Source organism: Pongo abelii, chromosome 18 (assembly GCF_028885655.2).
Source record: "Pongo abelii isolate AG06213 chromosome 18, NHGRI_mPonAbe1-v2.0_pri, whole genome shotgun sequence".
Classification (NCBI taxonomy): domain Eukaryota; kingdom Metazoa; phylum Chordata; class Mammalia; order Primates; family Hominidae; genus Pongo; species Pongo abelii.
The window spans coordinates 26,609,374-27,695,285 of record NC_072003.2 but is presented as its reverse complement, the minus strand read 5'-3'; the positions used below and the strand labels follow the sequence as shown (position 1 = coordinate 27,695,285).

Here is a 1,085,912-nt window from a genome sequence, read left to right as displayed (position 1 = left end):
CCAAATGCTCATCAACTGATGAGTGGATAAGTGAAATGTGGTATATCCATACAATGGAATATTATTCAGTCATAAAAAGAAATTAAATCCTGATACATGCTACAACCCGATGGACCTTGAAATCATTACATTAAGTAAAAGAAGCCAGTCACAAAAACTCCTACAGATTTACATAAATTTCTTTATATGAAATGTGCAAAATAGGCAAATCTATAGAGACAGAAAATATATTCATGGTTGCCTATGGCTTGAGGAATGAGAAAAATTGGGGGAGAAGTTTTAGCTAAAGGACGTACATTTCTTTTGGGGTGATGAAAATATTCTAAAAATTGGTTGTGGAATTGGTTGTGCAATTCTGTGAATATACTAAAAACCATTCAACTGTACAACTTTAATGTTTGAATTGTATGGTATGTGAATTATATCTCAATAAAGGTTTTATTAAAAAGCAAAAAAAAAAAATAGAAAACAACGGAGGGAAACATTTTACATACAGAGGAAGAAAGATAAGGATGGCAGAAAATTTTTATTTGAACCAATACAAGAGAGAGGACAATGGAACATCTTTAAAGTACCAAAAGAAAAAAATTTAGCTGGACTTGGTGGCATGCACCTGTAATCCAAGCTATTGGAGAGGCTGAGGCAGGAGGATTGCTGGAGCCCAGGAGGTTGAGGCTGCAGTGAGCCATGATTGTGCCACTGCACTCCAGTCTGGGCAACAGAGCAAGACCCTGTATCTTGAGAATTTTTTTTAAAAAGAAAGAAAAACATCAACTTAGAATTCTATAACTAGCAAAACTTTTTCAAAAATGAAGGAAAAATGAAAACTTTTTTAGCCATACAAAAGTTGAAAGAATTTATCACCAGCATCCACACCATAAAAAATGTTCAGGCAGAGAAAAATGATACTAAGCAGAGATCTAGATCTATGTAAGAAAATGATGAGCACAAGAAATGGCAACTGTATGGGTAAATATACAGACTTTGTTTCTTATTCTTTAACTCTCTTAAAAAAACCATTTAGGGCCAGGCGCGGTGGCTCACGCCTGTAATCCCAGCACTTTGGGAGGCCGAGGTGGGTGGATCACAAGGTCAGGAGATTGAGACCATCCTGGCTAACATGGTGAAACCCTGTCTCTACTAAAAATACAAAAAAATTAGCCAGGTGTGGGGACGGGCGCCTGTAGTCCCAGCTACTAGGGAGGCTGAGGCAGGAGAATGGCGTGAACCCGGGAGGCGGAGCTTGCAGTGAGCCGAGATCGCACCACTGCACTCCAGCCTGAGCAACAGAGCGAGACTCCCATCTCAAAAAAAAAAAAAAAAAAAAATCATTTAGGCTGCGCGCAGTGGCTCATGCCTGTAATCCCAGCGCTTTGGGAGGCCGAGGTGGGCAGATCACAAGGTTAGGAGATCGAGACCATCCTGGCCAACATGATGAAACCCCATCTCTATTTAAAAAAAAAAAAGAAAAATTAGCTGGGCATGGCAGCGCGTGCCTGTAATCCCAGCTACTCGGGAAGCTGAGGCAGGAGAATTGCTTGAAACCCGGAGGCAGACGTTGCAGTGAGCCGAGATCGTGCCACTGCACTCCAGCCTGGTGACAGAGCTAGACTCTGTCTGGGGAAAAAAAAAAATTTAAAGGAAAAATAATAATTTTTGTGGGGTTTATAATATAAAGTAAGCTTCTTGACAAAAACAGCACAAAGACCAAGAGCAGGAGAAAAGAAATGGAAGTATACTGTTGTAAGATTCTTATACTAAGTACACGTGTAGTGGAATACTATTGCTTGAATGTAGACTGTGATAGGTTAAAGATGTATACTCTAAACCCTAAAGCAACCACTAAAATAACGCAATCAAGAGCGACAGCTAGTAAGCCAATAAAAAATGAAATGGCATAATAAAAATATTCACTTTATCCAAAAGAAAGCAGAAAAAAAGAAAAAAGTGGAACAAATAACAGATCATTTAAACCCTTTCATATTAATAATCACATTAAATGTAAATGGCCTAAACACCCCACTCAAAAACAGAGTTTGTCAGATAGAATGAAAATGTAACAATCAACTACATGCTACAAGAAACCCACTTTAAATATAAAACATATTCATCAAATAAGAAAGTTTTGAACTACAGGAAGCAGAATTGATTGAACAGCAAGGAGAAACAGACAAATCTACTATTATAGGCAGATATTTCAACATCCCTCTTTTGATAATTAATAGAACAACTAGACAGAAAATAAGCAAGGATACAGACGACTTGAACAACACTTGAACAAATTAGACCTAATTGACATTTATGGAACGCTTCATACAACTGCAGAATATATATTCTTTTCAAGTGCACATAGAACATTTACCAGAATAAACCATAGTCTTGGTCATAAATAAATCCCAATAAATTTAAGAAAATTGAAATTATATCAAGCACTCAGACTACAGTGGAATAAACTGGAAATCAACTTTAAAAGGAACCTTCAACACCATGCAAGTAAATGAAAATTAAATAACCTGCTCCTGAATGAGCATTGGGTCACAATGAAATCAAGATGGAAATTTAAAAATTCTTCAAACTGAATGATAATAGTGACAAAACCTATCAACACCTGCAGGATACAGCAAAGGCAGTGCTAAGAGGAAACTTCATAGCCCTAAATGCCTACATCAAAAAAGTCCGAAAGAGCACAAATAGACAATCTAAGGCCATACCTCAAGGAACTAGAGAAACAAGAACAAACCAAACCCAAACCTAGCAGAAGAAAGGAAATAACCAAGATCAGAGCAGAACTAAATGAAATTGAAACAAACAAACAAAAAATACAAAAGATAAATGAAACAAAAAGCTTTTTCTTTGAAAAGATAAATAAAATTGATAGACCATTAGCAAGATTAACCAAGAAAAGAAGAGAGAAAATCCAAATAAGCTCAATTAGAAATGAAACGGGAGATATTACAAACAGACACCACAGAAATACAAAAGATCATTCAAGGCTACTATGAACACCTTTACATGCACAAACTAGAAAACCCAGAGGAGATGGATAAATTCCTGGAAACATACAACCCTCCTAGATTAAATCAGGGAGAATGAGAATAAATGTAAATAAACTTAAATGGATTCAAATCATACAGAGTATCTTTTCTGACCAAAATGGTGTTAAATTAGACAGCAATAACAGAAAGATAACTGAAAAATCCACAAATATTTGGAAACTAAATAATACACTTCTAAATAACCCATGGTCAAAGAAGAAATCAAAAGGGACATTAGAATTTTTAACCGAATGAAAATAAAAACACAAACATATAAAAATTTGTTGGATGAAGCTAAAACAGTATTTAAATGGAAATTTATAATTTTAAATGCCTTCTTAGAAAAGAAAAATCACAATAACATCAGCTATTACCTTAAGAAACTAAAAAAAGAGCAAAATCACAAAGAAAACAAAGAGAATAAAGGAAATTATAAAAACCAGAATAGAAATGAATGAAATGGAAAACTGAAAAATGCAGAAATATCAGAAGCTAATATTAGAAGCTTTCAGATCAATAAAATTCACAAACCTCTAGCCATATTGATCAGGAAAAAAAGAGAAAACACAAATTACCAATATCAGAGGCCAGGTGCAGTGGCTCCTGCCTGTAATCCCAGCACTCTGGGAGGCCGAGGCGGGTGAAACACCTGAGGCCAGCAGTTTGAGATCAACCTGGGCAACATGGTGAAACCCCGTCTCTACTAAAAATAGAAAAATTACCCAGGCATGGTGGCAGGCACCTGTAATACCAGCTACTCAGGAGGCTTAGGCAAGAGAATTGCTTGAACCTGGGAGTTAGAGGTTGCAGTGAGCTGAGATCACGGGGCGACAGAGCGAGACTCCATCTCAAACAAACAAACAAACGAACAAATTACCAATATCAGAATGAGAAAGATAACATTATTCCAGATTCTACAGACATTAAAAAGGATAACCAGAGAATATTATGAACAAGTTTATGCCAGTAAATTTGACAACTTAGATGAAATGGATACATTCCTGGAAAGATGCAAATACTAAACATCACTCAAGAAAAGATAACCTGTAAAGTATATATTTCTCTTAAAGAACTTGAAATCATAGCTAAGATCTTTTCAACAAAGAAAACTGCAGAGCCAGATGATTTCACTCAGGAATTCTATCAAATCCTTAAGGAAAAATAATTTTAATTCAACACAAGCTCTTCTAGAAAATTGAAGACGAAGGAATTTTTCTCAGCTGATTCTGTGAGGCCAGCATTACTCTGATTTTACCAAGTCCAGACAAAGACAGCACAAAGAACGTAACCACAGAGTTAACATCCCTCTTGAACTTAGATGAATAAATTCTTAACAAAATTGTAGCAAATCAAATTTAACAGCAAATGAGGAGGCTGATGCGCAATGGCCAAGCGGAATTTGCTCAGCAAATAGGGTTGGTTTAATGTTCAATTAATGTAATACACATAATAATAAACTAGTAAAGAAAAACCACATAAATATCTCAGTAGATGCTGAAAAAATTGGCAAAATCAAACATTCATTTCTGATAATAACTCTTAACAAACTGGGAATAGAAGGGAACTTCCTCAGCCTGATAAAGGGCATTTATAAAAATCACATACAGCTAACATCATATTTAATGGTAAAAGGCTGAAAGCTCTCCCCGTAAGATCAGGAACAAGACAAGGATGTCTGCTCTCACCAATACTATTCAACATTGCACTGTAGGTTCTAGCTAGGGCCATTAGGTAAGGGAAAAAAAAGTAAATAAAAGGCATTCAGTTTAGAAAGAAAGAAGCAAGATATTATTCACAGGTGACATGATCATTTATGTAGAAAATCCTATGAAAGAGTTAATATGTGAGTTTAGTGAGGTTTCAGGATATAACCCCAGTTTCCAAATTCCACTGTATTTCTCTATGCTAGCAACAGTCAGAAATAAAAATCTTAAGAAATACCCTTTACAATAGCATGAAAAACTTGAGGATAAATCTGACAAAAAAATGTGTCAGACATGTACACTGAAAACTACAAAACATTATTGAGAGAAATGAAAGAATATCTAAGTAAATGGAAAGAGACATGGGTTTACGTGTTGGAAGGCTCAGTGTTAAGATGTCAATTCCCTACCAAATTGATCTATCGACTCAATACAATCCCAGTCAAAATCCCAGCTAGCATTTTTTTCTGTAAAAATGGAGAAGTTGGGCCGGGTGCGGTGGCTCATGCCTGTAATCACAGCACTTTGGGAGGCTGAAGTGGGTGGATCACCTGAGGTCAGGAGTTTGGGACCAGCCTGGCTAACACAGTGAAACCCTGTGTGTACTAAAAATACAAAAATTAGCCGGGTGTGGTGGTGCATACCTGTAATCCCAGCTACTCAGGAGGCTGAGAAAGGAGAATTGCTTGAACCTGGGAGGTGGAGGTTGCAGTGAGCCAAGATCAGGCCACTGCACTCCAGCCTGGGTGACAGAGTGAGACTCCGTCTCAGAAAAAAAAAAAAAAAAAAAATGGAGAAGTTGGGTACACTGATGTTCATAGCAGCATTATTCATAATAGCCCAAAGGTGAAAATAATCCAAATATCCATCCACAGATGATCTGATAAGCAAAATGTGGTATCAGCTGGGCTCAGTGGCTCATACCTGTAATCCCAGTACTTTGGGAGGCCAAGACAGGCGAATCACCTGAGGTCAGGAGTTCAAGACTAGCCTGGCCAACATGGTGAAACGCCGTCTCTACTAAAAATACATAAATTAGCCAGGTGTGGTGGCAGGTGCCTGTAATCCCAGCTACTCGGGAGCTGAGGCAGGAGGATCACTTGAACCTGGGAGGTGGAGGTTGCAGTGAGCCAAGATGGCACCACAGCACTTCAGCCTGGGCAACAGAGCGAGACTCCGTCTCAAAAGAAAAAACAAAAATAAACAAATAAAAACAACCAAACAACAACAAAAAGTGGTATACTCATATATTATTATTCAATATTAAAATGGAGGAAAATTCTGGCAAATGCTACAACATGGCTAAACCTTGAAGGCATTACACTAAGTGAATTAAGTCAGCCACAAAATGACAAATATTGTGCGATTCCACTTTTAGGAGGCACGAGAGTAGTCAAGTTCATAGAGACAGAAAATAGAATGGTGATTGATGGGTGCTGGGAAGAGGGGAGGGCGTGAAGTTATTATTTAATGGGTGTAGGGTTTTAGTTTGGGATGATTAAAAAGTTCTGGTGATGGTTGCACATGAGTTTGAATGTAGTTAATGCCACTGAATGGTTCATGTAAAAACGGCTAAAATGCTAGATCTTATGTTATACATGTTTTACTAAAACATAGAATTTGAGAAGTTGATTCTAAAATTCATGAAAATGTAGAGGATGTAGAATAGTGTGGGGGAAAAAAGCTTTTTTTTTTTTTTTAGGCCAGTTCTTGCTCTGTCACCCAGGCTGGAGTGCAGTGATGTGATCATAGGTCACTGCAGGCTTGACCTCTTGGGCTCAATCGATCCTCCCACCTCAGCCTCCCAAGTAGCTGGGAGTACGGGCATGTGCACCACACCTGGCTAATTTTTGTGTTCAAAACTTTGAATAAGACTGACATTGAAGGAAAAAGCTACAGTAATCAAGGTAGTGTGGTATTGGTGGACAGATAGATACAAAAATAAAGGAACAGAATAGAAAGTACAGAAATAGACCCACACAAATATCATCAATTGATTCCTAACAAAATTGTGAAGGCAATCAGTGGAGAAAGTATTTTTTTTTAAGAAATGGTACTAAACAATACATATACATATGCCAAAAAAACCCAAAACTTAAATCCATTATGCAAAAATTAACTCAAAATGGATTATAGGGACGCTTCCAAACTCATGTTATGAGACCAATATTACTCTGATACTAAAACCAGGCAAAGACATCATTAGAGGCCAGGCACAGTGGCTCATGCCTGCAATCCCGGTATTTTGGGAGGCCAAAGCAGGAGGATCGTTTAAGGCCAGGAGTTTGAGACCAGCTCAGGCAACATGGCAAGACTCCATCTCTATAAAAAAAAAAGTTTGGTTTTTTTTTTTGTTTTTTTTTTTTAGGGAACTGGGTCCCTAAAAAATTATTTTTCTTTTTTAGGGACCTCTGCCTCCCAGGTTCAAGTGATCCTCCTGCCTCAGCTCCCGAGTAGCTGGGATTACAGGCACCTGCCACCACACCTGGCTAATTTATGTATTTTTAGTAGAGATGGGGTTTCACCATGTTGGCCAGGCTAGTCTCGAACTCCTGACCTCAGGTGATTCGCCTGTCTTGGCCTCCCAAAGTACTGGGATTACAGGTATGAGCCACTGAGCCCAGCTGATACCACATTTTGCTTATTAAATCATCTGTGGATGGATATTTGGGTTATTTTCACCTTTGGGTGAAAAGTTTATTTTTAAGATAGGGACAGACTGAGTCCCTATCTCAAAAAAAAAAAAAAAAGACATTATAATAAAAGAAACCCTATAGCTCAGTATCCTGTATACATGAAGAAAATCCTAAATAAAATACTAGCAAACAGAATTCAGTAACATATAAAAAGAATTATATACCATGACCAAGTGAAATTTATTCCGGGAATGTGAAGTTGGCTTAACAAAGAAAATAAAGCAGTGTAATATGTCATATTAATAAAATAAGGGGTAAAACCCACATGATAATATCAATAGATGCAGAAAAAGCATTTCACCAATTTCAACACCCTTTCCTGATAAAACCACTCAACACACTAGGAACAGAAAGAAACTTCCTCAGCCTGAGAAAAGTAATTTGTGGAAAAAGTGCTACTTAATCATGAAAGACTAAACGCTTTTCCCCAAAAATCAGGAATAAGACAAGAACTTCTGCCCCTGGCTACTTCTATTGAATATTGTATTTAGGGTTCTAGCCAGAAAAATTAGGCAAGACAAAAAGAGGTATCCAGATTGAAAAGGAAGAAATACACCATCACTATTTCTAGATGACATGAACTTATCTACAGAAATCCCAAGGAATCCACAAAAAAAAAAACTACCAGACAAAATAAGCAAGTTTAGCGAAGCTGCAGAATACAAGATCAATATGCAAACATTTACTGTATTTCCATCCCTTAGGAATGAACAACCAAAAATAAAATTAAGAAAGCCATTCAATTTATAATAGCATCAAAAAGAATAAAATACGTAAGAATAAATTTAACCAGGAATGTATAAAACTTGTAAACTGAAAACAAAGTACTGCTGAAAGAAGTTAAAGAAGATCTGAATAAATTCTTCTAAATAATTGAAGATTTATTATTATTAAAAGGACAATACTACCTAAAGCAATCTACAGATTCAATGCTATTCTTATCAAAATCACAGGTGCAACTGGATACAGTGGCTCATGCCTGTAATCCCAGCACTTTGGGAGGCCGAGGCAGGTGGATCACCTGAGGTCAGGAGTTTGAGATGAGCCTGGCCAACATGGCAGAACCCTGTCTCTTCAAAAAATCCAAAAATATTAGCCAGGCATGGTGGCGGGCGCCTGAAATCCCAACTACTTGGGAGGCTGAGGCAAGTGAATCGCTTGAACCTTGGAGGCAGAAGTTGCAGTGAGTTGAGATCAGGCCACCGCACTCCAGCCTGGGGGACAGAGAAGGACTCTGTCTCTAAAAATATAATAATAATTACAGTTGCTTTTTTTTTTTTAGAATTTGAGAAATGGACAAGCTGATCTGAAAATTCATATGGATATGCAAGGAACCCAGAATAGCCAAAACAATCTTTAAAAAGAACAATGTTGGAGAACTCACATTCCTGATTTCAAAACTTACTATAAAAATACAGTGTGGTACTAGCGTAAGGATAAAGATATATATATGTATATACACACACACAGATATATATACACACACATAGATATATATATACACACACATATATATATACACACATGCACACGCATGCACACACACACACACACACATATCCTCAGGATATAAGAGTAAAAATATATAAGGATATATATTTTATGTTTTTTTTAGAGACGGGGTCTTGCTATGTTGCCCAAGCTGGTCTTGAACTCCTCAGGCTCCAGTGATCCTCTTGCCTCGGCCTCCCAAAGTGCTCGGATTACAGGTGTGAACCACTGTGCCTGGCCTTATTTTTATATATATATATATATATATATATATATACACACACACACATAAATAATATAATTAAGAATCCAGACATAAACACTTACATCTATGTATGGTCAATTGATTTTGAAGAAGGTGTCAAGATTCAATGGGAAAATAGTAGCCTTTCATCAAATGGTCCTGGGACAAGTGAACATCTACATGCAAAAGAGGGAAGTTGAACCCCTATTTCACACCATCTGCAAAAGTCAACCCAAAATGCATCATAGGCCAGGCATGGTGGCTCACACCTGTAATCCCAGCACTTTGGGAGGCCGAGGTGGGCAGATCACTTTGAACTCAGGAATTCAAGACCAGCCTGGCCAACATGGTGAAACCCTGTCTCTACCAAAAATAAAAAAATTAGCCTGGCAAGGTGGCGTGTGCCTGTAATTCCAGCTACTTGGGAGGCTAAGGCACGAGAATCGCTTGAACCCGGGAGGTGGAGGTGGCAATGAGCCGAGATCGCGCCACTGCACTCCAGCCTGGGTGACAGAGTGAGACTCTGTCTCAAAAAACAAAACAAACAAAAAACAAAAAAACCCAAAATGCATCATAGACCTAAATGTAAGAGCTAAAACTATAAAATTATTGGAAGAAAATGTAGGAGTAGATCTTCATTACCTCGGACTAGGCAATGGAATTTTAGACCAAGTGAAACCAAAAGCGCAAGTGAAACCGAAAGCGCAAGTGAAACCGAAAGCGCAAGTGAAACCAAAAGCGCAAGTGAAGACAAAGGAAAAAAAACAAATTGAACATCATCAAAAGTAAATATGCTTGTGCTTCAAAGGACATCATAGAGATAAAAAGACAACCCGCAAAATGGGAGAAAATATTTGCAAATCATATATCTGATAAGGGGCTCTTATCCGGACTACACAAAAAGAACACTTATAATTTAATATGAAATAGACAAATAACCCAATTTAAAAATGAGTAGAGGATTTGAATAGACATTTCTGCCAAATAAAAACACATTTAAGGCCGGGTGTGATGGCTCACGCCTATAATCCCAGCCCTTTAGGAGGCCGAGGCAGGCGGATCATTTGAGGTCAGGAGTTTGAGACCAGTCTGGCCAGCACGGTGAAACCCTGTCTCTAGTAAAAATACAAAATTTGCCAGGCATGGGGGCGCACGCCTATAGTCCCAGCTACTCGGGAGGCTGAGGAAGGAGAATCGCTTGAACCCAGGAGGTGGAGTTTGCAGTGAGCCGAGAGCTGGCCATTGCACTCCAGACTGGGCAACAAGAGCACAACTCTGTCTCAAAAATAAATAAATAAATAAATAAATAAATACACATACACAAAAATTAGCCAGGCATGGTGGTACACACCTGTAATCCCAGCTACTTGGGAGGCTGAGGCACGAGAATCTCTTGAACCTGGGAGGTGGAAGTTGCAGTGAGCCGAGATCATGCCGCTGCACTCCAGCCTGGGCGACAAGAGCAAAACTCTATCTCAAAAACAAAAACAAAAACAAAAAACAAAAAAGTAGTTGGGTGTGGTGGCACATGCTTGCAGTTCCAGCTACTTGGAGTGCTGATGTAATAAGATCGCTTGAGCCCAGGACATGGAGGCGGCAGTGAGCCGTGTTTGTGCCACAGCACTCCAGCCTAGGTGACAAAGCGAGACTCTATCGCAACAGTAACAACAACAACAACAACAAAAGATGCTCAATATTGTCATTCATTAGGGAAATGCAAATTAAAACCACTATGAGATATCACTTTACATGCACTAGGATGGCTGTAATAAAAAAAATGGGCCATAACAAGTGTTGGAGGTGGTATGAAGAAATTGGAACTCTCATACACTGCTGGTGAGAATGTAAAATGGCATGGCTTGCCAGGCATGGTGGCTCATGTCTGTAATCCCAGCACTTTGGGAGGCCGAGGTGGGAGGATGACTTGAGCCCAGGAGTTCAAGGTTATAGTAAGCTATGAACATGCCACTGCACTCCAGCTTGGGTGACACAGCAAGATTCTGTCTCAAAAAAAAAAAAAAAAAAAAAAGGTTTTAAGCACTGATGCATGCATAACACAATGAACCTTGGAAACATTATGCTAATGCTAATGTATGAAAGAATCCAGACACAGAAGACCAGATCTATGATTCCAATTATACGAAATGTCCAGAATAAGCAAATCCATAGAGAGAGAAAATTATTGGTTGCCTAAACTGAAGTAAGGAAGTAATAAGGGATGACTGCTAATGGATATGAGGTGCCTTTTTGGGGTGACAAAAGTCTTCCAAAGTTAGATAGTGGTGATGAGTGTACAACTCTTTGAATATACTTAAAATCACGGAATGGTACACTTTAAATATGTGAATTTTATGGTATGTGAAATATATCTCAATAAAGCTGTACTTTAAAGTGGACTATAGATCTAAGTGTAGAACCTAAAGTTACAAAAGTTTTTAGAAGAAAACATAAGAGTAATCTTTGTGATCTTGGCTTAGACTAAGATTTTTTAGAAACAACACCAAAAGCACAATATTTAAGAGTCAACATATAAATTGGACTTCATTGAAATAAAAAACTTCTGGTCTTCAAAAGACATGTTGAATGAATGAAAACAAGCCATAGACTAGAAGAAAATATTTACATATCATGTGCTTGATAAAGGACTCGTATCCAGAACATATAAAGAAGTTGCAAAATACATTAACAATCTGGGGGCTGGGCATGGTGTTTCACGTCTGTAATACTAGCACTTTGGGAGGTGGAGATGGGCGGATTACTTGAGGTTAGGAGTTGGAAACCAGCCTGGCCAACATGGTGAAATCCGGTCTCTACTAAAAATACAAAAAAATTAGCTGGGCGTGGTGGTGTGTGCCTGTAATCCCAACTACTTGGGAGGCTGAGGCAGGAGAATTGCTTGAACCCAGGAGGCGAAGGTTGCAGTGAGCTGAGATCATGCCACTGCACTCCAGTCTGGGTGACAGAGGGAGACTCTGTCTCAAACAACAACAACAACAACAAAACCAAAACAAACAAACAACAACTATATATATATCTAGATATATATAGCCATATATATCTAGATATATACAACTACATATAGATATATATAACCATATATATAGATATATACAACTATATATATATAATATGCAATCCAACTTAAAATTGGGCAAAAAGATTGGAACAGATATTTCGCTAAAGAAGACATACGAATGGCAAATGGCACAGGAAAAAGTGCTCAGCAGAAAATGCAAATTAAAACCACCATCAGACACTACTGTGGTTACGGCTAAAATTTTTAAAACTGACCATATCATGTGTCGGCGAGATATGGAACAACTGTTTTTTTTTTCTCTTCTTTTATTTCTTTATTTATTTTTTTATTATACTTTAAGTTTTAGGGTACATGTGCACAACGTGCAGGTTAGTTACATATGTATACATGTGCCACGTTGGTGTGCTGCACCCATCAACTCGTCATTTAACATTAGGTATATCTCCTAATGCTATCCCTCCCCCCTCCCCCCGAGATGTGGAACAACTTGAACTCTCATAAGCTGCTGATGGAAATGTAACATAGCCACTTTAGAAAACAGTTGGGCAGTTTCTCAAAATGTTAAACAGACACCTAAAATATGATGCATTAATTTCATTCCTAGGTATTTACCCATGAGAAATGAAAGCATATATTCACAAAATGATTTTTATATAAATGTTTACAGTTTTATTTGTAATACCCCCAAATGGAAACAACTCAAATGTTCACTGTCAAGTGAATGGATGAACAACACAAGCAAAACATTCTAGTCAGCAATAACAGGAAACAGGAATGGTACATGCCACAGCATGAATTTCAAAATAATTATACTGAAAGAAACCAGACAAAAAAAGTGTACAAACTATATGAGTTCATGCACAGTAATGTCCAGAAAATGCAAATTAATTTATCGTGTCAGAAAGCATATCAGTGGTTGCTTGGAGATGGGAGGACGGGGAAAAAGGCTTATAAAGGGGTACAAGAAAATATTTAGGAGCAGCCAGTCGTGGTGGCTCACGCCTGTAATCCCAGCACTTTGGGAGGCTCCACTTGAGATCAGGCAGATCACTTGAGGTCAGGAGTTCAAGACCAGCCTGGCCCACATGGTGAAACCTCGTCTGTACTAAAAATACAAAAATTAGCCAGGCATGGTGGTGGGTACCTGTGATCCCAGCTACTCAGAGGATGAGGCAGGAGAATCGTTTGTGCCTGGAAGGTATGTTCATGATTTTGATTGTGGTGATTATTGATGGTTTCACAGGTACATACATGGTGAGATTTATCAAATTGTACTGTTTAAATATGTGCAGTTTATTGTATAATATGATTCATGTTAAAAATTTTTAAAAATTGCCTATGATGTCTGTTTGAACATTTGAAACAATAATTAAACCAAGAGAGAAACACTGTCAAATTTAGTGTGAATGTACTTAACCCTATGTGTAATAGCAAACATTGACAATCTAAATTATCAGTAAGTGACCACTTAAATAATGTTATATCAATACACAATGGAAGATTGTGCAGCTATAAAAAATAGAAAATTTGTCTATGTATTCATAAAGAAAGATGTTCAGGTATATTGTTAAGTGAAGACAGCAAGGAGGAAAACAATGTGCTTAGTACTGTATGATTCATATAAAAAGGAAAGGTATTAAGTGTGTGTGAGGCTGGGTGCGGTGGTTCATACCTATATTCCCAGCACTTTGGGAAGCCGAGGCGGGTGGATCACCTGAGGTCAGGAGTTTGAGATCAGCCTGGCCAACGTGGTGAAACCCCGTCTCTACGAAAAATACAAAAATTAGCCAGGTGTGGTGGCACATGCCTGTAGTCCCAGCTACTCGGGAGGCTGAGGCAGGGGGATCACTTGAACCTGGGAGGCAGAGGTTGCAGTGAGCCGAGATTGTGCCACCGTACTCCAGCCTGGGTGACAGAGCAAGATTTGGTCTCAATAAATAAGTAAGTAAGTAAGTAAATAAAGAAATAAATAAAGTTAAATTTAAAAACAGACAAAAAATTAGCCGGGTATGTTGGCTCACGCCTGTAATCCCAACACTTTGGGAGGCCGAGGTGGGCAGATCACTAGAGGTCAGGATTTCAAGACCAGGCTAGCCAACATGGTGGAAACCCGTCTCCACTAAAAATACAAAAATTAACCAGGCGTGGTGGCATCTGCCTGAATCCCAGCTACTCGGGAGGCAGAGGTTGCAGTGAGCTGAGATTGCAACATTGCACTCCAGCCTGGGTGACAGATCGAGACTCCATCTCAAAAAAAAAAAAAAAAGGTATTAAGTGTTTGTGTGAGTGTGCATGCATATATTCGTGTGTGTGTGTGTGTGTGTGTGTTAGTATAGGTATAAAGAAAATTTGGAACAATACACAAGAACCTAATAGCAGAGAGGTCATCTGGGGTGGGGCTAGGTGTGGTTTTTTTGTTTATTTGAGACAGGGTCTCAGCAGGTCACCCAGGCTGGAGTGCAGTGGTGTGATCATAGCTCAAATGCAGCCTTGACCTCCTGTGTTCAAGTGATTCTACCGCCTTAGCCTCCCAAATAGCTGGGACTAGAGGCATGTGCTGCCACGCCCAAATAATTTTTAAATTTTTGGTAGAGATAGGACCTTGCTATGTTGCCCAGGCTAGTCTCAAACCCTGGGCTCAAGCAATCCTCCCATCTTGGCCTCCCAAAGTGCTGGGATTACAGGTATGAGCCACTGCTCCCAGCCTAGATGTGGTTATTGATGGAAACTGTACAAACAAGTGTTGAAAGACTTCTTTATATATACATACATGTTTTTCCTTTTCCTTTTCTCTTGTCACATACACAATTTTTGAACCATGTGAATGTATTATACATTCGTAAAATAAAAATAAAAATAGTAGTGATTAAAATTGTTAAAAGAATCAGGATAATTACATATAAATACCTAGAAAAACTGGAAGTAAAATATCACTGGGTTGTGAAATTAAGGTAATTTTAATTTTCTTCTTTGTGCTTTTCTGCGATTCCCAAATCGTCCAAAACAAATGTGTGTTACTTTTGAAATCAGAAGAACAAAAAGAGATGTTGCTTTAAATAAAGAAGAAAAGCAAAAAGGAAAAGAACAAGATGCCATGAAGATGCCATGAAGTGATCGAAATTTTTTCATTAAAAAGAAAAGTCAGATGGCTGCTGTGGCTCACGCCTGTAATCCCAGCACTTTGGGAGGCTGAGGCGGGCGGATTACCTGAGGTCAGGAGTTTGAGACCAGCCTGGGCCACATGACAAAATCCCATCTCTACAAAAAATACAAAAATTAGCTGGGCGTGGTGGCGTCTGCCTGTGGTCCCAGCTACCCGGGAGGCTGAGGTAGAAGGATCACTTGACCTGGGAGGTGGAGGTTGCAGTGAGCTAAGATCCCGCCACTGCACTCCAGCCTAGATGACAGAGTGAGACCCTGTCTCAAAAAAATAACAATAATAAAATAAAATAAAAAAGAATAAAAACTCAAATAGCTCTCCCTCTGTATGGATAATAAATGGGTCTATGAGAAAAGGGCCTATTAAAACTAGGCTGGGTGAAATGGCTCATGCTTGTAATCCCAGCACTTTGGGAGGCCAAGGCGGGAGGATTCCTTGAGGCCAGGAGTTAAAGACCAGCCTGGGCAACATAGCAAGACCTCATCTTTATTTATTTATTTATTTTGAGACAGAGTCTTGCTCTGTCACCCAGGGTGGAGTGCAATGGTGTGATCTCGGTTCACTGCAACCTCTGCCTCCCAGGTTCAAGCGATTCTCCTGCCTCAGCTTCCTGAGTAGCTGGGATTACAGGTGTGTGTCACCTCATCTGGCTAATTTTTGTTAATTTTTATTTTTAATTTTATTACTACTCTTTTTTCTTTTTTCTTCTTTTTTTTTTTTGAGAGTCTCACTCTGTGCCCCAGGGTGGAGTGCAGTGGCACGATCTCAGCTCACTGCAGCCTCCACCTCCTAGGTTCACACAATTCTCCTACCTCAGCCTCCTGAGTAGCTGGGATTACAAGCATGCACCACCACGCCTGGCTAATTTTTTTTTTTTTTTCAGTAGAGACAGGGTTTCACTATGTTGGCCAGGCTGGTCTCAAACTCCTGACCTCAAGTAATCTGCCTGCCTCAGCCTCCCAAAGTGCTGGGATTACAGGACCTCATCTTTAGAAAAACACACACACACAGAAACCAAAAACTTAAATGACAAGTATGTGGGGCCTCAGAGTTGCTTTCTCCTTCAGAAATCTATTCCTCAGAAACAATAACAAAAAATTAGAGCCAACGTCTATTTTATGTTCTCAGCAAGACTGAAGTGGATTCTACATCTATGTAACTTGATCAAGTTGTCCTAGAAAAGGAGCAGCAAAGGAAGACGGAATGGAGATGAGAGAGGTGGTTTTGAAATGAAAAGTCACAAAGGAGAAACTGAATGGCAGTATATGAAGACGGTATACGAAGATCATTGAATTAGGGAAAATAAACTACGATTTATCCAACAGAAAGAAACCTTAAAAAATGATTTAAAAGTTTGCTGAGGGCTGGGCGCAGTGGCTCAAGCCTGTAATCCCAGCACTTTGGGAGGCTGAGGTGGGAGGACTGGTTGAGCCAGGAGTTTGAGATCAGTCTGAGCAATATAACGGAGATCCCCATTTCTACAAAACAATTAAAAAATTAGCTGGGTGTGGTGGCACGTTCCTGTGGTGCCAGTAACTCAGGAGGCTGAGGCAGGGTTGCGGGGATCGCTTGAGCCCAGGAGGTCAAGGCTGCAGTGAGGTATGATCATGCCACTGCACTCCAGCCTGGGTGGCACAGCAAGATCCAATCTCAAAACAAAAACAAAAAAAGAGAGACAGAAAAAGGTACATGGAAGACAAATCCCTTAGCTACACCCTGCAAACAATCAGAGTCACTAAAAGAAAGAAAAAAATGGTGGTGGTGGTGGTGGTGGAGAAGAAAAAGAAATAATGAAAGACAACTTTCTTAATCTATGGAAAGAACTTAAGTTGATATGGTTGATCAAGGAGCCAGAAACAACAAATCTAGAATGGCCTTGAAAACATAAGCAGCCTAGAAATTTACAGAGTCTTGGGGAAACCTTTGACGTTCTACAGGTCCAATTTTTGCTAAATCTGGCTTGGCAAGCCCCCTGCCGACATTTTAACATGAGTGTTAATGACAGGGAGTAGGACTGAGAAATTCCAGCTAAGCATGGTGGACCGAATATTCTTCCTTCCCTCTCCAGAGTGCACTGTAATGATAATAAAGGGTCAAACAAGGCACAAACAGGGAGAGCAGAAGAGGAAATAATCGCAACACATTTTTGAAAGGTGAAATTCATGTGAACAAGGGGTAAGCTGACCAGAAAACCAGAGGTCTGAATCAGAAGCCTAAAAACCAGATGACTCATAACCTAGAAGCCTAAAGTGAATCAGAATATGCAGGCAAGAGAGAACTCTAGGCTGGGTGCGGTGGTTCACGCCTGTAATCCCAGCACTTTGGGAGGCCAAGGCGGGTGGATCATGAGGTCAGGAGTTCAATACCAACCTGGCCAAGATGGTGAAACCCCATCTCTACTAAAAATACAAAAATTAGCCAGGTGTGGTGCCGCACGCCTGTAATTCCAGCCACTCGGGAGGCTGAGGCACAAGAATTGCTTGAACCTGGGAGGCGGAAGTTGCAGTGAGCCGAGATCATGCCATTGCACTCTAGCCTGGGCGACAGAGAGAGACTCCGTCTCATAAAAAAAAAAATTAGTGGGGCGTGGTGGCACACACCAGTAATCCCAGCTACTCAGGAGGCTGAGGCAGGAGAATCGCTTGAACCCAGGAGGCGAAGGTTGCAGTGAGCCAAGATCATGCCATTGTACTCCAGCCTGGGGGACAAGAGCAAAACTCCTTTTCAAAAAATAAAAAATAAAAAAAGAACTCTGAAAGCAAGAATGCAGATAAGGCCAAACAGCTCACCTTGGCAGAAGATTAGAGGCTTACTCTCTGGAGAGGTTCAACTAGAGCAGTGGTTCTCAACCTTGGCTGCACATTGGAGTCACCTGGAGAGATTTTAAAAGACTGATGTTCAGACCACCCCACCAGATGTGTTAAAGTAAAAACTCTGGGTGAGGTATACAGCCTTCAGTATGTCTTAAAGCTCTCTAAGTAGTCCAAAATATGCAGCCCTTTTGGGTACCAAAGAACAGAAGGACTCTGGACTTAAGGACATCAAGTGGATAGGGGTGCTGTGCTGGAAAGAGCAGGATGGAGTCTGTCTATATATACTGAATGGAAGCCTACCTGGCTCCAAAAAATTCCTGGTAGCTAGATTTCTAATTATACTATAGTTTTTCATCCCCATTCTGAAGAGTGGAGGATTCCCCTCTGGGAGAAACTAAGCCCAAGAAAAAATGCCGGGAAGATCCTCAGTGAAGTGGTATACTCCGATCACTCTACAATAGAACTCTCTTGTCATATCTCACAAATTTCTAACGTGAAGAGCAGAAGAAAACCTCAACAAAATGAATATCTTTACAAGTCCTATTATAGCCATGAAAAAGAATAGAATGTTATGAAAAGGGGAACAATCAGAAAATAAAAAAATAGAACCCTGAGAAATTGTAAATATGGGCCGGGCATGGTGGCTCACACCTGTAATCACAGCATTTTGGGAGGCCGAGGCGAGTGGATCACCTGAGGTCAGGAGCTCGAGACCAGCCTGGCCAACATGGTGAAACCCTGTCTTTACTAAAAAATACAAAAATTAGCTTGGTTCAGTGGCAGGCGCCTGTAATCCCAGCTACTCGGGAGTCTGAGGCAGGAGAATCGCTTGAACCCAGGAGGCAGAGGTTGCAGTGAACCAAGATTGTACCATTGCACTCCAGCCTGGGAGACAGGGTAAAATTCCATCTCAAAAAAAAAAAAAAGAAAAAGAAAAAGAAAAAAAGAAATTGTAAATATGCCAGCAGAAGTAAAGAACTGAAGTGTTGAGGAAACTTCACAACAAAAAATATGAACGGAGGCTGGGCACAGTGGTTCGCGCCTGTAATCCCAGCACTTTGGAAGGCCGAAGCAGGTGGATCACTTGAGTCCAGGAGTTCAAGATCAGCCTGGGCAACATAGAGAGACCCTACTTCTACAAAAAATAAAAAATTAGCCGGGTGTGGTGGCGTGTGCCTGTGGTCCTAGCTATTCAGGAGGCTGAGGCGGGAAGGTCGCTTGAGCCCAGGAGCTGCAGTGAGCCACGATTGCACTCCAACCTGGTCAAACAAAACAAAACAAAACAAAACAAAACAAAACAAACACAAGAATGGAAAATAGTAGAGGATCAGTCCAGAAAATCTAATATCAAAATAATGAGTCCCAAAAAAAGAAAGCAGAAAAAAATGGAATGGAGAATATTATCCCACAAGTAATAAAAGAATGTTTCCAAGAAAATCATAAAATACATGATTTCACGAAGGACATGAAAGAAAGGGCTCATAGAGCACTTGGCAAAGTAAATTTTAAAAGAGTCACAACGTCATCATCACAACATTGGATTTTCTAAATGTACCTAAGTTAAAAGGAAGTTACCAAAGAATCCTGGGAAGGGAAAATATTGCAAAAATTGCATATAAATGGATTAGGAGTCAGAATGGCTTGAACGCCTGGTCAGCAATGCCAGAAGCAGGATTATGATAGAGAAATGCCTCCAGGTATGAATGCAAATGATTTCCAATGCAGAATTCGATGCCCAACTCAACCATAAATCAAGTGTCGGGGTAGAGTAAGAACATTTGTGACATTTTAGGCTCTGAAAAATTTTACCTCCCAGGTACCCTTCCGCAGTAACTTACTAGAGCACATGTCTTCCACCTCAAATGAGGAAGCAAACCTAGAAAGAGAAAAACACAGGATGGAAGACAAAGATCCAATGCAGAAGAGAGGGCGAGGCGAAGTCCCAGGAGCAGGCAGTTTTGGGGCACATCTAGAGGGCAACCAATCTTTGCTGTTGTCGAGACAAAGTCTCAATCTGTTGCCAGGCTGGAGTGCAGTGGTACGATCTCGGCTCACCGCAACACCTGCCTCCCGGGTTCAAGCGATTCTCCTGCCTCAGCCTCCCGAGTAGCTGGGACTACAGGCATGCGCCACCACGCCCAGCGAATTTTTGTAGTTTTAGTAAAGACAGGGTTTTACCATGTTGGCCAGGATAGTCTCAATCTGACCTCAACTGATCCGCCCGTGTTGGCCTCTCAAAGTGCCGGGGTTATGGGCGTGAGACACTGTGCCCAGCCATTTTTTTTTTTTTTTTTTTGAGATGGATTCTCTCATTCTTGTCACCCAGGCTGGAGTGCAGTGGTGTGATCTCTGCTCACTGCAACCTCCACCTCGCAGATTCAAGCAATTCTCCAGCCTCAGCCTCCTGAGTAGCTGGGATAACAAGGTGCGCGCCACTACGTCCGGCTAATTTTTGTATTATTGGTAGAGACGGGGTTCCACCATGTTGGCCAAGCTGGTCTTGAACTCCTGACCTCAATTGATCCTCCCACCTCGGCCTCCCAAAGTGCTGGGATTATAGGCATGAGCCACTGGGCCTGGCCCCAATTTTTATTAGATAGGTAGAGAGAAGGTTCTGAGGGGAATATCCCAAGGAAAAGGGTAAAACTGATGAATACTTATTTGAATATCCTGGGAGGAGGTTTCTTTCCAGTGATCCATAGAAAATCAAAAACTTTTGAAACGGCAGTTGATATTAATTCCAGGAAAAACAACATTTTACATGAAAGCAATCCTACTATACCAAGTGACTCAATGTGGAACTGTTTATATAGATATATAATAATGTATACCGCCATTTTTATTTAATACAAATGGTAAAACTTTTATTGAGAGGTTGGGAGAGGGTAGAGGTGTATGTGTGTGGGTGTTGCTAAAGTCAATTGTAGCTCATACTTGAGACTGTAAAATCAAGTAATAGGAGTGTGTTATTTACATATAACATTCTTCTTTCTTTTCTTTTTTAAAGAAAGAACTAGCAGAGTTGAAATGGCCTCTAAAGAATTAGTCAGGGTATAATTAATTAGAGCAGGAGAATGAAGTTTTTGTTGTAATTTTTTTTTTTTTTAGACGGAGTTTCCCGCTTGTTGCTCAGGCTGGAGCGCAATGGCGTGATCTTGGCTCACTGCAACCTCCGCCTCCCGAGTTCAAGTGATTCTCCTGCCTCAGCCTCCTGAGTAGCTGGGATTACAGGTGTGCACCACCATGTCCGGCTAATTTTTTGTATTTTTAGTAGAGACGGGGTTTCACCATGGCCAGGCTGGTCTTGAACTTCTCACTTCAGATGATCTGCCCACCGCGGACTTCCAGAGTGCTGGGATTACAGGCGTGAACCATCACACCCGGCCTGTTGTAAGTCTTGAAGAACTTTATGACTTTTTAAACAATGTACAACTTTGTTAGAAAAATTAAAAAATTCTTAAAGCGTGCAAAATTGAGAATGTATTATGATCTGGGCAAATTTAATGAAAATGCTAACTACCACAGACATATCCTGGTAGAAAAGTCAATATCGGTGGGGGGAGGGAGAAGATGGAGAATCACACTGGTTTTGGACTTAAAGGTAACTCTAAATGCCTGAAGGCACCAGAACTTTGTTTTGTTGGCATTTCTGTTTTATTGTTAGTGGCTTTTTTTTTTTTTTTTTTTGACAGGGTCTCACTGTGTCACCCAAGCTGGAGTGCAGTGGCTCACCGCAATCTCCACCTCCAGGGTTGGAGCGATTCTCAGCCTCCCTAGTAGCTGAGATTACAGGTGTGCACCACCATGCCCAGCTAATTTTTTTTTTTTTTTTTTTTTTGTATTTTTAGTAGAGATGGGGTTTCACCATGGTGGCCAGGCTGGTCTTGAACTCCTGGCCTCAAGTGATCCACCCGCCTCAGCCTCCCAAAGTGCTGGGATTACAGGCATGAGCCACCGCACCCGGCTGCTAGTGGCATTTAAATTTTTCAGATGTTTATTTGTGTAATAGTTGAGATTGTAATTTTAAAAAATTGCAGAGGGGGAAAGCAGTTGCTAGTTTAAAGAACAAGCAGCTTCTGCCCTCTAATGGCATAATTCATCCTTGGTTCAGAAAAATAATGGCTAATTTCAGTTTCAGAGATGAAGAAACTATGAAGTAGAACAGAAAAGAAGGGATGATGGTGTGCACAGGAAGATTAGAAGATGTGATGTGTTCCCAGAACATAGGCAGAAATGTCACAAAATGTATAAAGATTGAGATTCTACCATAATGAGCAGCTCTGAAGAGAAAAATCAGCACAAGAGACATCAGAAAATTAAAAAGGAGCAAACCAGGATAAACCAGATCTCATATAACCATCATCAAAAATATCGGGGAAGCTCCTGGGCTTCCAGTTGACTGGCCAGTTGAAATAATGAACTCCTAACCTATAAAAAAATGGTCATCCTGGAAGATGGGAAGAATAAAATCCAGGAATTTAATGTGATAGGTCAAAACACACAATTATCAACATTTTATTTTGGTACCAAAATTTACACAAAAGAATATTTTAAATCCTAAATATATAAAATTTTGGATAAACAATATTTAGTCTAGAATTTTAAGATGTGATTTTTTTTTCTCCAAGTGGTTAACCAGTTCACTCAAAGCTTATTGAAAAACCTATCCTTTTTCACATTTACTTATGCTGAAACTGTTGTGTATTATATTTGGGCCAATTTATGGTGTTGTATTCAATTCCACTGACTTGTCTGCCTCTTCTGGCACCATTGCCATAATGCTTTGAAAATTGCGTATTTTCCCCCTTCAGCCCCCATAATAGCCAGGGGAATGAGGGCTGCGTGGTCCGGCCTCCTTCCCGGCAACGAGACCAGCTATAACAAATCTGTCTCTGGACAGAATCTTCTTCCATCCCCGTCAACATGGTAGCCTACGCTTCAGGTTTCCTTTGTGCAATTTTCATCATATTCAAAGTGACTTCAAAGGAAATTATCTTTATTTGCTCCATGGCCCATCCCTGTTTCTTCAGATGATGGCGTGTTCCTAATACCCAAGATCTTCTATTCAAGCTTTCCAAGAGGCCATCTGCCTTCTCAAGGAGAGAACTGTCAATTGTCTTTATTTCACCTTCTCTCCATTAACAACAAAAAACTTTTAAGATGTGGTGCTATGGCAGAAATGCCATATTTTTAGCTATGTCTGCCCCTTCTGTCTTTTCCTGAGTTTCCAGCACTAATACAGTTTTCCCTGGCTTCATTTTTCATATTTGTTTTTATTGGTTTTAGTTTTTAGGATACAAAAAGAAATCAGTCTACCAGCTTTATATATCATTAAGCTAGGTAAAAACATATTTTAACAATTATCAAAATTTTGTTAATGGGCCAGGTGTGGTGGCTTATCCCTGTAACCCCAGCACTTTGGGAGGCCCAGGCAGGAGGATTTCTTGAGGCCAAGAGTTTGAGACCAGCCTGGGCAACACAGCAAGACCTATCTCTACAAAAAAAAAATTTTTTTTTAAATTAGCCAGGTGTGGTGGCACACACCTGTAGTTTCAGCTACTCATAAGGCTGAGGCGGGAAGATTGCTTGAGTCCAGGAGGTTGGGGAAGCAGTGAGCTATGACTGTGTCACTGCACTCCAGCCTTGGCAACAGAGAGAGAGAGACTCTGTTTCTAAACAAAAACAAAAACAAACCCCCCAACCCCCCAAAAAATTATTAAGCTTCCAGTTGTTTCTACCAAAGAAGATTTTAAATTCTAAATGTATGTCCATTCTCATATGAAAATCTTACCACAAAAGACTTTAAAAATAGAAACCTAAATTGAAAACATTCACACTGGCCAAACCAACTTCATAGTAAATTACAAAAGAGCCACATTTCAAGCAAAGTGGAAAAGCAAGATTCATGCTGGTGTTGGCTTTAATATGAGATCACTGTTCACCCTTAAGTTTAATAAAAGGTAAAGTGCATAAAGGAATTAGCAATAGTTATTTTTAAAAAGAACTTTTAACACGATCCTAAAAATAATCTCAAAGGCTTTTATCAAAGAGGAGCCTTGATAAGCTGTTTATACTTTAGATCCATACTGAAAGAATTTGCCTGAAGTCTTTGAATATTCCTATTAACCCTATTTCTTTCAGATCCGTATGCTGAAGTTATTCACATACAGCAGCTCCATGGTACACTTTCTCAAGGATTTAAGTAGGTGACCTTAAGTCTATTCTTTCCTGACCATTCCAATTCTCAAAATTAAAAATGTTTGTGGAAAAATTTAATGTCAAAGGATGTGTTTATAACATAAAGAAAACGCAGGGTACACACTCGCTCTCTATATTTTATATATACGTGCATATACATACGTATATATATACACACTATATATAGGAGGCTTTTTTCTAGTTAAAAATAAGACAACTGCTGAAGCTAAAGTAAATGAGCAGTGGTATAAAAACTCTCAGAAAGGACATGCGTCAAATCAGAGGTTTTGTTCTATGTCTAGCTTTATACAGTAGGAACAGCATTCATTAAAGGGGCTGAAAGACAGGGAAAGTGGACAAGTACACAGAGACACTTGTGCAGACCGGGATGAATAAACTATTAAGTTTATTAAGTAGCTTTTTGCCCCTCTGAAATCCTGGCTTAAATATTTTGGAGCGGGTTTTGCTCCCTTCATTTGCCATGCTGACACTAGCAAAGGAGTGATTTTTAAGCTCCTGATTTTAACACTCTGGAGTATTCTTGGCACACAGAAACACCTAGGTCCTTGAAGGATACTACTTTTCAAACCTGCAGTAGGCCAAAAATTAATCCCTCCCTTGAGAAACGGACACGTCACCGGTTTTCTGTGAAGTCTACTCTTATTACTAGCTTCTACACATATTTCTTTAGGCCAGTGTGTGGGTAAGAATTAACTTGCCTGGCAAAACACAATCTCAAAGTTTAAAACAAGGTAATTTCATTATTTCAAACATTTATTACTATGTGCAAGGCATGGTTTGGCTTCCGGAATATAAACTAGGCTTTTTGTGGAAGTCATGCTCAGTCCGGTGAGTGAGATAACCAAACACAGCCCACAGAAAACAATTTGGAAGGTGTTATTACAGCACATTCAGGGATGCTACTGCACCTCAGGCGTGTATGGGGGCGGGCGGGCACTGTGAGGGAATAATTCCAAAACAGCAACTTTTTTTTTTGATACGGAGTCTTGCTCTGTCACCCAGGCTAGAGTGCAGTGGTGCGATCTCAGCTCACTGCAAGCTCCGCCTCCCGGGTTCATGCCATTCTCCTGCCTCAGCCTCCAGAGTAGCTGGGACTACAGGCGCCCGCCACCACGCCTGGCTAATTTTTGTATTTTTAGTAGAGACGGGGTTTCTTCATGTTAGCCAGGATGGTCTCGATCTCCTGACCTCGTGATTCGCCCACCTCGGCCTCCCAAAGTGCTGGGATTACTGGCGTGAGCCACCGTGCCCGGTAACAGCAACCTAACTCTTGAACAATGAGTAGGAAATTATGAAGCAGGCAAAGGAGGAAGGAAATTCCAGCCAGATGAAACAGCTGAGTGCAAAAGATAGGGAGACATGACATGGTTTTTTGGGGATCTGCAAGACGTGGAGTCTTACTTGCTGGCTTACTCTTCCACATGGTAGGGGCGAGTTGGATTAGTTAGGAGCTGGCTTGAATATCCAAGGCTGGACTTAGCCTTCACTGGCAGTGGACTTTCCTGCTTAACACAAGACATCAAGCACAACTGGAATTTTTAAGCATTAAAGGAAGTCCAAGCACCTGGCACAGTGCCTTGCAAATAAGTTACTTCTTAAATTGTCTTCAAAGACTAGTTTTGTTAAGCAGTGTTCAGCACCTTAATCCAGGTTTGAAGGTTAGCTGTTTGGGTGCAGCAAGATGGGTAAGGAGCAGCAGGTTATGGGGATGTTAGCGTGTGGCTGAAACAACAGGGCATAGGATACTAGGGAAGGGAAAGAGTAGAAAGAAGAGAGACTGCGGGATGAGTTGAAACTTCAGCCCCAAATAAGACCAACAAAGGATGGAGCTGGAAGACCAAGTCGTGGATGAAACATTAGAACTTAACTCCAGTATTTCTCTGAGAGGAGTTGCCACAGGTGCTGAGTAACTAGAAAATTGTCATAGGAGTGGACTGCACTTAAAGAAAAGGTCAGTTTAGCTTAAGGAACAATGAGCTTAGGTAATGAAACTGACCTCAGATGATGGAATGTATGATAAACAGTGAGTTCTGGGTGCCAGATCCTATGAACGTGAGAGATCTAATCGAGATTTTTGGTCCAGATTAGCAAGAATTAACAGTAAATCCAGCTGGATTATTTTAAAGTCAAAATGGCAGAGTGTGTTGTGTGTGGGGTGGGGTAGAGTTGGAATGGTTAGGCCAGACATCCCATCCCGGGCAACAGGGGTGTCTGGGAATAAACAAATGTAATCTAAGCATCACAACAAAAGGAGGGCCCTTTAGAACAAAGTTAATTTGATTCGGAGGCAGCATTTCCCTAATTCAGTTCTGAACAGCTTTCATGATCTTTACAGTACTTGCCTGTCACCTATAGAAATATAATTCTAAAATTTTAAAATCACTTAATATTTTTAAGTATTGCACTTAAAAAACACATTTAAAAAAAGTATGTCTGTATACCGCTTAAAATTGATGACTGGCCGGCGCGGTGACTCACACCTGTAATGCCAGCACTTTGGGAGGCTGAGGCAGGTGGATCACCTGAGGTCAGGAGTTCAAGATGAGCCTGGCCAACATGGTGAAACCCTGTCTCTACTGAAAATACAAAAACTAGCCGGGTGTGGTGGCTGGCGCCTGTAACCCCAGCTATTCGGGAGGCTGAGGCAGGAGAATCCACTTGAACCCAGGAGGCAGAGGTTGCAGTGAGCTGAGATCGTGCCACTGCACTCCTGCCTGGGTAAGAGTGAGACTCTGTCTCAAATAAGAAAAAAAAAAAAAAAGATGATCTCAATCCCTACTTATACCACTATGTTTCTGAAGTGCCATTCCTACTCTCCCTCATTCCCCACATCCTTTCAGTACCTTTTCACTGTCCCCAGGTACACTTCCCGAACCACAGCAATAAAGGAAACTCATCGTAAGTAATTACCGCTTGTCAACTGGGCAGACTGGGTAGGCCACAAACACTCAATGGTTTAGCTGCATTCTACTTTATCAAGGAATTTAATACTTATTTATCAGGGTTTCCGGAAAAATACGTGGCCATAAACGAGTCACAATTCTGCATCTCTAATATTCAAATCCAAACCATTTTGAAAGTTCAAACTTCGAATTTCTATGTAATTCAAGACTCTCCTAGATTTATTTAACCACATCTCCAATTAATCCTGATTCATTTCTGGCCTCTTCCACCCGCCCACCTATGAAATGTATCCTCCATGTTTAGTTTAGAATTCTGTATATTCAGTTCAGCTTGTATTAAAAACTAAGAATTTTAAAATAGGGAAATGGAGACACACATACAACCTGTGTCTGGTGGGTTAAGTATATAGATATGGCACTACTTTCTGTAAATAATGCAAATACTCAACATTTGAAAAGTTTACTGAAAACTTTTATTGTAATCAAAAAGTGACATAACAGGGTTGTAATGAATTCAGCAAATCATTCTGCTGATATTTTAGAACTTATATCAGCTTTTGCCAGGCAATTAAAAAAATTCAAATGTGAAAATTTCACATTACAGTAAACTCCACCCCAACTAATTAATGGTGGTTAAAAATAATAGGCCCTAGCAAAACCTCTCATGTTACATGGTCACAACTCACAATTCTGTACAAAAGTTCGTGTTATAAAGCTCTGATGTAAAAATCAAATAATCAAGCAGCAATATTTTAAGTGCAGCACAGGGTCTTCCATGTCATTTATTTACAAGGCTTGAATCTCTTTACATTATAACAAAATTTAATACAGATGACTTAGTAATTAAGTCAATTTTTAAAATCTGTCTTTTTACACAGTGACAGATTTCACTTTTTGGTCATCTTTCTCCTTCTCCTTCTCTTTATCTTTGTTCTTCTTTGACTTCTTTTTCTTGTGTTTGTGTTTTTGGCTTTTTTCCAATTCCACTTCAGTGCCTGCATGTTTCTTATGCTTCTTATGCTTTTTATGTTTCTTGTGTTTTTTCTTTTCCTTCTTTTTCTTCTTCTTCTTGCTGTCCTGACTTTCTGCTGAGCTGGCACTGCTACTGTGGCTTCGGGTCTGGCTTCCAGAAGGACTGTGGCTTCTGCTGGGGCTGACGCTGGGGCTGCTGTGGCTCTGGTTCCTGCTTATGCCCACCTGGACGACTGCTGCTGTGTCCAGGATCTCTTTCGCTTTCTCCACTATTTTATCTTTCAGGTCCTTAGAAATGTTTCCTGAAGTTTCCTCTTCTTTTACAGAAACATTACTTTCACTGTCACTTTCATTATAGTCTGGTTCAAAAGCAGCTTCATCAGTTTCTCTAGTTAAGTCAGAGGAAAGTCTAGAGGAATGACTTAACTGGGGTTTAGGCTTGACAGTATTCTTGTCAATTTGCCCAGTAATCTGCTCTTTTTCAACCTGTGTCTCTGGAGGGTTAATTATATAAAGTAGTTTATTGCCACTTGACTCTTTATTGTTCCTTGCTTCTAATACATGCTTCTCACGATCCTTACAAGGATTTTTATCTACAGATTTTATCTCTTCATTTGGCCGTTTAGTATCATAAGTGGCTTTGTGATCATGAGGTTTTCTGTCTCTTGAGGGACTAGAATTACTTTTTTTGGAATCTCCTGTTCCTTTTTTAGGCAAATCTCTCTCTTCCCTTGGCTTATTTTTCTGTCCAGATGCAGAATCTTTATTCCGGGAAGGAGAGTCTTTTCTTCTTGTTAATTCATTCTTTTCATCTCTACGTTTGGAACTTGAATACTCTCTGGTGTCATAGTCAGTTTTTTTGTCTCTATTGGGAGTGAAGTCTTTATTTGAGGAAGCACGAGTGGAATCATGTTTATCTGATGTTCTAGCCTCTTTGGAAGATTGAGACAGACTTTTAAAATTTCCTTGTTCATTCAGACGGTCCAAATTACTCTCTTTCTCTGGCTGAGTGCTGTTCTTCCTCTTTTCAGGGTTTTCCTTTTCCAACACTGAATAATCTCGATCTTTGGTCTTCCCTTTTTCACTAGATGCAGAGTTTTTTGAACTTTTAACCTCGTGTTGTGTGACTTCATGGCTCACGTCCTTGGTGAATTTCTGAATTTTCTCTGATGGCTCACTTTCTTTCTCAGGATACTTGACTATATTTGATGGCTTTGTACTAACATTTTTTATAACACTAGCAGGTTTTCCTACACTTGACATAGGCTGTGTGGATTTAACATCTTCTTCTTCAGATTCAAAGTCATCTTTATCCCATTTGGATTGAGGAACCTGAATCATAATGATAACATCTTCAGCTGGCGCCGTATTGTCATTATTATATTCTTCCATCGTTTTAATCACAGTTCGCTTTGTATCTGTTTTTTCTTCAGATTTCCGCACAGGACTGCCTCCAGTTGAGCTCGTACTAAAAAGAATAACAAAATATTTTTAATTAATGAAGAATTTACTATTATAAAACACTGATAAATATAAAAATGCTAACTTAAACACAAATGTCCTTTTAACATTTAAAAAAAAACAAAAAACTTATTCTGCCCTAAGGAAGACACACAATTTAAGATTATGATTGTATAAACACAAATGTGGCTCACCCCCAAAATCTACTTACAACCTTGTCTTTGGCAATTCCCTTCTTCAAAGACAACAAAAGACTACATAAAACCAGCCTACTTCCCTAGATCAGCATTCATAATTAATATAAAAAGCACAAGCATGGATAAAACTGAAGAAAATCCTTCTCCCAACAAACTTCCACACCCACCCCCTACACTCAGCTACCTGGTATAATCCACCAGAGTTGAGCTGGATCCTTCAGTTCCAGTCACTTTTCTTCTGACCTTTCCTTTGACTTTTTCTTGTTTAACTTTGCTAGATGTTGACTCCAATTTTTCAGAGGGTTCTTTTGTGTTTGATATATTTTCTGTACTTCCAATTTTCTTCCCAGTTTCTCTGTTGAGCTTGATTTTTTTGGCTGGTGCAGTTGAAGAAATTTTGTCCTTTTCAGGGGTCCTATCCATTTTTTCAGTATCAGGTTCCATTTTGCGCTTTGGTGATGGTTTCATTATTTCAGTCACTTCTAGTTTCGAGATTTTCACTGAAGAAGACTCAAAATCTTTATCTACACCTTTTTCTTCAGTTTTTCTTTTTCTTTTTTCTCCCTTATTATCAAGTGGTTTGTTTTTCTCATTAGGCTTCTTGGCCTTTTCTTCCTTAGTTGTTAGCTTTTCTGATTTGACATCTTTGGAATAGTCCTTCTTCACTTTTTCCTCTTTGACTGGTTTTGTTTCTTGGTGTTCTTTTGCTGATTTAGAGTGAGCTTTCCTGGGGGTTCCAGTGATTTTTTCATCCTTCTGAGAGGAAGATGATGATTTAGCATTGTCAGTCTTTGGAGTCTCCTCTTTGGCTTTTTTAATTGGAGGTTCAGAGCGAGGAGATTTCTCACGTTCTCCATCTACTTTTTCTTGGGGTCCTTTAGCAGGTTTTACAATATTTTCTTTTTTGGACACAGCAGATCCATCATTCTTCCGTTTGGTTTTATCACCCTTTGCTTTTGGTTTATCCCTTTCTCTCTTGTCTTTTTCAGACACTGATTTAAAAGTGATTGATTCTGCATCCATTGGTTCATCTCTAACAGGTGTGGCATCATCTCTACTTGGGAGAACAAACAATGAGTCTGTTTTATTTTCTTCAACACCTGTAGGTTCTCTTGATTTCCTAGAAGTCTCTAATAACTCTGGGTTCAGAAAACCCTCACTTTCCTCCCCTTTTCTTCTTTTTCTGTGTTTCTTATGCTTATTTCCTTTACCATCTCCTGGAGCGTTTTCACTCTCCTTCTCTTTTGACTTTGTATTATCCTTCTGATTGTGACCATCTCTTGCTGCAAGCTTTTCTGGATAGTTGCTACCTATGTTTCGACTTCTATGACTTTGCCCACCAACATAATCTTCTCGGCGGCCTCTTGTGAGGGGAGAATTCCTGATGTTAAGTGGTAAAAATCTCTCTGGAGAAAAGTTCTCCCTATTTGCTGAGGGCCTAGGCTGTGCTCCAGCAGCATAACCTTTATAATATTTTTCATACCACTCTCTATATTTTCTCTCCCATTCTCGGTAGCGTTCTTTTTCAAATGGGTCTCTAAAGTCAACACTTCTCCCATAATATGCTTTAATGTCATATGGTGGTGGAACTTCTCTGTATCTATTAAAATATTCACGTTCTGTTTCCCCTTGAGGTACGTTACGTTTATTAGGAGACTGTCCCCTAAACGCTTGAGGAGATCTTGATCGTGAATGATAGCGTCTATAAGGGGGTGACCTTGACCTAGATCGATGATATCCATGAGATCTAGACCGTGAACGGTAATTGCGGCTCTTGCCTCTGCCTCTTCTGGGGTATGGAGGTGACCGTGAATAGGAACGAGAATGTGAGCGGCTGAATGATCGAGAATAAGAGCGTGAACGTGTTGAACCAGATCTTGATTTAGAATAAGTGTATGAACTTCTTGAATACGAAGAACCACTATAGGGAGATTTAGACCTAAAAACAAAACAAAACAATAGTTGATAGTTGAGAAATACATACAAAATAAAACACAGACTCTCAGATTCTAGCATTCTTTCCTCACGGTTTCATCTCTTTATATCAAATTTCACCTCAGATGATTAAAGAGGCACAGTGACCTCTACTGGAATGGAATAAAGTACACAAATCAGAGCAATCACTTGTTACAAAACAAAAGTGAAGTCTTAACAATCAGAGTGAAGTGCATTAATGTACCGTGAGTTATATGAGCTAACTAACATTAAACAAAATGTCAATTAATTTTAAATTTCACTTCCTATCTGAATATTGAAGTAGGAGTCTGTTTTTTGTCCTATACTGGCCAACAGCCTAGTTTTAAAAGAAACCACATTTCAAGTGTAAGGCTAAAAAATAGTCTTTTAAACAAACTTCCAGGGAATTTTTATAATTCACTTTTTCTATCAATAAAGCAATTTGTATTCTACTACTACTTCATAATACACAGGTTAATGTTCCAGCAAGAAGCTGTAGCCTTATGGTAAAAGGGTCCTGAGAACTGTTTTCTGGCTATTCCCCTATTTCTTTCCTTCCAAAAACATTTCCCAATTATTTGATACTATAAATAACTTCAAGGGACAAGGGCAATTTAATCCCCACAACTGTTAGTTCTACACAATAGAATTTACACTGAGACATTATTTCAATGAACAGATATTGGGAAATAAGCTACATCTTCACTTCTATACACCTAGACCGAATCAGAAAAATTCCTAAGTGCAATGTTCTTTATATCCATAGCTAATCCCTGGATATTCAAAGTCCCGTTTGTAATTCTGTTGTGAAGGCTTGCAAAACACTAACCTGGAAAATGAGCGCCTACGCTCCTTTTGAATCTTTTTGTATTCCATCAATTCCTTAGCAAAATCATTTGTAAACTCATCTAGCTTGGACTTTTTCTTTTCCCTAGTAAAATAAAGTTAAAGAGTGAAAGTTAACAAAAACCATTTAAGAAAACTAACAAGACAAATGTAATTAGATCATGAATGAAAGGAATGAAATTGCCATTAGTTTTCCACTTTAAAACTATAAACTAGGAATCCCTGAGAAGTTGCTTGTATGGCTTTGGTTTAAATTTTAGGTGAATTTCTCATACTAACTGGAAACACTGGAAAACGTTTCCAGACACCTATTTAATGTTATTATCAGAAAATGAAAAAAGTGTATAATAATTTCAAATTAGAATACATACTCTTCTTTTAGTCGTCGCTGCTCTCTATAGAATTCTTCCCTGGACAAAGGTGGTGCTTGTGTTGTTGGGATGGTATTTGAATGAGCTGTCTGCACTCCTGATGATACCCAAGGTGTTGATAAATTGGTAGGAGCTGGAGGAAACCCTGGAGGAGGTACACTATACCCAGCGGGTGGTGGCTGGCCAGGAGGAAACTGAGGAGAAAACTGTGGAGGAGGAACACCTGGAGGGAGAGGAAGTGTATGGGGAGGAGGCGGATACAAAGGAGGTGGTGGAACAGGTACAAAGACTGGAGTTGCTGGTAGTGACGGGCCTTGAGTCCTCTGTGATCTTTCGCTGTGGTGTCGCCCACGGTTTATACTTCTGGAGAAATAAATTCCAAGATATTACTTCTTCAAACTAAAGTCATCTGAGACAAGTAAGCTTATCTTTTCTATCCATAATTATTTTCAAACTTTGAAGGAACTGACAGGTTAATGCTGCTATGACCTAGCTCTCCCCAAAAGCTTATTCATTTATTTTTTATTTTTTGAGACAGAGTCTCACTCTCGTCCAGGCTGGACTACAGTGGTGCAATCTTGGCTCACCGCAACCTCCACCTCCTGGGTTCAAGCGAATTCTCCTGCCTCAGCCTCCCAAGTAGCTGGGACTACAGACACGTGACACCATGCCCAGCTAATTTTTGTATTTTTAGGAGAGACAGGGTTTCATCATGTTGGGCAGGCTGGTTTCAAACTCCTGACCTCAGGTGATCTGCACAAAGTGCTGGGATTACAGGTGAGAGCCACCACACCCAGCCCCAAAAGTTTAAATGAAGGAAAACCACCTCCTGTAACCTCTTTTTTGAGGGAGGAAGTGGGTGAAGATCATACAAAGCAGAATAAATTCTAGTTTTAACTTCTATAATTAACAATGAAAATATCAATGCTTTCTCTCAAAGGCTTAAGTAAAAATAACAGTGTTGGCTAAAGTTTCTAATTTGTGCCTCACCAAACAGAATGGGTTACTTCTGTTAAACTAAAGGTGCTTTAAATTATAAATAATTGGTACACAACAGCAACAGTAGGGGTTTAGATTTTAAGCATCTTTTCAGAGAGCCATGAATTAATAAGTATTACCTTCTTTTAAAATGTGATCCAGTAATGACATAGTAAACTTTCATAAGTTTAGCAATGAAGCACTAGAAAATATCCCGAATTTCCTTCTTTTTGGAGACAGGGTCTCACTCTGTCCCCCAGGCTAAAGTGCAGTGATGTGGTTATAGCTCACTGCCGCCTTGACTTCCTAAACTCAAGTGATCCTCCTGCCTCAGCCTCCCAGGTAGCTGGGACCACAGATGCATGCCACCATGTCTGGTTATTTTATTTTATTTTTCTGGTAGAGACAGAGTCTTACTATGTTGCCCAGGCTAATCTTGAACTTCAGGCCTCAAGCAATCCTCCCCCATCAGCCTCCCAAAGCTCTAAAATTACCAGCATGAGCCATTATGCCTGGCCAAAACTCTTGTTATGAAGTTTTGGTGGCTCCTTTATCCTGGTGGTGATTATGACCTAGACTAGCAGTTCTCAACCTTTTTGGCACCAGGGAGCTGCTTTGTGGAAGACAATTTTTCCATGGACGGGGGCAGGGGGGTGGGGGGATGGTTTCGAGATGAAACTGTTCCACTTTAGATGATCAGGCATTAGATTCTCCTAAGGAGCGTGCAACCCAGATCCTTTGCATGCGCAGTTCACAACAGGGTTCATGCTCCTATGAGAATCTTAATGCCACTGCTCGTCTGACAAGAGGTGGAGCTCAGGTGGTAATGCTCGCTCACCTGCTGTTCACCTCCTGCTGTGTTGCCCAGTTCCTAACAGGCCAAGGATGGGTACTGGTCTGTGGCCCAGGGTTGGGGACCCCTGACCTAGACAGTAAGATTCTTACTTCTTAGATTAATATTGCTTGTACCCGCCCACTAGCACAGGAGCCTCTAACAATCTCCTGTCTCTTCTTTTGGAAAAGAGAGGGTGGGAGATGATTGGGACAGTGGAGTCTAGAAGAGAAATAGTTGCAATTCTTGTTCACAGTTGGGAGCTGAGCTTGTTAACTTTCATCTTAAATTAAATTGGTATCTTAGATATTGTCTGAGCCTTAATGACTTTCTTCTACTTCCAAGAGGGTAAATGCAAGCTAATACTCTGCTGTTTGCTGACAGGGAGAAAGTAATCACTGAGAAGGAATATTAAAAATGTCTTAAAAACCATCATTTAAGATACTATATATAATTTATTCTTTTCTAGCCCTCTTTAAGGACAACTGCCCAGGACTTAAGAGGGATAAGCACAATACAAACAAATGACCCCCTTCCTTCCTGCCACTGCTGTGCTTTAATTTCTTTGGTAAGATATATATATAAAAAATAATATGATTATTTTCCAAGATTTTTAGCATGCCTACCTGTAGCAGCTCCTCTCCCCTCTTCTAATTTGTTGTGGTGGAGAAACCAGATAGCCAAGTTTGTTGGAACTGTGTGGGAGAAAAAAAATATAGCTCAAGCATTTCTCCATGGGTATAATACATGACCTTTCCATGCATAGATGTTAAGACACCAATTTTAACTACTCTGGAAACTTTTTCCTACTCCCCAATTCTTAAACTTGTTTCGGATAGAGAGCTGAGTAAATATTATATTTACTTAAAACTAACTTTCCCCCACCAATTAACTGTATCACAACAAATAACTAGACCTCAAAATAGACTACTTTATGTAATATTATATTTTAATTAGCACTCTATAAATTACTCTGTGAACTTATTGTTATATACAAGGAAAAGAGCCCTTTTGTCTGCTGGGCACAATGAAGTCATTTTACATGTTAAGGTAGGTAGTGTCATTCCAAATCCAAACGAGGAAATGGATGTTAGGGAGTAAAACCACAAGACCACTGTCATGCAGCTAGGAAATGAAGGAGATGGGATTCAAACCCAAGTCTACTTGTTCCTAAATCCTATGTTCCTTCTACCGATATATCCTGCTAGTAACTCATACTTTTAAGAATATATCAGTTTTCAATTGGATTATATAAACAGAAATAATTATATAACTAAAAATACATTAAGTAAGTCTGCTGATTTTCAATGCCATAAAACATCCCACAGAGAAAATCAAAGTTCTTTGTATTTTAGGGTGGAAAAAACATATCCTGTAGAACAACTCGATTTCAGACAAAAAATTTTTGTTCGGTGGATGTTAATCTTATTATGTATTTATGTACTCAAATCAAACTTTGATCATCCAAATTAAGGATAGAAAAAGTTAAACCTACTAGGAAAATAACTGACACCATATTTAAAATAACTTTTCAAGTAATTCTTATCTATTCATTAAACTGAAGTCCTGTCAAGATCCCCATTTGTTGGATATGAAAGTAGAAAAAAACTTTTAAAATTTTGTATTTTAGAAAAGATTTGCTCATTAAAAAAAAAACCCTCATATAAGCTTGAATTTTGACATTTTACATAAAAAATGTTAATCTGGCACATGAAAGTTTACAATAAAGAGCAGTGACCCGCTGCCTAGTTTGGACCTTCCATTATCTAGTTTGCAGGCAATCATCTGAAGATTATTGTAAACATCTACTCACTGTTCCCAGCCTGGTCGACCACCACCTGGACGAGCAGTATTTATTCTTACTGGACCTAGAAACAAAAAATAAAAGCAGTAGGTAAATATAAAATTGCACATTAAATCAAGCTAAAATTATTTTTTAAAGGGAAAAAAGTCTAAACCAAAGTGATCTTACTCACCAGTTGTGGGGATCAACTGTCCATGCAATAATGACTGTCCAAGCAAAGATGGGGTTCCAAGAACAGGCACCTGGTAACCCTTTAGAAACAACCACAAATAAACAGAAATAGTTAAAAAAAAAAAAAAAAAAGAGGTGAAAACAAAATCAGAAAAACAAAACCCTGCTGTAAAAAAATCCCAAATTAAAGCACCAGTAAAATTTACCTTCTCTTCCATAAGAGCAGTAATTGCAATTGAGGAGGTTCCCTTTGAGTGCTCTGATGCAAGAGCTGCAGCTGGCAATATTTTATTATCAGAATCCCTTAAAAAAACATAAATTATAATACATTAAAAATCATCAGAAATGGACAATTAAGAGTAAAAAAGTTTGCTGCTGTTTACCCATCACCTGCAGTAAGATGAGTTAAGTCAAAGATGATGAATACTTCTGAGGAAAGTGAGAGAAGGCTGAAACTTTGAAGAGTTCTCTATATGTTTAAGTGGAAAAGTAAAATGAAGGACCCTCCTTAAGAAGATACGATAGTTATGACAGAAATCAGTTGCAAGAATAGTAAAACTTAAAGAAAATCAAAGTGTGGCCTATGAAGACAAAAATCCCTCTAGGATTAGGAGTTAAGTTTTAGCTCTAGTTCTACCACTAAACTGAAAGGATAATCTTGGGTCAGCCATAGAACTCTCTGGGCCTATTTCCACTATCAACCAAATAAATTCCACCAGATCAGTGGAATTTCTTAAATGTAAATGTAAAGGTCTCATCCTGAAGTTTTTGCTTCAGTGTGTCTGAAATGGGCCTCTTACACCTTTTTTTTTTTTTTTTTTAAAGAATTTATGAGACATTAAACTACATGGACAAAAGTCTCATTTCTGAAGTGGTAGGCTGTGAGTTTTCACTATTCTCCTACATAATAATTATGCTCCAAAACAATCACTATTCCTGACTTCTCTACTTACCTGTGTTTTTACCCCCTCTTCTCTACCTATCTAAACTGTTCTTAGTTCTACTCAAAACTACTCCTATCCAAAACTATCATTATGATCACAAGTGAATTCTCCCACCTCTGTTAAGTTCAGAGCTGTTATGGTATATGGAACATTCAACGTTTAATAGGGGCTGGTTGGCAACCTGTGTAGTATTTGACCTCAGGATGCTTAATCCTCATTTGCCAAATCAATCACCTTTGTTTTCCTCTTCCCCCAATAAGACTACGTCATTTCTTACAAGTCATCCCACATTACTGGGCACAGTGGTCCACTAAGAAAGCTGTTAAAGTGATAACCAACAACAAAACACTACATCATTGACCTCATTTGGTTTCTAACAGTGAAAAATACACAGGCTTACCGAAAAGGTCCATCTGATTTTTCTGAATGAACTGATATGGACACTGTTGCAGTTATATCAGGTACAGGAGCTGGAGCAGAAGATGGATTTCCAGACACAGGAGGGGCCAAGGAAGACTGATTAGAAGTTAATGAAGATATAGACGGAGCTGGGTGAGTTGATGAAGATGTCACTGGAATCATAAGAGGATCTTGTTGTCTTGATATTGGAGATCTCATCAGAGGTTGTAGGTTCCTCTGAATCAGTGGTCTCGGAGGTGGTATTGGGGGTGGTGGAGGAGGTAACTGTTTTCGTAGTCTTTTTGTATAGCCAGTTTCATTTTTGAAGTTATTAACAGCCTACAGATACCAAGCATAATAATGCAGAAAAATGTTATGTAGTATTCACTGAAGTACAGTTAAATCAGTTAAAGATTAAAAAGAATTTTTTCATAAAATGGATACAAAGATAGTTACCTGTCGTAAAAATTTATTGGCAATTAAAGCATCAGGAGAAACATCATTCTGATGACACGTTGGACATGTATGTTCATCTGATTCCAGGAGTGCTGTTCTTATACCTATGTATAAGATTTCAAATATTAATAAAAGCACAGTAGGAACTCAGTGTTTATGAAATGAATTAAAAGGATGGTTCACATTTGTTCAGTTACATTACTGTTTTTCCAAGCATGTTGTGCTAATCATTTCTTAGATTAAGAAACTTAAGTAAAATCTCCCATCTTACAGTACTCCTCTGCTCTTTTCTATATGACCTATGCTACGCTAAAAAGAAGTCACAGCTGGGTGCGCTGGCATGTGCCTGTAATCCCTGCTCCTGGGGACGCTGAGACAGGAGAATCACTTGAGCCTAGAAGTTCAAGGCCAGCCTGGGGCAAACTAGCAAGGATCCCCCACCCCATCTTTTTTTTTTTTTTTTAACAAAGGACACATTTAAACAAATGTCTGAATTGAGAGCAAAAGCACTCTTTCTCAAAGACTATTCTTTGTTTAGCTAGTAATTGGAATATTGTAGAAAACAAAAGAGAAATATAAGATAGTCTAGAAAGACAAAAATTATACATGGCTAACTTGGGGTTTTCATTCAGGCAAGGAAATGAGAGACCTACAGCACAGTACATGGGAGCAACACTAAATTACATATATGAAGATTAAGCTTCAATGTAGTAAAACTCCAGTAATATCAAGTGGTATGTTAAATCTAAGATATAATCTGAAACAAGTCTTTAGCAACCTCTTCTTGACCTTGGTCTTCACTGAAGAGGTCAAAAAATAAAGATTTACAGGTATGCAAAGGGGATGGGTTCCAGGACCTTCTGAAGATAACGTCTGTAGATGCCCAAGTCTCTCAACTGCCCCAAAGGCATAGTATTTGCATATAATACTATGTACATCCTCCAGTATACTTTAAATAATCTCTAGATTGCTTGTAATACCTGCCGCCATATAAATGCTATGTAAATAGTTGTTATACTCTTATTTTAAAATCTGTATTAGTCTTTACTATTATTTTTTACGTTTTCTTGCCCCCCCCCCCAATATTTATGATCTGTGGTTTTGAATCTGCAGATGCAGAACCATGTATATGAGGACTGTATATTTCAAAACTACCTTTAAAAATGAAAAAGGCCAGAGCAGGCTTGAGCAAATTTTCAGGTAACACTGATTTCTTCTGTGTAAGAAGGCACAAACTTAGGATAAGTGGCAGGAAACAACTAAGTGCTAATATAAGTGATTTAAAAAGTCACAACTGCATGGTAAATGCTGGGTAATAAATATGTCTACAGAGGTCGGGCACGGTGGCTCATGCCTGTAATCCCAGCACTTGCAGAGGCCGAGGTGGGCAGATCACGAGGTCAGGAGATCGAGACCATCCTGGCTAACACGGTGAAACCCCGTCTCTACTAAAAATACAAAAAATTTGCCGGGCATGGTGGCGGGCGCCTGTAGTCCCAGCTACTTGGGAGGCTGAGGCAGAATGGTGTGAACCCAGAAGGCAGAGCTTGCAGTGAGTTGAGATTACACCACTGCACTCCAGCCTGGGAGACAGCGAGACACCGCCGCAAAAAAAAAAAAAAATACTGTCTACAGGAATCAGGTCTTAATACACTTAGAAATATTAGGATAAGCTATTCACAATCCAGGAAAAGGATTTAGATACCACTAAAAAATATTTCCAGAATTATCTAAGGCCCAAAAAAGTTTTAACATTCTGGATACCACTTAAAACATACAGGAAACAAAAAGTCTATATTAAGAAAAACACCTCAGTATAGTCACCCTGACGAAGGTACAGAAGGTGGTCAATTCCAGAATTTAAAAGGACAAAGAAGTTATTGTTTAAAAAAGATACAGCAAGAAAAACAGACTTCTCATTACTTAATGCTCATTGATCAACACTTGTCATCATTTATTTTATTATTAAAATATATAGGTTGGGAAGAGCCGTTCCAAGTAAATACAAATATTCTAAAATATACATCTTCCAAGTTCAGCATTTCTTACATTCATCACAGTAACTGTTTCCACAGCAGGGAATCACAACAGCATCAGTCATGATATCCTTGCAGATGAGACACAACAATTCATCTGGGATAGGATCATCTTCTTCTGAGGAAGAAGATGGCTCCTCTGGTAAGAATGGAGGTTTCTCTTTCTTCCCAATTGCATATGCTTCTCTGTAAAAGAAAGTTTTCATGTTTTACCACTGTTAAGAAGGCAGAGTACTCATGCTACATGTTCTACTATAACATAATGGGAACACATAATTCAGCACAATGCCGAATTAGTTTAGACAAGCACCATATCTTCTAAAATAAGGGAGTAATTATGTACAACCTCACCCTAAACAAAGACACAAAAGTCTAAACAAGCATAACAAAAAGAAGCAAAGAAATGCTATAAAAACAATAAAAGGATTTTAGAATCCGTAACTCTTAAGAACTGAGGGCCAGAAATAAAGCAAAATGTTCTGTGCCATAAAGTTCTATTTAAGTGACAAAGACAAGACTTGAATTTAGACAACACCATAATCACAATTTTTCCTACTCTATCAAGTTCCTTGAAAAAAATAAAAATGAAAATGAAAATTAAAAATCCCAAAAAATCTCCCCTTCTCCATATCCCAAAAGTCTCTCAAACCTGTGAAGGTATTGGAGTAAATGCCACAAGATGGGAAATTAAAATTAGTACTGACATTATACAATTAAGGAAAGATAGTTCAAGGGAAATATTATGTCATTACCACACAAATAATTAATAAAATGAGATACCGAAACCCATGATCTACTTATTAGTATTTTAAGAGAGGTTAATCAATTTATAGTCAATTAAGAAGCATTAGTGACTTAAATGATCAAAATCTGTGTTACAAAAATGTAAAGTAACACCTCATTAGACATTCTAGGTCCAGTTTTTTTGTAGAAATGCATTTTGCAGAAATGTTGGGCATTAAATATAGTATTAAAAAATAAAAATAGCTATTCTCAGACTTGTCACCACTGCTTCTACACCCCCATCTTCTCTGTAATCAGGCAAATTTGCAAAACACAGGAATCCCTAGAGAAACCCTTTCTATTTCATTCAGGAACAGAGTGTGTTTATCTCAATGCTGAAAATGAAAGAATCTCGGCTGTACAGAGTAGGGTACCTTAGGTGTGTTATTTGTGTTGCAGTTGCTCCATAGACATCACCACGATTCCAGAAATAAGTATCAATTTGCTTATGCCCCATTGTTCCCAATTTGTGAAAGAGGAGTCTCCCACTGCCCAAAAGAGAGAAAAAAGAAAAAAAAAAAAAAAAAAAGAAAAAAGAGGAGAACAGAGGATAGAAAAAGAAACAGAAGAAGAGTCTGAGTTGCTTATCAGTGGTGTTAGTGAAGAGGGTGAAAGTTTCATTTAAAATATTTAGATTCCCATCTTTCCCCAGTATTTGCTGTGTGTCTGGCACAATTGGGCATTTGTATTTCAGCATTCAAAAGCAATGAAGTTAATTATTAGGGTTTACAGGTGATATTAATTTTTCCAACACAATTTTTTATTTAAAAATTTTACATAATATAGATGAAGCGGTCTGCTCTTAATTGTGTCTAAAAATAATCAATTTCACGCTAAAGTTGTTTGGAAACATCTATGAAATGTCTCTGAATTAGAAACAGCATAACAACAGACTGTTCAATGATGAACCACAAAAACACAGGATGGTGACTGATAAAAAATAGATGGGGGTGAAGTTGAGGAAGTGAGCAGGGTTGGGAGTTTAGGAAAACATTCTTATCTGTGAACGAAAACACTATTTGCTAAAGTACATATTCAAAAACACAAGATCTTTTCAATATCATTCTATGGCATAGCTATTTTCATCATCATCCCCACCTGCTCACTACACTACACTTCAACAATATTTGTAGCATGAAGCTGAGGAAAACTGTTCTTATATATATATTTTTTTTCACTGAGAACATGAACACCTATTCTGTAAATTGATGCCCTGAGGATCTCCTAACTTCACAATCTCCTGGACAACCTGTTAAAAATGTAGAATCAGGGTCTTATCACATAACTTCTAAATCAAAATCAGGGGCAGAGCAACCAGGATCTTTTTTTTTTTGTCCAAGGTCACTCTACCTGGCCAGTCTTTTAACACACTTTTGTAGGAAATTCTTACGCTCAACAAAGTTACAAAACGACAGTCCAAAGAACACTTAATATTGTGTTGTATAATATGTGAGTTCACAACTGTTGAAGGTAATCAAAAAAGTAATTGACTACATTAATAAAATAAAGCAGATAAAATGGGAGGTTATCTAGTTAACCCTGCCACTGAATTTGCATATCTGTCCATTTCATTAAAAACTGGTTCATAATATAAAATCTGAATACACATTAAAAATGGGCATTAAGACGTGGTGGCTCACGCCTGTAATCCCAGCACTTTGAGAGGCCGAGGCGGGTGGATCACAAGGTCAGGTTAACACGGTGAAACTCAGTCTCTACTAAAAAAAATACAAAAAGTTAGCTAGGCGTGGTGGTGGGCACCTGTAGTCCCAGCTACTCGGGAGGCTGAGGCAGGAAAATGGTGTGAACCCGGGAGGTGGAGCTTGCAGTGAGCCAAGATTGTGCCACTGCACTTCAGCCTAAGGGACAGAGCGAGACTCGGTCTCAAAAAAAAAAAAAAAAAAAAAGGCATTAAGGTGTTTTATAGAGCTATAGTTGATCTGAACTAGTGGTTTATAAAATAAACCTTACTTGAGAATCTTAAGACTCACATGGCATATCTAAACTTATTCAAGCTACTTCAGTATTTCATTTATGCCTGACACTTAAATTTGCCTTAACATCATGCAGAGCTTTTATTCTTAAGCCTCCTGTTTCTCAAAATGATTACAATCTGTTTTGTTCACTTAAAAATGCAAGTAGCATATATAATAAGATTATGTGGGAGTATGTATGTGAATGAGGAAGAAAGCAGGGAATGACAGAAAAAGAAAAAATTAGAAGACTACAAGGGAAGTGGCACTCACTGATAACAAAAAATCCCCAAATCCATTTTAAATTTGCTTTAAATGGAGCAGACTGCAGCCTCACAGAAATGCAAGATGTAGCGACTAACGGCCTTGGTACACAAAGTTCTCAAGGAATCCAAGTAGCAAAGTTACAAGCCCAAGATTAAAACACTATACCCTGGGACTGACTGGAGTCTCCACAGGTCATACCTAATTTGCATACTTACGCATCTATAGTTGGTATTGCATATTTTCCAGTGTTGGTAAGCATTGCACCTTTCATATTAGGATCTTTCACTTCCATCATGAAACTTCTGGGAATTCCAGTGCTCTTTTTAATCCTAGGACCAGATTCAAAGTTTTTATCCTATTCAGAGGAAAAAGGAAGAGGAGGAGGAAGAGAAAAAGCAGTTACTTTTATTTAATAAACTAGCTAATGTTATACAGTGCTTACTATATTATTTGTAGTGCTTTACATATGTGATCTCATTTAATCCTTGTACCTGCTATGTGAAGTACGTACTATTTTATCTCCATTTTAGAGAAGAAAAAACAGGCTTATAGAGATCAAGTAACTTGCCTAAACTCAGCTAAGTGGCAGAACCAAGATTTGAAGCCTGGCAAATTTGGCTCCAGAGACCATGCTCATTTGCCATTGTCTATAGAAGGCAGTATTGACCAAGAAAAATAAGATAGCTAAGAAACAATTCCAAAGGAAAAAAAGTAAGGTATACCATAGTTTCTGCTTTGAACTTACCCCATTTGTTGGGCAATTCTTAATATAATGTCCAGGTTTACCACAACGGAAACACGTGTAAGATGGAGGTGGTGGACCTAGAGGTTTCTTCATGTAACTAAAACAGGGAAAAAAAAATTACATGTATACGAGGACTTTGAAAAAATAGTGCTTTTGATTGGGGGGGAAAACCCACCCCAAAAGTTCCTATTAGTATAAAATATTTATGAACTTACTTGATTGGGTCGTATTCATGGCCAGATTGCGACATCATTGCTTTAATTTTATCTTCTTCAGAAGCATTGGCTTCAGCCAGATTGGCAGTCTGTTTAACAGGTAATTATTTGACACACACATTAGAAACACATTTAAGACCACACAGCCAAAGACAACACCACTCATCCTGTAAAGAGCAGTATCTAACTAACCTTGCATAAAAACAGCTATTTACACGTATAACCTGGAAGAGGCACTTGGGAATTCCTTAGGTAATTACATGATGTTTGGGTGTCTGCAAGGCTGAAGAAAGTCATTCTGGGGGCACTCAAACCTTAGACCCTGTTTGTACCTTACATTAAGACTTGCATACTACTTTTCTACAAGTTAAAGACTGATATTAAGTTAGAATAGAAACACTTGATGTTTCAAAAATAATTCAAGTGTCAGAGCATTAAGACTGTAATTTATACTTACAATGTGGAGGTACGGATGGGGGTAGAATGACTGAACATATTATGTAGCAGATATTAGAAGTAGAAGGCTCTTTAGGTAGTGATGTTAGTTTCAAATCAAGTGCAAAAGATGTGCATTGAGCATTATAATTTTAAATCAAACTCTTCAGATAAGTTTTTGAATTTCATCTTTGACGTATGATATACAAGGTCTAGATATAAGCAGGGTCTAAGGGAGTGATTTCTAGTAAGTTGAATCTTCAGGCATTTAGCACTCATATCAGCCATTCATTGGGGTTTGTCTTTACATTCATCCACAAAACAAGCAACCAGTTTTAACATTTTATTGTAATTTTATATACAAAGAATGCTTAACATTAACAGAGCTTAGAACAACAGCAACATTTACAGAAAACTGGATTACAGATGTTTAACAACTAATTTGTTTGAACCCAAACATTGTTTTACAAATACCTGTAGTTTAAAAAAACAAACAAAAAAAAAACCAATCCCCCAAACCTCCCCAACTCCTCCCCACAAAGAAACAATGGTAGGAATAGACCAAAAACTCAAATATGGTCCTTACAGTACATAAGAATAAAAACAGTAAACTATAAACTTCTAAGTGTTAACTCTATACTAAACCACTTTGCATTAGAAAATTATAAAATAGGATGGCTTTAGTCCACTTTATGTTTTAGAATAATCAATTTTAATGCTTAGTTTTCCCAGAACAGGAGCTTAAAAAGCAATTTGTTACTAGGACATTTTGTTGGGATACAGTCTAGGGGAAAGGACATAACAAAGCCAAGAACAAGATAGGGACAGCACTAATGGAAAACCCATCTTTTCATTAATCTTGGTTGCTAAATTTGGTTTCACATTTCTGATAGCAGGGAAAAAGGATTTTTGGAAAACTGTATAGCTTCCTTCTTGGCCCTCAAAAGTCTGCCTATTTTTTTTTTTAAAGGCACAATTTGCAAGCTAAATGTATTGCTTTAAAAAGTAATCCATCACTAGTGCTTTCCCAAACAGAAGATACACATTGTTGAGCAGAAAATGCAAGCAATCTTATCGCAAAACATGGCATATACAGTGATTCAGGAGGTAACAATTTGCCCCTCTGCCAAACATACACATTGGTATATTCCTGCAAACAGCTTTACACACTTACACAATTCATGTAGTCTGTGTTCAAACAAATTAGGTTGTTCAAAACTTTTTCTAATGCAGACAGACTACAAGTCTATAGCATAAAGAAACAACTGCATCACATTTAAAATATTGACCTTCATGGGATCAAGTCAAATACTCAAGAAATAACCATGCAATCGTCCGTGTAAAGGAAATCTTCTGTTTTGGCTGCTTAAAAAAGGTCCACATAATTTATAGCCAAAACCAGGAAATTCCTCCAGAACCTTGTTAGTTTCCAATGTATAATTAAACAAAATGTATGAGGGAAAAAAAAAATAATTAAGTGTAGCTTCAAGTGTTTCTTCTGTCTTGAAGATGAACAATACTCCAATACGCTGAGGCTGACAAAGTATTCCCCTATCTTCTCAAAACAGCAACTACTCTTTACAGGATAGTAATAATATGTACAATGCTTTTGCAAAATATATCCTCCCCCAACCCCTCTTAAAAAACCGTTCCACATAAAAAAATATGATGTTAGAAAAAAACTTATATTTTCAAGAATATATATATACCTTTGTAAGCTGGGCCAGAGAAATAGACGCGGAAGAGTCATCAATCTGTTCACAAAAAATTAAACACACATTCAAGTTCCAAACTGAAAACATCTTAAAGTGATCATTTAGCCCCTATTGACACTTAATGTTGAAATATTGGGCATTTTCTTAGTTTTCTAAAGAATGTTATGTTAAGCTTGAAAATGTAGCTCGGCCTACTTCATTCTTCTCTAGATATTTCACATAGTTATAAAAAGCTATCAGTTGGAGGGGAGGAAGAGGGGACTCAATTAAAATGAAAAAATGGGGAAAAAAATGTATCACACAGAAAATCTGTTCAGAGTGTTGACGGAATACTAGGAGTCCCATGTCTCTCTATGGTCTCTAAATGTGACAATAATCAAGACAATGTACACTGGAAGAGAGAATAAGAAATCTAATTTTTCTGTAAGGCCATTATACAACATTGTAAAAACAAACAGCCATTTAAGGGCTCAGATAATTGCTTTAATAAATAACAGCTCCCATGTAATTGCTACTTCTTTTATTTTTGAAAACATACTCTTCAGTCTGAGTAAGTTTGTTTATTCTCTCATACAAAGAGTAAGAATAGCTTCTTGTCAAAGAAACCACAGCTTTATCAGGGCAAAGATGTTAAGTCAAAAAAAGGGAAAACAACGGCACCCTAAGAAGGCCAACAGAGCTGTCACTTATTATGATGGACTGTAATATTTGAAGAAAGTTAATTTAATCACACAGAGCAAGTGTACATATAAAGGATATAAGAGGGCTTTAAAAAATGTATTTTAATGAGTCTTAAGCATTCTGCCCCACTCACTAACTGCCAATTCTCCAACACTGAAGTGGGGGAGATAACTGGGCATATTTGAAGAGGCATCTTTGTGTAAAAGATGTATGGAATCAGGAGAGAGCCACCTTCATAAACTGTTCTGTGAAAGAGGAATAAAACATTTCTCTTTCAAAATAAAATAAAAATAAAAACGTATTTTAAATTGAACACTAGTTTTTTTCATTTGATCCTCTGAAATGATTTTAATATCATTTTTTAAAAAAATCTTTAGCAAACAATCCTGAAGATATGATTTCCCTACAGCTTCCTATGTAGTAAGCGGGTTGCTTAGTTAACATGTTGTAAGGTCAGAACTCTTCATTTAAAATGGAGAAATGTAACAAGATGTCTGGATCAAAGAAAAAAGTCTTCATCAGGTATTCTATGTTCCAGAGAACCAAAAGTTTTAAAATAAAAGCAACATGACTTAAGAGCCCCAAAGACAAATGTAACCAGTCTCAATATGAAGTTCTTAGCCAATGCCCAAACAGCAGGGATTCAATAAATGTAAATAAAAAATAACGTTGGCTAAATATAAGATACATCTCACAAATATCTTAGGGTTTTAAAAGTTAGTTTGATGGCTATTACTGGGATGTTTATTCAGACAAAAGGTTCTTTGCTCCACATTAAGGAACTGACTATAAAAGAGTTCATGATGCACTAACCCCATAACTTAATGCATAACTACATAATTTGCCAATGGGTTATCATTTTTGTCCAGCTTTAAAGTATTTTTTTCCTTTAAGAACTAATCTCAAGTGGTAAGTAGAAAAAAACCTATAAATAATACATATCTCTTTTTATCTAAAATAAGTTCTGACCTACTCAATCTATTTTAAAGATTTTATACCAACTAGGAGTTATTTAAGTAACAAGGACTAGACAAATTGCTGTCAACCACCATCTAGACTACATTTCTAACCAATAAAACAAATAGTCTTTAAAAATTGCCCATTACTATCTAGAATAGAATATAAATACCGATGATTTCCTCGGAAAGAAATCAATTATATTAACTTTCTTACCACTGGAACTAAAAAACTTAAGAATAAAAAAAAAATCTTCCCACTCCTAACACTTAAGATATAGTATCCTTTTTGTTTTTATGCTGGGCTTTTGTGTGCTTTTAAGCTTTCTGCCAACTTATTAGTATTACGTATTTATTGACTTTGAAGTGGTTTTAGATATGCAACTGCACCTAAATCACCTTTTTACCACCAAATAATCACTATTGCCCCTAAATATCTTATAGTCCACAAAGAAGTCAAATTTACCTCAGATTTAGAAAAGCAAGCAAATGTTTTCTACATATAGCAAGGTGTTAAGAAATGAGCAAAAAATGTTGACAAAGAATGGTTTAAAAATGATTAGGAATTTGTATTACTAAACATCAATAAAAATAGTGACCCTTGGTAAGATACTAATGGTAAAAAAAATCTGCCACTTAAAGTCCTCACAAAACTGACTGATGCAGACTGTAGACATTAAAATTAAACCACCTCCCTGTACCTAATTAGGGGTCTTGTTTTGGGGAACAAGGATCTAAAATCTTTTATGCCAATTATACTAGCTTTTTGAAGTTAAAGAATCCTATAAAATGCAACTCTGATATTTAGTTAGCAAGAAGAACATCCAGCTTTGGGGTATCAACATGGATGGATGACTAAAAACAAGACTGGGAAATATGGAAACAGCCATCCATCCTTGATTAGAGTTCGCTTCCATTACCAAAACTATACATTTACTTTACTAATCGGGATAAGAAAAATTTGGCTTAGCGCCTCTATTTACTTTGCTTTTGTGAATGTGTACAATCCACGTGACTCTAAATCGCCTAAGATGGGCACTAATTATGCTTGATGAATATATTCTCATCCTAAATGCCAGCAAATGTACCCCAAGCAAATAAATGATGGGGACAACAAGGTATCTAGTATCTCTATTTCAGATAATTCTACCTAAAAATTAAAGCCACTTTTAAAGTATTAAAAAAAAAGAAAAGAAAAGAAAAGAGAAACCTAAATAAGCTTAAATAAACTGCTTCTTATAAATGTAATACAGACATGCCGGAACACACAAGGCTAAAAGAATGTTAACTTTATTTATGAACATGTGATTTGTGTTTATACACATGCTAATAAACAAAAAGGAAATAACTGTTTTCAAGAAATAAAACTTCATCTGAATTAGTTTAAATACTATATAAACTGTACTTTATACAAAATGTGTTACATTAACTACTACAGTCACCAGGATAGTCAATCTAATTTATGCTAGCATTTGGATACATAAAAATCAGTTTTAAACCAATCACCAGCAAAACATAAGCTTGGACAGTTTTTACAGCATTATGCTTAAAAACAAAAACAAAAACAAAAAAAAAAACCCCATATCCAAAAAGAGGAAAAAAAACCCCAAACACTAAGACTTTAGATCTTAGAATCACTGTATTTAGTTCCACAAGAACTAAAGGCCATATACTCTAAAGAACAAGTCCAATGTTCAGATATTCTATATTATCATGTTTAAGATCCAATGATCCAAGGTTAGTGAAATGCCTCATATACAAAGAGCAATAGTATTTAAAAAGTATATAATGTGAAATAGCAAGCAATACCCTTGAATTCTAAATGAAGATTTTAGACATCTTGCATTGTGTACAATATCAAGCCTGGGCATTAAAATGTTTAGAGAACCATTACATTTACAGAACCCAATTATGATAAGACCTGTGTTACGAAACAGATGCTTCACCCCACAACTTAGGAATGCTGCTACTTTTTACTTAAGAGCTCAAAGTTAAAATGGTATCACAAATTAAGTTAATCTGTGATTACAAAAATTAAGCTTAACTTTCTTCAGACCAGTTATCCTGGTTAAGGGGAGTTACCTCTGATAAGGTACAGCTTTCAATGGCCTAAAATTAACGCAGCATTTTAGTATAAGAGGGAAATATTTTAATTTGGACATCTGCACTAACTAGATAGAAGTGGAAGATCTCATTAAACTTTGAAAACAATATAATCAATTTATATAAACTCAAAATCACTAAGACAGTTATATATTCATAGGGGGCCCCAGGTTCAGGTTTCACTTTATAGTACAGATGTAAACAAAAGAAGGAGCTCAAAATGCCAAATAAAGCAAGACTAAATAATAAAGCTGCATCAATGGTCTCTGGAAAGCTCTTTTCTATGATGTGTTTGAACTTGGAGAAAGCATCAAACTTTTTTTGCATGTTGCTAATGCGTTTTTGGAAGCCATAAATCAGGCAGGAAAAAAAAAAAACTAACAAAAACTAAGTGATACAACGTGAAAATGGCAAAATATACACTCCAAACATTTTTTATTGCAAGAAACAAAAAGCACACAACAGCCTGTACATACATACAAAATACTAACTATAGACAGACAAATGTAGAACATGTCATCATGTTCCTTAGTGTAAAACCTAAACGGTCTAAAAAGGATCATACATTAACTGTACAACACAATGTCATACAGGGAGAATGCTATCATATTTAATATGAAACAGTGTTACGGGCACAAATTACCCATTTCTACAAAATAAGTGTGCAAGTGATGCCACATATATCCATATTCAACTGAGCTGTCATCAAAATACATTTTATTTACAATATGTACTATGATCAGTTGGATATTAAGTTCTAAAATGATTTACTTCACTGCTACATTATAAAGGTAAAAGCAATGTGTAGAAAAAGTGTGAGATTGTGTTTTTACATACTGCTTTTGTAGTTGCCATCGCTGGTTCAGTTCGACTTCTAAAACACAAAATAAAAACAAAAATTAACATTAGCTATTTATGAATTTTTGTGCTAATAAATTTTAACACATTATCTTCAATAATACATTTTTAGGAACCTAATTTTCCTTTGGTATAAATATTTAACAACAGCCAATTTCTGAAGGAATAAATTACTCTGATTAATCTTTACCACCTTTGAGCAGTTTTAAGACAGATTTGTGGTTTGAAAAAAAATTTCATACTAGGGAATTCGAAAATAGGTGTACCTTGCCACTTAAAACAAATGTTTTCCGAAAGGCAGTATAGGGATTTTTGTTTAGAAACGTAGTTTATTCTTAATAAACTGAAAAATTTAAATTATATAATTTCCCAGTTTCTGAATGCATAAATTTTCACACATCAGGAAGACCACTGTTGTTAACATTTGTAATTTGGATCCCTGAGACATTGCTGTGCTCCCAAAACTAATTTTCAAATCTGGAGGGCCAGGATGATAGCTATTTTCATTTTTCAAATGTCTCAAAACAACAATCAAGGAGTGAACAAGAGGCCAAGGTGAGAGGATCACTTGAGCCCAAGAGTTTGAGACTAGCCTGGGCTGTAACACAGTGACCCCATCTCTTAAAAAAAGGAAAAAAAAAAAAAAATTGAACAAAAATTCTCACTCCCAGAAAAACACAATATAATCAGAGTATTTTAGTTAAAAGAACTGACTTAAATGGCTGTGTAGAACTGGACAATTTGATGTTTAAAAAACATAAATCCCAAAAGAAATTATTTTAATCCACACAGGAAAGGGGAAGGAGTTGAGTTGCTAGATTATAGCCTTTTAATGCTTAAAGTTTAAGGTATCTTGACTATAGCGAAATGTTAGCATCTAACAGGAGTTTCTAGGTGTGTGTATAATTTGGAATTTGAGATTTAAAAAAACTGAGCTTTGATTTTCTAGTATTTGCTCAAAAAAAAAAAAAACTGAGATGCGTTTTATGAGGCAAATTTATTACAAACAGAATCCTATATATTGTATATTAACATATAATTCTGTGTGTAAGAGGCAACTTATTTTGCCATGTACTTCAAATAATTCTTAAGAGTTTCTATCAAAAAATCTACAGAAAATATGTTTGCCATTTTTTAAAAAGCACTTGGTAAATTAAAGTAAAATTTCACACTGGATTGTAGGAATTAATTCTCCCCATAAATTTATAATTTTTAGGCTGGGTGTGGTGGCTCACGCCTGTAATCTCAGTACTTTGGGAGGCCAAGACAGGTGGATCACCTGAGGTCAGGAGTTTGAAACCAGCCGGGCCAACATAGTGAAACCCAGTCTCTACTAAAAATACAAAAATTAGCCAGGCTTGGTGGTGGGCACCTGTAATCCTGGCTACTTGGGAGGCTGAGGCAGGAGAATCGCTTGAGCCCGGAGGCTGCAGTGAGCCAAGATTGCGCCACTGCACTCCAGCCTGGGCAACAGAGTGAGACTCCATCTCAGGGAAAAAAAAAAATATATATATATATATATTTAAAAAAAATATATATATATATATATTTTTTAAAATATATATATATTTATATACACACACATATATACACACATATATAATTCTTAGAATCATTTAACGTTAAGAACACACACCATTAAAAGTTCACTTGGCAATTACAACAAGGAAAGTATTCAGCTTTTTAAACTAGCTACTATATGGAAGATACTGCACAAAAGGACCTCTAAGTGTTAAGATATGGAATATAACTTTACAACAAACTAATGAGAAAAATCTTAGAATACTTGCCCACATGAGGTAAAGCTCCAAGAAATGACTTTATTTTTACCTTAATTTCAAGAACACTTTCCATTTCCTAGCACTGGCAAATTCTAGAATTTTTCATTGACTCAAAATAATTTGTTCCAATTTCAAACAATACTACCTAATTCTAAGTGAAAATCACTACTCTTTAAATAACCTATGTTGCTGCCCTTTTCACATATTATAGTTCTGCTATCACTACTGAAATTGCAAGAAAGCAGAGAAAGTTAAGGATATAAGGTTTTAATCCTGTCCCAGGTTAATGAATATCAGCTCCAGACTAGTTGTGAGACTGCTCTCTTCCTACTCCAATAATGTGCATTTAGCATGTGCCAGACACTATTTAATTCTTACAACCCTTTAGAGTTAAGTACTCACGTCCCTTTTATTTTTGAGGAATCTGAGGCACAGAGACTTACCCAAGGTCCAAAGTCACACAACTGGTATGAAGCAGTAAATGGAGTCAAATCTAAGCCTGATTTCAGTGCCTATGATTATAAATCCTATATACTTTATGCCTCTCAGCCAAAGCCCCTTATTGATAAAGAGTACATGTTAGCATTACTGAATACTCTTGATGCTGTCAAAATATTTAGGACCAATGTCTACAACGCTAAATTTTTGTGGTGAAGAAAACTGAAGGAACCCCCACAAAAAAAAAGTGGTCAAAGAAAGGCACAGAAATAATTTGAATATCACTTTCTTGTATTTGTAAATACTGGCCATATATATGGAGAAAAATTTTTCCTAATAATGGCCCTCTCACCACAGGCTAAGTCAATTTAACTGGGGGAGGAAATCAAAAACAAACGACCAAGGAAACCCACTATCCTCACAGTCTTGAGAAGATGTATTCATTAAGGTTAAAGTAATGAGTTCAGTTCTAAAATATAGTTTTTTCTCACAAAATTAAAAAAACTAAAAAACAAGTCTATTTTGAGAAATACATGAGATTTGATACTTACATAACATATGTCTTGCTTGTAGATTTAACACCTCCAATAGGAATTCTTCTAACAATTACAGACGAATTCTTAGGAATCAGAGCATTATCATCAGTATATTCTGTAAATAAAAAGACAGAATCGTATTTCCATTTGGGGATTTGGGTGAGTACCCAAGAATTAGAAAACTTCAAATATAAATTTCATGGGAAATGAACTTAAATATAATAACTACAAGTTCCTTGCAACTAGATTACTGATATTGTCAGAACAAACATCCAAAGCCCTAAGAGGGCTTCTTTTCAAAGGACAACAAATATCATCAGCAGGTTCTTGGCTCTAGCACTTCTACTTTTGTGGAACTCCAAATCTCAGTAACACTGTCATTCTTTAGTTTAGTCCGAAATGCTGAGCATGTGAATGGAGAAAAAGCTGTTATTCAGAATGAAGATATTCTGTCTCTCCTAGTCCCTGAACATTAGTTGAGTATTATAATCCCTGCACTCACAGAAATTATTACTCAGGAAGACAGACTAAAAATTAAACTATGACGTTATGAATAAAGAGAAAATGGTTTTCTAATAAGGAATGAATAGTGGAATACAACTTCAGATAGAATGTTGATTCCAAGAAAGCCCCTTGGAGGAACTTCTACTGGATACTTAAAAGACTGAGAACCCAGCCAGATACGGGAAAAAAACTGGTTGAGGACTATTTCAGGCAGAGGATAAAAAAAGCACGTGGAAAAATGACACGAAACGGCTTGAAGAGCCTAAGAAAATAAAAGAGAAGAATGACAGAAAAGTATAGACCATACACTGATTTATATTTTGTTTTGAAGTGCAACAGGAAGACACTGAAGGATTTTAAGCAAAGTGATTATTTGCTTTTTGTTAAAGAAAAAAAGACTACTGGCCAGGCGTGGAGGCTCACACCTGTAATCCCACCATTTTGGGAGGCCGAGGGGAGCGGATCACGAGGTCAGGAGATCAAGACCATCCTGGCTAACACGGTGAAACCGCATCTCTACTAAAAATACAAAAAAATTAGGAAGGCGTGGTGGTGGGCGCCTGTAGTCCCAGCTACTCGGGAGGCTGAGGCAGCAGAATGGCATGAACCTGGGAGGCAGAGGTTGCAGTGAACCGAGATCGCGCCATTGCACTCCAGCCTGGTGACAGAGCGAGACTCCGTCTCAAAAAAAGACTACTGTGGTATCAATGTGGAGCACGAACTGTAGGAGAACAAGAGTAGAAACCAGGGGACTAATAACCAGGCTGCTAAAAAATCCAGGTAGAGATAATGATGACCTGTGTTATGATGTGAGAGAGAAATAAAGACAGAATGTTTTCAGGTAGGACTGACAAAGCTTGCTGATGGACTGAATATGGGGGAGATGAAGGAGAAAGAGGAATCAGGACAGAGGAATCCCTGGGTTCCTGGCTTCAGTCACCAGATAAACAGTGATGTCACCTTCTGGGAAAACCAAGAGGGAGATGAATGGATCCTATTTTTATACTCCTTGGGCTATTTGCAATACTTTTATAAGAATGAAATTAAGAAGATGGACCTTAACTATGGTAAAAAGATTTGCTAAAGAAAGAATGTGTAAAATTACCAAAAAGAAAAATTACCTAGAGATGCAAAAATGTATCCATCTCCTTTAATCACACAACCAGGCCTTTTTATTGTCATTAAGTTTACTTGCTTCACTTAAAAGTTACTCTGCACAAAGTGACTATCTCTGTTCTTCCGATTATTACGCTTACCACATATGTAGGCATATTCGGCTTTTAATGTATATTAATTATTTTTAGTCATAACGCTAATAGTATTCCTTGTTATAAATGAAATTGTTCAGGCAAGGGTTATTTTCTATATACTTCAAGTAGAAGGCGCTATCTCACAGGTATTCAATTAGAGGTAGGCAATTTCCTAGATTTAGGCTTGCCAATGTAGGACTATAATCTTTATCTTGGACAGTTCATGATAGTCCCAAATTCCAAGGAAGCTTTGAGTCAGAAAAACTGAGAGCATGGGGTGACTAGATTTTTTTAAAAGTTAATTCTAGAAATAAAACTTAGTGTCAAACACCTGACAGGAAGTTTCTGAATATGTAACAACTCAATGCACTCACAAGAGCTTTCCAAGACAGCTTATTAATTTGATTAGCACCCTACTGTGTCAAACTAAAAGGTGCCTCAATGCCCTTCAAAACAGATGTTCTAACTGACTTTTTAAATACCTGAATTACAATGATTTCTTACCCCTCAAAGTATCTTTCTAGGGGTAATAAAGACACTTTGGGGGGGTATTTCATTTAAAATACCTCCTTAACAAGCAGTCTGTTGGCTTCAAAAGACCCTTTCTGCTTGCCAGTTTTTTTGACCCCAGACATGAAAGGCATGGATGAAATGAAAAACAGAATGAATCCGAGAAATGGAGAGTAAGAAAGATAATAAGGGTCATATATAAACACTTCATATTCAGCTTCCAAACCTCTCACACTTTAATTTCAGAACGAAGGATGTTTTGTTTTTTAGGGGTCGGTGTGCAGAAAAGTAGAAAAGTTTCTCATATATAACAAAGATTACTTGAGATTCATTTTGAAATATAGTCTAGAAACAAGCAGGATTCTTGTCTTAAATCCATGGAATTCTGACCCAAGCATTTTAGTCTTATCAAGATTTAAGGGTCCTAGGCCGGGCACAGTGGCTCAAGCCTATAATCCCAGCACTTTGGGAGGCCAAGGAAAGAGAACACTTGGGCTCAGGAGACCAGCCTGGGCAACATGGCAAAACCCCCATCTCTACCAAAAAAAAAAAAAAAAAATTACAATAAATTAGCCGGGCATGGTGGTGTGTGGCTGTAGTCCCAGCTACCTGGGAGGCTGAGGTGGGAGGATCACCTGAGCCTGGTAGGTTGAAGCTGCAGTGAGCCAAAATTGTGCCATTATACCCTTGCCTGTGAGGATGTGTCTCCAAAAAAAAAAAAAAAAAAAAGATTTAAGGGACCTAAACATGGACAGAGTTCCAAAACTGTAAGGAAATGTTTTATAGAAACATGGCAGATTAGGGATTTTAAAATTATAAGAATGAAATTAAGAAACTGGACCTTAACTACGGTAAAAAGATTACCATAGTTTTCTTTAGTAAATATGTTGAATATCAGTGCTAAAACCAAATGGCATTCTACTCAACTGCCTTGTGACACTGGATACCATTTCCCATAAAACTAGTTAAGTAGCTACCATCAATATCTCTTTCTCTCTTAATTTGAGGACTGCATAAAAAATACACATTTTCTCCCTCAAAGCTCCCTTTTCTTAACAAACCGAACATCAAAGCTTTCTCCAATAAAGGGCAGTTCACATAAATATAAAAAAGAAAATGTGCTGGGCAAAAACACATTCCTGGCTTTCTGGGTTTGAATTACGTATCATTTATTTCCTGGACCAGGAAAAAAAAATTGGTTACACAAAGTCACAAAACCCTTAAATTTCTGGACAGGATTCTTACAACTATAACTTACACAGTCTAAAGCTGCATTCACATGCCTGTAATCCAGCACTTTGGGAGACCCAGGTGAGTGGATCACTTGAGGCCAAGAGTTCGAGACCAGCCTGGCCAGCAAGACAAAACCCTGTCTCTACTAAAAATACAAAAATTAGCTGGGTGTAGTGGTGCATGCCTGTAGTCCCAGCTACTTGGGAGGCTGAGGCATGAGAATCGCTCAAACCAGGGAGGTGGAGGTTGCAGTGAGCTGAGATGGTGCCACTGCACTCCAGCCTGGGTGACAGAGTGAGACTCTGTTTCAGGGAAAAAAAAAAAAAAAAAAAAGTTGCATTCAATTGTTCGGTCAAAAAGATGGATAACGCCTAGCCCTAATGATTCATTTGTGTAATACTCTAGTAAAATATGAAACCTGAATAAATGACGATTAAAATTGCCTTAATATCCTTTAATTCCATTCATATTGTCTCTCCTCTCATTCATAAATACTCAATATATCAAGATGGCCCAAACTTCTTATAAACCCATCTGTTCTGTGAAATGTGACTGTTGTAGTTAAGGGATGCTTGTGAGGCACTTAAATAAAGCTATTTCTCAACTGTTCATGACCACCACCAGTTTTTCCTCTCCTTAGGCAGAGGATTACACATAGCTCCAATTATCAAAGGATATGGCACTTGTTTTTAAAAGGTGGGGAAGCAGACAGTATTTTCACATAATATCATTTGAGCAAATAAATTCTTCCTTAATATTTTTGAGTCACGATATGCCAGCACTGCTGTTCCTTAACCTAATACAATTGTACTTAGGCCTGCATTGTAAATGGAAAACTGGTCTTCTACATGACAAGATTTACTCTACCTAAACTACAAGCTGGAGGTGGGGGACCTCCCATTTCAACTAAAAGAATTCATGTCACACCTTAAGTGTGATAAAAATTTAGTGACTAAAAAAATACCCTAACCTAATTGTAACTTCACTTCTTCTCATCCCATCAGTAACTTTTAGAACACCGAACTGCTAAAAAAAAATACACATCAGCATTACTGATCTGAGAAAAAGAAACCAAAACAAGTTCAGTCAGGAAAGACTGCTTGTCACATTTATCTACTGTTAAGTTCCCAATATTATCAAACACTTTTGAAAAGGAGAAAGAATCTAACAATTCTTATCAGTGGCTTATTTGTACTCTATGGTAGCAGCCTATTTTCCAGTACCTTAGTATCAACAGTCATGTAAAATCTAGCAACTACGACTTTAAAAAAAATCAGTACTTTTGATCTTCACCGAATTGATACATCTTAAGAGAATGTAATCAACTAAGAGTTTAACTACTTAATTGCCGTATTACTAATTCTGGAATTGACACACAAGACAAGAGCGGTGACATCAGAACATTTCAAGATCCAAAAACAATTCCAATACTGATTAAATCCTCAAAAATATTAAAGTTCAGATCCCTTCTCCACAACACAGGCAAGCAACTCCAAATAAATAAATGCGGGGAGGGAGGAAGGCAGGACATAAAATTTGCCATCAAACTCCTTAACTTTGTTAGGTTAGAAAATTTTAAGTTTTTTTTTTTTTTTTCTGATTGAACAAACAAGCCTTGCACAGGCTCTCCTGCCCTCCTGATGGAAAATAAGTTAGAAAACGCCCTAAGACAAGCACTCAAACAGTCTAGACAGCTATCGCCCTCTCCTCCCTCCCTCATTTTAAAAAACAGCGAGAATAATAATCAGGCTTCCACGTTTTGGGTTAGCCTGTTACAGATGACCCAAGTATGCAGAAATAAAATAAACCAGTGAAACTCTAAGGCCAGCTGCTGCAAACCTTGGCTATCAATGAAAGTTGTATCCAAAGTACTAGAACGAACAGTCCCACTAGAGACATAATGGCGGTTAGCTTCCTGCCAAGCACCTTCTAGCTAGTATCTCTCTCCAGCCACTAAGTATCTTAAGACCAAGCGGCCCTTACCTTCTTTCGTCTGCGCATTGGTGATCTGCAGGTCGCAGTCGGCAGCTTTCAGCTTCTCTCTCCCCATAATCTGCTTCTTTAAGTCGCAGAGGGAGATATGGAGCCCATCAAAGGTGACGGTGTCATAGTTGAGTTTAGAGGAAAATTTATAATGCACACAGGACATGGTGCCAAGGGATTCCTAAGGTTCAGCGAGGAGACGTGGACACTCTCAATATACGTATATTTATAAACTTTAAGAGCAAAATATGTACACACAAAACACTCAAAGACACCGAAGGACCCTAAAGCCTCAGATTAAATACCCCCCAACCACAAGCAGGGGTTCGTCAGAACAATAATCCAGAGAACCCCCGATACTCAGAATCACTTCATGGGGAGGAGGAGGACGAGGACGGGGAAGAGGGAAAATCGAGAATCCGCCAACGGGCACAATGTCACCCGGCTGGTTCCCCCTCGCTCATGCTAAGGGGCCGGCAGAGACGGGGGGGTAGGCGGTGCAGTCAGTAGCGGTCAGTCCACACGTTAAGAGTCCGAGCGACCCCACAGGGTCAGGGGTCCATAGCGCGGCCGCACCTCCCGGCGGGTCTCTCTCTCCGTGGATTGGGGTGACCCAGGCCCCGGGAGAAGGTTGAGGGGAGAGGGCCTAGGCCCGGAGTCCACGAGCGGCCTCACGCCTCCTCCTGGCTTCCGGACGACCGGCGTCAGCTTCCCCAGGCCCAGGCCCCCACCGCACACAAACCCCTGGCGCCTGCTCCCCGGAGGCCACGAACGGCCCCGCGGCCTAGGCCGAAAACGCGCGGTCGGCGGAGGAGAGGCCTTCCCGTAGGCCGCCCCCGGCTCCGCCTCCTCCCGCCGCCGCCGCCGCCTCGGACACAAAGCCGGCGCTAGGCCTCGGCGAGGCCTCGGAGCACTTCCTCACCACCCCGGGCCCCAGCCGGCGGCCGGGTGGCTTCGGCGGACCCCGGGGACACCGCCGAGGCTCCCTGACGCTTCCTCTCGCCGGATCCTCCGCGCTTCGCTCGCCTTTCGTTTCCGTCGCCTTGAGGCCCGGAACCGCGAGAACACGCCCGCAAGCTGCCGGGCAGCGGCTAGGGCTTCTCCGGCTCCCTTTTTGTGTTGCCCCCTTGCCGCTCGGGGGCCCTCACCGAGTGGCGGCGACACCTCCAAGCCAGGCACTATGGCGGACGCGGCCTGGCTTCGGACGAGCGCCCCACTGCGGGGTCTCTTAAGCAGGGATTGCACGGGCGGCGCGCGCGAGGCGGGGCTGGCGTGCGCGGATAGGCGGGCCGAGAGGCGGGGCGGCTGTCGTCACAAAGCGCACGGCCCGCCCACGTGACCCCGCGCTTTGTGACTCCAGAGCGCGGAAACTGAAAGAGCAGGGATAACAGGAGGAACCATCTGCTTCAAAAGGGAGGGGGGTTGCGCGTCAGGAGGACCGGCTCACAGGGAGGCTCGGTGGGGAGAGCTCGCCTTGCTGGGGCTGCGTGCAGTTTCCCCTGCAAAATGGCTTGCCTAGGGGTGGCCGGCTAACTCCCCCTTCCCCACAGGCCCTGTCAGCTCCTCTAAGCCTCCCAATTTAAGTGAGCATTATGGTTGCTAAGCAGAAAACTGTGGTTGCTATGCAAGCGCTCCCTAGTTGCTGCTTCCAATAAACTGGCTACCTTTTACTCTTCACAAGTGGAAATCGTGGAGCAGCCGCTGCCAAGAACTGATAACAGCCACTAGCACCATACAGATTTATTGAGCTCTTACTATGTGCTAGGCACAGGGCTGATCGCATAATAACATTGCCAGGCTCAGCAGCCACGTTGTCTGGGTTGGATCCCTAGATGTGGGGCTCTAGATTTAACCCCTCTGTGCCTGGGTCTCCTTGGCTGTAAAATGCCATTAAAAATAGTACTTGGTTTACTTGGTTGTTATGGATTAAATAAATGCACATAAATCCATAGTCTAAGACCATGCCGGTGCCTTGACATGGCTCAATGCACCGAAATATTAATAGCTGTAGCTCAATAAATGTCAATTTAACAACAAAAACCCTACGTGGTCAACATGACATTATTTCCGATTTATAGATGATGGAACTGAAGCTAGCAATCATGTACTTTCTGAATTTGCAGAAGGGGATGCCTGCTCAGTGGCAGGGTCCCAATTCCATTCCTAAGCGCAAATGCCAGGAACAGTAACAAGAACCCCCTCAGTAGATTTGAATTTTTTTTTTCCTTTGGGCACAGGGACGTTATTACATTCAGAAAAAATCATAATATAATAAAATTACATTCATAAACGATAGTCATTATCGTTTACAATCCATGTTCCTCATCCTCTCTGAATTTTACAGGCTAGGCTCAGTGAATGTAGGCAACTGAGAATAAGATCCTATAGCCAAGAAGTAGCAGAGTTTCCCAGGGACTTCCTGCAAGCACACTCCAAATTCTTACTGAACTTGATTTAAAATTAATCATCATCCTGCCAGAAAAGCCTTCCTAAGGCCATCTTTTTAAAATAAGATGGCGATCTTTCTCTATCCCTTTAGTCTTTTCTTCCTAGCACTTGCAGATAGTTGACAGTTATACATTTACTTTTTAATTATCTAACTCCCCCAACCCCTACCTTCAGCTGACAATAGGGATCTTATCTCTATATTTGTTTTTGCTGTATCCTCAGCTCTTAGAACATAGTAGGTGCTCAATAAATACGTGCTGAATAACTGGATACATTTTTACGTGATCCGTAGAGATGTCGTGGCAATAAAATTTTGGCCGTAGTCAAGGGCAGCGCTAGAGACACCATTACAATTTAACTCAACCACACACATCAGTACTTTTCATATATAACAAGTTTCTTCCACTTTTACCTCTTTGTTAACTCAACAAAAACGTATTGCTGCCAGGTCCTCTTCAGGTTGGTTGCTTTTTCTTAAAAGCCTCTGTATGAATGAAAGGGCGAGGGCTGTCTCTAGCGAGAGAAAAACTCGACGAGAAAACTGCACACCAGCATGAAATTCACTTCGAAGCGGTGAGTCTGTTCCTTTCGCCCGTCTTCAGCCGACTCCTTTATATACTGAATGCATAATTTAATCAGCCTGGTGCATCATGGATCTCAAAGGGGGCCACACCCTCAGGATATGACACAGTGGATCATAACCTAATCTGGCAGGGGGATGTCCTTGGAAAGAATGTTGTCGATTGGTCCAACTGTTCTCATCCGCCAAAAACTTTGTTCAACCTTGGTATTCTCACTTACAGAGGCCTCACTTCATATCACATCAAACAGGTCAAAATGCATTCACTACCCGCAATAAGCCTATGACTTGAGTTGCCTGACTAATTGACACAATGCTACATTTGGTCCATTTCACTGAATTCCTTTACTAATCTTCGTTTTGCAGTTTTCTTTTTTTTTTAAAAAAAAATCTTTTTATTTTCTTTTCTCTTCAGTGAGCTGAATTGTAAATTTTGCCGTTTTCTTTGGGTAATATGGAGCTGTTCTCCCTGCCGCTTTTCTCCCCTACCAATATTTTTGTAAGCCCTGAAAAAGCCTTTTGTACTATACTACGGTGAATGAAGCATTCCTGTCTAAGCTTCTCATAATGTAACAATTATGGAGCTCCCAGGTCCCAGGATTTCAAACCTTTGTCATTCTCAAACCCAGTATAGCCTCATACCACTGACCATAGACAGTTAGTAAACCCCTTAACTTATTTTCTTATGTCAAAAGTTCAGTTCCAGCAAGCAGAATTGGGAGATCCAAGGAGCGCTGCCTGCCTGCTGTCTGTAGTGAACTACTCAAGGTCAGGAAGTTGGAATGAGATCTATTTCATGAAGGCTGTTCTCTTTTTGTTTGTTTAATTATTAGTAGTATTATTTTGGAGTCTGGGTCTTGCTCTGTCACCCAGGCTGGAGTGCAGTGGTGCAATCACAGTTCACTGTAACTTTGAACTCCTGGGATCAAACAATCCTCCTGCTTCAGGCTCCTGAGTAGCTGGGACTACAGGCTTGTGCCAACATGCTCGGCTAATTTTTAGTTTTTTCAGTAGTGTCAGAGCCTCACTATGCTGCCCATGCTGGTCTCAAACTCATGGCCTCAAGCAATCCTCCCGCCTTGGCCTCCCAAAGTGCTGGGATTACAGGCCTGAGCTTGTGCCTGGTCCCACAGAAGCTGTTCTATGCTTGTATATTGAATATAATCTTAAAAATGCACCAACAAGGCCAGGCATGGTGGCTCACACCTGTAATCCCATTACTTTGGGAGGCCGAGGTGGGTGGATCACCTGAGGTTAGGAGTTCAAGACCAGCCTCGTCAACATGGTGAAACCCTGTCTCCACTAAAAATACAAAAATCAGCCTGGCTCACTGGCACACACCTGTAATCCCAGCTACTAGGGAGGCTGAGGCAGGAGAATCACTTGAACCCAGGAGGCGGAGGCTGTGGTGAGCCGAGATCTTGCCACTGCACTCCAGCCTGGGCAACAGAGGGAGACTCCATCTCAAAAAAAAAAAAAAAAAAAAAAAAAACCCAAATTCTAAGCCTCTGTGTTGTCAGTCCAATTCACAGAAGGTAGATACGTCCCTTACATCACAATGTATTTTCTCCAGAGAGTTGATTGCTTTTATGTTGCCTTTCTATTTTATTTAATATTTCAGCCTACAGTTGTTGGGGTATTTTTTATTTTTTTGCAGTTTATGTAGTACAGTCCATTGACCGGCAGGGTGCTGTGGCTCATGTCTGTAATACCAGTACTTTAGGAGGCTGAGGTGGGAGGATAGCTTGAGCCGGGGAGTTTGAGGCAGCAGTGAGCTATGATTGTGCCACTGCACTCCAGCCTAAGCAACAAAGGGAGAACCTGTCTCCAAACAAACAAATAAAAGTCCATTGACCTTTTTCCCTTTATGGTTTTTGCTTTTGCTTTGAGAAATGGCTTGTAGCCCACTCAGCACTCACCTTAGTTTTTTTTGCTATATTTCCTTCTAGCTTATACATAGCTTCATGATTTTAAACTCCATAATCAATTTGATTTTTTTTTTTTGTGTATAGGGTATAATATAGAATGAAGATCATTGTATTCCCTTTTTCATTGTGAAGTATATTGTTAATAAAGAGTCCATAAGTGGTGGCTCACACCTGTTATCTTAGCACTTTGGGAGGCCAAGGTGGGAGGATCACTTGAGCCCAGGAGTTTGAGACCAGCCTGGGCAATATGGCAAAAACCCATCTCTACAAAAAATTAATAACTTAGTCAGGCGCGGTGTCGCATGCCTATAGTACCAGCTACTCAGGAGACTGAGGTGGGAGGATTGCTTGAGCTTGGGAGGTTGAGGCTACAATGAGCTGTGATTGTGCCACTGCGCTCCAGCCTGGGTGACAGAGTGAGACCCTGTATCAAAAATAAATAAATAAATAAATAGAAAAGGGACAAAATATATATCTCGCTCTGTTGTCCAGGCTGGAGTACAGTGACACAATCTCGGCTCACTGCAACCTCCGCCTCCTGGGTTCAAGCGATTCTCTTGCCTTAGCCTCCCGAGTCACTGGGATTACAGTTCAGCACCATGCCGGGCTAATTTTTGTATTTTTAGTAGAGACGGGGTTTCACCACGTTGGCCAGGCTGGTCTCAAACTCCTGACCTCAAGTGATCCGCCTGCCTCGGCCTCCCAAAGTGCTGGGATTACAGGCGTGAGTCACCATGCCCAGCCTTATTTTAATTTTTTTTAATGTTTAATTTTTGTTGGTACATAATATACTCTTTTTTAGAGCAGTTTCAGGTTCACAGAAAAATTGAGTGGAAAGTATAGGGTTCCCATATACCCCTCTCCCGTCATACAGTTTCCACTATTATTAACATTTTGCATTGATGTCATATATTTGTTATGATTGATGAGTCAGTATTGATACATTATTAACTAAAGTCCACAGTTCATATTAGGGGTTACCCTTTGTGTTGTACATTCTGTGGATTTTGGCAAATGTATAGTGACATATAAAAATTCCCCTGTGTCCTTCCTAGTCATCCCTCCTTCCTGTTGCTGACAAAGGGATCCCCATCCAGAACTCAAGATAAGTTTCTTGGATCTGGCACAGGAAAGAATTAAGGATGAGTCTCAGAGTGCAGTGAGAAGAGATAGTGTATTAAAAGCTACTTCATTGCAGAGTAGGGCATCCTCAGAAAGCAACAGGAGGAATGCACTGTCTTTATTTTAAACTCTTCTAATATAGGGTCTTATCTATGTAAAAGCTAAGCTGTGTCTATGTGCTAGTAGGCTGGCAGCATAACAAAATTTATTACCTTGTTGATTTAAAGAAAGTTATCCTTGGCGTTTTAGTGCGTAAGTATATCAAAAAGCATGACTATAATGATTGTAAAAGCATATATTGTTATAAGAGATTGGGACATCTGGACATTTTGTTGTTGGAGGAGTTTGTCCTTGCAGGCATTACTAAGCTGTTTCTTCAGTTGTAAACATCTTATGACCATGAGCCGTGACCAGCAGGGAATGTGCCTTGCTAGTTTTAAGATGGTGTCTGTTTTAAAATGGTGACACTGGCCGGACGCAGTGGCTCATGCCTGTAATCACAGCACTTTGGGAGGCCGAGGCAGGTGGATCACCTGAGGTCAGGAGTTTAAGACCAGCCTGGCCAACATGTGTTGAAACCCCATCTCTATGAAAAATACAAAGATTAGCTGGGTGTGGTGGTATGGACCTGTAATCCCAGCTACTCAGGAGGCTGAAGCAGGAGAATCACTTGAATCTGGGAGGCAGAGGTTGCAGTGAGCTGGGATCCAGCCATTGCACTCCAGCCTGGGTGACAAGGGTGAAACTCTGTCTCAATAAATAAATAAATTAATTAATTAATTAATAAGGTGTTACCCTGGCTCTCCTATGCTACTGTTTCCCCAACCCTCCCTTCCACCCCAGACCCCAAGCAATCATTGATTTATTTACTGTCTCCTTAGTTTTGCCTTTTCTAGAATGTCATATAGTTGGAATCATAGATGAAGTCATACAGCCTTTTCAAATTGGAGTTTTTCACACTTATGGATAAGCAGCAAGAACATAAGAAACTTCTATGTACTCTTTACTCGGATTCAGCAATTGTTTACATTTTTTCCCATTTTGGTTTTTTTTTCCCTTTTTTTTTTAGAGGCAGAATCTCGCTCTGTCACCCAGACTGGAGTGCAATGGCACAGTCATAGCTCAGGGCAGTCTTGACCTCCTGGGCTCAAGCAATCCTCCCACTTCAGCCTCTCGAATAGCTGGGACTACAGGCTCCAGCCACCACACCCAGGTAATTTTTTTTTTTTTTTTTTGGTAGAGATGGGATCTCACTCTGTAGCCCAGGCTGGTTTCAAACTCCTGGGCTCAAGTGATCCTCCCCCATCAGCCTCCAAAAGTGCTGGGTTTACAGGCATGAGCCACCATGCCCCGTCTTGTCCCAGCCCTTTTTCTTTGTTTTTGAGACAGAGTCTCACTCTGTCACCTAGGCTGGAGTGCAAAGGCGCCATCTCGGCTCACTGCAACCTCTGCCTCCCAGGTTCAAGCGATTCTCATGTCTCAGCCTTCCAAGCAGCTGGGACTACAGGTATGAGCCACCATGTCCAGCTAATTTTTTGTATTTTTAGTGGAAAAGAGGTTTTGCCATGTTGACCAGGCTGGTCTCAAACTCCTAACCTCAAGTGGTCTGCCCCCCCACCCCCGCCCCTTGGCCTCCCAAAGTGTTGGGATTATAGGCATGAGCCACCGTGCCTGGCCCCATTTTTTTTTTTTTAGTTAACCATTTGTCCCCTGCTCTTCTTCATATAGGTATATCTGGATCTCTCTGAAAGGATTTTGCAGACACCACGCCTCTTTATCCCTAAAAAAAATCCATGTAGATTTCCTGAGAACAAAGGCATTTATCTTACACATGACACTTATCAAAATCCAGAGGTGTAACATTGATACAGAACTATTACCCAATCCACAGTTCCGATTCAAATTTTGCCACCCACTAATGTAATTTATCTCTGTTTTTTTTTTTTCTGGTCTTTGAGCCATTCCTGGATCACATATTGCAATTAGTTGCCATGTCTCTCAAATCTCCTTTAGTCTGAAACATTTTGTTAGCCTTTGTCTTCTGAATTTTTTTTTTTTTCCGAGACAGGGGCTTGCTCTGTCACTGAGGCTGGAGTGCAGTGGCATGACCACTGCAGCCTCAAACTCCCTGGCTCAAGTGATCCTTCTTCCTTAGCCTCCCGAGTAGCTGGGACTAAGGCATGTGCCACCACGCCTGGCTAATTTTTAATTTCTTTGTAGAGACAAAGAGTCTCGCTATGTTGCCCAGACTGGTCTTGAACCCTTGGCCTGAAGCAATCCTCCCTTTTCAGCCTCCCACAGTGTTGGGATTACAGGCATGAGCCACCGCACCCGGTAGTCTTTTGATATTTTTGAAGAGTATGGGATAATTCATGTATATTTATGTATCTTGATTTGGTTTAATGTTTCCACATAGTTGGATTTAGGGTTTGAATACCTGGCAGAAAAAACACAGAATTGATGTGTCCTCCTCAGGGAATCACTGCAGCAGGGAGTCCGTGATGGCTACTTATTATTGATGATGTTATTTTTATTTATTTTTTTCTTTTCAGAGACAGAGTCTCCTTTTGTTGCCCAGGCTGGTACAATTGTAGCTCACTGCAACCTCAAACTCTTAGACTCACGCAGTCCTCCTGCCTAGGCCTCTCAAAGCTTGGGATTTTGAGAACAAAGACATTTTCTCTTACACATTACATTTATTTATTAAATTATTTATTTATTTGTTTATTTATGTATTACATTACATTTATCAAAATTCAGAGATGTAACATTGATCCAGAACTATTATCCAATCCACAGTTCAGATTTGAATTTTGCCACCCACTAATGTAATTTATCTCTTTTTTTTTCTGGCCTTTGATCCAATCCTGGACCACGCATTGCAATTAGATAATTACATTTGCATGAGGCATGAGCCACCACACCCAACCTATTTTTGATTTTTAAACAAGGTTGTTTTGCTGGTTTTATCCACTCTACAGATATTACCCCTTTGTAATTAATAAGTAATTTGTGGGGAGATACTTTGAGACTATTTGAAGACCTTGTTCCTCATCAACTTTTCACTCAGTCTAGCATTCATTGAAGAGTCCTACCTGAACAATGATTACTATGGCAGTTGCAAAATAGTGATTTTTGTAAGTCCATCATTCCTTTTTCATTTTTTAGTTGTTAGTTTAGATATACGTTGATGAATAGAAATGTTTAAGTATAATGTCAAATTTAAAAGATGTTCCTTTATAGGCAGTGCATTTAGTCTATTCTAAAAGCTTTTAAGTTTACCATTCATATTTAATTCTTTTGTCTAGCTGAGTTCAGTTTTGTTTATGGCATGAACTGCGGGTTCTGTTTCATTTTACTTTCCACATATGGATATCCAAATGTCTCAGCACCTGTCATTTGATAAGTCTTCTGTTTTCTCATGGATTAACATTTTTTTTCTCCAAATAGTCAACTGTGTTTTTTGGATTAAAAGTATAATAATTCAGCTGGGTATGGTGGCTCATGCCTGCAATCCCAGCACTTTGGGAGGCTGAGGCAGGTGGATCACTTGAGGCCAGGAGTTCAAGTCCAGCCTGGGCAACATGACAAAACCTGTTTCTACTAAAAATACAAAAATTAGCCAGGCATGGTGGTGCACACCTGTAATTCCAGCTACTTGGGAGTCTGAAGAATGAGAATTGCTTGAACCCTGGAGGCAGAGGTTGCAGTGAGCCAAGATCACGCCATTGCACTCCAGCCTGGGCCACAGACCGAGACTCTGTCTCAAATAATAATAATAAAAAAGTATAATAATTCACTGAAAATCATTTCCCCCAAAAGTAACCCGTACTATTCTTCCAATAGCACCGATTTTCAAATTTCATGTTTTATTTTTGTTTTTTGTTTTTTTTTGTGTGAGAGTTTCTCTCTGTCATCCAGGGTAGAGTGCAGTGGTTCAACCATAGCTCACTGTAAATTCAAACTACTCAGCTCAAGCAGTTCTCTTCCCTTAGCCTCCCTAGTAGCTGGGACTACAGGCGTGTGCCAACATGGCTGGCTAATTTTTTTTTTTTTTTTTTGTAGCAACAGGAGTCTTGCTATGTTGCCTAGGTTGGTCTTGAACTCCTAGGCTCAAGCAGTCTCCCAACTTCAGCCTCCCAAAGTGCTGGGATTGAGCCACCACTCCCGGCATTTCTTAAAATTTTAAAGGGGTTAAAAAAAAAAAAAAAAAAAAAGCAAAGAAGAATAATAGTTCATGGAATGTGAAATATTTCCTATTTAGCCCTTTACAGAAAAAGTTTACTGACCCTTTTTCTAAATATTTTTCAGCCATTCCAGTTTGATAAATGACTAGCTGAACTTATAACATTTACCAAAAGTTTGTTTGTTTTTTTACTATATTTTATGATGGTTTAATCAGATGGGATGATTTTAGTTTTTAGAAGATTTTTACAGTATTATAGTTGACTGCTTTTTGTTTTGCCTTCTCAGCAGCCTTTTAAAGAATTTTCAGCAAGTATGATGGCTCAAGCCTGTCATCCCAGCACTTTGGGAAGATGAGATGAGAGGATCGCTTGAGCTCAGGAGTTCAAGACCAGCCTCGGCAACATAAAGAGACCCCCATTTCTACCAAAAATTAAAAAATCAGCAGGGCGTGGTGGTATGCACCTGCAGTCCCAGCTACTTGGGAGGCCAAAGTGAGAGGATCACTTGAGCCCAGGAGGTTGAGGTTGCAGTGAACCATGATCTTGCCACTCCGCTCCAGCCTGGGAGACAGAGCAAGACCCTGTTTTGTTTTGTTTTGTTTTGTTCCGTTTTGTTTTGTTTTCAGACGGAATTTCCCTCTGTTGCCCAGGCTGGAGTGCAGTGGTGTGATCTTGGCTCATTGCAATCTCTGCCTCCCAGGTTCAAGCAATTCTTCTGCCTCAGCCTCCTGAGTAGCTGGGATTACATGCATGAGCCACCACGCCAAGCTAATTTTTGCATTTTTAGTAGACATGGGGTTTCACCATGTTGGCCAGGCTGGTCTCCAACTCCTGACCTGAAGTGCTCTGCCTGCTTGGCCTCCCAAAGTGCTGGGATTACAGGCGTGAGTCACTGCACCAGGCCTAAATGAGATCCTGTCTCCCAAAAGAAAAAAATAAATTCAATTTGTAGAAATGTAAAGTAATAAATTAAGTCATCATATGAATAGATTTTCTGAAAATTGATCTGAAAAATCCATTGTTTTCCCACTATTCATTTAATTCAAAACTCTTTCAATTTGCAAAATTTAAAAGTTTGACAATACCATGTGTGAGAGTTGGAGACCAGACCAATTGTTTCCCAAAGTGATTATTCCAATATACATCCCATCACTGGTGGGGGATGTATCCCAGTGATGGGATATATATTGGAACTGGTGGGATATATATTGGAACAATCACTTTGGGAAACAATTTGGCATTTTCTAGCAAATTTGAACACTCCTAAACTCTATGTAATTACATTCATTGGGAGGCTGAGGCAGGCAAATCTCTAGAGGTCAGGAGTTCGAGACCAGCCTGGCCAAAATAGTGAAACCCTGTCTCTACTGAAAATACAAAAATCAGTGGGGTGTGGTGGCACTTGCCTGTAATCCCAGCTACTCTGGAGGCTGAGGCAGGAGAATTGCTTGAACCCAGAAGGCGGAGGCTGCAATGAGCTGAGATTGCACCACTGCACTGCAGCCTGGGTGACAGAGTGAGACTCTGTATCAGAAAAAAAAAAAAAAAAAAAGGCTGGGCGCAGTGGCTCATGCCTGTAATCCCAGCACTTTGGGAAGCCGAAGCAGGCAGATCACCTGAGGTCAGGAGTTCAAGACCAGCCTGACCAACATGGAGAAACCCCGTCTCTACTAAAAATACAAAATTATCTGGGCATGGTGGCGCCTGCCTACAATCCCAGCTACTTGGGAAGCTGAGGCAGGAGAATCATTGAACCCCCCGGGAGGTGGAGGTTGTGGTGAGCTGAGATCGTGCCACTGTACTCCAGCCTGGGCAACAAGAGTGAAACTATGTCTCAAAAACAAACAAACAAACAAATTCCCCCCCAAAAAAACAAAATTCAGGATGGTGATTACCTCTGAGACAGAAAGATGAGATAGGAGGAAACCATTTGCTCCCTCCAAGTCCCCTCCCAGAGATGTGAGTTGTTGGTAATGATGTTGTTCTTGGGTGAGTGAGTGAGTTTACAAGTGTTCATTATTTTACCATAAATACATAAAGAAAAAATAATTAAACTAACAGAGAGTCATGCCTAGGGCAATGATGATGAGGTGTTATGACATTAGGATTATGGTTAATTCATTTATGTTTTCCTGAGTTTCCTTCTCTCCCCTCACCCGAACCGACTGCCAGCAAAACATCTTATAAACATTCAGACAGAAAAATGTAGTTCCTTTCAAAGAAACAATAATTAGGCTAGCTCCCTAAATCTAGTTAAGATTAGATTACTCTAATTAGATTAAACTAGATTAATTTTGGCTGATCTAGTTATTTACGGTTATGGCATTAGCTGGTGGTGTTTGTGTGTCTGTGTGTGTGTGTGTGTGTGTGTGTTTGTTTTTTGAGACAGGGTCTTGCTGTGTTGCACAGGATAGAGTGCAGTGGCACAACCACAGCTTTCTGCAGCCTCAACCTCCTCGGCTCAAGCGATCCTTCTGCCTCAGCCTCCTGTGTAGCTGGAACCACAGGCACGTGCCACCACTCCCGGCTAATTTTTAAATTTTTTGTAGGGATGGGTTCTCACTATATTGCCCAGGCTGGTCTCAAACTCCTGGGCTCAAGTGATCCTCCTGCCTCTGCTTCCCAAAGTGCTGGGATTCCAGGCCTGAGCCACTGTGCCCAGCAGCATTAGCTGTTTTTTCACTTAATGCCGTAACCACAAATAAAACCCATTTTTTGCTTCTGTTTTAATGAGTTGGTTCTAGTTTCCTTGCACTAGGATCAGACCAGGGACTTGGCCATCAGACTTCAGGTGATGTGGGGGCCTGGAGTGAGGTATGCCATCAGTGACCTTCCATTATCTCATGTCCTCTAGCTTCATTCCACCCCATCAAAGTGGGACTCAGAGGCTAGGAATGCTCTGGAAAGGTGGAGCCTCATAAAAGTGTCCGGCGTGTGGCCATTACATGTAGACAGGCACGCCAGTCTTGCTTTTTCTAGGAATTCAAGGCTTTAAGTAAACATGAAGGAGGGGCAGAAATGGGAGTGTTACTTGTGCCAGAGCCAAGGCAAAACAAAAGAGCCTCCGAGAAGCTGCTTGGCTCTTGGGTGAATGTGACCTACTCATTCATTCCTCCAAATATGAAATACGTCATGAATGCCAATGTGTGACAAGCCCTGAGAGGGAGCCAGGCAATCGGTGGTGATAAGATCAAAGCCCCTGCCTGCAGGGAGTTTTCAATAAGTAAAGGGAGTCATGTCATTTTAGAGGCTGGGCTTGAATCCTGGCTCCAACACTTGCTGTGTGACCTTGGGAAAGTTATACAACTTCTCTGGCCCGTGGTTTTCTCCAGGGTCGGCTTCACCGGCCCTGTGTGACTATTCAGAAAGGCTCTGTGCTTCAGTTAATGCTCTACTGTCACTGTCTTGACCTTCTTTAGAGCAGTTTAAACACTGGGGGCTGGGTACAGTGGCTCACGCCTGTAATCCCAGCACTTTGGGAGGCCAAGGCTGGCGGATTACTTGAGGTCTGGAGTTCAAGACCAGCCTGACCAACATGGTGAAACCTCCATCTCTATTAAAAATACAAAAATTAGCCAGGCGTGGTGGCGTGTGCCTGTAATCCCAGCTACTCGGGAGGCTGAGGCAGGAGAATTGCATGAACCTGGGAGGCAGAGGTTGCAGTGAGCTGAGATTGCACCACTGCACTCCAGTCTGGGTGACAGAGTGAGACTCCATCTCAGAAAAAAAAAAAATTTTTTTAAAATGTTTTTATTTTACTCTGAGTCCCTCAAATTATGTAGCTGGATTCGGTTTGTTGATTTGTGAAACAGGGCTAAAATAGCCCCTTCCTAGAAACAAAGTAGAATGGTGGTTGCCAGGGACTGGCAGTGAGGGGTGGGGAAGAAGGAAATGGGGAAATGGTATTCAAAAAATACAGAGTTTCAGTTTTGCAAGACAAAAAAATCCTAGAGATCTGTTGCACAACAATGTCAATATACTTAATACTACTGAACTGTGCACTTAAAAATGGTTGTGAGAATAAATTTTATGTTATGTGTTAAAAAAAATGATATGAAAGATAACAAAAGTACCTTCCTCATACAGCTGTTTTTGTTTGGTTTTGTTTTGTTTTTGAGACAAGATCTCATTCTGTCACCCAGACTGGAGTACAGTGGCGCAACCACAGCTCACTGCAGCCTTGACCTCCTGGGCTCAGGTGATCCTCCCCCCTTAGCCTCCCAAGTAGCTGGGACTACAGGCTCATGCCACCACACCCAGCTAATTTTTTTTTTTGGTAGAGGTGGGATCTCACTATGTTGTCCAGGCTGGTTTCAAACTCCTGAGTTCAAGCTATCCTCCCACCTGTGCTGAGATTACAGGCATGAGCCACTGTGCTCAGTCCTTCATAGAGTTTTTAAGGCAATTTAATGACTGTGCCTGGTACACAAGCACCACTTAGAGGTTGTTTGGGACATACATTCATGTGGCATGTTTCTCTGAAGTGTTTCCCACTTGGTAAACCTAACACCAACAAAACAACAACTGCTTGCATTTACCATGCATTTTCTGTTCACCATACCCTGAGCCAAACACTTTTTACTGCATTGAATTCTTAAATCCTCCCAGCAACACTGTGAATCCATCCCAATGTTATCCCCATTTTATAGATGACGCAATGAAGTTTAGAGAGTTGAGGTCACACAGGAACCATCATTTAAAATGGATGTGAGCTGGATGCGGTGGCTCATGCCTGTAATACCAGTGCTTTGGGATGCCGAGGTTGGGGGATTATTTGACATCAGTTCAAGACCAGTCTGGGCAATAAGGTGAGATGCTGTCTCTACAACAACAACAACAACAACAAAAAGTTATGTTATAAAAACAAAACTAAACCAGAGGCCAGGCACCGTGGCTCACACCTGTAATCCTAGCACTTTGAGAAGCCAAAGTGCTTGAGCCCAGGAGTTTGAGACCAGCCTGGGCAACAGTGAGACCCCGTTCCCACAAAAAATACAAAAATTAGCTGGATGTGTTGGTGCATGTCTGTAGTCCCAGCTACTCGGGAGATGGAAGTGGGAGGATCACTTGGGCCCAGGAGGTGGAGGTTGCAATGAGCTGTGATCTTGCCACTGCACTCTAGCCTGGGTGACAGAGCGAGACTCTGTCTAAAACAAACAAACAAAACAACATCAAAACCTCCAAGAAAATGGGATGTGTCTTGCCGGGGAGAGCAGTGTCTCCCCCACTCCACTGACTCCATTTTACTGCCTGTAGCTAACATTTCCCATGGAGAACAGGAGCAGAGCTGGCCCTCTGTAAACAGACCAACATATCCCCTTGCAACAGCGAGTCTCCTGGTATCTTTGTTTTTATCTTGTCTCTGCTTTGAGATAAAATTCCCAGAGGGCACAGACCTTGTCTGCCTCACCTGTGTCTTCCCTAAGCTCGTGGCAGGGGTTGGGGAATTATTTGTGGGGCCCCAGAATGACTCTTGATAAGTGGTTCTATCTGGCTTCTGCAGCAGTGACGAGCTTGATAGATTAAAGCAGAGCGCTGGCCTGGAATCTCCCCTTGCACCGCTGAGCCTCCCTGGACGGAGTGCACACGGGGAAGCCTTTGCTTACCTAGGTCATCTCTCAGGCTCTGTGAGTGATGCTGCCGGCAAATATCTGCCCCGCCCTCCTCTCCCCGACTCTGCAACCGGGGTTGCTGGTCCTATAGGCCTGTGCTGTACTACAGGCTTAACAGGTACTATCTCACTTATGCTTGTGATGACCTGGTGAAGGAGGCCTGATTCTTCTCCCTGTTTTACAGAGGAAGAAACCCAGGGCTCACAGAAGGAAGCCTCAGGTTATATACCCCAGAGGTGGGTCCAGGGCACCCACTAATAGTGATAGAGTCAGGGTTCAAACTCGGAGTGAGCTCGCCCTTCCTGTTAGGTGCTCTTAATGGTGTCTGTCACACCAGTGCCCATCTCAGGCACAGTAAGTCCTCACCTAATGTCATTAACAGGTTATTGGAAATTGTGACTTTAAGCGAAACAACACATAACAAAACCAGTTTTACCATAGGTTTATTGATATTAACAAGAGTTAGATTCCTACGGCACATTTCTGATCACAAAAACATCACCAAACTTCTAAATAAAGACCAACACACTTCTCCTATTGAACATTGAAATGAATGTGAGCTATACATACTTTTAAGAAAGATTAAGAAAAACATGTAAGATTGTTATTTTCCTGTTTATTCCAGTTCGGGGTCTCGTGTGGCCTAAGCCTGTCCTGGCAGCCCAGGGTGCGTGATGCGACGCCATCCCGGCAAGACACATTCCATCACAAGGCACACTCAAGACACACTCATTCACATTGGGACCATGTAGATGTCCGATTCCCCAAACAGGCACAGCTTTGCGATGTCGGAGGAAATTTAATGAGGTAACCCATGCAGATGTGGGGAGAATGTGCGAATTCCAGATAGTGGCCCCGGCTGGCAATTGAGTTATAGTGAAACCACTGATGCTGAATGAAACAATGTATTATTCAAGGACCTTCTCTTTTTTTTTTTTTTTCTTTCTTGAGATGAGTCTCCCTCTGTTGCCCAGGCTGGAGTGCAGTGGTGCTATCTGAGCTCACTGCAGCCTCCACTTCCTAGGTTCAAGCGATTCTCCTGCCTCAGCCTCCTGAATAGCTGGGATTACAGGCGCAAGCCACCACACACGGCTAATTTTTGTGTTTTTAGTAGAGACAGGGTTTCACTGTGTTGGCCAGGCTGGTCTGGAACTCCTGACCTCAGGCGATCCGCCCACCTCGACCTCCCAAAGTGCTGGGATTATAGGTGTGAGCCACTGTGCCTGGCCAACAACAGCTTTAGAATGCAATAAGTGCTGCTGGGAACACAATAAAGCAGGGTAGTGAGATGGAGAGTGATGGGGAGGCACAGAGCAAGGGTTACTTAACATTGGGTGGTCAGAAAAGGCCTCTATGAAGAGGTGACATTTGACTTGACATTTGATTGACAAGAAAGAGTTAGCTGTGGGAAGTTCTAGGGGAAAAACATTCTTGGTAGGGTGAATAGCAAGTGTTGAGGCCCTGAGGTTTGATCAAGAGAAATTTAGGCAGGCACAGTGGCTCACATCTGTAATCCCAGCACTTTGGGAGGCTGAGGTGGGAGGATCACTGGAGCTCAGGAGTTTGAGGTCAGCCTGGGCAACATAGTGAAACCCTGTCTCTATAAAATAAAAACTCGCTGGGCGCGGTGGCTCATGCCTGTAATCCCAGCACTTTGGGAGGCTGAGGTGGGCAGATCATGAGGTCAGGAGATTGAGGCCATCCTGGCTAACACAGTGAAACCCCATCTCTACTAAAAATACAAAAAATTAGCTGGGTGTGGTGGCGGGCACCTGCAGTCTCAGCTACTTGGGAGGCTGAAGCAGGAGAATGGCGTGAACCTGGGAGGTGGAGCTTGCAGTGAGCAGAGATCGTGCCATTGCATTCCAGCCTGGGTGACAGAGTGAGACTCTGTCTCAAAAAAAAAAAACCACACTAAAAAATTAACTGAGCATGTTAGTGCTTGCCTGTAATCTCAGCTACTTGGGAGGCTGAGGTGGGAGGATCGCTTGAGCCCCGGAGGTCGAGGCTGTGAGGAGCTTTGATCATGCCACTGCATTCCAGCCTGGGTGACAGAGTAAGACCCTGCCTCTAAAAAAAGAGGAGGGGGAGGGGAGAGTCAAAAGGCCAATGTGGCTAAATGAAGTGTGGTTATTGGGGTTGGAGTTGTGGGGAGTGGTAGGGCTTAGGCCTGACAGATGAGCAGGGGTCAGATAGTGTAGGATCATAAAAGGCGTGTGAATGAATTTAGATTTGAGAAAGGAATGTTCTAGAAGGGTATGAGAACTGAAGACACTCCCATTTTAATGTTCAAGATTCTCAGTATGATTGGTACCATGGGTTCCTAAGTCCTTCAAGTTACAACTGAACTGTAATTATCATCAAGAGCATCCTGGGAGGTTCCAGGAAATTGCAGGGGCTCAGGAGAGCGTGGGGTTGCCAGGTGTGGTTTATTTAGAATGTAGAGATTGGGTGACATCCACCATGGCTCATAGCATCTTTGCCAGAGGCCACATGACCAGAGTTACAGCTTCAGCCAGGCGGGTATAGATGATCCAAGGGGCAGGGGCAGCCGTTTCCTGCCGAAGCTCCTGGAGCCTGTTCCACCTGTTGCTCAGGCTGGTGACATAGATCTATCAGGAATGGGTCAGAGGTTACCCTAATAATCTAGGCCTGCAACTTGGTCGAGAGCCCATAAGAGGCTGGCAGCAGCAATCCTCCCCTGTGAATCAGGAAAAGGGAGACCAGGAGGTAAGGACATTCATATTTCAGCCCTAACTCAATGCCAAGGCATGGAGATTTTTCCAAATACAGAGGCTGGAGATTCTGATTCAGCAGGTCTTTGAGGGAAGCCCAGGTGATTCTGATGCAGACCCAGGATGAAGAAGCACCACATTTGGCTGGGCGTGGTAGCGCATGACTGTAGTCTCAGTTACTTGGGAGGCTGAGGCGGGAGGATCGCTTCAGCCCGGGAGTTTGAGGCTGCAGTGAAATATGATTGCACCACAGCACTCTAGTCTGGTCAACAGAGTGAGACACTGGCTCTTTGCAATTTTTATTTTTTTGAGACAGGGTCTTGCTCTGTCACCCAGACTGGAGTGCAAAGGTGTGATCTCAGCTCACCACAACCTCCACCTTTTGGGTTCAAGTGATCCTCCTGCCTCAGCCTCCCAAGTAGCTGAGACCACAGGTGTGCACCACCACGCCCAGCTATATTTTTGTATTTTTAGTAGAGAGGGAGTCCCACTATGTTGCCCAGGCCGGTCTTGAACTCCAGAGCTTGAGCTATTGGCCCTCCTTGGCCTTTCAAAGTGTTGGGATTACAGGCATGAGCCACTGCACATGGCCTGACACTGACTCTACAAAACAAAACAAAACAAACCCCACATTATAGGTTCCACATGATTAGGTGCACAGATGCAGGCACCACATGGCCTTGGTTCAAATCCCAGCTCCACCACGTACTCCATGAAGGGTACTGAGCAAATCATGTAAACTCACTGTGCCTTCATGTCCTCATCATCAAATGGAGCCGATAATCACAGGACCTCACTGATGGGCTGTGGCAGGGAATAAAGTACCTGAGCAGCAGTACCTGTACACCGTAAGTGCCACAAAAACGTCGACCATCACTGTGCTATCCCATTGAACTTCTGCACAAGCCGGCAAGGAAAGACTCATTGACATTCAGCTTTATAAATGAGAACTGAGGTGAAGCGATTCTCCCAAGGTCACGCTGACGGTGTTTTATTTGTCAATACACACAAAAACCAAAACCACACTCCATCTTAAATTGCTCAAATGATCTGGGATCTGATGGCCCATACCACCCGTTGCTCTGAAGACAGGAGGGTCGAAGAGTTGTGATTTTTCTCTTCCTTCCTTCCTTTCTTTCCTTCCTTCCTTCCTCCCTCCTTCCTTCCGTCGTTTCTTCCTTCCTTTCTTACTTTTTTGTTTGTTTGTTTGTTTTTTGATGGAGTTTTGCTCTTGTCACCTAGGCTGAAGTGCAGTGGCACAATCTTAACTCATTGCGACCTCCACCTTCTGGGTTCAAACAATTCTCCTGCCTCAGCCTCCCAAGTAGCTGGGATTACAGGTGTGAGCCACTGCGCCCAGCTGGGTTGTGACATTTCTGAAGGTGAAATGTGGCAGTTAAAGAGTGAGGCAAGCTGGGTGCGGTGGCTCACATCTCTAATCCCAGTGCTTTGGGAGGCCGAGGTGGGAGGATTGTTTGAGCCCAGGAGTTGGAGACCAGCTTGGGCAACATAGCAAGACCATTCTTCAAAAAAAAAAAAAAAAAAGAGTAAGGCAAAAATTCACTCCCATCCTGGATCAACCCTGTGTAGATAACAACTGTAAACTCTGGAAAAAATGTGAAAACCTGAAAGCACGGAGGAGTGAGCACAAGCAGGCAGGTGCTAGAGTGGTGCTGCCACTTGGGACAAGCCGGGTGAGTGCCTTGTTTTTGAGGGCAGGGCAAGTCTGTGCCAAGGTCTGGGAGTAGCTTAAACCCTGCAAGAAAACCTGGTTTTATGTGGAAAAACCAGAGGGCAGGGTATGCACAAACATAGTCTCTGCAGATCGAGGCAGGGGGAATCCTGGAAAAGAGAGATCCGGGGAAGGGGAGACCCCAATTCTATATATGGGCCACGCACAGTGCCTCATGCCTGTAATCCCAGCGCTTTGGGAGGGCTGAGGCAGGTGGATCACTTGAGGTCAGGAGTTTAAGACCAGCCTGGCCAACATGGTGAAACCTTGTCTCTACTAAAAATACAAACATCAGCCAAGTGTGATGGCACACGCCTGTAATCCCAGCTACTCGAGAGGCTGAGGTGGGAGAATCGCTGGAACCCGGAAAGTGGAGATTGCAGTGAGGCGAGATCACGCCACTGCACTCCAGCCTGGGCGACAAGAGTGAAACTCTGTCTCAAAAAAAAAAAAAAAAAAAAAAAAAGGGATTAGATGGCATACTATTTACTGTTGTGGAAAGGTGTCCAAGATATATATAGATAAGTGAAAAGCACAGTAAAAACCAATGTATAATATGCTACCAAAATTATGTCTGTCTATCTATCTATCTATCTATCTATCTATCTATCTATCTATCTATCTGCAGTTGGCCCTTGAACAACATGGGTTTGAACTGCTTGAGTCCATGGATTTTTTTCAATAAATGTATTGGAACATGTTTAGGAGATTTGCAATAATTTGAAAAAACTTAGGCTAGGTGTGGTGGCTCATGTCTGTAATCCCAGCACTTTGGGAGGCCAAGGTGGGAGAACTGCTTGAGGCTGGGAGTTCAAGACCAGCCTGGGCAACGAATTGAGACCCTGTCTTTACAAAAAATTAAAGAATTAGCTGGGCATGGTGGCGTGTGCCTGTAGTCCCAGCTACTTGGGAGGCTGAGGTGGGAGGATCACTTGAGCCCAGGAGGTGAAGGTTGTAGTGAGCCGAGATCACACCACTGTACTCCAGGCTGGGTGACAGAGTGAGATCCTGCCTCCAAAAAAAAAAAAAGAAAAAGAAAAAGAAAAAGGAAAAAAGAAATTTGCAGACAAACTGCATAACCTAGAAATATCGAAAAAATTTAAAAAATAAGTATGTCATGAATGCATAAAATATATGTAGACGGTAGCCTATTTTGTCATTTACTACCATAAAATACCCTTGAAACAGTAAGACTAACTCCTCCTTTTCCTCCTCCTCTTCAGTCTACTCAGCATGAAGATCTTTTTTTTTAATAAATTATTCTTTTTCAAGACTCCTAGACTTGAGGCAATTTTTTTTCTTTTTTTTAAAAGACTTTTGGAAGGATGGAGATCTTTATGATAATCTACTTAACGAATAGTAAATAACTTTTCTCTTCCTTCTGATTTTCTTAATAATATTTTCTCTAGCTTACTATATTGTAAAAATATAGTATATGCTATATTTACCATACAAAACATGTATTCATCAACTGTCTATGTTATTGATAAGATTTCCAGTCAACAGTGGGCTATTAGTATTAATAGTTAAGTTTTGGGGAAGTCAGAAGATAATATTTGCATTTTCAACAGCATGGAGGGTTGGCGCCCCAAACCTTCATGTTGTCCAAGGGTCAACTGTATATAAATTATGTTTTGTTTATTTTTTTGAGACAGGGTCTGGCTCCGTTGCCCAGGCTGGAGTGCAGTGGGGTGATCTCGGCTTACTGCAGCCTTGACTTCCTGGGTTCAAGTGATCCTCCCACCTCAGCCTCCTGAGTAGCCGGGACTAAAGGCATGCACCTTGGCATGTTCAGCTAATTTTTGCATTTTTAGTAGAGAGAGGTTTCACCATGTTGGCCAGGCTGGCCTCGAACTGCCGACCTTAAGTGATCTGCCCTCCTCAGCCCCCCAAAGTGCTGGGATTACAGCACCGGGACTATTTTGCTCCTTTCTATCCCTTATATTTTCTTATAGTGGTTTTGCAGTTTCAGATCTTATGTTTAAATATTTAATCCAGTTTGAGTTCATTCTTGCATAAGGGGTGAGATAACGGTCTGTTTTCCTTCTGCCTGTGGATTTCCAGCTTTAGTTTCATTTGATTTGAAGCGACTTTAGCAAGTGGATGCTGTTGATGGCTGCTCCCTAGTGGACTCCCATGAGATTGTGTTTTTGTGGTCTGCTCTTTTCTGCGGGAGGACCTCTACTGGATACCAGCACCTGGCCTCCAGCAGGGGGTAAACTAATTAATACTCCCCAGTGTGGCAAGAGTTTAGATAAATGACATTCTTATTCCCGCAGCATGGACACACGCTTGGGGAACAAGATGAACATCGCCTTCAATATCACCGCTATGATTACAAGGCTGGACTGGCCATCAGAGAAGCACAACAGGACCAGGTGGGGTGGCTCACACCTGAAATCCCAGCACATTAGGAGGCCGAAGCAGGAGGATCATTTGTGCCTAGGAGTTCAAGACTATCCTGAGCAACATAGCGAGACTCATCTCTACAAAAATTACAAAATTAGCCAGGGATGGTGGCGTGTGCCTGTAGTCCCAGCTACTCTGGAGGCTGAGGTGGGAAGATTGCTTGAGTCCAGGAGGTCAAGGCTGCAGTGAGCTATGATCACACCATTGCACTCCAGCCTGGGTGACAGAGCAAATCCCTGTCTTAAAAAAAAAAAAAGAGCTGGGAGTGGTAGCTCATGCCTGTAATCCCAGCACTTTGGGAGCCTGAGGCTGGTGGATCACCTGAGGTCAGGAGTTCAAGATCAGCCTGACCAACATGGTGAAACCCTGTCTCTAGTAAAAATACAAAAAAAATTAGTCGGGTGTGGTGGTGGGCACCTGTAATCCCAGCTACTGGGGAGGCTGAGGCAGGAGAATCGCTTGAACCCAGGAGGCGGAAGTTGCAGTAGCTGAGATCGCACCATTGCACTCCAGCCTGGGCGACAAGAGCAAAACTCCATCAAAAAAAAAAAAAAAAAAAAAAAGAAAAGGCACAACAGGCTTTAGTCTAATAGTTCTTCAACCTTGAGGCTGGACAATCTTTTGTTGTGGGAGGCTGTCCTTTGCGTTGTAGGATGTTTAACTACATGCTTGGGTCTTTACACAGTATACGCCAATAGCATCCCTTCCCCCATTATGACAACCCAAAGTATCTCCACACATTGCCTATGGTCCCTTGAGGGGCCAAGTTGCCCCCCCTTTTTTTTTTTTTAGATAGAGTCTTGGTTTGTCTCCCAGGCTGAAGAGCAGTGGTGTGATCTCTGCTCACTGCAACCTCCACCTCCTGGGTTCAACTGATTCTTCTGCCTCAGCCTCCTGAGTAGCTGGGATTACAGGTGTGTGCCACCATACCCAGCTAATTTTTATATTTTTAGTAGAGACTGGGTTTCACCATGTTGGCCAGGCTGGTCTCGAATTCCTGACCTCAGGTGATACGCCTGCCTCAGCCTCCTAAGGTGCTGGGATTACAGGCATGAGCCATCACACATGGCCTTTTTTTTTTTGAGACAGGGTCTCACTGTGTTATCCAGGCTGGAGTGCAGTGGTGCAATCACAGCTTACTACAGCCTCGATTTCCTGGGTTCAAGCGATCCTCCCACTTCAGCCTCCTGAGTAACTGGGACTACAGGCATGTGTCACCATGCCCAGCTGATTTTTTAATTTTTATTTTTACTAGAGATAGGATCTTGCTGTGTTGCCTGGGCTGGTCTCGAGCTCTTGAGCTCAAGCAATCTGCCCTCCTCAGCCTCCCAAAGGACTGGGATTACAGGCATGAGCCACTGTGCCCGGCCAGCAGATTAGTCTTGGTGAAAGGGAGCCCGTGTTGCTGAGCTCTTAGCAAGCCTCCATCTGTGCCACCATGGTTAGTCTATTCAAGGACCCACTGTGCCAACACAGTTACAGCTGGATACGCAACCTGGCGGGCCTCCACTGAACCAGTCAGCCTGTCCGCCCAGTTCTTTAATGCTGTCTTTTGGAAGATACCCTCTGGTGGGCATTGACATGAGACTTGAATATCCACACGGTTGGCACCTCTCCCACAAATCTATCTACGTACTTCTGCTTCAGGTTCTCCTGTCTTCCAATCTCACTCCTTCAAGACTCCCTGCCAACCATTTAAGCTATTCACCGCTGCCAAGAAGTCTGCATATACGCTCATGTCAGGCAACTTCTCTCTTCTCACAAAATCGATGGCCAGGTATACCATCCAAAGCTTGTCCAGCCTTCCTAAGCTGCCCCTGCCTGGGAATCTAGTGTAGCAGCAGGACATTTTCAGCTTTCACCAACAGAGGAGACATCTCATGCATAAATTTGGCTTGGGGTCTCTCGTTCTCCATCAACCATACATAAGAATCCCTTGTCCAGGCGCGGTGGCTCACGCCTGTAATCCCAACACTTTGAGAGGCCGAGGTGGGTGGATCACGAGGTCAGGAGATCGAGACCATCCTGGCTAACATGGTGAAACCCCATCTCTACTAAAAATACAAAAAAAAAAAAAAAAAATTAGCCAGGCGTGGTGGTGGGTGCCTGTAGTCCCAGCCACTCGGGAGGCTGAGGCAGGAGAATGGGGTGAACCCGGGAGGCGGAGCTTGCAGTGAGCCGAGATCATGCTACTGCACTCCAGCCTGGGCGATAGAGCGAGACTCCGTCTCAAAAAAAAAAAAAAAAAAAAAATGAAACCCTTCATCAGGATGTAACTATGAGCTGAGGAAGAGCATCAGAGCAATGAGGCAGGGAACATATAGGTCTGGGTCACATCTTTCTATAACTTAATTGAACTTTGGACCTGTCCAGGACTGACCCAGAAGGTGCTGTTTCCACTGTACTACGGATTTCTGCTGTACTTTTCAAGCTAAAGACTTGGTGGGTCTGACAATTACTGGCTCACGATAGGCATCCCGTGGTTAAATACTCCATCTCTACTAGGGCCCAGTAGCATGCCAGGAGCTGCTTTTTCCAATGTTGAAGAGTTCTCTGTTGCAGATGGCATGGCCTTGCTCCAGAACCCTATGGGTATTTGTTGTAACTCTCTAGTGGGGCTTGCCAGAGATTCCACATGGTGCCATTTTCCACTCCAGATAGCTCTATGCTGCGTGGCCCAGGTTGCAGAACCATTTGTATTGCAGCTGAAACCTACTACAAAGCTCTATTTTGCTCTACGTCTACTTCAAAACTAATATTTTTTTTTCTGAGTTAGCAAGAAGCAGGAGCCCAAAGGATGGTATGAGCTGTCTCTAAAACACCAAAGACCTTGCTAATGCTAGGTTTTTCTTTTTTTCTTTTTTTTTTCTTCCGAGACGGAGTCTCGTTCTATCACCAGGCTGGAGTTCAGTGGAGGGATCTTGGCTCACTGCAACTTCCGCCTCCCTGGCTCAAGCAATTCTCCTGCCTCAGCCTCCCGAGTAGCTGGGACTACAGGCATGTGCCACTATGCCCAGCTAATTTTTGTATTTTTAATAGAGACGGGGTTTCACCATGTTGGCCAGGCTGGTCTCGATCTCTTGACCTCATTATCTGCCTGCCTTGGCCTCCCAAAGTGCTGGGATTACAGGTGTGAGCCACCGTGCCTGACCAATGCTAGGTTTTTCTTAGTGATAGTAAGTGCATGGTGCAGGCCAGGCACGGTGGCTCATGCCTGTAATCCCAGCACTTTGGGAGGCCGAGGTGGGCAGATCACCTGAGGTTAGGTGAGACCAGCCTGGCCAACATGGTGAAACCCTGTCTCTACTAAGAATACAAAATTAGCTGGGCGCACTGGTGCGCACCTGTTATCCCAGCTACTCAGGTTGCTGAGGCAGGAGAATCATTTGAACCGGGGCAGGGGAGGTTGCAGTGAGCTGAGACTCTGTCAAAACAAAACAAAACAAAACAAAACAAAACAAAAACAAGTAAGTAAGTGCATGGTCCAATATTCTTTCCTCTGTCTTGGAGGAGACGTCTTTCTATGCCCCAGACCACTAGGCTGCAAGGAAAACTTCACCAACGTGACAGGTTCCTGGATCTTTGTAGGATTTATCTACCATCCTGTGGCACACCAGAATGTTCAGATATCTTCCACTTCCTGCTCACCAGGTCTGATTGACATGGCGTCATCAATATAGTGGACCTGAGGGATGTTCTGTGGGAGGCCCAGAAGATCAAGGCCCCTTGGGACTATGTTGTGACAGACAGCAGGAGAGTTACTATAGCTCTGGGCTAGACCTCAAATGTGTACAACTGTCTGTCCCAAGTGAATTGAACTGCTTGAGATTCGCCTATCTGATGGGGATTGAAAAGAACTCATCTGACTGGGCACAGTGGCTCGTGCCTATAATCCTAGCACTTTTGGAGGCTGAGGTGGGAAGATTGCTTGAGGGTGAGAGAGTGAGACCAGCCTGGGCAACATGGCAAGACCCCATCTCTACAAAATAAAATAAAATTAAAAGATGAGCCACACGTGGTGGTGTGTGCCTGTAGTCCCAGCTACTCAGGAGGCTAAGGTGGGAGGATCACTTGAGCCTGGGAGGTTGAGGCTGCAGTGAGTCGTGATCATGCCACTGTACTCCAGCCTTGCTGACAAAGCCAGACCTTGTCTCAAAAAAGAATTTAAAAAAGAATAGAACTCGTCTGCCAGATCAACAGCGGCTTGTTCAGTTCAGGGGCTGTGTTGATTTGCCCTGGTGAAGATTTCCAAAGAGCAAGAGGCAGATGCTGAAGATTTTGATTAGGGGAGTGATATAATTACATTTGCATTGTAAAGGGCCACTTGGGATTCTGTGTGGGGAAGTGATTGGAGAAGAGGGCAAGAATAGATGTAGTAAGACCTCATATTTTATGTTCTTCACAAATTTGCACCCAGCTAGCTTGGCTGGCAGAGCATGAGGCTCTGAAAAACACACACACAGACACACACACGTGTGCATTTGGAGTTGCTGGTCTGGTGGGCTTAGCTCTATTCACTAAGGTGAGGGAATAGAAGCTAGGATTGATCTGATGCATCTGTTAAGGTGAATAACATGAGCTGTTGTAATGAGTGGTCTCCCCAAAGCTCAGTGTTCTACACAATAAAAATGTATTTCTTGCAACGTAATAGAATGCAGGTCATTCAGGGACCACTGCTATGAACTGAATTGTGCTCTCCTCGCCCCAATTCATATGTTGAAGCCCTGAACCCCAGTGTGATGGAATTTAGAGATGGGGCCTTTGGGAGCTAATTAGATTTAGAGGAAGTCACCTTGGTAGCGTCTTCATGATGGGAGTAGTGTTCTTATAAGAAAAGATGCTAGAGCAGGCACCAGTGCTCTCTCTCTGTCTGCCAATGTGGGAACACAGTGAGAAGGTGGCTGTCAGCCAGACAGGAAGAGGGCCCTCCCCAGAACCTGACATGCTGACCCCCTGATCTTGTACTTTCTTTCTTTCTTTTTTTTCTTTTTTTTTTTTGAGACAGAGTCTCACTCTGTCACCCAGGCTGGAGTGCAGTGGTGCCATCTTGGCTCACTGCAGCCTCTGCCTCCTGGGTTCAAGCGATTCTCCTGCTTCAGTCTCCTGAGTAGCTGGGATTACAGGCACCTATCACCATGCCAACTAATTTTTATATTTTTAATTAGAGAAAAGATCTCACCATGTTGGCCAGGCTGGTCTCGAAATCCTGACCTCAGGTGATCCACCCACTTTGGCCTCCCAAAGTGCTGAGATTATAGGCGTGAGCCACTGTGTCCTGATCTCATAATTTCATACTTTCAACTTCCAGGACTATGAGAAAATAAATCTCTGTTGCTGAAGCCACCTAGTTGATGGTGTTCTGTTATGGCAGCCTGAGTTGACTAGTACAGATCCCACTTAGGACTTGAATTTTTCTAATCAACTGGGAGATGGGGAAAAACAATGGAGACAGCATGTAGGAGGTTTCACTGGGCCAGTCTTGGAAGTGGTGCCTTGCTTATGCTCAGTTTATTGGCCAGACTCAGTCACATGACTACTACTAACTGCAAGGGAGGCTGGGAAATACAGTCCAGTTGTGTGCTCAGGAAGAAGAAGAAATGAGGTGGGTAAGAACCTGAAGAATCTCTGCCACAACTTGAGAACCAGGAAACAAAACACAGTAGTGCTAAACATAACTTGTCATGTCCCAGTAGCCCCATGGAGCCAGGCTATCTTCCAATGGAAGGAGGAATTGTCTGAGTTATTATAAATGTCTTGTTTACCAATGTCTTGTCTTTACCAACAAGACCATACTAATGTCTTGTTTCTCATCAAAAGGCAGCCGTCTCTGTCAGGTCACTCAGGCAGGTGGAGCGGGTCATTGGGGAATCCAGGAGGTGACATTTGGAGACCCTGGCAGGAAGGTAGATGGGTAAATAGGTTGTCAGAGGTGATATGGCCCCAGGCACCCAGGCTGGGGTCCAAGGGTGAGATTCTGATCCCTGAGTTACAGAGAGGGAATATTAAACTAGGCAAGATTCTGGGTGTATGCAGGTGGCCCAGTCTGGAATTTAGGCAGAGAGAGGAGAGAAAAGTCCATCTTTAAAAGTAATGGCAAAAACCGCAACTACTTTTGCAGCAACCTAATAAATCTGAAGTCCAAGCTCAGGAGTTGACTAGAAGCCTGGATTACTGGATGCAGAGCCTCACACTGTTGGGTTCAGAACTCCTGATCTCCACCTGTCTAAAGCTATCTAAAGTCTTTATTGGTCTCTCAAATGGAGTGGGATAATAGTGGAAACTTGTTATTTTTCCTTGAGCAGCACCTGTTTTCATTTTTTTTTCTGCTTTAATAACTTTTTTTTTTTCTTTGAAGAACTATTCCTCACTGACTCTCAGTCCATGCAGCTTTAGCGGTGCTGAGCACAGTCCGCTGGTTCCAGGGTTAGGAGTGGGTCCCAATCCTGGCCAATCAGAGTCACTGCCATGGTTCACGGATGGCCCCATGACGCCGCTGGAACCCAAAAGAGTCAAGCATGTCATGAGAGAATGTGAACCAGAAGAAGAAGAAGAGTCAGGTGTGGAATTTTTGCTGGAATCATTGGGCAAAAGTCCCCTTTCTAAGCCAGTTATTTCAGTACAGCATTTTTCTTTTTTTCTTTTTTTTAGACCTGTCAGCAGGAAGTATGTACAGCATATTTCATTTTTTTTTGTACTGCTACCCCACATGCAGTGTGCCCAGAGTAGGCTGTATATAGCATTTTTAAATTGTGAGTTGTGACCCATTAATGGCTTGTTATACAATTTACTAATTATAATCAACATTTGGCCAAGCGCAGTGGCTCATGCCTGTAATCCCAGCCCTTTGGGAGGCCAAGGCGGATGGATTACTTAAGGTCTGGAATTTGAGACCAGCCTGGCCAACATGGTGAAACTCCCTCTCTACTAAAAACTACAAAATGTAGCCGGGCGTGGTGGTGAGCACCTGAATTCCCAGCTACTTGGGAGGCTGAGGTGGGAGAATTGCTTGAACCCAGGAGGCAGAGGTTGCAGTGAGCCAACATTGCGCCAATGCACTCCAGCCTGGGTGACAGAGTGAGACTGTGTCTCCAAAAAAAATAATAATAATAAATAAAATTAAAAAATCAACATTTAACAAACAATGCAGTATAGAGTAGAACTAACAGGGTGCATCATATATAGTAAGGATAAATATTGTTTTGGGAAATTTATATTTATATGAATGTATACTGAGTCATGATGTAAATGACATCATAGATTGAGTTGCAATGGAAATGATTTGAAAGACACAAGACACATCTTTTGGTGGACATAGTGGTTGACTCTCTAAAATTCATTACCCCCAGATAATTATCTTAAGTTAATCATAATAATCCATTTTCTTGGCAGTGACTAGTTCAGGGTGGACAAGTTAAAATCAATTTGGGCCAAGAGGTGCAAAGAAAGTCTTGCTAGGAGCTTCTGAAAAGGATGCTTTAATACATTTAAGCCAGATCGAGGATGAAGCTGGTGCTGTGAATGGGCAGAGTAAAGAGACAGAATAAAGATTCATCTTGGTGCAGATGAATCAACTGAGGTGAAAGCCAAGCCCACCTCTGGACTCTGTCTCTGGGTGCTGTCTGTCTTGTTGAGTCAGCTTTTTGGTTACGAGTCTCCAAAAAGCATCTTAACTGGTAGAGGTATTCATAGGATATAGACCTGGGGCTGCTCAGGGTCATCTGTGCCACTTCATAGGGACAGCCTGCCTTCCATAGAAGCCAGCACAGAAAAACTGAACTAAGGGGTTTAAAAGGACACATTCCCAAAGCTACTTTTTTGGACACCCAATCCAATAGTGTCTGGCATATTCAGTAACTTGAGCCTATAAACCCATCCTCTCTATTTTTAATCCAATTTCTACTGAGGTTCTGCAACTTGGAACCAAGAAGTCCTGATTTTCTTTTTCTTTTTCTCCTTCCTTCCCTCTCTTCCCTTCCTTCCTTTCCTTCCCTTCCTTCCCTTCCTTCGTTTCCTTCCCTTCCTTCCCTTTTTCTTTCTTTCTTTCTCTCTTTCCTTCTTTCTTTCTTTCTCTCTCCTTCCTTCCTTCCTTCCTCTCTCTCTCTTTCTCTTTCTTTCTTTCTCTCTTTCTTTCTTTCTTTCTTTCTTTCTTTCTTTCTTTCTTTCTTTCTTTCTTTCTTTCTTTCTTTCTTTCTTTCTTTCTTTCTTTCTTTCCTTCTATTCTTTTTCTTTCTTTTTCTTTCTTTCTTACTTTCTTTCTTTCTCTCTTTCTTTCTGTCTTCTTTTCTGAGATGGAGTTTTGCTCTGTCACCCAGGCTGGAGTGCAATGGCACAATCTCAGCTCACTTCAACCTCCGCCTCCCAGGTTCAAGTGATTCTCCTGCCTCAGCCTCCTGAGTAGCTGGGACCACAGAAACAGGCCACCATGCCTGGCTAATTTTTGTATTTTTAGTAGGGATGGGATTTCACCATGTTGGCCAGGCTGTTCTCAAACTCCTGACCTCAGGTGAACTGCCTGCCTCAGCCTTCTAAAGTGCTGGGATTACAGGTGTGAGCCACTGCACTGGGCCCAAAGAGTCTTAACTCATAAGCTTGAGCTGGAATGTGAGACAGTGAAATTGTTCCTGCTCTGGGATGGAAAGAGTAGCAAAAACAGGAAACCAAGCAGGCTGTAATGGAAATGCTCTGATTTGACTTGGCAATTTGTTGGCACATATAATTGGTAGAAAAATCACTTAAAGATCTGCTGTTGAAACGAACTAGAGTTGGCTCAGAGCCAGGTACCATAACATAAGAATCAGGTAGGCTGAGCATGGTGGCATATGCCTGTAATCCCAGCACTTCGAGAGGCCAGGACAGGAGGATCACTTGAGGCCAGGAGTTCGAGACCGGCCTGGGCAACATCGTGAGGCCCTATCTCTACAAAAAATAATTTAAGTAAGTTAGTGAGGCATGGTGGTGCACAAATGTAGTCTTAGCTACTTGGGAAGCTGAGGTGGGAGAATCACTTGAGCCCAGGAGGCCAAGGTTGCAGTGAGCTACAATTGTGCCACTGCACTCCAGCCTGGGTGATAGGGCAAGATCCTATTTCAAAAAAAAAAAAAAAAAGAATCTGATGGACTTAGGGGGTATATGGGGTGGCATAGCAAGACAGTCAGTGCCCCACCCAAATCCTCACACACTCACTGTCCCTTTTCATGCTGACTGCATCCTGCTGTGAGCAGCTGCATCTGTCAGCCCAAATACTTTCTCTTAGACTATGAGTGCTGGGGAGCTAATGTCCTGGAAGCAGCCATTGACAACATGGATAGGCAATGAAAGATAAACACCCCACTCCTTATTCCTCAGCAGGGAAGGATCACCCTGAGAGAGTTTATTTTATTTTTATTTATTTATTTATTTTTAGACAAGGTCTTGTTCTGTGGCCCAGGCTGGAGTACAGTGGTGCAATCACAGCTCACTGCAATCTTGACCTCCTGGGCTCAAGCGATCCTCCCACCTCAGCCTCTAGAGTAGATGGGACTATAGGTGAGTGCCACTGCACCAGCCTTATTTCTTCATTTTTTTGGTAGAGATGAGGGCTCTCTATGTTGCCCAAGCTGGACTTGAACTCCTGGACTCAAGGGATCCACCCGTTTAGGCTTCTCCAAGTGCTGGGATTACAGGTGTGAGCCATCACACTTAGCTTGAGAGTGTTTTTTTTTTTTTCTTGAGACGGAGTCCCGCACTGTTGCCCTGGCTGGAGTGCAATGGTGCAATCTCCGCTCACTGCAAGCTCTGTCTCCCAGGTTCAAGTGATTCTCCTGCCTCAGCCTCCCGAGTAGCTGGGACTACAGGCACACACCACCACGCCTGGCTAAATTTTGTATTTTTAGTAGAGATGGGGTTTCACTATGTTGACCAGGCTGGTCTCAAACTCCTGACCTTGTGATCCGCCTGCCTCGGCCTCCCAAAGTGCTGGGATTACAGGCATGAGAGAATGTTCTAAACTGTCTCAGATGTACCCTGTGGGATCAGCCCCAGTTCCCCACAGCAGTAACCTACTTAGTCAAGTGCCGTTTCTTTGTGTCTTTCCCTCCCCTGTCTTACTTCCTGTTAGGGACTGAACTGTGTGCTCCCCTCTCAATTCACATGTTGAAGTCTCAACCCCCGGTGCTTCAGAATGTGACTGCATTTGGAAATAGAGCTTTTCAAGAGGTGATTAAGCTAAAATGAGGCTGTAAGGGTGGGCCCTAATCCAATCAGACCGTTCTACTTAACAGAGGAGATTAGGACACAGAGAGACACCAGGCATGTGCCGGCACAGACAGACAACCATGTGAAAAGGCAGCAGGAGGTCAGCCACCTGCAGACAAGGAGAGAGGCCTCTGAGGAAACCAACCCTGCCGGCACTTTGATCTTGAACTTCCAGCCTCCAGAACTGTGAGAAAGTATATTCCTGTTGTTTAAGCCACCCAGTCTATGACATTTTGTTTTGGCAGCTTTAGCAGACTAATATACTTCCCCATTCCCCCACAGTGCTTCCTGGGGTCAATTCTCAGATAAATGATTTGCACTTAAATCCTTATCTCAGGGGCCAGGTGCAAGGGGACTCACGCCTGTAATCCCAGCACTTTGGGAAGCCGAGGTGGGCAGATCACCTGAGGTCAGGAGTTCAAGAGCAGCCTGACCAACATAGTGAAACATCGTCTCTACTAAAATTACAAAATGTAGCCGGGTGTAGCAGCACATGCCTGTAGTCCCAACTACTCAGGAGGCTGAGGCAGGAGAATCCCTTGAACCTGGGAGGCAGAGGTTGCAGTGAACTGAGATCGTGCCACTGCACTACAGCCTGGGTGACAGAGTGACTTCGTCTAAAAAAAAAAAAAAAAAAAATTATCTCAGGAACCCAACTCGCAGACCAACAATGCATACCTAAGTACAGGAACCACATGGAACTTTGTAGATCAAACAACAGTGCCCAGAAGTCAGGGACAAAGTATTATAGTGCAGTGGTTAAAAGTGTGAGATTGCATGGTGGTTTGTGCCTATAGTTCCAGCTACGTGAGAGGCTGAGACAGGAGGATTGGTTGAGGCCAAGAGTCTGAGGCTGTAGTGAGCTATGATTGTGCCACTGCACTCTAGTCTCGGCAACAGAGCAAGATCCCGTCCTTAAGATAAAAATTAAGGGAAAAGAAAAGAGGGCTCAGTGACTCATGCCTGTGATCCCAGCACTTTGGAAGGCCAAGATAGGAGGGTTGTTCGAGCCCAGGAGTTCAAGACCAGCCTGGGCCACACAGTGAAACCCCATCTTTACAAAACATTTTAAAAAAATGAAAAATAAAAAAAATTAGCCAGGCATGGTGGTGTGCGCCTGTAGTCTCAACTTCCTGGAAGGCTGAGGTGGGTGGATCACTTGAGCCTGGGAGATTGAGGCTGCAGTGAGTCATAATCGTGCCACTGCACTCCAGTTGGGTGACAGAGCAAGACCTTATCTCATAAAAAAAAAAAAAAAAAAAAAAAGAAAAGAAAAGAAAAAAGAAAAAGAAAAGAAAAGGAAAAAAAAGGTGAAATTTGGAGTCAGGCAGAACTGGACTCAGGCTCTGGATCTGTGGATGGAGTAAAAGAAAATTAAGCCCTAGTATCCCCATCTTTGCTGAATTTCTAGTCCAGGTAAGAAGACCAGGCCGGGTGCGGTGGCTCATAATTGTAAACCCAGTACTTTGGGACACCTGAGGCAGGTGGATCACTTGAGGTCAGGAGATTGAGACCAGCCTGGCCAACATGGTGAAATCCTGTCTGTACTAAAAATATAAAAATTAGCCGGGCGTGTTGGTGGGTGCCTGTAGTCCCAGCTACTTGGGAGTCTGAGGCACGAGAATCGCTTGAACCCAGGAGACAGAGGTTGCAGTGAGCTGAGATCACACCACAGCACTCCAGCCTGGGTGACGGAGCAACAGTCTGTCTCAAAAAAACAAAAACAAAAACAAAAACAACAACAAACAAACAAACCAAAAACCAGCCACCCAGAAAATGAGCTAGCATTCCTAGTGTCATAGAAAAAAGATCATTTGCCTGGGCAACAGGGACCTCAGTTCTGGTAGCAACTGATTAATCTCCAAGCTTTTTGAGGGCAGGGTAGGGATCTTGTGTGTTTTGCTTTCCATTTATTTCCAGTGTCCAGCACTATGCTGAAGACTGAGTGATAAATTAGCATTGAATGAAGGACCGAGTATGACTTTGGGATAGGCTGTTTAGCACTGCAGCTTCTAGGTGTGAGAAGTGGGTGTAATAACGTTTGTCATAGGATGCGTGTGTTGTTTCAATGATGTAAGGGAAGGGCTTTATCCACTGGGTCACCTGTCTGGATGCAACGTGATGGTTTTCTCCAGCCAGGAGCTGTGCCTTGTGGATAAACAAGAAGGCTCTGAGGCCAGACAGGGTTGGGAGACCCCAACCCTGCCACTTACAATCTGTGTGGACTTCAATGAGGTGCTTAAATTCAGCATCTAGTAAGCTCTCAATAAAAGCTACTCAATAAAGTGTCCTGCTGGGGTGGGGACTTTGCCACATTTGAGCATCTCCCGCCAGCTTTGCACTGTTTTCTGTTTTCCCACTAGAGGTCAGGCTAACCCCAAAGTTCAAAGCTCCTAAACCCAGCCCAAAACACCATTTCTAAAGTGTCCAAGCAGGGCGCGGTGGCTCACGCCTGTAATCTCAGCACTTTGGGAAGCTGAGGCGGGAAGATCACTGGAGCCCAGGAGTTCCAGACCAGCCTGAGCAACAAAGTGAGACCTCCAAAATACAAAAAAATTAGCCAGCAGTTGTGGCAAGGGCCTATTGTCCCAGCTACTTGGGAGGCTAAGCTGGGAGGATTGCTTGAGCCCTGGAGGTTTAGGCTGGCTGCTGTGAGCTGTGATTGTGCTGCTTCACTCCAGCCTGGGAAACAGAGCGAGACCCAGCCTGAAAAAAGTTTGGGGAGGGGAAGATGACTTAACCTGTGAAACCGCGCTGGTCATACAAACACATTTTCCAAGGCTGCTGTCTGTGCTTCTCAACCAACCCTCGGATTTTATCACTAGACTAAGAGAATGGAGATTTCTATTGAGGGCAAATTTATTGAGTTACTTCTGAGAAATCATCAGGGAACAAAGGACGCAAAAGAAAGGGAAAGCTGGAGGTAATAATAACAATTTCCGAGTATTGATGATGTATTGGGAACTTAAATAATTTTACACTTATTAACTGATTTCATGATTGTAACACTCTATGGGGTAGGTATAGTTTCATGTTACAGATGAAAAGCCGGCACGGGATGTAGCACTGGGCTCTTAATCACAGTGTAATGCTGAGATTAGCAAAAGCCTGAATGCCATTAGTAACCAGCTGATTTATTTTAGGCCTAGGATCTATGAAATACAAAAGGCTTTGAGCATTTCCCAGGTGCAGATATTTTTGTTGTTGTTGTTGTTTGTTGTTTTGAGATGGAGTCTCACTCCGTTGCCCAGGCTGGAGTGCAGTGGGGTGCTCTTGACTCACTGTAACCTCCACCTCCTAGGTTCAGGTGATTCTTCTGCCTCAGCCTCCTTGGTAGCTAGGACTATAGATACGTGCAACCATGCCCGGCTAATTTTTATGTTTTTAGTAGAGACAAGATTTTGCCATGTTGGACAGACTGGTCTTGAAGTCCTGCCCTCAGGTGATCTGCCTGCCTTGGCCTCCCAAAGTGCTGGGATTACAGGCGTGAGCCACCGTGCCCGGCCCCCAGGTGTGGCTCTTTGGGGGTCACACAGACATGGGTTCAAATCTTGGCACTGCTGTTTGCCAGCCGTGTGGCCTGGGTAAGTATGTACTTTGCTGAGCCTCAGTTCCCTCTACTGTAAAATGTAGAATTTTTGTCACAGGCCACTCTCCAATCTCTCTGACTCCTCTTCTGTCTCCTCTGGAATGTGAGTTGCTAGAGGAAAGTTTCCTTCTTGGCCAGGCACAGTGGCTCACGCCTGTCATCCTAGCACTTTGGGAGGCTGAGGTGGGAGGATCACTTGAGCCCAGGAGTTCGAGACCAGCCTGGGCAACATAGTGAGGCCCTGTATCTGCAAAAATTAAAAAATTAGCCATATGAAGTGGCATGCACATGTAGTCCCAGCTACTCAGGAGGCTGAGGCAGGAGGCTGACTGAGCCCAGGAGTTTAAGCCTACAGTAAGTTATGATTGTGCCGCTGCACTCCAGCCTGGGAGACTCTGTCTGGAAAGAAAGAAAGAAAGAAAGAAGGGAGGGAGGGAGGGAAGAAAGGAAGGAAGGAAGGAAGGAAATTTCTAGTGTCCAGAACAGCCTGGCATATGTTAGATGCTTAAGAAATAAACACTGATGACTGCCTGATGCTTCCCACTGAATGTCCCTTAAAGTGTAAGTCTATGTTCCCATTGAAAGTGCAGAACTTCAATCATTTGCTAATGACTGTCAAGCAGCCATTCATTCATGGATGCATGCGTTCATTCCTGAACACTTGTGCATTAGAGGCTGGGCATGGTGACTCACACGTGTTATCCCAGCAGTTTGGGAGGCTGAAGCAGGTGGATCATTTGAGGTCAGGAGTTCCAGACCAGCCTGGCCAACATGGCAAAACCCTGTCTCTACTAAAAATACAAAAATTAGCTGGGCATGCTGGTGCATGCCTGTAATCCCAGCTACTTTGGAGGCTGAGGTAGGAGAATCACTTGAACCTGGGAGGTGGAGGTTGCAGTAAGCTGAGATTGCACCACTGTACTCCAGCCTGGGTGACAGAGCTAAACTCCATCTCAAAAAAAAAAAAAAAAAAAAGTAGGAGCCTGCTCTCAAGAACTTCAAGTCCAGCATGAGACAAGCTGGCCATTACGGAGTTCCAGCCTCAACAGTCCTACCCTTGGCTGGCCCTACCATCCTTGTGCGTTTTCTATGTATTTGATCCTTGCCCACTTAGAAGTGGAACTTGCTGGGCCAGGTGCAGTGGCTCATGCCTGTAATCCCAGCACTTTGGGAGGCTGAGGCGAGCGGAACACGAGGTCAGGAGATCGAGACCATCCTGGCTAACATGGTGAAACCCTCTCTCTACTAAAAATACAAAAAATTAGCCGGGTGTGGTGGCGGGTGCCTGTAGTCCCAGCTACTTGGGAGGCTGAGGCAGGAGAATGGCATGAACCTGGGAGGCAGAGCTTGCAGTGAGCCAAGATTGCGCCACTGCACTCCAGCCTGGATGACAGAGTGAGACTCCATCTCAAAAAAAAAAAAAAAAAAAAAAAAAGTGGAACTTGCTGTGGCCACGCCATGCTCTTCTCTTTTGCTCTTCTGGATTGCTTGAGCCCAGGAGGTCGAGTGCAGTCTGGGTAACATAGGGAGACCCCATCTCTTAATAAACAAAAAACACCAGCCTGGGCAACATGGTAAAAACCTGTCTCTACTAAAAATACAAAAATTAGCTGGGCATGGTGGTGTACGCTTGTAGTCTCAGCTGCTGGGGAGGCTGAGGCAAAAGAATCACTTGAACCCAGGAGGCAGAGGTTGCAGTGAGCCGAGATCAAGCCACTGCACTCCAGCCTGGGAGGTCTGGGTCACATTCTTGGACAGACTGAGGATCAGGTGCTGTATTAGTCCATTATCACACTGCCATTAAAAAAAAAAACCCTGAAACTGAGTAATTTATAAAGAGTTTTAATTGTCTCATGATTCCGCAGGCTCTACAAGAAGCATGGCTGGGGAGGCCTCAGGAAACTTACAGTTGTGGAAGAAGGGGAAGCAGGCACATCTTACATGGCTGGAGTAGGAGGAGGAGAGAGAGGTGGGAGGTGATACACTTTAAACAACCAGATTTCATGCTGGGTGTGGTGGCTCATGCCTATAATCCCAGCACTTTGGGAGGCCAAGGCAGGTGGATCACCTGAAGTCAAGAGTTCAAGACCAGCCTGGCCAACATGGTGAAACGCTGTCTCTACAAAAATACAGACACACACAAAAATTAGCTGGATGTAGTGGTGGATGCCTGTAATCCCTGCTACTCAGGAGGCTGAGGCAAGAGAATCGCGTGAACCCAGGAGGCAGAGGTTGCAGTGAGCTGAGATCATGCCACTGCACTCTAGCTTGGGTGATAGAGCAAGACTCCGTCTCAACAAAACAAAACAAAAAACAAAACCAAAATAAACAACCAGATCTCATGAGCACTAACAAGCAGCACCAAGGGGGAAATCCACACCCATGATCCAATCACCTCCCACCAGGCCCTGCCTCCAACGTTGGGGATTATGATTTGGCATGAGAATTGGGTGGGGACATGGACCCAAACCATTTCAGGGGCATAAATCAAGACTCCTGGGGCTGAGTATGGCCTGTAATCCCATCACTTTGGGAGGCTGAGGAGGATGGATCTCTTGACTCCAGGAGTTCGGGACCAGCCTGGAAAACATAGTGGGACACCATCTCTACAAAAAGTAAAAAAATAAAAAATTATCCAGGCATGGTGGTGCACACCTGTAGTCCCAGCTACTTGAGAGGCTAAGGTGGGAGGATGGCTTGAGCCCAAGAGGTTGAGGCTGCAGTGAGCCAAGGTGGTACCACTGCATTCCAACCTGGGTGGCAGAGGAGACCCTGACTCAAAACAACAACAACAACATGAAACAAAACAAAACAAAAACTCCAGTTTCCTCTTATATGGTTGTAGCAGGAAGAAGCGGGGGAGAAGATGTGTGTGTTTAAATCTTTTTTTTTTTTGGCAAGCACACGTGCACAATCCAATATACACATCACGCTTGCTTCTCTTTTCTTGGGGTAAGCCCCAGCATGACCAACCTTGGGCAGGTCTATTCTTCTCTCTGGGCCTCATTTTCCTTATCTGCTCAATGAGGCTGACGGATACAGTGCTTTCCAAGGTACCTTTTCACAATAACATGTTCTCAACCAGTGTGCAGGTATTCCCCTCCTAGGGAGACATTTCTTGCATCTTTCCAACACATGTGGCCCTGCACACATACACAGACACAGAGCTGCAGTGTGTGCACATCTATTCCACACTCTGTCCCTGCAAGCCTTCCTACCCTGGACTATCTGGACTAGTAAGGAATGAAACAGGAAACAGAGGGTCCGGGTCATGGTGGTGAGGGTGAGGGAGACAGAGTCCCAAAAGCCTGTTCTCGCCCTTAGGAGGTTCTGGGGCAGGAGGTCTGGGTCACATTCTTGGACAGATGCTGGAGGCCAGCTCTGCCTTAGTCTATGATCGAGGCCAGGCACTCTTTGAACTGATGGATATGGGGAAGCAGTACTTTTGAGCCCTCTCTAGACCCAGCTTTACCCCTACAAGCTCTGCAAATCACTTCTTAGTATTTAACTTTTTTTTTTTAATTTAGAGATCAGGTGTATCAGTCTGTTCTCACACTGCTATAAAGAAATAACGGAGACTGGGTAATTCATAAAGAAAAAAGGTTTCATTGGCTCATGGTTCTGCAGGCTCTACAGGAAGCATGGCTGGGGAGGCTCCAGGAAACTTACAATCATGGCGGAAGGCGAAAGGGAAGCAGTTTCCTCTTATATGGTTGGAGCAGGAGGAAGTAGGGGAAGAGGTGCTACACAATTTTAAATGAGCAGATCTGGTGGTAAGTCACTATCATGAGAGGGGCACCCAAGGGGAAATCCCCTCCCATGATCCAATCACCTCCCACCAGGCCCCACCTCCAACATTGGGGGTTATAATTCGACATGAGATACGGGTGGGAACACAGACCCAAACCATATCACCAGGTCCTGCTTTGTTGCCCAGGCTGCAGTGCAGTGGCATGATCATAGCTCATTGCAGCCTCAAACTCTTAGATGCAGAGATCCCCCCGCCTCAGCCTCTGGAGTAGCTAGGACGACAGGCATGCACCATCACGCTCGGCTAATTCTTAGTATTTTTGAAAGCATGGGTAGCAGTGCGTGTGTGGAGGAAGGAAGGCTGTAGAGGGCTGGTGTTCCCCTGCTGTTCCTTCTCCACAGGAGAAATTGAGCTGGGTGTGTCTAATTCCAGCTTGCCAGCTGAGGGCGCTTCTGTTCCGTAATTCCACCACCCTGGCCTTGGTGAGCCAAGTACAATTTCTTATCCCAAAGATAGGCCTAGGAGCAGGTTCTTTTTCACTCAAAGTGAAGGAGCCTTCAACACAGACCATAGCCAACACAGACCAGGCATGGTGGTGGGCACCTGTAGTCTCAGCCATCAGGAGGCTGAGTCGGGAGGATTGCTTGAGCCCAGGAGGTCGAGTCCAGTCTGGGCAACATAGGGAGACCCCATCTCTTAATAAACAAAAAACACCAGCCTGGGCAACATGGTAAAACCCTGTCTCTACTAAAAATGCAAAAATTAGCTGGGCACGGTGGTGTACACTTGTAGTCTCAGCTGCTGGGGAGGCTGAGGCAAAAGAATCACTTGAACCCAGGAGGCAGAGGTTGCAGTGAGCTGAGATCAAGCCACTGCACTCCAGCCTGGGTAAAAAAGCCAGGCTGTCTCAAACAAAACAAAACGAAAAACAAAACAAAACAAAACAAAACCACCCCAAAATCAAGCAAACAGAAAACAAAAACAAAACAAAAAATACCCACAAGGTTTAGGCTGCCGCCCATCTTTCTTTGATGGTGAGGTGGAGATTGGGAGGAGAGAAGGTAATCATTTCTTGCCTATGGGGTAATAGGAATGCAAATTTTCATCCCTTGAGTTGGGTTCCCTAGCAGCAGATCCCAAGATGGAAACCAAGAATTCTCAGGAGGAGATGAGTGAGGAAGCAGGATAAAACAGTACAGAAAGCTCACTAATGCCGCAGGAAGCAAAATGACAACACAGAGCTGGTCCCCACTTAAGGCCAAGGGGCTGGCCCCATTCCCATGGGTTATCGTCCGAGGTCTGATCCCAGGAGGTGTGGGGGCCATCATCTCCTAGTGGTTCATTTCTGGCCAAGGGCTGTGCATTAGTTTGGAAGGCTGCTGAAACAAAGTACCACCACCTGGATGGCTTAAACCACAGACATTTATTCTCTCATAGTTCTGGAGGCTGGAAGTCCAAGTTCAAGGTGCCAGCAGGGTTGGTTCTTTCTGAGGGCCATGAGGGAGAGTCTGTTCCATGCCTTTCCCTCAGCCTCTGGTGGTCTGCTGGCAATCTTTGGTTTTGCTTGGCTTGTAGAAGCACCACTTCAATCTCTGTCTTCTTTTTTGAGGCAGGGTCTTGTTCTGTCACCCAGGTTGGAGTGCAGTGGTGCAATCATGGCTGACTGCAACCTCCGCCTCCCAGGCTCAAGTGATCCTCCTGCCTCAGCCTCCCTAGTAGCTGGGACTACAGGCACATGCCACCATGCCCAGCTAGTTTTTTGTATTTTGGGTAAAGATGGGGTTTCACTATGTTGCCCAGGCTGGTCTCGAACTCCTGAGCTCAAGTGATCCACCCACCTCAGCCTCCCAAAGTGCTGGGATTGCAGGTGTGAGCCACTGCGCCTGGCCCTCTGCCTTCATTTTTACCTAGCATTGTGTGTGTGTGTGTGTGTGTGTGTGTGTGTGTGTGTGTATGTCTGTCTGTCTGTGTCCAAATATCCCCTTTTTATAAGTACAGTGGTGGTCCTAGTCTGTTTGCATTACTATAAGGGAATACCCAAGGCTGGGTAATTTATAAAGACAAGAGATTAATTTGGTTCACAGTTCTGCAGGCTGTACAGGGAGCATGGCGTTAGCATCTGCTTCTGCTGAGAGCTCAGGATGCTTCTATTCATGGCAGAAGGCCAAGGGGGAGCTGGTGTGTGCAGAGATTACATGGTGAGAGAGGAAGCAAGAGAGGGAGGGAGGTGCTGGGCTCTTTGTAAGAATCACTTCTCAACTTATTACTGGGAGGATGGCACCAAGTCATTTGTGAGGGATCTGCCCCCATGACTCAAATATCTCCCACTAGGCCCCACCTCCAACACTGGGGATCACATTTCAACATGAGATTTGGAGGAGACAAATATCCAAACTATATCAGTGGTTATATTGGATCAGGGCCCTGAAGACCTAATGATATAATTTAAGTTAATTACCTCTTTAAAGGCCCTCTTTCCAAATAAGGTCACATTCTAAGATATTGAGGGTTAGGACTTTAACACTGGAATTTTAGGGGCATACAATTAATTCAACCCATACCAAGCAGTGCTCTAGAGAGGAAACAGCTGTGAGCTATTAGCAGCCAGTGCTCCGGGCATCTGGGGATGGATGCACTGGCTGGGAAGAGGGTCCCTGTAAGGCACCGACAGCACCCACTACACCAGTGGGTACCTCCTGGGCCAGCAACATCCGCCTCCCCTGGGAATGTGGTAGGAATGCAATGTCTTGGGCCTTCCTCCAGACCCTACTGAATCAGAAGCTCTGCGGATGGTGCCTCACAGTCTGTCGTGATTCCAATGCATACCAACGTTTGAGAACCACTGCAATATACCACTTGAGTCACTGAACAACAAATGCTGATGGCAGAGAAATGCAGTGAGCATTGATTCCCGAGGCTCGAGTTTCCCCAGGGAACACAGGACTGCCGCGCCGCATAACTCTAGGGAGCACCATTCCAGTTGCAGTTCAGGTCAATGGTGCTCACAGAGCACAGTCTGAAGCATGCAATGGAGTACAGTTGCATGGTGCACACCTGGAGTGGTGCAGCTGCCATCAAGGAGCCAGGCCTGGGCTACTCTATTAAGGGAAGTGCAGTGCTTTCTAGCAGGGCTAGAAAGTCTAATCAGGGCCAGGTGTGGTGGCTCACCCCTGTAATCCCAGTGCTTTGGGAGGCCGAGGTGGGAGATCACTTGAGTTCAAGAGGAGCCTGGTCATCTCTACAAAAAATGAAAAAATTATCCAGGCGTGGTGGTGCATGGCTCTAGTCCTAGCTACTTGGGAGGCTGAGGCAGGAGGATCACTTGAGTGCAGGAGTTCCAGGCTGCAGTGAGCTTAGGTTGCACCACTGCACTCCAGCCTGGGTGACAGAGTGAGATCTTGTCTCAAAAAATAAAAAAGTAAAAACAAAAAACCCAGAGAAGCCACGCCCATGTGTACGCCCTGATCATTGCTTGAGGCCCATCTGACCTACTGCATGATGTGAAACTGAAACAGGGTGAGGACCCCCTTTTGTAAGGGCCTGTGAATCCTAAGAATGGAAATAAAGAAAAATCCTGAGTTCCTTCAAGGGAAATTCCAGGCACCTAGCTAGCCCTGAGAACTCTGAGAACTAAATAAGTAACTTCCTTTTTTTTTTCTTCTCTCTTTCTTTCTTTTTTTTTTTTTTTTTTTGAGATGGAGTCTCACTCTGTCGCCAGGTTGGAGTGCAGTGGCGTGATCTTGGCTCACTGCAACCTCTGACTCCGGGGTTCAAGCGATTCTCCTGCCTCAGCCTCCCGAGTAGCTGGGACTACAGGCGTGTGCCACCACCTCCAGCTAATTTTTGTATTTTTAGTGGAGATAGGGTTTCACTATGTTGGCCAGGATGGTCTCGATCTCTTGAACTCTTGATCCGCCCACTTCGGCCTCCCAAAGTGCTGGGATTACAGGCGTGAGCCAATGCGCCCGGCCCTAAATAAGTAACTTCTTAAACAAGAAAGGCAATCATCCTGAAGCAATAGCCAAGGAAGTTAAGAGTCAGGAGATATTTGCTTTCCCTACAGAAACTAAAGATAACAACTTAACAAAGGTCCCTGAATTGTCTTCCAGATGGTGGGACATAGACCCCAGGTAAGAGTGAAGCGAAGACTCAACTTTAACCACCACCCTCTAACTTTCTTTTGAGGAACTTGGAGAACGTCACTCCCTGTTGGTCTAAGTGGTACGGGTGCTAAAAAATTATTTTGGCAGATAGTGAGGGTAAGGAAGTCCTTGGCTAGGTTTCCCTTTTAACAAAAAGCAGCCCTTAAATCATTTATTTTCTAACAAAGAGCAGCCTGTAAAATCGAGCTGCAGACACAGATAAGCAAGCTGGAAGCTTGCATGGAGGAATGCGGCAGCTGTGCCAACAGGAAAAGGCTACCTGGCGGCCAGGCATGTTCAACATGGCGGCTCCATCTTCCCTTTTCTTTGTCAACCAGGTGTACTTTAAGGAACAGACAACATCACACCGGCCAGGTAGAGAAGCCATTTGCATAATCGAAGATTAGGGTCGGGTGGCGAGCTTCTTTGCGTGCTTTGTAAACATCACACCTGGTCCACCAATCTTTGGGCCCTATGTAAATTAGACAACACCTCCTCAAGCCAGTCTATAAACCCTCCCCGACCCCCACATGCATTTCACCGCAAAACCCAAAGACTTACTTAGGTGCCTCCTCTCTCCGCAGGAGAGAGAGCTTTTCTCTTTCTCTCTATTAAACCTTTTCTCTTAAACTCACTTCTTGTGCGTCCGTGTCCTCGATTTCCTTGGCGTGAGACGACGAACCTCAGGCATTTACCCCAGACAACGAAGGCGCTTCATAATGTCATGCAGCTGGTAAGTGGCAGAGCGAGGATTTGAACGGAGGGAGTCTGGCTCCAAGGCTGGGCTCTCTCTCTCCCCACCGCCCCCCTTCTCTCCTTTTTTCTCTCTCCCTTTCTCTCTCTCTCTCTTTCTCTCTCTCTCTCTTTCTCTGTTGCCCAGGCTGGAGTGCAGTGATGCAATCTCGGGTCACTGCAACCTCTGCCTCCCCAGCTCCAGCAGTCCTCCCACCTCAGCCTCCCAAGCAGCTGAGACTACAGGAATGCACCACTATGACCAGCTAAATTTTTTTTTTTTTTTTTTTTGAGACAGATTCTCACTCTGTCACCCAGGCTAGAGTGCAGTGGTGCGATCGTGGCTCATTGCAACCTCTGTCTCCCAGGTTCAAGGGATTCTGGTGCCTCAGCTCCTGAGTAGGGATTACAGGCACCCACCAAGATGCCCAGCTAATTTTTGTATTTTTAGTAGAGAAGGGGTCTCTTCATGTAGCCCAGGCTGGTCTCCTGGACTTAAGCAATCCTTTTACCCCAGCCTCCCAAAGTGCTAGGATTTCAGGAGTGAGCCACCATGCCTGGCCAAGGCTAGGCTCTTATCTCCCAGCCTATGTGACCTTCTGATGGTGTCACAGGTGAGGGGGGTGTGGTACATGGAGACTTGATTTTCACCAAGCACTCAACTTGGTTCCCAGTCCAACTCTGTTTCTGCCCCGGGGACCCTTGTTGATATTGGAAATGGATAAAGCATGTGGGTTTTTATTAAATTATTTTTCCCCACACAACACTGATGTATCAAGGGGGTTTTAGCCAGTCTGGATTATGACTTTGTCTTTGACTTTTGATTTTAAAAACTAAGCATTTGCTTCTATTGTTCTCTAGTTTTATGGTGACAACTTTCTCCCTCAGGCAATGAGTAGGTGACTCATGTAGCGTTGCCTGGAGGACAGGGTGGGGAAGGAGTGAGCGGGAAAGGGCGTGAGAGTACCGAGCATGATTCCACTTATAGGAGGGATCTAAAATAGTCAAATGCACAGAATCAAAGAGTGGAATGGTGGTTGCTAGGGACTGGGGGAGGGCGAAATGGGGAGTTACTAATCAATGGGCAGAAAGCTCCAGTCAAGCAAGATGAATAAGCTCTAGAAATCTGCCGTATGACATTTACCTATAGTCAGCAGGAATGTATTGGACACTTAAAAAATCTGTTAAGAGAAGAGATCTCATGCTGTGTTTCTTTTTCTTTTTTTTTTTTTTTTTAAGAGATGGGGGTCTTGCTATGCTGCCCAGGCTAGTCTTAAACTCCTGGCCTCATGCGATCTTCTGCCTTGGCCTCCCAAAGTGCTGAAATTACAGGTGTGAGCCATTGCACCTGGCCCCTAGTGTTCTTATCACAATTAAAAAATAAAAAAAAGATGGCCAGGCATGGTGGTTTGCACCTGTAATCCCAGTGCTTTGGGAGGCTGAGGTTGTGGGGATTGCTTGAGGTCAGGAGTTTGAGACCAGCCTGGGCAACACAGTGAGATCCAGTCTACATTTTAAGAAAGAGAGAGAAAGATGGACTATATCACATCTGTTTCTTTGTATCCCATTTTTCATCTCCTCCACCTTCACTTTGTTTTACTTCTTGTCAGCCTCAAGTCTTGGGGACGGGGTTGAAGATTCTGTGGCTAGCCCAGGTCTGCCTTTGTGGGATACACTGCCCCTCCAGGGAAGTGCTGCCCAAGAGAAATGTCATATGACCCACACATGTAATTTTAAACTTTCTGCTAGCCACATTAGAAAGGTAAAGAGAGGCCGGCGTGGTGGGACATGCCTGTAATCTCAGCACTTCGGGATGCCAAGGTGGGAGATTGCTTGAGCCCAGTTTAAGATGAGCCTAGGCAAAATGGTAAGACCCTGTCTCTACAAAAATAAATAAATAGCTGGGCATGGTGGCTCAAACCCACAATCCTAGCACTTTGGGAGGTGGAGGTGGGCAGATTGCCTGAGCTCAGGAGTTCAAGACCCTCCTGGCCAACATGGTGAAAGCCCATCTCTACTAAAAAAATATAAAAATTAGCTGGGGGTGGTGGCATACATCTGTAGTCCCAGCTATTTGGGAGGCTGAGGCAGGAGAATCGCTTGAACCTAGGAGGCAGAGGCTACAGTGAGCCGAGATCGTGCCACTGCACTCCAACCTGGGCGACAGAGTGAGACTCTGTCTCGATAAATAAACAAATAAATAAATAAATATGAGGCCAGGCACGGTGGCTCATGCCTGTAATCCTAGCACTTTGGGAGGCCGAGGAGGGCATATTACTTGAGCCAGAATTTCAAGAGCAGCCTGGAAAACATAGCAAAACCTGTCTCTACAAAAAATTAAAAAATTTTGAGACTCTGTCTCAAAAAAAAAAAAAACAAAAAACTAGCTGACTGAGGTGGGAGGATGGATTCAGCCCAGGAGGCTGAGGCTGCAGTGAGCTATGATCACACCACTGCACTCCAACCTGGGAGACAGAGCCTTGCTCTGTCTCCAAAAAGTAAAAGAGACACCCATGACAATTTTATTTTTTCTTTCTTTCTTTTTTTTTTTTTTTGAGACGGAGTCTCGCTTTATTGCCTAGGCTGCTGGAGTGCAGTGGCACAATCTCAGCTCACTGCAACCTCCAACCCCCTACCACGGGTTCAAGTGATTCTCGTGTCTCAGCCTCCGGAGTAGCTGGGATTACAGGTGCCCGCCACCACGCCCAGCTAATTTTTGTATTTTTAGTAAAGAGGAGGTTTTGCCGTGTTGGCCAGGCTGTTCTCAAACTCCTGACCTCAAGTGATCTGCCTGCCTCGGCATCCCAAAATTTTGGGATTACAGTGGCATGAGCCACTGTACCCGGCTGACAATTTTCATAATGTTTTATTTAACCCAATATGACTAAATTACTGTTACTTCAGTGTGCTATTAATATAAAACATCATTATTTTCTTTTTCCATACTAAAGTTTTTTAAAATACTGGGGTGTAATTTATACTAATGATCCCAACTTAATGCAGACTCACCACATTTCAAGTGCCCGATGGCCACATGTGCCCAGTGGATACTGCAATGGACAGTGGAGCTCTAGAGCTCTGAACCTCTGTGTTCTGGGGTGACCTCACTCCCGTGACTAATGTCAGAGGATGGCTGTAAGGCCCAGGGCTATTTGTGTCCAGCTCCAACTTAATCTCTCCTGGGGAAATGAGCTTTGTTCTCTTTTAGTGGAGAATCTGTCCTTGGTTTGCCCATCGTGGGATGTTTTCTAGAGCACAGATGCTAATGTTGTTCTAAAAAACTGGGGTTCTTGCCCAGGTGAGGTGGGTCACGCCTGTAATCCCAGCACTTTGGGAGGTTGAGGTGGGTGGATCACGAGGTCAGGAGATCGAGACTATCCTGGCTAACACGGTGAAACCCCGTCTCTACTAAAAATACAAAAAATTAGCCAGGTGTGGTGGTGGGCGCCTGTAGTCCCAGCTATTAGGCAGGCTGAGGCAGGAGAATGGCGTGAACCTGGGAGGCGGAGCTTGCGGTGAGCTGAGATCGCGTCACTGCACTCCAGCCTGGGCAACAGAGCGAGGCTCCATCCCAAAGAACAAAACAAAACAAAACAAAACTGGGATTCTTCACCAGGCAAGTAACAAAGATTCTTTATAGGGATGTAGGTTTGGATCAATAGTTTTATTACTTGATACAAGTAGAGGAGAACATTGAGAGTATTCTCCAAAGCAGTGTCTTCCCAAGGGAAAGTGATAGGCGAGTTTTATGCGGTGATAGAGAAGGGAGAGGGTGCATCATTGCGTGTAGTGGGGTCTCAGTTGTGCAGATGCGCTGAGTCATCACGCCAGCACATAGGTTGCATGTTAAGGTAATGAAGCTATAGCTCCTCTGGGGGTGGAGACTTAAGCATGGTAATGAGGAATGTTCACTGGGTTCATCTATAAGTTGTGGGAGTCTGCCAGGAACTGGTTTTAACTGATTAGGTGACTGCATTCCATACAAGGTTTAGGAACAAAAGGACTTCAGGGCAGGAGGCTATAAAACAGGCTGATTGCTCAAGTTCATTAAATTCTTGTAATCTCTGGAGACCCTCCCTGTCTGCTTACACTAAGTAAACCTGACCTGCATGTTAACATGGAGAGCAGAGGATGCTATGTATTCATTTAAAAATCATGTATTAAATATGTCATAAGCTCAAGATTCTATTCTAATATGCAGTTCAAGGTCCTAGGGGGATGGGACCAAAGCCTCAGTGTTTTGTTTTTTTTTTTTGAGACAGAGTCTCACTCTGTCACCCAGCTGGAGTGCATTGGCACTATCTCAGCTCATTGCAACCTCTGCCTCCTGAGTTCAAGCAATTCTTGTGCCTCAGCCTCCTGAGTAGCTGGGGTTACAGGCATGCACCACCATGTCCAGCAATTTTTTTGTATTTTGGATTTCGCCATCTTGGCCAGGCTGGTTTCGAACTCCTGGCCTCAGGTGATCCACCTGCCTCGGCCTCCCAAAGTGCTGGGATTACAGGTGTGAGCCACGTGCCCGACCTCAGTCTTTAGGATCAAAAGCAAAAGTCCCTGCCCTTGTGGAGCTTTAATTCCTTGGAGGGAAACAGGGAGGACAGGGAGTGCAGCTGGGGCTGAGGTGGTGTGCAAAGACCTCTCAATAGTGATGTGACATTTGAATAAACACGAGAAGGAACTGAAGGATTGATAAGGGATGGGGAGGAATCTGAGGAGTCAGTCTCCCTGGGTTCAGATCCTGGCTTCAGAGACTTCAGTTTCCAACCATGGCAGACTGGGAGGGACCAGATTTACTCTCTTGCTTTCAACAACTCAAAAACCCGATGCCATACGTGAAACAATAATTTCCGGACATTGAACCACAGATAGCACAATACAGAGATCCTGAAAGAAGGGAAATAGCTAAGTCTAGTGATGGCCACAGGTCTTGATGCAGAGAGGAGAAACACAACAGAATACGACAGTGTCCCTGAGTTGAGAGTCTGGGGAGGCCAAGGCAAGGGAGTGAACCACACAGAAAGGATTTTGGAGCTGTTTAGAGGGTTCCCCTCCATTCTTTAGCTGAGTACTGATCAGTACACGCCTGTGAAGAAACTCCCAGAGGCCAAGGAAAGACCACCAAGAAGGACCAGGTGGAGCTCACATAGGATCGGGAATTGTGTTCTTACTGACCAGAAAGGAAAGACCTCTCCATGAGTCCATTTTGCATTGCTCCAAAGGAATACCTGAGGCTGGGTAATTTATAAAGAAAAGAGGTTTATTTGGCTCAGGATTCTCAGGATTCTGTATAAGCAGCATGGCACCAGCCTCTGCTCGGCTTCTGGTGACAGGAAGCTTTCAGTCATGGTGGAAGGTGAAAGGGGAGTAGGTGTGTCACATAGTGAGAGAGGGAGCAAGAGAGAGAGGAGGAGATGCGAGGCCCCTTTAAACAACCAGCTTCTGCATGAACTAACAGAGTGAGAACTTATTCATTACCATGGGGAGTGCACCAAGCCATTTGTGAGGGATCTGCTCCCGTGACTCAAACACCTCCACTAGGCCCCACCTCCAACACTGGGGATTGCATTTCAACATGAGATTTGGAGGAAACACATATCCAAACCATATCAGCCTCCTAATATATGGGACATTGAGTGGAGTCCTGGGAAGGATGTCGTCTCACTGGTGGCCAAATTAACTTTAGACTAGAGGCTGTTTTGGACCTGGCTAACAGTCTGAAAAGCAAGCCTCGAAAGTTTCATACTGTTTCCCATAACTTAGATGCATGCTAAAACAAAACTCCCAAATATTTATAGGAATATAAAAAATGTTGGCACTCAGCAATGTAGAATTCATAATGTTTGACGTCCGGTAAAAAATTACCAGGCATACAAAGAAGCAGAAAAGTAGGACCCAATCATGAAAAAAAAATCATCCAATAGAAACAGACCCAAAGATGTTACAGATGTTAGAATTAGTGGATAAGGACATTAAAACAGCTATTAGAAATATGCTCTATACAGGGAATAGATGCACAGAAAGAGCAGAGACTCCTGAGGGAGGGGCTGGGCTTTCCAGGAGAGACATGGAAAGGGCTCCTCAGGCCTCAGAGCTGTCTTGATTCTAGCACCAACCACATGGACTCTTACAATTAGTCCCTATTTTCTTGAGACAGTTGGAGAGGTCTCTGTTCTTATGATTAGCAAATCCTGAATAAAGTCACTTTCAGTTTAGAGGAAAAAAAAAAGAAATATACTCAAGAAGATGGAGGCCTGAGCATGTTAATGAGAGCTATAGGAGACAGAGAAAAAAGACCCAAATTAAACTTCAAGAGATGACAGTACAATGGTGGAGCAAATAGCAAATCAGACACTATGAAGGCATAGGCTATGGGAAATAATCAGACACAGAGAAAAAAGACTAAAGAAAAAAAAGTCACACACGCACACAAAGAACAGAGCCTCTGTTCTCTGCAGTGGCTCACACCTGTAATCCCAGCACTTTGGGAGGCTGAGGCAGGCAGATTACTTGAGGCCAGGAGTTCAAGATCAGCCTGGCCAACGTGGCAAAAACCCTTCTCTACTAAAAAAATACAAAAATTAGCTAGGCATGGTGGTGCATGCCTGTGGTCCCAGCTACTTGGGAGGCTGAGGCAGACAATTACTTGAACCTGGGAGGTGGTGGTTGCAGTGAGCTGAGAGTGTGCCACTGCACTCCAGCCTGAGCAGCAGAGCAAGACTCTGTCTCAACCCTCCCCCTGCCAGAAAAAAAAAAAAAACAAACCAGCCATGATAAAGTGTGGTCAACATCAAATGCTCTAATATATGTATAATTGGAGTCTTTGAAGGAGAGGTGAGAAGTAAGGGGAATAGAAAATGTATTTGAAAAAATAACAACTGAACACTTTTCAAATTTTATAAAAAGCTATAAACCCACAGTTATGAGAATCTCAAGGAACCCCAAACAGATCTTGCATCCAATATTTGCTTTGTAACTGTGGGCAAGTTACTATGCTGTCTGTGGCCACATTTCCTCATCTGCTGTAATAACGAATCTTGTATGGAGCACCCTTGACATAAGTGATTCCACCTTAGAAAAAAAGTCCAGGTTGGCCAGGTGCAGTGGCTCATGCCTGTAATCCCAGCACTTTGGGAGGCCGAGGTGGGTGGATTACCTGAGGTCAGGAGTTTGAGATCAGACTGGGCAACACAGTGAAACCCCATCTCTACTAATAATACAAAATTAGCCGGGCGTGGTGACACATGCCTGTAATCCCAGCTACTTGGGAGGCTGAGGCAGGAGAATTGCTTGAACTTGGGAGGCGGAGGATGTGGTGAGCCGAGATCGTGCCATTGCACTCCAGCCTGGGCGACAAGAATAAATCTCCATCTCACCAAAAAAGAAAAAAAGGAAAAAAGTCCAGGTAACATTTCAAAACACATTAAGGCAACAGGGTCCAGATGTTCTCCTAATCAATAGAGACAAAACCCAACCAGATAAGGGCATCACCCTTTACTATCAGTTCTCACCAGAGGACTCAAAGTCCATAAAGTGAGCAGAACTGTATCAACTAGATATGGCCATCTTGGCAGACCCTGTCTTGCTTTCACTCATGAGCAGCACCTGGCATTTGTGCTGCCCAAATCAAGGAGACAATGTCTTGCTCTCCTTGCAAGACACTGACAACCATCCAGGTCATCCCAGGACACTCTAATTGTCCATGTCACTCTCCTTGGCCTGGTTCATTAACTCCTTTTCCTATCCCCTTTTCTCTTGCTGTTAAATGCTGCTCTATTTCATGTGAAATTTTAATCTACAACATTTATAGACTGATTAAGCATACTCTTATGTATGGTTTGCAATATTGACTGACCTGTGGATTGGCTTGAGCCCATGTGCCCACAGCTCTGACTACTGAGTGAATGGGAAGTACTAAGGAGAATTGCCAGCTTGGGAACCCCATGATTGAAATAACATCAGTAAAAGTTGACCTAATCAAGGAAATCTTGTGATTTCCTTAAGTGATTACCTTAATCTACAAGGCAACCAAGTGGTTACCTTGATTAAGTTCACCTCATCAAGGTAACCTTGTGTTCACCTAATCAAGGTAACCTTGTCTGACCTTGTGGAAAGACACAAATGTGCATGGACTTGGTTATGTCTGACCTTGTGCTACTCACTACAAACTTACATTAAGCACTACTTCTGCTCCAGGAACTGTTCTTTTTTGTTTTATTTTGGGGGCAAGGTCTTGCTCTGTTGCCCAGGCTGAAGTGCAGTGGCATGATCACAGCTCACCGCAGCCTGAAACTCCTGGGCTCAAGTGCTTCTCCTGCCTCAGCCTCCGAGACTACAGTTGCATGCCACTGTGCCTGGCTAATGTAAGGTTTTGTTTGTTTGTTTGCTTTTGTAGAGACGGATATTGCTATCTTGCCCAGACTGGTTTTGGACTCCTGGCCTCAAGCAAGCCTCCTGCCTTGGCCTCCCAAAGTGCTGGGATTCCAGGTGTGAGCCACTGCACCTGTCCACCAGTCGCTGTTCTAAAAGCTTTACAACAAAACCATGTGGGTGCTGTTACTATCATCTTCATTTTGCATATGAGAAAAGTAAAGGATGAAGCATGGGAAGGTTAAGTAATTTGCTGAAGATTACACAGCTCAGAAGCCTGGTGGATCCAGGATTCAAATCAGAGCCCCAGCTCCTAGCCTCTGTACAGCTTCTAAACGTTATAAGATTGGGAAAATGATAGTGTTGAATTCATAGGCTTTTTGTGATGGTTAAACCTGGTAATCCATATGAATGTGTTTACTTAGCAGAGTGTTTGTTCAAAACAAAAGACTAAAACTTCAAGTGGAATCGGAATGGCTGGTGTGGGGAGGGGTGAGGCCTGTAAGGCCATGAATGAGAACTAACACCACTATTTACCAGCCACAGGACAGAGGGCAGTCCTTTAGGCCCCTGGATTCCCTTGGATTTCTATTCCTTCCCACATCTCTACCTGCCCTTTCCCTGGGAAAGGAGGAAGTGAACAATCAGTGAGCTTTTCTTCTCATTTCCACTTTACATAGACTGTGCCAGTTATGGTTGGGAAAATGAGCTAGAAGATGACTGAAGGTTCATTAGTTTTATTTGCTCTGTTTTTGAGTCACCAAAATGGCATCCTTTCTGTTTTGTTTAAAGATATTGTCAAATGTCAAAAGATCACATATGGGCTGGTGACAAGGCTCACATCTGTAATCCCAGCTCTTTGAGAGGCAGAGGCAGAAGATCACTTGAGCCCAGGAGTTTGAGACCAGCCTGGACAACATGGCAAGACCTCATTTCTACAAAAAAATATAAAAGAAACACATATCACTCCTGTAATCCCAGCACTTTGGGAGGCCGAGGCAAGTGGATCACCTGAGGTAAGGAGTTCAAGACGAGCCTGGCCAACATGGTGAAACCCCGTCTCTACTAAAAATACAAAAATTAGCTGGGCATGGTGGTGGGTGCCTGTAGTCCCAGTACTCGGGAGGCTGAGGCAGGAGAATCACTTGAACCCAGTAGGAGGAAGTTGCGGTGAGCTGAGATTGCACCCTTGTGCTTCAGCCTGGTCAACAAGAGCAAAACTCGGTCTCAAAAAAAAAAAAAAAAAAGAAATACATATAGGCATGTTAAGTATAAACCAGATTACATTCAGTGTAATCTGATTTCTAACGTGTCCTTTGTTGCATTTTGAGAGATTTAATTGACTCTGAATTGGGCTCCTGGGGCCTGAGGCTGAGCTCTGGTCAATGCTGCCATATGGGCATTTTCTGTCCAGACATCTCTGGGACCAAGTATTAGAGAAAAACAAGTAGTTTCTTAAAGCTGTAGACATTCTATGATAAGGCAGAGTTATCTTCTTTTTATTTTATTTATTTATTATTTATTATTTATTTTATTATATATTATTATTAAATAATAATATATATAATTATATAATAATAATATATAATTATATATAATATAATAATTATATAATAATAATATATAATTATATATAATATAATAATTATTATATTATATATAATAAATAATAATAATGAATATTATTATTATTTATTATTTATTTTTATTATTAATTATTAATTATTAATTTTATTTATTTATTATTTTTATTTTAGTATTCTTATTTTTTGAGACAGTCTCATTCTGGCTTCCAGGCTGGGGTGCAGTGGGGCAGTCTCAGCTCACTGTAACCTCCACCTTCGGGGTTCAAGCTATTCTTCTGCCTCAGCCTCCCGAGTAGCTGGGATTACAGGTGCCTGACACAACACTCGGCTAATTTTTATATTTTTTTAGTAGAGACGGGGTTTCACCATGTTGGCCAGGTTGGTCTCGAACTCCTGACCTCAGGTGATCTGCCTGCCTCAGTGCTGGGATTACAGGCGTGAGCCACTGTGCCCGACCCTTTTATTCTTATTATAAAAATAATATATGTTCCTTTAGTGCATTAGAAACTGTAGGCAAAGAAAGAGAAGGAAACAACAATTACAAGTAACCTGCTAGCACACATGAAATTTTGCTGTATATTTTTCCAGTGTTTTAAAAATGTCTATCTGGTAAAAATGGGGTCATACTTTTAAAAATAGATATATCACGGATGTCATCCTCAGCTGTTGCTTATTCTTCTGCAACATAAATTTTTGTGTAGTTCCATAATAAATATACAGTCAGGTTACATTCAATGCAAATTTGAATTACACAGCTTGAAATAGTAGGATATAAAATATTAACTAAATCTAACTTTATGGGCAAAATTTGATAAAATGTGAATCCTGCCTTACATTTATTTTCTGTAGGAAATTTAATCTTGCATAATGTGAGGTATCGTATTATGAGAGGTGTTCAGCAATTCAATCCTTTGCATAAAATCTGGCTGCCCTGTCCCATCATTTATTTAGCCAGGCCCCTGTTTATGGTCACTTAATACTGCAATGAGCCTCTTTGAAGATAAATCTTTGCACATGTCCCATGATGATGTCTTTAGGAAAAATCCTTTGATGTGTAATTGCTGGGTCAAGGCTTTTAATGCATATTATCAAATCCCATCCTGGAAGGTGGTATGAACATTTATGTAACAAACATTTCCATAGGGCTTACTATAGGACAGGCACTATTCTAAGAATTTTGCATCCTCATAATAATGGTATGCAATAGATGCTGCTATCATTACCATCATCCCTGTTTTATGGATGAGGAAGCTGAGGTCGCCTCAGAGACTCAGGTTGCAGAACTAGTAGGTGTTAGCACTGGCTTCTGGGTCCTGGCTCCTAAACACTGGAGTGTGGTATTTCCCTAACATCTTCAGCATCAGAGTACAAGGTGATTTATTTCCCCATACCCTTGCCCACGAGTAATATGTATCTGCTCAAAGGGATTGTGACTACATTATTATACTCGGGAAATCAGTTCACCAAATGGTGATTTCTGAGCACTGGCACTATGAGAGATAGAGAAGAAGTTCTAATCTATGGCTTCCAGTGAGTTACTATTTGATGTTGATTTTTTTCCTTCAAGAAACCCCATTGTTATGAATTGCATGCTTGTGTCTTCCCAAAATTCATATGTTGAAACCGTTATCCTTAATGTGATGGTATGTGGAGATAGGGCCTTTGGGAGGTGATTAGGTATGAAGTTGGAGTCCTTATAAGATTAATGAAGTTATAAAAAGAGACAGGAGAGCTTTCTCTCTCTCTCTCTCTGTCTCTCTCTCTCTCTGTTCAAATGAAGGTATAATGGGAAGTGGCCTTCTGCAAATCAGAAGGAGAGCCCTCGCCAGACCCAGGATCAGCCCATGCCTTGATCTTGAACTTCCCAGCCTCCAGAACTATGAGAAATAAATGTTTGTTGTTTAAGCCACCCAGTCTATGGTATCTTGTTATAACAGCTCAAAATTACCAAGGCACCATCAAAGTAATATTTTCTGATGCTTCCTCCCTGCAGAAGAGTCCCTCATTTTTGGTCTTCATGTAACAGATGTTTTGGGGGTTCACTGGTTCTCTCAAAGGCTCTGCTCACAGCACCAGGATTTTAGGAAACTCTCTTAAGCTATGTGGCATACTTTCTCTGCTGCCTGCTACAGATGCTGGCTCCATGCCTTACGGTCTCTGCAGCTTGCCTTAGCCCCTGACCCAGTGCTGGCTTTACTCATTCGCTGCAGCGAGCTTTCATGCTGAGAGAATAACAAAGAGGCATGAGATTCTGTGGCTTTTAACCTGAGATAGGGAGCTGTGTTTAGTTACTTTTCTTGAGCTCACCCGTAACATGACTAATTCTTTTCCAAGACCTCTAGATCCTTGTCTTAGTGTAAAACTGCTAAGCGGCCATAACAAAAGTATCCAACAATACATGGCTTAAAGAACAAAGCGTTTTTTTTCCCTCTCATGTAACAGTGCTGAGGTTAGCAGTTGAGATCATTGAGGTGGCTCTAATCCACATAGTCTTTCAGGGACCCAGGTCCTTTCATCGTGTCGCTTTGCTATATACCAGTGCATTAACATCATCTGCATGGTGAGGGTTCCAACCAGTGGGAAAGAGAAAGAACACGGAGGAGTCATGCCCACTGCATAGGCCTAGACACACACCACTTCCACTTGAATCCCTTTGGCAAGAACTAAATCACTAAACACCTAACTGCAAGGGATGTTGGGAATTGTAGTTCACTTCCATACCTAGAAAGAAGAGAATGGATTTAAGGGGAGGGCCAGTGGTATCCAAAAGACCCTCCAAGTAGGGAATAAATCTAGCTGGGTTTCTGTTTATGCATAGCTAGGTTATTATTATATTTATTGCCTCTCTTCCTATACCATATCAGTGGGTGAATTTAAGACGAAGATATATAGAGGCCAGGCACGGTGGCTCAAATTTGTAATCCCAGGCTACTCGGGAGGCCGAGGCAGGAGAATCACTTGAACTTGGGAAGCAGAGGTTGCAGTGAGCTGAGATCCCTCCACTGCACTCCAGCCTGGAAGCAAGACGCTGTCAAAAAATAAAAAATAAAAAGAGTAAGATACAGAGGCATCTGACATTTACTGAGTGTTAGTACACCAGCCTCATGGGCTCTGGAACCCTGCTCTTAAAAACATGTGCCAGGGCGGATCACGAGGTCAAGAGATCGAGATCATCCTGGCCAACATGGTGAAACCCCATCTGTACTAAAAATACAAAAATTAGCTGGGCGTGGTGGCACATGCCTGTAGTTCCAGCTACTCGGCAGGCTGAGGCAGGAGAATTGCTTGAACCCGGGAGGCAGAGGTTAGAGTGAGCCGAGATGGCGCTGTGAGCTGAGATGGCACCACTACACTCCAGCCTGGCGACAGAGCGAGACTCTGTCTCAAAAAAACAAAACAAAGACAAACAAAAAAACACACGTGTCAACCTTCTTATTGGCTCTACCTGACCCCAAAATGAGCTCATAGTTTGATGTTAAAGCAGAATATGCAGACTTTGTAGACAAAAAATTCTGAATGAAAATCATAGCTCCATCATTTGTCTCCCTTCTGTGTGACTTTGGACATGTTACCTAAACTCCATGAGTGTTACTAAAACTCATGGAGTTTTAGTTTATTGTGAGGATTATATAAGCATGTAGAATGATTAGGAGCCAGGGCTTTGGCATCCAAGATGATTGGTTGCAAATCCTGGCTTTTGTGACACTAGACAATCCTCTTAATTTATATGAGTACCAGGTTTCCTGTAGAATGGGGTAATATCTTACCTCTCACTGGGTTGTGCAAATGATGTATGTCCTAAGCACTTAGGTCAGTATTGGCTCACAGTACTGAGAAGTTAAGCTACATTCAGCCTCAAGTAGTGTGACCATCCTTTCTCACTGCCTTCTCCCATAGGTTGGCTTCATCCTTAGGCTGCCTCTACAGTGGAAACAAGATGGTGGCTACATATTCAGAAGAAGAGTGACATCTTATCTTCCATGCACCCCCTTGAAGCTCATTGGCTCTAACTGGTTATGTGTGAATCTTTAAACTGTGGCTTGGGGGATTAGACTGATTAGCTGATTGGCTTCGGGGAGTTGATACCCATTCCTAGAGTTAGGGATGGGGTCATTCCCAATCAATTGTATGGCAGACATTTGGGGGAGGGATGTTCCTCCAAAGGGAAACTGGCTTGTAATTACCCGAAAGGCAGCCAAAACAACAGATGTCCACTACAGAGAATGTGTTTGAAGGATGAGTTAATTGGACCTAATTATGGCCCAATTTTTATTTGTTTTTTTTTGAAATGATGAGTTGATTCCTTCTGATGATAGATGAGCTAATCACCACTTCTGGTAGTTTTCTTTCATATCCCACTTAGTTGACTCCTAGAGTTTTCTTTTATTGCTTTGCCCATACCAATGAATGCTTTCTCCCCCATTACATCTTCAGTGTCTCACCCAAAACTGAGCTCATAGTTTCAAGTCAAAGCAGAATACAGGAGCTGTGATTCTCATTCAGAGTGTTTTTTTGTCTCCAAAGCCTAAAGACACTCCAAAGAGTCAGTGTCTTTCTGATCCATAAGTTCACGTTACAGGTGCAGACAGAACTTGTACGTGGTGATCAGACACCCCCAAACAAATGCCTTGAAGGGGAATCTAGTTGGAGTCTATTTATTTATTTTGAGACAGAGTCTCACTCTGTCACCCAGAATGGAGTGCAGTGGTGTGATCTCGGCTCACTGGAACCCTCACCTCCCTAGTTAAAGCAATTCTCGTGCCTCAGCCTCCCGAGTAGCTGGAATTACAGGCTTGTGCCACCACACCACCAAAAATACTAATTTTTGTATTTTTAGCAGAGATGGGGTTTCACCATGTTGGCCAGGCTGGTGTTGAACTCCTGATCTCAAGTGATCCGCCACCCTTGGCCTTCCAAAGTGCTGGGATTACAGGCATGAGCCATTATGCCTGGCCTATATATTTTTGAACTTGTAGTATTTGTCTTTGAAATAGCAGTGAGCTTTTTGATTCCAAAGTTTTTGATATAAGTGCGTGTGTGTGTGTGTCTGTGGGTGAAAGAGAGAGAGAGAGATTGGGGGAGAGAGAGAGAGATTGGGAGAGAGAGAGAGAGATTGGGAGAGAGAGAGAGAGAGGAAGGACAAGGGTCAGGTAAGTGTGTCCTGTCTCCCTCCCTCTGGATCAAAACTCCTGCTGGGTGGGGTGAGAATGTGTAGTAGCAAAAACTAGAGGCATATGGGGGAATCCTCAAGCAGCGGGGTATGGGCCCCAGTCCCCATCTGAGACTCTGGGATGCAAATGAGTCATTGGAAGCCCTGCACCAGCACAGAGTGGCTGCATTAGAGGAACACTGGTGGTGTCGTGTGTGTATGTAGAGAGGGCTTCCACTGGTGCCTTGGGTCTCTGTCAATTCCTGAGTGCCTGGGAATACCTTCAGCACTCCCCTCCACCATTACCAAGAGAGACAAAGAAAGTAATTGAATGTACTAGCTGTCTTTTTATTATTTTTATTTATTTATATATTTTTTAAGAGACAGGATCTTGCTCTGTCACCCAGGCTGAAGTACCGTGGTGTGATTAACAGCTCACTGCAGCCTCGACCTTCAGAGCTTAGGTGATCCTCCTGCCACAGCCTCCTGAGTAGCTGGGACTACAGGCATGCGGCACTGTACCCAGCTAGTTTAAAAAATATTTTTTGTAGCTGGATGCGGTGGCTCATGCCTGTAATCCCAGCATTTCGGGAGGCCGAGGTGGGCAGATAACCTGAGGTCGGGAGTTAGAGACCAGCCTGACCAACATGGAGAAACCCCATCTCTGCTAAAAATACAAAATTAGCCAAGCGTGGTGGTGCATGCCTGTAATCCTAGCCACTCAGGAAGCTGAGGCAGAGAATCACTTGAACCTGGGAGGCAGAGGTTGCAGTGAGCTGAGATTGCGCCATTGCACTCCAGCCTGGGCAACAAGAGTGAAACTCTGTCTCTCTCTCTCTCCATATATATATATTTTTGTAGAGACAAGGACTTACTATGTTGCCCAGGCTGTTCTCGAATGTCTGGCTTCAAGCACTCCTCCCACCTTGGCATCCCAATGTGTTGGGATTACAGATGTGAGCCACTGCACCCAACCTGTCTTTTTATTATAAGGGCAACATGACTGTGTAGCCAAGAGCTGCAGGATGGATTGCCACAACCAAATCTCAGAGGGATCCACGGAGCCAGTGAAAGCTAAGGCGGGACTTACCCAACAGAGGGTCCTAGCCCAGCCACCCAATGGCACAACCCAACTAGAAGATCTGAGCGTCTACCAGCTGTGGCCACCAGTGAAATGGTGTCATTATCTGTCAATACCGGGGTTTTTTTGTCTCATGCCAAGGAAATCAAGTTTGTGGACACAAGAATTGGGTTTAGGAGCAGAGGTTTAATAGGCAAAAGAAAGAGAAAGGGTAACAGTAGGAGAGAGAGGGGAGCGCCAGTGGGACTTCTGACCCACGATGGAGTGCATTGGATTTTATAGACAGGCTTGAGGAGGCAGTGTCTGATTGACATAGGGCCCACAGATTGGTTAGACCAGGTGTGAGTTTTACATAGCATGTGGGGAAGCTGGCCACGCCACCCTAATCTTATTATGCAAATAGGCTTTCCACTTGGCTGGCACCATGTTGTCTGCTGCCTAATGCACATGTGGTTGGAAAGGGAAAGGGAAGATGGAGTTGCCATTTTGAACATGCCTAGTCCCAGGTAGCCTTTTCCTATTGACACAGCTGCTGCATTCACCCGTGCAAGCTTCTGTGTCTGCAGCTCAATTTTACAGGCTGCTGTTTGTTAGAAAAAAAATGATTCAGGGGCTGCTTTTCATTAAAAGGAAACCTTACTGAGCACTTCCTTACCCTCACTGTCTACCTAAATAATTTCTTCTTTACTCCTATATCACCAGCATCAGAGGCCAGCAGAAGTCTCAGTGATCAGGCAGGACAAAGGACATTTCTGCAGAGAATATTGAAGGTCCAGGAGACAGCACAGTGGGGCATATTTGGGCCCCTGCCCCATCATTAGGAGGAAGTGTAGGCTTTTCTGAGGACCTGGATGCATACCATCTTGAGACAGAGAATGAGGAACCAACCCTTGACAAGAGAGAGATGGCCCTAGTAGAGAATTTGAACCTTGAATTGGATTGAATATTTATTCAAAAGAAATTGAACCAGCACTAGAGAGACTGTTTTGAACTAGAAGTAACCAAGTTACCTTAACTGGAAGTTAGGATTCTTCCACCCCTGACATCAGTGGGACAAGGGCACATGAGCAAGATATTTACGGACAAAGAAGAAATTTCATGTTTTGTACACCTGCTTTGTAGTATGTTGCAGATACCATTGGTTCCACTGGTTTCAGGTGTTCTCATTCTTTCTGTACAGTCACTTGCTCAGGGCAAATGGCCCTCTCCTGCGTGACTCAGAAGCACATACAATTATTCTCAACTGGTCTTCATGCACCATCCGCTTGTCAGTGATGGAGTTAGGTAAAGGATTATGTAACAATTCTGGCTATGAGACATTGGAATTTCTACTGTGGGGCATCTGGGAAGATTTTTCTCATTGAAAAGAAGAGACGCAGGGTGTGGAGACTCATGCCTGTAATCTGAGCCCTTGGGAGGCCCAGGAGGGAGGGTCACCTGAGTCCAAGAGCTCAAGGCCAGTTCGAGCAACATACCAAGGCTGCAATAAATGAATAAATAAATAAGCAAACATTAGCTGGGTGCGGTAGTGCACAACTGTAGTCCCAGCTACTCAGGAGGCTGAAGTGGGAGGACTGCTTGAGCCCAGGAGTTTGAGGCTGCAGTGAGCTATGATTGCACCACTGCACTTCAGCCTGGGCAACAGAGCGAGATCCTGTCTCTATAAAAAAATTTTAAAGGAAGAAAAGAAAAGAAGAGACACACGTGGAAGAAATGGTCTCTATTCTGATGCAAGTAAAGACTGGAACTGTGGCAGACAGCTTGGAACCATGAGAGGAGTTAACTGAGGGCTATCAGGGAAACTAGAAGAAACCTGGGTCCTTGAGGAGGCAGACTGCTAAATGGACCATCATCCCTTCACCCTTTTTGTTATGTGAGATAATAAACTCTCTAATTTAAATCTACTTGAGATGAATATCTGATACTTGTAGCCAAAAGCATCCTTAATGGGACAGAGTGTGGGTAAATTATCAACCTTGCCAGTCTTGCCTCATAATTTTTGAATTTATTTTTATCTTTTAATTTTGTTTATTTTTTATTTTTAAAGTAGAGACAGGATCTCGTTATGTTGCTCAGGCTGGTCTCGAATCCCTGGCCTCAAGGGATCCTCCTGCCTCAGCCTCCTAAAGTGCTGAGATTACAGGTATGAGCCACTATGCCAGGCCATTGCTTTACCATTGTATCCATGTGATTGCAGAAAAGAAAATTGTGCTAATAGTCATTAACTTTGAAAGACACTTGGAATTTCTTCCTTCAAGTGAGCTTTATTCACAAACTGTTGAACCCTCTGGGTTTGACAGCAGGATCTACTTCACATGGTAGCATCTCCTTCTATTTGCCTTCAAGACATTTCCTAAGGGAAGAGATGAAGACACACTTGTAAGGTGAACAAAGGAATCCTTTTTCCTTTTAAAAATGTATGATTAAAATGTAAAATACATATATATATATTTTTTTAAATGTAAAAAATATATATATATCTTCTAGAGTTGCCTGGAAAGTGAGCTGAGAGCAGTTAAACATCAAACCCACTGCTGCTTTCTGGCTTTAACCAGGATCACCATTGTCTTTCCCTATGAAAGAAAGGAAATCTTAGAACTTAAAAGGATTTCAAGAAGAACTGAATTTTAACCACTGAGATGACCAGAGATGTAAGGCTCACACTGACTGGCGCAGTATAATTTGGCTGTCTTTTTAACATTCAGAATTCTCTCTGACTCTGCAAAATTGCATCTACTTTGATGAGCTTATTTTTTTTCCTCAACCAAATTACATTTCTTGGAGTTCACCTGATACATCATGCCTACTTACTTTTTTTTTTAGATGGAGTCTTGCTCTGTCACCCAGGCTGGAGTGCAGTGGTGCAATCTCGGCTCATTGCAACCTCTGCCTCCCAGGTTCAAGTGATTCTCCTGCCTCAGCCCCCAAGTAGCTGGGATTACAGGTGCGTGCCACCACGCCCAGCTAATTTTTGTATTTTTAGTAGAGACAGGGTTTTGCCATGTTGGTCAGGCTGGTCTCGAACTCCTGACCTCAAGTGACCCACCCGCCTTGGCCTCCCAAAGTGCTGGGATTACAGGGGTAAGCCCCCATGCCCAGCCCTGCCTACTTACTTTGAACAAATTATTTCAGGCTAATTTACTAGCTGGAGAGAAAGAGGGAGGGAAGCAGGGAGGAAGCAAAGATAGAGGGAGAGAAAGAGAGGGAGAAAGAGAGAAAGAATGAATTGTGTTCTCCCAAAATTAGTATGTTGAAGTCTTAATATCCCAGTACCTCAGACTATGACTGTATCTGGAGATAGGGCTTTTGAAAAGGTGATTATGTTTAAATGAGGCCATTGGGGTGGACCCTAATCCAATCCAACTGTTGTCCTTGTAAGAAGAAGAGATTAGGACACACAGATACCAGGCATGTGCGTGCCCAGACAGACAACTATGTGAAGAGACAACAATAGGTCAGCCATCTGCAAGCTGAGGAGAGAGGCCTCAGAGGAAACCAACTCTGCCGGCACCTTGATCTTGGAGTTCCAGCCTCCAGAACTGTGAGAAAATGTATTCCTGTTGTTGAAGCCATTTCTGTTGTTCTGTGGCATTTTGTTATGGCAGCCTTAGCAAACTAATATGATAATTAACTCTTCCAAGTGCTGTTTCCATTACAAAGTATCCCAGAATTTTATATTGGTGAATCTGTGTTCCTCAGGCCATGTCTTCCCTGTTGAAAATGCTGTTATTATGTCCCAAGGTGACTTCAAGGAGTGGGTTAGAGGCTGACACAGAGGGTGTGAGACTGTCACTACTGTAACTTTGCTTCATTCAGTATGAACATGCTCAGACATTCTCTGTTTTGTATTGGAGATTGGGGAAGGATTTACTGAAAAAATGTTTCCATTAGCAAATGAAGTTTGAAGGCAACTACCTTCTACAAGAGCAAACAAATGCATAAAATTAAAATATTATTTTGTCCCAACCTCAGTGTCATGAGGGTCTCTTATACAGAATAGTAGATGAGAATAATATTTGAATTAATAATACTGGAATAGAGTAGTCGTTATGCAATGTAATAAACCTCAAATATTCAGTGGTTTAACACTATAGATGTTTATTTATCACTCATTCAATGTATGTGTTCCTTGTTAGCAGTAGTTTTCCTTGTAGTCATTCAGGAATCCAGGCATATTAGTTATCTATTTCTGTGTACCCCATAAAAACCATTTATTATTGCACACTTTCAGAGGGTCAGGAATTTGGGAGTGGCTTAGCTGGGGTGTTCTGACCAGAGTCTCTCTTGAGGTTGTAGTCAAGATGTTGGCTAGGGTTGCCATCATCTGAAAGCTTGACTGGGGCTGTATCCACTTCCAAGATGGCATACTTACTTGGCTGTTGGCAGGAAGCCTCAATAACTTATCATGTGGTCTTCTCCACAGTGCTGCTTGAGCATCCACACAACATGGTGCTAGCTTCCCCCAGAGTGAGTAATCCAGAATGAAGAAGATAGAAACCACAATATCCTTTATGAACTGGCCTTATGAGTAATATTTTATCATTTCCATAAAGTCCTATGGTTACACAAGACTGCCCTATTCAATATAAGAGTGACAACACATGGGGATAAATACTTGGAGGTGTAAATAATTGGGAACCATCCTGCAAGTTGCCTACAATACTAGGATCTATGGCTACAATTCCTTGGGTCTTGGCTTCAAGACAGAGAAAAGGGAAAGAACATGAAAGAGCCCCATGTGGTTTTTTTTTTTTTTTAATGGACAAGAGTAAGAAATGGTGAACATTTCTTCTACTCATATTCTACAGTTAGAATTTGGTCACATAATGTATCTAACTATGAAGGTAACTAGGTAATATCATCTCATGTTGGGAGGGTAGCTGGGAATACCTCTATACAATGGAAGGAAGAGCATGAACTTTTGGTGGAGTGATAATGCTCTCTGCCATGATAAAATGAAAAAAATAACATATGCAGAATGGTCAACATAACAGCATGAAGCAAATGCACGATGAATGATAATCATAATATAGTGCTCTTTTGATAATCTAGTGCATACCCAGAACCTGGGATGTATTTGGTTTTAATACATGTTTGTTGTATGAATACGTGAGTTAAGGTAATAGATGCAAAAATGGTATAAATAGGAGGAATTATAATTGATATTTCTTGAGTCAGCATGTTTCATTGGCTATCTTTATGGAGGTCCAGACCCTCCTCCGAAGGTGGATATTACTGTTCCGATTTCAGTTGGTCAAATAGAGACCAAGAGACTTTAGGCAACTTGTTTTAGATTTGGCACTGAATGGCGGGAAAGTGCAAATTTTCTGAGTACTATGTTTGGGCTCTTTGCTATAGGCACTATTGATTTGAATGGATAAGAACAGAAAAGTCCTTTACTCAGAGGAGAATCAGGGCCACTGTATCAGTCAGGGTCCAATCAAGAGGCAGAAACTATACCAGTTATTTCATTTCATTTATTTATTAATTACTATTTTTTAGAGATTTGGTCTTGCTATGTTGCTCAGGCTGTTCTTGAACTCCTGGGCTCAAGCAATCCACCTGCCTCGACCTCCCAAACTGCTGGGATTACAGGTGTGAGTAATCACCGTGCCTGGCCCCATACCAGTTATTTTAACAGAGAGAATTTAGTATGGCCCAGGCGTAGTGATTCATGCCTGTAATCCCAGCACTTTGTGAGGCTCAGCGGGGAGGATCACTTGGACCCAGGAGTTTGAGACCAGCCTGGGCAACCTATTGAGACTCCTCTTAAGAAAAAGAATTTAATATGAAGAATTTTTTTCTTTCCTTTTTTTTTTTTTTTTTTTTTGAGATGGAGTCTCACTCTGTTGCCCAGGCTGGAGTGCAGTGGCGTGATCCCAGCTCACCGCAACATCTGCCTCCTGGAATCAAGCACCTCTCCCGCCTCAGCCTCCCGAGCAGCTGGGATTACAGGTGCTCGCTAACATGCCTGGCTAATTTTTGTATTTTAGTAGAGGCGGGGTTTCACCATTTTGGCCAGGCTGTTCTCAAACTGCTGACCTCAAGTGATCCCCTGCCCTCGGGCTCCCAAAGTCCTGGGATTATAGGCATGACCCACCATGCCTGGCCAAGAATTGTTAACTAGGAATCAAGGTGATAACCAGGCAACTAAAAAGGAAAAAAAACAAAACCAACCCAACAACAATATTAATGTATCACAGAAGAAGCAACTGAAGGAAACAGAGGTCTGGCGGAACAATGAGAAAAGGTTGGCATTAACACTTAGAATCAGCCAGGTGCAGTGGCTCATACCTGTAATCCCAGAGACTCAGGAGACCAAGGTGGGAGGATTGCTTGAAGCTAGGAGTTTGAGACTAGACTTGGCAACATAGTGAAACCCTGTCTCTACAAAACATAATAAAATTGGCTAGGCGGAGTGGCATTCACCTGTGGTCCCAGCTACTCGGGAGGTTGAGGTAGGAGGATCACTAGAGCCCAGTTAACAGTGAGTATGACTGCGCCACTACACTCCAGCCTGAGAGAGAGAGTGAGACCCTGTCTCAAACAAACAAACAAACAAACCAAAAAATCACTAGAATAATAGGAGAAAAGTGCCCTGCAAACTGAAACTCAGATCTCTAAGGAGGGACGGGGGGTGGAGTCTTTGAGGGGTGCAATTAGACTGGTTCTGCCAGTGTTAGGAAAACTGCAAACTGGATTGAGATGCTGCTATGGGAAGGAACTGCCATTGCAGGAGAAAGGAAGCCTTGCTAGGAGAATGTTCACAGGAACAGAAAGAGCAAGTTCCTTCTTCCTCCAGCCTTGCAGTTCCCCTCTAACACCCCCATGGGTAGAACCTCACAGGAAGCAGCTGGAACAGCAGAAATATGCTTTTCCCAATTTCAACTCTTGTATCACAAAGCAGAATACAGAAGGTTGGGTTTGGAGTTGAGAGATAACAACTAAATAATAGCTGGCACAAGACCCACCTGAGCAGAAATTAATCTCACCTCCTTGGGGATACCGGCTTTGGGTGGGAGGAAAGGAGGCTCTTGAACTCATGGGCATTGGGCATGAGACTAGTTGTCTTAGAGAAAATGTGCCACCCTGCAGGGCCGCCTGAAAGCTTGTACAAGTGCCTGAGGAAAGCCAGATTTGGCAGGCTGCAACCACGGTGGATGACAGCTGAAGGAGAATTACAGCAGCAGCAGTTAAGTAGAAGATGTTCACACTTCTTCGCTCTGCATCTCTCTTCCTGGAGCCCAACACCTCGGAGGAGAATGGGAAACCCAGAAGAGGGAGTGGGAAGTAGGGTTGCCACATAAAATATAGGACTCTCAGTTACATTTGAATTTCAGATAAACGGCAGATTATTTCTTAGTATAAGTATGTGCCAGTATGTGTGTGTGTGTATGTGCACACATATGTGCACATGTATGCATGCATCAGCTAGATTCTGCAACCATCAGAGAAATAGACAAAGGTCCTTTTGACCAGTGGTCAAACTGAGCTATGAGGAGAAGATCTTGAAAGTGCATGTGATATTGAAGCTTTAAACTTATTGAGTTGCATGTGTTAGACTTTTAAATACCCTAATGGGACTAAAAAACTATGTTTCTAAGAGAGAGGGATATTTGGGAGTACAGTTGACCCTTGAACAATGCAAGAGTTAGAGGCATTGTCAAAAATCCACATGTAACTTTTGACTCCACAAACATTTAACTATTTTTTTTTCTTTTCTTTTCTTTTTTTTTTTTGAGATGGAGTCTCACTCTGTCGCCCAGGCTGGAGTGCAGTGGGGCGATCTCGGCTCACTGCAACCTTCACCTCCCAGGTTCAAGCAATTCTCGAGTCTCAGCCTCCTGAATAGCTGGGATTACGGGTGTGCACCACCATGCCTGGCTAATTTTTGTATTTTTAGTAGAAATGGGGTTTCACCATGCTGGCCAGGCTGGTCTTGGACTCCTGACCTCAAGTCACTTGAGGCCTCCCAAAATGCTGGGATTACAGGCATGAGCCATGGCATCTGGCCAAAAACTGAACTATTAGTAGCCTACTGTTGACTGGAAGTCTTACTGATAACATAAATAGTCAATTAACATGTTTTGTGTTATATGTGTTATATACTATATTCTTACAATAAAGCAAGCTAGAGAAAATAGAATATTAAGAAAATCATAAGGAAAATATATTTAGGATTCTTTTTTTTTTTTTTTTTTTTTTTTTGAGATGGAGTCTTGCCCTGTCACCCAGGCTGGAATGCAGTGGTCAGCCTTCCAACATGCTGAGATTACAGACTACACCCGGCCATATTTACTATTCATTAAGTGGAAGTGGATCATCATAGATGACTTCGTCCTCATCCTCTTCACATTGAATAAGGTGAAGAGAAGGAGGAAGAGGAGGGGTTGGTCTCACTGTCTCAAGGGTGGCAGAGGCAGAAGAAAATCCATGTAGAAGTGGACGCAAGCAGTTCTAATCCATGCTGTGCAAGGGTCAACTGTGTAGTTAAAGGTAGTGAGTAGTTGGAGAAAAATGAAACTGCTTTCATGTTTATACCTCCACTGAGTTCAGACCTCGTAATAAACTGGGTATCTGTATGTGTGACAAACAAGAGAGGAGATGTGTGTGCAGGGTGTTCAAGGGGCTTTTGCTTCTTTGCTTGTGATCACAAATAGGGCTTTAATTCTTGGACTTGAAGAGCTGCAGGAGCCATTGAAAGGATACATGGAGCTAGTTGAATACCACATTATCATTTAGCAGGTGATATTTAGCTCTATTCCTGTGAATGAACCCTGATTAGGATCTTAAGTTTGTATGTTGTTGGAGATTATTCTTGTTTGTCTTGGAAATGAACATTGATTCATTCATTCTGGTGCCTAGCATAGACAATAAATCACAATTCAAATAATGAAAAATTATATATTTCTTTATTAAGCATCTACTGCATGTAGGTTCTGTGTTAGATGCACAAAAATGAATACTGTAAAATCCTTTACTAAAACGCCATTCCTGTCTTTCAATGGAAAATGTAGCAGCTATGGGAATTAAGTTATAAGGTAGCATGTGTGGTTACCTACCTGACAGAGACAGAATCCACATTGTCAGGTGTCAGATGAGGGATTCTCTGTCTGGAGAAGGTGTCATGGACAAGGTAAGTTTTAATTTAGGTTATAAAAGAATACTAGGATTTAGGGACTCCTAAAGACAGAGACTGTGTATCCCTCATCAGATCGGCCATTCTTTTGTTTTTTTTTTTTTTTGAGACAGAGTTTCACTCTTGTTGCCCAGACTGGAGTGCAACGGCGCGATCTCGGCCCTCTGCAACCTCCACCTCCTGGGTTCAAGCCATTCTTCTGCCTCAGCCTCCCAAGTAACTGGGACTACAGGCGCCTGCCACCACACCCAGCTAATTTTTTGTATGTTTAGTAGAGGTGGGGTTTCACTATGTTGGCCAGGCTGGTCTCAAACTCCCAACCTCAGATGATCCCCCCGCCTTGACATCCCAAAGTGCTGGGATTACAGGCATGAGCCACCATGCCCGGACAACCAGGCCGAGAGTTGCATTACTAAGGCCGAGAGTTGCATTACTCTTTTCTCTGTTTCTTGGAAACATGACTGGAGGACTTGCTGTAAAAATATTAAGACTTATTATTATAAAGCTATGGTAATAACAAGGTGTAGTGTTAGAATGAGCCTGGGCAACATGGCAAAATCTTGTCTGTGAAAAATATCAAAAATTAGGTCAGGTGCGGGAGTCTGAGGCGGGCAGATCACCTGAGGTCAGGAGTTCTAGACCAGCCTGGCCAACATGGTGAAATCCTGTCTCTACTAAAAGTAAAAAAAGTTAGCCAGGCATGGTGGTGCGTTTCTGTGGTCCCAGCTGTTTGGGAGGCTGAGGCAGGAGAATCACTTGAACCCAGGAAGTGGAGGTTGCAGTGAACCGAGATCATGCCATTGTGCTCCAGCCTGGGTGACGGAGTGAGACTTCATCTCAAAAAAAAAAAAAAAACTGGCCAATGAGCCTGGCCAAGATGGTAAAACTCTGTGTTGCTACTAAAAATACAACAATCAGCTGGGCGTGATGGCATGCGTCTGTAATCCCAGGTAATTGGGAGACTGAAGTGGGAGGATTGCTTGAGTCCAGGAGTTCGAGGCTGCAGTGAGCTGTGCACTCCAGTATAGGTGACAGAGGGAGACCCTGTCTCATAATAAAAAATAAATAAATAAAAAAGCCAAGAAATACAAAGAAAAATAGAGCAATATAGCAGAGAAGGAAGCCCAGAAACAGACACAATATATGGACAGCTGATTTATCACAGGAGGGACTCAGCAGAACTTTAGGGACAGCCTTTTTTGTAAATGGTATAGAGAAAATTGGATATCAATATGGAGAAGAAATAAAATTGGACACCTACATCATACTTACACAAAAATCTATTCCAGGAAGATTATAGACCTATTTTTTGGAAGGCAAAATAATAAAGTGTTTAGATGACAATATGAGAGAATGTCTTCTTGACCTCACGATACAGAAAGATTTCTTAAAGAAGATACAAATCACCAATAATAAATGAAGAGGTCAATAAATTTGGCTATGTTCAAGTTAAGAACTTCTGCTTATTAAAAGACATGATTAAGGGCCAGGTGCAGTGGCTCACACCTGTAATCCCAGCATTTTGGGAGGTCGAGGCGGGTAGATCACCTGAGGTCAGGAGTTCCAGACCAGCCTGGCCAACATGGTGAAACCTCATCTCTACTAAAAATGCAAACTTAGCTGGGTGTAGTGATGTGTACCTGTAATCCCAGCTACTCGGGAGGCTGAGGCAGAAGAATTGCTTGAACCCGGGAGGCGGAGGTTGCAGTGAGCTAAGATCATGCCATGGCACTCCAGCCTGGGTGACAAGAGTGAAACTCCATCTCAAAGAAAAAATAATAATAATATATAAAAAAATACATGATTAAGAAAGTGAAATGGTCCCAGCACTTTGGGAAACCAAGGCAGGAGGATAGCTTGAGGCCAGGAGTTCAAGATCAGCCCGGGCAACATAGCAAGACACTAATTAAAAAAAAAAAAAAAGTGAAAAGGTAAGCCACATGGTGGAAAATGTTTGTAAAACACATGGACAATGGCTTTATATGCAGAATATAAAAACTACTACCTAGGCTGGGCATAGTGCTATGTGCTTGTGGTCCCAGCTAATCAGGAGAGTGAGGCAGGAGGATCATTTGAGCCCAGGAGTTTGAACTGTAGTGCACCACGATCACACCTGTGATTAGCCACTCACTGTACTTCAGCTTGAGCTTGGGCTATATAGCAGAACTTCATCTCTAGGAAAAAAAAAAGTATTCTTACAGCACAGGAGTGGTGGTTCATGCCTGTAATCCCAGCACTTTGGGAGGCCAAGGCAGGAGGATCACTTGAATCCAGGAGTTCAAGACCAGCCTAGGCAACATAGGAAGACCCCATCTCTACAAAAAATAAAACATTAGCCAGGAATGGTGCCTGCCTGTGGTCCCAGCTACTTGGGAGGCTGAGGCAGGAGAAATGCTTGAGTGGAAGGTGGAGGCTGCAGTGAGCCATGATTGTGCCACTGCACTCCAGCCTGGATGACAGAGCAAGGCCCTACCTCAAAAACAAAACAAAACAAAAACCCCAAACACTCTAGTACTCATACAACTCTACAGAAAAAATGACCAAAATACTTACAAAAGAAGAAATTCTGATGGCCAACACAAATGAAAAGGTGCTCCACATATTAGTAATCAGTGAAAAGCAAATGAACACCACAATGAATGTGGTAGCCAGACTTCAGGATGGCTCCCGGTGATCCCTGCCACCTGGTGTTTACACCCTCCCATATTGCACCATGGGAGGTTTGTGTGATCAATAGAATATGGCAGATGTGGTGGTATGTCACTCCTGAGAAACCACCTTGGTTTCTCATTGTCTCTTTCTCTCTCTCACAGATCAGTTGCTCTGGGGGAAGCCAGCTGTCATGTGACAAACAGCTCTCCAGAGAGGATTATGGGCCATGTAACTGAGGCCTCCAGCCAGCGGCCACATCAGTGAGTTTGGAAATAGGTCCTCTAGCCCAGTTGAGCCTTCAGAAGACTACATGAGGATTTGCTTCAGTTCTGCCCAACATCTTTATTTCAAGCTCATGAGAGAGCCTGAGTCCAAAGCACCCAGTTAAGCCATTCCTAGTTCCTGACCCAAAGAAACTATGTGAGATTATGTGTCTGGTATTTTAAGCACTAAGTTCTGGGATAATTTGTTTTGAAGCAATAGTCAAGAAATACAATGAGATAACACTAAACACAATGAGAGAGCACTAAACACTATACTTGGTGTAGATAAGGTCATGGAGCCACAGGAATGCTCATATTGTGCTAGTGGAAGAGGAAATTGGAAAAACCATTTTGCAATGTATATCCAGGTGGCAATATCTACAGTTTTAAAGCTATGCCTATTATATGATCTCACAGTTCCACTTCTAGGTATATAGCGCATGATCCTGTGCACAGGAGACATGTACATGAATACTCACAGCAGGAATGTTTGTAGTAGCCTCAAATTGGAAACCATTCACATATTCCCATCAGTAATGGAATGGATAAATAAGTTTTGGTAGCAGTTGAGCCTTGAACAACATGAGTTTAAACTATGTGGGTCCACTTAATATGCACATTTTCTGGGTCCACTTATATGTAGATTTTCTTCTACCTCTGCCACCCCTGAGATGGTAAGAACATCTTCCTTGATACACTTTCACAGTAAATATATTTTCTCTTTCTTATGATTTTCTTAATATCATTTTCTTTTCCCTAAGCTTACTTGATTGTAAGTGTACAGTATGTAATAAAGATAACATGCAAAATATGTGTTAATCAACTGTTTAGTGATTGGTTAACACTTCTGGTGAACGGTAGGCTGTAAGTAGTTAAGTTTTGGGGAAGTCAAAAGTGTATGTGGGGTGTTGGTATCCCTAACCTCATGCATTGTTCAAGGGTCAATTGTATTTGTACAATAAAATGTTATACGGCAAGGGTTGGAAGACTTGTTCTGTTAAGGGCCAGAGAGCCAATATTTTAGGCTTTAAGGGCTGTACAGTCTCTGTCATAACTAGTCAACTCTGCTGTTGTAGCATGTAAGCAGCCACAGACAATAGGGAAATGAATAGGCATGGCTATATTTCAATTATACTTTATTTACAAAACAGATGGGGAACTGGATTTGGCCCAGAGGCCACAGTTTTCTGACCATTACTCTATAACATTGAGAGTAAAAGGGGCCAGGTGCAGTGGCTCACATCTGTGATCCCAGCACTTTGGGAGGCTGAGGCAGGAGGATTGCTTGAGCCCAGTAGATCAAGACCAGTCTGGGCAACATGGCAAGACCCCGTGATACGGTTTGGATGTGTGTCCCTCCTCAAATCTTATGTCAAATTGTAATTCCCAATGTTGGAGGAGGGGCCTGGTGGGAGGTGATTGGATCATGGGGACAGGCTTTCCCCTTGCTGTTCTTGTGATAGTGCGTTCTCATGAGATCTGGTTGTTTAAAAGTGTGTGGCACCTCCCCCTTCTCTCTATTCTTCCTGCTCTGGCCACATAAGACAAGCCTACTTCCACTTCACCTTCTGCCATGATTGTAAGTTTCCTGAGGCTTCCCCCACCATGCTTCCTGTAGAGCCTACAGAACCGTGAGCCAATAAACCTCTTTTCTTTATAAATTACCCAGTCTCAGGCATTTCTTCATAGCAGTGTGAGAATGGACTAATATACCCCATCTCTACAAAAAAATTTAAAAAATTAGCCAGGTGTGGTGGTGTGTGCTTGTGGTCCCAGCTACTTGGGAGGCTGAGATGGCAGAATCTTTTTAGCCCAGGATGTGGAGGCTGCAGTGAGCCATGCTCAGTGTTTTAGTCTGTTCTCATGCTGCTAATAAAGACATACCTGAGACTGGGTAATTTATAAAGGAAAGAGGTTTAATGGACTCACAGTTCCACGTGGCTGAGGAGGCCTCACAATCATGGTAGAAGGCGAAGGAGGAGCAAAATCATGTCTTACAGGGCGGCAGGCAAGAGAGTGTGTGCCGGGAAACTCCCCTTTATAAAACCATCAGATCTCACGAGACTTATTCACTATCATGAGAACAGCACGAGAAAGATCTGCCTCCATGATTCAATTACCTCCCACAGGGTCCCTCCCACGACACACGGGAATTATGAGAGCTACAATTCAAGATGAGATTTGGGTGGGGACACAGCCAAACCATATCACTCAGGTTGGGTGACAGAGCAAGGCCATGTCTCAAAAAAATAAATAAGTAAAATAATAAAAAAAAGAGAGAATGAAGAGCCCAGCTACAAACAAGAACATAGATAAGTCTTTGAAAAGTATTGAATGAAAGAAATCGGACATAAAATATGTACTCCTATTTATAAAAAGTTCAAAAGCATGAAAAATGAGACTATATTGTTGAAGGAGCATCTTGAGGAGGTGAAACTAGAAGGCAAAACAAGGAATTGAGTCTTTAAAATGCCAGGATTGTTGTTACTTTGGAGGGTAGGTGGGGGGTGTAATTGAGAAGGGGTAACTAAGGAACTCATGGGGTGCTGGCAATAATCTTATTTATTAATCTGTTAGGGGTTTCACAGGTGTTTATACAATCTGGTAAGTTGTATATTTGTGTTTTGTGTTCTTTTCTGTATTTGCATTCTATTTCTCAATAAATTGTTGAAGAAAAATGAATATTAAGAACGATGTACCGTGCTATTATTGTTCCATTAACTAACTGAGAAACATTTTTCTTTGGTTGACAAATATGAGTCTTTCTGCATCATTCTAATAAGCCAACTCATTGGGATTCAGTCCTCGCTGTGCATCAGAATCTCCAGTGGAGTGTTTCTCCCTCCACAACACAGATGCCTGAGTCCAACCCCCTTCTAAGATTCTGATGCAGCAGGTCCAGCATGGAGCCCAGACCTTGGCAATTTGCAGACATTCACCAAGCAACGGTGATCTGCAGCCTCAGGCTTAAACCAGAGACCCTCGGCTTTAAACTATGCTCTTCTGTTGCAATTTCTGCGTAGTGTATTTCCCTTAGTCATCCACTTCCTTCCAACATTCACCCAAACTGACAACCTAAGCATTTTATTTTTAATTGCATTTGCCTGGAAGTTAGTTGTTCTTTGAGTAGAAAAGTCAGTTCTATTCAAGGTATTATCTCATCTGGCATTTATTCCAGCCTCCCATTCACTCACTCCTAAACTGCAACACCTTGAAACTGCCTTGTAAATGCACTCATTGCCTTAAATGAAAGCAAGTGCACATTCTCAGCTTATAGCCCATCCCATCTCCCCTCCTTTCTCCCCAGTGCTGTGGCAGGCTTGCCACCCACCCTAGCGTAGATAAGTGCTTGTTTGTCCCTCGCCTTTGTTTCCAGGCTCGAAGTCACTTTCCTATCGCGAGGAAACATTCTTTCCATCCTCTGGTGACTCATCTTTATCAGCCTTTCCTGGAGAACCTTATCAATAGCTTTTTGAACAACTACAGAAATTAAATCTATCCCTCTTATCCTCCCTCCTTATTTACTGCTTCCGAACATCTCTAGCAATTGCAACATATTCCTGATTAACTTCCTCCTAGAGTAAGCACTGCATTTCCTCCCAATAGATTTTTAAAAATGCTTAATAATTTGTTCATTTGAAGTTAATCTCTACTTCTTTTACTGGCAATGTAACCATAAGTCTCTATTTGCCTTAGACAGTCCTGCTCTGGGCCCAGGAATCATTAACAGCACCTCCTTTTTCCTTATTACAAGAAGTCACATTTGGGATGATGAATTTTTTTCTTATTTTCTTTTTTTTTTTTTGAGATGAAGTCTTGTTCTGTCACTAGGCTGGAGTGCAACGGCACGATCTTGGCTCACTGCAACCTCTGCCTCCCGAGTTCAAGTGATTCTCTTGCCTCAGCATCCCAAGTAGCTGGGATTACAGGCACCCCCCACCATGCCCAGCTAATTTTTTGTATTTTTACTAGAGACGGGGTTTCACCATGTTGGCCAGGCTGGTCTTGAACTCCTGACCTCAGGTGATCCATCTGCCTCAGCCTCCCAAAGTGCTGGGATTACAGGCGTGAGCCACCGCTCCCAGCAGGGATGATGAATTTTATGGTTACCTTCTTAAGGTCGATGTGGGATAGTTGAACAATAACTAGATTACCTGGAGGCTTGGATTCTAATCCCTGCCAGGATATAAACGGGTTCTGTGGGTTTGATAGTGGCAAACTCTCACTCTCAAAGTGTGGTCCCCAGACCAGCAGGTCAGCTTCACCAGGGAGCTTGTTCAAAATGCAGATTCTCAGGCCTCACCTCTGACCTGTGGAGCCAGAATCTGCATTTTAACAAGAGTCCCAGGTGATTTACCTGTGCGTTATAGTTTGCAAACTATTGTCTTTTTTTAAAAAAATTCTCTGTTGTTATTGTTTTTTGGTAGAGTCAGGGTCTCACTATGTTGTCCAGGCTGCTCTCCAAACTCCTGAGCTCAAGTGATCCTTCCACCTTGACTTCCCAAAGTGCTGGGATTACAGGTGGGAGCCACTGCACCTGGACTCAAACTACTGTCTTAAACCTCACGGGGGCTGGGCACAGTGGCACAAACCTGTAATCTCAACACTTTGGGAGGCCAAGGTGAGGGATTTCTTGAGGGCAGGAGTTTAAGACCAGCCTGGCCAACATGGTGCAACCCTGTCTCTACTAAAAATACAAAAATTAGCTGGACGTGGTGGTGTGTGCCTGTGATCCCAGCTACTCGAGAGGCTGAGGCTAGCCGGGAGGCGGAGGTTGCAGTGAGTCGAGATCACACCACTGCACTCCAGCCTGGGTGACAGAGCGAGACTCAGTCTCAAAACCAAAAAACAAAAACAAATCCCAAAAAACCTCATAGGGCTTCAGTTAATTAGTAAAATAAAAATGTCCAGCCCCTTCATAGCATTAAAAATAAGTAGTTCAGTGCATTTTAATAATAAATCCTCAGGAACAACAGGGAAGTTCATTAAAAAAACATGTACTTACATGTAGGATAACTTGCTTTAAAAAAAAAAAAAAAAAAGTAGGCTGGATGCAGTATCTCATGCCTTTAATCCCAGCACTTTTGGAGGCCTAGGTGGGCTGATCTTTTGAGGTCAGGAGTTCCAGACCAGCCTGGCCAACATGGTGAAACCCCATCTCTACTAAAAATACAAAAGTTAGCCAGGCCTGGTGGCACACATCTGTAATCCCAGCTACTCAGGAGGTTGAGGCAGGATAATTGCTTGAACCCAGGAGGTGGAGGCTGCTGTGAGGCGAGATCATGACATTGCACTCCAGCCCAGGCAAGAGCTGATTCCATCTCAAAAAAAAAGAAAAAAAGGGAATTAATGGATTCTACTATACATTTAAAATGCTCTAAACATCATTTAGTTGTCACTGATTAAAAAAATGTACCTGTTTAAAAAAAATCCAAATGTGGCATGGTCTAGAAAATACTTAACTGGTCTATTTGTGATTATTATAAAATTGTTCAGTAAACATTTTGACTTGCACAAATACTTTATGTCTCTGTTTTGCATGAAAAATCCCCACACAAATGAAAATGGAAAGAAAAAATAATTTGTCAATATCTATTTATGTCTCCTATTTTTCCATGCCTTGTCATTGTACTAAGATTGCTTTTACCCTCTTGGAAAAAAAAATAGTATTAAGTTCAGATTTCCAATAATAGCAAAGGGAGAAAAAGGTATTTTTATTGGCTTGGCAAGGAAATGTTTCTTATTGTACTGGAACTTAAGCATGGTGTCCAGTATGTAGCAGGCTGTCTGGTTGTTTTGGGGCATGGTAGTTACTCGTTTGACATGGGTGGTACCAGCATGGAATCTTCAAACAAGAAGACTGGTAGGCCTCACTTGCCTCCCCCAAAGCATCAATGTCATCTTCCCAGAAGCCCACATCTGGTGTGATGCCCAGGGCCACTGTTTGCACCAGACCCAGGAAAGTAGGTGCATGGGTTCCATGGATCTTTGATAACATCTGATTTCATGGAATGCCATTGTATCAGGCTTGTAGCAAGGCAGTTTCATTGCCCTGTTAAACCAAGGTGTGGTCTTGCAAGCAATGTCTGTCAGGAGTTTTTGCCTGGGGTTTTTTTCCACTTGTTGATTGGCAGGCAACTTCTTTCTTATCACACAAGGTGGAGGGAAAGTCTCGTGACCTGATAGTCCAGCTCTTATGCCTACAACTGGGTTGTGATAGTTAATATTGAGGGTCAATTTGATTGTATTGAAGGATGCAAAATATTGTTCCTGGGTGTGTCTGTGAGGGTGTTCCCAAAGGGGATTCACATTTGAGTCAGTGGACTGGGAAAGGCAGACCCACCTTCAAGCTGGGTGGGCACCATCTAATCAGCTGCCAACTTGGCCAGAATAAAAGCAGGCAGAAGAACATGAAAAGACTAGACTGGCTTAGCCTCTCAGCCTACATCTTTCTCCCATGCTGGAACATCAAGTTCTCCAGGTTCTTCAGCTTTGGGACTCAGACTGGCTTCCTGGCTCCTCAGCTTTTAGACGGCCCATTGTGGGACTTCACATTTTGATCATGTGAGTCAATACTCCTTAAAAGACTCCCTTTCATATATACATCTATCCTATTAGTTCTATCCCTCTAGAGAACACTGACTAATACATGGGTGAATACGGGGTGGCCTGGTTTAGAAAGAGGTGATGGTGGTGGCTGAATTCAATTTATAGATCCCCATAGGATGTTGCCATCACAGGGATAAAATGCAGATATGTAGTTATAATTTTGTGGCCCTGATGCTGGTCAAGGTATCCGCTCTATTGAACCTAGAAAGTTCCACTATTTCACTCTCTGTGTCCCATCTCCCATGTACAGACAAATGACATTTCACATGGGATTGCCACAGGCTACACAGGCTGTAAGACTTTTGTATATACTCTACAAACACTTATTAGGTACCATGTTTGGGGGATGCAGACATTTGGGGGAGTTCATAAGGTCAAGTGGGGGAAACAGACAAACCTCAAGATTACAAAACAGTTTAATAAGAGACGAAAAAAGAGAGGGTTGCACCCACTTTTGTGGGATGTGATACAGCTTGCTCACCTGGGAAGGTCAGGGAACAATTTCAGGCAGAGGGAAGGCTTGACCTGAGTCTCAGAGAATAAGTAGGAGTGATGCAGGCAGCTGAGACCCTTGCGGATGGAGTGGAGGGTTTGTCACTGTGTGATGATGATTCTCAGTGCGGAGTTAACCCCTCCCTCCTCTTCCCTTCCCTTCCCCTCCTCTACGGGCAGTAGGTAATGTTTGGAGATATTTTTGGTTGTTACAACTTGGGGTGGGGGTGCTACTGGCATCTAGTGAGTAGAGTCCAGGGATACTGCTCATCATCCTACAGTGCTCAGGACAGCTCCCCACAACTATCTGGGCCAATATGTCAATAGTACCAAGGTTGAGAAACTTTGCATTAGGAGAAAGAAAATGGATCTTTAAAAAAATTGAAGTATCAAGGAGCATCAGGTTCCTATACGTCTGTTCCAGCAATAGTTCAGACAACTGATGAAGAAGTGCCTGGTAGTGCAGTTAAAGAAGAAAGAAGACAAATTTAAGAAGGGATTTGTAAGCTAGGAGCAGTGGCACACACTTGTAATCCCAGCTACTTGGGAGGCTGAGATAGGAGGATTCCTTCAGGCCAGAAGTTCAAGACTAGCCTGGGTAATGTAGTGAGGCCTCATCTCAAAACAAACAAAAAAAAAAAAAAAAGGAGAAGGCCTTTGTATAGTTTACCAAGATAAGAATACCTGAAGGAATTAGGGAGCCCCAAAAGGTTTACCATATTAAAAAAAAATTAAAGTGGTATGTGCTCTGGCCAGGTGCAGTGGCTCATGCCTATAATCCCAGCACTTTAGGAGGCTGAGGCATGAGGATTGCTTGAGGCCAGGAGTTTGAGATCAGCTTGGGAAACATAGTGAGACCCTGTCTTTACAAAAAAATTAAAAAAAAATAGCAGGCCATGGTGGCATGCACCTGTAGTCCTAGGTGGGAGAATAATTTGAGCCCAGGAGTTTGAGGCTGCAGTGAGCTATGATTGTGTCACTGCATTCTAGTAGTCTGAGCAACAGAGGGAGACTTTGAATCTAAAAAAAAAAAAAAAATCTCATTATTGAGATTTTACATGCCATTTCTTTTCTTTTTTATTTACTAAAATTTCCCTAAATATCATTTAATGTATATGTTTTTGTCACAAATGCTATTTTTATAACAAAACGTTATAAATTTTAATTTATCCAAGAAAAGCTAATCATAAAATATGAAAACATGAAAGAGCTGTGAGAAAATGTGTGTAGTGATTATTTTATCAGATCTTGGGGAGGAGGGGAGCCTTTTTCAGCATAACAGGAAAAAAAAAACCCCATGAAGGAGAATACCCTTGGGTTTTACTCCATAAAATTCAAAACAGTGTTTAGTAAAATTGTAAGGAAACTAGGAGAACCCTGTTAAACATAAAATAATAGAAGAAATTTTAGAGGAAATGATTGATTTTGCTACATTATTCTTCAAGTGTCTGTGAATCAAATGTGTTAAGCAAAATGAAAATACAAAAAGCATTGTGAAAAAAAACCTTTAAGGCCATGTGTGGTGGCTCACGCCTGTAATCCCAGCACTTTGGGAAGCTGAGGTGGGAGGATAGCTTTAGCCCACAAGATCAGCTTGGGCAACAAAGTGAGACCCCACCTCTACAAAAAATAAAAAAAATTTGCTGGGTGTGAAGGTGCAAATCTGTGATCCCAGCTACAAGGGAGGCTGAGGTGAGAGAATTGCTTGAGCCTAGGAGGCAGAGGTTTCCGTGGGCTGTGTTTGCATCACTGCACTCCAGCCTGGGCTACAGAGTGAGATCCTGTCTCAAAAAACAAACAAACAAAAACTTTAATATCAAAAGTAATCTGGCAATTCAATAAGAAAATCTCCAGAAATATCTAAATATGAAAAATTAGTAAAGACATAAATTCTTGGTGTGCTCACTAATAGATAGTAATTATAATAAAATTGTTTAATCTTGCTTGTATTGAAATAAACACATATTCAAATAACAAGAAACATTTTATTCCTATTGAATAGGCAAAGATTAAAGAAAAATGAATCAAAAGAAAAGAATAAAGGAAAACTAATCACGTAGTATTCAGTTTTGAAGAAGTTGAAGTAAGATCCACCCTTTCCTGATTGGAGGTATAAACTTGGAAAACCTTCTGGAAAGCAATTTGGCAATATATACCAAGAGTCTGGAAAAAGCCTATACCCTTTGGTCCAGCAATTCCACTTGTAGGAATCTATCCTGAGGAAACAAACAAGGACATAATAAGAGATTATATATAACTGTTCATCAGTCATGCTGTCATAAGAGCAAGGAATAAGAAATATTCCCGATAAGAAGTAAAAAATAAAAAAGGCCAGGCATGGTGCCTCACACCTGTAATCCCAGCATTTTGGGAGGCTGAAGCAGGAGTGGACTGCTTGACCTCAGGAGGCCAAGGCTGCCCCAGTAAGCTGTGATCACTGAGAGAGTAAGACTATGTCTTAAAAAAAAAAAAAAAAAAAGTAGTGAAAAAAATACATTATGGTACACCCATCCAATGTAATAAAATGAATTTTTGAATAAATGTTTAATAACAAGGGAGAAATAAGTGTTTAATAACAAATCATAGCTTTTTTTTTTTTTTTTTTTTTTAAGACAGGGTCTTGCTCTGTCACCCAGGCTGGAGTAAAATGGCGTGATCTTGGCTCACTGCAACCTCTGCCTCCTGGATTCAAGTGATTATCGTGTCTCAGCCTCCTGAGTAGCTGGGACTACAGGCATGCACCACTACACTCAGCTAATTTTTGTATTTTTAGTAGAGACAGGGTTTTGCCATGTTGCCTAGGCTGGTCTGAACTCCTGGCCTCAAGTGATCCACCTGCCTCGGCCTCCCAAAGTGCTGGAATTACAGGTGTGAGCCACTGCGCCCGGCCCCAACAAATCATAGCATGTTATTAAGAAAATAAGACACAAAACTATTTGTATTTTCATTCAGTCCCAAATGTCATGTAAAGAGTGGTGTGTGTGTGTGTGTGTGTGTGTTTGAGTGTGTGTGTGTGTCTATGTGTATGTAACAGGGCATCTTCACTAGTACTCAAATATTCTGTTCTGTGCAGTTAGATAATACTATCTTGGAGGTATTTCTGTAAGTGTTGGGAAATAGAGCTGCCCTAACTGTAGGTAATGCTTGTGGACACCTGATTCATTCCCTCGACCTCATCTGTTTGGGTCCCAGAAGGCAAGGTCAATTTGCAATTTGGGTTTAACACATATTCAGACCTGTCTAATGAACTTGGGATGGCCCTGATGGAAACTTGCCTATAGGAAGGTGTATTGGTCCATTTTCACACTGCTATAAAGGTACTGTCTGAGACTGGGTAATTTATAAAGAAAAGAGGTTTAATTGACTAACAGTTCCACATGACCGGGGAGGCCTCTGGAAGCTTACAATCATAGGGGAAGATAAAGGGGAAGCAAGGCATGTCTTACATGGCAGCAGGAGAGAGAGAGAGCACAGGGGGGAAACTGCCATTTTTAAATCATCAGATCTCATGAGAACTCACTCACTATCATGAGAACATCGTGGGGGAAACCACCCACAATCCAATCACCTCCTACCAGGTCCCTCCCTCAATACATGGGAATTACAATTTGAGATGAGATTTGAGTGGGGACACAGAGCCAAACCATATCAGGAGGGACTGCAGAAACCCCCCAGACAACCATCACCCTATTCCAGGGGGAACAGTCTGGTACTGGGGTCTGGGCTCCATGCAAGGTTCAGAGTTTGAGAAGGAGGAGATTCTGGGTCTAGGCAGGTTAGAGTGCTTGTGCTTCCTGGGAAGGAAGAGGCTGAGTGGTGACATTAGAGGAACTGTGTCAGCCTCTACATTGAGGAACCGCCCAGATGAGTCAAGTGGTAAAATAAAATAACTATGCTAATGTGAAATAAAAATAAAATCCTAAGCCCCCATCTGACTGAATGAACCCCACTTGGCCAAAGAAACCCCCCCAAAAAACATTAAAAACTAATTTTCCCAGCTATGATAACAGGAAGTTGGTCTACTCTCTTCTTTACTAGCTGATACCAGACGGTTTTTCCTTAGAATTAAAGAAAAACCAGCCCTGCAAAAAAAGAAAAAAAAAAAAAGGAAGATTCCAACTTTCAACTTCAACAAGCTGCCTGGTACCATGGCCAGAGTCCCCTCCCTTTTCCCTCCCTTTTTGTGTTTTCGACATGGCAGCTGACCAGATTCACAAAGCATTCCTTCCTGATAAATGACCACCGACCACGGACTGGTTCTGGCCAGTTTATGGAAGCTGAACACAAAATGACTTTGTGTCCTGTGTTTCACCTTTTGATGTATAAAGCCAAATTTTACTGCATTTTAATGTTAACTCTCTACCCCAGAGTGAACATGGGATGCACGTAACATGTATGTTTGCTTAGCATGCATGCCCACAACCCCTTTCATGAATATTCATAGCTCCCCCATAACCTGTTAAATATATATGTTCAGCCAATCCATTTAGCATAAAACTCCTGTCCCACCCTTCCTCTATTAAAGTGCCTTCTTTTGGTCTCCACTGGAGGCTCTGCTTCCCAACCTGCAGGTTGCAATCCTTCTCAAGAAATGAAGTCCTCATTTAAAAATTTATAGGTCTCTTGACTTTAAGCCAATACCATTAAGGGCTTGAACCGCTTTTCTTTTTTTCTTTTTTAACAGACGGGGCCTCATTATGTTGCCCAGGCTGGTCTCAAACTCTTGGGCTCAAGCAATCCTCACACCTCAGCCTCCCAAAGTGTTGGCATTATGGGCATGAGCCACTGCACCTGGCCCTGAACCTCTGAGTGAAGGCAATCCATCTTGTAAAAGTCTGGATGGTAAGAGGCAGGCATTTCCCTACCAGCCAGTGAGAGACACAGAGGCAAGCAGAAGTGTCAAGTTGCTTATACAGTCAGCAGCAACAAAGCCAGAGTGAAGAGAGGCATTGGTGGTGAAGGGTGGAGGGGCCTCTGGAGGGGGGGCTGAGTTGTCTATCAACAGGACGATGCACTGGGGCTGGCAGTGGCCAATCTGTAGCAGCAAAGGGGACAGGGAATGGTGAGGACCAGGGTTGGTGCAGTGACTCCCAGGCTGCATGTGGAAGTCCATCTTACATGTGAGACAACCATCTCATGTTGAGAATTCCTAGGGACACACAAGTGGGAAGTGCCTTGCCATTTGATAGATGGGGCTAGTCGTCCACTGGACAAAGAATAAACCATGAAGGTGAACCAATTATATGAAGGCTGGCTAATTATATTTTAGAGACTTCACCTTGTGTTATTTGAATTATAATGCAACAACTAACCATTACCCCTAGAATACAGCCTGGATTTCCATCCTCATTATGGTTGGTAAATCACTAGCTGGATGGTTCAATGGCCTTGATTGGTTTTTGGGATACACCAAAGAAAGAGAATATATTTGAAACTACAGGGATTTTATCTTCACTCTTCTCCAAGGTAAGGCAATGGTTGTGGGGAGAATGCACTCTTTGAGGCAGGCAAGTTAAGCCTGGAAACATTTGCAGGAAGAGGTGGGGAGCATGGGTGTATTTATATTTACATTTTTAATTTATATTTTTTCCATTGCAACAGACAGAAAAACAAGCAAACTGGCTTAAAAACAAAATATTGGCTCACGTAATGGACCATTTCAGGGGTAACTGGCTTAGGCAACTCAGATAGGACATCAATAGTTTTCAAGCCCACACTTTCCATTTCTTGGCTCCCCTTTCTTGCTTGTTAATTCCATTATCAGCTTTTAAAACCAGGTATTAGAGGATTTTAAGCAACCTTGGGTTGGGGTAGGGGTGGGAGTGGCAGTCCCTAATTACCTAATGGCTATTTGGTCAATTTTTAGTATTCTATATCATTTTAATTCATTTTACAAAAAGGTGATTCTTTTGCATTGCCCTTCTAATCTTTCAGTTTATGTCTTTAAATAAGGAAACATGAATGACAGCAAAATGAAAGGGGAAGGTACATGAATCTTTCTTTCTTTCTTTTCTTTTTTTTTTTTTGAGTTGGAGTTTGACTCCTGTTGGGGTGCAATGGTGCGATCTCAGCTCACTGCAACCTCCGCCTCCTGGGTTCAAGAGATTCTCCTGCCTCAGTCTCCCGAGTAGCTGGGATTACAGGCACCTGCCACCACATCCAGCTAATTTTTTATTTTTAGTAGAGATGAGTTTTAGCCATGTGGGCCAGACTGGTCTTGAATTCCTGATGCACCCGCCTTGGCCTCCCAAAGTGCTGGGATTACAGGCATAAACCACCAGGCCCAGCCAAATCTTTCTTTCATTTAATGCTACAGAAGTCCACCTGAGCGGAAGCTGAACTTCTATTCCAATTTCAGGGAACTCAACTGATCCTAAAGATTGTACTTTGGGGCAGGTATCAGCCTGTCTCTGGAAATTTCTGCTCCTCAACAAATTTGAAGACATGCAACCAAAAATGTCTCTTGAAGAAAACGAAGAAACAAAAAATGTAATCCCCAAAACAAGACTAGCATAAAGGAACATGCCCTGGAGAGAGAGGATATTGAGTTAAATGTATTTGCTGTGTGATGCACAAATCTTCAAACCTCATTCTATTCCTTTGCAAAAGGAGACAAGTTTTCTCATCTGAATGTTTTCCAGTTCTCCTTATGGGTATTTGGTCTCCATAACAGTTCTATGAGGTGGGTTCTTACTTCCTCTACTTGACAAAAGAGGAAATGGAGGTTTAGAGAAGTAACCTGGAATTTCAATGCAGTTCTGCTTTGCTCCGGGGTGGGTGGAAGTACATTCCTTCTGCGAGCTAAGATTCCAGAAAGTTCTACAAAGCTGATTCCGTTGCAAGGGACAGAATTGCATCTCTCTGGTTCAGGACCCCTGAGGTCAATTGTGCTTAGCCAAGGTGAGTGTGTTTTGTTTTTTCTTTTTAGAGACAGTCTTGCTGTGTCACCCAGGCTGGAGTGCAAAGGTGCAATCATGGCTCACTGCAGCCTTGACCTCCCGAGCTCCAACCTCAGCTTACCAAGTAGCTGAGACTACAGGTGCATGCTACCATGCCAGGCTAATTGTTACATTTTGTTTTTTTTGGTAGAGATGGGGTCTTGCTATGTTGCCCAGGCTGATCTCAAATCCCTGGACTCAAGCAATCCTCCCACCGAGGTCTCCCAGAGTTCTGGGATTACAGGTGTGAGTCACTGCACCCGGCCTGAGTGTGTTTTTGTGGCTCTAAGGAGCTGCACCCTGTGCTCACAAGTGGATGCCCCCAAAAGTCAACTAGAGGTGGAAGTTGGAGCCACAGGGGCTATGAGTGAAGATAGAGGGGCTGATGGTGCTTTGGAGACAAAAAAATGTAATTCTGACACAGGAGACTTTTTACTAGGGAAGCCAGACAAAAACCGTGTTAACAAAGCTTTAATCTTAGCTGCTTCTAATGAATGGCTTCCCTGGCTTTCTTTATGTCTCCAAACCTTGGTCTTTGTTTTCTTATTTTCTCTAACACCTTTTTTTTTTTTTAATGTACCTTATACTGCCTTTCTCATTGTTATATCATTGATATTTCATCTCAGTGTGCTTTTTAATTTTTAACTTTGAATGTATAATTGTTATAACTTCTCATTTGCATTATTTTCTTTCAAACTGCTTCTGTTTTTGTCTTTTTATCTCAGCCTTGTTTTATTGGAATTTTAACAAAATAAACGTTTATCTTAAGTATTTAGTGTTTTCTTTTAATTATCTCTCCTCATCATGTTTTAACATTTTATTATTCACATTAAATGTTTCATAGATTTATTTAAATGTAGATGTGTATAAAATAAAAAGCTCAAATGCTCTCTCCCTAATTTTATTCTCTAGATGAAACTACTGTGAAAAAGCTGTGTACCCATTCAGTTTTTTTTTCCTATAAACTGATAAAGTACCTAAACATATTTGTTTTCATAGTGAAACACTGTCTCTACAAAAAGTTAAAAAATTAGCTGGGTGTGGTGGTGCATGCCTGGAGTCCCAGCGACTTGGGAGGCTGAGGTGGGAGGACCATTTGAGCTCAGGAGGTTGAAGCTGCAGTGAACTATGATTGCGCCTCTTCACTCCAGCATGGGTGACAGAGTGAGACCCTGTCTGAAAAAATAAGAGAGAGAGAGAGAGAGATCACACTCTCCTCACTGCTCTGCAGTTTGCTTTTTCTTACATATTATGATTGTTCACATTTTAAACCTTGTTTCCTTTACTCCTCTATAACTTAGAGGAAATAAAAAATATCATTCATTATTTACTCAATGTATTATACTTTGATCATTCCCATGGAGGGGTAATACGCTGCTATGCAAGCCATGTGAATTTTTTGTTTTCTCTTGTAGTTTCTACTTTTTTCTTCCAGTACCCAATGACTCTCTTCCATTTGGGCTGTCGGAAATGAGGCATCTGTTGCCTTGAGGCAGAGTGGCACAGCAGAAGGGATTTTGAGTTTCTGAAGCTAAGGCTGTTTGCTTAGCTGAGTTTTCCTGCTGTAGAGGAGATAAAAACTCCCTAATCATGAGTAGAGGTGACGAGCAGAAGCAAGAGCGTGAGAATGAGATGGGGGTGTGGGTCTTTGAGATGGGAAAGGGAAATTAGTACGACTGTGTTATGGACTTAATGTTTGTGTCTTCACCCTTTTCCAGCCCCACAAACTCATAGCTGAAGTGCTAACCTCTGGTGTAGCTGTTTTTGGAGAGCAGAAGTGATGAAGTTTAATTGAGGTCATAAGTGCAGGACAGTTCTCCTGGTGGCCTTGGATCAGCCCAGTACCTCCCAGGAACACCTCCCACCCAGCTTTGTCACCTGTACTTCTCAAGAATAACTGTATGCTGGGCACAGTGGCTCACGCCTGTAATCCCAGCACTTTGGGAGGCTGAGACTGGAGGATCAATTGAGGTCAGGAGTTTGAGACCAGCCTGGCCAACATGGCGAAATCCCGTCTCTACTAAAAAAAATACAAAAATTAGCAGGGTGCAGTGGTGCATGCCTGTAATCCCAGTTACGTGGGAGGCTGAGGCAGGAGAATCGCTTGAACCCAGGAGGTGGAGGTTGCAATGAGCTGAGATCATGCCACTGCTCTCCAGCCTGGGTGACAGAGCTAGACTTCATCTCAAATAATAATAATAGTAATAATAATAATAATAACAACTGTACTGTAGAATGTGCTGGGAATGCAGCATCCTGGCAAGACCAGTCTGGGCTCTGTTTCAAAGCTCCTAGAAACAGGAGGATATCCTTCAATGCTTTAGCCTAGTGATCACATGCCCCTGGGGTATAAAACTCAGGATGGGTTGCTTTTCAGAGTCCCTTAGCTGTGGTGCACTTGGGTCATGCACAGACAAGACTCCATCTCCCCTAGGCAGTTTTCCTGAGCCTTGGGGGACTGGCTTGGCCCAAATCCTAGCTTCTATTGTCCCTTACTGTCTACCTGTGAGTAATAGAGTTGCTTTGCTGAACTTGTGTGAGTGTTCTGTCTCACCAGACTTGTACAAGTGATAGAAATTGCAGCCCAAGATGCAGTGGGCTGAAGTGGTAACCAATGAACAGTGAAACTGCTTTGCAATAAGGGTAGGAGTCCAATCTGATAGGATTAGCATCCTTATAAGAAGCACAGCAGAAAAAATTATGACCATCTGATATGGTTTGGTTGTGTCTCCACCTAAATCTCATCTTGATAGTTTCCATAATCCTCACGTGTCATGGAAGGGACCTGGTGGGAGGTAATTGAATCATGGGAAAGTTACCTCCATGCTGTTCTCATGATAGTGAGTGAGTTCTCATGAGATCTGATGGTTTTATAAGGGGCTTTCACCGCCTTTACTTGGCACTTCTCCTTGCTGCTGCCATGTGAAGAAGAACGTGTTTTCTTCTTCTTCCACCATGATTGTAAGTTTCCTGAGGCCTCCCCAGCCACGCTGAACTGTGAGTCAATTAAACCTCTTTCCTTTATAAATTACCCAGTCTCAGGTATGTTTGTATTAGCAGCGTGAGAATGGACTAATTCACCATCTTATGTATTTCTTATTTTTAGGCATTGAATATTATTTTCCTCAGATACAATTGTCTGAATTCATTTTAATCTTTCCTTTAATAATGACTCTTGAATGATATGAATGTAATATTTATATTGATTTTGTCCTCTTAATCTAGCCTAAATGAATCTAATAAAACAAATAAAAGTTATTTAAAAAAAAAAAAAAAAAAAGGCCGGGCATGGTGTCTCAAGCCTGTAATCTCAGCACTTTGGGAGGCTGAGGCAGGCGGGTCACTTGAGGTTAGGAGTTTGAGACCAGCCTGTCCTACATGGTGAAACCTTGTCTCTACTAAAAAAAAAAAAAAAAAAAAAAAAAAAAGCCAGGTGTGGTACGCACCTGTAGTCCCAGCTACTTGGGAAGCTGAGACAGGAGAATCGCTTGAACCTGGGAGGCAGAGGTTGCAGCCAGCCGAGACTGCGCCACCACACGCCAGCCTGGGCGACAGAGTGAGACTCCAACTCAAAAAATAATAAAAATTAAAATTAAAAAAATAAAAAATAATAGAAAAAGAAGAGACACCAGACACCTCACTCTCTCTCCAAATGCACTTGCTGAGGAAAGGCCCTGTGAGGACACAGTGAGAAGGAGCCATTTGTAAGGCAGGAAGAGAGCTCTCATGGGAAACCCATCCCTGCCAGACCTTGATCTTGGACTTTCCCACCTCCAGAACTGTGAGAAAATAAATTTCTGTTGTTTAAACTATGCAGTCTGTGGTATTTTGTTATGGCAGCCTGAGCAAATTAATATACACTCCAGGACAGGTGTATGGGCATTTCTCTGTTTCTCTAGGGGCCCTCAGGAAAAAGGCAGGCCTCACTTGTTCATTCAACAAATACTTTTTTTTTTTGAGACAGAGTTTTGCTCTGTTGCCAAGGCTAGAGTGCAGTGGTGTGATCTTGGCTCACTACAACCTCCACCTCCCAGGTTCAAGCGATTCTTCTGCCTCAGCCTCCTGAGTAGCTCGGACAACACACATGTGCCACCACACTCAGCTAATTTTTGTAGTTTTAGTAGAGACAGGGTTTCACCATGTTGGCCAGGCTGGTCTTGGATTCCTGACCTCAAATGATCCACCCTCCTTGGCCTCTCAAAGTGCTAGGATTATAGGCGTGTGCCACAGCGCCCAGGGCATTCAACAAATACTTAATGAAGACCATGCATATGCCAGGCACTGGATATAGCCATGAACCAACAGATGCAGTTCTTGGTCTGGTGCCGTGGCTCATGCCTGTCATCCCAGCACTTTAGGAGGCTGAGGCAAGAGGATTGCTTGAACCCAGGAGTTGAAAATTGGCTTAGTGAGACCCCCTCTCTAAACTAAAATTTTAAAGGCTGGGTGCGGTGGCTCACACCTGTAATCTCAGCACTTTGGGAGGCTGGGGTGGGTGGATCACCTGAGGTTGGGAGTTTGAGACCAACCTGACCAACATGGAGAAACCCTGTCTCTACTATAAATACAAAAATTAGCCAGGTGTGGTTGCGCATGCTTGTAATCCCAGCTACTCGGGAGGCTGAGGCAGGAGAATTGCTTGAACCTGGGAGGCGGAGGTTGTGGTGAGCCAAAATTGCGCCATTGCACTCCAGCCTGGGCAACAAGAACGAAACTCCATCTCAAAAACAAACAAACACACAAACAAGCAAACAAACAAAACCAAAAAAACTTAAATTGCTGAGCGTGGTGGTGTGTGCCTGTAGTCTCAGCTACTCAGGATGCTGAGGCAGGAAGATTGCTTGAGACCAGGAGTTTGAGGCTGCAGTAAGCCGGGATCATGCCACTGCACTACAGCCTGGGTGACAGAGTGAGACCCTGCCTTTATTAAAACAAACAAAAAACCCAGACACAGTTCTTGCTTGCATTCTCCAGTCTATTGTGGCTTAGTCGTGGCCATGCAAAGAGGGCATGAAACTCTCTTTACATTTCCTGTTGCCCAAGAGTGGCATGGGAAAGCCTCTGAGATGAAACAGGAGGTCAGCCAGGAGTGGTGGCTCATGCCTGTAATCCCAGCACTGAGGTGGGAAGATCACTTGAGACCAGGAGTTTGAGACTAGCCTGGGCAACATAGTGAGATCCTATCTCTATTTTTAAAAGCTAAGTAAGAAAAAGGCCAGCAGTGGCTCACACCTGCAATCCCAGCACTTTGGGAGGCTGAGGCGAGTGAATCACTTGAGTCAAGAGTTCCAGACCAGCCTGGCCAACATGGTGAAACTCTGTCTAAAAATACAAAAAATCAGCCAGGCATGGTGGCACCTGCCTGTAGTCCCAGCTACTCAGGAGGCTGAGGCAGAAGAATCACTTGAACTTGGGAGGCGGAGGTTGCAGTGAGCTGAGATCATGCCACTGCACTCCAGCCTGGGTGACAGAGCAAGACCCTGTCTCAAAAAAAAAAAAAAAGAAAAAAAGAAAAAGAAAACGCGAGGCAATCGTGAGTGAAAATGAAAGAGAAAAGAAAGAGGAAAAAAGAATGGTTGTCAGTGCTGGATCAGCCCTTGTCTGATTTTTCTGATTTCTTTTTTTACACAACGATTAATAGACTCAGATACTCAGGGACCAGCTAATCCAGTGCTTCTCAAACTTCAGCGTGCATCGAAATCTCCTCAAGGTTTGTTAAAGTGTAAAATTACTGGGCTTCTTCCCAAGAAAGTCTTGGCAGGAGGCCCAAGGGAGACAAATTCTCCCAGACCAGATTAAAAGGGTCTGGGAGGGGCCCAAGAATTTGTATCTCTTTTTTTCTTTCAGAAGGAGTCTCGCTCTGTTGCCCAGGCTGGAGTACAATGGCGCGATCTCTGCTCACTGCAGCTTCCGCCTCCCGAGTTCAAGCGATTCTCCTGCTTCAGCCTCCCAGGTAGCTGGGATTACAGGCACATGCCACCACTCCCAGCAAATTTTTGTAGTTTTAGTGGAGACAGAGTTTTACCATGTTGGCCAGGCCGGTCTCCAACTCCTGACCTCAGGTGATCCACCCGCCTTGGCCTCTCAAAATGCTGGGATTACAGGTGTGAGCCGCCACGCTGGATCAATAATTTGTATCTCTATTAAACACCAGGTGATGTTGATGCTGCCTTAGTCCACAGTGGATGTAGCACTGACCCAGTGCCACATTCCTAAAATAGACAGCCACAGAGGTAAATGACTCACCCAAGGTCATCCTGCAAGCCAGTGAAGGGCCTCAAGGATTTGTTTTGGCTTCTATATGACCACACACCCATCCCTGGAACAAATCCCGCTAATCCTACTGGAGTTGGAAGAATGCAAGGCTCTGACTGGCTAGGCCTGAGTCAAGGGCCACCTCTGTAGATGAGGGTAGAGTCAACCTCACCAGAACCACATTTTTTTTGTTTGTTTGTTTGGTTGGTTTTTTGTTTTTGTTTTGGTTTTGGTTTTTTGGTTTTTTTTTGAGACAGATCTTGCTCTGTTGCCCAGGCTGGAGTGCAGTGGCAAAATCTCGGCTCACTGCAACCTCTGCCTCCTGGGTTCGAGTGATTCTCCTGTCCCAGCCTCCTGAGTAGCTGGGACTACAGGCACATGCCACCACACCTGGCTAATTTTTGTATTTTTAGCAGAGACAGGGTTTCACCATGTTGGCCAGGCTGGTCTTGAACTCTTGACCTTAGGTGGTCTGCCAGCCTCGGCCTCCCAAAGTGCTGGGATTGCAGGCATGAGCCACTGCACCAGGCCAGAATCATATATTGTTAATGGAAGAGAAGTTTGTTCCTACTAACCCACAAAACTCTTCTGACACCAAATGTCCAGGGGCTTTTTCTCCTGTCAACCAATTCTCTTACACCCACTGGGTGTCCTACAGTGTAATTCAATTCTGACACTATGTACCAGGAGTTAACCTCTGTTAATAAAAAAATAAAATTTTGTAAAATATTTTAAAGAGGTTTATTCTGAGCCAATATGAGTGGCTCAGGGAAAACCCAAACCCAAGAAGCCTGGAGTAAGGGATCCTGAGGTGGTCAAATTACAGTTTGGTTTTAAAATTGTAAGGAGGCAAGAGTTACAGGCAAAGACATAAATCAATACATGGAGGTTTTACATAGGTTTGGCTTAAAAAGTTGGGACATCTTAACGCAAGGGCTTACATCTTACAGGAAGATGCAGAGATTCTTTAATTTGCAATTGGTTAAAGACGTAAGGCTCTGGCAAAAACCTGGAGTCAGCAGAAACAAGGGTTTTCAGTTAAGGATGCTATGTAGCAACATTGATGGCCTGCGGGCATGATTAAACCCTTGCCCTGCGTGGCCTTTGGTCCTGATTATACTTTGGTATCTTATTGCCACAAAGAGTCTGTTCCATCAGTCTTAATGGTCTGTAGCTTAACATTAATGTTTGTCAGGTGTTGTATCTAAACCCTGAAAGGGAGAGTGCATAACGAGGTGTTTCCAACCCTTTCGCATCATGGCCAGAACTGAGTTTGTTTGTTTGTTTGTTTTTTGAGACAGAGTTTCACAATTGTTGCCCAGGCTGGAGTGCAGTGGCACAATCTCGGCTCACTGCAACCTCCGCCTTCTGGGTTCAAGCAATTCTCCTGCCTCAGCCTCCTGAGTAGCTGGGATTACAGGTGTCCGCAGCCATGCCCGACTAATTTTTTTTTTTTTTTTTGGTATTTCTAGTAGAGAGGGTTTCACCATGTTGGCCAGGCAGGTCTCCAACTCCTGACCTCAGGTGATCCATCTGCCTTGGCCTCCCAAAGTGCTGTGATTACAGGTGTGAGCCACCGTGCCCAGCCAGAAACTGAGGGTTTTTTTTTTTTTTTTTTGAGATGGAGTCTTGCTCTGTCGCCCAGGCTGGAATGCAGTGGCTCGATCTCGGCTTAATGCAAGCTCCGCCTCCCGGGTTCACGCCATTCTCCTGCCTCAGCCTCCCAAATAGCTGGGACTACAGGTTCCCGCCACCACGCCTGGCTATTTTTTTTTATTTTTTAGTAGAGACGGGGTTTCACCAAGTTAGCCAGGTTGGTCTCGATCTCCTGACCTCGTGATCCACCCGCCTCGGCCTCCCAAAGTGCTGGGATTACAGGTGTGAGCCATTGCGCCCAGCCAGAAACTGAGTTTTTAAGGTTTCTTTGGGGTCCTTTTGGCCAAGAGGAGGTCTGTTCAATCAGTGGGAGACTTAGGATTTTATTTTAGTTTACGCATCAGACCCCACAGGTTAACAGCGCAGTCTCACAAGACCACCCTCACTTCCGATGCCAATCCTGGAGCTCCAGTACTTTTTTTTTTTTGAGACAGGATCTCACTCTGTTGCCCAGGCTGGAGTGCAATGGTATGATCATAGCTCACTGCAGCCTTGAACTCCCAGGCTCAAGCAATCCTTCCCCTTCAGCCTCCCGAGTATCTGGGACCACAGATGCGTACTACTATACTTGGCTAACTTTTAAATTTTTTATAGAGATGGTGTCTTTTTATGTTGCCCAGGCTGGTCTTGAACTCCTGGCCTCAAGTGATCTTTCCATTTGGGCCTCCCAAAGTGCTTGGATTACAGGCATGAGCCACCGCGCCTGGCTCCTCAGTACTTCTAACCAACCAGCTCTAAGGTTACTCCTTGGGTTCAATAATTTGCTAGAATGGCTCACAGAAATCAGGAAAACAGTGTGCTTACTAGATTAACAATTTATTATTTTAAAAAACCCTCAGGAACAGCCAGATGGAAGAGGTCCACAGAGCAAGGCCTAGGAGAGGTGTGTGGCACTTCCATGCCCTCTCTGGGCACATCACCCTCCCAGCATGTCAGTGTGTTCACCAACCTGGGAGCTGTACAGATCCCACTGTTCAGGGGTGTTTTGGGTGGAGGCTTAATCCTGCAGGCATAATTGGTTAAATCACTGGCCATTGGTGACTGGCTCCCTTTCCAGCCTCTCTTTCCTCCCTGAAGGTTGTGGGAGTGGGGCTGAAAGTTCCAAACTTTTTTTTTTTTTTTTTTTTTGAGACAGAGTTTTGCTCTCGTTGCCTGGGCTGGAGTGCAATGTCACGGTCTTGGCTCACTGCAACCTCTGCCTCCCGGGTTTAAGCAATTGTCCTGCCTCAGCCTCCCAAATAGCTGGGATTACAGGCACCCGCCACCATGCCCTGCTAATTTTTGGATTTTTAGTAGAGATGGGGTTTCCACCATGTGGGCCAGGCTGATCCCGAATGCCTGACCTCAGGTGATCCACCTGCCTCAGCCTCCCAAAGTGCTGGGATTACAGGCATAAGCCACCGCACCCGGCCTGAAAGTTCCAAACTTCTAATCACACGGATGTGATTCCTCTGGCAACCAGCCCCAAGCCTGAAGCTGTCTAGGGGACCCCTCCTTGAGTCATTTGCATATACCATTAGCATATACTCAGGTGTGGTTGAAAGGACCTTACTATGAATAACAACAGATGCCCCTAACAGTCTGTCACTCAGGAAATTACAGGAAGCTCTTGTACCAGGAACTGGGGAGAAAGACCAAGTATGTATTTCTTATTACATCACAATATTACGGTTTCCCAAATGAAAACAAGCAAAAGTGAGGTTAATTTTTGAGGTAGGGCTGGAAACAACAAATTCTATAGACCGGGGGTCCCCAACCCCTGGGGTCACAGACCATGGCCTGTTAGGAAGTGGGTTGCATGGCAGGAAGTGAGCTCGGTGAACCAGCATTACTGTCTAAGCTCCATCTCCTGTCAGATCAGTGGAGGCATTAGATTCTCATAGGCGTGAGAACCTTATTGTGAACTGCGCATGTGAGGGTCTAGGTGGCGTGCTCCTTATGAGAATCTAATGCCTGATGATCTGTCACTGTCTCTCACAACCCCTGAATGGGACCATCTAGTTGCAGGAAAACAAGCTCAGGGCTTCCACTGATTCTACATTATGGTGAGTTGTATAATTATTTTATTATATATTACAATGTGATAATAATAGAAATAAAATGCACATTCAACATAATGTGCTTGAATTATCCCCAAACCAACCATCTCCCTCCCTGCTGTCCATGGAAAAATTGTCTTCCATGAAACTGGTCCTGGTTGCCAGAGAGGTTGGGGATGGCTTCTATAGACCGTAAACTATAGGGGAAAATCTATAGGGGGGCTCAGATAAATCTACTTCATAGGTAAGAGCAGAGGCTCAGAGGGAGTTTGTCCAGGTTCAAAATGCCCCTTATTATATGACCCTGGGAAGGTCATATAACAACAGTTACAAAAAGAGGAGAGGCTGGGCATGGTGGCTCACCCCTGTAATCCCAGCACTTTGGGAGGCTGAAGTGGGTGGATCACTTGAGGCCAGGAGTTGGAGACCAGACTGTGCAACATGGTGAAATCCCTCCTCTACTAAAAATACTAAAAAGTAGCCAGACATGGTGGCATGCGCCTGTAATCCCAGCTACTCCAGAGGCTGAGGCACAAGAATCTCCTGAACCCGGGAGGTGGAGGTTGCAGTGAACCAAGATCGCACTACTGCACTCCAGCCCAGGTGACAGAGTAGGACTCTGTCTTCAAAAAAAAAAAGAGAATATCAGTAACTGCTTCATAGGGCCGTTGTGAGGACTGAACGAAATGATACACATAAAGCATTTAGCAGGGTGCCTGGTTCATTGCAAGTATTGACAAAACATGCCCTCCACATCCAGAGGGTGTGGGGAGAGACAGTCTAGTCCCTGACCCCAGCCCTGACCAGTTTAATACCTACCCTAGAGCCCACCCTTCAGAATGGAGTGTAAATTTCATGTTTAAAGCCTTCTGGCACTGAATAGAAAAGATGTAGCTCGGAAAACTCTTTTAGTTAGGCTCATGGCTCTAGGGCTCAGTCGGAGATTATTTGTTTTTTCTTTTTTTCAGTGCTGCCAATGCTGGGGATGAGAGTTGGCAGAAAGAGGATTTTTAGAAGACGGGCTTTTTTTATTCCCATGAGATACATGTAACTCTCAGCTGCGCCTCCCCCTGTGAAGGTGTTATTGAGCAAATGGGCTTGCAGCCTGATGTGCATGGAAGCCAATAACTGTGGCACCAGAATTTGAGAAAAGAAAGACTTTACTGTGAAACCGGCCAGCAAGGAGACAGGAGTCAGGCTCAAATCTGTCCCCCTAGGGCTAGGTGCAGTGGCTCACGTCTGTAATTCCAGAACTTTGGGAGGCTGAGATGGGAGGATCTCTTGAGGCTAGAAGTTCGAGACCAGCCAGGACAACATAGTGAAACCCTGTCTCTATAAAAAATAAAAAATAGCAGGGTGTGGTGTTATGCACCTATAGTCCCAGTTACTTGGGAGGCTGAGGAGGGAGGATCGCTTGAGCCTGGGAGGTCGAGGCTGCAGTGAGCCGTGATTATGCCACTGCACTCCAGCCTGGGTGATACAGCAAGATCCTGTCTCAAAAAAAAAAAAAAAATCTGCCTCCCTGATTTGGGGTCTGGGACAAGTTTTAAAGAATCAGAAGACAAGGGAAAAGATTTAGGAATGCTAGCTTGGCAGGGTCTGATTGGAAGGCTTCAAATTTGACCATTTATAGTAAGATATGTTGAGGTTGGGCTGGGCGTGGTGGCTCACGCCTATAATCCCATCACTTTGGGAGGCTGAGGTGGGTGGATCACCTGAGGTCAGGAATTCGAGACCAGCCCGACCAAAATGGTAAAACCCTGTCTCTACTAAAAAAACACAAATTAGCTGGGCATGGTGGCACACACCTGTAATCCCAGCTACTCAGGAGTCTGAGACAGGAGAATTGCTTGAACCCAAGAGGCCGAGGTTGTAGTGAGCCGAGATCATGCCATTGCACTCCAGCCTGGGTGACAGAGTGAGAATCTGCCTCAAAAAAAAAAAAAAAAAAAAAAAAAAAAGATATGTTGAGGCTGATTTTGGCCCAGATCTTTCCAGCCAGTGGAACCCTTGCTTTTGAAGAGTTCTGGTGTTCAGGTTTCAGCCATGTCCCAGTCTTCTTGGTTCCAAAGGTGAGGAATTGTTGGTTCTTGGTGTTGTCAAAGCTTTTTCTATTGCATATGCCCAGCCTGCCTGACTTGCAGCTTTTGGCTCTGTTACATCTAAAAGACAACTCCACATTTGCTTATAAACAGAGTAGGCCCAGTTTGGGCTGGTCTCATGGTTACAAAGGAACGTGACTCAGTCACTGAAATCAGGAAGCATAGATTAGCCTATTGGGACCAGGACTTTGGTGCCCATCTGACAAGGAAAGAGATGGGTCCCAGGCAGCACCCACCTGCCCCCTCTTGTTACTGAACTTCATGGCTGCCACCATAGCATGCATGACTATGGTTTCGGAGCAGCAAAGGCTGGGATGGGGCCCAGGAAGTCGCAAGAACCTTCTGTAGGGATGTTCCCATTTGGGTCGGAAGGGTGGATGAGACTAAAAATACCACCTACATGACATATTTACTCTGCTCTTGTTAATACCCTAGAGAGATTGCCAAGAGTCACTACCACCAAGCCTGTGATTAAGCCGTAATAACCACTTTTGTGTTTATAAATTTTGTCCTTGATATCAGAGAGGAGTATTTTTAGGCTAGAACTTGGAGCTAACAAATCTCGTTGCAGGAGTGCGGATTTAGGCAAGCATCTCTCAAGGAGAACTTCCCAGGGCACAGCAACAAGGCCAGGAGAGATCTGTCCATAGGAATAAATTGGGAGGCTCCAGGCACCACGTCTCCATCTTGTGGAAAGCTTTGTAGGGAAAACTCTCCACAAACTGCACTTTTCCTCTACTCTCACGCTACAACAATCATCAACACAGAAGAAGACTTCTGTGACAAAATGTGTGGGTTTTTTTTCCCCACACACCAAGCAGTGGACCCCAGCTGGGTGTCCTCTAATTCAGTTCGTTCACTATCTACCTGGAGATAGTGTCAGATCCCAGGCTCCGTCCCCAGTACTGCCCCCCTACCACACTAGTTGCAAGTCTGGCCTCTGGAACTCCAAGTTGGGGTTTCCATGATTCACTGAACTCAGGGAAACACTTACTTACATTTGCCATTTGTGATAAAGGATATTTCAAAGGATACAGATGAAGAGATACATAGTGCGAGCTATGGAGGAAGGGGCGGGAAGCTTCCATGCCCTCCCTGAGTGCAGCATCCTCCAGGAACCTCCACGTGGTCAGCTATCTAGAAGCTGTCTGAACCCAGTCTTCTTGCTTTTTTATGGAAGCTTCATGACGTCAGCATTCCTTCCCCCAGAGTATAGGGTGGGACCCTCTAATGGGAGGGTCTTAAGACCCACAATCAGAAAGGCGGGTAACATTAGAGTCCTGCCTTGGAGCAGGTGAAAGGAGGGTAGGGAGAAGGCCAAAGGCCTGCCGCTGGGGCCTAGCACACCCAACATGACCACAAATCACTGTAGCAAAGGCTGTGGGAGTTAGGAGCCAGGAACCATGGATGAAAACCAATACGTATCATAACACTACAGAAGCTAATCACACCAGGGCGCACATCCCTTTAACTCAGGGCACCTTGGCAAATGTGGAAACTTTGTGGATATCTGTGCCTTTTTATTTTTATTTTTCATTTGAGACACGGTCTCACTCTGTCACTCAGGCTGGAGTGCAGTGGCATGATCACAGCTTACTGCACCCTCGACCTCCCAGGCTCAAGTGATCCTCCCACCTCAACCTTCCAAGTAGCTGGGACTACAGGTGCTCGCCACCATGCCCAGTTAATTTTAAAATTTTTAGTACAGACAGGGTCTCACCATGTTGTCCAGGCTGGTCTTGAATTCCTGGGCTCAAGTGATCCTCTGGCCTCAGTCCCCCAAAGTGCTGGGATCACAGGTATAAGCCACCACACCCAGCCATATCTCTGCTTTTCTATCCTCCCACCCTCAGAGCACTACTTATTCATCCATCCATCCATCCATCCTTCCATCCGTCCATCCGTCCGTCCATCCATCTGTTCATTAATGAATTCATTCAACATATATTTATTCAGACATGGTCCCTGCTTTCATGGAGTTTACATTCTTGTGGTGGTGGTGGTGGTTGCCAACTGGAGGACCAGACAATAAACAAATTAAAAACACAGTGCCATTTTGGATTGAGTACTCTGATGGAAATAAACAGGAATAAATGCTGTATAGGACCTGGGCAGGCAGGGCTGAGGTAAGATCAAGGAGGTAACAGCCACTGGGAAGGAGCCAGCCATCCGAAGAGCCAACTCTCTCATCTGCTTTGCTGACCCAAACTCCTCACTTTCCCCTCCCTCTTAAGTCTTCTCTCTGTGCTCATTTCCAAGGTAAGCATCTACAACCACTCCATGAGTCTGTCCTAAGGGAAACTTGACTCTCCTTGACAATATTGCTTCCCCTTGCAGCTCTTGCAAATCTGGGTTGTTCATTCCCTGCATCCCACCTTATTCCCAGCCAGAAGAGGGGGTGTTGGAGCCCCTATTCCTGGTGCTCTTTCCACAGGCACATAAATGTCCCCATTCCTTTACTATATAGATGTATGTATAGAAGAAAAACATGATATAGACAGAGTTCAGTACTATTTGCAATTTCAGGCATCTACAGGGGTCCTGAAACATGTATCCTGCTGATAACAGGAGACTGCTGTACACCACACAATATAGAGGAAGACTTCCTAAACATCTGTCTTAATCTGTTTGTATTGCTATAAAGGAATATTCGAGGTTGGATGATTTACAAAGAAAAGAGGTTTATTTGGCTCGTGTTTCTGCACACTGTATAAGAAGCATGATGCCAGCATTAGCTTCTGGTGAGGGATTCAGGCTACTTCCACTCATGGTGGAACGGGAAGAGGAATGGTGCTTGCAGATGTTACATGACAAGAGAGAAAGCAATAGAGAAAGAGAGTGAGGAGAGGTCCCAGGCTTTTTTTTTTTCCTTTTTCTTTTCTCCCTCTTACCACATCCCAACCAGGCTCTTTTAAACAATCAGCTTTCCCAGGAACTACTAGAACTAGAACTCACTCATTACCAATAGAATGGCACTAAGCCTTTTATGAGGGATCTGCCCACTATGATCCAACAGCTCCCAATGGGCTCCACTTCCAACATTGAGGGCCAAATTTCAACATGAAATTTGGAGGAGACAACATTCAAATCATAGCAACGACCTTTTCTCCTCTCTCTTCCCAAGATTCTGCACCTTATGGAAGTTCCTTATCTCTTTTCCTCTACCCCACTCAAAACTTCTGGTGCACTTAATTCTCTTGTCTCGCTCATCCTTCCCATCTATTGCCTCCTCTTCCTACATCTTTTTCTTCTCTCTCTCAAGTAGGATCTATGTTTTTATTTAATTTAATTTTATTTTATTTTTTGAGACTGAGTCTCGCTCTGTCACCCAGGCCAGAGTGCAGTGGCTCCACCTCAGCTCACTGCAACCTCCACCTCCTGAGTTCAAGTGATTCTCTTGCCTCAGCCTCCCAAGTAGCTGGGATTACAGGCATTCCATCACACCTGGCAAATTTTTGTATTTTTAGTAGAGATGGGGTTTCATCACGTTGGCCAGGCTGGTCTCGAACTCCTGACTTCAAGTGATCCACCTGCCTTGGCCTCTCAAAGTGCTGGGATTACAGATGTGAACCACCATGCCCAGCTCTGGGCTCAAGTGATCCTCCAACCTCAGCCTCCCAAGCAGTGAGACAGGATTGTTCCCTTGGTCCCCTTTGTGGGCGGGAACTGCAGTGGCTTGTTTCACTCAGCCTGCAGTCTGTGGATGGCTAAGTGTTAACAGTCCATTAAGGGTCAGGGTGACAGCCTTCTGCACCTGCCCTTTTTGACACCTGAGTTCTTGTTTGGTGTCCAGGAAGAATCAGGTCACTCAGACTGATTGAAGGATAGTATATGCAGAGGATTTTATTGGGCAATGGATGTGGCTCTCAGCAGAATGGGGAGTTGGAAAGGAGATAGATAGCTGCGTCTATCTGTAGTCTCTGGTGCTCAGCTGCTTATATCCCCGATGCTCAGCCTTGCATCCACGAATGCTTGCATTAGCTGTTTGTGTTGCTCTGCCAGCTGGTCTTTTTAAGGGCCCAGGATAGGGGCATGGCAGGCCAAAAAGGCAACCTTTGGGCAGTAAAAACAGAGTAAGCTGTTTCACTTAGGGGCATGGTTCCAGGCTTAAGGGTGAGGTTTAGCCAGGAGCCCAGTTTTTCTGTATCGGTAGCTGGGACTACAGGTGCATGCTACCACACCTGGCTAATTTTTGTAGAGACGAGGTTTCACCATATTGCCCAGGCTGGTCTCAAACTCCTGGGTTCCGGTGATCCTCATTCTTTGGCCTCTTAAAGTGCTGGGACTACAGGTGTGAGTCATTTGCCCAGCCCCATGTCAGATTTCTCTGTGCCATAATTTTTTTTTTTTTTTTTTTTTTTTTGAGACAGAGTCTTGCTGTGTCACCCAGCCTGGAGTGCAGTGGTGTGATCTTGGCTTACTACAACCTCTGCCCCCTGGGATCAAGCGATTCTTATGCCTCAGCCTCCTGAGTAGCTGAGACCACAGGCATGAGCACCACACCTGGCTAATTTTTGTATTTTTAGTGGAGACGAGGTTTCACCATGTTGGCCGGGCTGGTCTTGAACTCCTGACCTCAAATGATCTGCCTGCCTTGGCCTCCCAAAATGCTGAGATTACAGGTGTGAGCCACCGCAGCCAGCCAACACTGTCATAATTTTTGTAAAAGTGGTTTCATCCCCTTCTCAACTTAGGCCCATCTTGGGGGAGGTCATCCGAATGGTCATTTCTCTTATATTTCTTGACTTCTAGTTTTTTTTTTAACCATATGTGTCAAGCTAAACTCAATTCAAATTCCTCAATCAGCCATTTCTGCGTCTATACCTGAAGAAAATTGCACAACTTGAAAACTGGTGCGTTGCAAATCCATGGCAACGAATCCTGGGCCCAGAGGGCTGCTTGTTAATCCTTTTACTTGTCCATGACGGGTTCCTTCTCCTGCCCCCTCAACGTGGACCCAGTATGCCTGAAGCCAAATCATACTTGGACTTTGCAGCTACAAGAACAAATAATTCCTCTCCTGCCTTTTCTGTTTGTTTATTTAGTTTGAATTGTGCTTCTTCCACTTGAAATCAAAAGACTCTTGACAAATAAAATTAATGACCCCAAGCTTAGAGAAGGCGCTAGGGAAGAAGGGAAAAAGCCTCTTCTGAATGAATAATACTTTGGGAGTAGTTGTTGATTCAATTTGACATCCAGTTTCTGCAAATTCTTTTCTTTTTCTTTCTGTGTTTAAGACAGAGTCTCATTCTGTTGCCCAAGCTGGAGTACAGTAACATGATCATAGCTCACTGTAGCCTCTAACTCCTGGGCACTAGGGATCCTCCCACCTCAGCCCTCCGATAGCTGGGAATACAGGGTCATGCCACCGTGCCTTGCCGAATTTTTAAATTATTTTTGCAGAGATGGGGTCTCGCTCTGTTGCCCAGGCTGGTCTCAAACTCCTGGGCTCAAATGATCCTCCCACTTCAGCTTCCCAAAGTGCTGGGATTACAGGCATTAGCCACCACACCTGGTCTCTGCAAATTCTGAGGACAAGCGTGGTGGTCTATGTAGGCATGAAGCGAAAACTTCCCCGTTGTCCTTGGAAGATTCATTGACAAAAATCAGATTAATAAGGGAAAAGGTATACAAATTTATTATGCGTGGGGTAAAAATTATGGAGTGATTACCCAATATCTCAATGAGGCCCAGATACCTACCATAGCCTGTTTCAGAGGCGAGAGGAGAGATGGGGAACATAGATAATTCTGTTAATGGGCAATAAATGATTACTAGGAGGAATGAATGGAACAAAGATTAATTTGTGAATAGTTCTCTTTGGCAATTGAATGAGCCTGAGAGGCAGACAGACATTATCCTGTGAAAGGGTCTGTTTAGGTGTGGTTACATTCTTGGTCTTCTTTTGTGCAATAGACAATAAGATAGGGAAGCAAAGGAAGAAAAATTCTTCTTCCTGCAGGGTCTGTCTAGTCCTTTTTGTTTGTTTGTTTTTGAGACAGAGTCTCACTCCGTATCCCAAGCTGGAGTCAGTGTCGTGATCTTGGCTCACCGCAACCTCCGCCTTCCAGGTTCAAGTGGTTCTCTTGCCTCAGCCTCCTGAGTAGCTGGGACACCATGCCCAGCTAATTTTTTGTATTTTAGCAGAGACAGGGTTTCACCATGTTGCCCAGGGTGGTCTTGAACTCCTGACCTCAGGTAATCTGCCCTCCTCGGCCTCCCAAAGTGCTGTGGTTACAGGCATGAGCCACCGCACCTGGCCAAGTTCTGTCTAGTTCATACGTAGCTAAGGGAAAAGTCTCTAACAGCGTCTTTTGATGTCTTAAGGATCTTTAATTCAAAATATGCATTATAACAAGGAGCTACCTTTTGGGATGAAGTTTCTGGTGCTCCTTCATCTGGAAGCACAGGGAAATCTCACAGAGAATATTCTGGAAGGCAATTGATGAGAGAGAGTAGCTCTGTCCTCTTCCTATCTTTGCTCCAAATCTTCCTTAGAAAGGCAGAACTCCCTGCAGAATGAAATGGACAATCAGACACTGCTAACAGCTGCAGCCCAAGAACTTCAGTTCTTGGTAAAAGGATCCTGACACAAAAGTATTTCTTTGTGGAAAATTATGCATTCATTGGGCTCATTTGAAACAAAATATGATTTGCATCTTAACTTCCTGTAACAAGCTCCACTTCTTTTGCGGATTTCATAATGTCTGATTTTGTTGAACCAGACTGGTGGGGCACATGCTTTTACCAAACAGTTTAAATTCAAGCCCAGGTTTTTCTTATTTTAAATAGCAACAGCTGCTAAGCACACTAATTATTGTATTTCATCAAAATAAACTCACCAACTTGCTTCTGAATGTTCCTTGGAGTTGCTCTCCTGGGGGCTGTGGTCCTCAGGGCTGTCAAAGAAGGTGCAAAGTTTGGATTTGGAAAATGTAGGAGAGGAGGCTGCAAGTCCTAGGAGGGGATGGGTGAACAATTCCGGAAACAGAGAAAGGGAAAAAGTCACTAGCTGGAGACAGAAACGGTGGGATACTCACTTCTCAATATCTGGTTGGGCTTTCTCTTTGCAATGTTCAGCAATTTCAAATTTCTGAGGGTCGTCAGGAAGCGAGGAGAGAAGGAAGAAAACATTGGAGATTGTGTGGGAACGTCTTGTACCTATGTGGCAGCCAGAGTGATTTCTTTCTTTCTCTCTCTCTCTCTTTTTTTTTTGTAGGGACGGGGTCTTGCTGTGTTGCCCAGGGTGGTCTCAAACTCCTGGCCTCAACTGATCCTCTTGCCTCAGCCTCCCAAAGTGCTGGGATTACAGGCATGAGCCACCATATTTGTCCACAGAGATCTCTCTTAAAGAGAATTCAGATCATGTCACTCTCCTGTTCACCACTTTTCTCTCGTGGCTTCTCAACTTTGGCTGCCCATTGGAATCATGGGAGAGATTTAAATTACCCCCAAATGCCCAGGCTGCCCCCGAGACCAACTATATCAGAATCGGTGAGGCTGCAGCCCAGACATCAGTATTTGTCAGTTTCCTGAATGATTCCCAGTGCAGTCAATGTTAAGAACTACTGCATTACAGGCCGGGAGTTTGAGGCTGCAGTGAGCTAGGATCACTTTACTGCACTCCAACCTAGGGGAGAGAGACAGAGACCCCACCTCTTAAAAAAAAAAAGAAGAAGAAAAAGAAGAAAGGGAAGAGAAGAAGAAGAAAGAAGAAGAAGAAAGAAGAAGAAGAAGAAGAAGAAGAAGGAGAAGAAGAAGAAGAAAAAACTCTCCACTGCATTACATTCTGAATTAAATCAAAAAGTGTGACCACAGCCAGGGATTCCCTGTCTGATTTGGCCCCTACCTTTCTCTCAGATCTCATCTCTGAACATTTATCCTCTTTTTTTTTTTTTTAATTGAGATGGAGTCTTGCTCTGTCGCTTAGGCTGGAGTACAGTGGCACAACCTTGGCTCACTGTAACCTCCACCGCCCGGGTTCAAGCAATTCTCTTGCCTCAGGCTCCTGAGTAGTTGGGACTACAGGCGTGCCCCACCATGCCCGGCTAATTTTTTTGTATTTTTAATAGAAATGGGGTTTCACCATGTTGGCCAGGCTGGTCTTGAACTCCTGACCTCAGGTGATCCACCTGCCTCAGTCTCCCAAAGTTCTGGGACTACAGGCATGAGCCACTGCTCCCGGCTGTATCCTCTGTCTTCACTGAGGTTAAGTATCTGATATTTTAGTTATTTGCTCTGTGTTGAGTACTTTTCATGTCTTCTGAGACCTGCGACCCAGGGAGATACATAGCTCTGATGTTCTGGTCTCTACCACATCTCCAATCTAACCCTGATCTCCTCACCCTCTCCCTGACTGCCCTTCTTTCTGCCCCTTAAATACATCTCTCCTTCTAGAATCTACGCACTGGTCGTTCCCTTTGCCTTCTGGCAACATGTTCTTTCCCATCTTCCCAGGGCCAGCTTGACATTCAGGTCTCTGAGAAGCCTTCCACAACAAACACAACCTCTAATGTACTCCCTTATTACTTTCTATCCCATTACTGTGTCTTGTTTCAGATATAGCTTATCGTTGTCTGACATGATCTGGTTTATCTAACTACTTGTTCCTTGTGTTCCACCTAGAAGGAAAACCGTAAGAGCTGAGACCCTCTAGATAGGATTCACTGCTGCATCCTCAAGGGGGTGCAGTATATAGCAGATGCTCAGTAAATATTTGTTAAATGAAAAAAAAAAAAAAGAATGAATGGCATAGGAGTTCAGGAGAGGAGCTCAAATAATATTGGCTGAATACATGAATGAATGATCTTATTTTAAAAAAAGTGGCTGTCATCTTTATTTTCTATTTTATAATTTCAACTTTTATTTTAGATTCAGGGGGTACATGCACAGGTTTGTTAAATGGGTATATTGCGTGGTGCGGAGGTTTGGAGTACAACCTATCACCCAGGAAGTGAGCATAGTACCCTGAATGATCTCATTTGATCCTTCAGACAGTGGGCGTTGTTAGCACCATTTTAAAGATAATTCATCAGGGTCAGAGATTAAATAGCTCTTCAAGGTTACAAATAATGGCAGAGGTTTGTAAGCTATCTGCCATTGAAAGGAGAGTGGTTTGTTAGGGGACAGCAGACATCCTTTTTTCAGATTATGGATTTTTGGGGACTCTGCCATCACTAGAGAGGGCAACTCCTTCCCTAATTGGCAAGAATATGTAATTAGGTTTTAATTGTGGGCTTCTGAAGGGACTATTTTAAAACCACATCTGTGGTTGTCTTTGATGGAATCTGACCTTCTGACCTTCAGGAGGGTGATGGGAGGGCAATTCTGATGATTTGGAAACCAAGGGAGAACTGTGTTATTTTGGGGTGACATGGTCTTGGCACGCCCAGAGGAGCTGGGGGCTGGGGAATGGAACAGGTCGTAGAATTGCAGGGACTTCCCTGCTGTTGACTCATAGCAATTGTCAGATGGTCTCTACCAAGCTCTGCATCCTATACTGAATCCATAAAAGGGATGAGTCATTCTGCAATGGTCTCTGTAGCGAGCCAGCCCATGTGCAGGACTGGAAAGGAGTGTGGATTTTGGCTTCTTCTGCACGATAGGTCTGAGAACCTTCATTAGTATAGAACACGAAGAGCACCTTGGTTTTCAGCTTTGCGTCTGGATTTAAAAATAATATCAATAAGTGACATATTAGTTCACTAGGGCTGCCATAACAAAATACTACAGACTGTGTGCTTTAAACAACAGACATTTATTTTCTCGCAGTTCTGGAGTCTGGAAGTTCAAGATCAAGGTGTCAGAAGGGTTGATTTCTTCTGAGGCCTCTCTCTTTGGCTTGCAAACGGCTGTCTTCCTGCTGTGTCTTCTTGTCGTCTTTCCTCTGTGCATGGGCATCCCTGGTGTCTCTCTTACTCTCTCTCTCTCTTTTAAGATAGAGTGTCTGTCACCCAGGCTGGAGTGCAGTGGCATGATTTCGGCTCACTGCAACCTCTGCCTTCCAGGTTCAAGTGATTCTCCTGCCTCAGCCTCCCAAATTGCTGGGGGGACTATAGGTGCCTGCCACCATGCCTGGCTAATTATTTATATTTTAGTAGAGACAGGGTTTCACCATGTTGGCCAGGCTAGTCTTGAACTCCTGACCTCAGGTGATCCACTCACCTTGGCTTCCCAAAGTGCTGGGATTACAGGTATGAGCCACCATGCTTGGACTCCTGGTGTCTCTTCGTGTGTCCAAACCTTCTCTTCTTAAAAAACCTCTCCAGTCAGATTGAATTATGACTCATTCTATTGGCCTCATTTGAACTTAGTTACTTCTTTGAAGGTCCTGTCTTCAAATACAGTCACATTCTGAGGGACTGGGTGTTAGGGCTTCAACACAGGAATTTTGAGGGGACACAATTCATCCCATACCAGCTGTCGTTTATTGTTTATTATGTGTTAGCCTTATGCAAATATTTTACAAACATCACCTCACATAATTTCCCAAGTATCCTAAGAGATCAATATGATTATTATAACCCCTTTCATAAAACCAAGAAACTGAAGTACAGAGAGTAAGAAGTTGCCTAAGTTTACACAGTTAAAAGTGCCAGAGGGGCTGGGTGCGGTGGCTCACGCCTGTAATCCCAGAACTTTGGGAAGCCGAGGCAGGCGGATCACCTGAGGTTGGGAGTTCAAGACCAGCCTGACCAACATGGAGAAACCCCATCTCTACTAAAAATACAAAATTAGCCGGGCGTGGTGGTGCACGCCTGTAATCCCAGCTACTTGGGAGACTGAGGCAGGAGAATCACTTGAACCCAGGAGGTGGAGGTTGTGATGAGCCGAGATCATGCCATTGTACTTCAGCCTGAGCAACAAGAGTGAAACTCCATCTCAAAAAAAAAAAAAAAAAAAGTACCAGAGCTCAGATTCAAGCACATGCATTTCTGATTTTGAAGTCTTTTTTTTTTTTCCATGAAATCTATGCTAAATTGCTGAATATTGTATTTTGGCCTTTCTGTTCTCTCTTTCTGAAGTGGCTAAATATACATATATTTTTGGATGTCACATATCTATTTTTCATGTTTTATCTTTTTTCTCATAACTTTTATCTCTTTATTATAAAAACATAGATTCCAGTAGATTTTTTTGAGCTTGTTTTTTGAGTCACTTATTTCTTTTTCTTTCTTTCTTTTTTTTTTTTTTGAGATACAGTCTGGCTCTGTCACCCAGACTGGAGTGCAGTGGCGCTATCTCGGCTCACTGTAACCTCTGCCTCCTGGCCTCAAGCCATCCTCCTCCTACCTCAGCCTCCTGAGTAGCTGGGACAACAGGCATGTGCCACCATGCCTAGTTAATTTTTTTAATTTTTATTTTTGGTAAAGGTGACATTTCACTATGTTGCCCAGGCTGGTCTTGAACTCCTGAGCTCCAGCAATCGACCTGCCTCGGCCTCCCAATGTGCTGGGATTGCAGGTGTGAGCCACCACGCCTGGCCTGCTTATCAATTTTTCTGTGATAACCAATCTGCTTTTTCCTGATTCTACTTGCATTAAAAATTTTGAATAAGGTCTTCTCTCTTTAAGGTCATTTTCCTGTTCATGGAGTTCCTTCTCTATGGCTGCACCCTTTTGCTTTAGCAATGCCTTGAGAAATAAGGAAGCGAGCCTCAGCTGAGTACTATATGAAATAAACAAAGATTGTGCTGGCATAGTGGTTCACGCCTGTAATCCCAGAGCTTTGTGAGGCCAAGGCAGTTTAAGACCAACTTGACCAAGGATCACTTGAGGCCAGGAGTTTAAGACCAACCTCGATGATATAGGGAGACTCGCCATACCCATCTTCGCAATAAAAATAAAATAAAATACAAAAAGATTGTGTAGCCATGCTTTCTGAGAGGACAGAAATCATCTTGTATACAAAAACAAACAAAAATAAACTAGCTACCTGCATGCCCAAAGGAAACCCTACCCAATATTCAGGACAAGGAAATGTTGACCAATGTCATTTTTACTTCACTGTTTTCTGTACAATTCACTGGCCCTCTCACTTTTTCCAGTCCTTGATTTTCAGTCTCCTTGTCTAAGACCAGAACACTACCCCACCCCTGCCCAAAGTATGAATTTCCTTTAATCCATGGAAAAGCTGCCATCCCTCAAGGGCAGGGGTTAAGAACACCAGTAAGAATCAAAAGGGTTTGAATTCTGGGTATACACTCAGAAGAACTGGAATTGAAATCAGGGTCTTACGGAGGTATTTATTTGTACACTCATGTTCACAGCAGCATTATTTGCAATAGCTAAAACATGCAAGCAACCTGTGTCCTTTGATGAATGAATGGATAAGCAAAATGTGGTATAGCCTGCAACAGAATATTACTTAGCCTTAAAAATGAAGGAAATTCTGCAATATGCCACAATGTTGATGGACCTTGAGGACATTTTGCTAAGTGAAATAAGCCAGTCTCAAAAAGATAAATACTATATGAATCTACTTTTTGAGGTACTTAGAGTAGTCAAAATCATAGAGACAGAAGGTAGAATGACATAATAAAAGTCATATATGACAGACCCACAGCTAGTATCATACTGAATGGAGGAAAACTGAAAGCATTTCTTCTAAGACGTAGAACATGACAAGGATGCCCACTTTCAGTACTGTTACTCAACATAGTATAGAAGTCCTGGTTAGGGCAATCAGACAAGAGGAAGAAATAAAGGGTATCCAAATTGGAAAGGAAGAAGTCAAATTATCCTTGTTTGCAGATGATTTGATACTATATTTGGAAAAACCTAAAGACTCCACCAAAAAAACTACTAGAACCAACAACAAAAATCAGTAGCATTTTATATGCCAACAGTGAACAATCTGAAAAAGAAATTTGTAAAGTAAGACCAATACCATTTACAATAGCCACAAAAAATAATTACCTAGGAATTAACCAAAGAAGTGAAAAATCTCTATAATGGAAACTAAAAAACATTGATGAAAGAAATTGAAGAGGACACCAAAAATGGAAAGATATTCCATGTTCACGGATGGAAAGAATCAATATTGTATAAATGTCCTTACTACCCAAAGCAATCTACAGATTCAATGTTCAATGCAATCCCTATCAAAATACCAATGTCATTCTTTACAAAAATAGAAAAAACAATCCTAAAACTTATATAGAACCACAAAAGATGCAGAATAGCCAAAGCTATCCTAAGCAAAAAGAACAAAACTGAAGGAATCATGTTACCAGACTTCAAATTGTACTACAGAGCAATAGTAACAAAAACAGCACGGTACTGGTCTAAAAACAAACACGTAGTCCAATGAAACAGAATAGAGAATCCAGAAACAAATCCACACACCTACAGTGAACTCATTTTCAACAAGGGTACAAAGAAGATACAATGGGGAAAATATAGCCTTTTTAATAAATGGTGCTGGGAAAACTGGATATTCGTATGCAAAAGAGTGAAACTAGACCCCTATTGCTCACCATATACAAAAATCAAATCAAAATAGATTAAAGACTTAAATGTAAGACCTCAAACTATGAAACTACTACAAGGAAACATTGGAGAAACTCTCTAGGAAACTGGTCTGGGCAAAAAATTCCTGAGTAATACTCCACAAGCACAGGCAACCAAAGCAAAAATGGACAAATGGGATCATCAAGTTAGAAAGCCTCTGCGCAGCAAAGGTTGCAATCAAAGTGAAGAGACAACCCATGGAATGGGAGGAAATGTTTACAAACTATCCATCTGACAAGGGATTAATAACCAGAATATATAAAGAGCACAAACAATCTATATGAAAAAATCTAAGTATCCAATTAAAAAATGGGAAAAGATTTAAATAGACATTTCTCAAAAGAAGACATATAAATAACAAACAGGCATATGAAAAGATGCTCAACATCATTGGTCATCAAAGAAATGCAGATCAAAACTACAACAAGATATCATCTCACCCCAGTTTATAATGGCTTATATCCAAAAGACAGGAGGTTGTGGAGAAAAGGAAATCCTCATACACTGTTGATGGGAATGTTAAATGATACAACCTCTATGAAGAACAGTTTGGAAGTTCCTCAAAAATCTAAAAATAGAGCTACCATATGATCTAGCAATCCCACTGCTGGGTATATAACCAAAAGAAAGGAAATCACTGTGTGAAAGAGATATCTGCAGTCCCATGTTTTTTTGCAGCACTGTTCACAATAGCTAAGATTTGGAAGCAACCTAAGTGTCCATCAACAGATAAATGGATAAAGAAAATGTACCTATACACAATGGAGTACTATTCAGCTATAAAAAAGAATGAGATCCTGTCACTTACAACAACATGGATAGAACTGGAGGTCATTATGCTAGGTGAAATAAGCCAGCACAGAAAGACAAACATTGCATGTTCCCACTTACTTGTGGTATCCAAAAATCAAAACAATTGAACTCATGGAGATAGAGAGTAGAAGTATGGTTACCAGAGGCTGGGAAAGGTAGTGAGGGGTGGGGGTAGTTAATGGGCAAAAAAAGTATACTTACAAAGAATAAATAAGACCTAGTATTTTATAGCACAACTGGGTGACTATAGTCAATAATAATTTAATTGTACATTAAAAAATAATTAAAAGAATATAAATGGATTGTTTGTAATGCAAAGGATAAATGCTTGAAGGGTGGATACACCATTTTCCATGATGAGATTATTATGCATTGCATGCTTGTACCAAACATCTCACATACCCCATAAATATATAGACCTACTATGTAGCCACAAAAATTAAAAATTAAAAAAATTTTAAAAAGTAGAATAGTGGTTGCCAGGGACTGGGGTGGGGGTTGGGGCATGGCAGAAATAGGAGTTATTGTTTAATGGGTATAGAGTTTCAGTTTTGCAAGATGAAAAGAGTTATGGAAATGGATGGTGGTGATGGTTGCACATTATGAATGTATTTAATATGACTCAACTATACACTTAAAAGCTATTAGGATGGTAGGTTTTATGTTATGTATATTTTACTACAATAAAATAATTGAAAAAAGAGGTAAGATGTGGTGGCTCAAGCCTGTAATTCCAGCACTTTCAGAGGCCGAGGCAGGCACCTGAGGTTGAGAGTTGGAGACCAGCCTGGCCAACGTGGCGAAACGCCGTCTCTACTAAAATACAAAAATTAGCTGAGCATGTTGGCAGGCACCTATAATCCCAGCTACTCAGGAGGCTGAGGCAGGAGAATCGCTTGAACCCATGAGGTGGAGTTTGCAGTGAACCAAGATCGTGCCACTGCACTCCAGCCTGGGTGACAGAGCAAGACAGTCTCCAAAAAAAAAAAAAAAAAAAAAAAAAAAAAAAAAAATTCAAACAAGAGTCAGTAGGGTTTGGCAGCAGGGGGAGAAGAAAAGTTGAGCATTACTCTAAGATTTAAGACTCAGGGTTGAGAATTTAAGACTCTGAATCACCTTGAACTTGAAGCACCATATAATATCAAGAACAAGTATAGTTTCTCTTCTAAACGATCTCTTGTCCTATCTGGTTTACTCCTTGCAGGAGGAGGGGGCTGCAAGTTCTCCCAGTTGAATTATGCTGTCCCATGTGGAACTTTATTTGGATCTTCTGTGGGGTCCCAGACAGAAGAAAGGGAGGTTTTGCTTAATTGTCTTCTGGAGAAGCAGGCAGGTGGCTTAGTAAAGGACTTTGAGCTAAGCCCTCTGACTGTCACTGGCGTCCCTCTCCTCCCTGATCCAGATATCTTTTCCGTCAACCAAAATCCCCTGAGAGCCATTGCCATTGCCTCTGACTCCCCTCGCCTTCCTGTGTGTTTGTTTAGATTCTAAAAAGGGATTTACTGTAGCAGCCTCTGGGTATGCATTCAAAAACACCCAAACCCCAAGGAGAAATTGTCCAAACTCACATTGCACCCAGCTTTATTGGGGGGCACTTTTCACAGCAGCTGAAGGTTAATGCAGTTGTTCTTTGCCAACTATGAGCTGCTTAGGCCTCAAATCACTTTCTGAATATTCAGTGAGATGGGCTCAGAGAAACATATGGGTAATGATTATACCAGGATGACTCCAGAAGAGCAGCTTCATCATCTCAGGGAAGTTAACCCACACTTCAACACTCTTCTATGTTGCTCATGCTGGACCTTTGGTTTTCCCTTCAGTCCCCTTCTCTGCCTGCCAAAATTTGACAACTCTTTCTCAGTCTAAATTTTAGAAATCACCTGTTTTTGTAAAGCTTTTCCCTGTTTTCAGAATTCCTTCTCATCTGCATCTCAGTTAGCATCATGTACACATCTTTTATTCTCATTCAATAAATATGTATTCTTCAGTTACTGTGTGCTGGTCTTTTGTCAGGCAATGGAGATACAGTGGTGAGACTATACATAAGGCTTTGTCAAAGAACAGAATCATGAATTGGGCAGCATCCCATCAATGAAATAGAAAGATGCTTTGCCAGGCATGACAGGGTGGTTGGCTTTTGTAAAGTAGCTTGAGCAGGAACAAGAAATCAGTATAGTGCAAAAAGTGGATTGGTTAACATCACGTTACTTGAAGTTACTTCCCTTGTAGTAGGGTTAAAGCAGTGGGGACTTCCTTAGAATGCAGGCTCAGGTTTACCTGGCCCCTTTGGATTGGTTGCAGTGAATGTCCTGTTTTTGCAGAAAATTGGCCCCTTTGTAAATTCATTTTGACTACGTGGCGCCTAGCATGACTGACTCCATTCTGGTTTGGTCTGGTCTGTTGGAACTCAGTCCAAAACAATGGCCTGCTGTGAATTTTATTTAACAGCTTTAACTTTCATGGGGCTTATTTTTTGTTTTGTAGCACAGACAAAAAGAACTCAGATGGAGTTACTCTACCTGAGATCAATACTCATCACAGTATTTATCTCCATCAAGTAGCCTCCCTTATCCGAGGTTTCACTTTCTGTGATCTCAGTTACCTATGGTTAGTCAACTGTGGTCTGAAAATATTAAATGGAAAATTCTAGAAGGAAACAATTTAAAAGTCTAAAATTGCATGCTGTTCTAGGTAGCATGATGAAATCTCTTGTTGTCTTGTTCCATCTTACTTGGAACATGAGTCATCCCTTTGTCCAGCGTGTCCACACTCTGTATGCTATCCACCCACTAGTCATCTACATGGTCTGCTCCAGACACTCGACCATAGACATCATCATGGCTCAATGGCTCAATGATTCAGGATCTTCTGAAGCAGATGACCCTCCTTCTGACATATCTTCAGAAAGCCAATAGAAGCCTAAAGCTACGTCATAATACTTAATGTCATTCACATCACTTAATCTCATCAAGTAGGCATTGTATTTATCTCACATTATTACAAGAAGGGTAAGTACAGTACAATAAGTTATTTTGAGGCTGGGAATGGTGGCTTATGCCTGTAATCCCAGCACTTGGGAGGCTAAGGTGGGAGGATCACTTGAGCTCAGGAGTTCGAAACCAGCCTGGGCAACATAGCGACCTTGTCTCTACTAAAAATAATAAATAATTTAGCTAGGCATAGTGACAGTCTCAGCTTCTTGGGAGACTGAGGTGGGAGGATCTCTTGAGCCAGGGAGTTCAAGGCTACAGTGAGCTGTGGCTGTGATTGAATCACTGCACTCTAGCCTGGGTAACAGGCTGGAGTCTCAAAAAATAAACAAACAAACAAAGAGATATTTAGAGAGAGAGATTACATATTTACATAACTTTTATTATAATATATTGTTATAATTGTTCTATTTTATTATTATCATTATTGAGACAGGGTCTCTCTCTGTCGCCCAGGCCGGAGTGCAGTGGCACGATCTCAGCTCACCACAACCTCCACTTCCTGGGTTCAAGCGATTCTCCTGCCTCAGCCTCCCGGGTAACTGGGATTATAGGCGCCTGCCACCATGCCTGGCTAAGTTTTGTATTTTTAGTAGTGATGGGGTTTCATCATGTTGGCCAGGCTGGTCTCACACTCCCGACCTCAGGTGATCTACCAGCCACAGCCTCCCAAAGTGCTGGGATTACAGGCATGAGCCACTGTGCCTGGCCCGTGTTTATTTTAAAGAATTAAAAAAGTGATTTAAAAAGAACGGAAAGGTAATAATTCCTGCCTTCTCCTATCCTGGAGGTAACCAGAGCTCGTAACGAGGAGTAACACATTTCTTTTATGCAGGGTTGATTGGTTTGCTTATTTGATCTGGCGTGGATTACAAAAATGGCATTATATACTTATTACTGTGCAACTTGCCCTTTTCCCTCTAAACGAATTAGATTAACTCTTTTGTTTATTCAACCATTGTCTCATTGGTGGACATTAAGATTGCTTTCTGTTTTTAACAATGATACAATTACTATAGGAAGACTCCTTGAGAATATTCCCAGGTATATTGAGACTTTCACTAAAACAGATTTAGAAAGGTAGAAACTCTGGGTCAATGGATGTTTGCAGTTCTAGTTTTAATAGGTGTTTTCAGATTACTTTTCTAACAGATTGTAGCAATTCCTATTTCTCAACACTGTCAGCCAGAACTGGACATTATTGATCTTTTGTTTGTAAAATTTGGCAAATATAATGGGTGAAAAAAAGGCTGATTTAATTTACCTTTACTTGACTACTACGTGTGTTGGGTATCTTATTCTATCTAGTGACAATTTGCAGATACCCTTATGTGAATTGCCTGCTATTCAGTTGTCTTTTTCTTTTCAACTGGTAAAAGCTCTTTGAATGTTAGTAATTGTTAATATTTATGCATACATTTTGCAGAAGTTCTCTCCTCTCACCAGATTATCATGTCTTTTAAAAAACCCTTTTTATTTAGAAATAATTAGAGGCTAATAGAATAGGAGGTTGTGAAACTGGTACAGAGAGACCCAGGTGCCCTTAACCCAGCTTCCCTCAAGGGTAATGTAGGAGTATGTTCTTGCTTTGTTATAAAGAAATATCTGAGCCTGGGTAATTTATAAAGAGGGCCGGTTGTGGTGGCTCACGCCTGTAATCCCAGCACTTTGGGAGGCCGAGGTGGGCAGATCATGAGGTCAGGAGTTTGAGACAAGCCTGACCAGCATGGTGAAACCCCATCTCTACTAAAAATACAAAAATTAGCCGGGCGTGGTCGTGTGTGCCTGTAAGCTCAGCTACTCAGGAGTCTGAGGCAGGAGAATCACTTGAACCCGGGAGGTGGAGGTTGCAGTGAGCTGAGATTGCACCACTGTACTCCAGCCTAGGTGACAGATTGAGGCTCTGTCTCAAAAAAAAAAAAGAAAAGAAAAAGAAAAGAGGTTTAATTAGCTCATGGCTCTGCAGTCTATACAGGAAGCATGGTGCTGGCATTTACTCAGCTTCTGAGGCGGCCTCAGGAAACTTACAATCATGGTGAAATGCAAAGGTGACGCAGGCACATCACATGGCCAGGGCAGAAGCAAGAGAGCGAGGCGGGAGGTGCCACACACTTTTAAATGACCGGTCTCATGAGTACTCACTCACTATCACACGGACAGAACCAAGGCAGATGTTGTTAAACCATTCATGAGACACCTGCCCCATGAGCCAGTCACCTCCCCAGGCCCCACCTCCAACACTGGGGATTACATTTCATTATGAGATTTGGGTGAGGACACATATCCAAATTATGCCAGGTAACATCTTACATAGCTCTAGGTCAGTATCAGAACCTTGTTTGTCTTTTTATTTTTATTTCTTTTTTGAGACAGAGTCTTGCTGTGTTCTTCAGAATGAAGAGCAGTGGCGATTCACAGGTGCAATCATAGTGCACTACAGCCTCAAACTTTTGAACTCCTGGGTTCAAGCAGATTTTCCTGCCTCAGCCTCCCATGTAGCTGGGACTATAGGCATGCACCACTGCACTTCACATTCATTTGTCTTTTGATGTAGTTTATGGTATTGTTTTGATTACAATATGTTATTGCAAATTTTTTCTTTTCTTTTTTTTTTGAGATGGAGTTTCCCTCTGTCACCCAGGCTGGAGTGCAGTGGCGCAATCTCAGCTCACAACCTCTGTCTCTTGGGCTAAAGTGATTCTCCTGCCTCAGCCTCCCAAGTAGCTGGGATTACAAGTGTGCACCACCTTGCTTGGCTAATTTTTGTATTTTTAGTAGAGACGGGGTTTCACCATGTTGGCCAGGCTGATCTTGAACTCCTGACCTCAAGTGATCCACCCATCTCGGCCTCCCAGAGTGCTGGGATTACAGGTGCGAGCCACCTTGCCCAGCCTGTTATTGTAAATTTTAATATCTGGTAAGGCAAATCTCACCACTCCATACTTTTTCTTTTTTTTTTTTCTTTTCTTTTCCTTTTTTCTTTTTCTTTTTCCTTTTTTTTTTTTTTTTTTTTTTTTGAGACAGAGTCTTGCTCTGTCATCCAGGCTGGAGTGCAGTCTCATGATCATGGATCATGGCAGCCTTGACTCCCATGATTCCAGTGATCCTCCCACCTCAGCTTCCCGAGTAGCTGGGATCACAGGCGCCCACCACCACACCCAGCTAATTTTTGTATACCTTATTTTCTTGACTGTTTTCAGCTACTTACTTTTGTTTTCATTTGAAATTTAAAAGCCATGGACATGTCAGCCTGAACAGACTGAGAGAAAATTCACCCTTCTGCCTTTTTGTTCTATTTGGGCCTTCAACAGATTGGATGATGCCCATCCACATGGAAGAGGGTGGATCTTTTTTAGTCTACTGATTCAAATGTTAATTTCTTCCGGAAATACCCTCACAGACACACCCAGAGGGGATTACACAAGGCTGTAAATACCAGAAAACAGGAAGCAGGACTCATCTTAGAGGGTGCCTGTCACATCAGAGAATACTATGTAGCAGCCCAAATTAGGTGGTTCTCTATATACTGACACGGAAAATCTTCAAGACGTATTGTAAAGAAAAAAAAGAGACAAAATCATTTATGGGACCATTTATGTTAAAAAAAATTCATCCAAAAACAATTTCTGTATAGATATGCATAGAAAATATCTAGAACACTCCCAGCTGATTACCATGGTTAACACTTGAATTTTTGATTATCTATATTGTTTGAATGTTTAAAAAATGATAATATATTCATATTTTCTGCAATTAAAAATAATTTTCAAAGAATAAATAAAACAGACTATTGTGACTGCATAAGAGAGATGATGGTAGCCATAAATAACGTGTCAGCAAAGGAGATGGAGGAAAGTGAGATAGAAGGGCAAGGTATTTAGGAGGTAAAAACCAAGAGATTTTCAAGTATCTGATAGACTTTAGGGCTTTGAGCTTAGGTGACTGGGTGGAATTCTCATTCCATTAGTGTCAGGGCCAAGAGAAAGCTTCCCTCTTATTACAGCAGCAAGTCTGGGTGGGGTCCATGGTCCTCGGTTCTTGTCCTCTTGGAGGAAAGAATTTGCCAAGAGACAGAAAAAAATTTAAGATAGAAATGAGATTATTGAAGCAAAGAAAAGTACACTTGGAAGGGAGCAAGTGGGCAACTTGAAAGATTGAGTGCCCCACCTGATCTTTGGTTTAGGGCCTTTATAGACTTACTATTTCCTGTTTTTTGTTTGTTTGTTTTGTTTGTTTGTTTGTTTTTTCCGGTAGCTTCCCCTTGGGCAGGCTGTTGGCTAATCACTGCATGCACAGTGTCTTGTCAGTATATAGGAGGAATGCATATGCCATTTGGTGGTTGAAGTTATGTGCTTGCCCTCTTAGGGCAATTCTCCCTTACCAGTCTAGCACTCCCAGAGGAAGGTCAGATACTGGTCAAACTCCACCGTTTTGTTCTGTGCTGTGCATACCTGGATATGTCTGCTAGTTTCCTAGGATCTTATTGGGAAGTTGTTACCTACAAGCTCAAGATGTTTCCTGTTTGTTAGGAAATTTTCCTCTCCCTGGTGCCTCCTGAAGAGGTACATGACAGTCATCTGACTTCACCTGACATTCCCTGGGGCTCTATCCTGTCTTGCTAATGTCTGTCTACCAACTCTAACACTTTCACCCTCTGAAGGTTCACTGAAAAACCAACTCACAAAAGGCAGATTAATTGGAGAAAAGACATATAAAATGTATTAATGTATACACTGGGAAGAGCCACAGGTGATTACCTACCCCCAAAGGAGTTCAGAATCTTTGATTCCATCTTAAGGTTACAGAAAGAGTGGGAGCTTGGATCCTGGAAAATCAGGTTATGAGAGAAAGAAGAAGAGGAATTCTGTTGGGGAGCAATAAAGGATTACTAGGGAGAATGAATGGATCCAGGAATAGAGATTAACTTGTAAATAGTTCTCTTGGACAGACATTATTTTGTGAAAGTTCTGTTCTGGTATGCTTACATTTTTTATATTACAGGGAGGGGAAGAAAAAAATAATTATTCTCCTTGGTAGACCCAGATTTTAGGCAGATGAGGGAATTTCAACTACCTCCTGTGTTTTGGAAGAGACGATGGGGTTGGGGATGGGGGAAGGTCAGAGAAACCTTGAGACTTCAGTTAAGCATGTCAAAGTGCTGTATTTTGGAGTATTGATTTCTGTACCCCAACATTAGAGAACACAGAAGAGAAAACAGATTTTGGAGGAGCTAAGAGGGAGAAGGGTAAATGTCCAAACTCTTAGCTTTTTTGTTTGTTTGTTTTTGAGACGGAGTTTCACTCTGTTGCCTAGGCGGGAGAGTGGCATGATCTTGGCTCACTGCACTGTCCGCTCTCCGGGTTCGAGCAATTCTCTTGCCTCAGCTTCCTGAGTAGCTGGGATTATAGGCACCTGCCACCACGACCGGCTAATTTTTGTATTTTTAGTAGAGATGGGATTTCACCGTATTGGCCAGGCTGGTCTCGAACTCCTGACTTCAGATGATCCACCCACCTCAGCCTCCCAAAGCGCAGAGATTACAGGTGTGAGCCACCATGCCCGGCCCAAACTCTTAGCTCTTAACAACTCCCTCTGTTACTGAGTAATGGGCTTGCTGCCAGATGCACACAGAAGCCAATAAGACGGCACTGACTTTTGAGAAAAGTCAGGAAGGAGGCAGGAGGTGTGACTCGAATCTGTCTCCCCAGTTTGGAGTCTGGGCAAGTTTTAAAGGGGTGGGAGAGCAAGGGAAAGACTGTAACTGAACTTAGTTCTGCGCCACTCATTGCTTGAAAGCTAAAATTCAAGAGACAAGCTTTTGGTGAGAAAGAAAATCAGCTTTATTTGAGAAGCCAGCAATGAGGTTGAGGTTGGGGGGAGGCTAATGAACTCATGTTCAAAGACCACCTCTCCCTAAGTTGTGTCTCTGGATCAGGGATTTTTTTAATTAGATGGAGTCTCACTGTGTCACCCAGGCTGGAGTCCAGTGGTGCCATTTCAGCTCACTGCAACCTCCGCCTCCTGGGTTCAAGTGATTCTCCTGCCTCAGCCTCCCAAGTAGCTGGGATTGCAGGCACCGATCGCCATGCCCAGCTAATTTTTGTATTTTTAGTATAAATGGGATTTCGCCATGTTGGCTATGCTGGTCTCAAACTCCTGACCTCAAGTCATCTGCCTGCCTCGTCCTCCCAAAGTGCTGGGATTACAGGTGTGAGCCACCAGGCCTGTCCTGGATCAGGGGTTTTTAAGGGAAATTAAGAGAGTACAAATGGTGATTAAAACATTCTTGTGAAATGTGTACAGTCTCAGGTGTGCAGTTGATCACTGCTTTTTTGGTCAATGTCTTGTGGCCTTCTGCTGGTGTCCTCAAGCTGTTCTTATCAGGCCGATCAGCCAGTTCCCAGAGTTGTTGGTCAGCATATTATCTTTTATCTCTGTTTCTTTTTTATCTCAGATCCTGTTTTCCTGAGGCTGTTTTTAATGAACAATCTACAAACTCAGGCAAAATAATAATTACATTCACTTAAACAAGCTTTGCTCTAACATGGAGTCAGTACTGTTACAGTGTCGGGAATGTTGACTTGGCAGAGTCTGATTGGAGGTCTTCAAATTTGACCATTTACAGTAAGGGATGTTCAAGCAAATTACAGCACTGGATTTTCCTGGCCAACTGACCCCTTCTGAGAAGGGCTCAGAGGAACCTTTTCTTCTGAAAGTGTTCCAGCATTCAGGTTCTTGTCCTGGGCTCTGGACATGTCTGTCTTCTTGGTTCTGCAGGGAGGAAACATTGGTTTTGGGTATTGTTAGAGGTCAATGCATTTTCTATTGCATGCCTGGGCTACATGACTTGAATTTTGGTTCTGTTAGACCTAAAAGGTAACCTGACAGTGAATGTTCTGTTATCAACAGAGTAGGGTCAGTTTGGGATGCTTCTGTGGTTATACCTCCATGCTAAAGGCACACAAGACCACTGATACCTGTTGAGATGAAGCAGGGGTCCCTCTTGGATGCCTGCAGGCACCCCCACCCCGCCCCCTGCCATGCATGGAAATAAAGGAAAATCTTGAGTTCCATCAGGGGAAATTCTAAGAGCCCAGCTTGCCCTGAGAACAAAATAAACACCGGGTGTGGTGGCTCATGCCTGTAATCCTAGCACTGTGGGAGGCCAAAGTGGACAGATCACCTGAGGTTGGGAGTTCAAGACCAGCCTGACCAACATGGAGAAACCCCCTCCCTACTAAAAATACAAAATTAGCAGGACGTGGTGGCGCATGCCTGTAATCCCAGCTACCTGGGAGGCTGAGGCAGGAGAATCACTTGAACCCAGGAGGCAGAGGTTGTGGTGAGCTGAGATCACGCCATTGCACTCCAGCCTGGGCAACAAGAGCAAAACTCTGTCTCAAAACAAAAACAAAAACAAGAAAAAGCAACCAACTTGAGAAGCAAGAAGGTAATAGTGAAGCTGCCTTTGCCAACATTATAACAGTGAGAAAATTATGACAGTGAAAGAGATATGACCTATCAATTCTATCTTGCCTTTCACCTCCAAACTGCTCTTGATCATTCCTGGGCATGGGTTAAGTTAACTTTGGAGGAAATTTAGTTTATAGTTTAATCTTCAAGCAAGGATGGTAATGGCCCTTCTGCAAACTAAACCACCAAACTAATGAAAGCCCACAGGGTTAGGATTATGAGAGGGGCCTAAATTCTGCTAAGATGTAGGCATAGCTAAATAGTAACCAGCCATTCTGGAGGTCACAAGATTTGTAACTTCCCAGTTACTCTTGTAAATGACATTACTATTGTATTAGGTTGGTGCAAAAGTAATTGCAGTTTTTTGCCATGACTTTTAGTGAAACTTAGAACCTAAGATTGGCCTTTGGAGACATCTTTTCAGAGTTTTGCATTTTTGACTACTGGCTGACTCCATCCAGACCCGCTGTTCGTGATTCAACCGGTCCTGTGGCCCCAGCCCAGAAGCAGACTCAGCATAAGAGAACTGTTTTCCACAGGCCTATGATTGCATCCCCAACCAATCAGTAGCACCCATTCCCTAGCCCCCACCTGCCAAACTATCTTAAAAAAACCCTAGACTCTGAATTTTTGGTGAGACTGGTTTGAGTGATAACTCCAGCTCTCCTGTGTGGGCCAGCTGTGTGTCAATTAAACTCCTTTTTTATTTTTTGTTTTTATTTTTTTCTGGAATGTCATGGTCTCAGTGAATTGGTTTTGTCTGTACAGCAGGCAGGAAGAACTCATCAGGCGATTGCAATAGTAGCTTAAAACAATAGCCAAGGAATTTAGAATCATAGGATGTTTGGTTTCACTAAATATAACATCAACTCGTGAATTCCTGGATTGTTTTTCAAAAACCCAGACCCCCACTGAATGGATCTGCTGGCACATAGACCTCAGAGAAGGGAGAAGCAAGGACTGAACTCTGATCATCATTCTTTATTCTAAAGTTCTTCCTGAGGGGCCTGGAGGAGGTCGTGCCTATGAGCCAGAGCCAACATTCTCTTCTGCTGACTTCAAAATTTAAACCAAGCCTCTTCCTTAACAAATTACTAATCAGAAAATCTTTGAATCTGCCTATGACCTGTAAGCCAAGATATTTCACCCTTTTAGGCCAAACCTATGCATAATCTTCATATGTTAATTTATGATTTGCCTATAATTTCTGCTTTCCTGGAATGTACCCTTGCCTTTAAAAACCCTTACTTGGTTGGGCACAGTGGCTCACGCCCACAATCCCAGCACTTTGGGAGGCCAAGGAGGGCAGATCATCTAAGGTCAGGAGTTTGAGATCAGCCTGGCCAACATGGTGAAACCTCGTCTCTACTAAAAATACAAAAATTAGCCAGGCATGGTCGTGCACGCCTGTAATCCTGGCTACTCGGGAGGCTGAGGCAGGAGAATCACTTGAACCCAGGAGGCAGAGGTTGCAGTGAGCCAAGGGCATGCCACTGCACTCTAACCTGGGTGACAGAGCAAGACTCTGTCTCAAAAACAAAAACGAAACCCTTACTTGCAAGCCAGTAGGGAGGTCAGGACTTTGAGAGCTGCTTGATTCTTCTTGCTTGGGGCCTTGCAAATAAACATCCTCCTTTCTCCTGCCGCAAACCTGGGTGTGGATGTGACTGCACCAGGCGAGCGGACCCCAGTTCAATTCCATAACTCTGTTGGTCTTATATATAAGGAGGAGATTAAGAAAAAGCTGAGCAATGAACCTCCACCTAAATTCTTGAATATCCTGCTTGATTAGCCTCACTCAGTCCCTCTAGGTTCAGAGGAAAAAGAAAATGCCAGAGGAATTGTTTTTTTTTTTTTAGACAGTCTTGCTCTGTCGCCCAGGTTGGAGTGCATGGCACAATCTCAGCTGACTGCAACCTCTTCCTCCCAGGTTCAAGCAATTCTCTTGCCTTAGCCTCCCGAGTAGCTGGGGTTACAGGTGCATGCCCAGCTAATTATTTGTATTTTTAGTAGAGACGGGGTTTCACCATGTTGCCCAGGCTGGTCTCAAACTCCTGAGCTCAGGTGATCCGCTTGCCTCGGCCTCTCAGAGTGTTGGGATCACAAGCATGAGCCACTGCACCTGGCTGCCAGGGGAATTCTTTATTGCTGACCGCAGACTCCAATGTCACCCCCTTGTTGAGTTAGCTGATGTTCGTGTGAATGCAGAGCACATCACTTGCCTCAAGTTGGTAAAACCTACATAACCCACCTCAAGCCTCCTTCTTGTATATCCTACTCCGGATCCCCCTTGGTCCTCTACTGAGGAGAAGGCTTGGACCCGTTCCTACCCTGCAAGTGGTCTGGGATCAGAGAGAACTAAACCAAGACTGGGCTCCATAAACAAGAATCCTAAGAGAAAAGACAAATACCAAGAGAATACTGTGGGAACTTCTTGCCTTTTTCTTCTTCGTGCAAAAACACCACCCCACAACACGCAAGAGCTGTACCACCCTGATGCACCTTGTGTACTACTTTGGTGCACAAAACTGTTCCTCTTAGGCTGTGTGTGTCTGTGTGCATGTGTGTGTCTGTGCCCTGGAGATGGGACTGGGTGAGGGTGCTGGTTGGTGGCACTTAACAATACAAACATCCCCTCCATAGTTTGTTCTCCTTTAAACTGAATTTGGTTTCACAAATGTGAAATGTGGCCAACTAACGACAGTGGTGTTGTAGTCACCATCAGGACAGAAAATCTTCCCTGTGGCTTTAGTTCTTACAGTTTAGTCCCACTATGTTCATTGTCTATGGACAATGAAAAGTGATCACTGGTTTTAATGTGGAGCCTTTGATTTTCATTTTCTAAATTAAAAAATATTTTTTGATTCAGCAGATGAACTGTGACACACTCCTTAGCAGATTTCAACTTCTACGGCCATGGCCATTATCCTGAACGTGGAGGCTTTAAAAATGTCTTGGCTGGATGCGGTGGCTCACGCCTATAATCCCAGCACTTTGGGAGGCCATGGTTGGAGGATTGCTTGAGCCTAGGAGTTCAAGATCAACCTAGGCAACATGGTGAGATCCCAGCTCTACAAAAAATTTAAAAATTATCTGGGCATGATGGCAAGTGCTTGTGGTCCCAGCTACTGGGGAGGCTGAGGTGGAAGGATCACTGGAACCCAGGAATTCAAGGCTGCAGTGAGCTATGATTGTACCACTGCACTCCAGCCTGGGTGACACAGCAAGACTCTGTCTTTTTTTTTTTTTGAGACAGAGTTTCCCTCTTGTTGCCCAGGCTGGAGTGCAATGGTGCGATCTCAGCTCACCACAACCTCTGCCTCCTGGGTTCAAGTGATTCTCCTGCCTCAGCCTCCTGAGTAACTGGGATTATAGGCATGCACCACCATGCCTGGCTAATTTTGTGTTTTCAGTAGAGACGGGGTTTCTCCATGTTGGTCAGGCTGGTCTCAAACTCCCGACCTCAGGTGATCCACCTGCCTCAGCCTCCCAAAGTGCTGGGATTACAGTCATGAGCCACCGAGCCCAGCCGAGACTGCCTTTAAAAAGAAAAAAAGAATGTTTCTTTGACACTGGCCCCAAAAGCTGCTGAAAAAAGTCGAAAGGATGTGTATAAATTAACTCCAAGGCCACAGTCTTCCTGGACCCAGGATCCTCCCTGAATTCATAACCATCTCAATGGTGCTCAGTTCCAGTGTCCACTTAGGCCCTACAGAGAGGGTTTAATATAATAACGGAGATTCAAACCACACAACACGTGTGACATAAAATTCCCTAGACATGGCACTATTCACTTTTACACTATGAATTTCTTTTATCAGTTTAATCCTTTGTTCTTCCAGAGCAATTAAAGCTCTTTTTTTATTTTTGTATTTTAAATACAATGGGAGGTGGGGGTGAGATGGGGGCAACCCTCCAGGTGTATTCACTTGCTGGAACTTGGGTTCTTTCTTCCATCCTCAGAGCAGGGATTCTCAGGCTAGACTGCACATTAAAACCACCTAGGAGGCTGGGCGCCGTGGCTCCCGCCTGTAATCCCAGCTCTTTGGGAGGCCGAGGAGGGTGGATCTCCTAAACTTGGGAGTTTGAGAACAACCTGACCAACATGGAGAAGCCCCATCTCTACTAAAAACACAAAATTAGCTGGGTGTGGTGGCGCATGCCTGTAATCTCAGCTGCCTGGGAGGCTGAGGCAGGAGAATTACTTGAATCCGGGAGGCAGAGGTTGTGGTGAGCCAAGATCGCACCATTGCACTCCAGCCTGGGCAACAAGAGCGAAACTCCATCTCAAAAAACAAACAAACAAAAACAAACAAACAAACAAAAAAAACAAAAAAGCCACCTGGGAGCTTGAAAAAACCAGGCTCTATCCCTAAAGATTCAGGTTTCATTGGCCTGGGGTCTCTTGGGTATGGAATAATTTAATGAGTGTTCCTTCCACGTCACCTGGAGATTTTACTCTATATTTCTTGCAGAGTAAAATCTCCCTCGTTTGTCTGTTTATTGATGTTAAACACACTCTTGGGGCCCCTAACTTCATGGCCATCACCTAGGCTTTAGAAACATCCCAATCTGGGTGAGAAGTGGCATGTAAAGAGGAGCATGGATATTGAAGAGTAAAACCATTTGCCAACCCCCAGACCCGCACCCTGGCTCCTCACCTGCTTCGAGGTGAGCCTGCCTCAGTCCTACAGGTAAGTGAAACTTGAAGCCTCCCAGTGTGTGACTGAGTTCCTTCTCAGTGCTGGGATCTGTCCAGTGGTGTGCCGGGGCAGGCTTATAGAGATGATTGTTAAATTTCCAGGGTTTTTGAAAGCTGGCTATTAAACACAGCCATTATTAAAAATTAAATTATAAAAACTTATAATTAACTAAATTATATTTTGAAAGGTAAGAAATACTGGAATTGCTTCTTAATAATTTTGTTTTACTATTATCTATACTTTTTTTTTTTTTGAGACGGAGTTTTGCTCTTGTTGCCCAGACTGTAGTGCAGTGGCACGATCTCAGCTTACCTCAACCTCTGCCTCCCGGGTTCAAGTGATTCTCTTGCCTCAGCCTCCTGAGTAGCTGGGATTACAGGCATGCGCCATCACTCCCAGCTAATTTTGTGTTTTTAGTAGAGACAGGGTTTCTCCATGTTGGTCAGGCTGGTCTTGAACTCTTAACCTCAGGTGATCCACCCACTCAGCCTCCCAAAATGCTGGGATTACAGGCTGGGATTACACACCCAGCCTATTAACTATACTCTTGAAGTCCATAAATACATACATATAAAGATGTCTATGTATCTCTCTCTATAACATATATGATATATTTAGTATATATCTACAAAAATTTTGTGGCAATACTATATAATGGGGTGCTACTGAGCATCTGTTCCCAACCTGCAAGTCACCGTTCAGTGACAACATATTGGTGTAGCTTAAAATCAGCCACAGTTGAATATTTATACCACGGTAATCAGATAACACTTTGAGTCTCAATCAAAGCAAGAACTGATTGACCGTTTGTCTTTTTTTATTAGATGTCTAGACTTTAGAAAGTGATAGAGAAAACTTTAATAATGCAGAAGAAATGTCAATGTGTGTTTTGTCTGTAGTGGTTATATTGTGAATGGCAGAAAGCATTGTCAAATCATGACTGAATTGTAATCATATTAACTACATATACAAGAGTTCAGCAAAATTCAACAAAAGCATTCTGTAAGAATTCATCGGCTATGCGTAATTTAAGATGAAAAGCATTTTTATGCTTTATAGTTATTTTTAAAGTGTGTGATACACATTCTTTTCTTTTCTTTTTTTTTTTTTGAGACAGGGTCTTGCTCTGTTGCCCAGGCTGGCATGCGGTGGCACCATTATGGCTCACTAAAGACTCCAACCCCTGGCTCAAGGGATCCTCCCACCTCAGCCTCCCAAGTAGCTGGAGTACAGGCATGCATCATGACACTTGGCCAATTTTTAAATTTTTGGTGGGAATGGGTTCTCCCTATGTTGCCCAGGCTTGTCTTAAACTCCTGGCCTCAAGTAATCTTCCTGCTTCAGCCTCCCAAAATTCTGTGATTACAGGCATGAGCCACTGTGCCTGCCTTGCTACACATTCTTGATGTCAATACAGTTTGTAATAGACATACATATGTAACTGCATGCGTGCTTTTTTTCCCCCTCAGAGACACTTGTTAAACGTTTTCTAGCACCACTGACTCTGGCTGCCCAAGCAGGCTTTGGCCAAAAAGAGTGCTGCGCAGTAATGCCATCTCAACTTCCTGTCAAGCTGAGATTCCCACTTCGCGAAGGTCCTTTCCTACGGCAGGAACTGTGCTTCTTCCACCTGGGACTTTGCCCCGAAGTGCAGTTATTAATAGTTTGTTATAGAGAGACATCCTCCCAGGAGCTGGCCACCCACAATTCCTGCCTCCTGTGCACACTCATTTCTCTGTGCCAAATCACCCAATGTGAGATGCGTCTTGGTGCAGGAAAGAAACCAGTAATGATGACTGGCATCCTGCGCCCCTGAGTCCTCAGCCTCCTGCTCTCTGCTGGATGTCAAGAGAATTGCATTAGAGGGGTGTTCACTCCAAACAAAGCATTCTCCAAGAAATGTTTCATTACGTGGGGCCTCCAACGATCTCCTTTAGAACCACCCAGGCAACATGTACATTACTGGACCTTACCCAGGGAGAGTCTGCAATTTTAACTGCCCCATTCATTCACTTATTGAGTGCCTGCTGTTTGTCAGGCACTGTTCTAGGCTCTGGATGTGCCAGGGAACAAAACAGACAACGATCCCTGATATGGTTTGGATCTGTGTCCCTGCCCAAATCTCATGTCAAATTGTAATCCCCAGTGTTGGAAGTGGGGCCTGGTGGAAAGTGAAGGATCATCGTTGCCACCCTGCTTTGGCGTTGTTGTGGCAAATAGCGAGTGATTAAGTTATCATGAGATCTGGTTGTTTAAAAGTGTGTAGCACCTCCCTCCTCTCTCCTCTTTCTCCTGCTCCAGTCATATGAGACATGCCTGCTTCCCCTTTGCCTTCTGCCATGATCGAAAATTTCCTGCCGGGCGCGGTGGCTCATGCCTGTAATCCCAGCACTTTGGGAGGCCGAGGCGGGTGGATCACGAGGTCAGGAGATCAAGACCATCCTGGCTAACACGGTGAAACCCCGTCTCTACTAAAAATACAAAAAATTAGCCAGGTGTGCTGGTGGGCGCCTGTAGTCCCAGCTACTTGGGAGGCTGAGGCAGAAGAATGGCGTGAACTCAGGAGACAGGGCTTGCAGTGAGCCGAGATTGTGCCACTGCACTCCAGTCTGGGCGACAGAGCGAGACTCTGTCTCAAAAAAAAAAAAAAAAAAAAAAGGAAAGTTTCCTGAGGCCTCCCCAGAAGCCGCTATGCTTCCTGTACAGCCTGCAGAACTGTGAGCCACTGAAATCTCTTTCCTTTTTAAGTTACCCACTCTCAGGTAGTTCTTCATAGCCGTGCAAGAATGGTCTAATACAATCTCTGTTTGCATGGAGGTTATAGTTAATGATGTCCAGGCGCCATGGCTCATGCCTGTAATCCCAGCACTTTGGGAGGCCGAGGTGGGTAGATCATCTGAGGTCAGGAGTTTGAGACCAGCCTGGCCAACATGGTGAAACTCCGTCTCTGCTAAAAATAGCCATGCCTAGGCCGGGTGCGGTGGTTTACACCTGTAATCCCAGCACTTTGGGAGGCCAAAGCGGGCGGATCATGAGGTCAGGAGATTGAGACCATTCTGGCTAACATGGTGAAACCCTGTCTCTACTAAAAAAAAAAAAAAAAAAAAAAAAAATTAGCCAGCCTTGGTCGTGGGCGACTGTAGTCCCAGCTACTTGGGAGGCTGAGGCAGGAGAATGGCGTGAACCCGCCAGGTGGAGCTTGCAGTGAGCCAAGATTGTGCCACTGCACTCCAGCCTGGGTGACACAGTGAGACTCTGTCTCAAAAAAAAAAAAAAAATATATATATATATATATATATAGCCATGCCTGGTGGCATGCAGCTGTAATCCTAGCTACTCAGGAGACTGAGGCACAAGAATCTCTTAACCTTGGGAGGCTGAGGTTGCAGGGAGCCAAGATTATAGCCAGTGAGGAAATCCCTAATAGACAAAATATTTAAGTAAAAATATATAGTATATTGGCTAGTAATAAGCACTAGGCAGAAAAATAAAGCCAAAAATGGGGAAAAGAGGTATGAAGATGACATTTGAGCATATATGTAAAGACCTGAAGGAAGTCTTTAGAGTGAGGTGACTTAAAGTCAGCCTTGCTGAATATTGTGGGGAAAAGTGCTCCTGGCAGATGGAACAGCAAATACAGCAGCCCTGACCTGGGAAGAGAAGGAAGCCAGTATGGCTGAAGAATCCTCAGAAGATTCTTTTCACACAAAAATCGAAAACCCAGGCCAGGCGCAGTGGCTTACGCCTGTAATCCCAGCAGTTTGGGAGGCCAAGGTGGGCGGATCATGAGGTCAGGAGTTCGAGACTAGCCTGGCCAAGAGACCAACCTGGCCAATATGGTGAAATCCTGTCTCTACTAAAAATACAGAAGTTAGCTGGGTGTGGTGGTGGGCATCTATAATCCCAGCTACTCAGGAGGAGGCGGTGGGAGAATCTGTTGAACCTGGGAGGCGGAGGTTGCAGTGAGCTGAAGATCGCACCATTGCACTCCAGCCTGGGCCACAGAGTGAGGTTCTGACTCAAAAAAAAAAAAAAAAAAAAAAAAATTGAGACCTCCAGGTGAGCAAATGCCACTAACTTTTTCATGTAGTCTGTTATCCTCTGCACACGGATGCTTCCAGGCCCTTCTGGATCCTGGAACCAGGTTCATCCATGTCTTTCAGTAAGTGTTTATTGAGCTCTTATGAAGCGTCTGTGATACTGAGACGGGATTGTTCCCTTGACCTTGACTGCCTTGTGGGCAGGAACTGGAGGGGCTCGTTTCACTCAGCCTGCAGTCCATGGATGGCTAAGTGTTAACAGCTCAGTGAAGGGTCAGGGTGACAGCCTCCTGCACCTGCTCTTCTTGGCACCCAAGTTGTTCAGTGTCCAGGAAGAATCAGGTCACATGATCTATTTGAAGGGTAGTGTGTGCAGAGGATTGTATTGGGCAATTAAAATGGCTCTCAGTAGGATGGGGAATTAGAAATGGGATGGTGTGGGAAGAAAATCTTTCCCTGGAACTGCACTGGCTGAAGTTAGCTGAGTCTATCCGTAGCCTCCGACACTCAGCTGCATGTATCCCTGACATTCAGCAGCTTGCATCCCTGACCACTTGCATTGGTTGCTTCTGTTGCTCTGCCAACTGAAGCCTTTTTATGGGCACAGGATATGGGCATGGCAGGCCAAAAAGGCAATCATTTGAGCAAAAAAATGGAGTGGGCTGTTTTCACTTAGGACCAAGTTTCCAGGCTCGAGGGTGGGGTTTAGCCAAGAGCCGTTCTGTGTCAATGTGATGAGGCTGAAAGTTTTTGACTTGAGACCATGTTCCTGCTTCTTTGCCTGTCAGCCCAAGATCCTCTGACTCCTACTGGGTTTCATTCTTTGGTTCTTTGAATCTTGAGTTATGAGTCCACCACCACTTTTTGAAAATGACATGCAAGAGGCCGGGCGCGGTGGCTCATGCCTGTAATCCCAGCACTTCGGGAGACTCCTGGAACCTCTGTCCCAGTGGGAGGCCCAAATCCCTCCTTGGCCTGCCAGGGGCTTACAGAGATTGAGTTTAACCTGAGATATATTGAGTTTGAGACCTCTTGGGGGGTCTCCTAACACATAGAAGGATGTGTACAGAAGGTCATTAAGTTGATAGGTCTGTGACTCAGAAGGGAGAGCGGGGATGGAAAGACTGATTGAAATCACAGTTAGCATTTGTTGAAATGCTTTCCGTCGGCTAGGCTGGTGATTGTCAACTCTGGCTGCATATTAGTACTGCCTAGAGAGCTTTCAAAAATATCAATTTAAGGGCCCCACTGCAGACCAATTGATGCACATCTCCAGGGGTGAGGCCCAGGCATTAATATGTTTTCAAATCTCCCCACGATTCTAATAAGCAGGTAAGGTAGAGAACCACTGTGATCAGCAATGGTTTATATTGGTTTATATTGGCTGCAACTTTGGGTTGCCAGCTGGGTTTCCAATCCTGTTGGAATCACCTAGGGAACTTTAAGAAGTATTGCCACCTAGTTCCCATCCACAGAGATTTGGACATATTTGTTCTGGGTGGAGCTGGGTCAGGGGATGTAACCAAGGTAGAGAACCTCCAAGCTAGGTGCTGAACACCTAGGAGAAGATTACAAAGATGACTAGAAATCATCCTCCCCACTCAAGGATCTCACTACATCATGGAAGGCACCATTAAAAAAGTTAGCTATGGCCATCTTCTCTCTTGTGCCTTGTCCTAGCTCTGAAAGCTCAAACTCTAATGGCCTATTTTGATGACATCCTCTGTCCTGCTGACTCTTCTACCAAACTCATCCCAATACTACTGTTTGACCTGTTTGCCTTTCCTGTCCATCAGTCTTTCCCAAGTGACTTCCTTCCTAACTGGATTTCACAGCCAATCCCTCCCATGACACCCTCACTAGTCCCCCAAATCTTTTGTCTCCTTGGCTTTCTGTCCCTCTAACCCACACTCCCCTTATTATCCTTATTCAGTTACCAAATCCTATGGATCCCCCCTTCTAAATATTGCTTGGATGAGTCCATTTCTCTCCATTCCTACTGCCACTTTTCTATTTCAGGACACCACCATGAACTTAGATGCCTACTGCAATCTCCCAAATGGCTTCTCTCAGTCTGGCCATGCCCCTCTCTAGTTTGTTTGCTGCAACTAGAGTGACCCGCTCAATATGCAATTATTAAAATTTCACTTTTTGAAAATGACATGCAAGAGGCCGGGCGCGGTGGCTCATGCCTGTAATCCCAGCACTTTGGGAGGCTGAGGCGGGTGGATCACGAGGTCAGGAGATCGAGACCATCCTGGCTAACACGGTGAAACCCCGTCTCTACTAAAAATACAAAAAATTAGCCAGGCTTGGTGGTGGGCGCCTGTGGTCCCAGCTGCTCGGGAGGCTGAGGCAGGAGAAAGATGTGAACCTGGGAGGTGGAGCTTGAAGTGAGCTGAGATCACGCCACTGCACTCCAGCCTGGGCGACAGAGCGAGACTCCGTCTCAAAAACAAAAAAGAAAAAAGAAAATGACATGCAACAATATTTACTCTTCTGGTTGTACAGGTCTATGAATTTTGACAAATGCATCTAGTCATGAAACCATGACCAAAATCAGGATACAGAGCCATTCATCACCCCCTCACCCCAACCAAATTCAATCATGCCATCAGGTTTTCATCAACTTCTATTCCCACTCATAATTCCTGGCAACCACTGATGTATTTTCTGTCCCTATTGGTTTGCCTTTTCCAGATTGTCCTATAAATGGAATCATACACAGTATGTAGACTCTCTGGCTTCTTGCACTTAGCATATTGCATTTGGTATTCATTCAAGTTATTTTGCATATCAGTCATTTGGTCCTTCTTGCTGCTGATTAGTATTCCATTGTGTGGATAATCCACAGCTCATTTAGCCATTTTTGCCAGTTGAAGGACATTTGGGTCATTTCTAGTTTTTGGTTATTACAAACAGATTTACTACAAATATTTGTGTACAGGTTTTTGTGTGAACACACATTTTCATCCCTTCGGTAAATATATAGCAGTGGGATTGCTGGGTCATGTGATAAGTGTATGTTTAACTTTATAAAGAACTGCCAAATTGTTTTGCAAAATGGCGCTGCTATTTTGCATCTCTACCAGCAGCGTATGAGAGTTCCAGTTGCTCCACATCCTTGCCAAAACTCATTATCGTCTGTGTTTATAATTCTACGTATTCCAATGGGTGTACAGTAGTATCCCATTTGCACAAATTGCACATTTGGTCACGCTCCTTCCCTGCATACAACTGTCTGCAACTCCCTGTTGCTTTTAGGGTTGAGCCCTAATTGTTTAGCATGACTTGAAAGAGCCACTTGCTGGGTGAATTACCACTTGTCTCCCAAGCCCAGGTGTTGCCATCCTGTGCCCCCTTTGCATTCCATGCAATGGCCACATTAAAGTACTTTTAGCTCCTGAGTCCCCTCTGCTTCCCTCAATTTTACATTTCTCTGTATGCTGTTACCTCTGCCTAGAACATTCTCCTGTCTTCTTTCATCTGGGCAATTCCTATTCATTCTCCCATGCACCTTAGAGGTCAATTACTCCAGATCTCCCTGGTCACCTCTTCCTACTCCCAGTCTCAGCCCTAACTCTCATGGAATACTCTTCTTTGCCCTCCTACGCAGTTTGTCCACCAATAACCTGATGCACACACTTCTGGCTGTTTCTGACTATGGTAGATTTCAAAATCAGCCATGATACTTTGCAGCTCTTCCTATCAAGAGATGGAGGTTTTTCTCTACTCCCTTGAATGTTTATGCCCATTTTATAGACAAAGAAACTGAGCCCAAGATCACGCTGCTTGCTGATATAGATGTGTCCAAACCTGGGAGTTCTGGCTCCAGATCCTAAGCTTTTCCCACCAGGCTGCAGAAATTTGGCTCCCATGGATATGACCGTCTGCACCCTTGCTTGCCCTGGCCTCCCTTCTGACTGTAAACATCAATTCCCTTCATTAGGGGCACTCCTGCTCCCATTCCAATAATATTATTTTAATGGGGATTGCCAACCGCAAGATGCCCTGTTTCTTTGGCTACAGGGCATATGACCTGAGCTAAGAAAATCAGAGCTTTCCTGGGGACTTTCTGGATTAGAACTATGGGAGGAGATGTGAGCTTGGCCACCATTTGTTGCCATGCTTGCAGCTTCATGGAGAAAACAGGTCTGAGAAAAAGAAAAGTGTCACCCAACAAGGAGTGGCATGTGTTGAGGAGAATGGGGAGGGATGGAGGTGTCTTTTACTAAGCAAGAGCACCTTGGTTCCTCGTTTTATTGTCCCTAAAAGCAGCTGCATCCTAGGCTTCCCAAAGTTTAGTTACCTTGGTCAATAAATTCCCCACTTTTCCTCTGTTAGTTGAAACTAGGCCACCTGCAACACTTGAAGGAACTTTCATAATACACAAGACTTGGGGGAATTAATCGAGGGGTAATGATGAAAGCATTAGGTAAAGCTAGCCCCTTTTAACAGCTCATGGGTTGAGCTGGAGAATGGGTCTGTTGATGACTCAGGTGAAGTTGTGGCCTGGGACCCTGGCTCTCCATATAAAGTGAAGGCTGTCAGCCAAAAATTCAACTTCGATTGCAAAGGCATTTAGGACTTAGGGGAGAAATGAAAATGCATGCTTCTGTAGCAGAGGGAAAAAAAGTGTCTAACAGGTTGTGAATAATTCAGATTTAATTACTAGAAAAAAATGCCTTCCTTTTCTTTTTTCTTTTTATTCTTTCCCCTGCCTGATGCTTAGGCAGCAGGTTTAGTAGATATTTTTGTTCCAGAAATTCTACTTGAGAAATAGTGAGCCAAGTCTTCAGTTTTCTTCTGGTTGGGTGTGAAGACCAGGATGTGGGCAGGAAGGAGAAGCAGGTATTCCTTAGCTCTTTCTGCTAAAGACTGCCAGGTATGGTACCCATCATGGGGGGGTGGGGTCCTTCTCTAATGCCTAGAGCCTCTGAGCTTGTGACCTATAAACTGGAAGGCACAGGTGTGAAATGCTCCCAACCATGCAGGTGGGTGCCATTATAATTTTGTGGTGCTATACCTCAGACAGGGACTCATCACGGCTTAGCAATCCTATTACACACCCACTGCCATTGATTTCAAACCTCATTACTCATTTCAAGCCCTTTAGTACTTAGTTTAGTACCCCACTCTCTCTCCTCTGCAGGAGATGAATTTTTTTTTTAAATAACAGCTTTATTGAGATATAATTCATATACCATAAACCTACCCCCTTTAAAGTGTACCATTAAATGATTAAGTGATTTTTACTATATAGGCAAAGCTGTACAACAATCACCATGATCTAATTTTAGAACATTTTTATCACTCCCCAAAGAAGCTCCATACTTGTTAGCAATTACTCCTCGTTTCACCCGCTCCACATATCCTGGCAACCACAAATCTACTTTTTCTACTTACTGTCTCAAAATAGGATTTGTCTATCCTGGACTTTTCCTATAAATAGAATCATACAACATGTGGTCTTTGGGTGTGGCTTCTCTCACTTAGCATGGTATTTTCAAGGTTCATTCATGTTGTAGCAGATACCAGTACTTTATTTCTTTTTATGGCAGAATAATATTCCATTGTATGGATATGTCTTTGATTTTTCCTTTCATCAGCTGATGGACAATTGGGTTGTTTCCAATTCTGGGCTATTATGAATAATGGTGCTACGCACATTTTGTACAAGTTTTGGTGTGGACATACTTTCCAATCCTGTTGGGTATATCTGTAAGAGTGCAACTGCTAGGTCATGTGGTAACTCAAAATGATAATTGAGTTACCATTAAATTGCTAGGTCATATGGTAACTTTGGAGAAACACCATTTTACGCTCCTCCTGGCAATGTATAAGGGTTCCAATTTCTTCACATTTTTGCTAATACTTGTAATTGTCTGTCTTTCATATTTTTGCCATTCTCAAGAGTGTGAAGTGGTATCTCATTGTGGTTTTGATTTGCATTTCCCTAATGACTAATGGTGTTGAATATCTTTTCATATGCTTATAAGCCATTTATATGTCTTTGGAGAAATTCTTTTCAAATCTCTTGCTCATTTTAAAATTAGGTTGTCATTTTATTACTGAGTTGCATTAGTGTTACAGCTCTTTTAGAATTTGTCTAGCAGGTTTTCTGATTTTTATCCAGAACCCCTCCCCAGCCAAAAGTAAAAGAAAAAAAAAAGCTGCAATAGTTCTTTATACAGTTTAGATACAAGGCCCTTATCAGATATTTGATTTTCAAATATTGTCTCCCATTCTGTGAGTTGTTTTTTCACTCTCTTGATGGTGTCATATGAAGTACAATTTTTTTTTGATAATGTCCCTTTTATCTATGTATTTTTTCTTTTCATTTGTGCTTTTGGTGTCATACCTAAGAAACCGCTGCTTAACTCAAGGTCATAAAGATTTACTCCTGAATTTCTTTCTAGCAGTTTTATAGTTTTAGCTTTTACATTTAGATATGACTCATTTTGAGGTTATTTTTGTTTATGATGTGAGGTGGAGATCCGACTTTATTCTTTTGCATAGGGATATCCAGTTGTCCCAGCACCATTTGTTGAAAGACTATTTTTTCCTAATTGAATTGTCTTGACATTCTTGTTGAAAATCAGTTCACTATAAATATCTGACCTCTCAATACTATTCCATTGATCTATGTGTTTATCTTTATGCCAGTACCACACTATCTTCATAGTGTTACTCTGTGTTTGAAACTGTAGGTTAGAAATGGGGAATGGTGCATTATTCAGCTCTGTTCTTTTTCAATATTGTTTTGGCTATTCTGGATTTCTTGGATTTCTGTATGAATTTCAGAGCCAGTTTATCAATTTCTGCAAAAAATGCTGTGGGGATTTTGATAGGGATTGTGCTGAATCTATAGACCAGTTTAAGGAATACTGCCATCTTAACAATATGAAGCTTTCCGATCTATGAATACATGATGCCTTTCCATTTATTTAAGTTTTAAGTCTTTCAACAATGTTTTGCAGTAGTCAGTGAACAAGTCTTGCACTTCTCTTATTGATTTTATTCCTAAATACTTGATTACTTTTTATCTTATTGTAACTGTAATCGTTTTCTTAATTTCATTTTTGGATTGATCATTGCTACTGTATAAAATATTTTTGTATATTGCTCTTATATTTTGCAAGCTTGCTGAATTTGTTTATTAGTTCTACTAGTTTTTTTTGCATGTGTATTCCTTAGAATTTTCTATATACCACTGGGCATGGTGGCTCACGCCTGTAATCCCAGCACTTTGGGAGGCTGAGGTGGGTGGACGATTTGAGGTCAGGAGTTTGAGACTAGCCTGACCAACATGGTGAAATCCCGCCTCTACTAATTACAAAAAAAATTAGCCGGGTGTGGTGGCGCATCCCTGTAATCCCAGCTACTTGGGAGGCTGAGGCAAGAGAATCACTTGAACCCGGGAGACGGAGGTTGCAGTGAGCTGACATTGCACCACGGCACTCCAGCCTGGGCGACTGAGCAAAACTCCGTCTCAAACAAAACAAAACAAAACAAAACAAAACAAAAAAAAAACAAAAAAGAATTTTCTATAAATGAGATTATGTTATCTGCAAATAGAGATCATTTTACTTCTCCCTTTCCAATCTGAATGCCTTTTTTTTTCTTGCCTAATTTTCCTAGCAGAGGAACTTTTGAATGTTTTAATATAGTGATCATAAGATATAGCATGGGCTTTGGAATCAGTCAAAGCTGGTCATAAATTCTGGCTCCACCACTTCACTCACTTTGAACTTTGATATTCACCTGTAAAAATGAAAAACACAACTTGCAGAATTTTTAAAAACATTTAAAAAAATCAATGTATAATTTACATGGAATAAAATGTACAGACCTTAAATGTTCAGTTTGATGAGTTTTGACTATTGTATACATCTGTGTAATAACAATTCCAAAATAAGATGTGAAGCATCTCCATCATCCCATGCCCCTTTCTGTTCAATCTAATTCTTCTATCACCATAGATTCAATTAGCCTAGGCTAAGCCTAGACTGTATAAGTACCATCATACAGTATGTTCCCTTTTGTGACCAGCTTCTTTTGTCAAACATAATGTTTTTGAGGTTCATCATCCTGTTGTAGGTGTCAGTGGTTTATTACTTTGTATTGCTATGTAGAACAGGTTAAGCACCCCTAATCCAAAAATCCAAAATCCGAAATACTCTAAGATACAAAACTGTTTGAGTGCCGACATGATGATCAAAGGAATTACTCATTGAAACATTTTGGATTGGGGGTTTTTGAATTAGGAATGCTGAGCCAGTAAGTATAATGTGAGTTTGAAAAAATCCAAAATCCAAAACGCTTCTGGCCTGAAGCATTTTGGATAAGGAATATTTAACTTGTATGGACATACTACAATTTGTTTGTCCATCTTCCTCTTGATGGACATTTGGATTGTTTCCAGTTTGGGACTACTGTGAATAAGGTTGCTATGAACATTTGTGCACAGGTCTTTTTGCAGATGTATGTTTTCATTTGATGTAGATAAAATACCTAGGCATGAAATTGCTGAGCCATATAGTAGATACGCACCTGGTGTGTATATCAGTGCCCTAACTTGAATATTTGTTCCACCAAAGCTCTTGTTGACATTTGATCCTCAGTGTGGCAGCGTTGGGATGTAGGGGGTCCAATGGGAGGTGTTTGGATCATGAAGGCAGATCCTTCATGAAGAGATTAATGCCCTCCCTTGGGAGCCAGTGAGTTCTCACTCTGTTAGCTCCTGTGAGAGCTTGTTTTGTTTTTGTTTCTGTTTCTGTTTTTGTTTAGTTTTGCTTTGTTTTAGACAAGTTCTGGCTCTGTTGCCCAGGCTGGAGTGCAGTGTCACAATCTTGGCTCACTGCAGCCTCGACCTCCTGGCCTCAGGTGACTGTCCCACCTCAGTCTCCCAAGTAGCTGGGACTGAAGGTGAGAGCACCACCATGCCAGGCTAATTTTGTTTATTATTTTTTTTTTAGAGATAAGAGTATCACTAAGTTGCCCAAAAAGGTCTCAAACTCCTGGGCTCAAGCGATCCTGCCATCTTGGCCTCCCAAAGTGCTGAGATTACAAGCCCTGCACCTGGCCAAGCGCAGTTGTTAAAAATAGCCTGATGCCTCCCCTCTCTCTCTTGCTTCCTCTCTCACCATGTGATCGGCATACACCAGCTCCCTTTCACCTTCCACTAGGAGTAGAAACAGCCTGAAGACCTCATCAGATGCAGATGCCCAATCATGAACTTTTTCCAGACATCAGAATTGTGAGTCAACTAGACCTTTAAAAAAAAAAAATAAATTACCCAGCCTCAAGTATTCCCATCTAGCAGCACAAAATGAACTAACACAATCAGTAAGGATTAAATTTGTTTTAAATTACAACAAACTATTTCAGATCCAAAACCATTTTCAAGGCATGTGATCTATGTGACTTGCACTCTTCCCAGCTGTCCTCCCTCCCCCAGAATCTGTTTCCTCATTCACCTGCACCTTCCTACACTTTGCACTCCCACCAGCACCCCCTCAGCTTCTCTGTTCAAGTCTCTGCCTCCCAAGCAACCCAGCAACTTGCCACACAGTCTTCCCTTTAATGGGCCTTAATAAAAACCCTTAACCAAGCCTGTCATCACTGTCAGTAGGAGGTGAGTAAGCAATTAGCATTCCTTACTTAATGGACCAGTATTTCTCTTGGGACGTCAGTACCAATTAGGAGATGGAAATAAAATTTTAATCTTGTTTCCTCCCGAACATAGTACATGTGTGGTTGAACGCTCTCTTAAAAAAAAAAAAAAAAAAAAAGGCCGGGTGCGGTGGCTCATGCCTGTAATCCCAGCACTTTGGAAGGCCAAAACAGGTGGGTCACTTGAGGCCAGGAGTTCGAGACAGCCTGGCCAACATGGTAAAACCCATCTCTATCAAAAATATAAAAATTAGCCAGGAGAGGTGGCATATGCCTATAATTGCAGCTACTCGAGAGGCTGAGGCAGGAGAATCACTTGAATCTGGGAGATGGAGGTTGCAGTGAGCCAAGATCATGCCACTGCACTCCAGCCTGGGTGACAGAGTGAGATCCTGTCTCAAAGAAAAAAAAAATAGAGAGACAGAGTCTCACTATTTTGCCTGGGCTGGTCTTGAACTCCTGTCCTCAAGCAACTCTCCTGCCTTGGCCCCCCGGAGCGTTGGCATTACAGGCATGAACTAGTGGCCCTGGCCAGGCTTTAGAAATGTAAATGCATCTTGTGCTCTAAGAAGGGACAAATTGACCTATCTAGCCTACAAAGTTGTGGAGTATGTTTCTATAGAAAGTGATTGATAAAAAGAAATATAGAGGATGCATTTTTGGCAATTGAGAAAGCATCATGTATGAAGAGATGCCCAGAAATGGAGACAATGTATTTCTGTTTGGATAACAGAAAGCTCTTATTTATTTGGCAGATATGTATTGAGCACCTACTATGTGTTGGTCACTCTTCCATGTGCCAGGTTTACAGCAGGAAATAAAACAGACCTCAATGTCTTCTCTCATGGAGCTTACATTCTGGATTAAGTGTAGGTGGGGACCAAGAAGCCAAATGAGTTTGGTTGATAGTTGAAGAAGTTTGGAGATGAGCAATGAAAATGATTAGAATTCTTCAAAGTAGAATTACAGGAACAGATGATGGACCTTGGATCTCAGATCTCATCTGGGAAAGGGAGTGAAGAAATGCCTTCACCTCATTCTCATAGAGCTTGGTTGGAGGGGCTGAGAGGCTCTCCCCAGCAGGAGCTGGGGAAGGATGAGGATGGGCAAAGGAGTCATTAGCTGATTTGTTGACTGGAAGCAGGTTCTTGAGGGAGGAATGCTGAAGGGCTGGTATGAGGGAGTGGGGTAAACTTGCAAGCTCACTTTTCTGGGGTGCTGGTGGCTAGACAGATCCAGGGCTCTGGAGCTGAGGACGACACAGAATAACAGAATGGTTCCAGGCATGTGCTTTGAAATCAAACAGATCTGGGTTTGAGCTGGGGTGTGCCACCTGCTGTGTGTGTGACCTTGAGAAAGTCTTCAACTTTCTCTGCAAATGAAGACCTTTGTTTCTTCTTCTTTAAAATGGGAACAATGCTATGGCTTGTTGTATGGATTTAACATGTTAATATAATTACTACTTATCTGGGATTACTGTTATTCTTATAGATTGTTTGCAAAATGTCTTCCTCCTATGTTGCCTCTCCATGGGTGGATTCACAGTCACGTCTGGAAAATGACTGGGAGGAAACTCACTTCTTCCTCCTGAGACTGTCATGGCCACTGTCCCAGGGGTGCGCTGCCCAGATGTCTAGGGTTGCTAAGGGTCCATTGCAGCTGGGCAGGGGCTCCTGGCTGTCTCTCCGTGTCCTTGCACTCAGAGGCCTCTTTTCACTTTGTTTTTTAAATATTTCCCGAAGCTCTAATTGCTACACTTCCTCCAATGTTTTTAATACAGGCAATCAGTGACTACTGCAATTAGGAGGGCCTAATTACCATCGGCATTCTTTCTCTTCTCCCAGAAACCACCATCGGAACAGTCACAAATAAACCTTAATGAAGACCAAAGATCTTTCTCCAGTCTAAAGCCGTTTGTAATCATGATCGCTTATTGTGGAAGACAGCAGGCAGAGAAGTCCTTTGAAGGACTGCTGCATATTCAGCAGCAGCAGGGAAAGATGCTCTGCGGCCGGGAGTCTGTGGCCCAGGCGAGCAACAAACGGGGCTTGCACTCAACCTATTGTTGTTGTTATACTTTAACGTATTTGTCTGATAAAGTCTCTTGAGCTATTCTATTTAAAAAGTTATCGGCTGGGCGCGGTGGCTCATGCCTGTAATCCCAGCACTTTGGAAGGCCGAGGTGGGTGGATCAAGAGGTCAGGAGTTTGAGACCACCCTGGCCAACATGGCAAAACCCTGTCTCTACTAAAGATACAAAAATTAGCCAGGCGTGGTGGCAGGCACCTGTAATCCCAGCTACTCAGGAGGCTGAGGCAGGAGAATCCCTTGAACCCAGAGGCGGAGGTTGCAGTGAGCCAAGATCATGCCATTGCACTCCATCCTGGGTGACAAGAGCAAGATTCCGTCTCAAAAAAAAAAAAAGAAAAGTATCGGAAGTGTAGCGCATGAATGGTAAAGTGCATAATCTCAAGTGTAAAATGTGATGAATTTTTAAATATGTACAGACCTCATGTAACCATTAGAGAAATGGAGATGTACAACAATTCCAGCATTCTGGAAGGCTCCCATTCCCTTCTATGGTGTATCCGTCAAGGTTGAATCAGAAAGCAGAACGACAATGAGTGTTAGGGAATCAGGGATAAGAACTTGACCTTACACAACTGTAGGAGGACCTGTGGAAATATAAGTCCAAAGAAAGGGAGTGAAGGGATCCAAGAAAAGGAGCTTGCCAGCTGTCCTGCAACACTGATATGCAGATGAATGAGTCAGAGTTTGCAGGGCAGCCCAGAAACTGGTCACATTCAGTGGCAGGAGTGAGACCCCAAAGGGTCTGGGAGAGAAGCCCATGGTAGGCTCTTGGGTCTTCATAGCTGCTGCCTCTGTGAAGTCACGTTAAGATGGAGCAGGGACCCCTCTTAAGGGACTTCCAGGCCACTCAAGCATGGAAATAAAGGAAAAATCTTGAGTCCCTTCAAGGAAAATTCCAGGCACCTAGCTAGCCTTAAAAAGTAAATGAGCATGATGGGTTGATAGGTGCAGCAAAACAGCATAGCACATGTTTACCTATGTAATGAACCTGCACATGTATCCTGGAACCTAAAATAAAGTAAAATTAAATTAAAAAAATAGTAAATGAGGCCAGGCGCAGTGGCTCACGCCTGCTATCCCAGCACTTTGGGAGGTCAAGGCGGGTGGATCACCTGAGGTCAGGAGTTCGAGGCCAGCCTGGCCAACATGGTGAAACCCCATCTCTACTAAAAATATAAAAATTAGCCAGTCGTAGTGGCACACACCTGTAGTCCCAGCTACTCAGGAGGCTGAGGCAGGAGAATCACTTGAACCTGGGAGGCGGAGTTTGCAGTGAGCCGAGATCACGCTGCTGCACTCCAGCCTGAGCGACCAAGAGAGACACTGTCTCAAAAAAAAAAAAAAAAAAAAAGAAAGAAAGAGAAAAAAGAGTAAATGAGCAGCCTGATACACAAGGAGATAGTAACAAAGTGGTCTCCCAAGCAAGCCAGAGTCACAGGTGTTTTGGTTCTCTATAGAATCTAAAAGATAACATTTTTTTTTCTTGTGATGGAGTCTCACTCTGTCGCCCAAGCTGGAGTACAGTGGAGGGATCTCGGCTCACTGAAACCTCTGCCTCCCGGGTTCAAGCAGTTCTCCTGCCTCAGCCTCCCGAGAAGCTGGGATTATAGGCACCTACCACCATACCCGGCTAATTTTTGTATTTTTAGTAGAGACAGTGTTTCATCATGTTGGCCAGGGTGGTCTCGAACTCCTGACCTTGTGATCCACCCGCCTCGGCCTTCCAAAGCGCTGGGATTACAGGTGTGAGCCACTGCGCCCGGCAAAAATAACATCTTAACACAAGTTCTTGAGTTGCTTTTCAGAAACCCCCACCAATTAGAAAATGCTACCACTATCACATAGACGTCAGATGGGGGAAACTGAGGACTGAACTCTGACAGCCATTCTTTGTTCTAAAATTTCCTGGGGTTGTGGAGAGAGTCACACACATGGGCCAGACTTTCATGTATTGGTTTATGATTTTGCCTGCAATTGGTGCTTTCCTGAAATGTACCCTTGTCTTTAAAAACCCTTGCTTGTAAGCCATTGGGGAGTTCAGGTCTTGAGTGTTAGCTACCCATTGTCCTTGCTTGGTACCATGCAATTAATGCCCTTTTCTCCCACTGCAAATCTCGGCATCAGCATCTGGCTTTACTGCACTGGGCAAGTAAGCCCCAGTTTGGTTCAGTCACATCTGGTGATGGATGGGAATCACTGCTGGTGAGCTGATCCTGTGTTCTGGAAGAAGAGCTGGACACAGTGTAGGAAGAGCAAAGATAAGCTGGAACCCACCAGCACCTCTGGACTGTCCTCATCACCTTGAACCTTCAGAGTGCCTGGTGCTGCTTCCCTCCTGCCTCCCACATCTCATACACCTTCACTTTTGGCAGCTCTCACCAGGAGCCTGATAGGGAAGGGGATTCCGAGAAGCGTGACTCCCAGTGGAACCAAACTGACTGTAGAATAATGCAGTGCCTATGCAACAATGTTTGTGTTCACCAAATGTGGCTAACAGGGTCATGTCCTCCTCAAGCTGTGAGATTGTAGGGCCCTCGAGAGAGAGGCTTTGTATTTCAACACACGACACAAGTACAGCACCTTTCCCAGAGCTGGCAAGGGGAGGAGGTGGCCACCGCTCCTCATTCCTGTCCCCATCTCCCTTTAAGAGAATTGGGTCAGATTCCAGAACAAGAGGCCACATTTACCAGTGGCCAAGGTCATAGTGCATTGACATGATATTTTGGCCATCTTTGGCTGCAGAGGTAAGAGCAGTGGTTCTCAACCTTGGCTCCACAATGGAATCATCTGGGGAGCTTTACAAAATACTCATGCCTTGCCCCTCTCCCCCAGGAGATTCTGATACAATTGATCTGGAGTAACAGTCTGGCATTGAGATTTTTAAAAATCTCCCCAAACAATTCTTTTTTTTTTCTTTCCTTTTCGTTTTTTTTTTTTTTTTTTTTTAAGACACAGGGTCTTGCTCTGTCCCCCAGGCTGCAGTGCAGTAGCACAATACAGCTCACTGCCACCTCAAACTCCTAGGCTGAAGTCACCCTCCCACCTTAGCCTCCTGAGAAGCTGGGCCTACAGGTGCCTACCACCATGCCTGGCTAATTTATGTATTATTATTATTATTATTATTATTATTTTGAGATGGAGTCTCGCTCTGTCACCCAGGCTGGAGTGCAGTAGCGCAATCTTGGCTCACTGCGAGCTCTGCCTCCCAGGTTCACACCATTCTCCTGCCTCAGCCTCCTGAGTAGCTGGGACTACAGGCACCCGCCACCACGCCTGGCTAATTTTTTGTATTTTTAGTAGAGATGAGGTTTCACCGTGTTAGCCAGGATGGTCTCGATCTCCTGACCTCGTGATCCGCCTGCCTTGGCCTCCCAAAGTGCTGGGATTACAGGCGTGAGCCACCACGCCTGGCCATGTATTATCATTATTTTTATATGTAGAGATGGGGGTCTCACTATGTTGCCTACGCTGGTCTCAAACTCTAAGGCTCAAGCAATCCTCCCGCCTCAGCCTCCCAAAGTGCTGAGATTACCCAACCCAGGACTGAGGAGAATGGGTAGCCACAATGTCCAGCCTACCCCAGGTGATTCTAATGGGCAGCCAAAGTTGGGGATAACTGGAGGGTCAAGACCTGAAGCTTGGTAGGCTCCTTCTCCTCTTCCAGGCTTTCTTCTTTCCCATGCAGCTAAAAGGTTAAATGGAACTGAAGCTAGCTGGCCTTCTTGGGGTAGGTCTGAGTGTTATAGAACAGAATAGGGGTCTACTCACTGGTGAAGCAAAGCCAAATCCTGACATTAGGACTGCAATAAGAGAAAGTGTGGCCTTTATTATAGGGTGCCAAGCAAGGAGAATCCGGCAGCTAATGCTTCAGACCTGAACTCCCTGATGGCTTACAAGTCAGGGAATTTTTTTTTTTTTTTTTTTTTAGATGGGATCTTGCTCTGTCACCAGGCTGGAGTGCAGTGGTGCAATCTCGGCTTACTGCAACCTCCGCCTTCCGGGTTCAAGCAATTCTTCTGCCCCAGCCTCCCTAGTAGCTGGGACTACAGACACGCACCACCACACCCAGCTAATTTTTGTATTTTTAGTAGAGATGGGGTTTCACCATGTTGGCCAGGATGGTCTCGATCTCCTGACCTCGTGATCCACCCACCTCGGCCTCCCAAAGTGCTGGGATTACAGGTGTGAGCCACCGCACCCAGCACAAGTAAGGGATTTTAAAGTGGGGGGGCAGAGGTTACAGACAAAGTCATAAATCAATACGTGAAGGCTGTACTTTGGTTTGACCAAAAATGGTGGGACTTCTTGAAGTAGGGGCCCACAGGTCACAGGTGGGTTCAAAGATTTTCTGATTTGTGATTGGTTAAGGAGGTGAAGATTTGTCTAAAGATTTGGGATTAGCTGAAAAGACTGTTAGCTCTGGCTTGCGGACATGACCCCTTTCAGGTCCCTCAGGAAGAAATTTAGGATGAAAAATGGGGCTGGGGGTGAAACCCTGTCTCTACTAAAAATACAAAAATTAGTTGGGCATGGTGGCATCTGCCTGTAATCCCAGCTACTTGGGAGGCTGAGGCAGGAGAATCACTTGACCCCAGGAGGCGGAGGTTGCAATGGGCTGAGATTATGTCACTGCACTCCATCCTGGGCAACAGAGGGAGACTCCATCACAAAAAAAAAAGAAAAACGGCTGTCAGAGTTCCATCCTCAGTTCCCCCTTTTCTGAGGGCTACCTCCCAGTGGATCCATTTGGTGCGGGTCCAGATTTCTGAAAAATAAGTCAGGCACATTTGTTAAGATTTTTGTCTTTAGTTTTTATGGGGAACCAAACATTCTCATGACTCTAACATCCTTGGCTTTTGTTTTAAGCACCATTACCATCTTGCTTATCAAATTGCTCATTTACTTCTCAGTCCTAGCTAGGTGCCTGGAATTTCCCTGGAAATATAACTGCCCAGTGGATTCACCTTGCCTGCTGCCTAGACAGAGCCAATTTCTCAAGACAGGAGAATTGCAACAGAGAAAGAGTAATTCACGGAAAGCCGGCTGTGCGGGCAACCGGAGTTTTATTATTGCTCAAATCAGTCTCCCCAAGCATTCGGGGATCACAGTTTTTAAGGACTACTTGGTGGATGGTGGGGAAGCCAGTGAGCCAGGACTGCTGATTGGTTAAGTAGGAGATGAAATCATAGGGAATTGAAGCTGTCCTCTTGCGCGGGGTCAGTTCCTGGGTGGAGGTCACAAGATCAGATGAGCCAGTTAGTGAGTCTGGGTGATGATCCATCAAGTGCAAGATCTGCAAAAATATCTCAAGCACTGATCTTAGGAGCAGTTTAGGGAGGGTCAGAATTCTGTAGCCTCTAGCTGCATGACTCCTAAAGCATAATTTCTAATCTTGTGGCTAATTTGTTAGTCCTACAAAAGCAGTCTAGTCCCCAGGCAATGAGGTTTATTTTGGGAAAAGGCTGTTATCGTCTTTGCTTTACTCTATAAACTAAGTTCCTCCCAAAGTTAGTTCAACCTAGGCCCAGGGCAGCTTGGAGGTTAGATGCAAGATGGAGTTGGTTAGGTCAGATCTCTTTCACGGTCCCAATTACAATTTTGAAATGGTGGTTTCAGAAGGAACTCAAGGCTTTCCTTTATTTCCTTGCTTTCGTGGCCCAGAAGGCCCCAAGAGGAGTCCCTGCTTTGTCTCATGATCACTTTTTCTTTCCTCAACACTCTTTGCTTTTGTCTCAATAACCCACTGATGATAAGATGTGGACCAATGGGGAACAAGAGGTTCCCCTTAGGCCCGAAGTTCAAGTCATCAGCTCCAGCCCAGTTGACCAGAGATTCCTTCCTGTGCTGACTCTCGCTCCTCTTCTCCATACAGCTGTGAGGGGTGATCCATGGGGTCAGAGAGAGGCTATCTCAAAATCCTCTGGGATTCTTTAAATTTTTTTTTTTTTTTTTGACAGTCTTGCTCAGTCATCCAGGCTGGAGCGCAGCTCACTGCAACCTTCTGGATTCAAGTAATACTAGTGCCTCACTAAATGTGGCTAATAGGGTCATGTCCTCAAGCTGTGAGTAGCTGGGATTACAGGTATGCACCACCACACCCGACTAATGTTTGTATTTTTAGTAGAGGCGGGGTTTCACCACTTTGGCTGGGCTGTGATCTGCCTGCCTCAGTCTCCCAAAGTGCTGGGATTACAGACATGAGCCACCACTCCCAGCCTGGGATTCTCTTTTTTTTTTTTTTTTTTGTCGAGACGGAGTCTCGCTCTGTCGCCCAGGCTGGAGTGCAGTGGCGTGATCTCGGCTCACTGCAAGCTCCGCCTCCCGGGTTCACGCCATTCTCCTGCCTCAGCCTCCTGAGTAGCTGGGACTACAGACGTCCGCCACCACGCCCGGCTAATTTTTTGTATTTTTTTAAGTAGAGACAGGGTTTCACCGTGTTAGCCAGGATGGTCTCGATCTCCTGACCTCGTGATCCACCCGCCTCAGCCTCCCAAAGTACTGGGATTACAGGCGTGAGCCACCGCGCCCAGCTGGCCTGGGATTTTTAAAAAATCCTCTTGTCTGGGCCCCACTGAGGCCCAATTAAATCAGACTCTCAGGAAGAGGTGTTTTGTATTTTATATAATTTTGCTTATTTTACAAAAATTTTTATTGAGTTACATATTACACTAGGGTACATTAATCTTGAATCTTGAGTGTACAGCTCAACAAAATTTTTTTTTTAGTTAATTTTTTTTTAAAGAAGGTCACCCAGGCTGAAGTGCAGTGGCATGATCACCGCTCATTGCAGCCTCACCCTCCTAGGCTCAGGTGATCCTCCCACCTCAGCCTCTGGAGTAGCTAAGACTATAGGTGCAAGCCATCACACCCGGCTAATTTTTAAATTTTTTATAGAGATGGGGTCTTGCTATGTTGTTCAGGTTAGGATTCCTGGCCTCAAGCAATCCTGCCATCTTGGCCTCCCAAAGTGCTGGGATTACAGGTGCGAGTCACCATGCACAGCCAGCTCAATGAATTTTTACATAAGTATATGCCTATGTACCACGACCCAGATGAAGCTTTAGAGCTTTTCTAGTACCCTCTAGGAAGTTCCTTAAGGCCCTCCTGATTCAGAATGGCTGGGCTCCTGGCTAACCCCCTCCCAAGCCTGGAACCGTGGCCCTAAGTGAAAACAGCTGACCCCATTTTTCCTCCCAAATGTTGCCTTTTTGGCCTGCCATGCCCCTATCCTGTGTCCATAAAAAGACTACAGCTGGAAGAGCAACACAAGTGTCTGAGTGTCGGGGATACAAATGGCTGAGTGGTACACAGAGAAGCAACTGAGCGTCAGAGACTATGGATAGACACAGCTAACGTCAGACTGTGCAGCTTTAGAGAGGGGCCCTGCCGGAGATGGGCCGGCTTCAGGGAAAGATCGCCTTCTTCTCACATCATCCTCTTTCCAACTCCTCATCCCACTGACAGCCACTTCCATTGCCCAGTAAAATCCTCCACATTCATTACCTTTCAATCCGTTCCTGTGACCTGATTGTTCCTGGACTCTGGACAAGATCCCGGGTGCCAAGAGGGCAGGGGCTACCACCCTGACCCTCCAGTGAGCTAGCTGGCACTTTGCTGTCCCTGGGTGGCAGAGCTGAAAGAACATTGGTTGTAATATACTTGGATGCTGCTGCAGGGCCCGCACAGAGCCTGCTCCTGCCAGAGAGGAGCGACCAGCCAGTTCCAGTATTCATTCGCTCCAGTTCCCACACTCACTCTCTTGCATGCTCGCTCTTGTGAGGAGTGGCCAGTAGTGGGCTGAGATAAATGAGCCACTCCAGTTCCCTCCCATAAAGGGGGTGAAGGGAATTATCCTGTCTCACTCACGGGCAGTAACTCCTGCCACCCCACCAGAATAGGGCAACACTATTCTGACCTCTGTACCTCTAGATTGGTTTTGCCTGTTCTTGACATCGTATAAAAGAAGCTGTGTAGTATGTGAGATTCATCCACTTTGTGGGGACAGCAGTCATTCATTCCACTGACGAATATATCACAAATTATTGATCCATCCTATTGATGATGAAAATGTGGTTGTTTTCAATTATTTGGCTATCGTAACAAAAGCTCCTATGAACATGTTGTACACTTTTTTTTTGACATGGAGGCTCACTCTGTTGCTCAGGCTGGAGTGTAGTGGCAAGATCGCAGCTTACTGCAACCTCCGCCTCAAGTGATTCTCCTGCCTCAGCCTCCTGAGTAGCTGGGATTACAGGCTCGCACCAAAACACCCAGCTAATTTTTGCATTTTTAGTAGAGACAGGGTTTCTCCATGTTGGCCAGGCTGGTCTAGAACTCCTCACCTCACGTGATCTGCCTGCCTTGGCCTCCCAAAGTGCTGGGATTACAGGTTTGAGCCACTATGCCCTGCCTGTACACTTTTATCTTTTTTTTTTTTTTTTTTTTTTTTTTTTTTGAGACAGAGTCTCACTCTGTCACCCAGGCTGGAGTGTAATGGCGCAGTCTCGGCTCACTGCAACCTCTGCCTCCCAGGTTCAAGCGATTCTCCTGCCTCAGCCTCCCGAGTAGCTGGGTTTATGGGCCTGTGCCACCATGCCCGGCTAATTTTTGTATTTTCAGTAGAGACGGGGTTTCGCTGTGTTGGCCAGGCTGGTCTCAAACTCCTGACTTCAAGTGATCCGCCCGCCTCAGCCTCCCAAAGTGCTGGGATTACAGGCGTGAGCCACTGCTCGCAGCCTCACTTTTATTTTTTGATGAACTTGTTTTTGTTAGGCATACACTTGAGGATGGGATTGTTGGGACATAGGGCAGGAGTATGTTTACTGTTTATAGCATTGTCCAAAAGGCCACCAATATGAAGAGTAGAAAGGAGAGCTTTATTGGTGATATCAGTTTGTAAACTGGGAAGAGACAGTCTCCAGCCTGGACCAAAGGTGCTCTCTTTTCAAAGAGAGAAAGAGCAGGTTGGTTTTTTTGCCTCACAGGACTTGTATTATACATATTCAGCAAGTCTGGGGGAACGGCTGTACATATTTATGAGGGGCGCTGAGTGCATGTGAAGTGGGTAAACACATATGTAACATACATCTCATGCTCATTTTGGGGTAGTGTTCTAGCATTAAAATGATGTGGAATTTTGATCTTTACATAAAAAAGTGAACTATAGGACACAGAAACAGTTTGTGCACAGCCTCTATAAACTGCCGAAACTGGCTTAAGGTCTGCGGTTGCTTATCAGAAAAAAAAAGACCGGTCCTCTGTCCAACAGAGTTGTAGTGGTCTGAGTTGTAAATCAGAGTTAGGAGAGGCCTTGTACTTTGCCTGGTACCTCCTATTGTGTTAGGCAGTTTAGAAAGGTGTGGCTTTTCTTGTAGCAATTTACGGAGTTTCCATGCCAATCACTCTAAACCCCTCAACCTGTGGGTAACTTTTGTTTCCCTAACCATACGGCCCATCTTAGTTGATAAAGGGGAGTCTATTTTGGTCTCTCAGATCACAGTGGATAGGGCATAGGGTTTTGCTTGTCTGTTTCTAAGTTCCCAAGGTGGTTCTAATGTTTAGCCATAGTTGAAAACATCTGACATGGCAGGGCGCAGTGGCTGGGCACCGGTGGGTGGCCCACAGTGGCGGGCCTCCCAGCACTTTGGGAGGCTGAGGCAGCAGATCACCTGAGGTCAAGAGTTCAAGACAAGGCTGGCAACATGGCGAAACCCTGTCTCTACTAAAAACACAAAAAATTAGCCAGACGTGATAGCACATGCCTGTAATCTCAGCTACTCGGGAGGCTGAAGTGGGAGAATTGCTTGAACCCAGGAGGCAGAGGTTGCAGTGAGCTGAGATTGTGCCACTGCACTCCAGTCTGGGCGACAGAGCAAGACTCTGTCTCCAAAAAAAAAAAAAAAAAAAAAAAAAATCTGACCTGGAAGGTAAGTAGAGGAAGTAATTTGGGGCTGCATTGTAATAAAACCCAAGTCAAGGCTGGTGCAGTAGTTCACGCATGTAATCCCAGCACTTTGGGAGACCCAGGTGTGCAGATCACTTGAGGCCAGGATTGAGACCAGCCTGGCCAACATGGCAAAACCCTGTCTCTTTAAAAATACAAAAATTAGCTGAGTATAGTGGCATGTGCCTGTAGTCTCAGCTACTCAGGAGGCTGAGGCAGGAGAATTGCTTGAACCGGGGAGGCGGAGGTTGCAGTGAACCAAGACTGCACCACTGCACTCCAGCCTGGGCAACAGAGTGAGAACTTGTTCCCAAAACAAACAAACAAACAAACAAACAACAAAACCCAAGTCAAAAAAAGGGGTAGCTGTGTCTTTAGCATAATAAAGCCAGATTTATTACTTGTCAATGAATAGGTTAAAGTCAAGTCATGAGAGACAAAAACATTTATTTGTCGTGGGGGTTTTTAAAGGGACATTAGCATTGTGTTTGATTTCAGTTGCCTTGAGAGAAAATAAGCCATAGCCTAGAGTGGATATATCTACTTCCTTATCTTACCCTGCACCCTCCTTCATGGGACAAGGATTCCTCCTCACCATCTGGAGAAACCAGAAGAATGTATCAAAGCTTACGCTCCCCACCAGCAAAAAGAGCAGAGGAGAAGTCTCTTCATATTCAGGAGACACCTGAGATGGCAGATTTTGCAACACATGAGGCCAGTCTGGGGAATTGGGGTCTTACTTTTCTGGGGGTGGCAGGTAGAGCTCAGCTAGAGGACAGGGCATGTGGAGCACTGAACAGACTTTAGAGGGAGAGGAAAATAATAATATACAATATTGCAATTAATAAATAATATAACTATATAATGAATATAAATGTAATTAATATAGAATAATACGTAATAAAATAAATGGACTAAGGAAAGAAACACTTTCTTAAGACTTAAGTGTTCTGTAATCTCAGCACTTTTGGGGGCAGAGACAGGAGAATCGCTTGAGGCCAGGAGTTTGAGACCAATCTGGGAGACATAGTGAAACCCCATCTCTACCAAAAAAATTTTGAAAAATAGCAGGGCATGGTGGTGTGTGCCCATAGTTCCAGCAACTTGGGAAGCTGAGAGATGAGAGGATCACTTGAGCCCAGGAGTTCAAGGCTGCAGTGAACTATGATTGCACCACTGCACTCCAGCAAGACCCTGTCTCTAAAAATTAAAAAGACTTAAGCGTTTGTTCTTGGACTGAAGGAAACATACACCTGTTTCCCTGCCCCAGTCCAGTTTCAACACTAGCTGTTTATTTCCCACTGGCCATGTGAAAGATTTAGTTTCTATCCTATGATTAGGGGACGGCAGAGGTGGACTCTGTGGAGCAAAGTCCCCGCCAGGCAGCTGAAATCCTAACACCAAAGGCTGTCTCTAAAGATAACCCAGCTTTGGTTTACATAGCAGATGCCATGTCAGAATTAGAGTTATTTCCTCTGTCCTAGCGGGGGAGGTAATGGAAGGTCATGTTATCCTTCTTGGGAAGATGAATTTCCCCAGAGCAACAAAAGGCCTTTTTATTGTGATGCTCTGGGCCCCTCTGGAGGAAATCAGGCTCTATTCTCTAGGAAAGGGGAAATAATGATAGTCAGTCTTTAAGGAACAAATAAGAGAAGCTCTCAGGTAACTGTGGGCCTCCTGGGAACAATCCATGAACTACTTTTAAAGGGTGAGTAGCCCCATTGTCTTGGAAGAATGAAATAGGGCTTTTTAAGAGTTTAAAGGAGATGAATAGCTCTTGCATGTGTCCCTGGGAAGGATAAAAAGGCAGAACTTCCTGGGTGGCTAATTGGGGGTAATGGTGACAGCTCTAAGTGGAAACACTAAGCAAATGCTCAACTCTGTGGAGTGAGATTCTCCCTTAGAACTGCCGTGCATTGCAACAGCTGCGGTCAGTTGAAGGATAGTGTGAGCACTGACACATGAAACAGAAACCACGTGTGACATCAAGGAGGGTGTTGACAATGGGTGAGTGGACCCTCAAGGCATGGAAGCCAGCTTATAATATTTTCCTCCCCGCTCTGAAGCCTGCAAATGTCCCCAAATGTCCCTTCCTCAAAATCTGCTATCCCTCTTCAACAGACAATAAATCTCCAACCATCTAAGCTACCTTTTTTTTTTTGAGACAGTCTTACTTTGTCACCCAGGCTGCAGTGCAGTGGGACTATCTCAGCTCACTGCAGCCTCCACCTCCTGGGTCCATGTGCTTCTCTTGCCTCAGCCTCCCAAGTAGCTGGGACTACAGGTGCCCACCACCACACCCTGATAATTTTTGTATTTTCAATAGAGACAGGGTTTCACCATGTTGGCCAGGCTGGTCTCGAGCTTCTGACTTCAAGTGATCTGCCTACCTCAGCCTCCCAAAGTGCTGGGATTACAGGCGTGAGCCACCACGCCCGGTCCATTGCCAAAAATTTACCATCTCAGGTGTCTACTGTCTTCTGCCCTCTTCTGGTGGTGGAGAGGGATATGCTCTGATCTCTGTTTCTCCTGGTGGAGAAGGAGGAGGTGGAGGGAAGAAAGAGTCCTGGTCCCATGGATGGGGGGGTACAAGGAAAGGGGTTGCAACCATAATAGATTTGTTGCCTGATGCACACAGCAAGTTGATATGCCAAGACATCAGGTTGCAGCAGAGGGCCACCAAATGAGGAGATGGGAGGGAACCTCAAATCCATCTTCTTGAGGAATGTTAGATACAGTTAGGTTCCCTCTTCAAGCAGCTTATCCAGTTTCCCCATTCTCTATCCTATAATTCCAAATACTCCCTTGCCTTTGCTGCACCCCAACTTGTCTGAATATGCCTAGGCATGCCTGAACTTGCTACAACCCCAGTCCACATTCCTTTCCTTATTAGGGAATAGGTTACCTTCTTAGTCCCTCTGTAAATATCCCCCCTTCTCTCTCTTCTCACCTCCCTTACATGCCTACCTTATCTAAGAAAGTTAAAATGTTTAGTCAATTGGGACTAGTTTAGACTGTGCAGTCCAAACCTAGCCAATTGGGGAAAGACACACAGCAGAAGCTGCAGTAGAGATAATAAAACCCCCTGCTTTCTTCTGTTCTGTGTTCTCTTGCCATTGCTCCATATGCAAGACGCACCCTTCTGCAGAAGTAAATTTGCCTTGCTGAGATGTTCTCTGTCTAAGTGCTTGTTTTCTTTGGGACTCTGAGCTCTTATTCCCAACAAGGAATTTGGGGATAGGGTTTTGGAGTAAGCTGGAGTGTGGAGATTGTTGATTGGTTGAAGAGTGCAGGGTAAAGTTACGGGACAGAGAGATGAAGAAGCTGTGTTCTTATGCTGTCCTGTTCCTCTGGGGATCTTCAAACTGATTGGCATCAGCTGTTTCACTGGAATTTGAGATCTGAAAACATCTTAAGTAATTCTTAAACAAAAGCCTTATGATTCTAATGTCAGGAACAATGGGGATGACACTCAATTTTTTTTTTTTTTTTTGAGATGGAGTCTTACTCTGTTGCCAGGCTGGAGTGCAGTGGTGGGATCTCAGTTCACTGCAACCTCTGCCTCCTGGGTTCAAGCAATTATTGTGCCTCAGCCTCCTGGGTAGCTGGGATTACAGGCATGTGCCACCATACCCAGCTAGTTTTTGTATTTTTAGTAGAGATGGGGTTTCTCCATGTTGCCCAGGATTGTCTCGATCTCCTAATTTTGTGATCCACCTGCCTCAACCTCCCAAAGTGCTGGGATTACAGGCGTGAGCCACTGCGCCCAGCTGAAAGTCAAATCTTTTTTTTTTTTTTTTTTTTTTTTTTTTGGGACAGAGTCTCACTCTGTCACCCAGGCTGGAGTGCAGTGGCACAATCTTGGCTCACTGCAACCTCTGCCTCCCAGGTTCAAGTGATTCCCCTGCCTCAGCCTCCTGAGTAGCTGAGACTACAGGCATGCACCATCACACCTGGCTAATTTTTGTATTTTTTAGTAGAAACAGGGTTTCACTGTGTTGGTCAGGCTGGTCTTGAATTCCTGACCTCGTGACCTGCCCTCCTTGGCCTCCCAAAGTGCTGGGATTACAGGCGTGAGCCACCACACCTGGCCAAAAGTCAATTCTTAAACAGTCTTAGGACCCTACTGTCCAAAATCTTATCTATAGGCATCATGAGGATGCAATGTTCAGTGTCCAGTGCTATGTGACTTTAGCAACAAGGAAGTGGGGCAGAGTGCAGCCTGATTAGGGCTTAACTATAACTATATTTCTGTCCGGAAACTGGCAAGTAATTCTCATCAACACTGTGCAAATAGTTTCAGGGGGATCTTTCCCATTCAATTGTAGCTTACTGTCTCCTAATGTAACTGAAGTCAGACTCTACTCACTTCCTGAGATTAACTTCTTATTAAAGACCATCTCCCCATTAAGGGGACATTTAAAAAGCTATACAGGGGAAACCTGCAAGAAAAGATATAGATATAGGCTCCAATCAGGTTTAAGTTATTTTGGAGAAATGTAAGATTTATTGCTGTACTCACTCCTGTTCAGTGTTGTGAATTATTTAAAATCTAATACAGTGAATATTACCAACATAATTATGGAGGAATAGGAAAGTGTTAATGTTTCAGAGGCCTGATGCTACCCCGGCCTAATATTACTCATGAGGAAGCTTAATATTTAAACAGAATTGGAATGAACTAGGCTGATTTAAACTGCTTCCTTTATGTTCAAAGCAGACATTATCTTCTCAAGGTGGAATGGACTTCCATTTGCATAATGTCTTTCCTTTTGTTCCCTCTGTTGTCCCAACTAATTGCTTTAGAATACTGACCTCTGCTGTTTCTCCTGTCTTTCTTGCCAATAATGATTTATGGTCCTCTTCCCTCTTGATATGTAAAACGTGAAATGAAAATTCAAGCACTTCAAAGGCACAAGACCTTGTGTAACTCCCCCACATCCAGAATGGCAATATTGATCCTGGGTGCCAGAGAGTGGATCAGGGTAGAGGAGAGAGAAGCCAGCTCCCCTTGGCTTCCTTCTTAACTAAAGTGTTTTATTATGGAATGAGAGGGGCTGGGTTTGGAGAAAAGATTGTAGGAGTTGGGTTCCTAGAATTTTCAGGCTGGTCGTGGTGGCTCATGCCTGTAATCCCAGCACTTTGGGAGGCCAAGGCAGGCGGATCACGAGGTCAGGAGACTGAGACCACCCTGGCTAACACGGTGAAACCCCATCTCTACTAAAAATACAAAAAATTAGCCGAGTGTGGTGGTGGGCGTCTGTAGTCCCAGCTACTCGGGAGGCTGAGGCAGGAGAATGGCATGAACCTGGGAGGCAGGGCTTGCAGTGAACCGAGATCATGCCACTGCACTCAAGCCTGGGCGACAGAGTGAGACTCCTCTCAAAAAAAAAAAAAAAAAAAATTTCATAAAAGTTCTCCTTCCTGAGGTAGGCTTGGATTGGGGATTGCCTGCTTCTTTGAGGTTACTAAAACCAGATAAGTTTCTGTGACCGAATTGTTCTGCCTTCTCTAAATTGTCCTGGAACCTTAAAGGATAAAGATACTGAGGCTGGGGGTGGATAGGGCTTGTATTTATAATGATTGAACAAGTTATAGTTTATTAAGTATTGACTATAAGCCAGTCATGTATTAAGTGCTATGCAGGCATCATCTTGTTAAATTTTCACTGCACTCAGTGAGTAGAATTCTATTGTTATCCCCATTTTGCAGTGTCGAGAGAAATTTTTTTCCTCTACCCTCTTCGATTTAGTAACTAGGACCCTATAAATTGAACTGACAAAAGGATAAAGGCATACAGATTGTATTTGTTGCTAATATTTTAATTTTGTACATGTACACATGGATCTCACAGAAAAGGAAATGAAAACTCAAAGAAGTGGTTAGGCCTGAGAGGTTATATACCATTTTAACAAAGAGCAATAAATGTGTGGATAAGTGACAAGACAAAGTGACAAGACAAAGGAAAAGGGTTTGCTCTTCTGAGGGTGGTAAATTGTGGGAAGATAAACACCTAGAAAAGGGGGGAACAAAGAGAAGATAATGGGTTATTTCAGTAAGGTTTGTTTATGCAGATTCAAGTTGGTGCAATCTCCAGTGATAAGAGTCATCTCCTTTTCCTGGTATGACAGAAGGGAGCCCGGACACCTTTTTATGCTCTGCCTTTATATAGAAAGTAGAGGGTAGATAACTTTTCCTGCATCTGTTGTTTTTTTTCTCAATTGCCTTCAGCTCAAAATAATTCTTATGCCAAAGTGTCATATTTTGGGGTGGCATGCTCTGATGCCCTTCAGCAGCTGAGTAAACTGAAGCACAGAAAGCACCTTGCCTAAAGCCACAGAGCAGGGACTAGAACTGGGCCTATTTTAAAGATAGGGAGGATAAGCCTGGGGTAGTAGGGGAGCTTTGTGTGGCAAGTCAGTCGTGGTCACATAGCTCAAAGTTTCTGCTCTCTCAGGTCCTTTAGCCCTTGGGACACCTGGCACAGGAAAAGAAGCTGCTTGATCTCTAAGCAGGTGAGCACTAGTAGGAGTGAGTGTAACAGGTTCATCTTGCCTGGTGCACAGATGAAACCAATTCACAGAGACAGCCATATTGCTATAGAGAAAGACTTTAGCCAGGCACAGCGGCTCACACCTGTAATCCCAGCACTTTGGGAGGCTGAGGAGGGTGGATCACAAGGTCAAGAGATTGAGACCATCCTGGCCAATATGGTAAAACCCTGTCTCTACTGAAAATACAAAAATTAGCTGGGCATGGTACCTCATGCCTATAGTCCCAGCTACTCAGGAGGCTGAGGCAGGAGAATTGCTTGAACCCAGGAGGCAGAGGTTGCAGTGAGCTGAGATCATGCTGCTGCAGTCCAGCCTGGTGACAGAGTGAGACTTCATCTCAAAAAAGAAGAAAAAAAAAAGAGAGAGAAAGAGTCTAATAATCACAGGGCTAGCTGAATGGAAGGATGGGAGTAAATACTCAAATCAGCCTCCCCAAGAACTCAGAGGCTAGAGTTTTGTTTTTTATTTTTTTGAGACGGAGTTTCACTTTTGTCTCCCAGGCTGGAATGCGATGGCGCAATATCGGCTCACTGCAACCTCCACCTCCTGGATTCAGGTAATTCTCCTGCCTCAGCCTCCCAAATAGTTGGGATTACAGGCACCCACCATCACACCAGGCTAATTTTTGTATTTTTAGCAGAGATGGGGTTTCACCATGCTGGCAAGGCTGGTCTCGAACTCCTGACCTCAGGTGATCCACCCGGCCAAAGTGCTGGGATTACAGGTGTGAGCTGCCACGTCTGGCTGAGGCTAGGGTTTTTATAAGTAATTTGGTGGGCAGGAGGCTAAGGAATGGGTGCTACTGATTGGTTGGGGATGAAATCATCGGGGTATGGGAAACAGTCCTTGTATGCTCAGTCAGCCTCTGGGGGCTGAGTCAGGAATCATGAGGTCCAGGTGGAGTCAGTTGGCTGCCAGAATGTAAAAGTCTGAAAAACATCTCAAAAGACCAATTTTGGGTTCTACAATAGTGATGCTATCAACAGGAGCAATTAAAGAAGTCACAAATCTTGTGACCTCTGGACATATAACTGTCAAGCAAACAGATTATAGAAAAGCAAGCTAGGGGACATTGGCTGATTATCCTTTATCTATGCCTACATCTTGGCAGAATTTAGGCCCCTCCCATAATCCTAATCTTGTAACGTTTCGTTATTCTTACAAAATCGGTTTCAGTCCCCAAACAAGGAAGGGATCAGTTTTAGGGAGCAGCTATTATTATCCTTGCTTCAAACTTAAACTATAAATGAAATTCTTCCTTTGGTTAGCTTGGCCTATGCCCAAGAATGAGTGAGGACAGACAGTCTGTGAAGCAAGATGGAGTCAGCCATTCTAGACTTCTCTTATGGGAGTCAGGACCAGAGGGTCAGAGGTCAGAGAGGAGTCTTGACCAAGACTGGAAGTGGGGAATAAGATTCAGGTTTCATGCCTTTAAAAATGGTGGTGGGGGCTAGGCATGGTGGCTCACACCTATAATCCCAGCACTTTGGGAGGCTGAGGCGGACAGATCACGAGGTCAGGAGTTCAAGACCAGCCTGGCCAACAGGGTGAAACCTCGTCTCTACTAAAAATACAAAAATTGGCTGGGTGTGGTGGCACAAGTCTGTAATCTTAGCTACTTGGGAGGCTGAGGCAGGAGAATTTCTTGAACCTGGGAGGTGGATGTTGCAGTGAGCCGAGGTCGTGCCACTGCACTCCAGCCTGGGCAACAGAGCAAGACTCCATCTCAAAAAAAAAAAAATACAAAAATTAGCTGGGCGTGGTGGTGCATGCCCATAATCCCAGCTACTCAGGAGGCTGAGGCAGGAGAATAGCTTGAACCCAGGAGGTAGAAGTTGCAGTGAGCCTAGATAGTGCCACCGCACTCCAGCCTGGACGAAAGAGCAAGACTCCATCTCAAAAAAAAAAATATATATATATTCGTGGTGGGGAGAGGGAAGAAGGCAGGGAAGGAAGAGGATATTAAGAGTTAAGACTGTGAAAGGATTTATTGCAAGGAATGGGCTTATGTGATTGTGGAGGCTGGCTGGGTAAATCCAGAATCCGTAGAGCAGGCTGGTAGGAAGGGCAGGCTGAAAACTCTTGGGTAAGAGCTGGTGCTGCTGTTCACAGATGGGATTTTTTCTTCTGTAGGGAAGCCTCAGTTTTACTCTTAAGGCCCTTTAACTGACTGCATCGGGCCCACCCAGATGATTGAGAGTAATCCCCTTTACTTAAAGTTAACTGACTGTACATGTTAATCATGCCTACAGAATTTCTTCATAGCAACATCTGGATTAGGATGAGGTTTGATTGAATAATTCCATACTATAGGTTAGCCAAATTGACACATAAAAGTGGTTATCACAGTGCCCAATAAACAGTTGCTGAATTAATAAATAATAAACCAGGCAAGGCGTGGTGGCTCATGCTTGTAATCCCAGCACTTTAGGAGACCAAGGTGGGAGGATTGCTTGAGCCCAGGAGTTCAAGACCAGCCTGGGCCACATAGTGAGACTCCATCTTTACAAAAAAATAAAAATAAAAATAAATACCCAGGCATGATGCCCAGCTACTCAGGAGACTCAAATAAGGGGATCGCTTGAGTCCAGGAAGTTGAGATTGCAGTGAGCCGTGAATACACCATTACACTCCAGCCTTGGAGACAGAGTGAAGCCCTGTCTCAGTAATAATAATAATAATAATAATAATAATAATAATAATAAGCTAGTGTGTTTTGTTTTGAGATGGAGTCTCACTCACTCTGTTACCCAGGCTAGAGTGCGGTGGTACGTTCTCAACTCACTGCAAACTCTGCCTTCCCGGTTTAAGCGATTCTCCTGCCTCAGCCTCCAGAGTAGCTGGGATTACAGGCATGCACCACCACACCTGCCTAATTTTTGTATTTTTATTGGAAACGGGGTTTCTCCACTTTGCCCAGGCTGGTCTCGAACTCCTAGCCTCAAGTGATCCACCTGCCTCGGCCTCCCAAAGTGCTGGGATTATAGGCATGAGCTACTGCACCCAGCCCTGCTAATGTTTATTCGGGAGTTAATATACACCACACACTGTTCTAAGAACTTTGTATATATTAATTTGTTTGCCCTTCCCAGCAAATATACGAAGCCAGCATTATTACTTTTGTTAGACATTAGTGCTGTTTATCAATCATTATTTCCTCTTCTGCCTTTTTGCAGCATGTGGTAGGTTTTCACTTTGCAGTATTTTTCACATTTGGTATAGCCATGGGACTTGTTTTGATCAATGAATTATCTGAGTGATGTGTATCACTTGCAGGTAGAAACATTTAAGAGCCAGTTTATTTTTCTTTTCTCCTTTTCATTTTGACCAGCAATGTTCAGATGGTAGAGCCTCTTCTCAGCTTTTGTCTCCTGGAGTGGGCAACATGTGCAGAACCCCAGCTGATCACGTTGGATACATAGCACGTGTTTCTCTCTTTTTTTTTTTTTTTTTTAAGATGGAGTCTCGCTTTGTCCCCCAGGCTGGAGTCTTGCTCTGTCTCCCAGGCTGGAGTGCAGTGGCATGATCTCGCCTCTCTGCAACCTCCACCTCTGAGGTTCAAGTGATTCTCCTGGCTCAGCCTCCCGAGTAGCTGGGATTACAGGCACGTGCCACTATGACTGGCTAATTTTTGTATTTTTAGTAGAGACGGGGTTTCACCGTGCTGACCAGGCTGGTCTTGAACTCCAACCTCATGTGATCCAACCACCTGGGCCTCCCAAAATGTTGGGATTACAGGCGTGAGCCACCACACCTGGCTGCATGTGTTTCAAGCTACTGATTTTGGAGGGTCGTTTGTTCCCACTGTGTAGCCCAGCCTATCCTGATAATCCCATTTTACGGATGAGGAAACTGAGGCACAGAGAGGTTAAGTCACTTGTCAAGTCGTACAACTAGTAGATGGTGAAGCCAGGATTTAAACTCATTCATGTATTAATCCATGCTCTCTAGAACCTTAAAACAACTCAGGTTTCCAACTTTTCTAAGGCCTGGGGCTTCAACTTCCCCACCCCTCTACCAGTGGTTCTCAGTTGGAAGTGACTTTAGCCTCTCTCACTTCCAGGAGACATTTGGCGATGTCTGGGAGACATTTTTGGTTGTCATAACTTGGAGGGAGAGGGGAGTCGTCCTGCTGCTATCTCATGGATAGAAGCCAGAGAGGCTGATAAACATCCCACCATGCACGGAACAGACCACCCTCCACCAAAACAAAGAATTATCCAGCTTCAAATCCACTAGTGCTGCTGTTGAGAGGCCCCAACTTACACTAAATTCCTCTGTTGCTTAAGTTAGCTGCAGTTGATTTCTTTTGCTTGCCACCAGACAGTCTGTTGGGTTATTATGAGTTAGTTAATTGATTAATTGAGAGCGGTGGGGTGTCAGTCCTGGGACTGGTCTTATTTGACATTTGCCTAACTGATCTGGAGGTGTAAGTGGTGAGAGCTCCACATTTGCTGATGACACTTCACTGTGCCAGGTAGTGAAATGCCAAGCTGCTGGTGATAAGCCTCAGGAAGATCTCACCAGGCTGTGTGAGTGGGCAGAGGAGTTGCCAAGGATGAGCTTCAGTGTGGGCAAGTGTAAGGTGCCGCGCTTGGCAAAAATAATCCAAGCTATACATAGAGGTTCGAAGAGGATGGAACACGATAGAAGAAAATGAATAAAAATTAAAAGAACTCCAGAGTGATCCCCAAGACTACCTGATTATAAGACTCACCTGAGCTCTAGCTAACGGTATATGTGCACAAGCTCTTGCCCTGGAGATACTTGGTCAGAAGTCTGTGCATTACTTCTCAGGCCTGCTTTTAATTTCCTGTGGGAATACAGAGCCAGCTTTTACAGATTTCCTGATTTTTGAAGAGAAGCCACAAATCCTGGCTTTTATGTGTATGTTCCCATTTTCCCTTATTTTTGGTCACTTTTAATTTTGATATAATTTGAATCTATAGAAAAAACTGCAAGAAAGTTATAAACAGCTTCCATATACCATTTACCCAGATTCACCAATTGTTAACATTTTGCCCCATTTTCTGCATCATTGTAAGTTCCTAAATTTTAAAATCACACTACAGATCAAGCTAAAAATGAAAAAGAAGGATTTTTTTTTTTTCTTTGAGACAGGGTCTCACTCTGTCATCCAGGCTGAAGTGCAGCGGTGCACTTATAGCTCACTGCAGGCTTGACTTCCTGGGCTCAAGCGATCCTCCCACCTCAGCCTCCTAAGTAACTGGGCCTATAGGCAAGTGCCTCAAAGCCTGGCTAAAGTTTTGTAGAGACAGAGTTTTGCCATGTTGCCTAGGCTGGTGTTGAACTCCTGCACTCAAGTGATCTGTCCACCCCAGGCTCCCAAAGTGCTGAGATTACAGGCATGGGCCACTGGGACATTGCGCCTGGCCAAAAGATTTTTTTTTTTTAAAGAGATGAGGTCTCGCTATGTTACTCAGGCTGGTCTCAAACTCTTGAGTTCAAGCAATCCTCCCACCCCAGCCTCCCGAGTAGCTGGGACTACAGGTGCACACAGCCATGCGTTGGTTGTGAATGAAATTTAGTCCTCACACTGTTATTTGGTGACTTCTGAAGCCCAGTCTTACATCAGACTAATTAACTAAGACTCTCTGGGGTGGAGACTGGACATTTGTATTTTTAAAGAATTACCTCTTGGTGATGCTAACGTACAGCTAGGGCTGAGAACCACTGGTGCTGGTCCCTGATGGTAATTTTATTCCCCTTATTGGTGACTGGTTTAGGAATGAGCACATGACCCAATACTGTCCTGTGAAAGCTTTTTCCACTCTTTTTTTTTTTTTTTTTTTTGAGACGGAGTCTCAATCTGTTGCCTGGGCTGGAGTGCAGTGGCACGATCTCGGCTCACTACAAGATCTGCCTCCTGGGTTCATGCCATTCTCCTGCCTCAGCCTCCCAAGTAGCTGGGACTACAGGCGCCCGCCACCACGCCTGGCTAATTTTTTGTATTTTTAGTAGAGCCGGGGTTTCACAGTGTTAGCCAGGATGGTCTTGATCTCCTGACCTCATGATCCGCTTACCTCGGCTTCCCAAAGTGCTGGGATTACAGGCATGAGCCACCATGCCTGGCCTACTTTTTCCACTCTTAAAGACACCTTTCTGCTGGATGTTGTATCTTGATACAATGGGATATTGTATTTAGATATGATAGTACATTGGCCTAAGCATGGAAGTGTGGAAAATAAAAACACTTTGGGTCCTCGAGTTTATCTTTGAGCTGCTGAAGTAACTAACCCTGGGACCCCTTTACCTTGAGATTTCTTTTTATGGAGCAGACATTTTTCTTATTTAGGTTACAAGACAGACACCTGCCAAACATTTGTGCACACTTTAAATAATATAAAATTATTATTTGGAAGCAATTCTCCAGACATGGATGACATTTTCAGCATTCCTTCTCCTGGAATTTAGATGGAACTATGTGATTCATTCTCACCAGTGGAATGTGACATAAAGTGGGTTACTTGTGGGCCAAGCTTGTTATGTTTAGGTGCATGATCCTTCACATTCTCACCACCACTTCTTTTCTCTTCCCTCCGTTTACCAGGTGGATGACACCAGGATAGCCCTGAAGCCACAATATGGTAGAACTACAAGACAGAAACAGCTTGGGTCCCTGAGTCACTGTGTGGAGTAGAGCCATCTAGGAGTGTTACTCAGCCAGGAGTGCCTGCAATAGTCTTTAGTAAGAAATGAAGATTTCTTCTGTTAAGCACTTGAGATTTTAGGATTTATTTTATTATGACAGATGGCCTAGTCTACCCGATTAATACAAGCTAGTTAAGTTGGAGTTAGGTGTTACTTGCAGCCAAAAGCATCTTACCTAAAGCATTACAGAAGGACCCATAAGTCCAGATTACCATCTCAAAACTGTTTTTTGTTTGTTTGACTTGTTTATTATTTACAAAAATGAAGCTATCAACATACCATGAATTTTATATAATATCCAGGAATTCTTGCTTTCAACTTGGTGACTTGCCCTTGCCATTGCCTTTATGATGTCTTTTTAGACTGATGCTTTACTCAACCCTCAGACCTGGCCACTTGTTTTCTGGTTACTGATTCTCTCTCAGTCTTGGCTGTTTCTGAACTGAACTTGCTTTGAGGTTCTGATCTCTCTTCAACAAACATCCTGACTAAATATCATTCTGGCATGGCTGTTCTGTCTCTACAAGGGACCCTCAGCTGTACCACTATAACCGAGTGTTCCTCTGTTCTAGAGACACAGCTTCTGGTTGGTGTTTATTTGGTAGCCCACTCAGGCTGGCTCAAGAAAAGGGAGAATTGTTGAAGGAATGCTGAAAAAGTGACCCAGGGATCTGAGAATGGCAACTCAAATTGAGATGGGCCTTGAGGAGACGGGACAGGGAAGCTATTAGAAATAAAAAAGAGACCAAGAATGGTGGCTCATGCCTGTAATCCCAACACTTTGGGAGCCTGATGTGGGAAGATCACTTGAGCCCAGGAGTTTTATACCAGCCTGGGTAACATAGTGAGACCCTGTCTCTACAAAAAATAAAAAAAATTAGCTGGGTGTGGCAGCACACCTGTAGTCCCAGCTACTCAGGAGGCTGAGGTGAGAGGATCACTTGAGCCCAGGAGGTTGAGGCTACAGTGAGCTGTGATCGCATCACCGCACTCTAGCCTGAGTGACAAGGAAGCCGCTCTCTTCCTCTCCCTTGAGATATTTCTGCTTTCCTCTAAACAGTTCTTAATGCATTCTCCTTCCTTCCTTCCTTCACTCAGGTATCTGAGCACCTACCACGTGAACAACTCCATATTAGGCGTGGAGTATACGGTCAAGAATCTTGCTCTCACAAAATGTGTGTTCTCGTAGGGAAATCTATAAAAATAAATAAATACAAAATAAAATATTACAAAATTTTGACCTCTTAAGGGAATAAGGATGAACTCGAGTAAAGAATAAGAGGTGATCTACTTTAGAGAGTTGTTGAGGAAAGTCCTCTCTCAGGAGTGACTTGTCCAGCTCAGATCTGAAGGATGAGAAGGGGCCAGCCATGTAAAGAGATTGAAGACATTTAAATCAGTAGGAATGGCAGGTGCAAAGGCCCTGAGGCTTGAGCAAGGAACTGAAGAAAGAAGGACAGCCTGACTGGAGTGCAGATAGCAAGATGGAAGTATTAGATTGGTGCAAAAATAATTGCAGTTTTTGCCATTGAAAGTAATGGCACAGAATAAAGTTACTTTTGCACCAACTTAATGGCACAGAATAAAGTTGAATAGGTCAGCATGCTCCTGATAATGCAAGAACTTGGAGATCCTAGCAAAATTTTGTATTTTTTTTTTTTTTGAAGAAGGAGTCTCACTGCACCCAGGCTGGAGTGCAGTGGCATGACCTCGGCTCACTGCAACCTCTACCTCCCAGGTTCAAGCAATTCCCCTCTTTCAACCTCTTGGGTAGCTGGGACTACAGGTGCCCTCCACCATGACTGGCTAATTTTTTTGTATTTTAGGTAGAGACCAGGTTTCACCATATTGGTCAGGCTGGTCTTGAACTTCTGACTTCAGGTGATCCACCTGCCTCAGCCTCCCAAAGTGCTGGGATTACAGGCGTGAGCCACCATGCCCAACCAAAAATTTGAATTTTATTTAAGTACAATGAGAAGCCTTTACAGAGTTGTCTTCTCTTTACCAAGCAGTTTTTTTTGGTATAACTTTAACCTGCATTTGGCTGACTGTTGCAGCCTTAGCCTCATGGGTCCCTCATATCCTCTCTGTTCTGCTCCTTGTAGCCAACTGGTAATTGCCTTCCATGTCTCTTAGTTAAAAGTCTCATAGAGATCATCTGATTGGACCAGCTGACCTTTTGGAGTCTAGTTGCAAATCCTAGACCACTGGCCATCCTATGACTGGATTGGCTGGTCTTATATCAGGTGCAATCTTTGATCCAATCAGCTGTGACCAAGGACAGGGTCATGCCTTCCTACCAGGGACTGTAGATAAAGCAGGCAATGATACTCCAGAGATAAGATCTAGGAAACTAGCATTTCACTGGGTGCCTAACTTATTAAACTTCTGAAAATACATGTTAGGTGGTATCTAATGTATTCCTGATTAAAAGTGTCAAATGGCTTCTAAATGCACTTAGGGTCAAAACTCAACATCCTTAGCATGCCCTTAATGCTGCATCCTCTGGACCCAGCCTTCTTTCCCATTCTCATCAGTGCTCCTCTTCCTACACCTTACTGGCCTGTTTTGTTGTTGTTGTTGTTTCCTTGGTTGGTTGTTTTTTGTTAGTTTGTTTTTGGTCTCTCCAGTCTCAGGACATTGCACATGCTTGTTTTTTTCCCCTAGACACTTTATTTATTCCCTTTCCTCGAATAACTCCCAATCTTGCTTTTGCTCTGATCCTAAATGTCATTTCCTCTTCTTTGATCGCCCCTCCACCAGCTAAATTAGAAGTCCCTGTTTATTTATTTATTATTTTATTTTATTTTATTTTTTGAGATACTGTCTGGCTGTGTCGCCTAGGCTGGAGGGCAGTGGCATGATCTCGGCTCACTGCAACCTCTGCCTCCCAGGTTCAAGTGATTCTCCTGCCTCAGCCTCCTGAGTAGCTGGGATTTACAGGCGTGTGCCACCACATCTGGCTAATTTTTGTATTTTCAGTAGAGGTGAGGTTTCACCATGTTGGCCAGGCTGGTCTCGTACTCCTGACCTCAAGTGATCCACCCACCTTGGCTTCCCAAAGTTCTGGGATTACAGGTGTGAACCACTGCACCTGGCCAGAGATCCCCATTTATATTTGTATTTTTTGCATTATGTTTTCCCTTCATGGCATAGATCACAATTTTGAATGATGTTGATGTGTATGTTCGTTTGTTCAGTGCTTGTCTCCTCTACTAGATTGAGAGTTCCATGAGTTCAGTGGTCATATCTTTTGGGATTATTACTCCTTCTGGCTGTCTTAGTCTGTTTTGTGTTGCTGTGAAGGCATCTCTGAGGCTGGGTAATTTATATATAACAGAGGTTTATTTGGCTCACGGTTCTGCAGGCTGTACAAGAAACATGGTGCCAGCATCTGTTCTGGTGAGGGCTCAGGAAGCTTTTACTCACAGCAGAAGGCAAGGGGAGCCGGCGTATGCAGAGATTACATGGCAAGAGAGGAAGCAAGAGAGAGACAGAGGGGAGGTGTCAGGCTGTTTTAAACAACCAGCTCATGTGAATTAATACAGTAAGAATCCACTCATTCCCAAGGGAGAGCATAAATCTATTCATGAGGGATCCACCTCTATGACCCATCTGCCTCTCATCAGGCTCCACCTTCAGCATTGCGGATCAAATTTCAACATGAGGTTTGAAGGGGGTCAAACATCCAAATGATAGCACCAGCACACAATAAGTGCTGAATAATAAGTGCTGAATAAATAAATTAATGAATAAATGGATGAATGCCCAGAAGTGAGAGATTGTGTGGCCCAAGGAGCCACAAAAGACTTCATGGTGCTGGGTGCAATGGGTCATGCCTGTAATCCCAACACTTTGGAAGGCCGAGGTGGGCAGATCACTTGAGGTCAGGAGTTTGAGACCAGCCAACATGGCAAAACCCCATCCCTAATAAAATACAAAAATTAGCCAGGAGTTTTAGTGTACCCCTGTAATCCCAGCTACTTGGGTGAGTAAGGCATGGGAATTGCTTGAACCTGAGAGGCGGAGGTTGCAGTGAGCTGAGATTGTGCTGCCACATTCCAGCCTGGGCAACAGAGTGAGACTCTATCTCAAAAAAAAAAAAAAAAAAAAAAAAAAAAAAAAAAAAAAAAGACTTCATGGAAAGCATGAGGCTTGACCTTGGCCTTGAAGGATGGATAGGATTTGGAGAGGGCAAGTGGAAACATTTCTGGTAGGGATAACATTTATCAGCAAAGGCAGAGAATTGGGAGAAAGCCTGAGATAGCCCAGGGTATAGTATGGACACCAGCCTGATTAGCGCAGAGGCCTGTGCTGACAAGATCTGGAAAAGAAGATTGTCTAGGCAGAAAAGCACCCAAATGGGAAAAATGTAAATCTGTGAACTATATTAAATCACAATAGCTCACATCTATATGGTGCTTATGGTGTTTCAAGTTCTTTTTTAAGTGCGTTGTGCAGGTAAGCTCATTTAATCCTCACGATGAACTTACGGAGTAAGTACTACATTTGAGCCCATATTATGGACAGAGAAGCTGAGGCAGAGGGCGACGATCTTGTCAAAGGTCTGTGGTTGATAAATACAGAGCTGGGATTCAAAGTCATTGGATTCAAAGTCAAAGGAATCAAACTCTGCAACTGTCCAGATCCAGTTGCAGAGTTTGCGTGCTTGAATGTTGTGCAAGCTGCCTCTCTGTTCTCAAAAGGTAGAGGCATAACTTGGCAAAAAATCAGTTCTGGGGACTACACAGTAAAGCAGCAGCAAAGAGAAACTCAAGGGTTCTGGTCTTGAGATTGGTGGAGGGATCTGCTGGTCCAGAAATGAGTCAGCTGGGAAAGGGAGCTGCATTTGAGGGAGAAGGAGATGGAGAACTCAGCAATGGAGTAAGAGATTCGAGCAGCACGGCCAGGAATGCTTAGTAAGGGGCTGCTGCATGGGCTTTCAAGTCAGGCAGACATTGGTTTGTGTATTGGCTTTGCTGTCTACTTGTAAGTTTCACTATCTACACAATGGATTTAACAATCATACCTGCCACAAATATGAGAATTCAATGAGACAAGATGAGTGAAGTTCATGGCGCAGTGTCTGACACACAGGGTGGCGGCTTAGTGAATGGAAATACTCTTCCAGTGGATTTGGATGGCAAGGATTGGCCTGAATCCTGGCTGCACCCCAGAAATTGTAATATTAATATCTATCTGATGCCAGCCAGCGGGGTTCAACTGACCAGCCTTCAAGCAAAGGTATCCCGAGGCTCCTGTGCCAAAGCTTTTCAGGGAGCAAACCTAGATAGTGCGGTGGGGAGGGATGTGGGGTAGAGAGGGAGTCCTTCCACAGGTCATGTGGCCATTTCTCTCCTCTAGCACTCTGGCCTTTGCAGAAGGACTTTATTCTTGACTACCAGGGCTGATACCCTGCTAGTTAAGGCCCTGGGGCCTTTCTCTCCATCCCAGATCCACTTCCCAGATGCCCTGTTTTTGCACACTTCCAGTTCCCAGGGTGCCTGGGTTCTGCTGCTTCCCCTTCACAGTGTTCTTTACCTATTTGCTCCAGTTCTCAGATCCTTCCCTCTCCAAGGGTGGCTGGACCACTTGTCCCCAAGAGTAGGAGGAGATGCATGGCCCCTGAGCAAAGATGACATGCAAATTCATGAAGCATTCCACAGTTTTAAATAGCTAATGCATTCGGGGCTTAAAACCTAGATGATGGGTTGCTAGGTGCAGCAAACCACCATGGAACATGTATACCTAGGTAACAAACCTACAAGTTCTGCACTTGTATCCCGAACTTAAAGTAAAATAATAATAAAAAAAAATTACCTGAGTTACCATTCCCAAATATTTTTCACACGCTTCAAAATAAAATCTACCTCATCCTTCATCTTTAAAAAAAATAAATAAAAAAAAATAGTGCCCTGTAACCTTCCATTAAAAAAAGAGTAGGAGATGATTTGATATGGTGCATGGCTGCAGTATCAGAGCATCAAATCACACAGTGAGAAGAGTACTCCCTTTTGACTTCTCCTTTGCTGCTTCTGAATAAACCAAGGGAAGCATCTTCTTTTGGTGCCAAAATATCCTTTAACACCTCTCTAACACTTTGGTTATATCCTTTTCACAAAGAACAGGCAGCCGGCAGCCGGACTTCAGCTGAACTCAAGGAGGTGGAGGTTGCAGTGAGCTAAGCTAACAACAGCTAAAGTATAGCATGATTGTTTTTGTTTGTATTGTATTTATTTTCCCAGTTACCATTTGATTATGGCATGGAATTTCAGTTTTCTCTTTACAGTAGTATTATAAAATTCCTTTTTGAAATATATTTATTAAAGGATTAAAAGCGAGTAGGCTTGAAGAAAGACATTAGGTAAATAGTTGTTGATGTGGGATGTGGATATAAAAAACTTCCTAGGAGTGGCACTCAAATGACTGAGCTTGGAAAATGCTGGAATACTGGGGCAGCCATGCAACGTAGGAAGCAGAGGCTTAGATACAAATGTCGCTCTGCTCATTAGCACCCAAGACGCTTACTTTCTTTGAGCCTCTATTTCCTTACCTGCCAAAATGGAGATGATAATTCCTACTACACGTGGTTCTCTGGAGGACTAAATGAGATAATTTAATGTATGTTCGTGCAATTTGCATGCAATGACTCAAGTGTTGAACAAAATGAATTGTCCCTAGGTGCACTTTACAATGAAATTCACTGTGTGAGTGTGGGCAAGGTACTAGTTTCCCAGTACTTCTGTCCCATAGTGGGAATACAATTTGGGCAAGTCACAGCACTTCTCTTTCCTCAGTTTCCTCATTGGTAGAGTGGAGATTTTAGGAGGTATTTTCTTCATGGGATTACTGGAAGGATGAAATGATTTTGTGTGTGTATGGCAGCAGAACACAGTCTGGTACCCACAGTATCAGCTAAGTGTGAGCCCTCAAGCCTGCAACCCTGCCTCCTAGCGTGCTGAGGCCCTAAATGGGAAGGCTCCTCAGAAGTGCGAAGACTTGGGTGTGTGCCAAAAATGCTCAAGGAAGTCACTGTGGGCATAGGTGACATTTCTCGTACTTTTTTCTTTTCTTTTTTTCAGACAGGGTCTCACTCTGTCACCCAGGCTGGAGTGCAGTGGCATGATCACGGCTCACTGCAGCCTCCACCTCCCTGAGTTCAGGTGATCCTCCCATCTCAGCCTCTCAAGTAGCTGTGACTACAGGCATGTGCCACCATGCCCACCTAATTTTTGTATTTTTTTGTAGAGACAGGGTTTCATTGTGTTGCCCAGGCTGGTCTCAAACTCCTGAGCTTGGCCAAGTGATCTGCCCACATTGACCTCCCAAAGCGTTGGGATTACAGAAGTGAGCCACCATGCCCGGCCAACATATTTCTCATGCTTTCTAACATCAAATATTTTAAATATTCAAATCCTTCCATTCTCTCTTCCCAAAGCCCTCAGAGCCTGTGCAAAATGTACTCTCTCTCTCTCCCTTATATAAAGTAACTTCCATTTGGCTTTTATCTTGCTAAAGTAACACTTGCTGTGGACTGAACTGTGTCTCCATCCACCTTCCCATTCCCCCAAAATGTGTATGTTGAATCCCTAACCCCCAGTGTGATGATATTTGGAGATAGGATCTTTGGGAGATAATTAGGGTTAGATGAGATCATGGGGGTGGGACCCGTGGGACCCTCACTGTGGGATCTGTGGCTTTATGAAAAGAGAAATTGAGAGAGAGAGAGAAAAAGAGATTACTTTCTTTCTATCATGTGAGGACACAACAAGAAGGCTGCTGTTTACAAGTCAGGAAGAGGAGCCCTTAGCAGAAACTGAATTACTGACATTTTAATCTTAGAGTCCTTAGCCTCCAGAACTTTGAGAAATAAATGTCTGTTGTTTAAGCCAACAGTCTTTGATTTTTTTATTTTTAAGAGCTGGGGTCTCAGCTAGACTTGAACTCTTTAACTCCTGGGCTCAAGTGATCCTCCCGCTTCAGCCTCCAAGTCTGTAGTTCCATGAGCTGGGACTACAAGCTCATGCTGCCTCTCCTGGCCCATTTTGATATTTTGTTGTCATAGCACAAGCAGATCAACATAATGCTTACTCTGCCTAAAATCCACCTGAAACACTGAAAAATATATATTGATTGTTTACAATGTGCTAATCATTTTACACACAGTTTTATTTAAACCTCATAACTCTGTGGAGGAGAGTGCTATTATCATGTTCCATTTTACAGATGAGGAGACTGAGGCTTGAGGCTTAGGTGACTTGCCCAAGGTTCTAGAGCTATTGCATGCCAAAGTTAGATCTTGAAAACCAGCATTCACTCACTTACCCCCAGGTAGCCTCCAGGAATTCAAGTAGAAGGACGCACTGATTCGGACATTTGTGGGAATACCTTACTAGCTTCCAAAGGTGCAGGGAGATCCTTCCAGTGGCTCAAGTGTGGATGAGCAAAGTTCAGCTTCCAAGATGGACATGAGCCAGTTTGGAGGCAGGGGAGTGAGTTTGTGTAGGAAACACCCAAAAGAAACAAAACACCCCAGCTCGGTTGGTTACGACAAGGCAAAACCTTTAATAACATGAGTGCTTATTACATTAGCTGCTTCGGGGCTCTGACATCTTTGATTTCTGGTCATGTTTTTCTAACACGTAAAGGTGAATGCCTCCCTCAGGGCCACCTGTGAGGTGGTTGGTTTCCTGAGGATTTGTGTGGGTAGACAATGGGGACAACTATTAACGCGCCTGATGGAGATTCGGAAATCCCCCCTGGCCACCACCCGTGACTTTTAGTAAAGTCCTCTTCCAAGGAGGGAAGAATGTGGAGGTCCTTCCAGTAAAGAAGGAAGAAAGGAAAACATCTGGCACAGATACACAGAGAGAGGAATGACATTAAGGGATTGGCTTGAAAAGTTAGGGAGGATGGAGGGGTTAGGACTTGGAGGGTGAGGGGAAAATTTGGGAGAGGGCTGAGTCCATTTGGTTTCATTCTTTGTAAAAAGTAATACCATCACAAGGACCATGCCATGCAACCTCAGAGACATCTCTGTACACTTCCCCCAAGGCTGTGCTGGGCGTGGGGCAGAGGTCAGAGGTCAGTTCAGACGGGCGTGGTGCGCCTGTTGGCCGGATTATTATGCAGTGACTCTTTGAACTCTTTGGGTGTGGAATTGTGGAACTGTAGAAAAGCGTGGTCCCGGTCGGAGTTGAGGAGGGTCCCCATGGTGATCTTTGAGGGGTCCCGGGAGAGGGTGAACATCGAGATGTCAGTGGAAGGGATGGTGTGGAAGCCTTTGCTGATGGGAGACAGGTCTCGGGATCTGGGCTCCGTGGAGCGAGAACTTGACCGCCTCCGGAATCGATACCTGTAGGGTGGGAGGCGGGCAAAAGTAGATTTCTTCAGGAACTCCGAGTGGGATTTGGCTCGTAACTGCTGATGTTTTTCAATATAGATGTGCACAGCAACCACTCCTACAATTTCTGCGATGATGAAAGAGAAGGCTCCGAAATAAAAGGACCAACCATAGGAGTAACTTTTTTTGGAGTCACGCTGCCCGGGGTCTCCGGCGTTGGCTGATATATAAACTATGATGCCAATGATGTTGCTTAACCCTAAGAGAAGGGGAAAAGAAAAACATGTCCTTTATACACCTCGGAGAGAACTGTCACTTTCCATCTTAAAATATTTATAGAACATGTGGAGGTAATGGGGAGAGAGGAGAATGGATTATAGCTGGGAAATCCAACCACCTAGCTCTTCTTGCATGGTCTGTCACTTAGGAAATGAAGAATTCTGCTGCTCAGTTCCAGGCAATGTGTATTCAGCTGAAGAATACACCCTACTCCTACAGCAAGTACAGAAGAACTCAGAATGCACTTATTTTTCCCTTAGAAGCAATTCATCTCATCAACACTTAATCTTTGGCACTAAGTCATGAAGATTGTAAAATGAACAAGATACACGCCCCTGCCCTTGAATTCTTTACCATTAGTAGCAAAGACTGACATGTAAATGCAATTACAGGAAAATACAGTAAGGGTTCTACCGGAGACACATAAAAATTGTTCAGGAAGAGAAGGAGAGAAAAAGACTAAGAACCTGGCACTGAAGATGAGGTGACATTTGAGCCGGATCCTGAAAATTAAATAGGGGTAAGCCAGGAGACGAAAGACTGTTGACGATGGCATGTGAGAGAAGCCATTGAGAATGACTTACTAGGGTTCTAACTTGGATGCCTGGGAGGCTGGTGGCATTTTGAGCTCAAATAAGAGGCAGCAGAGAATCCAGCTTTAGATAAAAGAGGAGGTTTGAACACATTAAGTTGGAAGTGCTTATGGAAAATCCAAATGGAGCTGCTCGGTGGGAATGTATGGGTCTGCAGCTACAATTTGGGACAATAAATAAACACATGGGGAAGAGGTGGGAGCTTACCAAGTCTTTTTATCTGCACAGGATATGATAATGCTTCAGATCAGCTGTTGTTTGAGCACCAGGGCACCAGGACTTGGGGAGCAGGAAGCTGTTACCTCCAACAGGCGAGGCTTGCGACTTAGCTTCCCAAAGTGCCAATATTGTTGGAAATAGCTGCTTAGCCCACTGGAGAGGAATCAGTTTCCTAGGTAGTGGTCAGTAGGAGCAGGAGGTTTGGAGGGCTGTGCACATCTCTGCCTACCTTTCTCATGTTCTTACTCTGAAGGGGATATGTCTCTTTTTGTCCCTTTGTTTCAAGGGCCTCATCCAGGGCTTGGTGCCAACAATGACTCATGGAGGTTGTTGGTACACCAGCTGGCATCTCTTTGCCTCCAAATTTAGGCTACCTGTAGGGTGGTGCTAAATGGAGGTTGTCCCTCATTATAGTTTTCGACAACAGTTGGTGAATAACCATTTCCAGGAGCCTCCTGAATTCTCTCTCTATTCCTTGAATGTTCCGTACTCTTTGTGGGCATCCCCAAGATCTCCTTACAGTCCAGCAACCAAAGGGTTAAAGCTTGGCAGAGCAGGAGACACAGGACTGTGCTCCAGTGCCACCCTTCTGCTTAGCTGGTGCACATGCATTAGGATTATTAGATTTTTTTTAAAGATGGGATCTTGTTCTCTTACCCAGGCTGGAGTGCAGTGGAACAATTATAGCTCATTGTAACCTCAACCTCCTGGGCTAAAGGCATCCTCCCTCCTCAGCCTCCTGAATAGCTGGGACTACAGGTATGTGCTACCAAGCACAACTAAGTTAATTTTTTTTTTTTTTTTTTAGAAATGGGGTCTTGCTATGTTACCCAGTCTGGTTTTGAACTCCTGGCCTCAAGTGATCCTCCCACTCTGGCTTCTCAAAATGTTGGGATTACAGACATGAGCCGTCATGCCCAGCCTCAATATTTTGAATAGGACTTCTCATTATATTTCATCTAAAATTTGTCTCCAGAGTACAGGGCTAAAATCTGCTGCTTCTCTCCTGCCTCCTCTTGGCTGTACCCAGCACAGACATTCAGCAGGTAGGTAGCAAGTTCTCATCACTGAGCTATTTCTTATTATGCGGGTTGACACATCCAGCTCTGTGTCAGGCTGCAAGAAACCACAGGGTGACAAACGGCTCCTCTTCCTGGAGTGTCAATTTGGCTTGAAGATGAGTAGGGAAGACATATTCTTTTATATTAAAATGAACATGGATATAATAAGGAGGAGAAGGCAGAATTCACATGAATTTTTAAGTTAAATGGGAGTCAGACTTCAAAGACGTCTCAGCTCAATGAAGGTGGCTTCTATTGATGCCCCCTGACTCCCCCGGGCCATGTTTTTTCTCTCCTCTGCCATGAGGAATATTTTGGTGGCAAAGTTTGGAAAGTCCCCAAAGAAGGTCTTTCTGGGGGCAGCGTGGTGGGTGGGGGGGAGTGGGGAAGCAAAGAAAGAAGTTCAAAGAGAGGCTCAGATGTCAGACTAAGCTGATAGGAAGCCAAGCGAGTTGCCAATTGTTTACAGGGGGCTTACCATGTGCCAGGCACTGTGCAAAATCTTTATATGCATCATACCTATTAACCATTGCAGCAGGCCCACTTAAAAAATGATTTCTCTTTTACAGATGGGGAAACAGACACAGAGAAGGTAAGTAACTTCCCATGTAGAGCACAGCCATTAAATTAAAAGTAATTGTAAAAACCACAATTATTTTTGCATCAACCTAATAGAAAATGGTTGAAGTGAGATTTGAATCCAGAGCTCTTAGCCACGGTGGATTTAGATTTCAGTAACAAGGCTTAGGGAAAACAAGATCTGAGTAGGCAATTGCTTTGTCCTACTTTCAGACTGTAAACTCCCTGAGGGCAGGGACTAGGCTTATCTCCTTCGTTGCTATGGCTGTAACTCCCAGCCCAGAGTCTGATTCATAGCAAGAGGGCAATGCATATTTGTTGAATGAGTGAATGAGTGGAGTTGATATGAGAATTAAATGGTACATTGTATATGATAACAGCTACTATGTGTTGAACACATACCGGATGATAAGCACCACTCTGGGCACTTTATCAATACCAACTTATTTAATCCTCTTAACAGCTTCAAGAGGTGTGGCCATTATGATTCTCATTTTTCAGATGGGGAAATAAATGGAAGCACAGAAGGATTAAGTGACTTGCCCAAGGTCACACAGCAGGAAAGTAGTAGAGCTAGGCTTGCACCAGGCAGCCTGACTTCAGAGCTTACACTCTTGGGCATTCTGCATAGTATCTGACACATAGTAGGTGCTCAATAAAGAATTGTTTTCTCTTTTTTCCCCCCAGCACTCTTATTTACCGATTTAAAGGGTTGTTAATTGCTTGCCTCAAATGATCAACCTTAGTGTAGATGAGCAAAAAACAGCCTTAGAGAGTAGTGAATCCTCCAATCCTTTCATTTTAGAGGTGGAAAAACAAGATCTTCAGGTTCTTTAGGGAGATCAGTGGAAGGGTCTAGGATTAGACCCCAAGCCTCTGCCTTCCCGTCAGGCTTCCTCCACACACTCACACGCTTTCTAGTTCCTACGTGTCTAACCTACCTGCCATCCCTCACAATACCTCTTGTGAGAAGAAAGTTGCTGGTGACACACTCTTCCCTAACAATCCCCTTGGGGGACAAAATAATGATCTTCTCTTGTTCTTAGGAAACTCTCACATCAGCATGACACTGGTACTGATCCTCTGGATCGGCCAAGCAGCCGGGAGATCTGGACGGGGCCACCAGTGACAGGAGCGTGCCCCAAGACAAAACAAGTCCCTGGGTTTGCCAGATGCTAACATCTGTCCACACAGAGCAAGGTAGAGGCCACTGCCACCTGTGGGCTGATCTCATTCCCCTGGGGCAAGATGGCAGTTTTCTTTCTGGTCTGTTGCTTGAGTCGGTTCCCAGAGACTCAGCTTTAGACAGTCTCCCTTTCTCATCTCACAGAAGGGGAAGCAGTGGGGAAGGAATTCGAGCAAGATCTTGTGGGGCTCCAGATTTTGGAACCGTGTTGTTGCTCCTTTTCTAATACTAGAAAATAATATTGTGCTTTCTCTGTTAAGTCTCTGATATGGTTTGGCAATCTGTCCCCACACAAATCTCACCTTGAATTTTAATAATCCCCATGTGTAAAGGGTGGAGCCAGGTGGAGATAATTGAATCAAGGGAGGAGTTTTCCCCATACTGTTCTTATGGTAATGAATAAGTCTCATGAGAGCTGATGGCTTTTTTTTTTTTTTTTTTCAAGATGGAGTCTCACTCTGTCACCAGGCTGAAGTGCAGTGGGGCGATCTTGGCTCACTGCAAACTCTGCCTCCTGGGTTCAAGAGATTCTCCTGCCTCAGCCTCCCAAGTAACTGGGACTACAGGCGTGCACCACCACGCCCAGCTAATTTTTGTATTTTCAGTAGAGACAGGTTTCACCATGTTGGCCAGGATGGTCTTGAACTCCCGACCTCATGATCCACCCGCCTCAGCCTTCCAAAGTGCTGGGATTACAGGCGTGATCTGGTGATTTTATAAAGGGGAGTTCTCTTGCACAAGCTGTCTTGCCTGCTGCCATGTTAAGACATGATTTTGCTCTTCCTTCGCCTTCCACCATTATTGTGAGGCCTCCCCAACCAGGTGGAACTGTGAGTCAATTAAACTTCTTTCCTTTATAAATTACCGAGTCTCGGGTATGTCTTTATTAGCAGTGTGAGAACAAACTAATACAGTCTCCTTCCAGCAAACCCCATGCAGCTGGTACTATTATCATTATGATTACGACTATTTTGAGACAGGGTCTTGCTCTGTCACCCAGGCTGGAGTGCAGTGGTGTGATCATGACTCACTGCAGCCTTGACCTCCCGGGCTCTAGCAATCCTCCCACCTAAGCCTCCTGACTACCTGGAACTATAGGCACCCACGACCAGGCCTAGCTAATTTTTAAACTTTTGTGCAGATCGGGTCTCGCAATGTTGCCTAGGCTAGTCTTGAAGACCTGTGCTCAAGTGATTCTTCTGCCTCGGCCTTCCAAAGTGCTGGGATTACAGGCACGAGCCACTAAGCCCAGCTGCAGTTGGTACTATTATTATTTGCCATGTTATAGTGAAGGAAACCAAATTACAGAGAGATGATCACATTTCCCAAGGCCTGATTGGTGGATCCAGGATTGAAATCCAGGGGGGTTGCAAGCCACTCTTCCTCACCATTTTATACTCTCCACCGCTGTCCCCATCCCAATCAGTACTCTGCCATCACCTTGCAAAGTTTGAAAGTCATCACCAGAGTCCAGCCCCGTCTTCCTCCATCCCTGCCCTGTTCTTTTCTTCTCTAAAGCATTTCATCCAGATGGCACTGATCCATCCCAAGAGGAGTGAGGTAGGAAGAGCTGGTAAAGGGATGAAAGCAAGGATGCAGGATGAAAACCCAGAGGGAAGCAAGGAAGACAGGACACCAGTGAAGGGATGGAGGTGGAGGGTGGTAAAAGAAGGCAGAGAAGAGGACCCTTTAACAGGACCCTTTTCTGAAAGTTGTCTCTCAGCCTTCTTGCCACCCTGTGCCTTCTTCTGGTCAGGGCTCCTATTGACTGTAAGGTCTTCCCCCAGAGCATCTTGGGCTGCTGGTCTTTACCTTGTTCCCAGAGATGCTTGGAATGATATGAGGATTTGAGTACTTCAAAAGCTGGATGGGGCTGGACTCTCGTGATGACTTTCAAACTTTGCAGGGTGATGGCAGAGTGTTGATTGGCATAGGAACAGTGGAGGAGAGTACAAAATGGCGAGTAAGAGAGGCTTGAACAATAATTAGCTGTCAAACACAAATCTCAAAGGGCCAGAGATCGTATATTAACATGCCCAAGTGAACACAAAAATGCAACTCTATATTTTTACATTTGACTTATTTATTTTTTAGAGATGAGACTTCACTTTGTCACCCAGGCTGGAGTGGAGTGGCAAGATCTTGGCTCACTGCAGCCTTGACGTCCTGGGCTCAAGCGATCCTCCCACCTCAGCTTCCTGAGTAGCTGGGACCACAGGTGTGCACCACCACACCCAGCTAATTTTTTAATTAAAATTGTTTTTTATAGAGATGAGGGTCTCACTGTGCTGCCCAGGCTGGTCTCGAACTCCTGGGCTCAAACAATCCTCCTGCTTTAGCCTTCCCAGTCAATCAGTTCACACGTACCACATATGCAAGCAGCAAGCATGTATGTACACTCATAAATCTCTCTCTCCTTTTCTGTTTCTCTCTCCTGCCCCTTTCTTCTTCCCTCTCTCTGTTTCAATCTCAGCTGATCCTGCCATGCTGTTTCCTCCCTGTTTTTCCTTCATGCTGGCTTTAGCTAGAGTTTTGGCATCTTTGGTTCTAATTAAATTCTTTGAGTTCTCATCCTTAGCACAACAACTGGAACATTTTCTTGCTCCTTCCCTGGAGGGAGCCCTGAATAGCATTGCTTCCTCCATGTGGCCCTGGCTTCGGTTTGGTATCTGTGAAGATCTCAGGGCTGGGGCCAGACACTCACCTGCAGAGACAAAAAAGATGCCCGCGCTGAGAATGACGTTGTGTCTGCTGCGGTGGAACTCACTGGCTGCCACGCAGAGCCCGCCGAAGAACAGCAGCGTGACACTGAGGATGGGGAAGACACTGGAGGCCCTCACAGCTCCTGCGGAGAGAAGGAGAGAGGCTTCTGCTTGTGCCCAGCCTGCCCCTGGGGTCCTCCCATTGCAAGCGTAGGAGTGCCTGAGAGGAAGGCAGCACAGGAGGAGAACAGAGCCCATGCCTAACATGGGCATGAGACCAGGCGCTCAGGGCCTGTGCTTAGAAGGAGTCTTGGCACTTGGGGTTGATGCTCTACAGTCACCGTTCTGAGAGTCTTAACAATTTTATAATTGAATATGTGTTTTATAAGTGAAGTCTGATGGGACAATGACACATGCGCTGGGGCTTGGAGACTTGACTTATGTGGAACCCCACTCTCTACCTCCCCACCTATCACCAACATCTTCCCACCTCCCTGCCTCCCTGGAAAAGGCTCTCAAACGCCCATTCTCCCTCCTCAGCCCAGCGACTACTGCCCCCACTTTGCCCTTGGTGGGAGCCCAGGCACGGACACAAGGAGAGTCAGAGTTGGGTGCAAGCCTCAGGTTCCTGGGAGGGTTTGCACTCACCAGGAGAATGTCCCTGCACCCAAGGAGGGTGATATTAAACGGCAAATAGAAAACACCATGATAGATCGAGAGCAATTGCAGAAAAAATTAAAAGTTTTTTGTTCTGTTTTGTTTTTTGCCTGAGGTTTTTTTGAGATGATGCTTGTTCTGTCACTCTGGCTGGAGTGCAGTGGTGCAATCATGGCTCACTGTAGCCTCACCTTCCAGGCTCAGGCAATCCTCCTGCCTCAGCCTCTCTAGTAGCTGGAACTACAGGCATGTGCCACCATGCCTGGCTGATTTTTGTATTTTTTGTAGAGATGGGATCTCACCAAGTTACCCAGGCTGGTCTAGAACTCCTGGCCTCAAGCAATCTTCCCGCCTCAACCTCTCAAAGTGCTGGGATTATAGGCATGAGCCACTGCGCCCAGCCTAAGAGCCCAGGATTTTCATTTCACACTGGACCCTGCAAATGACGCAGCCAGCCCTGCATACAGGGACTCCCATCAGACCACATGCTGCTCATTAAAATGCAGAATCTTTCCCTGCATGCATCTACATTTGCATAGTAGAGAGTGTGACAATACCCATTGAATACCCATTTAGTCACGAATGAACAAATGAATTTGCTTATTCATTTGACAAATATTTCTTGAGCACCTAATAGATGTTAGGTGTTGTGACGGGTGCTGCAGTCATAGCTGACATGTTTAACCGCCGCAAGGGTGCAGGCACTGCCCTTCAAATGGGACACTGGCTGAGGAGTCAAAGCAGAGTCCTGGAGGTCCGTGTGTCAGCTTCTTATTAAATACTTTCTGGATCATGGAAGGCCCTAAGGTCCTGGGAGAGGGGCCCCATGTGATGGGGTCCCAGTATTTACCCATCCAGTATAAGAGTATTTTCTGGTGGGTCCAGGCCAGAATACATCAGCTGAATAAATTCTGTGCTCATTGGTTTACCAAGGAGCCAGGGGTCCTGTCATCAAGGGGCTTACACTCTAGTAGCAATGACAGGCAGGACCAGCTGCATAATTTACAGGGCCTTGTGCAACACAAAAATGTGATGCCTAGCCAGGCATGGTGGCTCACGCCTGTAATCCCAACACTTTGAGAGGCAGAGGTGGGTGGATCACCTGAGGTCAGGAGTTCAAGACCAACCTGGGCAACATGGTGAAACCTGTCTCTACTAAAAATACAAAAATCAGCTGGGCACGGTGGAGGGCACCTGTAATCCCAGCTACTTGGGAGGCTGAGGGAGGAGAATTGCTTGAGCTCAGGAAGTGGAGGTTGCAGTGAGCTGAAAATTGCGCCATTACACTCCAGCCTGGGCAACAGAGCAAGTCTCTGTTTCAAAACAAATGAACAAACAAACAAAAAATAGTGAGGCCTCTTGTTCCAGAATTGTTAAGAATTTCAAGATAGTGACAGCAGAGCATGGAACCAAGGGTGGGGCCCTTCTGAGGGCTGAGCCCTGTGTAACAGGTAGGACCACAAGAATCCAGGCAAGCCTGGGAGCAGTGGCTCACGCTTGTAATCCCAGCAGTTTGGGAGGCTGAGGCGGGAGGATCACCTGAGGTCAGGAATTTGAGATCAGCCTGGGCAACATGGCAAAACCCCATCTCTGCTAAAAAAATAAAAAATTAGCCAGGCATGGTGGTGTGTGCTTGTGTTCTCAGCTACTTGGAGGGCTGAGGTAGGAGGATCACTTAAGCCCAGGAGGCGGAGGCTACAGTGAGCTGAAATCGTACCACTGCACTCCAGCCTGGGCAACAGAGTGAGACCTTGTCTCAAACAAACAAACAAACAAACAAACAAACAACAACAAAAAACCCCATAACCCAGGCAAGAGCCCTTCATAGCTTGGACTAGGGGGGTAGACATGGTAAGACGTGGCCAGATTCAGGGTGTACTTTATATTTTGAAAGTAAAGCCAACAGAATTCGCTGATGGATTGGCCATGAGCTGCGAGTTGTGTTTGGTCTTAGGTGCTGAGCGAATGGAGGAGCCTCTCCTGACCAAGGACACGTGCAAGGCAATGGGGTGGGGCCAGGGAGGGACGCGAGTTTATTTTGGCTCAGGGGTTCAAAACTTAGTTCACATTGCTCAGTGTTCAAGCCTTTAACCTCCATATTCACTAGGTGTTTTTCTGCCTGTTTAGCTCTGGCCATTTTCATTTGCTACTGGACTTTCATTCATTTGCTTGTGTTTTCAGTTTTCTGAAAATTTGGTAACTTATTTAACCTGTGGGCCTAGGAGGGATGAAGAAGGAGACCTGAAGTGGGGGGCTGACGGCACACAGGCGTGAGGAGGTCAGGAGATCGAGACCATCCTGGCTAACACGGTGAAACCCCGTCTCTACTAAAAATACAAAAAATTAGCCAGGTGTGGTGGTGGGCGCCTGTAGTCCCAGCTACTCAGGAGGCTAGGCAGGAGAATGGTGTGAACCCGGCAGGCAGAGCTTGCAGTGAGCCGAGATCGCACCACTGCGAGACTCTCTCAAAAAAAAAAAAAAGAGAAGATGGAAGGGATTTTGCTTTGGTTTTGAAACTGCCCAATCCTTCCTTCTTTCTTTCTTTCTTTCTTTCTTTCTTTTTCTTTCTTTCTTTCTTTCTTTCCTTCTTTCTCTCCTTCCTTCCCTCCCTCCCTCTCTCTCTCTTTCTTTCTTTCTCTCTCTGTCTTTCTTTCTTTCTTTTTCTTTCTTTCTTTCCTTCTCTCTCTCTCTCTTTCTTTCTTTCTTTTTTTTTCTTTCTTTCGTCTTTCCCCCTTCCCTTCCCTTCCTTTTTTAGATGGAGTCTCGCTCTGTCACCCATGCTGGAGTGTAATAGTGCGATCTCGGCTCACTGCAACCTCCACCACCCGGGTTCAAGCAATTCTCCTGTCTCAGCTTCCCGAGTAGCTGGGACTACAGGCGCATGCCATCATGCCACCCTAAGTTTTGTATTTTTAGTTGAGACTGGGTTTCACCATATTAGTCAGATTGGTCTCGAACTCCTGACCTCAGATGATCCACCCGCTTTGGCCTCCCAAAAGTGCTGGGGTTACAGGCATGAGCCACCATGCCTGACTGAAACTGGCCCAATTTTCTAACAGGCTGGATGGCCATGAACTGAAGCTTGAGAAACTTACATGTGTAAGTTTCAATGAAATGAAATGCACCTGCTGCCTGTTGGCCAAATCCTCTTCCTTGCCCCTCCTGTTTTCCTTCCTGGCTATATCAACCCTTAACTTTAGTTAGGCATGATTAGTGTCCTTGCTGAGTTCTGGCCTGCTGCAAAGTCCTGCAGTTCTATTATGCAGGCTTGCAGGAGACAGAGCTGGCCCCTGGTTCCTTTAGCTCCCAGGTCGACGGGGCCATCCCAGGGAGTGAGCTCTGGGGTTCTGTATGTGAGTGTAGCTTATTTTTAATGGGCCCAGCTGTGGGCACAACTTATTTATAATTTGTAAAAATGTACGCATATGACCTATGGGTTTCCAGTTGGATTCTTGCCTTGGGCTCTTGCAAATATTAGGGGCAAGTCTCCTCCAGTGGTTTCAAGCACCTGTTAGGGGCTTGTGGACTAACCTTTAAAGGGATCATTTGCATTGTATATTGACAGGAATTGCTTGAATATTCAATGTAATGAATGTAATTAATAAAAAGTGAATACCTTTTAAAAAATCAAAGGATGATTAACCTTTGATGTGTGCCCTAAGAAAATGATCTGAATGTTTGAAGCTATTGAACTGTGTTGGTTACACAAAAATGGATATTTGGGCCTGGCACAGTGGCTCATGCCTGTAATCTCAGCACTTTGGGAGGCAAAGGCAGGTGGATTGTTTGAGGACAGGAGTCCTGGGCAACACAGGGGGACCCCAGCTCTACAAAAAATGTAAAAAGAAATTAGCCAGACATGGTGGTGGTGGGTGCCTGTAGTCCCAGCACAAGAGGTTTGAGCCTAGGAATTTGAGGGTGCAGTGAGCTATGATCGTGCCACTGTACTCCAGCCTGAATGACAGAGTAAGACCCCATCTCAAAAAAAAAAAAAAAAAAAAGTTTATGTTTGAAACATGTGGATAGGAGATATGTAAATGTGACTGTTTCCCAAGTGGTGCAATCATCATTTGGGAACCCATTGGTGGGGAGACCCCACTCTTTGCCCCACAAATAAGATACAAGCAGATTCCGTCAACTCTGGCTATAAGTGTCTGCCTCAGACAGGAAATTTTCTACTGCCATTTTCTCCTAAGTCAGTGGAAGTCCACCTTGCATTTGTTTTAGCCCAGTGGACACATGGTGACTTAAGATCAAAGAAGTTTTTACTGTCTTCCTTCCCTGTTTCTCCTCCCCAAACTATACGGAGCTAAGTTAAGGTCTTAAGGGTGGGGACATAAGCTTGTTCAAGTGTAGCCCCACCATTGGAGTCTGAATAGGACTTTCCAAGTCCAATGCTGTGTTGTGGGAGTCTCTAGTCAACAGAACCTGTGGGCTTTGAACCTTCTGCTGTCAGAGGCGTTGGAAACAGAGCGACTCCATCTTGAATAGGGGATGGGTAAAAAGAAGCTGAGACCTGCTGGGCTGCATTCCCAAGCACAGGATGAGATAGGGGGTCAACACAAGATACAGGTCACAATGACTCTGCTGTAAAACAGGATGCAGTGAAGAAGCCAGCCCAAACCCACCAAAACCAAGATGGTGATGAAAGTGACCTCTGGTCATCCTCACTGCTCATTATATGCTAATTATAATACATTAGCATGTGAAGAGACACTCTCACCAGCGCTGTGACACTTTACAGATGCCATGGCAATGTCAGAAGTTACCCTATGTTCTTAAAGTGGGAGGAACCCTCAGTTCCGGTAATCGCCTGCCCCTTTCCTGGAAAACTCATGAATAATTCGCCTCCTATTTACCATTAATCAAGAAATAACTATAATATACTAGGTCAAGCAGTCCATGCCACTGCTCTGTCGATGGAGTAGCCATTCTTTTGTTTCTTTGCTTCTCTAATAAACTTGCTTTCACTCTACTTTGTGGACTCACCCTGAATCTTTCTTGTGTGAGATCCAAGAACCCTGTCTTGGGGTCTGGATCTGGACCCCTTTCCAGTAACACTGCTATGGGTTTATAGTGTAGCCTACCCCAAAGAGCATAGGAGAAAGAGGAAACAGCAGAAAAGTTGATATGCAGAATCCCAATCCCTCCAGGGTTGTGGGTCAGGACAGGGACTGGCAGAGTGAACACCAGCCAGGCAGGGAGAACCCTGCGGGAATGTGCTCCCAGCCCTACATGGCTGGATCAGGAATTCCAAAACTCTCAGCAGGAAATCTGTGTGCTCATTAAGGCCTCTCCTTAACCTTAGCCCAATTCTGCTGCTATTGCTGAAGCTTAGGTGGACCATGGGCTAGGGGTGAGGAGAGAGGAAGGGACATCTTCCCAGACGAGAGAAAAATACTTTGTCAGAAAAGCTATGGGCCTCTCTGAAGAACTTAAAATCAGCTATACAAGTTGTGAAGAGAAGTCACAGTTCTGTTTAGTCTCTGACAGAGCAAACGTCAACATGTTTTATCAACATAAAAAAGAAAAACAAAGAAAATCTATGGGCACTCTTGGTAAAACCCCACTGGTGATGACTAACGCCATTCTCTATTGAGAAGATGCAAGCGATCTGTGTCATCTCTCAAATTTTGGTTAATCTACATCTCTAAGTGTGGCTAATTTTGCTCTCCACACTGAATCTTTTTGAGCTGCTGATGTGAGGGGTGAGAAAAGAAAACAACTTTTATCTGAGTAATGCAAGTCCTTTTAATTATCAGGCCCAGAGAGACATTAAAATGAGACAGTGATCGTGTCCTTCTCTCCTCTTTGAGCTGGGTACTCTTCTCTTGAAATTGCTGGCTTTTGCCACAAGTAGGATAAATTAACCTAATAATGCTGCATCTGACACTATCCTCCACACCCTGTAGCCAATCACTAATCAATATTATTGATTAGTGCAATGGCACAATCAATGCAGTGGCACAATCACTGCAATGGCACTGCAGCCTCAGCTTCCTGGGCTCAAGCAATCCTCCCACCTCAGCCTCCCAAGTAGCTGGGACTAAGGGTGTGCACTACCATGCCTGGATAATCAAAAAAAAAAAAAAAATTTCTGTAGAGTAGGCAACTTACTATGTTGCCCAGACTGGTCTTGAACTCCTGGCTTCAAGTGATCCTCCCACCTTGGCCTCCTAAAGTGCTGGGATTACAGGTGTGAGCCATTGCACTTGGCCTCATTATTTTGCGTGAGTTCAACACACATTCTTGCTGAAGAAATTACATTAAAATCCCAAATCAAGTTCTCTCTGTGCCTTGACCAATGGAAGGCTCATCTCTGCAGTGAATTTTGCTATTGCTAATCCCATGCAAGAAACGGGAGCTAATGCATATTGCCTCCTGACTATGTGTTGGGCCCAAGCTAATTTTCATGACCCTGTCAGATAGATGACATTATAATCTCCATTTCAGAAAAAATGAAGAAAGGTAGGAACTAGAGAGGTAAAGCCATTTGCCCCAGGTCCAACCCAGCTAGTAGAGTCAAACAAGGGTCAAAGCCCAGATTCCAGAGGCCTTGGCTCAAAGCCACCACATTCTCTTGGCTCCTACATGCTGTAGTTGTGACAGTTCATGTCATATCCAGGTTACTGACTTTGGAAAAATCCTACAGAGACATTGGCTCTGTCCCAGTAGGACTGAAACTGGAGGGAAGTCAAAGAAGAGGTGAACTTGGGTTTGTATTTATTCTCCTAGGCCTGGCTCCTTGGGACCTCACCCATTAGCACCTCATGTCACCCATTAGCACTCTGCCATTAGCACCTCCAATCAACCCTCCTGGGAAAGTGAAAACTTGCATTCAGGTTAGAGAAAGTTTCTTAGATTTTTCTCCTAAACTGACTAAAAAGAACCTTTCAGTTTTGACTCACCTACTTTTCTGTCTTCCTTCCTCCCTTCTCTTTCTCTTTCTTTCTCTTTCTCTTTCTTTCTCTTTCTCTTTCTCCTTCTCATTCTCCTTTTCTTTCTCCTTCTTTTCAGGGACAGTCTCACTCTGTCACCCAGGCTGGACTGAGTGGTATGATCATAGCTCACTGCAGCCTCAATCCCCTGGGCTCAAATGATCCTCCCACCTTAGCCTCCTGAGTAGCTAGGACTACAGGTGTGTGCCACCACATGCAGCTAATTTTTTAATTTTTTGTAGCGATGGGGTCTTGCTGTATTGCCCAGGCTGATCTCGACCTCCTGAGCTCAAGCGATCCTTTCTGGCCTCCGCCTCCCAGAGTGCTAGGATTACAGGCATGAACCATCCCCCACCCTACCCCCTGCTTCTTCTTTCTGTTTCTAATTCATTGAAACTAAAGAGGCTTTGCTCTCAGAACCACTTGAATGTCTCTGTGTACTGGCACATGGGGCTTCTTTGCACTTATTCATTTCTAGGGACAGATGCTGAGGAACCTCCAACTCAGAGGCAGCTGGGTAATGGCAGGGGCCTATCCCTTCCTCCCAGAGAGACCCGAGAAGTCGGGGAACTTACGCAGGAGATACTCGGCTGTGTCTTGTTCATAGTCAGCATCTTCAGGGAAGTGATCGATTTTCTTGCACACGCCTCGGAAAGCCCCTGTGGAAACAGATAAGGGTTCTGAGCCTGGGGGAGGAGACAGAGCTCCAGGGGCCCAGCCTGGGTCCTCACCGCTATGTGCAGATCCTTTCTCTGGTTGTTGGGGGCTGTAGGGTTGTTGGGCTGGTAGGCCCAAGAGCACCTTTATTTTTTATTAGAGACAGGGTCTCATTCTGTGGCCCAGGCTGGAGTGCAGTGGTGCAATCATGGCTCACTGCAGTCTTGAACTCTTGGGCTCAAGTGATCCTCTCACCCCAGCCTCCCAAGTAGCTGGGACTATAGGCATGTGCCACTATGCGTGGCTAATTAAACATTTTTTGATAGTGAGAACAAAAGGTCTCACTATCTTGCCCAGGCTGGCCTCAAACTCCTGGCCACAAGCGATCCTCCCTTCCTCAGCCTCCCGAAGTGCTAGGATTATAGGCATGAGCCAATGGGATCAGTCATCAACAGCATGTTTCTTTAGGGCACAAAAAAGAGACCAGTAGAGGCAAAAGATAAACAATACAAAGCAGGAGATGGAAATTTGCTACTTTTTAGATTTTGCATGATGTTGGGATCCACTTTAGAAGGGCAAAAACACCATGAAACATAAACACTAATTATGAAGACTATCTTATCTTTCCCCTCTCCTCCAGTCAATGAAGGAAAAAGCTGGTAGAATTCAAGTACATCATTTTTTTCTGCTCATTTTACCAATGAGGAAACAGGGCTTAAGAATTTTTCTTGAAATCACTCAGGTAAGTAGTTATTTAGGTTGATGTAAAAGTAATTGTGCAGTTGTGCAATTACTTTTGCGCCAACCTAAATAGAACCGGCATTCCAATCAAGAGCTGAATCCAGGCATTCCAGAATAGTCCACTCTCCCCAACGATGTTCATATCTAACCACAGGACACTCCCTTTCCCTCTCTGCCCTCCCAAAGGATCACAGCTCATTTCCCTCACTATGAGGTTCACCCCTTTGGCAGCCTCAGATTTGCTGAACATGCATCTTGAACATCTGTCCATGTTTGCTGTCTTTTTTGTTTTGTTTGAGACGGAGTTTTGCTCTTGTCGCCCAGGTTGGATTGCAATGGCACGATCTCGGCTCACTGCAAACTCTGCCTCCCGGGTTCAAGAGATTATCCTGCTTCAGCCTCCCGAGTAGCTGGGATTACAGGCACCTGCCACCATGCCCGGCTAATTTTTGTATTTTTAGGAGAGATGGGGTCTCACCATGTTGACCAGGCTGATCTCGAACTCCTGACCTCAGGTGATCCACCTGCCTCGGCCTCCGAAAGTGCTGGGATCACAGGCATGAGCCACCTTGCCCGGCTGAGGTGTGGATGTTTAATCATCATTTTGGGTGTTAGTTAACTAGACAGTTAACCAGTCTCTGGGGGCAGTTAATAGCTCTGCCAGTTCTTTTAAAGGACAAAAAATTTTCCAGAAATTATGCATTCTTGTCCCTTTCCCTGTCTGTGTAGCTGGAGTGGAATCAGGGGGGCGGGCATTGTGATGTCGTGGAAAACGGACAAGGTTCAGAATCAGACAGAGCTGCGTTGGTATTTCAGAACAGTTATTGTAAGAATGAAATAAGGCTATACATGAACATGAGATAATTTTTGCAAAGCTCTAGGCATGTCATAATAATGGCTGACACTTATTAAGTGCTTCCAATTGGCCAGGCACATAGCTGAAACCTTACATCCCTTATCTCATTTACCCTTGTTTACCACCCCAGGAGGTAGAGGCTGTTAATATTAACATTTGATAATGAGACAATGGAAAATCACAGAGGAGATGGTGTCACAGCCGGTGAGTGATGGAATTGATTTTTGGATCCAGGTTTCAGAGGCTGTGGTTTCACCATTACACTATGAATAGTAGCCATTGTTATTATGGCTACTATCATGATGTCTATTATGATCTCATAAAAGTAAGAGTGTCATATATTTAATTTCTACTATAAGTAGGCTCCAGGCCAGAGCCATTTCATAATAAATACCTTGGAATATGTAGAACTTCTCCTTGGTTCTGATTCTCTGCTTACCAGGCAAATAATAGACTCAGAACCAGGAAGGAGGTTCAGGAGAGAAGACTCAAGGAAATTCTTAGAAAAAAGACAGACCCATAATTTATTCCCTGATATTGGAAAAAAAAGACCTTATTCATGCTTGTTCATATTTTAGAGTTTCATTTATATATTCCTGTTTGGTTTTAAGCCCCATCCCCTTCCAGTTGACTGGATAAGAAATCATAATAAGTAACACATGTGTGCACCTACTATACACCAGTTACCATCCTAAGCATTTACGCGTTTTTTTGATTTTTTTTTTTTTCTGAAACTGAGTCTTGCTCTATTGCCCAGGTTGGAGTGCAGTGGCACGATCTCAACTCGCTGCAACCTCCACCTCCCAGGTTCAAGCGATTCTTGAGCCTCAGCCTCCCGACCACCACTCCTGGCTAATTTTTGTATTTTTAGTAGAGATGAGGTTTCACCACGTTGGCCAGGCTGGTCTTGAACCCCTGACCTCAGGTGAACCACCAGCCTCAGCCTCCCAAAGCACTGGGATTACAGGTGTGAGCCACTGCGCCCGGCTGCATTTATGTGTTTTATCCTCTTTAGCTATCTAAATGACTTTATGAGGTGCGTAATGTTATTTGTTTATTTTTATTTATTTATTATTGTTTTGAGACGGAGTCTTGCTCTGTCGCCCAGGCTGGAGTGCAGTGGTGCAATCTCAGCTCACTGCTTGCTCTGCCTCCCGGGTTCACGCCATTCTCCTGCCTCAGCCTCCTGAGTAGCTGGGATTACAGGCACCCGCCACCATGCCTGGCTAATTTTTTGTATTTCTAGTAGAGATGGGGTTTCACTGTGTTAGCCAGGATGGTCTCGATCTCCTGACCTCATGATCTACCCGTCTCAGCCTCCCAAAGTGCTGGGATTACAGGCGTGAGCCACCACGCCCGGCCTGAGGTGCCTAATGTTATAATGAGGCAATATTATTAATATAAGGAGGAAATTGAAGCTTAGCCAAGTCACTGATTTACTCAAGGACACAGCTTGACATTTACCAGCTGACCCCAAAGTTCCTAACTACTATTATGAATTGCACTCTCTTCAACAAGTCTCAGTGTTGTGCTAAGTTCTTTGCCTGGTGGCTTCATGATCATTTTCTAGCCTACCCCCTACTATTTATGTTGGCAATGAACTGGACCAGTGGCTTCTCCATTAACTATGCTTCCCCATGGCATGTCCCAGGGGCGCCTGGGCAGGGGAAGGGTGTTGGTAGTGACACCATCCATTGTTAGTTGATTTCCGTACTCCTCATTATTTGCTGTTTTCCACGAAAGATTTCAAAGGAAGAAAGTGTTCAGGTGAAGATGGAATGGGAACACTACTAAATACAGACCAGTCAGAATTACTGAGGAATTAGGAACTACGTACGTGTGGGCATCTGCTTGCAAAATGGGCCTATTCATGGTGGCTTCAGGCGGCTTGAAACTAAGACTTAGAACCAGCAAACGTCAGTAGCTCCTGGAGACGCAGTCACTAGTTTTGTTGTTGTTGTTGTTTGTTTGTTTTTTAGGCAGAGTTTCGCTCTTGTCACCCAGGCTGGAGTGCAATGGTGTAATCACAGCTCACTGCAACCTCCACCTCCCCAGTTCAAGCGATTCTCCTGCCTCAGCCTCCCAAGTAGCTGGGACTACAGGCATGCACCACTATGTCCAGCTAATTTTTTATTTTTAGTAGAGAAAGGGTTTTGCCATATTGTCCAGGCTGGTCTTGAACTCCTGGCCTCAGCTGATCCACCTGCCTCAGCCTCCTGAAGTGCTGGGATTACAGGCGTGAGCCACTGCGCCTGGCCTGCAGTCACCAGTTTTTAATGGTCTAAAGCAGCTTACTACCCACGGTTGTACAGCCCATGAGCCAAGAATGGTTTTTGCATATTTAGATGGTTGAAAAAAAAATCGAAAGAATATTATTTGTGACCGGTAAAAAAATGTGAAATTCAGATTTCAGCGTCAGAAAATAACATTTTATTGAAAGATAATCATGCCCATTTGTTTATATTGCTTCAATTTCCTCATTATAACATTAGGCTCCTCATGAAGCCATTTTGAGAACTAAAGTAAATAAAACCTGTTGATGCCACTATAACAGAGTTCAGTATTTGCCACAGAGAGAGCAAAGCTGAAAATATTTACTCTCTGGCTCTTTAACAACAATTTTGCTGGTCCCTGGTTTAAAGATTTCTGTCCCAAGAAGGCAAAAATGGAAAGCAAAGGGGAGTTTGGGACTTCTTGGGATAGAAGATGTAATCTAGGCTGGTATTTCTAAAGTAGATAATATTTGCTTCTGGGGCAAATCTGGGTTGCAGACTGTTTCATTTTACGGTTTTATCTGTGTGTGTTTGTTTTACCTGCAATACTCTTTTGCGTATTTTATTTTTAAAAATTAAGTAAGCTTCTGCATTTTATTTTATTTTATTTTAATTTTATTTTATTTTGAGATGGAGTCTTGCTCTGTCACCCAGGCTGGAGTGCAGTGGCAAGATCTCGGCTCACTGCAACCTCCACCTCTGGGGTTCAAGTGATTCTCCTGCCTCAGCCTCCTGAGTAGCTGGGATTACAGGCATGTGCCACCATGCCTGGCTAATTTTTGTATTTTTAGTAGAGAGGGGGTTTCACCATGTTGGCCAGGCTGGTCTTGAACTCCTGACCTCAGGTGATCCGCCTGCCGCAGCCTCCCAAAGCGCTGGGATGACAGGCATGAGCCACCGCACCTGGCCTAGGCTGCTGCAATTTAAAATTCTGAATATTTCACATTAAAAACTGATTCGCAGTTTCTCTTCAAAAATAGGGACCTCTGTCTTACATTTCCATGCGGGAGTAATGAATCTCTGGATGACGTAGCTGACATCAGCAGCCCTCTTTAGACTGGGTGTAAACTCTCCAGTGGGCCAAAGTCCCCACCTGGCTCTATATTCTTGCCTGGCCCTGTAGATATTTGAGTTTGCAACCCCTGAACCAAAATGTATTTAGTAAGAGCCCAGTCTTTGGTGTCCCACGTAGGGATGAATCCTGACTCAGCCACTTACTAGCTGTGGTACCTATGGCAAATTACCTCTCCAAATCTCAGTTCCCTCTTCTACAGAATGAAGATAACAATAGTAACTTCATGGAGTTGCCATGAGAATTAGTTGAGGCAGTAATAGCACTTATTACACCAGTTGCTGTTCTCAGCACTTTACACATAAATCTTTTAATTAGGCAATGACATAAAGCACTTAGTACAGTTCCTGGAGTATGGTAGGAACTCAGTATATTACAGCTATTATTACCGTTGGTTTTGGTAGGTATTTTAGGATCACAAGAGACACACTGGCGCCACGGTGAGATTTTAAGAAGCAATATAGAAGGAAAAGGAATCAAGCACTTTCCCCAAGGAAGACTCCACACTGAAAATGAATCTGTTGGCACCCCATGTCATACATGCATCACAAAGTGAGCTCGGACAGTCATGTAAGTAGCATATTGCTGGCTCCCAGAAATAACCACTATTTAGCATTTTTGTATATTTCCTTCCAGGCTTTTTTTCTCCTGTGCTTTCGCACACAAATGGCTTTACAAAACTGGGATCGTGCTGTTCTTCTCACTTGTATTTTCTTAAGAGTATCTTCCCATATCAGTAAATCTGAGAAAAGTAGAATGAGATTGGACTTGCCCACCCACTGTAGAAGATGGAAACAAGAGAGATGGTGAAAACATGCAGACTGCAAGGATGAAGTCAGGATGCAGAGAAGAGCACTGTCCTGGCACAGCTTTAAGCTCAGGCATTGGAGCAGAGAGAGGTAGAAGCTAAAGCAGGAAAAGGATCAATGGCGTTTGGTCTGGGGGACGGATCCAGTGGTTACAGGTGAGGGAGGACAGGAGCTCAGGTGAGGGAGGACAGGAGCCCAGCGAAGGGCATGTGTGAGAGCTGAGCCCTGAGAATTCATAGACCCCAGAACCCCGGGAAGAGGTTTGGAGCAAAAGACAGAGCCAAAAGAGATTTCCAGAGGTGTTGAAGTACAGTTGCAGAGACTGGCTTTTTGGTGGCCACAGCTTCAACCTGGGGATAGAAGATTGTACCAATAGGTTGTCTCTGGTTCAGACAATGGGAAAGTACTTCTTTCACATGAGGAGGGGTGCTGTCCTTAAGTGGATACTCTTTTTTTCTTTTTCTGTTCCTTTTAAGTTGACATGTAACAATCGTACATATTTATGGGATACAGAGTGATACTTTGATACATGTATATAACGAATAATGATCAAATCAAGGTAATTGGTAAAGCTACCTCTTTTAGCTTTTGGAAAAGATACACTAAATTATTTCATTTATTTATTTTGAGACGGGGTCTCGCTCTGTTGCCCAGTCTGTAGAGCAGTGTCATGCTTATGGCTCACTGAAGCCTCGACGTTTTGGGCTCAAGTGACCCTCCTACCTCAGCCTCCTATAGCTGGAACTACAGGTGTGCACCACCACACCTAGGCTAGTTTTTATATTTTTGTAGAGATGCGGGTCTTGTCATGTTGCCCAAGATGATCTTGAACTCCTGGGTTCAAGCGATCCTCCCACCTCAGCCTCCCATGTAGCTGGGACTACAGGTGTGCACCACCACAACCAGCTAATTTTTATATTTTTTGTAGAGATGGGGGTCTTGCCATGTTGCTCAGGCAGATCTTGAACTGCTGGACTCAAGCAATCTTCCCACCTAGGCCTCCAAAAGTGCTGGGATTACAGGTGTGAACCACCACACCTGGCCACACTAAGTTATTGTTAACCATATTCACCCTACAGTGCTATAGGATATTAGAACGTATTCCTCCCTTCTAGCTGTAACTTCTGACACTTTTTCTTAAAGGTCAAACTCTTGAAATTTTCCTACTGAAATCAGGACTGAGATAAGAATGCCTATCATTGCCTCGATTATTTGTTATGGTTCAACAAATTCTAGCACAAGAAGGAATAAAACAGAATTAAGAGTTACAAGCAACAGAAAAAAAATGGAATAAAATTACAATTTTTCCAGGTGATAGAATTAGTCTACTTAAGAAGCTGAAAGTAGGCTGGGTGCAGTGGCTCAAGCCTGTAATTCTAGCACTTTGGGAGGCTGAGGCGGGTGGATCACCTGAGGTCTGGAGTACGAGGCCAGCCTGGCCAGCATGGTGAAACCCCGTCTCTACTAAAAATACAAAAATTAGCTGGGCGAGGTGGCGGGCGCCTATAGTCCCCGCTACTTGGGGTGCCGAAGCAGGAGCATCTCTCTAACCTGGGAGGCGTAGATTGCAGTGAGCTGAGATGGCACCACTGCACTCAGCCTGAGTGAGACAGCGAGACTCCAGCTAAAAAAAAAAAAAGGAAGAAGCAGCTGAAGGCAATTAGCTGAAAAAACACAGCAGAATGAATGAAAGAGCGCAGTGAGGTGGTTTCTTCCACGATATTAAGCCATACAATAAAGCTGTAATAATTAAGTCATTGTGGTACTGGCATTTTCAAATCACATTTACTACGACATTTTTTCAATACAGAGAAATAATACAAAGAAAACAAGAGACAGTCCATTACCCTTTATTCAGTTAATCCCTTTTAAATTAAAAAGAATAGATGTACATAGAGAATTAAAACAGTTCGGAAGGGATTAAAAGTGCTTTCCCCACCACCAAAAATTCTCTCACCTGATAACTCAGCAGAATAATTTTTGTTAACTGTACTTGGAGTGAAATTATGTCTAAGCTGAGACCTGAAGGTTAATTAGAAGTTAATCAGAGGAAGGGAGGTGTGTTTCTCGAAGCAGAGGGAATAGCATGTGTGATGATGAGAGAGAGAACAAGAGAAAAACTCATTTGGGAACTCAAAGTAGCTCAAGGTGTTTAGAGGATTAATGGTCTGGAGGACAGATCCAGTGGGTACAGGTGAGAGGAGAGGGGTGATGGGAACTGGGGAAGGTAAGTGTGAGAACTGGGTTGTGAAGATTGGTTTTAGGTCCTAGGGATTCCTTAATGCTCAAGACAGAGATGGTCTTGATCCTCGGAACTTGCATTCTCATTGAGGAGAGAGACTATAGACAATATAACCGAGCTTTGAAAGATACAAAACACTGGGGCTGGGCATGGTGGCTCACACCTGTAATCCCAGCACTTTGGGAGGCCGAGGCAGGCAGATCACTTGAGGTCAAGACTTCGAGACCAGCCAGACCAACATGGTAAAACCCTGCCTCTACTAAAAAAAAAATATAAAAATAACCTGGGCATGATGGTGCATGCCTGTAATCCCAGCTACTCGGGAGGCTGAGGAAGGAGAATAACTTGAACCCAGAAGGCAGAGGTTGCAGTGAGCCGAGATCTTGCCACTGCACTCCAGCCTGGGTGACAGAGTGAGACTCTGTCTCAAAAAACAAACAAACAAAAACAAAAAACCAAGAAAGATACAAAACAGGATGATGTGATAGTAACTCTTCATTGGGTGGGGGCAAGTGGAGGGCAAAACTGGATAGGGTTGTTGCAGAAGGGACACTTGAGCTCAGACCTGAAAAAAGAGAAGGAGCCAGTTATATGAAGAGTCCAGGAAAGAGCTTTCCAGGTAGAAGGAAATGGAAATGCAAAGACCCTGGGGTGGGAGTGAACTTGGTGAGTTTGAGGAACGGAAGAGAGGCTAGTAGGAAAAAAGAAGGCCTATTGCGGTGGTTTCACTGGGTCCATCAGCTGCCCTTCCAGCTGTCTTTTCAGCACAGTGATCACTGGGTCCATCAGCTGCCCTTCTAGCTGTCCCTTTAGCTCTCCATGTCCCTTCAGTTGCACATGTCCGTGTGCAACTCAACCTCTGGAAAATCTAGGAGGTTGAGTTGCACATGGACATGGACCAAGGTCAGCCCCAGCTCTTTCTTAGGGTAGGGAGTAACCTTGAGACCACCAGATTTGGGGTAACTGAAATAACTGACCTGGTTCTGGGTGGCTTCCAAACATGCAGGAATGGGGAGGGACTCTAGAAATGGGATGTTTGTATTTTTAACTATTTTTTAATTTAAAAATTATTATTATTATTATTATTAAAAATGGGATCTCACTACATTGCCCAGGCAGGTCTCAAACTCTTGGGCTCAAGCTATCCTCCCACCTCTGCCTCCCTAAGAGCTGGGATTACAGACGTGAGCCACCACACCTGGCCTGTATGTTTAACTCTTAAAGCCCTTGTCGTCTATCTCTGGAGAAAGTGGTGCTTCCCAGGTACTTGAGCTGAAAAGGGGCTCAAAGTCCCTATTTTGAGTGTTTCCTTTCAGATCTCAGCAGCGTGGGCCCCAGCCTGATCCTGGGAAGTGGTCACCAGCAATCACAAAGGGGTATAAGGCTGCTTGTCTGTGGATTTTTACAAATAAGTCAGATGGTTGCAATCTGGGGGAGAAATCGGCTGCCTCTTCTTCAGCAGGTGCCTATCTGACCTCTAGAGGGATAGTGTCGTATACTGGTAGGAACCCAAGCTTTCAGTTTGAATCCTTGCCCAGCCACTAAGTTACCAGTTGTATGGCCTTGTGCAATGGACTGAATGCTCATGTCCTCTCAAAATTCCTATCTTGAAATCCTAATGCCTGCAGGGCATGGTGGCTCACACCTGTAATCCCAGCACTTTTGGAGGCCGAGGCAGGAGGATCTATTGAGCCCAGGAGCTCAAGACTAGCCTAAGCAACACGGCAAGGCCCCTCTCTACAAAAAGTTTAGAAATTAACTGGACATGGTGGCACACACCTAGAGTCCCAGATGCTCGGAAGGCCAAGGTGGGAGGATCACTTGTGTCTGGGAGATTGAGGCTGCAGTGAGCTATGATCGCACCACTACACTGCAGCTTAGGTGACAGAGGAAGACTCTATATAAAAACAAAACAAAACAAAACAAAACAAAACAACAACAACAACAAAAAAGGAAATCCTAATGCCTACAATGATGGTATTAGGAGTGGGGCCTGCTGGGACATGATTAGGTCATGAGGGTCATGAATGGGATTAGTGTCCTTATAAAAGAAACTCCAGAGAGCTCTCTTGTTCTCTTTCTGCCATGTGGAGATACAGTGAAAAGACAGCCATCTGCAACCCGGAAGAGGGCCCTCACCAGCACCCCACCAACCCGGAAGAGGGCCCTCACCAGCACCCCACCAACCCGGAAGAGGGCCCTCACCAGCATCCCACCAACCCAGAAGAGGGCCCTCACCAGCACCCCACCAATCCGGAAGAGGGCCCTCACCAGCACCCCACCAACCCGGAAGAGGGCCCTCACCAGGACCCCACCAACCCGGAAGAGGGCCCTCACCAGCACCCCACCCGGCAGGCACCCTGATCTCAGACTTCCAGCCTCCAGAATCATGAGAAACAAATTTCTGTTATTTGCAAGCCACCCATCCTACGGTACTTTGTTATAGCAGCCCAAATGGACTAAGACACCTTCTTCCCCTCAGCCTTGATCTCTTCATTTTAGTTTTTCTTTTTTTTAATTTTAATTTTATTTTTTCAAGGTAGAGATGGGGTCTTGCTATATTGCCCAGGCTGGTCTCGAATTCCTGGCCTTACACCGTCCTGCCACCTTGGCATCCCAAAGTACTAGGATTATAGGTATGAGTCGCAGTGCCTGGACTTGATCTCAGAAAATGTTAATGATTGGCTGGGCACGGTGGCTCACGCCTGTAATCCCAGCATTTTGGGAGGCCGAGGCAGGCAGATCACAAGGTCAGGAGATCGAGACCATCCTGGCTGACACAGTGAAACCCCGCCTTTACTAAAAACACAAAAACAAAATTAGCCGGGTGTAGTGGCGGGCGCCTATAGTCCCTGCTACTCGGGAGGCTGAGGCCGGAGAATGGCATGAAACTGGGAGGCAAAGCTTGCAGTGAGCTGAGATCATGCCACTACACTCCAGCCTGGGAGACAGAGCGAGACTCCGTCTCAAAAAAAATAAATAAATAAAAAATAAAAAATGCCAGTGATCTCCAGATTGCTGAGGTTTCTTTCTTTGTTTTTTTTTTGGAGACAGAGTGTCACTCTGCTGCCCAGGCTGGAGTGCAGTGGTGCCATCTCGGCTCACTGCAACCTCCGCCTCCCAGGGTCAAGCGATTCTCCTGCCTCTGCCTCCCGAGTAGCTGGGAATACAGGTGTGTGCCACCAAAATTGCAAGAGCTCAGGGCCTAGGGTTAGGCAGACTTTGGTTTTATGACTCAGTTTCCCCTTCTATAAAAGTATTTATTGGGCCAGGCACAGTGGCTCACGCCTGTAATCCCAGCATTTTGGGAGGCCGAGGCAGGCGGATTTTTTTTTATTTTTTATTTTTTGTATTTTTAGTAGAGACAAGGTTTCACCATGTTGGCTAGGCTGGTCTCCAACCCCTGGCCTCAAGTGATCCGCCTGCCTTGGCCTCTCAAAGTCTGAGATTACAGGCATGAGCCACCACCCAGCCTGTTGGGGGTTTCAAAAGAAATCATCATAGTATCCATGTTTGTTGAGATGTGCTCTGCCAGGCCTTGGGTAAAGGCTCTTTGGGTATTGCTCACAATCCCATGAAGCAGCCACTATTGTTGGTCATAGGATGGGCTGAGGAGCATGGATTTTGGAGCCAGAATGAGTGGGTTTGAATCCCAGCTCTGCAAGTTGCTTAACTTACAAGTGCCTCAGTTTCCTCCTTTGAAAGCTGAGAATAACAATAGGAATAGAAGAGTCAGTGTTCATCAAGTGCATTAGAGCAATGCTTAGCACATGGCAAGTGTTATGTATGTGGATGTCAATTCAATAAGTATGTTTATTTTATTTTATGTATGTATGTATGTGTGTATGTATTTATTTGAGACGGAGTCTTGCTCTGTTATCCAGGATGGAGTGCAATGACGCGATCTTGGCTCACTGCAACTTTTGCCTCCTAGGTTCAAGCGATTCTCATGCCTCAGCCTCCTGAGTAGCTGAGATTACAGGTGCCCACCACCACGCCCGGCTAAGTTTTGTATTTTTAGTACAGACAGCATTTCACCATGTTGGTCAGGCTGGTCTTGAACTCCTGACCTCAGGTGATCTGCCTGCCTCAGCCTCCCAAAGCACTGGGATTACAGGTGTGAGCCACTGTGCCTGGCCCAATAAATACTTTTATAGAAGGGGAAGCTGAGTCATAAAACCAAGGTCTGTCTAACCCTAGACCCTGAGCTCTTGCAAAATCCTCTAAATAGCACTAACATAGTGCCAAGCACTGGAAAGAGGGTTAACAGGGGGCAGTTATTAATATCATTATCTCTATTTTGGGCATGGGGGTGAGAGGAAACCAATGGAAAATTGGAGGGTATGGCCTTCTTCATCCTGCCCTCACCCAGACATGGGTACACATGTGCAGACCTGTGCATGCATGTGTATTCCCACAGAGCGCTAACCCAGGCAAGGAGCCCCAGGAACCATCACTCTTGGGAGGGAATAGAGCTAGACCAACCTGCTATGCCAATTTTGGCCAAAGGCCAGACAGAGATTTCTGGGTCATTCAAAGACAGCTCTGAATTTAGTGGATCTGACTTCAAGTCAAGAAATACTGGATCCAGAGCGGAGAGGCCTGGGGAAGTGAGACTATCATCCAAGGCCCAATCTTTCCGAGTCTGCAGTCCTGAAGGGAGATCCTAAATGGGGAGTGGAGACAGGTTGCCCCAGGATGTCCCCACTCCAGTGGAAGGAGAGGATATCAGTAGAGCCTCTCGATGGTCTTCTCACATCCATCTCCTCTGCACAGCCCACACGGAGGGTCTTGGGGCAGATTTTGGTGGCTGTGAATCCACGAATCTAACAGAGAGACATCACTTCAGAGTAGGCTCTGGACAGTCATGATGTGCTCAGAGTGAGGGCTGGCACTCCTCACCAGCCCACCTAGCCCAGGGACAGTGCCTGGAACCTGCTCCAACCCATAAACAGGGCCAATTCTGTAGCCAGAGCTTGACATCCATCTCAGCATGAGTCCAGCCAGTGCAACCACATTCCAGGCCCCCAAAAGTCCAGCTTAGAGCTCAAAACAGAGGGCAGCAGGAACCTAGGGTCCAGCATTGTAGGTCTTTTGCTAGAACTCTTTTGTGAAGATTTTTGCTTTATGATATCAGGAAGGAAGAGCAAATATCATGTGTGTTTGTGCTTCCTGAGTACTTGGGTTAAGCCCTTGATTAAGAATGTTTGGGCCCCTGTTGTTACAGCAGATCTTTATTATCTGAGAATAAGGATGCCTTACAACAGTGATTCTCAACATCGGTTCACATTGGAATTACTTTGGGAAGGGAGGCTTGAAAAACACTGAGGCTGGGGTTTTACTCCCAGGGATTCTTACTTTATCTGGGCATCTGAATTCCTCTCTTCTCCTCTCCTCTCCTCTCCTCTCCCCTCCCCTTCTTTTCTTTTTGAGAGATAGGGTCTTGCTCTGTCACCAGACTGGAGTGCAGTGGCACAATCATAGCTCACTGCAGCCTCGAACTACTGGGCTCAAGCAATCCTCCTGCCTTAGCCTCCTGAGTAGCTAGGATTACAGGTGCATGCCACCATACCTGGCTAATTTTTAATTTTTTTTTTTTTGTAGAGATAGGGTCTTGCTATGTTGCCCAGGCTATGGATTTTTCAAAGCTCCTTGGGTGATTAACTGTGCAGCTAAGGTCAAAGACCACAGCCTTCAGGTGAGTCCACTCAAAAATAGGGACTAAAGCCTCTTTCTAGATGAGAATTGGCACTGTCGATCATGGTGTCTGAAAATTGTAAGTAGCTAGATTGAAACACGGGTTATGCTTCCATAACAGTATATGTATTACAGTGGTAACAATGAAACCTGTAACATTTTGAAATTTTTTTTAAGAGAATAAAATAAAAGAAAAAAAACCCAGGGCCTCCTATTCATAGTAAACAATCAAGTCCCAAAACATGCTTCCAACTTTATCTGAAAATGAAATTATAATTCAGGAAAACATGCTGATTTTTTTCTGATCTTCTTTAACTATGTACTAGGGTGAACAAAAAAAGTAAGCTTTTTTGATTTCGGAGTGGCAGGGGTGGGGCATGCATAATTTTTCTGATAAAATCGCATGGTAGTCCAGTATGAAATCTTTCCCTTCCCTGACAAGATCATAAAGTTTGACTTTCACAGCAGGATCATAAAATGGGTCATTTTTGCAAGAAATATTTGAGCATGTCATCAGTTTTCCTAAGGGCTCCTGTTAATTCTTTGATATTCAAATCATTGGATGTGTCTATCACATCATCGTTCTTGTCAATTTTCTCTTCTTCCATTGTTAGCTTGTGTCCCTCCAGCAGGCTCTTGTCTACCCGTGGTTAACACATCACGTTTTGCCTCCTATTTTTGTTGTATTGTCACGTGTTGACAAGAGCTGGCAATCAGAAACAGGCTGTCAGACAAAAACCGCGAATTGCAGAGTGTTAAATGGGGCAGGGGTGTGGAGTGGAATAGGGAGGGGGTGCCTGTGTAGGGAATGATTTTATAACTGGTCCGGTCATGAATGCACATATTCATATTAAGACAGATTTTACTTGCCTGTCCGTACAAACTTGTGCACAGGGATTTGGATAATGAATTCATAGTAACAAGGACGCTGAGCTGAGCTTGGACCCTGATCAAGATGAAGCACTTAGGGTATAGCAATTACAAATTACCTCTTCTAATAAGAGAACAACGAGTCAGTTTCTGAGAAATAAACATTTTATTCTGGTGTACAGAACTGTGGTTGATGCACATCCTGATTTATTCTTTTCTCATTTTTTTTTTTTGAGACAGGGTCTTGCTCTGTTGCCCAGGCTGAAGGGCAGTGGCACAATCATGGCTCACTGCGGCTCCGATCTCCCAGGCTCAGGTGATCCTCCCACTGCAGCCTACCAAGTAGCTGGAACTGCAGGTGCATGTCATCACCCTTGGCTAATCTTTTTATTTTATTTTTGTAGAGATGGGGCCTCACTATGTTGTCCAGTTGGTCTCAAACTTGTGACCTCAATTGATCTGCCACCTTAGCCTCCCAAAATGCTGCAATTATACGCATGAGCCATCGCACCTGGTCCCTGATTCATTCTTTTGTTCAATAGATACCTGGAGAGGCACCTAGGTTGCTTGTGTTAAGCACTGTTTCCAGCACTTGAAATTTATCAGTGAACAAAATAGACCAGGCTGTTATATTCTAGTGGAGAGACATCTAGCTTAAACAAAGAAATAAATGAAACAAATGCGTCACTAAAAAGGAAAAGATAATTTCAGTGGTAAGTTCCATGAAAATAATAAACCCTGGAGAGAATGTGATTGGGGTGGGGGAGGACAGTCGTGAGATTGGGTGGACAGAAAAGGCCTATCTGATCAGTCAACCTGAGTGACAAGAGGAAGCCACCTATGGGAAGACTTGAGGGAAGAGCCTTCCAGGCAGAGGAAACTGCAAGTGTCAAGGCCTTGGGGAAGGATGGCACTTTAGCGTGTTTCTAGAACAAAGACAAGCTCAGGGCAACTGGAGCAGAGTGAGTGAGGGGAAAGTGGGATAAGATCAGGCCCATGAAGGAGCAGGCACATATCACCGAGCTTCTTACAGGCCAGGGTCCAGAACTGAAAAGGAGCATGTATGGTCCAGGCTTTGGAGGGTTTTCAGCACATGAGAAACACAATCTGATTTATAGTGTGAGAAATCTCTTTGCATGCTAGGAACTTGTGGAGGAGCAAGAATGAAAGTGCATCTTAGAGGAATCATTGAAAGTGACCTTGGGCCTTTTGGAGAAGCCACTGGTGATGGGGGTGGAACAGTAGTCAAGCCAGAGTCCACAGAGGTATGCCTTGTCGAGAGAGGGTACTACCTTAAAACAGAGTATGGGGAATTTAATGAGGAATGACTGTCCGTGCTACCTGTCCGTTTCTGTGCATGATGAATAGGCTTGCCTCATTTCTAAAGAGCCTGGTTTTGAGCTCTTTGCTTGATCGGCCCATTGAATGGGTTTGGGAGGTTTAGAGTGAACTGTTTTCCTTGGTCCTTCATTGTTTGGTTATTGAGGGTTTTGATTCTGGTTAGTCCTGGAGCTCAGAGCCAAGAGCCCAGCCTTTCCTAGCCTAGACCATAGGGCATGTTCACCAACACAGTACCTTGAAACTTTGTAGGCACTGCTGTAGGAGTCACCAATTCGGTAGAATAGTCATGTGTCTGGGGTACCAGCAAAGCATGGGTACAGAGAGAGAGAGAGACAGAGAGAATGACAACTATAAATTATTTGATATTTGACATGTACAAAAAGCATTGAAATGCAACAGAAAAAAACCAGATGTGTGTTGATCTTCCTTACTTAACAGCTTAGTATTACTAACACTGGAGATCTATGAGGGTAGGGTGGTCACCCTGATCATTTCATTGCTTAGAGTGTCTGAAAGTCTTCTTAACCCTACCTTGGCAGGCATTAAAAAGCATGCAGAACTCATCCTGTTTCCAGACCACAGAGGCTTCTGGGGCTTCTGGGGAGAAGGGTTGAAGAGAACAAGGGTCATAGCTGTGGCTCCTGGGTCTTAGCTGCTTTTTAACTGGAGACATCTCTCTTTCAGAGGTGCCTGGAAAAATTGGGTCCACCTGCATGAGAATCACCTGGGATCTCCTTAAAACAAACAAACAAACAAGTGCATTCCTGGGCACCTACACAATGCCTTGAATTAGAGGCTTTGAGAACCTGTGTTTTTGAACATGTTTCTCCAAGATTCTGATGCATAGCAGAGGCTGAGAGCAGTGCTGCGACCTCGGGAGGTGCTCCAGCCTCTGTCATCAGATGGACACACCATACTGTCATCACATCACAAAAAACTTGCCCTCAGGAAGTATTTGAGACCCTGCCTGGAGGATAGGCAAGATAGGTTTGGGGATGTGGAAGGTTTGTGGGGAGGGTTATTTCCCCTTAGAAGATTTGGGATTGAGGCCTTCTGAGACTGATCTGAGGTCTCCCTACAAGCAAGCATTACAGCCATGGTGAGTCCCGAGTCCTTGACTGCAGCTGCGAGTGCAGAGCTGGTCCGTACCTTGGACTTGGGCTTCACTTTCATGGGCCAACAGAGTTTGACATGGTTCCCTAATGCAGCTATGCACATGGTCACTGGGATGCTCCAGAGGACGTGACGGATGCTCATTGTGCGGCATTTAACTTATGCCTTATTACCAGACACTACCGGTTGTTTTCTTTTCATTCTTTTTTTTTTTTTTTTTTTTTGAGACAGAGTCTCACTCTGTTGCCCAGGCTGGAGTGCAGTAGCTCAATCTCAGCTCACTGCAACCTCCATCCTCTGTGGTTCAAGAGATTCTCATGCCTCAGCCTCCCAAGTAGCTGGAATTACAGGTGCATGCCATCATGCCCAGCTAATTTTTGTATTTTTTTAGTAGAGACAGGTTTCACCATGTTGGCCAGGCTGGTCTCAAACTCCTGACCTCAAGTAATCCACCTGCCTTGGCCTCCCAAAGTGTTGGGATTACAAGTGTGAGCCACCGTGGCCCAGCCACTACCAGTTGTTTTCTAATCCTGTAAGCAGCATGTAAATAGCACAATGACAATATAATGTGTAGAGGTTCAGAGTTTAAAATATTATTTTTGACCCTAATTTGACACTTTCTTCATTAAAAAAGGTAATGCAGAAAGAGTTAAAGAAAAAAGAAAAGAGTGACGTCTCAACTCCTGAGAGACCTGGGCTTAGATTTCTGTTCCCTGCAAACTACATAAACATGTGCAGAATCAAACCTGCAAAACTGGAGCCTATGTTTAACTGTCTGTATAAAGAGCCACACTTTTTGACATTTTGTGAAATGTTAGCATTCTGACTATGCTAAGCTGAGAAGGAGAAGAGAGCCTCCTGGATCTGTCTTCAGCTACCCCGGACTGCTCATTTCAACCTTCACTGGTCAGCTCTGCCCAGCGCTAACAGATTTGCTCCCAAGCAAATCCATCCCGGGCCTTGACATTTATCCGGGGCGTCTTTTACTCTCTTCTATTCATTAAGCATGGGCGGTTGCCACGGCAACCATTAACTGCACCTGACATCCAGGAATAGTTCTGGCGTTTTGAGCAAACACCACACTGGGATTTAGTTCTGCAAGGTAAAGACCTGGATGCCTCCCTCCAACTTGCATGGACATCCTGGTGGTTCCCCCACCCCTGCTTGAATCTGAGCTGCCCCCAGGCCTCTTGGCTGAAGAAGGGAAAGAGGGCGGTGTCTCCTCCCCCAGATCCCCATTCTCCCTGCCAACTCAGCCCTTAGGATCTTTGCTAGTTGCCATATGATGGGGGTGTGGCGGGGGCTGTCTCTGAGTGGGGTGAGGCTACGAAAGGGTGTATGTGTGTATGTGATGAAGTCGGGGTGAGAGTGGGGGGCATCCCAGGTTATCAGAGGTGGATGCAGACGCATTTTGAAAGAGCAAGGAATGTAAATGGGCACATGATGCCCGCCTGTGGATGTGACTCTCTGTGGGCGCACTGGTGAGTACACGTCTTATGGCTGCCAGCCCTTTGCAGCTGATGCTCTTTCTGCCTGGACCACTTTCTCCCAGCCCTTCACGGGGCCGTCAGGTCCTCACATCACTTGAACATCTCCAGTCACTTTCTTTGCTAAGCTTACGATGATCCGTGAGTATGCTAAATATCTTGTTTATATTTATTGCCTAGTTTATTTTCTGTCTTCTTATTTCCTAGACTATAAGCACCACTGAATCCCAAATATCCTGCACCCAATCTGATACACAGTAGGTGCTTTATAACTGTGCCCTGAACATCAGACTGTCCTTTGTATATGTCTGCAGGTATCTTGGGCAACTTCTTGTTGGATGGTGACAAAAGTCTTTAACCTGGCCTACGAGATCCTGTGTGATGTGGCCCCAGCCCCTCTCCAAATCTTTCTCACCAAATTCCTGCCGCACAGGCTTTGTTTTATCTTTCCTGCCTCAGGGCCTTTGCACGAGCACTCTCAGCCTCAATTATTTCTCCCTCTCCATCCTGCATTTGAGTAATTTCTATCTGGGCTTCAGATCTTACCAAAAATATGTCCCCAGGCTGATGCCATCCAATAATCTGCCCTCACAGCACCACACCCTGTGCTTCTCTTTCAGGCACATATTACAAAGGATTAATTATGAGTTTAATGATGTGTCTGTTTATTCCTGTCTATTGTAAATCCCGAGAGCATCTCTGTCTTGCTCACCGCTGTCTTCCCAGGACCTGGCACATAGTAGGTTGTTAAATAAACAAGTGGACAAATGAATGTATGGGATGAGTACTGCGTATTTCCTTCACGTCTGAATTGTTTTTACTTTGTTTATTTTCTGAGACAAGGTCTTTCTGTGACACTCAGGAGTGCAGTGGCATGATCATAGCTCACTGCAGCCTCAAACTCCGGGGCTCAAGTGATTTTCCTGCCTCAGCCTCCCATGTAGCTGGGACTACAGGTGCTCACCACTATGCTCCATTACTGTTTTCATTTTTTTGTAGAGATGTGGTCTCACTATGTTGCCCAGGCTGGCCTTGAACTCTTGGCCTCAAGCGATCCTCCTGTCTCAGCCCCCCAAAGCATTGGGATTACAGGCATGAGCCACTGCACCCGGCCTGTTCTTTTTTTTTTTTTTTTTGAGACAGGTTCTCACTCTGTCACTGAGGCTGGAGTGCAGCGGTACAATCATAGCTCACTGCATCCTTTAACCCCTGAGCTCAAACGATCCCCCCCAACCTCAGCCCCCCCATATATATATATATATATATATATACACTAGGAATATATATATATATACTACGAATACATATATATATTCGTAGAAACAAGTTCTTCTTATTTTGCCCAGGCTGCTTTCAAACTCATGGTGAGGAGTTCGAAGTGAGGGCTCAAGTGATCCTCTCACTTTGGCCTCCCAAAGTGCTGGGATTACAGGCATCAGTCACAGCACCCAGCCTGGATGAACTGTCCTTTAAGCTTTGTTTATTGGCATCTCTTCACTGCCTGAGAGTCTCCTTTTATTGCAGAGCCTTTCTGAGCCCGAGTCTTCTTTTCCTCTTCCTTCTCTCATTGCTATGGCTTTTTTTTTTTTTTGGTTTGGAGCCCCTGCCTTGGCCACTCCTTAGAGACTTAGGACTTCACCTCTCTGCATGAGGAGGATGCCGGGCTACCATCACATTTACCGCCACCTCCTTCATCCCCGTCACCTGCTGCCATTAGCAGGGAGAGGCCAGCCTCTGTTTCTGGCCTGAGCCTCGAGCCTGGAGCCTCCAGTTAGGCGTCATTAGCTAGACTGGTTCAGGATCAGGTGGCAGGAGACAGAGATCATGGCATGTTTCTCTGGTCAAGGGGCTGAGGTTACTGGTCTGTACCAGGCATCTGGAGGAAACATCTGTTCTAGCTGCCAGAGGAGCTTCCATTCTCCCTTCCACTGGTAAGGCTACCTTCATTCCACGGTAGGGAATGCCTTCTCTCCCACTTCAGCCTGTGCAGAGAGTGAGGTGAGCATAGGGTGACTCCATTGTCAGTCTCAGAAGTGCGCATGTGATTCAGTCCTGGCCAATCAGAATTCTAAATTCTCCTGGCTACAGTGGTTGGCTAAGAGGGTGAGCACATGACCCAGATCTGGCCAATAAACATGTCTCACCAGCTTGATTGGAGTGATTGGTTCAGGGTAGGGCAAGTGACCAAGTTTGTCCAGTGAAGATAGTCTTGGAACCTTGGTTAGAAATGTTGAGAAAGAAAAATGTTGACCGGGTGCGGTGGCTCACACCTGTAATCCCAGCACTTTGGGAGGCCGAGGCGGGCAGATCACCTGAGGTCGGGAATTCGAGACCAGCCTGGCCAACGTGGAGAAACCCTGTCTCTACTAAAAATACAAAATGAGCCGGGCCTACTGGCGCATGCCTGTAATCCCAGCTACTCGGGAGGCTGAGGCAGGAGAATTGCTTGAACCTAGGAGGCGGAGGTTGCAGTGAGCAGAGGTTGTGCCATTGCACACTAGCCTGGGCAACAAGAGCGAAACTCCATCTCAAAAAAAAAAAGAAAAATGTTATTTTCCGTTGAGTGGCTAAGCTAGTGGGCTGGGGCTACAGTTGCCAAGCCCCCAACCCCTCCACGTTGGAGACAGCAAGCTTGAGGGTGAAATCAAGGCAGAGATTTCAGAATAGAGCTGAGAGGTGTTGATGATCTGAATCTTGCTAATATCATTTGAGCCCCTGGCTCCAGCCGTGCTTGAAACAGGTAAACCTTCGATATTTCAGTTCCATCAGCCAATAGCTTATGTGGCTGCTTACATTATTTGAAATGGATTTCTGTACTTTGCGACTGAGAGTCCTCACGAACTGAGAGTCCTCACCTGTTTGGAACAGCAGCACCTACCATTTATTAAGCTCTAACCATGTAATAGTCTCCCAGTCCCAGCTTTGCCTCCATGCCTGCTCTGCAAACCTGAGCAATTCACATTACCATTTCTGATCTTGGTTTCCACAGTTGTGAAAAGAAGCTCATAAACTCTACTTTTCCTACCTGTCGGGCTTGTTGTGAGCATCAAAGTGATGGGTATGAGGCGGCTCATAAACTGTGACTCACCAGCCCGTGCTGCATAACAGTACTGAGCACCTTCTCCCAGGGGCAGAGCTCGCTGGGGTTGGCGGGGCTTGCGCTCAGCAATGCATTCCAGCTGATGTACGCAATCCCTGGGGTCTGGCTCCTAGGACTTGGGAAAGGGAGCTCCCAGGGTCCTGAGTGTTCCTGATCTCAGGAGTGTGGGAGAATAGAGTGGGCTAAAGATTGGTGGTGGGTGACTCTGCTGAATGTTAACTGACGTCCCCCTAACCCTTATTCCCATGTACCTGATGATGTTTCTTTTGTCCCAGGGAATGAGAACATCTCAGCAGATGCTGTCATGGATCAATGATCCAGACCACATATACCCACCTCTGCTGTCCCCCAGAATTTAGACACCCCTCAAGGGAAGGAATTGGCTGAGATTAAAGAATTGGCTGATATGAAATTCCTGCCCTCTTCCCCAAGTAGACACAGAACTCATAACATAAATTCATTCATTCATTTCACTCAATAAATAGCTGCCCTGTGCCTGGCATCCCTGCAGGCACTGTGGCTCCGGGGTCATGACATACAGCACTCTTGGTTCTTTCAAGGGGATGGGGAGGACAATGGAACAAATGACTTCCAACAGCAATCAGAGCTAAAAAGACCCCCAAGATAAGGGGCTCGGAGTGACCGAGGGTGATGAGGCAGGGAGGAGGTCTTTGAGGGGGCTGTGTGGCCTGAGAGCTGAAAGGGGAAAGAAGCAGCCTCCTTGCAAATCAGGACAAGCAGTGCAGGCAGAGGGAAGAGGAAGAGCCAGCCCTATAGTAGCATGAGCTGGTGTGTGGAGGAACAGAAGAGACCCAGTAGGGAACAGCAGAGTAGAGGGAGAAGGAGGGAAAAGCTGAGAGAAGGCTGAGACCACAGGAGGGAGAGCACATGGGCCACTGAGGAGCATTTATTTCAAGGGCAATGGGGGTTTCAGGGATTAAGCAGGAGAGTGATATGATAGGGTATGCATTTTGTAAATGGTCCCTCAGGCTGCCAGATGGAGAATGATCTGGGGTGGGGGCAATGGTGATTTGAGCTAAACTGGCAGCTGGGGAAGTGGGAGAAGCTGTTGCCTTTGGCTACGATGATATTTTTGAAGGCAGAGCCAATGAGACTTGGTGTGTTGGGTATGGGGAGTGGGGGAAACAGGCACCAGTGATGTCTATGCTTTTTGCCTGTGTATGGCTGGGGTAAGTAGTGGTACTAGGAAATGAGGTGGAAAAACTAGGCAAGAGGCAGGTTTAGCAAGGAAATTAAGAAACTAAGTTCACTTGCAGAAAAATAGTTATATTCACACACACCTGGGTTTGTGGGCTGAATTCTGTATCCACTAGAAATATAAGCAAGGGTTCAAATCCCAGATCCACCATTTGCTGTGTGACATTGGGACCTTTGCCTTTATTGAACTTCAGCTTTTTATACACAGGGATGGCAGTGTCTTTCTAACAGGCTTTATTGTTGTCCGGCTCTTTGAGAATTCAATAAAAAATGTATATAAGAAATCTAGTGGCTGGGTATGTTGTCTCACGCCTGTAATCCCAACACTTTAGGAGGCCAAGGCAGGCAGATCAGGAGTTCCTGAGGTCAGGAATTCGAGACCAGCCTGGCCAACTTGGTGAAACCCCGCCTCTACTAAAAATAAACAAATTAGCCCGGTGTGGTGGTGTAATCCCAGCTCATCGGGAGACTGAGGCAGAAGAATCGCTTGAACCTGGGAGGTGGAGGTTGCAGTGAGCCGAGATCACACCACTGCCCTCCATCCTGGGCCACAGTGAGACTCTGCCTCAAAAAAAAAGGACATCTGGTAAGGTGCTGGACACATTCTGAGTGCTAAGTAAGTTTTATTCTTCTTCCCTCTGCCCTTCCAGGCAAAGGTAATGACTCCTTTTGTCTATTATATTTATTAGTATCAAGCTGTGGGAATGATGATCTTGACTTACTGAGAGTTGCTATGATCCAAGTTGCTGTGATCCAACCTCAGTATCAACTGCTTTATACAAACATGAAGTCAAACCGACCTGGGATTGCATCCTGGTACTACCCTATAGTAACTGCATCCTTGAGCTAGTTATTCTACCGCTCTGAGCTTCAGTTTCCTTTGTTTAAAATAGGTGTAATGCTGCTATCCTCAAAAGACTGCTATGAGTATTAAAAGGCCATTGTAAAAATCAAAAAGCTTGGGAACATCTTAGATAATCTTTATTAGGGGAAGGATTAGATTCACTAAGATACATCCATACTAGGGTCTAGTATAGGCAGAAATCATAAAGAATGAGGAAGCTCTGACCATCTGATGACCCAGAAAGATGTCCATATGGAAGGCCTCATCTCTCTCTCTCTTTCTCTCTCTCTCTTTTTTTTTTTTTTGAGTCCTGCTCTGTGGCCCAGGCTGAATGTAGTGGCTCAATTATGGCTCACTGCAGCCTCAACCCTCCAGGCTCAAGTGATCATCCCAGCTCAGCTTCCTGAGTAGCTGGGACTACAGGCATTTGCCAGTATGCACAGCTAGTTTAAAAAGTTTTTTGTAGAGACAGGCTCTTGCCATGTTACCCAGGCTGGTCTCATATTCCTGAGCACAAGTAATCCGCCCACCTCAACCTCCCAAAGTGCTAGGATTACAGGTGTGAGCCACCACACCTGGCCTTCATCTCATTTTTGTAAGGCGAAAAATATATGTGAGTGGATTGCAAGGCTGGTTATGTGAATGGTGGCCCTGGGAGTTGAGCAGTGCACCACCTGAGCAACTGTATAGAGGTATTTTGTGGCTTGATGGCAAAATAGGTAGATATTGATTTAGATTATAGACATAATCACAGATAAAGACATGAATATAGATATGTCTCAATATGCACACGGAATGACTGAGAAAGTTACTTTAAGGAACCTCTGTGGGTTGGGGAGGGGGTAGCATTTGAGAAGCAGAAGGGGAAAAAATTTTGCTTCTTACACTCTCCTCTTAAAAGTGCTTTAGGAGGGAGTTTTACTTTTTTTTTCTTTTTGGCTCCATTTTCTTATATTTTTCAAATGTAAAAGTCTTCTAAAAACAGAGCTAATGCATAAGAAAATGTTTAGCTAAGCACTGCCTGGCACGAGATTTGTATGTTCAATAAAAATGGCAACTAAAGAGAAAAAAGAGTGTGTTTAGTGGGGAGGGGGCAGAGGAGAAGACTAAGAGAAACTGTGGCTGTGAAGCATCCAGCTTCTCTTGGCAGCTTGTGGCAGGTCCCCAAGGGTGGCCAGGGTTCCTTTGAGGTGCTAATGACCTGATAGAGTCATTTACAGGCACTGGCTGGGTGGTGTTCTCCCGGGGCATCTGGAGACAGTGCTCCTTCCTCACCTAACGAAGGAATGATGCTGATGTGAGCATTTCAATCCAAATAGGAGAGTGAGAGTCATCAGCGGGGCACAGGGTTGGGGTGAGGGTGGCTATGCCTGAGTTCCAGGCTCTTCCCTGCTCTCCTGCTCCCGCCTGTCTGGTTTCCAGTTCAGGTTCCCCCACTGAATTAGCTGTATAACTTTGGCAAATGACTTAACTGCTTGAGGCCTCAGTTTCCTCATCTGGTACATGGGTATACAGCAGTCCCTTCTCATCCACACGGGATACATTCCAAGATCCCCAGTGGATGTCTGAAACTGAAATAGTACCAAATCCTATTTATACTGATTTTTCCTCTAAGTACCTACCTATGATAATATTTAATTTATCAATTCTACACAGTAAGAGATTAACAACAGTAATTAATAAAACAGCACAATTATAGCAGTATATCATCATAAAAGTTATCACTCACTGTGGCCATAACTCTTGCAGTTTGAGATGTGACAGCAAAACTTGCCTGAATTTACTTTTCACAATTTCATGGATAGGAGATTCCTTCCCCAGATCTTAGCAACCTCAATAGATGATTTTCTTTTCTTTTGTAAGTCAAGAACTTTCACCTTTTCACTTAAAGGAAGCACTTGACAGCTTCTCTTTGGCGTATTTGAATGGCAAGCATCACTACTCTTGTGCTTTGGGGATACTATTAAGTAAAACTAGGGTTACTTAAACACAAGCACTGTAATACTAAGACAATCCATCTGATAACCGAGACGACTCTTTATTTTTATTTCTTTTATTTTTATTTATTTATTTATTTATTTATTTTTGAGACAGAGTCTCACTCCATTGCCCAGGCTGGAGTGCAGTGGTGAGATCTCGGCTCATTGCAACCTCCAAGGTTCAAGCAATTCTCCTGCCTCAGCCTCCTGAGGAGCTGGGATTACAGGCACATGCCACCATACCCTGCTAATTTTTGTATTTTTAGTAGAGACAGAGTTTCACCATTTTGGCCTCAAGTGATCCTCCCGCCTCAGCCTCCCAAAGTGCTGGGATTACACAAAGGCGTGAGCCACTGTGCCTGGCCTGATGACCAAGCCAACGGTTAAGTGACTAACAGGTGGTTAGCATCTACAGTGTGGATACCTGGGACAAGGGAGGATTCACATCCTCGGTGGGACGGTGCAAGATTTCATCACGCTACTCAGAACAGTGTGCAGTTTAAAACTTATGAATTAGGCCAGGTGCATTGGCTCACACCTGTAATCTCAGTGCTTTGGGAGGCTCAGGTGAGAGGATCATTCAAGGCCAGGAGTTTGAGACCAACCTGGGCAACATAGTGAGACCCTTTCTCTACCCAAAATGAAAACAAAAATTATTAGGCATAGTGTTGCATGCCTGTGGTCCCAGCTAATCGGGAGGCTGAGGCAGGAGGATTGTTTGTGTCTAAAGGGTTGAGCCTGCAGTGAGGCGTGATTATGCCACCGCATTCCAGCCTGGACTACAGAGCAAGACTGCATCCCTAACAAAATAAAATAAAATAAGAAAAATGTATAATTGTTTCCTTCTGGAATTTTCCATTTAATATTTTCGAAACTCAGTTGACCATAGGTAACTGAAAACAAGGAAAGTGAAGCACAGAACACAGTGAAATACTAATTAACTTTCAGCCAGGATTAGTATTAGTCCTAATACTATATTAATAATTTAGTATTAGTATATTAGTATTAGCATTATTCCTAAGGCCCACAATCCCTTATCCAAGCTCGTGAAATCCAAAAAGCTCTGAAAAAAATAAAAGTTCCTTGGATTTTATACAGCAACAAACTGTGAGGTCGTCACACGGACTTATTTGGGAGCAAAATCTGACCTGAGCTGACTTGGGAAAGTATTCATGGTCTTTATTTATTTCACTTGTTATGATTATTTCTAAGTTTTGCTGCAGAGCAATGAATGCATTTGACTGCAGGGCACTGCCCGGAGGTGTTATCTGTGGTAAATGAACCCTCACGCCTTTGTAAAATCCTAAACATTTGAATTTCTGAAACGCATCTGAGTATGAGACCGTGGACCTATACCATAATGAGCACAGCAGACCACACATTCCCCAGTTTTTATGCTTTTCTGCATATATTTATGTCACATGCTTTAATATTTATGTTACATTTCTCTTGTGAAAGTTGTCAGAATAAAAATGGAGTCACTTGTGTTAAAAACCCTGACAATCCCAGCACTTTGGGAGGTTGAGGCAGGCGGATCCCTTGAGGTTAGGAGTTCGAGACCAGCCTGGCCAACATGGTGAAACCCCATCTCTACTAAAAATACAAAAATTAGCGGGGCATGGTGGTGTGCACCTGTAGTCCCAGCTCCTTGGGAGGCTGAGGCAGGAGAATCGCTTGAACCCAGGAGGCGGAGGTTGCAGTGAGCAGAGATTGTGCCACTGTACTCCAGCCTGGGCAGCAGAGTGAGACTCTGTTTAAAAACAAAACAAACAAACAAAAAAGCCCTGACAAGTCTGGGCATGGTGGTTCATGCCTGTAATCCCAGAATTCTGGGAGGCTGAGGCAGAAGGATTGCTTGAGGCCAAGAGTTCAAGACCAGCTTGGGCAACACAGCAAGGCTCTATCTCTACCAAAAAAAATAAATAAATAAATAAATAAATAAATGAAAGCCAGGCATGGCAGATGCCTATTGTCCCTGCTATTGATTGAGGCCAGGAGGTCAAGTCTGAAGTAAGCCATGATCACACCACTGCACTCCAGCCTGGGAGACAAAGCAAGACCTCTTCTCTTGCAAAAACCATAACTTTGCACAAAGACCATTGCAACCTTACACACACAAAAAATACTTCTATGAGGACATCTTCCCAGCAACTGCCTGTCCAACCTCGAACTGGCACAACCCTTGTTATTCATCCTTGTAGCCAAGGATAATTATCTCAAAACAATTACACAATCCCCTTCATTTTTCCTTTAAAAATCTTTGTCTTCCTTTACCTCCCTGCCTAAATATGCGCATAGTTCACTATGACACCTGTATTCCCATTGCAATGCCTATTCCCTAATAAATGTCATTTTCTTTTGAAGCATTTTCCTCTCTGTTTGTCATTTAGGTTGACACTCTTTAAATCAACCTGGTTTCTTTTTTAACTTAAATTTATTTTCAAATGAAACTTTATAACCCAACTGTAAATGGAAAGTGAGTATCTCTGGCTGTAAATAGAAGGCCACTGTAAAAATAAACACAATGAAAACAAAATGATGTTATTAAATTCCAGCCAGATACCGTGAATTGAAAAGGAAATAGCTTTCTCACCATGTGGTGAGATCTTATTTAATGCCTTGTCCGGATACCACACAGCAGCCTTGGTAGATGCTACCTGCAGCCAGGAAGCCTCCTACTGGTGGGGTTGCCTGACTGGTAGAAGGAAGAGGCTAGTTAGCCCCCAACCCCTTCAACCTGAGGTAGGTAGCACAGATATTCCATGCTTCGAGGAACAGCTTTAACAGCTGCCCTTCCTCTTGTTAGAGCACCCAGAATGTGCTCAAAGCTACTTGGTAACATGTGCCCCCACTTGCAACAGGAGGTGTCCTATTGAACTGTAATCACAAGGACATTTATTTTCCTTGAGCCAATATCGCTGGGAGGTGCCGTAGTATGACCAGAGGGGTGGTGAGCCTAGTAGCTTATTTTGGCTGGAAGTGAGACCCCAGGGTCTGGGCACTAGGCAAGAAGCTGCTGTTTTTTCATTCATTCATTCGAAAAAGGATATACAGGCCGGGTGCGGTAATTCATGTCTGTAATCTCAGCACTTCGGGAGGCCAAGGTGGGAGAATCACCTGAGGTCAGGACTTTGAGACCAGCTTGGCCAGCATGGTGAAACCCATCTCTACTAAAAATACAAAAATTAGCCAGGTGTGGTGGCACATGTCTGTAGTCCCAGCTACCTGGGAGGCTGAGGCAGGATAATGGCTTGAACCTGGGAGATACAGGTTGCAGTGAGCTGAGATTGTGCCACTGCACTCCAGCCTGGGTGACAGAGTGAGACTCCATCTCAAGAAAAATGAAAAAAAAAAATTACAAAAGGATATACTGAGTGCCTCCTATGTGCTAAGCACCATACCCGGCTCTAGGGATGCTGAGGGACAAAGCTCCTGCCTTTGTGAATGTGGGAGAGATGGAGAAGGATCATATGAAGGAAATAAACAAGGAGGCAGGATAGCCTGTCACAGTGGGAGGTCAGGGAAGCCTCTCAGAGAAGGGGCATCTGGGCTGAGACCAAATGCCAAGCATGAGCAGCCACACTAAGATAAGTGGGAGAGCATCTGGGCTGGGTGACCAGCAAGTGCACAGGCCCAGAGGCTGGAATTCTCACCTCTCATCACCCCATCTTCAAGGAAGCACTTCTGAAGTTTCAGGGGGTGCAGAATCCCTAGGAGTGGGGGTCAGAGGGAGGTTGGCTTAAGATTCCTGGTCCATAACTCAAAAGGATCTGATTCAGCAGGTCTGGGGTGGGACCTGAGGTTCAGCATTTCTTTTTTCTTTTCTTTCTTTCTTTCTTTCTTTTTTTTTTTTTTTTGAGACAGAATCTCCCTCTGTCACCCAAGTTGGAGGCAGTGGCTTGATTCAGCTCATTGCAACCTCTGCCTTCTGGGCTCAAGCAATTCTCGTGCCTCAGCCTCCCGAGTAGCTAGGATTACAGTTATGCACCACCCCGCCTGGCTAATTTTGTATTTTTTAGTAGAGATGGGGTTTCACCATGTTGGCCAGGCTGTTCTCGAACTCCTGACCTTAAGTGATCTGCCCGTCTTGGCCTCCCAAAGTGCTGGGATTACAGGTGGGAGCCACCAAGTCCGGCCTGCTTCTACACCTTCTTACCCATGTAATCTTGTTTGAATTTCTCAACATCTCTAAGCTTCAATTTCCTCAATTGGAAAATTGGAATGACCAATTATATGAGATAATATAAAGCACCTAGCATGTCCCTGAGACACGGGATGTGTGGGCAATAATGATGATGACAGTTACTATGTAGCCTGGCGGGTCACTCATGGGACCCTTTTATACACAGGAGTTCCCTATGTAGGAAACTGGTGTCATGAGGCCTCTGTCCTAGGTATTATACTAGATTTTCTCCCTGCTATGTGATTCGCTGTGCATTCTAATCCATATTTCACTGGCGAGGACACTAACACTCGTGGAAGTTAAGTTATTTAAGGGTGACCCAGCCAAGCAGCGAGGCTGGAATTTGAACAAAGGTCTTTTTGAAATATGCTGTTAGTTTGGAATTTCCACCAGGTCTGTTTGTTTCCACTCCACATGGGGCCACTGTGTCAGAAACTTGGGGGAAGCCAGATTAACTGGGCCAAATTGTGTCACTCACTCCCAGGAGCCAAGGGCTAGGAAGGGACATCCTGGGTCAGCCTGGGTCCGGTCAGAGGCCCTGAGGTCTTTGGGGAGTGCAGCAGAGTCTGGGGGTGTCTCAGCTGGGGCTGCTGTGAGGAGGACTGGGAAGGTGCCCAGAGCACTGGGAAGCCACAGATGAATCAATCAGTTGATGCCCCAGTAAGCAACATGGTGCCCACACCATGCTGGCTCTGTGGGGGACACAGAAAAGCAGGCCACGTCCTTCCCGCAGGAGCTTTGTCTCGCTGGGGAGAGAGAACAGACTCACAAAGACAGAGTCCACTTTAGAGCAGGCAGAGAATGCTCTCAGTGTGCCAGGCATTTGGGGTGGGGCTTGAAGGACAGGTCAAGCTTGGTCCTCAGTGAGGGTTCTGCCCTGGGAAGGTGTGGGAGCATGTTTCAGGGGATGGCATAGCTCCGACAATAGGGAGGGCTCCTGCCACGGATTGGAAGAAGAGGTGAGAAAGGAGAGCTGTGCTTGCTCTTGGTGCCCTGCATGATGGATAAAGTCCAGACGGTCCCCGAAGCAGGGATGTTAAAGTGATGGCAATAGCCTGGCTCCCAGGCTGTGTGATCTTGGACAACTTACTTACACTCTCTGAACCTCAGCTTCCTCCTCTGTGAAACAGGGATAATAATAGTACAAGCTCTCTAATTTGCTGTAGCTTTAAATGAGACAATGTCTGTGAAGTGCCTGGCATGCTGCCTGGCACATAGTACATGCTCAATAAGTGTTATTAATTAAGATGATGGGCCGGGCTCAGTGGCTCACACCTGTAATTCCAGCATTTTGGGAGGCCAAGGCAGGCGGATCACCTGAGGTCAGGAGTTCAAGACCAGTCAGGCCAACCTGGTGAAACTCCATCTCTACTAAAAACACAAAAATTAGCTGGGCATGGTAGTGGATGCCTGTAATCCCAACTACTTGGGAGACTGAGGCAGGGGAATTGCTTGAACCTGGGAATAGGTGAAGGTTGCAGTGAGCCGAGATCATCCCACTGCATTCCAGCCTCAGCAACAGGGTGAGACTGTTAAAAGAAGAAAGAAAGAGAGAATGAGAGAGAGAGAGAGAAAAGAGAGAGAGCGAGAGAAAGAGAAAGAGAGAGATAAAGAGAGAAAGGAAGAGAGAGAAAAAGAGAGAGACAAAGAAAGAGAGAGATAAAGAAAGAGAAGAAAGAAAGAGAGAAAGAAAGAAAGAAAAGAAAGAAAGAGGAAGGAAGGAAGGAAGAAAAGGAAGGAAGGAAGGAAAGAAGGAAGGGAGGGAGAGACGATGATGGTGAGAGTGAGGGTGGTAATCAGAGTAGGAAGTGATGTGATAGATGTGTTCTGGCAGCTTGGGAAATAAACCCCAAACATCCCTTCCTAGGATTTGGAGGAGACCTTTCCCCCTGCCGAATGTCTGGATGAGATGCAGAGATGGGTAAACTTTGGTGAGAGGTGCAAAGCCAGTCGGCAGTAGGACAATGTGGCCCGGCCCCCAGCTACATCACGCAGTGAATACTTGTTGATTTAATAGATTTCCAAAAATAATTCTGAGAGGCATTGCAAAGGCACCAGGGATGCTAATGTCAGGGAAGTAGCAGCATCAGCCACTGGCTGGTCATTGTTCCCTGCTAGAACCAAGTCCTTTTGACCGTCAGGTGGGCAAGACACCTCCATGTTCCAGGAGCCTCCTGAGGAACCCAGGTGGAGAATAAAACTATCTTGCACAAGCTCACAGCTTCTTTATGCAGTGACCCAAGGGACTCACAGCCTTGCAAGCTCAGGGACTCTGGTTTCTCAATCATCATAACGCTCGGAACCTGCAGCCCCTATTTTCCATCCTCCTGTCACCTACTTGGGTTTCCTGATTGTGTGGGACTCCTGGAAGGCATGAAAATGAAGGAGAGTAGGTGGAGGTTGGAGGAGGAGGAGGAGGAGGAGCAGGAGGAGGAGGAGGAGCAGGAGGAGGAGGAGCAGGAGGAGGAGGAGGAGGAGGAAGAGGAGGAGAAGGAGGAGGAGGAGGAGGCGAGAGTCCTAGGAGAATTTGCCAGCTTCAAAATGAAGCTGCCACATGTCTGCTGGGAGTCAGTGGAAACACAGGGACATATATATCTATACCGTGAGGGTTGTGGCAACCCACACATGCAGAACATTTTGATGGTTAATAAATCTTTTTCTTTTCAACTGGGCTTTGGTTCAGATGTGCTGGAGACTAGGGAAGAGCCTGCTGTCCAGATTCATCCATGAGGACAAGGCTTCCTTCCTAACTTTTTCACATCAAGGTGCATTGGGAGAAAGGTCAAGGCTGCTCACAGCCCTTAGGCAGCTGGCCTGGAGCTCGATCACTCCTGGCTGCTGGACTGCCCTGAGGGCCAAGGGGATTGTTACTTCTACATAAGAAGCTGCGACTTCTGCCTGACCAGTCACGCGAGGTCCCACACTGAGAAGGGTCTCTTCTTCATTTAGTGCTCTACTGTCTGTCACTGTCTTGAAATTCTTAACATTTTTTTGAACAAAAGGCTCCCCATTTTCATTTTGTGCTGGACCCCATAAATTATGTACTGGTCCTGCTCAGCACACCAGTAACCCATGACAAGCATACCTTGAGGAAAACCGTTTTAGCACATGAAAAACTTGCTAGATCTGTCTTTTTGGGAAGTTTCATTTTTTCATTTATCCTGAAGGGTGTAGAAAAGTAAAGGTTTTTAAAAACATAAGGCCAGGTGTGGTGAGCACTTTGGGAATCCCAGCACTTTGGGAAGCTGAGGAGGGTGGATGACTTGAGGCCAGGAGTTCAAGACCAGCCTGGCCAACATGGCAAAATCCTGTCTCTACTAAAAATACAAAAATTAGCCAGGTGTGATGGTGCGCACCTGTAATCCCAGCTACTCAGGAGGCTGAGGCAAGAGAATCACTTGAACCTAGGAGATGGAGGTTGCAGTGAGCTGAGATCGCACCACTGCCCTCCAGCCTGGGCGACAGAACCAGATTGCATCTCAAAAAAAAAATAATAATAAATAAATAAAAACATAAAAGTCACTTTGGGAGGCTGAGGCAGGAGCACCATTTGAAGCCAGGAGTTTGAGACCAGCCTGGACAAAATAATAAGATCTTGTCTGTATATAAGTTAGCTGGATGTGGTGACATGTGCCTGTAGTTCTTGTTACTCAGGAGGCTGAGCCAGGAGAATCACTTGAGGAGGTTGAGGCTGTAGTGAGCTATGATTGTGCCACTGCACTTCAGCCTGGGACACAGAGTGAGTTACTGTCTCTAAAAACAAATAATAAATAAGTAAAAAATCAAAAAATCAAAAACATAAAAGCGCCAAAAGGAACTCTTGAGACAACTTAGTGTAGGGTTTATGAGCTTAGACTCTGGAGCCAGGGTGTCCAAGTTTAAATCCCAACTGTATTACTTCAAGCTGTGTGACCTGGGGCATGTTGTTTGGCCTTTCTGAGTTTCATTTTCCTCTTCTGTAAATTGGAGCTAATAATAGGATTTATCTCAGAGGGTTGTTTTGAGAAATAAAGGAGTTCACTATAAAAAGTTCTTGGAATAGTGAATGTTTTAATGAATATGTTCTAGCTACTGTTATTTTTTTAAAAAGACTAATGGCTTATACACATCAATTGCTATTTATTCAGTGCTTACTGGATGATAGAAGCTTCCTTCCTTCCTTCCTTCCTTCCTTCCTCCCTCCCTTCCTCCCTCCCTCCCTTTCTCTCTCCCTCTCTCTCTGTTTCTCTCCTTCCTTCCTCCCTCTTTCTTTCTTTCTTTTTCTTTCTTTCTTTCTTTCTTTTTCTTTCTTTCTTTCTTTTTCTTTCTTTCTTTCTTTTTCTTTCTTTCTTTCTTTCTTTCTTTCTTTCCTTTGTTCTTCCTTCCTTCCTTCCTTCTTTCTTTCCTTTTCTTTCTTTTTTCTTTCTTTCTTTCTTTTTTTTCTTTCCTTCCTTCTTTCTTTCTTTCACCCTGTCTTGCCCTGCCCTGCCCTGCCTTTTTTCAGACAAGGTCCCACTCTGTGGTCCAGGGCTGGAGTACAGTGGTGTGTTCATAGCTCACTGCAGCCTTGAACTCCAGGGCTCAAGTGATTCTCCTGCCTCAGTCTCCCAAGTAGCTGGGACTGCAGGTGTGTGCCACAGTGTTTGGCTAATTAAAGAAAATTTTTTTTAAGAGACAGAGTCTTGGTATGTTTACCAGGCTGGTCTCAAATTCTTGACCTCAAGCTATCCTCCTGCTTTAACCTCCTAGGGTGCTGGGATTATAGGTGTGAGCCACCGTGCCTGGCCAGAAGCATACTTTCATTTAGTCCTCACAACAGCTCCAGAAGATAACTACTATTATCACCCATTTTTTTTACAGATGAGAAAACAGGCACAGAGAGAGTAAGGAACTTATGCTAAGAAGCACAGCTAACAAGTGACAGAGCTACATTTAGAACCCAAGTAATCTGACTTTGGACTTCACATTCTTTGTATTTCTTTTCATTATGCAATTGACCAAATCAGGAAAAGAAGCATAGATGGGGAGGATAGATGGAACAGGAGGAGATGCTCGGCTCAGTTATGACAGGAAGAGTTGGAGGGACTTGTGGCATAGCAGAGCGGAGACATCCAGTGGTCTGGGTTCTCCCTCAGATCCATGTTAGACCTGCAGCTTCCCCACCAGCACACTGTGAACCAAGCACAAACCACATTCTTCACTGCTTAGTGCTGTTCAGCCTCAGCCACAAATGTCTGGCTCCATCATTCCTTCTTGTTGACTCTGATTCCATATTGAGAGCAGATTGGTGCAGGCTGACTCTAGCACTTTCTCACATCAAATAGATCAGGTCCAGGGACAGACATGATGATTGATCATGACTAGAAATACCCTGGTCTGTGGACGATGGTCCTGGCTTGCAGAAACACCATCTCTTTCCTTTGTGCCCTTACCCACCACCATTTTATTTTATTTATTTATTTATTTTTTGAGACGGAGTCTTGCTCTGTCGCCCAAGCTGGAGTGCAGTGGCACAATATGGGCTCACCTCCACCTCCCAGGTTCAAGTGATTCTCCTGCCTCAGCCTCCCAAGTAGCTGGGACTACAGGCATCCGCCACCATGCCCAGTTAATTTTTATATTTCTAGTAGAGATGGGGTTTCACCAGGTTGGCCAGGCTGGTCTTGAACTCCCGACCTCAGATGATCAGCCTGCCTCAGCCTCCCAAAGTGTTGGGATTACAGGTGTGAGCCACCATGCCAGGCCCATTTAATTTCTTTATCACATACTGTAAAAGCTTTTAGAATGTACTTGGCACTTTTTTTTTTTTTTTAGAAATGGAGTCTTGTTCTGTCACCCAGGCTGTAGTGCAGTGGCAGAATCTCAGCTCACTATAACTTCTGCCTCCCAGGTTCAAGTGATTCTCCTGCCTCAGCCTCCTGAGTAGCTGGGACTACAGGTGGTGCCACCATGATGGCTAATTGTTGTATTTTTAGTAGAGATGGGGTTTCACCATGTCGGCCAGGGTGGTCTTAAACTCCTGACCTCAGGTGATTCACCCTCCTCGGCCTCCCAAAGTGCTGGGATTACAGGCATGAGCCACTGCACTTGGTACTTTTTAATGGCACCTTACACACACTAACTCATTATAACCCCATGGGATATCAACACTGTCCCCGTTTTACAGATGACAAAATTGGGACACGCAGAGATCTTGTAAATTGCCTTGGATCTATCTGTAGAGCTTTTGCTCTTAACTTTTGCCTCACACTGTGACTAATGGGGACAACCCAAGTGCCCCTGGGCTGGCTTCCTGCTTCCCGGCATGGAAACGGGTGCAGGGACATTGTCTAGACTGTGTCCTGGAGGAATGTTTGCCTCCATTGGACCTCAAACATCTTCAGCAGAGTAGCTTCCTGGAGCCAATTTGTGCGTACTGACTGAGAGGCTCAGGGAACGATGCGGAGAGCCCGGAAAACTTCTGTTTCGTGAACATTCCTCTTTGGGGAGAATACAGGGTGAAATTCCAATGTATAGACTCTAGAGGCAGACTATCCAGGTTCAAATCTCAGCAGCACCCCCTACCAGGTATGTGACCTTGGGTGAGTCACTTAACCACTCTGTGCCTCAATTTCCCTAATCTGTAAAGTGGGGTTAACCACAATACCTATCTCACAGGGGCTTTGTGAGGATTAAATGAGGTAATATATGTTAAGTGATTAGAACAGTGCCAGGCATGTCATAAACACTATTTTGGTTTGTTTGTTTGTTTTTGAGGTGGAGTCTCACTCCGCCACCCAGGCTGGAGTGCAGTGGTGCAATCTCGACTCACTGCAACCTCCATCTCTTGGGCTCAAGAGATTCTCCTGCCTTAGCCTCCCGAGTAGCTGGGATTACAGGTGCGCACCACCATGCCCAGCTAATTTTTGTATTTTTAGTAGAGACAGGGTTTTGTCATGTTGGCCAGGCTGGTCTTGAACTCCTGACCTCAAGTGATAGGCCCGCCTCGGCCTCCCAAAGTGCTGGGATTACAGGCGTGAGCCACTGTGCCCAGCTTAACACTGTTTAAATAAGAGCTGTTTCCATTGCTGACTCACTCTGAAGAGCTGACTTCTCAATATCTTTTCTCTGACTTTCAAACATTGAATTTGTCCAGAGTCTGTTAACTCAATCTGCAAATCATAGTCTGTCTTCGGAATCCTTCCCTCCTTTATGCTGGTCCAAGTCATCGCCATTCCTTACCTGGATGGCCCCAGCAATTGTGATCACTCTGCTTCTGGTCTTGCTCATTTCTTTCTCATAGTGACATTTCAAACACGCACACACAAAGCCACTTCACATGACTCCATGGCTTTAAAGCCCTCTAGTGGCTTTTTGTCCTATTTAAAATTACGTCTGAAGTCCCCGTGATGTAGCATGACACCTTCTGTGATCCAGCTCCTGTCCACTGTCCAGCCCTCATCTCGACCCCCTTGGTCACACCCAGGCTCCTTACTACCCCAGGGCCTTAGCATGTGCCACGCCCTCTGCCTGGAATACATCTCCTCCTCTGTATTCCCACTCAGGTCTCAGTTCAAAATGTCACCTCTTCAGAGAGGCCCTCTCTGCCGTCCCATGGCAGGACATGATCTGATTTACTCTGTAAAAAGATTATTCTTACTGCTTTGTGGAGAAATCATCACTTATACAGCATGTCGTTGCACTGTTTCTACCAAATCCCACCAGGCACCAGGCACCCCTGCATGAAAGTACGTGAATTGTAATTCATCTGCTCACTCAATAGGCATTGTGCTTGGAACTGTGTGCAAAACCAAGACAAATGAGTCATGTGGCAGCCCGCCAGGAGGTCACAACCTGAGCTAGAAGCTTATGTGGTGGCTCTCTTATGCTGGAAACATTGTGTGGCTCATAGCTTTTTGTAAAGAGTGAAGTGACTCTGACAGGTGCCAGGAAGCCTGCATTAGAATCCTGGCTCTGGTGCTTGCTGTGATGACCTTGGGCAAGTTACTTAACCTCTCTGAGCCTCCCTTATCTCATAGCACAGCTGTTGGAAGTAAAAGACATAAAGTATGGGATGCACCTTGTGCATATTAGGCAGTAGATGTCATTTATTTGCTGCCTTCTTTTTCTACTCTGCATACTCATTAGTCCTTATCTCTTTGTTCAAATGCCTTAACTTCGTGCGCATTGGAGAGATAATCGAGCAGTGGTTAAGTGCCTGCACTCAGAGCCAGCCGCCACTGCTTTATTAGCTGTGTGACCTCAGGCAGGTTGCTTGACACATCTGTGTCTTAGTTTCCACAACTGCAAAATGAGAATAACTATCTATAGGGCTGCTGTGAAGGGTTAAGTGAGCCAATTCAAGAAATGTAGCCAGGCCAGTGACACATAGTAAATGTTTTTAAATTGTTCACTTTTACTAATGATAATATTAATTAATTATCTTTTTTTTTTTTTTTGAGACAGGGTCTCACTCCATCACCCAGGCTGCAACGCAGTGGTGAGATCAGCACTCACTGCAGCTTTGAACTCCTGGGCTCAAGCAATCCTCCCATCTCAGTCTCCTAAGCAGCTGGGAGGCACATGCCAACATGGCTGACTAATTTTTAAATCTTTTGTAGAGATGGGGTTGCCCAGGCCAGTTTTGAATTCTTGAGCACAAGCGATCCTCTCACCTTGGCCTCCCAAAGTGCTGGGATTACAGGTGTGAGCCACGGCACCTGGCCTGATAATATTAATTAATTAGGTGCTTACAATGGGTTCAGGCCTGCACAAGAAGATTTAGGAGTATAGAAGCAGGTAAATACCGTCCAGCTGCAAGGACATCTTGCAGAGGTGATGGATGGAACCCAGCAGCACAAAATTGCACAATTTCTACAGATTCTCAAGCACAGGGAAGGGAAATGGGAGTGCCCTCCACACCTTGGATTGCTGCAGGCACTAGAAGAGTAGGCAGCTTCTGAAACAGTCACATCTAGTCCAGGAAGCAATGAGGACTAGACAGGGTGCTTCTGCCAGGGGCATAGACAGCTCTCCTTGATGATATGGTGAGTGACCTAGGAGTGACCCACCAAGTGTGGTCATTCCACCGTTTATGGACTTTTTCTCAGGTCCCTGCTCATCTCTTCATTCAAGCAATGTTTTCTGAGTATCCACAGTCAAAGATCCTGTTTTATGCCCAAGAGCTTTGGATGCAAGTAAGTGTTGGCTCCACACATCAACAGTTCAGAGTGCCGTGGGGGAGTCAGCCATATCGGCAAACGCATTGCTCTCTCAGATGCAGATGAGAGAGCACAGATCTCACACCACTGGACCAAAAAAGAGAGATGCTTCTATTGCAAGCCCTGGGCTGCTGGAGGGACAATGGCCACCCCACCCCACCTCATCTTGGGAGATACCACCAACCCCAAGAAGTAGAGTTATGAATCAGAAATGCAAAGGATGCAACAATGCAGTGAAATTACCCACCAGGCAGGATTTCTTCCCTGGCCCCATGTTTCAGGCCACCATTCTGTTATGCATGGGGACCTCCAGTTCCTCCATGAGGTGCACAGAGAAATGGAGGGGCTTGAGTCGCTCTGTTCATCATCCATTTATTGGGTGCATGATGGAGAGAGCTGTGGTAGAGTTTACAGTGGAGCATACTTTAGTGTGTGGGTGACTGTTGTCTTAGATTGTGTCCCCAGAATACACACTCTAGGACAGAGATTTGCATACCAGAGGTTTTTTGGGATGGACTCTTGGGAAGAACCCCCATGTTGTAGGAAGGGGGAAGCAGGACCAGACAGAGGGAGAAGGACTGTGATGCGGCTGTCAGTTGTCACAGTGGACTCAGCCAGTCCTGTGGAGACTCGAGTCAAGATGGCATTTGGAAGCTGGCTGAAGTGGCTCACGTCTGTAATCCTAGCACTTTGGAAGGATGAGGTGGGTGGATCACTTGAGGTCAGGAGTTCAAGACCAACCTGGCCAACATGGTGAAACCCCGTCTCTACTAAAAATACAAAAATTAACTGGGTATGGTGGTGTGTACTTGGGAGGCTGAGGCAGGAGAATTGCTTGAACCTGGGAGGCAGAGGTTGCAGTGAGCTGAGATCACGCCACTGCACTCCAGCTTGTCTCAAAACAAAACAACACAACACAACAACAACAACAAAAAAAGATGGCATTTGGAGATGTTCAGAACGAAGGCAAGCTAGATGAACTTCTATACCCCCATATTGCCCAGCTATTGGATGTGGGAGGCCTCTGGGAAGCGGGTGTGACCTTGGCTGAGGCAGCTGCTTTGTGCTGAGAGAAGTTCCTGGAGCGGCGCTCAACTGTGAACCAGTTGTGTCAGATAAGAACGGTGTTGCCAGCACACCTGCCCTCCGTGTCAAACAGACTAAGGGGCCAGTCTTGATCTCTTACTAGTTGAGAGACTGGGGGTCAGTCAACTTCCTAGAGCCTCACTTTCCCCATCTGTAAAATGGGGATGAGGCCAGGAGGGGCTTCATGGGCTGGAGTGGGTGGGCTGAATGAATGGCTGTAAGTGAATCTCTAGCATGGCAGTGCAAGCAGAGGTTATTTTTATTGTGCCTGGGATAGTGCAGAGTATCCTGCCTGATGCAAACTGTGGGGTGTGTGTATGTGTTGGGGTAGGGGGAGGGCAGGAATTTGGCGTGGGGTAGAGAGTGTCCAAGAAGGCTTCTCTTAGTTGGGTACAGCTGTACATTAAAGAAACTGTGGTACCTGGTGTTAGAGGCAAAGAAGTGGGCAAAGGAGATACCAGACGGGTGGAAGGAATCTTTATTAGTCCAGAGGTGGGAAAGAGCCCCTAACTGCCAGGTGTTCCCTGTCTTTTGGGGTCAGTGCCAGAACTCCCTGCTTTGTTACCCCATACTCTTGCACAGGAAACTGCAGCTTAGCAACTTTCTGCTCCTGAAGCCCGCCGTTCAGCCTTTTCACTTTGTTCAGTGTGGTCACTTCAGCAGCCAGGAGGGAAAAGACGAAAAGCCCAGAAGGAAGAATAGAAACCCTGAGCTTCCAATGGGCTGAATATAAGCTGCAGTCAAATGCAAAGAAATCCAAAGGGCAGTGACCACACGGTGGCTCCAAGAAAAGCCCACTGGTGTGACAAGTCCCACTAATGTATGTAGAGTTGTGGTGTAGCTGGGTGAATGGCACCAGAGGAAGAAAGTTCACCTGGTGGCTTCCATCAAAGCACTCAGACCAACTACATCCAGTAAATGTGCCTGTCAATTGCCTTGGATTTGAAGGAGGCTGAGGTCAGCTCTGAGACCATCACTTAAATGTATATATATTATATATACAGGCCAGGCACAGTGGGTCACACCTGCAATCCCAGCACTTTGGGAGGCAGAGGGCAGAGAATTGCTTAAAGCCAGGAGTTCGAGACTCCAGCTTGGGTAACAAAGCAAGACCGCATCTCTATAAAATAATTTTTTTCCTTCTTTTTAAAATTCTTTTTTAAATTTTACTTTAAGTTCTGGGATACACGTGCAAAATATGCAGGTTTGTTACATAGGTATACATGTGCCATGGTGGTTTGCCACACCTATCAACCCATTATCTAGGTTTTAGGCCCCACATGCAATAGGTGTTTGTCCTAATGCTCTTCCTCCGCCTGTCCCCCACCCAGGACAGGCCCCGGTGTGTGATGTTCTCCTCCCTGTGTCCATGTGTTCTCACTGTTCAGCTCCCACTTATGAGTGAATGTTTCGTTTTCTGTTCCTGTGTTAGTTTTCCGACAATGATGGTAAAAGAATTTTAAAAAATGTTAACTGGGTGCAATGGCTACTCAGGAAGCTGAGGTGGGAGGATCCCTTGAGCCCAGGAGTTGGAGGCTGCAGTGAGCTATGATCACCCTATTCCACTCCAGCCTGGGTGACAGAGCAAACCTGTCTCTAAACCTGTCTACACACACACACACACACACACACACACACACATATATATTTATGTATATAAGTGTGTGTATATATATATACTTTTTAGTTTTTAGAGCAGTTTTAGGCTCACAGAAAAACTGAGCAGAAGGTACAGAGATTTCCCATATTCCTTGTCCCCATTCATGCATAGCATCCCCTATTATCAACATCCCCCACCAGAATGGCACATTTGTCACACACAGCTGATGAACCCATATTGACATTTCATCACCACCCAGAATCCATCACTTATATTAGGGTTCCATCACTTTTTTGTTACTCAAATTGGACAGTTAAGCCCCTGACAGCCACACTCTCTGGATTCTCCACAAAGGATGTGCGTGGAGACCAATGGAGGAAAGTAATTAATTGATTACCAATTAGTTTATTCAGCAAACACTGATTGACATCTTGTTTTTGCCAGGCACTGTTCCAGTTACTGGGTCACAGAGGTAATAATGTTGGATTAAAACTTAAGAAATCATGCTGGGCGCGGTGGCTCGTGCCTGTAACCCCAGCACTTTGGGAGGATGAGGTGGGTGGATCACTTGAGCTCAGGAGTTGGAGACCAGCCTGGGCAACATGGTGAGACCCTGTCTCTACAAATGAATACAAAAGTTATCTGGGCATGGTGGCATGTACCTGTAGGCCCAGGTCCTCGAGAGGCTAACTTGAGCCTAGGAGGTTAAGGCTGCAGTGAGCTGAGACTGCGCTACCGCACTCCAGCTTGGTCAACAGAGTGAGACTGTCTATAAAAACAAAACCAAACCAAATACCCCAGTCTGTGCTGTTGGAGGTCAAGTTAGTGCACTCCCAGGGCTGGTAGTGACCAGAAGGAACATGAGAGAAGCTTCTAGGGGCTTATCAGGTGCTATTTCTTGAGCTGGGTGCTGGTTACGCAGAGGTGTACAGTTTATGAAATTTCATTGAATTGTATACCTGTACTGTGTGCATTTCTCTGCACATGCACTTTAATTTTTAAAAAGCTAAAAAAACTTAAATGTTCTAAGCACTAAGAAGGTAATACTCTTTCCTATGCGTAATTAAAAGAAAACTCTATCCTTAAAATGTGTATTAGGAAGTCCAAAAAAATCTATTTTTTCCATGATGACTGCTTTAATAAGCTTTCGAGGTAGCAAATCTCATTTTAAAAGACTTTTTCTTTCTCCACTCGCCCACTCGCCCGCCACATATTCTTGTCCAAAACACCTGCTTTAGTTTGCTATTAATTCAGTCCTGCTGATAGATAAAACCACAAGGTCACTATCTTCCTGGAACTGAAATTGTTTTTATTTTATTTTATTTACTTTTTAAAAATGGGGGTCTCTCTATGTTGCCAAGATTGGACTTGAACTCCTGGGCTCATCCCACCACAGCCTATGGTGTAGGCTGGGACCACTGGTGTGCACCACCTAATTCTTTTGTTCGTTTATTTTTGAGATGGGGTCTTGCTCTGTCACCCAGGCTGGAGTGCAGTCAGCTCACTGCAACTTCTGCCTCCTAGGCTCAAGCTACCCTCCCACCTCAGCCTCCTGAGTAGCTGGACCGCAGCCACATACCACCAAGCCCAGCTAATTTTTTGCATTTTTGGTAGAGACAAGGTTTTGCCACATTGCTGGTGTTGAACTCCTGAGCTCAGGCGATCCACCTGTCTCTGCCTCCCAATCTAATTCTAAAGAAGGAAGTTCTGGTGAAGGAAACCAGCCACTTCGCAAGCAAATACAGAAACAAGGTAACTGCAGACAGCAACGAATGCTGAAGGGAATAAAACAAGGCAAAGAGATAGAGAGGTGGTGGGGGGTGGGAGTAGCAAAGGAAGATTCCCTGAGAAGTTGACATTTAAACAGAACCTTAGGCCAGGTTCAGTAGCTCACACCTGCAGTCCCAGCACTTTAGGAGTCTGAGGCAGGAGGATCACATGAGGCCAGGAGTTCAAGACCAGCCTAGGCAACACAGTGAGACCCCACCTCTACTAAATAAATATGTAAATACATACACAGAGTTCTAAATGATGAGATGAAGCCAACCATGAGAAGACCTTTCTAGGTAGTGGGAATGCAGTAACTGTGGACCCAAGAGTTTCCTAGAGTGTGGCAGAAAGGTAGGTGAGGCTGGAGTAGAGGAGACAGCGAGGAATGTGGCCGAAATGAAGCTAGAGAGGGAAGGGGAAGATGGGGCAAAGCAGTTGTTTTTAGTCCCAGTTGCACCTTAACAATCACCAGGGGAACGTTAAAAAATATTAGGCCAAGTGCCGTGGTTCACGCCTGTTATCCCAACCTTTTGGGAAGGTGAGGTGGGAGGATTGCTTGAGCCCAGGAACTCAAAACCAGCCTGGGCAACACGGCAAGACCTTATCTCTATTTAAAAAAAAAATTAGATCAGGTTCAGAGGCTCATGCCTGTAATCCCAGCACTTTGGGAGGCCGAGGCGGGTGAATCACTTGAGATCAGGAGTTCAAAACCAGCCTGGCCAACATGATGAAACTCCGTATCTACTAAAAATACAAAAATTAACCTGGTGTGGTGGTGTGTGTCTGTAATCCCATCTACTTGGGCGGCTGAGGCACGAGAATCATTTGAATCTGTGAGGCAGAGGTTGCCGTGAGCCAAGATTGCACCACTATCCTCCAGCCTGGGCAACAGAGCATGACTCTGTCTCAAAAAAACAAAACAAAACAAAAACAAACAAAAAAATTTAGCTGGGCATAGTGGTGCATGCCTGTAGTCTCCATTATTCTAGGGGATGAGGTGGGAAGATGGCTTGAGCCCAGGAGTTCAAGGCTGCAGTGAGCTATGATGATGCCACTGAACTCTAGCATGGGCAGCAGAGCAAGACTCCATCTCAAAAAATAAAAAAAAAATTCAATACCTGGAACCCGTCCTGATGGCAGATGCTGACTCCGTTGGTTGTATTTTGTATTTTGTAGCTGCATTTCTTACAAACTCCCAGGGGACGCTGTATACGCCTGGTCCAAGGGCCACTCTTTGAGTATCAAGGCTTTGGCTGTGATAAGGAGGCTTATTTTTACAGACCCATGGGAAGCTGTTGGAGAATATTAAGCAGAAGGATAGCACAACCTTACAGATGTTTTCAAAAGATTACTCAGGCTACATTGTGGAACATGGATTGGAGGCAGACAGGAGAGGAAGCCGGATGACAAGTGATGAGGAATTAGAAGGAGGATGAGTGACTTTTGCTGCTTTCCAGGCTGCGCAAGGCCCTAGGGGTTCTGAGCATGGGGATAGCAGAAGAGAAATTAGAAACTCACAGTGTCTAACACCTGGATCTAGAACCTTCACCTATGTCATCTCATTAAATACTCAGAACTATCCCAGGATGAATCACTTAGCCAAGTCATAATTTTCAATTCTAGATTTATCCCCAACCACAGAGATCTCAGAAAGCAGAAAGGAAATACAGCTATGGACAGGTCCAGAGGAGGAGAATAGGCAGTTGCTTTAAACTGTAAGAAAATGATCATTAATGTCTCTACTCTTTTGTTGCCGATGAATAGAATAGTGCTCTCTTGGGTGAGAGATGAATGCTGCATGCGAAGATGAAGGAAGGAAGTATGGTTTTTATTTGGAGGCCTGACTCTGCTGAATGGAGAATAATTCCCCCAGCTCCATTCCCTTGTGCCTTGTGCGATGTCTTCAAACCAATCCCCATAGCCCCAAGAGGGAGAGTCATGAGTCAGAAAAGCAAAAGAAACAATGACAACCTGAGGGAATGAGAAATGTATAATCACTGGGCAGGCTGAAGTCCTTTCCTGCCTGCACACTCTCTGTGACCGTCGTGAGCTGCAGGATACCACACTTCTCCCAACACTGCATACGCCTCATAGACAAGTTGACTGAGTTGGGTCATTTTTGCCTTTAGTGGTTTGTTCGGTTCCAGTGTTAATTCTTCAATCTCCAGAGAATCTAGATTCCAAGTTGTCTGGAAGCTCATCAGCTCAAGAAAGAAATAAAAGTGAATGTTGTTGCAAGACAAAATGACCCAATGTTCCCCACATTTTCTAATATGTGGGACTCCTTTTTAATATGAAAAGATATTCATGGATCCTTATATAATTGAGCTCATATGCTTTTTTTTTTTTTTTTTTTCAGAGTCTCACTCTGTTGCCCAGGCTGGAGTGCAGTGGCATGATCTCAGTTCACAGCAACCTCTGCCTCCTGGGTTTAAGTGATTCTCATGCCTCAGCCTCTTGAGTAGCTGGGATTACAGGTGTGTGCCACCATGCCCGACTAATTTTTTTTTTTTTTTTTTTTTTTTGAGATGGAGCCTTTCTCTTGTCACCCAGGCTGGAGTGCAATGGCACGATCTCGGCTCACTGCAATCTCCGCCTCCCAGGTTCAAGCGACTCTCCTGCTTCCCGAGTAACTGGGACTACAAGTGTGTGCCACCACATCCGGCTAATTTTTGTATTTTTCATAGAGATGGGGTTTCATATTGGCCAGGCTGGTGTCAAACTCCTGACCTTGTGATCTGCCCCCCTTGGCCTCCTAAAGTGCTGGGATTACAGGCGTGGTCCACTGGCCCACCCAGCTAATTTTTGTATTTTTAGTAGAGACGGGGTTTTGCCATGTTGGCCAGGCTGGTCTTGAACTCCTGACCTCAATTGATCCACCTACCTTGGCCTCCCAAAGTGCTGGGATTACAGGCATGAACCACCATGCTCAGCCTATGGGGTTTTTTTTTGTTTTTTTTTTTTTAATTAACAAGAGAGTTCAGATACCAAGATCCCAAACAGGCGATCCTGCCAGAGGACGTATTTTGGTTGGCTCTTGCAGTGTTTTGGAAAGATTGACAATCATAGCCAACATTTCACAACTGTAGGTGTTTACACAAAAATGTAGATTTCTGGTTTCCCCCCCAAAATCAGAAGACCTGGCAACAATGGGCCTGCATTTCTGTAACAGACCATGTGATTTCCAGTTTGCCAGAGTCCTCACCCAGCCCCTTCTCACACGTGTAACCTGCCTGGCCTCTGTAGACACCTTATCAGGGCCCCTGTGTACAGATTTGAGAGCCCACTGTCTCCCCCATGAGGTCTATGGCCCATAAATTGGGAACAAAAAACTAACTCTTTATCTGGGATGTGAAAGCAGTTTGGAAGCAGTTTAGATCAAAAGGCCTTAGTCATCACTCAAAAGAAGATGCTACAAAGTAAAAAACAAACATAGAGATAACCACAGCTTTCCATCTGGAATTCTTTGACGTTCGTGGTCTCTGGTTATCAAAGTGGGTGAGTTGTATAGACAGTACTTTCAGGTTTTGATCCCTTCAAGCAAAAGGGATGATAAGACCCTCATGTAACATGAGAAATGTTATCTTAGAATACATCATTCTATCTTGTGTGTGTGTGTGTGTGTGTGTGTGTGTGTGTGCATGTGCACATCCATGCATGCGCAGATAACTTGATTAAAACTTGATTGGCAGCTAATAGGTTCAGGGCACACTTGTCTTCCCCTACCCCCTCTCCCAAATTTCATGGAAGGCAGTATGGTACTATGACTCAAAAGCCTTTCAAATATGGCTATCTTCAAGGAGGGAGAAAGCTAGAATGAACCATGTCATACTGGATTCAACTGAATAAACAGTCTCATACATGTCTTTACACTGGATACATCACTATGAAGTCATGTTCAGCTTAAGATAGATAGAGGTAGATAAATATGGAAATAGTTATGAATGTGTCTATATACATGGGTTGCTATATATACACAGATTTCCAAGCTCTTTACATTGACAGGAACAGCATTATCCCAATAGCAATGAGCACACCCAGCACTCAGATCTTGGTTTCTAATACCATTCTCCAGTCAAAGAAACCAAGGATCCTTGCAGAAATGACTTCTTCTAGGGCTGGGGCAGGGAATGTACAAGATGTGCCTGGAGCATCTTGAGGTGCTGGAAAGCAAGGATGTGTTCAAAATACTCATTGATGGGAGGAGCTTCAAAGGGACACAGGAGGCAGCTGAAAGCATTCCCAGTGCCGAAGGTGGAACAATTTGAGCAATAAAATAAACAATGCAGTATTAGATTATAATCCAAAGTATAAAACAAATGTCTGAGTCCATACTGATGTAAATAAACGAATAAATAAATAAGCATATGGGGGAGAATAGGCACATTTCCGGTACAGAAGAATCCCAAATAATTTATGTAAACACAGCCCCCTCAAGGAAGTGAAGCCTAATTTCCTACTCCTTAAGTGTGGGCTGTGCATAATGACTACCTTCCAAAGAATACAATAGGGAAAGGGGGAGAAAAAGTAACTCTACAGTGGCGAGACCTGGCAAACACGACTTCAGACAGGCAATCAAGGCTAACGTCATCAGTGGTGAGTCATGTTGATAGCATGTCCTTGATTTGATGTGTTAAGAAGGACATTTTACCTTGGTGGACTTCCTCCCCCAAACCCATCATCCTTCATGTAATCATGAGCAAAACAGCCCAAGGCAAATTGAGGGATATTCCGCAGAATAACTAGCTAGCACTTCTCAAAACTGTCAAAACCATCAAAAACAAGGAAAGTTTGAAAACCCTTCACAGTCTAGAGGTACCCAAGGAGATATGATGACTAAACATAATATGGGATCCTGGATCCGAAAAAGGATATTAGGGAGAAACTCATGAAATCAGAATAGACTATGACATGTAGTTAATAATAATATGTCAATATTGGTCCATTAGTTGGAACAAATGTTTCATATTCATGTAAGATCTTAACGACGGGGGAACTGGATGTGGGCAGGAACTCTATATTATCTTTGCAAATTTTCTGTAAATCTAAAACTATTCTAGAATAAAAAGTTTATTTAAAAATATGCTATAATCTTCTGACTCAATAATTTCAGTTTTAGAAAACTATGATGAGTGTGTGCAAGGATTTAATTACAGTGATGTATGTGTGTGCGGTTTTTAATTGGGAGCAAACTAAATACCAAATAACTGGGGATTAACTAAATAATTTCTGGTACATTATACCATGAAATATTATCCAGTCGTTAAGTGATAGAGTAAAATATCTGATATAGAAAGGATGATCATGGTATTTCAGTAAAGGAAAAAATCCATTACAAAAAAATGTAGACTATCACCCCATTTTGGTTAAAAACAAGGGCTAATCACATAGAATAGAAAATGTAAATATACTTACTTGAAGGGGTTTATCTTTGGGATAAGAGAATATAAAGATAATTATTACTTGTACCTTTCAAACGAATTTTAATTTTCTAAATTTTCTATAGTGAATAATGCATTGCTTCTGTAATAAAGAAAAGCAATTACACAAACACATACACACACACACACACACACACACACACACACAGAGATCTTTTGAAAAAGAAAAGAAGACACAGTCCTCCAGGCCCAGGCTGAGGACCCTCATTTAGGCCACTGTGACACCAACTTTGGGGTATGATCCAGTCTTTCCCCCTTTCTCAAGGCCACTAAAAAAATGCAGAAAAATCCTTTACAGTGTGAGGGTTTTCTTGCTGACCACGTCTAGGAAACAGAACAAAGGGCTCACATGGGGTGGAGAGATTCTGGAACATTGCAGAGATCTTCTACCCACAGCACCCCCTCCCCATCCATCACTTATGCTTCTGTTCTTAGATGGCTCTCAGAGGTCTGAGTTTCAGAGGCTGCAACATGTCAGAGCTAAGCTGCCTAAATTCTAGCTCAGAAGAGCTCTCTGTTTGCTCAGGCTGTCGAGTCTGGAGGACACTTCAACCTGCCTGGCAGGTAGTAGGTTCTCAACAAACACTTGGTGATTGAGTGAGTGAATGGGTGGGCGGGTAGATGCATCCTCTGTTCAGCTTGTTCTAAGTCCTCTCTTGTTTGCAGTTGTAAGGTGAGAGGGCTTTGGTTATAGTTTTTGGAAGCTCTGCTCCTTGCAGCACACCAGTTCTCACCCCAGTTGCCCATTAGGATCCCCAGAGCAGCTTCAAAACAAGCTGTTGCGCAAAATTCTTGTTTAAATTGGTCTGGAGGAGGGGGACAGATATCAGTATTTTTATTTATTTATTTATTTATTTATTTATTTAATTTTTAGAGATGGGATTCTGCTCTGCTGCTCAGGCTAGAGTGCAGTGGTGCAATCATATCTCACTGCAGCCTCAGATTCCTGGCCACAAGCCATCCTCCTGCCTCAGCCTCCCAAGTAGCACAGTCTTGTGACACCATGCCCAGCTAAGTTTTGTTTCTATTTTTTGTGGAAACAGGATCTCACTTTGTTGCCCAGGCTGGTCTCAAACTCCTGGGCTCAAGCAATCCTCCTGCCTTGGCCTCCCAAAGTTCTGGGATGACAGGTGCAGGCCACTGTACCCAACTAATGTCAGTATTTTTAAGCATCCCCCAGGGAACCTCCTGTGCAGCCAGGACTGAGGATCATTGCTTGTGGCTGTACTCTCAGCTCCTGTTCCTGTTTGAGGGTCAATAACAGGTCAGTTCCATTTGCACACCCAAAATGACTGGCAGGCTCAAAATAGATAATGAAGCCCTTTCTGGCCCAGGGCATCACCTTCTTGGGACTTTAGTAACACATAGTCATCAAGCAGCCCCTCTCTCCTCCCTTTGCTGGTGTTTTGAGAACCCTGGTTTTATAATATAAAGTTAATTCACTTATTCAGACACAGTAGTAGTTGTCATGTATACCAAAGAATGAGGAGGGTTAATTCTTTAATACTTTTACTTAAGAGAAGAGGGGGAAGAAAGTATTACGGGGGTCTCTAGTCCTGAAATATCTGCAGGATGAGCACACATCCCAGCAAGCCCAGACCTTCCTCTCCAGAGTATGGTTCAGGAGTGTCTTCAGAGATAACGGTAGTATTGCCACAGCCCCGTGAGCAGCTTCTTTGCAGCTCTAATCTCAACTGTAATTGATTAAGTTTTTGTGCACAGCTGGGTGTCTGGTAAGGAAGAGGTTTAATTTTGTTTTCTGCAAGAAAGACAGTTGCTATGCAGGTCTGGAAGAGCTGCAAGTTCAGAGGACAAATTTACAGAAGAAGAACAAGATGGAAAGTTGTAGACTCTCAGGGCAAACTGACTTAGTTCATGGTATGGGCAGGCAATATAAATCCCTAGGTGGGAGTCACCCTGAGGGTGGCAGGAGGCAGGAGGAAGGACCAGGAGTCGGGTCACGGAAAGAGAATGACAATTGTGAGCTTGTGGACACTGGGGGGCTTCTGACCTTGTCATCCTGGGGGCAGACTTGGACCTGAATCTAAAGATCTGTATGTCTTATTTTGGTGTGATGCACCTTGTGCAAAATTGTCCTCCTCCTTAGAGGCAGTAGAGCATGGTAGCTAAATGTGATGGCTCCAGTTCAAATCCTGGTCTATTGCCTATTAGCTGTGACCCAGGAGGGTTTCTTAACCTCTCTAAGCCTCAGTTTTTTCATCTGTAAAATGGAGATAATCCTAATACCTGTTTGAGGTTTTTTTGTTTGTTTGTTTGTTTGTTTTGAGACAGTGTCTTACTCTGTAGCCCAGGCTGGAGTGCAGTGGCACAACATAGCTCACTGTAGCCTCTATCTCCCAGGCCCAAGCAATCCTGCCACCTCAGCCTCCAGAGTAGCTGGGACTACAGGTGTGCACGACCACACTCAGCTAATTTTTAAAAATTTTTAGTGGCGATGAGGTCTCACTGTGTTGCCCAGGCTGGTCTCAAACTCCTAGGCTCAAGTGATCTTCCTTCCTCAGCCTCCCAAAGTGCTTGGATTACAGACATGAGCCACCACACCTGGTATTAAAGTTGCTTTAAGGATTACATGAGTTAATGTATAAAACATACTCAGAATAATACTTAGTCCATAAATTGCAAAATCACTCAATAACGATTGATTGTCAGTTATTTTTACTTGAAGAGTAACAACAACGTAGGCAGAAATTGCACTGTCTCTGGAAACTGAGATCTAGCCGCCATCAGCACCAGGAGTAGCAAGTTGAGAATGTATTGGGGTTTCCCTGTCTCAGTAGGTACACAGGGGACGTCCTTGGTAGAATGAAACCCCATTCTGAAGCTGGCATCTCGGTAGTAGTTTTGACATACCATAGCTCCAGGAAGTACATCTGGGCTCCAGTTCAGGCTGCAAGTCTGGAGAAAGCTGGACTGACCACTTAGAGCCCAGAGTGACCTGGAGACTTAGGAAGAGACCCAAGATGGGAGAAATTGGACTTCTTGCTAAACTGGCAGGTGGAGGTCTAGGACTTGGTCTCTGAGGGACACTCCTGAAAATTCATCCTCTAAAAACACAGACTGCAGTGGTAGGCTGTCCTCCCCAACATGCATGTGAGGGCAGTTACCATGCCTACCTTACACCACTCTATCCACAGTGCTTGACATCTAGTGAATACTCACTATCTATCATTAGGAGGAATGAATGAATGAAGTGCAATATCATTCTCAAAGTCCTTTTACACCTACTATCTCATTTAATTCTCATAGTAGCTCTATGAAATATGCAGGCCAAAAATCCTTTTTCTAATTTTGCTAGACAAACTGTCACAAGACTCTTATGGCAGGCAGGATTCCACATTTCATTCCCCTATGACCCCTCACTGTTCTTTCTACAACATGTTTCTTCTAAAATATCTTATTTGTGCTGGGTACAGTGGCTCACGCCTGTAATTCCAGCACTTTGGAAGGCATAGGTAGGAGGATCACTTGAGGCCAGGAGTTTGAGACCAGCCTAAGCAGCATAGTGAGACCCTGAATTATCTTTTGTTTGTTCCTGTCAGGAGTTAAAGGCAATATGGTTTCATCATCATCATCCACCTAGACTTTGTGGAGTGTGTAAGTCACTTGACCTCCTTGCCAAGCATCCCCTGGCTATAAAGACAATTATCTCCTCCACTGCCCTGGAACCTGGACCTTCTGCCCATCAGAACAGACAGATTTCTCCCTCAGCCCATGGGCAGCATTAATGAACAGCGGCTGGGGACCCCGAGGCCTTGGCACAGGTGACTCTGCTGCCAACAGGAATGGTGTTGTGTCCCTTTGTGTTGGCTGATTCGGGGATTTCTCATTCCCAAGCCAAGGGGAAACTGTCCTCGCTGCCTGGAGGGGACACGTTCTGGTGCCTTCTTCCAGCATCCTCTCTAAGCTAAGAGTTTGCAGATAAGCAAAAGGAAGCAATTTTGCTGCTATGTAGCTTTTCCTTCCTGCTCCTGCACCTACGATCAGGTGCACAACGCCAGGTTTGTGGGAAGAATACATCATTTCAGAAGCAGCAGATTTTCTCAGAAGGGAGATAAGGTGAGAGCAATTTCCTACGAAAACACATTCTTGCCGCCAAGGAAGTGGCTGGAGGAAGGGGATGGATGGGGACGAAAAGCAAGGGGACTGGAATGAGAAACAGTTCATATGTGGATCTAGAAGATTCAAGGTTTATTTTTTTTCACCCATAATATTTTCAATATGAATCCCGAAACCAGATGCAGGGTCTTGGAGGAAGAGAGAATCTCCCCTTGCTAGGTGTCCCTTGGCTCTTTCGAGAACATCTGCTGACTGATGCTGGACAGATAGATTTGCCTCTCTGGTCCTCAGCTTGAGAAAGCTGAAACTGAAATGGAAACAGATCAGAAGAACAACCAAATCTCAGTTTCAGGCTATTTAACTGTTAATTGTAGAAGGCATCCCAGGAATCTTCTAGTGTAGGTTTTGAAGTGTGCAAGTGATGTGCTTTTGAGTTTTATAAACGAGGGTGGGTTCTATTGTCACTCAATTGTATTCTGACATAGTTTCTTAGATGAGAAGGGGAAAAGTGAAGAACCTTATTGTTATCCAATTCTCAGATGGGAGAACTGAGGGCCCTGAGAGCTCAAAGTAGCTTCTTCAAAGATTTACAGCCATCGGGTGTGGAGAGGCAAGATTCAAATGTAGGCAGTTTGGCTCCCAAGTCCGTGCTTTTCACTGGCTGTCAAGTGGAGCGGCAAGGCTAAAGAGAACCAGAGGATGAACATCAGAGTTGGAGGACCATTGAGGTCATCTAGTCCCATCCTCTCCTTCTGGAAAGAAGAAAACAGTACCACTCCCTAGCAAAGGGCATGATTTATTTCAGGGTGCAGAGTAAGTTAGGGGCAGAGATGAGACTAGAGCTAAGCTTCTGGCTCTTCCAACAGATAAGATTTCAAATAATTTCTTAACAGCTCTAGGACCTTGAAATTCAAGGGACAATAACTTCTTGGCTTAGATGGGAGCCCACGTCCTCAGTGGCTCAGATCTGAATGACCATGTCTACACAAACCTTCATCCAGATGTTCCCAAGAGTCAGGTGTCTATGATGGAATGGACTCAAGTGATTGGATAAATGTCTTCTCATTTTCTCTCTGCTGCCTTTCCAATCTCATCAAATTCCTTCCTTTGGTTTTCTTTCCAACACACTGGTGTTCACATCCTCTCTGGTTCTTTCCTGTTCCCCATTCTATCTGGGGGAGTTTAGGCTCTTTTCCCTAATCCATGTCATTTTTCAGAATAATTTTTTGGTTCATTCTGGCTTTGATTTTACCCAAATTTCTTAGGACTGACTCAAAGGAAAAAGCATTTTGTTAAAATAGCTGCATTGCTTTTAAACAATTTGTCCTCCTACTCACTTTTTCTTTTTGGAAGACAGAAACTGAATATAGATTTGTGGGAGAGAGATAAAGAGGGAACCGGAGAAGAGGAGTAGAGAGGAAGAAGGGGAGAGGGAGAGAGTCTGGGCAGAGGGGATGGGAGAGAGAGGAGGAGAAAGAGAAGAGAAGAGGAAGGCAGGACTGGAAGGAATTCGAGCTCCAGGGATGATGATGCAAGGAAACTGGCATGGACCCTTTTCCAATTCAGGCCATCTACAAGCAATGATCGAAGACTAGGCTGTCTTTATGTCAAAAAGGAATCAGTGTCCAGCACTCTGCTGATCTAATGTTCCTCAATATGTAATTTCACTTAACAAAGGGAAGGAAGATCCCTCTCCAGGTCCCTAAAGAGGCCCTTGGGGAAGCCAGTGGCCTGAACCCAGAAGGAATAGGCAGACTGCACTCAACACAGGGATTCCTGCTGACTCTGTTTCGCCATTCATGACTCCCCTTGAGGAACGATTGAAAAATCGAGCTGTTTGGCACAGTGGGACAGTACATGCATATTCAAATACCTCCCTTCCAGCGCTAAACTTAGCTGCCACCTTGCTCATCCTGAATGCCTTCCTCCTCCGCCTGCCCGGTTATCCGCTCCACCTGTGCCCAGAAACCAGTCTCATCTGTTACCCTAACGTCCTTACCTTGTCAATAACCACCCCTCACTTACCTCAGTCTCTCTCTCTCTCTCCCCACTGGCTCATCCTAAAACAAAGTTGCTCCATTCTGCCTCCCTTCAAACTTCCATCCTCCTTAACCCTTTCCTTCATCCCCATACTGCCTTCAGTTTCTCATCTTCCATTCATTCCTTGACATTAATTGCTAACACTCAGACTGGCTTTCCTGAATGCCCCTGTAGAATGCATCTTATGTGTGCTAATTCACTTAATCCTTATCCCAGCCATACACGGATGGTGCCATTATTTTCTCTCTCGCCTTTCTTTAACAGATGAGGAAACTGAGGCAGGAGGGGTTAAGTAACTTGTCCTACATCACAGAGCCAGTAAGTAGGGGAAGGAGGTCTTGAACCCAGGACTCTCTGACTCACTATACCATGCTCCTAACCATTTGGCTATAATAACTCAACCCATAATAATTGCCTTCCACCAGCATAATTTTTCTAAGAAGAATCCTGAAGTCTTTCATTCAGCCCCAGGTCCTTATATGCCCCCACCCCCATCTTCTTGCTCTCAATAATATTGTTTCCACCCCTCACTTGATTTTTTTAAGCCTATGTGGTTCATACCCAACTGGCAGGATAAAATCGCTGCACTTGAAAGTTTGTTGGACCGCACAGTCTTTAAGTGCATTGTCATATGGTAGTTGCCAGAAGTATTGTTGAGAGGAGCAATATCCAGTAAGGGTTGTGGGATGTGCAGGTCCCTACTCTTCCAGGCATTCTGAGTGTCCCTCTGGATCAAGCCAGACCAGCAGTGATGACTCACAGTGCTGTAATCAACAACAACAAGCAACAACAACGTGGCCATTGAGGGCTAACTATGTGCCAAAACTAAGCTAAATGCTCTATCAGCCATAAACTCATTTGATTTCCATAAGAACCCTTTAAGGGAGGTACTATTATATTGCCCATTTACAGCAGAAGAATGTGCATCCCAAGAGAGTGAAGTGACATGCCCAAGGTCACCTGGCTAGTAAGTGGCAGAGCTAGGATGCAACCCATCCTTCTTTCATGCTCCCAAGAACAGTGCAGTATTGCTTTGGGGAGTTTGCCATCTGCCTTCATTGGAGACACCACATTTTATTATGTGACACATCATCCTCTTAGGAAGGAAGCCATCCCTATCTGATCTTGGTATCAAGGAAAGTTGTGTGTATCTCCACGTTCTAAATTTTATTTTATCTAGTATTTATCAAACACTTGCTAAGACGTAGGCTGTGATAAACACTTTACATATATTCTTTCACTTTACTCTAAAAAACAACCCATAGGCTGGGTGTAGTGGCTCACACCTCTAATCCCAGCACTTTGGGAGGCCAAGGTAGGTGCACCACTTGAGCCTAGGACTTCAAGACCAGTCTGGGGAACATAGCGAGACCCCATCTCTATCTAAATAAATAAATAAATAAATAACCCATGACTACAATTTTATCCCCATTAGAGGTGAAGACACTCAAACTCTGAAACATTAAGTCGTTTGTCCAGGGACACATCTTGGAGCCTGCTTGCCAGCTCAGGTCAGCCTGACTGCAAGTCTGCTTAGCCACCAACTTTTCCAGTGTTCTAAGCACTGCAAATATGGAACTGAACAGGCTTCCCTTCGTGAAGGGGGTGCTAGGAAGCTCAGTTTACAGTCAACCTTATGAACTACTCTTATCAGGAATGTAGTTCTTTATGATATGCATGTTCAGCATCATGCTTGGCTCTGCTCTGTTCCCATGTTTTCTTCCTTAGTCCAATTTAGAAATTATCCTATTTTGTCTTCTTTTGTATAACTAGACTCCCTCTCCAATTCTTTCTGGAACAAGATGGATATAAACAAATAAACAAATAAATAAAAGATGGGTATAAATCCACAAATAAATGAAATGTTTGTTGATTCAAAATGTTAATTTGTAATGTTGACTTCGAGTGTTACAGTAGAGTTTCTGACATATAGTAGGTCTTCTCCGTCTATGATGGTCTTTGTCTTAACCTTATGCCTGCCCTGCTAGGGCCCAAGCCTCTATAATATTCCAGGACTGGGCTTCCCGCTGTTCTTAGCCACTGCCCCAAATCTTTCTTCCAAGTTGAGCTTTCTCTGCTAATAAGTAATAGCCAACATTACTGAATGTTTTTCATATTATTAGTACTGTTCTAGGGCCTTTTATAAGAATGAACTCACTTGATCTTCACAGCAATCCTATCAGGTAGTGATTATCCCCGTTTTACAAATAAGGAAACTGAAGCACACAGGAATTAAGTGAATAAAGTCCTACAGGTAGTGGATCTGCAAATCCAGGCAGTCTAGTGCCACAGAGTGTGCTGTGCTACCCACAGCTAGGAAGACAAATGGGGTACCTTCACGGACTACCCCAGAGCATCTCTCAGAGTGAACCCTGTAGGGAGCTAGAATGGGGATGGAGACCCAGGCATGAAGGGCTCCCTGCAAGTGGGTGGCCACCCATTGTGTTGATGGCTCAGACCCACAAGCTCATCAAAACCCTCTGAAATGCAAGGCTCCTACTCCTGTCAAATTGAACCTGCTTTGCAGATTTCAGTTTCAATCCTGCCAACTTGAAAGTTTTAGCATTTCAGCTGTTTCAGAATTATAAAAGCCTACAAAATGCTAAGGTGCTTTTTTTAGAGTTTAAAAAAATGTGTCTTTTCCCCACCATCACATAACAATCTGAAGGGATTTTTTTCTTTCTTTTTTTTTTTTTTTTTTTTTGCAGATTCTTGCCAAATGTGTATTTTTAAAGACTGCATTTGGCCAAAGACCAGAAGTGGAAAATCTGAGAGGAACGTTGAGGAAGTTCTAAGGCGAATTCATCGAGAAGGAGAGGGGAAGCTCTTTCCTTTCTGCAGAGCCCTGGGTCGGTTGGGAGGGATGCTGTTTACTTCCGCTTTTTTACTACCTTTGTAGACATGCGGTTTCCTTAAGATGCTGACACTTCAATTGGGTGGCCCAGAGAACATTTGAGCTGCATCCCTGGCCAGGAAAGACCACCATGACTGCATGCAAAGCTTCCAGTTGGGTAACTGTCCTCAGAAGCCAGATGGCCCCATGATGGAAAAAGTCATCACACCCTTTGGGTCAGGCAAGAGATCAATCCTCACTAATTAAGTGTCTGGTGTGTGTGTGTGTGTGTGTGTGTGTGTGTGTGTTTATGTGTCACAGACTCTCTCCTAGTGTGAATCAGCTCAATCATCATTTTGCAGTGTTTCAGCTTCAGATTGCAAACATCCACCAACAAATGGGAGCCTTGCTTTCTAACGAGCTGGGGATGTGTGGAAAATAGAATCACTCACACTAGTAGTGAGCCGCAGATGTTCCATGGAGACAGCAGGCTGTGCCAAGCACAGACAGTATGTGTGGCCATGAGACAGGATGCAGAATCTTGCCATGAAACTATTGCCCACAGAGCACAGAAGATGAAGGGGAAAAGACAGTAGATATAAAATCTGTTTTCTTTTTCCAAAGGCCTGGCCTTCTGTACAGTTGCATGACAGCACATTTAGAAGTGGTCCAGGCAGCTGAATGTTTAAATTTGAATAACTGCCACCAAGGCCTTCATTTCCAAAGCAAGGATGAGAGATACTCCCAAGGAAGGAGAAAAACCTGGGTTCAATTCTCAGGTCTAATACTTACTAACTGAGTGCCCTTGTAACCTTTTGGGACCTCAGGTTTCTCAACTATAAAAGGGACTAACTTATTGGGTTGTGCTTGGGATTAAATGAGAGAGTGCATGTGAAGCTGTTAGCATAGTGCCACTCATAGAAGATGTTCAATAAACAGTAAGCTATTATCATCATCATCATTATCATTATCATCATCACCATCACCATCACCATCATTTCTAGCTCTGCAATCCTAGCAAACTTATCCTGATGCTGCTAAGTTTCATTTTTGTCTTCTATACAATGGGAATAATTATGCCTATTTCAAAGAGTTGAGTAAATGTTTATTAAATTCCAGAATACTGCCTAACACATAAGTAGGTCCTCAATACATGTGAATTCATTTTCTTTCTTCCCTTTTCAGGTCTCAACCTTACTTACTTACTTTATTTATTTAATTTACTTATGTTTTGGAAAGACTCGGGTTCACTATGTTTCTCAGGCTGGTCTCAAACTCCTAGTCTCAAGCAATCCTCTCGCCTCGGCCTCTCCAAGTGCTGGGATTACAGGCATAAGCCCACTGTACCTGGCCTCAATCTTACCTTAAAACACCATTGAATTTAATTATTGAGAATCAACCTTTGCTTAGTGTTACAGAGGTTCCCTCAGGACCTGTAAGCCAAGAGGCATAGACATTGACCTGTCCCCAAGGAGATGATGATGCATTCTCAGGTAAGACAAGACACTGAGTAGGATGGTTCTGTTGCCAGGGAGACCATGAGTCTTGGAGAGTCTTAGGAAAATTGCTGAAGGTTTAACAAGTTGGTTTCCTACCCAGGTCATTCTGACTCCAGAGTCTACACTTTTTTTTTCTTTTTCTTCCTCTTTTTTTTTTTTTTTTTTTTTTTGGAGAATCTCGCTTTGTTGCCCCAGCTGGAGTCAGTGGCTTGATCTCGGCTCAATGCAACCTCTGCCTCTTGGGTTCAAGTGATTCTCATGCCTCAGCCTCCTGATTAGCTGTGACTACAGGTGAGTGCCACCAGGCCCAGCTAATATTTGTATTTTTAGTAGAGATGGGGTTTTGCTATGTTGCCCAGCCTGGTCTTGAATTCCTGGCCTCAAGTGATCCACCCACCTCGGCCTCCCAAAGTGCTTGGATCACAAGTGTGAGTCACCATGCATGGCCCAGAGCCTACACTTTCAATCAAGCGTACCTGTTGCCTATCACAACAGAATGGGGAAAGGCCAAACCAAGGGTGACCAGTGTCTCTTAATTGCTTCAGTTTGTTTTGAGAAAGCAAGAGAAAGAGAGTGGGAGAGAGAAAGGAGAGAAGAAAGCTAGCTTCTGAGTCATTTGCAGGAGCAAGCAAGCATGCCGTCCCATCCATAGTGTTCTGGGGTGCCCATATGCTCACTCAGTTATCTCTGAATAGGGAAGGTACTTCCTGGAGGTCAGCCTGGCTGCAAGGACCTTGCACAGGAGCCTTCCTCATTCACAGCAGGAGGCAAGGTGTGGCTCTGCCTGGGGCTCTAATGAAAGTCTCAGTGACGGTATCCTTGGAGGAAATCCCACACAGTCGTTAAGAGCGTAGGTCTTGGAGGCAGGCAGAACTGGAATCAAATCCCAGCTATACCACCTACCAGTGCGTCACGTTGAACAAGTGACAAACTTTCTAGGCCTCAGTTTCCACTTTTGTAAAATAAGGATGGTAATAGCATCTATCTCCTACATAACTATGAGAGTAAGATGGAAGACATGTACCTAAGGTACTAGTGTATTACCTGGGTGGGACACGATAAATGTCTTTGCTGCTGTTTTTAGCGTTCTCAGGGCAGTGTCCTCTGGGGGCCAGCATGGCGATGGCAACAGAGGACACTACTAGGAATGACTGAAATTCAGGGCTGCTATTTGTGCTTCCAATCCATTCTAGGGGATCTCCTTTCAAAGCAAAATCTTTGAATATGTGTGTGTGTGTGTGTGTGTGTGTGTGTGTGTGCCCTTCATTTAATAATCAAGACATTTGCCTGATAATCACTCCCCTTGCTACAATTTTTTAGGATAATAACCTGTCAATATCTATTAAGATTATAACTCCATACCCTTATTGATCCAGCAATATTGCTTTTGGTAATCTAGCTAGAAAAATAAAAGCACTAGTACATAAGAACATATGTTGTCATGCAACATGTGACAAGAATGACAATGACAGCAATAAAAATTGGAAACAAGATGAATGCCCATGAACAAAGGCATATTGAATAAACTGAAGTGATTCTATTCTATGGAACATTATGTAGCTATCGAAAAAATCAAGTTAGGGATTGCTTGAGCTCAGGAGTTCAAGAACAGCCTGGGAAACATGGGGAGACCCCATCGCTACCAAAACTACAAAAAAATAGCTGGTATGGTGGCATGCGCCTGTGGTCCCAGCTACCTGGGAAGCTGAGGTAGGAGGATTGCTTAAGCCTAGTGGGTGGAGGTGGCAGTGAGCTGAGATCGCGCCACTGCTCTCCAGCCTGGGTGACAGAGCGAGACCCTGTCTCAAAAAAAAAAAAAGAAAAAAAATCAGTACCTATAGAACCAGAAGGATAGCCATGATGTATTGAAAGGCAAGTGGCAGGCTAATATCGACAGTGTGATTTAATTTTATATATATATATATTTTAATTATATATACATATTATCTTCAATTAGATATATAATTACTTATTTTACACTTTAAAAACTTTTATTGTTACTATTATTTTTAGAGACAGGGTCTCACCATGTTGTCCAGGCTAGACTTGAACTCCTGCCTCAGCCTCTTAAATAGCTGGGACTAGAGGTGTGTGCCATTGTGTCTGGCTCTGATTTAATTTAAACAAAAGCAAATGATGCTCCTTCTGTGCATGTATGCGTGTATGTTTTGAGGGTAGAAAAGAAAGCACATTTAGCAGTTAACGGTAGTTACTTTGGAAGGGGATGAGTTGGGGCAGGGTGAGAATAGAGTAGGGGGTATTATTACTTCTTTTTCTATTTTTGAATAGTTTCACTAGGTGCAGTAAAAAGATTACTCTTACAATCTTTGAAGAGGGACCTTAAACAATCTGTGTTTGCAATTATTTAAAAAATGGTTTTGGTAACCTTGTGATATTGGAGACCACATAACTAAGAAAGGATTTTCCTCGTACGCAAAGTCCCTGAGAGCAGGGGCCATATCTTTTTGGCTTTGCATGTCCAAGACCAGCACAGTGCTTTTCCCAGAGTAAGTCCTGATGAGTGTGAATCACAGGAGTGAACAACATTTACTCAGCTTGTGTTAGGGAATGTGGTTTTTCATTGAGCTCAGTGAACCTGAGGTGAGGTCACACTCTGGTGTCTCTTCTGATAGTGATGATGTTCAACTAATTTTTTTTTCCTTTTTTTTTTTCTTTGATGGGAATCCCACAAAACCAAGTTATAATTCCTGTGTTTGTAAGGCAAGACTACTAGATGTTTGGCTAATTCTTTACCACACTGCTATGTCCTTCAACCTTTCCCCTTCAATGATTTTATCAATATCTTGCTGAGAACCAAAATGGCAAGCTAGTTAATCACATTGGCAGATGACACTTATCTGCGAGGTCTAGTGACTTTGCTGGATAGTAGTTAGGATCCCAAAAGGACCTCTTCACATTAAAACATGCCAACCTCAACAAGATGAGATTTTTAAATCCAGGTTAAAAAAATCCCAAGAGCAAAAACGTATTGCTCATAATGGCATTTGGTTGGCTGCCTTCAAACTGCTCTTCCAAGATTCTTAAAAACTACATTAAGAAACCCAAGAAAGAGATGAAAATTCAAAACCTAAAAGTTAAAGACTGAAAGACAACTTAATGGCACCATCTTGGAAGAAATGACACCAATTATAAATGCAGTCGGAGACAAGTTGAGAAAATAGAGAAGAAAAAAGACAGATTTGGAATAAAATGAATTATAAGCAATCACACTATTTAACCCTAGACTAAAACATTTTTACATTTCTATGAGTAAAAATGACTCTAGAAAAAGGCTCAAAATAGGCAAATAAGATGTGAGAGAAATTGTCAAAAACTACTTTCAAAAAGGCCCCAGGCCCAGAAGGTTTTATATGAAAATTTTATATGAAAATTTTATATGAAAATTTCCATGCTATTCTATTTCAGAGCATAGAAAATCATTTCAGCAAGTTACCGCAACTCAGATTTCAAACCTTAACAAAAATAACACACAAAGGACAAACCACAGGAAAATTTCATTGACAAGTGTATAGAAAAATCCTAAATTATATATTAGCAAATCCACTTCAGCATTATACGATCAAAAACAAAATTGCCCCAAAAGGAATTATTACAAGAATGAAAGGTAGAAAGGCCAATATGAAAGCCATTAACATAACTTATCCTATTAATAATCCAAAGAGGATAAAACTTATAATCTCAATAACTATTAAAAATGTAAATCTCCATACCTGATGGGAATTCTTAGTTAAGCAGACATTGACAGAAATCTTGATAGTATGATAAATGAAACCTATCTAAACCAATAACAAATACCATGCTTCTTGGTGAAAACCTGGAGGAGTTATTCACTTGAGTGCAGACAGGAATCACCTTAGGGAGTTTGCTAAAATGCAGATGACCAGGTTTGTATAAATTCTGGGATGTAAACCCAGATCTGTGATCACACTTTGAGAAACACTGTTCATGAGATATCCATTACAGCTAAAAGCAAGGTGGTCTTTGACCACTACCATTATTTAACACTATTCTCTAAACTTCAGTCAAAGAAAAAAAAGTGGAGGCAAAAATATTCCACCTATTATTTGCAGATGTTATGATTGTCTTACCTGGAAAAGCAAATGAAATTAACCAAGTAAGAATGTTCAAGCAGCTTATAAATAATTATAGATCTGTAATAGCTTTCTCACCTACCAGTCACACTAGCCTCTTAGAAAATATCCTAGAAAACACCACCCATTAATGTGAGTAAACAAAAAACATAAAAACTACCTAGAAATAATGTACACAATAGATGCATAGGCTTGAATGATGAAAATGTTAAGATTTCTCTAAACAATCTAAAAGAAGATTTTAATAAATGAGAGATACATTATGTTGTTAAATGTAAAGTCTCAATATCCTAAAGATGTCGATCATCCCCAGATAAGCCTGTTAATTACATTTTTAAATTAATATCTCAATATCCTACAATGAGAGAGAATAGTCAGAATATTTGCTAGCAAAACCAAATGATAAGAACTCAGATGTTTGGTAAAGAAGGATAGCAGAGAAGAAGGTGCTCTTCTAGTATTAAGAGTCCTTTGGGAGGCCAAGGCAAGCAGATCACAAGGTTAGGAGATCGAGACCATCTTGGCTAACACGGTGAAAACTCGTCTCTACTAAAAATACAAAAAATTACCCGGGAGTGGTGGTGTGCACCTATAGTCCCAGCTACTTGGGAGGCTGAGGCAGGAGAATTGCTTGAACCCAGGAGGTGGAGGTTGCAGTGAGCTGAGATCAGGCCAGGCCACTGCACTCCAGCCTGGGAGACAGAAAGAGACTCCGTCCAAAAAAAGAAAAGAATCTTGTGAAGCACATGAATTCAAAAGAGAGTGTGGTAGAATCTCAGTAACACAAATATAGATTAAAAGAAAAGAATAGAAGGTTCAGAAATAGATATGTTCATATGTACATAAATAAATATGTATACACACATACATACATATATGTGTCTGAGTTTAATAAAAGGTAAATTCAACGTGGATAAATTGTTTCATAAACAGCTTAATTTACAGTTTACATCTTTGAGAGCAACTTTGTGTCCACGTTCTTGGGACTCTCATGTCCACCTATAACGATCACAGAAGGAAAGTTAATGAGGCTGGGCGCGGTGGCTCATGCCTGTAATTCCAGCACTTTGGGAGGTTGAGGTGGGCGGATCACGAGGTCAACAGATCGAGATCATCCTGGCCAACATAGTGAAACCCCATCTCTGCTAAATATACACAAATTATCCGAGTGTAAGATTCTGTTTAAAAAAAAAAAAAAAGGAAGTAATGAAGAAGCTGCACAAGCGCCTAAGTGTGGGTGGAGGATTAGCCCGCAATAAGCCCAGTGTGACTCTTCAGGCTGTGTGGCCTCCTAAACGTTTACTAAGGGCTCAAGCTACATTACTGCAGGCCCAGAAAAAGCGGGCATAGGATTCTAGTCCCTGTTCCACTGTTTAATTCATGTTTGACCTAGAGCAAAGCATTCAACCTGAACCTCGACTTCCTCACTTGAAAATGGAGATCGTGCTTCCCGGTCCGGTCTCCTTTAAAGTTGTTGTGAGGAAAAATAAAGTCATGTTTGAAAGCCTGCTGTCACTGAAAACTGCTGCGTTGCAGTGGACATCTGGTAACCCTACCCTAACTCAGGATGGTGTCATAGAGTAGTGGTTTAGAGCCTACACTCTGGTGAAAGGCTGCCTGAATTTGCATAGTGGCTCCATTGTTTACCATCTGTGGGTCTTTGGAAAGGTTACAGTCACCTCTCTCTACACCTCGGTTTTGTTATCTACTGGCTGTGGGTCCTGGGCAAGTTAGTTAATCTTGCTATAGTTTTGTTTTCCTCAACATTAAAAGAGTGATGACAATAGCACCTATCTCAAAGTGTTGTCATGAAAAGTACACGAAAAAAGCATTCATGCTGGTCAGAACATGTAGCAACTGATCAATAATGGTTGTCATTTATCATCATAATTATCTTTGGGGATCTATGCCCCTCCTACTTCAAGATTGAATCACATGACTCAGGCCTAAGCCAATCAGCCTTTGGGGGACTCTTTGTCTGCAGTGATTGGTTCAATAATGGACATATGACCTAATTGAAGCCAATAAAATGCAATGAGACCTTTGCCTCTGGAAAAGAAACTCATGCTGTTGTGCTGGGTTGAAGAATACAGCCCTCCTGGTTATAGTGGCTCACGCCTGTAATCCTAGCACTTTGGAAGGCTGAGGTAGGGGGAGGATCACTTGAGCTCAAGAGTTGGAGAGCAGCCTGGGCAACATAGCAAGACACCTGTCTCTACCAAAAAAAAAAAAAGTCAAAAAGTTTAGCTGGATATGGTGGTGCATGCCTGTAGTTCCCTGGCTACTCCAGAGGCTGAGGCAGGAGGATCACTTGAGCTCAGGAGGTCGAGATTACAGCGAGCTGAGATTCTACTACGGCACTCCAGCCTGGGTGACAGAGTGAGACCCTGTCTCAAACAAACAAACAAACAACAACAACAAAACAGAATCTAGCCCTGGGAGCTGCTGTTCCCCATCTTGAATCCCTGAGTATCCCATCCATTACTCTGAAATGGAGTCAACAGAGAAGAAGCAGAGGAAACAATGGTGAGAGATATAGTGTCCTTGTGAATTTGGTCCCCGCATATAGCCATACCTCTATTATTTCAGTATGTGAGCCAATAGGGCTTTTTCTCTCTTTCTGTCTCCCCATTCTTAAGTCAATTAGAATTTAGTTTTCTGTCACTTCCAACTGAATGAATTCTAGGTTATACAACCATATTATTGTTCTATTGTGACCTCAGAAAAAATGTTCCCAAAATCTCCAGAACAAATGGTCTGGTCTTTCTTTTTTTTTTTTTTTTTTTTCTTTTTGAGACAAACTCTTGCTCTGTCTCCCAGGCTGGAGTGCAGTGGTGCAATCTTGATCTCAGCTCACTACAACCTCTGCCTCCCAGGTTCAAGCAATTCTCATGCTTCAGCCTCCCAAGTAGCTGGGATTACAGGCATGCACCACCACGCCCAGCTAATTTTTGTATTTTTAGTAGAGACAGGGTTTCACCATATTGGCCAGGCTGGTCTCGAACTCCTGACCTCAAGTGATCCACCCACCTCAGCCTCCCAAAGTGGTGGGATTACAGGCATGAGCCACTGCGCCTGGCTGGGTCTGGTCTTGTTATTAGCATAAGCTCAGCACCTAGTACATTTTTCATCCCCAAACAGTGTGTGGTCGCACAATTACAAATGACGATCTTTCATCCGAATGATGGGCGTTTTAAGGACGAAAACAACATTGCCCTTTTCCAAATTATGGTTGAGAGCACAGGGCTAGAAACTAGTCAAGAGCTTCAAGCAGCAGCCCCAGGGCTGGAATGGAAATTAGCCAGAAACCGTCATTTCAAATTCTAAAGGTCACCATTTATGAAAGGATACTTTAATGTTCACTCAAAACCAGATGACAAGTCAGAAATGGAAGGAGAGGGGGCTGAAATGATGGTTACACACAACCGGCTTTCCATGACCCAATAAACTCTATCTGTGCCTAATTAGACTGGCAGTGACCTCCTGGTGTTGCATTCAGACTTTTAACATCAGTTCATCTGTCACACAGAACCTTAGCTAATGACCTTTCACCAGTTGCCTCTGTTAGAATTAGCAGTGGTTGGAATGTACGTGTTGACTGTTTCCTGATCAAAAAAGTATAGCTCCATATATATGGAGGTAATTAGACTAGATATCCCTCATGAGTTCTTGGGCAGTGCATTCAGCGGCCCTTTTAACACCTCCACTTGAGTGTTAGAAAGGAAGCTGCAAACTCAACACTTTTAAAACCAGACTCACCCTCTCCCCATCACTAAACTTTTCATCCTAAAGGGGATCACTGTCCATCCAAAGGTTAAAGGCAGAAACCCAGATGTGCCTTGAGCTCATTCTCTCTTACCTTTACATGCAACAATCAGGAAATTTAGTTGATTCCAGCTTTCAAGCATCTACCAAAGTGATGGCCAATAAGTCCATCTCCCTTATATAGGATTCTATTATTGCTATGGGATTATTGAATTAATGTCTCTTAACCAGTCTGCAAATATTCCTCAGTTGGGCGAACTGGGTCACCCTTGTAGTTCCAGCACTCTGGGAGGCTGAGGCAGGAGGATTGCTTGAGCCCAGGAATTCAAGACTAGCCTAGGCAGCATAGTGAGATTCTGTCTCTACAAAATAATAATAATAGTAATAAACAAAATTAGCCAGGTGTGGTGGTGCACCTCTGTAGTCCCAGCTACTCAGGAGGCTGAGGTGGGAGGATCACCTAAGCCCAGGAAGTCAAGGCTGCAGTAAGCTGAGATTGCATCATTGCACTCCAGCACGGCCAACAGAGTGAGACCCTGTCTCAAGAAAAATAAAAATAAAACTATTCCTTTTCCATTTCCCAGTCCATGTCCCACACTTCCGCCAGAATGAGCCTCAAAAATGAAAACCTGATTACGTCAGATCTTTAATTTTCTATTTTAATCTTTCCAAAGAATTTCTGTTTCCCCTAGAATAAAGTCTTACCTAACGTGCCTCCCAAAGATCTGCATGACACGGCCCCTGTCTACTTCTCCAGTCTTGCCATTCTCCCCACTCACCCCACCCCTGCTCCAGCCATTACTGTATGTTTTGGCTTCTGACATATGCTCTCTTTATGCTCCATCTAGCCTCCAGACCTTGGTACTTGCTGTTCCCTTTTCCTGGAACACCAACCCATCCCTTCATCTCTCTAACTTTTGTTCATCTTTCAGCTCTTAAGAGTTGTAATTTTCCTTTTGGAAGATTTGTCTCCATTCAAGGAATCAGTTTGGTAGATAAGAAGGGAAGCCATGCAGTTATATCATTTGAGTTCAAGTTCTGTCTCAGATAATAGCTCCATGTGTGACCTTGGGCCAGTTACTTAACCTCTCTGTGCCTAAGGTTTTTAATCTATAAAATGGAGATATGAAGGTTGTTAAAAACAGTAAGATGTAATCGTGTAAGTTATTTAGCATAGAAGCTGGCACATAAACTCTCAAACAGTGTTAGATATTATTTATTTATTATTATTTTTAGACAGAGTCTCCCTCTGTCGCCAGGCTGGAGTGCAGTGGTGCAATCTCGTCTCAGTGCAAACTCCACCTCCCAGGTTCAAGCGATTCTCCTGCCTCAGCCTCCCAAGTAGCTGGGACTACAGGCATGCGCCACCACACCCAGCTAATTTTTGTATTTTCAGTAGAGATGGGATTTCACCATGTTGGCCAGGATGGTCTCAATATCTTGACCTTGTAATCCACCTGTCTTAGCCTCCCAAAATGCTGGGATTACAGTCGTGAGTCACCGCACCCGGCCCAGTGTTAGATATTATTATTATTTTACTTGTTATGCATGGATGTTCCCCCAAGACTCTGTCTTTGGTCCTATTTTCTTATTTTTTACAGTCTTATTGGAAGCTCTTATTCACATTCAAGATTCTGCCTTTTATCACTGATGATTTCCAAATGTGCATTTCCCACATCTTACCTCCTTCCACATCATACCACATTCCATACTCCAAGGGTCTTCTCTCTCTAAAGTTATTGCAATAGCCCACTGGCTTATCTCCTGCTCCCTTCTTACATCTCAAAAATCTGTTTCTACCTGGGACCTGACCACACTTTAAAGTCATCAATTAGCTAGGTGCTGTGGCTCATGTCTGTAATCCCAGCACTTTGGGAGTCCAAGGCAGGAGGATCACTTGAGCCAAGGAGTTGGAGACCAGCCTGGGCAACATAGTAAGATCTCCATCTTACTATCTCCAACAACAACAAACAAATACCATACATACATCAATTTAGATCCTATTGCTCCTCTGCTTAAAACTCTTTCATGGCTTCCCTTTACTTTTTTTTTTTTTGAGATGGAGTCTTGCTCTGTCACCCAGACTGGAGTGCAGTGGTGCAATCTCTGCTCACTGTAACCTCCGCCTCCTGGGTTCAAGCGATTCTCCTGCCTCAGCCTCCTGAGTAGAGTAGCTGGGACTACAGGCGTGTGCCACCACACCTGGCCAATTTTTGTATTTTTGGTAGAGATGGGGTTTCACCATTTTGGCCAGCCTTGTCTCGAACCCCTGACCTCAAGTGATCCGCCCACCTCGGCCTCCCAAAGTGCTGGGATCACAGGCGTTAGCCACCGCACTCAGCTCCCTTTACCTTTTGATCAGGATTCTCAACCTCGGTACTCTTGACATTAGGGACTGGGTAATTCTGTGTTGTAGGGGCTGTCCTGTGCATTGCAAGGTGTTTAGCAGCATCCCCAATATCACCTGCTAGATCCGGTTGTGCTTCCCTGATCCCCCAACCAAAAATGTCTCAGACATTACCAAATGTTCCTGTCAAGAACTACTGCCTTAGTATAAACTCCAGATGCCGAATGATAATCTTCAAGGTCATTCCTAGGTCACATGCTGGTCCTGCTAGGCTAGAGTCAGTTCCACCCTAACCACATGGACTGAGGACAGGGTGACATGACAACCCCCCCAAAAAATTAAGAACACTGTTACCAGAAAAAGGAGTAATGGATGTGAGGTTGACCAAACAACAAACAAACAAAAACACTCATGGCCACATAACCCATCCTCCCTTCAAGTGCCCATTTCTCCATTTCCAAGAACCAAGCCCTGGCACTGGCCAAGATAAATGTTTGTTCAGTGATTGCCTACTAGATCCTTCCATTCCCCAAATTCTCCATCCTCACCCATAGTGTCTTTAAATATAGGTTAGAAGGTGGAAAATTTATATATTTAAATTCCAATCCACCAAAACTTGGTCAAAAATCTCAGTTTTTTGCACTTTGCTTCATCTCACATATGAAGAATATCACCACAGATCTCAACTTTTTGTGGAGTGGTGGCTAAGCTTTGTCAGTTTTCATGAACAAAGACACAAGATGCTATGAATCCTCCAGGCTCTGTCCAACTTTATACCAGCAGGGTTGCATTTTAATCAAAGACACCTCTTTCAGTGCCTGCTGAAATCTCATGTTGCCTCTTCCATCCCAGTGATGGCGGAACAATGACTTAGCTTAGCTGCAACTAAAGAGAAGTCAAAAAGATACCAGAACCCACCAAGAGACTGTTTCATTTCCCACTGGAGAAGAAAAGACAGAACTAGAAGGAAATCTTCTGACAAAAGTATGGAAATAGCTCTTTTAGTTTCTCTCCTCAACTATCTGAAGTTAGTCAACAGAATTGAAATACAGCTGTAGCAGAGGCTCTCAAATTTTTTGGTCTTAGGACTCCTTTACACTTTTGCAAATTATTGAACTTTTGTTTATGTGGGTTATATCTATTTAATATTTCCTATATCAGAAATTAAAACCCCCTAAAATCGTGAAATATTTATTTTAAAATTCATTTGAAAATAATGATAAACTCAATTGCATGTTAACATAAATATTTATATAAAAATAACTATATTTTCCAGAACAAAAAATAGTGAGAAGAATTGTTTTTATGCTTTTGAAAATCTCTTTAATGTCTGGCTCAAGAGAAGACAGATAGATTCTTATATCTGCTTCTGCATTTGATCTATTGCCCACTGTTGTTAGACTTGAAGTTTATGAAGAAAACCTAGCCTCACACAAGTTTGACAAATAGAGTAGTATTTGAATAGCCTTTGAAATAACTGTGAATATTCTTTGATACTACACCAAAACTCGACAAATGGTAGTTTCTTAAAGGCTAGTTGCAATGTGGAATCTGAAACCATATTAACTTTTCATGCTGTACTACATGAAAATCCATTTTTCTAATCCTGCACGTTGAATGGGTCTTTTAGCCAGGCATAACTTTGTGACATCATTCATTGGTCATTTGGAAAGTATTGTTTCACTGAGTTACGCAGGTCTTCTAAATTTGGCACATTTCATTACATAGTATAAAAACAACTCACATTGGCTCACAGGGATACCAGTTTTCCAAAATCATAATTATCACTTGAAACCTTGAATTTTTATCCTTGGCAACAAATACTGTCAGTTGCTTTCTTTGAAGTGACAGGCTCACTTAGCTCATTTTTGAGAAAATGTCTGCCAAATACCCAAGCCTGAATAACCATAATTTACCTGTCATTCTTTCAAGTAAATATGGTGTTTCATGGAAAAAAGCAGCTAGTTCAGCTCGCAACTCAGTCACACAAGTGCCTTTGCTTGAGACCACTAGCATACTCTGGCTGAGGTACTCAATGCATAGTTCTCATTTGGTTACACAGACTGTATAAATCTAGCACTCAAGGTTTGAGATTTAATAAAATTGATGCCTCTTTATGGCTTCATCAGGGACATTTTTAAGTGAGGCTAGCATTTTCTTCCCCTGTGAGTGAGTGGTGATGAATACAATGAGTACTGAGCCACAGCCTTCCTTTGTGGTCAGGCTCCAACAGTTTTACCTACCATTGTTTTTGCCTCATAAGTGCAAATTTCAACACATTGAAAAAAGCAAATCATATCTTTTTTTTTTTTTTTGAGATGGAGTCTTGCTGTATTGCCCAGGCTGGTCTCAAACTCCTGGGCTCAAGCAATCCTCTCACTTCAGCTTCCTGAGTAGCTGGGATTACAGATGTGCACCACGATGCCCAGCCATGTCTTATTATAATTCTGAAATAGTTTCGACCTTGCCAATCCCTTAAAAGGATCTTAGGAAGTCCCCCTCTTATCCTAGGAATTAATAGACCACCCTTTGAGGATGTTGAGCTATAACATCGGGATTGAGGACAGCGGTTTTCCGATTTAAAATACCTAAGTTTGAATTCTACCTCTACCACTTACTGTCTCGAGAATTTGGAACAATTACTTCTCTGAGTTCCATTTACTCATTGACAAAATGAGTTTAACATCCCACAAGGCTCTTGGGAGGACAAAGTGAGATGATGTATGTGAGCACTCAGTAGGCGCTTGCTGTTGTTAACTTAAGTGCTAATGGCTCCCCAGTGTGGCTCATCTTGGGGATATTCTAGAACATCTATTCCTTAAGGTTTTGACTACCTTCTTCAACGAGTATGAAGTCAGACCCAAGATTTGTCAACAAAGGCCACAAATCTTGTTCCATGGTAGAGACTCCATCAACTGCATCACTGGCTTTGCCTCAGTCTTCCCTAAGGCTCCTAAAGATTCTGGGGGACTAACAGAGCAGTGGTAACCATGACCTGAGTGATTCCCTGCTGTTGGTGGAGCAATGCAGATGAGTAGATTCTGTCCAATCTATTTATCCCAGGAAAATGGTAATAACCAACACCAAATTAGTACTTACATGTGCCAGGCACTCTTCTAAGTGTTGAACAAATATTAATTACCCATAACAACCCTGTGAGTAGGTATAATGACAATCCCCCCATTTTATAGGTGAGGAAACAGACACAGAGAGGTTAAGTAATGTGTCAGAGTTGCACAGTCATATGTGGCTGATCTGAGATTTGAGCCCAAGCAATCTGGTGGTAGAGGTTGAGTTGTTTTTTTTTTTTTTTTTTGAGATGGAGTCCCACTCTGTCGCCCAGGCTGGAGTTCAATGGTGTGATCTCAGCTCACTGCAACCTCTGCCTCCGGGGTTCAAGTGATTCTCTTGCCTCAGGCTTCAGAGTAGCTGGGACTACAGGCATGCACTACTAAGTCTGGCTAATTTTTGTATTTTTAGTACAGAAGAGGTTGTACCATATTGGCCAAGCTGGTGAGGTTGAGTTCTTAACTGCTATACCCTACTGAGGAGGCAGGAAAAAAGGGAGAGGAGTTATTTTTCCAGAAAAGTGTTTCCTCCTGTATAGGGCTTGTGTTTAAAAAAGCCTAATTTTGCTCTTAAACGACCTGTTAAAAAACTCCTTGAGTCCATCAGAAATGCCAGGAAAAATGAAAACTGTACCAGAAAGCCCAAGTGTGATGCAAATAAATATATGGCGTGATTTTGATGGACTGGTTAAGTATTAGGCAACTCCATTTGGACATTTTTCTTGGAGTGACTCAGAGATTGTGACACTGAAACCACAAAGAGAAAAATGTAATCTCAGAAAATGACTCAGCTTCACATTGAACATTATCTACATAATCAGAATAAGGTTCACTGGTTTTCAAACTTCAGAATCGATCCGTAGCCCAAGCATGGAAGACGTTGGTCTAGTTACAGAATAGGATGCAATCAGAGTGAATCTTGATGATGAAAAAGTAAAAATACAGCTACAGACATGGGTAGGTGGAAGTGAGGAATGTGAACTTTCTCATTCTATAAAATGGGAAGCTAAGACAGTTTACGCAAGGTGAATGAAAAAAGAAATGAAGATGTACGTTATTTTAAAAAATTAGAAAGCTAACCAATACAGAGGGAGGAGTAAGTTAGCTAAATTCTCACCTATCATGGCAGGAAGTCAATAGATTATAAATCAAGAAATAGAGGGATGAACATATTATGTAGGGATAAGGATGTAACCACCAGAAGGATTGAATAAAAAATGGTTTAAAAAAGCTTGCTCTGGGCAATAGGACAACTTAGGGTGGGGAGACAACAGTATCTCTGACGTGGATGCTTCTCATGAAAAGCCCTTCCATATGATTTGATGTTTAAAATAGTGTGCATGAGGAACAGGAAACCATATACTGCATGTTGTCACTGATAAGTGGGAGCTAAATGATGAGAACACATGGACACATAGAGGGGAACAACACACACTGGGGCCTACTGGAGGGTAGAGGGTGGGGAAAGGGAGAAGATCAGGAAAAATAGCTAAAGGGTACTAGGCTTAATACCTGATGATGAAGTAATCTGTATAACACATCCCCCATGACACAAATTTACCTTTATAACAAACCTGCACAGGCACCCCTGAGCTTAAAATAAAATTTTAAAAAAGCAGTTATATAATAGAATATTTCAAAGTACTAAATAGGCACCAAAAAGAACAAAGTGGACTTCTCTACTGATGTAGAAAGATCTCCAGGATGTCTTATTAAATGAAAAATAAATGGCAAGTTGAAAAAAATCTAATAAATTCAATTTACATGACAAAAATAAAAACAAAATAATGTGCATGATTAAATGTCTTAATAAATTGTGGGATAATTGTAGGAAGATCTCTAGGACACTTTGTTAACTGAAAAATAAATGGCAAGTTGAAAAAAATTGAATAAATTCAACTTACATGACAAAAAATAAAAATAAAATAATATAAAATAATGTGCATGATTAAATGTCTGATAAATTGTTAGATAATTGTTAAAAAGTTGTGGAGTGACTTATGAAGAATTTGAACTGAAAGAAAAAATGTATGCTCCCTAATCTCTTTGATTTGGTGGAGAAAAAAAAGAGAGAGATTTATTGGCTATTTACCAAACTAGAAGTAGCTGTCATTTTGAGGAAAAGAGATGAGTTATAGCGAGGGTACAAAGGAAACCTTGTCTTGTGTACTTTGTTTTAAACATTGATATTGAGAACATGTTTTTGCATTACTTTCATATTATAAAAAGTGTTTTAATTAACAAAATACAATAGGAAAAATATACCACTCGAAAGAATATAATAACAATAAAATATCCAGGATTTCTTTCTTTTTTTTAAAGTTAAAGATAAAAAAAAGAGAGAGAGGAAATGTATAATCACTCAGTGTGTCTTCATGGATTTCTAGGGGTAGGCTATTTCCATGTTCTCTTTCCCCTCTGCTTAAGGATAAGAAACAAGTATCTCTGAGCTCATTTCTATTCCAGCCCCGAGTACTTGAAGAGGTCAGTTCTCCCCTATGTATGCTGCACAAGCCTTTTTGTGTGTTTGGCAAATGTGTTTTGAGCACCTACTGTGAACCAGGGGCACTGTGGGGACTCACAAACCCTAAGAGAACACTTCTCTGACACCCCTGTCATGACTATTCTAGGACTGATACTCTGCTACAGGAGCCCCAGGCCCTGCTCACCTGGGTGCACTCTATCAGCATCTTTCCTGCACAGTTGTGAGCTTACCAAAGACAGGAACCATGTCTGCCTTATTTTCTGCTAAATCCTCAGGACCCAACACAGGGTCTAGCACATAGTAGCTACTCAATAAGTACATCTGGTGCAGGGAACCCAGGCTGTAGGTCCCCCTAAATTCAAATCACTCACTTTGCATCTCTTGTTGGATCTCCAGGCTGAGAAGGGGAAGCTGCACAGGAGGAAACACCAGCCTGAGCCAGTGAAAGGTGACAATCTGTGAGTTGGGAAGGGGCTGCCCAGCAGGAATGATGATTCTAGGAGCTTTGCAAGATTTGGTAAGGACTAGAAACTTCTACATCAACGTCATTTAAAAAAACCTATTTTTCCACAGTGAGATATGAAATACTGAAAAATAATAAGGGACCACAGACTTGTCTTCAGTGAAAGAAGGAAGACAGTGCTGATGAGGTGCTACTTCACTGTACCCAGTCACAGAGAAGAGCGAGGCAAAAGTGTTAAAAGTCTAGAGCTAAAGTACTTGCTTGAGAGAAGCAAGGGAGGTCAAGGGACAAAGCACTCTTCCTGTCAAGCAGCAAATAGTGCAGTTGAGAAGAAGACTCAGACATGATGAACTCAAGAGCCATTCTTGGGCTCAAAAGCCTTCAGAGGCTTCCAGTTTATTAAGAGTCAAAGTCCTTACAATTCCCTTCAGGGTTCTACATGACCTGGCCTGCACTATCCTAAACTGATCTGCTTCTCTCCTCCTCACTCTCCCATTTCAGCCACACTGGCTTTCTTGAACACTCCAGGCACATTCCTCCCTTCAAGCCTTTGTGCTTGCTGATCCATCTGCCTGGAATGCCCATCCCCCAGTGAGCCACTTGGCTTTGCCTCTCACCTCCTTCATATTTTGAGTTAAATGTCACCTTCTCAGGGAAGCCTACCTTGACCACACTGTTTACAATTTCATCCCCACCCACACCAACACACCTTCTCTGCTTTACAGTAATTTGGAAGAAGTCCATTGTGCTATGCTAAGATTATCTCTTTCTTAAGCCAATGAGCTGTCACTGCAGCTGAGCCCCAGGGACTCTAACTGGAAAATCATCCTGGGGTGGTCCAGACCTGATTTCCTTGGTCCAGACCTTATTATTTCTTGAAACTCAACCCCTGCCATCTCCCAACTGCTCAGGAGCTAAGCCATCACTCACCAAAGAGTGAAAAAGCAGAAAAGAGCAATTATTATGCTACGCAGCAGACCTTTGGCTCGGATTAACATCATTGCCTCTTGATTTGATCTTTCTATTTTTCTCCAAACACCCAGAGCATTTTGATTGCCTGCCAGATTCATCTTTGGTGAAAAGTAACATTTTGAAAAATCAGGACTTACTTGGTAATACATATTTTAGGGCACGTTAAGCTAATAAACAGCTAATTGGTTCTGCTGTCCTGTAATTTGCAAAGGGTCAAAATGATTTGTAAATATACATCTATATTAACTGCTGTCTGCCAAAACCAATTTCTACAGGTGACGGTAGAATGAGGTGATGGAAGGCACCTCAACAGTTACCTCAATATGGTTTTTTGGATCAGTTTAATTTAACAGGTAAGTATTATTTTATACCAGGGCAGCTATGCATGATGTCAAACAGCATATGGTACACAATAAGAGTGGTGGAAATTCCACTTCCTAAATGTGCAGGTGACCAAATGTATATATAGACTCTTAGCCACAAGGAATAGAAACAGTGTCTGTGGGATTTGTGCACAATATGTCCATACAACATATATTTTCTTTTTTCTTTTCCTGAGTTTGCACCCAGGATATTGAGGGAATTTTAAAACGAGACTGTTAAACTACTCTGGATAATCTTCGTGGATAAAATGGAAAAAAAAAAAAACAACAAATGAACAAATAACATTGAGATTTTCTCTTTTCTTTCTTTCTTTCTTTCTTTCTTTCTTTCTTTCTTTCTTTCTTTCTTTCTTCTTTCTTTTTTCTTTCTTTGAGATGGAGTCTCTCTGTTGCCCAGGCTGGAGTGCAATGGTGCTATCTCAGCTCCCTGAAACCTCCGCCTCCCAGGTTTAAGCTATTCTCCCACCTCAGCCTCCCGAGTAGCCGGGATTACAGGCACCCACCACCACACTGGGCTAATTTTTGTATTTTTAGTAGAGACAGGGTTTCACCATGTTGGCCAGGCTGGTCTCAAACTCCTGAAGTGACCCACCCACCTTGACCTCCCAAACTGCTGGGATCACAGGTGTGAGCCATTGCACTCGGCTGAGATTTTCAAGACTGGAGAGCTAGACTCTCAAACTACAGGCTGCTGAATTGTAAACAACTGTGGCTGGAATTATAGGAGATATTATTAATAGGGTAATTTGTAAGCACCTAAGAGTAAAACAGTAATTGTTAGGGATTAGTATAGGTTCACTAGGAGAAGCTTAAGGTAATTGAATTATCTTTCTTCTGGAAAAAAATTCAAGGTGTATTTATTGAAGATCTACTATACACCAGGCTGTGGTTCTAGGCTGGTGGTTCAGGGAATTGTGGCGGATAGTTTTTTGGGTGGCAATAAGATATTTGATAACATTTCCTACAACCTGCAGGCTAAAAGGTGGATAGATGATGTTGGGTCTTGCCTGCCCAAATCACAGCCCAGCTGCCCATTCCTGACCCATTCAAGCCCAAGGCCAGTAAGAACCAGGCCTGGTGGTACATTTGTCTATTGCAAGTCTGGTGCCTTTCAAAGACGTTTTTGGCTGTCTGAGTGCTGCATGAGAACCTGGCTGCAGATTCTCATCGTTTATGTTACAGAGTCATCCAAGCCCAAAACCTGGAGGTGAGGGTGAGGGTAGGGTTGACTCGTGCCTGACACAGAGTTTAAAGCCCAAAGAAGTCAAATAAATAATATGCTCAAGTTTACGCCTCAGGAAGTGGAACAGCCATGGACCTGATGCCATCCCCACATTGGCGAACACCCCAACTCCAGCATAGAAGATATGAGAACCTCAAATTGTTTGCTCACCTGCATCCCATCAGACTCCCTGTTCTTCTCACTTCCAAATCATTAGTGTTACCTTTTTAAAGAAAAATTTACATTTGATCTCCAGAGGTGGTATTTCTTTACAGCCTAGTGCTACGATGTCTCAATTTTATTGGCTTTACCATTTATTTTCCTTGACCTTGCTTTCTGGATTTGGTATCAGAATTGGCAGACATTGGGTGAATTATTTTTCACAATATCTCCAGTGGTTGAATGGTTCAGAGCCTCTGGCTGATGCTGAGCTCTCCTTGACACAGGATTGAGCAGGTTGGAGGAGACCCAACCCACCAGACCGGGTCCTTAAATTAAGGCAGTGTGGTGTGATGATTAGGGTGAGACTGTGGTTTATATCCCAGCCCTGTCACCACCTAGCAGAGTGATCTTGTGCAAGCTACTTTACCTCTCTGAGCCTCTGTCTCCTTGCTGGTAGAACAGACAACTAGTAGTAGAAAGGGCTATGATGAGGCTCAATTTAGCCTGTTTATGCTAAGGTTTTATCCAAGGGCCCAGAATACAGTTAATGAGAAACAGATGAAGGTACAGTTTAAATCCCAGCCCAGCATTTACTAACTATGTGCATTTTATAAAATGGAGGTAATAGTAGTATCTATCTCTCAAATAAATCAGGACGGTTAAATAGTAATTGTAAAGTGCATTCTTAGAACAGTGACTGGCATCTAGCATGTGTCTGTTAAATAAATGAATAAATGCTCAGGGGCTGGCCCAGATAAGAGGCCAGGCATGGTGACTCACGCCTGTAATCCCAGCACTCTGGGAGGCCAAGGTGGGCAGATTACTTGAGGCCAGGAGTTTGAGACCAGCCTGGTCAACATGGAGAAACCCTGTGTCTACTAAAAATACAAAAAATTAGCTTGATATGGTGGCGCACGTCTGTAGTCCCAGCTACTTGGGTGGCTGAGGCAGGAGAATCACTTGATCTAGGGAGACAGAGGTTGCAGTGAGCCAAGATCACATCATTGCACTCCAGCCTGGGCAACAGAGAGAGACTCTGCCTCAAAAACAAACAAACAAACAAATGAATGCACAATCTACCACAATGATCATTGCTAGGCACATAGAAGGTGTTTGTTAAGTATTAGCTATTAATTATTTTTTTCTAGGCGGGGCACGGTGGTTCAAACCTGTAATCACAGAACTTTGGGAGGCCACGGTGGGAGAATTGCTTGAGCCCATGAGTTGAAGACCATCCTGGCCTGCATAGCAAGACCCCATCTCTACAAAAAATTTTAAAAATAGCCGGGCATGATGGCATGTGCCTGTAGTCCCAGCTACTCATGGGACTGTGGTGGGAGGATCCCTTGAGCCCAGGAGGTCGAGGCTGCAGTGAGCTCTGATTGCCCCACTGAACTTCAGCCTGGGCAATAGAGCAAGACCCTGTCTCAAAACAATTTTAGAAAGTAAAAATTGAGAAATTAAAAATAGGCCTGGTGCGCTGGCTCAAGCCTGTAATCCTAGCACTTTGGGAGGCCGAGGCAGGTGGATCACAAGATCAGGAGATCGAGACCATCCTGGCTAACACGGTGAAACCCTGTCTTTACTAAAAATATAAAAAATTAGCCGGGTGTGGTGGCGGGCGCCTGTAGTCCCAGCTACTCGGGAGGCTGAGGCAGGAGAATGGCGTGAACGCAGGAGGCAGAGGTTGCATTGAGCCAAGATCGTGCCACCGCACTCCAGCCTGGACGACAGAGCAAGACTCCATCTCAAAAAAATAAATAAATAAAATAAATTAAAAATAATTATTTCCCTAGTTACTTGGCGCCTGTTTTTGGGGTTCTCATGGTCCATCCTCTCTCTCTCCAGCTTCCTTGGAAACAGCTCCCAGGATCCATAACACAATTTCACCTGCTGACTGATCCCAGGAAGAAGGGCGGACTTGCCCTGGAAGTGAGCTGCCTCATGCAAATCCAGGAGGCAGGCCAGAGGTGGGGTTCCTGCCTTGTAGAGCGCTCTCTTAGGCTGGAGGGCTTCTAGTAGTAGACATTGTCATTCGTCTGCACCATTTTGGAAAAAGCTTCAGCAGACCCACAAAACGCTAGTCAAATCCTGAATTCTCCTTCTCCTCCTTTATCTCTGTTTTCCCAGAGTCTCACTGGCTCCTCTGTTCTTTGTCCATAAATGTTAGTGCTACTTAGGGTATCATTTTCCCTCTTTTTCTTCCTTGTGTTTTTCTGGCATTTCTTGTGTACAGTCATACCTTTGATTACCATCTATGTTTGGATGACCCTAGGTGTCACCCTCAGTTTCACTTCTGTTCTAAGATCTCTCTTTGTGATTTGTAACATTTTGGAGTATGAGACTCTTTCATAGAAGTGCCCATTCATGTATCTTTCATGAAGTTTCATGAGCATACTGAACCTCATCCATGGAGCTAAATGACACAGTATTCGTACCTAGACTCCCAACACCAGCTGCCTGTTGTGGGTCACCCACCGAGTAACCGTGTCTTACAGAGTCTACTGCCAAACTTATATAGTGTTCCTTTCTTTTTATTGTCAGTAGAAACACTGGTTCCCAAGGCTTTCTTCTTTCGTCAGCCCTAGCAGATACTGTTCCCTGTGTACCTGGACAAGGGCTACATTTTCCTGGACACCATGAGAGAAGGGAAAATCAGACCTATGCAAGAATTCTCTGGGAAAGAAAGAATATCTGATTACATGAGGGGTCTGTGATAAAGGCAGATGGTGCAAGAAAAAAGAAAAGCAATTCAAAACTCTTGGGAAAACAAATAATCCTTCTAGAAATAGAGTGTTATTATAGATTCCTACATGTCTCTGCAGTGAGATATAGCAGGGTTTGGCAAACTTTACTTTTTCTGGAAAAGGCAAGATAGTAAATATTTCAGGCTTTGCAGGCCAAGCAGCAAAATTGAGGATATTATATAGAAATATAAATGACAAGAAAGAAAACAAGTTTCTATAAATTTTTTGTTGACAACATTTAGGATTATGGATCCTGGAATTTGAATTTTATATCTTTTTTATTTGTCATGAAATATTATTGGATATTACTTAATTTTTCAACCATTTAAAAATGTACAAAATATTTTTAGCTATGGGCTGTCCAGAAGCAGGCAATGGGCTGAATTTGGCCTAGTTGTGGTTTTCCAAACCCTGAGATATAGCTACACATCATAATATATATACACCACTGAGTGAGCTAGCTTGCTTTCTTTTTTCTTTCTTTCTTTTCTTTCTTTTTCTTTCTCTCTCTCTCCTTCCTTCCTTCCTTCTTTCTTCTTTCTTTCTTTTCTTTCTTTCTTCCTTTTCTTTCTTTCTTTCCTTCTTTCTTTCTTTCTTTCCTTTTTCTCTCTTTCCTTCTTTCTTTTCCTTCCTTCCTTCCTTTCTTCCTTCCCTTTTTCCTTCCTTCCTTCCTCCCTCCCTCCCTTCCTTCCTTCTTTCTCTTCTTTTCTTTTTCTTTCTTTCTTTCACAGAGTCTCACTCTGTCACCCAGGCTGGAGTGTAGTGGCATGATCTCAACTCATTGCGACTACAATCTCCTGGGCTCTAGTCATCCTCCCACTTCAGCCTCCTGAGTATCTGGAGCTATAAGAGCATGCCAGCACACCTGGCTAATTTTTTTGTATTTTTTGTAGAGATGGAGGTCTCACTATGTTGCCCATGCTGGTCTCAAACTTTGGGGCTCAGTTGATCCACCCTCCTTGGCCTCTCAAAGTGCTGGGATTACAGATGTGATCCACCATGACCTGCAGAGTTTTCAACTGTTAAAATTTCTGAGACAAAGCATGATGACATTATTTATGTTTATTGATGTGTCTCAATTTAGTGGAATATAAACATGCACCAGTTTTAGTTTGGCTTTCAACTGTGTTATATCAAATCCTTCATTTTCTTAATGACAATTTAGGCAAATTTCATAACTTCCCAGTCACTTTTGGTTGTTAAAACTTCCAGTTTTGTCTAACATTTCAAATTGCATGTTGAATTCAAATCACTATCCCTGCTCCTTCCTCCTTTAGATTCTAGCACCTTCTGTATATATGTTCCTACAGGGAGCAGGAAGAAAGAAAAGGCCAACATGCCACTTCACTTAGCTGGGCGAGGCTGTAAACCTTTCTTGTTTGCTGTCACTGCTTCTCTGGCTAACATCAATGGCCAGGCACTCTGTGTAGCAGGGATCTGCATGCTGACTGTCTTGTGAAGTTACATGCATTGGTTATTGGAGGGTCCTATGGTACCTGCCCACTGCAACTTCCTTTCCTGGTATGGAATCTCTGACTCTGGTCTAGTCTTTTCCATCCTGCCTGGCTCCTTCCACTGAAAACGTACAGCCCATGTTGCTGAGACTGTAGTTGACCCATACAGTACCCTGCAAACATTTATTATAGACCCTCCTCCCTTTGGATAGACTCAGTTCTGAACCAAGATGCATGGTTTGGTGAGTGGAGCGTGGGCTAACTCTCAGCCCCTACTCAACCCCTCGGCCAGGCAGCCTCATATAGGGCAACATCTTCACAAACATTGTGCAGCCGGGTTAGAGTTTTCTTGGTTAAGGGGCTGCTCTCTCAGGTGAGATATGAACACAATGGTGGCAGCTCAGCTGCCCACTCCCAGATCCAGACCACACACAGAACTTCACCATTCCAAACAGGCTACTCCACTCCCATGCCTCCTCTTAGCTCTGTTGTTCCCTCCAAGTCCCTTGCTGAAGTGGGCACATGAGCAGCCATGCTGCTTAAGCAAGTGTCCAATCCAGCACTCAATCATTATGAGTGATTCTTCTTGGAGCCACAGGTACCTCGCTGAGGAACTAAAAGTATTGGGAGGAAGGAGAGAACTTGTATAAGAAAGCTAACTTATTGTTTGTTTTAGCAAATGGATCTTGTGTAGAAATGCATAAATCAAGAACTAGTGGTCAACATGTTATTTAGAGGTAAGAAGAAATGAAGGAAACACAAGAATTAAAACAGAAACAGTTGATGGCACTTGCTACTTTTATTTCCCCATTTCCCAGGTAAGTAAATTAACGCTCAGAGGGTAGGCAACTTTCAGTGTCTCACAGTCAGTAAATAACAGGATCCACATAAGCCCCCAGGTCCACCTGCTCCCAAAGCCCCTGCTATATCCCATATTCTCTGTGGTCTTTCATTAACTTATTAAAGGCCTATTTGTTCCTACATTGAAAAAGTGTGCTGTGGCAGGGTTATGAGATGGGAGAAAATTAAAACAACCTTGGGGTTTTCTACACTTCTGTTTAACCTCAGAAACATTGTTTTCATCGGGTGATGCTTCCATATGTCAAAGAAATTTTAAATTATTAAAAACATAATTCTCCTAAAATACATAGCTCATGTCAAGTTTTGTTCAATTCAGCAATGAGGAAACCAGCAGAATGACAAAACTAGTTCAAAGGAGGATGTTCTATTTTTTTTCAGTGAAAAAAATTTTGAAATAAGATTACTAAATTAATATAAAACTGAATAATATTCAGGAAAGGAGAGAATAAATCCACAACATTTGGGGTTATCTCCTCTAATGAATGAAAATCACATGCACATCTACTGAACAAAAAAATTATGTGCATTTTCTCAGTTTTCTACAAGTAAATATCTAACTTTGTAGCAACCAGGCCTGAATCTGTACTAAAAGCTGAGTCAATCAAAGTTACATTTCCCCCAAGGGTCAGATGACCCCTTGGGTAAGCTTGTTTCACTGTGCTCTATGTAAACATTAAAAGAACACAGTCATCTTTTTGCCTAATTTCTCGTTTTGCTTTTTCTTGACACACACTAGTTATCCATATAAATAACCCACACTGGTCACCCAACCTTGGAATGAAGGTCACTTGCCTTTATTCTAATCCAGAAGATAAAATTTCAGAGATTGAAACAACTGAAAGTATTTTCAAGGCATCCACTTCCTAAGGTAGGTGGAATCCCACAGTCAGGTAGAAGATCGAGTTTGAGGAAGAAAGAAGAGGAGTAAGTTTCTTTCCACCGATGATGATATGACTGGGAATGAGATTTAAAATATGTAACAACCAATGGGACACAAGACCAGACAATCAGAATGAATGGTTTTGTAGGGCCAGAGCAAGGTCACAATGACATCTGTGGGGCCAGGTCTTCACCCTTTACCTAATGGATCTGAGCAGCCCCAGTAAGGGCTAGGGTGGGTGCAGTGGTGGTGGGGAGTTGGTGAATGACTTGGGCCAGTTGTTGTTTATCAAGACATAGGAAAGTATTTTAACATTTTAACAACCAGTATGGCACTATGGACACATTTTGTCTGACTATTAGTCATGTTCATACTCCGATCTCTACCACCTGCCCAATCCTGACTCAACCCTCAAACACAGTCAGGGTCACTCACTCCCATCCTGCCTTAAGACTCCAGCCCATTTTGCTCTTCCATCTGCCTCTCAGGCTTTAGTGGCAAGGAGGAAGGATACAGAAAAAGGAACTGGGAGAAGGTCAGGAGTAGGGAAGAGAGTAAGAGAACTCCAGCACATTCTGAACCCATGTCTAAGGGAGGGTGCAGCATTAAATCTAGGACTGCAGGTGCAGAAGTGATGACTGGGTACTGTTTCTAAGTTTTAGGGGTAGAGCAGTGCCCCAAAGACAATAATCCCTGTCCTTACAGATTCTACATTCTACTTGGGGGGAGACAGGAGATATGAAAAGTATGAGTTAACACATACAAAAGCACCTAGCACAGAGCTTGGCACATACAGAATAGTTAATAAATGTTATGTCTTTTCCTCACCTCCTTCCTCAACCACATCTTTGCAGCTTCCCTGAAGGTTTCCAGACACATAAATAAAGCTGAAACCCCATCTGGCTGAAAAAGTCAACCATCTGGAGTTTTGGAAATATGGGAGAACTTCTAATGACTGGCTAATTTTTTTCTCCAGTTTTTCAGCCAGATGTTTGATGTCATCCTGGCCCATCTGTAGCAGAAATATCAGTTATTGAACCTCTTCTCTATAACTTTAAGTTCCTTGTTTTAAAATCCTAAATAAGTGGGCTTTCTTTTCTTAGTAAGTATTTTTTAATGAATTGAAAAAGTGATTATTGATTAATAAAGAGTAATTCAGGAATCAAATATAAAAACATCAGAAATTTATATTAAAAGTGCCATTTAGGTAATTTACAAGGCTGAAAACTGGCAGCCCATGTGCCAAATTCAGCTACAAGATAAATTTGGTTTGGCTAATATCATATTCTTAAAAAGTTGAAAGAGTTGCCTGCATTTTAAAAATCAAGATATTTTACATCTGGCTTTTCTTTACTTGGAATATTGGGCCACACTTGGTGTCTATTTCTCCGAGGTAAAAATCAACTCAAGCCAAGTAGCAGTCATCCTTCAGATGAGGCTTGTGTTTTCCAGTTTGCCACAGTCCTCACCACTCCCTATTGCCCCACACTGAGACCAAGTTTCAGTTACCATACATCTTCTCAAATCTACTGTTACCCACCTCCGAACCTGCTGAGAATTGAGCTAAGAGGATTGGGAAATGCTTGTTTCATACTTTACATTAGCTGCCTCATCTACACAAACATTTGGATTTGTTACTCTCTAATCTTATCTAAATTTCTCATTTTAGAATTGGATAAACTAAGGTCCAAAGAGGGAAAATAACATTCACAATTCACATAACTGTTAGTGATGGAAATGGGATGAACACTTAGGGTTCCTCACTACTAGCCTGGTGGTCTTTCTGCTATCTAAATACATCGCTTTGATTGTCTCCAGGACTTCACAAGGTTTTCTTAATGAGATAGTCACATATTGAACATGTTCTCATTCAAATTCACAGGCCACTATTGAAAACATGCAGCAGGTTAGGGCTCTACTTTGTGAATGCCTCCCGTGCTTTCCAGATAATGAGTCGGGTGTTCGTGTTGGTTTCCCAGTGTGGGTGTCTCTACACAGGTCAATTGTCTCTCCATGCAAACGTGTCCTTTGCTGCCTCTGAGTTTGTGTGTGTCTGGTGGCTCCTGCATCCCTGCTGATGCTGCACAGGCACAGTGAGTGCTCTGAGATCTGAAACTTCTGAATGGAAAAACCCATGTGCCTGGGCATTTTCACAAGCTAATGTTTGTACCAGTAGCAGGCTACCCACCAAAGCATGAATTAATGTTTTCTAGCAAATACTCAGAGAGGCAGCATGACTAAGGTTAAGTATTACCTGCTGAGTTTAGGTGTGTGACCTTGGGCAAGTTATGTAAATTCCCCAGGGCTCAGTTTCCTCATCTTTAAAATGAGGGTAATAATAGTACCTACACCACAGAGCTTCTTTGAAGATGAAAGAGTTAATTTTTCAAAATTCTTAGAACAGCCTGAGCACATAGTAAGTGCTAAATGTAAGGGATATTCTGTAGGTTAGCTTATTTTTTCTTAGGTATTTTTTAAGGGTTGAAAAAATGATTATTGACTATTAAAGAGTAATTCAGGAGTCAAATATAAAAATATCAGAAATTTGGATTAAAAATGCCATTTAGGTAATTTACAAGGCTCAAAACTGGCAGCCCATGGGCCAAATTCAGCTACAAGGTAAACTTGGTTTGGCTGATCATGTCACTCAAGGAGGAGAAGAATATAACTTACCTACAGAAATGAAAACTGGAAACATCCTTCTCCTCCCTGAGTGATGTGATCATCCTTAAAACATATAGTCATCCTCAGGCCCAGTGCAAATACCAATACATGTTGGCTTTAACATCATAATTGCTTGGAGCACCTTTAGAAAACTCAGATTTTCGTGGTCTACCTCACACCTATGCAAGCAGGGAATCTAGTTGTGGAGCCCCTGATAATCTAATTTTTTTAAAGTTCCTCATGAGAATCTGATGACCAGCAAAGTTGGGAAAAAATTGATGTAGTTTGCTTATTCTTGAATATTTTTGCTGTTGGAAGACCCATAACCTCCCAAAGCTTCCCATTCCACATTGGATAGTTGTTTATATTGAGGTAAAACCTATTTTCCTCTAGCTCCTACTTCTACCTCCTTGAGGCCACACAGAACATTTCAAATCTCTCTTTCATATGACAGCCCTTCAGATATTTGCAGACAGCTGTCATGTTCTCCTTGGCATTCTCTTCTTTTGGATAAAATAATCACATTGTCTCATGGCTCTTTAAAAAAGTACAGGAGAATGAACTTTTCTAATTTGACCTCGAAGAAAATGGAGCTACAAAAACCTACCAGTTTTCATTTGACACTTAAAGGACCAGAAAATGAGGATTTTGAGGCTCAGGGGTAGGAAAGAAATACTGAATGGGAAAGGACTGTCCATCTTCGTTCTAGCAAAGGATGGAAATGCCTGGGATGGATGCTACCAACTGCATGTGACTTCCCATGCAGAAATCAGAGGCTTCTGCAAATTCCCCAAACACCTGATGTGTTTAGTACACATCTTGGCTTCAAATTTCAGCCGGGACCCACTTAGGTGTTAATTACATGGGTGCAGCCATAGCTAATATTTTATTGTGATTCATTGTGATTTGTGCATCTTACTGTATTTAATACTTCAAAAAAGTGAACAACAACAAAAAAAGCCAGGCCAAGTTGTATGGGGACTGCAACACATTTTCTCAATAGAATTCACCTGCCCAAGGATGTCTTCAATTCGTCCAATTCCTTCTTGATTCAATTTCTCACTTCTCCCACTAAGCCTACAGAATGCCTGGGTGGGGTTTCAATTCCTTGTACAAACTGTGGGTGTAGGACATGATGTTGGAAAAAAGAGAAACCATCAGCTGAGAAATTCTTAGCAAGGGTTCAGAAATTTAAGTCCTACCTCTGCTCTTATAGATATATGTATTTTTTCATAGATCGTAATTAGGGACGTCAAACTTCATTTTTAATTGTGCATTCTCAGGTTTGATTCCCACAGGCAGAAGAATTGGAAATGGCTAAAGCACTGTATACATATGTGCCATTTTTGGCTTGGAGGAACCTTAGAACTTTTATGCCATCTCTAGAACCATGTAGATATCGCAACATCCACCAAATCAGTTTTACAAAAGATAATTCAATTCCTTATGGTCAATATAAGAAAGGGAAATATGGAATTTCCCTAAGGTAAATGACTTCACCATACCCAATCACAAATGCTCACAAGTATCCAACTTTTGTCATTGTTTAGGAAATAATTATTCTAGAATTTCTGTCAGTACATTGAATACAGTATAAGCTTTAGATAGTGTTAATTCAAGACCACCTAATCCAAACGTATCATTTCCCAGATGAATAAACTGAGAGTTGGAGAGGGTAAATGTCTTAGCCAAGGTCACAGCGATACTTTGCAGCATTACCCAGGTCTTCTGACTTCACATGATCCTTGCTGCATTAAAGGTAGCCCTTTCCTACCTGGGCTTCCCACCAGTTGCAAATTTGTGTTAGAAACAGAATCAGTTGTAGTAGCGCTACGGTCAGGAGAGCAGTTGTTCAAAGTGTCAGGACATGGGAAAAAGGCCAGAGAATGATGCAATATTACACTGGCAAGTGATGGCATAGCATGATTTCCCAAGCGATTTACATAAATGCAAGTTCTCAAGAAGCCTTGACAAATGCCAGCCAGTGGAAATGCAGTGTGAAGAACCAATGGCAAGCAGGGGAGGGGACCATACAGGAAACCCACATTTCCTTGCCCACCACTGTGACAAGCTTCACAGATTTCTCGGAAGCCTAAGAAAACCCCTACTGCCCCTCTAATCCAGTGACTTCCCTCAGGCACATAGGCTCCAAAGAGCTTTGATTTTCTTCCTTATCTTTCTATTTACTCCCAGTGATATCCAAGCATTGCCTACTGGTGCTGAGAGTGCTTCTGGTGTGGCAAAGGCAAGTTTAATAGTGTGATAGGCTACAAAAGGGCTTTATATTTTTAAATTGCTCTGTCTTCTTCATTATAATTTATAACTACTCCCCTAATTTTTAGAGCTAGAAATGATGAACTGCAATTCTTGGAGAATCAGTCTTTTGTAAATGTCATGGAAATACCTTTTTGGGGGTTTGGGAATGATTTAGGAATGAAGACAGGTGGATACAAAATACCAAGACTTCAGTTTTGTTGTGATCCAAACTAATAAAACATGTATCAATTAGGATTTTTTTTTCTTAAAATGTGTGCATAGGGTGTGGGTGGGAGTAGGGGATTACATATGTTACCCTGTTACTGATTGGCAGTGGAAGTTCATGACAATATCTAGTTAGAGCAAACTCAGGAGAAACTGATAAGTCTATGTTGAGAAATAAGGAAATAGCTCAGAATGTGCCAGACCAGGTCAGGATGTCTCTCTCTCCCTCTCTCTCTCTCTCTCTCTCTGTCTCTCTCTCCCCTCACTTCCTTCCTCTTGTCCCTTCTCCTCCCTTCCCTCCCCCTCCCTTCGAAATCCAATTTAAGTAGAGTTAAAGACCCCATCTCAAGCCAGAGATCCAAGCAGTTGACAATATGCCTAGGGATTTTGAATTTGAAGACTTTTCTAAACTGTAGAAGCTGTCTAGAGTGTGACAAAATCTCATCTCATGAAGCTTATACTAAAAACAATCAACAAGACCCAACCCCTTTAACCCACATGGCGTCAGTCTTGCTGTTAACAGAGTCTGGGCACCTGCACATTCTCAGCAATAATTTGAACTACTCTTCTTTCCTTATCACCATTTCCATCTCCCCCACACACCCACCAGAATATCAGAACTGGATTTTTCAGAGCCATTGAGAGGAAATTGTAAATACCTTCTAGGCAGCAGGTCCTCCACAGCCCCGAATGGGTCATTACTTCTTCATTCTTCCTGCTGGTTTCATTATCACTTGTAGATTTAGTCCTGCACACACCTCTGGAATATAACCAGTAGTCCGTGCCCACTGCAATGGTCATTAAACTAAAAGCTGCAAAGGCTCCCACAGTGGTGATCAACATCTGGATACCTCTGTCACACATCCTCATAATTCTTCATGGTACTCTGGACGGCTGGGGGTTGGAGGGGGAGAGTCAGTGCCGGAGGGGAAAATCACTCTGCAGCCGGGTAACCTAGTACAGGCTCTTCCAAAAATTCAGGTCTCCTTTTGTCAGCATCCACAGGGACTTTGGGAAAGCTGGGATTTCCTGTCTGGAGCTCTCTCCAGTTCCCTGGGTCGCCTATGGCCCTCGGAAGGGTGCAGGCTCCGGGGGGTTGGTCCGCATCACTGCTGCCTTCTGAGGGTCCCTGGGTTCCTTTCATTCCTCAGGAGCGTGGTAAAGACGAGGGTCCGTGCAGGGCATGGCTCCGGAGCCTGGAGCTGCCAGCTCGGTTTGAGATGCGCCTGGCTTCTCACAGCCCCGGGAGATTCAAGGCAAAGAAACCCAGAGAGGTCTCTGTGTGAGTGTGTGTGTGTGTGCGTGCGTGCGTGTGTGTGCGAGCGCGTGTGCTGGGGGTGAGGGCGGATGGCAAAAAATAGCACTGCTGGGAGGCGAGCCGCTGAGAAGAGTGTTCACTGCTTCCACAGCCTCGCAGGAAAGCTCTCCGCCTGCTCCCGACACCCCCGCTCTAACTGGAGAAAAGACAGAGTCCTGGGGCGGGGGCCGGCTGGTTTCCCTGGGGGCGCCAAGGTCCGTGGTGCTGAAGGGACAGCTCCCCGCCTGTTGTCCCGCCTCCGCCGTCCTAACGCCTAGGCTTTAAGGTCCGTGGTGCTGAAGGGACAGCTCCCTCATGCAGCTGCACACCTCCGCCCGGGCTAGAAACCCGGGGTGCTAAAGGGTCTTTCTTCCCTCACCCCGCCCTTCCCCCGTTCCTTCCCGGGTCAGCCAGCCGGCTCGGCTCTGCTCAGTCAAGCCCACTCTCCGCGCAAAGTTTCAGGAGCCGAGGACAGTCAGCGCCCCGGCTCCTGGGCGCTGCAGCACGACCCAGTTCCTCCGCTCTGGGAAGGGTTAAGGAAAGGGGAAGGGGAGCGAAGCCCGTAGCGCACTCTGGCGCTCCCCTAGCACCCACCCAGCGCGGCATTCTTCAATCCTCCCTTTCACCCCATGAGCCACGCAAGTTTGCCTTTTGCTGCGGGCACCACTGGAGCCCACTGGGGAAAAAGAAGACCCGAAAGACCGAGTCTTCTTAAAGGCACCGGCAGCTCTGGAGACGGCTGTATGGCTCGCTTAGGCGGGCAAAAAGTGTTGTCACAATCACATCTGTGTAGAGTCTGTCTCAATTTGGTTCCCCAGCAAACAAACCAATATGTCTACCCTCCTTTCTCTGGAGCTCTGGTTTACACCGGAGACAACCTGCTCAGATCAGACCCGGAACTGTTCATATATATATGATCATGTATTCCTAAAAGATGGAAGAAGCTAAATATATATAGACTCTGTCATACACATATTAGGGACCTTGGGCAAAAGACTATAAGATTTTGGTCTTTGAATACGTCTTTAAAACATTTTAACACATCTACATTGAAGGGGGTGATGGATTCATGGTGGGAGAGTCACTGAAAATGTTAGATTTTCTTCAAAGGTCTCTGAGATATTCATTTGTTAACATTGTTATCTAAGTCAGACCATGAAGCAGGTGAAGTTAGGTCTGCTTGCTTGTTAGTCCAAAGTGCAAATGGCATTGCACACCTGAAAGCTCTCTTCCTTGGAAATAGCCAGTATTGCAAAAGACCAGCATTTAACCAGCTTTTTATTACTATGTATTCTGGCATATGCATGGGCACACACCGAGTTGACTAGAAACAGCCCACAGAAATGCCCTTATTATTTTTTTTCTTATGGCATCCTGGGACTGATATCCAGAGGTCAGGAAGTTGGAAATGAGGCTGCTTGGGTTGTTTCCGCAGTTCCTGAGATGTGTCCGCAACCAACTGTCATGTTTGAACGTTATTTAGCTGGACAGAAATATAACGGGAGGTAATCGCAGACACACATACTCCCCTGGTGCCATCTCTGGCTGCCTGGGAACTTCTATTCAGGTGACTGGATAGCAGCAGTATATTGAAGGGTTCGCAAATGCAGCTCACAACTTCTTGGTGACTTTGCTACTTTCATTTTGGTGTTAAGATTGAAGACTTTATTCTTGGTGTTAGATAAATACTCATGTGCCTGAGGAAGTTTGAATATATAGCTGTGGAGTGATTGTGTTTGAATGCTCACCTGTGCTATGTTCAGTTTAGTTATAAATTCTGAATGCCTGTGAATCTGTCATAGAAGTAAAGCAAGTATGAAATGTATGTTTGTACCTGCAGATAGTGTTATGGACCATGTGAGCATATTTGCTGCAAATGCCTAGCATTTTTGCTACGCATATGCATACATATTTGCCCATGAATGTGTATGCATGCACCTGTGTAGGTATAGTATAGATTTGAATATGTAGGTGTGTATACCTACGTGCATTTAGTTGCATATGCATGTGTCGTGGTTCACAAACACTGATTTATGGACAGGAGGTAGAAATACTGAAATCTTGCCACATAATCCACAATGGAATGGATAAACTTGGGGCCAGGACCACAGCCATACTCCAGAAGAATGACAGAAGATAGTAGGGAGAGGATACACGATGGCCCCTACAAGTTTTTTAGTGTCATTTTCTTTCCCGAAATGAAAATTTGCATCTTAATAAAAATATCCTGCCTTGATTATTATTACCTTTCTTTTTTAAGGGAAAGCCATATGTAACATGGAGGTGAGGTTGGTATTTCTTGGGAGGGATTAATTCAGTTAGCAAAAATTTCCCTCCCCACTCTCAGAAAGTTAAATAAGATGAAATAATTAATAATGATCAAAGCAGTCATTTCAGGATCTGTTTGATTCTTCTCTTGCTCGGATAGAAGTGAGAAAGGTCTTCTTTCAAAGAAGGACCATGTTGATGAAAGGTGAGTGAGCTTTGGGCTAAGGGACAGTATGCCCCAATCTCTCCATTTACCAGACCCACAGTGGAACAGCAGCATCTTCATCTCCACCCACTTAGCTCTACAACAGAAGCCCAGACAAGCAGACTATGGTGCCCAGGGGCCCAGCAGAAGGATAGTTGGGGGAAAAGGGTCAGGAGCTCAGATAGATGAAGGTAACAATTATGGGTCAGGATGCACCCAGTTTTGCTGAATAAGAGAAAGGGATATATGTGATAAAACTGGAGCTTTGTCCTGAGCCTCTGACTTGGTGAGGCAGGCTCATTCTTTGGAATTGCAGTCCAGGGCCAACCTGATCACTGTGGGAAGTCCCGAGCCTGCATGTGGAGCAAGTCAGAACAACTGAACGGAGTGGGAGTGTGGAGGCAGGGAGGCCGCAGTTAGTTCCCTATCATGCCTCCCAACTTACTAGGTGGTGACCTCATCCTTTCATTCAATTGAATGTGTGGGTGTGTGGACCTGGGTGCGTAGAATCTGCTTGTAAGGCTAGAGATCGTTCCTCATTTTCACCACTAGAGGGCTCTTTCAACAGATCAATAAGGGACCCAAGAGATTCAGAGCTCTGTCCAGGGAGGGTTGGAGCTAGACTCCCGTTTGCTAATAGCCCTTTCTGATCCCACTTATCTGGCAGAAGACTAGGAGACATTTAGACATCTTGCAACTGATGTCTGATTCTCTTATTAAGACTTTTGTTTTCCTCTATTGGGCTGTCAGCTAGTGAAGTAGTTCACACGGTGTATCTATTTATGCTTTTTCCTGTCCATCTTCTCATACCTCTGGAGGGGTCAGTGATCCCTGTAAATGGTAGTGTCATTTAGGAAGGAGTACTGACAGTTGCTTCAATTCAACAGATGCTTTTCGAGTGCCTACTATGTGCAAGGCATTCCCCTATGTGCTCAGAACCTTGGAGAATACAAAGATATGATTCCCATCCCCCAGGGAGAAGATTATGCCTTGGGAATATTTTATTAGTGAGTTCACTTTGACTGTAAATGGCAAAAACTTACCAGAGCTAGCTTAAGAAAATGGGGAATTTAGTACAAGAATATGACGATGTTTCAAGGAACCATAGGGCAGAGGTTCAATCAGGCCTCGGCAGGGAGCTGGAACCAGCAAAAAAAAAAAAAAAAAAAAAAAAAAAAAAAAAAAAAAAAAAAATTGCCATCAGGAGTCTTGACAGTCACTTCATTTTGCATCTCTGCCTCTATTCATATTTTTAGTTGAAAAATTGTTTTGCTTCATCTATTCTTTGATCCTTGAAATAGAAGCTAGATTTTGAGTTCTTATGTCATCTCTATTTAAGAAACCCACCCAGACTAAACTGGGAAGTTTTAGTCCTAATTCAAAATTTCCGGGAGAGACAACCTGATCAGCCTGGCTTATGTTGCGTGCCACTTCCTGGTCCATGAAGCTGTGGCCAACGATTCAGGGTCATGTAGTATAAACGCAGCCATCAGGACCAGCCCCTTTGAGTTGTGGGAGGATAGTTCTTAGAAAAGGGGGAAATTCTGTGATACCTCAGAAGACTGCTGTGAAAAGTCTATGTGATCTACTTGTGGCACCACTCCAGTGATGTCCATGGGATCAGCAGTAAAATGTGACCACGAAGGAGAAGACAACACGGCAGGATATGGGGCTCAGGAGATATTGGGCCCCAACTAAGCTGGGTGTCAGTGGTACCAAACCAGCTTTACCTTTTGTCAGAAGAGAATGGAGCATCATCAGTTAGAAGAGAAAAAGTCTTCAGAGGTAAAGGCGCCCACATGTGTGTTAGTCAAGGAGATGATGAAAACCAGGCACACATGGACTAAAGAGTGTCATCCCCGCCATCTTGAATTCTCTCTTGATGTTCACACATAGCCTTGTTATGAGTTTTCTACTTTCAGATTCAACCTATAGAAAAAAGCATTAAAAACCGAATATGCTTACAAAACATTCACACATCATCATTTCAACTTCAGTCTTGTTAACTTCCTTTCAGTGTCTGAAACCCTCTGTTCTCTCTTTGAACCCAATTACATGAAGTTATGTTTCTACTCTCTAGACAGTGATAGAAATTGGAGGTAGAAGGAGGGGAGGAATGGTAGGATGTAACATCCTGATCCAAGATATACTTCTAGAGTTGAGAAAAGGAGATCTAGAGTATCTAGTAGGTCATTGAAAATTAAAGACAACCAATATAAAAATAAAAATATTCTAATCTATATTTGGAGAAGAGAAGAAGAGAGGTTGGGGTAAAATGAACTAAAATAAAATGAAATGAGTAATGAGAATAAACAGGGTGGGACCAGAACAGTTGTTTTTCACTACAGCCACTTCTATCCTATCTGATTTTAAAAATCTTATACATGTATGTTTTGATAAAAGTTTAAAGTTAATTCAAAAATAAATAAAAACAGTAAGCAATGTGCCACCTGTCCATCTCCTCCAACTACCTCCTGTTTTATTGATACAGAAATGCCAGGTGTTTCCTGTGACTCACCCATTGATTTCCTGTGCTGAAAATGCTCTTCCCTGAATATACTTTATATGTAAGAAACATTTATTTTAAAATAATTTTGAATTTACACACAAATTGCTGCCACTAGATATTGTCATGGTTCAATCCCTCACTTCATGAATACCTCAGCTCCAATGTCACCTTCTTAGAGAATTCTTTAACTGCTCTATCTAAAAATAACACCCCATACTTCTCTCTATACTCTCACTCTGCTTCATTTTTCTTCATAGCATTTATCAATATCTGACATTATACTGTCATATATATAGGCACATATATGTTTTTATGCTTATTGTCATCTTCCCAACTAAAGCCAAAGAACTCCATGAGAACACGTGCTTAGTCTTGTTCAAATCTAAATTATCAGACCCTAGAATAGTACTCAGGATATAGTAGGCATTTAAATAGTATTTGTTTAATCAACTAATTGCATTAAGTAATTATTAAGATTTACACCTGTGACAGGCACTGATGAGCAAATAACAAGCAGGAAAGACATTGCTCTTGATCGCTTGAAACTCTTAGTCTCAAGAAGAGGACAGAGACAACTGGACCAGTAAGAGCAATTGCAGGCTGGATGCAGTGGCTTGTGCTTGTAATCCCAGCACTTTGTTAGGCTGAGGTGGGAGAATCACTTAAGGCCAGGAGTTTGAGACCAGCCCGGGCAACATAGTGAGACCTTGTCTCTCCAAAAATAAATAAATAAACAAAATTAAAAAAAATTAAAATTAGCCAGGCATGGTAGTGAACACCTGTAATCCAAGCTACTCAGGAGACTGAGGCAGGAGAGTCCTTTGAGCCTGGGAGTTCAAGACTGCAGTGAGCCATGATGGTGCCACTGCATTCCAGCCTGGGCAATAGAGTGAGACCGTGTCTCAAAGAAGAAGAGAGGAGGAGAAGGAAGAGGGGGAGGAGGAGGAGCAGAAGGGGGAAGAGGAGAAGAAGGAGGAAGAGGAGGAGAAGGAGGAAGAGGAGGAGAAGGAGGAGGAAAAAGAAGAGGAAGAAGAAGAAGAAGAAGAAGGAGGAGGAGGAGGAGGAGGAGGAGGAGGAGGAGGAGGAGGAGGAGGAGAAGAAGAAATTGTTGTTGGTACACCACTCTTCAGATTCTCTTTACTGAATTGATTCATTTATACCCCTCTAGCCCTGACCTTTCTAACCCACAACTGCCCCTTCCAGGGATAATTGGTCTCAGCTGATGGGAGCTGCCTCTCCCAAGGAATTAGAGCCCTTCTCCCTGCAGATACAAAGGTGCAAAAGTCTGGCCTCTTGCCAGAGGCAGGGACAACTCTGAGATACAATTTATGCTCCAGAGTTTTCCGATGATCAGGCCAAGTCTACCACATCCTCGTTGGGCTTCATCTCCATCCTCTATGGTTGCCAAACCATAGTGTGCATTAGAATCGCTTAGAAGGCTTGTTGAATGAGACATTATTGGGCTCCACCCTCAAAGTTTCCAAGGTGGGTGGTGCTTGAAGTTGTTCATTTTCAGCAAGTTCTCAAGAGGTGTTAATGCTGCTCTTTAGGAAACCACAACTGGAGAATCATTGTCTTTTCTTATGCTTGTTCCCACACTCACTTGGGGTTTTTCGTAAAGATTACATTCTCAATAAGTCTCTTGCATCTAAATCTCTGCTTAAGGCTCTGCTTCTAGGGTATGCTACCTAAGACAACAAGGAGGAATAGTAAGGAACTACATTCCCAAACAATTCCCAAGCTTGATACACAGCAACCTGAGACTATTAAATCCCTAAACAGCTAAACTCCTAAAAGATCCTTGAGCCCAACAGGAAGCTTGTCCTTTCCAATTTCACCTCAGATGAGTCTAGGGAGAAAGATGGACACAGAAGAACCTTCCAGGGGGCAGAGAGTAGGGTGATGAAAAGTAATGAATATGGAAGTTTCTCTCTGAAAAGGGAACAGATTTGCTAGCCAGGAAAGTCTTCCATTCTTAGGAAAGAGAAATATTGTTATTCTTGCTCAGTTGATCACTTCTATACATGGGTGACTGCTGTGTGTACTTTAGTCTCTGCTTTTAAAAGGAGTTTTTTTTTTTTTTTAATTATGTGGCTCCTTCTGCACTATTGAATGATGGATGTGCTGGAAGCAAGTAAATTGTCTTTTAGTTTAGACCAAGAGAGGACACACCCAAACCTGCTGAAGAGGGCTGCAAGCTGCCCAGAAATCTTACCTTTTACGTGAATGAGACTTTGGGGGTGATGTCCTTTGGGTAAAGGTAAATGTATTCTATATATAGAATGACATTTGCTGACTAATTATCAGAGAAAAGCAAATTAAAACCACAATGGGATATCATCTTTTTCCAGTTAGAATGGCTATTATTAAAAAGTCAAAAAATAACAGATATTGGTGAGGATGCAGAGGAAAGGAAATGCTTACATACTGTTGGTGGGAATGTAAATTAGTACAGCCTCTATGGAAAACAGTATAAAAATATCTCGGCTGGGCGCAGTGGCTCACGCCTATAATCCCAGCACTTTGGGAGGCCGAGGCATGTGGATCACTTGAGGTCAGGAGTTTGAGACCAGCCTGGCCAACATGGTGAAGCCCCATCTCTACTAAAAATAGAAAAATTAGCCAGGTGTGGTGGCATGTGCTTGTAGTGCCGGCTTCTTGGGAGGCTGAAGCAGGAGAATCACTTGAACCCAGGAGGCAGAGAGGCTGCAGTGAGCTGAGATTGCAATACTGCACCCCAGCCTGGATGACAGAGCAAGACTCTGTCTAAAAAAAAAAAAAAAAAAAAAAGAAAAGATAAAAAGATTTCTTAAAGAGCTCAAAATAGGACTACTATTCTGCTGTTCGATCAGCAATCCCACTACTGGGTATACTGGGTATATACCCAAAGGGAAATAAATAATTATGTCAAAAAGATACCCGCACTTGTATGTTTTTTGCAGCTCTATTCACAATACAAAAATATGAAGTGAACCAAAGTGTCCATCAATGGAGGATTGGATAAGGAAAATGTGATATATATATATGTATGTATGTATATATATATATATATATATGCCATAGAATACTATGCATCCATAAAAAAGAATGAAATTATGTCTTTTGCAGCAATATGGATAAAATTGGAGGTCATTACCCTCACTAAAATAACTCAGAAACAGAAAGTCTAATGCCACATGTTCTCACTTACAAGTGAGAGTTAAACAATGGGTACACGTGGACATACAAAGTAGAAAAAATGGACTTTGGAGACTCCAAAAGAAGGTAGGAGGGGGGTGAGGGCTAAAAAATTACCTATTGGGTACAATATTTACTATTTGGGTGATGGGTACACTACTATTTGGGTGATGGGTACACTACTTCGCCCCTATGCAATATATGCATGAAAGAAAACTGCATTTGTACCCTCTAAATATATATTTTTTAAATAATGATATTCGCTGGCAAAAAAAAAAAAAGTGGATTGTTACAGAATCTTCTAGTTACTTACCCAGTAGCCTTCCTTATTTCTTCTTACATAAGACTCCAATTGTGACTGGGGACACTCTCCCTAGCTGAAATAAAGTTACACTGTTCAGTTTTCCTTACAGAAAAGGATGGTTTTGTCATAAAATTCTGACTGATACAATGTAATAAAAAATTGCAGTGTAGATAATGGCTAAAACGTGAGAACAACCCAAGTATTCATCAACAGACAAATGGATAAACATAATGTGGTATATACATAGAGTGGAATATTATTCGGCCATAAAAAGGAGTGACGTTCAGATACATGTCACAACATGGATGAATCTTGAAGACATTGTGCTAAGCAAGATAAGCCCGATGCAAAAGGACAAATACAGCATGATTCCATTTATATGAGGTACGTAGAACAGGCAAGTGCACAGAGACAGACAGTAGATTAGAGTTTATCAGGGGCTAAGAGGAGACAGGAATGAGGAGTTATTGCTTAATAGTTACAGAATTTTTGTTAGATATATGAAACAATTTTAGAAATAGAGGTGATGATTGCACAACCTTGTGAATGTGATTAATGCCACTGAATTGTATGCTTACAAATGTTTACAATGGCAAATATTATATATATTTTACCAAAATTTAAGAAAGTGAAAACAAAAGTTGTTCTGTGGGTTTTCTGTAAAATCTCCTCCCAGCAGGTTTTTGGACAGACTTTGCTAGCACGTAGGTGACACCTTTTGCTCTTGGCTTTCTTCCTACCTGGAACTAGGACTTAATGGTGGAGTCATATCAGCCATGTTGTTACATAAAGTAACAAGCACATGTTCAGGATACCTGAAAATAAAACATAAGAAGCCTGATCCAGGTGTGGTGGCTCACGTTTATAATGCCAACTATTCAGGAGGCTGAGGTGGGAGGCTCACTTGAGCCCAGGAGTACATCCTGAGCAACATAGCAAGATCCCCTCTCATCTTTAAAAGTTCTTTTTTTTTTTTTTTTTTTTTTTTTTTTTTTTTGCCAGGTATGCTGGAGTATGTCTGTAATCCTGATTATTTGGGAGGCCAAGGTGGGAAGATCACTTGAGCCCCGGACATGGAGGCTGCAGTGAGCTATAATCCTATATCATTGCACTCCAGCCTGGGCAACAGAGATATACTGAAAGAAGCCGGAGTCCCTGATAGCGTTATGGCACTACTACTACAGGCCAAAAGCTTTTATCTCCACATTTCTCATTACATGATGAAAACAGACTCTTTAACCTATTTCACTCCTTTTCAAGTTTAGCAGATGAGCACAATTCCTAATTTATTCAGGCAAGGAGACGTGAAATTAGAGAGGTAGTCTATTGGTCATAAGCCTCTAGTAACAGTTAACAGAAATCCAACTTAAAGTATATAAGACAAACAGAAGTAATCAATTAATATGTGTAACTTAAAAGTCCAAAGGTATATATCTATAGCTTCTGGGGTCCGTCTCTCTCCATCTCAGACCTCCCCCCTCTGCACTTAGCAGGCTGTCTTCTGAAGCACCAAGAGCTCCTGGCTTGCATCTTATCAGCTGAGCAATCCTAGGAGAAAGAGGACTTCTCTCCACCAACAGTTACGGTAAGTGTCTTGGGGCTGCTTTCTCATTGACTCATTTAGTTCATACCCACCTGAACCAATCATAATGGACACAAAATGGAATTCACTGATTTCTAGGTTTGGGCTACCTTTCCAATCTCTGGGCATATAGGAAGGAAAACCGGCCTTATTTTAATCCATGTGGACAGACAGTAGCATAAAGGATGATGTTTTAGAGAAAATCGAGGGTGCTGTTACCAGAAAAAGGTTGGATAAATGGTAGGAAGTAAAGAATAATAGATATTCACTGTGCATTACAGATATACAGATTCCAAATTATTCAGGGACTTTTAGCCATGTTAGATCATTCAACAAATATCTACTAAGATCTACTTATTTGCTAAGCACTGCTGTAGGTTCTAAGGGTACAGCAATGAGCAAGACAGATAGATTCCCTGCCTTGAAAGAGCTTATATTTTAGGTGAGGGAGATAGCCAGTAAACATGAAACCAACCAACAAAACAAACAAACAAAAAAATGCAGGTAGTGAAAAATGCTGCAAAAAATAAATGTAAGCAATGTTGATACAATGTGACCAATCTTGGCAGTAGAAGGACTGCTTTAGGTAGCATGGTCAGTGGGGCATTCTGGGGAGGTGGTTTCTGAGTTGAGAAAAGTCAATAGTGAAGGAGGAGTCAGTTCTAAGAGAATCTAGAAAAAGATATCCCCAACAGAAGGATCATGAATGCAGCTTGTTGAAAAACAGAAAGGGTCAAGTGGTAGACAAATGATAAACAAGAAGAAAAATGGTAGAGAATCAGGTTAGGGAAGTGGACTGTGGCCAGATTGTATAGACCTAGTTGGCCAGGCTAAATGAAGTTTGGGTGTTAATTCTTTTGCAGGGTGAAGCCATTGCACAATTTTAAGCAAGGGAGTTAACATGATCTGATTTGCAGTTCAGAGATTTCACTCTAGCCACGGAGTGGATGGCACAAGCAAGAGTAAAGGCTTGGAGATGAATTAGGAGGTGGTGGCATTAACTCAGGCAAGAGATATTGTATTGATGTCTTGGATGTTAAGGAATATGACTGTTTTCTGAAAACTATGGGGAACATTGAGAGGTTTTAAGCAGGGAATGATGTGGTCAAATCTGGGTTTTGTTTTGTTTCTTAGTGGTACATCCGTGCCTTGGCTCTGCTCTATGGGAAAAGAAATAGTAGCACAGACCCAGAAGATGGCAAGACTTAGGCTCCAAGCTTCCCTAGGGCTTTGCTCTTCTTCTCACCACCCAGATTAAGTTATGAGACGGGGAGGTTGTGAAATTGGCCATTTCCCCAAGACCTGACTTTAGAAACCAGACTCAGGATAAAGATCCCCCAAATTGTGTCTTGGACAAACTTTGCCAGAAGAACCAGGAGAAAGAACTTTTGTTCATCTCTAATCCAGAACAGGTTTTAGGAGAAAAACTTGCATCTATGGAAGCATCAGACACTGCACTTGCAGCATGGCAGACAGTATTGGTAGAGAAAATGGGACGTGGGGGTAGAGAAGCTTGGTTTAGAGCCCTAATTGCATCATCTGTTGTGTGACCTTGAGAAATGTAATCTTTCAGTGTCACTTTTTCCTCATAAATAAAATATGGATAGTAATAGAAGCTGTCTCTTTGGTCAATGAAACCTCCTTCTGTAATGAGGATTACATATGGTAATACACATAAGTGCTTAACACAGTGCCTGGCACGTATTAAGTGTTCAATAAATGTCAGCTGCAGCTATAAATAGAAGTATGATGCCAAGGAAGCTGGCTCTTAATGAGATTTGCTTTAATCTGCCACCTTCAGAATAACAAACGGCTATTACGTGGTTAATCAGTTTCCCTGAGACTTACACAACAGGAAAACAAAATGACCCAAGAGGCAGTTAGAGATTCAAAAGGTGTCTTTATTGAGAGATGAGATAAATACCTCAAATAGACAACTAAGAAGCTTAAAACCACTTTGGAAACCTTCCTAAAACGAAGTGAAATCGAATGTAGTTTGGGGCTCTTCCTAGTGGCTTGGAATGTTGGCCAAAGCCTCAAAGGTGAAAACAATAAGCATGAAATATTCCCACATCCAGAGCCAAAGAGCTGCCAAATGACTCTCTAGCATTTACCAAGAGATGGCCAAGTGGGTCCTGTGGTCCCCACTCTGATGACTCCCATCTCGACGATCTAGACTGAAGGCTGGAGTTCAATGAGGTGGGAGAAATGGCTGTGGGAGGAAGGTACTTTGGATTTTTCTTATTCCATCCCCATGATAGAAGAGGGAGTAGCATTTGCCCACCAAGCAAGTAAGAAGAAGCCCAATTAGCTTATTGGAGAGATTAGGGGAGACTGACATCCTACTCCCTGATGCTTGCTGAGCTGTGGAGACTCTAGGTTGGCACCTAGAAGAGAGCAGTGGGTTCCAGCAGAACATCGGGTGGGACTACTGGGGAGAAATTGGCAAGTGTTGTCTGGTGTTTGGGGCACACATGAACACCTGAACATGGAGGCCAGTGCCTGGATTCTACCTGTAGAACTATGATAGCAAGGGGTTGGTTGGAACCACCTTCCACAGCAGAGCAGGAGGAAAGAGCATCACAAAGCAGCTTCCACTTCCAGGATGTGGTGTAGCAGAGATGTGCGGAGTACCAAGTAGATTCTGAGAAAGTAACTGAGCTCAAGCTCTCTTCATGGGACCATGCCCACAAGAGAACAGCATATGGATGTCAGAGAGCAGCTGCCAAAATAGAACCATAGGCTGGGCACTGTGGCTCACACCTGTAATCCCTGCACTTTGGGAGGCTGAGGTGGGCAGATCACTTGGGGCTGGGAGTTTGAGACCATTCTGGCCAATATGGGAAATCCCGTCACTACTAAAACTACAAAAAAATTAGCTGGGCATGGTGGCGCATGCCTGTAATCTCAGCTACTAGGGCGGCTGATGCAGGAGAATCGCTTGAACTCGGGAGGTGGAGGTTGCAGTGAGCCGAGATCATGGCACTGCACTCCAGCCTGGGCGACAGAGCAAGACTCTGTCTCAAAAATCAAAATAACAACAAAACAAAATAGAACCACTGATTGCACCATCTAAGTAAGACTTTCACCTCTCACCCTCTACCAAACCCCAGATGCCACCCTCCCATTTCAGCCCCAGGGGAACCTTCAACAGAAAAAGGAAAATGAGAGGACATCCCTCCTCTCATTCCCACTAGTGGAGGCTCTCCACTGATGGTCAGGCTAGAACTGGACAGAGGGAAAGGCTTTGAATGGAATGGGAGGTTGTAGTTTAGATTTCAACTAAATTGGACTTTAAAAATATTTTTATTGTGAGAAATTTCCAAACATATACAAAATGGGCAGAAAAGCAGAATGAATGGATGCCCTTGTAACCATTGCTGGCTGCAACAGTGACTGACTCATGGCCAATCTTGTCATGTCTATGCTCCATTAACTATCATTCTGAAGCAAGTACCAGACATCCTATTGCCTCCAGATTGGGCTTTTGAATGCCTGCACATGAGTTCTAATTACGAAAGTAAGGTTCTTAACATTGAAAATGACTGGAAGACCCTGGGTTCCTCTTGTTCATTTTTTTCAGTCTTTAAAGCATAAAGTTCCATAGGGTAGAGAATTTTTCTATTTTATTCACTACACTAGCCCTATACTCATAATAGCACATAACACATAGTGGGTGCTCAATAATTATTTGTTGAATGAATTATTTGTTCAAAATAGCCTGGCCTCCCTTTGCCATAACCTGAGAAGTGCTCAGATTGAAGTAAAAGGTAAAACGTTTATTTTTTTTTTCCTTTTTGCTACACATCACAAGGTGAAATATTTATACTTTGTTACTCAGTTGGCTTGCCTCAGTACTGACCCAAAGTTATTGAGCAAAATATCCCACCTTGAAGGACTGACTAGGGTAATTATCTCTTTGGAGAAACAGCTTCACAAGTGATTCCAGATAATGTTATGGGGGTTGCCTTTCCCTAAACCCTTCCGCATTTTTAGCATCTTCAGGAGAATGTGCAAGCTGATAGCTCACAGGTTCTGATGTTTTGTTGTGCCTACCTGGTTTTGCAATTTACACTGAAATGAATTGAATGTGGGCCCACATTCCTGCTGGCAATTGGTTGGAGGAGAGTAGCATCTACATTTGATGAAGCATGCCTGCCTCTGTTTACTGCAGTCCCCAGCCCACCTTATGATCTTCTGCCTGAAGATCGCTCCTTAGTCACCTGCCTAGCTCCCATGGGTCCCCAAGATGCCTTGTGGATGAGACATTGAAGTATGGATTCCAATAACTCCCGGCAGTTTTTCCAAACAACATTAGGATTTCATCCATGAAACCACCTGAGCCCACTGCCATTCTTTGAATAATTTTTTGGTTTTCTCCATGGCTTTACTCAGATTTTTTATTTCTTCTTTTGGAATCATTTTTTTGGCCATATATGTTTTTCAATAATCTATTTCATCAACATTTTCTAATTTATCAGCATGAAGTTATGCATAATAATCTCTTATTTTTAAATTAATTTATTCTTCTTAACTATCATTCTGATTTCTTTCTTTTTTTTTTTTTTTTTTTTGAGACAGAGCCTGGCTTCATCACCCAGGCTGGAGTGCAGTTGTGTGATCTCGGCTCACTGCAACCTCCACCACCTGGGTTCAAGCAATTCTCCTGCCTCAGTCTCTTGAGTAGCTGGGATTACAGGCACCTGCCCCAACACCACCTAATTTCGGTATTTTAGTAGAGAAGGGTTTTTCCCATGTTGGCCAGGCTGGTCTCAAACTCCTGGTCTCCAGCAATCCACCTGCCTTGGCCTCCCAAAGTGTTGGGATTACAGGCATGAACCGCTGCACTCAGCCTATTTCTTATTCTTAAAGGTCCCTTTTCCCTCTACTGCTCTTTGATCAGATTAAGTAAATATTTATTTCCTTTTATATTGATCCCCAACACCCACCAAATATCCATTTTTGAATTTTGTTTCATCCATTCTATATTGAGTATAAATATTTTAAAGTTTCAAATATATGGGTGCCAGCCTTCTGTAATTTCCAGCACAGATACAGCAAAGGATTAGATGTCTGTGATTAAGTGATCAAGGTGCCAGAACTTTGTCTGGATTGTTTATTAGTTTTCATTAACTTTTAAATTATTTTATACTCTTTAATTAATCTGGAATTTACATTGATCTATAGTATGAGATGAAGATTTAATTTTGCTTTATTTATTCCCTTCAAATATTAATCAGTTGTCCCACAGTCATTTATTGAATGCTAGTTCTTTTTCCATAGACTTGTATGAAGACTTTCATTATCTAATAAAGTCAGGTACATGAAAGATTATCTTGGAGCTATCTGTACTATTCCATTGTTTATGTTGCAATTATTGTTTACATAGTCCCATAGATCCATAGAGCACATGAGTTTATGCTACAATATTTATCATATTAATCTATGTTACAGTATTTATGTACTATGCTATTTTAATCTTTGAACAATTATAGTCCATTTTAATACCTATATTCAGAGTGTTCCTGATATGGTTTGGCTGTGTCCCCATCCAAATCTCATCTTGAATTCCCATGTGTTGTGGGAGGGACCCAGTAGGAAGTAATTGAATAATGGGGGCAGGTCTTTCCCATGCTGTTCTCATGATAGTGAATAAGTCTCATGAGATCTGATGGTTTTTAAAAAGGGGAGTTTCCCTGCACAAGCTCTCTCTCTTTGCCTACTGCCTTCCATGTAAGATGTGACTTGCTCCTCCTTGCATTCGCCATGATTGTGAGGCCCCCCCAGGCCATGTGGAACTGTAAGCCCATTCAACCTCTTTCTTTTGTAAATTGCCCAGTCTTGGGTATGTCTTTATCAGTGGCATGAAAACGGAATAATACAGTTCCCTAATTATTCTTGACTTTCAAATTGCTCTTGGCTATTTTGTCCATTCATTCTTCTAGTCAAATTTTATAATCATTTTGTCAAATTCTTCCCCTGCTCATCAAAGGAAATCATATATAACAAAAATAAAATTAATTGTATGGGGATTTTTATTAGAACTGCATCAAACCCATGCATTTATTTAGGAAGAATTGACATTATTAAATAATCATTCCTTAATTTCATTTATCTAATCTTGTTTTAAATTCCCTTGATGAACTTTTGTTATTTCTCTATATATGTTATGCACATTTCTAGTTACATTTATTTCTAGGCAGGGACTGTTTTATCCCTGATTATTTATTTACTTACTTATTTCTTTTGAGACAGGGTCTCATTCTGTCACCCAGGCTGGAGTTCAGTGGCACCATCATAGCACACTGCAGCTGCAAACCTCTGGGCTCAAGGGATCCTCCCAACTTGTCCTCCCAAAGTTCTGGGATTACAAATGTGAGCCACTGTATCCAGTCTATCCCTGTTTTAGAAGTGAAGATATTGACTGTTGCCTAAATTCCCACAGTTAGTAAGACATGAAGAATGGATTAAAACCCATATCCATCTGATGGCAGAGCCTGTTCTTAATCCCTCTGCTACTTTATTTAAGATTATATTATTTCTTGAATGAATTTTAGTAATTATTTCCCAGAAAAGCATCCATTTCATCAAGATTTTCCAGTGAGCTAGCATACAGTCTCATATTGTGCTTTCATTTCCTTTCCTAACTTCTTGAATCAGATGCCTACTTCATTTAATTTCCTTTTCTTCTTTTAATTAATGGAAATGATAATGGCTGCCCTCTCCTTTTCACGGCCGCCTATCCACTCCCTCTTCCTGAATTCAGAACCTAGTCATTCTGGCCTTTCTAAGTACTGGCTTGTCAATCTCCTGCTGCTACAGTAGAAGGATGATCACTTCTAGATAGATATTGCTCTGGGCAAAGCAGCTCAAACTCTGAATCCTAGGTGTTGTAAGCTCAGTTGTGTTCAGGAGTTATATTGTCTAGCTATGTGTTCCTTGGTGACCCTGACTGGAGTCTCTCAGTCCACTTTTCCCCTACTTGATTTGGTCCATGGAACAGCCAGAAATGATACTTTTTAAAAGTTAACCAGATCATGTCACTACCTATAGTAGTCCATTTTCATGCAGCTGATAAAGACATATCCAAGACTGGGTAACTTATAAAGAAAGAGTGGTTTAGTGGACTCACAGTTCCACATAGCTGGGGAGGTCTCACAATCATGGTGGAAGGCAAAAGGCACATCGTACATGGTGGCAAGCAAGAGAGAATGAGAGAGGAGAGAGAAAAGAGAAGCGAAAGGGGAAACCCCTTATAAAACCACAGGACTTGTGAGACTTCTTTACTAGCATGAGAACAGTATGGGGGAAACTGCCTCCATGATTCAATTATCTCCTACTGGGTCCCTCCCACAATATGTGGGAATTATGGGAGCTACAATTCAAGATGAGATTTGGGTGGCGACACAGCCAAACCATAACACTACCCTATTAAAAAAAAAACTTCCAAATTTCACATTTTTATTTAAACACATCCACATTTGTTACCTTGGTCAACGAGGCCCTGTGTGATCTGGCTGCAGCCTCCTTCTTTGACCTCATCTCATATCCTGTTTTTCTTGTTCATTGTTATGCTGTCCTCTTTTGTGTGTGTGTGTGTGTGTGTGTGTGTGTGTGTGTGTGTGTGCATGCGCTGTTCCTTGAAGGTACCAAGCCTTTCCCCAAACCCTACCTTTCCTCTCAGTGTTTCTGCTGCCTGGGATGCTCTTTCTCCAGGATCACACGGTGCAGATCCCACATCATGTCCTTCAAAGTCCATTTTCTCAGAGAGGCTGTGGCCAACCACCAGATTGAAGACAGCCACTTACCTTAATTCCACAAAGTGCATCACTGTTTTTCCTCATACCAATGATTAGCAATGCCATTTTTATTGCTATGAGTTGAATGTTTATGTTCCTCCAAAGTTCAGATGTTGAAGCCCTTATCCTCAATGTGATGGTAGTTGGAGGTGGGGACTTTGGGCAGTCATTAGGTTTAGACGAGGTCATAAGGATGGTGCACCATGATGGGATGTGATTCATTATAAGAAGGTGAAGAGAAATGAGAGCTCTTTTTCTCTGCCCCTTGATGATACGGTGAGAAGGTGGCTGTCTGTAAGCCAGAAAGAGAGCCCTCACTAGGGAGCCAAATTACTCAATGCCTTGGTCTTGGACTTCCCAGCCTCTAGAACTGTGAGAAAATAAATTTCTGTTGTTTATGCCTTCAGACTATGGTTTTTTAAAATTATAGTAGCCCTGATAGATTAAGATATTTACTTACTGGTTTGTTTTCTTATCACCTGTTTGCTACGCTGGAGTACAAGTGCAAAAGCCTCATCTGTCTTCTTCTTAGGGCCTGGCGTGGAGAGTAATGTATTGCAGGGGCTCCAAAATACATGTTGAATCAATGAATCAATAAAGACCTCACCCTTGCAGCCTCCTAGCTGTGTGTTCTGGATGATTTTTAAAAAATAATAAAGACACGGTATCATCATGTTTTCCAGGTTGGTCCTGAACTCCTGGCCTCAAGTGATCCTCCCTATCTGCCTCCCAAAGTGCTGGAATTACAGGTGTGAGTCACCATGCCCGACCCCTCTGGACAACTTAACTACTCGAGCTCAGTTCCAAAAATGAAAATGACAATACTGCTGGCTGGGAGCAGTGGCTCACGCCTGTAATCCCAGCACTTTGAGAGGCCAAGGTGGGCAGATCACCTGAGGTAGGGAGTTTGAGACCAGCCTGACCAACATGAAGAAACCCTGTCTCTACTAAAAAAAAAAAAAAAATACAAAAAATTAGCCAGGCATGGTGTCAGGTGCCTGTAATCCCAGCTACTCGGGAGGCTGAGGCAGGAGAATCATTTGAACCCAGGAGGCAGAGGTTGTGGTGAGCTGAGATTGTGCCACTGCATTCCAGCCTGGGCAACAAGAGCAAAACTCCATCTCAAAAAAAAAAAAAAAAAAAAGAAAAAAGAAAAAGAAAGAAAGAAAGGAAAAGAAAATGACAATACTATGTTGTTTTTAAGCAAAAAAAGAAAAAAAGAATAAAATAAAATAAAATAATGCAGGTAGAGACCTTAGCCCTCAAGAAGTAGTAACATGAATCATCATCATTGTCATCCATATTATTTAAACGTAAAAGCACTCTCAGAAAGGCAAGTGGAAAGTCTCCCAGACAAAGTTTTATAAGAGTGAAGTTTATTCATTTTGGAGTCAAATCAGACAAGTCAAGCAGCTAATTTTTAATTTAATTTTTTTTTTGCCAGAGTTTAAGGAGTGATCATGTTTTACAGGAACTAATTCACACTAACCATTTCTAATGGCAATCATTTATTGTTATCTTTCACTGTTCTGGAAATTAACTGGGATCAGCTATGTGGTTCTTGCTCAGAATCCCTCCCTGGTTGCAATTAGATGGTGCTGGGACTGAGGTCATCTCAAAGGCTTTCCCACTCACATATCTAGTGATTGTTGCTGGCTGCTGGGTGGGACTTTAGCAGGGGTTATCAGAAGGAGCACCTCCCCATGGCTTCTGTGTGACTTGAGCTTCCTCACAGCATGGTGGCTGGGTTTCAAGAATGAGCATTGCAAGACATAGAGCCATGTAGAAGTTCTACAGCTTTTCCTAACCTAGCCTCGACATCACAATACATTATTTATGCCACATTCTACTCATTAGAAGCCAGACCATATTCAAGGAGAAGGGAAATTAGTCTCTACCTCTTGATGGGATGAGCATCAAGGAACTGGACATGTTTTAAGACCATGATACCAATCAAATTGATAGAAAATTGATGTATGGATCAGGTAATTCTGTAACAATTAACAATAATAAATATGATTGTCAAATGGATCAGGACATCCATGCCAGCTCATCAATGCATTCTTTCTCCTGGTAGGCATTATAGTATGATGACTAAGTTGTAGTTCTGAATTTATACTGAGCAAGATTAAAATGCTATCCACCTATTAATTTTGTGACTCTAAGCAAGTTCCTTGACCTCTCTAAGCAGCTTTCCTCTTTGGAGAGTGGACGAAGAGTGCTGGCACTTGGGGAGCATTCAATATATGGTGATGACCATTGTAAGCCCCTACTTCTCCCTCAAGTCAAGTCCTTTGTTATAGATTCTCCAACCAGACATAAGGCATGCTCATTTCTAAAGAGGAGGCAAGGATGGAGGGTGCCTTGTCCTCACCTTGGTCACCTGTGGGACTTGACTTCCACTCTCCTCATCATGCTGACAGTTCTCAAGTGAGCCCCTCTAAAGGCTGGATTCCAGGCTGCTGGGGTGGGTGAGCATGGCAACATCCTCATCACAGCGGGCATGTGGCCAGGGACTCAGATCTGCCAGTGTGGGCGCCAACACTCTCTCCCCAGAAAAGCTGCTTGAAGGCATAGACTAGGGGAAGGGAAGATTAAAAATAAAGAGTGGTCATGTTCAGTTTTGAAATTAAAAGAGAGGCATGGACTCAAAGGCCCTTCAGTTCTCTTGGCTTTGGGAGAGAGAGGGTGCTGAGTGGGGGGGACGTGGTGGGAGAGCACCATGGGGCTTCCTTTCCCCAGAACCCTAATTCATGGGAACACCCAGAACTGGGTAACTGCATCTCATGGCTCACAGTTGTGGTCTCGCCTGAAACATAAATGTTTCATTTGCTTTGCAGGGTTTGTGAACTAGCAGTCTTGGTGTGTATTTTGTTTGTCCCTTACAGAGATTGAAATTCTAAATTGTAAATGTGTTTCAATTGAGCATTGGCTTTCCAGTTAGCTCCAGAACTCCGTATTATCTGTGTCCAGCCTGCTCTCATCATCTACATCATATACTTTCCTGGCTTCAATGATAGACATTCAGTTTGGTTGCATCCTACTTGCTTTTTGATTTCTCTGCTCTTACAATGTCTCAAACTTACATGTATGGAGCACCCAGTGTATTATCAGCTATAACCTCAATTACTACCCTAGAAACCCTACAAGGGAGGGATCCTCACTCCAAAGAGAAGGTAGCTAAGGATCACAAGAACTGACTTACCCAAAAAAGCATGGTTTGTGAAAATGGTAGAGCTGGTATTTGGATCCAGGTAGTATCATTTAGGCTTTGTTTCAGTTGCAAGTGGCAGAAAATGCACTTCAAATTGGTTTAATTCAAGGGAAAAAAAAGATAGAAATCGATTGGCTCAAGTAGCTGAGAAGTCGAGGCATGCCTGAATCCAGGAGCTGAAACTCCATCTCTCAGCTCTAGTTGCCTCTATGTTGCACCATTTTGAGGCCAGACCTATCCTTGCAGTGGCAAAGTGGTTCCTAGTACCTCCTAGCCAAGAACCTACCCTCTCACCCACCCCAGTCAGGAAGAGAGAGCTTTTATTTCCCAATAGCTCTATCTATCTATGTATCATCTATCTATCTATCTATCTATCTATCTATCTATCTATCTATCTATCATCTATTTAATGCCCAGAGCGTGACGACTCAGACAAGAATAGAATCACATAAGTGGCCAGGCATTAGTGACTCATGCCTACAATCCGAGTGATTTAGGAGGCTGAGGCGGGAGGATTGCTTGTGCCCAGGAGTTCAGCACCAGCCTGGGTAACATAGCAAGATCCCATCTCTACAAAATATAAAAAAATTAGGTGAGCTTCATGATATGAACCTGTAAGTCCCAGCTACTTGGGAGGTTGAGGCAGGAGGCTCACTTGAGCCCAGGAGTTTGAGGTTGCAATGAGCCAAGATTGCATCACTACACTCCAGCCTAGGTGACAAAGAGAGATCCTGTCTCAAAAGGAAAAAAGAAAAAAAGGACAGAATCACCTCAGAACCAATCATTATGGCCAGAGGTATAAGACTGTCAGAGGTGTGAGAACCAGAGCAACTCCATCTTGAATAGGGACTGGGTAAAATAAGGCTGAAGCCTACTGGGCTGTATTTCCAAACGATTAAGGCATTCTAAGTCACAGGATGAGATAGGAGGTTGGCACAAAATACATGTCATAAAGACCTTGCTGATAAAACAGTTTGCAGTAAAGAAGCCAGCCAAAACCCACCAAAACCAAGATGGCCACAAGAGTGACCTCTGGTTGTCCTCATTGCTACATTCCCACCAACGCCACGACAGTTTACAAATGCCATGGCAACATCAGGAAGTTACCCTATATGGTCTAAAAAGGGGAGGCATGAATAAGCCACCACTTCTTTAGCATATAACCAAAAAATAACTATAAAAATGGGCAACCAGCAGCCCGTGGTGCTGCTGTCTATGGAGTAGCCATTCTTTCTTTCCTTTACTTTCTTAATAAACTAGCTTTCACTCACTGTATGGGCTCTCCCTGAATTCTTTCTTGCATGAGAGCCAAGAACCGTCTTTTGGGGTCTGGATTGGGACCCCTTTCCTGTAACAGATGAGTTTAGGTCACAGTCTCCTGCTTGAAGCCTTGGGTAGGGTTAGGCCCACCTGAACCATAGTGAGCAAGAGTGAGGGATGGAACAGGAATGATGTGTTCTTTCCAGAAGGGAAAACGTCCACTACCTAAGTTAGCAAAGAAGCTTATTGCCTTTACTATAGGCTTCAGAGGTCTTGAGCACCTTCTGTTAAGGGTGATTAGGTAAACACATCACACACTAAATGGGGCTGCTCCTACAACCCTAGTATCCAGAGGAAGTTGACTCTACGTGCTGATCTTTTAGAAGACACTTGTCATTATTGTCTTTCCAGAATCCATTTTCCTTTCTTTTTATTTTTTTTGAGGGGAGGGGCCCTGGGCAGGGACGGAGTTTCACTCTTGTTGCCCAGCCTGGAGTGCAATGATGTGATCTCGGCTCACCGCAACCTCAGCGTCCTGTGTTCAAGTGATTCTCTTGCCTCAGCCTCCCAAGTAGCTGGGATTACAGGCATGCACCTTCATGCCGGGCTAATTTTGTATTTTTAGTAAAGATGGCATTTCTCCATGTTGGTCAGGCTGGTCTTGAACTCCCGACCTCAGGTGATCCGCCCACCCGGCCTCCCAAAGTGCTGGGATTACAGGCATGAGCCACCGTGCTGACCCCTTTCTTTTTTTAATTACACCACCAGTTTCTTCTGGGAAACTAACCATTTCCCAAGCAATTCAAAGGGATTGTCTCTCACCTCTACCCTACTTCAGGGGCAAGCATGGTGACTCAAGTTTGGCAAGTCTGATATTTATCCTCTGGGCTAAGAAAATTAAGTTAGAGATAAATATTCAAGCTGAGGCAATAAAACCCAGTCTCAGAACTTTTTTTGGAACTCTGAAAAAAATAAATTCTCCTTCCATTGGTATTACTAAGACTTGAGGATGGTGGTTGGAGATTCTGGGAGCCACCAAAGAAAATAAAGCCATGGTGAAAAACATAGATGAAGGTGGAGAGTAACAGCTTTCTGATATTGCGTGAGTCCATAGATCCATTTGTACCTGAAGCCAGAAAGACCTAAGGCCTCTTTAGTTACCTAAACAAATATACAATCATTTTTCCCTTTAAATTGCCTTAGTTCGAGGTGGGTTTTGTCACTTGTGACCCTAAGAAGGTCAAATATGTAGGGTTTTTTTGGTTGTTTTTTGTTTTGTTTTGTTTTTCTTAGACGAAGTCTCGTTCTGTTGCCCAGGCTGGAGTGCAGTGGCGCAATCTTGGCTCACTCTGTCTCCTGGGTCCAAGCCATTCCCGTGCCTCAGCCTCCTAAGTAGCTGGGATTACAGGTGCATGACCTGTAAGACATTACCACGCCCAGCTAATTTTTTGTATTTTTAGTAAAGATGGGGTTTCACCATGTTGGCCAGGCTGCTCTCAAACTCCCAGCCTCAAGTAATCCACCCACCTCGGCCTCCCAAAGTGCCGGGATTACAGGCATGAGCTACCACACCCAGCCCAACATGTAGGTTTGATTTAAGGCAGGTGTTGGATTCCAGGACAAAGCAAGGCAGAAGGACATCCCTTATATTTGGCAGAGGTACATGGCCCTCTTGTTTCCAAGTGCAGGGTGTTTGAGGGTTGGAGCCTGTCGGGTGTCAGATAAATATCCTGGATGAGGCTCTATCCTAAACCTCGACTCTTTCATGCACTGCTTGGTCATGTGAACCCTTTGGAAACTCTTTGGAAGTTCACTCCATGGCCTAGTAAGAATCTGTCCCTGTTCCCACTTACTCCACTTCCCTTAGCAGAAGTGGTTCTGGAAGAAGCAAGCTCTTGAACATTTTAATGTGAGGCTTGACCACACAAGATTTAGGGTCTGACAGACCTGCATTTAAGCCTTGGCTTGGCCACTTACCAGTCATGTGACCTCAGTCAAGTTACTTGGCATTTCTAAGACTCAGTGTTCTTATCTGCAAAATGAGTTTAATACTAACATTCAGCTCCTACAGTTTATGTGAGGCTGAAATAAACTGAACACTGGTGGGAACCTAGTAGTTACTCAATGAAAGATAGCGACTGTCATCATTATAAAGCAAACAGCATTTCCCTGCAAATGCTCAGTTTTGTCTGTAACTTAACTCAAAATCTCTCCCTTTGTTCTGTCCTCCCTTATTCACAAACATTTTTGCAGTGGATACAGCCACAGGTACTTGATGTTCTCAATTGATTTATGTGCAAACTGTAATGGTTAAGAGCATGGACTCAGGAACTGGGCTGTTTAGATTCAAACTCTGCCTCATTAGTGGCTGCGTAGTCTTAGGCAAATGGCTCCACCTCTCTGTGGCTCAGTTTCCACATAAAATGGGGATGACAAAAACAGTATCTGCCGGCCAGGCATGGTGGCTCATGCTTGTAATCCCAGCACTTTGGGAGTCTTAGGCGGGTGGTTCACCTGTCAGGAGTTCGAGACCAGCCTGGCCAACATGATGAAACCCCGTCTCTACTAAAAACACAAAAATTAGCTGATTGTGGTGGTGGACACCTGTAATCCCAGCTACTCGGGAGGCTGAGGCAGGAGAATTGCTTGAATTCAGGGGACAGAGGTTGTAGTGGGCTGAAATTGCGCCATAGCACTCCAGCCTGGGCAACAAGAGCAAGACTCCGTCTTAAACAAACAAAAAACAAAAACAACAACAACAAAAAAGAAATAGTATCTGCCTCATTGGGATTAAGTAAATTAATATTTAATACTAAGTAAGCTAATATTAATGAATGACACAAGATAAGGACTAGTCATCATCTGTGTGTTTAATACTGTGCCACGTCAACCACATACACGTTGAGTGGCCAAGTACTAATTTCTCTTGGACACAAGCCACTCTGTGTGCACAGTCAGGCTATGCTGGGTTCTGATCGCTTGAGTCCTGTTGTGGTCCTGCTAATCCCAACACCACTCAGCAGTACACAGCCTTATGAATTTTGGTGAAAACTCTGGCCATGCCAACATTCCACGTTCTTTTTGTGTACAATTAATTCACAATAATTTTTTTGCATTCAAAGTCTTGGTCCAATATCTGCTATTTTATCACGAGTAAATTACTTAACCTTGTTGAGCCTCAGTTTCCTCAACTGTAAAATGGCAAAACTCATAGTACCTACTTCATAAGTTGTCATGAGGATTAACTGAGTTGTTATGGCAAAGCTCTGAGAATAGGTCTTGACACATTGGAAGTGTGAAATTATTATCTTATAAATGATAATGTCCAGCTAATATATCCTGCAAATGGGATGCTTCCAAATACCCTTAGAATTCTCTTAAAAGAGCTGAAAAATATGTTTCTTGATCTTGTGCATTGCAGGTTTCAAGCTTATAGCCTATCTGACAGACATGTCCAGTGGACATATTTTACTTGCACAGCCTCAAGTTTCAAAAAATTGGAATCAGTGCCCCCATTTTTTGTTTAGAGACACAGTCTTACTACATTGCCCAGGCTGGTCTCAAACTCCTGGGCTCAAGCGGTCTTTTCACCTAAGCCTCCTGAGTAGCTGGGATTACAGGTGTGCAAGTTATGTGGTAGACAGCTTCAGACATGGCTCCCAATAGTCTACCTCGCCTACTTATGCCTGTTTAAGAAAAACTCAAAACACCTGGATAATAGCTCATATTTTAAAATCAGCACCTTTCATATAAAAATCTGGCTTTCCAGCTTCTCCTGAGGAATGGGAAGAGATGGCACCGTGGTACACATTCTTTCAGGCTGTCATTTGGAGTTGACACCACCGTGATTGCTCACTGTGGAGAGGACAGACACTGTCCAGGTCAGGAGCCTCCTGGTTTACAACACCCCCATTTTTCTACACCTGGGAATGTTTCAGGCACTTGCCTTACCTGCCTGGCTCCTGCAATAATGAAAATAATGGCTAACACATACACAGAGCATGCTATGATTCAGGCACTATCTCAATCCATCCCCACAACAAACCTAAGGGAGAAGTATTGTTATTGTCTCATTTTAAGGATGAGAGGACACAGAAGGGCTAAGGTTGTGCAGCTGGCATGTGGCAGAGCTGGGAGTTGCACACTCTGATTCCCAACTCTGGGCTCTCGCCCCCACACTCTACTCTAGAGTAACCCCTTATTCCTACCTGGTTCAAGCTTTCTGCAGTTGTGTGAATAAAAGGGGAACACACTCCAGGGTGTCCATCTTCAGCTCTCATCGTGTTGGCCAAGAGGGCTTAGTTGTGGATGCCAAAGGTCATGATTTAGGGAATTAGGTGCCTAATTTCCCAATTGTCCTCAACATTCCCAGACTCATCTCTGATGCACAAGGATAGTTCTACCCAGAATAGAAGCTCCTGTTGGAGGTCATTGAACTTAGAGTGAGGGTCTCTTCCTACATTGGAGTCTCCCCAACTCAGCCTCTGAGCAGCAGAACACAGAGAGAAAACCCATCTTCAGGAGTTGGTACATTCTGCTTATCCCTAACAACCATAGACACATCCCTTCCTAGATGACTGAAAACTATCCATTTTATTCAGTTTCTGATCATGCTAGAATCGAATCAAAGTGACACATCCCTATACTGAAAGTGTTATGCTCTTTCTCTCTCTATATATACATGTATATATAGATAAAAGATAGATATAAATATATGTATGTGTATGTGTGTGTATGTATATACACACACACACATATATATACACACACACACACACACACACACATATATATATATATATATATGTATATATATGGAGAGACAGAGAGAACCTGTGCCCCTTCCTGAAAAACATTTATAAAATCTTACCATGGCCAGGATATTCCAATAAGCCCCCACACGCCCACCCTTGATCAAGAGCCTTGATTCATTCTTAAGAAATCCCTCCATTTTCTACAGAGCTCTTCTAGTGAAATCTTGTCAAGCTTTCCTTCCTGAAGTCTGTATTATAAAAACAAGACATCTTATTTTCCTTTTCCGGTTATGAAATTATATGATAATATTTGAAGATGTTTCAAAATACGACTCACCCCCTATTCCAAACCCTGAGTCTCACTGGTCTATGAGTGATTCTTGTAGATTTTTAAGAGAATGTCTTTCCCCAAATGGTAAGTTTTGAGATGATGCCTGACGACTGCTATCGAATGCTTAACATTTGAAAATAAATTCACAAAACACAGAAGATGAACAGATGGTCTGTGAGTTTTGTCCATTCTCTGTAGCTTTCCACCACTCTCTGCAGCAACAGACAAAAAGGAGTTTGAGCCAACCCCAGGTGGGTGTATTGCGAGGGAGAGGCGAGCTGTCCCCAGGCCTGCACCATACGAAGCATCCGTTGTCTTCGGGGGCCCCGCAGGAGGGCTGCATCCACAGAGACAGGGTCCTTGCTTTTTATTCCAGCTGGTGGGGACAGTGCCAATTGGAAAGGGGTTTAGAGGCATCAAGGTCCTCTTGCTGTCAGAGCGACCTTGGTAGCATCATCTCATCTTGTTTCCTGGGACAACCAGGAGTGAGGGTTCATCCCTGACTGCACTTGCCTGCTAGCACGGCAATACTTGGGAACTTGGTTTTGAAATCCCAGCTTGGTCAATTTCATAGCAGTTGGGTCACACGCTAGGCTATGATCTGATCCACACCAGATGTATCAGTTTCCTGGGGCTGTGGAAACAAATTACTACAAACTGAGTAGACTTAAATGGCGACAAGTGTTCTCCCACAGTCCAGGAGGCCAGAAGTATGAAATCAAGGTGTTGGCAGAGCTGTGCTCTGTTTGGAGGGTCTACGGGAGAAAGCATTCCTTGCTTCTTCCAGCTTCTGGGGACTGTTGCATCCTTTAGCATCTAGTTCCTGCATCTCCCTCTGCCTTATCTTCTCATTGCATTCTCCTCCGTGTGTCTGTGTTATCTTCCTCTGCCTCTGCCTTATAAGGAAACTCGTGATGACATTTAGGGCCCACCCTGTTAACCCAGGGTCATCTCTTCATCTCAAGATCCTCCATTCAATTACTTCTTGCAAAGACCTTCCTTCCCACCCCCAAAATAAGGTAACATTTCCAAATTCCAGCGTTAGGACTTGATATCTTTGGGTGGTCGTTATTCAGCTTACTACTCCAGGCCTTACTCACCACTACAGATGCCCTAATCTTATCCTGCTTTCCCTCCCTTTCTGGCCAAGTCTCTTCCCTTCAAAAATGTCACACAGACCCTAGAGAAATAAAGCTGGGATGGTTGAAAGAACCCTGGGCTTGGGGTCGGTAAAAACAAGATTGGCTGGACTTGTCAGAGGCAGTCACCTGCCTCTGTCTCTCTCTCTCTCTCTGTGTGTGTGTGTGTGCGTGTGTGCGTGTGTTTCTACTCTCTCATCTCCACAAGGATGGCAGTGGTCAAGGTAAACTGCACTTCTACCTCCTTGGTGCACTATTACAATGGCCTCCGATGATTTTCCTGCTCCTCCTTTTTCTCTACAAACTATATTCTCTAACACAAATCAGATCATGGCAATTCTTTGCTTAAAGTTTCTGTAGGGAGACAGAATAAAGGCCCTCCCAACACATTCATATCCTAATCGCTGAAACCTGTGAATAAGCTCCTTACGTGGCAAAAGGGACTTTGCAGATGTGTTAAGGATCTGAGATGGGGAGATTATCCTGGATGATCTAAGTGGTCCCAAGGTAATCACAAGGGATGCAGAAAAGTCACAGATGGAAAAGGAGACATAGAGGTTGCAGAGATGCACTTTGAAGATGAACAGGGGCCATGAGCTAAGGAAGCAGGCAGCCTCTAGAAGGTGGGAAAGGAAATGAAGCCAATTCTCCTCTGGAGCCTCCAGAAGGAACCAGCTCTGCTAATGCCTTGATTTTAGTCCAGTAAGGCTGCTTTTGGACTTCTCACCTCCAGAACAATAAGATAATCTATTTGTGTTGTTTCAAGCTATGGAGCATGTGACAATTTGTTACAGCAACAACAGGAAAGTAATACAGTCTTCAAGGGATTCTCATTGAACTTAGAACAAAGTCAAGCTTCTCAGTAGGATCTACAAATGCTTACGTGATCAGACTGCTGACTTCCTCTTTGGAAGGAATCTTCTACCACTTGGTCCAATGTTTACCGGTCTTTAGCCACATGGTTCTACTTTCTGCTCCTTGACAGGCCAGCCCTGAGGTTCTGGCTCTTGACATTCCTTCAGTCTGGAATGCTTTGCTCTGGATCCTCATCTTTGAGCTCAAAATATCACCTCGTCAAGAAGGCCCTCCTTGGCCCCTTAGTTAAATAGTCGACAACCCAGCTATTTATTGACAACCCAGCAGGTCAAAATCCTGCTGTCTCCAATCATGTTATTCACCATATTTAATATGCATTTAATATGCATCCCTCCTAAACATCAGCTGCATGAGAAAAGGGCCCATGCTTTGTTCCCATCTGGAACAGTCATTCATTCTAAAGAGAGATTTGTAGAATGAATGAGTGAAATAGACCTTCCATGTCCAATGATTTCTCTCCAAAGCCATGGGCTCCCTGCCATGGGTTCAGCCCTTGTGGTATATTAACAATAAGCAAATCACCCCCAATCCAGATTTGAGCCGTGAGATGATAGAGGATGAGATTTGGAGGTCATTTCTGCTTGTTCCCCCTTAACATAATTTTCAGAGAGTCTTCCCTCTTAAAATAATTTTCTAGTATTTCCTCTTTGCTCATCTATTTCCCTTGAAAGTCCTGTGCTGGGCTTTGCCCACTTACAATTAGTAGGATTTCCTGAGGACAACCTCGGGGTCAAATACCTTCAGTGGCTCATCAGCTAAAGTCCCCTTTTGATTTCTGCTGCTTAACTAGGGCAGAAATGTGAATCTGGTGCTGCTCATGTCTTAGGGAGTCAAGGAAACTCCTTTATTTTGAGAGCAAGGGCCCTTAAGTTGCGTGGGTTTAAGGAAATACTAATTTCTTCTCTGTTTATGAGAGGCCCAAATCATTATGTTTGAAAGAATCTCTTTCATCTGGATTAACTGTGTCAGTCCGATCATTCACACCAGCTGAGAAACTCTCAGAGAAGGGATCATCACAGTCCCTGCTCCCCATCCTGACTTCACCTCTAGGGAGGAGGGTTGACCTGGCTGGTCAAGATTGAGCAAGTTTATTGGACACAGTGCTAAGACACCTCCCTCCCTTACTCCAGCCCATATTATGTGGTAGACAGCCTCAGACATAGCTCCCAGTAGTCTCCATCTTGCTTATTTATGCCTGTGTTTTTCCTCTGCTCTCCACACCACAACAATCAACACAGAAGACTTCTGTAACCAAATGTCTGGGAGGTTTTCCCCATCAACAAGCAGTGGATGCCAGCTGTGTATCCTCCAATTCAATTTCTACCCTATCTACCTGGAAATAGCATTAGATCCCACAGGGTGAGGACTCAGTCCCCAAAACTGCCCCTTCCCACCCACCAGATACCAGTCACAAATCCAGGCCCCTGGAACTTCTGATCGACCAGCTTCTAGTTGAGATTTCTACAATCCCCTCTTTGGGATTGATTAATTTGCTAGAATGGCTCAGAAAACTCAGGAAAACATTTACATTTACTGGTTTATTATAGAAGATATTACAAAAGATACAGAAGACGATGTCTTGCATAGGGTGAGGTATGTAGGAAGGGGCGTGGAGCTTCCATGCCCTCTCCACTGGGAGGAATATGGAGCACCACTCTCCAGGAACCTCCATGTGGTCAGCTATCTGAAAGCTCACTCAACCCTATCCTTTTGTGTTTTTATGGAACCTTCATTATGTCAGCATTCCTTCCCCCTGAGTATGGGAACAGGGGACCATCTCTGAAATGAGGGTCTTATGACCCACAATCAGAAAGCTGGGGGAAGATTAGAGTCCTGCCTGAAGGAGGGCAGAAGAAGGTCAGAGAGCTTCTATTTCCTGAGGTCTAAAGCACCCAACATTATAACAAGACTATAACAAGGGTTATGGGATGTATGAGCCAGGAACTGTAGATGAAAACACACACACACACACACACACACACACACACACACATATATATATATACTTAATACCATAATATCCTTGTGTAATTCCTTCCCCTTGAGTGTGTGGACTGGGCCTAATGACTTGCTTGTAATTAAAAAAATACAGCAAAAAGGATATAATGTCACTTCTATGATTAGGTTACAGAAGAATGGGTCTTCCATCTTACTGGTATTCTCATTATATTGCCTTCTTAGTGTGTATAATTTGATGAAGCAAGCTTCCACTTTGGCAAGACCCACATGGCAACAAACTGAGGGCAACCTCCTGCCAAGAGCCAGTGAGAAACTGAAGACCTCAGTCCGACAGCTCACAAGGAACTGAATCCTGGCAATGGCCATGTAAATGAGCTTAGATGTGGATTCTTCCCTAGCTGAAACTTCAGATAAGACCACAGCCCCAGCCAACACCTTAACTTTAGCTTATGTGAAACTCTGAAGACCCAGCTAAGCTGTGCCCAGACTCCTGACTCACAGAAAGGGCAGATAATAAATGTATGTTGTTTTAAGTTGCTAATTTTGGGGGTAATTTATTAACAGATATCTAATACAACCCCCATGATATCTAGGAGCTCTCTATGGAGTCCAACCACTTTAGGATTAGGATATTGGAATATGCAGTCAAATCTTCAAATCATAATAAATTTTTCATTTTCTAGGCATTGTCCTATATGCATTTATTTCTCTCTTGGATCTTGTGAGGAGTCACTGGTTGACAACAAAACTAAATGTTCTTACATCTCTTGTCCAAATACCATTTTCATCTCACCCTGACATCTGCCCTGATTTTGGCAGGCTATATGCCAGGGAGACTAGCATTTATGGGAAAAAGTCGATAGTGGATGGAGTGTGGTTCACTCATTGGGCAAGTCCCCTAGAGCTAAAACTTTGTTGTGTTTGGAAATTGGGGTTCCATTTTGGAGCCAACATTGCTTGTCTAGGAAGTAATGAGCACCAGAATTCTGTGTAGGTCAATGCAGTCCCACATCAAAACAACCAAAGATATAGGACCTGAGGTACAGGGCTTTAGGGCATTTATTTATTTTGCTTGTTTAACTTTTACTTTAGGTTAGAGAGTACATGTGCAGGTTTGTTATATAGGTAAACTTGTGTCATGGGGATTTGTTGTACAGATTATTTAGTCACCCAGGTATTAAGCCTAGTACTCATTAGTTATTTTTCTTGATCCTCTCCCTCTTCCCACCCTCCACCACCTGATAGGCTCCAGTGTGTGTTGTTCCACTCTATGTGTCCATGTGTTCTCATCATTTAGCTCCCACTTATAAGTGGTACTTGGTTTTCTGTTCCTATGTTAGTTTGCTGAGGATAATGGCCTCCAGCTCCACCTATGTCCTTGCAAAGGACACGACAAGTGGAACTAGATTGGGTATCCCAGATTTGGTTCCTATTTATCTTGCTTTGCATTTCTTCTTAATTTCACCAGGATCTGAGCTTGTATGTGAGGTTAGAGAAAGAACGTGGCAGGAATAAGCTCTGAGGATTTGAGAAATTTGTCCTCATGGGTTTGAAGTTCTTAAGTTGGCTGTGTTCATCCAATTGACAAGCCTAAACTTTGGTACCATGCCTTTATATGTTGAGATTGAAGAATCTGACTGTGGGAAAGTCCGGTCTACTCCCAGCAATTTATTTCCATCTGTTTTATTTCTTCGATGCTCCAGTCATCAGATAACCTTCCAGCTGACTGAAGATACACAAGCAAGTCCATCAGAGACAAACTGTGGAGGCCAGGCCAGAAAAACCAGTATCGTGAGCTAAATAAGCAGTAGTTTTTATTAAGCCATTAGGTTGTGATGTGGTTTGTTACTCAGTGCCCGATAATTGACGTAGACTTACACCATGTGTATGTTTCCTCCAACTCATCTTCTTGGTAGGTTTTGAGATCTTGAAGGCAAAGAACTATAACTCATCAGAAGGTCCAATTCAGGTCTTTGCCTTGGGTGGTGAGCTTGGCTATGAAACAATAGAGACTACTGTGGACCAAAGTAATGCGAGGTGAACCACTCCTTTAATTGTTTATCAGTGTTGACCCGTCTCTCATATATCATTAGCTTCAAGAATCTTTGGAGTAACCCCAAATTCCCATCTACAGAGAGTCTACCACTGTGGTTTCCTTCCTGGGCATACACCCACTTTGTTCCAAGAACAGCTTCCAGTTTTCATTCGGAGAGCTGTTCTTCACCTATTCCCAGTTCCTGTGTTTTGGGTGGCACTCTATCCCTAGCTGCAGAGGTGCAGCTCATGTTATATGTGATAGACATTCTGTAAGACGGTCCTTAAAGACCTCCACTTTCCAATAGTCTCACCTTGCATAATCCCTTGCCCTTGAGCATGGGCTGGACTTACTCATAAGGAACAGAAAACAGAAACATGATAGGATGCCAATTCTGAGATTAGATTGCAAAAAGACTGTGGTTTCCAAACTGGGCACTCTCACTTGAATCATGTGCCCTAGGAGAAGCCAGCTGCCATGTCCAGAGGCAGCCCTATGGAGGGACCTATGAAGTGAGGAATTAGGGTTGCCAATAACCATGTGAGTAAGCTTGGAAGTGAATCCCATCTTCCCCCAATTGAACCTTCATGTATGACTGCAACCCTGGGCAATAGCTTGGCCACATCCTCATGAGAGACTTTATACCACCTAAGCCATACTCAGATTCCTGATCCACAGACATTGAGAGGTCATAAATGTTTATTGCTTTAAAGTTTTGGGGTAACTTGTTACACAGTAATACCTAACTAATACAACTTGGGTTTGGCCAATTAAAGCACCTCACCTGTCTCCCCTCTCCAACCACAGTGCTTGGCTCAAGAATGTACATGTGACCAGGCTGAGTCAACTGGAATAAACTACAATACTTTTGCAGGAGCTCCCACTCTTTCTCACTGGACATGATCCTAGAAGGATGAGAGGCCAGGATTTCTGCAGCCATGTTGTCCCTACAAGTGGGGAGTCCTGGACTATCTTATTGGTCTCTGTAACACCAGTACCCAGAACTGTGCTTGGCTCAGAGTCGGGGCTCAATATTTATTAAATGAAAGATGGGTTTATATCTGGCAGAGGGGGAAGTTTGAGAAGCTGGCATGGAATGAGAAGGAATAAGAGGCAGCAATGGTAACCTCTTCTATATAATACTGTCTTAAATGGAATGCATGTTCAAACATCTGTAGAATCCCAGGTATTTTTGTTTTCTAAATGTGATGCCTAGAGCACTGTTTCTTCTTGAAGTTTAAATGGGCTTCAGCCAAATTTAACTGGCAGACTTTCTAAAATTCTGCAAAGATTAGTGCACTAGGTAAGATCAATGGATTCACTGTATCTTTCCAATGCTCCATTTACTGAGGCTCTTTCAAGAAGGGAAGAGATGAATACACTCTGTAGAGAGTCATAATGTACGTAGCGTGAACACGTTTGCTCTTTTCTGCTACCCAGTAGCCTTAGCAGCTACAAAGGCATGTGCTACAGATTGGATTACTGTATCTTTTGAAAAGAAAATAGAAGCATGACTTCATTCAGAGAAGAAGGTATTAGATTGACACCCAGTGATTCAGTACTGTGCCACTCTGCTCTGAGAGAGTGCGGGTCCTTATCATGCCAGCGGGGTTTAGAAGCAGTCTCCCTTATTTCTCCCTCTTCTCCTGGGCCTCTCTGGACAAGCTGTTGAAAAAAAAAATGGCTTATACTGCCCCCTCTTTTTGGCAGGTGCTTAGCTAAATTAGGAGAGTATAAGTCAAAGGTAAGTCATTTTACAAATAGCAACATCCTCATGGACAACAAACAAAGGATTCTCTCTGCACTGACACCAGCCTCTTTCCTGACTTTTGTCATGGCTGGAATAAAATCTTATGTATCTTGTGCTTGATACATAAGCTTAATAAACACGAATCACATTGAGTGGGTGGCTGCGCACATACCCTGATTAAGGGCACAGAAAATATTAAGGTCCTCAAACCTGTGACTCACAAATGACAGAGGTTTCAACCTCAAGTGGCTATAGCAGCCAGGGAAGTGGATGGAGGGTATAAGACAATAGGGGGTGGTGGAGACTGTGGCAAAATGAGAACATACACTGCTTTTAAAGGAGACAGCATTTCTCAGTTCTGTAGAATTATTTCCATGTGGAAACATAGGCTCAGAGCTGCTAGTCTTTTGTTTCTTTTTTCAAGGGAATCTAAAGGTCCAGGAATTTATATAAAGTATCTAATTTTTTCATGTTCACAATGGTTTTGATTAAGTAAAATTCCATGTGAGTAAAATTAAGCTTATCTAATGGCTACAAACTGGATCTTCAGTTTGTAACCTCTATAACATAGTCTATTTAAGAAAAGACATATAAACAAGAGCTTGCATATATTAATTCAGTTTAATCATATCAATTCTTAAACAAAAAACTTTCTCCAAGAGACAATAGCTCACAGTAATTGCAAAGCTTACTCACAATTTTTAAAAATATCAGTCATGCTTAGCATTCAAAGAAGATATTATAGAATAACTGTAAAAACTTTTACCAGGAACATCAGCTTCTGACTTGAAAAATTACAAATACTGAAGCATTTTGGTATCAGACACAGTAGTTTTGACATTGTCTGTTTATTTGATGAGTTTCTGGAAGTTTGGAAAATTGTACCTCTATAATTGGATAATGCGCTTATTCTAAACTAAACATTTTCAAATGTAGAAAACAAACTAGCAAGCTACACATACAAAGAAAAGCCCTCTAAGACAAGCTTTCCACATGTTGAATGCCAGCATGTGCACCGTGAATCCTGGAAGACTAGAATTGATACATACGCTTGGCCTGAAGTCTTACACCGCAGGCTCAACGATGGAGTTTGCATTCACCTACACATTAATGACAAACTCTGGGTTAGTATAAGAGAAGCCAGCAAATTCATTTTGGTCCAAGTTCATGATGAAGAGTTTATCAGTGGGGGTCAGTTCCACAGGCTGTCTGGTGAACTCTTTGTCGAAGTTGGAGGTGTCTCTCTTGTCTCTCTGCCAAATGGAAAGTAAACACATTAACACAGCATAAGAAGAAAGACACAGGACCAAGATACGCCAGTCATTGGGTGGCTGATACCATCTCATGAGCAGAGTCAGAAAGAGCCCCGTGCCGAAAATTTTTAGCAGCTGCACTCCACGTACTAGCTTTCATTTCACATTGTATGTTGGCTTGGGGATAGAAACGTGGTGGAAATTTTCTAAGAAAAAAAGTAAGTCATTGAATTTCAGTTAAGAATTGCCATAAAGTGGAGTGTGTGTGTGTGTGTGTGTGTGTGTGTGTGTGGTGCTGTATTTTCTTTGGCTTTAGGATGAATTGAATTGGAAGCTACTTATTACCATGCTTAATGTTATAGAAATAATCATTAGGTAGAGCGTCCTGGAGAAAACCATTCAGTAGCAGCCCAGGTGGCTAGAAGACCTCTTTCTTTGAAAAGGTGAACTGCTGCCCATCTACTTTGGGCAGAATGGCCATGTGGAGAAATCAGATCACTGCTTAATGAAAGGAATTGACCACTGTCAACTCGAAAATCCACCCACAGTCTAGAATTGGGTGTTTATCAGGCAGAAGTTCTCTCCAAAGACATTTTTAGCTTGTATCTAGTCAACAAACTATAAGAGAGAAAACCCAAAGCTTAAAGGAGGGTGTGTAAGGGGAGCCTTAAAACAAAATAAAACAAAACAAAAGAAACCCAAAGCAACTAGATTCTCCTAGTAAGTCTGGCTTTTCTTTTTTTGTTCAGTAGAGAGGTGGAGAAGAAATTAACCCCCTTTTACTAGCAATTGCTTGGGGCAAGTCTCAGCAGGGAACATCAGAATGTGGGCTAATAAAGGAATCTGTATGATGCTCCGACCTCTTCAGGGTCCTTGCAAGCCTCTTGTCTTTCCTCATCATCACCACACCCACCTGGGGCAGGTAGAGCTGGAGTCCTCACCTCCTATATATGACATATGAGAGAACCGAGGCACAAGCAGGCAGGGTGGCTTGCCCAAGATTTCAGTGGGTTCCTGATTTTTACCTGACCACATCGCTGCTACGTAGGCCTCATCTCAGTCCCTCGGACTGGAGGGACAACCCAATGGCTGTTTTATTACAAGACAACCAGGGAAGAAGGCCTTGGATTCCCTAGTGCCCTGCACATTCCCGGGCTGCAGCCAAAGTTGCCTCAGATTATAAAGGCCAGGGGGTCGGTAAGGATTCACTGACTCATTAGCTTTTGAGCCATCACCACCCAGGCTTTAGGTTTAGCCCCCTAATGGGCACTAGGTGTTAGGGATCTCTCATTGCTGGGTTCACTGTCCTTTGCAAAACACCTTTTACAAGACTTGCTTCTTTGTGGCTGCTCCCCTGAGATAGGTAAAATGTTTCTATGGAGTTCCCTCCTTACTCTCGCCATGTCTATGTGAGGGTGTGGGAGTGAGGTGGGCACACTGAACTCAGGAGTGCACGTGGGTATGTGTGGCTAGAGTGGGGCAGGCTAAGATGCTGACAGAGCTGTTTCCTGGGTGGGGTCCATCTCTACCATGTCCCACCTGCTCTGTTTGTCTTGTCCTGCCTGCTGTTAGCCTGTGGGGTGCTATAGGAGTTTCCATCCCCCAGGCGCTCAGCATGTTACTTCCGGTGTTCACAACAAAGATCGAATGCCTCCTCTTTAATACTGATTGTGCATCTCTCTCCCAATCCCCACAAGTCACACTTTAGCATCCTTTAATTATCTTGATTGCACTTATTGCTTTCAGAAATTGTCTTGTTTATTTATTATTTCTCTCCAAGAAACAATATTGTTAGAGAATTTCTTGGAGAGAAACAATAAACAGGGTCCTCATCTGCTTCTTCACTAGTGTATTTCCAGTGCTAAGAATAGTGCCTGGCACACAGTAGGTTGTTTGTAATTATTTGTGGAATGAAGGAAGACTTGGGATATGCCTCTATCCTTTTTGCAACTTATAATTGCCCCCGAGCCAGAAACTTTACTGTGAGGCAAAACAATGGAATTTATTCCCATTGATCCTAAAGATCTCCCAAATGGGCCACTGTCCCATTTGAACCCCTGTATAAACTGAACTGTGTTAGGGCCCCTAAAGGTCTGAGAACTCCAGGACAGTGTGTGAGCTAAAAGGCAGGTATATTTGGAGCTAGGAGACACAAAGCTGCCTTTTTTTTAGGTCTCCCCTGGTCTCATCAACCCTATTTCACTTTCCCTGCCTGTGATCATCTTATCAAACATTCGCTTCTGACCAGCCCCACCTTGGAAAGCCCTGCCCCATTTGTTGTGCTGGTGATGGCTAATACTTCAGATAACCACATGGTCCAGACAGGACTTGCTTTTATGGACTTTGTCCTGCGGGCAGATCCCCAGAGAAAATACTCCTGGATTTTACCGTAGAAGTTGGGAGAGAATAAGCCTCTCTGTTGAGATCATTTCTTTGAGGTTGATAGCATCTGAAGCCATGTGAGAACAGTAGCACTCATCCAAGGAGGGTTATTAATTCTACTGACCTCCCATTAATCCCCCAAGAAGGCCCTTGTGGCTATGGCCCTGCCCTCTCTTCAAAAAGCTCTGTTTCTCAGTTTCTTCTGCACTGGAAATGTGGATAGAAAAGGAAGTGGTAGAAATTCTGACTTTCCATGGAAAGTTTCTCTAAAACAGACTTTGGCTTGAGTATCTATTTCTGCAAACTATTAAACTTTTGAAAAATAATGGCAAGAATTTGGAAAATGTTGAGTGCAGTATTTATACACACTATATTCCTTCCTTCCTTCTTTCCTTCCTTCCTTCCTCTTTCTTTCTTTCCTTCTTTTTCTTTCTTCCTTTCTTTCTCTTTCTCTCTCTTTCTCTTTCCATTCATCCTACATTGTTTTCTAAAGTTGTCTCAGATCATTTGTCAATGGCCTAGTGTTTCTCCATGGTTTTTGTCTTCCTGAGAGCATGTCCAAGCAAAATGGGATCATGATCCAACCACCAGATGAGGGACCTCAATGGGATCCCTCACCTGGGATCATGATCCAACCACCAGATACGGGACCTCAATGGGATCCCTCACCTGGGATCATGATCCAACCACCAGATACAGGACCTCAATGGGATCCCTCATCTGGGATCATGATCCAACCACCAGATACGGGACCTCAATGGGATCCCTCACCTGGGATCATGATCCAACCACCAGATGAGGGACCTCAATGGGATCCCTCATCTGGGATCATGATCCAACCACCAGATACGGGACCTCAATGGGATCCCTCATCTGGGATCATGATCCAACCACCAGATACGGGCGTGTTGGTGGGCCTGATTCAGAGACGCCTGTTGCCTTGCTACAGAGCAGAAAGTGCTCTGCACTTTCTGGACAGGACACCCAGGTTTTTATCCCAGCTGACTGACTTTGGGCAAGTTCATTCCTCTTTCCAGATGCCAGTTTCTCAACAATAAAGTGAGGGAGCCTTGCTCCGATTTCCCTCCTTCTCTTACTGCCTAAACTTGTCAGCTAGAACTTCAAGTTTGCTTCACCTTAGATCCTGATTGCCACTACAGTGGGGACAGCAGGGACGGTCCCCAAGCCTGAAGCAAGAAGAGGACAGAGAAGGATGAACTGCAGGAGACTTTGCCTAAGCAGAAATCCAAACCCCATTTTTCCCTAAAGATGAGACATCTTACTTCAAGGACATTTGTCAAGTTGTTAAAGTTCCCTTGATGGTCTCTCAGAAGCCCTGGAACTTCTGGAAATCACTTGAACTGTGATAAGAATTCTCCTTAGAGCTGCCTGAGAATAGCAGGACACGGCAGGCGAGGAGGAGGAGTCACCTGCTGTCTTAATCCACTCAGACAGAAATGAAATTTCTCCCACCCAAGGGTTTCCTGGGGCTTCAGGGAGCTCACAAAGCTGCTTGCTAGAAAGAATATTTAGCCCAAGCTGGGAGGAGTGGTGATTTTGATAAGAAAATCAAGAGCCCCATTCACGTTCCCAGCTGGTCTCTAAACTTGACTTTGAGCTCCAGTATCCTCGTTGGCTCTGGCCAGGTCATCCCACCCCACTATAGGCCTCCAGCAGCCCCTGAATGGGCCACAGCCCTCACCCCTCCAAGTGGCTGAACACTGGGGCCAAGATTAAAGCTCCACAGTTAGTTCCTTTCTCCTGAGTTCCCTCCTCAGTTCCCACTTTGTAGTTTAGGTCCATGTTTTTCAAAAAGATCAGTTTTCCTTAAAATAGTATTTCTTCTTCTTTTCTTTTTTTTTTATTGTATCTCGATGCTAGAAGAAAAATGGCACATAACAGAGATCCAGATACAAATGAACATTTCCACAAACATCTTGCAAAACAACATCAAAGTGAGGAATACAACCATCTTTGTTTCAAGAAACAGTGTCTTTTTCAGAGCACTTCATTAGCTTTCTAAAGCCAGTAACAAACCTAGATTTGTAACAAATCCCATTCCCACAGGCCTGAGTCTGCTAGGCTCCGCAGCCGTCTTCTTGGTTAAATCAAAGCAGGTTGTCATTGTGGTTAATAACATTTGAACACATATTTTAAAGCATGTGTAACAATGTGAGTCATCTTTTTTTTTCTTTTTTTTGCATTTGAACAACAACAGAAACAAAACCCCAAAGCAAATAAAGTTTGAAATGTAATGTAAAACCAGGGCCCTTTGGGGGCCTTGCTAGAGTGACTGTGTTGTTTCAGGGAGTGGTGCCAAATGCCCTTTTCAAGTAGTTTGGGGATGAGGGTGAGCAAAGACATAAAGTATCAGAAACTACAACACTGAGGTAGCACCCAAGCTGGTTGCCCTTTGACCCCTTGAAGTGCTTTTAGATTGAGACCGTCTAAAAGCACATTCTTGGAATTTTAGAACTTTGATCATCTTAACTTTGAGTTTACAAAAATAACAAATAACATTTATTTTGAACATGTTCTTTTCAAGGTCTGGTGCCTCCAGAACAGGTGAAATAGAGGGATTCCTCTTAGGCAAAGCAACCATACACTTGGATACCAGCCAAGCTCCAGGCCCGGAAGTGGAAGAGTACTGCTAACATCCAATTATCCACAGATTGGATGGTTGGGGGTGAATATGGCAGTGCAGAAAAAGAGGGAAAGAAAGCAGGCATTTTCTCTCCCCATTGGGTCTACTTAGCTGACATGCTGCGGAAAATAAATTGTAAGAGGACTTTGATAATGTGTTAATTATGCAGCTGCATTTTCCATAGGCCATCTGCATAATCCCATCTCATAGAGATGCTCCAAACTACCTGAGGACATTTGGGTTCTGAAACACTGTCACTCTAGTCTCATCAGAAAATCAAACATGGATGCAACTTGGCAATGAAAAACATAAAAATGTCACCACAATAGCCGTTGAGCTTGAATGACAGAAATGAAGGACGGAGATCTACACATCTACTTAGCTCTTGACTTCGGGTTTTAAAAATTCAGAGTTAACAAAGGAAAATCCTTCGAATTCTGATTGGTCAATATTCCTGATGACTTCCTGGTCGGGAGGTGTTAGGACTGGTGGATGGCGGGTGAAAAATCGGTCGAAGTTTTCAGCATTTCGCCCACACTATGAGAGGGGAAGAAAAGAACTTGTGGTGGGTGGGAAAAAAACAAAAACAAAAGTCAAAATAAAACAGAACCTAGCATAACTGGGTGTGCTTTTCTCCATCCCCTTCCCTTTCAGAAACTCAGAGAGGTTGTTTCAAATGATCAGAAATGAGAGCAACATAAAATGCAAAATTCTCATGACCTTTGGTGCACGACCTTGGGTTCCCGACCTTCAGTTTTTGTAGCTCATGAGCTGCTCCTGGTGTCCTTCTGGGCAGTCAGGAGATGGATGGCAAAGGCACGAGATGGTGGGGCCGAAGGCATGTGGCATGTCCCCCCAACCCACCCCGAGAAGTCAGCCAAGTTCATCTGTTGGAAAACATGGGATTAAGGCACCTGAGATGTTTCAGGTGGTACAAGATGCAAAGTAATGACCCATTTATACGTCACCTGGGAGATCCCAGTATTTATAGTAGCAGACCCCTCAAAGTGCTGTCCTCCAGCTCTCAATCAGGAGAAGTGGATGTTTTCCAACTTAACAGAATACAATTTATAAACTCCAGCCAATGGAGGAAGAACCCAGTGAAGATCTGGGTTTGATGCTTGCACGCCTGGACAACCACGAGGCCCCTGGTTAGCTGGATCAGTCACCGACCATCAAATGCAAGGTGCCAGGAGGCAAATTCAGCCATTCCCTCTTCAATTAGGAAGGAGGGATGTGGGAGGAAGTACAAGCCATTGTTTGGTGAAGCAATCAGGTTCTAGAGAGAAAATCATTGCCATTTCTCACCCATCCTGCTGGTCTTTCTATATTAAAAAGGCCCCTATCTGAGGCAGAGTTATAACACATATGTGTATGTACATGTCTGCACATGTGTGCATGCATGCATGAATGCTCACACCTATACATGCTAATTCCCACCTAATGAGAAGGGGCAAACCGCTAATTTGGGGTTCCTTGTTCTTTGCCAGCAAAACCCATTTGCACAAAAGCTCTATGTGTTTCCAACACAGTATCTCTACGAGGTAACCACAACCTAATAGTATAATAGTAATAGGAGTAATAATAATTATGACTGCCGATATTTATTATGCATTTGCTATATGCCAGTGCAAAATGCTCTTTACTGGAAAGTTCTTTACTTGCATTACCTTATTTAATCTTCCCAGTGGCCCTATGAAGTGGGTATTATTATTATCTCCATTTTATAGATGAGGGAACTGAGACCAGGGAGATTATGTAATTTGTTCAAGGTCACACAGCAAACCAATAGCAGAGCAAGATGAACCAGGTCCACCTGACATCAGAGCCCAAGTTCCTGGCTCCATTTTTACAAGTACAGTGGCCGGGCACAGTGGCTCATGCCTGTAATCCCAGCACTTTGGGAGGAGGAGGTGGGTGGATCACAAAGTCAGGAGATCGAGACCATCCTAGTCAACATGGTGAAACCCCATCTCTACTAAAAATACAAAAATTAGCCGGGTGTGGTGATGGGCACCTGTAGTCCCAGCTACTCAGGGGGCTGAAGCAGGAGAATCGCTTGAACCCAGGAGGCGGAGGTTGCAGTTGGCTGAGATCGTGCCACTGCACTCCAGCCTGGGTGACAGAGCAAGACTCTCTCTCAAAATAAATAAATAAATAAATAAATAAACAAACAAACAAACAAACAAGTACGGTGGCAGCCTGGTGGCTGATTGACTAATGAAGTGGGGAAGGGGCCGGTGGGAAGGCAAGGATGGGGATGATGAAGTCTCTGGTTTGAATGACAGAGACTATGGTTGTATGAACTGAGACAGGGAAAGTGGGAAAACTGAGAAAGATGATTAATTCCATTTTGGATAACGACTTTGAGAGGCCAATGAGAGTCCTGGTGATGACCAGAGGGAGTCAGAAGCACAGGTTCTGGGCCAGGCGTGGTGGTTCACACCTGTAATCCCAGCACTTTGGGAGGCCGAGGTGGGCAGATCACCTGAGATCATGCGTTTGAGACCAGCCTGACCAACATGGCAAAACCCTGTCTTTATAAAATTAGCTGGGCATGATGGTGCACGCCTGTAGTCCCAGCTACTCAGGAAACTGAGGTGAGAGAATTGCTTGAGCCTGCGAGGTAGAGGTTGCAGTGAGCAGAGATTGTACCACTGCACTCCAGCCTGGGCAGTGATTGAGACCTTGACTCAAAACCGGAAAAAAAAAAAAAAAAAAAAAGCACAGGAGGAGAGAGGTCTTGAAAAAACTTTTTTCTTTTTTTTAAAGCACAGAATGTGGGGAGTGGAAAGAGATAACAAAAGCAACAAAAACCAGTGAGCACTTTCAATGAAACAGACATTTGCCAAGTGTTTTTGCATATATGACCTTTTTCATTCATGTAACAACTCTGTGAAATAGGTGTTTTATTTCCATTTGCCCATGATAAAAATGCTCCTTAAAGTGTCTTAGGACAGCAGGAGGAGAGCCAGGAGAGAACAGTATCAGCCAAGCTAAGGACTGAGAGAAACTCCAGGTGAAGGGCATTGGTATAACTAAAATATCTTTAAGAGGTCAAATAGGAGAGTTGCTGAAAAAGGATCATTGCAATTAGCAACTGGGGCGATATTGATAAGAAATGGAGGGCTGCCACTGAACTTCAGTTGCTGGAGGAGTGAAGGTACATTGAGAAAGTCAGGAGGTGCACGCTCTTCTTCAAAGCCTTTTTGTTGAGGGAAGCAGAAGCATTTGCTCTGCATGCAAGGGACTTAGGTCTCCAAGAGCCTCTGCCTCCTGCTCACTTCTTATCTGAGTAAAAGTGAGTCTGGGGCCAGGCGCGGTGGCTCATGCCAGTAATCCCTGAACTTTGGGAGGCCGAGGTGGGTGGATCACCTGAGGTCAGGAGTTTGAGACCAGCCTGGCCAACATGGTGAAATCCCATCTCTACTAAAAATACAAAAAATTAGCCAGGTGTAGTGTCAGGCACCTGTAATCCCAGCTACTTGGGAGGCTGAGGCAGGAGAATCACTTGAACCCGGGAGGCGGGGGTTGCAGTGAGCTGAGATGACACCATTGCACTCCAGCCTGGGCAACAAGAGGGAAACTTCATTGCAAAAAAAAAAAAAAAAAAAGTGAGTCTGTAGACTGAATTCAAACCCCGGTATTATGCTGCCCACTATCTGTGCAACTCTGGGCAAGTTCCTTAAAGTTTCAGTTTCCTCTTTTGTAAAATGGGAGCAATTTTAATTCCTATCACACTGGGGTTGTGATATGAGGATAAAATGAGAGAATGCAAGTAACAGGTACTGAGTATGTGATCAATGCATCATGGCTCCAAGTATTATTTAGTTCCCATTTTCTACTCCAAATCCCCACAGACAGACAGCGTATGTTTCCTATAATAGGGCATTTGCACGGTGTTTAAGTTTTAAATACTAAGGAAACAGTCTTGAATTTTTAAAAGACTCTTGTCAGACTTAAGGAAACCTATTTGTCATTCCAAGCTAAATTGTTTCTGCTGTTTTTGTTAACTTGGCTTCAGGTATCAGAAAATGAGAACTCTCTGACACAGTATGAAGACCTGGGGTCTGTTCTGCTGGCCAGTGGAGGGAAGCTCCCACAGAAGGATGACCCCTCAGGGTAAACTCACTGTGGTTAGGATTGTTGTCCAGATTCATTCATTTGTTTATTCATTTTCTCATTCAAGACGGATTTATTGAGCACTCACTACGTGCCAGGCTCTGTGCTAGTAGAAAATGATACAAAATCCATGCTTCATGGAACTTACATTTTACTGGGGAAGAGAAGCAACAAACAAGACTGTAACTGTAAATGTGAATATATGTTTTAGTGCCACAGGGAGATAAGTGATGTTAAGAAAAATAAAGCCAAAGCTGGGGGAGTAGCTCACGCCTGTAATCCTAGCACTTTGGGAGGCCGAGGATGGTGGATCACTTGAGCTCAGGAATTCATGACCAGCTTAGGCAACATGGTGAAACCCCATCTCTACCAAAAATACAAATATTAGCTGGGTGTGGTGGTGCACATCTGTGGTCCCAGCTACTCAGGAGGGCTGTGGTGGGGGATCACTTGAGCCCAGGAGGCAGAGGTTGCAGTGAGCGGGGATCAAGCCACTGCACTCCAGCCTGGGCGACAGAATGAGACTCTGTCTCAAAAAAATAAAATAAAATAAAATAAAAAAATAAAGAAAGAAAGGCCAGGGGATGGAGTGAGAATGATGCCATTTTCAGCTTGGAGGAAATGGCCTTTGAGCAAGACCTCAGTGAAGTGAGAGAGGGTGCCCTCTGGATGTCGGGAGGAAAGGCATGCTAGGCAGAGGGAGCTGCAAGTGCAAAAGCCCCAAGACAGAGCTCACCTGGCACAGTCACCAAACAGCAATGAGGTCAGTATGGCCAGAGCAGAGTGACCAAGAGGCCACAGAGTGGGCCACGAGCCAGAGCAGGGTCCTTGATGGCCACGTAAGGACAGTGGATTTTTATCTCAGCTCCATGAGAAACTGCTGGAGAATGTTGAGCCCTGAATGATATGATGACATATGTTTTGTTTTTGTAGTGTTTCATTGTTTTAGAGACATGGCCTTGCTCTGTTGCCCATGCTTGAGTCAGAGGCATGATCATAGCTCGCTGCAGCCTCAAACTCCTGGGCTCAAGCAATCCTCCCACTTTAGCCTCATGAGTAGCTAGGACTACAGATGTGCACCACAACGCGGGACTAATTTTTTGTTGTTGTTGTTGACACGGGGTGTGTGTGGGGGTCTTGCTATGTTGCCCAGGCTGGTCTCAAACTCCTGTCCTCAAGTGATCCTCCCACCTTAGCCTCTCAAAGTTCTGGAATTCCAGGTGTGAGCAACCAAGACTGGCCCTGACTTACATTTAAACAGGATCACTGGTGTGGTGTACAAGGATAGATTAAATGAGCAGGGGACAATAGCGGAAACAGTGCAACCAGTGAGGAGGTGGTTACGATAATCCAGGTAAGAATGATGGGGGCTTGAAAGAAGGTGATTGGTGGGGGGATGGAAAGATGCATTCAAATGTGGGGTATGTTCTGAATTCAGAGTTGACAAGATTTGCTGATGGATCGGGTGTGGGGTATGAGAAGAAGTGAGGCATTGTTGGTGACCCTGGCATTTTTGGCCTGAGCTACTTAGTAAGAGAGGAACACGAGGAGTAGAGCCTATTTGAGGGGGGAAATTTAGTATTTGCTTTCCTTTTTGATAAGTTCAAAATTCCAGGTGACATGTCAAGGAGTCCCCTCAGCTGCAGTGTGGGGATTGCAGAGGTTTGGGGAGCTCGATTGGTGGCCATGGCATCGGGGAGAGACTGCCACAGTCATCCACAGGAAAGGAATGGTGGCTAGGACTGTAGAAAAGGGAGGTGAAGCAGACAACAAAGAGGTGATGGTGGCAGGGACTGCTGGTTTGGCATCCTGGTGTGGCTATAAGGCAGACCTGTGCGTGTCTTTCTTTGGCCTGGGTGTTGGAACCCAAGCCAGCCAGTCTAGGAAGCACATTAGCTGAGACACGGAGCATCTTCAGGGACCATTTTTCTTTAAAAACGATTAATTTCCCATCCACACCAGAAGGCTGTTGCTTCGCCTGGGCCTCCCCAGAGGCTGTGATGGGAGCCAGTGAAACAGCTTCTGGCAGCTCCACAACCTCCCCCTCCCTCTCCCCACTCCCTCCTGCCTCAAAGAACAATGAAATCTTTAAGTGAGATAGCACAGAGGAGACGCAAGAACAGGGGTTAACCAAGGGGGTGCGATAGAGAGGGAGTGTGATTTCCCTGCTAATCAGCAGCTTACAGGGCTGGCAGATCACAGCCTCCCTGTTAAGTGTTTCTGTGTTTTTCAAATGGAGCTGTCACTGACCATTAGCTTCAGGAGCGCTCCCTAAATGGAGACGTCAGCCCTTGGGAGACACAGCCCAGATCAGTTTCCTGCCTGCTGTGTCCTTGAAGTATGGGCAGCTCGGTGGCTGGCATCTAATTAAAAACGCACCATGGATTGCACCTGCCTCTCTGGCTTGTCTTGGGTGAACACTTCAGCCTCACTCAGCTTAAAAAAAAAAAAAGAAAATCCGACCCCCTTGTCATCAGGGTACATCAATGGGGCTCCTGGAACAGGAATGGGGGCCAGAAACCAACTGGGTAATTTAAACCACAAGCACCTCTTTCAGGATTAAGGAGAGGAGTAAGAAGGTTGGTTTGTTGAATTACGCTCCTGAATTTAAGAATCTAGACAGTTTGAAAAGCTTATCTGTGACCTGTTACACGTAAGCTCTTTTTCTTTTTCTCTTCTCTTTTAATTTCTGTTTCATTGAGTTAATAACAGAGTCTTGCTGTTGAATGTGGAGTTGGCTTGGTCACCACTGCCACAGGGATCTCCTTTTTGTTTTGTTTTGTTTTGTTTTTTTGAGACAAGGTCTTGCTCTCTTACCCAGGTTGGGGTGCAGTGGCGTGATCATAGCTCACTGCCACCTTGAATTCCAAGGCTCAAGGGATCCTCTTGCCTTGGCCTTGTGAGTAGCTTGGGACCACAGCTGTACACCACCATGGCCAGCTAAAGGGATCTTTTAAAGATGCTGACTGGAGTATGCCATTTCCCTGCTCTTATCTGCAATAGCTCCCCATTGCCCAAAGCCCACACTCCTTAGCATGGCTTCCTTAAGCCATTTAGGACCTGTTCCTGGACACTTGGTCAATGGCCCCTTCCCTGCCCATGTCCCCCACCCCCTGAGACACCCTCCAGCCATACTGAAGTATTTCCAGTTCTTGGAACACTCATGAACTCTTGGAGGTGACTCCAAGCCCTTGCACAGGCTGTCTCCTCTGCCAGGAACACTTGTCTTCCACTCCTTCCCCATTCATCCAGCTATCTCCTGTGCATCCTTTCTGTCTCCAGAGCAGTGTCACTTCCTCCACGAGGCTTTTCCTGACCTCTTCTCTATACTCCTGGATTTACCCCATCAAAATACAGGGTGTTCATCAAATAATTGCCAGAGGAAAAAAAAACTGGGAATCTACTATGGGCCAATAGGGAAAAACAGTTAAATAAATAATGATACATCTATTTGATGTATTACCATGCAAAACACTCTTAAAAATTAAAAGAAGATATAGAAGAATATTAAATGACATAGTTATATAATTACTAACAGTGTGTACAATATCTTCCCATTCTATAAATTATATACACAAATGTATATGTAATATCTGTACATATTTTATACACAGGCTTATGGAGATTAGAAGAATTACAGATGGTTTTAATTTTTTCCTTTTCCCCTTTATGCTTGATTATATTTTTAAAATTTACATAACAATCAGGTATTGTTATTATTATTTTGTAACAAGAAAAGAAGCTGTGAAAGCTATCTTATATGAGAGAGCAATTATCATGGAAGAAATTGAAAAATAGAAATAAAGAGAATGGGAGTATTTGGGTAAATTGTTAAGGTTAGCCTGATGCTACTTTAACATGCTTCATCTTAGTAAAACACTCTAAGGCAGCAGGAAGATCGCTTGAGGCTAGGAGTGTGAGACCAGCCTGGGCAACATAGCAAGACCCTGTCTCTACAAAAATTTAAAACTTCTCAGGGCATGACGCCACATGCCTGTAGTCCCAGCTCTTGGAAGGCTGAAGTCGGAGGATCACTTGAGCCCAGGAGGTTTAGACTGCAGCCAGCTATGATCGTGCCTCTGCACTTCAGCCTGGGTGACAGAGTGAGACCCTGTCTCAAAACAAAATGAAACGAAAAAACTCTAAAACAAGTGGTTGCTTTGACGTGTATTTTGGTGCTAAGGGATAACGAGGAAGGCTAATATTTGGGTCTTGTAGATCCTCTGCCTAGCAGCATGCCAGACACTGGCGATACATAAGAGGGTACCTGTTCTTGTCCCCATTGAGCTTAAGATCTAGCAGAAGACACAGATGCAAACATAGGCCACTGCATGGGACCATGGGACAGGTGCTGCCATTGAGCACAGAGGAAAGGAACCCAAGAAGGGCCAGGAACTCTGTCTGGAGGGAGTGACATCTCACTTGAGTGAGACCTGCAAGAGAGACATTGCTTCTTTGGAGGAGGAAAGGAAAGAGCCTGGAGAAGAAATGGAGGTAAAAAGAGGGCATGGACAAGGTAAGATGGTGGAGGAGAGGATAAGGCTCCTCCCTGCTGTCTGTTGCCCAGCCGAGTTTGATAACATGAGGCTAGTGGCTCAGGAGAGCTATCTGCCCAGCCTCCATCAAGACACCAGGACACCTTCAGGTTAACAAGACCAGAAGGTCACGATGAAAAGACATCCAAGCTACATAGCCTAGGCAAAAAGACAAATGTATTTTTCTTTTTTACATGTGCACATCCAGTGAAATGCAGGGTCGTTCTTATGTCTTCCAGTTTCCCACAGCCAAACACAGGAGGGACCCACTCAGGGAGAATCAGATGCTCAAAGCTGCATACATATTTGATCATTTAAAAAAGTCATTTGTGGTCTGGGTTTTGGCAGAAAAAAAGAGAGATTTGAGTCTCCTTTTTCTGCTAATAATGAAGGTCCCTTACAATCAGGGATCTTTTATCTCTTATGTTTATTTAGGGAGGAGGTCAGTAGGAGAGGGGTCTTTTGTGTTTGATACTAAGTCTGTTTTGTTTTGCTCTTGCTTTTCTTAATTTTCATTAAAAAATAACATCCAGTGTTTTGATTTCCTCCAGATCTCAGTTTAAATGGCACCTTGTCAGAGAAGCTGTACCAGACCACCTTCAAATAAAGTGGATCCTCATTCTTTCCTCCTGTTATTCTCTGTCAAGATATCCTGTTCATTTCTTTCACAGAAATAAAATCTGGTATATCTCAATCTGTAATTATTAATACATGTTCATTCTCTGTTGATTGTCTATGTTCTCACCTAGACTGTAAGCTACATGAGAGCAAAATCACATCTGTTTTATTCACCACTGCATTTCTAGAACCTAGGGATGAAAAAAAATCAAATGGACAAATAATAGTGTATGTTAAGTACTAACTATGAGCCAGATACTGTGTTAAGTGTTTTGCAAGCTTTACCTCCTTTAATCCCCCCAAAAGCTCTATGAAGTCCTTGCTGTGCAATGAGAAAATGGGTTTAGAGAGTTTAAGTATCTGACCATGATTTGATCCTAGATTTGACAAGAGATCCAGGCTCTTCTATCAGTCTCCTACATTTATCGCAGAAACAAACAAGCTATTAAAAAGCACCAAGATGCCAGGCATGGTGGTGCATGCCTATAATACCAGCACTTTGGGAGGCCCAGGTGGAAGGATCACTTGAGGTCAGGAGTTTGAGACCAGCCTGGGCAACATAGCAAGAACCTGTCTCTACAAAGAATTTTTTAAAAATTGGCCAGGCATGGTGGTGCATGCCTGTGGTCCCAGCTGTTCAAGCGGCAGAGGCAGGGGGAATCCCTTGAGCCCAGGAATTGGAGGCTGCAGTGAGCTATGACTGTTCCACTTCACGTCAGCCTGGGTGACAGAGTAAGACCCTGTCTCTAAGAAAAAAAAAAAAAAGTAATTATAATAATAAATTTTTTTTTTAGATGAAGTCTCACTTTGTCGCCCAGGCTGGTGTGCAGTGGCACAATCTCGGCTCACTACAACCTCCACCTCCTGGGTTCAAGCGATTCTCCTGCCTCAGCCTCCCAAGTAGCTGGGACTACAGGCGCCCATCACCATACCCAGCTAATTTTTGTATTTTTAGTAGAGATGGGGTTTCACTATGTTGGCTAGGCTGGTCTCGAACTCCTGACCTCGTGATCTGCCTGCCTTGGCCTCCCAAAGTGCTAGGATTACAGGCGTGAGCCTCTGTGCCTGGCCATAAAAAATTTTAAAACACACAAAAGAATCCTTCTTAATCCCTCCGCCCCAAATCTCTGTATTATGTTAACATCTTGGTCTGTATCCTAGATGGCTGGATGAATAGATGAATGGTTGTTTTTTAGTTTTTAGACAAAGGTGGAACCATGACTCCGTTCTTTTGCTTGCTTTTTAAAAGAAACTAGATGAAATACACTCTAAACATCTTCCCATGTCAACAGAGTATCATTTTTTTTTCTTATCTATTCTTCACCATTCATCCTAAACCCACATTGCTGGCTTCAAGTAAACTCACCCTCAAATAGTAATTATCCCTTCTACTTGCCTATCTTTTTATAGCTTTGATTCCCACAAGGCTGTGAGATAGGCAGGAAAAGGATTATCTCTACTTAACAGATAATTTTAAGAGTTAACAGTTTGTTCCGGGTCATATGGGGTCAAGTAGGAGAGCCAAGATCCAGAGCCCATCTGTTCAATTCCAAAGCCCATAGGCTTTCCATTACATCCCATTGCCTCATACTATGTATCTGATTGTGTGGCATGGACTTAAAAGTTAAGCTGACCTGGGTACCAATCCTGGCTCCAACAATTCCCAGCTATACAACCTTCAAGAAAGTTAGCTAAGTCCACTAAGCTCAAGTTTCTTGTAGGGTGTGGTGAGAATGACTTGATAAAATTCACATCAAATACTTAACATGGTAGCTGGTGGTTGCTGCTGAGGGCTGACTGACCCATTCCTGTCCACTGAGTAAGTCTGATAGGGCTGTGCTCTGGCTTGAAAGAGGTCCTGTACACTCTGCCAAACCCCAAATTCCTACCCATATTCCCATCCCAATTACAAGCAGAATGAGGACCTGCCAGTGCTACTTTAGACATAGAACAGAAACCTTCCCACTCAGCCTGGTGCATCATGGCAGGAAGCTACAAGACAAAGCCAGGCCCTGGGGCTCCCAGTTAGAGGAAGTGAGAAAAAGACGTGTACCCATGGGGAGAAAAAGGGATGCATTTCCATTCCCACCCAAGCCTCACTTCCTTAGAAAGACATTTCAAGTAGATTCACACACCATCTCTGTGCTGTTTTCCATACACCATTTGGGGGGGCATTTTGTGGTTATTTTTAAGAGACTGCACTTGTAACAAAACAAAAAGTAAGCTTTCTGTTTTCCTTTCTGGGTCATGAGCAGGTCTCAACCCTCCAAATTCAACTGTCACTGGAAGTCTTCGTGGAGTTGGAATTTCTATTGGGAGTGGCTGTGAAGGTAGGAAGAACATCAGCAAATGTGGTGATATGGTTTGAATGTGTTCTCCCAAAGTTCTTGTGCTGGAAACTTAATCCCCAATGCAACAGTGTTGAGAGGTGGGAACTTTTGGAGGTGACTGGATTGATGTTATTATTGTGGGAGTGAATTTATTTAAAAAGTAAGTTACCCTCTCTCATGTGCTCTCTTGCCATGTGATGCCTTCTATCAGGTTACTATGCAGCAAGAAGGTCCTCTCCAGATGCAGCCCCTGATCTTGTACTTCCCATCCTCGAGAACCATGAGCCAAATAAATTTCTTTTCATTGTAAGCACTCTGTCACTTGAGCAGGAGGATTGCTTAAGCCTGGGAGGTTGAGTCTGCAGTAAGCTGTGACCACGACACTGCAGCCTTGACCTCCCAGGCTTGAGCAATCCTGCCTTAGTCATCCGAGTAGCTGGGACTACAGGCATGTGCCACCCCACCTGGTTAATTTTTGTAATTTTTGTGTGTGTAGAGACAGAGTTTTGCCATGTTCCCCAAGCTGGTCTCAAACTTGCGGGCTCAAGCTCAAGTGATCTGCCCATGTTAGCCTCCCAAAGTGCTGGAATTACAGGCATGAGCCACTGCACCAGGCCCCAGTTTCAGGTATTCTTAAAGCAGCACAGAACAGACTAAGACAGACATACAATGTCATAAAAATGAAGGAGAAGAGGGGCTTAAAAAGAACGAAGGTACTCTGCATTTTTCCTACAGATAAACTCACTTATATAGGAAACTAGGAAGTTATTCAAAGGGTGATGTAGAGTTAGATATGCAGATAAGAAACAATCTCCAAGATAGAGGGGAATAATGCAAGATACAGAAATTGTACACAGCATGCTAACATCCTTATGTGTGATGTAGACTATTTCTGGGCCTGAACACATCTTCTCTAGAAGGTCACACAAGAACCTGGTTGCAGTGGGTGTCTCTGAGAAGGAGAACCAAGAAGCCTAGCTAGGAGCCATGGGTGAGGGGAGCCTTAATTTCACTTTGTAGCTTTTGATGTTGCTTGAATATTTTATTTTTTCACATTTTTTTAAAGGAGAAAGGATTAGAGCACCTAATAATATGGTGAGGTCAAGAAAGATGAGACAAGCTTATGAGAAGAGGCAGTTTTCAGGTCATTGATGACTCAATGAGAAAAATATCAATAGGATGGTGGGAGCAGAAGCCAGATTGCACCAAACTGAGGAAAGAATAAATTGTCATCAAGTGGAAATAGCAGGAACTGGCAACTCTTTCAAAAGTGTGTTTGTATGCAAAGTGAGGTAGGGTAGTAGTCATAGCAGTAGTAAGAGTAGTAGTGAGGAGGATTCCCAGGTTTGAGGTAGGGGATTTTGAACATGAAAAAGACATAGCAGGTTTATGCACAAAGGAGAAGGCCAGGATAGAGTCAGAAAGGACAGCTGCTGTTTCTGCCCAGCCAGCAGGCATTGTCTTTTCCTCTAGTGACAGTGGCTTTATTTTTCTTTTTCTTTTTCTTTTTTTTGAGACGGAGTCTCACTCTTTCGCCCAGGCTGGACTGCAGTGGTGCTATCTCGGCTCACTGCAAGCTCTGCCTCCTGGGTTCACGCCATTCTCCTGCCTCAGCCTCCCGAGTAGCTGGAACTACAGGCACCCACCATCGCGCCCAGCTAATTTTTTGTATTTTTTAGTACAGACGTGGTTTCACCGTGTTAGCCAAGACGGTCTCGATCTCCTGACCTCACGATCCATCCGCTTCAGCCTCCCAAAGTGCTGGGATTACAGGTGTGAGCCACCACACGCGACCATGACAGTGACTTTATTTTTCTTAAAGGAGATATTCCTTCTCTTCTTTCAAAATGTCTGATTTAGATAGGACATTCCTTCTCTTTTTTCAAAATGTCTGGATTAGATCCAGCTCTCTGGCTAAGAGGGGCTGGTGATCCAGGCCCTGTCAATCAGCATATACCATCCCCCTGGTGCAGTGAGCAATTCCCTTAGAGATGGGCATATGACCCAATATCTTCCAAAAAGATTGAGTCCTAGGCTGCTGGGATTTTATAAAAAGGAAGCCCTTTTCTTTGGTAGAAGTTGCAGAGATAATGGGACATAAATTGGGAGTTGCTATGTGCCCAAGAAAGCCTTCTGAGAATGAAGAATGAAGTCAACACAGTGGGGAAAGTAATCCTAAGGGATATAGATAAATGTTTCCCTGCTGGCATTGTTTGGGACCGGATGTAGATGATCCATCTACATCTGAATACTAACTATCATTATTTTTTGCTTAAAAGTCAATTTAAATCAGGTTCCTATTTGAAACCATAGGAGTTTTGTTGATACAGAGAGAAGCTGTAGACACAGACTAAACAGGGGAGATAAGCATGAAGGATCGAGAGGGTGGAGTCCAGAGCAGGAGTGAGGGTAAGTCTCACATGAGTTGGGGGAGGGAACACATATTTGCTAAGACAGAGATGGAAGCCAGGCAAGGAGGTCAAGATGACTATGGAGGTGCCAGGAGGTGGTAAGAAGCTGACGGCTACCAATCTGTGGCATCCATGGGCCTCAATCTTCCTCATGATTTAGGGCAGGGATCCCCAATCCCTGGGCCATGGACCAGTATCAAAATAACAATAATAATAATAAATAATAATATAATAATACATGACTCAAAGTCATGTATCTGGTAGGTTCTATGGTTGACTTGCCCTACAAATTTCATGTGTTAGAAACTGAATCTCCAATGCAACAGTGTTGAGAGGTGGCACCTCATGAGAACTTAACACCACTATCTTGATAGTGGGATCCTGATAAAAGGGATAAGTTTGGCTCCCTATCTTTCCCCTGTATGTGCACACACATGTATGCATATGCATATATATGCACACACATGCACGCATACTCTCTCTTGCCCTTCACCTTCTGCCAAGGGATGATACAGCAAGAAGTCTCTCACCAGATGCAAGCCCCTCACCCTTGGACTTTCCAGCCTCCAGAACTGTAAGAAATAAATTTCTTTTCTTTATAAATTATCTAGTCTGTGCTATTCAGTCATAGCAACACAACATGGACTAAGACAGCAACTGATTTAGGAACTTCACCTGGCTCAGGAAACTGCCAATTCCAACCATCTAAAGGGAGCCTGGTTTGATCTGAAGTTTAAATGGATTCTCCATGGGTGTGTAGATAGGTGGAGACAGATAAACAGACTCCAAGCTATGTGTCCTAAATGGCTCTTGGCTATTTGTTTGTCAGTATATAAATGTAGGTTGATATTTTTATTAAGATCTCTGCAAACTCCACACAGTGGATACCCCAAAAGAACAACCAGAAATGAGCAGGGAAACCTCTACTCCTTAATGAGCCTGTCTCGGCTGCCTCATTTCAATGCTGCCACGCCCTTCTTTCAGATGTTAGTCAATGCATGCTGTCTTTGTCAGCCTCAAAATCAAAGCCCTAAGGAACAGATAAGATTTGCATCTTTTAAAATCCTGACAACGAATTATAAAAGGTGTGAAGATGCTACTTATTTGTTGCAATATTTTAAAATAAATTTAAATCATTTGAATTGTAAGAATACTCAGTCTTTTTCTATTATGTAATAGACACCATTCGATGGTGTTATCATGACTCTCTCCTGTTAGCACAACCACAAACCTTACCAGGGGCTCCAAGTGCTTCTAATAATCTTTACAAGGGTCTTGGGCAGTGTACAGGCCAGGGATCAAGTCCTGGCTCCTCCACTTTCTAGTTGCTGGACCTTGGGCAAATGCCTTAACTTTTCCAAGCTCTAGTTCCTCATCTATAATGTGGTGATAACCCTACCTTATAGAGTTGAGAGAATTAAATGAGGCAATTCATGGAAGGCAGTTAAAACAGTGCCTGATGCAGACAAAAACTCAATATATTTTCGAATATATTTGAACAGTAAAGGTTTTATGAGAATTATTTTAAATCACAATTTTCAAAAAGGAATTGTTCTCTTGAGTATTTGATACTTTGGGGGAGTTAGGTTCTGCGCTTAAATAAATCATATTGAGTAAGTGTTAGATCCTTTTCTTAAGGCTTGAATTTGGAGTTTTAACAGCAAACACACAAAGGTTACACTTTCTGGATTCAATTCAGAAATGTCAGCACATCAAACACACATTCAGACACACACATACAGAGGCACTTACTCATACAGTGTAAAGGGCAATTGGGTTTGGAAGAGAATGTCACATGAACAGATTCGCAGCTCATTAAAGCAGTACTTGAAGCTTTTGACCTCAGCTACATAAACAATGTTTTCAGATGATAAAATTGCTGAGAAACCAAGTCCTGTGAGTACGATTTAGTTTGTGAAGCAGTGCAGCATTTGGACTCTCAGAGGATACGGGCAATGGGATGTGATCAGATAGCCCAAGTAGTATTTTGGAAATGATACTAACAGAGCATAGGACAAGGACCTTTGCAAGCTATAAAAGCTTGCCAGGTTTTCAGCCTTTCCTAATGTGCAGATGCCTCAAAATTATGGGGCTTTAAGTAAAGTGCAGATAAGAATCGGTAACAGGAGCAGAAATGATTGGAATCAGTCTGTCATACAAGTGGGTTTGGAGTTAGCAAGGCCTGATACAGGCTAGAATGGAAGGAAGGAGGGAATGAGCATTCTAATGATGTCTAGACAGGACTGGATGGTTGCTCCAATGTCAGGAGTGGAGGAAAGGGGCTCTTAACGTCTACTTCTCATCAAGTTGTACTCCTCAAGCCCTACCCAAAGAGCATTGACGATCAGATGCATCATATTTTAGAACACTTGACAATCTGGTTGACCATATTTTAGAACAATTGATGATCTGATTGATAATATTTTAAAAGAATACTAGAGCCATGTTTACTACTGGGCAGGTCATTGTACACACACTCTAGCGCTTAAGACTCCACAGGTGCCAGGCACAGTGGCTCATGCCTGTAACCCCCAGCACTTTCAGAGGCAGAGGTGGGAGGATCACTTGAGACCAGGAGTTTGGTACCAGCCTGGGCAATTAATTAAAAACAATGAAAAAACAAATAAATAAAAAGCAGAAAAGACTCCAAGGACTCTAATGAAGCCTACTTAGCTTTCTCTTCCTCTTCATCTCACTGCTTCTATGCTGCTACCTGGTTTGTCTTCTGAGGCAGCTGAATCCTTGTACCCTGGGCTCTTCCCCCTACCCAGTTTTCACAGTAAGCCCTTCATTAGGTGTTATGGACACTATGGGAGCCTTTCAGAGGAAGAGTGACAGGACTTCATTAAGCCAATTTGTGATAATACATGAATGCCATCAAACTCTCCATTAGGCGTTTCAATTTGAACATATTACCTAGCATATCTTGTCCTGTGACATTATAGCTCCATGTACTACTACTTCTGCAATAAAATATGCTCATCCATGCCAAAGGCTCAATGCACCTTCTGCTACAAGTCAGCAAAATTCTGAGCTGGATCACCCAGACACAAAGCAACTCCCTGGGTACAGCCCTCAGCCACTGCACCCTCTGATATCACTACATCCTTTGCAACAGGATGGACAGGAGGAAGTCCAACCAAGTGCACAACCATGTCCTCCTGCTCTATGCCCTGCAAGCCAGCGCTCTGTATCACAGAAGCTTTCCTGACCATCTATTTCATTCATTCATCCTATTGCTACTGGGACCAAACTCTTGGCTACCATGTTTTATACTTGAGGAGCAATCATGTGGGCAGTCTGCAGGGACGCATGTTCATCAGTGCCTTCATGTCCCCATGAGACAATGACTGAGTGCCTACAAGATGCCAGGAACTGGGGAGGACCTGAGGATGCCAACTTAGGGGTTCTCAAACAGCTCCAACCTGCCCAAGCGCCTATCACCTTTTGCCTGGATTATGGCAAGAGTCTTAAGCAGTCTCCCTGATTTCACCCTTGTCCCTGCAGCACTCAGAGGGATCCTTTAAAGACCCAAAGTCAGAACATGTTATTTCTTGGCTCACGAGTTGGTGTAAAAGCCAAAGATCCTTCAGTGGCCTGTGCTTTCCTTTGGCCTCTCTGATCTCACACCCCCTTTTCCTTTCTCCCTCAACCCCTTGGCTCAGCCACCTGCACTCCTTGCTCTCCCTTGACCATGCCAGGCAAGCTCCTGCCTCAGGGCCTTTGCATCTGCTACTACCAACCAAATCACTCTCCCCACTCACCCAGATATATACATGGCTCCCACCTCCCTCATCTTCTTCCTGTATTTGCTGAAATGTCATTTTCTCCACCTAGTCTATTATATGGACATCTCCCTGACCTGGCTCTTCCAATCTCCATCCCTACTTCAGCTTCCTGCATAATGTTTATCAACTTCTGACACATTGTATATTTCACTTGTTTCTATGTTTATTATTTTGCCCACTCTCCCTAGAATATAAGCTCCATGAGGGCAGGGATGTTAATTATTTTTAGTGCTATGTTCCCATCACCTAGAACAGTACCTAACCTCATCACCCACTGAATGGATGACTCAATATCTGATAACATCCCCACCAGAGGACAGAACCAATACAAGCTTCTTCCCAAGCCACTGCTCCATCACGCACTCAGCGACACAGTCTGCCCTTTAGTATCCAAACCACCACCTTTCTCCCACCACGTGCTGGCCAGGAACAGCCTGCTGTGTGCCCTGAACAACAACCAGAACATTCTATACTTAACTGTATATACTCCTTCACTACAGCCCTTACTACACAGGGTCTACCTACTTCACTGCTACAACAGGTTCTGCCAATCAACTCACAGGCCTGCTGCACCCTGCAGCACTGACTTCTAGCCCCTGCTACATAAAGGTGGAGTCCCTGGCCCCACAGTGTCCTATCCCCTGGGAGCTTGTGAGAAATGCAGAATCTGAAACCCCACCGCAGACTGGCTGAGTAAGAATTTTAGCCAGATACCCAGGAGACTCGTGTATGCACATTAAAATTTAAGACACTCTGCTAGGCTACATCATGGCATCTGTAACACTGGATTGGACTGTGTAAGGTTAGACTGCAGGAAGCTGCAGATCTGTCTACCCAAAGTCCTATGATTCAATGCATTGCCTCTTCAGATCCTTCACCAGCACCCTCTCCCAACACACACTGCAAAACCACACGATGCCATGACAGTTTGCAAAATCAGCAGCCAAATTATAGTCCTTTATAAATAGGTGGTAACTTATACAACAACCAATTTATTTGCGATACCCTGCTCTACATAAGAAAAACACCACGCACTCTAATATATATCCCAAAAGACTCCTTTATGTTCCACAGCACACTGCATTACAGCATCCTGTTTTATGGCCATTCACTCATTCAGTAAGAATTCTTGAGCACCTATAATGTGCTAAACCCTATGCTAGGCACTGGGATTTGACATGGAGAAAGTCACAATCTTAAAGTAGTCAAAAAGACAGGCATGAGATTGAACATGTTATTACAACCTGTGATGAATTTGTTGATGGGACAGTAGCAGATATCTACTCAGGAATCAACAAGAGCCTCCCTGAGTGGGTGATGTTCTACTGATTTGATGAGGGGGAAAAGGCAAGGCACGGTGGGGATCAGGGGGCTGGTGAGAGCATAGGAAGGGGCTTCGGGCATCCCAGGTGCATGGCTCTGCACAGATGAAGCAGGCAAGGGAAAACAAGGCACTGCATGTTTGAGGGACTAAAAGAAGCCCAGGAATGCTGTTCTTGGAGTCAGGAGCTAAAGCTAGGAAGAGGACAGAGATCTAGCATTGGGAGACCTCAAAAGCCATATATGCCAAGGAGCAATAGATATGAGATTGGGGCAACAGAAAGCCATTTGGGTGTTTTAAAGCAAAAGCAACCCACAACTAGGCGAACATTAAAAAAAAATGACTCTTGTTCCCTGCAACAATACACCAAATCTAGTGTATTTCAATACAAACAATGCTCTGTGAACAGCTCCTTGCCACAATAAAAGATGGCATTGAGAACAACTTAGAAAAACCCATTTAAAGTTATTTTAATGAACCTCCAATAATAGCACCCTTCACTGATGTTCGAATATAATCCTCTGTTATTGTTCCTTGTTTATTCTCTCACCACACTCTATTTAATAGCATGCATGAATCAGAAATGCTGACAGATACAGGCATGCCTTTTCACATCCCACAAGGCACATGGAACTCTGCACACGCTCACCATGGGCCTTTTGGAAGTGGCAGACAGTTAAGAAGGGGTGAGGAAGGAGAAATATAAAATCCTGGGATTGGGGGAAGGAGGGCTCTGATGCAATGCATTTGCAATGTAAAAGGCATACGGGCAGGCTGGATCAAATGGGTAGGTGATGTATCTTTTTTTTTTTTTTTCTGAGACAGGGTCTTGCTCTGTTGCCCAGGCTGGAGAGCACTGGCATGATCATGGCTCATGGCTCATTGCAGCCTCAACCTCCCAGGATCAAGATCCTCCCACCTCAGCTTCCTGAGTAGCTGGGACTACAGGTGGATGCCATCATGCCCACTAATGTTGGTATTTTTGGTAGAGATGGGGTTTTGCCATGTTGCCCAGACTGGTCTCAAATTCCTGGGCTCAAGCAATTTGCCTGCCTCAGCCTTCCAAAGTGTGGGGATTACAGGCATGAGCCACCGTACCTGGATGATGTATCATTTATTATTATTTCTAATTCAGTCTAAGGAGATTGAAGGTAGCACCTGCTCCTTTAGAACTGGTACCAGAACATTTTGAAGTATGTAGCACAGCCTGATCACTGTACTATGAAAGTCATTGTTAAACCCACATGGAGGAATTCAAGACATAGGTCAGTGGGAAATCATATCAAATGCAGAAGAGTTGAGGGATCTTGTTGATAATGACTAAGTATTGTAATCTTTTTATATTATCAATGATAATAACAGCTACCTTTTCCTGAGTGCTTTCTATGAGCCAGGCACAAGGCTAGACCTTTTATATTCATTACTGCTTAGCAGGGCTATTCAAAATATTTAACCGGTCAAAATGGTTGTAAATAACCACTGCTAACAGACGCTGGCTAAACAGCAACCTGACTTTGAACCATCACTACCCCTGAGGCTATAAACCAACAATGCATGGGATACATATGGGTGTAGGTGTGTTTTATTTGCCCCGAACTGTGTTTAATTTTCAAAAATTTGTTCTGATATATAAAAGAAATTGTGAGGTTTTTGTTGTTGTTGTTGTTGTTGTTGTTTTTGCTTTTTTTTGAGACGGAGTCTTGCTCTGTCACCCAGGCTAGAGTGCAATGGCACAATCTCAGCTCACTGCAACCTCTGCCTCCCAGGTTCAAGCGATTCTCTATCCTCAGCCTCCCAAGTAGTTACGACTACAGGTGCATGCCATCGCATCTAGCTAATTTTTGTATTTTTAGTACAGATGGGGTTTCACCATGTTGGCCAGGCTGGTCTCAAACTCCTGACCTCAGGTGATCCGCCTGGCTCAGCCTCCCAAAGTGCTGGGATTACAGGTGTGAGCCACTGTACCCGGCCAAAATTGTGAGATTTTATATAAACATCTTAACTTTATACGCCATTTCACTAAGCCCTTACTACACAGGACCTACATACCACACTGACCGTAACAGGATCTGTCAATCAACTCACAGGTCTGCTGCATCCCACAGCACTGAGTTCTAGCCCCTGAAAACCAGGAAGATGGAGCAGCCCTGCAGAGGCTGCATCCTGCAGGGCAGGCCATCGGGAGGTGAACATCAGCTGAGCCTGTTAGGTAGCTCACCTGCTCTCTGGCTTGCATCGATCTCCAACACTTTCTCTTCTATCTCACCAGCCCTCTTCCCTCATTCATATTATCTGCTTGGTCTCTGTAGGCATCTGAGTCTGTGACCTCTTCTGGAATCCACCACCCCATGCCCTGACTAGAAGGAGGACCAGTGTCTTCCACTTAAAGAGATGATTCTCTTGGCTGTGTGCAGTGGCTCACACCTGTAATCCTAGTACTTTGGGAGGCTGAGGTTTTTGGAGGATCACTTGAGACCAGGAACTTGAGACTAGCCTGGGCAACATGGCAAGACCACATTTATTTATTTATATATTTTTTTATTTATTTATTTATTTATTTATTTATTTGAGACACAGTCTCACTCTGTCGCCCAGGCTGGAGTGCAGTGGCGCAATCTCGGCTCACTGCAACCTCTGCCTCTCGGGTTCAAGCAATTCTCCTGCCTCAGCCTCACGAATAGCTGGGATTACAGGCACCCACCATCACACCTAGCTAATTTTTGTATGTTTTTAGTAGAGATGAGGTTTTACCATGTTGGCCAGGCTGGTTTCGAACTCCTGAGCTCAGGTGATCCACCCACCTTGGCTTCCCAAAGTGCTGAGATTATAGGCGTGAGGCACCGCACCCGGCCAAGACCCCATTTATTTAAAAATTAAAATAAAAAATTAGGCAGACATGGTGGTACACTCCTGTAGTCCCAGCTACTCAGGAGGCTGAGGTGAGAGCATCGCATGAGCCCTGGAGGTTGAGGCTGCAGTAAGCTATGATCGCACTACTGCACTCCAACCTGGGTAACAGAAGAAGACCCTGTTTTTAAAAAAAGAAAAAAAAGGAGATGATTCTCCATGCTACCTCCCTCTGGTCTCTGCCTAGCTTCCCTGGCTGAGCTCCTAATGCCAAACTCCACAGCAGTGATTCTCAACCTTGAGAGCTCATCAAGTCACCTGGAGAGCCTATTAAACACAGAACACTGGGCCCCACCCCTAGAGTGTCTGATTCAGGAGGTCTGGGGTGGAGCCCAAGAACTTCATTCCTAAAGTGCTCAGGAGATGTCGATACCGCTGGCTGTGACACTGCATACTGATACTGCATACTGATAGATAGCACACTTTGCAAACCACTGCACTACAGCTATAACATGACCCCCAGATGTCTGCTGGCTTCTATGCTGGTGGGGATGGGAGCGTGTGCATCTGGCCAAGTGAAGAAAGGGAGGTCCACATTTCGAGATCTCATAAATAACCCCACAAAAACCATATGAGTTAGGCATCTCACCTCTGAGTTCCCGGTTTCCTGAACAAAGAGCTCACTCTTCCTTTCCAGGTTACCTTTTCATCTTTTTCCAAATGGTCCCATAAAAGCTGTGATGCTGTCAAATGACACGTGGGGCCCTCTTCAACCCCAATGTACACACAGATGTTACCTTAAGGAATAGCAGCAGCAGGATTCTGCCCCTCAAAGACCCTACATGGAGACGTTAATTAATGTATGACACAGCTAACGAAAACCATGATCAGCTCTCTGTGAGTGCCTCCTCTGTACCAGGCTTGTACAAAGTGCTTTATGCATCAGAACAACCCTCTGATGTCAAAACTATTATCATTACGTGCCTAGCACGTAAGTGCTCAAGAAATGAATAACAATGCTGGTATCAAAATAACTACCATTATTATCTTCTTCATCTTAACACTCAAACCCTTACAACGTTAGGTTTCAATGACGGTGTTTATGTTCACTCTTCAGCCTCAGTCAGTAGTCTTACAACCCATCATCGAGTCACCAAGTCTGCCCTCTATTTAATTTCACAAAGAAATATCCTCCCAGCAGCATAACAGTTTGATTAATTCAGGTGTAAACTCTTCTTTCCTGATGCCGACAAGTACTTCCTGCTGAGTCTTTGGGGATAGAAAACCTTCCTGTGGGTACATGGACTGTGGGAAATGTGAGAGTTTTATTCTTGCATTATAAAACTTATGTCAAAGCCATCTCCACACCCAAACCCTCCAGGAGGGGGTCTTCAGTTCAAGAGGACTTCAGTCCCTGCTTCACTCTGTTTTGCCTTGGGTGGGAGCTGGCTGCTGAACTGCCATCTTATTTACTGACTCAGACATAGTGTATGTTTCAGAATTAAATTTAAATACTGTTGAGATAAACAACATGACCTTTTCAATGTCAGTATGAAGGGAAAATGACACAGTTGAACCAAGAGAAAGAATGAGGGCAAAATTAGATCCTTTATCACAGTCCAGAAATGGATCTGAACTCTGCTCACCCAAGAACCATTCTCAGAAAGCTGTCATCTAAGACAGTTACAATAATTGAATCGATGAAACAAAAATTCAATAGGCATCGTCATTTCCATCTTTATAGAGACTAAGCTGGGCCAATGGAAATGTCCATCTTAGTACCCAGTGATTTTGTGCATATGTGTGAATACATACACCCATGTTCCAGTAGACACATTGATGTCTACCCCTCAGGGAGCATTTGGAAAACACGGGGCACAGGCAAGAATACCTTGTGTGTGAATACCCGGCAGTCAGAGAGAACGGGCTACTTACAGCTTTTGGCTTATATGGGGGCTGGATCTCTTTGCGTTCAAGTTTCTCCCAATCAATATACCGGAAAAATGCATGCTCTTTGATATCACGTTCGCCTTCAGGTCCACAACCCAGACGTTTGCCTGGGTGTTTGGTCATCAGCTTCAAGAGAAAGAAAAACATTGAATTTGATCAGTTTCAGAAGAGGAAATGTAAGACACTCAGAAATTATTACTCCAATGCATTAGGAAAGAAAGCACAAATGAAGAATCTCAACTCATTTTTGTTTTTTGCTTTTTATCCCAGCAAAAAATCCCAGCCAGGACTTTGCAGGAGAGGACCTGATAATAGGACCCACTGCCAATCATCTCTTATGGTTAATCAAAATGAAGCCTGAATGTGGCCGTGAACTTCAAGTTAGAAATGCCGCAAGAGGGCCAGGCACAACGGCTCACACCTGTAATCCCAGCACTATGGGAGGCCGAGGCGGGCGAATCACAAGGTCAAGAGATCGAGACCATCCTGGCCAACATGGTGAAACCCTGTCTCTACTAAAAATACAAAAATTAGCTGGGTATGGTGGCACACACCTGTAGTCCCAGCTACTCGGGAGGATGAGGCAGAATTGTTGAACCCGGGAAGTGGAGGTTGCAGTGAGCTGAGATCGCGCCACTGCACTCTACAGTCTGGCGACAGAGAGAGACTCCGTCTCAAAAAAAAAAAACAAAAAACAAAAATAAAAAACAAAAAAAAAAAGAAAAAAAGAAATGCCATATGATCCATTTATCCATTTTGGTTTAAGAATAAGTTTTGTGTAATTACCAGTGCATGTAATTAGGACAGTTTCAATATCTTCAAACTTCCCTCCTCCCACAACAAGAAAACTGGAGTTTGACAAAAGCAAAGGCTACATTCATTCAGATAGCATTTGCATTTCTCAGTAAAGCACTTGCAAAAATGACAAAACAGAAGAAAAAGTGTTAGTCAAAGGGGCCCAAGTTTCAAGTAATTACTTTCTGAAAGCTCATTAAATAGTCAAAACCTAGCCCAGCTCACTTCCCCTGTATCATACATTACACACAACACCGCTGAGGTTTCTTTGGTGTTCCGTTTAAATTACTTAATTATCAAAACCCTCCATCTTTGGGTCTCTGAATGCTAAATAACAAGATGAATAGATGCTCCAAGATGAAACCAGACAGGCTTCCTCTTGTAAATGAGTCCAAAGCAGCATGAAAATATCTCTGATCTCAAGACTTGAGCAAATGCACAGACAGTAAAGACAGAAGACTTGGTGACTAATTTTAAAAGAAAGAAAGAAGCATACAAGTCCAAAAGCTTTCCGGAGTTGACATCACATTGAGCAGCCCATGATGGCAGAATCTTCTGCCCAGGACTTGCTGATGATGGGGAAGGGATGAACCCAGAAATTCATTCCTACACTGTTGGATAGTCACTCAGCCTGTTGCCCCCTTACCAGGTAATTTGTGGTCACACACACAAGCATGTACTTGTCATATAAAGTGTATCCTCCAGGGTGGGGAAATAACTGAGCACTTAGCTACTTCTTTTTTTTTTTTTTTTTTTTTTTTTTGAGACGGAGTCTCACTCTGTTGTCCAGGCTGGAGTGCAGAGGCGCGATCTCGGCTCACTGCAAGCTCCGCCTCCCGGGTTCACACCATTCTCCTGCCTCAGCCTCCCGAGTACCTGGGATTACAGGCGCCCGCCACCATGCCCAGCTAATTTTTTTGTATTTTTAGTAGAGACGGGGTTTCACCATGTTAGCCAGGATGGTCTCGATCTCCTGATCTCATGATCTGCCCACCTCGGCCTCCCAAAGTGCTGGGATTACAGGCAAGAGCCACCATGCCCAGCTGCTACTTCTTCACTTACATGCATGATCTTCCCTGATCGTCATAATAACCCAATGAGGCGAGTATATTATTTTTCCCATTTGAATAAAAAGGCAATGAACACTCAGAGAAGTTGAGGAACAGCAAGGACTCAAGAGACAGGAAGTGGCAGAGTCAGTAAGAGCTGGGTGCAGACTCCACCTCTGCCTAGCTCTAAAACTTGGGCTTTTAAGAAAAATGGGAGCGCATTTCACACGTGGTTTTCTCAGGAATTTTTGTGGCCTGGCTTTGTCAGGAGAGATTTATGGAGGGTGAGGAAATTGAGCCAAGGCTTGACATTTGTGTAAGATTAGGATGGGAGGAAAGAAAGGGCAGTGAGGTTTTGGTTCACACTGATAATAGTATCAATAACGGTTTCCGTGTACTGAGCATGACAACATATGCGTTCAGGCTCCGTGCTAAGGGCTTCCCGGCCATTACCCATTACTCTTTAACCTTTGCAACAATACTCTGAGGCCTCAGCAACTATTATCTCCCATTTTCCAGGTAAAGGACGTAGGTGCAGAGAAGTAAAATCATCTGTCTAAGGTCAAACAGCTAAGGAGCAGGGCAAGGCTTTGAACAGCTCTGCCTGGCTCAGGACTCTTATAGCTTTATGTTCAGTCTCAGCTGTTCAGTGTCTGTTGGTTTTCACCCTAAGGTACAGCCTATTTGGGCTTCTGTTTGCTTCAAGTTTGTTCAAAGTGGGAATAGCCATCTGAGTAAGGTTTTACTAATTTTTTTTTAGTAGAAAATCGGGCCTTTAAGGGAATGGACATATAAAGGACACTGCTTCAATTAAACAGGTGACTGTTTTCAAAAGCTCAACTGAATTTCTGTCTAAGCAGGAGGATGCCAAGCAAAGAAAAGGTACTGCAGAAACATCCAGCATTAATTCAGAGTCTCTGCCCAGTTCCCGCACTCTGCTCTAATGTGCCCGAAGCCATGTAGACAGCTGGATTTAATCACTGTTCCAATCTCTGATCACCTCCCAGACGTATCCCCTGGGGCTCGCTGTTCCGGAGGAAGCATTTAGCTGTTTGCTTGAGCATCACTCGTTTTTGGAGTATCCTCCTTGAAGGAAGAGCCCCATTGGACTCAGCCCACTCAATTAATAATGATCCCCAAACTCAATAGTAAGAGAGTCACCCCAGTTAATCATGAAGGTTATGGGTCCTGAATTAATAGAAAACGGCTCTACCAGGGAAACTGCTAATTGGAGCGGGAGCTGAAGGCAGCTGACCTGGAAAACCCTCTCTCCTCCATGACCCACTTAGAACCCCCAGGCAGGGCGCCTGCCCCAGGCAGGGCGGGCGTGTGAAGGGGAGGACCCTGTGGATGTATTAAACACCTACTATGTGCCCACATCATGCAAGGAGCTTTCTCTTATGTTATCTCATTTAATGCTCTGAAAAACTCTTTTCAATGAGTACTACTATTCCATTTTTTAAAATAAACAGAAGCCCAGAGATGCAAAGGAAGTGGCTTAAGATCTTGCACCTAGGCTGGGTGCAGTGGCCCATATCTGTAATCCCAGCACTTTGGGAGGCAGAGGCAGGAGGATCCCTTGAGCCTGGGAGATCAAGGCTGCAGTGAGCCATGATCACTCCACGGCACTCTAGCCTGGGTGACAGAGCGAGACATTGTCAAAACAAAACAAAACAAAACAAAGAAAACACCTTGAGCCTAGAAAGTAGAAAGGTCAAGATTTGCAAAGGGTCCCTTGATCTCCAGAATCCCCTCCTTTAAAAGTTGCAATTCCAGGGGATGCAAACTCAAATGCCAAGAGGAACCTGGCAGATAACACAATAGCGTCAGCACTAGTAATAGTAATAATAACTTCCAAGGGGCTTGGAGCAGAGTGCCAGCCTCTATTCTAAGTGATTTACAGTATTCAGCTGTTTAGTCATCAAAGAACCCAGTGTGGAGTGCTATTATTATCCCCAATCTGCAGATGCCGTCAAACAACTTCCCCATGGTCCTACAGCAATTAATGCCTGAACCAGGATTTGAACTTGGATAGAATTGGCCAAATGAGAATTTCTGTGAATTACAGAGGGCAAGCTCCAACTACAGAGGGCCATGGTTTCCAGTCCAGCTGACTGGTGCTTTGTTAGAATGACAGGCCAATGTGGCAAGATCTGATTTTTCAAGAGAAACCTGAAAGCTGAATGTTTTTGAGGAATCTCCGGATCCTTATATGCTGGCAATTATTATTATTTTATTATTATTATTATTATTATTATACTTCAAGTTTTAGGGTACATGTGCACAATGTGCAGGTTAGTTACATATGTATACACGTGCCATGCTGGTGTGCTGCACCCATTAACTCGTCATTTAGCATTAAGTATATCTCCTAAAGTTATCCCTCCCCCATCCCCCCACCCCACAACAGTCCCCAGAGTGTGATGTTCCCCTTCCTGTGTCCATGTGTTCTCATTGTTCAATTCCCACCTATGAGTGAGAATAGGCGGTGTTTGGTTTTTTGTTCTTGTGATAGTTTACTGAGAATGATGATTTCCAATTTCATCCATGTCCCTACAAAGGACATGAACTTATCATTTTTTATGGCTGCATAGTAGTCCATGGTGTATATGTGCCACATTTTCTTAATCCAGTCTATCATTGTTGGACATTTGGGTTGGTTCCAAGTCTTTACTATTGTGAATAGTGCTGCAATAAACATATGTGTGCATGTGTCTTTATAGCAGCATGATTTATAGTCCTTTGGGTATATACCCAGTAATGGGATGGCTGGGTCAAATGGTATTTCTAGTTCTAGATCCCTGAGGAATCACCACACTGACTTCCACAATGGTTGAACTAGTTTACAGTCCCACCAACAGTGTAAAAGTGTTCCTATTTCTCCACATCCTCTCCAGCACCTGTTGTTTCCTGACTTTTTAATGATTGCCATTCTAACTGGTGTGAGACGGTTATCTCATTGTGGTTTTGATTTACATTTCTCTGCTGGCCAGTGATGGTGAGCATTTTTTCATGTGTTTTTTGGCTGCATAAATGTCTTCTTTTGAGATGTGTCTGTTCATGTCCTTCGCCCACTTTTTGATGGGGTTGTTTGTTTTTTTCTTGTAAATTTGTTTGAGTTCATTGTAGATTCTGGATATTAGCCCTTTGTCAGATGAGTAGGTTGTGAAAATTTTCTCCCATTTTGTAGGTTTCCTGTTCACTCTGATGGTAGTTTCTTTTGCTGTGCAGAAGCTCTTTAGTTTAATTAGATCCCATTTGTCAATTTTGGCTTTTGTTGCCATTGCTTTTGGTGTTTTAGACTTGAAGTCCTTTGACAAAATTCAACAACCCTTCATGCTAAAAACTCTCAATAAATTAGGTATTGATGGGACGTATCTCAAAATAATAAGAGCTATCTATGGCAAACCCACAGCCAATATTATACTGAATGGGCAAAAACTGGAAGCATTCCCTTTGAAAACTGGCACAAGACAGGAATGCCCTCTCTCACCACTCCTATTCAACATAGTGTTGGAAGTTCTGGCCAGGGCAATTAGGAAGGAGAAGGAAATAAAGGGTATTCAATTAGGAAAAGAGGAAGTCAAATTGCCCCTGTTTGCAGATGACATGATTTTATATCTAGAAAACCCCATTGTCTCAGCCCAAAATCTCCTTAAGCTGATAAGCAACTTCAGCAAAGTCTCAGGATACAAAATCAATGTACAAAAATCATAAGCATTCTTATACACCAATAACAGACAAACAGAGAGCCAAATCATGAGTGAACTCCCATTCACAATTGCTTCAAACAGAATAAAATACCTAGGAATCCAACTTACAAGGGATGTGAAGGACCTCTTCAAGGAGAACTACAAACCACTGCTCAATGAAATAAAAGAGGATACAAACAAATGGAAGAACATTCCATGCTCATGGGTAGGAAGAATCAATATCATGAAAATGGCCATACTGCCCAACGTAATTTATAGATTCAATGCCATCCCCATCAAGCTACCAATAACTTTCTTCACAGAATTGGAAAAAACTACTTTAAAGTTCATATGGAACCAAAAAAAGAGCCCGCATTGCCAAGTCAATCCTAAGCCAAAAGAACAAAGCTGGAGGCATCACACTGCCTGACTTCAAACTATACTACAAGGCTACAGTAACCAAAACAGCATGGTACTGGTACCAAAACAGAGATACAGATCAATGGAACAGAACAGAGCCCTCAGAAATAACACCGCATATCTACAACTATCTGATCTTTGACAAACCTGAGAAAAACAAGCAATGGGGAAAGGATTCCCTATTTAATAAATGGTGCTGGGAAAACTGGCTACCACATGTAGAAAGCTGAAACTGGATCCCTTCCTTATACCTTATACAAAAATTAATTCAAGATGGATTAAAGACTTAAACGTTAGACCTAAAACCATAAAAACCCTAGAAGAAAACCCAGGCATTACCATTCAGGACATAGGCATGGCAAGGACTTCATGTCTATACGCTGGCAATTATTAAATAAATTAAAAGCTCCAGGTACCACCTTCCCTCTACCCACTCCCACCCTTCAATAACTTGTCTACGGGGGCCTGTAGAGGCCTTCGTGTGTGCCTTCCTTTTCTTTATGGGCTTTGCTTGGGTTCCTAATGCACCTCTGGGACTCCCCTCTCTATTCTTCATTTTCTCTCTCCCTGCCCCACACCCTCAAAGAAAATATTTTCAAGCAATTCACTTTAGATGTAAGGGATTGAGACTAATTCACAGGTGGTTTCCCTAGGGATACATGCATCTTAGCCTATGTAGCTGAGGTGCAAACCTTAGGTGATTCATTAAGAGTGGGAATTTAGGCAGTGTGACAAGGCGCTTTTAGGCTGAGAGGCTGGCCCAGCTATTCCAAACTGGGCCAGGCCTCAGATTGGCCTGCCTGAGTTTCCCAGCTTTCCTTCACCCAAGACAGTGCATCCAACATCTGGCTGGGGTCAGGAAGAGCAAAGTAGGGCATGAAAAGTCTGCAAGCATCCCAGAGATCTAGGACTGGCAGCCCTGGTTTATTCAGACACACAGGTGGGAACCCGCTGATTAAGGCACGGCCATGTTCTAACCTGTACCACTGGGTGGAGGGAGAGCAAATCCTTTATTAGTATATTATGTGTGGAACATATTTTCTGGGCATCTAATTCTATTGCTTTCAGGCTTCCATCAGAGTTGAAAAATCACTTCATTTGGACAGTATGTTTAAAGGCAGTGGTCTGCAAGCCAAATGGAGACTTTTCCAAAATACTCATACCCAGACTTAATCTCTGGGGTGAGGCAGAAGCATGTGCATTCTGGTAAGGCACTTCGGGTTATCCTGATGGCTCCAAAGGTGAGGGTCGCTGATCTTTAGGATCTCACAAAAGTCACTGTGAGTATGCCCTGGTCCAACACAAGATGCAAAACAAACAATCCTTCCCCATAAACACACATACTGCTTTCTTCACAGGTGCCCTGTGCATAAACCGTAGATGTCCAAGCATGCATGCCTTTTTAGCCATTTGTGTGTGTGTCTGGGGAGAGGAGACAGTGGGATTTTGAGTACACTGAATTTCAGTCTGCTTATCTAGAGAATTCCTTAACCTCAACACTGCATGGTATTTTTTAGAACAAAAGTTGCACGCTCTTAGTATTAACTAAACACATACAGCAGAGCAGGGCATGATAGCCTGAGTTGTGCCAAAGACCTCTTGTGCCCTTTCCCATGACTTCCAGCTCTTTGACAAAATCTCTGTGCTTTCTACCTCATTCATTCAATAAGCATTCCCCTGTGCTGGTTCAGAGACTGCAGCCCAGCCAGCAGCAAGACGCAGCCGCAGGCAGCTCTCTACAGCACTTCTGTGCAAATCAGAAAAAAAGCTCTCTCTCCTCCGGGAGGTAGCAGCTCCACACCAGGGTTCTCATATTGGCAAATGGAGTGAAGGGTGGAGTTCAGGCTCTGTTCCCCTCTGGTGGGGTGTTCTTGGGCAAGGTACAGCCCACATTCTCCTAAATGCATGTGGTGGTCCTGGTCACAGCTTTAAGAGATGTACTTACCCCTTTGCAGATGGCCACAGCTTCCTTGGACATAGACTTGGGATAGGCTACGTTGTGTTCCATGATGGATTGGAAGAGTTCATCTTCATCCTCCCCTTCAAAGGGTGCCTGTATGACAGGGGAGGGTGGAAGGAGAAGAATCCCTGCTTGAACCCTCCCCCTAGCTCCCCTCAACTGGCAGACCCTCCTCCCTGGGGCCCACAGTGAAGCCACACACCCAGGCTTTCAAATGACCACAGACTTGTATGACCCCAAGGCTGGGAAAGTCATAGAGGTTCCAATTTATGAGCTGTTACCAAACATGCATTCTCCTAAAGAAACCATGTGGATGGGGGAAGGGAGGACTTCTCTTATCAATCACTTAAAATTCAATTACCTGCCCAGCCAACATTTCATACAGCAGGACTCCAAATGCCCACCAATCCACGGACTTCCCATAGGGCTGATAAGCAATTATCTAGAAAAGAGAAGGCATCCTATCAGGGAGGTTTGCAGTTCATGTTTCTTCTGGAGACAGATTTCACTCTTCTTTTACAAGAAGGCCAGTGCCCACCTAAGCTGTTTCTTTACATTAGCTACTCAGGGAATGACAGACATGCTTTGCAGAGGCACCTGCAGCTAGGCAAACACCTGTGGCTGTCACATTGCCTTTTCGAAGCACTAAGTAAGGTGTATTGTTATTATTATTTTCAAAACAGTGAGCATGGAATTTTTAAAAGGAAAAACTGTCTTTGCTCCTCTGTAAAAGTTACAACATTTACACAATAATGTAAATATACTTAACACTACTAAACTGTATACTCAGAACTGGTTAAAATAGTAATTTTACGTTACATGTTTTTAAAACATAATTAAAAATAAAAATGTTTAAGAGATAATAACATTTGTCACTATTTTAATATTTTTTTATAAAAGATAGCTAAGCTGAGATAATAACATGAAAATCACCCATAATCCTTTATTAAGAGAAAAATTATGACTAATATTTGGTCTACTTCATTCCATACTCTTTTCTCTGAATGCATATTAAACTCTGTGTGTATATGTGTGTTTTACATAAACACTTTAGTATTTGGACGATTTTTTTTCTTTTTTCTTTTTTTTTTTTTTGAGATAGTGTCTCTTTTTGTCACCCAGGCTGGAGTGCAGTGGCGAGATCACAGCTCACAGCTCACAGCCTTGGCCTCCTGGGCTCAAGCAATCCTCGCACCTCAGCCTCCTGTGTAGTTGGGACTACAGGTGCTCACCACCATGCTAATTATTTAATTTTTTGTAGGGATGGGATCTCTCTATATTGCCCAGACTGATCTCAAACTCAAGCAAAACTCCCACCTTGGCCTCCCAAAGCACTGGGATTATGGGCAATAGATCTTTAATAAACCCAGTTATTCACTTAAGTTTTCCTTGCTAATTTAATATTTGTATATGAACATAATCAATTTTTATCTGTGCATAGCATTCTGTTGAATGGATATGCCAAAATCTATCTTATAAATTTCCAATTGATTAGGTTTCTTCCAATGCCGTAACATATTCTTGTAATTAGACATTTGGACATCTGTCCAAGTATTTCCTTAAGATAAACTCCTAGATGTAGAATTGGTGGATCATATGGTATATATGGTTGTGAAATTTTTAATTCATATTCCCAAACTGCCAGAACATGGAAAAGTCTAGAAGAGCCATGTGACTGTCCATCTTTCAGTATGCAGGGATGTAAAACTAACCATGTCAGAGATTAAGAGGTAATACAGCAAAGGCTAAAGGCTGAGGTCTGAGGGTTAGGCAGTCTGACTTTGAATCCTGACTGCTGTCTACTGGTTGGCTGTCTGACCACAGGAGAAGTTACTGAACTTCTATAATCTCTATATCATGGAGTTATGTGAGGATTAATGAGATACTAGGTGGCTTTCGCATATTATGCCCTCAAAATGTTAACTAATCCTAGAATGTTTTATAATTCAGTTATTGCTTGTTTAACTCAAAAAGGGTATTTGAGCAAACTTGGCTATAAAGTGAATGTTTGTTTCTTGATCTCTATCTCCCACTTTGATTTCTATTCCAAAATCAGAAATGCAGAGATGTTGATTACAGGATACAAAATTTCAGTTCAGTAGGAGGAATAAATTCAAGAGATCTATCGTGTAACACAGTAACTATAGTTAATAACAATCTATTGTATTCTTGAAAATTGCTGAGGGATCTTTAAGTGTTTTTACCATTAAAAAAATAAGTGTGTGAGATAATAAATATGTTAATTAACTCAACTTAGCCATTCCATAATGTATACATATTTCAGAACAACATGTTGCACATGATAAATGTATACAATTTTACTTGTCAATTATGAATGAATGAAATGCATTCTGAGAAGTAACCCTCAAGACAAGGAAGGGAAAGCATTCCAGGAGAACACTTCTCATTGAAAGTGTTTTCCACTTTGGGAGGCCAAGGCGGGTGGATCACGAGGTCAGGAGATTGCGACCATCCTGGCTAACACGGTGAAACCTCGTCTCTACTAAAAAAATACAAAAAAATTAGCTGGGCATGGTGGTGGGCGCCTGTAGTCCCAGCTACTCGGGAGGCTGAGGCAGGAGAATGGCATGAACCCAGGAGGCAGGGCTTGCAGTGAGTAGAGATTAAGCCACTGCACTCCAGCCTGGGTGACTGAGCGAGACTCTGTCTCAAAAAAAAAAAAAAAAAAAAAAAAGTGTTTCACACTTTTAAAGTACTTCAAGTCTTATTTGATCCTCATGACAACCCAACAAGTTAATCCTTTTACAAAGGAAACTAGAGCCTGGGATGTGACAGCAGTTGCCGAAGGTGATGTGGTTAGCTCATGACAAAGCCTGATCTGCTGCTTATCCCTCCCATCTGTGGGCTGGAGGGGAGGCAACTTCACCAGCAACACAGTTCAGGGTTTCTTGTGCTTGCCTGAATCACTATGAGGCAACTTCTGAGGAACTTCTGAGAACCACAGATCCTGGGCCTCCACCTGCAGAGATTCTACTGAGATGATGCTTGGGCATCCCACATGGCTTTTGTGTGTGTGTGTGTGTGTGTGTGTGTGTTTTGAGACAAGGTCTCACTCTGTTTCCCAGGCTGGGGTACAGCGACATGATCACTGCTTACTGCAGCCTCTACCTGCTGGGCTCAAGTGATCCTCCCACCTTAGCCTCCCGAGTAGTCAGGACAGCAGGTGTGACCTAGTGCACCTGGCGAATTTTTAAATTTTTTTGTAGAGATTAGGGTCTCACTATGTTGTCCAGTCTGGTCTCAAACTTCTACCCTCAAGCGATCTTCTTGCCTCAGGCTCCCAAAGTCCTGAGATTACAGGGGTGAGCCACCATGCCCCAGCTACATCCTACATTGTAAAAGCTCCCTCATGACTCTAAACTGCAGTTAGAGTTGAGAACCAGAGATTATGGAACCCCTGGCCTATCAGGAAGTTGTGTTATGGATTGTGTCATATCTAATTAATTAACAAAATGATAATAGACCAAAGCATATCACATAGGGAAAACTTCACTGGGTCCAAGGAAAGCCTTATTATTTTTAAAGAATTACTTTATTACTCAAGTAATACCCAAATACATTTACCTTGTAAAAAATGTCAGCAGTATACAGAAATAGCTAAATTTCTCTTTACAATTCCCTTATCCTCAGAGGTAACCAGTGTTATAAAATCAGTTTGAAATCTTCCAGATTTTTGTATGCTTTTACTCATTGAAAACAGAACAGTGTTCTGTGTATTTCTGTTTCATCCATAAATAGTATCATCATAGTGTTATTTGTCATTCTTCTTCTTTTCTTTCTTTTTTTTTTTTTTTTTTTTTTTGAGACAGGGTCTTACTGTGTCACCCAGGCTGGAGCGCAGTGGCATAATCTCAGCTCACTGTAGCCTGGACCTCCTGGGGCTCAGGTGATTCTCTTACCTCAGCCTCCCAAGTAGCTGGGACTACAGGCATGTGCCACCACACCTGGCTAATTTTTGTATTTTTTGTAGAGACGAGGTCTCGCCATGTTGGCCAGGCTGCTCTGCAACTCCTGGGCTCAAGTGATCCACCTGCCTCTGCCTCCCAAAGTGCTGGGATTACAGGCGCGAGCTGCCACACCTGGCCTTGTATTTGTCATTCTGTACCTTGATTTTTTTCTCTAACGATGTGTCTTGAAGATCTTTTCATATCTACATATATATCTAATTCACTCTTCTGAATTGGTGCCTGGTAGTATTTCATGCTATAAATAAATCATGGGCTATTGTCCATTTTCCTACTGAGGGACATATACAGGACACAGATCCTATGTCATATGCCAGCCCAGGGGATCTGCTCTTTTTCTCTCAACAAACACTTCAATGTCATAATTAGGCGGTATCACATGGCCGTGAGCCACAACAGTTTGACGAAGAATTTTACTGATGTGTGTTGGATGGTTCTTTTGGGTTTTATTTAAATTTTCTCCCAAACCTTGATGTATTTTGGGCTTGGGCTTCTGGATGTGTGCTAAATTAATTTGCATGTGTGATCTCAAAGGGAGGATTTAGAGTATAGAATAAGAATCTGCCCGAGGTTCCCTTGCAAGGTACCACCCTCAACCCTTCCCAGCTCTCACACGGCCATCTGGGGAGCAGAGGGTACATCACCGCAATGTGAACGTGTGCCCGGCAGCTCTCACCTCGGGGGCGATGTAGTCTGGAGTGCCACAGAATGTCTTGGTTGTCACCCCATCCCAGATGTTTTCCTTACACATGCCAAAATCAGCAATCTTGATGTGCCCCTCAGAATCGAGCATCACGTTGTCAAGTTTTAGGTCACTATGGCAGACACAAGAATTTAGAGATTTAATTAAATGCTATGCATTTCAAGCCAACCAACAGCCACTCATTATGCATAAAGCACTGTGTTAGGTGTTGTGTGGGCACAAAGGTCAGTAGAAACCAGCCTTTGACCTCCAACAGCTTACAATCTGGCAGGGAGATAAAAAGAGGTCCGCAAGCCTCCGTGCTTTTCTTTTTCTACACAGCCAACTGTGCCAAGTGTCTCACAAGGACACAAAGAGACAGCACTTCTGAAAAGATGGAGATCCACAGAAAGTTAAGCAAAGGGCAGAGCATCCATGACACTTCTTGGATCCAAGAAAATTCCAAGAATTGTCCTATGCAACTTAAAGACTCCTTATATTTTGTAAGAAGATACATTTTTCACAAAATTATTATTTTTTAAAATATCTCTAAAAATTACAAAGAAAAAAATGCTGATCAAAAGAAATATTTAATGTTAAGTGTTCCCTGATCTCTTGGGCCACCTCCTAGGACATGACCCAGGAGTTTCCATCAATTCTTTGAATCAAAAAATATTTGGCAGGGCACATTGGCTCACACCTGCAATTCCAGCACTTTGGGAGGCCAAGGCAGGTGGATCACAAGGTCAGGAGCTCAAGACCAGCCTGGCCAATATGGTGAAACCCCATCTCTACTAAAAATACAAAAATTAGCTGGACATGGTGGTGGGCGCCTGTAGTCCCAGCTACTCGGGAAGCTGAGGCAGAATAGCTTGAACCCAGGAGGCAGAGGTTGCAGTGAGCCGAGATCGCGCCACTGCACTCCAGCCTGGGTGACAGAGCGAGACTCCGTCTTGAAAAAAAAATGTTGCACAATTACTATGTGACAGGCACTATGCCTGGAGCCAGGTATAGCATGTAGCAGTAAACAAGATAAGCAAGCCTCCTGTTCTTCAGATTAAATTTCAGTGCTGGGAAAAAGATAGCAATTGCTCTATAAGCATGATTATTATAGATTCTGATAAGTGGTATGATGAAAATAAAGAGGACATAAGATAGTGATTGGAGGAAGACACTTTAAGCAGGGTGTCAGTCAGAAAGGACCTCTCTAAGGCGGTGACATTTGAGCTCTAACCTAAAGGATATGTGCTATATTCTCTTTTATTTTCATCTGTGTTGATGAGAAGAGCTTGATATTTTGGGGAACAGTTGTAGGTCTTTAGCACACAAGATTGCTCCAATATCAACACACTTTCCTCCTCCCTAAACACCTACTCCAATGTCAATGCATTATATTTCAGCACCAGTGAGCAAGGCTGAGAGATGGATCAGATGGTCCCAGTCCTAATAGAAGATGGGGAAGTCCGATTTCCTGAGACGTAGGGGGATCTATTCCTTAACTCAGATCTTTCCCTTCGGTCATCTTGATTGGGTAGTGGGCATCTGTGGTTCTGTCTATTCTAGTATTTCGTGATGACAGCATTCTATTATTTCTTGGAAGAACCACCCTCCTTCAATTCTTCCATGTAATATGGGTGTAACATGGCTTCCATGTAACATGGCTCCAGGAGTGTAAGTGGGCCTGTCTTGGCCAATGGAAATATTCCATCTTGCTGGTCACAGTGATTGATTCAGGAATGGGCATGTGATCCAATCTGAGCCAATCAAAGCAGTTAAGCATTAGTGCTGGCACTTTGGCTGGCACAATCAGGAAAGGGATAAGTGCATTTTACATTGGGGTTGTTCAGGTGGTATTATGGAAGTCTAGAAACTCCAGAGGTCACCAGATGAAGAGAAGCAATCTAATATAGAGAAAGTAGAGCCTAGAGGGAGGGTGATAAAGTGTGCCCACATAATGTCACTTGAGCTTCTGCATTTATCCAGGCCTGAAGTCAGATCTGCGCCTGGATTTTTTTTTTTTTTTTTTTTCAAATTTCTTTTTTTTTTTTTCTTTTATTATTATTATTATTATTATTATTATTATACTTTAGGTTTTATGGTACATGTGCGCAATGTGCAGGTAAGTTACATATGTATACATGTGCCATGCTGGTGCGCTGCACCCACCAACTCGTCATCTAGCATTAGGTATATCTCCCAATGCTATCCCTCCCCCCTCCCCCCACCCCACAACAGTCCCCAGAGTGTGATGTTCCCCTTCCTGTGTCCATGTGTTCTCATTGTTCAATTCCCACCTATGAGTGAGAATATGCGGTGTTTGGTTTTTTGTTCTTGCGATAGTTTACCATCTCACACCAGTTAGAATGGCAATCATTAAAAAGTCAGGAAACAACAGGTGCTGGAGAGGATGTGGAGAAATAGGAACACTTTTACACTGTTGGTGGGACTGTAAACTAGTTCAACCCTTGTGGAAGTCAGTGTGGCGATTCCTCAGGGATCTAGAACTAGAAATTCCATTCGACCCAGCCATCCCATTACTGGGTATATACCCAAAGGACTATAAATCATGCTGCTATAAAGACACATGCTCACGTATGTTTATTGCGGCATTATTCACAATAGCAAAGACTTGGAACCAACCCAAATGTCCAAGAATGATAGACTGGATTAAGAAAATGTGGCACATATACACCATGGAATACTATGCAGCCATAAAAAATGATGAGTTCACATCCTTTGTAGGGACATGGATGAAATTGGAAATCATCATTCTCAGTAAACTATTGCGCCTGGATTTTTAAGTTATGTCGCCAATAAATGCCTCTTTTAACCTAGGTTACTTTGAATTGAGTTGCTGTCATCATTTCCAACTAAAAGAATACAATCTGAAAACTATATCCTGGCATCTCCTATCTGTGTCTATGGGGTCTCCTTATTCAAAGGGAGGGGGAGGTCCACTTGCACTTGCCCACTGATGTTTGCCAGTCCCAACATGCCATGCCTTTGGCGCTGCCCATGGTGCTGCTCATAGCCAGCCTTCATGCTCATCTACAAGCCACCGTGATTTGAGTGAAAGTTTGGAACTCAGAAAACCCAGGCTTTGCAGCAATTTGCTTTTCATAAACTTACTAGGTAGGTCTATATGTGATATATGTGATTTCTCTAATAGTGACAAATGACATCCCTTCAGCTCGACCACATGCTCAGAAGCAGGCAGCTGGGTAGACTAGGGAAGTGATAAAATCTTCACCTATTATAGAAAAGAAGTTTCAGGTGCCAAGAGCCAGGCAGTCCTGAGGCTGGAGGGCACCTCTGTCATCTTCACTGTCACATACAGTGTTTTGATATCACACTCTAATCTTTTGTTCTATGTAATAAATCCTCATTTCTGCTTCAAAAGGTGGATGGAGAAATTATTTTCATTTTTCAGAAAACCATCAAGGGCAAAACCAACACACATTCCAGAGACAGTGGTCGGTAAATCAGACACTAAGTTTGATAGGAAGAATCTTCTTCCCTTCCCGCCCCCCAACCCAACATCTCCAGTTCCTTAAAGATGGTAAGTCTAACATAATCCTTCATCCTCTTTCCTTAAGAACTGTTCAATTAAGTAGAGATTTAGATGAAGGAAGTAGTGATTTGTAACATCTTAAAAGATATTACCACTATGAAATCAATCTCTATGAAATGATAAAACTATACATCTTTTGTCAAGTAATTTATTTTTTGCCATTTCCATTTGACTGTCAATTTCAAGATCTCTATTTCCATCAGCGTTCTGGATGGTGAGCAACAAAAACCAACTATGATGATTTTTACCTGAAAAGGAATTCATCAAAGGATATTGGGGAGCTCATGGAATATTTGAGGAGACTGAAGAACCAGATTAAGAGTCTATACAGCCTGAAATGATGCCTAACTGCAACTCAGGGCTTGTCCAGTGACACCACCACCCAAGCTGCCATGGGACACAGACATTACCCCTTGTTCCACGAAGCCCTAATGCTGGACTCTGCCTATTGCTATTAAGACCCTCTTCTCTTGCCTCTGGAAAGTAGCTGCTGATAATTACTATGGTCACTCTTGATTCTATGCTTTCTGCTTCCTTGGCCACTAGTTTCTGATTCAAGGTCTTGAGTAAGTATGACCAACTGTCAGAGCTTGGATTGTGTGCCTGCCCTGGTTACAGGGGGGCTGTGAAATGAGTATCTGTCATTTTCATTATTTATAGCAGGAGATTGACTCTGTTCTTCCACATACACAAAAGAAGGGTTCAGATGCAGACTGGCTTAAAAGATTGATAAATACCCCTTTAAAGACCATATTAATAGTGGAAGATGAAAGGGAGAGTGTGTAGTTAGTTTAGGAAAAGGGGCTTTGGAATAGGTATCATCTTAGCACCTGAAATGCTAATCTTTGAATTTTACCAGCTGCCTGGCCAATGAGCTGGATCCATGGATCCCAGATCCCAATGCAGCTTCCTGATTGATTAGAAACTAGCCTTGAATCACAACTCAATTGACTGGAACTCTAATTATTTCCTCTCCTGTTTCCTACACTGGGAGTGGATTTTCTTCCAATAAACTTGTAGTTCCATATTTAATCTTCTCAAGAACCCAATTGGTTCTATTTTAGTAGAGGCACATCCCACATAGGAGTTAGGTCCTAATGTCAGCACCCAAGTTGAAAATCATGTAGAGTGAAAAATCACCCATGATCCCTGTCTCTTTGGTTAAGCACCAGCTGAAGTCATCGGCTTGAATTTAGGGATCATGTCATATGGCAGATCATGTGTACTTTTTTTTTTGAGATGGAGTTTCATTCTTGTTGCCCAGGCTGGAGTGCAACGGGGCGATCTCGGCTCACTGCAACCTCTGCCTCCCGGGTTCGAGCGATTCTCCTGCCTCAGCCTCCCGAGTGGCTGGGATTACAGGCATGTGCAACCACACCCAGCTAATATTCGTATTTTTTAGTAGAGATGAGGTTTCACCATGTTGGCCAGGCTGGTCACCAACTCCTGACCTCAGGCAATCAGCCTGCCTCGGCCTCCCTACGTGCTGGGTTTACAGGCATGAGCCACTGCGTCCAGCCTCATGTGTACCTTTCAACACCAGAATAATATTCAGCACAAAAAGATGTTGTCACTATGAGAGTCAAAAGAGAAACTAAGGGAATTAGAGGATTTCCATGTGTCATTTCTTGCACACATAGTGGACGTGTTCATTGAGGGCAAACATGGGCATGGGCAGAATGATCATACTATTTAAAATTTAAATTCTTTTTTTAGAGACAGGGTCTTGCTCTGTTGCCCAGGCTGGAGTAGAGTGGCACAATCATAGCTCACTGCAGTTTCGAACTCCCGGGCTCAAGTGATCCTCTTGCCTCAGCTTCTAAATTATTCTTCTCTCTATTTTTACATTTTCACTAGGATCACCCACGTGCCAAGTAAAACCACTCCTCTTCTTGACCTTCTTCCCTCCATCATTAGGAGAAAGTAGGAATGGCAGGGACTTTGTGCCCTCAGAATAAGATCATCCTTTCCCCTATAGATTCTGTATCACCACTTCAGGTTTGACTAAAAGCCCCAGGACTCTGAAAGCCTCTGACAAGGTCCCCACTTCCCATGCCTCCATCCTACCAGCACCCCATAGCCTGGCCTCCGCTATCTGCCTTGTACTTACCAGGTCTAATCTTAACATGCCTTTTTTTTTTTTTTTTTTTTTTGGAGACAGGGTCTCACTGTGTCACGCAGGCTGGAATGCAGTAGTATGATCATAGCTCATTGCATCCTTGAATTCCTGGGCTCAATTGATCCTCCCACCTCAGCCTCCTGAGTAGCTAGGTCTATAGGTATGCACCATCACACCTGGCTAATTTTGTTTTATTTTTAGAGATGTGGGCCGCACTATGTTGCTTAGGCTGTTCTGGAGCTCCTAGCTTGAAGCATTCCTCCTGCCTTGGCCTCCCAAAGTGTTGGGATTACAGGTGCTAGCTACCGTGCCCGGCCCCCTCATGCCTTTTAATCCCATATCCCGCAGTTAAGGCAAAAGGCCCAGGACTCTCAAGTCACCCCTAAGTCTCCAGGCCCTCATCACCATGCTCTCTACAGAATGAGAGAGAACCCTCCAACACCCAGTGTACACCAGCACCCTCCCCTGCTTGATTTATCTACATAGTACTTATCACTACTTGGCAGACTAGTTTTTATGATTCACTTGTCTATCTCCCACCATGAGAAAGATAAACTTCACAGGGGCAAGGGGTTTCATCTGTTTTATTCACTTCTGTATGCCCACCACCCAGAAGAGTGCCTAGTATATAGTAGGATTTGATAAATATGTGTCAAACGCATGAATGGAAGAGACTTTTGTGGTTCTTCATAATCTTTGAAATAGACCCCCACCCGTGCCAAGTGCTATTTGGAAGCCTCATACTTTGCAGCCTCTCTTGCATAACAAACCAGCCCAAGCCTGCACTGGCTATGCCATTTGCATCGATGTAGTACAAGGAGAATTGTACGCCCTGGACTCGCTGACAAATAGCAGCCTCGGGTGCAATCGTCTGCCTTGCATGAAATATAAAATGGTATGACTCATGCAGCTATGATCATCCATTTGCTCCTCCAAAAACCAGCAAATGCCAAGTCCTGAACTTAATCCTGTCTTTCAGGGCAGCCACTCAGAGATCCATTTCCAAGTTGTAGTTACATAGCAGAAAAAAATAAATAAATAAAAAATGTTTCATAATAATGTGATCCATCACATTCTGCCAGCCAAAATTCTTTGCCTGCTCCTCAAATGTAGGGTCCACAAGCAAGAGAAAGAAGTACTGGGGTCCTCTCTGTGAGTCTCCTCTTAGAGCAAACGGTCTCCTGTTTGAGGCTCTGAACCATCATTTGTGACACAGTCCATCGAGATTTTCTACCACCACATAGAGCTGCCCAAACTTTGCCAGGGCAGTGGGCGATGCTGCCTGGCAGAACACATGCCCAAGTTAGTTCTGGAGGATTCCTCCCCCACCGCGGATTCTAATTTTAAAAGCAGCTGAAGAAAGAGGCAGGGCAGGGAGGAGCTGAGGGAGATGAAGAGATGGAAAGTACAGCAGTGTTCACTTACCGGTAAATGATGCCCTTACTCTGTAAGAAGAACAGACCGATGGCAATTTCTGCAGCGTAAAATCTGAAATTAAAAAAAAAAAAAAAAAAGTGATGGAGAAACTCAGGGACACCATATGCTTGGCAATGCTCAAAATTCAATACAGTATTGAACTAGGTGCGGGGCATTAAAAAACCCCTGGATGGTCAGCTATATAGCTTATAAAGTGCTGAGAGTACGGATGGATTCAAAGGGTGGTTTAGAGGGTGATGGGGTTGCCTTAAGGACAAACTGGGGGTAGGCAGAAGTTCAACAATTGTATAGTGGAGAGGGGGACACGGGATATGATGAACTGGGTGAAGGATTATAGTTTCACTAGCTGGGCAACAGAGTGAGACCTTGTCTCTACTAAAAATAAAAGAAAAATATAACTGGGCGTGGTGGCACATGCCTGTGATCCCAGCTACTTGGAAGGCTGAGGCAAGAGGATTGCTTGATCCCAGGTGATCAAGGCCGCAGTGAGCTATGATCAGGGCCAGTGCATTCCAGTCTGAGCAACACAGTGAGACCCTGTCCCCCACCCCCCCAAAAAAGAGAGAATTATACTTTCAGACTATATAGCAAGTTAAATTATCTTAACAATAGCAGCTAACATCTGTTGAAGGTTTACCATCTGCCTAACACCATTTTAGGCATTACCTGACTTAATCCTAATAACAATCCTGTAAGGTAGGTCCTACTAGTATCTCCCCATTCCTCAAATGAGGAAACTGAGGGTTAGAGAGGTTAACTTGGGCAAGTTACATAGCGGATGAATGGCGCAGTTGGAATAAGAAACAACATCTGTCTAAAGTATAACCTCTTATTGAAGGTCAACCCAGAAAGAAAGAGGTTTTGAGAGAACTGGGAAGCCCAGTTATGCCACAAAGGTTGGGCAGGACTTTGGGGAACTATGTAAAGTGTCTTGACATGTCTTGTGTGACAATGGAATTAAAGCCTGTGGTCAATTAGATGTTAGAAGTAAAAGCAAAGCTAGTCCTATTAGAGTCATGCCAGGAGATATGAATGGCTAGATTTGGAAGCACAAGAATAATGCAAATCCTATCAGAACATAGTGCTCACAACCTGTCCAGGTGGGAGGACACGGGGCAAGTTGAACTGGGTAGGAGCCACTGAGCCTCTGGTATGACAAGGTGGGGTTCTAGATGAGCTCTGGGGGCTCTCTGGAGAGGCAATAAGATCTTAGCAAACTCCCCAGGAGAGGTTATCATTGCTAATTCCTATAACTTGCCATGTTCCTAAGCAGGAGAGTGACATGATGAAATGTGTGTTCTAAAAAGAAGAGACTGTAGCTGCCTTTTGAACTAAAGGGGATGGAATTGACTCAGCAGAGGAAACACATTTCCAACAACCCAGAATCAGTCTCCCCATCCCAGGAACCACAGACCATTGCCACTGAGCACCTTGATCCTTCACCCCCGTGGAGTGAAGGCATCTAAGAGGGAGAGTGGTATAAGATAAAGAACATGGGCAAAGAAAAACCGGGGTCAGAATTCGGGGACTGCTTCTCACTAGCTCCGTGATTTTGAGCAAGCTTTCAAAACCTTGCATCTCCATTTCCTTATTTGTAAAGCAGGGATGGTAGCATCTCCCTCCCAGAGTTATTCTCAGGGTTAAGTGAGACGATGTTTGTTAAGCACTTAGGGCCTGGCTCATAGTAAGTTCTCAACAAATATTAGCAAATGGACACATAAAATCTACAATGATAATCCCCAAGGAAGATATGGGGCCTTTCTAAGCAGTCAGGGACATGAATTAGAAATAAAGAAATAGCTGTGGTTTTAGAGCTTTGAGTTTTGTTTTATTTTTAGGAGAGACTACAGCTGTGCGCCACCATGCCCAGCTAAGTTTTTTATTTTTTATAGAGACGAGATCTCGTCATGGTGCCCAGGCTGGCCTCTAACTCCTGAGCTCAAGTGATCCTCCAACCTCAGCCTCCCAAAACACTGAGATTGCAGGTATTAGCCATGGTGTCTGGCTGAGCTTCAGGTTCTTAGCTGGTGTCAGGAAAAAAAGAAGCATCTTATATTAAGCAGAACACCTTTCTTCCCTGGCTAAATATTTTTTCAAAAAGATGCCCGAGGTGTTTAAAAATCCCTCTTTGGCAAAAAAAACACCCTCAAAGGAACCACTAACCTATCCATTTATCCCAAGGAGAAAGCACAGCACTAGTTCTCACTTACACAGCATGGGGCTCCTTGAACCGGCCGACTTGCTGGATGTGATACATGAGGTCGCCCCCATTCACGTACTCCATCACAAAGTACAGGCGGTCCTGGAAGAGGACAGCAAACAGCAACATTAGCATCCTGTAGCTTCCGGGGCTCCAAATGGACAGTGGGGGAAGAGCTGGAATTTATGATGAAAACTACCAGGACTCTCTGACAGATCCCTGTTTGCTGAGCTTCCTGTTTCCCCAAGGGTAACGTTTGTGTCACTGGAACTACGCAAGCGAGCATAGGTGATACACAGATAATTTTTTTCATTAATAATTACAACTTTGGCCAGGCACGGTGGCTCACATCTGTAATCCCAGCACTTTGGGAGGCTGAGGTGGGCAGACCACCTGAGGTCAGGAGTTCAAGGCCAGCCTGGCCAACATGGCAAAACTCCGTCTCTACTGAAAAAAAAAAACAAAATACAAAAATTAACGAATCGTGGTGGCAGGCACCTGTAATCCCAGCTACTCGGAAGGCTGAGGCAGGAGACTCACTTGAACCCGGGAGGGGGATGTTGCAGTGAGCCATGATCATGCCACTGCACTCCAGCCTGGGTGACAGAGTAAGACTCCATCTCAAAAATAATAATAATAATAATTACAAGTTTATATTTGTTTTTGCTGGAAAATATAATCAGCATATTAATCTTGTGACTTAACTGATATTACTGTTTAGGATAAGGCTGATTTTAACAAAAAGTGGAAAATATTAAGTAAATAATGTTACAGGTGATAGGTAGCTGTAGTAGCCAGCCTTTATGATGCTCCCCCCGCCCACAGTGATTTTTCAATCTCTTGGTATTTATGTTCCTGTGTAGTACCTTCCCCTAATGAATAGGACTGACCTGTGTAACCCATTGGATATTGCAAAAATGACAACGTATGACTTCCAGGAGTAGCACATAAAAGACCTACAACTTCCACCCTGCCCTCTCTCAGATCATTTGCTTTTTGGGAAGCCTGCCGCCATGCCATGAGGATGCTCAAGCAGTACTATGGAAAGGTACATTTGGCAAAGAACTGAGGCCTCCTGCCAGCAGCCAGCACCAACTCCAGTCCTGTGAGAGAATCACCTTGGAAACAGATCCTTCACCCGAGACAAGGCTTCATCAGATGACTAAAATTCCAGCTGGCAATCTGACTGCAGCTTCCTTTGAGACCCAGAGCCAGATCAACTAGGTAAAGCATTCCCAAATTCCTGCCCCACAGAAACTGAGATAATAAATGCTTATTGTTGTTTTAAGCCGCTGAATTTTGAGGTACTCACCAATAGATAACACAGTGGCTACCAAAATCAAAAAGATGAATTATCAAGGTTTGAAAAACAGTAACCTAGGAAGGCATGTCCAGAAGTAAAAGAATTGGGGCCAGAAAAAAATCTGTGTCCTAATCAGGGAAGTTTTTCAGCATGTCTTTCAAGGGATATTGTGAACTTCTTCAAGTCAGGGGCTATGCCCTTCTTGGCTGTGTAAGCCCTGTTTCTGATAGCACAGCTAGTACATAGCAGGTGCCCAGAGAGTGAAAGGGCACAAGCTTTGGTGCCAAAGACACTTCATTTGGAAATCCAGCTCTGTCTCTTAATAGCTGGATGTATTTGGAGAAGTTATTCAACACCTGGGTTTCCTTGTCTGTCAAAAGGAGATAATAGTAGAACCTCAGTGATGTTGCGGGATTAAATAAGTCAGATGTGTGTTTTGGCCCTTGGGCAACACCAATATGTGACTCGCTTCTCTCCTTCCATCAGAGGGTGTTTGCTAAATGAATGAATGAATCACTTTATCCCTTCTTAGAGACTTCTGCTTGGGTGAAATCTCTCCTTTACGCTACATTCCTTTGGCTTGCAATGGCAGAGTCTGCGCTAACGAATTTGGGAACTGAAGTCCCTCTTATGTTCTCAGCCTAAAAAAGTCACTTCCTCTAACCCACCCAATCTAAATTAGGTCTGCCGTTATACTCTTTCATGAAAGCCTGTGGGCTTTTTTCTTTTCTTTTCTTTTTTTAATCTCTGACCACATCATAATTTGTTAATTATATTTTGAACTTGATGGTTATTTATTTCATCTATCTATTCAAGTAAAAACAAATTTATAGAGTCCTACTAGGTACCAGGTTATAGATGGGTGCTGAGGATAGAGCAGTGAACAAAACCAACAAAAATTCCTGGCCTTTGTCTTTCATTCTAGCAGGTAGACACAGATAAAGACAATAAATGCTAAACATAATAAATAAACTATATAGAATGTTAAAAGATAGCCAGGCACAGTGGCTCGCGCCTGTAATCCCAGCACTTTGGGAGACTGAGGCGGGCAGATCTCCTGAGGTCAGGAGCTCGAGACCACCCTGGCTAACATAGTGAAACTCTGTCTCTACTAAAATATAAATACAAAAATTAGCTGGGCATGATGGTGTGCGCCTGTAGTCCCAGCTACTCGAGAGGCTGATGCAGCAGAGTTGCTTGAACCTGGGAGGTGGAGGTTGCAGTGAGCCAAGATCACACCACTGCACTCCAGCCTGGGCAACAGAGTGAGACTCTGTCTCAAAAAATGAATAAATAAATAAAAATAAAAATAGAAGGTTAAAAGATTAAAAAGTGCCGCGGGAGAGAAACAGAGCAAAGTATGGAGGATTGGGAGTACCAGCTGGATGAGATGGAGAAAGGAGTTCCAGTTTCAATAAAGTATTCAGGATAATCTTATTTAGAAGGTGATCCTTCAGCAAAGACTTGAAGGAGATGACGAAAGCAGCTATGCAGGTATCTAGAGTGAGAGCTTACCAGCGGAGAAACAGGCTGTGCAAAGGCCCTGAGGCTAAAGCACACCTCATGTGCTTGGAGAAGAAAGAAGAAGGGGGACAGGGTAGGAGATGAGCCCAGGGCAGTGCTGAGGGACTCATCATGTAAGGTCACGTAGGCTAATACAAAGGTTCGGGGTCTCACTCTGAAAGAAACAGACTAATGCCAAATGTGACTGAACGTTCCACAAATCCAGGAACCATGTAAAATTTGTTTACCGCTGTGTACCAACAGCCCAGCACCATGCCTGGCCAAAGCGAGCCATCAATACACATTAATCAAGTGAATAAATGGGTGATCCTCGAGGCAGCAGGAGTTACTGAGTCTCCAAAGCACCATTCATACAGTCAGAAGGTTGGAATCAAAGCACTGGCTCCACGTTTTCTGACTACTGGGGAGGCTTGGGAAGACCATTTCATATCCCTGAGCCTTGATATCTTCATTTATAAAATGAGTATAACATATTCGATAATCTCTAACAGACTGAGGGGCTGGAATGAAACATACACAGGGCTGCAAACTGTAAATGTGATGAAAATGAGATGTCCTGGCAACACTGCCTGAGTATTGAAGCCAGACGAGTGTTTTCCAAACTCGAGTTGTATCTCACTTTAATTGATGATTGAATCAATTTGGTGGGTCATGATCAACTTAAAAAAAAAAAAAAAGAATAGAAAAAAGAGGTCAGGCATGGTGGCTGGCTCCTGTAATCCCAGAACTTTGGCACGGCCGAGGCAGGAGGATCACTTGAGGCTAGGAGTTTGAGAACAGCCTGGGGATCATAGCAAGACTCTGCCTCTACCAAAAAAAAAAAAAAATTAGTCGGGCATGGTGGTGAGCACCTGTAGTCCCAGCTACTCGGGAGGCTGAGGCAAGAGGATCGCTTGAGCCCAGGAGTTCAAGGCTATGGTGAGCCATGGTGGTGCCACTGTACTCCTGCCCGGGCAACAGAGTGAAACTGTCTCAAAAAAAAAAAAAAAAAAAAAAAAAGAAGAAGAAGAAGAAGAAAGAAAAATGATGAAATGATGAAATGGAAATTATCAGTGCATGCTGCACAGAACACCACTAAGTACTTTTTGCGGAATATATGTTTTGGTTATATTTATATGTTGCTATGGCTGAGTCACAGTGTAAAAGGTGACTTGCTGTCAAAAGTTGCAAAGCTATTGTGAGGGGCTATAAAACCAGGAGGAGGTGGTGGGAAAGTGAAGCAAAGATTTCACCTTTTAAGTCAATACAGTATTTGAAGTCTTGTGGCACTACTTACTAACTGCAACACTGAGCAGTTATTTAATCTAATTTTGGGCTTTCTCTTCACCTGTAGACGGGACATTTTTCACTTGCCCACAGAACATTAAACAAGGACACATATGTAGAGTGTCTAACATGATGCTGGCCATATAACAAACCTTTAATTCACCATTTAAAAAAATCTTCCATACAGCACATAGAACTTTATCTTATATGTAACAGTCATATGTGCATTTATCAAATGTGGGAGTGCCTAATAATTATAACAACAACAATAATGAAATTAAGCCCTCTTGGGTACTTACTACGTGATGAGCTGAATGCTTTACATATTTTGTCTCACTTGTCCCTCTACAAAACTCAATGTGACAAGTATAATCATTCTCTTTCTTCTAAAGAGGAGAAAGTTGAAGCTCAGAAAAGGTAAGTAACTTGCCAGTGGTCTCTCAGCTGATAAGTTGCTGCAAAGCCAGGGTCTGAACCTTAGGCATTTGGTTCCAGACTCTACACTCTCAACCCCTCATGATGCTGCCTCCAGTGGGTACATCTTGTGTGAAAGGTTCTGAGCTAGACATTGTATGGATGTGTGGATGTGTCCTCCCCTCAAAGAGCTTCCAGTCCAAGAGGGGAGAGAAGGAACATGGAGATTTAGCGGTACATCAAGACAGAAGCTGGCAGGTTACAGGAGAGCACAAGTTAACCAATTTTTCTTTTTTTTTTTCTGAGGCAGAGTCTCACTCTGTTGCCCAGTCTGGAGTACAATGGCGTGATCTCTGCTCACTGCAGCCTCAACCTCCCAGGCTTAAGTGATCCTCCTGCCTCAGCCTCTCCAGTAGCTGGGACTACAGGTGCACACAACAACCACACTTAGCTGATTTTTGTATTTTTTGTAGAGACAGAGTTTTGCCATGTTGCCCACACTGACTAATTTTTAGAAAATGGTTTTTATTTCTCAGACCAATACCACTTCACCCTCTCAACATGTCTAATGAGAAAAGGAGGTGAAATTATCACTTATGTTCTCAGGGTCCAAGGCATAGGAGATTTGCCAAAAGGTCACATACAAGTTGGTAATGCAGACGGTAAGCCAGAACTGCCAACACCCAGCCCCTGGTTCTTTGGCTTTTTTTTTTTTTTAATAGAAAACAAGCCTAAAAATAGCATCTGTCTTTGCTGCACGTTGAAGAGAACCAAAACACTTGCTTTTAAAAATTATTTTTAAAGCTAGCAGATGGCATTGGCCACAGACAGAGAAGTAAGTGAGAGAGAGATTTCACTTGCTTGCTTTCTGCTTGGAAGAACTCGGCTTGCCCCCCAAACTCATTAGTCGGAATCCCCAAATCTGGGGATCGCTCCACTGTGGGTAAGGTCGTGTTTTGTGGTATGTTTCTACCGCTAACCATATGCAGGGAAACTCTAAGATCTATCGTCTTTGAACTGTACTGAGCATGTGGCTTCGACACACCAGCGCCTAAGCTATTAAATGTTACAGTTGGCATCTCACTGTCCTTTTATTTCTGAACAAACACTTAATGACGCCCACTCTATGCCAGGAGCAACTCTATTGCCAGAGATGTTTCTGTGGATAATCCACGGTGCCAGATGTTAAGGATTCCCAGGCAAGGGACAGGGGCCAAATAAATTTCCAAATGGCCGTGTTTCCCAAAATGGGTAGGAGATCATTTTAGGTAGTCCATGGATGTATGATGGTTTCACCTTTATGGCTTTGTATTTGTTTTAACGTATATTGTGGAAAATACAACTAAGCACTTATGCTCCTGATTTGATGGCTATTATTGCTGGAGAGGGGGAGTAAAATTCATGGAGTCATATAAAAGAAAAAGGGGGAAAGGTAGGGTAAGACCAGATTATGATGCACTGCCTAAGACCATCCACCCAAACGTGACTTGTCTCCCAACTGGCTTTAAGATCTTTACCAAGTTTGTCTGCCTCCTCTACTAAAATTGACTTATTTTTAAAAAATATTTTTATTAATTCAGTTAAAAAAACTTACACACAATTATTTTAAAATTTTTAAACTTCATACCAAAGTCATAAATGGAAATTCATCCCCTCTGTAGAAAACAAGTACATATCTGGACTGGATGCGGTGGCTCCCACCTGTAAGCACTTTGGGAGGTCAAGGTGGATAGATCACTTAAGGCCAAGAGCTTGAGACCAGCCTGGCCAACATGGTGAAACCCTATCTCTACTAAAAATACAAAAATTAGCCAGGTATGGTGACACACACCTCTAATGTCAGCTATTCGGAAGGCTGAGGCACAAGAATGGCTTGATCCCAGGATGTGGAGGTTGCAGTGAGCCCAGATTGTGCCACTGCACTCCAGCCTGGGCAAGAGTGAGACCCTGTCTCAAAAAAAAAAAAAAAAAAGAAAGAAAGAAAAGAAAAAAATCTTTACTAAGTTCATCTGCCTTTTCTACTAAAATTGACTTATTTTAAAAGTATTTTTATTAACTCACTTAAAAAAAAACTTAAACACAATTATTTTAAAAATTTTAAATTTCATACCGAAGTCATAAATGGAAATTCTTCCTCTCTGTAGAAAAGAAGTGCATATCTGGAGTCCATCATCTTTATGCAATATCCAGTCTGGCTCTGGTACATCAATCCTTTAAATGACTTATTTTAAAAATAAATGCAATGTGTTCATGTACCACCAGGTTCATCTCCCACTCCACAGTAAGCAACATCAAAATCTGGAAAACATTGTCAGAGGCAATCCAGAGCCAATCTGGAGCACAGAAGCGAGTTTTAGAACTTTCATCGAGCGCTTATTTTTGCAAGTCATGGCATTAGGCAGGCATTAAAAGGATGAAAACCATGAATAAGGTTCAGGCTTGCCCTCAGGGAATTCAGAATCTTGGTTAAAACAAATATACAACTAATTCAAATCCTAATCTAAAATAGAATGTGGCTGGGCACAGGGGCTCATGCCTGTAATCCCAGCACTTTGAGAGGCTGAGGTGGGAGGATCGCTTTTGAGCCCAGAAGTTCCAGACCAGCCTGGGCAACATGGCAAGACACTGGCTCTACAAAAAATAAAAAAATTAGCCAGGCATGGTGGCGCACACCTGTAGTCCCAGCTACTCAGGAGGCTCAGGTGAGAGGATGGCTTGTGCCCAGGGGGTCAAGGCTGCAATGAGCAGTGATTGCACCATTGCACTCCAGCCTGGGTGACAGAGTGAGACCCTGTTTCAAATAAAAGTAAATAAATAAAATAGAATGTGATAAAAGAAAGTGCATGAGAGGCATAAAGAGTGAACTATGGGGGCTTCAGCTAACTAAATGGACCTCACGTACTGCCTCCAATTCTTACATATTATTCTCCTCCATAGCACCCTTAAATTTGCCTTTGTTCCCCATTCCTCCTATGAAATTATTGCAAAATCTTCCTTATCACCAAACTCAGTGTTTTTTGATTGGGGCTTATTTGTTGGACTCTAATATATGAAAATCAAAAAAAGTATTTCTTGCGTATCGACTTGAAGTCCAGATTGGCTCTCTCCTACTTACTCAATTTTCCAAGAAGAGCTTGTCACAGCTCAGAATTTCAACTCTCATCTTGCTGGGCTGATGAGTCTTGACTTATATTTCTATCCTCTCCCTCTCTCCTGAGCTCCAGTCAGCTCCAGCTGGCTACAGGACGTTTCTACGTGGGTGTTCCACCATCAACTCCAATTAAAAGCTCGGAAAGGCAAACTCACCATCTTTCTCTTCAAACTGGCTAGTCTGCTTGACTTTAAAGGGCTTCTTCAAAATTGTCATTGTTATTGTGATTCTTCATTACACTATTACCGCTGCCCTCTAAGCTTCAAGTGCCTTCAGGTAATTAAAAATTCCCTTTCTCCTTAATCTCTCATAATCAGTAAATAAATAAAACTAAATGTCTGTCTGTCACTACATTATGCAAAATGGTTGGCTAGAATTTCCCAAATTTGGAACATGAGTATGAGGATAGTATGATTTAAAATGATGACAAGGTGGGAGGTGCAGAATTCACCTGGAGGTCTCCAGAGGAAGCAAGGGAATTCAAAGAGACAATCTTCCCCTAAGACAGCTGAAAGTGGAGTGTAACATGATGCCTGTGTGACTGCCAGGGGGACACTTGCCACTTTTAATCAGATACCATGAACAGAGAAAACCGACCACGTGGGCAGCTCTATGTACCATGCTCCAAGGGGAGTCGCTGCAAGAATTTGTCTATTTAATGATCTTTAATGATTTTCCAAGCTGGTCTGTGGATTCATCCTGTCTGTAAGCTGATCCCTTTATTGCTCAGAACCATCTGTTTCTCTCCAGAGAAGCTGTGTAGTGCTGTGGTTAAGAGCCCTGGTTCTGGCATCAGCTAGTCCTGGGTTCTAGTCACAGTTATACTGGATACTTGCTCTGAGACCTTGGGTCAGTTACTTAGAGTCTCCACCTTCCCAAAAGGGGGTAATGACAGGTTGTTCTTCATAGGGGTGTTGCCAAGATACATCAGATGATGCATGTCAAGTCCACGCAAACTCAAAAAGCCTTACCCAAGTAAGTGTGCCGTCAATGACGTGTTCACACACAACTTTTCCTTCCTCTGTATTTTATAGCCTTGCAATCACTGTTAGAATCAAGCAATTGATGCTCTTCTGGCTTCTTTTTTGTTTGTTTTCAGCTTTCTAAGCCTTGTCCCTCCACATAGAGGCCAAAGTTTTCAAAGGCTAGAACTACCTCTATTCTTCCTCGAATTCCACAGATCTTTGATTATTGAATGAATATGCAAAGGCCACCATCAAGAAAACAGAGAGCGTAAGGCTGTGTCTATTCTTACCTGCCCCAGCTCTATTTGCCTGGGTTGCATTTCTGATTCATTTCCTGTACTCAAGATCCTTGGATGGCTTTAGTTGGCTAAAGCACTAACACCTGCCAAGCTCTCACCAGTTTCCTCCCCTGGGAGGCAATGATGCCATGTTTGTACCACTAGGCTATAACTATGTCCTGCTTCAATCCAGTTAGTCTCCTTGGACTCAAGATGGTGCCTCTCACCTGGCATGAGCACCAATTATTCCCTCCCTGTAGATACAACCCCTTTTAAAAGGTTCCTAGTGAGTTAGTAGCAGCCAATTGCCAGCTGATTGGGCCAGGAATAAACACCTGACCCAAGTTGAACCAACCAGATTCTCTTTCCCAGGACTATGATCTGAAATGCAGGGAATTTGCCAGATAGGCAAACTGCAAGGAGCTAACGAAGTCATGTTTACCAGGAGCAGGGAGAAACAAAGAAAGCAAGGACAAAGAAACCTAGAAATCTATTCTAGACTGCTTTAGGATTACAGATTCTAGCTCCTCATGAGGCCCAGGTACACCTTTGTCTTTGGGTGGTTTCTTTCCAATAAAATCCTCTTTTTTTGGTTACCTGCATAGATTGCATAGTGGTCAAGTCAGGGCTTTTAGGGCACCCATCACCTGAATAAGGTACATTGCATGCATTAACTAATTTCTCATCAACAATCCTCTCCAGGCTGGGTGCGGTGGCTCATGCCTGTAATTCCAACACTTTGGGAGGCTGAGGTATGGGGGCTACTTGAGCCTAGGAGTTTGAGACCAGCCTGAGCAACATAGGTCTCAACCCCATCTCTACAAAAAAATTTTAAAAAATTAGTCAGGCTTGGTGGTGCATGCCTGTGGTCCCAGCTACTCGGGAAGTCAAAGCAGGGGGATCACTTGAGCCCAGGAGGTCCAGGCTGCAGTAAGCCATGATTATACCACTGCACTCCAGCCTGGGTGACAAAGGGAGATCCTGTCTCAAAAAAAAAAAAACAAAAAAAAAGTCTTCTCTGTTTTTTTGGAGCTTTTGGAGCTATTGGAGCCAGTTTGGTGGAGGGCAGGGGAAGGGGGGTTCTGTTTCTTACAACTTGATCATTGCTGACTGAGACAACAGCCAGAGCCACCTGCAGCAATGCCCTTAAGTCCAACCATATCCTTGGGTACTGCTGCCAGGGACATTCTCGGGGCTCATTCTTGGGCCATCAGGGGTCCACTCTACAAGTGGGAATCATCTTCACCCGCTCCCTGTCTTCTCTTGCATTCTGAATTGACGTTCCTCCCAGCATGCCTTGCAACTGAGTTATTGCTGGGCCATGGCAGCAAATTTGGGGAGGAAGTAACTTCTGTCCTTCAATGACTCATAAAATCTAATTCTATTTAAAAAAAAAAGAGGTGCATATGTTCAATTGAAAAGAAAACAGTTAAAATAGATGTTTTGCTAAAGAAACTTAACTGCCTGTGCCCACTGGCAGTTGGGAAATTGCATGAATGTGCCGGGCTGACAATTGTCCCTGAGAAAAACTGCAAAAGGAATGGAAGAAACATAATTCTTTTGTGCCTATGCAGCAAGGCGCACCTCCAGTCCAGCTCTAATAATGCCGGCAACCTCCATTTCATGTTTATTATATTCACCATCTCTTTTAATCCTCCCTGATTATGCCCACTTTAAAGATGATGAAATCCATATTCAGAGCTGTTAAGTGACTTCCTAGAGGTCATCTAGCAAGTAATCACAGATCCAGATTCGCCTGACTGTGGAGTACAGGCTTATTATCCCTTTGTGCTTCTAGGACAATTTGCCCAAACCATCTAATGAGCAAATCTCTGAAAACTCAACCCCCTTCTGGGAGCTTTTGCATCTATTTGGATATTAACTTTGCCATCTTGTGGTACATTAAAAAAAACTTAAACAGCTATATTATAACTACTTCTGAAATGATGTAAGTTCAAAAAGAAGGCACTTACCCACAGACCCCTCCCTAAATCAAATCAATATTTTGATTTGTTTATGCCCCCTTCTGATTCTTTTCCATGTAAATATTCAATTTTAACACACTTAAAATAATATCTTAAATAGGATTTAATATCCTACATTTTCTGTTAACACCGTGCTGTGCATATGTTTGAAAGATATTTTTATTCCAATATAAGATTATTTCTGATGTAACTTTGCTTTTTTAAATAAATTTTTAAAAATCAAATTTGTATCATTTAAAAATTGATTTTTAAAAAATGGTTTTGTACATTGCTGGTTGTCTCTTTCACTTTTATCCAGTATTTTGGCCACTTTTGAGATTTTTTAAAAGTCTATTAAGAATCTTTTATCTTTAAAATTCTAAGTCTCTAGAAAGAAAAACATCAAATTTACAGCATGTTATATTGGATTTGTCTCTCTTTTTTTTAAAGGTAGCTGATTCAAAAAGAATTCTGGGTCACAAAATACAAAATGACAATCCACCGGGGCGACACCGGCCTCCTCGCTGTTCCTCAAACACGCGGAGCATGCTCACGCCGCGGGCATTCACACTCACTCTTCCTGCTGCCTGGAACACTCTGCCCCCAGATAGCCACATGCCCCGCTCCCTTGCTTGTCCTGGTCTCTGCTCAGATGTCATCCTTATCAGAGAGACCTTCCTTGATGATCCTATCAAAAATAGCATCTCTCTGCCCCAATCCATCCATCTCCATCCTCTTTACTTTGTGTCATTATTATGGTTTATTATCAGTTTCCCCCAAGAGAATGTAAATTCCAAAGAAACAGGGACTTTATCTGTTTTGTACCTCATCATGGTGATGCAATGCGGCCTGATACAATTATTTCAATGAATAAGTCTTTGTTGAAATAATCAATAAGCATTAGTGCCCTCTGTATACAGGCAGTAATGCCCTTTTAGGGATATGGCCTATTCCAGCTCCACTGCCTCCTCTGAAGCCCTGCTCTGCAGATCCAGGCCGTGCAATGCTAGAAAATGAGCAGGAGCCAGATGACCATTTTCAAGGACATCCCCAGAAAGAGGTGTCACCTTCCTGCTCATTTTAGTCATGATAACGATGTTTTGCCTCATGTATATGCAGTGCTCCCTAAATTTTAATAATCATTCCCATGGATAAAATCTTATCTAATCCTTGCAATATCCCTGTAGGATAAGCGGAGTGACTTCCATAGTATTAAAAAAAAAAAAAAAAAAAAAAAAAAAAAAACACCCAAAGGGCTATTAGAAAACCTGAGCTCAAGCCCTGGAACTGCCACTTACCAACTGTGGAACTTGGGCCATTTCATCTTTCTGGGGGTCAGTTTCCATTGAGTAGAAATGTGGACCATAATACTCATAGTGTTTTTGTGAAGATTAGATGTGATCGTAAAAGTGAAAATATTTTATATTTTATTTTATTTTATTTTTTGAGACAAGGTATCAGTCTGTAGCTCAGGCTGGAGTGCAGTGATGCAATCATGGCTCACTGCAGGCTTGACCTCCCAGGCTCAGTTGATCCTCCCACCTCAGTCTCCTGGGTAGGTGGGACTACAGGTGCGTGCACCACTCCCAGCTAATTTTTTGTAGAGGTGGGATCTTGCCATGTTGCCCAGGATGGTCTTGACCTCCTGGATTCAAGCAATCCACTTGCCTACACCTCCCAAAGTGCTGGGGTTTCAGGTGTGAGCCACTGTGCTGGGCTGTAAAGTGAAAATATTCTATAAGCCAAAACCAGGAATGTGAAGTTAAGGCATGGGTAGGTTAGCAAAGGCTTCCAGGTTTGGGGTTCTAGAGTCTTGCAGAGCAAATCTTAGCTCCACTACTTAGCAGCTGTGTGACGGTGCACGAGTTACTTAACTTCTCTGAATGTCAGCATTCTTGTCTGTAAATTAAAGTTAGTAATAGTACCTTTCCAATAGAGGTATCAGGAGGATAAAATGAGATAATACAGCTAGAGTGCTGAGTAGAGTGCCCAACATATTACTGTGAGCTGCTGCTTTTTGTTCTTGTTTGTGTCATCATCGTCAAGGCCATTTTGGTGGCAACTCAACATGATGTACTAACAAAAGCTTGGGCTCTGAGCTCAATGAGCCAATGACCCAGTGCTGTGTCGAGGAAGAACTACCATGCAGCCCTGATTCTCAATCCTTTCACCTGCAAAATGGGACAGTAGATAATCCCTTTCACTGCAAGATTTTTGTGAGGCTGGAATGAAGCAACATTGTTGAAGATCCATGCATGGTAGAGGCTCAGATGGAACATCAAGTTTTATGCAGAGATAGGGAAGCTAAGAGGTGGAGGTAGTGTGGCTTCCCTGAACAGGTGAGAGGTGACCATGGCTAGAGTAGAGCACAGGCTCCTGGTGGAGCCTGGAGACAGGCCCGCAGGAGGGATTCTAACCCAGGGGTGTCAGGTGGAGTGGTCTTTAGGTGATCCACACTCAAGAGACTTCAGGCTGGGTATGGTGGTTCATACTTGTAATCCCAGCACTTTGGGAGGCCGAGGTAGGAGGATTGCTTGAGCCTAGAAGATTGAGACCAGCCTAGGTAACATAGCAAGACCCTGTTTCTACAAAATATTTTTAAATATTAACTGGGCGTGGTGATGCATGCTTGTAGTCCTAGCTACTAGGGAGGCCAAGGCAGGAGGATCTATTGAGCCCAGGAGCCCAAGGCTGCAGTGAGCTATGATTGTTTCACTGCACTCAAGCCTGGGCCACAGAGCAAGACCCTGTCTCTAAAAATACATATACTTATACATATACATACACATACACATACATACACATACACATACACATGCACACACACACACACATACATATACATATACATATACATAAACATATACATACACATAATGTTTTTTTAAAAAGATCTCAGAGCATAGCAGTTAAATGCAAAACTCCTTAAAGCCAGACTGCCTGAGTTCAAATCCTGGCCCTGAAATGTACTAGCTGTGTGGCCTCAGTCCCCTGGTCTACACAATGGGAATGATGACAGAACCTATCTAAGTTGTCATGAGACTTAAAATTGTTTGCCTTGTGCCTCACATATAGTAGGCATTATTATAAGTCTTTGAAAATAAATTTAATTTATGCAACATTAAAATATATGTGCTTAGCCCAAAAAGAAGTGAGAAAAAATAATTTAAATTGGAGCATTTCACTCAATGAGCATATGCGCAGAGTGCAGGTGAGATGGAAGGAGATCTGCTCTTTCTTCAGCCAACTGCACTTGGCATTCCAGGGTCTCTTGCTTGCAGTGAGTGCGTCTCCCCAAGCACTTCTTTCTTTCAAACGATACAATCCCTAGAGATAGGTTAATGACTTATCAGACCCTCAACAACTGAGAAAGCAATCTGTTCCATCCTTGGACTTGTCGGTTGGGGAGATTCTGCACTGGTCTCCACATGGGGAGGCCTTCATTCCCATGTGTATTAGTCCATTCTCATTAGTCCATTAGACATACCTGAGACTGGGTAATTTATAAAGGAAAGGGGTTTAATTGACTCAGAGTTCAGCATGGCTAGAGAGGCCTCAGGAAACTTACAATCACGGCAGAAGGGGAAGCAAACGTGTCCTTCTTCACATGGCACCAGCAAGGAGAAGTGCAGAGCGAAATGGGGTAAAAGTCCCTCATAAAACCATCAGATCTCGTGAGAATTCACTCACTATCATGACTAGAGAGGAGGTAACCGCCCCCACAATTCAATTACTTGCATTGGTCCCCAACATGGGAGGCCTTCATTCCCATGTGTATTAGTCCATTCTCATTAGTCCATTAAACATACCTGAGACCGGGTAATTTATAAAGGAAAGGGGTTTAATTGACTTGGAGTTCAGCATGGCTAGAGAGGCCTCAAGAAACATACAATCATGGCAGAAAGGGAAGCAAACGTGTCTTTCTTCACATGGCAGCAGCAAGGAGAAGTGCAGAGCGAAGTGGGGTAAAAGTCCAACCTAAAACCATCAGATCTTGGAGAATTCACTCACTATCATAACTAGCATGGAGGTAACCACCCCCATGATTCAACTACCTCCCACTTGGTCCCTCCCACGACATATGGAGATTATGGGAACTACAATTCAAGATGAGATTTGGGTGGGGACACAGCCAAATCATGTCACCTTGCAAGACCCAAACCCACTGGGCTCTTGTGTTCTAGGCTCTCCTGGTTCTCAGTATCTCTTCCCTGGCACATGACAATCCCTGGAGGGGACCCAGACTTCTGCAAAATTTCCATGTACACCCAGCCCCTACTCTCTAATTCCAGAAAGCATATTGAAATACAGGTGAGTGGGATGGTCAATATTAAAATAATAATCTCAAATCTACTCTATTTAATCCCTTTTAAAACAATAAACCACAAACAAAGACACTACAATGAACATTAGTCACCCATGATTCATTTCTCCCACTCTCAACATATCCAATTAAAATGGAAAACTGCTGCTACTCAGCCTCTTTGCTGGGCACAAGGTCCCTTTCTTAGTTGATTTACTGGACGGAGACTGTCCTTTGCCTGATGATGTCAATGAATCCATTTCCGGATAACCAATGGAAAAGGGAGAAGGTAGGGGAGTAGGGGAGCCTAGAGGTTTAAATCCCAGCCTTGTCTCTATCACCACTTGAACACCTTTAGGCCTTAAATCCCCATGGTAAGACTAGAGATTTGGACTAGTAAAGTTAGGTGTACCCCTTTCCTGGTCTTTGCCAAGTCTCCATTGCATGATGTAAATTATCATTCACTTGATATTTTTCTTTCTATTGTCTCTTCTTCCACTCAAAACAGTTTATTTTAAAAGCCAACTTTGGCCGGGCATGGTGACTCATGCCTGTAATCCCAGCACCTTGGGAGGCTGAAGCAGGTGAATCACTTGAGTCCAGGAGTTCAAGACCAGCCTGGGCAACATGGTGAAACCCGGTCTCTACTAAAAGTACAAAAATTAGCTGGGCGTGGTGGTGTGTGCCTGTAGTCCTAGCTACTAGGGAGGTTGAGGTGGGAAGATCACTTGAGCATGGGAGATCGAGGCTGCAGTCAGCTATGATCTTGCCGCTGCACTCTAGCTGGGGAGACAGAGCCAGACCCATCAAGAAAAAAAAGCCAACTTTAGCCACCCTTGGAGCACAATAGTGAACCAATTTATTATCCTGAGAACTATTAAATAAAGAGAAAGAATCAAGCATTTATCCTGCTTTTCTCACAGGAACTATACCACTAGGGAACTAAGTAATAGGTGAAGGGAGGCCCTTCTTTATAAAGGCCTTCTCACTAGTAAATGAAAAATAAATGATAGAATTAGGATATCACCATTTTACAACCCCTAATGAATTAACAGATCTAGGCACCAACCGTCAGTCACTGCCAACTTCACTATGAGAGACACCCAGCCATTATACGACTTCAGATGAAAGGACAGGTCACCATCTATGGTCTTGCCAAAGAGATCCTAGCTGAGTCTGACCAAGACTCCAGAACCAGCTGCCAATTGCACGAAATACAGAAGACAGAGGAAATGTGTTGAGGTGCCCCAAGACTGTACAGTCAGTGAAACCCAGACTGTGAAAATGCTACAGGTCACACAGCCCAGGATATCTTCAGCAGATAATAGAACAGATAAAAGAAAAGAATTAAAGAGAGAGGAAAATCACTAAAGATATCAAATTAGATGCAAAGTACTATAATGTCCCATCTCATATATGGGTTGGGCTCTAAAATCAGTCACTCTACTCAGTAAGTTGAGAACTGGATAGAGTCAAAATTAATCTTGAAAAGTCCCCAAAACATCTTAAGTCACCAGGTCATTGGCCCTGAGAAGCCTAAAAGGCATCAATTAACTTTGTACCCCTTCACATTTGGGCTCTGGCCTCTCCGTCCTTGGGTATGGAAACCAAGGTCTAATTTGAACAGGGAAAAGGTAAGAGGTTACTTAAAGCAGGGACTCTTGCTCTTGCAGATAGGGTTGAAATCACAGTCAAGAGCAGAAAATGGACAAATGGACAAGTGCTACCTTCTCACCTTGGCAGCCATGGCTCTGAACTCACTAGCTCCTTCCCAGGACACTGTGTACCTTCCCTGAGAGTCCTCGAGGACTGTGTTCTCAGGCAACATCCTCCCTCCAATGAGGCCCGTGCAAAGGCCTCAGGCAACCTGCAGAGATGTACTTGTGCATTTATCCAAAGGGCTGGAGGGCTGAATGGAACCATCTAGAGCCACAAGCTGCGAACCTTTTCACCCAGCTCCTGTCCCCAAGTCACCCCTTGCTGTCCGAGAAAGGCCCTGCTCTGTTGATTATAAAACCAGTTGTCTGAGTTCCTTTATCTAAGTTGAGACAACATCTGTCTCAGGGGACAGCGTTTCTCAGTAGTAACCTCGGAACTCTCAGCTGACTTCCCTGGGCCTTACAACTTTCTGTGTCTAGAAAGGGAAGGGTGCAGGTATCTCTGTGGTGGGTGCTGCTAAGATAGCTTTGGCCAAAGCCTGGTGAAGCCCTGGAGGTGGAATACCCAGGGCCATGGGACAAGTTACCATGGTCTGGAAGCAGGAGTGGAGCTGGGTCAGGAAGGGTGGCTTCCCGGGCAGGGCCAGCACCCGCTTCTCCACCATAGTGCACTCCACGTCATCATCTTGGATCACAACGTCCTTCTTCAGGATCTTCACAGCATAGAGCTCATCTGTGCCTTTTCGTTCTGAAAGCATGACCTGGGAAAGAGAGCAAGCATATCAGGGCAGTTGGAAGGAGTCTGGGGGCCAGTTATGAGCAGCTGGTGTTCATTTGTAGCCACACTTAGCTTTGTATAGGTGCCTTCTGTTGACTCTGAGACAACAGGTAATGTTTTCTATTGACTTCACACTTTTATATTTTCAGACACAGGGTCTTGCTCTGCCAGCCAGCCTAGATTACAGTAACATGATCATGACTCACCGCAGCCTAGAGGGTAGTAGCATGATCATAGCTCACTGCAGACTCGAACTCCTGGGTTCAGTTATCCTCCTGCCTCAGCCTCCCAAGTAGCTAGGACTACAGGTAAGTGCCACCATGTCCGGCTAATTTATTTATTTATTTTTTGTAGAGACAAGGTCTCACTATGTTGCCCAGGCTGGTATCCTGGCCTCAAGCAATCCACCTGCCCCGGCTTCCCAAAGCGCTAAGATTACAGGGGTGATTCTGCATCCAGCCCTGACCTCGCACTTTGAATAGCTGAACTCAATCAAGAGAGGATGGTTCCAGGGGAGATGATTGTATATCGATCCCTCTGAGGTAACAGGCAATGTATCAATGCCAAGCTAGAAGGTAAGTCCCATGAGGGCATCTTTGCTGTTTTGGTCTACTGGTGTAACCCAAGAGCCTGCAATAGCTCCTGGCTCATAGTACAGGTTCAATAAATGTTTGTTGAATGAGGGAATGAGTGAATGACTGACAAAACTAAAATTAGGGCACTTGTTCTTTTATTAATTCAAGTATTTAATGTTCACTAAGAACCTGCTAAGCACTGGGGATACAGCAATAAAGAAACAAGCACGTTCTCTGACCCTTAACTCCAGAGAGGAAGAAAGATTTTGCAAATTAATTACAGAGATGATTAATTTAATATTTTAACAGTCTCTCCTGTTGTCCTGGGGCTTCTTTCTATGAGCTGTGCTGTGGTCATATTCAGGGCCAGTTAACCGGTGTGGCTCACAGACACATCGGTATTTTCTGCGTGTCACCCCCTCTCCCACTCTCCCAACCGGGGGAATATTCTTTGAACATTCTTTGGTTGTGATTATGCCAGAAAGAACAATGACCAGCAGATTGTCTCAAGAAGCCTTGTAGGAAGCACAAGGCAGAACCACATTACGAAGAGTCCTAACCTGGTTTGGGGACTTCTAGGAAGGCTTCCTGGAGGAAGAAACAATCAGATTGAAGTATTCACTGCATGCACTGTGTCAGATATTTTGCAAGCAACAATATTAACCACCACTACATTTTTGAGCACTTTTCTATGGACCAAACAATTCCAGGTTTTCACTTATTGTTACTCATTTGTATTGCATAACATCCTAGGAAGTAGATGCCATTGTGAATCCCATATTGCAGGAAATTAAGGCTCAGGAGGGTAAGGGAACCAGTCAGGGCCAGAGTTCAGGTGATTGAGGAAATTAGATGCTATACCCAACTCAGCTGGAGGACCAGAGGATGCAATAGAGACCTCAGGCTAGAAGGGGTGACACACAGAATAAGCTTAGCAGCAGGAAGGCAGCTCTGCACACCCCACTCAGCTCTCATCCCAGCGGCAAAAGGTCTGGCTAAACTCATGCACAGAAGCTTCCAGATCATGCATCCATGCACTGAAGCTTCCGGGCTGAGCTTGCCAGCTCACAGCATTCCCATCTCCTGTCCTCACCATCTTCTCTCTCATCACAGCCAGAGTGGCAAAAGCCAGGCAGATGCAGGGATTTGGGACACCTTAGGAAGAGGGTCCCTGTCACACACTTCCACAGCAAGAGAACGCTATTAACCTCTTTCTTCCCCAGCACCACAATAAAAAAGAAGAGCTGCCAGTTTGAGTGGCTCCTGCAGACCCTCTGCTTACGTGCACGGCAAGACAGGGCTCCAAGTGCTAGGATGGGCACCTTCAGTTTATTTCCTGCCTCCCTCTGTTCTCTCCCTGGTACCCAAGGGCTGTATTTTCCTTCCTCAATGCTTACTAACACAGAAACAATGACTCAAGGGAGTCACTTTCCTAAGATGTAGAGTCAGGTAGAGACAGGGACTTCCTGCTCTTGGATTCCAGAGAGAGCTGGGGCCGGGACAAGTGCAGGGAGGGGGCAGGGAGGTGACTTAGCTGGAAGACAAGCCAGCAGAGGGATCAGAGATGGAAAGAAGAAGAGTTTTCAGCTGAGAAACTCGGGAGCCCAGTAAGAAGGGCTTGGTGCTGAGCTGTCCTTGACAGTGGACACCCTCTGATATGGTTTGGCTGTGTCCCCACCCAAATCTCATCTTGAATTGTAGCTCCCGTAATTCCCACGTGTTGTGGGAGGGACCTGGTGGGAGATAATTGAATCATGGGAGCAGTTTCCTGCCTACTGTTCTAGTGGTAGTGAATAAGTCTCACAAGATCGGATGATTTTATAAGGGGTTTCCCCTTTCGCTTAGCTCTCATTCTCTCTTGACTGTTACCATGTAAGACGTGACTTTAGCCTTCCACCGTGATTGTGAGGCCTCCCCAGGTCCATTAAACCTCTTTTTCATAAATTACGCAGTCTCGGGTATGTCTTTATCAGCAGCATGAAAACGGACTGATACACTCTTCCTGACCCATCACCACCGGTCAAGGCACCATCCAACAATCCTGAACATCTGCAACTACCTCCCATTCCCCCAACCAAAACGAGAGAAGGAGGGGCCCTAGACACCTTCAGTGCAGATGCAGTCATGATAGGACATCTTAGCCTTCCGCATGGAAGAGAGACAGGGCAGGATGGCTGGGAATTTCCCCCTTCACCAGGGACAGGGGTGGACATCCTACATCTGTGTCAATTACCCCCATTTTGTAGATAAACACACTGAGGCTCAGGGAGATTAACTTGCTTTAGCTAATGATTGTTCTGCAAATGCAGCTCTGACCGTGCCACTTGAATGCTGAAAGCCCTTCAGTGGCTCTTGAAAGCCAAACAATTCCATGACCACATCCTGTTCTTTCTTTTCCTTTGAACATTCGACTCCCACTGTCTATGACACCCTTCCATGCTCTTGCACTGCTTTGAAAATCTGAGATTCCGCTGGGCTGTTACCTCCTCCTCTAATCTGGAGGTTCCATTCAGACCAAATTGGCCACTACCTCCTCTGGGCACCACGGCTGCTTTGTAACTATGTCAGTTACTGTAGCTCAGGCTTTTCCGCACTTCAATCATTCATATCCCTTTTTTCACATTCCTTCCTGCCACCTAAACTGTTATTTGCTTAGCATTTTAAAAATGTAGTCACATTTCAACTTAACTAAATTTGAAAAGGAAACTTTATATCACCACTATTAATGGCAAGCCAGTATCACAAGTCATAAATGGAAGATAAGCATAAAAATAAATAAAAGCAAAGCAGTGCCAGTAAATTCTAGCTATATACTGCTGGATGCTGAAGGTTCTGAGTCAGGCTCTGCATCTCTCCTTGTTAAAGGAAAAAATTATATTAGAAAGTTGTTAGAGAGCATATTGTCATCAAATGAGATTCTCTTGTTCAAGTAATTAGAAAGAGTAAAAGAAGACACAGAAATAACCTTATCATAATGTGATTTAATTTTATTTAATAGCACAACTACATAGCAACTAAAACAATCTCAAGTAGCAGTTGAAATCTTCTTGTAAATCAGCAATGCTACGTGCTCCGCATCTTAGGAAATACTATTGCATTTGTACAGATAGTTTTAAAAATCAATTAACAGGGATGTGTGAAGATTCCCAGTGTCTTGCCCTGTCCTCAACAACATGCCCTATACTGATTAACGGAAAACAGAACTGACATGCATAAGGCATAGCAAAAATTTAGACATAGAAGCGAACTGAATTCTAGAGCACGAGTCAGGACACTTTCTCTATAAAGGGCCAAACAGGAAATATTATAGGCTTTGCAGGACGGTCTGCATCAAGAGAATGAGTGTGGCCGTAGTCTAATAAAACTTTATTTACAAAAATAAGCAATAGCCTGGGCTCCAATAGTTTGCTGACCCTTGTTTTGGAACAAGTGTTTCAAGAAGGATCAGGGAAAATAAGAGTAACCACATGATAAAAAATGACTGTAGTTTAATTTGGAAATGAAAACCCTAGCATGCCTTTCACTTCTTCCAACTCTGTGTTATTCGAAGAACCTTCTGATTGGGCAGTGGACACAGCTGGTCACAGCTGATTGGATCAGAGGTAAGTTCCTCAACCTGAGCCAAGCCAATCGGATTCCCCGTCCTAAGAATTTGAATTAGGGTACTCTGAGGAGTCAGTCCTGGGTCCCTCAACAGAGAATACACAGATCTTCCTAGAGTGGTCCTTTTCTGTTTTGTTTTCTGTTTTTCGTTTTTGAGACAGATTCTCACTCTATTGCCCAGGCTGGAGTGCAGTGGCATGATCTTGGTTCACCTCCTCCCGAGTTCAAGCAATTCTCTTGCTTCAACCTCCCAAGTAGCTGGGATTACAGGCGTCCATCACCACACCTGGTTAATTTTCTTATTTTTAGCAGAAATGGGGTTTCACCATGTTGCCCCAGCTGTTCTCAAACTCCAGACCTTCAGTGATCCGCCCATCTAGGCCTCCCAAAGTGCTGGGATTACAGGCGTAAGCCACCACACTCAGCCTAGCGTGGTCCTTTTCTACCACGGTGCAGGCAAAGAGGAATGAAATAGATGTTTGAGGCAGGGGGAAAAAAAAACAAAGAAGGTAAGAGAACAAGCAGAGGCCTTAATTTCAGTTTCCAATCTCTCATGAGGCTTAGCCATTTTCTGTTAGAAACCTTTATATCCCTCCAATAAAGTTATTTTTATTTATATTACTTTGAATGAATTATGTATCTTAGAGATCCCTAAAACAAAATTATTACATAGGTAGCTCAAATTCTTAATAATAATTAAAATACATGAAGTCAAGTAGCATCATGTCAGTACGCGACCTAAAACAAGGCAAATTCCAGTCTTTATAAAGGACAGTGCCTCTTGCCTATGTCAGAATCACTTGAGGGTCTTTGCTTACAATATAGATTCCAAGCATTCTCTCTCCTTCAGGAGCTCTGGGCTGTGACCTGGGAGTCTGCATTTTAATAAACATATTCTTCCTATCTTGATTATAATCACCAGATATTATCAAAATTGATTCATTTAATAAGGTGGCTAGGAGATGTCAATAGGTAAAGCTGACAGAATCCTTCTATCCTGATTTTCCTAACACTTTCTCAGCAGTCATTAATAGGATGAGAGAAAACTTTCCTTTTCTTCTTAATATTCTAATCAAGCTTTCATTTTCAATATAAATCTCTCTGTCCTCTCTTAGAGTTACATTTTGAGAGCTGTCCCCATAGCACGAAGGAAGTGATACTTTATAGAGGTTTTAAAACATGTCTACAAATATTTGATACTCCTCCAATCAAAGCCAGAGTCTCTGAACCTGGGCAGGCACTGTGGCTGCCTTAATGAACAGAATGTGGTGAAGAGACCCTGCAAGACTTCTGAGGCTGTAGCTTCTGTCAGTTTCTTTCCTTTCGACCCCAAGACCACCATGCTAGACCAGGGAACAAGACCCCATGAAGAAACCCTGGTACTACATGATAAGCTTGATGACCAGGCAGCCCCAGGTGCTCCAGCTAGTGCCCAAAAAACCTCAAGCCACAACCAACCAGTGATCATTCCCAATCTGCTGACCCACAGAAACCATGACAGATAATATAGGATGGCTGTTGTTTTAAGCTTCTATGTTTTTGAATGATTGCTACATAGCAATAGATAACTAGAACAGATTTATCAAGTCCCTCTTTCTCTATAAAGGGCCAAGCAGGAAATATTATAGGCTTTGCAGGGCGGTCTGGATCAAGTGAATGAGTGTGGCTGTGGTCTAATAAAACTTTATTTACAAAAATAAGCAGTAGCCTGGGTTCCAATAGTCTGCTGACCCTCGTTTTAGAATAAGTGTTTCAAGAAGGATAAGGGAAAAGAAGAGTAACCACATGATCAAAAATGGCTTCAGTTTAATTTGCAGCCCAGCTTGGTCAGCTGTGGTCCCCGCCACCTTGGGTTTGGTTATGCATGCTCTTTTCAATCAATAATAACAATACTGTTTAAAGCTTCAATTGAGAGAGGCAACAGAGATGGAATTCATTGTGCCTTCCAAATGCATCAACTTTCCTAGTTTTATCCAGCACCTAGAAGGCTAGACAATTCATTCAGTTAACATTAATTTAGGGTCTAGGATGTGTCAGACACTGAGATAGGCACCGGGAATGCAGAACAACAAGGTTCCTGCCCTCATGAAGCTTATACTCCTGTACAAATAAGTACCTAACATCAATCATAATGAGACCCCTGAAACAGAAGTACACATTGCTCTTGGAGGGTTTAAATGGAAGACTTAACCTTGCTGAGTGGGTCAGCAAAAGATGCTCTTCGGGAAGTGATGGTTAAGCTGACACCTGAAGTATCAATAGGACTAGCAAGGCGGGGATACAGGAGGCATATTTCAGCCAAAGGGAAAAGAACGGTGCTTCCTTAGCATTAAACAATCTGGATCTACAAACCTTGGCCTATGATTCCTATAAGCATATGAGCACTTGAGCTTCAGAAATCAAATTGCAGATGCTGACTCCCATCTCTCTGAGATGTAGCAGACAATTGTCTCTAATAGAATCAGAGAGATCCAGCCACCAAGTAGGGTGGCTGAACAAAGAATTTGTGATAATCAAAGGCCAAGTGTTTGTGCCAAGGAAAAAAAGGGCAACATTGGGACAGTTTGGACTTTATAACAATAACCATGTCCATGCCCACTGATTACTTTCAATATGCATTATCTTATTTAATTCCCACAGTAAATATGTAGGGTGGAAATTGCTGCTATCCCTATTTTACAGATGAAGAAGGGAGGGCTTAGCAAAGCTAGGTGACTCGTCCGTATTCCACTAGGAAGTGACACCTAGTCACCTGTCCCCTAAATCCATGCCCTTAAACACACCCCATCATCAAGCCCTAAGTGCCAAGTGTTCAGTGGTGAGCAAATTAGTGCTGGAATATTTTAAATTCAGTTTTAGATCCTGGTCCTATTCCTCTTTTCCTATCCACCTTGCACATAGCCACAGACAGAACAGTCATTTCCTTTTTCTATTTCTTATACAATCACTAACATTTGCTTGGCGAGATGAGCTTGGTGTGCATTCATGCTGCAGTCACGATTCCAGTTCTCCCATCAGGTCTACAAGCTCTGTTGGGAATTTTGTTCTGGGCATGATGCTAAGCACTGGTGAACAGGACAAACATGGCCCTGCTTCCATCAAGTGGCTTGGGCAGATCTTTCTGCCTCCACATATGCTGTGAAGTTTTTTGTTTTTTTGTTTGTTTGTTTGTTTGTTTTTTGAGACAGAGTCTCCCCTGTTGCTTAGGCTGGAGTGCAGTGGTGTGATCTAGGCTCATTGCAAGCTCCGCCTCCTGAGTTCACGCCATTCTCCTGCCTCAGCCTCCCGAGTAGCTGGGACTACAGGCTCCCGCCACGATGCCCGGCTAATTTTTTGTATTTTTAGTAGAGACGGGGTTTCACCATGTTAGCCAGGATGGTCTCGACCTCCTGACCTCGTGATCCACCCACCTCAGCCTTCCAAAGTGCTGGGATTACAGGCGTGAGCCACCGCGCCCGGCCATATGCTGTGAAGTTTTACCGTGGGAGAGGAAAAGAGCAGAAAAGTAGCCATTGCCCTGGCTGGTGATGCCCACGTTCTAAAATGTTCCTTTAAATGGAAATGATCTCTTATTAATTGTCTCAAGCAGTTTCTGGAGCTTCCAGAAACTTTAATACCAACATAGAGGGCGTGGGCTGTTTGTTCAGCTGTCCCTCTCTCTCCAGGGTGAGGATTCCAAACAGACTGAAAGGATGTGTTGAAGTGATGTTCTTATCAAATTCCAAGCCACATCTGTTCCCCAAGAATCTTCTGGGAGAGATGTGATAAATAGCAGAACTCTGATGACAGCAAATAAAACAGAGGAAAGTAGTCCAGGGATTCCTGACTGGAAAGTTTGTGGTGATGAACTTTACTGGCGAATCCCAATGGCAAAGCGTGCCTGGAATCTCGGCCCCCGACTGTGGCCCAGCGTTGCATAATGGTTAGGGCATGGACTTTTAGAGTTAGAAAACCTGGTACGTGTCCAAGTTTTGCCACATACAAGCTGTACGACCTTGAGAAATTCACTGTTTTCTGAACCTCAATCTTCTCATCTTATAAAATGGAGATGCCAACAATACTTTGCTTTTGGTGCTGCTGAGAGAGTTTTATGGGATAAAGTATCTAAGTGCACACCTTAACTTAGCACTGTGCATGGCAAATTATAAATACTTAATACCTGGTGGTTCTACTAGTTTCCTAGGGTGACCAAAAGGAAGAGTCAAAACCTGAGTGACTTCACACAAAAGGAATTTATTATTTCAGAGTTCTGGAGGCTGGAAATCCCAAATCAAGGTGTTGGCAGGGTTGGTTCCTTCTGAAGATTCTGAGGGAGGATCTGTTCCATCCACACCTCCCTCCTAGGTCCTGCTGGCTGCCAGCTACCCTTGGCACTCCCTGGCTTGTAAGCGCATCACTCCAGTCTCTGCCTCTGTCTTCCCCTGGTATTCTTCCCTGTGTGTTCTGTCAGTATCCAAATGTCCCTCTTCTTATGAGGACACCAGCCATTGGATTCGGGCCCACCCTAATCCAGAGTGACCACATCTTAACTTGCTTATACCTGAAAGACCCTATGTCCAAATGAGGCCACCTTCATTAGAAATTGAACATACGTTGTTTACGAGGACACAATTCTACCCATTACAGTGGTGATCGTCAACATCATCTTTTCACCAAACAACAAAGGGGGCTGATGGTGAGCTTTGTACAAAGCACCAACCTCCGGTTTTCAACTGGCCCGGGAGCTTTGTCCTGAGGGAGCTGTGCAAATGGCCACACTAGTGTGCAAGGGCAGAGACAGCCAGGGACCCAAGATCTTGCTCCCCAACTGCTCAACTTCAACATACACTTGCCACAAGTCCAAAGCCAAATCCAGTCACCCTCGGTTCCTCTCTCCTGTATCTCTCATCCAGTACAATCACAAGATTTGTCAGCTCTACATTCAAAATATATACTAAGTTCAACCTCTTTACTGATCTGAGCCACCTTGATCCTTAGGCGGGTTTCCTGCAATTGTCTCCTACCCTGTTTTCTGCTTCCCCTCTTCTCGCTCTCATAAACATTCTATTCTCTTTTTCTCTCTTTTTTGGTAGACATTAGGTCTCACTCTGTTGCCCCAGCTCATCTGGAACTCCTGGCCTCAGGAGATCCTCCTACCTTGGCCTCCCAAAGTGCTGGATTACAGGCATGAACCACCGCACCTGGTCCATTCTATTCTCTACACACCTGAACGATGCTTCAGAAACTTAAGTCTGTTCATGTCACTCCACCTTCCTAAGGCTTTCCTCTGTCCTCCTACTGTACTTGGGACTCAGTCTCACCTCTCAGAATCCCTGCCTTTTGCTCTTCCTGCCTGCATGACTCTTCCCCTAGGGACACTCAACAGTTTGCTCCCTCATCTTGTTCAGGTCACTCCAATGTGACCCTGTCACCAACACCCTCCCTACCACCTTCTCTAAACTCGTAGCCCCCATTGTCACTTTCCATCCCCTTCCCCTCGTTTGTTTTTCTTGACAGCACTTACCACACGGGCATTATATTAATATCTGTCTATTTATTTTTATCCCTCACAAGAGTGGAAGCTCCTTGAGGGCAGGCATTTTGTTTGAGCTGCCCACTGTCATGTCCCCAACATCTAGCACACAGTTGGCACTCAATACACATCTGTTGAATCAATGAATGAAAGGATTTCATAAGTAGGAAAAGTTGCTTTAAAAATCTCCCAGATCAAGGTCACTAAAGATCTTCAGTTCCTTGGGTGTCAGCATTGTTTAATTTACATAAGGCTCCATCCAACTCATATTTCACAAAGAATTTGAGGGATCATTCAAGATTACGTGAAACAAACAAGTGAATCTTCTGTAAATTATACCTCAACACAGGTGGTTAAAAATGAATGCAGTGGCCGGGCCTGGTGGCTCATGCCTGTAATCCTGGCACTTTGGGAGGCCGAGGCGGGTGGATCACTTGAGGTCAGGATTTTGAGACCAGCCTGGCCAACATGGTGAAACCCTGTCTCGACTAAAAATACAAAAGAATTAGCTGGGCATGATAGCACACGCCTGTAATCCCAGTTACTTGGGAGGCTGAGGCAGGAGAATCACTTGAACCCAGGAGGTGGAGGTTGCAGTGAGCCGAGAGATCATCAGGCCAGTGCACTCCAGCCTGGGTGACACAGCGAGACTCAGTCTCAAAAAGAAAAAAAGAATGTAGTAAATACACGTGTATGTGTACATGTATGCATATATACTTTATAGATATATACTCTCTCTTTCCCTCCTTTGCCATCTCCCTCTCTCCTTCGTTCTCTTTTCTTCCTTTTATCTCCCTCTTTTCTTCTCAGTCTCTCTCTTTCTCTCTCCCTCTCCTACTTTCTCTTTCTGCTTCCTGGAAACCAAAGCAATCAGAAATACATGCAACATAACAAAATTCATATTTTCTATAATGAAAATCGTTTTTTGAGGAGAAAAATAAGCTTTCTCTAGAACTTAGGTCTAAAAGAAATGTTTTGCATGGATGTTTGAACACACTGTGCTGTGGATGGTGTTCTTAATAACATTCCTGCAGCAGAATCAGAAAAGGAGGAGGAGGAAAGGGAGAAGAGACCAAAACATCTAGCACTGTCAGAGTCTGCAAGCTTGACTAACAGTGATTGGGAAAAGATTCTAACTTGATGAATTCAGATGGTGCATGTAAAATAGAGAAAGAGACCTTTAGGGCTCTTAGGTCCCCACACTCTAAATTGGGAGAAGAGCATCATTCAAGATTACATGAAACAAGTGAATCTTCTGTAAATTATACCTCAACACAGTAAGGTGTGGTGAGCTGAGATCAACTTGGGGAGGGATAGACAAGCAAGTTACAGCTCATTTGTATATACCGTAGGCCTCCAGGGGACCACACGACCCCTAGCTCCCTCTCCCATGCCCCTCCCTCCCTAGCTCCCTCTCCCATGCCCCTCCCTCCCTAGCTCCCTCTCCCATCCCTACTAGGGAGCAGGCTTGTGGATGACACTGGGTACAGGATCAGGGTACTCGTCTGTTGCAAGGACTATACCCTCCCTCTATCTTAAGATCCTATCTCAGCCGGGTACGGTGGCTCATGCCTGTAGTCCCAGCACCTTGGAGGCCACGGCAGGTGGATCATCTGAGGTTGGGAGTTCAAGAACAGCCTGGCCAACATGGTGAAGCCCTGTCTCTACTAAAAGTACAAAAATTAGCCAGGTGTGGTGGTGCACATCTGTAATCCCAGCTACTCAGGAGGCTGAGGCAGGAGACTCGCTTGAACCAAGGAGGTGGAGGTTGCAGTGAGCCGAGATCGCGCCACTGCACTCCAGACTGGATGACAGAGTGAGACTCCATCTCAAAATAAATAAATGAAATAATAAAATAAGAGAAAGAGACCTTTAGGGCTCACAGGGTCCTCAAACACTAAATTGGCAGAAGAGCATCAGTAAGGTGTGGTAAACTGAGGTCAACTTGGGGAGGGATAGACAAGAAAGTTACAGCTCATGTGTATATACTGTAGGCCTCCGGGGGACCACACTACCCCTAGCTCTGTCTCTCATGCCCAGCACTAGGGAGCAGGTTTGTGGATGAGGCTGGGTACAGGGTCAGGGTGCTGATCTGTTGCAAGGAGTGTACCCTCCCTCTATCTTAAGACCCCATCTCTTTGAGGATCCCCTTGTTCTCTGGGGTTATCTCCTGCATGGAGTCTTCCCAGTCCCTCTGAAGACCTGCAGAGGGTAGGTCAGATGAGCTCAACTCCAAGTTTTAAGTCAAATATGATCTCCTTCCTTCCCCCAGCCCTTCCGTGGACAAGCTTTGCCTGCTGCACTGAGCTGCTGTTTCTCCCTACTGCATATTAGAATTCCCTGTGGAGGTTTTAGAAGCCGATGCTTGGGCCACAGTCTAGACCAACTAAATCGGAATCTTCTAAATATTGGGAGGCTGCCTGTGCCAGGCCTGGCCCTCACTGGGGGAGGACAGAGAGGAAAGCTGGCTAGAGGCCATCAGGGTGATCAGGGGCTGGAAAACTGAGCAAACGCCAACCACCTGCTCTTCCCAGGGCACTCATCCACTCAGGAGCAGGATTTCGAGAGAAACCTGGGTGCAGCTTGGTGCACCCAAGCTAATCAAATGGAGGTTAGCTTCTGCATCCACATCTTTACCACATGGCAGGTATCCTGACCATCTCTGTCATGTAAGAAAGAGATTATGGCATCGACAGAGTCTGATGATCTGGAAGCTTATATCTAATTAGAATTATAGTCATAGAAGGTTCAAGTTCAGACTTTGGAATCATGAGCTCAAATCCTGGCTCTATCACATGGTTTGCTGTGTGTTCTTGGCTGAGTTACTCAACCTCTCTGAGTCTCAGTTCCCCAATCCATAAAAGGGGAATAATGACAGTTTCTCCCTCAGAAGGTTGTTGTGAGATCAAGTGACATAATGCAGGTTAAGCTCAGGGCCCAACACACAGCAAGCCATAATTATTAACTTGAAGGCACGATTATGGAGGATAAGAAGGATGTTCTAACTCCTTCTGTGGGTGTGTATAGGGAATTCTTTCCCACATTCTCCATATGCAAGAAAGAGAAAGGCAGAAAGTGAATTGGAGCAATCCACCAATATCGCTATGAAATCTATGTCCTGGGAGATCCTTACACAAAGCCCAGAGTGAAAGGCAAGGTCATACTGTCTGTGCTTAGAGGTGGTACTCCGCACGTGACCTCCAGGATCCTCCCTGGGTAATCCACACGCTCTGTGGCAGACAGGATTTCCCTATAAAACCAGCAAACCGTCTGTCAACTTCTAAAGTCTCAAGGGAAAAGGAACTATGTACCCTGGTTTCCAGGCCCTTCCAAACTCATCTTTTCTAGCATGTGGATTTGCCAAAGCCCTCCTTCCGCCTGGGCCAGGGATTAAGCACTGAAGGGCTTAAGCTACCTCACCTTTGATAACCAGAGGCCTGGAATGGAGGGGAAAGCCATTCCAAACAGGAGGTCTTGGCCGGGCACAATGGCTCACGCCTGTAATCCCAGCACTTTGGGAAGCTGAGGCAGGTAGATCACTTGAGGCTAGGAGTTCGAGACCAGCCTTGTCAACACGGTGAAACCCCGTCTCTACTAAAAAATACAAAAATTAGCCAGGCATGGTGGCTTATGCTTGCAATCCCAGCTACTTGGGAGGCTGAGGCAGGAGAATCACTTGAACCCAGGAGGTGGAGGTTGCAGTGACCCGAGATCACACCTCTGCACTCCAGCCTGGGCAACAGAGGGAGACTCTGTCTCAAAAAACAAAAAATAAAAACAAACAAACAAAAACAGGAGGTCTCACAGCAGGTTGGATATCAGGGTAAAATGTAGACAAGAGTCCATTAACAAGAGTTAGTAGGGCCATGATGATGATTCTATGACATAAGGCATGTTAACAGCTTAACATACAGCAAAGAATGAAACTGCCTTTGCAAAAATTATAACAGTAAATGATGACAGTGGAAGAGATCCGATCTAACCAATCCTCATCTTGCTTTTGACTTCCAAACTGCCCTTAGTCATTTCTGGACTTGGGCCAAGCTAAATTTGGGAAACATTTAGTGTATAGTTTACATGGTAACAGCCCTTCCCCCAAACTAAACTGCCTTTGTAAAACTAATAAAAGACTGCCAAGTTAGGAGGATGAAAGGAGCCTGAATTCGTCTAAGGTGTAGACATTAAGGATTATTAGCCATTATTCCAGAAGTCACAAGACTTGCAACTTTCCCAATTACTCCCACAGATAACATCACTGTTGTAGAACTGCAGATTGGCCTTTTGAGATGTCTTTCAGTCTTTTGCCTTTCTGACTACTGGACAGCCCCGAAGCGAACCCATAAACCAGTCCTGCGACCCCACCCAGAAGTGGATACAGAGCATAAGGACCATTTTCCACACCCCTATGACTGCATCTCCAACCAATCAGCAGCACCCATTCCCTAGCCACCTCCTCTCCCTGCCAAATTATCTTGGAAAAATTCTAGCCTCCAAATATTCATGGAGGCTGATTTGAGTCTATGTGTGTAAAGCTCTTTCCCTATTATAATTCCCCTCTTGAGAAATCGGCTCTATCTGGGGAGCGGGCAAAAAGATCCCACTGGGTGGTTACAAGAACTCAGTACACTGCATTCACCATGGTTGTTGGCGAATTATTCACTTTTGAGGCTCTCCCAAACTTCCAACTTTGACCAGAAATGAAGATGTCCTAACATATTTTAGTTTATCTTGAAGGCCCTAATTCTGATTTTCCAAAGTGTATTCTTAAGCGTCAGACTTCGGATGAAATGTTCCAAACACATATGTCCACACAAACATATGTTTAAATGTTACATTTGACAGTGGCCACATCAGTCTGATGCAAAGTCATGTGGTTTGAAGGAATCAAATGCACTTGCCTCTAGCAGTAAAGAGGGAGCCAGCAGTCTAAAAATGATTTCAGACTTCTAACAGTCTGTTTAGGAGAAGGCAACTGGGTAGACTCTGCCAAGTGAAGACGTACCTCAGGAAAAACTGGAAAGTGATATAATGGGGAGAAGATGCTTGGGAATTAATAGTGTGGATGTAGGTAGGACTGCAGCACTTTTTGAATACAGTCTTCATGTTGGCCAGATGAAAAGAAGAGCAGTGATATCCGGCATATAGATCAACTCAGATGATACAACTTGGCTATTTCTTGATTTATTACGTAAGGTTTTCTGTATTTAAAAATCTCTTTATAGATGATAAAAGCATGGATCTGTGTGATAGATAAGCTAATTTTTCATTTCAGAGGTCAGATTGACAGGTTGCATGAAGATTTAAACCTTTTAAAATGAGGCCAAGTCACACCTGTAATTTAATCAAGTAGCATTTTTGCCCACTAGCTGAGAAAGTCATGAAAGTGTAAACGAAGTTTAGAATGAAGGTGCATTTAGCCCAGTCATCTCTGGTTTCTGTGGATTTGCTATTGTTAAGCAAATGTCACTACACCCCTAGAAGGGATGACTCACAGTGACTGCTGGAAAGGGGAGGAGTGGAACAAGGAGATTGAAACCTGAAATACCTGGCCCTGGTATTTAAATGAGGATGTGTGGTTGGGTCTAATAAGAAATGTCTAATTGGGTTGTAATAAGAAATGCCAGAGAACTACTATTTCCACACTCTGGACTGTGTCATCTAATTGTTGATACCAGTAGAATTGATTTTTACCAATAGAATTGATATTGATCAATTCCAGTAACTGAACGGTTCTTTTGAGCTAAAATAAATGTTCATGAACTTGGAGCACCTTATCCTAAGCAAAATAAGCCAGACACCAAAAGACAAATACTGGGGCCAGGCACGGTGGCTCACGCCTGTAATCCCAGCACTTGGGGAGGCCGAGGCAGGTGGATCACCTCAGGTCAGGGGTTTCAGACCAGCCTGGTGAACATGGTGAAACCCTGTCTCTACTAAAAATATAAAATTTAACCGGGCACAGTGGTGCATGCCTGTAATTTCAGCTACTCAGGAGGCTGAGGCAGAAGAATCGCTTGAGCCTGGGAGGCGAGGTTGCAGTGAGCTGAGATTGCGCCATTGCACTCTAGCCTGGGAGACAGAGCAAGACTGTGTCTCAAAAAAAAAAAAACAGACAAATACTGTATGATCTCACATATGTGGAATCTAAAATAGTCAAACTTAAAGAAACAGAGAGCAGAATGGTGGTTGCTAGGGGCTGGGAGTAGAGAAAATGGGGAGATGTTGATTAAAGGGTACAAACTTTCTGTTACAAGATAAATAAGTACTAGCAATTTAATAGGTATGGCATGGTAATTCAGTTAATAATACTGTGTTATATACTTGAAATATGCTAAGGGAGGAGATCCTAAGTGTTCTCACCACTCACACTCACAAAAGAACAGAAATGCCAAAAAAAATACATAAATAAAATAAACATTGGTGACATGTATGGCTTAGTCAAATTTCTTTGAAGCATATGTTATATTTGACAAAGCTGGATAGTTAAAATAAAAGCAGATTTAATTTGACTCTTTTTTAAATGGTTGCTGGGAAAATAAACTAATAATTGATGGCTTCTACTGAAAGAGAATGAAATGAAACCCTTAAAGGCCTGTCATTCATGGCAACAATTAGGTGGCAAGAAGAAAGCTTGTTTATAATCTGATCTGCCTTGTAAGCACTGCCCCCCTTTGTTGTTGGAGTTACGGAGCACTGCTAATAGAGAACGGGTTTCAGCACAGCAGGAGTAGGGGGCACTGGGTGCAAGGGGACTATGGAGCTGAGTGGCAACACATTCTGCAGCCAGGCTCCCTAGTTTGAACCTGCCTCCACCGCTTCAGGACTGCAAGCTTCTCACCTCTCTGAGCCTCTATTCCCTCATCTGCAAAATAGAGACTCTGTCTCTTTATCTACAAATTTAAATATGCAGGTAATAACAGCACTCACCTCACAAGACCCATGGTGAAGATTAAATGAGCAATGCATATAAAACACTCAGATGAGTTCCCAGTGCTCCAAAAATATTATCAATCTCCGCAGTGGTGTTCAATGAGGTCAGTACATAAGGTGAAACTGTGGGGTGGGGTGGGGGTTTGAAACAACTATGGCATGAATAATCATAGGTACCATCCACATTTGTACATCCAAAATATTTATCATCGGTGTTGGATGATTACAATCCAAAAGTTTCTGCCATAATGTTTGTTGTATTATAGAAAAGATTATGGTTTATGCTGTTAGTAACCAGGGATTCATTTTACCAGGACTGTAAATTTCTGAAATAATACATAGAGATAAAGTTGAGATGGATATGCAGAGGATGGCAGATACCATGATAGCACAATAATCGGACCAGTAGCCATGAATGATCACCTGAGACAGAGTTTCCATGTTAATGGGCTCTATCTGGTCCTTCTACAAGAGGACTTGATTTATCTTTGTGATATTTTTCCCAAAGAATCAGGCTACATTTTAAAGAAAACACAGGGCCCAGCGACGTGACTCACACTTGTAATCCCACTGCTTTGGGAGGCTGAGGCAGGAGGATCGCTGGTGGGCAGAAGTTTAAGACCAGCCTGGTCTACATAATGAGATCCCGTCTCTAGAAAAAAACAAAAATGAGCTAGGCATGATGGCATGCACTTGTAGTCCCAGCTAGTAGGGAGGCTGAGGCAGGAGGATCGCTTGAGCCCAGGAGTTCGAGGCTGCAGTGAGCTAAGATCATGCCACTGCACTCCAGCCTAGGCAACAAAGCCAGATGCTGTCTCTAAAAAATTAAAATAAAAGGCCGGGCGCAGTGGCTCACACTTGTAATCTCAGCACTTTGGGAGGCCAAGGCGGATGGATCATTTGAGGTCAGGAGTTCAAGACTAGCCTGGCCAACATGGTGAAACCCCGTCTCTACTAAAAATAAAAAATAAAATAAAAAATAAAAATTAGCCGGGCATGGTGGCATGTGCATATAATCCCAGCTACTCGGGAAGCTGAGGAAGGAGAATTGCTTGAACCCAGGAGGTGGAGGTTGCAGTGAGCCGAGATCATGCTACTGCAATCCAGCCTGGGCGACAGAGTGAGACTCCATCTCAAAAATAAATAAATAAATAAATAAAATAAAAAAATTAAAATAAAAAATAATACACATTTAAAGGAAACTCCTACTTTGGCCTGTGTGCCAGACAGGCCCATCGTTTTCTTCTTTCTCATAGGAAAGCTGCCCACATCCTATTTTCTTTTCTTGTCATCTTTCCTGATGGATGGTTGGAAAAGTAACCGCTTCCCCTGGTCACAGTGAATTGGATCCTAGGGATCCCTGGTCCACACCGGCCCATTAGTTTTTCTTTCCTGGGATTTTAGATTCCTAGGATATTCTAGATGTGAGAATTCGACATGGAGACTTGAGAAGCATCAACAAGGCTGAGGGGGTGGTGCTGATGCGTATCTGCAGAGAGATGTCATCGAGAAGCAGGGATGACAGGCTGGGGGCCCCCTTACAACCCCCCAGCTGGAGCCGTGGTTATCAGACTGCTGGAAGCTCTCTCATTCAGGTGGCATTTCTTGCCTCTGGGTGTCTTGAGATACACAGAAACTAGCCACGTCTTCTCAGCAAATACCCGCTTTACTCACTCTGGCTTGACAATCTACTTGCAGCAGATGGAAGGTTGTAAAACTTAAATTCCTGACATTTCATTTTCCTTGATATAATTAATTTTCTTGCAAAAACTGAACGCTTATCTTGTCTTGTAACGTACTACCTTCTGAGAATTGAAGGCAGAGGCTGCGGAAGAGCAGTAAGTCACTTCATTGAGGAGAGACCTGGAAAATTCGGGAAGGTGGAAGAAGGGCCTCACGAGGATCTGGGAAGATGAGTTGGTAAAAAAAAAAAAAAAAAAAAAAAAAAACAACCACGCTGCAATCAGAATTGCATATGAAAGAAGGAAAGGTTGAAGGCTTGGTGGGGGCAGGGAAGTGACATAATTGCGATAGAACCAAAGAGAAGGCAGAAATCCAAGATCAGACAGCAAATGTCAAAAAGGTTCTCTGGAAGAGGATTAAGGAAACAGGTAGCAAACACTTTGAGCTATCTGTGAACCATATGATAAAGGAACTCACCATATGGTGCAGGAAGATAGCAAAGCAGGCTGAAGTACAGGGAAGTGCTTTTGTCTGTAGGATTATATAACCACATCTAATGTATGTATGTATATGTCTGTGTGTGAATACATACCACTAATGAGATTAAAATTAGTAGAGACTCCCACAACAGAAGCTCAGACTTTAGAGAAGGCCTTTGTTCCTGGCATGAACTAAGCTGCCTTTTAATCTCCTCAGGCAATTTCTTCCTGTTAAAATTTGGTGCCGCGCTTGGCTCCAGCAGATGACGCTGTGAGGCCAGGCGCGGTGGCTCAAGCCTGTAATGCCAGCACTTCGGGAGGCTGAGGCAGGCGGATCACTTGAGGCCAGGAGTTCGAGACCAGCCTGGCCAACATGGTGAAACCCTGTCTCTACTAAAAATATAAAAATTACTTGGGCGTGGTGGCAGGCGTTTGTAATCCCAGCCACTCGGGAGACTGAGGCAGGAGAATTGCTTGAACCTGGGAGGTGCAGTGACTCAAGATCGCCCCACTGCACTCCAGCCTGGGCAACAGAGCAAGAGTCTGTCTCAAAAAGAAAAAAAAAAAAGGGACGCTGCGGTCTAGGGCCTGGAACTCTGGAATGCTCTCTCATGCTCACAGAGCATGGTAGTTAAGCATCTTGGCCTTCAGGGAGAAAAGCTTGGAGGCTGCAGAGGGAGGTGCTATTGAGATGCTGGAGCTGAAAAATAGGGCTGACTTCTCCATCAAAACCTACCAGGCACAGTGCTCAGGGCCCATGCTGTTTTTAGGGTTCATAAGGCACTTTAATTTTTTTTTAAATTGCAAGAAAAAAAGTGAACTTAGGTGGAAGTACATGTTTTAATATGTAATATTAATATATTTGTCTTCATGTCAATGCAGTCATGAGATACCATTTTTTGCTTTTTTTTTTCATGGAAGAAGGAGAAACCCACAAATGTCATTATGCAGCTTTCTAAATATATAAGAGACAGGGTGTCCCTCTGCTGTCCAGGCTGGAGTGCAATGGTGTAATCATAGCCCACTTCAGCCTTGAACTCCTGGGCTCAACCGATCTTCCTGCCTCAGCCTCCAGAGTAGCTAGGACTACAGCTATGTGCCACTGTGTCTAGCTTTTTTTTTTTTTTTTTTCCTTTGAGATAGAGTCTCGCTCTGTCGCCCAGGCTGGAGTGCAGTGACATGATCTCGACTCACTGCAACCTCTGCCTCCCAGGTTCAAGTGATACTTCTGCCTCAGCCTCTTGAGTAGCTGGGATTACAGGCATGCGCCACCACGCCTGGAGAATTTTTTTTTTCTTTTTTTTTTTTTTTTTTTTTGTATTTTTAGTAGAGATGGGGTTCCACTATGTTGGCCAGGCTGGTCTCAAACTCCTGACCTCATGATCCGCCTGCCTCAGCCTCCCAAAGTGCTGGGATTACAGGTATGACCCACTGCATCCAGCTGTGTCTGGCTAATTTTTAAACACATTTTTAGAGATCAGGTCTTGCTATGTTGCTCAGGCTGGGCTGGTCTTGAACTCCTGAGCTGAAGCAATCCTCTAGGCTTGGCCTCTAGAGGCTCTGGGATTATAGCCGTGAGCCACCACACCTGGCCTCATTAGGTAGCTCTTGTAATCGTTTCGTAACTGCTGTTTCAAAAAAGTCAAAAAGAGAGAAAGGGAAGGAAGGAAGAAAGGAAGAGGAAAGACTAGTGGTTTGGACTGGGCACTGTGGTTCGCTCCTATAATCCCAGCACTTTGAGAGGGCAAGGCAAGAGGATTCCCTGAGCCCAAGAGTTCGAGACCAGCCTGGGCAACAAAGTGGGACCCTGTCTCGACAAAAACAATTAAAAAATTAGCTGGGTGTGGTGGCATGTGCCTGTAGTCCCAGCTACTTGGGAGACCGAGATGGGAGGATTGCTTGAGCCTGGGAGGTTGAAGCTGCAGCGAACCATGATCACGTCACTGCACTCCAGCCTGGGTGATAGAGTGAGACTCTTGTCAAAAAAAAAAAAAAAAAAAATTTAAACTAGTGGTTTGGGAAGATGTGTGGACCCCAAAGTGGAGAAGAGATGGCAAGAGGCAACTGAAATCACAAAACCAGCTTTCAAGGTCCTGCCTCCTTCCAGCTGTGTGATCTTGGAGAAGTCACTTAACCTCTCTGCCTTACAATTTCTATATGATATAATAGAGTGATTATCAGTAACTACCTTGCAGGATTATGGTGAGAATTAATATGATATAACGCATGCAAATCCACGGCATGGTCCTTGTCAATGAGCATGAGCTCAGAAACGTTGGAGATAATGGGCAGGGTGTGAGTGGAATTGGAGTGGGTGCAGCTGGGCCGTAGAGTTGGTAAGGGTTAGGAAAATGGAGGTTGAAGGTTGAAAAGGAACCAGCTAAGGAGTCACTGCACTCACTAGAGATGCTTCCAAGACTTGGGGAATCCCATAAGGCTGAAGCCTGTGGAGGAGGTCAGAAGGGCAGAGGCTGGAGGAGTGAAAGCCATTCTCATGGGCCCTCTTAGGAATCCCTGCAGATGACTCATGGTTCCAATGAGCACATGGCACATGTGTTCCAATGAGCACATACACATGGATAGGTAGCCAATAAGCACAGAGTGATGAGGAAGAACAGAAAACCCAGAACCCTCCATCACTAGGAGCATGTGGTTTGTCTAATGGCAGCAGCTTACACTGAAAATAAGGCATGCAATTTTTTTTTGTTTTTTGTTTTTATAGAGATGGGGTCTCCCTATGTTGCTCCATCTCCTGGGTTCAAGTGATCCTCCTGCCTTGGCCTCCCAAAGCACTGAGATTAAAGGTGTGAGCCACTGCACCTGGCCACAAACTCTGCTTAGCATTTAGAGGGAAAGATGAGGAAATAAGAGGGAAAAATGACTAACCTCCTAGAATATGTTTGTGACATTTCAGGGAATCACTGTTAAAACTAGGAAATTACATGTTAAGTATCAAGCAATCAAGATCCCAAAATCAGCTGGTCACAGTGGCTCATGCCTGTAATCCCAGCACTTTGGGAGTCTGAGGCAGGCGGATCACTTGAGCCAAGCAGTTCGTGGCTGCAGTGAGCTATGACTGCATCACTGCACTCCAGCCTAGGTGACAGAGTGAGACCCTGTCTCTAGAAAAAAACAAAAAAAAGAGCCCCAAATCATACACATCTAAATCAAAGCTGATCTGTTTAATGCCACTTACTAGCTGTGTGACTTTAGCAAGTTATTCCAACTTTCTGCATCTCACTCTCCTCATCCGTAAAATGGGGACAACAGTAGCTGCATCATAGAGTAAGTGTGAGCTAATGAATACATACTAAGCACTTATAACAGAGCCTGGCACACAGTAAGGACCCAAAAAATGTTAGGTGTCATCATCATCTTCGTCGTCACCATCACTACCACTAGAATATAAGTTTCATGAGGGCAGGCAGATATATTTGTTTGTTTTGTTCATAGACATTGCCTCTGTACCTACAAGGGTAGCTAGCATATAGTAGATGCTCAATAAATACTTCTTGAATGAATGAATCCTTAGTTATGTCTTTCAGTGGGAAGTTACTGTAAAGGTGATGACTTCTGCCCAGAATAATGTATGGATTCCAATCTTATTTCCAGTTCCCTTCCCCTCATGCCTGCCCTACTCTCCTGAGTAAGTCAGGATGCCTCATGCTCACATCTGGAGAGGTATGAGTTACGAGACTGCTGATAACCTGGGAGACAGATGTTTCTGAAAGTTGCTAAGGGGAGGAGACATAATACAAAAGGATAAGGAAGGAGTGGGTGGGGAGGAAATGAAGGTAGAAAATCTCCAAAGAGTAGCTTTGCTGTCTGGATATATTTAGTGAGTAAAGGAGGGTGGAGGGAGGTCAAGATCACACGAAAGATTTTTAAGGATACAGGAAGTGTTGCGCATATTCCTTATTTGAAGGAAAGGATATGGAGGAGGGGGATGAACAGAGGCTTTTTGTAACTTCCAGGTACGCACACGAATTGTAACAAAAGACTTCACATTCTTAGAAATACCATGGTAATCGAGCTGCCAAATCACCTCAATCTTACATTGTGTAAGTGTAAGATTTTATGACAGTATTTCACCAAATGTGGTTCAGGTACTAGTACAAGGACAAAATTACTCTTCTTTTAATATATTCTCCTAAAACACATTAAAATCAATATATAACTGGTATATCAAACCAAACACATTAAAATAAATGTATAACTGGTATATCAAACTTGTGATTTCACATATATTATTGCTTAGGGCAATGTTAAGAAGAAGAAAAGGAAGTCAAGTTAAAGTCACTTTAAAGAAAAATATGATCGTATAAAGGAGGCATGTAATGGCAAAGAAAAACCCACAACAGGGGCACAAATGACTAATATTTGGAAAACTTGGCCAAGACTATAGTCAACTCTGTTGTACGGTCTGAATTTTGAGCTACAAAAGTTGATGCCAGCATCTTGGAGAGTGTCATGCAAATGCCAAGTTTCTAGGGGTACCCTAGTGGAAGGGGCCACCACCAGACCCTCCAGAGTCTCCTTAGTGATACACCTAGGCATTTAATGTCATTGGTTCATTGTCTTGGGATTATTTTAGGAAAGTCAAGCACTAGATGGGGAAGTTTAATGGTTCTGTCTCTCACCTCTCTGCTTCTGATTTTAGATCATCTTAGATGCATAGACAGCAACAGAACTGGATGGGATTTTTAAAAGAGAAAAAATGTGATACCTGGGCACCTAGTTTCTATAGTAACTTCACTTTTTCTTTTTAATTTCATAAGCTGCTGACTTCTTCCTACTTGACTTATTCCTGGCTCGTCCTAGGCTTCAAGAAAGTCACCACTAACACCTGGCATGCTCCATGATTCGAACACAAAGAAATGTCACAGAAAAGAGGCACTTGAAGTTTTTTGTGTGTGGAGTGTGATACATCGAGAGCTCTAAAGGGAAAAGTCAGAAGGTCTTTTGTGTGTCACCGTGAAAAATTGCAGCCAGGGCTGAAAAGTAGGGAGTGTGGCTGAGACGACGTGTCATCCATCCAAATTGTTCTCCCGGCCTCCTTTGCACTGAAGTGTGGCCACGTGGCTATATTTTCTCTAATAGAGAGTAGGCAGAAGTGATTGGTGCCACTTCCCAAGCTGAGACTTTTAAGAAGCAGCTTGTGCCTCCTCCACCCTCTGACTGCAGAGAAAAACAAAGCTCTGGGGATTAATGGAGCCATATAGGACGAAAGGCACCTTGTCCCCAATCACCATATGGAGAGAGTGGGTGTGGCCAGGCGAGCCTGTCTTAAACTTCTTAAACTTAGAAGTTTAATGAAAATTAAACTTCTATTGTGTCTAAGCCAGTATATATTTGGGGGTCTATTTGTTACAGCAGATGAATCTACCCTAATAAAATTTAGGTGCCCTGTCAGCCACACAGATTAACCAAGCCTATTTTGGGGGTGGGGGCCAGGAACAAGGAGACATTCTGAGATTTTCATTTACTATTTCCCCTCTTTGCATAGTTAACTTAACTCATCCTTTAGCTATAGCTCGAGCCACTTTCTCACAGAAGCCTTCTCTGGCTTCAACCAGGGCAAATCCCACTCCCACAGGTGCCTATGGAACACACTAAACATCACAGTTGCTTTCATGCCTGTGTGATTTTTTAAATGAATGTGTATACCTCCACTGCATTTTAAAAACTATGCATTTTTCAAAACTCATAGAACGATATACTTAAGATAGCTGCATTTCAGTGTGTGTAATTTTACCTTTAAAATAATCATTGCAAATATTGAATTCTGGTTAAATGGTACACATGCTGAATGTAAAGTGCATTTGCAGTTATCTGCAAATGTAAAGTTTATGGATGTCTGCAACTTGCTTTGAAATGCATTAAAAAAGGGTTGATGGACGGATAGATGGATACATGATAAAGCAAATACAGTCAAATGTTACTTGTGGAATCCAGGTGGTGGGTGTTATAGATGTCCATTATGCAATCACTTCAACTTTTCCATTTTTTAAATTTTCACAATGAAATGTTGAAGAAAAAGTTTAATGAAAGCAGGAACCATGAGTATATTACATAAAAGGAATTGGTCTATACACATTTTATATTGCCAATCATAATGTTCCATAATTTGCTTTTATTTTTATTTGATATGTTATGAAAATCTCTCTATGATGACAGATAGATGATTGATTGATTGATTGATGATAGGTAGACAGATGATAGATAATAAGATAGACAGATAATAGGTAGATAGATGGTAGATGATAGATGACAGATATAGATGATAAATAGATGACAGATGATAGATAATAGATAGATGATAGATTAGATAGATAGATAGATAGATAGATAGATAGATAGATAGATAGATAGATAGATAGATAGATACGTGTGCATGAGAGAGGGAAAGAGAGAGAGAAGAGAGTCACTTCGGTTTTTTTTGTATTTATTATGAATATACCATTTGGGCTATTTCTGTTTTCCAGTAAATACCATTTTTACATAGATCTTCTCTGCTGAAGCTTCTTTGAGCTTCTTTATGGTTATAGATCTATGTCCACTATAGCACACCAGCTGTCTCCCCCAGCTCCTTTCTATCCCTCTGACCCCATCTCAATTCACGTACATTAGCTCAGTTCCATCCATAGGCAAGAGTCAGGGGTATAAGAGAACAAGAAAGCCTCCATTCAAACTTTCCTGCATACTATTTTTTAAAGACTTGGATCATACAAATCATTACCATGAGCACATATGAAGTCTCAGAAGACACACAGTATTAGCATTCATTAAATATTTAATGCATGTTTATTATGGCAGCACATTAGGGTTAGAGGAATCGCGTTTATAATATAGTTATCCTTGTGCTGTGTATATACTTGATCAAGTATTTGCTGTATTTACTTTATAAGGTAAGCTTGTATCATCAATCTGGATGGTACAAATCTGCCCATTTTATATATGTGCAGCATAATTTTGACGCCAGCAATCATTCAGGGTTCAATTCTTGAAAGTTGTTGGCAAAACTCAAGTTAAAGTTTCAAGGCATTATAAAAACAGACAGTTAAGGATAAAATTCTAAGCACCATTAAGGAATAAATGAAAAACCACTTATTGGGTACTATGCTCACTACCTGGGTACAATATACCCATGTGACAAACCTGTGCATGTACCCTCTGTATCTAAAATAAAAGTTGAGAAATAAAATAATTTTTAAATGTGAATGACACTTTGAATGCTCTGTATTAAAAGTCCTAGAAGGCATCTACCTCCGAGTAAGCCAGCCATGCCAACAGGCCCTGCTTTGGTAAGATAGCCCTTCCAGGTAAACACTTCTGCCTGTTCAAAAAAAACAAACTCTCCACAGTTTTCTTCTCTTGAAAGATTTTGAAACGGGCTTACACGTTTGAAATTCAATGTCCTTCACCATTGCTTCCTGCTTTGTTTCATTTTTACAGGGCTCACCAAAAGGCTTATGCCATTCCCTAGTCGCCCCACAAATTATTAGTGGGGTTGCTGTTGTTGTTGTTGTTGTTGCTGTTTGAGACAGTGTCTTGCTCTGTCACCCAGGCTGGAGTGCAGTGGCACGATCTCGGCTCACTACAACCTCCGCCTCCTGGGTTCAAGCGATTCTCCCGCCTCAGCCTCCTGAGTAGCTGGGAATACAGGCGCCTGCCACCATGCCCAGCTAATTTTTGTATTTTTAGTAGAGACAGGGTTTCACCATATTGGCCAGGCTGGCCTCGAACTCCTGACTTTGTGATCTGCCCGCCTTGGCCTCCCAAAGTGCTGGGATTACAGGCGCGAGCCACCGCACCTGGCCATTAGAGTTTAAAAACATGTTTTGTTTTGTTTTGTTTTTTTCCTGGGTTAAGGGAGGTGGAAACAGATTACCCCAAAGCCCCATCACTTTCATCTTCCAAAGGGGAAGAGCAAATCACTGCAGCTGTGTTCTTCTGTTTGTGGAGATTGATCTATATACCTAACCAGACTGCAAAATGTTCAAAGTTGGAATTCAAATATAAAACCTGCATTAATTTACAACCCTAGTTGGCAACACTAGAGTTGCAAAGGATTACTCTGTTTTAAAGGATCATAGAGGTGTTTGTTATTCTACTTTGCTTTCATGGCATACTGTTGTTTTCATCTATGATTTACTTGATGCTATATCTCCAGTCTGGAACAGAGCTCTCGATTATTATAACAGTTTCCATGGAGACATATGATCTATTCTCTCATTGCTCGCCAGTGATTCATTCTCCCACAACTCCACCCACTACCCCCCAACCCCAATCCTTTCCATGGGACCCTCCAGAACTTCCAATCCTCCATCAAACATCCTCTCGTCTGTTTTGTTAAGTGATCAAAAACAGAGGTAGTACACGAACTTTTGAGTTAACAAGGACAAGAATAAAAATGTTAAATTAGCTCAGGGGGACTGGAAAGACACAAATTAACTGAATAAAAGTGTTCACATAGGGAGAGCAGTAGCAGTAAGTGGTGAGAGAAAGATGTGAACTTGGGTAGGAGCAGGACTTCTCAGTGTCTATCCTTTTAATATAATCTTAATGATGAAACATGTGAATGCATTGCTTATTAAGAATATCATGGCCGGGCGTGGTGGCTCACACCTGTAATCCCAGCACTTTGGGAGGCCAAGGCAGGCGGATCACCTGAGGTCGGGAGTTCAAGACCAGCCTGACCAACATGGAGAAACCCCGTCTCTACTAAAAGTGGAGAATTAGCTGGGCGTGGTGGGGCATGCCTGTAATGCCAGCTACTCGAAAAGGCTGAGGCAGGAGAATCACTTGAACCCGGGAGGCGGAGGTTGTGGTGAGCTGAGATTGTGCCATTGCACTCCAGCCTGGGCAACAAGAGAGAAACACTGCCTCAAAAAAAAAAAAAAAAAAAAAAAAAAAAAAAAATATATATATATATATATATATATATATATATAAAATTTAGGACAGGTGCAGTGGCTCACACCTGTAATCCTAGCACTTTCTGAGGCCACAGCAGGACGATTGCTTGAGCTTATAAGTACTTGAGCAGCCTGGGAAACATAGTGAGATCACGTCTCTACAAAAAAATACAAAAATTAGGCCAGGCGCGGTGGCTCATGTCTGTAATTCCAGCACTTTAGGAGGCCGAGGCAAATGGATCACATGAGGTCAGGAGTTCGAGACTAGCCTGGTCAACATGGTGAAACCCTGTCTCTATTAAAAACTACAAAAATTAGCCGAGCGTGAGACTGAGGCAGGAGAATCACTTGAACCCGGGAGGTACAGGTTGCAGTGAGCCGAGATGGCACCATTGCACTCCAGCCTGGGCAACAGAGTAAGATTCTGACTCAAAAAAACAAAAACAAAAATTAGCCAGGCGTGGTGGTGCATGCAGTTATTCAGGGGTCAGAGAAAGATGTGAACTTGGGTAGGAGCTGAACTGCTTGAGTCCAGCATGTCGAGGCTGCAGTGAACCGTAATGGACCACTACATTCCAGCCTGGACAACAGAGTGAGACTCTATCTCAAAAAGAAAAAAAAAGTGCTCATTTAATTTGTAAAAACTCAGCTTATTAGAACCTCTTCTTTATTTAGGCCACTTTCTTCCCCATCATCAGAGAAACTGCTCCATGTTTGAAATCTAAATGCCTCAATTCTTCCTAACATTTTACGTATCTTGACCTCATCCATTTTTTTTCATCCCTAGACTTCTAAACTCCCTTTTTCCCACCCAGGTGATGACCCTGTTTATGCTAGACATCTTCCCCAACCCAATCTAGATACCATTTTCATTCATGTATTCAACACGCTTTTCCTGAGCACTTGGTGCAGGCTCTGTGGATCTGCAGTGGACATCTCTCTTCCCAGAATCCTTAACTCTCTTTCTTCCATAATCTTCTAGTTCACTGATTCTACTAATCCCACGCTTAGTTCAAATCCACCATCTCCTTCTCCATCTCCACCCCAGGGATACTCAGAGCTGCTGGTAAAAACCATACAACGTTGTAGACCACTGCCAACTGCCTATTCCCAACCTTAGGGACTGGATAGGCCATCTTACTGGCTGCCCTTACTCTCTATTCCCATCCCATGCAGAGGCTCTTCAGACTCTGAGCCATCATTTCAGATCCCTTAGTCCATCTCAGTGGATGCCCTTGCCACCCACAGACACAGAGAATCCACGCATTCAATCTAGGCACTGAATGAATTCCATGCCTAGGCTCTGAAAACACAGTGGCGACCAAGACGAAGAAGATCCCTACTCTTGTGGAGCTTAGACCTTAGAAAAGGAAGAGAGAAAAAATCAACAAGGACACAAGAAAAGAATCTCTCAGTGATGGGTGCTATGAGAGAGTTAAATATAATGGACAGTGAATGAGCGGCAACTTTTGAGTGGGTAGTTGGGGAAGATTTTTCAGAAGAAGTGGCGTCTAAGTTGAGATGTGAATTGCAGGAAGGAGCCAGCCTTGCAAACAGCAAAGGGAGCTGAATCACAAAGCCTCTAAGGGAGGAAAGAGCTTTGTGTGTTTCAGTGACCCAAGAGCTGATGTTGTGGCCAGAGCACAGTGGGTGATGGGGAGGAGAAAAAGAAGAAAAGAAGTCACACAGAGAACAAGGGCCAGATGATAAAAGGTGATACAAGCTAAGGATGTAACATAGAATTTCTTCTAATTGGATGGAAAGTCATTGGAGGGTCTTAAGCAGGGGAGCTCCTTGACATAATGTAAGCTTTAAAAAATTATTACGGCTGTGAAGTAGAAAGTAAATTAATTATAGGTAACAAGATTGGGATTGGGATTAATTATAGGTAAAAAAAAGATTGGGATTGGGATTAATTATAGGTAACGATTAATTATAGATAAGAAGATTGGGATTGGGATTAATTATAGGTAACAAGATTGGGATTGAGAAACCACTGATGAGTTTCTGCAGTTATCCAGGTGATATTAATGGTTTAGATTTGGGTGGTGTTAGAGAGATGAAGAGAAGTTAGTGAATACGTGATATACTTTGAAGGAACTGTCAGAATTCGCCAATGCATTGTACATTGTTGCGGGGGGCGGTGGGCAGGGACAGTGGGAATACAGGAAAGAGGGAAGCTCAGGGATAACTCCCAGGTTTTTGGCTTACGCTACATAGATGGAAAAGCAATTTATATTTTTTGCACACCTGAGTTCAGAGTATGAGATTTATGCTAGACATCTTTGTGGCACGCAAAGGGACTAAAAACCCCAAAACAACACTAAATGAGTCAGAAATACTTATAACACAATCTCAACTTCAGTAAAACAGCATCTCGCAGTATCTATAAAAGCATCCAGAACCACCGTACGAGTCCCAGGGTCATCCTTCCACTGTGCTACTGTTTGAAAGGAACCGTTTCCGTTCTTGGCTGTCAGAGTGATCTTTTCCAAAAGGCAAATCCGATCGTGTCACTGCTCTGCTTAAAAACGTTCAATGGCTCCCCGCTGCACTGTGAATGAAACCCAAACTCCTCATTGTAGCTTATAAAGTTTGCACCCTTGGGCCCTGCTTATCTCTGCAACATCATGTCCTATACATCCTTCTGCTAGTGACATTTTGCCCCAACACCTTCTGATGGTTCCTAGGATGCACCCAGCCTGTCCCCACCTTGGAACTTTTGCACTTGCTCTCTTCTGGGAACATTCTTTCCTAGCTCTTTGAAAGCATAGATAGTTCTTTCTCATCCTCCAGGTCTCAGCATATGTGTCACCTCCTCAGACTGAACAGGTCGCCTTTTTGTTTGTGACACAGCACTCCATTCATTTCCTTCGTGGTATTCATTACAAAGTGTAGTGTGGCTCTGCTTACTTCTTACTCTCTCTCCCACTAGGACGTCCGTCCCATAGGAACAGCAAATGTGCCTGCCTTGTTAGATGTTCCTTCCAAAGCAGGTGGAGCCACCAAATCATACCGTACCTTGCCAAAGCTGCCTTTCCCCAGCACCATTAGGAAGTTAAAATCGGTCAGTTTCATCCGGTCTCTGTTGCCATTGTTGTCAAATTTGGAGACAGTGTTGGTCGTCTTTTCTTCTGGGACCTTGGTCCCCTGACTGATCTTGGCCCTCTGCAAAAAGGAAGCACACAGAAAATATGCTCAGGGTTTGAGGATGATCTTGTAGGAAGGCACAGGCACACAATGGGAAGCTGTGGTTCCTGCAGCTCCGGCACCCTGTCCCCATGAAAAGCATGGCCATGCATCACTCCACAAGCCTGAAACCTGTCGGACATCCTTGGCAACTCCATCTTTCTTTTATCCCTCATGTCTCAACCGTAACCAGAACTGTCATTTCTTGCCTCCCAGCTGTCTCTAGAATTCATCTACTTCTTTCCATCTCAACCACCACTACCTGCCATCATCTCTCACCTGCACAAGGCACAGTGATTTCCCTTACACTGGGTTTCACACAGAACCACAGTGAGCCTCTCATCCAACCAAGTCGCCTCCTGCTTAAAATGCCTCAGTGGCATCCCATTATTTTCAGGATAAAGATCGAGGTGCTTTCATGGACTTGTATGTTCAGGCCCCACCTGGCTTTCCAGCTCCATCATTGCTAGGGTGCTTCTTCTCTGCAACGTAGCTTCATCCTCCTTTCACTCCCCTGGATGTCCCAGGCCCCTCCAACCACAGGGCCTTTGCACCTGCTGCTGCTACTGTGGTACAAATGGCTATTCTCTCCCCTTCAGCAACCCAGCTTGGGGTTCACATTCTCATGTGCTCAGGGAAGCCCTCATCGATTCTCTCTGTCTGCACTAGGTTCTCCTCTGATTTTCTTCCTTCATCCACTTCTCTTTCCACAAATACTGGAGGATAACTGCCTGTTCACTTGTTTCCTTCCAATAAACTGGAGACAGTTGTAGACACAGAATATTTCTCATTCTCCATGGTTTTCCTGACAATTAGTATAGTTCCCAGCTAAATATTTGTTGCATAAATGGATGAGTGAGCACCGTGTGTGTCCTCAGTGCAATGGGAGAGGGACTCCTTGCCATGAGCTGTGGAATGGGGCTCAGAGTGGCAGCAGGTGCTTTGGAATGAGGCAAAAACCGGAAGCCATGAGTGGGAGACCTGCAGCTGCCAGGACTTCGTTACTGGATTCACTTTTAGCAGAAAGAAAACTGTAGAGTTAAAAGCTCATGTGTGGCTGGGCACAGTGGCTCACACCTGTAATTCCAACACTTTTTGAGGCTGAGACAGGAGATTCGATTGAGGATAGAAGTTTGAGAACAGCCTGGGCAACATAACAAGACCCTGTCTCTACAAAAATAAAGAAAGTTAGCCAGGCAAGGTGGTGTGCACCTGTCATCCCAGCTACCTGGGAGGCCAAGGTGGGAGGACTGCTTTAGCCCAGGAGTTAGAGGCTGCTGTGAGCTATAATCACACCACTGCCCACCAGCCTGGGTGAGAAAGTGAGATCCCATCTCTCTTTCACTAAAAAAGAAAAAAAAGGCCTCGTGGTAGAATCCTCTGACATGAATCAGCTGTGTGGCCCAGAACACATCAGTTAAGTCACAACATTCCTCTGCCCAATATATATACCTTCCCATTATTCTCAAAGTAAAAGCCAAAGGCCACAGATGACTGAGCCCCTCTGGACCCCCCCTGATTTCAGCCTCCTTTCTACTTCCACACTGGCCTCCTTGCTGCTCCCTGAATGCACCAAATATGCTCTTACCCCAGGGCCTTTGCACCTGCTGTTCCCTCTGCTCGGAGCACTCTTTCCCCAGAATTCTCTCACCTCTGATAAGAGGGCCCTTCCCTGAACACCCTACATAAAATTGCTCTCAGCAATCTCCATCCGCCTTACTTACTTGATTTTCTCTAAAACACTTGTCACCATCTTACAAACCATATATTTACTTGTTTCCCAATTTATCATCTTTCTCTTTATACCCAAATGTAAGCTCCCCAATGGCAAGGATTTTGTCTGTTTTGCTTTCCACTGTTTCCCTAGTACCTAGAGGAGTGTGGCACAGAGAAGGCACTTAATTTGCATGTGGTAATTGAAGCTTCCTAAACATTCATCACCTTTTCAAGACAATGGAGATGATGACATGAAATGATGTATCACAGAGTCCTTAGTATCATTCCTGGCACACAACACATGCTCAGTGAATGGTAGCTATTATTATTGTTGCATTATTTGGTTGTTTTGAAGACAAAGAGGCAACATAAATCTTTCCAAAGTTTTGAATATCAGGGAAGATTCATTCATTCATTCAAAAAACATTTATTGAGGCTGGATGTAGTGGCTGATGCCTGTAATCACAAAGCTTTGGAAGGCTGAGGCAGGACTGCTTGAGCCCAGGAGTTCAAGACCGGCCTGGGCAACACAGCCAGACCCCATCTCAAAAAAAAACAAGTTTAATTAGCTGGACATGGTGGCAGTGGGCCTGTAGTCCCAGCTACTTGGGAGGCTTAAGGCAGGAGAATCCCTTAAGCCCAGGAGTTGGAAGCTGCAGTAAGCTATGATCACTATATTGCACTCCAGCCTGGGCAATAGAGCAAGACTCTGTCACAAACAAACCAAAAATTCTTATTCGGTACCTGCTACATGCTAAGTGCTGCTCTAGGTGCTGAGGATACATCAGAGGGCAAAATGGATACAGATACTCTCAAAAAACGTGCATTCTAGCTGGGATTGGGTCCTCCATACTGTGTCCAAAAGGTATGTTGGGGTTGCTGAAGTAGATCAAATGGTATTGGCAGCAGGAACAGCATTTATGGAACAGAGGGGAAGACACATTCAAGGAATGAAACATCGTCTGGCTGGAGCATGCACAGGAGGCAGACAAAGTGTTGAAAGGACCTTAAGAAATTCAGTCTGACTATGAGCATGACAGGCAGCCTTTGAAAGGTTTGAAGCAGGGCTATGGTATGACCATACATATTTAAAAGGTCACTCTGAGTGGAGAGGAGACCCCCCAGCACGTGGGCTGGGTGATCACTAGGAAGTCACTGCATTATCAAGGAGAGAAATGATGAGCCAGGCATGGTGGTGTGTGCCTGTAGTCCCAGCTACTCGGGAGGCTGAGGTGGGAGGATCCCCTGAGCCCAGGAGTTGGAGGTTGCAGTGAGCCATGATTGCACCACTGCACTCCAGCCTGAGTGATAAAGGGAGACCCTGTCTTAAAAGAAAAAAAAAAAATGATGGACTCAGTTGTCTGCAGTGTAGACGGAACAAAGTGGATCTATTTGGGAGACAGACTGACCCCAGCTGGGTAGCAGATTGGACAAGGGAGAAGGGAGATTGGAGATGAAGGACAGCTCCCCAGCTTCTGTTCTGACCAACTGGCAGGATGCTGGTTCTTTCCACTGAGATGAGAAGAAGCGGAGGAGAAGCAAGTTTGGAAGTGTGGGGAAGAAGGTGGGCAGAGATGACCGGTGTGATTTCAGGCATGTTGAGATCCCCTCTTCCCCACAGCAGCTTAAAACTTCAAGGTTTATTTCTCCCTCATGGGGTGCATATTCCACTGTTACCATTTAGGAACCATGGCTAACAAAGTATATGCCATTTTCTCTTTATTCATGTTTTGAAAATTGAGGTGGGCACCACAAAGTGCACCAATCTCATGTGCACAGTTCTGTAGATTTTGACAAATGCGCACACCCATGTAACCCAAACCCCAAACAAGACGCGGAACATTTCCATCACCCTCCAAAGGTTCCCAGTCGACACCCCCAACCCCCGCCACTAAGGCAATCTCTGTTCCAGTTTCTATCCCATAGGTCAGTTTTGTCTGTTCTTGAATTTCATCTGAACAGCATTGTAGAGTGTGTACTCTTGTGCCTGGCTTCTTTCACTCATCAAAATGTTCTTGAAATGCATCCATGTTTTTGCATAAATCGGTAATTTGTCTCTTTGTATTGCTGAATGGCACTCATTGTTGATGTTTATCCCGTCTCCTGTGTACAGGCATTTGAGTTGTTTCCCCTTTCAGCCTACTAACGACGCTGCTATGAATATACTTGGTCAGTTTACTTTGCAGTAAGATATATTGAGGTTTAACCCAAGTGTAAATACCCAGTAAGCAGCTGTATACGTGGGTTTGGGGCTTGAGCAAAGATATCTGGACTGGAGACAGAGATCTGGGGTGTAGAGGCAACGAGGAGGTAGTTAAAACTACAAGGTCATCTTATTTGCAATGGAGACTGCAAACCAAAGAGCCAGCGTAGGACAGAAGCCATCTCACCTTTCTTGGGCTATGTCCTCACACCCTCCCAAATCATCACCCCCAAGCTGGCCTGACCCAAACACTTTCCCTACTCTCCTCCCCGCTCCACCACCCCATCACTTTAGCACCGTGTGTCCTGCCTTCTTTGAATCCTGGCTCAGGACCCATCTGATTCACACTCTCCATTCTCTGGACTGTGAAGATCCAAGTCCTGCCTGTCCCAGTTCCCATTTCCCATCCACCTGCGGGTCCCAGCACACACTCCCCATGAAACGTGAGCACGGATCTCAAACTTCCTGATTTCTTCATTTGACTTTGCTTAGTGGACAGATAAGGACTTTTTTGAGAGGGTGGGGAGAGGGGTTGATTTTTTCCTTGTCCTTCAAGGAGCAGCTAACAGCCTCATCCCTCAGCACTAGAAACTCCCTTCTCTCCTCTGAATCTGGGGCTGGCAGCCCTCTTTCCTCCCTCCCTCCCAGCTTGCTTTTATAACTTTTCCCATGGGCATGTTAATTTAACTTCTGGAATCTAGATCAGAAGTCTAATAACCCTGGAAAAAAAAAGAAGTCTGATAACCCTGTTGGTCTGGTCTGCACAGCGTTTGTTGTCATTTTAATATTTAATTAGTTGCCAACTGTTGAAAATTTGGAGATATGAAAACCCAGATCCCCAGCTTCTTTTGAAGAAGGCGATCTGCTAACACTGGGTGATGCCAAGCTCTTTCGCCTTCTTGTTGTTTTTTGCCTGGCTCCTGAAAACACCTGGGTTTGTGGCCCCTACTCAGTGAGCCTTCAGAGGACAGGAGCCCTGTCCTTTGTCCTTTGAAATATCCCATTGTTCCAAGGGGACAATGCCTAGCACACACTGCATCAAAGAGCGAACAGTTTAAAATTGAGGCACAAATTAAACTCGTCCTTTATCTTGCTGTGTGGGATGTGCTTTCAGAAACAGGAATACGCTAATGGTTGCCTTTTCATGTCTGCTATTTAGAGCCCTAGAACTCAACGCTAAGAGAGAAAGCAAATAGCATTTCTGAGCAAAGAGCCAAGCCACCTTCCAGACAGCACGAGGGGACAGTGGAGAAGCCCTGGAAGCCAGGTTCTGGGCTCCACTCCTGATGATGAATGCCTGTCCTGGCTAAAACTGCAGATTCCTCTGCCACTCCATCCCTACAAGGAACTACTACAGGCACTCCCAGCTACCCAGCAGTGGGGCAAGGACCTCTGTAGGCTAGGAGTCCCCGTAGATTCTCCCTAACCTCTAAGCAGCCCTTCCAAAGCCCAGAAAGAGGATGTTCTGAGCTTTATTTATCCCGAAGGGGGAGCCGATAATTATAACAACCACCATGATGCTAGCATCTAACATCTGGATGTGTATGACATGTGAGACACTCTGCTAAATGCATTACCTCATTCAATCCTCACATAACCTCATGAGGTAAGAAGCGTTATAATTCCCCATTTTACAGGTAGGGAATCAGAAGCTCAGAGAGACAAAGCAACTTGCTTACAGCCACTCAGCAAGGAGGTAGCAGAATTGGGATTCAAATCTAGGCAGTCTGGCTCTCAAGCAATCACACTTAACCATTAGGCTACATTGCACAGATACAATCACTGGTGTTCTTCCAAGACACCACCAGCACGCTGCTCTCTACACCTGGGGCTGCTAATAGCAAACACCTGTGATTCTTTGCCTGTAGCTTATTTTCTGGTTGTAGGAGCGGGCACAGCGCACAGGGCACATTGAAAGTGCAGGTGAGTGGATTTCCCTGGGAGCAGCCCTTAGCCTGCAACGGAAGGGGAGCCGACGGATAACCCCTCAGCTTCCTGTCCCTTGATTGGGAAATTCTGAGGCATGCATTCTGCGCTGACTTGAGAGTTCTCCAGCAGGGTTAGACCCTAGCTGCCCACAGCAGTAGCCTGCTTGATAATACTTACTTTCCTGGTTTCCCACCTTTTCTGGCAATGCTTCCTTATTAACTTATGGTGCTTCCAGGATCACCTCTCTAATAAAGTACTTGCACTTGAATCCTTATAGTCTGTTTGCGGGAAAACTCAAACCCAGGACAATGACTGGCTCTGGGACCTTGAAAAGTTACTTAAACCTCTGTGGGCTTCAGTTTCTTCATTTGTTTTTTTTTTTTTTTTTTTTTTTTTTTGACTGTCAAATGCAGGCATTGTTTTGAAATTGCAGTGTTTTACAGAAAAACATTTTTTTTTTTTTTTTTTTTTTAGCTTTTTTCATAAATTTATTGGCCATTTAAATTTTTTTTTTTTTTTAATTTTTTTTCTTTTATTATTATTATTATTATTATTATTATTATTATACTTTAGGTTTTATGGTACGTGTGCACAATGTGCAGGTAAGTTACATATGTATACATGTGCCATGCTGGTGCGCTGCACCCACCAACTCGTCATCTAGCATTAGGTATATCATGCTGCTATAAAGACACATGCACACGTATGTTTATTGCGGCATTATTCACAATAGCAAAGACTTGGAACCAACCCAAATGTCCAACAATGATAGACTGGATTAAGAAAATGTGGCACATATACACCATGGAATACTATGCAGCCATAAAAAATGATGAGTTCACGTCCTTTGTAGGGACATGGATGAAATTGGAAATCATCATTCTCAGTAAACTATCGCAAGAACAAAAAACCAAACACCGCATATTCTCACTCATAGGTGGGAATTGAACAATGAGAACACATGGACACAGGAAGGGGAACATCACACTCTGGGGACTGTTGTGGGGTGGGGGGAGGGGGGAGGGATAGCATTGGCAGTTTCTTCATTTGTAAAAGTAAAATGGCGTGATAATAGTACCTACCATTCTAGGTTGTTGTGAGGATTAAATTACCTGAGTTAATATTTGCAAAGCACTTAGAATCATAAATGGCACACAGTAAGCACTTTGTTATATAAATAAATTTTAAGACTCTGAGAAATCCCACTGTGTACCATCCAAAATGGAGTCTTCTTTTCCCAAGCCCACGGTCGACTGAAAGCCCCCTAAGCAAACAGAGCCAGCTCTGATGTTCTGAAGTATACCACGTGTGGTAACTGCACCAAGCTCACACTACCATGAAATTCTATTACTCCAATTCTAGCAGCTCGATTTTACTGTCACTCAGAATTCCTCCAGATAAGAGGCTTGAAAGTAATTTCTGAGTCATTCCGGGTGCTAATTGGTTATCGCCCAGGGATTACATTTCTCACGTTCAAGGTCAACTGAAATTCCTCTGTGAGCCTGAGAACAATTTTCAGTCTGTTGGAAACATTTTTTTTAATCAACAACTACAGTATGGAGCGATTATAATTCAGGCATAAACAAGCATTTGCAGGCTCTTGCTAGAAATAAAGGGACACAATTTCTTGCATGCGGATAAAACAGTTTCCTATTCCAAGCCAATTACTGGCCCAGACAAATGCTCTGTTTGTGTAGCAAATCTTTTCCTTGGTGTTCTGAAATGTCACCCCAGCTGCCCCAGGACAGAAAAAATCATTTTGCAAAACTGAGACTTGGTTGTATACAAGAAAATACTGGCCTTGTGTTTTTCACCCGTAATAGTACATTTCTATAACAGCAGCAAATGGATACCACTTCATCAGCAAGTTGGGGGAAAGAGACAGAAAGTGTTCTCTGGAAGGACTGCCTTCCTGTCTTAATTTTTATCAAACAGCATCCAGTTTTTAGTTCTACTTGGAGGGAAGGTTCTTTTATCAGTTCGCTTGGGCTTGAGTCCAAGACTTTGGGAACAAGCCTCTGTTATCAAGGTCACTGGAGAATGACTGATAAGCTCAAGGCCAATGTGTCTGTTCCACTTGTTTCCAGGAAGGGAGGACCCCACTGGGTCAGAACTATCACTGTCTTCCAGCATGTGGGGTGGGCATAGGCTCAAGACAAGGAATTTGGGAATATGTAAGTGCTATTTCTTTTTTTATTTAAAAAATAAATAAATATTTTTTAATAATAGAGGTAGGGTCACTATGTTGCCTAGGCTGGCCTCGAACTCCTGGGCTCAAGCAATCCTCCTGCCTCAGCCTCCCAAAGTGCTGGGATTATAGGCGTGAGCCACGGTGCCTGGCCTCTAAGCGCTATTTCTATCAAGTTGAGGGGAGAACAAACTTGATAGTTTGTTTCTTTCAACAAACAAACTTGTCCTTTATCTTGCTGTGTACGATGTGCCTTCAGAAACAGGAATACACTCACTAATGGTTGCCTTTTCATGTCTGCAATTTAGAGCCCTAGAACTCAAAGCCCCGTAACCAAACAGAGGCAACCAACTCTGACGTACTGAAATATACCACATGTGGTAACTGGGCTCTTGGGATAAATGCTAAAATCCTTGGGATATCATGCCTGTAATCCCAGCACTTTGGGAGGCCGAGGTGGGCAGATCACGAGATCAGGAGATCGAGACCATCCTGGCTAACATGGTGAAATCCCGTCTCTACTAAAAATACAAAAAATTAGGCAGGCGTGGTGGCGGGCACCTGTAGTCCCAGCTACTCGGGAGGCTGAGGCAGGAGAATGGCGTGAACCCAGGAGGCGGAGCTTGCAGTGAGCCGAGATCGCACCAGTGCACTCCAGCCTGGGTGACAGAGCAAGACTCTGTCTCAAAAAAAAAAAAAAAAAAAAAATCCTTGGGATAAATGCTCTTGGGTAAATGCTCTTCGGATAAATGCTAAAATCTTTGGGATAAATAGTCTTGGGAAAAATGCTCTTGGGTAAATGCTCTTGGGATAAATGCATTTTGGGATAAATACTCTTGGGATAAGTGCTCTTGGGTAAATGCTCTTGGGATAAATGCTAAAATCCTTGGGATAAACACTCTTGGGATAAATGCTAAAATCCTTGGGATAAACACTCTCGGGATAAATGCTAAAATCCTTGGGATAAATACTCTTGGGATAAATGTTAAAGTCCTTGGGATAAATACTCTTGGGATAAGTGCTCTTGGGTAAATGCTCTTGGGATAAATGCTAAAATCCTTGGGATAAATATTCTTGGGATAAATGCTAAAATCCTTGGGATAAATACTCTTCGGATAAATGCTAAAATCCTTGGGATAAATACTTTTGGCATAAATGCTCTTGGGTAAATGCTCTTGGGATAAATGCTAAAATCCTTGGGATAAATACTCTTGGGATCAATGCTAAAATCCTTGGGATAAATACTCTTGGGATCAATGCTAAAATCCTTGTCAAGCCCAGCACAGCCCTGCGTACTCTGACTCACGCCTACTTCCCCAGCCTTTCCTTGGACTCTCTTTGGCTTTCTCTCCTCTACCCAGGCCGGTCTTCCTTCAGTCTCACATGGTTGCTATATAACCCCCAACCACAGGGCCTTTGCACATGCTGTTTGCAGAACAGAATACATTTTCCCCTTTTTACATGGTAAACTTCCATTGCTGTTTCCTCTCTGACACCTCTCCATCCTCTCAAACTGCGTGACATTTCTCTTGTACATGTTCTCAAGGCACCTGATCTCTCTTTCCCAGGACTTTACATGGTCTTTACACGTTTTTTTATTTGCACGTGTCATTATTTGATGAATAACAATAATAAAAATTCATTTCATTTTAGCTATGCTATTATATACATTTTTGGGGAGTTAGTAGGCCACCATGGCTTATCTAGAATTGATCATCTCCCACCAGACTCAGTGTATTGAGTTTGTGGGAACAAAATAATGTGTTTTCCCTCAGGAAACTACTAAAATCACTCAATGCACATATAATGTAAGTATTCAAACCTATCTTCCCCCAAACATTTTCTTTATAAAGCAAGGATGTGTCCTATACACCTGCTGCTCTTAGGTAGCTGAAAATGGTGTTTATTTGTCCCCATAGAAGGAAAGGGGTTTATCTCAGGTAGGAGCAGAGCTAGCAATGTGACTCAAGGTCACAGCCAAGGGCTTTCCATTTGATAAAACTATTCTCTGGGAAGATCTACCCCCAGGGTATTTCATGAAGTCATTAGCACAATCAATTCCATTCGTTAACTATATAGCATCATTCTATCAATAGAGCCAATCCAGATTCCATCCATCAGCAAGCCTAGCTGACTCAGCCTCCAAAATATATCACTTCTCTGTCTACTTTTTTTTTTTTTTTTTTTGAGATGAAGTCTCGCTCTGTTGCCCAGACTGCAGTGAGCCGAGATTGCGCCACTGCACTGCAGCCTGGGCAACAGAGCATTACTGATCATGCAGTGGCACGATCTTGGCTCACTGCAGCCTCTGCCACCCAGAGAAATTCTTGTGCCTCAGCCTTCCGAGTAGCTGGTATTACAGGCGTGCACCACCATGCCTAGCTAATTTTTTTGTATTTTTAGTAGAGACGGGGTTTAACCATATTGGCCAGGCTGGTCTCAAACTCCTGACCTCAAATGATCTGCCTGCCTCAGCTTCCCAAAGTGCTGGGATTACAGGCGTGAGCCACTGCACCCAGCCCTCTGTCTACTTCTTTCATTCACCATGACTACCATTCCAGTCCAAGTCACCATCAAAATGGTGGGCAGTGAATGAGCACTTTTGAAGAAATGTCTAAGCCTGGATGCAGACAGGGAAGCAGGAATAACTTCATAAGGCAAGGGCATTTAATTGGGGTCTTGAAGGATTAATCAGAGTTTTCTAGGAGATAAAACAACCTTGCAAAGGCTCAGAGTCATGAAAAGTCTTGGTAGGAACCATGCCATAAACAGGAAAATCAGCACAGCAGCAAACCTAACTGGTTCCCACTGATAAAAGAAGGAGATGAAGAAAGAAGAAAGAGAGAAGAGAGAGGAAGAGAGAGAGACAGGGGAGAAAGAATGAAAAGAAAGAGGAAGGAGGAAGAAAGAAAGGAAAGAAAGGAAGGAAGGAAAGAAAGAAAGAGGAAAGGAGGGAGGGAGGAAAGGAAGGAAGGAGGAAAGGAAGAAGGAAGGAGAGAGAAAGAAACAAAGAAAAGAAGGACAGAGAGAGAAAGAAAAGAAAGAATGAGAGGGAAAGAGAAGGAGAGAGGAAGGAAGGCAGGAAGGAAGGAAGGAAAAAACAAAGAAAAGAGGGGGAGAAAGAAAGCAAGCAAGAAAGAAAGCAAGAAAGCGAGCAAGCAAGAAAGCAAGCGACAAAGCAAGAAAGCAAGAAAGAGAAAGCAAGAAAGCAAGCAAGCAAGCAAGAAAGAAAGAAAGGAGAAAGAAGGAAAGAAAAGAGAGAGGGAGGAAGAAGGAAGGAAGGAGAGAAAAAAAAGAACAAGAGAGAAAGAGAAAGAAAGAGGAGAGAGAAGAAGGAAGGAAGGAAAAAAGAAAGAGAAAAAAGAAAGAAGAAAGAAAAGAAACCTCACCTCAAATTTCTGCCGCAGTTCTTCATTGGCCTCACTTCCTTCTGGTGGCACAGGCACATTGAAGTACTCGCCTTCCTCCTGGCTCAGTAACTTAAACCTGAAGGGAGACAAGGGGGTGGAACATATTTCATGACTCTACTCGATATTATTTTATTGATCAGGATATGAAAAGGAGGCCTATATAAAGCTCTACTTGAAAAAATATATGTTGAGTGTTTTTTGGTTTGTTTTGGTTTGTTTTTCAGTATGTTGGGTGGGGGTAGTGTGCGTGGTACACTACCAGGTACACTATGTATTTTTGTAACTCTTCCATGGACAGCAGAAAAAAAATGTATACCACGTGTACATAGGAGGCAAAGTTCTCACTCTATATACACACTTACACAGTTTTCTTAGTTATATCATTAAATTACTGTATATTTTTACCTACTTTTTGTCCATTAAGTAGTTTCTTATTCTGAAAGGATGCTATGAAGATCCCTCATCGTAAATTTCTTGTTGTTGTTGTCATTGTTGTTGTTGCTTTTAGAGATAGAGTCTCACTCTGTCACCCACGCTGGAGTGCAGTAGTGCAATCATAGCTCACTGAAGCCTCGAGCTCCTGGGTTCAAGCGATCCTCCTGCCTCAGCTTCCTGAGTAGCTGGGGACTATAGGCATGTGCCACCATGCCCAGCTAATTAAACAAAAAAAATTTTTTTGTAGAGATGGGAGCTGGCTATGTTTCCCAGACTAGTCTTGAATTCCTGACCTCAAGTGATCTTCTCACCCTATCCTCCCAAATTGCAACCCCCACTGCCTGGCTGTAAATACATTCTTGTCATGCTCTTCCAGCGTTTCTACTTTTCATCCTACATAGGGTGCCACTTTGCCATCCTGGCACTCAACTGCATTTAGGTGATCATGGACTTAACTTCATGATGCTATTTTCTCTGCAAAAGTTTTCCCAAAATGTGCTGTAGTCAGCCTTTTGAGAAACGGCATCCCTTAGTGGTTAAGTGCACAAGCCCTAGAGTCAAACCATGTCTGGGTGCAAATCTCATCTCATAACCTTAGACAGACTGGTTAGCCTCTCTGGGCCTCTGTTTTCCTCATCTATAAATTGGAATACAAATTCCTTTTTCATAGAATTCTTGTGAAATTGAAATGTAATGATGCATGTAAAATGATAAGCACAGCATTTGGCATTCAACAAGTGTTCAATTAGTGGCATCATCATGATTATTATTACTGTGACTAATGTCATTATTACTATTTTAGAGACAGGGTCTTGTTCTGTCACCAAGGCTGGAGTGCAGCAGCACAATCATAGCTCACTGCAGCCTTGACCTCCTGGGCTCAAACAATCCTCCTGCCTCAGCTTTCAACTAGCTGAGACTAAAAGCACATGCCACCACACCTGGCTGTTTTGTTTTTTTTTCTTTTTTTTCTTTTCTGGCAGAGATAGGGTCTTGCTATGTTGCTCAGGCCAGTCTTGAACTCCTGGGCTCAAGCAATCCTCCTGCCTCAGCATCCCAAGTGGCTGAGATTATAGGCACATCCCACCATGCCCAGCTACTACTAATATAATAATAAACATGGGGGCTTCAGTTTGTTTCTTGACCACAAAGATTTTTCCAGCTAGTAAGAGGATGAGATGAGTGTGAGGAAGGAAAAGGGACATTCTAAAAGCATTTGAATCAGTGGGAAAGAAAAAAGACCCCAAAACTCCTCGCTCTCAAAGATCATTCCTAACCAAAGTTTAAAATTTTCATCACAATGTTTTCTCTCCATTCACGAATCTTCTTACACAGCTTCCAAAAATGGGCTAGGTGATTCAAAGCAGAGAAGACAATTTAAGCCTCTACGCCTCCACATTTAATATTCCAAATTTTCTTCCAAAATTCCACAGAAATTACCAAAAGAAATACAAAAACAAGAGAGCATCTGTATCTTTGCTGGAAATCGAGAAGGGTGCTATCCACACAGCAGGGACTTCCAGGGATTCCTACAAATTAAAGTAATAGAAAGAAAACAGAGCTATGTTGGGTAAACTTTAACTTTATCCATTCAGATGCTACCTTTGTGGATTTGCTAGATTTGTATATCAGCGTTGAAATATCTGTTTTACTTTTTTAATAATAAATTTAATTTTAAAGGACATTTTTTATTTCTTCCTTGGAAGGAAATTCAATATCACTTGTTACAAATAGAAAATAATTGTTAAAAACAAACAAAACAAAACAAACAAAAAGATAAACAGATCGTCGTGGTGGCTCATGTCTGTCATCCTAGCACTTAGAGAGGCTGAAGAAGGAGGATCACCTGAGGCCAGGAGTCCAAGATCAGCCTGGGCAACATAGCGAGACCCTGTCTCTACAAAAAAATTAAAAAAATTTAGCTAGGTATGGTGGCGCATGCCAGTAGTCCCAGCTACTTGAGAGGCTGAGGTAGGAGAATCGCTTGAGTCCAGAAGGTCAAGGCTGCAGTGAGCTATTATTGCACCACTGCACTCCAGCCTGGGTGACAAAGCAAGACCCTGTCTCTCAAAAAAAAAAAAAAAAAAAAAAAAAGGCCGGGCATGGTGGCTTATGCCTGTAATCCCAGTACTTTGGTAGGCCAAGGTGGGCAGATCACCAGGTCAGGAGATCGAGACAACCTGGCCAACATGGTGAAACCCCATCTCTACCAAAACCACAAAAAAATTAGGTGGGCATGGTGGCACACGCCTGTAGTCCCAGCTATTCGGGAGGCTGAAGCAGGAGAATCGCTTGAACCCGGGAGGCAGAGGTTGCAGTGAACCGAGATTGCTCCACTGCACTCCAGCCTGGGCAACAGAGCAAGACACCGTCTCAAAAATAAAAAAATAAATAAATAAACAAATGGAAATCAAGGAAATCAAGGTTATGCACGTGCAAGTAGATGGTGTTGCTTACTAAAGGCTTTCAATCTAAAGCCTGCCGCTGCCCCCTTTTTAATGGGAGACCAGCAAAGAGCAAGTGTTAGAGTGTTAACGATATGTCAGAGACCTCTGAGATTTTCTCTTTGCCATAATTTGAAGAACTGAAAGAACACTGACAAAATAATTGCTTTCTTGGGGCACAATTCAATATTATTTATGCCCGGACTGTGAACCATCTAGAGTATTTGGGGTCTCACACTTGGGAAAATACAGATAAAGGGGAATTGACCAGCTGTCATCCATAAAAGGTGCCCCAACAGAGCCCAATAATGACCCTGGCTGAGACCATCAAGGACTGGGTGAGGGTTGCCGATTCTCATTCATATGCAAGAGGAGAGATGTCAGTGCCTGGAGCAGCAGGCAGGGCATGGTGCCACAGCGTGTGTTCACGGTGGCCAGTACGTCACAGAGTGAGTGAAGGACGCTGCCACTACTGCCTCCAAATAGGACACATGTGCCCCCTCAGAGAGGAGCAGGACCCCTTCTGACTTTGAGATGCACAGAACGAACGTGAGGAAGATGGGCTCTCCATCTGGCATGAGGGCTGCCTGTTATGCACTTGTCTCCACTACTGTAGTCCCACCCAAATGTCAGGAACAGGACTCCTGATCTGACAAAACAGAATTCCAAAAAATACAAAAGACTCCTGTCTCCCTTTATCCGGGTATGAAATGTTAGAACAAGGACACTTGTCATTTCTGTGCTCACCCTTCTATAAGGATGGGCAAATAAGCACAATAGGATGTGTGAAAAATTTAGTCATTTAAATAGAAAGAAACAATGCATAATCAAAGTAACTCCCATGAAATAAAACTGCTGCCAAAAGAGAGAACATTCTAGAAACTACCTAATTCATATTTTCAATGAGATTCGAGAGGTTGGTGCATCTGTGAAAACGGAACAAATATGAGAGTGGGAAAGACTACTTTCAGAAGAAAAATATAATCACTGAATTAAAAAATTCATTTGAGACAGTGAACACAGCACGGATAATTCAGATAACAATTAGTCAATGAAAAGAAAAACTTGAGAAATGTTTCTGGCAATTCGCTTGATATCTATCATATTAGATTGGAGTTGAACTGAATGCTTTATATACCATAAGAAAAATGCATATTACCAAAATTAATTTACAACATGAAAAGGAGGAGAAGGAACATTGCAACATACATATGTCAGAAAAGACATATTAATATTCTTCTCATATAAAAAGTTCTTACAAGTCAATAAGAAAAAGGCAAAAGGACATAGTCATATATAAATATAAACAAATGGCAATATGCAAATGAAAATGTTCAACATAATTTCTAATACAATATGTGTATAATCTTTGTATCATATCTTTGAAATTTATAGCACTGGATGTTAATGTTAATAAACTGAAAAGTTTCACACAAGATTGATAAGACTGTAAATTGATTTTTAAAATTGTAGGACATTTTGGCAAACACTTTAATAATGCGTATATGCTTAAAGTCATCAATTCCAGGCACAGAAATTTGTTAGGAAATTATTAAAGCAGGGCACAAAATTTTGCCACAATTATGTTTATTGCAGATTATTTTTAGGTGAAAAATGCAAGGTACCAAATAGTATGCACAGTAAGATTTCATTTTTGCTTCACTCTCTCTCTCTATAGGGTCAATAGTGGTTATGGGCACTGGGAATCTGCGGTCTCTGAAATTCTCCAATTTCTTATATTTTTCTAATAATTATTCAATTAACAATAATGACTAACACTTACTGAGTGCTGTTTAGCAGACATTGGGCACCACACTTATATTAACTAATTTGATACTGCAACAATCCTGTGACATAATTACGACTATTATCTCCAAATGAGGAAACACAGCACAGAGAGGCTAAGTAACTTGCCAAGGGTACACAGCTAGGAAGTGGTACAGTAGAAATTCTAACCCGGGAAGTCTGATTCCAAAGCATTAGTTTTTTGGTTTTTTGGGTTTTGTTTTTTTTTTTGTAATAAGACCAAAATGTGATTATTAACAATAACAAAAAGTCTTTTTTTAAAAAATGTAATATAACACTGATTTAAGATAATAGTTATCTGTTTAGAAGGAGATAAAAAAAAAGAATGAAATAGGAAAGAAAAACTTTAGAAACAGAAACACCATAAGAAACATGGCAGTTACAGCTATAAACATTAAAACACTTTCCTGTGGAAAAAAGATTTTCAGATTCAGGATTATAAATCATCCTACTATAAAGACACATGCACATGTATGTTTATTGCAGCACTAGTTACAATAGCAAAGACTTGGAACCAACCCAAATGCCCATCAATGATAGACTGGATAAAGAAAATGTGGCATACATACACCATGAAATACTATGCAGCCATAAAAAAGGATGAGTTCATGTCTTTTGCAGGGACATGGATGAAGCTGGAAACCATCATTCTCAGCAAACTAACACAGAAACAGAAAACCAAACACTGCATGTTCTCACTCATAAGTTGAACAATGAGAACACATGGACACAAGGAGGGGAACATCACACACCAGGGCCTGTTAGGGGGTGAGGGGCAAGGGGAGGGAGAACATTAAGACAAATACCTAATGCATGCGGGGCTTAAAATCTAGATGACAGGTTGATAGGTGCAGCAAACCACCATGGCATATGAATACCTATATAACAAACCTGCACGTTCTGCACATGTATCCCAGAGCTTAAAGTGAAATTTAAAAAAAAAAGAAGAAAAGGCCAGGCGTGGTGGCTCACGCCTGTAACCCCAGCACCACTTTGGGAGGCCAAGGTGGGCAGATCATGAGGTCAGGAGTTCGACACCAGCCTGGCCAACATGGTGAAACCCCACCTCTACTAAAAATACAAAAATTAGTTGGGTGTGGTGGCCCATGCCTGTAATCTAAGCTACTTGGGAGGCTGAGGCAGAAAAATCACTTGAATCCAGGAGGCAGAGGTTGCAGCGAGCTGAGATCGTGCCACTGCACTCCAGCCTGGGCAATAGAGTGAGACACTGTCTCGAAAAGGAAAAAAAAAAAAAAAAATCCAACAACGTGCCACTTGTTACACAAGACCAAAGGACTTAGAAAGATCAGACATAAAAGAATGGTGGGAAAGGACCTACTAGGGAAAAGGGATTGACCACACCACAACCAGAGGACACATGCAAAGGTCAGTTCAATCTCATTAATTCCTTGGCTCCCCGTGTTCTTCAGAGTAGAAGACAAAGTCCTGACAAGGCCCACAGGATCCTCCAACCCTCTCCCCATATCCTCCCAGACCTAATCCTCCTCCGCTCTCCCCTCATGGATCCAGCTCCAGCTACACGAGTCTCCTTACTGCTCTTCCAACTTGCCGGGTGCACTCCTGCCTCAGGGCCTTTGCGCTTGCCGTCCTCTCTGCCTAAGACAACCTCTCCCTAGATATCCACACAGCTCACTCCTCATCTGCTTTAGATCTTTGCTCTATGTTACCTTTTCAGTGAGTCCTTTCCTGAGTTTCCCATAAAATCTGAATGTCTCCACTCCCTAAGATTCCTTGTTCCCATTTCTTGTTTACTTTTCTCTATGGCATTTATCAGCCTCAAACATGCCATGTTTTACTACTTATTTTTGTTCATTTACAATTGTTGTTTATTTTTCTTCAACTAGAAAGAAAACTCCATGAGGCCATGGATTCTTGTCTGTTTTGCTCATTAGTGTCTCTTCAGCACAGTAAGTGCTCACTGTGTATATTCAATGAATGAATGAATGAATGCCAGCAACGAAGTAAAATTGTAGAGAAAATGCATTAGTTGCAACAAAGATAACTTCCTGTCAATATAATAAGACTTGTAGAGTTATGTGGTTAATAATATTGCCATATACAGATAAGGCAAAAACCCCTAGAAATAAAAAGAATGTTTGTGAATCATTTTGCCTGAAGAAACTTAATAAGCACCACACATTTAGCTCAAGCAAACAAAAGGACAATATGAAGATATAAAAGATCTGGACCTTGGCCGGGAGTGGTGGCTCACACCTGTAATCCCAGCACTTTGGGAGGCCAAGGTGGCCGGATCACCTGAGGTTGGGAGTTCGTGACCAGCCTGACCAACATGGAGAAACCCCATCTCTACTAAAAATACAAAATTAGCTGAGCGTGGTGGCGCATGCCTGTAATCCCAGCTATTCAGGAGGCTGAGCTCGGAGAATCGCTTCAACCTGGAAGGCAGAGGTTGTGGTGAGCTGAGACCGCACCGTCACACTCCAGCCTGGGCAACAAGAGCAAAACTCCACCTCAGAAGAAAAAAAAAAAAGATCTGGAGCTTATAATACTTTGGAATGAATAAATGTATACCCTATACTCATGGACATAAAGATGAGAATAACAGACACCAGGGACCATAGAGAGGAGAGGGGAGGGGAGGACAAGGGTTGAAAAACTAACTGTTGGGTACTATGCTCAGTATCTGGGTGACGGAATCATTCATATCCCAAACCTCAGCATCATGCAATATACCCAAGTAACAAATCTGTACATGTATCCCGTGAATCTAAAATAAAAGTTGAAAAAAGGTTTACTCTTTCTCCACAAAAAAGCATACTCTACAAATAGCTAATATAATCTTTTTCTTGAAAGCCCACAGAACTTTTAACAACATTGAACAAATACTAAGCTATGCTGAAAGAAAGGAAAGAAAACAGGAGGAAAAAAGAAAAGTGCACAGGCCATATTCCCTAACTTGAAAGCACTAAAACAGTAACTTAACATTAATATTAAAAATTTAAACAAAAATCTAATTCTAGGGGTTAAAAAAATGCCTAAATTAAAGCATGTTAGAAAAGAAACTAAAACCTCAACTGCAGGCCCTCAAGGAAGCAGCAAAAGCCAGAATGTTAGCATATCGAAACTTAGAGGAAACATTTATTCCCTTAAATCCTTGTTCATTATTTTTGGCCAGGTGCGGTGGTTCACACCTGTAATCCCGACACTTTGGGAGGCTGAAGTGAGAGGATGACCTGAGGTCAGGAGTTCGAGACCAGCCTGGTCAACATGGTAAAACCTTGTCTCTACTAAAAATACAAAAATTAGCCGGGTGTGGTGGCAGGCACTTGTAATCCCAGCTACTCAAGAGGTTGAGACAGGAGAGTCACTTGAACCTGCAGAGATTGTGCCACTGCACTCCAGCCTGAGCATCAGAGCAAGACTGCGTCTCAAAACAAAAAACAAACAAACAAACAAAAAAGCTATTCATTATTTTTAAAGAGCAGAGTCAGGCAAAAGAAGAAAAAATAAATTAGTAAAATGTTCAACTGAAAGTCAAAGCCAAATACAAAATAAACCTACAAAAAAGGAGAAAACAAACAAAATTGATACACAAATCCCAGAGTTAATTCCTTGAAGAAAATAAATAAGTAAATAAAGCAGATGAATCTCTGGAAAATGAAGGGGAAAGAAAGGAGACAGTATAAATAAACAAAATTAGAAACAAAGAGGAGGATTTGACAACAGATACAGGGCAGTTGGCGAAGAGGCAGACGGGGGGCCTGGGGCTGGTGCACCACATCTGGGAGCTTCCACAGCTGCATCTGCTGTTTCTGCCACACGGTCTTCAATTACAGCACAACAGAAGAGCTGGTGGAGCCCATCCCCTTCTAAACGGTGAATCTGAGTTTCAGAAAGGGTGTGAGACTTACTCAAGATCACATAATCCCAGGGGCAAGAATCCAAATGTCTACGATCTGGTCCATTTAGAGTCAAGACAGCATCACAAATGTCTTGGCCGTAAATCTGAAGAGGACTTTTATCTGCAAAATCTGCAGAGGGCTTTTATTTTGGAAAAGTTCCCTTCCAACTATTATGTCATCGACTTCACAGCTATCCTAAGTGGTGGATGGAGGATAGGGGGTGTTGTAATAAATCTGATGGGTGGCATACCTGCTGAGAAGGCTATAGTACAGAGAGGTGAAGTGGCTCACCTGAGGTCACAAAGCATCCATCCAGTCAGGAAAGCCAAAATAAAATCCGAGCTGTCTACCCTCTAGCCTTCCACCTAACCCTGTATCAGGAGGCAAAATGGGATTTGTATATGCTTAGGCTCTGGCATCACAGAAACCTGGACCTGAACACAGCACCATTGCTTACAAGCTGTGTGTCCCTAACATGCTGCTGAACTATTCTGATTCTTGGAAATGATGCTCTACCTAGAATAACTGGAGAATTAAATGATCATCTAAGTGTAAATGCAGTAATATTTTGGGCTTACTCCTGATACACTATCCCTATTCTTAAGCCATTTTTTTTCTTCCCTGCTCTCTGCCTTAGGGGAGTAGACAAGGCAGGCGCTAGCCCAGGAAGAAGGATATGGCATGTGTGGGAGTTAAACCACTTTTGCAAAAATTATGACAGTAAGAGAAATATGACATAGAAAAGTTATGACAGTGTAAGAAATCGGACCTAACTAACTCCATCTGCTTCTAATCTCCAAACTGTCTTTGTCCTTTCCTGGGCCTAGGCCAAGCTAACTATGGGAAGAATTTAGTTTCAGTTCAACTTCATTTTTTATTTGTATTTGTTTCTTTATTTACTTTGAGACAGGGTCTTTCTCTGTTGCCTAGGCTGGAGTGCAATGGCACGATCACAGCTCATTGCAGCTTCGACCTCCTGGGCCCAAGTGATCCTCCCACCTCAGGCTCCTGAGTAGCTGGGAGCACAGGTGCATGCTGCCATGCCTGGCTAAATTTTTTGTTGAGACAGGATCTCATTGTTGCCCAAGCTGGTCTCTAACTCCCGAACTGAAGCAATCCTCCCACCTTGGCACTCCCAAAGTGCTGGGATTACAGATATGAGCCACCACACCTGGCCATTAGTTTAACTTTAAAACAAAGACGATAACAGCTCCTTCCCAAAACTAACCATCTCCTTGCTTAGGGACTAAAACTGCCTTTGTAAAACTAACATATTAGCCACAAAGTTAGAATTCTGGCTCCAGAGACATGGAGCCAGAGGTCACAAGATTCAGGATCTCCCCAATTGCTCCTATAGATAAAATCACTATTATAGACCTAAAATTGGTGTTTGAAATATTTTCCAGACCCTGTATTCTGATGGACCAGCTGGTGCAACCCAGACCGGGAATCCATACAACGAAACTGGCTTACCTGGTCTTGTGATCCTCACCCAGGAAATGACTCAACATGAGACAACAGCTTTGACCCCCTATGATTTCACTCTCAACCCACCAATCAGCATTTCTCATTCCCTAGCCCCCCTTCTCACTAAACTATCCTTGAAAAACCCTAGTCTTTGAATTTTGGAGGAGGCTGATTTGAGTAATAAACTCCCATTCTTCCGCTTGGCTGGCACTGTGTTTATTTAACTCTTTCTCTGCTAAAATATTGCTGTCTCAGTGAATCAGCTCTAGATGAACTCATTGGGTGATTATAAGAGAAGCCCCTCCCTTTGGGGCTTGGAGAAGCTTGGGAAAGAAGAAAGGACAGGTGGTGGGGAGAGGTGGGTTTCCCTCCTCCTCGGCTGGAACGCTGGCCAGAGACCTATCCATGCACTAGGCAACATCACTCCAGCAGCAGCAGAAGGAGCAGACAAGACTCCTCAGGGGGAGGACTCAGGCAGGCTCCTGGCCTCCCTGAACCAGGCCCAGCAGTAGCCTATGAGTGGGACAGAGAGGGTGCTGGATGGAGGGAACTCACAAGGAGAAGCAACAGGCCAGGATCTTCAGCACAAAGCCAGAATGATGCCCCAAAGCTAGGTGGGACCAGTCCCACTTCAGTGGGCGCTGGTTTAGGAACATAGGCTAAAAATAAAATCTTAAGGCCCCCCACTGACGGAACAGACCCCTCTTCTTGGCCAAGAGGATCTAAGAAAAACCTTAAAAATGGAATTCTCAGCCATGACAGAAAGGAGATTGGACATGTCTCGTTATACCCCCTCTCTTTTGGAGTTTAGATACAACAATGGACTGACATGAATGTTAAAATAGAGATCATAAGACTGACAAAACAGACTCTTTGTGGCAATAAAATACCAGATTATAAACAGGACTAAGGCCAGGCCAGGCAAAGGTGAAGTCACACTGTAGGCAAGCCATCTTGCTGCACGGCATCCTCAACATAAAACATTTCTTTTTTTTTTTGAGATGGAGTCTCACTCTATCACCCAGGCTGGAGTGCAGTGGAGGGATCTCAGCTCACTGCAACCTCCGCCTCCCGCATCAAGCCATTCTCCTGGTCAGCCTCCAGAGTAGCTGAGATTACAGGCATGCGCCACCACACCTTGCTAATTTTTTTGCATTTTTAGTAGAGATGGGGTTTCATCATGTTGGCCAGGCTGGTCTCAAACTCCTGACCTCAAATGACCCACCTGCTTCGGCCTCCCAAAGTGCTGGGATTGCAGGCATGAGCCACCGTGCCCAGCCAACATAAAATATTTCTTTCTGTTAACTCCAAGTTTTAGCAAAGCCTTACTCTAACCAACTGTAAATTAAAGAATCTCCTATAACCCATAAGCCGCATTTAAAGCTATCCTGCCTTTTGGGCCCAAACCAATGTATAATCTCCATGTATTGATTTATGTCTTTGCCTGTAACTTCTGCCTCCCCAGAATGTGTAAAATCAAACTGTAATCTAACCACCTCAGGACCACTTATTCAAAGCTTCTTGGGTTTGTGTTTCCCCTGGCCACAGTCACTTACATTAACTCAGAATAAACTTCTTTAAAATATTTTACAGAGCTTGGTTTTGCTGTTAACAGGGACCAGTCAGAAAAGTGAAACAGTGAAGCTCAGAAAGTACCACATGCAGCATACAGAGTCCCTTCTCCTCGGTCACCAGGAGCTCACAAAAGTGCATGAGAAAGTCTAAGTCCATTATAGAAAAGAAAGAAGCTTTATTTTTTCTGCACACCTGATCAGTGCTGTGTAAAAGTGTGACTCCACAACATCTGGAAAAGCTGGACCAAGAGCCTGGCATCTATTAAGAGTCAATGAGTAGTAGCTATTGTTATTATAATTATTATTATTATGCTTCCTCCTATCACACTGATACCCCCTGAGGATCACGCATTCTTTCTCTTTAACCTCTTTAAGTTTGATTTAAAATGAGAATGAAACACCCACTGTGAGTAACTGATGTACACCCTGCAAAGTCAAGTCATTTGTATGTTAGGGAAAAATATCCAAAACTTGGGGGAAAAAGAAAACCAAAAAGATGACCGTGTGAACTTTTAATGTCATGCTAGAGCATTTTCTAATTAGCTATTTCTTTCCTCACAGTAATATTACTTTGTTTAGTTTATTATTCACCATCAAGTCAGCCCCAGATGGCCTCCCTAGTCTGTGAAGATACATGTTAACTTTTAGAAAACTGAGGTGAAATCTTTGCCCAGGCTGGAGTGCAGTGGCATAATCTCAGCTCACTGCAACCTCTGCCCCCTGGGTTCAAGCGATTCTTCTGCCTCAGCCTCCCGAGTAGCTGGGAATACAGGCACCTGCCACCATGCCCAGCTAATTTTTGTATTTTTAGTAGACATGTGGTTTCACTATGTTGGCCAGGCTGTTCTCAAACTCCTGACCTCAGGTGATCCACCCGCCTCAGCCTCCCAAAGTGTTGGGATTACAGGTGTGAGCCACCATGCCTGGCCAAAATCTTTTTTTTTTTTTCATTCCAGTGGATAACCCCAAAGCTTACAATTCGATTGTCCTGTTTATCAGTCAGTTTTATATTTAACTGAGCAAAGTTATTTCAGCATATCTTTTTCTACTGACTACACGAACATCAGTTTATCAAACCTTCTGTGGAATCATTCATTCATCCTGCTGCTTTTCTCCTTAGTGAGCTAAGGAAATCTTTGGCCAATGCCCATTAATGCCCATTATCTATCTTACGAGAACTATGTTTTTAACTATTTGTGAATTGTGCTTTAACACAACTCTTTTGGGGTACATTCTGTAAACCCAAAATAAAATTCTAAGCCCCCTAGCCATGTAAATGGACCCCTTCTCTCAGCCAAGGGCATTCCAAAGTTAACCTGAAAAACTGTTTCAGGCCATGACGAGAAGGGAGAGTCGGACATGATGTCTCATTATATCCCCTTCCTTTTGGAATTCAGGAAAAGCCAACCAGCATTAACATCAACACAGACCTTAAGTCTGATAAGAAACAATTACAATCTAGTCTCTCTGAAGCCTGCTACCTGGAGGCTTCATCTTCACGATAAAACTTTGGTCTCCACAACTCCTTATGTAACCCAGACATTCCTTTCTATTGATAACAGCTCATTCAACCAACTGCCAATCAGAAAATTGTAAAATCTACCTATGACCTGGAAGCACCTCTCCGTCCCACTTTGAGTTGTCCTGCCTTTCCAGATTGAGCCAATGTAAATCTCACATGTATTGATCGATGTCTTATGTCTCCCTAAAATGTATAAAAGCAAGTTGTACCCCATCCACCTTGGGCCCATGTCATCAGGGTCTCCTGAGTCTGTGTCACTGGCACATCCTTAACCTTGGCCAAATAAACTTTCTAAATTGATTGAAATCTGTCTCAGATACTTTTGGGTTCAAAACTCTCAGCTCCTGTCTTCTTCACATCTTCCATCATGTTGTCATTGATTTGTCATTTGCGTAATTCCTTGTTCAATGTTTATCTCCCCACCCCACCCTCTGCCATAAGCTAAGCTCCATGAAGTCATGTCTGTCTTATACCTCCATGTGTTTCTAGTGACCAGCACCTAGTGGACACTCAATATATGTTTCAAGAAAAGCCTAAGATAGGCTGGGCACGGTGGCTCACGCCTGCAATCCTGGCACTTTGGGAGGCCAAGGCAGTCAGATCACAAGATCAGGAGATTGAGACCATCCTGGCTAACATGGTGAAACCCCATCTCTACTAAAAATACAAAAAATTAGCCAGGTGTGGTGGTGGGCACCTGTAGTCCCAGCTACTCGGGAGGCTGAGGCAGGAGAATTGCTTGAACCCGGGAGGCAGAGGTTGCAGTGAGCCAAGATCACACCACTGAACTCCAGCCTGGGTGACAGAGCAAGACTCCATCTCAAAAAAAAAAAAAAAAAAAAAAAGGAAAAGAAAAAAAAAAGCCTAAGATGAAATATGGAGCCAAGACAAGGAAGTCATAAGGTGAACAATGGAAAGGAAAGATGTGTGTGTGGTCCAAATGACACATCTCTTTCTTGCTAAACCAGTTTGATTTTTATTTTCTTTCACTTGAAGCTGAAAAAGTCCTGAATGAGACTATTCAGATATGAAACAATTTATCTTAAAGAAGTAATAGCCGTCCAGTTGCCACTTCTCCCAAAGTTATAGTGCCAGGTTAAGCTATTTCTTCTGACTCCTTGACTCAGTTAACTGTGAAACAGTTGCCAAGGGGGCTTACCCAGCCTCTCTCTTGGTAACATTGGAGAATATATATATATATATATATACATTTGCTATAGGAAGGGAGCAAAATAAAATCTTCAGGACAAAGGAGACATAGCAGCTGACTATGAAAACAACACCCCAGTACATCTGTGATCTGTGGCCAGCCTTGCTAAGGACTCCCAAGGAAGCGGCAGCTTCTCAGACACTATCTGACAGTGGGTTGCTCATATCTTTTAGGTGAAGTGTACAAGCCACTGTAGTGTGCATGGAGCCAGTCATGAAACTGTCTTTGCAGAAATTGTAACAGGGAGAAAATGACGATGTCAGTGAAAGAGATTTGATCTAACCAACCCCCATCTTGCCTTTAACCTCCAAACTGCCCTTACTCTTTCCTGGGCTTGGGCCAAGTTACCTTTGGGACAAATTTAGTGTTTATTTTATTTTACTTTATTTTATTTTATTTTGAGATGGAGTCTTGCTCTGTCACCCAGGCTGGAGTGCAGTGGCATGATCTCGGCTCACTGCAACCTCCGCCTCCCTGGTTCAAGTGATCCTCACATGCCACCACGCCCAGCTAATTTTTGTATTTTTAGTAGAGACAGGGTTTCACCATGTTGGCCAGGATGGTCTCGATCTCCTGACCTCGTGATCCACCCACCTCAGCCTCCCAAAGTGCTGGGAATACAGGGGTGAGCCACCGCGCCTGGCCTAGGGTATATTTTAAATGATAATAGCCTTTGCCCAAAACTAAACTACCTTCATAAAGCTAATGAGAGACCACCAGCTTAGGAGGGTGAGAGGAGCCTGAATTCTGCTAAGGTGTAGACATAAAGGATTACCAGCCATTATTCCAGAGGTCACAAGATTTGCAACTTTCCCAATGACTCCCGCAGATAAGATCACTATTGTAGACTGGCCTTTTAAGATGTCTCTTTAGGTTTTTTTGCATTTCTGGTAACCAATGGCTCCACCCCGACCAGACCACCAACCTAACTTTGAAAGAAATTTGGTGTATATTTTAAATGATAACAGCCCTTTCCCAAAACTAAAGTGCTTTTGTAAAACTAATGAAATATTGCCAAGTTAGGAAAATGAAAGGAGCCTGAATTCTGCTAAGATGTAGACATGGATTATTATCAGCCTTTATCCCAGAGCTGACAACACTTCCAACTTCCCCAGTTACTCCTGCAGATAACATCACTATTGTAGAACCTGAGATTGGCCTTTTGAGATGTCTTTTCAGGCTTTTGCCTTTCTGACAACCAGACTGCCCCACCTGGACCTGCCAACTAGTCCTGTGGCCCCACCCAGAAGTGGACTCAGTGCACGAGGACCATTTTTCACACCCCTATTACTGCATCCCCAACCAGTCAGCAGCACCCATTCCCTAGCCACCCTACTCCTTGCCAAACTATCTTTGAAAAGCCCTAGCTTCCAAATTTTCAGGGAGGCTGATTTGAGTCATAAAAAACTCTGTTCTCCCATTTAGCTGGCTCTACGTGTGTAAAACTCTTCCCCTATTGCAATTCTCCCGTCTTGATAAATCGGCTCTGTCTGGGCAGCAGGCACAAAGAAGCCACTGGGCAGTTACAGTCTCATCATGTAGTTTAGTAAAGTGGCCCAGATGTAATAAAATAGGGAGTGGTGAGGACGGTGATAAATAGAAAATCCATGTCCTGTCTAAAGGGGGCATTAACTATTCAACTGTTCTCAATTGTTGCCTTCTAGCCCCAGATTTTTAAAATACTAGAACTAACTCCCTCCCTCCTTCCCTCTGTCCCTCCTTCCCTTCCTCCCTTCCTTCCTGCTTTCCCTCTTTCTTTCTTTCTTTCTTCGTTCTTTCTTTGTTTTTCCTTTCCCTTTCCCTTTCCCTTTTTCCTTCCTTCCTTCCTTCCTTCTCTCCCTCTCTTTCTTTCTTTTTTCTCACTCTGTCACCCAGGCTGGAGTGCAGTGGCTCAATCCCTGACAACCTTGCTCACTGCAACCTCTACCTCCAGGGTTCGAGGGAATCTTCCCATCTCAGCCTCCCAAGTAGCTGGAACTACAGGCACACACCACCATGCCCAGCTAATTTTTCATGTTTTTGGTAGAGATGGGGTTTCACCATGTTGCCTAGACTGGTCTTAAACTCCTGAGCTCAAGTGATCCACCTGCCTTGGCCTCCCAGAGTGCTGGGATTACAGGTGTGAGACACCAGGCCTGGCCTCTTTCTTTTTTGTTTTTAGTACAAAGACCAAACAAAACTTATCTGCGAGGCAGATCCGATCAACCAGACTTCACTTTGGGACTCTGTTTTAGTATTTCAATTTCTGGAGAAAAAGGAAAACATACCTGACCCCGTGTTTGACGGAGCAAGTGTATGGTAGCTTTCAAAGCAAAATCTTACTTACCAGCCATCAACACTGGCTTTTTGCAGTTCAGAAATCCCAAAGGACAAAGATCCCATGAAGTCATTCCTGCTGGTCAAATCCCAATCCCAGATCTCTACTGACAGTCTTCTGTCTTTGTCCGATTCTTTCAGCTGACTGCATAGAGAAAAAGAAAAGACATCAGTGGAGGTTGTAGTAATTTCTCAAGCAGAAGAAATGTACAAGAGGACAAGATCTAGAGGTAGAAATTTTTAAAGATTACAAGCTGCTGAAAGAAACATATTCAGTTTCCATCCCAGGCTAGCTCTCCAGGGAGTGAGAGCTTTTTCTGTTTGACAGCCTGTGGCTTAAACAGGCAGAGGCCTTAGATTGGCTATGACAAGAACAGTTCTAACTACTTTTGTTATCTTATGTCTTAACAGGGTTCAGGATATTCAGGAATTTCTATTGCCTATAAGAAATACAGATATCAATTGCATAATTGGGTGTGTACGTGTGTATATCTGCACACAGGTGGGTTGAGAATGAGGCTGAGGAAATGCATGGAGAAAAATCCTGGGGAAATTGTCTGTTCTGAGACATGTCCTTGACTGAGGCTGAGAAGGGGCCCAGCTTTGCCCTGAGAGAGGGAAGAGGAGACAGGACAAGGAACTGTGCTTCTAGCTGATGGCTAAAAAATATGACCTCTAAAGTCAGACTGCCGGAAGCTGAATCCCACTCCGCCCCATATTTGCTATGGGACTTTGGGCATACTTTTTAACCTCTATAAGCCCTATCGCTACATTGGGAATAAAATGAGCCAATGAAGTCAGATCGCTTAGCCCAGTGTTTGTCACACATCATATATGCTCAGTAAATTGGCTGTTATAACCAACTCCTGATGCCTAGATGTATAAAAAAGAGACTCCCAGATTCTTGGAGCCCTGGCCAGGGAAGACCCTCAAGGGAGGCTGGTGGAGATGTCCCAGCAGGCTGCAGGCCAAGCATCATCCTTAAACCCAACTCTACAGAGGCTGTCACCACACCCTGTAGGTTATGTCCCCCTGTTTGCTGAGCCCCATCATTTCTCCCACAACTTGCCTTCACTTAGCAACACATCACACCATCTCCTGTCCTACCCACTCCCCCACACCACAGGCATTCTCATCTCTATTAAAAAAATAGCTCTAATTTTTTTTCTTGGCTCACAATACAAAATTGCAGATGGAAGAGAAGGGAGGGAAAGAGAGGAATGAGGGACGGAGAAGACAGAAAAGGAGGGAAGTAGGGAAGGAAGGAGACAGAAGCTAAGGGAGGAAGAACTCCCTGATCTCAGGTGGCCCATAACCCAACCTCCACCACCCATGCTCACTGCAGTCATTTCCACTTACAATCTAAATGTCTCGTTCCACTCGGGGTTGAGGGAGCATTTGATGGTTTTGGTCTTCTGTTTGCTCTCACTTTTGGGATCGGGAATCAGTTTCAGTTTTACGTAGGGATCTGACAGGCCATTGGGGTCCATAGGTACAAGGTTTTTAGCATCTCTTACTGAAAAAGAAAAAGCAGTTTTTGCATTAATACTGTCCAACATGTTTAAGCACCAAGCAGTGACAGCTGCAGAACTTGTGGAAGGTTCTTTGGCATCACACTTGTTTAGTGAAAAATTTAATTTTATTAACATCCATAGCTGAAGCAGCACACAAAATGAGATGGGCTGATAAGATGTCAACTCTGTTCTGTGTTGGTTAAAAATGGATTTCTGACTTTCACACTGCTCTTCCCATACCAAGATTAACTGTAAGTTTTCTAAGCTTATTTTCCACAAAGCCCACAGGAAAGGCTGGCTTCTTCCTTTTAGCATAACGTTTTCAAAGTTCACCACACTATAGCATGTATCAGCATTTCATTTTTTTGCATGACTGAATAATATTCCATCGTATAGATATCTCACATTTTGTTTATCCATTCAGCAGTTGATCCACAGTTGGGTTGTTTCCACTTTTTGGCTGTTGTGAATACTGCTGCTATGAACATTTGTGTACCCCAACACAAAAAGTCACATATTGTATGATTCCATTTACATGAAACATCCCAAACAGGTAAATCCATAGAGACAGAAAGTAGACTACTATTAATAGTTGCCAGAGGCTGGAGGGAAAGGGAAAGGGAGTGACTGCTTAATGAGTACAGGGTTTCTTTTAGAGGTGATGAAAATTTCTGAGAACTAGAGAGAGTTGATGGTTGTCCAACACTGTGAATATTCTATAAATGTCACTGAATTGTACATTTAAAAACAGTTAATGGTTAATTTTATGTTACGTTAATTTTACCTCCATTCAAAAAGAAAAAGCTAAAGAAAGGAAGAATTACCCTCTAAACTAAGGTACACCTATTATCCATATATCATCCATAACCAGCACCCAGACAGCCCATAGAGAGAAGGCTGGAACAATGTCAGCAGCATTAGAGCTCAGCTCCACTCTGACTCCAGAACACCCAGGTAAAGGAGGCTATAAGGCTAACATGGTGAAACCCTGTCTCTACTAAAAATACAAAAAAATTAGCCAGGCATGGTGGTGGGCGCCTGTGGTCCCAGCTACTTGGGAGGCTGAGGCAGGAGAATGGTGTGAACCCAGGAGGCAGAGCTTGCAGTGAGCCGAGATCATGCCACTGCACTCCAGCCTGGGCGACAGAGTGAGACTCTGTCAAAAAAAAAAAAAAAAGATGAACTTAGAGGAGAAAAGGAGGCAGAGAATCAGCAGTGAAGATGCAACTGGCCATAGAAAGGATGAGGGAGACTAAATCATCAGCTTGGAGAAACAGGAAGCAGTTAATTAGGAATCAATTCAGAAACCAGTAATGCAGGTAGTCAATGGAAGCAGACTAGAAAATGAGAATTGTACACCTCTTAAGGATACAATGTCAATCATCTCACTTACAGTAGAACAATCCACAGTAATACATTCAATCCAATTGACTCTAACTATCTGCTAAAAGGTGAATACATAATGACTCCTATCAGGAATGCAAAGATGGTTCAACCTTAGGAAATCTATTTTCAATATATTCATCATATTTATAGATCAAAGAAGAAAACCATAAGACCATTGTAGTTATCTAGAAACAGCAGAGAATTTTCTTAACAGGATAAAGCCTATCTGAAATAACAGCACCATGGTTCATGATAAATGCAATTCCATTAAAGTAAGGAATAAGACAAAGATAGCCATTACCATAGCCATTATTTAATACTTTTTTTCTGGTGCTCCATAAGTGTAGTAAGAAATAAAGAGCTACCCTCTAAACCAGGATGCACCTGTTATCCATGCATCACCCATAACCTGCACCCAGACAGCCCATAGGGAAAAGGCTGGAAAAATATCCACAGCATAAATAAAACCAGAAATTTTGTAAACTCAAGAAGACAAGAAAAACAGATTAGAAGAAAGAATATTGGAATGTAGGAGAGAAAGCACCCCCTCACTTCCTGCAACCTTTGCTCACCCCCAATCATAGTCATCTCGTACCACGGTCATGCTCTGGAGCCTATTTATCCCAGAAATTATACCACTTTCTCAATCTCAGTTTCAAGTACCCTACTATCTTACACCAATTTCTATTTTTCCAGTTCATTAGTTCTATTATTCTACTGCAATAAATCTTCCCCTATTCATCAGTCCATTCTCCACCAATCAGTCCCTTGAACCCACCACACTCTCTTGATCCCACTATTCCCTCTCGCTTTTACTCCATTCATCTCCAGATTCAATTTTATGTTGCATTTTAGCTACTCCTTTGGAAAGACCCTCAACTCCCTTGCCCCTCTTTCTTTTTATTTTACTTACCTCACAATACCCCAGCCCTACTTAAATTCAAATACCTGTCCTTTCTTACTCTGTCCTTTTCCTACAATCAAACAGCTGACCATTGCTGGAAAAAAAATAAGACTGACTTCCCTAAAATGATACAGCTAGTAAGGCGTTGAGACCAAATAAATGAGATGGGAGAAGCATTGAATCGGCTACCAGGATGCAAGCTGTAACTTATTCTGTGCTGACATTCTTTCTGCACTCCAGCAATATGGCAGTGTCTTCTATTTTTCCACAGGCTGAATTCATCTCCCATCTCAGCTTGCAAGCTGCATCTCATTTTTACACCAAAAGCAAGATGTTCACCTTGATCAGTTAAGTTCAACAAGCAAGTCCCTACTAAGTGCTAAGCATTCTGCTAGGCCCTGGGGATATAGGGGACAAAATAAAATGTTAATCTTGTCCCCAAGACAGACCATATAGTGTCATGGACACAGGGCTACAAGATCCCAGGGTCTGCATCTTACCACGCAGTTACTTCACACATATGAACCTCAATTTCTTGATCAATAAAATAGGTTGTTACAAGAGTAAAATTGGATAAAGAATATACATGTTTAGCACAGAACCTGGAACTTAGAAAATACTCAATAAATGTTAACTGCTATATATTACTGCTATTTCATTATTATTCTTATTCATATTCAATGCCCTCTTTCACTACGTTTTTGTTGTGTGTGTGTGTGTGTGTGAGAGAGAGAGAGAGAGACAAGGTCTCACTCTGTCACCCAGGCTGGAGTGCAGTGGCATGATCATGGTTCACTGCAGCCTCGACCTCCCGGGCTCAAGTGATCCTCCCACCTCAGCCTTCCAAGTAGCTGGGACTACAGGTGCTTGCCAACCTATGCCTAACTAATTTTTTAAAAAATTTTTGTAGAGGTGGGGGTCTATGTTGCCCAGACTGGTTTCAAACTCCTGGATGCAGATGATCCTCCGGCCTTGGTCTCCCAAAGTGCTAGGATTACAAGTGTGAGCCACCATGCCTTGACTATTTGTCTATTTTTATTATGAAGACTTAACCATTTCCAAATGTACTGACATCAAATGGAACCATTTGTGGTTTTCTTCTTAACAATGCATTCGATGTTTACTTGAACTCTTCCACAGGAGAGCTTCTTAAACCTTAGTGTGCATAAAAATTACTCAGAGGACTCATGAGACACATATATCTGGCACCCACCCCCACAGATAGATTCTGATTCCCTAAGTTTGCAGTGAAACCTGTCCGTATGCTTTTCTAACACATTTCCATGTGATGCTGATGCTGCCAGTCTATAAGACACACATTAAGTAACATTGTTCTGGAGAATAATAATTTCTCAAAATACTCATGCATTTTCCCCATAGAATATAATATCCAACTGTTACTTTCATTTCTTGAGCCTTCCAAGGAAAATAACATGTACCAGTTTCCAGGCTGGGATCTTGGAGTGACACATCTATCACATAGTGAGCTGCACACACACAGGATTGAGACACTCAGAAGCGCCAGAAGCTTGTCTGTCTGGTTGATTGGCAACACAGAGGCAAGAGGAAACAGCTCATCTTTCTTCTCCCTGGCAAGGCCACTCCCCCTCCTCCGCCCCAGTCTTATGAACTGACACCATAAGGATAGTCACTGGAAAAAGATCTTCTATCATAAGCTTAAGGAATTTACAGCTCTTTTAGAGTGCTCTTTGCTGGACAAGAGTGTTGTATTTTGAAGCTGTCAATCTCAAGACTGGTGGTTTAAGAGTAATTTTTTTTTTTTTTTTTGACACAGGGTCTCGCTGGAGTGCGGTGGCGCGATCACGGCTCACTGCAGCCTTGATCTCCCAGGATCAAGCAATGCTACCACCTCAGCATCCTGAATAGCTGGGACTACAGGCATGTGCCACTACACCCAGCTAACTTTTAAAAAAATTTTGTAGAGATGGAGTTTCACTATGTTACTCAGGCTGGTGTCAAACTCCTGGCCATGAGTGATCCTCTCGCTTGGGCCTCCCGAAGTGCTGGGATTACAGGTGTGAGCCACTGTGTGCAGCCAAGAATGACCTTTTCTTGGGAATCTAATCATTGCAGAGCCAAACATTACTCACTGAGGCATGACTCCACCTCTTCCCTCACCTTTATAGGTCCTTTCTTCTACTTTTGTCCTTTTGAGCTTATTATCTACCAAAGGGGCCAAAACATTCTGTGCAATGGAATGCTGTGGAATGCATCCTGAGACTACTGGCATTCACATCTCCAAGAGCTCTGGCTACTAAAACCATCTATCATGAGCAGCTGACAGTAGCTGCAGGCTAAGATCCAAAGGGCTGTCCCTCCTGAAGCGTTTCAAAGTTGAGTCGTGTTTCCCAGCAGCAAGAGAGCCGCATATGTACCGCGGAAGCAAATCTCTCTAGACCACACTTGGCGAGACCGACTTTGATTTTTCTTGATAAATGTTTCTTTACTATCTTTGTTGAAACCCAGCCAACCCAGATGGTACCAAATGCTTCACACAAAGCAGAAATAGCAAACGTCCCCACTGGTGGAAGTTTGCTAAGTGTATAGGAGAAGCGTGTCCTGGTCCAGAGAACACTGCTTGCCCTGGGCATGGGGCTCTGGGTGCAGGGTGAGGTCTGCCTGTTTCTGTTTAAGGGTCTTTGGAGCAAGTGAGGCCTCTGCATTCTGGTCCAAGTTCCCTAAGACAGCACTGAATCCATAAAAAGATAGCATGCATGTTAACTATTTTTCCAAGAATTGTTCTTCACCAACAATTCCTTAATTGTTTTTTCTTTCTAAGAAGATACAATTATCTGTCAGAAAACTCGGAATAATTGTGCTGCTTTCATATCCTGATCCCACATTATGTGAATCAGGAGCATCTCTTATTTAACTCCTTTTGAAGGAACTTTCCTCAATATTGTGAGTCTTGCTTTGTCCTCACTGTGTGTCCTCAAAACAGTAATTCATTCCAATGAAGGATTTATTAAAGAAAAATAAAAGAACATTAATCCAAAGTAATACCCACTAACATTCAGCCTGAGGATGTGTGCAATTATAAAAGTAGGAAATAACCTGAGTGCCCACCAATGGGGGAAGCAGTAAATAATTTATGGCGCATGCATACTGTGACGTACTTTGCCCATACCGATAACATTGGGTTATCTATATGCAGAAACGTGTTGAAAAAAGCAAGATGAAGTATGTTGAAAAAAGAAGATGAGGGCAATATAGTGCCTCTTTAAGAAAAAAGCGTGAAGGCATTAGTGGTTCAATTAGTGAAATCTGGAGCTGAACTGTCAGATAATAGCACTGAGCCAATATTGCATTTCCTCATTTGAATAAATGTACTAAGAATATTTTTGTTCTTGGGAAATACAAACTGAAGTATTTCAGGATAAGTGGAAACCATGACCCCAACTTACTCTCAGATGGATCAGAAAAAAAATGTGCACATATATAAAAATACATTAGTAGAGAAAATGCTAAACCAAATGGGGCAAAATATAAACAATTAGTACATCAGGTAAAGAGTATACAGAAATTTATTTTACTGTTGTTGCAATTTTCTGTCATTTTGAGATTATGTCAGAATAAAAAAATTTTAAAGGCCCTCCAAATATTTAAAAGAAAGGTACAGTAAAATGCATTTTCTACAAGGTCATATATGAATGTAAATATATAGAAAAGAGTCTGAAAAGATATACCCAAAATTGATTTAAAATAATGTTCACCTCTGAGGAACAGGTATAGGAACCTGATTTGAGGGTTGTGAATAAAGATTTTAGCTTTATCCATCACATTTTAAATTTCTGACAAAGAGAATGTATTCTTGTATTAATTGTGTTATTAAAACTATTTACAAATTCAGTTGTGCTTTGACAGTTTCCAAGAATCTATTGCCCTGGCTTTCAGAGACCCCCATCCTATTCCTTCAAAGACTTTATAGGGCAATTGGATCTGCAGGGTGATACTTAAAAACTTTTGGTTTGCATCACAGAACCCAGAAAATAAGCTCCGTGGTGAATAACACACAGACCCAAGATAAGCTCATTGAGGTCAGCTGGACATCCTCAGCACATGCTCTAACCAGGGTTGGAGGGAGAGACTAAACAGGTCAATCATTTCAGAGCCATAACCTATTTTCACTGTCCTGCCCTGCCCCTCTCCTGTTTCAGTTATCTGCTGGTGGCTGACAGTTTACCTGGTACTTTGCTTGAACCCCCCTGCCCTGCCATACCTTCCTAAGTTGGAAGCTTCTTTAGCCCTTTGCTCTACAATCTAGATTTCTGTCCCATCGATTCCTGTTTACTTATTACTTCTTCTAATCCTGGGGGTTTCTGACCCCAAGGTTCTCTGATGCTGTGGCTTTTATGAGCCCTGGAATCCCTCAGAATCCCCTTCCTAGCCTCTGTAACTGGCCATGCTGTATAATCTTCACCTGATAGGCTCTGATTACAAAACCAGCAAACCACATCCAGCATCCACATCCAGCCCACATCCAGCATCAAAGTCCTCCCGAGCACATCGTGGTCCCAAAGGCTCCTAGAACAGCTGGCTTCCCGTCATTGCTGGCAGTGGTACAGTTATCACACATCTAATTATCTGTGCTGAGACAGACTTCCAGCTGGGACTGTCATGGTGTCTGTCAAGAAGAGAGCCTGTCAAGCCACAGCTAGTGAAACAATGGTGGAGAGCTAGCGTGGTGAATCAGGAACTAAGTTAGCAATGGCTAGACTTCAGAGTCAGGCAGACACGGTTGTCAGTTCTACCTCTGCCACGACTCTCACTAACTGGGTGATCTTATTCAAATGGCTTTTCTGAGCCTTTGTCTCCCCACCCCCAAATTCTCACAAACCTACAGACAACTCAAATGGGCTCTTGGATAATAGTGGGGGTGACCATCCATCCCAGTTTTCCCAGAGCAACCTCAATTTAGAACTGTTGTCCTCTCACTCTTAAGAGAGTCCAAATTTTAACAATAAATTATATGACTACCCTAATGATAGAGGATAATAGTGTCAAAGTGGAATGTAAGGCACATGGCAGAGGCTCAACAAATGTTGATTTCCTTTCTCCTTTCAGAGAATTTAGACGAAATTATGTAACAATCAAGATAAATTCCAGGGCTAAAAGAGTATCCCTCCAATGTGGTTTTCATACAAAATGAATCTTGGAGGAGGTCTAAGAATAATAGACGACGTGAAGTCAAACGTATCACCCATTCTTCTTATGACCTCCTCTCCACTCCAATCCAGGCATTTGGAGTTTCACCTGATATGGCATAGCCTCTGAACTCTCCAGTGATAGTTTATCCTTTTATGTCTCTACTCCCTTTACCTGGCTTTTTTTTTTTTTTTTTTCATTTCATCAAACCCTCCAGTTCCTCAACTGTTTCCTTTCCCCTGGTCCATCAGTGCATTGCTACAGTTTTACTTCCTCCCTACTCCTTCCCATATGGAAAAGCCATTCAATCGCTTCTGACCAGTGGCTTAAATGTCCTTACCTTCCTGTCTCTTCAACATCCTGTGTGTATACCCTCAACCATGAGTGAAATTTGCTCTAGAGAGTGTCCCCAGGGGAAAGTGTCACACACAGGGGCTTCATGCCACTATATACCCATGATCTCCAACCACAGCAAGGTCCCGCACACTGCTTGTCAAACCTATTGGGTGTTCCTAGTTAATTTCCCATTCCTTACAGAAGCAATTTCAAGATTTCAATTCTTGAGGCTCCCATCTGATTCCTACCTCCATCTCACTCATCCATTGATCTTTGGTATTTTATGTTTTTGTCATTAATTTCTAGTTCTGTTTTATTTTTATTGGAAAATGTGGGCTGAGCAATTTCTGGGGGCGTTTTGGAGGGAATTTAATGAGGTTTCCTTAACAAGTTAATATATCACTAATTTTGTGAATACTAGGGAAAAAATGTAATTCTTTTATTGAAGGGTCCAGGATTCAAGATAGAGAGGTATTTTATATTCACTCTAATTATATTATTTAAATTATCTATATCCATTTTCTTAACCTCTTTTATCTGTCCAAGACTGACAAAGTGTGTTTTTAAAGCCCTTCTATTATAGTATTTCTGTAAATTTCTCCTTTCATTTCTAGTTTTTGCTTTATGCATTTTCGCCCTAGGTTCATGATTACTTTTTATCCCCAGACTTTACTTACCATAAATAAAAGACTCATTTTATATACTATATTATATATTTGTCTTGAACTCTACTTTGAATACAGTATAGATGCTTTTCCATTTGCTCTGGTCTTTTCTCTAGGAATATCTGATACTCATTTACCCATGGATAAATGCTATTTGTTCTCTACATCTGTCATTTATTTAGTGGTTATATTTATTTATTTGTCCCTTTCCCCTGCCATCCCCATTGGGAGCACTCCTTAAGCTTGTTTCCATATTACTTATTACATTTTCTGCAGTAGGCACTACTTGTGTGCTGGGTGTGGTGTGTTTTCCCAAGTAAATGCACTGACGTTTCCTGTAGACACATTAAGTCTACAAATCAATCGTAAGACTTGCTATCTTCACTCTGCTGAGTCTTCCAATCCATGAACATGGGTTATCTCTTCATTTATTTAGGTATTCTTTGATTTCTTTCAGTGTTTTGGAATTTTTAGCATATAGATTCTAGACATGCGTTGTTAGATTTACACCTAAATATTTCCTTTGTTTTGGAGCTGCTGTAAGTAGTATTTTTAAAATTTTTGGTTTCTAGTTGTTAATATATAGAAATACAATTGATTTTTGTGTGTTGACCTTGTATGCTGCAACCTAGCTAAACTCACTCATTATTTCTAGTAATTTCTTGGTAGATTCTTGTGGATTTTCTACATAAACAATACTGTTTTCTGTGTATAGAAACAATTTTGCTTTTTTTCCTTTTCATTCCATATGGCTTTTATTTTTTATTTTATTATTACTTTTTTGAGACAGAGTCTTGCTCTATCACCCAGGCTGGAGTGCAGTGGTGCAATCTCAGCTCACAGCAACCTCCGCCTCCCAGGTTTAAGCAATTCTCCTGCCTACTCCCAAGCAAGTGAGACTACAGGTATCTGCCACCACGCCTGGCTAATTTTTGTATTTTTAGTAGATGTGGGGTTTCACCATGTTGGCCAGGCTGGTCTCGAACTCCTGACCTCAGATGATCCACCCACCTCAGGCTCCCAAAGTGCTGGGATTACAGGCATGAGCCACTGAGCCGAGCCCCATATGCCTTTAAAAAATTTTTTTGTCTTACTGTGCTGGTTATGACATGATGTTGAATAGGACTGGGGAGGATGAACATTTTAGTTTTGTTTCATAGCTTAATGGGAAAGCACGCAGTTTTTCATCATTAAGTATGTTACAGGTTTTTGGTAGATACTTCTTATTGGGTCAAGAAAGTTCCCTTCTATTTCTAGTGTGCTGAGAACTTTCATCATAAATGAATATTGAATTTTGCCCAATTTTTTCTGCATCAATTGATATGTTCATTTTTTTCTTTCTTTAGATTATTAATATGGTAAATTACATTGGTTGATTTATTTTTATTATTAAGCCAGCTTGCATTCTCAGGATAAAACTCATTTGGTCGGAGTGTATTTTTCATTTATATATTGCTGAATTTCATTTGCTAATATTTCTATGAAGATTTTTATATTTATGTTTACAAAGAGTTCTTACACATGACACTAAAAACATGACCTATAAAAGAAAAATATGATAAATTATACTTTATTAAAGTTTAAAAACATTTGTTCTGCAAAACACAAACGACGAACTGGAAGAAAATATTTGAGATATTTGCTTGTAGTTTTCTTGTACTATTTTTGTCTGGTTTTGGTATGAGGGTAATGCTAGCCTCATAAAATAGGTTGAAAACTGTTCCCTTCTCATCTACTTTTTAGGAGAATCAGTATTATTTCATCTTTAAGTGTTGGTAGAATTTACCAATATAAATTTCATTTTAAGCACTTTTTAATCTGGATTCCACGAAGTATCATGTGTTATACTTTTATTTTCTTTCAGTTCAAAATATTTTCTTATTTCCCTTGAGACTTCCTCTTTGAACTAAACCATGGATTATTCGGAAGTTTGTTTGTTAGTTTCCGTATTTTTCCAGGGGCTCTACTCTAATGATTTTACTTCTACCTAAATACTGACAACTCCCACCCACACCTCTTTACTGACCTTTATGACTGTATGTACAACTGTCCACTGGCTATCTTGTACTGGATGTCCCATATGCAAGCTAAACTCAACATGTCCAACAACACTCATTATCCTCCTGCTCCCCGACACCACCATGTCTCCTCCCTGTCTTTCAATGCCAGTCTTAGTGAGTGTTGAACTATCTACCCAACTGCCCCAGTAAGAATCTAGAAATCATTCTGGTCTCCTCCCTTTGGTGCAGTCTACAACCCCGTGCTGTTTGATCTGCCTCTTTCTCATTTTGTGTACCTGAGTCCTTACTATTCATATCACTGACATCTGAACAATAATAAGTGTGCCATAGAATTACTGTGATTATTAAGTTATATTTGAATCCTGGTATTGTGCTGGGCAGGTGATGAGTGATTCATAAACAGCAGCTGCTCATATGATTGCTGCCTGGCCACTCACTTTTCCTCTCCTGGTGAAATTAAGATCCTCCTCATTGGTTTTCTGCCTGCGATCTTCTATTGAGCCCTTCCTTCACTCCCCCACCAAAGTGATCTTTCAAAAGCTAGAAACCGATCACACACTCTTCAAATAAAAATCTTTCATAATTTTAGAAAATCTATTAATAATATGATTCGCTATAAAACTAGGTCAAAGGAGAAAAACTATATAATTATCTTAAAAAATGACGAAAAAGGCAACTGACAAAATTCAATAACCATTCGTCCCTTTAACACTTAGAAAAATAGAAATAAATGAATGCTTTTCTTGACGTAATAAATATACCAACAGCCTTCATTATGCTTACTGGTAAAACTCTAGAGGCATATCTATTAACGCCACAATCAAATTAAGAATGCCCACCATCACTACTATAATTTAACATTGTTCTGAAAGTACCAATCAATGCAATTACATTTTTTAAAAGTATTGTATAAGAGGCTTAGATGTTGGAAAAGAGGACACAAAATCAGCTTGGATTGTCTGAATTGTGTCTTAGAAAAATTCCCCAAAGATTCTGGCATCTGATTGATACCACTTTTCTGGTTTGTCACCCTGATCAATTTTTTTCCATTTTTAATCTCTTTGTCACTTCAGTGGGAATTTGGAAGAAGGAGACATTCAATATATGGTCTCAGTTGAGCATTAATTACATTTTTAGTTAGGAAAAAAAAATGTTACTCTAAATCTGAGAGAAAGAAATCATTGTGTAAAAGGGGGGCTGGTCTTGTGCACATAATTCTTAACAAACTGGAACTAGACACAACGTGGGTGCCCCAAGGTTCAGTCCAGCTGATACTTGGACTTCTGAGAGTTTTGCAACACTGCCAAATGTCACTCGTGTCCGTGTGAAGAGACCACCAAACAGGCTTTGTGTGAGCAGCAAGGCTGTTTATTTCACCTGGGTGCAGGCAGGCTGAGTCCGAAAAGAGAGTCAGCAAAGGATGATGGGATTATCATTAGTTCTTATAGGTTTGGGATAGGCGTACAAAGTACCTTCTTAAGGGCGGGGGAGAATATATCGTATCAGTTAGGGTGGGGCAGGAACAAATCACAATGGTGGAATGTCATTAGTTAAGGCTATTTTCACTTCTTTTGTGGATCTTCAGTTGCTTCAGGCCATCTGGATGTATACGTGCAGGTCACAGGGGATATGATGGCTTAGCTTGGGCTCAGAGGCCTGACACCAAAACCATGCAACTTTTGTGCTCAGTAACTGAGTCCTCCTGGGACCCAGAAGCTTTGAAATCTTGGAGGTTTTATGACCCCCTAAACCCAGTTTAGTGTCAACTATTTTCTACAGAGGTTTCCCTGATCATTCAGAGTCCTATAGTTCCCAGCGCTGCTCCACACTTACTCTGACTCCACATAACCACAACCCCACAAGTCTAGAAACCATTTCCCTTGACAGGGAAGATCTGGGTTAGTCCACTTTTGAGCTCCCACAAGCCCAGTCTCTTAATAACTGGCATTCCCCAGTGGTGTGGGCAATGTCACCACTGGATCTCACTGGGGGATGCAGCACTTGCTACTTTACTCACGCACGGCAGAGTTTTCAGGGCTTGATGCAGATGGAAGAGGAGCTCTTCAGCCCAGCTTGGAAAAACAAGAGTAAACCTGCCCCCCATAAACATCTGTTCCCCTCAGGTTGGCCCTGAGGGTCTTTCTATCTACCTAGGACAGATGGTTTGGGAGTCAGGCATCCAATAAGTTAGCTTTATTTCTTGTTTGGAGACCACCTCCTGCCTCAAGTTAAGTGAAAACAAGAAGGACAGACTAGGTTTACCAATTTCTCACTCACATCCTCGGGACAGGAACCAGGATGGCGTGCCATGGGGCCCCACCCTTGCTTGGGTGCTGAGTTAATGCAGCATGAAGCATGGAGCCAGGAGGTGTTCAACAGCCCCCTCTCCCACACTGCAGCGGCTGCAGACATGGCTCTGGGTGCTGCTTTGCAATGCGATTATTTCTAAAGATGTGACATAAATACTAACATGGAGTCCCTGGAGCTGCAGAGTCGCTACTTGGCAGCTTAATTTGGACATTCAATCAAAACTGTCTGTCGGCAGCTCTGCACAACCCAAGCAGCATAGGGCCAGAAGCCCCGCAATCTGCTCAGTGAGAACGCTAAGTGATGGGTTTAATTTTCAGAAGCTTGGGACAAAAGCCTTCCCAGCTCTGAAGAAGGCGGGTTTACTTCCCTTCTCTAGAGAAACAGTGCATATTTTCTCATATCTTCAATAGGCTCCCTGCTTTGATAGAAGAGGCCTGTCTACATTAACCACATCACTGAATCATGGAATTCAAGGATTTTTAAAAACTGAGAGGCACATTCTCGGACCATGATCCTCAGACAGTCAGGGAAAAGGGCTACCATTTGAAGACAAGTTTCCTGTTTCTTCTACTGTTGTTCAGGGACGAAGGGAGAAGAAAACATCTGTTAGAAGGGGTCCCAGCAGATGAATGCTTCCTCCTTTCATTGTCAAACATCCTCAGTCACACAGAAGCACTAAAAGAGAGTGCTGGATACATTTATCCTAAACGGATATATGATTACATGGATGGATGGGTTGGCTGAGTGGATGGATGAATGGGTTAGACAGATGGATGAATGTATGGATGAATGTATGAACTGGATGGATGGATGGATGGAGAGATGAATGCATGTATGGATGGATGGATGGATTAGACAGATGGATGAATGTATGGATTGGATGGATGGATGGATGGATGGATGGATGGATGGATGGAGAGATGAATGCATGAGTGGATGGATGGATGGGTTAAGTGGGTCGATGAGTAAAGTAATGGGTCTTAACTAGCTGGAAGGAAACTGGCATCCTTTCCATTTTCTTATTATCATAATTTTACCAAACTATCCATATCTCAAGGCATCTACTGAATCTGCCCCATCCCATATCCCTCCATTCTTCACCACTGTAGACACACAGACACACACACGCGCGCATGTGCATCTTCAAAATACTTCCAAATGGCACAGCCCAAGCACAAGCTAACCAGTACTGATGATGTGCTCAGTATTGGAACAGGGTCCTATAGGCCCCCTGATATGCCCAGGTGCTAACTTTACTTGCCAGGCTGTGGAGAGGTCCAAGGAGGATCCCAGGGGAGCAGCTGGGACTGCGGGAAGAGCTGCCTTAGGAGAGAGCTGCAGCTATTTTCCAGCAGGCACAGAAGCACTGCTGGAGTGTTCTGGAAGAATGTCTAACTACACTGAGATGCAAATACAAATCCGATGACCATCTATAAAAGGGTACACAGCTGAGACAGACAGAGTTCCAGCACAGCCCCCACCCTATGCCTCTGCCTGTTATTCCAAACTCTGCCCAGACAGAGGCAAATATTCCAGTGACCCTGGCCATCAGCAGACGCTATACTCCGGCTCCCTGAGAGCAAGCCCTATGCTGTTTCCTTCTGCGACTCAAACAGTGAACTAAAGCACACTTGTAGCAATGTAATACGTTGAGGTTTGAAGTGCCTGTTTCTCCCACTTTGCACTTCATTGAATTCTGTCACTTGTACCCTGAGGCTCCTCCCCCCAGACCATGCAGCTAGACGTGAGTCATCCACTGCCTTAGGGAGAAAGTTGTCAAGGTATTAGTGAGGAACAAAGCCAGTGAATTCTGACTTCTCAGTTCTGAAAGCTTCTGTCTCAGTCTTTCTCCCTATCAGGCTCCAAAAGCTGAGCTCCAGGATGACAGAGAGAATGGATGAAGAAGCAGATAATGCCACCTTTTTGCTCCATGATTCACCCCTCTGCTCTCCATACTCTGAATTAGCCCGACCTTTCACCTCTTTTAACCAGAAAAGCCAAAAGCACTCCTGTGCATCTGCCAACAACTGCCAATCCTGGAAAGAGGCTGAGTCCAAATCCCAATTGGGCTTAACTGGGGCATATAAATAAGACTTTTCACATGCTCCAAACAACTCCGCTTTCCCTCACACCATGGCTGAGAAGTCCTGTTTCAGAGAGTGGTTCTCAAAGGGTGTGGCCCAGACTAGCAGCGTCAGCATCACCTGGGAACTCATTGGAAATGCATGATCTCCTAATGTTATCCCTCCCACCTAATGTAAATGACGAGTTAGTGGGTGCAGCACACCAACATGGCACATGTATACATATGTAACAAACCTGTACATTGTGCACACGTACCCTAGAACTTAAAGTATAATAACAAAAAAAAAAAAAAAAAAGAAATGCATGATCTCAGGCCCTGCCCAGACCCGCTGAATTGAGGATGGAACCCAGCAACCTGTATTTTAACACACCTTCCAGATGACTCTGATGTGACACTCATGTATGAAAACCACTGCTTTTGACCAGTGCTGTTGAAGCCAGCCTCACCAGGGTAGGAAGAATTCTGGACAGAAATATAGTTACAATTCAGCATTAATCAGGCTAACTTTGACCCACTTCCTTGCAACTGGAAGTCAGGTAACACTGGATACTGACCATTTGCAACCTCATTGTTCCTATAGATAGGATTTCTGACGTTAGAATCATAGGCTTTTGTTTAAGCGTTGCTTAAGCAGATCCTGAATTCCAGCAGAATAGCTGATGCCAACCAGTTTAAAGACCCCAAACAGAGGAATTGAATCAGCAAGAGAACACAGCTTCTTTATCTCCCTGTCCCATGACTCCATCCTGCTCTTTTCCACCAATCAACAATCTCCACACTTCAGCCCACTGCAAAACCCTTAAAAATCCTAGCCCTAAACTCCTCTGGGAGACAGATTTGAGGTTTCCTCCTGTCTCTTCCCTACAATTAAACCTATTTCTCTGCTGCAACACAGTGTCTTAGTGTATTGACTTGCTGCATGCATTGGGCAGTGAACCTATTACAGTTACACTGTCCAATAGAACTTTCTAAAATAATGGAAGTGTTTGCTGTCCACTATAGTAATCCCTAGCCACATGAGGCCACTGAATACCTGAAATGTGGCTATTGTGTTGGAAAAATTGAGTTTTGCATTTTATTTAATTTTCTTTAATTAAATTTATTTATTTATTTATTTATTTTGAGATAGGGTCTTGCTCTGTCACCCAGGCTACAGTGCGTGGTGCAATCATGGCTCACTGTAGTCTCAACCTCTTGGGCTCATGTGAGCCTTCTGCCTCAGCCTCCCGAGTAGCTGGGACTATAGGCATATGCCAGCACATTTGGCTAATTTTATTTTTTGTAGAGGCAAGTTTTCGCTATGTTGCTCAGATTGGTCTCAAACTCCTGGCCTCAAGCAATCCTTCCACCTTGGCCTCCCAAAGTGTTGGGATTACAGGCATGAGCTACCAGGCCAAGCTTGTTAATTTAAATTTAAATAGCCCCACGTGGCTAGTGGCTGCCATATTGCACAAAGCAGCTTAGACCATTGCATCAGCCTCCTGACAGATTTCCCTCCCCTCCTCGTCTCCTCTCAGGTCACCCTATAAGCTTCAGACAAATTAATCTTCCCAGAACGCAGATCTTATCATGTCATTCCTACTCTGAGAACATCCTCACTGACTCACTGTTGCCTACTGATTTTAAATACATGTTCTTTTTGTTCTTTTTTAGTAAGCCAAAATGTTTTATTCCAAAATATGATAGAAAATAGATTAAATAATAATAGTTAACGGTGAATGAGCTCTTACTGTATGAGCCAAGCACTATTCTAAGGACTGCACATGAATTATCTCATTGAATCCTTATAAGAACCTTATGATGTGAGTGTTACTGTTTTCCCCATTTTACTGATGTGGAACCTGAGAGCTGAGGGGGTTGAGTGACTTGTCCAAGGTATACAGAGAGCTGATAACAGTAGAGAGGGATTTGAACCCTCGCTGTCTTCCTCCCAAGGCTGCACTCTTAGTCACAACATCACAATGCCTCAGAAGATCCATCTGGGTCAGATTATTTTTCCCTCTTAGGGTGCCCCTTATGAAATCCATAACCATGGTCACACGTTCTATGGCAGTAGCTTTGAGATCTGTCTTAAACACATCACTTGCTCTTCTTTTCTTTTTTTTTTTTTTTTTGAGATGGAGTCTTGCTCTGTCACCCAGGTTGAAGAGCAGTGGCGTGATCTCGGCTCACTGCAAGCTCCACTTCCTGAGTTCATGCCATTCTCCTGCCTCAGCCTCCCCAGCAGCTGGTACTACAGGCGCCCGCCACCAACCACGCCCGGCTAATTTTTTTGTATCGGGGTTTCACCATGTTAGCCAGGATGGTCTCGATCTCCTGACCTCGTGATCTGCCTGCCTCGGCCTCCCAAAGTGTTGGGATTACAGGCGTGAGCCACCAGGCCCGGCCATCACTTGCTCTTCTATAGTGAACAAGCAAAAGCTATCATCAGCTGTCTTGGACTCCTTCCGGAAAAGATCAACATATTTACCCCCAAAATAGCATCTTTCCATCTCAGAAGGAATACTGGACACATTTTAGGTAAGGTCAGCACATCATTTCTTGTGGTATAAAAAACATGGTTTAGGGGCTAGGGGATGAATGTTGAACTTTAGACTGAGACTTTTAAAAAATAGGCCAGGCGCAATGGCTCACACCTGTAATCCCAGCAATATGAGAGGTCAAGGAGGGAGGATCGCTGGAGGCCAGGAGTTTGAGATTAGCCTGGACAACATAGCAAGACCTTGTCTCTACAAAATCAATTTTCATGATTAGCCAGACATGGTGGCATGCGCCTGTAGCCCCAGTTACTCAAGGGGCTGAGGAGGGAGGATCACTTGAGCCCACAAGTCTGAGGCTGCAATGAGGCAACATTGTACCACTGCACTCCAGCCTGGGAGACAGAGCAAGATCCTGTTTCTAAGAAATAAATAAAAATGGCAAAAATGTTTAAGGCAGGTAGGATTCAAACACATGGACAATGAGAGGTCATCTTTAGGAGAGGTTCTTAGAGATACAACAGTTCTAATCCTGACCTTCATCACAGGGCTGATAGTAAAAATATTTAGCAAGCGGTTTATCCATCAGATTGGAGACAGCCAAGCCCTGGGGTAGATGTGAAGGCTCCCACTGAACTAGACATTCACCTTTTCATCATCAGATCACATCCAAGGGCTCTTGGAGAAGAAACTAACAAGGCCAGAGAGGCAGAGGACATCTGGCGGTATTTCTTAGTTGCCAGCTGGCATAGAGATATTTTGATGTTTTGATCATCATCTCTGATCAAGATGACTGAGCACTGCATAAATACTTCCTCTTTACAGTAAGGTATACTTGAGCTACTGAATAGTTTCATTTTTAAACAGCGTTAAAAAGAGAGAGAGAGTTAGGCCAGGTGCGGTGGCGCATGCCTGTAATCCCAGTGCTTTGGGAGGCCGAGGCGGGTGGATCACCTCAGGTCAGGAGGTCGATATCAGCCCGGCCAACATGGTGAAACCCCGTCTCTACTAAAAATACAAAAATTAGCTGGGTCTGGTGGCACATGCCTGTAATCCCAGCTACTTGGGAGGCTGAGGCAGGAGAATCGCTTGAACCCAGGAGGCGGAGGTTGCAGTGAGCAGAGATCATGCCATTGCACTCCAGCCTGGGTGACAAGAGGGAAACTCTATCTCGAAAAAAAAAAAAAGAGAGCGAGAGAGAGAAAGAGAGAGTTAAAGAAAGCAGGTTGGCTGGTTGTGGTGGCTTACACCTGTAATCCCAACTCTTTGGGAAGCTGAGGTGGGAGGATCACTTGAGTCCAGGAGTTGGAGACCCCCATCTTTATAAAAAATAAAAATAATAATTATCTGAGCATGGTGGTGCATGCCTACAGTCCCAGCTACTTAGGAGGCTGATGTGGGAGGATTGCTTGAGCTCAGGAGTTCCAGGCTGCAGTGAGCTATGATCGTGCCACTGCACTCCAGCCTGGGTGACAGAGAAACACCCTGTCTCAAAAAAATTAAAAACAAAAGCAGATTGATGGTTGCCAGGGGCTGGGAGAAGGCAGAGATGGGTAGTCACTGCTTAATCAGTATGGGGTTTTATTTTGGAATGGTGGAAATGTTTTGGAACTAAATAGCGGTGGTGGTTGCACAACACTGTGAATGTACTAAATGCCACTGAACTGTTCACTCTAAAACAGACAATTTTAAGTCATGTGAATTTCACCTCAGCAAATTTTTAAAAACAAAAGGCGGGGGTGGGGTGGGGGTTAAACTCTATCCAAATTGCAATCAGCCCATAAACAAGCAGCAAACTGAATTGGGCACCCTCATGATGATAATAACAACCTTGCTGAGATCCTGGAGCAGGGCCCAGTGATGCCGACGACCCCTCCAGAATGTGTCCACTCTGATCATTAACTCCACAAAGGCTTGGGCTTGGTTACTGCAACTCAACTCCCTCTTCGGCCCCCACCATAACTTTCAGCCTTTCCTGCATCATCTCATTACATGGTGTAGGCCAGACTCCAGCTAGCCTTGGCTGCCGGCTGTTCCCTGTAAGATCCTGCCTCCATAGGATGAGGCAGATGGGATCTAGTGTCCAGGACCACATCCCACGGCTACTGCCCAGAGACATGTGCAGAGTGGACAAGCCAGGCAGGTACTCACTCTCTTTACTACCCTAGGACCTTTACCCCCAATCACAAGTAGAACCACTGGCCCTGTTGAGTTGAGCTAGACTAGCATTCTCAATTCTGGATCCACATTAGAATCGGTGGAAATTGGAAGGTTGCACAGGCTCCTCTTATTCCTTTTCCCCAGTCCTGTTTGTCTCTTTTTTTTTTTTTTTTTTTTTTTTTTAGACAGAGTCTCACTATGTTGCCCAGGCTAGTCTCAAACTCCTGAGTTCAAGCGATCCACCCACCTTGGCCTCTCAAAGTGCTAGGATTACAGACATCAGCCACTGTGCCCGGCCATGTTTTGTTTTCAAGGCAATGCAGAGAAGAGGTAGCTCAGGCTCCTCTTACCATACCAGACATGCAGAGTTCTGAGAGGTCTGAAGGCAGAGTAAGTCTGGAATGGAAAGCCAAGAGAGAATGCTTAGGGTGTATCATGATGATGAGGTCATTAAGCTCCTCCCCTATCTCTGAAAGCCCCAAGAGCAGCATCCAAGTCCTTAACTCACATCCTCACATCAGCCCTGGAGTGGAGAGGGGCTTTGAGCTCCCTCTTCAGGTCACAGTGTGTACTACTCTTTGCCCAGATGGTTCCCTCCCTTGCCTTTGGCCCAAAGCTCATTCATCCTTCTAGTTAGATCTATAAGGCCACTTCTTCCCGAAAGCCTTTCCTGACTTCATCTGACCCATCACAGGATTTGTTCCTTTCTTATCTTCAGTGGCACAGTATACTTTAGAGAGATATGCACTTGCTTTACTTGTTCTGCTATATTAAATAGAGCTCCTTAAGGGAAGGGACTATGACTTCCTAATTTTTCTGGCCGAGGGCTTGGCCTCAGGATCAAACAGACCTGAGTCTGAGTTCAAAGTGATACCACTTCCTAGCTGTGGCGCCTTGGAGGATTACTTAACCTCTCTGAGACTCAGTTTCCTCATCTGTAACATGAGAATAGCAACAGTGTTCCCTCATAAGATGGCTGAGGGCTGAGGAGCTGTATACTTCATGCTATTATATGTGTCGTAATGACTGCAACCTATTTTACACTCAACAACTCCTAGTCATTATTATTATTCTGTTCTATTAGGTGCCTGGGATACTATTTTCTACATATTTCATAGATACTTAATAAATGATTTTTAAATGTCATTAAATTCCCTGGTTTCAAGGCCGGGCGCAATGGCTCATGCCTGTAATTCCAGCATTTTGGGAGGCTGAGGCAGGTGAATCACTTGAGTCAGGAATTTGAGACCAGCCTGGTCAAGATGGCAAAAATCCGTTGCTACTGAAAATACAAAAATTAGCCAAGAGTGATGGCACGTGCCTGTAATCCCAGCTACTTGGGAGACTGAGGCACAAGAATCGTTTGAACCCGGGAGGCAGAGGTTGCAATGAGCCAAGATCGTGTCACTGCACTCCAGCCTGGATGACAGAGCAAGACCTTGTCTCAAAAAAAGAAAAAAAAATCCCCTGGTTTCCTGCAAGATGAAAAGCTTACCATCACAGAGCCCCAATCCCAGTATAAGTTACTGTCCCTTCGCTGGTTGCCCAGGACACCTTGCACTTGTGTCTGGCACAGCAGTCCTAACACTTAGCTGTAATTATCCATTTATTTGTTGTATCGACAGTGGTGACTCCATAGCCCAGCACAGTGTGAGCCACACACTGAAGGAAGGAAGGAATGACCATGAATCACATCATCTCGGGAGTATCCATTGGGAATGGAGAATGGAGAAGAATCTTAAGACCTCCAGCCCAGAGAGAATATACAGGTTTTGTGATTTGTTCTAGGCTCTGATGATGTGATGACAATAACAATGACAACTTTTATTGAGCACATACTATATGCCAGGCACTGTTTTGTTTTGTTCATTTGTTTTGTTTTGTTTTGATACAAAGTCTTGCTTTGTTACTCAGGCTGGAGTACAGTGGTGCAATCACGGCTCACTGCAGCCTCAACCTTTGGAGTTCAAGTGATCCTCCCACCTCAGCCTCCCAAGTAGCTGGGACTACAGGTGTACGACCATGCCTGGCTACTTCTTAAAATTTTTTGTAGAAATGGGGTCTCACTATGTTGCAGGCTGAAATCAAACTCCTGGGCTCAAGCAATCTTCCCACCATGGCCTCCCAAAGAGGTGGGATTACAGGCATGAGCCACCATGCTCAGACCCAGGCACTGTTTTAAGCACTCTGTACACAGCACAGCATTGCTCGTCCCCAGTGCTCAGCCTCTTCCGGGCCAAACTTCAACGACTCACTCTGGGAGGCAGGAATCCAGCAGCTGAAAAAAGTCAGTCTTACATGATTTAAAAACAGGCTGTTCTGAGGCCATCTGTTTCATTTGCCCCAGGATATGGGGACTGGACCAAACTGTCCTCTAACACGGCACTCCTGTATTTCATGTACCCTTATCCGATCTAAAGCCACTTTCTATACCAAATTAGTCAAGTGTGATGGTGAGGAGCTTAAACCCAGAGATCCTGGCAGATCAGCTCTGCCACAGAGCAGCTTTGTAACCTAAAAGTTACCTAACTTCTTGGTAACTCAGTCTCCTTGTTTAAACAATGGGGCTAATGATAAGAATGTTGGCTCATAGGAATATCACAATCATTATGAATTAATAGAATGTCCGGCATATGGTAAACATTCACTATGTGCTACTTTGTTATTATTGGCTCTTATTTTATATCGATATCTCCATAGTGTTCTAGCAGAATACTTAGTAACCTTTACTTCACTGTCTTCACTCCCCAAAGTTCTCAGGGTCCCCTACCAGGACCTGAAAGAAATGAGGATTCCTCACTCTATCACTGATGCTCACAACACCCTTCTTTAAAAATAATTTTCTGAACCAAACAAATATTACCTTAGATCTTATCCCAAAATTAAATAAATGCTTTCATTTGTACATTCACCTTCTGGTCTTTTTCCATATTAACATTCAATTTTTGCATAATTATACAACTCTAAATCTATTTTGTATTTTATATTTTTATTTAATATCATACCACTTGGGGCAATGATAAAGTAGCTCTCCCACTGACAGCAACTATAAAAGCCAGATAAAAAATATTTTTCAAGAAATTGGAATTTTGAAGGAATTAGAATTAAGATAAGTCCAATATTCTGTGTGTGTGTGAGTGTTTTTTTTTTTTTTTTCCTTTGGGCCATAAATCAATTCTCAACACAGGGCAGGGGACTAAGAAGCTAGACAGAGGGCAGCTGCTAAGAAGGAGTGAGGCCACCAGAGCTTGAAGCTTATTCTTGGGGCTAGGAATCAAAGCTTCCAGGGAAGGCAGGACTTGGGCCAAATCATAGTGGGAGGGGAAGAGCAAAGAAGTGAACTCAACACTAGGCATTGATTTTTCTCTTGAGGCTCTACCAATCACACTGCAGAGGCTGAGACACAAAATAGAAATCAGCTGAGAGGTTTTGTCAGGCTCATGGTGCTAGAGAAACAAAAATTGGGGTTCAGGACCCAGTTAAAAGGAGGGCTCTGGCAAGTCTTCAGCCTCAGAGTTGGAAACCTCTACACCATAGGAGTGCAAATGAACCAGAAATACAACAAACCTTACAAAAGCCATAAACCAGCACACAGTGAGCTCGATCACCACCAGAAGGGTGACCCCCAACCTGCATGGAAAATAACCTCTTCCACAGCTCTCTCTCGCTTTTTTTTTTTTTTTTTTTTGAGACGGAGTCTCGCTCTCTCACCCAGGCTCACTGCAACCTCCGCCTCCCAGGTTCAAGTGATTCTTGTGCCTCAGCCTCCTGAGTAGCTGGGATTACAGGCATGTGCCACCATGCCAAGCTAATTTTTGTATTTTTGGTAGAGATGGGGTTTCACCATGTTGGCCAGGATGATCTCAAACTCCTGACCTCAGGTGATCCACCCACCTTGTCCTCCCAAAGTGCTGAGATTACAGGCATGAGCCACCACATCTGTCCAACAGCTTTCTAATTTAGCAAAGAATCATCTGAAATTCAAACAAAACTTCCAAACATGCCAAGATATAGGACCAGAAGCAAAAAACACCTAGGCGTGGTGATGCATGCCTGTAATCTCAGCACTTTGAGAGGCCAACATGGGCAGATGGCTTGAGCTCAGGAGTTCAAGACCAGCCTGGACAACATAGTAAAACCCCATCTCTACAAAAATACAAACATTAGTAGGGTGTGGTGGTACCCATCTATAGTCCCAGCTACTCAGGAGACTGAGGTGGGAGGATTGCTTGAGCCCAGGAGGTAGAGGCTGCAGTGAGCTATGATTGCACCACTGCACTCCAGCCTAGGTGACAGAATAAGATCCCGTCTAAAAATTTTTAAAAAAACAGACAAGAGGGCAGACCCATGGGTGATTCAGACACTGGAATTATCAAACATGAACTTTAAAATAACTTATTAAGATGTTTAAAAGAAGGGGGAAAGGATGACAATGTGGAAAGTTTCACCAGAGAACTATTGGCTACAGAAAAGAAACCGACTGGGTACAGTGGCTCACACCTGTAATCCCAACACTTTAGGAGGCTGAGGAGGGGTGATCACTTGAGGCCAGGAGTTCCAGACCAGCCTGGGGCAACACAGCGAGACCTCATCTCTACAAAAATTTTTAAAAATTAGCCAAGCTCAGTGGCATGCACCTGCGGTCCCACCTTCTCAGGAGGCTGAGGCGGGAAGATTGCTTGAGGCCAGGAGTTCAAGGCTGCTATGAGCGATGATTGTGCCACTGCACTCCAGCTTGGGTGACAGAGCAAGTCCCTTGTCTCGAAATAAATAAATAAACCAAACGAAATCTTTAGAATTAAATACACAATAATTCCCAAGTTGATGGACATTCTACCAAATATTTGACCAGTACTTCTCAAAACTGTCAAGGTCACAAAAAATAAGAAGAGATTGAGAAATTGTCATAAACCAGAGGAGACTTAGGAAATATGACAACTTAATGTAATTTGGTATCCTACATGAGATCCTGGAATACACAAAGAACATCAGGAAAAAAAAAAGGAAAATCCAAATAAAGTTTGGAGTTTAGTTAACAATACAGTACTAATTAGTGTTAACATCTTCATTTTGACGAATGTATCATGGTCATGTAACGTGTTAATAACGGGAAACTGAGTGAAGGGTATATGGGAAGTCTATCCTCTGCAACTTTTCTGTACATCTAAAACTATTCTAAAATAAAAAGTTTATTTAAAATGCAATACTTAAAATTAATAACTCAATGCATGGCTTAGCAGCAGATTGGAAGCAGTTAGAAGGCAAATTAGTGAGCTGAAAAACAGATTATTGAGAAAAATCAGACTACGGCGTAAAGAGCAAAAGAGACAGAGAGTACAGAAGAGAGTGTCAGAGACAGAGGACGCAGTACCAAGGTCTAACACACATATAATCAAAGTCCAGCATGAAAAGGAGAGAAAGGATAGGGCAGAGAATGGACAAGAAAATACTGATGAAAAACATCAAGTTAAAGAGGCAAGAAGTAAAGAAACACCAGCCAAGATAAACACACACACACACACAAACACACACACACAAGAACATCACAGTCACACTGCTGAAAATCAAAGAGAGAGAGAAAATCTAAAATCATACAGATTACAAAAAGGCAAGAATCAGACTTCAAAAGAGCCACAATAAGACTGACAAAATCAACAAAAATTATGGAAGAACAACAGGATGATATATTTAAAGTGCCAAAAGAAAATAACAGCCAGTTTCAAATTCTATCCAGGAGTGAATGTGAAATAAAGATTTTTTTTTTTTCCAGAGATGGGATCTCATGATGTTGCCCAGACTGGACTTGAAGTCTTGAGCTCAAGCAATCCTCCTGTCTCAGACTCCTGAATAGCTGGGACTACAGGCATGTGCCACTGTGACCAGCTTGAAATACAAGTATCTTAAGATGTATTCGCAGCAGGCCTAAACTAAATAATAAAAGAGTTCTTTGGAGAGAAAGAAAATGATCCCAGACAGAAATGTGAAAATGTAAGAAAGAATGAAAACCAACAGAAAGGGTAAATATATTATTAAATCTAAGTAAATGCTGATTATATGAAGCATTATCATAATGTAGTTTAAATGACATGTAAAATTACAATGTGTATGGTAGGATGGGGTAAATAGAACTAAAATGTTAAAGAACCTAGGATTATTTGGAAAGTAATAAAAGTACTAATATATTAAATTCTAAAATTCAAAGATGCATGTTGCAATCTCTAGAATCAATATAAAAATAATGAAAAAATACATGACTAATTAGTTAATAGAAAGGAATATGAAATAATAAAATATACTTAAGTGATCTCCAAAAGACAATAATAAAGAGAAAAAGGAATGTAAAACACATGGGACAAATGGAAAATCATAGGAAGTGGTAGATACAGACTCAAATATATCAGCAATTATATAAAATGTAAATGGTTTAAATGCTCCAATTAAAAATCAAATATTGTCAGACTGTATTAAAAATTGTGTTTATAAAAGACACACTCTAAATGTAAGGCTACAGAAAGACTGAAAGGGAAAAGGGGGAAAAATATATCTCTTTATATTTTTTATATATATATATATTTCCCCCTTTTCCCTTTCAGTCTTTATATATATATATACACACACACACCATAAAACATTATATAAAACATATATTATATATATATGTATATATGTATATACATATACACACACACATCATAAAACATCATCCAAAAGAAAACTGGTATATTTACATGAGGCAAAGTAGGTTTTAAGGCAAGAAGCATTATTTGAGATAAACAGATACCTTTCAGAATGATAAAAGGATCAATTCACCAAGGAGATATCAATTATATTTTATAATAATAACATTGCTTCAAAATATACAAACCAAAAATTGAGAAAACTAAAAGGAAAAAAATCCAGAATCATAATAGGAGACTTAAATCCAACTCTTTCAGTAACAGAACAAGCAAGCAAAATAAAAATCAAACAAGATATAGAAAATATGAACAACACAACTGACAAAACTAACTAATTTACACACACGGAATATGGCATCCAACAACCACAGGATACATATTCTTTGTAAGTGTACATGGAATATTTACCCAAATGTCAAATGAATGAAATTATGTATGTTTTCAGACTGTGGTGGAAATAAACTAGAAATCAATAACAAAAAGATAGCTAGAATATTTACAAATGCTTGAAAATTAGACATACACTTTTGAATAAATCATAGGAAAAAATCATCATGAAAATTCAAAAATATTCAAAACTTGTGAGAGTCAACTAAAGCTGTGCTTAAAGGAAAATGTGTAGCCTTAATGTACATATTAGGAAAGAAGATAGGCTGAAAAATCAATGCTCTAAGTATGTATCTCAAAAAGTTAGAAAAGGAACAGCAAATTAAATCTATGTGTATGTTCCCATTTGCTATGGTTTTTTTTCAAGCTCCCTTTACCCACTTGCTTTCCCATTCTATCTTTCTCCTCCTCCCCAACTCCCAGGTAAGAAGGATGGCAACCTGGTGTTTATGCTTCCCTACCTTTCTTCTGGCTGAGACAATCACCTAGAAACAAATGGATTGGGAGGGTTACTCTACGAAAACGGAATCGCACTATACACGCTGCTCTGCAGAATGCTTGTCCCACCCAACGATATGTCAGTCAGTTTGAAACTCATTCAACTGCAAGTTATACCACAGCATGGACAGACTACAACGTGTTCAGCCTTCAAAAACGGGCATTCAGGAGGCTATTAGCTTTTTGCCACCACAAACAGTGATGCCGTAAATATCCTGGTATGTCCTTCCCAGAGTCCTAAGAATTCCCTGAATGGAGCCAAGACAACCAGAAATCTCACACTGTAGTGCTCAAGTTCTGAAACATTCTTCCTGCCACAGCAGCATTCATGCAGGCTACTCACTCCTCTATCATCATGATACTGGGTTCCCTAAGCGCATGCTGCAAACTCCATTCTTTCTCCCCTTATAAAAAAAGTGAAACCCAGTGAAAGTGTATCAGTGGCCAGGCACAGTGACTTACGCCTGTAATCCCAGCACTTTGAGAGGCCAAGGCGGGCAGATCACATGGGGTCAGGAGTTCGAGGCCAGCCTGGCCAACATCGTGAAACTCTGTCTCTCCTAAAAATGCAAAAATTAGGCAGACATGGTGGCACACGCCTGTAATCCCAGCTACTTGAGAGGCTGAGGCAGGAGAGTCGCTTGAACTCAGGAGGCGGAGGTTGTAGAGAGCCAAGATCATGCCACTGCACTCCAGCCTGGGCAACAGAGTGAAATTCCGTCTCAAAAAAAAAAAAAAAAAAAAAAAAAAAAAGGAAAGTGTATCAGGATAGGCGCAAGCAGAAAACAGAATTCAATTCAGATGGCTCTAGAGATTTTAATTAAGGTGCTACTCACAAATGTGAAGACAGGGTTAAAGGGATCAACAATGCATGGTGAGATATCCAGAGAGTAGCAGCACTGAGATGTCATTGCTACCCCTAGGCCTGAAGAGGCCAAAGAAGGAAGTAGTGTTACCAGAGCCCAGTGAAATCTGGAGATACAGAGAAGAGGCCTTCTGATACTGCCGGACACACAGCCAAGAGCAGAGGAATTGGGACAGAAATGCTGCATCTTCTCACTCCTACCATCCTACAATCTCTTGCCAATCAATGCCTCTTACTGCTTGAACTCAATCAGAAACTAAAAAGGAAAAGAGCCCATGTCGTGCACTCCGAAGGGGTCAGGTTCTTGAGCCACAGAGAAGATCACAGAGTGGATGGGGGAGGTGAGGGATGCAAGCAGAGGATAACCTGCAACACAGGTAAGCATGCATTCTAATTGGCACAAGAAGAGCTGAGTGAGGGGCCAGTAATGTTACAGTCCCCACAGAGAGCTGTCCTGCTGGCTGCCAGAGTGGTAGGGGGAATGAAGCAAGGCGAGATCGAATGTGGCTGCACAGGGTGAACTCATCCCCAATGGATTGGTTACCCAGTGTGTTCTGGGCTTGCTGTGTGACTTCAGACCAGTTGCTCAACCTCTCTGGTTCTCAGTTTATTAGTTATAAAATGAGACTACTTGGCATTTTCCTTGCCTACAAACCCCCCTTTGTACTTGAGAAAGTAAAATGTCAAGGAAAGAATGACAATTCGCTTCTCCATTCCCTGCATCTGGGTTTGGTCATGTGACTGGGACATTAGCCAATGGGATGCAAACAGAATCCTCAAAAGTGCTTGGGAATTGGGGCTTGGATTGAAATGCCCTCACTTACTGCTCTTGAGATGCCTGTGACCACAACCACGTGAGCAGGCAAAGGCTAGCCTGCTGGGTGGTGGCAGGCAATGGCCAACGCATCCCTGTCCCTCCAGCTGACACTGAGCCAACCACCAGATGTGAGAGTGAGGGCCTCACAGACCCTCCAGCCCCAGACAAGCAGGCCCAGATCACAAGAACCTCCCAGAAGACCCACAAAATTGAGAGAAAGAATGTTGTTTTAAGCCCACTACCCTTGGGGCAATTTGTTACACAGCAAATGCTTACTGATACAATTAGTAATGAGATACTGGAAATGTATCTTGCTAATAGCAGCATAACAGTGGGTTGGGATACCAGGGGTGTGAACCATGGGACAGTGCTCCAAAGGATGCTGTCCCATGAAGCTGTCCCAACAGAGTTTTCTCAACAACATGGGCATTTTCAAAGTCCAGCCGGCCTCAAGTTTTTTGTTTTTCTTTTTTTATTTAAGGTGCAGGGGGAGTCGGGGAGTACAAGAGATACAATCTAAATGTTTAGATTGCTTTGTCACTCCAGGCTTCCTTTCCGTTTCTTTTCTCTTTTAACAAATTGCCCAGTGTATAGAGTGCTTTTCTGTTTTCCCTCCCGGGAAGTTATTTATTTTTATGGGCTTCTTTTGGGAAATAAAAATCAATTTTGGAATGCAAGTGATACATTTTACTCTCTCAATAATGAAAGCTAGAAAATTAAAGGCCCCAAGGAACAACCTCTCTGTACTAAAATGATGTAGAATGCAGCCCAAATGTTCTTGTGTGAACGTTTTATAAATCGTGACCACTGTTTGCTGATGGAACCCTGGAAATAGCTCGTGGAAGACACAGCCATTGCTAGGGATGGCTCCATGCTGGGGGAGCCCACGCAAGCTCACACTCCCACAGGAAGGCACTTCCAGATAACCTATTCTCTAATCGCAACTCTGAAAAACTGTATACATCAGGGCACTCCTGTGTGTGTGTTTAGGAAACCCGTTCATTTACTTATTCAATTAATGGCTGCATGTGGTGGCTCATGCCTGTAATCCCAGCAGTTTTTGGGGCCAAAGTGGGCAGATCACTTGAGCTCAGGAGTTCGAGATCAGCCTGGCCAACATGGCAAAACCCCGTCTCTACTAAAAATACAGAAATTAGCTGGGTGTGGCGATGCACACCTGTAATCCCAGCTACTTGGGAGGCTGAGGCATAAGAATTGCTTGAACTGGGGAGGCGGAGGTTGCAGTGAGCCGAGATCATGCCACTGCACTCCAGCCTGAGCAACAGAGCAAGACCCTGTCTCAAAAAGAAAAAAAAAAAAGGTTAAAAATTATTAACAAGCACCTATTATGTACCTAGACATGGTGACACAAAATGAACAAGACAGAATAGTCAGTCTCTGCAGAAAGCTTATATTTTAGAGAAAAGATACAAACATTAAACAAGGCATCTTAAGTCGGGTTCCCTGAAAAAAGACTGATCTGGATATTGTGTGCAGGAGGCTTCTCAGGGAATAACCTTGGGAGGAACTCCTGCAACGAATGGGGGAAGCAGGATGAAACCGAGAAACTGAACTGCAATGTAGTTGCAACAGAGGTGTCACCTGATCCATGAGGGAGCTCTGTAGCTGGGATGGCCCCTTAGACTTGTTCCCTACTGAGGCTGGGGAAGAGCGTTTATGCCCATTCCCCACCAGCAACCAATCATAGACTGTGAGCTGCCCCTGGAAGAGAGCATAACCTTGGGCACTGCAGCTCCCTCAGGGCAAATCCTATGGAAATATTGAAGCCGTGAGTGGTCAGAGCCAACACTCTGCATGGCTTGGGGCAGGAGTGCCTCTGTGCTGAGAGAGGGATCCTGGTGGCACACCACAGTATCCACTACACAAGGAACCATTGTAAATGTGATACATGTCATAGGTGAGGAAGTTCAGCGCTTAGGGAAGGGGTACCTATCTTAGACTAGGGATTCTCAGGGTCACTGGGGGCTTTGCTAAATGCCCTATACAAAGGAGTTTGGTAGGAGTTCACTAACTAACCCCTCACTATGCACTAAGCGCTGTGAAGGCCCGGGTAGACATTCTTGTTTCATCTTTGCCATGATTCTGCGAGGTACAGGCTACTCTCTCTGCTCACCAGATGAGGACGCTGAGACTCATGGGCTTCATTAACTTGCCCAAAGTCCCACAGCCAGCATGTGTCAGAGCTGGGACTTGAACACCTATCTGCCTGAAGACAAAGCCTAGGACCCCTTCTGCTTAATTCCTATCCCTATTCCCAGGCACCTTGCTTTCTTCCATTCATGGTATAAACCTGCTCAGATGCCTCTCAGAAATAACTTCCTTCTAAGATGCCTTGCCTGGCCCCTTTCTTCCACAACCCAAATTCTCTTGAGTTGTCTACACTCCTCTTCCCACATCCCCTCCTTCACTTCCCTCCTCAACATCCAGCATCCAGGCTTTCCGGCATCCTGCCTCTTAACTCCTACTATGCCACTGAAAGAGCACTTTCCAAGTCCCTAAGTTAAATGGCCAAATCCAGTGACTTTGTTTAATTCTTAGCCTGGTGTTTATCATTACCAGTTGGCGGCATCTAAGGTGCTGGCCATATCCACTTTCTTGAACTCTCTCTTGCCTTGGCTTCTATGACCATTTACTTGGCTGGTTCCCCTTCATTCTCTAAAAGCACTATAATTATTATTAATAATAGTTATTATTATTATTATTTGAGATAGTGTCTCACTCTGTCACCCAGGCTGGAGTGCAGTGCTATGATCATAGCTCACTGCAGCCTCAAACTTCTGGGCTCAAGAGCTCCTCCCACTTCAGCCTCCCCAGTGGCTTGGACCACAGGCATGCACCACCACAGTGGCTACATTAAAAAAAAAAATTTTTTTTGTAGAGATAGAGTCTCCCTTTATTGTTCAGGATGGTCTTGAAGTCCTGGGCTCAAGCGATCCTTCCGCCTCAGACTCCCAAAGTGCTGGGATTACAGACATGAGCCACTGCATCTGGACTTAAAAGCACTATTTTTAAATTCTCCTTCACTGGCCCCTCTTGCTCCACCGACTACTGAAGTGGCCCCATTTCCCAGAGCCTGAACCTTCCTGCTCTTACAACGCTGCACTAATTCCTGACCCACTCAAAGAATTCAGCTCCCACTGTTAGGGCCGGTGACCCCTGCATCCATACTGTTGGCTCTGTTTTTCCAATTGGATCTCTGGATATACAGATTCATCTGCCTACTGGACACAGTCACCCATGCAACCCAAAAACATCTCAACATATACTAAAGCAAGATGATTACCTTTCCCTTCTAGTAAGCTTCTGTGACTTCTAACCCTAATTGGCTATCACGCTCACTATCCACATGTCTTCCTAAGTCAGAAATCTCTGTTAGTCCTGACTCCTTCATCCTCTTCCTGATCCTCTACATCAATTTATTCTTATCCTTCCACTTCCTTAATTCATGTGTGTTTCATCTCATCCATCCTACAGGGATCAATAGCTCCTGGATGGGTCTCTACAGTTCTAGTCCCTTACATCTTTAATCCTTCTTTTTAATTGTCACCCATGGTAACTAGATCAGGTCATTACCACCTACAACGGCTCATCAAATCCCCAGCATGCTTGAGCAAGCTCTTCTGTGAACTGGCATTAATCAGACTTCATAGCTACAATCTATGGTCTGAACACACCAGAAACCCAAGGCACCTTCATGGGTAACATTCATGGTTCTCTCACGTGGTTACACTTCAGCCTAGAAGTCCAACTTTTTAACTATTTATTCAGGTCATTCAGTGTGTGATTCAGGCATTAATCAGACTTCACAGCTACAATCTATGGTCCAAACACACCAGAAACCTAAGGCATGAAGGTTACATTTCATGGTAACCTTCAAGGTTCACTTGTGTGGCTACACTTCTGCCTAGCAGCCCACCGTTTTTGTTTTTTTTTTTAACCTATTTAACCATTTACTGGGCAAACTCTAATTGTGCATCTGTACCTGTCAATTGTGCACTGCACTAGCACAAAGTGGCATAAAAAATAAGGAAGGTTCTTGCTCTCCATCCAGTGGAGGGAAACAGGCAAGAAGCAAATAAATAAACAATGTAATGACAGAGTGTGATAAATGCAAACAGAGTAACGGGATAGGGAGTGACTGGGTGGGGTTTCTTCAGATAAGGCTCAGAGGTGGACTTTCTGAGAAGGTGACATTTAGTGATGACTGAAGGCTACTGGAAAGTTGGCAACACATAGAGCCCAAGGAAAAGCAACCCAAGCTGAGGGAAGAGCAAGTGCAAGAAGGAAGGAAAAATATTTGGTGGCTCAGAGATGTGGCTATCATGGGCAAGAGAACAAACAAGGTTGGAAAGAGGCTGAGGAAGAAGAATCTGCAGGCTCTTAGAGCAGGAGTGAGGAGTTTAGGTTTCAGTTGGAAGCTCTGAGAAGGCTTGGAATTGTTTAAGCAGGGGGGTGACATGGCCTGATTTACATTTTAGAAAGATTCCTGTGGCTGGGTGTGAAGAGTGGATTTCAGAGGGCAAAAGACCATGAAAGTTTCTATTCATCTTTCAAAGTAGAAAATAGACAAAGCGCCCACCGAGCTGAGTCCTAGCAAGGGGCAAGCCATCAATAAGCGTTAGATCTCCGCCCCGTCCAGAACTAAGTCCACTGCCTTTGCCTCTGTGAAGCCTATCCCAACCCCATGGAATTAACCTCTCATCCCCCGGCACCTCCCACAGCATGTGCTTCCTACTCCATTATCTCTTCACCAATCCCGCCTTTTACAGTGAGCTCTCTCTTCTTCTCTCTTAGTAGGGCTATGAAATACTCAGTGTGTAAAGAATCATATTCATTCCTACAGCCATCCAGTATCTAGCAAATGACCTCCCATACAGGGGAGATTAAAGAACAAGTGAATGAATGAATGAATGAATGAGGTATGAAAAGAAAGCTCTTTGTGTTCCCCAGGAAAGCTATGCATTAACAGCCTGCGTTTAGAATCAATCACATCTGTATTTTTAATTCAAGTCCCATCGCTCCCTAGCGATGGGACTTTGGGCAAGTGAATTCACCTCTCTGAGCTGCATTTTTCCCTTCTGTATAGCTGAAATAGCAGTCAAGTATGGGATAGCATTATTTCATAGGGCTGACATGGGGATCTAATGGGACCAAAGAAGCACTGTTGGCCCTTCCCATTCCCAAAAGTGTGCCTGCCAGAGAAGGGCAGAGTCTGAACAATCCAAGATAAAGATCTGCAACTATATAACACTTATTGACAAGGTCCTGTCTTCTTCTTGTTTAAATTTTTGTTTTCAACAAAATATTTATTGAACCCTGATCATAGACACCCACCACAACCATCACCCTCCATTTTATTGGCCATAAATAATCAGGGAAAGACACATTTGAATCTGCTCTTGGGGTAAGAGCTGGATCTGGCCCCTGTGCATGCACCATGGGCCCAAGACTCACCGATAGCAAGGCCATGGAAATAGGCTGTGTTCGTCTGTTTGCGTTGCTCTCAAGGAATACCTGAGGCTGGGTACTTTATAAAGAAAAGAGGTTTATTTTGGTTCATGGTTCTGTAAGCTGTCCAGGAAGCACGGTGCTGGCATCCACTTCTGGTGAGGGACTCAGGAAGCTTCCAGTCACGGCACAAGGAGAAGGGGGAGACCGTGTATCACATGGCAGGAGCGGGAACAAGAATGAGGGGGGGAGGTGCCAGACTCTTTTAAACAACCAGATATCGAGTGAACTTGGAGCAAGAACTCGTTTAGGTGACGTGGAGGGCACCAAGCCAGGCATGAGGTGTTTGCCCCATGACCCAAAATGGCCCAAGCACCTCCCACAAGGCCTCACCTCCAACATTGGGTATCACATTTCAACATGAGACTTGGTGGGGATAAAACATCCACACTGTGTCACAGGTATTTTGCATTCACTTTTAGACTCCATGCCTGGAGACCCAGTGGGCATTGTTGCCCCTGTTCAAGAACGCTGGAGACAAGACATTTCAATCCCAATGTCAGTCTGCCCATCATCTTTCTAGGGCAACCTGTATGACCCACAAGTCCCATAAGCTGCCTCTTGAGCTAGTAACAGGCAGAGATGGTGATTAGCTCGGGTCAGTCTGATGCCAGGAGGTATGGATGAGGAAGCTGGGGAAATCATGGCCAGAGCCAAGGAGAACCCCAAGGGAGAGGCTGGCAGCTTCAAAGAGGAAAAGATAAAGAAGATGTGCACTTACTGCAAGGCTGAAAGAAAGCACACCCATCCCTGAGTTGAAATCACCAGTTTAATTTCCAAATTCTCAATTCGGCAAAGTGGTTAAGGGTCTGGGTGTTAGATGCAAACAGACCTGGGACCAAACTCCAGTTCTGCCACACAGAAGCCCAGCTGACCTTGAGCAAGTCAGTTAACCTCCCTGAGCCTCAGTTTCCCCATTTGTAAATGGAGACAAAACGGGTTGATGCAGGTAAAGAGCCCAGCACTGTGTCTGGCACTTAGTAGGCTGTTGTAGTGCAGGAAATTTATATTTAGAGAGAGAGACTGAAAGGATTCTGTCAAGCAAACAGCATTGCACACCACACACCCCTACAAAACTAGAAGAAATAAGCAGAAAGATGCACTGGAACATCCTTCGGGACTGCTGGCTCTTTGTGGATATGCCTACTTGTCCTTCTCCACCAACCATTCCATGATTTCAGATTGGTTCACTTTTCTTTCCCCAATTTGAAAGGCTGCTTAGGTCGGGATTTCTCCAACAACAGGCTAAGACAGTGGATTCGTCTGGAAAGAAGAAATGAAATCAAAGGAGCATTGATCCTCGATGGGGGGAACAGGCTCTCAGCTCCTATTCCAAGTCCCTGTGAAGTCACATTCTCTGAGCTGAAGCAGGCATCCAGCAAGGGCCAGAGAAGCCGACGTGAAAGCCCAAACCCAGCCATCCGTGGCTGCCGCATGCAGCTCGTCAGGGGAGGAGGAACAGACAATAGCAGTCAGTTTCAGGGCCATCTCCCTTCCTTCCCTTGTGCTTCTCAGAACCCAGCAGGCAGCTGATGAGAACTCAGCAGCGGCTGACAGCCCATCTAAAGCTCACTGTCTCTCTAGCTTCCAATCATCAGGTGTCTGAAGGGGTTTCAGAGTAGTCAGTTTCTGCCCTCATTAAGAGGCCTTTGATGGGTGGAGAAGATGATTGTGAAAGGAACTGTCAGCTTTATTAGGCAACTCAGAGGAGGGGTGCAGAAGTCCCCAGAGCTCTGGCCTCCTGGCCTGTGCCCAAGAGGGCCCCTCATTTGCATCTCATTTGCATTGCATACTTAACGGGACCCCGGCTTATACTTGGAGAAATTGTCACGCGCTAAAGAGAGAGGCTGCCATCGGGTTTGCGGCAAATGATCCTGGGGGAGGAGGATCCACAAAGCAGGCCTACACAACAGTCTCTGCCCTCCAGGAAAACAAGACCTTAATCAGACCACAGTGATGCAGACAGATGCAGACCATACTATTCTGGGATGGATGACCAACTAAATAAAGCCATGTTTACATCATGCACAAGGCCAGACAGAGGGAAAATTCCAAATGTTTTCAAGAGACTGTTAGAACGATTCGTGCTAATTGCATGCAAGTCTTGTACTATGAATGTCAAACTGCACCAGCATCACATAAATGAGCTGTCAACGGCTTGGTCAGCGTTCCCACAGAAAAAAGCCTTTTCCTCCCTCTCAGAATAGTTCTCATTTTGTTTGATTGATACACACACAGCTCCCCTTCTTGAGAAAGGGTTTTTAATTTATTGTCCAAAAGCCACAGGTTTCCCCAGTATCCCTAAAGGATTGTCTCTTGATATAAAATAGGTGCTAAGATCTCCATATTAAGACAAACCTGGGTTTAAATTCCAGCACCAGCACTTATCAGCTATATGAATCTGGCCAAGTCATTTAACCTTTCCAACCTTCAGTTGCCTCCTCTACAGAATAGAGACAATATTCACATCTGTCTCATAGGGAGTAAATGATATCATGCATATAAAAATGCTCTACAAAAGAGAAAGTTAAGAGATACTGCCTACCATTGGGAAAGCAAGAAACGGAATTGCAAATATATAACTTAAATAGCCAGGTGCAGTATCTCACACCTGTAATCCCAGCACTTTGGGAGGCTGAGGCATGAGGGTCGCTTGAGGCCAGGAGTTTCAGACTAGCCTGGGCAACATAGCCAGATCCCATCTCTATTATAAAATTTTAAAAATTTGGCTGGGCATGGTGGTGTGTGCCTGCAGTCCCAGCTACTCAGGAGGCTGAGGCAGGAGAATTGCTTGAGGCCAGGAGTTTGAGGCTGCAGTGAGCAGTGATTGTGCCCCTGTACTCCAGCCTGAGTGATACAGTGAGAACCTGTATCTAAAATAAATAAATAAAACTTAAAGGAACTGTTACAACTACTAGAGTCACAATAATGGATTCCCACTGGACTAAGAGAAAAGACAAATTCCCTCCCAAGGATCACAAAGCCCTCAGCAGCTGCCTCTCTGTTTCCTCCATTTTCCTCTCCTGCTCCCTCCCCTTGACTTGCCCCACTTAGACACATGAGCCTCCTTGCTGTTTCTTCAAGCACACCAAACATACTCATGCCACAGGGCCTTTGCACCGGCTGTTGCTGTGCCTGGAATGTCCTTCTGGCAGGGAGATGCATGGCTCCCTCCTTCATCTCCTTTGAAAGTCTTTACTCAATGTCCCCATCTCAGTGACTGCCTGCTTGCCATCATATCTAAATGTGCAGGTCCAGTCCCCTCCTGCATCCTTCCCATCCTCTTTTTCTGTTTTTTTTTTTTTCCTCCTTAGCTTACTGTTGGTATTTTACTTATTTACCTACTTTGTCTTCTCACACACTACAACAGAGGTCTACAAACTACAGCCAAAGGGCCAAATCCAGCCTCTTGCCTGTTTTTGTAAACAAAGTTTTATTGGCACACACCCGCACCCATTCATTGGCACACTGTGGCCACTTCTGTGTTACAATGGCAGGGTTGAGTAGCTGTGACAGTGACCAGATAGCTCCAAAGCCTGTCTGGTCCTTCACAGAAAAAGTTTGTCAAGCCCTGCACTAAAATATAAGCTCCAAGAGGGCAGGACTTTGGCTTGTTCTCTGACAAATTTCCAGTGACTAAGTCAATGCCTGACATGTAGAAGATGCTTAATAATCACTTTTTTTTGAATGAGCGAACTACAAATGGCAGTAACCCTGTGCTGGATGTGGGGGGAAGAGAACTAGAGGGATCACATCAGAGAGTTAAAACCTTCTCAGGAAGTCAGAGCTGTGAAATAGTGAAATGACAGAGAGACAGAGCACGTGATTACAATTTAGAGCTCAAGTGCCTGAAGAAAGAGTTTAAAGAGTTGAAAATAGTGTCTTCCAATGCAGTGGTTCTCAGTGTGTCAGAGGTGTTCGAACCAGAGTGACTCCATTTTGAATAGGGGCTGGGTGAAATAAAGCTGAGACCTACTGGGCTGCATTCTCAGGAGGTTAAGGGATTCTAAGTCACTGAATGAGACAGGATGTCAGCACAAGGTACAGGTCACAAAGATCTTGCTGATAAAACAGGTTGTGGTAAAGAAGTAGGTCAAAATCCTCCAAAACCAAGATGGCAACAAAAGTGACGTCTGGTTGTCTTTGCTGCTCATTATACAGTAATTGTAATGCATTAGCATGCTAAGAGACACTGCCACTAGCGCCATGACAGTTTACAAATGCCATGGCAACGTCAGGAAGTTACCCTACATGGTCTAAAAAGAGGAGGAATCCTCAGTTCCGGGAATTGCCTACCCCTTTCCCAGAAAACTCATGAAAAATCCACCCCCTTTTTTAGCATATAATCAGGAAATGACCTCAAAAGTGGCTAGCCAGCAGCTTTAGGGCTGCTCTGCCTATGGAGTAGCCATGCTTTATTCCTTTACTTTCTTAATAAACTTGCTTTGACTTTATGGATTTGCGTCGAATTCTTTCTTGTGAAAGACCTAAGAACCTCTCTTGGGGTCTGGATCGGGACCCCTTTCTGGTAACAGGAGTGTGAACATACCAGCATCCTCTGGGGACCTGTTAGAAATTCAAATTCTCATTCTTCAATGTCTACTGAATCAGAAACTCTGAGGGTGGGGCACTCTCTAGATGATTCTGATGCAAGCTCAAGTAGGGGACATTGCTTTTCATCCTCAGCTCTCCAATGCACATTGGCATTTTTAACTCTATGCTTATACTATTTTGATAAAATAATTAAATAAAATAGTCTAAGGTCTATTAATTTTATGTCTTTTTTTTTTTTTTTTTTTTTGAGACGGAGTCTCGCTTGCTCACTGCAACCTCCACCTCCCAGGTTCAAGCGATTCTCCTGCCTCAGCCTCCTGAGTAGCTGGGATTACAGGTGCCCGCCAACATGCCCAGCTAATTTTTGTATTTTTAGCAGAGACAGGGTTTCACCATGTTGGCCAGGATGGTCTCCCTTTCCTGACCTGGTGATTCACTTGCCACCTGCCTCAGCCTCGCAAAGTGCTGGGATTACAGGCGTGAGCCACTGCGCCCGGCCTCTTTCCTTGAACTCCTGGGCTCAGTGATCCTCCTGCCTCAGTCTCCTGAGTAGCTGAGATTACAGGCATGCTGCACTACCGTGCCTGGGTAATTTTATTTTTAATTTTTTTTAGGGACAGGGGTCTCACTATGTTGCTCAGACTGGTCTCAAACTCCTTGCCTCAAGTGATTCTTCCACCTCAGCCTCCTGAGTCTCTGGGATTACAGGCATGAGCCACTGCACCTGGCTCTATTTTCTGTATTTCTGATGCTTTGGTGTCTCAGAGCCTTGCTGACCCTGGAGAAACTGTCTGTCCCAGGGCTAGCCCATTCCTAGAGACAGTAAAGAACTCACCTGCAAGCGCACCTTTCATATGCAAACCAACCAATCCAAAGCCCAAACCTCCAACCAACTCCTTCATGGGGCTCTTACACTCTGGGCCAGCCTGCGCTAATTACCCCAGGTAAAAGCACCAGGTATCAGGTACCAGGCAACTAGAGAGACAGCCTCTACACCCAGAGTCTGCTGAGATCATTCAAACCAGCCAGCCCTAAGGCTGCTTTCCCGCCCTACCTGCTCCTTCTCACAGAAACAGCAGCAAATGCTCCTGCCACGTTTTCTTCCCGCTTCCTCTGCCTCCTGGCAGACCCTGCTGCTTCCCTGTGTGGCCTTGCAGGGAGGGGCACGCCTGCTCCTCATGGGAACTATGAGTAATAAACTATCTTTTCAAAAGTAAGGAGGGCAGAACAAGTGGCACAGAGAATGGTGTGAGGAAGGTGATGTCCCGAAGACACTCGGCACAAGAACAGGAAAACCAAAAAGCTCTCAGCCTGGCCGTGGAGCAAAAGGCCAAACCCTACAAGATGAAATGCATCAGGGTTCATCCTGGAGTCTCAAAAAAAAAAAAAAATCTTGCACAAGGATATGGGACCTGCAGGCAAGCAGCACCTGATGTGATAGACAAGAGAGCTTTAACTGATCATAAACCCAAGATAAGTCAACAGTGCAATGTGGCTGGTGGTACCCCCAGACCCCCCAAAAGAGTAGTATCATCTCAGGACGCAGAAAGAGAATTTTGTTGTCTAGGACAGTGTTTTTCAAGCGGTGGGTCATGACACATTTGCCAATTGTTAGTGAAATCAATTTGCAAAGTAAGAGCATTTTCCTTAAAGCGTTTCTTAAAGGAAATAGAATGGAAATGAACAGAAAAGAGGGCCACAAAAGAGAGGAGAATATATCAGAGTGTGTGGTGAGCATACGTAGAAGTAAGCATTAATGGCAGTTTGGTTTTGGTTGTGAGTGTGTGCTTGTTTGCGCAATGTGTGTGTGTTTGTGAGTTTGTGCTTGTTTGTGCACTGTGTGTGTGTGTGTGTGTGTGTTACATAAAACCTAGATGGACTGGAAGCTGAAAGGTTAGAAAACAGCTGATCTAGAAGAAGGAAAGTGACGATCCTTCTCTCCTCGGCAACACAGGTGGATTCTCTTTCACTCTGGGCACCCTGCTTTATAAGGAAGCTACTCCAACTGGAGTGTTGTCTAGGAAGAGTTCCAGGTTGACATCAATGATGGCATACTCCGCCCTATCATGTGTTTGAGGTTGTGGGCTATGGATTAGGGATTAGAAAGTAAATGGCTGAAGGAGTTGGGGCTGCCTCACTTGGGAATTAAAAGATTCTGGGACACCTATGAACCATCTTTGAGTAAGTGGAAGGCTGTCGACATACCTGTACTGAGTTACCCAAGGGTGAAACCAGTGCCTATAGAAGCTTCATGAAATTCACCAATATCTATGTCAGCAGCTCAACGTGCTTGGCTTCTTGGATCCCCTACCAACTCCAACTTGTCCACCTGCACCACTGCTCTTCCTCTGATTCTCAATTCACCCCTCCAGATCTTCCCATCTCCAGCATCTCCAAGCTTGCATAAGGTCTAACAGGTACAGTAAATCCCTTATTCCATGATGCTCATAGTGACTGTGATTCCCTGAGTCATACACGGTCCTCGTGGGCTAAGCACCCACAATGCTAAGGTGGGAAGTTGATTCTGCTTCCTCCCATGTGCACAAACCACTTTGTTTCTGGAGTTTTCCAGTGTAACCTGAACACTCTGTGAGCATCTTTGCATTTTTAAGTGAGAGCACTTTCTTAGGATACTGCTGTGAACTTGATTTTATCCCTCTCTTTCTCTCAGCTTCTAGATGTTCCCTGGGCCACTCAAGGAGGCAGGCCAGGGTAGTAGTTAAGGGTGCAGGTCCCAGATGATGCTAGAGTAGCGGTTAAGGGTGCATGTCCCAGATGTGCCAGGGTAGTGGTTAAGGGTGCAGGTCCCGGTTGTGCCAGGGTAGTAGTTAAGGGTGCAGGTCCTGGTTGTGCAAGGGTAGTAGTGAAAGGTGCAGGTCCCGGATGTGCCAGGGTAGTGGTTAAGGGTGCAGGTCCCGGATGTGCCAGGGTAGTGGTTAAGGGTGTAGGTCCCGGTTGTGCCAGGGTAGTAGTTAAGGGTGCAGGTCCTGGTTGTGCAAGGGTAGTGGTTAAGGATGCAGGTCCCAGAAGTGCCAGGGTAGTGGTTAAGGGTGCAGGTCCCGGTTGTGCAAGGGTAGTAGTTAAGGGTGCAGGTCCCGGATGTGCCAGGGTAGTGGTTAAGGGTGCAGGTCCCGGATGTGCCAGGGTAGTGGTTAAGGGTGCAGGTCCTGGATGTGCCAGGGTAGTGGTTAAGGGTGCAGGTCCGGGTGTGCCAGGGTAGTGGTTAAGGGTGCAGGTCCCGGATGTGCCAGGGTAGTAGTGAAGGGTGCAGGTCCGGATGTGCCAGGGTAGTGGTCAAGGGTGCAGGTCCCGGGTGTGCCAGGGTAGTGGTTAAGGATGCAGGTCCCGGATGTGCCAGGGTAGTGGCTAAGGGTGCAGGTCCGGGTGTGCCAGGGTAGTAATGAAGGGTGCAGGTCCGGATGTGACAGGGTAATGGTTAAGGATGCAGGTCCCGGATGTGCCAGGGTAGTAGTGAAGGGTGCAGGTCCCGGTTGTGCCAGGGTAGTGGTTAAGGGTGCAGGTTGCAGATGTGCCAGGGTAGTGGTTAAGGGTACAGGTCCCGGATGTGCCAGGGTAGTGGTTAAGGGTGCAGGTCCCGGATGTGCCAGGGTAGTGGCTAAGGGTGCAGGTCCGGGTGTGCCAGGGTAGTGGCTAAGGGTGCAGGTCCCGGATGTGCCAGGGTAGTGGCTAAGGGTGCAGGTCCAGGGTGGGACAGGGTTGCCAGATTCACATAACCCATTCCCTGGTCCTAACACAGTGAGGTTTGGAGAGAATTTCTTCTCCATTCACCTGCTTCTCGCAACCTAGGAATTTATTCAGCCTCTTGGACAGATCTTGGCCAATGAAATCTGTCTTTCTGCAAACAAACAAACAAACAAACAAACAAAACAGGCCAATTTGAAGAAATGTTATCATCTTCAGCCTCACAGTCCAGCGAACACTGACTCTCATACTCCCAAAGGAGCAAAACAGGCTAGCAGGAAGTGTTGGGGAAAATGGAGTCATATGAAGAAAAGTCTCAGTTTTCTCACCATATAATGGAGAGAAGGACTATGGGTAATAGCAGAAGTTGTTAGGAGGATTACTCGAAGGAACACTTGTAGAGTTCCTAGCAAAAGCCAGGCATTTGGAAGGGTTTTAGAAAAGGTGGCTGTGGCTGGGCACGGTGACTCACACCTGTAATCCCAGCACTTTGAGGGGCCAAGGTGGGCAGATCATTTGAGGTCAGGCAGCCTGACCAACATGGTGAAACCCTGTCTCTACCAAAAATACAAAAAAATTAGCTGGGCATGGTGGCGCATGCCTGTAGTCCCAGCTACTTGGGAGGTTGAGGCAGGAGAATCGCTGGAACCAGGGAGGCAGAGGTTGCAGTGAGCTGAGATTGTGCCACTGCACTCCAGCCTGGCGACAGAGTGAGACTCTGTTATTAAAAAAAAAAAAAAAGAAAAAAGAAAGAAAGAAAAGAAAAGAAAGAAGTAAAGGTGGCTGCTACTAATATCATGTATCATCACCACTCCACTGATGTATTTAGTACCAGGATAAGACGGTGTCCAAGAGCCTAATTATCTGGAATGACATAGTTAGATTCAAGTCCCAGCTCCACATCTTCCTAGTTGTGTGGCTTGGGCAAGTTATTTAACCTCTTTCTCTGTGTCTCAGTTTCCCCATCTGTAAAATGGAGATGCCATCAGTAACTCTCGCCCACCCAAGTAGGTGGAACTACAGGTTGTTGATAGGATTACACAATGTGGCTGAGCAACGTGCTTCGCCCAGTGCCTGATGGTTACTACCAGTAAGAGGTGTCCGTCCCTTGGTTTTGTTGGTAGTGGTAAAGAAGATGAAACCCAACCAGACAGCGAGGCTGCTCAGGAGCTGGGACTGCATCTTGCACAGGCTTCTGTGCCCCACGATGGCTAGCACTGTGCTGGGTTCATGGCAAGGGCTCAGTAAGCGTCAGCCACTGGCCCTCCTCCCTTCCCTCACCCTTCTAACTTGTGCCTCTCCTGCCTTCTCCAGGGAGCTACTTGGAATGCCTCCAGTCCACTGCTCCCCCCCTTCTCTAAACTCTGATCACAAGAAAGATTCTGATCCCACAGCGCTGGGGCAACAGGCAAATGAAAAGCGGGTCTTCTCCAAGACCTTGAGGCTAAACTAGTCCCAACCTGTGCCCTAAAGCCACTGAAAGGTAAGACTATGAGAACTACCAATACTGAACAATCTCCTTCCTCTCCCCACTGGCATGCTGGGTGTTTCTTATGTTCCAGTGTCGCAGTCTTAAACTGTATCTTTCCAACATCTGACCTAATGTGTTAGAACCTGCCAGACAGATGGACCCAGGGTACAAGTCCAGCCTCCTCCATGCACTAGTGGCCTTAGTGACTAGAGGCAGGTGCTCAAATTCTATTTTTTTTTTTCAGAAGGAGAGACAGAGTCTCGCTCTGTTGCCCAGCCTAGAGTGCAGTAGTGAGATCATAGCTCACCGCAGCCACCAACTCCTGGGCTCAAGTCATCCTCCTGCCTCAGCCTCCCAAGTAGCTGGGACTACAGGTGCATGCCTCCATGCCCAGCTAATTTTTATTTTATTTTATTTATTTATTTTTTGAGATAGAGTCTCACTCTGTCACTCAGGCTGGAGTGTGGTGGCACAATCTCAGCTCACTGCAACTTCTGCCTCCCGGGTTCAAGCGATTCTCCTGCCTCAGCCTCCCGAGTAGTTGGGACTGCAGACATGCACCACCACGCCCAGCTAAGTTTTTTTGTATTTTTAGCAGAGATGAGGTTTCACTATATTGACCAAGCTGGTCTCGAACTCCTGACCTTGTGATCCACCCACCTCGGCCTCCCAAAGTGCTGGGATTACAGGCATGAGCCACCGCACCCTGCCTGCCCAGCTAATTTTTAAGACTTTTTTTCTCACTGTGTTGCTGAGGCTGGTCTCAAACTTGTGGCCTCAACTGATCATCCTGCTTCAGCCTCCTGAGTAACTGGGACCACAGCCACATGCTACCACACCAGGCTCAGATTTTTCAAGGCTCTGTTTTCTCCTTTGTAAAAGAAGAAAAACAAAATGACTGCCCCCACTGGGTGGTTGTGGGGCCTAAACACACTGACCTTGCATGACGTCCTTCAGATACTCCTAGGATCTAAATTTCCATGCACTTAGAAAGAAACCAAGCCCACCATGGGGCTCACAAAGCCTAATTGGCTGCCCCTGCCTTTCCTCCAGCATCACCCGCCCCTCCTCATCCCTAGGCTCCAGTCACACCCACTGGCAGTCAGTTTCTGTCACTCACAAGCCTGCTGCTTCACTCTTCCCTCTGGCCTCTGCCTCTGCCGCTCCCTCTGCTTGGCATACTCTTCCCTGGAATTTTCAGCAAGCTGGCTCCCTCCTGCTGGTCCCTGAGGTCTCAACTAAATGCCATTATCCCTGCTAATCACACTCAGCCCACTGGCCACCTTCTATCACATCATGCCGCTTTATTTTATTTCCTTGATAGTCTTTCTTGTTTTCTCAAAGTGTTTTGTTTGCTTCCTCTTCATCTCCCATCATTAGAAAGAAGGCAGAGGCCATGAGCGCAAGAGCCTTGCCTGTAAGCAGTGCCCAGCACATGCGAGGCCCCCAACAAATACTTGTTGGAGGAGTGGGAAAGGCAGGATTCAAACCCAGGCCTGACTCCAAAGCCCATGCAAAACCCTTGTAATCATAGACCACACTAGCCTAAAATTAGCAGAGACGTGCAGCAAGCCATCCAGAAAAGCAACACAGAGGCTCATGACTAGGAAGCTCCCCAGAGACATGCCTTCACCTTCCAGGTGGTAGAGGACAAAGGCAAAGCAGGGAAGAAAGAAAGGCTCTGGGTCACTTTACACAAATGGCTCAAGCCAGGAGCTCATGCTGCACCAGGCCAGGACATGCAGGTAGGTGCAGCTCACCAATGAAAGAGGATTCCGGCCCTGGCGGGACTGACACCCAAGCTTCATGACTGGCAAGATGCCATGGCCAACGCGGGGCTGGAGGGTCACATCACCCCTGGCACGTCCACCTGTGGTAGTCTGCGCAGGAGCCAAGGGCAGGTAAGGCCTGCCATCTAGTGGAAAAGACACATTCTTCCCATCTCACCGCGATCCTCTGCAGCAGGGCTGCTGGAATGTTACAGTGCATCCAGATCCCCAGAAGATGTTGTTAAATTGCAGATTCTGATTCAGCAGGCCTGGAGGGGAAGCTGAGATCCCGAATTGCTAATGAGCTCCCAGGTAATGCTGATGGGATGCAGCTGGTCCCCAGACCACAGCCAGAGCAGCCAGGGCCCACAGTGATTTCTGGGAAAAAAAATTAGCTTCAACTGAAACTGAGGGTTGGGGAAGCCACAGCCCATGGGAAACATGATTGAAGTTTAAGTCAAAGAACTCAGACTTGGAGGCGGGGTGGGCCTGGGAGGGCAGGGGGGCAGTTTAGCGTAGACCTGCCAGGCGAGAGGCACAGAGAAGAGGAGGTGGTTCCCAGAACATATGCGACTCTGCAAGGATGATGCCAGCGACCATGCTGCAAGAAGGCAAAAAACATCAAACACCATGAAACTTGGAGAACAGGCCCAGCTCACAAGGCAGATGCTACACAAGATGGAAGCTAGTGACAATAAAAACTCAAAAATACCCAGACAGGGCCTGGGCCCAGCTCTGCTCAAGCTGAGAACCACCCAACAACCTTCCTCAAGCAACCAACACCCCATCATTGGGGCATTATCCATTCATTTTTTTTTTTCTGCTATTGTTGTTGAGACAATTTATTTCTGTTCATTTTTCCTATTTGGAGATTTTTCTGTTTTTATTTTTCAAAAATTGTGGAAATGATATGTATTGCAATCAACCTGTGAAACGTAATGAAAACTATAGAGACACAACACAATCCCCCTCACCGCCACAGCCTCTTCACTCCCAATCCTGGTGCGATCCCAGTGTTTACAACCTGGTTGGTATCCTTCCACACCTTTCTTCACACATAGGTTATAAAATATACAAACAAAACGTCACACATAGGAGGTGTCTGTTGCTGTTGCTTATTGCTTCAAAATGATATCATACTAAATATATTTTTATGCAACCTAACCCTTTCACTTAACCATAGATGTTCCTCTAGTTCAAGGACGGCCAAATGTTTTCAATAAAGGCCAGAGAACAAATATTTCACATTTTGCAGATTGTACAAGCTTTGTCACAACTACGCAGTGAACTCTGCCATTGTATCACAAGAGCAGCCATAGACAATACATAAATGAATGGATGTGGCTGTGTTCCAATAAAACTTTATTTATAATAACAGGCAGCAGGCCAGTTTGGCAGCCTCTGCTTTACACCAATATCTGCAGCTCTAACCCATTGGTGTTTTGTTTTTAGTTATTTAGAATTTTTATCACAAACTTTTAAATAATAAAAGTATAGGAAGTATAATATACCTATAGAAAAGTGTATAACTCATAATTTTACAGCTTGAATTCTGACAAAGGAAATTCACCTGTGTAACCAGTTCCCATATCAAAAATTATACTCATTTTCTCATTTTAATTCAGTTTTTTTTTTTGAGACAGAGTCCCACTCTGTCACCCAGGCTGTAGTGCAGTGACCTGATCTCTGTTCACTGCAAACTCCACCTACAGGGTTCAAGTGATTCTCGTGTCTCACCCTCCAGAGCAGGTAGGATTACAGGCATGCACCACCATACCCAGCTAATTTTTTGGATTTTTTTTAGTAGAGATGGGGTTTCACCATGTTGGCCAGACTGGTTTGGAACTCCTGGCCTCAAGCGATCCGCCCTCCTCAGCCTCCTAAAGTGCTGGGATTACAGGTGTGAGTCACCGTGCCTGGCCTAATTCAATGCTTTCAACAACTACCTAGTATCACATAAAATGGGTACCCCCTTCATTAGGCTGATGCTTTCTTTGCATCTCAAAGAAAACATCAATAAACATGCTTGTTCTAGACTTTATTTCTTTGCACACTGGTGTTTCATTTTAAGAGAATAGATTCCCTAAAGGAAAATGTGAGAGTCAAAATGTTCATATATATACATATTTTAATAGACATTGCTGGACCACTGTCCCCAAAGGCAGTCACAAGTCACAGCCCTGCAGGTCCCAGCAGTGCCCACTTCAATGCAATTCCTTAGACATTTGGGAGCAATGACCGCGCCCAGCACATCCTGAGGGCCTCAGACGCTGGCCTGGCCTTGATAATTCTCATGAGACTTAAATGACCAGGGAAGAAGAGAAGGAACACTGAATAGCAAGACGTCAGCTTCCCTACCTCTCCTCAGGTCCAGTATCCCAGAACTTCAGTGCCTGAGACACTCACCTCAACCTAACAAGCTGATAGGCTTTGAAGGAAGGATGGGCAAGATTCCCTTCCCCTGGCCTCATGGGGTGTGCAGACAACTATCAGTAATACACTGAGAAGGATGGTAGATGTTCCATAGACAGAGATATGATTTAACTGAACTTCTTCATTACAACAATACTAAAAAAAAGCAAAATAAAGCAGGTGTGTTGAGTTTTTAAAGACATTTTGCTCTTCAATGAATACATAACAAAAAATTGTAAACAAGAGTTTCCAATTTTCAAAGTTTCTACTTTACTGCATTACAACTCCTCAAAAAACCAACAAAAAAATTGAACAACTATTAAGTATCATGTCATCTAAGGGATTTTAGGTATAATGGACATCCCAATAGCCAGAGCTCATGAGTATGCATGCAGTGTGTGGGGATATAAGGGCATTTCTCTGGTTCATACCTTCCCTTGGATCCTCAACAGCAGCTGTGACATCAAAAAAAGAGAATTAATTTGATAAGGGTTAGAATGACAGAGTCATATGCATATGTCAAAACTCAGCCATTGTACACTTAAGACATCACCGGGCACAGTGGCTCACATCTGTAATCCCAGCACTTTGAGAGGCCAAAGTGGGAGGATTGCTTGAACCATGGAGTCCAAGACCAGCCTGGGCAACATGGCAAAACCCCGTCTCTACAAAACTACAAAAATTAGCTGAGTGTGGTGGCTCATGCCTGTAGTCCCAGCTACTTTGTAGGCTGAGGTGGGAGAATCAATTGAGCCTGGGAGGTCGAGGCTGCAGTAGGCCGTGATTACGCCACTACACTCCAGTTTGGGTGACAAAGTGAGACTCTGTCTCAAAAAAAAAAAAAAAAAAAATTTGTAGTATCATTGTATGTACATTTCACCTCAAAAGTTAAAAAAAAAAAAAAAAACGCTACAAGTAAATTTTGAATTCTATTGATGTTGGGCATGCTGAAGCGTTTGGGGGAAATCGAATTGGTGTCTGCACCAATTCGAAATGTGTCAAAAATAAGACAGATTGATGGATGGAGAGCGAGATAGATGGAAATGTGATTAAGCAAGTGTGGAAAACGTTAACGACAGAATATAGGCGGTGGATAAATGAGTGTTTGCTGTAAAATTCTTTCAACTTAGTTCAAAATAAAGCCTTGGGAAAAAATTACAAACCAATAATGTAAAAGGGAAGGGAGATCTACCAGAACTGGGCCCTATCCCCATTCTATGTGTGACCTGGAGAAGTAACCTTTCTCTGGACCTCAGTGAGCCTAGCTGGTCTCTGCTGCACCTTTCATTATGAGCAATGACAGTACTGTGGTTTCACAAATCGGGGCATCTCCTGAGAGAGTAGCTGAGGAGGAACGGCTTTGAAGGCAGAGACTGCCCCCTAGTGGGCCCTGGCGGCCTAGTTTATAATAATTTTCTGTCTGCAATTGACGCATGGCTGGGCAATATTACACAAACCCCCATGACACAAGTTTACCTATATAACAAACCTGCACACGTATCCCCCCAAAGTTCAAATAAAAGTTAAACAGAAAATAAATATTAAGCTATCTGGATTTCTTTTCTTGTTTACATTGCCCTTTTTCTTCCCGATTCTTTTTTTTTTTTTTCCCGAGATGCAGTCTCACTCTGTTACCTAGGCTGGAGTGCTGTGATGCTATCTCAGCTCACTGCAACCTCTGCCTCCCGGGTCCAAGCCTCCCGAGTAGCTGGGATTACAGGCGTCCACCACCACACCTGGCTAATTTTTGTATTTTTAGTAGAGACGGGGTTTTGTCACGTTTGTCTTGAACTCCTGACTTTAGGTGATCCAGCCACCTCAGCCTCCCAAAATGCTGGGATTACCGACATGAGCCATCACACTCAGCCTCTTTGGTACTCTTTTTCTTTTGATGTGTGGATGTCAGATCTTAAGAAGGATTTAAATATCACAATATTGGGAGTACCTAAGGCTGTCAGGGAGATGTTTCAGTCTAAAAAGTTTCTGTATAACACAATATAATGGTAAGAATATAGAATGGGAGTTCCAAAGAGAAACATTAAAAAAAAAAAAAAAAAAGGTTCTTTCTGCTTTCTTTAAGAACACTCCCAACTTTTAGGAGATAGATATGAGGATGGACATGGCTAAGCATTTGGAGGTGGCTGTAATATAGATGGGAGTATAAATAATAGATGTCAGTTGTTATGTTGATAGGTAGATACTGAATTGAAAAAGCGTTGAATAAGATATTGTTGGCTGGGTGCGGTGGCTCACGCCTGTAATCCCAGCCCTCTGGGAGGCTGAGGTGGGCAAATCATGAGGTCGGGAGATCAAGACCATCCTGGCTAACACAGTGAAACTCCATCTCTACCAAAAATACAAAAAAAAATTAGCCGAGTGTGGTGGCATGCGCCTGTAGTCCCAGCTACTCGGGAGGCTGAGGCAGGAGAATCGCTTGAACCCAGGAGGGGGAGGTTGCAGTGAGCTGAGATTGCACCACTGCACTCCAGCCTGGGTGACAGCAAGACTCTGTCTCAAAAAAAAAAAAATTATTGTTGCATGTACGAACACACAGGCTTCATAAACCTTGGGAGCATTTTACAACTCTGATCTGGACATTGTATTGCCTGATCTCATGACACCTATGGGCATCATGACGTCAATACGGTTTCCTGGGATACTACAAATCCCACTGCTCCATGTCTTTTCTACATTGTCCAGGGAACAAGGGTGGTCATGACTCCAACAAGCGGGTCTCAGTCCCAGTAACACTTGCTGTTGACACTGGACCTGGTACTTAAGATTTTCTGCATGTTCTACCTCCCATAAGAATAATGGTATAAATTGGACAATCTGTTGACGTTCAGTTCCTGACTTTAGGAAGCATGATCTGGGGACCATCAGTGAAAGCCTTGTATCTATCTATCAGGATCCTCCAGGGGTTTCTCATTCATACATACAGCCATTGAGCCCATAAATATTTAGTGATGCCCACCTTGCTAGGTGCTGGGAGTAGAGTGGCAAGACACAGTCCCACCCTCATGGAGCTAATGCCTTGTGGCGAGATGCAGACATTAATCAAATCCAACATAAAATCACCCCTTTCACAAGGCCAAGCTCAGGTTACCATGAGTGTCTACGAAAGGGGGAAGTTGGAGGAAGCTTATTAGATGGTAAAAATGAACTGAGATCGAGAGGAAGAGTTAATTGCTAGAAAAAGAGAAGATGGCAATGGCAAATATTCTAAACAGAGAACAGAACACACAGATGTCTTATGGTGTGTGGCAGTCTGCAGAGGACCAAGGATTAAAAGAAAGGGGGAGGAGACAGTGAATGAGATCGCCATGTTAGATTTAGTCTGTTATAAAGACAATGGGAAACCATTGATGGGTTTTTAAAAGGAGGAGAACCGATCAGATTTATTCTCATCTTGACCTGCCAAAATACTAAGAACAGATATATGAGCTCAATTTCAGTAGCCGGGCAAGTTAGAAAACCTTTCACCTATAGAGATGCTGAGATTTCCAAAGAACATATGACACTCAGGGCAAACGGCAGTGTCCTGGGCTGATGGTCAGCGGAAAATCCTAATACTGACCATGCTTCTGGGGTCTGGATGAGGTGGGGCCATTCCACAAACACCACAAGGCCACTTCTGGCCTGGCACTGCTGGAAAGAACCCCGCACAACCTTTAGTGCTTTCTCCTCTCTGATCTGTCTGGCCAAGACCAAGGAGGAGGGGGCTGGAGTCCCAGCAATGAAACCAGGAAGGCAGTCAGGAGACCAAGGGAAACTTGAGTGTCCCGGGTGCTGTTGGATCCTGCCCAGCTCCCCTCCATGCTGGCCAATGCACCCATCCCCTGGGTGCTGTATATGATGGCTGTTAATGGCTCACAGTTACCCCTATGTCCAGATAACTGCCTTCAACTGCACAGAAGCCTCCTCACCTGGGAAGTTACTCTACCTTCCCACCTCCATCCCCAGCAGCCTACAGCAGTGACTGACTATATCAGCCAGCTCAGGCTGTCATAACAGAATACCATGGACTGGGTGGCCTAAACAACAGACATTTAGGCCGGGCACAGTGGCTCACACCTGTAGTCCCAACACTTTGGGAGGCCGAGGCGGGCAGATCACTTGAGGTCAGGAGATTGAGACCATCCTGGCTAACATGGTGAAACTCCATCTCTACCAAAAATACAAAAAATTAGCTGGGCATGGTGGCACGTGCCTGTAATCCTAGCCACTCGGGAGGCCGAGGCAGGAGAATCGCTTGAACCTGAGAGGCAGAGGTTGCAGTGAGCAGAGATCATGCCACTGCACTCCAGCCTGGGCGACAGAGCAAGACTCCGTCTAAAACAAAAAAAGAAAATAAGACATTTATTTCTTCACAGTTCTGGAGGCTGGGAAGTCCAAGATCGAGGTACCAGCAACTTCAATTCCTGGTAAAGACTCACTTCCTAGCTTGCAGACTGCCACCTTCTTGCTGTATCCTTCCTTTGGTGGAGACAGAATGATCTCTCTTTCTTCTTCCTCTTAGAAATCCACACACAAATCCCATTATGAGGACCCCACCCTCACAACCTCATCTAACCCTAATTACCACCCAAAGGTCCCATAGCTCCAAATACCATCACGTTGGGGGTGGGGCTTTAAGATACAAATCTGGGGGAGACACAAGTCATCCCATAGCACTGACTGACCTGGAACACGACAGACCAGCCCCCTTGCCTCAAGATGGGACTGATTGTGCTACAGTGTTTGGTACAAAATTCCACCAGATACCAGGCTGAAGAAGACTTCCATGGAGACCACACTCTCTCCGAGCTTTTTCCCTGCTCAAGGAAGGAAGCATGGTTCCTTCACTTCTCTTTTCCCATGAGCAGCCCAATAAATCACTGGAACAAAATCCCCATCTTAGCTCTATTTTTAGAGAACTCGGCCACAGCATCAGGGCTCTCTTCTATCATCCATCAATCAACAAGCCCGTGCTGAGTACAGGCTGCGCCCAGCATGGTGTATGGGCAATTGCAGGGCATTGTGACATGGGGCCAGAGGCCCAGGTGCTCACCCCTGCTCAGCATGTGACATTGGTCAGGGTGTTCAGCCTTGCTGAGACTTCATTTTCCCTTCCATAATGGCAACAACATGCCCTTTCCTGAATGGTCCGATATCAAAGCACTTGGAAAAGCACAAAGTGCTATTAAACTTCTTTATACATTTGCCTGTTCTGAACATCCCAAAGAAATGAAATCCTACAATATGCCAGGGTCTTACTATGTTGGCTAGGCTGGTCTTGAACTCCTAGTCTCAAGCAATCCTCCTGTCTTGGCCTCCCAAAGTGCTGGGATTACAGGTGTGAGCCACCACACCTGGCCTTTTTTGTTTGTTTGTTTTTCTTGTTTTTGTTTTATGAGACGGAGTCTTGCTCTGTCACCCAGGCTGGAGTGCAGTGGTGCAATCTCAGCTCACTGCAACCTCCACCTCCCGGGCTCAAGTGATCCTCCTGCCTCAGCCTCCCAAGTAGCTGGGATTATAGGCGTGCACCACCACACCTGGCTAATTTTTTTTATGTTTAGTAGAGATGTTGTTTCAACATGTTGCCCAGGCTCACTCCTGAGTTCAAGCGATCCACCCACCTTGGTCTTCCGAAGTGCTGGGATTATAGGCATGAGCCACTGTGCCTGGCCTATTATTTTTTTCTTTTTCTTTTCTTTTCTTTTTTTTTTAAACATCTTGTCTTAAGCCACCCAGTTTGTGGTATTTTGTTATGGCAGCCACAGCAAATGGATACACCTCCTATCAGTGTGTCCTGAGAATCAGGGGCTTGTGATCCAGGTTCTCGAAGTTCACAGCATATCTATAATTAAGGGGGAAGACTTTGACCTTGAACTTGAAGAAATATTGTGCTATACCACATCAGAACAAAGACTCCCTAAGGAATGACCATAAGAGGTGCCCTAGCCAAACCACAAAAGGAATAAATACGGTGGAGGGCATAGAGAAACGAAACGAAACGAAACGAAACAAAAAAGTAACCTACTATATAGTACTTTTGAGTCAAACAGACCTAGGTGAGGAAGTGTGTTTTCTGATGGGTAGAATGATAATAACTTACCTCATTTGAGTTGTTGAAAAAATGTAAATCGGATACTGCCTGTAAGTGCTTTTCACAATGATTAACACATTTTAAAAACTAAACACATCTTAGCTATTGTTTTATTATTATTGCAAATGGTGTGAGCTCTTGGAGTATAACTTCTCTGAGCCGTGGCTTCTTTGTTCATAAAACAATAATAATAGAAGGTCGGGCGCAGTGGCTCACAGCTGTAATCCCAGCACTTTGGGAGGCCGAGATGGGCAGATCGCTTGAGGTCAGAAGTTCTAGACCAGCCTGGCCAATGTGGTGAAACCCTGTCTCTACTAAAAAATGCAAATATTAGCCAGGCATGGTGGTGTGAGCCTGTAATCCCAGCTACTCAGGAGGCTGAGGCAGGAGAATTGCTTGAGCCCCGGAGGTGGAGGTTCCAGTGAGCTAAGATGGCACCACTGCACTCCAGCCTGGGCAACAGATAGAGTCTCCCTCTCAAACAAGAATAATAGCGATTTCACAATGTTGTGAAGGTGGAAAGCGATAATACGTAAGGTTTAGAGCACTGCACATCCCATGCGGTCCATAAATGTTGGCTGCCCGCAGTCATGCTTTGGAATGAGTGTAGTTCCCATAGAATGACACCAGAGGGAAGCAGAATCTCATATTTGTCTCACCAGCATCGGGCACCTCAATCAGTGGGGAAAACTGGCTTCCCTTGAACCTGAAACTGCGGGATTTCCCCTGGGGCCCCCAAGCTTCACACTGGGAGGCAGGCAACCACTTGGAGGAAAACATAATGCAATGGATTGCACATTTTCTAAAATCTCACTGGGCTTCACGAAATCTCAAGTTTAAAAGAATTATATTGTACAAGGATAAGTATTTTTCAGCTTTTACACAATTTACATAAAGCCCCTCCCCAACCCAGGGCTCAGTGCATCAGAGCTACTGAACCAGTCTGAGGCCTCAGAAACACTAATTTTTGCAAAATTAATCTCTTCCATGATCAATTTCCTGAGTTACCAACTCATAAACCCTTATTTATATTCATTAGATACATCAAGTCCCCAGTAGTTTGTCACCAGCCTTCGAGAAGAAATTCCTGCAAAGTTTTAGCTCCACTCCCAGCCAGCTCAGTGCTGGTTATACCGAGGCTTATGGCTGAGTATTCCTCAAGCCAGTGCAGCTGAGTTCCAATTTTGCTTGAACTTCCCATATCAGAGCCAAGTATGTCTTGAATGCTGGGATACACGAGTGACTGCCCCACCACCACCACCACCACCAGCCCCTCCTCTCACTGCATCTCCCAGCAGATTGTGCCATCCTGCTTTCTAATTATCATGAAATATTTTAGACATGCAGAAAATATAGAGAATAATAAAATTACAGTATAGCCACCATCAGGTTCAAGAAAGAAATATTTCAAATATGTGGAAAGCCCCTGAATTGCACCCTCCAACCCTCCTCCTTCCCAAGATATTATATTCTCCAAATTTGGTGTTTATCATCAAGACTCCATTTTTCCTGCTGGAAAAGTTTGGGGAAGAAGCAAGCTTCCCTTCTCTGCTATCTGAGTAAAGGAAATGCAACTACCCATCCCAAAAGATAACTAAAAAAGAGTGGGAAATGAGAAGGAGAGAAGGGAAGTGGAGGATCCTGAGGAAGTTAGAAGTCCAAGGAACTCAGACGTCTCCTCTCTGAACCCAAGCCAGCCTGGGGTGCTGATGGACGCAGCTTTGAGGATGTACAGTTTCTAAAGATCCCCCTGCTGCAGGGAGGGGCTGTCGTGGGCAGGGCAGTGGGCAGAAGCAGTGCCACACCCCCTCCCTGGTCCCTGGACTGCCCCACCCCTCCACCATTCTCCCCTTCTCAATCACACAGGTCAAGCAAGGTCAGGAGCCAGTGGAGCCCCAGGGCCACCTACCGAGGACAATGAGGACGTCCCTGTCGATGTGGGCCTGGATGTAGATGCGGCCGCGGCGCTCCGTGTGGTCCGTGCCACACAGGCTGGGAACGTTCATCACGCAGCGCTTGTGCACATTCATCATGCAGGCTGTGAGGGCAGAGAGAGGGGATGTGGCTTAGGCTGGCCCAGGCTGGGGGCTGCAGACATCGGCCCCACCCAGGACCGCTGAGCCCTTCCTATTTCCCTCCTTTGAGACAGCTGAGACACACGAGCCTGGCTGAGACCAACTTGCCTGCCAGGATCTCATCAGAAGGGATTCTCCAACTCTTCCCCTGAACCCTGATGGGCAAAGGAGGTAGAACTTGTCTGTTCCCCACCCAAGGCCAAGGGTGCAGTCTGAAGCAAGCACACCCCACGCCCCTTAAGGCTCTGAAGCCAGAGTCACCAACTTCAATGCTCACAGGCTGGCTGTGAGCTTCCTCACATGAGTGAGGAAAGCTAAGGGGGTGGCAGGGACTTGGCCAAGTGGGAAACAGAGCAAAAACATTCCCCATTTCTCAACATATGCAGGAATCTCGATGTGTACGTGACAGCTCTGATTTTTAAATATTGACAGCTAATAGGTTGGGTTCCCTGGAAAGAGTCTGAGACGGGGAGTTTTGAGCACAAGGTTTTTGAGGAGTGCTCTTGGGGGAAGAAGTTGGTTTGCCACATGGATGCAATCAAAGCTCATGTTAGGGGGAGCCCAGAGCTGAGATGACCTTCCAGAGTTGTTCCAAACTGAGACAAGAGGGCTGGGCACCGCAATCATCTGGTCGCCCTGGAAGAGGCATTATCTTGGGCAATTATGCAGGATAGGGCACTGCTGCGAACCACAGCTAGGGGATGGGGTGGGACCCTGAAGAGGGGGTCTGGGCTGGCCATAGTGTCCACCATAATTAATTACAAGGAAAAAGATTTAGAGCCGGGGCAGGGTGGATAAAATGTTCCTGTATGCTGAATTTGGCCTTCAGCCATCTCTCATGTTATAGGATATCCACTCCCTCTGTGCACTCCTCCGTAGAGTATCTGTGTCTATTTCAACGTGGTGGGTGATTTCTTCTAGGTCTTGAGCAATAATGCGCCAGGTGTGCCAGGAACCCAGGATTCTCCGGGGGGATACTAGTTCCATTTCGAGAAGCCAGAAGGAGAGGCCAAGTCACCCCATGGGCCCCAATTTCAAGGGATCTGGGGGCAAGGAACCCTTCTCAGACCACCCAAGTCCCAGAAGGCAGCAAGCCTATTACAAAAACTAGAAATGAGTTGTGGGGAGGGAAGGGAGAGCCCTCTGGGTCCTGAACACCAACCTGAGCTCCCACCCATCACTGTCTCTGAGGCAGGGACATTGTCCCTATATTAGGGCCCCATGTGTGGTAAGAGGAGCTGGTGTCCTGCAGGCAGAAGGCTCCAACCTCACTGTCCCCCCGTGGCTCTCGCCATGTTTCTGTGTCTGCCTCTCTGTTTCCATGTTGCTGCATGTCTCTTGTCTCTGCTGTCCCACTTCTGCACGTGGCTCACTGCCTTGGCCGTGTCTGTGAATCGGTCTGTTCCACTCTCTGCACTTGTCTCTGGCCTCTTTGTCTCTCCCCTTCTCCAGCTGTGTCTCTCTGCCTCTCTCCTCTGTGTCTCTCTGTGGCTCTCCATGTGTGCTTCTGTCTCTGTCTCTGGTCTTTCTGTCTCTACACCTCTGCATGAGCCTGTGTGATGGCATCTCTCTGTGTGTCCATGCCAATCATTTTATCTTTTCTTCTTCTTCTTTGAGAGTCTCACTCTGTCACCCAGGCTGGAGTGCAGTAGCGCGATCTCAGCTCACTGCAACCTCCACTTCCTGGGTTCAAGTGATTCTCCTGCCTGAGCCTCCCAAGTAGCTGGGATTACAGGTGCCCACCACTTCAACTGGCTAATTTTTGTATTTTTAGTAGAGATGGGGTTTTGCCATGTTGGCCAAGCTGGTCTCGAACTCCTGACCTTAGGTGATCCACCCACCTCAGCCTCCCAAAGTGCTGGGATTACAGGAGTGAACCACTGTGCCTGGCTTATCTGTTGGTCTGTGTGTCTGCCTGTCCCTCCTTTTGCCTGAGTCTCTCTCTAGCTGAGTCTCTCTGTAGCTTCCACACCCCACATTCCTCCCTGTGTTGGGATTGCATATGTCCATCTTTCCCCTGCTTCTGTGTCTGTCTAGGTGTGTGTGTTTCTTGCTGTCTCTCTTGCTCTCTACCACCCTATTCACCCTCACACTCCTCTCTTGTCACTCTCTGCCCTGTGACTTTCTCCCTCTGTCCTCTGGGCCTCAGGACCCTTGGGACAGCAGTACCACCAGCCTCATGACACCCAGCCTGCTGCAGACCAACAGGCCTGTGGGAGCCACCAGCACCTCCAGCGTCCCTGTAGCTTTGTGGCCATAGCTCTCAAAACCTGTCTGCTCCCCTGCCCCACAGGCCATCTGGGCCTTGGCCTCATAAAGAGAAGTCCTACCCCACCTGCCTTTCCTACCACATCCTGGCCAGAGAATGACGCTCTCTTTCCTCCTCCAGCACAAACCTGTGGGTGCTGCAGGGCCACAGGTCTTCTCCATGCAAAGAATGCATCAGCCCCACATCTCAGTGCTGAAAACAGTGGTGGTGCATGGCTGTAGAAATGCCCATGATTTGTTCATGCCTCCGGGTGTCAACAGCCATGGACTGTCCCTTCCCACACTGTGACTGTGCATCTCACATGCCACTTGCGTTGACCAGTGGATCAGGAGCAAAAGACACAAGTAGAGACTTGAAGTGTGTCTGCCAATGGGACTTGCCCTCCTAAGGAACTCAGGACCCTGTGACCTCCGTGCATGCAAACCCAGCCTAGCCTACTGAGGAGGAAAGACACGCGGTCTGGTCATCCCCATCACCCAGATGACAGCCAGCCATCCTCCAGGACATGTAGGTGAGGCCACCATGGCCCAGACAGCTCCCAGCCCACCTTCATCTGCTAATCCACCATGAACCAAGAGTTCACGCTTTATGAACATGCATGACATCAGCTGAGGCCAGCCCAGATTCAAAGGACTGTCTTGCAAAGTCATGAGCTAAAAAAATGTTTATTGTCTTCAGTCACAGTGTTTTGGGGTGGGAGGATCATTATGCAGCAACAGACAACTGGTACACCAGCCCCAACCAGGATGGGGGGAATGTATGGCAGACCTGGACCCCAAACCAAGCGGAAGCAGCCCTTCCCATTGCTTCTGCCATCAGCAGATGCCCCCAGAGAGAAAAAGTACTTACTGTCACATTTCATCCCCTGGTGGATGAGTCCATACAGCAGTGACCCACAGTGGTCACAAAACGTGGGGCTGGAGTACGTGTGGATCTTAAACTTGTGTTTGCTCCGGGGGTCCTGGAGCCAAGAGAAACAACAGAAGGAGCCAGCATCAGTGGAGCATGCCAAGGGTTCACCCTACATTGAGAGGCACTGGAGAACTCACCAAGAACTGAACTTGATCCCCAGAGGTCATTGTACCTGTTGGGACCATCGCTGGAGCCCTGTGCCCAGAAACGGTGCTGGATAAATAGTTGTGGAAGGAATGAAGGACAAAGACAGATGATTGCTCCCTTTGCAGCCCCATGCTCACTCACCCTGCCTGCAAACCCTCCATCTGGGCCTGCCTGGGAACCCAACCTACAGGTTCCTGCCTGTAGTAGGGTCTCCAGAGATGGGAAAACAAAGCGACAGACACATCATCTAAACAGGGCTCCTGACTTTTCTTTCTCCCCACCTTTATTCTCCAAGCATGCTTCTGCAGTGATCAAAAACCCAAGTCTGGATGTGAAGTCTCCCTGCTTAGAGACCATTGCCAGTTCCTCACCACTGACAGAATAGAGTACAAAGCCCAGTGGACAGTCTGCAAGTTGTGTCAGAGACTGCTGGTTTCCCACTGATATCCATTCTTCCCTTTAATAGTAGAACCCTCGAGTTTTAGCAGAGAGCATGGCTATCCAGATAGAGGCCATATTTCCCAGCGCCTCTTGCAGGTGCCGTCATGGTGCCGAGTTCTGGCCAATGGGATGTGTGTGCTCCATGGCCATTCCCTTCAAATGGAAATGCATACTTCCTTGAGCCTTTCCCTCTTCCCACTGGCTCAAAGATGGTGAGAACTGGAAGTCACCGTCCTGGACCCAAACTTGGAGCCACATGTGGAAAGGACAAAGCCACCCTACCAGCCTTGAATTTTGTCCCTTTGGGCTGACCTCTGAGAGAAAAACCTAATTTCTGCCTTGTTTAAGTCACTATATTTTGGGAGCTATTTTTCACAGAACCTTACATAATTTCCTAATCAATAAATATGCCCTTGATAGCCCGGCAGTGCAGTGCAGTGGTAAAAGGTAGACTTGGATAAACTTCCTGGGCTCTAAGCTGTGTGAGTTTGTGCAAGTTGTTTGATGGTTTTTTGTTTTCTTTTGTTTTTTAAGAGACATGGTTTTGCCCTGTCACCCAGGCTGGAGTGCAGTGGCACGATTACAGCTCACTGGAACCTTGACTTCCTGGGCTCAAGTGATTCTCCTGCCTCAGCTTCTTGAGTAGCTGGGAGTATAGGTGCATGCAACTATGCCGAGCTAATTTTTTTTTTTTTTTTTTTGAGATAGAGTTTTGCTCTTATCACCCAGGCTGGAGTGCAGTGGCACAGTCTTGGCTTACTGCAACCTCTGTCTCCTGGGTTCAAGTGATTCTTCTGTCTCAGCCTCCCGAGTAGCTGGGATTACAGGCACGAGCCACTGTGCCCAACCTGCACAGCTAATTTTTTATTTTTATTTTTTTTTTTGTAGAGAGGGGGTCTCACTATGTTGCCCAGGCTAGTCTCAAATTCCTGGCCTCAAATGATCCTCCTGCCTCAGCCTCCAAAATTGCTGGAACTCCAGGTGCACACCACCATGCGCGGTTAATTTGTTCTTTTTGTGCTTCAGTTCCCCTATCTGTAAAATGCTGATAATGCTAGTTCTCACCTTATAAGACTGTTGGGAAGCATAAATGAATGAACCTGTGTAGAGATCTTAGAACCACCTGGCACATAGCAAGCAGCATAAGCTTTTGCATGATTGTTATTACTATTTGGCTAAGGTGATCCCCAGCTAAGCCCCCTCCTCCCACCCACCCACATGCGCATGTACTATGTACATTCTCAGCACTCAGAGCGCACCCGTGCTCCCAAACAGGCCATGCCCTTTGTAAGCCTTTGGCTCTGCATTTCTTTCTTCTTGAAGAGATTCTTTCCTCACATAATCGGTTTTAGTTCAAGAGAACTCTTTCTGTAAAAGTTGCTTTCTCTGTTATACATTGCAGGCCAGGTACAGTGTCTCATGCCTATAACTCCAGCATTTTGAGAGGCCAAGATGGGAGGATCACTTGAGGCCAGGAGTTCAAGACCAGCCTGGGCAACATAGTGAGACCCCGTATCTACAACAGTAAAAAATTAGCCAGGTGTAGTGGCACATGCCTGTAGTCCCAGCTACTTGGGAAGTTGAAGTGGGAAGATCACTTGAGCCCAAGAATTCAAGGTTATGTGTGAGCTATGATTGCATCACTGCACTCCAGCCTGGGCAAGAGAGCAAGACTCTCTCTCTCTTAAAAAAAAAAGAAAAAAAGTACATGGCAAGGGGTTAATAACATGGGCCTTAGGTTCCAATCCAGGGCCGATCTGACACCCTAGCCTTTGGTACATGCTACCCGTTTCTTCCTTCCTTCATTCATCCATTCATATGTATTTATTGATGCTGCCACAGATGCCTCCTTTAAAATTGTATTCTAGTAACAGTGACAGAAAATGAACGTGTAAGCAAATAAACAGACATGCTACATAGACATTCTTTTATGTGCTGTTAATGTGATGAGTGTTTCTCCTAAGGAAACTGTTCTTTTCAAAATTTTAAAGTAATTCCATACTGTATTAGTCTGCTTTCATACTGCTATAAAGAACTGCCTGAGATTGGGTAATTTATAAAGGAAAGAGATTTAACTGACTAACAGTCAATTTTCTTGAGGCCGAGGAGGCCTCAAGAAACTTAAAATCATGGTGGAAGGTGAAGGGAAAGCAAGGCACCTTCTTCACAAGGCGGCAGGAAGGAGAAGTGCCGAGTGACGGGGGGCACGCCCCTTATAAAACCATCAGATTGCGTGAGAACTCACTCACTATCATGAGAACAGCATGGGGGAAACTGCCCCCAGGATTCAATTGCCTCCACCTAATCTCTCCCTTGACATGTGTGGATTATGAGGATTACAATTCAAGATGAGATTTGGGTGGGGACACAAAGCCTAACCATATCACATACCTACCAGAGTTGCTAAAATATTTGAAAACTAAAACCAACGATACCAAGTGTTACTGAAGAAAGAACATAAACTAGAACTCTCCTAGGACCCAGGAACCTACTTTTCGGTGAAATGAAAACATCCAGGCCGGGCACAGTGGCTTACGCCTGTAATTCCAGCATTTTGGGAGGCCGAGGCAGGCAGATCACTTGAGGTCAGGAGTTCGAGACCAGCCTGGCCAACATGGAGGAACTCCGTCTCTATTAAAAATACAAAAATTAGCTGAGTGTGGTGACACATGCCTGTAGTCCCAGCTACTTGGGAGGGTGAGGCACAACAATTGCTTGAACCTAGGAGGCAGAGGTTGCAGTGAGCCAAGATCGTGCCACTGCACTCCAGCCTGGGTGACAGAGCGGGGGAAAAGAAAACAACAACCATATCCATACATGAAGGTTTATAGCTACCTTACTTATAATAGCCCCAAACTGGAAAGGACCCAAATGTTGTTCGACGTGTGAATGGATACAGTGTGAGGCATCCACACAGGGGAATACTTTTCAGCAGTAAAAAGGAATGAACTATTGACACATGCAGCAGCATTCATGAACCTCGAAAGCATTCTGGTAAAATAAAGATGTTCAACACAAGTGTGGGTTCATTTCTAAATGTTCTGAAAAACACAAAACTATGGGGACAGAAAACATCAGTGGTTAAAAGGAGTTGGAGGTGGAAAGGGAATTAACTACAAAGAGGCAGATGCAGCAACTTTTTTTGTTTTGGATATTGGAGTGGTCTATATATTAACTGTGATGAATTTTACTTTATATTTTTAAAAGTGAATTTGTGGCCTGGAGCGGTGGCTCACGCCTGTAATCCCAGCACTTTGGGAGGCCGAGGCGGGTGGATCACCTGAGGTCAGGAGTTCGAGACCAGCCTGACCAATATGGTGAAACCCCGTCTCTATTTAAAATACAAAAATTAGCCGGGCATGGTGGCATGCACCTGTAGTCTCAGCTACTCAGGAGGCTGAGACAGAAGAATTGCTTGAACCCAAGAGGCAGAGGTTGCAGTGAGCTGAAATCACGCCACTGCACTCCAGCCTGGGCGACAGAGGAAGACTCCATCTCAAAAAAAAAAAAAAAAAAGGAAAAAAGTGAATTTTGGTGGGCACAGTAGCTCATGCCTTCAATCCCAACACTTTAGGAGGCCAAGGCGGGAGGACTGCTTGAGCTTGAACCCAGGAGTTTGAGACCAGCCTGGGCAACACAGTGAGACCCTGTCTCTACTGTATATATGTATTAAAGCCAGACATAGAGGTGCATGCCTGTAGTTCTAGCTACTAGGGAGGCCAAGGTGGGAGGATCACTTGAGCCCAGGAGTTCAAGGCTGCAGTGAGCTATGATCACACCACTGGACTCCAGCATGGGTGGGAGAGCAAGACCCTGTCTCAAAAAAATTTTTTTAAAGTGACTTTTACGTATATCTCAATAAACCTGACTGAAAATCCTCAGCCACTGCAGACTTTGGTTGCTTCCTCTCTTCTTAATGAGCTACAAAGTTTCTTTCATGACATTCCCACACTCTGCAGTGAGGCAGATGAAGTACTGGTCCTTGCAGAGCTCTGGACAGCCAAGTTTGAGAAGCGAGGTCTGCTCTGCTGTCGCCAGTGGGATCCTGAGCGCTCTCAGCTGCAGAAGGACCCCAGCAATCACCCGCCCTGCTCAAAGATTGAGGTGCTGTCCTAATAACAACAACAGGGCTTGGAAATCCCCCCACAAAAAACTAAGGGATCCGTTTTGGCAGCTTAACCAGCCATGTCTTTATCTCCGGACAGTGAGACTAAGTGAATACATAATGTTCCTATCGGAGTCCCCCTGCTCTGTGCCACAGAACAGTTCCCATTGTGCTTCTTGGACATTCACCTTAAAGTTGGGAATTCAGTGCTTCAAACCCACCTAAAAAGGAACACCTGTTCGAAAATCAAACACCACCTGTTCTCACTCATAAGTGGGAGTTGAACAATGAGAACACATCGACACAGGGAGGGGAACATCATACACTGGGACCTGTCGGGGGGTTGGGGACTAGGGGAGGCATTAGGAGAAATACCTAATGTAGATGACAAGTTGATGGGTCCAGCAAACCACCATGGCAGGTGTATACCTATGTAACAAAACTGCACATTCTGCACGTGTACCCCAGAACTTAAAGTATAATAATAATAAAAAAGGAATCCCTGTTCATGACTGGTATTGGCCTGTAGGAGAAGCTCAAGGTTCTCTTACACCCCTACTTAACCTCTAAGGAGGCAGAGTTGATTTAATTGGATGGATTCCAAGACACGGATTGGCCAGACCCCAGTGGTGGAGCTCGCATGGAGGTTAAAAGGCACCTTTGCCATCTTTCTCTTCTCCCTTACATCCTTCACCTCTCCCAGGATGCTGCTGGGTCCAAGTCTCATAGTATTGCCCTGAGACCCTTGGCAGAAGTGGCCTGAGCCAGCTCCTCTCCAAGACCTAGGACACATTCTGTCTCTACTCTTGGCTCTTGTGGTCCCTTCTGGGTTCTCTGATGTATTGATCTTACAGAGGCCAAGAGTTAGGTTTGAGTTCAGGTTTGAATTTCCTTAGTCCTACCTAGTAGAGAAGAAAGGAGTTCCTGAAGGCCTTGTGAGCTCTACTTTAAGATCTGGGGCAAAATCACAACTAATAATAAGTTGCCTCTGTTGGTTTTGCACTTTTCTTCATGTAAATATTTTCTTGAGACATCTCCAAGACAAGGATTCAAACATTTCTGACCAAAAATGATCCAGACCTTTCTCCATCTCAACAGTCTCTTAAACAAGAGGAGATACCAAGAGGCACAAAGAATGGGAAGGGAAAAGGAAGCACGTTTCTGTGTTTGTGTGTGTTTTGTTTTGTTTTGTCTTGTTGAGACAGGGTCTTGCTCTGTCACCCAGGCTGGAGTGCAGTGGTGCGATCATAGCTCACCGCAGCCTCCGCCTCCCAGGTTCAAGCAACCCTTCCACCTCAGCCTCCTGAGTAGCTGCGACTGAAGGCACATGCCACCATGCCTGGCTAATTTTTATTTTTTGTAGAGACAGGGTTTTTGCTATGTTGCCCAGGCTGGTCTCAAACTCCTGGGCTCAAGTGATCTGCCTGCCTCAGCCTTGCAAAGTACTAGGATTACAGGTGTGAACCACCACACCCAGTCTCAACACATTGCTTGAGAGCTGCATGTGTATGCTGGGTGTCTCACATGTACTCTCTCCAATCCTTATGACATGCTATGCAGAAGGTATCGTTTGTTCCCATTTTAGCAACAATGAAACAGATCCTAACTACAGAGTAACTTCACCAAGGCCACCCAGCTGGACCCTTGCAGAGATGGGGTTCACACCAAGTTCCCCTCCCTTCTCTCCTCACTCCCAACTTTACTCCATTGACACCTCATCTTCATGTGCAGCTAAATAGAACCTGACTCATTCATTCATTCACCTAGCAAATGTATACTGAGGGTCAAGTTCTTCCTAGGCATTGAGGATACAGTTGTGAACAAAAGAGCTTCTGCTTTCATGGAACTTATATTCTAAATCCTCTCCATCACAGCACTTAAACCACTGACTTATAAATGCATGCTTAATTGCATCTCTTCCACACTTCACTGCATGCAACGTGAGGAAATTTTGCTCATCGTTATACTCCCAGGGCATAAACTGTACTCGGCATATAGAAGATGCTCAATAAATACTTAATAAGTGAGAGTTAACATTTATCGAACATTTATTCATGCCAGGGACTATTTTAAAGGATTTATCAGGCATTAATGAATTTGATCCTCATAACAGCCCTATAAAGTACATACTACTTACTACCCCTGCTTTACAGATGAGGAAACCAAAGGACTAAGAGACGAAGTGTTTTGCCCGGGGCAAGCACAGCATTGCACACAGTGGTCAATGGGTTGTTGCGACAGCTGTAGGGCTGCAATCATCGCTGTTGGCCACTGCAAACCCCTGCACCATACACATGCTATTTTAGGAAAATGACTTCGAAGGGGTTGTGCAGCACAGATTAGAGCCAGATGAGTGACAGGAAAACCAATCAGCAAGCTGCAGGGAAACATTGACTTCTTATGGCTTATTTAGAGGCTGCTGGAGAGCTCCTCTGACCTCATTCCCCTCCCTCCGCTTTCATGAGGGATCATACTTGTAGGCACCAACTCTACCCACCCACTGCCCTAATCCCTCAGACCAGACAAACCAGGTCATCCTCAATGGATTCTTCTCTCCTCCTTCCTGCTACCTGAAAGAGCTTAAAGCCACACTCCCACACCTGTGGTCCTCATGACTCCCTCCACAACCCTCAAGGTGCATCTTTCAGGGTACCTTTCCATGCCTGCCTGAGCCCAATGCCATCTCTGAGATGGGCACCTCCCAACAGTCATGCTTGTACTTTGAGACATCCATGTTCCCTGAACACGGCTGACTGGGGCAGAGGTGGACACTTGGCTCAAGGGTCACATATGCTGAGTGGCTGGGACACAGGTAATCAGTCCTGAGGCCAGCAGACATGCAGTTCCAGGGCTGAGGCTGCTAATTTTATATTTGATTGGCAAATTATAATTGTATGCATTTATGGGGTACAATGTGATTGTTCTGATTGTTCTGAATATACACACACAATGTGACATGATTAAATCAAGAAAATTAACATATCCATCACCTAACTTGCCTATCATTTTCTTAACATGAGATATTTGAAATTTACTCTCTTAATTACTTTGAAACATACATATTATTGACTAATGTCACCCTGCTGTGCAATAGATCTCAAAGGCAATTCCTCCTATCTGAAACGTTGTACTCTTTGCTCAGCAACTCTCCATTTCTTCCCTACTCCTGCCTCCTGCTGTCCCCAGCTTCTGGTAACCATCATTCTACTCTCTACTTCTATGAGTTCAACTTCATTAGATTCCACATCTAAGTGAGATCATGCAGTATTTGTCTTTCTGTGCCTGGCTTATTTCACTTAACATAATATCCTCCAGGTTCATCCACATTGTAGCAAATGACAGTTGGTGCTGATTTTTATAGTGCGCTCTAAGGAACCCAGAGAAACAAGACAAAGATTACATGACCCCAGGGATGAAGCTCCTGGTTCTGGTCCCTCGGGTTCTGGCATCCTGCCTTCCAATTCCATCTGCCTCCCTGTGTCCTCTAAAATTTGTCGTTTGTGCTTCAGCCAATCCAGGTAGGCATGTTACCTGCAACCAGGGGTGAGTCAAGATATTTATAATTGCCTTGACTCAGGGACTGCCCACAGACCAAACGGAATGGACAGCAGAGCCTGGCTGTGCTGGGAGTTAGCACTTTAGTCACCACATCATGGAGGAGGTGTGGTAGGAGCTGGCAGAGGCAGATATGGGTAAGTGCAAGGTTGGGGGAAAAGGCCCAGAGGACCCAGTAGCTATTTACCAATCGGTTTCAGAGTATTTCAATATTTCCACAACTGGTATAGTAGTGCCCGTGCATGCAGGTTAAATATCAGTCCTGCCTGGCCGGGCGCGGTGGCTCACGCCTGTAATCCCAGCACTTTGGGAGGCCGAGGCTGGCGGATCACGAGGTCAGGAGATGGAGACCATCCTGGCTAACACGGTGAAACTCTGTCTCTACTAAAAATACAAAAAATTAGCCAGGCTTGGTGGCGGGCACCTGTAGTCCCAGCTACTTGGGAGGCTGAGGCAGGAGAATGGTGTGAACCCAGGAGGCGGAGCTTGCAGTGAGCCGAGATCGCATCACTGCACACCAGCCTGGGTGACAGAGCGAGACTCCGTCTCAAAATAAATAAATAAATATCAGTCCTGCCTTTAACCAAAATACGTTCCCTTCCTAGCCTTGATGCTGTGGGTATTGACCAAGCCTGAGATGAGTCTGGGAATCCTCATGGCCTGTAAGCCATCACTACCCCTATGGGGTTTGGTTTTGATCGCATTCAAAGATACAGCTTCCTGGCTGGGAGCAGTGGCTCATGCCTGTAATCCCAGCCAAGGTGGGAGGATCGCTTGAGCCAACGTGGGAGGATCGCTTGAGCCCAGGAATTCAAGGTTGCAGTGAGCCATGATGGCACCACTGCACTCCAGTGACAGAGTGAAACTCTGACTCGAAAACAACAACAAAAAAAGACACAGCTTCCGTCTCTGCCTTAATCCCTCCCCTAGTCTCATTTTACATCAGGTCCTCGTCACCCAGGCCACACTGACTAGACCCCTCTAGGCCACCTAGAGCCTGTCCCATCCCTGGCCTGGGTCCTCCTTCATGCCCAGAGGTCACAGTGTGGAACCCAGAAGCCATATCAAGCCTGTAAAGAAGCTACAGTTGGCCAACATGGTGCTTCTTAGAAATCCAAATAAGTTTACTATATTTAAGTCAGGAACTATCAGATTAAAATGTGAAATTTTGGCCAGGCACAGTGGCTCACGCCTGTAATCCCAGCACTCTGGGAGGCCGAGGCAGGCGGATCACGAGGTCAGGAGATCGAGACCATCCTGGCTAACACGGTGAAACCCCGTCTCTACTAAAAATACAAAAAGAATTAGCCGGGCGTGGCGGCATGCGCCTGTAGTCCCAGCTACTCAGGAGGCTAAGGCAGGATAATGGCATGAACCTGGGAGGCAGAGCTTGCATTGAGCTGAGATCGCACCACTGCACTCCAGCCTGGGCAACAGAGCAAGACTCTGTCTCAAAAAAAGAAAAAAAAAGAAAGAATAAAAAATGTGAAATATTAGTTCCTTTTGAGAAATCACCAGCTGTGACAACACAGAACACTCATTTCTGTGGGCTAAGCAGTGGTTTCCCCCTTTAGATAAGTGATAAACTTTCTAGTTTTCCACAGTCCCCACTCTTCCCTATTGTCTTACACCAGGCCTGCTTCTCTCTTTCCCCTTTCCTGCCTGGACCCTGTAGGAATTTGGATTTGGGACCTCTGCCAGACTCCCTACCCTCTTCCCAACAGTGGTAGAATCCAACCCCATGTGAACACATCCCCTAAACTCCCGAGTGAGTTCGTCTGACTCGGTCTCAAGTGCTCTCAAAAATAGGTTTGAAACTATTACACTCCTGCCCCAGCATCACCCCTTGATCATCCCCAGTCATCTCGCCCACAGGAAATCAGGTGTCCACAGGATCCTGGCACAATTCCTCTTCCCAGTATTTCCTGTTGCTAAGGCTCCATCTCCACATGCCTGGTATTAGGCAAGCTTGGATTCCCAAATTTCCTTCCATTTCCGATCTTCATTCAAGAGACTGTTGAATACAACAACAAAATAACCATCGAATGTGACTTTCACTGCCACCAATGTTATTGAATTGAGCACATACTACCTGCCAAGCACTGTGCTGAGTCCTCTATGTCATGTCCCCAGATTCCCCTGACAGCCCAGTGATGGAGGAGTTAGACTGTTATCCTGGTATTCCAGATGAGAAAACTGAGGTTCAGAGAAGTAACTTGCCCAAGGTCACAAAGCAAGGACATGGGAGAGCCAAGACTGGAAGCCAAGTTTGTCAGACTCCAGAAATGCAGCCAGCCAAGTGGGAACCCCTCAGTGTCCCCTGGCTGCCCCCCTGCTCCTCAGCCTCTCCAGAGGGTCTCCCACCTAACAGGGGGGTTATAGACGATAACACTCTTCATCTCACACAAATTCAGCACCGGCCAGTGACAGAGTACTTGGGTCCCTGCCACTCCCAAACCAGAGTCTTTATAGTGAAAAACAATCCCCAGCACCAAAGACAGGCAGATCCTAGGTCATCACTTAACCCCAGACACAAGCAGCTAAGGGGAAAGGAAGCACAGGTGAGAGAGATGGAGGAGGAGGGAGGGAGGGAGAGAGGGAGGGAAAGAGGGAGGGAGGAAGGAAGGAAGGAAGGAAGGGAGAGAGAGGCAGAAAAGAAAGAAAAAGAAAGAAAGGAAGGAAGGAAGGAAGGGGAAGGAAGGAAGGAAGGAAGGGGAAGGAAGGAAGGAAGGAAGGAAGGAAGGAAGGAAGGAAGAAAGAAAGAAAGAAAGAAAGAAAGAAAGAAAGAAAGAAAGAAAGAAAGAAAGAAAGAAAGAAAGAAAGAAAGAAAGAAAGAAAGAAAGGGAAAGGAAGGGAAGGGAAGGGAGAGAGGGAGGGAGGGAGAGAGGGAGGGAGGAAAAGAAAGGAAGGAAGGAAGAAAGAAAGACACAGGAAGGAAAGAAAGAAAGAAAAAGAAAAGAGTCTCTCTCAATCTGAATGGGCTGTGCAGCTTTGCCCACAGGTGGGCTGAAATCTGGCTGGGCTGAAGTAAAACTGCAGGAATAAGGAAGCTGAAATGAGGCACACAGAGAATATACAAGCTAACAGTATCCATAGAGGAGAAAGGAAAAGCAAATTGCAAGTTCAGACTGTGTCATCCCTGGGCATTTACAAGCTATGAAAGCTCCTGAGGCTCTACTCCCCATAGGGTAGGTAGGCAAGGTTAAACTGAAGGTCCCAGTTGGAAATACCCTCAGAACAGAGGGAAATTAACAAGCGCAGGCTCCAGAGTTAGCTGTGTGACCTCAGGGAAGTGACTTAACCGCCCTGAGTCTCTGGTTCCTCAGCCATAAAATGGGTCTAATAACTATCCATTTTATAAAACCTCAAGCACAGTGTCCTGCACACAGAACATAAAACCCCTTGATTTTATTATTCCCAAGAGAAAAAATCATCATGGCAACATTTCCCCAGCTTCAGTCATGAGCTGTCATAACTTTGCATGCCTGCATTCAACCTGTAACAGTATTAGGTAGGTGCAAAAGTCATTGCGGTTTTTACCATTGAAAGTAATGGCAAAAACCGCAATTACTTTTGCACCAACATAATATTTACTTGATACTTTTCTTCAATTCAGTACTGCCATTTTTATTTAAATAAACCTATTTTTAAAAACGAAATTAAGAGTGTGAACTCATGGGATCAATATGCAAACTGCCTTTTCTAACGCACCTTAAAATGAAGTAGACAATTTAAAATTTTAAAATGAAAATTTTAAATGTTCATCCTGACTGTTTCTGTTGAAAAGCTGTGGAGAAATGGAGACACATATTCCTGGTGGGTGGGCCAATTGGTGTCATCCTGTGGGGGCAATTTGGCACTACCTATCCAAAGTATAAATGCTTTTTAAAAATTACAAATTCTTTTCACCTTTGACTCCATCACGTTGGACGAAGGTAAAATAACCTGCATACGTAGGAAGTAATATACAGATAGAGTTATTCACTGAAGCCCTGTTTAGGGTAGCGTAAGATTTAAACACGCTAAGTGTCACTGGGAAGGGGTTGTTTAAATAAATCATAGTGTAGCCACATAATGGAAGACTACTCAGGTATAAAGTACAATGAGGAAGTTCTCTGCATTAATATGGAAAAAAATCTCTTTTTTTTTTCTTTTTTTTTTAGACAAGGCCTCACTTTGTCACCCAGGCTGGAGTGCAGCAGTGCAATCTCGGCTCACTGAAGCCTCAACCTCCCAGGTTCAAGCAATCCTCCCGCCTCAGCCCCCCAAGTGGCTGAGACTACTGGTGTGTGCTACCATGCCTAGCTACTTTTTATATTTTTTGTAGAGACAGGGTTTTGCCATATTAGTCAGGCTGGTCTCCTGAGCTCAAGCTCAAGCGGTCCGCCACCTTCGGCCTCCCAAAATGCTAGGATTACAGGTGTGAGCCACTGCACCCGACCAAGGTTGTATTTTTTAAGTGAAACAAACAAAAAAATCAAGGTGCTGAGGTGTGTATATTACATGGTACCTTTTGTGTGTGTGAGAAAGGGAGTTGCGATAAGTTAAGTATGTATCCTTTCTTTTTAAAATTATTTTTAGAGACAAGGTCTCACTATGTTGCCCAGGCTGGAGCACAGTGGCGAGATCATAGCTTACTGGAGCCTCAAACTTCTGAGCTCAAGTGATCCTCCTGCCTGAGCCTCCTGAGTAACTGGGGAAAGTCGACTCTTAATTACACCTCTGGCAGGATACACCAAAAAAAAAAAAAAAAAAAAAAACCTAATAAAAGTGTTCATCTATGGAGGCAAGAGAGAATAAAGTAGACAGAGAGTAAAACTTCTTAGCACAGACTTTTCTATACTTTTGATGTAAAGTAGAATATTTTAGGGTTTATCTGTGTATTACAAAAATTTCAGCTCTTGTACTACTACCGTGGGTAACACATTAGTACCGCCATGCCCACAACTGCAAACAAAATGCCAAAAATTTGCAAAAGACAAAAAAAGTAGGGAAACCTTAATTAAGACTGAGTGGACGGAGATTGCGTGAGCATGAAAAGTGGAGAATGTTAGAAGCTGTAATTATACATGCATGGCACAGTTGAAAAGGGGACACTATAATTTGGTGACGATCTTTCATTTTGTTCCTGGAGAGGAGAATGAATAGAGCCAATAACGCCATGTAAACATTTGTGTGCTGGGTGATGATTTGCTTCAACCGCCTGATATACCCTGCCCTCTTCTAACCCCGCCCCTTTGGTGAATACGTAATTATTCCATTTGAAGGATACGTTTCTATTGTATAAACTTTGGCAGAATTTAAAATACCATTTCCTGGGTTAAGATCTGCACTGCAGTCCATGTCAATATAGGGGTGAATTAATAGCCACATCTAGGCTTAACTCTTGGCTCTTACAGTTATTAACTTTTTGACTCTAGGGAAAGTTATTTAACCCTTTTAAGTTTTCATTTCCTTGTGTGGAAACTGGAAGAATAATAATGCTTAATTCCTAGGTTAGTAAGAGTTCAGTGAGATACTGCATGGAAACTGCATAAAGTTGCTGGTGAAGGTGAACATTTAAGAAATGTTCTGCCAGGTCCGGCGGCTCACACCTGTATTCCCGGCACTTTGGGAGGCCATGGTGGGAGGACTGCTTAAGCCTAGAAGTTTGAGACCAGCCTGGACAACATAGTAATATCTTGTCTCTATCTCTACAAAAAATTTAAAAATTAGCCAGTTACGGGCCGGGCGCGGTGGCTCACGCCTGTAATCCCAGCACTTTGGGAGGCCAAGGTGGGCGGATCACGAGGTCAGGAGATCGAGACCATCCTGGCTAACACGGTGAAACCCCGTCTCTACTAAAAATACAAAAAATTAGCCAGGCGTGGTGGTGGGCGCCTTAGTCCCAGCTGCTCGGGAGGCTGAAGCAGGAGAATGGCGTGAACCCAGGAGGCGGAGCTTGCAGTGAGCCGAGATCGCGCCACTGCAGTCCGGCCTGGGTTACAGAGCAAGACTCCATCTCAAAAAAAAAAAAAAAAAAAAAAATTAGCCAGTTATGTGGTACATGTCTACAGTCTCAGCTACTTATGAGGATGAAGTAGGAGGATCACTTGAGGCCAGGAGTTCAAGGCTGCAGTGAGCCAGGATGGCACCACTGCACTCTAGCCTGGGTGACAGAGCAAGACCCTGCTTCCAAAACAAACAAACAAAAAGAAGAAATGTTCACTGTTATCATTAATTTTGTCTGTTTTAAAATTCAAATTTGTTTCTTTTGAATTATTTGTAACAAATTTTCCTGTGTATTATTTAAGGATATTAACCCTTCATGTATGATATATGCAGTAAATTTTTTCCCAGTTTCTCATTTGCCTTTTAATTTTGTCGATGTTCTTTTTTCAACATATAATGCATGTGCGTGTCTGTGTGTGTGTGTGTGTGTGTGCGCCTGTGTGTTTAATAAAGTGCAAATTTTTCCCTTTTCCTGTATGGTTTCTGTCTCTCCTGTCGTATTTAGAAAGTCCTTCCTGATATTTTCTGGTAGTCTTTTATGGTTTCACTTTTTTACACTGAAATCATCATTTCCCTTGGCATTCATTTTAGCATGAGATCTCAAGAAAGACCTTTATTTCTACTCTTAATGTTTAGACAGCAAATGTATGAAATGCATCTTTTCCCTGCTGATTTGAAATGCCTCTTTTATGATACACAAATTTCTTATGTATTCTCGGCTCATTTTTTAATATTGTCTTATGCTCCACTGATCTGTCTCTCTCTCTCCACAGTTGCACCATACCATAGTATAAGCTCTTGGTATCTAGAGGCATGCATTTTTATACCCACTGGCCCCTCCCCTAGCATTCCTGCTTGCTTTCAGATTTTTCTTGGTTATTCTTATCCATGTATTCTCCCAGATTGTGCTGGAAATGCCAGTCATTGGCTGCTTGACTTATTGACCCTTCTAGGAAAATTCCAACCTACAGCAACAACTCAGTGGACAGTAAAGCATCTGACCTCATACTTCCAGCCAAGACTGAATAGACCAAGGTTGGGTCAGTGATATGAAATTTATGAAGGAAGAACTGGGCCAATCAGAATTTAGAATAAGGAATTGTGCAGAGCTGGGTGCTGTGGCTGAGCTAAGGGGTGAGGTGGGATGTGATATAGAACCACGGCTGCCAGCAGAAAGACAGATTGGGGGAGCTAGGGGTGGAATTCACATGTAATTTGAGCCTTCTTGTGTTTTTCCAGAAAAGATTTTTCCCCCATAAACTCTTCTTAGTTGGGGCCTAAGTATTTATTCTTAGGTATTTTACCTCTTTATTGCTATTTTAACTGGGATTTTTTCAATTTTATTTTAACTGATTGTTGCTAAAATACAGAAAAGTTATTGTCATTTCTTTATTTTATAACCAGACATTCTTGGCAAAGGGTATTTGATTATTTTCTTGGGTCTTCTTGGTAGACAACATTTGCCATCCATGTTAAGCGAGTCTTTTCTGCTTGAAGATTTATACCTGTTGTTTCAATGAGTGATCTTAGCTCATTAGCCAGGCCAGCAGCTCTTAGCCCGGGTATGCCAACCTCTGTAGCATACCTGAAAATGTCTTCCAGAGATGTATTTCTAGCTTTCACCATGATCACCGAGGCCACTGGGTGAAACTCACAGCCATGGTGAGCCACGATTTTGATGGGGAATACTGTATTCTCAGAACATTGGTTAAAAGCTGGGAAGAAATGATGACCTCGGGCCAGCTCTCTTGATGTTATCCCTAGTTAACCTTAACTGTCTAGGAACAACAACCCTAGGGGGAGTTAGGATAATAACCCTGGGGGTAGTTATCCCTAGGGGATAATAATATTTGTTTTGTGAGGTTGTTCTAGGGAATGAATTACCCACAACCTTTAAAACAGCTGCCTGACACGGAGCAGGCACTCAATAAGTACCAGCTATTATTATTAACTATTAATTATTAATTATCACTGCTCAGGGCATCCCTGTGCCTAGTGAGTTGTGACTTTTCCCAATAAACCTCATATATATTTCCACTTCTTGGACTTCAGTCTTGATTTCCTGTGCCAATTCCCTCTACTACGGCTATAAGCCGTTCATTTATTTAACCATTTAGTCACCAAATATTCGTTGAGCACCTTCCATATGTCAGTCTAGTTGGGGAAAATAACAAAGAAGCATAAACCAATGTACACTTCCAACAGCTGCAAAAGAGACACTCAGTGCTTAGAGAATTTACAAGGAGAGAGTCAGCTGGATAGAGTCAGGAGGGCTTCCCTGAGAAAATGAAGTTTAAGCTGAAATCTTAAGGAATTAGAGGCTGTAACCAGGAAATGGCCACCTAGCTGGGGCTCTGCCCCGTGGGAAGGGAGTAACTGCTCCACTGCATGAGGTTCAGAGTCAACCCAGGTAGACCTGGCTGACACCACCCCACCTCCACCTGCTGGCTTCAGGCTCTGCCTCAACCCCCCTGACCTCTTCCCAGCTTGGACCCCTCAGCCAAAAGACCCTAGCCCCACTGAGAGGGAGTTTAGCATGAGATCAGAGGTCAGACTCTATAGCTAGAATGTGCAAATTCAACACCAGCTCTGGTAATTTCCAGTCGTGCAGCCTTGAGCAAGCTACTTGAACTATATAAGCCTTATTTTCTCACCTGTAAAATGGAGAGAAGAGCTGTCATGTGGAGAGAAATGACTGCTGGAGCAGGCACTGCGAGGCCAGACTGTCTGGGATTGATTCCCAATTCAACGACCTCCCAGCTGAGTGACTTTGGACAGGTTACCTAACCTCTCTGAGCCTCAGGGTCCTCATCTTTAAAATGGAAATAAGGCCAGGTGCGGCAGTTCACACCTGTAATCCCAGCATTTTGGGAGGCCAAGGTGGGCGGATCACTTGAGGTCAGGAGTTCAAGACCAGCCTCGCCAACAGGGTAAAACTCTGTCTCTTCTAAAAATACAAAAATTAGCTGGGCGCGGTGGCAGGCGCCTGTAATCCCAGCTACTTGGGAGGAGGCTGAGGCAGGACAATGGCTTGAACCCAGGAGGTGGAAGTTGCAGTGAGCCAAGATCATGCCATTGCACTCCAGTCTGGGTGACAAGAGCATGACTCTGTCTTAAATAAATAAATAAAAGGAAATAATAATCACACTAAATCCTCATAGGATTATGAGAATTTAATGGATTAATATTTGTAAAGGACTCAGCACAGTGCCTGGCACATCATATATATACTATTTAAGTGTTTGCTGAATATAATGTGCCTGCTTTCTAGATTTGTGCAGATTAATGAAATCACGATGATGACGCTTAGCTTGGCACAGTGACTGGCATGTAGTATCCGTATGATAAATGTTAGCTTAGAATAAAAATGACATCTGTGATCTTGGGCAAGTCACTGCCATGGTCTGGTCTCAGTTCCTCCTTCTGAAAACAAAGGGGTTAGGCTGGGTATTTCCCAGGGGGCCTTTGAGTTCTGGTGGAGGCTGTTCACAGAGTGAGCCCCACCTCTTCCTGTGCAGGCCAGGTTGTGCATTCATTGCTCAGGGTGTACAGTAGTTTCAGGGAATAGTCACATGGCAACGGATCACACCCACATTATAAATAAATCCTCCATCACCCACAAAACCACACCCATCTCCTCCCCTCCCCACCCCTCTCCCCCCGCAGTGCCGTAAGCCAACCAAGGGAAGTGGTCTGAGCACCCCTTTTTGCTAAGTGGGGGGTCCCGTAAATGCAAGATCACAACATAAGATTATTCAACTTGCAAAGCTGCTGCCAGCTTGGTTTCCAGGTGCAGCCCTGGATGCCCAGCTTCCTGACAGCACCCTCTGTCACAGAAGCTCTCAGCACACCCAAGTCTGCATTTCAGAAGAGCAGAAAGATCCTCTGTATAGAAGGACACGGTGAGTTTGTGAATTACAGAGGAGCCTCCCATTCCTGCAAAGGATGCTGCTGGAGCAAACACCTGCCAGGTGGCCATCTGCACCGGGGACTCTGCAAACAGCAAGTCCATGCAGGCTCTGATCCTCATGACCGCTAGAAACAACGACCCTGAGCCAGCAGGTCCACATACACAAGGGCCCTAACTGAGGAAGGTGAATTCTGTGCAGGCCAGCTCTGATGTCTATACTTTTTTTTTTTTTTTTTTTGCAATTCCACATCTCACCTTTCATCTTTTACCAAGAACCTCACTAGGATGCCACTCTGCTGAACAGACAGGTATTGAAGAGCTATTATGTTCATGCACCATCCTAGGTGTGGAGCAATCAAACAACCAATGCCAACCCCACCTTCAGGGATTTACAGATCCCAGCAGGGCATAATAATTACTAGTGCAGTAACAGCTAACACATACAGCACTCACCATGTGCCAGGCACTGTTCTAAGTGCCTTACATATTATGAACTAATCTGATCCTCAATGACCATGTAAAACAGGTTTTTGACTATTCCCATTTTATAGAGGAGAAAACTGAGACACAGAGAAGTTAAGTAACTCGCCCAAGGTCACAGAGCTAGTGATTCATTTTTATCCAGAATCTGGGTTCTTTGTCACCATGTAAGTAAATATTAGGTTGGTGTAAGTAACTCTGGTTTTGCCATTATTTTTTATTACTTTTAACTAATTACTATTGCACCATTATTTGCAATAGCAAAAACCGCAATTACTTTTGCACCAATCTAATATTGAGATGTCCCTAAGATATGTGACAGCAAGAAGAGGTATGTGGTGCACTGAGTACAAAATATTGGAAATGGGCCTGGTCAGGGAGGTCATGAAGGGCTTCCCTGAGGAAGTGATGCTTGAGCTGCAGTCTAGAGGACCAACGTGAGTTGACCAGGGCCCTTAACCCTGCATGCAATTGAGAGGTTCTGAATCAGAGATTTGGACTTAGTTGGTCTGGAATGGGTGCAGACACTGCATTCAGTTAAAAAACCCTGCAGAAGATTCTACAATGCAACCAGGATTGAGACCCAGTGAACTCATGGGGAAGAAGAGAGAGAAGAGTATCTCAGCCGAGGGGGACGTATGTGCAAATGCCTGGTGGCAGGAGGAACAGAGGAGTGAACAAAGGCACTCAGAGTGGTCAAGCAAAGGCTGGAGGGACCCTGACACCAGAGCACGCAGGGCCTCATGAGTAGGACAACCATATCCTGTATCTTCCAAAGGGGACTCTTGTGAGGATGACAAGGGCACCAACCTTGTGGTACACTGATGCAACAGAACAAACAATTTGGTTTATAGGCAAGCTTGGCAGAGGAGGATGTATGTCCACCCTGCTTTGCAGTCACTTCAAAGAGTATTTACTTTGTCCCAAGAACAATGGGAAGCCATTGACGTGTTTTCAGCAAAGAGGATGACATGATCACATTTGGTTTTTAGAAAGATGTGGAAAGGGTAGGCCAGTGAGACAGAGAGGAAGCAGGGAGACAGGCCCAGAGGCTACTGGTCCGGAGAGGGTTAGTGGAGTTGAACAAGTGTCCTCTCAGTGAGGATGGGACATGGTGGCTAAGAGCAGGCTCTAGAGCCAAACTCAAATCCAGACTCCGCTTATTAGTCATGTGACCTGGCAAGTCAGTTCACTTCTCTGGGCCTCAGCTTCCTCCTCTATAAAGTGGGTGTTAAAAAAGCATCTTTCTCATAGGGTGGGGATTAAATGAGTTAGTATACGTCAATCACTTAGAACAGCACGTGGCATATGATAGGTGCTACATACATGTTAGCTATAATTATTTAGGAGGCACTATAGGATTTGGCCACAGAGAGAAAATGAGGGTGAAGGAATGTTTGGGAACACATAGGAAGACGCCCCAAGAATTGATCACTGCTCAGTAGAATTTGGGAGATTCACAGTTAAGGGGTGAAAAGGATCAAAGACAGAAAGTTTCATGAGGAAAGGCTGAGATGCAGCATTAAGGAGTGAAGCCAGGACCCAAAGACCAACACTGAAGGCAAAAGCAGGTTCAGGCCTCTGGGTCAAGCAAACATTTCTATGATATGCTAGGCACTGTTTTAACCTCTTTGCATAGGTTAACTTATTTAATACTCACCCTAAGAAGTAGTATATTATCATCTTCACCTTGTAAATGAAGAAACAGGAACAGAGAGGTCAAGTGACTTATCTAAAGTGCACAGCTAAGGTGGGACACAATGACTCAGGCCTGTAATCCCAGCACTTTGGGAGGCTAAGACCAGGAGTTCAAAACCCATCTGGGCAACATAGCAAGACTCCATCTCTACAAAAAAATTTAAAATCAGCCAGGTGTGGTGGTGTATGCCTATGGTCCTAACCACTCAGGAGGCTGAGGTGGGAGGATCACTTGATCCCAGGAATTGGAGGCTGCAGTGAGCTATGATTGCACCACTGAACTCTGGCCCCAGCAACAGAGTGAGATCCTGTCCCAAACAAAACAAAATAAAACAAAACAACAAAAACAATGATACACAGCTAGTAGGTAGCAGAGCCAAGACTGGAGCCCCGGCAGGCTGGTTCCAAAGTCCACACTCTTTATTAACCTGCAAGACCACAGACCTGAGCCCATGCATTTCACTCTGCTCTCATCCACAAACTACCCCCGAAAGTATCAGAAGGAATTGTTTAAAAATGGGACAAAATCTATTTCAGCCCAGAAACCAGGGAAAGGTACCAAGCAAATGCTAGAAATGCTTTTCAATAGATAGAAACGGTGAGACTGGAATTGTGGGAAGGACGGCCTGGCCCGGTTCTTCTTATCCTACCTCCAATTTGAAAAAAATTAGAGTGGTGGCTGGGCATGGTGGCTCATGCCTGTGTAGTCCCAGCACTTTGGGAGGCCAAGGTGGGAGGATTGCTTGAGCCCAAGAGTTTGAGACCAGCCTGGGCAACATGATGAAACCCCATCTCTACAAAAAAATTAAAAAATCAGCCAGGCATAGAGGCACATGCCTGTAGCCCCAGCTACTTGGGAGACTGAGGCAGGAGGATCACTTAAGCCTGGGAAGCAGAGGCTGCGGTGAGCCGTGATGGTGCCATTGCACTCGTAGGCGACACAGTGAGACCTTGTCTCAAAAAGAAAAAAAAAAAATCGAGTTGCAAGGTCTGACTGAGGGAGTAGGTAATTGACCAAATATAAGTGAAGGCGAGTCTAACAGGAGCCTATGAAGTCACTGGCAGCGGCAGGCACTTGAGCAATATTTAAAATGATGAATCAATCCTCCTCCCAAAACCTGCAGGAGAAGCAAGTGGCTTCCAAGCTCACCTGCAGATCTCACTGGACACGAAGAGGGTGCTAAAGGACAGCAAGGGGCGCTATAGCCACTGACTCCTAACTAAGGATATGTCCCAGCCAATTTAGACCTCAGACACCAAGAGAGAAAAAAGACTTCTGCATTCTTTTAAAGCTCCCTGCCTTGGACTATTGCACACTTTCTACTGTCCAAAGAAAGCCCATTTGACTAAATTTACATTTTCCCTTCTCCCCTCAGATGTGGGGTGGGGGAGACCTTCCACTGACAGTCCCCACCTACGAATGCAGAAGTTGTAAACCGGAGGTTCACAGAAGGAATCCAGTCCAAAAATATGTTTAAAATACACCACAGTTGTAATTCTTGAATTATCTGTCAAAATCTAAATTTAGGGCATTTCAGATTTCTCTGGAAAAAAAATGGGAAAACTTAGACCTCCGTCCTTAAAACAGCAGGAATTAGGAAACGGAGCTGAGTGCCGCTGCCCCTTTCAGATAGGGTGTTCATGGGCCAATGGGACATGCCTGTGGTCACACACATCACTCATTCACCCACCTGCCTGGCCCTTGCTGGCTCTGAAGCTGGACATCCTGATGAACAGGATGCTATGTGTCCTTTCAATATCATGTGGCCACACACACACACGAAAGAAACCAGCCAGACACAAGAGACTGTCTACTCTATAATTCTGTTTTTTGGTTTTTGTTTGAGATGGAGTCTTCCTCTGTCACCCAGGCTGGAGTGCAGTAGCATGATCTCAGCTCACTGCAACCTCAAGCGATTTTCCTGCCTCAGCCTCCCGAGTAGCTGGGATTACAGATGTGCACCACTATGCCCGGCTAATTTTTGTATTTTTAGCAGGGACGGGGTTCTGCCATGTTGGTCAGGCTGGTCTCGAACTCCTGACCCCAAGTGATCCCCCCTACCTCGGCCTCCCAAAGTGCTGGGATTACAGACGTGAGCCACTGGGCCCAGCCTAGTTTTGTTTTTTAAGTGCTCAAAAGCAGGCAAACTGTTTTCCATAGTATCTGCACCATTTTGTATTCCTGCCAACAGTGTACAAGGGTTCCAATCTCTCCATATCTTTGCCAACACTTGTCTTTTTAAAAAAAATAATAGGCCGGGCGTGGTGGCTCACACTTGTAATCCCAGCACTCTGGGAGGTTGAGGCAGCAGAATCACTTGAACCCGGGAGGTGGAGGTTGCAGTGAGCCAGGATCATGCCGTTGTACTCCAGCCTGGGCAACAGAGCAAGACTCCATCTCAAAAAAAAAAAAAAAATAGTCATCCTAACAAGTGTGAGATAATATCTCATTGTGGTTTTGATTTGCATTTGCCCGGTGATTAGTGATGTTTAGCTTTTTTAATTTTCATATGCCTTTTGGTCATTTGTATGTCTTCCTTGGACAACTGCCTATTCAAGTCCTTAGCCCGTGTGAAGTTTCCTCAAAACATTAAAAATAGAACTACCATATGATTCAGCACTCTCACCTCTGGGTATTTACCCAAAAGAATTGAAATTAACATCCTGAAGAAATATTAGCAGTTCCATGTTCATTGCAGCACTCTTCACAACAGCTAAACGTGGAAGCAATCTAGGTGTCCACTGACGAACAAATGGATAAGGAAAATGTGTTTATGCATATGATGGAATATTTTTCAGCCCCCAAAAAAGAAGGAAGTTCTGCAATGAGACACCATAGATGAACCCTGAGGACATTATGGTAAATGAAAAACACTAGTCACAGGAAAACAAATACTAGATGATTCCACTTACATAAAGTAACAAAAATAGTCAAATTGATAGAGAATCAGAGTGAAAGGGTGGTGGGTACAGCCTGAAAGAAGGGGGAAATGGAGGATTACTCACGAATGGGCATCAAGTTTCAGTCAAGCAAGATGAATAAGCCCCAGAGATCTGCTGTCTCGTATTGCATCCATCATCAACAATGACGCATTTTACACTTAAAACTTTGTTAAGAGGGTAGATTTCATGTTACGTGTTCTTTCCAAAATAAAATAAAATAGATCACTGGGGATGGGGGGAAAAGCAGGCAAAGGATTGCTGGTCTGGTAGTGGTTATTTTGATGGATGGGGAGGGACGTGTAGAGATTAGAAGGAGCACAAAAGGGCTTCTGGGGCTCTGCTTACAAAGAAAAATTCACTGTGTGAGAATTCATCAAGCTGGACACTTTTCCCGTACAATAAACAGTTGTCAAAAACTGTGTGACTGGTCCAGACTAAAACCAGCACCTTTGATGCCAAATTCTAAACTCCTAGAAGAGGCCATTTGATTGATCCTGTTTGGGAGAGATGTCCACATGCATCTGGACCAAATCAGGCGAGGGCTGTAGGGTCACAGACCTTTGGCAGTGCATATCTGGAAAGGCAGCTCTCAGGAAAGAAAGTTGCCTGCTTCAGGAATGTTTGTACAGGTACACAGGGTTGAGGTTTACCAGGCAGTTTGAGGTACGAGGTAAGAGCATAGCCCTGCAGGCCAGACGGCCTAGGGCTGGACCTCTCACTAGTGACCTTGAGCAAGTCATTTAGTCTCTGAGTACCTCAGTTTCCTCATTTGCGAAATGGAATTATAACAGTGATAACCTATCTCACAGGGTGTAATGAAGAATGAAGAATTATTATATGTAAAGTGTTTAGGACAGAATTATATCTACAAATGCTGGCTCTTAGATATTATTTTTTTTGAAAAAGAATACCAAGACATCCTAGAATCCTAGACCACTGGAGGTGGGGGAGCCCTCATGAGGGCATGAACCTCATGAACACAAAAGAGCAGAGACAGAAAGAAGACTAGGAAACATGTGGTCTCTTGAGTCCAGAACCAGGGCCTTTCGCATCCTTTCTAGCTGCCTCTCTCCAAGGTCATCTGCCTTTTGATTTCTCCATTTGCCCCCAGGCCTACAGGCTTCAGAAATTAAGGTCTTCTGGGAAATTGTGAGGCTGGTCCTGCCTCCCAACTAGGAGAAGCCACAATAATTTACAGATGGGACGTATCAGCTTCATTCAAGTCCCAGCAGCTCGCCTCTTTGTGCACGGTTGGTTTCTGTTTTCTGGCCTTCCAGCATCATGGATTTGCTTCTTCCTCCACAGCATGCAGCTCTGTGTCTTCGTGACAGTGAGGGACAAAGGGATGTTTGGAAGCAATTCATTCTGACCTTTACAGGCGGGTTCTGCATTGCAGAAGCAGTCAGCCCGTGGCAAATGAGAGCAGAAGAATCATGCAGAATTCACTTGACAATCAAGAGAACTGCATTTTATCACACTACCATCATTTTATCAGCCCCTCTCTCCAACCAGCCCATGGGAGATGCCTTTCCATTTTGCAGAAAGCAAGATAAATGCATGCAATGCCAAAAATAAGGATGGACTTTTGAAATGCACAATCTAAGACTTGAAAGGATCATTGGTGGCAATAATATTAACTAGTATGTCCTATGTGCCAGTCATGGCATGAAGCTCTTATCTACGTTAACTCATTTAATCCTCATGTGGACCCTATGAGGTGGGTGCCATTTTATCCTCTTTTTAGAGACGAGGAAACTGAAGCAGGGAGGCTAGGTAACTAGCCCAAGATTATCAGCTAGTTAGTGGCCAACCTGGAATTCAAACTCAGTCATTCTGGTTTCAGAGCCTTTATACATATTGCCTTACATTGGCTTCTAAACCCAGCTATCCATCAGAATTACCCAAGAACTTTTTTAACACACGGATTCCCAGGTCCTGATCTGTATCTCTTCAGGTGAAGCCTGTCATCCAATCTCTCTGCAATCTACAATGTAGCATTTAGAAATTGTAGCAAACATGTTGTTTCAATCAGCACAAGATCTATGCTTTCTTCACCCCCCAGTCCCCCGCTCCCCTTATCAGTACTTTGATTCTCCTTTGAAAAGCCATCCTACCCCCACAGCGTTTAGTCTTTGAAAGAACATTCTAAAAGTCCAACCCAAGAGTTTGTTAGGCAACTTGAGCTCGGCCAAATAATCTCTGTCCTTCTGGAATTTGAATTTAGGCTGAAAATAACACAAGAACCAAAATCAGATAGAGCTGGTCTGGTTGTTCAAGTTTTCTTTCAATGCTCTGAAGGATGCCTCATCTTTTCCAATGAATTCCTTTCCAACTTACGTTAACCAAAGATGGTTTCTGTTGCATGCAACAAAACAACAAAAGCTAGTAGAACCACCAACATGGTAGAAACCCACATCTACCACAGCTATGCCCTCTACAGCATGCCTGGCAATTGAGCTTTACTATCCTCGGATGGGGAGCTAATATCATTATGTAGCAACCAGTTGGTCAGTATGGGCTGTTCTTCCTTAGCCTGCACAGATGGACCTCAGTCCTAATTTTCCTTTAGAACTACACCACAAAATTCTATACAAGAGCTCTTTGGACATTTGATGACAGCATAACCTCTGAGCTAGAGAGGCCAATCCTCAAGTATCTCCAGGCTCCTTCTAAGGCATCCTCTTGGCATTTGGTATCGCCCACGAGAACTTCTGTGTGGATGCAGAAGCTATGGACTGCAGTGTTATGTGAACAGGATGTGATTTCAGCAGGATGGTGCACTTTCAGATGTAGGGAGATAATAGATAAGTGAGAGAGGGAAGAAGGGGGGAAGGGAGGAAGGGAGGAAGGGAGGTGGAAACTATACCATTTAGACTAAATTGCCCCTGACATTACTTATTCTTGAGAGATGCAAATGGGTCTTTTGGTCCAGGTGATGGTCATCCCAAAAGAGATGTTCAGCCCTCATTGTTGCTTCACTCCCTGGAAGGAGCATTATTTTTGAAAGTTCACTGTGGGTGTCCCCACTCGGGGTTACGTAAGACAGAACAAACCAGGCATCGAGAAAAGTGCACTTGACAGTTATGTTGCTTTACTGAGCCAAGGAGACCAGATGACACCAAGAGGAGGAAGCGAGCCTTTGCCCTGAAGATCAAGATGGTCTTCCTGCCACTCACACTAAGGCAGGAAACGGACAGGGCCTTGTTGGCAGAGCCAGGACTCCCCTTCTCTGGGGCCAAAAGTGAATTGAAGTCAAGACTTATCAGAGGCCAGAATCTTAATAGAAGCATCTGAAGATGCTCAGTCCAGGAACTGAGCTGACTCCCAGCTGATGGAGGACCTCAAGAGTAACCACATTTGGAAGGAACTGTAAGTGACTCCGATTATGCTGGAACCGCCACTCAAGTTTGATCCTCACGGAACTAAGTGGGAAACCTGAGTCTGCACTAGAGGTGAAGTGGCCCCAGAAACAAACAAAACTGGAGAAACCAGCTACAGAACATCCCAAAGTGGACCTTCAGAGCTCTGCAGGTAACAAGTCTGGAATAAGACAGTGAACAGAATTAAGCATTCACGAAAATTTATTTAGGGAATGTGGCCTTTGGCTTTACATGTGTATATATTTTTATATTTTTAAATCTATCATACCTGACCTAATGTTTTGTTGTCTGCTTTTTTTTTTTCATTTAGCAATATATTATGACTGCATTCCCAGACCAATGGCATTTTAATCACCGTGACTTTTTATTAAAGTATAATTTACATACAGTAATGTACAGAGTTTAAGCATACAGTTTGATGAGTTTTGAAAAATGTGTACACCTGTATAGGCACCATCCCAGTCAAGATACAGAACATTCCCCTTATCCCCAAACATCGTGACACTGAATCACTGGCCAGCATTCCACCATATGAGTGTAATATATTTTACTTATATAAACTCTAATTGGTAGCGACTTGGGTCATTCTCAAATTTTTGATATTATAAATACTGATGCAATGAATATCACTCTAGATAAATCTATGCACATATCCTGAAATGGTTTCTTACCAAAAATTCCTAGAATTGTCATGCTTAGGTCAAAATGATTAGATTTAGTAATTCTTCGATCAAAAATGTGTTTAAAGTTCTGGATATGTATGGAAAATTTGCTCTTCAGAAAACATATACTAATTTGCCACTCACCAGTAATGTATCAGAGTTCCTGTTTTCTCCTTCCTCCTGTTTTATGTTCTTGTTTAGTTTTGTTTATTTGAGACAGAATCTCACTCTGTTGCCCAGGCTGGAGTGCAGTGGTGCAATCACAGCTCACTGCAGCCTCCACCTCCCAGGCTTAAGTGATCCTCCCACATCAGCCTCCTGAGTAGCTGGGACTACAGATGCATGCCACCATGCCTGGCTTTTTTTTTTTTTTTTTTGTAGTGACTTGGTTTCGCCATGTTGCCCAGACTGGTCTTAAACTCCTGAGCTCAAGTGATTTGCTGGGACACTGCCTCTGTTTATGCTTTTTGTTTTGAGTCCTATTTCTTTTGATATTATTATTAAGACCATGTTTCATTTTTATATGTGTATTTTCATGATATACTTTTGTCCCTTTTATGTTTAAAACCTGTGCTTTAAGCTTCTTTTATACACTGCCAAGAGTTGTACGTTGCTCATCCAATCTCACAGTCTTTGCCTTTCAGTAGAGAATTTCAATCCATTTACATTGGTTGGGTAACATTCTGCTATCACTTCTACCATCTAAATTTATGTTTTCCAGATTTCACGGTTCCTTGCTGGTGTATTTTTATCTTTATTCCTATATTTTGTTGTATTGATCATAATTTTCTTTGTTGTTTTATCTCTAGATTGTTTCCTCCACATTATTTGAACCAATAATGTCTGTGACAACAATAAAATAGCATTCACTATTTTATTTGGGATATGTTCATCTAGATTCATGTGTGAGACTGGCTTGTAGTTTACTTTTTATGCCGACTTTACTAGGTAACACCGGTTATTGTGGTTAAGCAAGCTTATAATAATTAGTTATTAATTTCATCAGCGCATCAAAGTTTCTCCTTCACTCTTCTTATAACATAGACTGCTCCTGGGTGAAAGGGATGCCATGGGATCCGGGTCTGAGGTTATAAGAGTTCGTTCTCCCAGTATTAGAGAACCAACCCCATCAGAACCTTTTCTGAGATCGATTATGAATGCAGGGAAGATGGCTGGGTGCAGTGGCTCACGCCTATAATCCTAGCACTTTGAGAGGCCGAGACAGGCAGATCACTTGAGGTCAGGAGTTCAAGACCAGCCTGGCCAATATGCTGAAACCTCATCTCTACTGAAAATACAAAAATTAGCTGGGTGTGGTGGTGCACATCTGTAGTCCCAGCTACTTGGGAGGCTGAGGCAGGAGAATTGCTTGAACTCAGGAGGCGGAGGTTGCAGTGAGCTGAGATCATACCACTGTACTCCAGCCTGGGCAACAGAGCGAGACTGTGACTCAAAGAAAAAAAAAAAAAAAAGAATGCAGGAAGAAGGCTAATTCCTCCTCTAGGGTTGCCATCTTTCCATGGGGTCAACTGTAATGATGCTTGCAGACATGTTCCATCTACAGCAGGACAAATGAGGCAAGACAAAGCAGATGCATCAGTCAGGGGCCCCACAGGAAACAGATGGCATACTCAAGTGAAGAGTGTTTAAGAAAGGTTCAATGGAAGGACTGTTTCTAAAGGTGTGGGCATGGTGTTGGGAAAGTATAAGGGATTGGAGGCTAGTAAGAGCCAGGGGACAAAGGAAGGGGTAGCTCCTGGAACCCAGAAGAAGAGAATTACATAGAGAAGATTATCTGTAGAGGAGCAGCAAGCTATAGTCAAAGGGTAGAGTGAAGATGACTCCATAATAAATACTGACTGACTCGGGGAGGGTCTCACTCTTTCCCCTCCCCCAGTCTCCTATTAGCCCCTCCCCTTGAGTCCAACCAGATGTCAGGTCAGAAGGTAAGGAACCCTGGTTGAAGCAGTCATTACGGCTCAGTCTCTCAGAGAAAGCAGAGCAGAGTGGATTGGAAGGGCAAATGAGGCATCTGGCACAGCAGGTAAGGGTCAGTGTGGTAGACTGCACAATGGCCACCAGTGTCTCACATCCCTGCATGCTCCTTGGCCATGTGACTTTGCTATTCTTCCCATCCAGAGATGAAGTTTGTTTCTCCACCTCCAAATCTGGTCTTGTCCATAATCACTGTGACACAAACAAAGGCTTAAAAAACACCTATGCTGGCCAGGCGCAGTGGCTCATGCCTGTAATCCTAGCACTGTGGGAGGCTGAGGCAGGCAGAACGCTTGAGGTCAGGAGTTCAAAACCAGCCTGGCCAACATGGTGAAACCCCATCTCTACTAAAAATACAAAAATTAGCTAAGCGTGGTGGTGGGTGCCTGTAATCCCAGCTACTCAGGAGGCTGAGGCAGGAGAATCACTTGTATCTGGGAGGGTTGCAGTGAGCCAAGATCACACCACTGCACTCCAGCCGGGGTAACAGAACGAGACTCCATTTCTCACACACACACACACACACACACACACACCCACACACACACACACACCTGTGCTTTGGGATTTCCCTCTCTTGCCATGCTTGGAACCGTGAAACTAAGCTAGCCTGCTGGAGGAAAAGAAGACGCATGGAGGAAAAATGAAATGCCCAGATTGACAGCCTGCCAGCCCTCAGTCAATGTGAGCAAGGCTGTTCTAGGTAATCCAGCACCAGCCCAGCCACTAGCTCACCAAGACCCATGACAGAGCCCAGCAGGGATCACCTAAATAAACCCAGGTCAGAAGAATCACCCAAGTAACCCACACAATCATGAAAAATCACAAATAACTGATGCTTCAAGGCACTACATTTTGAAATGGTTTGTTACAGAGCAAAATAACTAACCAATAAAGCAGAAAATGGAAAAGCATCATGCAAGTACTGGAGCTTCAGTTCCAGCCTTTGAGGTCCTTGTCCTGAAGCTTGTACTCTATTCCCAATGTCCTTCTCAGGACTCAATGGGCCCTCTATTCCTACTGCTAATTTGAGCTGGATTTCTCTCACTTTCATTTAAAAAAAATTGTAAAGCTTTATTTCTTCTTTGTAATCAGGTACAATTTTAAAGGAACAGAAATTCTTCATTGCTCTAAAATTTAAGAAGTTTTACCCATGAAACTTATTTGTCTGGGGTTTTACAAGAAGAAAAGGTCCTTGAATAATGTTTTCATTTCTTTCTCGGTTATTTGCCTATTCTGGTTTTCAATTTCTTTTTGAGACAAAATTGACAATTTTACGAGAAAATCATCCATTTCAACCAGATTTTCAAACATGCTCTCACTTATTTACATACTTTAATGTATACATACATTTAATACTTTCATTTCCGTTTTATCAAATATTCAACATTTAACAAGTTTAACAAGTTTATGATTTTTAATCTATCTTATCACAAAGTGAGACTTGATCAAAAGGATAAGGTCAACATTAGTGTCTATCATCTTTAATTGACCTGATTTAGTGATGGAATTAGGAGAGCACAGGATCTAACAGTGGGTTTTACTCAGTACCTTGACTATAAATCATAAGAAATTATTTCTAAAGCCGTAAAATGTTGAAAAAAGTATCTTTAGACAAACCAGACAAAGAGTCCTTTTGTACTGCCTGCCCAGTGCCCCTGTTCAATAAAGTTAGCTATCATTATTAGCTATTATTTCTTGGCAAGTCAGAGGGTAACCTGTATCCCTTATAGAGCAGGAGAGTCCCCTCCAGACATTAATAATGATTTTAAAACGATGTATTGAGTGCCTTCTTTGTGCCAGACACTATTCTAGGTGTGGTTCAAGCAGTCTCCTATTGAATAGTTACAAAAAAAAAAAACACTTTATTTAGGTATTATTTTCTCTATTTAAAAGATATAAACTAAGGGTCACAGAACTTAAAGTTATTTTCCCAAGGTCATTGGAGCAATACATAGCAGAGACCACTCGGAATTTGACACCAGCATTTTCTGGCTTCAAAATTTGAGTTCTTTTCTTAGCACTGCATCACAGAATTTGAGGTTTGTGTGAAATAATGGAAATGGAAACCGTAATCACCTCATAAGAGCATGCTCTGGGTGGAAGAATGTAGAGAATTATCAGTACATTCTTGATTATGGACCTAGGTGGAGCAATGGAAATGGCCTTAGCTACATGTACCAAGGGCTTACTATGCACTGTGCCAAGTGCTTTCATGTAAGGGCTTTGAAATTCATTTGTCTTTTGTTTGTGAACTCTTTCTCATTTTAAATATTTTTAAAATTATCACTATAAACCTATGTGGTTGGTACTAACATCCTATTTTACATATAAGGAAACCAGGGCATAGAGAAGTCGAACGACATGCCCAAGTTTTCCTAAAGAGTATCTGGGCAGAATCAGGACTCAAATTCAGGTATGTCTGATTTCAGAGTCCATACTCTTAACCACCATTGACATGATCAATAAACTGCCACATTAACCACTTGTAGCTAGAGGTGGTTAAGTCCACTAGCGATTGAGGCAGGGAATAAGTTAGGTGCATTCTTTTGATGAGGCCATCTACGACTCTGAGCCACAATATAACATGCAGATTTTTATAAAGTCCAGTGTGATGGTCTCCAGGGGTTCTGTTCTGCTGTGGCCTCTTGGGTTAACAGGATCTGCAATAGATTAACCATAGATACTTCCTCTCCAATGAGGCACTGGAATCTATTTTTCTACCACTTGAATCTGGACTTGGCCAGAGACTAGCTTCGTAGGACATTAGCAAACATGATACAAAGGCTTAAAAAGCATTGAGGGATGCTCTCTTGCTCTTCATGGAGCCTGGAAACCACCATGTGAACAAGCCAGAGCTAGCCAGTTGGATGGAGGATGAGGCCACATGGACGAGAGCCAAAGCACACAGGCCTACAACCTGCTCATTATCAGTCACGTGAAAAGGGCCATCTTAGATCATCCACCCACTATCCACAGACACGGACAAGAACCCCTTAAACTGTGCCCAGGGAAAGTACCTCACTTGACTCACCCTAGTCCCAACCCTCAGAGACAACTCCTCTGTTTCTTGTTCTGAGATGTCACAGGAGGCTGTGTATGTCGTCAGTATTCCGAGTGCTGAATAACCTATAATGTCCATAAGTAATGCTTATGACAGTACCAGAGACCTGGGCTCTCTAAGAGGTACAAGAGACAGATGAATTGAGGATTTCCTATCTGGTGAGATCAAGAAGGATGACTGTGGTGACCAGCAGTATCTGCCACACTTTGTGGTCCTCCAATGGTGAGTGCCCATAAATGTTGTCTATTCTCATTGGTATTGAATGGTTGGCTCAGTAGCTAGGTTCACGGGACAGTGCCTGGTTCATAAAATTGCCTCAATGTGATATGATGTGAACATATCTGTAGGATAATGCCAACAGCACAAAGCTCTACTAATATCCATAATATTGCCTGGCTCAGACTGGGCTTGGAATAGCAGAGGGTAGAGGATGCATCCAAGCACATCCTTTATCGTGGATGGAGCCTTGTCCAAGGTCACCGCCTGTGTGTTTCTGCTTCATGAACTTGCTGCACACCAGTTCCTCCAAGGTCATGCAGAAGGAGAGGGCACCCCTCCATACCTGCATGAGTATCAGGGGCAGCTAAAGGAGAGTCTGGCCAGGTGGGCAAGCAGGTGTGGCTAGGTCTTTAATCATGCCTCCAACCATGAGCAGAAAAAGGTCAATGAACTGAGTCAAGCCAGTTCAAGTGTCTGGACTAACTCATCATCCTTGGTGCCAACCGACCTTTTTGGAACCGTATCCAGAGATAGAATCATTTCAGGTAGGCTGCCAAATCCTATGCATGCTGGCTGCAGGGAGTACTTCCTGCTCTCCTCATGCTCAAGGCAATGAATGGCTGCACTCCTTCATTCATACAGAGAGGGGTCTTATGCCACTTACAGAGCCTCCACACTTCTAGGAAGGACTGCCAGATGGCAGACAGAGAACCTGCTCATTCTTCACCCTTTCCTGGTCTGTCTGACAAGACACCTGTCCTTGCTGGCTGCCCAGCATGTGTGCACTGTTATTCATTGTCATTGTCATCATCATCATCATCACATACATAGCTCTTGCCATGCACCAGACACTGTCCTAAGTGCTTTTACAGATATCTATGTATTTGATACTCATAACAATGCTATCAAGTAGAAACTATTATTTTACTCATTTTTTAGCTGAGGAATCTAAGGCATAAATGGATTTCAGTAATTCGTCCAAGGTCACACAGATCTGAGGCTAGGAATGCTGGCTCCATAATCTGTGATTTTAACCAGGACACGATACTGTTTCTCTAGCTTTCCTCAGAGAAACTACCTCTTCCCCACCCTCAATCCATGGAATGGGCACTCAGGCCCTCATCTACAGGTGTAGGCACAACGTATTAGTCAGGGTTCTCCAGAGGAAAAAAACCAATAACATGAATTGGTGTACATAATTATGGAAGCCAAGAAGTCCTACAGTCTTCCGTCTGCAAGCTAGAGAACCAAGAAAGCCAGGGGTATAGTTTAACCCAATGTTTGAAATCTGAGCCCAAAGACCTGAGAACCATAGGTGCCAATGGAGTAGGTCCTGGTCCAGGTCTGAAGGACTGAGAACCTGGAGCACCAACACCCAAAGGCGGGAAAAAATTAATGTTCCAGCTCAAAAAGAGAGAGTGAATTTATCCTTCCTCTGCCTTTTTGTTCTATTTGAGTCCTCAACAGATTAGATGGTGCCTGCCTATGTCAATGAAGGCAATTTTTCTACTCAGTCTACTGATTCAAATGATAATTTCTTCTGAAAACACCCTCACAGACATGCCCAGAAATCATGTATTACCAGCTATCTGGGTACCCCTTAGCCCAGTCAAGGTTAACTGCATGTGCAAAATTAACCATCACAAGTCCACCCTTTCTCAACTTGGCATCCATACACACCTTCTTAAACAAAGAACCGCCAAATAAAGAATAACAAGGATATAATTCCACCTGATGTGATACAATTAGACTTTGTACAACTGAAAATGCAATAAACCCCTCCCCAGAAAAGGAGATGAAGTCCTTGAGTAATGATTCCTCTTGTCCTGGTATCCTATAACTTAAATACTAAGACATAAAATTAACAATACTTAAATACTGATATAAAGTCAATACACCTTACGTTACATGATAAAGAACTAAAAGAGCAAAGAAAACAAAGATATTTGCTTACCATATGTATATATACACACAAACATATCCATAACAAAATAATGCCAATAATCATGCCAATCACAGTCCTTGTTTTTGTAACTGGTCACATGGTCATAGCTGGTATTTGTAACTACTTTCTTCTGTTACCTATTCTGTATTCGCTTTACCTTCAGTGGGCACCTCAGCTGGTGGTGGTTCCTTACCTGGCAGGGTGACCCAAACCTTCATTCTTAAAAGGTCTGGGCCATTCATAGTTTTGCCTGTATTGAGTTGTTGTGGTTTTTCATTGATCTTAATCATAGGCCATGGTAACACTAAGAGATGCCTTTAGGGATCTCCTGTATCCAGACACATTTTTCCTTTTCTCCATTGTAGAGTAGTGTCCAATTTCCCCTTAGTAGTCCAGATCAATCACTCCAGCCAACTTCATAACTTCCTTCTTGGCCTGTTAACTCAGAGGCATGGGAACCCCAAAGTGGCTGGGTGGCAGTCTTAACTATCAATAGAATCATTTTTCTGTCTCCTGCTGGAAGTATTCCTCCCTCTGGAACTGAGACCTCCATGCCAGGAGAGCATAAATCATGGGAAAAGAAAGCAAAAGTTTTGCTGGTGGTAAAATTACTAGGGGTAATAATGAGTGGTACCACTCCCATTCCACTTCCTTGATTCCCAGATCCATAAATTTCTGGCTATCAGAGAAAAAGCACCATATACTAGATGCTGATTCGCAGCATATATAGCCTTCTAGAGAATCTTGCCCAGGCATGCAAGGCGTTGCTACCTAGCTGACAACATAACTGAGTCTTCAAAAGGCCATTCCACCATTCTATCAAGCCAGCTGCTTCAGAATGATGGGGAACATGGTAAGACCAGTGAATTCCATGAGTGTGAGTTCACTGCCCACCTCTTTGGCTTTGAAGTGATTTCTTTGATCAGACACAATGCTGTGTGGAATTTCATAACGGTGAATAAAGCATGCTCTAAGTCCATGAATGGCAGTTTCAATAGAAGCAGTGTATGCAGGGAAGGCAAATCTGTATCCAGCATGTCTATTTCCATAAGGATAAAATGCTGCCTCTTCCATAATGGAAGGGGTCCAATGTAATCAACCTGCCGCCAGGTAGCTGGCTGATAACCCCTAGGCATGGTGCCATATCAGGAACTTGGTGTTGGTCTCTGCTGCTGGCAGATTGAGCACTCAGCGGTGGCCATAGCCAGGTCAGCCTTGGTGAGTGGAAGTCTATGCTGCTGAGCCCATGCATAACCTCCATCCCTGCCACCACAGCCACTTTGTTCATGAGCCCATTGTGTGATGACAGGGTGTCTGGGGAAAGAGGCTGCCTGGTATCCAAATAACGGGTCATTCTATCCCCTCAATTATTAAAATCCTCCTCTGCTGAGGTCACCCTTTGGAAAGCATTCACCTGGGACACAAATATTTTCATGTTTATTGCCCACTCAGAGATGTCTATCCACACACCTCATCCCCACACTTTTTTGTCACCAATTTTTTCAATCATATTCCTTCCAAGTCCCTGCCCATCCAGTCAAATAATTGGCTACAGCCCATGAATCAGGATATAGTCACATGTATGGCCACTTCTCCTCCCAAGCAAAGTGCACAACCAGGTGCACTGCTCAAAGTTCTGCCCACCAAGAAGATTTCCCTTCACTATTGTCCCTCAGGGATGTCCTGAAGTGACTACAGTGCTGTAGCTGTCCATTTCTGGGTGGTGTCTGCACACTGTGCAGAAACATCTGTAAACTGGGTCCTAGTCTTCTCTTCCTCTGTCAACTGATCATAGGGAACTAACTCCTCATGAGCCCAAAGGTGCAAGTTGGGAGAGAGAAGGCAGGGTAGCAAGAGTGGGGGGCATGGGCATCCAGGCCATTTCTTCATGTATCGTGCTTGTGCCTTTAGAGCCTGCCCAGGCTTGATCACATACATACCACTTCCATTTGATGATGAAGTGCTGCTGTGCGTGACCAACTTTATGGCTCGGTGGTTTAGATGAGACCCAGTTAATGAAGAACAATTCAGGTCATATGGCAATTTAGTGGCCCATGGTCAAATCGTCAGTTTCCACGAAGGCCTAGTAGCAGGCCAAGAGCTGTCTCTTAATAGGAAACTAGTTATCCGTGGATTATGGCAGGACCATATTCCAAAATCTTAAATGCTTGTGCTGCAATTCACCTATAGAGGCTTGCCAAAGGCCCCACACAGTATCTTCTCTGCCACTAACCAACCACCACTGGATTTGCTGGGTCATATGGCCCAAGTGGCAAAGCAGCTTGCACAGCAGTCTGGACCTGTTGCAGAGCCTTCTACTGTTCTGGGCCCTACTGAAAACCAGAAGCTCTTGGGGTCCCTTGGTAAGTAGGCCAGCATAACACACTCAAATGAGGAATGTATTGCCTCCAAAATCCAAGTAGGCCATCTGTCTCTTTCTCAGATGTAGAAGGGTCCAGATGCAGCAACTTATCCTTCACATTAGAAGGGGTATCTTAACATGCCACACACCACTGACCCCTAGAAATTTCACTGAAGAAGAAGGTCTCTAAATTTTAGTTGGATTTATTTCCCATCCTCTAACACACAAATGTCTTACCAATGTCTAGAGTAGTTGCTACTTCTCATTCACTAGGACAAATCAGCATAATGTCATCAATGTAAAGGACCATATTCATAGCTTGTGGAAGGAAAAATGATCAAGATCCCTGCAAACTAAATTATGACATAGGACTGAAGAGTTGAAATACCCCTGAAGTAGGACAGTGAAGGTGTATTGCTAGCCTTACCAGCTGCAATAAAACTGCTCTGGTGGGTCTTATGGACAGAGATGGAGAAAAAGTCATTTAATAAATCAATAGCTACATACTAGCTACCAGAGGATGTATTAATTTGCTCAACCAATGAAACCATATTTGATACAGCAGCTACACTTGGAGTGATCACTTGGTTAAGCTTATGATTATCCACTGACATTCTTCTAGATTCATCTGTCTTCTGCAGAAGCCAAATAAGAGAGCTGAATGAGGGATATTGTGGGAATCACTACCTCTGTGTCTTTCAAGTCATTGATAATGGCACTGATCTCTGCTCTCCCTCTAAGGATGTAGTATTGCTCTTGGTTGGCTGTTTTCCTAGGTTTGGGCAGTTCTAATGGCTTCCTCTTGGCTTCGCCCATCATAGTAGGCCTCACTTTACAGGTCAAAGAACCAGTATGGGGATTCGCCAGCTGCTAAGTATGTCTATTCTAATTATCCATTCTGGAACTGGGGAAATAACTGCAGGATGGGTTTGGGGACCCACTGGATCCACTGCAAGACAGACCTGAGCTAAAATTCCATTGATCACCTGACTACCATAAGCCCCTATTCTGACTGGAGGGCCAAGTGACATTTTAGGTCTCCTAGAATCAGTGTCAGTTCAGAACTAGTGTTCAGTAGTCCCCAAATGGTCTGATCATTTCCTTTTCTCTAGTGCACAGTTATCCTCATAAAAAGCAGTAGGTCCCTTTGGGGAAGGCTGGGAGAAAGATTAACAGGATAAACTTTTAGCAGTATAATCGCTTTCTCAAGGAAACTTTACCTCCCTTTCATTCAAAAGGTTCTGGGTCTATAAACTGGCTCAAGTCTGGGAATGGATTGAGGGGCTATGATTCTCTATTTTTATGATTCGAGTTAGACTTCTGTTCACTTCACCTAGAATTTTTCTGCTTATACAGATCAAGTAAGAATTTAGTAGGCTTCCCACCTATTTCACTTCTAGCAACACCATGATTAGGCAGTGCCATAGGTCTGCATGAGTCAGGCTATTCTGATTGTTGTTTTAACTCTGCGATCCATTAAGGTAACTGCACCCACCTTGCCTTTAACAGTTGAGTGCCACAAAATGGCCCCTGATATTCCAGGACCCAATTATTCCCATTGCATTTAAGTTTTCCAATTAAGTGGCTGTGGTTCCCATAGTAAGGTTTGGTCTATAGAGAAGAGGGATCACAGAACTCTTAAAGGATGCTGGGGCTCCCCTCACAAATTTATTTCTCAAAGTACTGAGAGAGACATACCTTTCTTAAAGGTATGTCTGACCTTCCCAGCATGGGTGAGCAGGTATTAAATGACAAATCCACTCTAGCATTCTAATCTCCCTAAGCCTTTGAATCCTTTCCTCTACATTAAACCAGGGGAGGTCAGGCATCTCCAACTCACTCATGATAGGCCATCTTTTAATCCATGTTTCAGCCAACCAGCTAAACTGTTAGAGCCCTTCCTAACTCCTTAAGCTGGAACATTACATTCAGAATCTCTGCTTAGTGAACTTCTATCAATAAATTCAGCCTGATCCAACTTCATGTTACTTCCACCATTATCCTACCCCCTTAATATCATTCCTATGCATATTCCCTATGGTTCTACTTGTATAAATTAGAAAACTCAAATAGTTCTTTTGGGGTATAGCATACCTCCCCGTGGGTCACACTGTGCATCTCATCTTTAGAAGCCTGCTAGGACTTGAAGGGGTGGTGGGATTGGGTGCTGAGAACAATCAGCATTGCCTGGCATGGCAACTGCCTCAGGGAAAGCCATTACTGTTTCCTAGGGCAATGCAGGGTTAGTTCCCTTAGACAAGGTGGAAAGGCCAATGCCACCCTGAGTGGGGATGGCACTTTTGCTGGAGGTAAGGAGGCCACTTCCACTGGTAAAAAAGACTTGTCAGAATTTAGGGGCTCAATGTCTCCAGCTTCATCAGGGTCTTCATCAGAGTCTTCCCACCTTATGGGATCCCATTCTTTTCTGATCAATGCCCTTGCCCTTGCTTTTACAGCAGACACCCTGTGTGGCTGGGAGTCCAATTTGCTTTGTAATTCAGTCAATTGCAGGATGAGGTTGTGCATTTAATTTTCAGAAATTTCAGCCCTGCAGCTACAGGCTAGAAGGCTCTCCTTCAGGGTACACCTAGAAGCTCTTAGATCGTTTATGAAACACTTCGAGCTGGGAATTCAAATCCCTGAGCTCATCTTTTTCTTTCTCCACTTTGTCCAGCGACATTAGGAGCAAGTCATTATATGCCTTAGTTTTCCAAAAGTGTTTGGGTATCATATATCGAATCACTTGGCTCCTTGCTTCTTATAAATGGTTGATTAGGAGTATCCAATGCAGATGATTTGTGTATCTCTATAAGCAGATCATGCCATGGACTATCCAGGCTCTCTTTACTACTAGAAATAGGGTAATTAGCAGTCTTAAATCTAATCAGATTTGGCAGCCAATTGCCAAATCCCCAAAACCAATTCAGAAAAACCATCCTTAAAATTTTGTTCCTCTATACACTCTTAGTACCAAAATTTTTTGTCCTAGTCCCTTCTGGCTGCTGTAACAAAATACCAAAACCTGAGTGGTTTTTAAATGATAAACTTATTCATCACAGTTCTGGAGGCTAGAAAGTACAAGATCAAGGCACTGGAAGATTCAGTCTCTGGTGAGAGCTCACTTTCTCGTACACAACTGTCTTCTAGTTGCAACCTCACATGGTAGAAGGGGTGAGGGATATCTCTGGGGTCTTTTTTATAGGGGCACTATCTCATTTATGAGGGCTCTTCCCCCATGAACTGACCACCTCCCAAGGGGCCCACCTTCTAACACCATACCTTGGGTGTTAGGATTTCAGGATATAAGTTTGGAGAAACAAAACATTCACACCACAGCAGCATATACCCAGGCCTGGCCAATCAGCATAACCCATTCTTCTGGCAATATGTGATTCATGGTCTAATGAGACTTTAGCTCTTGTTACTGCACTGCAGCACTAATAAGATATAAGATTAAAGGTGTTGCAGCCACCATGCTCACATAGGAGACAAGCCTTCCTGAAAATAAAATCAACACAGACAAAGGCTAAGCCAAGAAAGGGAGAAACAGGTTCTTGAGGACATTATTTAGAACTTTGATTCACTGTGCTTGGAGCCAGGTCAACCCTTAGGCCTTTTCAATTTCAAGGACCGAAAATTTTCCTTTTCATGTAAGTCAGTTTGAGCTGAGTTTCTGTCTTAGGCAACAGAAACATTCAGCAGATAGATAGAATATGGGAAACACCATCTTCTTGGCTGCAAGTTGAGTATCAAGTTTCAGTCTGCATGAACACTCAGAGCTGCATACTGAGTAGGGCAGTCTCCCCAAACTCCCCTGCCTGTTTTGCTAGGGAGGAGAGAAGAAATTGCACTACAAGGGCTAGGGCATAGGATCTGAGAGAACATGACAAACAGTCTCAAACTTTGTCTTTGCAAACAGATTTTCAAGGACTTTGGTTGTTCCATGTTTCTTGGAGTTCTTAACCTCAATTACCACATTTTCCAAGCAAAGAATATCCAACATATGCTCCAGCATCTTTGTGTTGCTGTGGCAACAGATATGCCCTCCCCCCCCACAAACTCCCACCCCAGTTTGCAGCAAATTGGCAGATGACCATTTGCAGAAGACCAGCAGGAGCTAAAGAAATTCAATGACAGAAGATAGTCACTACTCACTTTGGGCAAGCTGTCAGCTGTCAAGTCTAAGTAGGTAACAGAACCAGTAATGGAGACAAAGCCAATGGGAGAAATTTCAAGAAGGGGAATCAAAGCAGAAACAAAGTAAGAGAACTAGGGGTGATGGCTGCATTGGGGTATGCTGAATGCAGTTCATTACTGGGCAATGAAAGACTGTGCGTGGTGGAAAGCCTTCTCAGCTAGGACAGTTTCAGCTGCATGTAAAAGAATGCCCCCAGGGTCAGGCACGGTGACTCATGCCTGTAATTCCAGCACTTTGGGAGGCCGAGGTAGGAGGAGGGCTTCAGCCCAGGAATTCGAGACCAGCCTGAGCAACACAGGGAAAACCAATCTTTACAAACAAATAAAAAACTAGCCAGGTGTGGTGGCATGCACTTGTAGGCCCAGCTACTTGGGAGGCTGAGGTGGGAGGGTTGCTTGAGCCAGGGAGGTTAAGCTGCAGTGAGTGAGACATGATCATGCCACCACACTCTGGCCTGGGCAACAGAGCAAGATTCTGTCTCAAAAGAGAAAAAAACAAAAATGAAAAAGAAGGCTTCAAACAGTAAGACTTTGCTTAAAAAAAAAAAAAAAAAGAAAGCTTCTTTTTTTTTTTTTGAGACAGAGTCTCACTTTGTAGCCCAGGCTGGAGTGCAGTGACATGATCTCCGCTTACTGCAAGCTCCGCCTCCCAGGTTCACGCCATTCTCCTGCCTCAGCCTCCCGAGGAGCTGAGACTACAGGTGCCCACCGCCAAGCCTGGCTAATTTTTTGTATTTTTAGTAGAGACGGGGTTTCACCATGTTAGCCAGGATGGTCTCGATCTCCTGACCTTGTGATCTGCCCGCCTCAGCCTCCCAAAGTGCTGGGATTACAGGCGTGAGCCACCGCGCCTGGCCAAAAAAAAAGCTTCTTATCCCATCTATCCAGCTTGGGGATAAAAGGACTGTGAGTGGTATCAACAGCTCATCAGCATCATCATGGACCCACGGTTCTTTTAAGTTTTCCGCTCTGCCATGCTCAGGATGTCGGCAATGTGTCCCTCATTGACCCAAAGGGGCTGCCACAACTCCAAGCATTATATCCCTGTACAAAAATGCCCAAGAGGACAAGGGAAGGGGTGTCTCTCTCTTATCAGAAAGGAAAAATCTTTCCTGGACTCTTTCCCAGGTCTTCCCCTCAGTTCCCATTAGCAGGATTGGGTCACATCCTCATTCAGCAGCTACAAGAGAGCCGGGGAAAGCAAGTAGCAGGCATTTTTAGCTTCCAGCATGAAAGGTAGCCTCTGCCAGAAGGATGAAGGCTGTGAATGGCTGCTGGGTAGGCCAATCAACAACATAGCCTAAACTTTAAACATATTTGTACCAAAACTTTTGCCATATCCTTATATCACCCATACTGTCATTCACTTAATATTGTCCTCAAATCAGTTTATCTTTTGTTTAACCTAAAAATCTTTACTTAGGTAGGAAATTCTATATCCTTATCATAAATGCAAAACCACCACTAGATATGTTTTTCCCAATCCACATTAAACTACATTTATAATGATTAAAACAAAAATTTTTTGCACATTTTACCTACAAGCATCTCTTCTCCCACTAGCAGTGGTCATACTTTGAGATTCATGGTAGCAGGATAAATTCATTTCCTCCTCATTCCTGGGCCCTGATATTAAGAACACCTTAACAAGCAGGGTGCACTGGCTCACGCCTGGAATCCCAACACTTTGGGAGGCCAAGGCAGGAGGATTGCTTGAGCCCAGGAATTTGAGACCAGCCTGGGCAACACTCTTAAATAATAATAATAATAATAGGCCGGGCACAGTGACTCACACCTGTAATCCCAGCACTTTGGGAGGCTGAGGCGGGTGGATCACAAGGTCAGGAGATTGAGACCATCCTGGCTAACACGGTGAAACCCCGTCTCTACCAAAAATACAAAACAAAAAATTAGCCGGGCATAGTGGCAGGTGGCTGTAGTCCCAGCTCCTCGGGAGGCTGAGGCAGGAGAATGGCATGAACCCAGGAGGCGGAGCTTGCAGTGAGCTGAGATTGCTCCACTGCACTCCAGCCTGGGCAATAGAGCAAGACTCCATCTCAAAAAAATAATAATAATAATAACAAAAGAAAGAACACCCTAACAAAGTGCCATAACATGCACTGCAAAGTACCACCGAAACTACCTTTTTGCAGCCACACTACCAAGTAGGCCCCTGCCTATCACCCTCCGCGCTCCAGCTCTCAAAGTGAAGACATTAGCAAAATCATAGTAGACAAACTAGCTGGTTTCCTATCCAGCCACGCCCCCTCTCAAAATGTTTTGTTTCGTTTTGTTTTCCACTAAAGGAAAACTGTCTCGAAAGCTATAGGGACCACCACATGCCTTAGAGTGAGATCTTCTGCACTTACTCGTCTAAGCATGCTCACTCACATTTAATCACAAGGCAGCATTAACTGTGGACAGAGAAAAGTGATCAATGTCCATTACTTACATCAGAGGCTGGACCCTTGTCAGCGCCAGGGCAGGAGAATGTGACAAATTCATGGCACCGCTTGTGCACCACAAAGCAGCAAACTGCAAAAGAGAAAATCAGGGTGGGAGGAAGGGAAGAAGGAAAGCGGAGAGGAGGAAGAGAGAAAGGGAGGAAGAGATCATTAAACTTGAACTTCACCAACAAGTAAAGCCTTTATGCCAAAATAAACAATGTCAGCTTCTGCAGCATATCCTTTGCTGAAGTCAAACTCTTGGGAACATAGATGCTTCATCTTGCATAGGAGTTAAACTTCTATAGTTAGCTAGGGTTAGAAAGATTCCATATGCTCAAAATTACACTCCCTTGAAGATCCCTTAAAGCGCCTTGTCTTCTATTGGTTTTGGAACAGAATGTTGTTTCTTGGATCAGGTGCCAGATGAAGTAGTTGGCTTGTGTTTAGGTGCATAATGCATAAGAAATATGTAACTTTAAATCTTAGAATCACACTTAAGAGAGGTGTTCATACGATGAGGGTCATGTGGAAACAGAGGGAACAGGATGGTGGACTCATGGCCCCATCTCACCAAAAGCAATGTCATTCTAATAGAAAAGTGGGAAAAATAGGCAGCAACGTTTACACTGTCACTTTAGTAGTCTGCAAGCAAATACATATATACACATATTTGAATTGGTGTGAATTTAATGCATCTATGGTATGGCTCCCCTATTTGGAGGTTATATCCCTCTGGGGGAGGTACAATGAAAGAATGTATACAAAATAAAACTGTTTTTTGTTGTTGTTGTTGTTCAAATCATCTTTTACAGTCTTGGTGTTCAAATCTTCTTTCACAACCTCTAGACTGCAGGTTTCTGGAGGATGGGTGCCATGCTTCAGGGAGCAGCTCAGAGCCTTTCTAAAGTGCATGCTTAGTAAATGAAAATATAACAGGAAACCTCAAGGCCATCCCTAGCGACACAATGAGTCTAGGTGACAATCATCTATGGTTGCCAAGGTCACAAAAAGATACCACTGGCCTACAGAGGACAGCTCACTTCACTACCTATGAAGTACACTTGTCAAATAATCAAACATGATTGGTTCAAGTCTCTTGATGCAACTACAGATTTACAGAAAATACAAGTGACAGAGGAACATATTAAATGACACCACAGGGATGCGATCAGCAAACACACCCGCCCCCCACCCCAACCAAATACCCAGAATGTAGAAAACTACAAGGCAACGAATATGGTATCTTCAACAAATAAACTACAAGAGAGGACTGCAAGTGGGGAGAAAATAAGATGAGAAACGTATATTTTCAAAGGAATTTAAGAAACATATCAACTAAATTTTTTTTTATTTTACTTTAAGTTCTGGGATACACATGCAGAATGTTCAGGTTTGTTACACAGGTATACATGTGCCATGGGGATTTGCTGCACCTATCAACCGATATCAACTAAATTTAACATGTGGACCTTATTTGGATTCTAACTGGAAAAAACCAATAGTTTAAAAAATTATAAGGCAATCAGGGAAATGGATATACTCACTTTCTGATGACATTAGGGAATTATTGTTACTGATATTAGGGAATTAAAAATATTTGGTGTGATAATGGTCTTGCTTTTTTTTTTGGTTATAGAATCCTTATCTTTGAGGATACCTTAAAATCTTTATGGATAAAATAATTTACAATAATTCAGTATGCCAAGGTGGGGATAGAAAGGGGAGGATTACAGATGAAAAAGAAATTGATCATGATGGGTCATTATTGAACTGGGTGATGCACACACGAGGATGCATTATACTAATCTGTTAGTTTTATATATGTTTAACTTTTTCCATAATATGGAAAGTTTTCAGCAGAGGAAGAGATAGAGAAGTAGAGAAAACCCAAGTCATAAGAAATGGGAGTTGCAGGAGGGTTACAAGATTAAAATGTGCTGAGTCTTATATTCCTCAAAAGATTATAGATATTCAGAAATTGCATATAGGACATTATAAGTTTAAATATACGTGTTAACAATTAAAGATTAAAAATAAGAATAGAAACCGGGTGTGGTGGCTCACATCTGTAATCCCAGCACTTTGGGATGCCAAAGCAGGAGGATGACTTGAGCCCAGGAGTTTAAGACCAACCTGTGCAACATAGTGAGACCCATCTCTACAAAAAATAAAAGATTAGTCAGACATGGTGGTGCATGCCTGCAGTCCAGCTACTCCGGAGGCTGAGGTGGGAGGATCGCTTGAGCCCAGGAAGTTGGGGCTGCAGTGAGCCATGACTGCACCACTGCACTCCAGCCTGGGTGACCTAATGAGACCCTGTTTCAAAAATAAATAAATAAATAAAAATATAAAAACTACTATGTATTCCTTTTAAACCACTAAAAGGGAAAACTGGACAAAGAAAGACAGTCCAGGTACACCTCAAACAGCCTTCTTCATGCTCCAAGGTCATATAAATATTACTCTTTGGAGTTTTTTTGTACTTTTATATGGCATCATTTCCACTTTAAACTCTTTGATCCATGTGTAATTTCTTGGAATCTGATGTGAAATGGGAATCCAATTTGCCATTTTTTTCCAAAGAGGTAACCAATTGTCCCAGCATCCTTTATTGAATAATTCATCCTTTCCCCACTGACTTCAAATGCCAACTTTATTATATGTTTAATAATTATATATACTGGGGTCTGTCTTTGGGCCTTCTATTCTGTGCCACTGATCTGTCTTCTAGTATAGCAATATGGGCTTTAATTATAGTAGCTCTGTAATATGTTATATCTTGGCAGGGCAAGTCCTCCCTCATTATCCTTATTTTCAACATTTTCTTGGCTATCACTGCATATTTATTCTTCCAAGTAAACTTTAGAATCAATTTATCAAGATTTTAAAAATACCAATGGAATTTTTATCGGGATTGTATTCAGTCAACCCCCAGCCTCCACAAAATGATTGGGACTTTGATTGAAATTGTGTTAAATTTAGAAATTAAATTCAAGATAATTGATGCCTTGACAACAATGAGTCTTTCCATCAGGAAATGATTGTCCCCTTGTTGAACTCTTATTTTCTCCATAGAAGTCCTACACATTTTCCCTTTAGCATCATCTAAGGGATTCTTTTATATGCTATTGTAAATTTGACATGTCTTCACTTTGTTTCCCAACTGGTCATTGTTTAAAAATAGGAAAGCAAATAGCTGTGTGCAGTGGTTCACGCCTGTAATCCCAGCACTTCGGGAGGCTGAGGCAGGCAGATCACTTGAGGCCAGGAGTTCGAGACCAGCCTAGCCAACATGGTGAAACCCCGTCTCTACTAAAAATACAAAAAAAATTAGCTGGGTGTGGTGGTAGGTGCCTGTAGTAGTCCCAGCTACTCGGAAGGCTGAGGCAGGAGATTGCTTGAACCCAGGAGGCGGAGGTTGAAGTGAGCCAATATCACGCCACTACACTCCAGCCTGGGCAACAGAGTGAGACTCCATCTCAAAACACAAAACAAACAAACAAACAAAAACAATAGGAAAGCAATAGATTGTTAGCATATTTATTTTAAAGCATTTTTTAAAAAACTCAAATAGCTTTTGTGGAGTTTTAGTTGCTTCCTTTGAGTTTTCCAGATAGAAAACCATATTACCCCAAATAATATTTTTATTATTCTCTCTTTTCCCCTTTTCATAGTTCCATGTTTAACTTCCCCTTTTATTCAACATGAAAGTAAAGGGATGACAGCATAGTCTCGCCCCATCCCTGAGCTTTCCCCAGCTTCACCTCCCTCTCCCTCTCTACACTTCAACCACACAGGAAAGTTTTCCACCTCTACTCAAACTAATTTTTGGAAGTTATATTTTCCTTGGAAATTATCCACAGTGTTCTTCTCAACATGTTTAAATTGTAGCATCTTATCTGGGATGATATTACACCTTTTCTCTTTCTTTCTTTCTTCATATTGCATTGTTAGGTAGTTTCTCCTTATTTTTTTTTCCATAAGTTTTTGTTCTTTCTTGTCTATTTTTATCATTCTATCATGTTAAAGCAGATTATGATTATATTTATCAGCTCTACCTGGTTTTATTCTACTTTATTAATTGCTACTTTAACTTTTTTTGTTCTGTGTGTCTGTGATTGTATTGCTTACTTGTATTTGTATCACTTATTGGTTGAAAATGTGAATTCTGGAGTCTGATGACCAGGTGTATATCCTGTGTCTATCATTTGCAAACTCTTAGACTAGGTACACTACCTCATCTTCCTGTACTTCAGTTTCCTCTCTGGAAAATGACAGTGACAATAGGACCCATATCACAGTGGTGTTGTCAGAACTAAATGAGTTATTCCATGCTCAGAACCACGCCAACCATATCATGACTATTCTACAAATGTCAGCTAATATTATCCACTGTTCTTTTTAAAGCTTCTGAATTGACTGCTCAATTAATTTATTCCCATTCCTCTTCATTAAACATTTAAAGATGTTATGGCTAAAAACCCTATTTTAAGTACAGTTTTGGCTGCATCCTATGTTTTATATTTAGTCCCATCATTGTATCAAGTTTCTAAGTGGTCTATTAGTATAGTTTTAATTTATTCTTTGACCCAGAAATATTTAGGAAAGTACTTTCCCCCATTTTCAAGTAGTTGCTTTATTCTACCTTTCTTCCAAACATCTAAAATATCAGTTATTCTCTACAAAAAATACAAAAATTAGCCAGGTGTGGTGGCAGGCCCCTGTAATCCCAGCTACCCAGGAGACTGAGGCAGGAGAATCACTGGAACCAGGGAGGCGGAGGCTGCAGTGAGCCAAGATCGCGCCACTGCACTCCAGCCTAAGCGACAGAGCGAGACTCTGTCTCAAAAAAAAAAAAAAAAAATTAGTTATTATCTTATTCATCTTTATCCCCTTTGGAGATAGAAGGTGATAAAGATAGCTCATCTCTAGTCTCCTAGTGTCTACCACAATTCCTGGCACATAATTGATATTCAGTACATAAATGTTTGATGAATGAATGAACCAGAAAATGAATATTATCAGTCATAGAAAAAGGAGAAAACATAACCAACTTCATGGTAGATGTAGCTCCTGGCTGATCCCCTGACATTCCACCAGTCTGGATATTTGTCAATCCAATCATTGACAAGGTCACTTTAGGTAGCCTTCCAATTACCCACAGAAATGAATAGTCCATCCCCACTGAGGCAGAATCAATAGGCCAAGTGAACCCCAGCATGATGTGCAGAGAAGCTGAGAACAGACTTTGAAAAACCTCATGAGCTTCTGGTGCAGGTAATTCCTTTACACAGTGTATTTCTGAAAAGTTGTGCAAATCAAATCTCCCATTAACAAAAACACTTTGAAGAAAATAGCGCTGCCTATTTAAAGAAATCAAATCCTTTTGTGACACAAATAAATGCCCCCTCATTTCTATTTGGCAAATTCAGAGTAAGACCAGTTTTTGTTTTTTGTTTTTTGTTTTTTTAAGAAGAGGCAACATTTACTGAGCTACTGAAAAAAATGTACTAGACCCTACTTTCAAACAGGTACCCAGCTAAGAGCCCAGAATCTCCCGATGCTTCATAATTTATTCAATAACTCCTTGCTCTACAAATGTTGAAAGCCTGCAGCCCTCTGACCCCAGTCTATAGCAAGGCTTTACTAGAACTACAAAATGGGGTCTGAAACTCAAATGCCTAGGGGCCAGGTGAGCAATGAAAATGTCTGACGGCCAGGTAGGGGACTGCACACATGGCCTGTTTAAAAGGGGAACTTGCTACTCAGCTCCAGCAGAGAATGAAAAAGATGTCTCAGGCTCTATCCACCTCCCACCCTCCCTTATTACAGGCAAGATCAGAAAGGCCACCTGCAGCCGAGTGCAGTGGCTCACATCTATAATCCTAGCACTTTGGGAGGTCGAGGCAGGAGGATTGCTTGAGCCCAGGAGTTCAAGACCATCCTGGGCAACATGGCAAGACTCCATCTCAAAAAATTTTAAAAATTAGCCAGGCGTGGTGGTGTGCACCTGTGGTCCCAGCTACTTGGGAAGCTGAGGTGGGGGGAATTGCTTGAACCCGGGAGGCTGGGAAGTCAAGGCTGCAGTGAGCTGTGTTAGCACCACTGCACTCCAGCCTAGGCAACAGAGTGAGACCCTGACTCCAGAAAAAAAAGAAAAGAGAAGAGAAGGGGAAGGAAAGGGGAAAGGAAGGAGAAGGGAAGGGGAAGGGGAAGGGAAAGGGAAAGGGAAAGGGAAAGGGAAAGGGAAAGGGAAAGGGAAGGGAAGGGAAAGGGAAGGGAAAGGGAAGGGAAAGGGAAGGGAAAGGGAAGGAAAAGGGAAGGGAAGGGAAAGGGAAGGAAAAGGGAAGGGAAGGGGAAGAGGAAGGGAAGGGAAGGGAAGGGAAAGGGAAGGGAAGCGGAAGGGAAGGGGAAGGGAAAGTGAAGGGAAGGGGAAGGGAAGGGGAAGAGAAAGGGGAAAAAGGGAAGGGGAAGGGAAGGGGAAGGGGAAGGGAAAGGGAAGGGAAAGGGAAGGGGAAGGGAAGGGGAAGGGAAAGGGAAAGGAAAGGGAAGGGGAAAAGGAAGGGAAGGGAAAGGGAAAGGGGAAGGGAAGGGAAAGGGAAGGAGAAAAGGAAGGGAAGGGGAAGGGAAAGGGAAGGGGAAGGGGAAGGGAAGGGGAAGGGGAAGGGAAAGGGAACGGAAAGGGAAAGGGAAGGGAAGGGGATGGGGAAGGGAAAGGGAAGGGGAAGGGGAAGGGAAGGGGAAGGGAAGGGGAAGGGGAAGGGAAGGGGAAGGGGAAGGGGAAGGGAAGGGAAGGGGAAGGGGAAGGGAAAGGGAAAGGGAAGGGGAAAGGAAAGGGAAGGGAAAGGGAAGGGAAAGGGAAGGGAAGGGGAAGGGAAGGCGAAGGGAAAGGGAAGCTGAAGGGAAAGGGAAGGGGAAGGGAAGGGGAAGGGAAGGGGAAGGGAAGGGGAAGGGAAAGGGAAGGGAAAGGGAAAGGAAGGGGAAGGGAAGGGAAGGGAAAGGGAAGGGAAAGGGAAGGGAAGGGGAAGGGGAAGGGAAGGGGAAGGGAAGGGGAAGGGAAGGGGAAGGGAAGGGAAGGGGAAGGGAAGGGGAAGGGAAGGGGAAGGGGAAGGGGAAGGCAAGGGGAAGGGAAAGGGAAGGGAAGGGGAAGGGAAGGGGAACGGAAAGGGAAAGGGAAGGGAAAGGGGAAGGGAAGGGAAGGGAAAGGGAAAGGGAAGGGAAAGGGAAGGAGAAGGGAAGGGAAGGGAAGGGAAAGGGAAAGGGAAGGGAAAGGGAAGGGAAGAGGAAGGGAAAGGGAAGTGAAGAGGAAGGGGAAGGGAAGGGGAAGGGGAAGGGAATAGAAAGAGAAAAAAGAGAAGGGAAAGGGAAAGGGAAAGGGAAGGGAAGGAAAGGAAAGGAAAGGAAACAAGAAAGGCCACCTGCCAGCTCTGTAGGCAGAATAATGTTCCCACCCCCTACACCCAACCCCCTGACACCACCACCAGATATCCATGTCCTAATCCTGGGACCTCTGAATATATTACTTACACGGCAAAATTGATTTTGCAGATGTGATTAAATTAAGGATCTTGAGAAAGGGGGTTATACTAGATTATCTGGATGAGCCCAGTGTGATCACAGGGGTCCTTATAGGAGGGAGGGAAGAGACTCGGAGTCAGAGGATGAGACGTGATGATGGAAGCAGAGGTTGGAGTTGTGCCATTTCTGGAAGGGAACGCAAGCCAAGGAATGTGGGTGGCCTCTAGAAAAGGTAAGAAACAGATTGTCCCCTAGAGCCTCCAGAAGGAAGACAGCCCTGCTGACACCTCAATTTCAGCCCCGGAAGACCTGCTGTTCAGAATGTTGACATCTAGAAGTATAAGATAATAAATGTGTGCCATCTTAGGCCAGGAAATTTGTGGTAATTTGTTACAGCAGCAATAAAAAACACGAGATTAGCAAGGATAAGAAACGCCTGGTTAATCCCAGATGGAAGGAGTAGACTGTAGCCAAAAGCTTGGGTGACAGGGGCCCTCTCGGATGTTTCTGCCCCAGGAAAAGCACTGAGATCTCAACTCTGCTTCACATCGCACTTCACCCCTAACTCCCAAATTTTAGTGGTTTACTCTAACCACTAAAATCTACTCATTGCATTCCAAAGAGGACTAAATTAAATCATATATATATATATATATATATATATATATATATATATATATATATATATTCTGTTTGGAGTCGATTCCCCTCTTGTACACAATTCTTACTGGGGTCTATAGTGGAAAACTGACATTCTTAGGAAGCAACCTTTACCCTTAAATTCATGTCAATCTGGGATAGAAATTCTAGCACTAGTTGCAGATATCTGTGGTGGGAGAAGAAATGAGAAGCCCATCATCTACAGGAATTACAGGCTAAGTTTCTGGAAGCCAGTGGACCTTGGTTTGAATGCTCATTTTACTACCTATAAGCTGAAGGACATTAGCTCAGTGTCTCCACCTCTCTGAGCCCTATTTTATCATAGTACCTATGTATATAAGGTTGTTGTGCAGCTCAAATAAGACAACACATGCAAACTGTTTGGTGGAAAAAGGCGTTTGAGTTGGAGCCACTGGCATGCAGATTTTCCTCTACAGATGCTGGGAGAACCACTCTTTCCTCCTAGGTCAAAGCTGACCCACAGGCTTATCCGCATTAAACTCTGCCAAGTGCCTAAGATGAAGTGGGGTTCCCCCAGGCAATTTCCTGAACTGTTTCCATGATCAAAGACAGAAGGCTCTGGTCACCATTTCTGCCCAATGGCTGGTCTCACCAGCACTAAGAAGAGTGACTCACGGGGTCATGCTATTGAGTTTGCAAAGGGCTTTCTGTGCTTAACCTGAGCCTCATCACAGTCCTCTGAGGAAGGTGCTATGATTCTCATTATATCTTTTATAGAGACAAAGTCTTGCTCTGTCACCCAGGCTGGAGTGCGATGGTGCAACCACAGCTCACTGCAGCCACAAACTCCTGGGCTCAAGTGATCCTCTGGCTTCAGCCTCCTGAGTAGGTGGGACTACAGGCATGCATCACCATGCCTGGCTAATTTTTTAAGTTTTTTCTAGAGACGGGATCTCACTACGTTGCCCAGGCTGGTCTCAAACTCCTGACCTCAAGCGATCCTCCTGCCTTGGGTCTTCATTATATTAACAGGGACACCGATGCTCGGAGAGAAGTGATTTGCCCAAGGTTGTTCAGCTAGTCCGTGTTAACACTTGTATTTGAAACCAGTTTGTCTTCCTCTAGAGCCTACACTCTCAACTCACACAGTGCAGTTACATGTGTGTTTGTCATTCATCTCACTGTTCCAGGAGAAAGCCTCCCCCGCTTTCCTCACCCCCACCATTCAGTCAGTTGCTAAATCCCACTGATTCTTCCTTCGCAACACCTTTTATGCCATATCTTCCTGTACATTCCCCCCTGACTCCCACAGCCTGTGATTCCCCCACAGGCATGGAATTTTACAATAAAGCCTTAACTGGTGTCCACAGAGATTGCAGTTGCCTTGATATCTCATCCCTATGAGCCCAAGTTTCCATAAACACAAAGGATCTAAGTCCACCAATGGCATATGAGTGCTACAAATTCTAAATGAGATGTCACGTGTGAATGCACAGCACCAGGGGACAGCACAAGGTATATTCTCAATGAAGGTTCACTTATTTCCTTCCAGGATGGAGGGATTCATGGTACAAGCACAGCAGCTGAGCTGCCTGGATTCTACACCGTGTGCCACTGTTGATTAGCTGTGTGACCTTGAATATGCCCATTGTCTTTGCTGTGTCTCATTTTCTAGTCTATAAAATAGGGACAATGATAGTACTTTCCTCATAGAGTTGTTATGAGGAATAAGTGAGTTATCTTAGCACAGTGTGTGGACACAGGAAGTGCCTAATAGATGCTAAGAAGTGTCAATATTATCCCTATCTACTTCTGCTCACCCCATGTGGCCTGTACACTCCTGGAAAAATCACCTTCTGAAGATTCAGCTTTGATATTATTTCCCTGCTCCAACACATCCACTGCTATTGCCTAAATCTGCGGTGCCCAGTGTGGTAGCTACCAGCCACATGGAGCTACGTAAAAGTAAATTAATTAAATAAAATCTAAAATGCCAATAAAAATCTTCATTCATGCCAGCTACTTTTCAAGTGCTTGATGCCACATGCGTCTGGAGACATCATTGGATAGTACAGATATAAGAAATTTCCAGCACCATAGAAAGTCTTATTGGACAGCAGTAGCCTAAAGGTTAAAGTTCAAAATGCTTAGCCTGGCATCCACCCACAGTATAGCCCACCATCTAACTTGACTCTCATCTCTTGTCACTCCACTGCCCCACACTCCGGCCAGGCGGCATAACCGTCCATTTCCATAATGTATTTTACACATTCCCTATTGTGCACATCTTTTCCACAAACAAATCAATACCCACAGCCCATCCCATGCAGTCCACAAATGAAACTTAAAGCAGAGGAGCTTGGTTTTCCAGCCAGCAGATGGAGGGTCAGATTGGAATAGATATGGCACGTTCCACAGGACACTTCAGCTCAGTATCCCTGCAGGACAGATGACAGTTCACTCATCCTACCTACCTTAACACAGGGGTGACAAACGCAAATGCCTGCAGAGGCTAGGCCTGTGACTGAGTGATGCAAGGCTGGTGTGACACAGAAGGGAAGGGATACAGGGGGACTGGGCTGAACTGAAGGGCATATGCCCTTCCAAGGGACACTCAGCTGTAGCCAACAGTGGCCCTGGGTTCACTGGTCCAGAATCGTGAAATAGGATTTTTTTAAAAAGCTCTGTACAGGCCGTCCAAACACATCTAAGTGCTGCCAGTTTATAAGCTCTCTTAGCTGGTCATTCGGCCTCAAATATTTCCAGCTTGGTTGTATGAATTTCTGTGTTGAAATATCCCCAATCTTAGAATGGAGATAAGACAACCAATTTCACATATGGTTGTGAAGGTGAGATCAGATTCACGTGCCTACCACGTGCCTGGCTTCTACCTAATTCTTACTAAAAATGTGAATGAATGAATGAATGAATGAGCTCTTCTGGTCTCTCCCACACTCAGAAACCACTCATTGTAGCTGAGTAGAGGAGGGCAAGCAGAGACCATGGGCAGGGAGATGGTTTGTGTGAATCTGTGGGCAGCCGGCCCCAACACAGACAAGCTAGAGTTCAGGGGTCATCTTACAGCCCTGTCTGGCCAGCTTTCAGTACACGGTGAGCATTTATGGCTGTGGCTTCAAAATTCCAACATTACAAATGAGTATACAGTTGAGAATCAACACTGTACTTCATCACTGGAGAGAACCGTTCTTTCCAGTCTCCTGTGTATCCTTCTAGAGACGTTCTCTGTATGTGCGACCACACATGTGAGGCTATCTGTAGGTACGGACTGAGATATTCCCTACTTCATTTTTCTTTTTTTATCTAGGTCCCTGCTGTTTTGCCCATATACAATTCTACAGCACTAGTTCTCAGTCCTGGCTCCCCAGGAGTCACCCAGCGAGCTTTTAAAATGAAAAGCGCTCAGGTCCCACTCCCGGAGATTCTGATTTAATGGCGCTATGACGAGAGGGAGGTGGGCAGGCATCAGTACATTTAAAAAGCTCCTGGGTGATTCGAATGTGCTTGGGATTGCTGAACACTGCTACTCTGAACACACCTCCACCACCTGCTTTTCCCCACACTAACACATCTGGGAGGGTCTGTTCCATCTCCATATGTAGAGAATGACCCCATTCTGTTTGCACAACTGCATCTGTTCCATCATATAGAGGGCCTTCCTCTAATTTGCCCAGTCTTATGGGAAACTCTTAAAGTTCTGATGGTGATTATTTCTTCCTGGAAGAGGGGAGGAAGAGATAGCAAACTTCATTTGCTTATTCACAGCCCAGCACTAAAAAGGAAAAACAAAAGAAAGAGCAATAACTTTGCAGTGGTCAGCAACTGCGGGAAAAGACTGTTTTCCTTTATAATGTTACCAAATTTATTTAACTAAGCAAGATAAAACAGTTGAGCCAACACGAGGAAAAGAACAGGCCTGAGAAGTAAATAAATCCACCAGAAGAAAGCTGCCCCTACCCTTCCCTCTGCAGTAACAACCCTGGAAGAGCCAGACCCTGAGCAGAACACCTGCTGGGGACATCCTTCCTGTTTGGGTGGCATGTGGATACTGTCCTTGACCCCATGACTTCCTTTGATCAGGCCCCCAAAGATGCAGAGAGCAGGACACAATGCCATGGTCTAAGGGGATGACACGTCAACATCTCTTCACTCACCAGCCATATCCAGCCCTAGATTGCTCAGACCAGCAGCAGGCCTAACCCCAAAACCAAGTGTGGTGTCATGTCTTGTTTCTGCCTGACAGCACCCATCCTCCATGCTTCTCCTGTGAGGAATCGCTCTTCACTGGCTCACTGATTGTGTGGGCCGGCTAAGGCTGTCCTCATCCTCTGGCTGTAAGGGTGGACATGGGACCTGGGCCACAGTGGGGATTCAGGCATGGGCGTGTGACTCAGGACACACAAAGAGAATCAGCTTCAGGACTTTTGCTGGAATTATTAGGAAAGAGGGTTTATTTTCCAGCAGAGTTGTTAAACTGGTAGGAAATAAATTTGCATCTGCCGTCTTTATTGGGGGGGGGGGGTTTGTGGGTTTTTTGAGACAGAATCTCACTCTGTCACCCAAGGTGGAGTGCAGTGGTGCGATTATGGCTCACTGCAACCTCAAACACCTGGATTCATGCAACCCCCACCTTAACATCCCTAGTAGCTACTACAGGTGCACACCACTACACCTGAATTTTTTTTTTCTTTTGTAGAGATTGGGGTCTCACGAGGTTGACCAGGCTGGTTTCGAACTCCTGGCCTCAAGTGGTCCTCTTTCCTCAGCCTCCCAAAGTGCTGCATCTGCCATCTTTATCATCACCGAGGAAAAGTTTTTTTGAGAATGAAGCCAACACAGAGAAAAGCTGAGCCAAGAGATGCCCCATGACCATACTGGAGCACCTAAATCCAGCCAGACCTAAAGAACTCTCAACTTCTCTGTACAGGCCAATAAATGCCTCTTTTCCTAAACCAACTTGAATTGTTTTTTTGTCTCTTGTGACCAAAGGAGTCCTGACTAACAAACCAAAGGTGAGAAGTTGAAGGGTGGGCCGTGGGGGCCCTTATTTCTCTTGTGCTTCATACGTTTCTGTAAGTAAGGCTTTTTTATTATTATTTAAGAGCTTGGTGTTACTAGCACTCAATTCCATCAGTCCATACTGGTGAATTCAGGAAAGTTGAGATACAGAGTTTCATCCTTCCCTTAATTCCTTTAGATATTGCAGAAGACATAATGCACCTAGGAGTTTCAGTGGGTGTTCAGGTGTGGGCGTGTGACTCAGGTCACCCAAAGAGAGTCAGCCAGGAACTATGAGGTTTGACAGGTCTACTGTGCCCATGAGTGTCTGTTACTTGGGCATCTTCTCAGTAGGTGCCTTTAGGATAGGCACATTCACCTCGCTGATGCAACAGCGATTTAGACCCTTTGCTACTACCAGCATCCTCCCCTTGCTGGTAAAGCAGAGGCCACAGAGCCACAAGCCACACCCTTTGTTGACATGACAAGGAGTGACAGCCAACAAATTGTGCCTCCTGAGGTGGCACAATCTCTGGGCTACCTTGAAGCCCAGAGACAAATGCGTGTCAATCCCAGGCCCCCAACTCACTCTAAAATAGGCAAATAGAAAAAGCTTAATCCCCAGGCAGGAAAAACACTAGCAACAATTCTGCAAGGAGGAATGACTTGCTAAGTGAATACTGCAAAAATCACTGAATCATACACAGGACCATAGAGACTACAAAAAGTGTCTGTTGGCTTTGCCTGCCCAGCATCCACTCCCGTTTCTCTGGTAGCTGGAATGTTGCTTTTCTTTGGGAAGCCATCCTTTCTCCACGGTATGCAGTCCTGGTGGGGCTGTCAATCGAGGTACCTGGCTTTCCCCTTGCACGTGACTGAACCTCACAACATTGGGGAATCACACTGTTCTCCCTGGGATTTGATTCTTGGGCAAAGAAACACAAGGACAGAAAACAGCTGGAGCTGATTCCTCCCAATGGTGTCACCCTGTGAAGGTCATCCATTAACACCTGCCACCCAGATCCCCAGAGCCACCCTGGGCCCTGTTCTTTCTAAGGCCCAGCACTGCTCGTGTGCCAACCCATAATATTTCCAGTTTTTTTTCCTTTAGATAACTAGAGTTCATTTGTGTGCTTACAAATGACAGAAGAACCTGAACCAATCCAGACATCTAATCTCACCCCAGATTGATGCAAATGTGTTTTCCATGACATCCCCAAAGGATGGTCACCAAGCAGCTCCCTGCACTCTTCCAGGATGAGGGGCTTTCTGCCTCCTAAGGACAGCTCTGACATTAGAGTTCTTCAACTGCGCAGAAGTCGGCCTGCCTCAGTCCTGATCCTGCCCTCTGTGGCCCCTTCCTCCTCTCGTTGGCTCCTCCTCCTGTTCTCCAGCCCTTCCCTATCCTAGAGGAAGTTCTCAAGGCTCTGTCCTAGGTGCTGATCTCTACCCTGTGGACTCCCTCTCACTGAAGCATCTTGTCAATCCAAGGGACTTCAGGAATTCTATTCCTGCTGGTCCCTCTCAGTCCTGTGCTCCTCCCTGAGCCCCACCCCTCTCTGTCCACCTGTCTCCTCAGCACCACCATTCAGATGAGCAGAACATGCCCCAAGCCAAGTTCTCATTCTTCTGCCTCATTTCTCAGGATGTGCCTGCATACCTCACCCTGGGACTCACCCTTCTCTCCTCCCTCACCACTACCACCACTCACTTCCAAACACTGATTCTGTTCAGTCTAGCCCCTAATTATCACCCAAAACCAGCCCCCTGCCCTGAGCAAATATATATATATAAGAGACCTCATATATCTGGTCTCTGACACTTGATACTTGTTTAACTCCTATCATCCTTCAGATATCAGATTAAACATCATTTCCAGCTGGGCAGAGTGGCTTACGCCTGTAATCCCAGCACTTTGGGAGGCCAAGAAGGGTGAATTGCTTGAGCCCAGGAGTTTGAGACCAGCCTGGGCAACATAGCAAAACCCCATCTCTGCAAAAAACACAAAACATTAGCGGGGCAAAGTGGTGCATGCCTGTACCCAGGTAGCTGGGGTGGAAGGATCACTTGAGCCCAGGAGGTCGAGGCTGCAGTGAGCCGTGATCATGCCAGTGCACTCCAGCCTGGGCAACAGAGTGAGACCCTGTCTCAAAAAAAGAAAAAAATATATTATTTTCTTGGGGATTAAATATCATTTCCGTCCTGACATGCCAATCTAGGTTTAACATACTTACTGTATGTTCCCATTTGACTTAATGTCTCCAAGCCACTTTGTTATTTTCAACCACAAAGTAGGAATAAAAAGAGTACCTACTCATAGAGTTGCTGGGATTAAATGTGACAACACATTAAAAACACTGAAAGAGGCCTGGCCCGGTGGCTCACGCCTGTAATCCAAGCACTTTGAGAGGCCGAGGCAGGTGAATCACCTGAGGTCAGGAGTTAGAAACCAGCCTGGCTAACATGGTGAAATCCCCGTCTCTACTAAAAACACAAAAATTAGCCAGGCATGGTGGTGGGCACTTGTAATCCCAGCTACTTGGGAGGCTTAGGCAAGAGAATCACTTGAACCCGGGAGGTGGAGGTTGCAGTGAGCCATGATTGTGCCACTGCACTCCAGCCTGGGCAACAGAGTGAGATTCTGTCTCAATAAAAATAAAAATTAAAAAGAAAAAAAATCATTTCGTTGGGGATTAAATATCACTTCCGTCCTGACCTGCCAGTCTAGGTTTAACATGCTCACTGTATGACCCCATTTGACTTAACATCTCCAAGCCACTTTATTATTTTCTTTTTATTATTATTATACTTTAAGTTTTAGGGTTCATGTGCACAATGTGCACACCCACAGCCAATATCATACTGAATGGGCAAAAACTGGAAGCATTCCCTTTGAAAACTGGCACAAGACAGGGATGCCCTCTCTCACCACTCCTATTCAACATAGTGTTGGAAGTTCTGGCCAGGGCAATTAGGCAGGAGAAGGAAATAAAGGGTATTCAATTAGAAAAAAAGGAAATCAAATTGTCCCTGTTTGCAAACGACATGATTGTATATCTAGAAAACCCCATTGTCTCAGCCCAAAATCTCCTTAAGCTGATAAGCAACTTCAGCAAAGTCTCAGGATACAAAATCAATGTACAAAAATCACAAGCATTCTTATACACCAATAACAAACAAACAGAGAGCCAAATCATGAGTGAACTCCCATTCACAATTGCTTCAAAGAGAATAAAATACTTAGGAATCCAACTTACAAGGGACGTGAAGGACCTCTTCAAGGAGAACTATAAACCACTGCTCAATGAAATAAAAGAGGATACAAACAAATGGAAGAACATTCCATGCTCACGGGTAGGAAGAATCAATATCGTGAAAATGGCCGTACTGCCCAAGGTAATTTATAGATTCAATGCCATCCCCATCAAGCTACCAATGACTTTCTTCACAGAATTGGAAAAAACTACTTTAAAGTTCACATGGAACCAAAAAAGAGCCCGCATCACCAAGTCAATCCTAAGCCAAAAGAACACTTTATTATTTTCAATCTTGAAATGAGAATTAAAAGAGTACCTACTCATGGAGTTGCTGGGATTAAATGCAACAACACATTAAAAACACTAAAAGAAAAAACTAAACCTTAACACCGTAACAGGCACTAGTTCATCATAAATATTAGCTATTGCTATTGTTGTTGCAAATAATAAAAATATCTTTCCCTCCCAGACTGTTAACTCCATTAAATCAGAGGAGCCATATGTTTTGTTCATTACTGTCTTCCTAATACTGACACATAAAGGAGCTCAGTATTTAATTGGCTGATTGGTTGTGATTTAAAGCTCTCGACTGTAGACCATACTCTCCCTCACTTTTCTCCCCAATGTCTCCCCTTCACCAGGCTAAACATTTTCATTTCCTCCCAATACATTTTAGCTATACAAGACAAAACCTTCTCACCATCATGCTAGATGCCCTTAGGCAAGGTAAACTCATAGCAAAAAGACCTTCGTATGGGAGACTTTCAATTTGCTTTCTTTTTTATTTAAATAAGACAGTGAAGGGGAAAATCTAAGTACAGGAAAAAATTAAAAACTGAAAGGAAATAGATAAAATGTGGATGGTGGTGGTTGTCTCTAGTTAAAAGGACTTTCAGGCTTTCTTTTTCTTCTTACAATTTTGCATTCTCTGATATTTTAATATAATAAAGCAAATACAAATTTTCATATACCTGAACTTCATGAGGCATATTTTGATACAAGAAAATACAAATGTATTATACCCATGTACCATCAAAATTGAGATACAGAGCATGGGCACCACCTAAAAAGTTTCCCTATACACACCCCCAGCCTGTGGTAGACACTGATCCACTTTCTGTTACTATATAGATTAATGGCCTCGTACAGTATGCACTATTTTGTGTCTGCCTTCTTTCACTTAAAATAACGTTTTTGAGACTCGCGCACGCACGTGTCTGTATTAGCAGTTAGTTCATCTTTACTGCTGAATAATATTCCATTATATGATTATTCTAAAGTTTGCTTATCCATTCATCTACTGATCAGTATTCTGGATTTTTTTAACAGTATCTGGTTATTATGAATAAAGCTGCTATGAACATTCATTTATAAGTCTTCATTTATTCATTCATTTTTTGTGTAGGCATACAATTTAATTCCTCTTGGATAAATACCTAGGAGTGGAATTGCTGTATCATACTGTAACTCTATGTTTAACTTAATAAGAAACTGCCATTGTTTTGCAAAGTGGTTGTACCATTTTTTAAAGGAAAACAATCCAACACATTATCTTATAATATGTTTTTCATTCTAGATGTTCAATTAAAGACTCTTAACTGTGGAAAACTGTTCTGCACCTAAAGCTAAAGGTATAGTCCCATGAAATGACGTAACAGGGGCGAGTAAAAGAGGAAACCCTGAGAGACGGGCAACCTCGCAGGGGCTAGCATCACAGAGTGGGGCCAGAGATGGACAGAGGGAGCTGCAGGTGGAAATACCCCAAACTCTCTCTCCTCCCATCCTCTTGTCTCTTGCTACCACCTCCCTTTGGCTTAACTCAGACAAAAGTCAACCAGCAAGGGAGTCCAGGAGATACAGTCCACAGGGGTCTACCTCCTGGGACACAGAGCAGGACAAAGAAGGGAGGAGAATGCTGGTCCCAGAGGAGGGACCAAATGGAGAGGAACCATCACACCATCCGTCCTCAAAGGGGAGGAGAGAAGGAGCACACAGGAAACACTCCCAGAGGCCAACACTTGTAAACCAAACCCCAGTATGAATCTCTGATGGCGATTACAATTGCCCGCTACACCTACAACATGTACTTCATCCACAGGGAATTTTTCTATTGACAATGGGTCAGTTTTGATTAGAGCTGATCCATGGAGATGGTGACAATGATGGTAACTACTGCCACTGCTTCTAATAAAAATAATACTAAAACAGTAGTGAATATTTCATTGCATATTTACTGTAACTCAAGCACATACTAAGCATTTATAGAATTATCTCATGTATATGTAACCTTCACAACCATAGAAAGTACATCTACTATAAACCCCACACTCCATTTATGCATGAGGAAAACTAAGCCAGAGGCCCAGAAAATCTGCCCATGGACTCTAGAGGTTGGTCAAGCCCTGACTACTACTCTGTACTGCCTCCCTCAGAGGAGAGTCCAATGACTCAGCCTTCAATCCAGCTCCAGCATTCACCTCCTGTGTCATTATGGATAAGCCACTCTGCACCTCAGTCACCTGTTTATGAAACGGCAGTGCTACCTGTTCATCCTCCCCTTGGGACTATTGTGACAATTTAACACAAGACAGGAGTTCAGCAAACATCTTTTGAGCCCCAGGGGCCCTGTAACACCATGATCTCTAAACCTCTCAACAACCCTGAAACTGTGATCATGATTCCTTTTAAATAAAGCATTGGAAAGATTTAGCTACTCACTGAAGAAGAAGAGGGATTTGAACTCAGGTCTATCTGACTCCAAAGTCATATTCTGCCCTTCAAAGAAGAATGGGAAGGCTGAATGAAAGTAGAAAAGGTGAGGGTTTGGTGCCTTCACTCTTAGACCCACATTTTCGCACACAGTTTGGTCTGGCTCCAGTATCTGCCTGCACATCAGCACACAAAAGCCTGGAGCCCCCAGGTGGCACCAACCCACCTCACTCTGTCCTCAGGTGCTTCCCCCTGCAGAATCCTGTAGCTCAGAGCTCAGGTGGTGCTCTGGGACAACCGCCCACTCCACTGGCTGCATCCTCTTCCACTCTTGCAGAGTGTATGTACAAATGGGGGTGAAGGAGTGTTACTACCCTTTGGTGCCTTCTTGGAGATGACATTAACCTTGGGCAACTCCACTGATTTCCCAAGAAATCCAGCAAGGTCCGAATACAAACACACAAGCTGCCTGCAGTCTCTCAACTCAGCATTCTTGTCACGTTTTAATACCCTGTCATTCGAGCAACACTCATCCTCCATGCACTTTGAAATCTCTTTTGCTTTAGATGCTGCCAAAAGGTTTCAATTTTTCTGTACTGGCATTGACATGATGTAGAAAGGAACATGTGAGCCATGAGGGCTCAAAAATAGCCTGGAACTTTTCAAGGAAGGGGCCTGTAGTGGGATGACAGGCAAGCTACTCTGCATAACAAAGCACTCTGTCCCTGGAGTCAGGCACAAGCCCACCCTTCCCCACGTACACACACACACACCTATCAATCACTCCCTGAAATATCATATCTGTGGGAGGATGAGAAGATAATGGTATGATCAATGAAGTTCCCGAGAGGCCTGGTGGCATGGACTTCATCCACAGAGAATTTTTCTGTTGACAATGGGTAAGTTTTGATTGGAGCTGATCCACAGAGATGGTGACGATGATGATGATAATGATGATGATGATGATGATGGCAATTACAATAGCTAACATCTATTGATTGTCTACTATGTGTTAGATGCTGTGTTAAGCTCTTTACATAGATTAACTCATTTTAATCCTCAGAGCCCGATGAGGTAGAAACTACTAACATCCTCATTTTACAAATGAGAAAATAAGGCATGAAAAGTTAAGTAACTTGATTATCAGTGGCAATCGGGACTGGAACCCAACTCTCAATAGACTCCAATACAGACACATGCATGCGTGAGTCTCAAAAACATTATTTTAAGTGAAAGAAGGCAGACACAAAATAGTGCATACTGTACAAGGCCATTAATCTATAGCAACAGAAAGTAGATCATTGTCTACCACACTGATAGACTACCACAGTGTCTACCTACTTGGTTCTAGGGTCTTTGCTCTTAGCCACTACACATTCACTTTAAACTCCCTATGGAAGATGCAACCATTCCCAGTGGGCCCCACTGCAGGGGAAGAAGGAGAATGTCTTTTTGGTTTTTGTTTTTGAGAAAGAGTCTCACTCTGTCACCCAGGCTGTAGTGCAGTGGCGCGATCTCAGCTCACTGCAACCTCCGCCTCCCAGGTTCAAGCAATTCACTTGCCTCAGCCTCCCGAGTAGCTTGGATTACAGGCACCCACCACCACACCCAGCTAATTTTTGTATTTTTAGTAGAGATGGGATCTTGCCATGATGGGCAGGCTGGTCTCGAACTCCTGGCTTCAAGAGATCTGCTCACCTGAGAATGTCTCTTGATAGTGAAACTGAACCCCTTTCTCAGGACCTTTAGCTCCTAGAAATGGTTTGAAACCCACACTGAATCTCAGCATTTATGAGTACTTAATATTGATCAGGCCCTTCCCTTTGGGAGTACATGAGCCACCCAATAACCTTCCGAGGTCAGTTATCTCATTCTCCTCCACTTTCAAGGTAGGGAAGCTGAGAGTTGCGTGCTGCTTGTTCCTTGTTTCACCTCTCAGATCCATTTTTTTTTCTCTGATTCTGCTGTGAGCTGAGTCCCAAAAGGCTGACCGTTACAGAACTCATCATCTGGTCCTTCTGGTTTCCAGTTGGGTTCAGCCAGTGGGTGAGGCCAACAGGCAATGGGAGAGGTGAAGAGAAGCTGGGGTATTTCTTCCCCCTCTTCCTCCCTGCCTCGGTACTGCTATTTGGGAAGCGGTTCATCCCTCCAGGACCATGGTTCCTGCTGGCGATGCCTTCCTTCTTAGCCCAAGCTCTCAACAGACTCCAAACTATTCCCTCTGCTTGCTTCTTCCTCTTTAGAGACGGTAACAGCTTCCTGCTGTTGCAAGGCCCTAGGTACTTCCACATTCCTTATTTGTAATCTTAACCTTGCCCATGTCTCCCTAAATAGTCCTTTCATGAAACTTTCTTCTTGCAGCCACCTGAATGGTTCTATTTCCTGCAGGGTCCTGACAACCTCAGGGGTGGAGGAACTTGTCCACAGTCACACAAGTCAGTAAAGGGCAGATAGGGCAGGTAGGTTCGAACCTAGATTCCATCATCTCAAGCATGTTTCCTTCAGAGCAGAGGGCATGAACTCAAAGACCCACAAAGGCCAGGCCAGTAAGCATAACTGAGTCAGGCAAGTGGGTAAAGCACAACAGGGAGTGGTGGGGCTTGGGGAAAACCAGAGAGCATGCACCCCACTGAGAGGCAACCACATGTAAATTTAAACAAGCACTTCAAAGACACCATAAAAGGCCCAGCGCAGTGGCTCACACCTATAATCCAAACACTTTGGAAGGCCACGGCAGGTGGACCTCACCTGAGGTCAGGAGTTCAAGGCCAGCCTGGCCAACATGGCAAAACCCTGTCTCTACTAAAAATACAAAAATTAGCTGGGCATGATGGCGGATGCCTGTAGTCCCAGCTACTCGGGAGGCTGAGGCAGGAGAATCACTTGAACCTGGGAGATGGAGGTTGCAGTGGGCCGGGGTTGTGCCATTGCACTCCAGCCTGGGTGACAGAATGAGACTCTATCTCAAAAAAACAAACAAAAAAAAAAAAAAGAGGAAAGAAAGAAAGAAAAAAGAAAAAAAGACACCACACAAGAATTTCCAAGGAATTTCACCACTGCCTCTCCAAAAACCTCCTGCTGTTAGGAATTGTTCCTGATAGCAACCTAAACTTCTTTTCTCCTCAATCCCATTCTCAATCCTTCCCACACAAGCTTTTAAATCTCTTCTCCACTTTGAAAAGATTCAGGCAACAGAGATCATTAATTTTCTGGCTTCAAAGGTGGCTGTCCTGACCCAGTGCATTTTCTCCACATCACCATCACCACCCTATCGCCCCCATGGGTGACTACGAGGAAGTTGCTTCCATCCTTTTGTCGTCTGCTGTCAGGGGGCTGGGAACCCAGCCAAGGCCACCATCCAAAAGGAAGGATAAGAGAAGGAATATTCGAACTCACTGCCTGCAGTCTGCAGGGTGGCAGCGTCATCTGCTCTGTGGGCAGAAAAAGCCACAATAACCTCCACGCAGGAGAGGGAGGAGGCGCCCTCCACGCCAACGACCTTGAAATCCGACCAGCTGCAGATTTTCAGGGCAGAGACAGGCCTCCTCCCAGAGCAATTAGAGGAGTGTCTTAAGGCAGGGCCTGCAAACTGGCTCTTGGGTTCACAGCATGTACTGTGCTTTAAAAACATAAAATAAAATTTAAAAAAAATGGAAACCACTGCCAATTCTTAAGCTACGAGAGTTCATGGTTTTTACAAATCCAGGTTTCTGGCTTTTCTTACAGAAAAATCAGAAGTTTTGTCAACAGTGGGCCCACATTCTCATGCAGCAACAGAGCTTAGCCCACTACATCAACTCCAAGGGGGCAGGGAATTTTGCCCAGTTCATTCTCTGCTGTGTCCCTAGATGCAGAACAGTGCTTGGCACACCAGTGTATATGTGATGCATGAATAAGGAATAGTTCCCCTTTCAGACAGCCTTGCATTCTTTAGTTCACAGAAATCCACACCTGGTTCAATTCACTCATGTAAGTCCCCTTCTGGTCTCCTGCAGATGGTTGGGCTTGAGACCCCCAACTTAAAGGGATTTAAAGGCAGGCGAGACGCAATCCTTGATCCTCTGAAACAAATTAGAGAGATTTTAGATTCGAAGGGATAATAATAATAATCACTTATAGAAAAGCTACTATGCACTACACTGTTCTAAATATTTTCCACATATTGGCTCCTTTAATCCTCTCTACAGTTATGTGGTAGGTCTTATTACTATCCTTATTGTACTGAGGAGGAAACTGAGGCACTGAGAAAGAAGGTAACTTGTCCAAGATTACACACCAGAAAGAGGTGAAGGCAGCATTAAAATCCAGGCAGTCTATTCAAATCCAGGCCAGAACACATGAAAAAGAAACATCTGATGGTAGAGGAGGAAACCGTAAGGCAATAAAGTCTCCAGGGCTCCAGTCCTCAGAACCCGAAAGAAGCCCCTCCCAGGGCAAGAGATGGAACTGTGACTTCATGGCTGGAAGCAGTTACAAACTGGATTCATTTAATGCATCTTTGACTTAATTGGATGTGAAGCCACTTTGCGCAGATGTTCCATGAGAAGCCATCTCAGAAGGTGCTTCAAGAGCACAGTTTTGCTCAGCCTCTAGCTTAATGGCCCTCTTACTCCACAGCCCTCTTGGTTTTGCTGTAACGAATGTGTAAAATCACATATGGTCTCAACTCCAGCTTCAGAGACTGAAGTGACCAAGAGAGAGATCATTCAAACTTGGCTGACCTACTTGGACTTAAGTGACACTGGGGCAGAGCTTTGTGGTGCCACAGCACCAGAAATGAGGCTTCAAGCCCAAGGGTGCCACAAAGCAGCTGAAGCTGGCAATTGGTGAAGAAGAGAAGCAGGAGCTGAACAAAAGTCAGGCTGCGGGACAGAGAGGAGGCATCAGCGCTGCACTTTGGCAGCTCCCGGAGAAGGCAGGATGGTAGAGGGGACAGCTTAGAAAATACACAGATGACTTCAGCTGGAGCCCCAAGTCTACACTTTCACAGCGATGTTGCATTTTGATGAGGCACTTCCCCTCTACAGGGCTGTTTCCTCATCTCTACAATGAGGTTGATCTAATTTTCATATTTGTTCATAGAAATTCATCATTGATGATTATTGATTATTGATTTATATGTAATTGATTCCTAACTCATCCATTCATTGCTCAACAAACATGTCCTGAATGTCTATTATGTGCTAGGCACTGCTCCAGATTCAAGAGTAAGTGATGCAATAGCAAAGACAAGAAATCAACCAAGGTGCCCATCCACAGTGCATGGGATAAAGAAAATGTGGTATATAAACACCACAGAATACTATGCAGGCATAAAAAAGAACGAAATTATGCTCTTTGCTGCAACATGGACGCAGCTGGAGGCCACTATCCCAAGCGAGTTAACACAGGAACAGAAAACCAAATGCTGCATGTTCTCACTTATAAGTGGGAGCTAAACATCAGGCACTCATGACACAAAGAAGGGAACAACAGACACTGAGACCTCCTGGAGGGTGGAAGGTGAGGATCAAAAACCACTATCAGGTACTATGCTCACTACCTGGGTGATGAAATCATTAGTACACCAAACTCCAGTGACATGCAATTTACCCATGTAACAAACCTGTACATGTAGCCCCTGAACCTGAAACTAAAGTTGGAAGAACAAAAGGATGTAAGTGATAAACAAGACTCATGAGACCAGGCATGGTAGCTCATGCCTGTAATCCCAGCACTTTGGGAGGCCGAGGTGGGTGGATCACTTGAGGTCAGGAATTCAAGACCAGCCTGGCCAACATGATGAAACCCTATCCCTACTAAAAATACAAGAATTAGCTGGGCGAGGTGGCAGGTACCTATAATCCCAGCTACTGGGGAGGCTGAAGCAGGAGAATCACTTGAACCCCAGGAGGCAGAGGCTACAGTGAGCTGAGATCGCGACACTGCAGTCCAGCCTGGGAGACAGGGCGAGACTGTCTAAAAACAAAAAAACAAAAAACAAAAGACAAAACACAACAAAAAAAACCTCATGAGGTGTTTGCCCCCTGGAAGTGACAGTACAGAATTCCAGTCCCAGTTTTCTCATCTCTAGGACAGGGATAACAATACTTACTTTAAAAGGTTATGTGGAGAACTAAATGTATATTATTTTCAATAAATAAAAAGTCCCAAACATGTATTTAACACTTACCAAGTGCCAGGCAATGTTCTAGACCAGAGGCTGACAAACTTTTTTTTCAAGGATAGGAGACTGAGTATTTTAGGTTTTGCAGGCCACATGGTCTCTGTCACAACTACTCAATTCCATCCTTGTAGCGCAAAAGCAGCCATAGACAAGGCATAAACAAACAGGCACAGCTGTGTTCCCACAAAATTCTGTGTGTACAAATTCAGTCCGTGGATCCACAAGCCGCAGCAGACTGAATCCTGTTCTATCTAGATCAGCGCTGTGGAAGAATTTTCTGTGATAATGACAATGTTCCCCATCTTCACTGCCAGCTACATCAGCCATGAGCACATACTGAGCACTTGAAATGTGGCTACTGTGCATGATAAATTGAATTTTTTCTTTATTTAACTTTAATTAAAATGTATATCTCAGTAGGCACAGATGGCTAGTGGTTACCCTATTGGACCGTGGGGTTATAGATGCTTCATACCTCATTTAAGCCCTGGAGTATACCAAATGTCTAGCCCTACTACTGTCCACAGTAGACACCTAATAAACCAGAGCCAATGGTGCTGCTGTCATGACTTCATGACAACGGTGGTGATGGCAATGTTCAAGGCAACAGCGATGCCAGAGGATGGCCCATTCCCACGGCTGGCAAGAAAGAGAAACATCATTTACAGATCAATAACAACTTACCGGAGACAAAATGAGAAAAGGGGAGTTCCTTATGTGGCAGCCCCAGACGGTCCTTGGAACTTCCCAGGAACAAGCCCCTTTCTAACCTTAATGAGGCTCTTCCCTAGGAGGGGCAAGGCCACCCTCATTACATCAAACAAGCAAACAAGTGCTGGTGACACATCACCTCGGCACCCCAGTGACATCAGAGAAGACCACCTCCAACTACAGGAGGGGTGGCTCCAGCCCCCAGTGGAAACTGCCCACTCCACCTGGAGGGGAAGAATGTGCAGCAAGGGAAACATCAAAGGCTCTTTTTGTTAATTTCAAACTTCAAAAACAAAGCTTCAATGATCCATGGAGCATACTATGTTTCAGGTTCCATTCTTGGCTAATAATAAGAGCTGTCATTTGTTGAGAGTTGATTGTGTGCTAGACACTGGATGAGGTAAAAATAATGTTCATAGTGAGTATAATAAATGATCATTGGCACTGATTGAACGCTTACCGTGTTCCAGGCACTGTGCTGAACACTTTGTAACCATGATCACCACTTACTTCTCACAAGTTCTCAGTGAGGGAGGAACCATCATTGTCTCCATTTTAGAGATGAGCAAACGGGCTTGGAGTGGTGAGGAAACTTGCCCATGTGCTCACAGCTCAGGAGAAGTGGATCCTGAATTCAAAACCTGGTTTATCTCTAGTGGATACAGAAAATGTGGTATATATACATGATGCAATACTACTCAGCCATAAAATGGAACGAAATAATGGCCTTTGCAGCACCTTGGATGAAGTTGGAGGCCATTGTTCTAGGGGAAGTAACTCAGGGCTGGAAAACCAAATACCATATATTCTCACTTGTAAATGAAGCTAAGCTGTGAGGATGCAAAAGCATAAGAGTGATATAATGGACTGTGAGGACTCGGGGGAATGGTGGGAGGGGGTGAAGAATAAAAGACTACATATTGGGTACCACATATACTATTCCAGTGATGGGTGCACCAAAATCTCAGAAATCACCATGAAAGAATTTATCCATGTAACCAAAAAAACCACTTGCTCCCCCAAAACTATCAAAATTAAAATAAGAGAAAAAAAAAAGACTGGTTTGTTGGACATCAGCCCAGACTCAATTGTCAGGCTGGACTGCTGAAGATACAATGGTGAATTACACAGATGTGCCCCTGCCCTTACGGGGAAGGCAGGCAATGGAGCCAGTCATTGGAGTCTGAGTGAGAAGCGCTGTGGTAGAGGAGATGAAGGCCTAGTAGAACTCAGGGAAAGAGCATCTAACTCAGGCTTGGCAGAGATGGGTGACCAGGTTAGAGGTCCCCAAAGAAGTGACTTCTGAGCTGATATCTAAATATGGCCAGGAGTTCACCAACCCAATAATATGCTAAAAAGGGTTACAAAACAAGGAAAAGCATTGCAAAGGTGCATTCAAGGAATCAAAAGAAGCACAATGGGGCTGGAAATTACGCGGGGGTTGGGACGGATGAGGGAGAGATGGAAACCCAACTGGCACCACTGACAAAGACAGGGACTTTAGGGAGAGAAACCAGGTGGGAGGTGGCGAGGGTTGTGGCACACTGAGTTTCAGGTTTGCATGGCACCACCAAATGGAAATGCCTAACTCTAGAGGGTGGGGGAAAGGAGGCTACAACTCAGAAGTGGAGTCAAATCTGGAGGCAGGAGTTTCAGAGTCCTACTCAGGCAAGCAGGAGCGGAAATCATCAGATGATTCACAGAGAAAGAGAAGAGCAGATAAATGAACCCAGAGATGGGGAGTGTGAACATCTGTTGTTTTTGCCTCTCCAGTACCCATCCCCTCATGTGACAGCACTTTGACTTTCCTTTGCGAAATCACCTCTCCCCGCTCTTGGTCCTTATGGAGTGGGGCTCAACTCTAACCTTAGCTCCAAGGGTGATTATGTGACCCAGCCCGGGAAATGAGGGCACCCCAAATCCAGGAACCCAAAATGTGAAATGCTCCAAAACCCAAAAGCTTTTGAGCACTGACATGATGCTCCAAGGAAAAGCTCATTGGAGCATTTTGGATTTTAACTTTTGGGATTTGGGATGCTCAACTGGCAAGTAAAATGCAAATAGTTCAAAACCTGAAAAAAAAAAAATCCAGACTCAGAAATGCTTCTGGTCCCAAGCATTTTGGATAAGAGATGCTCAACCTGTATTACATCTCCGTGGCAACTGTGATTCATTTAGAAACGTATCCATCACCCAACACAGGCCAATGAGAATGAAACTCAAAACTTACAGTGGGACTCTAAGGAAAGAAGCAGTCCTATACCACTGATGTAGTTAAGATACCATTGATGAAGATAAGATTGGACCTGCAAGTTGCTGTTGCCTCATTAGTCAAGCACATGCCTGAGAATCAAGCAATACAGAGGAAAGCTGAATCATGATGGAGAGAGAATCAGATTGCTGAACACCTTGATCATACCTTCCCTGAAGCCACCTAAGATTCCCAAGTATGTGATCCAATAACTTACTTTTTTTTATACATAAACCAATTTGAGTCAGATTTTCTGTCACTTACAACTAAAATACTGGGATACTGGAGGTACCTAAAACTGGGTGGCTAAAGAAAGGAAAAGAAAGATGGGCACAGTGGCTCACGCCTGTAATCCCAGCACTTCAGAGGATGAGATGGGAGGATCGCTTGAGCCTAGGATTCTGAGGCCAGTCTGCGCAACATAATGAGTCCTCATTCCTTTAAAAAAAAAAAAAAAAAAAAAAGCAAAAATCGCAAATTTTTTTAAAAAGAAAGACCTGCCAACTAATGAAAAAGGAAAGAAATAATCAGAAGTAGAAGAAGAATTCTATTACGTGTCACAAAAGCCAAAATGGGGAAGAATTTTAAGAAGGGACATCCATTAGTAGTGGCATTGCCACAAGGAGGATAAAGACAAAAAGGGCTGTTGAATTTAGCTAAGACCTTGGGCAATTATCTTAGTTTGGGATACCCCAGACCCTTAGACAATGATTAAAGTACAAACAGCTTGTGTGAGAGGTGATCCCAGAGAGCAGCAGTAGGGAGTGGGGAAGTAAGACAGGGAAGGGAAGGAAGCCTATAAAGGCAGTGTTTGACTACATGTTCTCACTTATAAGTGGGCGCTGAATAATGAGAACACATGGACACTTGGTGGTGGGGAACAACACACACTGGGCCATGTCGGAGTGGGGCGGGAAGAGGGAGAGCATCAGGAAGAACAGCTAACGGATGCTGGGCTTAATACCTAGGGGATGGGTTGATCCGTGCAGCAAACCACCATGGCACATGTTTACCTATGTAACAAACCTGCACATCCTGCACATGTACTCTAGAACTTAAAATAAAAGTTGAAGAAAAAAAAAAGACAGGCATGAAACGACTTCAATCCAAAAACACAAAGTCACCATAGAGTAGGGGAGAAAGGGTGCTGAGAGAAAGCAAAGAAGTAAAAGTGGTCCAAAGATTACATCTCAAGGGTGGGAGGGAAGAGGTGAGGAGAGGGGAAAGTGGAAGTGTTCTGAAGACACCACCGTACTGGGATGGGCTAAAACAAGGAGGTATGGGTATAATAAAGTATTTTTGTGAAATTTTTTTAAAAAGGAAGTGTTTGTGAGCTTGTTACCACTCTGGGTCACTGGAGCTTAATACAACTCTAGGAGGTTGTTTCCCATAAGTCATTGGTTAAGGATGGGCCCTGGGGGACATTAATCATCCTCTCCTCTCTCCTGCACCATCCCTCCCCTCTCCTCCTGTGCTTCCACAGCCTGACATGCCTATGGACTGAATGGACTACGGCAGAGCAAGCCCTCAGGTGAACAGCTGCAGGTGCTGCCCGTTGGAAGCCAGGCCAGAATGCAACGAAATGGAAGGGTGAGGGGATAGAGCAGAGCACCAACAGTGCTACAGCATGTCGCTTCATTTTCCTGCACATCAGTGTCCTCATCTGAAAAATGGGGGGAAATCGCCTAGAACTACCTTGAAGATTAAATGAAAATAAATCATGTCTACACTTAGCCCAGCACCTGCAAGATCATGCCAATAAACACACACTAATATTTTCCCTTTTGGTGACCTTCTGGGGGAGTGATTTCAACACAGAGTTATGGAAAGCAGAACCGGTGAGGAAGTGACACCCGAGATTGCAGGCTGCTCATTTGAGGCAGTACCAAACCCAGGAGTCTCCAGCTGGAAAAAAGATAATCGCTAATATTCTATTTAAACAGTAAGCAAGTTTGTATCTATTTCTGTGCAGAAGTCCTCGATTTAGCAAGAAGGCTTTCCTGCGAGGCACTGCCTCGCCACCCCTGCCTTTGTGAAACATCAGAGTCACTCCCACTATGGGAAACAAAGCAGCAACCGTACATTCACCCGGTTTTTCTTTGGTCCTACCCCAATGACACATTAGTGAAAGATTTAGGAAGATCAAATGGAGCAGGAAGAGACAGTCAGAAATGCCCCCTTCCACGGTGTCAGTTTCTCAACAATCAGAGCTCCTCCCTAAAGATTGGCCAGGGTTGACTCTAAAAGAAAAATGGAAAGTGGTCAGGAGAATGATGACGAATCACCATAACACCTCTGATATACAGCTCGGCACACGGCGGGATTTCAAGCACACTGTTTCTTTCATCCTTGACATAATCCACAGGGGGTAAGGGATGTATCTAAGTGAGATTGTTTATTTTGTAATTATTTTAACCAATACTCCCAATACTTAGAATGAGCTGGCTGCTCTGCTTTACAAATATTAATTCATTTAATCTTCCTAACAACCATGTGTGGTAGGTACTATTATTATATACATTTTACAAATGGAGAAATTGAGGTGAAGAAATGTTAGGTAACTTGCCCGAGGTACCCACGGTATTAAGTGTATAACCAGGATTTGAACAAAGGCAGACTTGGTCTGGCATCTGGCTCGGAACCACCACTACTCGGTTACCTTGAAGGCAACAGGCGAACTTGATTGAACTCCTCTAGATCCTGGTACTAGGTCAGTCTATTTCTGCAGGCATTGGTAAGGAGGTACTTAAAATAATAATGAGGAGAAGGAGGAGGAATAAGAAGAAAGAGGGGGTGGAAGGGAGTGGGGGAGGAGGAGGAATAAGAGGAGAAAGAAGAAGAGGAGCAGGAGAAGAAGAAATAACAGTAGCCAATAATAGCTAACATATATTGAACATTTCCTAAGTGCCAAGTGCCGTGCTAAGTATAATAATAAAAAGAGGCTGGGCTCAGTGGCTCACGCCTGTAATCCCAGCACACTGGGAGGCCGAGGCGGGTGGATCACGAGTTCAGGAGTTCGAGATCAGCCTGGACAATATGGTGACACCCCATCTCTACTAAAAATGCAAAAATTAGCCGGGCATGGTAGTGGGTGCCTGTGGTCCCAGCTACTCGGGAGGCTGAGGCAGAAGAATCACTTGAACTCAGGAGGCAGACATTGCAGTGAGCTGAGATTGCACTGCTGCACTCCCACCTGGGTGACAGAGTGAGATCCCATCTCAAAAAGTAATAATAATAATAATAAGATAGGCCGGGCGCCGTGGCTCACACCTGTAATCCCAGTACTTTGGGAGGCCGAGGTGGGCAGATCACCTGAGATCAGGAGTTCAAGACCACCCTGGCCAACATGGCGAAACCCTGTCTCTATTAAAAATACAAAAATTAGCCAGGCTTGGTGGCACACACCTGTAATCCCAGCTACTCAGGAGGCTGAGGCAGGAGAATCCCTTGAACTTGGGAAGCAGAGGTTGCAGTGAGCCAAGATTGCGCCACTGCACTCCAGCCTGGGCAACAGAGTGAGATTCTGTCTCAAATAGGATAACATAATAATGATTAATAACACATAATAATAACAATCTTCACATTAGTGCTAGGAGGTGGTGCCATTTCATCACTGTTTTTCAGATGAGGAAACTGAGACATAGAGCTGTGTGAGGTTATGGAGCCAGGAAGTCATAGGGCTGGTATTTGAAGGCAGACACCTTAACACAGGTGTGTGTGTAATCCCAGCTACTTGGGAGGTTGAGGCATGACAATCACTTGAATCCGGGAGGTGGAGGTTGCAGTGAGCCAAGATAGCAATCCCTGAAGGTGCAGAATAAAGGAACTGTGAGTTTATAGAAAGTGAGGGCACACACTCAGCTTCAATGACCACAGTACCCTAGTGATGGCCAGATGAAGGGAAAAGTACAAAGGGGTGTCTTTGGGGTTGATTCAGAGGGTGGTACAAATACTAAGGTTAGGGGTGGGGAGGAGGGGCTTGGCTAAAAATCTCCAGGAACAGACAAGAGACTCAGACTTCAAGGGGCCAAAAAGGCAGATGCTTCATGTGGGAATAAGGGCACTGGCCCCCAGTAAACACTGGAGCTTGTGGCTGAGGCTGAAGCTCCTGTTTTGATGGCATGTTTTCAATCTTCTCTCTCCTGGGACACCTGGGGCTTTGGGTGGGTACTCAACTTTCTCAAAACAACAAAAAATAAAGAGGCAGAAAACAACATTTCCTTCCCTTTTTCTTTACCCTTCCAGGGCTTACAAGGTTTATGGGCTACACATTTACTAGTTTACTACATGTGCACTAGTCTATCATTCATCTTTATTTGGAATAAACATTGCAGAATCTCAATCCTTGAACAAAAGCTCCCTGACATGTCCTAAAACTTTCTTTTCTTTATTAACTTCAACTTTATTCACATTGGAAACCATTGCACATTATCTACTGGACCTATTTTTAATAGTCTTTCTTATTATATAAGCAATTCATGAATACATTCTCCTTTTAAAAGATTAAATTATTTTTACATAATTGAAACTGTCTAATCTTTTTGTTTATGGCTTCTGGATTTCCCTCACTCAAGGTTACAGAAGTATGCTCCTAAAACTTCCTCTAATATTCTTTTTTTTTTTTTTTTTTTTACTGCCTATAGCTTACTCCACCTCTAATTTATTTTTGTATGAGTTAGGAATCAAACTCAGCATCCTTCCACATGGCCTCCCAATTATGCCAGCACCATATATTAAACAAGCCATTTTTTTCCTACTGATCCAAAATGTCACCTTTTAATACATTAAGCTCCCTTGCATCCCAAGACCTTTCAGTCCTCTTCAGGACTCCTGTCTCTTATGCCACAGCTTGAAAAATTTTAGCAATTATTTGAAATGTATTTCATGGCTTAACAGTAGGTATTTTATCTTTTAAAAGACATTTTCTAAGAGGCACTTTCATGCGCTGTTGGTGGGTGCATAAATTGGCACAACCTTTTTGAGAGCAATTTAGCAATATCTATTACAACTAAAAATGTTCATATCCTTTGCCTAAACACCCCATTTCTAAGAATTGTTCTATGGAAATCCCCAGTACAGTGCCCAAGAATGTTCACTGGTGCACTGTTCATTATAGAGAAAACTTGGAAATGATCCAAATGCCTATTACTAATGTTTTAGACAAATTATAAACATGAACATAAGTAATATGGTGGCCATATTATGAAACACTCTGCAGCCATTTAAAACATAAGGTGGATCTAAATAAGGTATTAATAGGGAAAAAGTTACTAGCCTGGGCAACATGGCAAAACCCCATCTCTACGAAAAAAAAATACAAAAATTAGCTGGACGTGGTGGCATGTGCCTGTAGTCCCAGCTACTCGAGAGTCTGAGGTGGGAGGATGGAGCCCTGGAGGTGGAGGTTGCAGTGAGCCGAGATCACACCACTGCACTTCAGCCTAGATGGCCTAGCAAGGCCCTGTCTTAAAAAAAAATTATAAAAAAAGTATATAGGATATGATCTCATTTTTTTGTTTATTAGTAATAAAGTCTTATATTTATAAAAATTTCACAGGATAATACACCTAAATGTTAAGTTTATTGCTTCTATAAGGTGGAGATTTTCAAACTAAATAACACAGTTATACATCATCACAGTCTTTCATGATAAGTGCTTCTTTTGGTGATTAAAAAAATACAAACCTGGAATGAGAAAACAGCCTATGAATCAAGGTGAGTATCTCACATTGAATGAAGAGGAGATGACACGAAAAGTCAGTGCAGGGACAAAGCTCAAATCCAAAGGAAAATGCCTTTCTGCTGTGTGGTTGGATCGTGAGACACTTCCGTCGGAAGCCCCTGGTCACTCATGGGCAGTTCAGGACAGAAGTGACAAAGAGAGAGGTAAAGGACGCATCCAAGGTATCGCCCATGGTGGGAGAAGTAAATGTTTCACCAGTCATCAAGCAGCACATCCTACCCAACATCAAATAGCCAGACCTGCACCTTCTCTCTCCATGCACTTCTCTGTTATTATGGACAACCCTAACTGTCTGGGCAGTAACCCCCAGGGGACAGCCTTCCACACTTATAAACACGAGTCCCCAAATGCCGAACACTCAGCTGGGGATGAGGGCAAGCGCGGCACCCCGTAACCACTGAAGGACTTGCCTGGGAAGAGCAATGGATTGAAGTTATCAGAAAGGAAGGCTGGAAATCACAAATATATGGCACAAAGGGGCATGGGTACAGTCTGCCGAAGAAAGAACTGTCAGAAAAGTGAGTCTCAAGCAGGACTGGCTGATACCACGTGATAATCATGATATACACATGAATGGCTCACATTTATTAACTGCTGCTCTTCATCCTTCGCCTGGCAGTGTGTGTGTGTGTATGTGTGCATGTGTGTGTGTTTGAGACAGAGTCTCGCTCGCCCAGGCTGGAGTGCAGTGGTGCCATCTCGGCTCACTGCAAACTCCACCTCCCGGATTCAAGTGATTGTCATGCCTCAACCTCCCAAGTAGCTGGGATTACACACACACCTGTGTGTAATTTTTTCCCTACTGATCCAAAATGTCACCTTTTAATACATTAAGCTCCCCTGCATCCCAAGACCTTTCAGTCCTCTTCAGGACTCTTGTCTCTTATGCCACAGCTTGAAAAATTTTAGCAATTATTTGAAATGTGTTTCACGGGATTACACACCTGCATATGTGTAATCCCAGCTAATGTTCTGTAGTTTTAGTAGAGACAGGGTTTCACCATGTTGTCCAGACTGTTCTCAAACTCCTGACCTCAAGCCATCCACCCACTTCGGCCTTCCAAAGTGCTGGGATTACAGGCATGAGCCGCTACACCCAGCTGGACTCATTTACTCTTCACAATAACCCTATGAGATGAGTATTTTATTCCTAACTTCAGATGGGGAAATTGAGGCATAGAACAGTTAAGAAACCAGTCCAGTATCACATAATAGGCAGTGCAGCTAAGCTGAACTAAGGTGTTCGGGCTCTAGTGTCCATGCTGTCCTGTCAACTCAGAATGTGCATGCTCATCACTGACAACTCCCAAACTCCTTCACTCCTCCTTTACTCCTCAGTCTAAACTAACTCTCATAAATGGAGCCAGTAAGCTCATTCCCAATGGATGAAATGACTAACCATGACTCTTGATAAAAGGTGCCTCCCAGGACAGGAAGGGCAAGAGCCCAAGGAGCCCATCATCCTTACTGAGTAAGGGTCTTTCTGCAACAGTTGCTGAGACTTATGTCTTATGAAACTAACAGAGCTCCGGTGATCACAAAGATTAGCCAAGGAGACCTTCTCTGACACTTCCTTCAGACACCTAGACACCACTAAGTCAGTCTAAGATCGATGGCTTCCCTGGTCAGGCGTGGTGGCTCATGCCTGTAATCCCAGCACTTTGAAAGGCCAAGGTGAGTGGATCACCTGAGGTCAGGAGTTCAAGACCAGCCTGGTCAACATGAGGAAACCCCATCTCTACCAGAAATACAAAAATTAGCCAGGCATGGTGGTGGGTGCCTGTAATCTCAGCTACTCGGAAGGCTGAGGCAGGAGAATCACTTGAACCCGGGAGGCAGAGGTTGCAGTGAGCTGAGATTATGTCACTGCATTCCAACCTGGGTGACACAGAAAAAAAAAAAAAATAGATGGATGCCTTCCCTGTAACGTGCATCATAGTTGATGTCTGACTGCCCTCTTTGACTATATGCTTCTTAAGAGCAGTGACTGGGTCTGTCTTATTTATTGCCATACTTCCACTACTATAACTTCAACATCCAATACTCAATGAATATGTTGAACGAATGAATAAACAAGTAAATGAATGAATGAATGAATGTGCTCACGCATTACATCTCCTGTTGCAGCCTTCCTTTACTGCCATGAAGATCTTCATTCAACCACCCACAAATTCCTTGAGACCACAGGAAGAAAATCAAAAGAATCTCAAAAGCTCTAATCGGCAAATGAAAACAACAGCTAAATTAAATGTCATGTCTAACCGGATGAGGAGCTCTCAACAGACAGTTCTCAATTAATTCAAGGAACCCCTGGGTGTGATACCCCGTGCTTTCTCCCCAGCTGCAACAGGAGGATGCCCAGCACCAACTGCAGAGCTGATGCCCGGCTAACCTGGATGGCTGCTCAGGAGCAGTCACTAGGGAAGCCCCACACAGTAGCCAGATTGTGCACATTTTCAAGAGAAGTTGGAAATTGTTGATGGTTTCTAAATGTCAGCCCCGAAGTCAATATTGGAAAATAAAACCCCGGTAGACAGCTGGTTAGCTTTCTCTAGGGTAAATCACAGTGAGAGAAACAGCTGAGCAGGGAAGGATCAAGCTCTAGAGAACAGAGTCAGGCGGCTCTGCCATTCATTGACTGCGTACCTTCAAGCAAGTAGATCAAACACTCTGTGTCTCCGTAAAACAGGGAGAATAATGGCACCTCATTGGGGTGGCATGATGATTAAACGCAATAATGCACAGAGAATGCTCTGGGAAGCACCCTGCACATGGGAAGCAATGAATAAATGCCCCTCTCGGTACAGGTTGACTGGGGACCAAGTGTTTCAGCCTCACCCAACCACATTGTGATTCTAAACCCACGGCACTCACTCCTAAACCTGCCAATTCTGGCGGCATGGTATCCAAACACTCCCATAGCTCCTGAGCCAGCTTCCCTCCATCATCCAGATTCGTGTACAGTGCATTTCCATGGCAATAACCTGTTCCACAAAAGGTACAGTAAATATTTACTATTTTTTCACACATTTCAGATTATTTGGGTCTAACAATCTAACTGGCACTCTCTACTGCTTCAGAAAATGGCAATGAGAAGCCAAGCCTCCAGAAACAAAACAGAAGTGCCTTCAGCAACAGGGACACCACGGAACCACGTGGACAACCAAGAACAGCATGTGGCCACAGATAAAGAGATTTCAGGAAGCTCCGCTCACAAGAGCGCCTCTGGGAGCTATTTAACCCCCTCCAGTCGCCCCACCCTCCCAGAAACAAATGCAATACATTGCAACGATTCTAAACACCCCCTCATCTCTTTTAACTCTCTCTCTATGCAGCCCCCAGCACCCACACACATACACAGTTCCTCTGAGAGATTTTTTAAAGCCTTGTTCACATATACACAGAACATGCAGGACTAAGAGTTTTAACTGCTAAACCCCTGACGTTCGTGCACATACACACACAGAGTTTGATAATCAGCAGAGCTTCACTGCGCCTGCTCAGAGAGGGGGAGGCTCTCTTGGAATGAGGGGGGCTTCTCCGCCCAGGGCTTTTGAAATGTCAGCTGAGCCACGGAAGAGCTTGTGATTCACTCCCTGACTCACTCCCATCTCTGCAGCAGACCCCATCTCTGCAGGGAGGGCAAGACAGGGCTTTTTCATTCATTCCCTCATTCAGTCACAAGACCTGTTTTAGACCACGTTTACACACAAAAAAACTCATTCAGGCACAAAACTCTGTGCCCAGCTTTGCACTAGTCCCTGGAGAGACAGAGAAGAATAAGTACAGCCCCTGCCCTCAAGTTTCTCACAGTCTGACAGCCAGGGAGACAAACAGGTCACCACCAATCAATGTGATATATCAAGGAGTGTATACAAGGTACCTGTATCTATTTAGAAGACTGATATATTTGACTGTGGAAGTGTGACGTTCCTGCATTACAAAAGATTTCATAAACCAAAAGAAAAGACATAGGACAGACCAAGGGGATTTACTTTTAGACTATATCACGGATTGGCATCCAGAATATGTAAAGAGAGTTACTATCAATTAATTAAAAAAAAAAATAAAGGGGACCAGGTGCAGTGGCTCATGCCTATAATCTCAGCACTTTGGGAGGCTAAGGTGGGAGGATGACTTGATCCCAGGAGTTTGAGACCAGCCTGGGCAACATGGCAAAACCCTGTCTATAAAAAAAAAAAAAAAAAAAAAAAAAAAAAGCCTGGCATGGTGGTGTGTGCCTGTAGTCCCATTTACTAGGGAGGCTAAGGTGGGAGGATCACTGGAGTTGAGGTTACAGTGAGCTGTGATCTGGACACTGTACCCCAGCCTGGGCGACAGAGGAAGACCTGTCTCAAAAAAAAAAAGCCACTAGAAAAATTGACAAAGTAATATGAAGAGAGAATTCCCAGAGAAAAAAATACAAGTGCCCAAAAAGCATATGCTTAATCTCATGAATATCTGGGAAATGCAAATTAATACAAAATATTTTATCCATTAGATTGGCAAAAATGGAAAAGACTGATAACTCCCAGTATTGGCAACCACATGGGCTGAAAGAATGATGAAAGAACGCAGGTCTAGTAGAGCACCCTGGATGCAAGGGAATGGGCATTCGATTGCTCTCATTATTCATCTTTCCTCCCACGTGCTTTGCACATGACAGTCACTCAGCAACCCTCTGCAGAACTGAGTCAAACAGGAAAAGTAATGCTGCATATCTGAGCTGCAGTGGGTTCTTATTATTCAAACACCCATCCCTATGGCTCTTCTGGGATACTGGAGATGACTGCCAGCAGGATAACAGGTGTGGGAGCCAGGGACAAGGGGGGAAGAGGGCTTGCTACTGAGGGAATAGAGTACGCCATTGATGCTGGTCACTCTTTCTTTCCTACCAGGGATGCTCAGGCATTCCACTCCTTCACAGACAGCAACCTTGCCCTGAGAAAAGAAAGGCTTATGTGTGATTATTCACTATGGAGAATAAGGAGGAAACAGATCAGGAGACAAGAGGCAAAATAAAGTTTCACTTGCTAAAGTGAAACTGCAAAGAGGCACCAGCCTGAAAGGCAAAACCAAGGCCTAGATAGACAAGACAGCAGCAGGCCCAAAATGCCCACTGACACCAGGAGGCCCCTCTGTTCTATCCAATAATGGAAACAGCCAACACGTGGGTTTACTCTGTGCCAGGCACTGAGCTGAGACCTCAAGTACCTTATCCCTACAGACCTCAGCCTATTTTAAAAGGAGCTCAGAGAGGTTAATCAACTTGTCTGAGGCCACACAGCTTGTCCACGGCAGTACTGGGGTTTGAACTTAGGTCTGTCTGACTCCAGAACCCCGTGCTCTTACCCATACTGCTTAGCTTTTAGCTGGCCCAGTGCTGGGAAGTCAGCCCTCCAGGAGGAAGTCCTGCCTGACAATGGGTTGGGACTGGAAGGAGACTTATGCCCCCCATTCTGAGGAAAAGCAGGAGCACCAGTTGGGGAGTGGGAGGACCCAGTGGGCCAGACAGCTAAGAAGAGAGTCACTATTACCATTCAGGGACACACAGAGTCTGGAACCTAGGTTACTTCCAGGCTTAAGGGAGTGTGGGTGTACCCACCCTCCTCCCCACCCACATCTGGTGCCGCTAGAGGGATCAACAGAAAAAAAAAAAAAAAAAACTTCAAATCATGGGGGCTGATGCTGCTGTTGGCAGAAGCAGGAGGAAGTGGGCCTCTGGGGAGGCCACATCCGCCCCACGGCGAGGCTCCTTGGGTTAGCATGGGCAGCAGCAAGGAGAGGGAAGGAGGTGGTCTCTGGGCCCAGGTGAGGGAGAAAGGAGAGGCTCTGGGTGTCATCCCAGCCTGAGGCACAGGGAAGAGGTGTGGGTGGCTGGACCCAAGTGGCTCTGGCACTCCTAGATCTCACAGAGATCCCAGCCTACCTGTGAGAGGCAATTGATTTGAGCTCTCTGGCCTCAGTGTCTTCATCTGTAAAATGGGGATAGGAATGTTATCTTCCTAGGACTGGGTGGAACTACCACCACCTCATCAACTGGTACCTACCTGGCTTTATGCCCACTGGACTACCCCACTGCCACTAAATTGGAAACTCTGTGACAGCTTGTCTGCCTAGTTTACTGCTGTATCTCCAGCACTTAGAACTGTAAGTGGCACTGAGCAAACATCCAATAAATATTGGTTGAATTGTTAACAATAGGTGCTCAAAAATATTTGTTGAAAAATAAAGGAGACATAAGAAAGAATAAAACGATAGAAGGTAGAGAAGAAAGAGGGGCAGAAGGGAGGAAGTTAGACCCCCAGGAAAGTTCCAAGACCATGAGAATCAGCTGAGGTTGGCCAGTTAGCCATACTGCTTCTCCAAAGAGCTCTGCCCAAGATAGTACTATGTTGTCAGAGTTAATAGAACCAAGCACTGCTTATCACTAGGTGACTGGGCTCGCGTTTTAACCAGTTTCTGAGCTTGAGCCAAGGTCTCCTTTCTCTTCCTTATCTAAAGAGGCCCCGGGGGCTTGCCCTTTCTTTCTTTCATTCGTTCTTTCTTTTGTTCATTCGTTCTTTCTTTTGTTCATTCGTTCTTTCTTTTGTTCATTCGTTCTTTCTTTTGTTCATTCTTTCTTTTCTTTCTTTCTCTGGGTTACAATCTCATTCTCTGTCCCTGGCATCCACCTACAGACTCTGGAAGAGTGTAAACATTCTAGTGTTCACCTGTGGTCTCACACAGTGCAACCTCTGGGCCAAAGCCAAGTGTTTACACCTGAATCAGTCACTAGAACAGTTGCCTCTGATTACCACTCCTCGAAAAAATATGCGTTGTCAGTAAAAAACCAACAGGCGTGCCCAGCCCAGGTGTGGATCTCATGAAACCGTGTACTACTGACAAGTGATTTGCAAGGACCTTTCCACACCCACAAATCTCCGACAGGAGATGCACGGTGGTTAAGAATGTGTGCTTTGGAACCAGAGGATCTGGACTCAAATCCTGGGTCTCCACTTATCAACAGTGGAAGCTTGAGCAAGTTAGTTCATCTCTTCTTGACTCAGTTTCTTCAGTTACAAGAAGAGGATAATAACACCTACCTCACTAGGTTACTGTGAGAATTCAAGGAGGGCCAGGCGTGGTGGCTCACACCTGTAATCCCAGCACTTTGGGAGGCCGAGGCAGGTGGATCACTTGAGGTCAGGAGTTTGAAACCAGCCTGGCCAACATGGTGAAACCTTATTAGTCTCTACTAAAAATACAAAAATTAGCCAGGCATGGTGTTGTGTGCTTGTAATCCCAGCTACCTGGGAGGCTGGGGCAGGAGAATCGCTTGAACGCTGGGGGCGGAGGTTGCAGTGAGCCAAGATCGCACCACTGCACTCCAGCCTGGGAGACACAGCAAGACTCCATCTCAAAAATTAAAAAAAAGAATTCAATGAAATAACACACATAAAGTCTTGTAGGCAGTCAAGATTCTTATTTATAAACATGGAAGCCCACTCTAACCAGTTTAACCAGGAAAGACACTTAATCTTTGGGAGGCCCTGAGAATCCAATTAGGACACCTTTAGACAGCCCGAAGAAACATCTTGACCACAGTACAGAACCCGCTGCCACCACTCCAGAGTCCAGACAAGGCAGTCTGCACTACAGATGCTGTGAATATTCAACATTCACAAGGGACAAATCTTGCTAGAAGCCTCACCATAGCTGACTCTGCAGTCTAGACATACTTAACGCCTCCCCCTCCAGAACAAATCAAACACAGTGTTTGCTGCTTCTAGCCACCAGTTCAAAGTCCAGCAAGGACTCACCTGACTGACAGATCCCGGGTCACATGTCTGCGCTCTAGCTGCAAGGGAGGTTGGGCGAGTGGGTTTCTGAGTTGTGCATTAAAGAGACATGGGTTTATGAGGTGGCGAATTCACAAATATTTAAAAAAAAAAAAAAAGCGGCTCCAGAGTGTGTGGCCAGAAAGAATGACAAGCGTCTCCCATTAGCTCTTGGCACAGTGCCTGGCTCATATGTGCCCAATGAGTAGCCATTCCCTGGAGATGTCGTTTAGGCCCCAAAGCAAGAAGATTCCTGTGCCCCAATCATTCTTCATCTCTCTGGGCCACCCTGTTACTATTCCAAAAGGTTTGGATTGAACCCTTACCTTTACTCCTCCTAACTCTTGTCCTGACTATATGCATCTATGTATCTCTGAAGACCCCCCACTGGAGCCCAGAAATAAAGGCAAGTACTGCTTATGGCCTGGCAGGAAAATGCACCAACCAGCTGGTATCACAGATTCACAGAACTTCAGAATGCCTAAACTAGAAAGTGACTCTCTCCTACTGTCTTGTTTTGCAAATCAAGAAATTGAATCTAAAAAGGGGAAAAGACATGACAAAGATCGCCCAGCAAAGTCCTGGCAGAACCAAAACTAAGATCAAGGAGAATGAGGAGAGGAGCCCAGGTCCCAGATCCTCCGCAGCAAACTAGTATTGCACTGAGCAAGATGCCTTTAGCAGGGCTGAGCAGCTGCTCCAAAGGAACCAGTGCAGAACAAGGATGCTGTCTCGAGAAGAGCAGTCTTAGAGGTCATGGGAACAGGCAGCAGAGTAAGTTGAAGCTGCAGGACCCCAAAATGCTATGTCAGGATCCCTTAGCCCCTTGCTACTCAAAGTGTGATCCATGGGCTGGGCATGGTGGCTCACGCCTGTAATGCCAGCGCTTTGGGAGGCCAAGGCAGGTGGATCGTTTGAGGTCAGAAGTTTGAGACCAGCCTGGCCAACATGGTAAAACCCCGTCTCTACTAAAAATACAAAAATTAGCCAGCAGTGGTTGTATATGCCTGTAATCCCAGCTACTTGGGAGGCTAAGGCAAGAGAATCGCTTAAGCCCAGAAGGTGGAGGTTGCAGTGAGCTGAGATCGCACCATTGCACTTCAGCCTGGATGATGGCACAAGACTCTGTCTCAAAAAAAAAAAAAGAAAAAGAAAAAGAAAGAATGAAAGAAAACATGTGATCTTTCTGCACGCTAAAGTTTGAAAAGCCTATGCTAGTCAATGCTGGCCTAAAGAGGAATTCAAAAAGAAAAAGTTGGCCTGCTAAGAATCAGCATTTCTCTGGATCTATTATGTGTCTGGCACTACGTTAGGTTCTTTATGGACTTAACTCATTAAATCTTAACAACCCTACAGCCCTCTAAAGTAGATTTTCAGGGTCCCATTTTACAGACGAGGAAACTGACGTTTAGGCAAGAGATACAACTTACCCTTTACCACTAGGTCTACCTGGTAACTGACAACTGATATGATGGATGACAGACAGCAAGGTACCAGCATTGTCATCCATCATACCAGCTGTACCTTCAGGCACCACTTCAGGGTACCTGGTGACTCACAACTACTCATTCTTTGGGTGGTCTCTTTAGCAAAGCGGTGCCCCTGAATGAAGCTCCTCTTCAATACTATCCAGGCAGAATTAGCCAGCCCTGTCATTCTCTAATAATCAGAGGTGGCTTATGTAACTCATCCCTTAACCTCTGACAGCCCAGAGAAGTGAGTAGAGAAGGCACGAATCTTAGAATCCACTCTGCCACTGATTCGCTGTACAATAACAGAAACATTATTTAACACCGCTGAGCCTTGGCTTCCCCACCTGCAATAAGGAAATAAATGTTAGGTTTCAGAGTTGCTGCAAGCGTAAAATGAGAGGATGTATGTCATATACATGAAGTCATGCCAGGAGAAAGAAGCATGAGTTTTTCTATTGCTATTAGTCGTTGCCCAGTATATATTCCTCCTGGTGGTATGGTAGGGCCAGCTTGTGAGCCAACGGCGTGGATCTCTTCCCTACTCTGTGTTCAGTGATGGCACATGAAATTGACCATGGTGAGAGTATTTATACCATGGAAACTGACCAGCGGCAAGCACTGCATACCAGGGTTGTTCATTGTTTGTTTTTTGTTTTGTTTTGTTGTTTTCTTTTTTCTTTTTTTTTTTTTTTTTTTTTTTTTTTACCAGAGAGCCAACTACTAAACATTTATCAGCACACCATTGCTGCTTCTCTCCCTCCCTGATCCTCAAATCGGTAGGACTTTCCACCACTGAGATTCCACAGCTTCTGGCCTGTGACTTCTAGGAAGCTGAGAGGTCACTCAGCACCTCCACCCACCCCAAAGAAAGCCCACAGTGTAGGCTCCTCATTTTCTCATTCAGCCAGTACTTATTGGACCCCTATCGTGGACACACACAGCCTCCCATCCCTCCAGAAGGGCTGCCGGCACCCTGCCATCTGTCATTCATCATATCAGAAAAAGTATTTTCATGGCTGTGATAAATGAGGGAAGGAAATTAATAAGACGTCCCAACGGTGGCAGGGGAAAGATCACACACATCATTTCCGTATCATCCCCTATTCATGGTAAATTACCTCCTGACAATAGGATCACCTTCCCCTTGGCTCACCCACACTCACCACACATAGCAGGAATTGAGAGACATAAAGACCAGGGCTTTCATGTTCTTATTGCCAGAATTGTCAGGGTGCCCCTTTGGTGTCAAAAAGCTGGGAACTTTGATCATTGAAATGAAAGAGCTACTGTCCCGTTCCCCTAGCCCTTTCTCTGTCCTGCAGCCTCTCCATGTCCCTAGAAGTCCCCTCTCTTGCCCTCAATACCTTCATGCTTCTTGATCTCTGGTCTCTCTCCTCATCTCCCAATAGCCTCCTCTCTGACCGTCTTTCTCTTCCATTTTTGCTCATCGGAACCTCCTTGGCCCCCTCAGTCCCCTCCTCTCTCTGTCCCTCATTCTCTCCCCTCATTGTTTCTCAGCCTGCAAAAGCAGAAAGCAGGCATGAAGACCAATCAAACGTTCCCTAAAATGCTGACATGAAGCTAGTCGATTCACATGAAATTCAGCAAATCAGCTTTTGGAGGATTGACCTAGGGCTGCACTGTGACCCAGAACCCCACGAGAGTTTGTGAGCAGGTGATGGAGGAAAATGGAGACCAGTCTCCCAACCGCAGACACTGCACCCTTTGTGAGGTTCTTCCAGCCACCCAAAGTGGCAGCAGGAGGGGGACCTGGCTTGAGCAAGGCATGCTCTCTGGGGCCCATCTGCACTCCTAAGCCTTGCCAAGAAGGAATGTTGGCAAAACACAGAGATCATGAGATCATGTGAGATCATCATCCCCATAAGTAGAGTTAGATTCTTGGGCCATGGAGACCTTAGCTTTCCCAGAGGGGCTAAAATGCCCTAACATTTGACTTTGATGACTCAAGCATTTGTCATTCTGACTCCCCCACAGCAGGGTGAATAAAAAAAAACTAAAGATTTAACTTAAAAAAGTTTAACAAGTTAATTTTCTAAATTTAAAATGTTTCAGAAAGAAACACAACCTACAGAAGGATAATTTTAAGCTATATTAAAGCTCAAAGATGACATCATGGAATTCTAATTATATAGACTTTGAGGCAATGGAGTCAAATAACCTTTCTGGATACAGTTATAAATTTTTCACAATATGCAGATACTATGTTAGTATCACATCTTACGGATACACTAAAAGTCCCTCTCATAGATTATTTGAAAAAGTGAAAATGAAGGCACCCTTTATTCTGAGACCTCAGGCAGTACTAAAGCTTTTCAGTTTCCGTATTGACTCTGAATTTCTCTCCTAAGATGAGATTATTTCTAAAAGCATATATGAAGATGAGACTTGAAACCAGACCAAACCAATCACGAGCTTAAAAGTCCATAAGGAACCAAGTCCTTACCTCTCTACAAAATGCCAGGAGCACGTGAGGCAAAGTCCAGTGACCTGGTGCCTTCCCCATGTGATCTTTTCCCCTCTACGTTGTTATGAGAAAAAAATGAATCAGTTCATTAACAAGATCCTAGAACAGGCCTGACACATAGTAAGCCCACACAACAAAGATTAGGCTTGATAGTATTTGTGAAACAAAGCACTGCACTCCTATCTGCCTAGGAGGTTCACACTTGTTGCTATTTCATGCAAGTATTGTGTGATTTTAAAAAAATTAAATCATTCGACTCAACCATTTTTCCTATGTAAAATGCATTGCCTTTACATTTGTACAGGTGCAGAGTCTGTATATTACTTGAGCTATTAATAAACAGAATTTATATTTATATGCATGTGTAACATAGTTAAATAAGACACATTCACACAGGTAGTCTTTAAAAAGAGAGAGAGAGAGAGTTTCACTCTACCACCCAGGCTGAAATGCAGTGACACAATCATGGTTCACTGCAACCTCTACCTCCTGGGCTCCAGTGATCCTCCTGCTTCAGCCTCCCAAGTAGCTGGGACTGCAGGTGTATGTCAACTAGCCTGGTTAGTATTGTTTAACTTTTTTTGTAGAGATGGGGTCTTGCTATGTTGTCCACGTTGGTCTTGAACTCCTGACCTCAAGTGATCTTCCCATCTCAGCCTCCCAAAGCATTAGGATTACCGGCATAAGCCACTGTGCCTGACCACACATATGTGACCTTTACAACACCACCCTAAGGTAGATGATCATGTTTTCCTTTTATAGTGGAGAACACTCTGAAGCTTCAGAAGTTGACTGAGTTTCCCATGCAACAAGGCTGGTGGATGGCAGAGTAAAGACTGGAAGGGCAACAGTTCTGCCACCCCTGTCCATGGCATTGCCTCTTGTTTCTGAAGTCCCTCTTTCCTGGGTTTTATTTGTACACTCCTATTTCTAGAGCTGCTCTGGATGCTCCAGGCGGGGGGGGGGAAAGAACAAGGTAGAAGAGACAGTCACTGCCCCTCAAGAGACAATAATTGTGAATAATTCATTTGTCTCCTTTCCTGAAATGAGAGCAAAATTGAGAAACAGGCAGAAGCTGAACCAGACTAGAGGCAGATGTTAAGACACCTCAGACTCTGGGACCCAATGCTTAGTTTCCAAAAAGGAGTTTAAGGCTAGGCTTTCTGATGTTTTCAAAGAGTCAAGGGAGCTAGCCAAGCATAAGAAGGCAGCAGAAAGGTAACTAAATTTAACAAGCAGTTGTTGACATGGTTTCGTATTTTTCATCCAATCATATTTACTGCTACAAGACCCTAGGAGAAAGGTTTAATTATCCTCAGTATGTAGGCAAGGCAACAAAGGCTCAAAGAAGTAGAGTTTAAGTGCTTGAAGTAAACAAAATTAGAAAAGAAGACAAAAATAAAATTTGAATCGAGTTGCTATCCATATCCTTTCTAGTGCTTCTCACTGCCCTCATCAAGCCATTTCTCAAACTCCAATGCTCCAAGCTCCAGGCTCACATGTCTATGGAAGGAACACACCATTGGTGAGAACTTAACTGTGCAAATGCTAAACATTTTGCCTGAAACACATTATGCCCATGCTCTATCACTTTGGTATGCTCCAACGGCATGGGGATCTGGCATGCCAAGTGTGACGTTTAAAAGAAAATTTAAACCACTTTCCTTTAGACACACAGATTGCCAATCCATGGTTAATATTCCAGTTTCCTACACTTCCCTCTGTAGTAGAAGACTACAGTACTTCCTCTGGCTTTCTGCCAAGCATGCGGAGGAGGAAAAGGGAGCTGGTGGCATCTGGAGACCGAAAGGGATTATTTTTCCATTATGTCATCCACCTAGTTAGAGATGCTCTCTAAGAAAGTTATTGATTTTGGTTGACATGTTTTGTAATCAGCCCTCTTAACTAATTCCCTTATTTGTACTAATAGTTTTTCAATGGATTCCTTTAGAGTTGCTAAAATAAATAATATAACCTGTGAATAGTGTTAATTTGGTATCCGTTCTTCTGACATGTAATTACTATTTATATGTTTCTTTTCTTGTTTCATTCACTAGGACATCCAAAACAATGACAAATAACAGTGTTGCTATCAACCATCTTTCATTTATTCTTAACTTTAATGGGAATTCCTTAAGTATCTCAAAATTAAGTATATTTTTGGCTACTGGTTGCCCACATATAGTCTTCATCATGCTGAAAAAGTATCTTTTTATTCTTAGTCCTTTCTCCAAGAATTTTCACCAAGAACAAATATTGAAATTTTAACAAATGCTTTTTTTTGCATCTATGATCATATTTTTCCTTTGACATATTGATGGGATGTATTAATAGACTTCCTAATAATAAATCATAATGTATTTCTAGAATGAACCTTCCTTGATCATGATGCATTGTTCTTTTAATATCCTAGAGGATTCAGCTTGCCAAGATTTTATTTAGGACTGTTTTCTCTGTGTTTATAAGTGAAATTAGACCATGGCTTTATTTTTTGCCTTATCTTGGTTAGATTTTTGTGTCTGTATGATGCTAGGGTCAGAGGAAAGAAGTGAGACAGTGTCCTTTTTCTCTATGGTCTAGAGAAATGTTTTAAAAACCAAAAGGATCATTTGTTCTATAGGTTTTGGTGACGATTTTGAAAACTTTCCTTACTTCCTTCTTGTTATTGGTTTAGACTAGAGGCCAGTAAACTACAGCCTGCAGGCCTGCCACCTGTTTTGATAAAGATTTATTGGAACACAGCCATGCTCACTTCTTTATAAATTGTCCTCGGCTGCCTTCATGCTACAATAGTAGCATTGAGTAGTTGCTCAGATGCCCCATAAACCTAAAATATTTACTATCTAGTTGTGTAAGAAAACATTTGCTGACCCCTAATCTAGGCAGTCTTTTTTTTGTGGTAGACAATTTGAGGATTTCTGTCTTCTTGGACTTTCAAACTTAATACCAAAAATTGAAAAACAGCTATCATCCTAGTTCTATGAGGCGTCCAACACTGGGTTGAGCTATTTGCATGCATTATTTAACCAAATCCATACAACTACTGCATTATTATCCCTGTTTTATAGTGGAGGAGATTGAGACTGAGAGAGTAAATAATCACCCAAGGTCAGAAAACAGTAGTGGAAAAGCTACGACATAAATCTGAGAGTACCAGTCTGAACACCATTGTAATAGCACATCTCATCTTATAATTTTTCTATCTCTGGATTTATAAGTCCTTTCTCACTTCTAACTTGCATATTGTTCATATATATATTTGCTATATATATTCATTGTATATGTTATATAAATATATACGTGATATATATATGACCTACATATATGATTAAATATATAATTAGAAGTAGATGTTTTATTGGCTCTTTTGTTTGCTTTGCTTTGTTCTGTTTTCCAGGACTAACTCTTAGAGGTATCAACACAATCCTTTTTATATATCCTAACACTATATTGCATCAGAATATAAAATATTATATATTCTTATCTATATTCTTACTCCAGTTTACCTTAGGTTTCTCTTGTGGGTTTTTTTTTCCTTGCTTGCTATAAATATTCACACAGAGGTTTTTGAATGAGCGTTTAAGCTTTGATTTATCTAGGATAGATGCCCAAGAGTGCAATTGCTGGGTCATAGGGCAGTTGGCATGTTTTAAAAAACTGCCAGTTTTCCAGAGTGGCTACTGCAGTTCCCATTCTCAGCAACCATGCGTGGGTGATCTAGTTGTTCCTCATCCTCCCTTGCTAGAATTTAGCATTACCATTATTTTTCATTTTTGACATTTTGATCTGTAGTGATATCTCATTGTGCTTTTAATTTGCATTTTCCTAAAAGCTAATGATGTAGAACATCTTTTCATGTGTTTATCTGTCATCTGTATTCTATCTTTGGTGAAATGTCCGTTGATACCTTTTGCCGTTTTTTAATTGGATTGTTTGTTTCTTACAGCTGAAACTTGAGGGCTCTTTATGTATCCTAGATAATAGTCCTTTGTCAGATAAGTGATTTGCAAACATTTGGTCCAGATTGTAGTTTGCCTTTTCATTCTCTCAACAGGGTTTTGCAGAACAATAGCATTTAATTTTGATGAAGTCCAACTATTCAATTTTTCCTTTTATGGATCATGATTTTGGTGTAAAGTCTAAGAAATTTTCCCTGACCCTAGATTCCAAAAATTTTCTCCTATGTTTTCTTCTAAAAGTTGTATAGTTTTATATTTTACATTTAATAGCATGATCAATTTTGAGTTAATTTTTGTATAAAGTGCAAGACTTGGGCTGAGGTTCATTTTTTGGCCAATAAATATCCAATTGTTCTAGCACTACGTGTTGAAAATTCATTTCTCCATTGAACTGCTTTTGTGCCTTTGTAAAAAATCAATTGAGCATACTTGTGTGGGTCTATTTCTGGGTTATCTATTCTGTTCTATTGATTTATGTGTCTGTCCCTCCACCAATATCACACAGCCTTGATTACGGTGGACCGATTCTTCCCATTTTATTCTACTTCTTCAAAACTGTTTTAGCTATGCTAGTTCCTTTGCCTTCTCATATAAATTATAGAATAATCTTATTTATATCTATAAAATAATTTTGTTGGGATTTTTGTAAGGATCACATTAAACCTGTATATCGATTTGGGGATAGCTGCTACCTTTACTATATTGAGTCTTTCAATTCATGAACACAGTATGTCTTCATTTATGTAGATATTCTTTATTTCTTTCATCAGTATTTTACAGTTTTCAGTATATAAGTCCTGTATATGTTTTGTTGGATTTACAGCTAATTATTTTTTTCCTTCGAGCAATCGTCAATAGTATTATATTTTCAATTTCAGTCTTCCAATGTTCATTGCTAGTTTATAGAAATACAATTGGTTTTTTGTATGTTTCTCCTGTATCTGGCAACCTTGCTGAATTCACTTATTTGTTGTAGGATGGTTTGTTTATGGTTGGTTGGTTTGTTTTATAGATTCCTTGGTATTTTCTGCACAGATACACATGTCATTTGCAAATAAATACAGTTTTATTTCTTCGTTTGTATGCTTTTTTTTTTTTTTTTTTTGCCATATTGCAATGGTAAGGACCAACGGGAACATACAGCACTATGCTGAACACATCCCAGGGTCATTAAGGAAAGCATTTTATTTTTAAGTCATTGATTTTTTATAACCTTTGTTATTAACTTCTAGTTTTACTTCATTGTGATTAAAGAAAGTTGACAGCATGTTTTCTATCTTCCACAATGAAAGATGAAAAATTAAGTAAAACCAATAAAAGATGATATATTAAGTAGTTTTCATATCCTTTCTCCTATGTTATCTACTTCCCAGTCTTCATTTATATGCTAGGATTTTGCACTCAAATCGATCATGAAGCTAATTTTACACCATATAGCTACTCATTCACAAATAATTATTGTTGTCTGACACTTAATTGGAGACTTATAACAATTATTTGGACTCAATATTATGTTTAATTACTGGAAGTACTCATCCCAGTTCCTCCATACCATGACTTCTTCATTCTTAAGTTCCTAATTTTGGATCTGCTCTCAATCAGAGTACATCTTCAATTAACTTTTTCCGTGGTGGTAGATTTGCAGTGCCTTTTTATATCTGAAAACTGTCTTTCTGTTGCCTTCACATGTAAGTGACAGTTTGACTGAGAATCAAATATGTAGATGATAACATTTCCCTTCAAAACTCTGTAAACGCAGCTGCATTGTCTTGAGTACTGGATTATTCATTGGAAAGATATATCCAGGCCCTGTGTCTGCCAGAAGATTGGTTGTGTAGGCTGCCCTTGCTAGTGATGCTCTCGCTAGTAATGGTCAAGTCCTCTTCTCAAGCCATGGTTGGAGGGCAGAACTACACACATAGCACTTGGATTCTAGCAAGCACTCATCCACTGCTGCTCTCTTGACCTGCCTCAGACTCTTCTCCCACCTCCACAATCTGATTCTCTGATTCCACAATGCACTCACACCCTAGTTCCTTCGGCCTCTCCTATGCACCTAATGTATGGCAGCCACACAACTGAACATTCAGTTCACCACCAGCAGTTCCCTACACAAACCAGTGCACAAGTTAACTGCTTCCCCTTCCCTTCCTGGCTTCTCTGAATGAATGTAGGAAAATTAGCCACCGTAAGAGGCCTCTGGTCATTTCAAAAACTTAATTTTGAGCAGAAGAGGGTGACTTTCCACTTGGTACAAAGTTAGGTCTCTTAGTCTAGGAATAGGACAGTGGAAGATAGACAAAGCATCTTTCTACTGTCTCCAGTTGGTCTTGTTCCATCTTGTTGGAGGTGTTGACCGTGAAGGGTGGATCCAATCCAGTGCCATCTGCCTTTGAGTTAATGGATATTTCACTGAGATTCCAGCAACTGGTTTTCTGACTATTTTCAGTGTTGTTGACCCTGTTCCTCCTATTCTATGGGCATTTGAGGGCAAACTTGTAAATGCTGCATCAGAGGCTGATAGCCAAATGTTATTTTCAACCTGATGCCAAGACTCAGTCTTTGCTTGGCATTATTGAGCTTGCAATGTTCATGGCAGTCACAGACTTTGTCCCGAGTAAACCAGTGCGGTTCCACTGTGCTAATCATATGAAAAGATGTCCTCTCACGGCATTGTTCTACAACAAATCCCTTAGAACAGTGGTTCTGAAACTTCAGTGCACAGAAGCATCGCTCGGGAAGCTTGTGTTAAAAATCCATTGGGCCTTGCCTCAAAGAGTCTAACAGGGCTCAGGGTCCACATTTTTAACAAACACCAGATGGTGCCTGCAGGTCATTCAAGAAAGGCCCTAGGAGAACTGCACCTCCAGAAGCATCTCCTCTAAAACCATTAGATGTACATTTTTCAACTATCCCATCTGAAAGTTCCTCCAAGCCACCAATGGAAAAAAAGAAAATAAAACCCTGTACCTACTACAATTTCAGAAGCAGAGCTGCCTGCTACAGCAAACTGGAAAATGTGATGCCTTCATGAAATTTCCCATTGCTAAAGATACTCTAGCACATGCCCCTTGACCAAGAAATAGCACTTATGGGAACTCTACAGATGGATTTCTACACATCTGAAGTGATGCATTGGCCATGCTATCCTTAATGGCATTGTTAGTAATGGCCCCAAATTGGAAATCACCTAAAGTCCATCCCTAGAGGACTTGTTTAATAAATTATGAATTATCCATACTTTACATCTATTAAAAAATGAATACTTGGGCCAGGCTCACATCTGTAATCCCAGCATTTTGGGAGGCCAAGGCAGGTGGATCGCTTGAGCTCAGGATTTCAAGACCAGCCTGTGCACATGATGAAACTCTGTCTCTACCAAAAATACAAAAAAAAAAATTAGCTGGGTGTGGTGGTGCACACCTGTGATCTCACCTACTCAGGAAGCTGAGGTGGGAGGATCACTCAAGCCTGGGAGGCAGAGGTTGTAGTAAGCCAAGATCGCTGCAACCTGGGTAAGAGCGAGACACTGTCTCAAATATATATGTACTCTACATCTATTTTAAAAAGTAGTATAAGGAAGCTGTCTTTGTATTGCTTAGAGAGATCTTCAAGATGTGGGGTGGACAGGGGAAGTAATTCAAATATCTAAAGACTGGCAGCACCATGTGAGCTTCTGCCAGTCAGTGAGGATGCTCAACAAATCAGGACAAATGCCAGTCATTACACCATGCTGGTGCTTACTAGCCAAATATTAGCAGGAAAAAAAACAAGGTGGAGAATAGGGGTTGCAGTATGTCATCTTTTGTGTGACAACAAAGGGGGTGAAGGAAAAGATTTCTGAAAGGATATCCAGAGAAGGGGGTGGGAAATGGGTGGATGGTGAACAGAAGAGAATAAGAGACTTTAAAACTGTACGGTTTTTGAACATTTTTTAAATTTCAACTTTCATTTTAGATACAGTAGGTACATGTGCAGATTTGTTACACGGGAATAATGCAAGATGCTGAGGTTTGGAGTACAGATCCCGTCACCCTGGCAGTGAGCACAGTACTCGACAGGTAGTTTTTAATCCCACCCCCTCCCTCTACCCTCCAGTAGTCCAGTGTTTAGTTTCATATTTATGTCCATGTGTGCTCAATGCTTAGCCCCCCCTTATAAGTGAGAATATGCAGTATTTGATTTTCTGTTCTTGCTCTAATTTGCTTAAAATAATGGCCTCCAGCTCCATCCATGTTGCTGCAAAGGATATGATTTCATTCTTTTTTATGACTGCATAGTATTCTGCCACTGATGGGCACCTGGGTTGATTCCATATCTTTGTTATTGTGAATAGTGCAGCATTTTGTTGTTTTTTTTTTTTTGAGTCCTGTGAACATGCTACAAAAAATACATTTAAAACACTATTTTAAAAGAGATTTTGGGGTGGAGGAGGGATATATATGCCCAAAGCTGGTGTGATTTAATTTTAATTGTATGCTCCTTTGGGTCCCTGCAGTTTGGTGTTTCTCAAAGCATGCCCATTAGTGAGAAGTTTGCTGCAGTCGGGGGATGGCAGGAGAGAACCTACTTTGTCTATACTGGAAAATGGCTATGGTCTAATCAGTGATGTTCAGAAAACTGACTGCTTCTGCCTTTATAGAAAGTACAGATTATTTCCCCACAGTGGCTCTCAAACCTGGATGCTGATGACAGTCACCTGGAGAGCCTTTAATGAATACTGCTGCTCTGATTCTACTCCCAGACAGCCTGCTTTCACTGACTTGAGGTAGAGGCAGGGCACTGGGGCATCTAAAAGATCCCCAGATCACTCCAAGCTGCAGCCACTGGTGACAACCTCCTGAGTTGGCATGCCTGAGGGGAAGTTCCCAGTTTGTACCTATTAAGCCCATTGTCCAGGTGGCTCTGTGCTCAGCCAGGTTTGTGGTCAATGGTTCCAGATGTGCCTGCTGCCCCAAGCAAATCCCTCCTCTCACTCAGTCATCACTATACTCAAAGATTCAAGCACTTGCAAAGGCCACGTTCAGAGAAGAAAAGCCAACTTTGTTCAAGAAGTAAGAATTCCGTTTTCTAAATGAAATCAAATATGGTTCTTCCTGAGAATGTGGATCACACTCCTACCACACAGGCTTCCTCCTCCTCCTCTTTCCTCCCCACCCACAGCCCCAAGGGCCTCAACTGGAAAACACACTGACATGCACCATCTCCTCTCTCCATGTGCACAAATTCTACCCTCTAGTGCCCCCATCACCACCATCCCAATAACGAACAGACTACAAGGGATTAGGCACACGTATAAACACTGACCATTCCTAACCTGAACCAGACAATGGTCTAGATATATAAAAATTATATGCGCTGAAAATATTTTATGGAACTTATTAATGTAACAAAGGTAAGTACATCTACATGACAAACAGCAATTCCTAAGAATCAAAAAATAAAGACTATCTTCCTATTAAAATAATAATTATCCCCTGAAGGCAGCATTCCTAATTCAATCCCACAGGATTCCTCTGAAAACATACCCTGGCCCTTTCCAGCCCACAAAGCCACGCCTGAAGCCAACAGTGCTTGAATATGTTGAAAGAAGCTCCAGGGAATAAAATAAGGGAAAATTAGAGCTTTTAATGTCAAAAAAAAACAGCTTTTTTCCTCAATGCCTAAAAATCAACGTTTCTTAGAAATGCCAGACACTGCAGAAGGCAGTGTCTCTAGAGAGAGGCCCAGGCAGAATCCCGTTCACTCCTCACCATAACTATCTAATATCATTTCTCTACACGTGACCTTATTGAAGAAGGAAAAGCATTTTATACCCAGATGATAATAGACAGAACCAAGCAAGTCCAGGAAGGAAATCCTCCATTACTCAAAGGGAAAGTTTCATAAAAAGAAAGTCAAATGGGTGGATGGATGGATGGATGGATAGATGGATAGATGGATGGATGGATGGATGGATGGATAGATGGATGGATGAGTGGGTAGAAAATCAACAAACAGAAGATGATGGATGGATGGATGGATGGATGGATGGATGGATGGATGGATGAGGTAGGTGAATGGATGGATGGATGGATAGGTAGAAAATCGACAAACAGAAGATGATGGATGGATGGATGGATGGATGGATGGATGGATGGATGGATAGAAAATTGACAAACAGAAGATGATGGATGGATGGATGGATGGATGGATGGATGGATGGATGGATGGAGTGGATGGATGGATGGATGGATGGATGGAGTGGATGGATGGATGTATGGACGAATGGATGGATGGATGGATAGATGGATGGATGAATGGATGGATGGATAGAAAATCAACAAACAGAAGATGGATGGATGGATGGATGGAGTGGATGGATGGATAGATGAATGGACGAATGGATGGATGGATGGATAGATGGATGGATGGACGAATGGATGGATGGACAGAAAATCAACAAATAGAAGATGGATGGATGGATGGATGGATGGATGGATGGATGGATGGATGGATGGATGGATATCAGTTCACACCACTCTCAAAAGGCTCTGCAAACCAGTCTATAATATAATAATTGAAGGTCTTCTGGTAGAAAATGTTAATTTTCTGATTTAAAATATTATCTTCCCCAACCATGCATGCTCTTTCACCTCATTTTCCTCCCAAACCTCCAAATTATGAAGCCTAACTGTATCAACTAAGAATCTTCTGGCTTGAATTAACAGAACAGCCAACCATAAGCAACTTAACCAAAAGGGGCTCATCAATAAATATCATCCCCAAAATAATAAAGTCTGAAAGAAGGAGGTATGAGTGACTCAAGAATGACAGTGCTCTCAGTCAGTGTTGCTACAAATCTAGGCACCTGTTCATAGTCATAATGTGGCTGCCATAGCTCCAACAATTATGTCCTCACCTAACAGCCTCCAGAGCAGGAAGAAAGGATGAAAAGAAAGAGTTCTTTCCTACATGACCCAAACTGGGTCCAATGCCCACTTCCAGACCAATCACTGAAAGGGAAATCATCATGGGTCATGCATGCACTGTCCCCTGGGCACATTGCCACCGAACAAAACTAGAAACAAAGAAGGAATGGCCATTGGATGGGTAGCTAATAGCATCTGCTACAGCATTCATCCCAAATCCCAGATACCTACAAGATCCCCTTCAATCAGAACTGCATCCTCGTAATCCTCATAATTCTCCCTCCAGAAAGATTCCAGTAATCCATTCCCTTCATGACAAAGTTTTCCATCTTCATCTCCTTAGCTGTTTCTCAGAGTACTTAAGATTTGCAAGCAACAGAACCCTACTAAAACCCCCCAGTTCAAGCAAAGGAATAAGTCTGCTACAAGGAAACAGAAACCAGGGAAAGGAACAGCAGTTTGACTTCAATGCAGGATTGTCAGGAACCAAGGCAACTGCTTCCCCCATCCCTCTGGTCCACATGACCTCTAAGCCAGCTTCACTTGTTTGTCTCTCTGAAGATAAGCTTTCTCTATTTTTTGATGCACATTGCATGGTTCCTGAGATGCCTGATCCTTCCAGTCTGCTGTTGATGGAGGCTAGCTGGCATTTCTGAATGCTAACTCCCAGTCCCCAGAGAGAGGATCAGGTGGAGCCATACCTGGTTCAGTCAGGGATCAGCAGGAATGCTGGGTCACATTGTTCCAACACAGGTGCTAGGGACCACACCTTGGGGCCTGTTTGCCAAAAAGTAGGAAATGCATAGGTTCCTCACCACCTAGCATCGCTTAGTTTTATTTTACCCATAAATTCTTCAGCATATCTCCACAGATAGGAACAACAAAAAAGCAACCACAATTCCATTATCCCACCCAATAAAAGCAATAACAATTCTTTATTATCATTTTATATTTCAGTTAATGTTTCCTTCTCCTTGATTATCTCACAATGTTTTCTTTATAGATGATTTGTTTGAATTTATTTCCAAATGAGGTCCACACACTATCTTAGATTGCTATATGTTTTAATTCTCTTTTTTCACACTTCCATGCCATTGGTTTCCTGAAGAAATCAAGTTATTTCTATGTAGAATTTCCTACATATTCTCTGTATTTCCTGTAAATTTGGAGTTAGATCTTTAGTAATAATATTGCATAGATAGCATTGGCCACTTCTATTTGCATCATATTAGAAGATGTATAATGTCTATTTGACTTTCTGTGATATTAAGATTGATATTAGTGAAATTATATGGTGTCTGGGATTTACGTCAAAATATCCAGTATGGAAATGGAGTGACGAGCATTGGGTGCGGATATGGATGAAAGAGGATTAGCCAAGAATTGATCATTGTTAAGGAAATGCATAGGCTTTCAAGTCATCCTAAAAGGATCTATACAAACTGTCTTTATAGGAACTCCATTATTTTGCACTAGACTCCAAGACCCAGCAGGCCAGAAGGCCGAGAAGTAAAAGGCACCAGCCCTCCCAGAACGACCACCTGATCTCCCCGTCTTGGTAGCACAGCTGGAAAGGAGGGAGGAAGCTTCTACCGATTGGCAGTGCCGCATCTTGCCTGGCACCCGTCCTCTCGCTTCTCTCCTCCCCACTCAGCCTCAGGTTGGCACCTGCTCAGGTCTCTTCTCACACCCTCACCCCAACCTGATGACACTCATCCTAACATCAGAACTCCCCACTGGGCTTCTGTTTGCCAAAATCTTTCCCACACAGGGGTCCCTGTCTTCCAGCTCACTCCACGCACATGTCTACCTCAGAAGTGAGCTCAGGCTATTTTAAACTACTGTAGCTGTCTGCCATCTGTCTTGTCTGGAGGCCTCCTGGTCTACTGAGAGGAGAATAGAACTGAATTTGGAAACACAGAAACTGAAGTCTGGTCCTGGTCCCACCTTTAGCTCCAGAATCTTGGGACAACCACGGCATCCCTCTTGGAACTGATAAAGAAAACTCCCCTTCGGTTAGCTCCTGGGGCTAACAGGGGCATTAAAGGTGAAAGATAAAAAAGCTGGACAGTAAGGTCTTTGAGCGTGTCTTCACTGACCCCTAACAATGTCAATCACAGCTGGGCATTTTTCAGAAATTAATGACTTCCTTTACTTATCTGTCAAGACACTCACAGTGCTCCAGAGGATGAGCCCATGCCGGACTGGGTCCATCTCTGGGCACTGAAGCTTGGAAATGGTTACCATGGCAATCAGCTCTGCTGCCTGCTTTCTGAGCGATCCTAGGCAAGTCATCAACCTCTGTGAGTTTCAGGTTCCTCATCGATGATATTTACAAAGTAATAGCATTTACCACTTGACAGTGTGTGGGAATTTCATGAAGTGAGTGCTACCCAACAGTAACGATAATAAAATTAAATGTTATCTATGTGTCGTGTATTGCACTAAGAGCTTTACATGTATTAATCCACAACAACCATATGAAGCTCATAATAAGTACTAAATGTTTTTGTTTGAGGACATAACAACAATAACGTTAGAAGGAAGAAATCTAGAAAGACAGACATTGAAAGCTCAATTAAATTTCTTTCCTAGAATCTCCAGATAAGTCATTAGAATGCTCTTCAAAAGAGCAACTTCATATTTTTTTTAGACAGGTTCTCACTCTCTCACCCAGGCTGGAGTGTGGTGGCATGAACATGGTTCACTGAAGCCTCGACCTCCTGGGTCCAAGTAGTTCTCCCACCTCAGCCTCCTGAGTAGCTGAGACTACAGGTGCATACCCCGATACCTGGCTAATTTTTGTATTTTTAGTAGAGACAGGTTTCACCATGTTGCCCAGGCTGGTCTCGAACTCCTGGGCTCAAGTGATCTGCCCACCTTGGCCTCCCAAAGTGCTGGGATTACGGGTGTGAGCCACCATGCCAGGCTTCCATAAATTTCTGGGTAGGGAAAAAAACAACTCACCTTGTGCACCTGCCCATCCATACAATCCATACAAAGTGTGGCTGCCTTGGGGCATTAGGAACAGTGGCCCTGTCAACATCTGCCTCCAATCCTGACATCTTTTCTCAAGGTGTTATCTTCCCCCAGATTAAAGCTTTCCAAAAGACAACAGCTGGCTTGGAGACAGCTGTCTCTCCATGTAAGCAGAGTTACTAGGAGGTTTGAGAATCACTTGAGCTCTCTACAAATCCCATTTCGACCATAGCAGATGGTAGAGAGATGTCTTACATATACAAAATGTTACAGAAGATTTTTTGGGGGGTCCCGGGGGAAGAGTCACATTTCATAGTACGCTGTGCCCCACCATCTCATCAATTGTCTCCTCCTCACTGCCCAAAATCTTCTCCTTCTACTTTGCAGAGCACCCAATCTCTCCTCTTTGAAATCTGGGCTCCAGAAGAAAGTGAATTTCATCTTTTCCCAAAGGTTTTATCAAAGTATTTTTCCAGACAAGAAAAAAATAGATCCCTTACAAAAAGAAACTGGTGCAATTCATTTCTTGCCCAAGAAATATTTCTCCAGCATCCATTACATGCCAGGCACTGTCCTAGATGCTGAGGATACAGAAGCGAACAAGCTACAAAGATGATACCATCGTCTCTGTGTTGTTACAGGTATGATTATGTAGAAAGTATTAGTGTGTTAACATGTACTGAGGGGTCGCTGAATTCCAGACACTGCAGAATGCCTTCACCACATTAGTTTACTTCACTCTTCACAACGCTCTATGAGGTATTTCACTCCTATTTGACAGATGAGAAAACTGAGGCTCAGAGAGGTTAATAATCTGCCTAAGACCACATAGCAAGGAAATGGCAGAATCCAAACTTAAATCCAGGTCCATCTGGTTCAAGAGTTCATGCGTTTAGCCAGTATCGTGTGGAGGTCACATCAGCCTTTAGTTTCTAATTGTTCAATAACTCCCCCAGTCTCCAAAAAAGACCTCAAACTCTGCGGCCTGGCATCAAAGTCCTCCTCGTATTTTCTGCTACAATTTCCCACAAATGTCCTTCGGCCGCCTAGATTCCTGCCATGGTGAAGGACTAATTTGTCCTGAAAACATCGTACGTTTTCTCTCCTCTGAGCCATCTCTTATGCAGCACCCTCTTAAACCAGTCTGCCCTTCCCCATCTCCAAAACTCCATTACAAAACTCCAGCTTTATCTGACAAAACATCTCCTTAAACACTGGATACAGGCCTGGCGCGGTGGCTCATGCCTGTAATCCCAACACTTTGGGATGCCGAGGCGAGCAGATCACGAGGTCAGGAGTTCGGGAACAGCCTGGCCAACATGGCAAAACCCCATCTCTACTAAAAATACAAAAATTAGCCAGTTATGGCTGTGGGCACCTGTAATTCCAGCTACTTGGGAGGCTGAGGCAGGAGAATCGCTTGAACCTGGGAGGCGGAGGTTGCAGTGAGCTGAGATCATGCCATTGCACTACAGCCTGGGTGACAAGAGCAAGACCCCATCTCAAAACAAAAAAAAACAAACAAAACGAAACAAAACCACCAGATACAAAAATCACCTCCTCCAGGAAGCCCTCCCCAGTCCCCCAACAGAGGTGCATTTCCCAGCTCATATCGCCCACTCTCCTCCTCTTTCTACCTTGCCCCAGCTCCTAGCTCAGTCACTTGTCTGTGATGGATGTTCACTGACAGCGTCTCCACCCCCTGATGGAGGTCACTTCCTTATACAAGGCCTGAGTTCCATTCATCAGAGGGTCCCTGACTGCATGCATACCAGAGTGCCTTGCTCAAGCTCTTGCTCAGTAAACGTCTGTGGGCTGGGCGCGGTGGCTCATGCCTGTAATCCCAGCACTGTGGGAGGCCAAGGCGGGTGGATCACCTGAGGTCAGGAGTTCGAGACCAGCCTGTCCAACATGGTGAAACCTGTCTCTACTAAAAATACAAAAAATTAGCCGGGCATGGTGGTGGGCACCTATAATCCCAGCTACTCGTAGGCTGAGGCAGGAGAATTGCTTGAACCTGGGAGGTGGAGGTTGCAGTGAGCTGAGATCATGCCATTGCACTCCAGCCTGGGCAACAAGAGTGAAACTCCATCTCAAAAAAATAAAAATAAAAAATAAACGTCTATGGAAATAGCCCTACACATTCTTTCATTTCTATATATTTCAAGAGTATTTCCAAAGCCAGTATTCCCAGCCTGGGCCCCTCCTCTCTTCTCGCCTGAATCTACATGAGCTCTTGGCAAAACCTCAGCACACTCCATGACTGCAATGACTACTGATGTGCAGCTGAGGCTCAGATCTCCACCCTGAGCCCAGATCCATGCCCTAAGCCCCAAGATATCCACATGCCAACTGTTCTGTGACATGTGGACACCAACTAGATGTCTAAAAGGGAGACAGCCTTCCCTCAAAACATGTGCCTCCTCTCATGGTTCTATCTCTGTCAAAAGCACCACCAGCCCACCTAGTACCCAAGCCAGAAACCAGGGAGCCATCCCTGACTTTCTCATTCCTCCCACACCAAATCAATCACTAAGTTCTCTCAGTAACACCCCCTAAATATCTCTTGAATCTTCCATCCACCTCTCTCCTTCCTCACTGACACTCAGGCGTCCTCAAGTCCTGCCTAGATTACTACCACCGCCTCCTAACCCAAGATCCTTCCTCCAGCCTTGTCACTGTGAAATTCATTTTTAACAGCAGCCAGAGTGGTTTCTAAAAGACAAATCTAATCATGTAATGCTTAGAAAAAAGAAAAGGCTCTGTACTCTCAGAATAAAATGTACACACTCTTTCATGGGACAGATGAGCCCTTTATGACAGGGTTCCTGACTTCCTTTTCTCTGAGCTTGTCCCTAACCACATCCCCTACCCTAAAAATACACAAACATGCCCTTCTTTCCAGCCATGCCAAAGTGATTTTGGTTCTTCAATCCTCTTGTGCTTTTGCATATACTATTTCCTCTGCCTGGAGCACTCTCCCCCTTCTTTCCACATCCGCCTTTACTTAGTTAAACCTGTCATCCTTGAGGTGGGACTTTGATATCGTTTAGTCCTGGAAGCCTTCCTGATGCCTTCAATTAAGCACCCAACTCTACGCTGACACCATGTGCTTACAGCCATCAGAGCACATATCTCACCGTACAGGCACCTGCCTGGTTAGCCATCTGCATTCTTTACCAGACAACAGTTTTGGTAATAGAAGAGGCTATGCCTGTTGTGTTCACTGTGAGACACCTCAGCACCACCACCACCATACGCAGTAAGAAGTATTCAATAAATACTTTAATGGATAAATAAATCAACCAATGTATACATCGAAGCTTTTGAGAAAACTTGCTTTTAAAAATCTGGCAAGGCAATTTTTTGAAGCTTGGGAGCTTCCTTGTAGACTGAGATCTTTTACCTGAATTTTGGGCAGCTATCCAAAGAAGAAATTATTATATAAAAGATGCCTGCACGCATACATTTATCACAGTACAATAGCAAAGATATGGAATCAACTTAAGCATAAATCAATGGATGACTGGATAAAGAAAATGTATATATATTTATATATACATATATATTAATATACATATCATTGTGTGTATATAGACACACATACCACCATGTATATACATATATACATGTATGTGTGTGGTATATGTATGTATATCTATATATACACACACACAATAGAATACTACTCAGCCATAAAAAAGAGTAAGACCTTTGATTTTATTTTTTTTTATTTATTTATTTATGTTTTTGAAACAGAGTCTCGCTCTGTTGCCCAGGCTGGAGTGCAGTGGGGCAATCTCGGCTCACTGCAACCTCCACCTCCCGGGTTCAAGTGATTCTTCCACCTCGGCCTCCTGAGTAGCTGGGACTACAGGCACCCGCCATCATGCCAGGCTAATTTTTGTATTTTTGCAGAGATGGGGCTTCACCATGTTGGCAAGGCTGGTCTTGAAGTCCTGACTAAAACAGGGCCTCACTCTGTCACCCAGGCTGGAGGGAAGTTGTGTGATCATAGCTCACTGCAGCCTTGAACTCCTGGGCTCAAGAGATCCTCCTGCCTCAGCCTCTCAAGAAACTGGGACTACAGGTGCACAACACAATGCCTGGCTAATTTAATTTTTATAGAGCCGGAGTCTCATCAAGTTGCTCAGGCTGGTTTCAAACTCCTGGGCGCAAGTGATCTTCCTTCCTCAGCCTCCCAGTATGCTAATATTACAGGCATGAACCACCATGCCCAGTCTGAAATCATGTCTTTTGCAACAACAAGGATGGAAACCAAGGCCATTATCTTAAAAAAAAAAACTCAGAAAGAGAACGTCAAATACTGCATACTCTTAGTTGTAAATGGGAGCTATATAATACACATAGACATAGAGTATGGAATAATAGTCATTCTCCAATGGCTACTGAAAGACTGTTGAGTAATAGTCATCCTTCTTGGAATGGTTGGGTAGGGGAGTGAGGGATAAGAAATCACTTAATGCGTACAAGGTACCCTATCTGGGTGATGGATATACCAAAAGCACAGATTCTACCACTAAATAACATATCCATGTAACAAAATTGCACTTGTGCCTTCTAAATTTATACAAGTAAAACCTTTTTAAAAAAAAATTAAAGAAGTCCTCATGTTTGGAAGAGAGACAGGATGACCTCAGGCAGGGATGCTGGGTTTCGGCATTTCAAGGCTGACAAGACAATGTCGAGAATGGAGTCCTTGGATCCCCAGTCCCCTAGAAACTGGGGATGCAAGCTCTCTGTCCTTGGAAACAGCCAACCTTAAGAACACAGGCATCCTCGTCAATGAGAGGAGGGTCAAGCCCAGGAAGACAGTAATTATCATGGCCACAGATGCCCAGTGACAAGTCAGGTCTGAAAAAGCCCCAATGGGCAAGTCCTGCAGAATGACAAGGGAGAGAGGTGTGATCCTCTAAGATGTTATCAGGGCAGAGGATGGGGACCCCATTGTAGGGCACTCCAGGCAAGATTTTACAGGAAGAAATAGCCAAGAAATAACAATGTCAATGCTTTCCTATTTTATGTTCTTTCCATCCCATTCTCTCTTTCCTCATCTCTCAACATTCTTCTAGTCATTGTGCTCCATTCTCCCACCACTGAGGGATCATATTGAGGTAAACTAGAAGGCAGTTAAATAACTATACCCCAAAAGTGGCAATCAATGGTCAAATATTGACCTGGAAGACCTTACCTAATGAATTGCAGTAGAGTCCTCCCACTTGGTCCCCAATCTGTTAAATCATTTTACCCAGGTCCAGAATGAACCTATATAGCATTTATTCATTAAATGAGCAGATAACATGTGATTGGGTGGGTCTAAGGAGACTTTGCAGTTTTGTTGTTGTTGTTGTTGTTGTTGTTGTTTATAATTGACAAGTAAAAATTGTATATATTTGTGGTGTACAACATGATGTTTTGCTACATGTATACATTGTGAAATGGCTAAATCAAGCTATTTAACATATGCATTTTTTCATAGTGAGAACACTTAAAATCTACTCTTTTAGCAATTTTCAACTATACAATATATTGCAATTAACTGTAGTCACCATGGCATACATGGAGCCTTTAAATTTTAGGATCAGGATGTAGAGATGTCTTAGTTTATTAGGAAGTAACTAAACAAAGATAAATATTAGAGGCTTGTGTTTGGGTATTGAAAAATTAATTAATATATGTGTCACAAGAGGAAACAAAAACTAGAGGGTTAACAAGAGGAACACAGAAATAGAGAAGTTCAGTTGTGTGGTGGTCGCCAGATCAAATATTCTGATTCTCCCCTCCTCCCAAGTACACAGCAATATGATACTTGCCCAGCTGCTTTGAAGTTAGGCATGGTCATGTGTATTAGTCTGTTCTCACACTGCTATCATGATACTACCCAAGACTGGGTAATTTCTAGAGGAAAGAGATTTAATTGACTCACAGTTCTGCATGGCTGGGGAGGCCTCAGGAAACTTACAATCATGACAGAAGGCGAAGGGGAAGCAAGCTTGGACCTTCTCACATGGTTACAGGAGAGAGAAGAGTGAGGAGTGAAGGCGGAGCCCCCTATAAAACCATCGGCTCCTGTGAGAACTCACTCAGTATCACAAGAACAGCATGGGAGAAACTGCCCCTATGATCCATTCACCTCCCACCAGTTCTCTCCCTAGACACATGCGGATTATGGGGATTACAATTCAAGATGAGATTTGGGTGGGGACACAAAGTCTAATCATATCACAATGTGACCTGCTTTGGCCAGTGATACATGCTTGGCAGTGAGAGGTGTTTATAGGGAGTGCTTCAAGGACCAATACGAGACTTGCCAATCATTTTCCTCCCTCAGTGATCATGGAAGCATGCTTCAAGTTGGTGTGCTTCTATTGGGTATGTCACTTCTGTGACCACAATGAGCAATCCCTTCCCTTACATGTTCACCCATGTCAAAACAGGTTGATTATAGTTGGGACCAGAAATAATGTCTGGAACTATGGAGATGCCAATATCATCTCAGTATTAGGAGAAACCCTGTCATTATTAGAGCTGCACAAACACACCATTTTGGGGGTAGCATGTTAGTAACTGAAGATTGGACAGTCACCAATGGCGTGCTACGTAGGGAATTCAAGCATTAGATGGTTCAGTGAGTATTCACTTAACCTTATTTTAATAACAATACCAAATATCCTTCTGGAGAACTATTCCTTTCCCACTCTTGGTCCACATAATTCAGGTAGTGTTAATTCCATCCGGAACTCCCAGAGTAGATAAGGGTGGTCAATCAGCACATTGCTTTTTCACTGGCCCTAGTAGCTAATTTAGAGCCTGTGAGATATAACAAGAGAAGGAGGTGCTCTTCTCTGCATGGACTTGAACCTAGAGGAAATGTGAGTAGAGCTTCCATAGCCATCTCACCATGATGAGGGGAGGGTCTTCCATCTGAGAAGGGAGCCAATACAGAAGCAGAGATGGAATAAAGGAAACCATGTCCTGGAAATATAACAAACCCCTGGATCAGACAATACCTGAAGGCAGCTACCCTTGGACTTTTTGGTTTTATAAAGGCAATAAATTCCCTTCTGAATTAAGCTAGTTTGAATTTTCTGTCACCTGTCATAACCAAGATTCCTGCCTCATACAAAGGGTGGTTGAAATACATGAATTTTAAGGTTCTGTCCAAACCTGAAATTTTAAGATTCAAATAACAGCATTCACTAGCTAACTACGTTTAGCATTAAAAGGTGTAGGTAGCCAGGAGGGAGAAAAAAAAGGTAACTCTAAAGAACAGACAGATCTATTAAGATTGGTCAAGTCTGCAAAAATCTAAACTATGTCTGTAACACTGGCTACCTAAAATAAATGCCCTCTGGATCTCAGCCAGTGAGTGTGGCTCATGTGGACATTGGCTACCATTCTACCCATGAAGCCATAATTATAAATCAAACCACGTCTCCTGATCCCTCAGTAAGGTGCAGCATTGTGTTATGTTAGCAGGAGCTACTGTGGCTAAGGCCCTGGAGGAAGGGTAGTTCGCTATTTTTCTTTTTGAAAATGTGTTGTCAAAGCAAAGGTGTCATTTAGAGAAAATGTAACTGAAGTTTCTGCAGAGATCATTCTGTAATGACCAACACAGTCACTGTATATTTCAATGTTGACATTTCTAAGATGTATCACAGCTCTTTCACATGCTATCATCACACAAAAAAACTAGGTAGCTCTGCTAAATAACATTTGCATATAGTCTTAAAAATGCAACAGAGTATAGATGAGAGTATATCTATATACTCTCATATATAGAGAGTATAGATGAGAGGTTGCAGAGTTCTAGCCTAGAGACATCTTTTTTTGGTCTATACCATGTCTTTAATAAAAAGAAAAACAAGAAATTTTGCATGAAATCCAGATTTCTGGCTTCTCTTGAAAAAGTAGAAGAGCTGGCAGCCCTAGAATCATATTCCAACAGAGGAAAAATTACTACTGGTGCCCCTTTAAACAAAACACCCACTATTCAATTCAACATGGGTTCCTACCACCACCTCTGTTTTATACCCACTGACTTCACTCATTTAGGTCTCCTGCCTAGCTTCTGTAGAATTTGAGTCTACAACCCTTTTACATTTACAAATTTGTCCACAGATAACTATTAAGACATCATTTTTATCAGCCAATGTCTTTTTGAACATGCTGGAATTCAATGTTTTCATTATCATCCAATAGTGTTCTATGCACCATAACACCAAACATCTCAGTCAGTAATTACCCACGAACTTCCATGCCTTCAAGCCTTTGCTGATACTGTTCCCCTGCCTGCTCTGCCCTTTCCCTAAGTCTTTGCTGTTGGAACCCAGCTGAGCCTATAAGATTCAACTCAAATGACTTCTTCTTGTGAGGCCTGCCTTGATGCCCACCCAAGAATTAGGGTTCAGAATTAACGATCTATTTCCTGGCATTATTGTGATATTAGGGTACAGCATATCTTTATTTATTTATTTTTTCTTTTTTTGACAGAGTCTCGCTCTGTTGTCCAGGCTGGAGTACAGTTGTGCAATTGTGGCTCACTGCAACCTCTGCCTCTCAGATTCAAGCAATTCTCCTGCCTCAGCCTCCCAAGTAGCTGGGATGACAGATGGGTGCCACCACACCCGGCTAACTTTTGTATTTTTAGTAGAGACAGGGTTTTGCCGTGTTGGCCAGGCTGATCTTGAACTCCTGGCCTCAAGTGATCTGCCCACCTTGGCCTCCCAAAGTGCTGGGATTACAGGCATGAGCCATTTTGCCTGGCCTAGCACATCTTTATCACACCTCAGCCCTTATTTCTTCCCATTTTCTATAATAGTTTATAAGGATCAGGCTGTCTCCTCATGAGACCATAAGCTCTTCAAGGACAAGCACTAAGTCCCCAATACCTTAATGGCAACTTAATCACTTATAAGGTACCAGCACCTTACCTGTCTTTTCTCATTTAAACCTCACACAATCCCTATGAGGTGGGTCTTATTAATATTGCCATTTGAAAGATGAGGAAACTGAGACCTAGAGAGACTCAGAGCCCAAGAGTGGTTTTCTTAAGCCCTATACTACTTGGGCACACATTCTTCATTACCCTGTGATATGGTTTGGCTGTGGCCCCACCCAAATCTCACTTTGAATTGTAATAATCCCTGCATGTCAAGGGTGGGGCCAGGTGGAAATAACTGAATCATGGGGGTGGTTTCCCCCGTACTGTTCTCATGGTAGTGAATAAATCTCAGGTGATCTGACGGTTTCATAAATGGGAGTTCCCCTGCACATGCTGTCTCCTGCCTGCCACCATGTAAGACATGACTTTGCTCCTCATTTGCCTTCTGCCATGATTGTGAGGCCTCCCCAGCCATGTGGAACTGTGAGTCCATTAAACCTCTTTCCTTTATAAATTACCCGGTCTCAGGTGTGCCTTTATTAGCAGCATAAGAACAGACTAACACACTCTGTAATGCAGAAGGCAACAGAATGTGCTGGGTGGAGCCGAACACTTCTGTTAAATAACTTCCACCAATTTCTGCAGGACTCTTGAAGGGCTGTTTTTCCCCTCTTCCATCCCCTTCCCCTGGGCTCTGCCCCAGCCCTGAGCATCCTGTCTCACCCACTCCTCTCCCCAAGAGTATGCAGAGAATGCCACTCTCTGCTCCCACACACCGCCTGACAGGAAAGCTGGGTAACCTCCCCTTATCACACCAGCCTTTCCAGGGGCTCTGCTTCCCTCTGAAATTACATTAAATTGTTCCATTAGTGTCAAAAAAGGAAGATGCATGATACTTTTATGAATTTCCTTTTTTAAAGAAAGTTATCTTCAGAACTGTACTCCTGCTGACTGCTTCCAGAAAGTTGGAGGTTATTTGGGGGCAGAATTTATTTGCAGAAAAACCACAAAATCGGTTTAAATGCCAGAATTTATTCTAGTTGGCTTGCTTGAATCAATACAGATGCGATAATGCAAAATCATAGAAGTCAACTTGAATAGAATTTCTCCAAAGAAGACACATAAATGGCCAATAAGCACATGAAAAGATGCTCAGCATCACTCATTAGCAAAATGCAAATCAAAAACCACAATGAGATACCACCTCATACCCATTAAATGGCTACTATCAAAAAAAGAAAAAGAAAATAACATGTGTTGGTGAGGATGTGGAAAAATCCTTGTGCACTGTTGATGGGAATGCAAAAGGGTGCAGCCACTATGAAAACAAGTATGGCGGTTCCTCAACAAATTAAAAATAGAATTACCATTTAATCTAGCAATTCCACTTCTGGGTTCATAGCCAAAAGAATTGAAAACAGGGCCTTGAAGAGATATTTGTACACTCCTGTTCATAGCAGCATTATTCACAATAGCCAAAAGATGAGAGCAATCCAACTGTCCATTGACAGATGAATGGATAAAAAAGTGCAATCTATAAAGCAATGAAATATTCAGCCTTTAAAAGAGAAGGGAACTTCTGACACACACAACAACGTGGATCAACCTTGATAACGTTACGCAAAGTGAAAGAAAGACATCTTAAGACGACAAATACTGGATGATTCCACTTATATGAGATACCTATAGTATTCAAATTCATAGAGACAAAGTAGAATGGTGGTGGCCAGGGGATGGAGGAAGAGGGAATGGAGAATTGTTGAGTTTTGAGTTTGAGAAATGATAGAGTTTTTGAGTTTTGCAAGATAAAGAAGTTCTGGAGATCTATAGCACGGCAATGTGATCCTACTTTCTGGTATCTGGTATCATGCAATGATGGCATGTTGCTTGTGTACTAAGAAAAACTAATAAAATATGATCCATTTCAAAATATAGAGATATCTGGTTATATAGCAAAGATCATGAAAATATATTCAGGAACCCTATCCAGTATTTTTGTCAGACTCCAGGAAATTTTGGAGGTTTTTTTTTTTTTTTTGCAAATTCGTCCATGACTCTGTTCTAACATAAGCCTCAGTATTCAAAGCATATTCACATAGTATCTTTCCAAATGTGTTTTATAAGTAGTATAATTTGATTTGGTTTTGGATGTATCCTAGGGAATATTCCAAAAGTAATAGAGCTATAGTTACTTTTGTGCAGAAACTTTCTCTACTCCTGGATCCTCAACAACTTATATCACTTACATCACACTGTGATGAAGGTTCAAAGATATATTTGATGGATAACACATTTACATAACCCTTTAAAAAATACATGCTAATTTAAACAACAAAATGAATGTTTCATCTTTGAAATAGTCATCTTAGAAGGTTTAATAAAGAAAACTGTATCTAAACGGAATTTCTAAAGAGGATACTAGAAACATGTTTGAGCCATGATAAGTTCCTTAGAGTAAGTGAATAGCCGGATTATGCTCAAAGCAAGGCATCTCAATCCTTAATCATAAAAGTATTAAAGCTATGAACTTATCTGCAAGCACAGCATTGGCTGATCTTATCAATTGTTTTATATAGCACTCTATTTTTTTTCATTTATAGCCTCTCTGCAATTGTACTTTTGAGTCCTATTTAACTCAATAGTTATTTAAGAAAATATTTTTAATTGCTTGATGCTTAGGTTTGATTAGATATTAGTTTCATTTCATCTCTTACAAAAGTAACACAAAAGGCCTGGCGTGGTGCCTCATGCCTGTAATCCCAGCATTTTGGGAGGCCGAGGCGGGTGGATTACTTGAGCCCAGGAGTTCGAGACCAGCCGGGCCAACATGGCAAGACCCCACCTCTACTAAAAATACAAATATTAGCTAGGCCTGGTGGTGTGCACCTATAGTCCCAGCTACTCGGGTGGCTGAGGCATGAGAATCTCTTGAGCCCGGGAGGTGGAGGTTGCAATGAGCCAAGATCACGCCATTGCACTCCAACTTGGGTGACAGAGCGGAACCCTATCTCAAAAAAATAAAATAAAATAAAAATAAAAAAATAAAGGTAACACAAAGAACAAGTCTTTAATAATGGAAACTTAATCATGTGAAGTTGACTGAAATTTAGGGAAAAAATAAGTATCTTCTAGTAGACCTCACCTACTCTGTGAAGGACAGACCATTATTTCCTATGTCTTCCCATAGAAACCCCCACTGCTTCTCCATCACCACCATCCCAGTTTTGCTTTATATCTTTGTTGGCTCCCTCCCATTCCTCCAAGTGTCAAAACATCCCCCATCCCCAAGTCAAACTGCCCATCTTGTTTAGAGATTCACAAAACAATCCCCAGCCGGCTCTAAGAAGTCTTTTGCTGTTCTTGCTGATAAACCCCATTTCATTCATTCCCCATATTTTCCTCTCATCTTAGTAATTTGAAATGTTTCCTTGACATATGCAAAACATTCAGGGCTAGTCACATAAGATCACCAAGAAAGACAAAGAAACCAAATGTGAAATGCGTTGATTAGTCCTCCACACCCTGCCTTCCCTTTGGAGGCAAATGTGTTTCTAAGACAGACAGGAAATTTTCTCTTGCTTTGAGTCAGCTTTACGAGATCACTTACCCTCTGATACCCACTAATGTCTTGCCAGAAACTGCAAAAAACATCTGATCCTCTCTCTGGGCCTGCGATGAAACCTTTCCTCAACCAAGTAGAAATGAAGGGCAGTGCCTCTGTTTTAAATGTGGTCCATCTGGAGAACTGCAGAGAAGTCACAAATGGCCTTCCGCCAGTGACCGCCAGTGACCGCCACCTGGCATGGGGCTCACCAGCTCTGTTTTGTCTTTGTCACTCAGGCCTATGGAGGCCAATCCCATTCATAATAGGAAGCTGCAGTCCCTCCTAATCTCTGAATGGACATCCTTCCTCCAGTCACCCCAGGCCAGGCCACATGAACAAGGAGCTTGGACAGAACCACAGCAAGGGTTTCTGAGTCAATATATCCCAATTCTGGAAACACCCCAGGGATGTCCATACCATAGACCATGAGACAATCATAAAACAGAATGAGATGGCCGGGCGTGGTGGCTCACGCCAGTAATCCCAACCCTTTGGGAGGCAGGTGGATCATCTGAAGTCAGGAGTTTGAGACCAGCTCGGGCAACATGGCAAAACCCTATCTCTACTAAAAATGCAAAAATTAGCCTGGTGTGGTAGCACACACCTGTAATCCCAGCTAGTCAGGAAACTGAGGTGGAAGAATCGCATGAACCTGGAAAGTGGAGGTTGCAGTGATCCAAGATCGCACCACTGCACTCCGGTCTGGGCAACAGAGCGAGACTCTGTCTCAAAAAATAAATAAATAAAAATAGAATGAGACATTGGGTGCAGTGGCTCACTCTTGTAACCCCAACACTTTGGGAGGCCCAGGTGAGCCTATCACTTGAGCCCAGGAGTTTGAGACCAGCCTGGGCAACAGGGACAAACTCTGTCTCTACCAACAACAATGAAAAAAAAAAATACAAAAATCAGCCGGTCATGGTGGTGTGTGCCTGTAGTCCCAGCTACTTAGGAGGCTAAAGTAGGAGGATTGCTTGAGCCCAGGAGGCAGAGGCTGCAGTGAGCCAAGATCACACCACTGCACTCCAGCCTGGGTTACAAAGCCAGACCCTGTTTCAAAAAAAAGAATGAGGATGTTCTATATGCACTGATATGGAACAAACACCAAGATACAGGATATTGTGAAGTGAAGAAAGCAAGGTAAGCTAACATTTGAATGTATGTGTTTGAGGAAGAGAAAAATAAATGTATATGATGTGCATGTACATTATGAACTATTTTCGGAAGTATACACAATAAATTGGTATTATTAGTTGAATATTGGGTGCCAAAAAGGAGATGAACAGAGTGGCCTAAGGGCTAAGGATAGGAGAGAAATGTTTCAATAAAAGTATTAAAGCTCTTGTGCCTTTTTAATTTTGAACCAGTGAGTACATATAACTATTCAAAATTTAATGTTAACCTTTCTACAAATGAGACCATAGAAACAATCATAGAATAGGGTACAATGATGCATAAAAAAAGATACTGCAAGACCAAGCACAATGCTCAAGCCTGTAATCCCAGCACTTTGGAAGGCTGAGGTGGGAGAAGTGCTTGCTTGTCGCCAGGAGTTCAAGACCAGCCTGGGCTACATAGTAAGACGTCATCTCAAAAAAAAAAAAAAATTAGCCACATGTGGTGGCATGCACCTGTAGTACCAGCTACTCGGCAGGCTGAGGTGCGAGGATCGCTTGAGCCCAGGAGATTGAGGCTGCAGTGAGCTGTGATCACCCCACTGCACTCCAGCCTGGGCAACTGAGCAAGATCTTGTCTCTAAAAAATTAAAATTAAAATTAAAGAAAAGATACTGCAGATCTATATTTCTTAACCTGGAAAGACATTCATCATATATTAATTGTGAGGTAGGGTAAAAAGCAGATTTCTGAATAACATGTATTAAGTTTGGTTTCTAATTTTAATTTAAAATACATATAAATGAAGATTGATTAAAATATGCTAAAACATAAACTGGAATGTTAATGATCGAGTTTTTTCTGAGTAGTGGAATTAGAGGTGATTTTTATTTTCTTCTCTTTGTATACCTTCATTTTCTAATTGTTCTATCATAAGCAAGCATTTAAGAATTGTAAAAAATATTTTTAAATTAAAAAAAAATCCATCTTTCTGCTTTTTTTTTTTTTTTGGATACAGTCTCACTCTTGCCCAGGCTGGAATGCAGTGGTGCAATCATAGCTCACTGCAGCCTCCACCTCCTGGGCTCATGCAATCATCCTACCTCAGTGTCCACTAGTAGCTGGGGCTACAGGTGCAGGTCATCACGTCTGGCTAATTTTTGTATTTTTTATAGAGACTGGAGTCTCACTGTGTTGTCCAGGCTGGTCTAGAACTCTTGGGCTCAAGCAACCCTTCTGCCTCTGCCTCCCCAAGTGCTGGGGTTACAGGCGTGAACCACGGCTCCCAGCCTCTGCTTTTGTTCTACACAGTTCACTCCTTCCGGGGCAAGGCAATGGCTCTGACACTGCTGCAGGACTTCATGGTGAATTCCTTATTTGGAGGGAAAGCATAGGGGCTGCCAGGAAATATCACCGTGGCCAGAAGCAGAGCAAGGGAGAGAGGGTTTTAAAAGGCAGGGCTGTAAACCTCAGCATAAAATAAGCAGCCAGCCTCTCATTTCAGTCATGTAAACAGTAATGTGTATTCATTAAAACTGCATTAGTCTAAGGAGTCCCCAGAGATCAGGGGCTAACGGGAGAAGGGGTGGGGGAGAGGCTTCCAACTGCACCTGCTGTTTTCTAACACAGTGCAAACAGGCCAAAAGTGGGTTTCTGGTGCATGTCACAGCCAGAGAAGGCCGCCCAGAGGGGCTTCACAGCCCCCATCCATCTTGTTAAAGGTAAACAGAGATGGAGAAAACAGAAGCACCCAGGACCCCAAACATCTGACTTGGACTGGCTTGACCCCAATGTGTTCTGCTTAAATAGTTTTCAAGGAGAATATATGCTCAAAAGCTGAGGCACGGTGGACATCACCAGTACGGTCCACTGCAGAGCTGGACTGGCCCATGAAGAAGACACTACAGGCAGCCTCCTCCCCCTTCATCTAGAACCCAGGCATTGCCCAAATGAGTGAAATCAATCGGGCAGAAGAGCTGTGGCCAACATGTATTGAAAGCTCCCTGTTCTAAGGGCTGTGCAGGTCTTAATTCATTTAAACCTTCCAACAGCCTTGTGAGGTGGGTGCTATGTCATCCCCACCTATGGGCAAGGAAAATGAGGCTTAGAGACATTAATTAATTTGCCCAAGATCACCCAACCAAGGGGTGGTGTCCAGACTTACAGAGGAATCTCACTCCAGAGCCCACAATCTTGGTTCCAACACCATTCTGCCTCTCCCAGATGTTCACCAAGCATCCAATTCAGGGTGGAGTTTCAAGACAGTGACTTATGATGCTGTGCTAAGGATCTTCTGGGTAGCTAATGAGAAGAGGAACCACCACTGCCAAATCCACAAATGCCAATGATGGGCTGTACTGGCCTCACTGTGTTGATTAAGTAACTGAGGCTTAAAAGCCTAGGGATATTTCAACTGTTCAGGAAGCTGAGGCAGAAGGATCACCTGAGGCCAGGAGTTTGACATGAGCCTGGGCAACATAACAAGACCTCATCCCAAAAATAATAAAATAAAATAAAAATTAGCTGGGCAGGGAGGCACATGCCTGTAGTCTCAGCTACTTAGGAACTTGGGAGGCTGAGGCAAGATTGCTTGAGCCTGGGAATTTGAGGCTGCAGTGAGCTGTGATTGTGCTACTGCACTCCAGCCTGGGCAACACAAGAGCCTGCCCCAAAAGAAAACAAAAAACAAAAAAGCAGCTTGGGGATATTTCCACATACGGGGGAGCATTCCCACCCCTACAACAGGATTGGAAAATGGGGGCCATCTCTGTCCCAAGGCAAATGGCACACAGGTAGCACAGCTTAAGCTAAGGAAATTCAGAGCAGCAGCAACAGTCCCTGGAGGGAGGGAGCAAAGTTCCCTTTTTCTTTCGCAGAGCATAAAGCCAAACATCACCTGCACAAGAATTCTGAGATGAAGGACAAAGAGGACTCAGGAGATTTTAAGAGATTCTTCAAGCCTTCCTGCACTGAGGCAGAAAAGTCAGAAGAGCTTCCGTCCCCAGAAATGGAGTAGATCCACAGCTTCATGCTTATTTTTTCCCTCTCCTAAGATATCACCATTCAGACTCAAGCTTTCAAGGCTAGCCAGTCTGATGTTAACCATTTTTGTCACATCATTCTCCTCCCTCACTCAGAAATGACTAGCTTGGCTTTCCCACTTCTACAACCTTGGGAAGAAGGGGAAGCTGAAGTTCACAGCTCCAGGTCTGCCTTTTCACCCAATAGTGGGCACCATTGAAGGCTTATCTCCCCAATGATATGATGTCTACGCTGACTGCCTCCCTCATCCATAGTACTGGGACTCTATGATCCCCTCCTTGACTAAGCCTGGCCGGTCAGTTTTTTTTTTTTTAAAGACATGATTTGGGCCCAATAGGAGGAAGGTCGGTCTGGCTGAAGGAAAGGAAGAGAACTGCGAACTGGAAGACTGTTGGGTCTCCCCTTGTGTCCTCTCGGCTTCTCCTTGTCCATATCCATGGTTCTTGCCTCTGGGTACACCTGCTTTCCTATTCCTTACCCTACATACTGGATGGAAGATGGCCTCCCAGGGCTGCCTGGTGTCCACCTCCTTGAGCCTCAGCCTCCATTCTGAAGTCTGTGAAAGAATCTGATTTGCCTGCAATCCCAGCATTTGGAGAGGTCAAGGTGGGCAGATCGCTTAAGCCCAGGAGTTCAAGACCAGTCTCTATAAAAAATACAAAAATTAGCTGGGCATGGTGGCACATATCTGTAGTCCCAGCTACTTGGGAGGCCGAGGCAGGAGGACAACTTGAGCCCAGGAGTTCGAGGCTGCAGTGAGCTTTGATTGCACCACTGCACTCCAGCCTAGGCAACAGAGCATGACTCCATATCAATAAATAAATAAATAAATAAATAAAGGCCAGGCACAGTGGCTCACACCTGTAATCCCAGTCCTTTGGGAGGCCAAAGAGGGAGGATCACCTGAGGTCAGGAGTTCAAGACCAGCCTGCCCAACAGGGTGAAACCCCATCTATACTAAAAATACAAAAATTAGCTGGGTGTGGTGGCACACATCTGCAATCCCAGCTACTCTGGAGGCTGAGGCAGGAGAATCGCTGGAACCCAGGAGGCGGAGACTGCAGTGAGCCTAGATCACGCCACTGCACTCCAGCCTGGGCAACAGAGCGAGACTCCGTCTCAAAAAAAAAAAAAAAAGAAGAAAGAAAGAAAGAAAAAGAAGAAGTTAACTAAACAGTAAAACCACAGGCGAAAAGTAACAGCAAGCAGGGCAAGCATCAGGACACGGGGCTGGCCAAGATTCAGTAGAAGAGGGGCCTCCAGGGAAGGTTCTGTTCATCAGCGTCTGTTCACCATTGATCAGGTGAGGCTGCACTATGAGCGGAACAATGGACTACTTGAATATAGATGCTACCCCCAAGTGGCTTATAGCAGAGGCAAAAGATTCTCCAACAAAATCATAAGTGAGTATAATAATATGAGGGGAAATGCAATTAAGGGTTAAATGGTAGATTCTAAGCAAAAGATGATCTCTGAAAAGTCCAGCTCCCTGGAGGGTATAAAGGGGTGGCGCAGTTGGGTACAGTGGCTCACGTCTGTAATCCCAGTGCTTTGGGAGGCCGAGGTGGGTGGATCACCTGAGGTCAGGAGTTCGAGACTAGCGTGGCTAACATGGCAAAACTCCGTCTCTACTAAAAATACAAAACTTAGCTGGGCATGGTGGTGCACATCTGTAATCCCAGCTACTCAGGAGGCTGAGGCAGAGAATCACCTGAACCCAGAAGGCGGAGGTTGCAGTGAGCCGAGATCCTGCCACTGCACTCCAGCCTGGGCAACAGAGTGAGACTCCATCTCAAAAAAAAAAAAAAAAAAAAAAAGTGGGTCGCGCATATCCCAGGACAAGACAAACGGCAGTATCTTTGAAGGACATCTCATGTAAGACAGTTCAGAGGCCAGCGTGGCTGCACTGAGGCTCCCAGGAACAGAGGCACCACAGGCTAGAAAGGTGGGTGGGAAACAGTTGATGGAGGAGGTCATGTCCAAGCAGGATTTCTACTCTTCCATCACTGCAAACCACCTTTATGACGTTTGCCATGTCCACACACCATCTGCAATATGATTAATAGTTTTCTTTAAACTGACTTACTTTTCAACTTAAAGTCACTCAGGAAATGGCCTGCAAAAGTTAAACATAGAGCTCTTATAGGGCCCAGCAATTCCACTCCTAGGAAGACACCCAAGAGAACTGAAAACATGCTTATACAAAAAATTGGACCGGGCATGGTAACTCATGCCTGTAATCCCAGCACTTTGGGAGGCCGAGGTGGGTGGATCACTTGAGCTCAGGAGTTGGAGAACATCCTGGGCAATAAAGTGAGACCCTGTGTCTACAAAAAATAAACAAATCAGTTGGGCACAGTGGCATGTGCCTGTAGTCCCAGCTATTTGGGAGGCTGAGGTGGAAGATGATCACTTGAGCCTGGGAGTTCAAGGCTGCAATGAGCTGTGATCGTGCCACTGCACTCCAGCCTGGGTGACCTTGTCTCAAAAAAAAAAAAAAAAAAAAGCATATATATGTTCATGGCTATTTATAACAGCCAAAAAGTGGAAACAACTCAAGTGCTCACTAATTGATGAATAAATAGACAAAATATCGTCCCTCCACCCAATGGAAAATGATCTAACCATTAAGAGGAATGAGGTACCGATACATGCCTTGGATGAGCCTTGAAAACATTATTCTAAGAAGCCAGTCACAAAGGATCATTCATTGTATGATTCTATTTATACAAAATGTCTAGGATAGGCAAATCTATAGAAACTGAATTAGTTTATTGGTTACCAGGGGCCGGAGGGAAGAGAGAGAAAAAATGGAGAGTGACTGCTAATGGGGTTCAGGGTTTCTTTAGGGGGTGATGAGAATGTTCTGGAATTAAATAGTGGTGATGGTTGTACAACATTATAAATATGTTTAAAACCACTGAATTGTACATTTTAAATGGTTAATATGTGAATTTTACATTATGTGAATTTTATCTCAACTAAAAAATTATTTTTAAATGGGATTAAAAAATCAGTATCTCTGAATATAACTCTAAGTTTCCCATGAAAATAAAACACAACAAAAACAAAATAATGTTAGTTCATTCTGGCTTGACATCATTGCCTAACGGCCTGAGCCTGAGACCTGCTCTGTTTCTGTTAGGATGGGGGTCTGGGAGTTAAAAGTACATCAGCACCAACCTGAGGCTTTCTCCTCAGCCCGATCAGGATTTAAAGAGAACAGAAAAGGGACTATGTTTCCCACACAGTGACCTAGTGTTAATTAGTGCCAGGTCTTAAGTACCACCCCGTCCCCAAATCTCACTAGTGCACACCTGGCGCTTGGGGAAACTTTGCTCTAAAGGATGAAACCAATGTTGATGGCCACCTTCTACGTGCTGGTCACTGCACTTGACTCTTTGCATCAAGTGATGTCATCTATCTCTTATGACAAGCTCTGGTCTCAAGCCCACAGAGACACTGGGAAGCCAGGAGGCAACTTGGAGCGGAAGAGGGACAAGTAAAGAGGAAGGTGACACTATCAGCATGTTCAGGGTGTGCTGGAGGAGAAAACTCAACAAGAGGGGCAAAAGTTTCACGACAATGCTCTTCCCATGGCGGCACTGCTTCCTGCTATGGACTGAACGTGTTTGTCCTCTACAGATTAATTGGTTGAAGCCTAACCCCCCAGTGTGTTAGTTTTAGGAGGTGGGGCCTTTGGGAGGAGATTAGATCATGAGGTTAGATCAGATCATGGAGACTTTCTGAATGGGATCAAGGCCTTATAAGAAGGGACTCAAAATGGATAAAGCAAATGTGGTCTATATACACCACAGAATACTACTCAGCCATAAAAGGAATGAAATCATGTCTTTTGCAGCAACATGGAAGCAACTGGAGGTCAATATTTTAACTGAAACAACTCAGAAACAGAAAGCCAAATACCGCATGTTCTCACTTATAAGTGGGAGCTTATAATGTGTGTGCACAGACGTAGAGTGTAGAATGATAGAGACTTGGGAGGGTGGGAAGAGGGTGAGGGATGAGAAATTACTTAGTAGATACGATGTACATTATTTGGGTGATGGTTACTCTAAAAGCTCAGACTTCACCACCATGCAATATACCCATGTAACAAAACTGCACTTGAACTTAAATGTATGTGAATTTTTAAAAAGGGACATGAGAGAGCTGGTTTCCTCTCTCTGCTCTCTGCCACGTGAGAATACAAAGAGAAAGAGGTTATCTATAAGCCAAGAGGAGAGTCTCACCAAGAACCTCAGACCTCCAGCTCCAGAGCTGTGAGAAAATACATTTCTGTCACTTAAGCCACCCATGGTTACAGCAGCCCAAACAGATGAAAGCACTTGTGATAGAGGAATGTGGAAGAAAACTGATAAACAGCAGGAGGGTGTTGGTTCCGTGAAATGTGGCCTATTTACCTAGTCCAATAATTTGTGCCCATTAAAAACCTGTCCCAGAAAGGTATCTACTAACAAGGAAGCGAATCATGAACTTCGAAGTGAAAAGAACAAGTGATATCAGGTTTGCAGTACAGATCCATTCATTACACAGTTACTGAGTGCCAACTGTGCGCCTAGCTCTGTAAACAAAACAAAACAAACCCCTGCCTTCACGAAGCTGGTGTCCCAGTGGGTGTGCAGGGAGCACGCTAAGGACGTGCAGAGGAAACTGGACGGCGTTTATGGAGGTGGCCACTGGGTGGGTGACACCACGCTGTTCTTCACTCTCTTCCTTTTGCTCACCTCTATTTTTTAGTTTTCTATACTGCGTGGGTGAGGAGTGTTTTGAAATAAAGGGAAAGCCCAGGCTGGGCGTGGTGGCTCACGCCTGTAATCCCAGCACTTTGGGAGGCTGAGGCAGGTGGATCATGAGGTCAGGAGATCGAGATCACCGTGAAACCCCGTCTCTACTAAAAATATAAAAAGAAAATTAGCTGGGCGTGGTGGTGGGCACCTGTAGTCCCAGCTACTCAGGAGGCTGGAGAATGGCATGAACCTGGGAGGCGGAGCTTGCAGTGAGCCGAGATCACGCCACTGCACTCCAGCCTGGGGCGACAGAGTGAGACTCAGTCTCAAAAAAAAAAAAAAAAAGAAAAAGAAATAAAGGGAAATCCCAAATCTTAGAGCAACGCACCCAAGGCACTCTTGAGTTCTGGCTCTCTATCTCCCAACATAACCTGCACCTGTGTTAGAGCCGCACCTGGGGAGGACGCTCAGGTGGTGCCACATGTTCCACACAGGTGTCTTGCAAAAGCTGTTCATCTGCTGGAGTTGCCCTCCCCATATTCTCTGCCTGGCCTATAAAACCCCCATTCACCCATTAATGCAACTTCCCAAGGGGACCTCCTTCTTCAAATCACTCCTACCTACCTCCACCCAACTCAGCAACAATACTTTCTCTCTCTGCAGCGCTGTCATAAAGAATCCCTGCCGCCCCAGCTCTCACCGGTCAATCTCCAGAGGCCTTGCTCAAACCTCAGCAAGCTCCCCTCTGTGTTTTCCTCCTTCCCCCAGCTCCCAGGGATTCCACCCACTTCCCTTTCCTCTTCCATCTCACTCCCACACCTCCCTCGTCTAGATGGACTTTCTCTCCCCACCTGCTGCCCCAAATCTCCGAATAGACATGTGTGCTTCCTTCTGCCCCCAACAATACACCCATGGACTCTTTTACTCCTAAGGAAATTAGACAATAAATTGATATGCTGTTAAATCACAAAACATCTGCCACCTCCGGTTCTCAGAGTCATTGTTCCTGGATCCATGGCCAGGCCTTGTTGTCTGGAGGTGTGGTTAGCAGGGGGAATGGCTAGGATCCCAGGCAGGTCCTAGGGAGTTTTGCAAAATTCTCCTGCAGGGCTAGGTGGGAACCTCTGTTCCTCCCGGAGTTGACCGGTATGGTTCCACCCTTTCCCCACAGACCCTACACTCATACCAGAAATCTGGGTGTTCTGGTCTCTGAGATAGATAGGCACCTCCCTTCCTGCCTCCCAGACATCTGGAGCCATTGATATTGTTGATGACAGACTCTCAGAACAAGAAAGGGCCTCACATGCATCTAATCAAGGGTCTGTTCAGGCCGGGCACAGTGGCTCACGCCCACAATCCCAGTGCTTCAGGAGGCCTAGGCAAGAGTATTGCTTGTGGCCAGCAGTTTGAGACCAGCCTATGCAACATAGTAAGACCCTGTCTCTACAAAAAATAAAAAATTAGCTGAGTATGTGGTATAGTCCTAGCTTCCCCCAGAGGCTGAGGCAGGAGGATCGCTTGAGCCAGGAATTTGAGGCTGCAGTGAGCCATGATCACATCAGGCACTGAAGCCTGGGCAACAGAGCAAGACCCTGCCTCTATTTAAAAGAAAAGGATGGGAGGTCTGCTCGACCCAGGCTTGATAAAGCAGTAATTCTCAACTGAAGATGATTTTGCCACCCAGGGCAATGTTTGGAGACATTTTTGATTGTCACAAATCAGGGTGAAGTTGATACTGGTGCATACTGGGTAGAGATGAAGGATGCTACTAAACATCCTACACTACACGGGACAGCCTCCAACAAAGACTTATTCCACCCCCAATGTCAGTAATGCCAAGGTTGAGAAATCTTGCTGTAACTAAATTCCTCCCAGCACGGGACACTCACTTTCCCCCACCCCAACCCTGTCCCCACCCAGGAAACCCACTGTTCCTACACAGAGTATTTCTGGTTTAATAAATTGTGGTTATCCTTCAGGTCGGGATCTCTGCCTCTAGTCAGCTGAAACCCCCTAAATTCCTTGCTGCCTAGCTGGCACTGGAGGCTGTCAGAAAATGAGTACAAAATCCCTCCTCCACAATTTAATATATGATAAAGGCAGCATTTCAATTCTGTGGGAAGCGATGGATTATTCAATAAATGGTATTGGGACAACTGGCTGGCCATCTGGTAAAAAATAAAGCTAGATCCTCACCTCCCTCCTAAAACCAAAATAAATTCCAGATGGATTAAAGATTTAAATGCAAAAAAAAAAGAAGTTAAAGTAGTAAAAGAAAATATGGGAGAATTGCTCTATAATCTCATTGAGTAAGAGGCCTTTCTAAGCAAGACACAAAATGTAGACTATGTGGAAGAAAAGACTCATAAATTGACTACTGAGGAATTTTTTAAAGTCTACAGAGTTTAAAAAATCCATAATAAATCAATTTTTCAAAGTTAAACACCAATTTTATGAATTACATTATATATAAAACATATGCCAGGCTAAGAGACATGTTCTTTCACAAACAAAAACCTGTTAAAAATCAATAAGAAAGTAGAAAAAAAATAGGCAAAAAAGAAGAAGCAGTTCACAGAAAAAGAAATAGAGCTTTCAAACATAAAAATGTTCTCATAAGCAAAGAGATGTAAATTAAGATGATAGCGAGATACTAGTTTTTCACTGATCAGATTGGCAAAACGAAAAAGTTTGATAATAGTCTATGTTGGTAAGGAGATGGGGAACAAGCTGTCTGAGGGAAGTGTGAACAGATCCTCTACAGAAAGCAATTCAGCAACATCAATCCACATTTTAAAGTACATATCCTCTGTCCTCATGATTCCAATGCCACACCTATCCTTGCACGTCTTCAAACCCACAGAGGTAAACATATATAGGAATGCTCATTACCTTATAGCTTATAATAGCTAAAGACTCTCAATAGCACCAACGTCGATCATCAGGGGACTGGTTAAATACATTATGCATCATAAAAGGGAATGCTAGGAAACCCTTAGAGGAGTATGAGGCAGCTCTATGTATCAATCCCCATGAGACACTATTAAAAGGAAAAGCTACATATGAAACAATACTATAATATATTTCCACTTACGTGAAGAAAAATGGGGTGGGTACAGATTAAATCACTCATTCAACCAATATTTATTAAGCACCTACAATGTCCTAAGCACTGTTCTAGGTGATGGGAATCCTACCAGGAGTAAGTCTGCCAAGATATCCATAGGTTGCACATGCTTGGAAAATTACTGGAAGAAAATAGGGGAAACTGGTTCTAGGAGAGGCTCTGGAGTTGTCAGATTTAGCAAATAAAACTACAGAATGCCCAGTTAAACCTGAATAGCACATAAACAACAAATAGTGTTTTAGGATAAGTTGGTGCTATGCAATATTTGGGACATACTTATACTAAAAATGTGTTCCTTGTTTACCCAAAATGCAGACTGAACCAGACATCCTGTTAACTGGGCAACCTATTCTGGGGGGGAGGAGTGAAGTTCTGGGGAATGAAGCATCTACCATAGGAGAGAGATAACCTCTTCAAGCTACTGTGTGTTGTAACACATTATACTGTTTGCCATTATAACGAGGAGGATGCACTGCTTGTGTTATTTATTTAACGACACGAATGAGTAAGAAGAGAAAAGAAATTCCACAGACCTAAGGCCCAACTCAGTGCAAGCTGCAAAGTGCATTCCTGGCCAGCTCAGCCTGCAGAGTCAGCCTGGCAGCCCTGCGGCTGCATTCCAGGGCCGGCTGCTTCTCTAAATGGAAGCACTGGATCCCACACTCTAGCAGCAAGTCAGCAAGCAAGACTCCGAGCTGTGCTATTGTTTTTTTATTTAAAAAAAAAAAAAGAAAAAAAAAAAGGACCAATGCAAAGAAAGAAATGTAGAAAACAGTGAAGACAGTGAAGAGAACAAACACCAGAAATACCAGGCATGCTAAAAGCTGGCCTTTTCCATGACAATACGGATAAATAAAACATCGGATTTCTTAAAAAGCCTGGTTTTAAGGATCTCTTGGGTCTCTCAGATCATCTCCATCTGTCCTTGCCTCTTTCTTAGGGGAGATTTTACCACTCAAAGAGGAAAAGTGCCTTTTATGTAAAAATCCCCCAACTTTTAAATCCCAAATATTTTGAGTACTACCAATAACTGACATGTATAAAGCACTGAAGCACTTACTATATGCCAGATACTCTTCTAAGTGTTGTGGTTTTTTGTTGTTGTTGTTGTTGTTGTTGTTGTTTTGAGATGGAGACTCGCTCTGTTGCCCAGGCTGGAGTGCAGTAGTGCGATCTCAGCTCACTGCAATCTTCACCTCCCGGGTTCAAGCGATTCTTCTGCCTCAGCCTCCCGAGTAGCTGAAATCACAGGCACCCGCCACCATGTCTGGCTAATTTTTGTATTTTTAGTAGAGATGAGGTTTCGCCATGTTGGCCAGGCTGATCTTGAACTCCTGACCTCAAGCAATCCACCTGCCTCAGCCACCCAAAGTGCTGGGATTACAGACATGAGCCACCACACCCAGCTTCCTCTAACTGCTTTAGCCAATACTGACATATTTAATTCTTTCAACAACCCCAAGAGATAGATGCTATTATTATCCCTCTTGCACCTATGTGGAAAATGAGGCACAGAGTGGCTTGACAATTAGCAGAAATCACACAGCTGGAACGTAGGAAATCTGGGATTTGAGCCCAAGTAATCTGACCCTAGAGCTCACCCTCCTAACTGCAGGCCAGGTTCATCTTGGGTACTCTTGGTGAACAAGGTAGACACACCCCCTGCCATCGTGGCCCTTATAGCTCATGAGGAAATCTAGCTATTCACAAGGAAATAGACAAGCTAATGGCAAACAGTGCTAAGTTCTAGGGCAGACACAAATGAGGACTTGAAATAGACCACATATTCATTTAGTCGACACATATTTAATAAGGGCCTATGGTGTGCCCAGCGTCATTGCAGACACCAGAGGATGGAGCAGTGAATGAAAGAGAGACCCTTAACCTCATGAAGCTTACCATCCTAATCAATATCCAGAAGGAACTTGAAACAGGATGTTAGCAAGGGCCTGTCAAAGGGGGAGGAGACATTTAAGTTGAGACTAAAGAGTGAGAGCTCACCATGTAAAGAGAAGAAAAAGTATTCCAGGCAGTGGGAACTACTTTGTGCAAAGACCCTGGATGGAAAGAGTTTCAGTTTCTCCTATCCCCAAGAACAATTCCACTGCTGCTTTCCCCCCTCCGGCATTCTCCTCTTCTCCATCCAAAACCCACAGTTAAAAGCTTATTTTAATACTCTCTTCCCTCCCAGCTATCTGAAAGATCTAGTGTAGAAATCATTTACTTTCTCATATTCCCAAGGCATGTGCTTGCTAATTAATCAAAGTATTATTTATTGTGACTAACAAAATTAAGGCATTTCTGATTGTCCATGCTTTGATCAACTTTGAGAATCTTTGCTGCTGTTAGGAGGGAAATGATGTGGTAATATCAATCCCCAGATGTACGGAGCAGACCTGTCTCCATACACTTAGAAAAAACTAGGACAGAAACAAGGAGAATCTCTATCACTCCCCCACACACACGTGGGTGCGCACACACACACACTCTTAAGTTCCCTTCCGGATCCTACTCACAAAAGCTTGGGGCCATGTATTTTTGTCCTGAGCAGGACAACAAAAGCGGGGCTCTTTACCACAGCTCTGAGTCAGGGGAGGGTTTAGAAATAACATAAGTAGGCCGGGCGTGGCAGCTCACACCTGTAATCCCAGAACTTGGGGAGGCTGAAGCAGGAGGGCTCCTGAGGCCAGGAGTTTGAGACCAGCCATGCAACATAGCAAGACTTTGTCTCTACAGAAAAAGGGGGAAAAAAAAGAAAAGAAAAAACTAAAAATTAGGTAGACACGATGGCTTATGCCTGTAGTCTCAGCTACTCAAGAAGCTGAGGTGGGAGGATGGCTTGAGCCCAGTAGTTCAAGGTTACAGTGAACTATGATCGTGACACTGCACTCCAGCCTGGGTGACAGAGTGAGACCTTATCTCAAAAAAAGGAAGAAAAGAAGGAAGGAAGGAAGGAAGGAAGGAAGGAAGGAAGGAAGGAAGGAAGGAAGGAAGGAAGGAAGGAAGGAAGGAAGGAAGGAAGGGAAAAACTTTGAGCTCAGTTCCTGAACACATTATCATCAAGAGATGACAGCTACTATCATTACTGTGCAGTTAATAATGGTGAGGGGTGAGAGACTGGAGCCAGACAACTTAGGTTTCGAATCCTAGCTAGAGTCTAGCTGAGCCTCAGCTTCCCCATCTGTAAAATAGGGACTGCTATAACAGTGCTTATTCCTCAAAGGATGCAGAAAGAGTCAAATAAACAACTGCAGGAAAATGATATAGAATAGAGCTCAGCACAGAATAAGTATTATACTAACTTAATTGTTAACCTCAAAATGGTAGGGGCAAAGGCATCACAGTTGCATAAGATGTTAGCATTAGGGGGAAACTGGGTGAGGGGTATGCAGTGGAACTCTCTGTAAATGTTTTGCAACTTTTCTAAAAATCTGAAATTATTCCAAAAATTAAAAGGTTATTTTTTGTAAAGGCAGGGGCAAATATTTTTTCATTGTCTTCTTGGATCTTCTCCCTTATGAGGAGAAAAATCCAAGTTTCAGAAAATATATGGCATTGTCCACACAGATAAGAGCCCCACCCCACCCTACATACCCTCCAGTTTCCCCCAAGCTGCCCTCTGTCTGCTGGGTGAGGCTGCTTATCAACTGGCTTTGAGTTAAAATCAAATCTCTTCCTGGGGGTAAAAATTCCAACAGACCCAGACCTATAACTGCCATCAAGTTTTCTCTTTTTTTCAGTGAATATTTTTTCAGTGCCTAGTGTGTACCAGGTACCAATCCAGTAGCTGGGAAACCATAACGAACAAGGCACACACACTCAGCCACAGTGTCTGTCTGCACCAGCTCTGAGACGTCTGCATCAGCTCTGAGACTTCCAGTGTGTATTTGCAAACCCAGACTGACTTTTATGGCCTCCAATGCTGGGGAATGGTCATTGCAGGGTGTCTTCTTGACCACTCGAATTTTTGGGACCTCAGAGAAAATGCTGCCACCAGCCAATTCCCACAAGACACTTCAGGGAGGAGAACCTCACAGTCTCAGACAACAGGCTGCAACTCCTGGGGAACCTGAACAGGCTGGTTGCTGGGCAGGCCTGCTAGAATTAACCCAACTTCCCATTTCATTCCTACTTGACATTCCAGAGAGATGGGCCAGAGAAATCTGCCTTGTCTGTCTTTAAAAGAAGACATTTCTCCCACGGCTTCCTCCTCTTCGAATTCCCTCATCTATCCATCTACTCTCACTCCCCTTCCGCTCTCAAAGCTGTTTCCTGCCGATAAAAACACCCCACAACTTCCAGTCTGCGTAGTGAGATTGCAGCCAGCAGGCTCTAAATGCCGACATACTCCCAATCAAGCAGCAGGCGCCCCCGTTGAGTTAACGATTTTTTTTTAAGCAAGAGAACCCATGCTGTCTACTTACCCTTAGGATACAGCCCATTGGGAGAGGGGGTGGGTATGATCGATCATAAAGGACTGGCTGCAGAGAGAGAGGCTCTTGCTGTGCTGTATGAACTATGGGCAATTTGCAAAGATTATATCCCAAACCCTCACGTGCTCAGAGCCCCAGGATGACAGGCACAATTAATATTTTTCAAACTATCCCTGGCAATTGCATTTTGATTCGGAAAAAAAATTAATCTTGTAGATTAGAGAGAGCTGTTCCAATGTGAGGGAGAGACAGAGGTGACCCTATCAGCTCAGGATCCCCATAGGAGAGGGGGCGGTCAAGAAGGACTAGAAATGGGTCACATGATGAATGCACGGTGCACAGGATCAGACACTACTGCAGAAATCTCTAGCCAAATTTAAAATGCGCATGCCATCTTAACCTAGAAATTCCTCTTGCAGGATTTTGGATTACAGACGTACTTGCACATGTGTGTCCACAGTTAGGTACAAGGAGATCCACTCCAGCACTGTTTGTTATGCAAAAGACTAGAAATAACCTATGCCCATCAACAGAAGACCGTATGGGACATTCACAGAAAAAAAAAAAAAAAAAAAAAAAAAAACCTGTGCAGCTGTTTAAATGAATGAGGCTGCTCTATATGTGCTGATATGAAAATATCTCTAAGATACATCATCACATAGGAAAAAAAAGGCAACAAGGAAAAAAATGTGTGTGAGGTGCTACTAAGGGTATAAGATTCATATGTGGAATGTCTCTCTACTAATATATAGGAGACTAGTGACAGTAGTACTCCTCCAGAGAAGAGAACTGAAGACTTGAGGACAGAAGTGGAATGGGGAGATTCTTTATTCACTGTATACCTTGTTGTACCTGTAGGATTTCAAACTTTGCATCGTATATTCAAAAACAAATTATTTCAGTTGATAATAGAGAGCTAAAAATGCCTAGGAAAGGCAGATAAAGGTTTTACCCATTTACATCCACACATTCATGCACACACACATACAAACACACAATTTCCTGTACATAGTGATAACTGCATAAGAACTGATATCTCTCAGCTTCATGGAAGTGGTATGTTATAAGCAGTTAGATCAAGGTTTCTCAACCATGGCACTGTGGACATTGTGGACTGGTCAATTCTTTGTTGTGAGGCTGTCTTGTATATTTTGTTTAGTAGCATCCCTGGCCTCTACCCACTAGATTCCAGTAGCAACCCCCACCACCCCAAGTTGTGACAAACAAAATGTCTCCAGACTTTGCCAAATACCACCTGGGGGCAAAACCACTTGAGTTAAATTATGGGTCCTAAAGAGTAATAACTGTGTCTTCCTTAATTCCTTCTCTCTCCATACCTAACTGTAATCCCTGCACTTTGGGAGGCTGAGACAGGAGGATCACTTGAGACCAGGAGTTAGAGACCAGCCTGAGCAACATAGCAAGGCCCTATCTCTACAATAAATAAATAAATAAATAAATAAATAAATAACTTTTATTTGCTGGGCCTGGTGGCACGTGCCTACAGTTCCAGCTCCTCAGAAGGCTGAGGTGGGAGGATCGCATGAGTCCAGGATTTTGAGTATAGTGAGCCATGGTCGCATCACTGCACTCCAGCCTAGGTGACAACAAACCACACACACACACACACACACACACACACACACACACAGAGAGAGAGAGTTCTTATGGATAAGTAATTACAAATGAACAAAAGTAATTTACAAAGCTTGTTTCAAATGTATATACATGCAAAGTTTGGTACTAGGGCTTTCTAAATGCTGAGATGGCATTTCCACCATTCTGTTTCCTCCGGTAAGCTGCTGTTTGACACTTTTAACAGAGAAATGGCCCTGATCCTCAGCAGAGAGATCTGGGGGAGATGTCTTCCCAAGAGTTAAAGAACAGGGAATGTACTGGTCTTACAATGGATAAGGAATGGAATGTACTGTTCCCCCTAAACTGTAATTATTACCTTGACCTTCCATGCTCTCTGTGATGCCAACCAATGTTGCAAATGCCAATCACTGATCCCAACGTGCCTGCTGCCTGAAGGCCAAGCTGTGGCTGGCCTCTCTGCCCCTCTTTCTGTGGGAGCAGAGGCAGAAGCACTTGTTTCACACATTTGGCCATGCCGAATGGCAGACTTCCAAGAGTTCTACTTCTGCAGAAACTCCAAGAGTGACCTCAACATAGAAATCATCAACAGGGTCCAAGACAAGCTCTGAGATGCAAAACGAACTTTTTCTCACCCAATACCATTCATAAAAATAACAGTCACAATGGCTCTTAAACACTTCCTATGGTCCAGGCATAGACGTAAGGATTTCCCAGACATTACTTCATTGGAGCCTCAAAAGAATCTGATGAAGTATACACAATCACTATCACCCCATTTTATAGATGCATAGACCAAGGTGCAAGGAGGTTAGATGATTTGATCAAAACCACACAGTTAATTAAGGATTGCATGGTCCCTGGCAAATAGGCGGTCCTCCTTCAGTAGTAGTTGCCATTGTTACTTATTATTTTGTTATGTATTTTTACCTCTCTTGATATGGCCATGCCCCTTCCTATCCCAAGGCCTTCACACTGCCTGTGCCCTCTGCCTGGGATGCTTTTCTGCCAATCTTCACCTAGTTTTTGTTTAAACTTCATTTTGTCAAGAAAGAGTTCTCTGGCCCTCAGAATGAGACCGATAGCCTTAATACACATGCTCACCTACCCCATTCTTCTCATTTGTAATACTTATTATAACTGTAATTGTATTATTACCTGTGTAATTATTTGCTTGTCTGTCTCTCTACTAGATGGCAAGCTCTATGACGGGAGGATTGTCTAATTTACTGGCCACTGGATGAGAACCCAGCACAGTGCTTAGCACACAACAGGCACTCAATTAAATATTAGATAGGGTCCAGTGCAGTGGCTCACGCCTGTAATCCCAGCACTTTGGGAGGCCAAGACGGGCGGATCACTGGAGGTCAGGAGATCAAGACCATCCTGGCTAACAAGGTGAAACCCCGTCTCTACTAAAAATACAAAAAATTATCTGGGCATGTTGGAGGGCGCCTGTAGTCCCAGCTACTCGGGAGGCTGAGGCAGGAGAATGGTGTGAACCTGGGAGGTGGAGCTTGCAGTGAAATGAGATTGCACTACTGCACTCCAGCCTGGGTGACAGAGCAAGACTCCGTCTCAAAAAAAAAAAAAAAAAAAAAAAAAAAAAAAAATTAGCCGGGCGTGGTGGTGCATGTGCCTGTAATCCCAGCTACTCAGGAAGCTGAGGCAGAAGAATCGCTTGAGCCTGGGAGGCGGAGGTTGCGGTGAGCCGAGATCACGCCATTGCACTCCAGCCTGGACAACAGAGCAAGACTCCATCTCAAAATAAATAAATAAATAACATAAATGTTAGATAGATACATGGATGGGTGGGTGGATGGGTGGGTGGATGGATGGATGGATGGATGGATGGATGGATGGATGGATGGATGGATGGATGGGAGAGAGGGAAAGAGAAAGAGCAGAAGAAAGGGCGAATGACTGAACAAATGATTTAACTTTAAAGATATAGTGTTGAGAGATCAAGTCGTCTAGTCTTCTCTGCATTTCACAGCTAAAAACAGTAAGGTTCTTGGAGGTTAGAGTCAAATCACACAGGATCCAGTATCAGAACTTAGTCAGTTGCAGATAACTGGTCAGTTCCAGGAACTGGAGGGCATAAGCTGCCAGGTGACAGCTAGATGAACAAACAACGTGCCTAAGAGAACCCACCAACAGGTGACGGCTGCCTTTGGTTAGGGTTCCAGCCACTACAATATGTGCATTAAAATTCACCCCAAATACCTTTTTTCCAGACTTACAAAATTGATCTGATTATCCCTTCACAAAGTCTGAAAAAGCAAAAAAAAAATAATTCTTTCACACATCAGCGAGCTGTAGTGTTTATATTCAAAATGCCCTTGCAAACCCACAGGAAACACTGTTCTTGTGTATCATGTCACAGCACGAAGTCCCCACTTCCTTCAGGGGAAAGAATAAAGCCATCTGGCAGGAGTTGTTCTCAGCTCTTTCCCACTGCCTCCCTCCCTGCTCAGAGCTCTACAGAGCACAGCACGTGTGCCTTCCCCATGCCCCTGGCCCATCCCACTCCATGAGAAGTACCAGCTTTATTATCATGGCCCTCCATCCATGTACACAGCTAGGCTCTACTCTCCAGGAGGTGCTTGTAGTATTTGTGATCAACATCTGGCACAGGGTCTGGCACACAGTAGGCACTCGATGAATGTTTATTGGATGGATGGATGAATTGATAGATGGATGAGTGGGTGGGTGAATGGATGGATGGATGGGTGGGTAGATGGGTGGGTGGATGGATGGAAGGATGAATGGATGGATGAGTGGATGGATGGATGGATGGATGGATGGATGGATAGATGGATGGATGGTTGGATGGATGGATGAAGAGCCTTCCAGCTGACCTTTGGAGGCATTTTCCAATCCTTCGTTTGGTTTTGCCTGTAAGAGATTAACTTCACTTGTGTGTATTCCTTTAATTCAAAAGCTAATTGTTGAGTATTTAAAAATAATTTCTATGAAAACATTAGGATAAGGCTCTTTCCCCTCTCAAGCCCTTTGCATATGCTAGTCCTTCTGCCTGGAATGCCTTTCTTCCTTCCTCTCTTCACACAGCTAATGCCACTTCTTAAGCTGCCAGCATAAATGTCACCTTCACAAAAAGCATCCCCTCATTAAACTTCCTAAATAGATACTCACATGCACATTCACTACTCTCTCCTTGAGACACTTATTGGTTTCCTTTATATCTGTTTTAATTTGTCATCTATTTTTGTGTCTCTCGCCCTCTAAATGTAGATTCAATGAAGACACAGACCAGGTTTACATCAAATACGTTTCTCTCAGACCCTAGCACAGTGTCTGCATATAGTATGTTTTCAATAAATATTTGTTGATTGAATTAATGAATCAATCAATTAATTCAATAAGAGGGAAATGGGTCCAAAAAACATAAAAAGTGAATAATGAAATAAGTTTGAGAGTCACATCTTTAAAAAAGTCTTGAATTGCATGAAATAATGCATGTGTCAATAGCAATTCATGGGAAATCAAATATATATGTTTTTTTCATAAATTCTGGTTCTAAAATCTTCAAAGGCAGGAAAGTGGATTGGGAGAAGAAAGAAGTAAACACTTGCCAAATGCTGTGTCTTGCAAAAAAAAAAAAAAAAGTGAATGGATTGAATTATCCCATTAAAGGACAAAGATTCATAATTTAAAGAAAAAATAGAATTCAAATATGCATGGTTCCCATGAGACTTGCTGAAAATAAAATGATCCAAAATGAAAATGAAAAGGTGGGAAAAGCTGCAATGAGTGGAAATATTAATTATCAGACAAATAAAATGTAAAGCATAAAAATATTACATAGGACAAAGACGGATATTTTGTATTCATAAAGGGTACATCAATAACAATATAACCAATAGCAGTGTGTGTTCCATGTGCCTGGCACTATGATGAGCACTTAACATCAATTATATCATTTAATTTAAGTATTAAAAATAAGCAACACTGGCATTATTATCAGCAAGCTTTTAGGGGAATCTAAAACTGGTTCATCATTTGGTAGGTAGCACAGGAGAATGTGAACTGAGATCTGAGTAACTTCACAATAAGACTGGAGAATCATGAAACTCTAACTCCTATAACATAATGCTAGATGACGAGTTGGTGGGTGCAGCGCACCAGCATGGCACATGTATACATATGTAACTTACCTGCACATTGCGCACATGTACCATAAAACCTAAAGTATAATAATAATAATAATAATAATAATAAAAGAAAAAAAAAACATTTCTTATAGGGCAGTTCTACTGGCAATAAATTATATTAGTTTTGTTTTCTTTTAAAAAAAAAAAAAAAAGAAACATACAAAACAAAATTTGTTTAAAAAAATACAAAGATGTGTTGAAAAATCACTATCATAGTAGGAGACGAGCATACTATCCAATTTTTGACAAATCAGTAGATATAACTGAAAGTACATAGGGACATTTAGCTCAAGAAACTAGGAAGAGTGATAAAACTGAGGAAATAATTAAAAAGCAGAAATTAATGCATCTGGAAACAGAAAAAAGGTGAATTGAAGGATAAATTTAAGAGGTGGTTGTTTGAGGGGAAAATAAAACAGTGACACTCTGGCAAAGCTCTTAAGAAAATTTTCAAAAACTAAAAATAGGAACTCAGTAAGAATGAGAAAAGAGAATTGCAGATGGCAAGGCAATTTTTCACATCATTACAGGATAATATATATAGTTTTATGCTAATAAATTAGAGATTCAATTAAATGATTATTCTTAAGAAAACATAACACATTTGAAAGTATACCAAAAATGATCACAGAATACACCAGAAAAAAATTATCAAATAACTAATCCTGGAAAAGGCACCAGGCCCAGAAATTGTTTTGCTTTAGGGGTATGGTAAATCCACTCAAACTTTTAAAAAATATTCTAAATCCTTTGCCATTTATACTCTTCCTAAGCATTAAAAAACAAGAAAAGATGGAAGACTTCCCAGATGTTTTGATGAAAATAGCAAAAACTTGTCAAAGACAGCAGACCAAAAAAAAGAGTAAACGGCAGACAAATTTCACTAATGAATATAGACTCAAAGGTCCTAAATGTAATAGAAATAAATGTAACCCAACAACATAATGTCAGAATGAATCAAGTACTGGGGAAGATATTGATGATAAAGGTTCCCCATTGCTTCAGGTTTTTACAATGAACATACATTTTTCTTCTGCCTTAAAAAAATATTTTTTTCCCCTCACAATTCTCTGGGTTGGCTAGACTCAGCCAGGTGGTTCTTCAGTTCTACATGGTGTCACCTATGCACACATGCAGGTGCTTGCACCTGGAAGCTGGAACATTCAAGACTGCTTCCCTCACAAAGCATGTACTCTTCAAAAGCAACAATGTTATTTTCTGGGGAGAAATTAAAGCAATGATTATATCCAGTGATCAAGTGAATTTGGAAATGCATGTACTCTAGGTGGTGTGTAAATTAGTTACAACTTCTCTGGAGAGCAATGTGACAATGAAAACCTTTTAAATGGCCACATTTTTTGACCCAGAAACTCCCATTTTAGGGACTGTGATGAGTTGATTACAACAGTGGTCCCAAGACTTTCATGCCTTTTGTAGCCACGCCTTTGGTAATGTCTTCTCAAACTGTCTCTGGGCTTGGCAATGTCACATGCTTTGGCCTATGGGACAGAAGCAAATGTGATGCAACCAAAAACTTGAAAAAAAGTTTGTGCATCAGGGTTTGCCTCCTTGCTGCTCTTGCAACTCTAACTGCTATGGAAACAACCTGGCCTGCTGGAAGATGACATACCACCATCATCCCATGCAGTCCCCCAGCAGATTGCAAATGCATAAGCAACCCTAGCCTATGTCCACTGATTCCAGCCTAGTCCAGCAGAACTGCCTGGCCCAAAATGCAGACCTGCAGAGGTAAGTAAATAGTCATTGTTTGACACCACTAAGTTGTGGGATGATTTGTTACACAGCAAAAGCTAACTAATACATGAACTTATCCTTAGGAGATATTCAGAAATAGCTTTCCATAAAGATAAATATACAACTACATTATTTGTAACAATGGTTGAATCATGTCGAATAATAAGAGCTGTTTAGGTAAATTTTAGTACATCCATTCAATGGAAATCTATGCAGTAATTAAAAATCCTCTTGTGGAAAAAGATTTGGTATAGTAAAATGTTTACACTAGAGCACAGTGGAAAAGAGGGCTATGAAACAATATTATGGTGTGAGACTACTCTTGTGAAAAATAAAAGAAGTACACATATTTACATGCTTGGGAAAATACTGGAATAACATAAAAATGTTAACAATGCTGGATGAGTTTTTTCCTTTTTAAAAATGCTTTACACATTTCCTGCCTTGATCATAAGTCAGAACTTATAAACAGTCATTGAACTGTTCAGAAAGCTGAATCTAGAATTCTCTGAGGCCACTGAAGGCTACTGCTAAGGAATCAGATAAGGGATAATCAGGACATGAATGTTAGAAAATCCTCCTAGCATAATCTCTGTTAAACCAGCCTAAGCATGGTGCTTGGCAGCACAGCTGGGAAAAGAAAATGGAAAGAGCTGGAATGGGCTGCCATATTGCTGGCAAAAGCCTTCATGCCATGGCCAACTTATTGGCTTCAAGTCCAGTAAGTTTTCTTGGCTTCTCCCTCTGCTCCCCAAGTTTCATTCTGCTCCTGCTGCCTCTCTATCTCATGTTTCCTTCTTACTCCTCCCTTTATTTACTCTTCATTTGGATAGTCTCAGATTTTTTTGAGGAGAAGAGAAAGGATTCAGGTAGTGGACGAGAGAGGAGTTGTCCAAAGATCTCAGCAGGGTCTCCAGCACACTCCATCAGACCATCCCTGTATTTCAAGATTAAGCATGAGGGCCATTGTAAGTTCACCCCATAGACTGAGTGATCAAGGAATGCAGATTTCCAATCCTGTTAAAAAAAAAAAAAAAAGATGCTGATTGATCCATCCCCAGGTTAATGAGTTGGTTCCAATCACATGGTATTGTGGAGACAGAACCTGAGATAGGTGATAGACTGAGATCAGAAGGCAGATATTCTAGTTCTGAAGCTAACTTGATGTCAAACTTCAGAATTCGCTTTCCCTTCCTGAACCAAAGTTTCTTCCTCTGCAAAATGGGTCCAATATATCCCCTCAGACTGTGTTGAGCTTCCAGTGAAACTAGTATTTTTCTGTTTTGTTCAGTGCTGTATACCGGTAGGCACTCAAAAATCTATATATTGAATGAAGTAATAAATAAGACCATCTGCCTACTCACTCATACATGGTTTTGTATGAAGACCAGATAAATGGGAATTCAAGTGCTTTGAATTAATAAACTATATTACAAAGACAATGTATATTTTAATGTTTTGTATTAATATGAAGTAGAAATAATGTTGTTGTCTTGGAAATAGCAGGCTCATCCCTTAAGATTAAAGCTCTGGGGCTTTGCAGAACAAGGTTTGAGAATCACTGAAGTAAGAATTAAAGCTCAGGGCCTTAAAACGATTTAATCCACCAAATCAGCTGATACTGCATCCTGAAGCAATGGAGACTTTTTAACCACTCATGTTGTCAGTCTTTAAAGCCTAGGGCATAAAGCACAGAAGAGCAAAGGGGGTGCTATTTCATAACATTGTAATTGAGATGGATAGAGAAAAAAATGTAAGTTTTCTCAACACATCTGTCTATCACCAATTAAAATGAGTGTGAAGGCCTTCACCAAAGATTTCTCTCAAGGGCTCCCAGTAACAGGTACATCTTTATCACTGAGACCAAGGGAATCGTGCCACTTATTAACAGGCATTTGTTTCAGCAAATGTCACCCGGAGATGTGGGATCCAGCCGTCTCCCAATTTGCACACACTTGAAAGCTGTTGGTGATACAGCTCTAGGAGGGCGTGGGCAGGGGGCCTATGGTTTTTCACACATTACACTAGAAGGGATTCTAACTGCACAAGAAGGTAGGGTGTGGGATGTCAGCCAAGCTAAACACTGACAAATTCCCTTCTGGTCCGAGCCTGCAAAATTTCTGTGCTGTCTTTTGTGAAAGCTCCTTTCCTGGGTCAACTTGTTGGACAGACACGTCGCGTTCTCTTTCACAAGTGGCTTCATTAAGACACTCATCAACCTCACCAGGCCTTTCAGGGCAACATGACCCCTTGAAAACTGGGCACTGGATGTAGAGCTGATATCATGATACCACAACTGGCCAGCTTCTCTAATGAAACGCTCAAGCCTCACCCTTCTTTGTTGAACTGGGATTTGTAGAATAAGTAATCATAATAGCTCCTGACAAACCCTTATGCTTCTTACAGATAGGCCTAACATAGAAAATTGAGCAAAGTACTTTTGGAAGTGTCCAAGAGAGCCCCGGCCCCCCCATTTATGTATTTTATTATTTTCAAAAATATTTGTTTACTCACGCTCAACAGGAAAAATTGAACACAGATGCATACACCTGTATACACACACATACATACACACACATCACTCATAATTTTCCTACTCAATGATAAGCACATCGTAAAAACATAAGAATATCATAGACTGGATGCAGTGTCTCATGCCTGTATTTCCAGTACTTTGGGAGGCTGAGACAGGAGGATTGCTTGAGCCCAGGAGTTCAAGAACAGCGCAGGCAGCATAGTGAGACCCCATCTCTACCAAAAATAATAATAAATACAAGTTTTAAAATTAGCTGGGTATGGTGGCACATGCTTGTAGTCCTAGCTACTAGGGAGGCTGAGCTGGGAGGCTCACGTAAGCCCAGGAGGTCGAGGCTGCAGTGAGCCATGATCACTCCACTGCACTCCAGTCTAGCAAGACCCTGTCTCAAAAAAAATTATATATATATATACACACACACACATTTTATATATATATACACACACACACACACACATTATATATATACATAATGTCCCTTCAGTTTTTTCCCCTAGGAAAAACTTTATGTATATACATATATATACATATATAAAGATAAATGTCCCATTCATCTTCAGGGATGAAGTAAGAGGGAAGAATGGACATTTGATCAGAGTCTTACAGGTGAGCTTTTAAACAAGAATGCAATCTCCAGGAAGCAGCAATAAAGAACAACAGGAAAGCAAACTCCTGACTCCAGAAAGGTTATTGTTTCTGAATGGGATGATGTTCCCAGAAGAAAGGCAGGCTCTTTCCTCTTCAGGCAGGATGGGGAGGAAGTGTCCCATAGAGGCGAGTCCACAGGGTACAATGGAAAGAGTCAATGAGGGTATCACAAAAGCAAGGAAGAAACCAGAAATGAAGCAGGTGATGGCATGGGCATTAGGATTGGAGCTAGCTAGCCTCTTGCCCATGACTGAAAGTCACAAAGATGAAAAGCCTGGTTGGAAGTGACCAGGCTCCTAAGTCTTCAGTGGGGCATGGGTCATTTTGCTTCCAGAAATAGTTAAGGGTCCCAGGGAGCGTCTCTCCTTGTTTCGTAGAAGTAACAGAAAAGATGCTAGGCTAACAAAGGCATCCTGTTCTGGGGAATCACAGTTACAGAAAGATTAAAGGCCCCTACAAGATTCAGAGGAAGAGGAGCAAGACTTGATCTGGCCAAAGACCATCTTACAGGGTTCCAAGCAGCTTCTTACAATTGACTAAGGGTATTAAGAAGTTTGCAGAGAGGCAGTGAGGTCTATCTCAGGGATATTTTTCTTGATTCAGGCAATAAAATTGGACAGTGAAAGGTCAGGGTGTTCCTTCTTAAATATTAGCGGCCTCAGTAAGGATTTTCAAGGAGCTGTGGAATGCAGTATTCAATAGGACCTCCTAAAAGTCAAGTAGATTCATTCATTAACTGATTTATTGTTTTAAAAATATGTGCTGAGTGTCTACTATGTGTAAAGTACCATTCTAACTATTGGAATTAGATAAGTGAATAAGTCCTTTTTCTCATGGAAAACATATTCTTATAATTAATAACAAATAAATTTTGGGAGGAAACCCCCCAAAAAATAAGAAAATGCCAGCTAGTAATAGGTGCCAAAAAGAAAAGGGAAGGGAAATAAAATGAGACTGGTATTATTGTAAATAGATAGATGATAGATGAGAGAGACAGAGATAGAACTGGGTTATCCTGCAGTAATAACCCTCAAAATAGGTAAAAGTTTGTTTTTCTCATATACTACAGCCTCCTGCCTGATCAGCTAAGGAAGAAGTTCTATGTCTCCAGGAGCAAGTTGACAGAGCAGCCATAACTCAAAGATTTTTTCTGGATAATCTAGAACCAGCAATTACATGTCCCAGCATAAAAGTGAACATACATCACTTTGGATCACAACTCACTGGTCAGAGCTACTCATAGGGCCCCACCTACCCACAAGGGAGGCAAGCAGTGCAATCCTACCATTGGCCTGCAAGGCCAAAGACCAGAAATATTTATTGAAGACCTTTAATGACTATTATAGATGATAGACAGGTGAGTAGATGCTGTAATACTAATAGCTAACACTTAGATAGCACTGCTATGACCCAGGCATTACTGAAAGCACTTTACACATACTGACGCACATAACCTTTATAATGCTGTAAGGTAGGCTCTGTTATTAATTTCAACATCAATCTCATTTTATAGCTGAGAAGACTGAGACAAGGAGAGGTTTTAAAACTGAACCAAGATCACATGCTTGGTGAGTGACAGAGCTGGGATTCAAACCTAAGCAGGATAACTCCAAACTCTATGCTGTTAGTCATTACACTACGTTGAATGTGGATGGATGAATGGATGGATGGATGGATGGATGGATGGATGGATGGATGGATGGATGGGTTAATGGGTAGATGGGTGGATAGGTGGGTGGATGGGTGGGGTGGATAGGTGGGTAGGTGGCTGGATAGATGGATGGGTGAATGGATGGATGGATGGATGGATGGATGGATGGATGGATGGATGGATGGATGGATGGATGGATGGGTGAACAGGTGTGTAGATGACTGAGTGGGTGGGTTAGTGAGTAGATAGGTGGGTAAGTGGGTGGATGAATGATCAGTCATGTCGAATTTATTGGGAAAATAAATGCATTTCATTCACACTCTGCTAGCAAAAGGAGACTCACACGCTTGCAGGTCTCACACTCCCCGCATCTTAGCCATCCAGCTATGTCACCACTTACATCCTCAACAGCCCCCGCTATGGAAAAGCTGTGATAGGGTCTGAAGCACAAGGCCAGGGACCTACATAAGACATAATGTGTGCTTGCTATTTAGACCCTTTCAGCCCTCTTGCAACTTCAAGCCTGTTACCCAGTCCCCACACAGTAGCCCCATCTTTGCAGATGAGGAAGGGATAACTCCTCACAGAAAAAGATTATCAAGCCCTGGCCAACCCAGGGAAGGTCCAGACAGGTTGTGGTTGAGAAAAAGCAGACATGACGAGGGTGGTAGAGAGAGGGAGGACAAACTAGTGGTTATGGCCAAACCAATGGTGCCTGAGTCAGACACAATGGGTTTTGAGGATTTCTCCCTCCCTGGCACCAGCACACACTTAAAAAAGAAATGGTTACCAAGCACCCTTTTGCTTGCCAATAGCATTCAGCTTCCTGGGTGAAGAGATCACAGAAAGGCAGCAAGGAAGATGGCCCTAAATGTTCTCCTCCAGCACAGTCTGCTCCTGTGGCCTGGCCCTGCTACAGCCCATAAGGACCCACCATCTCCTAGAGGAGGGCCAGCCTGCCAATTCATGGAGCCAACAGGCCCACTCAGAGAGCTTTCATGGAGCTTCCTTTAGCTGAGCCAAGCTGTGCCTTCCACTGTTGTGGTCCAAGTGTCAACTCAACAACCTCAAAAGTCACTTGGTATCAGCATCTGTCCTAAGAGGCAGCCTGAATCTAGAGAGAGCATTGATTTATTGGTGAGAACACAGCAGCCCACCAGGGAGAAAGGGATTGCCTGAAGTCCTCCTCTAGGTAGTCCTTGCAAGAACCAAGCTGGGAAAACAAGAAGGGGACTTGATGCGCTAAAGGAGGAGGGAGAAATGAGAGTTCAGCAAGTCAGATTCTTGCAATTAATTGTCAGATGCAGGTGTGCTCAAGAAAAAAACTAGACCTGGGAAGATCATGGGGACCCTGCTGGAGAGAAAAAGGCTAGGACCATACAGCTGCCAGCCTTTGGGCCCAGCACCCCCAGGTGGAGAATCCTTCAAGCATAGTGCCTGCTGGCCACTCAGATAGCTTATGCAGTGCCTTGGTGAGATTACGGAGAAAAAAGGACGCTCTTACACTGTTGGTGAAATTGTAAATTAGTTCAGCCCCTCTGGGAAGTAGTTTAGAGACTTCTCAAAGAACTAAAAATAGAACTGCCATTCAATCCAGCATTCCCATTACTGGGTATATACCCAAAGGAAAACACACCATTCCACCAAAAAGACACCTTCACTCTCATGTTTATTGCATCACTGTCCATAACAGCAAAAACATGGAATCAATCTAGGTGCCCATCAACAATGGATTGGATAAAGAAAATGTGGTACATATACACAATGGAATACTACACAGCCATAAAAAAGAATGAGATCATGTCCTTTGCAGCAACATGGATGCAGCTGAAGGCCATTACCCTAAGTGAATTATCACAGAAAAACAAAACCAAATACCACATGTTCTCACCTATAGTGGAAGCTAAACATGGGGTATATACAGATACAAATATGGAAACAACAGACACTGGGCACTCAGAAAGGAGGGCGAGAAGGGGGTAATGGTTTAAAAACTACCTGCTGGGTACTATGCTCACAATTTGGGTAACAAGTTCAATGCCTAAACCTCAGCATCATGCAATATACCCACGTGACAAACTTGCACACGTACTCCATGAATCTAAAATAAAAAATAAAATATGTTTCAAAGAATGGGGCATTTTATTTCCATCCTACAAGCATATCTGTCTATAATACAATATTTGCTTTCAGTGACAGAAAGCAAGAAAGCAAGAACGAAAGCAAGAAAGCAAGAACGAAAGCAAGAAAGCAAGAACGAAAGCAAGCAAGAAAGCAAGAAAGAAAGAGAGAGAAAGAAGGAAAGAAAGAAAAGAAAACTCATGCAATGCCCTGGGATTTACAGATTCATTCCAGAGCCAGCTTTGGAAAAGAAATGGAGTGGAAAGATGCCCATGGCCCCAGTGACCCCCCAAGAAAAGAGAACTTCCTTTCCTTAAGCTGACAGTAAGAGAACTAAGTCAGGCTGAAATTAGGAAAGTGGGAAGGAGGGATATGCACCAAGGAAAGAGAGGGTCTGTGGCTGCTACAGGCAGAGATGAAGGGGACAGATAGAGCATGAGGCATAAGAGGAGATAAATGAAAATGATGATAGGCCCACATTGAGCCCCTGCTGAAGCCAACAAATCTGTTCAACTCTTAACACGGCTGGGCACGATGGCTCACACCTGTAATCCCAGCACTTCCAGACGGCGAGGCAGGTGGATCACTTGAGGTCAGGAGTTCGAGACCAGCCTGGCCAACATAGTGAAACCTTGTCTCTACTAAAAATACAAAAATTAGTTAGGCGTGGTGGTGCGTGCCTGTAATCCCAGCTACTCGGGAGGCTGAGGCAGAAGAATCGGCTGAACCCAGGAGGTGGAGGTTACAGTGAGCCAAGATCATGCCATTGTACTCCAGCCTGGGCAACAGAGTGAGACTTCATCAAAAAAACAAAAAAAAACACCTAACACACCATAGTCCAACCCTCGCAGTGACTCTAAGAGGTAAAGATGACGTTGAATGTTTTGCCCAAAGTCCCACAGACAGGGATTTGAGAAGAACTGAGTCTCCTAGAGTAAAAGAATCAAGGAGAACCAGGCAAGAGAAGCCTCTCTCAAGAAAAGCCTTGATCCATCTGCAAGTCAAAGGAAACTTTCTTAGCACAGCCAGTCTAATGCCAACCAACAGCAAAGTTGATGGTTAAGGATACTTCTTGCTGCGAGGCTTAGATTTGGATCTCAGCTCTGTGACATTCAGCAAATCTACTGACCTCTTAGAACCTCAGTTTCTACAGCTGTAATACAACACACTTGTCTCAAAGAGTTGGTTTGAGGATTCAAGAGAAAATAAATGTAATTTATTAGCACATTTCCAGCACATGGCAATCAATCAATGAAAGTTTGTTGTTGTTAATGTTGTTAGTATCACACTCCTCAAACCTCCTGCCGCCCAATATCGAGTCAAAAAGAAATACACTAAGGCCAAGGCCACCTTACTACAAGATCAACCTGGTGATGGCTCGCAGGATTTTTAAGAGATCTAGAAAGACATCCAAAAAATATTTCCCCACCAGCTTCCTGGTGTCTGAAATATATATTTTCCAGCACATAGTGGCTTTCATTTCCCATTTAAAAATAAATCCAGTGCAAATACAGATTCACACTAGGAGAAGGAGCTGGGTAGCTTGGAAATCAGAGTTGAGAGTGAATCAGAAGTGAGTGCCACAAAAGGGGGCAAAGAGGGGAAAAAGGCTGTGGATAGGCCAGGCGCGGTGGCTCACGCCTGTAATCCCAGCACTTTGGGAGGCCAAGGCAGGTAGATCACTAGGTCAGGAGTTGGAGACCAGCCTGGCCAAAATGGTGAAACCCCATCTCTACTAAAAATACAAAAATTAGCTGGGCATGGTGGCGGGCGCCTATAACCTCAGCTACTTGGGAGGCTGAGGCAGGAGAATCGCTTGAACTAGGGAGGCGGAGACTGCAGTGAGCCGAGATCATGCCACTGCACTCCAGCCTGGGTGACAGAGCAAGACTCCGTCTCAAAAAAAAAAGAAAAAGAAAAAAGAGCTGTGGATAGTGGTAAAAAGCCACAGGATCTCCCATCTGCTTAAGAAACAGAATTGATTCAGTTAGTTAAAAAGTTTAATGATTAGTGAATTTCACTCCTAAAGAAATAATAAGAGTAAAGGGTAGCAGGAGAAGGTTAAATCATTGAGTTAGTGTCTGGCATATAGCAGGCTCTAATAAACAACATGTATCATTATTACTTATTATTATCGTTATTGTTAATTCCTTATAATCTTCACAATAACTACTTAAAAGTAGGCATTACTATTATCTTGAGTTTGCTGGCAAGGAAACTAAAATCCAGAGAAATTAAATAATTTGCCCAAGATCATCCATCTTGCGAACCTGGGAGTCAAATCCAGGTTTGTCTGATCCCAAAGGCCCTGCACCTATTATATCCATTCAATCATCCATATTTGCTGAACAACTAAATGATCTCATGAACCAAAGGGCTACTAGAATGCCACAAAATAAAAGGAGATATGGGCTAGGCATTGTGGCTCACACCTGTCATCCTAGCACTTTGGGAGGCTGAGGTGGGAGGACTGCTTGAGTCCAGGAGTTTGAGACCAGTCTGGGCAACACAGTGAGACCTTGCAGCTACAAAAAATAAAAATAAAAAAATTAGCCAGGCATGGTGGTGCATTCCTGTAGTCCCAGCTACTTAGGAGGCTGAGGTGGGAGGATTGTTTTAGGCCAAGAGATTGAAACTGCAGTGAGCTATGGTCACACCATTGCATTCCAGTCTAGGCGACAGTGTGAGACCCTGACTCAAAAAGAAAAAGAAAAGGAGATTGTTCAGTTCCCAGGGTACCCTGGATGTGGTGCTCAAACAGGAAGCCCATAAGGGAAGGCAAAGAGAATGTTCACAATTTTTAATGAAGTGATATTTGCAAAGAAATGCAGAAAACGAGAGCTAAGGGAAGAAACTTGGGGTTGATCTGCTTTGGAAAGGAAAATATAAATATATGACAAATGTTAGTTTCTATGGCCCCAAGTATATGATGTGGGGAAATCTCCAGGACTTTTGCTTACATTGAAAATGTCTTCATATTGGGGGTGGATGCAGTGCTTTGAGCACAGCATGGGTGCCAGAGTCAAATTAGGGTTCAAGTCCTAATTCTATAAGCTTGCATAGGAACTTATACTCTCTGAGACTCTCTTTCCTCATCTATAACTGTGCTACCAATATGGTAGCCACTAGCCATATGTGGCTACTGAGTACTTGAAATGTGGTTGGTTTGAATTGAGATGTGCTGTACGTGTAAAATACATATCAAATGTTGAAGACTTGCTATGGGGGGGAGTAAAATATCTCATTAATAATTTTATATTGATTACATGTTGATATGGGAATATTTGGAATATGCTGAGTTAAAGAAAACATTCTCACAGTTCATTTCACCTGTTTCCTTTGACCATTTTAATGTGATTGCTTAGAACATTTTAAATTACATACACAGCTCAGATTTATGGCTCATGTTATATTTCTACTGGACAACACAGATCTACAAAATGTGGTTATGGGATTGCTACCAAGTTCAAAGACGTCATATGTAAAGTGTACCAGGTGCCCAGCTGTGCATTTATTTCCCTCTTCCAATTCATATCCCATCTACCAGTAAGTCCTTTTACCTCCCAAATCTGCCTGTGTCTCTGCCTCTGCACTGCTGCCCCTGCAGACAAACACACCATCTCTCACCTAGAAATCTGTAGTTGACTCCTGATTCATCCTCCCACTTCCGCTCCAGTCCCCAACAATCCATTCTGTACTTGGCAGCCAATGGAAGGTGTGTTAAATACAAATCTGATCCTTTCCATCTCGCCTACCTAAAACTCTCCAGTGACTTCCCACTGCACTTAGCACAGAGGCTCATCCTATGGGGCTCCTTATGATCTGGCCCCACACCCACCACACCCCAGCAACAAGGATCACGCCTAGCCAGTTTCCTCCTCAAGACCTTTCCATTGCTCATCCCAGGGCCCATAATGGTATTTTCCCAAATTCTGTGTGGCTAGCTCCTCCCCACCTTGTAGTTCTCAGGTCATCTGTCACCTGTCACCTGGTTAGGAAGGCCTTTCTGATCTAAAGTAGCCACTCACCACATACTCTGTTGTCAAATCCTGATTCAGTTTCATGACATTTATCGCCAATGGATCTCATCCTGTTTTTTCAATTTGCTTACCTGTGTATTGTCTGGCTTCTTGCTGAGTATCAGCTCCATGAGGGTGGGGACCTATCTAAGCCATGCTATGCCCCCAGCCTTGCTCAGTGACTGGAACAAAGCTGGTTCTCAATAAACGCCAGTTTAATGAATAGATGTTTCCACTGGAGCTGTGGCACAATTAGAAGCCAAATCCCCAGAAAAATCTTCCCGAGACAGTTTCTACCATCAGCAATTACACTTCAGGATCTATATCCAAAAGAATTGGAAGTGGAGTCTCAGCCAGGCACAGTGGTTCACACCTGTAATCTCAGCACTTTGGGAGGCTGAGGTGGGAGGATTGCTCGGGCCAAGGAGCTTGAGACAAGCCTGGCCAACATAGGGAGACCCCATCACTACAAAAAAAAAAAAATATATATATATATATATATATATATATATATATATATATATTTGTATACCCATGTTCACAACAGCATTATTCACAATAGCCGTGAGGTGAAAGCAACTCAAATGTCCATTGACTGATTAATATATAAGCAAAATGTTGCCTATTCATACAATGGAATATTAATCAACCTTAAAGAGGAAGAAAATTCTGACATATGCTACAACATGAATGAACTTTGAGGACATTACACTAAGTGAAATAAACCAGTCATGCGGGGTGCAATGGCTCACACCTTCACTTTGGGAGGCTCATCCCTTCACCTTGAGAGGCTGAGGTGGGAGGATCACTTGAGGCCAGGAGTTTGAGACCAGCCTGGGCAACATAACAAGACCTTGTCTCTATTAAAAATCAAGAAAAAAAATTAACTGGGCATGGTAGTGTGCACCTGTAGTCCCAGCTACTCAGGAGGTTGAGATGGGAGGATTGCTTGAGGCCAGGAGTTTGAGACCAGCCTGGGCAACATAGCAAGACCTTGCCTCTATTAAAAATCAAGAAAAAGATTAACTGGGCATGGTAGTGTGCGCCTGTAGTCCCAGCTACTCATGAGGCTGAGATGGGAGGATCCCTTGAGCCCAGGAGGTTGAGGCTGCCATGAGCTGTGTTTGCCCCACTGCACTCCAGCCGGGCCTGCGAGAAACAGGTAGACCCTGTCAAAAAAAAAAAGGAAAGAAAAGACAGGAAAGGAAAGGAAGAAGGAAGGAAGAAGGAAGGAAGGAAGGAAGGAAGGAAGGAAGAAAGAAAAAAAGAAAGAAAGAAAGAAAGAAAGAAAGAAAGAAAGAAAGAAAGAAAGAAAGAAAGAAAGAAAGAAAAGGAAGAAGCCAGCCATGAAAAGACAAATACTGCAAGAGTCCACTTACATGAGGCATCTAAAATAGCCAAACTCATAGAAACAGAGAGCAGAATGGTGGTTACCAGAGGCTTGGTGGGGAGGAAGAAATGGGAAGTTATTGCCAGTGGGTATAGAGTTTCAGTTTTACGAGATGAAAAGTTCTATCTGTTGCACAACAATGTAAATGTACTTAAAATGATACTGTACACTCAAAAAAATAGTTAAGATAGTAAATTTCATGTTATATGTTTCCATGATTTTAAAATTTTGTAATTATTTTTTAAAAATCAAGTTTTCACCTATTCCAAGGAATAGAATGGAAAACTGTGGCTAAATAGTCTAAAAGGAAGAAAATATTTTTTTAAAAAACAGGAATGAGCCAGGGTGCAGTGGCTCACGCCTGTAATCCCAGCACTTTGGGAGGCCAAGGTGAGTGGATCACTTGAGGCTAGGAGTTCAGGACCAGCCTGGGCAACATGATGAAACCCCGTCTCTACTAAAAATACAAAATTAGCTGGGTGTGGTGGTGAGTGCCTGTAATCCCAACTACTTGGGAGGCTGAGGCGGAAGAATTGCTTGAACCTGGGAGGCAAAGGTAGCAGTAAACCAAGATCGCGCCACCGCGCTTCAGCCTGGGCAACAGAGCGAGACTCTGTCTCAAAAAAAAAAAAAAAAAAAACTGGGAAAAGAGAGAAAAGGAGTCAACACAGGGCCCTGTCAATGTTCTACCCATTCTTTGCCTTTCATCTTGGGAAGATGGACACAGAGACTCATGGGCCTGGGCCCCCAGGAGCATCACAGAGTGAAGAGGAGAGGCAAACATTCCCTTTAACCTCACTGCTGAAAACTTCTAGAAGTCTGCTCTCAGGACATAATTAGGAATGCCAGCAAAAGGTGTTTCATCAGAGCACTGCTTGTAACAGTGAGAAATGGAAAATACCCCCCATGACCATCCAGAGGGCACCTGTTAAAGATGGTCAAGCCAAGCAGTGGAGACTACAAAACCATACCAAAAAAAGATGGTGAAATGTGAATTGAAAAGCAGATAGTCTCTTATGTCATCATGACCCTATCTGTGTGTGTTTGAGAGAGACAGAGAGACAAGGGTAGATAGCAAGGTATTAACATTTCTGCTTGATGAGATTATTTTCTTTCTCTGCATTTTGTTGTAATGTTCTATAATGAAGATGTATTGCTTCTGAAATAAGAAAAAAAATGTTTTAGCGAAGAAAATATGGCAGGAAAAAATATTCAGAAGGAAAACCTAGGGGATCCCAGAGAAAATTCTAGTACCCTACTTCATTTTCTAAGAGTAAAATTATAGCACAGAAAGAACCCCCAGTAACAAACAGAAAATACAAAGCTTGAGTAATATAATTCAGAAAGGCCTGCAGAGGCTGTCAGACACCCACAGAGACCCAAACAGACCTTTTGGAGCTCAAACCAGGGCAGAGAAAATACACAAAAACTAATAGAACCCATCCCGGGATTAAAAATTAAACGTGCAGAATCAGAGAGACAAAGGCATATGTGAGAAGGAGGGGGAGAAGGAGGCAGGAAGCAACGTTCACTCCTCTTTCAGGTGCTAGTGTGGGCCTTGTGTGTGTGGTGGGGGGATTCTCAAAGCTCATTTTCCCCACTGTTCGAGGGAGCCCCTATAATTAAGCTAATACTAGGAGGAAAGAGCCCTTCTATTTAGCTGTCATCTGTGTGAGCACAAGAGGTGAGTCAGGCATCTCCTGCAGCAGAATGGAAAAGACCCAGGATCCTGCAAGCTGACCTAGCTTCTACCATGCTGCCTGGCTTAGGGGTGGGGATTCGACTCCCGCAGAGTACTATTGAGTCTAAGGACAAATAATATTAATAAACTTTCAGAGCATGTCTTGTGTACCAGGCACTTTCCTAAACACTACAAAGATACTCACTCAATTTTCACAACAATCCTATGAAATCGGCGTTTTTATTAATCCCGTTTTGCAGACGAGAAAACTGAGGCACAGAGAGGTTAAGACTTGCCCAAGGTCACAGAGTTTAAAAAACAGCAGAGCTAGGATTCGAATTCAGGAAGCTATGGCCCAAGAGCCTATGCTCTGAACTACTATGCCGCTGTCTTAGAAAGCTAAAGGACCAGGGCGCCAGGCGCAGTGGCTCACGCCTATAATCCCAACACTTTGAAAGTTCGAGGCGGGCGGATCACTTGAGGTCAGGAGCTCGAGACCTGCCTAGCCAACATGGTGAAACCCCGTCTCTACTAAAAATACAAAACTTAGCCAGGCATGGTGGTGCATGCCTGTAATCCCAGCTACTCGGGAGGCTAAGGCTGGAGAATCGCTTGAACCAGGGAGGCGAAGGTTGCAGTGAGCTGAGATCGCGCTTCTGCACTCCTGGCAAAAGTGGGGCTCCGTCTCAAAAAAAAAAAAAAAAAAAAAAAAAAAAAAGGATAGCTAAAGGACCAACAAAAAAGGTTTATTCCAAGATTACTATGACATCTGTTTGCAGGAGATTCATGTCAAGGAGAAGGTGCCTGGAAAACCTCAAGGTTGAGTATTGCTGGACCTCGTCCCAGGCTATGAAAACAGCCCAGACTTACTAAAGAAAACCACTTTCCCACTCTCATATCTCCTACTGCTTCAGTCCCCAGCTCTCAGCATTCTCTACTTCCTGTGTGCCCACAAAACATGAAAACCAGCTCTCAGCAGGAGCTACACTGCACTCAACCACTACACTGCCTCTTTTTTTTTTTTTTTTTTTTGAGATGGAGTCTCACTCTGTTGCCCAGGCTGGAGTGCAGTGACACGCTCTCAGCTCACTGCAACCTCCGCCTCCCAAGTTCAAGTGATTCTCCTGCCTCAACCTCCTGAGTAGCTGGGATTACAGGAGCGTGCCACCACGCCCCACTGACTTTTTTGTATTTTTAGTAGGGACAGGGTTTCACCATGTTGGCCAGGCTGGTCTTGAACTCCTAACCTCAAGTAATCCACCCACCCCGGCCTCCCAAAGTGCTAGGATTACAGCATGAACCACCACCACGCCCAGCCAACACTACACTGCCTCTTAAGGACGCAGGCTGTGCACTCAGAATGACAAAGCCTCCTCTATACTCCCTGGCTGCAAGACCTGCAGAGAGCTGTTTACCTCCACTCCCCCATCTGTTAACTAGAGCTAATAACAGGGGTTATAGTCAATCCTCATTATTTGCAAATTCACCTCTTGCTAAAATTTATTTATAACCCCCAAATCCATACTCAAGGTTCTTTCATGATCATTCACGGACATGTACAGAGTGGCAAAATATTTGAGTCAGCCAACATGTGTTTCCAGGTGAGGATGAACAAAACGATGTTCTACCTTCAGGCTTCAGCTCTCATGCTGTAAACAAGCATTCTCTCTGTGGTATATTAGCAGCACACTTTTTCCCATTTTCCTGCTTTTTGAGGGTGACGTTGCTGTAAAATGGTCCCATAGGGTAATGGTGAAGTGCTATCTGGTGTTCGTAAGTGCAAGGAGTCCGAGATGTGTCATGCGTGTGTTATATAAGCTTTGATCAGGCATGAGTTGGAGTGCTGTTGGCAGTGAGTTAGATGTTAATGAGTCAACAATATATATTAAGGTGTCTTTAAACAGAAACACACACAGAATAAGCTTACGGGTTGATCAGTGGATGAAAATGCTGTGACCAGAAGCTCACAGGAACCCAACTTTGTATTTCACCTAGGAACAATGGTTCAGTGTTTATTAATTCAGTGTTTGCAGTGACTTTACAGAACGTAACTACTGTGAACGACAAGAAGCGACAGGCCGGGTGCGGTGGCTCATGCCTGTAATTACAGCACTTTGGGAGGCTGAGGTGGGTGGATCACCTGAGGTCAGGAGTTCAAGACCAGCCTGGCCAACATGGTGAAACCCCATCTCTAGTAAAAATACAAAAATTAGCCAGGTGTGCTGGTGCACGCCTGTAGTCCCAACTACTTAGGAGGCTGACGCATGAGAATCACCTGACCCTGGGAGGCGGAGGTAGCAGTGAGCTGAGATCATGCCGCTGCACTCCAGTCTGGACGATGGAGTGAGACTCTGTTTCAGAAAAAAGGAAAAAAAAAAAAGAAGTGACTGCACCTCAGAGTACTGTCAGTCTTAAATAAGCTGATACCACTAAGGCACTTAGGATACTGCTTTGACACATACTAAGTGTGATGTAGCCATTCTCCATTACCATTTATACAGATTTTTAGCTTAAAGTCTGAAATGAAATCAATGAGAACATGGGGACTCACATAGAACAACTAACTTTCCTGAGTTGAGTGGCCCAGACAAATGCACAGAAAGAGAGTTTTGACAGTGCAGCATGCCATTGGTGATGAGCTCAGAGTGAATAAGTGGCTGCAGGTTGAGGACGACTTTGGGGAACACCCATGGGCTTTACCTGCTCAGAATCTACTCTTGGGGAGTCTTATATGGGATTGTAGAGGGGTCAACAAGTCAGAGATGGTCGTGTGACTCAAGGCAGGACAATCAGAAGCTCCTTCCCCAGACTTAGCACCTTTTTAAGAAAAGATTCTCTCTATTCTCTCTAAAATTTAGCATTTGTTTTTTAAGAGACAGGGTCTCCCTCTGCTGCCCAGGCTGGAGTGCAGTAGTGCCATCATAGCTCACTGCAGTCTTGAGCTCCCGGGTTTAAGTGATCCTCCTGCCTCAGCCTCCACAGTAGCTGGGACTACAGGCACTGTGCCTGGCTACTTTTTTTTTTAAGGACAGGGTCTCACTATGTTGCCCAGGCTGGGAAATTTGCATCTTTTACAGAGTTATTCACCCCGTCTCTGGTGTCCTGAAGGAAACAGTCATTAGTCCCTGCTTCCTAGATCCCTAGAATTTATTTGGTTCCAGGACTTTCTAAAGCCTAGTTCTTCATCTTTTCCTTCACATCTCTGTCTGCCCCTCCCCCCATATCCTTCTAATAAATCCATTTTTGCTTACGTTAATCAGAGTTCATTTATGTTACTTACAACCAAAGGATTCTAACTAAAGGATTTTCAAAGGCTATGTTTCCTTCATCCACCCTTCCCTGTCACTTAGGTCTCAGAAAAAAAAGAAAATTCCAGTGCTAACCACTTTCCCCAGCTGAACATTGTTTTGAGTAGTGGTATTTTGAAGGGACAGAGCAGAACAAATACATCAATGAAGCACTCAGTTGTCCTTAAATTAGATCAACTCTTCTGGCCCAGATGAATTGCATTCCAGAGCTCCAAGAGATCTCACCAGTGAGATCACCAAACCACACTGCCTAGGATCCCAGAAGAATCCTGGAGAAAGAGAAATGCACAGAGGTACGCAAATGTCATTCTTTTTTTCAAAAAAAAAAAAAAAAGAAAGAAACCGTGGCTTCTGCAGACAAAAGAACCAGCATAAGGAGAGGGAGGCATATCGGACTAACCCCATTTCCTTTTTAGTGTGTGTTTTGTTTTGTCCTTGGACAGTTGCTAATCTGGTAGACGGGGGAAGTGTGATGTGGAATATATCCCTGGAGTTTAACAAAGCATTCCTCAATGTTGCTTGCGATAGTCTTTTGGGAATGACGGAAAATATTCTGTCTTCTCAGAGTTCGGTGGATTAGTGACAAGTTAAACTTCCACAGCCACATGGTACTGCTTAATACAATTTGTCTTTGTAGCACTTACAACTAAAATTACGTATATAATTGTTCCATATCTGGCTTCCCTGGTAGGCTGTGGGATCTGTGAGTGAGTGGTTGGCATCTGTCTTGGTCACCATTATAGCCCACACCTCGCATTGTGCAGAGCACACAGACAGGGGTCCAAAAAATGACTGCATGCATGTGTAAATGATTTGATCAATCAATGAATGTATGTCAACCTTAAAGGGACCTCTAAAAGAGTGGCAAACATAAACGCCTGTGGGGCCAGGCCAGTCACGTAAAATAAGGCATATAGCGTGACTAGGGGAGCCCATATCCACCCCAAAAAGTCAGCTACTTCTCAGTTCTAGCCCTGGAATGCAGGAATGCAGACTTGGGCTGTCAGTTATGACACTTTTTCAAAAGATACCTAATACTGGTATTTCATTATGAAATATCCTGTTTTTAAATATGGGTCATACATATATATGATATACATACATATATATGTGTGATATACATACATATATATGTGTGATATACATACATATATATGTGTGATATACATACATATATGTGTGATATACATACATATATATGTGTGATATACATACATATATATGTGTGATATACATACATATATATGTGTGATAGACATACATATATATATATATACACACACACACACACACACACATATATATGTTTTTAGTTGAAGCAAAACATGTCTAGGAAGGGAAATTCAGTCCTTGGACACCTGCTGGTAAGCTCTGCTAAAAAGGGTCCCTGGGTCTTCCTCCTTAGTCTTGTCTTATTCAGTATTTTTTTTATCATAAGACACAGAGAGACTGGTCATGCTGGTTCACGCTTGTAATCCCAGCACTTTGGGAGACTGAGCTGGGAGGATTACTTGAGCTCAGGAGTTCAAGACCAGCCTGGGCAACATAGTGAGATCTCATCTCTACTAAAATTCAAAAAAATTAGCCAGGTGTGGTGGCACGTGCTTGTAGTCCCAACCACTTGTGGGGGCTGAGGCAGGAGGATCGCTTAAGCCCAGGAAGTCGAGGTTGCATTGAGTACTGATCGTGCCACCACACTCCAGCCTGGGCAACAGAGCAAGACCCCATCTCAAAGAAAAAAAAAAAAAAGGACATAGAGAAAGGACCAAATGAGTTGAATTCAAAAACAACACATGGCTGAAAAGATGGGTGATCAGGCTGGAAGACAGATGTAGGACATTAAACATAAGTAACAGAATGGATTTAACATGAGCAAGTATTAAGGTCCAGAAACCCAATTTACAAGTCCAGGAACACAAGTTAGATTAAGAGGTTTTCAGATTAAGTATTTGTGAATCACTTAAGGATTTCATTAGATGAAAAGCTCAGTGAGTCAGCAGTCTGACAGGGCTGCCAAAATAGTTAATGATTTTAGATTAATTGAAGTACATTATCTACATCAGTGATTACACATTAGTGGCCCACATTTTGTTTGGCCTGCAAGCTGGTTTTTAGTTTTTTAAAAATAATCAACTTACCAACACTTCAAAATTAGGAAAGCTCCCATAAATATACTCATTTCCTGCCTCTCTTGGGGCAAAATAAAAAAAAAGAGAAGAATCTGGTAATGCTAGGCCTGTGTGGGTATACCAAAAAATAAGTATGTTTCAAAATATTACATACTTATTTGTATGCTTATAAAAACTCTTAAGGTTTCATTTACAGGCATTTCTTATATCTAGGATGTTTCACACATCTAAGACAGTTTTCTGGCCCCTGTAGGAATTTGAATTTGTAACCCCAAATCTAGAACATGAGATGTGATGGTTCATCTCTACTCAGTGATAGGCAGAATCTAGCTGACACGTTACATGGGATTTCAGAATTTGTGATTTATAAGGCACACGGACAAGGTGGAAATTCGTGGACAGGTGAAAGAACTTTTAGCTCATCCATAGAACAAAATCCTATGCTGCGGTTTTTTCAAATGTCTACCTCTTCTGACATGGAAAGACAGACATTGTTAGTGAAATCAGAAAGTTGTACAACTGAATATTTAGCCTAATACTATTTTAGTAAATACATGAGTACGTGGGTGTAGGTGTGTATTTTTTATAAGCATAGACAAGCAATTTTCCCTTCCAACTTTGAAATTCAAGGGTTCTGTGAGATTTCCACATTCTTGACAACCAAATATAAGATCGGGAAGTGACCGCGTGATTTACAGAGGCAGGAGGCAAGAATCTAGTATCATTAGAGGTAAATGTGCTAAAGGGTATTTTTAAAATAATAATTTTTGTGAGAATGAGTAGGAGTATATGTTTGAAAACCTTGAAAAGCAGGATGAAGAGTGGGACCCAGAAGCAGATATACTGACAGTGGCTAATTCTAGCTGACATCTCTTAAGGTCTCAGCTCATCCCTGGCAGACTTTCCTGAAACTGCTCCTCTCACCTGCAAGGGTGGAGCCCAGCTATAGCATCTTCCACGTCCCTATCCACTGGTTTCTGACCCAAGGAAGGGCAATCAGATTATCCCAGAAGTTTGGAATTAGACTTAAGAAATGCTATCTGTCCCAGTTGGGAAGTAAGTGTAAAGTATGACCAGAAAGCACATGGTTGACCCATTGCAAACACAGGCCAAGAAAGACCATCAACAGAAAAAGGAGAAAGGCAGACCTTCAGGAACCAAAGAAGAACCAGAAAACCCATGGTCCAAAAACAAAGAGAAGCTGAAATCGCACAGCTGCCTGCATTCCTGATGTCTTCCGTTTTTCTTTTTTTCTTTTCTTTTTTTTTTTTTTTTTTGACAGAGTTTCACTCCATCGCCCAGGCTGGAGTGCAGTGGCATGATTTCGGCTCACTGCAACCTCCATCTCCCGGGCTCAAGCAATTCTACTGCCTCAGTCTCCTCCCAAGTAGCTGGGATTACAGGCGCCCACCACCACACTCAGCTAACTTTTTTTTTTTTTTTTTTTTGTATTTTTAGTAGAGACGGGGTTTCGCCATGTTGGCCAGCCTGGTCTTGGACTCCTGACCTCAAGTGATCCACCCACCTCGACCTCCCAAAATGCTGGGATTACAGGCATCCGCTACCACACCCAGCTAATTTATTTTTTATTTTTTATTTTATTTTTAGTAGAGTCCGGGTTTCACCATGTTGGTCAGGCTGGTCTTGAACTCCTAACCTCAGATGATCTGCCCGCCTCGACCTCCCAAAGTGCTGGGATTACAGGCATGAGCCACCACGCCGGGCCAAGTCTTCCGTTTTTCTATCCAGTTGCTCCTGAAGCCCAGCTGAAGTTCCTGCTCTTCAATCACACATGATAACCTCCAATAATAATAATAATAATAATAATAATAATAATGGCAGCAGGAGCTCCTACTCAGAGATGCTCACCATCTGCTCAGCAAACAGTGCTTTCCATACACAAAATTTAGTTTTCCTGACAACCCTGTGAGGTAGTTCATATTTTTATTCTCTGCTCTATTTTTGTAGGTGAAAAACTGAGGCACAGAGAGGTTAAGTAACTTCCCAAAGGTGACCCAACTAGCAAGTGGCAGAGCCAGAATCTGAACCCAAACAGGATACCTCCAGAGACCTTATATTTAACTTTTATTTATTAATTTTTTGTTGTTTTTTAGATAAAGGGTCTTGCTCTGTCATCCAGGCTGGAGTGCAGTGGCACAATCATAGTTCACTGCAGCTTCCAACTCCTGAGCTCAAGCAATCCTCCCGCCACAGCCCCCTGAGTAGGTAGGACTACAGGTGCACACGACTGCACCAGCTAATATTTTTAAAAATTTTTTGTAAAGACAAAGTCCTGCTATGTTGCCCAGATTGACATTTAACTATTTGCTATTCCACTTCTTGGTCTAAGTTGGCCTAAGTGAATTTCCACAACTTGTGACTCCAACAGAGAGACATGGAGAAGCCACATGGACTCAGGGAAAAGCAGCCGCCTGGAAGTGCTGTAACAGGAACCCTGCCAGTTCTTCCTACTAAGTTGGCCAGCAAGAGACCATTTCTTGGAACTGGGGCAGCTGCTGGCACCAGGGCCTGCAGTCACAAGAAGAGCCGTGGCAAAGCCACTCAGGCCTTGATGTAGCATGTTCTTGACAATTATGTGTGTTGAGCAACTCCTGAGTGCCAGCCACCATTCTGGGAGCTGGAGAAGTAACAGAGAACAAGACAGACAAGGACCCCGCTCTCCCAAAGTTTACATTCTAGAAGAGGAAGTCAAACTAATATTTTAAACAGTTACAGATGCTATGAAAAGATTAAAAAAAAAAAAAAAAAACCCTGTATAACTTTGGGAGGCTGAGTTGGGCAGAATGCCTGAGGTCAGGAGTTCAAAACCAGCCAGACCAACATGATGAAACCCTGTCTCTACTAAAAATACAAAAATTAGTCGGGCATGGTGGCACATGCCTGTAATCACAACTACTCGGGTGGCTGAAACCGGAGAATCGCCTGAACCCAGGAGGCGCAGGTTGCAGTGAGCCGAGATTGTGCCCCTGCACTCCATCCTGGGTGACACAGTGAGACTCCGTCTCAAAAAAAAAGAAAAGATAAAAAAAACAAGTTGATGGGATTAGAGAATCCTGGAAGGGTAGTCAGGGAAGGCTCAAAGAGGTGATACTGGAGCTAAAATGAAAATGATGAGAAGGATCTGACTAATGCCATGATCCTGGGGAAGAGAGACAGAGGGGGACAGGGGCAGGAAGGAGCTTAGAGAAGTCAAAGAAGAGAGAGAAGGCAAGTGGCTGGAGCACACATTCATTCCACGGTCTCTGCTGGGCAGGCAAATCCTTCATGGGCCAGGCATGTGGAAAGATGACTATGATTCAGCCCATTGGCTCATATAACTGAGAGGCTGGTGAAGGAGCCAGCATGGCAGGCTGCACTTGACCACTCTTCATTCCTCCCTAGAGCCACACCCTTGCTATGTGACTCTCTCCATAAGAGGTACAGCCTATCCCCCATGTCTAGAATCTGGGAAGGCTTGGGACTTGTTTAGGGCCAGTATGCAGAATGCAGTGGAAGAGACAGTGCACCAGTTCCGAAGCTCGTCCTGCAGCATGGTTGTGTTCTCAGATCCTTTGAACTGGGCCCATCTGCCCTGTGAACAAGCCCAAGTGGCCTGCTGGAAAAGGAGACCCACGGGGTCCAGGCCCCCTATTGCTCCAGCGAACACACATCCAAGTGCCAGATGTGCAAGTGAAGCCACCCTAGACCAATCAGGCCCCAAATAACCTGCTAGCTGACCAAAGACACACGAGCAAGCCCAGCCGAGATCAACAGCACTGCCCAGCTGATCTGTAGACTAGAGTGCAGTTTAGAGGTAGTTTGTTATAAAGAAGAAGCAAATTCATACACCTAGGGTGGATGCCCAAGAAAGTGTGGGAACACAGTCAGAAACAGCCTGCTTTGTGGCTGTTCCTGACAGCCTTGTCAGGGTCCTGATCAACCTACGTGCAAGTAGGTCCTGACATGGCCCCAGGCTGATGCTCTGAAGCAGCTACCACTCTGGCATGCTACAAGAAAGTGAAGCACCTAATGGCTTCCTTTAAAAGTCCCAAGTGAGCAGTTGGGACTCCCAAGAGGAGTTCCAACATTCCACAGGATGTTGCCTGTGGAATCAAACAGACCTGACTTGAAGTCCCAATTCTGCCTCTTTCTAGCTAGGATAAGTTGTTTAGCCTCTCCAAGCCTCTGTTTCCTTATCTGATAATAGATTAAATAAGTAAAGTATCTTGAAGAGTACCTGGCACATACCACATGCTATATACATGTTTCCAGTTATTATACATGAACCAAAGAAAGGGACACCCCCCATTGTAATGAACATATCACTCATTGGTGACATCTGAAAGAATTTTATATGGAATACAGATGACACTCATCACACCAAGCCACACTAGGAAGAAATTGTTCTTCTGATTCTTTTTTAATCTTCCTGATTTATCAAAGGAGAAAGTATCAGTTTGGTGCTTGTATGTTTTGAACACCATTCTAATATTTGCCAAACTCCTTTTTGGAACAAAGAGAGATGATATTTCAAAATCAGATTCTTGTCTGCCAACAATACCTAGCTAGAACTTCATAATATTGTTTAAATTACCTTTTTTTTTTTTTTTCCTTCAGAAGGAGTCTCACTCTGTCGCCCAGGCTAGAGTGCAATGCCATGATCTCGGCTCACTGCAACCTCCACCTCCCAGGTTTAAGCGATTCTCCTGCTTCAGCCTCCCGAGTAGCTGGGATTACAGGCCTCTGCCACCATGCCTGGCTAATTTTTGTATTTTTAGTAGAGATGGGGTGTCACTATGTTGGTCAGGCTGGTCTCAAACTCCTGACCTCAGGTGATCCGCCCACCTCAGCCTCCCAAAGTGCTAGGATTACAGGCGTGAGCCACTGCTTATAGTTATGAATTATTTGTGATGACACTGCCTTTCTATTCATATGATGATAAAATTTCCTTCAAAATAAATGGGTTGAAATGAAAAAACAGACTAAAGAAAAATATTTTTTCCTGTTCTATATCTTTGGTAGAAAAAGATTTATTTAAAAGAAAAAAGGACAGACAGCACACAGATACAGAAAATATGATGTAAGTTAGAATGGAATATTAAGGAAGACTGAAATAAGGAAAAGAACATGGATAGGATTGGGAGATCAACCTGGCTCAAGTTCCAGCTTAGCCAAGTTACTGGCTATATGACTGTATTAGTCAGCTTTTGGTAGGTAAGTCTGCAGTAACAAGCAACCCCAAAATTCTAATGACTTACAATATTCGAAGTTTAGCTCTTACTCGTGCTACATGTCACTGCAGTTGTCTGTGGCTCTGTGGTTCTACTTCCTGTGTCTTTTCCATCCCAGGACACAGCTGAGGCAACAGCTCTTTCTTGGTCTTGTGGCAGAGGTGGGAAGAACAATAGCTAAACCACACAATAGCTTCTAAAAGCCCCTGTTTAAATGTAGAGTAGATTGTGTCTGCTCACATTCCATTGGCCAATGCTCCACATCAGTGGGAAGGAAAGTGTGTCCCTTCTGCAAGCAGACATGTATGTCACATAGCCATGTGCGAAATGTATAATCCTTGTATGAGGTGGGAGCAAATAATTGAGACAACAATACAATCCACCACAGGGACCCTGGGCAAGTCACCTCACTTCTATTTCTGCATCTGTGAAATGGGTCAAGCTCAATACACAGGCATTCTCTCTCCCTTTCTTATTTTCTGAGATTCATTCAAGGAAGCTCAAACCAACATTAGAAAGTTCTTGGGAGACCAGCTGTACTGAAAAGTTTGATTCAAGATTGTAATCAGCCAAAAACAAACACAAGTGGACCTGATGCTTCGTGTGAGATGGGTACCCTTGGCAGCCGGCCCCAGTCTCCATCCCCACAAGATATTCATGTCACCACTTTATAAAAATCTTATTAGACAAACTCTTACCAGTTCTGAAACTAAAGAGAAAATGGAGGGGAAATGGTTCTATTAATTGATATCAAGACATTAATGTGGTGATTAAGAGCATGCGTTTTGTTATTTAAATCATGGCTCTGCCATTTACTTGTTACATCACCTTGAGCAAGTCAAATAACTGAGAATTGAACATTGAGAACACATGGACACAGGAAGGGGAACATCACACTCCGGGGACTGTTGTGGGGTGGGGGAAGGGGGGAGGGATAGCATTTGGAGATATACCTAATGCTAAATGACGAATTAATGGGTGCAGCACACCAACATGGCACATGTATACATATGTAACAAACCTGTACATTGTGCACATGTACCCTAAAACTTAAAGTATAATAATAATAAAATAAAATAAAATAAATACATAAAAGAGTGATAAACAGAAAAAAAACCCCACAGGTTATTTATCCATAAAATGCAGACAATCAATTATGTAACTGATAGGTCATTGTGAAAATCAAATAAGATAATTAATGTGTATAACTTATCTTCTGCCTGCCCCAAATAAATGCTCAATAAATAGAAATTCTTACTAATGCCAGTACATGTCCCAGAGAATAAAAGTTCAAGTATTTCAAATCGACATTTGGCACTCAGAATAGGGAAGTCCTGGCTTATGCCAGCTGTCTAAGTCTGAGTTTTATGTTTTGTTTCCCATTCTGTAAAACGGGTCAGTGCATTGCTCCCTGGAAATCCCACAGGGATGGCCTGACCTTGCCTCTATCTGTAAAGGATTTTCATTTTTTGCAGGACCTGAAGAAATATAAAGTGCAGGGGCCATTTCTGAAAGTGATAAATGGATGTGGACCATGGCTACATTGGGTGTTTCAGCCTTCAGTTCACAAGGATAGTTCAGCAAAAGGCTGAGGTCAGTGTATAAGGAGATCTTCAGAAAACAAATCCATAGGGGAAGATCTCCATCTACCATTCTTTGGAGCCAGATCTCCTGTTTTATGTGTGATGGATGCTTTTAGCAACCAAGTTTATTCCATCTCCCAGCTGCAGGACTTGTCACCAATTACTTGGAAAGAGATGAATAATTAAAGACTTCTCTCTAGAGGGACCAAGCAGAAGTGTTTGGCTAACAGGGAAAAGTTAGCAATAATAATCTCCCTGTGGCTCACAGCAGTTTGGTCTACTTCTAAGTCTGCTCAGAGATTCAAAGTCTACCCAAGATTGCACAAATTGTGACCCTGAGCCTCAGTCTTCACATCCTTAAAGTGGGAATAATGAACTGTTTGGAAACACTTTGTTAGGCTTCAAGAGCTAAACCAATAAGGGAGTCTGTCATTCCAGGCACTAAAGTGACACAGGACCCAGGACTTGATGAAAATAGACAACACAAACACAAACAACGAGCAAAGGATCAGTGTCTAGTAGATTGAAATAAAAATTATTACAAATCAATATGAAAGTATAAAAAGGTGGGGAGGGAGACATTCATAGAAGATGAAATACAATTGTCCAATAAATATGTAAAAAGATGTTCAGTCTCACTAGTAAGAAGAGGTGGCTGGGAGTAGTGGCTCATGCCTGTAATCCCAGCACTTTGGGAGGCCGAGGCTGGTGGATCACCTGAGGTCAGAAGTTCAAGACCCACCTGGCCAACATGGCGAAACCCCGTCTCTACTAAAAATACAAAAAAATCAGCCAGGTGAGGTGGCAGTAATCCCAGCTACTAGGAAGGCTAAGGCAGGAGAATCGCTTGAACCTGGGAGGCGGAGGTTGCAGTGAGCTGAGATCATGCCACGGCATTCCAGCCTGAGCGACAGAGTGAGACTCTGAAAAAGAAAGTAAGAAAGGAAAGGAAAGGAAAGGAAGAAAGAAAGGAAGGAAGGAAGGAAGGAAGGAGAGAAAGAAAGAAAGAAGGGGAGAGGAGAGGAGAGAAGAGGAAAGGATCATTAAAATTAAATGCCATTTTTCTCCCATCAGATTGGCAAAAGTGTTAAGGCCTGATAATATCATGGTCTCGGAAAGATGCAGTGAGACGGAAACACACACTGCTGGTGGGAGTGTACAATGGTCCAGCTACTCTGGAGAACATTTGGCAAAATCTATTAAAAGCTGAATCGTGTATACCTCAGGGCTAAGCCATTATACTTCCGAGGAACATGAGAAACACTTGCATATTGATGAGATGTGTAGAAAGATGTTCATTGTCATGCTGTTTGTAATAGACACAACCCCTCCAAAAAGGAATCTAAATGTTCATCAACAGGGAAGTGGCCATCTGCATTAGAGAAAGTTCAGACTTTGGAATGCTACAGAGTTCTAAAAGAGACGCCAAATTTACAAACAATAGTGGCTTCTGGGGAAGGTAGAGGGGACTAAACTGAGATGTCAAAAGAGTTAAAAGGTCTTCAATCTTATCTATGATATGTAATTTATCCTGATGAGATTGTACTTATGCATTTCTTATGAACTTAAATTTTTTAACACAGCAGGACAATGTCACTATATCATCTATGCTGGGTCACAAAATCTAGCTGACTCCAGAATCAGCAGAAGATACCCGTATGGGGATAAACAGGGCCATAATGATTACCCCATGACTGAGGTTTCTACCTCCCCTGATGTTTTCTCTTTACTCTCGGAAAGAAACAGTCAACCAAGACACACCTGGTTTTTGCTAGTCTAGTAACCTAGAGACCTAAAGGATTAATCCCTTCCCAGGGGCGATAATTAACATTTTCTAATGCAGGCAATTTACAATCAATCAAGTTAACAACTGCTGTTCTTATCCTACTTTCACTTAGGTGTGAAAAGACAGGAAGTACTTGAAGGGTGGGGTAGACTCATAGGATAGAATCCCACAGGATCCCATAGAACCCGGGGGCAATTTGGCCAGGAAGGGGTTCTGAACTCCAGAAGAGGAGGATGGAGAGTGGAAACACAAAGACTAAAAGGCAGGCTCTAGCATGACATCCAGAGAGAGGCCTTCCTCTTCTGGGCTTAAGCCTACTCTCCCAGAATCTTCACGCAGCTCCTTGCATCCCAAAGGGCAGAGTCTAGACTAAGCATAAGGGATCCAATCTATGCAATGGAGGGAAGTAAGTGTCCAACACAGAGGCACCTGATGAAATACAGCGACCAGCCCAAGAAGAGCCCCTTGGGGCTCTGTTTCTTACATTAGGAAATCTCAATTTCAGCCTGCACAACATGGCAAAACCCCATTTCTACAAAGATAGATATGTATTTATATATAAAAATTTAAATACATATATACACACACACACACACACACACACACACACACACACACACACACATATATATATATATACACACCGGGCATCATTGTACATGCCTGTAGTTCCAGCTGCCCTGGAGGCTGAGGTGGAAGGATCACCTGAGCCCAGGAGGTCGGGGTTGCAGTGAGGTGTGATTGTGCCACTGTACCTCAGTCTGAGTGACAGAATGAGATCCTGTCCAAAAAAACAAACAAACAAACAAAAAAACCACACACACACACAAAAAAAAAAACAAAACAGAAAATAAATATTGATTTCTATTTCTTCCTCGTTCAATCTTGTGAGGTTGTGTGCAAAGGAAATTTACCCATTTCCTCTAGATTTTCTAACTTGTGTGCATACAGGTGTTCATAGTGGTCTCTGAGGATCTCCTGTGTTTCTGTGGGATCAGTCATAATGACACCTTGGTCACTTCTGACTGTGCTTATTTGGATTGTGTCCTTTGCAGCAACATGGATACAGCTGGAGGCCATTATCCTAAGCAAATTAATGCAGAAACAGAAAACCAAATACCACATGTTCTCACTTCTAAGTGGGAACTAAACATTGGGTACACAGAGACATAAAGATGGAAACAACAGACACTAGGGACCCCAAGAGGGAGAGGGCATAGGGGAAGGGGGTCAAAAAACTTCCTATCAGATGCTAGGTTCACTATGTGAGTGGTGTGACCAATAGAAACCCTAACCTTAGCATCACGCTCCATAACCACATAACAAACCTGCACATGTACTCCCTTAATCTTTTTTTTTTTAAAAAAAAAAAAAGAAAGAAATCTCAGAGGCCCTGGTCATGAGAAGCACCCAGCCTCCATTCAGGGATGGAGGGATACAGAAGCAAACTCCACCCTCCGTTTCCTGTTTGATCACAGCAACTCCCAATGCAGGTTTCTGCTGTAAGAAGTAGATACAGGTTTTTTCTTTTCCATCACCTATCATAATCTAGAACGACCTCTTATTTTGTTTGTTTGTAATCTTGTTTATTATCTGTAGGTTACATAAGGAGCAAGGGCTGTCTTGCCTATTGCTGTATCCCCAGTATACAGTAGGAGCTCAATAATTTTTTTTGCAAGATGAGTTCTCACTATACTGCCCTGGCTGGTCTCAAGATCCTGGGCTCAAGTGATCCTCCCATCTCAGCTTCCCAAAAGACTGGGATTACAGGCGTGAGCCACTGTGCCCGGCAATTAATATCTTTTCTTAATCTCAAAGGTAAGGATACTTCTAGCAATAAAGCAAGAAGCCTGAAACACAGTACCTGAGGGTGGGAGAGCTCACTGAGCAGAGATGGTGTTTAGGAAAGAAGTAGAAATGACTCTACTTCGGAGGGGACCATTTCTGTTCCTGAAATAAATAAAATCATATGATTTTCCTAGAATTATTTTCTGTGGCTGTATGGGTTAAGAGTCAGAACCTTCATGTTAGTGGCCCTACAAAGGAACAAGGGAGATCCTTATTACTAAGTTTTGAAGTTTGACCTCAGCTTAGCTAAGATTTTACTCTGTACCCATTACTGACGGGCTGGTACAAAAATAAGAGCAGTAACTTCCTCTTTTATTTAAACAAAGAGAGAGAGAGAGAGAGAAATAACGTACTGAACTCTGAACTTCCTCTCTTTTAACCACAACTTACTACTGACTTTTACTTTGGTAAAAAGTTACCAAATCAGGCATGTTCTTGGTGCTGATGGATAGTTTCTATCCAAAACTCTGCCTGGAACATTGTCTACTAATTCCAATTTTAATATAGGAGCCAGTCCAGGAACCCTGATTGGAAGGGGACAAGACTGATTCCAGGCTGCCATAAAACTGCCCAGCTCAGCTTTGGGGCTGCTACAGTTACATTTACAGGATAGACACTTTCCATACGAAAATGAAACTGCATGCAAAATGCAATTCTATTTCGAGGCACAAATCCACAGCTAGATAGGGCAGAGGAGCTGGGACATTGGGTGCAGCAGCCTAAGTTTGGCCCCAAGCTCTGCCACTTAAGAGCTCTGTGACATTGTATTACAGGAAAGGAGTCCTGATCCAGACCCCAAGAGAGGATTCTTAGATCTTGCACAAGAAAGAATTCAGGGTGAGTCTGCAGTGCAAAGCAAAAGCAAGTTTATTAAGAAAGTAAAGTGGTGAAAGAACAGCTACTCCATAGACAGAGTAGGGGGTTCCTAAAAGTAAGAGAAGGAGCATGTCCACCATAGGTAAAATATTCATATATATATATGATCATATATATGTGTGTATATATATGATCATATATATGTGTATATATGATCATATAATATATTATATGATCATATATACAAGTCATATATATAATTTTTAAAATCATGGAGAGATGTGCTCTGCTACAAGGGTTTGTGATAAAGGATTAATTTTCTTAATTACTCTATTTTGCAAGAATCAATATTATTATCCTTAAAGCAAAATTAGGAATGCCTTTGTTCTCAAGATATTGGGATATCTGGACACTCCCAAGCCTGGCTCTGTTTAGTAAACATTATCAATCTGTTCCCTTAACTGTAGACATCTAGAGGCTAGGAATACCTTTCTTTCTGGGAATGCAGCCCAGCAAGTCCCGGTCTTATTTTCCTAGCTCTTACTCAAGATGGAGTCACTCTGGCTCAAGAGCCTCTGACAATTGGGGAAATGACTTCACCTCTCTGGGCCTTAGTTTTCCCATGTGTTAGACAGAAAAGAGTCTCGTTTCTGTTATGGGCAAGCAAGCTTCAGCTAGACCCAACCTTTCCATAGGTAACAAGTAAAAACTCTCAATGAAAAAAAAATTTTTTCCTGAAATTAGTGGAAAGTGAACAAAAGAAAGCAGATTCTGCAGAGAGGTAGAAACTTGGAAGAAGGGAATGGTCATTTTACAGCTTTTCCCCTGAACGCAAGCTGCCGTCAGCTAAAACTTCAATATGAAGCCCCAAGTCTTTCTGGTGTACAGAACCAGAGGACAGTTTTCACATCACTCAGGGCTTCTGGAAAGTGAGGAAGGAATTCCATAATAGAGACAGCCAAGAGAGAACAGTCCCAAATTCTGTGTCTAAACCCCACCCAAATGTCTGGCTGACTCTTGAACCATGCATGCATGGGGCAGTCCCAAAGAAGACTCAAAGATAAAATAAAAAACAAAACTGACATCTGGGTTGGTGTCCCAGAGACAGTCTACTGTCCAACCAAGTCAATGGCCTACTAAAACAAAAACATCAATGCTTTTCAGAGAAATACAAATGAATCCAGAGTCTCCACAGCACAACACTTAAAGTGTCCAGGATACAATCCAAAATTACCCGACATACAAAAAACCAGGAAGATAAGACACAATCTCAAGAGAAAAGCTAATCAACCAGGAAAAAAGGGGGAGGAGCAATGATTCACAGTAGGTTGGGGCAATAACCTCAAATTGTGTGAGATACAATGCATTCTACTGGAAAGAACAGAAAACCCATCTTAAGATGTTTTAAGCAGTAAGAGAATTATCTAACAAAACAAAATTTCAAGAGATAGAGCTATATCAAGATTAGTGAATTCAGGGGCTCAAGGACATTGTGAAGGAGACAGATCCTCTCCCTCTTTTTACACTGCCATTTACAGCCTGCCAACCTTGTCCCTCATGGTCAAAACATAGCTGCCATAGCTCCAAGCATCACATGAAGGTGTGACATGAAGTACTTAAACACAAATCCTTTGTCCTATGTCCCCTTCCTTCCTGCTTTGCCCTGTGAGTACGTGATTCTGGGAGCTATCACAGCCTTCCTGGGACGAAGAAGGGAGACACCGATCACATTTTGAGGATGGCAGAGCAAATAACTGAGCGGCGCTTGATGACAGTGTTAAGTCTTTGATTAAACCAACCCTGGAACCACCTGCCTCCTTGTTAGGCTCGCCAGGTATTCTGTTTTTAAGAACCAAAGCAGGTCAGGTGTGGTGGCTCATGCCTGTAATCCCAGCACTTTAGGAGGCTGAGGTGGGAGGACTGCTTGAGCCCAAATTCAAGACCAGCCTGGGAAACACAGTGAGACCCTGTTTTCTATAAAAAATAAAATAATTAGCTAGGAATGGTGGTACATGCCTGTAGTCCCAGCTACCTGGGAGGCTGAAGTGGGAGGTTTGCTTGAGCCTGGGAGGTTGAGGCTGCAGTGAGCTGTGTTTGTGGCACTGCACTCCAGCCTGGGTGACAGAGCAAGACCTTGTCTCAAAAAAAAAAAAAAAAAAAAAAAAAAAGAACCAATGCATCCTATCTGAAACAACCTCCAGAATTGGAGAGCTAGTAACACTTGCTATAAATAGAAGGTGAGTATGAAGAACACAATGAAAATTTAAATTATTAAATTCTAGCAGGTACATAGCTCTGAGTCTGAGATTGCTTCATTCTTTTAGCTTAAAAGGGAGATTTGCATGCATTAGAAAGATGTTTAGGACATGATAGCACCAAACTAAGACACTCTCCTTAACCTGAAGAATTAAAAGAAAAAAACATTTTTTTTTATACTGAGTCTCATTCTGTTGCCTGGGCTGGAGTACAGTAGCGTGATCTTGGCTCACTGCAACCTCTGACTCCGGGTCCAAGCAATTCTCCTGCCTCAGCCTCCCGAGTAGCTGGGAGTACAGGCACACACCACCATGCCCGGTTTTTTTTTTTATTTGTTTTGTTTTGTTTCTATTTTTTTTTTTTAGTAGAGATGGGGTTTCACCATGTTCACCAGGCTGGTCTCGAATTCCTGACCTCAAGTGATCCACCCACCTTGGCCTCTCAAAGGGCTGGGATTACAGGTGTGAGCCACCACATGCAGCCTACAAGAGATTTTTTTAAGACTATGTAGTTCCATGTTGTTGAATACCTTACATCATTAAAAATCTTTGAGTGCCACCAGTAACATACTTCAGATATTTTAAAAATACACCCCTGTATTAATAACTCCCAAACATTTACCTCTATCGCTGACTTCTCATGACTCCCAGTTGCCTTTGGGCACCTACACCCAGATATAGCACAGGCACCTCATCCTCAACATACCCAATGCATAATTATCTACCTTCTCCCCCAAGCTTTCTCTTCTTCTTGTATTCTCTGCTGCTATCCGTGATACTTCTATGTATCAAGCACCCAAACCCGGACTCCCTCAGTAGGTGACAACATTCATAGTACTTTTTTTTGGTACTATGTGCCAGGGTGCCACTGCATCTTACACAAGCACTATCATATTTGATCCTGACAACTCTATTAGGTAGGTCCTATTATCATTCACCCCATTTTCAAAATGAAGAAGCTAAGGATAAGAAATTTGCCTGGGGTCATGAGATTTGAATGCAGGTCTGTCTAATTCCTCTTTTTTTCTGCTTCACAAAGAAAATAGAAACCACCAAGCAAAATTTCTCAACTGGCCTCAAAACTTCATTTATTTCCCACCCATTTTCCCATCACTTCTCATTTTCACCTGTGCTCTCCCCTCCATGGGTCCTTCCCTTCCTTGACAACTCTCTCTCTTTCCCTCTCTCTCTCTCTCTCTCTCTCCCTCCTAATGCTGTCAGCCTCACCCCCTTGAGAAGTGCCATGCTCCCTTTGGGAACCTGGAGGTCTTTCTCTCCTGCCTTTAAAGTTTCCTGCCTTTTCTCTGCCTCCTCCAAATTTTCCATTCTTCAAGCTAAACATCCCCGGGTACTTCAACTACTTCTTCTTGCCAAGTGTCTTCTCTCTCTTGCTTCTCCCTGCACCTCACTGACATTCTTCCTCTCTCTTTCACTGCTTCCTCTGCCTCAAAACCCAACTGAGAACTCAGGCTCCTCTGTGCAGCCTCCCCAGGACCCTGGGAGGTGAGCTGCTCCCGGCATTTCTCCCCCGTCTCCACCATTACAGCCCACATCACACTGAGTTATCAATGTGTGATTTATGAGTCTGGCCTACAAGTTTAGGGGCTGCTTGAGGACAGAAAGCAGCTTCCCCCTGCCCATCAGAGGGCGGCTGACTATGCCAGCCAGACCACGCTATGCTATCACTCCTTTTACACTACTCTCTTCTGAGTGGACTTTGGAAAAGATACAAAGGAGGGATCTCACACTTTCCAAATCAGACCCCACAACTTGATATGCCACCTTCTGTGCCCTGGCCAAAGACTGACCAGGGATACTGGTGGAGTAACTGAACCTGGACCTTCAAGCCTCAGAGTCAGACCACCTGGGTTTGTTGCCCTCTTCAACTACTTAGCTTAGAGACCAGGGGCAGGTTAATTAATGTCTCCTGGGATTTGTTTGTTTAGAGAGAGGGTCTCACTCCGTCACCCAGACTGGAGTGCAGTGGTGCCATCAAAGCTCACTACAGCCTCAACCCTCCCAGGCTCAAGGGATCCTCCCACCTCAGCCTCCTAAGTAGCTGCGACTATAAGCACGAGCCACCACGCCTAGCTTATTTTTTTTTATTCTTTGCAGAGGCGGGGTTTCACTATGTTTCCCAGGCTGGAAGCTATTTAGTATCTCTAAGCCTCAGTCACTTCATGAAGTTAATAATGAGACCAATCTCCTAGGGTGCTGTGGACATTCAATGAGATCATGTGTGTGAAGCATCCAGCTCAGTGCCTCAATAAATTAGTGCAGCTCTTCAGGGAAGTATTATTCCATGGAAGTGCCTGCTGTATGTAACCCTCTTCCTTCCAAGTGACTCAACAGCTTGCATAGTTCTCAGCCTGTCCTCACAGCCTGGTAACTTAGGCATGAAGAAATCAGCCTACTGTGATCACGTGGCCATTGAAAGGCCTCAAACTAGAAGCCACTTTCTGAATTCCTTATTCAAGGCTATGGCTAAAAAAACTACACATGTGCAAACTCCCCCACTGGGAAAAAAAAAACAGTTTGATGGAAGTATTCCTCCCACTAGAGAATTTCCCCTTCCTGTCAAATGTTGCCAGTTTCATTCATTGCTGTGGCAGGCACACTTTCCTGGCCATGAGAGATGGGCCTTATCACCATCCCGTATACCAGATCCTTCCTGGTTGCCATTCTGCCACACTCTTATGGGGCCTTCCTCACCATGGTGCTCCTCTATAACCCCCAAACCCCCTGAGCCCTTCACCTTGGTGGCTGGGAACAGAGACTCTGACTCGAATGGACCTGAATTCAATCTACACTCTGCAGTTACTTAAGCAAATGCTTTATCTTCTCTAAGCTTGCTTTCTTATCTACAAAAGGGGTAAGAATAGCAGCAAATCTTAGTGGAAGGTAAAGATTCAAAGGGATAAAGTCTGTGAAAATGCCCAGCTCATTGCAAACACTCAAATATTAGCTGCCTTCATCATCATCATCATCATCATCAACATCATTGTCACCATAAATTCTGAAGTTACACAATCCTAAAACCAAGTCTATTTTTGAATCCTAACTGTAACTTTGGAAAAATTTCTCAATTCTTTGTGCTGTTTTCTCAGCATAAAATGGCAACAATAACAGCAGCAACCACACAGGGCTGTTGTGAGGATTAAATAAGTTAATACATGTAAAGTACTCAGAACAGTGCCAGTCACCGAGTGAGTACTCAATAAATGTCAGCTCAAGTTAATGGCATTTGAAATCTTTGAAGACATCCAGGAAATGGAAAATTCCCTTGGCCTCTCTGTCCAATGAATAGAGATCCTTCTAGGGACTGCAGACGCACGCGCGCGCGCACACACACACACGCACACACACATCCTCAAGCAAGGACAAGCCTAGCCCGGATTTCATTTTTTTCTTGGACTTGACTTTTCATCCCATCCGGAGTGCTCTGGCCCCCCTATGGCCCTTGGGCCCCAAATCAGAGATGGCCAGAAGGGAAACACAGTGAGGCCAGCTGTCATGTGGGCCCCCACCTATCAGGGACACCAGAGAACATAAACACACACTGAATCCCAGCCCTTGGAAGTCTCGGCTGGAGGCAACCCTCAGCAGAGTCCCACCATGGGGATCTGACCCACCTCCGTGCTGGCATACTGTTCCCACATCTCCTGGCGGCTCTCTGCAGCCCCTAAACACCTCCTCCTCCCTCCCTCTGTGCTGATTCTGCTCATAAAACACTTCTTTCTCAACCCACATTATCCCCAGGATAAGCAGCTCCTTCTCTCTGCAGGAGAGGGACAGCTCTCCGCCAGCATTCGACACAGCTCTTTGACACTTCACCCGAGTGACAGGTCAGGCCAGGCAGTTCTGCCAAAACCAATCATTCCATTTCTAAAAACCTCTTATAGCATATTTAAAATTCTATTTGGAAAAGTAACTTTTGTCTGTGATATGTTAAAGCTCAAAGATGATAATAAAAATGATCTTGGGACATGGCGATGGGGTAAGAATAAAACTTCTAATTATAAAGAATTCAAAGCACTACATTTATATCATCTCTAAAGATTAAAAAAAAAAAAGCCTCGACAGTCCATGGGCCAAGTTCATGAGCCCCCAGAGCTTCTTCTCTATATATTTCACAGTGATATTCAAACTATATTTACAGTTACCTGCAGTAAGAGACACATTTTACATTTTGACCCAGTTCACTCATGGCTATATATGTTTATATCAAATAAAAATTATATGAGGCCAGGAGTAGTGATTCATGCCTATAATCCCAGTACTTTGGGAAGCCAAGGTAGGAGGACTGTTTGAGCTCAGGAGTTTGAGACCAACCAGAGCAACATAGGGAGACCGTATCTCTACAAAAAGTTTTAGAAATTAGCCAGGCATGATGGCATGTGCCTCTAGTCCCAGCTACTCATGAGAATGAGTTGGGAGGATCTCTTGAGCCTGGGAGGTGAGGATACAGTCAGCTATGATTGTAACACTGCACTCCAGCCTGTGCGACAGACAAAGACCCTGTCTCAAAAAAAAAAAAAAAAAAAAAAAAAGTTTCGTGAAACAATATCTACCCTTCCTGAGAATGATGCACTGTGATATTTTCTGTTCTGCTTTTTTCATGGTGTTCTTGACCTCTTATACTGACTTCATGAACTTCTAATGAGTGATGACCCACAGTTTAAAAAACATACATAGAAGAATTCAAGAAAACTTTCCAGAGTGGGGCGGCAATCTGATATAGGGGTTAAGGGCAACAGGACATTGAAGTCATGCAGTCTGGGCTTGAAATACAAGTTGGATTCTCCTGTGACTCAGGAGTGTGTAGCATAATGGAAGTAATGTGAGGTATAAAGTATCACTGGTTGGATATGAATCCCAGCTCTCCTCTCTGGTAGCTGGATGACCCGGGACAAGGTATTCCCATGTCATTCCCTAGGCCTCGTCAGATTAGGACTCTCTGTCCATGATATTCCAGTGCCAGTAAGTACAGTCTATGAATATGGATAGTAACTAAATCAGTACTGTGAACGAACCAAGGTATAGTTTGAAATGAACCTCTAAGAAAGACGTAGAAGCATGTAGTGAACCCCAGAGAGCATCCCCCAAATGTACCCCACTCAAAACCATCTATAGGGACAAGGCACTCATTCCCCCAGCTGCTGGGAAAACCAATTGCTCACAGCTGTGTCCTCCCTGGGAATCCTCCCCTGAAGAAGGGAGCTGCTTTGCCCAAGGTAATGCTACCTTCCAAAGAGCAGCCCACAATCAATGCCCACTTGATGCATTGGCTTATCCCAGTTCTGAAGGGTCATCTCAGCTCCAGCTATGGAATTGGCTTTGGCCTCTATTACAACTATTGCACCACAGTTCAACTACCTTTTCCCTGCTTCCCTCTATCCCTTATAGATGTTGTTCCCAAGAGCTACATCCCCAATAAACCACCTGCATGCAAATGTTCATCTTTTAAGACAATTTATCAATGATGCTAGCCAGAGTTGCAGAAGAACTAAATAAAGATGAGGTCTTTAGGACATTTTTACAAGGGCACGTTTAAGAACTTATATTTTTTTTCTATAACTAACATTTAATAAGCAATCACATGATTTTTGTTTTCATTTTTGTTTTTTGTTTGTTTGTGGTGTTTACTGTTGTTTGCCTGTCTCATTTAATCCACATAGAACTCTAGGAGGTAGGCTCTGTGCCATTATCTTCATTTCACAGACAAAGAAACTGACGATTAAAGAGAAAGATGCCTAAGACCCCACATGTGACTGGGGAGGAACTGAGGCCTGAACCCTTGCTCTTGACCAGTAAGTCATCAGACCTCATCCGCACTCCATCACAGCTCTGTGATCACACTGACCACACTGTGTTGCAAGAACTCACTCACACGCCTCTCTCTCTCTCTCTCTCTCTCTCCCCCCCGCTCTCTTTATTCTCTCCCTCCTCAAGTACAGGGGCTTTGTCTTCCTTTCTCTGAATCTCAAGCTTTTAGGCAGTGCCAAGTGGTAGTAACGGTAGTATTTGGTGGCAGTATTCAGTAGTAATGGTGGTAGTATTCAGTGTTGCATGTGCACTAAGTCGTGGCTGTATCCTTTGCATACAGCATCTCATCTGGCCCTACCATTTCCCTAGGAGGTAGGTAGTATTATTATCAGGTGTAAATGTCGAGCACTCATTTGGGGCCTGCCTTTGATCAAGTTCATTTTCAGAAATGCACACTAGACTGGAGTATGTTTTTAGACAGCCAAGCAATTACGAGGACCACACTGAAATTAGTGTGGTGGGTTCCAAAAATATCACAAATTATTTGCAGCTTCTCCCATCAAGAGGAGGCATCTATTCTCTTCTCTATTTCCTCCTTTATTTCTGGGGTGGGCTTGTGATTTGCTTTGACTAGGGAATATGGCAGAAGTGATGTTATGCATGTTCTGAGCCTTGGCTTCAAGAAGCCCTGCAGCCCTTGCTCATGCCCAGAGAATGCACCCATCAGCACATGACCGTACTCAGGATAGCCCACTGGAAGATGAAAGACCTGAAGAGAGGCCCCAGTTGTCCTAGACATCCCTGCTGAGGCCCCAGGCAGGTAAATGAGCCCAGCCAAGAACAGCCAATCCCTGCCCAGATCAGACAGACCACCCAGCTGAGCCCAGCGCGAATTACTGACCCACAGAAACTAAAACTAAATAAAAGAGTGGCTACTTTAAGCCACTAAGCCTTGAGGTTATGTGCTATCCAGCAATAGATAATTGATTTGTTGGGTGTCCAGTCAAATATCTGGAAGTAGAACCAACAAAGGATTCTTCTATATAACAAGTCAGCTTAGAAGAGAACTAACCCGGCCTCAGAGAGATCTGCTTGGGATGTCCACAGGTGATATGGTTTGGCTGTGTCCCCGCCCAAATCTCATCTGGAATTGTAGCTCTCATAATCCCCATGTGTCATGAGAAGGACCTGGCGGAAGGTAATGGAATCATGGGGGTGAGTTTTCTAATGCTGTTCTCGTGATAGTGAATAAGTCTCACGAGATCTGATGGTTTTATAAAGGGCAGTTCCCCTGTGCACGCTCTCTTGCCTGCTGCCATGTAAGAAGTGCCTTGATCTTCCTTCGCCTTCTGCCATGATTGTGAGGCCTCTCCAGCCATGCTGAATTGTGAGTCAATTAAACCTCTTCCTTTATAAATTACCCAGTCTCAGGTATGCCTTTATTAGCAGCATGAGAACGGATTAATACAACAGGCAACCAGAGAGGCAAGAATTCTGACTGATTGAAAAACTGGAAAGTCTGACAAGAGCCAGATTGTCCTAATAACTGAAAACAAGAAGAGTGCTTCTTTATTTCACTTTTAGGAACACAAATAGACCTCACTCTTTCCCTGCTATGTTTGATAAGATAAAGACGTCCAGAGTTTCACATCTTAGTTTTACCAGTCAAGTGAGAGATAAAACTAGATACATCACCACAAAGAAAGACAAAGGAAATTATGGCTTTGGAGACTGGAGTGAGATTTACTGAGTTCATCAAAACCTGTTTTCTTTTCCTCCTGGACATAGAGCTAGCCGACATGTCCCAGCACCCCCTTCAGTTGGTTGCCTCTTTGCCTGGGTTCTGGCAAATAGAATGTGAGCAGAAGTGATGTGACTTCCTTCCCCAGCTGAAGTGGTTGTGAAATGAGTGTGCTTTCTCAATTTCCCTTTCCACTTCCACTGGCCCAATGGGGAGGACCCTGGGGTCCTGTGTGACTCTGTGGAAGATGTCCTGACCAGGACCACCTGCACTGGTTAGTGACATGAGTGAGAAATAAACCCCCTTCTGTCAAGCCACAGAGACTTCAAGGTTTGTCTGTTACAGCAGCTTTAATAGATTCTTACTAATACAGAATTTTTGAAATGTAAGCCCTAAAAATAGTTTGTGAGCTCAAGTTTTCCTAGTATTTACAGAGCTAAATTATTGGGTGGAAAAACTGTCAGAATGCCCTGGCTTCCTTGCTGAACAATCTGGAACCAATGGGCAACATTGAAACAGGAAGCAGATGTTCCCCAAAGAAGGCAAACGGCACCATTCCCCAATGGGTGATTCCAGAAGGTGCCTGTCTCCCATACGGATTTCACTTCCTCTATGCAAAACTAAAAAAGTCCCACCTAACATTTCTCAGGCTCAGACTCAGTAACTTAAAGCTCTGCGCTTTTTAAATTTTTTAACAGAAAAATGGGCATAAGTCAATGGAGTTGCATAACAGAAAAGTGGGCATAAGTTCAGGAACAGATGAAAGTAATCATAGGTGATAGAGGTTAGGATAGTGATTACTCCTGAAGGATACGGTTGATAGGGATTGTGAGATGATGCTTCTGGGGTACCAGCATGTTCTGTTTCTTGATCTGGATGTCAATCAATTCTTCTTAAACTCTTCCAAAAAATTAAGGGAGTATTTCCAAACTCATTATCCAAGACTATCATACCAAAGCCAAACAAAAACACAAGAGAAGAAAACTATAAACCAATATCCCTGATGAACATAGATGGAAAAATCCTCAACAAAATATTAGCAAACCAAATTGAAGAACACATTAAAAGAATTTTATTCACCATGATCAAGTGGGATTTCTCCCTGGGATGCAAGGATGGTTCAACACATAGAAATCAATAAATATGATACCCATGTTAACAAAATAAAGGATAAAAATCATATGATCATCTCAATAGATGCAGGGAAAAAAAGCACTTGAAAAAAATTAACATTCTTTCATGAAAAAAGTACTCAGCAATAAGGTATAAAGGAAATGCACTCAACACAATAAACACTATGGGCTCTATTATGACAAACCCGTAGCTAACATCCTTCTCAACACTGAAAAGTTGAAAGCCTTTCCTCTAAGATCAGGATGCCCACTCTTACCCTTTCTTTTCAATAGAGTACTGGAAGTCCTAGCCAGATTAATTAGGAAAGAGAAAGAAATAAAAGGCATCCTAATAGGAAGGGAAGAAGTGAATTTGTCTCTATTTGTTGACAAGGTGATTTTATATACAGAAAACTCTAAAGAATCCACCAAAAAAAGCTGTTAGAACTGATCAACAAATTCAATAAAATTGCAGGATGCAAAACCAACATACAATCAGTAGTGTTTCTATATTAGAATATCTAATTATTCTAATTTTCTACCCTAGCATACCTAATAACAAACTACCAGACCAGAAAATTAAGAAAACATTTACAATAGCAGCAAAAAAAAAATTACTTAGGTGTAAATGTATCCAAGGAAGCAAACGATCTATATACTGAAAACTATAAAACATTGATGAAAGAAACTGAGGAAAACACAAATAAATGAAAAGATATCCCATGTTCATGGACTAGAAAAATTAATATTGTGAAAATGTCCATACTATCCAAAGCAATCTACAGATTCAATGCAATTCTTATCAAAATTCCAATGTCATTTTTCACAGAAATAGAAAAAACAATCCCTAAGTTCATACAGGACCACAAAAGACCCCAAATAGCCAAGACAACATTGAGCGAAAAGAACAAAGCTGCAGGAATCACACTCCTTAACTTCAAAATACATTATAAAGCAATTGTAATCAAAACAACACGGTACTAGCATAAAAACAGATGCATCAACCAACGGAACAGGATAGAAAGCCCAGAAATAAACCCGCACATTTATAGCCAACTGATTTTTGATAAAGGTGCCAAAAGCACACAATGAGGGAAAGGACAGTCTCTTCAGTAAATGGTGTTGGGAAAACTGGATATCCACATGTAAAAGAATGCAATTAGACCCTTATCTTACAAACCACATACACAATCAACTCAAAATTGATTAAAGACTTAAAACCTGAAACTATAATACTGCTAGAGAAAAACATAGGGGAAAAACTCCACAACATTGATTTGGGCAATGATTAAGCAAAAGCAAAAGGAGACAAATGGGAGGGCATCAAACTGAAAGCTTCTTCGAAGCAAAGGAAACAATTAACAACGTGAAGAGACAGCCCACAGAATGGGAAAAATATTTGCAAATGCTGTATCTGATAAGAAGTTAATATCCAAAATATACAAAGAACTCAAACAACTCAATAGCAAGTAAACAAATAATCTGATTTAAAAATGGGATCTGAACAGATATTACTCAAAAGAAGACACACAAATGGCCAATAGGTACAAGAAAAAACGTTCAGCACACTAAGCACTAGGGAAATGCAAATTAAAACCACAGTGAGATATCACCTCACACCTGTTAGAATGGCTTTTACCAAAAAGATAAAAAGTAACATGTTGGAGAAGATGTAGAGAAAAGGGGACCCATACATTGTTGGTGGGAATGTAAGTTAGTATAGCCTTATGAAAAACAGTATTAAAAGTTTCTCAAAAAAACAAAAAAGTGAACTACCACCAGGCATGGTGGCTGACGCCTGTAATTCCAGCACTTTGGAAGGCCAAGGCAGTTGGATCACCTGAGGTCAGGAGTTTGAGACCAGCCTCACCAACACAGCGAAACCCCGTCTCTAGCAAAAATACAAAATTAGCCAGGCGTGGTGGTGCATGCCTTAATCCCAGCTACTTAGGAGGCCGAGGCAGGAGAATGTCTTGAACCCGAGAGGTGGAGGTTGCAGTAAGCCGAGATCGCACCATTGTACTACAGCCTGGGCAACAAGAGCAAAACTCAGTCTCAAATTAAAAAAAAAAAAATTAATTTTTTTTTAAGTAATCCCACTTCTGGGTATATATTTAAAGCAACTGAAATCAATATGTCAAAGAATATGTGCATTCCCATGTTTGTTGCAGTACTACTTACAATAGCAAAGATAGGGAATCAACCTAAGTGTTCAACAGAGGATGAATGAATAAAGAAAATATGGTGTATACACACAATAGAATCCTACCCAGACTTTAAAAAAAAGAGGGAAATTATATCATTTGTGACAATATACATGAATCTGGAGGACATTATGCTAAGTAAAATAAGCCAGAAACACAGAGACAAATACAGCATGATCTCACGTATATGTGGAATCTAATAAAGTTGCAGTCATAGAAGTAGAGAGTAGAAGGATGGTTACCAGAATCTGGGATGAGGGAGGGAGTTGTTGATCAAAGGATACAAAGTTTCAGATAGACAAGGGGAATAGGTTTGGAGATCTATTGCACAGCAGGGTAACATAGTCAATAATAAGTGTATCATACATTTCAAATAACTAAGTAAATTTCAAATGTCTCACCATAAAAAATAAGTAAACAAGCTGATGGTTATATTAATTAGTTTGAATTAACCATGACACATTGTACATATGTATCAAAACATCATATTGTACCCCATCAATTATGATCTGTCAATCAAAAATAATATTAATAGTTTTTTTTTAAAAGCTAGCCACCAAAAGATGAATATCCAACTGAAATAAAAAGAAGTCCTTCTCTACTTTATATGTCAATCCTGTTTCCCTAAGTGCACTGTTTGGCTCAGAAAGAATTATCAATACCCTCAGCCATAAATTTTGCCACAAAATGTATCCGGATAACTACGAAAAAAAATCCACACATACACACACAAAAAAAAAATCCAAATAACGATCAAATCTTCATTTGCAGCACTCACTAAACTCTAAAGAATGGTCTCTACCTTTAGAGAGGGAAAGAAGATCTTCAATATAGGGCCATCCCACAAAAATCACTGCCCTGACTATCCCAATGAGACAAGCGACCGTCCTGCAGACTTCACCCTCCACCTTCACCTACACTATCTGCCAGCTTCTTCAACCGAAAAGGGATATAAACACTCCACCCAAAGGGTGAAGAGAACCCAAATTTAGAAGGGTGAAATGGTCACAAATCTATTTAAAGTTGAAATGCTACCAATACATTTTTGAAATGAGGTCAGTCGATGGGGCGATCACAGATTGCAATTCAACTTTCGGAGGTTTCCCGCAAATTAAAGCATCGCAGGCCAGGAAAGGGTTTCTCAGAAAGCGCTGTGCTCACTCACACTCAAATCACCTCTCTGGCCCCAACCAGGCATTTCTCTCTCAGATCCACTGTAAGGTGCAGCTAATGCTATTGACCACGACATGTAAGTACATCCATTCTTGCGTCGTCTCCTTGATTCAAGAGCATTCATCTTGCCTCCCCAACAGGATTATAAACTCAGTAAGGACAAGGACAGTGCCCAGTCCTAGGAAGAACAGAAATAGCTACGATTTATCAAGTGCTTACTGTATATATGTCAGGTAGGGTGCTAAGAAACACTTCACATAAAGTAGGTTTTATTATTGTATCCTTTTAGCTATGAAAAAACAGAAGCTCAAAGAGGTTAAGTAACTTGCTTAAGGTCCCACAGCAAGAAGTCAAGATTTAAATCGAAGCCTTTCTTTCTCCAAAACACCAACTCTCCACCACCATGTGCAGCATGTGCTCAACAAACACGTACCCACTGGGTGACAGCAGTGGAGAGGGAGAGGGAGTGGGAGGATGCCTTTCAGAGGAAAATTCATTTCTACAGCCCTCCGCGTCTAAGGATACAGTGAAGAGAGATATCCCTATTGTTAGAACCATAAAAATAACCTAGTAACCACCCTCAAAATAGAACAATCAACAATATGACTGACATGAAATTCCAAATGTCTCTTTAGGGTGTGAAAAATAGCAACAGCCACGAGGTGCTCCGGTAAGGCACCCCCACTGCTTCTAAATGGTCATTTCAGTTTCTCCTGCCTGACTTCCATCACTGCAGGCCTGGAATTTCAGGATTTGAGTCATGGCAAGTATTGTTGCCAAAGGCATCTCATGCTCCTCTTTTTCAAACATTTGGCCATTTCACTCACCCCCACACATCCCACTTTAAAACAGTGACAACAACCACTTCCTAGTCACTACACTGCCTTCACAGGGGCCAACCCCTCTGATATGACGTTCGTCTCCCACCTGCTCCTCCCTCCCTCACACCCTCTTCTTCCTGTTCCCTGCATGTGCCCTATTCTCTCTCCTCACTATCTCAACTGCGTTGTCCTGTCCTGTGCCTGAAACACCCTCCCCTGCCCTCATCCCCTTGTCAATCCGGGAACTCCCACTCCTGCTGTAAGACTGTTCCCAAATGTCACCTCCTCTGTGGAATCTTCACCGGTCCGAGGAGGAGTAGGGATGCCATCCAAAGTGTTTTTACATCCTTGGTGTAGCACTTTACATTATGTCTCAGAACTAATTGGCCATGTGCTGTTCTCCTTTTAAAAGACCAGGAAGATCTTTAAGGGTGAGGACAGTGTCTTACTTCTCTTCAAAGCCCATATGGCAACCTGACATTATACAATATATTCGTTCTGTGTTATTTACTTATCACTGTTATTCTACTAGAATGTAAATTCCATGAAGTCAGCGATGCTGTTTTGTTCACTGTTCTAGTTCCAATGCCTAGAACAGTACCTGATATGTGGTAGGCATCCAATAAATATATATTAAATGAATGAAAAAATGGTTGGATAGCTAGATGGATGGATGGATGGATGGATGGATGGATGGATGGATGGATGGATGGTTGGATGGTTGGATGGATGGATGGATGGATGGATTGGTGGATAGGTGGATAGATGGATAGATAGATAGATAGATAGATAGATAGATAGATAGATAGATAGATAGATAGATAGAGGCAGGATCATATTTTACCCACCCAAAGATCAGGAAGATATGGAGAAGCAGAACCAGGATTTAAAATCAGGTCTGTTTTGAGCTTGAACTCTCAAGCCCAATTTGATATTCCTTCCCTAGAGGCCCAAAGTCTGGTCTCTGGGAAGTAGCAAGATGAAAGAAAAAAAAAAGCTATAATTCACCCCAGGAACACGGTTATCGTTGAACTAATGGTGTTGCATATCTTGAACCAGTTAATTTCCATCTACTTAGCCAGTTCCAAGACCCAACAGGAGTGGATCAGAGCTCTCTGGTCTGGGTTAGAGTTCTCCTCCTGACTCTGTAGGGCAACTTTCTGCTTGTGGGCTGAGGGGGAAAGAGATGCCCAGGAGACCACAAACAAGCAGGACAAATGGCAATTAAAAGGTAATAACAACCATGGTAATGATTAACAGCTTAGCACTTCTGAATAAAAGCTGCCTTCTCTACCAGATCCTGTCCTTGCTGTTCCTCTCAACCCTCAGGAACACTGAGCATCCTTACAACACCAAAAATTTTCAGGAAACGCACTGAACTTCCCTTCTCTATTCACAAGGAGGAAGAGCCAGTACAGAATCAAACTCAGGGTAGAACAGAACCAGGCTCAACATTAGGTAATGTCAACATTAGGGTACACTTGTACCCTCGCTGACCCAAAAAAAAAGTTGGTTTATAGGTAGAAACTAACTTTTTTTTTTTTTTTGAGACGGAGTCTCGCTCTGTCGCCAGGCTGGAGTGCAGTGGCGCTATCTTGGCTCACTGCAACCTCTGCCTCCTGGGTTCAAGCGATTCTCCTGCCTCAGCCTCCCAAGTAGCTGGGACTATAGGCACATGCCACCACACCTGGCTAATTTTTGTATTTTTAGTAGTGAAGGGGTTTCACCATGTTAGCCAGGCTGGTCTCAAATTCCTGACCTCAGATGATCCACCTGCCTCAGCCTCCCAAAGTGCTGGGATTACAGGCATGAGCCACCACACTTGGCCCACAGTTTTATATTCTCATAATTCCCCGTAGTTCCTTTATAATAAAAAAAAATCAACAGGTATCTAATAAGTGCCCAGATTTGTGTTAGAGGGGTGTTAAAGATATATTAACACCAACTGAGGCTTTCTCCTTAATGAAATCAGAAAGACAGACTTGACAAAAGTCCTTTCTCTATAAGTGACTCAACACTGTTTATTGTTAAACTACTTAAAAAGTATCTTCTGAACAAGAGAAAATACTGCCTAAGCCAAACGAATGAAGAGTTGTAATATATCAGAGATGGACACAGGGTGAGGAAGGTATTTGGCAGGCAATGTGAGTAATCTTGTGCTCCCTGAAAACTGACTTTCAGCTCAAAATGCCTCTCACTGAAATGCTGTGCTCTCTCTTTTTATTTATTTTCAATCTATTGGCCCAGACTTGCTCCTCCACCTCTGAAATTGTCTGATTTTTCTTCTTTAGAACAGCCACCTCAAACTGCAAACCCTAAACAAAAAGGAAGTCAGCTCATTATCTGAGTTATTAACTAAGAGGAGATGAAGTTCTCTGTCAAACTGGGAAAGAAGCCATCTCAAGTTAACAGGCTAGTTCTACCAAATACTTCCTCATCTTACTTGCAGCCATGATACAGATAAATATTTAGGGTTTCTCCATAGAATGTCACAAAGATAAGTCTCCTGCACATATTTTGTTTTGTTTTGTTTTAATTGAGATAGGGTCTCATTATGTTGCCCAGGCTGGTCTCGAACTCCTGGCCTCAAACAATCCTCTTGCCTTGGCCTTCCAGAGTGCTGTGATTACAGACATGAGCCACTGCCTTCAGCCCTGTTGCATATATTATCCAGGATATGTGCAGTTTTACAATACAGATTTTAACTCTAGTTCCTTGACAGCTCAGACTTTCTCCACTTACCTCAGAAAATGAGAATGAGAAGTTGGGCTTTTTTTTTTTTTTAATTCCCAGACCACTGACTGCATCCCCAGTCATTACATAGGTTAGCCTCCCATTATATATTCTCCTAGTACCCAGTCCATTTTCTTCAAAGTACCTAGTAAAAATGAGGTTAAATATGAGTGAAATTATCTGTAGAATGTCTTATCTCCCCCCACTACATCGTAAGCTCCATGACAACAGAAATCTTCTCAGTCTCATTCACCATTGTATTCTGTCACCTAAAATAGTTCCTGACACATAGAACTTGACACATAGAACTTAATCAGTGAGGCCAGGTGTGGTGGCTCACTCCTGTAATCCCAGCACTTTGGGAGGTTGAGGTGGGCAGATCACTTGAGGTCAGGAGTTAGAGACCAGCCTGGCCAGCATAGTGAAACCCTGTCTCTACTAAAAATACAAAAATTAGCTGGGCGAGGTGGTGGGCACCTGTAATCGCAGCTACTTGGGAGGCTGAGGCAGGAGAATCACTTGAACCTGGGAGGCAGAGGTTACAGTGAACCAAGATTGCACTACTGCACTCCAGCCTGGGCGAAAGAGTGAGAGTCTGTCTAAACAAAAAAAAGAGACCAGGCGTGGTGGCTCACACCTGTAATCCCAGCACTTTGGGAGGCCAAGGCAGGAGGATCACGAGGTCAGGAGATCGATACCATCCTGGCTAACACGGTGAAACCCCATCTCTACTAAAAATACAAAAAATTAGCCGGGCGAGGTGGTGGGCGCCTGTAGTCCAGCTACTCGGGAGGCTGAGGCAGGAGAATGGCGTGAACCTGGGAAGCGGAGCTTGCAGTGAGCCAAGATCGTGCCACTGCACTCCAGCCTGGGCAACAGAGCGAGACTCCTGTCTCAAAAAAAAAAAAAAAAGAGAGAGAGAGAGAGAACTTTTAGAAGGAGAATGGAGTGAATGGATGGATGCATGGACAGACAAATAGATAAATGGAAAAACAGATGATGAATAGAGAGGTGGATGGATAAATGGAGGGGTGGAAGGATGAATAAATGGAATGTATGTGGTGAACAGACGAATTTCCTACTGGATTTTCAAGCAGCCATCACACCTCCAAATGCCATATGTAAACACTGTGGATGTTGTATTCTCTGTAAAAAGGCTAACATTCTATGTATGGAATTTCACACAATTTCAATGAGGAGATTCGATGAATGAAGTCAAAGAATTCATGTTATTAGAGCAAATGCTAGAACATAAGGGACTTACCTTTGAAGGCATCAGAGACAAACTTTTCAGCAGATCCCCCTATCTACCCAAGGATTAATTGAACTGCATAGTTAAAAGGCCAGACCATAGATTTTAAATTATACTTAGTAATTTAATGACCTGTACCTGAAAAGTAGCAAAAGAAGATGCATATTGTGAAAATTATGACATATTGATCTACTTACATATATGTGTGTGTATACACATGTGTGTGTGCGTGTGTGATGGAAACAAAGAGACAGAGACAGAAGGATAAGCAGAGACAGAGAAAAGAGAGACCCCAACAGTACAAATGTGTATAAAATTATTCTCAAACCTTCAGTTAATCTTTTGACCAACTGCCTTCTTCTATATCTTCTTCTTTTTTTTTTTTTGGCCTAGATACACTACAAACATGCTGCATCTGGTTGTGGGCAGTATCTGGAGTATCATTAGTGCTTGGAAATAATATATTTTTAAAAAATTATTTCCTAAGAATCTATATATCATATCAGCTAGATTTTCAAAGGTCATATTTTCCATATTTACTTAGAAAGGCACTCTGTTGCCCAGTGACAAAGCTTCAGACTCCTCCTGAGTGCTCTACAGTGAAAAATGAATTTGCTGTTGCCTCTCCAACAAATCAGCCCTCCTTTTTAAGACTCAATGTTAACCCACTCAAAGATTCTTATTTCGACTGGGACATTGAGCCTGAAATCCCTCGTCAGGTGGTAAAAAAGAGAAAAAAGCCAAATCATCAAACACGAAGTCAAAAAGCCTCTGCCTTTTATTCACAGAGAAGCCCGCAGGACACATTTAGAATAAGCTAAAAGGTGAGTGGAGTTTGGCTCACAGGTCTCTAGGGTCTGCTTCTGGGAAGAAAGAGAAGTGAAACAATAGAAGTAACCTCTAAACTTGCAGCCTTACTTGGTGATTTTTTGAAAAAATGGCCCTCTTTATGATTTTACTAAGAAAATTCAACCTGAAGTGCATGGGGGTCATATTATAAGTTTCTAGGGAACACTGCCCAAAATAAAATTAACTTTTGATTCATTTTTTGTTATATAAATACACATATGCTATGCTAATCTACACATGTTAATTACCCACTAAAATAAACTTTATATTTGATAGGGTGAATATTGATAAAAACAAGAATGGTTGGATTCATGTCATGATTTGGGGTTTTTTAAGAATAATTTCAACTACAAAATTTAAAAACCTGTTTTTTAATCTACATGGGAAAAAGAAGAGCTGACTTACTCATTATCATCAATTCTAGCTTTTCATAGAAAATAAAATTAACCGTTTTTCGTGATATAAAAAAGTGCAAACTCTTCTAGTCTACACGTGTTAATTACACACTAAAATAAACTTATATTTGATTTGATAGGATTGATATTGATGAAAACAACAATAGTTGGAGTCATGTCAGACTTTGGGGTTTTTTAAGAATAATTTCAATTAGAAGATTTAAAAACATGTTTTCTAATCTACATGGGAAAAGGAAGAGCCAACTTACTCATTATAATCATCAATTCTAGATTTTCATAGAAAATTTGTACACTGGGGTTTTTCTAGAGAGTCCATGGCAAGTTCAGATCTTTCTCAGAAGGAAAGACAATGCTAACCAGGCCTGGGTTTCTGGGCCCAGACACTGAACTGAGCACTCACTGGTGTTACCCAATACCAGGAAGAAATATACCCAAGAAGAGAAACTATCTAAGTACATGAAAGAGGCCTAGTCATTTAACAAGTTCCAGAATGAACTCCGTCCCACTTTGACACAGTTTCCTACAGCTAATCAAGTAATACTGATGGTCTCACTTAGAGTCATTGATACTTGCTGTGGCTATTTCTCATGCACCACCTCATTATTCTTCACCATAACCCTATGAGTTAGGTGTTATTATCCCCATTTTGCAGATGAGGAGACCAAGGTTGCTACTGGGGGACGACTTGCCCAAGGTCACACAGGGAGTAAGCGGCCCATCAGAGATACATACCCAATTCTACTGGACTCCAACTCCTTGCTAAGAATTCTGAATCTCTATATTTTATTGCCTCTCTATTTCTACCAAAGTCACTTCCTTTACAAAAACAAACAAAAAACACTTTGGGAGACCAAAGCAGAACGAGACTCCTGGCTTGAAGCCGGGAGTTTGAGACCAGGCACAGACAGCAAAGCAAGACCCACTATCACTACAAAAAATTTTAAAATTAAAAAACATATATTTGGCCAGGTTCGGTGGCTCACACCTGTAATCCTAGCACTTTGGGAAGCTAAGGCGGGCAGATCACCTGAGGTCAGGAGTTCGAGACCAGCCTAACCAACGTGGCGAAACCCCACCTCTACTAAAAATATAAAAATTAGCCGGGCATGGTGGCACACGCCTGTAGTCCCAGCTACTCAAGAGGCTGAGGCACGAGAATCACTTGAACCTGGGAAGTGGAGGTTGCAGTGGGCTAAGATCACGCCACTGCACTCCAGCCTGGATGACAGAGTAAGACTCCTTCTCAAAAAAAAAAAAAAGGGCCGTGGTGACACACACCTGCAGTCCCAGCTACTCAGGAGACTGAGGCAGAAGAATCACTTGAGCCCAGGAGTTTGAGGCTGCAGTGAGCTATGATCATGTCACTGCCCTCCAGCCTGGGCCACACAGTGAGACCCTGTCTCCAAAAACAAAATTTAAAAAAAAAAAAAAAAAGAAAGAAGGTTTTTCTCTCTACCAAAAGTTTTCTTAGAGAAGACTTTAATTACAATTAAAGCTCAAATGCAGGTCCTAAGTTCCTGTAAAGAATGCCATAGAGACAGCCAGCACTGTAGCTCACGCCTGTAATCCAAACACTTTGGGAGTCCGAGGTGGGTGGATCACCTGAGGTCAGGAGTTCGAGACCAGCCTGGCCAACATGGTGAAACCCCATCTCTACTAAAAATATAAAAATTAGCCAGGCTTGGTGGCAGGTCCCCATAATCCCAGCTACTTGGGAGGCTGAGGCAGAAGAATCACTTGAACCCCAGGAGATGGAGGTTACCATGAGTCGAAATGGTGCCACTGCACTCCAGCCTGGGCAACAGAGTGAGATTCCGTCTTAAAAAAAAAAAAGTCAAAGAAAAAAAATGCCATAGAGAGAAATCTGCCTTGCTTATCAAAGGAGTTCCACTTCTACTCTAGAATTTAGGCAATTTTACAATAGAGATCTTCAGCCCCAGTCCCCTGTCATCAAACACATTCTTATATTACCTCCCAGAGAGTGGTTTTATAAGAAATAGACAGAGTGGAAACAAAAAGGGAGAAATTATGAGGCAGTCAACCTAGAGTTTTGTCCTATCATCATACGAAAGCAAGAAAATCTATTCTTAAGCTCCCCTGAGCACACAGAAATCCATAATTTCCCATGGTTTATGAGTTTTCCATCCTTCCTCTCCCAACCCATAGCAGTGTCCCCAATTTCCATGACAATATAATAGGGCATGAAGGTTACTCTCAATGGTTTCTTTGCCTTGCGATCATCCTACACACCTCCTACCAGAGTGGCAGAGACGACATCCTCTCTCTGCTTATATTTTTGAAATGGAAACATCCTCTAAATAGTGGCTGCCTGAAATAAACACTACATTTTCCACATGCTCCCTCCCAGCAAGGTGTGGATATGTGATTAAACCCTAGCTAAGAGGATATAAGTAGAAGGATCTTGAGCAACTTCCACAAGTGACTTCTTTACCCCTTTCTTCCTTCCTGCTAGCTGAAAGAAGGGTGTGAGGACTCCAGCGTCTAGCATCCTTCTTGGACCATGAGATAATTGTCACTCCCCAGGGATGGTGGAGCAGAAAACTGAAAGGAACCTGAGGCCCTGGGCTCTGGATTGCTGACTTAAGTGAGATCATAAAACCTTATGTGTTTTGTATAAACTGTTGATTCCATCGTAAGTGGATTCACTTTCAGAGGAAATATCTGATACCAAGAACAATCCGATACTAAGGAACTCCTCAGTGGTTCCAGAATTAGTCCCAGGCAACGTTGAGTACCAGGGATAAATTTCCCTCCTTCCTGTATGTTCCCATTCTAAACATCTCAATTTCAGGGACTGCCAATCTGCCCCTCCCCTCACTCCTCCCTACTGCTGCCCAAATGGAATATGCTGTCAAAGCAGCTACACAGAGTGACCAGAAGTTCATGGTTGAGTTTTGACTCTTACCTGGCAGGCAGTTCCATAGTAAAGCAACCCTGCAGAGCCAGTCTTCTCTCGTGCCAGCTGCCCCACCATTGGAGTAGTCTGGGGACAATCATAAGAGCTGATATTTTCTGAGCATACTCTGTGCCAAGCTCTTGTCCAAGAATCTTGGATATTGCAATGAGTTGGAGCTGCTCAGCCACACTATGGTACTGTTACTGATTCCGTTTTATAGACAAGGAGGCTGAAATACAGAGAGGCTAAGTAATATTCCTGGGAAGTCTCAAAGCTAGGATTCAGACTGACAGGGACTTGCCTGGTAGCCTGTGCAAATGCCCACTTCTCTACGCTGCCTCTTGGTGGGGAGGCAGGGAGGAGAAAAAGATAGGCAATTTAAAAAATAGACACTCCAGAGGGGCATAGTGGCTCACACCTATAATCCCAACACTGGGGGGCTGAGGTGGGAGGATTGCTTGAAGCCAAGAGTTCAAGACCAGTCTAGGCAACATCGCAAGACCCCTTCTCTACAAAACTTGTTTTAAAATTAGTCAGGCGTGGTGGTGTGTACTTGTAGTCCCAATTAATCAGGAGGCTGATGCGGGAGGATCACTTGAGCCCATGAGTTTGAGGCTGCAGTGAGCTCTGATCATACCACTGTACTCCAGCCTGGGCAACAGAGTGAGACCCTGTCAAAAAAAAAAAAGACACTCCTATCTCTAAAGTGGCCATATTTCATTACAAACTTTAATTCTGCCTTTTTCTCACAACATCAGAAAATTCCAGTTATCTTCCAGACTTTGAGTTAAAGGATCTCCTATTTCAGATGTGTCATGCCTTGCACATTCCAAAGTGACTTTCCCATCCATCAATAACAGCTGAGCAGGTGGCATAGAAGATCCGTGGTAAAAATGTTTAAAAATTGCCCCCGACCTCAGCAAGAGACAAAGACTGAAACTGATTCATGGAAGTGAAAGGGAACGTCAAAGAAGAAATTACACATTCTGGTGCCAAGACACCATTGGCGTTTTCTTTGAGGGGTCAAAGTTCTAGAAAACAATCCAAACTTGTTTATACCAGGGCCTAAGTTGTTGCCACTTAAAGAGACTTGAGGAGTACCCTCTGGTGTGGTGCAGAGGACCCAAATCTTGGTAAGAGAGGCTGGGTAGGTTGGCAGGGCTCACTGAGCCCACCGGGGCCCCGATCTCAGAAGAATATGCACGAGTCTCAGAGGAGCACAGTGCCATGCTGCCAGCAAGCAAACATTCTGCACCACTGACGATGCCACCTACACTCACTAGGGATCACTTTGCTTTTCCCTGGAGGGTGGAGGTGCAGCCCCAAAACTGTCAGTCAGTGCTAAATCACATGTCAGACTCTTCCACACTCAAACACTTCCTTTTGATCTAAACCCAGCTCACCAGGATGGTGGTCAATTTGCCCCTAAAGATACAATACCCCAGAAATGTGCCGTTTCTTACCAAATTCAATCTCACCAAGCCCAAGAGTGAAAAATTAAAATTTAAATTAAAAAGAAAACATACACACACAAACTTTCCAGATAAGAGGTTGCAAACTTAAATGCCCACAGGGGCCAGAAATGGGTGAAGTGTTCCCAACTGGGATCAACTGAGACAAAATGGTAAGGCTGTTCCCCATCTACGACAACGGCTCTCAGCTCCAAACGATTGTTTTCACGCGAAAGTGAGACCATTTCTCAGCAAAGTTAAAGTTGGAAATTAGGATGTGTACATGAAATCTCCCAGTTCTAAAATGTTCACATCAAATTCACAAGTAAGACACCCTAAGGGCTACACAGAGCTGCTGGTGACTTTTGGTCCTGGAGAGCCAATTTGCAATCTGTCTTTTAGACATGAGCCCCAAAGACGGGGGAGGGGGACACTTTACACGTGATCAACTCACCACCAGCGGTTTGATACCCCTGGTTAGAGTCCAGGATCTCAAGCCACATGCAAGAACTCAGGTAACCAGTGCCCTGGAGACCTTTCTGTTTCTACCCAGAAGATAGGGTGATTTAAACCAGGATCTGAGAAATACCCCCTCTGGAACTACTTCTTTCAGAGAGAGAGGAGGCCCAGGGGACAAACACAGTCGCCTTTCTAGGGGATGCACCATCTGCAGAGGAGCGGCAGCCACCTGCAGAGACCTCTGCAAGGCAGGGGGAGGCAGAACCTCCCTGGGTGAGATAAGGAAGGGACATGGGCAGAGAAAGGGGAACTAAGGAGGACAGGTTCTCCCAGAAACGTCCTAGGAAGACACTTTCTCCCCCAGCGGAACTGACCATGCCAGGATTGCTTCAGGAGACCGCTTTGGCTCTTCCAGAGCCAAGAAGGCAGGAAGGGTAGGTGAACTTCTTTGGCATGTAAGACTCCCAAGCGCCATCGGCCCCAGTCACACACACACCCCTTAAAAGGACCCTGTTGTGGTGAAGAATTCCTAGCCTGGGAGGTCACTCCGACCAACGTGATTCTTTCACTCTCCGCCTAACTCAGTCACTTCTATAAAGTATTTTTCACCCTCTCTTCCCACAAATAGCATCCCCAAAGCCCCAGAGCCTACCTTGGCACTGGAATCCCTGTTTCCCGAAGCCCCTGCAAAAGCAGAAGGAGGTGTATGTCAGGCAGCGCGGGGGGCCCAGCCTCCAGCTAGTTCCCCACAGAGTCACCCGCCTTCCTCCCTGCCTCTGTACCCCAGGTGCAAACTCCCAGCCACAGGCGGGTGCCCAAGAGTCTTCCGCCTTTGTGGGGGTAGGTGGGAGCTCTGCTGTAACCCCCATCTCCCTTCACTCCTGCAGAAGAGAGGAGGCTGCGACCACCAGGTGGCGGGATAGTGGGGAGCGTTTCCGTCGGGGTAGGGGCTGAAGGCAGGCGAGAGATGTGCCCATAGATGCCCCGAGCACCCTCGGGAAAAAAGAAGAGATAAAGACGCATTCAGAGGGAGGGCAAGAGTGACCCCGCGGCGGTGGAGTCCTCTGGGAGGGGGACTGGGAAGGAGGAAAGGATGCCTCACTACTGGAGGGACTGGGGAAGAAAGGGGCCCGCAGTGATGTGACCGAGGAGTGGAAAGGGGAACCCAGGCCCTCGGGGAGGGGCAATGGGAGATAACACAGGGCGCTGCCCGGAGGCACAGAGGAGTGAGAAAGGATGTCCCATGCCCGCAGGGAGATAGAGAAGGACACCCAGGGCGCTGCCCCCCGGAAACAAGGGGTGGGGGGCGAGGGCTCCTCGCGCCCAGAAGCGGGCGGAGAGATAGGGAACCCCGGGTCGGAGAGCACCCGAGGCGCTGCCCTCCAGGGCAGGCACAGACCCCGCGCGCTCCTAGTCAGGTGGAGCAAAGGCGCCCGCGACGCTGCCCCTGGGCGCTCTAGAGGCGCCTGAGAGCAGGAGAGGGCAGGAGGCGCCCCGCGGCGGCCCGTCTGGGACCGGGGTGGGGACAAGGCAACGGCAGGACTGTCCATCCGGGAGTCCCGGGCAGCAGGGTCCGGAGCGGGGAGTCCGGGGACGCGGGGTCCCAGGGTGCGGAGGGCGCAGAGGGCGCGGAGAGGGGGTCCCTGGCGCGGCGCTGCCCTCGGGGGCCCGGGAAGGTGCCCTGCGCGCGCGCGCTCACCAGATGAAGTCGGTGCAGTGGCTGCAGAAGGTGGGCTGCTTGAAGAAGCGGGCGGTGAATTTGTGGTTCTTGACCTCATGCACGTTCTTCTGCCGGAGGGCGCCTTTGCGGGCGAAGCGCACGGTGCTCTCCTCGCCCTCGCTCGGCGGCGGCCCCGCAGCCGGGTCAGCCATCTTGCGCGCGGGGAGCCGGTGCCCGAGAGGTGCCGGCCCCGGGGCCGCGGGACCGCGGGCTGCGGGCCGGGGAGGCGCGGGAGGAGGCGGCCGCTGCTGCACCCGGGGCCGCGGGCGCTTCCCCTGCGCCGGCTCTGGCAGCCGCGGCGCGCGGAGCCGGGGCTGTCACTCGCCCAGCTGCTGCCGCTCGTCCAGATGCGCTTGGCACCGCTGGCCCCAGCTGCGGGGGAGGGAGGCGGAGCCCCGGGCCAGCCCCGCCCTCCTCATTTGCATCGCGCCCAGGCCCCGCCCAGCGCTGCCAGCTGCTTTACATATCGACGCCCGGGCTGCCGCGGGCCTCGCGGCTAAGCGTGCACAGCCGCAGCTCTGCAGCGCGGGGACCGCAGCCCGGGGTCGTCGGACCCGAGCCTCGCCCCCCACCCCACCCCGTCCTCGGCCCCCGGGGTGCGTTTAGGAGATGTGCCCGGGGGAGGAGCGAGAGTGGAAAGACCTACGGGGCGAAGGGGAGCGGGTGGAAGGGGTGGGGAGCGGGTGGAAGGGGTGGGGCGCAGCGAATTCCACCCCGGCCTCTGCGGAGACTGGTACCCATCCACCCCCATCCATCCCATTGGTCATTCTGCACGCGTTTCCTGGAGGGATGGGCTCCCGCTGTCACTCATTCGGAAAGGCTTGTGGCCGCACACACTTACACACACATACACACACACGTTCTGCAGAGGTAGGGGAGGAGCGATCTTTATTTTATATATCTCTAACTCCACTATAAAGAAAATTCTTGGCTTTGCTTGCCTCCTGCACGTTTGGAAGAGAACTCCCTACCTTCTGTCCATCCCCTCTGCAAAACGACTCCGTTTCCCCAACTGTAACATAGGGCTAATAGTGTGGGGAGGAAGGATTTCAGTAGATCAATATTTTTCCAAATTTCATTCATTTCTGACTCGTCTTCACAAATTCTGGTCGTATTTGTGCATCCTCTGGGGGAAAAAAAAAGCCTATCTCTTTTGATCTATCTGAGTTTGAATAGCAAGAGGTATTTTTATTATTAAAATATCTCCAGGTGCCATCATCTGTCCTAAGCATCTTCCACTGAAGTCATCTTTTATTTGTTAAGAGAGGAAATTAATAAATGCTAGAGGAGTGTTAAAGACATTACTATCCAACCAGGACTCTCTCCTTGATGTGATCTGAAGGTAACTGAAAGGGTAATAATTGTCTACAATGTGTAATTCAATGTTATTTAGCGCCCTGTTCATGCACAAGGCCTAAAGATACCCACTGCCACCATGTCCCCCACTCTGGGAACGCAGAGCTTCATTAGACCGTGAGCTCCTTCACCAGACCTAGGCTCTGTGAGAGCAGGGGGGCTGTTCACCACCATGTCGCCCAACACCAAGCTCAGTGCCTGATACCTCCCAAGACCCAGTAAATATTGATTGATTGAGTGAGGGCATGGATGAACAAGTGAATGAATGAAGACTTAAAGGACAGCACTCCTTACCCCCACTCACACCCAGTAGGTGTTTAATAATAAAAATCAAGTGATTGATGGATGTCAGGTACTTGTGCTGTCTTATTTAGCCCCCGCAACAACCCTATGTAGATGTGGTAACTTTCATTATGGATAAGGATGGGGAGGTTCAGAGTGATTAAGATACACCCACAGTCATACCGTTGCTGAATGGTGATTGGGCTGGCCTGACTACAAAGCATCCTGGTGACAAAGGCGTGAACCTGAGTAGCGGTGGATGAAGGGGGGCAGGCTGGAGTTGCACGAGCTCAGGTCCCACTATGACAATTTTGCCTGGAAGCTGCTGAGTGGTAAGTCATTATTAGGTAGCATGTCGAGAGCAAGGGCTGCAATAATAGAATGTCCCTCTCTTACATAGTAATTCAAAGGTAAGGAGGAAAAAATAGCATTCACTTTTAAGGCTGACATGTTTGGGAAACTGGATGTGCCTGTCTATTATTAGTCCTTGAAGAGGCCCCACCACCTCCCAGGGAGGCTTGGGAAAACATCCCAGGAGACATTGCTGCTGAAGTAGATTTCCTTTGAACTGATGAGCTGGAAGCTCACAGCCCACATCCTGCCTTTTGAATGAAGTGCCCTGGATGACTTTGGTCTGCAACAACAAACAGTACCTCATGGCGCTGGGGCCTGGGGATGCAAGGGCTGTGGATGGAGAAGAGCCACTTGGTTCCTGAAGGCGTTGCACCGAGTGAGGATGAGAAATGTGATTCCCATTGGACCCAGATTCCTGTAGGTCAGGGATCTCAAACTGGTGGCTCCAGATGCTCTATTTTTTTTAAGCTAGCCCAATGGGTGTTTTTGTTTTTTTAGTTCACGGCTCATAGAATTTTACCTAAATATCCAGATTCTGACTTATCTAGGAAAAAGGATAGAGCTAAATGGAGCCTACATTCCTGCACTCACTCATACATTTGTTCTTTCAATCAACAAATTGCTTATTAAGCACCTACTATGTGCTGTTCCAGATACTGTTAAACAAACCAGACAAAGGTCCCTGCCCTCATGGAGCTTATAGTCTAATGGGGAAGGGGGAGTAATAACCTAACCAACTAACGAATACATACCAGGTGGTGTATAATAGAATGCTTGTAAATAAAAATAAAGCATTATTGTAAAGACCACAGGAAAGCCTTTATAATATGAGGACATCTGAGTAAGGCCTGAATAAAGTGAGAGGGTGAGCCAGGGGACTATCGAGAGTTTCCAGACAGAGAAAACAGCAAATGCAAAGAGCCTAGGGGAGGATCATGCTTGGTATACTGGAGAAACAGCAAGAAGGCCTCAGTGGCTGGATGAACAGAGAGGAGAGAGGACTTATGAGATGAGGTCAGGGAGGCAGCAGGGCCCCAAAGGGCTTTGCAAATGTGATAAGGAGTTTGGATTTCACTCCAGTGAATGGAAGCCATTGGAGGGTTGGAAGCTGAGGAGTGGCCTGATACAACTTATGGGGTTTTCTTTTTAAAAGCTTACCCTAGCTACTACGTGGAAATTAGAGGAGAAAGGGTGGAGGCAGGAAGAGCAGTGAAGAGGTCAACTGAGCAGATCAGGCAAGAGATTAAGGCAACATGGCATAGTGCCACCTGGAGCTGCAGGGCAGCGGCTCCCTGTAGATTGGGCATGGGTCCTCCATGTCACCAGAGCCCCTCAGGCCCACTCTGCTCATGAAGGAGTGAATGCTGGTCACTTGAAAGATTTCAGAGGCAGTGAGGGGGAAGGTTGTTGTGGCTGGGAATGGAGTCCAAGGTCCCTTTGCTCCAGACCTGTGGCTGCCATAAAAAATTATAACAAAACAGAGTGGCTAGAAATAACAAAAATTTATTATCTCATCATTCTGGAGGCCAGAAACTGTAAGTCAAGGTGTCAGCAGGGCCACATTCCCTCTGGAGGCTTCAGAAGGGAACATTTCCTTGCCTCTTGTGGCTTCTGGAGGCCATCAGCATTCCTTGGCTTCCCTGGCTTGTGGCCACGTTGCTCCCATCCTCCTCTGTCTTTACATCACCCTCTCCTCTGTGTGCCTATCTTTACCCATTCTGTTTCTCTAATATCCCCTGTATATCTTTTTTTTCTTTTCTTTTCTTTTTTTTTTTTTCCAAGATGGAGTTTTGCTCTTGTTGCCTAGGCTGGAGTGCAATGGCATGGTCTCGGCTCACTGCAATCTCCGCCTCCTGGGTTCAAGTGATTTTCCTGCCTCAGCCTCCCAAGTAGCTGGGATTACAGGCACCTGCCACCACGCCTGGCTAATCTTTGTATTTTTAGTAGAGACGGGGTTTCACCATGTTGGCCAGGCTAGTCTCAAACTCCTGACCTCAGGTGATCTGCCTGCCTTCGGCCTCCCAAAGTGCTAGGATTACAGGCATGAGCCACTGCGCTGGCCCTATCCCTTGTATATCCCTTATATGGACAGTGGTCCTTGGATTTAGGGCTTCACTGGATAATCTGAGATGATCTCTTCATCTCAAAATCCTTAATATAGTTACGCCTGCAAAGATCCCTTTGCCAAATAAAATAACATTCACAAGTTCCAGGAATTATAACATGGATATACCTTCTTGCGGGCTACCATTTAAATGACTACAGTGCATAACCCTGGGCAAGTCACTTACTTCCTCCTGTATCTCATTTTCCTCTTCTCTAAGGTAGGACAAGGATAGAGTAGTTTGCCTCTCAACCCCTTTAATCTTTTGTTTTTTGTTTTGTTTTGGTTTTGGTTTTTTTTGAGACAGAGTCCTGCTCTGTCACCCAGGCTGGAGTGGAGTGATGCGACCTCGGCTCACTGCAACTTCCGCCTCCCAGGTTCAACCGATTCTCCTGCCTCGGCCCCCCAAGTAGCTGGGATTACAGGCGTGCGCCACCGTGCACAGCTAATTTTTGTATTTTTAGTAGAGACAGGGTTTCACCATGTTGGCCAGGCTGGTCTGAAATTTCTGACCTCAGGTGATCCACCCACCTCAGCCTCCTGAAGTGCTGGGATTACAGGCGTGAGCCACCACACCCGGCCTCAATCCCTTTGTTCTAAGGCTGCACTCTTCAACACAGTTGTCACAGTACTCACATGTGGCTGCTGAGCATTTGAAATGTGGCTAGTCTGAATTGAGCTATGATTTCAAGCATAAAAATATACACCAAATTTCAAGTATGCAGTATGAAAAATAATGTAAAATACCTCATAATTCTTATTAGCCTAGCATGGTGGTGCACACCTGTAGTCCTATCTACTTGGGAGGCTGAGGCAGGAGGATTGCTAGAGCCTAGGAGATTGAGACTGCAGTGAACCATGATCACACCACTGTACTCCAGCCTGGGCAACAGAGCAAAACCCTGCCTCCAAATAATTATAATTATAATAATGATGATTATTATTATCTTTATTGCATATTGAAATAATATTTCTGATATATTTGGATAATCAAATTTCTGTCTCAAATTAATTTCACCTTTTCTGTTTGTTTATATTTTTTGTAATGTGCCTGCTAGAAAATGTAAAATTATTTATGTGGCCTGTATTATATGTATTTGGGCAGCTCTTTCTAAAGAATAGATTTAAAATTATATCGAGTAAATTAATAAAAAGCATCTGGATACTATAAAACAAAAGTTCATCTCTATTCCATGTGGCATCAGCAGTGGTGCTTGACTGGAAGCTGAAGTGTCCACTTTGAAAATTCTCATTCATGTGGCTAATAAGTTGGTGTGGGCTGTCAGTTGAAAGTTCGCCCAGGGCTTTGGCCAAGGGTGTCAGTTCCTCTTCATATGGGCCACTCCACTGGCTGCTTGGAATTCTTCATAGCATGGTAGCTGAATCCCAAGAGTGAGAGTTCCAAAAGACAGGAAGTAGAGAATGAGAGTTTCTTAAGGTGTGACCCTCAAAGTGGCACAGTAAAGTATCATTTCTGATACATGCCATTGATCAGGCAGACAGAGAGCCCATATTAAAGGAGAGATCCCATTTCTCAGTGGAAAGAATGTCAAGGAATTTGAGGGACACGTGAGGAACTCAAATATTTGTTGAATTAATAAAATGTCACAATTCCTATCTGACATCTGATGAAATAGAGGCTTGAAAAAGTTAAGCAACTCTCAAGATCACTTAGAACTGCTACTAATTGTAACTAAAAACCTATAGTAAGAAACAAGAAAAGGCTAGGTGTGGTGGAGGCTTATGCCTCCACTTTGGGAAGCCAAGGTGGGAAGACTACTTGAGTCTAGGAGTTTGAGACCAGTCGAGGCAATATGGTGAGATCCCATCTCTACAAAAACTTTTTTTTTTAATTAGCCAGACAGGTAGTCCACACCTGTAGTCCCAGCTACTCAGAAGGCTGAGGCAGGAGGATCATTTGAACCTGAGAGTTGGGGGTTGCAGTGAGCCATGATTGTGCCACCAAACTCCAGTTTGGGTGACAGAGTGAGACCTTATCTCAAAAAAGAAAGAGAGGAAGAGAGACAGGGGGAGAAAGAAAGAAAGAGATAGAGAGGAAGGAAGGCAGGAAGGCAAGAAGGCAGGAAGGGAGGGAGGGAGGGAGGGGTGTATGGCCCATTCAAAGGGAAAAAAATAAACCAACAGAAACTGTCACAGAGAATGATCAGAAGGTAAGCCTACTAGACAATGGCTTTAAAGCAATTATCTTGAAGATGCTCAAAGAACTAAAGGAAGACATGGAGAAAGTTAAAAAATGCATAAACATAACAGAAAAGTCAATAAAAAAATAGAAAACCCAAAAAGAAACCAAAAAGAAATTCTAGAGGTGAAAATACAATAAATGAAATTTAAAAATCACTAAATGGTTTCAAAGGCAGATTTAAGCAAGCAGAAAAAAGAATCCACAAATTTAAATATAGGACAATTGAAATTATTGAGTCTGAAGAACAAAAAGAAAAATGCTTGAAAAAAGTGAACAAAGCCTGAAACACTTGTGGGACACCATCAAGCAAACCAACAGTGTACCATGGGAGTTTCAGAAGGAGAAGAGAAAGAGAAAGGGGAATTATTTGAGAGCTTATTTGAAGAAATAATGGCCAGAAACTCCCCAAGTTTGATAAAAGACATGAATATAAACATCCAAGAAGCTCAACAAACTTCAAGTAGGAATAACTCAAAAAGATCCACACCAAGACATTATAATCAGACTGTCTGAAGCCAAAGACAAAAAGAGAATCTTGAAAGCATGAGAGAGAAGTGACTCATCACATACAAGGGATCCTCAATAAGATTAGCTGCAGATTCTTATCAGAACTTCAGCAGTTAGAAGGTTGTGGGCTGATGTATTCAAAATGCTAAAAGAAAAAAATAATCAACCCAAAATCCTATAACTGTCAAAACTGTCCTTCAAAAGTGAGAGAAATTAAGACATCCCCACATAAGCAAAAGCTGAGTTTGTCACCACTAGAGCTGCCATGCAAGAAATACTAAAGGAAGTCCAGCAGGTTGAAATGAAAGTGCACTGGACAGTGTCTTGAAGCAGTATGAAGAAATAAATATTTCAGTAAAAGTAAATACATGGGCAATTATAAAAGCTAATATCATCATAAAATCCACTTACTGTTTTCTCCATGATTTAAGAGACTAATGCATTATTTAAAATTACTACTTTATGTTTTTGGGTGCACAATGTATAAAGATGTAATTTTATGACATTAATAACTGAAAGGGATGGGGACAGAGGTATTAGAAGCAGAGATTTTGTATGTTATTAAAGTTAAGTTGGTATAAATTCAAATTAGAATATTCTAACTTTAGGATTTTAATGTAATCCCCATGGTAACAACATAGAAAATAATTATAGAATATACACAAAAGGGAATGAGAAGGGAATTAAAACATTTCACTGCAAAAAAAAAAAAAATCAGCTAACCACAAAATAAGATAGCAATGCAGGAAAAGAAGAACAAGAAAAGCTGTAAGTTATATAAAAAACAAATATCAAAATGAGAAAAGTAAGTCCCTCATTCTCAGTAATTACTTTAAGTATAAATGGATTAAACTCTCAAATCAAAAGACAGAGATTGGCAGAATAGATTTTCAAAAATGCGACCTAACTATATGCTGTCTACAACAAGAGAACTCACCTTAGGCCAGGCATGGTGGCTCACACCTGTAATCTCAGCACTTTGGGAGGCCAAGGCAGGCAGATCACCTGAGGTCAGGAGTTCAAGACCAAGCTGGCTAACGTGGTGAAACCTCATTCTACTAAAAACACACAAAAAATTAGCCAGGCGTGGTGGTGGGCACCTATAATCCCAGCTACTAACAGAGGCTGAGGCAGGAGAATCACTTGAGCCTGGTAGGTGGACTTTGCAGTGAGCCGAGATCAAGCCACTGCACTTCAGCCTGGGTGACAAAGCAAGATTCCATCTCAAAAATAAAGAAAGAAATAAATGATAAAGAGAACCTACTTTAGATCCAAAGACACAAATTTGAAATTAAAAAATGTGAAAGCAGGGTCTGAAAGAAATATTTGTACCCATGTTGACAGCAGCATTAGTCATAGTAGCTAAAACATGAACAGATAAGCAAAATGTAGCATATACATACAATGAAATATTATTCAGCCTCAAAAAGAAGAAAATTCTGACACATGCTACAACATGTATGAACCTTGAGAACATGATGCTAAGTGAAAGAAGCAAGTCATAAAAAGACAAATACTGTATGATTGCACTTATACGATATTGTTTTAATGTGCCTTCCCCACACCCCCAGATTTCATGTGTTGGAAAGTTAATCCCCAGTGTGGCAGTATTAATAGGTGGGGCCCTTAAGTGATGGTTGGATCATGATGTGGTCTGCCCTCATGAATGAATTAATCGGTTAATAAATTAATGTCTTATAATGGGAGGCGAACTGGTGGCTTTATAAGAAGAGGAAGAGAGATCTGAACAAGTACATTAGTATGGTCAGCCCCCTCACCATATAACACCCTGAGCTACCTCTGCAATCTTCAGAGAGTCCTCACCAACAAGAAAGCTCTCACCAGATGTGGCCCTTCAACCTTAGACTTCTCAGCCTTCATAACTGTAAGAAATAAATTCCTTTTCTTTATATTACCCAGGTTCAGGTATTCTGTTATAAGCAACAGAAAATGGACTAATACATATGAGGTACCTAGAGTAGTCAAAATCATAGGGACAGAAAGTAGAATGGCGGCTGCTGGGGGCTGGGAGCAGGAAGAAATAGAGGATTATTGTTTAATGGGTATAGTTTTGGCTTTGCAAGATGAAAAGAGTTCTGGAGATGGATGGTGGTAATGGTGGCACAACAACATGAATGCACTTAACATCACTGAACTATACTTAAAAATAGCTAAGATGGGCCAGGCGCGGTGGCTCACAACTGTAATTCCAGCACTTTGGGAGGCCAAGGCAGGCAGATCACTTGAGGTCAGGAGTTCGTGACCAGCCTGGCCAGCATGGTGTAACCCCATCTCTACTAAAAATACAAAAATTAGACAGGTATGCTGGCATGTGCCTGTAATCCTAGCTACTCAGGAGGCTGAGGCAGAAGAATCATTTGAACCAGGGAGGCGGAGGTTACAGTGAGCCAAGTTTGAGCCACTGCACTCCAGTGGCTCAAGATGGAGTCACTCACCCAGGCTGGAGTGCAGTAGTGCAATCTCAGCTCACTGCAACCTCCACCTCCAGGGTTCAAGCAGTCTCTTGTCTCAGCCTCCTGAGCAGCTGGAATTACAGGTGCTTACCACCATGCCCAGCTAATTTTTTGTATTTTTAGTAGAGACGGGGTTTCACCATGTTGGCCAGGCTGGTCTCAAACTCCTGACCTCGTGATCTGCCCGCCTCGGCTTCCCAAAGTGCTGGGATTACAGGCATGAGCCACTGTGCCCAGCAGCTGGCTACCTTCTTTAAAACACTTTTTTGTTATAGTATGACATCTATGCAATAAGCTGTACATGCAACAGACTATGTTTTTTCTATGTGTATATACCCACATGACTTCCACCAGGTCAACGTACAGAAAAGTTCTAGTTCCCCAGAAACTCTTCTGTACCTTTTCCCAGGAAATACTACCTCAAAAGGGAGCCACTGTCTGACTTTCATCATCATAGATTAGGTTTTGTTGCTGTTGTTGTTAGAATCTTTTAAATTGTGGTATAAATATATAACATAACATTTACCATCTTAGCCTTTTTAAGTTTGCAGTTCAGTGGTGTTATGTACATTCATATTGTTGTGCAACCAATCTGCAGAACTCTTTTCATCTTGCAAAACTGAAACTGTATACCCATTAAACAAATATGCATTTCCTCTGCCCCAAGCTCCTGGCAATCACCATTTTACTTTCTGTCTCTATAAATTTGACTACTCCAGGTACCTCGTAAAAGTAGACTCATACAGTGTTTGTCTTTCTGTAATTTCACTTAGCATAATGTCCTCGAGGTTCGTTCATGTCCCATCGTGTGTCAGCATTTCCTTCCTTCTTAAGGTTGAGATGGTAGATTAGTTTTCCCTGCTCTTGAGTTTCATATGAATAAAATCATACGGTTTCTGGATTCTTTCACTCGACATAATGTCAGTAAGATTCATCCATGCTTTTGTGTATATCTGTGTTCGTTCTTTTGTATTGCGGTGCATGAATATATCACAATGTACTTATCCATTAAATGTTGATAGTTATTTGGGTTATTTCCAGTCTGGGACTACTTTGGAAAACCCTACCATAAACATCCTTGTACATGTCTTTTTGTGGACATACGTGCCTATTTCTCTTAGGAATATACCCAGAAGTAGAATTACTAAAATTTAAGTCCTTTAGACTGACTCTGAACGGTTGGATCTGTGATGCCACGTGGTCCTGTATCTACCCCACTCCCTTAGCTAAGTTCCCCTTCAGAAAGGAGGTTTTGTCTTCCTCTTCCCTTGAAGAGCCTCCAGTACCTAGGTGGGTTCTCAGAGCACAGCAGCAAACAGGATCTTGAACAGGAAGTAATCGTGGGTAAAATGCTGCGTAATAATGAACACAGCACAATTGAACCCAGCATTCAGGTCAGGGAAAGTTCTTGTTTGGTTTACTAAATTCTAGAAAGGGAAACTGAAAAAAATGAAGGTATAAGAGCACGAACAAAGAGGTCAGACATCCAGACTGAAGCATCGTTCCCATCACAGTCATCTGGTCCTCCCAGCAGTAATAGTACAGTAATGGGTCTCAGATTCAAGGACAGACTTATGATTCTAAAATTCCAGCTCTATAACCCTCTTCATTCAAGAAGGCAGGGGAGGAAAGTCAGAGGCCTGCTCATTAAGTATTAGAGAGGTGTTATAAACCTATTAGCACCGATCTGACACTTTCCCCTTGACAGTTTTAGAATAATTGAAAGCAAGTTAAATAAGGAAGGACTCTCATTGTGAGAGTCAGTGGGACTTGATGCCATGTGAAAGTAGTACTAAAAGCCATTGCAGGGGCCCTATTTGGGTAGGAGGACGCTAAGGGGTGACTGAGTCCAAATAGGGAATGCGTTCTCTTTCTCTTTCCTCCCATGATGCTGTCTGGAAAGGAGGAACTGCAAATGCCTTCTGCATAGACAGCCTGAATTGGGCAGGCTAGACAGCTCTGCCTACCCTTCCCCACATGGTGTTCCTCAGCAGGGCCAGGACTAGAGTAAGGAGAGACAGATGCTTGCCCTGAGTGTAAAATTAAAGGGATGCCAAGAAATCAGTAAGTAAGGTTAGGTGTGGTGGCTCCTGCCTATAATCCCAGCACTTTGGGAGGCCAACATGGGTGGATCACTTGAGGTCAGGAGTTTGAGACCAGCCTGGCCAACATGGCGAAACCCTGTCTCTACTAAAAATACAAAAAGTAGCCGGGTGTGGTGGCATATGCCTGTCATCCCAGCTACTTGGGAGGCTGAGGCAAGAGAATCACTTGAACCCACGATGTGGAGGTTGCAGTGAGCTGAGATCATGCCACTGCACTCCAGCCTGGGCGACAGACTCCATCTCAAAAAGGAGAAAAAAAAATCAGTAAGCAAGATAAACAACATTTAATGCAATATTTAAAAACATCAAAACTAATGCAAAAAAATCCCTGATGAGGGAAATATCAACTTTTAAAATAAATATAGGTTATGATGGGCAGAATTAGGGTAAGGCCAAGTCATGTAAGTGCAGAGTAGCTCCACTAAGACGTTAAGATTGAATGCGCTAATGCATGTAACATGCTTAGAACAAGCCCTCAATGTGTTTTAATTATTAGCATTATTGTTACTGCTACTAATACTGCTACTACTACAGCTACTACTATTACTATTACTACTATTTTTGCTGTAGGAAAGAGATAGTTGTTTTATTACCAGGTGGAGTGGGGGTCTGCTGTTCCTGTCCTTGCCTGTAAGTTTTTCCTGATTCCTAGGGTTTAAATTAGGTGTTCCTTCCCTGTGATCCTCTGGCATCCTGAACTGGCCTGCACTTACACTGCATTGTGTTGTCTGTTTACTTGGCCATTGTCTTCATCAACTCAGGCCACCAGAACAAAATATCATAGATTAGGTACCTTGAACAACAGACATTTATTTCTCACAGTTCTGGAGGCCGGGAAGTCCAAGTTCAAGGTGCCACCAGATCTGGAGTCTGATGAGGGCTCCCTTCCCCTCTTGCAGAGAGCAACCTTCTCAGTTTATCTTCACAAGATGGAAAAAGAGAGTTCTGGCCTCTTCCTCTTCTTAGAATGATGTTAATCCCATCAGGAGGACCACGACCTCCTCTTAATCTAATTATCTCTCAAGGACCTCACCTCCAAATACCGTCACACAGGCCTTAGGGCTTCAACACATTAATTTGGGGGAAACACAAATACTCAGTCCATCACATTAATCTCCCTGGGTAGCTTAGAACCTCTGTGAAGGCAGAGATAGTCCTATTTTGCTTACCAATTTATCCTTCCCTGGGCCAAACACAGTGCCTCACACATATTAGCTACTGGAACTATATTTATTCTCTTAGATCAGTGTAAATCTGTGTCCACACATCTCTCCTCTAACCTTCTTCACAAGGATGCACTAAATTGATTGGTGAGAGATGTGGAGTGGCAACCGTTTACATATTTGTCAACTCTCCTATTTAGTCTGAAGTCATATAGTAATAAAATTATCATTATTTCTTTCAGTGCTAACATTTATTGAGGACGTCATATGTGCTAGGCATTCTACTAAGCTTTTTCAATGTATCAACTCATTTAATCCTCATGGTAATCATATAGGTAGGTGATATCACTATCCCCTTTTAAAGATGAAGAAACTGAGGCACAGAGGAGTCAAGTGTGTGCCCAAGGTCACTCAGTTACTAGCGTAGGACAGCTGTGCTCCATCCACCCCTCTCTGACTCCCGAATCTATGCTCCTGAGTATCAAATGAGATGGGGCTCCCAGGCTAACAGAACCCTGCCGCCCACATCTGTGAAAAGATGCCAGCTCTATTACCCCTCCACCCCCAGGCAATCTTTACTTACTCCCTCTAACAACAAGAGATTGCCAATGGCGAGAACAGATGAGAAGGAGAAAATAGGTTCTGTCATTTCTCTAAGAGGCCACCTGATCCCTTCAGGTTAAAAAGAAATCTTTAATACAACATCTCTCTCTGTCCTAGAATTCTTCTCTATGCTTGGCTGGTCAGCTTAATCTTCAACTGGCCAAGCAGAATGCCCATCCATAATACTGCTTCCGGATGTAGTGTGACCTGGAGAGGGGAGGTTTCAACAAGCAACCACAGCACCAAATGTAGAAACACAAACTACTCAGTTAAAGGGATACTTACCACACACTTTCTCTTCTTTTGGATTTTCACTGGTACATTCCAGGTTTGGGTGTTTTTTAAACAAGTGTCAAGGTATAAATATAGTACGTTTTCTTCCACTGCCCTGGCCCTGAATTCTTTTTGTCTTTTCTTTTCTTTTCTTTTAGATAGGGTCTCACTCTGTCACCCAGGCTAAAGTGTGATTATGGGTCACTGCAGCCTCGACCTCCTGGGGTCAAGTGATCTTTGCACCTCAGCCTCCTGAATAGATGGGACTACAGGCACACACCACTACACCCGGCTCATATTTTCTTTTCTTTTTTTTTTTTTTTTTTTTGAGACCGAGTCTCACTCTGTTGGCCAGGCTGGAGTGCGGCTCACTGCAACCTCTGCCTCCCAGGTTCAAGCGATTCTCCTGCCTCAGCCTCCCAAGTAGCTGGGACTACAGGCACATGCCACCAAGCTTGGCTAATTTTTCATATTTTTAGTAGAGATAGAGTTTCACTGTGTTAGCCAGGATGGTCTCGATCTCCTGACCTCGTGATCTGCCCACCTCAGCCTCCCAAAGTGCTGGGATTACAGGCGTGAGCCACCATGCCCAGCCCATTTTTTCTATTTTTTGTGGAGACAGGTTCTCATTTTGTTGCCCAAGCTGGTCACAAACTCTTGGGCTCAAGCCATCCTCCCACCTTGGGCTCCCAAAGTGCCAGGACTGCAGACGTGAGCCACCATGCCTGGCCTGCCCTCAATTCTTTAGACAATTGGATAGACTAGAATTACTTAATATTTGAATTCACTTTAAAATATGATGTTTTACTTGTATTCATTTTTAGAACAGTTAATGTGTTCATTTTTTAAGAGCTAAAATAATATAAAAAGGTTTTCATGGAGAGGAGCATCTCCCATCCTAGCCTTTCTCTTCACCCCCTAGAGGTAATCATGTTTATTAGTTTATCGTTTCTTATTCTTCTTTCCATACTTCCTTTATTAAATTTACTTATTTAAATATTTTTAAAAATCAATGCTGTATATATTCTGACATATTCTTCTTTTCCTCTTTTCTTACAGAAAAAAAGTATCTCACTATGTAAAATATTCTGCACTTTATTTTTTCACCTAACAGTCTTTCTGGGTTGGGTGCAGCAGCTCACACCTGTAATCCCAACACTTTGGGAGGCTGAGGCAGGAGGATTGCTTAAGCTCAGGAGTTCAAGACCAGCCTTAGCAACGTAGTGAGACCACATCACTATAAAAAAAAAAAAAAAGTTAAAATTAACTGGGTGTGGTGGCATACGCCTATAGTCCTGGCTACTCAGGAGGCTGAGGTGGGAGAATCACTTGAGCCCGGGAGTTTGAGGCTGCAGTGAGTTATGATTGCACCACTGCACTCCAACCTGGGCAACAGAGTGATACCCTGTCTCTACAAATCAAATAAAATAAACAAAAGAAAAACAAAAAACTCACAACTTTTCTGGAGTTCTCTCTATAACAGAACATAGAGAACTTCATTAATCATTACAGCTGTATCCTATTCTGTATAACTGTTAGTTTAACCAGTCCCTCATCAATAAAAACTTGGGTCATCTCCAAACTTTTGCTATTGCAAGTGATGCTGCAACAAATGACCTTGGACATACATCATCTTCTCCCCACAGCAGTGCAACTGTCGAATAAATTCCCAGAACTAGGGATTACTAGGTCAAAGGGTAAGTGCATTTTCAAGGCTGATAGATGTCCCCAGCTTGCCCTCCACAGAGGCTATGGCCTTTTGTACTCATCCTACTCATGATGACAATGCCAGTTTCCCCCACAGCTGTATGCACAACATTGTCATGCTTCTCTATTTTGGCCAAGCTGATAAGTGATAAATGGTCTATTGGTGGAATTTTAATGTTCATTTATCTTATTGTGAATGAGGTTGAGCATCTCTTCATAAGAATGGCACATTAAAAACACTTTTATCATGAGTGACAGAAGCTCATTAGGGCTAACTCAAGTAAATGAAGGGGAAATTACTATAAGAATTAAGAGGTGTCTCATGGAGCCAAGAGCAGCAATCCAGCCAGGCCCCCAGATCTAGAAAACAAAAAAATGTTAATTGGATTGATTTCTCTCTCCTCTCCTCTCATCTACTCTTCTCTTTCCAAAATGGGAAATACCTCCTTTCTGAGTGTAGGAGTGTGTGCCTCCCCACATCCCCCCAGTGTACCTGACACAATCTCCATCCCCCACATATGCTCTCACATAGACTCAATTCCAAATTCCCAGGGAGAGACTCTAATTGATTAATCTTTCTTCCACAGTGCATCCCTAGTCCAATTTGCCATAGCGGGAGGTGGGAGAACGATGAGAATCAGAAAATACAATTGCTTCCCCCCGATAATGCAAAGTCAATAGGAAACCAAGGGCCCCTTCACTGACCATCCCTTCTCCCAGTGTGATTCTCCTAAAAAGACAGAGGGCTCCTATGTTTTTGCAAAGCCCCATGTGAAGGATAGTCTACTCTTCTCTGTATGGCCCCAGTGCTTTTCCAAGCTAATCATGGTAATTCTCTGCCCTTTGCTAGTAATGGGTTTAGAAATAGACCTGTGATTCAGTTCTAGCTAATGATACATAAGGAAACATTCCTCACAGCTAAAAATAGATACAATGTCAAGACGGCCACTCTCCTGTTACTGTATGTTGTTGTGTCTGTATGTGATTCTATCAATTAGCTTTCACTACATTAAAAACCACCCTACAGTGGGCTGTGGTGTCTCACGCCTGTATTCCCAGCACTTTGGGAGGCCAAGGCAGGCGGATCACCTGAGGTCAGCAGTTCGAGACCAGCCTGGCCAACATGGTGAAATCCTGTCTCTACTAAAAATACAAAAATTAGCCAGGCGTGGTGGCACGCACCTCACCTGTAATCCCAGCTACTCAGGAGACTGAGGCAAGAGAATTGCCTGAGCCCAGGAGAATCGCGGAGGTTGCAGTGAGCCCAGATAGTGTCACTGCACTGCAGCCTGGGTGATAGAGTGAGACTCCGTCTCAAAACAACAACAACAACAACAAAAAAAAAACGCTAGGCCAATTACAGTAGCTCACACCTGTAATCTCAGCATTTTGGGAGGAAGAGTGGGAGGATCATTTAAGGCCAGGAGTTCAAAACCAGCCTGAGCCGCATAGCAAGACTCTGTCTCTACAAAAATAAAAATAAAAATTAGCCAGGCACAGTGGCAGATGCCTGTAGTTCAGTTAATTGGGAGGCTGGGACAGGAGGGTCGCTTGAGCACAAGAGGTCAAGGCTGTGGTAAGCTATGATTGTGCCACTGCACTCCAGCCTGGGTGACAGAGCAACACCCTGTCTCGAAAAGAAAACACACACACACACACAAATTTAGCAACAATACAGAAGCACCTATTATTTCTCATGATTTTGTAGGTTGGCCAGCTGGTTCTGATCTGAGCTAGCTCAGCTAGGACTGCATGGTTTAGGATGCCTTCATTCACATGTCTAGCAGTTCACAAGCTGTTTGATGTACAAGGGATAGCTGAGGATGGCTCATCTTGACTACATCAGGAACCTAGTCCAGGCTTCCTAACATGGTATGTCAGGCTCTCAAAGTACAGTAAGAGGGTTGGGCGGGGCGAGGGAGAAGCACTTTTCTTTTCCTTTCTTTTTATTTATTTTTTTTTTTTTGAGACAGAATTTCTCTCTTGTTGCCCAGACTGGAGTGCAATTCTCAGCTCACCACAACCTCCGCCTCCTGGGTTCAAGCGATTCTCCTGCCTCAGCCTCCCGAGTAGCTGGGAATACAGGTGCCCACCACCATGCCTGGCTAATTTTTTTTTTTTTTTTTTTTTTTAGACAAAGTCTCACTCTGTCCTTCAGGCTGGAGTGCAGTGGTACAATCTCGGCTCACTGCAACCTCCACTCCCAGGTTCAAGTGATTCTCCTGCCTCAGCCTCCCGAGTAGCTGGGATTACAGGCATGCGCCATCATGCCCAACTAATTTTTGTATTTTTAGTAGAGAAGGGGTTTCACCATGTTGGCCAAGCTAGTCTCAATCTACTGACCTCAGGTGATCCGCCCGCCTCAGCCTCTCAAAGTGCTGGGATTACAGGTGTGAGCCACTGTGCCCTGCCCAAGCACTTTTCAAATATCTTCATGCATCACATTTGCTGTTGTCCCATTGACCAAAGCAAGCCACGTGGCTAAGCCTGGTTGGGTGGAGAAATAGACCATATTTCTTTACGGGAGGAGATAAAATGCAGTGCAGCAATTTTTGCAGTCTATCATGGTGACCCCTAGAACTCTGCTATCTTGGGACTATGAGGGGTAGTAGCCTGAGGATGGCAGAAGATGGGAAGGATTCTCTATGATGACATTGAACCACTGAATTTACTAACCCTGAGGAGGTGCTACCTTGGAAGTTTTTGTTATGTGAGCTGATTAATTTTCCTTTCTGTTTAAGACAGTTGAACTGGTATTAACCGATGTATATTATTTTTGTATATCAATTGAGATGTTACAAGGGGAGGTCAGTTCCCAGACGATAAAAGGTGGTTCACCCACTGCCAGACATCCCAAATTGCCTGAATATTTGTTGTTGTTGTTGTTGTTGTTGTTGTTGTTTCAGACAGTCTTGCTGTCACCCAGGCTGGAGTGCAGTGGCATGATCTTGGCTCACTGCAACCTCCACTTCCTGGGCTTAAGCCATCCTCCCACCTCAGCCTCTTGAGTAGCTGGGACTTCAGGTGCACACCACCATGCCCAGCTAATTCTTGTGTTTTTTGTAGAGAAGGGGTTTCACCATGTTGCCCAGGTTGGTCTCGAATTCCTGAGCTCAAGTAATCCACCTGTGTCAGCCTCCCAAAGTGCCGGGATTACAGGCATGAGCTACCGTGCTCAGCCTGGCTGGATATTTTTTAAGTTTCTGTGAAGGAGTCCAGGCCGACTGCATGCCTAATATGAGCTAAATTTGAGGGATGGTTACCCAAAAATCATATGCAAATTTATACATCCTTAAATTACATACAGTCCAGAAGATGAGAAGCAAAGTCCAGTTTTGAGGTCCAAAATTTCAAATACACACATACATAGAAAGATGGCATAAAACATGTGAAACAGATGGAGGGGTAGATGATATAATTTAAGTGATGATGCCCATCATGGCCTCTGCTGTGTAGCAGAAAATACCCCGTGTTACAATCCCAAGAAACAGAAGAAAGAGAGAGAGAGAAATAATATTAGAAAAAAGATTTTATTTAATGCCAAATATGGCAAATAGGGTAAGCACAAAAAGGGCTCAAAAGAGACCATAAAATTGTTGTCACCAGTCAACATAGCAAGGACAGTTTCAGTGCTGTGACATGAAAAGCAGACTATGAGGAACTGAAGAGTAAACTACAGAAGAGAAAGGATGAATAATAAATATAGGATGTCACATTATTTTGGACTCTTTCGATTATGTGCCTCATAATCCTACCTTAAACCACTTCGTTTGAGGGTGTAGATTTAACAGCTCTTATAACTGAAACTCAAAGAGTATCTAGCATCAGATGTACTTGGATTCAGAGGTTCAAACTAGAGTCACTCCATATTATCTGTGGGGAATTTGTTCCGGACCCTGTCAGATACCAGAATCTGACGATGCTCAAAACTGCTATATAAAATGATGTAATATTTGCATATAACCAATGAATATAATTTTATATACTTTGAAGCCTCTCTAGATTACTTATATATCTAATATAATGTAAAAGATATGTAAATAATTGTTATACTGTATTGGTTTTTTGTTTATTTGTTTTTTGAGACAGGGTCTCACTCCACCACCCAGGCTGGAGTGCAGAGGTGCAATCATAGCTCACTGCTCGAACTCCTAGGCTTAAGTGATCCTCTCACATCAGCCTCCTGAGTAGCTGAGACTACAAGCACACACTACCATGCCTGGCTAAATTTTTTGTTTTTCTTTTGTAGAGATGAGGTCTCTCTATGTTGCCCAGGCTGGTCTCGAGCTCCTGGTCTCATGATCCTTCCACCTCAGCTTCCCAACATACTGAGATTACAAGTGTGAGCCACCATTCTCAGCCCTGTTTTTTAATATTTTTGGGCTACAGAATCCTCGGATATGGAGAACCCACTGTACATAATGGAAACACTCTTTCTCTCCATTTCTTGGTTCTACTCGCCTTCTTCTCAGAAAGTGTCCCTCCACATGGAGCCCGGGCATGGCGGCTCACACCTGTAATCCCAGCACTTTGGGAGGCCGAGGTGGGCGGATCACTTGAGGTCAGGAGTTCGAGACCAGCCTGGCCAACCTGGTGAAACCCCATCTCTAATAAAAATACAAAAATTAGCCAGGCATGGTGGCATGTATCTATAATCTCAGGAGCTACTTGGGAGACTGAGGCAGGAGAAACATTTGAGCCTGGAAGACAGAGGTTGCAGTGAGCCAAGATCACATCACTGCACTCCAGCCTGGACAACAAAATGTCTCAAAAAAAAAAAAAAAAAGTCTCTCTCCACATGGAGAAGTGGAGCACAGTCTCCCCAGTGACTGTAGCAAAAGTCTCAGGGAGGACAACTCTGCATGGTCCAGCTTGGGAGACATGACCATGCCTGACCCTATCATGCCAGCCTGGGAGATGGAGTGTTCTGATTGGCTGTGCCCTTGTTAGCCTTCAAGCCACAGGGATTAAACAGGATTTCTATGAAATAAGCGGAGCAATGTTTGTCTCAAAGAAGAAATGCTAAGTAAAGGGTTAAAAAATATATAATAGCTTTCTTAGACTTGACACCAAAAGCAAGGAAAAATTGATAAATTGGACCTCATGAAATTTTTTAAATTTTTTTCTTTGAAAGACCTTGTTAAGAGATGCAAAAACAAGCTACATACTAGGAGAAAGTATTCACAAGCCACGTAACTCACAGAAGGCTAGTATTTACCGTACATAAAGAACCCTCACAACTCAGCAGTAAAAAATCTAACAACCTAATTGGAAAGTGAGGAAAAAAAAACATCAGCAGACATTTCATGGGAGAGGATACATAAATGACAAATAAAAACATGAAAATATGTTCAGCCTGGCGTGGTGGCTCATGCCTGTAATCCCAGCACTTTGGAAGGCTAGGGCAAGAGGATTGCTTGAGCCCAGAATTTAAAGACGAGCCTGAGCAACATAGTGAGACCTCGTCTCTACTAAAAATCAATAAAAAAAAATTAGCCCCGCATGATGGTACATCCTTGTAGTCCCAGGAACTAGTGGGGCTGAGGTGGGAGAATTGCTTGAGCCCAGGAGGCCGAGGCTGCAGTGAGCCATGATAACGCAACTGTGATCCAGCCTGGGCAACAGAGCAAGACCCTATCTGAAAAAAAATATATGTTCAACATGATTAACCATTGGAGTAATACAAATTAAAACCATAGTGAGAAAGCACCACACACCTATAAGAATGACCAAAATTTTAAAAAAGTGATAACACCAAATTCTGGTAAGAGAGTGGAAAAGCAGGATCATACATCCGTTGCTGGTGGGACTGTAGAATGGCACAGCCACTCTCGAAAAGAGCATGGCAATTTCTTACAAACTAAATGTGGTTGGAACTACATCAAAGTTAAAAACTTTTGTGCATCAAAGGACATAATAGATTGGAAAGGCAACCTACAGAATTGGAGAAAATATTTGCTAATCATCTATCTGACAAGGGGTAAGTATCCAGAATACATAAAGAACACCTACAATTCAAGAATAAAAAATCAAATAACCCAATTTTAAAATATTCAAGGCAAAGCTCTTGAATAAATATTTCTCCAAAGATGATATTCAAAACCCAATAAGCATATGAAAAGGTACTCAACATCACTAATCATCAAATAAATGCAAATCAAAACCACAGTGAGATATCACTTTATACCTATTAGGCTGGCTACAAGAAGGAGGAGCAGGAGAGGAAGGGGAAGAGGGAAAATAACAAATGCTGGTGAGGATGTGGAGAAATTGGAACCCTTCAGCACTGTTGGTGGAATTGTAAAGTGATGCAACATTTTTGTTGTATCATTGTAAGATTATTCCAACATAGCATGGAAAATAATGTGGAGGTTCCTCAAAAAGTTAAAAACAGAACTACCACATGATCCAGAAAAACCACTTCAATTATCCAAAATAATTGAAAGCTGGATCTCAAAGAGATATTTGTACGCCATGCTCATAGTCGCATTATTCACAACAGCCAGAATGCAGAAGGAACCCAAATGTCCATCACTGGTGAAATGGATAAGCAAATGTGGTATATACATACAATGGAATATTATCCAGACTTAAAAAGGAAGGAAATTCTGACCCATGCTAAACATAGATGAATCTTGAGGATATGGTGCTGGATGAAATAAGCCATTCACAAAAAAGACAAATACTGTATGATTCCACTGGTATGAGAAACCTTGAGGAGTCAAATTCATAGGGCCAGAAAATAGAAGAGTGGTTTTCAGGGGCTGAGGGAAGCAAGAAAAGAGGGGTGGTTGTTTAATAGGTAAAGAGTTTCAGATTTGCAAGATGAAAACATTCTGGACATTTGTTTCACAACAATGTGAGAATATTTAACACTCCTGAACTCTACACTTAAAAGTCGTTAGGAGGGTAAATTTATGGTATATGTTTTTTGCCATAATCAATCAATCAATAAAACTAAATACAGTTGCCCAGCAACTGCACTGTTGGACATATATCCTAGATAAATGAAAATTTATGTTCACACAAAAATCCATACAGAAATTTTCATAGCCACTTTATTTGTAATTGCAAAAAAAAAAAAAAAATGAAAAGACATTTGGAAACAACCCAAATGTCTTTCTAAGGGTGAATCGTTCAACAAACTACAGTACACCCATACCATAGAATAGAAATACACTCAGAAATAAAAAGTAACAAACTATTGATATGCACAGTAACTTGGATAGATCATAAGAGAATTATTCTGAGTGGAAAACACCAATCCCAAAGGTTTCATGCTGTATGTCTGCATTTATATAACTTTCTTAAAATGACAAAAGTATAGAAATGGAAAATGTATGAGGGGTTGCCAGGGACAAGGAGATAGAGGAAGGGAGGTGGCCGTGTGGCTATAAAAGAATAAATAGCACGAGGATCCCTGCAGTGATGGAATTGTTCTTGTCTTCACTGCTGGTGGTCACAGGAGTCTACACATGTGATAAAATCTCATGAAACTAAATACACACACGCACACACACGTACACCAAATGAATGGCTGAAACGCTGGTGAGATCGGACTAAGATCAATTGATTATATCAATGTCAGTTCCCTGGTTGGAGTATCGCCCTACTGTGACACAGGGTGTTCCTGTTGGAGAAAACTGGGTGGAGGGTATATGGGATCTCTCTATATTATTTATTTTTTTAATTTTTAATTTCTAATTTTTTGTGTACATACTACATGTATGTATTTTTGGGGTGTATGGGGTATTTTGATACAGGTATACAATGTATAGTAATTACATCAGGGTAAATGGGGTATCCATCCCCTCAAGCATTTATCCTTTGTGTTACAAACAATCCAATTGTACTATTTTAATTATTTTAAATTGTACAGTTAGATTACTATGGACTATAGATGCCCTGTTATCAAATACTAGATATTATTCATTCTATTTTTTGTACCCATTAATCACTCCCACTTTCTCCCCGCACCCCCACTACCCTTCCCAGCCTCTGGTACCCATGCTTCTACTCTTGATCTCCATGAGTTCAAATGTTTTAACTTTTAGTTCCCACAAACAAGTTAAATTAGAACATATGAAGTTTGTCTTTCTGTGCCTGGCTTATTTCGTAAACATAATGACCTCCAGTTCCATCCACGTTGTCACAAATGGCAGGATCTCATTCTTTTTTATGGCTCCATAGTACTGCATCATGTATGTGTTCTGTATTATTTTTTACAATGACATGTGAATCTACAATTATCTCAAAGGAGATACATTTTTAAAATGTATACTATATGCACTTTTTCCAGAGGTTTGGATGATTATGCGGGGAGTATATGATCATGATTTGAGGCAAACATAGGATTAAGTAAAGGGGTTGGAATTGCTGGATGTTTAATTTTTAGATGATGGAGACATGAAATAGATATAAGATGAGGGAGAAACCAGCCATAGCAGGAAAAGAAGAAACAGTACGTGGATAGAGAATTAATTGCTGAAGCAAGGTTCCTGGGGAGAAGATAGGAGACATGATGAAGAAAGAGGTGAACACATCCTTGAAAATTAGTATCCGGCTGGGCGCAGTGGCTCACGCCTGTGATGCCAGCACTTTGGGAGGCAGAGGAGGATGAATCACTTGAGGTCAGGAGTTCAAGACCAGCCTGGCCAACATGGTGAAACCGCGTCTCTACTAAAAATACGAAAATTATCTGGGCATAGTGGCGCATGCCTGTAATCCCAACTACTCTGGAGGCTGAGGCGAGAGAATCGCTTGAGCCCAGGGGGCACAGATTGCAGTGAGCCAAGATGCCACCACTGCACTCCAGGCTGGGTGATAGAGTGAGACTCTGTCTCAAAAAAAAAAAAAGAAAAGAAAAGAATAGAAGAGAGAAAAGAAAAGAAAGAAAAGGAAAAAAAGAAAAGAAAATTAGACAGTATCCTTGTCCTACTGAAAATACCATGATTATGGTAAGGACTAGGAAAATACAGACAGGTTTCAAAACGGAGGAAAGGAAAGTTGAGGTTGTTTTAAACCGTTGGCTCGTATTTGCTCTGGAAGTAAAGTCATCTCGGGAATCAAATGATACAATGGAGTAGAGACCTTCGGGAATGTGGTAAAGGCTTGTATGAGAAGGAGAACATCTAAGAATTCATAAAAGGATTGTTGATAGCATAAAGATCAAGCTAAGCATATAAACTAAGAATTTTTCATGAAGCTGAAGAGTCTGATACTGTGATTTTTCTCCAGTCATGCCAAAAAGCCTGGAAATAGGAACTGAGAAAATGAATGGTTAGAAAGGCAAAGATATGGAGGAACTGGAATTATTGGTCAGAGGGATGTTCATTTCACTAACCACAGACTCCCGGCTGGGGAAAAAGGTGAAGCCAAGAGGAGTTGAGGAACCAGTGGCTTTTTTTTTTTTTTTTTTGAGACAGAGTCTCACTCTTGCCCAGGATGGAGTGCAGTGGGGCGATCTCAGCTCACTGCAACCCTCACACCCCAGGTTTAAGCAATTCTCCTACCTCAGACTCCCAAGTAGCTGGGATTACAGGTGCCTGCCACCACACAAGGCTAATTTTTATATTTTTAGTAGAGATAGGGTTTTACCATGTTGGCCAGACTGGTCTCAAACTCCTGACCTCAAGTGATCTGCCCGCCTTGGCCTCCCAAAGATTCGGGATTATGGATGTGAGTCACTGCGCCCAGCTAATTTTTGTATTTTTAGTAGAGACAAGGTTTCACCATGTTGGCAATGCTGGTCTCAAACTCCTGACCTCAAGTGATTTGCCCTTCTTGGCCTCCCAAAGTGCTGGGATTACAGGCACAAGCCACTATGCCTGGCTGGAACCAGTGGCTTTGATGAGGATGAAAAGTAGGTTAACTGGGAATGAAGGTGTAGAAGAGGTGAAGAGATAGGAAGCTATGACCAGATAGAAGTGTCCATTTCTGACATTTTTCAAGTAGAGCAGCTCTGGCTGATGTCCAAGTCCAGGGTGTGGCCATGAGGAAACAGAGGAGAAGGTCACTGGTTGAGAAGATCACAGAACAGCCACCCAGCATGCTGGGAAAGTCATCTGCAAGAACACTAAAATTTCTCAGGATGGTAATGGAAAGGGAGAGAAGAAATAAACTCCATGGGGAGCTAGGTTTCAACTAAGGTAAGGTTGTAAAGTTGACTTCGTGTGAAAAAGATTCTACAGCTGGGCACGGTGGCTCATGCCTGTAATTCCAGCACTTTGGGAGGCCGATGCGGGGGATCACCTGAGGTCAGGAGTTTGAGACCAGCCTGGCCAACTTGGCGAAACCCTGTCTCTACTAAAAATACAAAAATTAGCCAGTGTGGTGGCAGGTGCGTGTAATCCCAGCTACTTGGGGAGGCTGAGGCAGGAGAATCGCTTGAACCCGGGAGGCAGAGGTTGCAGTGAGCCAAGATCGTGCCATTGTACTCCAGCCTGGGCAACAGGGTGAGACTGTGTCAAAAAATAAAAAAAGAAAGAATAAAGAAAGGAAGGAAGGAAGGAAGGAAGGAAGGAAGGAAGGAAGGAAGGAAGGAAGAAAGAAAGAAAGAAAGAAAGAAAGAAAGAAAGAAAGAAAGAAAGAAGAAAAGAAAGAAAGAGACTCTTTCTACAACATTATGGTTGTGAGTGCAGGCTTCATAGATAGACAAGACAGACAGACAGACAGACAGACACAGAGAGAGGGAGACATGCACAATATAGGTTCCTTTGTTCCTGATACCCAGACCCTTAGAACATTCCATGTTCTAGCATCAACTATTAACCTTTAGTTTTACCTGTACCTATTTTGCAATCTAATAAATTTATTCTTTTCCCATAGGGTTAGCCAGGGTCTGTTTCTGTTGTTTACAAAAAAGTATCCTAGGTGATCAACTAATACAAATGACTCTTGCTGCCAAGGTGTGTGGACGTGGCTATGCTCAGTTCCATGAACCACATTTCAAGAAAGACTGGCAAAACGAAGCAACACTGGAGACTTGTATTTCCTTTTGAGAGAAGAGCCTAGGGACAAAAGATGAAAGTTACCAAATGTTTTTAATTCTCTGTAAGGAAGACCTTCATGCAAATTTGAGATGCTCAGTAATTTGATAGAATGAATGGAGGCAACAGGAAGGAGACAAGCTAAGAAACTTTGATTCCATTGCCTTTGGTTCTTCTTAGGTTGTATACCATACCATGCATAGTAGCCCCAGGCATTTGGATCCTTTAGGAGTTAGAAGGCGGCCCCCAGGTTTGAGAGTTTCTCCTTAAGCTGAGATAAATCCAGCTCCTTCTAACTTCCACTGATTATTTCTCACCTACAGAATAAACCCATTCCGTCTTCCACATGACAACCCTTCACACGTTGAAAAATAGCTCCCATATCCCTCCCTTTCTCTTAGCAGTTCTGCAAGTAAATCTCCTTATTTCTTTGTATAACATGGTAACAAGTCCTGAAAAATCTTTGCTGACCTTTTGAGCTAATTTGCTTCAGTTTTTGATTGTCTTTATTATAGTGTCCAGAACTGACACACAGTGTTCCAGCCTATGATCAGATCCACGAAGAATGGAGAACTTTTGCCTCCTTTGTTTTCAATGCTATACTCCTAATAATGTGTCCTAACGCTGCCACACGCATGGCTGATCCTGTCCACCCAGTTCTTTCCATCCTTTCTGCAAGTCTCTTATTAGGCCCCAATGGCCTCAGCCTCATCCTGATTTCTCCCCACCCTGTTTGGAATCTTTCCTGAGCCTATCTTTTTTCCTGCCCTCTTGAACCAGTTCAGGCAGCAGCAGTAGCAGCAATAGCAGTGACTCAGGAACGTTAAAATAGTCAACGAAGCTGGGCGCAGTGGCTCATGCCTGTAATACCAGCACTTTCGGAGGCTGAGACAAGAGGATCCCTTCAGTTTGAGGCCAGCCTGGGAAACATAGTGAAACCCTGTCTCAAAAAAAAAAAAAAAAAAAACAGAAAAAAGAGAAAAACTAAAAAATTAGTCAGTTGTAGTGTGAAACTGCAGTCCCGACTACTCGGGAGGCCTGAGGTGGGAGGATCACTTGAGCCCAGGAGGTCGAGGCTGCAGTGAGCTGTGATTGTACCACTACACTCCAGCCTGGGCCACAGAGTGAAACCTTGTCTTGGAAATAAAAAATAAAAAACAGTCATGGAAAAACTAAAACGTTGGTGGAATTTCTTACACCTGTTGTCTCAGCCTAGGTTCTTCCAAAGAGCAGAGCTCGAGATAAGGGCTTGCAGGCAGCCAGTTTAATCTGGAAAGTGATTCCAAGAAAGCAGAGGCTGGAGAAGCATGAAACCAAGGAGTGATCACGGATCCAAGGATACATTATTGAGCTGGTTGCCACCATGGGCAGCTGGGGCTCAGTCCTGCTGAGGTCCTTAGAGGAATGATGGTGAATCCTCTCCAAACAGGAGGCTCCAGAGAAGAGCAATTTATCCATGGAGCCCTCCTTCATCTGTCAAGGGTTGCTGCATGAGCTGTTAGCTCCCTTGCCTTTCCAGGTGTGTGAATGAGTCAGTGTGGTTCATTCATGCAGATTCCTACAGTCCTACCATCTGGAGAAAGCAGAAAAGCCCAGAGACAGAGAATGAAAGATACACAATGCAACCAAAGGGAGATGCTCCCCGTTTATGGCTGTGCACAACCAGGTGCCACAGTGTTGGCTGGAGTAAAAAAGCAGACCTAAGAGGGGGTGAGAAGCATGTCTTTTGTGTGCTATACATCCTTTATGATTTATGGTTGGTGTTTCTTTTTTTTTTTGATACAGGGTCACTCTGTCACCCAGGCTGGAGTATGATGGTACGATCTCAGCTCACTGGAACCTCCGCCTCCCAGGTTCAAGTAATTCTCCTGCCTCAGCCTCCCAAGTAGCTGGGATTACAGGCGCCCACCACCATGCCCGGCAAGTTTTTGTATTTTTAGTAGAGACGGAGTTTCCCAATGTTGGTCAGGCTGGTCTTGAACTCCTGACCTCAGGTGATCCACCGGCCTCGGCCCCCCAAAGTGCTGGGATTACAGGTGTGAGCCACTGCACCTGGCTGTTTTTTTTTTTCTTTTTAAGTTCCAGGGTGCAGGTTTGTTACATAGGTAAAGGTGTGTCATGGTGGTTTGCTGCACCTGTCAACTCATCACCTAGGTATTAAGCCCAGCACGCATTAGCTCTTTTCCCTAATGCTCTCCCCTCTGTTGGCGTTTTTATCATATATGAAGATAGCTCTTTGTGATTCTAAATATCTTCATCCAGTCCTGATAGCCACACAGAAGGGTCTAAAGAAGTATCCCTCCAACTCCAAATCCTGTTCCGTGCTATCCTTGCCCCTGGCTCTGGAACTCATGCTTATCTCATTGGAGACTTTGTTCACTAAATATTTCCTACTTCCACAAATCTTCAGCTAGACTTCCACGACACCCCAAAGAAGGGTGGCTTTTTCTTTCTTTCTTTTCATTTTCTTTCTTTTTTTTTTTAAAGGGTCTCGCTCTGTTGCCCAGGATGGAGTGCAGTGGTGCAATCTCGGCTCACTGCAGCCTCAACCTCACAAGCTTAAGCAATTCTTCCACCTCATCCCCATGAGTAGCTGGAACTACAGGTGCATACCACAATGTCCAGCTGATTTTTTTAATTTTTTGTACAGATGGAGGTTTCACTATGTTACCCAGGCTGGTCTCGAACTCCTGGCCTCAGGCGATCTTTCCACCTGGGCCTCCCAAAATGCTGGGATTACAGGCATGAGCCACTGTGCCCAGCACGGTTTCATTTTGTATTGGGCTATTATGTAGCTGGTTCTAGTCCTGACGCAGACAGGAAATGGGAAGTATTTACTTGGGATTTACCTCAGCCCACTTTCCAGATCATCAGGCCCCTGGAATTTGAGTGGCTTTCTTGTCTGCACCCCATCCATCTTGGATAAAGACCATTAAGAAAATAGAAGCAGGCCGGGCGCTGTGGCTCACACCTGTAATCTCAGCACTTTGGGAGGCCAAGGTAAGTGGATCACCTGAGGTCAGGAGTTCGAGACCAGCCTGGGCAACAGGTGATTTTGTCTCTACTAAAAATACAAAAATTAGCCAGGCGTGGTGGTGGGTGCCTATAGTCTCAGCTACTCTGGAGGCTGAGGCAGGAGAATCACTTGAACCTAGGAGACAGAGTTTGCAGTGAGCCAAGATCACACCACTGTACTCCAGCCTGGGTGACAGAGTGAGACTGTCTCAAGAAAAAAAAAAAAGAAGAAGAAAATAGAAGGTATTATGGAGTGTCTAGCTTAGCATGTTATCTCCTTCACATTGCAGGTAACCTTTAAACAGATGTGAAGGCTGAAGAGTTAGCTAGGCTACAAGTGAGGGAAAATATTGCAGGCAAAGGGAAGGGCAGAGGCAAAAACGTGGAGACAAGAGAAAGGAGGGCACATTTGGGGAACTCGTTGGTCAAACTTTCTGTTATTGGAGACAGAGCTAGGCTGTCAAGGATACTGACCACAAGGGATGTTCCCAGCTAAGCTGGAAAGAGCTGGAGGGTTAACCAAAGTGGTAGGAGGCAGACAGGGTGTCTAGACCCACACAGTCACTTTCTACTAAGGTCCTTGTCACTTCCCCTCACCAGCTTGTTCTGCCTGGTTGGCCAGAATTTGGCCCAAGGCAACAGTTCCTCTAGATACTTCCTTTACCATCTCAAAGACAAAAATGTCAGCAATAAAAATGAAGAACAGGATCTCAGAGTTCAGTTACCCAAGACTTTCTGTGGGTATCCATGTCATTGAGCCCTTAAATAAGATAAAAGAGGTATTTCAAATAAGTAGGGGCGAAAATGGATTCATCAGCAGAGGGCATCAGTATTGCTGAATACTTAAGTAGTTTTTAATTTTATTAGGATAAATTCATGGGAGTGGGATTATTAAATAGAATAATATGAACAATTGTATGGCTTATGTTTGCCTTATTGTATTCCCAAAGAGCTGTAACATTTTATAGCATCACCACTTGGGCAGGGGTATTACCTGTTGTTGCTAATTTAATAAGTAGAAGAGAGAGATCAAAGTTTCTCTAATTTGTGTTTGTGTAATTTATCTGTATACTTTCTTCATTTATATAAATAAATGTCTTCACTTTGGGAGGCTGAGGCGGGCAGATCACCTGAGGTCAGAAGTTCGAGACCAGCCTGGCCAACATGGTAAAACCCCGTCTCTACTAAAAATACAAAAATTAGTTGGATATGGTGGCTCACATCTGTAGTCCCAGCTACTAGGGAGGCTGAGGCACTAGAATCACTTGAACCCGGGAGGCGGAGGTTGCAGTGAGCCGAGTTCACAGCCTGGGCGACAAGAGTGAAACTCCATCTCAAAAAACAAAACAAAACAAACAAACAAAAAAATCCAGCTTCAGCTTCTGGCCAGGCGTGGTGGCTCATGTCTGTAATCCCAGAACTTTGGGAGGCCAAGGCAGGCAGATCACTTGAGGCCAGGAGTTTGAGACCAGCCTGGCCAACATAACTAAACCCTGTCTCTACTAAAAGAAAAAATACAAAAATTAGCCAGGCGTGGTGACACATGCCTGTAATCCCAGCTACTCGGGAGGATGAGGCAGGAGAATAGCTTGAGCCTAGAAGCCGAGATCGAACCACTGTACTCCAGCCTGGGTGACAGAATGAGACCCTGTCTTAAAAAAAAAAAAAAAAAAAAAAAATCCAGCTTCACACATTGTTGGTGTGAGCATAAACTGGTACAACTTCTTTGGAAGGAAATTCTGAAACAGCTATCAAAAATTAGAAATGAGGAAGAAAAAAAAATCCTTTGACCCGGGAACTCTAGTTTTGAGAATTTATCCTAGACATAAGCTGGAATCTGAGTAAAGATATTGCTCAAGGTTATTTCTTTTGACATTATTAATAGTAGCAAAAGATGAGAAACAATGTTTCCCAATCAATGGGAGAGTGTTTGTTATATTACAGAACTTCCACAGAAGAATGCTACACAGCCATTTTTTTTAATGAGGTAGATTTTTATGGGCTCTGACATTAAACAATTTACAAGTTGTAGCATTGGGGACATAAAAGTCTGTAGGTGACATACTCACTTGTGTAAAAAGAGTGGAGGATGATATTCAGAGTTAGAGATTGTGATAGAGACACACACATAGAGACACTACAAAGATCATATCACAAGGAATTTACATAAGAGAATATTAATTGTAATTGTTTCTTGGGTGAAAGTAAGAGAGAAATTCGGTGTTCATTGTATGCATTTTGGTACTCTGAATTTTACCATGTTATTTTTCTAGAAAATATTCAAATAAAAAATATTAGGAGAGCTGGGAGTGGCGGTTCATGCCTGTAATTCGAGCACTTTGGGAGGCAGAGACGGGAGGATCACTTAAGTCCAGGAGTTCAAAACCAGCCTAGGCAATGTAGTGAGACCTCATCTCTACCAAAAATTATAAAATTGGCCAGACATGGTGGTGCAAGCCTGTCACCCCAGCTGCTTAGGAGGTTGAAGTGGGAAAATTGCTTGAGCCTGGGAGGTTGAGGATGCAGCAAGTCAAGATTGTGCCACTGCACTCCAGCCTGGGTTACAGAGTGAGACCCTGTTTCAAAAAAAAAAAAGGAAAGGAATTTTTAAAAAACACATATATTTTTTAATTTCCTTTCCTTTTTTTCTCCCAGGTTCAAGTGATTCTCCTGCCTCAGCCTCCTGAGTAGCTGGGATTACAGGCATGAGCCACTGTGCCCAGCCAGAAAAAAATTTTTAAAAAGAAAAATATTGCCAGGTGTGGTGGCTCATGCCTGTAATCCCAGCACTTTGGGAGGCCGAGGCAGGCAGATCACTTGAGGTTAGGAGCTCCAGACCAGCTGGCCAACGTGGTGAAACCCCGTCTCTACTAAAAATACAAAAATTAGCCAGACGTGGTGGCACATGCCTGTAATCCCAGCTACTCAGAAGGCTGAGACAGGAGAATCGTTTGAACCTGGGAGGCGGAGGTTGTAGTGAGCCAAGATTGCGCCACTGCACTCCAGCCTGGGCAACAGAGCAGGATTAAAAAAAAAATTTATATATATATATATATATATACATGAGAGATGCCCAAGGGGGGAAAATAAAGTAAAACTCATGCATAATCCTAATTTATAGAAAATTATACAAAGTAAGACACAAAATCCCCCCAGGCTAATCACTGATAAATATTGCCTTCAAGTTCTTCCAGAATTGTTTCTGCATTTACCCAAATGTAATTGAATAACATTTTGACTTTAATTTACGGATTTTTATACACTTTTCCTCTCCCCACTGTCTTTCCCCCAGCCAAGCAAGCAGAAAGTCAACTTTGAAAGTCCTAGTCTCTGAGGGGGTTTGTGGCAGGTCTGAAAAGCACAATAATCTCCAAGATGTCTTGGCTTTTGCACTAAAAATCTAAGCCCATAGGAGAATGCAGAGGGTTTGTGGAAGAGCTAGAAAGAATGGGGGGATGTTTGCAGAAGTAAATGGCACTGAACAAAAGGAAGATGGTCATTTTATATTTTGTAACCGATACAAGATGTATTCCTGTCATTGGTATGTATGATTCCCCAAACACTGTTGCAAGGAACTAAGCAGGAGTGTTAGGATTCTGGGAGGTATTTACAAAATCAAATCTGTAAAGAAGGAGAGAGGGATAGAGGAGGAAGAGAGGGGTAGAGGAGAAGAAGGAAGAGGAAAGGAGAATTTAAAACCCATCTAGTATGCCAAAAATGAGCTAAACTGAGGAGCTGAGTAATAAAATGATCAGATAAGAAAAAGAAAGTTCTGAACGAGACGAGACACAGCTTCCATTTAGTGCAGAGGACATGAAGAGGCAATTCACAGAAAAGGCAATACAAATGGCTTATAAACATGGGGGAAAGCACTCGATCTCACACACAATTAAGGAGATGCACATTAAAACAATAATGAGATACCATTGTCTCCTATGGGACTGGCAAACACGAGGTGGAGGCTGGCCTGTGAGCACCTCTGTGCACATTAGAAAGCAGCACCCCCTTCTGGGAAGATGTGCCTCGTGCCAGTGACCGGGGCGAGTTCTGGATTTCAGTCCTACTGCCTCGCAGCCTGGGTTTCCAAACAAGCTTAGAACCCTAGGCCAAATTATTAAAGGGTTGAGAGTTTAGAAGGAGACAGAAAAACACTCTCCCACTCCTCAGAAAACGTTTTCTTATTTTAACTCTGGCGTTCACACTATAATTCTAAATAATATGATTGTGCTTCTGTGGTTTGATTGATCAACTTAAAACCATATTGTCTCCATTGACAGAGTGAAATTTAGTTCAGCCTTACTATGCCCTTTTCCCTTGTTTCTACATCAGTTTTGTTTGATATTATTGTGGGTAAATTCCTGCAGTCACTGAATAAATATTTATTGAGAACCTCCACCTCTTTTCTGGGTGCTGGTTGTTCTAATGACTTTATTATTTATAACTTTTTAATTGCCTGCATGGCTTTAAATAATATACTTAATCCTTTATTTTTTTCTATTCTTATTCATATAAAGTCAGGGTTTTTTTTATTTTGTGCTTTTGCAAGTAATAGAAACTAACTATGACTGGCTTAAAAGGCATTGTAAAAAGAAAGATTATGGGATGGATACTGGGGTATATTAACAGAATCCAAGGAAGGGCTGAACAACCAGGGCTTAGCAGGGCCAGCAACCAGGGCAGCTGCAGAAACTCAGCAGCAGGAATGTGCAAACTTCCTCCTAAGGGGCCGCTTTTACATCTCTCATGTCAAAACCCTAAGCTCTGCTTCAGCCAGGGGTATAAGGTCATGTGGTATAGATACGGCTGCTGCTGCTGCTGAGATCATTGCACAAAAAGGCAGATTAATTTTTTATTTGTTTTTTAGAGACAAGGTCTGGCTTTGTTGCCCAGGCTGGAGGGCAGTGGCATGATCATAGCTCACTGCAGCCTCAAACTACAGGACTCGAGTGATCCTCCTAATTCAGCCTCTCAAGTAGCCGAGACTACAGGCATGCACCACCATGTCCGGCTAATTTTTAAATTTTTTTTTTTTTTTTTAGAGACAGGGTCTTTCTATGTTACCCAGGCTGGTCTCAAATTCTTGGACTCAAGAGATCCTCCTGCCTTGGCTTCCCAAAGTGCTGGGGTTACAGGCGTGAGCCACCGCACCCAGCAAGATTAATTATTGGACGACCATCTCCAGAATTGTGCCTATGACACAAATGTTCATTGTTTTTTCATCAGAAGCTTGCTGAGTGAGACTGGCTTCAGGATCTGTTTGGAGAAAAAGCAGATAACATGTCTCCCATCACATCCACGACAAAGAGTCCCTCTCTGGGAATCAGACTGCCTGTACCCCTGGGGCTTGGCTCTCTCTCCCTCAGACAACATGGAAGTTTATTTGCACTCAATCGTCTGGGTCGATCCTCTCTCTCTCTCTTTTGTTTTTTTGTTTTTTTTGTTTTCTTGGTTTTTTGTTTTTTGTTTTTTTGTTTTTAATGCCGTCTTTGCTTTGGGTAGACCAAACCTGCAGACAATCTCTGCAGAAGGAACTGCCAGAAAGTCCATCTCCTGGCCAGGCACGGTGGCTCACACTTGTAATCCCAACACTTTGGGAGGCCGAGGTGGGTGGATCATGAGGTCAGGAGTTCAAGACCAGCCTGGCCAACATGGTGAAATCCCGTCTCTACTAAAAACACAAAAATTAGCCACGTGTGGTGGCAGACGCCTGTAATCCCAGCTGCTCGGGAGGCTGAGGCAGGAGAATTGCTTTAACCCAGGAGATGGAGGTTGCAGTGAGCCAAGATAGCGCCACTGCACTCTAGCCTGGGAGACAGAGCAAGACTCCATCAAAAAAAGAAAGAGGAAAGGAAAGGAAAGGAAAAAGGGAAGGGGAGGGGAGGGGAGGGGAGGGGAGGGGAGGGGAGGGAAGGGAAGGGAAGGGAAGGGAAGGGAAGGGAAGGGAAAGAAAGGAAAAGAGGAAAGGAAAAGGAAAGGGGAAGGTCCACCTCCTGCCTTGTGTGTTAGTTTCCTGCCTGTGCACGAAAGCCCAGGTCTGCCCCCTGGTGGAAGCCACCAGACAACCTCAAGGAGGAAATTACTGCACTGCCCAGAAGGCGAAATGCCAGTTTCAGACAGATACACGTCCCAGAGCCTGGCACAGGCTAAGCACTATATATAGGGGTTTGCTCAAAAAAAAAATATATAGATCCTGTTCGTTTAAATGCATTGGCCTTAGGGTCACACCTACCTGAGTTCAAATTCCAGCTCTGCTACATACGAGTTTTGAAATTTTGACATGTGTTTGGGTTTCTTAGGGCTGCCTTAACAAAGTCACACAAACGGTGGTTTTTAAAAAATGAGCTGAGCCAGTCGGTCGCAGTGGTTCACGCCTGTAATCCCAGCACTTTGGGAGGCCAAAGCAGGCCAATCGCTTGAGATCGGGAGTTCAAAACCGGCCTGGCAAACGTGGAGAAACTCGATCTCTACTAAAAATACAAAAATTAGCCAGGCGTCATGGAGGGCACCTGGAATCTCAGCTACTTGAGAGGCTGAAGCAGGAGAATTGCTTGAGCCCAGGAGGCAGAGGTGGTAGTGGGCCGAGATTGCACCACTGCACTCCAGCCTGGGCGACAGAGGGAGACCCCATTTCAAAAAAAAAAAAAAAGAGCTGGGCACAGTGGCTCACACCTGTAATCCCAGTGCTTTGGGAATTGGAGGCAGGAGGATCACTTGAGCCCAGGAATTCAAGACCAGCCTGGGCAACATAGCAAGACCCTATCTCTACAAAATAAATAAATAAATAAATAATAAAGTATGTTTCAGTTTTGGAGGTGAGAAATCTGAAATCAAGGTGTCGGCCAGGCCATGCCTTCTCTGAAACCTGCAGGGGACTCCTTTGCTTCTTCCCAGTTTCTGGTGGTTTCCAGCAATCTCTCCTTGGCTGCAGATGTATCACTCCAATCTTCCATCTTCACATGGCGTTCTCTCTGTGTCTCTTATGACATCTTCCTCCTATGCCTGTCTATTTTGTGTCCACATCGCCCCTTTTTATAAGCACAGCAGTTGTATTGGATTACGGCCCACCTTACTCCTGTACAGCCTCATCTTAACTAATTACCTCAATGACTCTATTTCCAAATTAAGCTCACATTCTGGGGTGCTGGGGGATAGGAAGGACATCAACATATCTTTTTGTGGGCACACAATGTGATTCAACAGCATAGTCTTTCACCTCCTAAGTCTTCATTTAGTCAAGTGTAAAATGAAAATAATTATAGCCAGCTTATAGGATTGAAATTTTCTGACATAGAAAGACATTTGAGGCCAGGCACAGTGGCTCATACCTGTAATCCCAGCACTTTGGGAGGCCGAGGCAGGCAGATCATGAGGTCAGGAGTTTGAGACCAGCCTGGTCAACATGGCAGAAGCCAGTCTCTACTAAAAATACAAAAATTAGCAGGGTGCCGTGGTACACACCTGTAGTCCCAGCTACTTGGGAGGCTGAGGCATGAGAACCGCTTGAGCCCAGGAGGCGGAGGTTGCAGTGAGCCAACATTGCACCACTGCACTCCAGCCTGGATGACAGAACGAGACTCCATCTCAAAAATAAAAAGACATTTGAGATACGTCACTCAGACTAATAGGAAGTTTCAGAGTAAAATACATGCCATGAAATGCCAATACACAGTCCATTTCCCAATGTGTTTGGATATGCACAAAAAATTTCTGGAAGGGTATACAAGAAATGTATGAGTGTTATCTCTGGGGAATTGCAGCGGTGAGATTGGAGGGAAAGGGGAGGAAGTGCTTGGTCTTTCCCCTTAGGCCCCTTTGGTTCTGCTTGAATTGCTTTTACAGAGACACATTTTATTTTCATAATTTAATAAAAAGAAAAGGAAATAAACCACAATAGCGTCTGCCTCATTGGGTTGTTGTGAGGATGAAATAAATGTGGAATGGAAGCCACGCAGCACAATAAGTGCTTGGTGAGTGGTGACGGTGGGCATTCTCATGGCAATTTTCACCAAAACATCAATTTTAATAGAGAGAAACTGGAAGCAACCTAATTGTCCAACTAATGGAAAAGATTTATTCAGGAAATTACAGTACATGCACTTCATATATTAGTAAGCGGCATTAAAAATGATATTGGCCAAAAGTCTGTAATAATAATAAGCAAAACTGTTCACAATATAATGGAAATGGAAAAGTAAAAACAAAGCAGAACACAAATTATCAAGCTTTGTAGCATGGTTTGTTTTTGTTTTTGTTTTTCATTTTTTATTCCTGTTGCCCAGGCTGGAGGGCAATGGCGTGATCTCAGCTCACTGCAACCTCCACCTCCTGGGTTCAAGCAATTCTCCTGCCTCAGCCTCTTGAGTAGCTGGGATTACAGGCATGTGCCACCACACCCAGCTAATATTTGTATTTTCAGTAAAGACAGGTTTCACTATGATGGCCAGGCTGGTCTTGAACTCCCAGCCTCAAGTGATCTGCCCACCTTAACCCCCCAAAGAACTGGGATTACAGGCTTGAGCCATGGCACCTAGCCTATGGCTTTAAAAATAATGTAAAATAAACATAATCAACATAGGAAGCGGCTTTGTTAGTGTAGCAGAAATATGAGTGATTTATTTTTCTTCTTTTTTTTTCTTGTACTTGTACTTTCTACATTTTCTTTAAGGACATGCCCTACTTTTACAATGAGAGAAAATTATTATCGGAAGGAAAAAAAGATTAAATGTGACATTATTTCCCCTTTAGAAGTATTTCGTATCCTGGTGAACAATTACCCTCCCACTTTACAGAAATCCTCATTTCCAGAGATATCACTTCTTAGAAGCAACATTTTCAAATCTGCAAGGATCATCCCTTGAGCCACTACACCTTTCCCAACATTTCCTTCTTTCCTCTAGTTCCACCAACTCTATTTTAAACTGTTAAGGTCACACACAGTGGCTCACACCTGTAATACCAACACTTTGGGAAACTGAGGCAGGAGAATTGCTTGAACCCAGGAGTTCAAGACCAGCCTGAGCAACATAGCAAGACCGTGTCTCTACCAAAAAAAAAAAAAATTGGTCCACTGTGATCGGACACATCTGTAGTCCCAGTTACTTGGAAGGTTGAGAATTGCTTGAAGCCAAGAGTTCAAGGCTGCAGTAAGCTATGATTGCACTCCAGCCTGGATGACAGACCAAGGCCCTGTCTCTAAAATAATAATAATCTTTTAAATATCTCCTTTCCAGAATGTTCCAGAGTGTCTCTCTTTTTTTTTTAGACAGAGTCTCACTCTGTCGCCCAGGCTGGAGTGCAATGGCACCCACTCTCTTGGCTCACTGCAACCTCCGCCTCTGGAGTTCCAGCAATTCTCCTGCCTCAGCCTCCCAAGTAGCTGGGACTACAGGCATGTGCCACCAAGTCTTACCAACGTTTTTGTATTTTTAATAGAGACAGGGTTTCACCATGTTGGTCAGGCTAGTCTCGAACTCCTGTCCTCAAATGACCCACCTGCCTCGGCCTCCCAAAATGCTGGGACTACATGCGTGAGCCACTGCGCCCAGCCATATTCCAGGGCCTCTTTTCTTTCTTTGACCCAGGAGCACTTGTATTGAGTGAATGTGAAAGACTGAGAGACAGAGTCCATTTCCCAAGCTGGATTTTCCATGTGGATGGCAGGCAACCGGTCACACAACTTCACACAACCTTGATGTTCCTGGTGGTCTAGATATTCTCCAAACAAACCCATAGCTGTCTACTTCTTGAGTTATTATTTGAGATCAAAAACGTCCTTATTGTTGGAAATCGAGAAGCATCCTTTTCTTCCCTCGGTAGTTTACTGAATCCTGAAGAGCGTCCATCTTTCTTTAGCCCCTGACCACCTTTTTGCATCTCCTGTGACTGCTGCTAAAACAGAGTTCTCCCAGGGGTAGCTCCTCAGGGCCGTCTCAAATGGGAGCTTTCACTAGAAATAACTCCCAGTTCCAGGCCCTTAAGGCCAGAGAGAACTCAAGTGGCTTCTTTCACTCCAATCTCCCTTTCCACCCTGGATTGCTGGCTCACGTCTATTATTGTGAAAACATATAATTTATTCAGTGTTTATGATCCAAAACCCTAGTTTCAGCTTCCCTCCTTCCCTTTCAAGAATAATCTTCCTTTGAAATACTTGAGAAACATCAGTTTGTGTCATATCCACTCTGTAATTAATTTATTAGCAGCTATTTCCCTGCATCATAAACTCCTCCCTCCCTGAATCAATCAAAATATGTCTGGTTGCAAGTAACAACAACCAAAAAAAAACCCCAACTAGCGAAGATTTAGACTGTGAAGACATTTCTTGTTTTCTCAGTGAGAACCTGGAGCTAGGTAATGAGTCTAATCAGGAGCTTATGCATGGCTGGCTGCAGTCTCTGGGAGCTCATCTGTAACCATTCGCCTGGCCTTTCTCTTAGGCTTATCACCTCAAGGTCACAAGATAGCTGCTGCACCTCCAGCCTTCATGCCCTCTCTCTTTTGTCCCCAGCAGGAAAGAAGACAATGAAAATGCAAAAATACTCATAGAAGTTTCCAGAAAGATTTTCTTTTACATATCATTTATTAAAACTGGGTCGCACGGCCACCCTTAAGTGCAAAGGAGGCTGAGAACATGAGTATCTGGCAAAGGAGAATAGGATAGCAATGACTGACCTACACAAGTCATGATCCATTCTTGACAACTGGGCACATTACAATTCCCAGTGGAATGAAGAAAAAAGCCAGCCAGGCATGGTGGTTCATGCCTGTAATCCCAGCACTTAGGGAAGCTAAGGTGGGAGGATCATTTGAGCCCAGGAGTTTGAGACCAGCCTGGGCAATATAATGAGACCCTGTCTCTACAGAAAAAAAAATACAAAAATTAGTCAGGAGTGATGGCACTCGCCTGTAGTTCCAGCTACTCTGGAGGCTGAGGTGGGAGGATTACCTGAGCCCAGGAGGAGGAGGCTGCAGTGAGCTGTGATCATGCCACTGCACTACAATCTGGGTAACAGAGTGAGACCCTAGCTCAAAAAAAAAAAAAAAAAATGCTCTGAGAGGCAGAACGAAGAGAGGCCAGTTAAGAACCTCGGGACTCAAGGAATGACATATTGTTGAGTTCTCTGGGTTTTCTTTTTGCCTAATATAGCCTAGACTTGGAGCTGGAGAAGCCAGCAATCCAGAAATGCCAAGAGGTGCAGATAAATATGCTCTTCCAAAAGTGTTCTCTGTAGCTAAGGGAGCAGGAAGAGGCAGCATAGCAAGACAGAAAACTTTTAAATGATAATAACTCTTCTCCAGGAAATGCCACAGGGAAAAAAAAAACTGAATGCACCCACACCCATGCAGCAAAGCTGAGTGAATAGCCTAGAATTCCACCCTCCCTAGGCTGTAATGAGACGTCTAGAAGTGGTGTCAGAGAAGGGCAGGTAGGGAGCTGGGCCTTTTATCTCCACAAGGCAGTAGCAAGGTCTTCTCCCTCTCTGTTGGGTGGGGTCATAGTAGGTCTAGTGGAAAGTTAGGATTTTTATGGCCTCTCAGCAGTCATGAGAACAAACCCACCCATCCCCCAACTTCCTATCCCCCCAACCCTCTACTCTCCTATCTCCCCACCCCACCCCTAGTCCACGATGTCAGTAAAAGCCACGTGGGAAGCAGTATGGAGCCATTCCTGCGCTTTCTAGGAAGGTATCCATGGAGGCCTAGTGGGGAGCAAGAAATCCCCCTCTTGCCCAGAAGTAATGGAGATCCCCCAGTTTTGGTATCCATGCATAATTGCCTGTCCGGTTCTTCCTGTGCACTACACAAACAAAACCAGTTCACTGAGACTGTGATATTGCAGTAAAGAAATTGCAGTAAAGAAAGGGTTTAATTAATGTGAGGCCGGCTATCTGGGAGAACTGGAGTTATCACTCAAATCATTCTCTCCAAAGGCTCGGAGGTTAGGGTTTTTCAAGGATAGATTGGTGGGTTGGGGATTAGGGAATGGGTCCTGTTGATGGATTGGAAATGCAATCACAGGTGTGTGGAAAATGGCCCTCGTGCACTGAGTCTACCTCTGGGTGGAGGTCACAGGACTGATTGAGTCATGAGTCATGGGTTCAGTGGGAGTCAATCCATTCTTTACTCAGAATGTAAAAGCCTGAAAAACATCTCAAAAGGTCAATCTTGGCCAGATGCAGTGGCTCATGCCTGTAATTCCAGCATTTTGGAAGGCTGAGGCAGGCTGATCACTTGAGGCTGGGAGTTCAAGACCTTCCTGACCAACATGGTGAAACCCCATCTCTACTAAAAACAAAAACAGAAACAAAAAATAGCTGGGTGCAGTGGCACATGCCTATAGTCCCAGCTACTTGGGAGGCTGAAGCTGAGAATTGCTTGAGCCTGGGAGGCAGAGGTTGCAGTGAGCCAAGATTGCGCCACTGCACTCCAGCCTGGGTGACGCAGTGAGACTCTGTCCCAAAAGGAAAAAAAAAAAAAAGATCAACCTTAGATTGATTCTACAAATAGTGCTGTCATCTACAGGAGCAATTAGCAAAGTCTCAAATCTCGTGACCTCTGGTTACATGATACCAGAGCAGTAAAAGGATTATAAAAACTATATCTACATTTTAAAATTTATGCCCCTTCCATAATCCTAATCTTGTGGGCTTTTATTAACTTTACAAAGACAGTTTCAGCCCCTGCACAAGGAAAGGATCCATTTTAGGGTAAGACTATTCTCATCCTTGCTTCAAGGTTAAACTGTAAATGAAACTCCTCCCATGGTTAGCTTGGCCTATGCCCAGGAATGGGCAAAGACATCCAGCCGTGAGGATGGAGTCAGCCACATTAGACTTCTCTCACTGTCTCATTGTCATAATCTATGCAAACTGAACATGCAACTACTGTATAACCCAGCAATTGCATTCTTGAATATTCATCCCAGAGAAATAAAAATTTATATTCACACAAAAACCTCTACATGAATGTTTATCGCAGCTTTACTCTTAATAAGCAACCACTGGAAACAACTTGTGATATTGTAAAATTATATTTGGTCTTGGACCCCATTTCCTGGCATACAACTCCTAAAATCCTTAGAATCCTTGGAGTACAGTGGCACGATCTCAGCTCACTGCAACCTCCACCTCCTGGAGTCAAAGGATTCTCGTGCCTCAGCCTCCCGAGTAGCTGAGATTACTGGCGCCCACCACCATGCCCGGCTAATTTTTGTATTTTTAGTAGAGATGGGGTTTTGCCATATTGGTCAGGCTGGTCCTGGCCTCAAGTGATTTGCCCACCTCGCCATCCCAAAGTGCTGGGATTACAGGCATGAGCCACCGCACCCGGCCTATGTCTTTAGTTTTAAATACTGCAGTGAAAGAGCAGGTTTGGGGTGACCCACAGCTCACTACGAAATAATCACAAATGGTTATATGGGAGGCAAACACACAGCGGGTTATTCCCAAGAGAACAGCCAGCCTGGTGGACTGGATAAAAGCCACTGTAGGCTGGATATTGTGCCTCATGCCTGTACTCCCAGCACTTCGGGAGACAGAGGTAGGTGGATTGCTTGAGATCAGGAGTTTGAGACCAGCCTGGGCAACATGGCCAGACTCTATCCCTTCCAAAAGAAAAAGAAAATTAACTAGGCATGGTAGTGTGCCCCTGAAGTCCAAGCTATTTGGGAGGCTGAGGTGCAAGGATCACTTGAGCCTAGGAGGCAGAGGTTACAGTATGCCAAGATCACACCACTGCAACCAGCTTTGGTGACAGAGTGAGACCCTGTCTCAAAAAGAAAAAAAAAAAAAGCCACTGTAAGATCTGTTCTCCCTGAGAAGGGGGACTCTCTCTCCTCCTATAAATATCCAGTAGAGCATCTCAGAAGAAGGAGCTGATGTGTTTCGTATACAAGTCGTGTGGGCCTGGCTTTATGAGAATCGGGATATTCACCAGCTGAATGTGCTCATTGCCAAGGTCATAGTAAATGCTGTGGTTAAGGGCACCCCTGTAACGTGGATGCCCCGTATAACTCTGCTGCTGCAAAATCAAATAGTTCAAGAAGCCTTATCACGTTTTCTGGGCCAGTCACAGTGGCTTACGCCTGTAATCCCAACACTTTGGGAGGCCTAGATGGGCAAATCATTTGAGGTCAGGAGTTCAAGACCAGCCTGGCCAACATGGTGAAACCCCGTCTGTACTAAAAATGCAAAGAAAAATTAGCAGGGCGTGGTGGCACATGCCTGTAGTCCCGCTACTCAGGAGGCTGATGCAGGAAAATCACTTGAACCTGGGAGGCAGAGGTTGCAGTGAGCCAAGCTCACACTACTGCACTCCAGCCTGGGTGACAGAGAGAGACTCAGTCTCCAAAAAATAAATAAATAAAAAAAATAAGATTAATTAATAAGAGAATGGGGAAATGCAAACAAGAAAGTCAAAGGATTCATCCCAGGAAGGTGGAAAACACCCTTGATGACTGGAGTGACATCAGAGAAACACTGTAATTAGTGTGACACTGTGCAGCAGAGATCCATGATGAAATGGAAATGGTTTAGCGGATCATTCTACCTGGGGAATGCGAGGAAGAAATACACGCAGAGAGCCTCTTTTCCCCTCAGATAGACTTTGGAACTGTGGGAGGGGTTGCTGGATTCTATTGTCACTTGGATAGTGCCCTATAAAGAGTTCTCAACTAACAGCTGGTTGGGGCTGGGCATGGTGGCTCACGCTGGTAATCCCAACACTTTGGGAGGCTGAGGCAGGAAGATTGCTTGAGCCCAGGAGTTGGAGACCAGCCTGGGCAACATGGTGAGACCACCTCTCTACAAACAATTTAAAAATTAGCCATGTGCATGCCTGTGATCCCAGCTACTCAGAAGGCTGAGGTGGGAGGATAGCTTGAGCCCAGGAGTTCAAGGCTGCAATGAGCCGTGTTCATGCCACTGCACTCCAGCCTGGGTGCCTGGGTGACAGAGTGAGACCCTGTCTCAAAAAAAAAAACAAAAAAGAAAAAAAAAACTGCATGGAGTATGGGTGACAGTTCCAAGTTCCAAAATGAATAGACAACATCTTATTTGGAAAGATGCCACTCTGATCAAAGACAGTAAAAGCAAATCAGCTCAGTGGGCTGAATTGCATGGTGGTTTCCTAGCAGTGATGGAAAGATTGAACAGTAATAAAAAGTCTTTGTGTTTGGGTTTTTACAAACTCATGGGCAGTGGCCAGAGGCCTAACCATACTCAGGCAGGAGGGCATGGAAACCTGGCCTATTAAAGAGATGCCCTTAAGAGATGCCCTTATAGGGGACAGCCCTATGGAAGTGTGAGAGTGCATTAGAGTAAGACATGGGCTGCCCATCAGAAGAACCTCCTTCCGGGTTCGGAAGGTGATTGGAATCGACAAGCAGATATCCCCATGTGTTCCCTTGTGGGGGCCAGCTGGGTCTATGAGACAGGGGCACTGCAGCAGTGCAGAGACGGGCTGAATCTAGACATGTTCCTCTTGTGCCCTCTGAGGTACAGAATGCCAGTGAGACTGTTGTGTTTGTCAGCAAGAGAGACAGAAGCTGCCGAGGGCTACGGGAGAGATTCCTTGGTGGGAAGGCCCTGAACGTAGCTGGCAAGTGAGACCGATGCTGGTAGCCCTGGGGAACCACAAGTGGGTCTTGACAATAATAGACACTGACTGCACTGGGCCTTGCTTACCCAGTGGAAGATGCAACTATTCACGATGCCATTAAAAAACAGGACCAAAAATAGTACACGGATTTGGGCAGCCAACTGTCATTTCTTCAGACCAACGGGCACACTGTATAGGCTGAAATGTCCAGCAATGGGCAAAGAGACATTCTCCTAGAGAAGTGCAGCTGGCTATTAATGTCCAGAGGGCTATTAATATCCAGAGGGCTGGACATGGCGGCTCACACCTGTAATCCCAGCAATTTGGGAGGCTAAGGCAGGAGAATCGCTTGAACCCAGGAGTTCGATAAAAGCCTGGGAAACATAGTGAGACCTCGTCTCTATAAAAATAAGAAAAAAAATTAGCCGGGTGTGGTGGCACATGCCTGTAGTCCCAGCTACTTGGGAGGCTGAGGCAGGAGGATTGCTTGAGCCCAAGAGGTGGAGTCTATAGTGAGCCGTGATCATGCCACTACATTCCAGCCTGGGCAACAGGGCAATACTCTGTCTCCAAAAATAAAATGTAAAAATAAAAAATAAAACTTATTGGTTGTCTAAAATGGGTTAGGCTGGGCGTGCTGGCCTATACCTGTAATCCCAGCACTTTGGGAGGCCGAGGATCACTTGAGGACAGGAGTTTAAGACCAGCCTGGGAAATACACAAAGACCCTCATCTGTACAAAAAGAAAAAAAAATAGTCAAGTATGGTGGCACACATCACAGTCCTAGCTACTCAGGAGGCTGAGGCAGGAGGATCACTTGAGCCCAGGAATTCGAGGCTACAGTGAGCTACAGGCATGCGCCCACCACACCTGGCTAATTTTTATATTTTCTTTGCAGAGACAAGGTTTCACCATGTTGCCCAGGCTGGTCTCAAACTCCTAGGCTCAAGCAATCTGGCTACCTCAGCCTCCCAAAGTGCTGGGATTACAGGCATAAACCACCACACTTAGCTTTGAAGAGAGAAAGGGCAGGTTGGGTTTTATGTCACACAAGGTCTTGTTATACAACAGTCATGCATATTCAGCAGGTTTGGGAGAACGCTATACATATTTATGAGAGGAGCCAAATGCATGAGCAATAGGTAAACATTGGCAGCAGAAATAGGGCCCTGCATTTGCTTCATGGGCAATCATTAAGCACCTACTGTGTCTGGGGTAGATTCTGGTTATTCAGGCAAAGCGCAGGAAGGGGAACCTACAGTGGCATGAGCCATTGCACCCAGCCTATATGCTTGTTAACATTCTTAATCACACACACACGGGATGTAGCATACTTCCCATGTTCACTTCGGGGCCAGGTTTTAGCATTAAAATGAGGTGGAATTTGGCTCGTTACGTCAAAAGGTGACCGACAGGACACAAAGAAAGTTTGTGCGCAGCCTCTATAAGCCGCTGAAACTGGCTTAAGGTCTGCAGTTCCTTATAAGAAAACAATGTTTACAAGGCTGGTCCCTGTCCAGAGTTGTAGCGGTCTGGGCCGTAAATTCACCTGATATAGCTCCTATGGTTAGGGAGTTTAGCAAGGCTGTAATTTTACTTTTTTTTTTTCTTTTTTGAGACAGGGTCTCGCTCTGCCACCCAGGCTGGAGTGCAGTGGTGCAATCATGGCTCACTGCAGCCTCCACCTCCCGGGCTTAAGCAATCCTCCCACAGCCTCCTGAGTAGCTGGGCCTACAGGTATGCCCACATCTGACTAATTTTTGCAGAAATAAGATTTTGCCATGTTGCCGAGGTTGGTCTCAAACTCCTGGACTCAAGCAATCTGCCCTCCTAGGTATGCCAAAGTGCTGGGATTACAGGCATGAGCCACAGCACCCAGCTGGTTTTTCTTATAGCTACAGGAATTTAGAAATTTGCCACGCCTGCCAGGACCTGAACCCTTGACCTTAGGTAGGTAACTTTTGTTTCCTTAACCTTGGGCTTGTCTTAGTTGATGAAGGGGTGTCTGTTTCAGTCTCCGAGCACACTACACATAGGTCTCTCAGATCACACTACACTAGGTACTTTACATTATTAACTAATCTTTTTTTCTTTTTTATTTTTTTCTTGAGACAGGGTCTCACTGTGTCACCCAGGCTGGAGTGCAGTGGTGTGATCTCTGTTCCCTGCAACCTCTGCCTCCTGGGCTCAAGCCATCCTCCCACCTCAGCCTCCCAAGTAGCTGGGACTATAGGCATGTGCCACCATGCCTGGCTAACTTTTTTTGTATTTTTTTGCAGAGATGGGGTTTCACTATGTTGTCCAGGCTGGTCTTAAACTCCTGAGCTCAAGTGATCCACCTCCCTTGGCCTCCCAAACTGCTAGGATTACAGGTACGAGCCACCGTGCCCAGCCCTACTCACCTTCTTAAACCCTGTGAGGTTAATACTACCATGATCCTGTTTTACAAACAATGAAACTGAGGTTAAGTAATTTACCCAAGGTGATATAACTAGTAAGTGGTGGAGGTAGAATTTGAACCAAGACATTCTGATTCTACAGACCTTGATTTTAGCCACTGTGCTGCAGTAAAGTCTGGGCCACTCATAGGGCCTCTCCTTAAAGATGCACTCCAGTTCCTAGCCATTCTCAGGGTTCTCCCTCTATTCCGTCCCTCCTTCTTCAGGCCTTCTCAGTATACATCTCCATCCCTCCTCTCTGGAAAACTTTCAGAGCAAGAAACAGAGCCTACAACTGATCTGACCTTAAACACTGAAGAAATGTTATTATCTCACATAATAAAATCGGGAAGCTTCATGGTTGATTGATTTGGCAGCTCAATTACCTCAGTAAAGGCCCACTTCTTTGTGGATTTCCACTGTTATCCTTGACCTATCAGCCCCCATCATGGCCACAAGATGGCTGCCCAAGCTCCAGCCAGCATGTTCTCGAATAACCAGAGACAGTAAAGGGGCTGTTTCTTCCCTCTTTCAGTCAATCTCCTTTCAATCATTAAGGAAGACCTTTGCCAGAAACTCCAATACACTCCCAACTCGTGTTTCACTGACCAGAATTATTTCATGTGCCCATGCTAAGCCTATCACTAAGCAAGGGAAATAGGAAAACATGGTTGGTTTAGACCAATTACGATTAACTTCTTGAGGTCAGAGACCGCTTCCTGTAAAGAACATGACCACGTGGAGGACAGTAGACAGCAAAAAATAAATGGAAGAGGAAACCAAGTTTTTGCCACATTCTAACCACAGAAGTGGACCTCACAATGGGATTCATCCTTCTTCCTCCCCAAATACAAGCTCCAGAGGACCAGCATTAATTATCAGAAATAGTACTGTCTGTCTCAGCAGTTTTCAAACAATAATGTGCATAAGAATCACCCCAGAAGTTTGGTGAAAGGGCAGATCTCTGGGAATGATGGAACTTGAGCCTAAATCCATCTATTTTAGCACCTGGGCTTTTAACCATTGTCTTATTGAGCTCTTACCCTGTGCCAAGCACTGCTCTAGGAGCACTCCCTTAATGCCTACAGCAGAATTAGGCCTAAGAAGTTCCCCTTCATAGGTCCCCTGTGACCCACCTTATCCTCCAGAATGTTCCTTCCAGCCAAAAAAAAAAAAAGTTGTGCCCACCCCAATTTTCCAGCCCCTTGGACAGAGGTCTGATCTTTGAAATTCTCATCAAAGTGAGACAGGAATAATACAGGGTGGTCACAGGAGAACAGAAAATTCCAGGCAGCACTTTCACAGGGCTAGGCAAAAGGCAAATGTTGAAATAGCTACAGAAGCTAGGGGCTGATAAGACCCTGAAAAACCAGAGTGTGGATCAAGCTGGCTAAGACTAATTGAACTTAATTGGCGCTGGATTTGACCTAGGTTTCACCTAGAACCTTATTTGTTTGTTTGTTTGTTTTGTTGTTGTTTTGAGATGGAGCTTCACTCTTGTCACTCAGGCTGGAGTGCAATGGCGCGATCTCAGCTTACTGCAGTCTCTGCCTCCTGGGTTCAAGCGATTCTCCTGCCTCAGCCTCCCAAGTAGCTGGGATTACAGGTGCCCACATTCACACCTGGCTAACTTTTGTATTTCTAGTAGAGACAGTGTTTCGCCATGTTGGTCAGGCTGGTCTTGAACTCCTGACCTCAGATGATCTGTCTACCTCGGCCTCCCAAAGTGCTGGGATTACAAGCATGAGCCACTGCACCCAGCCTGTATACTCATTAACATTCTTAATCACATACCCACCAGTGCCAGGACAGTTCCAGGAGCACCCATATTTGATGTAAAAATTGGTGGCACCATAATTCTGGGAAATCTCCACCTTTTTCCAGGAATTTTCATGAATATTCCTTCCCTTGGTATGCCCACACTCCTCTCTCTTGAGTATGTACTCAAGACCCTATTGCATGTTTCTATTCTTCCCCCAGCCCATCGAGATTCCCTCCCCTCAATGAAAGAAGGGAGTGCGTGTAATAAACAGATTCTCCCAGCTCTTCAGATAACTACTTCTGTGTTCCTGTACTCTCGGGACCACAGTTTTCCCGTGAGTAATATCTTGATGGAGAAGTTTCTATCCACCTTCCAGCCCTTTGTTGAGGTCCTGTACCCCTGGGAGTATATAGAGAAGCATTGAGGTGTGAGTGAGAAGGGAGGAGGATAAGAGAGTACAATTACTCCTGGGAACATTCCCTTCCTTTGGGGAGAAAAGTGGCATATCATTGACACTGCTGGATCTCATCAAACACCCAAGCATCCCTTAAAATAATCATTTGAATCTACAAAGCTAATGAGCAATTGCCAAAGCTCCTTTCGTGCTAATGGGGCCGCATTGTGTTCCCACTAATGAGTGCTGATTGGCACTCCATTCAGATGCAAACCTCGGTCTTTGTTTCTTACAAATAGCCTTTTTCTTTTTCCTTTTAAAGGCATACTCTGGGGGTGCTGAGAGTTTCATCTTGATTGCAAATCTAAAATGGGGTTTGGGATTTGATTCCTTCAATTCCCACCCCAAATCTGCCTGCTCACCCTCTTCCCAGTGTCATCAAAAACTGTTCTTTTGAAGATCTTAAATTTGAAAGAGATGGTGGGCTTGAAATTGGATAGAAGAAGGTGCAATTTCTATAACCACCTGGTGAGAGGGGGTAGTGTCTGCACCAGCACTGGTAAAGCAGCTGGTTATTATTAAGAGATGTCTTCTCCTCCCCTCTTCCCTACAAATCTCAAGGTCTTACTGTCTTGCAGCTTCTGAGTCTAAGTGCCTTTCATCTCAGTCTTTAATGTCCCTCATGTCAACATGTTCCCTTGTTGAAAATGTACTTTAGAGAGCAACTGTTCCCCTTCCTGCACTTTGCCTGAATAACCACAATCTAGCCCAGACACAGTAGGTGCTTGATGATTGCCCATGAAGCAAATGTGGGGCCCTATTTCTGCTGCCATCCTTTATCCTTTCCACCTATTTCCTACGGTCTATGGAATGAGATCTCCAATACTAATCTGAAGGTACAGAATCCAGTGCAATGGCGGAATTGTTAGATTCATGAGAATTACTCTCTCCAGCATTGCAGGGGCTGCTAAGTCCAGCTGGCTGCACAAGCAATGGCTAGGCTTTGTGATCAGTGGTCCCTGGAGGAGGCTGGTTAAGTGTCTCATCTCTCCTCTTCCCTGGGCTGAGACACAACAGTCCAGGTGTGAGGAAGGAAGCAATACAAATAGCACAGGACTTAAGGCACAGGCTTCATCACCATATAGACCTAAAGTTGAGGCTGAGCTCTGCCTTATAGCAGTTGTGTGACCCGTAACAAGATCCTTAACTTATCTAACCATCATCAGTAAAATGAGGATAATAAGAGTATGCAGCTGGTTGTTTATAAGATGACTAACATAATCCACTCCCTCCCCACATCCATATCTTGAGAAGGTCACTTCTATGTATAATCTGATCTTAGTCATGTGACTTGCTTTGACCAATGGGACATTAACCAATGTGATGCAAGCAGAGGCTGGAAGCCTTCTTGCACATTAGGATTTACTCTCTTGCTGCTGAGAACTTTCCTACCATCATGTGAACCAGTGTGGGCTGATACTGAGAGACACATGGCTGTCGCCCCAGCTGGGGAGGCAATTGCCAGATAAGTGAGTGAGACTATCCTAGGCCATTCAGTTGCAGCCAAGCTAGCCCAAATCAGAATAAACTCCCAGAAAATTCACAGAACTGTGAGAAATAATGTCTATTGCTTAGTCAGTTGCAGTGGCTATGCTTATAGTCTCAACTACTCAGGAAGCTGAGGAGGGAGGATGGCTTGGGCCCAGGAATTCAAGACCAGACAGGGCAACATAGCAAGACCCCGTCTCTTAAAAAAAAATTCAATAAAAGATAAAACAATGCCAGGCACAGAGGCTCATGCCTGAAAGCCCAGCACTTTGGGAGGCTGAGGCAGGAGATCACTTGAGCCCAGGAGTTCAAGACAGCCTGGGCAACATAGTGGGACCCTGTATCTACAAAAATTTAAAAATTATCTGGGCATAGTGGCATGTGTCTGTGGTCCCAGCTACTCAGGACGCTGAAGCAGGAGGATCACTGGAACCCAGGAGGTTGAGGCTGCAGTGAGCCATGTTCACACCACTGCACTCCAGCCTGGGCAACAGAGCAAGACTCTGTCTCAACAAAAATAAAATGATGTCTGTTGTTTTAAGACACTAAAACTTGGGGAGGTTTGTTACACAGCAAAAGCTAACTGATACACATTGCCCCACTCACAGTGATGTTTGAGTTTTAAATGTATATAAGGTGCTTCAACCAGTGCCTGATAAATAATAAGTATTCAATCAATGTTGATCACATCATGTGATCTGTGAAGTCAGGATACTAGGAACCTTCCGGGGTGATCTCTGCTGAAGCAGAGCATGCACAGAAAGAAATTATGCTTAATTTTGCCAACCCATAGTCTGGTTCCAAGTCTAGTTCCCTCCCCAAGGGAGGGACTCCAGACCTTGCAAAAGCACCATTAGTCATTGCTGATCTGCACAGATCATGAGTATCTCATTCCAACACCATTTTGGTGAGCAACAGCTACTTCAGAGTTAGCCAATGGGAAAGAAGCAAGCCCTTCTACTGCAGTAACACTAACAAAAACCTGTCACTGCTCATGCCAGACCCAGTGAGAAACATTCCAACCCACCCCAGGTGGCCCAGCCCCTTCCCCACTAGTCAGCAGGCCTGTGGATTATTGGTTCCAGTTGATTCATATATGGAACATTTACACGTATTCCTGAATTACAATGCCTCTGAGCCTCCCACTTGCACCCTATTCCTACTTTCAGAAAGCAACCTCATATGCACTCACACACCAGTTTTCCACTGCAATCTAAAAACACAAAAATTGCCAAGTTCTTTCTCTCTCTGGCTTCAGATTGAGGTGCAGGAAGCCACATAAACTAGCCACAGCTGAGAGTGTCTCTTTTGAGGATGCCTGTGCTGGTATTGAGGTACCACCCCCAATGCCCACAAAGTGACCAGTTCCAGGGGTGCCCCAGGTGAGGTGGATTCTGCACAGGACCACCTCTTCCCCATCGCTGCATCACTGCAAATCTGCTTGCTTCCCCAGCAATCACAAAATCTCTCATCCAAACAGTTCTGCAGACAGCATTGTTTATAAAAGCCAAACATTGGAAACAATGCAAGTGTTCAACGGGAGAATGAGTTTTTTTTTTTAATACTATTTTATTTTATTTTTATTTTTTATTTTATTATACTTTAAGTTTTAGGGTACATGTGCACAACGTGCAAGTTTATTATATATGTATACATGTGCCATGTTGGTGTGCTGCACCCATTAACTCGTCATTTAACATTAGGTATATCTCCTAATGCTATCCCTCCCCCCTTCCCCCACCCTACAACAGGCCCCAGTGTGTGATGTTCCCCTTCCTGTGTCCATGTGTTCTCATTGTTCAATTCCCACCTATGAGTGAGAACATGCAGTGTTTGGTTTTTTGTCCTTGCGATAGTTTGCTGAGAATGATGGTTTCCAGCTTCATCCATGTCCCTACAAAGGACATGAACTCATCATTTTTTATGGCTGCATAGTATTCCATGGTGTATATGTGCCACATTTTCTTAATCCAGTCTATCATTGTTGGACATTTGGGTTGGTTCCAAGTCTTTGCTATTGCGAATGATGCCGCAATAAACATACATGTGCATGTGTCTTTATAGCAGCGTGTTTTATAATCCTTTAGGTATATACCCAGTAATGGATGGCTGGGTCAAAGAGAATGAGTTTTTTTAATTGTCATTTATTCACACAATGGAATACCATAGAACAGGGAAAATGCACAAACACTCCACACAATAACATACATGAATTTCACAGATGTAAAGTTAAGTGAAAGAAAACATTCATTTAAAAGTATTTTTGTTTGTTTGGCTTTGTGGATTTGGGTTTGTTTTCATTGTTGTTGTTTTGTTTAATTTTGTTTTTTTTGAGACAGAGTCTTGCTCTGCTGCCCAGGCTGGAGTACAGTGGCACAATCATAGCGCACTCCAGTCTCTACCTCCTATGCTCAAGTGATCCTCCTTCCTCAGCCTCCCAAGTAGCTAGAACTACAGGCATGCAAAACCATGCCCAGGTGATTTTTAAATTGTTTGTAGAGATGGGATTTCACCATATTGGCCAGGCTGGTCTCCAACTCCTGACCTCGGGTGATCCACCCACGTTGGCCTCCCAAAGTGCTGGGATTGCAGGCATAAGTCACCTTTCCCAGCCAAAAAAAAAAAAAAAAAAAAAAAAGCATTTTTGAATCAACCTATATTATGTCTAAAAGAAAAAAAAACAGAGTAAGTCAAATGGCATGGTTTAGGGATGCATTCTAAGGTGATAAAAAGATATTTAAAAAGCAAGAGAGTGATTACTAAATACTAGGAGCTTGGTTTCCTTTTGGGGTACAGGAAAGGTTTTGAAAGTGAAGGAACATCCAAGGGCTTCCTGGGGCCCTGACGATGTTCCCTTTCTTGGCTTGGGTGATGGTTACTTATATGGGTGTTTGCTGTATAGCAATTCTTTATGATGTCCACTTATGTTTGATGCATTTTTCTATATGAATGTTATATACTCTCACCCACCTCCAAAAAAACATTTTTAGAAACAATTCTATAGTACCTGTCCTTTACAGTTTTCTTTGTGTGTGTGTGTGTGACAAAGTCTCTCTCTGTCACCCAGGCTGGAGTGCAGTGGCATGATCTCAGCTCACTGCAATCTCCACCTCCAGGGTTCAAGCAATTCTCATGCCTCAGCCTCCCAAGTAGCTGGGATTATAGGTATGTGCCACCACGCCAAGCTAATTTTTGTATTTTTAGTAGAGACAGGGTTTTGCCATGTTGGCCAGGTTGGTCTCAAACTCCTGACCTCAAGTGATCCTCCCACCTCAGCCTCCAAAGTGCTGGGATTACAGGCATGAGCCACTGCACCTGGCCCTGATACCTCTGTTCTATTCCAGTTATGCAACAATAGCTCCATGACCATCACTGGATGCAAATGCATATTGGTAATGGTGGTGGATGGAGTGGAAGGTATGTATTTATACTACGAAGTCTAAGATCTACTTCAGCCAGCCAATGTGCCAGTAATAGCATTAGTCATCATAGTAGTAGTTGTAGCATTCTGCTTGGATATTGACCCAGGTTGGAACAAATCTAGAATTTGCTTATATATCTTAAGCTGAACTTCCAGTTCACCCTTGGTTCCTTCTCAACCTTAGCTCAGAGACAGGGTCTCACTCTGTCACCCAGGCTGGAGAGCAGTGGTATGAACACGGCTCACTGCAGCCTCGATCTCCTGGGTTCAAGCAATCCTCCTGCCTCAGCCTCCCAAGTAGCTGGGACCACAGGTGTGTGCCACCACCCCTGGCTAACTTTTTACATTTTTTGTAGAGACAGAGTCTCATGATGTTGCCCAGGCTGCTCTCAAACTTCTGGACTCAAGCAATCCTCCCACCGCAGCCTCCCAAAGTGTTGGGATTACAGGCATTGAGCCACCGTGCACTGCCTGCTCAACACATATTTCACTAGTAGATGTGAGTTTGCAAGTCTAAAGAAGGGATGATTTGCTCTGTGCCTAATCCACCAAGAGTGATGAGAACAGAGCCCTGAGGAATACCAGCATTTGGGGGAGAAACAGATAAGAGAAAGCCTCCAAGGAAACCAGAAAGAGCAGCCAGGGAATGGTGCTCAGGAAGCCTAGAAGGAGTCAAGTCTCAAAAACAGTTTGGCCAGCCTGGGCGACAGAGCGAGACTCTGTCTCAAAAAAAAAAAAAAAAATACAGTTTGGCTTTGGTCGGGGGCAGTGGCTCACGCCTATAATCCCAGCACTTTGGGAGGCCGAGGCAGGCAAATCACCTGAGGTCAGGAATTCAAGACCAACCTGGCCAACATGGTGAAACCCCATCTCCACTAAAAACACAAATATATATATATATACACACACAAACATATATACATACAAATATATATATACAAATATATACACATACAAATATATATATACACAAATATATATACATACAAATATGTATATACAAATATATATATAAATATATATACAAATATATATACAAATATATATATAAATATATACATATATACAAATATATATAAATATATATATACAAATATATATATAAATATATATACACAAATATATATAAATATATATACAAATATATATATACAAATATATACAAATATATAAATATATATACATATATATACAAATATATATATAAATATATATATACAAATATATATATACAAATATATATATAAATATATATATACAAATATATATATAAATATATATACACAAATATATATATAAATATATATACAAATATATATAAATATATACAAATATATATAAATATATATACAAATATATATAAATATATATAAATATATATACAAATATATAAATATATATAAATATATACAAATATATATAAATATATATATACAAATATATATAAAATATATATACAAATATATATATAAATATATATAAATATATATATAAATATATATACAAATATATATACAAATATATATACAAATATATATAAATATATATACACAAATATATATAAATATATATATAAATATATACATATATAATATATATACAAATATATATAAATATATATACAAATATATATAAATATATATATACAAATATATATAAATATATATATACAAATATATATACAAATATATATATACAAATATATATACAAATATATATACAAATATATATATACAAATATATATATAAATATATATATATATATAAAATCCAGATGTGATGGTGCACACCTATAGTCCCAGCTACTCGGGAGGCTGAGGCAGGAGAATCGCTTCAACCTGGGAGGCAGAGGCTTCAGTGAGCCAAGGTTGCACCACTGCACTCCAGCCTGGGCAACGGAGTGAAACTCCATCTCAAAAAAAAAAAAACTAGTTTGGCCAATGTCAAAATGCAGCAAAGTCATATAAGATGCAGATCGATTGAATCAGCCCAATTCCCAGAGATGTGATTTTCTTAATCCACCATATTCTATAAATTATGCATATGAGCACTAAAACCCTATTAGTCCAAATTGAATTTTGCAAAACAGTTCTGGAAAGAGGAAAGCAAAACTACTAGCAGTGGTTATTTCTGGGGACTGAGGTGAGTTGAGCGAAGGAGGGACTCTCACCTTTTTACTTCATGTACTTCTGAATTACTTTAATTTTTACAAGGAGCGTGAATGCATTTGAAAATTTCAAATGAAGCAAATAAATGAAAATAGCTCAGTGTTAACCAATACTAGCATAATAACATTGGGAGAAGGGAAAAATTGTTTTTGTCGATGGAAGGGGAAAGAAAATCTATGGGGGGTGTTGATGACAGATGGGGGAATTTGGCAGGCAAGGACTGGGGATGGATGAACTGACAATGTGAGAAGTGAGAGCGTGGTAGGAGATGCTCTGGTACAGTATCTGGGTAGGTGGGTGAAAATACAATAGCAGGAGCAGTTCCCGGTTAGAAGTTTTAAGAGGCTCATCCAGTGACCAATGGTCAGGTAAAGATGGGCAGGAAAAACCAAGCGAAGGGAGGGCGGTGATATTTGGGGTCTCACTGGCCCCAGGCTAGGGAGGCACTTTTGTTGTCAACTCACTTGGGGCTGCCTTCCCCAAGAACCGGTTGGGTCACCAGTAGTCTTAGCTACTCAGGAGGCTGAGGTGGGAGGATTGTTTGAGCCCAGAAGTTCAAGACCAGCCTGGGCAACATACTGAGACCTTCATCTCTAAATAAATAGATAATCTTAAAAAAAAAAAAAAAAAAAAAAGAGTCAGTGGGGAACAAAGAGGAAACTCCCACCCATCTACCCACCCATACCCCCAAGGCAAGACACAGAGGGCCAGAGCAGAAAACAGAGTTGGGGCCGGGCATGGTGGCTCACGCCTGTAATCCCTGCACTTTGGAGGGCCAAGATGGGCAGATCCACCTGAGCTCAGGAGTTCAAGACCAGCCTGGACAACGTGGCAAAACCCCATCTCTACTAAAAAATTAGTCAGGCATGGTGGTGTGCACCTGTAGTCCCAGCTACTTAGGAGGGTGAGGCAGGAGAATTGCTTGAGCCCAGGAGGCAGAGGTTGCAGTGAGCCAGGATTATGCCACTGCACTCCAGCCTGGATGGCAGAGCAAGACCCTGTCTCAAAAAAAAGAAAAAAAGAAAGACAAAGAAAACAGAGTTGGGATGAAGATAACAGCACAGAGTTAATGTAGTCAGACTGGGTTCCAATTTATTTACCATAGAAATCTACAAAGTGCCCTTTTCATCATGTCCTAACAAGCATTGATTGTGTCTTTTGTTTGGTTTTTAGTCTTTGCTAATCTGATTGGCGAAAAGGGCTTTATTGTGACACAGGGGATGTTCTATCTAAATTGCTTGCTTACTCAAACCTTTGAGGGTGACACAGTGATTTTCATCTTTCCAGTCCCAGCATGTCACTTGACCTAGAATTAATGAATAAAAGTGCCATAGCATGGCTGTTTTTATTTGTATAAAAATGTTATAAAGAAAGAGTTGGCTGGGCAGGCATGGTGGTTCATGCCTGCAAACCCACACTTTGGGAGGTTGAGGCAGGAGGATCACTTGAGCCCAGTTCAAAACCAGCCTGGGCAACATAGTAAGACCTCGTATCTAGAAATAATTTTGTAAATTAGCCTGTATGGTGGCTTGCACCTGTAGTTCCACCTGCTTGGGAGGCTGAGGTGAAAGGCTCACCTGAACCCAGGAGGTCAAGGATTCAGTGAGCCATGTTCGTGCCACTGCACTCCAGCCTAGGTGACAGAGGGAGACTCTGTCTCAAAAAAAAAAAAAAAAAAGAGTCAAGCATTTTCCTCATCAGTTTAAGCACAAGGAAAGCTTGGGACTTCGTGGCTTACAATAATGCCAATCCAGGGATGAGATAATTGGTGGCTGGCTCTTGTCATCACGAAAGGTTTACTCGGGCTATTTCATTAACGTTGCAACTGAAACCCTGCATTTGATACAACTCAATCATCAGACCACTTAGAGCACTGTGGAGAAGTTACAATATAAGGTAGTCAGTTTTTAGTCTGAGATGTCTCTAACTAGGAGGCATCTGTATACCTCTAAGAAGGGTCGGATAAAATAAGTACAAAAAGGAGAGGATAGTGTTTCACAGTCAGATGCCTACGGTCAGCGAGCCAAATCTGCCTGCAGCTGTATAAACAAAAGTTTTACTGGAACACAGCCAGGCTCATTCACTTTTATTTTGTCTATGGCAGCTTTTGCCCTACAATGGTAAAGTTCGATGGCTGAAACACTAGCTTTATAGCTCTCAAAGTCAAAACAATTTACTATCTGCTTTTTTTTTTTTTTTTTTTTTTTTGAGATGGAGTTTTGTTCTTGTTGCCCATGCTGGAGTGCAATGGCGTAATCTCGGCTCACTGCAACCTCTGCCTCCCAAGTACAAGCGATTCTCCTGCCTCAGCCCCCACAAGTAGCTGGGATTACAGGCATGTGCTACCATGCCTGGCTAATTTTGTGTTTTTTTTTTTTAGAGACAGGGCTTCACCATGTTTGTGAGGCTGGTCTCGAACTCCTGACCTGAGGTGATCCACCCACCCCAGCCTCCCAACATGCTGGGATTACAAATATGAGCCACCACAGCCAGCCTACTATCTGCTCTTTCACAGGCAAAGCTTGCCCATCTTGTTCTAGACCCTACCCCTCTCCAGAAATGGTGTGTGGAACCAACCCAACTTGAGGAAGGTTTACATCAATGGATACAGAGGAGCACAGAAAGATGGGGGATCATTTGATCCTCACAGCAACTCTATGAGGTAGGTGCTATTAGTATCTTCACTTTACAGATGGGGAAACTGAGGCACAGAGTGGTTAAACACATTTCCCAGTCACATAACCAATGATTGTTGGAACTGAGACTTGAACCCAGGTAGTCTGGTTCTAGAGTTTGCACACTTAACTGCCACCAACAATGGCACCTAGAAGTTTTCAGGAGTGGGGGAAAGAAACAAAATAGGCATATACAAAAACTAATACTCTTCAAGAGCATCATAAGAAGCTAGAAGAAAAATGAAGCAATACTTTTCCTTTTTTTTTTGAGAGAAAGGATATTTTCAACCTAAAATTCTAGACCTTGACACCTTACCATCAAGCGTAATGGCAGAATAAAGACATTATAAATCATGCAAGCTCTCAAATATTTTTCACCAATGCACTCCTTTTTTTTTTTTTTTTTTTTTTTTATGGAGTCTTGCTCTGTCACCCAGGCTGGAGTGCAGTGGTGCAATCATCTCAGCTCACTGCAACCTCTACCTCCTGGGTTCAAGCGATTCTTCTGCCTCAGCCTCCTGTGTAGCTGGGATTACAGGCACCTGCCAACATGCCTGGCTAATTTTTGTATTTTTAGTAGAGACGGGGTTTCACCATGTTGGCCAGGTTGGTCTCGAACTGCTGACCTCAAGTGATCCAACCACCTCAGCCTCCCAAAGTGCTGGAATTACAGACGCGAGCCACTGCACCTGACCACCAATGCACTCTTTCTTAGGAGGTTACTAGGTAGTCTGCTCTATCAAAATGAGAAATTAAAGCTATAAAGAGGAAAACGGGGTCTAGGAAGCAGTAGAAGCAGGAAAAAGGAAAGGGAATCCCTAGGATGAGAGTAAAAAGTGGCCCAAAATGTACAGCAGGTCTGTTGACACTGAAGCAATAAGATGGGAAGCCAATGACAAACCCACAGCCAATATCATACTGAATGGGCAAAAACTGGAAGAATTCCCTTTGAAAACTGGCACAAGACAGGGATGCCCTCTCTCACCACTCCTATTCAACATTGTGTTGGAAGTTCTGGCCAGGGCAATCAGGCAGGAGAAAGAAATAAAGGGCATTCAATTAGGAAAAAAGGAAGTCAAATTGTCCCTGTTTGCAGATGACGTGATTGTATATCTAGAAAACCCCATCGTTGCAGCCCAAAATCTCCTTAAGCTGATAAGCAACTTCAGCAAAGTCTCAGGATACAAAATCAATGTGCAAAAATCACAAGCATTCTTATACACCAATAACAGATGAACAGAGAGCCAAATCATGAGTGAACTCCCATTCACAATTGCTTCTAAGAGAATAAAATACCTAGGAATCCAACTTACAAGGGATGTGAAGGACCTCTTTAAGGAGAACTACAAACCATTGCTCAACAAAATAAAAGAGGACACAAACAAATGGAAGAACATTCCATGCTCATGGATAGGAGGAATCAATATCGTGAAAATGGCCATCCTTCCCAAGGTAATTTATAGATTCAATGCCATCCCCATCAAGCTACCAATGACTTTCTTCACAGAATTGGAAAAAACTACTTTAAAGTTCATATGGAACCAAAAAAGAGCCTACATTGCCAAGTCAATTCTAAGCCAAAAGAACAAAGCTGGAGGCATCATGCTACCTGTCTTCAAACTATACTACAAGGCTACCATAACCAAAACAGCATGGTACTGGTACCAAAACAGAGATATAGACCAATGGAACAGAACAGAGCCCTCAGAAATAATACCACACATCTACAACTATCTGATCTTTGACAAACCTGACAAAAATAAGAAATGGGGAAAGGATTCCCTATTTAACAAATGGTGCTGGGAAAACTGGCTAGCCATATGTAGAAAGCTGAAACTGGATCCCTTCCTTACACCTTATACAAAAATTAATTCAAGATGGATTAAAGACTTAAATATTAGAACTAAAACCATAAAAACCCTAGAAGAACACCTAGGCAATATCATTCAGGACATAGGCATGGGCAAGGACTTCATATCTAAAACACCAAAAGCAATGGCAACAAAAGCCAAAATTGACAAATGGGATCTAATTAAACTAAAGAGCTTCTGCACAGCAAAAGAAACTACCATCAGAGTGAACAGGCAACCTACAGAATGGGAGAAAATTTTTTCAATCTACTCATCTGACAAAGAGCAAATATCCAGAATCTACAAAGAACTCAAACAAATTTACAAGAAAAAACAAACAACCCCATCAAAAAGTGGGTGAAGGATATGAACAGATACTTCTCAAAAGAAGACATTTATGCAGCCAACAGACACATGAAAAAATGCTCATCATCACTGGCCATCAGAGAAATGCAAATCAAAACCACAATGAGATATCATCTCACACCAGTTAGAATGGTGATCATTAAAAAGTCAGGAAACAACAGGTGCTGGAGAGGATGGGGAGAAATAGGAACACTTTTATGCTGTTGGTGGGACTGTAAACTAGTTCAACCATTGTGGAAGTCAGTGTGGCGATTCCTCAGGGATCTAGAACTAGAAACACCATTTGACCCAGCCATCCCATTACTGAGTATATACCCAAAGGAATATAAATCATGCTGCTATAAAGACACATGCACACGTATGTTTATTGTGGCACTATTCACAATAGCAAAGACTTGGAACCAACCCAAATGTCCAACAACGATAGACTGGATTAAGAAAATGTGGCACATATACACCATGGAATACTATGCAGCCATAAAAAATGATGAGTTCATGTCCTTTGTAGGGACATGGATGAAGCTGGAAACCATCATTCTCAGCAAACTATCGCAAGGACAAAAAACCAAACACTGCATGTTCTCACTCATAGGTGGGAATTGAACAGTGAGAACACATGGACACAGGAAAGGGAACATCACACACTGGGGACTGTTGTGGGGTGGGGGGACGGGGGAGGGATAACATTAGGAGATATACCTAATGTAAATGATGAGTTAATGGGTGCAGCACACCAACATGGCACAAGTATACATGTGTAACAACCTGCACGTTGTGCACAAGTACCCTAGAACTTAAAGTATAATAAAAAATATACACATATTTTAAAAAAGGGAAGCCAAATAGGAGGTTGTATCAGTTAGCTATTGCTGTGTAACAAATGACACCCCAAAAGCTAGTAGCTTAAAACAACAAATATATATCATCTCACACACTCTCTAAGGGTCAAAAATCAGGGAGCAGCCTCTGGTTCAGTCTTTTATGAAGTTGCAGTTAAGCGGAGGCTGAAGTCATCTAAAGGCTTGACAGGGGCTGAAAGATCTATTCATTCCCATAACTGCTGGCAAGATCCCTCAATTACTTATCACCTGGGCCTCTCCATAGGGCTGCTCCATATGGCAGTTGGCTCCCTCTAGAGTGAATAATCAAATAGAGATGGGGATGAAGCAAAGACCAAGACAGAAGTTACAATGTCTCTTATATTCTAATCTTAGAACTAATATGCCCTCACTTCTGATCTATTCTGCTGGTCAACAGAGATGAACTCTGGTACAAGGTTGGAGAGGACTACACAGAGTGTGAATATCAGGAAACAGGGATCACTGGGGGGATCATCTTTGAGGCCACCTACCACAAAGGTGTTCCAGTTATTACAGCAGTGTAGCAAAACCTAGTGGTGAAATTGGCTGGGTTGCAGTGGCTTATGCCTGTAATTCCAACATTTTGGGAAGCCAAGGCAGGAACATCACTTGAGGCCAAGAGCTCAACACCAGCCTGGACAACATAGTGAGACCCCCATCTCTACAAAAAAATTAAAAATTAGCCAGGTGTGGTGGCATGTGCCTGTATTCCCAGCTACTCAGGAGGCTGAGGCAAGAGGATTGCTTGAGCCTAGGAGCTTGAGGCTGCAGTGAGCCATGAACACAACACTGCAGTCCGGCCTGGACAACAGAGCAAGACGCTGTCTCAAAAAACAAAAAACAAACAAACAAACAAACAAAACCCTGGTGGTGAAAAACTATCACTTATTATGTTCATGGGTTTTGTGGGTCTGGAATTTAGACAGAGCGCAGAAGGGATGACTTGTCTCTGCTACCCAGTGTCTGGGACCTCAACTAGAAGGCTCAAAGGCTGGGGGCTGGAATCATCTGAAGGGTTGTTTACCCACAGGTCCGGTGGTTGATGCTGGCTGTCAGTTGGGGGCCTCAGTTCCTCACTGTGCACTCCGTCCATGTGGGCTAGTTTGGGCTTTCTCACAGCAGCAACTGGGTTCTAAGGTTAGGAGCCCTGAGAGAGAGACAGTCAAGTAGATGACATGCTATCTTTTACTCCTGGCCTCAAAAATCACAGTGTCATTTCCACCAGCCTATTTGTTGAAGTTGTTGAAGCATCACAAAATTCCACTCAGGTTCAAGGGAAGAAGAATAGTTTCTGTCTTTGTGTTTTTATTTTATTTTATTTTTTCTTTTGAGACAGAGTCTCACTCTGTAGCCCAGGCTGGAATATTGTGGCATGATCTCAGCTCACTGCAACCTCCACCTCCCAGGTTCAAGCAATTCTTGTGCCTCAGCATCCCAACTAGCTGAGGCTTACAGGTGTGCACCACCATGCCCAGCTAATTTTTGTATTTTTAGTCGAGGCGGGGTTTACCACGCTGTCCAGTCTGGTCTCAAAACTCCTTACTTCAAGTGATCCACCCACCTTGGCCTCCCAAAGTGCTGGGAATAGAGGCGTGAGTCACCGCGCCCAGCCAAGAAATGCATTTCTGTTGTTTATCAGCTACCCGGTCTATCATATCTTGGTTTTGCTGCCCAAACAGACTAAGACAAATATGTGGAAAACTAATAAAGTAAAATAAAGGAATTATTGACTCTGGAGAAAACAAAAGCTTATGCAAGAAGGAAAAGTAATCATGGTACACAACCTGGCTCAGCTTACATAGCGTTTACAAAGTCACAATAATGCAAACACTGAATATGGATTTAACCAAACCTTGTAATATGGTTAGGTCAAAGATGAGAAAGGAAATTGAAGGAGAGTGTGAAAGAGTCGAATTCTCACCCTCCATAGTAGAAAGTCAGCAAATAATGTCTATAAGGGGAAAGATAGATGTATGTTTGTAAATATGGAGGTGAATTAGAGAAGAAATGGCTAAAAGAATTTATAGGGGTTGCAGCCAGTCATGGTGGCTCACGCCTGTAATCCCAGCACTCTGGGAGGCCAAGGCAGGTGGATCACTTGAGGTCAGGAGTTCAAGACCAGCCCGGCCAACATGGCAAAATCTCGTCTCTACTAAAAATACAAAAATTAGCCAAGTGTGGAGGCACACACCTGTAATCCCAGCTACTCCGGAGGCTGAGGCAGGAGAATCACTTGAACCAGGGGCTGCAGGGGTTGCAGTGAGCCGAGATTGCACCACTGAACTCCAGCCTGGGCAACAGAGCAAGACTCCATCTCAAAAAAACAAAAAAATTATAGAGGTTGCCTCTCTAGACTGGAACTGGGGAGGAAGAGAGTGCAGCAGGGACTGCTGGTTTCTGGGTTGAGTTTGAAGCATAACTGGGCTTTTGAATTCAGTCTCTGTCTTAGTTACCACACTTAGGCCTCTGCAATCTGTGGCCTCCAGGAGACTTGTCACTCTCTAATGCCTCTGATTAGACCCACTTAGACACCCTCAGATCGTGAGATGCACTGTCCAGCTGGGCTATTCCAAGGGGCACAGACCCCAGCCTCAAATTCCGCATGCTGGGAGCTGGCCTCCCCCTCCCACTAGGCCCAGAAATTCCTTCCAGCCCCAACCTTGGAAAGAGAGCAAGAGTGTCCCCTATGAACATGGTATTTGTCCTTGCATTGTCCCTGCCCAAAGCAAAAGAGCTCACCCAGATGGCCCTTCCCAAAAGAAAGGAACTGTGCACTCCACACACAAACCTAAGCCTCCACCCTAAATGACAGAACCCACATCTATTTTTTAAAATATAAAAGTAATAATGAGCCAGGCACAATGGCTCAGGCCTGTAGTCCCAGGACTTTGGGAGGCCGAGGTCAGGAGTTCAAGACCAGCCTGGCCAACGTGGTGAAACCCCATCTCTACTAAAAACACAAAAATTAGCTGGGCTTGATGGTAGGCGCCTATAGTCCCAGCTACTCGGGAGGCTGAGGCACAAGAATCGCTTGAACTCAGGAGGTAGAGGTTGCAGTGAGCAGAGATCAAGCCACTGCACTCCAGCCTAGGTGACAGAATGAGACGTTGTGTCAAAAAAAAAAAAAAAAGTATCTGCATATAATGCTTGTAGCTTTTTAAGTGGCCATTTGTAACAAAAAAATAATAACGTCCGGTCCCTACTAGACTCTCTGTTGTGTGAATAAGAAATGTATCTACAGAATCCAACCATGTTTCCGTCTGCACTGAAGGATTTCTGTCCTCAACATTGGAACAGAAACCAGTACAATTCTTGGCACCCGGAGAACCATAATCAACCTCTTCCATGTTGTCAGCTTTAGCGACTGTTAAAGGCATAGTGCTTAAAACATCAAAATTTAGGAGACTGCACAACAGTGACATACTAAAAATACAAATGCTTGTTTTATTTTGCTGACATATGTTGGTTGAGGATAATGGAACCAAAAGTAGATTCAGAAAATATTTTCTAATACACCAGATTTGCATACCACAGATAAACTATTTCTGGGCAACTTCTTCATGTTCTGCTTGGAGGAGAATGGGAATTCAGGGACAAACTCTGGAAAGTATAATAATTTTTTTCTAGAATCGGTATGGTATCAGATAGGAATTGCATTCAACTACTAGTAACAGGGTTCCAATTATTGTAGATTAAACAATTTAGAGTTTTTTCTCTGATATAAAAGGCTAGAATTGGCTGGGCACAGTTGAATCACATCTGTAATCCCAGCACTTTGAGAGGCTGAGGCGGGCAGATCACTTGAGGTCAGGAGTTTGAGACCAGCCTGGCTAACATAGTGAAATCCCGTCTCTACCAAAAGTACAAAAATTAGCCAGGTATTGTGGTGTGTACCTGTAGCTCCAGCTATACAGGAAGCTGAGGTGGGAGAATTGCTTGACCCTGGGAGGCGGAGGTTGCAGTGAGCTGAGATCACACTACTGCACTCCAGCCTGGGTGACAGGGTGAGACTCTGTCTCAAAAAAAGGAAAAAAGGCTAGAACTGATACGGCAACTCTGCAAAGTTATTTGGCATACAGGCTCCTTCTCTTAGTCTAAGCATGTAATTTCAAAACTCAAGATTATTCACGTTCACATTATGTAAATGGAGCTCACGTAATAGACAAGCAAAAGAGGTTAGCTACAAAGGAAACTAAGAAATGTTATCTTTTCTCCAGGCACTTTGCCACCCCAGGTACAATTGGCTTTCCTTTATTAAAAAAAAAAGGGGGGAATGAAAATGCTACAGTAGACACCTAGCAGTCTCTGCAATGGGCACTCATTCAAAAAAAAATTACTTTGCACAAAACTCTTCGTTTTTCCAAGCATATGGATCCCTAGAAATCCCTAGCTCTAAAATGCTACCATTCTCCAACCACATGCTCAAACCAAGAACCTACAAACCATCTCTGATTCTTCTTTTACTTTAGCCCCACATGCAAACCATGAGCATGTTTTCTTGACTCTACCTCCAAAATATGTCCCATGCCTTTCTAAATCTAACTTCTGCTGTCACCACTTCCTCCCTACCTAAACTATTGCCATAGCCTCCACCGAGTCTTCCTTATCCTGCTTTTTTAAAAAAAATAAATGTTATTTTCGTTTCATAGACAGAGTCTTGCTCTATTGCCCAGGCTGGAGTGCAGTGGTGCAATCATACTCACTGCAGCCTCAAACTCCTGGATTCAAGCCATTCTTCCACCTCAACCTCCCAAGTACCTAGGACCACAGATGTATACCACCACACCCCGCTAATTTTTAAATTTTTTGTAGAGACAGAGTCTCACTATGTTGCCCAGGCTGGTCTTGAATCCCTGTGAGCCCAGTCCTCCCATCTCAGCCTCCCAAAGCACTGGGATTACATGAGCCACTCTGTCCAGCCTGAACTTACTTTGTCATACATTTATTTGTTGTGTGGTCTGCCTACCTCTCTAGAATATAAATCCCATGGCAGTGGGGTTGTCTGTCTTGCTTATCCCTGTAACACCTGCTTTTATTTAGCTCCGTGTCTGGCATGCCAAAGTGTTCATGAATATTAATTATTTATTAATTAATCATTTTCTTAAAACAGAATCTGAAAATATTGCTCAGAGTTGGGAAAGAGTTTGGTATGGCTTAAAATGAGAAGTTGATCATCCGAGTATTAAATTAAATATCTTTTGTGAATTGTTTTCATGCTAGGAAGCGACAGACCTCTTAAATATCAAATTAGTATACACTGAAGTCTAATTATGAAAATTCATACACAAAATTGTGGAAGAATCAGAGGGAATGTTTAATTAAAAGAAAAATATATGTGATTGGAAACCAGCAATTTCTCAACAGACTGAAAAGCTTAATGACTAAAAGCAAGCACTTCACCACTTACTGACTGCATGACCTTGAGAATATTACTTCGTATTCATAATGTGGGGTTACCAAAAATACCTAACTCATGGGTTTATTGTTAGAATTAAAGGAGGTTATATTTGTGTAGGGCTTAGCTCAATAGGAAGTGGCCATTACCATTATGCCTTTATCATTAAAATTTGGTTAAAAAAATATATATATACACAAACACATATATACATATGGTACCATTTTAAATGTGAAATATATATGTATATTTATACATATATACATATATTTAAATAATACATATATGTATTAAAAATAAATATATGTATTTTAAATGATACCATTTTAAATGTGAAATATATATGTATATATGTATATACATGTATATATGTATATATGTATATACATGTATATATATATGTATATACATGTATATATGTATAAATATATATGTATATACATATATACATGTATATACATATATACATATATACATGTATATACATATATACATATATATTTCACATTTAAAATGGTACCATTTAAAATACATATATAGTATATACATATATATGTATTTCATATTTAAAATGGCACCATTTAAAACAATGAAGCTATTTTAAAACTTTGGTCATCAGGCCAGGGGTGCCTGCAAGGACTGATGGAAAGTCTGGAGATAGCAGCGTGTTGAACCTGTAAGTGGAAAGCAAGAGAGAAAGAGACAGATCTGTGGGTCAAAGCCTTTATTAAGGTCCTGGGTACAGCCAGGCACAGTGGCTCATGCCTGTAATCCCAGCACTTTGGGAGGCTGAGGCGGGCAGATCACGAGGTCAGGAGTTTGAGACCAGCCTGGCCAACATGGGGAAACCCCGTCTCTGCTAAAAATACAAAAATCAGCTGGGCATGGTGGCGGGTGCCTGTAATCCCAGCTACTCGGGAGGCTGAGGCAGGAGAATTGCTTAAAACCGGAAGGCAGAGGTTGCAGTGAGCTTAGATCATGCCACTGCACTCCAGCCTGGGCAAAAGAGTGAAACTCCATCTCACCAAAAAAAAAAAAAAAAAAGAAAAGTCTTGGGTATTACCCCAGCAGATTTCCCACGAGAAGTTCTAATTGGTGGGTTTAGAGTAAGCAGGCAGGAGCTCTGCAAAGCCACACTGTGACTGAGAGGTGGTCACTGTAGCACATCTGTGCAACCTATGCAAGGTGTAGGGGCCAGAGGGGTGAGTCAAGTAGGTGGGGTGAGACAAGTAGGTTGTATCTACACCAGGAGGAGATATAAGGCAGGTATCTGGATCAACCACATTGAGGAACTGGGAAGAGGTGAAGAACTGTGTCAAGGGTGATTGGGCCCTGCATCTGATATGAGAAAGTCTAACTTATATTCAAAATGGGTACCAAGGCAACATAAAACTATGGAAATTCACCACACAACCATTGGATCGCTATCATATGCAGACAAGTCTATATTCAAAATAATATGCAGACTTGCAGGTCCTGTCTCTGGAAATTATAATGTAGAAGATCTATAGTGAAGCCCAAGTATCAGCATTTTTGTAAGTTTCCCAGGTAATTTATTTTGATGTTCAAAATAATTACTTTGGGGAACTATTGAGCTGCAAATGGCTCAATAAAGCACTACCAGAAAATTATTATTGAATAATAAGGAGGAACTAATCAGGCAAAGGTTGGGATGAAAGATAGTCCATCCAAAGAGAAAAGCCAAAGTCAGTGAGAAACAGCAGAGCATAGAGAGGAAGAACCTCAAACAGTTGGCATTCCTAGAACATGAAATGACACACACGTGGGAGTCAGAGATGAAACTGGAAAGACTGCATACGTCATCTACATTGCGGAGGACCTGGAAACTATAAAAATACTTAGATTTGATCAATTGTGTGAAACTATTTAAGAATTTTTTTTTTTTGAGATGGAGTACAATGGTGTGATCTCAGCTCACTGCAAACTCCACCTCCCGGGTTCAAGCGATTCTCCTGCCTCAGCCTCCTGAGTAGATGGGATTACAGGCACCCGCCACCATGCCCAGCTAATTTTTGTAGTTTTAGTACAGATGGGGTTTCACTATGTTGGTCAGGCTGGTCTCAAACTCCTGACCTCAGGTGATCCACCTGCCTTGGCCTCCCAAAGTACTATTTAAGAATTTAAAGGATATTAGGAAGGTTGAGGCAGGAGGATTACTTGAGACCAGGAAGTCGAGACCAACCTGAGCAACACAACAAGACCCTATCTCTAAAAAAAAAAAAAAAAAGGAAGGAAACTTAGTCCCAGTACGATGACACACACCTGTAGTCCCAGATACGCAGGAGGTTGAGGTGGGAAGATTATTTGCGCCCAGGAGGTTGAGGCTGCAGTGAGCTGTATTGTGCCACTGCACTCCAGCCTGGCAGTAGAGTAAGACCCTGTCTCTAAAAAAGAGTTTAAAGAAGAGAAGTGACCCAGATTGACTTGTTTTGACTTAAAAATGTAACATCTTAGAACATAACCCCTCAAAATACTTTTCTTTATTTGTTTATATGCATGTTTACAAATTAGTTTATGCTATTTATATTGTTTTCTTAATGATAATATTCATCTATGACATCATTTTAAATGGCTGAATACCATTTCATTTTATGAATATATCATTTTATTTTAACCGATCCTATTGTGGTAGGTTTACTTAATTTTATTTAACTTAGCAAAACTGAAACCATATTTCCAAGAAATCCCTTCTCTATGGTCTATGTTATTGTTGGCCATGAGAAAAACATATGGAAGATTTGACAGACTGGCCGGACGCAGTGGCTCATGCCTGTAATCCCAACACTTTGGAAGACTGAGGCTGGAGAATCGCTTGAGCCCAGGAGTTCGAGACCAGCCTGGGCAACATAATGAGATCCCCCATCTCTACAAAAAAATAAATAAGCAAATAAATATAAATAAATAAATAAGGCAGGCATGGTGACATGGGCCTGTGGTCCCTGTTACTCAGGAGGCTGAGGCAGGAGGATAACCTGAGTCTAGGGGTTTGAGGCTGCTGTGAGCTATGATTACACCACTTCACTCCAGCCTGAGTGACAGAGTGAGACTCTGTCGCTTAAAAAAAAAAAAAAAAAAAAAAAGATTTGGCAGACAGGACTGAAGGTGCAGCAATTGCTATGCTCTGAGCACAGGTGCATGACATTCTTGCCACTTACACAATTTGCAGCTAATCTGATGCTTCACCTGTGGGTGTGAGGCATCAACCAGGCCTGTGGTGCCTCCAGCTCCTCCAGGTCTCCTTCAGCTTCTCCAAACCCTAGACCAGGTGCCTGTCATGGGCACCGGCTCCTCCTGCCAGTCTCTCACATCATCAAGATTGGAGGTGGCAATAGACTCAGGTTCCATGTTGTCCTTGTAGGTTCCTGCTGATCTTTGCATCCCCTACTTCATGTACATTTTTTCCTGTCCAGCTGCTGGCCCTGATGACTTCAGATCCAATATCAGATTCAGAAGAGCCACCACCTCACACAGACTGATAACTTGCCCCCACAGTTGCATGAGGACTAATCCCCGCATGTAATAAGTCTCATTGCATGTCAGCCATAGTGGTTCTGCTCCTCTGATCAAACTCCAATTGAACGCTAAAGCAATGTGTTAGTTGGGTTCTCTGGGGTAGTATCAGGTTTACTGGGAGTAACATCCATGAAAGATAAAATGGTGAAGAAGGAGGATTGGTCAGGGAGAATATCAGATCGAGATGCAGATCTGGAAAATGCTCATCCAACCCAGTGGGGAGTTCTGGAGCAAAGATTTCCCACCAAAGGAATCCCACAGTGAGCTATAATCACTAGTCCCAGTACCTTGCTCTGTCCTTCGCTGGGGCTGCCTGAGAACAGCACAACCTCAGCTTAACAGGTGAGGCAGAGGCCAGGTTCAGTGGCTCACACCTGCAATCTCAGCACTTTGGGAGTCCGAGGTGGGAAGGTCACTTGAGCCCAGGAGTTCAACACCAGCCAGGGCAACATAGTGAGACATCATCTCTACTAAAAATAAAAAAGTAAATTAGCTGAGTGTAGTGGCGCACACCTGTAGTCCCAGTTACTCAGGAGACTGAGGTGGGAGGATCACTTGAGCCCAGAAGGTCAAAGCTGCAGTGAGCTGTGATTGCACCACTGCACTCCAGCCTGGGTGACAGAGCAAGGCCCATGCCTCAAAAATAGAAAAATAAAAATAGCTGGAATCTGTCAGCTCCCAGCATTCCTCACAGCTGAAGGGCAAGTTCCTTCTTGAAAGGAGACCCAAATGGCACACCCTAGAGCTGCTGCACCTGTATTGGCGCACAGTTGGATGACTCTGATAATCCACTTTGTTATAAACAAGACCTAAGTGAACAATCTGGTAGGTCATATCTTTTTGCACATCCTTAATTATTTGCTTAGGATACATGCCTAGAAATGAGGATCTGGGACAAATAATCTCCCCATTTTTAGAGCTTTTGATATATAAAACTAGACTGGGCCTCAGAAGGTTGTGGTTTTAATCAGATTTTAATCAACATTGAGGTTGAATGTTTTCATATGCATTTAGACATTTATATTTCTTTCTTTCTTTTTTTTTTTTTTTTTTTTGAGATGGAGTCTCGCTCTGTTGTCCAGGCTGGAGTGCAGTGGCACGATCTCGGCTCACTGCAACCTCTGTCTCCTGGGTTCAAGCAATTCTCCTGCCTCAGCTTCCCAAGAAGCTGGGATTACAAGCGCCCATCACCATGCCCAGCTAATTTTTGTGTTTTTCAGTAGAGACAGAGTTTTGCCATGTTGGCCAGGCTGGTCTTGAACTCCCGAACTCAGGTGATCCACCTGCCTTGGTCTCTCAAAGTGCTGGGATTACAGGCTTGAGCCACCACGCCCGGCCTAGATATTTATATTTCTAAAAAAAAAAAAAGAAAAAAACCTTCTTGTTCATATTGTTGGATGTAGGATGGTCATCTTTTTCCAATTGAAAGAGCTACTTATATGTGAAAGATTGCAACCCGTTGTCTGATATGCATGATGCAAATAATTCTCCAGTTTGTCTTTTACCTTTAATTTTTTAAATTTTTATGTAGTCAACACTATTAATATTTTACTTTATGATTCTTCTTAGGAAAGCTTCTGCATCTCAGGATTATATTAATACATTAATAATCACACCTTTTGCCTTTCTTTTTTTTTTTTAAGAGACAGGATCTGCCTCTGTCACCCAGGCTGGAGTGCAGTGATGTAATTACAGCTCACTCCACTGCAGCCTCAACCCCCTGGACTCAAGCAATTCTTCTGCCTCAGCCCCCTAAGTATCTGGGACTATAGGGGTACACCACCACACTCGGCTAATTTTTGTATTTTTTGTAGAGACATGGTCTCATTATGTTGCCCAGGCTAATCTTGAACTCCTGAGCTCAAGTGGTCCTCCCACTCAGCCTCCTAAAGTGCTGTTATACTCCTTTTCTTTTCTTTTTTCTTTTTTTTTTTTTTTTTTTTTTTTGAGATGGAGTCTCGCTCTGTCACCCAGGCTGGAGTGCAGTGGCGTGATCTCGGCTCACTGCACGCTCCACCTCCCAGGTTCACACCATTCTCCTGTCTCAGCCTCCCGAGTAGCTGGGACTACAGGCGCCCGCCACCATACCCGGCTAATTTTTTGCATTTGTAGTAGAGACGGGTTTGACCGTGTTAGCCAGGGTGGTCTCGATCTCCTGACCTCGTGATCCACCCACCTCGGCCTCCCAAAGTGTTGGGATTACAGGCGTAAGCCACCATGCCCGGCCTAGAGATGGATTCTTATTCTGTTGCCCAGGCTGGAGTGCAAGGCATGATCACAGCTCACTGCAACCTGGACCTCCTGGGCTCAAGTGATCCTCCTGCCTCAGTCTCCTAAGCGGCTAGGACTACAGGTGTGCACCACCAGCTAACGTTTTATTTTTTAGAGACATGATCTCACTATGTTGCCTAGCTGGTCTCAAACTCCTAGCCTCAAGCGATCCTCCCATCTCGACCTCCCAAAGTGTATTTTATTATATTTTTTTGAATACTGTAATAGTTTACTAGATACTTTACATTATTTATATACATAAAGCTCTTTTACATCTACCTATTTAGTGCTTTGCATTAACAAGTACGAGAAAAATCCATTCATAAAGCAGTTTACATAGAGTTGCCTAAACTTTACAGGCTTCCCAAACCAACCATTTTATTTACTTTAGTTTCATGATAAATGATCGATGTCAACTGGTAAGATAAGGCCCATTTTATTATTCATTTTTTTAAATGTCTACTTTCCTTCTCTGCAAAAAAATTATGCATCCCCACCTGTAACCACAATGTCAGATTAAAATGACTGTAAATTCATCAGTACTCCTGCCATCCAGAGATGGAGTCTATATTTCCTCTTCTGTGTGCTCTAGGACTGTTTTGTCTCGATTCATTTTTTTTTTCTTTTGAGACAAAGTCTCGCTTTGTCGCCCAGGCTGGAGTGCAGTGGCCCAGTCTCAGCTCACTGCAACCTCCACCTCCCAGGTTCAAGCGATTCTCCTGCCTCAGCCTCCCGTGTAGCTGGGATTACAGACTTCTGCCACCATACCTGGCTAATTTTTGTATTTTTAGTAGAGACAAGGTTTCCCCATGTTGGCCAGGATGGTCTCAAACTCCTGACCTCGGCCTCCCAAAGTGCTGGGATTACAGGCATGAGCCACCATTCCAGGCCTGTTTTGTCTTAATACATTATAATGGAAGTGACATTGTGCCACTTTCTCAGGCTTTAAGACACTGGCATGTTACACTTCCTGTTTCTTAGGACACTCTCTCCGGAAGCCTTTTCTAGACACTGTTCTTGTGAGGATGTGATGGCTAGAGCTATGGCAGCCATTTTGTAACCATGAGTCAACACACCTGAGCATTAAAAGCCAACATACTGAGGAATAGAAGGATAAAACATCTTGGAGTCTCAATTATATTGTTGAGTCATTCAATAACTCTAAGACTGCCTACCACCAGAGACATCTTATAATGTGAGATAATTGTTTGAATTATTTAAGCCACTGTTAGCTGGTAATTCTGTTATTTGTAGCCAAAAACAAACTAACTAGTATATAGTTATCGGTGGATTTTGCCTGTCCAACATGCAGCCTCCTTCTTCCCATAACAACATTCTGATATTCTTTTAGGGAATCAGCACACACACACACACACACACACAGACACACACACACATACATTGCATTTGGTTCAAGTGGGATTGACTTTAGTCCATAGTACTGGGGCAAGAATGTGAGCAGGTCTGGCTAACCAGAGTGTTGCATTTACCTGGCTACAATGGATGAACCAATGAGGTTTTGTTCTGGGACTTTTGACAGAATTGTTGGGAAAGAGAGACTCGTTATCCTTAGCAAACTAACACAGAAACAGAAAACCAAATACCACGTTTTCACTTATAAGTGGGAGCTAAATGATGAGAACACATGGACACACAGAGGGGAACAACACACACTGGGGTCTTTTGGAGGGTGGAGGGTGGAGGGGTGGAGGGTGGAGGGTGGAGGGTGGAGGGGTGGAGGGTGGAGGGTGGAGGGGTGGAGGGGTGGAGGGTGGAGGGTGGAGGGGTGGAGGGTGGAGGGTGGAGGGTGGAGGGGTGGAGGGTGGAGGGTGGAGGGGTGGAGGGTGGAGGGTGGAGGGGTGGAGGGGTGGAGGGTGGAGGGGTGGAGGGTGGAGGGGTGGAGGGGTGGAGGGTGGAGGGGTGGAGGGGTGGAGGGTGGAGGGGTGGAGGGTGGAGGGGTGGAGGGGTGGAGGGTGGAGGGGTGGAGGGGTGGAGGGTGGAGGGGTGGAGGGGTGGAGGGGTGGAGGGGTGGAGGGTGGAGGGTGGAGGGGTGGAGGGGTGGAGGGTGGAGGGTGGAGGGTGGAGGGTGGAGGGGTGGAGGGTGGAGGGTGGAGGGGTGGAGGGGTGGAGGGTGGAGGGTGGAGGGGTGGAGAGGTGGAGGGTGGAGGGTGGAGGGTGGAGGGTGGAGGGGTGGAGGGTGGAGGGGTGGAGGGTGGAGGGTGGAGGGTGCAAGGAGAGGGAGGATCAGGAAAAATAATGGGTACCAGGCTTAATACCTGGGTGACTAAATAATCTGTGTAGCCACCTCCCATTACACAAGTTTACCTATGTAACAAACCTGCACTTATACCCCGAACTTAAAATAAAAGTTTTTAAAAAGGAAAGAAAGGCTCTCTTTTTATTGGTATTTTATTTTACTGCTTAAGAATGAAACCAACACATTGGCTGGGCACAGTGGCTCATGCTGGTAATCCCACCACTTTAGGAGGCCAAGGTGGGTGGATCACTTGAGGTCAGGAGTTGAAGATCAGCCTGGCCAACATAGTGAAACCCTGTCCCTACTAAAAATACAAAAATTAGCCCAGTGTGGTGGCACATGCCTGTAATCCCAGCTACTTGGGAGACTGAAGCAAGAGGTTCCCTTGAACCCAGGAGGCAGAGGTTGCAGTGAGCCAACATCACACCACTGCCCTCCAGCCTGGGCAACAGAATGAGACCTGTCTCAAAAAAAAGAATGAATGAATGAATGAAACCAACACAGAGGACGGCAGAGTTAAGAAATGAAAGACTAGTTTCTGGTAATATCATTGAGCCTTTGGGACTCACCTTTGCCTGGTGTACCTTTGGACTTTTATTTCAGTTATATGAACCAATAAATTTCTATTATTTTATTAGCCAGTTAACAACTGAAGAATCCTGACTGGTGCAGGCCAGAGTCCAGGCTTACAAATGAGGCCAAGGGCCTCAGCTAAAATAAGTAGGTTTGAGGGAGAGGGAGAAAGAGAAAGGATAAGATGCAGCTCTGGAGGGCAGCTGCTAGTATCTCTCTCTGTCACAGATGACAGAAGCTAAAGCCCCGAGGGTTAAAATCACTTACCCAAGGTTGTACGGCAGCTCATTATAAGGGTCTAGATTCAAACCCAGGCCTAACAAGACTCAGCTATACCATATCGCCAGTGTGGTTTTACTAAACCACACTGATTCTCAGGGTAGGGCTCTACCAGGAATCAAGTCTGTATGTTGCCTCTTAAACATTAAGAGTTTTATTGGAGCCAGGCATGGTGGCTCATGCCTGTAATCCCAGCACTTTAGAAGGCCAAGGCAGGTGGATCACCTGAGGTCAGGAGTTCAAGACCAGCCTAGTCAACATGGCAAAAGCCCATCTCTACTAAAAATACAAAAATTAGCCGGATATGGTAGTGGGCACCTGTAATCCTAGCTACTTGGTTGGCTGAGGCAGGAGAATCACTTAAACCCGGGAAGCAGAGGTTTCAGTGAGCTGAGATCCCGCCACTGCACTCCAGCCTGGGCAACAGAGTGAGACTCCATCACACACACAAAAAAAGAGTTTTATTGGTGTTGCTTAGGTAGGGCTGAGGACTAGGTCAGAATTCCTAACTATTTTCCTCATCAGTTAGCAAGGGGCAATGGCAGCATAACCAGGTCTACCCAACATCACTACCTACGTCCTTCTACAGCCATGCACTGCGTCATGACGTTTTGGTCAATGATGGACCACGTATATGACGATGGTCCCACAGGACTGTAATACCACAGTTTTACTGTAACGTTCCTATGTTTAGCTATCTTTAGATACACAAATATTTACCATTATGTTGCAGTTGCCTACAGTATTTAATGCAGTAACATGCCGTGCAGGTTTCTCCTCGCCTGAGAGCAATCAGCTACACCGTATCGCCTAGGTGTGTAGTAGGCTACACCATCTAGGTTTGTGTAAGTATGCTTTATGATGTTCATACAATGACGAAATCACCAACAACACATTTCATTTCCCAGTCGCTAAGCGATGCATGATTGTACTTGCTTCTCTTCCGAGGGCTCCCTACATATCCTAACAAGTTTTGTCTCCTTGGCAAGGAGAGGTGCTTCTTCTGGAACTCCCGTCTCCTCTTTGAGATACGTAGATGAGTTCTTCTAGAAAATTCCAGGATAGCCAAGGCTTTTCCCAGCGGCTGCAGTGGAACAAGCTGGGACCACTCCAGTGCCCATCCCACTCCTGGCTGGGAAGCACCCTCCCTCTCAAATGAGGATTGCAAGCACCAGGACTAGAGCCACCTCCAGTTTCTCTCTTGGGGACTCTGCCATCTTAGCCCAGCAAGTGGGCAAGTTCATGGGCCCTGTCTCCAAGTTTACAAGTCTTACCAGGTTCTAGAGATGAATGTCAGCAGAGGGCTGTTGCTTTTAATATTTCCAGCTCCACAAAGCATCTGTCATAATGTCCTGTTACTTGTCCCTGGACCTGGTCTGATGAGTGAATTCCGCTACGATGGCCAACCTCTACCAAACCCAACCTGACCAGTGGCCAACCTGAGCATCACGATGTCCAGCCCACTGATGGCTGCCTCCAGATGTTCCCTGAAGGGACAGGAAGGGAAGACTCAACCCAAGTTTATTTCCTCATAGTTTCCTCCAGCCAGTGGTTCCCAAGGTGTGGGAAACACACCACTCACATACACAAGATGATTTTGGGTAATAACAACACAGCTCAATAACATTGAATCACACAGTGAAAAGGTTATTCCTAACCAGGTGTGGTAGCTCACACTTGTAATTCCAGCCTAGGCAATATAGCAAGACCCCATCTCTACAAAAAATAGCAAAATTAACCAGGTGTAGTGGCATGTACCTGTGATCCCGACTATTCAGGAGGCTGAGGTGAGAGGATCACTTGAGCACAGGAAGTAGAGGCTACAGTGTGCCAAGATTGCACCACTGCACTCCAGGTTTGGTGACAGGGCAAGATCCGGTCTCAAAAAAAGAAAAAAAAAATTGTACCCTTCTCAATTCTTTTTTGCATTCTTCAGATCACCAAAGAGAAATCTCTGTTTGAGGCAGGTTTATCTTTTAAAACTCTTTAACACTTGTTAATCTCCCCCCTATAAAGAAAGTATTATTTTTGATTGACATATAATAATCATACTTATTTACGGAATACAGTTGATATTTTGTTTTTGTTTTTGTTTGAGTGTTGCCCAGGCTGGAGTGCAGTGGTGCAATCTCACCTCACTGCGGCCTCCACTTCCTGGGTTCAAGCGATTCTCCTGCCTCAGCCTCCCAAGTAGCTAGGATTACAGGTGCCCGCCACCATGCCTGGCTAATTTTTGTATTTTTAGTAGAGACGGGGTTTCATCATGTTGGCCAGGCTGGTCTCAAACTCCTGACCTCAGGTGATCTGCCCACCTCAGCCTCCCAAAGTGCTGGGATTAGAGGCATGAGCCACTGCGCCCAGCTCAGTGTGATATTTTGATACATGCATACAATGTGTAATTCTCAAATGAGGGTAATTAGCATATTCTTCACCTCAAACATATATCATTTCTTTGCACTGATATTCCCTTATATGTGTATTTTTTGTTTCTTTGCATGTACTGTATTTGTGTGTTATTTTATTTATAGCCATTGATGCTGCTTTTATTTTATAGGAGTGATAATGGATGATTGGATGTGGAAAATATATTTTAAAAATAAAATAAAATTTATAGGAGTAAATATAATTTCCTTTATAAACTCAAATGTATAAATTTTAAATGAGTGTGTTTATAGACAAACAATGAGTAACAGTACAGGACATAGATACTGTACAGCAACAATAATGACGATGGTAAACAAATCACTAAACATTGTCAACTGCTGCTCACAGGAGAGGGGCTTCTCATCAGGACCCCTCTAGAACAAATCCACAGGCATCTGCCAGACTTGACATCCAGAGGGTGGCGTTCAGCAGTTTCTGCCCAGCAGCCAGACTGCAGCCCCTCATCTGCCTGACAAAAGCCTCCCCTCCTGAGGTTGGGTGGGATCTGGGGGCTTTCCTGTTGAGAGTGGTTTGTGCCTCCAACAACCAGAGCAGCGAGTGGAGTCCTGGGGATCCCTCAGGCTCTCTAGTAATCCTTATTAGATGAGGAGCACTAGTGATTGGTACTGAGTTCCTAGAGAAGGTGTGGGCATGAATGGATGGGGAGACCTTTCTTTAAAGTCTATAGGCCCGGAGCTATGCTAGTGCCTTATGGCTGTTGGAGACCTTCTTATAGATAGCAGTCTCTAGGAGCCTGGCCGGAAGCTTTAGGTCAATGTTTTTAAAAGTTTTTTCCTTCATCTTCTGATATCAGAATCACTTATTTAAAAATATATAGATCTGGGCTGGGCACAGTGTCTCATGCTTATAATCCCAGTACTTTGGGAGGCCAAAAAAGGGGGTTCAGGCCAGGTATGGTGGCTCATGCCTGTAATCCCAGCACTTTGGGAGGCCGAGGCGGACGGATCACTTGAGGTCAGGAGCTCAAGAGCAGCCTGGCCACCATGGCGAAACCCCGTCTCTACTAAAAATACAAAAACTAGCCGGGCATGGTGGCACACGCCTGTAGTCCCAGCTACTCGGGAGGCTGAGGCAGGAGAATCATTTAAACCCAGGAGGCTGAGGTTGCAGTGAGTCGAGATCACACCACTGCACTCCAGCCTTGGCAACAGAGCAAGACTCCATCTCCAAACAAACAAACAAACAAAAGTTAGCCAGGCATGGTGGTGCACACCTTTAGTCCCAGCTACTTGGGAGGCTGATGCAGGAGAATTGCTTGAACCCAGGAGGCGGAGGTTGCAGTGAGCCAAGATCACACCACTGCACTCCAGCCTTGAGACAGAGTCTTACTCTGTTGCCTAGGCTGGAGTGCAATGGCACAATCTCGGCTCACTGCAACCTCTGCCTCCCGGGTTCAAGCAATTCTCCTGCATCAGCCTCCCAAGTAGCTGGGATTACAGGTGCATGTGACCACGCCTGAGTAATTTTTGTATTTTTAGTAGAGACAGGGTTTCACCATGTTGGCCAAGCTGGTCTCGAACTCCTGACCTCAGGTGATCTGCCCACCTTGGCTTCCCAAAGTGCTGGGATTACAGGCCTGAGCCACTGCCCCTGGCCAGGACAGGGTGATTTAACAAGCAAATGAATTAACACTGTAAGCAATGGGGGCTCAAATCTGCTGGAAATTGCTATGAAAATTAAGAAAACATGTATCTAAATTGTGCCATCTGAATGATGAAGTAACTGGGTATTTATCCAACCAATTTCCATCTGTCACTAATTGAGAGCTACTCCTAATGTCATTAAATCTCTGGCACTTCCACCCTGCCCCTTATACAGGCTGAATACATGCAAAGCCCTCGGGCAAGGCATCACCGTGCTTGCAAAAATAAGCCACTAGCATGTAAGGCTGGGTGCAGTGGCTCATGCCTATAATCTCAGCATTTTGGGAGGCCGAGGTGGGTGCATCACTGGAGTCTAGGAGTTCAAGACTAGCCTGGGCAACATGGTGAAACCCCAACTCTTTAAAAAAAAAAATTAGCTGGGCATGGTGGCATGTGCCTGTAGTCCCAGCTACTCAAGAGGCTGAGGTGGGAGCATTGCTTGAGCCCAGGAGGCAGAGGTTGCAGTGAGCCGAGACTGTGCCACTGCACTCCAGCCTGGGTGACAAAGCTAGACCCTGTCTCAAAAAAAAAAAAAAAGGAAAGAAAGATAAAAGAAAGAAAGAAAGAGAAAGAAAGAAAGAAGAAAAGAAAAGAAAGAAAGAAAAAAGGAAAGAAACCATTGGCATGCAAAGTAATGGGAAATGTCTAGCAGGTGGTGTGCAGATAAATGTTTAACAACTGGCTTTCCAGGAGGAAAAAGCCTTAACCTGTTGCACTTACCAATGTCTGTGGTGTAAATATTCCCGCTATAGCCAGTTTCAAGTTACTAACATATCATTGAAAGCAGAGTTGAGATGTTATAAGCACAACTGGTTCTCATGTGTTGATACAAGACAACCAAAGACCAGCTCTGGGAGGGAGAAAAACAGCAGGGCAATTACAGTGTCTCCCACAGGTGCAACCAGAGTGCTCTGCTGCAGACATAGAGTCTCATAGTTTTATGGGACTTCCTACTCCATTCCGTCTTATATCAATGTTTGAACATCTTACCATGAAAACAAGCTTACTCTTAGAATCTTCGAATGCATTCACACTCTAGGAAGGTATATGTTGTTTATTATTTTTACATCATCACTTCCCTACCCCATCAAGCCCCATCATCCCAGCATGCACCCAGGAAATCAGCAAAAACCCATTTAAGAGTCCAGACTTCAAGGGTCCCTCACAGTAATGGGCATTTCTTGTTTTGCCCGAGCAGAGCAGACCACTCATTTCCCCTTATTCTGCTAATTGTATTTCATTTTCCTTTAAGCAACCACCTTTCTCCCCATCCTGAATCCTCAGACCTTATTTCCCTGGCCCTAGGAATTAGCACATGACACAGGCCTGGCCACTCAGAGTGTTCCATTCCCCTAGAAGTAGGGATGAGACCACAAATGGGTCAATGACACTCTCCACTTGGAATTATTGGAATAAGTAAATCTCTTCCCACTGGGTTACTGGGTTAGCAGGATAGAAGCCTGGAGCTGATGGTGGTCATCTCCATCACTAGGAAAGAGCCTTCCTGAAAATCAGGCTTACAGACAGAAAAAGCGGAGCTGGGAGATGGAGAATAACTGGGGCCTGATGATACCATTTGTGCCCTTGGATCCAGCCGTGCCTAAAGGCAGATACTTCCGGACTTTTTAATTACATGAATTCATAAAATTTCTTTCTGACTTAAGTCACTTTGAGCTGGGTTTTCAGTGATTTGCAGCCAAAAGATTGCTGGCTGATTCACAGCTCTGAGACCAAATGAGCTAGACCTGGCATCGGGTCTGTGGTCTGTTAGGAACTGGGCTGCACAGCACAAGGTGAGCAGCAGGCGAGCTGAAGCTTTATCTATATTTACAGCCACTCCCCATTGCTTGCATTATCGCCTGAGCTCTGCCTCCTGTCAGATCAGCAGTGGCATTAGATTATCATAGGAGCCCAAATCCTACTTTGAACTGCACACCCAAGGGATCTAGGTTGTGCACTCCTTATGAGAATCTAATGCCTGATGATCTGTCACTGTCTCCCGTTACTCCCAGATGGGACTGTCTAGTTGCAGGAAAACAAGCTCGGGGCTCCTGCTGATTCTACATTATGGTGAGTTGTATAATTATTTCATTATATATTACAATGTAATCATAATAGAAATAAAGTGCACAATAAATGTAATGCACTTGAATCATCCCAAAACCATCCCGTCACCCATCCATGGAAAAACTGTCCCTGATGCCAAAAAGGTTGGGGACTGCTGAGCTAGACTTTAGTATGCATCCTTCCAGCTTTCTTCTCTTGGCCCTAAATAGAGTTAGAAGCAAGAATACAGTTTATTGGCGCCCTGCGTCCATGCGTCCATGGGGGCTTTGGATGAATTCCAAGGAGATACTGGTTGCAGGAGCAAGCCCAAGGCACAAACGGAGTCACTTCAGGATCCGGATGCTCATTTTTTGCTCAACATCCATCTTCTCTAAGGACTGAGGGAAAAACAAATAGCAGGCAAGAGGCTTGACTCTCAGCTCTCCATGCTCCCAATCTTCTCCCCCAGGGTTCTACCCATTCCAGAGACCCCATCATTCCCAGGCAACCCCTATCTTTCCGCCCTCCTCCGTTGAACATTTCCCATGTCTGTCTGCCCCAGGGACTCCTGATCTCAACTCCCCAATCCCCAAGGGCACTCTGACCTTGGTGAACTCCACGAAGGACACAGCCCCATCCCCATCTTCATCAGCCTCCTGCACCGTGCGGTCAGCGATGTTCTCCAGCTGCTCTTCTGTCACCTGTACCCCGACCATCAGACGGAGAACCTGGGAGATGAGTGAAGAGGCAGCCATAAGGAGGGGGCATGAAGGCTGCTACTCCCCATCTCGTAAACCTTGCCCACCTCATCCCAAAAGTTATTGCTAATTTTATAATCCATCCTTCATCCATTTTTCACCATATCCCCCCAATAATTTTCCCTACTGCTTCAACAACCAATCTCCTATCTCTCCCTCACCGTCCTGCACTACCCTCAAAATATGCTCAAACTCATTACCCAACTTTATCACCCAACCTCCATCCATCCTCCACACCATTCTCCACCTTAGCCACTAAGGGTTTCTAATTCCATCCTCATTCCATCACATCTGTTCCAGCGTTTCTCGATCTTGGCACTGTTGACATTTGGAGCCAGATAACTCCTTGTTGGAGAAGGCTTTCCTGGGTATTGCATGATATATAGCCACATTCCTGACCTCTACCCACTAGATGCCAGTAGCACACTCTCTCCCCCATTGTGACAACAAAAAGCATCTCCAGATATCGCCAGATATTCACTCAGGGAGCAAAATCACCCGTAGTTAAGAATCACTGATCTGTTCCCAACCTCATAGTCAATTGCTCCACACTCCGACTCCCAACAAACCCACACTCCAACTGCACCCATTCCCATTTCCCAAACAATACCCCAATTATCTGCACCCCAGCTCCCCAATCATCCCACCCCATCTCTCACACCATTGCATTTAACCATCCCATCCTTCACACATCACATCTCTTGCTCTCGCTTTCTGCCAACCTGCAGCATTTCATGCCTGGAGATCTTCCCATCGCGATCCAGGTCATAGAGCTGAAATGCATCTGGGGAGAGGGTGGGAGGGGGAAAGGACTGTAGGTCTTCCCTGGCTCTCTTCCAGCAGAAGGCCACCCTGGAGAAGGGGGGAGGTTGCCAATGGGCTCAGGGAGGGAGTGGAAGATTCCTGGAGCCTGTCCCTGGTGTGGGTACATCTGCATTCTCACTTGGGCAGGTCCTCACAAACTCACAGTGAAGTTTGTTCCTTCTGCTGTTGAGAGGTTCAGGTTTCTTGGGATCTTGGGTTTCTGTGTCCTCATCTTCTACAGGGCGAAAATGAGCCAAGACCCTGACAAAGCCCGGGAAATCCACTCGCTGGCTCCTGGGGAGACAGGGGGCAGAATGGAAAGAGGTGGTGGTCACCTTGGCCATCACTCTGCCTCAATCTCTAACCTCCCCTCCCACCCACTCACACACCGGTTTTCCCGCCTCCACCTCCCCACGCCCAGCAAGCCTCACCCATCGGGGAAGAAGCTTTCTATAATTCGGTCTCCCAGGGGGTTCACGGCGAGCGCCCCTATCTGCTGGAGATCCATGCGGCTGCAAAGCCAAAGTTCAAAGAGGGTAAGGCAGAGATGCCAGATGGAGGGTCAAAGAGGGACATGGAGTCAGAGAGACAGGGGCCAGAAGTTATGAGGCCGGCTCCCCCTCACCTCAGGTAGCCCTTCTTATTCCTGTCCAGTGCCCGGAACCGGTGGTGCAGGCGGAGCAGGCTGGCTTGGGAGACTGCGGGAAGGAGAGTGGGGTAGGGGTGTGTGACTCTGCAGGGCCCGCTCCAGAAACCCGCCCCAATAGGCCGGGAAGATGGGCCAGAACAGCGGGGGCTGGTTGGAAGGGGCGATCATCCCGGGGAATCAGGGGTGGAGGTGGCCGGGGCGGAGGGAGAGTGACACGATCCCGCGAAAATCCAGGTTCAAGACCCGGGCGGCTCGCAACCTCCCGAAAACCAAAGTACCAAAGCCATCCCTTCCATCCGCCGTCAGCTCTGCCTTCAGCTTCGATCCGGGCTCGAGGACACCTGGGTGCCTGGATTCCTCTGGACTCGAACCCCGTGAACCCGGATCCTCCCCAGACTTGGAGGCTGGGACCCCTAGGTTAACCCGCCCCGAACCCAGCGATCCCAGGCACTGGGGTCTTGGTCTTCCAGCTCCGGGGAGCCCCGGACCCCAGATTTGTAAGTTCATCCATCCTTCAACCCAACCCCTTCCCTAGCCCCAGACGCCTGGGTTCGCCCCGTCCCCTCCGCAGCCGCCGGCGCGGGCGCACTCACAGCCGGTCTCTCGCCGAATACTGTCCCCGTCGGGAATGACCGCGGCGTGGGAGCTGCGCGACCCCATGGCCGAGCTGGAGGCGGAAGGGCCGGAGCAGCCACCCGGACCCACGCGTTCTCTCCTCCCGCCGGAGAGGCGTGGCCGCCCCAGTGGCCCCAGAGGACGAAGGCCACAAGCCTGGCGCGCGGCCAAGCTCCAGAACCCCGGCGTGCCTCGCCTCCCACCCGCGACCCGGGCGAATGGAAAACAATGGCAGGGCGGCCGGTCAGAGGGAGGCTGCGAACAACGGGCTGTTTCAGCTCCGAGATTTTGCGATCGGCACGGGAGAGGCTGGTCGAGTCCCAGGCCCCGCCTTTCCACGCCTCCCCCGGGGCCGGTTCCCACGGTGCGCCCTGACACCTGAGCCACCTCCTCCTTCGCGGGCCCTGGGCGCTCCCAACCCCAGGGCTCTCCCCGGCGTCGATGCTGAGGAAGCCTGGGAGACCTGACCTCCTCTGTAGAGACCACGCCCTGCTGGAAGGCGGGTGGCCTATGGGGAGGGAATCCTGGGGGGGAAGGGGGAAGAGGCATCGAAGAACTCCCAAAGACGGAGAAGTGGGGAGGGGCGGCGAGATGAAGGGTGTGCGTTAGGTTAAGTGGAAAGAGCACTGGTTTGGGAGTCCTTATTGGAATCCCAGCCGTGCCCGTGACTCTGGGAAAGTCAGTAAATCTTGGTTACATCCCTTTTGTTCGGTTCACATTGCCTTATTGTTGTTTAATTGAGCCAATGCTTAAAATTCAGGAGTTTCACCCAAAATCCACATTCTTGGCTTTTCCTGAGAAATCGGAAGTTCTATCACCACCAGGCCCAGAGCTGTCTTCCGGCCACAGTCCCTCCAAGCCCAGTTCACTCCCTTAGGTACCTACTGATCCCTTAGAGCTCCAGACTGGGAATGACTTAGTCCTCTGAACAGCCCTCCAGAGCCATGGGACTCCTTGGCCCAAGAGAGGGTTACAGACATCACTGGGACTAGGCTTAAAGCAAGAATGACAACAACAAGGGCTCTTGTTTACCACGCTTTGCTAAGCACTTTATGTGCATCCGTTCACACATTCCTTGTAGGCCCTGCTGGGCTGCTTTCTTCTGATTTTACGTGGTGGAGGCTGCCAGGGGCAAGTTGTGAACTAATTATGTAAAGCGTGTGTTCTCAGTGTGGTCTCTATCTCACCCCAAAGGGGCAAAAAATAAAACATATGTTTTATGTATAAAGCACAGCATACATACAGCACATAAATAGATATACAATATAGCTGTGATACTGAAATTTCAGGGCAGACGTGGAGGCTCATGCCTGTAATCCCAGCACTTTGGGAGGTAGGGGCAGGAGGATTGCTTGAGCCCAGGAGCTCAAGACCAGCCTAGGCAACATAGTGAGACCCCATCTCTACAAAAAAATACAAAAAAAAAAAAAAAATTAACCAGGTGTCGTGGCGCATGCCTGTAGTCTCAGCTACTTGGGAGTCTGAGACAGGAGGATCACTTGAGCCCAAGAGGTTGAGGCTGCAGTGAGCCATGATCATGCCATTACACTCCAGCCTGGGTGACAGAGTGAGACCCTGTTTTGAAAAGAAAAGAGGCCGGGCGCGGTGGCTTATGCCTGTAATCCCGGCACTTTGGGAGGTCGAGATGAGTGGATCACCTGAGGTCAGGAGTTCGAGACCAGCCTGACCAACAAGGAGAAACCTGGTCTCCACTAAAAATACAAAATTAGCTGGGCATGGTGGTGCATGCCTGTAATTCCAGCTACGCAGGAGGCTGAGGCAGGAGAATCTCTTGAACACAGGAGGTGGAGATTGAGGTGAGCCTAGATCGTGCCATTGCACGCCATCTTGGGCAAAAAGATCGAAACTTGGTCTCAAAAAAAAAAAAAAGAAAAGAAAATTTCGTGGGGTAGGGGTGAGGGTGGGGAAATTAAAAAGACTCGGGGAGGCATTGGTAACGAAAAAAAAACAGGTCGAGAAACTCATTTGTCAAGGGACAAACACTAGAAGTGTCCACTTTTGAAAGTATCTTTAAACCCTTTCCCCCATCATAATTGCACATACATACACAAATTTCCCAGGGAGGAAAACATGCAAGCAGTTCATTGCAAGGGCTCAAGTTCATATCCACCCTGGAGAGAGAGAAGCTGAAGAAACAGTCTATCCTCCAGCCCCACGCAGAGGCCTGCATCAGATGAGTCTTGAAAATATTGATCTAAGAAGTGCTTGCTTCTTTCAGATACCCCCCAAGGACTAAGCAACTGGCATAAGGAATGCTTGATTCTCTTTCAGACTCCCCCCAAAGACTAAGCATGCAGGAAACCACACCCCTCCCTAATGAAGCCCAGCAATCACTGCAACCCACAGCTGTGAGTCAGGCTGTGCATGTAGTTTGGGTTCAGTTCTGAACCCAGGAGGAGATGAGAGCCCTAAGAAGCTGTGAAAAGCACCTCAGGCCAGCTTGGGATGCTGATCTTGGAAAGGGCTTCTCCAGCCTTAATATTGGAGTCAGTGCTACACCAAAGTAAATTAGGCCAGAGAGTAATTAGGAACTCCTATGCACACATCATACACAAGCTTTTAAGAGAGGGCTGGACCAGGCGCGGTAGCTCTTGCCTATAATCCCAGCACTTTGGGAGACCGAGGCGGGCAGATCATGAGGTCAGGAGATCGAGACTATCCTGGCTAACACAATGAAACCCCGTCTCTACTAAAAATACAAAAAATTAGCTGGGCGTGGTGGCAGGCGCCTGTAATCCCAACTATGTGGGAGGCTGAGGCAGCAGAATCACTTGAACCTGGGAGGCAGGTGTTGCAGTGAGCCAAGATCACACCACTGCGTTCCAGCCTGGGTAAAAGAGCAAGACTCCATCTCAAAAAAAAAAAAAAAGAGAGAGAGAGAGAGAGCAGGCTATGCTAGAACTCATTTCTGTTTCATGTACACAAGTGAGACTTAAATCAACTTCACAGTTTTTTCAGGTCATTTAAGCGGGAAGATGCTTTGGGGAAAATTTTATCTGCAGAATCTGTTAGACTAGAGTCAGGATGAATATTTGGGTTTTGCTTTTCAGCTATGTAAAAGTTGCTAGTCATTCTTTTTTTTTCTTTTTTAATTTTTTGAGACAGAGTCTTACTCTGTTGCCCAGGCTGGAGTGCAGTGGCGCCATCTCAGATCACTGCAACCTCCACCTCCTGGGCTTAAGCGATTCTTCTGCCTCAGCCTCCCTAGTAGCTGGGATTACAGGCATGCACCACCACACTTGGCTAATTTTTGTATTTTTAGTAGAGATGGGGTTTCACCATGTTGGCCAGGCTGGTCTCGAACTTCTGACCTCAAGTGATCTGCCCACTTCGGCCTCCCAAAGTGATGGGATTACAAGCATGAGCCACCACGCCTGACCGCTGGTCATTCTTGGTGAAGGTTCAACTAGAAGAATGAACATCCAGGAATAGTCAGGAAAATACAGAACAATTAGCACTCAATAATAAAAAGATAAATGACCCAACTTTTTAAATGAGCAAAGGACTTGAATAGACATTTCTCCAAAAAAATACATATGTTTAGCCAATAAGTACATGAAAAGATTCCCCACATCACTCATCATCAGGGAAATACAAACCAACCACAATGAGATATCACTTCATACCCACTAGGATGGCTGGAATTAAAACAAACAAAAACAAGTCTTAGTGAGGCTATGAAGAAGTTGGAAGCCTCATTCATTGCTGGTGGAAAAGTAAAATGGTGCAGTTGCTGTGGAAAACAGTTTGAAGGTTTCTCAATACACTAAACAAAATTACTAAGTGACCCAGCAATTCTGCTCCTAGGTATACACCCAAAAGAATTGAAAATAGGGGCTCAGGCCAGGCACAGTGGCTCACACCTGTAATCCCAGCTCTCTGGGAGGTAGAGGCGGACAGATCACTTGAGGTCAGGAGTTCAAGACCAGCCTGGCCAACATAATGAAACCCTGTCTCTACTAAAAATACAAAAAAATTAGCCAGGCATGGTGGCACGCATATGTAATCCCATCTACTTGGGAGGTTGAAGCAGGAGAATCACTTGAACCCGGGAGGCGGAGGTTGCAGTGAGCCAAGATTGCGCCACTGCACTCCAACCTGGGCAACAGAGTGAGACTCCGGCTCAAAAAAAAAAAAAAGAAAGAAAGAAAGAAAGAAAATAGGAGCTCAAACAAAAATCTGTAGTGAATGTTCATAGCGACACTATTCATAATAGCCAAAAATTGGAAATAAGCCAAATGTTTGACTGATGAATGGATAAGTAAAACATGGTATATTGATACAACGGAATATCATTTGGCCATAAAAAGTAATGAAGTATTATATATGCCACAACATGGATGAACCTTGAAAACTCTATGCTAAGTAAAATAAACCAGTCACAAAAGACCACGTATTATGTGATTGCACTTATATGAAATGTTAAGAATAGGCAAACTTGTAGAGACAAAAAGTAGATTAGTGATTGCCGAGGGCTAAGGGAGGTAGGTGGGAGTCAGGGATGATAGCTAAAGTGTACAGGGTTTCTTATTTTTTCTTTTTTTTCTTGAGGCAGGGTCTCCTTCTGTCACCCAGGATGCAGTGCAGTGGAGTGATCATGGCTCACCACAGCCTCAACTTCCTAGGCTAAGATGATTCTCCCACCTCAGCCTCCTTAGTAGCTAGGACTATAGGCATATGCCATCTCAACTGGCTAATTTTTGTTATTGTTGTTGTTTGTTTTTTTGTAGAGATGGGATCTCACTATGTTCCCCAGGCTGTCCTGGGCTCAAGCGATCCCCCACCTCTGCTTCCCAAAGTGCTGGGATTACAGGTGTGAGCCACTGCACCTGGTCCCAGGGTTTCTTGTTAAGGTGATGAAAAGGTTCTACAATCGACTCTGGTGATAGTTTGGTTGCACATATCTGTGAATGTAATAAAATCTATTGCATTGCATGCTTTAAATGGGCAAAAAGTATGATATGTGAATTATATCTCATCAAAACTTTTTTTAAAAGAGAACAGCACAGAGAAGACAGTCAAACTTGACTCTCCAGAGGAAATAAAAGTTGTAACAAGATTTCTGTAGGTGAACATACAGAGGGATCTTTTTTTGTCTTCTTAAAAACAAACTATAAAACAAAAAAAATTTGAAAGAAAAAAGTAAACAAACAAAAATAAATAAAAATTAAAAACCGAATAGCCAGGAAAGCTCTGGGACAAAAAGTAATGAGGGTGGGTGACATCAACATCATTAGTCATCAGGGAAATACAAATTTCTCTACCAGGAATAGAGAGGTAAGAAACAGGAATAAAGGGCCAGGCGTGGTAATACAGCACTTTGGGAGGCCGATGCAGGCGGATCATGAGGTCAGGAGTTCAAGACCAGCCTGGCCAACATGGTGAAACCCCGTCTGTACTAAAAATATAACAACTAGCCAGGTGTGGTTGTGGGTGTGTGTAATCCCAGCTACTCAGGAAGCTGAGGCAGGAGAATTGCTTGAACCCAGGAGGCAGAGGTTGCAGTGAGCCGAGATTGCACCACTGCACCCCAGCCTGGGAAACAGAGCGAGATTCCATCTCAATTAAAACACACACACATACACACACACACACACACACACACACACAGACAAGAGGCCTTGTGTAGTGGCTCACACTTGTAATCGTGGCACTTTGGGAGGCTGAGGCAGGTGGATCACTTGAGCCCAGGAGTTCAAGACCAGCCCAGGCAACATGGCAAAACTCTATCTCTACAAAAAATACAAAAATTAGCTGGGCATGATGGTGCACAGCCTGTAGTCCCAGCTACTCAGGAGGCTGAGGCGGGAGAATTCTTGAGCCCCGGAAGTGGAAGTTGCAGTGAGCCGAGATCGCACCACTGCACTCCAGCCTGGGTGACAGAGCTAGACCCTTTCCCTTGTGAAAGAAAGAAAGGAAGGAAGGAAGGAAGGAAGGAAGGCAGGAAGGCAGGCAGGCAGGCAAAGAGAGAAAGAAAGAAACAAGAAAGAAAGAAAGAGAGAGAGAAAAAGAGAGAGGGAGGGAGCGAGGGAAGGAAGGAAGGAGGGAAGGAAGGAAGGGAGAGAGGGAGGGAGGAAGGAAGGGGAGAAAGTCAGAAATATGCCCAAATATATATGGGAATTTAGTATTTGATAAAAGTAACATTTCAAATTATTGACATTCAAAAATGTCATTTGGGTCCTCTCTCTGTCTTTTGGGAGAAAAAAATAAGGCTGTACTTTACCTTTTTATACCAAAATATAATAAATTCCAGATCGAATAGAGATTTCAACACAAAAAGAAACCATGTAATACTAGAAAAAATCTTGGGTAGCTGTTCTTATAATACTAAACAGAAGAAGGTCTTCTAAATATGAAAGAGAACAAAGAAATCATAAAGAAAAGATTGACATGGCCAGGCACAGTGGCTCACACCTGTAATCCCAGTACTCTGGGAGGCCAAGGAGAGTGGATCACTTGAGCCCAGGAGTTCCAGACCAGCCTGGGCAACATGGCGAGACCCTGTCTACAAAAAATACAAAAATTAGCCAAGGACGCTGGCACTTGCCTGTAGTTTCAGCTACTCGGGAGGCTGAGGCAGGAGGATCGCTTGAACCAAAGAGTTTGAGGCTGCAGTGAGCTGTGATCACACCACTGCACTCCAGCCTGAGCAATAGAGTGAGACCCTGTCTCAATTAATTAATTAATTAATTAAAAGTTTGACAAATTTGAACTACATGAAAATTAAAACCTCTGTATGGCTGCATATATATATATACACACACACACACACACACACACATATGTATATACGTATGTACATACATACAAATATGTATATGTAAAAGATAAAAGACAACCCAATAGGAAAAATAATTGGGATAAGATGTAAAAGAGACATGGTCAATAAGGATAAAAAGACACTTAACCATACAAAGTCTAAAATACAACCTGAAACAATGGACTATTTAGATATGTTCAAAACAAGCAAGCAAGAGTCACAAAAGTGTGATAGGACATAGTGGAAGGGTTTTTTTTTTAGACGGAGTCTCGCTCTGTCGCCCAGGCTGGAGTGCATAGCGCCATCTCGGCTCACTGCAAGCTCCACCTCCCTGGTTCATGTCAGTCTCCTGCCTCAGCCTCCTGAGTAGTTGGGATTACAGGTGCCCGCCACCATGCCAGGATAATTTTTTGTATTTTTAGTAGAGATGGGGTTTCACCATGTTAGCCAGGATGGTCTTGATCTCCTGACCTCCTGACCTGCCTGCCTTGGAGGATGGGATAATGCAATTTCTGTTTTGCTATTGTTATTGTGTTTGAGACGGGATTTCACTCTGTCACTCAGGCAGGAGTGCAGTGGCAGCTTCTCAGCTCACTTGCAGCCTCAAACTCCTGGGCTCAAGCAATGCTCCTGTCTCAGCCTCCTGGGTAGCTAGGACTACAGGTGCACACCACCACACCCAGCTAATTTTTTTATTTTTTATAGAAATTGGGTCTTGTTATGCTGCCCAAGTTGATCTTGAATTCCTGGCCTCAATTAATCCTCCTGCCCCAGTCTCTCAAAGTGTTGGGATTTTGGGCGTGAGTCACGGTACCTGGCTCCAATTTCTGTTTTAGTAGCATCACAAGAATCACACTGGCTGCTGTATGTAGACTTCACTGGGCAAGATGAAAGCTGGGAGACTATTGCGATAATTAAGGTAAAAGATGATGGTGGATTGGACCATGGTGCCAGCAGTGGAATGATGAGAAAGGATCAAATATGGATCCTATTTTGAAAGAACAGCCTGCAAGATTTGTTCATATATGGAATGTAGGCTGTGAAAGAAAGAAATCAAGGATGACTCCAAGATTTTTGTCCTAAACAACTGGAAGTTGCCATTTGCCAAGATGGTGAAGAGAGCAGAAGAAGCACATTTCAAGAGGAGAGTTTAAAAAAAAATCCTTGAGCTGCCTGTTATACATTCCAAAAAAGATATTAAGTAGATTATTGTATATGGGTGTATCGGCTTCAAGAGAGAAGTTGGAGCAAGAGCTATATATTTTGTATGTTGTGTTTTTGTTTTCATTTGTCTCAAAGTATTTTCTAATTTCCTTATGACTTCTTCTTTGATTCACTGGTTGTTTAAGAGTATGTTGTTTAATTTCTACATATTTGTGAATTTTATACTTTTCCTTCTTTTATTGATTTCTAATTTCATTCCATTGCAGAAAAGATACATTGTATGATCTCAGTATTTTTAAATATACTGAGACTTATTTTGTGGTTTAACATATGGATTATTCTGGAGAATGTTCCATGTGCACCTGAGAAGAATGTATGTTCTGCTGTTGTTGGATAGCCTGTTTTATGTATTTTACATATGTCTGTTAGGTCTAGTAGGTTTGTAGTGTTGCTCAAGTTCTCTATTTACTTATTGATTATTTTGTCTAGATGTTCTATTCAATTTTGAAAGTGGGGCATTGAAGTCTCCAACCATTATTGTAGAGGTGCCTCTTTCTCCCTTCAATTCTGCCAATATTTGCTTCACAGATTTGGGGGCTCTGTTGTTTGGTGCACATATGTTTATAATTGTCATCTCTTCTTTGTGAATTGACAAGGCTACATACATGTGGGAGTTATCATTGTATAGTTGGTATTAAAACTATGGGACTGGACAAGATCACCTGGGATGTCAGTGAAGAGAGAATAGAAGTCCTAGGGTTGAGTACTGATGATCTAACATCAAAAAGTTGGGAAGAGAAGAAGGAGTTGCCAGAGGAGCCTGAGAAAAAATGGCCACTGACGGGAGGAGAATCAGGTGTGTGGTTTTTCAGTTCAGTAAAGAAAACAAGTCTGGTAATAAAAGTCAATACAAAATCCATAACTTGTAGTTTATGGCTCAAATGGACAATCATGGTAATTTCTGGGATCATGTGTATGATGTGGTTTTCCAAATGAGGACTGAAAACATCCATCTCCCTTCCGCTTACTAATGCCAAGCTGGGTGCTACTGGGCAGTGGTGGGGTTGGTTCCATCAAGAGTTGCATTCTCTGTAGGGCTGTACTCAGTAAAAGACTGATATGTTTTCTCTTCAGAGCTCTCCAGGAAAGCTAGAATTTTGCATCAAGACTGGTATAAACCAGAACACAGTGGAGCGTACTGTCCAGAGTGCCTCAAGGACTAATAGGATGGGAACACAAAAAAACTGGCCATGCCCCAGTCGTACCAAGTCATTGTTCTTCTAGATCTTCAGAACTTTGCCCATCTGGGAAGGAAAGGAATCCCTGAACTAAAACAAACTGGTTTTTTATGAAGAAGACTGGAGAATTAGGTTTGCAAAAGGCATAAACTAGGATAGCTTTGGGGGAGCTTGACAGCAGGAGTCGTCACAGGAACAGTGCAAGAATGACCTGGCTGACCCAGCAATTCCCTCCTAGGTATATAGAAAGAAATAAAAACTTATAGTCATGCAAAAACTTGTACACGGATGTTTACAGGACCATTATTCATAACAGCCGACAGTGGAAACAACCAACAGCTCCCTAGGGTCTTTTTTATAAGGGCAAAAGTCTCATTCATGAGCACTCCACCTTCACCACCTAATTACCTCCCCAAAGCTCCACCTCCTGACAACATCACATTGGGGATTAGGCTTCAACATATGAGTTTTGCTGAGGGAACATGAACATTCAGACCACAGCAGATGCATTCCAGGTGAGGTGCCTATTAGACATCTAAATTGGGTTTAAGAACACCTCCAAGGCCGGCTGGGCACGGTGGCTCACGCCTGTAATCCTAGCACTTTGGGAGGCTGAGGCAGGCGGATCACAAGATCAGGAGTTTGAGATCAGCCTGGCCAACATGGTGAAACCCCATCTCTATTAAAGATACAAAACATTAGCCGGGCGTGGTGGTGCACACCCGTAATCCCAGCTACTCGGGAAGCTGAAGCAGGAGCATCACTCGAACCCAGGAGGCAGAGGTTGCAGTGAGCTGAAATCACACCACTAAACTCCAGCCTAGGCGACAGGGCGAGACTCTGTCTCAAAAACAAAAAAACAAAACAAAACAAAAAAAACCAACAACAACAAAAAACACCTCCTAACATTATCCCTTCCCTCCCCTCCCCTTTGCCCTCTCTCTTCCTCTGTCTGTTCTCCACAGGGCAGCCTGAGGGCTTTCCAAAGAAGTGAAATCATTTCACAATGGCCAGTGGTTCTTAGTTAGGAAACTTTTGAGTTCCAGCGGCAGAAACCAACCTCAACCTAGATTAAGGAAAGGAGAGCATAGATGAGCTCAAGCCAAAGGGAATTCTAGGGGAATGTACCTCAGGCACAGCCAGATCCAGGTGTTCAAACAATGCCATCAGGTGGCTGTCTCACTCTTTCTCCATTGGCTGTGCTTTTCTCATCTTCAGACAGACTCTCCACCTGCCTACAAAAATGATGCCCAACATCTCCAGGCTGAAATGGTCCTTAGTACCTTGGATCTCAGAGAGTAAGAAGTGTCTCTCTCTCCCCCAGGATCCAAACAGTCCCTGAAAAGGAACTCACATGCTCACTTCTAAACCCATCACTGAGGGGCCAGCTGGGGTCTTACACTCACCCTTGTGGTGGGGAAGGTGAGGTCTCCTTTTTTGCATCCTATTTACCAATCCTCATTCCTATGGGACCCACTGTTGCCCCGTCTTTTTTTGTGCATCTTCCAGAGTTGTTCCTACACATGCAAGAAAATATAAAAAGAGGCCGGGCACAGTGGCTCGTGCCTGTAATCCCAACACTTTGGGAGGCTGAGGCACACAGATCACTTGAGGTCAGGAGATCGAGACCAGTCTGGCCAATATGGCGAAACCCCATCTCTACTAAAAATACAAAAGTTAGCCAGGCGTGTGTGGAGGAAAAGTTAAATACTAAATTTGAACTCAATTGAAAGTGGACACAAACAATGGTCACCAAGTCCCAGAACAGGTTGTATGAGCCCCTTGATGCATTCATCCAGCGCTGTTTCAGGAAAATCTCTATTTCAATCTATTCCTGTACGTTAGTTATTGAAAAACAACAGACAATTGCAAAAACAAGTTGATCTTTCTGTGTTCCTTGAGTCCAGTCGCGAAGGGCCCTCGTGACTGGGCCTCATGCCAAACAACTCATTACAAAAAGAGCTAGGGTCCCAGACCACGCCAAAGCTTTGTGAGACCTCTCCTCGTCTGTGCACAGATGGGTGGCCAACTCTGGAGCCCAGGCTGTTGCTTCCCGGTCTAGTGATGAATCCTCCATAGTCTGGTGAGTGTAAATTTATATATATTTTCCCTTCTCCCCTTCCCATTGTAATTTGCTTATTATATCAATTTGCGTATTATGTCATTTGCTTATTATATCTGCATTGCCATTCACATGGGGTAAAGGTTGTTTACCCTTAAAGGTATTGTGTGTGTCTTTTCTTTTCCCTTTGTGTGTTTCCCACACAGAACAGCGTGGTGGCAGGCACCTGTAATCCCAGTTACTCAGGAGACTGGGACACTTGAACCCGGGGGACAGAGGTTGCAGTGAGTTGACATCGCGCCACTGCACTCCAGCCTGGCCACAGAGCAAGACTCCATCAAAAAAAAAAACAACAACAACAACAACAACAAAAAAAAACAGACAATAAAATATATAGAGATGCCTCCTAAGAGAAAGGAATCTTTTCCAGAAGTCTGTCCCAAAAGACCTTCCCTTTTCCCTCATTTGTGGAGATTTCCTTACATGCTCATGCAAAAAGCAATCACAAGCAAGAAAAATGTGCAACATGAGAATCACCTGGTATGTTTAAAAAATAGGAGATATGGGGGCCCAATCTCAGACCAATTAAATCAGAGGCTGAGTCAAAGAGTTCAGAGACAGGGACAATTAGCAGCAAGACTAAAAACTAAAACCAGGTCATCCCCTGCAGAAAAAGAAAAAGGGTGGGGAAAGAAGCGGAGTGGAAGAGAAGAACAAAAGGGGTGGGGAAAGCGAGGAGGAGTGAGAAGATGGAAAGGCGAAAAAGCAACTATGTCGCCATCCTCTGGTGGACGTAAAGGGCAGGTCCTCAGCTCTGTTCTTTCTGCTTACTTATTTGAGAAACATGTATTAAAGGGGAATGTGCTGGATGCTGAGATTAGAGCAGTGAACAAAAGAGACACAGTCCCAGACCCATAGAGCTGAATCCAATGGAGGAGGTAGACACTAAATATATTCAGTCATTCATTTATTCAACAAAGATTTACTGAGCACCTACTCTATGCCAGGCACCATCTTAAGAGCTGGGATATGAGCCTGGTGTGGTGGCTCACACCTGTAGTCCCAGCACTTTGGGATGCCAAGGAGGGAGGATTGCTTGAGGCCAGGAATTCAAGGCCAGCCTAGGTAACATAGCAAGACCTCATCTCTACAAAAAATGTTTAAAAATTATCTGGGCTTGGTGGTGTGCCCCTGTAGTCCCAGCTACTTGGGAGACTGAAGTGGGAGGATCACTTGAGCCCAGGAGATCAAGGCTGCAGTGAGCTGTGATGGTGCTACTGCACTCTGGCCTGGGTGACAGAGCGAAATCTTGTCTCTTAAAAAAAAATAGATACAACAGTTTGCATTAGAAACAAAACCAACTATCAACATTCCACAATGTTATGGTGACTATATGGTTTTCACAAACTGGCATTTGTTAGTTCTTTGGGAAGAAAAAAATGTTCACTCCAAGAATCTCCTCCAAAAGTACTCAATGTCTCTAACCCTGGCACAAAACAAATGGCAATTATCTCAACAACAGCAAAAAAAAAAAAAATTAAACTTGAAGTTATTTTGCAATGGATATGCTACTATGTGTGAATTTGTTAGTATAAGACAGGGATCAGCCAACATTTTCTGCAAAGGGACAGATAGTAAATATTTTAAGCTTGCAGGCTGTACGGTCTGTATTACATCCACTCAGCTCTGCTTTGTAGGGCAAAAGTAGCATAGACAATAGACAAAGGAATAAGAGTTCCAACACGACTTTATTTACAGACCCTGAAATCCAAATTTCATATAATTCTCACATGTCACAAAATATCATTCTCCTTTTGGTTTTTTCTGATCATTAAAAAATGCAAAAACTATCTTAGCCCACAGACCACACAAAAACAGGCAGCAGGCAGGGTTTGGCAGGCACACTTGGCTGACTCCTGGCAAGACAGATGTTACTAGAGATTCAGGCACGAATTTCCCAATGTGCCTTGACAGGGAAACTGAAGAGACACCTAAAAACCTTTGATATCAATAAGGGATCACCCCAGGTATGACAGGTACATTTTTGTTCTACAGAGATAGGGATGGAATTTATCTTTTTTTTTTGGTAGGGGAGGGCGGAATAGGATTACAAATTGAGTTGTATTGATTCTAAATGGTATTTGAGGATAAAAAAGATGTTTCCAGCCAAGCGTGGTGGCTCACACCTATAATCCCAGCACTTTGGGAGGTCAAGGCAGATGGATCACCTGAGGTCAGGAGTTCGAGACTAGCCTGGCCAACATGGTGAAACCCCATCTGTACGAAAAACACAATGCTGCCGGGCATGGTGGCACACGCCTGTAATCCCAATACTGGGGAGGCTGAGGCAGGAGAATCACTTGAACCTGGGAGGTGGAGGTTGCAGCGAGTGGAGATTCCTACCACTGCACTCCAGCCTGAGCAACAGAGCAAGACTCCGTCTCACAAAAACAAAAAAAAGAAAGAAAAAAAAGATGTTTCCATGTTGCACATAATTGTTATATTAATTGTCTGTAATTGGCTGGGAGTAGTGGCTCACGCCTGTAATCCCAGCACTTTGGGAAGCTGAGGCAGGCAGATCACTTGATATCAGGAGTTCGATACTAGTGTGGCCAATATGGTGAAACCTCGTCTCTACTAAAAATACAAAAATTAGCTGGGCGTGGTGGTGTGCACCTGTAATCCCAGTTATCTGGGAGGCTGAAGCATGAGATTCACTTAAACCCAGGAGGCAGAGGTTGCAGTGAGCCAAGATCATGCCACTACACCCCAGACTGGGCAACAGAGCAAGACTCTGTCTCAAAAAAAAAAAAAGTCTGTAATTAATGGGGTGTTGGCCCATATGTCATGTAGCCTAGGGCAATTCACTAAATCTCTCGAACTTTAGTTTCCTTAATGGTATTGTAAATGGAGGGGAAAAATAGTAGCTGGTACCTATGAATGTGCTCAGGAGTAAATGACATAAATGCCTGTGATTGGCTTATCACAGCATCTGGTACACAGCATGCACTTAAAAAATGAAAGCTGTTACTAGGCTATTGTTTGATACCACTCTGCGTTGCTTTTTTTTTTTTTTTTGCTTTTTTTTTGTGTGTGTGTGTGAGACAGAGTCTTGCTCTGTTGCCGAGGCTGCAGTGCAATGGCATGATCTCAACTCACTGCAACCTCCATCTCCTGGGTTCAAGCAATTCTCCTGCCTCAGCCTCCTGAGTAGCCAGGACTACAGGTGCACCACCACACCCCACTAGTTCTTGTATTTTCAGTAGAGATGGGGTTTCACCATGTTGGCCAGGCTGGTCTCTAACTCTTGACCTCAAGTGATCTGCCCACCTTAGCCTCCCAAAGTGCTGGGATTACAGGGGTGAACCACTTCGCTCAGCCTGCATTGCTTTTCAGTAGTAACCATCATAAAATATAAAATTGGAGAAGAGGATATAAGAGTTAACACATGTCAACATTTTTGTACCTTTAACCAGTAATAAAATTTATTAAAGATTGTTAAAAGTCACTCTCCTTTATATTTCTTTTTCTATTTAAACATCAGGTGTATAGAACTGGATTTTTCATGATAATGAATACCCTCGGCTCAAGGCATACTCTTATCAGTGTTTCGTGTATGGCCTGCCTTTATGTTGTTAGTTAGCAGTTTTTAATAAGGTATTCAGTATCCACAAAATCACTCACTCAAAACAAAACTAGGAACTTGGCAGTAGCCAACCTCTAACCACATGGTTCCCCCAAGTAGGGAGCCATCATCCTGAATCCCATATTCATCATTCTCTTGCTTTCCTATTTATGTTTAGTTCATTTTATACGTATTCCTTAGAAGTGCATATTTTAGACCAGGCATGGTGGCTCACACTTGTAATCCCAGCATTTTGGGAGGCCAAAGCAGGAAGATCCCTTAAGTTCAAGGAGTTCAAGAACAGCCCAGGCAACATAGTGAGACCCCATCTATACAAAAAAATCTAAAATTGACCAGGCATGGTGGTGTACCTGCAGTTCCAGTGACTAGGGAAGCTGAGCTGAAAGGACTGCGTGAGTCCTTGAGCCCAGGAGTTCAAGGTTTACAGTGACCTATGTTCATATCACTGCACTCCAGCCTGGGTGACAGGGTGAGACTGTCCAAAAAAAAAAAAAAAAAGCACATTTTTATGTTGATTGCTTTTTTGTTTGTTTGTTTGTTTGTTTGTTTTTTAAAGACGGAGTCTCGCTCTGTCGCTTGAGTGTAGTGGCATGATCTTGGCTCACTGCAGTCTCCCCTCCCAGGTTCAAGCGATTCTCCAGCCTCAGCCTCTCAAGTAACTGGAATTACAAGCATTAGCCACCATGCACAGATAATTTTTGTATTTTTAGTAGAGATGGGGTTTCACCATGTTGGCCAGGCTGGTTTCAAACTCCTTACCTCAAGTGATCCACCCACCTCGGCCTCCCAAAGTGCTGGAATTATAGGCATGAGGCACCGCGCCTGCCCTCTTTGTATTATTTTTTATTGTTGTATTGTTATTTTTTATGAGTTTTTCTCCCGAATATTTTCAATCCAAGGTTGGTTGAAACCACAGATACAGACCCCACAGATATGGAGGGTGGCTATATTCAACTTGAAGAGATAATGCCCAACTGTTCACCAAAGTATTTATATGATTTTACACTTCCACCAGCAATGTATATGCATGCATTCTATATATTTCTCATCCAAATGCTGGGGATTTGTTGAAGGAAATGAAATACATTATAAAGAATGTATTTTAGTATAAGGATCAGAGGAATTTCATGGAAACCTAGAGCAAGAAGTTCAGCTAACCAGCTACCTGGCACTCTTGCTCTCTCTTATTCTCTCTCTCTCTGTCTCTCTCTCTCTCTCTCTCTGTCTCTCTCTCTCTCTCTCTCTCTGTCTCTCTCTCTCTCTCTCTCTCTCTCTCTCTCACTCTCTCTCTGTCTTTGGGCGCAGATCATCTCCCTCTCTGCTTCTCTCTTTCTGGATATTTTTCTTTTTTCTCTGTAAGTCAGTGTCCTCTAAAAGGCTCCCACAGTCCGTCTCCTCCGTAACTTGGACTTGCCCTTGACTTTGGGCCTGGGTGCAGTGGTTCACGCCCGTGATCCCAGTACTTTGGGAAGCCAAGGCAGGAGAATCCCTCAAGGCTAGGAGTTTGAGAACAGCCTGGGCAACAGTGAGATCCCATCTCTTAAAAAAAAATAGAGTTGCCCTTGACTTTGGGTTCCACAACATCAACTCTGACCCAGATCCTACAGTATCTTACTACTCCAGGGTTCCCAAACCCACCTGCCATCAATTCAGATTTTAAAGAGAATAGATCTACTTGGCTTAGCTGGGGTCAAGTGTCCACACCTGGTCCAGTCAGCGGAGTCCAGGAGTTCAAGACCAGCCTGGCCAACATAGCAAAACCCTGTCTCTACTAAAAATACAAAAAATTAGCTGGATGTGGTGGCACACGCCTATAATCCCAACTACTCAGGAGGCTGAGGCACGAGAATCACTTGAAACCAGGAAGCAAAGTTTGCAGTGAGCTGAGATTGCACGAACGCACTCCAGCCTGGGTGATAGAGCAAGACTGTCTCAAAAATAAATAAGTAAACAAATACATACATACATACATGTATACATACATACATACATACATAAAACTAAGCATCTAATTCGACTTCAGCCTTAAGAGAAACACAAATTAAAATTACACGGAGATACCATTTTTAATTTCTGAGAATAGAAAAAAGAATTCTGAAGTTGGAAAAATATACTGGTGGTGAGGCTCTCAGGACCTAGGCACTCTCATTTCAGTTTCTCCCTGTAAAGGGATGTGTTCATTGGTATAACTCCTGCAGAGGTCATGTGGATACTATCCATTAAAATCCCAAATATATTATATGGACTCCTAGACTCAGCAATCCAACTTCTAAGAATTAACCCTACAGAAACACTCACATGTTTGTAAAATGATATGTGCACAAGGTTATCTGATGCAACATTGGTTTTTTATCTAGCCAAAAAAAAAAAAAAAAGAAAAAAATGGAAACAGAAACCATTCAAGTGTCCATCAGGTTAAATAAAGTACAGTACCATGAAACACAATGAAGCTGTAAGAAACAGGGAAGGAGAGAGAAGAAGGAAAGAAGGAAGGAAGGAAGGAACGAAGGGAGGGAGGGAGGAAGGAAGGAAGGAGAGGAAGGCAAGAAAGAAGGAAGGGAGAAACTTTTCTACAAACTCATATAGGAAGATCTCCAAGATATATCACGTGAAAAAGCTAGTTGTAGAACAATATGCATGATTGTGGATAATACGCTATCTTTTCTGTTAAAAATACAACAGAATGTGGCCAGGCGCGGTGGCTCATGCCTGTATTCCCAGCACTTTGGGAGGCCAGGGCAGGTGGATCACTTGAGGTCAGGAGTTCAAGACCAGCCTGGCCAACATGGTGAAACCCTGTCTCTACTAAAAATACAAAAATTAGCTGGGCATGGTGGTGCACACTTGTAATCCCAGCTACTCGGGAGGCTGAGGCAGGAGAATCACTTGAGCATGGGAGGCAAAGGCTACAGTTACCTGAGATCGCACCACTGCACTCCAGCCTGGGTGACACAGTGAGACTCCATCTCAAAAAAAAAAAAAAAAAAAAAAAAAAAACACCAGAGAATACAAGAAGAGAATACCAAGAAAGTGCATGCATATCTATATATACATACATATGTGTATATATTTGCATAAATAAATCCAGAAGATGCCTAAGAAACTTATTTTGGAATGTGGGAGGGCATGGTGCATTTAGATGAATAGGGAGCAACAGTTAAAGAGAGAGTTCACACTTTATATGTTTTCATATGGTTAGGTTTGAAACCATGTGAATGTATTACTTACTTAGAAATTAAATTAGGCCGGGCGCAGTGGCTCACGCCTGTAATCCCAGCACTTCAGGAGGTCGAGGCGGGTGAATCCTGAGGTCAGGAGATCGAGACCAGCCTGGCCAACATGGTGAAACCCCGTCTCTACTAAAAATACAAAAATTAACTGGGTGCGGTGGTGGGTGCCTGTAATCCCAGCTACTCGGGAGGCTGAGGCAGGAGAATCACTTGAACCCGGGAGGCAGAGGTTGCAATGAGCTAAGATTGTGCCACTGCACTCCAGCCTGACAACAGAACAAGACTCCATCAAAAAAAAAATTAATTAAATTAAAATTTAATCCAATGTAAAAGAAAAAAAACTAGTATCCAAGATATAAAGAAAAATCTCTATATGCTGGGTGTGGTGGCTCATGTCTGTAATCCCAGGACTTTGGGAGGCTGAGGTGGAAGGATCACTTGAGTCCAGGAGTTTGAAACCAGTGTGGGCAACATAGCAAGACCTCCGTCTGTATTAAAAAAAAAAAAAACTTTAAAAATTAGCGGAGCTTGGTGGAACTTGCTTGTTGTCCCAGCTACTTGGGAGGCTGAGGTGGGAGGATTCACTTGAGCCTGGGAGGTCAAGGCTGCAGTGAGCCATGATCACACCAGCCTGGGCAATAGAGCAAGACTCTGTCTCAAATTGAAAAAAGAAAATCCACAATTTGAAAGCACAAATATTTTCTACCATTAACAAACAAACAAAATAAAACAGTATTTTTAATAGTTAACTCCATCATTATTTCATTCTTAATTTCATCCATAATTAGCTTGAAACTCAAAATAATTATGCTGAGTGAAAGAAGCCAGACAAGAAAATAATCCATAGTGTACAATGCCATTTATACAAAACTCTACAAAATGCAAACTAATTTATAGTGACAGAAAGCGGATTGGTGGTTACTCAGGGATAGAAGAATAGAAAGGGGTGAGGAGTAGTTACAGAGAGGCAAAGGAAACTTTTGGGTCTGATGGGTGTGTTCACTATCTTGATTGTGTCATTGTTTCATAGGGGTGTGTGTGTGTGTATATATATCAAAACTTTTCAAATCGTGCTCTTTTATGTGTGCAATTCATTGTCAATTATGCCTCAATAAAGCATTTTAAGAGTTAATTTTATTTTTTCATTCTTAATTTCAATTTTATTATGTTTTATAATATAACATAGGACCAGAATTATGCGTACAACTTATAAATAATTATATATATTATATATATATATATATATTTGAGGGTGCTGGTTCAAAAATTTCTCACTGAAAGAGGCGTGTAATCCCAAATGCATGGCAACTACTGGTTGAAGCCAGTTTCAAACCCAAATACAGAAGCGAAGCCCACACGTTTAACTGCTACACTCTACTGCCCCCCGCTGGAAGGAGGTTTTGCATTAGGCCTTTAATTGGCTCCTCTGGGTTAATGTCACAAATTTAATGAGGAAAGATTTTCCAAAGATCTACTTAAAACCAAACCCTTCTGAACCACACACACACACACACACAGCAGGAAGCAGCCCCAGATCTTTCTGCCACACCAGCCTCAAGAGAGAGAAGAGAGGAACCATTCAAAGCTGTGAAAGAGAAAAAACAAAAACGAAACCATCAAGCCAGAGTCCAAACTTTCCCTAACACCTTGAACGCCCCCTCAGGAGGACATGGATGGAAAGGGGTCTTCCCTAGAGGACAACATTCGCCTTCACACTTTCTCCAGGTAGATAAGAGACTTAACACCAAGCCTCTAGCCAGGCATGGTGGCTGATGCCTGTAATCCCAGCACTTTGGCAGGCCGAGGTGGGAGGATTGCTTGAGCCCAGGAGTTCAAGATCAGCCTGGGCAACATAGCAAGACCCTGTCTCTACTAAACAAACATACAAAAATTAGCCGGGCGTGGTGGTGTGCACCTGTAGTCTCAGCTACTTGGGAGGCTGAGGCAGGAGTATGGTTTGAGCCCAGGAGGTCGAGGCTGCAGTGAGGTGTGATCATCCCACTGCACTCCAGCCTGTGGGACAAAGCGAGACCCTGTCTCAAAAAAACAAAACAAGGCTTAGCACGGTGGCTCACGCCTGTAATCTCAGCACTTTGGGAGGTCAAGGCAGGTGGATCACTTGAGGTCAGGAGTTCAAGACCAGCCTAGCCAACATGGCGAAACCCCATCTCCACTAAAAATACAAAAATTAGTAAGGCAGGATGGTATGGGCCTGTAATCTCAGCTACGTGGGGGGATGAGGCAAGAGAATCGCCTGAATCCGGGAGGCAGAGGTTGCAGTGAGCCAAGACAGCGCCACGGCACTCCAGCCTGGGCGACAGAACAAGACCGTGTCTCAAAATAAACAAAACAAAAACCAAACCTCTTGTCAGCCAGAGAGCCAGAGTTGTAAGGAAGAGTTGCCAGAATAGAACTATTCTGGCTGCAGTCCAGAGAGCTACTGTGAGTTCTGACAAAACCCACGGGCAGACCCTTGAGGACCTTACAAGTGTCTCTTTACTGGGTATGTTTTGTTTTGTTTTTTTCGTTTTCAGATGGAGTCTCACTCTGTCGGCCAGGCTGAAGTGCAGTGGCATAATCTTGGCTCACTGCAACCTCCGCCTCCCAGGTTCACGCCAGTCTCCTAATTCAGACTCCAAAGTAGCTGGGATTACAGGCGCCCACCACCACGCTGGGCTAATTTTTGTATTTTTGGTAGTGACGGGGTTTCACCATGTTGGCCAGGCTGGTCTTGAACTCCTGACCTCAGGTGATCTGCTTGCCTCGGCCTCCCAAAGTGCTGGGATTACAGATGTGAGCCACTGTGCCCAGCCATCTTTATTGTCGCTCCCAAAGACTTCTAAAGTAAGTGAGCTCATTGCTTCAGTTTCAGCCACACTATGACACATGGCCAAGAACTCACCTCCAATCCAGTTCCCATTTCAAATAATGTTCTATGAGGGGATCCACTCACACCTGGGATCTAGTCTGCAGGATTAGGCAATGCAACCAGGATAATCCCAGAGCCTAAGTAGACGGTTCCATGATCCAAAATAAGCCACCACCCTGCAAATGTTACCACTATTATCATCAGTTTCCTGCTTCCACTAAGATCTAAAACTCACAGCAATATCATTCCATCCTAAGGAAATGAAAAGAAAAAATAAAAATAAAAAACAAAAATGCATCCAAAGGATTTTCTCTGAAATGCAATATAGCACGGAGGTTAAGAACTTCAGATTTGAAGTCAGATACACCAAGGTTCAAAGCCTGGCCCTTTATTTTATTTATTTATTTATTTTTCTTCTTAGACACAGGGTCTCACCATGTCGCCCAGGCTGGTCTCGAACTACTGGGCTCAGGCAATCCTCCCCTTCGGGCTCCCAAAGTGCTGGGATTACAGGTGTGAGCTACCATGCCCGGACCTGGGTTTTTTTGTTGTTGTTGTTGTTGTTGTTTTTGAGACCAGGCCTGCCTGATTCTATAATTTATTTTTTTGTTTGCTTGTTTGTTTGTTTGTTTGAGATGGAGTCTCGCCCTGTTGCCAGGCTGGAGTGCAGATGCGCTATCTTGGCTCACTTTAATCTCCGCCTCCCTGGTTCAAGTGATTCTCCTGCCTCAGCCTCCCGAGTAGCTGGGATTACAGGCGCACACCACCACACCCAGCTAATTTTAATATTTTTAGTAAAGACAGGGTTTCACCATGTTGGCCAGGATGGTCTTGATCTCCTGACCTCGTGATCCGCCTGCCTCAGCCTCCCAAGCGCTGGGATTACAGGCATAAGCCACTGCGCCCGGTGCCTGTTTCTATAATTTAGCTTACAAGTTGTGTGTCTAGGGAAAGTTAACTCTAAACTTCTCTGAACCTTTTCTGTGACTCAATTTTGTCATAGATGAAATGGGGATAATAGTAGTAGTTACCTTGTAGGATTGTTGTGAGAAATATATGACACTATGTATGCAAGGCTCTTCGTACAGTGCCTGGCCCATGGCAAACACCCTGTATCTTTACTGTTATTATGGTTGCTGTTATTGTTTTTGTTTTGGGTTTTGGGGCTTTTTTTTTTTTTTTGAGACGGTGTCTCACTCTGTCACCTAGGCTGGCATGCGGTGGCACAATTTCAGCTCACTGCAGCCTCCATCTCCTGGGTTCAAATGATTCTCCCACCTCAGCCTCTCAAGTACCTGGGATTACAGGCATGCACCATCATACCCGGCTAATTTTTGTATTTTTAGTAGAGACAGGGTTTTGCCATGTTGGCCAGGCTGGTCTCAAACTCCTGACCTCAGGTGATCCACCCCCTTGGCCTCCCAAAGTGCTGGGATTACAGGCATGAGCCACCACACTTCGCCTGTTATATTATTCTTCTCTACCCTCTGTTATTCTTCAACATCTCATTTTTTTTTTTTTGAAACAGGGTCTCACTCTGTTGCCCAGGCTGGAGTGCAGTGGTGATCATAGTCCTCACTTCAGTCTTAACCTCCCCAGCTCAAGCAATCCTCCCACCTCAACCTTCTGAGTAGCTGGGACCACAGGTGTGTACCTCCATGCTCAGTCTTTTTTTTTTTTTTTTTTTTTTTGGCAGAGATGAGATCCTGCTTTGTTGCCCAGGCTGGTCTTGAACTCCTGGACTCAAGCGATCCTCCCACCTTGACCTCCCAAAGTGCTGGGATTACAGGCCTGAGCCACTGCACCTGGCCCATCTTGATAGACTGAAAGAGCTCATTCAGATAGGTCGGTGGATCATGTGAGTCCTTCAAGGCCTGCAGAAGTGGGTTATTTAGTTCAGCCAGAGTCTTGCATGTCTCACCTTTCCAAAGTTCTAGAAGTCAACAGAACTCACAAGGATATCTCAAGACCAGTTACACATCGCCAAATTTAGAAAATACAAGCAAATATCAGAACCAAAGATGACCATTGCAGCTGCTTAAAATCAAAGCACTGATTCTTTCCTAAATTAGCATTTCCCAACCCAAGAGCAAGATTCAAGATCTCAAAGTCTAAAATCATGCCGCTATTGTCAGCTAAGGAAAAGTGTATAGATGGAGAGATAGAAGGAAAAAAAAAAAAAGCCAGGCACAGTGGCTCACGCCTGTAACCCCAGCACTTTGGGAGGCAGAGGCGGGCAGATCACTTGAGGTCAGGAGTTCAAGACCAACCTGGCCAACATAGTGAAACCCTGTCTCTACTAAAAATACAAAAATTAGCTGGGTGTGGTGGTTTGTACCTATAATCCCAGCTACCGGGGAGGCTGAGGTGGGAGAATCACTTGAACCCAAGAGGCAGAGGTTGCAGTGAGCCAAGATCATACCACTGCACTCCAGCCTGGGTGACAGAGTGAGACTCTGTCTCAAAAAAAAAAAAAAAAGAGAGAGAGAAGGAGAAACCATGTAGGGTAATAAATATTATTTTTAAAAAAAGAAAAGAAAAGAGGGAAAGCTTTCTTGCTTTCGGTTTTTCCAAGATGCCAGTTGTCCTCATTTCCCCACCTGTGATCTGGGAGAAATCCTCCATCAAGAGGTTAACCCCTTTGTTCTAGGGGAGAGGTGGAGGGATAAGTCTGTTGCCTGGGTGTTGCATCTCCCCACTCAGAGAATAATATTTTATTATTAGACTGGCAGTTCTCCAACTCTAGGATGCATCAGAATGGCCTGGAGGATTTGCTAAGGCACAAATGGCTGGTTCCTGACTCAATAGATCTGGGGTGGCACCAGGAATTTGTAATAAGTTCCCAGGCTGTGCACCAGAAACAAGTCCCAGCCCTCATTAGCCAGAAGAGAAATGATTTGCAGAAATTTAGCCCACTTGAGATAAAAGCTTATTCTCAAGTACAAGCTCACGCTCAGGAAGTTCTTTGATGCTCCTAGGTTTTCTTCTCAAAGTCTGGGCATACAGGACTTTTTTTTTTTTTTTTTTTTTTTTTTTTTTACTTTTATTTTTTGAGATGGAGTCTCGCTCTGTTGCCCAGGCTCAAGCACAGTGGTGCGATCTCAGCTCACTGCAATCTCCACCTCCTGGGTTCAAGCAATTGTCCCACCTCAGCCTCCTGAGTAGCTGGGATTACAGGTGCCTGCCACCGCGCCCAGCTAATTTTTTTTTTTTTTTTTTTTTTTTTTGAGACAGAATCTTGCTCTTGTCGCCCAGGCTGGAGTGCAATGGCACGATTTGGCTCACTGCAACCTCTGCCTCCTGAGTTCAAGCAATTCTCCTGCCTCAGCCTCCCGAGTAGCTGGGATTACAGGCACATGCCACCACGCCCAGCTAATTTCTGTATTTTTAGTAGAGACGGGGTTTCTCCATGTTGCCCAGGCTGGTCTCAAACCTCTGACCTCGTGATCCACCCGCCTCAGCCTCTCAAAGTGCTGGGATTACAGGCATGAGCCACTGCACCCAGCCTAATTTTTGTATTTTTAATAGAGATGGGGTTTCGCCATGTTGGCCAGGCTGGTCTCAAACTCCTGACCTCAAGTGATCCATCCACCTTGGCCTCCCAAAGTGCTGGGATTACAGGCGTGAGGCACCACATCCCGCCAAACCAGGGTATTTTAGCTTGATTCCTCTGGAAGCAGAGCCTGAGACAGGGCTTCCGATGCATAGGGTTTATTCGTTTATTTCTTCTGGAAACAAACATAAGGGAGAAAAGGGAAACAGGGTGAGGCAGGGAGAGAGATGGAGCAAAGATGTAGTCTCAGGAAAAATTTAGCCTTGGTCTGATCAGTGAGGGTTTGTAGGGCATAGGCTATAGTGCAGAAAGGTTCCTCCTGGAGAACAGGGGTGGGGCTTTTCTGAGGACCACAGGGTTGGGTAGCTTCCAGGAGAGGCAGCTCGCATCATCCCAGGGCAATGTTCCGAGGAAGGGAGACCGCTATGGGCTGTAAACAGCTAATACTCACTGCAGCTGGGAAATGGGGGTGGGATCCCACTGTGTCTACTATGCAAGGCAACTTATTTGACTCTGCAGAGATTCTGCTCAACAGGGTGGTTGCTCAGCAAGCTCAAGGCTGAGATGCAAGGTTTTGCTTGTTTTAGTAATTAGGTTTTCTTTTTCTTTTCTTTTCTTTTGCGGCAAGATCTCTGTCACCCAAGTTGGTGTGCAGTGGTGTGATCACAGCTCACTGCAGCCTCGACTGCCTGGGCTCAAGCAATCCTCCCACCTTAGCCTCCCGAGTAGGTGGGACCACAGACATGTACAACCATGGTTTGATTTTTTGTAGAGTGGAGGTCTCACTGTGTTGCTCAGGCTGGTCTCGAATGCCTGGGCTCAAGCAGTCCACCTGCCTCAGCCTCCCAAAGTGCTGGGATTACAGGCATGAGCCACTACACTCAGCTAGGTTTTCTTTTCAATGTCTGTATATTTTATTAAGAAAATTAAACAAAACCATTGTGTATGAAATCCCTCATATTTTTACCATAAGGGCATAAATCCATGTATCCGCTTCTTCATTGGTTTTTAACCTTTTATTTGAGTATCACTTATGATGTACTAGTAGACTTTTAACAACTGGCTCTTCAAGTGTAGCTCTGACATGCATGTTTGTTGATATTTTTGTTTACATACACACCTAGGAAGAGAAAAATGACAAGAAGATTTTTTTGGAATTTTACTCATTTTTCAATGAAAGGAACTTCTTTGTTGAATCAGATAATAGATTTCAAACACAAGGAGAATATTTCCTTGATTTTTTATGTCATTAACAGACACAACACTTCTAAAAAATATTTTCGGCCAGGCGCGGTGGCTCACGCCTGTAATCCCAGCACTTTGGGAGGCCGAGGCAGGAGGATCACCTGAGGTCAAGAATTCAAGACCAGCCTGGCCAACATGGTGAAACCCCGTCTCTACTGAAAATACAAAAATTAGCCAGGCGTAATGGTGCGTGCCTGTAATCCCAGCTACTCAGGAGGCTGAGGCAGGAGAATCGCTTGAACCCAGGAGGCGGAGGTTGTAGTGAGCCAAGATCGCACCACTGCGCTCCAGCCTGGGAGACAGAATGAGACCCTGTATCAAAAAAAAAAAAAAAAAAGTTTAGGGGGTCAACAAAATATAAATCAAGCCCCAACTTGTAGCATCTGCTGACTCCCATGGCAGAAATACTCGCACCATAACTGATTCCAAAATGGTAATGTGATGTCACTGGTATGGAGTTGGGATATGATTCTGTGTAACCCACCATTACATATTAATAGTATTTCCACCATACAGATACCATAGATAGTAAGAATCCCAAGTGTGCTCAGAGGCAACAGTAAAAGAATTAGAAAATAAATTTTGAGTATTTATTACTTTTGTCTTTAATATACTGTATTTAATTGTAAGTGTGTATACGTTAATTGTTAATGATGTCTGGACACGGTGACGTGCGCCTGTAGTCCCAGCTACTGGACTTGGGAGGCTGAGGTGGGAGGATCGTTTGAACCGGGGAGGTGAAGGTTGCAGTAGGACAAGATCGCGCCACTGCACTCCAGCCTGGACGGCAGAATGCAACTGTCTTTAAATAAATAAATAAATGAATAAAGTGTTCATGCCCCCTGCATCTGTATCAAGAAACACAATGCAGTTAGATCCCCCAGGAGCCTCCCTCAAGCCTCCGCCGAGTCACTTCCCTGTTTCTTCCCCCCTCTCCCTTCTCCGTGGATAACCAATACTTGCAACAGCTTGGAACCCGTAGCTTGCTTTTGTCATTCCAGTGGAATCATGAGCCTGCAGTTTGAAATGTTACCACTAGAGGCCTCTCATGAGGCAAAACAGAAATCTGCAGGACTCCGCCTCTGAAACCCAGTCCCGCAGGACTTCTGGCCTTCCTCCGACGTAAGGAGATGGTTACTCATGCCCGGGGCTGGGAGGAGAAAGTGAAATGACTTAGCTCTGACTGTGCGTGGGTGAGTCCTTGGAGGAGATATGAGGCCACGAGGTTCCCTGGGGGAGATAAAGGGACCAGCTTTGGCCTTAAACCCCAGTGTGGGCCGGGAGCGGTGGCTCAAGCCTGTAATCCCAGCATTTTGGGAGGCCGAAACGGGCGGATCACCTGAGGTCAGGAGTTCAAGACCAGCCTAGCCAACATGGTGAAACCCCGTCTCTACTAAAAATACAAAAAAAAAAAAAAAATTAGTCGGGCGTGGTGGCAGCCACCTGTATCAGGAGGCTGAGGCAGAAGAATCGCTTGAACTTGGGAGGCGGAGGTTGCAGTGAGCCGAGATAACGCCATTGCACTCCAGCCTGGGCAACAAGAGTGAAACTCCGTCTCAAAAAAAAAACAGGCCAGGCGAAGTGGCTCACGCCTGTAATCCCAGCACTTTGGGAGGCCGAGGCGGGCGGATCACGAGGTCAGGAGGTTCAAGACCAGCCTGGCCAACAAGGTGAAACCCCGTCTCTACTAAGACTACAAAAAATTGGCCGGGCGTGGTGGCCGGCTCCTGTAATCCCAGCTACTTGGGAGGCTGAGGCAGGAGAATCTCTTGAACCCGGGAGGCGGAGGTTGCAGTGAGCCGAGATCGCACCATTGCACTACTCCAGCCTGGGCAAAAAGAGCGAAACTCCGTCTCAAAAAAAAAAAAAAAAAACCCAGTGTGTCGTGCCAGTGCATTAGCATAGCCCAAATGAGCACCAAGGACTGCTTCTGCCCAGGCAACAGGACCGGTTACCAATGGCTCCTTTATTTGAAGCCTAAACCTTAATCAGCACATTAGTTCACACCACCATGATCTAGAAGAAGCAAACCAAGGAAAAACATATCAAGGGGAAAATAGAAGGAAGGAAATAGAACATAGAGATTAAGCTCGCAGACTCAGGAGTCCAACAGACCTAAGTCTGAATCACAGCCGCATCACTTACTAGCTTTGTAAATTTGGACAAATTACTTAACCTCTATGAAACTTAGTTTGCTCATCTGTGAAATGGAGACAAGAAAACCTTCCTTGCAAATTACTTAGCGATTAAGTAAATCACATATGTGCAGCAACAGTGACTCTTTTGAGGAGGATGAAAGGAAGACCCTCATTTTGTTTCCAAAGACATTCCAATCCACTGAATTTATGATGTGCAGAACTGGCAGGGTATGTGAACATGGGAATTAAAACTGCTCCAGGCCAGGAGCGGTGGCTCACGCCTGTAATCCCAACACTTTGGGAGGCTGAGGCAGGAGGATTGCTGATTGCTTGAGGCTGGGAGCTCGAGACCGGCATGGGCACATTCGAGCCTGGGCGACAGAGAGAGACACTGTCCCCAAAATTGTTTTTTAAAAAACATTTCTGCATAATAATATAAACAGCTCTTTCATTTGGTCAAGGACATATTTGCAAATTAGTGCATACATGCATATCACATAGATACATCCAACTTTATATAAATGGGATACATAATGAGAGTATTTTCTATTTTTTAATAGCTTTTTTCTTTCTTTTTTGCTGGTTTTACTCCTTCATTAGTATAACACTCCCTCCAGCCTACCACAAAACCCCTGTTAACAAACCAGTATATTACATTCTGTATTTTTCTCCATGCTTATATAAAATAACTTACAAACATATTGCAAAGTTTTACAAAAATAAGTTCCTATAAGGTTGTTTTCTCATCTTGCAATTCTCAATGTGACTCAAAGAAATTCTTCCAAGTCAATGACTGTACTCTATTTTTTCTTTTTTTTTTTTTTTTTGAGACAGGGACTCGCTCTGTCACTCAAGCTGGAGTGCAGTAACACAAACACAGTTCACTGCAGCCTTGACCTCCTGGGCTCAAGCCATCCTCCTGCCTCAGCCTCCTACGTAACTGGGACCACAGGTGCATGCCACCACACCTGGCTAATTTTTTAAATTTTTTGTAGAGACAGGGTATCACTGTGTTGCCTAGGCTGGTCTCAAACTCCTGGGCACAAGTAATCCTCCCTCCTCAGCCTCCCAAAGTGTTGGGATTATAGGCATGAGCCACCACGCCCAGCCTCATATATGTGTGTGTGTGTGTGTGTGTGTGTGTGTGTATATATATATATATATATATATTCTTTTTGAGATGGAATCTCACTCTGTCGCCCAGGCTGGACTGCAGTGGCACGATCTCAGCTCACTGCAACCTCTGCCTCCCGGGTTCAAGCAATTCTCCTGCCTCAGCCTCTCAAGTAGCTGGGATTACAGGCACCGGCCACCACACCTGGCTAATTTTGTATTTTTAGTGGAGACGGGGTTTCACTATATTGGTCAGACTGGTCTCAAAGTCCTGACCTCAGGTGATCCGCCCGCCTTGGCCTCCCAAAGTGCTGGGATTACAGGCATGAGCCACTGAGGCTGGCCTCTAATATATTATTTTTAATAGCTGTATAATACTCCAAATTGCAGATGTTATATAGTTCAGTCAACTATTTCTTATTTATTTATTTATTTATTTTGAGACAGAATCTCACTCTGTTGCCCAAGCTGGAGTGCAGTAGTGCAATCTCGGCTCACTGCAACCTCTACCTTCTGGGTTCAAGTGATTCTTGCCGCAGCCTCCCAAATAGCTGAGGCTACAGGCGTGTGCTACCACACCTGGCTAATTTTGTTTTGATTTTTGTTTTAGTAGCGACAGGGTTTCAGCATGTTGGCCAGGCTGGTCTCGAACTCCTGGCCTTGAGTGATCCATCCACAACGGCCTTTAGTCAGCTGTTTCTCAATTGAAGGATACTTTCATTGTTTCCACTTGTTTGTCACTAAGAACAATGCTATAGTAAGCACATTGATATTTCTACCATTATAAACCTGGTGCTTTTATTTTGATCCCCAAGAGTGGGGTTTCCAGGTCAAAGGAGTTATGTATTGGCTGAGGCAGGAGTATTGCTTGAGGCCAGGAGTTCGAGTTTCTTGCCTGGACAACATAGCAAGATCCCCATCTCTACAAAACATTTTTTAAAAAACAAAAACAAAATAACCAAATAAGTCTGCTACAATTTACATTTCCACCAGTACCATGTGTGACTGTGGTCTTCCCTGACTGCAATAGGTTTAGCCTTCTTTTTTGTTTGTTTGGGTTTCCTTTTCTTGTTCTTGTTCTTTTTACTAATTTATTTTTTTTAAGACAATATCTTGCTCTGACGTCCAGGCTGGAGCACAGTGACACAATCATAGCTCACTGCAACCTTAAACTCCTGGGTTCAAGTGATCCTCCTGCTTCAGCCTCCCGAGTAGCTGGGACTACAGGCACATGCCACCAAGCTCGGCTAATTTTTTTCTTCTTTTCTTTATCTTATGGACATTTTCAAACATTTTGAATGCAAACAGAATAGTATGATGAACCTCCAAAAACGCATGGCTCAGCTTCAGCAATTTTCAATATTCTTTTATTCCCGCAGACTTCTTTTTAATTTTTGCAAATTTATGGGCATAAAGTGATATACTTGCTGTTACTTTTTTAATCTTGTTTTTACATTTCTCTGACTGCTAGTGATTTTGAGCACATTTTCACATGTGTGGAGTTGATATTATGTAAGAGCCTATTCATAGTCTTTGCATATTTTTTGGTTGTTTGTCTTTTTCTTGTCGATTTATAGGAACAGTTTGTATATAATAGATGTTAATCCTTTACTTATCTCCATGTTGCCAATATTTTTTCTAATCCGATGTTTGTCTATGATGTCTATTCTAAAGTTTTAAATTTTTATATATTTCATGTGTATCGTTTTTTCTTAAAGCTTCTATATTTTCTGTATTGCATAAGAAATTCCCCACCACCACCACCAAGTGCAATCTGGTAGTTTAGAAAATTGTTTGGCAAAATGTACTGAAGCAGAACATACACATTTCCCATGACCCAAAAATTTTGCTGCTAAGTATATACCCAACAGAAATGCATAGATACGTTCATGTACAGACATGTACAGCTGGGCACAGTGGCTCCTGCCTGTAATCCCAGCACTTTAGGAGGCTGAAGCAGAAAGATCACCTGAGGCCAGGAGTTTGAGACCAGCCTGGGCAACATAGCAAGACCTCTGTCTCTACAAAACAATAAAATAATTAGCCAGGCATGGTGGTGGCATGCACCTGTAGTCCCAGCTATTTGGGAAGCTGAGGCAGGAGGATCACTTGAGCCCGGGAGTTGGAGGCTGCAGTAAGCTATGATCGACCTACTGCACTTCAGCCTGGGTGACAGAATGAGACTTTATCTCTAAAAATAAAATATAAAATAAAATGGTACAAGAATATTCATAGAACTAGTCATAAGAACCAAAAACTGGTGGGGAAAAAAACTAATGCCCATCAACACTACAATGGTGCAGCCATAAAAAAGAACAAGATCATGTCCTTTGCAGGGACGTGGATGGAGCTGGAGGCCATTATCCTTAGCAAACTAACACAGCAACAGGAAACCAAATACTGCATGTTCTCACTTATAAGTGAGAATAGATAGAGGGGAATGACACACACTGGGGCCTTTTGGAGGGTGGAGTATCGGGGGAACCTGCCCCCCAATATTTCAACGTAGGTTCTTTCTATTTTCCATAAGTGTCAGCCGGCTGAGAAATAAAGAGAAAGAGTACAAAGAGAGGAATTTTACAGCTGGGCTTCCGAGGGTGACATCACATATCGGTAGGACTGTGATGCCTACCTGAGCCGCAAAACCAGCAGGTTTTTATTAAGGACTTCAAAAGGGGAGGGGGCATACAAACAGAGAGTAGGTCACAAAGATCACCTGCTTCAAAGGGCAAAAAGGAGAACAAAGATCACATGCTTCTGAGGAAGCAGGACAAGGACAAAATCAGAAACTCCTGATAAGGGTCTATGTTCAGCTGTGCACATATTGTCTTGATAAACATCTTAACAGAAAACAGGGTTCGAGAGCAGAGAACCGGTCTGACCTCAAATTCACCAGGATGGGGTTTTTTCCCCACCCTAATAAGCCTGAGGGTACTGCAGAAGACCAGGACATATTTCAGTCCTTCTCTCAACCGCATAAGACAGACACTCCCAGAGCGGCCGTTTATAGACCTCCCCTCAGGAATGCATTCCTTCCCCAGGGTATTAATTATTAATATTCCTTACTGGGAAAAGAATTTAGCGATATCTTCCCTACTTCCACGTCCATTTATAGGCTCTCTGCAAGAAGAAAAATATGGCTCTATTCTGCCCAACCCCGCAGGCAGTCAGATCCTATGGCTGTCTTCTCTTGTTCCTGAAAATCACTGTTATTCTGTTCTTTTTCAAAGTGCACTGATTTCATATTGTTCAAACACACATGTTTTACAATAAATTTGTACAGTTAACACAATAGTGGTCCTGAGGTGACGTACATCCTCAGCTTACGAAGATAACAGGATTAAGAGATTAAAGTAAGACAGGCGTAAGAAATTATACAAGTATTAATTTTGGGAACTGATAAATGTCCATATTAAAATGAAATCTTCACAATTTATGTTCAGAGATTGAAGTAAAGACAGGCATAAGAAATTATAAAAGTATTAATTTGGGGAACTGATATATGTCCCTATTAAAATGAAATCTTCACAATTTATGTTCCTGTGCCACGGCTCCAGCTGGTCCCTTCATTCGGGGTCCCTGACTTCCCGCAACAGTGGAGGGTGGGAGGAGGCAAAGGTTTAGGAAAAATAACTAATAGGTACTAGGCTTAATACCTGGGTGATGAAATAATCTGTACAGCAAACCCCCATGACACAAATTTACTTATATAACAAACCTGCACTTGTACCACTGAACTTAGGATAAAAGTTAAAAAAAATTAGAAAGGATAAATAAATTGTGGCATATTCATGCAAAGTAACACTATACAGCAATGAGAATGAACTACAGCTACATATCTCACAAAAATAATACTAAAAAGGAAGCCAGACATTGAAGAGCACATGCTGTATGATTCCATTTATATAAAGATCAAAAACAGACAAAAATAATCTATGGTGTAAGAAGTCCAGGTAGAGGTTACTTTTGAAACAGGGCACAAGGAACTTTCTGGGGGAGTTGGTCAAGTTCTGTTTGTTGATCTGTGCACAAAAAACAGAACACAATCACAGTCAAACAGATGTGTTCACTATAAGACCTGTGATTTTTGTACCTTCTGTAGGTATGCTATACTTCAACAAAAAATTTACTATAAAATACAAAATAAATTTTCCCATCTCCTAGCTCCTAGATAGTTCATGTAGTATTGTAAACCATCCTCAGAGAACTTTATTGTCTTATTTTTCACATTTACCTTTAATCCATTAGAATGTATTTTATGTATTGCGGTAGGCAGGCTTCTAAGATGGCCCCAATGATTGTCACCTGCTGGTATTCATGACCTTGTGTCATCTCCTCCCTGTGAGTGGAGGCTGGAACTGGCTTCTGACAAATAGAATATAGCAAAGTTAGGCCAGGTGCAGTAGCTCATGCCTGTAATCCCAGTACTTTGGGAGGCCAAGGCAGGAGGATCACTTGAGGTGGGTTTGAGACCAGCCTGGCCAACAGGGTAAAACCCCATGTCTACTAAAAAAAAAAAAAATACAAAAAGTTAGCCAGGTGTGGTGGTGTGGGCCTGTAATCCCAGCTACTTGGGAGGCTGAGGCACGAGAATCACTTGAACCCGGGAGGCAGGGGTTGCAGTGAGCTGAGATCACACCACTGCACTTCAGCCTGGGCAACAGAGCCAGACTCTGTCTCAAAAAAAAAAAAAAAGGGGCAGGGGGGCTTAGAATATGTTAATAGGGTATCATTTCTGAGATTAGGTTACAAAAGACTGTGACTTCCACCTTGCCAGCATCTCTGCTTTCTCTCTCATCTCTCTCTCTCTCTCTGTGATGAATTAACTTGCAATGTTATATGCTGCCCTTTGGACAGGCCCACATGACAAGGAACCAAACAAGGGTGGACCAACACCTCTTAAGCAACTGAGGCCCTTAGTCCAACAGCCCACAAAGAAATGAATCCTGCCATCAACCACAGAGTGAGCCTGGAAGTGAATCCTTCCCCAGTCAACCCTTAAGATGAGTACAGCCCAGACAGACACCCTGATTGCAGCCTCACTAGACTTGCAGCACTGGGCCCTGCTAAGCCACGCCCACATTCTTGACCCACAGAACCTGCGGAAGAAGAACTGCTGTTGTTTAAAGCCAGCAATTTTGGGGGTACTTTGCTATGCAGCCATATTAAACTAATGCATGTGTGATATAAGAAAGAAATTTTATTTCTTACTGATAGATAGACAGTTATGCCAAGGATTCATCAAATAGTCCAATGAATTAAACCATCATCTTTAGCTGAGTGTGGTGGCGAGCACCAGTAGTCCCAGCTACTTGAGAAGCTGATGTGGGAGGATTGTGTGAGCCCAAATTTGAGGCTGCAGCAAGCTATGATCATGTCACTGCACTCCAGCCTGGGTGACAGAGCAAGACCCTATCTCTAAATAAATAAATAAATAATAAAAATATCATCTTTGACATTTATTAAATTATCACATATATTGATATTTATTTCTGGATTCTCTGTTCAATCCAACTCGTATATTTATTTATTTGTCAATTCCTGTGCTAAAATTATATTGATGCTGTGGTTTTGCAGTATGTTCTGATATCTAGTAAAAATAAGCCCCTTTCCGGCTGGGCACGGTGGCTCACACCTGTAATCCCAGCACTTTGGGAGGCCAAGGTGGGTGGATCATGAGGTCAGGAGATCGAGACCATCCTGGCCAACATGGTGAAACCCCGTCTCTACTAAAAATGCAAAAAAATTAGTTGGGCATGGTGGCAGGCACCTGTAGTCCCAGCTACTCGGGAGGCTGAGGCAGGAGAATGGCATGAACCTGGGAGGCGGAGGTTGCAATAAGCCGAGATCGCACCACTGCACTCCAGCCTGGGCAATACAGAGAGACTCCATCTCAAAAAAAAAAAAAAAGAAGCCCTTTTCCCATTTTTCTTTATTCTCACACTTTTCTTGACTGATCTCAAGCATTTATTTTATTTCAAATTCTTTATCTTTAATTTTTATGGGTATATAGTAGGTGTATATATTTATGGGGTACATGAGATGTTTTGACACAGGCATGCAATGTGAAATAAGCACATCAAGCATTTATTCTTGCATCTAATCTTTATTTTAGCCAATTTTTAAAACCTTGGATCAAAAGAATTACATTATACTTATATTTTAATTTGGGGAGAATTTTTTTGTTGTTTTTTGGGGGTTTTTTTGTTTGTTTTGTTGGGGAAAATTTTTTGTTTGCTTTTTGGATTTTGTTTTGTTTTGTTTTTGTTTTTAGAGACAGGGTCTCACTGTGTTACCCATGTTGGAGTGCAGTGGTGTCATTATTGCTCACTGCAGCCTCAAACTCCTGGGATCAAGTGATCCTCCCACTGCCGCCACATCCAGCTATTTTTAAATTTTTTTTGTAGAAACAGAGTCTCGCTATGTTGCCCAGGCTGGTCTCAAACTCCTGGCCTCAAGCAATCCTCCTGCCTTGGCCCCCCAAAGTATTGAAATTACAGATGTGAGCCACCACGCCCAGCTTAATTCAGGGAGAATTAACATATTAATTATATAAAATCTTCCCACGCAGGAACATCCCTTTACATTTGTTCACATTTTGTTTTATGTCTTTCATAAGATTTTAAGGTTTTCTTTCTGTAGGTCCTGTGCCTTTCTACTTAAATTTATTCCTAAGCATTTTCCTTTCAGTGGTATTATGATTGGAATATTTTTTGTTTTCTATTCCTGTTTACTCTGTTGCTAGAATATGAGAAAAGCTATTGATGTGTGTATAGATCTAGAGATTTCAGAATCCTTGAGCACACACTGAGGGGCAGGGAAGAAATAGAATTTTATTTCTTTATAACTTTAGAAAATTTATCAACTTTGTAAAATTTTATAGAACTTCACAGACTTTATAAAATGTAACTTTTATTTTAAGCTCCCTTTGTGCCAGGTGGAAGAAATTCAATCCATCTGGCTCCTCCTAGCCTTTTTCAAGGCGGGTTTAAGTTCCGTGGAGCCTACACAGCACCAGCAGGCAAGAGGGCACGGGGGTCTGGTCACCATCTGTACGAGCGGGCGGCCCCTGAGATGCCAATGGCCTCTGCTGCATCGCCTGTCCTTCCCCTCTGAAGTCTCTCTCCTCCCTCTTTCCCTCCCTCTCTCTCTCTCCCTCCCTCCACCACTCTCTCTGTCTCTCTCTCTCCCTATATAGGTATATATACACACACATACATATATGTATATATGTATGTATGTATGTATGTATATATACACATGTATATTTGAGCACATGTGTTCTCTCTCTGCCATTTTATTTTATTTTATTTTATTTTATTTTATTTTATTTTGAGATGGACTCTCACTCTGTCACCCAGGCTGGAATACAGCGTCGCGATCTTGGCTCACTGCAACCTCTGCCTCCCAGGTTCAAGCGATTGTCCCACCTCAGCCTCTTGAGTAGCTGGGACTACAGGTGTGAGCCACCACACCTATCCAGATATTTTCTTATTTAAATTTTTCTGAATGTTACAAAGTTTCTAGAATGTATATTGCTTTTATCATCACACACACACACACACACACAATTTATTCCAGTTCATTTGCAGTTTGTATTTTATGCAAGTCAAATTTTTTGCATGAGAAATGACTGAATCCAAGCATAGTAAACACAATGTACATTTCAAAACAATGCAGAGTGTACAAAATATAGAGCAGAAAGGAGGGTTCGTTCACACACTCAATAGCTTGGGTTAGGTTCTACAGTGGCAAACAATCACTTTTGTTATAAAGTTAGGACTACTGGGCCAATTTAGGGGTGTTGGAACAGCTAAGCATGAAAGAGCAACCAAGTAAACTAAAGACTTCATGATGTACATATTTATTTGTTTTTGTTTTGTTTTGTTTTTTATGTATTTATTTATTTTGAGACAAAGTCTCACTCTGTAGCCCAGACTGGAGTGCAATGGCGTGATCGTGGCTCACTGCAGCCTCCACCTCCTGGGTTCAAGCGATTCTCCTGCCTCAGTCTCCCAAGTAGCTGGAATTACAGGCATGCGCCATCACGCCCGGCTAATTTTTGTATTTTTAGTAGAGACAGGGTTTCACCATGCTGGCCAGGCTGGTCTCAAACTGCTGACCTCAGGTGATCCGCCCACCTCGACCTCCCAAATTGCTGAGATTACAGGCATGAGCCACCGTGCCCAGCCTGTTTTGTTTTTTAGAGACAGGGTCTCACTCCATTGCCCAGGCTGGAGAGCAGTGGTGCTACCTGCAGCCTGGAACTCCTGGGATCAAGGGATCCTCCCACCTCAGCCTCCCAAGTAGCTGGGGCTACTAGTGCACACCAGTGTGCCTGGCTTATATTTTATTTTTTGTAGAGACTGAGGTCTTGCTACATTGCCCAGGCTACTCTTGAACTCCTGCTCTTGAACTCCTGGCATGGCTTAGTGTGAAATAACTTTCACAAAAATCCCAACCTGTTTCTAGGAAACCCAGCCTAAAACAGTGGTATAGTTCCTTCAGGTGGTCAGCTAGGAGGTCCAAGCTGGATAAGGACAAGGAAGGGGCTGACAGAGTGGGAGAGAGACTGTGAGATGAAGTTACCGTGTAGGTCAGGGCACAGGGATAGGGAGAATGAAGGGGTGAAACTGTTGCATAGAGAGGAGACTGCAATCAGAGAAAGGGACGTTGGAACTAAGTGGTTCTGAGTGTGACAAGGGCCCAGGACATAACGTGCAGTTGTGGCGTGGGGGATAAGGTCTCCAAAGAGGTACAGCCACTGAGAGGCTGCAATGCTGGCTAGGCGGTACCTTGGACATTGAAGACACCAAGGAGAGTGGCAGGATTTGTGGTGGAGATGAAGGCTAGGGGCCAAGCTACCAAGTTTTCAGTAACTGTGAGGGGATGATGACCAGGAGGGCCAAGGATGACAAAGAGGAGGAGGAGAAGGTGGCAGAGCTGGGCTGCATGACCCTCAAATTAGCAGGGATTTGTTTTTTATTTTTTTATTTTTATTTTTATTTTTTACACAAGGATGAAGGAGACATGAATGAGTTGAAACTTGCAAACAGGGTGGACCTTACCTTCAAGGACCCTGGCAGGCCCTCTCTGAACAAAACTGGAGACATCTACCAGGAGCAAGGGTGGTCACGGCCATTAGAAGGTGGCCTTCCATGCGGCGTTGTCTTACATCTAAGGCATAGGAATCTCTAAGCTCTACGAAGACAGGGACCTCATCATCTTGTTCACCAGGCAGGCATGTCATAGCTTGTAATAAATGCATATTTATTGGCTGGGCACGGTGGCTTATGCCTGTAATCCCAGCACTTTGGGAGGCCGAGGTGAGCGGATCAACTGAGGTCAGGAGTTCGAGACCAGCCTGGCCAAAGTGGTGAAGCCCCATCTCTACTAAAAATACAGAAATTTGCTGGGCATGTTGGCCCACATTTTTAATCCCAGCTACTCCGGAGGAGAATTGCTTGGACCCAGGATGCGAAGGTTACAGTGAGACGAGATCGTGCCATTGCACTCCAGCCTGGGTGACAGGATCGAAACTCTGTCTCAAAAAATAAATACATGCATATTTATTTATTTATTTATTTTATTTTTGGAGACTGTGTCTCTCTCTGTCGCCCAGGCTGGAGTGCAATGGCACAGTTATAGCTCACTGCAGCCTTGCCTTCCTGGCTCAAGCGATCCTCCCCCCTCAGCCTCCGGAGTAGCTAGAACTACAGGTGGACATCACCACACCTGGCCAGTTTTTTTTGTAGAGATGAGGTCTCACTATGTTGCTGGTCTCCAACTCCTGGTCTCAAGTGATCCTCCCTCCTAGGCCTCCCAAAGTGCTGGGATTACAGAGGTGAGCCACTTACCTGCCCCGTAATAAATATTTATTGAACGAATGACTGAATTCACCAATTAATCTCTATTTCCTGATAGCCCAGCGGGATCCGCTGGTGCAGTGATGAAGAGCGCAGGCTTTGAGATCAGGCGAATCTGTATTGGGACTGCGGCTCTCAGCCTCCGCTTGTACCTGCGGTGCAGTGAGGACTCCAGGAGCTGATGATGAACCGGCACGGTCCTCGGCACATGGTAAGTTCTCCATAAGTGGGCTCAGTAAAATCCCTCTCTCAGGAAAGCGCCCCACCGTGTTTGGTGTGGTGCCTGGGAAGCGAGGATGCGGCTGGGAGTGTGATGAGAAGGGCGGGCGGGGATCGGCGAGGACTCCAGGCTGGGGTTGCAGGCCCAGCCAGGGGCGGAGTCTTCTCCGGGTCGGGCGGGGACAGAGCGCTCCCTTGGAGGCACCGAGGGACCTGGCCAGCCGTGCAGCTGCCCAGGCGCTATGGCGAGTGCGGCCAGGGGGTCGAGGCCGTGGACCCGGCTGGGGCTCCAGCTCCAGTTTGCGGCGCTGCTGCTCGGGACGCTGAGTCCACAGGTGAGAGCCAGAGACCGACGCCAAGTTCCCAAAGTCGGGTCGCGGGGCGCAGGGGGCGGCGTCGCACCTGGGGCGAGGGCGCGGCGGAGCCACGGGGGCACCTCTCCCTCCCTCACGCCTGGGTGGTCCCAACTCGGCCCCGACGGAGTAAAAGCCTCCTGGGTTTGGGGAGCCGCCAGTTGCCCCCAACAAATACCTAGCTGGGGAGATCTGCCAGCGTGGAAAGGCAAGGGTAGACCGAGCACCCCGCCTCTTCTGCAGGGAGGGGTGTAGTCTGGGGGAGGGGGGCACCCGGGCACGAAAGCCAGGCCCCTTAAAACTTCTGGGGATCCTGGCTTCCTTTGAAAATATGATTGACTTTAGGGCCCTCTGCTGAGAAATGCGCCTGCACGCCCAGTTTTGCAATTTCAGAGGCTTTACAATGCGGTCCCCTTACCCATGGCTGCACCCCAAGTTCAGAACCTATGGGAGAAATGAGCTGGGAGTGTCAGTATCTGCTCCCACGGTGCCAGGAGTAGGAGAGTCTTACAGAAATGCAGCCAGGAGGCAAAAGTCGCCTGGCCTAAGAATCCAGGTGTCCCACCTGGAGCCCCCATGGGGCAAAAGCGATCAGGTAGAATTAGGCACCTCTCATTCCCAGCTTCCACCTCATGGGTCCACCTCATGGTTGCCAGCTAAGAATGCAAGCCCAGTGTGGCCAGATCGGGTGTCTCCGGAAAAATTAGAAATGAGAAAGATTTGAAATCTTGGTTTTTTTTTTGTAGAAATCATCAAATTTTTTTAAAAATTGGCAGCTAATTGAAAAATTTTTAAGCACTAGATGGTCAAATAAAATTCATTTCTGGGCAACCAATCTGCAGCCTCTTCTCCAGACCATTCTCCCTCCTGCCATGCTGCAGATGACAAAATTGAAGCCCAGAAAGAAAGAGGGGCTAGCAGATAATTTCCTGACTCTCCACTCAACACCAGTGGCTCAGCCCCAAACCCGAGGGTCCTGAAGCAGGATGTGGCCACAAAGGCCACATTCTAGAGCCCATAGGGGTGCGGCTGGGCCACCCGGATGTTAGGCCTCCTGCTGGGAGCTCAGCCTCACCCTGTTTGCTCAAGGAGGGACTGAAGCAGGTGAGTGAGCCCAGGAGCGCCAGATGTAAGTACGGGTGGCTCCAGCCCCCCCTCCCAAGGGCACCCCCCAGCCTTGGGTCAGGGGACCCACTGGAGCCTGGCACCAAAACCAGCTGGGCTGGTTTGGGGAGGCAGAAAGGGGCATCCCAAAAGAGGTAGACATTGTGGCAGAGGAAAAAGAGGCCAGGCATAGGAATCAGAGGGATGGCAACTCAAGTCCTTAGTTTTGCCACTTATTATCTCTGTGGCATTATGCCAATGACCTAACCAATGACCTAACTTTCCTGAGCCTCAGTCTCCCTCCTCTGTAGAATGGGAAAACTAATAATACCAGTCTTAGAATGGGTGCAGTGGCTCATGCTTGTAATCCCAATAGTTTGGGAGGCTGAGGCAGGAGGACCGCTTGAGGCCAGGAGTTCCAGACCAGCCTAGACAACATAGCAAGACCCCATCTCTACAAAAAAAAATACAAAAATTAGCCAGGTGTGATGACACACACCCATAGTCCCAACTACTTGGGAGGCTAAGGTGTGAGGATCAGCTGAGCCCAGGAGTTTGAGGTCACAGTGAGCTATGACTGTGCCACTTCATTCCAGCCTGGGCAATAGAGCAAGACCCTGTCTTATATTAAAACAACAAGAACAATAACAAAAAGAAACAAAACAAACAATTAAGTCATTTTGTAAAGGCCTTTAGTCTTCTTTGGAAAACCAGAATGAATTGAGGAAGGAGGTAAGTAATTGGGAATTTAAATACATTGGGAGCCAAAACCTCCCCTCAGAAGCCCCCAGCTCCCACTATAACCCCTCTCTAGGGTTAAAGAGATGATGAGTGACACCAGCACGTTCCCCAATCACCCTTCTTCCCCTGCTGCGTCCCCATCTGGGGGAAGGGGAGTCATGGCCAACCCTGCTTGGGACAGGAGCAAAGGGTGGTCCCAGACCCCTCAGAGAGCTGACTTTGTCTCTACCCCCTCGCAGGTTCATACTCTCAGGCCAGAGAGCCTCCTGCTGGTGTCCACCTTGGATGGAAGTCTCCATGCACTGAGCAAGCAGACAGGGGACCTGAAGTGGACTCTGAGGGATGGTGAGCAAGAGGCGGTCCCTCCTCCCTCCTTGGGCCCATAGATTGGTGAAGGGGGAGTCACTGTGGCATAGAGAATAAGAACATGGGCTCTAGAATCCAATAAGCTGGTATCTACAGGCAGCTTCACTGCTTACCAGCTGTGTGGCCTTGAGAAACTCACCTTACCTCTCTGATCCTCAACATCCTCATCTGTAAAATGGGGCAAAGGATATAACCCTATCTGACAGAGTTTTTGGGAAGACGGCATTACATTCACGACAAGTGCTTGACATTACAGTCATGCCATAGCTCAGTGAATATCAGCTGTGCTTTTCAGTGGAGTCTGGAGGGAGCTGCTTATGTTCTGTGTCCCTGTCCCTGCAGACCCCGTCATCCAAGGACCAATGTACGTCACAGAGTAAGTGAACCTGGGGCCTTTTAAGGAGGAGGCTGCTGGGAGATGGGGGACTCACAGTTGTCTGGAGAGAGTTTGTATGTGGGGCAGGGACATGTTGGAAATAAGGGAAGAGAATTGGCTCTGGATGTGATATGGGGGAGGGTCTTGGAGCCCCATGGTGTTTCCTACAAGAACAGGCTCCTAGTAGCTGAGAAGTTGGAGGGAATTTGGATCCTTCATGAAACTGGGGGGCAAGCATCCATTGGTCTCCTTGTTTCTCTCTGCTCCACAGAATGGCCTTTCTCTCTGACCCAGCTGATGGCAGCCTGTACATGTTGGGGACCCAAAAACAACAGGGATTAATGGTTTGTATCCCATGGTGTTCAGGAATGGGTGAGGGCCAGGGCTTTCGTCAGCTGGAGCACTGAGAGGTGGAGAAGCAGTATGGTCAGTATCTCCTGTCCTGCAGAGGATGTAAGTCAGGACTCAGCACATTGTGAGAAGGCTGTCTGAGGGACCTGTTGAAAGGGTGGTAAGGGGAGGTCTGGCTGTGTCTGCGGGCAATCTGACTATCAAGCTGGAAGTATCCCAGGGCCTTCTCCAGGACTCTGAGGGCTTTAAAGAAAAATGTATATACCAGTTAGCTTTTGCTAAATAAAAATCAACCCAAAACTCAAGAGCTTAAAACTAAAACATCACCTAAATTTGTTCAACTCAGAATTTGGTGAGATGACAATTTAGGCTGGGCTCAGCACAGTGGTTCTTCTGCTGGTCTTGACTGAACTTGTTCATGCATGTGTGGTCAGCTGCTAGTCAACTGGATGGCTGTGTTTCTGAAAGTTGGTTGGTAGTTGGCTGGTTTTTGGCAGGGGTGGCTGGGCCATGTGTCTCTTATCCCTAGCAGGCAAGCCTAGGCTTGTTCACATGATAGCAACAAGGGACCCCAAAGCAGCAATACATAAGCACTTTTCAAGCTTTTGTTTGTGTCACATTTGCTAATGGCTCATCAGCCGAAGCAGGTCACATGGCCAAGCTGAGAATCCAGTGGTGAAAAAACAGATTCCATCCTTTATGGAAGGAGCTGAAAACTCACCATGTGAAGGGACACAGACACAGACATGAATACAAGATGAAAAGCAATCTGTGGCCATTTTTTGCAATCTTCCACATCAGGACTCTGAATGGGGTGGAATGTGCTTTGTCAGAATTCCTTTTTTTAAATTTAAACAAATTTTTTAAAGACAGCATCTCATTATGTGTCCAGGCTAGAGTGCAGTGGTACGATCACAAGGCTCACTGCAGCCTCAAATTTCTGGCCTCAAGCGATCCTCGCACCTCAGTATCCTGAGTAGCTGGAACTACAGGTACACACCACCACACCCAGTTCTTTGTCAGAATTCTAACCATGTCAGGTGAAGCCTGCTAGAAAAGTCTTAAGTATATGATTTAGGAAGGTGAAGTGATAAGAAATTTTAGTGTGAATCAGGCAAGGTCTCAGCTGCAAACACATGGCATACTCAAATAGAATAGTTTGAGGACATTTTGTTACAAGTGTGAGCAGAGTATAGGAAACCACAAGGGATAGTCCAGTATATTAGTTCATTCTTGCATTGCTATAATAAAAAAAAATACCTCAGACTGGGTAATTTATAAGAAAGTAGGTTTCATTGACTCATGGTTCTACAGGCTGTACAAGAAGTGTAGTAGCTTCTGCTTCTGGAGAGACCTCAGGAAACTTACAATCATGGCAGAAGGCACGAAGGGGAAGCAGGCATGTCTTACATGCCCAGAGCAGGAGCAAGAGAGAGAAAGGGAAGAGGTGCCACCCACTTTTAAACAACCAGATCTTGTGAGAACTCTATTACAAGAACAGCACTGGCTGTGCACGGTGGCTTATGCCTGTAATCCCAGCACTTTGGGAGGCCGAGGTAGGCAGATCACCTGAGGTTAGGAGTTTGAAACCAGTCTGGCCAACATGGTGAAACCCCGTCTCTACCCAAAAATACAAAAATTAGCCAGATGTGGTGGCACGTGCCTGCAGTCCCAACTGCTTGGGAGGCTGAGGCAGAAGAATCGTTTGTACCCGGGAGGCAGAGGTTGCAGCGAACCAAGATCGCACCACTGCACTCCAGCCTGGACAACAGAGTGATGCCATGTCTCCAAAAAAAAAAAGAACAGCACCAAATGGAGAAATCTGGCCCCATGATCCAATCACCTCCCACCAGGCCCTACCTCTAACAATGGGGATTGCAATTCAACAAGTGATTTGTGTGGGGACACAAATCCAAAGCATATCATGCAGTAGCCTTTGGTTTGTGACAGTGGGGTGACATTATCAGCCCTAATTCTGGAGGCTAGGAGGGAGCAGCTACAGCAGCCTGGAGCTGGAGAGAGCTGTCCCGAGAGCACCACCCGATGGGACCTCAGGGCTTCGGTGGAGGGATACAGCCAGCCCGTGGGGACTTTGTGACAAGGACAGCAGGGCATACTCTGATCTCACCCTGTCCCCATTATCCAAACCCAGCAGGAAGCCAGAGCACATGGTGCCCACAGACATAACCCAGACAGGCCCAGCTTTGGGGAGAAAGCAGAGCAGAGAAGGGTGGAGGATGGAGCTCCACTCCTAGCCAGCATCAGGCTATGGTCTCCTTTATTCTAGAACAACTCCTTCACTTCTGTGAGTCTCTCATGGCTGTTGACAGTTTTGAAGTATTCATGTGAGTTGTTTTGGATTTTTGGAATTAAACTCCCCACTTGATGTGTGTGCGGGTTTTTTTTTGTTTGTTCGTTTCATTTTATTTTGTTTAGAGACAGAATCTCACTCTATCGCCTCGGCTGGAGTGCAGTGGCACAATCATAGCTCACTGCAGCCTTGAACTCCTGGGCTTAAGCGATCCTTCTGCCTCAGCCTCACAAGTAGCTGGGACTACAGGCACACGCCACCATGCTCAGCAAGAGACGAGGTCTCACCGTGTTGCCCACACTGGTCTTGAATTCCTGGGCTCAAGCGATCCTCCTGCCTCAGCCTCCCAATGTGCTGGGAGTACAGGCATGAGCCAGCATGGCCGCCCCAGTGCAAGTTTTTGAGGAGGAGGTCAGGTCAGGCCAGGAGCAAGTGGCTCTCGTGGTACCTTGACACTGGGTGTGGGAATTTCTGCATTTCCTCAAGAGGCTGTGTAGCAAAATGATTCAGTGTGCTGGCTCTGGAGCCTGACTGCCTGGGTTCAAGGCCAGACTCTGCCATTTAGTAGCTGTGTGACATTAGCCAAGTTACATGGCCTCTCCAAGCCCCAGTTTCCTTACCTAAAAAGTGGAAATGATAGTAATACCTGTTAACTGGTTGCTATGGAAATTGGCTCACCTGGCAAAGTGAGCACTGTGTGTTTCTGCTCTGACTCCTTCCTGGAAATTTTCCCTCTCCTAGAAACTGCCATTCACCATCCCTGAGCTGGTTCATGCCTCTCCCTGCCGCAGCTCTGATGGGGTCTTCTACACAGGTGAGCATCTCTTCAGCCTGTGGGGTCCAGTTTCAGCCAGCAGAGGTAGGGATCTAAGTCGTGACAGGCTAATTAGGCACAAGAGTGGCAAGGCCACACCTCTTCCCATGCCAACTTGAGAGCTAACACACTTTCCACCTCCACAGGCCGGAAGCAGGATGCCTGGTTTGTGGTGGACCCTGAGTCAGGGGAGACCCAGATGACACTGACCACAGAGGGTCCCTCCACCCCCCGCCTCTACATTGGCCGAACACGTGAGTCGGGCCCCAGCTGTTCCTCAAGCGCTGGGCAGCCTCCCCTTTTGCTCTGCTGAGATCTGGCTGTGGCTAACCAAGTTGAATTCAGGACAGTCAGTCTGTTAGTCATCAACAAACATTCCACAGAGCACTGAACTAGGAGCCAGGGATAGAGCTGTAAACAAGACAGCTCCAGTCTGCCACTGTGATGTTCACAGGCTTCCAGGTCTCTAGGCTGTGTGCTCAGGAAACCCTCACTCCTACAAGATAAATGGCCCCTGGGGTTGGAGGGAGCATTACATGGACGTTCCTGGTAATCTTGCTTCTGGGATCCCCAGAGTATACGGTCACCATGCATGACCCAAGAGCCCCAGCCCTGCGCTGGAACACCACCTACCGCCGCTACTCAGCGCCCCCCATGGATGGCTCACCTGGGAAATGTGAGTTCCACCTTTCTCTGGTCCCATCTTGGAGCAAGGTCCCCAACCCAGGGAACCCTGAACATCATCCATGACCAATTCCCAGCCACATTTTGACCCACTTGACCTCTCCAGGAACCCCATATACTAAATGGCACACCCCTGATGGCTGACCCCAAGTGGCTCCCTCGACACCCAGACTGACCCTCCTGACCAATCCCTCAACCTGCTAACTCTTCTATACTACAAGTGGCCCCAACAGGGTAACCCTGGATGACTTCCCACATCCAGAGTGACCCCAAACAGCCCCTGAGCAATCTCTGCGTGTCCTAACTGACCCCGATATATAACCCCTGAAAGCTGACCCTAAGTAGCCTCTTCCATAGACTGACTCCCCAGGTGACCCTGACCAGTCCCCACCATTTTTTGTAAGATGAGGTCTCAGTCTGTCACCCAGGGTGGAGTGCAGTACTGTGATCACACCTTACCATAGCCTCCAACTCCTGGGCTCCAGTGATCCTCTATCCTCAGCCTCCTGAATAGCTGGGACTGCAGGTGTGTACCACCAAGCCCAGCTCATCTTTTAATTTTTTTGTAGAGATGGGGTCTTGCTATGTTGCCCAGGCTGGTCTCAAAGTGTTGCCTTGGCTTCCCAAAGTGCTGGGATTACGAGCATAAGCCACCACACCTGGCCCACCACCTTGATATTATGACTGATACCCAACTGCCTGAGTGACCTTACAGGTGCCCCTAAGGCCTCCTCAAGCCCTGATTCCATCATTCTGCATGAGACCCTACACAGGTCACCTCAGCAGAGGTGAGGTCACCTACTTGCCCCAACTGACCCCTCTCACACTCTAAGTGACTCTCAAGTGACCCAAATGCCTCCAGGCCACCCTGATTGATCCATGCTAGGTGACCATATGTTGACCATGAGCAATACCCCACCATCCTAAGTGACCCAAACTGACTCCCACACATCTGAGTCACCTTTGAATGACCCTGACTGATGGCCTCGTTTTCAAAGTGACTCCATGAACTCCAACGAATCTTCTCATGTCCTGATAACCCTCCATGTGATCTCCACACACCAGAGTAACCCCTCACCCAGAGGGCCCACCGTTGGACCCTCTTAGAAGAGCTTCCAACCACATCTCCCCAGCCACCTTTCTCAACAGACATGAGCCACCTGGCATCCTGTGGGATGGGCCTGCTGCTCACTGTGGACCCAGGAAACGGGACGGTGCTGTGGACACAGGACCTGGGCGTGCCTGTGATGGGTGTCTACACCTGGCACCAGGATGGCCTGCGCCAGCTGCCGCATCTCACGCTGGCCCGAGACACTCTGCATTTCCTCGCCCTCCGCTGGGGCCACATCCGACTGCCTGCCTCAGGTCCCCAGGACGCAGCCACCCTCTTCTCTGCCTTGGATACCCAGCTGCTGTAGGTGTTTGTGCCTGGGGCCCAGGGAGGGAGCCATCTGGGAGTGTTGCAACCCGGGTCTGATAGCCAGGCAAGATGTTCAGCTGTGACACACCAGTACAGCTGAACCAGGGGTCAAAACATTTCAAATTGGTTACTTACCCAACTGATTGGTAAATAACCAGTGTCCTGTGCTACCCTCCAAGTGTCCCTGGGAACCCCTGGGTAGCCCCCACTGTTCAGCAACTCATAGGGTAAGATCTGGCCTAGGAGGGTGTATTAGTCTGTTTCATGCTGCTGATAAAGACATACCCAAGACTGGGCAATTTACAAAAGAAAGAGGTTTAACTGGACTTTCAGTTCCACATGGCTGGGGAAGCCTCACAATCATGGCAGAAAGCAAGGAGGAGCAAGTCACGTCTTATGTGGATGAGGGCAGGCAAAGAGAGGAGCTTGTACAGGGAAACTCCCCCTTATAAAACCATCAGATCTTGGGAGACTTATTCACTATCACGAGAACAGCATGGGAAAGCCCTCATGATTCAATTTCCTCCCACCGGGTCCCTCCCACAACACATGGGAATTCAAGATGAGATTTTGGTGGGGACACAGCCAAACCATATCAGAGGGGGACTCCAGGTCTTAATCTGTTCTTGTTGGTAGGTGCTGTGCCTTCTGGATTGTTAAATACTTTAAATAACAACCTTATTGCATCTAACACCTTAGTGTCCCCATCTTGAGAAACCAGTAGGCAGCTTGGGAAACTCAGGGATCATCTATTCATTCCATTCATTCTGCAAATATTAATTGAGCACTTACTGTGTGCCAGTCTCACTAGAGTCTGGGAGTACAATAGCAAATAACCCAGCCATTGTTCCTGCCTCAGGAACCCAAGTCTAATGGGAGAGACAGATATGTAAAGAGACTATTGCAACCTGATATGATAAAGGATGAGATGAGAGTAGTATAAGATGCAGTGGGAATGTATAGGAAGAGTACCCACATCAAGACTGGGGACAGGAGGCAGTCATGGAAAGCTTCCTGGAGGAAGGAACATCTAAATTGAAACCTAAAAAATGAATAGGAAATGAGAAAGATGAGAGAGCATAGAATTCAGGCAACAGGAAAAAATTAAATAAGACCGAAATACAGACCTAAGAAAGGAGTAGAGTCTGAGATTATAAGCTAAGAAGAGATCTTGTAGGATCATTTAAAGGGCTTGGACATTTTCTCCCAAAGTTAAAAAGTCACTAGAGAGTTTTAAGGAAGGAAGTGATTTGATCATATTTTCATTTTAGAAAGAATATCTTAGAGTGGTATATGGAAAGAAGTGGACCATTCATGGAATATTGATTTGTTCAGGCAAGAAATGAAGATACTTTATACTAGAGCAGAAACTAGAGAGAGGAAAATAAGTGGAGTGTAAGATGTATTAGAAGGAAGAACCAGTAAAAATTTGGTGACTAGGGAGTTTGATTATTGTGAACAAGGAGTCAAAGATCATGCTTAGGTTTCTAGAAGCAAGTGGGTACTGTCATTTTCAGAGGCAGGGAACACTAGAGGAGGTGGGGGAGAAGGAGGAAGAAGTAAAGAATGATGTGATGAGTTTATATTTAGAAAATTGAGCTCTTGAAGGAGGTCTGGGTTAGACACAGATTTGAAATCATGACTATAGAACATGTATCAGCTTTATAGCTTTAGCTTCATAACAAATTGCCCCAAAACAGAGAACTTAAAAAACAACAATTTATTATTTTTCAAGATTCTGTGGGTCAGCTGGGGTGGGTGGTTTTTCTGCAGTCTGCTCATGGCTTGGTTGAGTCTGGAGAATCTAGGATGGCCTCACTCACCTATCTCGTAGTTGATGGACTGTTTGGCCTATGGGGGATTAAAGAGGTCTCTCACACCCCAGCAGGCTAGCCTGGGTTTTCTCCCACGGTAGTCTCAGGGTCTAAAGAAAAATGCATAAGGAAGTCTGAAGGCACAAGCACTTTTCAAGCCTCTCCTTATGTCACATTTGCTGTTGTCTAAATGATGAAAGCAAGTCTCATGGCTAAGCGAGTCAATGTGAGAGGGAAATATACAAGGGCATGAGTACCTTCATAACTGAAACTACCCATCACCAGCATTCATTCTTCTCTTCTTTTTCTTCTCTCCCGCTAGGATGACGCTGTATGTGGGGAAGGATGAAACTGGCTTCTATGTCTCTAAAGCACTGGTCCACACAGGAGTGGCCCTGGTGGTAAGAAGTGGTCTCTGAGTGGGCTGGAAAGAGGATGAATGGGAGAAGAACCTCCCTCACTCATGGCTCTCCATCTTCTGCCATAGCCTCGTGGACTGACCCTGGCCCCCGCAGATGGCCCCACCACAGATGAGGTGACACTCCAAGTCTCAGGAGAGCGAGAGGGCTCACCCAGCACTGCTGTTAGATATCCCTCAGGCAGTGTGGCCCTCCCAAGCCAGTGGCTGCTCATTGGTGAGATCCTCTGGCTCAAATTGGGAGTAGATGAAGATAAAGAACCTGTGAGCCCAGCTTCTGAGCTGGAAAGCTAAAGTCCCCTTCAGCCTGATGGCTTTTGCCCCCCACCTTAGGACACCACGAGCTACCCCCAGTCTTGCACACCACCATGCTGAGGGTCCATCCCACCCCGGGGAGTGGAACTGCAGAGACAAGACCTCCAGAGAATACCCAGGCCCCAGCCTTCTTCTTGGAGGTCAGTGCTGGAAGGGCAGAGAGTGGGGGATAGGGAGGCCCCAGCAGATGGGGGAATAGCCCTTGGACCTTTTCCTCAGGCTGCTAAGAATAACAATCGGGGGTGGGGCAATTGACCTCACACAATTTCCCAGAAGACAAACTTTTTGTTGTTGTTGTTACTGCCAGAAACACGTTAGAAGTGTCTAAAAGTGGCTGGGCATGGTGATTCATGCTTATATTCTCAGCACTTTGGGAGGTCAATGTGGGAGGATGGATGGCTTGAGGTCAGGAGTCTGAGACCAGCCTGGGTAATATAGCAAGACCCCATCTCTACAAAAAAATAAAAATAAAAAATTAGTGGGGAATGGTTGTGTGCACCTGTAGTCCCAGCTACTCAGGAGGCTGAGGTGGGAGGATCGCTCAAGCCCAAGAGTTTGAGGCTGCAGTGAGCTATGGTCACACCACTGCACTGGATAACACAGTGAGACCCTGTCTCTTAAAAAAAAAAAAAAAAAAAGGACATTGACTGTTTAAATCATGAAACGTAGGTCACATTTTCTTTATTCTTCTTCAGTGTAAAAATTGTAAAATATTCACTGAAGACAAAAACTATAAAAGCATGTGCTCCTGGGAGCGGTTTGGACCAAAATCACTAGTAAGTAGCTCAAGGTTAGAAGGAACAGCCATGGCCTAGAGCAATAATTCTCAAATCCGGTTGCTCATCAGAATCACCTGGGAGCCCACTCCAGCGCTAACGCATTTAGGATCTCTGGAGGTGGATATCTATATTTTTAGTGACATTCCAAGAGTACCTGTATTTTTTAGTGACATCCCATGAAACGCTGGTCATTGGGTAGGTTTAGAAAACCATTCTGGGCAACATGATGTTTCAGCACTGTGGAGAGTGCCACGTTTCCCACCATACACAGACCACTCACTGCCCCTTCAGCTAAGCCCAGCCCTATGCTGGGTGCTGAAGAAAAGTTAGGGGTTCCCTGGTGGAAGGAGGTGCTAAAAGTGAAGGGCCCTTTATCCCCAGCTATTGAGCCTGAGCCGAGAGAAACTTTGGGACTCTGAGCTGCATCCAGAAGAAAAAACTCCAGACTATTACCTGGGGCTGGGACCCCAAGACCTGCTGGCAGCTAGCCTCACTGCTGTCCTCCTGGGAGGGTGGATTCTCTTTGTGATGAGGCAGGTAGGCCCACCGCCCTGACCTCAGTTCTATCTGGGGACAATGCTGCTTCTCCTCTCTGAGACCACTCAGCAACTCTCTCCCTCTACCCAGCTCTGACTTTGCCCCCTGCCTCCCTCCCAGCAGCTCCCCAGGCCCCTGCAATCTTGCTCTGTAAGTTCATGCTGCCTGGTGAGGCCATCTCAGTCACAGATACTGGGCCCATCACGGGGCAGGGCGTGGCCAGGACAAAGCTCTCTTAGGCTCTCATGTTACAGCAGCAGCCGCAGGTGGTGGAGAAGCAGCAGGAGACCCCCCTGGCATCTGCAGACTCTGCTCACATCTCCCAGGATGCCCAGTCCCTGAACTCAGGGGCCACCCGGAGGAGCCAGAAGAGGCTTCAAAGTCCCTCGAAGCAAGCCCAGCCACTCGACGACCCTGAAGGTGAGCTTGAGTAAACAAGACAGGGCAGTCAGGAACAGAGAAAAGCAAGGGGCAGATTTAACTGCAAAGCTGGTTTATTAAAAGCCACTATAGTGGGGTGGTTAGGTCTACATGAATTAAAAAGAGTGTTTTGAGTAGAGCCTCCTATGTAATTGAGCACTCTAGGAGTGTCTGCTGTCATTTTTTCATCATTATTTCTTTGGAGACAGGATCTTGCTCTGTTGCCCAGGCTGGAGTGCAGTGGCACAATCATAGCTCACTGCAGCCTCAAGCTCCTAGGCTCAAGAAATCCTCCTTCCTCAGCCTCTCAAGTAGCTGTGACTACAGGCATAAACCACCATGCCCAGCTAATTTTAAAGTTTTTGGGTTTTTTTTGTTTGTTTGTTTGTTTTTTTGCAGAGATTGGGTCTTGCTATGTTGCCCAGGCTGGTCTTGAACTGATGTCCTCTAGCGATCCTCCCACCTCAGCCTCCCAAAGTGCTGGGATTACAGGCATGAGTCACCATGCCCAGCTCATTATTGTATTATTATTTTCAAGGAACCTGGGTGTAGATAAAACTGGGTATAGATCTAAGGCTGCTCTCTGTTTACCTCTTCTGAGCTCAGTTTTTTCGTTTGTCAAATGGGAATAATAATATCCAGCTCATTACATCATCTCATCATGAGAAGTCACAATCATTATTATTAAATAATACTTAGGTAATATTAATATTCATGTTAAAATGATGTTATATTTGGGAACAATAATAGTAAATGACCTTTGTACAATTTAGTACCTTTTATTTTTTAAGTGCTTTTCTTATCTTTTCTCAATTTAGTCCTTAAAGACTAAAGCCCTTTTAGGTTGGGCACGGTGGCTCACACCTGTAATCCCAGAACTTTCAGAGGCCAAGGTGGGGACTGCTTAAGGCCAGGAGTTCGAGACCAGCCTGGGCAACACAGGGAGACCCCGTCTCTACAAATAATACAAACAATTCGCCGGGTGTGGTGGTGTGCACCTGTAGTCCCAGCTACTCAGGAGGCTAAGGCAGGAGGATTGCGTGAGTCCAAAAGGTCAAGGCTGCAGTGAGCTGTGAACCTTTCAAGGTTCCTCTGGCATCTGGAATGTTCCGGGGGCTTCTTGCATGCCTTTACCAATCAGCCCAGGCTACTTCTGCTTGATTGGCTCTGGGCTAGGCTCATGTTTTTGGTTGTCTTTGTGAACTTGTGCTGGCACCTTCTAGTCACTGCTCAAGCCACTTCCTCATACCTTGGCCCCACCCTGCCATCACCTTCTCAGGCGGAAGTCTACGCCACACGTGGCTTGATACTCCAGTGCTGTTTGCAATGTCCGCCTCTGTGGTCACTGTGCCTTAGCCCAGAGGAAAACAGCTCCCCTTCCTCAGGGGTCAGCTCTTTTAGAGGGCCCTGCAGCAGGATTTCCTGAGCCCTGAGCTGTTGTAGTTTTTGTCATTTTACTGGCCCTGGGTGGGTCCAAGTAATACTCACCCCACTGTACCCCAAAACGCCCATCTCCCTGGACCTTCTGACTCAAGTTGAGTCTGGCTCGTCTTTACCTGGACAACCAGGACTCCATCTTTCCCCAGGGTCATTCTTGTCAAAGTCCTCAGGGACTGTTTTATGGTTCACAAAACACAGTGGAGTCACAGCCAACTTTCATTTAACTTGAATAAATTTGGCCGGGCACGGAGGCTCATGCCTGTAATCCCAGCACTTTGGGAGGCCAAGGCAGGGGGATCACTTGAGGTCAGGGGTTTGAGACCAGCCTGGCCAATGTGGTGAAACCACATCTCTACTAAAAATACAAAAATGAGCCTGGTGTGGTGGTGGGTGCCTGTAGTTCCAGCTACTGGGAGGTAGCTGAGGTACAAGAATTGCTTGAACCCAAGAGGCAGAGGTTGCAGTGAGCCAAGATTGCGCCACTGCACTCCAGCCTGGGCAACAGAGCAAGACTCTGCCTCAAAACAAAACAAAACCCACAAAAACCCACAAAAAACAAAAACAAAAACTTACACAAATTCATCTACATGTGTTTGGCTGGGCCTCCCTCAGGACCTCTGGCTGCATCATGTATTCAATAACAAGTGGATGCAATCCAGCCTGAACCAGAGATAACATTTCTATAGCACTTACTGTATACCAGGCTATACCAGGCACTGTTCTGAATCCTTTGAATGCATTAACTCATGAGATAACATTCCTGTGAGGCAAATTTTATTACAGAATTCTCCTTTTATGGAAGAGGAAACTAAGGCAGAAAGGTCTAGTGACAACTCCCATCTTTACCCCCGGCTCACAAAGCTAATAAGTGGCAGCTTAGGAGTCCAGATGCATGTGGCTGGCTCCAGCAAGTGCCCTAATTTCTGTGGGATGGTGCCCCTGTTTGAACATTACCTAGCAAATACCTGTGAAAGAATGTGACTGACTGTAAGTGTTCCCCAACCTGTGTAGAAGAAGCAGCAAACTCCATCATGTGTATTCAGGATTTCCAGAGGTAATTCTGACTGTATGCCCTTTCTCCCTGACACGACAACTTTTGATTACTTTAGAATTGAACTTGGGAGGCTGAGGTGGGAGGATTGCTTGAGCCCAGCCTGGGCAACATAGTGAAGCCCCATCTCTACAAAAATTAAAAGTACAAAAAGATTAGCCAGGCATGGAGGCATATACCTGTAATCCAGTTGCTTCGGGGGCTGAGGCAGGAGGATTGCTTGAGCCCAGGAGTTTGAGGTTACAGTGAGCTATGATCACGCCAGTGCACTCTAGCCTGGGTGACAGAGTGAGCCCCTGCTTCTAAAACAACAACAACAACGACAAAAACTCCCACATTTGCTGCCTCTCCATTATAATTATGCAAAAGGCTGAGCAAAGTGATGGCAAATATCTGTGTGTGCAGACTGAGCCTCCCCAGCTCATTATATCTGCATTGAAGGCCTTTGTGGCCTTAAGTCTGGCCTATCTCTTCGAGAGTGCTTCTGAACATCTAATCCAGGAAACTCTAAGCAAGTGTTTACTCCATGCCGAGAGCACTGAGAGCAGACACACAAGAGCCTCTGAGTCCAGCAGAGCCAGTAACACAAAGAGGGCCCAGAAGGGTGACTGTCACCTGCAGTCAGATGAGCAGGGTTCGTTTAAGCAGCTCTGTCCCTGCTCTCTGATCTGCCTGTTTTTCCTATGTGTGGGTGATGTGCTTCCAGCAAGGCCCTGCCTGAGCCCATCTACACCAGAAAGTCCAGTGTATACCAAAGGTACTGCCTGCATCTTGCTGACAGATGAGTGTGAACTCTAAGCAAATAATCCAGAGGAATGCTAAGGTGCAACTTGGTGTTTTCTCACTGATCCCTAATGCTGATTATTATTATTATTATTATTATTATTATTATTATTATTGAGATAGGGTCTTGCTGTGTCACTCAGGCTGAAATGTAGTGGCGTGATCTCAGCTCACTGCAACCTCTGCTTCCCAGGCTCAAGCCAATCCTCCCACCTCAGCCTCTCGAGTAGCTGGATGACAGGAACACAACACCATGCCTGGCTAATTTTTTTTTTTTTGGTAAAGATGGGGTTTCATCATGTTGCCCAGGCTGGTCTTGAACTCAAGTGACCCACCTTTCCCGGCCTCCCAAAGTGCTGGGATTACAGGTGTGAGCCACGGTGCCCAGCCCTAATGCTGATTTTCATTTACTCTTCCTACAGCTGATTGTAAAAACTGAAGCTAAAAACTCTTATAAAGTAGAGTGTTCTCAGGACCACTGCACTGCACTGCACAACTCTAGGGTGCCATATATGTTTTGCTATATGAATAGTGCCCGTTGGAGCTGAGCAGGACACAGCCTGCCCAGATTTGCCAGGGTCAGAGTGAGACGTCTTTCACAGGCTGCCCAAAGAGAAGGGCAGTAATTGTCCCAACCTACAGATCTTTGCCCACCTGAGCCAACCCCACCCATCCTAATGGGAAACCGAGGCCTCTAGGGGGATCCCTGCTGCCCTAGAACTAACTCTGGGCAGGTTAGCATCCAATGCCCACTGCTTCTGTCCGGTCTTTTTTCTGTGGCTACACTCACTCTCATCACTCTTCCAACTGCCAGAACTCACCTTACCTTGAAGTTGAAGCTGATTCAGTGTCAATTAAAAGGATTCAATTACAACTGGTGGAGATGGGCAGAATGGCAGAGGATGTAAAGGGAAAACAAAACAAAACAAAACAAACCTGTGCAGAAGATACTGAAAGAGGGAGAGAAATAAAAGAGGATAATATAGCAAACATCACCTCCACCCGTTCTTTCTATATATCCATTTAATCCTCACAATAATATTGTGTGGGCTCTTTAGCTTTAGCTCCCCACTCTACAGATGAGAATACTGAGGGCACAGAAGTGAGGAATTTGCCTAAGTAGACAAAGAATCAGTGGCAGCACCAGGCATTGGACCGAGACAGTCTGACACTTGGGCCCTTGCTCTTACCCACTGCACCAGGCTGAGCATGGGAGGGTGGAGGCCCAGAAAAGGTCAAGGTGAGTCTGGACTGGGCCAGTGGCCAGCAAAGGTGGGCAAAGGCTCCCTGAGTCACCACCCTCCTCTCCCCCAGCTGAGCAACTCACCGTAGTGGGGAAGATTTCCTTCAATCCCAAGGACGTGCTGGGCCGCGGGGCAGGTGGGACTTTCGTTTTCCGGTGAGTGGCAGCCAGGAGCCAAGCTGGGGACATGGCATTCACAGCCCTCATGGGCACTGTCCCCTGGAGAGACATTCTTTCAAAGACTCCCCGAGGTGGGTACAGGTTGATCCCTCACTCCTCGCCAGTCCTGCTCTTTCCTTTATCTGTTTTTTTTTTGAGTCTTGCTCTGTTGCCCAGGCTGGAGGGCAGTGGTGCAATCTCAGCTCACTGCAACCTCCGCTTCCCAGGTTCAAGCAATTCCGGGCCTCAGCCTTCCCAGTAGCTGGGATTACAGGTGTGTATCACCATGCCTGGCTAATTTTTATATATTTTTTAGTAGAGATGGGGGTTTCACCATGTTGGCCAGGCTGGTCTCGAAATCCTGACCTCAAGTGATCCGCCCGCCTTGGCCTCCCAAAGTGCTAGGATTACAGGTGTGAGCCACCATGTCCGGCCCTTTATCTGTTTTCCCTGAATGCCCCCCTGCCTCTGCCATCACCCACTTTCCAGGGGACAGTTTGAGGGAAGGGCAGTGGCTGTCAAGCGGCTCCTCCGCGAGTGCTTTGGCCTGGTTCGGCGGGAAGTTCAACTGCTGCAGGAGTCTGACAGGCACCCCAACGTGCTCCGCTACTTCTGCACCGAGCGGGGACCCCAGTTCCACTACATTGCCCTGGAGCTCTGCCAGGCCTCCTTGCAGGAGGTGAGCTGCGGTTCAGGGAGGGTGGGTGGGAAGGTCCGGGCTGGAGAGTGATGCTTTGGCCCTTGCTGCTGCTCAGTACGTAGAAAACCCGGACCTGGATCGCGGGGGCCTGGAGCCCGAGGTAGTGCTGCAGCAGCTGATGTCTGGCCTGGCCCACCTGCACTCTTTACACATAGGTACCCGCACTGCCCCTGCCTCCCGCTCCCTGTCCTTAGCCCCTGTCTTCCGCCCTCAGCAGCCGGCTTTCTTTCTGCTCCCCTCCCACAGTGCACCGGGACCTGAAGCCAGGCAATATTCTCATCACCGGGCCTGACAGCCAGGGCCTGGGCAGGGTGGTGCTCTCAGACTTCGGCCTCTGCAAGAAGCTGCCTGCTGGCCGCTGTAGCTTCAGCCTCCACTCCGGCATCCCCGGCACGGAAGGCTGGATGGCGCCCGAGCTCCTGCAGCTCCTGCCACCAGACAGTCCTGTGAGTCTATCCACCAAGTCCTCCAGGCACACAGCTGCCCCAGGCTGCAGGAATCCGTCCCTGTCCCAGTTCCCCTCCTGAGGAGACTCCATGACACTTGCTGTGTGACTTTGAGCTGCTCCTCCAAGCTTGTTTCATCTTAAAGAAGGGATAATTTGTCCCTCCTTTTACAGCGGTATCAGGACTGTTTTGCCACCCAGGGGACATTAGGCAATGTCTGGAGACATTTTTGACTGTCATGACTTGGGAGGGAGGGGCTACTGGCATCTGCTGGAAATGCTGCTAAATGTCTTACAGGACAGGACAGCACCCAACACAAAGAACTAACAAAATGCCAGTCGTGCTGAGGTTGGGAAACCCTGAGCTAGAAAATGGTTTGTAATCTTCACTGTGCTTCACAACCACTGCGCAACTTAAAAAAAGAATGCCCATTGCCGGGTGCGGTGGCTCATGCCTGTAATCCCAGCACTTTGAGAGGCCAAGGCAGGCGGATTGCTTAAGCTCAGGAGTTCGAGACCAGCCTGGGTAACCTAGGGAGACCTCGTCTCTACCAAAAGCACACACAATTTAGCCGGTGTGGGTGTGTGCATCTGTGGTCCCAGCTACTTGGGAGGCTGAGGTGGGAGGATCGCTTGAGCCTAGGAAGTGGAAGTTCCAGAGAGTCAAGATCACACTACTGCACGCTAGCCTGGACAACAGAGTGAGACTCTCTCTCTCAAAAAACAAAAAACAAACAAACAAAACCCCAGGCCCCACACCCAGTGATTTTGACCTAATTGCCTGGGTCATTTTTATGTGGAGCCAAGTTCAAGAACCACCGGTGTCGAAGGTTTAGGAGGGCATCAGATGAGCTAATTAGTTGATACACAGAGTAGCGTCTGACCCACACAGAGACGCTTGCATTTGGGACCCCTGAATTATGGATTTTGAATCACAGTGTGTGGGCGGAAGTTGAAGCCAGAGAAATGGATGCCAATCACACAAAAGGACAGTCACCAGAGAAGGCCACCCCCACTCCTAAAGTTGAGAGAAAGCTCAAAGTGGTGAGCTGGGCTCAAGGACTAAATGCATGATGTCATGAGACTGTACAGTTTATTTTTAAATTAGTGGCCAATATGTATATATTTTTTTCTTTTTTTTTTTTTTTTTTTTGAGATGGAGTTTTGCTCTTGTTGCCCAAGCTGGAGCGCAGTGGCGTGATCTCAGCTCACTGCAACCTCCATCTCCTGGGTTCAAGTGATTCTCCTGCCTCAGCCTCCCTAGTAGCTGGGACTATAGGCAGGTGCCACCATGCCCAGTTAATTTTTGTATTTTTAGTAGAGATGGGGTTTATGCCATGTTGGCCAGGCTGGTCTCAAACTCCCAGCCCTCAGGTGATTCACCTACCTCGGCCTCCCAAAGTGCTGGGATTATAGGCGTGAGCCACTGTGCTTGGCCCTATATATATATTTTTGAGACAGGGTCTTGCTCTGTCATGGAGTGCAGTGATACCATCACAGCTTACTGCAGCCTTAAACTCCTGGGCTCAAGGGATCCTCTCACCTCAGCCTCCCAAGCAGCTGGGACTACAGGCACACAACATGGCACCCAGCTAATTTTCGTATTTTTTTGTAGAGGCAGGGTCTCACTATGTTGCCCATGCTGGTCTTGAACTCCTGGCCTCCCAAAGTGCTGGGATTACAAGGTGTCAGCCACATGCCTGGCCCAATATTTTAACGTTTGAGAAATTCCACATAAAATTTGGATTTCTGGATTTTCTTTAAAAAAAAAAAAATCAGAATCGCTTGAGGCCAAAAGTTCAAGATCAGCCTGGGTAACATAAGAAGACCCATCTCTACAATTTTAAAATTGGTCAGGCATGGTGGCACATGCCTGTAGTCCCAGCTACTCGGGCCGAGGTAGATTGCTTGAGCCCAGGAGTTTGAGGTTACAGTGAGCTGTGGTTGCACCACTGCATTCTAGCCTGGGCAACATGAGCAAGGCCCCAACTAAAAAAAAACAAAATCAGCTCTGCCACCCTGGAGAGTCCCCTGGTGACAACCGGTTGGAGCTAAGGACCAGCTGCCCCTGCAGACAGAACCCATGCCAGGTCACCACAATCCTCCTGATTGCCTTGTTGCCTCATGTATGGCACCCACTTATGTAACCTGCCTACACCCTGCAGTAAGGAAGCTTGGAAACCTGAACTAGCTCAGTAGGGGCAAAGATTTTGGATGAAAACCATGGGCCCCCTATAGTGGTGTAGAGGGGAGGGATCTAGAGCCAAGGAGATGCTGCCCGGGAAGCATCTTGAGTTCCAGTCTGAGTCACACCCCTGGCTGCTCTATCAGCCCATGGGAGAATTTAGCCAGGCCGACTTCCTGGAAGCAGGGATTTCCTTCTCATGCCCATCTCTCTGGCCCCAGACCAGCGCTGTGGACATCTTCTCTGCAGGCTGCGTGTTCTACTACGTGCTTTCTGGTGGCAGCCACCCCTTCGGAGACAGTCTTTATCGCCAGGCAAACATCCTCACAGGGGCTCCCTGTCTGGCTCACCTGGAGGAAGAGGTCCACGGTGAGGGAGCCCTGGGCAGGGCAGAGAAGGGAGGAAGGGCAAGACGCTAGGCAGGCCTGAAGCAGACTCTCCTCCTCTTCCATCCTCCAGACAAGGTGGTTGCCCGGGACCTGGTTGGAGCCATGTTGAGCCCACTGCCGCAGCCACGCCCCTCTGCCCCCCAGGTGCTGGCCCACCCCTTCTTTTGGAGCAGAGCCAAGCAACTCCAGTTCTTCCAGGTCAGAAGGAAAGCTTGGGAATGGCACCCAAAAGTCCTAAGTTTGGGTCCTGAGCAATAAGAAATGGGATATTAGATTGGCTGAGGGAAAACAGGAAGAGCTACCTGGTCCTGGCAGCCTAGCTCTTTCCCTAAACTGGGAGCCAGCCTGGACTCCTAAACTCCGCCATCTTGGCACTCTCTGGTCCACTCATTGCCAGCTTTGCCAGCCCCAGCTGCCCTTTGTATGGGAATATAGCCCATTCCTTTCCACCTGAGTCATCATTCATGCTGTGCCAATAGCCCACTGCACTTGTGTGAACTTGAGCAAGAGACTTCATGCCTCTGAACTGCAGTTTGCTCATCTGTAGAATAGGGACAGCAGTACCAAGCTCATAGGTTGGTGGTAAATAACAGAGGTGTGGCACAGAGAAGCTTCATGCCCCCAGAGGCAATGATCCTTGTCAGTCACCCTAAACCACTCCCCTAAGTGAGACAACACACTCCTAGCTATGCGGCCTCTGGCCCGGGTCACAAGGCTCAGGAGCTCTCTGGGCCCCAGGACGTCAGTGACTGGCTGGAGAAGGAGTCTGAGCAGGAGCCCCTGGTGAGGGCACTGGAGGCGGGAGGCTGCGCGGTAGTCCGGGACAACTGGCACAAGCACATCTCCATGCCGCTGCAGACAGGTAGAGGCCACACTCAGGTGGGCCTGGGCGGTGGAGGGGAGCCCAGCAGGGACGGTTTTGCCACTGAACTCCCTGTCCACAGATCTGAGAAAGTTCCGGTCCTATAAGGGGACATCAGTGCGAGACCTGCTCCGTGCTGTGAGGAACAAGGTATGTGTTGGGGCCTGGGTGGGCCTGGGTCTTGGGGAGGCCTGGCTGCAGCTGAGCCAGGGTTCTCTGCTCTACCTACCCACAGAAGCACCACTACAGGGAGCTCCCAGTTGAGGTGCGACAGGCACTCGGCCAAGTCCCTGATGGCTTCGTCCGGTACTTCACAAACCGCTTCCCACAGCTGCTTCTCCACACGCACCAAGCCATGAGGAGCTGCGCCTCTGAGAGCCTCTTCCTGCCCTACTACCCGCCAGACTCAGAGGCCAGGAGGCCATGCCCTGGGGCCGCAGGGAGGTGAGGTGGGCTGGATGCCACACAGATGGTCTCCGTGCTGGCTCACTGAAGAGCTGAGCCTGTGGCTGGCCTCAGAATCAGAATCAGAAAAGACCGCCAGGCTGGGTGCAGTGGCTCACACCTGTAATACCAGCATTTTGGGAGGCTGAGAGGATCACTTGAGCTCAGGAGTTCGAGACCAGCCTGGCCAACATGGCAAGACCCCCATCTCTACAAAAAATTTGAAAAATTAGCCAGGCATGGTGGCGCATGCCTGTAGTCCCAGCTGCTTGGGAGGCTGAGGTGGGAGAATCACTTGAGCCCAGGAGTTCAAGACTGCAGTGAGCCAGGATCATGCCACTGCACTCCAGCCTGGTCCACAGAGAGACACTGTCACCCCCTTCCCCCCACAAGATTGGCAGAGGCTGGGCAGCCTGGGGCTGATGAAGCAGAGATGTTCCCTGGATCCTAGGCCCTGGCACCCCTCAGGAAATACAAGAAAAAGAATATTCACATCTGTTTAATGTGCATAAAGCCAAGGAAAGGACAGTTCCGAACTCAATAGAAATATTCTGTACAATTCATATGGTGGGGTTGAGGGGGAGGGGACAAGGCTGTAGAACCCACACCCGAACATGTACAAAAATAACTTATACAGCAACCCCCACCTGCAAGGATGATGCAGCTCTGCCCAGCCACCGGGGCTGAGGGGCACACTGCAGACATGGCACTGCGGGAGCCAACCAGTATGGGCCCCAGATGCAGGTGGAGTGAGGAGGGCAGCAGTCCGGAGGGGAGGGCGGCTATTAGGAGGCCTTGAGACGGTTGCTGGCCGAGCGTGAGCTCAGCAGCTTGTCCACCATAGTGCGGGCATAGCGGAGCCGGCTGGCCAGCTCCTTGCAGCAGCCGTACTCCTCCAGGAGACTCAGGCGGTACGTGCGGAAGTCCCGCTTCTCGTCGATGTAGGTCACGGCTGCCATCAGTGGGCACAAGATGAGCTTGGTGTGATCCTGCAAGAGAAGAGCGGCAGGGGTTGGCGATCCCAGAGGCCAGTGTATGTTAGGGAGTAGAAGGAAGACACAACAGGTTATAGGTACCTGTGCCGCTCACTCCACACTCAACTCACATGGGCCACTGCCAGGCATGCGGAGCCTACCCCAGCTCTCTCCTGCCCCTGGTGACCTCCAGCTCACCTGGAAGAAGTTGATCTGCACGCTGCCGTTGCTGAGGTGCAGGATGATGGCGCTGCGGGTGCGGAACCAGGTCCGTAGGTAGGGCAGCCGGGCGAGCTCATCACCTTCACGCGGCGTGATGTTGGCACCTGCCTTCAGCAAGTGCTCGCTCATGTAATTGCGGAAATATTTAAGGAGGGTGATCTGGATGAAAAGTAGGTGAGGGGTTCCAGAATTAGAGTCTGATCCTCCAGCACAGGTCCAACTTCCGCAACACCACGCCCCATGGGCCGGACGGCACTCACCTTCTTCATCAAGGAGTTGGGATGGGAACTCACGGTGAGGTAGGACTCGGTGCCGTCACGCTCTATGTACTGCAGGCTGTCACCATCATTGTAGAGGATGAGGCGTGTTGAGTCATTGAAGAGCACCCCCACACTGTTATCACAGAGCTGATACCCTAGGGATCAGTGGAGAGAGGACTCAGAAAGGGGGAATAGAAAGTGGGGAGTGGGACCGGGCGTGGTGGCACGTGCCTGTGATTCAGCACTTTGGGAGGCTGAGGGAGGAGGATTGTTTGAGCCCAGGAGTTTGAGACCAGCCTGGGCAACGTAATGAGACCCCATCTCTACAAAATATTTTAAAAATTAGCTGAGTGTGATGGTGCACGCCTGTAGTCCCAGCTACTCAGGAGGCTGAGCCTACAGTGAGCCATGATTGTGTCACTGCACTCCAGCCTGGGCGACAGAGCAGGACCCTGTCTCTGGGGGGGAAAAAAAAAAAAAAAAGCTGGGGAGTCGGGGAGCACTGGGAGCTGGAAATGGGAGGCCTGGGATGGAGAGAGGAGGGCACTGAGAAGAGTACCTGGGAGCTCTAAAAGGCCAGAACCTGTAACAACTGAAAAGGTCACCTGGCTGTGCCTGAGTCACCCACCTGTTCTGGAAGAAACCTACCAAGGCCGTACTTGTCTGAATAGTCCACCCACTTGCTGACCCAGAAGATGGGGATGCAGGCAGGATCCTCAGCCTCCTCTGAAACAGAAACAGACAGACAATTGGTCAGGACTAGCCTCTTCCCCTCTGGTCCACACATGTGGCCCACACCAGGGAACAGGGAAGCCTGCTGGGCACCCCACCTGGGCTCAGTTGAGAGGCCTAGGGCCCCAGAGAAGAGCAAAGCAGGGCCTCTGCTGCCAACAGGCTCAGACAAGCAGCAGCACAGACATCTCTGCAGAGAAAGTCTCAGCACAGCGCACCAAGTTCCACTCACTCCTTCATTCCACTGACCTGTTTACTGAAGGCCTGCCGTGCCAGGCACTGTCGCAGGTACAGTGAGCAACAGACAAAACCCCAGCCTCCACGGAGCTTACACTGTGGTTGTAGGGGCAAAGACTAATCAATTTAAGTATGGGCAAAATATCAGTGACTTCTATCATGGTAAGAGTCACAGACATCTAGTTTTCCAATTTGGAGTAATTAAGAAACTGTGAAGACAGAAGCCAGTTGCAAACACATCAAAATGTTACGTTCAGTGCATGCAACAAACCCCTTACTTTACATCCAATAAACAAAGAAGGACATGTTGGACTATGTTGGGTGAGAAGTGTTATGGAGAACTATGCAGTGGGTAAGGGGATGAGAAGCACCAGCAGAGAGGCCAGGGAGATGCTCACAGAGCCGACATTGGAGCAGACACTTGAAGGAGGCCACAGTGTGAGCCATGTGGTATCTGGAAGAAGTGCTTTCATGCCAGGACCAGGGAGAAAGCCCTGAGGCTGCAGTACATCTGGGTCTTATTTCAAGGGTCTTGAAGAAACAATAGGAACTTACTGAGCAAAAGAAACAATGTATGAAGGTGGCACATCGAGGTGCTAGAGTAAAAGAAGAAAAGAAGGCAGGAGCCACAGCAAGCAGGGCCTTGGATATCAGGAAATGGGGAAACCAATGGTCCCATGGAGACAGGGCCTGGACAAGTCACCAGTGCTTTGTTGGCCAAGGCTCCTCCTGCCTTTTCCAGATGCCCCAAGCAATCCTGCCCCGCCCACGGCCCCGCAGTACCCACCTTGCCTGACCAGCCCACGCTCCGAGGGCTTGGAGGCATTGACACTGTGCAGCTGCTGCAGCATGTCACTGAGGTGGCAGTCGACCACCTCACCTGTCTCTCGAACCACTGGTTCTTCTTTTTCCCGGGGACGCTCAGGCAGGGTGTTCTCCAAGCCTAGGAAGGTGACAAAAACAGGGGCGTTGGGAAGGGCACAGGACTCCCCTGCCACAGCTGAAACTCTTCCGAAAGAAAAATTTTCTTAGCTACCACTGCTTTGGGGAAACTGATTCAGTGCCTAGTTATTAGAGCAGCAGCTGCCATGCTCAGGTGACAGGCACATAGTGCTCACTGTGAGGCAACAGATCTTCAGAAGCTGTGGCCTCTGACCCAACGGTGTGGCCCTGCAGGATATGACCTGCCACTCAGGCAAACAGCTTGAAGGCACCAGCAGCTCAGAGCTGCCCAGCTTCGAGCAAAGAATGGAAAGCATCTTCAGCATCCAGGCAGATGGAAGGGCTGAGTAGTTTAGTTCATCCACAGAATGGATTCAGTAGGCATTTAAATAAAAACACAAGAAATTTTTTTCCACCCCAAAATTTGCTTTATATGCTTATTTATAACCAAAAAAGCTTGAAGAGATAACATGAAATTTTAACGCTGATTATATCTGGGCAGTAGAAACACAGATTATTTTTATTGTCTTTTCCTTATTTATTCCCCCACCAACATGTGCTAATTCTCCTTGTATAATATAAAATGTTTAAGTTTTCAATTAAAAAACGATGTCATGATAGGGACTTAGGTATGAAATAATAAGATATTAGGGATTTGCTTTAAACACTCCAGCAAGGCCAGGCCCAGTGGCTCACACCTGTAATCCCAACACTATGAGAGGCTGAGGCAGGTAGATTGTTTGAGCTCAGGAGTTCGAGACCAGCCTGAGCAACATGGCAAAACCCTGTCTTTAATAAAAATACAGAAACTAGCTGGACATGGTGGCACACCTGTAGTCCTAGCTACTTGGGAGGCTGAGGTGGGAGAGTCACTTGAACACGGAGGTGGAGGCTGCAGTGAGCCATGATCTTGCCACTGCACTCCAGCCTGGGCAACAAAGCAAGACTGTCTCAAATAAATAATAATAAATAGTAAATAATAATTTTTTAAAACATCAGTAACAAAAAGGGCAGGAGGCTGGAATAAATAAAGTAAGTCTGTCCAAGTGTTGATAACTAGTAAAAATAGATGAAACATGGGACTCATCATACAGTTCTCTCCACATTCGGGTAATTGAAAATTTCCTTAAGTTTTTAAAATGCTATATGAAAAATTAAAACTGAAAGAAAAAAAATAGGAGTCTGAGGCAGGAGGATCACTTGAGCTCAGGAGTTTGAGACCAGTGTGGGCAAGACCTCATCTCTACCAAAAATTTAAAAATTGGTCAGACTCGGTGGCACATGCCTAAAGTCTCAACTACTTGGGAGGCTGAGGCTGCAGGATCACTTGAGCCCAGGAGATCAAAGCTACTGTGAGGTACGACTGTGCCACTGCACTCCAGCCTGGGAGACAGAGCAAGACCCTGTCTCAAATTAAAAAAAAATAAATAAAAGCAGAGAAATAAGTAATCCTGTAAAATATAACCCAAAGAATAAAATATCCATGAGTCTATTTCAGACATAACCAAATAAATAAATCAATGGGAGAGAAGGAACAGCTCTTCCTTACAGAAGAATTCCAATTATTAAATGCAGAAAAAGTGAGGAAAAGAAAAATTACCATTAGAACATCACTCTAGGCAGGGCACAGTGGCTCACGCCTGTAATCCTAACACTTTGGGAGGCCGAGGAGGATCACTTGAGGGCAGGAGTTTGAGATAAGCCTGATCGACATAGTGAGATCTTGTCTTTACAAAAAAAAATTTTTTTTTTTTTTTGTTTTTGAGACAGAGTCTCGCTCTGTTGCCCAGGCTGGAGTGCAGTGGTGAGACCTCGGCTCACTGCAACCTCCGCCTTCCAGGTTCAAGCGATTCTTGTGCCTCAGTCTCCCGAGTAGCTGAGATTACAGGTGCACACCACCACGCCCAGCTAATTTTTTGTATTTTTAGTAGAGACAGCGTTTCACCATGTTGCCCAGGCTGATCTCGAACTCCTGAGCTCAGGCAATCCACCCACCTCGGCCTCCCAAAGAAAAAATTTTTTAATTAGCTGGGTATGGTGGCACATGCCTGTAGTCCTAGCTACTCTGGAGGGTGAGGTAGGGGGACTGTTTGAGCCCAGGATGTTGGGGCTGCAGTGAGCTATGATTGAGCCACTTCATTCCAGCCTGGGTGACAGCAAGTCCTGAGACCTGTCTCAAAAAAAATTCCTGCAAGGTATGTAGGTATGTAGGAACTCTGGGGATTTTTTTGTTGTTGCAACTTTTCTGTATAAGCCTAAAATTATTCCAAAATGAAGTTTAAGAAAAACCAATACCTAAAAATTGAAAACTGAAAAATGAACTGAAGTTGTACATCAAATTGGTGATATATCCACAGAGAAAAAAAGTATTTCAAGTGACTTTTTAAAACTATGTATCCTTAGTGAAATATACTTTAAGGACAATTGGAATTGCAAGAAAATAAAATATCATGTAATAATAGGAACTCATATATGTTGAAAATTTTAAGTATATTAATGTAAGGGAACAAGATTTTCAGTTTAAGAGAAAAGAAATACAAGTATAAACCAAAGAAATAAAAACAGATTAATATTGTGTCTGAATCAGACACTTAAAAATTACCAAAAGAAAAGCAGTAACTCCCCAGTGGAGAAGATCACTATAAGACAATATGTATCAATGTTAAATTTCCTGAACTTGGGAATTGTGCCAGGTACTATTGTTATGTAAAAGAATCTGTTTTTAGGAAGCATACACTGAAGCATTAAGGGTAAAGTGTAGGACGTGTACAACTTTTCAATGTTCAGAAAAAAGAGGGCAATTGATAAATGTGAAAAAAAGTGTTAACTGGTGAATCTGGGCAAAAGGGGAGAACAGGAGTGTGTTTTTGGTCTCTGCTACCTTTTTCATAAACTTGCAATAATATCAAAATAAAATGTTTAAAAATGTGTGATTCAGAAATACCATCATAGACTCAGTGTCAGTCTTCCCCCACTGCCACAAATGCAGTCCTAATTCTGTTCTCTGAAGAAACCTAGAAACAATGACAACCTAAGCAATGGCATGTGGGTTTTTGATTTTTAAGAAAATGTCCATCTTTTTTAAGAGAAGTATTCTGAAGTTTATATGGGTATAAAATGGCAAAGTGCCTGGGGTTAACTTTAAAAAATACTTCAAAGGAACAAAAATAAATAAATGAAGCAAACTTGACAAAATCCTGATAACTAATTATTGAATCCGGTAAGTATGAGGGGATCCATTACATTATGCTCTATATGTGTACTTGAAAATTTTCATGCTGGCTAGGCGCAGTGGCTCACACCTGTAATCCCAGCACTTTGGGAGGCCAAGGTGGGCAGATTGCTTGAGCTCAGGAGTTCGAGAATAGCCTGGGCAACAAAGTGAGAACCTGTCTCTACAAAAAATACAAAAAATTAGCCGGCCATGGCAGCACATGCCTATAGTCTCAGCTGAGATGGGAGGATGGCTTGAGCCTGGGAGGCAGAAGTTGCAGTGAGTCAAGATCATACCACTTCACTCCAGCCTAGGAGACACAGCCAGACCCTGTCTCAGAAAAAAAAAAAAAAAAAAGCTGGGTGCGGTGGCTCACGCCTGTAATCCCAGAACTTTGGGAGGCCGAGGCAGGCGGATCACGAGATCAGGAGATTGAGACCATCCTGGCTAACACGGTGAAACCCCGTCTCTACTAAAAAATACAAAAAAATAGCCGGGCATGGTGGCAGGCGCCTGTAGTCCTAGCTACTCAGGAGGCTGAGGCAGGAGAATGGTGTGAACCTGGGAGGTGGAGCTTGCAGTGAGCCGGGATCGTGCCACCACACTCCAGCCTGGGTAACAGAGCGAGACTCCGTCTCCAAAAAAAAAAAAAGGAAATTTTTATGATTTTTATGTTTGTCAATGAATCATGAAAAAGTGGTGTTACAAATTTTTTTAAAGGCCAGACGTAGCAGCTCATGCCTGTCATCCCAACACTTTGGTGGAGGTTGGAGGATTGCTTGAGCCCAGGAGTTCCAAGACCAGCCTGGGCAACATGGCAAAACGCTGTCTCTACAAAAATTAGAAAAATTAGCCAGGCATGGTGGCGCATGCCTGACAGTCCCAGCTACTTGGGAGGCTGAGATGGGAGGATCGATTGAGCCCTACAGTTGAAAGCTGCAGTAAGCTGTGATTGTGCCTCTGCACTCCAACCTGGAAAATAGAGGAGAGATCCTGTCTCCAAAAAATTAAATTAATTAAAGTGATTTGAAAGAATTTTTCAGGCTTGGCATTCAATCCATTTTCTTCTTCCTGGGCATGGTACATTTATCCAGCCATGGTAAGGTCAGTCTTTCCTGGCAGGGCCAAGGAGCAGATGGGCATTGGAACCACGGATTGAAGGACAGAGGTCTGTCCTACTCCACGCCTGAGCTCTCGGGGCCAGGGACTAAGCCACACACACCCCTACAACCTGGGCTTTCTCTGGGGGGTCTGCTCTCTTACCCAGACCCTTGTTGTACCTTTATTGAGGACTGTGAGGGGCTTCCGGTTGCTGGGGTCCAGGCTGCTGGGAGCAATCGAAAACCTCGGTGGAATGGTCAGGCAGGTGATGGGGAGACGGGCAGGGATATAGCCAGAAGTAAAGAACTCGTCGTTAAGCAGCTCGTTAATGGTTGGGCGGGCAGTGGGATCTGTCTGAAGCATCTTCTGGATGAGGGAGGCGGCCACGGGGTTGATGTGCTGGGGCAGAGAGAGGGACAGCCATAAGCAGAATGTGAAGGGGACCCGGAGTACAGTACGGCCTCAAAGGGGCTGCAGGTCCCCAGCCGACATGCAGCCCCCAGTCTCAAATACACCACAGGTCAGTGGTTCACAACTTGGTTCAATGAGAAGTTCTCTACTGTCAGCTTTACTAAGCACCATTGACAGAAGGGTCAATGGACTGTGTCCTAGCACCAACTCACTTTCCTAGCACTCACTATGTGCCAGGAAAGCATTCTAAGCACTCTCGCGTTTAGCTCACTTAGCCCTCACCAACACATCTAAGGGATGGGGATCTATCATCATCCCTTTTTCGCAGAGGAGGAAAGTGAGGCACAGAGAGGGTGAAGGCCTTGTCTAGCTAGCTTGATTCCATGCTGTCTCTGACAGTGAACTGACACTTTGTGATGGATTTACTATGTCTGTCCTTATGGTGACAGGCCTCTTGGCTTCACACAAGGACACTACACTTCAAACTGGCTGTGTGCTAGGCTTCTGCAGGAACCAGCTATTCCTTTAAATGTATTTCTGTTGGTGGTTGTGAAAATGCACACCACGGCCGGGCGTGGTGGCTCACGCCTGTAATCCCAGCACTTAGGGAGGCCGAAGCAGGCGGATCACGAGGTCAGATCGAGATCATCCTGGGTAACACGGTCAAACCCTGTCTCTACTACAAATACAGAAAAAAGTAGCCGGGCATGGTGGCGGGCGCCTGTAGTTCCAGCTACTCAGGAGGCTGAGGTGGGAGAATGCCGTGAATCTGGGAGGCAGAGCTTGCAGTGAGCCAAGATCGCGCCACTGCATTCCAGCCTGGGCGATAGAGTGAGACTCCGTCTCAAAAAAAAAAAAAGAAAATGCACACCACTATGCCATTAGGAAGCCCTGGGATTCACAGTGATTCATAATTCTGAGAGCGCTCACCACATGCAAGGCACTCTGTGAGGTGCTCCAAGGCAGGAACTCCACTTTATAGATGGAAACTATGGTTCAGAAGATGCAGGCCAGGCTGGGCACGGTGGCTCACGCCTGTAATCCCAGCACTTTGGGAGGCCAAGGCGGGTGGATCACCTGAGGTCAGGAGTTCGAGACCAGCCTGGCCAACATGGTGAAACCCCGTCTCTACTAAAAATACAAAAAAAAAAAACAAAAACAACCAGGCGAGGTGGTGGGTACCTGTAATCCCAGCTACTTGGGAGGCTGAGGCAGGAGAATCGCTTGAACCTGGGAGGTGGAGGTTGCAGTGAGTCGAGATCATGCCACTGCACTGGGCAACAAGAGCAAAACTCCACCTCAAAAAAAAAAAAAAAAGATGCAGGCCATTTGCCCAATGTGATCTCGCTAAGTGGCAGAATCCATATGAATTAAGATAAACCATTTCTAAAGCTTATGCACTTTTGCCTCCTACTCCTTCCCGCCTCGTTTTTTGCTTTTTACACAACTTTCGGGTTACCCAATCTCTTGAGAATCTGCCAACCCTCTCCCCCTAGAAAAAATGCTTATGTGCACATACATGTCAAGTTCTGTATGCAATTTCAGACACAGGCCCTCTCAAGCTCTGTGGCTACCTTAGAGGTGGGATAGACCTATTTCTGGTCCTAGGATATTGCTGGGCTCCATAAACAGCTTCTGGGGAAAACAAAATAAATGTAAACTTAAAGCATCATTAGTCACCTTGGGAATACTGTATTCATTCTTCTTGATCCGGAGGTAGGTCTCTTTTAGGCAAGAAGTCTCAAAAGGTGGTTTGCCCACTAACAAGGTATACCTGTAAGCACAAGGTAGGATTTGGCACCAGTCTCCCAGCCACAACCCAGACGTAAGAGAAATCATCTCAGGGTCAGAACAAAGGTCAGGCATCCTCTGGACACTCACTCTAACTCTGGGGCCCCTGAAGACAATCCCCAAGTCCACTGAGCAGCCCCAGGAGCCATGACATTGGCTAGAATAAGCCCTCAGCAGAATACACGTGGTGAGACCAGGATTCTTAAGGGCCAGTGATTTTTTAGCTATAGCCTGTGGTTATCTAGGACTCTGTGCAAGGGCCTCAGAGGCTGCCTGTCATGCAAAACAGGTCAAAGGGCTACCTGCACTTACAGAAGCAGCTCCACCTTTAGCAGTTCTGTACTTAAGTCTTCAAGTTTTCATTTGAAAAATCCCCACTGCAAAGACGTATGAAAGCCATTGCTACAACTCATTCCTAACTCTCCAGTACCTAGGCCCAAAACAAGAAAGATAACACCTGAAAAGGCCCAAGCCTCTGCCTGCCACCAACCACTGCTGATGGTCTCAATCCAGACAGACCACTGGCACCTCATCTTTCCATCTGTAACTCCTGGCCTAATTTCCCCCACCATGCTAATGCTCATCAGTGTTTAAGACCTTATTGTGCATGGGAATACCAAGGGACCTTGTTAAAAATCCAGATTCTGATCCAGTAAGTAGTCTGGGTCCTGAGATTGTGTATACAAGTTCCCAGATGATGGTGATGCCGCCCTGTGGACAACTCTAGCTGAGGACTACAGTAAGGTTGTGGAGACTCTCCCTCCTCCTCCTCCTCCTCCTCCTCCTCTGTACCCACAGCCTAGGCTGCAGAAATCCGACAGGGTACACCAGTGACAGGGAACGATATGGCAGTTAGGCTTTGTTTGGGGGTGACTTATCCCTTGGAGTAGGCTTTCTGTAAAGCAGGCCGAAAGGTCCACAGAAAAGGTCGGCCAGGTAGGATGTCCCAAAGTTGCCCCTGCTGAGACCAGGTAGGTCCAGAGACAACTCCCAACTTACATGATACACCCAATGGACCACACATCCACCTCGAAACTGTGCCCTTTCTTGCTCAGCACCTCGGGAGCTATGTAATTAGGAGTCCCACACAGGGTCTTCTTCCTCTCCCCATCATATTCGACTTTGGTTGCCAGTCCAAAATCCCCTGGGACAGAGGGAGGAAGAGTGGGTACTTAGATGCCAGCCTCTGACATCTGTCAATGCAGAAGGCTAGTGAAGGTTTGACCATCCAGAACCAGGGCCATCTGATCCCACAAGCCTCTGCTCCTTGTATGTAGCAAGGCTTGCCCAGGAATCTTCCCGCCATGCTGACACCAGGGAGGTGCCTCCAGTGACACTTCTCACCCCTCCTTTTAGAAAGGGGCTATGCTTTGAAACAGGAACTGACAGGGATAGTAAAACTCCAAAGCCTTCAAGGATCAAGCAAGTTAACCTCCAAGACTTGGCAAGTCTGTGAAGAAGTAATAGGGAGGAATAGAGACTGTGGCAAACAAGTCTGAAGGGGACAGCTGTTTTCAAGCCCAGCAAAGGGCTGCCCTAAGAAAATGCTGTCCTCGTATTACTGGAGCTTTCACCTGTTTAAAAGGAGCTCTGAATCAAACTTTTTATTCAATCAAACCTTCCAATTTAAAAAACAAAAACAAATTCAAATTCTTTGTAAAAAAAAAAGAAAAATGTTGTATTGGGGCACAAAAAAATAATGCATCTGTAGGCAAGATACTGACTTGTGGCTTCTTTGTCTCCTTCCTTTCTCCCAGCCTCCTCCAAATTCCAGCCTCCTGTAGTGATGTCAAGCACCCCTGCAGGCTCAGCAACTCACCTATTTTCACCTCCAGATCTTCATTCAGGAAAAGGTTGCCCAGCTTGAGGTCTCGGTGAATAACTCGGTTTCGGTGCAGGTACTGGCAGCCAAGCACAATTTGCCGTAGGTAGTATCGGGCCTCAGGTTCAGTCAGGGCTTTCCTCCTCTTGTGCAGCTCCAGGAGAGACTGTGGGTGGGAAGGAGAGGGCAGGAGGGATGGGGAGGTGGATTGAGGCCGGTGGGAAAGGGAGAGGGTTACCAGGCAAAGGAAGCACAAGACTGGACTCTGGACTCCCAAGGGATGAAAGAGGGGTCTTGGTGGGTTTCTCTCCTTCCCTATGCCCCCACCCCATTCCTTGTCCAGCACAACGGCATCTGGACCCTGCCTTAACACTGTCCACAACCATTCGCAGCACCCCTTCTCCTACTAGCTTACCCCCTTACCTGGGGGTCCTCTCTCAGCCCCACTCCGGAAGCTCCGAGTCCCCAGCAGCAGATCCCTCTCCTGACTCTTATCTCCCCCGGAAGGCCCGAAGTCTGGCTCCAACTAACCCCCCACCCCCCCGCCTCCACTGACCCAGCTCCACGCCAGAAGCTCCCAGGGCGCGGCATCACTAACCTGGGACTCCTCCCTGGGCACTCCAGGGCCCTAGCGTCCATTACCAGCACCCCTCCCCCCAGCACCTCGTGTCCAGAAGCTGACTTCCCTATCAGCAACATGACTCTGACTCCACTTCACTGGAACCCCCTCCTCTAGCAGCTCCAAGAGCCAAGAAGCCCTTACCAAAGACACTTTCCATACCTAAGCGGGAGGCTCCCAGCACCCTTCTCTAGCAGCTCCAAGTCCCAGGCTCTCCCTTGCTGGGCACTCTTTCCAGCAGCTCCAGGTCTGGGCGCTCCAACTGCCCCGCAGGCAGTTCCAGTTCCCCAGCAGCGACACTCACCCTCCGGCGGCAGAGCTCCAACACCACGAACACGAAGTCGTTGTCCTCGAAAAAGCCGTGGAATCCTACGACGTGCTGGTGGGCGAGGCTGCGGTGAATGGATATTTCCATGGACATCTTCTCCCTCTGGTGCGGCTTGAGCAGCAGAGACTTAGGCACAATCTTGCCCGCGAACACCTCCTTGGTGTCCGCGTCCGAGATCTCGAAGCACTTGGCAAAGCCGCCCTTGCCCAAAAAGCGGCCCCGCACATAGCGTCGCCGGCTGCGTGGGTCCACTAGGACCTCCGGGATCTCTTTCGCTGGTGGAGCCGCCGCCGGAGCTCCGGGAGCTGCAACTCCGGGGACCCCGGCTTTGCCAGGGTCGGCCGGTGCCCGTGCCAGCTTCCCTGCAGTCACCGCCGCACTCATGCTCCCGAAGCTGCTCTGCAGACCTGGATCCGAGCAGAGGCTCCGCACCGCTCCGCTCCTCCCCGAATTCAAACGCGGCGCTGGGAACGTTACAAAAGCCTGCGCGCCACTGATTGGCCGCGGGGATTTAAAATCCAAACCCGCCCGCCGCGCGGCACCATGGGAGCGCCCTGAGCAGCAGCCGCCTTTAAACCCGGACCCAGCCGGGGAAAACCTGATTGACAAGGACACCCGAACACGTGGGACAGCCTGGGAAACCAAACCCTGCGTGGATGCGGAGACCCAGCCCCGAGAGGGGAAGAATTCCTTCGGAGTTTCTCCCCTTCTCGGGCGTCCGGGAAAACTCCTGCGGTTCACTTGCGCCTCCTCCAGGAAGCTTTTACTTAAATCTTCCTCCACCTCCACCCCACCTAGAATATAAGCTCTCTAAGAGTAGGGAACTGGCACGCCAACAGGTAGTTTAGGAGAGCCTTAGCACCCGCCTCCGATGCCGTCAGCTCTCAGCCAAGCCACCCGAAATGAACTAAAATCTAAGTAAAAGTGTGCTTGCCAAACATACCTCCGTGGCAAGTCCCCTAGCCCTGCTCCTTCAAATAACTGCTGCTCCTGAGCAACTCAGGATTACAGAGCAACGCTGCTTAAAGGAGGGGCCAGGGAACAGTAGCATCGCCATCACCTGAGAGCTTGTTAGAACCGCAAAGGCAAACGTTCAGGCCCTACCCCAGACCTCCCGAGTCAGTGTCCGCCTCTCAACAAGACTGCTCAGGTGATTCCTACACATCCTGAAGTTGGAGAAGCACAGTACCAGAGCCCCCCATGATGCAACGAAGCTGTCTGGCCTGCTCGCTACTGAATTTCCCAGGGCCTAAAATAGTGGACACTCAGTTTCTTGGTCAGAGGGAGGGAAGGTTGAAAGAATGCCTAGCAAACTGGCAGGTCATAGCCAAATGTGTCTTGTGGGGTTTTGTTTGGCCTCCCCTTCCCCCCGCTTTTTTTTCTGTGACGGAATCTTGCTCTGTCGCCCAGGCTGGAGTGCAGTGGCACGATCTCAGCTCACTGCAACCTCTGCTTCCCAGGTTCAAGCAATCCTCCCGCCTCAGCCTCCCAAGTAGCTGGAATTACAAGCATGCACCACCATGCCCGGCTAATTTTTGTAATTTTAGTAGAGAAGAGGTTTCACCATGTTGGCCAGGCTGGTCTTGAACTCCTGACCTCAAGTGATCTGCCCCCTCGGCCTCCCAAAGTGCTGGGATTACAGGCGTGAGCCACCGTGCCCGGCCATTGTAAAACATTTACAGCATTTAAAAGAGGAGCTCATAAAAGTTGGGATCTGTGGCCTTTCCTGAAAAAAATCAGCTCTAGCTACTTACTCTGTGCCTACATGCTTTCAGTTTGCCACAGTTTCCAGCTACACCCGTTTGTTCTGTAGGTACTTGAGTGGCAACCCTGGAACAGTAAAATACCCAAGTTAGAAGCTCTTTCTCTGTGCCTCCTTAGCACCCTCTGATCCTTCATAGAGCCCAGCAAAAATCAACCATACTATAAGCATCCTTCACCTGCCTTGCAGCTAAGCTGAAGGACAATGAGGACAATGATGCCGTCCTTTCTGCCCCATGTCCCAAGCTCCCAGAGCAGTGCTTGGTAAAAAAAAAGGGTACTTACTAAAATGTTGGCTGAATAAAAGGAAGACTTTGAAAGATTAAGTTATTTTGTACCCTATGGTGTGAATTATTCTTTTTATTGAAATTTAATACTTACAGAAAAAAATACGTATCATAATTGTACATAGAGCTCAGTGAATTTTCACAAACTGAACAAATCTGTAAACCACACCCAGACTGAGAAAGAGAACATGACAAACACCCTGCAAGTCTCCCTTGTGCCCTGTGCTGGGGGTGCCAACACCACCTCCTAGTCTGATGATGTACTAGGAGATTCACAGACTCAGCCTGTAGTCATACTTATGGCTATGATTTACTACAGCGAAAGGCTAGGAAGCAAAATCAGCAAAGGAAAAAAGTGCATGGACAAAGTCCAGGGAAACCAGGTGTAAGCCTCCCACAGTCTTCTCCCAGCAGAGTCACATAGGACACAATTCCTCCAACAATCAGTTGTGACAACCCATGTGCAATGTTGTCTACAAGTGAAGCTCATTACAGACTCAGTGTTCAGGGTTCTCATTGGGAGCTGCTCACCTCATCCTCTACCTAACACATACGAAAATCCGACTCCCAGAAGGAAAGCAGATGTTTGGCATAACCCACATTGTTTGTACAAACAGTTTAGGCACAGTGAGCCACTCTTACCATTTAGGGAGTAATGAGAACCCTCCTGAAATCCAAGCTTTCAGATGCCAGCCAAGGGCCAGCCTTGCAAACAGGCCTGCTTTCTCATCTCTTTTCACACAGTCCATCTCCTTATTGAGGCTTCTTTACAGCAAAATTATTATCAGTAGGACCCCATGCAAAAGGGTGAGACCAACCTCAAGTATGGACCTCAGTTCTTCCTGGTAGGGGTCCTGGACTTAACCAGCTAAAATAAATCCCATTAACCATAAAGTCTATCTTAGAAAGCCAGGTGGCTTCCTCCTTAATTCCTTTTTGTTGTTGTTGTTGTTGAGATGGAGTCTTGCTCTGTCACCCAGGCTGGAGTGCAGTGGCGTGATCTTGGCTCACTGCAACCTCCACCTCCTGGGTTCAAGCGATTCTCCTGCCTCAGCCTCCCGAGTAGCTGGGACTACAGGTGCACACCACCACACCCAGCTAATTTTTTTATTTTTGTATTTTTACTAGAGACAGGGTTTCACCATGTTGGTCAGGCTGGTCTCAAACTCCTGACCTCAGGTGATCTGCCCACCTCAGCTTCCCAAAGTGCTGGGATTACAGGCATGAGCCACTGTGCCCAGCCCTTAATTGCTGTCTGAACCTTTTTTTTTCTTTCCCAACCTGACCTGAGGCATCAATTCAGGCACAGTACAACTCTGACCAGTAAGCGGAAGCTAACCCAAATGCTTTCCAGGGCTGAGGGGACATCATGAGAGTCGTGGTCATGTACAGAAGCACAGTCCCAGGGGCACAGGTGGTACCCCTGTAAACAAAGAATCTGCAATATTAGGGCACCTCAAGCAGGACATCCATTAGGCCGCACAGGTGAACAGACCTCCCACCAGGGGAACTCCTGCCCTAGTGCTTCCAGTCCCATCTGAAAAGCTCCCGGAGTCCTTGGCTTCCAAGGGACTGCCTGAAGGCAGTGAGTCCCAAACAGTTTTGCTTGTTCAGGATACAAGTTGATCCATCTCATGAGCGTGGATGACATTTGTGGGAGATCTTCATGGAAAGCATGGGAGCTAGACCCACTCTGTTGTCAGTCTGAACTCAAAGCACTCACAGCACATGGAAAGGCAGGGAATTTTCCTTCAGCAAGAGGAGGCTTCCAGGGATCAAGCCTCCCCAGGTGCCAGGCTTTAATTATTTTCTCCAATACTACAAAAACAGTCGTGGCCTGTTCAGCAATCATAACATTGCATTTTTTCAACCATCTCTTACTCTCAGCTAGGCCTTTCCTCTGGAAGGGTTGTATGTAAGAGGCACAAAAGCATTTTTGTAGATAAACTTTTTTTTTTTTTTTTTTTTTGAGACACGGTCTGGCTCTGTTGCCCAGGCTGGAGTGTGGTGGCACGATTTTGGCTCACTGCAACCTCCGCATCCTGGGCTCAAGCCATCCTCCTACCTCAGCCTCCTAAGTAGCTGGAACCAAAGGTACATGCCATCATGTCCAGCTAATTTTTGCATTTTTTGTAGACACAGGGTTTCACCATGTTGCCAGGCTGGTCTTGAACTCCTGAGCTCAAGCAATCTGCCCACCTTGGCCTCCCGAAGTGCTGGGATCATATGCGTCCATCACTGCGCCTGGCCAACATTTTTATTTTTAACTATCATCCTAGAGTTCAAGTAGATAAACGTTTTTATGCAACTTAACCAGAAAGACATTCAGAAATTGGTAATTATGTGTGGAGGGTTGAACTATGTCCCCATAAAAATTCATGCTGAAGCCTTAACCACCTACCTGTACCTCAAAATGTGAGTATATTTGGAGATAGGCCCTGAAGAGGTAACTAAGTTAAAATGGGATTGTTAGGATGGGCCCTAATCCAACCTGAGTGGTATCCTTATTAAAAGAGAAGATTAGGACACAGAAACACAGACAGAAGGACCATACAAGGACACAGTAAGAAGGCAGCCATCTGCAAGCCAAGCAGAGAGGCCTCAGAAGAATCTAAAGCTGTCGACACCTTGTCCTGGACTTTCAGCCTCCAGAACTGCAGGAAAATAAGTTTCCATTGTGTAAGCCACTCAGTTTGTGGTACTTTGTTATGGTATCCTTAGCAAACTAATAAAGGATGATACCCTGAATTTTTAAAAATTTCAAAATGTGTTTACATAATCTTCCACCCCTTTTGTCCTGATTATTCAATGAGCAGACTAGAAAAGCCTAATACCTTTCTGGAGACAGCTACATTTTAATAATCCACCTACCTTACTAAGCTGTGTGTGCTGGGAGAAAAGTGAGGGAAGTAGAGTCAGGCTGTCAGTCCACTGTTGCAAGCTGCAACTAATCCCAAAACTGAATGCAACAAGTCAACAGCAGTGAGAGAAGCCCCAGAGAAGGTTTGAGTCTGGTCTGTCAAAAGCAGGTGGAGGGGTCACAGTCCTTGCGATGTGCCCTTCCCCAGCTTGGAGCTTTTGGCAAATATTAGAAGTTAGGAATGCAATTAGCCTCTGTATTAGAGACAAAGAGCCTATCAGCAGCTTGATCTTAGATGGTCCCATTAGAGAATAAGCCCTTTTCAGCCAGGTTCCAAGACGTTTTCATAGTTTAGCACTCCATGGAGGGAGTCCTTAATCTCCAACGGCCCCAACGTCTGAGTCCTGGTCATTGAGCCTGTGTCTGCTTTCAGTTCAGCATAGCTCGTGTTGAGGCTAAAGCAGCTCAAGGCAGACAGTAGCAGGTTTCAGCTTAGAGTCAGGGCCAGGCAATTAGGATCTGGGAATTTGAGACTCTGAACAAGCCAGCTGCTTTTCTTCAGCAGCAGTGAAGGCATGCTGCGTGGCCAGACAGCTGTGGTCCAAGTGACATGCAAGGCTGCCTTTTTATCTTGTTGGTCTTAGAGTCCAATTGACCCACTCAAAAAAAATGCATATTAGACTAGACAATCATCAGCTTCTAAGGGTAGAAATTTGATTTTGACAAGGGCTCATTAGCAATTTAACTGTATTTTCATTTTCCAAACAGATTGTTTCTCTCTACATGTTGTCTCCCTCTTTCCCGAGGCTCCAATAGGCATGAATCACAGCAAAAATCATCAGTTACAGCTTGTTCTGGTTCCAATATCCGAAGAATTTAAATTCCAACCTATCCACTAGTGGCTAAAAACTAGAAAGCTGTATCCCACTAACACCTTTCGTATTTTATTTTTGAGTAGCTTTATTTGATTGGGGTGATCCCTCTAGCTTTTATGAAATTAACAAGCATAAAACTTTTTTTTGAAGAGATGAGTAGCTGGGACTACAAGCGCACGCCACTGTGTCCGGCTAAGGTGTTTTTTAAGCAATGAAATCAACCAGTAAAAACAAGTTCAAATATTTTTCATTCACACACTCAAGGCCTGCTGAGCATCCACTGCATGTGTTTTACTTGTTCCATCCATTAGAAAGGTTTACTAAAAAATGGCGGGGCACAGTGGCTCATGACTGTAATCCCAGCACTTAGGGAGGCCAAGATCGCTTGAGCCCAGGAGTTCAAGACTAGTCTGGGCAACATGGTAAAACCCTGTCTCTATTTAAAAAATAAAAAAATACAAGCAAGTTTTTTTTTTTAAAAAAATGATGATCTATTAAAGAAAATGCTCCTAATTCTCTTACATCTTTTCATAGCTGTTTCCATGTTCTCATATTCCCATCCTTGTCAATGTGGAATTTTTTGTTGTTGTTTTTGTTTTGCTTTGTTTTGTTTTTTGAGACTGAGTCTCGTTCTGTCACCCAGGCTGGAGTGCAGTGGCGCAATCTCCGCTCACTGCAAGCTCCGCCCCCCGGGTTTGCGCCATTTTCCAGCCTCAGCCTCCCAAGTAGCTGGGAATACAGGCACCTGCCACCACGCCTGGCTAATTTTTTTGTATTTTTAGTAGAGACGGGGTTTCACTGTGTTAGCCAGGATGGTCTCGATCTCCTGACCTCACGATCTGCCCGCCTCGGCCTCCCAAAGTGATGGGATTACAGGCATGAGCCACTGCACCTGGCCGAACATGGAATTTGTTTTATACAGTTGCAATTATGGTCCATTAATACAATCTATTTGTATGTTACCAGTAACAGTAATACTAACAGTGAACCCTTATTAAGCATTTACTATGTGCCAGGCACAGGGCTAAGAGTTTTACAGAGATGATCTCATTTACCTTGGGTTACTTACCCAACCAAGGTTTATAGCCAGCAGGTGACAAAGCTTGAATTCCAACCTAACTCTGCTGACTCCCAAGTACACCCACCTGCACACTTGCTTCTTGGGCCTTGTTTGTCTGGCAAGTCCTAAATCCCAGACTCATTTGTTCACTTGCTTGCTTCCTCCCTCCCTACCAAAACACAATACGATCTGTCGGTTAAACTCAATAGACTAAAAACTCCGGGTTCAAATGCCAGCTCCTCCATCACTAGCTGTATGACCTTGGGAAAGTACTTAATCTCTCTGTGCCTCAATTTCCATGCTTATAAAATGAGATAAAGTGCCCATTATAGTGCCCATTTCCTAGGATTCTATCCAGGAGATGATGTGCCTATTTCCTAAGGTTCTTGTAATGAGATTCTGCAAGGACAGCACTCCAAATAGTACAGGCACATGGTTTTGACAGTTGTTTCTGTTATTATTGAAATAAAAAGAACCTATACCTGTTCCCAGGAAGCTCAGAGTCTCTCACAGGCCTTTTCAGTTCCTGGGGCTCCCATATTTCCTCATTCTCCCAGACTCCTCTGACCCTACTCTTCCTCAGGCTCTTACTGCTCCTGTGGGAAATTAGAAAGAGCAGCCAGCAGACAACACCAACTGAGATGAATGCAGCTGAAATGGCACAGGTCAGTATGGCCAAGAAACACCATGGGCTAATGTTCAGACCCATAGTCTGAAAGCCAGAGTGGGTGTGAATTTCACTCCCGTGTCTCTTTTCTTGGATGGTTTTCATCTGCATGACCCATTTGCCCAATGCCTAATGGAAGTGAAGATACAGAAAAGTCCAGGTACTGTTTTCAGGGAAGTAAGATGTCCTGTGCCAACTCTTCTCACTTCAGGGTCCAAGTCAGAGTGCACAAGGAAAGCAGGTGGGGCTGGCCCACCAGCAAAAGCTTCAGGAGAGCAAGGGATTGGCTGACTGGGCTGCAAGGGTAGTGTTCAAACCCAGCTGCCTTGGAGGCCAAGATAGTGGAGGAGCTGCATAAAACATGGATTTTGCAGTCAAGTAAGAGCTGGCCTTGATTCCAGCTCAGCCATTTATTAGATGTGTGGCACTGGGCAAATTTACTTAACCTCTCTGAATATCAGTTTCCTCTGCTGTAAAACAGGCTGTGAAAATCCCACTTTTTTGACAGTTGGGAGGATTAAATGTTTGCACCCCATAGATACAAAACAAGGAAGGGTGATTTCTCCATCTCTTCTTTGTGGTGGACTGATTATAAAGGGCCAGATGTTTTAAATTTTATTTTAAATTTTAAAAATATGTAAGAATGCTATGCCTTATACTCTAAGGGGTTTTGCTCAAGGTGTATCACTTCCTAATAAAAGTAGGTATAACTGCCATTTATTGAGTGCTCACCCTGAGCCAGTACTTACGCTTTACATGTATAAATGCATTTCAATCCTCATAATACCCTATCCAACTTCCCCATTTTATGGATGAGAAACCTGAGGTTCCACGAAGTAAGATAACTTGCTCAAAGTCACAAGGCTAGCCAATGGCAGGCTGGGATTTGATCGGCCTGACTCTAGCACTCACACTCCTCACCACTATGATGGCTCTCAAAATGGGCCCCTCAGACCCTCTCTGTATTTTGATTCTTTGGCTTTCTCCCTCACTAAGCTGTGAGATCCCTATGAGAAAGAACTGGCTCCATCTTAGTCTCCACTGTATCCCCAGGACCTAGGAAGTGCTTGGCACCTAGTAGTGGCTTGGAAAGCACTTGTTAAATGAATAAATGAGTGATGGTGTCTCTCTTCTCTGTGCAGCATATGGTGAGGGGCCCACCTTCTTACCCCTAAATGGAAGCAAGCACATATTCTACTAAAAGCACAAGCCCATTGCTGGGGGTGCTCTTCAAGTGTTTCAGTTATCATGTACTTATGGGAACTGCAGAAGTTGGCAAGAAATTTTGCTGAGACCAGTTCTGAAAAAACCAGGCCTTTGGACATGCTGTCCTAACACTGCCAGTATCATTTCAGGTGACTTGCAGCTCCATAGAAGCTAACCCCCAGGAGACCAGCCAGCTGGATTTGACTACCTATAGTCACCATCCAGGTTGTCAGATGCCAATTTTTTTTCAGGAGAATAGCTGAGGCTAGGCAGAATATGGCTGGGCAGCACCCTCTAGGCTCTCACTGAATAGAAAAGGATACACAGAAAGGCCTCCCTAGCCACCAAGACCTCTTCTTTATAGCTGAGAAACTTCCAAGGATATGTTAACTATGAACAATGTTTGTCTGATTAATTTCAAGTCTGCCAGATGGGTCAGTGACTAAGAAAGGAACTGTGGCCTCAGATCCTGAGTTAACTGGTTCATGCAGAAGTGAGTAATACAGAAGCCACCACCAACCCCAAATAACCACAAGGGCTCTGTGCAGCTATGTAAAACAGAATCAGTCAACAGGAGGCTCACAAGACAATCATTCACCTTTGTTCCCTGCACCAGGGATCCTGCAATCTGAGACTTATCTTGAGCTGGAGTAAGGTCTGAGGCATGCTGGCAGGGTGTGTGAGGGTTGAGGATGAGAGTGGTCACATCCAGGCAGTCATTCTATTAAGGATGTGCTAGATGACCCACATACTCAGGCCTGACTCCTCAGGAGCTCACAGCTAGTAGGGGTTCAGACAAGAACACAGGTACATAACTAAAACTCTATTGGTAATGGCCCCTGGGTAAGGTGCTATGGGGACCATAAGGAAGCAGTTCCATGGCCCAGTCAGCTCATCTGGGGAAAAAAAATAAAATAAAAAGGAAGCAGTTCCAGACAGAAGACCATCTCCAAATGGTTCTTTATTGAACACCCACTTTGGCTAGGCAATATCCTCCCCCTGCCCTCTAATCCAGGCTCAGGTACCCCCAATGGAGTATCCTCAGAAGGCACCTCCCAAGACCAGAAGTAATTAAAGATTGGGCAGAGGGTAAGGGACAGCAGGGAGAGGGAGGAAAATGAAGACACCAGGGAAAGAGGAGAAGCCTGAACTGGACAGCTGCTGCTTTGTCCTGCCCAGCACCCATTCGTCCCTTCTTCAGGTAATATCATCTGCCACCACAACCAGCAGCACCAACTCTCAGTCTCTGTGGGTACATGCCAGGCCTGTCCATTCGGTGTATTCCATCTTCCTGGCCACAATGATGACTTGAGGCTAGATACCTTCCTCATCTGGACCAATGAGAACCAAATCCAGCAGTTCTGTCAGCAAAGGGGAGCTCTTTTTATCAATAACTGGTGCTGTGGGGCTACACTGTGAAGCCCAAGAATAAAGCCAACTCAAATGAAAGCAGAGCTGAGAGCCAAAGAGACAGATCCCTGTTTGGAGCCCTGGGATGCAGCCTGAAGCCCAATCTAGCCCATCCTTTTCAGCTACGTGAGCCATTAAATTCCCTCTGCCCCAAGTGAACTGGAAAGAGTCCCAACCAAGGTCCTTCCCATCTGGTTGTTCTTCTGGAAGTATTTTGAGGACAAGGAGATTTTCTTCTCTAGGGTTATAAAAGTAATTGTGTGGTGACAGGCTGTTCCTAGGTCCCTGGGGTGAGAGCCACCATGGAGACAGAGTCCAGCTCGCCTTTCCTAGGATACACACTCACGACTGTCAACACATCTTCGAATACATCAGCACATAATTATAAACTCCTATTGTTTGTAGTAGCTATTGTTTTTGTCTTCCCACCACCTTGTTTTGAATGAAGAAAAGGTCATGACCCAGACTGGATTAATCATGTGGCCAAACACGCATGGCCACAGTGACTGATCCAAGAGGACATGGAACTCACAACAAACCACTGAGAACTTTGGGAGTTTCCAAATTAGAACTGGAGGGAAGAAACCTTTCATTCAGGGCCCCCAAGCTGGGAGGATGCAGGTCTGGAGCTGTCAGCTGTCATGGCTCCAAATGCATGGAGAAGGCTCATGTGCAGCAGGAGGAAAGGAAGCCAACACAGAGGCCTGGTTGAGTCTGCTTGTTGTCTCCCAGTGGCCATTCTTCCCCCACTCCTTTTTACTAGCAGAATCTCCTTCCTCAGAGTTTTGGCTGCCCAAGTAGAAACTAAATTTACAACCTCCTTTGTTGCTAACTGTGGCCACATGGCAAAACAGTAGGAACCTCGGTGCCTGATGACATCATGGACCAGCCCCTTGCCTGGCCTGGACCAGCTGACTATCACTGCACTGTTATGGAAGAGAGAAATAAACTTCCATCTTGTCGAAGCTATGTATTTTGGTGGTTTTAATGTATAAACATTTAAAAAATGACAAACTAGAAAGGATTTCTAGATGGAACTAGTGGGCAATGATTACATACAGCTGTTTCGTTTTGCAAACCCCACAACTGGATATTAAGTCAGGATAGCTCCTGCTAAATTCTAACCTCAAGGCTGAACTGTTCTGCCCTATTCACTTACAGATCAGAGCATTAAGCAAGGACAACCTTCTTAGCCCCTCACTTCTAAATCTTCCTTCTAAGCTAAGAGGTCAGAGCAGAACCAGGAAAGGTTGTGCTATTTGGCCAGAAGGAGATGGTAAGAACAGCCCTAGCAACTTCATTTACTCCTGAGGCTCTGTGCCCACAAACTGATTCTAAGAGCCCTTCATGTATATATGCGAATGAGCTCTAAGTACAGACATTTTGGTGTGAATTGTGGAGTTTATGGCAAATACAGGGTAGGCTGAATGGTTCTAGGCCAGGGAGCAAGAGTTCACAAATGCGGTGTCTTCAATGAAATAAGGTAAGTACCTTGAAGCAAGGAGCAACCGCCTGACTAATGCATCCACATGAGAGACTCAAATCTAACACTTGGCAAAATTACAATCTGGGATACTGAGGCCACTTTTAGTGAAAGCCAAAGGCCCTAGGTCAAAATGCTAAAAAGTCTTTTACTAACTATCCTAGGACAGCTAAGGTCATTTTGGGAAGAAGAGAGAGAAACACTACTCACCCCTCCCTTCAAGTTTTAATAGCCAACAGGAATCTGGGCTCTGAAAAGTCACAAACACCATTCCCAAGATAATGAGCAATTCCAACAACTGGCCAAATGTGTTAGCAGCAGAAAAGCTGGGCATTACCTGTGTGAGAGGCGCTCAGCATGGGCAGTGAATGGCCGTGAGCAGCGCACCAGCTACATAGCCTCCACACCAGAAGGGTGCTGCTGCTCTGCAGGTCCGTTTCAGGCGGGATCCAGCCATCCACAGGACCAAGGGGCTGGAGCATGGGAACAGATGATTCTGTGTTCCACAGATAATGGTACAAAGTGGACTGTTCATAGATAAGGTGTAAGCACAGCATTTGAAGTCAGCTCCTCCAGATGGTCTGTCTGTTAGTGAATTCTTAAGCGCTTAGAGCCTTGAAGATCGAGAAATTCTACAGAAATTTTTTAAAAGGAGGAGGGTGGTAGATGTCAAAGACACAAGAGCTCTTTGTAGGTGCTGACTGGCTCACTTTGTCCCCAGGTTCATCTTAGAGCTCAAGCAGATTCAAGACATGAGGCAGAGATGCTAAATTTGTGTCAGGGGCAAAAACTTCTGGTAGTAGCTCTTGGTGACGTCAATCATCAGCTCCTGAGTGCACTCCGGGAGCTCCCCTGAGAAGAGTCCTGGGGAAAGAAAGACCCAGCTCTAAGGAGCTTGAAGAAGTTACAAGAGGTTAAGATATTTCTCTGGCAATATCCTTCTCACCATAATCAGATGCATGTCTGACAATCACTTAAACAATTGCTGAGGCTGTTCTGGTCCAGCGCTTGCTAAGAACAGCTAAACTTTTTCACAGCAGGACCCCAATATGGAGAAATTACTAAACAGAAGTCTCTCCTTCCTCCTCTGCAAAAGCAGAGATGCATGACACGGTAGAATAGCCAAATGCCTCCCCAAAGAATCTGAGTGATGATTTTGTTCATCTTAGAAACTCAGATTCAATGATCTGAGAGATGAGATTTATTTTTTATTGGAGAAACAATTAAACCACTCAGTGGTAGGTATCATATACTGTCAAATCTCTCTGTTCATATTATTTTCTATCTGTGAATTTATGACGTGCCTCTGTATATGCTACATGATTTCAGTTGTGTAAAACAACATGGAGAAGAAGATACTGTCTTGGGGTAGGGCTAAGGGAATGTGAGGTTTTCTCCTTCCTTCTGCTTTTCAGTGTTTTCCAAGTTTTCTGAGAGAAGTATGTATCACTTTCGTTTCCTCAAGTTTTATAATTTGGAACTCTGGGCTCCTGACGGGCTTTACTTGTGAGCATTCTATCAGCCAAGGTCCAGAGATAATGTATTAATATTTGCCCCTCTCAGGTATCCCCAAGGTATTGCTGGTCTTAGACCATGGTTTATGCTAACTTTTCAGTCTGGGAATTCCTGGGCCATGTGGAATGTACAAATTAAACCCATGACCAATGTGAGGGTAAGCCCAGTGCTAAAATTCTCTAGACAGACTTTTTCTACCCAGAGCCCAGGCCAGGCAAGAAATGCTTTCTTGTACATTCCCTGTGTTGGCAGCAGATTTGTTTTACATCGACTTTTCCTTGAGAGGGAATCCTTTAAGAGTATTTGAGGATCTCTGTCATGTGTGGATCCAAGGCTTTATTTCCATCCCGACATGAGTATCACCCCTCAAATCACTCTATTATGAAGACAGCATTAACCCATGCAATCTCACAGCTTGGGCTTAGCTTCCTCTTTGTGTTTGGCCCTTCATAATTTCCTTATTTTCTGGTGAACCCAATTATGCATTTAAACAGATGCTTGTTATATGTTAGGTAGCATTTCTAGGTACTTTGTACAGGTGAATTTCTAAGTTAGCTCTATCAACATATTGCCAGAGACAGGAATTGTATGCATTACTTTTGTGATGGAAAATACAATTGAGTTTTAGGAAGTTAAAATAAAATTAATCAACACCCAAGGTTACCTGGGCAGCCTGAGAAGACAGTGAATGGTGGAACCACAGTTTCTGGAGGTAATACTGTGTTGTCAAGAATTTTGCAGCAGTCTTTCAACACACATCGGCGCCCCTGAAATTAAAATCTTGTTAATAGGAAATGGATCAGTCGACTGTGTGAAAGGCTCCTTTCTATTTTCCCCATTCATGATATCATGTAATAGCCAGGGACAGTGACAAGAGGGTTGGTTGCAACTTCCTGCTTCAGATGGTACCTGACGAGAAGGAGACAGCAAGGTTGTGAGAGTGTGTGTTTGTGTATATTTCGGAGGGAAGGCTGTATGCTAGAGACAGGACAAACTGTCTCAGGCATTACAGACTGAATTTCAGTCTTCCATGAGCTCTGTTGAATTCTCCCTTTGATTTAGTGGACATTTGTGCTTTTGCTTGTCCAGCATCCATTCCCCTTTCTTCTGGTAACAGAACTGTATTATCCTTGGTAACCGTCCCATCCCCATCTCATCCATGTGCCACCCCCCAGCCTACACACCAAACCCCAAGCCTGGAAACAATAACAGGTCAGCATATGACCCCAATTAGTCTGATGGACCCCAACCTCAGGGTTTTTGCTGGGACTGCTGGGGAAAGCAGCACTTCCCACTGGGGTTTCCAGAGGATAGGCTGGAAGACTGGAATAGGCATCTTATTTCCATGAAGGAAGAACCTGCCTGGGAGTGAACCTCCCAGAGGAAAGCAGCAGAGATGGAGACTAATTCTTACAACATGGGCTGAACCTCTGGAGCCATTTGGCCATGACATTAGGATCTACTCCTATACTCTTGGTTTATATTCACCACCCATTCTACTCCGCACCCACCAGCTTAAGGTTGGTTGGTTGGTTTGCTGTTTTGTCAAACTGGAAAAATCCTGACAAATTCAGTTGGATATGAAACTATTAGTTCATTTGTTCTCCTACTGGTGAGTGATAGTCATGTGGATGTTTGAACCTCATCCCTGACTTTAACCACTATCACCACTTTTCAATTCTGCCATGATCCACAGCGTTTAGAGAGCAAGAAATAAGGTCTGAGAGCCTCATCTGTTTCATGGGGCTTCTGTGTACAGTTTACAGCTGTATCTTAGACTCCTTGCTGAGGAAATGAAAGTTTTGATCATTTTTGACTGCATTTACATCAGGGCCTGTTAGTTCACTGGTATCCTGGCTAGACAATCAGAAAATATACCTGACTGAGAATGTGGAAATCTTTACAAATACCAGGACAATGCTAACCAGTCCAGACCTCAGATTTCAGCAAAGAACATGATTGATTTGGTTGTGTTTAAAATTTTCCCCATTATTAAACACTTAAATCATATGTTTTTCTAGGAAAAGGTAGATTGCTAAATGAACTTCTTATGAAAGCATGTGAATTTCCTAAGTGGCTCTAAATTTCCCAAGTGGCTGATCTCTCTCCAGCTAGGTGGGTAACAGCTGTGAGAATACCTGGCAACATCTTTAGCTCGAAAGCACATTATGACTGTAGTTCTTCATTCTTCCTTGTAAAGTTATCTTCCATGGGTTACCTGCTAGTGGCAATTTCAAAAATATGGCAACTATCTTCCCTGGTGACCTCAAATTAACATAAACCCTAAGAATTCCTGTCATGACTAAGCTCCTACTAACTCAGACTAAGTTCATGAGGCACTGAGTAAAAGGACACCCAATGCGCTACATAAGGCATTATATAGTCCCATGGAGGGATCCACAGACAAAGGGCCCTGGAAAAGAAGACTAGTTGATGGGATATTTTCACTGTGTATACCAGCCACCATGCAGCCTGAAGGCACCTGCTCTGTCCACTGGTTGGCCATTTTGCCCACTTAGAGAAATAATGCTTAACTGGGTTTCAGAAGCTGTCTGGGTAGACTGATCAATCAAATTAAACATTTAAAATGTAGGTATTTCTTAGGCATGAATGTACTGGTAATAGCCGAGGAGGTAAAAGCTGAAACCTCTTTGTTTTTGGTGGGGGGACGGAGTCTCACTCTGTTGCCCTGGCTGGAGTGCAGTGGCGCCATCTCGGCTCACTGCAACCTCCACCTCTGGGTTCAAGCGATTCTCCTGTCTCAGCCTCCCAAGTATCTGGGATTACAGGCACGTGACACCATGCCGTTAATTTTTTTGTATTTTTAGTAGAGATGGGGTTTCACCATGTTGGCCAGGCTGGTCTTAAACTCCTGGCCTCAAGTGATCCTCCTGCCTCGGCCTCCCAAAGTGCTGGGGTTACAGGCATGAGCCACTGCGCCCAGCCTGAAACTACTTCTTTATTCTTCCCTAGAGAGCTTTCCAAGGAGTTATCAACTGCAGCCATGCTGCTAATACTACAGCCACCTACATATCCTGTGCAAGTAAGTTAGCATCTTGGAACCTTGGTTTCCTCATCTGTGAAACAGGATGGAAAACCAAATCTGCAGGGAGGTTGTCAAGAATAGAGAGAATAAATGTAAAACTCATAGTACAGTAATAGTGCCTATAAATATTGCTTGTTAAGCTTTTCCTTCAGGCATCTGGGCAATTCTGATGAACACCTACATCTTCACATATCCAAACGGAAATTAAGACTATATCACATGGGATGTTACAGGAAGGAGCTATGTGTCATGGGGACGGCTGGACTAACAGAGTTACTTCCAGTGCTGAGATTATAGAATTCTAAAAGAATCTCTCCTGAGATTATTTGTCAAGGCTCAGCAAGTACCGCCAATATGGTACAATGACTATATCACGAAGTAATGTATTAAAAAGTGGCATAAAAACAAGAGCACCTGACAACAGGATTGGAATTTCCTAAGAACTGGGAATAGAATTTGGATTTAACCTTTCAGACATTTTGCTCTGAGGATAAACGACAGGGTTATACGACTAGGCTACTGTGGTGATATCTTCACTTTGCTAAGGAAAATATCAGAAAACCCCAACTGGAAGGCTAGCTTTTGTCAAGCAATTATGGTGAGGGGAGAGGATGAACTTTACTAACTTTCCCCTTGTCCCAAAGACTTTCTGTCCATCTTTGCTGTACCCTTGTAGCTCCTGGAATGTGAACTGTTTGGTTTCTGCAAGTTTTTTGATATTTCAGGGTCTGAGTCTTATCCAGGGCAGACAGCTGGCTCCATATTAACGGGAATGGTCATTAAAGAAACAGAGTCTTGGCTTTTCCTAGAATCTAGTCTGGAGTACAAATCTAAAATGCAGAAAACATTTTCCCTAAACATGGTTCTCGTAAATCCCAACTGAAATCAAGCTCATCATCTAAGAAATCACAGGAAATCCAACCTTGTTAAGCCTTGGTTGGGTTAAATCAACCTATTCCTAGGCTCCAATGGACCAGGGTCCTATAGATTCTGCTGAGCAAGGGGCCCGCTTGCACCCTGAATTACATATAAATGCCCTTTGATGACTTGAACCCTTCCTTACGCATGTGAATCTCTTCCCTGAAATGCCTGTCTTCCCCCAATTTCAACTCACCCTTCAGATTTCCTTACTCCCATTAGACTGTAAGCTCCGTGAAGTAAGGCAACAAGTAGGCCATATAGCAGCATAGCTAATAATCATATTGCCTGGGTTTAAATCCCAGGTCTACTGCTTTCTAGCCCTATCAAATCTCTTAACTTTTGTTTTTGTTTTTTTTTAAGAGAAAGGGTCTTGCTTTGTTGCCCAGGTTGGTCTTGAACTCCTGGGCTCAAGGGATCCTCCTGCCTTGGCCTCCCTAAGTGCTGGGATTACAGGCAACAGTCATCACACCTGGCCCCAAATCCCTTAATATTTAAGGTCCTCAATCTTCTCATCTGCAAATAGGGATAACACCTAACACATCTGAATGGTTGTAAGGATTAAATGAAATCATCAAAGGAAAGAGTTTAACATCATATAGAGGAGACTTGATAAATGCTTGCCAGTATTAATGTCTAGAAAATATTCCAAATCTTTTTATTTATTTATTTATTTATTTTTAAGACAGTGTCTTGCATTGTTGCCCAGACTGGAAAGCAGTGGTGCAATCTTGGCTCACTGCAACCTCCGCCTCCTGGGTTCAAGTGATTTTCCTGCCTCAGCCTCCCGAGTAGCTGGGACTACAGGCATGCGCCACCATGCCTAGCTAATTTTTGTATTTTTGTAGAGATAGGGTTTTGCCATGTTGGCCAGACTGGTCTCAAACTCCTGACCTCAAGTGATCCGCCCGCCTCAACCTCCCAAAAAGCTGGGATTACAGGCATGAGCCACCGCACCCGGCTGAAAAAATTCCATATCTGTCAAGAAAAATCCAACTCTGGGAAGACTGGAAACCACTGCTACCCTGCTTGGTCACAGAAACAGGGTCCCACCGATGTGAGGGATGGGAGCTGAAGGGAAAGTGAGGCTGCTTCGCCAGCCAAGTCATCATACTCACAATCACACAGTTCTTCCCAACATGAACATAGGAACCAATCTGAGCTGCATTGACCACACAATCTTCCTCAATAAAGACATGGTCTCCAATATGTAAAGGAAAGAATGCAACACTAGAAGAGGAAAAGAAGACGAACAAAGAAAGGTCAAGATGATGTACTTTGGGTCAAGGTTTATAGAACCACAGTTCATAATCTGAACTTTATCATCTTAGCAAGACTGTTCCCAGCAAGGAAACAAACCTCAGGCTAGAAAAATTATACAATATTGAAGAAAATGAATATGATTACTAGTTCAAAATTGCAATAGTACACCAAAGAAATATGCAAGGAAAAACCAAGGCAGGAGGGGCAAGATCTTCAAAGCTAAAAGAGCAGGTACCAAATAAAAATCAATGAACGTTTGTTCATTCCCACTTCCTTTGAAAATGCTCACAGATCACATTTTTAGTAACCTGCCTTATAATGTTCCAGGGGATTGACAGTAGGCTCATGAGTTATAATTTCCGCATTCAGCATACTAAAAATTTATTCATTCACAGATTTCAGTGAGTGAATACTATGTGCCAGACTCAATGCTAGAAATTAGGGCTACAATAATGACAAAAGAGACAGAACACTGTCCACGAGCAGCTTACAATCAAGAGAAGAAATGAGATTAAATAGTAAGTAGTGACAACTGTGATAAGGGCTACAGAAACACAATATCAAGTTATGAGCATATATAACAAGGAGACCTTACCTAGTCCACGGCTTTAGGAAAAACTTAATTGACTTTGAGTAGGAGTCAGCAGGCTTTCTCCAGATATCTGACATCATTCCCATCCCGTTCTCTAAGGTTCCTCAAATGTCACTGACAGTGGTTCTGTGACCACATTTATATGTAATTTCTATACCTTGGGATGTAAAATATTTGGACTGGAATGAATATAAAGTGCTAGATGCTCACTAGAGAAAAGGGAAGTAGAAATGCAGAGAGAAGGGCAGTATAGAAGAATTCCAATTCTGTTCTGTTCCGTCCAGAATATTTTTTCAGAGATGATACCTGTCCTCTATGAACCTATAATTTGTTTAAATCTTCCTTAACCATTAGTAGTTTCGGTCTGTACCTCTCGTGCAGCAATGCATTCCTTGATCTCATCACAGTCTGTAGCAGTACCGACAGTTCTTTAATTTTAAATTTAAGATTCCAAGTTTGATAGTATTATCTGGTTCTGGTATGATATGCAGGTAGAAAAAAAATCCACATTCAGCTTCTATTCACATTTTGCTATTTACACTTTCATATTTTCTGCATTTCTCACATGTACTAGTCCTATTTACACATTCCTTCATTCAGCAATAAACCCCTTGTTCACTCTTGGTGCTTTTCCTGTGCCATATCCAACCCAACAATGCTGTTAATCAACATCTCTAGTAATGTATCAGTCACACCATATAAAACCATAATAGGGTACCAGGAGGTTTTCTGGTTTCCCCCTAGTAGCCTTCAAAGCTAATCATGTGAATGTTTTATAATGATTCCCTGATCCAGTTCTTGTATGTCATGGAAAGCCTGGAATCCAACATCATTATTGGAAATGTGGGATCATTTCTGCATGATATACTTCTGGGTATTATCATTAGTTTGAGTTAATTGCTCCCTTTTCTGTTCCTTCCTAACCATGGTCATACCTCTGTGACAGGTGTATCACATCATATAGTAGCTGTCATATGTCGCTATCTGATTATGTTAATTGCTTCTACAACTAGACTTTGGGAATCTTGAGGCAGGAATTTTATTTTATCTACCGTTATATATTCTCAGCTTACAACCCAGCTGCAGGCATGAGGAAGGTGCTCAATAAATGCTTGCTGACTTACTGGATGAAATGCAGATGGGTGCCAGGAGGGCAATTAGCCAAGGAGGAGAGAAGCAAAGAGGCAAAGAGAATACTTTAGCACCATATCAGCTATGGTGGTCAGTTTGCCTGCTCTGTCCCTGACCTTTCTTGGACAGTCTTTATTCCCACTGAAGGATCAGTGGACCTGACTTGACTCTGCCCTTTGGGTCAAAGTCGTTCAGATCAGGGATACTTAAGGTGAGTCAATCAGATTCTCTCTCTCAGGAGTTTGGAAATAACACATAAGATCTCTAGTTGGTGTCTGCTGGAAGCCTAAATGGAGAAATGATATAAATTAGAGGCTGAGTCAGCAAGGTAGGCTCCATGAACAAATGGGGCAAGTATCTGTGAGACAGAAAAGCCAAGTAGAAATGCAGAGAGAAGGGCAGTATAGAAGAAAAAATACAATCTCAGATACAGGGAGGGATAGGTAGACAAAACAGTCTTGATTCCGGCTAGCTGTCCAATTCCAGGTTCCGGTCCCTTGTGAGGCCTGGCTTGCTCCTTTTCCTACTCTTAGGTTCCATTATATACGCCAGTCTGTTTGATCAGAAACCCTTTGCTTTTGCCAGTGTATAAGTGGATTCTGTTTGTAGCAATCAATCATCAACCAGACTGAGACAACCACCAGCAGAATTGTGTTCATTATGGTGAACTCTTACTCAGTGCTTCAAACAACAGGACAGACCTAGTCATTATACCGCAACTCAACACATGGACCACACCACCAGTGGCAGCTTCTTGCCCAAGACTTGAACAAGGTAATTAAATTACATACCCTTTGCTGAATTTCTTGAATGGTGGCCTTATGACACTACGACTTTTCACAACACAATGACGTCCAACTCTTACATTTGCCAGATCCCCTCGGATAATACAGTCATTCATCACAATGGTCTGCAAGACAAAGCGAATTTAAAAAAAATTAGCAACACAGCCTAAGACGTAACAAAATAGAGTAGATAATGAGATACTGATTCTGAGTTATGTTATAATCCACTCTGACAGAACATTTCAAATGTTCCGCCAAAAGGAATAACTTGTAAGGTAAAAAGAGAACTGCCCTCATGACAGTGACTGCAGTTAGTGATGTTCCTAGTACATCACAAGCTTTGCCCTTAATCCCCCATGAATAGAACTCACTGAATGAACACTTAGTGAGAACACCTATAGCAGATCTGGCTTATATGTCTCTTTAGATTTGCTCAGGTAGGTCCTTGTGCCCCGCAAGCCTTGGCTGCTTGCTTACCAAGAGTTCTGGCTGCTCCACCTTTGTCTTCTTTCTTAACAGTACTACCTCCTCCAACTCCATGCTCCAAGAGGTGGACCCACTGGAGTTCTGGTTCATCTCCCAACCTCTGAACTCAGATTCCAAGTGCTACACTGCAGAGTGTAAGATGTGGCTTCCCCAGAAGTTGCTCAGAGAGGCTGGGTAACACAACCTGTAAGTCTGGGAGGATTAATGCCTTATACTTGGTAAAAGAGTAGACACCCTCAAAATGTCTGCTGAATAAATGAATGGGGTTAAAAAGTGCATATGCTGGAGTTGTAACTGGAAAAAGTAAGCAAGGGACATGCAAGTAGATGATGAGGAATTACGTATGCTAAGCAAAGAAGCTTAGACATTTTTCCTAGAGGATATAAAGAGTCAATAAAATATTTTATGTCATTAAAAAATTTTTTCTGGCCGGGTGCGGTAGCTTAACGCCTGTAATCCCAATACTTTGGGAGGCCGAAGCAGGTGGATTGCCTGAGGTCAGGAGTTCGAGACCAGCCTGGCCAACATGGTGAAACTCCATCTCTAATAAAAATACAAAAATTAGCCGGGCATGGTGGCAGGTACCTGTAGTAATCCCAGCTACTCAGGAGGCTTGAAGCAGGAGAATCGCTTGAACCTGGGAGGCGGAGGTTGCAGTGAGCCGAGATCGCACCATTGCACTCCAGCCTGGATGAAAAGAGTGAGATTTTGCCTCGGAAAAAAAAAATTTTTTTTTTTTAAGACACAGGGTCTCACTCTGTTGCCCAGGCTGCAGTGCAGTGCCACAATCATAGCTCACTGCAACCTTGAGCTCCTGGGCTCAAGGGATCCTCCCGCCTAAGCCTTCTGAGCAGCTGGGACTACAGGTGTGTGCCACCACATCCCACTAATTTTTAAATGTTTTGTAGAGATGGAGTCTCGCTATGTTGCCCACACTGGTCTTGAACCCCTAGGCTCATGCAATCAGTCCTCCAACTGTGACCTCTCAAAGTGCTGCAATTGCAGGCATTAGACACTGCACTTGGCCCCAATATTTTAAACAAAGGATTAACATACATAAATTTCCATATTATTACTACTACTCTGGAAGCACCCTGGCATCTGCATGGAGGATACAGGTGAGAGACCTGAGGAAAACTGACCCTTTAGATGACTACAGTGGATCAAGGTAAAAATAGATCGAGTCTTTTTTTTTTTTTTTTTTGAAATGGAGTCTTGCTCTGTCACTCAGGCTGGAGTGCAGTGGCGTGATCTTGGCTCACTGCAACCCCGCCTCCCAGACTCAAGCAATTCTCCTGCCTCAGCCTCCCCAGTAGCTGGGATTACAGGCACCCACCACCATGCCCAGCTCATTTTTGTATTTTTAGTAGAGACAGGGTTTCACCATGTTGGCTAGGCTGGTCTCGAACTCCTGACCTCAAGTGATCCTCCCCAAGTGCTGGGATTATAGGCATGAGCCACTGAGCCCAGCCTATAATGGATCTTATCTAAAGCAATAACTGTACATATAGAAAGAAAAAATAAATAGTAAAAATATATAAATTAATAATAAAAGTAAATTAATCTGATTAAGCCTGTAGATTTAACGACCAATTTCAAGGAAGGAGGGAGATAAGGACCCTATTAGGCAACTCCATATAGACATAATCAGCCAAATTCAGCAGCTGGAGAATTCAACTGGACAGTGATCCAGTTTCTGCAATATATAAATGGCATGGAGAGAAAAAGGGTTGGGGAAAGAGAACTGTTACAGATTAAAAGAGACTTAAGAGACATATCAACCAAATACAATGTGTGCAGCATCATGTTTGGATTCTGCTTTGAACAAACCAACTGGAAAAAGATATCCTGAGATACTGGGAAGACTGAATATGGACTGAGCATTAGATGATATTAAGGAAGTACTGCAGTTTTTACAATATTAACATGGTAACAGTGATACTCTACTCATTTTTGTTTGTTTATAGAGACAGGGTCTTGCTCTGTCACCCAGGCTGGAGTGCAGTGGCATGATCATAGCTCACTGTAACCTTGAACTCCTGGGCTCAAGAGATCCTTCTGTCTCAGCCTCCAAGTAGCTGGGACTACAGGTGCATGCCACTAGAACTGGCTAATTTTTCTTTTCATTTTTTGTAGAGACATGGTCTTGCTATGTTGCCCAGGCTGGTCACAAATGCCTAGCCTCAAGTAATTCTCTCACTTCAGCCTCCCAAGTGCTAGGATTGCAATTGTGAGCCACCATGCCCCACCTCTACTGAATTTTTAAGTCCTTAAGAATTAGTAAGACACACTGAAGTATTTGTGAGAGAAATAATATGACATTTGCAATTTGTTTTAAAATACTCCAGCCGGGAATGGTGGCTCATGCCTGTAATTCCAGTACTTTGGAAGGCTGATGCAGGGGGACTGCTTGAGCCCAGGAGGTCGAGACCAGCCTGGGCAACATGGCAAAACCCTATCTTTACAAAAAATACAAAAATTAGCCAGATGTAGTGGTGTGCACCTGTAGTCCCAGCTACTCAGGAGTCTGAGGTGGGGGGATTGTCTGAGCATGCAGAGGTCGAGGCTGCAGTGAGCTGAGATCACACCACTGCACTCCCACCTGGGTGACAGAGCGAGACTGTGTCTCAAAAAAAAAAAAAAAAAAAAAAATAAGCAGGGCATGGTGGCATGTGCCTATAGTCCCAGCTACACCAGAGGCTGAGGCGGGAGGATCACCAGGAATTCAGGGCTACAGTGAGCTATGATAGTGCCACTTGCTGCACTCCAGCCTGGGCAACAGAGTAAGACTCTGTCTCAGAAAAAGAAAAAATAAATAAGTAAGAATAAAAAACTCTAGCCTTCCCTACCCCACCCTAGTCAAACTAGGACTGAGTTTACAGGGTGAGTTTAGAGATGAAGCAAAAATGTCATAATATTGCTAATTATGGAAGCTGGTAAATGAGTTTATGGGAATTCTACTTTTGTACATGTCTTATGAGTTCTATAATGATAATATTTAGCTATAAAAAGGAAAAAAATAATAATCTGCTACTACATGCAACAAGATGGATACATCTCAAAAACATTATGTTGCGTGAAAAAAGCTTGACATAAAAGAGTACATGATTCTAACCCAGATATCCATGAATGGGCGAAAGGATAAAGAAAATGTGGTATATATCGCTTCTTGGCCTTTTGGCTAAAATCAAGTGAAGAAAATGTAGTATATACACATAATGGAATATTATTCAGTTATAAAAAAGAATGAAATCCTGTCATTTGCAGCAACATGGATGGAACTGGAGGTTACTATATTAAATGAAATAAGCCAAGCACAGAAAGACAAATATCACATGTTCTCACTCATATGTGGGCACTAAAAAAGTAGATTTCAAGACAGAGAGTAGACTGGTGGTTACCAAATGCCAAGAAGGGTAGGAGGAAGGAAGAGGGGTTGATCAATGGGCACAAATACACAGCTTGATAGGAGAAATAAGAAATAAGACCTAGAATTTGATAGGTCAGTAGGGTGACTATAGTTTACAGTAATCTATTATGTACTTCAAAATAGCTAGAAGGAAATAATTTTTTTAAAACTTTTAAGTTCACGGGTACGTATGCAGGTTTGTTACATAGGTAAACTTGTGTCATGGAGGTTTGTTGTACACATTATTTCATCACCCAGGTATTAAGCCTAGTACCCATTAGTTATTTTTCCTGATCCTTTCCCTCCTGCACTCTCCCAACTCCCTGCTCCCATAGGCCCCAGTGTGTGTTGTTCCCCTCTATGTGTCCATGTGTTCTCATCATTTAGCCTCCAGCTCCATCCATGTCCCTGCAAAAAACATGATCTCATTCTTTTTTATGGCTGCATTGTATTCCATGGTGTACATGTACCACATTTTCTTTATCCAGTCTATCATTGATGAGCATTTAGGTTGATTCCATGTCTTTGCTATTGTGAACAGTGTTGCAATGAATATATGTGTGCATATGTCTTTATAATAGAATGATTTATATTCTTTTGGGTATATACCCAGTAATGGGATTGCTGGGTCAAATGGTATTTCTGTCTTTAGGTCTCTGAGGAATCACCACACTGTCTTCCACAACGGTTACACTCCCACTAACAGTATGGAAGTGTTCCTTTTTCTCCACAACCTCACCAGCATCTGTTATTTTTTGAGTTTTTAACAACAGCTATTCTGACTGGTGTGAGACGGTATCTCATGGTTTTGATTTGCACTTCTCTAATGATCAGTGATGTTGAGCTTTTTGTCATGATTATTGTATGTCCTCTTTTGAAAAGTGTCTGTTCATGTCCTTTGCCCACTTTTTAAATGGGGTTGTTTTCTACTTGTAAATTTGTTTAATTCCTTTAGATGCTGGATATTAGACCTTTGTCAGATGCATAGTTTGCAAAAATTTTCTCCCATTCTGTAGGATGTCTGTTTACTCTGTTAATAGTTTATTTTGCTGTGCAGAAGCTCTTTAGTTTAATCAGATCTCATTTGTCAACGTTCGCTTTGTTGCAATTGCTTTTGGCGTCTTCATCATGAAATCTTTGCCTGTGCCTATGTCCTGAATGGTACTGGTTAGGTTGTCTTCCAGGATTTTTACAGTTTTGGGTTTTACATTTAAGTCTTTAATCCATCTTGAGTTGATTTTTCTATATGGTGTAAGGAAGGGGTCCAGTTTCAGTTTTCTCCATATGGCTAGCCAGTTATCCAAGCACCATTTATTGAATAGAGAATCCTTTCCTCATTGCTTGTTTTTGGCAGGTTTGATGAAGATGAGATAGTTGTAGGTGTGTGGTCTTATTTCTGGGTTCTCTATTGTGTTCCATTGTCCTATGTGTCTGTTCTTGTACCAGCAACATGCTGTTTTGGTCACTGTAGCCCTGTAGTAGTTTGAAGTCAGGTAGCATGATACCTCCAACTTTGTTCTTTTTGCTCAAGACTGCCTTGGCTACTCTAGAAGGAAATAATTTGATTGTTTCTAGCATAAAGACAAATATTTAAGGTGATGAATATCCCAATTACACTGATTTTTTATTTTTTCATTTTTTGGGGACAGGGTCTCACTCTGCCGCCCAGGCTGGAGTGCAGTGGTGCCATCACGGCTCACTGCAGCCTCGACCTCCCAGGCTCAAGTGATCCTTCCTGCTCAACTTCCCAAGCCGCTGGGACCACAGGTGTGCACCACCAAGCCCAGCTAATTTTTTTTTATTTGTAGAGATGGGGGTCTCCCTATGTTGCCCAGGCTGGTTTTGAAATCCTGGGCTCAAGAGATCTTCCCACCTTGGCCTCTGAAAGTGCTGGGATTACATGTGTCGGCCACCACATCTGGCCAAAACCAATCTTATCTTTATAAATTTTATAAATGTATTAAATTATCATGTGCCCCCCAAAATATGTACATCTATTATATGTCAATGAAAAATTATTTTTAAAAAGGGCTTGCGATTCTAATTATATGAAACTTCAGAAAATGCAAAACTAATCTATATTAGTCTTATATCGGTGGTTGCCTGGGGCAAGGGTACAAGGGTAGAGGATTGACTGCAAAAGGGCACAAGGAAACTAGATTAATAGAAATGTATTCTATATCTTGATTGTAGTAGCGGTTGCACAGATGTACCCATCAGTCAAAACTTGTCAAATTGCACACTCAAAATGGATACATTTATTGTACGCAAATTACACCTCAATAAAGATTATTGGTTTTAGTTCCATAATAAAATGTTTAAAAAGAAAAGAAGGAAGAGAATCTATATGACTTGGTGACTGTTCGGCTGTTGGGAGATAAGACAAAGAGAATTTACAATAGGGTAAGCAATTATGAGGATTACCAATTAAATTTTGAAATGTTGAATTTGAGATAGCTACGGGATGATCAATAGGTAGTTGTAAATAAAGGTCTGAGGTCAAGGACAGAAGGTCAGGCTAGGGAGGTAGGTGGGGAACTCCTGACATATAGGTGAATTTAGATTTATCACTAGCCTGAACGAAGAATACCAAAAAAGAAATAGACTCATACCTGGAAAAACTTACTAATCTCAACTGCATACGTATAGTCTACAAAACTTGTATTCATAAAAAAGAACTTCCACATCTGCTGCTGATTATGAAGTATTACAGTTCTTTTAGTTTTCTTTTTTATTTTTATTTTTTGAGACACAGTCTTACTCTGTTGCTCAGGCTGGGGCGCAGTGGTGTGATCTCACCTCACTACAACCTCCGCCTCCCAGGTTCAAGTGATTCTCTTGCCTCAGCCTCCTGAGTAGCTGGGATTACAGGCGCATGCCATCACACTCGGCTAATTTTTGTATTTTTAGTAGGGATGGGGTTTCACCATGATGGCCAGGCTGCTCTCAAACTCCTGACCTCAGGTAATCCGCTGGCCTCCACCCGCCCTGGTCTTGCGAAGTGCTGGGATTACAGGCATGAGCCACCGTGCCCAGCCACTTTGGTTTTCAAAAGATGTACTCTTCAAGCTTAAAGAGATTATCTATTTCTAGTATGAACTTCCTCCATCTAAGAGTCTTAATTTACTTCAATTATTGTTTTTAGTTTCATGTTTCCATCTACAATCAGAGAAAATGGCTTCCTTTTCTTTTGGAGGAAAACAGAATTCCAAAAGTTCTGGGTATTTGGTGATGGTGGTTGTTTTATTCTGTTTTAAATAAGTACAACAAGCTTAATCTGGAAATAAAGAACATCCACATAAGTCTGTTTGTCAGCCTAAACTATACACCAACTAAAGAAGCAAACACACGCAGAGGAAGTAAATTGTATCACAGGTGGTCAGAGAAATTTAGGAAGATGGACTCAAATCTTGGCTTCCTATTTCACAAGGAGTAGTGCTGAGGAAGAGAAGTCAGATACAAAACAGAGGCAACGGGGTGTTAAAATGAAAGAAGATGGCTGCCCTTCAGAGAAGCAAATGAAAGGAGGTGGCTGCCCTTCACAGAAGCAAAGCAAAGAGTTCACTGAACTCAACAATGGGCAAGGCAGAGGTAGCAAAGTGGAGGTTGAAGGACTATACTTGCAAACCTGTATTGTTTGGCTCGTGCGGCATTTTTATCACTTATTTCTTTTAATTTTTTTTAGCTATCTCCTACAGGAAGGACACGTGGCATTTTAACAAATCATTTAAAATTAAACATTACTATTCGAGTAGTGGAACATCTTGCATTTTAAAAAGTGAGATTTCCAGTTGCTTTTGAAAAAGAATCAGAAGCTCTGGAAAGCTGATTGTTGCCACATGGGCCTGTATTCCCATATAGTAACAACCAGCTTGGGCTTAGATTGGTCACATTCTCCAATTCACTAGACCCCACGACTCCCTATTGTTCACACTCAGTCTTACTGACTCATCTGATCTCTTTCTATCCCTGCAGGCACTGTGACATCTGATATATGGGCTCAGGAAAACAGAAATGACAAAGTTCTGAAAGAGAAGGGATAGAAATATAAATGGATTGTTCATAATAGCAAAAAACTAGAAACAAAGTAACTTTCCACCAATAGGAGGGTGGATAAGTGGAATTGTACACAGCAGTGAAAATGCACAGACTGGCCAGCCGGGTGCAGTGGCTCACGCCTGTAATCCCAGCACTTTGGGAGGCCAAGGTGGGCAATCACCTGAGGTCAGAAGTTCGAGACCATCCTGGCCAACATGGTGAAACCTGGTCTCTACTAAAAATACAAAAAAAAAAAAAAATTAGCCAGGTGTGGTGGGAGGAAGAGGTGGTATGTGGGGAGGGAGGGAGGCAGGAGAATCGCTTGAACCTGGGAGGTGGAGGTTGCAGTGAGTCAAGATCTCATCATTGCACTCCAGCCTGGGCAATAAGAGCAAAACTCCATCTTAAAAAAAAAGAAAAGAAAATGCACAGACCACAATGAATCTTAGAAATAAAAGCTGAGTACCGCCCAAAGCAGTCTGCAGATTCAATGCAATCTTAACAAAATAACAATGAGATTCTTCACAAAAATAGAAAAAAGATCCCAAAATTCGCAGAGACTCTGAATAGCCAAAGTAATCCTGAACAAAAAGAACACAGCTGAAGGGGGCATCACACTGCCAGACTTAAAAATATACTGCAATGCTACAGTAATCAAAATAGCATAATACTGGCATTAAAAAAAAGACACATAGGCCAATGGAACAGAATAGAACCTAGAAATTAATCCACATATCTATAGCCTGATTTTTGACAAAGGTGACGAGAACATTCATCTTGAAAAGGATAATCTCTTCAATAAATGGTGCTGGGAAAATAGCATATCCATAAGCAGAAGTAGACCCCACACCTGTCACCCTACACAAAAATCAACTCAAAATGACTTCTTTTTTTTTTTGAGACAGAGTCTCACTCTGTTGCCCAGGCTGGAGTGCAGTGGCACCATCTCGACTCACTACAACCTCTGCCTCCTGGGTTCAAGTGATTCTCATGCCTCAGCCTCCTGAGTAGCTGGGATTACAAGCATGCCACACCCAGCTAATTTTTTCTATTTTTAGTAAAGATAGGTTTCACCATGTTGGCCAGGCTGGTCTTGAGCTCCTGCCCTCAAGTGATCTGCCCGCCTTGGCCTCCCGAAGAGCTGGGATTACAGGCGTGAGCCACTGCACCTGGTCTATAATTCAAAATGAATTAAAGACCTAAATGAAGGCCTGGGACTATAAACTACTAGAAGAAAACAGGGGAAATGCTTAAAGACACTGGTCTTGGAAAAGATGAATAAGACTTCAAAAGCAGAGACAACAAAAGCAAATAAACAAATGGGATTATATCAAACTAAAATGATCCTCCACAGCATAGGAAACAATCAACAGAATGAAAATATGGCAGAACATATCTTCAAACTATTCTTCAAAGACAGAATATATTAATACAAGGAACTCAAACATCTCAACTGCAAACAAACTCAATCTGATTTTTTAAATGGGCAAATGATTTGAATCGACATTTCTCAAAAGACATACTAATGGCCAACAAATATATATTTTAAAATGTTCACTAAACATCACTAATCAGCCAGGTGCGGTGGCTCATGCCTGTAATCCCAGCATTTTGGGAGGCCAAGGCAGGTGGATCACTTGAGGTCAGGAGTTCGAGATCAGCCTGACCAATATGGTGAAACCTCGTCTCTACTAAAAATACAAAAAAAATTAGCCAGCATGGTGGTGTGTGCCTGTAGTCCCAGCAACTCAGGAGGCTGAGAGAGGAGAATTGCTTGAACCCAGGAGGCAGAGGTTGCAGTGAACTGACATCACGCCACTGCGCTCCAGCATGGGCAACGGAGCGGGACTCTGTCTCAAAAAACAAACCAACCAACAAAAAATCACTAATCATAGGGAAGGGCAAATTAAGACCACAATGAGGTACCATCTCACCGCAGTTTAGGATGCTTATCATAAAGACAAAAAATAACAAATACTAGTGAGGATTTGAAGAAAAGGAAACTCTTATACACTGTTGGTGGGATGTAAACTAGTACAGCCACTATGGAGAACAGTATGAAGGTTCCTAAAAAAACTACAAATAGGGCCAGGTGTGGTGGCCCACACCTGTAATCCCAGCACTTTGGAAGGCCGAGACAGGCAGAATACTTGAGGTCAGGAGTTTGCGACCAGCCTGGCCAACATGGTTAAACCCCATCTCTATTAAAAATACAAAAATTAGCCAGACATGGTGGTGCGCACCTGTAATCCCAGCTATTCAGGAGATTGAGGCATGAGAATCACTTCAACCAAGGACGTGGAGATTGCAGTGAGTTGAGATTGCACCACTGCACTTTAGCCTGGGCGACACAGCGAGACTCTGTCTCTAAAAAAAAAAAAGAAAGAAAAAAGAAAAAAAAATTAGCCGGCAATAGTGGTGCATGCCTGTAGTACAAGCTACTTGGGAAGCTGAGGTGGGAGGTTCGCCTGAGCCTGGCCTGGAAGGTCAAGGCTGCAGTGAGCTATGATTGTGCCACTGCACTCTAGCCTGGGCAACAAAGTGAGACCCTGTCTCAAAAAAATTAACTAACAAACAAATTAAACAAATAAATAAAGATTTTTAAAATAAAAATAAATCACAGGAAACCAAGTTAAACAATATATATTATTTAAGGATATGTGGAAAATTTGCTTAAATAATAAATAATTTATAAGACACAAAATCAGGACAGCGGTTTTCTCTTGGAGGGTAGCAAAAATAGGAATAAGGGAGGAACATAAAAATAGTGCTTATTGTACACAGATTATGTTCCAGTTCTTCAGTTGGGTATAGGGTTCACTGTTGTTGATTTAATTTTATGTTTTATGACATATATGTCACATATATTCTTTTGTATGCCCAAAATATTGCCAAATTAAACATCTTTAAAAAGCAAAAGGCAGCCAGGCATGGTGGCTCATGCCTGTAATCCAAGCACTTTGGGAGGCTGAGGCAGGCAGATCACCTAAGGTCAGGAGTTCAAGACCAGCCTGGCCAACATGGTAAAACCCCATCTCTACTAAAATACAAAAATTAGCCAGGCATGGAGGCACACACCTGTAATACCAGGTACTGGGGAGGCTGAGGCAGGAAAATTGCTTGAACCTGGGAAGCGGAGGCTGCAGTGAGCCAAGATCCCACCACTGCACTCCAGCCTGGGCAACAGGGCAATACTCCATCCCCCTCCCAAAAAAAATTAAAAAAAAAAAAAAAAAAGCAAACGGCCCTCAATAGGCAAAACAATCTTATAAAAGAACAAACATGGAAGACTCATAATTCATGATTAAAAACTTATTATAGTAGGCCGAGCACAGTGGTTCACACCTGTAATCCCACTACTTTGGTAGGCCAAGGCGGGCAGATCACCTGAGGTCAGGAGTTCGAAACCAGCCTGACCAAAATGGCGAAACCCTGTCTCTAGCATGGTGGCGCATGCCTGTAATCCCAGCTATTCAGGAGGCTGAGGCAAGAGAATTGCTGGAACCTGAGAGAAGGAAGTTGCAGTAAGCTGAGATCGTGCCACTGCACTCCAGCCTGGGTGACAGAGTCTTGCTCTGTCTCCAAAAAAAAAAAAAAAAAAAAAACCCAGAAAACTTATTACAAAGCTAAGGTAATCAAAACAGTGCAGTGTTCCATAAAGATAGTCATACAGACCAACCAAATAGAATTGAGAGTCCACAAATAAATCCATTCATCTAAGACCAATTGATTTTCTAGAGGAGTGCCAAGACCATTCAACAGGGAAAGAATAGTATTTTCAACAAACGGTGCCAGGATAACTGTATTTCTACATTCAAAAGAACTAAGTTAGACCCCTACCTCAAACCATATAAAAAAATTAACTCAAGCCGGGTACAGTGGTTCATGCCTGTAATCCTGGCACTTTGGGACGCCGAGGCTGGCAGATCACCTGAGGTTGGGAGTTTGAGACCAGCCTGACCAATAAGGAGAAACCCTGTCTCTACTAAAAATACAAAATTAGTCAGGTGTGGTGGCGCACGCCTGTAATCCCAGCTACTCGGGAGGCTGAGGGAGGAGAATTACTTGAACCCAGGAGGCGGAGGTTGCAGTGAGCCCAGATCGCACCACTGCACTCCAGCCTGGAAAACGAGAGGGAAACTCTGTCTCAAAAAAAAAAAAAAAAAAAAAAATTAACTCAAAATGGATCAACGACCTAAACACAAGCACTAAGACCATTAACGCTCTTAGAAGAAAACACGGCAGTAAATCTTCATGGCCATAAGTTTGGATTCTTAACATGACACCAAAAGCACAAGCAACAGAAGAAAAAACAGATAAACCAGACTTCAAAATTAAAAACTTTAGTGCATCAAAGGGATGCACAAAATCTACAGAAAGGAAGAAAGCATTTGCAAATCATATATCTGATAAGTGTTTAATATCCAGAATGTATAAAGAACTCCTAGAACTCAATAAGAAAAAGACAACACAATATAAAAATAGGCAAAGGACTGAACAGACATTTCTCTAAAGAAGATGTACAGATGACCAACAAGCAACATTCAAAGATGTTCAACATCATTAGTCATTAAGGAAATACAAATCAAAACCACAATGAGATACCATTTTATACCCCCTTGGATGGCCATAATCCAAAAAAAAAAACAGAAAATAACTAGTGTTGGTAAAGATGTGGAGAAATTGGAACCCTGCACAATGCTGGTGGAAACGTAAAATGGTGTAGCCATTTCGGAAAAAAGTTTGTCAGTTTCCCAAAAAGTTAAACATAGACTCACCATTTGTCCCAGCAATCATACTCTTTTGTATATACCAAACATTGCCAAATTAAGTATTGAGTATATACACTCCTAGGTATCTACTCAAAAAAACTGAAGACAGGGATGCAAACAGATACTTGCACATCAGTGTTCACTGCATTATTCACAATAGCCAAAGGGTAGAAACAATCCAAGTGCCTATACGAAATGTGGCACATACATACAATGGAGTAGAAGTTCTGATGTGCTTTAACAAGGATGAACCTTGAAAACCTTACACTAAGTGAAATAAGCCAGACAAAAAGGACAAATATTGTATGATTCCACTTATATGAAATATCTAGAATAGGCAAATTCATAGAGACAGAAAGTAGATTCAGGCTATCAGCAATGGAAGGAAGTAGGGAATGGGCATGTATTCCTTAATGTGTAGCTTTTATTTGGGGTGATGAAAAAGTTTTGGAAATGGATAGTGGAGATGGTTGCACAACATTGTGAACGTAATTAATGCAACTAATTGTACACTTAAAAATTGGTAAGGCTGGGCACAGTGGCTCATGCGTGTAATTCCAGCACTTTGGAAGGCCAAGGAGGGCAGATCACCTGAGTGAGGTTGGGAGTTTGAGACCAGCCTGATCAATATGGAGAAACCTCGCCTCTATTAAAAATATAAAATTAGCTGGGCATGGTGGCACATGCCTGTAATCCCAGCTACTGGGGAGTCTGAGGCAGGAGAATCACATGAACCTGGGAGGCGGAGATTGTGGTGAGCCGAGATTGTGCCATTGCACTCCAGTCTGGGCAACAAGAGCAAAACTGCGTATCAAAAAAAAAAAAAAAATATATATATATATATATATATATATATAGTTAGGCTGGGTGCAGTGGCTCATGCTTGTAATCCCAGTACTTTGGGAGGCCAAGGCGGGTGGATCACTTGAGGCCAAGAGTTTGAGACCAGCCTGGCCAACGTAGCAAAACCCTGCCTCTACTAAAAATACAAAAACTAGCCCAGTGTAGTGGCGTGCACCTGTAGTCCCAGCTACATGGGAGGCTGAGGCATGAGAATCCTTGAAGCCAAGAGGCGGAGGTTGTGGTGACTGAGATGGCGCCACTTCACTCCAGCCTGGGCGACTGTCTCAAATAACAGAAATGTTTTAAAAATTGTTAAAATGGCAAATTGTTATATATAGTTCACCATAAGAAAAAAAAACTTGGGCCGGGCGCGGTGGCTCATGCCTGTAATCCCAGCACTTTGGGAGGCTGAAGTGGATGGATCATCTGAGGTCAGGAGTTCGAGACCAGCCTGGCCAATATGGTGAAAACCTGTCTCTACTAAAAATACAAAAATTAGGCTGGGCGCGGTGGCTCACTCCTGTAATCCCAGCACTTTGGGAGTCTGAGGCGGGAGGATCACGAGGTCAGGAGATTGAGACCATCCTGGCTAACATGGTGAAACCCCGTCTCTAATAAAAATACAAAAAAATAGCTGGGCATGGTGGCGGGTGCCTGTAGTCCCAGCTACTCAGGAGGCTGAGGCAGGAGAATGGCGTGAGCCTGGGAGGCGGAGCTTATAGTGAGCCGAGATCGCACCACTGCACTCCAGCCTGGGCAACAGAGCGAGACTCCGTCTCAAAAAAAAAAACAAAAAACAAAAATTAGGTGGGCATGATGGCGGGAGCCTGTAATCCCAGCTACTCAGGAGGCTGAGGCAGGAGAATCACCTGATGCCAGGAGGTGGAGGCTGCAGTGAGCCAAGATCGCGCCACTGTACTCCGACCTGGGTGACAGAGCAATACTCTGTCTCAAAAAAAAGGAAAAAAAAAAAAAAGAAACAGTATGTCTGAGCAGCAATTACTGAATTATATTTCTTTTCCACTTAATTCCTTGGTATGACGGGCTTAAGGGAGACTAATTATCTTCTACTGAAAATATTTGTGATCTCTTGGTTATAACGAGACTATTTTCCTTCTGGAAGTTAGAGATGTAATATTTAAAGAAAAATTAATTTCAAAATTGAGTGTTCCAGATGGCAGGAAAACAACTGTGAACTTCACTGTTTGTCAAGCTCAAATATACCTTGTGATATTTTCTCTTCCAAGTTTATACTCGTCTCTTTGCTATTGTAATCTATTTGGATTACGAGATTCTCAGGCTTTCAGATTCCACTTTGCGTATTTGTCTCATATTTAATATCTTTTCCAATTGTCACATTCATTTTAAGAGTTTCAGTTAATAGTGAATTATTAATTTTTACTAAAGAGATAATTTTATAAGTATTACCTTAGTTTCTACCTTCAAATATTTCATTACCTGTTATATTTTGTGCCCAGTAGTTTAATGCACACTATAATATCGTAAAATAATGTTGGTTCTAGGTGCCACTGTGTTTTGTTCCTGGCATAAAAGAAAAAAGGTTTTCTGTTGCCTCTTATTGAACCTTTTTGCATTCAAGAGATCCAACTCAGGCCGGGTGCAGTGGCTCACGCCTATAATCCCAGCACTTTGGGAGGCCGAGGTGGGTGGATCACTTGAGGGCAGGAGTTCGAGACCAGCCTGGCCAACATGGTGAAACCCTGTCTCTACTAAAAATACAAAATATTAGCCGGGCTTGGTGGCAGGTGTCTGTAATCCCAGCTACTCGGGAAGCTGAGGCAGGAGAACTGGTTGAACCTGGGAGGCGGAGGTTGCAGCGACCTGAGATGGGGCCACTGCACTCCAGCCTGGGCGACAGAGTGAGACTCTGTCTCAAAAAAAAAAAAAAAAAGGAGATCCAACTTAGAGAATAAAAAATTTAAAAACAAGAGAATTAAAAATGTACAATAATAAATGTAATAAATAGGAGATATGGCAACATTTTTTCTGCCCTGCTATGGTGATAATTAGCAGAAAGCAAGCTAAGGTTTGCAACCTGGAGCTGGCTTTGTCCCTTACCTTGCCATTGAGAACGATGTTCTGGCTTCCACACAACACTGACTGGCGACTGACTTTGTTCCCAGATGCCTAAAAGAAAACAACGGAAAACCGGGGAGGGCAAACTTAATAGGTTTCTGGACTACAGGTTTCCATCAAGAAAGCTCATATTTGAGAGAAAAAAACATAAAGTGGGGTGCTGTCCACAATGGAGTGAGTCCAGGATATCAAAAAAGCAATGATGGATTAGAAAACTATGGCTGAGTGTGGTGGCTCATGCCTGTAATCTCAGCACTTTGAGGCTGAGGCAGACAGATCCCTTGAGGCCAGGAGTTCAAGACCAGCCTAGGCAACATAGTGAGACCCCTTCTCTACAAAAAAACTTTTTTTTAATTAGCCGGGCATGGTGGCGCGTGTCTGTAGTCCCAGCTCCTCAGAAGGCTGAGGCTGGAGGATCGCTTGAGCCTGGAAGGCCGAGGCTGCAATGAGCTGTGATTGCGCCACGGCACTCCAGCCTTGGCAATAGCGTGAGACCCTGTCTCAAAAAATAGAAACACAAAGGAAACTAAGGACTCAAGGAATAAACTCATAATTTGGATGTCTATAGCTTGGTGGCATCAGACGGACGCGGATTCAAATCCCACTTCCACACTTGGGCTTTACGGCCTTAAAACGAGGATAATAACTTTATGAGTATCAGAGTTGTGAGAAAGCAAAGAAAACCAAAATAACAATAGTAACGTTAATTGACCACTTGCCCTGTTTCCAAGATTTTACAAACATATCATGTACTGATCATAAAGAACCAAATCGGCAGGGTGCGGTGGCTCACGGCTGTAATCCCAGCACTCTGGGAGACCGAGGCGGGTCGATCACCTGAGGTCAAGAGTTAGGGACCTGCCTGGCCAACATGGTGAAACCCCGTCTCTACCAAAAAATACAAAAATTAGCCGGGCGTAGTGGCGGGCGCCTGTAATCCCAGCTACTCGAGACGCTGAGGCAGGAGAATCGCTTGAACCCGGGAGGCGGAGGTTGCAGTGAGCCGACATCGCGCCACTGCCCTCCCGCCTGGGCGACAGAGAGAGTCTCCGCCCCCCCACCCCCCTCCTCAAAAAAAAGAACCGAATCGTTTTTGGCGCAAGTTAATAGATTACAAAAGGCAGTGTAAAAGGGCCCGAAGTCCGAGCTGTAATTCATATGAACAGGATGGGACTTGTCCTATCCTCCTGAAGGCACTTTATCCCTATGAGAAAATCAGGAATAAACACAAAAGGCCTAAAATGGCCATGCGCGGAGTAAACAGCAAAGCCAGACGGCACACGGGGCGTCGCTAGATAATCCCGGACTAACTGCCAAAGGGACAGGGGTGGGTGGGGTAGGGGCAGGTTGGGAACGCCGACCAGGCCTCAAAGGGACGCAGGGTTGGAAAGAGGAGGATAGATATCTGGACCCGCGTACCGTCTCGATGTACTCAGATTTGTTGTAGAGCAGCTCGCCCAACTCCATGGCCGCCGCCTCCTTCCCTCAGCCCCAGATCCTGTCAGAGTCAGTCGGTCAGTCTTTCAGAGATTCCGGCTACTTCCGGTCCCTCCTCCACTTCCGTTCCAGGGGGCCCACTGGGACTTATCGACAGCTCGGCTCTCCTTTAGGCGGCCTCGCTCCACTGCTCGGCCGTCTATGGCTGCGCGTGCGCAGGTCGAATGGTGGATTTAATTGGCCGGAGTTTAGGGCGCGCTTGGCACGCGTGGGTCAGCTGATCGCGCACTGAGGGTGCGATCCCGGGCTCCCCATTCCTTCTTGGGGCGCCTCCCCGGCCCAGGGCCAACTGGGTCCCGGTATCGGCAGGCCTGGGGTCGGCGACGGCTGCTCTTTTCGTTCTGTCGCCTGCCCGATGGAAGAGCTTCCCGGGAAGCCCCTCAGCTGTGAGGAGAAGGAAAAGGTGCCAGGGGGTGCGGGAAGGGCGGACGCAGGACTCTGACCCCGCTTTCCCAGGGTTTTAGGCCCGGCTTTGTGTCCTCGGCAGTCCGAGGGCAGCAGTATCGTCTGACCACCCCCTCCTCTTAGGGCTGAGGGGGCACAGAAAATGAAAATGTGGAAATAGCGTGGTGCTCACGTGGTGGCGTTTAAAGAACAAATTTCATTACAGTAGCAGCGCATTAATACAATGTGTAACACTTTATAGATAAAACTGTATCGACACCCTTGCTCCTCCCCGCTCCCACACCTTCAATCTTTACTTTTCCCCCCGGACGGCCTCAAGTAAATCTTTTAAGTCTGGTACTTCCAGGTCCTTTCGTGTGTTAGTGTGGGTGGTGGAGGAGGGGCGTATCCCTAACCACCAAAAAGGAATCCTATGTATATTTTTTGGAGAAGGGAATGTTCATAAATGGTATGATCTGAATGGTTCTGCAGGTTCCGTTTAGCATTCCTGTCAGGACATGTTTATCTACCTTGCTTTCTTTTTTAAGTTCTAGACAGTATGTCGTAGTTTGGAAGTGCCCTCGTTTTGTTTCTTTTTTCTTCCTTTTCTGTTTTTCTTCTTTTTTGAGACAGAGTCTCACTCTGCCACCAATGCTGGGGTGCAGTGGCGCGATCTCGGCTCACTGCAACCTCCGCCTCCCGGGATCAAGCGACTGTCCTGCCTCAGCCTCCCGAGTAGCTGGGATTACAGGAACCCGCCACTGCGCCTGGCCTTGGAAGTGCCCTTGCTTCTTTAGACTGTACTTTATTGATAGACTTTTAGGATGTTTCCAGCTTGTGCTGATGTTATTCTTATCCTGGCTTACCTTCTGGTGGAGGTGAGAAAGATCATTTATCAGTAAACAAGATAATACCCAGACATTGATAAGATTGGTGGGAGGCCAGTCTCCGTGACTCACGCCTGTAATCCCGGCACTTTGGGAGGCCGGGATGGGCAGATAGCTTGATCTCAGAGTTTGAGACCAGCCTAGGCAACGTAGTGAAACCCGTCTCTACTAAAAATACAAAAATTAGCCGGGTGTGGTGACGCCAGCCTGTAGTCCCAGAGGCTCAGGCCTCAGAGGCTGATGCACGAGAATCGCTTGAACCAGGGGACACTGAGGTTGCAGGGAGCTGCCGAGATCGCGCCGCTGCACTCCAGGCTGAACGACAGAGTGAGACTCTCAAAAAAAAAAAGAAAATTCCATACGGTTGGCAACTTATCTAGTAGCATGTTTTGCACATAGGTTTTGTTTTGTTTTGTTCTGTTTGTTTGTTTTTGAGACGGAGTCTCGCTCTGTCGCCCAGGCTGGAGTGCAGTGGCTCGATTTTGGCTCACTACAACCTCCGCCTCTCAGGTTCAAGCGATTCTCCTGCTTCAACCTCCCGAGTAGTTCGGATTACAGACGCCCAACACCGCGCCCGGCTAATTTTTGTATTTTTAGTAGAGACAGGGTTTCTCCATGTTGGCCAGGCTGGTTTTGAACTCCTGACCTCAGGTAATCCTCCCGCCTCGGCCTCCCAAAGTGCTGGGATTACAGGTGTGAGCCACCGCACCCGGCCTTTTTTTTTTTTTAACTTTTTTTTTTTTTTAGACAGAGTCTGGCTCTGTCACCCAGGCTGGAGTGCAGTGGCGTGATCTAGGCCCACCGCAACCTCCGCCTCTGGGTTCAAGCAATTCTCCTGCTTCAGCCTCCTACAGGCACCCGCCACCACACCCGGCTCATTTTTGTAGTTTTAGTAGAAGCAGGATTTCACAATGTTGGCCAGGTGGGTCTCGAACTCTTGACCTCAAATGATCCACCCACCTCAACCTCGCAAAGTGTTGGGATTACAGGCGTGAGCCACTGCCCCCAGCTGAGTAGGTCTTTTTTTTTTTTAAAGGCATATATGGAGGATGGAAATCTTGATGTTTTGTTGGTTGAAAGATGAGTATAGCTAAAAAGTTGCTAAAAAGCAGAAAAACCGAGGCTGGCTTTGCTGCTGAGAGAATCCTTTGAACTAAAGAAGCCAGAGAGACAAGGGAATCTAGGCTTTCAGAGAACCGTAATTTGATTCAGCCCAATTCATTTATTTATTTCATAAATATTTGTTAAATGCCTACTGTGTGCTTGGCTGGAGATTGAGCAATGATAGCTCCAACCTCACTGGCCTTCTGTGTGTTCCTCAAACGTACGTAGCCTATTCCACTGCAGAGCTTTTATATTTGTGGTTCCCTCTGCCTGGGGTACCGTTCCCTCTGATCTTCCCAAAACTAGCTCCTTCCTCATTCAGTCTTAGGCTCAAATGATAGTCCTCAAAAATGCCTCCCTGACCACTGTAACTAAAGTAGTCCCTGTCAGTAGGCCAGTAACTCTCTCATATCACTCTGTTTACCTGTGTAGTTATTTTTTTACCTTGTAAAATCATCTGTTTGTTTTCTTATTTATTATCTGTCTCCCTCACTGTACGTAAATTGCATCTAGAATAGCATCTGGAGCACTAATTGACACATAGTGGGTATCAGTTATTATTCCAGGTACTGGAGATACCTGGACCATTAACTGATAAATAGAAGATTCATTTGTTGAGTGACTGAGGATGGCAGTCCCTGCTACCTTCAAGGATCTGGATGATGGGGAGGAACAGAGAACATAGTGTGAGAATACTGTGGTAAGGAAAGTACAGAGGACTGGTAGAGTGTCTAACCTAGATTTGGAGAAGGACATAGAAGTCTATCCCAGGGAAATAAAAATCTAAGCTAAGTCTTGAGGAATCAGTAGGAATTGGCAAAGGAAGGACATGTTCCAGATGATGGGAACAGGTTATGCAAAGATCCTGAAATGGTCAGAGCTTGATGCTCTTTGAGAACCAAAAGTAGATTGTTATGGGCCAGTGCTACTCCCTGCCTCTTGCCAAGGGACCCCGCCAAGCACTGCATCCCTTCCCACTGACTCCACCTTTCCACTTGCCCAGTATTGTTGGTGTTTTTCTTCTTCCAGTTAAAGGAGAAATTAGCATTCTTGAAAAGGGAATACAGCAAGACACTAGCCCGCCTTCAGGTAAGTGAATCGTATCTCAAATTAAGGTGTTATATTACAAACAATTTAAAAACAGTTCTTGACTCTATAAAGCTTTAAAGAAAATGTATTTCTGGGGCTGTTTTTGTCTCCTCTAGCGTGCCCAAAGAGCTGAAAAGATTAAGCATTCTATTAAGAAAACAGTAGAAGAACAAGATTGTTTGTCCCAGCAGGAGCTCTCACTGCAGCTAAACCACTCAGGTAAATCTAGACCATTCACTTATGCCTGCTTTATCATTCATTTCCCAGGTATATTTTGGCTATTGTTCTTTTTCCCATAGAGTGAAGATAATGACTAGCAATAGACGCTTTAATTTTAATTTTATTTTTTTGAGACAGAGTCTCACTCTTTGTCACCCAGGCTGGAGTGCAGTGGCACAATCTTGGCTCACTACAACCTCCACCTCCCAGGCTCAAGTGATTCTCCTGCCTCAGCCTCCCGAGTAGCTGGGACTACAGGCACGTGCACTACCACACCTGGCTAATTTTTATATTTTTAGTAGAGATGGGGTTTCACCATGTTGGCCAGGCCGGTCTTGAACCCCTGGCCTCAAGTGATCTGTCTGCCTGGGCCTCCCAAAGTGCTGGGATACAGGTGTGAGCCACTGTACCTGGCTGCAATATATTCTAATTAACATGAAATTCATATGCCGTAAAATCTATAGTCTCTATTTTCAGTTAGACTGTTTATTCTTTTTCCCTCTCTTGCTCTTTTTCCCTCTCAATTTTCAGAAATTATATTTATTGTTTAAATATTAGAAAGGTTTTTTGTTTTGTTTTTATTTTGAGACAGAGTCTCACTCTGTCATCAAGGCTGGAGTGCAGTGGCTCGATCGCAGCTCACTGCAGCCTCCATCTCCCAGGTTCAAGCAATTCTCCTGCCTCAGCCTCCCGAGTACCTGGGACTACAGGCGCGTGCCGCCACGCCCAGCTAATTTTTGTATTTTTAGTAGAGACGGGGTTTCACCATGTTGGCCAGGATGGTCTCGATCTCCTGACCTCGTGATCTGCCTGCCTCAGCCTCCCAAAGTGCTGGGATTACAGGTGTGAGCCACCGTGCCCAGCGAAAGGTTTTTTTTTTTTAAATTTAAGTATATATGAACAGAGAAAAATTCTAGGTGAAAATATTCTAAAAAGAATGGTCAATTCTGATGTTTAAATTCAAGTAATTTATAATAATAAAACTGAGGGTTATTGAAATGGGAGTGTTATTAAAATTACTTGAGCCAAGGGGGAAAATAAAGAAAGAAATACATGAGATAGAAAATTAGTCGAGATTTAGAAGTTAAGAGAAGAGATTGTGTGATAAAGAATACTCTGTTCGTTTAAAAAACATTTTTAGCACAATGCTATTTGTTTATATGTACTTAAGATTTCATAGATTATTAGAATTTTAAAAATTAGAACTTTTAAAAATATGTACAGTATGGAGTATGTACAGTTCCTTTACATACTCCATCAGATAGTAGAAGTAGTCAACACCTTGAACACATTCCTCCTAAAGGTAACAGTGACCTTACTACTCACAGCCTAAAAAATAGGTTTATTTCACCTGTAAATTCATCTGCCTGAATGAAATGTCACTGATTCTTTCTTAAATAAATGTTTAGTAGTATTTATATATAATAGGTTAAAAATTAGTATTTTTTGTTTTATTTTATAAGAAAAATATTAGTTATATACATTTTTTTCCTCCTCAGAACCTAAAAATAAAATATGTGTTTATAACAAGTTACACATCAAAACCCATCTTGATGAAGAAACTGGAGAAAAGACATCTACCACACTTGATGTTGGGCCTGAGTCCTTTAACCCTGGAGGTGGCCCAGGAGGATTACCTATACAAAGAACAGATGACACCCAAGAACATTTTCCCCACAGGGTCAGTGACCCTGATGGTGAGCAAAAGCAGAAGCTGCCAAGCAGAAGAAAGAAGCAGCAGAAGAGAACGTTTATTTCACAGGAGAGAGACTGTGTCTTTGGCACTGATTCGCTCAGATTGTCTGGGAAAAGACTAAAGGAACAGGAAGAAATCAGTAGCAAAAATCCTGCTAGATCACCAGTAACTGAAATAAGAACTCACCTTTTAAGTCTTAAGTCTGAACTTCCAGATTCTCCAGAACCAGTTACAGAAATTAATGAAGACAGTGTATTAATTCCACCAACTGCCCAACCAGAAAAAGGTGTTGATACATTCCTAAGAAGACCTAATTTCACCAGGGCGACTACAGTTCCTTTACAGACTCTATCAGATAGCGGTAGTAGTCAGCACCTTGAACACATTCCTCCTAAAGGTAGCAGTGAACTTACTACTCACGACCTAAAAAACATTAGATTTACTTCACCTGTAAGTTTGGAGGCACAAGGCAAAAAAATGACTGTCTTTACAGATAACCTCCTTGTAAATGAAGCTATAAGTAAAAGTGGCCAACTGCCCACAGGTTCTAATTTAGAGGCAAATATTTCACATTCTCTAAATGAACTCACTCACAATAACTTACCAGCAAATGAAAACCAAAACTTAAAAGAACAAAATCAAACAGAGAAATCTTTAAAATCTCCCAGTGACGTTCTTGATGGCAGAAATGAAAATCTTCAGGAAAATGAGATTCTAAGTCAACCTAAGAGTCTTAGCCTGGAAGCAACCTCTCCTCTTTCTGCAGAAAAACATTCTTGCACAATGCTTGAAGGCCTTCTGTTTCCTGCAGAATATTATGTTAGAACAACACGAAGCATGTCCAATTGCCAGAGGAAAGTAGCCCTGGAGGCTGTCATTCAGAGTCATTTGGATGTCAAGAAAAAAGGGTTTAAAAATAAAAATAAGGATGCAAGTAAAAATTTAAACCTTTCCAATGAGGAAACTGACCAAAGTGAAATTAGGATGTCTGGCACATGCACAGGACAACCAAGTTCAAGAACCTCTCAGAAACTTCTCTCATTAACTAAAGTCAGCTCTCCCGCTGGGCCCACTGAAGATAATGACTTGTCTAGGAAGGCAGTTGCCCAGGCACCTGGTAGAAGATACAAAGGAAAAAGAAAATCAGCCTGCATCCCAGCATCAGATCATTGTGAACCACTTTTGCCAAGTTCCAGCCCATTGGTTGTTAACAGGTCCAAGGAGGAAGTCACCTCGCACAAATATCAGCACGAAAAATTCCTTATTCGAGTGAAAGGTAAATCAAGATGTGTTTGATGATGATGATGATGAAAGTTAACAATTACTATTTGCCTGGCACTTCCTTTTCTAAAAAGGGACAGGGCCAAGTGTGGTGGCTTACGTCTGTAATCCCAGCGCTTTGGGAGGCTGAGGAACAGAGTGAGACCCTGGCTCAAAAAAATTAAAAATAAATAAATAAACAAGTAAAAATAAAGAGACAGGGTGTCACTGTTGTCCAGGCTGGAGTGCCGTGGTGCAGCCTCTATCTCCTGGGCTCAAATGTTCCTCCTGCCTCAGCCTTCCAACTAGCTGGGACTACTGGCATGTGCCACCATGCCCGGCTAATGTTTTTAAATTTTTTGTAGAGGTGAGGTCCTGCCCTGTTGCCCAGGCTAATCTTGAACTCCTGGCCTCAAACAGTCCTCCCACCACAGCCTCTCAAAGTGCTGGGATTACAGACGTGAGCCACTGTGTCCAGCCTGCCTGGCACTTTCTAAATGTTGTACAGATACTAACTCATTGAATCATCACAGCAGTCCTACGTGAGGCAGAATCTATTTTCATTCTCACTTTACAGGTGAGGAAACTAAAGTACAGGGAGATTAAAATAACTTTACTTCATTTAATTAAAATCACAGAGCCAGGATTCAAACCTGGCAGTATGGTGCCAGAGGTCACTAATAGAGCTGAAACAATTCAACACTGAAAAGGAAAATGTATTGGTTGTTTACGTAATATTACATATTCAGGTTCAGCATAATTCTTTGGGTAGAAGCTTCACAGCTAATACAGAAAGTGTTTTTGAAGTAAAATGGAATGTGTACTAGAGTAAGACTCTATGTTGGGCTTGGTGGCTCACCCCTGTAATCCCAGCACTTCGGGAGGCCAAGGTGGGAGGATTGCTTGAGCCCAGGAGTTTGAGACCAGCTTGGGTAAAATGATGAAACCCCATCTCTAAAAAAAAATATAGAAAAATTAGCCAGGTGTGGTGGTGTATGCCTGTGGTTTCAGCTACTTGAGAGGCTGAGGTAGGAGGATCACTTGAGCTCAGGAGGCCGAGGCTGCGGTAAGCCGTGATTGCACCACTGCACTCCAGTCTGGGTGATAGAGCAAAACCCTCTCTCAAAAAAAAAAAAAAAAAAAGACTAAGAGTCCATTGACTATCTCTTTTAGAAGTCATCATGTAATGAAAAGGCCTAAACAACTTTTTTGGATAAAATATCTAATGCAGTGTCTCTAAGGCCTCCAAGGGACACAGGATTTTGGAGGATGGGAAGCAAGGATACATTGCAATTTAAACTTTTAATTCATTTACTGAGAATTTAATCATATCTGATCAACTAAGCACAAAATCTGGGTAATTCATTGTGGCTCTAAACTAGGGATCAGCATACTTTCTAGAATGGGCCAGATAGCACATGTTTTAGTCTTTGTGCTCTGTCTCAACTACTCAGCTATGTGCCAGAGCAGCCAAAGTCAACTTGTAACCGTGACTGTGTTCCAACCCACCTTTATATGCACTTTACAGCCAAGTTCCTAAAACAAAAAAAAACAACTTTATGTGCAAAAATAGGTAGCGGGCTGCTCTGTACCATTGGACATGGACTTGGTCTGTAAGCTATGACTAATTAATCCAAAAATAATAATTGTGACTTTTCATCATCTTTTAAGCGAACAAGAATACAAAGTCATCAAAAGTAGGCAATCCAGTAATCTAGAAATACTGTTTTTTACACAGTAGTTTTTTGTTTATTGTTGTTGAGACAGAGTTTCACCCTTGTCGCCCCGGATGGAGTGCAATGGCGCTATCTCAGCTCACTGCAACATCTGCCTCCCAGGTTCAAGCGATTCTCCCACCTCAGCCCCCTGAGTAGCTGAGATTACAGGTGCCCACCACCACACCAAGCTAATTTTTATATTTTTAGTAGAGACGGGTTTTCGCCATGTTGGCCAGGCTGGTCTCAATCTCCTGACCTCAGGTGATCTACCCACCTCGGCCTCCCAAAGTGCTGGGATTACAGGCGTGAGCCACCAGGCCCAGCCAGTTGTTTGAAATAGTCTGCTATAATTGTAGTAACCTGCAGCTACATTTAAACACTTTTTTTCTCAAGGTGACATTCACATAACAAAATTAACCATTTTAAATTAAGTGAACAAATCAGTACACTTACAGTGTTGTGCAACCACCACCTTATCTCATTCTAAAACATTTTCATCACCCCTAAACCCCATACCCATTAAGCAGCTGCTACCCATTTCCTCTCCGCTGACCCCCTACTTCATCCCTGGGCAACCACCAATCTGCATGCTATCTCTGTGGATTTACCTATTCTGGGTATTTCATATATATGGAATCATACAATATGTGACCTTTTGTGTCTGGCTGCTCAGCATAATGGGTTTGTTTGTTTTTGAGATGGAGTGTCACTCTGTTGCCCAGGCTGAAGTGCAGTGGCACAATCTTGGTTCACTGCAACCTCCTCCTCCCAGGTTCAAGGGATTCTCCTGCCTCAACCTCCTGAGTAGCTGGGATTACAGGCGCCTGCCACCATGCCTGGGTAATTTTTGTATTTTTAGTAGAGACGGGGTTTCACCATGTTGTCCAGGCTGGCCTCAAACTCCTGACCTCAAGTGATCACCTGCCTTCAGCCTCTTAAAGTACTGGGATTATAGGTGTGAGCCACTGAGCCTGGCCACTTAGCATAATGTTTTTAAGGTATGTTTCTGTTGTAACATGCATCAGTACTTTGTTCCTCTTTATGGCTGACTAGTATTCCATTGTATATATATACCACAGTTTGTTTATGCATTCATCATTGAGGATATAGCAACATTTTGAATGGTGTGGGATACCATTTGCAATAAGAGCAGTAAATTGCTACTCAGGAGGCTGATGTGGGAGGATTGCTTGAGCCTGGGAGGCAGAGGTTGCAGTGAGCCAAGATCTCGCCACTGCACTCCAGCCTGGGCAACAGAGTGAGACCTCATCTTGAAACAAACAAGCAAACAAAAAGCAGTAAATTACTCTTTGCTTCAAAAGGGGACTAAGTTTTCCATAGTGAGAAGAGCCAGCATTTTGTAGACCATACTTTGGCAGCCTGTTGAAATCACAGTTTTAGAGGTAGGAAAGAATGTAGATATTTTTAGTTCACTTCCCTTATGAGAGACAACGAGAAAAGAGAAAATGAAATAAATCGATTTGCCTAAGGTTTCACTGCAAATCAGTGGTTGAATTGAGACTTGTCCTCAGTCCCTTCTCCTAGTTAATACTGTTGACCATACACTGTTTTGTTTTGTTTGGTTTTATTTATTTATGTATTTATTTATTTATACTGTTGGCCATACACTGTTTGGTTTGGTTTTATTTATTTATTTATTTTTTGAGACAGAATCTCGCTCTGTTGCCCAGGCTGGAGTGCAGTGGCGCAGTTTCAGCCCACTGCAACCTCCGCCTCCCGGGTTCAAGTGATTCTTCTACCCCAGCTTTCCAAGTAGCTGAGATCACAGGCGTGCACCACCATGCCCAGCTAATTTTTTTAGTTTAGTTTTTTGTTTTTTTTTTTTTTTTGAGACAGAGTCTCATTCTGTCGCCCAGGCTGGAGTGCAGTGGCGTGATCTCTGCTAACTGCAAGCTCTGCCTCCCGGGTTCACGCCATTCTCCCACCTCAGCCTCCCGAGTAGCTGGGACTACAGGCGCCCGCCACCACACCCGGCTAATTTTTTTTTTTTTTTTTTCGTATTTTTTAGTAGAGATGGGGTTTCACCATGTTGGCCAGGCTGGTCTTGATCTCCTGACTTCAAGTGATCCGCCTGCCTCGGCCTCTGAAAGTGCTGAGACTACAAGTGTGAGGCACCATGCCTGGCCTTATTTTTTTTAATGTTTATGTATTTATTTATTTATTGTTTTTAAAGATAGTCTCACTGTGTTGCCTAGGCTGGTCTCGAATTCCTGGGCTCAAGCAATTCTCTTACCTTGACCTCTGAAAGTACCAGGATTACAGCTGTGAGCCACCATACCTGGCTAGCAATACACTGTTTTGGGTAGTGCAGAAAAATAGCTGCTAATTAATCACTAACTCACGACCGTTGTTTGAACCCTTCACCCAAGTTTCTGAGTCATGGATGGGAAAAGTAATGAACATTTTTTAGTATATTTGAGTTTAGAAGCTCACTCTTTGTTGGGTATTACATTTAAGAATGGTTTAACATGTTTCTTTGATAGGACTTCATTGTAAACATTAAGTTCATTCTGGGGAAATTAAGGTTCATTAAAATGTTTCTTTTAAATTTAGGAGATCCTATTCTCTTTGTCATCAGTGAAACAGATTGTCTGTTTTGTTGGGTTTTGTTACTATTTTTGTGACTTATTTTTCTTCTTTAGGGAAGAAAAGTCGTCATCAAAAAGAGGATTCCCTTTCTTGGAGTAACAGTGCTTATTTATCCTTGGATGATGATGCTTTCACGGCTCCATTTCATAGGGATGGAATGCTGAGTTTAAAGCAACTACTGTCTTTTCTCAGTATCACAGACTTTCAGTTACCTGATGAAGACTTTGGACCTCTTAAGCTTGAAAAACTGAAGTCCTGCTCAGAAAAACCAGTGGAGCCCTTTGAATCAAAAATGTTTGGAGAGAGACATCTTAAAGAGGGAAACTGTATTTTTCCAGAGGAACTGAGTCCTAAACGCATGGATACAGAAGTGGAGGACTTAGAAGAAGATCTTATTGTTCTACCAGGAAAATCACATCCCAAAAGGCCAAACCCACAAAGCCAGCATACAAAGACGGGCCTTTCTTCATCCATATTACTTTATACTCCTTTAAATACGGTTGTGCCTGATGATAATGACAGGCCTACCACAGACATGTGTTCACCTGCTTTCCCCATCTTAGGTACTACTCCAGCCTTTGGCCCTCAAGGCTCCTATGAAAAAGCATCTACAGAGGTTGCTGGACGAACTTGCTGCACACCCCAGCTTGCTCATTTGAAAGACTCAGTCTGTCTTGCCAGTGATACTAAACAATTCGACAGTTCAGGCAGCCCAGCAAAAGCACACACCACCCTGCAAGTGTCAGGCAGGCAAGGACAACCTACCTGTGACTGTGACTCTGTCCCGCCAGGAACACCTCCACCCATTGAGTCATTCACTTTTAAAGAAAATCAGCTCGGTAGAAGCACATGCCAGGAGTTGCATAAACATTCCATCGAACAGGTACAATCCATTTCCTCTGTGAAATTTTCTCTGAAGGAATGAAATGCCTTAGTGAATGTGAACAGCATGACTTGCTTGCACATTGGGCCTTCCACATTTAAGAATGGTTTGACATGTTTCTTTGATATGACTTCATTGTAATCATTAAGTTCATTCTGGGGAAATTAAGGTTCATTAAAATGTTTCTTTTAAATATGGGAGGTCCTATTCTCTTTGTTATCAGTGAAACAGTTTGCATTTGGAGCTTTGCTGCTGTTATAAGAGGAAATAAAGACAATATGAAGTAGACATTTTGATGAGAGGGTAATACAGGCAGACATACATAAAGTGTAGACTAATGATGTGACTTTTGTTTTCACAGACTGAAACAGCAGAGCTTCCTGCTTCTGATAGCATAAACCCAGGCAACCTACAGTTGGTTTCAAAGTTAAAGGTCAGAAGAATATTCTCTTCTAGTGTCTTGTGTCTTACATATGAAAACTTTAATGAATTGAAAAGAATTCAGTCATATAGCGTCTTGTTCTTTAATACTATTAAAGATATTGGTAAACAGATTCAGAAAAACAGATTTGGATTGGTTATTTTTCCCAATATTTACCTCTGTTTATGTTTTGAGCTCTCCTCTTAAAGTTTCTATGCCAACCTATTGGCAAGAACAACTTAGGCTAAGTAACTGAACTTCAGGTCTAAATCTAAGTTAGGGAACTGGGCACGGTGGCTCACCCCTGTAATCTCAGCACTTTGGGAGGCTGAGGCGGGCAGATCACTTGAGGTCAGATGTTTGAGGCCAGCCTGGCCAACGTGATGAAACCCCATCTCTACTAAAAATACAAAAATTAGCCGGGCGTGGTGGTGGGCGCCTATAATCCCAGCTACTAGGGAGGCTGAGGGAAGAGAATACTTGAACTGGGAGGCAGATGTTGCAATGAGCCAAGATCTTACCACTGCACCCTAGCCTGGGCGAGTGAGACTCCGTCTCAAAAATAAAATAAAATAAATCTAACTCAGGCATTTTGACGGAGTGAAATGAGAGTTATTCATGCCTCTCCTACTCAAATGGTGTAATGTTTCTAGAAGAATCACTTATGGTGATTTGTAAGAAAATGGGGAGCAGTTCTAGTGGTTAATCTTTTCTGTGCAATGTGGTAACTGAAAATGTTGCATTACTAAATGTCCTAGGGGTAGGGGTGAAGATGGGGGTGCAGAAGCTCTCCCAGAGAATCACTGGTGTGAAGGAAAGCACTTCAAATCCACATAAAGTTTTTCCCAGTTACTGGCTATGTCACCTTGGACAAATTGTATAACCTCTGAGCCCCAGATTCCTTTTCTATAAAGGATACATAGTAATACCTACGCTCTGTTTCGGAATTTGTTCTTGAGTCAATTTTAATAACTTATTTTATTTTTTGAGACAGAGTCTGTTGCCCAGGCTGGAGTGCAGTAGGGCAATCTCCAATCTCCACTCACTGCAACCTCCGCCTACAGGTTCAAGCAATTCTTGTGCCTCAGCCTCCATAGTAGCTGGGATTACAAGCGTGTGCCGCCATGCCCTGCTAATTTTTGTATTTTTAGTAGAAATGGGGTTTTGCCATGTTGGCCAGGCTGGTCTTGAACTCGTGACCTCAGGGGATCCGCTTGCCTTGGCCGCCCAAAGTGCTGGGATCACAGGTGTGAGCCACCATGCCCAGTGTCCTAATAACTTAGTCTCTTAAAGAATCAACTATTTCATTCATATTTTCAAATTTGTAGGTAAAAAGTTACTTCTTATAGATTATTAAAATCTGTGTATATGCAATTAAGTCTCTCTTCCCCATTCCCCCATTTCTAAATTATTGTTTTTCTACATTAGACTCGAGATTTGGCCATTACGTGGGTCTTCCAAACAAACTAGTTTTTGGTTGTATTGATTATTAATTGGGTTGTGTTTTTTTGTTGTTGTTGTTTGGTTTTCTAGTTCATTTATTTCTGTTTTTATAATAAACAGGATAACTGTAAATAATTCCTTCCTACTTTTTTTTATTGTTCTTATTTTGTTCTTGTACTGACTTCTTGAGCTGCGTGCTTACTTGATTTTAATCCTTCTTGTTTTCTTATAAATGCCTTTGTGATTATGATTTTTCTTGGAAATTTCCAAATTTTCTTGGAAATACTGCTTTGGCCACACTCTGTAGTTTGATACATAGTGCTCCCATGGTCATAATAGTAGATAGTATAATGTATGTTGTTTCAATGTTATTCCCTCCGAGGAATAACATCGAAACCTGTGGTTTCAGCCCATAAGTGGTTCATCAGGATGTTTAATTTTCAAATGGATAAGTTCTACAGGATATCTTTTTGTGGTTATATCTGAATTTATTCCATCTGGACTATACATTTTAAAATCTTTCATGGGCTGGGCATGGTGGCTCACGCCAACCCCAGCACTTTGGGAGGCCGAGGCGGGTGGATCACTTGAGTTCAGGAGTTCGAAACCAGCCTGGCCCACGTGGTGAAACCTTGTCTCTACTAAAACTACAAAAATTAGCTGGGTGTGGTGGCGGGCGCCTGTAATCCTAGCTACTTGGAAGGCTGAGGAAGGAGAATCACTTGAACCTGGGAGGCGAAGGTTGCAGTAAGCCGAGATTGCACCACTGCACTCCAGCCTGGGTGATAAAGTGAGACTCAGTCCCAAAAACACCCAAAAATTAAAATTAATAAAATAAATAAAAAATAAAATCTTTCATGATGTAAGTTTGATAGGCAATATTTTAGGCACATAAGAACCACAAAGCTCTTTCTTTTCACCTGCATAAGACTTAAATTTTACATACCTAGTGTTTCATTGAATTATAATTCATCATTTTGCGTACTTATGCTTTGCATAAAACAGCCCTCGAGTACCACTTTAACAGAACTGTTGTTGCCATTGTGTCAGAATCCTTCAGGTTCCTGTTCCGTAGATGTGAGTGCCATGTTTTGGGAAAGAGCCGGTTGTAAAGAGCCATGTATCATAACTGCTTGCGAAGATGTAGTTTCTCTTTGGAAAGCTCTGGATGCTTGGCAGTGGGAAAAACTTTGTACCTGGCACTTCACAGAGGTAAGTGGGAATCTTGAGCTGAAAGAGATCTTTGCAGCCATTTGCCTGATAATGTAGATGGGCAGCTTACCAAAATTGGGAGCTATGACCATGCAAGGCAGAACAGAGGTGAGGTTTTTTTCCCAACATTTTATTATGAAAAGTTTCAAAATCCAGAAAAGTTGTATAGTGAGCACCCATATACCCACCATTCTAGACTCTACCATTAACATCCTGCTTTGTTCGCTTTATCACAAATTTTTGTTTGTTTGTTTGAGACAGAGTCTCACTCTGTCATGCAGGCTGGAGTGCAGTGGCATGATCATGGCTCACTGCAGCCTCAACCTCCCCAGGCTCAGTAATCCTCTCACCTCAGTCTCCCAAGTAGCTGGGACCACAGGCATGCACCACCATGTCTGGCTAATTTTTTATTGGTTTTTTTTTCTTCTTTTTATTGAGATGGAGTCTTGCTCTGTCACCCAGGCTGGAGTGCAGTGGCATGATCTGGGCTCACTGTCAACCTCTGCCGCCCAGGTTCAAGGGATTCTTGTGCCTCAGCCTCCTGAGTAGCTGGGATTACAGGTGCCCACCACCACGCCTGGCTAATTTTTTTGTATTTTTAGTAGAGACGGGATTTCGCCGTGTTGCCCAGGCTGTTCTTGAACTCCTGACCTCAGGCAATCTGCCTGCCTCAGCCTCGCAAAGTGCTGGGATTGCAGGTGTGAGCCACCACACCTGGCCTATATTTTTTTATGCAGACAGGGTTTTGCCATGTCGCCTGGGCTGGTCTTGAACTCCTGGGCTTAAGCAATCCGCCTGCCTCAGCCTCCCAGAGTGCTAGGGATTACAGGTGTGAACCACCATGCCCAGCCAATCACAGGTTTATCTAGAGATGGGTTTTTTTGTTGTTGTTTTTTTTTTTTCGGAGAGAGAGTCATACTCTGTTGCCCAGGCTGGAGTGCAGTGGGGCGATCTTGGCTTACTGCAATCTCCGCTTCCCGGATTCAAGCAATTCTCCTGCCTCAGCCTCCCGAGTAGCTGGGACTATAGGCGCCCACGACCATGCCCAGCTAATTTTTGTATTTTCAGTAGAGACAGGGTTTTACCATGTTGGCCAGGATGGTCTCTAACTCCTGACCTCAAGTGATCCACTCGCCTCGGCTTCCCAAAGTGCTGGGGTTACAGGCATGAGCTCTACACCCAGCCTAGAGACGGGTTTTTACACTAGACCTGTTGGAGGAGCTTAGAATTTTATGTCTATTCTGACTTTGACACTTGCTGATATTTATACTCCTTGCCCTTCACCAAGGCATTATTTTGCTTCTTTTCTACATGTATTTCCTTCTGGTCTTTTCCCACCATCATATACATCTTACATGCTTGCAATCTTAGTGTGCTTAAAATTTTTAGATCTGTCTTTTCTCACCATACATATAAACATTTTTCTGGCCAGGCGAGGGGGCTCACGCCTGTAATCCCAGCACTTTGAGAGGCTGAGGTGGGTGGATCACCTGAGGTCAGGAGTTCAAGACCAGCCTGACCAACATGGTGAAACCCCATCTCTACTAAAAATAAAATTAGCCAGGTGTGGTGGCGCATGCCTGTAATCCCAGCTACTCGGGAGGCTGAGGCAGGAGAATCGCTTGAACCCAGGAGGTGGAGGTTGCAATGAGCTGAGATCGTGCCATTGCACTCAAGGCTGGGCAACAAGAGTGAAACTCTGTCTCAAAAAAAAAAAATTTCCTTGTTTCTGTAGAGTCTTCATACTTGAATATACCTCATTCTTGCTCCCCAGATATATACAACATCTAACACTGTGCTTTGCACAGAGGTGCCCAATAAATATTTGTTCAGTGAACATAGATATACTTTTAAATGGCTGCATAAATATTCTTTTCGTTCACATGCCAAAATATACCCAGTTATTCCCCTATTGTTAGAATTATACCTTGCATTAGGTAAATGCTCGGTAAGCACTATTATGCTATTATGCATATAGTTTATTTAGATTTACAGCTAATAAAAAGTTTTCTGAGCCTTCAAATGATGAAAATTATCCTTGTACAGTGAGAATACAAAAGAATGTGATAAATTTTGGAAAATCTGGATTAAACAAAAATGAAGCAACCAAGTATAATTTTTGGCTGCTTTGTTTTATTTAGGTTCCAGTATTACAGATAGTTCCAGTGCCTGATGTGTATAATCTCGTGTGTGTAGCTTTGGGAAATTTGGAAATCAGAGAGATCAGGTATGTAATTCCCAAGGGGTGATTTGTTTTTCCTTCATCTTTGTCTCTGTCAGTGGGTTTTAAGTGCAGGTAATAACCTAGGCTTGAGTCTTGAAAGAATCTGAAAGATCTAAAGAGAGAGAGATTTGTTTTAAAAAAAATCAATAGAATGACATCCCTGACTGAAGTTTCTATTTAAAATGTGAACCTAGGCTGGGCGCAGTGGCTCACGCCTGTAATCCCAGCACTTTGGGAGGCCAAGGAAGGTGGATCAACTGAGGTCAGGAGTTTGAGACCAGCCTGGCCAACGTGGTGAAACTGTGTCTCTACTGAAAATACAAAAATTAGCCTGGTATATAGCACTGCGGGTGCCTATAATCCCAGCTACTCAGGAGGCTGAGGCAGGAGAATCGCCTGAACCCGGAAAACAGGTTGCAGTGAGCTAAGATCATGCCACCACTGCATTCCTCCTGGATGACAGAGTGAGACTTTGTCTCAAAAAAGAAAAAAAGAAAAAAAGCCCGGGTATGGTGGCTCACACCTGTAATCCCAGCACTTTGGGAGGCCGAGGCAGGTGGATCACAAGGTCAGGAGTTCGAGACCAGCCTGACCAACATGGTGAAACCCCGTCTCTACTAAAAATACAGAAAAATTTAGCCAGGCATGGTGGCGCGCACCTATAATCCCAGCTACTCAGGAGGCTGAGGCAGGACAGTCGCCTGAACCTGGGAGGCAGAGTTGCAGTGAGCCAAGATTGTGCCACTGCACTCCAGCCTAGGCGACAGAGCAAGACTCTGTCTCAAAAAAAAAAAAAAAAAAAGTGAACCTAGTCCTTTAATATTAAAAGGTTACTCCTCACATCACCCCATTTTTCCTTATATTTGGCTTAGGGCATTGTTTTGTTCCTCTGATGATGAAAGTGAAAAGCAAGTACTACTGAAGTCTGGAAATATAAAAGCTGTGCTTGGCCTGACAAAGAGGAGGCTAGTTAGTAGCAGTGGGACCCTTTCTGATCAACAAGTAGAAGTCATGACGTTTGCAGAAGATGGAGGGTAAGAAAAGCATTGATTGATTTTTAACTATTAGATGAAGAATGATTTTATCACAGGTTTCAGAGAAAGTTGGGTAACTAGGATCTTGTTTTTCTGTGCTAGGGGTGTAATATAAGCATGTACCGCATCAACACTAGGTTATGACATAGAAGCAGGTTAGTGAGGTGGAAGCCAGACATGTCAGGGATGAAGTCAAAGAAGGGGAGAGGCTCAGCAAATGTAGTTTGTTCTTCAGTCTCCTTTGAGATCTCTGTGTCCCTTAAACGTTAGAAATACCTCTACTGGGCACAGTGGCTCATGCCCATAATCCCAGCCCTTTGGGAGGCCAAGGCAGAAGTTTGAGCCCAGGAGTTCAAGACCAGTTGGGGCCACATAGCGGGGCCCCATCTTTACAAAAAATTTAAAAATTAGCTGGGTGTGGCAGAGCATGCCTTGTGGTCCCAGCTGCTAGGGAGTCTGAAGTGGAAGGATCACTTGAGCTCAGGAGTTCAAGGGTGCAGTGAGCTGTGATCACGCCACCACACTCCACCTTGGGCAGCAGAGCGAGACCTAATCTTAAACACACACACACACACACAAATATTTTTAAAAATATAGAAATACCTTAAGGTCCTAGACCCTTTCCTCGTTCCACACACTTGTGTCCATTGCTTCACTGACCATCTTGGTGCTGACTACTTGCAAATATACATTTCTACCTCTGAGCTCTTTCTTGAGCTCTAGACCTGCAGGCCTATTTATTAGACATATTGGGGACACCTCAAATTCAAAATGTTGCAAACTGAACTTACAGCATCTTCTCTATCATATACTCATTACACTTTATTTTTATTTTTATTTTTCAATTACACTTCATTGTTATTAATCGTCTGTCTTTTCTAAAAATGGAGGGCAGGGAACTTTGGCCTATTTATTCATGATCTGTTGCAGTAATCTAGGCAAGAGATGATAATTGTTTGCTTAAATTAGGAGTATGTTAGTGGAGATGGGAAGAAGCAGACAGATTTCTGAGAGATGAGAAGATAAAATTACTGGGACTTGGTGATTGACTAGATTGAGAGGAAGGAGAGAATATCAACATGGTAGGATTGGTCACTTGAGTGGTGACCAAGCTTGAAACGTAGATATTATCCTTGTCTCCTTCCTCCCAGTCTAGGTGGTCACTTGAGTGGTGACCAACCCAGAAACTTGGACATTAGATGGTGATGCAATTCATTGAGATAGGAATGCAGAAAGAAAAAAAAGGTTTATAGAGAAAGTTAACAAGTTTAATTTTGAATATAATGAATTTGAGGTGCTTGCAGCATATCTAAGTAGGTATTATGAAAGTAATATATGTTCATTGTAGAAAGTTCAGTATACAGGTTTTCTGGGTTAGATTTATTTTTCCTGGTATTAGGTTAGTTTATATTATGCATAGTTCAACAATGTGGAGAAGGGCTACCTAGAAACTGCTTTAGTGCAGAGTACTGACTTTTCATACTGTTTTAATTGCAGAGGCAAAGAAAACCAATTTTTGATGCCCCCTGAGGAGACTGTACTAACTTTTGCTGAGGTCCAAGGGATGCAAGAAGCTCTGCTTGGTACTACTATTATGAACAACATTGTTATTTGGTAAGCTTTCCCTCTAGGGCCTCAGCTCCCTCATCTGTAGTATGAGAATATACCTCTAATTTTACAGGGTTGTTGTGAAGATTAAATAAGAGAGTATGTGTAAACATGATTGTGGTTTTGTGTTGCTGTTGTTGCTTTTGTTCTGTTTTGAGACAGAGTCTCCTCCTATCACCCAGGTGGGAGTACAGTGGTGTGATCTCGGCTCACTGCAACCTCGGCCTCCTGGGTTCAAGTGATTCTCCTGCCTCAGCCTCCCGAGTAGCTGGGATTATAGGCATGTGCCACCACACCCAGCTAATTTTTGTATTTTTTAGTAGAGATAGGGTTTCATCATGTTGGCCAGGTTGGTCTTGAACTCCCTGGCCTCAAGTGATCCACCTGCCTCAGTCTCCCAAAATGCAGGGATTACCACCATGCCCGGCTAATTTTTGTATTTTTTAGTAGAGAAGGGATTTTGCCATGTTGGCTAGGTTGGTCTCGAACTCCTGGCCTCAAGTGAACTGCCCGCCTTGGCCTCCCAAATTGCTGGGATTACAGGCATGAGCCACTGCGCCCGGCCTGATTGTGGTTTTTTTGTCAGATACTATATACTTGTCTTACCAACAACATCATATTAATTGAGACATAACCGAAAAAGATCAGTCTGAGTAGACTATTTAAAAGTAAATGGAATTCTATTTTCAAAGATGTACACTTCTTTCTGCTTTTGGTTAGTTGTTGGGTAGTTTCTGTCAGACCAACTGTCTACCTTCGAATAACTATACACTCTGGAAAAAATACAAAAAACAGTTTTCTAAAGGCACCAGAGAGCAAGAAAAAGAAGAAACATACTGGAGGGGTTTCTGCCTTTAGGTGAAGGGAATGGCACTAGGCAACATTCCTATTATGGCTTTAAGCTAGGGGGCAAGGCCCATTCTGCTCACTGGGTGACTGGAAGCCTAATAGAAGATCTTCTGTCCCACTGGCTTAGAGAACCAAAGGACAGAGTTCAGGGTGATCGCAGCTGCTAGAAAGGGAGGAGAAAAGTCCTAAAAAGGAGCGAGCAAAAAATAAAAAAAAAGAACCCTAAATTCTAGCTATAATGTTTACCTAAATATTTGATTGACCCTTTAAACTGCATATTCATAGGTCAGACTGCTTGGAGTCTGGTAAGACTGAAAGCAGCTCAGGCAAGACTGAAAGAACTGAATTTCAATTTTGGCATTTGGAGTTCAAGTTCAGCCAAGTTAACTGTTTACTAGGACAGACAAACTTACAACCAAAAAAATCAGGGCCATGCACGGTGGCTCATGCCTATAATCCCAGCACTTCGGGAGGCCAAGGCAGGCAGATCACTTGAGGCCAAGTGTTCGAGACCAGCCTGGCCAACAAGGCAAAACCCCAGCTCTACTAAAAATACAAAAATTAGCCAGGCGTGGTGGTGCACACCTGTAATTCCAGCTACTCAGGAGGCTGAGGCAGGAGAATCTCTTGAACCCAGGAGGCGGTGGTTGCAGTGAGTCAAGATTGCACCACTGCACTCCAGCCTGGGCGACAGAGCAAGATTCTGTCTCAAAAAAAAATAATAATTTTTTTAAAGTCAATAGAATTGTATTTAAAAAGTACTTACCATATTGTCTGGCACATAGGAGGTATTCAGTAAATGTTAAAATTCCTTTTTTAAAAATATTTTTAAGAAGAAAAAACATCAGTGTTTGTCAGAGGAAGCTAACAGAATACAAAGTTTTTGCAACATATTAATATCACTGTAACTAGGATACAGTCCAAAGTTACTCAGTATACAAAAAAAAGTATGGCGTCTCTACTAAAGATACCCCATCTCTACTAAAGATACCTCGTCTCTACTAAAGATACAAAAATTAGCCAGGCCTGGTGGTGCGAGGCTAAGGCAGGAGAATCGCTGGAACCTAGGAGGCAGAGGTTGCAGTGAGCCGAGATCGCGCCATTGCACTCTAGCCTGAGTGACAGAGTGAGACTCTGTCTCAAAAAAAGAAAAGAAAAAAGTGTGATCACAGGAACCAAATTAACAGATTTGTGATAGGGAAACACCATCACAGGAGTCCCCAGCCATCTCTTTTCTGACTACAGGGAGAACCATACCCAGCCACAGGCACTTACTTGCAAGTTTAATTTGTATTAGGAGAATAGATGGATTTTTTTTTTCTTTTCTCAGAAGTCTTGTCTATTAACTGTTTCCTTAGGGCCAGAGTGGGTCTTGGTAAGAGGAAGTTATGATATTAGTGTGACCACTACCCTAGCTCTTCTGTACCATCCAACCCTAACCTTTTTTTGTTTTATTTTTTTAAACACTATGGTGACTTACAACCCTAACCTTCTAGGAATAAACTAGAAAAGCATGGCCCTTGAGAGAAACGTTGTGCCCTTCCCACCAGAAAGCCTCTGAAATTTGACTATGTTCTGATCTGCTAGAAGACCCTGTTTTCAGATGTCCTGATGTCTAGAGTAGCGCTTGGCCATTTGGAGCACTTTCACCAGGGTTTCTGCTGAGAGGTGTTATTTGAGGACGGTGCTCTTCCAGAAGTTGTCTTTTCTGTTCTTTGTGCTATTTCCATAGTCCACACCTTCATTATATCTGTCTCCTGAACTGTTAAAATAATCTAGTAGTTCGTCTCCTTGCCATTAATCAGTATTCAAACTTCATATTTTTTTTTAAATTTTTTTTAGAGACTATGTCTTACTCTGTCACCCAAACTAGAGTGCAGTGGCGTGACCAAAGCTCACTGCAACCTCGAATGCCTGGGCTCAAACGCAGGTCATTTTTTATTCGACTACTTCGTAAATACTCTTTCTTCCAACCCTACCCTCATCCCTCAACAGAAAACCTTTATAGGGACCCATGTTTGCTTTCCTTCAGCTTTTATTTCCCCAGTGCTGTAGTACAAAAATGTCCTCTCCAGCTCTCCCGTCCTCCTTTCCTCCCTTTTTCCTTCCCATCTCTCAGTTGTACCCTTTTTCTATAAGTAGTCCTTTGGCATTTCGTATATAAGAGGTCACAAAGGAATTTGAGGTTGGGGAGGGATTTCTTTCTGAAACAGAGTCTCACTCAGTACCCAGGCTGGAGTGCATCGGCATGACTCACTGCATTTTGAGGTAGCTCACTGCAACCTCAAACTTCTGGGCTCAAGGAATCCTGCCACCTCATCCTCCTGCGTAGCTGGGACTACAGGCACACACCATCATGCCCTGCTAATTTTTAAATTTTTTATAGAGATGAGAACTTGGTATGTTACTCAGGCTGGTCTTGAACTCCTGGGTGCAAGCAATCCTCCCACTTCAGCCTCCCAAAGTGCTGAGACCACAGATGTACACCACCATGCCTGGCTAATTTTTCTTTTTCATTTTCTTTGTAGAGGCAGGGTCTTGCTATTTTTCCCAGGCAGGTCTTGAACTTTTGGACTTAAGCAACCCTCCCACCTCGGTCTTCTAAAGTGCTGGGAAGTTGGGGAGGGATTTCTATACTTGGCTTCTAAGTTCCCCTTAGGGGATATTTTCAGCCCCACAGTTACCTTGAGTTCTGTTGTACTATTCCAGTCTTCATTGATGTTTCCTTCTCCGAATTCATACTGCCTTGGTTGTTTTTTTGTTTTTGTTTTTTTTGAGAGAGGGTCTCAGTCTGTTACCCATGCTGGAGTACAGTGGCATGATTATGGCTCACTGAAGTCTCAACTCTCAGGCTCAAGCAGTCCTCCCACCTCAGCCTCCTAAGTAGCAGGACTACAGACGCATGCCACCAGGCCTGACTAATTTAAAAAAAAAAAAAAAATTTTTTTTTAAATTTTTTTTTGTAGAGACAGGGTCTCCCCATGTTGCCTAGACTGGTCGTGAACTCCTTAATGCAAGTGATCCTCCCGCCTCAGCCTTCCAAAGTGCTGGGATTGTAGACATAAGCTGCCGCGCCTGGCCTGCCTTGATTTTTAATTTAGTATTTTCTGCCTTGTGTTGTTTATCCTCTCTCGTTTTTGAAGACAGGTACCATGTCTCATATCTATTCTTGGTGCCTGCCTTAGCTCCATGTTTAGGGTAGTTACTCAAAGGTGTATTAATCATATTGTCTGTCAAAAGCTATTACTTACCTTTTGGGCTCTGTATAATTTTATACTTACATGTAGTATTTGTTCTTATTTAACTCCTGATTTGTTAGATGTCTCAAGTGATTCATGTTATACTCAAGCGTCAAGTGGCTTTTTTTGGAAACTGTGCTGAAGGTCTAAATATTTCTTAAGCTTGGCCAGGCGCGGTGGCTCACGCCTGTAATCCCAGCACTTTGGGAGGCCAAGGTGGGCAGATCACGAGGTCAGGAGATGGTGACCATCCTGGCTAACACGGTGAAACCCCCTCTCTACTAAAAATACAAAAAATTCGCCGGGTATGGTGGCGGGTGCCTGTAGTCCCAGCTACTCGGGAGGCTGAGGCAGGAGAATGGCATGAACCTGGGAGGCGGAGCTTGCAGTGAGCGGAGATCGCGCCACTGCACTCCAGCCTGAGTGACAGTGAGACTCCGTCTCAAAAAAAAAAAAAAATTCTTAAGCTTAATGTTTACAATGAAGTCATACCAAAGAAACATGTTAAAACATTGTTAAACACTGAGGGGCCAGTGTATAAGGAAGTCTTGCTGTCCATATTCACTGAGACATTTCATTTAATATCTTTCAAACATTCAGTAGGTATCTGGGTCTCTACTTATGTCCCATTCTCTGTGAGAGATGCAGAGATGAATCAGATATGAATCCTGGTCCCAGGGCCCCTATAATCTAGTAGGTAAATAAGATGCCTTTACAATCAAAGCCTACAATTTCAATACAATCCTTTTTACAATTCATGTAAGGTCAAAGTGATAGAGATTTGGACAAAGTGATTTGGGATTTGAGGAAAGAACAATTACTAAATACAGACCATGTATGAAACTCTGTAGGACACCCATCTGGTGTCCCTGATAGGAGGAAAACCTTTCATATGTACATAAAAATTTAATTTTCCTTCTTCAGTTTTTTATACACAGTACCTGGCCCATAGAATTCTGTATTTGTTGAGTGAATACATGATATAGTATTGCCAGTAGTATATTGCATACCAAATGAGGTATATGGACAGAATTAAAGGAGAGGAGATGACTGTGGACCGCTGTAGTCTCAAGTGAGTTCATGCAGCTTGGAGGGGGTGGGATATAACTAGGCCCTAAGAAATGGATGGGAATCCCTCAGTAACAGGGATGGGAACTCTTCTGTAATGGGCGGCAGGGAGTTGGGGGAGCAGGGGTCATTGGAAAGCATAGCTTGAGCAAAGTCTAGAGTCAAGGAAATGCATATGTTCTTCAGGCAGAAAGATTTCAGGAAATGGAGCAATGAGTGATAATGTAATATTGCACTGCTGGATTCATGAGAGTTATAAATACAATTAAAATGAACTTGGGGGCCAGGCGTCGTGGCTCACGCCTGTAATTCCAGCACTTTGGGAGGCCAAGGCGGGTGGATCACCTGAGGTCAGAAGTTCGAGACCAGCCTGGCCGACATGGTGTACCCCGTCTCTACTAAAAATACAAAAATTAGTTGGGCATGGTGGCGCCTGCCTGTAATCCCTGCTACTCAGGAGGCTGAGGCAGGAGAATTGCTTGAACCCGGGAGGCAGAGTTTGCAGTGAGCCAAGGTTGTGCCATTGCACTCCAGCCTAGGCAACAAGAACAAAACTCCATCTCAAAAAAAAAAAAAAAAAGAACTTGGACTTTATGTTGTGGCTAATGGGAGCCAACTGAAAGTTTTTCATCAACAGAGTAACATGAACCAGGTGCAGTCTCTCACACCTGTAATCCCAGCACTTTGGGAGGCTGAGGTGGGAGGATTGCTTGAGCCCAGGAGTTCGATACCAGCCTGGGCAACATAGTGAAACCCTGTCTCTACAAAAAATTAAAAAATTATTCAGGCACGGTGGCATGCAGCTGCAGTCCCAACTACTTGGGGCAGTGAGGTGGGAGGATTGCTTGAGCCCCAGAGGTTGAGGCTACGGTGAGTCATGATCACGCCACCACACTCCAGCCTGGGCAATGGAGCAAGGCCCTACGCTCCAAAAACAAAAAAATAAGAGTATCATGACAAAGCAGTTGTCAATGTCACAAATCCTCAATAAAGCTGGGAAGCAGGTCAGGTGCAGTGGCTCATGCCTGTAATCCTAGCACTTTGGGAGGCCGTGGCAGGTGGATCACCTACGGTCAGGAGTTAAAGACCAGCCTGGCCAACCTGGTGAAACCGTGCCTCTACTAAAAATACAGAAATTAGCCAGGTATGGTGGTGGGTGCCTGTAATCCCAGCTACTTGGAAGGCTGAGGTGGAAGAATTGCTGGAACCTGGGAGGTGGAGATTGCAGTGAGCCAAGATGGTGCCACTGCACTCAGCCTGGGTGACAGAGCGAGACTCCATCTCAAAAAAAAAGCTGGGGAGTGATTCCAACCAACTTTATCTTTTTTCTTCTTTATATTCACCCCTCTCTTCCTACCCCACCTCAATCCTTCCTTCTATCCATTATTTTGGTCTAGCTGTAGTATAAATACATGTAATAGAGATATAATTGTAACTCTCTTTTAGGTGTAGTCTCTTACCCTACCAAATTTGGTTTCCTGGCCATTGTCTTCCATGGAAAATTTAGACATAACAAGAAGTGTCACAAAACCACGATACTGCTATACCATGTGCCTGATTTCAATACCAGGTTGAATGAGATGATGGAACCTTCCTCATGGAATTTGGAGAGATTTATCCCTAGGGGCATAGTAGATTTAATCTAAGGCTGAACTATCAAATTAAACTATTGGCAAAATTAACCCACAGTTCTACTTTTACCTAAATCTATGACTAAAGAAAACTAAGGAGCTCTTAGATTTTTCTCTGGTCACCTCCTAAGACATGCTATGATGAAAAAGAAAATATTTTCTGAAAACTGGTTTGTTGGAAGAATGTGATCAGCTCATTTATTTTTGTTATCTAAGGAATTTAAAAACTGGTCAACTCCTGAAAAAGATGCACATTGATGATTCTTACCAAGCTTCAGTCTGTCACAAAGCCTATTCTGAAATGGTAAGTAATGACTGGCTGGGACCACTTAGTGTGTTATTGTTGGTCTCATTAAGTGAGAGCAGTAAGTCATAAGCAGTAATGAACAAACCTTCCCTGTGGCGTCTTTTTTCAAAATTGGATAGCAATGTTTGTCCTTTCTTGAAATTTAGGATGAAAATAAGTGTTGGTACAGTGATTGCTTGGTAAATTTTCTAGCTGTAGGACCTGAGGGCAAATATTTATTTCTAGCTGTGGATTTGAACTGAGAACTATTATGCCTGTTACCAGACTTGACTCCCAACCACATTGCCGTGTTTAAGTAGCCTTAGGAAGGATGATTAAATGATCCCAGAAATACTTTTTTTTTTTTTTTTTGAGACGGAGTTTTGCTCTTGTTGCCCAGGCTGGAGTGCAATGGCACGATCTCAGCTCACTGCAACCTCTGCCTTCCAGGTTCAATTAATTGTCCTGCCTCAGCCTTCCAAGTAGCTGGGATTACAGGTGCCCGCCACCACGCCCGGCTAATTTTTGTATTTTTAGTAGAGATGGGGTTTCACCATGTTGGCCAGGCTTGTCTCGAACTCCTGACCTCAGGTGATCCACCCACCTCAGCCTCCCAAGGTGCTGGGATTACAGATGTGAGCCACAGTGCCCGGCTAATGTGCTTTACTCTTAGGCTTTAGTCTTCTCACACAGAAACAAATACAGTTACTCAGCTCTTGCACTAATAGTCTTGGCTAGTGGGTACAAACATACAGTTAGAAATAAGAAATAAGCTCCAATATTCAGTAGCAGAGTAGAATGACTGTAGTTAGCAACAGTGTGCTATATATCTCAAAGTAGCTAGAAGAGAGGACTTGAAATGTTCCCAATACATAGAAATGATAGATGCTCGTGGTGATGGGTACCCCCAAATACCCCACCTTGATCATTATATACTCTGTGCACATAACAAATACATGTACCCCACAAATATATAAAATATTTTGTATTAATAAAAAAAAAAAAAAAAAAAACGCTTTGGGAGGCCGAGGTGGGTGGAACACCTGAGGTAAGGAGTTTGAGACCAGCCTGACCAATATGGTGAAAGCCCACCTCTACTAAAAATACAAAAATTAGCTGGGCGTGGTGGCACACGCCTGTAATCGCAGCTACTTGGGACACTGAGGAAAGAGAATCGCTTGAACCCGGGAGACGGAGGTTGCAGTGAGCCGAGATTGCACCATTGCACTCCAGCCTGGGCAACACAGCGAGACTCCGTCTCAAAAAAAAAAAAAGAAAAAAAAAAAGTTTTAGCCTGGGCAACATGGCAAAACCCCATCACTATAAAAAAGACAAAAATTAGCCAGGCATGGTGGCGTGCAGCTGTAATCCCAGCTATTCAGGAGGCTGAGTTCAGGGGATACCTGGAGCCCAGGAGGTCGAGGCTGTGGTGAGCCATGATCACACCGCTGTACTCCAGCCTGGGCAACAGTGAGAACCTGTCTCAAAAAAAAAAAAAAAAAAAAAAAGTCTTGGCCTGGCATGGTGTCTCACACCTATAATCCCAGCACTTTGGGAGGCCAATGTGGGTGTATCATGTGAGGTCAGGAGTTCGAGACCAGCCTGGCCAACATGGTTAAAACCCTGTCTCTACTAAAACTACAAAAATTAGCCAGATGTCATGTCGGGCACCTGTAATCCCAGCTACTCAGGAGGCTGAGGCAGGGAGAATTGCTTGAACCCAGGAGGCAGAGGTTGCAGTGAGCTGAGATCGTGCCATTGCACTCCAGCCTGGGTGACAGAGCGAGACTCCGTCTCAAAAAAAAAAAAAAAAAAAAAAGCCTTGGCTCACGATCTAGTTACAGTGGGAAAGTAGTTGTCTAGGAGTAATGAATAACTACTTGAGTATTCACTGTTGAAGGCATGAGCAGAGACAATGGCAGCAGGCTCAGCATTTGTGTAGAGACTGACTTGCCTGGTGATTACAGTGAGAGGATCAGCATCCAGAGGCTCTGAACACAAAGACTGCATCTTTCCCTAGCCTAGTAGGACCTGTGGAATTGAACTTAAAAGTTGTGTGATCTTATATAATCCAACACATAATCTTGAGCCTAACCTTTGTCCTCCTTTAAATAAGACAGTTGCGGCCAGGTGTGGTGGCACATGCCTGTAATACCAGCTTCTCAGGAGGCTGAAGTGAGAGGATCACTGGAGCCCAGGTGTTCCAGGCTGCAGTGGGCCATGATGGCACCACTGTACTCCAGCCTGGGTGATAGAGTGAGACCCTGTCCCAAAAATAACTAATAGTCCAGGTGCAGTGGCTCACGCCTGTAATCTCAACACTTTGGGAGGCCAAGGTGGGTGGATCACCTGAGGTCGGGAATTCAAGACCAGCCTGGCCAACATGGTGAAACCCTGTCTCTACTAAAAATACAAAATTTACATGGGTGTGGTGTGTGCGCCTGTAGTCCCAGCTACTCGGGAAGCTAAGGCAGGAGAATTGCTTGAACCCAGGAGGCAGAGGTTGCAGTGAGCTGAGACTGCGCCACTGCACTCCAGCCTGGGCGACAAGAGCAAAACTCCATCTCAAAAAAAAAATAATAATAATAATAACTAGGCTGGGCATGGTGGCTCACGCCTGTAATCCCAGCACTTTGGGAGGCTGAGGCAGGTGGATCACCTGAGGTCAGGAGTTCAAGACCCAGCCTGACCAACATGATGAAACCCTGTCTCTACTAAAAAATATAAAAATTAGCCGGGCATGGTGGCAGGTGCCTATAATCCCAGCTACTTAGGAGGCTGAGGCAGGAGAATCGCTTCAACCTGGAGGCAGAGGTTGCAGTGAGCCAAGATCGTGCCATTGCACTCTAGCCTGCGTGACAGAGGAAGACTCTGTCTCAAAAAAAACAACAACAACAACAACTAATAGATAGATAGATAGATAGATAGATAGATAGATAGATAAATAGATAGATAGACTGACAGTTGAATTCATCTCTAGAATTTACTTTTTTTTTGAGACAAGAGTCTTGCTCTTTCACCCAGGCTGGAGTGCAGTGGTGTGATCTCGGCTCACTGCAACCTCCGCCTCCCAGGTTCAAGCAATTCTGTGCCTCAACCTCCCAAGTAGCTGGGATTACAGGTGCCTGCCGCCATGCCTGGCTAATTTTTTTGTATTTTTAGTAGAGACGGGGTTTCACCAAGTTGGCCAGGCTGGTCTTGAGCTCCTGACTTCGTGATCCACCCGCCTCACCCTCCCAAAATGCTGGGATTACAGGCGTAAGCCACCGTGCCCGGCCTAGAATTTACTTACTAAGCATTTAAATAATGTTACACCTTTTATATTACAACATTAATACCCACTTGATATTAAAACATTCCACACAGACATGTGTAAGATAGTAAGTAAAAGTCCCCGATAAAGCCAATCTTCAGAAATAATATTTTATGCCTGGCGTGGTGGCTCACACCTGTAATCCCAGAACTTTGGGAGGCCAAGGTGGGCAGATCACGAGGTCAGGAGATTGAGACCATCCTGGCCAACATGGTGAAACTCCGTCTCTACTAAAAATACAAAAATTAGCTGGGCATGGTGGTGCGCACCCATAGTCCCAGTTACTTGGGAGGCTGAGGCAGGAGGATTGCTTGAACCCGGGAGGCAGAGGTTGCAGTGAGACGACATCCTGCCACTGCACTCCAGCCTGGCGAAAAAGCAAGTCTCTGTCTCAAAAAAAAAAAATAATAAATAACATTGGATTATTTATTTAACTGTTTAGTGCAGGGATTGATAAACTTTTTCCATATACGACCAGATGGCAAATACTTTCAGCTGTGCTGGCCTTACAATCTCTGTTTTAAATACTCAACTCTGCCATTGTGGCCCCAAATCAGCCATAGACTGTATGCAAATGGATGGATGTAGCTGTGTTCTAATAAAACTTTATGGAGACTGAAACTTGAACTTCATATATTAATTTTGGCATGTCACAAAATGTTATTTTTCTGTTGTTTTTCAGCCATTTCAAAATCTGAAAAACATTCTTAGTTTATTGGCCATGGAAAAATAAGCATTGGGGCCAGGCATGGTGGCTCACAGCTGTAATTCCAGTGCTTTGGGAGGCCAAGGAGGGAGGATTGCTTGAGGCCAGGAATACGAGGCTGCAGTGAGCTGATTATGCCACTGCACTCCAGCCTGGGTGACAGTGAGACCCTGTCCCCCCAAAAAAAGTGTTGGGCGGCCGGGCGCAGTGGCTCACGCCTGTAATCCCAGCACTTTGGGAGGCCGAGGCAGGCAGATCATGAGGTCAGGAGATCGAGACCATCCTGGCTAACACAGTGAAACCCCGTCTCTACTAAAAGTACAAAAAATTAGCCGGGCGTGGTGGCGGGCACCTGTAGTCCCAGCTACTCGGGAGGCTGAGGCAGGAGAAAGGCGTGAACCCAGGAGGCAGAGCTTGCAGTGAGCAGAGATTGCGCCACTGCACGCCAGCCTGGGCGGCAGTGCAAGACTCCGTCTCAAAAAAAAAAAAAAGTGTTGGGCTAGATTTACCTGGTGGGCCATAGTTTGTCAGCCTCTTCGTAACTGTATAGCATTTAACATTTTTAAATCCTCAGTTTTTTTCGCTTTTAGAGATAGGGTCTCACTCTGTCATTCAGGCTGTAGATCAGTGGCACCATCATAGCTCACTGTAGCCTTGAGTTATTGGGCTCAAGCGATCCTCCCCAGCCTGCCAAGTTGATGGGATTACATGGCATGAGCCACAGCACCCAGCTAACTTTTAATTTAATTTTTTTAGACAATGAGGTCTTCAGCTGTGTTTCCCAGGCTTGTCTCAAGCTATCCTACTGCCTCAGCCTCCTGAGTTACCTCAGTTGTTTTCTAAATATAAAAATATTTTATTTTCATTAATAAATTCAATCATTTGACCTGACGCCGTGGTTCACGCCTATAATCCCGGCCCTTTGGGAGGCTGGGGGTGGTTGGATCACAAGGTCAGGAGATCGAGACCATCCTGGCCAATGTGGTGAAACCCTGTCTCTACTAAAAATACAAAAATTAGCCAGGCATGGTGGCGAATACCTGTAATCCCAGCTACTCAGGAGGCTGAGGCAGGAGAATCACTTGAACCCGGGAGGTGGAGGTTGCAGTGAGCTGAGATCACGCCATTGCACTCCAGCCTGGGCAACAAGAACGAAACTCCGTCTCAAAAAAAAAAAATCTGTATATATGTGTATGTGTGTATATATATATATATATACATACAGTAATATTATTATTAGAGCCTGTAATTTTAAAGCCAGGAGAGAACTTTAACACATTTTCCTACAGAAACAGCCATAGGTGATGGTATCTTTTTTTGGTCACCCTTATTAATAGACAGTAGTAGTGTCAGGGTTTTAAATAGGCTATTGTGGGCTGGTCTGAGAAACCAGCCACCACATACAAGATTGTTTTTATGGGAAAACATGTTCTGAATGTTCAAAAACCAATTTACAAATGAATATTTCTAATTTGAGCACTCCCTGCACATGTATGTCCTCATTCTCTCTTTGCCAATATTTCCCTAAATGAATGGCGTGAAATGTAGTACTATCTAAGGGGAAGGAAATGGATGAATCAGATTCTTGCCTGGCAAGACTGGCTAAAACAAACACTGGGAACCGGAAGCAGGAGAAGCTAAAGCTAGAAGTTGGCTGAGCGCGGTGGCTGACGTCTGTAATCCCAACACTTTGGGAGGCTGAGGTGGGAGGATCCCTTGAGGCCAGGTGTTCAACAACAGCCTGGGTAACACAGCAAGGCCTTGTCTCTAAAAAAAAAAAAGAAGAAGAAGCCAGAAGTCTAGTCCAGTAATAATCTCAACAGTTCCTAGATGGCAGGGAAAAAAAATCAAGCCAGTGGTTAAATCCTGGATACTTCAGAGCCTATCGATCATTGCTTTAATTGTTTGGTTTTTGTCTCTGCCAGATCTTTATTTTTCCTGACATAACTCTTGACAGTCTATTTGGGATATTTATTTTTCTCTTAAATTAGGGGCTTCTCTTTATTGTCCTGAGTCATCCCTGTGCCAAAGAGAGTGAGTCGTTGCGAAGCCCTGTGTTTCAGCTGATTGTGATTAACCCTAAGACGACTCTCAGCGTGGGTGTGATGCTGTACTGTCTTCCTCCAGGGCAGGCTGGCAGGCAAGTGTGCATAACTGCTACTCCATGGGTGGGACATTCTGAAAGGCACTGTGCAAACACAAAAACTAGATATTTTTGTGTCACTTAGAAGAATGGAAAACATGAAATACTATATATCATGATAGGAATATTCAGAAGTAGGATGACGATTAGTGGACTTGAGTCAAACCCCAGATTCCCTGCATCCTGATCTGTACTAGTATGGGGTTATATAGGTTTTTAATAGTGTTTATTCAAGCCCTGTTTTTTCCCCTAAGGTAAATATTTTGGCAGGGCATAGTGGATCATGCCTGTAATCCCAGCACTTTGGGAGGCCAAGGTGGGAGAAGAGCTTGAGTCCAGGAGTTTGAGACCAACTTGGACAACAGAGCAAGACCCAGTCTCTACCAAAAAAAAAAAATTATATATATATATATTTATATTTATTTTTATATATATATTTATATTTATTTATATATTTATATATATTTATATATTTATATATTTATATTTATTTATATATTTATATATTTACATATATTTATATATTTTTTTATATATATTTATATATTTATATATTTATATATTTATATATTAGCCAAACATGCTGGCATGCACCTGTACTTCCAGCCACTCGGGGGGCTGAGGTGGGATGATGGCTTGAACCTGAGAGGTAGAGGTTGCAGTGAGCTGAAATCATACCACTTCAATCAAGCCTGGCAACAGAGCAAGACCCTGTCTCAAAAAAAAAAAAAAAAAAAATTCATATAAAGAGTAATGAACGTTCTGTATTTAAAAAACATAATTTATGTTCTTTCCCTAAACCTAAATTAAGGAAAATTTAAGGTACTTTAGGAAGACATCTTTACTTTGAAATCTGACTGAGTTTGACTGAGCCTCTATCATGCAGGCTGTTTATATTTATCTACAGATAAGTATTTATCTGGCCAGGCAGTGGCTCACGCCTATAATCCCAGCACTTTGGGAGGCTGAGGCAGGTGGATCATGAGGTCAGGAGTTCACCAGCCTGGCCAAGATGGTGAAACCCCATCTCTACTAAAAATACAAAAATTAGCTGGGCACGGTACATGCCACCACACTTGGCTAATTTTTTTTTTTTTTTAAGAACCTAAGAACCTCAGAACTATCATCTGCAGTATGTGCTTTCATATAAAACTTGCTTTCTTGGATTTGAAGAGAGAACCGTAGTCGTTGGCCCTAGAGATTAAAGATAAAGATAACTGCTTGGTCAAGCATTTCCTTTGTCAGTTTTCAAACTCATCTGTTCAGGAATCCTTGAAAGCCTATTTGGTATCAATCCTGTAGGAAGCATATCTTAGTCCTATTAGGCTGCTACAACAAAATACCACAGACTGGGTAGCCTTTAAACAACAAAGTTTATTTCTTACCATTCTGTAGGCTGGGAAGTCCAAGATCAAGGTGCTGGCGGATTCAGTGTCTGGTGAGAGCCCGTTTCCTGGCTCATAGATGTGTCCTCACATGGTAGAAGGCAGCTTTCTGGGGCCTCTTGCAAAACCACCAATCACTTCTCAAAAGCCCCACCTCCTAATACCATCACATTGGTGATTAGGTTTCAACAGATTAATCTTGGGAAGACACAAGCATTCAGACCATAGCAAAACACTGCTATTTCTGGCCGGGTGTGGTGGCTCACGCCTGTAATCCCAGCACTTTGGGAGGCCGAGGCAGGCAGATCATTTGAGGTCAGGAGTTCGAGACCAGCCTGGCCAACATGGTGAAACCCTGTCTCCACTAAAAATACAAAAATGAGCTGGGTGCGGTGGTGTGCGCCAGTAATCCCAGCTACTGGGGAGGCTGAGACAGGAGAGTCACTTGAAACTGGGAGGTGGAGGTTGCAGTGAGCTGAGATCTCGCCATTGCACTTCAGCCTGGGCGACAGAGCAAGGCTCTGTCTCAAAAAAAATAAAAAAACACTATTTCTAATTTTATGGAAATTAGAAGGGAAAACTAGTGACTGTTGTTCAGTGCACAAAATACAATACATGAAGCTTGCACTGTTTGAGAGCACAAGAGTGGAGAGGCTGGCACCTTAATTGGCAATAGGGGGTTGGGGAGAGACTGTCAAAGAAAACCTTAGGGAGTTTCCAAAGATAAGTTACGAGTTAGGTACGCAAAGTTGGGTGGGAACCAGGGATAAAAAGTATCATGCAGTTCATTCATATAATATTCTTTTGAGAGCTGGCCGTGCCCCAGGCACCAGTGATACAGCAGTGAGTAATAATAATAGCTAATTTTTTTTTTTTTTTGAGACGGAGTTTCGCTCTGTTGCCCAGGGTGGAGTGCAGTGGCATGATCTCAGCTCACTGCAACCTCTGCCTCCCAGGTTCAAGCGATCCTCTTGCCTCAGCACCCCCCAGTAGCTGGGATTACAGGCATGTGCCACCATGCCCAGCTAATTTTTGTATTTTTAGTAGAGACGGGGTTTCGCCATGTTGGCCAGGCTGGTCGTGAACTCCTTACCTCAGGTGATTTACCTGCCTCAGCCTCCCAAAGTTTTGGGATTACTGACGTGAGTCACCAGGCCCGGCCACAATAACAGCTAATTTTTTTTTTTTGGGGGGGGGTGGAGGGGACAGGGTCTCACTTTATCGCCTAGGTTGGAGTGCAGTGGCGCGATCTTGGCTCACTGCAACCTCCACCTCCCACGTTCAAGCAATTCTTGTGCTTCAGCCTCCCGAGTAGCTGGGATTACAGGCGCATGCCACCACGCCTGGCTAATTTTATATTTTTAGTAGAAACCAGGTTTCTCCATGTTGGCCAGGCTGGTCTCAAACTCCCAACCTCAGGTGATCCACTCACCTCGGCCTCCTAAAGTGCTGGGATTACAGGCATGAGCCACCACGCCCGGCTAATAATAGCTAATTTTTATTGAGCACCTCCTGTATGCCAGGCACTGCGCTAAGCCTTTTATAGGAACTGTTTCATTTAACCTCACCACAGTCCTGTCAAGTATGTGCTCTTAAAATCATCCCTATTGTACTGATAAAGTTAAATAATTTGCCCAGGGTTGCACAGCTCTTACTTTGTAGAGTTAGAATTTAAACCCAGGTAGCTGACTGCAGAGCCCTTGTCTAAATAAAAAAGGCAACCAGGTAGGTTTCTGCTTCATAGATGGCATCTTTTATGGGGAAATACCCACTGAATATGGAAACAGGATAATCTCAAATAGTGAAAAGTGCAATGAAGATAAAAACATATATGTCATAAAGATGGAACAGACTCCATATGTGTGTGCACACTGCCTCAGATAGAGGATTAGGGGTGACCTTTCTATGGACGTAACAGGCCTGAATGATGACAAGAACTCAGCCATGCTAAGAGCTGGGGCGAGAGCCTGCCAGGGAGAAAGAATGGCAAGAGCAGTGACACTGAGTTGGGACTGAGCTTGGCCGGAGTGATGGAGAGTGGAAGGAAGGCCACCATGCGCCAGCCTTCAATTGCTACAAGATGCGTCAGAGAGATTGGCAGGAACTGGACATGTGATTCTGTCCAAAACTGCAACACAATAGCCAACAGACCTCCAAGACTGCAAATGTAGACATTCATAGTTACAGGCATTTTTGTTCCTGTTGCTGGTTTTGACCTTTTTTTTTTTAATTGTTTTCTGGATACGTAATCAGAATTATATCTTCTTTGTATGCTATCAGGTTCCTGGAAGGTGATGTGAAAGATCACTGTGCAGCAGCAATCTTGACTTCTGGAACAATTGCCATTTGGGACTTACTTCTTGGTCAGTGTACTGCCCTCCTCCCACCTATCTCTGACCAACATTGGTCTTTTGTGAAATGGTCAGGTACAGACTCTCATTTGCTGGCTGGACAAAAAGATGGAAATATATTTATATACCACTATTCATAAGTTAGGGTAAATTGAAAACACAATTTTCTGGATATATTGGGCCTCTTAGTATTTTTTGGAGTTTTAAATATAAAGGAGAATATCTGAATGACATTTAAAATAATTACTTGTATATGTCCAGAAAGACTGATTTTTTTATTCTGATGATGGTGGCACCACTGATCTTGGATGTACATTTATGTTTACTTTGAGAAAAAGGGTTTTAGGTTGATTTTTGTAATTTCCCACATTTGTACATGTGCTTTTAAAGGTGTACATAAAGCTTCAAATGGCAATAAATATTTATTTTTATACATTCTGCTTGGCATATAATTGTTTCCCATTCTTTCAAGATCATTTGCAGAAGCAAGAACTAATTATTATACAACTAGGATATTTAATCAATAGTGTTTGCCTAGTAAGTGTAAATTTCAGTTCAGTTAACTTACTACACTAATACACAATATACTTTTTGTGCTATTTGTAATACTTTATTTTTACATACATACTAAAATAATATGAAACCTACTAAAATATCCTAATTTAGGGATTCTCTTACTCTTTTTCATTCTCATGCATCCTTCATGCCAGTGCTGCATTATCACTAGAGTCACCTTTTTTTGAGATGGAGCCTCACTCTGTCACCCAGGCTGGAGTGCAGTGGCATGATCTCGGCTCACTGCAACCTCTGCCTCCCAGGTTAAGTGATTCCCCTGCCTCAGCCTCTCAAGTAGCTGGGATTACAGGCACCCACCACCACACCTGGCTAATTTTTGTATTTTAATAGAGACGGGGGTCTCACCATGTTGGTCAGGCAGGCCTTGAACTCCTGACCTCAAGTGATCCACCTGCCTCGGCTTCCCAAAGTGCTGGGATTACAGGCATGAACCACTGCCGCTCTTTTTTCTTGTTTTTTTTTTTGTTTTTGTTTTGTTTTTTTTTTTTTTTTTTTTTAAGAACGGAGTCTCCCTCTATCACCCAGGCTGGAGTGCAGTGGGGTGATCTTGGCTCACTGCAACTTCCGCCTCCCAGGTTCAAGCGATTCTCATGCCTCAGCCTCCTGAGTAGCTGGGATTAATAGGCGTGCTCCACTATACTCAGCTAATTTTTATAATTTTTGTAGAGACAGGGTTTCACCGTGTTGGCCAGGCTGGTCTGGAACTCCTGACCTCAGGTGATCTGCCTACGTCGGCCTCCCAAAGTACTGGGATTACAGGCATGAGCTACCGTGCCTGGCCGAAGAAGCTTATATTTTTTAAAGACACATTTTTGGGCTGGGCGCGGTGGATCACACCTGTAATCCCAGCACTTTGGGAGGCCAAGGTGGGCAGATCACTAGGTAAGGAAATCGAGACCATCCTGGCTAACACAGTGAAACCCCGTCTCTACTAAAAATACACAAAATTAGCCGGGCATGGTGGCACATGCCTGTAGTCCCAGCTACTCAGGAGGCTGAGGCAGGAGAATCGCTTGAAACCGAGAGGTGGAGGTTGCAGTGAGCTGAGATGGCACCACTGCACTCCAGCCTGGACAGAGCAAGACTCTGTCTCAAAAAAAAAGACACATTTTTGGCCAGGTGCAGTGCTGTAATCCCAGCATTTTGGGAAGCTGAGGCGGGTGGATCACAAGAGGTGGGTGGATCACACACACAAAAAAAGACACATTTTTATGATACTATAGTTTTTGCTCATTTACAAATTCTGGTATTTTTTTAATTTTTAATTTTCAAAGGATGTCTATTATATTTTCTTTGAGACAGTCTCACTCTGTTGCCCAGGCTGGAGTACAGTGGTGAGATCACAGCTCACTGCAGTCTTGACTTCCCCACGCTCAGGTGATCCTCCAACCTCAGCCTCCCCAGTAGCTGGGACTAAGGTATGGGCTACCATATCCAGCTAATTAAAAAAAAATTTTTTGTGAGACAGAGTCTCACTATGTTGCCCAGGCTGGTCTGGAGCTCCTGGGCTCAAGCCATCTACCCACTGTGGCATCCCCTCCCAACATGCTAAGATTATAGGTGTGAGCCTCCACACCCAGTCTCTTTTACAAATTCTATACCCACAATTTTTAACCTCAAATTATTTGCTAGTGCATCATAGATACTAGAGAACTTTTTGTAAGGATTTAATTTACTCATGAACCTTGAGAAACCTGTATTATTATCTTGATAACAACAAGAGTTAACAAAACTAAGGTACAAAGTAATTCTAGTCAGTAATGGTTGCACAAACTCTGAGGATCTACTTGACACAGTAGGTATGTAAATGATTGCTGTGAGACCTCTGCTGTTGAGAAGTACACAGCCTAGTGGGGGAGACTGTCACATAAAGCAGTCAGTACTGTACTTTTAATTTAAGGGGTATGTTTCAGACCCGACACGGTGGCACACACCTATAATCCCAGCACTTTGGAGGCCGAGGTGGGCAGATCATTTGAGGTTAGGAGTTCGAGACTGGCCTGGCCAACATGGTGAAACATTGTCTCTTAAATACAAAAAGTAGCTGGGTGTGGTAGCACACACCTGTAATCCCACCTACTGGAGAGTCTGAGGCAGAAGAATCGCTTGAACCCGGGAGGCAGACATTGCAGTGAGCAGAGGTTGCACCACTGCACTCCAGCCTTGGCAACAGAGCGAGACTCCATCTCAAAGAAAAAAAAAAGGAAGCTAAAAAAAAAAATTTAAGGGATATGTTCCAGGTGCTATTATGGAAGCTCAAGGCTGAGCAGTTGGGACAACCCAGGAGTCCCAGAAAAGCTTCATGGAAGATGGCAATTTAGCTGAGCCTTGCGGGATAACTAGGTCAAAGCAGAAGCAAAGGATATTCTGGGCAGAAAGGACAGCCTGGCCAAAATGGTGAAACCCAGTCTCTACTAAAAATACAAAAATTAGCCGGGAGTGGTAGCAGGCGTCTATAGTCTCAGCTACTCGGGAGGTTGAGGCAGAGAATCGCTTGAACCTGGGAGGCAGAGGTTGCAGTGATCCAAGATCACGCCATTGCACTCCAGCCTGGGGGACAAAGCGAGACTCTGTCTCAAACAATGACAAAAAGAAAAAGTGTAACAGCTTGTCTATGAAAGGAAGGAGGAATGGTATTAGAGATCTATAAAGGGTCAGCGGAGGGTCCTCTGACTTTGTTTTTAGGCTAAGAGAAACTTTGATGTGTTTATGGGTTCAGGAGAAAGAGCCAGAAGAGAGACCTTTGAGATGTAGGGAAGAAGAGCTAACTGGTGGTACAAGGTCCCATTGGAAACAGGAGGGGATGAGACTACCACGCAAATGGGCTGGCAGAGGGAACAATCATGGTGGGTTGGTGGGATAGTTTGTGCTGGGAAGCTGAGAGCTTTTATGCTTATCCATCCTTTGATGGGAATGCTACTGAAAAGCACCGGTGTTGTCTTTTAACTCTTCCTCATCTGCTAAGGACATGATGTTAATACTGGGACTTTTACCCTACAGGCCATGTAGGCTGATATTTTGTCTTTATTTGTTTGCTGAAGGGAAAAGTAGCTCTCCCAAATTATTTAAGAGATGATTTGTTATGTTTGACCAAAAGGATTAAATGTAACACTGAGGCCGGGCGCAGTGGCTCACGCCTGTAATCCCAGCACTTTGGGAGGCCGAGGCGGGCAGATCATGAGGTCAGGAGTTCAAGACCATCCTGGCTAACACGGTGAAGCCCCATCTCTATAAATACATACATAAATACATGTAACACTGAAATACTAGATAGGTCATGGGAAGAGATGGCCCCAACTGTGAACTTAGTAGGCTATTAGGTTCTTCCTAAGCTAAGAGCTACATTTTTTTGGGAGACAGAGTCTCACTCTGTTGCCCAGGCTGGAGTGTAGTGGTGCGATCATAGTTCACTGCAGCCTTGACCTCCTGGGCTCAATTGGTCCTCCCACCTCAGCTTCCTGAGCAGCTGGGACCACAGACATGCACCACCACGCCTGGCTAGTTTTTTAAATTTTTTGTGGAGACAGAGTCTCTCTGTATTGCCTAGGCTGGTCTCAAACTCCTGGGCTCAAGCAATCCACCTCCCTTGGTCTCCCAAAGTGCTGGGATTGCAGAGGTGAGCCACTGAACCAGGCTTGCCTGTCTGGCTTGCTCACTGTTGCAGCCTCAACAATTAGTACATAACAGATATTCAATTTTATTTTTTTTTTGAGACAGAGTTTCACTCTTGTTGCCCAGGCTAGAGTGCAATGGCACGATCTCAGCTTCATGCAACCTCCACCTCCAGGGTTCAAGTGATTCTCCTGTCTCAGCTTCCTGCCTCCTGAGTAGCTGGGATTACAGGTGCCTGCCACCACCCCTGGCTAATTTTTGTATTTTTAGTAGAGACGGGGTTTCACCATGTTGTCGAGGCTGGTCTCGAACTCCTGACCTCAGGTGATCTACCTGCCTCAGCCTCCCAAAATGCTGGGATTACAGGTGTGAGCCACTGCGCCCGGCCCCCAGACACTCGATTTTTAAGGGAATGCTACAATAAATAGAAATTATTTTACAACACTGGGATGATAATGTTTTTTTGGTTTGTTTTCGTGTTTTTTTTTTTTTTTTTTTTTTTTTTGAGATGGAGTCTTGCTCTGTCGCCAGGCTGGAGTGCAGTGGCGCAATCTCGGCTCACTGCAACCTCCGCCTTCTGGGTTCAAGCGATTCTCCTGCCTCAGCCTCCTGAGTAGCTGGGACTACAGGTGCACACCACCACACCCAGCTAATTTTTGTATTTTTAGTAGAAATGGGGTTTCACCATGTTGGCCAGGATTGTCTCGATCTCTTGACCTCGTGATCCGCCCACCTTGGCCTCTCAAAGTGCTGGGATTACAGGTATGTGCCTGGCAGCATACCATTACATTTTATTTTACTTGGATTTAACAAAAATAAAAAGAAATTGAGGTAAAACTGATGGCATTATTGGATCATTCATTCAGGCAGATTTCAGAATTTGGAGTCATTATCCCGTGTGTTTCAATTTCAGTCAATATCCTTTAGCTCCCTGCTTAGAAATAGGAATTAGCCTCCTTAAACTCCTCCCTCGCTTACCTATTTTTGTTAGCTATTGTAAGGAACATGGCTGTGCTTTGGTCAAGGATAGGCCAATGTAAGATGTTTACATCCTGCGTGACTCAGCAAGTTTAGACAGAGGCGTATAACTCCACTTGTTATCACAGCCATGTAGCCATAACGTGGGAAGGCCATCACTTGGCTCTAAGCCACTATTTTCTGTAAAAGGTATAATTGCCCTGCTGATACTGTACAGGCGTTCGTGCCCCAAAAAAGAGTGAGAGAACCAGAGCTGTCAGTCTTTGCAGACAGACGTGGGGGGAGCCAGAATACAGCTGAGAGAAAGAGTTAAGCTGCTGACCCTGAAGGCAAGGGAGAGCCAGCCTCGCAGTTGTGTATGGGAGCCACGGGACTAAGCAGCTGAGACAAGGCAGACACTGTGAGAGAACTAGTGTAAGTAAGCTGCTGATGAGAGCTGTTGCTGAATAAAATCATCTTTCACCTGCCTACCGTCCCCTAAGTGTTCTTTCAGCTATCTGTTCATCCACCGACTTCCCTCAGATCTCGATATGGGCTGGAACCTGGCTGTGGGCATGACAGTTGGCATAGTCGTGGACTGGACAGCTGTATTATACACTGTCAAGTTTTAAAACGTATATTGTTTTAATCGTAATTCTCACATTTATTAGTCTTAGTGATGTATTGAAATTGATTATTTTTTCACACTATTATATATATATTTTTTTACCTATTCAATAAATGTTAATACTTGTGGAAGAATCGTGGAATCAAAACTTTGTCCTTTTTTTCTTTTAATCTTTTTTGTAATAGAGACGGAGTCTTGCCATGTTGGCCATTGGTCTTGAACTGAGCTCAAGCAGTCCTGCCACCTTGGCCTCCCAAAGTGCTAGGATTAAAGGCGTCAGCCACCGCGCCCGGCCCCAAACGTTTAAATAGATGTATTTCAGAACTTTCAGATAACAAATGAAAGTAGGTTTCTCGTGCCGTGTCGTTTAGGAAAGACGGCGACGTCTGCACAGTTTAGACACCAAGCAGTTGTTCGTCCCCGAACCTGGATGGGCTCCGAGGGCGCAGTGCCTCCAGGAGCCGCCAGGGGCCGCCACCGCCGGCGGTGCCGACAGCGCTGCTGTGTGCGTCGCCCGCGCGCTGCCGGAAAGGAACCCTGGCCCGGAGGCGGCGGCGCAGTGCATCCTGGGTTGGCGTAGCCATGGCGTCTCGTGTCCTTTCAGCCTATGTCCGGCGCCTGCCCGCGGCCTTTGCGCCGCTGCCCCGGGTCCGGATGCTGGCCGTGGCCCGGCCTCTCAGCACCGCTCTGTGCTCCGCGGGGACCCAGACGAGGCTCGGGCCTTTGCAGCCGGCCTCAGTGCTCGCGCAGGTGATTCGCGGTGACTTTGCTGGTGCTTGGCAAGGGTCGGGGATTGGGCCCGGTGGGGGTGGGGGCCGGGCATCCGGGCCGCGCCAGCTGCAGGCAGGGGTGACCCAGGGGGCAGCCTGCTCGCTCCGCAGCCTAAAGGTGTTTAGTTGACCCCTGACGGGAGGCCGGGTGACCTCGTAATAACGAGCAAGAGCACTGACTCGATGTCCAGCACCGCTGGGCTGCCGCTTACCGAAACTGTGGACAAGTCTCCTAGCCTGGCTCACACTCACCTGCAAAATTGGGATCCTGGTCTCTACCTTGCGGAGTAGCAATGAGGATTAGATGAGTTAATGCGGATAGAGCACCTCGTATGGTCTCAAAATAGCGGTCACCGTATTGTAGTGAAAGCAGCACGCAAAGAGGCAGCCACATTGGCCTACAGCCTTCTCCAGAGCGATTCTCTCTCTGCAGTTCTGTCCTTAACTTTTCCCTGCAGCACCTTCTTCCTGTGTCCAGGACTCCTGAAAGTAATTCTAGGAAACAAGCGCAAGTGACCTTTGAACAATAAGGATTTGAATTGCGCGGGTCCACTTATATGCGGATTTTTTTCAACCAAACGCGGCCAGTATTTACGGGATGTGCCGCCCCGCGTATAAAGAGGGCAGGCTCTTCCTATAAGGGGATTCTGCAAGGCTGAGTGCGGGACGTGAGTGTGCGCGGATTTGGGTGTAGTCGGGGATCCTGGAACCAATCTCCTGCGCAAATACCAAGGAACGACTGTACCTGTAGTATATAGCTTGAGCTGATGAAATCTGCGTGAGGCTGAAACGCCGGGAGGCAGTGATTTCGGTGATGGTGGTGTTGTTTTTGAGACAGAGTCTTGCTCTGTCGCCCAGGCTGGAGTGCAGTGGCGTGATCTCAGCTCACTGCAACCTGTGGCTTACGGCAACCTCCACCTCTCAGGTTCAAGCGATTCTCCTCCCTCAGTCCCCGGAGTATTTGGGACTACAGGCGCCTGCCACCATGCCCGGCTAAGTTTTGTATTTTTAGTAGAGACGGGGTTTCATCATATTGGCCAGGTTGGTCTCGAACTCCCGACCTCGCGATCCACCCGCCTCGGCCTCCTAAAGTGCTGGGATTACAGGCGTGAACCACCGCGCCCGGCCTGTTGTTTTTTAAGTTCTCCAGATGACTCTGAAGTGCAATTGAGAATAAAAATAACCGTCTTAAGGTAGGATAGACTCCAAGGTCAAGTTATGAAACCTCTTTTCAAAGTCATAGACCTCAGGTAATAGTGGTTTCAACCTTGACTGCATGTCAGTGTGAAAAATAAGTGTGTCTGGTCCGGCGTGGTGGCTCACGCCTGTAATCCCAGCACTTTGAGAGGCCGAGGCGGGCGGATCGCTTGAGCCTAGGAGTTTGAGACCTTCTAGGCAACATGGTGGAACCCCGTCTCTACAAAAAATACAGAAATTAGACCGGGCACGGTGGCTTAAGCCTGTAATCCCAGCACTTTGGGATGCCGAGGCGGGCAGATCACGAGGTCAGGAGATCGAGACCATTCTGGCTAACACAGTGAAACCCCGTCTCTACTAAAAATACAAAAAATTATCCGGGCGTGGTGGCATGTGCCTGTAGTCCCAGCTACTTAGGAGGCTGAGGCAGGAGAATCGCTTGAACCCGGGAGGCGAAGGTCGCAGTGAGCCGAGATCGCGCCACTTGTACTCCAGTCTGGGCGACAGAGAGAGACTCCGTCTCAAAAAAAAAAAAAAAACAACAACAAATTAGACGGGCGTGGTGTCGCGCGCCTCCTGACTAGGCCCAGCTACTCAGGAGGCTGAGGTGGGAGGATCGATTGAACCCAGGAGGCAGAGGTTTTAGGGAGCCGAGATCATGCCACTGCACTCCAGCCTGGAAGGCAGACCGTCTTAAATAAATAAATAAATAAGCCAGCCCATGCCAGATCGACAGAATCTAGAAGTGAGTACTAGGCAACTATTTTTTAGAAGTCATCAAGTGTTTCTTTTTGAAGCCAGTGTTGCTGTTCACTGACAGTGTAATGGATTAATTCATTGGGCACTGCCCTACTGGCTGTATCAAAAGGTGAAAAGTGTCACCCTGAAATTAAGGGTTAAAGGCCGGGCGCGATGGCTCACGCCTGTAATCCCAGCACTTTGGGAGGCCGATACGGGCGGATCACGAGGTCAGGAGATGGAGACCATCCTGGCTAACCGGTGAAACCCCGTCTCTACTAAAAATACAAAATAATTAGCCGGGCGTGGTGGCGGGCGCCTGTAGTCCCAGCTACTCCGGAGGCTGAGACAGGAGAATGGCGTGAACCTGAACCTGGGAGGAGGAGCTTGCAGTGAGCCGAGATCGCGCCACTGCACTCCAGCCTGGGCGACGGAGCAGGAGCAGACTCCATCTCAAAAAAAAAAAAAAAAGGGGTTAAAAAGGCAGTAGATAGAATTGATGAGTGTCTGGTTCCTAAGACTGATTTCAACATTGGGCTAAAATGTGAAGTGATTGTCTTTGTTCTTACAGCATTGATTCTCAGTTGATTGGACATACTGATCACTTGGGTTGGAATACAGATTCTGATTCATTTCTGGGAAGGGGCCAGAGAGTTTCCACGTCCAGTGGGCTTCCAGAAGATCCTCCTGCGAGTGTTCCTTGGACCATGCTTTGAATGGCAAGGAGCTCAGAAATGTTCCACTATGGCGGCTTGGCTTGCATATATAGCAGAGGAACCATTTTATATTTACAAAGTGGTTTTGACTAAGTTCATTCAAAGATATCGAGGGCCAGCTGTGTGCCAGGACTCATGCTAGCTGTTGATAGATACAGAGATGGATACAAAAGAAAGACATTAGCTTACATCTTCATTGAACACTTTGCAGCCCTTATGTCCAACTTGCCGGCTCCTTCTCTGCTGCTGTCTTCTTCCCTTGGCTGTTGTGACACTGTTCTCCCTTGGTTGGTTTGTCCCCCTACCTTGTTGGGACACTTTGCCTTTCAGGCTGGAGTGCAATGGCATGATCGTGGTTCACTGCAGCCTTGACCTCCTGGATTCAAATGGTCCTCCTGCCTCAGCTTCCTGAGTAGCTGGGACTACAGGCATGAGCCACCACGCCTGACTAATTTTTTGATGTCTGTCTTTTGTAGAGATGGGATCTCCTTATGTTGCCTAGGCTAGTTGTGAACTCTTGGGCTCAAGCGATCCTCCTGCCTCAGCCTCCCAAGTGCTGGGATTACAGGCATAAGCCATCACACCTGGTATGCCTAGTCCTTAAATGTTGGTGGGCTCCCGAGTTCTCTTACCACACATGCTCCTTGGACTCTTCACTCTTGGTTTCTGTTATTGCTGTATACCCCAGACCTCCGCCTCCAGCCCTTGTTCATCTCATTTGGACCATTGCTCTTGCTACCTGTTCCCTGCTGTGAAATTTCCTCTCCTCAAATCCATCCACTATGCCAACTTCAGAGCAACTAGTCACTCATTTACACCCTTTTTCCCAAAAGGAGCTAAGGCAGCTTTCCTGGGTAGAAAAATACCAGATGATATAAAATAGATGGTAAGGAAAAAAAAAAAAAAAACCAAGGGCAGTGGCCTAAAATGCAGCCTGGAAGTCTTACACTTGATCCAGGCAGGCCCCGAATCTACACCGTCCAGCAGCTGGAGCACAAAGATAATTTCCAGCAGTTCTATAGGGCATGGTACCCAGATGAAGACAGCACTTGTGCAAAAAAAAGCTAGCTATTCCAGGACTGGGACCTGGGACCAGGACCAGACAAAGTCCCAGTCCCTTCCCATGGCCCTTAAGGCTCTGCAGACCTGGGCCCTCCCTCTTAGCCTCCAAGCCTGTCATCTGTGTACCATCTCCCAACATGAGCTGATGTCTTCTCACATAGACACAGGCACTGCACTTTCATGCCTTTTTTTTTTAGACAAGGTCTCTGTCATTAGGCTGGAGTGCAGTGGCACGATCATATCTCAGTGCAGCTTCAAACTCCTGGGCTCAAGCAATCCTTCTGCCTCAGTCCCTTGACTAGCTGGGATAACTGGCCCATGCTACCGCGCCTGGCCTCATTTCCTTTTCTTCCTGTTCTTCCCTCTCCTTGAATTATCAGTCTCGGCTCTTTTCCTCACCAAATCCAAGTCTGGCATCCTCCTTTCCGGCCACTCAAGGACTGAGTGACAACTTTTGTTATTGCGTCAGCCTACAGATACTTCTGTTGTGGTGCTTGCCATATTTTTATTTCAACTAAAATGATCTGTGGATTGGTCTTTTCCATTAGAGTGTAAGCTTCTCTGGGGGGAAGGTTGTGTCTTATTCATCTTTGCATTTCCAGCCCATTGCACAGTTCTTGGCACACAGGTAAAGTTCCCAGGCTTCTGAGACGGTCGTGTAAATAAAGGCAAGACATTGTGAAACAGGTGTGTGTAGTGCAAAAGCAAAAAGAGATACTTGACCAACCTCTCAGTGAACGTGATCTTGAAGGCCTGTGCAGAGGCCAGGAAGAGCCTGGCACTTACCTCCTTGTGGTTGACTCTTAGGGTGTCTGGAAGGGAACATTGCTGGGGGGAAGAGAGTGAGCATATCATGAAGGGAGCTGTATGCTGCAGTGAGGAATTGTGGGTATTCTCTGCCAAGGTCATAGGGAGTGAACATGAAGCAGGGCTGATTGAAGGAATAAGCCCCAGGTGGCGGAAAAGGAACAGAGGTCTGTAAGCAGGAGTTTTGGAGACAGGTCAAGAGTTCATTTCCAAACTGTTGAGTTTGAGAGGTCTGGGCTGCCTGTGTAGAGTGGACCAGTCGGCAGTTTGTAGAGACGGTCTTTAAAGCCCTCTCCTTAGTCTCCTCTGAGTTTGCCTCAGGCAGAAGTGGGCCCCAGTGGAGTACCGGGATTCTGATGGAACCTCATCTGTTTGAATTACTAGCCCAGAGGGTCATCACTCTTTACCTGCAAACAGTACCTTCTCTGATGTCTGGGAGAGGTGGTTTATTTCCCATATAATTGTTAAGTGTAGATCTTGGGGAAGAACAACACCAGAAACATCACATGTTGGCTGTTGGGGAGGTGCTTGTCCATTTTGTATCCCTTTTATTTTTTCCCAATCAACAGAGATCCAGCTAGAAGGAGCAACAAGACCTTCCAAGAGGCCATGCTGGAAGGACATGGGGTGAGGGGGATACCTAACCTTCCCTTGCCTCAGTTTTTCATCTGTAAAAAGGAGGGTGATAGTATCATGGATCTCACCAGAATACTGGAGAGCTGAAGAAAGATGATGTGTGTAAAGTGCTTAGGGCAGTATCATAGCCTGACTTGATAAGAAATCAATGAAGGCCGGGGCGTGGTGGCTTATGCATGTAGTCCCGGCACTTTGAGAGGCTGAGGTGAGTGGATCACTTGAGACCAGGAGTTCAGGACCAGCCTGGCCAACATGGTGAAACCTCATCTCCACTAAAAATACAGAAATTAGCTAGGCATGGTGGTGCACGCCTTTAATACCAGCTACTTGTGAGGCAGAGGCATAAGAATCACTTGAACCTGGGAGGCAGAGGTTCCAGTGAGCCGAGGTCACAACACTGCACTCCAGCCTGGGCAACACAGTGAGACCCTGTCTGAAAAAAAAGAAAGAAATAGAGACCAGAGGCAGGAGCATGAGAGGGTAGTAGGATCAAGTATTTTGGGGCTACGTTACAGCCAAGGTATCAAACTAGCTGCTCCTGGTCATTGTTCTCAGGATCCTACTAAATAACCCTAAATAGCACTTACTATGTTAAGTGCCAGCCAATGTCCAAGCCCTTTACGTCATCTCATTGATGCTTCACAACAGTCCTGTGAGTGTGGTACTGTTGTTTATCCCCATTTTACAGCTGAGGAAACTGAGATGTAGAAGGTTAAGTAACCCACCCAAGGCCAAACAACTAGTGAGAGCCAGCACCATGGTGCAGGCATAGGCGGTCTAGTTTCAGAGTCTGAGCTCTTGCCCACTAACTTACTGCCTCACGCTGACCCTGATGCAGCACCCACTCTAGATTGGCATGTGGCCTCCAGTCAGAGACTCATTTAATTTAATCACATGGTGCCCACCTGGCCCCTGTAGGTACTTGCCGGAGCTGCTGAGGACAATGCTGACAACCTAGTTGGCCTCATGGGTAACTGTGTACGAACACAGAATATACCCTCACCAGGGGTCTTGCTTTGTTGCCCAGGTTGGTCGAACTCCTGAGCTCAAGCGATCCTTCCACTTTGGCCTCCCAAAGTGTTGGGATTACAGGCGTGAGCCACCACACCTGGCCTCGTACCATTTTTTTTTTTTCCTCTTTGGAGACAGTCTCACCCTATCGCCCAGGCTGGAGTGTAGAGCCACGATCTCAGTTCACTGCAACCTTTGCCTCCTAGGTTCAAGTGATCCTTCCACTTCAGCCTCCTGAGTAGCTGGGATTATAGGCACACGCCACCATGCCTGGCTAATTGTTGGATTTTTAGTAGAGACAGGGGTTTCACTATGTTGGGCAGGCTGGTCTTAAACTCCTGACCTCAAGTGATCCACCCACCTTGGCCTCCCAAAGTGCTGGGATTACAGGCCTGAGCCACCACACCTGGCCTCGTACCATTTCTTGATAAGCACACAGCCTCTGTTAGATCCCTCCACCTGAAACTTCTTTTCTGCCATTGCCATATTACCTCATTTCTTCTCCCCCTTTCTCTTTATTCCTTTCTTCTCAATTTTATTTGTGACTTGGAAACCTATTTGAGTCATTGTTAAGTAGGCCGGTGATGTGCCTGTATCAAAGGTCTCCTTAACCCACGTATAATAGGAAAGGAGACTAGACATTTAGACAAACAAACATGCTCTAAAGCTCTTGAAATACTCAGAAAGGCTCATTAGAATATCTATCATACTCTCCAACTCATCTCTTTAGCTTGCTGATTAAACCTGATTTTTTTTTTTTTCTTGAGATGGAATCTCACTCTGTCACCCATGCTGGAGTGTAAATGATGTGATCTTGGCTCACTGCAACCTCCGCCTCCCAAGTTCAAGCGATTCTTCTGCTTCAGCCTCCTGAGTAGATGGGATTACAGGCACATGTTACCACACCCAGCTAATTTTTATATTTTTGGTAGAGACAGGGTTTCACCATGTTGGTCAGGCTGGTCTTGAACTCCTGACCTCGTGATCTGCCTGCCTCGGCTTCCCAAAGTGTTGGGATTACAGGTGTGAGCCACTGCGCCCAGCCTAAACCTGATTTTAATAACTGACTTCTTTTTCTTTTCTTTGTTGAGACAGAGTCTCACTCTGTGGGCCAAGGTGGAGTGCAGTGGCACAATCTCGGCTCACTGCAACCTCTCTCCTGGGTTCAAGCAATTCTCATGCCTCAGCCACCTGAATAGCTGGGATTACAGGCACACGCCACCACACCCGGCTAATTTTTGTATTTTTAGTAGAGACGAGGCTTCACCATGTTGGCCAGGCTGGTCTCAAACTTCTGGCCTCAAGTGATTGGCCCACCTTGGCCTTCCAAAGTGCTGGGATTACAGGTGTGAGACACCACACCGGCCCAATACCTGTTCTTTATGCAAGATGAATGTTTCTTATACAGAGGTTATACTGGTTTGGTTCCCTGGGCAGTATTTATTATGATTTTTCATGGACCTTTATGAGTTTCAGGGACCTGAGCCCTAACAAGCAGCCCCACGTTCTATAGGGAAATGCCTTAAGAACGCCAAGCCTCGGACTTAAAATCAACTTCAGGAGGTAAACAAACCAACTTAGATTAGGGATTTCTTTTTCTTTTTTTTGAGACAGAGTCTTGCTCTGTCACCCAGGCTGGAATGCAATGGCGCAGCCTCGGCTCACTGCAACCTCTGCCCCACATGTTCAACCGATTCTCCTTCCTCAGATTCCTGAGTAGCTGAGATTACAGGCACCCACCACCACGCCTGGCTAATTTTTGTATTTTTAGTAGAGACGGGGTTTCACCATGTTGGCCAGGCTGGTCTTGAACTCCTGACCTCAGATGATCTGCCCACCGTGGCCTCCTAAAGGGTGATTATAGGCGTGAGCCACCACGACTAGCCAGATAAGGGATTTCTGTAGTGAGCAAAACTGCCAGATACCCTGTTTTGTTTTCTCTGGTTCTGCGTCGTACCTTCCACAGCATTAAACCCCCTGACCTGTAATTGCAGCTCATTCCACATTTGTTGAATGAAATCTGGCCAATATCGTAATACCTAAACATCGAGCCGACTAATACCAGAGATATGTGAGGTATTGCTCTAACATGGCAGAGGCCAGAAGGGCTCATGGTTTGGCTGGTGGCCATGAGGCAAGCCTCGCTGGAAGGGAAACAGATTGGAACGTAATGACTGTAAGCTCCCTCATCTCCTCTTTGGGTGGGTGGCCGGCCAGCTTCCTTTGTCCTGGCTGAGATCAGGGAGATAACTGCTGGAGCCAAACTAGACCTTTTTGGTATATGGTCCTCAATTTGAATTGCCTTTGGGTTTACCATGACAGCTCTTTCCTTGTGGGTTATTTTGACTTGGGTCTGCCTATTAAAGGTGGCAGCACCCTATAGAGGCCTCGGGATGCTGAAGATGCTGTGAGAAGACATAGGCATTCTGCAGACGCTAGACAATTTTAGTGGCAGTTAGTGTCGCAGAGCAGGATGAATGTCCAGAGCCTGAGGGCTGAACCCAGGAGGCAGAGGGACCGGTCCTGGCTCCCAGGAAGGAGGCCTGAGATGCTACCGAACTGTTGGGGCTTCTGCGATTACCCAGTCCTACAACTTGGTGTGTCCTGGTGGCCACAATGAGAATCAGATGCTGTGGGTTCTCTAAAGCCCCGAAAGTTCTGTGAAAGTTACCTGTAGGCTCGTGCATTGATTTAGAGGTATTTTCCGTTCAATGACAGTGTTTCCTTCCTGCCCTCGCTCTAGGTTCCTGGTAGAGTTACACAGTTGTGCCGCCAATATAGCGACATGCCTCCTTTGACGTTAGAGGGCATCCAGGACCGTGTTCTTTACGTATTGAAACTCTATGACAAGATTGACCCAGAGAAGGTAACTGATGGTGGTTTGAAGTTTTGTCTTTAAATATAGAGTATTTAATTACATGCTACAAAATGCAAAGGGAAAGATACTCAGTAAAAATCTCCCTGGCTCCCAGCCACCCAGGCCCATTCTGGGAGACAGCCAGCGCGCTACCAGTTTCATGTATGTTTCCAAAGGTACTCAATGCATATGTTAAAGAAGTATACATACATGTGTGTACATTATGTGTATGTATATCTCACTCTTTTTAAAAAACACAAGTGGCTGGGCGCTGTGGCTCATGCCTGTAATCCCAGCACTTTGGGAGGCCGAGGCGGGCGGATCACCTGAGGTCAGGAGTTCGAGACCAGCCTGACCAACATGTAGAAACCTCATCTCTACTGAAAATACAAAATTAGCCAGGCATGGTGGCGCATACCTGTAATCCCAGCTACTCGGGAGGCTGAGGCAGGAGAATCGCTTGAACCCGGGAGATGGAGGTTGCAGTGAGCCGAGATAGCGCCGCTGCAGTCCAGCCTAGGCAACAAGAGCGAAACTCCATCTCAAAAATAATAATAATAAATAATAAAAATACAAGTGGGGCCGGGCGTGATGGCTCACGCCTGTAATCCCAGCACTTTGGGAAGCCGAGGCGAGTGGATCATGAAGTCAGGAATTGAAGACCAGCCTGGCCAAGATGGTGAAACCCCATCTCTACTAAAAATACAAAAATTAGCTGGGCGTGGTGGCGGGCACCTGTAATCCCAGCTACTCAGGAGGCTGAGGCAGGAGAATTGCTTGAACCCGGGAGGCGAAGGTTGCAGTGAGCCGAGATTGCGCCACTGCACTCCAGCCTGGGTGACAGAGCAAGACTCTGTCTCAAAAAAAAAAAAAAGACAGTAAACACTTTGTAAAGCTGCTTACAGTTTATAATAATAATGCCACTTAAGGTGTGGAGTCTAGGCCTTTGTTGTCAGTAAGGCAGCAAAAATACCCAAACTTCTTCAGATGTCATTCAGAGCAATGATCAGAGATCTCAGTAAAACATATAGATTGGGCTGGGTGCGGTGGCTCACGCCTGTAATCCCAGCACTTTGGGAGGCTGAGGTGGGTGGATCACCTGAGGTCAGGAGTTCAAAACCAGCCTGGCCAACATGGCAAAAACCCTGTCTCTACTAAAAATACAAAAAAATTAGCTGGGCATGGTGGTGCACGCCTGTAATCCCAGCTACTTGGGAGGCTGAGGCATGAGAATCGCTTGAACCCAGGAGGCCAAGTTTGCAGTGAGCCGAGATCATGCCATTGCACTCCAGCCTGGGTGACAGAGCAAGACTCTCTCAAAAAACAAAAAATATATAGAGTGAAATCCTTCATTAGCTATGTATATATTGTTCACTTCAAAACAAAGTAGAGTAAGATAAAGCAAACCATGTCTATACCAGCATAGGTTACATATAAAATGTCAGTTATAGCCTCTGTATGTTAAAAAAAATTCGACGTAGTCACAAGGACAGAAAACCAAACATTGTGTGTTCTCGCTCATAGGTGGGAACTGAACAATGAGATCACTTGGACACACGGCGGGGAGCATCATTTACCAGGGCCTGTCAAGGGGTAGGGGGCTTGGGGAGGGACAACATTAGGAGAAATACCTAATGTAAATGATGAGTTGATGGGTGCAGCAAACCAACATGGCACATGTATACCTATGTAACAAACCTGCACATTCTGCACATGTACCCTAAAACTTAAAGTGTAATAAAAAAATTCAATATAGTGATTAAGTGGCATTTTACCACCCTGTTATCTTGGGAAGCAGATGCTTTCATGGACTAAATTTTGTGTTTGGTGCTCCTTTCTTGCAGCTTTCAGTAAATTCTCATTTTATGAAAGACCTGGGCTTAGACAGTTTGGACCAAGTGGAGATTATCATGGCCATGGAAGACGAATTTGGTAAGGCTCAGTCTTCTATCGACATACTGCGATTTTTGATTAAGGTGGATTAAACTGAAAGAAGTGGTGGGAGTCTGAATTGGAATTAGAATTAAATATTAATAGAAACAGTAGCATCCACTGCCCTAGGCACACACCCTCCTGCCCACTTACCATCAGGTGAAGTAAGCTTTAGGGATGGTACATTTATTCAGAAAGCACCTCGCACAAGCCCAGCAGAGTGCCCAGTGTGGTGCCAAGAGCCAAATGACCAGAGGTGGTTCCGGGGGACTGATTCTTCAGACAGGGGTCTAAGACAAAGGGCAAAAGCCTCCCCGGAACACATGCTGATGACACGTCAGCCCCTCCTGAGCTCGGGTAACGTGAACCAGATAGAAGTAATGTGTGCCAGGACAAGAGATGCACCCAGAGCCTCTGGCCTTGGTCTCCTATCCTGGCTCACAAGCATACTCCAAGTTTGGGACTGTGTGTTGTGCAGGTGAGACTTTTATAAGGCTCCATGGCTGTTTCTGCGTGAGTTGGCTGAATAGGAAATCAAAGGACTTCTGTGCTGTTCTGCAGAGCAGGGCCTAGTTAAAATTCCTCACAGATGATGCTGACTAGGATGGAATCCTTTGCCTAGTGCTTAAGAGTACCAGGTCTGGAATTGAGCTTAGTCAGTAGGAGCCTGGACAAGTAACTGTATCTCTCAAAGCATGTTTCCTCAGCTGTAAAGTGGGGGTGATAATAGTAGGAACCCCAGGACTGGAATTGCTGTGAGAATTAGAGATGATGTGTAAAATGCTCAGCACAGTGTTTGGCCCAAAGTAAGCTAACTACCAAAACCCAGCCATTTATAAAAACCCAACCATCGTAAAAAAAAAAAAAAAAAAAAAAAAAAAAATGCATGGGTGATGTGTGTTACAGCACACGAACCTTGAGAACGTGCCGAGTGAAAGAAGCCAGACACAGAAGATGACACGTTATATACCATTTACATGAAATGTCAAGAAGAGGCAAATCCAGAGACAGAAAGTAGACGGGTGGTTGCCAGAGCTAGGGAGGATGGGGAGTGACTGCTGACGGGCACTGGGTTTCTTTTACACAATGGTGATGGTTGCACAATGTTGTGAATATACTAAAAACTACCAAATTATATGGTATATACAAGGAGGAATTTTCTATTATGTGAATTCTGTCTCAACAAACAAACAAACAAACATACCTCCAAAGCATTGTACCCAACCTGTATGCATACTCTCTAGAAGCTAACTGGCCCACAACCTATATGGGATTCAAGGTTGCTGAAAGTTTTGATATACTTGTAGCTGTTGTAGAAGGGTCAGGTGTGTTCAGTTCTAAAGGATTTTTTTTTTTTTAACTCTCTCACATTGTTGTATATTTTTCTTTTAGGGTTTGAAATTCCTGATATAGATGCTGAAAAGTTAATGTGTCCACAAGAAATTGTAGATTACATTGCAGATAAGAAGGATGTATATGAATAAAGTATCAGGTAAATAATTAGACTTAAAAAATGATGTTCACCCATAGATTTGTCTGTGGTTCTTCAATAAAGGAAACTTAAGAAGAAATAGAAAATGGAAATGCTTGACCAAGATTTTTCACTACTTATAAAATGCAAGCCCTTTCCTGTTGTCTGCCACTCAAAGGGGCCCAGCCCTGGTGGTGGTCTTTACCTTTGAGAAGTTGAGAGCTGTCATTCCTGGATAGAACTCCCTTGATTGTCAGCTCTCCTCACAAAAGCAGAATATTTTACAAAGTACTGAGCAGGGTAACCTGGAAACAGACCTCTGTCTCCCTCAATTACTCAGCCAAGGTAAGCCCAGCCTGCTGGGTAAGACACTGAGGTGACCTGGCTCTTAAGTAGGCAAGAGAAGCCTCATGGATAAGAGGATGGACTTTGGAGTCAGAGACACCCAAGTTTATTCTCAGCTCTGCCACACACTATAAGCCTGGTGGTCTCAGGCAGGCTGCTTAGCTCTGTAAGCCTCAGTTTCCTCATATGTAATATGGTGGTAATGATAGGACCTACCTGGGGCTTTTGTGAAAGCAAAATTGAAGAGAGTATATATATCACTTGATATAATGATGTAAAGGAGCCTCTCAGTAAATAGTAGCTCTTGTTACTTGGGCCCTAGAATAATCAAATAAGACTTTTTGAATTAAAACATTGTATTAGTGTCTTTAGTCTTTAGCTTTTAGTGACCCTGCCTTTTTTTTTTTTAAAAGATGGAACCTTGCTCTGTTGCCCAGGCTGGAGCGTAGTGGCATGATCTCAGCTCACTGCAACCTCTGCCTCCTGGGTTCAAGCGATTCTCCTGCCTCCGCCTCCTGAGTAACTGGGATTACAGGCGTGCAAGCTAATTTTTATATTTTTAGTAGAGATGGGGTTTCACCATGTTGGCCAGGCTAGTCTCGAACTCCTGACCTCAGGTGATCCGCCCACCTTGGCCTCCCAAAGTGCTGGGATTACGGGCATGAGCCACTGCACTCAGCCAGAGGCTGCATTTTTAGCACCTGAAAGACATCACTTATCATTAGTAAGAATACATCAAAAATAACATTGAACTTATTTTGTCTTTTCCAGACCCTTTGGCTTGGCTGAGAGAGGACTCAGATGATAGTGACGAATGTCTGGCAGTGAGGACACATTTTGGCATTCTTGCTGACTCTGACAGAGTGATTCTGATGGACTCGTATTTAAATTGTATAAGTGTTTTACTCTTTGAAAATAAATCTATAAAACCAACATTTTCCCCAGTCTTCAGTTTTTCATTGATGTCTATAAAGTGCTTTTTTATGTTTGTATATTGACATTGTTTAATATTTTTAAAGGTCTGATTTGTCATTGGTATTCATGCATGTCAAAAACAATGGCTTCTCCAGCCACGTACTTGAAGTAAGGCTGTCTTCCCCACCTTCATATCAGGAGTGAATATATTCATGGAAATGGACTTTTTGCTTCAAAAAAAAATTTTGTTTTGGTTTCCATTAGCTTATTATCAGATGTGTCAGCTGATATCAGCAGGTGGGACTAGTTTTTCATCCCTGTCCTAAGGATCCCTTTCCAAATTAATACAATTTAACAGTTTTGGAGAATGGGAGGCTCTCTTTCCTCCTGGAAGGTCAGTTTGACATTGCCACACATCAAACCACAGTTTGTCACACATCATTATTGGTCCCACCCCTTTTACTCTTAGCACTCTGTTGGTTCCTTGGGGTTGATGTAGATAACGTACACATTGCTTAGCTCTTGAAGAGTTTAGTTTGAGAGTTACATCAAAATAATTGCTCTCCTTTTACTGACATTTCTAGTATGGGGAGGGAAGAGGAACCAAAGGCCTACAGTAAGTAGTGTCTTCGAGGCAGAGGGACTAAGGTGAGGGGCCCTCAGCCAGCAGAGAATGTCATGGCTGAGAGATGAGGTGGTTGAAGGATGGGAGTCAGCTCTGGGATTAGGTCCACACTCACATCTGCTTCCCTTCCTGCAGGTACCAATACGCTGGTTCCTTCTGGGTTGCTCTAGAGTTATTCCAGGCATGTTAGGCAGACATAGTCCTTTTTTTTTTTTTTTTTTTTTTAACTTTTATTTAGGTTCAGGGGTACATGTGCAGGTTTGTTATATAGGTAAATTATGTGTCATGGGGTTTGGTGTACAGATTATTTCATCACCCAGGTAATAAGCATAATACCCCATGGGTTTTTTTATTTGAGAAGGAGTTTTGCTCTTGTTGCCCAGACTGGAGTGCAGTGGCACGATCTTGGCTCACTGCAACCTCTGCCTCCCGGGTTCAAGCGATTGTCCTGCCTCAGCCTCCCAAGTAGCTGAGGTTATACCCGCCACCACGCACCCGCCACCACACCTGGCTAATTTTTTGTATTTTTAGTTGGGACGGGGTTTCACCATGTTGGCCAGGCTGGTATTGAACTCCTGACCTCAGGTGATCCGCCCAACTCGGCCTCCCAAAGTGCTGGGATTACAGGTGTGAGCCACTGTGCCCAGTCCCCGATGGGTGTTTTTTGGAGCCTCACCCTCCACCCTCCAGTAGGCCCCAGTGCCTGTTGTTCCCTTCTGTCCATGTTTACTCAATGTTTAGCTCCCACTTAAAGTGAGAACGTGGTATTTGGTTTTCTGATCCTGTGTTAGTTCACTTAGGATACTGGTTCCAGCTGCGTCCATGTTGCTATAAAGGACGTGATCTCGTCGTTTATGGCTGCATAGTATTCCATGGTGTGTGTGTATGTGTGTGTAAACACACTTTTTTTTTTCAGACAGTCTCACTCTGTCGCCCAGGCTGGAGTGGTATGGCGCTATCTTGGCTAGCTACAACCTCTGCTTCCCCAGTTCAAGTGATTCTCCTGCCTCAGCCTCCTGAGTAGCTGGGATTACAGGCGTCCACCACCATGCCCGGATACTTACTTTGTATTTTTATCAGAGATGGGGTTTCACCATGTTGGCCAGATTGGTTTCGAACTCCTGACCTCAAGTGATCCGCCTGCCTTGGCCTCCCAGAGTGCTAGGAATACAGGCGAGAGCCACCGCACCCAGCCTACACATTTTCTTTACCCAGTCTGCAGTTGATGGGCATTTAGGTTGATTCCATGTCTTTGTTTTTATGAATAGTGTTGCAGTGAACACAGGCATGCGTGTGTCTTTATGGTAGAATGATTGATATTCCTTTATGTATATCCAGTAATGGGATTGCTGGGTCGAATGCAAACCTCATTTTCTTTGAGTTACTTTGAGACATTCACTGTCACCCAATCTGAGTGCAGTGACATGATCGTGGCTCACCGCAGCCTCAACCTCCCAGGCTCAGGCCATCCTCCTGCCTCAGCCTCCCAAGTAGGTACACCACTGCTAATTTTTTAAGTTATTTATAGAGATGGGGTCTGACTGTGTTACCCAGGCTGGTCTCGAACTCCTGGGCTCAAAATATGCTCCCACCTCCATTTCCCAAAGTGCTTGGATTACAGGCGTTGAGGCACTGCACCTGGCCCCTTTTTAGCAATAGAAAGCATATCCTTCTCAGTCATGAAAATCATACATTGTTACACTAGACCTTTTTTATTTTTTTCAATACTTAGCAACATATCTTGGAAAACTGCCAAATTGGAGGATAAGGCTCTTCCTCATTGTTTTTTTACAACTGCATTTATTTAACAATAGCTTGAGCACTTACTAAGCACTGGTGATCAAACAGGGAGTAAACAGGCTGTGTGTTATTCCTTTGACTGGAACGTCCGGTAGTTTAACACTGGGGGTATTTTGGTGATAGTCCCCAAGTTGTTCTATTTTAAATCCCATGGCAGCTGTACATTTTACCAAAAAAAGCGTCTGTGATTGTGTCTGCCTAAGATCACAAAAAAAGCGTCTGTGATTATGTCTGCCTAAGATCACAAAGTCTGACTGTACTGCCACTTGAGTGCCTGCTTTGCTGCTATCTTCACCAGACGCCTGCAGTGAAACAGCCCATTCACGTCATCCAGTAGCTGGTGTAAGCCCCAAAGAAGCCAGAATGAGGGAAGACATTTACTGGATCTCACACACACAGATCATTCATCCCCAAGGCCATTTAGGGTCTGGTTGTTCAAGCAATAGCAAAGGCCTTTCTGTTCTTTCTGCTCTAAGAGCTTATCAGAATGTTCTTTTGAGAGACTTCTGTGCCACTATAGGGAGGCAGCAAACTGGCCAAATGTAGCATTCCAAAGTGTGTGTGCATTCAAGAACAGGGTAAATGGAATTGTATGCATATGGTATTTAATAGCTGCTGAAAACACCTCTGAGGATCTGTGCCTCTGTTGTACACCGTTCCCATTGGGAAAGGGTGGTTTGTGAAGCCTGTCATGACCCAGTCCCAGCCCTGTCTCCAGCCATCCCCACCATATCTCCAGTGGAGCTGCTTCAGTCTTCTCACTGTGTCCTCCACACAGCAAGTTCACTCACTCGCTCCACACACAAGGAAGTACCGTGTGTTAAGCACTCCTGGAGCCTGAGTACACAGTTTCACACCATATAGTTCGTTTCCCATCTCCAGGAGCTCACCACCTTGTAAGGGAGATAGGTACAACCTAGGTGGAGGTATCACATTCAGCATCACCAATGATACAAGCAGCCAACCTCCTATGCTGCTCCTGATGTGAGGCACCGAGGTCATGTCACCTCTGAGGCACTCTTGCTAAAATCATCTAACTTGAATCTGATTATGAGGAAACAAATCCAGAAGGTGGGACAGTTTATAAGGCCTGGACTTTAAAAAGTGTCAGGAGAGGCCCGGCATGGTGGCTCATGCCTGTTCTGTTAATCCCAGCACTTTGATTTGAGGCCAGGAGTTTGAGAACAGCCTGGGCAATATCGTGAGACCCTGTCTCTTCAAAAAAATTAAAAATTAGCTGAGTGTGGTGTCACATGCCTGTAGTACCAGTTAGTCCCAGATTTGGAGATTGGGATAAAGAGAGATGGATGGGCAAGAGATTCTGGGAATAAAATGGCAGAACCTGGGAGGATCACTTGAGCCAGGGAATTAGAGGCTACGGTGAGCTATTACTGGACCATGGCACTCCAGCCTGGGCAACAGAGGGAGACTCTGTCTCTAAAAAAGAATTGAAAAATAAACAGGCAGGATGCAGTGGCTCACACCTGAAATCCCAGCACTTTGGGAGGCTGAGGTGGACTCCTGAAGTCAGGAGTCCCGAGACCAGCCTGGCCAACATGGCGAAACCTCGTCTCTACTAAAAATACAAACATTAGCCAGGCATGGTGGCAGGTGCACGTAATCCCAACTACTTGGGAGGCTGAGGCAGGAGAATTGCCTGAACCGGGGAGGCAGAGGTTGCAGTGAGCCGAGATCATGCCACTGCATTCCAGCCTTGGCAACAGAGACTCCATCTCAAAATAAATAAAACAAATAAATGGCAGAATCTGATCAGTTGTGTCTAAGCTATCTCCCAACCTACCAGTACTGGGTGAGTTGTGGTCTAAAGCAGGGACCAGAGGATTGGATTTGATGCATTGAATTTGAGGTGTTTGTAGGATACGTGAGCAGGCAACAGATAATGAGCAAGAGTTCAAGAAAAATGTCAGGCTTGGAGTCTGAGCGCTGGTGAGGTGCTTCCCCAGTGCCGGCTTCCTCCTGCTAAGTTCCCATTGAGGAGTCCCCTCACCCCACTCTAGGAAGTGGCTTAAGTGGGAATGATAGGCCCTCTGCCCCTGGGATGCACACTTAACTACTTGAGCGTAATGTGAATTCTTCTTCAGGGATGATTTGGTGCTGGGGTTGAGAAGCTAGGAGAACTGAAAGACTTACCTATCACCTGAAATTCTTTATCAAGTGCATGTGTTACTGTTTTAATTTTTAAAGTGATAGCCAACTAATAAATAAAATCAATTAAACAAAGGTAACTGACAAATTAACTTTATTAATATGCAAAGCTAATTAATAAAGCCAACAAACAAATGCCAAGGTTCAAAGTTTAAAAAAGCAACTCACACACCCAAGTTAGTGCCCTGAAGACACACAGCAAAACCGAGGAAAGAAAAAAATTTGAAAGCAAAATAAAGCAGCTGGGTTCTTTCCTAACTTCTCAAGTACCAGACAAGTACCTAAGAGCACAGACTTTAGCATCAGGCAAAGCTGGGTTCTGAATCGTAGCTTCACTCGGTAACAGGCATGTGATGTTGGCTAAGCCATCTAACTTCTCTGAACCTAAGATTTCCTCCAGTGGCTGAAGCGAGGGTCACAGGAGGGATGTGGTGCAGTGTTGACTATATAATGCAAGTAACATCCTTCGCACCGTTAAGACATAAGGAAGGAGCTGATGTCACAGGACCTGAATGCAGTGTTTAGAGCAAGTACGTGGTGAAAGAGCGCCCAAAGGTGATGTCCATTCTTCACTCCAGGGCTGGAGGCCTAGAGAAGCAGCATTTGCCTGGCACACAGCAAGAGGTCAAAACACCCTGCTAGGTGGTCTCTTTTTTTTTTGAGATGGAGTTTCACTCTTGTTGCCCAGGCTGGCGTGCAATGGCACGATCTTAGCTCACTGCAACCTCCACCTCCCGGGTTCTAGTGATCCTCCTGCCTCAGCCTCCCTAGTAGCTGGAATTACAGGCATGTGCCACCACGCCTAATTTTGTATTTTTAGTAGACATGGGCTTCCTCCATGTTGGTCAAGCTGGTCTCGAACTCCCGACCTTAGGTATCTGCCCGCCTCAGCCTTCCAAGTGTTGGCATTACAGGCATGAGCCACCACACTCAGCCTAGAAGTACCAGACAGCAGATTCTCTAGGTGGGCATCAGCCAACGTATAGCATGCGACACAATCCCGCTGCTCCCCCTCTCCCATGTAGGAGTCAGATCCCTAAGCATCCAGCAGTATTGTTTCAGGATTATGAGGTACTGTGAAAAAGTGAAGAGCTGACCCCCTCCACCTGCCAGGAAGAAGTGAGACCAGCAGGGACAAACTCCATCACTCTTCATATACCAAGGATTCTGTTTCAGTCCCCTGCCTTTTTTTTGGGGGGGGGGGACAGATCTCGCTCTGCCACCCAGGCTGGAGTGCAGTGGCACAACCTCAGCTCACTGCAGCCTCTGCCTCTGGGGTTCAGGCGATTCTTGTGCCTCAGCCTCCCAAGTAGCTGGGACTACAGGAACCTGACACCACATCTGGCTAATTTTTATATTTTCTAGTAGAGGCAGGGTTCCACCATGTTGGCCAGTCTGGTCTCGAACTCCTGACCTCAGGTGATCCATCCACCTCAGCCTCCCAAAGTGCTAGGATTACAGGCGTGAGCCACCATGCCTGGCCGATATCTGTATTTTTTGTAGAGATGGGGCTCTTGCTATGTTGCCCAGGCTGGTCTCAAACTCCTGGGCTCAAGTGATCCTCCCACCTTGGTGTCCAAAGTGCTGGGATTACCAGTGTGAGCCAGTGAGCCTGGCCCATTTTTTGGTAACAGATTTTCTTCCTCCCGACTCCTGGGTCTTTATAGCTTGTGGCTAAATCTGTTGCTCCAATCTCAGTGTTTTCTAAAACATGTCCTCGAAGGCTAAATGGCCAGGTGGGGTTGCCCAAGGCACTAGTCAGGAGGTGTGAGTACAGGGAGGCAGCTTCTCTTCCTACACGTGGAGGCCAGGGCCCACCAAGGAGCAGACCATGCTGCTTTAACTGGAGTGTGGCTCACTGTCACACCGGTCACTTTCACTATTTTGCAGAGTAAATGTCAACTGTTTCAGCAGAGATACGTTTGAATATACTTAAAGCCAAATAAGACCACAACTGGCAAAGAAATGGCTCCAGGTCCAATTCCAAATGTTGGTTAATCCCCAGTATGGATTAGGCGCATGAAGAAATGGAAGGAAAAAGAGACGCAATTAATTATCAAACTTTAATCGACTGACTAATCTTACAGGATAAACAATAAGACAGCTAGTCAAGGTTACACTTTAAAAAAAAATCCAGCAGCGCAAATCTAATAGACTAAATACGTTCATCTCCTCCCAAACAGGCATTTGATTTAAAAACAGAAACCAGAACAGAGCATACACCACAAGGAAACATGGTACTTACAAATATTGTCAAATAATTCTGCAGAACTCTTTAAGAAAAAAAAAAAGGTTCTTAGAAATTGAGAAAGCAGTAGAACCACCCAGCCTGGCAGGTCAATCTACCAGATGTTCTGCACGTGAGAGGGCTCCCAAACACCTGTAACTTCAGAAAGGCCACCAGGCACTATTACGAAGGAAACACGTGCAGATCCTAACTGGAGATGACTTTATCACAAAGCCTTAAGACAAAGGGACCATCCTCTTCCAAGACAACAGGTGTGAACAGAGGCAAGGAGCGAAAGGAGAGGGCTCCCTCAGCAGATGGGTGGAAAGCAAGCCTGCCCTTGCACGGCCCTTGGCACACTCAGTCTACCCCCTTTCCCTTCTCTGCCCCTGGCAAAGAAAGGCTGGGCAAGTGCAAGAGCCCAGAACGGCTCCTCCAGGCACATGGTTAAAGTAAGAGTAAGAGGAAAACGAGCCCCTTCTGGGTGAAATATGGCAACTTTTCTGAGACATGGCAACGAGGCAGAGTTAATCTCTTTGGCCCTCATCAGGTAAAGCAGCAACTAAGGAGCCTACTCAGGGCCTTACGTGGGCCCCTTCTATGTCCACAAGAAAGTGCATCCTTAGCTCAGTTCAACATTTAAAAAGAGCTAACGCTACTTGCAAAAGGCCCACCATGGATTCAAACACTTAATACCAAAGAGGTCCAGCAACTTGCGAGTCTGTCTGCGTTCTGTGATCTGAAGCAGAGCTGAGAGGCCCGGCTCACAGGGTCACGTTCTTCTGCCAAGGCCCCTCAGGGAGGGAAAGAAAGGCATGATGATGTCTGTGAGCCAGAACCCGCAGGAGGACCACTGATACAGATCCTAGAAGACAAAGAAGCCCTCAGGAGGCTCTGAGAGGTGTCCAATGTGTAAGAGACGGCCACCCCCTCCATCTCTAGCTTCGAGTCAACACTGTTATAGCCACTCTCCGGAAACCAGCTCTTCCTTTATCCACCTGCACGCCCCCTGCCACAGTGAGGGAAAGATCTGGTCCCTCTGACAGTAAGGAAATTGTATAGAAATTATCCTGAGGAAAAAAAAACCACTGTGACGCTACCTAAAAGAAAGAGTATTTCAATTTGCTTACACAGAGTTAGTCAGTACACTCCAGACTGTAAAAAATGTATGAAGAGACTGCTCACGGAACTCAATGACTAAACAGTGAATACTACTGTAGCCCAGACACAGATCGAAAACACTTCTCCCAGTGGCTTCTGGTGCTATGTCTGCTCTCTCGAGAGCTTCCAGCAAGGTCTTCCATGCAGACAGGGTGAGGAGCCACAGAGCTCAAGATTGTTGAAGCTGATTTAGTGAGCTCTGTAGAGCAATACTCAAACAGCTCCATACGAAAAGGTGTCATTTACATTATTATTTATATATAGTATCTCAAAGTAAGGAAAAAAGCACCATTTTACTGAAAATAAAAAGGCTCACGCAGGCTTTGGTCCTCCTGAAATGACACCAGCCTGAGTGAGAAGCAGTTGGCCCTTGGGGAGCGGGGAGATGATGGAACGCTCGCTGTCACTGGCAACAAGGGAGGCCAAGTGGCCTGGTGAGCCACAAGAATGGGACAATGAGGGGAGCAGGTGGAGGGGCCTCAGAGAGCAGCCAGGCTAGTCTGGGGATGGAGCCACCTGCTCTGAGAGATCAAAAGCAGGTGTGCGGCACTATCAGGACAAGTCTCTAGGACTGGGGCATTGGCAAACAAAAGGGGCAATGTCTGATCCGAGATGATGTTCTACTTAATGCATCTCATTTCCCCCGAAACCTGTCACCTGCAGACAGAGGCTTGGACAAATAGCTCAGATGCACTCTTTTCCCCAGGAACTGCAGGCCGACAAGGACAGAAAAGCTGCAATGACTGCTCCTTTCTCAAGGGATGAAAAACAGGCTGTTTCTTGGATGCTGCACTTCACAAATGTACTAATTGCCCCCAAAAAAGCAAAGAGTAGATTTTCCTGCCTAGATGCATCACTTGGCATTGACTACGCCATGGAAAGCAAGAGTCTGTCTATGTGGGCTGGATTCCTGAACTACAGCTTAGAAGGGAAGGGCGTAGAATATCATCATTAACTGGCTCACAAGGAATAGTCATCTTGGGCGAACACATGCTAATACGTTTCACAGAATGAGGGGTGACAGCCTAGAATCCAAAATGTGACGTTTGGAACATTTCTCGCCAAACCTTACTATGAGAGCCTGCAACCAGTGAGAGGAGAACTGCAAAGACGGCAGCAGAGAAACAGCAAACAGCACAAAAGAGATAATTTACCAAGAGACTTTCCCTCCTTTCAGAGGCAACCAAGCCAGAAGGAGATGATAGAAGTTCACGTATACAAAGAACAGAAGGACTAAAACCAGAAGAAGGTGAGCTAATCATGAAAGCAATTTATCCCATTTTTGTTGTTCAATAACATTGGCCAATCTGCTAGGGTCAGATGTCTTCTTCAGAAAGGCAGCATCTCTGAACCTGGGATAAAGGACACTTGAACTGAATGCATGAGCAGAAGGACCCAATGGAGAAGCATAATTGAAATCATCCTTGGACTGCTTAAGAATTTCTTGAAAACTTCCAAAGAAAGAAGGTTATCTGGACCTGCAGCTATATGGCTGTATAACTATCTTCTACCTGGCTCCTCCTGGAAGAGGTCTTTGTCTGCTTGGGAGCTGGGGCTGTTGAGCAGCACAGCCCAGGCACAACCATGCCAGGCTGGGCCTCTAGGCCAAGCTCAGTGAGGCGTGCGGACAATCATCCAACCAGCAATGGAACTCCTCGGATGGGGGCCCAAAGGGCAAGACATTTAAACAGGAGTCACTGGGAGATACTCTGCTGCTCAACGAACACCACAGCAAGTGTGAGAGCTCCCTGCCCAAGACCGAGCAGCTCTTCCTCTCCCACCATGCGTTCACAGGCAGCAGCAGCACGGTGGGAGGGAGCCCAGGAAAGGAAGCGTTAATGAGGTACCAAAAGAGGAACTGACATCTTTGGGTTCTTAAAACAAAAACTCAAATCGAGGAAGTGAGAGAATGAAAAAGGGAAAGAATTAAATCTGAATCAATGGACAGAAATATATGGCTTACTAACCACCCCCCATTTTGCATACAATTTTATACAAAAAAGGAAAAAAAAAAAAACACCCCAACTCATTGCAATGCAGTCCAAATGTTTGCAACCAAAGATGTATGAAAATATTTCAATTGAAACTGCTTTTTTTTTTTTTAAAAAAAAACAAAGCTTTTGATCATTCCCTTGTCAACATAATTGGCAGATCTACTCTCAAACACACTTAAGAGTATTCCACACAACATGTTCGGAATTCAGATTTATTGATTTCCATCGTATTGACTTTAAAAATGGTATGAAGCTGACTGCAAGAAAGGGAACTGGTAATTTTAAGTTAAAATTAAGCTAATGGGGAAAGTACATCACCTCTGGCTTCAGTCACCACATCACCTCAGATTGAATATAGATTTTTTATGAACAAAGTTCCAGAACTCTGAAATCCAGGGATGCTGCAGGCCTCTCCCGGCAATGTCCTTCACTTTGGGTCAGTCTCCTGGGCCAGAGGTGAAAGTGCTTTCAAAAATACTGCCATTTCCCCAGCACAGTGTCTTTGATTGCATCCACATATTGAGTTGGAACCCAGTACACCCAGTAGTAAGAGGCTTCCGTGGGGCCCAACTGAAACGCCTGGAAGGGAAAAAGGAAAACCAAGCGGTATTTCAGAGGTCGGGAGACCAAGCAAGCAGGACAAACATGGGGGAGGGTTGGGATGTGAGTTAATTAAAAAGGGAAGAAAAACCAAACAAAACTTTGCATGTGGAGAGCATTCTCCTCCTAACCAAAAACAAAAACAGGCAGGGTGAGGGTTAAGCTGAGCCAACCCTAAAGCAGCAATTCTCAAACCTGAGTGGTCATCAAAGCCATCCGGAGGGCTTGTTGGAACACGGATCAGCAGACTCCAACCCTGTGAAGTTTCTAATTTAGGGAGGTCTGGGGTGTGGCCTGAGAAACTAGCAAGCTCCCAGGTGATGCAACACTACTGATCCAGGGACCACAGTTGGAGAAACGCTGCCCTAGAAAACCTGTCACACATGCTCAAGAAAACAGGTATGAATGTTCATTGCAGCACTGTCTGAAACCACAAAAACCTGGGGCAACCTACATATCCATCAGTAACGGAATGCAGAATTCAAAGTGACAAGGCTTAGTCACACCAATACTGGAGCTCTTTTTAAAGAGGTATCAACTGGGTCCATATGGATCTACAGTTAATACTGACAGATTCTTATGTTGAACCAGAGAAAAACAAGTTATAGAATACATAATACCATTTACGAAAACTGGAAGCACAAAACAATACTCCATCTTGTTCGTGGATACACGTGTAAATCAAAGAATGGATAGACGGGAAGGACGCACGTGACACATGATGATGGTAATGGGGGGAGGGGAAGACAGTGGGGCCATCATTGCTGTGAATAAACTTTATTTCTTTTATTTAAAAAAAATTAAAGCAAATTACAAAATATTTATAATTGCCACTTCTCAGTGATGGATATATGGGTTTGTGACAGTTATTCTCTTTCTTTTCTGTATTTTATTTTTATTTTTTCTGAGCTGGAGTCTCGCTCTGTTGCCCAGGCTGGAGTGCAGCGGTGCAATCTCGGCTCACTGCAACCTCCGCCTCCCACTTTCAAGAGATTCTCCTCCCTTAGCCTCCCAAGTAGCTGGGATTACAGGTGCATGGCACCATGCCCAGCTAAATTTTTGTATTTTCAGTAGAGACAGGGTTTCACCATGTTGGCCAGGCTGGTCTTAAACTCCTGACCTCAAGTGACTCACCCACCTCGGCCTCCCAAAGTGCTGGGATTACAGGTGTGAGCCACTGCGCCCAGCCTCTTTTCTGTATTTTAAAAACATTTCTCTAAAAATGAAAAAGCACAGCCACAGTTTTCCAACTGTGAATGATGACATGTTAATTTAGCTAGAGAAATAGCATCTGCCCAAAGAGATAACTAAGTACTTTCATTAGGACAAAGGTAAAGGTGTTTGGAAAAGAGAAGGGGACTACTAGAGCTATCCTCTGCCAGAAATAACTCGAGAGAAATGAACATTTCAATGAAATACTAAGTCATTACCCATCCACACCAATTCCTCCAAAGACGTCCAAAACAGTCCACTCAACTTCCTTGGACTCCCTACCACCACACTGCTTGAAAACTCAGGCTACAAACCCTACAGGGTGTGACTGGCAACACAAACTATTCAAAAAGGAGTGATGGGGCCCAGTTAAAAATATTCAAGTCCAACTGGTTTTTTTTTTGGTTTTTTGTTTGTTTGTTTTTTGAGACGGAGTCTCTGTCACCTAGGCTGGAGTGTAGTGGCGCGATCTCTGCTCACTGCAACCTTCGCCTCCCTGGTTCAAGCAATTCAAGCAATTCTCCTGCCTCAGCCTCCTGAGTAGCTGGGATTACAGGTGCCTGGCTAATCTTTGTAATTTTAGTAGAGACGGGGCTTCACCATGTTGGTCAGGCTGGTCTCGAACTCCTGACCTCATGATCCGCCCACCTCAGCCTCCCAAAGTGCTGGGATTACAGGCGTGAGCCACCAGGCCCGGCCCAACTGTTAAAACAGAAAAAAATAACTGACCAGGCCAAACCAATCTGTCTGCAATCCTTGTAATAAAGACTACAGAGAGAAGGCTGGGCATGGGGGCTCACGCCTGTAACCCCAGCACTTTGGGAGGCTGAGGTGGGCGGATCACCAGGTCAAGAGATTGAGACCATCTTGGCCAACATGGTGAAACCCCATTTCTACTAAAAATACAAAAATTAGCTGGGTGTGGTGGCACGAGCCTGTAATCCCTGCTACTCAGGAGGCAGAGGCAGGAGAATCGCCTGAACCTGGGAGGCAGAGGTTGCAGTGAGCCCAGATAGCGCCACTGCACTTCAGCCTGGTGACAGAGCGAGATTCTGTCTCAAAAAAAAAAAAAAAAGACTACAGAGAGAGTAGGGGTGGAAAGGCTGCCAGGGGCATCATCACTTCCAGAAGACAAAACCCCAGAAGCCCCGCAGCCTAGGGACTGCACTCCCAGCTACGGCCTTGCTACAGCAGCACTGAGCAGGATGCCAACAGGGCTGCCTCCCTTGCCCACCATACTTTAAGTCCCTTTGATTTTTTTCTATAGCAAGAGGATCTTCCAACACATCTCTCTGCCTGGGACTTGTTATCCCAATCTACTGGTCAAACCACTAGTTCCTTCTTTTCCCTGGGATGGGCTGATGTGGCTTCATCACTATGGGATAGACACTGAAAGGCCTGCCTCCTTGGATGAACAATGGCAGGAGGCCCCGCCCTCACATTACAGCTGCTCAGGCCAGGCCCCTGATGGGCAACTGCAGAATCAACTTCATTGTCAATGTGGCTCCTCCAAAGAGCACTGGGAAAATTTTGGAAACTTTGCCTAAGCTGCTCATTTTACCGGATGAATGAATTTTTTGCTTTGTTCTGCAGACCTGCGGAACACCTCCAAACATTCTGTCTTGGGAAAGAGTAGCCTGCTCTCTGCAGAGTGGGTTCTATGCAGAATAGATACTCCACAGAGCCCGTCTTCCCCACGAGGCCCTCAGCCACTGGGCCTGGAAGAGCGGCATCGTTATTACAGAAAAGAGGCTGCCTGGTGCCCTCACCAACACCAAGGCTAAGGGCAAGTTTTGTTTTATAAGCAAGACAAAACTTATAATGAAAATCCATTCCTCCTCTTTAATTTATTTTCCTGGTCTAGAAACAACACATGACAAGAGAGAGGCAAGAGAGACTTCTCTAAAAGAGGTAAGAAAAAACATATCCCCTTTAAACTGATGGAAGGTGTGTGTAGGGGGGTGCAAAATAAACAGAACTAGGAATAGAGGCCATGGATTAAGTTCTAAGTAGATGAAGAAAACATCAGGGTCTTAAAAAAGTGCATCTTCTGGAGACTGAGTTTTCTTCCATTAAACAAGCTCAGTTAAAACTGTTTCCTGCCAGGTGAAGTGGGAGTCTAGTGAGAGAGGCTGGACTCAGCCAGCGCTACTTACCATCATGTGGTAGTCTTCATGTCCTTCGATAGGTTCACTGACCACATTTTTTATGGAGCCCATGGGCAATTTCTCAGTCCGCTCTAAGTTGAGAGGGATTACAGTGATTATTCAAAGGCCCTCCTGTTCTAACTCCTCTGACTCAGTAGTCCCTCATCAGGGCTGGTGGCTGCGGGGTCTACAGTAAACTCAAGTGACTGGCGCCACGCCCTCTGGGGACAACACGACAGGGTCTTCTGACCAGTGCACATAGGGCTTTGTGTGGGAGCTGGGAACTCCGTAGGAGCAAGTGGGAAACTGGGTTTGGCAACGGTATAGTAAAGGTCTCTGAGGGCAGAAATGTATCTTCCCTGGGATTATTTTTTAAAAGTCTGATGGTTAATAAATATCCAAGAAAGGCCAGGCGCGGTGGCTCAAGCCTGTAATCCTAACACCTTGGGAGTCAGGATTTGGCCAAGGTGGGTGGATCACCTGAGATCAGGAGTTCGAGACCAGCCTGGCCAGCATGGTGAAACCCCGTCTCTACTAAAAATACAAAAAATTAGCTAGGCGTGGTGGTGGGCACCTATAATCCCAGCTACTCAGGAGGCTGAGGCATGAGAATCGCTTGAACCCGGGGGGCAGAAGTTGCAGTGAGCCGAGATTGTGCCACTTTACTTCAGCCTGGGCCAAAGAGCGAAACTCCATCTCAACAAAAAAATAATAAATATAAAATAAATAAATACCCAAGAAATTCCTTTGTAACCTTATGCAAGCCCAGCACTGGCTAAGGTCTTGGGCAGTAGGGAGGGTCAAGAGGCCTACGAACAAAGAGACAACACGTTCCCCTGTGGCTCTCACAAGGGAAGGGGAGTGCCTGGGTTTCAGGGCCAGATTCTATATCACGACCCTGCTCCCTTCCCCCGCCTCCCTCCTCGAGTCCTCTGCACTCTATATTCACACACTTTTATGAAGTTTCCTTAAAACATTTATAACCTTTTGTGATTAACACTTGAGATACCACTGATCACATGGGGTCAGAAGACATTGAGGCGAGTTTAAGGAGGATGGCAGGTAAGAGAAGAGGCCAGCAAGGGATGCCTGGAGTGAGATGAGACTGCCGGGAGTGAGCCAAGTGAAGCGGGACTGGGTGAGGTCAGGGGAGGCGAGGTGCACCTGCACAATGGGACATGGCCACCCTGGAGCAGCAGACACCTCAGGGACGGGGGTGCAGGGGGAGGGGGGCAGGGAGGCTCAGCAAACAGCTAAACCAAGTGGAAAAAAACTTGCAGCCTTTGCAGAAAGAAAAATCTGGAAAGGTAGAGTCTAAAAATAGATAAGTTGGCCAAACAGACTAGGAATTTAGAGACCAGGGTTCTGGTCTAGCTGGGGACTTAAGACATTTTACTTCAGTTCTGTGGGCCTCAGTCTCTGAAAAATGGGGGCTGGGGAGAAGGGACCTGAAGATGTTTATTTAGGTTTGGACTTCTAGTGGCTCTACAACAGTGGGCCCTAAAGCAGGACCTGGGCAGCAGTTGTCTTTAAGATGGAAACTTTTAAAACACTTTTCATCCTGAAATGTCTGGAGATTTCACAAAAATACACAACAGATTTCTGGCTTCTCTTGAAAACTCCAAATATTGGGCAATTCTGGACCCACACTCCTGATCACTACATCAGACCTTCAGCCAGATTCAACTTTCCTACGAGCAGCGTACATGCTCTCCTCCAGTGGCTTCCGGTTTCCTGCCTGGAGCTTGTTCTCATTCTTTTGAGGCTGTTAGTACTGCCTCCTCCTACACAAGCTAGCAGAGTTTAGTCAAGAGTAGCAGCCCTTAAGGGTCACTTACTCAGCAAAGCGCCCCACGGAGAGGCCAACTCGCTGCTGGGATGGTCATTCCATAGCCGCTACTTCTTGCCAGCAGAAAGACGAAGCCAGTGGCTAGTAGCCAACTCCCAGAACAAGCTGTCCTCTTATGAGTGCTTATGACACTTAGGTAACGGGACTGGGCAAGTGGCAAGAGTGCCTGCCCCTTGGACTCCAGAGGTATAGTGCTATGGGTGGGAATGAAAATCTTAACCTTGTTCATCCCTAGAAAACATGAGTAGTCCATGGCCATGCTCCTCAACAAGACTGGTGGGTAAGGTGGCTTTCAAGGGCTCAGAAGCCCCAACATATTGAGCTTCTTCTAGAGCTCTGCCTTTAGGCCAAAGCAGGAAAGTGGCTGCTCCTACTAGCAAAAAGAAAACCTCCAATACAGGGTCAGGAAGTTCTTGTTCTATCAGTTCCTGCAGTTATGATGTGTTCCCTATACAACTTCCTGACACAGAAATATTCCCCAAGGAACCAACGAGCACTTACAGACTTAGTTCCCATCCAGACTTCTCTGCCTGCACCTATCCTCACAGCAGGGTCTTTCCAGGTCAGCCTTAGCAACTGCCTTCAATGAGGCTGCCCACAAGCAAAAGTAGAGGTCCAGCAAGAGACAGGAAGTCTATGCATTTCAGCAAGTGAATGTGATGAGACAGAACTAAGCAAAATCACCTGCAAAGTTGACACAGGCTAGGCAGCTTACTACTGATAACGGGAAGATGGACAGGCTCTGCAGAAGAGAATGATCTAGCAGAGGGTTCAAAGGCCCTTGCAAAAACTGGGGGGAACCCTCAGATATTCTGTAAAACTTGCTTTGACCATGCAGTTAGAGTTGAATGTGAAATGAAGAAAATAGCAAGTTATCATAAAACTGATAGAAAACTCAAGCATTTTCGGCATTTCAATTTTTGTTCAACAATCAGTATAGGGTTGAACACTGATTTTTGTGTTTTAGATGATTAAAAACTCTCTCTCCCCACCACCCCTGCCCCGATTATTCTCCATAAAACTTGGTCCCATTTTAAGTGGAGTCTCACTAAATGCTCTGTCCCTGAAACCAGTGAACGTCAGATGATGGGACCCCCTATACTTCTCTTTAGCATTTACCTCGAACACTGAATACCTACAGTGCTGGCCAGAAACAGGTGATTTAGGCATGTTCGGTTCCCTCCAGGAATCTAACAGGGGGACAGACAAGTCAGAGAGTAATGAGTGCTCTGGGGATATAAACGAAGCGCTCTATGAACAGAAGCGGCAGCAAGTCATTTGGAGGGTGGGGGGAGAATCAAGGAAGGCTTCATTCGGAGAGGACATTTAAGTAGGGCCTTGGAAGATTTTATTAATAACAAGGAATGGGAAGAAGGCATTCCAGGTAAGGGCACAGCATGAGCAAAGACAAGGAGCTGTGCAAAGCACACTGGGAGTTTCACAGAGAGATGCGGCTGAAATACACAGGGGACCACAGGGCAAACGGGCCAGAAGCTGGAACCAAAATTTAAACTAAGGCCCAGTGTTGAGAACACCGAACGCTATGGTTAGGCATTTGAATGTGTCCTTAAACAGCCAAAGGTCCTTGAGCACGGGTACCCAGGATAAAAAGCAGTAGGTAAGATGGACAGGACAGAAGAAAACACAGATGGGGCAGTGAAACAGGGTAACTTGCTTTGAACAGACCAAGTTTAAAGATGCTTGGGAACTTTAACTGGCACAACAGTGTGGCAAAGAAAGGAACAGACAGTTCTGCAGTATAACTGACAAGACTTTGTAACCATCTGGGGGAAGGGAGAGGGAGGACAGTCAGAGACACTTCCCAGCAAACAGCAAGGCTGATCCAGACACCGTGCACAGGCCGGGGTGGGGCAGGCAGAGGGCAACCAGGCGGGGAGGGAGAGGCAGATTCCTCGGCAGCGGTTAGGAAAACTTCACCTACTACAGGGTCAAACTCTGACCTACAGGGGCCAGGCAGGTGACAAATGAACAAAGCTGGCTACTTCTAAGATAAATGGGACCATGAGGACTGTAGTATGGCCCACTGGAAACCACCACTCGGCTCTAGTGGATCGACGCCATGTGAGAATGCAGGCCCCAAAGGGCCAGATCATTTGAGTTTTCAAGAGAAGCCAAAAAAAAAAAAAAAAAAAAAAAAAATCAGATTAAGTGAAATCTCCCAATTTTTACAGATTGTGTGTCATCCCACAAAACATTTTTCTGCGGACCAGATTTGGCCCTTGGGCCACGTGTTTGGGACCTCCGAATCTGTATGCAACTGAAGAGCCAACGTTTGGTGGATCAGCCCTGAGATCAGACTGAAAACAACGAGGGAAAAGGGTCCAAACAAAAGGCAAGCGTCTAAAAGCAAATTTAAAAGCCAGAAGCAAGCAAAGCACAGTGGAGAGAGAGAGGTTTCAGAAGGAGGGGCAGAATCGCACTCTAAAATGGGAGTGCTGCTGGGTGCCAGAGGCAGGCAGTGGGCCAGCAAGGAGGCGAGGAAGAACATACCTTTAGTGCCAATCCACAGCTGGTCTTGTTCTAGTTTAAAGGTGAGTCTCACTTTTCCTCCAGATTTATTGTACATGCCAGACAGCGGTACCGTTGGCAGGCGCTCCTGAAGGCACAAGAGCATGGTAAGAGATGGAGGGATGGTCTGAAAAAAAGAGAAGGGGGCCAGGCGCGGTGGCTCACGCCTGTAATCCCAGCACACTGGGAGGCCAAAGCGGGCGGATCACCTGAGGTCAGGAGTTGGACACTAGCCTGGGCAACATGGTAAAACCCCGTCTCTACTAAAAATACAAAAATTAGCCAGGTGTGGTGGTGCACCCCAGCCTGGGCGACAGAGCAAGACTCCATCTCAAAAAAAAAAAAAAAAAAAAGGGAAAAAAGAGAAAGGACAGGATTGCAGGAACCTCAAGTCAGACGGCGGGGCTATCTCATTTTCAGAATGCTCACAAAGAAATCCGCCTTACCTGGGCACCCTTAACAGATGGCATCACATCTTCAGGTTTTCCTTTATCCAACACTTTCCTGTGTTGCTATAAGTCAGAAGAGAGAATGAAATGAAACAGCTGACTACATTTAGTCGTGTTACTATTCCCTTGAAAGAGAGGATGAAGAAAGCCTTAGTGTTTTGGCTCAAAAGCTTTTTAATGACGACAGACTATGGATCCTTTGAAACTATAGCACAGTGCTGTCCAGCAGAACTTTCTGGGAGGGCGAATATGTTTGTACGTGTGCTAGCCACTACCTACTGCTGTGACTATTACACACTTGAAATGCAGCTACTATGACTGAGAAACCGAATTCTTAATTTCATTTTAACCAGCCACATGTAGCTAGCTACCATATTAGATATCAAAGTTCTACAGCAAACGGGATTTCCAGATTGCCCTTCTCCCCTCAAAAAAAAAAAAAAAAAAAAATCACCACTGAAATGATTAAACCATCAAACTAAAGAGGGCGACAAAGGGTGTTGCTCTCCTAGCAGACAAAAAATGGCAGCCACCTTTTTCAACTTAAACTCCCAGAGAACACTACAAGATGCTGGTAATCCGTCTAACTGCCTAGAAGGAGCAGTTCTTCAACAATTGGAGACCCAGCTCATCGCCGAAGTTTTCCCCACTGCCCTACCCTTAACTCCAGCTAAACAGGAACCTGGAACAGCCACCTTTCAGAAAGAAATGCTTATTACTCTATAACCTGACATTAAGAAGCCTCTAAACTCCACCCCTACTGCCTGCCCCAAGAACTCTAAGCAGCTCTTTAAGGATTCTAAGTTCAGGGCCCCTTAAACAGCTCTCCTGCCTGGCCCAAATGCCTGAGTTTTCTTTCTTCTCCATCTGTGGCCTTATAGGCATAGCCACTGCTTGGTAAAGTGGAACTAGGAGACAATGAATGGATAGAAGGTAACTATTTAATCAAATGTAAGCACTAGGCAGCCACACACCAGCCCAAATCCTCACTGGCATGGTGGAATCCCTCTGGGAGGAATAAACTCAGCACTGCCAGACTGCTAGCAAAAAGTCACTCCAGACATCAGCCCCAGACCCCTTAATAAGTTGATAAAAAGGCAAGGGACTATATCCCTCTCATTAGGTCACATGATGCTTCATAATTGGCCTCAACGAAACACAGCAGCATGGGCTGGAAGTACAATTCGAGTCACACCTTTCAAGTATCTTTTGAACAAGATTTCCTGTACTGTGGAGAACAGTTCTAGGCCTGTTAAGCTACCATTAGTAATTAAAAACCTGTATTTAAGAGGCATGTTATGCTCCAAGGGTGTGACCGGTGCGACCACTCCTATCTGACGTGCTCACATTTCACTATTTCATACATGTGGCAAAGGAAACAGGAATATGAGAAGAAACTCAATCGGTTTCAAGACACTGTGACCCCATATGTGGGGGTGAAGTCTCCACATCAACACCTTTTAGATAATTAATATAGGTTTACAACCCCTTATCTGAAACCCTAGAGTTCTGAACTTTCAGGGTTTTGGAAGTTTTATAAAGATGATATTGCTTTCAAATACATAACAATCTTCTCTGTGGGGTCTGGGGCAGTACCTTGTCACCAAACAGGAAAATTCACACTAATTCTGGTCAGGTTTTGCTGTTAAATTTATAAAAACACTTTTCGTTTATATACTCCTTTGCGGTTTTGGAAACACACATGGGGGCTTAGGGATCTGTAACACAAACTGTGTCCTTTTCTTACTGTTGGTCATATATCTTAGTGTCTATGGTCACTAAATGATGTTGATTGAAATTGATCTACTCTACTTCAGACACAGTTGAGAATACCTGTTTTCCTTGGAACACTAGGAAGAATGATCAGGAGGCTACAGAGCAATCAGTAGAATTTGCCAGGTAAAAAGATAACAAGTGATGATTCTTACAACCTGTTCCTTCCATAGTAAAATAATCTCACTTTTCCTCATTACATAAAAGAATGTTAATGGCTATGATGAGCACAAGACAAGGCAGGATCTCTTGCAGCCAAAAGAACAGAGAACGTAAAAAATCAAGCTCCTATTTCACAGATCAAGACAAAAAAATAAATAAACAAATCCATCAGTGTAGTTGTCTTCCTACTCAGCTTCATTCAGCTTCCTGAAACGGTCAGTTTTAGAGGAACCTCTGAGAGTTGTTGATTTCCATGCCTAGCCAGGCTTGTTGACTTGGGGAAAGCCACAAACCAAAAAGCCAAATGTAAGCACTTGTACAAAATGAGGGCTTACTTCTAGTACTGGTAGTTTTCTCTGGCACTAAATAGGAAAGAGAAACCCACATCTGATTCCTTTCAACAGATGGTCTAAAGCCTCCCTTTACCAAGGTCTTATCCTAAAGTAGGTAGACTTGAGACACACTGACCCGCCAGATGAGACAAAGTTGCAAATCTCAGGTAGTTGTCACCTCCACTCTGCGGCACCCAACTGCTGCCATATATTTCCATCATGGGCCCTGTCCAAAAAGGAGCTTATTCTAGGGAGAATATAACCAGCCAAGGCTCAAGAGGACAAAGCCTCAAATTTCTCAGAACCAAGAAGCACAAGATGGACTCACTTTCTGCCTGCAGAGAGGCTCCTTCTTGTTCTCTTCCGCCTTTGCATCCTGCTGCGCAGCATCTTTGGGTGTGTTTACTGCTAAAACATCATTGATGGTGGAGCCAACCACCATGATCTTGGCCCCACTGGTCACTTTTATTTCTCTCAATGTTTTATCCTCGGGGACGAGTCCCTTATACATGACTTTCTGCATGGCAGGCGGGAGACCTTGGGAAAAGGTAGAAGGTGGACAGTGAAAAGAAAGAAGGAAAGAAAAATGTATGGATACTACACAGCTCTTTGGTAACAGACCAAAAAGTGAGTACTGACTCCATCACCTATCAGCTTTGTGAACTTGGGAGATTTACAATCTCTGGACCTCAGTTTCTAGAACTGTAGAAGATTTATTGGAGTAAGTCCTTCTGTACAGACTTGTTTCAAGGATTAAGAGACCAATGCGGGGCATTTAGTACGGTGCCTAGCATTCAATAATTGTTCAATAAGTATTAGCTCTCATTCTTTCCAACTTGTTCCTCAGTCATCTAAATCATTCAAACATTAAGTGAGAATCCACAGGCATCAGAGCTACAGAAGCCAAAAGGGACAAAACTCCTGTTCTTAATAGAGTTTACAAGGCTACATGTAGAAAGCTTTAAAAAAAAAAAAAGTTCAAGGCCAGGAGTGATGGCTTATGCCTGTAATCCCAGCACTTCGGGAGGCCGAGGCGGGTGGATAAAATAAAAAAAACTAGCCCGGCAGGGTGGCGGGCACCTGTAATCCCAAGCTACTCAGGAGGCTGAGGCAGGAGAATCGCTTGAACCTGGGAGGCAGAGGTTGCAGTGAGCCAAGATGGTGCCAGTACACTCCAGCTTGGGCAACAGAGCAAGACTCCGTCTCAAAAAAAAAAAAAAGGAAAAAGAAAAGAAATTTCAGATGGCAAAGAGCTATAAACAAGGTAAAATTAAAAAACAGAATCAACTGTGAAGAACCAGCATCAAAGTCAATAGCAGTGTTTCCTAAACTTCACCTAGAAGAATTACCTAAAATATTTGCTAAAAATAAATTCCTGGCTACATCCCAGACCCACTGAATCAGAATCTCCTGGGAAAGGGCCCGGAAGCCGTAAAACAAGTGCCTTAGGTGATTTTTAAATTAGAGATGTCAGAGCAACATTAATGAGAAACTGGGGCCTAAACGTCAGACTTCGGCTTTAATCCCAGCTCTGCAACTTACTAGCTCTATAAACTTGAGTCTCTTTCCCCAGCTGAGTAATGGGCATCCAAATATCCTTCAGAAGATTGCTGTGAGGATGGGGCGACCTGATGCAAGGAAAGCCACCAGGTGCCTAGTAGGGTGCAAGGGCCATCAGGAGGCGGGGTGGGGAAGACTGGCTGTCAGCGCCACAGGAATTACCTGTAATCGAGTGGATCTTCTGTTTAAGCTCGGAGCCTGTGCTGTCCAGGGGGAACTTCACGTCATGCTTGGTCTTGTTCCAGATGATCTTCAAGTCCACCAGCTCCCTGCCCGCGCCGCCGCCCGCGTCTTCGCCGTTGCTGACCGAGGCCTGGGCTGCGGGGTCCCCAGGGGGCTGGGCCGGGGCCGGCTGCAGGCTGCCTCGTGCGGTGCCAGAGTCCTCGGCCGCCGCCCCCGCCGCGGCTTCAGCCTCCAGGCAGTTGAGGGGCCGCGCGGGAGCCTCAGTCGCCACGGTCTCGGCCTCCGTGTCCATGCCAGGTTCCTCCATGCCTGCAAGGGGGTTAGGGGGTGGGCGCTCGCCGCGGGCTGGGCTTGGGAACGGACGCTGTCCGGGCGCCGCCGGACCTCCGTTCCCGAGCCGCGGTTCTCCCTCCCGGGCCGGGCCGCATCCCCCAGAGGAGGGCCCGCAACCTCAGCCCGGGCCCTGCACCCGCCACCCCCGCCACCCCCGCCACCCCCACCGCACTCACCATCCGGGGCCCCGGCCGCCGCCATGATGATTGTGTACAACACCCACCGCTCACGCAGAGGCCGCTGGGAAGAGGCGAGCTGGCTGAGATTGGCCCCCGCAGCAGCCCCTAATCTCTCACAGCCCGGCCGGAAACAGGTGGAGGTTTCTATGGAGACCCGCCTACTCCGCTCCCAGGTCCGGCCCCTGCCACGCTTTCGCTTTCCCAAGCTGAAGGGGGCGGGTCCGGGAAATAGCCCTTTCTCTGGGCTCTGCCCCCTGGTGGCAAGTGCGGCCGCAGCCGTCCAGGGGGGCGTGGGCTTTCGCGCTAGGAGGCCTGTGACTTTAAGGGGCAGGGCTGCGCTGGCTGTGGCGGAGGCCGATTGGCTGGAAGCAGTCCCCGGAAGTGACGCAGGAGAAGCCCACGTGTGCTATTCCATCCCACATGGCGGCGCTCCTGAGGAGGCTGCTGCAGCGCGAGAGGCCTTCGGCGGCCTCTGGCCGCCCCGTAGGACGGCGCGAGGCCAGCTTGGGCACTGATCCCGGGGTTGCGGTGCGAGTGCGGTTCGCTCCCAGCCCCACAGGTAACCTTGGCGGACGTGACGCTACAGGCCGAGGCCCTCTGTCCCGTCTCCGCCCCCCGAATGTTCACGAATGAATCCTTTCCGGTGGTGTCAGAGTGGGCGGGCGGAGGAGGGTTAAGGCAGCGCGAGCCCATTTTACAGAGGCGGAAACTGAGGTGCAGGAGCGGAAATAATTCAAATTGCCAGGAGTTTCTTTGTGTTTTTTGTGCCATCCCATCTCTTTCGATCTTTTTTTCGTGCATTCCATACATGTGTATTGATGACAAGCTGTGTGACAGGTGTTGTAGACGCTGGGATACAGTGATCATTGAGAAAGGTAGGGGCCTTGCTCTGTGGAAGTCTGCATTCTAGTGGCTGCCGCAGACACTTATAAAAATAAATGTAATTTTAGAGTCACATGTGCCATGCGGGAAGTGAAACAGGATAGGAGACTGGGGGTTAAGAAGGACGCTCCAGAAGGCTTTACTGAGCAGGTAACATTTGAGCTGAGATCCAAATGACAAGAAGGAGCACGCTATGTGAAGCCTATAGAAGGAACCTTCTGGAGGCCAGGCGTGGTGGCTCAAGCTTGTAATCCCAGCACTTTGGGAGGCCGAGGTGGGTGGATCACTTGAGAGCCGTCTGACCAACATGGTGAAGCCCCGTCTCCACTAAAAATACAAAATTATCCGGGCATGGTGGCGCATGCCTGTGATCCCAGCTACTTGGGAGGCTGAGGCAGGAGAATTGCTTGAACCCGGGAGGTGGAGATTGCAGTGAGCCAAGATCGCGCCATTGCACTCCAGCCTGGGCAACAAGAGCGAAACTCTGTCTCAAAAACAAAAAAGGAACCTTCTGGGTAGAGGAAATCGCAGGTACCAAGGCACTGTGCTAGTGCTGTTGGGAGCTTAGCAAGCTAGAGGGTGACAGAGGCCCATTGTATAGCCTGTTGGAGATCTTGTCAGGGCTTTCTGGTTCCCACCAGTAAGGCTACCTTCTACCTTCTCTACACGGAGTATGCCTCTCATCCCAAATCCCAGGATGAACATACAAGGATCTTTGTGGTAAAATCCCAGCTATACATGACAGGATCTTTCTGGCAGGCAGTATAGCGTAGAGCAGTGCCTTTCAAACCATCTGTTGTGGAAGTGCTGGTTTTAAATTTCCAATCAATTGTGTATCAATATTTGCACAAAATTAATATAAATTAATGACCAGAAAAATAAAATTTTGAAAACATCCAAAATACAAACCAATCTCTTTTTATTTGTGTTAGCAGAGGTAAAATCATTCTGCCAGATTGCTATGTAAGTTTCTACAGCCTGGCCAACACGGCGAAACCCTGTCTCTACTAAAATACAAAAATTAGCCGGGCATGTGGCCCAGGCCTGTAATCCCAGCTACTCAGGAGGCTGAAAATCGTTTGAACCCAGGAGAAAGAGGTTGCAGTGAGCCGAGATCGTGCCACTGCACTCCAGCCCAGGTGACAGAGTGAGACTCCATCTCAAAACAACAACAACAAAAATTTCTAAACCTTTACTCTCAGTTTCTGTACTTGATTGTGAACTGACAACTGTTTTCAGACCAGCACTGGATTGCACACTTTGCTTTGAAGAGCACTTATGTAGAATGCCAAAGCCTGGGATTGCCTGGGTCCAAATTTCTGTCTTGGCCACTTATTAGATGTGTAACTTACTAGATGTGCAAATTATTGTTATTTTGAGACAGGGTTTGGCTCTGTCGCCCAGGCTGGAGTGAGGTGGCGCAATCTCGGCTCACTGCAACCTCGGCCTCCGGTGCTCAAGTGATCCTCCCACCTCAACCTCCCGAGTATCTGGGACTACAAGTGTGTGACCACTGCGCCCAGCTAATTTTTGTATTTTCTTGTAGAGATGGGGTTTTGCCATGTTGCCTAGATTGATCTGGAACTCCTGAGCTCAAGTGATCCACCTGCCTTGGCCTCCGAAAGTGCTGGGATTATAGGTGTGAGCCACCGCACCTGGCCTAGATGTGCAAATTATTTAATGAATCTGAGCCTCAGTTTTACCATTTGTCAAAACAGGGCTAATAGTAGTATCTGTCTTATGGGGTTAAGCTCATGCAGCCGAACCACTCAGCAAGGTCTAGTACACCCAGAAAGCACTTAATAAACAGCCTCTATTATGATAATTTCCTTGCTCATTTGCGGGAAAAGCCCATGTGGGAAAGACTTTTGACTATAAACAGATAAAAGAATTATCAGGCACAGATCATTACAGTAGCTGAAATTAATTGAAGGTTTACTTTGGTCAGCATTTAGACCTCAGAGCCACCCTATAATAAAGAAGATTCTTATTTTTTTGCTCTTAATCCCTCTGACACATGAGGAAATAGAAGCTCATAAAAGTAGAGTTCCTCCTCAAGGGGTAGCAACTAATAAATGGTGGATGCAGAATTTGAATCCAGGTGTACTTGATGTAAAAGGCTTTGTTTTCAGCAGCTGGGTCCCTCTTTTGTCTTGGGGACTCTTGGGACTCAGTGCCACTGAATACCACTGGTTTTCTGGTGTCCTTGCAGTAACTATCCGAAGGTTACATCAGTGTTGAAGCAGGGTCGGCCTGGCCCCAGAAGAGCTTTTTCTCTCCTCTGCTGCCTCTTGTACTTGTAAATGTAGATGAGCTCGTTGTGGAGACTTAGGGCTGTGGGCTGGTCCAAAGAAGGTACGGTAAGAGTTAATGACAACTCTGGAAAAGCTGTTAACTTTCAGTTTTCAGACAGGAATGATGAAAAAGGCAAATCTTATGAGTTTAAACTGATGAAGAGAAATACAGTGGAATCAAACACTACTTTTGGTTAGTGTTTAAAGCCAGCAATTAGGGTGAAAATCTTGGCAAGGCATGGTGGCTCATGCCGATAATCCCAGCACTTTGGGAGGCTGAAGTGGAAGGGTTGCTTGAGCCCAGGAGTTTGAGACCAGCCTGGGCAACATAGTGAGACCTTGCCTCTACAAAAAACGAAACAAAACAAATATTAGCCAGGCATGGTGGTGTACACTTGTAGTTCCAGCTACTTGGGAGGCTGACGTAGGAGGACTGATTGAGCCTGGGAGGTTGAGGCTGCAGTGAGCCGTGACTGTACCACTGGACTCCAGCCTGGGCAAGAGTGAGACCCCATCTCAAATTTTAAAAGTGAATTTTGTTTTTTTTAAAAAGTAAAAATCTCAAGTAGACAAAATTTAAAATGTATGATGCGGACAGTCATATATACTGCATAGACTGCATATGCAAAATGTGATTTTTTTTTTTTTTTTTTGGAGATGGAGTCTCGCCCTGTCGCCGAGGCTGGAGTGCAATGGCGCGATCTCGGCTTGCTGCAACCTCTGTCTCCTGGGTTCAAGCAATTCTCCTGCCTCAGCCTCCCAAGTAGCTGGGATTACAGGCGCCCACCACCACGTCCAGCTAATTTTTTTTTTTTTTTTGTATTTTTAGTAGAGACGGGGTTTCAACATGTTGGCCAGACTGGTCTCAAACTCCTGACTTCGTGATCCACCCACCTTGGCGTCCCAAAGTGCTGGGATTAAAGGTGTGAGCCACCATGCCCCACCGATTATTTTTTTCTTGATAGAGACAGGATCTCACTATGTTGCCCAGGCTGGTCTCAAATTTAGAGACCCAGGTGATCCTCCTGCCTCTGTCTCCGAAAGTGCTGGGATTAGAGGTGTGAGCCACTGTACCTGGCCCACAATGTGATTGTACAGTATTTTAAATTTCTAGTTCATTTGTAATTAATTTTTTTCCCAGCGCACATCATTGAATTTCTGTAAGTTAAATGTACATGATATGGCCTCAATGAATAACTCTCTGCTTCTCTTTCAGGCGAAACTTGGCCTTGAAACAAATATCAAAATAGAGTGGTGGATGCAGTTGGGGAAAATTGGAGCCTTTTAATAAAATGACATGCTCCAAATCCTGGGTGGTTTCCATTTTCAGGATGAGGGATTAAATGTGTCTGGAGACAGGGCGCAGGGGTAGCTAGTTCTTAGTCTTTGAAAAAATTTTTTAATTTTTAATTTTTTTTGTTTGAGACAGAGTCTCACTCTACTGCTGCCCAGGCTGGAGTGCAGAGGTGTGATCATGGCTCACTGCAGCCTCAGCATCCCCAGGCTCAGGTGATCCTCCCACCTCAGTAGCTGAAACTACAGGCATGTACCACCATGCCCAACTAAATTTTTTTTTTTTTGCTAAGGCAAGGTCTCCCCATGTTGCCCAGGCAGATCTCAAACTCAGGCCAAGCACAATGGCTCACGCCTGTAATCCCAGCACTTTGGGAAGCCGAGGCAGATGGATCACTTGAGGTCGGGAGTTCGAGATCAGCCTGACCACCATGGCAAAATCCTATCTTTACTAAAAATACAAAAATTGGCCAGGTGTGGTGGCTCTTGCCTGTAATCCCAACACTTGGGAGGCCGAGGCTGGGGGATCACTTGAGGCCAGGAGTTCAAGACCAGCCTGGCCAACATGGCGAATGCCTGTCTCTACCAAAAAATACAAACATTAGCTGGGCGTGGTGGCACACACCTGTAGTCCCAGCTACTTGGGAGGCTGGGCATGAGAATTGCTTAAACGCAAGAGGCAGAGGTTGCAGTGAGCCAAGATTGTGCCATTGCACTCCAGCCTGGGTGACAGAGCGAGACTCTGTCTTTAAAAACCTACAGAAACCTCCTGGGCTCAAGTGATCCCCCTGGCCTTGGCCTCCCAAAGTGGTAGGATTACAGGTGTGAGCCAATGTGTCCTGCTGGTCTTTGAAATTTATTGCAACATTCTGTCACAGTAGTGCTTACTTGCCCCTTGCTGAGGCCTATTAGCTTATCTTCCCTGTCTTATCTGAGCTGTTCTCTTCTCCAGGCTTCTTGCACCTGGGTGGCCTCCGCACTGCTTTGTACAACTACATCTTTGCTAAGAAGTACCAGGGGAGCTTCATCCTGAGGCTGGAGGACACAGATCAGACTCGCCTTGTGCCTGGGGCAGCGGAGAATATTGAGGACATGCTGGAGTGGGCAGGTAAGCCTGGCAGAGAAAGGATCCTTCTGCAGGGAAGGAACAGGAAGCAGGAAAAGGAGCCTGTGGGTCTTCTCATGGAGTTCTGGGTGGAAAATGGGGAGTTCCTGGAGAAATGGCTACATTTGTACTGCCCTGCCCGGGGTGGCAGATGACACCTGAAAAAATGCTGAAGCTCTCTGAAACACAGCTCCAAGACTGGTTTCTTTATTTTTCTTTATTTTTTTTTTTTTGAGACAGAGTCTCGCTCTGTTGCCCAGGCTGGAGTGCAGTGGTGCGATCTCGGCTCACTGCAAGCTCCGCCTTCCGGGTTCATGCCATTCTCCTGCCTCAGCCTCCAAGTAGCTGGGACTACAGGCGCCCGCCACCACGCCTGGCTAAGTTTTTTTGTATTTTTAGTAGAGACAGGGTTTCACTGTGTTAGCCAGGATGGTCTTGATCTCCTGACCTCGTGATCCACCTGCCTCGACCTCCCAAAGTGCTGGGATTACAGGCATGAGCCACCGCGCCCAACTTGGTTTCGTTATTTTTTAATTTTTTAGAGTCAGGGTCTCATTCTTTTACCCAGGCTAGAGTTCCATGGCACAATCATAGCTTACTGTAGCCTCGACCTGGGCTCAAGTGATCCTCCACCTTAGCCTCCCAAGTAGTTGGGACTACAGGCACGCACCACCATGCCTGGCTAATTTTTAGTTTTTTATTTTTTTGTAGAGATGAGATCTTGCTGTGTTGCTCAAACCCCTGGGCTCAAGCAGTCCTCCTGCTACAGCCTCCCAAAGAGCTGGGATTACAGGTGTGAGCCACTGCCAAGGCTGTTTTGAGATTCCTGTTTTCACCTCAGAATCTCAAGTCCATTCCCTACAGGGGCCAGGCAGGAAACACAGGCCAAGTGGGAACTGGAGGAGCTGGGCCGGTGCTGAGCTGTGAAAACCACACCTCATCTAGAGGAGGGAGTGCCTCTGAGCTCCAGCTCCTTGTGCCCATGCGGGAATGCTGGCCCAGCTTGTCCAATCTTCTGAATTCCAAGAGGAGCCAGAAATCCAGTTTTTCTGGATGAATACTTAACCATTATTAAATGTGGGCTCAGATTTTTTTTTTTTTTTTTTTTTTTTTTTTTTTTTTTTTTTTTAGATGGAGTCTCGCTCTGTCACCTAGGCTAGAGTGCAGTGACGCAATCTCAGCTCACTGCAACCTCTGCCTCCCGGGTTCAGGCAATTTTCCTGTCTCAGCTTCCCGAGTAGCTGAGACTATAGGCGTGTGCTACCACACTGGCTAATTTGTGTATTTTTAGTAGAGATGAGGTTTCACCATGTTGGCCAGGCTGGTCTCAAACTCCTGACCTCAGATGATCCACCCACCTTGGCCTCCCAAAGTGCTAGGATTACAGGCGTGAGCCACCGCGCCCGGCCGGGCTCAGATTTTTTTTAACTATGTTGTATAAACCACACAAAACTCATACGGCTTCTGAAGTTGATTTTGTGGGAAGTTTAATCCTGAGGACAGCTAAGGTCAGGGAGAACAAAGAGGAGTGTGTTTCCTTTTCCTGGGTCTACAGTTGTCTCCCTGTATGGACAAGTGTGACTAGGAAAGGGGAGATTCCCAAGGAAAAATACCAAGACTCTGCTAGTCTAGAGATTGAAAAAAAAAAAGAAAAGTCCCAAGACTATTTTGAGATGTGTGTTCTAATCTCAGGTAAATTACTCACTAGACTCTGGATTCCTAAAGAGTATAAAATGATTGGCCGGGTGCGGTGGCTAACACCTGTAATCCCAGCACTTTGGGAGGCCGAGGCTGGCGCATCACGAGGTCAGGAGGTTGAGACCATCCTAGCTAACATGGTGAAACCCCGTCTCTACTAAAAATACAAAAAATTAGCCAGGCGTGGTGGCGGGTGCCTGTAGTCCCAGCTACTCGGGAGGCTGAGGCAGGAGAATGGCGTGAACCCGGAAGGCGGAGCTTGCAGTGAGCCGAGATTGCACCACTGCACTCCAGCCTGGGCAACAGAGTGAGACTCCATCTCAAAAAAAAAAAAAAAAAAATAGACCCTGTGCTTAGTGACAAGGGAGAAGACAGATGAGTGGATTAATTATTTCTTTTTTTTTTTTTTTTTTAACAAACAAAGTCTTGCTCTGTTGCCCAGGCTAGAGTGCAGTGGTTCAAACACAGCTCACTGTAATCTCAAATTCCTGAGCTCAAGGGATCCTCTCACCTTAGCCTCCTGGGTAGCTGGCACAATAGCTGTGTGCCACCATGCCCAGCTAATTTTATTAATTTATGTTTTTGTAGAGATAGGGTCTTGCTATGTTGCCCAGGATGCTGTTGAACCCCTGACCTCAAGTTAATTCTCCTGCCTCGGCCTCCCAAAGTGCTGGCATCACGGTCAGGAACTATCGCTCCTGGCTCCTAATTCATTCTTCATAGGATACTAAATGATAATAACCAGTATGGAGAAAAGAGTAACAGCCTTAGAAACTAAGGTGAGGGATGCCCTTGTAGATAGGGCAATCTCCTCTTAGGAGGTGATGCTGGAGCAGAGACCTGCATGAAGTGAGGAGCCAGCCCCATGGGGACCTGGGGAAAGAATGTTCAAAGCAAAAAGAATAGCCAATGCAGAGGCCCCACAGCAGGAATGTTCTGGATGTATTTGAGGAGCATCAAAAAGTCCAGCTTGATCTAACCATAGTGAGCAGAATGACCAGGGATGTGAGGATAGAAGGCTTGCCAGGTCGGGCACGGGGGTTCATGCCTGGAATCCCAGCACTTTGGGAGGCCAAGGAGAGAGGATCACTTGGACCCAGGAGTCCAAGACCAACCTGGGCCACATAGTGAGACCTCATCTCTACAAAAAAATTTCCCAGGTGTAGTGGTGCACTCCTATAGTCCCAGCTACTTGGGAGGCTGAGGTGGGAGCATCTACCTGAGACTGGGGAAGTTGAGGTTGAGGCTGCAGTTAGCTGTGATCATGTTACAGGATTCCTTCAGTGCCACTTTGCCAGCCAGAAATCTCTGCAGCTGCCGTCACCTCTGTCGGGGCCTCGCTTGGGCCTTCTGGGCCCATTTGGCCCAGCAGGCTGCACTTGGCTCATGCCCACTTGGATCCCACACCTGCCGTGGCTCCACACTCAGCCCATGGCTGGACTGGGTGTGCCACGAGTGGCTTCTGTGTTGGGTGCTGGCATCTAGATGAGGGGAACATGGTGGCACCCAAAAATTTGGGAGATACCATCAGTCGTGGAGCTCCAAGGGGTGTTATAGCTCTTGTTTGGGGAGTCCTGAGATCTGAGTCCCCAGCACTGTCTGAGCTCTTCACTCCTGTAGCTTGGTGAGCGGGAGCATGTTACAGCTCTCTTTCTCCCATAGTCTGGTGAGCGGGAGTGTGTTACAGCTCTTTTATTCCCGTCACCTGCAGCTTGGCGAGTTTTGGGTTCTTGTCCTGCAACCAAGAGGAATGAGGTGTGCAGGTACCGTAGAGTGAGTAAGGCAGAGAAGAATTTTATTGAATGACAGAAGGGAAACTCTCCACTGCAAGAGGAAACCCTGAAAGTGGTAGCCATCTGTGAGGCTGAGTCTGGCGTTTTTATGGGCTTAGAATGGGGGAGTGCCTGCCGATTGGTCCATGAGTGGTCTTGGAAAAAGGACCATTCAGTTGGTTAAAACATCATCGAGAAGGAACCAATCGAGAGAGAGTGGGTGAGACAGGGAAAGAAGTTCTCACTCCAGTCATAGACTCTATCCTGACCTGACAGTTTGGTTTTCAGGCTTCAGGCTGTCTTTGGCTTAGAAGTCAGATTTCACCAGGGACCTGTCCCTGACTGCCTAGGAATTTGTCTGTCTCCTGTCAGTCGCACCATTACACTCCAGCCTGGAGCGACAGAGTGAGACCCTGTCTCAAAAAAAAAGGCTTTCCAGAAGCCAAATTACATGGTGCCTCACAGACCAAGATGAAGGCTTCAGTTTCACAGAGGATCTGCTACTTATCAGGTACCATGCCAGGCATGAGGGATACAGTGATGAACAACGGTGATGGTGATGGGTCCCACCCTCGTGGAATTCCTGGGGCAGCATCATTGTGAGAATGAGGCTTGCAGCCCAGAGCTTGTCCCCCACCCTGGTATTTTGGCGAGGCAGAGGGCAGGTATTCAGGCACCTCATGGTGGCTGACTTCTAGAGCACCTTACTTTGGGAGTCATTTTTTATTTTTTTCATTTTATTTATTTATTTATTGAGATGGAGTCTTGCTCTGTCGCCCAGGCTGGAGTGCAGTGGCGCGATCTCGGCTCACTGCAAGCTCCACCTCCCGATTCATGCCATTCTCCAGCCTCAGCCTCCCAAGTAGCTGGGACTACAAGTGCCCGCCACCATGCCCAGCTAATTTTGTTTTTGTATTTTTAGTAGAGACGGGGTTTCACTGTGTTAGCCAGGATGGTCTCAATCTCCTGACCTCATGATCTGCCCGCCTCAGCCTCCCAAAGTACTGGGATTACAGACGTGAGCCACCGCGCCTGGCTATTATTATTATTTTTTTAGAGGCGGTGTTTCACCATGTTGCCCAGGCTGGTTTCGGACTCCTGAGCTCAAATGATCCACCTACCTCGGCCTTCCAAAGTGCTGGGATTACAGGCATGACCCAGCATGCCCAGCCTTTTTAAAATAATGACATATAAGCCAGGCGCGGTAGCTGTCACCTGGGGTGGCTCTCACCTGGGCAGGCGGATCACAAAGTCAGGAGTTCCAGACCAGCCTGGCCAACACGGTGAAACCCCGTCTCTAATAAAAACACAAAAATTAGTTGGGCATGGTGGCACATGCTTGTAATCCCTGCTACTCGGGAGGCTGAAGCAGGAGAATTGCTTGAACCGGGAGGTGGAGGTTGCAGTGAGCCGAGATCATGCCACTGCACTCCAGCCTGGGTGACAGAGCTAGACTCTGTCTTGGGGAAAAAAAATTGACATATAATTCATGTGATATGAAATTTACCGTATCAAAGTGTACAATTCAATGGTTTTCAATATATTTACTATGTTATGCAACCGTCACCACTAATTCCAGAACATTTCCATCACCCCTAAAAGAAACTCTTCCTTATTAGCAGTCGTTTTCCATTCTACCGTCTCCTACCGCCTGGCAACTCCCGATCTCTTTCTGCCTCCATGGATTTACCTCTTCTGGACGTTTCGTACGAATGAGATCATACAACATATGGCCTTCTGTGACTGGCTTCCTTCACTTACCATAAGCTCATCTGTGGGCTATCATGCTTCATTCCTTTTTATAGCCAAATAATATTCATTGTATGGATATACCACATTTTGTTTATTCATCGCTAGTGAATGAGCATTTTGGTTACTCTGGTTTTTGGCTGTCCAGTAAAACTCTATGAACATTTACATGCCAGAGTTTAAATTAACATGTTTTCAGTTCTCCTAGGGGAGTCCCTCTTAAACCCTGGGGCATTCCAAGATACCACATTAAAGAGACTTGTTTAGCGTTAGATCAGGAAGGGACCCCCCAAATTTACCCGATCTAGCCCTTTTTTCTGACAAATGAAGAAATGGAGGTCCCATGAGAGGGAACCAAGTAACACTGAAAATAATCACAGCTGGCTGGGTGCCATGGCTCATGCCTATAGTCCCAACACTGGGAAGCTGAGGCAGGAGGATCACTTGAGCCCAGGAGTTTGAGACCAGCCTGGGCAACATAGGCAGACCTTGTCTCTATAGAAAACTTAAAAAAAGTTAGCCAGGCCTGGTGGCATGTACCTGTAGTCTCAGCTACTTGGGAGGCTGAGGTGGGAGGATTGTTTGAGCCTGAGAGGTTGAGGCTTCAATTAGCCGAGAATGTGCCACTGCACTCCAGACTGGGCAACAGAGTGAGACCCTGTCTCAAATAAATAAATACATAAATACCAAAGCATAGAGAGCACTGGTCACAGGCCACATGATGAGTACTTTACTTACATCATCTTACTGTAGTCTCATGATGATCCTCATGAGAAAGTTACTACTTATTTCCTTCTTTGACAAATGAGAACCCAGAGCCCAGAAAGATCACTTGCCCAAGGTCTGTGAGCTGGCTGATACATTTGAACCCAGGCCCACTCAGCTCAGTTTGTGTTAGCATTGAGAGTAGCAGGGTGAACAATGTCCTTATCTTCTCAATTCCTTTGAAAGCTCTTTGAGGGCAGAAACACCATCTTCCAGTTCTCGTGTCCCTGTGCCCTCTCCTGAAAGCATTCGTAATGAAATTTATCCTGTGTAAGCGGAGGGAATTGGACTTTGGGTTGGGGGTTTGGCTTACAGTAGATCATATCTAATCTATTCTATAGCATATATTGAAACTGTCCTAAATATACACCACTGGGCTAAGCGCTTATAAGCACTGACACATTTGTTCTCACAGTTCCCTCTGCACAGGAGGCTGCTAGCTCCACTTTTCAGAAGAGGAAACTGAGGTTTAGAAAGATTAAGTCTAGCTGGGCATGGTGGCACATTCCTATAATCCCAGCTACTCGAGAGGCTGAGGTGGGGAGGATCACTTGAGCCTAGAAATTGGAGACTGTAGTGAGCTATGATTGCACTACTGCGCCCTAGCCTGAGTGACACAGCAAGACTCGCTCTCTACTAAAAAAAATAGCCAGATGTGATGATGTGCACCTGTAGTCCTAGTTACTCGGGAGGCTGAGGCAGGAGGGTGGCTTGAGCCCAGAAGTTCGAGGCTGCAGTGTGCTATGATCACACCACTGCACTCCAGCTGGGTGACAGAGTGAGACCCCATCTCTTAGAAAAAGAAAGGCTAAGTAACAGAAACAGCAGTGTAATGAGTGGTTAAGAATGTCGGCTCCGCTGCCCATTAGTCTGGGTTTGAAGCTGATCGTGCCCCTTCTACTCGGCCAGGTGACAAAGCACCTCTGTGCCTCAGTGTCCTCCTTACAGAATGGGGGAATAACCGCACCTACCTGGTAGGGTGGGTTTGAGGCTTCAGGGAACAGTGTCTTTTATGGCGCTCAGCACCCTGGTGCTCACACGTTGGTAGCACCTCAGGATCCCTTGTCACAGCTACTAAGTGGCAGAGCCACGGGTCCAACCAGGGCCTGATGGGCTGTTCTCTGAACCACGCTTTTTTCTCCTAAGTCAGCTGTTCCCAGGCCTGGACTTGTTTCTCCCTCTCCAGGGAATCCCATCAGGGATTGAGAGGACATACAATTAGGGATGTGGACTTCGGAGCCCGTACACCTGTTTGCTCCTTAGTCCATGAGCCCGTGCGACTTCGAGTGCTTCACCTCTCTGTGTTTTAACTTTTCATCTCTAAAAGGGACATTGGGCCGGGTGCAGTGGCTCACGCCTGTAATCCCAGCACTTTGAGAGGCGGAGGCAGGTGGATCACCTGAGGTCGGGAGTTCAAGACCAGCCTGGCCAACATGGTGAAACACTGTCTCTACTAAAAATACAAAAATTAGCTGGGTGAGGTGGCACATGCTTGTAATCCCAGCCATTTGGGAGGCTGAAGCAGGAGAATCGCTTGAACTTGGGAGGTGGAGGTTGCAGTGAGCCAAGATTGCACCACTGCACTCCAGCCTTGGTGACATCAGAGCAAGACTCTGCCTCAAAAAAAAAAGGCGGGGATGGGGGGACATTGTACTAATGCCAACCTCATGGATTGTTACGAGGATTAATATGTGCATAAAGTGCTTAGAGCGATGCCTGAGAATGAGCGCTGTGTGCACCTTAGCTGTCATTATTCCCTGTGTGCCAGGCATCCCCCCTGATGAGAGCCCCCGCCGGGGCGGTCCTGCTGGGCCCTACCAGCAATCTCAGCGGTTGGAGCTGTACGCCCAGGCCACAGAAGCACTGCTGAAGACCGGAGCTGCTTACCCCTGTTTCTGCTCACCCCAGCGGCTGGAGCTCCTGAAGAAGGAAGCCTTGCGGAACCACCAGACGCCCCGGTAAGAACCCCAGCTTGTTGCAGATGCCTCACCGACATTGGGTGTGTTACCTTGTGCTGCATAAGAAATTCCCCTAAACATGTATTACCTCTCAGTTTCTGTTGGTCAGGCATCTGAGCGTGGCCTCACCTGTTCCTTTGGCTCAGGGATTCTCTCAAAGCTGCAAGCAACTACAGGTCCTAGCCAGTCCTGGAGTTCTCTTAAGGCTTAGCTTGGGGAAGATCTACTTCCATCTCCTCTCAGAAGGCTATTGGCCAACCTCAGGTCCTTGCTAGCTGTTGCCTGGAGACATCAGTTCTTTGCCATGTGAGCATCTCCATAGAGCAGCTTACAGTGTGGCAGCCAGCATTCCTCAAAGCCAGCCAAGGAGAGAGTGAGCAGGTACGAGCTGGAGTCTATCTAGTTGTGGAAGCAACTTCTCACCACTTTTGTTTTACAGGCTGTGTATTCCTTATCTGGAACCCTTGGGACTAGAAGTGTTTTGGATTTCGGATTTTTTGTATATTGAAATATCTGCATATATATAATGAGATATCTTGGGGGTGGGACCCAAGTCTAAACATGAGATTCATTTATGTTTCATGTACACCTTATACACATAGGCTGAAGGTGATTTTATGCAATATTTTAAATAATTTTGTGCACAAAACAAAGTTTTGACATTTTGACTGTAGCCTGTCACATGTGTTTGGGTGTTGAATTTTCCACTTATGGCATCATGTCACCACTCAAAAGGTTTCAAACGTCAGATCAGTTGTGGCTTTTTTTTTTTTTTTTTTGAGACAGAGTCTCACTCTCGCCCAGGCTGGAGTGCAGTGGTGCGATCTTGGCTCACTGCAACCTTTGCCTCCTGGGTTCAAGCAATTATCCTGCCTCAGCCTCCTGGGTAGCTGGGACTACAGGTGCCCGCCACCACACCCAGCTAATTTTTGTATTTTTAGTAGAGACGGGTGTCACCGTGTTGGCCAGGCCGACCTCAGGTGATCCGCCTGCCTCAGACTCCCAAAGTGTTAGGATTATAGGCGTGAACCACCGCGCCCAGCCAGATCAGGTTTTTTTTTGTTTTTTTTTTTTGTTGTTGTTTTTTTTTCATAGAGTCAGGGTCTTACTTTGTCACCCAGGCTGGAGTGCAATGGTGTGATGTTGGCTCACTGCAGCCTCCAACTCTTGGACTCAAGCAGTCCCCCCATCTCAGCCTCCCAAGTAACTAGGACTGTATTCCTGGCTAATTTTTTTTTTTTGAACTTTTCATGAAAATGGGGATTTCACTATGTTGCCCAGGCTGGTCTTGAACTCCTGGCCTCAAGCAATCCTCCCACCTTGGCCTCCCAAAGTGCTGGGATTACAGGTGTGAGCCATTGCGCCTGACTTTTTTTTTTTTTTTTTTTTTTGGTGAGACAGAGTCTAGCTCTGCTACCCAGGCTAGAGTACAGTGGTGCAATCTCAGCTTACGGCAATCTCCACCTCCCAGGTTCAAGGGATTCTCATGCCTCAGCCTCCTGTGTAGCTGGGACTACAGGCGCATGCCACCACACCTGGCTAATTTTTGTGTTTTTAATAGAGAGAGGGTTTCGCCATGTTGCCCAGGCTGTTCTCAAACTCCTGAACTCAAACAATCTTCCCACCTCAGCCTCCCAAAGTGCTGGGATTACAGGCGTGAACCACTGCACCTGGACCATTGGAGCATTTCAGATTAGGCGTATTTGGCATTATTTTTGTTCATTAGACAGAAGTCACTAGGCCCAGCCCACACTCAAGGGGAGGGGATTACACAAGGACAGAACCACCAGGGGGCTATGTTAGAAGCTGCCTGACACATTGGGTCTCAGAAAGTAATGTGTAAAGTAATTTTAATTATTTGTTATTTTTAATGAGCAAGGTCCACAGGCCGGACGTGGTGGCTCACGCCTGTAATCCCAGCACTTTGGGAGGCTGAGGTGGGTGGATCACGAGGTCAAGAGTTCAGGACCAGCCTGGCCAATGTGGTGAAACCCAGTCTCTACTAAAAATACAAAAATTAGCTGGGCGCGGTGGTGCGCATGTAGTCCCAGCTGCTCAGGAGGCTGAGGCAGGAGAATCATTTGAACCCAGGAAGTGGAGGTTGCAGTGAGCCAAGATTGCACCACTGCACTCCAGCCTTGGCAACAGAGCAAGACTCCGTCTCAAAAAAAAAAAAAAAGAAAAATGAAAGGTCCACAAAGGGTCAGGTGTGGTGGCTAATGTCTGTAATTCCAGCACTGTGGGAGGCGGAGGCGGGCAGATCACTTGAGGTCAGGAGTTCGAGACCAGCCTGGCCAACATGGTGAAACCCCATCTTTACTAAAAATACAAAAATTAGGCCTGGAGTGGTGGCTCATGCCTGTAATCCCCGACGTTGGGAAGCCGAGGTGGGCAGATCACCTGAGGTCAGGAGTTCAAGACCAGCCTGGCCAATATGGTGAAACCCCATCTCTACAAAAATACAAAAATTAGCTGGGCATGATGGCAGGTGCCTGTAATCCCAGCTACTTGGGAGGCTGAGGCAGGGTAATAGTTTGAACCTGGGAGGCGAAGGTTGCAGTGAGCCGAGATCGTGCCATTGTACTCCAGCCTGGGCAACAGAGCGAGACTCCGTCTCAAAAAAAAAAAATTTAGCTGAGCTTGGTGGTTCATGCCTGTAATCCTAGCTACCTGGGAGGTTGAGGCACTAGAATCGCATAAACCCAGAAGGTGGAGGTTGCAGTGAGCTGAGATTGTGCCATTGTACTCCAGCCTGGGTGACAGAGGGAGACTGTCTCAAAAAAAAAAAAAAAGGTCCACAAAGATATATATTGAAAGAACTCTCTTCCAATCTTGACTCTGGCCACTCAATTCTGCTCTCCGGAGACAACCAGTGTTAAAATTTTCTTATGTCTCCTCCAGAGACATTCAGTACATATACCGATAAGTACATATTATTTTCTCTTTTTCTTTATTCACATGGTAGCACGCAATGTACTATGTACATGCTATGTGGTGCAATTTACCAGGTTCACTTACTATCTTGAGGATCAGATATCAGTCCATAATAATGCATAATATTATTTTAATATTATCAGTCCATAATATTCCATTTATGGATATAACTCATTTACTGAATCAGTTTCATCTTAACAAACATTTATTTTTATGTTATGTTATACTATGTTATATTATGTTATGTTATGTTATGTTATTTTTTTTGAGATGGAGTCTTGCTCTATTCCCCAGGCTGGAGTGCAGTGGCACAATCTTGGCTCACTGCAATCTCCATCTTCCAGGTTCAAGTGATTCTCTGGCCTCAGCCTCCCGAGTAGCTGGGATTACAGGCACCCGCCACCACACCTGGCTAATTTTTGTATTTTTTTTAGTAGAGATGGGGTTTCACCATGTTGGTCAGGCTGGTCTCAAACTCCTGACCTCAAGTGATCTGCCCAAGTGATCCTCAGGTGGCCTCCCAAAGTGCTGGGATTACAGGCATGAGCTACGACACCCGGCCTTAATAAACCTTTATGTTATTATTTTTTTTTTTTTTGGAGACAGAGTCTTGCTCTGTCGCCCAGGCTGGTGTGCAATGGCGTGATCTTGGCTCACTGCAACCTCCACCTGGATTCAAGCAATTCTCCTGTCTCAGCCTCCTGAGGAGCTGGGACTAGAGGTGCACGCCGCCACACTTGGCTAATTTAATTTTCTTTTATATTTTAGTAGAGACGGGGTTTCAACGTGTTGCCCACGCTGGTCTCGAACTCTTGAGCTCGGGCAATCCGCCTGCCTCAGCCTCCCAAAGTGCTAGGATTACTGGCATGAGCCACTGCGCCCGGCCCAAACCTTTATGTTATTTCTAATATTTGGTTATAAAAGAAGAGAGCTGTGATAACTAATGTTGACATATGTCATTTTGCACTTGTGCAATGTTTCCTGAATACCTTCCTAGAGGTGGAATTGCAGGGTTGAGTTGTAGCTTTGATGGATACTGCCAAGTGGCTGGCCCTTTACTTGTTTACACTCCCATCCACAATAGCATCGTAACATTTACATTGCAGTTCCAGTGAACTATTTGGTCAAGGGCTCAGCTGTTTGGCCAAGGTCATGACATTTACAGTGACATTGCCTTTTTATTATAAACAATCTATTTGTCTATTGACAGAATATTTTTTTTCCTCATCTCATTCTGTGACCCAGGCTGGAGTGCAGTAGCATGATCTCAGCTCATTGCAGCCTTGAATCTCCTGGGTTCAAGCAATCCTACATCCTCAGCCTCCCAAGTAGCTGTGACCACAGCCACGTACCACCACACACAGCTGGTGTTTTGTTTTGTTTTGAGATGGGGTCTCACTCTGTCACCCAGATTGGAGTGCAGTGGTGTGATCTCGGCTCGAGGCAACCTCTGCCTCCTGGGCTCAAGCAGTCCTCCCATCTCAGCCTCCCAAACAGCTGGAACCACAGGTGTATGCCGCCATGCCCGGCAAATTTTTTTTGTATTTTTGGTAGAGACGGGGTTTCTCCATGTTGCCTAGGCTGGTCTCAAACTCCTGAGCATAGGAGATCCACCCACCTCAGCCTCCCAAAGTGCTGGGATTATAGGTGTGAGCCATCGTGCTCAGCTGGCACACAGCTAGTTTTTAAATTTTTGTAGCGATGGAATTCCCCTATTTTGCCCAGGCTGGTTTGAAACTCAAGCGATCTTCCCGCCTCAGCTTCCCAAAGTGCTGGGATTATGGGCATCAGCCACCATGCCTGGCCAACAGATTATTATTTTTTTAATTATGTTCATGTCCTGTTGTGGAATCCGTGCAGCCATTTATTTATTTATTTATTTTAAGCTTTCAGGATTTGTATTAAATCCTAGTCTAGTTTAATGGTGTCTGATGTTACACACATCATCTCATGGTGAACGTGTTTAATAAGTGAAAGCAAATCAGACAGCTCATCTAAGTCGTTATTTTTTGTGGACTAAACAGTAAGGTAACAACTACCCAGAACCCTGTGGGTAATGATGGACACTTGCTCAGTTTTCATACAAGCTGTGTTGGTTATCAAAGTATATCTGCTAATATTTAATAAAGAGAGTGAAATGTCATTGGGGTGGAAAAGTCAAGCCTAGACATTTGGTTGGAAAAGAACAGATCAAGTGTGGATTTCACAAACCAAAAGTTTATAAACTCAATGTGATACAAGTCCTTTTTATTGTAAAAGCTTAGTTGAAACTAAAAGATCTGTAAAAACTATTACTTTGGGCCTTAAACAGTAGCAGCTCTTATGATCAAAAAAAGGCTACAACTCCAGCCTGGGCAACATGGTGAAACCCTTAAAGTACAAAAATTAGCTGGGCTTGGTGGTGTGTGCCCATAATCTCAGCTACTCAGGAGGCTGAGGCAGGAGAATCACCTGAACCAGGAAGATGGAGGTTGCAATGAGCTGAGATTGTGCCACTGCTCTCCAGCCTGGGAGACAGAATTTGACCCTGTCTCAAAAAAAAAAGGAGGGGGGCCATAACTGTTGAGATTGTATTACTTGATTTTATTTTACACTAGGTGGTAGGTACAAAGCAATCCTCCTTAATAAAGCTGACAGCTTCCCTTAGAACTTTTTTTTTCAGACAGGGTCTTGCTGTGTCACCCAGGCTGGAGCGATGCAATCATGACTCACCACAGCCTCGACTTCCTGGGCTCAAGCAATCCTCCTGCTTCAGCCTCCCAAGTGGGTGGAACTACACACATGTACCCACCATGCCCGGCTAATTCTTTTTTTTTTTTTAATTTCTAGTAGAGACAAGGTCTTGTTACCCAGGTTGGTTTTGAACTCCTGGGCTCAAGCAGTTCTCCTGCCTTGTCCTCCTGAAATGCTAGGATTACAGGAGTGAGCCACCACACTTGAACAGAACATATTCAGTAATGCACATTTAAAACAAGTATTCATCTTACAAGTTGTTCTGTAATCCAAACATATGACAGCTTGGAGAACAACATTTAGAAAACAAAAGCCAATGTAAAAAGACAGATTAAAACAACTAGAAGCCAGGCACGGTGGCTCACGCCTGTAATCCCAGCACTTTGGGAGGCTGAGGTAGGCGGATCACCTGAGGTCAGGAGTTCGAGACCAGCCTGGCCAACATGGTGAAACCCCATCTCTACTGAAATTAGCCGGGCATGGTGGCATGCACCTGTAATCCCAGCTACTTGGGAGCCTGGGAGGTGGAGGCTACAGTGAACCAAGATCACGCCGCTGCACTCCAGCCTGGTGATAGAGCGAGACTCCATCTCAAAAACAAAAACAAAAAAACCCAACTAGGACAGTGTGTATGGCTCAGACTTTACAGTTTTCTTACTGCATCATCAATGTATCGATGTAGAATATCTGTTCCAGCTAGGCACGGTGGCTCATGCCTATAATCCCAGCACTTTGGGAGGCCAAGGTGGGCGAATTGCTAGAGCCCAGCCTTCACAACATGGTGAGCCCCCATTTCTACTAAAAAAAATACAAAAATTAGCCAGGCATGGTGGTGCACACCTGTAGTCCCAGCTACTTGGGAGGCTGAGGTGGGAGAATCACTTTACCCTTGGGAAGGTCTAGGCTGCAGTGAGCTGTGATCACACTACTGTACTCCAGCCTGGGTGACAGAGTGAGACCTTGACTCAAAAAAAAAAAAAGAAAAGAAAAGAAATAAACCCTGTCTCTACTAAAAATACAAAAAATTAGCTGGGTATAGTCGTGCATACCTGTAGTCCCAGCTGCTCGGGAGACTGAGATGGGAGAATCACATGAGCCCAGGAAGTCAAGACTGCAGTGAGCCATGATTGTACCACTGTATTCCAGCCTGATCAATGGGAGTGAGACCTTGTCCCCTGTCTCAATAAATGAATGAATGAATGAATGAATGTTTCTTCAGCTGGCCCCATTGCTCTGGATTTAAAGAAATACCTTTTCTTCCTGGTTTTATTTAACCTTTGAGATCCATCCAATAATCTCTAATATCATCAATTAGCACTTCCCCTTTAACATCCCAAACACTAAGGTACCTCATTTTCCCTATCTGAAACGTTATCAGCTGGGTACAGTGGCCTGTAATCTAATCGCAGCACTTTGGGAGGCTGAGGAGGGTGGATAACTTGAGACTAGGAGTTCGAGACCAGCCTGGGCAACATGGTGAAACCCCATCTCCATATGAAATTTAAAAAAGAAAAGAAACATGTTATTATGTCTACTGCCGCTGCTCTGTTTGGAAGATGACAGAGCTCCCAAAGTTTTGCCAGTCTTTTGTTCCTTTACAAGTTTTTCTGGAGCAACTTACTTTTTCTTCTTTAACTTTTTGTCAAACTCACTGTCAGAATTGCTGCCAGAAGAGCTTGAAGAAACAAGTTCCTTTGATTTAGACATTGTGCTGCCCTGCTCCTGCAGCTGAACACCCTCCTGTTCACTCATGTGCAACTGACTCATTTTTAGAAATTTCTTTTTTGGCCGGGCACGGTGGTTCACGCCTGTAATCCCAGCACTATGGGAGGCCAAGGCGGGCAGATCACTAGGTCAGGAGTTCAAGACCAGCCTGACCAACGTGGTGAAACCCCGTTTCTACTAAAAATACAAAAACTAGCTGGGTGTGGTGGCAGGCACCTGTAATCCTAGCTACTCAAGAGGCTGAGGCAGGAGAATTGCTTGAACCGTGGAGGTGGAGGTTGCAGTGAGTCGAGGTCACGACACTGCACTCCAGCCTGGGTGACAGAGCGAGACTCTATCTCAAAAAATAAAAATAAAAAAAGTTTTTTTTTTGAGACAAGGTCTCACTGTGTCACCCAGGCTAGAGTGCAGTGGCGCCATCATAGTTTACTGCAGCCTCAACCTCCTGGGCTCCAGTGATTCTTCCACCTTGGCCTCCCACAGAGCTGGGACTACAGGAATGCACCACCACACCTGGCTGATTTTGTTTTGTTTTGTTTTGTTTTGTTTTGTGGAGACAGAGTCTCACTATGTTGCCCAGGCTGGTATTTTAAATTTTTAAATAAGAGACAGGATTTTGCTATGTTACCCAGGCTGGTCTTGAAATCTTGAGGTCAGGCTGTCCTCCTACCTTGACCTCCCAAAACACTGGGATTACAGACATGAGCAACTGTGTCCAGCCCTGTGCACCATTTATTGATTGATTGAACACTTAGCTGTGGCAAAGACTAACCTTACAAGCATTCCATCTGTGTCTCAGAACGCTTTTGGGTGCAGTTAGTGGAATACCCTGTTAGAAGGGACAAACGATACTTTAACTCACAGATGGATCACCTGGGGACCTAGTTAATGTACAGATTCTGACTCAGTAGGTCTGGGGTGGAGCCTAAGAGTCTGCATTTCTGGCAGATTCCCAGGAGGCTGATGCTAGGGGCCCACAGACCACACTTTGAGTAGCCAGGGCATCAATCATAGACATTTGTCTTTTGATTCTGCACAAGGCTGGAGGTGGGTGACTCCAGGATGAGACTAGCAGTGTAGAGACACCAGGGCTCTATTTTGGCTTCTCTCTGACTTCATTGCCTTCCCTCCTGCAGTTGCAAGTAGCTGCAGCAGGTCCAAGCATGCTCCCCTCACAGGACAACATCCAAAGAGGACAGAAGTGGGGTAGTGGGAAATTTTAAGAAGGGATTTTCCTCCTGTGGCTGTCTCTCCTTGTCCTTTGGAGAGAAAAACCTTTCCTGGAGCCTTAAGCCTTCCTTACCCCCCAGGCATGCTTTTCTTTGCATCCCAGTGACTAGGATGGGGTTACATTCCTGCCTGGACTGGTCACTGGCATGGGGCAATAGGATTGCAAGATTGGCTATACCAATCAGGATTCAACCCCTCGGACTAAGCATTTTGCTATTTTCTTGTTAGCAAGGAAGAAGCGTGGAATGGCTGGTAGATAGGCAGACACATTAGTGTCTACTACACCATGTTATCTCAGTTTTCCACACAACTGTATCATCATCCCTGTTCTAGACTGAGGAAGCAGCTTGCAGCAGTAACTGACTTGTTTAAGGTCACAGAGCTATGACAAAGGTAGGACTCCTGTCCATCAACCTGTCCATCAACAGTACTCATGCTGCTCTGCTCCCCATCAGGTATGACAATCGGTGCAGGAACATGAGCCAGGAACAGGTGGCCCAGAAGCTGGCCAAGGACCCCAAGCCTGCGATCCGCTTCCGCCTGGAGCAGGTGGCGCCGGCCTTCCAGGACCTGGTGTATGGCTGGAATAGGCATGAAGTGGCCAGCGTGGAGGGAGACCCAGTCATCATGAAGAGCGACGGCTTCCCCACATACCACCTGGCCTGCGTGGTAGACGACCACCACATGGGCATCAGCCACGTGCTGCGAGGCTCTGAGTGGCTCGTCTCCACTGCCAAGCACCTGCTCCTCTACCAGGCCCTGGGCTGGCAGCCACCCCACTTCGCCCACCTGCCCCTGCTCCTCAACAGAGATGGCAGCAAGCTCTCCAAGAGGCAAGGGGACATTTTCCTGGAGCACTTTGCTGCTGATGGCTTCCTGCCCGATTCCTTGTTGGACATCATCACCAACTGTGGCTCAGGTTTTGCAGGTACCCGCCTACCTGAATGGTCCTGGCAGCAGAGAGCGTGGCCAGGAGGAGCAGGGCTTTGCCTGAGACAGTCCTGCTCTTTGGTCCCAGCTTTGCCATCTACCAGCCAGGTGACCTTGGACAAGTTTATTCTTTTATTCAATAAATGTTTATTTTGCCAGACACCGCATTAAGTGCTGAGGCTACAATAGTGGGTAAGATAGACATGATCCCTGCCCTCAAGGACTTATAGTCTCTGAGCCTCAGTTGCACATCTGGAAAATGGGGATAAGTGTCTACTTCATAGGGTTAGGATTCACTGAGCTCAGGAGTGTAAGGTACCCAGCCCAGCACCTGTCACACTGTAAGCACAAAAAATGACAAACCCTATGATTCTGACAATTATTACAAGCATGTATGCTAACAGTATGACTAGAATTAATATGGATTTAGTTTCTTTTTTTTTCCTTCTTCATTTTACTGCCAGATGAATCTAGTTTATTTCAAGCTGAGCACTTATCCATGGTCCAAGACTTAGACCCAAACCTTTAAGAAGCAAGCATCAAATAGGATGACCTGAAGGATTTCTGAAAATGTGTCCAGAATAGCCTGCCTGCTGGTCTCATTTCATTTAACACAACATACTGTTAAGGGGTAGATACATATCTCCACTGTTTGTAAGAGGACTGTGAAACTCAGAGAAGCTGAGTAACTTGCCAAAGTCACACACCTAGTGAGGGATATAGCGCTTTAGGTCTACACCTGATTACGATGCCTGCTGACCGTGTGGGACTGAGCTGCTGCTCACAAGAAGAAGCTCCCAGCACCATGGTTCTTAATTTTTTTTTTTTTTTTGAGACAGAACTTCTTGTCCCCCATTCTGGAGTGCAATGGCGCGATCTCGGCTCACTGCAACCTCCGCCTCCTGGGTTCAAGCGATTGTCCTGCCTCAGCCTCCCGAGTAGCTGGGATTACAGGCACCTGCCACCACGCCCGGCTAATTTTTGTATTTTTAGTAGAGACGGGGTTTCACCATGTTGTCCAGGCTGTTCTCAAACTCCTGACCTCAGGTGATCCACCTGCCTTGGCCTCCCAAAGTACTGGGATTACAGGCCTGAGCCACTGCGCCCGGCCTGGTTCTTAACTCTTGACCGTGCTTTGGAATCAGCTAGGAAGCTTCTAAAATATGCTCAGACCCCAACCAAACCCAGTCGACTCAGAGTCTCTGGTACAGCCAGGCAGTGGGTGTACTGTTCTGCAGCTCATGTCTTGAGAGTGATGGAGATGGGTTTAGCCTGATTGTTTTCAGACCTTTTTTTCCTTAATGACAGAACCCTTTCTGAAAATGAAAGCTCATTCAGGTTCTTGATATATAAATAGCTAGAAGTTAAATCCCTTTGGGCAAAGTGGAATGGGGGGCCCAGGGCTTGCTCACTCAGCCTCCCTTATGTTTGGAAGTAGAAGGAGGGCGGGCGCAGTGGCTCATGTCTGTAATCCCAGCACTTTGGGAGGCCAATGCAGGAGGATCATTTAAGCCTGGGAGTTTGAGACCAACCTGGGCAATATAGTGAAACTCCATGTCTACAGAAAAATGTATGTATGTACGTATGTATGTATGATGTATTTATTTGATGGAGTCTCGCTCTGTTGCCCAGGCTGGAGTGCAATGGCACAATCTTAGCTCACTACAATCTCCGCCTCTCAGGTTCAAGTGATTTTCCTGCCTCCGCCTCCTGAGTAGCTGGGATTACAGGCATGCGCCACCACGCCTGGCTAATTTTTGTACTTTTAGTAGAGATGGGTTTCACCATGTTTGCCAAGGCCAGTCTCGAACTCCTGACCTCATGATCTGCCCACCTCTGCCTCCCAAAATGCTGGGATTACAGGTGTGAGCCACCATGCCTGGCTCTGCAGAAAAATTTAAAAATTAGCCAGGTGTGGTAGTACGTGCCTGTAGTCCCAGCTACTTGGAAGACAGGCTGGAGGATTGCTTGAGCCTGGGAGTTTGAGGTTACGGTGGGCTATGATTGTACCATTGCACTCCAGCCTGGGCAGCAGAGCAAGATCCTGTCTCTTAAAAAAAAGAGATAAAGTGGAAGGAGGAAGGGAGGGAGGAAACTGAGTGGCTGGGCCTCTCTTCTTTGCAGAGAACCAAATGGGCAGGACCCTGCCAGAGCTGATCGCACAGTTCAACCTGACCCAGGTCACCTGTCACTCAGCCCTGCTGGACCTGGAGAAGCTCCCAGAATTCAACAGGTGAGTGGGGAGCATGGAGATCCCCTGGTGGCAAAGGGCTTTCTTGCTTATGACAGTCCCTACAGCAGAGGGTATAATGGGCTCTGGTACCTAATTCTGTGTGACCATGGCTAAATCACCTAGCCTCTTTGAGCCTCTGTTTTCTCTTCTCTAAAATGGGATTAATAACAGTACCGATCTTATATGCTCGTTCTATGAAAGTATCTTGTATTAAGTGTTGCATGAAAGTATCTTGTATAGCCCCGGGCACATACAAAGTGCTCAGTAAATGGTATGTATATTTTTATCATTAGCATTATGTTCCTAGCCACCCCTTGCATGGACTCTGTTAACAACCAAAGCCTGGAGAGGTGTATCTTCATTTTAGACTCCCTCCCCCCCTCAACCTTACACCCAGCCAACACAGTGAGTGAGCACTGTCTCATGGCATCTACTTTATATTTCATGTATTTGATATTGCAAGTAGCTCTTCACTTGGAAACCTCCAAATATCGTTCCAACTCAGATCATTGTTAACATGTCTGAGTCAAAAGGTATTAGTGTTGGCTGGGCATGGCGGTTCACACCTTTAATTCCAGCACTTTGGGAGGCCAAGGTTGGCAGATCACCTGAGGTCAGGAGTTCGAGACCAGCCTGGCCAACATGGTGAAACCCTGTCTCTACTAAAAATACAAAAATTAGCTGGACATGGCACATGCTTATAGTCCCAGCTACTTGGGAGGCTGAGGCATGAGGATCACTTGAACCTGAGAGGCAGAGGTTGCAGTGAGACAGGATCACACCACTGCACTCCAGCCTGGGCAACAAAGTGAGACTCTGTCTTTAAAAAAAGTTATTAGTGGTTAAGACCATCAGCCAGGTGTGCACCTGGGGTGAGGGTCTTCCTGATACTTTGCCTAGAGCACTGGTTTGGGGACACAGTATCAGTGCATTTACTTGCATGAGCCCAGAGAATTAACATCAGTTGCAGATATTTTAGGGCTATTACTTTATTTACTTCTCCCATCAGACCTATGAGGTCAGTTGTATGATTTTGCCCTGTTTTATGTATGAGGAACCCAGGACGTAGAGAGGTTAAGAAACTAGCCAAAGTGGCCGGGCACGGTGGCTCACACCTGTAATCCCAGCACTTTAGGAGGCCGAGGCGGGCGGATCACAAGGTCAGGAGATCGAGACCATCCTGGCGAACACAGTGAAACCCGGTCTCTAATAAAAATACAAAAAAATTAGCCAGGCGTGGTGGCGGGCGCCTGTAGTCCCAGCTACTCAGGAGGCTGAGGGAGAAGAATGGCATGAACCCAGGAGATGGAGCTTGCAGTGAGCCGAGATCGCACCACTGCACTCCAGCCTGGGCGACAGAGCAAGACTCCGTCTCAAAAAAAAAAAAAAAAAAAAAAAAAAACTAGCCAAAGTTCACACAGTAAACAGTGGGCATCTTTTGAATGGGGCATTCAAGAGTGGATGTAGGCTGGGCGCGGTGACTCCCGCCTGTAATCACAGCATTTTGGGAGGCTGAGGCAGGTGCATCTCCTGAGTCAGAAGTCGAGATCAGCCTGGCCAACACGGTGAAACCACATTTCTACTAAAAATACAAAAAAAAAAAAAAAAGTCAGCCCGATGTGGCGGGCGCCTGCAGTCCCAGCCACTCAGGAGGCTGAGACAGGAGAATCGCTTAAACCTGGGAGGTGGAGGTTGCAGTGAGCCGAGATCACACCATTACACTCCAGCCTGGGCAACAAGAGCGAAACTCCATCTCAAAAAAAAAAAAAGCCTCTTTCTGTATATTTTAGTGGCTGGGTCTCTCCCTGTCACCCAGGCTGGAGTGCAGTGGTGACATCTCGGTTCACTGCAGCCTCAAACTCCCAGGCTGAAGTCATCCTTCCCCCTCAGCCTCCAGAGTAGCTGAGTCTATAGGTGTGTACCACCATGCCAGGCTAATTTTGTTACTTTAAATTTTTTTTGTAGAGATGGCATCTTACTATGTTGCTAGGTTGGTCTTAAACTCCTGACCTCCAGTGATCCTCCCTTCTTGGCCTCCTAAAGTTCTGGGATTAAGTGAGCCACTGCACCTGGCCAGAAGCTTTTCCAGGTCCAGCAGGACTGAGTGGCAGGTGACCTGGGAAGCGGAGGTTGCAGTGAGCAGAGGTTGCACCACTGCACTCCAGCCTGGGTGACACAGCGAGGCTCCGTCTCAAAAATAAATAAATAAAAATAAAATGTCAGCTACTATTTTGAAAACACTGAAAGCATGGCTGGGTGTGGTGGCCCACACCTGTAATCCTGGCACTTTGGGAGCCCAGCTGGGTGGATTGCTTGTTGCCTATCCTGGACAACATAGCAAGACCCTGTCTCTACAAAAAACTAAAAAATTAGCTGGGCATGGTGATGTGTGTCTGTGGGCCCAGCTACTTGGGAGGGTGAGATGGGAGGATCGCTTGAGCCTAGGAGGTCTAGGCTGTAGTGAGCTGTGATCGTGGTACTGCACTCCAGCCTGGGCAACAGAGCAAGACTCTCAAACAAAAAGAAAAACCAAACCCCTGAAAACAAAGCATGGCTCTGAGTTGCTTGGGACTTTCAGGCTGTTTGTGACCTTAGTCACATCCCTTTCTTTTTATAAACGTGAAGAGAATTCTTCTAGCTTGCGAAAGGGAGGGCTCATGGGACCTGATATGTCATTCTTCCAACTTCACCCTTTCCCTGGGGGAGAGACGGTTTGGGTGGGTTGGGGTGTTGACAGCAGGGGAGCCCCTTGATTTCTTCCTCAGACTGCACCTCCAGCGGCTGGTGAGCAATGAGAGCCAGAGGCGCCAGCTGGTGGGGAAGCTGCAGGTCCTTGTGGAGGAGGCCTTTGGGAGCCAGCTGCAAAACAGGGATGTCCTCAACCCAGTCTATGTGGAGAGGATCCTCCTGCTGAGACAGGTGTGGTGTCAGGATTCTGGGAGGCTGAGGGAGGGGTTACTGGGTGCCTCAATTCCTCCTCCCTTCCAGAGCCCTGCCCCTAGTGCATTCAATGACTGTCTCCTTCCCCAGGGTCACATTTGCCGCCTGCAGGACTTGGTGTCCCCAGTGTACTCTTACCTGTGGACTCGCCCTGCAGTGGGTCGAGCACAGCTGGACGCCATCTCGGAGAAGGTGGATGTGATTGCCAAGCGTGTGCTGGGGTGAGTACCTGCAGGCTGAGCTCAGGGTTCCACACCCTCCTTCCCTCTCTCTGTCCCATGGCTCCCTTTCCTTCAGGGGTGGGCTGCTGGGGCCCCAGCATAACCCCATGGCCAGTGAAGAAGTGACCCTTCACTGGCTTTCATTGGTAAGGAGGGCTTACCCGGAGGACCTGGGCTTTCCCTGGACATAGGCATGTGTTCACTGCTTGCACCAACCTGGCACATCCCCATGTACTCACCAGATTATGTCACCTTGCTCAGGCGGCTTCACTTTGGCCAAGTTACTGTACCTATTTGAGCTTCCTTTTCCTTCTCAGTGAGAGAGAGACGATGCTAATTCTTACTGTGACAGTAATAACTTTCAATTACAAACGCAACCAAACCTGGCTTAGGCAAGAGGGGAATAATTGCTTATGTAACCACAGATGCTAGAAGAAGGGCTGCTTGAGGCACAGCTTAATGCAGGAGTCGGTACTCCATTACCAAGATTTGCTTTCTCTCTCTGCCTTTCCCTTTCTGCCCCTACTCACCCATGCTGACCACTTTTCCTGCAGAGGCTGTGTATCAGGTAACTAGAGGGCAAGATTCTCTACCAGACAAAAGAAATGACAGTGCATGACCTTTGTGGAAGTACATTTCTCCATTATGTAGCAATCTGCAGGAAGCAGCTCAGGGCTCATCCTCTCACCTCAGCCTCTTTAGAAGCTGGGACTACAGGCACAAGCCACCATGCCCAGCTAATTTTTTTATTTTTTGTAGAGATAAGGTCTTGCCATGTTGCCAGGCTGGTCTCAAACTCCTAGGCTCAAGCGATCTTCATGCTTCAGCCTCACAGAGTGCTGGGATTACAGGCGTGAGCCATAGTGCCTGGCCAGGGCCTATTAGTTCTAATTCACCAGGATTCAGTGTCATAACTGCCTGTCTCCACCATGAGGTTGGATTTTAGATTTGCACTGGGACTCCCTCTTGAGTCAGGAAAGCTGATACACAAATGTTCAGGAGCTGCCAGATCACTAGAAATCCCTTCTGTGCCTATGCCATGGTTCTTAACTGTGGGCCAGCTCTAGCAGGTCTGGAACTGCCATTGTTCCCAGCCTGGGGCCTGTCATTGTTTCATCAGCTCCTCAGCAGCCTGCTTGCCTGCAGTGCCATTGGGGAGAGTGTCTGCTTTTTTCCCACATTATATTTTATGTCTTCAGTATTTCATCTCCTGATTTTTGTAAATAGCAGTACTCATGTGACCCAGTTAATAATTGTCTCAGTCCATGGGGTTGCTATAGCAAAATAACATAGACTGGTGGCTTCAACAACATTTATCTCTCACAGATCTAGAGGCTAGAAGTCCAGGGTCAAGGTGCCGCCGATTCAGTGTCTGGTGAGGCCTTGTTCCTGGGCCCTTCCCTTTTCCAGCCCTTCTCTGCGTCCTCACGTGGTGGAGGGATGAGGGACCTCTCTGGGGTGTCTTTTATTAAAGGCACTCATCTGTGCATAAGGGCTCTGCCCGCGTGACCTGATCACCTCCCAAAGCCCACACCTCTGAATGCTGTCCGTTGGGGGTTAAAATTTCAACATATGAAGTTAGGGGAACACAAACATTCGGAACATAGAGGTGATGCAGTAAGAATGATCACCCTTGGCTGGGCGCGGTGGCTCATGCCTGTAATCCCAGCACTTTGGGAGGCCCAAGCAGGTGGATCACAAGGTCAGCAGATCAAGACCATCCTGGCTAACACGGTGAAACCCCGTCTCTACTAAAAACACAAAAACTTAGCCGGGTGTGGTGGTGGGCGCCTGTAGTCCCAGCTACTCAGAAGGCTGAGGCAGAAGAATGGCGTGAACCCGGGAGGCGGAGCTTGCAGTGAGCTGAGATTGCGCCACTGCACTCTAGCCTGGGCGACAGAGCGAGACTCCGTCTCAAAAAAAAAAAAGAACGATCACCCTTGTCTGAAATTGAAACTCATCTGCTTCAGTGCTGACAGTTAGTAAGGAAATATGTCTGCACTGAAAGGCTGCTTCTTCAAATCACTTAGGAACCCAGTTCCCTGAGACAGTAGTGGTCCATAGTGAGTTGACTTTGGAATGCAGTTGCCTGGGTCATGTTTGAGCAGGCAGGGTCAGAATTGGCATCACAGATCATCTGCACCAGGAAGATGTCCAGCCCCAGTTTTTCTTCAGTGTTTCCACGTTGGAATCTCCAGTAGTAACTGAGGGGAGGCTGGGCACTGTGGCTTTGTGCCTGTAATCCCAGTATTCTGGAGGGTGAATGGGGAGGATCACTTGAAGCCAGGAGTTTGAGACCAGCCTGGGCAACATAGCTTGACCCCATCTCTACAAAAAGTAAAAATAAAATTAGCCAGGCGTGGTGGTGGGTGCCTGTGTCCAAGCTGCTCAGGCAGCTGAGGTGGGAGGATCGTTTGAGCCCAGGAGTTTGAGGCTGCAGTGAGCTGTGATCACACTACTGCATTCCAGCCTAGGTGACAGAGCAAGATCCTGTCTTAAAAAAAAAATAATTAATTAATTATTTTTAAAAACTGAGAGGAACTGGGAAGTTGCAGTGAAATATACTCATCCCCAGCCTATTCCCATCTCTTGACTAACTCAGAATCAGGGCCGGGGCAAATTTTTGCAAGTCCATCTCTAACTGAATGGAGAATTTCTCCTGAAACAAAAGCTTTTGGGCAGAGCATCTTGCTCAGCTGGACTGCCAGGATGTGGGAGTTGGTTGCTGGCCCATTGGAATCCTAGAGGCTTTAATTTGTGGAAGAACGGCCATAGCAAGTTGGTGGCAGGGCCATTGCTGGAGCTGGGTGGGGTCTTCTGATTTCTTCTCTTCTTGGCTACATCTCCAAAGAAGTCTCCCTCTAGCAATCTTAAAGCTATATTTCAGATAATTTCCCAGAAATTATCCATTCTATGTCAAATCTATTCCTGTTTGTTTTTTGTTGTGCCTGCAAGCAGAACTATTTCTTTTTAGATCCTTTTGTAATGTCTCAAAGCTCTTGATTGTACTTAAGTTAACTAATTTTTAAAAATTTTAAATTCAAATACAAAATGTAATACTTGGCCGGGCATGGTGGCTCATGCCTGTAATCCCGCCTATAATCCCAGCACTTTGGGAGGCCAAGGTGGGCGGATCACCTGAGGTCAGGAGTTTGAGACCAGCCTGATCATCATGGTAAAACCCTGTCTCTACTAAAAATACAAAATTAGCTGGGCGTGGTGGCACGTGCCTGTAATCCCAGCTACTCAGGAGGCTAAGGCAGGAGAATCGCTTGAACTCGGAAGGTGGAGGTTGCAGTGAGCTGAGATCGTGCCATTGCACTCCAGCCTGGGCAACAGAGCGAGACTCCATCTCAAAAAAAAAAAAGGTAATATTTCTGAGTATTTATCACGTGTTCAGGCACTTGGTGCTTTATAAGTTTTAACTCTCTACGATAGCCCTGTGCAGGACAGATACTATTATTTTTTTTTTTTTTATTTTGAGACAAAGTCTCGCTCTGTCACCCAGGCTGGAGTGCAATGGTGCGATCTCGGCCCACTGCAACCTCCTCCTCCTAGGTTCAAGCAATTCTCCTGCCTCAGCCTCCTGAGTAGCTGGTACTACAGGCACCTGCCACCATCCCTGGCTAATATTTTTGTATTTTTAGTAGAGGTGGGGTTTTACCGTGTTGGCCAGGTTGGTCTTGAACTCCTGACCTCAAGTGATCTGCCTGCCTCGGCCTCCCAAAGTGCTGGGATTACAGGCGTGAGCCACTGTGCCAGCCTCAGATACTGTTATTCTCCCCACTTTACAGATGAGAAAACTGAGGCATAAAGATTGCATTACACAGAGGTAGCAATGAGTAAAGCCTCTGATGGCACCTCTTACCTCCCTGCATTGTGACCACTGGCTTCTCTGTGTGTGGTCCCTTGGTGGTTTTTCCTTCCTGACCTGGATAAGGGAGAAGAAAGTGGTCGATATCTTCCTCACCTCCCTCAAAACAGGCTTGAACATTGGTTGTGCTGCTCGTACTGTAGCTGATCAATAACCTTCTGAAGCCCTTCCTCCCACCCACTTGCCATTGGCCCATGCAGGCCCTGTAAACTGGCCCTCTTCTTCTAGGCTTCTAGAAAGATCTGGTATGAGCTTAACTCAGGATATGCTGAATGGAGAACTGAAGAAGCTATCAGAAGGTCTGGAAGGCACCAAGTACAGTAATGTGATGAAACTCCTTCGGGTGGCCCTCAGTGGACAGCAGGTGAGGCAGGGACACGGGTTGGATTGTTCCCTGGAGCCCGTCATTGATCTTTTGAACTTACATTTCCTGGCAGGCACTGAGCTCAATATTGAGTATACAAAGGTGAATGAAACATGATCACTCCCCTCATTCAGTCAATCAACAGACACTATTGAGTACCTACTATGTGTAAGCATTGTGTTAGGTACAGTGAATACAGTATAGAATGAAACACACATACATAATCTCTGCCTCCATGGGGTTTGCAGTTTATTGGGGATAACAGACCTAGCAACAGCTTACTTAATATGGGAAAAACAGGCCAGGCACGGTGGCTCACACCTGTATTCCCAGCACTTTGGGAGGTCTAGGCAGGTGGATCACCTGAGGTCAGGAGTTTGAGACCAGCCTGGGCAACATGGTGAAACCTTGTCTCTACTAAAAATACAAAAATTAGCTGGGTGTGGTGTTGGGCCTGTAATCCCAGCTACTTGGGAGGGTGAGGCACGAGAATTGCCTGAACCTGGGAGGCAGAGGTTGCAGTGGGCCAAGATCGCACCATTGTATTCCAGCCTGGGCGATAGAGTGAGGCTCTATCTCAAAAAAAAAAAAAAAAAGGGCGGTGGTTGCGGGAGAAACAGGCTCTTAGGACCCATTCTTGTCCAGGGAAATAACACAAGCACTGATCCTCAGAACACAGGAAGCAGTGTAGTAGCTGGCCTGGGAATAATTTCTGCAGACTGAGGTTGAGCTTCAGTTCTTTAGGCAGTTTAAGGTAGTAAGGCAATATTTGCTCTTTTTGTTCTTAGCAAGGACCTCCTGTAGCTGAGATGATGTTGGCCTTGGGACCAAAGGAAGTGCGAGAACGTATCCAGAAGGTGGTTTCCAGCTAGGGAGAGCATGTGTCGGGCAGTGGAGATCGCCCTAAGAACCTGTGAGCTTAGAAACAGCTTTCAGAGAACAGAAGGAGGCCTGGGGCCCGTCGGGAAGTTTGCCGAAGGAACCAAGAGTGGAAACAATCTCTGACTGCACACGAGTGCATTTGTGATCTACCACAGGCCCGTTCTTGTCAGTTGGCTGGGGAAGCCCAACCCATCTAACCTCCTGAACTCTGGAAAGGCATTCTCCGGGTCTGGTTTCTCACACATTACACAGCAGAGGTTTGGAGTTAGTTCACAGAAAAGCTAACATCCCAGAACAGTGCAGAAGGCTTGGGTTTCAGTTTGCTAGGGCCCCCATAACAAAATGCCACAGAACCAGGTGGTTTAAACAACAGAGATTTATTTTCTCACATTTGGAGGCTAGAAGTTCAAGATCAAGGTGTCAGCAGGCCTGGTTTTTCCTAGAGGCCTCTTTTCTTGGCTTGCAGACAGCTATCTTCTCACTGTGTCCTTGTGCGGTCTTCCCTCCATGCACACACATCTCTGGTTTCATTATGTGCCCAACGTTCCTCTTCTAAGAACACCAGTCGGACTGGATTTTAACTTTAATCAGCCTCATTTAACTTAATCACCTCTTTAAATGCTCAGTCTCCAAGTACAGTCTCATTCTGAGGTGCTGGGGGTTTCTCAACGTAAGAATTTAGGGGGACACAATTCAGCCCATAGCAGCTGGGCAGCAGCACTCACGGGTCCCAGTTCTCAGGCCCCAAGGACTCAGAGCAGCAAAGGATATGTGACACAAGCAGGGCTGAACTGGACACCAGACTTTCTTTGGGGTTGTAAAAGGAGAAGTGTGACTCCACTGCCAAGGGTGAGCACTCTTGTCTTATGCTACCCTTTATTCTTGAACCTTGGGGCAGCCTGTGTCTCCCTTCCCTAAACGTCATCTGTTCCATTTTTCCAGTCTTCCAGACCTGGTCCTTGGACTGGAGACCCTGCCTATTTTGTGGCTTTCTCTTCAAATCCACCTCTTCCTTCCTCCATGACTTATAAGTCATCATCTCTGCTGGTTTCTGAAATGAGATATGCTTCTTGGGGTCTTCAGTGAAGAGGAATAGCAAGTGAAAGGAGGATGGTGGCAGGGTACATGAAACCCTACCAGGCTTCTAGGCTTCCCTTGCATGGCAGCCAGCCTCTAAGTTGGCCCCCAACCATCCCTGCCTTCTTCTATTCACACCCTTGTGTGGTTCCTTCCCACATTGAATAGGCCTGACTTGTGTAACCACTACGCTATTGAAGAAATGAGAGTTTGACTTCTGAGGGTAAGTCATAAAATACATCATGGCTTCTGTCTTGTTTTCTTTGATCACTTACTTTGGGGGAAGCCAGCTTCCAGGTCATGAAAATACTCAAGCAGCCTTATGGGGTGCTCCATATGACAAGGGATCGAGGCCTCCCACCAATAGCCATGGGAGTGCGCCATCTTGGAAGCCGGTCCCCTAATTCCAGCCAAGCATTCACATGACCACAGTCCTAGCTGATCTCGCTTGTGACCTCTATGGGAGACCCTAAGCCAGAACCACTCAGAGAAGCTGCTCCGGAATTTCAGACACACATGAACTGTGAAATAGTAAACGTTTATTGTTTAAAGCTACTTGGTTTGGGGATAATTTGCATTTCAGCAATAGACAATATATTTATTTTGTCCAGGGGAGTGGAAAGGCGATTACAGAGTTTGTTGAGCCCCAGAGAGTCCTAGTCTTTGCTTAAAGAAATATACCAGTTCTTTCTGATACAAAATCCATTAAGTTCGTTGGTTGCAAACAATGGAAACCAACTCTGCCTCACTTATGTTTATTGGAGGCCATAAGAGAGCCACAGCATCTACCAAAAAGCCAAAAAAAAACAGGTCTTGGAAAAGACAGGAAATGGCTACAGGAGCTAATGGCCAGTCTTGTCTGAGTTCTTTGATGGTGACACATGAACTACAACCATTTTGTTGTTAATTTCTCCGTGTTTTCCCCTTAGTTTTGGATGACTCTGCTCAAGGTTCAGATTCTGAGGAGCGAGTATCTGCTGGGCTATCTGAGGTACTGCTACCATTCCTTGGCCAGTAATAGGTAGTTTCACAGGGATTATATGCAATGGAGGAAAAGTTGTTCCCAAGGAAAACTAGGGAGCTTTCTCCAGAAGAAGATGTAATAGGCAGAAACAACAGGTGGTTGACCACAGAAGGGGACAATAATAATACTTGTAATTTATCGTGCGCTTATATGAGCCTCACCCTCTCCCAGGTGTCAGATAATGCTCGTAAATGCCTTAGTCCATCATCTCAGTAAATTTTTTTTATAACACTATGAGAGAAGCAGTATTTTTTTTTCTGTTACAGATATGGAAACCGAGGCTCTGAAAAGTTAACTAAAACTTCAGAGGTTATAGTACGAGGCAAAACCAAGATTTAAACTCAGATCTGTGCCTATCCAGAGTCCAAGCTTAACTCTGATCTACTGAGTGTTGTCAGAGCATCTGTTTCTAAGACATTAAGAATGGTTACAAGGAGCTCCTTGGCTCACGGTCAAGTGAGTGTTTTTAACAAAGTGAGTGGTCAAAATACTAAGTCATTTCTGGTATATCTACAACATGGATGAACCTCTAGGACTTTATGCTAAAAGAAATGTTAGTCACAAAAGGACAAATACTTCCTAATGCTTTGTGAGGCAAAGGTGGCAGGCTTGTCAAAGGCCAGGAGTTTGAGACCAGCCTGGGCAACATAGTGAGATCCTGTCTCTACAAAAAATTTAAAAATTAGCCAGGTGAGGTGACATATGCCTGTAGTCCCAGCTACTTGGGAGACTAAGGTAGGAGGATCACTTGAGCTGAGGAGTTAAGGCTGCAGTGAGCTATGAATGCACCACTGCACTCTATCCTGGGCAACAGAGCAAGATCCTGTGTCTAAAAAAAAAAAAGAATAAAATAAAGTTAAAAGGTTAGATACTGTAAGATTCTACTTATTCGAATTACTTAAAATAATCAAAATTTTACAGGCAGAAAGTAGGATGGTGGTTGTCAGACTTGGGGAGGCAGAAATGGGAAGTTACTGTTTAGGGTATAGAGTTTCAGTTTTACAAGATGAAGTAACAGGGGTCGATGGTGGTGATAATTGCACAACATTATTAAGATATATAATGCCGCTGAACTGTATATTTAAAAATCACTGAGATGGTAAATTTTATGTTTTTCTGTACTTTACCACAGTTTTAAAAAAATACTAAATTAGAGCTGGGCCCGGTGGCTCACACCTAGAATCCCAACATTTTGGGAGGCTAAGGCAGGCAGATCACTTGAGGCCGGGAGTTCAAGACCAGCCTGGCCAACATGGTGAAATCCCATCTCTACTAAAAGTACAAAAATTAGCCAGGTGTGGTGGCACATACACATACCTATAATCCCAGCTACTTGGGTGGCTGAGGCACAGGAATTACTTGAACCCCCCAGAACGGGAAGTTGCAGTGAGCCGAGATCACACCATTGTACTCCAGCCTGGGGAACAAAGCGACACTCTGTCTCAAAAAGAGATCAATAAAAAAGCAAAATTAATAAAGCTGTTGCTACTCTCTCAAGTGAAGTGTGCTGTGCTATCTTGAAAGCAGCTCCAGACGTCTGTCTTCTGTTTGGGGGTTTTGCTCAGGATCAGTAAGACTGTTTTTTTTTTTCTTTTTTTTTAAGAGGATGTTGCTCTGTTGCCCGCCCAGACTGGAGTACAGTGGCACAATTATATTTCACTGCAGCTCTAACTCCTGGGCTCAAGAGATCCTCCTATCTCAGCCTCTTGAGTAGCTGGAATCACAGGTGCATGCCACCACACCTGGCTAAGTAAAAGTGTTTGAAGGAATTCCATACATTTTAAATAACCTCAAGCCCATCCCCAGTGTTTTGAGGGTATAGTGCAGTGGTGAAGGGCACAGAGGCTGTCTAGATTCAGAAACATTCTGCCCCTTATTCACATGTGACTTTCTGTACCTCAATTTCCTTGTTTGTAAAATAGGAATAAGAATTGTACCCGTCTCAAAGAGTGGTAAGGATTAGAATAGATAACATATACGAAGTTCTTTTTTTTTTTTTTTGAGATGTAGTTTCACTCTTGTTGCCCAGGCTGGCATGCAATGGCGTGATCTCAGCTCACTGAAACCTCCACTTCCCGGGTTCAAGTGATTTTCCTGCCTCAGCCTCCCAAGTAGCTGGGATTACAGGCATGTGCCATGTGCCGCCATAGCCAGCTAATTTTGTATTTTTAGTAGAGACGGGGTTTCTCCATGTGGATCAGGCTGGTCTTGAACTGCCGACCTCAGTTGATCCACCCGCCTTGGCTTCCCAAAGTGCTGGGATTACAGGAATGAGCCACCACGCCTGGAAACATATATGAAGTTCTTAGAACATTGCATGGCATTTAATAAATGTTAGGTATCGCTATCACCATTATTTTCATCCTTAGAAACAGTGATCTTGGTGGCAATGTGTAAAAACACACTCAGACTAACTGAAACCATGAAAGGAATTTATTGGAAGAATTAGGACTCTCACAGATCTAAAGGGCAGGACTTCCAACTGGACCTCACAAGAGAATGGAATCTGTACCTAGAAACCTGTTGGGACCAAAGGCAGCCACTCGGCCCTCTGAGATGGCACAGTTTCTAACATTCACCCCTCTGTGTGTCTGCTCCCCTTGTTTTCCCTCTGCAGGCTGCCTTTCTCTTTATCTCTGCAATTGGCCAACAACTGCCCCAGCCCTGAAGGTAAATCATCTCTCTTCTCCTACACCACCAATTAAATAACCAATATTCCACATACAAACTCGCAGGGGAGAATCTGATTGGCCTAGCCTGGGTCAGGTGTCTACCCCTGGTCCAATCAGCTGTGGTCAGTGGGAGTCATATTCTATGATCATGGCTGCAGGTGACTCACTTTAGTGAGTGGGAAACGAGTTCCTTCCCCTGAGCGTGTTCTTTTTCGGTGGTGTTTGGAGAGTATCCTTTCCAGGGCTGGGCACGGTGGCTCACGCATGTAATCCCAGCACATTGGGAGGCCAAGGCCAGTAGATCACTTGAGCCCAGGAGTTCGAGACCAACCTAGAAAATATGGTGAAACCCCGTTTCTACAAAAAATGCAAAAATTAGTGGTGTGTAATGATGCACACCTGTAATCCCAGCTACTGGAGTGGACGAGGTGGGAGGATCACCTGAGCCCAGGGAGGTGGAGGCTGCAGTGAGCCAGGATAGTGCCACTGTACTCCAGCCAGGGTGACAGAGCAAGACTGTCTCAAAAAAAAAAAAAAAAAAAGACAGTATTCTTTCTAGAAAATTACATTTTTATAGCCAAATTTGGAATCCCATTCATACTGCCTTTATCCTACTTTATTTTTGCCTTCATAGTACTTTTTACTATATGAAATTATATATTGTATTTGTATATATTTACTCTCTATCTTACTCAAAAGAATATGAGATTATGGCAGGAAGGAAGTTGTCTTTTAGTATAACCATAGCACCTGGCACGTTGCCAGATACATAGTAAGGGTCAAGATCTCATGATGAAAAAAGTGTTTGAGGACTATATTAGTAAGATCAGTTTCTTCAGAAGTGGCACTCATCAGTTGGTCTAACTGCCAGACTAACAGTTACCAGTATCACTTCCATTTAAGTGGGGAAGTCTTTCCTCTTTTGCAAGATTTGCCAGTATAATTAGCAGTCCAGTCTGTTGCCTGTAATTTGCATTGAATCCAGCTGTCTGGGAGAGACTACCTTTGACAAAGCTTGGAAGTGAAGGGTGGGGACAGATGATGGACATGTGTTTGGTGGGGACTACAATTAGAAGTTGTTGGCTGGGTGTGGTGGCTCACTCCTGTAATCCCAGCACTTTGGGAGGCTGATGGGGGAGGATCGCTTGAGCACAGGCGTTTAAGACCAGCCTGGGCAACATGGTGAAACCCTCCCATCTTTACAAAAAAATACAGAAATTAGCTGAGCATTGTGGTGAGCACTTGTGGTCCCAGCTACTTGAGAGGCTGAGGCGGGAGGATAGCTGGAGCCCAGGAAGTCAAGGCAGCAATGAGCTGTGTTTGTGTCACTATACTCCATCCCAGGTGACAGAGTGAGACTCTGTCTCAAAAAATATAAATGTCAGCCAGGCGTGGTGGCTCATGCCTGTAATCTTAGCACTTTGGGAGGTGAAGGCAGGTGGATCATGAGGTCAGGAGTGTGAGACCAGCCTAACCAACATGGTGAAACGCCGTCTCTACTAAAAATGCAAAAATTAGCCAGGCATGGTGGTGCACGCCTGTAATCCCAGCTGCTCAGGAGGCTGAGGCAGGAGAATCACTTGAACCTGGGAGGCAGAGGTTGCAGTGAGCCGAGATCGCAACACTGCACTCCAGCCTGGGTGACAGACTCCATCTCAAAAAATAAAAATAAATAAATAAATAAATAAATAGGCCAGGCGCGGTGGCTCACGCCTGTAATCCCAGCATTTTGGGAGGCCGAGGCAGGCAGATCACGAGGTCAGGAAATCGAGACCATCCTGGCTAACACAGTGAAACCCTGTCTCTACTAAAAATACAAAAAATTAGCCAGGTGTGGTGGCATGCACCTGTGGCCCCAGCTACTTGGGAGGCTGAGGCAGGAGAATCACTTGAACCCAGGAGGCAGAAGTTGCAGTGAGCCAAGATTGCGCCACTGCACTCCAGCCTAGGTGACAGAGTGAGACTCTGTCTCAAAATAAATAAATAAATAAATAAATATTCGTTTTGAAGTTAATATTTGTATCTTATGATAAAATGTCCTGCCTTCTGTGGGACCAGCATAATGAATATTTAGAAAACAAAGACCCTCTGAGTAATAGAAGGGCCCAGAGGCAGAAACTTTTTACTCTGTTTAGGCCTGTCATGGGACTTTACAGACTAAGTGACCTTTGAACTGGGTTCTGAGGGATGAGTAGGAGTTTCCCAGGTAGATGGGGGTTGGAAGGATATTCCAAGGAGAGGGATGAAAAATAAAGCTTCACAAAGTTGGTCAGGACTGGACCAAGGGTAGGAGTCAGGGGAGAGGTAGAAGTGGCTGCTGAGAAACCAGGCAGATGTGAGATCCAAATAATAAAACCCAGATTCAATAGAAAAAAATTAGCTGGGCATGGTGGCATGTGCCTATAGTCCCACCTACTAGGGAGGCTGAGGCAGGAGGATCACTTGAGCCCAGGCAGTCAAGGCTGCAGTGAGCTGTGATTGCACCACTGCACTCCAGCCTGGGCAACAGAGCAATAAATCTTAAATAAGATTTATTATCCTACTTAGCAGGAAGTTCATTGGTAAGGTGGGCTGCAGGGTTGGTTAATTACATGTGTGGTGACATCAGTGAGGGCCCAGGGTCCTTCTCTGTCTCCACCCTCCTGGCCACAGCATCTGCAGCAGCCACAGTTGACTGCCTGCAGCAGTCAGGCCTCTGCACTTCCTCCTTGGTGTCTGCTGGGGAGAGGGTGGCTTTCTATGGCTGTCTCCCAACAGCAAGGAAACTCCTAAGTACCCTCCCTCTACTCAACTTCCAAATTTTTAGCCATCCCTGCTGGGGAAGTGAGGGTCTCCATAAATCAGTCAGATCCAGAGCTGGAGATGAAGGGGGTCTGCGTGTCCCTGAGGTGCATGGCCAGGTGGGGAGTGGCAGGCACCTCAGCAAAGTTGGGGTTCAGTTAATGAAGGCAAGGAGTTGGGTCTTCATAAGGAGGGAGGTGCAGAGCCAGTGAAATGTTTTAGGCAGGGAAATGACATGAGCAGATTTGTGGTTTTTGAAAGGTCACTCTGGCAACTATGCCAAAGAGAGACTTAAGCAGGAGCAGATGGAAGCAAGGAGCCCCGGTAGGAGAAGATTGGAAAATGAGGCACAGAAAAGGGCTATTTTCATGATAGAGCCATGTTCTCTCATCACGGCCTCTAAGGGCCTAGATTAGGGTTCTCCAGAGAAACAGAACCAACAGGATATATATCTAGGAAGAGAGATTTATTATTAGGTAGTGCCTCACCAAATTATAGAAGCTGAAAAGGCCAAGTGCGGTGGCTCATGCCTGTAATCCCAGCACTTTGGGAAGCCAAGGCAAGAGGATTGCTTGAACCCAGGAGTTCGAGACCAGTCTGGGCAAGACCCCATCTTTACAAAAAATAGAAAAAAAAATTGGCTGGGCATGGTGGCGTGTGCCTATAGTCCCACCTATTAGGGAGGCTGAGGCGGGAGGATCACTTGAGCCCAGGAAGTTGAGGCTGCAGTGGGCTGTGATTGTACCACTGCACTCCAGCCTGGGAAAAGAGCAAGACCCTGTCTCAAAAAAAAAAAAAAAAAAAAGATCAGAGGTGATGGCTTATGCCTGTAATTGTAATCCCAGCACTATGGGAAGCTGAGGTGGGAGGATACTTGAACCCAGGAGTTGGAGGCTGCAAGTGACCTATGATTGTGTCACTGCACTCCAGCATGGGCAACAGAGCTAGACCCTCTCTCTAGAAAAAATAAAAATTGATAGAGAAGCTGAGAAGTCATTTGATCTTCTTGTGCAAGCTGGAGACCCAGGAAAGCCAGTGGTGTAGTTGAAGGGCCTGAAAGCTGGAGAGCCAGTGGTATAGATTCCAATCCAAACCTGAATGGATTGGATTGCCTGAAATCCAGGAGTGCCAAGGACAGAAGATTGATATTTCAGCTTAAGCTGTGTGTTAGTCTGTCATTGTGTTGCTGTAAAGAAATATCAGAGGCTGGGTAATTTATTTTTAATTTTAATTTTTTTTTTTTTTTTTTTCCAGGCTGGAGTGCAGTGGTGCAATCTCAGCTCACTGAAGCCTCCACCTCCTGGGTTCATACGATTCTCCGGTCTCAGCCTCCTGAGTAGTGGGGATTACAGGCACACACCACCACGCCTGACTAATTTTTGTATTTTTAGTAGAGAAGGGGTTTTGTCATGTTGGCCAGGCTGATCTTGAACTCCTGACCTCAGATAATCCATCTGCCTTGGCCTCCCAAAGTGCTGGGATTACAGGTGTGAGCCACCATGCCTGGCCTTTTAATTTTTTTTTGTTTTTTTAGAGACGGGTGTCATTATGTTGCCCAGGCTGATCTTGAACCCCTGGGCTCAAGCAATCTTCCTTTCTGTGCCTCCCAAGTAGCTGAGACTACAGGCACTTGCACCACCACACCCAGCTGATACATATTTATATATATATATTATCTCTTTCAGATTAAGAAAAAAAAAACCCATGAAGTAGGCACTTAACCCTTATTTCTTAGATGAAAACAACATAGTTCTAATCACAATGCCTGTACACCCAACCACTACATTAAACTCCTCAACCACTTCCAACCCACTTAGCCTTTATCCTTTCTGTTGTGGTCTCCAGACCATTAGCATCAATGTCAGATGGAGATTTATTACAAAGACAAATTCTGGGGCCTCATTCCAGACCTACTAGATGTGAAACTGTGC

At 44.0% G+C, this 1,085,912-nt stretch overlaps 11 protein-coding genes, 2 long non-coding RNA genes and 2 other non-coding genes across 25 annotated transcripts; 6 read left to right on the top strand and 9 right to left on the bottom strand.

The window, feature by feature from the left end:
- Positions 1-27,751: 27,751 nt before the first annotated feature.
- On the bottom strand, positions 27,752-60,954 carry RBBP6 (RB binding protein 6, ubiquitin ligase). Of its 2 annotated transcripts, XM_054533657.1 has the most exons (19): positions 60,839-60,954; positions 59,691-59,871; positions 54,226-54,325; positions 51,435-51,471; positions 46,852-46,896; positions 44,708-44,796; positions 44,493-44,589; positions 43,963-44,102; positions 40,738-40,910; positions 38,689-38,792; positions 38,234-38,571; positions 37,096-37,192; positions 36,891-36,969; positions 36,728-36,782; positions 35,541-35,609; positions 33,105-33,467; positions 32,717-32,818; positions 30,116-31,870; positions 27,752-29,741 (listed from the first exon to the last, which is right to left on the bottom strand). In XM_054533657.1, the coding sequence occupies exons 2-19, from the start codon at positions 59,854-59,856 to the stop codon at positions 28,172-28,174; spliced, it is 5,379 nt and encodes a 1,792-aa protein (XP_054389632.1). In that variant the 5' UTR covers positions 59,857-59,871; positions 60,839-60,954; the 3' UTR covers positions 27,752-28,171. The 2 variants fall into 2 exon arrangements, with proteins under 2 accessions (XP_054389632.1, XP_024089234.1); XM_024233466.3 differs by lacking the exon at positions 32,717-32,818 and having other exon boundaries at positions 59,691-60,943.
- A 137,876-nt stretch (positions 60,955-198,830) lies between these two features.
- On the top strand, positions 198,831-198,891 carry LOC112129538 (U7 small nuclear RNA). The gene has a single exon (XR_002911921.1). It is a non-coding gene; the product is annotated as a U7 small nuclear RNA (small nuclear RNA).
- A 37,333-nt stretch (positions 198,892-236,224) lies between these two features.
- Positions 236,225-342,779, bottom strand: CACNG3 (calcium voltage-gated channel auxiliary subunit gamma 3). Of its 2 annotated transcripts, NM_001135419.1 has the most exon segments (5): positions 236,229-237,038; positions 237,196-237,285; positions 243,648-243,788; positions 251,816-251,899; positions 341,973-342,779. In NM_001135419.1, coding segments are annotated over 5 exon segments (906 nt in total). In that variant the 5' UTR covers positions 342,184-342,779; the 3' UTR covers positions 236,229-236,658.
- On the top strand, positions 265,616-265,748 carry LOC112129474 (small nucleolar RNA SNORA1). Its single transcript, XR_002911874.1, has one exon. It is a non-coding gene; the product is annotated as a small nucleolar RNA SNORA1 (small nucleolar RNA).
- On the bottom strand, positions 304,986-311,233 carry LOC129050729 (uncharacterized). 2 transcript variants are annotated; one of them, XR_008514445.1, is made up of 4 exons: positions 311,112-311,233; positions 307,477-307,679; positions 305,393-305,557; positions 304,986-305,182 (listed from the first exon to the last, which is right to left on the bottom strand). It is a non-coding gene; the product is annotated as an uncharacterized LOC129050729 (long non-coding RNA). The 2 variants fall into 2 exon arrangements; XR_008514444.1 differs by lacking the exon at positions 305,393-305,557 and having other exon boundaries at positions 311,112-311,218.
- A 3,294-nt stretch (positions 342,780-346,073) lies between the features above and the next one.
- LOC112129347 (uncharacterized) lies at positions 346,074-362,861 on the bottom strand. The gene is made up of 4 exons (XR_002911741.1): positions 362,829-362,861; positions 351,083-351,146; positions 346,814-347,012; positions 346,074-346,222 (listed from the first exon to the last, which is right to left on the bottom strand). It is a non-coding gene; the product is annotated as an uncharacterized LOC112129347 (long non-coding RNA).
- A 15,513-nt stretch (positions 362,862-378,374) lies between these two features.
- PRKCB (protein kinase C beta) lies at positions 378,375-765,154 on the bottom strand. Of its 3 annotated transcripts, none has more exons than XM_002826246.5 (17): positions 764,789-765,154; positions 763,742-763,773; positions 611,078-611,160; positions 567,469-567,580; positions 564,185-564,313; positions 507,841-507,997; positions 506,492-506,626; positions 489,803-489,899; positions 478,210-478,356; positions 447,298-447,471; positions 429,895-429,986; positions 427,673-427,735; positions 420,552-420,690; positions 416,251-416,331; positions 415,875-415,982; positions 407,959-408,099; positions 378,375-379,025 (listed from the first exon to the last, which is right to left on the bottom strand). In XM_002826246.5, exons 1-17 carry the CDS (start codon positions 764,959-764,961, stop codon positions 378,873-378,875), a joined length of 2,016 nt encoding a protein of 671 aa, XP_002826292.3. In that variant the 5' UTR covers positions 764,962-765,154; the 3' UTR covers positions 378,375-378,872. The 3 variants fall into 3 exon arrangements, with proteins under 3 accessions (XP_002826292.3, XP_024089473.1, XP_054389630.1); XM_024233705.3 differs by lacking the exon at positions 378,375-379,025 and adding an exon at positions 383,257-384,588 and having other exon boundaries at positions 764,789-765,059; XM_054533655.2 differs by lacking the exons at positions 378,375-379,025; positions 564,185-564,313 and adding an exon at positions 383,257-384,588 and having other exon boundaries at positions 764,789-765,023.
- Positions 765,155-846,430: 81,276 nt separating this feature from the next.
- Positions 846,431-850,744, bottom strand: CHP2 (calcineurin like EF-hand protein 2). The gene is made up of 7 exons (XM_002826242.5): positions 850,268-850,744; positions 849,651-849,723; positions 849,457-849,537; positions 849,189-849,319; positions 848,944-849,005; positions 848,069-848,191; positions 846,431-847,861 (listed from the first exon to the last, which is right to left on the bottom strand). Exons 1-7 carry the CDS (start codon positions 850,332-850,334, stop codon positions 847,808-847,810), a joined length of 591 nt encoding a protein of 196 aa, XP_002826288.1. The 5' UTR covers positions 850,335-850,744; the 3' UTR covers positions 846,431-847,807.
- A 38,896-nt stretch (positions 850,745-889,640) lies between these two features.
- ERN2 (endoplasmic reticulum to nucleus signaling 2) lies at positions 889,641-912,308 on the top strand. Its single transcript, XM_054533654.1, has 22 exons — positions 889,641-889,748; positions 891,851-891,956; positions 892,320-892,353; positions 892,625-892,697; positions 895,757-895,829; positions 895,976-896,083; positions 896,404-896,505; positions 897,663-897,927; positions 900,070-900,148; positions 900,235-900,382; positions 900,499-900,620; positions 901,641-901,796; positions 902,054-902,216; positions 906,805-906,889; positions 907,382-907,571; positions 907,648-907,747; positions 907,839-908,038; positions 910,444-910,591; positions 910,682-910,809; positions 911,350-911,473; positions 911,556-911,623; positions 911,709-912,308. Exons 1-22 carry the CDS (start codon positions 889,656-889,658, stop codon positions 911,919-911,921), a joined length of 2,778 nt encoding a protein of 925 aa, XP_054389629.1. The 5' UTR covers positions 889,641-889,655; the 3' UTR covers positions 911,922-912,308.
- Positions 912,309-912,400: 92 nt separating this feature from the next.
- On the bottom strand, positions 912,401-928,573 carry PLK1 (polo like kinase 1). The gene is made up of 10 exons (XM_002826241.6): positions 924,547-928,573; positions 923,621-923,789; positions 922,801-922,945; positions 921,691-921,784; positions 919,779-919,998; positions 915,130-915,285; positions 914,022-914,099; positions 913,374-913,528; positions 913,090-913,272; positions 912,401-912,906 (listed from the first exon to the last, which is right to left on the bottom strand). The coding sequence occupies exons 1-10, from the start codon at positions 924,952-924,954 to the stop codon at positions 912,703-912,705; spliced, it is 1,812 nt and encodes a 603-aa protein (XP_002826287.1). The 5' UTR covers positions 924,955-928,573; the 3' UTR covers positions 912,401-912,702.
- A 5,655-nt stretch (positions 928,574-934,228) lies between these two features.
- DCTN5 (dynactin subunit 5) lies at positions 934,229-962,645 on the bottom strand. Of its 2 annotated transcripts, none has more exons than XM_009250556.4 (6): positions 962,494-962,645; positions 961,057-961,125; positions 945,436-945,554; positions 942,777-942,888; positions 938,359-938,461; positions 934,229-937,073 (listed from the first exon to the last, which is right to left on the bottom strand). In XM_009250556.4, exons 1-6 carry the CDS (start codon positions 962,539-962,541, stop codon positions 937,066-937,068), a joined length of 459 nt encoding a protein of 152 aa, XP_009248831.1. In that variant the 5' UTR covers positions 962,542-962,645; the 3' UTR covers positions 934,229-937,065.
- A 116-nt stretch (positions 962,646-962,761) lies between these two features.
- PALB2 (partner and localizer of BRCA2) lies at positions 962,762-999,772 on the top strand. 3 transcript variants are annotated; one of them, XM_002826238.4, is made up of 13 exons: positions 962,762-962,974; positions 965,976-966,035; positions 966,152-966,254; positions 967,754-969,226; positions 973,592-974,421; positions 974,783-974,854; positions 977,336-977,497; positions 979,639-979,724; positions 980,594-980,755; positions 982,253-982,369; positions 989,367-989,454; positions 995,447-995,595; positions 999,264-999,772. In XM_002826238.4, the coding sequence occupies exons 1-13, from the start codon at positions 962,927-962,929 to the stop codon at positions 999,472-999,474; spliced, it is 3,561 nt and encodes a 1,186-aa protein (XP_002826284.2). In that variant the 5' UTR covers positions 962,762-962,926; the 3' UTR covers positions 999,475-999,772. The 3 variants fall into 3 exon arrangements, with proteins under 3 accessions (XP_002826284.2, XP_054389628.1, XP_063573279.1); XM_054533653.2 differs by lacking the exon at positions 995,447-995,595 and having other exon boundaries at positions 962,846-962,974; XM_063717209.1 differs by lacking the exons at positions 989,367-989,454; positions 999,264-999,772 and having other exon boundaries at positions 962,846-962,974; positions 995,447-995,590.
- Positions 999,773-1,005,594: 5,822 nt separating this feature from the next.
- Positions 1,005,595-1,019,582, top strand: NDUFAB1 (NADH:ubiquinone oxidoreductase subunit AB1). Its single transcript, XM_024233682.3, has 5 exons — positions 1,005,595-1,005,857; positions 1,014,788-1,014,910; positions 1,016,746-1,016,833; positions 1,018,226-1,018,325; positions 1,019,421-1,019,582. The coding sequence occupies exons 1-4, from the start codon at positions 1,005,690-1,005,692 to the stop codon at positions 1,018,315-1,018,317; spliced, it is 471 nt and encodes a 156-aa protein (XP_024089450.1). The 5' UTR covers positions 1,005,595-1,005,689; the 3' UTR covers positions 1,018,318-1,018,325; positions 1,019,421-1,019,582.
- Positions 1,019,583-1,026,204: 6,622 nt separating this feature from the next.
- On the bottom strand, positions 1,026,205-1,043,134 carry UBFD1 (ubiquitin family domain containing 1). The gene is made up of 7 exons (XM_009250555.4): positions 1,042,843-1,043,134; positions 1,042,313-1,042,642; positions 1,040,919-1,041,127; positions 1,038,321-1,038,386; positions 1,037,857-1,037,962; positions 1,033,506-1,033,588; positions 1,026,205-1,030,116 (listed from the first exon to the last, which is right to left on the bottom strand). The coding sequence occupies exons 1-7, from the start codon at positions 1,042,865-1,042,867 to the stop codon at positions 1,030,006-1,030,008; spliced, it is 930 nt and encodes a 309-aa protein (XP_009248830.1). The 5' UTR covers positions 1,042,868-1,043,134; the 3' UTR covers positions 1,026,205-1,030,005.
- Positions 1,043,135-1,043,239: 105 nt separating this feature from the next.
- EARS2 (glutamyl-tRNA synthetase 2, mitochondrial) lies at positions 1,043,240-1,077,742 on the top strand. 3 transcript variants are annotated; one of them, XM_024233284.3, is made up of 9 exons: positions 1,043,240-1,043,404; positions 1,048,267-1,048,422; positions 1,056,172-1,056,361; positions 1,065,439-1,065,911; positions 1,068,038-1,068,146; positions 1,070,912-1,071,065; positions 1,071,177-1,071,307; positions 1,075,410-1,075,545; positions 1,076,334-1,077,742. In XM_024233284.3, exons 1-9 carry the CDS (start codon positions 1,043,266-1,043,268, stop codon positions 1,076,415-1,076,417), a joined length of 1,572 nt encoding a protein of 523 aa, XP_024089052.1. In that variant the 5' UTR covers positions 1,043,240-1,043,265; the 3' UTR covers positions 1,076,418-1,077,742. The 3 variants fall into 3 exon arrangements, with proteins under 3 accessions (XP_024089052.1, XP_024089050.1, XP_024089051.1); XM_024233282.3 differs by having other exon boundaries at positions 1,043,259-1,043,720; XM_024233283.3 differs by lacking the exon at positions 1,076,334-1,077,742 and having other exon boundaries at positions 1,043,266-1,043,404; positions 1,075,410-1,075,769.
- Positions 1,077,743-1,085,912: the final 8,170 nt, after the last annotated feature.

Bases quoted from the DNA above. Each gene is read 5' to 3' on its own strand.
- CHP2 (XM_002826242.5), bottom strand. From the start codon at position 850,334: ATGGGGTCGCGCAGCTCCCACGCCGCGGTCATTCCCGACGGGGACAGT. The intron at 849,538-849,650 runs GTGAGGGGGAGC...TTGGCTTTGCAG, and splicing joins AATAAGAAGGGCTACCTGAG to CCGCATGGATCTCCAGCAGA. The intron at 849,006-849,188 runs GTGAGTTTGTGA...CCCTCTCCCCAG, and splicing joins CAGAAGGAACAAACTTCACT to ATGCATTTCAGCTCTATGAC.
- RBBP6 (XM_054533657.1), bottom strand. From the start codon at position 59,856: ATGTCCTGTGTGCATTATAAATTTTCCTCTAAACTCAACTATGACACC. The intron at 44,590-44,707 runs GTAAGTTCATAA...TCCCTGTTTTAG, and splicing joins CATGAATACGACCCAATCAA to TTACATGAAGAAACCTCTAG. The intron at 40,911-43,962 runs GTAAGTATGCAA...TTTCTTTTACAG, and splicing joins GCAATACCAACTATAGATGC to AGAAGCATATGCAATTGGGA.
- DCTN5 (XM_009250556.4), bottom strand. From the start codon at position 962,541: ATGGAGTTGGGCGAGCTGCTCTACAACAAATCTGAGTACATCGAGACG. The intron at 945,555-961,056 runs GTAAGGGACAAA...TTTGTCTTGCAG, and splicing joins ACATCGTTCTCAATGGCAAG to ACCATTGTGATGAATGACTG. The intron at 942,889-945,435 runs GTATGTAATTTA...TTCCTCTTCTAG, and splicing joins TTCAAGAAATTCAGCAAAGG to TGTTGCATTCTTTCCTTTAC.
- NDUFAB1 (XM_024233682.3), top strand. From the start codon at position 1,005,690: ATGGCGTCTCGTGTCCTTTCAGCCTATGTCCGGCGCCTGCCCGCGGCC. The intron at 1,005,858-1,014,787 runs GTGATTCGCGGT...CCCTCGCTCTAG, and splicing joins CGGCCTCAGTGCTCGCGCAG to GTTCCTGGTAGAGTTACACA. The intron at 1,014,911-1,016,745 runs GTAACTGATGGT...CCTTTCTTGCAG, and splicing joins ACAAGATTGACCCAGAGAAG to CTTTCAGTAAATTCTCATTT.
- PRKCB (XM_024233705.3), bottom strand. From the start codon at position 764,961: ATGGCTGACCCGGCTGCGGGGCCGCCGCCGAGCGAGGGCGAGGAGAGC. The intron at 611,161-763,741 runs GTAGGCTCTGGG...TCTCTTTTGCAG, and splicing joins ACAGGGATTCCAGTGCCAAG to TTTGCTGCTTTGTGGTGCAC. The intron at 564,314-567,468 runs GTAAGTACTTTT...CTGCCCTCACAG, and splicing joins CCAGGGGATGAAATGTGACA to CCTGCATGATGAATGTGCAC.
- ERN2 (XM_054533654.1), top strand. From the start codon at position 889,656: ATGGCGAGTGCGGCCAGGGGGTCGAGGCCGTGGACCCGGCTGGGGCTC. The intron at 892,354-892,624 runs GTAAGTGAACCT...TCTGCTCCACAG, and splicing joins GGACCAATGTACGTCACAGA to AATGGCCTTTCTCTCTGACC. The intron at 900,621-901,640 runs GTCAGTGCTGGA...CTTTATCCCCAG, and splicing joins CCCCAGCCTTCTTCTTGGAG to CTATTGAGCCTGAGCCGAGA.
- PALB2 (XM_002826238.4), top strand. From the start codon at position 962,927: ATGGAAGAGCTTCCCGGGAAGCCCCTCAGCTGTGAGGAGAAGGAAAAG. The intron at 962,975-965,975 runs GTGCCAGGGGGT...TTCTTCTTCCAG, and splicing joins GCTGTGAGGAGAAGGAAAAG to TTAAAGGAGAAATTAGCATT. The intron at 974,422-974,782 runs GTACAATCCATT...TTGTTTTCACAG, and splicing joins ATAAACATTCCATCGAACAG to ACTGAAACAGCAGAGCTTCC.
- PLK1 (XM_002826241.6), bottom strand. From the start codon at position 924,954: ATGAGTGCGGCGGTGACTGCAGGGAAGCTGGCACGGGCACCGGCCGAC. The intron at 915,286-919,778 runs GTACAACAAGGG...TCACCTTCCTAG, and splicing joins CCTCACAGTCCTCAATAAAG to GCTTGGAGAACACCCTGCCT. The intron at 914,100-915,129 runs GTGGGTACTGCG...TTTCTGTTTCAG, and splicing joins GCGTGGGCTGGTCAGGCAAG to AGGAGGCTGAGGATCCTGCC.
- CACNG3 (XM_009250560.3), bottom strand. From the start codon at position 342,183: ATGAGGATGTGTGACAGAGGTATCCAGATGTTGATCACCACTGTGGGA. The intron at 251,900-341,972 runs GTATTTACAATT...CTGTTTCCACAG, and splicing joins GAGGACCTGCTGCCTAGAAG to GGGCTTTCCGAGGCGTGTGC. The intron at 243,789-251,815 runs GTAAGTTCCCCG...TTCTCTCCGCAG, and splicing joins CACAGCCGAGTATCTCCTGC to GAGCTGTGAGGGCCTCCAGT.
- UBFD1 (XM_009250555.4), bottom strand. From the start codon at position 1,042,867: ATGGCGGCGGCCGGGGCCCCGGATG. The intron at 1,037,963-1,038,320 runs GTAAGGCGGATT...TTGTGCCTTCAG, and splicing joins CATCTGTTAAGGGTGCCCAG to GAGCGCCTGCCAACGGTACC. The intron at 1,033,589-1,037,856 runs GTATGTTCTTCC...CTCTCAACTTAG, and splicing joins GCTGTGGATTGGCACTAAAG to AGCGGACTGAGAAATTGCCC.
- EARS2 (XM_024233282.3), top strand. From the start codon at position 1,043,465: ATGTTCACGAATGAATCCTTTCCGGTGGTGTCAGAGTGGGCGGGCGGA. The intron at 1,048,423-1,056,171 runs GTAAGCCTGGCA...CCTGTGTGCCAG, and splicing joins GGACATGCTGGAGTGGGCAG to GCATCCCCCCTGATGAGAGC. The intron at 1,056,362-1,065,438 runs GTAAGAACCCCA...GCTCCCCATCAG, and splicing joins CGGAACCACCAGACGCCCCG to GTATGACAATCGGTGCAGGA.